Here is a 1030165-nt window from a genome sequence, read left to right on the forward strand (position 1 = left end):
TGCATAATAGATTCCTAAATCAAGCTGGCTTGGAGTATATTACACTGCAAGATAATTCTGCATTGTTTGATAGAACTGATTTGCATTGAAAATGACACAAAGTATATAACAGAAGGAAAGTAACGTGCGTTTTAAAGTCAAAATCTACTTTGTTGATGAAGCATTGAGACATCCTGATTAGTGGAACTTAAGGATGTGTGCAAGAAATAATAGTCTTGACTACATTTCAAATATATTTTGTAAAATAGTTGGCTTGACTTGTGAGAGAGTTGGCTCGATTGTCTACACTACAACCACACTGTGCCCTAATATGTTCAAGCAAGTTTTTGGCTGCAGAGAGTTGACATTTTCATTGATATGTGTGGGAACAGTGAGAGAAATTAAAATGGTTGGCTTTTCTTTCCTCCTCCTTGGCTTTGCTGATGGTTGGAATATCTTCAAGAGGATTTAATGTTAAGATGATGGTAAAAACTGCGCAGGCCTGATAGAAACTCTCGACGACCAAAATCTAGCTTAGAACAGATGAGGGCATGGTATAGGTGGGGTGCTCCTTGTGGTCAGGGGGTGATTCCAGCCACCGCAGTGAGAAGAGAATGGACACCAAGGAAGAGGGATATGGTGTTGGGAGAGTGGGGATGGGGGATCAGCCAGTGATTGGATCTGCATCTTATCCAGTCAGCACTTGCAGAATCCCCAAGCATCGAGCACACAACAAGGCAGAAACATGGGGATTGTAGCTGCTACTGGAATCAGTCAGCAGGCCATGGATATAAATAGTCAGTCAATGTCTCGGCTCAAGAGCCTTTATTAAGATAAAAGTAAAAAATAGGGTAATTTAACATATTTAAAGGGTAAAGAAGGTGAGGAAGGGACCGTTTGCCTATAAGACCATACTCCATAATATGTAGGAGTGGAATTGGGCCATTCAGCCTATCAAATCAGCTCTGCCATTGCTTTATTGGCTCTTCACAGTCCTTTATAACTCCAATCTTATGCTTTCTCCCCATAGCCTTTGATTCCCTTCATAATCAATAACCTATCTGCTGCCATATTAAATTTTCCAATGACTCGAGTTCTACAGATTCACAACCCTCTGGTGAATAAATTCCTCCTCATCTCTCTTTCTAAAGGGATGTTTTTGCCTTCTGAGGGTATGCCCTCTGGCCCCAGTCTCCCCCACTATAGGAAACATTCTTTTCACATCCATTCTCTCCATGCCTTTCAGTGTTCGATAGGTTTTGATAAGATCCTCCCTTATTCTTCTGAACTTCAGCGAGTACAATCCCAGAGCTTCATATGATAACCCATTCATTCCAGGCATCATTCTGATACACTGATATGATACACTACAGTACATCACTCAGCCAACAGATGGCCTAGAGACACAACACCCGGCCTAATGACATCCGACCCCCAGGTGGGCCCAGAGGGCCCATGATATTAAGCCGAGGTCGCGACCGTATGCTCTCCCTTTCTCCCCGGGACAGCTAGCAGCCAACTAGATATTTATGTGAGTGGAATAAAGCTGTGTTGCCCCAAACAGTATTGAGCCTTTGGTGCAGCCTGCCACACACCCACCACCCACCCCCACCAACTCCAGGCCCTCTCCAATATCAAACCACACCCCCCCCAGCTCTCGGTCCTCTCCAATACCAAACCACTCCCCTCAACTCTGGGCCCTCTCCAATGCCAAACCACCCCCCCCCCCCACTCTAGGCCCTCTCCAATGCCAAATGACACCCCTCAACTCTGGGCCCTCTCCAATGCCAAGTACACATCATACAACCAAACATTACACACATAAAGACCAACAATACATATGCAGCACAAGTTCTCATATAAACATATTATTTTTTTGTTAATATGAGAGTCTCGGATGGTTAGGGTGAGCAGTTCCTTTGGTCATTCAGCATTCACACTGTGCATGGAAAGAAGCGGGAGGTTCTGGTTCTCATACTCATTTATCTCTTTCCACATGGGAGCATCTGAAAGATGCTGTGTGCAGAGTGGAAGGGGCCCACAGTGATTTTGTGAGCCCTCTTTAGAAAATGATTCTGGTAGATCACGTCGATAGGGGGGGAGGAGACTCCAGTGATCCTCTCTGCCATGCTTATGGTCCTGAAGACTGTCCGACCAATTTCTCTGCAGCAACTATACCACACTGTGATGCAGCTGGCCATGATGTTCTCGATAAAGTTCCTGTAGATGGTTGACATAATGGTGGATGGTAGCCATGCCGGCTTCAGTCTTCTCAGGAAGTGGAGTCACTGATGTGCCTTCCTTACAAGTGAGGAGATGTTGCGTGTCCACGATAGGCCACTGGTTAAGTGAATTCCAAGGAACCTGGTGCCCTCCACTCTCTCTACTACAGAGTTGTTGATGTGTAGTGGAGAGTGGTCGATCCTGGTCCTCCTGAAGTCCATGATCATCTCCTTCACCTTCTCCATATTGAGACTCAGGTTGTTACTCTCGCACCATATCGCGCGATTGTCCACGTCTTCTCTGTAGTGTGACTCATTGTTGTTGCTGATGAGGCCAACTACTGTAGGAGCTGGATCTGGTAGTGCAGTCATGGGTCAGTAGCGTAAACAGGAGTGTGGTGAGCACACAGCCCTGAGGTGCGCCAGTGCTCAACATTCTGCTATCGACCCAGTAAGATCAAGAGTAGGAAAAGAAGAGGTAGAATCAGTTGATCAAAATGGGGGTAGAGGTGACTTAAAATTAGAAAAAAGTGACGTTCATGCTATTGAGTTTAATGCTGTCCTGAGAAAAATCATGTGTTGGTCCTCAAGTTTACAATGAACCTCATCCTGGCAATGGATGAGGCCGAGAACAGACATGTGTGTGGGAAAAGTGAGAGAAATTTAAATGGTTGGTTACTAGAAGTTTTAGCTTTGACCACAGACCAAGGGTAGGTGACACGACCACCCAATCTATGTTTATTCTCACTGATGTACAGGGTATTCGGAATACAGATGAGGTTGGACGATGTGTAGGTGAAGCTCTGCCTCCCATGGAAGGTCTGTCTGTGGCCCTGGATGAAGGTGAGAGGGTAGATGTTGGGACACTGGTCGTAGTGACACCTGGAAGTACAAATGGGCACAGAAGGAAGAGTGGACCAAGGAGTCTCCTCTCTCATTGTGTTCAGTCATTTTGTTTGTGTTGTCATCCAACCACAAGGGGGAGACCAACAGCACATCACATTGATTGCTGGATATGACACCCTGCCACTGGGGGCTGGAGGCATTAAAAACATGTGAAGACCCTCATTCCAGTCACTCCAAATTTTGAACAGATTTCCAATGAGGTGAATTTATTAAAAATTGCAAACTGAGGAGGTCTTCATATTCATGATTCTGAAATAGAATATTAAATGAACTCTCCCACAGATGAAACAGTACAGTGCACTGCTGTCAGTTTCCGCACTGACTACAATGCAGAATGAATTTTCTGACAGAAATCCATTCATTGAATATTGACTGTCTCAGTGTCGCCTCTGTCATTCACACCAACATCATCACCTCCAGCTGCTAAACGAGGGAACAGCTGTACCTTAATCTGAGCGTAAATGATGGAGAGAGATGGAGACATCAACCTGCATTCGAGCTTTCAGTTCATATTGACAGATATTTCAAAAACAAGTGTATTCATCAGGAACAGTATCGGCACTGTGCGATATTTTCTCAATCCACCCAACTTACTTCCCTTTATATATGTGTTCAAAAGAGGAATTTATGTTCAAGACCATATCAGTTATTCTGACACTTGAATGCAACAAAAATGAACACTATTTTAATATGTTATTATTTAAAATTCAGCTATTTCTCTGATGTGACATTGTATGAGAAAAATATACTTCCTTTCCTTGAATACCTGTGCTGGTCAATCCAACAAGTTCACTAAAACTAATTATTTTATTGGTAACCATTATAGTTTGTGGTCTGGAAATTGGCTCCTTTCATTCCCACACTGGGTCAGTAGCTACACAGCAAGAGTTAGCACAACACTATTGAAGTGCCAGCAACCCGGGTTCGAATCGGCTGCCGCATTCGAATTTGTATGTTCTCCCTTTGACCTGCGAGGGTTTCCATGGGGTGCTTCTGTTTCCACCATGGGTGTATTTGGCCGGCGAGGGTCTGTGTGCCAGAAGGGCTGTTAACATACAAAATGGCCTGAATACACTTGGGATTGTCTGTTCTTGGAAGCTAAGCAGGCACAGGACTGGTCAGTATTTGGAGGGGAGACCGCCTAGGAGCACCAGGTGCTGTAGGTTTCTGTGAGGGGTGCTGGACAAAGTGGCGACTCTCTGTCTGCCTTTAAACAGTAGTTTTCAATCTTTTTTCTTCCCACTCACATCCCACTCTTACTAATCATAGAGCACATATGGCACAGGGATTACTCAAGGTGGGATGTGAGTTTAGGGGGGCAGTTTGGAAACCACTATTCTAAATGTAGCATTATATGACAATAATGGTGTAGCACAACTGAGAGCCTCAAGACCAGAGAGAATACAACACACTTTTATTCAATAAGAATGGCACACATGGTCCGTGGTCTGAACTGGGGTTTGAGTGGGGGGGTCCAGGGTTTATATCAGGATAGGCGGGTGGGGGCGGAGTCAGGGGAGGAGCCAATCCTTAAAGCATCTCAACAGTTCACTACACATGGACCCTTTACCTTTACTAACTCTAAGCTGTACATTGCTGAGAATGCCCTCCCATGAGATGACACTGTTCTGAAGGTCATTGATCGGTCAGTAAGATTGCCACATTGAGAATCAAAGGCCACCAGAGGAGACTGTTGAAAGCCACATTTCATTATCCGGGAGCTTCGTGACAGGAAATTGAAGTTTATTCCATTTTGGCACATTGAACAGGTGCTGTGTGTAGTGCTGGTTGAGGTGACCCTCAAGCAAAAGGGAAATTGACAATAAAAAAAGCATTGACAAATAGTTTGGTGGATTTTCATCCCGGTCTATGAGTGAAAACCAAGTTGCCAACGGCAGCCACTGGCCAAGATGTTGTCACCACTATGAAGCATCCTAGAATGTTAACAAGCCTCTCTTCAGGGCTATTACAAGCCCAAAGGACCCCAAAACCCAGCAGTAATAGGTAAGTAGTTACTAAACAAAAATTGTTTTAATTATCTTTAAACATGAAAACAGCATCAAACTTTAACTTATCTTTATTAACTTAACTAAACCCAACTTAACCCCCTTCTAATTCTAAGTGCATGTGTATGTAATGTGTGTGTAAATGTAAGAAAAGTTCTTTGGTTCACAGTTCAATCTCACTTCTCATTCTTCCAAGTTCTCTGGTTGCAGGCTATTCTTATACTCTGCACAGAATTTAACATGTATAAAGTTCACCATGCTTTGGTGCTCAGGAAGTTTCTTTGGAGAGAGATATGTTGATCCAGGATTTCCACAACTGAGGTACCACCATTAGTCACCTCAATGTCTTTCTGCTGAAACTTGCCCCATCAGGGTTCTCCAGATGATAACCTCTTTCTTTCAGGCTATGACAGAATTCCTTTCTGTTCCATTTATTCCAAGAGAAACATTAAACATAGCACTTCCAGCATCCGCCGCTCTGGAGCTTTCTGTTTCAATTCCAACAAGCTTCCTGCTTGCTTCAGCTGTGACTGTTCAGCTGTCTTTCAGTGTCACACACAAGTTGAAAGAACTTGTTTTCCCCCTTCTCCCTCTCTCTCTCCAACTGCTAGAAAGCCCATGTGATTCTCTCACTTGTAATCCCTCCCCCCATGTTCTCCAGCAAACAATAGGAGTTAGTCTTTTGCTCCCATCTGTTGTCTTAGGTAAACAAACTTCTCAGGAGTGACCTTTTTGTGCACTTTGCAGAAAGGTCAGAAGCCTTGTAAAAATGTTCAACACAGGTGACCTGTCTCCAGTCAATTCATTTGATGACATCATTTCAATTAGCAGATACTTGTGAAATGTGCATAGCATTCTCCATAGTTTCTATAATGTTACTGAATATGAATTCTTCAGTATTTCAAATAAGATCTGTTTTAAAATGTGAGTATGTACGTAACCTACTCTAATTTTAACAATTATCACCCAAATATATATTCCAGTACAGGGCCAGCATTAGGGTAGGAAAAGGGTGGGCTGGGGACGAGTCCTTGTTTCTGACATCACCATCCAGTTGTCTGCACAGATGAAGTCACACACTACAAGTGGCTGCACAGGATCACTGTGTCTGAGCGCACCAGATTGTTTGCAAGGACTGCTGTGACTTACGAGACCCGAAGCAAGTTGAAGAATGAAAAAAGTGGAAAACTAGGGGCCTTTGCTGTCACACCTGTGAGTGACAGGGTTGCACACCCAGGAACACCCTCTGGTCCAGCACTGGCCAATCTGCAACGTTTATTAAAGGTTCATCACATTTTTAACTTTGCTTCAAATTTTAAGCATCTCTTCATGTCAAATAGAATTTTTTTTGCGGATGGGCCATCTCACAGTCTCACCAAAGGTCACAGGTCCATGGCGGTCTCTGAAGCATAAGGTAGGCCACGCTTATCTGGAGCTGCTCTGAGCGAGTGCTGCAAGCTTCATGAATTGTGCTCCTCCCCTTAATCCCCCTACAGCAGGCCAGCGGTACACTCCTGCAGGTACAGAAGTTGCCCCCTGCAGTAGGCCAGTGGTGTACCACCACATAGGTTTAAGTTTATTATCATCTAAGGGATTACTTAAAATGAGAGGAGAGTGGAAAGAAAAAGTTTGAAAACCACTGAACATGTAGAACCAGATGAAACAGCATTTCTCCAGAACACGGTGTATACTTCTTTGGCTTGGCTTTGAGGACGAAGATTAATGGAGGGGTAATGTCCACGTCAGCTGCAGGCTCGTTTGTGGCTGACAAGTCCGATGCGGGACAGGCAGACACGGTTGCAGCGGTGGCAGGGGAAAATTGGTTGGTTGGGGTTGGGTGTTGGGTTTTTCCTCCTTTGTCTTTTGTCAGTGAGGTGGGCTCTGCGGTCTTCTTCAAAGGAGGTTGCTGCCCACCGAACTGTGAGGTGCCAAGATGCAGGGCTTGAGGCGATATCAGCCCACTGGCGGTGGTCAATGTTGCAGGCACCAAGAGCTTTCTTTAGGCAGTCCTTGTACCTCTTCTTGGTGCACCTCTGTCTCGGTGGCCAGTGGAGAGCTCGCCATATAACACGATCTTGGGAAGGCGATGGTCCTCCATTCTGGAGATGTGACCTACCCAGCGCAGTTTGATCTTCAGCAGTGTGGATTCGATGCTGTCGGCCTCTGCCATCTTGAGTACTTCGATGTTGGAGATGAAGTCGCTCCAATGAATTTTGAGGATGGAGTGGAGACAACACTGGTGGAAGCGTTCTAGGAGCTGTAGGTGATGCCGGTAAAGGACCCATGATTCGGAGCCAATCAGGAGTGTGGGAATGACAATGGCTCTGTATACGCTAATCTTTGTGAGGTTTTTCAGTTGGTTGTTTTTCCAGACTCTTTTGTGTAGTCTTCCAAAGGCGCTATTTGCCTTGGCGAGTCTGTTGTCTATCTCGTTGTCGATCCTTGCATCTGATGAAATGGTGCAGCCGAGATAGGTAAACTGGTTGACCGTTTTGAGTTTTGTGTGCCTGATGGAGATGTGGGGGGGCTGGTAGTCATGGTGGGTAGCTGGCTGATGGAGGACCTCAGTTTTCTTCAGGCTGACTTCCAGGCCAAACATTTTGGCAGTTTCCGCAAAACAGGACGTCAAGCGCTGAAGAGCTGGCTTTGAAATACATAGCACATACTAATCACATGTGTACATAAACATATAAAATATAGACATTGTGGGGTGATTTTTGCAGCTACAGGATACTGTTCATCAATCTCTCAGCCTGCGGGAAGGAGCTATTTCCCCGCCTGGCTGTCCTGATTTTCCTTCTCGATGGAAGTGGGTCAAAAATATTAATTGGGATCCTCAATAACTCCGTAAGCCCTATCTAAGCAACGGTCCCAGAGAATGTCGTCAAGAGAGGGAAGGGAGGCCCCAGTGATCGTCTTGGGTATTTTGATGATCCTCTGAACTGACTTCTGGTCCGGAGCTTTGCAGCTACCACTCTGCACAATGATGCAGACAGATAGGGTTCTTTATTTTACTTTTGCCTGATCAAATCGCTACTTATTCCCCTTTCGATATCTGATTTTACTTTGAATTCATCTGCTTCAGTTTATTTAAACCCAATTATTTAAAAAAAACTACATCATTTCACTTCCTGGTCACTGAGGCCCTCATGACATGGTCCGTTTGTCATTCCCATAATTTGCCCTGCACAGTTGAAGCCTAATTCTAGCTGCTATTACTTGCCATGCTCTTGAAAAAACTTGATTCGGCATCCCATATGTAAATGCGCTGGAGAAACTCAGCAGGTCAGTAAAGGATCACCGATGTTTTGGGCCTGATCCCTTACCTTGACAAAAGGCCCAGACCCAAAATGTTGGTGACCCTCTGGATGCCATGTGACCTGCTGAGTTTCTCCTGCATATTTGTGTATTGCACTCAACCCAGCATCTGCAGACTTTATTGTTCAACAATATGACTTAATATTCACTATTAATGGCTGTAACTGGATCCATGAATATCCTTGCAACAAAGAGAACTGGACTCTACCTCATTTTTTGAATAGTTGCTGCCACATCAGAAGAGTTCCTTTCTCTAGCTGTACCCTTTAGATCAGCGGTTCTCAACCTCTTTCTTCCCAGCTACATCTCACTTTAAGTAATCCCTATGCCATCAGTGCTCTGTGATTAGTAAGGGATTGCTTAAGGTGGGATATGTGTGGGAAGGGAAGGTTGAGAATCACTGCTCGAGACCTAATTGTTACTGAAAGATTTTGCTTGAGAAAAATTGTCATTGGCCCATTTCCTTTGGAGTTCTGAAACCGTGCACATAACGAGTCAATTAGGGATGATTTTCAAACTTTTTCTTTCCACCCACATCCCACCTTGAGCAATCCCTTACTAATCACAGAGTAACATGTATGGCATAGGGAATACTTAAAGTGGGGCGTGAGTGGAAAGAAAAAGGTTGAGAACCATTGCTTTGGATGGTTTGAAGGTTTGACCTGGCCACATGTTGGGAATTTGCTGAGAGGATGATCTCTTTCTTCCTTTCACCCATGTCCAGGTTGGAGAACCCAGACATGGAACAGGGTGAGAATATTTTCATGTTTCATGATATTCTCTGAAGGAATCTCAATCTGTGGCATGAGGTGCATCTTCTGTGCAGGCAACTGAGTTGGAGCATAGAGAGATAAATGGAAATGAACTGGCTGCAATGATAATATGTTTTTGAACCAGGTCTCTTTTGGATGTTCACTGAGAATTTCTCACCAGTGGGACAGCACAGTTGGCATATATAGCACCAGCAATCAGGACCTGGGTTCGAATCCCATGCTGTCTGTAAGGAGTTTGTACGTTCTCCCCGTGTCTGCGTGGGTTTTCCCCCATGGCTCCAGTTTCCTCCTACTGTTTGAAACATACCGGGGGTGTAGGTTAATGGGGTGTAAATTTGGCAGCACGGACTCATGGGCTGAAACGACCTGTTACCATGCTGTATGTCTAAATTTTTTTCAAATTTAACTTGCATAATATCAAGACGCACCTGCTGAATATATACATCTTATCACGTTTGAAGATGCAGGCTGTCACATCTGTGAAGTCGATTTGTGATGAGCTTTGACTATTGTGTTCACCTTTGAATTTGTGCAGCTTCATGGCTTGTCTGTAAAGGAGTTCAGGGCTTCACAGACCACCAATGAATTGTGGCACATGATTGTGGCACATGGCACATCAGAGCTCACGTTCTGTGTGAGAGTGTTTCAAGTGATGCTTTTAAAAAGCTATGATGTTCGAAAAATGGCTGGGAATTGCCTGATTGGATTGGAAATGGACTCCTGCATAGGACAATTAAAACACTTGTTCTGGAGCTGTGTGGTGTGTAGTTCTTCTGGATAGTGCTGATGTACACACAAGGGAAATCTACAATTTGCATTAATATCTGGATCAGTTCAATAATTTGGGCTGCAGGTAACATGAATAAATGTATTGTGTTTGCTAAAAAATACTTCCATTTAAATATGCAGCACAGATTGATTCCTGTTCAGAAGCACCGAGATTTACTTCCTGTCAAATTGCTCAGGACACCAAATGTGGAACACAAGGCAGATTTTTGGCTTGATCAGACCGCAGGAGATGAGAGGCCGATCTCAGCCCATTGTGAATGCCAGGAATTCCAAACCCAGATCCCACTTCTGGATCAAAGCTGGGGTTTTATGGGTATCAAGGGTTACCAATTTGTGTTGTAGAGGATAGCTATTACAGCACCAGTGATCCCAGTTCAAATACGGCGCTGTCTTTAAGGAGTGGGTACATTCTCCCTGTGTCTGCGGGGGTTTCCTCTGGGTTCCCCAGTTTCTTCCCACCTTCCAAAAACGTACGGGAGTTGGAGCTCAAGTGGTGTATATGGTGGGGAGGGGGAGGCACAGGCTCATGGGTCAGAAGGTCCTGTTTCCGTACTGCATCTCTAATTAAAAATTAAAATGGCTGTGCCTGACATTGGAAGAAACCTTTCTGGAGGCAGCTTCTAAATGTGGAGATCAACCCCATTTACTGCCGTTAAAACCAGCCCTTCCATTTCATCCCCAGTGAAAACTGCCTTTACTCTGAACTCCATTAGTGAAATATTAAAAGGCATTTTAGATGCCAAAACTTCAACAAATTGTTAATGTCCAGGAACATGTAAGTAAGGATTTTCTGAGAAAAGGCTCACAAAAGGAATTATCCTTTAATCTCGATCGAACTGACACATTGTTAAATTAATGCAATAAAACATCCTGTAGGAAGAAGTAATTGCACATTTCTGTCATCCTTTTATTATTCATTGGCAAAATACCTGTATATGACAATAAACTCATTATTAGCATCAGAAATATTCTTCAGGGTTTGGAAATAGAGCTATTTAGTTATCACCATGGCAACTGCATCAGAAGGGAAAAGATGCGTTTAGAAAGCACTTTTCACAATTCAGAGGGTGCCTTTGAATAGTACTTTCCATTATTAAAGTGTAGTTAGACAATACACACACAGCAAGTTCCTACATGCTGTAAAGGCAAAATGGCCAGATCTTTGTCTTCACGAATACATATTTGCCAGGGATCTTTTATGTCTACCTTAAGGTGCCACTTTAACACATCATACCTGGGACAATGCAACTCCTCTACAGTCCAGCATGGTTGGCGTAGCAGTTAGCACAATGCATTTACAGCGCCAGCCAACGGGACCAGGGTTCAAACCCCGCGCTGTCCATAAGAAGTTGGTACGTTCTCCCCGCATGACAGTTGAAACAAAAGGGAATGATGCTGGTCAAAAGATTGAATCTTTGATATTTCCAATTCAGGTTTTGGTCCATGTTGTTGCTGGAGTTCACTTTGATCAGCATTGCTTCCCAGGTTAGAGAGCATCAAATATAGTCCTGGGTGAGGCAAAGACCATTTCCTGAGGCCAGAGGAAACACAGACGCCAAAAGGAGAGCAGGACCATCCTTAATATCAACATCATGAATATTGATGGAAATTGAATCACTCCCGCTGTGACATCAGAACCAAAGATGGAGGTTGATTTTTGACCTTTTGTTTGTTGCAAGGATGCTGAGCTGACACATTTCTGCCAATCACAGCCCTTAAAAAAATCAAAATGGCGGCTACCAATGATCAGGCGTACAGCCAGGTAATCCCCAGTGCATAACGATGCCTCCCCATATCCAGTCTGGGAGGGGAACTGTTAAATACCACCTTCCCTTAGGGTAAATCTGAGATAGTTGACCCACATTTACGGTCCTGAAACACACATGACTGCAGAATGGGAACCAGTTGACGTATTAATGTTTCTCGCTGTTGGTGACAGAACTGAAGAGCTTGCTCTCAGCCTGTGACTTTGATATATTCTTGACAATATGGCATGAGGTCATCACTGTTTGGATAAAGTGCCAATCTAGAGGGAATGAGTAGCATTGCGAATGAAGGATGCAGCCCCAGGATCCTTCAACAGTGATGGGAAGAAGGCAGAAGTAATTACCATCTACAACAACTTGTTATTAAAGGCATTTTAGATACAAATTACTGTAGACCAGGAACTGCTGCTTGGTTAGAGTTGGTAGATTGTAATTAAGGACTTCAGTTTGTGAGAAATAGAGGACAAATGTCTAATACCCTTTGTGCTGCTTCTGCTCAAGAACTTGAAAATTAGACCATACCATATGAGGCATTGGAGGGAGATTTTTCTTGTTCAGCTTACAGTTCAAATTCTCATTCATTTTGGACTCTGAATTGTAACACTCAAGAACATGTTTGCCATTCAACCGAGGAGTGGAGACAGAGACAGTGACTTTGTGCAAGTATGGGAGGAGTTTCACTGTCAGAACTTTGTGACAGCATATAAAGATATGTTTTTGGGAAATAATTTAGAAAAGGTTTGTTAGAGAAGGTCACATAAAAAACACTTTAAAACAAGTCTTATTTAAAATACTGGAGCTCTGCCCAATGCTCAGATCCTCTGAGCTTTTGCAAGATCTTTGAAGAGTGCTCAAGAGATTCACTAATGGATTGTTGTTTACAAAAGGCAACTGATGAAAGATTTTGTTGGAGAAGAGCTTGGTGTTGTAAGAGGGTCATGTGATTTTGTAAGCAGAGAGAATCAAACAGAGAGAGCCAAACAGAGAGAGCCAAACAGAGAGAGAGAGAGAGAGAGAGAGAGAGAGAGAGAGAGAGAGAGAGAGAGAGAGGATCACTTGTACAATGTTACAGCCAGCTGGGACTGGAACAGGACAAGCTGGAAAGCCCAGTTGTAAGAAGGTGTAAGACAGCCTGGTCAAAGCTCTTGTGGTTCATGCAAGAGAAGAGGACTGGCTGTCTAATGTTTCACTTGGAATAAGTGAAACAAAAAGGAACTCTGTGGTGACCTGAAAGAAAGAGGTTATCATCTGGAGGACTCTGAAGGGGCAAGTTTTGTCAGCAAGACACTGAAGTGGTTGATGGAAGTACATCAGTTGTGGATGTCCTGGAACAACAAATCTCTCTCTGAAAACTGACAAGAATCTTCCTGAGCATTTACCTTTCAAGCACTGGTGAACTTTATAAATGTTAAATTCTGTGCACATTATAAGAATGGCCTGCAACCAGTGAACTTGGAGGAATGAGAAGTGAGATTGGACTGTGAACCAAAGAACTTTTCTGAACTTACACACACATCACATACACATGCGCTTAGAATTATAAGGGGGTTAAGTAAATCAATAGAGATAAGTTAGAGTTGGATTCTATTTTCATGTTTAAAGATAAAAGTAACTTTTGTTTAAGTAACCATTTGTCTTGGTGAATATCTATTGCTGCTGGGTTTTGGGGTCCTCTGAGCTCATAACAAATTCAGCACATTCTTGTGAAAAGACTTTACTGTGAATGCTTGGTATTGATAGAGGATTGGCCATGGAGTTTTGAACAGCCAAAGACTTCAGTAGATTATGCATTGGGCTGTTATGAGCCTAAGTTGATTGCACACAGGCACTGTAGCCAGGATTTCTCAGAAATAACCGAATATTGTTAGCCACAAACTTACCCTTTCAAGTAGTCTCTTAATTGATTGTGACATTCTTCAGCTCCAGATGAACGCCCAAAGTTCACGATTCAATTATCGACATATTAGTGTAACATCAAATGATAATGGTGGATTCATTGCCATACACATTGCACCAAAATTTGTACTTGCTTCATGTAATTTTTTAAAAACTATAGTCGTAAACTTAATTGAAGAAAAAGACAATAAATACACAAGATAGAATAATAAATATTCACAGTTATCCTACTGTAAAAATTGGGACTTTACAATTGTGCAGACGGTCCTTTAGTGGATCAATCAATGATCGGTGTAACAAGGGGAGGTTCAAGAGCCTGATAACTGTTGGAAAGAACTGAGAAATGCTGGTCTTCAGACTTATGTCATCAAGGGCTGTGTGCTTAGTCCCCTGCTCTACTCCCAGTGCCCTCATTACTGTGTGCACGCTACACAAATTCACTGATGACACCACTCTTGTTGGCCAAATACCTGGAGATGGAGATGGAGAACAACCTTGCTTTCAACGTCGCCAAGGCCACATTGCTCAGGTTGCCTGAATGTTGAAATAAGAACAGGCTGTGGCCTGTGGTCTTGGCTACCTTCTTGTCTGCAGTGGATGGGAGGTCAGAACCTGTGATGGACCTGGCTATGTTTGTTACCTCCTGTATCCATTGGCAGACATATTCCCAAATCAGGCCATGCTGCAAACACTCAGCACAGTGGTACTGTACAGGTTTGATTGAGAATCCGTCGACATGCCCAATCTCCTTGGAAAGTAGAGGCAGTGGTGTACCTTCTTCAGGTTACCTCAACAAGATGGCTCCAGGAGAGCTCTTCTGATGAAATAGTCTCTGAAATACTAACCCTTTCCTTCTCCATCCCATCAACATAGTCCCTCAGGCTCTTCTTCATAAAATCCACAATAAACTCCTTAGTCTTGGTGACGTGGTGAGCAAGATTCTTCTGGATCTCCATCCTGCATTCTGACGCATTGCTTCCCGTTATCCGGCCACCAATGGTGAATTAGTGTGGTGTGCACACAGTCATGTGTGTACAGGGACTAAGCACACAGTCCTGGGGTCCCCCTGTACTGATAATCAGTGGGGAGGATCAAACTATGAAGATTCAACGCCCTTGCTGCTTTTGTCTTAATTACCTTTTCTTTTGTTTACTTGTACTCAAGAATTGAAAATCAAAAAATTATTTTCCTGAGCACTTGACCTCATTTCTCAATGCTCCATTGTTTGACTGCAGACTGATGAATTTATGTTGCCATCCACATTATGAACTTGCCCATGGGAAACTGCTATGAAAACAATTGCAGCAGCTGCTATTAAATTAATGAATACTCTGTCCTTCAGTTCATTTTGTTTACAGTTGAATGCAATAGCAACGTGATTTCATTAACATTCACCATTATTGATGCCGGTGCATTGGTGCTGTATTGATGATTGTGGACTTCAGTAAGATGAAGGTCGATCACTCTTCATTACACATCTGGCATGGAGAGAACAAAGTTCCTTGAAGTGCATATAAAAGGTGACCTATTGGTGACCCACAACATCTCCTCATTTGTCAGGAAGGTGCAGCAGTGCCTATACTACCTAAGGTGGCTGAGGAGGACAAGGCTAGCGACCCCCGTATTGTGAAGGGATCGTGTACCCTCTTCATATTCCCCTAACTTTGCTCCCCACCTTGGAGTTATCTTTCCTCCTTGCGCACAGGTCCTTCCTGCAGTGGGCAGACCAATGTCTAATGAGGAGGGTACTTTATCTATACACCTCCCTACCCACACTTTTTACCTTTACAGGCACGGTCACTCTTCAGTGGATTGGGGCCTGTGGCATTTGATATACAACATACAAAGGTACTGGAGAAACTCAGCAGGTCACACAACATACACAGGAAGTAAAGGGTAACCAACACTTCGGGCCTGAGCCCTTCAACATTTAGCTTCCAATGGATGCCGTGTGACCTGCTGAGCTTCTCCAGCACCTTTGTGTATTGTACATCTTGTTTAACTCCACTGGAGCATTCTACTGGTGCAAATGGCAAGGCCAGAGCAAGTGGCGGTGTTGGTGTGGACCCGCGGGGAGCTAGGAGCAGAGATACAGCGCTCTCGCGGGGCCCATCCACCCGGTCAACTGCCGTCAGCTCTGCACAGGCTTTGAATGGTTCATGAAAGGAGCTGACAGTAGTTTTAGTTAAAATCCCGCGGCTGCGAGGTCTGCGCTCAAGATGGCGGCGCCTCTGATCGGCAGCAGCCACAAGGGGTTGCAGACTCCAGGGGAGTGGAGGAGAATCAGAGAAAATAACCCATGGGACGGGGACCCTGGCGGGAGACCAGTGAGGGGGCTCTGCAGCTGAAAGACCAACACATCCAGCAGGCTGCTGGCGACCCGAGGCGAGAAACCCACGGAGGCTGTGAGCTGCCAGAGACTGCTGTGGGGGGACTCGTGCTGGGCTGGGATTGCTGGAGACTGGCTTGAAACTGGCTAATGGAGTACCAGGTATTGGAACCGGATGTGAGGGGGGGCTGAAGGCGCTGAAAGGTCCCTGACCGCGTTGGAGGTTCAGATCTGGAGCTCAGGTGGCCAATGGTTTGGACTGGACTCTTCGTGTCTGCGGGGGCTGGATGAAAATCCACAGTTATTCTCTTCCTCTGACTGTAAAAGGTGCTTCAGGCAATTTCTGCCGGTATCGAATCTGTCTGCCTTACAGCAGGCAAAAGCCAATTTCATGTAATATGACACTGTTTTATTACAATGACCATAAAATAAATCTTGAATCTACCCTGCGATTAGATGCTAAGTGCAGACAGATGGGCTGAACAATATTCTGCGTCGTAAGAATCGAGCCCCAAACCCTTTATGGAGACTGGCAGAGAGGGGAGGGGCAGGCCCCATCGGCCACTGTCGACCCACTGAGTTGCTCCAGCAGAGTGAGTGTGCCTTCAGATTCCATCTTCGACAGTCTCTCATTTGGATCCATTGCTTCCATCAAATATTTTAGTTGACCCTTCTGCTAGTACTCCCCCCTCCCCCCGCTTACATGATATATTCAGCCCCCTCGTAATGTATTAACAATTAAATTGACCTTCTGCTCCAAAAAAAGCTTATCCAATCTTTCCTTATTGAGACCACACACAATATCTCGTTGGCTGTAAGCACATTCTGAAGGGGGTGGGTGGGGTGGGGAGAATGGGAAGATATTGCACCTTTTAGTTGCAGAAACACACCAAAATGCTGGAGGAACTCAGTGTTTATAGAAGACAAAGATATATTGCTGATGTTCCGGGCCCAAGCCCTTCTTCAAGGGCAGAATGAGCCAGAAGCAGGAAGTCTCAAAATTCAGACAATGGTGGTTGGGGGAGGTTCCAGACCAACAAATGATGTTCATTGGATAAGATAAGGGGATGAAGTAAGAATTTATCATATCTGTGCGAAAGGTGACAGGGAAAAGGGAGAGGCGGAGCTGGGGAAAGGAGGTGGGGAAGAAATGGAGGGGGGAGTTAACAAAAGCTAAAGAGGTCGATATTAATGCCATCCGGTTGGAGGGTGCCCAGACGGAAGATGAGGTGTTGTTCCTCCATTTTACAGGTGGTCCCAGTCTGGCAGTACTAAACCATGAATGGGCATGTCGGCAAGGGAATGGGATGGGGAATTGGAATGGGGGGGGGGGTCCCTGGAAGGTCCAGGCTATTGCGGTGGACAGAGCCGAGGTGCTCAACAAAGCGATCTCCCAATCTCTATCCAGTCTCTCCAATGTAGAGGAGGCCAGATTGGGACCAATAGACGCAGTGTGTGACCCCTGCAGATTCACAAGTAAAATGTTGCTTCACTTGGAAGGACCGTTTGGGGCCCAGAATAGTACTGAGGGAGGAGGTGTGGGCACAAGTGGAGCATTTCCCACAGTGACAGGGTTAGACATCAAAGGGATGATTGGTGGGAAGGGAAGAGTGGACAAGGAGTCACAAAGGGAGTGGTCCCTGCTGAGGCAGAGAGGGAAGGAGAGGGGAATATGTATTTATTGATCACTGGCAGCCTTTATATCTGATCACACATTTCACAGTATGTGACCCATCTTCCCCCACCTGACCACTTTGGTTTCCTTGCCCTTCTCTCCGTTTGACCCATCTGCTGATCTACCATCTCTGTCCAACATGTTCAGAATCAAATTCAAAGCATCATAGTGTAAACATTCATATTAAAACCATCTTCCAACATTTCTATAAAAAAGTAAAAGTAATTGGTGCACAAAAAGTATGACAATGTCTGGGGTTCATTGATCATTCACGAATCTGATGGCAGCGGGGAAGAAGCTGTCCCTGTGCCGCTGAGAGCTTGCCTTTAGACTCCTGTACCTTTTTCCCAATGGTAGCAGAGTGAAGAGGTCATGTCCTGGGTGGTGGGGGTCTTTGAGGATAGAGGCTGGTTTTTTAAAGACACTGCCTCATGTAGATGTCCCTGATGCCTGTGATGTTGCAGACCGAGTTAAAAACCCTCTGGGGTTGTTGTCTTGAGAGTTGGAGCCTCCATACCAGGCAGTGATGCAACCAACCAGAATGTTCTCCAAGGTACACCTGTTGAAGTTTTCAAGTTTTTGGTGACATACTGAATCTCCTCAGACACCTCACAAAGTACAGCTACTGGTGAGCCTTCTTTGTGATTGCATCAACATGGAGCCTCCAGGACAGATCCTCGGAGATGTTCACGCCCAGGAATTTGAAGTTCTTGACCTTTCCACTGCTGAGCCCTCGGTGAGGACTGGGTCATGTTCCTCTGACTTTGTCCTGAAGTCCACAATCGTCTCCTTGGTTTTGCTGATGTTGAGCGCAAGGTTGTTCAATGAGCTGATCCATCTGCCGACAACTGTGGTGTAATCGACAAACTTGTAGATAGGATTGGAATTGTGCCTGGCCACACAGTCATGGGTGTATAACGAGTAGAGCGGTGGGCTAAGCACGCATCCTTGGGATGCCTTTGTGTTGATAATCAGCGAGGAGGAGACATTGTTTCCAGTTCATACTGACTGTGGTCTTCTGTTGAAAAAGCCAAGGATCCAGTTGCAGAATGGAGTTCAGAGGCCTAGAGTTTGTAGCTTCTTGATCAGCACTGAGGGAATAATGGTACTGAAGGCCAAGCTGTAGTCGATGAAGAGTAGCTGTATGTATGAATTGCTGTTTTCAAGGTGATCCAGAGCTGAATGGAGAGCCAGCAATATTGCATCTGCTGTGGAGTGATTGTGACAATAGGCGAATTGCAGTGGGTCCAGATCTTTACTTAGGTACGTGTTAATTCTGGCCATGACCAGCCTCTCAAAGCATTTCCTCACAGTAGAATTTAGTGCTACTGGGTGGTAGTCATTGAAGCAGCTCACACTACTCTCAGAAACTTCTATGGGTGTACCATGGATTTATGCCCTTTTGAAGCAGGTGGGAACCTCTGACTGCATCAGTGTGAGGTTGAAAACGTCCAAGAACACTCCAGCTAGTTGGTTGGCGCAGATTTTCAGTACCTTGCCAGGTATGCTGTCAGGGTGCTTTTTGAATGATGTTCTGACATCACCCTCAGAGACAGATATCACAGGGTCCTCAGCCTTTTCAGGGATTCTAGTAGGCATTGCTTGGTTCTTCTTCTCAAAGCAGGCAAAGGTGGTGTTCAGCTCATCGAGTCATGAAGCATTACGCCACCTACAGTATTTGTCGTCGCTTTGTAGGTTGTGATGGCCTGCACTCCCTGCCACAGCTTTGTGTTTCTGTCTCTGTCTCTAGCATCCTCCAGAAATGCCACTTTGCCTCGGAAATGCCCATGCGCAGGTCGTACCTGAACTTTTTGTAAAGTTCCCGATCCTTGGCCTTAAACACTCTGTTCTCACCCTCAGCAGGTTGCAGATTCTTTGACTTAGCCAGGGTTTTTGGTTGGGGAACACCTGGTAGGTGCACATGGGCACACACTCATCCACACTGGTCTTGATGAAGTTGGTGGCACCTGTTGCATATTCATTCAAGTCTATGGATGAGTTCCTGAATATGTTCCAGTCCACCGATTCAAAGCAGTCCTGTAGACGCTTCTCCGCCTCCCTCAACCACACCTTCGCTGTCTCCACCACTGGTGCTGTGGTCTTCAGTCTCTGTATGCCAAAAGTGGAAGTTCAGCCAGGTGATCAGACTTGCGAAGTGCGGTCATGATATGGGTCAGTATGTGTTCTTCATGGTGTCGCAGTGTTCAAGTGTGTTGGTTTACCTGGTCTCATATGTGATCTGTAGGTGGTAATTTGTCAGAGTCTTCTTCAGGTTGGCTTGATTGAAGTCTCCCACAATGATCGGGAAGCCATCAGGATGTTCTGTCTTATGGCTTTTTATCACAGCGCTCAGTCCCTCCAGTGCCAACCTGACATTACCCTGGGGCAGAATGTACGCTGTGACCAGGATGATGTCAGTGAACTTCCTCGGCAGGTAGAATGGGTGACCCTTGATCGCCAAATGTTCCAGATTGGGAGAGTAGACCATCACATCTGTGACCATCACATCTGTGCACCACGATGAATTGATGATGACACAAATGCCACCTCCCTGGTTTTTCCAGATGCTGGTGTTCAGTCAGCACAATGGAGGAAGTAGCTCTTGGGCTGCAGTGCCATATCCAGAATGTCTGCATTTGGCCATGTAAAGCACATGAAGTGGCCCTCACCCACCTGGAATACAAGGACTTGTATGTTCGAATGCTGTTTATTGACTGCAGTTCAGCGTTAAGCACAATCGTACCTCAGTCCCCGATGAGGAAGTTGAGCCTGCTAGGTCTAAACTCTTCCCTCTGCATTTGGATTCTTGACTCCCTGTCAGGAAGACCTCAGGCAGTCTGGATTAGTAACAACACCTCCAAGATTATCACACTGAGCACAGGGGGCCCAGGGCTGTGTGCTTGGTTCACTGCTGTTCACCCTACTGACCCACGACAGTGCAGCTAAACACAGCTTGACCACACCATCAAGTTCACTGACGACACGACCATGGTGGACCTGATCAGTAAGAATGAGGAGCCAGTATATACAGAGATGAGGTACAGACACTAACAGACTGGTGCAGAACCAACAACCTGTATCTGAACATTAATAAAACAAAAGAGATGGTTATCGACTTCAAGAGGGTGAGGGGGGGGGGGAGCACCACATTCCGCTGACCATTGACAATTCGACCATTGAGGTCGTCAAGAGTATCAAGTTAATGTATGGGAACCATACATGAAACACAATAGAGAAATCCTACCATGGATCTCCACCACCTAAAATGACAGAAGGAGAAGACAACGAAATGAACTGACCCAGTATGTAAAAGTAAAGGACAAAAATTTCTTGTTTATTTTTATTAAGTGATGACATTGTTTAACGGGTTTAATGTATCATATAGATTGAACTTTGAATAAATGGGGAGGGGGGTGAGGGAGGGAGGGAAGGGAGGGAGGAAAAAGGGGGAGAAAACAACACTGTATATATTCAAGAGAAAAATGTCTGTATGTATTTTGGTCAGTACGGTTCATACTGTGAAAAATAAAAAAAATTTTAGAAAAAGAGTATCAAGTACCTTGGAGTGCACTTGGTAGAGAATTTCACCTGGTCCCTTAACACCAGCTCCATAGCTTAGAAAACCCAGCAGCGCCTCTACTTCCTGCAAAGGCTGATGAAAGTTCATCTCCCACCCTCCATCTGTAGTCAACTGGGAATTCACTACTGATGTGATGTCCTAAGAATTGGCTCCTCCCCCCACACCCCACCTCCCCCCACATATTCCGATATAAACCCTAGATCCCTGCCAAAACCTCAGTTCAGTCCAAAGACTATTGTGTGTTATTCTTACTGAATACTCTCTCTGGTCTTGAGTGCTCTCCATCGCACTACACCATCCTCACTACATTCTACTGAGGATGTATCGAGAGCAACCTGTGCAACTACATCACCGCCTGGTTTGGAAGCTGTACCACCTCGGACCACGAGACCCTTCGAAGGATAGTGAAGTCAGCAGAAAAGATCATTGGGGGCTCTCTTCCTACATGAAGGACATCTACAACACTCGATGCAGGGGAAAGGTAATGAACATTGAGAAGGACAACACACACCCTACATGTAAGCTGTTCTCCTTTCTGCCAGCTGGTAGGAGGTACTCTAGCACTCAGGCCCTTACATCCAGATTGGGCAATGGCTTTTCCCCCCGAGCCAACAGGCTCCTGAATTCCCAGAACATATGTGAATAGTGTACCATGGACTGTTACTGGTATACGTCTTAATATTTTAATATTTCAATATGTTTAACTTCTATTCTAACTTACATTTATGTAAATAAGCTCTGTGGTCCTGGAGAAATGTTATCTCATCTTTACCATATAAGCATGGTAAGTACGATAAATAAAGGTGCCTTAACTTGACTTGACGTAGTCCTCTCTGATGTTGGAGTTTGGCTTGGAGTTCATCACGTTTGTTCTCCAGCGGCTGTATGTTAGTCAGGAAGATGGTAGGGATTGGAAGCCTCAGGTCCCAGTATATCAGCTTGACCTGTAACCCCCATTCCTCATCCATGTGGTCAGGTTTTCTTTACTTGACCTGTGGGTCTGCTGCTGGTAGGTCCCACAGTGTTTAAATTGTCCGTGCGCTGTCCCTTTAAATTCTCAGTGATGTTTAAATGAGCTGAATGTTTGTAACTCCAACAAAGTTTAAATGGCTGTTGTACTTGCGTGATCTATTTAAAGGCCCCCCCACCCCACCACAGAGACTGCTGATTCCAAGATCTGCCAGCGATCTTAGTATATCAATGTTATCGAGTGAGTTTGATTTTATGCTTTTCGTTTTTCTGTTCAATTTTTACGATATTTGATTATTCCCATCGGAGCTGCTCGCAGAGTCACCGTTGCAAGGCGCCATCTTGTGTTTCACCTCCTCCAGGTTTGCCAATCCCACCTGGGCCCCCGTTCCATCCCTCACAATTGCATCTTCGCACTTGCTTCTCTCACACATTTCTCCATTTTTTAATCAAAGGGTTCAGCTTAAAACATCAGCCATTCCTTTTCTCCCACTCGTGCTGCTGAGTCCCTCCAGCAGAGTGCTTTTGGCATTAAATGCACACCTCACATTTGACAGCAAACACCAACCCCTGAACTGAATTCTACTTTCAGTAGTTTATCCATTTGTGTGACTGGAATGTGAGAATTTTTGCCGACATTTTGCCGACTCAAAAGGAAAGATTTATATGAAGACACGGTAGAAAATGAATAGCAAAATGCAAGGCACAGAATATTGAGGACCATACTTCCCTTCTCCAAATGAGAAGGTGAACGTGGTGAAAGAGTCTGGAATGAATAAGCCACTAATTCATAGGTGCAATAGAAGAGAAGCACTCTGCATGCGAGGAATCGAGTTATTTAATTGTTTTAAAAAATTTAGACATTCAGCACAGTAACAGGGCATTTCGGCCCGTGTGGCCCAATTTATACCCCATTAACCTACAGCCCTGAGTATGTTTCAAATGGTGAGAGGAAACTGAAGCCCCCTCCCCGGGGAAAACCCATGCAGACACAGGGAGAGCATACAAACTCCTTGCAGACAGCACAGGATTCGAACCTCAGTCCTAATTGCTGGCTCTATAACAGGGTTGCGCTAACCTGCGAAGGCTGAGGAAAGTTCATCTCCCACCCTCCATCCTCAATCTGTATTGAGAGTATCCTGAGTAATTGCATCACTGCCTGGTTTGGAAACTGTACCATCTCAGACTGTAAGACCCTGCAGAGAGGATAGTGAGGTCAGCAGAGAAGATTATTGGGGCTTCTCTTCCTACCATGACACTCAGCTACAACACACAATGCATGCCAAAGGCAAATAACATTGTGTAGGTCTTCTCATATCCCTCTTGTACACTTTTCTTTCTTCTGTCATCTGGAAGGCGGTACCGTACCAGTCGGACCCACATGTCCAGATTGTGCAACAGCTTCTCCCCCCTCAAGCCATCAGGCTCCTCAATTCCTAAAATGTACGTCCATTAGTATTCTATGGGATGTTTAGTAGGGATGAGGTCCTGAAGAGGGAGTATAGGGAGTAAGGAAAGAAGTTAAAAACCAGGTCTTCAGGGCTGGAAATCTCTGGATTGCTGCCTGTGCCACGTGCCTGAGAGGGTAGGAACAGGAAGGTGTGGCAGATGAATGCATGGCTGAAGAGTTGGTGCCAGGTGCAGGGGTTCAGATTTGTGGATCATTGGGATCTCTTCTGGGGAAGGTCTTACCTCCACAAAAAGGACAGGTTGCCCCTGAACTGGAGGGAGATCAATATCCTGGTGGTCAGGTTCGCTAGAGCTGCTGAGGAGGGTTTAAACTAGTTTGGCAGGGGGTGGGAATCAGAATGTGAGTGCAGAGATTAGGGTAGAAGGACAAAAGCATGATGCTATGTGCCCTGAGTTAAAGGAGGGCAGGCAGGGGACAAAACATAAAGGGGTTGAAATGTCTCTATTTCAATGCTATGAGTATTAGGAATAAAGGAGATGAACTTAGAGCATGGATCAGTTCATGGAATTATGATGTTGTGGCCGTTACTGAAACCTTGCTGGAGGAAGGACAGGATTAGCTGATGCAGGTACCTGGGTTGAGGTATTTTAAAAAGAATAGGATAGGAGGTAGAAAAGGGTGGGGGGGGGAGCACCATTACTGGTCAGGGACAGTATCAAGGGAGGACGCTGCAGAGGGAGGCTCCACTGAGCCGGTGTGGGTGGAAGTCAGAAAAAGAAAGGGACTCGGAGTAGTCAATGGGCCTCTAAATAGCTCTCGGGACAACGAGGAGCAAATTTTGGAATGGTGCAGCCAATACAAAGTTGTAGTTATGGGTGATTTCAACTTTTCTGATATTGACTGGCACCTACTGACTGCAAGAGGAATAGATGGGGCTGAATTTGTCAGGTGTATTCAAGAAGGATTTCTGACACAGTATGTGGACTGGCTGACAAGAAGAGAGGCCAAACTGGATCTAATTCTGGGGAATGAACCTGGTCAGGTGGCGGATCTCTTGGTGGGGGAGCATTTTGGTGAGAGTGACCTCAAAACCCTAAGCTTCAACATAGCTATGGACAAAGATATAAACAATCAAACTGGGAAAGTGTTTAACTGGGGGAGGGCTAATTATGATGGGATGAGGCAGGAACTAGCAAGAATAAATTGGAAACAGATGTTTAAGGGTGAAAGGACAGAAGTAATGTGGAGGAAATTAAGGGACCACTTGAGAAGGGTTCAAGATAGGGTTGTCCCACTGGGACAAGGAAAAGATGGTATGAAAAGGGAACCATGACTGATGAAACAGGTCACAGTGATGTCGAAATTGAACAGGCCCGTGTGCTGGACAATGTGGAGGTTAAGGAAGTAAAAGTGTTGAATCTTCTTTAAAACATCAAGATTGATGTCCCCAGGGCTGGATGTGATATACCCCAGGCTGCTGTGGGAAGTGAGGGAAGAGATAGCTGGGGCAATAGCTATGATCTTTGAAGGGAGGTGCCAGAGGATTGGAGAATGGCAAATGTAGTCCCCTTGTTTAAAAAAGGTAAAAGGTAACAGGGAGAATCCTGGGAATTATAGACCAATGAATCTTACGTCAGTGGCGTTCAGACTAATGGAGAGGATTCTTGAGGATATGATCTATGAGCATTTAGAGTACAGGCTACTCAAGAATAGTCAGCATGGCTTTGTGAATGGAAGGTCTTGCCTCATGTGAGATTTTTGAGGAAATAACAAAATCAATTGATGAAGGTAGGGTGGTAGATGTGGTCTATATGGATTTTAGCAAGGCATTTGACAAGGCCTTGCATCCAGAAAATCACGAGTCACAGGATTAGTGGAAAATTAGCTGTATGAATAAAAAAATTGGCTTGCAGGAAGAAACCAGAGAGTAGTAGTGGAAGGAAAGTATACTGCCTGGAGTTCAGTGTTTAGTAGAGTGCCACAGGGATCTGTTCTGGGATCTCTGCTCTTTGTGATATTTATAAATGACCTGCATGAAGAGGCGTAAGGATGGGTCAGTAAGTTTGCGGATGACACGAAGGTTGGAGGAGTTGTGGATGGAGCTGAAGGTTGTCAAAGGTTACAAGATGATTATAAAAAGGATGCAGAGTTAGGCAGAAAAGTGGCAGATGGAGTTAAATCCGGATAAGTGTAAGGTGATGCATTTGGAAGGATCAGAAGGTTGAATACAGGGTTAATGGTTGGTTACTTAAGAGTGAGAATGAACAGAGGGACCTTGAGATTCAATTCCATACATCCCTCAAGGTCGCCGGACAGATTGATAGATTAGTTAAGAAGTCCTATGGGATTCTGGGATTCATTAATAGGGGGATTGAATTCAGGAGTAGAGAGGTCATGTTACAACTCTACAAATTTTTAGTAAGACCACACTTAGAAAATTGTGTTCAGTTCTGGTCACCTCATTACAGGAAGGATGTGGAAGCTCTGGAGAGGGTACAGAGGAAATTAACCTGGAAGTTGCCTGGATTGAGAAAAAAGTCTTATGAGGCAAGGTTAGCAGAGCTGGGACATTTCTCTTTGGAGCGTGGAAGGAAGAGAGGAGACTTGATAGAGGTCTACAAGATTATGAGAGGCATAGATAGGGTGGACAGCCATCACCTGTTTCCCAGGGCAGGATCAGCAAATACCAAAGGACAGGTGTACACAATTAAGGGAAGGAGGTTTAGGGGAGACATCAGGGGTCAGTTTTTAAAAAAAAACAACACAGAGTTGCCTTGCTGGGGATGGTGGTAGGTTGAAACATGGGGGGGGGCATTTAAGAGGCTGTTAGACAGACACATAAATAGAAAAAAATAGAGGGTTTCAGAGTAGGGAGCATTTAGTACTTTTTTTGGAAGAGATATATGGGTCGGCACAACAGCGAGAGCAAAGGGCCTGTACTGTACTGTAATATTCTATGTTCTGCAGGGAGTGGAGAGCACCATGTTCCTTGGAGTTCACTTAACTAGTGACCTATTGTGGACAAGCAACATCTCCACATTTGTCAGGAAGGTGCAACAGCGCCTGCACTTCCTAAGAAGAATGAAGTGTTCAAGGTTATTGGTCACCTTCATGTCAACCTTTCATCGGAGCTCTATTGAGAGCATCCTGGCCGGTTGCTGCAGAGAAATGGATCGGAGGTCAATCCACGGCACCATAAGAGTGGCAGAGAGGATCAGTGGAATCTCCCTCCCTCCCATCGATATGATCTACTGGGATGGTTGCCTGAAGCAAAATCATTGGAGATCCCTTCCACCCTGCATGCAGCAGCCTTCAGCTACTCCTGTCGAGAAAGAGATACAGGAGGATCAGAGCCAGCACCACCAGGCACAGCTTCTTCTCACAGGCAGTGAGAACGCTGAATGATCAAAGGAACTGCTCACACTGACCAGCCGAGACCTTCATATTTATGAAACAATATTTATTTATTTGTACATATGAATACTTGTCCTGCATACGTATTATTTATCTGCATGTGTGTTATGTCTGGTTGTGTGTTTACATGTTTTGCACCGAGGACCAGAGATCACTGCTTCATCATGTTGTACTTGTACAATCAGATGTCAATAAACTGAACTTGACTTTATGGTGAAGCCCACGTAGTTTGCCAGCAAAATTCAGAAAGTGAGATCTGCTGTCCTTATCTGGTAGATGTCATCAAACCCACAACAACCCTCAGAAATGGCTCAGCAATCGCCCTGTTCGAGAAGGGCAATAAATGCAGGGCACGTCCATCTCCCCGTAAAAATTGAGGTCCAGTCCTGCTCCTTGGCCGCACTCCACCAAACAGTCAGACTTGTTGCCGAAATGCCCCAGTAAATCGGAGTGCTCATATTACACACTCCACCATTTCCAGCCCCACGTCCAGAATTAATTTCCATTGATTGCTCCCCAGCGATAAGCAATACCTTCGAAACCACTTTGAAAACAAAGAGCTTCCATTTATTTAATGTTTGCTACATCCTCGTGGTAGCTAAAAGCACTTTGCAACATATCAGTTACTTCTTAATTGCAGCAGTTTTTATGAAGATAAAACTACTGTCAACACTCACACAGCGACTGCAAAGGTTCCACAACAGCAGCCTGTATTTAATTTGTTCTGTCGGTGTTGAGGGAAAATTGAACATTCAAAAAAAAATGCTGAGAAAAATTCCCAAGGGTCTCAAAGATACCAAAGGATCTTTCATAGCCAACAACAAAGAAAATTAATTTCATTTCAATGTCTCATCAAAAAAATTGATGCATCTGCACAATTGTAACGCCACTTTCTTTTGGCTTGGACTCTAATAACTGATTATTAACTATCCAAGTGGTGCTGAAACTCAGCAGGTCACGCAGCATCTGTGGAAAGCAAAGGGTGATCAGCATTTCAGGCCTGAACCTTACGAGCAAAGAGCAAGCAGGTGGCTGAATAAAAAGGAGAGGAGGTAAGAGGGGGCGAGCACAGGCCAAACAGACAAGAGGTCGGAGGTGGATATGCGTGGGAGAGCAGGTGGGAAAAAGCTGTGCTGATGGGGAAGGGGGTAGCTCAGAGTGGAAAGGATAGGGTGTGGGGAGCTGAAGGTAAGGAGGCAGAGGGATAGAGAGAGAGAGACATGGGCAGGGCCTAATGGAAACTGGAGAGGTCGATGTTAATGCTATCTAGTTGGAGAATGCCCTGATTGGAATATCAGGTGTTGTTCCTCCATTTTGCAGGTAGCCTTGATTTGGCAGCACATGAGGCCACGGACAGACATGTCGGCTCGGGAATTGGGGGCGGAATTAAAATGGTTGGCCACCAGGAGGTTACTGTAATTGCAGCAGACAGAACAAAGCTGGTCAACTAAATTAGCTCTCCGATTTATAGGAGGCCACAAAAGGAGCGCAAGATGCAGTCATTGATCCCTGCAGGTTCACAAGTGGGATGCTGCTTCTTGGGAAAGTACTGCTTAGCACCTCGAATGATACTGAGGGAAGAGGTGTAGGCCAAGTCTATTATATTTTGCGATCAAAGGGATAGGTACCAAAGGGACGATGGTTGGGAAGGGAGGAGTGAACGAGCGAGGCATGGGGGGACCAGTCCCTGCCGAAGGAAAGGGGAAGATGGGTTTTGTGGTGGGATCATGCAGTAGGTGGTGGAAATGGTGGAAGCTATGCTGGATGTGAAGGCTGGTGGGGTGGTAAGTGAGGTCAAGGTGGATCGTGTCCTTGTTGCACAGAAGGGTGGAGGGGGCCAAGGCAGATGAGCAGGTTGGATATGGGGGTAAGGGCCGAGATAATGGTAGTAGAAGGAAAGCCACATTTTTTGAAGGAGGAGGAGGAGAACTTGGATGATTTCACATGGAAGACTTCGTCCTGGGAGCAGATGTGAAGGAGGCAGAGGAAGTTCGAGAAAGGACAGGGGACAGGGCGTGAAGTGGTGTCGTCAAGGAAACTGTAGGAGATGGTAGGTTTATAGAAAATATCTGTGGAGATTTTGTCTTCAAGATGAAGACAGAGAAATCAAGAAGGGGAGAGTGTTGCCAAAGAAAGGTCAAGTAAACGAGGTTGGGGTAAAAATCAGCAAGCAAAGTGGATAAAGTTGATGAGCTCATGGGTGCAGGATACAACACCAATGTAGTCGTCAATGTAGTGGAGGAAGAGTTGAGGTGCTTTGCCTGTGTAGGCTCATAATATGGATTTCTCCACATAGCCAACATAAAGGCAGGCAAAGCTGGGGGCCAAGCAAGTACACATGGCTACCCCTTTATGAATAAGATGTTTCCCTTGGTGAGTGAATCCAGGACAAGAGGGCACAGTTTTAGAATTAGAAGGCACCCATTTCAAACGGAGATGAGGAGAAATTTCTTAAGCCAGAGGGTCGTGGATTTGTGGAATTTGTTGCCACATACAGCTGTGGAGCCCCAAACATTGGAAGAGTTTAAGGGGGAGATTGATAGGTATCTAATTAGTCAAGGTATCGTATCAAGGGATATGGGGAAAAGGCTGGAAATTAGAACTAGATGTAGGAACGGTTTAGCTTGGGCTGGATTTGCGAAGCAGGTTCGATGGGCCAAATAGCCTGCTTCTGTTCTTTTATCTTGTGACTTGGAGAAATTGGGATGAGACAAAGGAGAAGTTACTGAGGCTGAAGACAAGTTCTGCCAGCCGGAGGAGGGTGTTGGTGGAGGGGAACCGGTTGGGTCTGTGGTTGAGAAAGAAACAAAGGGCTTTGAGACCTTTGTTATAGGGAATGGAGCTGTATGGAGATTGGATGTCCATGGTGGAAATGAGGCATCGAGTTCAGTGAATGGGAAGTTCTATTATTTATTTCTCTTTTGTTTTATTATCTCTTTTTAATTTATTGTACACCACTGTACTTGTTCTTTATTAAGTACCAGTCCAGCTGCAACATGCAAGAACTTCAATTAATACAGTTAACACAAGCATACAAATCATACTAAACCAAGTATCTGTTCACAGACCCACTCAGGTTTATGTTCCCCCCCCCCCCTCCAATAATCAGAGAATAGAAAAGATAATACCCAGGAACAGGAGCCTTCACTTGCCTTCTAAACCAAAATAGAATCTTCACCTTTCCAACGTGAGGTAAATCACTTCCACGATGGTTAGTCTCCAAAGTTTTTGCTGTTCCTTCCCCAAAATTCTCCATTATTTATACTTCTCCTGATCAGCTCGATTTCATTGGTCGAGGATCATCTGGGCCATTTAGTGTTGCACTTTATTGGCTCTGGCTCAAGGCTACAAGGTTTAATCACTTTAATCTATCCCCCTGGTGGCAGCCTGAGCCCATGTTCCTTTGTTCTGGTCCTGACTCTGTCCCATTCACACCAGATCAGGCCAACATTGGATTCAAGTCTCTCCAGGTTGCAGCAGGGTGGTTGTAAGGACAGTCTCACAAAATCTCCACCTCCAGTCCTGTGAGTGCTGCGGAGTAAATAAATCTGACACAATGCCCAAATTATGCTAACCTTGTAATTAGCATAATTATGTCTCATTATACTGCTGGCTCCATGTGTCAGACTGTTCCCGAAGGGGCCAGCTCGAGTCTTTATGCAGGTCGGTGATTGACAGCCAGTAGGTGGGGCCAGCCTCCCAGGTTGCCCACCTGCAGGTACAGTGGTTTCCCCCTGCAGTAGGCTGATGGGAGTGTGGTCAGTGTAGCAGTTGTATCACCACAATTCCTTCAAACATATGGCAAAGAACAAAAATGTTTCATTTCTCAGCTTCCACTGTCCTGGCTTATTCCAGATAATGTTTTGAATTCCTTGCTGGTCAATAGTATGTGGTCAGGCACAGCTATTGGCTGATTGTACCTGTGGCCCCTCCCCACAGGCTCCAATATAAAGGTGACTATTCTACAGCCCCTCCTCAGTGCAGGACAGTTGAGCAGTAGGGATGTGCCGTTGTTCTTAAGTGAATAAAAGCCTATTCATTTCTCAACAACAGTTTTTTGTGTAATTGATGGTGCATCACAGTATATACACTATACAGTGGATATGGCAAGAAACTGATGGTCATTATCACTACAGCAACATGTCCTCCATTCTACATGTCATTCACCCAAAGATCAGGTCCTGAGTGGGTCTCAAATGCCAAACCACCTCCTCTTCCCCCTGAAGACTGCAATCATTTAAACCAGTGGTTCTCAACCTTTTTCTTTCCCCTCACACCCCACTTTAAATAATCCCTATGCCATCAGTGCTCTGTGATTAGTAAGGGATTGCTTAAGGTGGGATGTGAGTGGAAGGTTGAGAATCACTGCTCTAGACCCAATTGTTACTGAAATATTTGGCTTGAGAAAAATTGTCATTGGCCCATTTCCTTTGGAGTTCTGAAACCGCGCACATAACGAGTCAATGCGGTACGATTAAAACAGTGGTTTTCAAACTTTTTCTTTCCACCGACATCCCTTACTAATCACAGAGCAACTATGGCATAGGGAATGCTTAAAGTGGGATGTCGGTGGAAAGAAAAATGTCGAGAACCACAAAACGTTACAAAGGATGCTCTGCTGGTGGAGTTTTTTCCATGGCCTCTTCAAATTGCTTTTCTCAGCCATTTTATTGTTCTCCTCTTTTATATCCACCAATGATGTTACTAATTAAAATATTAATTCCTCCATTTTAACTGCTTCTAATGTGGGCGACCTTGTTTTCATCAGTTTGCTGCAAACAAAAACATTCTAATTTCTGCAGCGAAAGCTGTTGTTTGAAGTGTACCATATAACACGGTGACAATTAGCAATCTTTTTGATCCAAGCACAGAATTATTTTATTTGATGAACAGGCACTGAAAAAGATTTGAGGAGACTGTTATGTTTGGTTGGTGGAGTTCAATACATTGTGGGACTGTGGTAAACCCCTGTTGTGCTATGATTGGCTGCTGCCGGCTGGACACGCCTCCCAAGACTGATCCTACCCATAGTCCTTTGCCTGCTCCCCATTCCACTCTGCCTCGATCAGTCAATAAGGTTGAAGGCTGTTCCAGTCTATGGTTAAAAACCTAAAAATTCCTTACAGAAAACACAGGATTCGAACCCTGGTCCCGATTGCAGGCGCTGTAACGGCATTGCACTAATCCCTACGCCAACTGTGCCATCCTGAAGGAAAAATAAATGAAAATGAATACAGCCAGTGTAAAAAAAAATGGCTTGAAAGACAACAAACAGATTTCAATTATTCAAGCGCACAGCTAATGGTTACAGTACTTTCAATTAGCTTGCAAATTTTCTCTGAAACCACTCTACATTGAGTAATAAATAAACAATGTTGCCTCAAACATGAAAAGTGGCTGCTCACTCAGCACCTGTTCAGAATATTACAGTCAATTGTCTTTTGCAGTTATTAAGTTACAGTGTTCCCAGAGAAAGGGTCTAAATGTAAGAAAGGGTCTAAATGTAAACCTGGGAATTCTGTTTAAGAAAGGGTCTCAATGTAAACCTGGGAATTATAGGCCCGTGAGTCTGACGTCTGTGGTGGGTAAGTTGATGGAAAGTGTTCTGAGGGATGGTATTTACAAATATTTGGAGGTAATCAGCATGGTTTTGTCAGGGGTAGATCATGCTTGACAAACCTGATTAAGTTTTTCGAGGGGGTTACAAAAAAGGTTGATGAAGGGAAAGCTGTGGATGTTGTCTATTTAGACTTCAGTAAAGCTTTAAACGAAGTTCCCCACAGGAGGTTAGGAAAAAAGGTGGGGGCATTAGGTATAAATAAGGAGGTAGTGAAATGGATTCAGCAATGGTTGGATGGGAGGTGTCAGAGAGTAGTGGTAGAAAATTGTTTGTCCAATTGGAGGCCGGTGACTAGTGGAGTTCCTCAGGGTTCGGTCCTCGATCCACTGTTATTTGTTATATATATTAACGATCTGGAAGTAGGGGTGGAGAATTGGATAAGCAAGTTTGCGGATGACACAAAGATTGGTGGTGTTGTGGACAGTGAGGTAGATTACCATAGATTAAAAGGTGATTTAGGAAGGCTGGAGGTGTGGGCTGAGAGATGGCTGATGGAATTTAATACAGATAAGTGTGAGGTGTTACATTTTGGAAAGGCAAATCTAAATAGGTCATATGCATTAAATGGTAGGCTATTGAGATGTGCAGAGCAACAAAGGGATTTAGGAGTTGTGGTAAATAGTACCCTCAAGGCTGATACTCAGGTAGATGGTGTGGTGAAGAAGGCATTTGGAATGTTGGCCTTCATAAATCGGAGTATTGAATTCAAGAGTAGGGAGGTTATGATGAAATTGTACAAGGCATTGGTGAGGCCAAATTTGGAGTACTGTGTACAGTTTTGGTCACCAAATTATAGGAAAGATATAAACAAAATAGAGAGAGTGCAGAGAAGGTTCACGAGAATGTTGACAGGATTTCAAGGTTTGAGTTACAGGGAAAGGTTGTGCAGACTGGGGCTTTTTTCTCTGGAGCATAGAAGATTGAGAGGGGACTTGATAGAGGTGTTTAAGATTTTAAAAGGGACAGACAGAGTAAATGTGGATAGGCTTTTTCAATTAAGAGTGGGGGAGATTCAAACTAGAGGGCATGGTTTAAGATTGAAGGGGGAAATTTATAAGGGGAACATGAGGGGAAATTTCTTTATGCAAAGGGTGGTAGGGATGTGGAATGAGTTTCCGGCAGACGTGGTTGAGGTGGGATCATTGGTTACATTTAAGGATAGACTGGATAGTTACATGGAGAGGAGAGGACTGGAGGGGTATGGACCGGGTGATGGTCAGTGGGACTAGGAGGGTGGGGATTTGTTACGGCATGGACTAGTAGGGCCGAACTGGCCTGTTCTGTGCTGTAAGTGGTTATATGGTTATATGGTTACATGGAGAGTGGATGCTCTGAATGTCTCAATGGTAGTCAACCCCTGCAGTAAATCCCTACACCTGGTGCCAAGGGGGATCTCCATGTAACCTGAAATGGATATTGGTGTCTTTTCTTGGGAGGAAAATGTGTTTAAGTTCCTCTTACCTCAAACTTGTGGTTAGCCATAGCACGCTGCCGCAGTTAAACAGAGTTGACAAGCAATCACGACACAACAGCAATTGGTGCAAAGCTATATCTCACAAAAAAAATGCAAAAGCCACGAGCTAACTCAAGTGCTTTTGGTCAATTGATCAAGGAGTAAATATGAATTAGAGCACTTTGGTACCCCAGGCCACAGGAAACTAATTCCCAAACTTCAGGATCTAGGCCTCAGTGCCCCTCTTCAACTGGACTGATGACATCCTGTCCAACTGACCTCAATCAGTGAAGGAGAGTAACATCTTCTCGCACACTCAACACTGGCACTCCTCAAGGATGTGCACTCAGTCCCCTCCTCTACTCCCTCTGCACCCACCACTGTACAGATAAATACTGTTCCAACTCCATCTTCAAATTCACCACAGAATACAGGAGAGAGGTTGAATGTCAGCCTATTTCATACATGAATACACTTTGACCATTGTGCATTGATGGTGAAGGGAACCAATTTTAGATGATGTTTGGAGGTCCGATCAAATGGACTCTTTATTCTTGATATTGTTGAGATCCTTGAGAATTGTTGGGCCTGGACATGCTCAGGCACATTCAAGAGTAATCCTTTTTGACCTGTGCCTCTCCTGTGGACAAATGGATGTAGAGAAATAAGTTATAAACCACTCACTGTAGGACATTGACTATGGCCACATTGCTTATGTAACTGGTCTAAAGAAGCGTCAATTTAATTGGGACTTCTCAGATGTCGAGGTTTTCACCGACTACTAAGGGGAGATCAATTGAATTTCCCTCGGTGGAGTGAGTCATTGCCTGGCACGTGTAATTGTGGAATGCTACTCGGTCCTCATTAGCCAGGAGTTAAATGCTGTCCACCTCTTGTTTTGAAGAGTTGGGAATTAAGTTAAATACTGTGCTATCGTCAGCAAGCATCTGCACCACTGAGCTCATGATGGAAGTATTATGAGGCAGGTTAAGGTGAACAAACCACGCACCAATGTCTCAGGGCTGACTTCCACCAACCACGGCCTCCTCCTTCACTCGACAGCACTAGCCTGTACAGAAGCCTCTCCTTATTTTGCATCGTACTTTGGGTTTGCTGGGATCACTTCATACCAGATTTGATCAAGTTCATTATCATGTACAACCCAATCATGGTGCACAGGCAAACACAGGCCATACCCAGTATGCATTAATCACTAAAACAATTAAAACAAACATATTGTTAGCTGGAAGGCTGAATCCCGAGTGGAATCCTGGAGCCACGCTTCCGAAATGATCACAAGAAAAAGGAACAGACTAATTAGATACCTATCAATTTCCTCTGTAAATTCCCACAATGATCCTGCTTGTGGCAATGAATTCCACAAATCCATGATCCTCTGGCTAAAGAAATTTCTCCTCATCTCTGTTGTAAATTGGTACTTTTTAATTCTAAGACCGTGCCCTCTTGTTCTGGAAACAGGGGAAGCATCTTATTTGCACCCACTCTGTCTAATCCATTCATTATTTGAAATGTTTCTATGAGATCCTCTCTCATTCTTCTATATTCTAATGAATAGAGTCCAAGAACCGCAAAACGTTCCTCATATGTTATCCTTCTCATTCCTGGAATAATTCTGGTAAACCTCCTCTGTATCCTCTCCAAACTTGCTATATCCTTTCTAAAATATGGGGCCCAAATCAGCACACATTTCTCCAAATGAGATCTCACCAGTGCTCCATAAAGTCTCATCAACACCTCTTTATTCTTTTACACAATCCCAACAAAGAATTCGCCTTCTTTACTGCTGATCCAACCTGACGGTCAACTTTCAGGTTATCCTGCACGAGGAACCCCAAGTCCCTTTGTATATCTGAGGTTTGAATTTTCTCCCTATCCAAATAATAATCCGACCATTTATTTCCTCAACCAAAATGTACAACCATACATTTCTCAACATTGTATCTCATCTGCCATTTCTTGGCCCATTCTCCTAAACTGTCCAAGTCTCTCTGCAACCTGTCGGTTTCTTCAACACTTCCTACTCCACCACATATCTTGGTGTTATTTACAAACTTTGCCATGAAACCGTTTAATCCACAATCTAAATCATCAATATACATTGTAAAAAGAAGCAGCCCCAACACTGACCCCTGCGGAACACCACTAGTAATCGGCAACCAACCAGAACAGATCCCTTTATTCCCATCCTTTGCTTCCTGCCCATCTGCCAATGCTTGACCCAATCTATTATTTTTCTGGTAATTCCATGTGCTCTCATCTTATTAAAGCAGCATTTTATGTGGCATCTTATTGAAGATCCAATTACACAACATCCATAGCCTCTCCCTTGTCCAACCTACTTGCGATTTCCTCATAAAATTCCATTAGGTTGGTCAGGCAGGATCTTCCCTTCATGAACCCACGTTGGCTTGGACCTATCATGTCATGCACCTCAAAGTATTCCATAACCTCGTCCTTAAGGATCGATTCCAATATCTTTTCAACTACTGACTATAGCCCCATTTCTTTTTTACTGCCTCCTTCCTTTCTTAAACAGTGTAACTACATTTGCAACTTTCTAATCCTTGGGAACCATGCCCGAGTTTATTGATTTTTGTAAAATCAATTCCAATGCCTCTACAATCTCCAAAGCCACCTCCCTCAGAACCCATGGGTGCACTTTATCTGGTCCCGGAGACTTAACTACTTTTAGACCATTCATTTTACTAAGCGCTATCTCTCTTGGAATCCTGACTGTACTTAATTCTACTTCCGGAGACCTTTGGATATCAGGTCTATTGCTAATGTCCTCCATAGTGAAGACTGATGCAAAATATCCATTTAGTTCCTCTGCTGTCTCCTTGTCACCCATTATGTTTTCTCTAGCTTCATTTTCAATCAGACCTCTATCTACCCTGGTCTCTCTTTTAATTTTTATATATTTGAAGAAACTCTTAGGATCCTTTTGTGTGTTTTTTGCCTATTTCCTTTCACAATTCATCTTTTCTTTCCTAATGACTTTCTTTGTCTCTCCCTGTAAGTTTTTTTTAAATTTCCCAATCCTCTGCTTTTCCAGTAATTTTTGCTACCCTGTATGCCCTCTCTTTTGATCAGTTATTACCAAAGGGGAGCAACCCTTCATTTCCCTCTGGTTCAGTTGCAGCAAAAGGTAATCCCATTTATTTTCCAGAGATCGTACATTTCCAAGTAAAATCATCAGGAGAATACGCCTGAATGGATTCATTTCAAGTCTTGTACGAATGCCTGCAAGCTTACCGTGCTTCTGCTTCCCTGCCCACCTCTTCCCCGATATTTTGTAATAGGGTTCCACTTGGTGTTAGGGCTCACTGCCTTCATCAGGTCATATTCACACAGTACCTGGTCCTCTAGCTTGGTAGACCAACGGGTTCCAGTGTTCCTTACATTTAGCAGTGTTTTCTGATCATGGACAAGAAGTCCAGATTGCACCTTGGTTTGGAGTAGGAGGGGCGGTCGTTATCGCCTCATCGTGGACCTGCTCCTCAGCCCACTGAGTCTTTGGTGATACATGTGGCCCTGGAGAAGCTCCAACCCAATGCTCCTGACCTTGTTACTGGTGACGACTACCAGTCGGGCTTGAACCATGCTTTCCGTCACCGAGCTCTTCATTGAGTGCAGTTAGGCTGGGTGGGGAGCAATGGAACAATTTATTTTGAACAAGGTCTATCCAAGCTTTGCTGTCAGTGTTGTAACTGAACTGGGCTCAAGGCTCAGCTCACTCAGTAGGACAGATTTTTATCACTCGGAAGTTATCCAGACCCAGAGCTTTTGTTGTATCTAGCATTCTGGTTCATTCCTTGTTATCTCACTGAATGGATCAGACGGGAAACAAGGGTGATGGGGAAACTCAGTATCCATAGAAGCCAGAGCCATCGACGTCTTGGATCGAGCCCTTCCGCGGGGCTGATGGTTGAATAAAATGGGCAGAACAACACTTCATAGGTGGACACAGGTGGCCAGGGGAAGCACAAGAAACTGGGAGGAGAGGGCGGGCCTGACAGGAGAGCAGAGGGAAGGGGGCGGGGAGCTGGAGGAAGGGCGATAGAGGGAAGAGAGAAAGCCTGTAGATGCTGGGTCTAGTGCCACACAAAATCCCTTCACAATCAATGTGTCATGGCCACAGCAAGAACCACCCAGTGGTCATTCCCAATGAAGGGCCCAGAGACTCCCTCATGCCTCCAGCTCTCCTCCTCCTGCAGAGGGCTACCCTCGGCTCTCTCTTTCCCCCCCACCCCCACATCTCAGCTCCTTTCTTTTCTTCCCCCTCTCACGTGTATCCACCTATGACCTCTAGCCTAGGTTCTTCCCCCACCATCTTTTGATTCAGGAATCTGCCTGATTTTAGGCACTCCGGATGAAATGCTCAGGCCCGAAGCATGAAATGCCTTTTGCTTCCTGGGGATGGTGGATCCTATCCATGGTGCTGCAGGTCTCAGTAAAAAGCCAAGATGGTCTATTAGTCTGCGGCTGTCTCTGTCTTCCTGAAACACAAGAGATGAAGACCAATGCACTCTGCATGAGTAATTCAGCGGGCCAAAAAGCATCAGCGGGACAGAAAGAACGATCAATGTTTTGAGCAGAAACTCTTTATAGTGACTTAATCCAAAAAGTCTGCAGATTCTGGGGTCGAGTTCGATATACAAATTTGCTGGAGAAACTCAGCAGGTCACACAGCATCCATCGGAAGGATCCAGGCAAGAAATGCTCATGCCCCTTGACTTCCCCTGGATTGCTGGGCGACCTGCTGGATTTCGTAAAAACACACCGGAATGCTGGAGGAACTCAGCCGATCTTTTCAGCGTCACTCTTCTTCTTCTTTTTGGCTTGGCTTCGCGGACGAAGATTTATGGAGGAGTAAATGTCCACGTCAGCTGCAGGCTCGTTTGTGGCTGACAAGTCCGATGTGGGACAGGCAGACACGGTTGCAGCAGTTGCAGGGGAAAATTGGTTGGTTGGGGTTGAGTGTTGGGTTTTTCCTCCTTTGTCTTTTGTCAGTGAGGTGGGCTCTGCGGTCTTCTTCAAAGGAGGTTGCTGCCCACCGAACTGTGAGGCACCAAGATGCACGACTTGAGGCGATATCAGCCCACTGGCGGTGGTCAATGTGGCAGGCACCAAGAGATTTCTTTAGGCAGTCCTTGTACCTCTTCTTTGGTGCACCTCTGACACGATGGCCAGTGGAGAGCTCGCCATATAACATGATCTTGGGGAGGCGATGGTCTTCCATTCTGGAGACGTGACCTACCCAGCGCAGTTGGATCTTCAACAGCGTGGATTCGATGCTGTCGGCCTCAGCCATCTCGAGTACTTCGATGTTAGGGATGAAGTCGCTCCAAGGAATGTTGAGGATGGAGCGGAGACAACGCTGGTGGAAGCGTTCTAGGAGCCGTAGGTGATGCCGGTAGAGGACCCATGATTTGGAGCCAAACAGGAGTGTGGGTATGACAACGGCTCTGTATACGCTTATCTTTGTGCAGTTTTTCAGTTGGTTGTTTTTCCAGACTCTTTTGTGTAGACTTCCAAAGGCGCTATTTGCCTTGGCGAGTCTGTTGTCTATCTCGTTGTCGATCCTTGCATCCAATGAAATGGTGCAGCGAGATAGGTAAACTGGTTGACCGTTTTGAGTTTTGTGTGCCCGATGGAGATGTGGGGGGGCTGCTAGTCATGGTGGGGAGCTAGCTGATGGAGGACCTCAGTTTTCTTCAGGCGTCACTAGGAGACAAAGATATAGGCCACAACAGGAGCGCTGGATGCAGTAGATGACCCCTGCTGATGCACAAGGGAAATTCTGTTTCACTTGGAAGGACTGTTTGAGGCCCCAAATAGTGGACCTGCTGAGTTTCTCCAGCACATTTGGAGAGAGGAATAAATCTCTGGATTAAAGTTACGGTTGAATCAGATTTCAACCATTATTTTAATGTGTTGTGTACTGATGGCACTGTAACATTGCTTACCTTCTGAAATGAGTGAGGACATGACCTCGTTTTAGCTTTGCCACATTGCCAAGAAGAAGAAAGTAACTCCCTCAGCACCCGAGTCTGACGACTGGATGCAAGTGCACACCTGCTGAGACTCGAAGTGCAAGCCTCCAATGGCTGGAAGAGTCAGCTGATGAGGAGACTCCTCTCCTGGCTGTGGAGGGATTGATTGCTGCAGTGTAATATCATGACAAATCAATAAGGCCTGAGCCTGTTATCTTTAAACATCCACTTGATGAAAGCAAGCATATACCTTGGTGTCCAAATCCATATGTCCCACAATGTCACCAGACAGGTTGTAGTTAAGAAGGTCTATGGGATGCTGGGATTCATTAATAGGAAGAGTAGAGAGGTCATGTTACAACTCTACAAATCTCTGATGAGACCACACTTAGAGCATTGTGTTCATTGCTGGACAGCTCATTTTAGGAAGGATGTGGAAGCTATGGAGAGGGTACAGAGGAGACTTACCAGGATGTTGCCTGGATTGGAAAATAAGGCTTATGAGGCAAGGTTAGCAGAGCTGGGGTTTTACTCTGGAGCATAGAAGGATGAGACTTATAGAGGTCTTCAAGATTATGAGAGGCATAGATAGGGTGGACACCCAGCACCTGTTTCTCAGGGCAGGATCAGCAAACACCAGGGGGCAGACGTACAAAGCGAAGGAAAGGAAGTTTAGGGGAGACATTGGGGATTTTTTTTTATGTAGACAGTTGTGAGTGCCTAGAGTGCCTTGCCAGGGATGGTGGTGGAAGCTGAAACATTGGGGACATTTAAGAGACTCTTAGACAGGCATGTGGATGAAGGAAAATAGAGGGTTACAGGGTAGGGAAGGTTTAGTACTTTTTTTAAAAGAATATATGTGTCAGGACAACATCATGGGCTGAAGGGCCTGTACTGAGCTGTAGTGTTTTCTGTTCCATCTCGCCTGATGCCAGCTGAGTGACCAGGCACCATTCTGCAGGCTCAACTTTCCGTCCAATGGATGCTACTGTCAAGCAAAGCACAGCAATTTACAGCTGTTTTATGTCACTCACAGGTCGTCAGCCCACTGGCAATAAGATGGAGACAAGATTTTTTCTCGATTCGAGGAGCGTTTGGCTCCACACAATGACCACTTATCACAGGAGAGAATCCATACCCTTCCCTTTGATGACCAGTGTTCTCACCATTGCTCGATCCTCAGTCCTCCCCATCAATCGAAGATTTAATCAGAGCTGCCACATAAACAATGAGACCGTGACAGAGGCTGTGTGTTCAGCCATGAGTGACTCCTCTTCTGAAGCTCCAAATGTGAGGGGTGCGAAGAAGTTGGCCTGGATGAGGGCAGTGAAAAACAACACACAAGAAGCTGAACAGCAACCAGAAGAATGAAACCAAGTTGGGGTTTCATCTGCCTTTCCCCTGCATACCTCCAGCACACCACACCATGACAATTGGAGGTAGGTGACAGCAATTTGCCAAGGCACTTCCCAAAGCCAAAACGCTAACCTCCAGGAAGACCAACGGGTTTTGACGCATCATCTCCAAATTCCCCTTCTTCCCAATCTGAGCTATAAAAAAATATTGTTACTCAAAATCCTGCTCCGTCTCCAACAGGACTTCAGGAGGACCTTCACGACACAGACTGCCCTGGCAGAAAAGCAACAGATGCTACATCCACCCATCCTGGAAATAAAAGATGGTGGGGCCAGCATTCAGAGCCAAGCAGTGTCAGGACCATTACCAGAGGCAATAAGCAAGCAGACCACTGCTCAAGCCCGTTCCCCTGAAGGCCATATGTCCTAAAGCAGGACAGTTGGCTCAAAAGACAACTGGAGACACAAGTCTAAACAACTTGGTGTGGTGTGCTTTGGGGGTTGATGGCAATGTCGCCTTGCATGGCATGGCAGTACTGTTTTCACGCACATTGGTCTCCCTTCAGGAGGACTTCATTGTGAACATTCGTGACAAGCCATGTTCTCACAGAATGATTTCTCAAGACGTGTGGATGTTCACTGAGGGTTGGAAATTTCAGTGGACAATAAATACTGTGGGATATTTCAACAGAGCTCCTTCACAAAAGCCTCGTATGCTGATTTTGGGACAGGACAACCGTGATGAGGGCAGCACGCTGACTGATCATGATTCATTGATTTCACAGCCTGCAAGAAGAAGCTATTTCCCAACATGGTTTTGATGCTCCTGCACATCCTTCCTGGTGGTAGTGGGTCAAAGTCACTGAGTGCAGGATGGAAAGGGCCATCTATATTTCTTTGAGTCCTATTTCATCAACACTCCTGGTAAATGTCATCCATCGAGGAAAGGGAGCCCCAGTGATCTTCTTTGCCATTTTGATGATCCTCTGTATCGACTTCCAGTCCCCCTCAATGATGCAGCCAGACAGGACACTCTCACCTGTGGTCCTGGAAAATGGGAGCCAGTCGCCTTGCACTTCTCAACTTCCTTAGGAAGGGTTGCCTCTCCTACACCTTCCTGACTATTGAAGAGGTGTTGTGGATCCAGGATGGATTACATCATGTCACTTTTCCCCCCTTCTGCAACACACTTGTCGCAACCACTCTTTTATACTGCATGGAAAAAATACCATCATGTAACCATCAGTACTGTTTAATGGTCAACACCCCCCCCCCACATTTTTAAAAAAATTAAATTTAGATGTAGAGCACGGTTACAGGCTGTTTCAGCCCATAAGTCCCAATTTACACCCCATCAACCTACATCCCCAGTACATTTGGAACAGTGGGAGGAAACCGGGTAAACCCCACACAGACACGGGGAGAACGTACCAACTTCTCATAGGCAGCGCAGTATTCAAACCCTGATCCCGATCACTGGCGCTGTAAAGGCGTTGCTCTAACCATGATGCTTTTGGTCCAAAGGTCACGTGTTTTCATATGACCTATGTAAAAGTTGACCCCGCCCCTTTTTTGCCCACTATTGCCATGCTCCTGAGGCCCCGATCTCAGATCCTTGCCTCAGTCCCCCACCTACCAAAGCATCCAAGGCCCCGACTACCCTCCCACCCCAGGCTCCCGAGGCCCCGACCGCCCACCCATCCAAGCTCCCGAAGCCTTGATCAACATAGATACTGTGGTGAAAAGTTTGACTCATGTAAAAGTCGATTGCCCCCCAAATTTGGCTTGAAAAATTGGTCCAAAGAGTTCACCGATTACATGAATATATACAGTATATATTTTGAAAATGTCCCACAGGACAAAGGTCTCAAAGATAACGCAATCAGAAGTTTTGCTCAGACCCACCATTGCTCAATGGCTAATCTTTCTTACCATTGCATTATATTTTCACTTCAATTCAATCATTTGTCTGAATATTTAAATCAATGCCTCCATTGTGAAATGAATCACATTTCATTTCTCAAAGGGAACACGATGCCGTGCTGAATATTTGCTTTCCCTTTTATTCGGTTTATTTGATTTGGAAACATTGACCCCTTTGGCTTTGCCTTTCTATCCCTGCACTGGTATTAGAAATCAGGAGGCAAATTAAGTTGAGCTTCTCCAGCCTCTCTCAGGCTCACCAATTCCACCTGGCTTATAGGGTTGTATGGGATGTCATATTCGGATGTACTCTGACAATAAGTTTGAACTTTGAACTCTCTCAGATGCCGCTGTCAGGATTGGAACACACGCTGAACAACGCTTTCACTTCTGTTGAAGGATCTTTGACCTGAAACATGATCTCTCTCTCTCTCTCTCTCTCTCTCTCTCTCTCTCTCTTTCTCTCTCTCTCTCTCTCTCCCCTCCCCCCCAATCCCCACCTGCTGACCTGTGGAACAATTATGGATTTTATTTCAGAATTCCAGCATCTACAGTACTTTAGTTTATATGTGTTGTCTGTTATGATGCCGAACTCATCCCGTTTGAGAAATGAACTGAATTAATTGAGAATCAAAGAGGCGGGAGTGAACTAATCGCGACAGCGCTGAGTAAGGACTCTGGAACAGTGATGTTCATAGGTACGGACTCTCCATCCACATTCAGGCATATCTTTTGACAGAAGCTGTGCTCAGGGCAGGAGGGTTGCAGAAAGGACTTCTAGCATTAGATCTGCAAAGGTTTCTTTCTCACTTGTTCTCTTTAATTGTGCTAAAGGCATTGCAGTAATGGCACAGAAAAGTTAGACCAGGTAGCATGGTTGATGGTTAGCGCTTTGCCAGGTTTCAAATCCTGCGCTGTCTGTAAGGAGTTTGTACATTCTCCCCATGTCTGTGTTGGTTTCCAGGTGTAATTGGGTGGGACGGGCTCGTAGGCCGAACTAGCCTGTTACTGTGCTGTATGTCTAAATTTTAAAATTTAACTAACATTGATGTAACAAAGTGTTTGAGCTTTGAATGTCCAGTAGAATTTTACACTAAAGCCACTTGATTGCAGGGTGACAATTTCATTGTATCCAATCATTTGTCCATCATCGTCCTGGATTAAATATCTGGAAACGTGTTGCTGGCCAACAAAACTATTGACACAAAATATTCCATTGCAGACATCTAAAATTCCATGATAATTCATAAAATATTACAAACATGCAACGCAACAGCATAGTACAGCCCCTCCAGCCTATGATGTTGTGCCGACCTGTGTAAACCTACTTCACAGCAGTCCACCCTTCCCTACCTCACGCCCATAATGGTTCTTACAACCATGTGTCTATCTCAGAATCTTTTAAATGTCTCTATTGTACCAGCCTCCACCACTAGCAATGCATTCTTTGTCTCCTACAGATACTAAAAAGACCGACTGAGCTCCTCCAGCATTTTAGTGTGTTTTTACTACAATCACAGCATTTGCAGATTTTCATTTTTCACTCAGTGCATTCCAGGCACCCACCTCTCTCTGAGTAACAAACTTACCTCTGACATCTCCCCTAAATGTTCCTTCTCTCACCTTAAACCAATGTACCCTGGTATTGGCTATTGTCACCCTTGGAAAAATGTGCTGGCTGCCAACACTATCAATGCTGCTCATTATCTTCTCACCTCTATTAAGTCACCTCTGCCCTAGCTTGCACATCCTCTGTCAGAGCTGCCCAAGCTTGTACATCCTTTCTTCATAAGATATGTTCTCCAATCCAGGCATCATCCCTGGTGAATCTCCCACCCTCTCCAAAGTTTGTACATTCTTCCTGTAATGAGATACTCCTGGATGGTCTAACCAGATTTTTATAGAGGTGCAACATTCCCTCACGGCACTTGAACTCAATCCCCTGACTAATGGAGGCCAGCACTCAATGCACCTTTCTCAACCACCCTACCAACTTGTGTGGTAGCCTTGAGGGATCGATGGACCTGGGCCCCAAGGTGTCTCTGTCCCTCCACACTGTTAAGAACCCTGCCATTAACCACAAACGCTGCCTTCAAGTTCCACCTTCCAAAGTGCCCCGCTTTACATTGAAACTCCATCAGTCACTTCTCTGCCCAACTCTGCATCTGATCATTATCCTGTTTGAACCTCAAACAACCCCCTACACAATCTACAACACCTCCAACCTTCATATCATCTGCAAACTTACTGTGCCCCTCCACTTCATGTTCCAAGTTGTGGATAAAAGTCATGAAGAGGTGGAGTTGCAGAACAAATCCCTGTGGAATGCCACCAGTCACCGACCACCAGGCAGAATACATTCCCTCTACCATTACCCTCTGCCTTCTGTGAACAAGCGCATTCTGAATCCATGCAGCCAAGTTGCCATGGATCCCATGCCTCCTGACTTTCCGGCGCCACCTCTGGATTTGGATCTGTTGAATGCCATGATGCAATTCCTTTACGAAGGTAAAACTGTAAATCTGATCATCAGACACCTCCATCGCTAAGTGATTGCACACATTTGTCTCAGCTTCTTATAACACTTGAAGCTACAATATAACACTGTGCAAAATGTAATCACACATTATGTCACATCTCTGTGGGTTCAGAAGAATGGGTTGTTTATCTCTCAAGTTCCTGAAGTTTGGTACCAGAAATGGAGGACCTACAGCAGAAGAGAACAATAAAATATACATTCAAAATCTTTGCCTTGGAACACATAGCTCGACATGCTTTTCCTTTAAGGATAATGTGAGGTGTGAACTCTGAAATGTAAACTAACTTCTCACAAATCAAGTTAAGTTTATTATCATCTGACTGACTGCACAACCAGACAAAACAGTGTTTCTGCAACACACACACACACACACACACACACACACACACACACACACACACACACACACACACACACACACACACACACACACACACACACACACACACACACACACACACACACATCCCTACAATAAATACAGGAAGAAGCCATTTCCCACTCTGGCAGCCCTAATTTTGATGCTCCTGGACCTCCTTCATGATGGTAGTGGGTCAAAGATCCTGTGTGATGGGTGGTAGGGCTCCTCAATCATTCTTTGAGCCCCATTTTAGCAACACTCTGAGTGAACATCATCAATAAAGGAAAGGGAGACTTCAGTGACCTTCTTGGCTATTTTGATGATCCTCTGCATTGACTTCCAGCCAATGCTTTGCAGCTACCGTATCACACAATGATGCAGCTGGCACACTCTCAATGGTGGTCCAGTAAGGCGAGGCTAAGATGGGCCTAGTAACTTGCCCTCTTCAACCTCATGAGGAAGTGTAAGCGAGAGGGGTTGACCTTCGACCTGCTGATGTCCACAATCATCTCAGGTGGTTTGCTGTTGCATAATTTTACGAGCCTCCCAACCTCCTCTCTGTGAGCCGACTCATCATTGTTGTTGATGGGGCAATTAGTATCACCCTTGTGTTTGAACTGAATCTGACAGTGCTTTTGAGAGTCAGTACATGAACAGCTGCAGGCGGAGCACGGAGCCCTGAGGTACACCAGTGCTCAGTGTGATAGGACTTGAGATTTTGTGACCAACCTCTGGCCTGACTTTGGCCTTTCAGTCCAGAATCCCTTCAAGGACAGAGTGTCCACCAGCCTCTGAGATATCATCATGTTGAATGCTGAGCTGAAGTTATTGAACAGCCTGGCGTTATGAAGCATCCAGGACAGAGTGGAGGGTCAAGGATATAACATTATCTGTGGACGTTTGGATGGCAGGAAAACTGGAATAGGTCACCCATTGTGACCTGCTGAATATCCCCAACATCTTAGTGTTTTCTAGAAAAGTTCTGCTTTTTTTTTCATTTTCATCTTCTCCCCTGACCCCTTCGGCACTGTTTTATGGAGGGTTAAAACCATGTGCTCAGATGCTTCCTTGCTTATGTGAAACTGACAACACTGGGGCCACACTCAGGTCACCTTACTTTCAGAATTAGCAGATGTAATTAAACTCAGCCATGGGGATTTATCTGAAGATACACTTTGAAATGGAATTCCACCGTGAGGCCCAGGGAAAGCAGTTGTCAAATACGACACTCTGAAATTGACGTATTGGTCACAACCTGTCTTGCTCAAGAAGTTTTAATGAGTCCTTGTATCTACGAGATAAACCAGGAAATCATAGCATCCTGGTTCCATAATAATCAATCTTCTAAATTGTAGAATAGTATGCTCAGCTTTGATTTTGACTGACAAATGTTAGAGGGAGTGGGTGCATGATTAATTGTTTTTGGGGTATAAAAGTCTGTGGTCCTGCTGCTGAAGTTTAGACTCTCCGAGGGATGGGAACATCCCTTGTCAAGAAGGAAGAACAGCTAGAGTCCGAGCAACGTCCCGGTCGGGGGAGGTGAAGGAGCTGCTACCGGTGCCCCGGCAGCCTACTACAAGTGTGCCGTCATTGCCTCGCTTCGGCAGTTGGGACCAGTCCAGGCGTTGTTAAGTATGATTAGGCAGGCTTGCATATTGTAGTTTGAAACCTGCTTTATATTTGTAATAAACATTTGTGTAGACTGAACTGCTCTCGGTGTGTGTCTCTATTTTCTTTCGGTAGCTCAAACACTGTGACCAATCTAAAACGAACAAAGTGAAAGGTACAAGTTTACCCAAGACACACTGTGACTGTTTGTTTCCCCACACACTATCTTCTGGCACTGTTCTTCCATTTCATCCTGATTTTTATTATGTGCTCTGGGAGCCTCGTACTAGTTAATTCAAAGCCCCACCTACAACTCCAGTTACCACACTGATCCCAGCACTGTTCAGGTGGAGCTCATCCCAACAGAACAGCCCTCTTCTTCCCCAGTATTGGTCCCAATGTCCCATGAATAGGAACTTCTTTCTCCCACACCTAACTGTGAGCCACACATCCATCTCTTTGGGTGGCACGGTTGGTGTAGTGGTTAGCGCAATGCCTTTACAGCACCAGCGATCGGGAGCAGGGTTCAAATTCCGCCCTGTCTGTAAGGAGTTTGCACACTCTCCCCGTGTCTGCGTGGGTTTTCCCCGGGGACTCTGGTTTCCTCCACCGTTTGAAACATACTGGGGGTGTAGGTTAATTGGGTCTAAATTGGCACAGACTGGTGGGCCGAAATGGTCTGTTACTGTGCTGCATGTCTAAATTTAGATTGACCCCTTTGCATGTGGCTCATGATCAGGAAATTATCACACATGTGGTCCTGCTTTCCCATTAATTTCTTTCCCTCCCCATTCCCCAAACCCCTCCTAATCCTTCAGCTGAACATCCATCCTCATCATCACCATTTCTTAGTGTTCATATGGAGTCCCACCCCCACCCAAGTTCTTGTCCTGCTCAGATATCCTTAACCCCAGCAGTAAGAAAGAAAAGCCTCTGCCTTTGCAGCTGAGAGCACTGTCCTTTCATCTGTTGTCCCCTCTCGTGACTAGATCTGATTACTCCCCTCACTTGCATCGAAAGGATCGTGGCCTTGCCTCCAATATTCCCCTGATCTCCAGGCTGACTCACTGTCCATTTATTTTACCCAGCGAAATCTGCTGCTCCCCCTTGAGCACACAGTCTGCCCACCTCTACTTTCCTCTCCCCAGCACGGAACTACTGGTGCAACCTTCCCGTCCCCAACAACCCCCTCTTCCATGCCATTCCCTCTCAAACCAATCGCGACTGTTGGGCTCAGACTGTTCTAATAAGCACATTTTGACTGCCCTCCACAATGATTCAAAGCTGGGATCAATGAGCGGCTAATCTTAACAGCTGTGCACAACCATGGTCCTAAGGATGTCACAATGGAAATAGAGCAACTCTTGCAAAAAAAAAACTTTCTGTTCATCCAGTCTGTACCCAACCAGTTTTATTCCTTGTTCCAGGACTTCCACCATTACTGGTAAGTAACCAAATACAGACTAGAAACATACCATGCATGGCTTGGTTGAAATCTGCCCTTGGTCATGTCTTCAATAGAGTTACAATTCAAACAATGCCAGTAAAAAAAGCATTCTGCTAAATCACTATCAATTTAAATGAAGATCCCTGATCCAATCAAGATCAGCACAAGTGAAGATCCCTGATCCAATCAAGATCAGCGCAAATGAAGATCACCGATCCAATCAAGATCAGTGCAAATGAAAATTCCTGATCCAAACAACATCAGCACAAGTGAAGATCCCTGATCCAATCAACATCAGCACAAATGAAGATCCCTGATCCAATCAACATCAGCACAAGTGAAGATCCCTGATCCAATCAACAACAGCACAAATGAAGATCCCCAATCCAATCAACATCAGCAGAAATGAAGATCCCTGATCCAATCAACATCAGCACAAATGAAGATCCCTGATCCAATCAACATCAGCACAAATGAAGATCCCTGATCCAATCAACATCAGCACAAGTGAAGATCCCTGATTCAATCAACATCAGCACAAATGAAGGTCCCCAATCCAATCAACATCAGCACAATTGAAGATCCCTGATCCAATCAACATCAGCACAAGTGAAGATCCCTGATCCAATCAACATCAGCACAAGTGAAGATCCCTGATCCAATCAACATCAGCACAAATGAAGATCCCTGATCCAATCAACATCAGCACAAATGAAGGTCCCCAATCCAATCAACATCGGCACAAGTGAAGATCCCCGATCCAATCAAGATCAGCACAAGTGAAGATCCCCGATCCAATCAACATCAGCACAAGTGAAGATCCCTGATCCAATCAACATCAGCACAAGTGAAGATCCCTGATCCAATCAACATCAGCACAAATGAAGGTCCCCGATCCAATCAACATCAGCACAAGTGAAGATCCCTGATCCAATCAACATCAGCACAAGTGAAGATCCCTGATCCAATCAACATCAGCACAAATGAAGATCCCTGATCCAATCAACATCAGCACAAATGAAGGTCCCCAATCCAATCAACATCAGCACAAGTGAAGATCCCTGATCCAATCAACATCAGCACAAGTGAAGATTCCCAATCCAATCAACATCGGCACAAGTGAAGATCCCTGATCCAATCAAGATCAGCACAGGTGAAGGTACCCGATCCAATCAACATCAGCACAAATGAAGATCCCTGATCCAATCATAATCAGTGCAAATGAGGGTTCCCCATTTGTGTGAGTGAGGGAACAGGTTTGGTAGGTCTCAAAGGCAGGGACTGTACACACAGTTTTGGAAGGGAAGTATATTGTTTACAGAAGGCAAGTATGGGAAATGCTAACAGATGCAGCACACACACAAAATCACACACAACTGGTACATTCGATAATGAACTGATTGCATTCAGAGACAAGTGAGGAGTACAAATATGTTTTTAAACAGCTTACAATCAATGCCCAATAGGCACAGTAGTCTTCATGTGTATCTGAGGAAAGGTGGGAAAACCAGTCAGGTGGGGTAGGTGAGGGTGGAGCCAGGGAAAGAGCCAGCCATCTGAACAACTCACGGACAGTGAATTCCAGTTCACTGCATCCACCCCTTCATTTAGAATTGAGCCTGTGGATGAAAAGCAGAGACCATTCATTCAAAAAACTAATACTTTACAAATATTTACAAGTTAGGTCTGTCAGGGGGTCTAGTTATTCTGGTCAAACACCGCAGTATTGGAGGGCTTTGGGCTTCCTGAATAGGGTCAGTGGGTGTCAAGGGCTCCGGCTCAGGTCATGAAGTGAATTTGTCCACTTCCTGAAGTGTCCTCTGGGACTCTGAGTGGGGTACTCGGTCGTTCCTGACATACTTGAGGCATCGGACCCTGTTAGGTCTGCTTTGTTCATGAATGAGTGAGTCAAACACCAGACTGAGTCGAAATCAAGGTTCTTTGTTCTTTATTGCCGGATTGTAACACTTGCAACTAACAGTGTTAGTTGGAGAAGGCGCATTCTGCCGTTATCAGCAAGTGGTGTTTTTTATATACCTTAGGATACGTACTTAGTAAATTATCATACCATGACATTGTCCAATGAATAAACTGTTGCTGTCCCTCTCTGCTAGCCTCCTGCACATCAATTTGTCATCCCCACTCTTATCTTGAGAGTACAAGGTCACAACTGCATCTTGTTACGGCCCAGCACTGGGTGACTCCCTCTACATTCCCAGCTCATGATGGTTTTACCTAACAGACCCTCAGTGGGGTACTCAGTCGTTCCTGGCACACTTGAGGCATTGGACCCTCAGTTCCGACAGGTGCCAGGTCTCTGATCGAGACGGTGTCCTCTCTGCTGTCAGGGTATGCCAAGTAAGAATACGTTGGGTTGGCATGCAGCAGGTGCACCCTCTCAATCAGAGGGTCTGTCTTGCTCCTGCTCACGTGCTTTCTCAGCAGGACTGGTCCCAGTGCCATTAGCCAAGCCAGAGCAGTAGTCCCAGACATGGATTTCGTCTGGAACGTAAACATAAGCTCGTGAGGAATTGCATTGGTCGCAGTGTAAAGGGGTGACCTTAAGGAGTGGAGTGCCATGAGTAGGACTTCTTGCCAGCATGAGTCTGGAAGGCCTTTGGACCAGACAGCCAATTTCACAGCCTACCATACAGTCACGTTTTCTTTATCAACTTGTCCATTCCCCTAGGGATTGTATCTAGTCGTCCTGCTGGAGGCAATGCCCCTTACGAGCAGGTACTGGTGTAGCTCTTCACTCATAAATGATGAGCCCCGGTCACTATAGATATAGCTGGGATACTCAAACAGGGTGAAAATAGAGAGCAATGCCCTGATGACTGTGGTGGTGGTCATGTCTGGGCAGGGGAAGGTGAATGAAAAATATGAATACTAGTTGATGACATTGAGAAAGTACTTGTTTCTGTTAGTGGAAGGGAGGGAACCCTTGAATTCGACATTGAGTCATTCAAAAGGGCGGGATGCGTTTATCAGGTGTGCTTTGTCAGGGCAGTAGAAGTCCGGCTTGCACTCTGCACAGACCTGGCAGGACCTGGTTCTTTCTTTGATGTCCTCAATGGAGTAGGTTAGGTTGCTTGCCTTGTCATAATGAGCCATGCGAGTGATGCCCAGGTGGCAAAGCTCCTCGTGTAGTGACCACAACTGGCTGGTGTGTGCAGAGGCACAGCTTCCTCTTGACAAGGCATCTGGAGGTTCATTGAGAGTATCTGGCCTATATGCTACGTCATAATTATAGGTGGAAAGTTCGATCCTCCACCTAGCGATCTTATCATTCTTTATTTGACCCCTTTTTGCCTTATTAAACATGATCAGTGAGCAGGGTAAATTTTCTGCCGGCCAGGTAATGCTCCTGGTGCCTGATGGTCTCTACAATGGCTTGAGCCTCTTTCTCCACAGATGGGTTCCGAAGCTCGTGGCCTTTTAGGGTGCAGAGAAAAAGGCAATGGCCTGCCCACCTGGTTAAGGGTAGCAGCTAGAGCTACATCAGAGGCATCACTTTCCATCTGGAAGGGTGCGTTCTCATCCACCGCATGCATGGTGGCCTTTGCGATGTTGCTCCATACGTAGTCGAAAGCCACCTGGGCTTCAGCTGACAATGGGAAAGAGGGGGACTTTAAGATGGGGCAGACCTTATCCATATAGTGAGGGACCCACTAAGGTTTTCATGGTTCTTGGGATTGGGAGGTCTAACAGGGGATGCATTTGATCAGGGTCAGGGCAAATGATGCCATTCTCCACCACATCGCCCAGGATCACCAGACATTTCATCCTGAACACGCATTTACTGGAGTTATACATGAGATTAAGGGCCTTGGCCATGTGGCGAAACCTCTGAAGGTTGGCGTCATGGTCTTCCAGACAGTTTCCACAAACGGTGACGTTGTCGAGATAAGGGTTGGCGTCATGGTCTTCCAGAGAGTGTCCACAAATGGTGACATTGTCGAGATAAGGGTTGGTGTCATGGTCTTCCAGAGAGTGTCCACAAGTGGTGACGTTGTCGAGATAAGGGAAGGTGGCCTTCAACCCATACTCGTCAACCATTTTGTAAATCTGTCTCTAGAAAACCAAGACCCCAAGGGACCCTCCAGAATGCAGTTCTCCATCTGTCTCAAATGCCACATAGGGGTGGTCCTCAGAACGGATTGGTAACTGATGGTGTGCAGCTTTCAGGTCAATAGTTGAATAGACCCTGTACTGTGCAATTTACCATGTCCAAAATTCAAGGGAGGGGGTACACATCCAGGAGTGTGAAATGATTAATTGTTTGGCCTTAGCCTAGACTTTTCTTCCCCTCTCACGACTACCACCTGGGCTCTCAATGGGCTGTTGCTCGGTTCAATGATGTTTTCTTTGAGCAGCTGCTATGACTCGGCTCTGATAAATTCCCAATCCCCTGTACAGTATCACTTGCTCTTAGTGGCTATTGGTTTTCAATCAGGAGTCAGGTTTGTAAACAGTTGGAGTGGGGGGGGGGAAAATCAATATTTAGGGTGGAGAAACCACATGTGGCATCCAGCTTTTGGGACCTTCCGTTCCGCACGTGATTGAAGGAGTGGGCCAGAGTACTCCATGGTCACACTTTTAAGATGGCACAGGAAGTCCAGGCCCAACAACCAGGAGCACATAAATCCTTCGGTACATACAATCAGAACTTACAAAATTTCCCCCTTTTACAGTTAGATATACTATACAATACCCCTGGATCGTCACAGAGTGCGAGTGCAAAGCTAGGAAAATATGATAGTCTGTTGGGTTCACTCTTAAGTTGTAACACAGAGCCATCACAGAGCCGTCGCAGAGTTTATAAATCTCTCAGTGGAGTCAGTGTCTACTAAGCAATCAGTCAAGTGTCTGTTCATCCTGATCCAGGATTACTAATGCCAGTGCTCCAGAAACCCCGTCATTCCCCATGCTGATGTCAACTCTCTCCTCACAAGATGGCATCAATCACGAGGCATGGCAATATGGCCGCCAACCTCAAGGCGCGGCAAGATGGCCACTGTGGCTTCCCGCGATGCTTCACTTCCGGTAGTGGGCCTGCCATAAGGTGCAGAAAAACATTGGTGGTGAATAGCACAGAGAGGCAGAGGCTGGTCCTTTGGGACTCGGGCACAGGTCGAGTGATAATTTGGGGGTTGCACATGCAGTCACCCTCTTTGGGTTCCCTTTAGTCTGGCAGATCTTCACCCAGTGCCCTCATTTCCATCCTGCTTCAAAGTTAAGCTATAAAAATTGTAACATAACTGATTGCACCATTCAGAGACAACTGAGGAGGACAAGCATGATTTTAATAGCTTATAATCAATAGACACAATAGTCCTCAGGTGAATCTGAGGTAAGGTGAGAAAACCAGGGTTTATAATGCAGAAGGTGAGGGCGGAGCCAAGGGAGGAGCCAGCCATCAGAACAACACACAGACAGTGAATTTCAGTTCACTGCAGCCACAAACCTTCCCAATACACCAATGCAATCAATATCAGTCCAAATGAAGGTCCCCAATCCAATCGATGTCAGTACAAATGAAGGTCCCTGATCTAATCGATATCAGAAAAAAATGAAGGTCCCCAATCCAATTGATATCAGTAAAAATGAAGGTCCCCGATCCAGTCAATATCAGTACAAATGAAGGCCCCCGATCCAATCAACATCAGTACAAAAGGTCCACGATCCAATCAATATCAGTACAAATGAAGGTCCCTGATCCAATCGATATCAGTAAAAATGAAGGTCCCCAATCCAGTCGATATCAGTATAAGTGAAGGTCCCTGATCCAATCAATATCAGTCCAAATGAGGATCCCCGATCCAATCAATATCAGTACAAATGGTCCCCGATCCAATCAATATCAGTCCAAATGAGGATCCCTGATCCCATCGATATCAATACAAAAAAGGGTCCTTGATTCAATCAATATTTGTACAAAAGAAATCGCTGGTCCAATCATTTTTAGCATTGAAAATGTCAGCTCTTCTGCGTCTGATCCATCAATCCTTTTTAAATATATTCATTGCCTACTCTAACAGGTCAGTGCACCTCATACCATCTAATCTGACAGCTATCTCGAATGACCTCCCCTGGGTTTAGCGAAGAATATTTCTCCTGACGTAATCAGTGAACAACATGTTGTGTTTTCAGGGAATCAGCTGACAACTGTGGACATGAATTATTATTTTGCTTGTGTTTTTCCATTTCGGGAACTGACTCAAATTTTCAGCCATGTTCTTGATTCAGGTTTGTTTTAATGACATCCTTCATGTCCTTGACTAAGGGAGGTACTCATTCCCTGACACTTCATCTTTCTGCAGAATGAAAATGTGCAGGACATTTTGAGGCATGGAACTGCAGACATGAGATATCCAAATATCTATTGCAATCTTGATGAGCAAGATAGACAGAGGAAGTTATTGAAAGTAAGAGAGAGCAAGCAATGAGTTACAAGGGAATAATTTAACTGAACAGCGCTGATAATGGAGAACAACAAAACTCAAGCACTTTCTCATCGTCAGCAGAACCACTCGATTTAATTACTGTCAAGCGCATGGCAAGACATTTCATCCCCTTATTTTTATCTTCTTCATTGGGAACGATATACACAAGAGAGGTGATGCGGGCCACCAGTTAATCAATGCTGGAGAGAGAGATTAGTTCTGGAACACCACGTGAAATGCTTTCACCCAAGGTGTGGCAGCCCGTCAGACCAAACCCAAAAGGAAGACAGCATTGCACGGTAAATCTGGCAGTTGAAGCAAGTTAAAGGGCTGGTTGTTGCCTCATATTCTGCTTCAAGGCTTGTGCTAAAATTATTAATGTTCTAAATCAGAGCAGGCATTTCAGTTCAAAAGTGCCTCTTTGACTGTAAGTGCCTTACATATACTGAGATCACAAGAAAAATGAAATCAACGTTTCTTTTGTCTGATCTGTTGTCTCTACACAGAGGCTGAATCCAACATCGTTTACATTTTTGCCTTGTTTTTAATTCCTTCGCTCTGCCCGCTTTGCATTCTCCATCTTGGTTTGAAATTAAAAATAACAGTGATATTGAATCTATTTGCCTTCAAAAAGAAAGAATCTGCCTTTGCTGGTGCCTTCACGGATGGATCCTATCGTATCTGGTAAAACTGGGCTATTTTCACAGATAGGTGTACATTTGGTCAGAGACGACAGGCCACCTTGTATTTGCTAAATGAAAAGAGACCTCTCTTTCCTGTGTGAGGTCATAATAAAGTAGTTGCATTTATGAGCTCTTGTACTGGGTGAGATGCAGCAGTCAATCTAGACGCAGAACAATCCCAAGAGCAGGTGATGACCTCTAAATCTATGTTTATTTTTCTGATAATAATCTGAGGATAATATTGCGCAGGGCTCCGGGAAAGCTTCCCTTCTCATCTTTAAATAGTGACATGGGAATTCTAAAAGGGACATGAGAGAGTAGAGGGAATTTTGTTTAATCTCTCATCAGAACCACTGAGAGACACACCGACATGTCTGTCCTTGGCTTCATGCATTGCCAAACTGAGGCCACCTGCAAATTGGAGGGTAATCACCTAATATCCCACCCGCGTACTCTCCAACCACACAACCACAAACTTCTCGAGTTTCCATTAAACCCCTAACCCCTAGTCTTTCTCTCTCTCAATCTCTCTCTCTCTTTCCCTATCCTTCTGCCTCAGTTCCTCCAGCTCCCTAAACCCTCCTTCTCCGGTTAGAGAGCTTCTCTCTCCCTATCCCTTCTCAGCGTCTACCTTCCCAAGAGCATTCACCTGCTAGTCTGTGCTCCTCCCCCCACCCGCCCCATCTTTCCTCCTCTTTTCAGACAACACCACCCCCCTCCCACCATCTTTTTTTTAGAGATTCCTGACAAAGAACCCAGGCCTGAAATGTTGGTTACCCTTCTCTTTTTTTGGATGTTGTGTGTCCTGCTCTTTCTCCAGCATGTTGGTGAATTGCACTTGATCCCAGCCTCTGCAGACTTTCTTGTTTAACTTAATCATTATTGTGCAGAATGTTCTAAAACTATTAACCTCCTCCCTCGAGTCTCGCTCTTTCCCTATCCCCCCATCTCCTATCCTCCAGCTTCCCTTCCCTCTCCTTTTGGAGAGCTACATATTCCATCGATCTCTTCTACCTTCCCGTATCTACCTGTTAGCATGTGCTCCTCTCCCTGCCCCTTCCTTCCTCCTCTCTTCTTCTCCTTTCCTCTCCCCCCAACTTTTTATTCTGGCATCTGCCTGTTTTTGCGCATATCTTAATGAAGGGTCGAGACTCTAAATTTTATTTACCCTTTGCTTCCTCTAGATGCTGCGTGATCTGCTGAGTTTCTCCAGCACGGTTGTGTACTGCAACTTTCTTTCTGCTCAGCAATGGGCGGGAGAGGCGGAAGAGCTGATTACCTTCATACTGTTTGTGGAAACGGATGCTGCATTGGCGATGGGAAGTCAGTGCCATGAATATGTCCTCAGGAAACAGCAGGGATAACTGATCTTGGAACCATTGTGGGAAGAATCTTGAACGGCAAATGAGGAAGCGTACAGGAGGGAGATCGATCAGCTTGTTGAATGGTGTAACCACAACAACCTTGCGCTCAATGTCAGCAAAACCAAGGAGATGATTGTGGACTTCAAGAGGAAGTCAGGGGAACATGACCCAGTCCTCATTGAGGGCTCAGTAGTGGAGAGGGTCAAGAACTTCAAATTCATAGGTGTCAACATCTCCGAGGATCTGTCCTGGAGCCTCCATGTTGATGCCATCACAGAGAAGGCTTGCAAGCATCTATACTTTTTGAGGTGTCTGAGGTGATTCGGTATGTCACCAAAGAGTCACATAAACTTCTACAGGTGTACCGTAGAGAGCATTGTGGCTGGTGGCATCACTGCCTGGTATGGAGGCACCAACTCTCAGGACAAGAATAAACTCCAGAGGGTTGTTAACTTGCCCTGCAACATCATAGACACCAAACTCCACTCCATCGAGGTCATCTACATGAGGTGATGTCTTAAAAAAACAGCCTCTATCCTCAAGGACCCCCACCACCCAGGCCATGCCCTCTTCACTCTGGTACCATTGGATAAAAGGAACAGGAGCCAAAAGACGAGCACTCAGCGGCACAAGGACAGCTTCTTCCCCACTGCCACCAGATTCCTGAATAATCAGTGAACCAAAGACACTGCCTTATCTTTCGTGCACTACATTTTTTTTATAGTAATTGGGCCACGATGCTGCCACAAAACATGATCATGAAAATAAAGTCTGATGATTCTCAAGCCATTTCTGAATTCAGGATGCAGTAAGCTTGAGGCCAGGAGCCAGTTCCAATGGAAATGCAAGGCCCACTTTGAATCAATTAAGAACAAGAATCCATCTGAGAATTGGTCAGCCAAATTATGAATACTGATGTAGTTCCCTGCTGTGTTTCGTTTTTTTTTTCCTGTCAGCATCGGTTCAACAACGTTTATCAGAAGTTAATGCACCCATGCAGGCTGTCATGTTCTTGTCACTGTGAGTCGAACACACATGAAATGACACAGAAAATATGTATCGACTGGACATCACTGAAGGCAAAAAGTTGATTCATTTGGACTTTAAAGCCCTTTGCTTTAAAGGGGCAGCAAGGTTAGCGTAACAATTGGTGCGAACGCCAGTGATCGAGACCGGGGTTCAAATCCTGCACTGTCTGTAAGGAGTTGAAACGTTCTCCACGTGTCTGCGTGTGTTTTCCCTGTGGAAGATTAAAGCCCCTCTGTGGAGACAAGGTCAAAGTATCCGCAGGGCTGGGACAGGCCGCAATTGCAGCATTTGCACGAGTTGTTGAACGGAGATGGAATTAATTATCTATTGGAGCACGTCTGAAGAAGGAATGAGAAGCTTTGTCCTGTGTGCTATCCAGGCAAGGCAACCCATGCGGAAGTGCTCCAGACGGTGCAATAATAAAGCAAAACTGCAAAGTTAAACCGGGAAGTTGGCAGATGCTGGAGCCGAGTGCAATAGACAAAGGAAGCGATCGTAGGAGGTCAAAGAAAATTAATGTTTTGGGCCTTCGTCAAGAATAAGAAAAAAAGAATCCATCTCACTGCCTGCAGCAAGATGGTATTTCCCAGCTTGGCAGTCACATAAGTTGCTGAACGCTGGATGGAAAGAGTCCTCAATACCTATTTGAGCCCAATGAATGTCATCAAGAGAGGAAAGGGATCCTCTCTCCTCGCAGGCTTGACTCTAGAATCAACACAGTGGTCCTCCTCTGCCTTGCATGGAGCCGCGCATCTCGCAATGGCTTTGAAGCTTTGTAGTTCCTGTCATGCACTGCCAGGCAGCAGGGGGTCTCGTTTCGAGACCCCAATGGCGAGAATGCTTCAATCAGTCTCTTCAAAACTCTTTGGTTATTGCAGATGTCGAGACCAGCTGAAAGAATGCAAATAATTTGTAAAATATATGATGCATTTAATTTTAAAAAAATTATTATTATTTGAATGAACCAAGATTAAAAGTAAAAAAGAATAAACCTTTAACTTTATTTGCTTTTTCAGTGATCAGCATCTGTTCAAATTAAAACTCAAATGGACAGTCCTGGAAGGTCAACATGCATGTGCAGCAGACATTTAGGGAGGCAGATGGATGTTGGTCTTTATTATGAAAGGAACTGAGCACAGGAGTGAAAACGGTGCAACACAACATGAGAAGCAGGAGCAGGAATCAGCCATCTGGCCCATCGAGCCTATTCCACCTTTCAATAAGATGGTGGCCAATCAGGCTGTGGACTCAGCTCCACCTACCTGCCCATATTCCCATCGCCCTTAATTCCCTGACTATGCAGAAATCCATCTGTCTGCAGTTAAACAAGAAAGTCTGCAGATGCTGGGGTCAGGTGCAACACACAAACGTGCTGGAGAAATACAGCAGGTCACACGACATCCACGGGAAATAATGGGTCACCAACGTTTCAGGCCTGGACCCTTCATCAGTCTGTGTCTTAAATCCAGATGGGTGAACAGAAGTAAAGAATTATCAAGGGCTCCGATGAGACCGCAGCTGGAAATATCTGGTGCATACCTACTGACCGGAACAAGAATGTGCTCATTGAATTCATGCTGAAGAGATTTTGATGCATTTCTAGATCTTGAGAAGTGCCGGAAAGTGAATCTGTGAGAGAAGATTAGTAATGTCTCTGATGAGTGAGCTAACAGATTTGAAAGACCAGTTGGCTACTGAAGCTCCTTAAGAAAAGTGATTCCAGGGGTGACACCTGCCGTCCAGGTACGTCTCATGCTCCTGTATTGCGCTGCACAGGTGTTGAAGTGTGAGCTGTCAATAACAAGAAGCCGCCATTTCGCACCAGAACCATCAGAGTGATCCGAAGAAACTATCCACATTGTGAGTTGGGGGAAGAAAATACTGTGATATTGGACTAGCCGTTCACCAGTAAAACAGTGACATCTTGATGCTGGGTTTCATTTTCTTTGTTTTCCTCCCAAATTTGATTTTTTTTTAAAAAATTGGATCTATTTTTCATGCGGCAGTGATTGCATTGCAGAGTAATTGCTGCCAACTGCTTCTCTGAGGAGAGGTTGATCATGGAGAATGAAGTCCTGTCACGCATTGTCCTTGAGAGACTGCTGAACCGAAGTTACAATGAGCAAGTCTGATGACATTTGAATGCTCAATCCTGTTGGTAGGTAAATTGTACTGGGTACATCAGGAAGGTGTGCAGCCTGGTATTGTTCAGTTTGATATTTCAGAGGAAATTATGTTTTTTAATTGTAGCTATATATATTCCATGTGCAGACAGCTTGCACTTTTGAGATTCACTGTTGATAATTTCAACACCAGCTGTGTTTACTCTCATCTCTCATGAGTAGTTCGATCTAATTGTGCCAATTCACAAACTGCTAAAAGATCATTGCAAAATAAATGGCAACTCTCAGGCAAGCTGACAACACCAAGGGTACAGAGCTGGGGCAACCCACGAGGTGTCAGCTGTGTGGGACACTTCGCATCTCTCGGTGATGCCACAAGAGGCTTGTTAAATGCAGAACATCCCTGATGTGAACTTTTTTTAAATTTAGACATGCAGCGCAGTAACAGGCCATTTCAGCCCACAAGTCCATGCCTCCCACTTTACCCCCAATTAACCTACACACCTGGTATGTTTTTGAATGGTGGGAGAAAATCAAAGCCCCCCGGGGAAAACCCATGTAGACATGAGGAGAATATGCCAACTCCTTACAGACAGTGTGGGATTAAAACTCCGGTTCCAATCGCTGGCGCTGTAACAGCATTGTGCTAACTGCTACACCAACTGTGCCACCCCTACTCCAGATTTCAGACAAGGAGTCAGCCAAAGGGCCTCTCAAATCATCTGGTCAAAAGTTCCTCGGCATTTATCAGACACAAGATGGGAGGCTCACACCAAAGCTGCTGCAGCCCCTAGCGAAAGTTATGCCAACATTGTTGAAGCTCTCAGTCACATTTATGGTGATGAAACTGAAAAAGGAGAAACTAGGCAACAGGCTGAAAACCTTCCACAGAAAATGGAAGAATTTGAATTCATTTTTATGCTTCACTTTTGGACACATTGGCTAGACCAATTTCACAAAGTTAGCAAGATCGAAAATTTCATTGAGCACATGCAAACATTTACAGCTTGTATCAAACGCTTGGACTAATTTTAATGAAATTGAACAGCAAGCAAAAATTACTCTGCTGGATGTAGAGTACAAAACTGTCAAAAGAAGGAAGTGAGTTTGAAAAAAACAATGATGGGACAGCGTCCGAAGCCTTAGACGAACTTTCTCCAAAAGAGACAGGTTTAGGGTAAACTCATTTATCCCTGTCATGGATGCCCTTGAAGCCAACCTAGACATAAGTGCCACAATGTGTGGGAGTGTAGCTGTCATTTTTTTTCCTTTTTGGTGGGCCTGCAAGCAACCAAGGAACAGATTGACAATGGCATTGAGATATTGATGCAAGAGTATCCAAAGAATGTTGACCTTAGTCTAGTGGATGACCTCTTGCACTTCCACCTGTACATCAAACAAGCTCACCCTGAAAAGGAAAATTACAGCCTCCAAGATATGTATCAAATAATATTCCAGGAGAAAATATGGTCAGCTTTTCAAAATGTGGAAACAATTTTCAGATTGTTCCTGCACTTAATGGTTATGAACTGTCCTGGCGAAAGGTCATTTTCTAGATTAAAAAGGGTCTACAGTCAACAATGTCCCAAGATCGGTTGTCTGATGTGAGAATTCTCTGCACAGATAAATGATAAACTGCGACTTACTGATTTTAATGAGATAATTGATAAGTTTGCATCCAAAAAAAGCTCAAAAGAAACTGTTCTGACCTTATATAGTGTAATGTTGAAACATAGTTATGAATGTCTGTGTGAACATCCTCATTAGTTCCATACTCTGTAAACATTAAAGATTATAAATTTATAAACTATCTTTTTCTTAAACTAAAGTTTCAGCAATGTTCTACTTTCATTTGTTACAAGCCCAGAGAACCCATAAACCCAGCAGCAGTAGATATGCACCAAGACAAATGGTTACTTAAACTAAAGTTGTTTTTAATTATCTTTAAATATGAAAACAGAATCAAACTTTAACTTATCTATTTTTAACTTAACCTAACTTAACCCCCTTCTATTTCTAAGTGCATGTGTACGTAATGTGCGTGTAAGTTCAGAAAAGTTCTTTGGTTTGCAGTTCAATCTCACTTCTCTTTCCTCCAAGTTCACTGGTTGCAGGCAATTCTTATACTGTGCGCAGAATTTAACATGTATAAAGTTCACCAGGCTTTGGTGCTCGAAAGGTAAATGGTTACTGCTCAGGAAGGTTCTTGTCAGTTTTCAGAGAGAGATTTGTTGTTCCAGGACATCCACGACTCCACTGCAGTGCCTTGCTGATGAAAGTTGCCCCTTCAAGGATCACCAGATGATAACCTCTTTCTTTCAGGTCACCACAGAGTTCCTTTTTGTTTCACTTATTTCAAGTGAAACATTAGACAGCTAGTCCTCTCCTTGCATGAACCACAAGGACTTCGACCAGGTTGTCTTCCAAAAGCTTGCCAGTTTGTCCTATTTCAGTCCCAGCAACTTCTGCTGGCTGACACTGTCAAGTGATCTCTGCTTCTCTCTCTCTCTCTCTCTCTCTCTCTCTCTCTCTCTCTCTCTCTCTCTCACACACACACACACACACACACACACACACACTGAGACTGAGAGAAAGCCTGTTTGACTCTCTGCTTGCAAAACCACATGACCCTCTTACAACTGCAAGTCTCCTGCAGACAATAGCAGAGCCAGCATTCTCTTTCATCTGTTGCTTTTGGTAAACAAGGATCCATTAGTGATGTCTCTTGAGCACTCTTCAAAGTTCTTGCAAAAGTTGTGAGAAGCCACTATGTCAGGCAGAGCTCCAGTGTTTCAAATAAGATCTGTTTTAAAGTGTTTGCATGTGATCTACTCTAACAAACCTTTCCCAATTTATCTCCCAAAAACATTTCTATATACTCTGTCACACATTGAAGAGAATGAGGTTTTGTTTCTCATGATCAAATGCTATTAAGTCTGGGCCTCCCAAGGTCTCCTAGCCCAGGGCCTCCAGTTGCGTTTATCTGTCACTGATAGTATTATTCATCAGGATTCCCTGTGTGTATTTTTTAACAGCTGAATGACCCAAATTTTGAGATTCTCAAAGTAAAATAAATGAAATATTTAGCAAAACAATTTATTGATGATACAATCAAATCATTAGAAAGTATCTTTTCAAAATATTTTCTTCAGCCATTCCTATTAACAATGAAAAGTTATAAAGTCTAAAGCAAAAATAAATAAATAAATTGAAGGACATGTGAACAAAGTGAAGGGAGGGAACTTTAGGGGAGACATCAGGGGTAAGTTTTTTTTTAAAAAGCGCAGAGAGTTGTGGGTGCCTGGAATGCCTTGCCAGGGGTGTTGGTGAAGCTGGAACAGTAGGGACATTTAGGAGACTCTCATACAGGCAGGAGGAAAGGTGGAGGTTTGCGAGGTCGGGAGGGTTTAGCATTTTTTAGGAATATATGGGTTGGCACAACATCGAGGGCTGAAGGGCTGTAGTATTCTATGAATAAAATCTGGACAATTTATTTTTAAATGACAGGAATACATTTTCCTCTTGATTTCAATGTTGGGCTTCCCCCTCCCCCTCCCCCCACCCCCCACCCCCCACAGAAGACTGCATTCAAATTTCTATTTGAAATGATCAGCTTTCTTCCAGAGCTCTCATTTTAACTGGGCATTTTTAGTTCTCAACAGGTAGACAGAGTTCTCAATTACATCTCTTCATTCAAAGGAGTTTGCATAATTTCCCAGCACACAGGAACCCAAAGCAATCAATGCGGAGGTTTGGGTTTAACTGGTTTGATTTTTAATTCAAAAAGAAAAAGAATAAATTTTCCAAGTTTTTATATTGCCTTCAAATGGTGTTTATTTTACAGTGAACAATGCTCATCCAACAAGAAGACTGAGTGGCAGAAATCAGTTCTTATTTTTTTCTTTTCAGCTTCAAAAGAAAACAAAATAATTATTTAGAGGGAATTGATTGCTCCTTCATGTGAATGGTACAAGCTCTCCCTTAAAACACTGGGACTATCAGCATTCCATGAGGTAATTTTATTTTGCTGTAGCTGTTATAAATTTCGCTCAGTATGTTCACATGTAGTTCATTAATCATCCCACTTATGTCTCAGTGCTGAGTGGCATGATGGAAAACTATATCCAGCACACCATTCCTGTCAATTCATTAGAACCACAGAACACTGCAGCACAGAAACAGGCCCTTTGGCCCATCTAGTCTGTGCCAATCTATTATTTTGCCTAGTCTCATTGACCTTCACCCAGACCATCGCCCTCCATACCCTTTCCATCCATGTGCCTGTCCAAATGTTTCTTCAATGTCAAAATGTTTCTTCAGCCCGCATCTTGCTCCACACTCTCTGCAAAGAAGAAACTCTATTTATATTGATGCATGATTTCACATTCTGATGGGAGGAGGGAGCGAAGGAGAGTATGTTAAGTTGTGATGGGTCCTTAGGTATGTTGGCAGCGGGACATCCCAGAGGAAGGGAGGGAAGCTTGCATGATGTTCTGAGCTGTATTCACCAGCTTCTGCGGTTACTTCGATCTTGAGCAGAGAAGCTCTCACACCACACTGCGATGCCTTCACTGGCGCACCTGTACAAGTTGTTGAGGGCCATGGGACACCTTGGTCTTGCAAGGAAGTGGAGAGTGTAGTGTGCGTCCCTGACCAGTTGGTCCAGGTCAAGTAACTGGAAATGTTTCCTTGAAGATAACTACTGCCTCCATTTCAAGGGAGTGGGCACTGTCTGAAGTCTATCCCTCCTCCTGAGGCCTACCATGCTGGCATTGAGAGAAAAGTTGTTATCTTTGTACCAGGCTCTCAATCTGCTTCCTTCATTCCATCAACATTATTTAATTTATGGCCTTAGACTGTGGTGTCATTAGCCAACTGTGCAGATGGAGCTGGAGTAATAGAGTCAACTCGCATAATTATCAGCCAAGACATTTGTAAATCGTGCTCCAGGAGCAAACTGTGGCAGTGCATGCTCTGAAATGTCTTGACACCAACCAAAAAATCCATGCAGGCTTCTAGATTGGGTTTTGCTGGAGAGCAAACACACCGAAATGCAAGAGGAACTCAGCTGGTCTCTTCAACGTCTATAGGAGACAAAGATATATTTCTGACGTTTCGGGCCCGAGCCCTTCTTCAAGGAAAAAAATCAGAAGAATGGTATATCAGAAATTCAAACAATGGGGGAGGAATCCAGATGAACAAAAGGTGTTAATTGGATGTGATAAGGGAGGAGAAAGAATTTATCATGTCTGTGCGAAAGGAGACAGGGAATGGAGAGACAATGGGGGAAGAAGGGGGTTTAACGAAAGCCATCTGGCTGGAGGGTGCCCAGTCGGAAGATGACGTGTTGTTCCTCCAATTTACAGGTAGTCTCAGTCTGGCAATACTAGACCATGGACAGACATGCCTGCAAGGGAAAGGGATGGAAAATTGAAATGTGTGGCCACTTTGGAGATCCACGCTATTGTGGTGGACAGAGCCGAGGTGCTCAACAAAGCAATCTGCATCCAGTCTCTCTGATGTAGAGGAGGCCACATCAGGTGCACCAGATGCAGTAGGTGACTCCTGCAGGTTCACAAGTGTTGCTTCACTTGGAAGGACTATTTGGGCCCCAAATGGTGGTGAGGGAGGAGGGGTGGGCTTAATTGGAGCATCTCCTGCAGAAGCAGGGATAGATCCGAAGGGGTTGATTAGTGGGGAGGGAGGAGTGGACAAGGAAGTCATGTAGGGAGCGGTTCCTGCAGAAGGCAGAGAGGTGAGAAGAGGGGAATATGTGTATAGTAGTGGGGTCATGTAGTAGGTGGCAGAAATGGCACAGGACGATGTGCGGAGGCTGGTGAGATGGTAAGTGAGGACAAAAGGAATCCTGTCCTTGTTGCATGTAGGGGCGGAGGGGGCAATGGGAGAGGTGCGGTTAATGGAAGATATGTGGGTGAGTGCCAAGATGATGGTGGTAAAGGGTTGTTTGAAGAAGGCGGACCTATTGATTTGGCATGGAAGTCCTTATCCAGGGTACAGATGAGATGGAGGAAATGAGAGAATGGAATGGAATCCTTACAGAGGACAGAGTGGGAAGAGATGTAGTCGAGGTAGCTGTGTGAGTTGGTGGATTTATAGAAGATGTCTGTTGAGATTTGATCTCCCAAGATGGAGACAGAGAAATTGAGGAAAGGGAGAGTGTAGCTTGAGATGGACCAAGTGAAATTGAGGTCAGGATGGAAGTTGACAGCAAAGTGGATGAAATCAATGAGTTTATCATGGGTACATGAGGCAGCACCAAAGTAGCCATCGATGTAGTGGAGGAAGAATGGAGGGGCCTTGTCTGTGTCGGCTTGCAGCATGAATTGCTCTGTGAAGCCAACAAAAGGCAGGCAGAGCTGGAACCCATGTGGGTAACCATGGCTACCCTTTTAACCTGGAAAAAGTGGGATGATTCAAAGGAGAAATTATTGAGGGTGAGGACATTCTGCCAGCTGGAGGAGGGTGATGGAGGTGGGGGACTTATTGGTTCTATTGTCCAGAAAGGAACAAAGGGCATTGAGGCCTTCAGTATTGGGGTTGGAGATGTATAGGGATTGGATATTCATGGTAAACATAAGGTGATCAAGTTCAAGGAACTGGAAATTGTTGAAGTGATGGAGGGTGTGTGAAGTCTCCTAGATGTAAGTGGGGAGGGACTGGTCTGGGGTTCAACATCATGGCATGCACAGAAATCATTAAGGTGTGGGTGAAGGTGAGGCCTCTCTTGAGGTAAAGACCAGGCAGGAGTTAGGGGGAAGTTCAATGGGGTGGAGGGTGGAGGGGTGCAGGGGAGGATGGGGTGGATCAGGACGTGCAGGGTAGGAAGGGTCCAAGGGAAGATGGGGAGGGTTGGATGGAGAAAGAGAGGCCTGTGTGCTCCTGGAGTTCACGATGGAGGCTCAGTCCTGTAGGTTGCAGGTGCCAAGGTGGAAACCCCCGCCAGAACCTCAGTTTTGTCGGTCAAAAATTCAAGGTGGAAGTTCTTGTCAGAGGCTCGATCCTATAGGTCACCAGGGCCAAAGTGGAGACCCCATGTCAGGACCTCTGTCCTGTAGGTCACTGGGGCCAAGATGGAATCCTCTGTCAGGAGCTCTGACCTGTAAACTGCCAGGACCAAAATGGAGACCCTCATGGAGGGTCCCCGAGGCAGCAGTCTCCAGGGATGCGAGCTTCTGTCCTTGATGGATGACCCAGATGTGCGTAGAATTGGCGGTTGAATGCTTGGATCTGGCGGGGGATGAATTGTAGGAGAGGTCCATGGCAGATCATGGTGAATGAGGTTTGGAGCTGTGGTAGCAAGAGAGTGAAGTTCCACTGGTACCTGCGCATTGAGCTGAGGGTAGTCCATAGGATACAGTGGGAGAAGCAAAGAGAGCAGGAGTCAATGCAGCACAGGTACCCAAGATCACGCTGGGGCCAAACTGAAAGGCTTGGATCAGGAGATGGAATCCCCGTGGCATCAGATGGCAGGGAGGTAAATCACCAAGAAAGACCCATGGCTGTGGAAGCGAGTCTGGGTGAAAACGTGGTCGTGGAGCCTGAAAGCAGCAAGCAGGCAGTGCAGATGGAGAGAAGTGAGAGAGACCCTCACAGAATTCCCTTCAAAGAGCGGAGGAGAACTTCTTCAGGGTAGGCATCCCTTGAAGAGATTTCGCAGTGGATCAACTGAACTGAGGAAACACGACAGGATGCAGATGCTGTGATTGAGGTAAGTGCACCGAAATGCTGGAGGAGCTCAGCTGGCCTCTTGCTGGTGAGTGCCATTATTTATACAGCGGCAAACCGATATCTCTTGTATTGACCTTGACCAGCCTTGATCTTTGGAGAGAGTCAATCCAATCCAGTGGGATGTTTCCATTTAAAATCTGCATTGTGTGGTTAAAAGCATGAAAGATTCAGGGATCTAGCTACAATTTCTGAAGCGCATCTTTAAATAAATTCATGGAGATGTTACATCCTACAGCATGTCTGAAAAATACACTGGGCTGTCTGAATACATCTGACATGAAAGGCACACATTCAGCAGCTTGTAATAATGAAATGCTGCTACGCAGGCCTGATCAATTCCGTGTATTTGCTGTTTTCATTGTATAAAGAAATCAGTAGATGTATTATGACTTTTTCCCTCACATTTGAAGATTGTACAGGATCAATGTAGTCTGCTCATTGCACGTCCCTTCCTCTTTCACACCAGCCATGTCAACACAACTTTTCTTGGCTCTTTTTGCAAAAGTGCTCCTGATCACTGGTCATCCACATTGGAATTTCCTGTTCCTTTAAAACTTGATGTTCCTTGCACACATTCCTCTTTCCCCTCCCCCCCCCCCCCCCCCCCCCCCCCCCCCCGAGTCAGAACTGTCAAGCTGGACGCATGATGTTCAGGTTGCTTGGAAATCAATTGGACATTATGCACCAACAATTTAGACTGTGGGCACCATGGTTCGTAGAAACACCGTTTCATGTAAAAGTAAATCACAAAGCTGGAGAAACTAGGGAGGTAAAACAATGTACTTTATAGAGCAAAGATAAAGATGCATAACCAATGTTTCAGGCTTGAGCCCTTCATCAAGGTGTGAGCAAACTGTGGGCACGCACCCAAACAAGGGCGACTTAACCTTTGCTATATAAAGTAATATCTTAATCTTTGCTCTATAAAGTACAATTTTTGACCTACTGGGTTTCTCCAGCTTTGTGCTTTTACTGCAATTACAGTGTCTGCAGACTTTTGAGCTTTACCGCTGTACATGTACAGTCAGATGAAAATAAACTTGAACTTGATCAACCAGAAGGAGGGAACAACCACCTTAAGGCTCATCAGCAACTTACGCTTCATTTATCTTCTCTTCCGATATTTCTGCAGGTGCTTTTCAGAATTGATTTGAACTGGTGACATCTGCTGGGATCGATGAGGAAGGTGACACTGGCTGTATCAGTTCACGGAACCCTGCGCTCTTGCACTGTGAATCATTGCAAGTCGCTTCCCATCTCTGTGTTATGGGTTGTGTCTGAGCCGAGACTGGAAACAGGACACCACCTACACAGACGTCATAGAATAGATATCAAAGAACACTATGGCACAGAAAACAGGCCATTCAGCCCTTCTGGTCTGTGCTGAAATATTATTCCACTAACCCCATTGACCAGCAACCAGTCCATAACCCTCCAAACCTCTCCCATCCATGATTCTATCTGATTTATTCTTAGTACTTGAGAGTGAGCCTGCATTTACCATGTCAGATGGTAGCTCATTCCATATTCCTACCACTCTCAAGTGAAGAAGTTCCCCTTAATGTTCCCCCTAAACCTTTCCCCCTTTCACCCTAAAGCCATAGCTCTTCCAATCTAAGTGGAAACAGCTTACTCACCTTATTCTGTCTATACCTCTCATAACTTTGTAAATCTCTATCGAATCACCCTCATTTTTCAACATTCCAGGAATAAAATCCTAACCTGTTTAATCTTTCCCTGTAACTCAACTCCTGAAGATCCAGCAACATCCTAGTAAATCTCTGCACTCCTTTAATCTTATTGATATCCTTCGTGTACTTAGGTGACCAGAACTGCACACTATACTCCAAATTTGGCCTCACCAATGTCTTATACAACCTCACCATAATATCCCAACTCTTGTACTCAATACTTTGATTTATGAAGGCCAAGATGCCAAAAGCTTTCTTTATAACCCTATCAACCTGTGATGCCACTTTCAGGGAACTGTGTGACTACACTCCCAGATCCCTTTGTTCCTCCACACTCCTCAGTGCCCGACCATTTACTGTGCTTGTCCTACCATGGTTTGGTCATTTCAAAATGCAACACTTCACATTTGTCTGCATTAAACTCCATCTGCCATTTTCTGGCCCATTTTTCCATCTGGTCCAGATCCCTCTCCAAGCTTTGAAAATCTTCCTCTCTGTCCACAATGCCTCCTATCTTTGTGTCCTCAGAAAATTTACCGATCTAATTTCCCACATTATCATCCAGATATAGACAACCAACAACAATGGTCCCAGCACTGATCCCTAAGGCGCATGACTAATCACAGGCCTCCAGTCTGAGAAGCAACCATCCACGACCACCCTCCATCTTCTGCCCTTCAGCCAATTTCAAATCGAGTTTAAACCTCTCCACGGATACCTGGTGTCTGAACCTTCTGAATTAACCTCTCATGTGGGACCTTGTCAATGGGCTTACTAAAGTCCATGTAGACAACATCCACAGCCTTTCCTTCATTTACTTTCTTGGTAACCTCCTCGACCTACCACGCACAAAACCATGCTGACTATCCTTAATCAGCCCTGGCTGTCCAAATACGTATACCCGATCCCTCAGAACACCTTCCAATAATTAACCTACTACTGACATCAGGTTCTGACAGTAATCTCGACTGACAGTAATCTCTTTTGACAGTAATTACTACTGACAGGAATCTCCTGGTTTACTTTTGGAGCCTTTTTTAAACAACGGAACAACATGAGCTACCCTCCAATCCTCTGGCACCTCACCCGTGGCTAAGGACATTTTAAATACAGTGTGTCTCCTTCTCCTTCCAGTCCTTCCAAGACAGCATGGAACTCTAAAGTACAGGTGAGACAGTTGTGGAATGAGCGTTAGAAAGTAAGAGGCTTCCGGGAATGTGAATGAAAGATGAAACAGGGTGAGAGGAGGAATATTTGGATTAAAAGGGTGTCACCCTCGATGTTTACAGCCCTCCTCTGCTCACAAGCTCAGCAGTGGACATTCTCAAACCTCCATGGAGTTTGCTTTGCCTCGCTGTCAACTCCTCCCATCTCCTTCCGGCTGTAAACCACAAGTAGTGGAAAGCCTGCCTGTCATGGGATGCATCTGGAGAAGAGGTGAGTGTGGTTAAAAGGGTGACCAAGGTTTCAAATGTGGACGGTGGTGAGGTTTACAGAGGTGCTGAAATGTGAGGGAATGTTAGATGTGAATCCCCATTGACGGAGATTGGTCAGACGTGGAGGAATGGGCAGTTGAAATGTAGAGCAGACTTGGAGACACATCTTATGTCCTGTGTAACTGTGTTGGTTACCCAGTGGGCAAGTCCCCTGGAGTTGACTCCTAACATTAACCTGCATAGTATCTGCTCATACAGTGCTGGCTCCGAACAGGTAGAGGACATCTCTCCCATTCCCTCTGTGACTGAAATTAACACTCCGCCCTCCCCAAATCGGTGCTATTCTCTTGATTCTTGTTTTGGGATGGGGTTATTGCTGGCCATTCCTGATGGCTCCAGAGGAGGTGACAGCAAGTTCCCTTCCTCAGCTGCTGTGGTCCTTCTAGCAAATGCCCTGCTCCAATCAGTGGGTATAGCCCATCTGCTCCAATCAATGGGTAAAGGCCACCTGCTCCAATCAATGGGTAGAGGCCACCTGCTCCAATCAGTGGGTAGAGGCCACCTGCTCCAATCAGTGGGTAGAGGTTACCTGCTCCAATCAGTGGGTAGAGGCCACCTGCTCTAATCAGTGGGTAGAGGCCACCTGCTCCAATCAGTGGGTAGAGGCCACCTGCTCCAATCAGTTGGTAGAGACCACCTGCTCCAATCAGAGGGTATAGCCCATCTGCTCCAATCAGTGGATAAAGGCCACCTGCTCCAATCAGTGGGTATAGCCCATCTGCTCCAATCAGTGGGTAAAGGCCACCTGCTCCAATCAGTGGGTAAAGCCCGTCTGCTCCAATCAGTGGGTAAAGGTCACCTGCTCCAATCAATGGGTAGAGGCCACCTGCTCAAATCAGTGGGTAGAGGCCACCTGCTCCAATCAATGGGTAGAGGCCACCTGCTCCAATTAGTGGGTAGAGGTTACCTGCTCCAATCAGTGGGTAGAGGCCACCTGCTCTAATCAGTGGGTAGAGGCCACCTCCTCCAATCAGTGGGTAGAGGCCACCTGCTCCAATCAGTTGGTAGAGACCACCTGCTCCAATCAGAGGGTATAGCCCATCTGCTCCAATCAGTGGATAAAGGCCACCTGCTCCAATCAGTGGGTATAGCCCATCTGCTTCAATCACTGGGTAAAGGCCACCTGCTCCAATCAGTGGGTATAGCCCGTCTGCTCCAATCAGTGGGTAGAGGTCACCTGCTCCAATCAGTGGGTAGAGGCCACCTGCTCCAATCAGTGGGTAGAGGCCACCTGCTCCAATCAGTGGGTAGAGGCCACCTGCTCAAATCAGTGGGTAGAGGCCACCTGCTCCAATCAATGGGTAGAGGCCACCTGCTCCAATCAGTGGGTAGAGGCCAACTGCTCCAATCAGTGGGTAGAGGCCACCTGCTCCAATCAGTGGGTACAGGCCACCTGCTCCAATCAGTGGGTAGTGGCCACCTGCTCCAATCAGTGGGTAAAGGCCACCTGCTCCAATCAGTGGGTAGAGGTCACCTGCTCCAATCAGTGAGTAGAGGCCACCTGCTCCAATCAGTGGGTAGAGGCCACCTGCTCAAATCAGTGGGTAGAGGCCACCTGCTCCAATCAATGGGTAGAGGCCACCTGCTCCAATCAGTTGGTAGAGGCCACCTGCTCCAATCAGAGGGTATAGCCCATCTGCTCCAATCAGTGGATAAAGGCCACCTGCTCCAATCAGTGGGTATAGCCCATCTGCTCCAATCAGTGGGTAAAGGCCACCTGCTCCAATCATTGGGTAAAGGCCACCTGCTCCAATCAGTGGGTAGAGGCCACCTTCTCCAATCAGTAGGTAGAGGCCACCTGCTCCAATCAATGGGTAGAGGCCACCTGCTCCAATCAGTGGGTAGAGGCCACCTGCTCAAATCAGTGGGTAGAGGCCACCTGCTCCAATCAATGGGTAGAGGCCACCTGCTCCAATTAGTGGGTAGAGGTTACCTGCTCCAATCAGTGGGTAGAGGCCACCTGCTCTAATCAGTGGGTAGAGGCCACCTCCTCCAATCAGTGGGTAGAGGCCACCTGCTCCAATCAGTTGGTAGAGACCACCTGCTCCAATCAGAGGGTATAGCCCATCTGCTCGAATCAGTGGATAAAGGCCACCTGCTCCAATCAGTGGGTATAGCCCATCTGCTCCAATCAGTGGCTAAAGGCCACCTGCTCCAATCAGTGGGTATAGCCCGTCTGCTCCAATCAGTGGGTAAAGGTCACCTTCTCCAATCAATGGGTATAGCCCGTCTGCTCTATTCAGTGGGTAGAGGTCACCTGCTCCAATCAGTGGGTAGAGGCCACCTGCTCCAATCAGTGGGTAGAGGCCACCTGCTCCAATCAGTGGGTAGAGGCCACCTGCTCAAATCAGTGGGTAGAGGCCACCTGCTCCAATCAATGGGTAGAGGCCACCTGCTCCAATCAGTGGGTAGAGGCCACCTGCTCCAATCAGTGGGTAGAGGCCACCTGCTCCAATAAATGGGTAGAGGCCACCTGCTTCAATCAGTGGGTAGAGGCCACCTGCTCCAATCAGAGGCCACCTGCTCCAATCAGTGGGTAGAGGCCACCTGCTCCAATCAGTGGGTAAAGGCCACCTGCTCCAATCAGTGGGTAAAGGCCAACTGCTCCAATCAGTGGGTAGAGGCCACCTGCTCCAATCAGTGGGTACAGGCCACCTGCTCCAATCAGTGGGTAAAGGCCACCTGCTCCAATCAGTGGGTAAAGGCCAACTGCTCCAATCAGTGGGTAGAGGCCACCTGCTCCAATCAGTGGGTACAGGCCACCTGCTCCAATCAGTGGGTAGAGGCCGCCTGCTCCAATCAGTGGGTATAGCCCATCTGCTCCAATCAATGGGTAGAGGCCACCTGCTCCAATCAGTTGGTAGAGATCACCTGCTCCAATTAGTGGGTAGAGGCCACCTGCTCCAATCAGTGGGTATAGCCCGTCTGCTCCAATCATTGGGTAAAGGCCACCTGCTCCAATCAGTGGGTAGAGGCCACCTGCTCCAATCAGTAGGTAGAGGCCACCTGCTCCAATCAGTGGGTAGAGGCCACCTGCTCCAATCAGTGGGTAGAGGCCACCTGCTCCAATCAGTGGGTAGAGGCCGCCCGCTTCAATCAGTGGGTAGAGGCCGCCTGCTCCAATCAGTGGGTATAGCCCGTCTGCTCCAATCAGTGGGTAAAGGCCACCTGCTCCAATCAGTGGAAATTGCCAGTCTGCTCCAATGTGGATAGAGGCCATCAGCTCCAATCAGTGGGTATAGCCCATCTGTTCTAATCAGTGGGTAAAGGCCACCTGCTCCAATCAGTGGATATAGTCAGTCTGCTCCAATCAGTGGGTAAAGGCCACCTGCTCCAATCAGTGGAAATAGCCAGTCTGCTCCAATGTGGATAGAGGCCACCTGCTCCAATCAGTGGGTATAGCCTGTCTTCTCCAATCAGGGGGCCCGTCTGCTCAAATCAGTGGGTATAGCCTGTCTGCTCCAATCAGTGGGTAGAGGCTATGTGCTCCAATCAGTGGGTAGAGGCCACCTGCTCTAATCAGTGGGTATAGGCCATCTGCTCCAATCAGTGGGTAGAGGCTATCTGCTCCAATCAGTGGGTAGAGTCCGTCTGCTACAATCAGTCGATATAGCCTATTGGCTCCAATCAATGGGTAGAGGCCAGCTGCTCTATTCAGTGGGTAGAGTTGCTCCAATCAGTGGATAGAGGCCATGTGCTCCAATCAGTAGGTAGAGGCTGTCTGCTCCAATCAGTGGAACAGCAGGGTGTACCCCCCTGCCTACATTAATCACACTGAACCCCAGTGACTATTTTGAGTGAGCGTTATGCCTGGTCCACCAGTTGGATAATCATTGCATTGGCTTTTGCATGTCTTACTCTAAACAAATGATATAAATTATTTGGTTGGTTCAGAAGTAAAATAAATTCAATTCTTTGAAAATTTTCAGATGCTGAGGCTCATGAGGAGCTGAGTGTGGGGATAACACATAAAGGAGTATTTATTGTGCACCTCTGTTTTCAAGTCAAATTTAAATTATTAAACATACAGCATGGTAACAGGCCATTTTAACCATATATCCATATAACCATATAACCGTTTACAGCACGGAAACAGGCCATGTCAGCCCTTCAAGTCTGTACCGGTTCACTTGAACAACTCCACTAGCTCCTCCACAAATTCCTGAGGAAGTAGAGGCTTTCTTCATGATGCCACTGGGGCGCAGGCTCCAGGAAAGATCCTCCGAGACAGCGACCCCCAAGAACCCACATCTGCTCATCCTCTCTGGACTTCTCAACTCCCAAAGAGACAAGAGACAAGAGACTTACAATGACATCCCAGTTCATAAGAATTTGGTTGGGATTTTGTCCCTTATGATAGTGCTTCACTTGCCAATTTGTCTTAGTAGATGTCCACCAGCCTCTCCTTGGACCAGACTTCCTGCAGGTCAACTCCTAACTAGTCAACGTCAAGGGCCGCTGGCTGGTACGCTCAAAGACCTTTGACCCACAAGTCTGTGCCGCCCCATTAACCTACATCCCCGGTACTTTTTGAATGGTGGGAGAAAACTAGAGCACCTAGGGAAATTCCATGCAGACATGGGGAGAACACACAGACTCTTTACAGACAGCGTGGAATCAAACCCCGGTCCCGATCATTGGTGCTGTAAAGGTGTTGCACTTACTACTATGCTAACCATGTCATCACGTCAAGTTTATTGCTATCTGATTGTACAAGAGCAACCTGACGAAACAGTGTTCTCTGGTCCTCAGTGCAAAACACACAGACACACAACCAGATACAACACACATGCAGACAAACAATACATATGTAGGACAAGTATTTCACTGAGACAAATAAATCAATATTGTTTTGTACATATAAGAGCCTCAGTGGTTAGTGTGAACGGTTCTTTTGATCATTCAGCATTCTCACTGCCCATGGAAATATTCCAGGAATATTCAAGGATGTGATTTGTATACTGGATTTTACAGTAAATCTTCTGCCTCAGCTAGGTGGGGTTGAATCCAAATTGGAACAATTTTCAAAAAGAAAACCACGGCAATCAAATCTTTTGCTCCAGGAGCAAACTTATATATCAATCTTTCACACCGTAGCTCACAGGAAATAAAGCTTTACACATAAAGTGCAAATTGCCAAAACTTGGCCAATGACATCAGTTCTAAGAGAGGCGTAGAAAGTGAATTCTGGAGTCCAGAGGCTCGATAGCTGAAAGTATGCTGCTCAGAGTTAATTATTGTTCTTGATCACCCTGAAATGTAGAGGAGCACAAGAATCTGGAAAAGTCGTTGGGGCTGGAGAGGGTTCCAAGTGAAAAAAGACATTACATTGAGAAGGAACTTGAAACGCAACCATTGCAGATTAGCAAGTGCAGGGCAAACTGCTGAATACGCTTCAGCCAAGCTCTGACATCTTCAAAAGGTCTTTTCCTCAACCATTGAAGTTTATGGTGTTACGTGATGACCAAGACAATGGTATTTTTCAAAACAATAATTTTTATTATTAATTATTAATCGTATAACATTTCTGACTTAACTCCACCCCACAATGCACAAATGTGTGCGTGCGCACGTTAAAACCCACAAACCATTACAGCTTAAGCTTGATTCTGAAGAGATGATTTTGAAATTCAGTCTCAGAAAGCTTTTGTGTTGAAACTCAACGGCTTTACTGCTGTTCAAAAGCAGTTATGGAGTAAGTGTGAGGCATCAAATTCCTTTAAATTGTTGCTCAAAGGCAATAATGGAGTATTTTGGAGCATGAAGTCATCAGGACCTCTTTAAAAATTTCTTTTGTAAAGTTGTTTTCAGAGCAACGTTTCTTCATACGATTGATTTTCTCTCCCTTGCGTGGAGATTTTGGAATCTGTGATCCACATGAAAAATCTATCCTCTTGGAGGAGTCACGTGATGGAGTAGTGGCCGGACGGTGAACTCCAGCCCTCTCCAGAAAAGTCGGAAAAAACAAAGGAAAACACAAAGGCACAGAAATAAAAGTTAAAGAAAAGTTAGAAAAAGGTGGAAAGAAGATGGCGACAAAAAAAGAAAAATCGAAATCAACGGTAAGAAGAGAGGAAGAGAAGACAACGGAGGAAGAAGGAGAAGGCCTTACCTGTCCGAAGAGGCCCGCGGTGGAGAGAGAAACCCGCTCCCTCAGGTCGGTAGAAATTGGACTACAAAAATGGCTCGCTGAGCCGAGTAAAAGTGCGCAACCGCGCATGAAAAAAAACACACCGACGGGAGCGGGGACCAGCTGGGGAGTCGATCTCCACAGCCGGCAACGACAGCTGCAGAACACCTGCAGCAAGAAGAGAACACAGAAGACAATGGAAACAAGAAAGAAGAGAAGAAAAGGGCAACAAAGAAACAACAGATGGCCAACCCAGAGGAAGAAGAAGTGGAAGAGGAAGAGTACAGTGAAATAGAAGAAGAAGGGAAAGGCAAGATAAAGGATATACTTTCTCTTATTAAAGAATACATGGAGTCATTTAAAGAATGGCAAACACAGGAATTTAATGATTTAAGAAGAAGAATAAACAACACAGAAGAGAAAATGAATAAAATAGATATGACCTTAACAGAAATGGGAAAGAAAATGGACAAGATGGAAGAGCGGGCAGTAGCAGCAGAAATGGAGGTAGAGGACTTAAAAAAGGAAATTAGAGGAATCTAATAAAAAAACTATAGAGACACAAGAACTGTTAGCTCAAAAAATAGATATAATGGAAAATTATAACAGAAGAAATAACATAAAGATAGTGGGCCTTAAGGAAGATGAAGAAGGCAAGAATATGAGGGAGTTTATAAAAGATTGGATCCCTAGGATCCTAGGATGTCCAGAACTACAGCAAGAAATGGAAATAGAAAGGGCACATAGAGCATTGGCCTTTAAACCACAACCACAACAAAAACCAAGATCTATTTTAGTAAAATTCCTAAGATATACTACAAGAGAAAAGGTACTGGAGAAGACAATGGAAAAAGTAAGAGAGGGCAACAAGCCACTGGAGTATAAAGGGCAAAAAATCTTCATTTATCCAGATATAAGTTTTGAACTCCTAAAGAAGAGAAAGGAGTTCAATACAGCAAAGGCGATTTTATGGAAGAAAGGGTATAAATTTATACTAAAGCATCCAGCGGTATTGAAAATATTTATTCCAGGACAACAAAACAGACTATTCTCGGATCCAGAAGACGCACGAAAATTTGCAGAACAATTACAAAATAGACTGAGGGATGAAGACGTGTAATGAGAGTAAAAATGATCACGATTGATATGTATGTGGGTAAAGAGGTATAAGAGTGTATAGGTATAATGTGCATACGTGAATGTATCTGTACTTAGAGGAAAATATAGATAGTATAGACAAGAATTAATAAGGGAAGGAAATGGAATAGTGAGAATAAGGAGGGAATTAAAAGAGTGACCTTTGTTACATATGAAAAGTGAAATCTTTTCTGGGGGGGGCTGGGTGGGGGGGAATAGCGGTCACTGCAAAATCAGTTGACGCTTGCGAATGAATTCGCAAACCCAAATGGAGAGGGGAGATGTGGTTGTCCGACAAGGGATAAAGGACAACTCAGGAGGGGAAGGGGAGATTGGGGCTAAAGAAGGTATAAATAGGAGAATAAGGAAAATGTTTGATGTTTTAGGAATGTTGTCTTATAAAGGGTTTAAAATAAGAAAACAGAAATGGAAAAGGAGGAAAGGTAATGATGGAAAAACGGAAAGGGAAGATAAACAAAGTATAAAATGGCTACGTTGAACTATATGACTTTAAATATTAATGGAATACATAACCAAATTAAAAGGAAGAAACTACTAAATTTACTGAAAAAAGAAAAAATTGATATAGCATTTGTCCAAGAAACACACTTAACTGAATTGGTGCACAAGAAATTAAAGAGAGATTGGGTAGGACATGTAACAGCAGCATCGTATAATTCAAAAGCAAGAGGAGTGGCTATATTAATTAGTAAAAATGTGCCATTTAAAATAGAAGAGGAAATAATAGATCCAGCAGGGAGATATGTAATGATAAAATGTCAGATATATTCGGAGTTTTGGAATCTACTTAATGTATATTCACCTAATGAAGAAGATCAAAAGTTTATGCAAGATATCTTTTTGAAGGTAGCTAATACGCAAGGGAACATACTAATAGGAGAGGATTTCAACCTGAATTTGGATCCAAATATGGATAAAACTGGGAAAAAAATTAACAGAAAGAACAAAGTAACCAAATTTATAATTAAATCGATGGAAGAAATGCAACTTTTGGATATATGGAGGAAACAACACCCAAAGGAAAAGGAATATTCATATTACTCGGCTAGACATAAAACATACTCAAGAATAGACCTATTTTTGTTATCAGCTCGTATGCAAGATAGAGTAAGAAAAACAGAATATAAAGCTAGAATACTATCGGACCATTCACCTTTAATATTGACAGTAAAGCTAGAGGACATCCCTCCAAGAATGTATAGATGGAGATTAAACTCCATGCTACTTAAAAGGCAGGATTTTAGAGAATTTATTGAAAAACAATTAAAAATGTATTTTGAAATAAATACGGAATCAGTGGAAGATAAGTTTATACTATGGGATGCAATGAAAGCATTCATTAGAGGGCAAATAATAAGTTATGTAACCAAGATGAAGAAGGACTATAATCAGGAAACAGAGCAGTTGGAAAGGGAAATAGTAAATATAGAAAAAAAATTAGCAATGAAGGAAGATACAACTAAAAGAAGAGAATTGGCGGATAAAAAAATAAAATATGAAACATTACAAACATATAAGGTAGAGAAGAATATAATGAAGACAAAACAGAAATATTATGAACTGGGTGAAAAAACGCACAAAATCCTAGCATGGCAGCTTAAGACAGAACAAGCTAAGAAAATGGTATTGGCATCAAGGAAAAAAGACAAACAAATTACATATAATCCAAAAGAAATTAAGGAAAACTTTAGAGAATTCTATGAACAATTATACCGAACTGAAAACGAAGGGAACGAAGGCAAAATAGATGAATTTTTGACTAAAATTGAACTAACAAAACTACAAATAGAGGAACAAAATAAATTAACAGAACCATTTGGAACAGTAGAAATACAAGAGATAATAAAAAAATTACCAAATAATAAGACACCAGGAGAGGATGGATTTCCAATAGAATTCTACAAAACATTTAAAGACTTATTAATTCCGCCCCTCCTGGATGTAATCAACCAGATTGATGAAACACAAAGCTTACCAGATTCATGTAAAACAGCAATAATTACAGTAATACTAAAACAAGGGAAAGATCCACTCTCACCAGCGTCAAATAGACCAATATCTTTGCTAAACACAGATTATAAGATAATAGCTAAACTATTAGCAAACAGATTAGCAGAGCAGGTACCGAAAATGGTAAATTTAGACCAAACTGGATTTATCAAAAAAAGATGCACAACAGACAATATTTGTAAATTTATTAACTTAATTCATGCAGTAGAAGGAAATAAAGCACCTGCAGTAGCAGTTGCTTTAGACGCAGAGAAGGCCTTCGACAGAGTAGAATGGAATTATTTGTTCAAAGTATTGCAAAAATTCAGTTTACCGGAGAAGTATATTAATTAGATTAAAGCATTATATAAGGGACCGTTAGCGAAAGTAACAGTAAATGGACATGTATCAAAGCAATTTAACTTAAGCAGGTCAACGCAGCAGGGATGCCCACTATCACCTTTATTGTTTGCGTTAGCTATAGAACCACTAGCAGAATTGATAAGAATAGATAATAATATAAAAGGAATAAAAATAAAAGACAAGGAATATAAAATCAGTCTATTTGCAGATGATGTTATAGTGTACTTAACAGAACCAGAACTATCAATAAAAGAATTATATAAGAAATTGAAGGAATATGGAGAAGTGTCGGGTTACAAGATAAACGTAAATAAAAGTGAAGCAATGCCTATGAATAATGCGGATTTCTCAAAATTTAAGAAGGAATCTCCATTTAGATGGCAAATGCAGGCAATAAGATACCTAGGTGTACAAATAAACAAAAATCTCGGCCAATTATATAAACTCAATTATTATCCACTAATGAAAAAATTACAGGACGATTTAGAGCATTGGAAAGATTTACCACTAACACTAATAGGAAGCATAAACTGTATTAAAATGAACATTTTTCCAAGGACATTATACTTATTTCAGGCATTGCCAATACAACTGACAGAAAAATTCTTCAAAGAGTTAAAGAAAATAATAAGGAAATTTTTATGGAGAGGGGGGAAACCGAGGATAGCACTAGATAAATTAACAGAATGGTATAAACAAGGAGGCTTACAATTGCCAAACTTTAAAAATTATTATAGAGCCGCACAATTAAGATACCTATCAGATTTTTATCAAACAAGGAAAAAACCAGACTGGACGAGATTAGAATTAGATAAAATAGGGGAAAAGATACCTGAACACATATTATATAAATGGGATGAAAAATTGGTACAACATAGAACTTCTCCAGTATTACATCATCTCCTCAATATTTGGAAGAAGATTCATGTAGAAAGAAATAAAACAAATTATCAATTACCAAAACTAATATTGACGCAAAATAAGTTACTCCCTTTTACAATAGATAACCTTTCCTTTAGAGAATGGGAAAAAAGGGATTAAAAGAATAGAAAATTGTTTTTCAGGAAGTAGATTCTTATCCTTTGAACAAATGAGAGATAAGTACAATATAACTGGAGATACAGCGCTGGCATATTACCAACTGAGATCCTACTTGAAGGATAAATTAGGAAGCAATTTGAGTTTGCCAGAGGGAAGTAACCTTGAATATGTGATTACAGATACAATGTTAATCAAAAGATTTATAACAAATATGTATATTAAACTGCAAGAAAAGGAGAATGAGGAAACAAATGGCAAAACTAAACAAAAATGGGAACAAGATTTAAATATAAAGATAAAAAAGGAAACATGGGAGAAATTATGTTCTGGAACGATGAGAAATACAATAAATACGAGGCTACGTATGATACAATATAACTGGTTACACAGACTATACATTACACCTCAAAAGTTAAATAAATGGGACCCAACAGTATCTGATAGATGTTTTCGATGTAAAAAAGAAATGGGAACAACAATTCATGCAATCTGGACATGTGAGAGAGTAGAAAAATTTTGGGAAGATCTCAATCAGATATTAAATAACATAACAGAAAACAATATACCAAAGAATCCAGAGATCTTTCTCCTAAGTAACATAAAAAACAAAGAATTTGGAATTGATTTGGAAGATGCACAAAAAAGATTTGTTACGATAGCTCGAGCCGTAGCAAAAAAATGTATTATGTCAACCTGGAAATTGGAAGATAATTTGAAAATACAACAATGGTATATAGAAATGAATAAATGTATTCCTTTCTTTTCTTTCTTTTTCAATCTTTTTATTATTATTATAATTTATAAACACATACAGTTCAAAGAGATATAAAAAAAATACATAGTAAGTAATGAATTAATACAGAGATATTAAACAATAATATTACAGAATAAAAATATATCATAAAAAAAATTTTTTTGATCAGTTTAGGGTGTGAACTATCTCTCTAAAAAAAAGATATAATTAATAACAATATATGAAAAAAGAGAAAAAAAACCCCAAAAAAGAAGAAAAAACAAATCTGAATTAAAAAAAACTTTAAAAAAACCTACAGATATAGCTAAACCACGCCGATCACTCCGATCTCATCTTACAGCCCAATTATCATACATAATCATAGAAAGAAAACAGAGCCAGATCAACTCACCACAAATGAAAATATTGAATAAATGGTCGCCAGGTTAACTCAAACTTAGAAGGGGATTCATAGACAGAGTTTCTAATTTTCTCTAAATTTAAACATAGTATAGTTTGGGTAAACCATTGGAAAACAGTGGGAGGATTTACCTCTTTCCAATTTAATAGTATAGATCTTCTAGCCATTAGTGTAAGAAAAGCAATCATACGATCCGCAGGAAGAGATAAATAAGTCAAATCTATCATAGGTAATCCAAAAATTGCAGTAATGGGTTGTGGTTGTAAATCAATATTCAAAACAGTAGATATAATGGAAAAAATTTCCTTCCAATAATTCTGTAAAGAGGGACAGGACCAAAACATATGTGTAAGGGAAGCTATTTCCAATTGACATTTATCACATATAGGATCGATATGAGAATAAAAGCGATGGAGTTTATCTTTAGACATATGAGCTCTATGAACAACTTTAAACTGTATTAGTGAATGTTTTGCACATAGAGAAGAAGAGTTTACCAGTCGCAGAATTTTATTCCAATTTTCATTAGAAATATGAAGGTTGAGTTCTCTTTCCCAATCATTTTTAAACTTTTCAAAAGTCCCAGAATTTATTTTTGTAATTATATTATATAATTTAGATATCACACCTTTTGGAGGGAATTTTGAATATAGTATATCCTCTAAAACAGTCGTAGTCTCCCGATTGAGAAAAGAGGGTAAAGTCGAAACTAAGAAACTCCTAATCTGCAAATATCGAAAGAAATGAGATCGAGGTAAATCATATTTCATGGATAATTGTTCAAATGACATGAAAGAGTTATCCAAGAATAAATCCGAAAAGCATGTTATACCTTTAACTTTCCAGAGTAAATAAGCTTGATCAATTAGAGAGGGATGAAAAAGGAAATTTAGTACAATAGGAGTTTCCAAGATAAAATTACTTAGGCCAAAAAATCTCCGGAATTGAAACCATATACGTAGTGTATGTTTAGCCATTGGATTATCAATTTGTTTATATAATTTAGTAAGAGTAAAAGGGAGAGCAGCTCCCAAAACAGAGCTAATTGAAAAATTTTGTATCGGTTTAATTTCTAAATTTACCCAATGGGGATTAAATGTATTCCATTAGAAAAAAATAACATATAGTTTAAGAAATAATACTGAAATATTCGAACAAATATGGGAGCCTTACATTAAATACAATAGCGAAAACCTACCGGGGACAATCATTACCTAAGTTGATGGAAGGAGAAGGAAAGAAAAGAATGGACTCAGTAGAATTTCTGGTGTATTTTTGTTGAGTGACAACATTGTCTGACTGGTTTAATGTAACCTAGATTGTATACCTAAAATGGATGGGGGGGGGGATGGGGGGGTGGCTTGGGAGGAGAAAAAGTCACTGTATATGTGTGAAAAAGAAAAAGTGTGTATCATGGTTAATGTGATTTATGGTGTGAAAAATAAAAAATATAAAAAAAATTAAAAAAATCTATCCTCTTTTCCAAAGAGACAGTGGTTATTTTCTTCCACAATGATTTCACAAACCCAGACAAGGGCTATCTGAAGTGTTCATATGAAAATAGACACGGTAGAAATCGGTCTTTATTTCCAAAGAGACAGTGCAGTGGCTAAATTCTTCAAAATCACTTCTCCAGTGCTCTCCTTTTCATAAAGAGAACATTGCATTTCAATCCTGTCTCACTTACAGGATGGTCAAGCCCCCTTCAAACCTGTGTTACCGACAGGATGGCTAGGCATCTTCTTCTCAAAATGCCCCTTTTCAGTTATATCTTTCTCTGAAAAGTCTCACCACGTGAGACATGGCATAATTTCAGTTTGTATTTCATTTCTCCAAAAGCATAGCAAATGGCCCTTTTGTAATTACTTCACAAATATAACGCTAAAAGCATTCTGCTCACTTAGACCCACTTCAAACGTATGAATTATGAGCACACAGACTCTGGCCTGTCTACTGACCACTGAATTAAAACTCCAACTTGTTTGAATAGCTGCCTCTAAATTTCCAATCTAACAATATAAGTATAAGATCAGAGTATTGTATTTAAATCACTGTTTCTCCAGCAAACACCTATTGTTCTCAATGGAGAACAGTCACAAGACTTTTATGATGTTTGCAGATCCAAATTAGCAGTCTTCTTAAGCAAACGACTTCCGGCAGAGCAATGGCTTAACAGACATTTTGACTTTCAAAATGGTATCTGTGTATAAAAGTCTGTGGTGTCTGTAAAATGTAAATAGCCCTGTCCACCTAAAAACTAAATTTACTAAGAAATATATAATAAAACATTTTAACTTTAAAGATTAATATTAACACAAATCCATCACAATGGTGAATTTTATCATCCAAGAAGACCTGGGTGATAAAATTCACCATTGTAATGGATTTGTGTTAATATTAATCCCTGGGTGACCATGTGGTGAGGATTACATCCACTGTGCCTCTCAATGGATTGGTTCCATATCATGTTTCAGGGGAGCAGGTCTTCAGCACTGGGAAGTGTGACTAGAGGTATCCCCCAAGTTACGAATGTGATCCTTTCTTTGTCGAATTTGTAGGTAAGTCGGAACAGGTACATATGGTTCTTATTTCGCATCAATTAGTCAAATGTCGGTCTTGATATATAGTTTACCTTTCTATACACATAAAACTACTGGAGTCAATATCTTGAAGTAGGCATCAAGGGAGGTAGCGTGATCTGACTTAAAATGGCAGATGAAATTCTCCTTCCTCCAGCCGACAAACCGCTGAAGCCGCCGCAGTCCATTCGTAAGTACAAGTTATCTGTAAGTCGGACGTTCATAACCCGGGGACTGCCTGTACTTCCAGTCTCGGTTAATTACTGACTTGAACAGTTTTTTTCTTACACAACAAAATCACAAAAGCTGATTATCAGTCATCATGGCAAAATGTTCGGATTCTCTGTCTACATTCTTCTTTTCTTTGGCTTGGCTTCGCGGACGAAGATTTATGGAGGGGGTAAAAAGTCCACGTCAGCTGCAGGCTCGTTTGTGGCTGACAAGTCCGATGCGGGACAGGCAGACACGATTGCAGCGGTTGCAAGGGAAAATTGGTTGGTTGGGGTTGGGTGTTGGGTTTTTCCTCCTTTGCCTTTGCGGTCTTCTTCAAAGGAGGTTGCTGCCCGCCAAACTGTGAGGCGCCAAGATGCACGGTTTGAGGCGTTATCAGCCCACTGGCGGTGGTCAATGTGGCAGGCACCAAGAGATTTCTTTAGGCAGTCCTTGTACCTTTTCTTTGGTGCACCTCTGTCACGGTGGCCAGTGGAGAGCTCGCCATATAACACGATCTTGGGAAGGCGATGGTCCTCCATTCTGGAGACGTGACCCATCCAGCGCAGCTGGATCTTCAGCAGCGTGGACTCGATGCTGTCGACCTCTGCCATCTCGAGTACTTCGACGTTAGGGGTGTAAGCGCTCCAATGGATGTTGAGGATGGAGCGGAGACGACGCTGGTGGAAGCGTTCTAGGAGCCGTAGGTGGTGCCGGTAGAGGACCCATGATTCGGAGCCGAACAGGAGTGTGGGTACATACATATCTAGCAGTTGGTCTTTAATTGTTAAAGGCATGCTTCATTTCATCAGCCCATGGATAAATAATAAGAAGCACTTGCATGGAGCAATTAGAACCAGAAATAGATCTGATCCACACTTGTTGAGATTACTGATATCAGCGTCAATCCATTCTGCAAACAGCTTACAAAAGATGCTTTTAAAATTTGCAGCAGTATCAAAGATAGCGGCTTCCCACTCTCCGTCCCAGGACCCACGTTAGCAAATGCTGCCTCTGTGAAACAGAGGCGACTTCCTAATCAGTCCAGTGTTTGGAACCTAAATTTTGATAGCATACTCTGCAAGAAGAGATGGACAATACGTGTGGAGTCATGGAGTCAGAGAGCACAGAAAGAGGCCGTTTGCTCTACCATAGGGTGAACTCGAAATCTGGAAGGGAAAGGGACACTGCTGAAACCAAGGGCGGGGGTGACAAAAGGCTGAAGGAGGGACTTCTGCAGGGTGAGGGGGAACTGTCTGACCAACCAACAGTGTCGTTGTGAGGTGAGTAGCTATGCCCGAAAGATGGGCTTCATCTTGCTGTGAATGAATATTGAAGGGATTGAGTGAAAAAAAACCTATCAAATGTTGCAAATACTTAAAAATGCCAATAATTTTAATGATGGCTGCAGAGGTACAGATGCAACTTTATACTGGCATTTGTAAACAACTGAATTTCTGCAGAGACCATTGGAAGTGTGATGGGGAGACGAATTAGGCAGTGGGCGATCACAGGCCTTGGAGTGAGCGATGAGTAAGTCCTGGAACCTGATAATCAGGAACTGGCATGAGGCAGCTTGCGGAGAATGGAAGACACCATTACCCAGTTCCTTCACTTGCCAGATCATTGCACAAATCATTGCACTTCTGAGCACTAACACACAAGCACTCTTCTCTCTCCTGATGGTAGTGGGTCAAAGATGCTGTGTGCTGGATGGAGAGGGTCCTCAATAATTCTTTAAGCTCTATTTAAGCAATTCTCCCAGTAAATGTCATCTAAGGAGGAAAGGGAAGATCCCAGTAATCATCTCAGCTGTTGTGACGAATGCCAATTCGATGCTTTGCATCACCCAATGATGCAGCCAGACAGGACTCTCTTAATTGTGCTCTTGTAAAATACTGTCAATATGGGGGTTGGTATTCTTGCCCTCATAAACCTCCTTAGGAAGTGTAGACACTGCTGCACCTTCCTGACTAATGACGAGATGTTGTTGGTCAAGAGTAGGTCGTACTTCACATGCACACCAAGGAACTATGTGCTCTATACGATGTAGCCATTGATGCGAAATGGAGAGTAGTCGACCTTCGTCCTCCGAAAGTCTGCTGCAAAAAGGAGGTGGACCTCGCAGGTCATTTTTGAAGAAATCATCACGTTGAATTTTCCAGTTTCAAATGGCCCATTTGACCCCCTTCATTGGTACGTGAACAGTTCCAGTACCAACAGGGAGTGCGCAGGCCCTGAGGACGGAGAGTAAAGAAAAATGATCTGACTGTTCATAATGTTGAGCACTCAGATAAGCTGCAATTTTCAGAACCATTTCTTGCTTTAGAAGGGGTGGCCAACCTTTTCACTTTTAATTTTTAGTTTAGACATAGAGCATGCCCATAAGTACAAACCAGCGGTGTAGGTCAATTTGGTGGCACAGACTCGTGGGCCAAAATGGCCTGTTACTATGCTGAATGTCTAAATTAAAAGGTTGGCCACCCCTGTTTAGACTATTAAGGAGAGGAACTTTGAAGGCTCTGTTTGAACATTTTCTTTCACCTTGCCATGATGACCAAATCAATGCAATTATTTAATTTAATCCATCTGATTTTGCTTCACAGCTCTTCTCCAGCTGTCTTGAAGTCTCCTGTGGGTGTGCCAGAAGCCCACATTCTGAAGACAGTGAGACCAGGAGGGGCCCTGCAGTTCTGAGTGCATTTCTTTTTAAAGTGATGTCAGGCAGATCAGTTACATGACATGTCCATTTGTTTGCCTTTTCTGAACTATCTCCTGTAAAAAAGCAGATAATTGCTTTTACTGTCCTTTTGCTTTTATTATATCTGTAGAAGCCCTTGGGATTTTCCTTTATCTTGTAAGCCAGAGCCTTCTTTTTGACCTCCTGATTTAAGTGTTAAGCATTTCTTATACTACTCCTTCTTAGCAAGCCCTCCTGTCCCAGTCCAAGTCAATGAGAAAATCTTGTTCACTTGTCGTCTTTTGAGTGAACAAACTTTGTTCATGAAACAGCGATCAGTGCTTAACTTCAGGGCTATCGGCAGAAAGTAAAGGGCCGAATATTATCTTGTTGAATGGCCGAGCAGACATGCTGGGCCATTTTGTCCCACACTGCTTCCATGTTTAGTAGTAATGACGATGAGTCAAATATGCCATTCACATCATACGATATCTATAGATATATATAGATATTCTTGCTGCAGCCAAACAGGTACTTCGTTAAAAAAAAACAATGACAGTAACATACAATAAATTAAAAATAGACAATAAATACAAAAGAATGATAAAACATTTTAAAAAACACTGGCACTTACAAGAGCTGCTGTAATGTCAGCGCTATGCAAGTGCAGACCTGACACCAGAGACACAGCACTATTGATCGCTCATAATGTTGATGGCTCTATACAGACTTTAAAAGGGCTATTAAAGGAGCTGATGGTATTTTTTTAAATCCTGTGCCCAGGAAGTTCTGTGCCCAAGATGGTGGTGCTTGTGCTGGGCATCGTACCTTGAAGCTTCCAGACTCCAGAGGAGCAGCAGACCACCACAGGGCATCAGAAAAGGGAGAACAACTGCCTCCGTCCCCCACCGTTGAGAGGGTGACCATGGCAGCAGACCAGTGAGGGCCTCTCGGCTGGAGGACCCACGCAGGCTGCGGGCTGCTGGAGACTGGCTCGTCGGTATTGGAACCGGGATTCAGGAGTGACGTTGAGGGCAAGAAGGGCTCACTAAAGTTACTGAGGACTTCCTGATCACATTGGAGATTTGGATCTGCAGCTTGGTCGCCAATGCTTTGAAATGGAGATTGTGCGGCTGAGGTGAATCCACGGACATTCAGCGTCTCTGAAAGGACTCTTTTGCTTTTCTCTCTCCTATTGTTAGGGGCATCAGGCAATGCTGATGGTGACTTACTGTTTGCCTTTTGTCAGACAAAAGTTGAAGTATATCATGTTTAATACATTTTAATATGTTATTATGTGGCAATAAAAGGACCCTTTGAAATATTCATAGTTGCAATACCGCAGGAAAAAGGAGTCAGGCCTTTTTGTGGTGCTGGAGTAGTTTATGATCAATGTAGAGAAGAAAGGATGAAGAGCCTGGTAGTTTTTAATGCTTCTTTTTTTACACACCTGATAAGAGATTTTCTCCTGGCAGTACTGCTGAGCTCAAACTCACCAAGTGCTGATTGACAGGCACCAATGGCAAACAGCACCTCAATTCAACGCCCTCTCCAGTTCGGACGCCTAAACCCCCACCTTCTTATTCAGGGGTCCGCCTGGTTTTCAGCACTCTCGAACAAGGGATCAGGCTCGAAGCGTCGACTGCCTTTTAATTTCCGTGGACGTTGCGAGCCCTGCTGAGTTTCTCCAGCGCTTTTGTGTCACGTGCTAGACCTCAGCATCGGCAGATTTTCTCGTTGACTTAGACTGGGACAGGAGGGCTTGCGAAGAAGGAGTAGTATAAGAAATGCTTAACACTTAAATCAGGAGGTCAAAAAGAAGGCTCTGGCTTACAAGAAAAAGGAAAATCCCAAGGGCTTCTACAGATATAATAAAAGCAAAAGGACAGTAAAAGACAACATCGGTTCTCTTGAAGACCAGAATAGTCATCCATGCATGGAACAAAAAGAGAGATCAGAAAGATCCTCAATGGATTTTTTTGCATCTGTATTCACTCAGGAGATGCACATAAGAGTCTACAGAAGGGAGGCAAAACAACAGGGGATCCTTTATGGATTTCAGAAGAGGAGGACGTGCTTGCTGTCTTGATAAATACCCAGGTCCTGACAAGATATTGCAGGAGCCCTAGCAGAGGCACTTAAAATGTACTTAGCCACAGGTGAGGTGCCAGAGGATTAAAGGAAAGCTAATGTTGTTCCATTGATTAAGAAAAAAGCTGTAAAAATAATTCAGGAAAATATAGCCCGGTGAGCCTGCTATCAGTAGTGGGTATGTAATTGGAAGGTGTCTCAAGAGTACTCGGGACTGAATGAACATGTCTAAACAATCTTAAAAGTTTTTCAAGGAAGGTTTAAAGTAAGGCAGTGGATGTTGTCATTAGTAAGACCCACATGGGAGGAGGGTTGAGAAAATTTAGTACTCAGGATGAGGTAGTAAATTGGATTAAGTATGTGCTTTGCAGGGAAAGCCAGAGAGTAGTGGCAGAGGACTGCCTCTCTCTAATTGGAGACCTGTGACCAGTGGTGTGCTTCATGGATCGGTTCTAGATCCATTGTTGTTTGTCATCTCTATCAACGATGTGGATGATAAACTGGTAAATTGGATCAGCAAATTAATAGACGACGCACAGGTCGGAGGTGTGGAGAAAGCAAGGAAAGTTTGCAGAGGGATCTCGGCCAGCGGTTACAAAAAATGTGGGCTGCAAAATGGCAGATGAAATTTAATGCAGACAAGTGTGAGGTTCGCACTTTGGGAGAATTAACCAAGGTAGGACACACACGATAAGCGGTAGGGCCCTGAGGAGTGTGGTAGAATAGAGGGAATACAGATGCATGTTATTAGATTGAAAAACAGTGGCGGCTTTCCAAGTTTTACTCAATTGTATGGTTACAGTCTGAAAATGACAGCAGTTAGTATTTAAAAGAAAGGCACAAGGCAGCAGCTAGAAGCTGATTGAAGGAAGAGGGATCAGGTGATGTGAAGAGCAGCGGCAGCCAGGATCAACTAAATATGAAATGCAAGCTCATTAACAATTAAGAATAATTTTGTAATATATTTTTCCCTCCTGAAAAAAAACCATCAAGCAACACTTTACGGGACTACTCCCATCCATATCAAATGGGAGGTTTTGGTACACGTCCGGATCTCCTTAGTTCTTATGGAGCTACTGCTTCATCATTCTCCACAGCATGGCATTTCATATATTCCTCTTCCTCCAGTATTGGTACCACCAAATTTCTTATATCTTGTTCCACAATAGGAGATATGGGGATTGCCTGGGCTTCTGGACAAGGAGCCAAGTCATGAACAGACCCAATAGATTCCCATCCATCTGGGTACCTGATGATTGCATATGTTGGATTACTGACAAGGAGTTCAACTTGATCTATAGGTGGTTTGTTCTTGTTAGCCCTCACAAACCTTCTTATTGGGTCCAAGGGTCATTAGCCAGGAGGGCAGTGAATTTCCATGGGATGAGAGGTGTTGGAATGCAAAAGAAACATTCATGGAGTGTAATATTTGTTGCTGCACACAATAGTGATCTTTGGGAGTGTAGTACCTCAGGAAGCACTAGCTCCCAAGGCTTCTCGGGCAGGTTACATGATCTAAGGGCCAAATGGACTGCCTTCCATATGATGCCATTGATCCTCTCTGCCTGTCCATTCCTGATTGGGTGGGATGGGGTAGTATGACTTGTGCCAACCCCCTTCTGTGAGAGATAATCTTTCAGATCCTTAGACATGAAGGTGGTGCTTCGATCAGGGTGGCATTCTACATAGGCTAAATAGCAGATCCAGGCATCTGATCACTGTTGTAGTCTGCATATTGGGACATGGAAAGGCAAAGGGAAGCGTGAGCATTCATCAACTACTGTAAGTAGATATGGGTTATGTGAAGCTGTAGGCAAGAGGCCCTTAAAATCAATACTAAGCCATTCCATGGGTTTTGTTGCTTTGATGAGTCCCTCTTGGTGGGTGGTAGAACTGAAGCTTTAGTTCAACACAGACCCTGTGCAGTGCGCGTCAAAAGAACCAAAGGCTTGTTCATCCAAACCAAGGCTTTTATTAACTAAAAGACTGGAGCATATCACAAGTAGGTCGACCGGTCCAGAATGACCTGGTCTGGCTAGGAGCAATCTTTTAAGACCTGCCAGTAGGTGTGGCTACACTCTCAGCCAATCACAGTCATCCAACACTACCATCTGTACATATACACATTGGTGATAGAATCTGTACTATCACACCCTGCAGGAAGCACAAGTCTTCTTGACATCTGTAGCAAAGGGGAGATTATTTGCTCTAACAAAATGCAGCAGCTGAGTTAGTCGTGGATGACGAAGTCTGTTATGAATGTCTGTGAGTGTGGAGGCAGTAAAGGCTGAATAAGTGCATGCCTGACTAAATGTGTCAGGGACCACATTCTCTTTCTCACTTTATTGTGTACCTAAATGCTGCAAGTTCCAACCTCCATTCCTGATAAAGAAGGTAATCTTTGTGCGCCTTTCACCGTCAAACATAAAGGCCACTGACCTCTGATCAGTGGCCAAGCAAAAGTGACTCCGTGCCAGGTAGTGACTCTATTTGCATACTGCCTCAATGATGGCAGTCACTTTCTCTACAATGTGGTTGTGCAATTCACTTCCTTGTAGCGTCTTTGACATGAATGCAACAGGCCATCCTCCTTGGTTAAGGACAGCAGAAATAGCCACATCAGATGCATCGCTCTCTACCTCAAAGGATGTTTTCATCCAATGAGTGCAGGGTGGCTTCCTCCAACTCTCCCTTTAGTAAGTCAAAGGTATTCCAGGGCCTTTTCCTTCATTGGAAATGTCTCTGTATTTATCATTGGTTGAATCTTGTTAGAAAATCTATGAATACATTTGGCATAATAAGCAAACACCTCGAGGGCCCTTTTTAAGGATCACAAATTTTCTAGTGGAGGAGACTCTTGTAGTGGGCAAAGTCTCTTAGGATCTGGCTTAATGAGACCATTCCCCACACAGTATCCAAGGGTATTAATGGAATTCACAGACTCCAGTCATTGAATCACCTCTGACGGATGGTCTTTAGGAATTTATTTACATTTTGATCAGGTCTCTCTTGTGCATGTCTAGAAATAGTGATATTATCAAGGTAAGGGAAGGCACCTTGCATATTTTCTTCTCCAACAAACTTCTCCATAGCTCACTGGAAGGCGACCACCCCATTTGTGACTCCAAATAGAATCCTACAAAAATGGTATAAACATCCATTGGCTTCAAAAGCTGTATACTTCTTATCTGACTCATTCAGTGACACTTGTTGGGAGGTGCTTTTCAGGTCGAAGGTAGAGAACACACTATATTTTACAAGTTCGTTCACCATTTTGTCAGTTTTTGGCAAGGGGTAAGCATCCAATTCCGTGTATCGATTGATAGTCTGTGAATAATCCACACACATTCGCTTCTTGTATTGGTGGGTAGGATCCTTCACTACTACCACTTGGGATCGCCATGGTGATGTGCACGTTTCAATTATGCCTTCTGAAAGTAATTGGTGAATTTCCTCTGCAATGAAGTCCTGACCATCTTTGTTAAAGTGTCTTGATTTGACAGCAATTTGGTAAGATGGCAGAGCTTGGAGATAAGTTTGGAAAAAGGGGTGGCTCTTCTATTTTTGCTGCTTTCAGTGCACGGTAATGATCAGGACCATTCACGGTCAGCTCAGACAAGGGATCTCTGTATTCAAATTTCATACTCAGATGCAGACGTTGGAAATCCTGGCCAAGTATTAAGTCAAAACTTGAGTCCTTCAATACACCCAGTCGTGTAGGAACGTATAACTGGCTATTAAGACTAAGAGTTAGGACAACAACAATATATCCTTGGTAACTGGTGTTTAAACTTTTCTAAGCCATAGTAATGTCTTTACTGGATGGCTGAACCTTTAGTTTTAGTTTCTCCCTTAAAGAATCCAACAGAGCACTAAACCTTTTACCATTCACAAAGGTTGGGGCTAGAGCGAGTCCTTGCGGCATATTAGTAAGTGTAGCCAGTAGCTGAGAATTGACCACGGTTGCCACTGAGCTTGGTGAGGCCTTGAATTTGCACACCCGGGCATAATGTCCCTTCTTGGCACATTTATTCCAAGTAGCCTTGCGCGCTGGACAGTTATCCCGTGAATGGTAAGAGAAACCACAGAAGAAACATTTCCATTTTTTATGACAAGTGGCAGCCACAGCTCAAGAGCAACTGGAAGGTTATCAGGTGGCCCTGCTAAAGAATCCTTCTCTCATACCTGCAGTACCTGTGATGGTTCAGGGTTCACTACTTCATGTGCATGGGCCACCAGGGTAGCATCAGTATTGCACTGAGCAACATCTAACACAATAGCTTGGGAATAAGCAGTCTGTAAGTCCAGTGTTTTGTTTTCTAAGAGATGCTGGCACATTGCAGGTGAGGCAACGCCAACAATGAACGCGTCACACATCGCCTCGTTACCGCACTGCTCCGCACTATGATCTCGAAAATCACAGTTTCTCTTCAACTTTTCCCACTCCCTGAAGAAATCATTAATGATTCTCTGGGCTTCTGCCAACTGATAGCCAGTAAATGTCTGGCAAAAACCTCATTGGGAGTCTTCATATATAAACTGTCCAACTTAGAGACAGCAAAGTCACATCCCATGTATTCGAAGACATTGCAACTCACACAGCCTAATGATGTTCGGTATCTTGTCCTCATAGTCGTCGACGTAGTTCATGAAAATCGTATGCCAGTGTCACCACCCCTTGGCAGCTGTTGGTGAGCTGGGTCGATGTCTAAGAACTTGGGCCTCCATGCTTGTCAATTACATTGTTGTGAGAATGAAAAAACGGTGGTTTCTTTCCAAGCTTTACTCAATTATATAGTTACAGTCTGAAAATGGGAGCAGTTACAATTTGAAAGAAGGGTGGGAGGCCATAGCTAGAAGCTGATTGGAGGAAGAAGCTGAATGAAGCAAGAGAGATCAGGTGACCTGAGGAATGGTGGCAGCCCAGGATCAACTAAATATGAAATGCAAGCTCATTAACAATTAAGAATAACTTTGTAATATCACAGGGATCTAGGCCAGCTGTTAAAAAAAAAGGCTGCAAAATGGCAGATAAAATTTAATGCAGATAAGTATGAGGTACACACTTTGGGAGAATTAACCAAGATAGGAGACACACCGTAAATTGTAGGGCACCGAGGAGTGTGGTGGGACAGAGGGAATACAGATGCAGAATTATTTGAAAGTGGCATTATAGGTAGACAGGGCCTTAAAGAATGTTTTTGGCACATTGGCCTTAATAAATGAAAGTATTGACTACAGGAGTTGGGATGTTCTGTTAAAGTTTATAAGATATTGGCAAGGCTAGGTTTGGAGTATTGTGTACAGATTTGGTCATCTAACAACAGAAAAGGTATCAATAAGATTGAAATAGTGCAGAGAAGATTTACAAAGATATTGCTGGGACTTGCAGAGTTGAGTCACAGGGAAAGGATAAACAGGTTAGGATTTTATTTCCTGGAGCGTTGGAGAATGAGCATTGGATAATATTGTATATTATGAAATGATTAGGGGTACAGACAGAGTAAATGCAAGCTGGTTTTTGCCACTGAGGTTGGTCAAGAGGATATAGGTTAAGGGTGAAAAGTGAAATATTCAAGGAGAGTATTAGGGGGAATTTCTTCACTGAGAAAGTGGTGAGAGTGTGAAATGAACTGCCAAGGGGAGGTGCCCGATTTGGGTTTGATTTCAACATTTGATAGTGGTTTGGAAAGATATATGGATGGGATGGCTATGATCTGGGTGCAGGACAATGAGATGAGGTAGAATAAATATTTCTGCACATTGATGGGCCAAAGGGCCTGTTCTTGTGCTGTAATGGGTTTGACACAATATAAAACACAAAGGTTGAATTCATCAGAGCAAGTAATATTGAAAGTGGCAGATCTGTAGTTAACATCGACACTCACAATTTGGAAGAAGAGCCTATTTATTTCTTGATTACTGATACCGATGCAAGTTTTATCAGGCACAACCTAAACATTCTGAATTTTAACTCAGGCTGATATTTCAAAACAGTAGCATCCTGAAATACCAAAAATAAATTGTCAACTAATCTGATAATAAATTTAATTCGAAACTTTGATCGATTTCCTGTCTGTTCCAATCCTGCATTCCTTTGCTTCCTGAGCAAACAATGTTGTCATTCGTGATATTTCAGCCTTCTAGGATGTATGTTTTAATATCTCTTTCTGAGAAACTCTCATTCTCCAGCATTATGGCTGCAGAGAATGTTTTGTTTATATTAGTGTTAAGCACTGTGGCCACTTGCAGGGTTTATTCGTTTTTTTTTTAAATCAAGTGAAACCCTGTGATCAGTAGGTTGCTCTTTACTAATTTGATATTCTTTCTTATCTTATGCCATATTCTCTTGTCATAAAATATCTTTAGGCAGGGAGATCAAGGAAGGTTCAGTCATTCTGCTGGCAGATGACATTGAAACGACCTGACTGTAAGATGATATGGACGGCAGTTTATGAATCACTGCAAAAATTATGTATTTGTATTCCCAGATCCCTCTGTCCTTCCAAAATCCAACACCTCACACAGTTGTCTGCATTAAATTGTGATTGTAGATATCCACAACACCTCCAATCTTACTGTCATCTGCAAACTTGCTGATTCAATTTACCTCATTATCAACCAGATCATTGATATAGATGACAAACAACAATGGTCCCAGCATTGATATAGGTGACAAACAACAATGGTCCACTAGTCACAGGCCTCCAGCCTGAGAAGCAATCATCCACCACTACATTACTGATGCACATTACTGCTTTGCGGAAACTGCCAAAATGTTTGGCCTGGAAGTCAGCCTGAAGAAAACTGAGGTCCTCCATCAGCCAGCTCCCCACCATGACTACCAGCCCCCCCACATCTCCATCGGGCACACAAAACTCAAAACGGTCAACCAGTTTACCTATCTCGGCTGCACCATTTCATCAGATGCAAGGATCGACAATGAGATAGACAACAGACTCGCCAAGGCAAATAGCACCTTTGGAAGACTCTACAAAAGAGTCTGGAAAAACAACCAACTGAAAAACCTCACAAAGATAAGCGTATACAGAGCCGTTGTCATACCCACACTCCTTGTCATACCCACACTGATGCACCTATCCAATACTCAGAGAACAGACACTTGCTTATGAAAACAATGCACAGATATGTTAAAGAAAAGGGTCACTAGTACTTTAGGACTGGGCCCTTCGTCAGGAATAAGCAAAAACAGATATGTGTCTGAATAAGAAGGTTGGGGAGTGGGAAGGGGGAGAAGCACAGGCTAACAGGTAGGAGGGTAGAAGAGGAAAGAGGTGAAGTGATATAGGGAGCTTGCCGAGGGTAGCTCTCTGGGAGGAGAAGGAAGGGAAGGGGGCGTGGAGGTGGAGGAAAGGCCTGAAATATTGATCACCCTTTACTACCTGCATGTTTATGTGGAGCACTCAACTCCAGCATCTGCAAACTTTCTTGCTGAACTCCCTTGCCCATTAAGAAGCATTTTGTCATGGAGTGAAAGGAATTTAAGAAGAACCATAACAGAAAATAATTACACATTCCAAACTCTGAATGGCATGTTTACAGCCTCTTTTTGCAACTGGGACCATTTAAAATAATACAATATAAAACAATGATTTCCTAATTAAGGAAACATGAGAACACAAATGAATCTAAGTACATTAATGCAAGAAATATAAGGGATAGGGCCAGATGATCTCAGAGGGTGGATCAATACGTGGTGCTGCGACGTTGTGGCCATTACAGAAACTTAGTTGTCTCAGGGGCAGAAATGGGTGCTCAACTTACCAGGCTTGAGGTGTTTCTTAGATGTTTTAAGGATAGGGATGGAGGTAAAAGAGGTGGGGAAGAGGCATTGCTGATCAAGGAAATGAGCACAGCTCCAGTGGAGAGGATTGTCTACGGAGTTGGTGTCAGTGGAATTCAGAAACAGAAAGGGGGCAGTAACCCGACCTAGTGTATATTATAGACCCTCCAATAATAACAGAGGCATCAAGTAGCAGATAGGGAGGCAGATTCTGGAAAGGTGCAGAAGTAATAAGTATGGCTGACTTTAATTTGCCTAATGTTGATAGGCACCATCTCAGAATGAAGGGTTTGGATGGAGTGGAATTTGTTCAGTGTCTTCAGGAAGGTTTAGATAGGCCAACCAGAGGAGAGGCTTTACTTGATCTGGTGTTGGGAAATGAACCAGTGAGCAAACATTTCAGAGAAAGTGATCACAACTCTCCTTTACCATAGCACTGGAAAAGGATAATGGGAAAACATTTAATGGAGGTGGGTCCTGGGTTTGGACAATTATGGCACTAAAGAAAACAAATTGGAGCAGCTGGTTCTTTTAGCTTCCCAGGAACAGTGAAGAAATCTCAATCCTGACTCGAAAGCTGAATTATAGCCACCTTTAAGAACCAGAGTGAAATTAAGATTTTATTTCTGAAACATAAAGTCCGACACAGGAAAAAAGAGAGCAATCATGCTGCTGAAAAGTAATTGGAAGATTATCCGCGTTAATTCAGTGGAGAGAATCCTGAGCACGGATGGCTTGACCAAAAGGACAGATTATAAATAGTCCAGGCTGAGTCATCCAGGTGGATTGACAGTAGGAGCAGAGGCTGGTAGTTAGATCACCTGGACCATAGGAACACCTGAGTCAGGCTGTTGACTACAGTTCAGCATTCAACACCATCATACCAGCACAACTCATGACCAACTAAATGATCTGAGCTTCTTCCTGTCCCTCTGCGACTGGATCCTCGACTTCTTCACTGGCAGACCCCAATCAGTGTGGATCGACAGCATCACCTCTCCCTCACTGACCATCGACCCAGGACCACCCCAGAACTGTGAGTTTAGTCCCTGGTCTACTCCTTGTGCACTCGTGAGTTCATAGCCAAGTTTGGCTCCAATTCGATCTACAAATTTGCTGATTTGTTGATCCATTAACTGGAAATGATGAGTTGGAATGCAGGATGGAGATCGAGGACCTGGTTGGGTGGCGCCAGAACAATAATCTTGCTCTCAATATCGCTAAGACCACGTAGCTTATTGTAGATTTCAGCCAAGTGACCACACACCCATTTGCATTGATGGGACGGCGGTGGAAAGGGTCATAAGCTTCAAATTCCTGCAAGTCCACATTGGGAGGACCTCTCCTAGAACCAGCACATCAAGGTATCTGTGAAGAAGGTACACCAAAGCCTCTACTTTTGAAGAAGACTAAGGTGATTTGGGACGTCATTAAAATATTCCATCAAACTTCTGCAGGTACACTGTAGAAAGCACCTGACTGGTTGCATCGCAGCCTGCTCTGGGAATTCGAATCCCCAGGAATGCAGAAGGCTGCAGAAAGTGGCAAACATAGCCAGGTCCATCACAGGCTCCAACCTCCCATCCATTGATGTGCTGCCTCAAGGATTCAGTTAACATCATAAAGGAGGCCAATCACCCAGGTCACAACCTTCTCTTGCCGCTGGCGTCAGACGCAAGGCACAGAAGCCTACAAACCAGCACCTCCAGGTTCAAGAAGAGTTTCTTTCAAACAGCTGATCCTCCCCTTGTTACACGGACCAGGGACCTCTCGGAAACCGCAAAAGGACTGCCTGCACTGTTGCAAATCACTTTTCTCCTTGATGATGATTATGAGTATTTACTATTTGTCTCACGGATTTTTTTTTTGTCCATTTTAATTTACAATAACAGTTTTCTTTACATGTACTAGTTTGGCTGCAGCAAATAAGAATGTCAGTACAAGTGTACATTGTACAATATGTGTGACAATAAACTTATTATCATTATCAATATGTGTTCTTCTTAACATAACAATTACAGCATGGAAACAGGCCATTAGGCCCTTCTAGTCCGCACCGAACCAAACACCCCTTTCTAGTCCCACCTCCCTGCACAATGCCCATAACCCTCCATCTTCTTCTCATCCATATACCTTCACAACCAGGGGCCTCCAAAGTGGTTGATATTGACCCTGGGGAGGGGGGGGGGGGTCAATAGGACCATCTAAAGGCTTGATAAATGCCTAGGGGTCAAAGGGGGGGGGGAATGGATTGAACTTATGGGGTCAAACGTTGAGATTCATATAAGAAATGAAAATACATAAAATACAACTTGCTGATACACATTTCTAATTTATGCATAATTAGTTTTTGTTGTCTATTTTATATTCTGTTCACTGAAACAAAGATAATAATCATTAGAATAGTTTATTATTAGTTGGCATCACATGACAGTGGACAGTTGTAATGCCCATTTCCACAAGGATGAATTGACTTGGGTTTTCTTTATGCGTATGGTCTATTTTAAAAAAAATACTCAATAAACATATTCATTACATTATTCATCATTAGGCATTGTAGTCTTGTGACACTTTAAAACATTTTAGCTTAGCCTTAGCTTTATTTTTAAGCACATAATAAAAACCGGGGTTGTGGCCACGCTGGGCTGAGTATCCCGGCCCCGTCAGTTCCAATGGTGCCAACTAATCCAGAGACTCGTAGTTATTGGAGTGGGGCCAGTGAACTAACAGCTGTACATTTACTGTATTTCCACTTATTTCAGTAAGTTTGAATGCTTTTTTTTAAATTGTTTTTAAACCATGAAACATACAATATAGAGAGTAAAAATTACATAATATACAAGTTTGAACACTTTTATGTTGAATTCCAAGATAATATTCAACACCTTTTTGTGTCCCTATATTTCATGAGAGATAGTCACGGTGGGGAGGCGAAACAGAACAGCAGACCCACAGGGCTTGGGATGGAGCTCCCCTCACTTATGGATATGGAGAGCTGGGCTTAGAAACATAGAAGATAGGAGCAGGAGTAGGTCATTCGACCCTTCGAGCCTGCTCCGCCATTCAACGAGATCATGGCTGATCTTAAAGTTCAGTACCCCGTCCCCGCCTTCTCTCCGTAACCTTTAATACCCTTATACTGAAGAAATAGATCTAATTCCCTCTTAAATAGATTTAATGAACCTGCCTCTACTGCCCTCTGTGGCCATGAATTCCACAGATTCACCACCCTCTGGGTAAAGAAATTCCTCCTCATCTCGGTCCTAAATGGTTTGCCTATTATCCTCAAACCATGGCCCCAGGTTCTGGATTTTCCCATCCTTGGAAACATCCCATCTGCATCCATTCTGTCCAGTCCTGCCAGAATTTTCTATGTCTCGATGAGATCCCCTCTCAATCTTCTAAACTCCAGCGAGTACAATCCCAATTTGCGCAATCTTTCCTCATAAGTCATTCCTGCCATTCCAGGTATCAGCCTGGAGAATCGCCTCTGCACTCCCTCCATTGCAAGAACATCCTTCCTTAGATAAGGTGACCAAAACTGCACACAATACTCCAGGTGGGGTCTCACCAAGGCCCTGTACAGCTGCAGTAAGGTATCCTTGTTCCTATACTCAAACCCTCTTGATATGAAGGCCAACATACCATTTGCCTTTTTAACCGCCTGCTGTACCTGCATGCTTGCCTTCAGAGACTGATGTACAAGTACCCCTAGGTCTCTCTGCACTTCCCCATCTCTTAATCTATTGCCATTCAAATAGTAATCTGCCCTCCGGTTTGTATTACCAAAGTGGATAACCTCACATTTATCCACATTGTAGTGCATTTGCCATGTATCTGCCCAGTCCTTCAATTTATCCAAATCACACTGGAGCTTCCTGACCCCCTCTTCAGTACACACAACCCCTCCTAGCTTAGTGTCATCTGCAAATTTGGAGATATTACATCCAATCCCCTCATGCAGATCATTAATGTAAATTATGAACAGCTGGGGTCCCAGTACAGATCCCTGTGGTACTCCACTGGTCACCGCCTGCCACTCAGAAAACGAGCCATTTATCCCAACTCTCTGTCTTCTACCTGCCAGCCAGTTCTCAATCCACATCAATACTTAGCCCCCAATCCCATGAGCCTTGATTTTGGAAGCCAGTCGTTTATGTGGGACCTTATCGAAGGCTTGGGATAGAGCTCCCCTCACTGATGGATATGGAGAGCTGGGCTTGGGATGCAGCTCCCCTCTCTGATGGATATGGAGAGCTGGGCTTGGAATGCAGCTCCCCTCACTGATGGATATGAAGAGCTGGGCTTGGGATGCAGCTTCCCTCACTGATGGATATGGAGAGCTGGGCTTGGAATGCAGCTCCCCTCACTGATGGATATGGAGAGCTGGGCTTGGGATGCAGCTCCCCTCACTGATGGATATGGAGAGCTGGGCTTGGAATGCAGCTCCCCTCACTGATGGATATGGAGAACTGGGCTTGGGATGCAGCTCCCCTCACTGATGGATATGAAGAGCTGGGCTTGGGATGGAGCTCCCCTCACTGATGGATATGGAGAGCAGGGATTGGGATGCAGCTCCCCTCACTGATGGATATGGAAAGCTGGGCCTGGGCTGGAGCTCCCCTCACTGATGGATATGGAGAGTTGGGCTTGGGATGCTGTTCCCCTCACTGATTGATATGGAGAGCTGGGCTTGGGATGCAGCTCCCCTCACTGATAGATATGGAGAGCTGGGCTTGGGATGGAGCTCCCCTCACTGATGGATATGGAGAGCAGGGCTTAGGATGGAGCTCCCCTCCCAGATGGATATGGAGACCTGGGCTTGGGATGGAGCTCCCCTCCCTGATGGATATGGAGAGCTGGGCTTGGGATGGAGCTCCCCTCACTGATGGATATGGAGAACTGAGCTTGGGATGCAGTTCCCCTCACTGATTGATATGGAGAGTTGGGCTTGGGATGCAGTTCCCCTCACTGATAGATATGGAGAGCTGGGCTTGGGATGGAGCTCCCCTCCCTGATGGATATGGAGACCTGGGCTTGGGATGGAGCACCCCTCCCTGATGGAGATGGAGAGCAAGGCTTGGGATGCAGTTTCCCCTCACTACTGCATTCAGAAACTGCACACCCACTTATTCTTTTTTTTTTGTACATGCCCTGGGGGTCGATGAGGGATCAAGGATGGTCTAAAAGGTTTGTGCTCCTGTTGCCAACCATCCAGCTTTGCTTTGTTGCCATGATGGCGTGCACACCCTGCCACGCCTGTCTGGTGTCCATAAGGTTCGTCCAGGACTCAGCCCGGTTGGTGAAAACTCTTGCAGCTCCTGGAATAAGTGTCACTAGAATGTGCATGGAGAGCACTTGAAGTATCTTCCACAAGCACATTGTGGATCATGGTATTTAAAGCACCCCACTGTTGGTGGTGCCTCTGAGCTCTGTGGATCCAGCAGCTTTACATGGTACTCAAGGCAACGGCCATTGCAGTGTTCTTCATAAGGACAGTCAAAGTTTATCATAATCCCTGCTCCCTGGACACTGATCATATTACCAAACCTGGAATCTCATTCAAACTAAACAAAACTGTGAAATGTCACAACTTATCTGACCCAATATCTTTGATAGTGAATTACAAACTGTTAGTACAGCAGGATCTTGTTTAGTAAGGCTGTAAAAAGGTCATTGGGAGAAGGCAGGTGAATGGGGTTGCAAGGAAGAAAACAGCCATCCTGATTTGAACAGCGAAGCAGACTAGATGGGCTGAATAGCCTAACTCTGCTCCTCTCTCTCTCTCCTGGTCTTGTGGCCAGTTGGTCTTTTCTGCTTGAACTGGTTCTCTGAAGGAGCCAACCAATCTCCTTGACCCACAACCCTTTCAGATATTTTGTCAGGTGATCTTTTGTCATCTGCATTCTCTTCTCCCCACCCTTTTGAAAATGAAAGAATCCTTCATTTCTCCAAAATTGTCATAATTTTTTAAATTTAGACATAGAGCCCGGTAACAGGCCATTTCTGCCCACAAGTCCATGCCACCCAATTTACACGTAATCATCCGACAACCTCCCAGTACATTTTGAAGGGTAGGAGGAAACTGAAGCCCCTGGGGAAAACCCACGCAGACTGCTCTGGATTCGAACCCCGGTCTTAATCGCTGGTGCTGTAACAGCGCTGCGCTATACTAACCCTGCCGCCCTAGATCTTAAATATCTCTATCCAATCTCATCACAACCCTTGCTTCTCCGGTCTCTCTGAGCAACAGAAACCCTTGCACCTGGCACCATCTTGCTGCGGTCTTGATCGGAACGCAGCGCCAAGGGTGAAAACTGGAACCTTTTTCCAGGGGCAAATGCTAGAGGACATCTGTTTAAGGTGGGTGTAAGAAAGCTTAGAGGAGGATGGCAAGTGCCTGGAATGCATTTCTGGAGGGGGCGGTAGAGGCTGGTACAACAGAAATGCTTAAAAGATTCTTTGATAAGAAAAATAGAGGGTTATGGATGCCAGGTTGGGAAGGATGATATTTTCATGGTGTAGGTTTACATTGGATGGCACAACATCCTGGCTTGAAGGGGCCATTAATATGATGTAATGTTCTTTATTGTATGTGTTAGAGCCAGTGGTTCTCAACCTTTTTATTCCCACTCACATCCCACTTTAAGTAATCCCTATGTCATCAGTGCTCTGTGGATTGCTTAAGGTGGGATGTGGGTTGAGAATCACTGCTCTAGGCCCAATTGTTACTGAAATATTTTGCTTGAGAAAAATGGTCATTGGCCCATTTCCTTTGGAGTTCTGAAACTGTGCACATAATGAGTCAATTAGGGATGATTAAATCAGTAATTCTCAACCTTCCCTTCCCACTCATGTCCCACCTTAAGCAATCCCTTACTAATCACAGGGCACCAATGGCACAGGGATTACTTAAAGTGGGATGTGAGTGGGAAGACAAAAGCTTGAGAATCCCTGCGTTAGACATTACAAGTCTTTATGGGTCTTTAAAAGGTTTACATACAATTTTTGGTGGAATTTTTGTTATTTGCCCTATTTTCCTGCATAGAACATCCCAAATTGACATCAGCAGTAGTATAAGCTACAAATTCATCTCCGATCAGATTTTCCACCTTGCTGGTCTGAAAAGCAATCATCTTCAATTCTTCACTATTGCTATTTCAAGTGCCAAAACTCGCAATCTCTCTTCGCACTGAGATTTCTGATCTCCCGTTACAACAGACACAAGTGTATGCATTCACCTTGGCTAGTTCACACATGGAGATCAATTTACCTCACCTCAACAAGGTTCCAGGATGTTACTGGTGATCCCTGGTGCGCCTGAGTTTTCTGCTCATCACTGCGTGAGGAAGACCACTCTCTTCTCAAGGAGAGGATCTTTTATCTCCCTTTAAATTTTTAAACTTAGACATACAGCACAGTAACAGACCAATTCGGCCAAGGAGACCATGCTGCCCAATTACCCCCAATTAATCTACAACCCACGCACTACATTTCAAATGGTAGGAGGAAACTGGAGCCCCCAGAGGAAGCTCACACAGTCTTGAGGAGAATGTACAAACTCCATACAGACAGCGTGGGATTCGAATCCCAATCCCGATCGCTGGAGCTGTAACAGCGTTGCGCTAACCGCTACGTCAACCATGCTGCCATTTACTCCAGTCCACAGGAGCGGCAAGAGTAAGCACATACCTCGGGTGGGGGGGGGGGGGCTTCCCCAAAGTTAAGACAATCGGAAACAACAAAGACCTCCCTGACAACCTGATGGAAATTTTACCTTCACCCTGGAGATATCCATGGTTCCCATGCACCTCCCGCAGACATTGTTCTTCACCAAATTGTCCTGCTCCCTCAGATCACACAGAGACCCTCTTCAGCCTATCTTCCCAGAATGCACATCCATTTGCTCAATGAAAGGAAGAGACCTGGGCTCCTATAGTGAAGCAGCCCCTTCGGCACACCACTTTAATGCCAGCCTATTCACTGATCCAAACTTGTTGTCTATTGCTTACTTTGCCTATCTCAGGGGTGGCCAAGCCATGATCTGCGAGCAACATGCAGCTCTTTAATATATAATGTGCAGCTCACAGAAATATGTTGGCTGAGATGGGAATCATACAAGCCACTGCTCACAAATGGGGGTTTCAGTGGGCATGGCTTACGATGGCTTGATGTGGCTCTCAAACATCTGAAGTTTATCGTATGTGGCTCGTACATTCAGCAAGTTTGGCCACCCCTGGTCTATAGAAATGGATCTTAAACAGAGATTCTATCTGATTTCATCATCTCTTCTGATACTATTCTGTGTTATTTCTCCTATCCCCTTTATAACTGGGCAGCATGGTTAATGTAGAGGCTAGTGCAAAGCTATTACAGGCCCAGTGACCCAGTTTCAAATCTGTTCATAAGGAGTTTGTACGTTTCCTGTGACTATGTGGATTTGCTCCAGTTTCCTCCCATGTTCCAAAGATTAACTGGGTTGGTAATTGGTCACATGGTTGTATTTGGGCAACGGGAGCTCATGGCCGAAAGTGCCTGTTACAGTATTTAATCTTGAAATTAAATAACAATTTTTTTCTCATCTTAAACCACTGTGTTCTACCATGAGAAAAAGATTTTGATTTGTGCCTCTCATATTATTCTGTACCTGTCAGTCCAGCTCTTGACCACCACCGCTCCACAGGAAACAAGCCCGTCTCCTCTCTTCCCCTAACTAAAGCCGTCCAATCCAAGCAACGTCCTGATGCATATCTCCTCTTCCCTCTCACCAGCTCAGCCACATCCTTCGTAGGGTGTGCAGACACTAGTCCAAGTGCAGCCGAACTCTTACGCAAAGAGTGCTGTTTACATTTTGGCCGGGGCCTTTCACATTGCACCCGTTATGTTTCACACTGAGAAGAGTGAGAAATCTCAGCAGGGAAACAGTGAACAGCAGTGTCGGTTTCAGCATGATCCCAGAAAAGAAACCTGAAATTGTTCTTCTGTGAATTGAAATTCTCACTTTATTTGATTTTAACAAACAGCCTTGGTATGAAGCCCAGGATGTTTTAATGCCAAAAAAAGTTACAAGAAGAACATGTTAGCCCAAGCAAAGGAATCGATGTAATTTTTTTTCCCCAATGGCTTTTTAATTATTTTCCAAACTTCAAAATTTCGAGTCTGCTCATCCCTGGATCTGGAATCCAACAGATTTTCCATACCGCCACATCTCATTCTCTCTCGTTCTCCCAAATTGATGACTGTGAGAAGCAATCTTATAAAAATAAATGAGCTTCCTGTGGTTAGACTGACAGAAGCAGCTCATTGAAGAGGTGTGTTACCAGATGACACTTTGCTTCTGGGGGGTCCCATTCCAATGGAACGTAGTTCCCACCACAGGAACTCTTCTTGGAACACATCCAGCTTGGAATGAAACACACCATGCCCAAAGACTGGGGATCCTCAAGAAAATCTCTACAATCTGTGAATAAGCTGAGCATGGGTTTGCAATATGAATCAAATATGCACACATTTTATGAATTTCCTTAACTCATCATCCTGTGTGAACAGAAGAAATTCTGCAATACATACTACATATAACTGTCAAAGTCCACTATCATTGATATTTGTGAACCACAATTTACAAACTTCCAAAACCATTGAACCATAGACCCTTCAGCCCATCTAGTCCAAGCCAAACTAATTTTTCGCCTTGCCTCTTTGAGCTACACTCGGATAATAGTTCTCCATACACCTCCCATGTACCATTCATATTTCTCTTAAATGTCAAAATCAAGCCCACATTCACCCCTTCCACGAAAGTTATGTTTCACATTCTCACCACTCTCGTCGTGAAGAAGTTTCCCCTCTTGTTCCATTTAAACACTTCACCTTTCACCCTTAGCCCATTCCCTTTAGTTCTCATCTCGACCCACATCAGTGAAAAAGGGCTTGCATGAATTTACCCTATCAAAGCCCCACAATTTTGTGTAGGACTGTTAAATCTCTGTTCATTCGTCTAAACTCCAGAGAATAAAGTCCTCACCTATTTAACCTTTCCCTGTAACTCCATTCCTCAAGACCTGACACCATTCTTGCAAATCTCCTCTGCATTCTTTCAATCTTATTGATAGCTTCGCTGTAATTAGGTGACCAAAATTGCTCACATTACTCCAAATTTGGCCTCACCAATGCCTTATACAACTTCGTTAGAACATCCCAGCTCCTGTTTTGATTAACACAGAAAATGCGTCAAAAGGGCTCCTAATGACCTGATCCACTATGTCCAGTGAAATCCCTGTTATTTGGAATTCTAGCAATTCACAGCCTCAAGCAATTGGCAAAAAGAAAATTGCATAAAAAAGTTAGGTTAAAAAACCCAAGGTTTAAAATTGGCGCCCCCTAGCGGTTAGTTTGCAGATCACCCAACATGCAATCTCAAGCAACCAGCAAGTGCACATCCAGCATCCACCAATCCCCATAGGTGCCGGATAATGGAGGTTTAATTGTATCTGTATTCCCAGATCTCTCAGTTCTACCTCACTCCTCAGTGCCCTACCATATACCTTGGAACTCCTACTTTGGTTTGAATTCTTTTTTCATTCATATTCCATTGATGAACTCCATTTCACATTTGAAAGGAATGTTCTTGTCAGTTGAGAAAACTCCAATGAATGTGCTTGTGATATGATTGTGAACTAATTCCTTCAATCATTGGTCTGAGCCACAGACTTACAACCAATTAGATTTTCAGTCATATTCACTTAGGCCAAGCACAAAAGTCAAAACATGAAGAAACATTTGGATACTATAGTCACGTGTAATGATTGCTAACACTAATGAGCAATTAACAGAAGCAGATCATATCCTCACATCGACTTTTGTTAAGGTTAGTGCAGACTACATCCATCAAACATTGAATGGCCCGGCCGATTAGTACCACCAGTATGGATGCAACAAAGTAAAATAAGTAATGTAATCATTACAAGTGGTTAATGCAGTTCCCCAGAATGTTGCCAGCAATCAGTGTAAACCACTGGAGTCTCTTTAATTCTATTAGCCATAGTAATTGTTCGAAGTGGTGAAGCACTTACATTTTACATGATACACAATTGAGAGCAACTTCGATTATCCCTCGATTTCAGAAGCCCTGTATTCCTCAATGATAAAAATCAGACTTTTTGTCACCCACAATCTAATTGAGTCACAATACAACCTTCTTGGCTGGTTTTTATAAACAGAGTGAGATAGACTTGGCATTTGTGCCAAGTGACATTTGTGCTCATTTTAATTTGGCTTTAATTAAACCCAAGAGTGAATTTCTTGGGTGAGGTAGAGAGTTGTCAAACTGTTCAAAAAGGCTTCAATCATACCTGTGCCCAAGAAGAGTGTGCTAGCCTGTCTAAATGAGTTCCAATCAGTGGCACTCACATCCACAGTGATGGAGTGTCTTGAGGAGCTTCTCAGCTCCTGTCTGAACAGTGGTATTGATCTGTTCCAATTTGCCTACCACAGAAATAGGTGTACAGCAGATTCCACACAAAGCCCTGGGACACCTGGACAGCAAAGGTGCATACATCAGGATCCTCTTTATCAACGACAATTCGGCATTCAATACTATCATCCCCTAAAAATTGATCAGCAAAAAATAAGTTGATATCCTATATATATATATATATATATATATATGAATTACTATTTAAAGTCTAGGGATAATTCCCAAGGTAAGATATATTTAAAAAATTATCGGAGCAAGATTTTCCGCTCTCATTCTCGGATACTCATGGGATTCCATCTTAAAATTGGTAAATTCATCCTCTTTATGTGCCCTTCATTTGCTTCCACAATTTAAGTCTACTTTTCTAAAGTTCAATTGGCAAAATTTTATTCTAATATTTCTTTGAATTGTGATAGATGTAAGACTGAAGAGGATACTTGGTTACATATGTTTTGGTCTTGTTCCTTTCTTTCCAAATTTTGGGAAGATATCTTTCGTACCTTATCTTTATTTCTTAATGTAAATCCTATACCTAAACCAATTGTATCAACAAAGGTAATTGATTTGAATGTAACTGTGTCTCAATCCCATGTGGTCTCTTTTGCCTCCCTTATTGCTAGTCGTTCGATACCAATGAGATGGGAAGATGCTGTCCCTCCTACTCACACTCAATGGTTATATGGCATGATGGAATGCCTAAATTTGGTGGGGGGGGGGGGAAATCAGATGTTCCTCTAATAAAATGGATTTAGATTTTGTCTTGTGAGTTTGTGTTTTTTATTGCTGCAGCCGTGTCTGCCTGTCCCGCATCGGACTTGTCAGCCACAAACGAGCCTGCAGCTGACGTGGACTTTTACCCCCTCCATAAATCTTCGTCCACGAAGCCAAGCCAAAGAAGAAGAGTGAAATTGTATGCATTTACCAAATAACTTCTGAAGAGAAGGAGGTAGAATTTGTAGTATAGTATCAATTTACTTTTAAAATTACTCATGTTATAACTGATTAAATGATTACTTCACTATTTCCTTTTTTGTTTGATGTTAGAATATCTAGTTTATATGTAACAGATTTTCTAATATGGCTTCCTTTTGTAGATTTCCTTTCCCATTTACCTCTTTATATTTAGTTAAATAAGGCTTCTACTTTTTGGATTATTATTGTTAAATTTAATAAAAAATATTAAAACAAAATTAATCAGCCAACTTCAAGTCCTGGGAGTTACTGTGTAATTGGATCCTGGATTTCCTCACTTCCGATGCCAGGACGGGTAAGAACATTTCCTACATCGTCTCTACCAGCAGCAGAGCACCACAGGGCTGTGTTCTTAGCCCCCTGTTTTACTCACTTTATACCTATGAGTATGTGGCTTGGTACCATTTACAAAGTTTGTTGCCAATACCACGGAAATGAGTGGTAGGAAAAGAGTCAATGAGTCAGGATTCAGGAGGGAGATTGAAAAACTTGGCTAAATTGTGCACCAACAACAACCTCACACTCAATGTCATCAAAACCAAGGAACTGATTGTGGACTTTAGGAAGGGAAAACTATAGGTGATCATTGGGGTATCAAAGGTGGAGAGGGTGAGCAAATCTAAATTCCTTGGAGTTCCTGTCTTCAAGGCCCTTTCCAGGACCCAATGTATGCACTTCATCGTGAAAATAACATGTCAGTGCCTCTACTTCCTCAGAGATTTCTCAAGACATCGAAAACCTTGGCACGTTAATCCTTTACGTCACTGATAGCGTGCAACTTTGATGAAATGGAACGATAATACTACACCTACACATACACAATGGTTAAGCGAAATTAAGTCTTGTTTAAGTTTAGAAAAAAGATATTTCATTAAAGATTCAAACTTCCAAAAGACATGGGGCCCATTTATGGACTATTGTCATAACCTTAAGAATTAGAGATGTTCTGAAACGTTGGTGCTGTGCTGTCACTTGATTCCTCTACATTAACTTTTAACCTTGCTTAGTGGTAGGTGGTTTTGATTTTTTTTTGTCTGTGGTTAATTCTATTCTTCAATACGATTGTGCTCTGGATTATTTTTAAAATCAGGAAAAACTTTTTTGTAATGATTTCCTTTTGTTAAAAATCTCATAGCACAATATTATCACTGAACTGTTTAAGTCTTTATAGTGTATGGTATAAATTCCAATAAAAATAGTTTAAAAAGATAGAAAACCTTGGCAAACTTCCATGGATGTGTGGTGGAAAGTGTGCTGACTGGGTGCATCATGACCTGGTACGGGGGCACCCAATATATTTGAGTAAAAACCCAGCAAAAAATATATGGAGACAGCCAAGTGCATCACAGGCAAAACCCTCCCCGCCATCGAGAAAATCTACATGGAACGTGAAGGCAGCAATCATCAAGGATCCACAGCACCCAGCACAAGCTCTGTACTCACTAAAGGGAAGAGTATGGGTGCCATAAGACTTACACCGCCATGTTCACGAAGAGTTGCTACCCCTCCACTATCAGATTCCTGAACAAATTCAATCAAAGACTCATTTAAAGACTCTTATTTTGTTCATTATTTATTATTGAATATTTATTTTACAGACAGTTTGCTCGCATTTTGTTTCTTCGTTTACATTTTTGTTTTGTTTACAAATCTTTCATTGAGTACAGTTTTTTGCATCATCAATAAGTAGGAATTCTACCTGCCCTTAAAGGAAGAAGTATCCCAGGGTTGTAAGTGATATCATGTACGTACTCTGACTATAAATCTGAATGTTGACATTTTTTCTAGCCCATGACCACCTGCACCTAAAAAGAAGGCACAGGGTAGATCCAAGACTGTGCCTTGTCCACACAATAGGATTGAGGTGTAGGTACTTTTCCCCAGGCCACCATTCCAGTTGAAAAGGATGGACTGCTGGCTTCTTCCTTCATGGGGTTCTGTGGGGTGGAGATTGTTGTAAGGTAAGGAGGGGTGACGGGATTACACTCCAAGCTCAGGAGAGCAGTTATTTTGTGAGTGGTTTTTTTAATATATATATAAAAAAGTAGAACTTTTGTTGGTAACTGCTGGAGAATCTTCCCAGGTCTCCCCTCGGCTCCAATCACCCAACTCCAGTTTTGTTTTGTCACCTAAAATGGACAGTGTTCCCTGCAATTACATACGGGTGGATCTATTCTGAGTTCCGCACTTGCCAGGGCCGTCAATATATCAGTCAGGCCCTAATTCAGTTTGACAGTTGAAGCAGCATCACATCTAGACGTGAAACTGTACATCCTATTACAGGCTGTATGGCTTGAAGATGGGTAAAAGAGAATCCTCTTCAAGATCCGAACTTTAGGATTATAAGCTCTATTCATTTTAATAGAGTGGACTAATGCACAGCTCATTAAATTGCCTTGTTTTGTAAACACCTTGTATAGGCAATGGCATAATGGTGCATCTATAATGCTGACATCACGCAAACAATGAGACAAATAGCCTCCTTCTGTGCTGTGACTTCTCTCCATTCTTTGGTTTAACCTCCAATGTAAATCCAACATCATCCACATCTGCTTATTTCCCTGTCTGACCATTGCTCTCTTCAATTCAGCATTTCACATTGTAAAATTCTGTCAATCATTTCTAAATCAGTTGTCTGCATTCTCTGGAGCAACGACCAATATGCTGGAGGAACTCTGTGAGTGAAGTGCCAACTACGGCCAGCCTTTTGGGCTGTTATTCTTCATCAGGCCTGGGATATTCTTGTCTAAGTAACCAATCCAATTCTCTGTCGATGATGTTTAACCGGTCACCAACATTGGACAACAGCAAATCCGAGTAATTAGACATGAATGCACAGTCAGCTTGTGGAAATGACCTTCGTGCTGTACAGGTCGCAATATTGTGAGCTTCCTGTGTTTGTACAGCAAATATAAATCAGACATCACGGCAATTTGCGGTTGTCCATTTCATTTAAAGACCCCTTATTAGGAGCATGGTAACTACTAATTACTGGAAAATGACCTTCCTGACACTAAACTTAACAATGATATGTGACATGCCTCCAGTTTTAAAATAGTTTAAGATTTTTATTGAACTTCCTTTTCTGCATGTTCTTCCCTTTCTATTACAGTTTTTCTCTCCCGTTCTCGATTCCTCTTTCTTCAGCAGATTTAACATGGTCAGGACTTAAATTTAGACATACAACACAGTAACAAGCCCTTTCAGCCCAAAAGCCCATGTTCCCCAATTAATCTACACCCCCGGCACATTTGAGGGTGGGAGGAAACCCCTGGAGGAAGCCCATGGGAAGAACGTACAAACTCCTTACAGACAGCTGGGGATTCTAACCCCAGTCCCAATCGCTGGCAGCGTAACAGTGTTGCACTAACCGCACCTTGAATTGACACTTGCCTGTTCGCATCCCCTCACTCTGATTTCTGGGAAGATACATTGATGTTTGCCCCTAACCTTCCAGGTCTGGGGTGTCTCAGACTTGGATGCTCAGAAACTGAGATTGCATCAAAGGGCCAAGGAGGTGATGTGGATGCAGAGTCAGATTTGGGCAACTTCCGTGGATTGTTCTTGCCACCCCCAACCCCACCCCCACCCCTCAGTCATCAGCAAGGAAGATGGGTTGGTGACAATCTGGTGGATTTGTGGTGTTCTCCCAATAATCTTTTGGCAAATTTGTTTCACGGGATGTATACTCTACAGATTTCTTGGTGGGATCAGAACTTGTGTCTTGGATTGTCAGTTTAGACCTATTAAATGCTAGTCCCGTAATTTAATGATGGTGTTTACATGCACCATCTCCCAGTGAAGCATCTCATGGTAATTAAGACAGTATCAAACCATCACTCATAAACAAATCCCACTTTAGAAGTGCTAGACTTTGGCACAAAAACCAATGGGAAGAAACTTGCATTGGGACCTTGGTGAGATCATATCTGAAGTACTGCAGGTAGTTTTGGACTCCTTTGCCAAGGAAGCAGCACAGAAATCAACCCTTTAACCCATTTAGTCCACTTGGAACTATTTTTCTGCCCAGTCCCATTGGCCTGCACCCAAACCATTGCCCTCCATATCCCTCTAATCCTTATATGTCAAAATCGAGCCCACATTCACCACTTTAGCTGACTGCTCATTCCACACTCTCAGTGTGAAGAAGTCCCCACTAATGTTCCCTTCAAACATTTCACCCTTAACCTATGACCTCTAGGTTTTGACTCACCCAACCTCAGTGACTTAGCATGGAACAGTGTCCAGGGCCTGGACCATAAGGCAGAGAGAGAGATTGTGCTGTGTGATGGTGCTATATACAGTGCTAATCAGTGCTTCTAGCCAATAATGACCCTAGTGATTTAAATTAGCCAATGGCAAAGTGTGCACTAATGGGTGGCCAGAGTCCAACCCTGATTGACAGGTGATGTGACTTCTGAATAAGTTCCAGACCTGGGGGGAGGGGAGCCCAGTTCTTCCACCCACAACACCTTCATAATTCAAAATAGTCTCAACTCATCCCCACCAACTTAAAAAAAATGTTCATTATATAAAGACTCGCTTTGTATTTGCTTATGCATTTTGTGCCACAGTAAACTGGCCCAGCTCACCATTCAATCCTGTGAATATTTAATAAATATCCTTATTCAGTAATTTGGGCATCAGTCCTTCAATTCTGCATGTACATCACTAAGCATAACAAACAGGAGACATCCGAAACAAAGGCCCTCAGTTAGTAGAGAGAAAGTGCTGGCGATCTAGATGACAGGAGGTAGCAAACACAGTCAGGGACAACTTCCCATTTATCGAAGACGTCTATGAGTGAGGTGATGCCTCAAGAAGGCAATCGGCAGCAAAAACCATCACCTTGGCCCAAGCCTCTTCTCACTGCTACCTTCAGGCAGAGAGACAGTACCTCTCGGTTCCAGAACAGCCTCTTTCCAGCAGCTATCAGGCTCTTGAACCTCCCCTTGTTACATTAATCAGCATACAAGAACTGTGTGGGCAATTGTAGCACCAATTCTTTTCTTGCTCAATGGTAATTGAATTTATTCATCTTTTGCATTATATTTTTCATTTAATGTCTGCTACTGTTTTTTTCATGTTGACCCTGTTCTGCCACAAGCACGAATTTTGGTATGCATGTACATGGTAATAAACTCATCATTATCCTATTCTCTGTCTTTGCAATCGACCTGTTGTTGAACAACCCATTTGTGTGTAAACATGTGTGATGATGTAATGGGGGAGCGTATTATACTGACCGCTTGCTATTGGCTATGGCTGTAGAGATACTCCACTCTACTGGTATAACAGATGGAGATGCTTTCCCACTGGCCAGTTTAGTGGTGGTTATAGTCTGTTAACAAAAGCCCAGTATTAGTGTAACACTTGTCTGGTCCAGTCTGTGGCATACCAAGTTTATTAACAGACTATAACCACCACTAAATTGACTGGTGGGAAAGCATCTCCATCTGTTATACCAGTCCTTCAAATTTTCAAACCAACGTGTTGTAAATATGGGCTCCATGTTTTTCAAAAAAATTTGATACTTACTACATATATTATAAATTATTTTCTCAAGTGGAATACAAGTACACAATTCAGCATGCCATCTCTCCATTACTAAATCTGTATCTGATTTCCCAGTAATGGCTATGCACTTCCTAGAAATGGCTAAAGCCAGTCGTAAACATGTAATTTGATACATAGTTAACCTTAATTTAGGTCTAATCACTTTAATATTACCCAACAAAAATAATATCGGGTCCTGTAGGAGTTTAACCCCTAATATTATCTTTTTTGAAAATTTTATTTAAATAATTTGAATATACAATACAAATAAATGAAAATATTTTCTCCAAAAAATTCCCTACCTCTCATCAAAAAGGTTTTACTCTCGAGCTGTGGTTCTCAACCTTTATCTTTCCACTCACATACCACTTCAAGTATTCCCTATGCCATTGGTGCTCTGTGATTAGTAAGGGATTGCTTAAGGTAGATGTGGGTGGGAAGAAAAAGTTTGAAACCACTGTTTTAATCATCCTTAATTGATCCGTTATGTGCACGGTTTCAGAACTCCAAAGGAAATGGGCCAATGACAATTTTTCTCAAGCAAAATATTTCAGTAACAATTGGGTCTCAAGGGGCGATTCTCAACCTTCCCTTCCCACCAACATCCCTCCTTCAGCAATCCCTTACTAATCACAGAGCACCGATGGCATAGGGATTACTTAAAGTGGTACGTGAGTGGGAAGAAAAAAGTTGAGAACCACTGGTCTACACAAACTCAAAGTCATCCAAAACACTGGTGTCATTTTCAAACCTTTTTTCAGGGGGGGAGGGGTGGGGGCGACAGGCTCACGGGAATGATGTCATAATGCTGAGGTGAGGCCTGGCCGTTCCCCTGGCAATGCGCTCCTGCAGCCTGGAACTTCTGCACGGTGGGGGGAATGTCCCGGTGCCCTGCCATGCTGGCTTTTCACTACGGTGATTCAGCCCGTCGTGTGCAGAGTTGACCCGGCCCGCTACAACACCATGAGTTATTGCCACCAGATGACACCAACTCTCATGATGCCTTTGGCTTTTGTTAAACACCCCCCCACCTTTTTTCCTTCATCACCTTCCCCATCTCTGTCTCTCCCTTCTGTCTCCTTTCGCACAAACAGGATGAATTCTTACCTTGTCCCTTATCCTATCAAATGGACACCTTTTGTTGGTCTGGATTCCTCCAGCATTGTCTGAATTCTCAGTCTTCCTGAGATTTCCTGCTTCTGGCTTATTCCTTGATGACGAGCTCAGGGCAAGATATCTTTGCCTCTTATGGACACTGAAAAGACCGGCTGAGTTCCTCCAGCATTTCAGCGTGTTGTTACCACAACCACAGCATCTGTAAACTTTCATGTTTCACTCTGCAGCTGAAGACAGTTGTTAGGCCCTTTCATGCCAGGTCTCCGCGAGGAGGGAAAACATGCACATACCTTTCACGCAGCAGCCCTATTAATGTGCTCTTGCGTCGCATTCATGTTGAGCGGCGCCTCGTGGTGCCCTCCAAAACCAATGGAGGGGGCCGACTGGTGCCGCAGCGCCCGGAGTCATTCATATGTGCTGAGCCATCACCATTGTAAAAATCCTGCTCCTGCATCTCACCGCGACGTCATTGGGCCGCCCCCAGCCAGCCTCTTGCAGCGGCAGTGCATTGTGTGGCATTTCAAACAATTCCAGGCTATCACACGGAGCAATGTCCCCTTCATCGGCTCTAACGCAGCGGTCCTTCACACCAATTTCCAAACTTCCGGTTTCCTCCCATTCACGTCCTTCCGTATTGACTAAAATGTGGGCGGTTCGGTTGAATTCCTGTGATATCAGGAATCCACCATGAAAAAGAATGTCCTTTCAAATTAAAGAAAAAGCAACATTTTTCTCCTCAGAGAAAGAAGGTATAAAAAAAAACTGAAACTCTTACCAATTAAAAGGAATATTGCTGGCAATACAAAGATAGAGAACCATTCATGGAAAAATATGAAACAGACGAAGATTGGAATTGAATGTGCTTTCAAAGGAGCAGAATTAATGAAGGATCATCTCAGACGATTGTTTACGTCTACTTTCTGAAGAGAAAAGTACAGGTAAAACTTTTTCAGCTGAAGCACTGGAAAGAGCATTCACTTCAGGGAAGTTATTAGGGCTGATGATTTCATAATCGCAGCAAGAAATGGAAGTGCAATTTAGACTCTTTCTACACTGACAGGAAGAGTTTAGAATTGAAACTGCTCATCTAAGTGCAGGTGACGTAGCCAATGTGGTAGAAATTCAGCAGGGACTTGCCCCAGCCGAAATGATAAAAGGAGATGAAGATTTGCCTGCTGTGAAGACAAACAGCAGATGTGAAAGAAATTGGCAAGTTTAGAAAAGATATGCTGGGTCAGGAGATGATTCATTCAATTTGAAATGGTTGGAAGAAAATTATGGCAACGATAGCTCTCTGTTTAGAATGTAAGAAGAAGGAGCAGGGGTAAGGTCATCTTTAATAAGATGGATAAAAGAGAACACACAAACAAGATCTGAATATATATGAGATAGCATCTAGCCCTGCCCTGGGTCATTAGCATGGCCAATTCAAGGCTCTGTGCTTCACCGCTGCTCTGTTCCTCCGCACCCAACACTGTGCAGCCACGTTCGGCTCCAACACAATTTACAAATTTTGCAGATGGCGCCACTATTCTTGAAGGTGATGAGGTGGAATAGAGGATGGAGCTCAAGACTGGGTGGCGCCAGAATAGCCATCTTGCTATCACCATCACCAAGGCCAAGGAGGCTTTTCGGAAGAAGAGGCGGAGGGACCGTGCACCTTCTCCACAATGATGGGACAGAGGTGGAGAGGGTGAGTATGTTCAAGCATCTGGGAGTCCACGTACGGAAGGTACTCTCCTGGAGTCTTCGCCATGAGGAAGGCACACCAATTGTCTTGACTTTCTAAGGAACCATATTGAATACTTCATTAAACCTCAGCAGGTGCACTGTGGAAATTACACTGGCATCAGGGTCTTGTTTGGAAATTCAAGTGTCCCGAACACACAGAAGTCTGCAAAGTACCAAACCTCGCCCAGTCCATCACAGACATTGACTTCCCATCCCTCGCAGACATCAATGTGAGGCGCTACTCAAGAAGGCAGCCCCCATCCTGAAAGACCCCCATCACTTGGTCACAACCCCTTCTCACTGCTATCTTTGGGTAGAAGGTACAGAAGCTCTAGAACCTCCCCGTACAACTCTAACCTTAATCAAGAACCACTGTGACTATCTATCAATCTATCTAAATTACTACTGTCTAGTTGCTCCCACTCACTCCCATCATTGCCAAGTTTTTTGAGAGGTTTGTTCTATCTCACTTGAAATCTTGTTTGCCTGCCACCATGGATCAACATCCATTCGCTTATCATACTAACAGGTCGACAGAGGATGCCATTTCAACAGTGCTACCCTTTACTTTGACTCATCGTGACAGTCCTAACTCTTAAGTTAGAATACTCAAGAGAAAGGGAAGTGCTGGAGGTGCCTTTCGAGATGTTTGGAACATGCCTGGAAGTATGTGTGGCTTTCTAGGTTAGTTTGAGTTGAGGGGGTTTGTAATAATCTATAGCCTTTGAGTAGCTTTTCCATCTCACTCTCCTGCATTCTACCTGTGGTTCAGCTTGTGAAGTTGCCTCTAATCCTCTTTGTAAGCACTGGTCGACCTGTAACAATCCAGACCAGGGCTTGTGATATGGTTTGAGACTATCCAACAGTGGTATGAAGTGGAAGTAGAGAAGGTTGTGGGATAGTGAGGGGGTGGGGGGGGGGTTGTTGAGTATGAAGAATGTTCAATCTAAACAAGTCCAAACAAAATATTCCATTTCTCCCCCATTCACACATTATTCTTGGCACAACAAAGAATTACCCTGATCAATGGTCTCCTGCTATCTCTTCAGGGAGGCTGAGATAGGTCGTGCCTTTGGCAGGAAATGCAAGTCCCCCTCAGCATCACTGTTTTGAAGTCCTCTGAAGCAGAAAAGAGGGGCCTTTTGGGTGCCAGGTGAAACCTTTTACTCTGAACGCATAGTGAATGCCAATGGGCTGCGTACCCTACACCCCTCGCTGGACGTTTGCAGATGCAGGCTTAAGGAAAAAGTAAAATCAAAATAACAAAATAAATGGTTCAAAAAAATCTGAAATATAATAATAGGCTGTGACATTCATAAGTCACCTTTATTTATCATTCATACCCATGCTCACACAGTAAAGATGAGATAGCGTTTCTCCAGGACCTCGGAACAAGTTCGAATAGATGATAAACATGTTGAAGTATTAAGACGTATACAGTAAAAGTCCACGTTACATTATCCACATATGTTCTGGGAATTCAGGAGCCTGATGGCTTGGGGGACAAAAAACTGTTGCCCAGTCTGGATGTAAGGGCCCGTGTGCTGCCAGATGGCGGAAGGGAGAACAGTTTACGTGAGGGGTGTGCAGAGCCCTTCACGGTGTTTATTGCCTTTCGCCTGCATCAAGTGTTGTAGAAATGACCACTTACTGAAAAATATGAATGTTGGTGTCGAGCTTCTGGCGACTTTTTATTTGTGTGTTCTCTGATTTATTATTCTGATTTGTAATTGTTTATTCTGAGTCAGTGATGAAAGTGTGAAGATCAGGTTGTGGCAGCTGGAATTGTGCATTAGATGCGAGGTTTTTTTTGGTCAATTACTCATGGGTTTCTTGGAATGTCATTCATACTGTTGAGGTTATCATTCACTCTAACTTTTTGCCTGATGTTTGGTTGCTAAATCAAATAAAAACCACTCTGGAACAGTTTACATCGTTTTCTGTGAGCTGAGGTACTGACAATGAACATCAGCAATACAGTGAAATATAGTGAGGAAACTTGTGTAATTAGTGTCTCTGCTCTCCAGTGTCAAGTGGCTTCATTAGTGCGGCTGGGGGTCACCTGCTTTTGACGATCACTGACCACTCGATGTGCAGCTAAATAATCACGGTGCCTTGGGAACACTGACCACCTATCAACACACAGACAACCCCTGCGATGCAGGGAGGGAGGGGAGAGCAGGGAGGGGAGAGCAGGGAGGGGCTGCATTCCTGGAGAATGATCCATATCAACACTCCCCTTGATATAAAAGCTGCACCTACATTGAGAAACCTGAGTTGGAAAAAAAAAGTGGTTTATTTACTTCTTTTCCGCGTGATTTCTGTGAGGGTGAATTGTATCTTGTACTTCAAATTGATGGGGAGTGATTAGTGAATCCTGTAAGGATGGATGTCAGTGACCTGAATGGCAAGGGAAGGGTTACCTGTAGATGCCAGATGGTCGACCTGTATGTCCATCACTTCTGGTAAATTGGAACAATTTGGTTGATCAGTGCCTTCTGCTATTCACCTGACTTGTCCCCTCAATATCTGATCCCTTGAATTGTTTCCTGCTTGCTCCATTTCAGTAACTCGTGCTTTTTATGGTGCAACCCTGCATTTGAGCTGGCTCAAGGGGGAAAAAAGGGGGGGCGTGGCAAGATGGCGTAGAACAAGGACATGGGATCTGTCTCTCCCTGACTGGACTAGTTAATGCCTGAAATTTAAAGACTGTTAAAATTTTTAAAAATCTATCAGACAAAGTATTGAGTGTTGGGCTTACAAGAAATGAAGAGAGGAAGAGGCCAGAAACAAAAGAAATTAGTTATTAAACTTGTGAAAAATCTGGGCCTCCCATTCAAAAGAAGCGCCAGGATTTATTATGGAGCCGAAGCCCCAGTGGAATCTGATAGAAGATCGACTTCTACAAAGTTGCAGTCAATGAAAGATGGCGCCGACGCAGGGAACTTGGGGGTCAGCCAGGACGTCTGCGGGTGCAACATGATTAGCATGGCCGAGGGTGGTGAACTGAGCAGGCCCACATCAGGGTGTGAGCGGGGAAGTTCGGCCAGCAACATGCTGGTTCGCGCCGATGTGCCAGCTAGCACTACAGGCCCAATGAGCATGCACCCGACGTCGTGTTTCCATGAAGTCCTTGACCGGTTTCGTACTGCGGAGGGACCCACTCCATGTCGTGCTGACGAGGTCGGCCGACATGGACTGGGGTCCAAACCTGCAGCAGAGTAGCCAGGGAAGGAATCTTGCTACCAGAAGAAGAAGAGCATGTTGAATATTTGGATGAAGATGACCAAGAGTTATTATTGATGGCAGCAGAAGCAATTGAAGGTAGGGCCAGAACTACAAAAGGGAACCTTTTATGGGGATGGCCTACAATGCAGATCCAGCGTGGCCTTGATGGAGAGCAGAGTCGGGGGCTATCTTCTGGAGCTGAGGGAGGCAGGGCGAGTGGTGCAGTAGGGCCGCCTGTCACCGTAGCGTCAAGCATCCACGCCGGCAAGTGAAAAATTAAATATAAACATTCCCTCCCACCCAAAAGAACAAAAAAATTTAGCCATCACTCACATGGGTAATGATCCTTTAGAGACAAATCACAGTTGAAATGGCCCTGTATCTGAACACACTTTAAAATTCGCGCTTGGGTTGCGGGCTGACAACGTCAACCTTCTTCCCCTTCGTGGACGCTTGTAGCAACCTTCATTCTATGGAGAAGATGGAGCACTACACTCCATCTTTAAGTGTACCTTCCTAGGTGGTAGAAGCTAGAGCTTATTCCAACAGTCCATCCGCCTTCGGGCCTTTTATGGTGGTAAGAGCAGCAATGCAAAGATGATTTACATTCACCTTTTTTCTCCATAAAAAGTTCTACAGGGAGGTAGCTCAAAGTGCCATTTTAACTCTCTTCACAGAGCTTCAGATTTTCTCGACAGCCTTGCAGTAAATAATGTTAAAGTCAACTCAGTCTGAGTGCCTCCAGACTCCTCGCTGATTGATGGCTCTATTCATTAAAGGTTGCCTGGATACTTTTTCTAATTATGTACATATGCAATGACTTGAAATTACCTATCATTGTAATGTTGAGATAATTGACCAAGGGGTTGTGAATTGAAGTCATCTTTTACTGTGGATTGATGCATCTTAGTAATGGACCTATTATATCTACCTATAAGTTCCTGAGGCAGAGTTTTTCCAGTGTCTGTGAGCAATTATAGCTTTTAGAGCTGTGTTTAGAGTTATGCAGCTACAGCATTTTTAAGAATCTCTGCTGAATTTTGCATTCTATCAAATAATACATGAAAAGGCGAGAACATTGCTGCAGAACGCCAGGCTACAGAGGTAGCGGGGCAGACAAGGAGACAAAGCTGTAAGGGGAAGATTGGGTGTTGGGAGATGAGAAATTCCTTAAAGTAGCAGAAGCAGCTGTGCACAGTTTTATTTGTGCTACCAATAAACAGTAATTCTTACACGCCTGCGGAGAAAGAATCTCGGGGTCATATGTGATGTCATGTATGTAGTCCAGCAATAAATCTGAGATTTGACCGGAGCGAAGTGACATTCCGAAATGCTCTACTGTACGTGTGTTTGGAAAATTGTTGTCACCCACAAAATGGGAATGGATAATCTGCCTGCCATGCACAAATGTGCTGGAGAAGCTCAACGGGTCATGAGCCAACATAGGAACCTGCACGTCTGCGCATTGTACTCAGCCCCACCGCCTGCAGACTTCCTCAGATAATCCTACCTCTCAAGCATGGCGGCCAGATGTGAGATTCCGTGTCATGCAAGTGCCTGCCAATAATAAAGGTTGCTATGGTGAAGTGAAGGGAAGACGTGACCTTTGATGCTTCCTTCCAGATGGTATTGATTGACAGGCAGTAAAGGCTGTAAAATACTGCCACAATAATCATCAGGGTATCTTTGACTTGACTTCGCGGACGAAGATTTATGGAGGGGTATGTACACGCCTGCTGCAGGCTCATTGGTGACTGACAAGTCCGATGCGGGACAGGCAGGCCGGTTGCAACAGTTGCAAGGGAAAATTGGTTGGTTGGGGTTGGGTGTTGGGTTTTTCCTTCTTTGCCTTTTGTCAGTGAGGTGGGCTCTGCAGTCTTCTTCAAAGGAGGTTGCTGCCTGCCGAACTGTGAGGTGCCAAGATGCACAGTTGGAGGCGAGATCAGCCCACTGGCGGTGGTCAATGTGGCAGGCACCAAGAGATTTCTTTAAGCAGTCCTTGTACCTCTTCTTTGGTGCACCTCTGTCTCGGTGGCCAGTGGAGAGCTCGCCATAGAACACGATCTTGGGAAGGCGATGGTCCTCCATTCTGGAGACGTGATCCACCCAGCGCAGTTGGGTCTTCAGCAACATTGATACTTGTGGAAGTATAGACAGGACACAAATACAGTGAAGACTAGATTGTCGGCACCCCACCCAAGAAGGACTTAGGCATGAAACGTCAACTGCCTTTAGATCGCTATTTGCACAATGACATTTAATGCACGCAGGCACACTGCTGCTCGAAATGCACTATCCATTATTGGTAAGGGCAGGGGATACTGCACACTAAAACCAAATTAGATGTGCAGAACAGAAAGATCCTCGTTATCGTCGACACGTGGCATCAGGTTTATCCTAGTGCTGCCACACTGCAACTCACTGACTCATCCATTTAATCACGTGCAATTGTAGGAAGGAACCCCCTCCCTCAGCTTCAAAATGTTTCAGATCATGTGACTTTCTGGTTAGTGTGCTAACTAATGGGACCCTCAGTACAACTGCAGCAAAACCTGGAGGGCAGCCATCTGGCAGCTGCTGATGTGGGTCGGGTCACGCTGCATCTGGCTGTGCACCACCTTTCACTGCTGTATTGAAGAACACAGCTCCTTGGTGTGCAATCCAACTGGTATCGCTGGAATAATAATCGTTCCACCTCTGCAGGATGAGTAAAGGACACACACACAAAAGGAGAGGGTGATGCACCACATGATCCACGACCACAACAGTTGGACCTAAGATCCACAGTGAAGGGAGCAGTAGGATGATGGGGTCTGGAGCCAGACAATGCCCCAAATATAGAACCATAGAATACCACAGTGCAGAAACAGCCAACCCATTGCTCTGCCTCCTCCTTCTGACCTCCACCCCTAGCCCACCACACCCCTCCCATCCATGCACTAATCTAAATTTTTCTTAAATGTCATAATCAAACCCACCACTTCAGCTGACTCCTCACTCCCACCACTCTGAATGAGAAAGACCCCCCCCCAAATGTTCATCTTCACCCATATTCTCCGATGCTCCATGGAATAAACTGTTTAACCTCCCCTACAAGACCGTTCCTCAAATCCTGGCCACATCCTTGCAAATCCTCTCTGCACTCTTTCAATCTTGTTTCCATCTTTCCTGTCATTAGGTGACCAAAACTGCGGGAGAGGAGAGAACTGTCCAAACGTTGATTACTGCCTGTTTAGCATTTTGAAGGAGACAATATAATCAATATCTTCAAGGCTCACTCCCCCACCTAAAGCACTTTCTCACAGTGATTTTACCCATTTTCGGATGGTGGAGAAGGAGACCATTAGCCAGAGTTCTTATCAGCTCCTTTATTGTCCTGTACTGATCCACATATTGTAATAATAGACAAAATTCATCCATACCGGCCCACAAAGAGAATCCACTAGCATTTCATTGTAACCTATCCCCAGTTCTCTCTCCCATGACACTCGACTCTCCCAGATTTTCCTGCCACTTACTAACAGGAGGCACAGTTTATGGCAGCCAATTAATCAACATCTTTGAGCACTCAAAACCAGAACTGATTCTATAACTGTCTTCTGTAACATAACCCAACAATAATGCAGTGAAGGTCAGTCTATTTCAGGAGAACTCTACACATTGTTTTAAGACAGCAAAACATAATCGAGAAAGATATATTACCCACTTTTTAGGTCATAAAAAAGAATCTCCATAAATTCACAGAATAGAAAGCAATGGGGAAGTTGTTAATGTTTGGAACCTTCAAAATAAATCCACTGTGATTTATTAATGGTTCAAAATAATATTTTGAAAGATTCCAACAATGTGCTGAATTACTAGCCCCTTTTAAACTGCAGCACTTGGGTTGCCCTCCTGGAACCTGGGTGCGATTACTGGGGCAAAGGTGTACACCTTTTAAATTGCAGGGGGATCGACTGATTAAATTGTCAACCCAGCAATTTAAGGGGGATCCCGTCCCCGCAATGACTCGTCATACACTCACCGGAAGTACTGCCGGATGTTCGGATGCTGGCTGCCCGGTGACGTACGCACGCAAGCACTGACGTCACCAGAATAACTGGGTCGGCCATTTTTCCTGTTCAAATCACCTGTGGACACAACCTAGGTAAGTTTAACTGGGTTCCCTGACTATCTCTGAGATAGGTCAGGGACCTGATAGGATTCCAACGGGGTTGACCAGGTCGGACCCTTTCTAACTGTCGCGTAACTAGAGCGCTGACTGGGCAAATTGCCCAGTTAACCCCACTTTACAGAGCAGTTTGAAAGGGCCTAGTGTTGGAATTTTTTCATGTTTTACCCATGTGACAAATCACAAGACCTCATTTATACTCAAGGCATCTGTGTTTTATCCTTGTCTTCATTCGGCGTGGGTGATCATGTTTCTCCATCCGTCACCATCTCTGACCCTCTGAATTGTAGTTGTTGCCTCCCCCGTTCTCCTTCAGTGAAGGCTCCATCTTTGACTACCTATTCAAATTCACATGATAAAAGTACAATTTGTAAGGCTGTATTAAACTTTTCCACAATGGCCCATTTGGCTCTGTCTGCTTTTAATTTACTGTTGTTTAAGTTAAAATAATGTTAATGTAGCTTTGATGTGTGTCTGGAGGATAACAGGCGTGACAAGAAAAGTGCTGGGGAAACTCAGTAGGTCACTCATCATCTCTAGGATGTAAGGGGTAGCTAATGTGTCGGGAATTTCAGCTGAGGTTCAATCAAGATAAAGCAGAATCTAAAGCCGTCCTAATTTTAACTTAAATACCTCATTTTTCATTTGGATAACAAGCATTTCCACTCCATTAGACAAGGAGAAAGAATAAAGGTATTGGCAAATTTATTTTTATAACCTGTGCGATCAATGACCACTCGCAGACACGAAGCAGGTAGTCAAAGGCTTTATTGATCAGAAGACCCAGACATGCCTCTCCATGCTGCTGGCTCACGCCCAAGGCAGGTATGAGGGAGGAGACTAGGGCTCTCAGCCTTTATTAGGGGATCTTATGGGGAGGGGCTAGAGATACAGAAGGCGGGCCAGCCTGCCCAGCCCAGTGAGGACATACCTGAACATGCCCGCAGTGCCATGTTCCACCACGCTGTCTGATTGAGTGGATGTTTTTTTCTTTATGTAACATCTTGGGTATATTTCAAACAAGGCTCATCTATTTTTCAGGTAATCAAGTTTCATTGCCTTCCACTTATCAAAATCATTGTGACGGAGAATTGACAATAAATGCCATCCTGCCTCGGGCAAGATTTGTAATTGCAAATCACTCATATTCTCATTACTTTAGGGATGTCTTGATGATGAATGATTTAATCACACTAAACAATGAGAAAACTGATCCTAAAGAGGGGCAGCTTTTGGGTTACAACAAGAACAATGGGCAGGGGTTCCTGGGCAGTGACGATATCGAGGGGTTAGAACTGTGAAGGCAGAGAGGCTCATGATCGTGACCTGTGGTCCACCAGGGAAGATCAGATTGGCTTCATTTAATTTGGGCTCCTGACCTCATTACGTGGTCATTACAGCATTGAAGTAGGCCATTTGGCCGATTTGCTACATGTTAGCAGTGCTCAGTTCTCTTGCCCCTTGACTTCATATCACGGTTGGACATGAAGGCAGCTGCCAATCATTGTGACTGTGTAGTTGTGTGGTGTTCTCCCAATCATGTGAAAATTGTTGGTTGATTATGAGGAAATGAAAATGCAAAATTAGCCAAACATTTATTTGATATTGAAAGTAATCACTCAAAATAAGTGCTGAGTAGTTGTTTGGTACTGTGTGCGTGTTGTTGGCAATCCAGGAATGTGCGTGGCAACACATCCAGATGAGTGACAATCTCACACCTGCCCCTCATAAGCATGAGCTACCATTAACGCTTTCCCTTCCATATGATACATGGAAGGATAACTATTTGGCACCACCTGATGCTGAATTACAACTCTTTAACAGAATGTCAGCTAACTGCAAATGAGGTTCATGTAAGACTCAAAGCCATCATTTGTTGGATGTATGAGGTATCTGTTTCCTGATTACCACCCAGAAAGCAATGATAACGACCGTTCGTTACCGCATCATGACTCTTCAACCCAGAACCCCAGACGAGAATGACCACTGTGTGCTATCACTTCAAAAGCACATTCATTTATAAGTATCGCATGAATGTTTTGTGGAAAAATGACCAATATTGTGAAAGTCCAAGAGCAGCAGAAATGTTGCAGTGACCGTGAAAAGATGGGCTAGTTGCCAACTTCTGTTCAGTCATATCCGATGTGCCCAAGATCAACAAGAAAACTAAAGAGCGTTTCATAACACTCTCAAGAATATTATTAATGCATGATTAACTTGATGGTCAAAGGTGCATTCCATCCAGCAACAAACTGCAAACTCTTTGCAGCTATTCATTAAGAACAAGTTCAGTGAAAGATCTGATATACAACACTGTAATAGGCCCTCCCAGGATGGTGTGTGATGTTAATTTTTTTACCCCAACAGCTCATATTGTGCCACATTAGGAAGTTCAAGCAGAACAAGGTCTGTCACGTTGGCAAGGTTCTGTAGCAGGTGTTCTGCCCACATCTGCTGGGATCTCAAGGCCGTGTGCACAGAGGAGACACAGCTCTCATTTGCAGAGGGGGGTGATCCTGTAAGACGTGCTCCAGCATAACTTTCACCCAGGTGGAGACGAGAGATGCAAACACAGGAATCCAGAGCGGCAAAATAAAAACAAACTGAAGAGGAGCTAAGCGAGTTAGGCAGCATCTGCGGAGGTAAAGGGAGCATCAATGTTTTGGGATGAGACCCTGAAGCGGGTCTCAACCCAAAACATCAAGCTCCATCAGTGTCTTTACTTCCCTTGCAAGTCCCTGAAATGGACAGCAGTCTCACATACAGAATTTATCTGTCCCGTTTCTACCATTGTGGTTTATTTCAAACTCCCATTATGGACAGAAGTAACTTCAGTTAAGCTAGATGTTGGGGTGACTGAACAATAGCTTGTTTGGTCGAACAAGTAATTAATGTTAAATAGCAAGGATTATTAACAAGTCAGAGCTTTGCAGTTTCATGGAAGTTAGACTAAATGCCCTGCCGATGCATCTTTCCCTCCACATTGTACATTTAGAAAATACATTAGGGTGCAATCACAAGATCTTGCAAGTGAAAGATTTAGTTTGCAGATAACTGTCGCAATTCTTTTTTGGCCACTGGAATCACAGTGGACATGATGAAATAGCCACACATGGCATTTTTAGAGAGAATCAAATAGATTTACTCTTCATCACCCGCGCAACCTTTTAAAAGCCTAAATCACGTGCCCGACGTGTGCTGACGTCATTACACACTGACGTCACATGACTGGTTCAATGCCTCCTGGGAGTTGTAGTGATTCCTCCCACCCAAAACCAGCAGAAAGGTTTGTCTGTCTTTTAGGTGGTCTACCTCTGCGACGGACTGTTGGCTGCTGCAGTGGGGAAGACTTGTCCACTTAGGCTGGTTTAAGCCCGTCAACAGTGAAAGACTGTGGCTCCCCGCCAATGTCCAAAATACAGATCAACCTAGTTTGTCTGAGTATCCTATATGGTCTGTAAAGTTTGACCAAGTGTTCCCCTATGGACGAAGACATATTTGCAGTTTTTGAGGTCTTTGGGGACAAAGGAAGAGTGTTCTTCATGCAAAGACGGTGGTATTAGGTCAGTTTTCCTACAGTCTCCCTTAGCCTGCTCAACAGTTCCTTAAAATTATTGCTGGAGTTGGAATGGTAGGGGAACAAACTCCTCTGGGACCACCAACAGTGCGCCATGCATGAGCTCTGTAGATGAAGCTTGGAGGCCCTCCTTTGAAGTTGTTTTAATGCCCAGTAATACCCAAGGCAGCTCATCAGCCCAGTTCTAGCCCTCTAACCAAGCCATCAAGGCTGACTTGAGATGATGATTAAATCTTTCCACCATTCCATTAGCCTGGCCCAGAGCGCTAACAAGATGATAAGAATGAGTGGTGTCCAACTCGACTTTGCGAAGGTCAAATTGTGCTTCAGCCTGTTCAGTTCAGGCTCAGCTGTCCAGAAAGGTGGTAGCTTCACAGCAACAGCTGCAGAGTCCAGGTTTGTCCAGAAAAACATCACCAATTATGGCCACTGGAATCACAGTGGAATCACGATGAAATAACCACGCAAGGCATTTTTACAGTGAATCAAATAGATTTACTCTTCATCACCTGCACAACCTTTTCAAAGCCAGAATCACACGCCCGACATGCGCTGACATCATTCAGCACTTAGCTCTGGCCGCTGCAATAGCATAGATCTCACAGTGGCCACTCATTTAATTTCCCCTTCCCATGCCGATATGTCTGTCCATGGTCTCGTGCACTGCCTGACTTAGACCATCCACAAATTGGAGGGACAGCACCTCATATTCCATCTGGACACCCTCCAACCAGATGGTATCGACTTCTCCAGTTTCTGCTAGCCTCCCTCACTGACATCTCTCCTGCTGCTGAAGCCCACTGCCCCACTGCCTGACAGACCCTGCCCTACTGGGGAGGGGTGGTCGACGGTACGTCAGGGCAGGGGTGACCAGCGGGGTCCATTGGGGCAGGGACAGCTGGCGGGGGCCGACGGGGCAGGGGCAGGGGCAGCCAGCGGTGGATGTTGGGGCAGAGGCAGCAGGGAGGGGGGCCCTTCTCCCCCAGCCTTTTTATTCAGGCCCCTGTTGTTTTCTATTTTATTGATCATGATAAAACATACAATGATAAATACAGTTTCGGAAAAAAAAACAATATTTTTAATGTAATAATAACCCCTACAACCCCCAGCATCCCCCTTCCCTAACCCACTCACCCCTCCACACCCCATTCTAAATTACCCCCAAAGAAAAATGGAAAGAAAGAAAGAAAGGAAGAAAGAGATCATATAACATAAAACTCATCAATTAGTTGCCATGGTTCAGAACAATGCCACTAATGTGTGGAAAAGGGATTAATAATTCAATCCCATATAATCTAAATACGGGCTCCAAGTTATAGCAAAAAAAAATGATTATGACGTAAATTATATGTTATCTTTTCCAATGGAACACAAGATCTCATTTCCAAATACCATTTCTGAATACTCAAATTAGTCTCATTTTTTCAAGTAATTGCCAAACATTTTCTAGCCACAACTAAAGCCAATCTCAAAAAAGCAATTTGAAATTTATTTATTTTTAACTCTAAAGTCAATCTTTTAATATAGCTCAACAAAAATACTAAAGGATCAAGTGGAACGTTCAATATAAAAATGCCTGTAGCTTCTAAAAGTTCCTTAAATCTATTCCAAAAAGGTTTCACCGCCTCACATAACCAATTAGAATGTGAGAAGGAGCTGACTTCCTTATGATATCTAAAACATATATCCGAAGGAATAAACTTATATTTCCTTAATTTCTCTGGAGTTAAATATAATTGATGAAGAAAATTATAATGAACCAATCGATTCCTTACATTTACGATTTTACTCATACCATGATCACATCCTGAGAAATAGATACAGAGAAATCTTTCTCCAATTTTAATCTAGATTTATGAACATCCGACTTAAGCATTTTATTTTCTAATAAAGCATACATCTCAGATATAAATCCTTTCTTGCCACCTTCAGTAAGTAAAGTTTCAAACTTAGACCATCTAGATAGCCATAAAGTACACCCAAAATTATCCAACAATAAGGCTTTAATTTGTTAATAAGGAAAAAGAAGATATGTCATATTTCTCTTTCATTCATTGAAATGGAATAAAATATCCTGCTCCATAACAATCTTCTACCAATTTAATACCCTTTAGATCCCACAACTTCAAAACTTGATTATTAAGTGTAAAAGGAAAAATCTTATTTTGATACAAAGGAGTTTTACCCAAAATTTTACCTTGAGTACCTATAGCTTCATTTACTTTATACCATAAATTCATTGTGTTTCAACATGGGTAAATTATAATTACTCAATAATTGAGGATTCCATCTATAAATAAACTGATTGATCTTCCTCTCACCTATCTGAGATAACTCAATATCAGCCCATATCAAAGGTTTATCCACTTCAAACATCCTATTAATAAATTTCAATTGTGCTGATTCATAATAATTTTGAAAATTAGGGAACTGAAAACCTCCTAATGTATATTTCCAAGTTAATTTCCGTAATGATACACTTACCATTTAATCTTTCCATAAAAGCTTCCTCACCATTTAAGACTTTTTAAAAAATTTTGAGGGATCTTACAAGGGATAGACTGAAATATTGAATTTGAAGAAAAATATTCATTTTAATACAATGAACATGTCCTATTAATGTAATAGGTAAATCTTTCCACCAAATCAAATCATATTTAATTTTAGACATTAATGGCAGATAATTCAATTCATATAAATGATTATAATTACCATTTATCTTAACACCTAAATACTTAATCTGATCTGACCATTTAAATTTCACAATATGCCTACACAAATAATAATCCATTTCAGCTCGAGGCATAAGTTCACTCTTTTTCCAATTAATTTATAATGCAATATTTCACCATACTGCTCCAGTCTATCATGCAAATTCATCAAAGAACTCAAAGGTTGTGTTAAATATATCAAAACATCATGTGCAAACAAATTTTTTAAAATTAATCACCTTCATACCTTCACTATTACTATCTTGTCTAATCATCTGAGCCAAAGGCTCAATAACCAATGCAAATAGAGCTGGTAACAAAGGGCAGCCTAGATTAATCAATCTAGTTAACATAAAAGGTGAAGATAACTGTCCATTTGTCATAACTCTAGCAGTAGGACTTCTATGTAACCTTTAATCCAACCAATAAAAAAATGGCCAAAGTTAAATTTCTCCAAAACTTTAAATTAAAAAACTCCATTCTACTCTATAAAGGGCCTTCCCTGCATTGAGAGAAATAACCTTTGGTAGGTTAGATTGCTCCCGAGAAGTTTTACAATATTATCTGCTGAATATCGATTTTTAATAAAACCCGCTTGATCTACATGAATTAAACCTGGTAAATATTTAGCTAACCTGTTAGCTAGTATCTTTACCACAATTTTATAATCAACATTCAATGAAGAAATAGGACAATAAGACCCTGCTTTCAATGGATCCCTATCTTTAGTCACTTTAAGGTGCATCGTCCGCCTTGAGGGCGGCTATAGGAGTGGATCCCAGCCTGAAGACTCACCTTTCAGGTGGCAGACCACCTGAAAGGGTCTGTTTTTCCAGAGGAGACTTGTAGCACCTCCGCATCTGAAGAAGGCGGGGCAACTGGTGCCACCCATGATAAATATGCGGCATAGCAATGGCCATTTTCCCTACCATAATCTCCCACACAGATGGAACCAGTGCAGGAGTGGCCAGCCGGGCTGAGACAGCCTGCACCGGCTGCCCCCAATGTCCCCCGCTGGCCACCCCTGACCTGACGTACCCCACTGTCTGCCCCTGCCACGATGTTCTCCCGCTGACCACCCCTGCCCCAATGTCCCCCGCCAGCCACCCCTGCCCCAGTGTTCCCCCGGCGGCTGCCCCTGTCCCACTGCCTGAAGCCCCCCTCCCCTATGCCCAACAGCCACCCCCACCTCACCTCCTGACAGCCGCCCCCTCCCTGCTGCTGAAGCCCACTGCCCCACTGCCTGACAGACCCTGCCCTACTGGGGAGGGGTGGTCGGTGGTACGTCAGGGCAGGGGTGACTAGCGGGGTCCATTGGGGCAGGGACGGCTGGCGGGGGCCATCAGGGCAGGGGCAGCCAGTGGGGGATGTCGGGGCAGAGGCAGCAGGGAGGGGGGCTGGCGGGCAGCAGGGAGGGGGGCTATCGGACAGCGGGGACAGGGGCTGTTGAGTCATGTGCCAGGGAGCTGTCATGTCATGTAGTGGGGAGCTGTCAGTCAGCAGGGAGTTGAGTCGCCAGCTGATAGTGTCATCAACCCACCCCTTAGCAGCCACTTTTAACCGGCTGCATTCAGGTGCATCGGAGGACTTCGTCAATCCACAGATTATCCCTCCCAGAGGAGGGTTGGTGAGTGCACCTCAGAGGCACATCAGACACTTTCAGGCGAATACCCCAAAAGCCACATAGGGGTAGAATATGCGGCTTTATATTGAGATATTCTGGCCACCTGAAAGAGCCTTTTCTTAAGAATAACTGTAATAATTGCTTTAGAGAAAGAATCCAGAAAAGAACAAACCTCTGTCGCCTGTTGCAATACATCCATCAATAAAGGAATTAATAAATCCTGAAATTCTTTATAAAATTCAGAAGTGAAACCATTATCTCCTGGAGACTTCCCAATGGGCATAGACCGAAGTGCATCTATTACTTCTTTAACAGTAAAGGAAGCTTCCAAATCCTTATCATTCAAAAAAGGTAAATCCAAATCAGATAAAAAATGATCAATTTTGGCTTCATCTTCCAATACTTCAGAAGTATACAATTTTTCACAAAATTTACAAAACACATCATTGACTTCCATTCATATCTAATAGCATTTATTGTTCTAGAAGCTTGCTCCATATTTAACTTCCAAACTCACCCAATTCATATCTCTGTCTAGTTCTCTGCAATAATTTCTCACATTCAGGACTGGAACATTGGCTATATATATATTTTACCTCCTATGGATGCTGCAAGACCTGCTGAGTTCCTCCAGCATTTCTGTGTTTTTATTTGAAACAAGAGGAGTTGGTCATCAAGCTTCTGTAACTCTGCCCGAAGATAGCAGTGCCTATATTTCCCAATATTTTTTAGGCTCTCGATTTATGATGTTGGGGAGGTCCTGTGTTACTTATCCCTTGCTTTTACTTTTATCTGGAACAACTGTTAACTTATATCAGAATAAAACTCCAGATCCCGTAAATTTTAAATAAAAACAGAAAAATCAGTAAACAACAGCAGATCTAGTAGTGGAAATCTTTCAGGTTAAAAGTTTTCAAGAAACATCTACTTGCCGCCATTTGTCGATCTCATGGCAAGGTTTGTTCTGATTAAAAGATGCTCATTGGATGTTTTTTTGCATCAGCACCAGAATGTGGTAATAATCCATCAACAGGTCTTCTGACGTCAGTCTCAGAACATTCACTTTCAACTCTCTTGGCCTATTGGCATAATTATTAAATGCACAGAAATATTTCTGTTCATGGACACAAAACTGTGTAACTGTGGCGGTGTTGCAGCGCCTAGAGCTGTTGCCACCAAGCAGCAGTGTCCCAAAATTAGCCTGGACCTCTGCGGCTGCTTGCATGGAATGAATCATGGTGGTTGCACGGGGAAGATGAAGGAGAAGAAGAAGAAGAAGAAGGAGGAGGAGGAGAGAAGTTGTTGTTGTTGCTTATTGTCATATACATTGTACAATGTACATAGGCCCCAAAATTCTTACTTGCTGTAGAACAAATATTTTGTAAAAAGAATGACAATAACAACTATAATTGAATACTTATTGAATTACAAAGAGACAATAAATACAAAAAGTATCCTAGTTCTTTAAAAAAAACATTCCAATAGTGGAGACAATCCTTTTTGCAGCAGGTCTATAGCCCGCTCTTCAATTTCCTCTTTATTCCTGTGCGAAACAAAGATCACCTTTCCATTGACTCAGCACCACAAGACAACGCACCTTTGAAATTCATTATGTGGAATCCGAATGAGCTTACTATTCTTCTTTAACATCATGAAGCATATTCGAGTTTTCTCCCATTGTGTGAACAATCCCATTGGAACACGGCATGACAGATAAATAAAGCTCTTCAATCTCCTTATGAGTGCCTTTTAAATTAAAACTGCTGTTGGATCATTTTAAAATGCTTCTGAACGGTTCCGCATTGTGTTCTTGTCTACCTCGACTGACAACTTCTGCTGAGACACAGAACACTCTCGAGACTGTGGACTATCCAGTGATCACCCCACAGCGCAATGCTGTGAGCTGGGATGCTGAGAGACTAAGTGGAGAACTCTGCTGAGCTGATTGAATTATAAAAGGGCAAAATCACGGTGTCAATGATGTTAGAGAAAGACTTTGATTGCTATTCGAAGCTCAAGGCATATCTTTCATTATTTCAATTAGTCTCAACAGAATGATTGGAACAAAATATTAGCTATGGACAAATTATAATATAAAAAAACATTGTTCTTTAATCGTATAGATTAAGCCAAATGGTATCCTGAACCAAAGAGATATATTTATAAGGTGTTCCCTTCAGGTCCTCAAATTCTTTCAGTTTTCACAGTGAATTGAGTATTCAAAGCAAAACACAATCTGCTGGAGGAACTTGGTGTCTCTTGTGTTTCTGACTGAAGTATTTGGTGCTCTGCTCATGGTTCATCTTGGTTAAAAGGATGAGAAATCACTTCAATGTGCCTCTTTTGTTAGATTCTGCACGTCTATTCCTCTGTTTGCGAATCTGCTTGTGAAGAGTAAATTTTTTAAAAATTAGGGAAATCCACAGAACCGCTAGAAGAGCTCAGCAGGTCAGATGGAAAGGAAAGTAACATGCAGCCAATGTTTCGGGCTGGACCTCTCACAGTTGTACACTGCCATTTCTTTCTTTAGCTTAATTTAGGATAATTTCGAATGGATGTCAAACACAGGTATGTGATCATTGGTAGATATTTGGAAATGAGGTAATATTAGCGAGACTGACACCTCAGTAACTGCCTCATTGATGTGGGATGTGAAGTGTTCTTCAGATCTGCCAAGAGAGCTGCAAAAGGATGAGGTCAAAAACCCAAATAGCAATTGTTGTGGGGGGGGGGGGGGGTGGGGAGAGGAGTGGAGGGGGTGTATTGTGATATCAACATTTTGGACTATGGATTTTATCAGTTTCATGCCTTTACTTTTTATCAGTACTACAGACAGGCCCACAACGTGCTGCTGATCTAGATAAAACGACAGACAATCTAAATCAGTAGTTCTCAATCTTTTTCCTTCCCTCTCATGTACCACTTTAAGTAATCCCTGTTCCGTCAGTGCTCTGTGATTAGTAAGGGATTGATTAAGGTGGGATCTGATTGGGAAGGAAAGGTTGAGAATCACTGCTCTAGTCCCAATTGTTACTGAAATAGTTTGCTTGAGAAAAATTGTCATTGGCCCACTTCCTTTGGAGTTATGAAACCATGCACATGATGAGTCAATTAGGGATGAATAAAACAATGGTTTTCAAACTTTTTCTTTCCACCCACATCCAACCTTAAGCAATTCCTTACTAATCATAGAGCACCTATGGCATAGGGATTACTTAAAGTGGTATGTGAGTGTAAAGAAAAAGGTTGAGCACCAATTATCTAAATCTTCCCCACTTCATACCCAGAACCATTTTTCTTAAATTCATGTGCCTTTCTAAGAACCTATTATACCAAGCTCCACCACCAACCTCAGCAAGGCATTCCAGGCACCCACCATTCTCTGGGTAAACAAAACAAAACTATTGCTGACATCTCCCCTAAGGAGGTTCTGTGGCACCTGGTGTTCCTAGGCGGTCTGATCTCGGGAACTAAGCCAGGTCAGGACTGGTCAGTACTTGGAGGGGAGACTGCCTTGGGAACACCACATGCTGTAGGTTTCTGTGAGGGACACTGGACAAAGTGGTGACTCTCCGTCTGCCTTATGGTAGGCAAAAGTTAAAGAATGTCATGTATGTTACATTCTAAATGTTGTATTACATGACAATAATGGAACATTTACCTTTTACCTTTAAACTGTAAACCATTGTCCTCTGATATTGCCCATTGCTGCCTTAGTAAAAAGGTGTTGGCTGTCCACCTTATCATAATGTCCACATCTCATAATCTACTCCACTTCTATTAAGTTGCCTCTCATCCTCCTTCAAAAAGCCCTGGCTAGCTCAAACTTTCTTCTCAAGTCATTCTCCAATCGAGGCTGCATCCTGGTATAGCTCTTTTGCAGCCTCTCTAAAGCTTCCACATCATTTCTATAATGAGGAAACTGAAACTGAGCACATTAATCTAAGCATGGTCTGACCAGAGTTTTATAAACCTGCAACATTACCGAACCACTCTTGAACACAACCTCTCAATTAATGAACATCAGTACACTATATGTCATCTTAACCACTCTATTAACTTGTGTGGATGGAACCCAAGATCCCTCTCTTTCTCCACTGTTAAGAATCAAGCTATTAACCACATACCCCACCTTCAAGTTTGATCTTGCAAAGTGCATCACTTCACATGTTTCTGGATTGAATCCCATGTTCTATTCCTCCGCCCATTTCTGCATCCTGCCATGACAACCATTACCCACAATATCGCCATCATGTGTATCATCTGCAAACGTATTGACCACCCCCCACCCTTCACTGCTTCATCCAAGACATTTACAAAAATCACAAAGACCAGGATCCCACTAGTCACTGACCTCCATACCAAACACATCCTATCTACTACAATGCTTACCTTTCATGATGGACCTATCTTGATGGACCGTGTCAACTGCCTGACGCTAAATGTAGCATGAGCCATTTTCCATTTACCTCCAAAGACAGGAATAGAATGCTGCAGGAAGCACAGTGCAGACAAAAAAGTTGACATCCAAAGTTTTGCCAGGAAGTTATAGTAAGTGGACAGCCACATTACTCTGAAACATCACACCAGAGAACCAAGTCTTAGCCCAAGCAGGTGGGGGTTTGAGTGATAATTTGATTACAATAAAATCAAAGGGATAATACAACCAATCAATCTCCAGTAAGAGTGCAACTGTATTTAACAACAAAGTCAAATCATGACTACATAATAACATTGGAAGCCAATTAAGGGTCCATTGTTTTTTTTTCCCCTTATGACTGAGGTTTTTCTTGTCGAGTTCTTTCTCCAAAATGGTAGCACTCATTGAGATACTTTGAGGTGGATGCAGTTGCTTGACGGGACTTGCTGGAACTTGTCCGCAACTGGCTCACATGCAAGTAACTTGTCTCTGCTAACTGCACTCATAGAGACAAATAGTAATGATGCCCTCTGCATCAGGTCAGTCTCAGGCAGGATACTGATAACTCTTTACCCAAGAAATCCTTTTCAGTCTTTGCCAGAGGCAATGCTGAGTGTTGAACTTCATGTCCTTACAAAACATACTGTGAACATTTCTTCACAGCTCATTTGGGAGTCTGCAAATGGAAATGTGGTTTTCTGAGACATTTAAGAACAATTACAGAAAAAACTTTTAAAAATAGTTTCAAAACACATTAAAAATGTAAAACAAACCTTTCCTATTTTGCAGACTGAGAGGTTCCATGGAAATGAATGGGGTCTCTGGTCTTCATTCAGGAGATAGTACTGGGTGCTTTCAGTGAAGCTAAGCTCAGCTGTTGAACTCCACAAGGATCCTGACAATGGCATGAAGCCAGGTGATCCTGGAATCATTTCCATTGGAATAAATGAACATCAACCATTCCCTTTGGAACCGTGAACCACAATCTGCATGACCTGAAACAATGAGAAAAGATGATCTTTCTCTCAGCCACTTATGGTCATCAAGGGGAAATGCCTTTGCATGCAGACCCACTGATGCAAGGCTTTGGGAATCACGTCCAATCATGTTACAGTGTGATATCAGTAAAGAGCAGGGATGGGAGGAGAAACACAGTTTAGGCAGTGGTCCAATTTGAGTTAATTATTCTGTTTTCCAACTCCTCTCCAATGTGAAAGTTTTGTTGGGAGACCCTTTGTGGAGTGTGGTTATGAAAGCACTGGGCCGGACAAAGGGTCAAGAATGTGAGCGCACTCTTGGAGAACAAAAAATAAAGCTGATGCATTTTAAAAAAATAATTCTGCTGCTTGGAGTGCACAGATCTGAGAAACTTTAACATTTCTTGGGAAATAATATTCCGTTAAAGCCTAACCTTGAAGTCAATGCATATAAGATAAACCAAATCATATAATTGATTAATGTGTAAGTTATTGATTTATGAAATGCTAAATTATTCTCATGGTTATAAATGATTAAATGGATAATAAGAAAAAAATTTCTCAAAATAGAAGTGCAGCTGTGGGAGATGAAGAAGCAAGAACCTTAAATAATATTGCTTTGCATCATGTGACAAAGAAACCACTAGTTGATAAAGCTGGGTGGGTGAACTTATCACAACCAAAAGTCTGTCACTTCAGAGCAAGAAGCTGAGGTCTCAATAACAGGATAATAACAGAAGATGACGTGTGGCATATCAGGAGAGCACAGGTTCGATGGCCAGTCACGGACAGATCATGCAGTTGGGTCAGGAAGCAAAGACTTGCTGGAGGAACTCAGTGGGGCAGTCACCATCCATGGGTAGAAATGGTCAGTCAACATTTTATCCAGGCCAAAGTGAAATGGGAGAGATATTATGTATTAGCAAGGGAGAAAGAAGATAGGGGTGGAGCCAAAAGATTGGGTATTGGAAGGTGGGAGAGGTGGAGAGACCAGGTGGGGTGGGGTGTGGAGTGGTGAAAAGTAAAAAAGAAAGGATAAAAAGTACAGAAGTAGATAAAGAATACAGTAAAATCCCCATTATCTGGAATTCAAGCAACTGGCAGCCTCAAGCAACCATCAAAAATATTGCAGAAAAAAAAAGTTTAAAAATTGGCATGGTTAGCTCGCCAATCACACAAACTGCAATCTCAGGCAAATGGCATATTTCCTTATCTGGCATCAGCCAATCACTACAGGTGCCAGACTCCAGGGAGTTTTTCTGTGGGTGGAAATAACGAACCATATATGCGGGGATTCCTTCATGTTGGAAAAGTCAATAGTTTAAAACTATCCAGGAGGAACTTGTTACATTGTTCCTCGAGATTATTTTTGGCATCACCTTGACAATAGATGAGGCTGAGAACAGATATGTCACTGTAGGAATGGTTGGGGAGTCGAAATGGTTGGTTGCTTTGTCACATGATGCAAAGCAGACATCCAGTCTGTGTTTGGTCTCACCATTGCAGAGGAGGTCACACTGGGTACACTGACCACAGATCAGGTTGGATAATGTGCAGGAAAAGTTCTGCCTCACCCCCTGGAAGGCCTGTTTGTGGCCCTGGATGGACTTTTAATCCCTGTGAAAATCAGATCAGGATGGGAGATGTGACTGATGGTTTGGTGGAAGTGTTGGAGGATAATAGATGGAGGACCCTATGAAGTATTAAAAACTTTTCTGATCAACTTGCCGATGTATTCATGGATCGTACACCAGGCTACTGTTCATCGATTGCAGCTTGATACTTAATATAATCATTCGCCAGAGGCTGATGAAGAAGCTGTCTTCGTTGAGATTCAATACCCCTCTCTGTAACTGGATTCTGGACTTTGTAACAGAAAGACCACAGTCTATCCAGGTCGGTATCAGAATGTTGAGCACCATCACGTTGAGCATTGGTGCACCTCAGGGTTGTGTGCTCAGCCTGCTCCTGTTCACACTACTGACCCACAACTGCTTCACTAGATCCAGCTCCAACAGAGGTCAGCCTCATCAGCAACAACAAGGAATCACACTACAGAGATGTGGTGGAAAATCTCGTGAAATCGTGTGAGAGGAACAACTTGAGTCTCAAAAAGATGAAGGAGATCATCATGGACTTCAAGAGGACTAACAATGACCACTGTCTACTACACAACTCTATATGGAGTAGTAGCATGGAGCCATACTATTTGCTGTATACCTATGACTATGTGGCTCGGTATGAATTTGCTGTTGATACCACAATAGTGGGTTGTATAAAGGATGGGGATGAGTCAGCGTACAGGATGGAGATTGAAAACCTGGCTGAATGGTGCACCAACAATGACCTCATGCTCAATACTGTATCACCAAAACAAAGGAGCTGATTGTTGACTTCAGGAAGGGAAAAACCAGAGGATTATGATCCAGTGAACATTGTGGGATCAGAGGTGGAAAGGGTGAGCAAATTTAGGTTCTTGGGAGTCACTAACTCGGAGGGCCTTTCCTGGACCCAACATACTACTGTCATCGTGAAGAAAGCACGACAGTGCCTCTACTTCCTCATCAGTTCGCGGAGGCTTGGCATGACATGTGACTGGATTCGTGCAGCAAATACTATTCTTCAAAAAGTCAGGTGGATTTCCAGCTCAGAAGAATTCCAATTGATTTTAAAATCATTTTTCCCTCATGTTTTCTTTTCCTGACCTCTATTCCAGCACTATGTTCGACCAGGATGTGATCTCCTGTGGGGTGTGGGCTCAGCCAAGGCATAAACTTAGGGGAAATTGCACATCTGGTTGGGACTGAGAGAAAAAGAGAAGGAAACACAATTTTTTTAAAGAATAATGATTTTCAAATGTAAAGTTGAAATAGACTTTGAAGGGGACACCTTGACCCTAGGTTGTCCTTCGTTTGTCTTGTCATATGGGGAGTCACGTCTGCCAGAAGATGAGATATATTAAGATCCTTTTATGTCTTCTCAGCCTTCATTAAAATTATTTCAAAATGCATGTGAGCTCATATCAGAATTGACATGTACAACGTTACCTCAAATTTTAAATTATTAACTGTGCAGGTGAAGAACAAATAGAAAAATAATCTGGTCATGACAGGCTTTCTTTCATGAACCTGCCAGTGTTTGGTGGTTTATTTTTCAGCTCTAACAACTTTAATTAGGTACTTGGAATATAAGTGTAGACGCAAGGTTAAAAAAAAAGGAAGGATTCATCAGTTGGCTTCCCAGTTTTGGAACTGGATGTTTACTGCCTGCATTGAAACAAAATCTCAATCTCACAGCAACAGAATTATACATGACAAAACCTACCCCCTCGAGAAAAATAGGATTATATCCGTCTGTTTTAACCCATTCTCCGGCCTTGCAGATAAAAATGTTTTGAGTGATGATTTGCAGCCAGAGTCCAATTCTGCATTGCCCTCCCTCTATGCTGCAATCCACAAACTCATTCCCTCGGCCTTCTCCAGTCATTCAGGATACAGGCAGACCCTGAAATCCTATCACCCAGTCGACACGGCGGTAGAAGAGAACTCAAAGGACATCAGAAGGAGCGCAATCGAACATCCTTCCCTCGGGCCATCCTCTCCTCAACCGCAATGGAAATCAGTGCCGGGTGCTCTAACCCCACGTGTGGGACATTAAAATGGGACAAAAGCAGAAGGCAGAGAGGGGGGTGGGGGAGTCCCACACCGGGAAACATTGGCCAAAAAAAATCTCGCCGATGCATAAAGACTGAAACTTTCAGAAATAATTTTTAAAAAGGGCCAAAACAGCTTCCCTTCGGGACAAAGAAGAAAACTCTAATCGTTCATAAGCCCCGAGACACAAGCCACTCCCCCGCAAGCAGGAGCCGAGATGCTGGGAAGGTGTTGCAGGGAAATCCGCGTTCGAGCAGTGCCCTGGAAGCTGAAATCACAGCGACTGGGTGCCTCCCCTTCTCGAGGGGTGATTCCCACCTCGTTGTGAGTGAGACACCCCGCCACAAGTGGCCCGGGGCGTCGATCTCATGAATGAACGCGGGCGCCTGCCTGCCTGCGGCTCTCGTTTCATTGCACCAAAACAATCATTCTCGGCCGGCCACGGAGATTAATATTCAACGTGCCGCGCAAATCCAACACAGCTCGCAGATCCGTGCACTCGGCGCTCGGCTTCTTTCAACGAGGCAGGGGGTGCACACATAGACAGGGGTAAAGGAGGCGTCGACGCGGCGATACTGACCTCCGCAATGCCAGAGAGAGGCACTTTCAGGTGGCCAAAATACCCCGACCGTAAAGCCGCCTATTGTACTCCAATGTGGCTGTCGGGTGGCCACCTGAAAGTGGAGGTAACCTGGCCAGGAGGAGCACTTCCTTAACCCTCCTCCTGTAGGTATAACCTCGGGCTCCTAGAATCCCCCGTTGCACCTGAAAGCAGTTGTGGGACTACGGCTACAATCCACAGGAGCCGGCGTTCTCTCGGACGCGGGTCTCCTTCAGCCGGCACGTTCAGGTGTCAGAAAGGCGTCTTCCCCGCGGTCACCTGAACGTCCCAACTGCATTCCCCCAGCTGTGTCTGCTGGCTCATTATCTGCGTCCGAGCACCTGAAAGCGGCTAAAGAAAGTATCATTCAATGGGAACAAAACCAAAGCGAATGACAAGAGGCGGGAACGAGGTCACTGCACCGTAATGAACTGATTGTAGTGACAATTGCCCGCTTGCCTTGTTGCGGTGATGGGGCAGTGCGAGCTGGCACGGCCCCGGACCAGATGGAGGGAGGGAATGTGCGAGCTCCGGTTCCCCCTCTGAGAGTGAGTGGGTCCCGCATCCCAGCGAGGGAGCCGCCCTCCCGAGGGAAATGAAAAGATGACTCTCAGGCCACTCAGCCCCCATCCACTCACTAGCCCCCTCACGACCTGTGATGGCCATGCACCTCCTCTTTCACCATCATTCAGGTCCCCACACAGCCTTTCCAAGTGAAGCGACACGTCAAGTGGCTGGGGTCATCTACTCCATCTGGTGCTCTCCTTATGGCCTCCTCAACGTCGGAGAGACTGGATGCAAGACTGAGAGATTGTTTCATTGAGCATCTTTACTCTGTTGACTGCAATAACAGGAACCTTGGCCAACCATTTTAATTCCTTACCCTGATCTCACACTGACATGTCTATCCATGGCCTCATGCACTGCCAAACTGAGGCGACCTGCAAACTGGAGGTACAACACCTAATATTCTGTCTAAGCACTCTCATCCACATTCCATTAATATTGACTTCTCCAGTTTCTGAAAGGCTCCTCACCTCTTTCTCTCTCTCTCTTTCCCTACCCCTCCCCCCATTTATTGCAGCTCCCCACCCTCTTCCCTCTCTATTCAGAGAGCTACCCTTTCCCCATCACTTCTCAGCTTTTTTTTCTCTTCCTCCCTCCCACATATGATCTCTTGCTTGTTTTCCTCTGCCTTGCCCTTTCCCTCCACTCCCCCATCTTTTCTTTCAGACACCTGGCCACTTTTTGCTCATCCCTTGATGAAGGGCCCAGGCCCGAAATTTTGGCTATAATCCATTTGTAGGTGCTGCATGACCTGTTGAGTTTCTCTTACACTTTTTGTGTACTGCACTACTGACTGTAACTCAGATGGGGTTGGGTGTCTTGCACTATACAGCACAGAATAGAGCCTTCAGTCCATCATGACCAAGATGCTTGCTTGAGCTAGCCCATTTGCTTGTGTTTGGCCCAATCCCCTTTATGCCTTCCCTATCCATGTACCTATCTCTGTGTATTTTATGCATTATTGATCACATCCCTGGGCACTTCGTTCCCCATACCGACCACCCCCTGTGTGAAAGATTTACCCCTTAGCTCTCTTTTAAATCTTACCCCTTTCAATCATCTTCTCTCTGTCCTTTGCCTCTCAGCTCCATCTGCTCCAGTGAAAAAAAATCTCCAGACCACCCAGTCTTTCCTCCACCCAGTCACAGTAACATCTTTTTCAATCTTTTCTGCATCCTTTCCAGTTTAATGATATTATTTATATCACAAGGTGACAAGAACTGTACATGAGACTCCATGTGATCCACCAATGACCTATACACCTGTCACTCAATGTCCCTGCTCCTATACTTGGTGCCCTGACAATTGAAGGCTAACCACTTCTTCACTGCTCTGTCTCCTTGTTTGCTATGTTCTTCAATGTTCAAAGTTATTGTCAGAATATATACATCACATACAACCCTGAGATTATTTTTCCTGCTGGCCAGGCCGAACTCTTAATTATCAGTAACTGTAAACTGTACTCAAGAAGAAGGAAATGCATACAAAAGAAAGAAAAATAACTCAACTTGTAACCCAAAGTCTTTCTGTTCTACTATGATTTGGAGAGTCCAGCTATTTAGTACATGTCCTGGCTGGTTTAAAAAGCAAAAGCATGCACTCGATCGAGTTAAATTCCTTCTGCCATTCCTTGCCCCATATTCTCAGTTGATTTGGATCTTGTTGTAATGTTAAAAATCTAAATTAAAAATAAATATGGCTGGAAACAGTCAGCTCAACATGCAGTATTTGTAGTAAGAGAAACACTTGATGTTTCAGGCCAATTTTTCTCTGATCTCTGTTAGTGAATGTGGGTGTGCATGAACTCTCAGTGAATGGGTCCCAGTAACCTTCAGCTCCCAGTGAATCAACGGTAGGTGAATGAGTACCTCAGCTCCCATGGTTCAATTCCCTTTAAGTGAACAGGTGGATGAGTTCCATCTCCCAATGATTGGGTGGGTGAGTCCGAATGAGACTCTGCTCCCAATGACTGTGGAGGATGATTCCCAGTGAGCGAGTGAGCAGATGGGTGAATAAGTCAATCAATTCCAAGAGAGTGACATGTTTCCAGCACCCAGAGAATGAATGAGTGTTTGCGTCTTATCATCAGGAAAATGGGTGAATAGATATTAGTGGATAATCTGGATAGTACCATCTCACTTGCCAGTTTGTTGAGCACCTCGGCGCTGTGCAACAATTTCAATTCTCCAACCCATTCCCTTACCAACATGTTTATTCATTGACTCATGCACTGCCAGACTGAGACCACCCGTAAATTGGAGGACCCACACCTCATCTTTTGTCTGGGCACCCTCCAACCAGATGACATTAATATTGACTTCTCTGCCTTTCATTAAACCTCCCTACCCCTTCTTCTCTCCCCCCCCCCCCACATCTCTCTTCATTCCCTGCCTCCTTTCGCACAGGAATGAAAAAATTCTCATCTAGTCCTTGATCACATCCAATTAACACCTATTGTTGGTCTGGATTCCTCCCCCATTGTTTGACTTCTGAGGCTATCTGATATATCCTGCTTCTGCCTTTTCTGATATTTCCTTGAAGAAGGGTTTAGGCCTGAAACTCGGCAATATATCGTTTGTGTTTTTCACACAGCTACTGCATTCCAGGAAGTTACTCCCAATTTCCCAGAATGCAGTGTGTAAAAAGATCAGAACGGGAATAAGGACTCATTCCCATTCTGACATTTTACCTCCTCGACCCCTAGTTATGTTCACAGATCGCCTGCAGTTCAGTTTAGACTGCAGGCAATCCGTGAACAATAGGCTAATGAATAGAGCGTCCAGCCTCCTGAAATACAGCACTTCTGGTATCCTGTCAACGCTTGCTGTGTGATACGGATATTTGGAGTTTTGGTCGTTCCTGTGTGAATGGCCACTCCCGGAAGGAAGGGAGACACTTCAGAATGGAAAAAATTATGCAAGTTCTAAGTAAAAAAATATATTTGTCTCCTATAGATGCTGAAAAATCGGCTGAGTTCCTCCAGCATCCCAGTGTGTTAACTCTATACTGGCTCCCAATGAGTGATTGTCTGCTTCCAGTGAGTTGATGGCAACTCTAAGTGAGGGGAGATTATGTTCTCATGCTCAGAGATGAGTGTGTATAATCGACCTGTGAGAGGTGATTGATTTTTAAATATTAATGAGTAGGCGCCAACTTCCAGAGAGTGGGTGAATGGGTGATCCACTCAGACCAAATCTGTGCTGCTCTGGGCTCATGGTGCTCAGAGATGCCATCTCCTACATGCAGGACAGGAGGATGAAAACTTGCCTGGCCAGTTTGGATGAGGAGAAGGCTTTCAACAGGATATTGCATGCATACATAATGTCTTCTTTTTCTTTGGCTTGCCTTCATGGACGAAGATTTATGGAGGGGTATGTCCATGTCTGTTGCAGACTCATTGGTGACTGACAAGTCCGATGCAGGACAGGCAGTCGCGGTTGCAGCGGTTGCAAGGGAAAATTGGTTGGTTGGGGTTGGGTGTTGGGTTTTTCCTCCTTTGTCTTTGGTCAGTGAGGTGGGCTCTGTGGTCTTCTTCAAAGGAAGTTGCAGCCCGTCGATCTGTGAGGCGCCAAGATGCACGGTTGGAGGCGATATCAGCTCACTGGCGGTGGTCAATGTGGCAGGCACCAAGAGATTTCTTTAAGCAGTCCTTGTACCTCTTCTTTGGTGCACCTCTGTCTTGGTGGCCATTGGAGAGCTCGCTATAGAGCACGATCTTGGGAAGGCGATGGTCCTCCATTCTGGAGACATGATCCACCCAGCGCAGTTGGGTCTTCAGCAGCGTGGATTCGATGCTTGCGGATTATACCAGCTCGAGTACTTCGATGTTGGTGATGAAGTCATTCCAATGAATGTTGAGGATGGAGTGGAGACAGCGATGATGGAAGCGTTCTAGGAGCCGTAGGTGATGCCAGTAGTTGACCCATGATTCAGAGCCGAACAGGAGTGTAGGTATGACAACGGCTCTGTACACGCTGATCTTTGTGTGTTTCTTCAGGTGATTGTTTTTCCAGACTCTTTTGTGTAGTCTTCCAAAGGCGCTATTTGCCTTGGCGAGTCTGTCTATCTCTTTGTCGATCCTTGCATCAGATGAAATGGTGCAGCCGAGGTAGGTAAACTGGTTGACTGTTTTGAGTTCTATGTGCCCAATGGAGATGTAGGGGTGGGCTGGAAGTCATGGTGGGGAGCTGGCTGATGGAGGACCTCAGTTTTCTTCAGGCTGACTTCCAGGCCAAACATTTTGGCAGTTTCCGCAAAACAGGGCGTCATGCACTGGAGAGCTGCCTCTGAATGGGCAACTAAAGTGGCATCGTCTGCAAAGAGTAGTTCACGGACAAGTTGTAATGTAAGTGTTAAACAAAATGGGCTTTGGGGAGGGAGTCAGAAATTGGATTAAGCTGCTCTACATGGACATCTGTAGGACAGTCCGAATCAATGGGTGGGAAACAGCTTCCCCATCAAGTACATGGAACACAACAGAGAAGTCCTACCGCGGACCTCCAGCACCTAAAATGACAGAATGAGAAGAAGATGAAATGAACTGACCCAGTATGTAAAAGTAGATGATGCAATTTTCTTGTTTATTTTCATTGTATGATGACATTGTTTAATGGGTTTAATGTATCATATATTTTGAACGTTGAGTGGGTGGGGGGGGGGGTTGAAGGAGGGAGGGAAGGGAGGGGGAAAAGGGGAGAAAATGACACTGTGTATATTGAAGAGGGAAATATTTGTGTGTATTTTGGTCAGTATGGTTCATAGTGTGAAAAATAAAAAAAATTAAGTTGGAGTTAGGCAGGGTTGCCCATTCTCTCCTGCCTTGTTTGTGTGCTGTGTAGAACCCTTTGCTGAATCCATTAACAAGGACAAGAGGATAAAAAGGGTGACTTTGTCAGGCAGTGGAGGCACTTAGGTCAAAGCCTCCCTGTACATGGAAGACGTTGCTGTCTTCTTTTCAGATACACGTTCGGTCCGCACACTGATCAATATCTGCATCTAGTTTGAGATGGAATCAGGGGCCAGGATAAACCAGAAGAAGAGCAAGGCAATCCTCTTTGGTAATTGATCTGACTGGTCTGCTATCCACTTCATAGTTAAATCTGATTACCTGAAGGTGTTTGGGGGTCTAGTGTGTGGAGCGGGGGTCTGAGGCCGCCAACAAAAATTGGTTGGGAAATTGGGCCTGTTGGTGCACTGCTCCCTCTCAATAACAGGGAAGAACCTGGTCATCACGTGTAAGGTGCTCTTGTTACTGATGTACGTGGTGCAGGTGTGGCCCATCTCTCGCTCCCCCACCCTGGCAGTCAGCAGAGCAGTCTTCCGGTTCATATAGAAATGGAAAGAATCCAAACAGTGACCATGTACAAGTTGCTAGACAACAGGGGTAAGGGTGTACTCAATGTGGCCCTCATCCTGATGATCACTTTCACTGTAAAAGGCTCTATGTGCATCCAAAGTATGAGGGCAACATGTGCTGCTATGTGCTGAGGTTCTACCTGTCTCAGGTGTTGCAAAGGATGAGCCTAGCCCTGGTGCTGCACAATGTCCAAGTCAGATGGACTTTGCCATAATGCCTATCCTTTTGGAAATGTTTCTCCAGTCAAATACCTTTGACCACGACCATGGGGCAGTGGGCAGCACAGAACATTCTGTAGGCATTCTGACAGGGCACCCTCCAACCAGAGGCATTAATATCGATCTGACCGGGCACCCTCCAACTGAATGCCATTAATATTGACTCTCTGGCTTTCGTTAAACCCACCCCCCCCCCCCCCCCCATTTCTTTCCTGTCACCTTTCAGTATCACTATCTTGACCTTCCATCTCGTTTTGCACAAACATGATAAATTCTTACCTGGTCCCTTATCATATTCAATTAACACCTTTGGTTTGTCTGGATTCCACCCACCCCCCCACCCCAGCCAGCATTGTCTGAATTCTGAAACTTTCTGCTTCTGGTTCATTCTACTTATTTTTTAAGAAGGGTTCAGGCCTGAAACGTCAACAATATATCTTTGTCTCCTATGGACGCTGAAAAGACCGATTGAATTCCTCCAGTGCGTTTTTATTCTGCAGACACTGATGGACAAGGACTTGATGAATACTGTGGGGTAGTTCCCTGAGCAGACCTGGTAGAATGCCTCATCACCAGTGCTTGGAAGTGAGAGGAGCCATCCAGTCAAATCCTTCCTGTTCAACAGAAACATCACCCCACAATGCACATTATCCTCGAGATGACTGCTGAGGAGTGGAGACAGTCACCCACCTCTTTGAAGAATGCAGATTTGCTAGCAGCATGTGGAAAAGGATGGAAGATACTTGACCAGGTTCATCCCCAACAGTAGGGTGACAGAGGACTCTAATTTAGATTTAAGATTGCTTTCTCTTGAATCTAAATCAGAGATTTATGGACTCTTCCGGGGTCACACACAGGGACAGATATCCAGTGCTGCTGGAAGATCATCAAGGTGAAAGACACCATTTGGTCTGTCTGAAATGTGTTGGTCTTTCAGCACACCAAGATGTCAGTGAGGGAATGCTACCAATTGGCACATTCCAGGTTGCAGGAATACATGCTGAGGGACTCAATGAGACTTGGTGCAGACAATGTGAGGGCTTGGTGGGATCACAGTCAAGAATCCTTCTGCTACTGGGCATTGAGGGGCTGAGATCGAAAGGAAGATCCACAAGAATGGAGGGGAATAGCTAACAGGAGCTACATTAATGGCAACGGTGCTAAATAGCAAATTATAGAATGAATGTAACAACAGAGTAATAGAAAGTATTGCATATACTGTGGTTGTAGGTTAATTGGAGTATTTGAGGGGCACAGGCTCATGGGTCAGAATGGCCTGTTACTGTGGTGTATGTCTAAAACCAACTCCTTGGTGCGGGGTGGGGGTTATGTGTTAACTTCCATTTAGAGATTCCTGGTTGCCAACTCCGAGTGAATGGGTAGGAACCAATGGGTGACTGCATGTCAGTACCTGATGGGTGTGAGGTACTGCCAGCAGAGAATGGGTGGGCAGCTTTGCGTTTGTGGGAAGTCTATCCCCTGGTGTTGGGGTGGCTGTGGAAGCTCACTGGGCAGGTGGCTGGGTGCCAGTGGGCAGAGCACTTAGGGTGGCTGCTGGGGACTGGTCGGTGGGTCTGTGGATGCCACTGGGTGGAGGGTGTGGGGATGGGGGCCAGTAAGCAAAGAGAGAAAGAGGATGGGTGCCAGTATAGGAGGAGGATGTGCCAGTGGGAGGTGGATGTGCTGATGGATGCCTGCGGTAGATGGGTGGTGGGTGCCTGCGGTTACTGGGTAGATGGGTGATGAGTGCCAGCAGTTACTGCATAGATAGTTGAGAGGTTCTGGCCATTATAGGGTAGATGGGTGATGGGTAGCGGGGTTATTGGGAAGATGGGTGGTGGGCGCTGGCAGTTACTCTGGTGGGCGGTAGCAGTTACTGGGTAGATGGGTGCTGGGCGCCGACGGTTACCGGGTAGACGGGTGGTGGGTGCCGGCGCATGCCCGGTGGGTGCCGGCGCGCGCAGCGTGTGGGGGTGTTGCCGGCGGCGCCTGGTTCCGGCAGCTCAGCTCGATGTGCTCGGCGCTCGGCTGTCGCCGCCTGGCCCGCGTGCTCGGCTGTCGCCGCTCGCCGCATTTCGGCGGAGCCCGCACTCGCGAACATGGCGACCGAGGGGCTGCTTCTGACCAACCACGACCACCAGGTCCGAGTCGGGGTGCTGACAGGTAGGCGAGCGGCTCCCTGCGCCTCTGCCGGAGGCCTCTCCGTCCGTCCGTCCGGGCTCCCCGGCAGTCGGGTCGGCTGACAGCCGCCAGTCAGACCTGCCGAGTCCGCGCTCCGTGGTTCGGGCCGGCGGCTGGGCCTCGGCGCTGTTGCCTGGTCCTTGTCGCGGCTTGATGTGGCCTGGCGGCGGCGGTTCAGCTCCGTGTATCGGACAGGTTGGTTGGGGTGCGGGGGCTGATGTCAGGGCAAATCGTGTGCTAGTGGAGTGGACAGGGTTTGGGGTGAGGACAGGGCCGGGTCAGTGGAGTGGACAAGGGTTGGAGTGAGGACAGGGCCGGGTCAGTGGAGTGGACAAGGGTTGGAGTGAGGACAGGGCCGGGTCAGTGGAGTGGACAAGGGTTGGGGTGAGGACAGGGCTGGGTCAGTGGAGTGGACAAGGGTTGGGGTGAGGACAGGGCTGGGTCAGTGGAGTGGACAGTGGTTGGGGTGAGGACAGGGCTGGGTCAGTAGAGTGGACAAGGGTTGGGGTGAGGACAGGGCTGGGTCAGTGGAGTGGACAAGGGTTGGAGTGAGGACAGGGCTGGGTCAGTGGAGTGGACAGGGTTCGGGGTGAGGACTGGGTCAGTGGAGTGGACAAGGGTTGGGGTGAGGACAGGGCTGGGTCAGTGGAGTGGACAGGGGTTGGGGTGATGACGGGGCCGGGTCAGTGGAGTGGACAGGGTTGGAGTGAGGACAGGGCCGGGTCAGTGGAGTGGACAGGGTTCGGGCTGAGGACTGGGTTAGTGGAGTGGACAAGGGTTGGGGTGAGGACAGGGCTGGGTCAGTGGAGTAGACAGGGGTTGGGGTGATGACAGGGCTGGGTCAGTGGAGTGGACAGGGTTCGGGGTGAGGACAGGGTTGGAGTGAGGACAGGGCCGGGTCAGTGGAGTGGACAGGGTTTGGGGTGAGGACAGGGCCGGATTAGTGGAATGGACAGGGTTTGGGGTGAGGACAGGGCCGAGTCAGTGGAGTGGACAGTGTTCAGGGTGAGGACAGGGCCGGGTCAGTGGAATGGACAGGGTTCGGGGTGAGGACTGGGTCAGTGGAGTGGACAAGGGTTGGGGTGAGGACAGGGCTGGATCAGTGGAGTTGGCAGGGTTCGGGGGGAGGACAGTGCTGGGTCAGTGAGGGTGGGCAGGGGTTGGTGAGGACAGGGCCGTGTCAGTGGAGTGGACAGGGTTTGGGGTGAGGCCAGGGCTGGGTCAGTGGAGTGGACAGAGTTCATGGTGAGGACAGGGCCAGGTCAGTGGAATGGACAGAGTTCGGGGTAAGGACAGGCCCGGGTCAGTGAGGGTGGGCAGGGGTTGGGGTGAGGACAGGCCAGGTTGGTGAGGACAGGGCCGGGTCAGTGAGGGCGGGCAGGGGTTGGAGTGAAGTCAGGCCTGATCATTGAGGTGGACAGGGGTTGGGGTGAGGGCAGGCCTGGGTCAGTGGGAGTGGGCACGGATTGGATTGTAAAGAGGGCAAACCTGAAGCAGTGAAGGTGCATGGGTGGGGGGGGGGGGAGGGGGAGGTGGTTGTTGTAGCAGAGTTGCAGGTGTATCGAAGCAGGGAGAGGAGCTGATCCATGGGGAAAATGGTTTACTTTGGGAGTTATGAGTTAAGGTTGCTGTCAGTGTAGATACATTCAGGCCTAGAGTGAGGGATCGATAACGAGTGGGAAAGGTGAGCACAGCAAGGAGGTGGAGGGTGAAGTATTGTTGGTAATTTGCCGGTGGTGCTCATTTACCGGTGGAGATATTTATCGCATGGCACAGCGGTGAAAGGCAGAGAGATTTTGTGTCGCTTTCGTCTGTTCTTTATGTATCCTATCACGTTAAATTGCTTTCATATTGGTGGCTTTCAGGGCATGTTTTTCAATAATTGGCTGTGGGGTTGGATTCCGGGATGCTTCAATTTCCAAAGTTTATTTCAGGGAAGAGGGGGAGTGAAGAAATAATTCTCGTAACGTAGTGCATGAGTAACTTCCGCGGTTGTGGTGGCATAAGTATCTGAGTTCCAGTTTTAACGCTGCAGTCTGAACGATTGATTGAGCTTCAATGAATGGCCCGCTGTTCATCAACGGGGGTGCTGAAACAGGGTGAGATTCGTCCTGAAGCTTCGAGCGGCATTGAATGTTTCCAAGGGATCGAATTGAAATCTGATTTTTGTGTAGGTTTCCGTGGCGAATGGCGGAAGTGGAAGGCGGCAACGAAATGAACATTACTTGTTTGGCTGTTGATGCAGGTATCAACGACGCCAGGGAGTTGCCGATATGAGAATAGGTGTTACATACAGTACGTTGAGAAATGGTGAATGATACGTCAAAGTAGCCGCGTATTTAAAGACGCGTTTTCTTAATCATCCTTTTTGGATGAATACATACGTGAACAGATATGCGTGAAAAGTCATTAAAAGGCCAAGAGTAGCTGTGAAAGGGAAAGTTGTTGAAGGTTGCGGAAACGGATTTAAAAATATTTTGAAAGTGGCCTGAATCAAAGAGTCAAAAGAGAAGTTCTGAATTCTTAACTTCTGTTGATCATTGAAACTTGCCAAAACAACTCTCGAATGATCTTCCGTGAAAAGTACACTGGATATTTGTGGGTTGGAAAATTCTACTTTCTCAAGCCAGGTCTCTCCTTGGTTTCTGGGTTCTTGATCCTCCAAAATATTCCGTATGGAATTCGAACTGAAAGCTGCGGAGCCTGCTGCTTTTGCCCAGCATTTTTTTTAACCATTCATTAAATATTATTTAACTTAGTAGGTATAAATCATTCATTATAAATTGACGGGATAAAAGTTTGTTAAATGTGTTTTCGGAAACACGAAAGTCTGCAGACACTGTGATGTAGTTAAAAACACAAAATTGCTGGAGGAATTCGGTCAGTCTCGCAGCGTCCGGAGGAGGTAAATGTTTCCGGCCTGAACACTACAGGGTGTGGGCAAAGAGCAGGCAGGCGTCTGAACAAAAAAGGCGGGAAGAGAAGGAGACAAAGGGCAAGGGGAGGAGCACAGGTCAACAGAGGAAAGGCGATAATCGGACATGGATAGGAGGACAGGAGAGGAAAGGTGAGAATTGATCGGGAGAGGGGGTAGCACTGGACGGAAGGAAATAGGAAAGAGACAGAAAGAGGGATGGAGGAAGGGGAAAGACCGGTTGGGGGCAACAGAAACTGGAGAAGTCCATGGGTTGGAGGGTGTCACGACGGAAATGTGTACTGTAATCTATTATACTGATTTATTTTGGGGTGGTGGCATTATACTGAAGTCATTTAAATTTTTAAAAATGTACTGTGCGCCACCTCATCTGATCTTTGCTTTGCCTCTTTTAATGACTCCTTCCCTAAATACAGATGCAAGATCGTTCTTGATGCTTTACTTCATGAGCTATGCAGAACTCTACCTGGAAAATGTATTAAAGCACTCTCATCAGAATAACCCACACATTTTTAAAAAACATTTCAGGTCTTCAATCTTGGCAATAAGATTTCATCACGCATTGGCACTTTGTGACTTTTATGTTGATCAACAGCCGTCTGTTATTGATGAGTGAGACGTTATTTCTTTTTGCTGCATATCATTTTTGAAATGATGTTTTTGGCATTTTGAACATCAATATTTTGGCTGCCAGGAATTTATGAAAAAAACTAAACCATGGAGTTCATGAGGATCTGTTAAAGGTGGATCCATACTCAACACATCATTAACATTTCTTGATTTCATGGGAAATATTTATTTTAAAGTTGCTGCTCCTCAGAGCTTGCACATGAGGCTTTTTCGGCACTGATAGACTTCAGCTTGTTGGGCGCGGAAAGGAGTGAATGTGATTACTCCTTACACCTTCAAATTTAGCAACCCCTACTGTCAGCTGCACAGTAAATTTTAACCAAGCGTTGACCAACTTGCGTAATATAGTGCTGTGTAATGGAATCTGCAAAGCATATTGCAACCTCTTCCAAAGTCAACATGGCTTTACAAAGGCTCACAGTTAATCACAGTTATCTGTAATTGCAAAATAATCATGGTCTTTTTTACATGACTTGGTCAACTGGTCAATCTGCACGAGATGGAGCTGTGATCGTGTGATACTCTTCATATCAAGGCCAAATAACTATTTGCTATTCAAGATGTAAAACAGCATATTCTTCTATGACATTGCAGGTAGATATGTTTAAAATTATGTTTTCTTTGAATTAAAAAAAATCCTGTCATCCATAATAACATGTTGGACTGAGTTCCGGAAATTTTCATGTGAATTATAAACATAAAAACAAGTGACTTGAGGATGAACATTTCTGCACATTTGGAGAATGTTCAAAAGTAAAAAATGTCAGAAGTGAATGTGCTTAAGGTTCAACAGCCTAAAAACAGACCTTTTGGCCCAACGTGTCCACGCTGGACCATCTAGTCCCATTTGCTTGCATTCAGCCCATTTCCCTGTGAACCCCTTCTATTCATGTACCTGTTCCAATGCCTATTAAATGTTAACATTGTCCCATCTCTGTCACTTCCTCTGGCAGCTTGTTCTCCCCACCACCCACTGTGGAGAAGGTGCTCCCTTAGGATCCTTTTTTTTTAAAGAAATTCTCCTTTCACCTTAAATCTACGCACTCTGGTTTTAGATTCTCAAGAAAAAGACCTTATCTCTGCCCCTCATCATTTTATAAACTGCAAAAAGGCCACTCCTTTGCCTTCAACAATCTGGGCAGGAAGTCCAAGCCTATACAGTCTCTCCTTATAATTCAAAGTGACTCGTTCCCATAACATTTTTGTGAAGCTTGTCTGCATTCTTTCCAGCATAATGATATCCTTCCTATAGTTGAATGAGCAAGACTGCACACAATATCTCACATATAGTCTCACCACCATCTTGTACAGTTGTAACATGATACTGATGAGTTGTAATTAGTAGCAAAGATGGTAGAAGTAAAGGAATGCACTTTTAAGGTTGGCATTAGATATTTGGCCTTGGCCATCTACGCTTATTGGCTTCCATGTATTTCATTGGAGGGATGAAGTCAGCGTGCTTGTAGGGGTGAGGGAATATCAACCAAGAGTTTATTTTCCTTTCAATTTGAGGTGCAAGGGGTTTGCTCGAGTAGCTGAGGTTATAGTTGATGCTCCTAGATAATGCGAATGGGTACACAGCTGCAAACAAACAAGTTGGTCCCTTGCACTGTTCTTGTTTCATCATCTGCTGTTGTGTCAGGTTATTTGTTGGCCTGATGCTGCTATACCTAGTTTACTGGAATGAAAAAATCATACTGAGTTTGAGGTGTTTTTTGTTTGTTTGAGCATCAGTTATCTTTCTTTTAATATGTCCTCTTTTGTATGCTATTCTCTACTCACTGTTCATTGCATAATATATCAGTCGCCGAGATCACAGCCACTGATTGGTTTATAGTGAAGATCGCTATAATGATGATGGGCCAATGCAAGTGTATATAATGGTTTGCTCGTGCCCTTCTTTGCTTCCCTCCACCCCACTGCATGGTAGTTTTTGCTGGTGCTTCAGGCTCTGACTGCTGTCACCTCACCACCACATTTTCTCCTTCAGCATCATGTTCTTCATTTCAGGATGCCACAGTTTAGTTTCTTGTGCAGAAATAGAGTCTGTAGTGATCCTTGGAATAAGAGGGCGAAGCAATCAATCTCTCTTTCCCAGGCATGTACTCCCATGTAGATTTTCTCTCACTTGCATTCTCAAAGGCTTCACGCCTGTTGGAAAAGTTCAAATTTATTTGTGCATGTAATGAGGTACAATACAGTGAAAAGGTTTGTTTTGTGCTGTTCAGGAAGTCAACCCATTCATAAGTGCAGAAAATAAAACAGTACAAAGTGCAGAGTCACAGAGAGAGATGAGTTAGAACTGAACAAGGGCATCATTATTTTACTTATGAGGTTCGTTCAGGTATCTGATTGAAGCAGGAAAGAAACAGTCTTTGAATCTGGTACTGCCTGATTTTTGCACTTGTGAATCTTCTTCCTGATGGATGGAATAGGATGAACCCTTTAATATATTGGATGCATTCCCGAGGCAGTGAGAACTGGAGATAGAGTTGATGGAGAAGTATGATGATGACTTGAGCTGCATTTAAAACCCTCTGCTTTTTCTTTTGTTGTTGGGTGCATCTGTTCCTGTACCCTGTGGTGCACCTTGATAGGTCACTGTTTGGTGCCCCTGTAGAAGTTATTGAGGGATTCAGGTGACATGCCAAATTGCTTCTGAGGAATTGGAAACATTGGTGTTTTTGTTTTCTTGGCCATTGTGTCAACATGGTAGGACCAGGATAGGTTATTGGAGATAGTTGTGCCTAAGAACTCAAACCTGTCCATCATCTCTACCTCAGCACCGTTAATGCATGCAAAGGAATGAGCTTCGCTCTCTTCTGGATGACTAGGACTTGCTGTTTTGTCATGCAAAATAAAAGGAAAGGTTACAATATTGTCCTGGCACTGTCACCAGTCTATCTCCTTTCTATATTCTGTCTCATCATTGTTTGAGATCTAGCCAACAACGGTGGTGTTATCTGTGAATTTGTGGATGGAGTTGGAGTGTTGTTTGGTCCACAGTCATAGTTATGCAGAGAACATGGTAGGATGCTGAGAATCGGCTCTGCAGTGCTGTGGATGATTGTGGAGGTGGTGTTACCAGTTCTCACAGATTGCATTCTCCAGGACTGGAAGTCCAGCATCCATTTGCAGACATGTGCTGAAACCCAAGATCCTGGAGTTTGGGGGAAGAGTTTATTGGGGACTATGGTGTTGAAAGGAGAGCTTATTCATTGAATAGTCATCTGACAAAGGTATTTTTATAGACTAGAAGTTCTGAGTGAAGAACCAGAAAAGCATCTGTCCTGGACCTGTTGCAATGGTAAATGTGTAAACTGAATCAAGACTGCTGGGAGACTGGAGTTGAATGTGAGCCATGACCGGCCTCTCAAAGTACTTCTTGACCATGGATGGAAAAGCTACTGGGCATTAGTCATTAAGACCCTTTATTAATAATTTTTTTCAGCACCCTGATAATTGTGCCCTTTTTAAAGCAGGTGGTAATTTCTGCCTGTAGTTGGGAGAGGTTGAAAATGTCTGTCAGCATTCCCCCTGCTGGTCTGCAAAGGTTCTCGAGATGTCCAAGAACTTTGACTGGGGCAGTCACTCTCTGTGCGTTCACTCTTGGGAAGGCCAAAGTGACATCTGTGGTGGTGTCTGTGAGTGCACATGCACTCGAGGTTGTTGTGGACATTGTTGTTGGCTTATTGGCCTCCTGTTTGAATGCTTGTCTGGGAACGATGTGGTGTTGTTAGCTATTTCACCTGGCTTCACTTTGTAGCCTTGACAGCATGCATGCCCTGCCACAGTCGCTTGGTATCCCTGAGATTCATCTGGGATTCGCTTGTTTTGGTTTATTTGATGGCCCTCTGGAGATCATGCCTGGATTCCACATAGGACTTGAATGCCTCTGACTTTGATTCCAGTCGTGAGCGGACCTCACAGTTCAGCTGTGGTTTATGGTTGGGAACACCTGGATTGTCCTCTTTGGCATACAGTCCTCCACACCTTTATTAGCGGTGCGTTAAATGAGATCAGTAGATCACCCAGCACACTCTGACCCAAGAATGTATTTCACTGCTTCCAATTCCATGTCTGGTTGCAAGCAACTCGCTTCACTTTAACTTTTATCACCTTCACTTGGATGCATTATTACACATGTAGTACCAGTCCACGGCCCAAACTATCCAAGGGCAATTTCTCAGCTATCTGTCTTGATCACAGGGATTACTCTGCAACGCCAGCACTGAGAATTTATAAAGATTTCAGAAATATTTGAAACTTGTGTAATATGAGTATTGGCACGTAACATGGTTGTAATCAAATTGTAAAATAAGATGATAGTAACATTTTGAATCATTGCCCCCACTTAATGAATCTTCCAAGGTTTTTGGATTGCAGTATCTTGTATTTGTTTCTGCTAAATAACGTATCCAAAGGATAAAACACAGTAATACTGGAAACGCCTTAATCGCACAAAATATAGTTATTGAAGCCAATTATTCAAGAGCAGAAATACATTGTAAACAAGACGTAGTTGAACAAATTTTAGCAAAAAAAAAACAATGAAAGTAAGTTTGGGACCGACTCTGCTACACCATGATTCTTTGTTCAATGAAACTTTGTGATAAAAGGAGTTGGTATAATCCTGTAGTTTTGTTTCAGTCTGTCCTTACAGAAGGAAGGAATTTAGCCCTATTATGCTCTTGTTGACTCCCCTGATTATTTTTTCAATCACTTCAAATGTGTATTTTTTCATTTTCAATCCTTCTGCAAATGGGAATATTAGTCTTTATGCACCCTACTGACTTTGGTTCACATTGTTAAATCATTTTTCAGCCTTCTCTCCTTCAAGGAGAACAATGTTTAGCTTTCCATTCAAATCATTTCGCAAGTATCACAATTTTGAATGGACACTAAATTGTTGAATACAGTCAGGATATCAGTTGGAGCCAATTGCATTTACAGTTCCGATGGCTTGAGAGGATAGTTCTTTGTGAGAAATCAGGAATTAATTGAAATAATCTGAAAAAGTCTTGCATGGGCCGAAAAAGTGACATAATGATGCATCTACAGTGTTCAGTGACACATTGTATACTCTCCATAGTTAACACAAGCTAAATTCCAAGTTTCTGCTTAATTTACAATCTCATAACAGCAGAATCTAGGTGGAATCATGTGCTAAAGATGGTAGAGAGTCAAGTGTACTGTGGTTATAATCATAGTGCATCTGTGCTCTGTTAGGATGGTTTAAAATCTCAGAATCAGGATTTACTGTCCTGAACAAGTCATGAAATTCGTTGTTTTGCAGCAGTTTCATAGGGTAAACATACATATTATAACCATCTTACTATAAAAATAAAATAATAACAATAACAGTGGGCGAAAAGTAAGGCAGTGTCTGGTTCACTGATTATTCAGGAACCTGGTGGCAGCGGGGAAGAAGCTGTCCTTGTGCCATTGAGCACTTGTCTTTTAGCTCCTGTACCTTTTGCCTGATGGTAGCAGAGTGAAGAGGGCATGGCCTAGGTGGTGGGGGTCTTTGAGGATAGAGGCTGATTTTTTAAGATACCGACTCATGTAGATTTCCTTGATGGAATGAAGCCTGGTGTCTATGATGTCACAGGCTGAATTAACAACCCTCTGGAATTTATTCTTGTCCTGAGAGTTGGTGCAACTTTACCAGACAGTGATGCAGCCAGCCAGAATGCTCTCCATGGTACACCTGTAGAGGTTTACGAGAATCTTTTGGTGACATACCAAACCACTTCAGACACCTCACAAAGTATAGCCGCTGGCAAGCCTTCTTTGTGATTGCATCAACATGGAGGCTCCAGGACAGATCCTTGGAGAGGTTGACATCCAGGAATTTGAAGTTCTTGACCCTCTCCACTATTGAGTCCTTGATGAGGACTGGGCCATGTTCCCCTGACTTCCTCCTGAAGTCCACAATCATTTCCTTGATTTTGCTAATGTTGAGCGCAAGGTTGTTGTGGCACCATTCAACGAGCTGATCGATCTTCCTCCTGTACGGTTCCTCATTGCCATTTGTGATTCTGCTGACAACTGTGGTGTCATCAGCAAACTTGTAGATGGTATTGGAATGCACCTGGCCACACAGTCATGGGTGTATAATGAGTAGAGCAGTGGGCGAAGCTCGCGTCTTTGGGGTGCACCTGTTTTGATGATTAGTGAGGAGGAGATGTTGTTTCCAATTCGTACTGACTGTGGTCTTCCAATGAGTAAGTCAAGGGCCCATTTGCAGAGTAGGGTACAGAGGCCTAGAGTTTGTAGCTTCTTGATCAGCACTCAGGTAATAATGGTATTGAAGGCTGAGCTATAGTCGATGAAGAGCTGCCATATGTACGAATTGCTGTTTTCGAGGTGATCCAGAGCTGAGTGGAGAGCCAGAGATATTGCTTCTGCTGTGGAGTGATTGTAACGATAGGTGAATTGCAGTGGATCCAAATCTTGACTTGGGAATGTGTTAATTCTAGCCATGACCAGCCTCTCAAAGTATTTCATCACAGTAGAAGTTAGTGCTAGACAGTAGATGTTGTGGCAGCCCACAATACTCTTCTTGGGTACCAGGAGGATTGATCCCCTTTTGAAGCAGATGGGAACCTCTGAGTGCCACAATAGAGGTTGAAAATCTCTGTGAACACTTCAGGTTGGCACAGATTTTCAGTACCCTGCCAGGGCCTGGCGCCTTGACATCATTCACCCTCTTGAATGATGTACTGATGTCGCTATTTGTCTGATTGTAAATTTTCCCATAAATCAGTAAAATTAAACAATGTCGTCCATTGTGAATGAAAGAATTGGAATTGTTGTGAAGTGGGCCTCCTGCAAGGTGGGGTTAAGCATGGATTTGTACTCTGATAATCTTTTATGATGCTACTGATATACTGGCACATTCTCACCCAGGAGTATGTGTGTGTGGGAGCATGTACATCCCTCCAAAAGCAGGATCATTTCAGATCTTAATATCCCACTAGAGATTGTCATTCCCCAGCTCACTGATTTACCTTTACAGCTATGATTTGCCCTTGGTGCACAGGACTCGAGCCCAGAAACCCATTGAGCAACACCATGGTATTTTTGTTCTTCTGTAATGGAACATGCACTATTTTAAGTCATGGCTGAAAGAGCTGGAGCAAGTCTTGGTTCAGGCTACGGTTCAGTTTTCATTGCTACAAGAACTGATGATTAATGCTGGATTGTGGGTGCCCATGTGGCTAAGATTCTGGACACGATGTAAAGAAAATTGCTGAATGCTTGATGTTTTTGACCAAGGACTGCTGGAGGCAACTGTCCATTTCAACCAGTGTTAAAGATTACGTGTGCTTCTTCTTCAATGTGGTTGTGACCACACACACTTACCCTTTGCTATCCCACAAAGTTTAATTTAATTTTATCTAAGCTCCGCAATGAGATTGAATATGATGTAGAAACTTCACACTCTTGTGTATTTCTTTTAACAATTTCTCTTTAAGGAAAGCGTAACTTTTGTACTGAAGTGAAATAAGTCTTGCTTTTGTATAATGTCTTTCATGACCTCTGGGCATTCAGTTATTTATAACCAAAGAAATACTGTTCATTCTAGTACAACCATCATTGTAATGTGGAAAATGTACAGCCTATTTGATTGCAACAAGGTTTTACAAGCTCTGAGAAGCTAACAACCAGGTAATGATATTTGTTTCAATTTTGTTTCTACAGAAATTTCTCCTCGTCTTTGAAAAATGTCATGAGATCTACTCTATTCATGTGAGAGAATTGGCATTATCTCATTGTAATATCACCAGTATGATTTTGAAGCCCTGATCATATGTTTAGGTTCCTGGAGAAGGGCTTGATTCTCCAAGTTAATTGCAGCAGAAGTTGCGTGTTTAGGAGATGGTATGAAAGTAACCATGGGAAGTATTTTCAGTGCATTTTGCAACCAGTAGACATGGCAGCCTGGACCTCGATAAAGCTGAGTTTCTTGAGGTGTTATAACTATCATTATCCAGGGTAAATATGACGTGCTTGGTGATGGTGGAAAGGCTTGGAGAGTTGGGAAGTGAATCACTTGCAGAAACATACCCAGCTTCTGGCTTTTGTGGCCACAGTATACATCTGCTGTCACAGTTGAGTTTCACTTTAACAGTGATCTCTCTGATTTGGAAGGTGAGGATTTTGGCATTAGTAATGTCTTGAATGCCAAATGAAGTTGGTCAGGCCATGTCTTAATGCAGATCGTCATTGCCCAACACTTCAATTACTGCTAATTAACCATGCCTGAATGTTGTGTTGCTCTTGCTAGTTGTACATGCGGACTGTTTCTGAGGAGTTGAGAATTCAACTAAATGTTGTGCCCTCAGGAGTGAACATCCCCACCAGCTCTTCTGATGAGGTCCTTACCAAAGCAGATGAAGGTCGTTAGACTTTAAACACTGCTCTGAGAAACTTGTGCACAGATATCCAGTGCTTGAATGATGGATCGCGAACGATTACAATTGTATTTGTGCCACATATAATCAGTGTTTTCTCCATGATTCCTCTCGCAGTTATGTTTAACCAGGGATCCTTGATGCCACAGTTGGTCATCTTGTCTTGATGTGAAGATGACCTCTAGGTTCACTTTTGGAAGATAGGACTTTGATCTATGTTTGGATTAAAGAAGTGACAGTGAAATTGTTATGGCATAGCCCAAATCGGACATCAGTGGTAAAGTAGCTGGTGCTTGATGGCTCCATTGATGACACCTTTAATTTCATTCTTAATGATTGAAGGTAAACTGAGCAGTGGTTAATTAGATTGAATTTGTCATGTTTTCTGTGAACAGAACACTGGCAGTTTTGAACATTGTCAAGTAGATGATGCGTTGTAGCTGTACTGAAATGGTTTGATTAGAGGCACAGGATCTCCTGAAGCACAGGTCTTCAGACAAAATGCTGTCTGATCTCAGACTTTGCTATATCCCGTGCTGTCATCAATTTTTTGATGTCTTTATGTGATAGATTTCTGTACCTCTAATCCAAATAAATCAGTTATTTTGTCAGTGCATAAAAAGAAATTATAATTGTTAAAGACAAATAATTCTTTTTTAGGAGATCAGGTGAATATATTTATTGGATATTGGATTTCTACAAAATTTTCCTTGATCTGAATCTCAACTTGCCAGCCTTTCAGTATCTATCAATTAATGTATGTTGTACTTGATCTCTTATTCCAATGTACAATTTCCAATTTAGTAATTTAGCCCACCTCACTGACAAAAGGCAAAGGAGGAAAAACCCAACACCCAACCCCAACCAACCAATTTTCCCCTGCAGCCGCTGCAACCGTGTCTGCCTGTCCCGCATCGGACTTGTCAGCCACAAACGAGCCTGCAGCTGACGTGGACTTTTACCCCCTCCATAAATCTTCGTCCACGAAGCCAAGCCAAAGAATTTAGCTATTTAACAAGAGTCTAAAGCAGGGCATATTTGAAGGATTCCATTGTTATTATTTCTTCAAACCCACCCCCCACCTCCTCTTCCCTGCAAGTTTTTATTAAATTCACTTCCTGTGACACTTGCCCTTTTGGTTTTGCAGTTGTAACTGCCTGTTGGGTTGAAGTCACATGCCAGATTAATGCAAGTGCAGAAAACATGATCAAAACAAATCTGTCCTTTCATGGTATTTTGATGAAAGATTTTGCTTCCTTGATGAACGCTCTCTATATTTGCATTGAATGCTTTTAAATGCAGTTTTTGTAATTTTGCTCTGAGTATATCAGGTTATTTTTTTAAAAAAGGAAAATAAGGTAGTTAATTGACTGAAAATAGTTTGATCTGTGTATATTTTTGTGCAAGCAACATATATTTGATGAGTTAATGGTTCTCTTTGATATATCAGTTGATGTTACATCTGATTAAAAGCCAGTTTGCCATCTTGGTTTGCATCTGGATCTTGTGATAGTTGCCTTTTAGTCTATTAATTACCTTTGACGTAAATTTCTCTTTAATTCATTTCATAGTAAATATATAAGAGTTGTGAACTTCAGAATGAACACTGCCAACATCATGGAAGGCCATTCAGGGTTCCAATGCATCTGACATCATTTAATCCATACTCATGTCACCAATGGCACTCTTGACTATGGATGGCGCTATTGGAGCTGCTGTTACAACAGTGCTGCTTCTGATGTGGTGTGGAGATACTCCACTGCTCTAAAGGTTTAATCCCTTGGTCCTAACGCCAGTGACACTGTCCAAGCTTTAAACGTAACAAACTCAAAGCTGGGGAAACTCAGCAGGTCAAGCAGTGTCCTTTATCTTTCTTTGGCTTGGCTTCGCGGACGAAGATTTATGGAGGGGGTAAAAAGTCCACGTCAGCTGCAGGCTCGTTTGTGGCTGACCAGTCCGATGCGGGTCAGGCAGACACGATTGCAGCGGTTGCAAGGGAAAATTGGTTGGTTGGGGTTGGGTGTTGGGTTTTTCCTCCTTTGCCTTTTGTCAGTGAGGTGGGCTCTGCGGTCTTCTTCAAAGGAGGCTGCTGCCCGCCAAACCTTTATATAGCAAAGGTAAAAAATACATAACAGACATTTTGGGCTAGAGCCCTTCATCAAGCTTTAAATGGTCTGTTAAAGGAGCTGATGATGTTTGTAAGTAAAATCCTGCATTCATGGAGGTCTGTGCCAAAAATAGTGGTGCCTGTGCTGTAGACCCTGGGGGAGCAGCGGACCGGCACAAGGCACCAGAAATGGTGAGAACACCCCATTCCCCCCCCCCCCCACCCCATTGAGAAGGAGAAGCAGAGGATACGACACTACAGGGCGGTGATCACGGCAGCCAATGAGGTTCAGTGGCTGAGGGACTAACGTAGGCTGCAGTTGGAGAGCTGCTCAGGCTGCTGCTTACTGGAGTTTACTCATGGGAACCAGGTAGTGGAGCCAGGATTCGAGAGGATGCTGAGGGCAAGAAGTGCTCCCGAACGTCCTCAGGCAATGAAGATTTTCTGATAGTTTTGGTAGATTGTCAACAGAGTGTGGTTCTGTGTGCCTGTGGGAACCAAGGACCTGTCCCGATCGCTGACTCTATGAAGGCCTTGTGCTAACCGCGATGCCAACCATGCTGCCCCATGAAATATTTTGTGTTATATTACATGTTCTGTACTATTACATGACGGTAAAGGAATCTTAAATGAGGGAATCTTGTCTGAGACCAGCATTCAGTGAATGATGTGAAGTTGTAATTGCTGGCCCAGAATTTCAGATTGTGTGCCCAACAAAGTCAAGAGAAGACTTGCTGATGGAATCAATGGATTCTTCATTTGATGATCTTCCTTTTAAGGAGGGTTGGATCTGCCAGGATGCATGTGTTCCTTTACTCCTTGAATAAATAAAAAAATGTTTGCTGTGATTCAGGTTAAACATTTTGCAGATATTGCCGGTGCACCATTTGGGACAAGTCTCTACACTTGCCTCTCACTGAAGGCAGCAAGCCTTGTTGTCATGGGTTTCCATTGCTCCCGATGCAATCAAGCGTAGCACACAGAACTAGTTCAGTTAACTCTTAGACACCAAGTTAACCTGGGAGAACCCTTACTGCTTTCTGCCTTGAAAGCAGACTCCTGGGGTCTCTCTCAAACAAAGGGATGCATCAACTTTTATACACTATCCTGAGTATTGTCATGGACCAGGTTATGGCCATCCTCTTTAACCTGGAGATGAGAACAGAAACAATACATAATTTCCTTTTGTGACTGAAAATATTAGCAAATCAAAGGTATTGATGAAATAGTCCAACTGCCAAAATAATTTACCAGCCACTGGTTGATACTGGTTCTCAGCCCCAGAAGCATACTGGTTGTTTTGACACCAAACTTGCGTGAGCGGGTACTTTAGAGACCAACCCTGTCCAATTTATGCCGAGTCAGTTTTTTTTTTGCAGTATTCTTTCCTTTTTATATGTTTTTGTATTTTGGACTAACTCTGGCAAGAATAATTTCTGTGCAGAATAGAGTGCATCTTTTAAACTGTGGTGTTTTGTGCAATGGTGATTTAAGTTTAAAAATAAGTTTTGTTTGGCCTTTTGTGGAGAATCAGGACTTTAGAAATATATTGATTTGGAGCATATGGCAGGTTTTTTTTTACTTTAAGAACTGTTTTGCTGCATTTACATGAAAGATAATTTGGTTCTTGAGAAACAAAGTAAACACAGCAAATAGATACTGCCGATTTATTTATTTATTTATTTGGGAACAGTGCTGTTAACTTAGTGGTTTAGCACAATGCTATTACAGAGGCAGTGACCTGGCTTCGAATCTGACACTATCTGTAAGGAGTTTGTACCTTCTTCCCGTTTCCTCCGAGTGCTCGTCTTTCATGGAAAGATGTGTCGGGTTAGTGGGTTAATTGGACACATGGGTGTCTTTGGGAAGCGTAGGCTTGTATGCCAGAAGGGCTTGTTACTGCGCTGTCTCCAAAAGAAAATAAAAATAATTTGCAATACATCGAGAAAAATCTGTTCCTGACTGGAAAAGTTCTCATGCTTGTGAAACAATGCTTCAGTCAAACACCAACTGCAGTGAAGTATTCTTTATGGACCATTATTTGAATTTTTGATGGTATTTTGAAGTTTGAGCAAGTTTTGCCATATGATTTTCTGGTTTTTGTTGTGTTGGGTCACTGAAAATGTCAGTAGTGTTTTTGTGTTATTTCCAGTGTGCAAATTGATTATATCAGATGTTTTGTATTCAAGGACTCTTTGCAGTGGATAACTGCTATATTGAGGAATATATTCACCTGTACTTGGCATAAAATTATGAAATACCACCAGCAGAATTGCAGAAATTAACAAGCAAGGACACAGGATAGGGGATGGATGGTGTGTTTCCTAAGTGAGAAATGCCAGTAATTCATGAGTGTCACAGGTAAAGCAAACCACTTTATTTTTTGGATAAAATTGTTGGAAATCTATCAGTACATCAACAGAGTATCCTTTCATGCATCCTCTCTGGAAGGAAGGAATTAAACAGCAACAATGAGAAGAATTTTTTTATTCATGGCTCCTATGCCTTGGAATGACAATATTAAAGGCAATTTTCTGATTTTTTTGGAGCAGGTTTTCGTTCTGCTTTTGCTTGTTCCACTCTCTGCCTCTCACTGAGTGTTATGGTTAGGGCTTTCTGATGGACTATCCTGTTTAATCTATTGAAGTACTGGTTGCGTGATCTTGCCAATGTGGTAATGTGGTATCCATTTCACTTGAAAATATTTTACTGTTTACTACATAGTCCAGCGATGAGCACATGCTTCTCAGGGTCTCATCAAGCTTGCAAAGTGACATTTTAACTTTTTAAAAAACTGACTGGAGGTGGACAAAATTAATAAATCACTGAAGAATGTGGTAATATAGCAATAAAAAGTCAAAGAAGAAAAGCATTTAATTGGTTCATTTTTCTGTTCTGTGGTGGGTAATGAGAAAGAGGGTATTGATATTACAGAACAGAATGTAATTGAATGAGGTTGTTCCAAGTATGTTTTGGAAATGCTGTTTTGTTTTCTTCACAAGTGCTGGATCAGAAATAAAGCCAGGAAAATAACTGCGGCAAAATGACTTTACCAACCAGCAAAATGATTGCAGTTACATGTGCTTGTTATTTCTTGGAAGTGCTATTACATTTTCCATTGGAGCTTTTATACACATGAAGCCTTTATTTTGACCCATCAGTTTATATTTGAGTGAAAGCATAACCATTTTGATGGCAGCAAGTTTTTTTTAAACATATAAAAGAATGAATTTTTCATGGATAGTACTTTGGATTTTAGACAAAAGTGCAAATGTGAATTTAGGTGTTGGGGATCACTATCAGCCAGATTTTTTTTATATGAGAACTCATTAAGATATATTCTGAACCAACAGTGTACCACTCAATCCTTTATTCAGATCTTTTCATTGCCATTTGTTGAAACTACTGAAAAAGTGGCATACTTCTTCACATCAATGTATATAGATTGGAATCTGATCTAGCTAAAATTAATGATTGCCATCTTACTCTTTTAGATGAATGATGCTTCTGTGCAGTAACATGGCTGGAAGGCAAGGGTCTGACCAGTTGAAGGAGGCTGCAGAGGATTTGTAGTCACATTTACATCAAGGTTACTCCGGGAAATGGGAGTGTGAGGAAAGACACATTGAGAAGCAGTTATAGATCTCTCCAGAGCTGCTGAAAAGAGTAGTCAGTGGCTCTGGATCAGGAGAAAGGAGTCTACCTGGGCACCAAAGTGAGTGAATGGCATCTAAGGGGTAAGCCCGGGATGCTGGGATTCACTGCTGAACCATCTGGAGATGTCATGGGTCTATCAGGAAAACACTGAGGAAGGAGGGTGCCCACTTGATAACCCAGAAAATGCCATCACTCACTTGGCTACCTTGCAGAGTCTAGGCAACAAGTCTCAGAAGTGCAGTTAGAGATATTGACATCGAGTCCTACATAACATACAATAGGTTATGTGTGTTTCCAGAATATTTCTTAAATTTGAATCCAGAAAATGTTTGCTGTGATCAATTGTGCTGTGCAAATTGCTAAATGCCTTCAATTTATTGTGGCCATTGTATGCAGAGATCATTAAATTGGTTGAAATGAAAATTATGACATTTAATCCCACTGTCTATTATTAGCATTTGATTTCAATTAAAAAATAATTAAATTCTGAGAATCTGTATAATTTATTTCACATTCTTTGGCTTGGCTTCGCGGACGAAGATTTATGGAGGGGGTAAAAAGTCCACGTCAGCTGCAGGCTCGTTTGTGGCTGACCAGTCCGATGCGGGACAGGCAGACACGATTGCAGCGGTTGCAAGGGAAAATTGGTTGGTTGGGGTTGGGTGTTGGGTTTTTCCTCCTTTGCCTTTTGTCAGTGAGGTGGGCTCTGCGGTCTTCTTCAAAGGAGGCTGCTGCCCGCCAAACTGTGAGGCGCCAAGATGCACGGTTTGAGGCGTTATCAGCCCACTGGCGGTGGTCAATGTGGCAGGCACCAAGAGATTTCTTTAGGCAGTCCTTGTACCTTTTCTTTGGTGCACCTCTGTCACGGTGGCCAGTGGAGAGCTCGCCATATAATACGATCTTGGGAAGGCGATGGTCCTCCATTCTGGAGACGTGACCCATCCAGCGCAGCTGGATCTTCAGCAGCGTGGACTCGATGCTGTCGACCTCTGCCATCTCGAGTACCTCGACGTTAGGGGTGTGAGCGCTCCAATGGATGTTGAGGATGGAGCGGAGACAACGCTGGTGGAAGCGTTCTAGGAGCCGTAGGTGGTGCCGGTAGAGGACCCATGATTTCACATTATGGTGAAGGGAAATAACAATATGTTGTTGTTTGGTATTTTGGAAGGACACTGGAACTTAATAATCATTTGATATCTATATTGATAGCTTTGACATTTAGAATCTGATTCAGAATCTACAGTTCTTTAGAGATTTTATTCTTGTATAATAGAAATGAATTTTATACACTGGATATGCACAAATATAATGTTAAATTCAATCATTTCCTGGGAAAATCAATATTAACTTATTACATGTGTAGGCATTTACCCTGAGTTACATAGCATACAGATGACCTCTTTCCCATTTGATCAATATTCAGTCCGACTGTGTGAAATGAAAAATATAGACTTGATTGGGAAACCAAGAAGAAAAATATTAATTTAAGAAATATTTAGTAATTGGCAAGTGGCACACAATCGCTGTCCACTGCCTGACTTGTTTAATGTGAATGCTGAAGCATTAGTGCTTTGGGATGCTGGCATTTGAATTTATCATCCAATTGTCCACATGTGCAATTTCTAGCTTAAGGGAAATTCGGAGTAGAGCACAGTAGTTTTCGTTAAGGGTGCAAGTATTGAGGGGCATATATTACATGTGGTGTGGAAGCTTTTGCCACTGATTTCATTGCTGTAATAAATTTTTAATGAAGAGGAGTCAGCGTGGTTTTGTGTCGCTAAACACCCGAGGAAGGACATTAAAACTTACTATTAACTGATACTCTTTTGAACAGCAGTGAAAACAGGAGCAACTTTGGAATTTTCGGAGTCAGTCATAGAAACTGTACAGAAACAGGCCTTTCATGCAAGGAAATTTATGCCGTCAGTGATGCCTATTAAGTTAATTCCACTTGCCCGCGTGAGGTCCATATCCTTCTACTCTTTTCCTATTTTAATACCTGTTTAAAGTATCTGTCGCCACTACTTCCTCTGGCAACTTGTTTTGTGTAATCACCACTTTCTGTGTGAACGTTTTGCCCCTCAAATCTCTTAAGTTTCTGCTCTCACCTTAAAGCCTTTTAGCGTTAGACCACCCAATTTGGAAAAATGCTCTTAGACTCATACTTTTATAAACCTCTATTAGATCAACCTTTAGCCTCCTGAATTCTAGTGAAAGTATACCCAGCTTATCCAATAAGTAAAGCCCTCTAATGCTTCATGTAATGTGAGAAGCATAACTGTTCAAAAGACCATGTATGGTGGGGCCAAAGTTTTGTACAGCGACATGACACACCAACTCGAATACTTAGCATTCAAAGGCATACATGCTGAATGCCTTCCTCACAATCTTTTCCACCTATGGCACATTTTAAAGGCTTTATGAATTTGTCCTTCTGGGGCTCCTGCAATTCACAGTATATCTCCTAATAATATTTGATGTCCCAAAATGCTCACACTTGCCTCGATTAAATTCCACCTGCCAGCACTGCACCCAATTTTACAACTAATTTATGATCCACAGTATCCTTTCCCAACCTTTGCTACCACCAATCTTTGAGTTGACAGTAAACGTATAACCATTTACACAATGGTTCCTGCACTGATTCCTGTGGTTCACCACCGATTGCAGACTTTCAGTCATGAAAACGTCCCTCAACCGCTATCCTTTGCTTTCATGTCAATTTTGTCCCAGTTTGTTAACACACCTTGGATTCTGTGTGTTCAAACTTCTAGTCTAGTCTAACATTAGAAACTTTGTCAAAAGTCCTTGTAGTTTCTTCCTGCAGGCTGAGAGATTGATAAAATGCATTTGTTAAACTTCAGTTTCTCTTAATGAAATTAGAAAATTATTCCAAAATATTTATAAATATTTATATTATATTTTCATGTATATATGTGATTATATGTGCAATTTATTATGTGTGTATGAGTGTGCACAGCGGTCCGGAGAAACGCTGTTTTTTCTGGTTGTATATCTACAGTCAGATGATAATAAACTCAAATGTAAACCATGTCTAATACCCTGCCTTTCTCAATTTTCTTAGTTATGTCCTTAAAAAAAATGCATCCGAGTGATGAGAATGAATTTTCCCTGCACAAAACCATGTTGGCTCCTTCTAAACAATCCTCGTATTTCCAAATGAACATAAATGCAATTTCTTGGATCTTTTCCAGTAATTTCTTTACAACGATGTAAGGCTCACCAGCCTGAAGTTCCCTGAATTATTCCCACAACCCCTTTTGAATAAGGGAGCAACATTAGCAAATCTCCAATCTTCTGCTATCCTGTGTGGCAAATGAGATTTCAGAAATCTTTGTGATGAGTTCACGTTCAAATTTATTGTTAAACAGCCGATTTTTAAATTTCCAATTCATTAACCCTTTTTATGCAGCCCACTAGAACACCAGCAATTTCCTCTCCATCTTCCTGTACCATCCAGGGATGGATCCCTTCAGTCCCTGGGAACATAGCCACTTGAATGTGTGTCAATAGGTCCAACATTTCCTCTTTTCTATCACAGGCATGTTCCGGAATATCAGTGGATTCCTCTTAACAATGCATCTTTCGTATCTATCTCCCCAGTGACTACCTATGAGAGTATTCATTTATATTCCCTGGCCTCACACATAGATTTCCCCTTTTGGTCCCTGAGAAAACATAATCTTTCCCTAGTTACCCTCTTGCTTCAAATATACTCATACAAGATTCTCCTTAATTCTGCTTACCATATAGTCCTAACCTTTCTCTTAAATTCTGTCCTGCATTTCCTGTAAACCTCAAAGGATTCATTTGAAGACAATGCTAATACTGGACATACTGTATATGCTTGTGTTAAACATGATCTCGTGTAAAACTCGACTCCTATGTTTACCCAAAAAAATCTGGAATTTTCCATATCTCGTTAGTCAATCCTAGTTTCTCGTCTCCGACCTAGTCGCCCATAGGACAGAGAACCCAACACATCTAATGTGAACTCATGCCTCAACCCTGGCTTCTGGCCATTGGAGCTGCCAATGTGTCTCATGAGAACTCGCACCTTGGTCCAAACTGCCCACCATTCGAAACTCCTGATGCCTCTGACGATGCAGATACTTATCATGGTTCTGACTTCCCCTGTGGCCAGATGTATGTTTTGATGTGCAGACATTATTTTTGTTACTTCAATTCATCATGTTTTTGTTCTTCATTCCTTGAGAGATCATTTGGGCTTCTGCTACTAATATGGTATTTTGGATTCTAGTGTGAATTTCAGCCCCTCCAAAGTAGTATTCATGTAATAGTCGACCCCATAAATTTAACATTAAAAATGGTCTACAAAATTCGATTACATCTGTATATACGGTTGGTTTCTGATCAATCCTTCAATCTCTTGTGTTGACTAATCATACTTAATTCTTACTATCTTGTGTTTTAATACCCCCTGCCCCCTATTTATTGGATGTGGTTTACACCCCCAGCAGCTTCTCTTTTTTTTTGCTAGGTCTTGCCTTATACTGTTGGCAGTGGTTCCCTCCCAATTTAAGTCAAGGACTCACTTTGCCTTTTCCAATAACTTGTCCTAAAAAGTATGAGGATTTTAAAAGAGAGATAGGGAGAGTTTGTGGACTGTATGTTCCTGTCAGAGCGAAGGGCAAGACTGGCAAGATCATGGAATCCTGGAAGAGTGAAGGTATAGAAGGATTGTCAAGAAAAGGAGGCATATGTTAAACAAAGATGGGATCAAGTGAATCCCTTGATGAGTATAGGGGATGTAGGGATTAGCTTTAGAGCAAAATTGGAGGGCCAAGAGGAACATGACAAAGCTTTGGCAGAAAAAAAGAGGAATCCAAAGAGTAAACTGGGAAGCAATAGGAGCCTTTAAGGATCAATGAGATTATTTGTGTGGAGCCATCAGAGGTGGGTGAGGTCCAAATGAGTAGTTCTCATCTCTTTCTATGGAGTAGGGGGGAGGGAAATAAATTTATGCTAGGGGATTAAACAGGAGAGTCTGCAGTTTCTAATACACGAGTGCTGGAGAAACTCAGCGATTATGTTAAGTTTTAAGTTTGACAGCATACCAGCAATGCCTGATAACTAATATTCAAGATGATGTTTGTTATTATCTGACTGTACATACACAACCAGATGAAACAGGAGTCCCTTTTCCACTGGCACTTTGTCCCAGGAATTAACGGGGAATTAACTGGGACAGAGTCCAGAGGAAAAAGAAAACAATCAGCATGCTGGAGTCATGTATATACATAGAACAATACAGCACAGTTCAGGCCTTTCGGCTGATGATGATGTGTCACCTACCTACCAAAAAATAAACAAAGCCTTCCCTACCTCTTAAACCCTTATTTTTCTTTCAAGTCTTGCTGGGGATTGATGGCCTCTACCCCTACTCATAATCTCTGGTGTCACCTGCTGGCATGCCGCATAAACAAGTGGAAAAAGGACAGCAGAAAGTCACCCATTTCCTGTTGAAGGTAGATTCTCCAATCCCTGGGGGGATGATTTGTGTTCAGTGTCCTTGTTAAAGGTGACCCAGTGGAAACAGCTCAAATGGCTTCCTATCCCGGGACAGTGTACAGCCAAATTGACTGGGATGCCAGTGGGAAAAAGGGCTGGAGTTTTTCCGATCCATGGTGCACATCTTCTTTGGCTTGGCTTGGCTTGGCGGACGAAGATTTATGGAGGGGTAATGTCCACATCAGCTGCAGGCTCGTTTGTGGCTGACAAGTCCGATGCGGGACAGGCAGACACGGTTGCAGCGGTTGCAGGGGAAAATTGGTTGGTTGGGGTTGGGTGTTGGGTTTTTTCTCCTTTGTCTTTTGTCAGTGAGGTGGGCTCTGCGGTCTTCTTCAAAGGAGGTTGCTGCCTGCCGAACTATGAGGCGCCAAGATGCACGGTTTGAGGCGATATCAGCCCACTGGCGGTGGTCATTGTGCCAGGCACCAAGAGCTTTCTTTAGGCAGTTCTTGTACCTCTTCTTTGGTGCACCTCTGTCTTGGTGGCCAGTGGAGAGCTCGCCATATAACAGGATCTTGGGAAGGCGATGGTCCTCCATTCTGGAGACGTGACCTACCCAGCGCAGTTGGATCTTCAGCAGCATGGATTCGATGCTGTCGGCCTCAGCCATCTCGAGTACTTCGATGTTAGGGATGAAGTCGCTCCAGTGAATGTTGAGGATGGAGTGGAGACAACGCTGGTGGCAGCGTTCTAGGTGATGCTGGTAGAGGACCCATGATTCGGAGCTGAACAGGAGTGTGGGTATGACAACGGCTCTGTATATGCTTATCTTTGTGAGGTTTTTCAGTTGGTTGTTTTTCCAGACTCTTTTGTGTAGTCTTCCAAAGGTGCTATTTGCCTTGGCGAGTCTGTTGTCTATCTCGTCGATCCTTGCATCTGATGAAATGGTGCAGCCGAGATAGGTAAACTGGTTGACTGTTTTGTGTGCCCGATGGAGATGTGGGGGGGCTGGTAGTCATGGTGGGGAGCTGGCTGATGGAGGACCTCAGTTTTCTTCAGGCTGACATCCAGGCTAAACCTTTTGGCAGTTTCCGCAAAACAGGACGTCATGCACTGAAGAGCTGGCTCTGAATGGGCAACTAAAGCGGCATCGTTTGCAAAGAGTAGTTCACGGACAAGTTGCTCTTGTGTCTTGGTGTGAGCTTGCAGGGTCCTCAGATTGAAGAGACTGGCATCCGTGCGGTACCGGATGTAAACAGCGTCTTCGTTGTTGAGGTCTTTCATGGCTTGTTTCAGCATCATGCTGAAGAAGATAGTAAAGAGGGTTGGTGCGAGAACGCAGCCTTGCTTCACGCCATTGTTAATGGAGAAGGGTTCAGAGAGCTCATTGCTGTATCATATATACACAATATACAGCATACAATAATCATGTATATACATAGAACAATACAGCACAGTTCAGGCCCTTCGGCCTATGATGATGTGTCACCTACCTACCAAAAAATTAACAAAGCCTTCCCTACCTCTTAAACCCCTATTTTTCTTTCATCCATTGCCTGTCTGAGTCTCTTAAACATCTCTATTGATTCAGCCTCCACCACCACACCTAGCATTCCAGATGTCCACAACTTTGTGTTTAACAAAAAAAAAATCCCCTGATGTCTCCCTAAACCTTTCTCCCTTTATTTTACACAGATGCCCTATGATGTTTGCTACTCCCACCCTATCTACCTTATCTAGGCCTCTCAGAATCTTGTGGACATCCAAGTCACCTCTCAACCTTCACTTTAAAGAAAAAAGCCCCTAGATCTACTAACTTTGCTTCATAAGACATATTTTTTAATCCAGGAAACATCCTGGTAAATCTCTGCAACCTCTCCATAGCTTCCATATCCTTCCTCTATCAGCAGAATTGAATGCAATATTCTAACTGTGGTCTCTCCAGAGATTTATAGAGCTGCAACATTACCAGAAAAGATCCCTTAAGAGCTCCACTAGTTACTCACCTTCAGGCAGAATACTTTCCATCCACTACTGCTCTCTCCTTTCTAAAGGGAAGCCAATTCTGAATGCACACAGCCAAGGTTGTATGAATCCCATGCTTCATGACTTTCTGAATGGGGACCTTGTCAAATGCCTTACTAAAATCCATATACATTACGTCTACTGCCCTAACTTCATCAATCTTTTTGTTACCTCCTGAAAAGAACTCAATTAGGCTCATGAGGCAGGATCTTCCCCTCATAAAGTCATGCTGACTATTCCCAAGATTGTACTTCTCAAATGCTCATAAAACCCGACCCTAAGAATCTTCTCCAATAGTTTTCCCATCACTAAGGAAAGACTCGATGATCTTTTATTCCCATGATTCTCACTATTACTTTTTTTAAACAAGGGGACCACATTTACCATTCTTTCCTGTAGGCAAGGAGGATGCAAAGAACATTGCCAATGCCTCAACAGTTTCTTCCCTCCCTTCCCACAGCAACCTTGGGCACATCTCATTCCAGTCCCAGGGATTTGTTGACCCTAATGTTTTAAAAAGATCCAGCACTTCCTCTTTCTTAATCTCCACATGGTCCAGCACCTAAACTTATCCTCTTCTGACTTCTCCTTGACCAAGGTCCATTTCTCTGATGAATATTGGAGAAGAGTATAATTTTAGGACCTCCTTAACCTCCTCCACTTGGAGGTACAGATTGCCTCCTTTATCCTTAAGTGGCCCTACCTTCACTCTCATCATCCTTTTGTTTTTCATGTAATCAGAGAACACCCTGGTATTTTCTTTAATCCTACTTGCCAAGGCTTTCTCATGCCGTCCTTTTTTAAGTTCCATCTTGGCTACCATTTAATTTTCATGAGCCCTTCCTGTTTTCTGCTTCCTTTTTCCTCTGAACTAGCTGCCTCATTTCTTTTGTCAACCACAGCCCCCTTTTCCTACTATCTTTTACCTGTTGTCTTAGTGGGACAAACTCATCCAGAACCCCATGCAAGAGGTCCCTAAATATCCTCCACATTACTTCTGTTCTTTCTCCTGAAAACGTTTATTCCCAATTTACTCTCCCTAGTTCCTGTTTCATCCCATCATTACTAGCCCTTCCCCAATTAAATACTTGACCATGTTGTCAGCTTTTATCCTTGTCCATAGCTATGCTGAAGCTCAGGGAGTTGTGGCACTATCACCAAAATGCGCCCCCACCTGAAGTTCTATCACCTGGCCTGGTTCATTACCCAGTATGGCCTCTCCTCTAGTTGTCTGGTCCACATACTGTTAGGATTTTTTCTTGGACACACCTGAGATATTCTGCTTGATTGATCCTCTTGCAGTAAGGAAGTGCCAGTCAATATTTGGGAAGTTGGTCTCCCATAACAAAAGCCATGCTATTTCTGCACCATTCCAAAGTCCACCTACCTATCTGTTCCTCTGTCTCAAGGGCTATTTGGGAGCCTGGAGACCACTCCCAATACAGTGATTGCTCCCTTCCTATTTCTGATTCCTACCCACGCTGACTCAGCAGACACTCCCTTCACAACATCCTCCCTTTCTGGAGCTGTGATACTATCCATGACTAATAATGCTTCTCTTTCTTTTCCCCTTCCCCCACCCTATTTTACCCCTCATCCTGTTTAAAACATCTAAACTCTGGTACCTGTAATGGTCACAATATCGTAATTCCACAGACTGACCCATGCTCTAAGTTCATCTCATTTATTCCTAATTCTCCTTGCATTGAAATAGACACATTTCAAACCCTCCAACTGACATTGTTTGTGTCCTCCCCTGCCTGTCCTTCCTCTCAAACCCATAATGCACTGGATCATCCTTTCCACCTTCTGTTTTAGTTTCTGCCTTCACATTCTGGCTCCCACCCCCCTGCCAAATTAGATTAAGCTCTCCTCAACTGTTCCATCAAGCTTGATCACCAAGATATTGGTCCCTCTCCAGTTCAGGTGCAGCCTGTCCTTTTTGTAGAGATTATACCTTCCCCAGAGAGATCCCAATAATCCACAAATCTGAATCCCTGCCCCCTGCACCAGCTCTTCAACCATAAAGATATGCAGGTATGTGCTGCTTAACATCTGTTCAGACATTGTCCAACCGTCCCATAATAATTCAGTTACTACGAGGAAGTCCACAGCAATTTAGAAAAAGCGATCAGTAGCTATAGGAAATTGTATACAGTATACCCACACTGATCCCATTGCCCTGTGGTCTCCACACTGATTCCACCACCCCACTCTGCCCACAGTCCCAAGTCGGTCCCACACTGATTCCTACTTACAAATACAAAGTTTACAGGTATGCACCATATAGCTTTGTTAAGAATATAATATGGTGTTTGCATAATGCCCATTTTCACAGAACGTATCGTGGACGTTAAGCAGCACATACCTGTAATTAAAAAAAAAGTGTATGTGTGTCTGTGGTTAATGAAACTGTTCATCAATGTCACAGCTTGCGGGAACATATTATTTTCCCGTCTGGCAGTCTTGATTTTGATGTTCCTTTCTTCTTCTTTGGCTTGGCTTCGTGGACGAAGATTAATGGAGGGGTAATGTCCACGTCAGCTGCAGGCTCGTTTGTGGCTGACAAGTCTGATGCGGGACAGGCAGACACGGTTGCAGCGGTTGCAGGAGAAAATTGGTTGGTTGGGGTTGGGTGTTGGGTTTTTCCTCCTTTGTCTTTTGTCAGTGAGGTGGGCTCTGCGGTCTTCTTCAAAGGAGGTTGCTGCCTGCCGAACTGTGAGACGCCAAGATGCACGGTTTGAGGCGATATCAGCCCACTGGTGGTGGTCAATGTGACAGGCACCAAGAGCTTTCTTTAGGCAGTCCTTGTACATCTTCTTTGGTGCACCTCTGTCTCGGTGGCCAGTGGAGAGCTCACCATATAACACAATCTTGGAAAGGCGATGGTCCTCCATTCTGGAGACGTGACTTACCCAGCGCAGTTCCTTTACTATCTCCTTAAAGGTAAAGGGTCAAATAAACTGTTTGCTGAATAGAAATGATCCTCAATAATTCTTCGAGTCTTATTTAACCAGCATTCCCTGGTAAATGCCAAATAAATTTGAACTTTTATAATGAGTTTATTGTTGTATACATTGTACGATGTACATATGCACTGAAATTCGTACTGCAGCCGAGCAGGTGCTTCATAAAGTAAAAATAAAAACTATTAGTTTATTTTAAATTAAAAAGAGACAGTAAATTGATAATAAGTATTCACAGTGCAAGAAAACAAGAATACCATTACAGTAGTCCAGACAATCCTTTTGTGGTGTCAGAGCATTTTATGATTAGTGTAACAAGCCCGATAGTGATTTGAAAGGAACTGTTCTTGAACCTGCAGGTGCTGGTCTTCAGGCTTCTTTATCTTTTACTCCAAGGTAGTGGTGATGGAGATTCTTTATGATGCTGGCCACTTTCTCGAGGGAGCACTTCACAAAGATGCTTTCATTGGATGGATGGGAGATTGGAGCCTGTGATGTACCTGGCTGTGTTTATCTTCTGCAGTCACTTGAACATGAAGAACTAAACCAATCTCTATTGAAATCATTTGTGGTTTTGACCTGCCACCAGTGTGATCTGGCAAAAAACAGAGTCTAATAGTTAATAGTTAATAAATTACACATTCTGTTGTGGGCTTGACGTTTTCTGTGTGCCAAATATGCTGCTAAAATTTGTAGAAATGATGGAAACCAAAACTTGAAATTTTGAAACTATTTGATAGGTCACTTTTACCTATGTCATAAATTTTTACACATCAATCCTGTGATATTGCTGCAAGGAAGATCCAGCATTAAGCTGGCTTGGGTTGCTTACACAGAACCGAACCAAGCCAGCATAATGCCTGGTCATTCTGTCATTTTACACAGAAAGCCGGCATTCCACAAGCAAAAGAGGCGTGACGTGTAACTCAACGTCATCAGCATCTAGTGTCACATATAACAATAGGTATTTGATGGCATGTTAGATGCACTGTTTTTTTCCAAAAATAGCTCAAAAATATTTCCCCGGTCTTGTAGGCGATGTTGAAATTAGGGTGATAACGGTGAGTAATGCTGACAGTGAGCCATATGGCTGGGTGGTTCACCAGCATCACCACCTTTGGTCCTCACACTGCTCATTGGTGTGTTGAGAAAATGTCAGGTTTGAGAGAGACAAGTCTGGACACAAGGGTTTGCAATCAAACTTTACTTGTATTAACACACAATAATTAATAGAAGAGCATGGGAAAATCATAGCTGGAATAAAACATGCACAGTTTATAAAAGAGCATGGGAAAATACACATGCAATTTAATGAAACATGCGTGCACAATTTATGAAAGAGTGTTGGAAAATCTACTGCAAGTTTTGATCTCTAGCAGTGGATTTCAACCTTTTACTTACCACTCACATTCCACCTTATTTAATCCCTATGCCATAGGACCTCTGTGATTAGTAAGGGATTACTTTAGATGGTATGTGACTGGGGGGGGGGGGGGGGAATGTTGAGAACCACTGCTCGAGACCCAATTGTTACTTGCTTGAGAAATAGTCATTGTCCCATTTCCTTTGCAAATAACAAGTCAACTAGGTATGATTAAAACAGTTATTTTTAAACTTTTTCTTTCCACTCTCATACCACCTTAAAAAATCCATTACTAATCACTACTATCTATTGTTGGGGGTGGGTGGCAAACTGTCGAAGCGGAGCAGGGCAGTGGGCTTCAGACTGTTCAAACTGAGGACAAACCCACAGATCAGCTTTCTCACAGCACAAGTAACTAGAGGCATCTGGGAACAGCTGAAAGTAAGGTGGTGGGGGCTGGTCTTCTATCACAATGCCATTCCCTAACAGTAATCTCCTCTTCTTTAATATCTGAAGGTCTGTCAGTGACTGTCTTGAATACATTCAGTAATTGAGCATTCACACACTCCTTCTGTAGATTTAGTACCCTTTCACACTGCCCCTGAAAACTGGTATTTAATCACCTTTTTACCATTTCACTTAACTGTGTGAACACGACTAACATGGTAAGGGGGGTCATTTTCATCCTGGTACTTAACTGCCAAGGTAGATCTTATCAGAGCGAATGCATTTTGCATTGGCTCTTGTGTAAAAGGCTTACCCACTTTCCCGCCTCCTTTTGCCGAGTCCCTGTGTAAAAGTCGCGCTGAACAGGCTTTTCTTGATTCAGTGTGAACACTCAAATCTGACCCGATCCAGCTTTAAACACAGGTCATTGACTTGCCATTTTACTGGTATCTCAGTGTGAAAGCAACTTTGATACATACTTTATATCTTATTCATGAATGATCAAGGCTTATTTTGAAAGACCAATAACCACCCCACATCTGTCCTGTCAAGACCATGAATTATGTTTCTTTCTTTGGCTTGGCTTCGCGGACGAAGATTTTTGGAGGGGTAAATGTCCACGTCAGCTGCAGGCTCGTTTGTGGCTGACAAGTCCGATGCGGGACAGGCAGACACGGTTGCAGGGGAAAATTTGTTGGTTGGGGTTGGGTGTTGGGTTTTTCCTCCTTTGTCTTTTGTCAGTGAGGTGGGCTCTGCGGTCTTCTTCAAAGGAGATTGCTGCCCGCCGAACTGTGAGGCGCCAAGATGCACGGTTTGTTCTGTCAAGACCATGAATTATGTACTTATGAATTAAATTATCTCTCATTCTCCTCCCAGCAGCACATCAGTGCTTCACCCACCTCATGAAATGGTGAGTCTAGACAAGGATGCATCACTATTTCACCACCAGCTCATTTAATCTCTGGGTCTTGCCACTTTATCTTCACTTCATTTCAGACTTCTGCATTTATGGGAGCATGCAAAGACATTCAAGATGGGCTAAACCCCAAGTGCCTGCCAGTTAGACATTCCCTAGAGAACTATGCGCTGTCAGCCAGACCTATTCTGCCTTTTGCCTTTGTCCAAATTTTAAATGCTTACCCGTAAATACCCTTTTTTTTAAAAAAAAAGGGTACACGCACACATCCCAGAATGCCAGATTACATTGCACCTGCAGGACTGGAATGATCCCACCATTGTGTTGGTGCTATTTAGACAGCAGGCATTGCATTAAAAAAAGCCACAAATATCATGGTGCAAAGGTTTCTATAGGTTCTGCATAAATGCAATTCATTGTTGTTGGATTGAAGCGGAAGCTTTGAATTATCTGTAATAGCATCCAATCTCGAATTATGATCCTGCGATAAAAGAAAACATTTTCAATTTTCTGCATTCTGTGCACATTAAATGTTTAAAGATTACTTATTGTTATGTGTCTGTGTTACTTGGCAGGCTTCTTAAATAACTTAGAGATGCAAGATCCAAATAACAAAAGAGATTTTACTTACTAATGTCTTCCACCATCTCAGGAAATTGTTCACACACACTTGTATACATATGCATACACCTATCAAGGAGTACTCTCATTTCTGAGGTCATAGTAGATGCTCTCAGATCTTTCACCCTTTTGATGAATGGAAACTTAGAGTAGTAACAGGCTGCTATTAAATATCACTCTTGATTCTTGGTGAACAAGTCTGCTCCTACTAGGTGCCATGGCCTGGCAGGTACTTCTGTGGAAATCATTTCCTCTTTTTGTTGCATGTTTCTGTTGATGGTTTTGGATATCTTCATCTGGATCTCATAATGACAGAGATTAACTGGAACTCCTGACAGCTATCCAGATCTAGAAGTGCTGGTCCGTCTGCATCTGCCACATAGAATGCACAGAGGATGTTCTTTCCCTTATGGCAGCCATTGATCTTCGCTCTCCCTAGCTGCTTGATCATGGGTCCATCATAGGCCATTATTGTGACATTTGCTGTTTCCATGCACCATCTTTTATTAAGTTCTCTGGGAACATCTGGCAGTAGAGTCTGAGTGGAAGGATGTTGCTTTTTGATCCAGTATCCAGCTTCACCTTTAGGTTAAATATCGTAGGCTTGTTCTAGATGGTCCTCTGTATTTGGATCCTTATGTGCAACTCGCTTCCTTCTTTCATCTCACCCGACATCTTGCAAAGGTGTATGGATTTGATGTCTAGTATCTGGGTGTTGGTGTCCTCATTGTTGTTTCCTTTTATGCGGTGGATCTTGTCTTTTCTCTTCACTGGTATTACTGTTTTCTTCATACCTAACTTGCACATCTTCACCCCTTGCTTTACCACAGGCTCTACATTCAGAATCGTATGCGGGGCATTTGTTTCGGACATCGAAAGGGTGTTGTCTGCCACACTTCTTGCAGGACCTGGGGTTTTCTGATTGTGTTCTTTATAGCATCAACCCTTCCTTCCCTTTGCTGTGGATGCGTCTGCATAGATAGGGATTTCATTTATGTCCTCATGGCTTCGAAGGCTCTGGCTGTGTCTATAGCCTCGGCCGGCTTCCATCTATCCTTCCCTATAAGAAACTTTTGCACTTTGGGATGGGCACTCCCCCAGATTAGTTGATCAACTAATCTTTCCTCTTTAACCTTAAATCTGCATTTTGCAGCAACAATTTTTAGTCCAGTGAGGAAGTTATCAATAGTTTCATCAGTCTCTTGCATTAAGCTTTGAAATTCATAGTGTTTAATTCTCTGATTAGACCTGGGTTCAAGGTGAGAACCAAACTTTGCAAATATCTGCTCTGGATCATTTTTCTCCACCTCTGTAAACATCCAGCAATTAAATAAGTCAAGGCCTCGCTCCATCCAGAGAAGTAAATAACTAACCTTCTCCTTTGCTGTTGCATTTTTAAAATGGCTTTTTAATATTTTATTTATAATTTTTAAATCATATAACATCAATTATAACATTCATACAGAAAGTATATAATTGAATAAATCCCCCCTAACCTCCCTCATCCACCCCACTAACAGCCACCCTCCTCCTCCTTCCACCTACTAAGAAAGAAGAAAGGAGATCATCACTTAAAAACAACAATATTCAACTTTTAAGCTATGGAAACAAACACCACATTGGAGCGGATTGAGAGATTAAATCTTCAAACTAAGAATTTTTAGATATGGTCTCCATACTTTTACAAAAAATGATATTTATCCCTCAAATTATACATTCTTTGGCTTGGCTTCGCGGACGAAGATTTATGGAGGGGTAATGTCCACGTCAGCTGCAGGCTCGTTTGTGGCTGACAAGTCCGATGCAGAACAGGCAGACACGGTTGCAGCGGTGGCAGGGGAAAATTGGTTGGTTGGGGTTGGGTGTTGGGTTTTTCCTCCTTTGTCTTTTGTCAGTGAGGTGGGCTCTGCGGTCTTCTTCAAAGGAGATTGCTGCCCGCCGAACTGTGAGGCGCCAAGATGCACGGTTTGAGGCGATATCAGCCCACTGGCGGTGGTCAATGTGACAGGCACCAAGAGCTTTCTTTAGGCAGTCCTTGTTTGGTGCACCTCTGTCTCGGTGGCCAGTGGAGAGCTCGCCATATAACACGATCTTGGGAAGGTGATGGTCCTCCATTCTGGAGACGTGACCTACCCAGCGCAGTTTGATCTTCAGCAGCGTGGATTCGATGCTGTCGGCCTCTGCCATCTCGAGTACTTCGATGTTGGAGATGAAGTTGCTCCAATGAATGTTGAGGATGGAGCGAAGACAACGCTGGTGGAAGCGTTCTAGGAGCTGTAGGTGATGCTGGTAAAGGACCCATGATTCGGAACCGAACAGGAGTGTGGGTATGACAACTGCTTTTATCTTTTATCTTTAAAAAAAAATTTATAAATTTTGCAAAATACATACAAAACAATCTTAAAAAAACCCCACTAAATCCCTACATCCCCCCACCCCCATCAGAGCAAAAAACATATATCGGGTATTTTACAGTTGCTGCTTGGTGAGCCAGCCCTTGACATTTCAAAAAAAAACCCATACATTTCAAATATCTGCCCTGGATAATTTTTCTCCACCTCTGTAAACACATTTTAACAGAAAAAGGTAATTATTTTGCAAATTGTAAGTTATCTTCTCTAAATAAAGAAACAATTGTAATTCATTATGCCATCTTTGTATATTAAATTCAACATCATCTTTCCATGTAACAGCTATACATTTTCTAGCTACCACCAGCCCTAAATGTATAAATACAAATTGAGATTTATCCAATCAAAAATCTGTCATTAATGTATTAGTATAACCCATTAAACACACCAACGGATCAAGTTGCAAATCCATCTTAAATAAATCTTCCAAAAACTTAATAATATTTTCACAGAAAGGTCTAACTTTTGTACATGCCCATACTGTATGTAAGAAAGTGCCTGACTGTTCTCCACATTGAAAGCACAAATCTGAAGAACTAAAACCATATTTTTTCAACTTCTCAGGAGTTAAATACAACTGATAAAAAAAGTTACAATTAACCAAACTATATCTCACATTAATTAATTTTGTACACTATCCACACACATATTCGACCATTCCTCCGAGGATAATGTAATAGATAAATCCTTCTCCCATTTGTCCTTTATTTTATATACATCACCTTAGTCATCCTTTCCTGTAATAGTGCATGCATTTCAGAAATAAACCCTTTCTTTCCTTTATCAGCAATTATTATCTCAAATTTAGTTTGACCAGTTAACACCAAATCTTGTCGAAAGTTTTCTAACAATAAATCTCAAACTTGATAATAAACAAATAAAAATTGATGTTATCCCAAATTTATCTCTGTCTAATAAAAGAAATAAACATAGCTGCTTCAAAACAATCCTCCACCAACTTCACACCTTTCACTTCCCAATCTTTCAAATAGGGGTTATTAAGAGAAAAATGAATTATTTTATTCTGATATAATGGTGTCTTAGCTGAAATTTTACCTTTAGTTCCTATAATTTGGTCCCATTTATACCAAATATCCATTAAATGTCTTAATACTGGCAATTTATACTTTTGCAAAAGAAAAGAATTCCATTTATATATAAAATGATGTACATTATTCTCAGATATCTGAACCCATATTGGGGTTGATCGATATCAAACATCCTATTGATAAATTTTAATTGTGCTGCTTCATAATAATTCTGAAGATGTGGTAATTGAAGTCCACCTAACTCATACCTCCATGTCAACTTGTGCAGGGAAACCTGCGACAATTTACTCTTCCATAAAAACAATAGAATTACCCTATTTAATTCCTTTAAAAAATTCCTTGGTATTGACATGGAATAGACTGAAAGAGATATTGAACATGAGGAAATATATTCATTTTGATACAATTTACTCTTCCAATCAAAGTTAAAGGCAAATCTTTCCATCTTTTAAATCAGATTTAATCTTATTTAATGATGGTACATAATTCAAACCATACAAATTTTGATATTCTCTATCTACTATTACACCTAAATATTTAATTTTATTAGTCCATCTAAACTTCATTAGCTATTTACAATCTGAATAATCTTCATCTGATATTGATAATATCTTGCTTTTATCCCAGTTAATCTTATAACCCAAAATTTCACTGTATTGATTCAGCAAATTTTTTAGTGCCTCTAAAGAATTTCAAGGATGTGATAAATATATCAACACATCCTCTGTGAATGAATTAATTTCATATTCTTGCTCACCTATTTTAATTCTCTTAATATTAATATCCTGTCTAATTGCTTGAGCCAATGGTTCTATAACTAATGCAAATAAGGCTGGTGATAATGGACAGCCCTGTCCAGTTGATCTAGTCAAATTAAATGCAGGTGAAACCAGTCCATTCATCACCACCCACACAGAAGGATTGGTATATTATGCCTTCACCCAACCAATAAAGAGTGGTCCAAATTAAAATTTTTACTTTAAATTAAAAAAAATTCCACTCAACACGGTCAAAAGCCTTTACCGTGTCTAGCGCGACTATCATTAGTTGGTTGAGTTGCTGTCTTGATGCATTAATTATTGTAATCAACTTAGTAATATTATCAGCTGAATATCTGTTCTTAGTAAAATCTGCTTGATTCACATGTACTAATTGTGGTAAGAAATTAGCCAATTTATTCGCTAGTACCTTTGCTACAATCTTGTAATCCACATTCAATAAAGTTATCGGTCTATATGAAGCCACTTTTAATGGATCTCTATCCTTCTTTGGAATGACTGTTATTAACGCCCTTGAAAACGATTCTGGAAATAAACCTGTTTCTGTCGCTTGCTTAAGCACATCTGTAAATATGGGAAATAATAAATCATAAAATTCTTCATAAAACTCCATTGTAAATCTATCTTTTCCTGGAGATTTCTCACTGGGCATAGACTGCAATACCTCCTTAAGCTCTAAATCAGTAAATGGACCATCTAATTTCTTAAAATTTTTTTCATTTAACAAAGTTAAATTTAAGTTAGCCAGAAAAGATTCAATCTGTTCGTTATCCTGAGTACCCCCAGATGTGTATAAATCCTGATAAAATATACAAAATTCATCATTAATTTCCTGGGGTTTGTATGTTATTGAGTTTCTCAATGACTGCATTGATTGTCCTAGACACTTGCTTGGTCTTCAACTGCTAGGCTAAAACCTTATGGGCCCTCTTGCCATTGTTTCGATCTTTGAATAATTTTCTCATACTTATATGGTTGCAAGATATTATAACATATTTTCAATTTAGATAATTGTACCTTATTATCTTTAGTCGAGTTACTCTGAAATTTATTCTCTAACACAGCTATTTCTTTCTCTAAATTCTGACTTTCTGCCAAATACTGTTTCTTAACTCTCACTGAATAACTAATAATCTGACTCCTTAAGTATGCCTTTAAACCATCCCATCAAATAAATTTACTCTGTACTGAACCCTCATTTGTTTGTAAGAAAAAAAAACGAATCTGATCTATAACATATTCAATAAATTCAGGATTCTTTAATAACATTTCATTAAATCTTCAATGGTAAACAGTTTCTACCACTTCAGGACCAATACATGAAATTAATAGTATCGAATGATCAGACAAAAACCTGCTCTGATATTCAGCATTAGTAATTCTACCTTGTAATTGAGCCAATACCAAAAATGTCAATTCTAGGAAAAGAATCATGGCAGGCAGAATGGAATGGAAAATCTTTTTCACTCAGATTTGACCATCTCTATATTTCCACCAAATTTAAATCTTTCATTAACTCAACTATTCCTTTAGCCATTTTAATTTTTGCAGTTTTTGGAGATTTATCCAACAATGCATCCAGACAACAATTAAAATCCCCTCCTACCAAAATATTATCATTCGATTGATTCAGAAATGTATCTGTAACAAATTCTTCATCATCTTCATTCATAAAAGTCCAAGCTTCTGAAAAAATTAACCTTCAACACTCTACCTGCATTGGCAGAAAACGATTCCAGAATAAAAGGCAATTTTTTAATGTATCAAAATCGGTACCTTGGAGTTAAAATATGATGCTATCACATGACTTACCCAATCCCATTTCAATTTCAAATGTTCCTTCTTGTCAAATGAGTCTCTCATAGAAATGCAATATCCACCTTCATCTTCTTAATATAGTCTTGTACTCGTTTCCGTGTTAATATAAGTCTTGTACTCATTTCCATTTTATCGGATTGTGAAGCCTTTTAACATTAAATGTCACAAAATTCAAATTATTAATTTTTCCCTTTAAAGTGGGAAATCTCCAGGAGAAGATGGATTTACAATGGAGTTTTATAAAAAAAATTATGATTTATTATTTTCCGTATTTACAGATGTGCTTAAGCAAGTACTTCTGGTACCTTCTTTCAGTTCCCATTCTTCTTTAAGCATACCTGCAACTTCGACTGCTCAAAACTTGTTTGGTTATCTGGCAAGGAAATATCAAACGTTAAAGCATCACTCTCATTCTCGAAAAATTGAGCCTAGAAATTTCCATGGAACACTTTCAGTACTGCCGGGTATCTAAAAGCAAATCTATACCTTCTTTCACAACACTGCCTTCGCAGGACTAAATTCCTTTCATTTCCTAATTACATCTTGACTCAAATCAGCATAGAAAAAAACTCTATTGCCTTGGATCATCAAAGGGCTCTGATTTTGATGAGCTTTTTGTACTGCAAGATGTAAAATCATCTCTCGATCTTGATAGCGCAAGCAATGAATAAGAACTGCCCTAGGGGGTTGACCTGGAAAGGGTTTTTTCCTTATCATTCTATGTGCTCGATCTAATTCCAACCCCTCTGGGAACGCTTCTTCACTCAACATATCTGGGATCCATTTCCAAAAACTTTCACCAGATCCGTTCCTTCGATATCTTCTGCTAAACCTACTATCTTAACATTATTACGTCGACTTTGATTCTCCAATGACTCAATTTTCAAAAACTGTCCCATATATATCCCAACATAGTCCATCCATTCAGTATATCTCTCCACCTTATCATTACAATCAGGAAATGTCCATTCAATTTTTAAAAATCCATCTTGCACCGTATCTACAGCTCTCAAGCATTTACTAACATCCATTTTAATTGCAGACACTTCAGCAAATTGGGTCTTAGCATCTAAAGAGCCTTGAATTACTTGCACAGCCCTATTATTTTATTCTCCTCATAAAATTGCTTCGTCCTGTTCTTCCAACGCTGCCATCTCTTCCTCTTCTTCAGCTGAGACCACTTTAGCCTAAGCGACTTGGCTGTGGGTCTGAACTGCCCCCACCAAACTGAGCTGACATCGTCGGCCGTCCTGTAGCCCGGGCCCAGTCAGGTGTGGTGCGCATGCACGAATTTTCGCGCTTGCCCAGATCGTCCAGGTCATGGAGGCGAATATCCTCTGACCTTGCGCTAGCGGCAGCAATGCCGCCGGCCATGCGCAAGCATTCGCTCTTGCGGTCAGGGCGCTCGCTCTCGCATTCCCTGGCCTCATCGAGCATGCGTCAGGTGTTGCGCTCACGCCCCCCCACTCCGTAAGTGAACTCATCTTGCGTCCCCGAACGCAATGAGGGCGCTGGTGTAACTGTCACCTTTGTCTGCTAAGTCCTCTGCTGTTTCGGGGCTTCTCCAGTCGATTCCTGTGGATCCTTCTGGAAGGTAGGCCTTAATTCTTCTGCACTTTCTGCATGTTTAAAAGTTGGTTTCTTCACTAGTTGACCTCTTGTTTTCTTCATTATTTAAACCACTTCAGAATAAGTTTTAATAGTGCTGAATGTCTTTATAATTTGGGCATTAATTATTCAGCTGGGGCGAGGTGTTTCCACACGTCGTCTTCCTATGCCACCCCACGTTATCTTTTCTAAAGAAATACAGGATTTCATTTCAGTATTCTATCTTTGCATTCCTAAAACTAAATCAGATTTCCAGGTGATAGCCAAACATTTTTTAGAAACAGCCAAAGCTAAACATAGAAATTCAATTTGATACATAGCCAATCTTAATCCTAAAGCAATCAACTTTATATCCCCTAATAAAAACAACATTGTATCAAACGGAAGACTCACTTTTAATACTTTCTCCAAAAATAATTTGACTTGATTCCAAAAATCTTAACCTTAGAACAGGTCCAAGTCGAATGTAAAAAAAAAGTACATATTCTCTTCTCCAAATCTAAAACACAAATCCAAAGAAATTAAATTAAATATCTTTAATTTCTGAGCGGTTAAATATAATTGATGTAGAAAATTATATCGTACTGATCTATATCTTACATTTATAACCTTAGTCATACTATCCTTACATAAATTTCTCCAAACATTTTCATTTATCTTCCTATTTTAGTCAGATTCCCATTTTAATCTTGATTTATGAATATTTAACTGAGACATTTTATTTTATAATAACTTATACATTTCAGAAATAAATTTATTTGTTCCTTCCTTATTAAGTAATAATTCCAAAGCAGATTGTCTAGGTAATTTTAATCTATGACCTAATTTTTCCAATAAAAAGGTTTTTTTTAACCTGATAATAACAAAAAAAAGTATTACTAGGAACTTGAAATTTTTCCTTCATTCGATTAAAAGATGCAAACTTCTCTGCTTCAAAACAATCTTCAACTTTTTAAATCCCCAATTGATTCCATATCTTTAAAAACTGATCATTGATAGTAAAAGGAAAAAGTTTATTTTGATATAAAGGCATTTTTGCTGAAATCTTTCCTTTTAAACCTATCTCATAATCAATTTTATTCCATATTTCAATTAAATGTTTCAATATTGGTTTCTAAATAAATTCTGACATCGAGTTCTCATCAGTTTTATCTAACTCTATATGCCAAAATTGAAGGTTTATTTAAGCAAACAGTGCATTAATTAATTTCAATTATGCAGCTTTATAATAATTCTGAAAATGGTGAAGTTGTAAGCCACCTCATTCAAATTTCCAAGTTAATTTCTCCAAAGGCACCCTATGTGTGCTAGGCGCAGCTGAAGAAAGTACAGCCACCACAATGAGGGTCGTTAACGACTGTTTTATTTCAATTTAGTGTGGCGCCCCTTTAAGGGCAGCGCTGGCTCATTCATCATGTGTGTGGTGGCGTAATCGCTGCCCGAGGCGTGCGCTGCACGGGAGACTTGAGTCAGGAAGAACCCCTGATGGCACCATCTTCCCATGGCTGCCCTGCCACATGGCATTACACACCAGGCCGGTTCACCATGAGAGAGTGTGCAGCCACACAACCCCCCCCCCCCCAGAATGGGCTACGTATCCAGCCACTTGGGTGGGCAGCCTCGGCGTTTAGGCACAGCCATTCATATGGGCTGCGATGTCCAAGTGTGTCCCCTTCAGGCGGTCCACTGTGAAAAGTTCCTGCTTGCCCCCCCGTCGTCAAAGTTCCGCTGGATTGCCGGAGGACCTTATACAGACCTTCGTATGGGTGCTGCAACAGTGCCGTTTGCAATCCTCTCTGGATGAACATGAACTGTGCCAAGTTCAGTTCCTTGGGGCGGTGAGACGGCCAGGTGCCATGGCGCGATGGTGGTGGGGGGGGCCAGGGTGGTGAGTTTTCTATGGAGATCCACCAGCAGATTCATGTGCATGGATGCAGTGCCGGATTCTGGGCTGAAGAACTCACCAGGCAGGGAGAGTGGTGCGCCGTATACCAGTTTTGCCGACAAGGCTTTCAGATCCTCCTTGGGTGCAGTCCTGATCCCGAGGAGGACCTAGGGCAATTTGTCTGCCCAGTACGGGCTGGTGAGTCGAGCCATGTGTGCGGACTTCAGATGCCGAAGAAACCTCTCCACCAAACCATTGTATTGCAGGTGGTAGGTCATAGTGTGGTGGAGTTTAACCCCCAGGAGTCTCGCCAGCTGGGCCCAAAGAGCAGAGGTAAACTGGGCGCCCCTGTCGCTGGTGATATGCGCCGGAACCCCAAATCGAGCGATCCACTGACTGACCAGTTTCCGAGCACACATCTCCATGGAAACCTCTCTGATAGGGATGGCCGTGGGCCATCTCGTAGCTCGGTCCACCACCATAAGGAGGTAGTGTGCCTCTGTGGACACTGGTGAGGGACCAATGACATCAACGTGGATGTGCTGGAACCTCCGCGCTGACGTGTCAAAGTGTTGGATCAGAGCCTGTGTGTGCTGGTGAACCTTGGAGGACTGGCACTTGATGCATTTTCTAGCCAACTCCGCCACCTCCTTCTTGAGCCTGTGCCACACGAACCGCTCCACCACCATCTGCACGGATGTCTTCACCGAGGGGTGAGCTAGGTCGTGGACTAGGCTGAAGAACCTTGCTCTCCACTGCGGTGGGACTACTGGATGCGGTGGGCCAGTGGAGACTTCGCAGAGCAGTGTGTCCGGGCTGTTGGGCAACTGGATGTCCTTGAGGTCAAGGCCCGAGATGGCGGTCCGGAGGGTTTGTGTCTCTGTGTCGTGGTGCTGGGCGTGCGTCCGTTACCACATTGTCCTTGCCTGCTCTGTGCCGGATGTTGGTGGTGAACTCCGACACGTAAGAGATGTAGCGCTGTTTCCTGGCTGACCACAGGTCCTTGACCATCGTGAGTGCCTAGGTGAGGGGCTTGTGGTCTGTGAAGGGTCTGCCCTCCAGGAAGTAACGGAAACGGCAGATGGCAAGTACAGTGCCAGGAGTTCCCGATTGGACACGCTGTACTTGAACTCCGGCGGGCACAGCTACTTACTGAAAAAGCCCAATGGGCACCATTGTCCATTAAGCCATTGCTCCAGAACTCCCCGACTGCCATGGCTGAGGCATCCACTAAGAGCACAGTGTGTGCCTCTGGGCGTGGGTGCACCAGTAGCGTCGCGCTGGCTAGGGCCTCCTTTGTTGCCATAAAAACCCTGTCCAGCCCCCAAATGATTTGGGTCCCATGTGGAGGGTTGATGCCCATGCGTGGTCCGAGCGCCAGATGATCCCCAACTCTTGTAGCCTTGAAAATTCCTCCTTCGCCTTTTGCAGTTTTTGGATGGCAGCATCTGGGTTTGGCCTTGCGTGGAGATGTCATGGAACTCCCCATACTGGGGCAAGGCGGCGTTGAAGCATGGCTCCAAGATAGCGGGGAACTCATGGAGTATACTTGAATACTCATCCCTGGTGGTGGCAACGGCGGCAATCTCGGGTTTATAGGCATCCGCATTGTCCAAGCGCATTGAGTGGAACATACGGGCATTGACTAACCTCTTGCCCTTCATATCGACCAGCAGGCCGTGAACCCTCAGGATGTCATCCCCCAATAACGCGGTGCCACTGAGGCCAACACTAACATCCAGTGGAATTTTTCTTTGCTGATCTGAATCTGTGCTCTGCGGATTCCGTAGGACTTGATGGTGGAACCATTGGCCACCTGCAGGGTTGGACCGCGAGATCGGGTGTGAGTCTCTAGAGCTGTTGGGGGTAGGATGCTCAGCTTGGCCCCTGTGTCCACCAGGAAACACCGGCTGGTGAATTTATCGGTGACATGAAGGAGGCTGATCATGTGGCTAGCCGTCATAGCCATCAATGGTGGCTGTCCTGGTCGTTTCCCTGGAAGCTGCAGGGTTGCCGGCACTTGTGAGCTTGCGCTCCCCAGTGCTGGTGATAAAAGCACTAGGTGGAATGCCTCTCCTCTGGCTTGTGCTTAGGGGCAGCTTGAGGTCGGCTGGTTCCTGGTCACGAAACCTGGTTGAGTGCTGCTTCAATCTCCCTCTTCGTGTGCCAGAGGGCATCCGCCCAGGCCGCGACTTTACGTGGGTCTGCAAGGAGCCCTAGCTGGGAGCTAGGAGCAGCTGGATATCCTCAGGCATCTGCTCGAGGAAAATCTGGCGGAAGAGGAAACAAGGCTTATGATCCTCCGCCAGGGCCAGCATTTTTTCCATTAGTGCTGATGGGCTGCAGTCCCCAAGCCCGTCCAGGTGCAAGAGCCTGGAAGCCCGCTGCAGGAGGGTGAAGCCAAACATGCCGAGAAGCAAGTTCTTGAGGGTGGTATATTTACCCTCTGCTGGTGGATGGTATATGAGGCTTTTTCTTGGTCCAGCGCATTCACGATGGGGTAGAACATCGTGGTGTCTGCTGAAATGTTTCTTAGCTGGAATTGCACTTCTGCCTGCCCGGAACCATGTCCGCAGGCGATGGGTCCAGAAGGGGGGAAGCTTGATTGCCACAGTGTTTATCTCAGCCGAATCCATGTCGCGGAGACGAGAAAGACGTCTGGGCTCGTTGGGGTCACCAAAGTGGCACTAGGCGCAGCTGAAGAAATCACAGCTACCACATTGAGGGTCGTTAATGACTGTTTTATTTGAATTTAGTGCGCGCCCCTTTAAGGGCAGTGCTGGCTCAGTCACCATGTGTGTGGTGATGTCATAATCGATGCTTGAGGCGCGCGCTGTGCGGGAGGCTTGAGTCAGGAAGAACCTCTGATAATGCCTTCTTCCCATGGCTGCCCTGCCACTTGGCATTACACGTGGGGCCAGTTTCCCATGAGAGAGTGCGCTGCCATACCAATTCATTTTCCCTTTCCACAAAAATTTCCTTACAATTGAATTAAGATCTTTAAACAATTTTTGAGGTATTAAACAAGTAATAGATTGGAAAAGATATTGAATCCTTGGAAAAATATTCATTTTAATATAGTTCACTCTGCCTTTTAACGTAATATGTAAGTCATTCCATCTATTTAAATCATCTTTAATTTTATTAAATACCAATTCTAATACCTAAATATTTAATTGGATTTTGTCTACTTAAATTGAGCTACTCGTTTACATCGATCATAATCTCCTTCTACGAATAGCATCACTTAACTTTTATCCCAATTAATTTTATAACCAGCTATTCTCCCATAATCTTGTAACTTTTTATATGAAGTAATTAAAGAATTTTCAGGATCTGTTATATAAATCAGTACATCATCTGCAAACAAACTAGTCTTATACTCCTTCTAATTAACTTTAATTCCTTTAATACTAAAATCTTCACTTGGTGATTGTGCCAATGGTTCAATTGGTAAAATAAATAATGCAGGAGATAAAGGACATCTTTGTCTAGCCGATCTGGTTAATGAAAAAGAAGAAACTTGTCCATTGGTAACTATTCTAGCCAAAGGATTTCTATATAAAACTTGATAGAGTAAAACAAATTATAACCCCTTTCACACAAGCAACCCTCAAAATTGGCTGTTCAGTGTCCTGGGATAGGAATGCGGGTTTGGCTTTTCACACTTGACCACTCCTAACTGGGATACTGAACACTTTCACAGTTGCAAGGAGCCATCTCCGGGGTTAGGACTGTTCTATCTTCTACCGGTTATGTCATGACACGTCGAGTGATGGTGAACCTGCCCTAAATCCTGATCACAGTATTATGATTTTATATTCAAACATAATTAATCATACCTAATTATAACATAATTAAGCTTGATGTACAGCACAGTATGAGCCCTTCTGCCCCTGTTGTTGTGCCGACCTATATAAACCTTTAAAAGGGACCATGGGAAACTGCTAGCAATAAATAGCAATAGCAGACAATTTTAAGCAGGATGGGAAAGTTTGTAGTGCTATAGTGCTCAATTTATATAGAGTGGGAAAGTCGGTAGCACTATTGCGAATACAGCGTGGGAAAGTCGGTAGCACTATCATGTACAATTTATAAATATGTTGGGGAAAAAGCGATGGTGGACCTGCCCTCCCAGAATTCAGAGTGGCAGAGAAAGGCCTGTATGTCTGGCTGCATGCATGGAGCATTAATGGAGAGGTTTCTCTGCTGCACGGCATTCTGGGAAGTCAGGTCTGCCATTGCTTTTCCCCCACAGCCTTTATAAATTGTGCGCTTATAGAGCTACCAATTTTTCCAAGCTGTTTAAAAATTGTCCGCTATTGCTATTTATTTCCTCTGTCTTTCTCCCGCTGCGACTTTCCTACAGCAAAGTTTATACTTCATTTTAATCTTTTGTTCCTTCACGTTCCTGCACTCACACAAAAACTTGGGTCATTTCTATCCCACAATGCAATTACCTGTTTCACAGTTACCTGATTGCAACACCGGCATCTGCAAATGCTGGGGATTATACGAGCAGTCCAGGTCATCAATCCCCGGTGTGAGATGTCGTCACCTGACGCCAGGATTAAGCTGATTTTGCTTTCACACTGGACACTTTAAGGGCCGATTGGTGGTTAATTCCTGGGATGACTTGCAAGTGTGAACTGAGCTGTCGAGGGTCTAAATGTTATGTCTTGTTATGTTCCTGTGATTAAAGAAGGAAACTGAAACAGAAGAAATGTTTTGAAAAATATTTTAACATTCACAGACACACCTATTGAGTTTCTTTAGACTAGATGCATTTCTTAAAAGTAGAAATAATATACAGCATTTAAAAATTCAGGGCAGCTACAGTGGAACTAATTTGTATACAGCCTCAGTTCACATCGGTTCAAGTGATGGTTTAATTGCACCGAAGAGGCTTCACATGGCATGTCTTCTTGAAGTCTCACTGGAGCAGCAACAGCATTTTGGGGATTTGTGTTCAACTGAATTGTTGTTCCCCAAACACAGTTCAGAATAACAGTGAATCTCAGGACTTTTATTGTCGTTACTACAGGACAATAGAATTTGGCAGCAGACACCAATTTTGCTGCAGCAATCTCAAGATTGAATCTTATTAATCTAAGCAGGTTTTGTTGAAGGCCAGCTGGGTGACACCATATAGTTTGTTAATTTAGTCTGAATTTTATTTCTTCAGAATCATGATAATTTTGAGTTTATGCTCCCAATTCAGATCTTTGATGTTTTATTTAATTCAATTTGCACTAAAAGCCTGTATGGTGATTAAATTTTGGAATGATAACAACACATCTTGATGGATGCCCTTGGATAAGATATCTTGCATTTCCTAATTCCTCAAAGCTGCTTCCAAACAATTAAGTCAAGTCAGTTTTTGGCCATTAAAATTTATATGTGCTAGAAAAATATTGGATGGTCATAACGTTGGGCAGTGTTATTAGATCTATTGTTAATGCAGTTCATGTGTGCATAACATTAACTGAATTATGGCATTATGTGGCTACAATAAAATGTAAAATGAAACATGCAGATTCTAATAATAGTTTACAGAATGAAAGCCTGACTGACTGGAGTTCAGTGGCATTTTAATATCAAGAGGTCTATTATGTACTAGACAAACTCGAGGCAGACTTTTAAAATATTTTAGTATCACATTTGTAGCCATTTTAATCGAGTTTTTTTTCATTTGTCTGAAACAACAAGAAGCCTATTTCTACATGTTGCCTTTTATTGCATTTTTAACTTGATGGATTCTGTAATGCTGTAATACTAAATTGGTTATAATGTAAAAAGAATTATTTTATTGCATTGAGGGGTATAGACGGAGTAAATGCGAGTAGGCTCTTTCCGGTTAGATTAGGAGAGATAAATACTAGTAGACATGGCTTTAGGGTGAAAGGGGAAAGGTTTAGGGGGAAACCTTTTCACTCAGCGTGGTGGGAGTGTGGAATGAGCTGACATATCTGATGTGGTGAATGCGAGCTCACTCTTTTAAAGTTTTAAAAATAAATTGGATAGATACATGGATGGGAGAGGCCTGGAGGGTGATGGAATGGGTGCAGGTCATTGGGATTAGCGGAATGATGTTTTGGCTGTTTTCTATGCTCTAATGTTCAATGGTTTCTATTGGCAAGTCTTTATTACGATTTTGTCTGTTTCTTTAAAACAGTTTACTAACAGATTTACAGTGTATATATTGTTTTCAATTCAGTATTTACAAAAATGGTATAATCTTTAGATTGAAATATTGCAATCCTTGTCCAGGACGCACTCCACCTCTGGGTGTCCACCCGTCCTGACCTAAATGCAGTTGTCATTTTACACATTTATGGTGATGATGTCCAATTTGACCTCTCCATTGCACCTCTTGAACATCACTTCCTCCCCCACCTGGTTCTTATATTCTATTCTCAGATTACTCATCTGACCATATAGGCACAAATACCGGACAAGATTCTGACAAGTTAGAAATATTTTCTTTCAAGTAAATATTGAGACAAATAATTTTCTTTGCCACATGATAGACATTGGGGTTTTACCCTTGATTCAAGTCATGGACTCCAATTGTTTCAAAACTAAACAAACTATTTAGACCACATTTTATTTGATACTTTCTCACTTCCAGATATTAATCGGCTATTTCAAGCTCTTCACTGATCTTACTTCCACATCGGTTTGTTTGTTGTTGAGACCCTCATACAAACATCTGCTTGCCATGCCTTGATCAAGATCAAGTCATCCATCATTAGAATCCTAGAACACTACACCATAGAAACAGGTCATTTGGGCCTATTACATCTGTTCTGAACTATTAATCAATCCAGTCCCATTGAATTGTACCCAGACCATAGCCTTCCATCCATATTTTTCTTCAATGTTGAAATCGACCCTGTGCTCACCACTTCAGCTGACAGCTCACATTACACTCTCACAAGTTCCCTCTGATATTCCCTTTAAACATTTCACCTTTCATTCTTAAACCACGTCTTCTAGTTCTTGTCTCATCCAATTTCAATGGAAAAAGCATGCTTGCATTTACTCTATCTATATCCCTCCATCAGATATCTCCTCATTCTCTGATGCTCAAGGTTAAAGTCCTAACCTATTTCCTTAAATCCTGGCAACATGCTTGCCTTTGTCTTTTAAATACTGCTCTTTCCATTCTCTTGTTATACAGTATATCCAGTCATGACATCATACAGCATGGAAACAGCAGACCACTATCCCATCACTGACCAATGTGCATCTATCCATATTAATCCCATCATCCAGCATTTGGCCCATAATATAACATTCTCCCATTCTTTTCAGTTTATTTAATTGTGTGGGACTGACTGTCCCTTTAAGAAAACAGATTTAACAAATTGCCTGCAGGATTTGAAGTGACTGTGAAACTAACAGCAGGATTTGAAAATCCTGTTCCTTTTACTGGATACATTTGCAGAGTCAACACAGAGCCCTGGAGAAACCAGGTGCAGAGACCATGTGGCCATCTTATTGAAAAGACAGTGCACAGTTTGCTCAGGAGGACATTGTAAGAAGGTAGTACAAGAGTAAAGAGCTCTTCGACCTCCTTTGTGGGACTGAGAAACCCACTTGGCCTCATTTTGTGTGGTTATAGACAAATTGTCAGATTTTCTCCTGTTGGTATAGATGGGTGAGAAGACTGGCACATGAAAAAGGCTTCTACTTGCAGAAGAAATACTGCACTTGGATGGTGACCAGAGTGAGTCACTTGACTTTGGCCTACCCACGAAAAAGGTTCTGGAAGTTTCATGGGCATCACTTACTTTGTATCCCCTACACCAAAAAAGAGGGTAATTTTAGTTGGCATCCGTCTACAAAAAAAACACAGGTGAAGCACCTCGACAAGGGTTTAGTGAGTTAATCAACCTTCAGTCACCCCCTGTCTCTTTCACCCACTTCATGAACTAATCATTTCATCCAAGGCCTGAGCCTGATCCATCTAAAACCTGTGTGTCGTTTTCATCTAAGGCCTGCGTGTCTCAACCATCTAAAGCATGTGTGTTGCATTAATTTCAAGCCCACGTGTCATCACTGAATTGCCAAAAATGAACTTTGAACTGCCTTCTGAGAATTGAGCTGTGACCTGTAGTGGCTTGTGGTACTCTCCCCACACACACACACACACACACACACACACACACACACACACACACACACACCAATATATTTGCGCATAGTTAAGAGTTTAAATTAGATAAATTTAGTCGTTTAGGTAAATGTGAATAAATTAGAAGAGGTGTTTCTATCATTGTTAATAATTAAAAATATTATTTAAAATTTAACACTATTTGGGCTAATTTTTATTGCTGCTGTCTGGTGCATAACAATAGTCTTGTATGTCCAGGTGATGCAAATTCTCCTCAGTAACTCCGTAAATGCTATCAGCAGTTCTGCTTTGACTGCTGACTCAGCAGTATATTCCAGGTATTTCTCACTCTGGTAAGAAAGATCCCCTCTAAATCTCTTGTCCCTCACCCTAAATAAGTGTCCTCTTACTTGATCTACTTCTGACATAGTTAAAGTTTCCTGCAGTCGACTTTGTTTCTACTCATCATAGTTTTATATGCCTCAATCGTGCCTCCGTTCACGCAAATATTGCATCAGCTTGTGACTGAATATTGTTCAGGACTGAGCTTATTTATTGAAGAGTTGTGTTCAGAATTAAACATTGCACATTCATTAGGAACATCATTATTTCTGATGTCAAGACAGATGAAAAACTCTGATGCATCTAAAGGTTACTGCCTTGAGGGACTCCTGAGTAATGTTTTGGGGTTTGAGATGATTGACTCTAAACAACGTTAAGCCTTCATTGCTTGCACAAAGTATAACTCCAACAAGTAGAAAGATGTCTTCTGAGCAAACAGCGAGAAGCTGGAGAGGTTCAATGGGTCAAGAAATGAGTATGAAGAGAAATGGCCTGTCACTGGTTCAGGTTGGGACCTTTTCTCGAGATGGGCAGGAAAAGGTGATAGCAAACATGAAAAGGAAGGAGGAGGGATCTGGAGGGGCCAAAAGGTAAGTTGATACTGGACAGGTGAAGGTGGGAGAAATAAGCCAAGCAGTGCGGAAACCACTAGGAAGTTAAAAGCCAATACTGGAATGGGTTGAGAACGACAGACGGAAAAAGAATAGAACTGGATCAGGGTATTAAATTTTAAATTTAAATTTAGATTTAAAATTTAGACATACAGCACGGCAACAGGCCATTTTGGCCCACGAGTCCATGTGGCCCAATTTACACTCAATTAACCTACAACCCCTGGTATGTTTTGAATGATGGGAGGAAACCGGAGTCCCTGGGAAAACCCAAGCAGACACAGGGAGAATGTACAAACTTCTTACAGCGCAGGATTTGAACCCCAGTCCCGATCTCTGGTGTTGCACTAACTGCTAAACCAATGGTCCTGCCCAAAATTGGAGAATTCAGTGTTCATGCTGTACACCACCCAGATGGAATTCAATGTGCTATTTTTCAAGTTTACATTTTATTTCACACTGGCAGTAGATGAGGCTGATGATGGATAGGTTTGTAAGGGAATGGGAAGAGAAATTAAAATGTCCAGCAACTGGGAATTAAAACTGAGGGTACGATGCATGAAGGCACAAACCAAGTGCTCCACGGAAATGGTCATTCAATTTGCATTAGATGTCATTTATGTAGAGGAAGCCTTTATTGGTATGGCAAGGGCAAAAAGGTAACTGGGATCTTGGTAAACTGTTGATGTACAGGCATTGTCTTCATTAGTAACGTTAAGTCAAAGAACAAGGATGAAGGAGGAAATAGATTGAAATGGTGCTGCATAAGAATAAGGGAATGAAAGATTTAATGCTGAAAGAAAATTGAGATGAGAAACGTAAGGTACATTGATAAAAAAATAGTAAATCTTAAAAACTATGAAGAATCAATCTATCAACTGCAGGAATGAGATGCCAGTGATGTTGTATTTCTGGGTTGAAGAGATAGGTAGTATTCTTTACATAAAACAAAACTATATCCTCACCTATTCCAAATACTCAAACTTTTTTGCCATTCTGTTTTTAAAAATCTATGGAAGTACCGAGAATGCAAAAGAAGATTTATGAGATTGACAACTGAATTGCCAAGTTATACTTTTAAACGCTTGGTATAGACTAATGGCTTTTTCTTTAAGAGTGAGATGATGACCAATTTTTAAGATTTGACGGCCTTTTGAAAAATTGCTTCCACTAGTTGGGAGCTCTGAAGCAGGGACCAGAAATATGAAATGATCAGAAATGACGAATTCAGGAGTGTTTACACAAAATGATTAGAATGTGCAATTCCCTATCATAGAAGTTTACACAATTGATGAAGAAATTGATAAACCTGAGGTAAAAAGGATTACTGTCAGTTAAACTATAAATGGGAAAAGAAAACCCTATAGATGCTAGAAATCTGAAATAATAAGAAAATGCTGCAAACTTTGAGGAGCTCAGACAGCATCAGAGTTGACTTTGCCTGGCCTGCTAAATATTTCAGGCATTTTCTGCTATGTTCATTTCATTCAACAAGTGAGATGGAAGGATGCTTTATCTTTATTAAACTACTTTTGTCAGTTCTGTAACCTCCAATCTTCCAATGAAGTTGGAGCAGGAAGTGGCATTTGTAAAATAGATCTATTACTATAACTTCGCTGATCTTGGTTGATTGTAAAATTGCTTTAGAGGCTCTTCAGTTGTGCATATAAAAGTGATTAAATGTCAACTTAGTAACCTTGAATGTACTGCATTATGCACATTGAATGACAGCCTCTTCATCTCAAGTGTATGAAGGAAAATATAGTTGTATATCTCAATCATGAGACCAAAATATATCTGGCTTTTCCTAGTATCAAAAACACAAGATGGATCATATCGATTCAAAATAAGATTGCAATTGAAAAAATCGTGGGGTTCTTTGTTTGCTTTCATTTGTTTCCTCATCATACAACGTATGATTAAGATCTCCTGTAATCTTTAGCCCCTTTCACACTTGCCAGTGATTCCAGGAATCAAACGCCAATTGGCCTTTAAAGAGGCAAATGTGAAAGCAAAATCTGCTCAATGCCAGCATCAGATGATGTCATCTCAAGCTGGGGATTGCCGGCCTCAACCCCTAGTACAATCCCTGGCGTCTGCAGATGCTGGCATTGAGATCAGGCAAGTGTGAAATGGGCAATTGCATTGCAGGTACTTCCTATTAAAGGTAGAACAGACCAAATGTCGAGGAGTGTGTCCCGGTTAGGGAGTGGTCCAGTGTGAAAGGCCAAACCCCCATTCCTATCCTGGGACACTGATTGGCCGATTTACTGGGATGCAAGTGTGAAAAGGGCTTTTGATTACATTTCAAATTGAGTAAGCCATCAAAATAGTTTCAGTTCCCCAAAAACTACTGCAAAGCATAGAAAAGGCTAACCTGATTGATCAGAACAGTTAATGAGAAAATGACTCAGATTTTTTTTTGTATGTAACTTAGTAAAGAATAGAACGATAAACTGAATGCAAATCAGTGAAGAATCTCACTACTACAATTTGATCAATGGGTTTGCAGTCTAGATCTGGTGTTTCTTCCACTGGCTGGGAAGCACCATCATGTGTTTTTCCATCCTTAACATTGTTGCTGAGAATTAGGGATCCATAACTTGGTATTGCAACCCTTCATGTTTATTTTCAATTTTGAAATAAAATTGTATCAACAATTTGTTCATAGGATCAGCTGTATCAACAAAAACTATTTTGACATCTTACACAGGGAAGCCTCAGTTGCATTTGATGCTTGTAAAGTCAACATAAAATGTTCATTTTCATGAAATTTAAAAAAAATCATGCTTTAATTGAGGTTGCAGAAAGGCAGTACTACGCTCCAGTTTAATTTGAAACACATTTGCATTAAAAAAAAATTAGCACAGTTACAGGCTCTTTCAGCCACATGCCAGTGTTGCCCAATTACACTCAATTGACCTATAACCCCCGGTACATTTTGAATTGTGGGAGAAAACTGGAGCACCTGGAGGAAACCCTGAAGACATGGAGAAAACGTACAAACTCCTTGCAGACAGTGCGGGATTCGAACCACAGTCCCAATCACTGGTACTGTAACAGCATTGCACTAACCACATCATCAACCATCCCACCTATTTTATTGTACTAAAATGTGCTTTGCTTTGGTCCTCCAATCATATCTGTATTTGGATCTACTGGTTAAAATTGCAATTTGTAATTAGTACTTTCCCCAAAGATTTTAAATAAGATGACCTTAATTACAATAAATATTACAGAGATGGTTTTAAAAGTGTTTTCTGAGAAATGAATGACATTTATGGAGATAACTGGAGAATCGCTTCCTGGAGCCTAGTGTGAACGTTAAGTTTTCGATAAACTGCAGCACCACGAGCTGCAGAATTTAACTCCATATACAGTAGTTTGCTGCAAAACTTCAACATAATGTCAGCCTCAGCAAAGTTCACCGTACTGTGATAGTAATGTTTTACTTATGTTCCATGTTGGATATCTCAAGAACAAAATATTCTGGTGCATTTAGCAGGCCAAGGGCATCTCTCATCACTTATCTCTGGATTTAATTTGCATACAATTTATTCACTGCATCCATTCTAGTGCATTCTATTCATAAAGCAAGTTCTTGATCAACAACTTACTTCTAATTTGTACTGAAGAGGATTGTACCAGTAGATAAAACTCTAGAGACCTGGACTGGGGAGGAAGAAGAGCAGCTTTGTGACTGTCTGGAGTTGAGACCAAGTCATATTCAAGGACTCGTGGCTGTTTCTACTAAGGTGATGCATGGTTCCCAAACCAGAAGCCATGGATGACTAAGAGATTTGCAACCTGTGGAAGACTAGATCTGTGGCGTTCAGATTGGGCAATTTAGAGACAGACAAAAAGATCATATACAACCTCCAGAAGATCATCACCAATGCAAAAAGACAATTTCAGAACTAGTTGGAGTATCAGAAATGCGCTTGATAGCTGTGGTAGGGCTTGCATCTCTTCCAGATGAGTTCAGTGATTTCTGTGCTCACTTCCATAGGGAGTACAATGATGTACCCACATGAGATCCCACATGCCCCGGCAATTCTTGGTGCTCCCAATTTCTGAGGCTGATGTGAACAGAACCTTTAGGAGGGTGAATTTATGGAAAGCATCTGGCTCAGACAGTGAACTTGGCTAAGTCCTTAAAATTTGTACTTAGCAGCTGGCTGGAGTTTATCCAGATATTTTCAAACCTCTCACAACAGTCTGAGGATTTTGCCCTTTTTAAAAGGACAGCCATTATACCAGAACCCAAGAAGAGGAGGGTGACCAGGCTCAATGATTATCTGCCAATGGCACTGATATCTACTGTGATAAAGTGCTTTGAAAGGTTGGTTATTGATTGAATCAACTCCTGTCTCTGGGAGGACTTTGATTCCAATTTTTTGATTGCCACAACAGGTGATGTCACCTTGCTGGCCCTCCACTTTTTGCTCGAGCACAGGACCTGAGCGTGACGAATCTGTGGAATTCCTTGCCGCATACTGCTGTGGAGATTGAGTCACTGAGTGCATTTAAAGCAGAAATTGATAGTTTCTTGATTATTAAAGGAGTCAAACGTTATAGGGAAAAGGCAGGAGAATGGGGTTGGGAGGAAAAATACATTGGCCATGATTCAAATAGCAGAGAAGACTCAATGGACCAAATGGCTAAAATTTTGCTCCTCCATCTGATGGAATTTATGGTGAATGTGGCACTCGTACCACAGTAAATTAAAAGCCAAGTGATTCCATTATTATTTCCAGATTCCTTTGCTAATGTGAATTTTGACTGCTCTGTTAGATGAACATAGTTAGGTTCCTATGAACAACCATGTTTGGTGCTGATGCATGCAAATTTTGTTGTTTTATTATAAAATGAATATAAATGATAGCAGTAATTCACTTCACATAATATTGGTTGTCAAGAATCCCATGAGGCAGCTGTGCCCTCTTTCATCTTCATCAACATTTCTCAGCATTAAAGTAGCATCATTACTAATGGTTGAAGTACAGATTTTCTTTATCAGAGAAGATGAGAATTAAAAGAAAAAGTTAGCCAAATATTTGGTGCAATATAGATGAAAGATGGATTGAAATGGCACTGTCTCAAGCGTGAACTCATTCCATGATCAGAAGAAAATAAAAATGTTTTTTTACCCTTGGCTCTCTTTAATGGGGGTGATCCACTTGTCTTATTCATCTAATCACTAATCTTATTTGCTCTTGCACATGTAATTGTAGTAGTTTAAATATCTCATTACAATTGGAATGGTTTGCTGAGAAGCTGTTTTTTGGCATCAATATGTTTTTTGCATTAACATTCCAAAATGTTTGCAACTAATGTACACACAACATATTGCCATACTGAGAAAGGAACTTCCACGTTTGCACCACTTTTCCTGATGTCCACGTTCCAAGTGCTTCAGAGCAGTTAAAGTATTCATGATCTGTAACGTAAGAGAATATGTTTTCAGCCAATTTGCAATCAGCATTGTCTCACCAACAAAAATAAGGTAGTAAACCAGACACATCCACAAGAAATTAAACATAATCTGCTGGATCTTAGTGGGTCAAGCAGCAGGGGTGGGTGGGGGGAGAGAAATAATGGTTGAAATTTCAGACTGCGAACCATCAAATCTCGATGAAGGGGTTTGGCTCAAAACTTTGACCCTTCATTTTCTCCCCTAATGCTGCTCAACTTGATGAGTTCCTCCAGCAGATTGTGTTTTGCTTCAGGATCTAGTAACTGCCATCTCCTGTGAGTCTCCAATGTGCAGGAAAGTTTGTGTTGGTCAGGACGCTGACCCATGCCCCTCACAGAATTATGTTGTTGGTCCTCTTACAACCATCAGTTGATGAAGGCCTATATTAATGCCTAATTTAAAAGGTGACCATCTAGAAATTGTCATATTGAGTCTGTTTCTCAAATGTTATAACACCTCTGTACAAAATAGCTGGTTAGAAGCAGACTAGGGAGGGAATTGGATGAGAATAAATGAAACTCTCTTGCTCTGAGCCTCAATAGGTGTTGATGCACATGACCACAAGAAAGTTGGAGCAAGAGTTGGCCATGCAATCCCTCAAGTCTGCCCTGGCATTTAATATGATCATGGTTGATCAATGCTGGCCTTGACTCCTCTGTCAGCTCCCAATTATCCTAATTTTCTCAGTCTTAAATATGTATTTCTTGATTTATAAAGATTAGATTTTAAAAATTCTGCAATCTAGCCCTTGGTACCTTGAGGTATGTGTCCTTAATTTATGAATCTTATGCTATAACATATGGTGTGAGGAATTTTGGTACACTGCATTCCTACAATGCATTTCACCCCAAATTTTTCAATGCACAGACTTTTGCTTAATGACATTTTTAAGGAAAGCATGCTTTTTGTCATTTGGGGAAGGGTTGGTAGATAAAAAAATGTCATGAGTAACACCTGCTTCAGATCGCTGCATTAGCCTGTGCTCTGCTTTGAGATCGTGACAGCAAAACCCACACTGGCCCTGCAGAAATCCAGTGAAGCAGCTCTTTGTTGTCATTCTGATCCCTGAGATGTGTGGCATCCAGGCTTCATACCTTGACCTGAGCTCTGATCTCTCTCCCAAATATAATTTATTCCAAATATCTTCCCTTCAGATCCCCATCCCCTCCACCCATCCAATTCCTAAATATCCCACAGCATCAATCTTTCCCAACCCAACCCTCAGTCCACCCAGTAACATATTGCTCCTGGTCCTGAAGAAAATTATCTACAACCTAAGGAAACAATGCAGCACTTTTTTTTGGAAGGTCTGGCAGCCCGACCTAAATGACATAGGGGCACAATTGTAGTGTGGACTGTCGTGCCTCTCCGCCCTACTCTACCCTCCTAATCCACCACTCGCTTGGTGGGGGAGCGGAGGGGATCCATCCCATTCTAACCAGGAAAAGCCATGGGGGAAAAAAAAGGCCGCCGCGATGCTACAAACCCATAATTTCCCAAATAAGAGTTTTATACTTTTGTTGAGTGTTTTGGTTATTGTGTGTAAGTCTAATTAGTTTGGTGTTGTGTTCAATGTAAGGGGGGAAAGGGATAAGAAGAACTCAAACTCTATGAAAAGATTGTATGCAATTAACAAGTATGAAATTAAAATAATGTTGGTATTGTTGATAATGATATAAATGATATTGACAGTTGTTGGAGTTTGAGTGGAAAAACTGTAAATAAAATATTAAAGAAATGCTCCTGGATCATTGTACCACATCAAAAAGTGAATTGCATCTGATGGCCTGATATTCTATGATTTACCTGCAAGCTTCCGGGAGCATTCTCACCAGGTAAACGAGGTCCAAATTGCAGAATAGTAGAATATGTCGTTTCTAGCATTCTTGCTCAGAACATTTTTCTAATTTTGAATGTAGTGCTCGAATATGAGTTGTTACTTGTTGGCCACATCTCCTTGGATGCAGCTGCTCTTTAAGGACTATATTAGAATGCATGCTCAAGCATTAGTAGTGGAGCATGAACTCATTAAGCTCTTGTGGTTATCTATTGCCATATTTGTTGGTGGTTTGCCATTTCTTTGTTCATTACTACACTTTAATGAAGACACTGTTTACTACACTTTGAACTTAGTTGTCCATTTGTGGAATATTTCTTTCATTGTCCCCTTTTTGTTTCTATGGTCCAAACAGATTTGAGCTTGTTAGACTTTTTGAACACATTTTTGTGTCTATTTTGCAGTTCTTTAAAATGTCTGGCACATTTCTCTTGGCTGGAGGCCTGAGTTTTCTTGTTTTTTTGCACCTCGCACTTTATTTTTGATGTGATGTTTTCACATTCCCGTCTTAGTGACACCTCTTAACTCCTGGTTAAACACTGGCTTTGCATCAAAATGCATTTGCCACTTAATCAGTCATGCTTATTATCACTAAGAGAAGCTGCCAATGTTGTCATAATATAGAGAGAAACACAAACTATTGTGAAATTTATTATGTGAAATGCTACATGTTATTATCTTAATGCATGTTTGGACTCGTGGAAATAAGATGAAACACAAGAGAAATGGTTGAATTTTGTTGATAATTTCCGGAATAAAACGTCACATGTCTACATTTGTAATATACAGTATATGACATTACAGATTTTCATAAGCTTGTGCATCTATAGTCAACGATTCAGTTGCAGTGGAGGATTGTTTGCTGGGGACAGTGTTATTGAAGGTAGAACTATATTTTCTCAATATTTGATAAATAATCAATATTTTTAAAAGATGAGTCATTCACAACAGACCTATTATTCCTTGCAGTATTTGGGGATTATCTGTGTTCAACAGATTTGCTATCTGCATGCAGTTTTGCAGAGATTGATTATTTTTGGTCAAGTTGATAAAAGTTGTTTATCATAGGAGAGAGCCATGATTTATTTTTCATAGTATTCAGGGATATTCTCTCCCCAAATGCTATTTTGTTCTGAAGCATAACATTATTGCAATGCCAGCGACCCAGGTTTCTATAAGACCATACAATGTAGGAGCAGAAGTTGGCCATTTGGCACGTCGCATCTGCTTCGCTATTCCATTATGAGCTGATCCATTCTCCCACTCAGCCCCACTCCCTGTTACCTTTGATACCCTTACTATTTAGATACCTATCAATCCCTGTCTTAAATGCACCCAATGACCTGGACCACAGCTGTTGCTGCAAATTCCAGAGGTTCACCACTCTCTTGTTAAAAAAATTCCTCTGCATCTCTGTTTTAAATGGGCACCTTTTAATCCTAAATTTGTGCCCTCTTATCCTTGACCCCGACCATGGAAAACATCTTTGCACATCTACTTTGTCCAGGCCTTTCAAGATTCGACATGCTTCAATGAGGTCCCCCCCTCATTCTTATGAGCTCCAAGGGCTGTAAAGTGATAACTCATACACTAATCCCTACATTTTAGGAATCATTCTTGTAAATCTTCTCTGAACTCTCTCCAATGGCAGCACATCCTTCCTTGAATAAGGAGCCTGGAATTGTACCCTCCATTCTAAGTGAGGCCTCATGAGGGCCTTATAAAACCTCAACATCACATCCTTGCTCTTGTTTCCTATTACTCTAGGTGTGAATCCCAACATTGCATTTGAGTTCTTCACTACCGACTCAACCTGGAAGTTAACCTTTGGGATATCCTGCACGAGGACTCCTAAAGCTCTTTGCACTTTTGAATTTTCTCCCTTTCCAAATAATAGTTAGCCTTTTTAATCCTTCTACCAAAGTGCATGACCGTACACTTTCCAACATTGTATTTCATTTAACACTTCTTTGTCCAACAATGAAGACGCTGTTTACATCCGGTACCGCACGGATGGCAGTCTCTTCAATCTGAGGACCCTGCAAGCTCACACCAAGACACAAGAGAAACTTGTCCGTGAACTACTCTTTGCAGACGATGCCGCTTTAGTTGCCCATTCAGAGCCAGCTCTTCAGCGCTTGACGTCCTGCTTTGCGGAAACTGCCAAAATGTTTGGCCTGGAAGTCAGCCTGAAGAAAACTGAGGTCCTCCATCAGCCAGCTCCCCACCATGACTACCAGCCCCCCCACATCTCCATCGGGCACACAAAACTCAAAACGGTCAACCAGTTTACCTATCTCGGCTGCACCATTTCATCAGATGCAAGGATGGACAATGAGATAGACAACAGACTCGCCAAGGCAAATAGCGCCTTTGGAAGACTACACAAAAGAGTCTGGAAAAACAACCAACTGAAAAACCTCACAAAGATAAGCGTATACAGAGCCGTTGTCATACCCACACTCCTGTTCGGCTCCGAATCATGGGTCCTCTACCGGCATCACCTACGGCTCCTAGAACGCTTCCACCAGCGTTGTCTCCGCTCCATCCTCAACATCCATTGGAGCGCTTTCATCCCTAACGTCGAAGTACTCGAGATGGCAGAGGTCGACAGCATCGAGTCCACGCTGCTGAAGATCCAGCTGCGCTGGGTGGGTCACGTCTCCAGAATGGAGGACCATCGCCTTCCCAAGATAGTGTTATATGGCGAGCTCTCCACTGGCCACCGTGACAGAGGTGCACCAAAGAAGAGGTACAAGGACTGCCTAAAGAAATCTCTTGGTGCCTGCCACATTGACCACCGCCAATGGGCTGATATCGCCTCAAACCGTGCATCTTGGCGCCTCACAGTTTGGCGGGCAGCAACCTCCTTTGAAGAAGACCGCAGAGCCCACCTCACTGACAAAAGGCAAAGGAGGAAAAACCCAACACCCAACCCCAACCAACCAATTTTCCCCTGCAGCCGCTGCAACCGTTCCCGCATCGGACTTGTCAGCCACAAACGAGCCTGCAGCTGACGTGGACTTTTACCCCCTCCATAAATCTTCGTCCGCGAAGCCAAGCCAAAGATTTCATTTAACACTTCTTTGTCTATTCAAAGTGTCTCTGCAGCCCACCGTTTCCTCCTCACCACCTGCTAGGGTGGCCAGATGTCCGGCTTTAGGCCAGACAGTCTTGCTTTTTTAGCCCTCTGTCCTCAGACCCCAAATGGAGGACAGATTAGATGGCAGAAAAGGCATTTACCCATTAAATGCAGCATGTGATGGTGGTGCATGTGCAATGAGGGGGAAGCGTGAGGGCTATACACCACGCCCCCCCCCCCCCCCCCCCAAACTGAGAGAGTTTCTTACGCCGACCCAGCAAGTCCTCAGTTTTGGTAAGTTTGAAATGGCCATCTTACCAGCTGCCCCTCCACCTATTTATGTATCAACTGCAAACTAAGTCACCAAGCCATTTATTCTGCAATTCAAATCATTAACATACAATTTAAAAAAGAAGTGACTGCAACACTGTCCCTGTGGTACACTACTGGTAACCGATAGCCAACCAGAATAAGATCCCTTTATTTCCATTCTGTTCAGCCAATGTTTCACTCTCCTAGTATATTTCCTGTAATTCCATGGGCTCTCATTTTATAATGCAAGCTCGTGTGTGGCTTTTGTAAGTACAAATATACCACATCCACTGGATGTCTTTTGTCTAACCTGCTTGTGGTTTCTAAAAAAAAAATTGCAATAGGTTTGTTCAGCAAGTATTTCCTTTCAGGAAACCACGCTGACTTTTGCCCACCTCCAGATAGTATATATCACCGATGTTAGGCAAACAGGCCTATAATTTTATTTTTGCTTCCTTCCCCCTTTTATAGAGGAATGATCTATGCAATTTTTCAGTCCTTCAGAACCATGCCAAAACCTATTGATTCCTGGAAGATCATAACTAGTCCCTCCACAATCTTCATAGCTACTTCTTTTAGAACCCGAGGGTGCTGGACCCAGAGACTGGTCGACCCTTAGACTTTTCAGCTTGCCAAGCACCTTCCCTCTGTTGATCGTGACTGCACTCACCTCTCTTCCTTGACACCCTTGAAATTCCAGTATACTGCTAGTGTTTTCCATAGTGAGACTAATGTAAAATACTCATTCAGTTCCTCTGACATTTCCTTGTCTCCCATTATAATTTCTCCATCATAATTTTCTATTAGTCCAATATCGACTTTTGTCTCTTAATAGCCAGAAAAATAAAATTGAAGAAGCCAAAAAAGTTGCCAAGATTGTCGACTGAAAATTCACAAGGGACTGGTGAAGAAGGTGCAGCCACGATTTTGACACAAACCCAAGGAAGTGGAGGATCGACAAAGGATTTTCAAAAAGTGATGGAATCCACGAAGATTCTGAGTGGAAAATTCTCCAAGGTGGAAAATGCTCTAAAGAGATGGCAGAAAAAAAATAACAGTGCTGACGCCAGGTATTGATGACTTGAACAATAGGCTGGAGCAGGTTGAAAATGACCTGATAATGACTCAAGAACATCTAAAAACTCTGGAGGAAGATACAAAGTGGAAAGCAGATACACAACTGCTGCTGGATAAAATTGACCACATGGAAAATTTTAGCAGGAGAAATAACGTCCAAATCATTGTGCTGAAAGAAGGGAACAACCTAGTGAAATTCTTTGAAGATTGGATCCCACAAGCCCTGTGAGTGGGAAAGTTCAAGGAAAAATTACTTATAGAAAGAGCCTGGAGAGCAGATGACCAAAGACCATGACAGGGCCTGGTCAGGTTTTTAAGTTACTGGGAAGCCACATTGAGAGCAGCAGTGGAGTATCAGAGACCTGCTAAAATTGTCTTCGTACAGACCTCTATATGGATTACAAAATTTTGGCAAAAGCACCATCCAGTAGACTGTAACTCTGCATATAACTTGAGCAGATTATTTAATATAATTCATTTGGCTAGATCTAAAGAAAATCTAAGTATATCTGTATCATTAGATGCAGAAAAGGCATTTGATGGACTAGAATGGACTTTCTTATTTAAAATACTAGAAAAGTTTGGAATTGGCTGAACAATTATTGATTGGATAAAAACTTTATTATAAACCACAAGCTAAAATTATAACCAATGGCCAAATGTCGTCGATTTTTCCTTTGAGTAGATCTAGTAGGTAGGAATGCCCATTGTCTCCAGGCCTCTTTGTCTTGGCAATTGAACCATTAGCAGAAATTATAAGGAGAGATCCAGATATAAAGGGATTCAGAGTTGGTCAGGAAAAACGTAACATTAATTTATTTGTAGATGATGTGCTGTTATACTTATCAGACCCGGCTGAGTCCTTGGCCAAACTGCAGACTACACTGGAAAAATATGGAAGAATGTCAGGTTACAAAATAAGTTTGGGGAAAAAAGCAAAATTATGCCTTTTACAAATTTTGATTATGAGAGATATCAAAAAGGAAGCCAGTTTAAATGGAAACTAGATAGAATTAAATATTTCTGAATAGTGGTAGGTAATAATCTACAAAATTTATATAAACTGTGCTGTATATTTAAATTTAAAATTATAGAAATAAAGAACTGGATATGACAGTCATTTATTTGAAAGAGCCCAATTGAAAAAGAGTTGATGGGATAGAGGTTGACCTCAGTTAGTTTTAGACCTTACAGAGCCATGCATTGATTAAAGTAGATTGAGGAGTTCAGAGACACCTGAGAAATTATGTATTTGCTTTGGAGAAGATGAGACATTCATTTTCCGAAGCAGTGTGTCATTGAATTCAGAATGTTGGAGAAGTTATTATGGATGTTTTCAAAGTATTAAAGTAGATCGCGAGAAACCATTGCTGCTGGTGGTGTGTCTGGAACTGGAAGGAATAGTCATAAAAATTGATGGTAGGTGAGTGAAGAGATGAAATATTCAAACTTGCAAAGAAGTTTGGAATTATTTTACATTGGCAATTGAAGTCTTGTTAATGACTTTAAATGTGATATAGATTTTAACTGTAGTTATTGAAAAATGTGGGCAAATCACTTTTTAATAATAATGAGATAAATGGTTTGGGTGAATGCAGGGAGTCTTTTGCCGCGAGTAGGAGAATCAAAAATCAGAGGATATGGGTTTAAAGTGAGGGGAAGAGAGATTTAATATGTATCTGAGGATTAACTTTTTGTACACTGAGTGTGGAGGGTGTATGGAACAAGCTGCTGGAGAAGGTGATTGAGGCAGGCAATTCAGTAAAATCCGGCACTTATGGGGATTGCGGATACAGGAAATGCAAATTTTCCAGTTGACTGAGACTCGCTCTTGCAATGCCTAACTAATACACCTACATTAAGAATACACAATTTAAAAGACAAAAGACAGGGCAAAATGTAAAGTTCTGTAATTTGGAAAAAAAAATCAGTATAGATGCCTTTAATTATGTAAAGCTCATTTTAATCAAGTAATTCCCATAACTTACAAAATTTAAATTTAAGTTCGAACCCTGGTCACTGGTGCTGTTACTGCATTGTGCTTTATCACTACACTAACCATCATAATTATAATTAGCCTCATAATCAACCACCATCATAATTAACCCTCCACCCCCCCCCCCCCCCTTACCAATATACTTATACTAACCAAAATAAAAACTTGACAGGAATAGGGAGACACTTTGGGAAAGTTGCCCTAGTGGTGAATGGCATCAGCTGGCTCTTCATCCTGGGCAGTGCCATTTTATTTCAATGCAATTTCATTGAAACTTTATTCCAACAGCTGCTGTGGCATGACCACGGCGCTCCTCTGGCTGAATGTTTGCTCTCATCTTCACCAAGGCAACCTGACTCGGATCCACACAAGTGTCCTGGTCAGGCCTCTGGTGCACCTTCCTCATGTTGGCAATCCGACTCAGCTCAATGCAAGCGATAACCGTGAAAAGAATGTGTGCGCGTTGAGGTGCATTCCTCATTCAGCAGGGCAAACCTGTGTGTGTCCAATGAAGTCACAGCACTTCCCACAGGGTCCATCCTCCCAGTCTTATTTATTTGAATTTTAAATTTATTTATTTCCTGTTTTTTGTTGCTGGTTGTTTATTTTGAGTTGATTGAATTCTGGATGATGGGGATTTTATTGTCTCACAAATTTTAAGAAACATTTAGACTAGGTTAGGCAAATTGCGGCCCGCAGCCCATGATCCAAATTTATATGGCCCACAACCCTATGCAAAAGTATCATTTGTACTCAGCCTGCCAATACAAGGAGTGCAAAAAGAGTCAAATTCTCATCTTGTTGATTAAAATTTGAGTCACGTTGTGTCAGTCACATGAAGTCAGTCGCATCAACTCATAGTCTGTTTGGCAGTACAAACGTGTGAGCAATTGTTCTCAAAAATGAAGTACTCCAAGAACCACTTGAGAACAAATATGACTAATGTTCATTTAAATGATGATTAGCTATTGGCATCAACAACTATGCCACCCAATATCAAAATACTTTCAAACAATAAACAAGATCAAATTTCCCACTGATTGAGTTGAGATCTGGTTTTGGATTAGCTATTTTGTTTTCAGTGTGACTAATTTTCTTCTTTTTTGACTTTTGTGGGTTTTTTTTGGGTATATACATATATGGTGTCATTTTAATGACTAACTCGTGATTTTTTTGGGACCCTTCCAGATTTGAAGATGCTTTCCTTGACCTGAAATGCATCACTGTAGTTTTTTGAAAGGGATACGGTTGATCTTGTTGCTTGAACTGTTTCTGTGGATTTCTTTTTGATAAATTATCATCGGTTATGTTCATACATACTACATTACGTACTTCAAGCAGAGAAAATTGAAAACTTAAATTACATAATGTCTGTGTTTCACAATTTATTTCATTTATGGTAGCATCAGTGCAGCCTGCTGTTCAACCACTGACTCACCATCTGGCCCACACATGGTAAAAGGTTGCCCGCCCCTGATTTAGATGGATTCATGGATAGGTTTAGAGAGATCTGCACCAAACACAGGCAGGTAGGACATTTTGGTCATCATAGGGAGGTTTGGCTGAAGGGCCTTTCCACGCTGTACAACCTCATGTCTCTACTTTTCAGGACATCTGATTCAAAGTTCAGGTCATTTGAATCTACCCGGAAATGTAATGATTCAAATACCAAGAGATTTTAAAAAACCCTGCAGATACTGGAATAAACAAATATGCTGGGAAACAACAGGTCATCCATCATCAACAGGAAGTAAAGGGAATCTAATGTTTCATGTGTGGGCCCTTCAGGACTTTCCTCCAGTTCTCTAGCCCTTCCCCTCCTTTTCCTATCAAAGCACTACCCTCCAGATAAAGGTTTAACAATTTTTGCAAAGCAAGATGTTGATTTGACTATTTTAATTCCAGAAATCTCATTTGGTAACATTAATTTTTATGTAATTTTGACAAACATTAAAAAAAATTAATTAAATCCAAAAATTTCCTAAGCCCATTATGGTTTTGTGGACCCTTCTTTGGTGCTATTTTCTAGTTGTGAGCTTGGATTTTACATGTTCCTTATGGGTATTAAGCATGCACTTAAAAATAATGTCCTTGCACAATTTGACATGACATGACTTTCTTAAAAGGAACACTGTCCTTGGCATTTTTTAATTCCTAAGAATGTCGAGTCTATCTGAACATGCAGAATGAATTGTATTCCAAGGATGTGGTAAGATTGTCATCGATATCATGTTTCACTTAAGCAATCCATTCACAAATTATGAATGTTGAGTCTAGTTTTTAAAACCTTTAAAGAAGCCAATGGAGGAAATATTTTTTCTTTTAAAATTGAATATTGTTTCAGATGAAGTGATTGGTTTGTTAGGCACAGTGAACTGTTCTATTTCAATCTAGCATTTGATGAAGTCCCATATTTTGGCATTTTACTTGCTACTATAATTTTAGGCAATAACCTGTATTCTGAGGGCCCTTAAGGGCATTAGTTTGCATGCTCTGTTTCATTGTTAACTGTTTTGCCTTGAGAGATTCTTTAGATTATCCAAACCAGTGGAGAACTGGATAATTGAATAATGAAAACCTCAAGTCACTGTGTGTATTTTATTACCTGATTATCCTGTTCGGCTCCGAATCATGGGTCCTCTACCGGCATCACCTACGGCTCCTAGAAAGCTTCCACCAGCATTGTCTCTGCTCCATCCTCAACATTCATTGGAGCGACCTCATCCTTAACATCGAAGTACTCGAGATGGCAGAGACCGACAGCATCGAATCCACGCTGCTGAAGATCCAACTGCGCTGGGTAGGTCACGTCTCCAGAATGGAGGACCATCGCCTTCCCAAGATCGTGTTATATGGCGAGCTCTCCACTGGCCACCGAGACAGAGGTGCACCAAAGAAGAGGTACAAGGACTGCCTAAAGAAAGCTCTTGGTGCCTGCCACATTGACCACTGCCAGTGGGCTGATATCGCCTCATACCGTGCATCTTGGCGCCTCACAGTTCGGCGGGCAGCAACCTCCTTTGAAGAAGACCGCAGAGCCCACCTCACTGACAAAAGACAAAGGAGGAAAAACCCAACACCCAACCCCAACCAACCAATTTTCCCTTGCAACCGCGTCTGCCTGTCCCGCATCGGACTTGTCAGCCACAAACGAGCCTGCAGCTGACGTGGACATTACCCCTCCATAAATCTTCGTCCGCGAAGCCAAGCCAAGAGAGAGACAGTATCTTGATATTTAAAGTAAAAATATGTTTGTGTTTTATTAATTTTTCAAAATATCTGTTTTAAGATGAAAAAATTTGTCTGTTTAATATTTTGGAGAATTTAAATGTATTTTAATCTTCTGAAAGCATTTTACTTTGAAGGTGCTGGCTGGGAAACCAACCAGAGCCTGAATTGACAAAGTATAGAAGTGATATTGCATATATTGCTCCTACAGTTTGGGTTAATGATTCCAAATCTCTAATACTCTCATAAAACTTGGAACAAATTAGATTACATATTTTGAGATGTATCCTTCCCTAGTTTTTGATCAGAAATTATTTTATAGTGGGTTCTAGAAAAATGTGATTCATCATGTCTGCTTGTATAAAATGTAATGTCTCTTTTTGACACAAGTTTTAATGGATGACATTATCACATCAGCTGCACTTGGGAGGATGGCAAATGTTAGCTCCACAGACAAAGCTAGGAAAATTAGCTCTCTAATTTATAAGAATGTGATTTATTCCTAAAACCTTGCATTAAAAGGAATAAGAAGGGGCATATATTTCACGAGAGGGCCTTAATTACACTGGAGAAGGTCAGGAATAATTAACACCACAGATCTAGCTATTTTAGATTGGTCTCCCATGTTCTTCACCATCCCATGTTAGGCTTTAATGTACAATGTATTAATTCTGTTGTTAATAACTACTACTAGCTCACCACTTTTCATCCTTCCCTGAAATGATGGTCAGTTTTCCTCGACCTTCTCCTGCAAGATTACCAGACAGTTGCTTCCCTCCCCAATGTATAAACCTACAAAGCTATTGGTAAGGAAGTTGGTTGAAAAGTTTCATTTGCTTCTATTTGCAGAACATGATGGAAATCTTATTTCTGATTTTCTTACCTAAAAAAGTATTTCCCACTCATCTTCTCACTCCCTTCCTGTACAGGGTGAATTGCACTTAAATCTGAGCCAGTAATCAACAATCTAAATTTTTAGGGTTTCTTTTTATTGATTCAATTCAATTAGGGGAGGAATTTATTCACTGAAATGTTTAGAATACATCTTGGCCATTATTTAATTTCTGAAAGATTTCCAAGTTTGAATTTAAAAAAATGAAGCATCACCATACTATATGCTGCTATATTATAATTCAGCGCTGACTGTTTGTAGTGTAAGTTTTAAAATACGGACTGCTCATGGATTGGGTCAGTTTGGATTTACTGGGTTCTCAGGCAGTACTTTTACAATTCAAATTTAAGGAGAATAAACAGATAAATTTTGATCGTTTCTTAATTAAACATTTTTTCATATACAATACAAAGCCCAAAACAACAAATTTTTAACTTGCATTTCTGTGACTTCTGCGTAATTGCTTGTTTCTGCTGTGCATCTGTAGTGCTTACGCACACACAGACATACAAGCCAAGAGTTTTTGAGAAGTCCAAATTCACTGATGTAGTTCAATCTAATTATTAAAAGCAGTTTAATCCAGGTCAGATCAATAATAAAACTGGTTTCCGTTTTCCAGGATTGAACTCAAGTTTATCTGACTGTTCATGCACAACCTGATGGAGCAGCGTTCTTCAAGACCATGGTGCACATATGTACACAGTACATAATAATCACAACATATGCAAAGATATAATTTAAAATAAATATATTTGGGTGATTTACTCAGTTATAGGAAACTGATATCAATCTCATAGCCTGCAGGACAAATCTATTTCCCAGGCTGGCAGTCTCGATTTTGATGATCCCGCCCCACCTGTGTGCTGGATGGAAAGGGTTTTCTACAATTCTTTGAGCCCTGTATAAGCAGTACTCCAGATACAGTATATGTTCTTAATAGAGGAAATGGAGTCATCCAATGAGCTGCTTGGCTGTTTTGATAATCATCTCTCTTAATTTCTGGTCTAATGGTTTGTAGCTACTGTACCACACAATGATGCAGTCAGACAGGACACTCTCAATTGTACTCCTGTAGAATGCGGTCAAGATGGGAGCTAGTAGCCTTGCCCTCTTCAACCTTCTAACGAATGTAGGTGCTACTATGCCTTCCTGACTCGTGAGGTGTTAGGATAGATCATGGTTTCTATGAATACCAAGGAAGATGTGCTATCCACTCTGGAGCCATTGATGTGTAATGGAGAGTGGCTGACTTTCACTCTCCTGAAGTCCACAATCACCTCCTTTGTCTTGTCCATGTTGAGACAGGGATTGTTTTTCACAAACCATTTTACAAGCTGCTTAACCTCCTCTCTGTAAGCCGACTCACTATTGTTGCCAATGAGGTCATCTACTGTTGTATCATCTGAAGTATGATCATGTTGAATGCTGAGTCAATGAACAATAGCCTGGTGTATGAAGCATCAACCTTTAGGTGGTTCAGGACGGAGTAAGGAGCCATCATTGTCACTGACCCACAGGATTGACTTGTATGGTCATGGTTTGAATACCCTGCCACTGTTGATGCATCATCAGTGGATACTTGATAGGAATTATTTTAGTTTCTTGATATTTTCTAAGGGAATTTGTTTGCTTTCTGAATAATTGACTTCCAAAATTTGATAGTTGGTAGATAACTAAATGGCTCAAAGGTCAAAATGCAGTGAAACAGGTCTTCCAAATGGAGCTAAAGGACTGTTCACTGAGATGGGGCTCACACCTTCTGCTCCCACTGCATTGTTCAAAGGAAAAGGTACTCAACCAGATGGATCATACAGTGCCCTCATGAAAGGCGAAAAGTCATGGATATACTTCCTGGTGGTGAGACATGCCAGTCCTGTGAGCTCCTGCATCTCCAAACTGGAATGCCAGTGAAGAGCCATTCTGAGCACCTGCTGTAAGAATATACGTACTTGGGCGAATGCAAAGAAAGCATAAGATGAATGATTCACCTCCATCGTCCGCCTTGAAATGAAACACCCTGAAGCAGTGTTCTCCTCTACTTCCCAAGTTGATGATGGCTTTCCCTCTACCGCCATTAACTTGGCCCTCACCCACATATTGTCCATTACCCACACATCTGCCCTGACCCCCTCCCCCCCCCCTTGGGAAATCTCATTGATACCTATTGAATATTGAAGATGTTACCTATGGTGGGGGATAGGGGTTTTGGGCCAGAGGGAAAAGCCTCAGAAATCAAAAACGTTCCTTGAGAATAGAGATACGGAGGAATTTCATGACCCAGAGGGAGGTGAATCTACAGAATTCATTGCCGTTCAAGGCTGTGCAGGGTGTATTTAAGATGGATGTAGATAGGTTCATGATTAGGAAGGTTATCAAGGGGAATGGGGTTGAAAAGGATAGTAAATCAACCAATGATGGGGCAGACTTGATGGGCCAACTGGTGCAACTCCACTCCCATGTCTTATGAAGATCATACCCACCAGATTCAGGGACAGTTCCTTTCCTACCTTCATCAGACTCCTGAATCACCTTCAAAATAGAAAACAATGTGCTGCCTTTGCAGCGTGCCATTTGGTCTTACTGTCTAACTCTGCACTTCTCTACATTGTTTTACTTGTTTGATGCCTGGACTGCTCACTGCATGGGCTTTCTCACAGCAATAATCTTGAATGGTCATTTTGTATTTGGAACCTGGATTTACATGCAAACTTAATTGTTTCAGCCTGTTGTGGGATTCTGAAATACTAAGCTTGTCAGTGACTTTGTGTCCTCATGGATACAAGTCCAACTAAAATTGGAAATGTAGGTAGGGGCATTTTATGTGTAAGATATTTAAATAATAAGCAAATATGCTAAAATATGTAGCTTAAAGACCATTGATAAAATATGTGGTGTTTGGCCCAGAAGAGTCTTTATTTAACTTTGTGGACTACATCAGTTTCTTTGGTTGCAAAAAAAAGTGAAACGTGACAAAATAGCTGTTTATGTCAATACTTCTGATAGGCAAGATAAATACCATACAGCAGTCTGCATTTACAAGATGAAAACGAGATTGACTTGAAAAGCTTTTTCTTTATATGTCTTTTCCAATCAACGTAGGAATCCGAAAGCTCAGCAGCTAGGTGGTCTGGCAAGAAATTCCAAATCAGCGATACGAATGTGGTGTGGAGGAGGTTAATTGAAACATTATGTTCAATCCAGTTTTTGATCTTTGTTCTAATTTATTTAAACATTGGATGGTGCAGGAAAGAAAGGCAAACTATTTCTAACCGCCTTGCTAATGTGTTACTCATGCAGAACACAGAAGTACCGGAGACACTCAGCAGAATTTCTCCAGCACAGAGAGGAAAACAAAGTATGACGCTGCTGCTGGAGCTCCCACTGCTGTAAACCCATGGAGAGCAGGGAGTGAAGACACAGCGCTCCTGCGTGGGGTCCGACCACCCAGTCCCACTGTTCCTGGCTCTGCACAGGAATTTCATTTGTTACTCGTGCACAGAACCAGCTTAGAAGTTAAACGGTCATTGCGCAATTTTCCACTTTGTGACCTTGAAGGATGACATCTCCTGAAAAGAAAATTGTGCAAAAATTCTGGAAGACCAAGGTTATTTTGAATGCTTTGACACTTGGCCATTTATTGGCACGTGCTGTTTTATTGCTCTTCAAATATCTCCGCTGTTCGATCTTACTTTAAGTACAGAGAAAATATTTGACCAGTATTTCAACATTTAATTCTAGTGATGTTCCTATATTTGTTATTAAAACATAAATAGAAATATTGAAAGTTAGGTAGCAATGATAACAGGAGGATGATGGAAGATGTGGGTGGCAAGACATTTGCACACATCCCAACTAATTAATTAATAACCAACAGCAGAAATTGGTCTCCAGTTTTTGGAGATTAATTTGCTATTGTATCATTGCTTTTTTTCCACCCACAAACATTCTGCTGGAGTGGTGCAGTTCTGCACAACAAATAAGAAATGATTCAAGCCCCATTGAATCCTTTCCAACCTTGCTTATTGAACTGAAGTAGTGGTTTATGGGTGTAGGGTAGGGAGAATTAGATTGTTGTGGAGTAGGTTTAAATTGGTTGGCACGACATCTTGGGCCGAAGAGTTTGTACTGTAATGTTCCATATTCCATACGATGCTTGAGTACAGGCCAAGATTCATCTCATTGGTAATCTTTTCTCTGAAGACAAGATTCCTCCACCAACCTGCCTCCACTGCACAATATAGTCCCACCAGCAGTGATCAGACTTGGAAAAATGTGTGTCGCTTGTGTTGTTTCAGAAGACCAACTGCCAAAGAAAGTTGGCATTGACAATGAAATGCAATGGAGAGAGGTTTGCCATCAAACATTTAACACCAAATCCTTTGGTGACCCTCTTCAGTACAACAGGAGGGAACGATTCTTCTTTGTCTTTAGTTCAGAGTCATGCTATTTCTTTTGCCTCTCTTTTGGCCAGGCACGCAATTTTACTTAAATAGAAGGATGCTGCCCCACCTACTCACGTTCAGTGTTGCGGGACATCATGTCCTGTTTGAAACTGGAAAAGATTTGTTATTCAATTAATAATTCAGATACAAGATTCCAAAAGTTATGAGGGTCATTTATGACTCACTATCTTACCTTATAATTTTACTCCAATGTAATTAAACGGACTCGTATCTCTTCTATGTTCCTTTTCTTTTAATACTAGACATATGTAGCATCTGGCAATGTGGTGAGGTAAGGGGTTTGAGTTTTTCTCCTTTATTTTATTTTTTCCTTTTTTAATATTATTCAAGTTTATTTTTCTACAAAAATGTATATACTGTTTAGAACATGAATTATTGATATGATTTACAATTTATGTATGCTAGTAAATTACAGAATATCTTTAGTTTACGTGACTGTCCTCACTAACTTATTGAATTGAACCCCTTTTGTACGAGTTCTTTATTAAAATCAACAAAAAATATTTTAAAAAGAAAAAGACAACGTAATGTGAAAACAATCTTGCTGCACAGATAGGTTTTACACCAACCAAAATTCGGGGAGGTCAAACTGTGACATTATTGGGCAGGAGCTTGGGTGAGTTAATTGGGAGCAAGTATTATTGTGCAAGCTCAGAAGGTATGTTGGAGTCATTTAAGGGACAACTAATTGGAGTCCAGGACAGGCACGTTCTGGTGCAAAGGAAGATCAGGGATAACAAGGTAAGAGAACCTTGGACGGCAAGAGAGGTTGTGAATTTAGTCAAAAAGAACAAGGAGGCATATGTAAGATTCAGCAGGCTACAACCAGATAAGACCATGGAAAATGAAGATTATAGGAAAGACCTCATATCGGGTATTAAATGCCCTTGGTGAGCAAGATTAAAGAGAATACCAAGATATTTTACGCTTACGTTTAGGACAAGAGGATGACTCGGAAGACGATTGGACTACTTAAGGACAAAGGAGAGAATTTGTGCTCGTAGTCAGAGGAAGTTAGCAACATACTAGTACTTTGTGTTGGTATTTACCAATAGAAGGACCTGGTGGATAGTGATACAGAGGATTATGTGGAGAAAGGTAATCTGTTAGAGCATTTTAAGATCAAGAATGAGGTGATGCTGGGTCTTTTGAGGAGCATTAAAGTGGACTACTCCCCAGAGCCTGATGGGATAAAATACCTGGTTATTGAAACAGACAAGTGAAGAAACTGCTGAGACCTTGGCTTCAGCAACTGGCATGATCCTGGAGCACGAGGGAGTAGGGAAATGAGGATAATTCAGGAAGTTATAGACCAGTTAAGCTCAGTGATGGGGAAACAACTGGAAACAATACCAAGGGCCAGGCTTTATGCAAATTTAAAAAGTCATGATCAGGTGAGGGGAAGGTCTTGCCTTACACATTTGATTGAGGAGATAATAAAAGTTTTCGATGAGGATAGGTCAGTGAATGTTGTCAACAAGGACTTCAGTCAGGCATTTGACAAGATCCCTCAGGTAGAAATAGATCTGCAAGATAGGGAGTCCATAACTTGGATATGGACTTTAATGGACCATACAGGATTGAAACAGTTGGTAAAGGAGCAAAATTTGTTTTCCTAAACATCTTAAACCATGAGGGTTTGCACCCAAGATGGTGGCGTCCATGTTTGGCTGCAGACCATTAGAGGTTGCGGACTCTGAGGAGTCATTGGGCCATCAGAGGGCACCAGAGCAAGAGAACACACCCTGCTGAGAAGAAGCCTGGGAGACTACCCTAAAGGGAAGTAGACCATGGCAGTGGATCAGTAAGGGGCTCAGGCTGAAGGATACACGACAGGCTGCGGGATACTGAGGAACCCACACCAGGCCAAGAGCTTTCAGATTTAGATTTATTGTCAGAGTATATACATCACATCACATACAACTCTGAGATTCTTTTCCTGTGGGCGTGGCAGAATCACCACTTATTGATAGTGAGAAAAAAACTACACAGCGTATACATGTAAACCAATAAAGAAATGTAAACAGATAATATATGTAAACAAACTGCAATACAGAGAGAATTTTAAAAAATGTGCACAAGTAAGAGTCTTAAATGAGTCCTGATTGAGTTTGTTGTTGAGGAGTCTGATGATGGAGGGGTAGCAGCTGTTCCTGAACCTGGTGGTGCAAGTCTTGTGGTGCCCATACATTTTTCCTGATGGCAGCTATGAGAACAGTGTATGCTGAGCGGTGTGGATCCTTGATGATTGCTGTTGCTCTTTGAGCTGCTGGATAGTAAAGGACTCGCACCAGGCAGTGGGCTTTTGGTGTCTGAAGACCCATACCAGGCAGTTGTCTCAGCAATTTCTTCACTTGTCTAACTATGTATTTTATCCCATCAGACCCTGGGCCAGCATCACCTCTCTCTTGATCTCAAACTGTCCCAACAGATTAACATTCTCTTTCACTCTCCTCTTGGTCCTTCCATTTGGAGAGTTTGGACAAACTTGGCTTGTTTGCTCTGATGTGTTGAGGGAGAGACCTGATAAATGTTTATAAAATCATGATAAACATTGATAACGTGGATGATCAGAATAGCCCCTTTCGCAGTTGCAAGTGGTCCCAGGAATCAGCTGAAAAAGTCAAGTATGGAATGAAAATAGTGTTCACGCTGGCATGAGATGGCATTATCTCACATTGGTGATAGACTGCCTCAACCCTTAGTGCATTCCTCGGTGTCGGCAGATGCTGGTGTTGCAAGCGGCCAAATGTGGAACAGATAATTGCATTTAGGACAGAAATGTCACAAATTTCTGCATGAGTGCAGGAATGTGAAGGAAAGAAAGGATTAAAATGAAGGTATAAACTTTGCTGTGGGAAATTCGCAGCAGGGAGAGAAAGAATCGTAAGTGCTAGCAATAAATAGCAATATCAGACAATTAATAAACAGCATGGGAAAATTGGTAGAGCTATCGCACACCAGTTATAAAGACTGGAGGGGGGGGGAGTGATGGCAGAGAAGCCCCATGAGTGCTCTGCATGTAGTCGTCCATACAGTCCATACAGCTGCACAGAATTCTGAAAGGGCAGGTCCGCCATCGTTTTTTCCCACTGCTTTCCCTCACTGTTTAAAAATTGCTAGTTATTGCTATTGCGAAAGAATATGTTGTGTTTTATATTGTATGTGGATATATTTTTGGAAGATAAAGTGTAGCAGGTTTTTTTTTTAGTGTAGGTCACATACAAACACTTCAAAACAAATCTCATTTAAAATACTGGAGCTCTGCTGAAGCCAGACAGGCTGGCTCTGAGACCCTTTGCAAAAACGTTGAAGAGTGCCTAAGGGACTTCACTAATAGATTGTTGTTTTGAAAAGCAACAGATGAAAGAACTCGTTGGGGCTGCAGGCTGTCTGAGTGCAGTTTGCTATTCTAAGAGGGTCATGTGGTTTTGCAAGCAGAGAGAGAGAGTAAAACATACTTTTCTCTGAGTGAGAGAGAGAGAATTCCATTTAACAGCAGAAGCTGGGACTGGAACAGGACAAGTTGGCAAGCTTGTGGAAAAATCCCATTTTGAAGATGGGTTATGAGTGCCTGGTGGTTCATGCAATAGAAAAGGACTTGCTGGCTAATGTTTCACATGAAATAAGAGAAAATAAAATGGACTCTGTGGTGACCTGAAAGAAGGAGGTTATCATCTGGAAAACTCTGATGGGGAAAGTTTCTTCAGCAAGACACTGACGTTGCTGATTAGAAGGGATCAATTTGTGTCCAGCGAACAATAAATCTCTCTGTGAAAACTGACAAGAACCTTCCTGAGTGGTAACCATTTACCTTTCAAGTACCAAAACCTGGTCGTGTCGGCAAAGACTCAGAAACCTGGCCAGGAATCCTGGGCAAGCATGGCGTCGGCAAGTGCAACGACAATGGGCGCCTCCTGTTGGAGCTCTGCGCAGAACAGCGGCTTGTCATTACAAACACCCTTTTTCAGCAGAGGGACAGCCTTAAGACCACCTGGATGCATCCCCGATCCAAACACTGGCACCTCCTGGACTACATCCTGGTGCGAGAAAGTGACAAACAAGATGTGCTCCACACCAGGGTCATGCCTAGCGCGGAATGCCACACTGACCACCGGCTGGTTCGCTGCAAGCTCAACCTTCACTTCAAGCCAAAGCCCAGGAACAATAAAGCCCCCAGAAAGAGGTTCAATGTTGGAAAACTGCAGTCAGACGAAGCGAGAGGAAACTTCCAGGCAAACCTCAAAGCAAAGCTCGACGTTGCAACCCGCCTCACGGACCCGTCCCCTGAAACCCTCTGGGATCAGTTGAAGGCTACCATACTGCAATCCACTGAAGAGGTACTGGGCTTCTCCTCCAGGAAAAACAAGGACTGGTTTGACGAAAACAGCCAGGAAATCCAGGAGCTGCTGGCAAAGAAGCGAGCTGCCCACCAGGCTCACCTTACAAAGCCGTCCTGTCCAGAGAAGAAACAAGCCTTCCGTCGCGCATGCAGCCATCTTCAGCGCAAACTCCGGGAGATCCAAAATGAGTGGTGGACTAGCCTCGCCAAACGAACACAGCTCAGCGCGGACATTGGCGACTTCAGGGGTTTCTACGAGGCTCTAAAGGCTGTGTACGGCCCCTCACCCCAAGTCCAAAGCCCGCTGCGCAGCTCAGACGGCAAAGTCCTCCTCAGCGACAAGATCTCCATCCTCAACCGATGGTCAGAACACTTCCAATCTGTTTTCAGTACCAACCGCTCAGTCCAAGATTCCGCCCTGCTCCAGCTCCCTCAACAGCCCCTAAGGCTAGAGCTGGATGAGGTTCCCACCCTGGATGAGACATATAAGGCAATCGAACAACTGAAAAGTGGCAAAGCAGCAGGTATGGATGGAATCCCCCCAGAAGTCTGGAAGGCTGGCGGCAAAACTCTGCATGCCAAACTGCATGAGTTTTTCAAGCTTTGTTGGGACCAAGGTAAACTGCCTCAGGATCTTCGTGATGCCACCATCATCACCCTGTACAAAAACAAAGGCGAGAAATCAGACTGCTCAAACTACAGGGGAATCACGTTGCTCTCCATTGCAGGCAAAATCTTCGCTAGGATTCTACTAAATAGAATAATACCTAGTGTCGCTGAGAATATTCTCCCAGAATCACAGTGCGGCTTTCGCGCAAACAGAGGAACCACTGACATGGTCTTTGCCCTCAGACAGCTCCAAGAAAAGTGCAGAGAACAAAACAAAGGACTCTACATCACCTTTGTTGACCTCACCAAAGCCTTCGACACCGTGAGCAGGAAAGGGCTTTGGCAAATACTAGAGCGCATCGGATGTCCCCCAAAGTTCCTCAACATGATTATCCAACTGCACGAAAACCAACAAGGTCGGGTCAGATACAGCAATGAGCTCTCTGAACCCTTCTCCATTAACAATGGCGTGAAGCAAGGCTGTGTTCTCGCACCAACCCTCTTTTCAATCTTCTTCAGCATGATGCTGAACCAAGCCATGAAAGACCCCAACAATGAAGACGCTGTTTACATCCGGTACCGCACGGATGGCAGTCTCTTCAATCTGAGGCGCCTGCAAGCTCACACCAAGACACAAGAGAAACTTGTCCGTGAACTACTCTTTGCAGATGATGCCGCTTTAGTTGCCCATTCAGAGCCAGCTCTTCAGCGCTTGACGTCCTGCTTTGCGGAAACTGCCAAAATGTTTGGCCTGGAAGTCAGCCTGAAGAAAACTGAGGTCCTCCATCAGCCAGCTCCCCACCATGACTACCAGCCCCCCCACATCTCCATCGGGCACACAAAACTCAAAACGGTCAACCAGTTTACCTATCTCGGCTGCACCATTTCATCAGATGCAAGGATCGACAATGAGATAGACAACAGACTCGCCAAGGCAAATAGCGCCTTTGGAAGACTACACAAAAGAGTCTGGAAAAACAACCAACTGAAAAACCTCACAAAGATAAGCGTATACAGAGCCGTTGTCATACCCACACTCCTGTTCGGCTCCGAATCATGGGTCCTCTACCGGCACCACCTACGGCTCCTAGAACGCTTCCACCAGCGTTGTCTCCGCTCCATCCTCAACATCCATTGGAGCGCTCACACCCCTAACGTCGAGGTACTCGAGATGGCAGAGGTCGACAGCATCGAGTCCACGCTGCTGAAGATCCAGCTGCGCTGGATGGGTCACGTCTCCAGAATGGAGGACCATCGCCTTCCCAAGATCGTATTATATGGCGAGCTCTCCACTGGCCACCGTGACAGAGGTGCACCAAAGAAAAGGTACAAGGACTGCCTAAAGAAATCTCTTGGTGCCTGCCACATTGACCACCGCCAGTGGGCTGATAACGCCTCAAACCGTGCATCTTGGCGCCTCACAGTTTGGCGGGCAGCAGCCTCCTTTGAAGAAGACCGCAGAGCCCACCTCACTGAAAAAAGGCAAAGGAGGAAAAACCCAACACCCAACCCCAACCAACCAATTTTCCCTTGCAACCGCTGCAATCGTGTCTGCCTGTCCCGCATCGGACTGGTCAGCCACAAACGAGCCTGCAGCTGACGTGGACTTTTTTACCCCCTCCATAAATCTTCGTCCGCGAAGCCAAGCCAAAGACCAAAACCTGGTGAAATTTATTAAATGTTAAATTCTGTGCACCATATAAGAATTGCCTGCAACCAATGAACTTGGAGAAATAAGTGAAATTGGACTGTGAATTAAAAAACTTTTCTAAACTTGTATACACATTACATATACATGCACTTAGAATTAGAAAGGGGTTAATTTAGGATAGTTAAGTTGATAGTACTAAGTTAAAGTTTGATCCTGTTTTCATGTTTAAAGATAATTAAAAGCAACTTTTGTTTAAGTAACCATTTGTCTTGGTGAATATCTATTGCTGCTGGGTTTTGGAGTCCTCTGGACTCATAACACTATTTATTGCTAGCACTTTCCCACGGACCCTTATAAAAGTTTATATAGGTCGGCCCAACAACAAAAGGCTGAAGGGCTCATACTATGCCGTACACAAAGTTTAATTATGTTATAATTAGGCATGATTAATTTTGTTTAAATATAAGGTCATAAGATTTAGGGCAGTCCACCATCGCTCAATGTGTCATGATGTTATAGGTAGAAGATAGAACACTTTTATCCCTGGGGATGGCTCCTTGTAAGTGTGGAAGTGTGCAGTGCCCCAGTTAAAAGTGGTCAAGTGAGAACAGCAAAAATGCCATTCCTATCCAGGGACATTGAATGGCTGATTTACTGTGACGCAAGTGTCAAAGGGGCTAATGTTTGCCCAAGGGTAAAAGTGTCAGATCCTGAATGATGTGTTTCAGGTGAGGGAGGTGAAGATTAAAAGATGTGTGGGGAAAGTCACTAACACGGAGTATGGTGAGTGCCAGGAATAGTGGTGGAAGCAGATACAATAATTGCATTGAAGAGGCATCTAAATAAGGGGCTGAAGGAATGAATATCAAGTGTAAACGGAAGGTGTCAGTTTGATTTGGATATCATATTTAGCACAGGTACATGTGTGAAGGGACTCTGTTCCTCAGCTGTTCTCTTTTATGTTGTAATAATCTATCAAATAACTTCTCATTCTGAAACCACTTGGTAAATTCTTTATTTAAACAGGGATTGCTGACGTCCATCTTGATGGAAAGAAGCTCATTTTGCATATTGGTTCGAATCATTCTCAGTATTAAATTGCTTTATTTTTGTGACAAACTTTCCAAAATGTGATGACCTAAAATTCAAAGTTCATAATGAAACAGCCATGGTGGTTAATTGGCTAATGAATCATTTACTTGAAATACTGGACTCAAGGAGGTTCTTCGTTTACACACAGTAGTGGATGCCTGGAAATGGCTGTTGAAAATAATAGTGGAAGGACCAATCAATTGGTCCTTGCTATTGAGCTCTTTTGGATTGTTGGTGATTCACTTAGGTAAGTGGAGAGCATTCCATCACACTTCTGATGTGTCCTGTGAATGGAAGAAAAGCTTTTGGAATTGACTGCAAGATAACCCAGCCTCTAACCTGCTTTTGTAACCAAGGTAGTTGAGTGGTTAGTTGTGGCTACCAGGATGATATCTGTTGTGGTGTATCTGGTATGATGACACCACTGAATCAACATCTCTCAGACAGGATAACCAAATGAGAGACTCACCTGTGTGGTGAGATTTTTTTCAGCATCCTTTCAGTTTAACAGCTGCACATGGATGCAAATGCACATATAACAATTGTCAATTGGTATTGCACCATTGAAGGGTCTTCAGGCATTTTACAAAAATCACATTAGTACAGATCAGACTAATTAGCATCACTGACAATTGGAGAAGAGTATAGGTGCACTGCATGGTTTGAGAAATTTTCATGGAGGTCTTTATGTCATCTCGTCCCTGACTCTAATTTTCTGTACTCTGCCTGCCTGTTACTCCTTTGTCCTCCTTCCAGTTTTCCTCTGTCCAAACTGATCTCCTATCCTCTTCATACCACCAAATTCCTTCACAAGAAGAGACAGGCACCAGGGAAGAAGCATGCTGAGGCTTGCATTTAGTTGCATCATTGGATGTGCACGTGTGACTCTGCAAGAGGAGAAGGGGAGACAACAAAGTTGCCTTGGTAATGTGAAGTTCATTCCAATTTTTATTGATAATTGTTGACTCTGGGTCAGATCCAACGGATTCCCAGGTGTGCTCACACAGCCTCCCATTGGAACTTCATTGAGATCAAACCTTTTTTCCTCTCCTGTTTCTCTGTTACTCCCCTCTATTATATCTTTCTCCCCAACTGTTCTCCCACCGGCCACCATCCTCAGAATGACAAGAATTTGCTTAGTATTAAAAGCAAGGCCCTGATTTTTTTTTTAATGTTACATCTTTTGAGCTATAGCTGTGCAATTGCAGAAATTATTTTTTTCACTGATTTTTTTATTAAATTTTATGTTCATTGAACTGAAATTGGGTTTAAAAAAAACTTGTCTTTTTTCTATGCAGCTGAAGGCATTTCCATAGATTACTTTGTATTGATGAAGTGAGATGCGCTGCTCTGTTATGCATCCAGCAGCAGAATTAACAGCAGCCACGCTCATGGTTGGACTATAAATTATAAATTTGTTCCTGCTGAGGAAATGCTTTCTGGAGAATATCAATAAAGAAAATAAAATATTTGGATAACTTGTTATGTACATTCACCTTTTTGTGTGAATTATTCTGAGGTCACAGACATCAGAGAACATGTGAGAAGGGATATTAGATGATGTGCATATTATTTTAACAAATCTCACCTTGCTTCAGGGAGACCTGATGGATCAAGCACTTGAAAGCAGGCCTCTTGATAGCATTTTGCTAAGGAATGTGTTATGATAAAAGATTCTGATCAAAGTCAATCGATGATGGAGGATTCTCTCAACCTGGGAGATAATATTAAGTCATAGAAATGGTATCACATTTTAATATATTTCTGAAACCCTGATAGTATTAATATGCGCTATCACTGCTTATATTAGGTAAGTGCAATTAATTTCAAGAAAGGATTCTTTTTGGCAAAGTTTGATATCTTGAACGATAAAAATTAGATGGCTTTGTGCAACCCAAAATGAAATAATAACCTGAAATTAGTTCTTTTCTGATCTATTTATAATTTAAATAACTTCAGTTTCCTGAGTGGGAGTTGGTGCTATTCTTATCCCTGCTGACTCCCACTCGGGAGTCTTGATGTAGGATTAGGATGGCAGCCACACAAAATAATTCCTGCTTCTGACACTACCTTGCCACGTTGTTTTTCAGAAATAATCATCCAATAGTTCTATGCTGAGGAGGGCGAGCTGTTAATTATAATGAAGTCGTGAATTGCATTTGAGATCAAGCATTAAATTTCACCCACTGAGCATCTGTTACATTTTCAGAATTACAGGTATTTTCTTGCATTGTTGTACAGAAAACATTACATCCCAGGTTAAATGCATAATTGGCCTGTTATAAAGTCTGGAACAGGCTCTTTGGCCTAACATGTCCACGTTGACCACAGTAAGAGCCTGACAAGTCGCTCGCCCCATTTATCTGTATTGACCACGTCTCACAAAAACCTTTCCAATCCAGGGGCCTGCCCAAATGTCAAATAAAGTTGTAAAAATTTTAAAAAGGTATCTGCCTCTATCGCCGCCTCTGGCTGCTCGTTCCATGTGCCCATTGCACTCTTGTGATGAAGTTTCCCCTCCAGTCCTCTTTAAACTTTTCCTTTCTCACTACACCTCTTGGTTTAGATTCCTCTGCCTTGGGAAAAAGACTGTGATCATCTTCCCCATCTGTGCCCCTCTTGATCTTATAAATCTACATTAGGTCACATCTCATCCTCTGAAATCAGTAACAGCCTATCTGATGTCTTCTTGTAACTCAAACCCTCCAGTCTTGGCAACATCTTCTGAAACATTACTGCTCCCTTTATGGCTTAATCACATCCTTTCAACAGTACAGAAACCTAACTGCATACTCTGCTCCAAGTGTGGTCTCACTAATTTCTTTTTGAAAAGAAAGATGGCAGTGCTATGGGGAGCGAGGAGACACCACTCCTCTGCGAGGCCCTACAGCCCATTTGTTATAATGCCAAACCTATATAGAATTTGAATGGCCTTTAGAAGGGGTTGGAATCTTTTTTAAACAATTTCAAACCAGTGGAGATCCATGCCCAAGATGGCGGTGCCCATATTTGACAGTGCAGACCATGAGAGTAACAGGCTGATGCAGTATAGCAGAGCAGAATACCTTCCCGTCTGGGAAAGACCCTGCAGTGAAGGAAACTACAGCAGCGGACCAGCGAGGAAGCTGAAGGACTCACTAGGCTGCAGGTTGCTGGAGACTGAGGGACCCGTGCCAGGCCATGGGCTCCTGGAGACTGAAGCACTCACACCAGGCCCTGGGCAGCTGGGGACTGGCTCAGGTTTGGATTGGGATTCATGATGGTGTCGAAGGTGAGCCAGGCTCTCGAAGAGGCCTTGGGCACTGACAGCTTCCTGACTGTGTTGGAGTTTCACAACTGGGTGTTGGAATAGATAGGAAGATAGGAAGGATCTGTGAGTGCAGGGTAGCCGAATGTGTTTTTGAGGGGACTGTATTTCTTTATCATTGGTAGAGCTGCAGGATTTACGGCACCTGCTCTACTCATTATAAACCCACGGCTGTGTAGCCAGGCACAATTCCAATGCTATCTACAAGTTTGTCGAATTACAAACGTCAAAGAATAAGCGTACATAAGGGAAATAGATAGCTCTTTGAGTGGTGTCACACCAACAGCCTTGTATTCAACATTAGTAAAACCAAGGTGATGATTGTTGACTTCAGTAGGGAGTCAGGGGAAGGGAAGTAGTGGACAGGGTCAGGAACTTCAAATTTCTGGGTGTCAACATCTCCAAGGATCTGTTCTGGAGCCTCCATGTTCATGCAATCACGAAGAAGGCTTGCCAGTGGCTATACTTTGTGAGGTGCTTGAGGAGATTTGGTGTGTCACCGAAGACTCTCGAAAACTTCTACAGGTGGACCATGGCGAGCATTCTGGTTGGTTGCGTCACTGCCTGGTATGGAAATGCCAAATCTCAGGACAAGGAAAAAAACTCCAGAGGATTGTTAATTCAGCCTGTGACAGCACAGGCACCAGATTTCATTCCATCAGGGACATCTACATTATGCGGTGTCATAAAAAGGAAGCATCTATCCTTAAAGACCCCCACCACCCAGGCCATGCCCTCTTCACTCCGCTACCATCAGGAAAAAGGTACAGAAGCCTAAAGATGAGCACTCAGCGGCACAAAGACCGCTTCTTCCCCACTTCCAACAGATTCCTGAATAATCAATGAACCAAGATGCTGCCTTACTTTTCATGGAGTACTATTTTTATTTTTTATATTATTGTAGTAAGATGGTTCATAATATCAAAGTTTGCTCTACGTTGCTGCCTCAAAACACCGAATTTCATGACTTGTTGATGACAATAGACTCTGATACCTTGGTTGTCTTTATGGTGAGTAAAATTTAACAAATTTTATGAATTTATGAAATGACAATAACAGAATCTTGAATCTTGTATGGTTGGGACATGACATCCCGACTCTTGTAATTTATGTCACAACTGTTGAAGGCAAGTGTGCCAGAGGCACTAAACCCTGTCTGACTTGTTGCCACTATAGGTAGTCCTGACTCCACAACTTACGATGGGGGTTATGTTCCGTCACTCCCATAGTATGTCAAAAACATTGCAACTTGAAAAAGAATACTGCACTTACCATTTTTTTATAATTAAATGTTGAATACAGCGACTGCGAGCGTGGTTGAGCCGCCATTGCCCAGAATCGTGTGAGAATAGCATGTCGCATATCGTAAGCTCAGGGGCACATCGGAACTCTAAATTGAAAGTATGGATTCAAACCATTGTAACTTTTAAAATTCATAAGTCTGACCATCGTAAATCGCGGACCATCAGTCTAGGAAATTATGTAATTAATTCCTTGGTCACAAAATGCATCTCTTCACACCTGTTTGTCCTTGCCAATCTTTTTGGCCATGTCTTCACTGACTCTCCCAAATCTTGCCTTTCCAAATCCAAGTTTATCTTGCAGAATCACCTCCTGCCACTTTCCCATCACTGAAGTTAAGCTCATTGGCTTATAGCTTTTTACACTGTCCAGAACACCACCGATTTTTGTGCTATCTGCAAACTTCTAACCCACCCACTTAATTTTTCATCAGACATTTATATACAGTGGCATCCATAATATTTGAGACAAAGACACTCCCCCACCCCCATATTTGCCCCTGTGCTCCACAGTTTTAAATATATGATCAAACAATTTACATGTAATTAAAGTGCACATTCCAGATTTTATTCAAGGTTATTTGTGTACATTTTGGTTTGACCATGTAGAAATTACAGGACTTTTTACACATAGTCACCTCATTTCAGGGCACCATAATATTTGGGACATTTGGTGCAGAAACAAGAGAGTTGGGCTTGCTTCTAAGCTTTTGATCACCTTTGGAGTCTAGTTTCCATTTTTCTATAAGTGCCAATGCAAGTCAAAGAAGCCATTATGAGGTTGAAAAACATGAATAAAACAGTAAGAGATATCTCCCAAACCATAAGATTACCAAAATCGATGCTGGGGAGAATTTTGGCTGTGATGTACTGGGTTGTATCCACAACCTTTTTCAAGTCTTTTCTCTCAGAGGCGTTGTTGCCCCCATATCAGGCTGTGATTCAGCTGGACAGCACAATTTCCATTATACATCTACAGAAATTTGGTGAGGTTTTTGATGTCATGCCAAACCTCCTCAAACTCCTGAGGAAGTAGAGGTGCTGAAGTGCTTTCTTCAAGTTGATGTTAGTGTGTTGGGTCCAGGAAAAGGCCTCTCAGATGATGACTCCCAGGAATTTAAATATGCTCACCCTCTCCACCTCTAATATTCACTGGATAGTACACCTCTGGTTACCCTTTCTAAAGTCCACAATCAGCTCCTTGGTTTTGGTGACATTGTGTGTGATTTTATGGTTAGTAAACCATTCAGCCACCTTTCCAATCTCCCTCCTGTAAGCTGACTCACCACCTCTTTTCATGAAACCCACCTCTTTTTATACAACCATGACTCTTATGATGTAGGCAAATTTGTAGGTGGTGTTATTGTCATACTGTCAGAGGTGCTAAGCAGTGAAGCAGGGAGGCTAAGAACACACCTCTGTGGTGCTCTGGTACTGATGGAGATTGTGGTGGAAATGTTCTCACCAATTCACACTGATTGGGGTTTGGTGGTGAGGAAATCCAGGATCCAGTTGCACAGTGGGATATTGAGGCCTAGGTCTTGGAGTTTGCTAATTAGTTTTGAGGGGATGATGGTGTTTGAATACCAAACTGTAGTCGATAAAGAGTATCCTGATGTATGCATCTTTGCTCTCCAGATGTCCCAGGGATATGAGTGAAGCCAGTGAGTCTGTTGTTGCGGTAGGCAAATTGGAACAGATCCTTCTTGCTGCACAGACAGGAGCTAATATGCTTTAACATTAACCTCTTAAAACACACACTTCATCATTATGGATGTGAATACCACTGGTTGGTCGTCATTTTGATAGGTTACCACACTCTTTTTGGACACAGGTTCAATTGAGGCCTGTTTGGAATAAGTGGGTATCATAGCCTGACGGAGTGAGATGTTGAAGATATTTGAATACTTTGGCAAGTTGCTCAGCAGAGGTTTATATTATTCGGCTGTGTTTTCCTTGGAAGCACTCTCCTGAAGGTAGCCCACATGTCATCGTCGGATACTGACAATGGAGGATCATCAGTGGATGTTTGGGTGGAAAGTGGTTCTTTCTTGTTCTGGTGGTCAAATTGGGTGATGAAGGCATTGAGTTCATCTGGGAATGAAGCTTTGCTGTCTCCCACCATACCAGATTTGGTTTTGCAACAGATTATGTCAGGTTACATCAGTCTTCCACCACTTCCATGGGCAAACCAATTCCGAATCCAAAATCTCAATTCTTTGTGGATCCTAAGTATTCTGACCTTTCTGCATCAGAATATTTGAGTATTTTCCTTTGTCTTTATTTGCCCAATGTATCTTTTTGTTCTCTTAAAAGGAACATAATATTCTATGAAGAAAATGGAATTTCTTGGACATTATTACTACTAAGGCAAATGAACCATAATTTCACAAATAAAGATTTAATTTATTTCTCAGCTATTTTGAAAAAGAATATTTACAATATTGATACCCTGCTGATTGAAATCTGAGGTTTAAAAAGGCAGCAAAGCAAAATAAATTAAAAGAAATGTAGACATACAGCACAGTAACAGGTAATTTCTGTCCATGAGTCCTTGCCACCCAATTTACACCCAATTAACCTACAACCCCTGGTACATTTTGAACAGTGGGAGGAAACCAGAGCCCCCGGGTAAAACCCATGCAGACATGGGGAGGATGTAAAAAATCCTTACACTCAGTGCGGGATTCAAACCCCAGTCCCATTTGCTGGCGCTGTAAAGGCGTTGTGCTAAACATTTTTGAAGAATTTTAAAATGTTGATGTTGAAGTACAAAGGGTCTGGATTTCTGGTCATCAATCAAGGGATGGCTCAGGCTTACTGAGCTTGAAGAAGATGCCTGCGCACATTCAATGGATCCAGTGATGTGGATTTCCCTTGCAACAAATTATACCGACAATGGATCTGTTGAAGATAGGAGATGTTAAATCTCTAGTGAATTGCGAGATGACTGCAGTTGCTGGAACCTTGAGCAAACAACAAATTGCTGGAAACTCAGCAGATCAGACAACATCCATTGATAAAATTGTTCAATAAAAGAGTACAGGCCTGAAACATTGGCTGACCATTTCTACCTATGGGCGCAGAATGAAGTCAACAAAGTGGTTGTGAAGCTAATCGAGTTAAAGCATTCCTACAGGCAACAAGCCAAAAGATTTGAACAAATTTTAACAAATCAAAAACTATAAATTAAGTGTGATTTTCATGGTGATAGCAGAAATATAATAAAGAAAAGTACTTCTTAATTGATAAAAACATTGGAGTTTTTTGTTATTCTGAAGGAAAGATTTCCCACACAATTATTTTTTCAGGGCTAGAGAGTTTATTTAAGTAATTATCTGTGGAAGCAGGAACTCCACACTTAATGAGGCTCAAATTTTGATTGCTTTTTTTCTATGAATTTTCTTGGAAAAGAGCATTTTGAAAAAAATCACTGACCATATTTGGTTTTGTGCTCATTGGTACATCTAAATTCTCATAGTCACAATGAACTTCATAGTGCCATGAGTGGATTGCTTATGTTCCAGGACAACAGTCGATGAATGTCCCAACTGGACACCAAAAATCTCATCTCAGTGTAGTGGAGTAGAGCTTTGTTCACATGGATCTCAGTGATTTTCTCATGGTCTCCTGTGCAAACCAAGTGATTTTCTGCAAACTCCATTCATTAACACCAACATAATATATTGAAGATTTTGCAGTAAAGCTCAAATAACAAACAAAATTCCCTCACATTCTGCTCAATCAGTTATCAATGAAGGAATCTTTGATCTAACTAATTCAATGGCATGCCATGACATGACTGTATTTCCTTCGGAGTAGAACATTGTTAAAAGGATTGTGATCAGTACACATTCCAGGAAGCAGTATTACTTGGCTGGTTCAAGCATTGGCTGAGATTCAAGATTCCTTTATTGCCATTTAATTATAGTGAAAATGTAATATTACAGGAAAGCAGGCAAAGAGTCACCATTAGTGTTGCTTCATGCCCTTGTCAGTAAGAGAGAAAGAGTAGCAAAAGTAAGTCCCTTCATAGACACTGAGTGTCCGTGGATTTTCCTCCAGTTGCCTCAACATGAACATTGGCATCCTGAGTGCTAGTTGTAAAGCTCCGCACGACTCGGAAGACTTCAGTGCCTGAGGCCTTTCGGGAACCATTCTTGCCCTCAGCACCCTCGTGAATCCTGGTTTTGTGAGTCCTACCCCCGCAAATCACTGACTGCTCGCAGCCTGTGTAAGTCCTTCAGCTGCTGAGCCCCTTCCTGGTCTGCTGCCCTGGTCACTATCCTGTATGGTCGTCATCTCTGCTTCTCCTTCTCAACAGCACTTGTTCTCCCCATTTCTGGTGTCTGCTGCTCCCCTGGAGTCTGTAAACCCTGGTGGCCACTGCTAAGCAGAGGCACTGCCATCTTGAGCATAGAGCTGATGTTGCAGGATTTTGTTTTCAAACACTGTCAGCTCTTTAACAGATTGTTTATAGCCTAAATGGAGGTGCCAGAATTAGGACCGGGTAGTTGGACCCTGCAAAGTAGCGCTGTGGCTTCACTCCTCGGTGTCCTGAGACAGTACCTGTGGCTGCCATTACAGCACCTCTGGCAGTACTACCAATTTTCTTTCTTGCACAGCTGACCAACAGTGACAAGTGGGCATTGGAGCCAATGCACCTCAAGGTAATACACATCAGATTGGCATCCAATGGGAAGGGAGGTACACTGATAAAATAACATTTTAAGCCTGTGATTTTAAAAAAAATTAAATTTTAAATTTAGGCACAGCATGGTAACTGGTCCTTTTGGCCCATGAGTCTGTGCTGTCCAATTATGCCCAATTGACCTAGAACACCCCTCAATCCTGGTATGTTTCAAACAGTGAGAAGAAACCAGAGACCCTGGGGAAAACCCATGCCAACACAGGGAGGATGTACAAACTCCTTATGGACAGCATTGGATTAGAATCCTGGTCCCCATAGCTGGTGCTGTAACAGCAGCGTTGCCCTAGCATTCATTGTGAATGAATGCCCACAATCATTTGGCAGTGAGCAATTGGTTGTGAAACTGCAAGCTTCTCTTCAGCCAGTATACCACTTGTTTATTTCAAGTTTCAATGGGGTTGAAATGAATAAGTATCAATGATAGAAGTACCATTTCACTGATGCCAACTATTAGGTGTGATTAAAACTTTCCCCGCAGATGCAGTAACTTCAATCAAATGCTTTCTCTCCTGTGCCTCCCTCTTTTTATTACTCTCATGATGAAGGGGTGGGGAAGGATTCATCTCAAAAAATTGTTAAAGATATTTCATCACACCATATCACCTTTTAATTTTCTCTGCTCTTTGAGAAATTCCTTCCTTTGAAGTTGCTCTAATAATAGCAGTCCAAGTAAGGGAGAGCAATTGCAAAATTGTCTTCGATTTGTGATGTGGGGCCGATACAAACATTAGCAGAATAACATGCAAGCAACGACTCGAGCTAAGTGGTTTCATGATGATTCACTGTTTCAATGAGGCTATCTCTTTTAATGGAAAGCGATAACTCGTGGTCTAGCATCAGTCAGAATTCTTTATTAGCATGTTCATGCCATGTTTAAACAGGAGCAAATTTTTAAAATGAGACATCACAGGACATCCAGCCATGCAAATGTCTATCACCAGTGTGTGTCCTCCCGAAGCATGTTTAAGGACCAAAAAGTTCCTCGTGTCTTGAGAATCTTGTATGACAAAATTAGATCAAATAATACATAACTGGAAAACATTGTATTTGTCTCAGAAAAAACACACCTAAGTGCCATTCTTCTGTGATGAGTTTGTAATTTTGTTTTGATGTATTAGTGCATTCCAGCTGATTGTGTAGCTCTTGACAAACAACAGAAGGCCACCTTAAAAAAATATAAGGGAAGAAAACCATAAAATCTGAAAGTAAGTGGGCCAATAACATAAAAGAGGACTCTAAACATTTTTTAGATATATAAAGAGTTAAAGAGCAGCAAGAGTGGACAAAGAGTGTGAAAGCATGCACAAACAAGTTTTGATTTACAGACTTGAGTGCCTGGAATGGGCAGCTAGGGATAACGGTGGAAGCAGACTCAGTAATAAGTAATAGCCTTTAAGAGGCTTCTGTATAATGTGAAAGCAGCAGAATTTTAGCATCATATGAGCTGAAGGGGCCAGTCCTTGGTGCTCTAAAGTTTTATGTAAATACAAGATAGAAGAAAAGTTACTAAATTTAGATTCATGTTATATTTGACTTCTAATCAACATCAGGCATTTTGAATAAACTCTTTCACTGAAAGAGTGATGTGTTGCTTCTGCAGATTTTTTTACACAGAAATTCTGTGATATTTCTGTAAGGAAGACCTGCCATTAAGCCGGGTTTGGTTGTTTATAGTGAAACAAAACAAAGCCAGCATTTTTCTGGGTCAGTGTACACACCAAGCTGGCTTTCCATGAGCAGAAGAGGCAGGATGTGTAACTCAACAGCGTCTGCATCTAATGTCACATATAACACACTGTGTTTGACAGAATGTTAGACTGACTTTTATTTCCAAACAAAAGGCACAAAAATATTTCCCTGGTCTTGGATGCGAGGTTGAAATTAAGGTGATATTGGTGAGCAACGCCGACAGTAATGCTGTCGGTCCCTGCACTCTTCATCGTTGTTTTGAGAAAGTGTCAGGTTCGCGAGAGACGAGTCTAGACACAAGCGTTTAATATCAAACATAACTCATATTAACACACAACAATTAATAGAGAGCATGGGAAAACCGTAGTGGGAATTAAACACGCGCATTATAAAAGAGCGTGGGAAAATATGCACACTGTATAAAACAGCGTGGGAAATTACACACACAATTTAATAAAACGTGCACAATGTATAAAAGAGTGTGGTAAAATCTATTGCAGGTATTGATCTGTAGCAGTGGATTTCAAACTTTTTCTTTCCACTCACATGCCACTTTAAATAATCCATTACTAATCACCACTGTCTATCATTGGGGGCTGGTGGCGGGTTGCCGGGGTGGGGGTGGTGGGTGGGGGAGTGGGACGGTGGGAAAACTGAGGACAAACCCACAGACCAGCTTTCTCACAGCACAAGACGACTAGAGGCACCAGGAGTAAACCAAGCAATTATCGGCCTGTATGTTTGACGTCAGTGGTGAGCAAACTAATGGAAAATGTTCTTAGAGATGGTATATATTATTATCTTATCTGGATAGACACGGGACGATTAGGAACAGTCAACATAGAGTTGTGCGCGGAAGGTCATGTTTGACAAATCTTATTGAATTTTTTGAAGAAGTTACCAGGAAAATTGACAAGGCTAAGGTGATGGATGTTGTCTATATGGACTTCAGTGAGGCCCCTGATAAGGTCCCACACGGATGGTTAGTTAGGAAGGTTCAATCATTAGGTGTGAATATAGAAGTGGTAAAATGGATTCAACAGTGGCTGAATGGGAGATGTCAGAGAGTGGTAGTGAATAACTGTTTGGCAGGTTGGAGGCCGGTGACTGTCGTTGTACCTCAAGGATCTTTACTGGGTCCATTGATGTTTGTTATATACATTAATGATCTTAGATGATAGGGTGGTAAATTGGATTAGTAAATATGCAGATGATACTAAGACAGGTGGCGTTGTGAATAATGAAGGTTTTAAAAGCTCGCAGAGAGATTTGGGCAAGTGGGGTGAAAGTCAACAAATGGAGTTTAATGCTGACAAATGTGAGGTGCTACATTTTGGTAAGACTAATCAAAATAGGACAGACATGGCGAATGGTAAGGCGTTAAAGAATGCAATTGAACAGAGAGATCTAGGAATAATGGTACACAGTACCCTGAAGGTGGAATCTCAGGTGGCTAGGATAGTGAAGAAGGCCTTTGGAATGGTGGCCTTTATAAATCAGAGCATAGAGTTGGGAGGTAATGTTAAAATTGTACAAGGCCAATTTTGGAATTTTGTGTTCAGTCTGGTCTCTAAATTATAGCACCTAAGTTGTAGAGAAAGGTTAAACAAGTTCGGTCTTTGTTCCTTGGAGTGTAGACAGCTGAGGGGGATTTGATGTAGGCTTTTTAAATTTTGAGGCGGATGGAATAGATGTGGATAGACTTTTTCCATTGAGGATAGGAAAGATTCAAACATGAGGACATGAGCTGAGAGTTGGGAGGGCAAAAATTTAGGTGCCATATGAGGGAATTTTTTCACTCAGAGAGTGGTGTCTGTTTGGAATGAGCTTCCAGTGGAAGTAGTGGAGGCATGTACAATATTATCTTTTATGAAAAAATTTGGTAGCTATATGGATGGAAAGGGTATGGAGGGTTATGGGCAGAGTGCAGGTCAGTGAGACTAGGAGAGTTTCGGCACAGACTAGAAGGGGCTGCTTTAATTGTGATATGGTTATAGGTGTTACGTTAAAAAGGAGCAAATGTCCCGGAATGAAATGGCTGCGAAAGAAGCAAAATTAACAGTTATAAAACTGACTCGTTTCACTGGTTTCAACAGAAGTACAGAGATCCCTTCTCATCAGGATTGTCCACTATGATACCATGTATTCCCAGAAATTTCATCATGTGTTATGCAGCTGAATCACATGATTTCATTTGTATCTAATGGACATTTATTTGATTTGCTGATATTTTCTGCTTGTTTAAAAATGTTGCTTTTGTGCGAAATATATCATCAGGTCCTGAATGAATTATTTGTTTCAAACAGAGATCAATTATGCAATTAACAATCTAAAGAACATAAAGGAATGAGAAAACAGTGATATTACAAAAGCCACTTGTGCTTCTATATATCAAAAGAACACCAAATAAATATTGCTGATTCAACAAAGGTTTTACTTGCATAAGTGAATTCTAATTCATTTTCTTACATTTACATTTTACAATGCCAAGGATGTTTTAAAAATAATCAATAAAATCAAAATCAAACCTAACTCTCTTCCAACAGGACACAATTCTTAAGTTGGTTAATAGCTCTTCAATATGTGCTTGACAGTGTTTATTACAATTCAAAATGGGACATAGAGAACATTTGTCTAAGGCTAAATTGTCTTGGTTTTATTTTGATCGGACTCCCTGGTGTGACAGGTGTAAGAGAGGAGAATCCTCATTAATTTATATGTTCTGGTCTTGTCCTAGTCTAGAAATATACAGAAGAGAGGTTTTCCATACTTTTATCAGAATTTTTAATATAGATTTAATACCGAATCCTTTGGAGGTCCTCTTCGGTACATTGGGAGGGAATGATTCTTCTTTGTCTTGTTCAGATTTGTGCTATCTCTTTTGCCTCTCTTTTGGTGAAGCGTGTGATTTTACTTAAAAGGTAGGATGCTGCCCCACCTACTCATGATCAGTGGTTTCATTATGTAGTGACCTGTTTGAATATGGAATAGATTTGTTATTAATAATTCAGATATAAGATTCCAGAAGTTATGGGGGTCATTTATGACTCACTATCTTACTTCATCATTTTTCTCTAATGCAATTCATTTGCCTGGTTTGTATCTTTTCCATGTTCTTTATATTGTTATTTTACCTTCATTTTTCTTTTAAAACTATTCCTATCTAGCATCTGACAACGCAGTTAGGTAAGGGGTTTGAGTTTTTATCCTTTACTATTTTCTTTTTTTTTGCATTATTAGAGTTTTTTTCTAAAAAAGGTACCATATATTTTGACCGCCAGATAAATTGCCTAATTTTAAGGATTTTATCATATATCGGCCATATAAGTCTACTCCAAAGATCGTGATGGCTAGGATGTTACCTGGACTTCAGGAACTGAGTTGCAGGGAAAGGTTAAGCAGGTTAGGAATTTATTCCCTGGAGCATAAAAGAATAAGGGGAGATTTGATAGAGGTATTTAAAGTTACGAGGGGGATGGAGAGAGTAAATGTAAATAGTCTTTTTCCACTGAGGATAGGTGAGATACAAACCAGAGGATATGGGTTAAGGGTGAAAGGGGAAAAGTTAGTATAATTTTTTACACCAATTATATCTTACCCCACAAAAGCCGAAATTTCAGAGCCGTGTTTCAGATGTGGGACTGAGACAGGAATTTTTCTACGTGCCACATAGTCGTATGTGAAAGTGAGGCCATTTTGGCAAGAAATCGCAGAAAATTTAACCAGGATAACAGGAGTGGCCTTCGGCGACCCGGAGCTCTATCTATTAAGTAATTTCATGGAAATAGGCGACAAATTGACCAAATATCAAATCTGTATCGCAATCACTTGGAGGTCCAATTCCCCTCCACTTATACCACAATGGACTGTGGAAATGAACAGCTGATGGGAAAAAAATCACATATAACTTGAAGAATAAATATGACACTTTTGTAAAGGTATACCTGGACCACATAGGGGCCCAGATACAGTAATATTATATATGTATATATATGCTGAACCAAGCCATGAAAGACCCCAACAATGAAGACACTGTTTACATCCGGTACCGCACGGATGGCAGTCTCTTCAATCTGAGGCGCCTGCAAGCTCACACCAAGACACAAGAGAAACTTGTCCGTGAACTACTCTTTGCAGATGATGCCGCTTTAGTTGCCCATTCAGAGCCAGCTCTTCAGCGCTTGACGTCCTGCTTTGCGGAAACTGCCAAAATGTTTGGCCTGGAAGTCAGCCTGAAGAAAACTGAGGTCCTCCATCAGCCAGCTCCCCACCATGACTACCAGCCCCCCCCACATCTCCATCGGGCACACAAAACTCAAAACGGTCAACCAGTTTACCTATCTCGGCTGCACCATTTCATCAGATGCAAGGATCGACAATGAGATAGACAACAGACTCGCCAAGGCAAATAGCGCCTTTGGAAGACTACACAAAAGAGTCTGGAAAAACAACCAACTGAAAAACCTCACAAAGATAAGCGTATACAGAGCCGTTGTCATACCCACACTCCTGTTCGGCTCCGAATCATGGGTCCTCTACCGGCACCACCTACGGCTCCTAGAACGCTTCCACCAGCGTTGTCTCCGCTCCATCCTCAACATCCATTGGAGCGCTCACACCCCTAACGTCGAGGTACTCGAGATGGCAGAGGTCGACAGCATCGAGTCCACGCTGCTGAAGATCCAGCTGCGCTGGATGGGTCACGTCTCCAGAATGGAGGACCATCGCCTTCCCAAGATCGTATTATATGGCGAGCTCTCCACTGGCCACCGTGACAGAGGTGCACCAAAGAAAAGGTACAAGGACTGCCTAAAGAAATCTCTTGGTGCCTGCCACATTGACCACCGCCAGTGGGCTGATAACGCCTCAAACCGTGCATCTTGGCGCCTCACAGTTTGGCGGGCAGCAGCCTCCTTTGAAGAAGACCGCAGAGCCCACCTCACTGACAAAAGGCAAAGGAGGAAAAACCCAACACCCAACCCCAACCAACCAATTTTCCCTTGCAACCGCTGCAATCGTGTCTGCCTGTCCCGCATCGGACTGGTCAGCCACAAACGAGCCTGCAGCTGACGTGGACTTTTTACCCCCTCCATAAATCTTCGTCCGCGAAGCCAAGCCAAAGATATATATGTAAAAATATAGTTTCCCCAACTTGACTCTCTATACTTAAGATTTATGTTAGCTCTGATGGTGAATGTATGGAAGGGGAGGGAGGGAGGAACTTTTTTGTTTTAATTTGTTGTGTTTGTGAGAAAAAGTTTAATATTTTATCTATTTAAAATGGCACTATGTATCATTTTGGGGAAAAAAATAAAATATTCAAAAGGGAAAAATTTAGAGGGAACATTAGAGGGAATTTCTTCACACAGAATAGTGAGTATATGGAACGAGCTGCCAGCTGAAGTGAATGCAGGTTCAATTTTAACATTTAAGAAGAATTTGGACAGGTACATGGATGGGAGAGGTATGGAGGGCTATGGACTGGGTGCAGGCCAGTGGGAGTAGGAAGAAAAATAGGCCCTTGGGCGCTTCTAGTTTGTGTTGAGCTGCTCTAATCTTATATGGTTCTATTTTGTGTCAATGTAAATCAAGAAAATCTGCAGACGGTTTGAAACTCAATGAGCCGAGCAGCATATTCTTTATGTATCAAAGATAAGGAGCACTGTAGAGTATTTGTGCATTTGGAACTTGACCAAATGATATGCTCTTCTCTGCTTACTCTCGATTAAAGGGCTGAATTGTGTGAGATTTTCTCACACTTTGGATTTTTCATGCATCAGGCTGTCATTGTTGACACGAGATGACTTGAAGTTTTCAAGGAGTTGAGTTGCTTTGTTTTTGTACTGCTTGCTATTGTTGATTAGATCTTGAAAGATGCTAAAGTTATATTGATTTGCCTGGTTATATGGGTAACTATTTATTAAAATTTGCATCAACATGCAATGCTGCAAACAATCATCAACCAGCCTTGTGCTGCTTGGGGGATGTGATAGGGTGCTCTGAAACATTGTGCTGCTTTAATTCATGTTCACTCCTGAGCTCTGGATGTCACGAATGTATTCTGTCAATGAATCGGAACTTTTTTGATGCAAATAAAAATGTAGTTCTTGCTAGCTATATTATTGTTTACAGTATGTTCTTTCATTAAGATTTCATTAATTCAGAGTACTGAATGACGAGACTAACAGAATAAAATGTTTTCATGGTCAAAGCTTCAATTAGCATTTTTAAATCTTATAAATATGCCATTACTTTCAAAGCAGTATGTGGATTCAAGGCTATCGTTCTGCACAATGGTGCATTTTTACGACTTCTCTCGAGGATAATGAGTGTGATCCAAGTCTAATGCTATTTGCCAGCCTCTATCAGTGTCCCACTTTATCTACAAGCGTGACTTGTAGCCTGATCGTTCTTGACTGCCAGTGAAAGGAAGGTTGCACAATATGGCTACCCATTGAACAATCATTTCAGCTGCACATGCTCTCCCAAAACAAGATAGATATTTTATATTTTTTGTTTGCTTTAAACTGTATTTGGTCTGAGGAGAGAATAATTGTTTCATTTCTGGTAAGAAATCCAGAAGACCTGATGTCAAAATATTCTGCTATTGCCCAAGTATACTTGGGAGCTGGGAATTCTGAGCTCTTCTGTTTGGAAGATAGCAGCATGACAATAAAAGGTAGGCGTTATGATGCATTGAACAACTCAGCTTATCATTGAGGTTGCTAAGATACAGATATCTTCAATTGGGTTATCGTTTGTTGCAGTTACTATATTTTGATAATGTAGCATTTACACTTTCTGCTCACTGAGTTTGTCTCTCACTTCTTCCTCTTTCCCCTGTTGACTACCCCCCCCCCCCACCCACCACCCCCAGTCCCAAACTCCTTTTACATTTCAGAGGTAGCAATATTTTTGCCAAACTTTGGATCCTTTACCATGGGGAACAATTCCTGGGAAGCTAACAATAATGGTATCTGGGAAAGGCCATTTTGTAGTTAAAGTATTTATAGGATGGATTAGCAAGCTATACATTTTATTCATCAATCCATTTGGCTTTTATGATATTTCTTAGGGTGACGTGATAGCCTTGTTGTTAACACTACGCTATTACAGCAGCAGTAACTCCGGTTCAAATCCACCGCCGCCTGTAAGGAATTGTATGTTCTCTCCATGACCACAATGCTTCCTGTGGGTGCTCCAAAGGCAAATGGGGTTAGGAGGTTAATTGGTTGCATGGGTGTATTTGGGCAGCACAGTTTGTGGGCCGAAAGGGTCTCTTACCCTGCTGAATCTCTAAATTAAACAAAGTTTAATGTGGCCTCTTGCACATTATTATGTTGAGCATCAGAGTCTGAACTGATTTGAGGTGTCACTATTGATGTAGATAGCTGCAACATCACTGGGACAAAGAAATGAAAGCTCAACCAGAGTACTAACTCTTGATGATTTTCTTCCTGGTGAATGAAGATGGTTGGTTTGACTGTGATGGTATCAAGATGAAAATGTTTTCAGCTTTTGGTTGGTATGAGTGTTGAACTCACTGTTTGAAAAGATGATGGAGTCAGAAATTCTCATTGCTGTTTAAGGAGATCTTTCAAGTTCACATCTATAGTCATGTACCAAGAGCAATGAGAGATTGTTTTGTCATGTTTTGTCAGCGGTCCAGTCTACCATACAAGTCAGACAGCACCAATGTGCAGATTTACAGAAAGAGTGGGAAAGGAGCAAGGGCAATGTAATTTTGAAGTTAATTCAGGAACGAATAATTGTGGGAAAGAAAGTTCCCTTTATCTGGTGGTGCATTATCTCATACTCACGAATCTTCTTCCTGATGGAAGGAGTATGGCCATGGTGGGATCAGTCTTTTGTATGTTGGCTACTTTTCCAAGGTAGCTGGAGTTAAAGTTGGAGTTGATGGAGAGGCAAGGGTGCGTGTGTAATGATCTGAGCCATGTTTGCAACCCTCTGCAGTGTCTTGCGGTCTTAGATGGAGCTGTTCCTGTCCCAGGCAGCGATGCACCCTGACAGGATGCTTTCAATGGTGCACCCGTAGAAGCGGATCAAATTTTCTGAGTCTTGAATCAATACTTGAAGAAACATTATATGTAGGGTTATCGACCTTGGGGTAAAGATGGGATCAGAAATGGTAGCTTCTTGATCACTACAGACACAATAAGCTTCTGATATCCTGCTATGTTATAATTTTCCTTGAAACCTAAACTTCATTGCTTGATGATGTTAAGAATTACATCTGTGTGGAGGTGGAATAAATACAAAATAAATGAAAACAGATGATCATGAAACATTCTCAATTTAATTCTTGTTTGTGCTTTTAGGAACAAAAAAGGGTTCTATGTGGATTTTATACTAACTGAAATTCAATGGAGTCATAAAGTTCTACAGCACGGAAACAGGTCCTTCTACCTAATTTGTCCACGCTGACTAAACGAGACCCATGTGCCTGTGTTCAGCTCATATCCCTTTGAATCTTTCCTGTTCATGTACCTGTCTAAATGCCTTTTAAACAGTACAATGTACCCATCTCTACCACTTCCTCTCGCAGCTTGTTCCATCAAAGCAACCACCCTCCGTGTGAAGAAGGTGCCCTCTGGCTTCTTTTAAATCTTTACATTTCTTTACATGTTTTTCAAATCATAAGAAAATTCTGCTTGACTTACAGTTGCTCCTGGGATTGGCTGCAGACATCTTGGCTTTTGACATAAATTTTGTAGCTTTGCCACAAATTTTGTTCTCCTCTGGCTATTGTATCAAGCTAAGCAGATTCTTTGTATCTTTGACACCTTTTTCAATCCTAAACAGAGCATCAAGCATTTCATTGCAAAAAAAAATTACCCTCTGTAACAAAGAAATATGACATGTTCATAAATTATTCCGATCCCTTCCACATTGTTTTTCTGTTGAAGTTTTAACAGTCTTGTCCAACTGTTCATTGCATGACCCACTCCCTCACTTTTGTTTTAATCCAGGACATTTTGTTGTTAATGTCCTCATAATTTTATAGCCTTAGAATTTAGCTTGCTTCTCCAGTAAACCAAGATCAATGCTGGCCCCTGCTGCTGTCTGTGTGGAGTTTGCCTGTGATCCATGACTATTTCCTGGTTGTTTGATTTTCTACTGCAGGCAGAATATAGACAAGCTGCTTGATTGATTGGCCACCATAACTTTCCCATGGAAATGTGTGGAGAATACTTTACAGAGCAAGAAATGTGGAAACCTGGTTTTATGAGGATACCATAGGCTCAATGAGTTGACTGCCTCTTGTAGTGAGACGATGGCTATTTCAAAGCCAAAAGCCAGTCTACTCTCCATAATTCTACAACTGTTAAAACAAACATTAAAAAAAATTATAAAACTATCACCAAAACACATCTTAATTTTAAGAAGTTGGAAGACTTGGGTGATTGCAACCTAATTACTGAAATTTGAAGATATAGTTCCCAAATCGTTTGAAAAATTTCAAATTTATTCCATAAATTATATGTAATCTTTTCAAGTGGTATGCAACTGTGTATTTTAGCATGCATTTATCTATCCCCAAGTAAACATCAGATTTCCAAGTTACTGCTATGCAATTCATCGCCAGTGCTAGGACAATCTTTATGAATTCTTTTTGATATTAATTTAATTTCATTTTCAATTCTGTATCAAATATACTTCCAAGTAGAAAAATACTTGAATCTTGAGGAAAATCCAAATTCATCTTAAATGTTGAAATCAACCCCACATTCACCACTTCAGCTGGCAGCTCATTCCACACTCACTACTTTCTGCAAGGAAGAAAGTAAACATTCCGTTTAAACATTTAACCTTTCGCCCTTAACCTATGTCCTCTAGATCTTGTCTTGCTCTACCTCAGTCGAAATAGCCTGTTTGTATTTGCTCTGTCTATACATAATCTTGTCTACCTCTATCAAATCTTCCCTCATTCTCTGACTCTCCAGGCAGCTAACCAATCTGACTTGTAATTATTGGCAATTTTTGGGAGACTTGCAAGGGTGAGTCCAATTGCCACCAGAAAACCAAATGATAAATAGTGCTTTGCCAATATCATCTATTTTCAATGAAAAGGAGACTGAAATAGTTTTGATATTTTTGCAAATGTTTTGGCATTTAGAATGAATTTTGATTAGTTAAATCTGTTCAATTATTTTTAGCAAGCAGAATGTCATTTTAATCAGACCTTCAAAAGATGTGAAATGTTTCTGAAAATGTTTTTTTTCGTCACAGCTGTTTTCCACTGTCTTCTGCTGCAATCCCAGCCACAGTTTCTATCTCTGCATTTCTCTTCATCTAAAACCTTCAGCCGCAAGATGTGTATGTTTGGCTCAGTCCCCAATTTTTTTCATCGCCAACAACACCTTCGTCTATTTTTCAATGGTTGCAAAAGTTATGAAATGCTGGTTAGCAAGACTCTTCTCTCAATACTGAAGTTATAAATCAATTATTGTCTCAAAACATATTTTGTGTCATTAGTTATCAATATTTAGTCGTAAGATTTCAGTTCAAAAACATTGGTCATCTTATTATCAAGCCCTGATATCATCTTTATAATGTTTATACCAAGATAAAATAAATAACTATTTATACTCAAATGATTTGGTTTTATCTATAAAGGAATTGTTTATGCTGATTGAGTTGAAAAAGAGTGGATCTTGTGGTTATTGATTCTTGTTCATCACAAATTCACTTTGTGATGTTATGCATGTAGTCTGACAATATGTCTGAATTTGACCTTTGAACTTTTTAATGTAACCTCATTGTGTATAATCAGTAGATAATTCTCAAATTTTTGTCAACCAGCAAAATCTTGATTGCAATCTACCATATATCATTTCAGAAGTTGCTCGCTTTGTAAGGGGACTACTTCTGCATGCGAGGTAACCATTGATGATATATCTGTGTGAAAAAGGAAAGGAATTTGAGGGAAAAGCAGATGAAAAGAATACTGGATTATAATGGATGAGCGGGAGGGCCATAAAAATAAATATGAATAAGCAGAGCAGTAATGCAAAAGAGCATTGGTTAATTGAAAGAGCCTTTACAAAGAGGCTAAACTGTCCTGTGATCTATTGATCTTGATAAAATGCCAGGAATTCTGCATGAAACTGCTTAAATCACTTGGAAATGCAAACTGATGTATCATTTAACTTTCCCATTGAGAAAGAAAGAATTATATTCTCTGTAAAGTTGACAAAATATTTCTACCAGCAAAATCAAAAATGGGAAAATATTTTATCAGGTTGATATCTATCATCTTTTATTTGCCAGTTTAAATTTTCATTGTACTTTGAGTTACTTCAATCAATGTCACTTTTATCTTACTGTAAAATGTGTGCACCCCTCCGCAAATTGCAAAACTGTGTGCACCCCTCAGCAAAGATGACGCTTCTTTCATTGCACGATTCAGCCTGCAGTTTGTTTGCAATGCTGGTGTATTAATTATTTACCTGGTTCAAACCTATCTTATATTTTTAATTATTTTCTTTAGTTTGTTTTGGAACTGGTGTTTTTTTTTCTTCATAACTTCCAGGACCATTGAACCCAACTGACATTTTTGTATTGCGTATTTTATGTTCGGATAAACACAAAATATACAAATAGAAAAATGTTGGAATTCAAATTCTGTTCATTTTATATTTCTCACTACAAGTATGGCAGGCTGTGTGTTCCTTATTCTGAAAGGTCATGCTTTTTTAAAAAATCGTTTAAATCTGATTTGCATTCTTCAAAGTTTGCCTAAATAAAAAAATCAGCTGCTAATTAAACGAGAAAGAATGCAGATGCTGTGGTTGAGTGCAATATACAACTGTGCTGGAGAATCTCAGCAGGTCATGCAGCTTCCAAAGGAAATAAAAGAGAGCCAATGTTTCGGGCCTGGGCCTTTCGCCAAGTATAAGCAGAAACAGGCAGGTGCCTGAATTAAAAAGTTAGGGGGAGGAGGAGTGGAGGGAGGAAGGGGGAGGAGCACAGGCCAACAGGTAAAATAGGTGGGAAGGTAGAAGAGAAAAAAGCTGAGAAGATATTGGAGGAGAGATCGAGGGTAGCTCTCTGATAGAAGGAAGGGGAGGGGTAGAAAGCTGGAGGAAAGAAGACACATGATAGGGAAAGAAAGAGAGACTCAGGGGAGGCATTTAATGGAAACTGGAGTATTCGACGTTAATGCTGCCTGGTTGGAAGGTCCGGATGGAATACAACGTGTTGTTCCTCTAATTTGCGGGTGGCGAGATGAATTTGGAATAAAAGTTGTCAACAGAATTTTGGATCTGTATTCCAGAATAACTGAACTTCTATATGTTCTGACACCCTTAATATTCCTTTATAACTTCAGAACTCAACTGATAGTTTTTTACTATGTGTTTCATATATGAAATAAATACATGAAAAAGTGGTGAGAATTCAAATGTGTTTATTTCCTATTCCTCATCATTTTGAAAACTAAAGATGTTGTTGTGAATGTACCTTGGGCCTTTGGATGTTCAACTAAATCAGAGTTACAGGATAAAACACGATGTCCACTGGTTAAGTAAGCATTATTAAGAAGGTTGTTGACTTAATGAACAAATGTATGTTTTGATGATAATGAACTCTTGAACTTAAAGGCCTAGTCATTGAGCTATATGCACAGAAACAGCCCCTTTGACCCAACTCGTCCGTGGCAACCTGCCTATCTGAGCTTGTCCCATTTGCCGCATGTCCCCCTTAACCTTCTCGGGCGAGGCTCGCTTCACCAGTTCATCTCCATCTTCCACACCTGTATGTTCAAAGACAGAATTTAAAACACCAATTGTAAGTCAGATGCCAGGGGTCTGTTGCTGAAAGATGAGCACAAAAGTATTGAACCTGTCCAAATAGGATCATTGTACCTGCTTGTATAATTTTCTATGGCAGATCTTTCCATACACACATTACCCTTTATGTTGAAACAGTTGCCCCTCAGGTCCCTCTTAAATCTTTCCCCTCTCGCCTTCAACCTAAGTTCTATTATTTTAGACCCCCTTATTCTGGTGTAAAGACTGTGACTTTTCAGCTTATCTATGTCCCTCAAGCTTTTATAAATCTTTATAAGATCACCCCTCAGCCTCTTGTGTTCCACAGGAAAAAAAATCCCAGTCTCTCATATCACAAACATTCCAGTCCCAGAATCTTTTGTTTTCCACACTTTCCATCTTTTTTTTTTTTACTTTTTTATTTTTCACACCATAAATCACATTAACCATGGTACACACTTTTTCCTTTTCACACATTTACAGTGACTTTTTCTCCCCCCCCCCTCCTCCCAAGCCACCCCCCCACCCCCCCCCCCCCCATCCATTTTAGGTATACAATCTAGGTTGCATTAATTCAGTCAGACAATGTTGTCATTCAACAAAAATACACCAGAAATTCTACTGAGTCCATTCTTTTCTTTTCTTCTCCTTCCATCAACTTAGGTAATGTTTGTTCCCGGTAGGTTTTCGCTATTGTATTTAATGTAAGGCTCCCATACTTGTTCGAATATTTCAATATTATTTCTTAAACTATATGTTATTTTTTCTAATGGAATACATTTATTCATTTCTATATACCATTGTTGTATTTTCAAATTATCTTCCAATTTCCAGGTTGACATAATACATTTTTTTGCTACGGCTAGGGCTATCTTGACAAATCTTTTTTGTGCATCTTCCAAGTCAATTCCAAATTCTTTATTTTTTATGTTACTTAGGAGAAAGATCTCTGGATTCTTTGGTATATTGTTTTCTGTTATTTTATTTAATATCTGATTGAGATCATCCCAAAATTTTTCTACTCTCTCACATGTCCAGATTGCATGAATTGTTGTTCCCCTTTCTTTTTTACATCGAAAACATCTATCAGATACTGTTGGGTCCCATTTATTTAACTTTTGCGGTGTAATGTATAGTCTGTGTAACCAATTATATTGTATCATACGCAGCCTCGTATTTATTGTATTTCTCATCGTTCCAGAGCATAACTTCTCCCATGTTTCCTTTTTTATCTTTATATTTAAATCTTGTTCCCATTTTTGTTTAGTTTTACCATTTGTTTCCTCATTCTCCTTTTCTTGCAGTTTAATATACATATTTGTTATAAATCTTTTGATTAACATTGTATCTGTAATCACATATTCAAGGTTACTTCCCTCTGGTAAACTCAAATTGCTTCCTAATTTATCTTTCAAGTAGGATCTCAGTTGGTAATATGCCAGCGCTGTATCTCCAGTTATATTGTACTTATCTCTCATTTGTTCAAAGGATAAGAATCTACTTCCTGAAAAACAATTTTCTATTCTTTTAATCCCTTTTTTTCCCATTTTCTAAAGGCAAGGTTGTCTATTGTAAAAGGGAGTAGCTTATTTTGCGTCAATATTAGTTTTGGTATTTGGTAATTTATTTTATTTCTTTCTACATGAATCTTCTTCCATATATTGAGGAGATGGTGTAATACTGGAGAAGTTCTATGTTGTACCAATTTTTCGTCCCATTTATATAATATGTGTTCAGGTATCTTTTCCCCTATTTTGTCTAATTCTAGTCTCGTCCAGTCTGGTTTTTCCCTTGTTTGATAAAAATCTGATAGGTACCTTAATTGTGCGGCTCTATAATAATTTTGAAGTTTGGCAATTGTAAGCCTCCTTGTTTATACCATTCTGTTAATTTATCTAGTGCTATCCTCGGTTTCCCCCCTCTCCATAAAAATCTCCTTATTATTTTCTTTAACTCTTTGAAGAATTTTTCTGTCAGTTGTATTGGCAATGCCTGAAATAAGTATAGTATCCTTGGAAAAATGTTCATTTTAATACAGTTTATCCTTCCTATCAGTGTTAGTGGTAGCTCTCTCCAATGCTCTAAATCGTCCTGTAATTTTTTCATTAGTGGATTGTAATTGAGTTTATATAATTGGCCTAGATTTTTGTTTATTTGCACACCTAGGTATCTTATTGCCTGCATTTGCCATCTGAATGGGGATTCCTCCTTAAATTTTGAGTAATCCGCGTTATTCATAGGCATTGCTTCACTTTTATTTACGTTTATCTTGTATCCCGACACTTCTCCATATTCCTTCAATTTCTTATATAGTTCTTTTATTGATAGTTCTGGTTCTGTTAAGTACACTATCACATCATCCGCAAACAGACTGATTTTATATTCCCTGTCTTTTATTATTATTCCTTTTATATTATTATCTATTCTTATCGAATCTGCTAGTGGTTCTATAGCTAGCGCAAACAATAATGGTGATAGCGGGCATCCCTGCCGCGTTGACCTGCTTAAGTTAAATTGCTTTGATACATGTCCATTTACTGTCACTTTCGCTAACGGTCCCTCATATAATGCTTTAATCCAATTAATAAACTTCTCCGGTAAACTGAATTTTTGCAATACTTTGAACAAGTAATTCCATTCTACTCTGTCGAAGGCCTTCTCTGCATCTAAAGCAACTGCTACTGCCGGTGCTTTATTTCCTTCTACTGCATGAATTAAGTTAATAAATTTACAAATATTGTCTGTTGTGCGTCTTTTTTTGATAATTCCAGTTTGGTCTAAATTTACCATTTTCGGTACCTGTTCTGCTAATCTGTTTGCTAGTAGTTTAGCTATTATCTTATAATCTGTGTTTAGCAGAGATATTGGTCTATATGACGCTGGTGAGAGTGGATCTTTCCCTTGTTTTAGTATCACTGTAATTATTGCTGTTTTACATGAATCTGGTAAGTTTTGTGTCTCATCAATCTGGTTGATTATATCCAGGAGGGGCGGTATTATTAGGTCTTTAAATGTTTTGTAGAATTCTATTGGGAGTCCATCCTCTCCTGGTGTCTTATTATTTGGTAAATTTTTTATTATCTCTTGTATTTCTACTGTTCCAAATGGTTCTGTTAATTTATTTTGTTCCTCTATTTGTAGTTTTGGTAGTTCAATTTTAGTCAAAAATTCATCTATTTTCCCTTCTTTCCCTTCGTTTTCAGTTCGGTATAATTGTTCATAGAATTCTCTGAAGTTTTCCTTAATTTCTTTTGGATTATATGTAATTTGTTTGTCTTTTTTCCTTGTTGCCAATACCATTTTCTTAGTTTGCTCTGTCTTAAGCTGCCATGCTAAGATTTTGTGTGTTTTTTCACCTAGTTCATAATATTTCTGTTTTGTCTTCATTATATTCTTCTCCACCTTATATGTTTGTAATGTTTCATATTTTATTTTTTTATCCGCCAATTCTCTTCTTTTGGTTGTATCTTCCTTTATTGCTAATTTTTTTTCTATGTTTATTATTTCCCTTTCCAACTGCTCTGTTTCCTGATTATAGTCCTTCTTCATCTTGGTTGCATAACTTATTATTTGCCCTCTAATGAATGCTTTCATTGCGTCCCATAGTATAAACTTATCTTCCACTGATTCCGTATTTACTTCAAAGTACATTTTTAATTGTTTTTCAATAAATTCTCTAAAATCCTGTCTTTTAAGTAGCATGGGGTTTAATCTCCATCTATACATTCTTGGAGGGATGTCCTCTAGCTCTATTGCCAATAACAGGGGTGAGTGGTCCGATAATAGTCTTGCTTTATATTCCGTTTTCCTAACTCTCCCTTGAATGTGGGCTGATAACAGGAATAGGTCTATCCTTGAGTATGTTTTATGTCTAGTCGAGTAGTATGAGTATTCCTTTTCTTTTGGGTTTTGTTTCCTCCATATGTCCACAAGTTTCATTTCTTGCATTGATTTAATTATAAATTTGGTTACTTTGTTCTTCCTGTTAATTTTTTTCCCCGTTTTATCCATATTTGGATCTAAATTCAGATTGAAATCCCCTCCTATTAGTATGTTCCCTTGCGTATTAGCTACCTTCAAAAAGATATCTTGCATAAACTTTTGATCTTCTTCGTTAGGTGAATATATATTAAGTAGATTCCAAAGCTCCGAATATATCTGACATTTTATCATAACATATCTCCCTGCTGGATCTATTATTTCCTCTTCTATTTTAAATGGCACATTTTTGCTAATTAATATAGCCACTCCTCTTGCTTTTGAATTATACGATGCTGCTGTTACATGTCCTACCCAATCTCTCTTTAATTTCTTGTGCTCCAATTCAGTTAAGTGTGTTTCTTGGACAAATGCTATATCTATTTTTTCCTTTTTCAGTAAATTTAGTAGTTTCTTCCTTTTAACTTGGTCACACTTTCCATCTTAATGACATTCTTCCCTTTGCAGGATGATTGATTTATTAGATGACTGGTCTTGTATAGGGTGAATGGTATGTGGATTTTAGAAGAATGGTTATAGAGAATTTTCTAATCCTTGCCCAGGTGAAAAGCTCCTTATGATCACCAGTGTGGGAACACCAACTATTTTGTTTTCATCTTCTGTCCCCATTCTAGCTTGAACAATGAGCCATTGTCTTTTTGCAATTTTCCTTTAAATATAATTTAAATGTTAAATATATTTAACATTTAAATATAATTTTGTTTTGACAATTTATTTTCTCTTTGGCATCAGTTAAGTTTTTATATCTTGCAACTTAAATCCCAGGCAAGATTATTGTAGTGATACCATTAAGCCTGAGCACAATGTGTCCACCCAAGCAAAGCATAAGCAACGATTACACGCAGGTTGTCATTTTGGGACCCTCATTTCTAGATGGCTTGGATGGCCTTTCAACAGCTGCCTGCGGTCAAGAGCCTTTGAACCATTTTTATGTATTAATCAGAGACATTAAAAATAGTTAAAATTGATAAATATTGAAACAGAAGTGAAAACCTATTACTTGAATGACTTGAAAGTAAACTGAAATGAGAAACTTTCCACCTTAAGTTGCCCTTTCAATTAAATTTGACAAGTCCATTGAAATATGGAAGTTTTCCAACCATTCCTGGCATAAGGTGAGAAGCCACACACAAAGTTCATGCATCCCTGAGCTCAATACTTTTGCTTTTCTCCAGTACTGAGCTGCATGTTCAGTGGTAGAAGCCCATCATTGGAAATCCAGCTAAAACCAATCTGCTGGAGAAATTCTGCTAAAGCTGAAACCCTTTATCAAAATGCAGCCCATTCTTTTCCTCTCACTGATGCTGCTCGACCTGCTGAGTTCTTCCAGCAGATTGTGTTTGCTTTCAAATTCTTGCATCTGCAGTCTCCATCTGTCTTCCAGCTTGTCTTTAACTTCTGTCTTGAAGTGCACAGGTGTGGAAGATGGAGATGAGCTGTCCTGTAAAGTGGGCTGTCCTGTAGAATTGCCAACAAAAGCATAGTATTGTGGCGGGAAAGCAGAAATTGCTGTGTAGGTACCTCAGGTCCGTCACCTTGAAAGAACTGCTTAATAATTCCATTACTTGTTAAAACTTGTATTTTGAAAATCACTTGCAAACATTTTTCCACACATGAGATTTCATGGAATATGTCAAAATGAATGTTTGATGTAAGGATAATCAAGATGGATTGTTGAATAAAACTTGTGTTTCAGAAAAATATGAGTTTTGGTTTCGAAGAAACAACTGACAGAATGGATAAAAGCAGTAGTGTTTAAATTCCACATATGGATTATCTGAAAGTTGTTTGTTGAGACTTCAAAAGAGGCTTGCTTAAAAAAAATTGTAGCATGATATAAAAATACATAGCTATGTGTTGATAGAAAATTAGTTAACGGACTACAAAAATGATTGAAGCTAAAAACCTGTTGCTGAGTCAAACTCAAAGTTTGGTTTGCCAACCCAGTGCAGTACTGTGATAGTACAGATTCCATCACCAATGTGTATATGTACAGATTGTAGTGTAGGATGACTGTGATTGGCTGAGAGTGTAGCCACACCTATTGGCAGGTCTTAAAGGGTTGCTCCTAGACAGACCAAGTCATTCTGGACTGGTCGACCAACATGTGATACACTCCAGTCTTCTAATTAATAAAAGCCTTGGTTTGGATCAACAAGCCTTTGATTCTTTTGACATGCTCTACAAGTACTATCAGAACAACAGGCAGTCCCTGGGTTGAAAATGCCCGATTTATAAACAACTCATACTTGCATACAGAGAAGCCGACCAGAAGTTGAATGCCATGAACTTCTGGTTTGAGCATTGCGGTACATCACTCGGCCAACAGTGGCCTAGAGACCCAGCACCCGGCCTACTGACATCCAACCACCAGGTGGGACCAAAGGGCCCATGGTATAAAGCCGAGGTCCCGACTGTGCTCTCTCTCTCTCTCTCTCTCTCTCTCTCTCTCTCTCTCTCTCTCTCTCTCTCTCTCTCTCTCTCTGCGGGATCACCGTAAGCTAGCAGCCAACTAGATTTTTATATGAGTGGAATAAAGCTGTGTTTCCACAATAGTGCCTGCGTTTTCCTTTGGTGCAGCCTGCCAGAAGCATGATTATGCTGCAGGATTCCGTCGCGTGATGCTGCTATCGCCCAGCATCGTGAGAGAATATGCTGTAGAATACTCTCGCATGATGCTGCCATTGCCCAATAGAGATGGAGCAAGCAGGAGGGATTGAGCAAGTGGGAGGGGGAAGGGGGAGGGAATGAGTGAGAGGAGGGTACAAATAAAAAACCTAGGTGCGGATAGGAAGGAGTGATGATGCGGGAGAGCTGTGGGGTTGGGGTTGCTGCCATCACCCAGCATTGCGAGAGAGTAACCATCATCTTCTGTGAGTGTTTTAACTTTTAATCATGAACTTATGACCATATGTAGTTAATTTTATTATTATGTACTGTATTATTATGTTTATGTGTATTGGGAATTGCTTTATATGTATATAAAGGTTAAATATATACTATGTAAACATTTGGTAAATCACAAAATTCTGTAGAAACCATGGTTGAAGTAAAAACACAAAATGCTGGAGAAACTCAGCAGGTCAGTGTCCTTTATTTACCAAACGCCAAGATACACAACCGACGTTTCAGGCTTGAGCTCTTCATCAAAGTGGGAGAAAATGTCGGCAAACATCCAAACAAAAGAGTAGGAGCGGGGAAGGGGTGGTGGTGAGGCAGGAGATGATAGGTGGAGAAAGGAGGGAGGGGACAGCAGCAATGAGGGGGAAGGGGGTGAAAGAACTGGAAGGACAGAAGGGGAGGGGAAAGAAAAGGCGAGCAGGTTTAATGGAAAGCAGTAAAGTCAATGTTCGTGCCATGAGGCTGGAGGGTGCCCAAACGGAAAACAATTTGCGGGTGGTCAGGGTGGGACAGTACATAAGGCCATGGACAGACATGTGAGCATGGGAGTGTGACCCAGAATTGAAATGGTTGGCCACTTAGAGGTCGCTGTGGTTGCAAATGAAGCAGAGGTGCTGAGCGAAGCCATCTCCCAGTCTGCAACCAGTTTCTCCGATGTAGAGAATGTCACTAAGGGTGCACCGGATGCAGTAAATAAGTCCTCTGGATTTATAAGGGAAGTGTTGCTTCACGTGAAAGGCCTGTTTGGGGCCCCAGACCATGGTGAGGGGGAAGGTGTGGGTGCAAATATTGCATCACCTGCGGGCACAGGGGAAGTTGCCAGGAATGCGATGGGTGGGGAGAGGGATGAGTGCATGAGGAATCGTGGAGGGAGCTGTCCCTGCAGAAGGCCAAGATGGGAGGAGAAAGAAAAATGTGTCTGGTGGTGGGATCCTGTATTAAGTACCGGAAATTCTGTCAGGTGATGTCTTGGATGTGGAGGCTGGTGGGGTGGAAGGTGAGAATGAAGGGGATTCTATGTTTGTTGCATTTAGGAGCAGAGGGAGCCAGGGAAAATGAGCAGGAAATGGAGGAGATGTGGTGAGGGTTGAGTTGATAGCGGTGGAGGGGAAGCCACGTTTGTGGAAGAAGGCAGACATTTTATCTTGGGAACAGATGCAGCAGAGATGGAGAAATTGAGAGAAGTGGATGGAATCCTTGTAGGGGACAGAGTGTGAGGAATGTAGTCCAGGTAGTTGTGGGAGTTGGAGAGTTTGTAGTATATGTTGGTGGAAAGCTGGCCTCCTGAGATGGAGACAGATCCAGGGAAGGGGAGAGTGTTATCGGAGATGAACAAGGTGAGTTTGAGATCGGGATGGAACTTGGGATGCGAAGTGGATGAAGTTGACAAGCTCATTGCGAGTGCATTAGGCAGCCTCGATGTAGTCATCTATATACTGAGGGGTCTTGCCTATGTCGGCTTGCAGCATTGATTGCTCCACAAAGCTTGCAGGTAGGCAGGCGTAGCTAGGACCCATAGCTACTCCTTTGATTTGGAGGAAGTGTGATAAGTTATTATTTAGAAAGAGGACCAGTTCTGTCAGGTGGAGGAGGATGATGGTAGAGGGTGACTGGTTGGGTCTTTGGTTCAGGAAGAAGCAAAATGCTTTCAGACCTTCTGTGTTGGGGGATAGGGGTATAAAGGATTGGTCATCCATCGTGAAGATGAGGCGGTCTGGTTCAGAGAATCTGAAGTCATTGAGGAGATGGAGGGCATATGAGGTGTCGCAGATGTAGGTGTGGAGGGATTGGATAAACATTTGATTCATTGACACTAAATGAACTCTGTAAGTACATGTTCTGACTTACATAAAAATCAGAATTAAAGACAGACCGAGGTAATGGAACTTCTTTTTAACGCAGGAACTGCATGTAATGTTTTTCAGATGAGTTGCTAAACTGAGGCCCTGACTTTCATATCAGTTGGATGCATAGTTTGAATAAGAATAGGGAGGGTTATCCAAGGTGTCTGCCCAATATTTTTCCTTGAATCTTCATCTCAAAACGAGTTTGGCTGGTCATGGACACATTAATGTCTTATATAATTGGAGAATATTTGAATTGAGAATGACTGGTGAAGAAAGAGTGAACATTAGGTTTTTTTTATGGTGCAAAGCTGCATTAAAGGTGGCTCAATGAAAAAGGATGAATTTACCTTTTTATGGAGAAGGCCTATCAGGCTGATCCAGCGTTGCTTTCAACTGAGTAGTGTTTGGAGCCATCTTTCAGAGCTGAAGGAGGCGGGGCGAGTGGTGCAGTAGTGCCGTCCATCGCCGTGATGTCAAACATATGCACGGAGAAGGGAAACCAGCCTATATCTGAAATGGCAACCGAAGAGCAGGTAAGACTGCTGGTGGAGATCTATTCAAGCAGTCTTAGAACTCAAGCAGAACTCGTGCAATGTAATTAGCAATATTAGCAATATAATTTTAAAAATCGCGCTCCTGGGTCGCGGCTGACATCACTGCCAATATCTGCTTTTACATTTACTTTATTTCCACTATTAAAAAAAAAGGTCTATTGATTGCCAATCTGCATTGATGATTCAACTGGGGCATCTGGAGCAAAATGTTGGTGTTTGCTGATAATTTGAAAGTAGGCCATTTAGTAAGTATTTAGCAAGATAGCTTGGAAAATGTGACAGGTGCAGTTCAATTTATAGATTTTGGAAAGAAATGCAAGAACAATAATGCACATTTAATGAATAGCTTCTGAAAGTTATGGATGAACAGGAGCTTAGGCATTCAAGTAGCATTCTAAAAAAAATATTGAGTACAGATAATTAAGGCCATAAAATGCCAACAGCATTTTGGGTGTTATACATACAAATTTAGTCTCCTAAAACAATGAATATATAAAAATAACTCTTGATGTATAAAGTATTTAGCAGCATTTGAGAATTTTGGCTGTCATTGTGAGTACTCTTCATGGATAACTCGTTGAGAATATAAGGTGTATTTGCACCATAATTGTACTGAGCATCTGAAATTAATGTTAAATCCAGGATACATAATTTTATACAGCACATTTGTGGGAAAAAAAAGAAAATGGAATAAGAATGGAAAAGTTATGCTGTGATTTAACTGGTGATACCTATATTAGCCTTCATATTTGAATGGTCAGCTATAGTAATGTAACCCGCCAGAATGTACCTGTTCCAATCATCATACATTATTTTTCCATGCTAGTAATCCTCTCTTTAATATTTGCACAGAATAAAATCTTCATAGTACTGTAAACTGAATTCAATTAAGAAGGCCAGGAGCCAGGAGAGAGAACATTAAGTTAATTAGAAGTGAAAAATAATCAAGCCAGAATATCACCCAATTTTGAAAATATCCAAAAATTAATTTTCATTGTTCAGCCAATCATGGTTAATTTTTCTCAAATGTGTACAGTATTATTAAATGATGAGTTAAAATATGTTTTTGATGTCAAAATTTTAATGCAGGATTATCGCTTTGTTGTGGTACTACAAGTTCCAGCGAACCGGCTGCCGAACGTCACGACCCAGTGACTTCATTGGGGCGCGTGTTGCAGGGTTTTTAAAAAGGTTGTGCACGTCTGTAAAGGGAACAGTTTTGTTTGAACTTCCTCACAACTGACTAGTTACTCTCTCTTTTCGATTTACCAGCTGTGACATAGCTTTACCTAAAGTTAGGATGGGTCACAGGATGCTGGACCCAGACATCTCATGTTGACTGGCCTGAGGCTTCAAAAAAATTCTTCACCCTTAAACTCCAGGTATATTTCATGGTCAGTAAATATAGTAGCATATACAAGAGCTCTCGGCTATTTACCAAAATCGTGGTTAATTCAATCTTGCCCTCAACACCATTTTCATATGCTCTTCCCATTCATCTCCATCTGCTCTTTTGCAGTTCAACTAATTCAAATACCTGTGAATTTCCCTTGAAGTTCAGATATCTAATGGGGCATCAAGAACCTGGTTATTCTCAATATCACCAAGACCAAGAAGCTAATTTTAGGAAGCAGAAGCCAGGGGACCCCACACCTGTCTGTATTGATGTGAAGGAGGGGGAGAGAGTCAGAACCAAGTTCTTGGGTGTCCATATTTCAGAAGCCTCTTCCTGGAGCCAGCATATTGAGGCAACCATGAGGAAGGCACACCAGTGGCCTCTATGTTCTAAGAACCCTGAGGAGATTTGGCATGTTCGTTGGATACATTGTGAAAATTATACTGACTGGTTGCATCACAGCCCATTTCGGGAATTTGAGTGCCCAGGATTGTAGAAGGCTGCAGAAGGCAACAAACATTGCCAGGTCCATCATCAGCCCTGAGCTCCCTTCATTGCATGCAACGAGGTGCTTCCTCAGGAAGGCAGCGAACTTCATAAATAACCTCTACCTACTTCATCACCACCTCTTCTCATTGCTGCTTTTGGGCAGAAGTTACTAAAGCCTGAAAACCAACACCTCTTGGTTCAAGAACAGTTTCTTTCCAACAGCTGTCAGGTTCTTGATCCTCCCATTGTTACACCAATCATTGCATAATTGCAAGTCACTCATTTCCACAAGGATCATGGAATATTTATAGCTCTCTTACATATTTACTGTCTAATTCAATTAGTTTACTATAATAGTATTTCTTTTTAGGTACAGCAATTAAGAATTTCATATGTACATTGTACAATGCATATGACAATAAACTCATCATCGTCTGTGATTTGGTTAGTTTGATCCTGTTCATCCATGGTAATAAGAAGTATGAAAGAAACTAAGAAATGACAGAAAAGAAATGGGAAAGATTAAAAATCATATTTAATCGAGGAATATACAAAAAAAGGACTGTTAAGTGCATGAATAAAGGAAAAACAGTTGGTCAGGTGATTGTGCTGGTGGGAATGAGATATGAATGATCAACTCAACTTGAGACTTGAAAGAAATTATGGATTGACACAGATGTAAAAATTGAAGAAAGGAATTAGGAAATAGATCTTCAGTGGTTTCAGTCCTGCTCTTCTCACAGTTTCAGCAGGCACTTTGTCAATAATGGAAGCTCCATCTGCTCTTCTGTGGTTTGGACGTACAAATACACCTGCTCTTTCCGTGATAATGCTGCATATAATTATGTATTCCCAGCCACCTTCTCCTGCAAAGAAGGAAGTCCATTGGTGGATGATGTGCACGATGCTTGGCTATCACGCTGATATAATTAGCTGTATGTGTAACCCATGTGGTAGGAGTATGAAGCAGAAGTGTGAGGTCTAGCACGAGAGTGGAGCATTGAACGAGTAGGAACAGCCTAATTATTGGAGAATTTTGTTAAGTGAAGTCCATGAATTGAGCAATAACTTTAGAAAATTATATCTTTGTTAGAAGATTGCTTTTGAGGGTCTCATCTATGTCCTGGACTCTATGAATTATTTGTTGGCTTCAGCAGTAACTCCCAAATGCTGACCATTGCTGTCTCTGCACCTAATGCCTTCTGGAGTGCTGAAGACAGGGATCTTGTGTTCCACCTTCTCTTTTCATTTGAAGCAACTGTTCAAAGAACGAACACCTGCTCAAAGATGTAAGGACTTGCTATAAGCTGTAGAGGCAGGGATGGAAGTCCCCTGTTATTCTCATCTGATCGTACTACCTGATGAAAGAGGGTTCTTCAGTTCTTGGTGAAAAATGCACATCATATAACCAGGCATAACTCACATACAGACAAACAATACATATGCTGGACAACTATTTCATTAATATAAATACATATTGTTTCATGAATACAAGAGTCTCGGATGGTTAGTGTGAACAGTTCCTTTGGTCATTCAGCATTCTCCCTGCCCATGGGAGGAAACTGTTCCTCAGCCCGGAGGTGCTGGCTCTGATCCTCCTGTATCTCTTACCCAATGGAAGCAGCTGAAAGATTCTGTGTGGAGGGTGGAAGGGGTTCTCAATGATTTTGCACCCCCTCTACAGACCATGATCCCGGTAGATCATGCCGATGGCAGGGAAGGGAGACTCCAGTGATGCTCTCTGCCACTCCAGTGATCCTCTTATGGTCCTGTAGATTGGCTGCCAATCCATTTCTCTGCAGCAGCCATACCCCACTGTGATGCAGATGGCCAGGATGCTCTTGTTAGAACTCCTATAGAAGGTTGATCTAATGGTGGCTGGTAGCCTTGCCCATTTCAGCCTTCCTAACACATGAAATGTTGAGTGTCCATGATAGGTCACTAGTTAAGTGAACTCCAAGGAACTTGGTGCTCTCCACTCTCTACTACTGAGTTGTTGATGGGTAGTGGTCATTCCTGGTTCTCCTGAAGTCCACGATCAACTTCTTGTTACTCTCACACCATTTCTGTCGTGCTACTTATTGTTGTTGGTGATGAGGCCAACTTGATGGCACTGTTGGAGCAGGATCTGGAGATCCAGTCATTGGTCAGTAGTGTGAATACAGCCCTGAGGTGTGCCTGTGTTCAGCAAGACGGTGTGGAAGTAACACATTTTTTACCATTGCTGTCATACTGTTCACATTGCTGAATTATCCTTTCGTTTTGGTTGCATCATACATTTACTAACAAGGACTATGTCCTGCCTTACTTTCACCTCTGTCCTAGAGTCATGTTTTTGTTTCCTGATTCCTGTTCATTTTTTTTCACAACATAGTTAGTGTTACTTGGATGGCAGAATCTTTGTAATGAATAGGAAACATTAACCTGGTTGACATTTTTCATGCCTTTCAATTAGGAGCTGGTTAAACACACTTCAATCTCTGTCCTTATACATTTCAAACTGGAGACCTTCATTATCTCTGAAGGTTTCTGTAAGGTTGATTATGGGATAGATAAAACATTTTTTTTTCAATTTCACTGTAAAGGTGAAAAGGTTTTCAAATTTAGGAAATAACTAAATATAAAACCAGGTCCATTTTATTTCTCCCATAAGTTTTATGAGTTCGTAGACAACAGTATTGCAGTGACTTTTCTTCTTCTTTGGCTTGGCTTCGCGGACGAAGATTTATGGAGGGGTAATGTCCATGTCAGCTGCAGGCTCGTTTGTGGCTGACAAGTCCGAAGCGGGACAGGCAGACACGGTTGCAGCGGTTGCAAGGGAAAATTGGTTGGTTGGGTGTTGGGTTTTTCCTCCTTTGTCTTTTGTCAGTGAGGTGGGCTCTGCGGTCTTCTTCAACACAGTTAAGGAAAAGGCTGACAGCAGTAAAATGCTGGAAGGTGTTTGTAATGGGTCTAATTGCAGTAAGTATTTCAAGTCGCTTCCAGCTATTTTTGTTCTTTGTAAAACTTCCGTGGTTGGTTACATGAGGAAGGAAAAATGATTTTATCCTCTGTTGTTGGCAGGCTCCTGATCTCCGCTTGACAGCTGAGGCTGATTGTCAGAGTTTGACAAACTACAGCAATGTGATATGGCCTTGAAGCATCCCTGCGTAATTTTTTAGGGGAACTGTGTGAATACATCTTCACAGTGGATGAAATAATTATGCAGTTCTAGGATAATTCCTTCAGTTTATTTATATACAAGTTGTACAATGGTGCATATTTGACGAAATAATTGTGACAAAATATAATCTCAAAATTTCATTTGTTTGCTATTTATGGTTAAACATTTTATCTTTAAGGGTCTTAATTTTGCAGTTGTATACTACTTGTTTTATAAAATGCTTTGGGCTTTACCATTAGTAAATCTGTGAAACTGGATGCACCATTTCTAGTCTCTGAGTCATAAACTTCTTAAATCATCAATAGATTTAGCAGGTTCTCTCTTCCTCTTTTTTAATAGGTATTTTATATCTTCCTACCATCTTGTTTCCAGACCCATGTTTAAAAAAAAAGTAGTATAGAACTTAATAGCGCAGGAGGCTGTCAAGAGAAAGGCTGCAACAAATAGAGCCCAATACCATTTTCTGGCTTGTGATGCTACCGCATTGCAAATGTTCATCTGGATGTTGTTCAAATGCCAGGAAGCATCCAACCTCTACCAGACAGAGAGCTTTGAAATTCCATTGTTCGAGTAGTAAATTCTCATCTCACCTGGAAAGTCAATCCATTTGTTTATTGACATCTCAGTTATACTCTATCTTGGCTCTTGTAATTTTTACACCTCCATTGATTCTCCTCTCACTCCCTCTGTTCCAAAAAAGAATAGTTTAATGCTTCTTCATTAGCAAGATTTTCCTGTCCTGAAAGTATTCTAGTAAATAGCCTCAGTACCCTCTAACATGTTATTGCACTGGTGATCAATATTGAGCATACTTTTACTATTTACCTGATTGGTATTTTCTACCGAGGCACAGAGACAACAGGTAGTGTAATCTGGAGCAAAAATCAAAATTCTGGAGTGACTCTGTGTGTCTGGTAGCATCTGTGGATAGTTAATGCTTTGGGTCAAGACACTGCATCGTGACGTGAAAACCTTAATTGTGAGGTACAACTCGAACTTTCTTGCTGATGATCCTTGCTACTTTTCTAATTTTTCCTTCCGTATTTTTCTATCTCACCATCCGCACTTGACACACCGTCTCCACCCAAATCGTTAACCATCCTTCCACCTCCACAGATGCTGCTTTATCTGCTGAGCTCCTCCAGCAGTTTGTGTTTTGTTGACAATTTTCTACAATTCTGACAGAGGTTTCATGCTATTATCTTTAAAGCACTATCTTTCTGACCTTTAGTACCTTCAATGACCACCTCTCAATATCGTAGCATGTGCATTTCCTTGTCTTGAATGTTCTTGCCAAATTCATTGTATCAGATATATCTTTGCAGATTGCTATCAACTTTGATACATTTATCTACAAAGAAATTTTAAATGTAATTTGACTTTTTTGTTGAATCTCACGGGCTTTTATACTTTCTGAGGTTAGATTTCAGATTTAATGTCAGAGTACATACATGACATAACATACAACCCTAAGATTCTTTTTACTGCAGGCAAGGCAGAGTTACCACTTATCTGCTATTGTGGATCCTGGACCAAAGGCCTGCTAGATTCCACAAAACTTTATTAAATGCCTGTTGACCATCATTGAAAATTCCTGTTACAAAATGTAACTATGAGGCTTAACTCACACTTTGTTGCTGATGGTCCTTGTTAATTCTTTAATTGCTTTCTCTCAAGCCTTCCTTCCCCCAAAATTTCCTTCCCCTCTTTGCTCTCTCCCCATCAGTCGCTCTTTCCCTCACCCGTTTCCTCCACTCTCACTTGTCCCTTCTCCCTTGCTTGTTCCCTCCTTTGTGCTCATTCCTTCCCTTTCATCTGATCCCTTCCCATGCTCTACTCTTTCCCCACTGCTTCTTCCTCCCATGCCTATTCATTCTTTCCCCATTTGTTCATTTCTCGCGTCGACATACTATTCCCCCCAACTTTCCTTCTACAGCTTCTTCCTCCCACACTCCCTCCTCTCAACCCCCTTCGCCTGCTCACTCTGATTCATGAAATAATTCATAGAATCAACTTCTGCAGAGCCCTCTGGTCCCAAATATTATTGCAACATTACCTTGAGATATCTTCTCTTCATCTGTTCCTGACATTTCCACGGCCCCACACATCTATCCTTTTCTGCACCCCCCTCTGACAATTGTCTTCCCTTGCTTTTGATCTTCTGCAATCTTGAATTGTATATTGTCACTCATACCAATATACAATAAGAAACTTTGTTGTGTGTGCACTCTGTACAATAATAACAAACAAATAACTAGACAAACAAATAAGACGGTAGAGTGGGCAGAAGCAAATAGTCATTAAATAGTGCAGGGTATATAGAAAAGTATAAAACGTACTGTTTCATTTAGTGTGTATCACTTTGGGGATTGGTGCAGGCTGCAACCATTCATAGTGTTCATAAAATTTACAGACTGCATGGCACCATCAGGTCCAAACTATAAACAAGGTTGATGCTGTCAACTAAGACCAAGAACAATGGTGGTTTATTGAGGGAAAACAAGTGGTGAGAGAAGATGATGTGATTGGTTCACTTTGTGATGTAATATTTGGGAATGTTTTTGGGAGATAAATTGGTAAAATTAGAGTGGGTTACATACATACACACACTTTAAAACAGATCTTATTTGAAATACTGAAGAATTCATATTCAGTGACTTTACAGACACTATGGAGAATGCTATGCATATTTCATAAGTAGGTGCTAATTGAAATGATGTCATGAAATGAATGGACTGGAGAAAGGTTGTCTGTGTTGGACATTTCTGACCTCTCTGGAAAGTACTCACTCAAAGGTCAAAGAGAGGTTTGTTTACCTAAACAACATATGGGAGACGAAGACTAACTCCTATTGTTTGCTGGAGAAGGAGGGGATTTTGCAAGTGAGAGAGAGAAGGACCTGTGGCTGGCAGTTGGAATCATAAATGGAGGGAGGGGCGGGGAGAGAGAGAAAAAGAGAGCACCAAAGCCTGGTGAACTTTATACATGTTAAATTCTGTGCACAGTATAAGAATTGCCTGCTTCCAGAGAACTTGAAAGAAGTGAGATTGAATTGTGAACCAAAGAACCTTTCTTAAAATTACACACATTACATACACGTGCGCTTAGAATTAGAAGGGGGTTAAGTTGGGTAGTTAAGTTAATAGTGATAAGTTTAAGTTTCATTCTGTTTTCATGTTTAAAGATAATTAAAAACAACTTTTATTTAAGTAAAAATTTGTCATGGTGAATATCTATTGCTGCTGGGGTTTGTGATCCTTTGGGCTCATAGCAACTTAAAGGAACAAAATTCAGTATTGATCAGACAGCCGTCAGATAAAGAGAGAGATGGAATGACTCTGTGATTCTCCTTGTCAGGGAATTATTGAATCACTGTGACAGTTGTAATGGTCAGTTTGATTGACCCATATCTGAGTAAAGGAAGCAGGTGAATTCCTGCATTGGATTATGACCAATGTGATGGTCATTTCAACTGATCCATGCCTGGGTCTTGGAAGCATCATGGAAGTCAATCACATGTTTTGTTTCCCCACGCAATGAAAAGGGGAGTTTTGATAATATTTTGTATGAAAGGAGATATTTCTGGAAGCAAATCAACAAGGACTTGTGAGTTTTTGACAGTATGATCGCTTAGTCTCTCACCTCCTTCGTAATTATTTCTGAGTATCAGTTTGAAAGTCTTGAATTTCAACACAGGATTTCTAAGACAAAACTTTGGGGTAGATTTAAGTAAGATATTATTAATAAATATATTGTTTTAAAAAATAACTGTCTTGGTGAATTTCTATTGCTGATGGTCTGCAGTAGCAGTAGATAATGCCTCAGTAAATATATTTAAGGCATATAGATTTCGCATTTTTTCAAATGAGGGGAATTAAGGGTTGTAGGGAAAAGGCAGGTAAGAGAGCTGAGTCCAAGGCCAGATTAGCCATGATCTCACTGAATGGCGGTGCAGGTTTGATGGGCCAGATGGCAGACTCCTGCTCTTGTTTCTTATGTTGTAATGTTGCAGGAAATGGTTAAAAGTATGGTTAATTCAAGAGTCTGATAACAGTAGGAAAGAAACTGGCCTTGAACCTGGGGTTTATGTTCTCAAATATAACCATTTACTGCCAGATCAACAGAAGTTGGGTGAGAGGAGGACCTAGGTGGTTAGTTCTTTAATATTTTAGTTATTCTCCTGTGATATCAAGTGAGAAAAGTCAGAAATTTCTTTTTCAATATTTTTTCATTTATTTGCCCAGTTTTAAATTTGTAATCAAATTAAAGTGCACACCAGATGTTCATGATTTCTCGGCTATATTTACTTGCTTCATTGATGAAACTATTAGGGAACTAGGCTTGCTTCTAAACTTTTGATCACAGTTTGGAATCGGTAGTTATCATTTTTCAACATGAGGACCAGAGCTGTGCCAATGAAAGTCAGAGAAGCCTTTATGAGGCTGAAAAACAAGAATAAAACAGTAAGAGACATCACCCAGACCTTAGGTTTACCAAAATCAACAGTTTGGAACATCATTAAAAAGAAATCCCATACAGGTGAGCGCAGTAATCGCAAAGGGACTGGTATTCCAAGAAAGACCTCTAATACTGATGACAGGTAATAATGATGAAAAAATCCCAAAACATATGTCTGTCAGATCAGAAACACTCTTCAGAAGGCAGGTGTCCATGTGTTCATGACTAGGGTCTGCAGAAGACTTCATGAACAGAAATACAGAGGCTACATGCAAACCACTAGTTGGCCACAAAAACACGATGGCCATATTACAGTTTGCCATTTAAAAGAGCCTACAGAATTTGGGGAAAAAGGTCAGATGAGACCAAGATTAACCTGCATCAGAATGATGACAAGAGCAAAGTGTGGAGGCATAAAAGAACTGCCCAAGATCCAAAGCATACCACCTTTGCCATGTTTTGCATCTTGCAGTGTAGCTTCTGTATTTCTGTTCATAAAATCTTCTGCAGACAGTTCATTGACATATGTTAGGGGATTTTTCTTCATAATGATGAGAATTCTTCTGTCATCAGCAATGGAGATCTTCTTTGGAATACCAGTCCTTTTGTGAATACTGAGCTCACCAGGGCACCCTTTCTTAATAATGATTCAAACTATTAATTTTTGTAATTCTAAGGTTTGGGCGATGTCTCTTACTGTTTTATTCTTGTTTTTCAACCTCCTAATGGCTTATTTGAATTTTATTGGCACAAATCTGGTCCTCCTGTTGAAAAATGGGTGATCAAAGCTTAGAAGCAAACTGTTGGGAATCCTCTTCCTCGCATGAAGGACATCTACTACACGCGATGCAGGTGGAAAGCAATAAACATTGTGAAAGACTCCACGCATCCTACATGTAAACTGTTCTCCCTTCTGTCATCTGGCAGGAGGCATCATAGTGCTTGGGCCCTTACGTCCAATCCAGCCTTCACCACCTCCCCCTCCCCCCAAAGCCATCAGGCTCCTGAACTCCCAGTATAAATGTGGAGAGTGAACCGTGGACTTTGTGTTTTCATCTTATTACCTTAATATTTTAATGTGTATACTACTTTCCTATCACATCTACGTAAATATGCTCTGTGATCTTAGGGAAAGACCATCTCTTCCTACCATGCGAGCATGGTATGAATGATAAATAAAGTTGACTTGGCTTGGTCTCTTATACCTGCACCAAACAATTAAACAGACCTGAATACTCACAAACACCTATGAAGCCAAATATCCCAAACATTATGGTGCCCTGAAATGAGGGGAATATGTATAAAAAGTGTTGTAATTTCTACATGGTCAAACCAAAATGCCTACAAATAACCTTCAATAAAATCTGAAATGTGTACTTTAATTACATGTGAATAGTTTGATTACAAATTTAAAATTGTGGAGCAGAGAAGCATAGTAGTTATACACGTTAACTTTGCCCTAATTGTTCCTCTCAGTGGTAAATAAAATGCTTTTTTTTGCCATTTTTTGATTTAATCTTTCATAACAACTTGCACAGAAAGCTTCACTTATTTTGTTCATAAATTTGGGCCAAGTGTTTTTTTACTTTTCATTTAATTTCACTATATGATTAAGCATTCATATTTTAGTTTGGTTTAAATATAGGAAGACAGGTCAATGTCAATTTAAAAATAAACAACAAAAGTTATGCAAAATCCACTTGGGGAAAAACAATCACAAATCAAACGCCTCAGGGAATTCATTAATCTGAAGCAGTGAACACTATACAATATTTGCAAATCCTCATGCAAGAAGAAAACTGAATGTTTATGACAGAGCCCAAAAAACTAAAATGGTCTGTCTTGTGTGAGCTGCTTTTCACCAGTCCTGCAATTACCCTTTTTTATAACCTTTGACACATCACACAAATCACTCTGTCACTTTAATATATTACAGTCCTGACAATCTTCTCACTGAAAACTCTTGTTTTCCCCAAGGCAGTGAGAGATCAGAATTGATAGACGGATGGTGATGACCTGAGCCATGGTCATAACCCTCCGCAGTTTCTTGGGATCTTAGGTGGGAATGCTTTTAATTATGCACCAATAGATATTAAGAGAAACCAATGAATTCCACATTTCCTCAAAGGAAGTAGAGGTGCTGGTGTGTTTTCTTGGTCATTGTGCTGACATGAGTGGTCCATGACAAGCCACTGGAGAGGTCAACAGCAACCTAAAGCTGTACATTCTCTCTACTATTGATACAGATCAGGGAATGAGCTCCACCTCTCTTCCAGAAATCTACATTTGGCTTCTTGGTCGTGCTGACATTTTGTTGTTGTCCCGGTACTAAGCCACTAGTCCCTCTATCTCTCTTCTGCACCCCAACTTGTCATTGTTAAAGATCCTGTCCACAACATTGTTGTCATCTGCAAATTTCTTAATGGAGCAGTGTTTGGACACACAATAGTGGGTGCACAGGGAGTACACAGCCTTGTGGGGACCTGGTATTAAAGATAATCATGGGATGCTATCAACAATTTTCACTGAATGCAGCCTGCGCCGAGTTACAAATTGAATTGCAGAGAGGGCTGCTGAGACCCTAGTTTGGGGGAAAATTTGTTTGTTTCCATTGTGTTGAGGCAGAGCTGCAATCTGAACTAAGTGTCCTAGTTGTCCAGGTGTCCCAGGGCTGAGTTAGTGGCCAGGGCGATGGTATCTGCTATAGACTCGTTTCAACAAATTGGAGTGGGTCAAATTAAATAGAGAAAATTGTGGAGAATCTAGCGGGTCACATAGAATCCACAGGAAATTAGGCAGTCAGAGTTTTGGGCCTGAACCCTTTGTGACAAATCTCCTGACAAAGAGCTCAGGCTTGAAACATTGATTGCCTCTTATTCTGCAAATACTTCATGACTTTCTCTTTTTTTTGGGTATTGTCCTTGATCCCAGCATCAGCAGGGTGGTTGGTAGGCTGGAGTCAATGTGAGCAATGACCAATCTCTTGAAGCACTTCATGATGACTCTCCCATGGGAGGAAACCTGCGTAGATCCAGTATGGATGGAATGGAATGCTTCAGCCATACACCAGTCAGCCAATTCAACATTATGTTTCACTGTCTGGCTGTGAAACAAAATTCAAACTCGTCCAGAATTTGTTTTCAAAAGGACAAGATCATTAACCTCTTTTAAAAACACAGAACATAGAAAGGGCATGACAGGAACAGGCCTTTTGGCCAACGTCTGCACAAAAAAATGATGCCCAAATTGAACTGAAACTATGCTGCTGTATTTGATCCATGTCCCTCTATCCCCATCACATTCATATGTCTACTTAGAAGTCTCTTGAGTTCAGGGAACTAGAAGTTGCTGAAGTAATGGAGGGCATGTGAGGTTATCATAGATGTATGGTGCCCTCCATAATATTTGGGACAAAGATGCTTTCTTTTCCTTTATTTGCCCCTGTGCTCCACAGTTTTAAATTTGTAATCAAACAATTCACATGTAATTAAAGTCCACACTCCAGATTTTATTCAAGGTTATTTGTATAATTTTAGTTTGACCTTGTAGAAATTACAGCACTTTTTATGCATAGTTACTCCGTTTTATGGCGCCATAATGTTTGGGACTTCTGGCTTCACAGGTGTTTGTGAATACTCAGGTATGTTTAATTGCTTCATTGGTGCAGGCATAAGAGAGCTTGACTTGCTTTTGATCACCTTTGAAGTCGGTAGTTGCCATTTTTTTTAACACGAAGACCAGAGTTTTGTCAATGAAAGTCAAAGGCTGCAAAACTAGAATAAAACAGTAAGAAACATCACCCAAATCTTAGGATGACCAAAATCAATTGTTTGGAACATCATTAAGATAGTGAGCTCAGTAATCGCAAAGGGATTGGTAGTCAAAGGAAGACCTCCACTGTTGATGACAGAAGAATTCTTATTGTAATGTAGAAAAATATGTCCGGCAGATCAGAAACACTCTTCAGGAAGCATTTGTGGATATCCGCAGAAGACTGCATGAACAGAAATGCAGAGGCAAGATGCAAACCATTAGTTAGCCACAGAAATAGGATGGTCAGACTACAGTTCTCCAAGTGTTTAAGAGCCTGCAGAATTCTGGAATAAGCTCTTGTGGACAAATGAGACCAGGATTAACCTGTATCAGAGTCATGGCAAGAGCAAAGTGTGGAGGCCTACACAAACTGCCCAAGATCCAAAGCATACCACCTTATCTGGTGGTTGGGGTGTTATAGCCTGGGCATACATGTCTGCTATAAGTACTGACACACTAATCTTCATTGAAGATGTAACTGCTGATAGCAGTGACAAAATTAATTCTTTAAAAACATTTTATCTGCTCAAGTTCAAGGAAATGCCTCCAAACTTATTGGTTGGCACTACAGCAAAACAATGATCCCAAACATACTGTTAAAGCAACGAAGGAGTTTTTCAAAGCTATAAACTGGAAAATTATTGAATGGCCAAGTCAGAGTTCCAATCTAAATCTAATTGAACAGGCCTTCCATATGCAGAAGAGAGAACTTAAGGGGAGAGTCCCCGAAACAAGCAGGAGCGGAAGATGGCTGCAGTAGAGGCCTGGCAGAGCATCACCAAATTGCAGAATAAGAGATCAATTTGGCTTACACCAGTTCCAAATTTGAGACATTGCTCTGCAAGAACTCAATTAAACTTTAAGATTCTCATTTTCTATTCTGACAATCCAGTAAGTTTTGGAAACAGGTTCAGTAAACATTTGAAGTTAGTTTAATGGGAATCAAGAATCTTTAATTTGCTTTTCATTTTGCCACATGCAGCATAATGAATAAAGGCAAAAATATTTGAATTGCTATTCTTCAGATGAATTTTCAACAGCGGAGTAATGGCATTTATTCTGATTTGATAAATTGGAATCTCTGAGCTCCTTCAATCTTTGCATCTTGCTTAGCATCTCTTCTTGTAGAACATTTCAAAATGCTAAATAATAGAACTAACTCACTACACTGGTTACTGATTTTCTTTGGAACAAAACTGATTTTAACTTTGCCTATAATTAGTCTGGACACTCGGTAGATCTGTTGCAAATGCTCAAGTGCAAATGAGCACGTCAACTTTTTCTAGGGACAATGTCTCAATAAAGTATTGGTGCCTCTGGCAAACAATAACCTTAGATTGGTCCCAAGTATTTGCCTGTCTAGTTCAGAAATGACAGCCAACACGAAGAGAGATATTTTCTGTGCAGTTATCTACCTCTTTACCAGAAGCACCCATCAAACAGCTTTGAATTCACAAGCAATCATAAAGGCTAATGGAGGTCCAATGTGGGAGATATCAAGAGGTAAGCGTCACTCAATCCATCATGAACAACAAGCTTCCCCTTCATTTCTGCCTTTGGAGGGGGGCGCATGTGGTGTGATGGCGTAGGTTGGAGACGTGAATAAATGCCTCTCCTGGAATTTAAAACCCGAATAGCATTAAAAAACAAAATTGCTGTAATTATAACAAAAAAAATCTTATTAACAATGGCTATGAAGAAATTTGATGCTCAAGTTGTGGGAAAAAAATGGTTACTCAAGAGGTTGGAATGATTGACGAAACGGGGCCTACCTTCGTGACGGAGCCTGCCGACTTGGTACCTCTCCCGCAGCAGAGGACTCGCCAGACATCAGCTAAGGTACATGTCACTTCAGCACCACTTCTCCGGGGAGCTGACGAAGATGGCGCTGGAGTGAGGAAGAGAATTCCTGAAGTGATATCACAAGAACAATTGCATATGCGCGGGTTTCCACACATGTGCGCTACTACTGAAATGGTTGTGCAGTACCAGACTCCAGAGCCTGTGGAGTCCTTGTCGACTAGAGTTGCTGGTCAGACCAGGGCAAAACAAAAGGCCCATAAGCAAGTAAAGCCTATCGCTACATCTACAGAGGAAGAAGAAATAAGAACAGAAGAAGAGCCTTCACAAGAATTAGAGAGAGAGGAATTCCTACAATATAGATATAGACTCCAACTTCAACAGACTATTCAACAAATTGAACCTCTCAAATTGTTCCATATTCCGTTGACCTTCAAGTCAATTTAAAGTTCAAAATATTGAAGACTTTCAAGACTGTCATCTTGAAGTAGAACAATATAAAGATACAGTTAATAAAATGGAAGATTACAGCTTGGGAAGTTCAAAGGAAAGATCTTTTGCAGAAAATTGATGTATTGGAGAATCAAAAACATAAAAATGTTAAAATTGTTGGACAACCTAAAGTTTTCGAAGGTTCTAATCTGGTACAGTTATTTTCCAAACCTTAGGATACCTGAAGTTTTATGTTCTGAAAATTTTTCTTATGGTTTGGAATTGGATAGAGCTCATAGAATTATTAGAAAGAAACCATTTCCAGGACAGACACCACACTCTATCTTAATCAGATTTTTGAGTTATCAAGATAAAGAAATTATATTAAGATTGGCAGTCCAAAATGCTAGAAAACAAGAAGCTCCGTTGATTGGGAATAACAGAATATTTATGCAGAATTGAGTCTGCCATTTTTTAAGAAGGGATGTAGGCAGAAGACTGGAAATTATCGGCCAATTAGCTTGACGTCTGTAGTTGGAAAAATGCTTGAAGCCATCATTAAAGATGAAATAGTGAAACTTTTGGAATGTAAGGGTTCAATCAGGCAGACGCAGCATGGTTTTAGAAAGGGAAGATCTCGTTTGACAAACTTGTTAGGATTCTTTGAGGATATAATGGGTGCGGTGGATAGAGGGGAACAGGTTGATGTTGTATATTTGGATTTCCAGAAAGCGTTTGATAAGGTGCCACACAAGAGACTTATCAATAAGTTACAGGAAAGTGGAGTCTGGGGAAGTATATTGGGATGGATCAAAAATTGGTTGTCTGACAGGAGGCAGAGAGTCGGGATAAGTGGGAATTTTTCAGGTTGGCAGAGAGTGGTAAGTGGGGTGCCGCAGGGGTCAGTGTTAGGCCCACAACTGTTCATCATTTACATTGAAGACTTGGAGGAGGGGTCAAAATGTGGTGTAGCCAAGTTTGCGGATGACAACAAATTGAGTGGAAGAGTAAATTGTAATGAGGATGTGGAGAGTCTGCAGAGGGATATAGTTAAGCTGGATGAGTGGGCAAAGGTCTGGCAGATGGAGTACAATGTTAGTAAGTGTGAGGTTATCCACTTTGGCAAGAAAAATAAAAGAGCTGAATATTATTTAAAGGGTGTAAAACTACAGCATGCTGTTGTGCAGAGGGACTTGGGAGTGCTTGTGCATGAATCACAAAAAGTTAGGTTGCAGGTGCAGCAGGTTATTAAGAAGGCAAATGGAATGTTGGCCTTCATCGCTAGAGGAATTGATTTCGGGAGTAGGGAGGTAATGTTGCAACTGTATAAGGTACTGGTGAGACCGCACCTGGAGTACTGTGTCCAGTTCTGGTCTCCATATTTGAGGAAGGATATACTGGCTTTGGAGACGGTCCAGAGGAAGTTTACTAGGTTGAGCCCTGGGATGAAGGGGTTGACTTATGATGAAAGATTAAATCGTCTAGGATTGTATTCGCTCGAGTTCAGAAGAATGAGAGGAAATCTTATAGAAACATATAGGATTAAGAAGGGTATGGATAGGATAGATGTAGGAAGGTTTTTTGAGCTTGCCAGGGAAACTAAAACGAGAGGACACAGTCTCAAGATTCGGGGGAATAGATTTAGGACAGAGATGAGGAAAAATAGTTTTTCCCAGAGAGTAGTGAATGTTTGGAATTCTCTATCCAGGGAAGTGGTTGAGGCTGCTTCATTAGACACATTTAAAATTCGGTTAGATAAATTTTTACATGATAGAGGAATTAGGGGATATGGGGAGAAGGCAGGTAGGTGGAGTTAGGTCACAAACTAGATCAGCCATGATCTTATTGAATGGCGGAGCAGGCTCAATGGGGCATTTTTGGCCTACTCCTGTTCCTATGTTCCTATGTATGGTGGAGCAGCGATTTGTCTGGCATGGCCTCAAGAAGGTGGCAGCGCTAACCCGCATCTGCATCAGGTGCCACACATCTAAAGTCCAGAGGCACACGCAGGCCCCTGTACAACATTTTGACTCGGCAAAATGGACGTCATGGGCCGCTTGCCGGTGCATCGAGGGAGTCGCGGTACCTGTTTACCATAATGGACAGAGCAACCAGGTGGCCGGAAGCCATCCTGGTCCATGAGGCATCCGTGGAGACCTGTGCTAGAGCCCTGGTCAGCCAGTGGATCACTCATTTTGGCGTGCCGGCACACATCATGAGTGACAGAGGCACTCAATTTACGTCTGCACTATGTTCGCAGTTGGCGAGGCTTTTAGGGGTAACACTGCACCACACCATGGCCTACCACCCACAGTCTAACGGTTTAGTAGAGAGGTTCCACCGACACCTAAAGTCTGCTCTGATGGCAAGACTTTCTGGCCCTGATTGGGTGGACGAATTGCCCTGGGTTCTCCTTGGGATTAGGATGGTGCCCAAGGAGGACCTGCAAGCCTCGTCAGCAGAAATAGTTTACGACGCGCCACTTTCCCTGCCAAGTGAATTCTTCGGCCCGGAGGCCGAGATGACGCACAATGAAGGTGTTTGGCTCGTAGACCTCCGTAAACGACTGGGCAACCTAACCCCACCACCCCCATCGTACCACAGCACCCAACCATCCCATCGACTGAAAGATCTGGGTTTGGCGCAATTTGTGTTCATCCGGAGAGGACCACAGTGGGCCCTGCTGCAGCTCCCATATGAAGGGCCGTACAAGGTTCTCCGGCAGTCGGGTGGGATTTTTATTTTAGATGTGGGGGGCAGGGAAGAACTGTTTCCTGTGGGCTGCTTAACAGCTGCTCATTTGGACTTATCCATAGCCGGTGCAGACGGGCGCGCCCAAGTGCCGGGGCCAGATGCCAAAGTGACAGGACGCGTAGCTGGTTCTGGGGTAGGGAGGATTGTGTGGTGGCGCACATCCTCATGGCGAACTGGCCCCGCTTGTATCTCCACGTGGCGGGGCAGCCATGGGGAAATGGCGTCGTCAGAGGTTTCTTCTTGACTCCAGCATCCCTTCCAGCGCGCACCCTGGGCAGTGATTATGATGTCACAATGCACCAGGTGACTGAGCTCCTGCTGCCCTTAAAGGGGCACGCTGAATTTGAATAAAAACAGTCATTAACGACCCCCAGTGTGGTAGCAGTGATTTCCTTCAGCTCCTGCAATTGCCACATTATTATGATTGAACTCGCATCAGCAAAAGAAATGCATAAGGATAACTTGGAAAACAAGCAACCTTAAAAATACAACAATGGTACATGGAAATGAACAAGTGTATTCCATTAGAAAAAAATTACCTTCAATCTAAAAGACAAATATACTTTATTTGAACAAATTTGGGAACCATACCTAGAGTTTATTAGAAACCACCAATTTCAGTCCTCCACCTCTTGACGCGATAAGTTACAATTTAGAAAATAATTAAATATGAAATATTGGACGACTCGATTTCTTTTTCTTTTGTTTTTTATCATTTATTTATTTTTTTATTTCCTGTAAGTTATAGAGGGTAGAGGAAAGGGGGAAAAATGAAAATGTCACTATGTATTTAATACTGAATATCTGTCTATATTGTTACTGATGTGGTTCACGGTGAAGTATTAAATAAAAATGATTAAAAAATAATTTTTCTGACCCTTCCCTACCGTTAACCCTCCCTGTAAATTTATTTTTCCTGGTATGTAAATCAAATTCCCTGAATGATTTCTGATATTTATTAATATTTCTCATCAAAACCTTTTCCCCCACCAACAGATTCTTTTTGCTCTTCTGTTTTGGAGCATCCACTCATCTCTGTTGAGCCATTTATCCTTCAATCACTTATCCAAGCTTTATTCCTTTTCTCATAAATAGTTCTCTCTACTAAAATTTCTTATGCCTGTTGACTCTTCCAGTCTTCCAGTCACTTCAATTCAACTCATCATATTTGCAGGATCTTTCAACTCACTCCTTATCCTCTATATTTTGAATTTTGTTTTCCAGAACATGTTATTTCCTTATTTCTGACCTAAATCGCTGAAAGTATGCTGATACTGCTGCAGTTTTACCCAATCCTGTGTTCTCCTTAAGGGTCTATCTAATCTTTCTTTGTCACTTGTTACAATTTCTTAAAGGTGCGGGTCTAGGTATTTCATCCATTTACAACTGAATTATGTCCAGTTAATTTAGGATTGATCTGTCGGCATCTGAACTCCATTTACCTTTCTTCACTGCATATTTTTTATACCTTTATCTTAAAAGTATTGTTCATTTTAATCTTGAAAGCTTCAGTTAACTCGTCATCAGCAATCTTTTAATGAAAGATGTTGCATATTTTCATTGACCTTTTGCTGAAAAGGTGCACTAGGATATAATTTAAATCAGCTAACTCTGTCCAAAATTGTGAATTCCTGTACCAGAGAAAATACGTTTTTACTTATCAATACTATTAAATAATTCATCAACCTTTTTATCTTGATTTCTTTGCCCCTTATCTTTCTAAACTCAAGATACTGGAACTAAAGCTTATGCAAGCCACCCTTGTAATTTAAACCTTTAAGTATTGTAATTATTCTGGTGAATCATTACTGTGACTTCTCCATAACCAAGAAAGGTCAAATGTCAGAATTAATTTTCAGATGAAATGTCATGTTCTCCATTTTATAAAAGCTTTGAGACCTCTTTGCCAAAACACTGAAAAATTGTGACATTATTATTAAATTCTCTCTTACTCTGTATATTACTAAATGTTGACCATCTCAGTGTTTGTCCAACAAATGTACACATGGAGGGTCATGCAGAACAAACAAAAGAATGTGATTTCCAGCATTTATATTTCTGATTCTTTAATTTTTAATCTTTTTTTAAAAAAAAAATTCTGTTGAAAGTAAAATCTCAACAGCAGAGCTTAAATTCTTGATTGATTCATGTTAAATTCATTTTGCAGAAGTGGAGGTTGCTCTAAAATGTACTTGAAGTATTCATTAGATGATGATGAAAATGGAAGAAAATTAAAATATTGCAGATGCTGGAGATCTAAAATAAAATCTGTCGACATTTCAAATCAAAGAAACAACTTTTTCTACATATTGTGTCAGACCTGGTGAGAGTTCCTTTTAATAAAAACAAAGGATTAGTTCATCAAACATGCGCTTGTTAACTTTATGCATGCACACACAAAGTTATGAGATACATCATGGAATATGTTAACTGGAATTTTCAGTCTCTTTAGAATCAAAAGAATTTTCTCTTTTTGATTTTGTGATTGATGACATTTCAATTGAGATATTTGAAGCTAACTCACAAAGTTATCGGGAAAGCATATGTTTTTTGCTTTCAAAAGAGAAAAGCGATGGATAAAAAACATTGTTGCTGGTGGAAATGAATTGAGGAATTCTGGAATGTTTGTTTACTTGTTCACCTCCTTATGGTTATTGATTGTGCCTCACTTACTCAAATTGCTCAGATTGCCTGTAGTTAAATATGGTTTCAAATTTTAATATCCAAATTAAAATATTTGTGAAAGATATCAAAGTGAACCAAATGTTTCTCAGACTCAGCTATCTTCTTGCATAATTATTACATTTCCAAGTTTAAAAAATATCCACATTCCTCGGTCAAATTCTCATCAATGCTTGATGCACACTTAGTTGATACTTTCCTTTTCGAATTTTTAAATCAATCCATCTTGTGTTGCAATGGTGTACTTGCTGATCTTCATGACAATTAAGTAAAATTATTGATTAATTAGAGCTAATTGCATCCCAATATTGTTAATTTTTATTAGTAAAGTTGTTTAGAAATTGGATTCACTCTTGATGTGCTAAACCAGATCTGCATGCAGTGGGTAGTGGCTACAAATAGTTCAGAAGTTGGTGAAAATCTTGGGTGCCATTTCATTTCTCTTTGAAAATTATTCAGACCATTGAAGTCTCATCTCAATTGCAAATGTGGTTCAGGTGCATAAAGGCTGCCATGGAAATTGGGGGAAAGGAGGGCAGAAGGAGTTGGGGAACTGGTGCTCTGTTGTGTGTATTGATATCCTGAGCACATTAATCCAAAACCAATGTGGTAAAATGAACTGTGTGATTTGGTGATAGTGAAGTTTTGTTTGTGACATCTGTGGATAAATGTGCAGTATGTAAAAATTATAGTTGCTGAGATGTTGCACAAATTTAACATTTTTTGGTCACAGTCTCTTTTTGTTTATCGCTGCTACTGCTCATGGGACTGCTCTTTGTTTTACTGAGGCTTGAAAACAAATTCATAGATTGCACTTAATGTTCCAATTTCTGACAGCTTGAAAGGTGTATCCTGCACATTAATGACTTTGTTTATGAATGCAACTAGAAAAATGGAAACCATGTTCATGTGATTTCTGCTGACCCAAATTCCTGGTGAGCAGGGCTTCTGGAAATAACAAGCTATGTTAAAACAACCACTAACTAGCTGTTATGCTTGATATCTTCAGTAATACAAAATGAGTACTAATGGGTCCAATTTCTTCATTTTATTCTTTGAGCTTTTCCCAACTATGTTAAGAATTTAGAACTAATTTTTTTTTTGCAGTGCTGCATTATTGTTGGGTTAATAATTGCAGTTGCAATTTCTTTATTTATCATCAACTCTTTCAGCTCTGTGAGAGTTTTCCCAACCCACTGAGTCCATGCCACTCTTTGAAAGAGCTGACTCTTTGTGAGTTTGTTTATCTCAGTGGTCCTCAACCTTTTTCTTTCCACTCACATCGCTATACCATGGTCTTCTGTGATTAGTAAGAGATTGCTTAAGGTGGGATGTGAGTGGGAAGGGAAGTTTGAGAATCACTGCTCTAGACCCAATTGTTACTGAAATATTTTGCTTGAGAAAAATTGTCCTTTGGAGTTATGAAACCGTGCACATAACAAGTCAATGAGGGACAATTAAAAGAGTGGTTTTCAAACTTCTTACGAATCACAGAGCACCTATGGCATAGGGAATACTTAAAGTGGTATGTGAATGGAAAAAAAAGGTTGAGAACCACTGATTGTAACTTTAGAAATAGATAAATACATGTCTTAAATACTACGTAAAAATTGTTCTGGTGCATTTGTGCCAATTTGTGAATTTTTGAAATTTCATTTTCCTATCCTTATTTCTGCATTGTTCTCCTTGCTTTATAGTTCTTTAAATAAAGTACAAGCAATTATGTAATGGTAAAGGGATGCACATAAGAGAAACGGAAAGAGATTATTTCTGAAAAGGATATAAATATGAATGAAATTGTGTTTATTTTCCACAAGTCATTTTTAATGATAAAGCTCGGAATTAATCTGAAACAGGCTCTTAAAATTCCCACAATATGGCCATCTTGGCAGTTAGTCCTAACAATGGACCCATTCCTTCACTTGTAATTTTCAGCATACTTTCTCCAAGTTTAAAATGCATCATACACAAGCATAAAGTTGAGAACTTGTGAATAGAAGTGTTTTTTTAATTCTTTATTTTTCACACTATGAACCATATTAACCAAAATACACACAAACATTTCCCTCTTGAATATACACAGTGTCATTTTCTCCCCTTTTCCCCCCCTCCCTTCCCTCCCTCTTTCCCACCCCCCTCCAAACCCATTAAATGTTCAACATATACAATACAATAAACCCATTAAACAATGTCATCACACAATGAAAATAAACAAGAAAATTATGTCGTCTACTTTTACACACTGGGTTAGTTCATTTCGTCTTCTTCTCATTCCGTCATTTTAGGGGGTGGAGGTCTGCAGTAGGCCCTCTCTGTTGTGTTCCATGTACAGTTCCCAAATTTGTTCAAATAATGTGACTTATTTTTTAAATTATATGTTATTTTTTCCAATGGAATACATTTATTAATTTCTATGTACCATTGCTATACTCTCAGGCTCTCTTCTGATTTCCAAGTTGACATTTTACATTTTTTTGCTACAGCTAAGGCTATCATAATAAATCTTTTTTGTGCTTCATCCAGTTTGAGGCCTGGTTCTTTACTTCTTATATTACTTAGAAGAAAGATCTCTGGATTTTTTTGGTATGTTGCTTTTTGTGATTTTATTTAATACCTGATTTACCCCAAGTGTCTCCCCCCCTCCTCTCTGAGTTGCCCCTTGTCCCTTGCCAGGCTACCACAACTCCCCTCTCCATTCAGACTACGAACCCGTTTGCAAGTGTCAACTGATTTCGCAGTAACTATTATTCTCTCCCACCCAACCCCCTCCAGAAAAGACTTTTATCTTCACATTACAACAAAGCTCCCCCTCTTCTTCTCTTTTTTTTTAACCTCCTCTTTCCCCCCTTCTCCCTTACTTCCCTTTTCTTCCCTCCTTTAGTTCTTACTTATACATTATTTTTACTTTATGTGTAGTTTGCCGTCGTTCTTTGTTCTTGTTACATTTCTTCATCTCTCTTTCTGTCTTGCAGGCGTTCTGCAAATTCTTGTGCTTTCTCCGGATCTGAGAACAGTCTGTTTTGCTGCCCCAGGATCATTATTTTAAGCACTGGTGGATATCTTAACATAAATTTATAGCCTGTCTTCCATAGTATCGATTTTGCTGCGTTAAACTTCTTCCTCTTCTTTAGGAGCTCAAAACTTGTGTCTGGGTAGAAAAAAAATTTTGACCTTTGTATTCCAGTGGTTTTTTGCCTTCTCTAATTTTATTCATTGCCTTCTCCAATATTTCCTCTTGTTGTGTATCTCAGAAATTTTACTAAAACAGATCTTGGTTTTTGTTGTGACTGTGGTTTCAGGGCTAATGTTCTGTGTGCCCTTTCTATTTCCATTCCTTTCTGCATTTCTGGCATTCCCAGGACTTTTGGGATCCATTCTTTTATAAATTCTTTCATATCTTTGCCTTCTTCATCTCCCTTAAGGCCCACTCTCTTTATATTGTTTCGCCTACTATAGTTTTCCATTATATCCATCTTCTGAGCTAAAAACTCCTGTGTTTCTTTACCTTTTTTGTCACTTTCTTCCAATTTTCTTGTTAAGTCGTTCATTTCCATTTTTACCACCATTGCACATTCTTCCACATTTTCTAATCTTTTCCCTGCATCTGTTATGATCAGCTCTATTCTACAAATTTTTCTTCTGTACTTTTCATTTCACTAAATTCTGTTGTCAGCTATTCTTTTAATGCTTTCATTTGTTCTTGAAATTTTTTAAAATCCATGTACTGTCCATTCATTCTCTTTGTGTCCTCTACCTCTCTTCCTTGTATCTGTGTCTCTTCTGACTTTCTTGTTGAGCTGCTTGTCTCAGTTTGTTGGGTATTTTTTTCTTCCATGGTTTCTTGATGTTGGTCCTCTTCTTTTTGGCTGGTTATCTGTTATGTCTCTTGCTTTTTTCTTTCTCACCCCTCCCGTTCTCATTGCTTTCTTTATCTTCCAGCTGGGAGCCCTGCTGTCGGGCCTCTCTCAGCTATTCGTGCTGTGGAGTGAAACTCCACAGCTGGTCCCCCCTCCCGTCGGTGTTCTCCTTGTCGTGAGCATCATGCATGCGCAATTCCTTGCGCATGCACAGTTGCGCACCCCTGTTTGGCTCTGTGAGCCATTTTTGCAGTCCTGCGGTTGGTGGGTCGCGACCACTAACCTCGGGGAGCGGGCTCCTCTTTCCATGGTGGGTCCTTGCTTTTTTGTGCAGGTAAGTCCTTCACCTTTCTCTTCTGGCATCTTTTTTCTTCTTTTCTTCCTGTTGTTTTTGGCTTTTTTTTCTTAGGTGCCATTTTCTCTACACCTTTATTTTTTGTTTGTTGTGATTTGTGTGTCTGGGGTTTGCTTTTTCTTCACTTTTTTCCTTCTTTTCTGGAGAGGGCTGGTATTCTCCTACCGGCCACTACTCCATCGCGTGACTCCTCATGAATAGAAGTGTTTGATGTAGAAGAGAAGGGAAGATGCTTTTTGGCCTCCATGATGTGTGCTATTTCACAGATACTTCGGGTCCAATGTAAATTTGTGCATGTACCTAGACAGGATTAAATTGTCCATCAGAAAAGTACATATGAACAATATACACTAAGTGAATGAAGTGTTCTGTTTCCAGGTAAATGATAACCCGGGACAGGTTCCCAGTTCAAGAAACACACCTCTGATAGTTGAGTAGATGTGCAGCAGATTAGGGAGGAGAGATGGCAAAGGTACTCTGTCCTGAGGAGCTGTCAAGAATGAAGGGTAGCACGGTGCTGCATTAGATTAGTCCTGACCTCCGTTGTAGAGTTTTCACCCTATCCCTGTGATCACATAGACCTTCCCACAGTGTTCCAGTCTCCTCCCAAATTGTAAAAACGTCATTATATTAGGTTAATTGGCTCCTGTAAATTTCCCCTTGTGTAGCTGGATAGTGATGGGAGCAAAAAGATGTTAATGGACACGTGTAGAATAGGTGATAGGAAAATAAATGGGGGATTGGGATTGGTCTGACAGTCGGCATAGATTTGATGAGCTGAATCACCTCCTGTGCCAAAAGAAATTAGAAATTTAAAATAAGGTAAGAGGTGGGAGATAACAGAGGATTGAGTGGGACAAAAGTAGATTGAGGTGAAATACAGGAGAAAGAGATAACAGGTTTAGACAGATGAGATGCTAGGAATTGGGGAGAGAAATAATGATCTGAGTGCAAGATCCCATGATAATGATGTAAACTAGCTTGAACAATATTATTTATAAAATATAGAACTGTGCAGCACAGGAACAGGCCCTTTGTCCCACGTGTCTGTGCAAGCACGATGTCCAAATTAAACTAAACTTCTGCTGCTTACATATGATCCAATTCCCTCAATTCACTTCATGTCTGTCTAGAACCCTCTTCCATACTATTATTGTGTCCTATTTCCATGCTCCTCCTGGCAGCCCATCAAAAGTATTTGTTTCTGTCATCTCATGCTACCTACAGTTTGCATTCCAGCTGTTTTGAAGTACTCCCACTCTGTGTCCTTGGATTCAATTTAATCAGCACCCACTGATTAATTCTCTATTGTTCTCCAACATATTTTGTCTGATATGGTCAGAGGGACGGATGTACTTACCAAAAGAGATGCCAAACTAATGTGAGCTAAACTTCCTAAATTAACTGTTGGAATCGGTAGTTTATTTTGGAGTACCAAGCATATGTGCCGTAGCCATGCAGCTTCTTTCGCTGGAGTGTGCTGTCGTGAGGTGCCTATACAATTTAGAGCTTTTGCTTGTGCATTGATTTCCATTCATCCTTAAAATAGGCTGCTGTGTTCTTTCCTTCCAACCTTTCTCTTAACTGCCTAAACAGATCTATTCCTTCAGAAATTTATAGAATTTTGAGTTTCAGCTTCTGGTAATATCTTTTCGCGTGTAACAGCTTTTATCCAGGCAGACTTCACTTCAGCATTCAGTGTTGCCGGTCTTCTCTCACAACTGGATCTTCCACTGGACATGGAGTTTGAAAATATTGGGGTCACCAAAAGGGACCATTTGGCCTGTTACACCTCTCTCAGAAAAAAGTTACCCATCCTAATTCTACCTTTCCTGTGCGAATTATCTGCAGTCAGCCATTGCTATTTTCTCTCCTGACTCTCTTTGCATTGTGGCAGCACAAGGTGAGCAAATACAAAGAATTACACACTCACTGTATTATAAATGCACCTTCTGTTGGCCCTCTTCATGACCAGAGCAAAAAAAAATCCCATCAAGTGAGTCAGACAGCAGTTTCTCGTCACTCATCCATGTTGATTATTATTGCTGAATCTGACTCTAGATGTTTCTGAGAACTAAATCTCATGAATAAAACTGTGAGTAGTTTTTTACTGAAGCATTCAGTGTACCTTCCACAGAACTTCTGCAGGTGTACTCTAGAATGAATACTGACTGGTTACGACACAGCTTAGTTTGGAAAGTTGAGAGCTTGGGAATGCAGAAAGTGGCAGACATAGCAAAGGGTGGCATGGTCAACATACATCAATTAGCACAACCTGGATTTGAATCTGGCACTGGCTGTAAGAAGTTTGCATTTTCTCCCTGAGACCTATGTGAGTTTCCTTCGGGTGCTCTTGTTTCCTCCCACATTCCAAAACATATTAGGTTGGTTAGTTAATTGAGCAGCATGGGTTTAATGGGACGGCCGTGCTGTATTATTAAAATAAATTTTTTAAAAAGTCCATCATGTAGTCTTGGACTTATAAAAGAATGAAAGACTATATTATGGAGCCTTTCTTTATCTCAGGATATTCAGAGGATTGGGAATGTTCTTACTGGCCAGAATATTCAATAATTCTTCTAAAAATATTTTCCTCATAGGTCCCTATAACAGATGAAAGCTGTCATCATAACGTTATGTTTAATGACACTTTTCAACCAGTTTATTTATTCTCACTTCTCTAAGGATTGCTATACCCATAGGTGTGAGAATGTTTTTGTATTTGAAGAGTGCTTTTTAATATTGTTTATATTTCAAAGCAGTTATGTTCCACCATTTTTAATCAAGTTTTCTGCTTATTTGCTTTTTACTGAATGATTTCATGGTTACTTTGTCTCTTAGCACTGATCAGTGATATTGCCTGCAGCACTTTGTATTTCCAGCTTGTACAGTGACACTTGTTTTCAGTTTCAAGGATATCTCGCCATGCCAATCACAACCATCCTTGTGACATGTCCTGGAAGAAAAAGAATGACCGTGCTGCTGAAGTTCACATGTCGCTGAAGGTTGCGAACACAAACCATTGGTTGTGTTTACTCCAAAGTCCTGGAACTTGGTACTCTCAAATCAATGGGCACACTTCTGTAATCTAGAGAGTTACTCAGTGTGGGATAATACAATATAGGAAAGGCAGCTCTTAGTTTCTGTACATAGATTTTCATTGATGAAATTCTGTAAATTTTACCTTTGTGGGATAAATATTGGTTATGGCATTGGAGAATTCTCAAGCTTGCCTTGTATTTCTTTCTGAAAGTACAAACCAGACATGGTTAAATGTCTCAATTGAAAGATTGCCTATCTATTAAAAAAAATCCATGTGGCATGCTATCTCAAGAGGGTTGGAAATGTTATTAATGGCCTGAATCTTCAACAGTCCTTAAAAAATATTAGTAATCTTGGACTGATAAAAGAATGAAAGACTATATTATGGAGCCTTTCTTTATCTCAGGATATTCAAAGGCCTTTACCACCAATGGAGTACCTATGGTTTGTTGTAAAAACACAATGCTGGAGAAACTCAGCAGGTCAAGACTTCCCTGTTCTACTTCTGGTTTGTTGTTGCTTTTGCGATGTAAGCCTCCTATCTTGTAGCAAACTTTGTACAAAACAATGTCTTTTTTTCATTTCAGTGGTGATTTTGATTTGCACTGTAATGTAATGAATTTTTGCTGTTCAATTATTATATTGTGTGGATCCAGAAATGTGGTCTCTAAATAACATCTGTGTAAAAGACTGCATAGTAATCCAAGTTACATTCACATTAGTTTGAATTTGGAGTTCTCTGTAAGGAGTTTGTGCATTCTCCCAGTGTCTGCATGGGTTACCTTTGGGTTTCCTCCCATATTCCAAAGGCGCACAGGGTTAATAGATTAATTGGTCACATGGGCGTATTTGGTGGGTCGCATGGGCTTCTGGGCCAGAAAGGTCTTGCTGTGCTGTCTCTCTGAATTAATAGAGTGAATTAAGAATTTGGAATTTATAGGAATTTGATGGACCTAAGAGTATGTTCCTGGATGGAAATCAAGAATGAATGGGAACGAGATTTGAATACATCAATTTCAGATGAAAATTGGGATAACACACTTGATCTGATTAATAATAGTTCATTCTGTGCATGACATTGTTGAAAACAATTTAAAGTTGTACATAGAATATATATGTCCAAAGTTAGATTATTTTGTTTTTTTCCTGATGTTGATCCACTATGTGACAAATGTAAAATTTCTGAGGCCTCTCTGATTCATATGTTCTGGGAGTATCAAGAACTACAAGAATATTGGGAACAATTCTCTAAAACTCGATCACCAATTCTTAGGATTAAATTAGAACAGTGTCCTTTTATTTCTTTGTTTGATTCTTTTCCAGAGGAGAGGATTTCCTTGAATTCAACTCAACAAAGAATAGTAGCTTTTACTTAATTGACGGCCAGACGAGTAATTTTGATAAGATGGTAAAGACGCCATAGCACCAACTATGTCTTGGTTAAGTTTGAGAAAATTAGATATAGTGTTAAAGAGATCAAGGTTGAATTTGATGATGTTCATGAATTATTATCATAATTTGATTATTTGGGCAGGGGTACTCTGGGGGGGGGCTTCAATTCTTACACTTTATTTGCTGGTGGGAGGGGTTAGATTAGCATGGGGGCTTTTCTTCCTTTTTTCTTATTTTTTTTTCCAGGCAAAAAATAATTTGAATTACAAGATTGTAAAGCAATCATAAATTTATACAGCATTCAAATGTGAGTTTTCCTATAGTTTGTTACTGTTTGATTGATCATTTCTTTGGAGCTCCCTTGTTACCTATTACTTAAAAAAAATCTTTTCTATTTTAAGACCTTTTTCTGAAGGCAAATGCAAACATAGTTCTCTGACATAATGACCATTTTGATGAAACATTTATTTTTTCCATTTGTATTTTTTTTTCATGCCATGTCCATTGAAATGTCTGACAGGGAAAGAGCAGCCCTCTTCTGTCATTGAAACTAACTATTGAATTAAGGTTTGTATTGGAGTTTGCATTTGCTGTTAGAGCATCATTTACTCCATGTGAAAACCAGAACATGTGAGGCTGCCAACCCAAGATGAGATTACCCCCCAACTGTATTTTATTTGAGAGTTAAATCAATTTTGGATACTCTCATTACATTGTTACTTTCACATCAAAGCAACTTATATACTGTTACACCTTTGTAAGATAAACAGAACCATCAGAACCCAAGAACATTACAGCTCATAAAACAGACCCTTCGGCCCTCTAATCTGGGTTGAGCTATTACTCTGCCTAAGTCCCACTAAACTGCACATATTCCATATCCCTCTATATCCTTCCCATCCACGTACCTGCCCAAATTTTTCTTGAATGTTTAAATTGAGCTTCCATTCATAACTTCAGCTGTCAGCTTGTTCCATTACTCCCACCGCTCTCCATGTGAAGAAATTCTCCCTAAACTTCTCCTCTTTCACCTTAACCTATGTCCTCTGGTTTGTATCTTACCTACCCTCAGTGGGGAAAAAAAACCATTTACAGGTACACGATCCTTTATCCAGACGTCTAAAATCCAGAAAGCTCCAAAATCCAGCAAGTGGGGACCGGCGGTTGGGGGAGGCAGCCGAGGGACCGGCGGCTGGGGGAGGCAGCCGGGTGGCGGGCGGTTGGGGGAGGCTGCCGAGAGACCGAGGTTGGGGGGGAGACGACCGGGCGACTGGAAGGGTGGGGAGTGGATACGGCAGCACAATTTGGGTGGGCGTTCCGAAATCCGGAAAAATCCGAAATTTGGAACACACTGTCTCCCAAGGGTTTTGGATAAAGGATTGTGCACCTGTACTCTATCTGTACCTATCATAAGCCCCTTTCACACTTACAAGTGATCGCAGGAATCAAATGCCAATCGGCCTTTAAAGTGGCAAGTGTGAAAGCAAAATCAACTCAATGCTGGTGTCAGATGACATCTCACGCCAGGGATTTATGGCCTCAACCCCTAGTACAATCCACGGCTTATGCAGGCGCCGGCATTCCAATCAGTCAAGTGTGAAAGGGATAATTGCATTGTGGGTTTGAAATAACGCTAATTTTTGCGTGAGGGCAGGAAGAAAAGATTAAAATGAAGGTATAAACTTTGCCTTAGGAAAGTCGCAGTGGGAGAGAGAGAGGGGAAATAAATAGCAATAGCAGACAATTTTTAAACAGCGTGGGAAAATTAGTAGCGCTATAGTGCACAATTTATAAAGACTGGGGGGGAAAAGTAATGGGGAACCTGACTTTACAGAATGCCGTGTAGCAGAGAAACCCCTCTATGAATATTCCATGTCTACAGCCAGGCATACATCCCTTTCTCTGCTGCATGGAATTCTGGGAGGGCAGGTCCGCCATCACTTTTTCCCTTGGTATTTATAAATTGTGCGCTAAGCACTACCAACTTTCACAACCTGTTTAAAAATTATTCGCAATTACTACTTATTGCCTGCACTTTCCCACAACAACAGGAGCTAAAGGGCTTATACTGTGTTGTACATAAAGCTTAATTATGTTATAATTAGGCATGATTAATTTTGTTCAAATATAAGATCATAATACATTGATCACGATTTAGAGCAGGTCCATCATCACTCCATGTGTCATGATGTCACCAGTAGAAGGTAGAACCGTCCTAACCCTGGGGATGGCTCCTTGCAAGTGTGAAAGCGTTAGTGTCCCAGTTAGGAGTGTGAAAAGCCAAACCCACATTCCTATTCCAGGACACTGAACAGCCAATTTAGTGGGTTGCAAGTGTGAAAATGGTTATAATTTGTTTACCTCTATCAAATTTCTCCACATTCTTCTACATTACAGGGAATAATGTCCTAACCTATTTAACCTTTCCCTGTAACTCAATTCCTCAAGACCTGGCAACATCCTAGTAAATCTTCTCTGCATTCTTACCATTTTATTGATATCTTTCCTGCAGTTAGGCAACCAAAACTGCACGCACTATACCAAATTTGGCCTCACCAATGTCTTGTTCAACCTCCATAACATCCCAACTCTTATACTCAATACTTTCATTTATGAAGAGCAATATGTTAAAAGGCTATCTATACCATTTTCAGGGAATTATGTATCTGCATTCCCAGATCCCTCTGTTCTACTGCACTCCTCAGTGCCCTACCTTTTACTGTGTATGTCCTACCTTGGTTGGTCCTTGCAGGTGATTTTTCCAGCTGGTTTAGATCCCTCTGCAAGCTTTGAAACTCTGCTGTCCACTACATCAGCAATCTTAGTGACATCTGCAAATTTGCTGATCCAATTTACTACATCATATCTAGATCATTAATATAGATGACAAACAACAATGGATCCAGGACTGATCCTTGAGGCACATCACAAGTCACAGATCTCCAGTCAGAGAGGCAATCATCTACTGCCACTCTCTGGACTCTCCCATAAAGCCAATGTTGAATCCAGTTTACTACCTCACCATGAATACCAAGCAACTGAACTTCCCTTATCTCCCAAGTGGGATCTGCTAAAGTCCACATAGACAACATTTTCAGCCTTTCCTTCATCAACTTTCCTGGTAACCTTCTCGAAAAACTTTAAGATCTGTTGAACATGACCTACCATGCACTATCCATAATTAGTCCCTGACTATTCAAATACTTGTATATCCCATCTCTTAAAACACTTTCCAATATCTTCCCTACCATGGATGTCAGGTTAACCAGCCTATAATTTCCAGTTATTTTTGGAACTTTTTTAAAAACAATTCAATACCTTCCAATCCTCTGCAAACTTGCCTGTGGCTGAAGACAATTTAAATATATCTGCCAGGGCCTCTGTAATTTCAGCACTTGCCTCCCTCAAGGTCCAAGAGAATACCTTGTTGGGACCTGGGGATATATTCATTTTTGTTCACTTTATGACAGCAAGCACCTCCTTGTCTTTAATCTTCATAGGTTCCATGACCTTACTGCTTGTTTGTTTAACTTCCCTAGACTCTGACAGTTTCTTGTGTAAATGTAGATACAAAAAAAAATAAGTATTTTACTGTGACACTTCATAGAAGGCTGGTGAGCTTGAAAGGACAGTTAACTCCTCCACTTGTAAGTGCTTTTCCTGGCTGTGACAAACTAATAAAGGTGGATATGGTAAAGAGGAGACGAAAGTTCACCAGTTTCACATGAAAGGAGCTCAAAAAGCAAAAAAAAATCAAGATGCTGCTATTTTTTTTACTAAAGTAAATGACCAAATTGAGGCTGAATAGATGAAGGCAGAAGGGACACACTGGCTCATTACTGAGCTCAAAGATAAATGATTACAGTTACCAAAAAAATTAAGCAGAATATGGGGCAGAAAATTCCCTTGAGATATTAGATCAGCTGTCTATTTACTCACAAGTACCTTTGAAGTTGAATGGCAACCACCAAATTAATTTTGTTCAATGCATTACCCTGAAATCAATATTGCATTTGAAAAAAAAATTGGCCTAAAGCACACTGCAGAAAAACTTTAATTGAAAAATATGGAATATGTTTTTTCTTGAAGTGGGATATAGAGGGGATGCAGAGTTGGATGTTGACGTGGCAGACAGAGTTCAATCTAGATTAGTATGAGGTGATGCTCCTGGGAAGGTCGAACTTGAAGGCAGGTTAATTGGCTAATGGCAGGATTTTTAGCAGTGTGGAGGAACAGAGGGATCTTAGGTTCCGGATCTATAGATCCCTCAAGGTTGCTGTACAAGTTGATAGGGTGGTTAACAACTATAGCCAAATGGATGTTGGCCTCTATGAGTTGGGGGATGAGTTCAAGAGCTATGAGGTAACTTTGCAGCTCTATAAAAATGTTGGCTCGACCACAAATGGAGTATTTTCTTCATTCTGGTTGCCTCATGCAGGAAGGATATAGATGCTTTGGAGAGGGTGCAGAGGAGATTAATCGGGTTGTTGCTTGGATTGGAGTGCATGTCCTCTGAAGCAAGGTTTTGTTTTTTTTAAATTTTTTATTTTTCACACTATAAACCACATTGATCAAGATACATACATTTTTCTTTTCAAATATATACAGTGTCATTTTCTCCCCCCCTCCCTCTTCCCATCCCACCCTCCCTACCTCCATTCCCATTCATTTAAAGTTCAGAATCTAAGATACATTAAACCCGTCAAACAATGTTGTCACTCAATAAAAATAAACAAGAGGTTCCACTGAGTCAATTCTTTTCATTTCCTTCTCCTTCTGTCATTTTAGGTGGTAGATGTCCCCGGTAGGTTTTCTCTATTGTGTTTCATGTATGGCTCCCATATTTGTTCAAATATTGTAATATTATTTCTTAAATTATATGTTATTTTTTCTAGTGGAATACATTTATTCATTTCTATATACCATTGTTGTATTCTCAAGTTATCTTCTAATTTCCAGGCTGACATTATACATTTTTTTTGCTACAGCTAGGGCTATCCTAACAAATCTTTTTTGTGCACCATCCAAATCAAGTCCAAATTCTTTGTTTTTTATGTTACTTAGGAGAAAGATCTCTGGGTTTTTTGGTATATTGCTTTTTGTGATTTTATTTAATATCTGGTTTAGATCTTCCCAAAATTTTTTTACTTTCTCACATGTCCAAATTGCATGAATTGTTGTTCCCATTTCCTTTTTACAGCGAAAACATCTGTCAGATACTGTTGGGTCCCATTTATTTAACTTTTGAGATGTAATGTATAGCCTGTGTATCCAGTTATATTGTAGCATACGTAACCTCATGTTTATTATATTTCTCATAGTTCCAGAGCATAACTTCTCCCATGCTTCCTTCTTTATCTTTATGTTTAAATCTTGTTCCCATTTTTGTTTAGTTTTACCATTTGTTTCCTCATTCTCCTTTTCTTGCAGTTTAATATACATATTTGTTATAAATTTTTTGATTATCATTGTGTCTGTAATCACATATTCAAAATTACTTCCCTCTGGTAACCTCAGACTGCTTCCCAATTTGTCCTTCAAGTAGGATTTCAGTTGGTAGTATGCCAACACTGTATTTTGAGTTATCTTATATTTATCCTTCATTTGTTCAAAGGATAGTAATTTATTTCCTGCAAAGCAATTTTCTATTCTTTTGATCCCTTTTTTCTCCCGTTCTCTAAAGGAAAGGTTATCTATTGTAAAAGGGATTAGCTGATTTTGCGTCAGTATTAGTTTTGGTAATTGGTAATTTGTTTTATTCCTTTCTACATGAATCTTCTTCCAAATATTGAGCAGATGATGTAATACTGGAGAATTCCTACGTTGTACCAATTTTTCATCCCATTTATATAATATATGTTCAGGTATCTTCTCCCCTATTTTATCTAGTTCTAATCTAGTCCAATCTGGCTTTTCCCTTGTTTGATAAAAATCTGATAGGTATCTTAATTGTGCGGCTCTATAATAATTTTTAAAGTTTGGCAGTTGTAAGCCTCCTTGTTTATACCATTCTTTTAATTTATCTAGTGCTATCCTCAGTTTCCCCCCCTTTCCATAAAAATTTCCTTATTATTTTCTTTAACTCCTTGAAGAATTTCTCCGTCAAGTGTATTGGCAATGCCTGAAATAGGTATTGTATCCTTGGGAAAATGTTCATTTTAATACAGTTTATCCTTCCTATTAGTGTTAGTGGTAAGTCTTTCCAATGCTCTAAGTTGTCCTGTAATTTTTTCATTAGTGGATAATAATTGAGTTTATATAGATGGCCGAGGTTTTTATTTATTTGTATACCTAGATATCGTATTGCTTGCATTTGCCATCTGAATGGTGATTCTTTCTTAACTTTTGAGAAATCCGCTTTATTCATTGGCATTGCTTCACTTTGATTTGCGTTAATCTTGTAACCCGACACTTCTCCATATTCCTTCAATTTCTTATATAATTCTTTTATTGATATTTCTGGTTCTGTTAAGTATACTATAACGTCATCTGCAAATAAACTGATTTTATATTCCTCGTCTTTTATTTTTATCCCTTTTATTTTATTTTCTGTTCTTATCAATTCTGCTAGTGGTTCTATTGCTAACGCGAACAATAAGGGTGATAGTAGGCATCCCTGCCTTGCTGATCTGCTTAAGTTAAATTGCTTTGATATATATCCATTTACTGTCACTTTCGCCAATGGCCCCTTATATAATGCTTTAATCCAATTAATATACTTCTCTGGTAAACTGAATTTTTGTAATACTTTGAATAAATAATTCCATTCTACTCTGTCAAAGGCCTTCTCTGCGACTAAAGCAACTGCTACTGTTGGAGTTTTATTCCCTTCTACTGCATGAATTAAGTTAATAAATTTACAAATATTGTCTGTTGTTTACAAATATTGTCTGTTTTTTAATAAATCCAGTTTGGTCTAGATTTACTATTTTTGGTACATAGTCGGCTAATCTGTTTGCTAATAGTTTAGCTATTATCTTATAATCTGTGTTAAGTAAAGATATTGGTCTATATGACGCTGGTGCGAGTGGATCTTTCCCTGTCTTTGGTATTACTGTAATTATTGCTGTTTTGCATGAATCTGGTAAGCTTTGTGTTTTATCAATCTGGTTGATTACTTCCAGGAGGGGAGGAATTAATAAATCTTTAAATGTTTTATAGAATTCTATTGGGAATCCATCCTCTCCTGGTGTTTTATTATTCGGTAGTTTTTTTATTATCTCTTGTATTTCTACTATTCCAAATGGTTCTGTTAATTTATTTTGTTCCTCTATTTGTAGTTTTGGTAGTTCAATTTTAGTCAGAAATTCATCTATTTTCCCTTCTTTCCCTTCGTTTTCAGTTCGGTATAATTGTTCATAGAATTCTCTAAAGTTTTCCTTAATTTCTTTTGGATTATATGTAATTTGTTTGTCTTTTTTTCTTGATGCCAATACCATTTTCTTAGCTTGTTCTGTCTTAAGCTGCCATGCTAGGATTTTGTGCGTTTTTTCACCCAGTTCATAATATTTCTGTTTTGTCTTCATTATGTTCTTCTCCACATTATATGTTTGTAGTGTTTCATATTTTATTTTTTTTATCTGCCAATTCTCTTCTTTTAGTTGTGTCTTCCTTCATTGCTAATTCTTTTTCTATTTTTACTATTTCCCTTTCCAACTGCTCTGTTTCCTGATTGTAGTCCTTCTTCATCTTGGTTACATAGCTTATTATTTGCCCTCTGATGAACGCTTTCATTGCGTCCCATAGTATAAACTTATCTTTCAATGATTCTGTATTTATTTCAAAGTACATTTTAATTTGTCTTTCAATGAATTCTCTAAAATCCTACCTTTTAAGTAGCATGGAGTTTAATCTCCATCTATACATTCTTGGAGGGATGTCCTCTAACTCTATTGTCAATATCAGGGGTGAATGATCCGATAATATTCTAGCTTTATATTCTGTTTTTCTTACTCTGTCTTGCATACGAGCTGATAACAGGAATAGGTCTATTCTTGAGTATGTTTTATGTCTACCCGAATAATATGAATATTCTTTTTCCTTTGGGTGTTGTTTCCTCCATATATACAAAAGTTGCATTTCTTGCATCGATTTAATTATAAATTTGGTTACTTTGTTCTTTCTGTTAATTTTTTTCCCAGTTTTATCTATGTTTGAATCCAAATTAAGGTTGAAATCCCCTCCTATTAGTATGTTCCCTTGCGTGTCTGCTATCTTCAAAAAAATATCTTGCATAAATTTTTGATCTTCTTTGTTAGGTGAATATACATTGAGTAAATTCCAAAACTCTGAATATATCTGACATTTTATCATTACATATCTCCCTGCTGGATCTATTATTTCCTCTTCTATTTTAAATGGTACATTTTTACTAATTAATATAGCTACTCCTCTAGCTTTTGAATTATATGATGCTGCTGTTACATGTCCTACCCAATCTCTCTTTAATTTCTTGTGCTCCATTTCAGTTAAATGTGTTTCTTGCATGAATGCTATATCAATTTTTTCTTTTTTCAGTAAATTTAGCAGTTTCTTCCTTTTGATATGGTTTTGTATTCCATTAATATTTAAAGTCATATAGTTCAACGTAGCCATTTCATACTTTGTTTATCTTTCCTTTCCGTTTCCTCATCATCACCTTTCCTTCTTATCCATTTCTGCTTTCTTGTTTTGAACACTTTATAAGACAACATTTCTAAAACATCAAACATTTCCCTTATTCTCCTATCTAAAATTTCTTTAACCCCACTAACCCCTCCTCTTCCTGAGTTGCCCTTTATCCCTTGTTGGGCAACCACATCTCCCCTCTCTATTTGGATTTGCGAATTCACTCGCAAGCGTCAACTGATTTCGCAGTGACCGTAACTCCTCCCCACCCAGCCCCCCCAGGAAAGATTTCAATTTTCATATATAACAAAGGTCACTCTCTTAATTCCCTCCTTAATTCCTCTCTTCCCTTTCTTTCCCTTATTAATTCTTATATATACTCTATATATTTTCCTTTAAATACGGGTACACTCATGTACACACAGATATACATACACACATATACACACATACATCTAGTTCATGGTCATTTTTGCTCTCATTACATGTCTTCATCTCTCTGTCTGTTTTGTAGTTGTTCTGCAAATTTTCGTGCTTCCTCCGGATCCGAGAATAGTCTGTTTTGCTGCCCTGGAATAACTATTTTAAGTACCGCTGGGTACTTTAGCATAAATTTATATCCTTTTTTCCATAGGATTGCTTTTGCTGTATTAAACTCCTTTCTCTTCTTCAGGAGTTCAAAACTTATGTCTGGATAGAAAAAAAAATTTTGACCTTTGTATTCCAGTGGCTTTTTGTCTTCTCTTATTTTCTTCATTGCTTTCTCCAATATATTTTCTCTCGTTGTATATCTTAGGAATTTTACTAAAATAGATCTTGGTTTTTGTTGTGGCTGTGGTTTAGGGGCTAGTGTTCTATGTGCCCTTTCTATTTCCATTTCTTCCTGTAATTCTGGTCTTCCTAGGACCCTGGGGATCCAATCTTTTATAAATTCTCTCATATTCTTGCCTTCTTCATCTTCCTTAAGTCCCACTATCTTTATATTATTTCTTCTATTATAACTTTCCATTATATCTATTTTCTGAGCTAACAGCTCTTGTGACTCTTTAACTTTTTTATTAGATTCTTCTAATTTCTTTTTTAAGTCCTCTACTTCCATTTCTACGGCTGTTTCTCGTTCTTCCGCCTTGTCCATTCTTTTTCCTATATCTGACATGACCATCTCTATTCTATTCATTTTTTCTTCAGCACTTTTAATTCTTTTTATTTCACTAAATTCTTGTAATTGCCATTCTTTTACTGATTCCATATATTCTTTAAAAAATATATATCCATTGTCTTGCCTTTCCCTTCTTCTTCCATTTCTCTATGTTCTTCTTCTTCTTCCTCTGGGTTGGTCATCTGTTGTTTCCTTGTTTTCTTTTTACTCTCTTCTTTCTTGTTCTCGTTGTTTTCTATGTTCTCTTCCTGTTGTTGTGTTGCAGCTGTCATCCTCAGCTGTGGAGATCGACTCCTCAGCTGTTCCCCCCTCCCGTCAGTGTTTTTTTTTCATGCGCGGTTGCGCACTTTTACTTGGCTCCGCGAGCCATTTTTGTAGTCCCGTGCTCAGGACTTCCACTGACCTGAGGGAGCGGGCTTCTCTCTCCGCGGCGGGCCTCCTCGGACAGGTAAGGCCTTCACCTTCTTCTTCCGACGTTCTTTCTTCTTCTCTTCTTCCCGTTGCTTTCGACTTTTCTTTCTTTGCTGCCATTTTCTTCCCACCTTTACTTTCACTTTGTTTTAATTTTTATGTTTGTGCCTTTGTGTTTTGTGTGTTTTTTAAAAATCTTTTCCGGAGAGGGCTGGAGTTCCCTGGCCGGCCACTACTCAATCTCGTGACTTCCTCACCTCTGAAGCAAGGTTGACAGAGCCAGGGCTTTTTCTCTTTGGAGCCTTATAGAGATGTATAAGATTATGAGGGGCTGAGATAGGGTGGACAGCCAGAACCTTTTTATGGGGCAGCATTAATAAATGCCAGAGGACATCTCTTTCAGGTGAGTGGAGCAATGTTTAAGGGAGATGTCAGAGGTAATTTTTTTTAACTCAGAAAGTGATGGGTCCCTGGAATGTATTACTGGAGGTGATGATGGATGGTCATACAATAGGGATATTTAAAAACCTCTGAGATAGGAAGGTCAATGTAAGAAAAACATGGATTTGGGCTACAAGGGAGGAAAGAATTAGATCAGTGTTGGTAGGCAGAACATTGTGGGCCAGGGGCCTATATTGTGCTGGACTCTTCTATGTTCTATTGCTTCCTAGATTTAACTTTTTTTTGTGCCTTCTATTTTTACTTCATTAATATTCAGATGTGATCCTCTTACCGTTAAATGCATAATCAGAAGCAGTTTGTACACCATTACTTTAAATGTGTTGCAACAGATTTTCAAAGGAACAACATTTTATTTCCTTCTCATACTTGAGAATTAAATGGTTGATAACCATATTATTTGGTTCATGTGTTTTTATTGCAGTCGAATAACATCCAGTATCAAATGTACAATATAGTATATATGGTAAAATAAGCAGAAAAAGAAAGCCAGGTGAATACTTGATTACAGTCCCATCTTTTTAATAATTGCCAATAATGTGATGAAACAGAAAAGAACACCAGGTGTGTCCATTCATTCCAATGGACTTGCTGCACCTCTCCATAAGAAATGTTCCCTCAGCAAAATCTTTCAGTGCAACTCCATATCCAAAAGCCTACAGATCTGTAGCTTGCATATACCCAGCAACTAGATCTCTGATTCTTCTATGCAGAGAATTAAAAAGATTTTCTGTAAGAACCTAAGAAATAATAGCAGGAGTGGGTTATTTAGGCCTTCGGGCCTGCTCCACTATTTAATCAGATCATGGCTGATCTGGCCATGCACTCACTTATATGCCTGTTCCGCAGATCCCCTGTTCTTCATAATTCTCCCTGTGGCTTATAAGTACATTCAGTGCAGCAGTCTCTACTACTTCTTTGGGCAGAGAAGTCCATAGACTCGCTATTCTCTGGGAGAAGCAATTCCTCTTCATCTTAAATCTACTTCCCTGAACTTTGAAGCTATGTTACCCTAGTTCTTATTTCACCTGCCAGTAGAAACAATTTTGCTATTTCCATTTTAATTATTCCTTCATAATTTTGAACTCCATTGTGTATAGTCAATCTCTCCTCACAAACTAACCCCTTCATTTCCAGAATCAGTGGCGTTTAGGGCAGTATGGTTGATGTAGTGGTCAGCACAATGCCAATGACCGGGACCGGGGTCAAATCTGGCACTGTTTGCAAGGAGTTTGTATGTTCTCCCCATGTCTACATGGGTTCCTCCAAGTGCTCTGGTTTCCTCCCACCGGTCAATTAGGTCAATTAGGTGTAATTGGGCAGCATGGGCTCATGGGCCGAAAGGGCCTGTTACCTTGTTGTATGTCTCAATATAAAATAAAATTAACCTGGTGAACCTCCTCTGTACCACTTCCGAAGCCAGTATATCCTTTCTCAGGTGTGGCCTCACAAGTATCTTGAAGAGTTACAGCAGAACCTCCCTACTCTTAGATTCTGCTCTCTTGCAATTAAGGCCAACTGTCCATTTTTCTTCTTGATTACCTTCTGCATCTGCAATCTTTGTGACTCATGTACAAACACTCCCAGGTATCTCTGCACTACAGCATGTGCAATTTTTCACCATAAGAATAATTGTCTGATCATAAAAACATAGAAGATAGGAGCAGGAGTAGGTCATTCGGCCCTTCGAGCCTGCTCCGGCATTCAATAAGATCTTGGCTGATCTTAAAGTTCAGTACCCCGTCCCCGCCTTCTCTCCGTAACCCCTAATTCCTTTATACTGAAGAAATAGATCTAATTCCCTCTTAAATATATTCAATGAACCTGCCTCTACTGCCCTCTGTGGCAATGAATTCCACAGATTCACCACCCTCTGGGTAAAGAAATTCCTCCTCATCTCGGTCCTAAATGGTTTGCCTATTATCCTCGAACCATGGCCCCGGGTTCTGGATTCCCCCACCATTGGAAACATCCCTTCCCCATCCATTCTGTCCAGTCCTGCCAGAATTTTATGTCTCTATGAGATCCCCTCTCAATCTTCTAAACTCCAGCGAGTACAATCCCAATTTGCGCAATCTTTCCTCATAAGTCATTCCTGCCATTCCAGGTATCAGCCTGGTGAATCGGCTTTGCACTCCCTCCATTGCAAGAACATCCTTCCTCAGATAAGGTGACCAAAACTGCACACAATACTCCAGGTGTGGTCTCACCAAGGCTTTGTACAGCTACAGTAAGGTATCCTAGTTCCTATACTCAAACCCTCTTGATATGAAGGCCAACATACCATTTGCCTTTTTAACCGCCTGCTTTACCTGCATGCTCACCTTCAGTGACTGGTAGATATATTTTGGATGACCTTGCATCCACAGATGTTGTACTCTGTCTGCCAGACTCTGGCACACACACTTAACCTGTCAAAATCTTCCTATAAAAACAGCTCAATTTATGCTTCCACTAGAATTAGTGTTATCAGCAAACTTAGATACACTGCACTTGGCTTCCTCTTCCAAATTTGTGAACAGTTGTGGCTGCAGTCCTAATCTCTGCAGCATTATATTAATTGCCTATCAGATAAACATTTGTTTATCCAAAATCTTGCCTTCTATTGGTTAAGCAATACTCTAGCCATGTCTATACATTACCCTTACTGTGTACATTCGTATACAGAAATCTTATGTGAAGCTCCTTGTTGAATGCCTTCTGGAATCTTAGTGTTCCTCATCTACCTGTTCCCCTCTATCCACTCCACTCGTTATTATCCTCAGTTAAGTCCAGTAAATTTGTCAAACACTATCTGTCCTTCCTGAATCCAAGCTGCATCTACCAGAAAGAGCAATTTGCATCTACGTCCTGCCATTTCTTCCTTAATGACAGCTTCAAGTATTTTACCAACTGTAAACATTAAGCAAACTGACCCACAGTAACCTGCCTTTCTTTTTTGAAGCAGTGAAGTTACATTTGATATCTCCCAGGACCTGCTCACAAATGCATCTTCTATACTCTGGGTGAAAAAGTTTATTTTCTATCAATTTCATTATCAGCTGACTGTACATATGCAACCAGACAAAGCAGTGTTTCTCTGGACCACGAAGCTCACACATCATGCATTTTTCACACAACACATAATCACATATATATATATATATATCTATATATATACAAACATATATTAAATACATATTTACTGTATAACTATTTTAGAATAATTTACTCATTTCATTATTAGAGACCCAAGTATACAGGATACCATTCATCAATCTCACAGCCTGCGGGAGAAGCTGTTTTCCAGTCTGGGAGTCTGATTTTGATGCTCTTGTACCTTTATTTTAGAGCTGTGATTCCAATTTTCAAAACCCCAGGCAAGGAAAGCATCATCTATCTATCTATCTGTGAAGGCCTGCAGGAATTTTGCATGTTTCATTGAAATCAACTCTAATTCTTGCAAACCTAGGATGCAGAGGATGTCTGAGCTCTGAGAGGACAGTGAGGTAGGAAGATTGCATTGTTAGATAAATTGTATGATAAAGCGTAAGTTGCAAGGCATTTGGCCCATCATCCTGTTGACTATAGATGGTCAATTTCTGTTGTGATGTCATGTAGCATTGTGACCAGAAATGCACCTAGTACTCTAGAAGTAACCAAACTAATATTTCATAAGTTTGAGTATGACTTCCCTGCTCTTTGGTTGTGTGTCTTTGTCAAGAAAGACAAGTATTTCATAAGCCTTCCCAATTGGGTCAGCATCCTGACATACAACCTTCAGGGATTTTTCAGCAGAAATATCTGAATGATGGTAAAAACAAACTGAACCTTTCATTTGATCTGTTTTATTATTTGGTTGCAGTTAAAGCTGAACGTTGAATGTTGAAATTCAGAAATGATCACAGAAGCTTGAATTTAAAATTAGTTTAGAAAAAGACTGGAATCATTCAGCAAGTCAATATCTGTGGAAAGACAAACAGTTAAAAATTTGCAGTTGAAATTGCTTTATCAGAAGTGCGAAAGAAATCAACACTAGTTTTAAGGTGCAAAGAGGGTCTCTCTTCCAGCGCAAATGATTCAAGAACAAGAGGGTATAGGTTTAAGGTGAGAGGGTAGAGATTTAAGAGAGACCTGAGAGGAAACTTTTTCACTCGCTATCTGGAATGAACTGCTAGAGGAAATTATAGAAGAGGGTAAAATTATGATATTCAAAAGACTTTTGGACAGATCTGTGGAAAGGAAAAGTTTAAAAGGATATGGACCCAATGGGACTAACTTGGGTTAGCATGGACAAGGCCTTTCTTATGCTGTGTACTATGGTTGTCAGTGGCAAAGGGATAGATAGAGCAAAGGAAATTAGTGAGACCAGGATGTTATGCAGAGGTCCTCTGGTTGAAGGATTAATTTGTAAAGAGTTAAATACAGAAAGGCTCTAATTGATTTCTTTTATATTCCGAGAATTTAGACCAATGAATGTGATAAGATGCGAAATGCAGGGCTGCCTGAAATGTTCAGCAGGCCAGTCTATGCTTATGGAGAGAGGAAATATTGAACCAATAATTCAGATAGGTGACTTTCAGCATAAATGACCAATAAAAGTGATTGATCCTTAATTATAAAATTGAATCCTTAAGACTGCACCATGTCCAGATGGTAGAAGAGGGGCTCTCCACTTTGGGAATAATTATAACAATGAAGAGAGCGACAGGTGGGTCAGAACAGGGCTGGCATGGAGAACTCAGGGCAAGCAGCAGAGAGCTCTGAGTAGCCCTTGAAAGACTGGTAATTTCAGTGATGCACTGGAACTCAACTGGTGGTGAAATTTATTTTCCTTGCAGTTGACACTGTGTTTAGAAGAGCAGAAAGGAAAAGTTCACAGCAAAGATGAAGGGGGAGGGAGATGTGTTGGCAGTATTTTGAAATATCATGCGGTTTTCTGTTCATCTTTTACAGTGAGTGATAGCTGCTTCAGAAACCTTGCAGAAGATAGAAGTGGGATAAACCTCAAAGACCTGGTCCAAGATCCTTCATTGTAAGTATAGTTCAGCCAAAAGCAATGCACATTTTGTAAGAGGATTCTCTTCAAATGAGTTTTGTTTACTGACAATAACCTAATTTATTCTGCTAGGTACTTTCTATGTAATTGTCATGACATTGTATTCAAAAAAATAGAGGGAAGACTGTAATTCTTTTGTTGTAACACTGTCCAATTAACATTAAGACCTAAAAAAGTGAGTGGGAGAAAGGTCTTGAAGAAATTTCGTCTTCAAACTTGCACTACAAATCATTGTTGGTGACTTTGAACAAGCCTCTCTCAAGGAACTGCTGCCCAATTACCACCAGCACGTAACCTGCAGTACCAGAGGTGTCAACACACTTGATCAGTGCTACACTAAGATAAGGAAGGCATTTTGGCAAATCGGATCACTAGGCTGTGCTCCTTCTGCCCTCATACAGTCAGAGCATAAATAGAAAGACTAAAGAGATCAGGACATCCAAAAGATGGTTGTGGAATATTGAAGAATGATTAAAGGACTCCCTCAAGTCGGTGAATTGGCAGGTGTTCAGGAACTCAGCTGAAGTCAAAATGATTACACCAGGGCCATTACGGACTTTATGAAAATAGCTGTCCCCACCAAATCATTCAGGGTTTTTCCCAGTGAGAAGCTCTGGGTGAACAATGAAATCCGGAACCTGCTGAGAGCCAGATCACAGATATTTAAGTCCGGAGATCCATAATACTACACAAGAAGCATGTACGACCTATGAAAAGTTATCTCCCGGGTAAAGTGGAGATTCCAGATGAAAATGGAAACAACGAAGGATACAAAATAGCTGTAGAAGGGCCTAAATGATATAACCTGCTACAGAACCAAATCTAGTGCCATGGGAGTGCAAAGCTTCATTCCCAGATAAACTCAATGCCTTCCATGTCTAATTTGACCACCAGTTAAGGGAGACCCATTGTGCACCCCCAGGTCTCCTGATAATCCTCCACTGTCAGTATCTGAAGATGTCATGGGGGCTTCCTTCAAGAAAGTGAATCCAAGGAAAGCATATGGTCCAGACGGAGTACCTGGCTAAGTACTGAAAACCTGTGCTGACCAACTTGCCAGTGTCTTCATGGATATCTTTAACATCTCATTCCAGCAGGGTGTGGTACTCTATCTGTTTCAAACAGGCGCTAATTGTCTCAGCAGAGTTTGGTAATGTGCTTAAATGACTATTGACCAGTGGCTCTCACATCCACGGTGATAAAGTGTTTAGAGAGGGTGGTGTTGAAGCATATCAGCTCCTGTCTGAGCAGCAACATGGTTCCATTCCAATTTGCTAACCATGGCAATAGATCTATTGCAGATACCATCTCACTGCCTCTACACAAAGCTCTGGAACATGTGGAGAGCAAAAATACATACATCAGGATGCTCTTTATCAACTGCAGTTTGGCATTAGACACCATTATCCCTTAAAAACTGATCAGCAAACTCCAAGAACTAGGCCTCCACACCCCACTGCAATTCGATCCTGGATTTCCTCACGTCTAGACCACGATCAGTGGGGATTGATAAGATCATCACCTCCACAGTCTCCATCAGTACCAGAGCACCACAGGGCTGTGTTCTTAGCCCCCTGCTATACTCACTTTACTCTGTACGCCACAGCAGCATTTACAAGATTTACTGGTGATACCATGGTAGTTGTATAAAAGAGCACAATGAGCCAGCATACAGGAGGGAGATTGGTGTATTAACAACAACCTCACACTCAATAGCCCATTTCACACTTGCAAGGAAAATCTTCTCAACGTCGGTGTAAGATGACATCATCTCTTGTCGGGGATAGATGCCGGCATTGCAATTAGGCAAGTGTAGAATGGACAATTGCATTCTGGAATTGAAATGACCCAAGTTTTTGCATGAATGCAGGAATGTTAAGGTAGAAAAGATTAAAATGAAGGTGTGCTCTGTTAGACAGAATCAGACACACACAAGGTAAAGACTGTTCAACAGGCTTTAATCCACAAAGACTTCCACAGAGCCAGGCTGGCTGTAGCTGCAGTAACTCAGAGAGACTTCGGAGGCTGGCGCAGGCTTATATCTTGGAGGGTGATTGACACCCGACCGGGTGGGGCTTGATCCATTCAGGTCGACTGATTGACAGCCGGCCAGGTGTAGTCCTGTCCCCCTTACTCTCCTGCTGGTACAGAGGTTGCCCCCTGCAGTAGGCCAGTGGTGTACCACCACAGAAAGTATAAACTTTGCCGTGGGAAAGTCGCAGCAGGAGAGAGAGGATATAAATAGCAATAGCGGACAATTTTTAAAACAGCATGGGGAAGTTGATAGTGCTATAGCGCACAATTTATAAAGACCGTGGAAAAAAGCGATGGTGGACTTGACTTCCCAGAATGCCATGCCGCAGAGAAACATTTCCATGAGTGCTCAGTGCTTGTAGCTGTGTATACAACCCTTTCTCTGTGGCATGGCATTCTGGGAGGGTAGGTCTGCCATCGCTTTTTTCCCCCACAGTATTTGTAAATTGTTTGCTATAGTGCTACCAACTTTCCCACACTGTTTAAAAATTGTCCCCTATTGCTATTTATTTTTAGCACTTTTCCACGGTCCCTTATAAAGGTTTATTTAGGTCGGCACATCAACAGGAGCCAAAGGGCTCATACTGTGCTATACATAAAGCTTAATTATGTTATAACTAATTTGTTCAAATATAAGATCATAATACATTGATCAGGATTTAGGGCAGGACCACCATCGCTCAATGCGTCATGATGTTACCAGTAAAACAGTTCAAATCCTGGGGATGGCTCCTTGCAAGTGTGAATGCATACAGTGTCCCAGTTAAGAGTGGTCAAGTGTGAATAGCAAAGACACCATTTCTATCCTGGGACACTGAATGGCCGATTTTAGTGGGACCCAAGTGTAAAAAGGACTACTGTCAACCAAAACCAAGGAGCAGATTGTGGACTTCAGGAGGGGAATACTAGAGGTGTATGATCCAGTGATCAATGGGAGAATCAGAGGTGGAGAGGGTGAACAAATTTAAACTCCTGGGAGTTACCATTTCAAAGGAACTTATCTGCATTATGGCTCGGTATGAGGGCATCAATACCATTGAGTGGAAAGCCCTTCAAAATGTAGTGGACACTGCCCAGAACATCACAGGCAAAACTCTACCCACCATCAAGAAAATCTACATGGAGCACTTCTATTGGAGAGCAGCAGTAATCATCAAGGATCCCACACCACCCAGCACATGCTTTGTTCTTGCTGCTGACATCAAGAAAGAGGCATATGTGCAACAAGACTCATACTAGTTCAGGAACAGTTGCTACCTCTCTACCATTAAACTCCTAAAAAATCAACCTCAATCAGAGACTCATTTGTAAGGACTCTTACTTCACACATTATTCAATATTGAATATTTTCTATATTGTACAGTCAGACTGTTTGCAGTCCCTTCTTTGTTTACATTTCTCTCTTTTGTATATGTTTTGCACTACTGATGAGTAGAAATTCTGCCTGGCCTGCAAATAAAGAATCTCAGGGTTTTAGGTAATGTCTGATGATAAATCTGAACTTTGAATAGTTTGGAACTATTGGAAGTATTTTTCAGAATTAAATGATTCATTTGAATCTAAGTGAAAATGTACCAATAAACTATCAGAAAGATTCCTTTGCAATTTCAAGTGCCATTTTTGATTTTAGTTTACATTTGGTGCACTAAATGCAAAACTATCAATCAATGTGCAGTTGTATTCTCTCTGAGCAGGAAGACTTGGACTTTCTAAGGTGGGCAGGAAGTGGCTATTTGCAGGTAAAGGGACATTTGGCAAGTAGGAGGCTTTTAAACACAGATTGGATGAGTTCAGGGCCAGCATCTTCATGTTGGATGGGCAGGATTGGGGACCATGGTTAACAAAAGATAAATGCATCCACTTGCATTTGAAAAGGCAAGGACTGATTCCAGATTGGGCTTGGGCTTTTATGCGTTGGAAATAGTTTCTCATGAATTGTGGAGAATTGAGGAAATTAGAGTGGAAGTCATTGTCTAGATAGGCTTCAGCTAGGCCTTTGACAAGGCCCTGTGTGGTAACCTGGTTCAGAAGATTAGATCACATGGGTTTCAGGGCAAGGCCAGCAAGTGGATACAAATTTAACTTGGTGTTTAGAGTCAGAGGGAGGTAGCAGAAGGTTGTTTTATTGATTGGATGTCTATGACCAGCATTATACTGCAGGGATTGGTGCTTATTCCATTGTTGTTCATCATCAATGCAATTTGGATGTAATTGGCATGGTTAGTAAGTTAGTGAATGAGACCATGGACGGCGATAAAGGTTGTCTGACATTTCAACATTATCTGGATCAAGTGGGCCAAGGAATGTCATATGGAGTTTCACATGGATGAGTGCATAAATGTTGCATTTTAGACAGTTAAAGTAGGACAGGACTTTCACAGTAAATGGCAGGACGCTGGAGAATGTTGTGGAACAGCATTACAGGCCCATTATTCCCTGAAAATGGCGACACAGCTCGACAAGGTGATGATGATAGCGAATACCTTGCTTGCCTTCGTCGGTGAGGGCATTGAGCACAAAAGATGGGATATCATGTTCTAAATGTACGAAATGTTGGTGTGTATAATGTGCAATTTAAGTACCTGCCTCTAAGAAGGATGTCATTGAACTGGAAAGGGCATAGAAAACAATGCTCAAGGATATTTATGGGTTTGGTAGATGTTTTAAAAGGAGGGACTGGATAGGCTTGGGCTTTTTAACTCTCTGGAGTGCAGGACACTTGATATATAAAATATTTGAGGGGCATAGAGAAATGGTCAGTCTTTTTATCAGGGAAAAAGATGAGGAGTACAATTTCAAAGGGGCCCGAGGAGCAGCTTTTTCACACAATACATTGTGGGCTAATGGAACAAGCTGCCAGCAGAAGTGGTAGAGGAGGATAAAATTACAATGTTTTGGAGACATTTGGACAGGAATTTGGATCAGAAAGAGAAAAGAGGAATTTGGGCCAAATGCATGCAAATGGGAAAAGCTGAGGAAGGCAGATTAGTGGGTCTCGGCAAATTGGCTGATGGGCTGGTTTCCATGCTGTATCACTCTGTGACTCTTCATCTCAACAATGTGCCATCTACTTCTCTTAGTGGATGATCTTTCCAAGCAACTGTGCCATCTCAAAGTTGATTCTGGAGCTCCTCTGGCATTGGGGTTCACAGTCATGTTGTCAATCAGAAGATCAAATAAAAGGGGCTTTAATTACCTCATATGTACCTTGCTATCTCGTAACCTGCAGACTATTGCAAGAATGGCCTGAGAAGTACCTCACTGTCTGCTGACTTGCAGACTATTGGAGGAAATGTACCTCTGCAGCTGAGAACCAGTCATACAGCAGTTTAAAAAAATCCATGCATCCTTCTCCATGTGAAAACAAATTGTATCCTTGTTTCCCTCTCAATACATGTTTAACCTGGTTTCAGAAAGCCAACTGTAAGAGACTGACCTACAAGCCACCAAGTGTTGCAATCTGCAACCTGAGCTCTGAAAGCTCATCAAATACAGTCATCTTATAATATCCTACCTGAGCCATGACAAGCTTGCTTTCAATTGTGCTGAAAGCTCGTGTTGGTGGTGGGGCAGTGGGGGGGGGACTTTGACTGGGTAGGAAGTCAGTAGAAGTAGCAAGTAGAAGCAAAAGTTAACCATGAAAATCTGTAGATTCTGTGGTTGAAGTAAAAACACAACGCTGGAGAAACTGAGCAGGTCAGTGTCCTTTATATAGCAAAGGTAAAAATACATAACTGACGTTTCAGGCTTGAGCCCTTCATCAATGTACAGAAAAATGTTGGTGGGCGTACCACCTACTGACATTTTTCCTATGTATTTTTACCTTTGCTATATAAAGGACACTGTTTGACCTTCTCAGTTTCTCCAGCATTGAATTTTTACTATCAAGTAGAAGCACTCACTGGAGTTGTAATTAGACATTCTGTCAGCCAGGAAGTAATCTGTTGTGCACAGAATTTCATGTAGTAGTCAATGACCCTGCAAAGTTAATTTCATTAATATTGGTTTGTGACCTTGTGTTAATTTTTTTAATGGCCATTAGAAGTGGAGAAAGGTTGGATGTGACTGTCTGTTCAGTGAGATGGTGCTGTACATTCAAGATTCCTTTATTGTCATGTAGGAATACACCAAATAACTGCTGTGTCAACCGTGAAATGCAGAAGACATAACACTTAACTGTCCTGTCCTCGGGAGACCTAAATAATTCTTGCACACGAAACAACGGTTTACTTCAACAATTTCACTACACTGCATTTGTTCCGTGCTTTGCATGAATTGGTAGCAACGCCACCCTGAGCTAGCGGTTGCTGCAATTTCAACTCCCCTTCCCACTCCCATAATATCCTGCCTGTCTTGGGTCTTGTCCACTGGCAGAGTGAGACCTGATGTAAACTAGGGGAAAATACATTATATTATGCATGGGCAGCACACAATCCAGTGGTATGGCTTTTCCAATTTATTGAATTCTCTCCTCTTTCCCCTTTCTCCCCTTTTGTTGTGTCCTTGAGTTCCTTCAGCAGATTGAGTGTGTGCAGATTCCAACATCTGAAGACTTCTGTATGTCTCAGAGTAACTGATTTGCTGAGCTACTTTATTCAATACACAATGGTGACCCTTTTGTTATTTATTCATCTTTTGGCCTTTAGCCTTATTTGTGACATATTCAGTAGATAAAATAAAACTGAAATTTTGTTGTTTAAAAACAACCAAATGCACCCATTTATATGACCAAACCCACACAAACCTTGCCACACATTATCAATATTGCATAAGATCAAAAAAGAATGAATAGGAGTAGGCCATCTGGCACATCAAGCCATTCAATGACAGGATGGCTGATCTGATAATAGGCTCATCTCAACCTACCTGCCTTTTCCCCATATCTCTTAATTCCCTTGCTATGTAAAAATCTATCTAATAACCTTGTCTTAAATGTAATTACTGAGATGGTCTCTACTGCCTCAATGGGGAGCGAATTCTGCAGATTCACCAACCTCTGGTGAAAGCAGTTGCTCCTCATCTCCATCCTAAATCTACTACCCTGAATCTTGAGCTTATGTCCCCTAACAATGTAAGCGATTTACCTACCTCTCTGTTATCAATGCCTTTCATTATTTTGTATGTTTCTAGAAAATCTCTCATTCTAAATTCCAGCGAGTGCAGCCCCAGATCACTCCATCTCTCCTCACAGGCTCAGCCCTTCTTTCCTGGAATCAAGCTGGTGAATCGCCTCAAAATCCAGTGCATCCTTCCTCAAGTAAGGAGACCAGAACTGAATGTAGTACTTCAGATGTGGTCTCACCAGTACCTTGTACAGTTGCAGGAAAACCTGACTGCTCTTAAATTCATTGCCTCTTGACAGCCTCCAACACCCCCAAACTAACCTGTGATTCATGCACAAGCACTCCCAAGTCCTGCACCTCAGTATGCTGCAATCGCTTTCCATTTAAATAATATTCTGATCTTTCATTTCCTTCCAACTTGGATAACCTCACATGTGCCAACGTTGTACTCCATCTGCCAGATCCTTGCCCACTCACTTAGCTTATCTCTATCTCTGCAGACTCTCAGTATCCTCTGCGTAATTTGCTTTTCCACTCACTTTAGTGTTATCAGCAAACACTACACTGTCTCCTCTTCCAGATTGTTTATGTACACTCTGAATAGTTGTAGGCCCAGCCAAGAGTTGGGGTGTAGGGCTGTTTTTCTGGTTGGCAATTGGTGGCATCCTGCTCATCACCGATTGTCAACCAGAAAAACACCCCCAATTCCATGTATCCTTATCTTTTCTGTATGTCTTATTAATAGAAACTACTATAGCTAAGGGGGTACTATAGATCAATTTAAAGCCCATACCAAAATTAAATCTCCTTAATGTTTCAAATAACTAGTTTCACTTCACTCTGTCAAAAGTCTTTTCAGCGTCTAGAGAAATTACAAATTCTGGAATTGTCTGAAGGGGAATTCAGTCTGATCTTTAGATATAACAGAGGGAAGAATATTTTCCAATCTGCCAGCTAGAATCTTAGAAAGAACCTTAAAATTGACATTCAACAAAGAAATTGGCCTCTAGGAAGTAAATTCAGTCAGATCGTTTTTGGTAATCAATGAAATTGACACATCATAAAAAGTTGTCGGTAAGGTCCCAGAGAAGACTGAATTTTCAAATACTTTACAGAGTTGAGGAGCAAGTTAATTAGTAAATGATTTAAAAAATCCCACCATAAAGCCATCTGGACCTGGAGCCTTGCAGATTGAAGAGAAGATATAGCTTAGGAAACTACCGACTCTGAAATTGGAGCTTCCAACAAGTTTTGATTTTCTTAGGAATACTCTACCTTTTCAAAAAATTATCCATTAAAATAGAATTATCAGGAAATTCAGATTTGTATAAAATTCACTTTTTAAACTTACTTGCACAAAGCCTGGTCCCAGCATTCTCTCGTCACTGTCCATGATCCTCCTCTCTCCGCAAGGGTCCCAACACTTACCAATTTTGATTTTAACATTGTTGATTATGTGATATTAATTTGTCCCAGTGAGATATTGGACATTGGAGAAAAATGTAATAAAAGGGTTTTGTGATTAGTTGTTGTGTTATTGATTCTAAAGCATTGAAACAAGAGGATTTGTATTAAGAATGAACCATGTAAATTATCAAGAAAGGTAGCTGACAAAGTTTAGATATTATGTTTCTCCTGAACTAAAGAGGTGTGTAATATATCATCCTCTGTGAACAAGAAGTATCAAAGTTTTTTATATAGCCAGTAATGTTTTGAAGCAATGTTACTGCTTCATTGTTGAAAGCAGGGAAACTGCTTTGCTTCTCAGGTTACGCTGTCCATAGCACCAGGAAAAGTCATCCTTGTGACTTTTCAAATAATGCTGTAAAAATTTTACCCACTTGACAAGGCGGATGGAGCTTCTGTTTTAATGCCTCACCAGTGTTTCTGACTGTTTCTTCTAAATGCCAGTCTTGATGTTGTGCTTAGACCTCTTAAGTGGCTTTTAACAGTGGCAAGGTTCCAAACAGCTGAGTCACAGCCAACGGAAGGGGGGGGGGTGGGGAAGAGAGAGAGAGAGAGAGAGAGAGGAGGAGAGGAGTCAACGAGCTAAAGGGATTGAAGACATCACAAGGATGAAGTGATAGTAGTGTAATTAATATCTGCTTCATGATCTGTAGATTTGGAAGATTTCATGGCAAAATGATAGAGCAAAAAAGAAGTGAAGCCATGGATGGATTTGAATAACCTGGCTGAGTATTAAGTCTTAATTACACATGGTGGCCATTGGTGCTTTTGTTGCAGGTATTCTAAACACAGGGTGTGGTACATTAACTGTACATTCATTTCTTTGAATATTTTCACGATTGCACAGAGAGATGTCTAACACACGTATAGAAAAGTTCTTCAGAACAATTCAGAGGAGAATCTTGCATGTATCGAGGCATAGAAGGGACATTATTACAAATATGGGTGCCAAATTTTCAAAAATAAAACATAGCATATTTATGTCTCAAGCTATATGTAATTTTTTTCCAAAGGAATACAACTTTGTATTTCTGCATGCCATCTTGGCATACCTAAAGATATATCTGATTTCCAAGAAACTGCAATACATTTCCTCGCCACTGCTACTTTAACAAATTCCAATTGGTTAATTAATAGTTTTGGTCTGTCAATATTTCCCAATGAAAATAAGTCTGGATTTTGTGGAAAAGGAACTCCTGTAACTTATTCCAAAAACTTCTGTATGAGAATGTACCTTTACAAGTGGAAAGCACCGCTTTGGACGTAGCCCTGGCCACTACCCTCAACCAGGCAGGCAGGCCAGTGGCATTTTTTTCTCTGACATTGTAAGACCACGAGCTCCAAATCCCCTCTGTGGAAAAGGAGGCTCAGGCTGTTGTAGAAGCCGTGAGACACTGGAGGCAGTACCTTGCTAGTAGGAATTTACATTCTTCACTGACCAGCACTCTGTTGCATTTATGTTCAATAACGTCAAGGGCAAAATTAAGAATGACAAAATTGCTAGGTGGAGGATCGAGCTCTCCACGTACAGTTATGACCGCCTACTGGCCAGGAGCCCTTAACGGCCCTCCAGATGCCTTATCCAGAGGAAGCTGTACCTCTGCACACACCGGTTAACTGCGGTCCCTACATAATGAGTTCTGCCATCCAGGGGTTAACTGCGTGGCTCATTTTGTCAAGGCGCGCAATCTGCCCTACTACATAGAGGATATCAGGGGAATGACCAGGTCTGTGCGGGGTGCAATCCTCACTTCTACCGCCTACTGATCAAGTCATCAAGGCCCTTTGAATGACTCAGGGTCAATTTTAAGGGACCTCTCCCCTCCACGAGCGGGAACACCTTCTTCTTTCATGAGCAAAGAGCTATGTCAGAACCTGCTGGCAAGGGGCATCGCATCCAGCAGGACTACTAGCTACAACCCCTGGTGGGGGGGGGGGGGAAACAAGATGAAATGAAAAAGCCACAGTCTGGAAGGCTGTCAAGCAGGTCTTGAGGTCAAGAGGCCTTCCAGACTCAGGCTGGCAGGAAGTCCTACCTATGGCACTCCATTCCATCTGGTTGCTACTATGTAAAGCAACCAACACTACTCCTCACAAGCTCCTATTCAATTTTGAGAGAAGGTCGGCATTGGGAACTACGCTCCCAACCTGGCTCACCACTCCTGATCCGGTCCTTCTCAGGAAGCATGTGAGGAGAAGCAAGACCGACATCCTGGTGGAAAGGGTGAAATTACTTCATGCCAATCCCACATAAGCCTATGCATAGTACCGAGATGGCAGGGAGGATACCGACTCCATCAGGCACCTGGCATCTGCCAGAACAGAGAGTCCGTTGCCTCAAGTGCCCTGCGAGCCCCAGAGCTTATTTTCATCACCCCCAGCCAGTGCTTTGAGAGATCTGGCTTAGGAGGAAATTGCATCCCCCTCCACCTCAGAGCCAGAAACCCAGCCTGCTGTTCCTCTCTCACAAGGGGACAAGGAGCCCAAGCCCTCCAGTCCTGAGGATCTCCAGACCCCAGGACTGCTTAAATTTGTAAATAACTGTATATTTTTTGATTTTTTTTTCTTCTGAATCTATGTTCTCTGACTTCATCCACAGACCCTAAATTCTGCAGTAAGGAGTGAATGCAGTGAAGTGGTGGGGTATTATACTGATGGCTGGCTCCACCCCATCTATTCATATATAACCCTGGTTTCCCTCCCTGATCCCTTCCGAAGACCATTGTAAGACCCTGACCTCAATTATAAGCTAATAAAAGTGTGTGTTTTCACTCCAGTCATGAGAGCTTTTATTCGTGCTACAATCTTCAAACTGCTCTGTTTCCACCTTGGGTTAGTAACAAATGCCCACTGCAGTCTTGACATTTCCCCTCATGTGCTTGTTATGTGAACGACATCACATCCTTCTGGTTTCTCTGATTCTGATATGTATGTTCTGATGATAACACCTTCTGATCCTTCCTTCTTTCTTAATTGTGTTTTCCAGAGTTAATAGGGCATTGAAAGGCAACAGTTGGTTTTTTTTTAACCGTCTACCTCACCAGCCTCCATAGTTAACAATTTCCACTACATTCAATGTTATGGCATCACCAGGCAGCTCTGCTCCCCTGCCCCTTCTGCATTACAGAGTTCCTCTGGAGCTCCCTGCTTCACTCTTCCCTTCTCCACCAATGGCAACTCCACTTCTCATGGTACCTTCCCAACCAACCATAGGAATATATCACCTGGCCTTTTAGCTCTTCCCTTCATATCATCCAAAAACCAGACACTCCCTTCAAATGGAGCAGGGATGTACTATGCTGCTTCCATTTTAGTGCACTGCATTTGCTGCTCACAATGTGATCTCGTCCTCTTGAGGGAAACCAAACACAAATTGGATAATGACTTTGTTGTATCCTTGCTCATTTTCCCAGTTGACCCTGACCCTGTCACTTCTATTTTTCAGCGAACTATGGCTTTTTGCGCTCTTCCATTGAAACACAAATGCAAGCACAAGTTAAAACATCTCTAGTCTTGACTGAGTACATTACAGCTTACTGTCTTATTCCAATGAAAGTCCATCAACATGTAGCACAAACTCAATTTTTGCTCACTCCACTCAACTGCTGAATTTGCTGAATATTTCCAATTTTCAGGAACTGCAGTTATTTGTATCATTCACTGGTTACAATGATTTTTAAAAAAAATCTCCTAATTCATCTCCCTCAATTTACTTCTCCACCAGACAGATCAGCTGCATTCACCACCTCCCTGCAGTCAGCACCATCTCAATTTGCACCAATCAACAGCTCTCCTCTCCTCCTCCACCATCTCTATCACTTCAAATATGTTTATTTCTAACTTTTACTGGTTTTAATGACATGTCATCTGCCTGAAGTGTCTCTCTCTTCTGATGCCGTCTAACTTGTCTGACTTGCTTCTCCCTCTCTGACTGTAAAAGGTGCTTAGGCAGTGCCTGCCAGTGGCAAATCTGTCTGCCTTGCAGCAGGCTAAAGGGAAATTTCATGTAAAGCGACGCTGTTTTATTACTATAATAATAAATTGAATCTTGTATGTCCCATTTTTATTGCATCTTCTAGTAATTATAAATTATAACTACTCTAGAGATTATATTTTTGTAGTTTGTGCAGAAATGATCTCAGTAAACATGGGAAAATATTAGTTCTTTAGTACTTTAAACATCACTTTGTATATTTTGAGCAAAAGCGGTAAAATTTTAAAATACTGAGATGTGACATTTCTTTTTACACAGCTATTCTAACTAAGATTATTTTTTATTCTTTAACTCCCTGTACTTTAAACAAAAATGTTGTGGAACAAATGGAAAATGTCATTGGTCTTGCCTTCATTTTGGTTCACACAAAATGTCAAGTTAATAATTTGTAGCAAGGTGAGAAGCTGTCCCTGGAAGTGAAGTGAGCAAACGCGACACAGTGAAATTTTAGATCTAAATGTTAAGTGATCCACTCTGAGGGATTAATAGGGAGAAGGAAAATGCATAATTTTAAAAGACATCAAGTGGGAGTGTATGTGCATGATTGTATGAAGGTTTTTAGAAGTATATTTTTAGGAAAAAAATTATGTGGGACCATAGAACATCACCAAGTAAACAATTAGACTAACCTTCAAAAAAAATGGTTAGGCTGCAGATGGAGTCATTTAATTGTGAACATTAGGTATGAAGAAGGCCTTGGACATGGTGCAAGAGTAGAGTAGAAGAAGCCAGCTGAGGGTCTGCAACTGATTGCAAGAAGCTACCAGCCAATGGTAATTCTGTTCAATGTGATAAAATTCTTTGAGATGTTGGTTATGGCACAACTCCAGTTTCAGGAAGGACCTGAACTCATTTCATTTTACCAACCACCTGAACAGGGTTCCTTCTTGTTGGTTCTGCACCCAGTACTGGAGCACTTGGACCACAAGAACACTTGCATCAGGTTTTTGTTCATTTTATGCAGCTTTATGTTTTGCCCTATCAAGCAACGACATTGATAATTAAATTCCAGGATCTGGGGCTCTGTCCCTCACTTTAAAACTGGATGCTCGAATTCCTCACTGCAGACCCCAATCACTGGCTCAACAATTTCCTCCCTCACTTCCCACAGTAGCCATGGTTAAACCTCATCAGGTCTTGGTGACTTTTATCAATGGTTATGCTTTTCAAAACCTATTTCTTACTGTCAACATGATCAAGTGTTTCTGTCCACTACATCCAAAGTCTCCACTCTAAGATGGTGACAATCAATGTTAAGAAAGTTAAAATCACCCATCATTAAAACTACATCTACTCTTCAATATTCTATTACTATTGGGGCCCCATAGTATACATACATCCAGTACAATTATTGCCCCCTTCCTGTTTCTGATTTCCACCTACACTGACTCAGTAGACAATCCCTCCACTACGTCTCCTTTTCTGTAGCAGTGATAGTATCCCTGATCAGCAGTGCTACTCCCCCACCTCTTTTACCTCCTTCTGTTTTTTAAAAAATATCTAAAGCCCGGCATGTTCAGCATTCATTCCTGCCCCTGAGACATCGAAGCCTCTGTAATAGGCATAACGTTACATTTCCACGAATTGACCCACGTTCTGAGTTCATCTGCTCTATTGCTCCTTGTATTAAAGTACACACATTTCAACCCATCCAACATTTATGTTCCATCCAATGCCTGTCCTTCACAGTCTCACTATACAAAGTATCTGCCATTTTGTCAACTTCTCCATCCTCTGACCTAATGCTCTGGTTCACCTAGTTTAAACTCTCCCCGATAGCTCTATCAAGATGCAGGATTCCTTTATTGCCATGTAATACACAAAATTCATCAACTTTCACCCGTTGTAAAGACACACAGTTGTGCGACTAGGATTGCCTGGCACACCAAACAATAAGAGAAAAGGAAGCAAAAGAGAGTATCTTCAAAGCCACTGAGTGTCTGTGGATTTGCCTCCAGTGCTCCTGCAGCCTCCTGTTCAATCTGTTGGCAACCTAAGCTCTAGATCCAAATCTCCAATATGATCAGGAAACTTTCAGCGCCAAAGGCCCTTTGGGAGCTCTTCTTACCTTCAACACCTTCTCGAATCCTGTAGACCAGGGGTGTCAAACTCAAATTCACGGAGGGCCAAAATTAAAAACTTGGACTAAGTCGAGGGCCGAACTAAATATTTATTGAAAATTTTCAACAACATCTGCTTGTTTTCTCTTCTTTCAACATATGTAATGTTAAACTTTTTCTTATTAAAATAAATGTTTAATAATAGTTTTGGATAAACTTTCCAGAAGCATTAACAAATGAGAAATAAAATATTCAATAAATAATATTTCTCTATAGAGGATTTGTCAAATGTTGCTAGTGTGCTGTTGAATAGTAAAATCTGAGGGCTATTGAGAATGTGGGAGAATAACATGATTCCTGAAACAATCAAATGGGTGACTGATTGTGGGCATGAACTCTAGCAGGGTTATTTGCCATGCCCTTTTTCCATTGGTACAGATATCCTTTGATTTACACACTTTTCAAGTTTTATGCCTAATGAGCTTGTATCCAGGTGCAGGACCATTTTTAACCAGGAATATATTTATCAGTGTGACATGAAACTATTGGAAGATCGTTTTATCCTGAGATTAAAGTTCATAATACTTACTCAGGCCTGTGTGCGGGAGGGCGGGGTTTGCGGGCGATCGGGTTGGACAATGACAGTGCGGGGGCATCGGCTCTCGCTGCAGAGTGGCATCTCGGCGGATCAACGGCCCTGTCACCGTGAGTCGCGGGACGGCCTGCGGCAGGGAGGGGGAGTGGGCAACGGTCCTGGTGAGGTCAGGCCCCCCCTGAGTTTCTGCCGGACCCCCCTTGACCTGCTGAGTTTCTGCCGGATCCCCCTTGACCTGCTGAGTTTCTCCCGGATCCCCCTTGACCTGCTGAGTTTCTCCCAGACCCCCTCCCCTTGACCTTCTGAGTTTCTCCTGGACCCCTCCCCATTGACCTGCTGAGTTTCTCTCGGACCCCCCTTTGACCTGCTGAGTTTTTTCCGGCTCCCCCTTTGACCTGCTGAGTTTCTCCCGGACCTCCCTTGACCTGCTGAGTTTCTCCCGGACCCCCCTTGACCTGCTGAGTTTCTCCTGGACCCCCTCCCCTTGACCTTCTGAGTTTCTCCCGGATCCCTCCCCCTTGACCTGCTGAGTTTCTCTCGGATCCCTCCTTGACCTGCTGAGTTTCTCCCGGACCCCCTTTGACCTGCTGAGTTTACGAGAACCACATACTTTCGCTCATACATTGATGAGGGGGATCAAGGGCCAAACATTGTCAGGTACCTCTCTGCTGGATAAAGGATACGGTTTAACCCGCTGAGTTTCTCCAGTGTTGGGTTTTCAAGAGGTAGAGTCAAAGGGCCGAAGGGCCTGTTTCTGATCTGTAATGTTCTACGGACCCTGCTCTTCTTTCCGTGCCGGTGTCCCAGGACCTTTCCAGGGCAGTCTCCGCTCTCAGGACCGCGCTGGGATCCCGGTCAGTGGTGGAGGAGCAGGTGAGCGCGGCTAATCCCGATCCAGCCCACGCCACTCCCGAGATTGGCGAGGGGGGGGGGTTCCACCCGACCAGCCTCGCTCTCCACGTGTACTCCGGGCACCCGCCGCTGGTCTGGTGGGAAGGCGCAGGGCGGCCGGCGGCTGGCGGCCGGTGCCCCCATCGCCCGGCGGGGAGCCCCAATCTTCCCTCTGGCGTCCCGACTCCATCTGCAGCTCCAAGAAACGCTGTGCCACTGGGGTTCCGGGTGCTGGGAAGCGGCCTTGGCTTCCCCTGACATCGGCCAGGCCACGCTGCGGTGGGGGGGGTGGGCGGGGGGACACGACAGCGTGTTTATAAAACCACCCACCACTACTTTTCAAGGACCAGGATTTTTCTCTCTCTCACCATGGGACACAGCGGTTACTGTGCATGCGCTATACTGGCACGGCGGCCAGCGGGCCACCTCTAATACATTTTTGATATGATCTTGCGGGCCAAATATAATTATATCGCGGGCCAAATTTGGCCCACGGGCCAGAGTTTGACATGTGTGCTGTAGACTATCAAATCTGCCCACAAGTGTATTGAACCCTTTCCAGTTCAGATGCCACCAGATCTTTTTGTACATATCATATCTTTACCAGAGAAGATCCTAATGATCCATAAATCTGAACTCTGCCTCCTGCACCAACTTCTTAGCTATGCATTCATCTACCATAACTTCCTATTCTTGTTCTCACTAGCGCATGGCACAGGAAGCATTCCAGAGAATACTACCCTTGGGGTCCTGCTTTTTTTAGCTTCCTTCCAAACTCCCTCTATTCACCCTTCAGGCCCTCATCACTTTCTCTAAGTTATTTGTACCACTGGATACCATGACTTGTCACTGGTCACCATCCCTCTCTAGAATTCTTTGGACTCAATCAGACATCTGGCACCTGGGAGGCAACATACCATCTGAGAGTCTTCATCCCTCCCACAAAGTCTGCTGTCTATTCTCACCAATGAATTCCCTATCACTATTGTTCTCCTCCTTTCTTTCCATTCCTTCTGAGGCACAGGGTCAGAATCTATGCCAGAGATCTGGCTGCTGCAGCTTTTCCCAAAAACATTATCCAATTGGTATATTTGTCATTGAGGGGAATTGCCAGAGGTGTACTGTGCACTGGCTGCCTACTCCCCTGGGCTGACTGCCTGCTCCCCTTTCCTCTCCTTACAGTCACCCAGCTACCTGCTTCCCACCTCCTAAGTGTGACTTACTCTCTGTAACTCTTGTCTATCACTCCAACTGCCTCCTGAATGATCCAGAGATCATCCAGCTTCAGCTTCACTTCTCTAACTTGGTCTGAACTTCCCAAAGAAATGGGCAGCAGGGGCATTTGTGTTGCCCCAGATTTCCCACATCCTGCAAGAGGAGCTTACTACTGCCCAGGCTGCCATTCCCACAACTCAGTCTGTACCATGATTAAAGACCTTACTTGAACTTGCCTGCACTTACCTTTGCCTTTTTCCCAGAGGGCTGATGCCACCTGAAGAAGAATAATATAGAAAGTGAGTTAGTGAAAAAGAAAATTAGGAGATTGCATGTGATTTTACCAGATGTTTTAAATTAATTTTTTTATTTTAAATTTAGGCATACGGTATGGTAACAATCCCTTTTGGCCCATAAATCCATGCCACCCAATCATACCTAATTGATCTACAACATCTGGGTTGTTTTGAATGGTGGGAGAAAACCAGAGCACCCAGAGGAAATCCATGCAAATATGGGGTGAACAGACAAACTCCTTACAGACAGCGTGGGATTTGAACCCCAGTCCAGATCGCTGGAGCTGTAACAGCGTTGCACGAACTGTGCCGCCCATCTTATTTCTGACATCTCTCTAGAGCAGCCATTCATAACTTTTTGTTGGTTATGGCCCCCTTCGACTCTGCTCAAAGTTTATGGACCCCTTCCCTGAGAAGCAGTCATTTAACTGGTTTATTTCGTACTTTTCTTCTACTGACTACATAAATCATCTAAAATATATTTTTATCATTTCAGCTATTGGCCTCCCTTCAATGTACTGTGGCTCCCAGGGTTGCTTCCCATTGAGAATGGCTGATTGTGGGTACACAAGTAACATCCCAAAAATAGCTGTACATTGCTAATAGGAAGAAAGGGTGGAGCTCAGGAAAATTACACATCTAGTTGCTGAGCAAATCGTTGGAGCTGTATGTGTCTGTTTATTCCAAGATCTTAAAAGAAGATCTGGTTAGACGGTTCAAGTTTATTCAAAGATCTTAAAAGAAGATCAGGTTAGATGGCTCAAGTTTATTCAAAGATCTTAAAAGAAGATCAGGTTAGATGGTTCAAATTTATTCAAAGATCTTAAAAGAAGATCAGGTTAGGCGGCTCAAGTTTATTGTCATGTACGTTAGTACAATGCACAAATGGTTCAACTTTCTTACTTGCCAAAGCCAAAGAGGTATGCAAGATACATCAGTCACGACAATATACATTGGTTTTATTTTGCATAATTCCCCAGATTTGGAGGAACTTCCATTGGATTAGAAAGTATTCAAAACAAGACAGTAAACACAACAACAAGCTTAACAGAAGAATCAGGATAATAGAAAGCAATATGTTTATCATATGGTTGCACAAGTACAACACAACAAAATTCAAAATAATTAGACAAACTGAACAAGTTTTTGTGAAAGGCACATTTCTTTTGATCAATTTATTCAAATTTTTGGGAGACCTAACATGTTTTGGGTAAAGGGATGCCCGTGGATGTACCATACTTGGATTTCTGAAAGGTCTTCGGCACAGTGCTACATCAAAAGCTATTACCAATTATAAAAATTTTTGTTGTGCAGGAGACAAAATATTTGCTTGGATAGAATATATGCCGGCTCCCAAAAAACAGAGAGTGGGGAGAACTGGATGTGTTTCAGGTGGGCCAGATAAATATAAAGGATGTTTCACAGAGGTCAGTGCTGTAGGCTCAACATTTGACAATTGGAAGACTTGGATTAAGGCACCAAAGGCACTGTTGCTAAAGTTGCTGATAGCAAAAAAATAGACAGGGCATTAAGTTATAAAGGTGACATAATGAACTTGACAATAAACGAGTGATCCAAATATAGCAAATGGAGCAAAATGGGCAAAAATGTGAAATTGAGTGAAAAATGATAGGCTGCAGATGCTGTGATTGGAGTAAACACATCAAAATGCTGGAGGAACTCAGTTGGTCTTTTCAGAATCTATAGGAGACAAAGATATATTGCTGACGTTTTGGGCCTGTGTCCTCCTTCAAGGAAAAGACAGAGGCAGGGATATCAGAAAGTCTCACAATGGGGGAGGAATTCCAGACCAACAAAAGGTGTTAATTGAATATGATAAGGGACTAGGTCTGTGCGAATGGAGAGATGATGGGAGAAGAAGAGGATGGCGAGTTTTTTTAACAAAAGCCAGAGAAATCAATATAAATGCCAACTGGTTGGACGGTGCACTGTTGGGACATGAGGTGTTGTTCCTGCAATTTACAGGTGGTCTTAGTTTGACAGTACAAGAGACCATGGTCAGACATGTCACAAGGGAATGGAATGGAGAAATGAAATGGGTGGCCACTGGGAGATCTACACTATTGCAGCGGACAGAGCCGAGGTACTCAACAAAGTGATCTACATCCCGTCTCTCTGATGGGAGACAAAATTGGGAGCACCAAATGTAGTAGGTGACCCCAGCTGGTTCACAAGTGAAAGGCTTTATTTGGAAGGATTGTTTTGGGCCAGAATGGTGCTGAGGGAAGAGGTGTGGGCTCAAGTGGGACATCTCCTGCAGTCGCAGGGGTAGGTTCCAAGGGGACGATTGGTGGGAAGGGAGGAGTGGACAAGGGAGAGACAGAGGGAAAAACCCCTGTGGAGGGAGGAGAGGAGATCATGAAGTATCTGGTGGAAATGGCAGAGGAGGATGCGTTGAATGCAGAGGCTGGTGGAATGGTTGGTGAGGACAAAAGGAATCCTGTCCTTGTAACGCATTACGGTGGAGGGCCAGGGCTGATGTGTGTGTAATGAAAGATATGTGGGTGAGTGCCAAGTTGATAGAGGTAGAGGGAAAACCATGTTGTTTGAAGAAGGAGGACATCTCTGATGATCTAGCATGGAAGACCTCATCCTGGTTGCAGATGAGATGGAGGAAATGAGAGAATGGAATGGAATCCTTCAGGGGACAGGGTGGGAAGAGATAACTGTGGAAGTTTGTGGATTTATGGAAGATATCTGTCAGGAGTTTTCCTCCTGAGATGGAGACAGAGAGATCGAGGAAAGGGAGAGTGTTGTGAGAGATGGACCAAGTGGATTTGAGGTTGAGGTTGAAGTTGGCAGCAAAGTGGATGAAGTCAATGAGCTCATCGTGGCTACATGAGGCAGCACGAAAAATATCATTGATGTAGTGGAGGAAGAGATGAGGGGCCTTGCCAGTATCAGCTTGTAGCATGGATTGCTCTTTGAAGCAAACAAAACGGCAGGCTGACCTGGGGCCCATTTGGGTACCCATGGCTGACCCCTTTAACCAGGAGAAAGTGGGATGAGTCAAAGGAGAAATTATTGAGGGTGTGTTATGAGCCCAGAGGACCCCAAAACCCAGCAGCAATAGAAATTCACCAAGACAAATGGTCATTTAAACAAAAGTTGCTTTTAATTATCTTTAAACATGAAAACAGGATCAAACTTTAACATTACTATAACTTAACCTAACTTAACCCCCTTCTAATTCTAAATGCAATTCATGTAATGTGTATACAAGTTCAAAAAATGTTCTTTGATTCACAGCCCAATCTCATTTCTCACTCCTCCAAGTTCACAGATTGCATGCAATTCTTAAACTGTGCACATAATTTAACATTTATGAATTTCACCAGGCTTTGGTGCTTGAAAAGTAAATGGTTACTGCTCAGGAAGGTTCTTGTCAGTTTTCAGAGAGAGATTTGTTGCTTGTTGGACACCCACAACTGATTCCTTTAGATCAGCCTCTCTATTGTCTTGCCAAAGAAACTTGCCCCATCAGGGTTTTCCAGATGATAATGTCTTTCTTTCAGGTCACCACAGAGTTCCTTTTTGTTGCCCTTTTTTCAAGGGTTTTAATCAGGCTGAACTAAGAAGTCACAACCTGTTAATTTGGTTTTTCCACCAGCTTGCCATGTTCCAGTCCCAGCTGCTACTGTTGAACTGTAGAATTTAATTATCTTTCTCACTCACTCACTCACTCAGAGCAAACCACATGACCCTCTGAGAACAGCAAACTGCACTCAGACAGACTGCGGCTCTGGACCAAATCTTCCGAGTTCATTCATCTGCTGCTTTCCATTACTCCACAGCATGTCCAATTAACACCTACTTGTGAAGTCCTTATAAGCACCCTTCAAAGTTTTTGCAAAGGCACCCAGAGCCTGCACTGTCTGGCTTGAGCAGAGCTCTGCATTTTAAATGAAATCTGTTTTGAAGTGTTTGTATGTGACCTACACTAAAAAACCTGTCATAATTTATCTCCTATAAAATGTATCTATATACAATATAAAATATAACATAATTTGTCATACTTTCCTTCCACAAAGGAATTTTAACTTGAGTTAAAATTCAGTTATAACTAAACTGACCTTAAAATCACTAAAGTGATAACAATACACAATATAACTATGTAACCCAATGTTGAGAGTATATATTTCTGTATATGATCAATTTTAACATCTTGACATACTATCCTCTATTACATTATTTGTACCTCTGATATGATTAATTTGCACATTATATTCTTGCAATATTGAAAGTTTAACAATCTTCTGTTTTTATTCAAAAATATAAGAGGATTGTGGTCAGTATATATCACATTTGGTTCATGAGAGGTACTGAGATATACAACAAAATTCGGCAGAGCAAATATGATAGACAACAGTTCTTTCTCAATAGTGGAATAGTTCCTTTGATGAACATCGATTTTATTTTTTTGAAAAGTAGGCAACTGGATGGTTAATTTCATTCTTTATGTAATAAAACTACACCTGCTGCCTCCTCACTGGCATCCACTGCTATAAAAAATGGTCTGTCAAAATCAGGAGATTTTAAAACAGGGTTGGCTTAGCATCTCCTTTAAATTTTCTAAAGCTCTCTGACAAATACACACATTTCTCCTCTTACTTCGAAAGATTGTTTAAAGGAAGAGCAACCTCAGCAAAATTTCCAAAAATACCCTGTCATTCCTAAAAAAACCTTCACTGCTTTTTTGCCATAGGGAATAGGAAATTCAGAAATTGCATTCACCTTTGTTTGAATAGGTGCAACTTTGTCATGACCAAAATATGTTACAGTAGCATGTCCAAATTCACTTTTTGTTAAATTGACCAATAAGTTTGCTTTGGATAATTTTGCAAACAATTTGTCCAATTCCCTTAAATGTTCTTCCCATGTGTCATTTTTTTGTGACCAAGTCATCAATATGATTAATTTGCACATTATATTCTTGCAATATTGAAAGTTTAACAATCTTCTGTTTTTATTCAAAAATACGTGTCAACCCTTGGATTACCGAATTAATAATTCTTTGGAATGTTGCAGGGACATTTTTCATGCCAAAACGTAACACATTATACTCATATAAACCGGGGTTACAAAAGCCAAAATATTCTTTCCTCTCTCAGTTAGAGGCACACACCAGTAACCTTTCAACAAATCACCTTAGTAAGTAATTTGGCTTTCCCAATTTTATCAATACAATTACGTATTCTTGGAATAGGATAAGCATCTGTTTTAGTTACAGAATTAACCTTCCTATAATCTGTACAGAACCTAACAGTTCCATCTGGTTTTGGTACCAGAACAAAAGAAGAACTGCAATCTGAGTTTGAAGGTTTAATAATATTTTTTAAACATATATTCCACCTCCTGATCCATAATTTTACTCTTCTGAGTGTTTATTCTATATGTGTGTTGTTTTATGGGACTTGCCTCTCCCACATCCACTTCACGATATATCACTAATGTCCTTTTTTGGCACATCAAGAAACAAATTTGTATATTTCCAAATTAATTCTTTCAACTGCATCTGTTCTTATGACTTAAGATGGCCTAACTTTTCCTCCAGATTTTCCAAAATTGCTGAGTTAGAAGGTGCACAGGTATCTTTAAGGTAACCCTCACAAGATACTTGTTCCATAATCTTATGTTCCATAACTTCCTCAATCCTGTCAACAACTAACACCTCTGATAAAAACTGTTTTCCACTACCCATATGCTCATAATATGATTTCAACATATTCATGTGACAAACCTGAGTTTTATTTCTACGATGTGGAGCGTTAACAACATAGTTAACATCATTCAGTTTTAATTTAACTACATACAGTCCAGAAAATTTAGCTCTCAAAGGATTGTCATGTGTTGGGAATAAAATTAACACTTTACTTCCTGTCTTAAAATTCCTCACTTGTGCTTTCTTGTCAAATAAATGCTTCATTTTACCCTGAGCCATTTCTAAATTCTCTTGAGCCAAAGTTCACACTTTTTTGTAACTTATCTTTAAATTTAGAAACATGATCTAACAAGTCCAACTGCACATCCTCATTAACCCCTGTCCTTTTAACAACACTAAAGGTCCTTTAACCTGATGTCCAAACACAATTTCAAAAGGGCTGAAACCTAATGAATCCTGCACAGCCTTTCTTGTTGCAAATAACAGTAAATGAATGCCTTTGACCCAGTGTTTTCTATTCTCCAGACAATAAAGGTTCATCATATTTTTAAGAGTAGAATGAAATATTTCAAAAGTTCCCTGAGTTTCAGGATGGTACCCAGATCAAATGATCTGTTTTATACACAACTCATAATCAATTGCTGAAACAACCCAGACATAAAGTTAGATCCTTGATCACTCTGGATCGCTTTAGGTAATCCAAAAACTGTGGAAAAACTTTCTAAAGCCTTTACCAGTGTTTTTGTTTTAATATTCCTTTGTGGTATAGCTTCTGGAAATCTGGATGCCATACACATAATTGTTAACAAGTTCTGATTTCCAGTCTTAGTTTTAGGCAGTGGATGCACACAATCCACAATAACCCAACAACAGGAATAGGTTGCAATGGTGCTAACTGGAGGACCCTGGTTGGCTTTCCCCACCACCTGACATAAGTGACATGTCCAGCACCAATTTACAACATCCTTCCTCAACCAGGCCAGAAAAATTGTCTCAATATCTTATTCATCATTTTCTTCATACCAATATGACTACCCAAAGGTGTACTGTGGGCTAGATTTAAAATTTCATTCTGTTAAATTCTAGGAATGACCACCATCCCCCACCCTTCATTAGCAGGAATATCAAGAGGTCTCCATTTCCTCATCAACAATTCACCCTTCAAGTAATATCCACAAGCCATTTCTGTTCACTTACTGCTTTGTCCCTTAAGTCAATAAGATCTGTATCTGTCCACTCTTGCTGAATTAACTCTTTCCTTGACAAAGAGCATCCTTACTCTCACAATTAACCAGTTCATTCCAGACTATTTCAGAAGTACTGGGCAAATCTGTATCAACTAGATCTTCCCCTGCTCTCATCATTTTCTTTGACAAAGACCTTGTTAGAGCACATGCAGGATATATCTCACAATCCTCTTCAACGTCATCCTTACCAGGCTGATTTCTTAATCTCAAAAGACATTCGTTCACAGAATCAAACCAAGTTAGAACAGCGCAGTTTAAATAGTTTAGCAAAATCTTGGTCAGAAAAGATCTGAGCAGCAAGCCTTCACTGTATGTACTTCACAGATTGTTTCATAGGTTTTAATTTATTTGTTTTGGGTGTATGACAAAAAAGGCACAGTACAATGGTTTATGTAGCCCTAATGGCTCCCTTCCTTGATCTTTACTGGTGGATTGTGCTTGATGGTTTTCTACCTTGACATTAGATTGTGAGTTGCAGTGTTTGGATCAGATGATAATGTGCAAATCATAGCAATGTACATTTGTTGAGATGATGTTTGAAGCTCCGTTGATATTGACCTTAAGATTTGTGAAATACTGTACTTTAAAAGTTTTAAAACTTAAACATTTTGATGGATGGAAACAATGCATCCTACAGTTAGTCCATAGTATTAAGTATTGAAATTTATTATCGGGATGCCATTGGAACAAGCAATGAATCTGTTGAATGTTGCTCAGGCAAAGAGAGATCATATGAACACAGCCCGATCGTCAATAATTCATATGACGTGATTTTTGAAGTTTCAGGAGATTTGCTCTTCACAAATACACAAAAGTCATGGCATAGACAGGCAATTGGTTCAACCATTCTGTGTCCAGGCAAATGCTTCTCACATATATTATAGATATACACACACACAAACACTCTTGTGTATCTAACTAATAACTATAGTACTCCATTCCTACTTAGTATATTTTATTACCAATTCTCTTCAGAATCATTCTATTTAATGCTAGTTGCTGAGCAGAGTTAATGATCTACAAATCTCCCAAGTAATGGCTGAGTCAAGAAAAGGTCGCCTAGATTGTGGAGGCCTTAAAGGGCCAGGCCGGAAATCTAGTATGAGGGCTGTGATCCAATCAAGATGAGACCATCCAGTCACTAGAGAATAAAATCATCAACCTAAGGGCAAGGCTGCATTATCAGAGACAGGTGAGACCGATCTCAGTTGTTTGCTGCTCTGAGACCTGGCTAACAGAGAACACTGCTATCCTAATAGAGAGTTTCACCATTCATAGACTGGATCGGAACTTGGATTCTGGAAAAGGGTGAGGGGGTGGTGTATGCTTTCTAATTAATACTGGGTAGTGCACAGATGTTTGGGTCACATCAACTTCCTGCTCTACTGCCTTAGAGCAAATCTTGATTAATTACCTTGAGTGTTCTTGTCAGTGATTAATCTACCTTGAGTGTTCTTGTCAGTGATTCTCACTGGAGTTTATATCCCTCCCGATGCAGATTATAAACAGGCACTTGCAAAGCTGCATGATGTAGCCAGTAAACAAGAGACGGATCACTCCGTTGCAAAAAAATCTTAGCGACTTTAACCAGGACTGTCTCAAGAAAACCCTGCCCAACTACCACCAGCATGGAACCTGCTGTGCCAGATGTCCAAGCACACTTTATCACTGCCACATCAAGATTTAAAAAAAAAAGGCCTACTGTTCTTTCCCAAGACTACATTTTAGCAAATCACATCTTTTGGCTGTGCACCTTTTACCCTCATATAGACAATGTAAAATGAGAGGCTCCAGAGATCAGGACAGCTAGAAGGTTGTTATAGGAGACTCATGAATGGTTACAGGACTTCCTTGAGTCAGCAGTTTGAGCGGTGTTCAAGGACACAGCTGAGGATCTGAATGATTACTCCAAGCCTGTCATAGACTTTATCAAAACAGCTGTGAAAATGTGTGCCCCCACCAAATTGTTCAAGGTTTTCCCCAACCAGAAGCCCTGGATAAACAATGAAATCCAGAACCTGCTGAGATCACAGGCATGTAAGTCAGAATTTCCAGATCACTACAGAAGGAGAGGGTACGACCTACAGAGAGCCATCTCCCTGGTGAAGTGGAGTTTCCAGATGAAAGTGGAAACAATGAAGGATACCTGACAGCTGTGGCAGAGCGTAAATGGCAAAAAAATGCTTCAAAACCAAATCTGGTGCAGTATGAAATGGCAAATCTTCACTCACAGATGAACTCTATGCCTTCTATGTCCAATTCGACCATAAGAACAAGGAAGAACCACCAGTGTGCATTCCCATGTCCCCTGAAGGACCTCTCTTGTCCGTATCTGAGGATGACATGCAAGCTGCTTTCAGTAGAATGAATCCAAGCACAACATCTGTTCCGTATAGAGTACCCAGCTAAATACTGAAAACCTGTGCAGACCAACTTGTTAATGTATTCACAGATATCCTCAACATTTCACTCCAGCAGGGTTTAGTATCCACCTGTTTAAAACAGGCATTAATCAAACTGCTGCCCAAGAAGAGAGTGGTAACCTACTTAAATGTCTGTTGACCAGTAGCACTCACATCCACAGTGATGAAGTGTTTTGAAAGGCTAGTGTTGAAGCTCCTGTCTTAGCAGTGACATGGATCCATTCCAATTCTCCTTCTGTAGCAGCAGGTCTACGGTGGATGCCTTCTCAATGGTTCTACACAAAGCCCTGAAACACCTAAACAGCATAGATGCATACATCAGGATGTTCTTTATCGCCTTCAGTTCAGTATTCAACACTCAACACCAATATCCCCACAAAATTGATCAGCAAACTCGAGACCTTTGATTCAAAGCTTCCCTGTGTAACTGGATCCTGAATTTCCTCTTCTCCAGACTGCAATCAGAGAGGATTGGTAAGAATATCTCCTCCACAATCTCTTCAGTACAGGGGCACCATAGGGCTCTTAGCCCCTGCTCTACTCCACAATACACCTCTGAATGTGGCACAGTATAACAACAATACTATCTCCAAATTCACTGACGATACCACGGTAGTGGATTGTATAAAAAGGGGTGATGAGTAGGCATACAGGAGGGAGATTGAAAACTTGGCCAAATGGTGCAGCAACAACAACCTCACACTCAATGTCTCCAAGTTCAAGGAGCTGATTGTTGACTTCAGCAAGAGTAAGCAGGGGGTGTATGGTACAGTGACAAGAGGTGGTGAGGATGAGCAAATTAAGTTATCAGAGTCACTATCTTGGAGAATTTTTCCTCTCACACCCTAATGGCATTGTGAAGAAAGCACATCAGTGCCTCTACTTCCTTGAAAATTTGCAGAGGTTTGGTGTGACATCGGAAACCCTGGCAAATTTCTGCAGATGTGTTGTGGAAAGTGTGCTGACTGGCTGCATTACGATCTGATATAGGGACACCAATGCACATGAGTGCAAAGCCTTCCAAAAGGTAGTCAACACAGTCCAGGACATCACAGGAAAAGCTCTCCCCACTATTGAACACACCTATAGGGAACACTTCCGTTGGAGAGTAGCAGCAAACCTTAAAGACCAACATCACCCAGCACCTGCTCTGTTCTCACTGCTAACATTAGGAAAGAGGTATAGGTGCCGTAAGACTCGTACCATCAAGTTCAGGAACAACTGCTACCCTTCCACCATTGGACACCTCAAACACAAACTCAATCAGGGATGCATTTCACTTTATTATTTTATCTCTCTTTATTCCACAGTCAGTTTGTTTATATTCTTTATTTGTTTACATCTGTGTAGCCCCTTTCACACTTACAAGTTATCCCAGGAATTAACCGCAATCGGCCTTTAAAGTGTCTTGTGTGGAAGGAAAATATTCTTAACGACAGTGTCACATCGGGGATTGACTGCCTCAACTCCTAGTACAATCTGTAGACACCGGCGTTGCAATCAGGCAAGTGTGAAATAGATAATTGCATTGTAGGATTGAAATGAAGCAAGTTTTTGCATGAGGGCAGGAAGGTGAAGGAAGAAAAGGTTAAAAAGAAGGTATAATCTTTGCCGTGGGAAAGTCCCAGCAGGAGAGAGAGGAAATAAATAGCGGACAATTTTTAAGCAGCATGGGAAAATTGGTAATGCTATAGTGCTCAATTTATAAAGTTGGTGGGAAAAAAACATTGTTGGACCTGACTTCCCTGAATGCCGTGTAGCAGAGGCAACCCTCTGTGCATGCTGCCGGGCATACAGCCCTTTCTCTGCCACATGGAATTCTGGGAGGGCAGGTCCATCGTCACTTTTTCCCATGGTATTTATAAATTGTACATGATAGTTCTACCAACTTTCCCACGCTGCATACATTGTACACAATAGTACTACCAACTTTTCCATGCTTTATAAATTGAACTCTATAGAGCTAGGAAATTTCCCCATTCGGTTTAAAAATTGTCCACTATTGCTATTTATTGCTAGCACTTTATAAAGGTTAGAACAAGAACCACAGGGACTGTACATAAAGTTTAATTATGTTATAATCTTCAAATAGAAGATTATAATACATTGATCAAGATTTAGGGCAGGTCCATCATCGCTTGATACATCATGACGCCACCGGGAGAAGGTAGAACCGTCCTAACCTCAGGGACGGCTTCTTGCAAATGCAAAAGTGTTCAATGTCAAGTGTAAAAAGCCAAACCACCATTCCTATCACAGGTCACAGAAAGGCAAATTTAGTGGGATGCAAGTGTGAAAGGGGCTTACATTGAGTAGATTTTTGCACTACCAATAAGTGTTAAATCTACCTCGTTTGCAGCTAAAAGAGTCTCAGTGTTGTATTGGATGTCATGTATGTACTCTGACAATAAATCTGAAATCTAGATGCACGAGGTAATGCTGGTTTTTTAAAGATGATGGATAGCTTTTGAAATGGACATGATTATTTTTACTCAGGTGTGGGTTATAAATTTAGTAATAATATCAACTGAAAGTGCTCAGTTTTTGAGAGGAATATCTTGCTGTTCTGGTGTGTAAGAAAGCTTTCACTACTTGTGACTTGATGTTTTGTGGTAATGGATAACCTCTGGGTCTTTGGAGAAAATTGATGCATGTAGCAATCAGTGATTAATATTTACAAAGTGTATTTTCATTTTGGTTTTCATGAATGAAAAGAGGAGTTGAAATAACTGCTTTTTCTTTAAAAATATTTCTGCAAAACTTTTATAGATTTTGAATGCTCAAACATTATCAGTAGTAGTCCTTATTTCTAATAAAAGTTCATTTATTATCATCTGATTGTACATCGATAACCATACAAAATGTTTCTCCAGACCATGATGCGCACACATATAAACACAATACGCAACACAAAATAATCACATATAAACATAACGATACAATTTAAAATGAATACATATACACACACATATTCTGGGATGATTTACTTGATTACTGTTCATCAATCTCACAGCCTGTGGGGGAAAAAATCTATTTCCCAGCTTACTGTTAATCAATCTCACTGCCTATGGGGAAAAAGCTATTTCCCAGCCTGGCAGTCCTAATTTTGTTGCTCCTGTACAGCCTCCTTCATGGTAGTAGGTCAAAGATACTTTTTGCTAGATGAAAAGGGTCTGGTGAAAATCATCAATATATCACTGGGGCGACCCCAGTGATCTTCTCGGCTGTTTTGATGATCCTATGTATTGACCTGGTCTGAAGTTTTACAGCTACCACACCACACAATGATGCACCCCCAACTGGGCACTCTCGATTGTGCTATTGTACAATGCTGTTAAGATGGGTGGGGGGGGTGGAGGGGGGGGTGGTGGTGCCTGATGATAGCTTTGCCCACCTCACCTCCTTAGGAAGTGTATGCACTGCTATGCCTTACTGACTAATGAGGTACTTTGGGTCCAGGATAAGAAACACAAATATAAAGAAGAAAGTTTGCAATGACCATGTAGCTCAGTGGTTCTCAACCTTTTTCACTTTAAGTATTCCCTATGCCACAGGTGCTCTGTGATTAGTAAGGGATTGCTTAGGATGGTATGTGAGTGGGAGGGAAGGTTGATAATCACTGCTCTAGATCCAATTGTTACTGAAATATTTTCCCACACCGTATGAATTGTACGCGATAATGCTACCATCTTTCCCTCGCTGCATAAATTGCACGCAATAGCACTTCCGACTTTCCCACACTGCATACATTGTACGCGATAGCACTACAAACTTTACCACGCTGTATAAATTGAGCGCTATGGTACTACCAACTTTTCCACGCTGTATAAATTGTGTGCAATAGTACTACAAATATTTCCACGCTGTATAAATTGATCACTATAGTGCGACTAAATTTACCATTCAGTTTAAAAGTTGTCCACTTCCTTTGGAGTTATGAAACTGTGCACATAATGAGTCAATGAGGTACAATGAAAACAGAGGTTTACAAACTTTTTCTTTCCACCCACATACCACCTTCAGTAATCCTTTACTAATCACAGAGTTCCTATGGCATAGGGAATTCTTAAAGTGGTATGTGAGTGGAATGAAAAAGGTTGAGTACCTCTTTTAGCCGGTCTTGCTTGTTGAATTTCATTCAATTTATCGCAATATATTCTTCTGAGAGTGGGAATATATTATTTAAATTGGGCAGATGAGGAAATGGTTAACTATGCTTTAGCAGATGATGGAAAAGAATCCTGGTGCACAGAAAAAAAGAGCTGGAAGAACTATTCATTTGTGCTGGTATACAAATCAAATGTTATGATTAGCATATCTAAAATTCATCTGGTTCTGTCAATTTGTAAATTTATAAATCATTACTGGATGACTAAAATTAGCTGTTAGTAAAGTATGAATATGCTCTTCCCAAAGTTGCAGAATTCTGGTTTAGTGGTGTCATTGCATCCAATTTACACACGTGATAGAAATAGTCTTTGTGTTATGGGTGTTATGACAGCAGTAATCCAATTGAAAATCAATCTTTTTGTTGGTTACCTTGATTAAAAAAATACAGACAAATGGGAAATATTTATTGAATAACTGGTCTGAAAGTTTTTCAGCACAAATTATTTTTCAAAAATAGTGCCAAATAGTGGAGTTTAAGATGGAGGAGTAGAGCAATTTTATTTTTATTTTTCAGTGACTGCCCTTGTCAGGAAATTTAGCTCATTTCGGTAGATTTTATTTTGCCTGAGCTTCTTTATCAGACTTCTCCAAAATGCTGTGAATCATACTGCAAAGCACAAAATTCATGTTGAGTGTAACTTTTGATGGAAATGATCTGAAACACACAAATTTCTTTTTACTCACAGTACACCCAGGTTTTGCTGGCTCGGTTTTCCCCATCACTACAACTTGTAGGGCCAATGGTCAAATTGCATCCTTTGTCCTCCGCGATCTCTGACTTCTGAGGATCGCAAGTGCAGCCATGCATATGCCTTGACTGCTTTTATTGGCTGTGAAGGAATGGTCACAGTCACTTTCAGCTTCCAAGCATCAGGATCATTGCATGCTGCCGCTTCTCACAGCTGTGGCCGATGTGAAACATCAGTAAACTCCATTCCCAGGGAGAGATATCTTTACCTCTTTTCTCTTCAGACCACAGGAGTAGGCAGAGCAGGCATAGAGTTATGCCATCTCTATCCTCTTTCCCACAATAATGTTTTTCAGTGTTTGCTGACATTTTGCCACAAGGTCCTGGCTGCAACTGCGGAGGAAGTATTGTATTGTGGTCTGTTCTTTCAAGAGTTGACAACAGAAATGAGGATGTATACAGTATGCCTGCAAGGGCAACAAGTTGATAGAAAATGCTGCACTGAAAATGACAGAGAACAACATTTTCTAATAATCTGCAAGATTTGGATTGTCATGGAGGCAGCATTAGGGTAAACTGCAATGCCATTTCGGAGTAATTCCTCAATTTATATCTGGGCTGATATGTTTTACTGAAATCACTCTTTCCTTCCAAGTATGGTCATGAAAGAATTGAGTCACACTTTGTGTCATGTCTTCTAATTAAAATGATGTGGCTGTGTCATTTATCACATTTTCCAACATCTCAAACAACTGGTCCATGACCTAAATATTTGTAGACTTGTTACGTTACCCTGTGCACCCCATGATAATGCTGTTTTCTAGTATTGAGGTTAGTGTCTTTTATGTAAGAAGTTTTGATCACATTTATTGCAATGAAAAACATACTCGTATGCTTTGATGACCTGTGTAAAGTATAAGAATGTAATTCAACGTTGTTATCACTGTGTCAATCCTACAAACATTGCATTTGTAATATCATATTAGGTGAATATTGGGTGGAGCTTCTTCATTAAGAAGAGGATGAAAGTATGAAATCAGCTGCCAGCTGAAGTGGTGACTGTGGGTTTAATTTCAACATTTAAGAGAAGATTGGTTTGGTCCATGGGTGAGAAGTCTAAGGAGGTTTGGGTGCTGGTCGCAGGACGATGGGGGAACAATAGTTTGTCACAGACTAGATGGGCCTAAGGCCTTGTTTCTGTGTTGTTGTGTTCTATGGTTCCATGATTCTAATTGAATATTGGCTATAATGTTAGGTTGGATAAGCTTGGATTATTTCCTCCGAAGGGAAGGGAAGTCGGGCACTTTGTGGTCAACATTCAACACCACCTCCACAGGAGTTATTTCTATGTCCTCACTACTAAGACCAAACATCAATCTTGTTTAGGCAATGTCCAGCCACCTCCAAATCAATCGTCGATTTCACTTCACCATTTCTGTTCAGATGATTCTGCTTTGAGCTATCTATTGCAAAAGCTTCTCATTTTCACAATTAGTTCATCTGCAATTTTGTTATATGATAAACCAGAAATTATTTTCTGCTGAAAGCAATATTGACAAAGCTTTAGATGGTCTAAGGGTGAATGGATTACACCCTCAAGATCTGAAAGAAGTAGTGGTTGAGAATGTGGAGACATTGGTAACGAACTTTCAGGAATCAATAGATTCCAGTATGGTCCTGGAAAATTACAAATGTCACCCAATGATTTAAGAAGGAAAGGAGGCAACAGAAAGAAAATTATAGCCTGACATCAGTGGTCAGGAAGATGTTGCAGTCATTTATCAAGGATGAGGTTACAGAGTACTTAGAAGGACATGACAAAATTGGCCAAAGCCAGTATGGTTTCTTTTAGGGAAAATCTTGCTAACAAACCTATTGGAATTCTTTGAACAAGTGACAAGCAGGCTAGTTAAAAGATTTGCAGTGGATGTTGTGTATTTGGATTTTCAGAAGGCCTTTGACAGGGTGCCACACATAAGGCTACTTAATAAGATGAGAGGCCATGGTATACCATTGGTCGAATATTGGCTGATTGGCAAGAAGCAGAGAGTTGGAATACAGGCATCATATTCTGGTTGGATGCCATAGGGATTGTTGTTGGGGCTGCTTCTTTTTATGTTGTATATTGAATTATTTAGATTATGGAATGAATGACTTTGTTGCCAGGTTTTCAGATGAATCAAAGGTAGGTGGAGGAGCAGGTAGTGTTGAAGAAACACAGGCTGCAGAAGGACTTGGACTGATTTGGGGAATGAGCAGAGAAGTGGCAAGTGAAATACAATGTTGGAAAGTGTATGGTTGTGCACTTCATTAGAAAAAATAAATGAGCAGACTATTTTCTAAATGTGGAGAAAATTGAAAATTCTCAGATGCAAAGGGACCTGGGATCCTTGGTTCAAGATAGCATGAACTTGCATGTTGAGTCAGTGTTGAAGAAGACAAATGCAATGCTTGCATTTATTTCAAGAGGAATAGAAAGCAAGAGCATGGATGTGATGTTGAGGGTTTATAATACATCATTTTGAGTATTGTGAGCAGTTTTGGGCTCTTCGTTTAAGAAAGGATGTGCTGATGTTGGAGAGGATTCAGAGGAGATTCACAAGGATGATTCTGGAAATGAAAAGGTTATGATATGAAAGTTTGACATCTCTTGACCTGTACATTGGAATTTAGGAGAATGAGGGGATCTAATTGAAACATTTTGAATGTTAAAAGGCATGGACAGAGTAGATGCACAAAGGTTGGGAGAGTCATGAACAAGAGAGCACAACTGCAGGATTGAAGGGCATCCACTTAGAAGAGATGTGGAGAAATTTCTTTAGTCACAGGGTGATAAATCTGTGGAATTTGTTGCCACAGGTGCTTGTGGAGGCCAAGTCATTGGATGTACTTAAGGCAGAGATTGATAGATTCTTGATTAGCCAGGGCATGAGAAGATATTGGCAGTGGAAAATGGATCAGTGTCATGGTTAACTGGTAGTGCAAACTCAATGGGCTGGATAGCCTAGTTCTGCTCCTGTGTCATGTTGGAAATGAAGAGGTGTTATATTTGTACATGAGAATTTTGGAGCATCCAAATTCTGTGCCTTCTCAAGAAATCAAAATGATTTCTCCCACCACTTGTTCTCTGGCAATTCCCTGAACTGTCTTCCTACTAGCTCCTCAAGACAGCAGCTTCTCTTTCCAAGATGTTCCATTGACAGTTGCACATTCTGCACTCTGACCTGCCCTCAGCCATCATGTGAATTAGCAGTCACTTGAACTGAATGATTACAGCCTTCAACCAGCTTGGCTGCAAAGGCAAAATTGGTCAGAGACAGTTGGGCCAGCAAATGCTTGGGAGAAACACGACAATCATTAATTTAATTTTAAAATATACCTATATTTTGGAGGCACAGAATTGCAACAGGCCCTTCCAGCTCACAAACTCGTGCCACCCAAATATGCCAATGTGACCAATTAACCTGATCTATTAAAAAGTCTTTGGAATGTGGGAGGAAACCAGAGCACCCAGATGAAACCCATGCAGACACTGGGAGAATGTACAAACCCCCTTATTGAGAACGTTGGATTCGAATCCAGATCGCTGACTTTGTTTGAACTACTACACTAACTGTGCTTTTGTGTTATATTGCACAGTTTGTATTTGCTTTGATCATAATGTATTGAGGTTTCTGATCGCCCTGAACCATTAGCAAAATTTTTTTAGAAAGTAAAATGTAGCCCACAGTGGAAAAGAGGTCTAAAGTTGCAGATAGTCTGTTAGATGTGTATCAGTCCGAACTAGGAGAGACATTCAAAACAATTCATTGAGTTATGAAGATTTTTACAGATATTATGCTGAGTGTACATCTTTTGCCTTTCATTTTGTTTAAAAGTAATTTTTTAATTATGGATGCTTAACAGTGAAGTGACCTCGCTGAGAGTAATCTTTCAACTGGAAGCTGATATGTTCTTAAGCAATGGCTAGGTTGCTTCATTGGTTCTCTCTCAGGTGGATGGGTAGATTCTCAAGATTAACCTCCTGATGCAGGCTATGTTGACATAGAGTCTCTAATGGCTCACAATGTTCATTTTTAAAAATACTTTATTTACAAATTTTTAAACCACAATAATAGTTACAATACATTCAGTTCCCCACCACCCACTCTTCCAACTTCCCATCTCCCATCCCCTCCACCCCTCAAAGAAATGAAAAAAGATAAACAATTCGGAGAATGCCAAGAAAATAAAACATTTATGCAATAAAGGCTACTGGAGGTCACCAAGAAGTGAGGTCCTCAGAGAGCCTATTAAACATGCAAAGCAAAATTTTGTAAATATGGGCTCCATATTTTCCAAAAATCATGATATTTATCTTGCAAATTATTGTAATTTTCTCTAATGGTATACAACTACGAAGTTTTGCCTGCCATCTTTCCATGTCTCAATCTATTTCTGGCTCACGATATTCATTGACTCCATTCCTTGCACAAGTCATGGTCTGTGTTGTGCTGTTTTTGTGTTAGTGTTTCGTGTGACGATATTGATGTTGCCAGGGTCAAGGATTATCAAGCAGCCTTAAACTTTGCTGTGGAGATTTTGATTTTCCATTTCCTTGTTAGGGCTGTAATGAAGTTCATGCACTTAATGCATCTTCTTTTATTACTGTCAAATTCAAATGAGCACATCTGCAGACAACACTGTGCCCATAGTCTTTCAGTGAATTATTATTATCAGAACTGGTTGTTCTCTTGAGACCAAGAATCAATTCCACAAGAAGGAAGTAATGGTTTCTCATGAATGTTTGCACTGTCTGGTGGAAACCTGAGAAGTGGGCTGTCCTTTATGCAACCTTCTTACAGTCTTGACAAAGGTTTGGACTTACTTAAGCTACTTGAGATGAAGTTAACTATTGATGCATAGAGTGCATGTTGTACGGTAACCTCTTTCCAAGATCCTTGACTACAGAATGTATAACACAGGCCCTTTCATTTCTGACCTGCTCTTGGGACCAGGAAGATGGCCCCCAGATAAACTTAATATGATAATTTCAGTAGTCACAAGTGTGTGCTAACATCCCACTTCTCTGTTTGTCTTTCTCTTCTCTGCCTGCCCCTTCCTCCTATTGGTCAAATGAGAGATCCTCAAAACAGAGCACGCCCTTTATCCCAGCCTTCCATTGCAAGTAAATTAATCTCATTTGCTTGTGTTTGCCCCATTCCCCACTAAAGTTCTCCAATGTAGCCTGAGTGGGGAATGGATGGAATGGGATGTACCCATCTAAATGCCTTTTGAATTTTAGAATTATCCACTATTCTATCACTTTCTCTGACAGGCTCGCCACCATCTGTGGAAAAAGTTGCCCCATGGGTCTCTTTTGAATCTTTCCCCTCTCACCTTAAACCTTTGCTCTCTAGATTTAGATTCCCCTGTTCTGGGAAAAAGAATATCATATTTTATCTGCTCCATGATGATCATGGTTTCATATAAGGGCTCCCCTTCACTTCCGACACTCCAGGGAGAAATATCCAAGCCCATCTATCCTCTTCTTGTAATGTAAGCTAAGCAGTCCTAGCAACCTTCTTGTGAATCTTTTTTACACCCTTTCAGCTAACAGACCACAATCAAGGAAAATGGGTAACAATATCTGCTCCACGACCACATTCAACACCAGCATATATAAGATATGTATTCAGTCCCCTTTGATAGTTCCTCTGAACCCATGATTGTATAATTAAAAACTGTTCAAATTTTTTTTCAAATTTTCTGATAACACTACATAATAAGCCTGGTATCAAAAAATGATGAGGTGGAATACAGAAACGATATCCAGTGCATGATGCCAAAATTAAAAAAAATCTTTCTCAATGCCAATAAGATAAAGGAGATGATCGTTGAATTCATAGAGCGGGAAGAAACCACAAAATGAGCGCATCAACGGCACTGAAATGGAAAGAGTACATAGGTTTAAGTTGTTAAGAATAAACATCTCAAATGACCTGACCTGGGACAAGTTGGTTGATGTGATGGTGAAGAAAGTGCACTGATGCTTCCATTTCCTCGGACTTAGGACGTTTGGCATGTCTCGCTATCCCTCAACAACTTATACATGTGGACCATCAAAAGCAGACTTGCTTGACGTGGGGCGGTTGCTGTCCAGCTCAAGATTGGAAGAAGCTGCAGAAGGTGATGAATGCAGCTCAGGGCATCATGAAAACTTCCTTCTGCTCCAGGGACTCTATCTGCATTTTCCATTGCTTACGAAAAGCAGCCAGCCTACTGAGGGACCTATTACACTCCAGACATGCTCTCTTCTCCCTCCTCCTTTCTGGAGAAAGCTCAAGAATTTGAAGGTGCACATCAACAGGTGTAAAGATGTTCTCTTTACAGCCACTAGGCTTCTGAATGAACCCCATAACTGTGCTGGCTGACCAAAACTGCATATCATGCCGAGCATAGTCTCCTCAACATTCTGGGCAGTGGTAACACTATGTACCTGTACTCAGTACTCTGAACAATGAAGGCAAGTGTGCTTCTTTTTGCTAAGGTTATGTCAGATGCTCTGGTTGTCCTCAGAGGAATACAGAATCCAGAGGATCTTGATAGCATTTCCCCCAATGTTCTAAAATAGAAAATATAAGAGACATTCTTGTTGGGCAGCATCTGTGGAAAGAAAAACTCTTACATTTCAGATCACTGACCCTTCATCTGAACTGGGACAAAAAGAAAACAAGGAAGTTCTTAGTTCAGAGAAGGTGAGGAAGGCTGGGTGGGCAAAGGAATATCTCTGGTGGTGTGAAGCCATGGTTGCACTGTGCATAAGCGAAAAATGAAAGTCCACAGATGCTGTGATCGTAGTAAAAACGCACCGAAATGAAGGAGGAACTCAGCTGGTCTTTCAATATCCACTTGAGCCAAAAGTATATTGCCGATGTTTCAGGCCTGAGCTTTCTTCAAGGACTAAGCAGAATTACTGTCCTGTGCATAAGTTGTCGATGTCATCTGCGCATTGGTTAAGGGAGCATCAGCAAGAAAGAAAGTGGAACAACAGGTCCGATTTGAAACCAACTGGAGAGTGAGAATGCAAATAAAAGAATGTGAAAAGGTACTAAATTCAACCAGTTTGTCTGTATTAATGGGAAGATAAAAATTGAGTCAATGTCACAAATAGATACTTAACAGCAGAATGGCTAACTTTGGTACAGACAGATTCAAGGTTCCTTTTATTACCACGTAATAATACAACTTTTGTCTGCTGTAAGGCAAACAAAGAGTTGCCGTGAATATTGCTCAATGCCCCTAACAATAAGAGAAAGAAAAGCAAAAGAGATCAGAATCAGAATTTATTTTTATGACTGTCCGTGGATTTGCCTCTAGCGCTCCCACAGCCTCGGCAGCCACACATACTCCTGTCCAAATAATTGGCAGCCCGAGCTCCATGGTCAAACCTCCGAAACAATCAGGAAGCCTTTAGCACCTGAGGCCCTTTGGGAACCCTTCATGTCCTCAGCACCCTCATGAACCTCGGTTCTGATACCTGGTTCCCATAAGCCAATCTCCAGCAACGTACAGCCGTTGTGGGTCTCAACTGCATGTCACCAGCAGCTCGCAGCCTGTGTGCGCCCTTCAACCTATGAGCCCCTTGCTGGACTGCTGCCCTGGTCACCCCTGTTGGGTCATCTCCCAGGCTTTTCCTTCTCAATCGGGTCATTTCTTCCACTTTCTGTATTCTGCGCTGGTGTGCTGTTCTCCCGGTGTCTACAGTCCCTTGTGGTAGGCACCATCTTGGACACAGATCTCCATGGTTGTAATATTTAAGAAAAACACCATCTGCTCCTTTAACAAGCCATTTAAAGCTTGTACGGAGCCATCAGGATTGGACAATAGGAGCCTGTGGAACAGTGCTTCATCTCCGTTCCCATCTCTCCTGGGTACACATCAGAAGCAGTGCTGCCATTTATTTTGGGGACAGACCAGAAGTTGTAGACTTCAATATTGGGTTCAGAAGGCTGTAATATGCCCAGATGGAAGATGAGGTACTCTTTCTCAACTTTACATTGGACTTCCTTGTAACAGTGCAGGAAGCCACAGGTCAGAATGGAATGAAAATGAGGACACAGATGCTCTGAAGGACCACCATGAAAACACCTGTGGAACTGAGGAAACGAGAGAAAAAAAGTATTACCCTTCCTTAAAAGTTGCTCTGCAATATTTCAAAATAGTCTCCAAGCGGCAAAAATAAAGTATGCGAACATATAACCCTTTCAAGTGCCCAACTTCAGTAAACAGGAATATGATTGGGTACAAGTGGCTGGTGATGTTTCTAAAGAAAAAGGAATTGCCTAATTTTTGCTGCAGACTCTTCAAGTGATGGATAGCATCATTGTGTGTCTTCTACAGGTGCCTGATCTCAGCCTGGATGAACAATGCCAAGATATTCCACAATGCATGCAGAAAATTGGCTTTTTCTGTGATTCTACACTATCAGTAGAGCAAGGATCAAGAAGAAAATGTCAGTGAGACTTGTGAAATCAATGACAAATCTAATGCAGAAGGACAAAAGAGATTGGATTGAGAAAGAAAAAGTAAGAGGGAAACTTCTTCAGGCAATCGCATTTTATAAAGCCTTGTACATTGGTGTGATCCTGAGGCAATGAAATTTCTCACATAAAATATAATTTTTAGTGCTGGAGACCTCAGCTCTATTTGATGCTTGTTATTTTGGATAAAGATTACTTTCTGTGGTGGTCACATATCCATCGTCTCAAGGCCATTCAGAAGTTTGCAGTGAAGAGGCAGAGAATGGGAATTTGTTTCCCTGAACAGTACTGAAGTGCAGCTTCTATGCACTTAAAATGCAAGTTCTGTATTTGAATGTTAACGACTCTCATAATTCCAAATTTATTCGGTACATTGAAGGTATCTATCTTCATTAATATTTCTCTTTCAATTATTCGGATTGAAACTTCTTTCACAGCAGTGGTTACATTTTACCCATTATCCTTTGAAATTTGTGAAAATATGGCAGATCTGACATTTGATTCCAATGTTAATTAATATTTTTGATGGAATTTTAAAACCTGGCAGACATTGAATAACTTCTTATATGAAGCAACTTGTTTCTTCAATGGAAATGTTTCAGACTCAAGTTGACGAGTCAGCGTACAGAGATGAGGTGTAGTCACTAATGGACTGGTGTAGAGCCAACAACCTGTATCTGAATGATTAATAAAACAAGAGAGATGGTTGTCAACTTCGAGAGGGCCTGGGACATCTCACTCTGCTGACATTGATGGCTCCATCATTGAGTTTGTCAAGAGTATTGAGCTCCTTGGAGTTCACTTGGTGGAGAATCTCACCTGGTCCCTTAACACCCACTCCATAGTCAAGAAAGCCCAGCAGCACCTCTACTTCCTGTGAAGGCTGAGGAAAGTTCATCTCCCACCCTCTATCCTCACTACATTCTACAGAGGATGTAAGTGCATCACCACCTGTTTTGGAAGCTATACCACTTTGGACCACATGACCCTGCAGAGGATAGTAAAATCAGCGGAAAAGATCACTGGGGGCTTTCTTCCTACCATGAAGGACAGCTACAACACTCGATGGAAACAAAAGGCAATAAATGTTGTGAAGGACTCCACACACCCCTAATGTAAACTGTTCACCTTTCTGCTATCCGGTAGGAGGTTACTGCAGCACTAGGTCCCTTACATCCAGATTGGGCAACAGTTTTTCCCCCCCAAGCCATCAGACTCCTGAATTCCCAGAACATTTGTGCATAGAGTACTCCGGTACCGAATACTGTTACAGTATATGTCTTAATATTTAATAATTTGTGTGTTTAACTTCTATTCTAACTTATACTTCTATAAATATGCTCTGTGGTCCTGGAGAAATGCTATCTCGTCTTTACCATGCTCGCATTGTATGAACGATTAATAAAGGTGACTTGACTTGGAGTTCCACTACATAAAGGTGAGTTGATACTTGTGCTGCAGTCTGAAAAGTTTCACCAAGTTGAAGTAGAATCAGAATTTAGGGCGGCACAGTTAGTGAAGTGGTTTCCGCAATTCTATTATAGTGCGAGTGGCCAGGTTTGTATCCGACACTGTCTGTAAGGAATTTTATTGTTATGAACAAGTCATGAAATTTGGTGGTTTGTGGCAGCATCACAGGGCAAACATACATATTATAACCATTTTATAACATTACTATAAAAATTAAAATAATAATGAGAATAATAGTGCGAGAAAAGTAAGGCAGTGTCTTTGGTTCATTGATTATTCAGGAATCTGATGGCAGCGGGGAAGAAGCTGTGCCCCCTGAGTGCTTGTCTTTAGGCTCCTGTATCTTTTCCCTGATGGTAGCAGAGTGAAGAGGGCATGGCCTGGGAGGTGGGGGTCTTTGAGAATAGAGAATGTCCTTGATGGAGTGGTCTGGTATCTGTAATATCACAGGCCGAGTTAACAACCCTCTTGAGGTTTATTCTTGTCCTGAGAGTTGGCACCTCCATACCAGGCAGTGATACAACCAGCCAGAATGTTCTCCATGGTACACCTGTAGAAGTTTATGAGAGTCTTTGGTGACATGCCGAATCTCCTCAGACACCTCACAAAGTATAGCCGCTAGCGAGCCATTTTTGTGATTGCATCAACGTGGAAGCTCCAGAACAGATCCTCAGAGATGTTGACACCCCAGTTGCTATGTTCTCCAAGTGGGTTTCCTCCCACCCTCCAATGATGTCCAGGGTCATCAGCTTCATTTGGATGTATTTGGTTGGCGGGGGCTCATAGGCTGGAAGGGCCTATAACTTTTATATCTCTAAATTAATAAAGTTTTTTTAAAAATGGTGAGGTCAGCATGCCGGGCTACATATGTGGATGGAGAAACAACGTTATGTTGATTACCACTCACTGGAACTGAAAAAGTTTTCCGATATTTGTGATTTAATTTGAGAAACCCATGTTCAATCTTGACCTCCTATGTGGACTTAGCACATTCTCTCTCAGATTGCATAGGTATCTTCTGGTTGCTTCAGTTTCCTCCCACATTCCAAAGACATGTTCTTGAGGTAATTGGTTTTGCTGGACTTCAGCAAACTCTTTTGAGTCCAGGCTCGATTATGTGGGATCCACAGTGCTCTGGACAATTAGGTTCAAAACAGGCTTGCAGGAAAGGGTAGGAGGGCAGTAGTGGAAGGTTGCTTTTCTGTTTGCAGGCATTTGATCAGAGTGTGCTGCAGAGGTCAGGGCTGGATCCTCTGTTGCTTGTCTTTCATATTAATGATTTGGATGACAGTGCAGTAAACATGGTTAGTAAATTTTACCAAAATTGACAGTAAAGCAAGGAAGGATAATTTTGTTTCCAGCAGGATCTCGGACAGTTGGGTAGGTGAGCCAAGGAATGGCTAGTGAAGTGTTGCACTTTCATTAGTCAAGCAAGGGCAGGACTTAGTGTAGAGCCCCATACAGTGCTGTTGAAGAGAGAAATCCAGGAATACAGGTACATTGTTCTCTGAAAGTGGTGACTTGGGTGGAGAAGGTGGAGTGTAGTCATTTGGTGTGCTTCACTTCAGAGGCAGGCTATTGAGCACCAAAGATGGGACAACATGATAGAACTGTACAAATCGTTAATAGAACCACACAGAATTGCATGTACTTTTCTGGTCACCAAGCTTCACGCAGGATGTCATGAAGTTGGAAAGAGTGCAGAATAGCTTTTCTAGGATGTAACTGAAGCCTCTTTGACACTGGATAACCAGTAAATGAACCAGTTAAATCACACATGTCAAACTCAGGCCCGCGGGCCAAATTTGGCCCGTGATATAATTATATTTGGCCTGCAAGATCATATTAAATATGTATTAGAGCTGGCCCGCTGGCCGCCGCGCCAGTATAGCGCATGCACAGCTAATACTACAAATCCCAGAATGCTTTGCAAATGCGTTGGCGCCGGCCCGTCAGCCCGCTAATCGCCCCCACCTCCTCTCTTTACTTTCATTAGCATCTGCGACCTGTCGCCAAACTCACGTGTAATAAACCCCTTACGAAAAATGGCCAAACGAAAGACAGAAAACAGGACCTTTCAAGACCTTTCAAGGCAGACTATATGTTCATCATTTTAAAAGACAAACCTGTTTGTCATTGAAGCAAGTTGTTATTTTTTTGACTTGTTGGCTTGTGAAAAAAAATACATTTAAAAGGAGCTTAAAGGCTATAGAGAAATATTATTTATTGAATATTTTATTTCTCATTTGTTAATGCTTCTTCTGGAAAGAGTTTAACCAAAACTATTATTAAACATTTATTTTAATAAGAAAAAGTTTAACATTACATATGTTGAAAGAAGAGAAAACATGCAGATGTTGTTGAAAATTTTCAATAAATATTTAGTTTGGCCCACGACTTAGTCCAAGTTTTTAATTTTGGCCCTCTGTGAATTTGAGTTTGACACCCCTGAGTTAAAGAATCCGTTTTTGTTGTTCACACTTTCACACACACCACCAGGCATCCCGGGAAGAGGGGTGCCTATCCTCACTAATTTGTCTCAGGATATCCCATTTCTTACTGGGCTAACCGGGGTGATCTGACACCTGTGTACTGATTTGCGAGCATTCACACTGGCACGTTAACCATTATAATTGGGAGTTAATTACTGGGATAAAGTGCCAATCTGAAAGGGGCTTGAGATTGAGGGCTTGAGTTACAAGGAGAGCCTGCAAAGGCTGGGATTGATTTTATAGAGATTTATAAAATCACGAGGGGGATGGATGAGTTGAATGCTCACACCCTTATTCCCAGGACAAAATGCAACTAGAGGGCATAAGTTTAAGGTGAGAAGGGAGAGATTTAAAAGCGATTAGAGAGGTAACTTTTTCATTTAAATGGTAACCCATTATCAGAAATGAGCTGCTGGAGGAGACATTTGGACAGATTTATAGATAGGAAGACTTTTGAAAGATGTGAACCAATGCAGGCAAATGGATCGCCCAGAGTGCCAGCTTGGTCAGCAATGTTAAGTTGGACTGAAGGGCCTCTTCAGTCCGCATGGCTCCATGGCTCTAAGCTGTTGCTGTGTTACCTCCAGTATAGGTGGGTGGAGGGAGAATCAAATAGCAGGGTGAAGTTGATGGCCAAGTGAGTGAGAATAAGTTACAGGAGAGAAGTGGGAGGAAAGGACTGATGTGATTTTTTTTGAGAGCCAGCATTAACTTAGTTTGCCAAATGTCCTTCTCCTGTGTGGTAAGAAATGTTTGTAACAGGATGAAAATCAAGGTTGTTGTGGTGACACAGTGTTGTTGATGCTCTACAAGGGAGAGGAAGAAGTTAAACAAGAAAGTTGAATGCAATGCGAAAAATGATGCTGCGTTAGTTACCTCAACCTTTCTGTGGCTGCTGTGTGCTGAGTTTCTCCAGCACTTTTGTGCACTGCACTGAGAGTACCTCTTTGAACCAGATTCCCATCCAATGATTGGGACAGCAGAACATTGCTGTGAATGAACCAGATTCCCATCCAATGAATGGGACAGCAGAACACGGCTGTGAATGAACCAGATTCCCATCCAATGAATGGGACAGCAGAACACGGCTGTGAATGAACCAGATTCCTATCCAATGAATGGGACAGCAGAACACGGCTGTGAATGAACCAGATTCCCAATCAATGAATGGGACAGCAGAACACGGCTGTGAATGAACCAGATTCGCATCCAATGAATGGGACAGCAGAACACTGCTGTGAATGAACCAGATTCCCATCCAATGAATGGGACAGCAGAACACGGCTGTGAATGAACCAGATTCCCAATCAATGAATGGGACAGCAGAACACGGCTGTGAATGAACCAGATTCGCATCCAATGAATGGGACAGCAGAACACGGCTGTGAATGAACCAGATTCCCAATCAATGAATGGGACAGCAGAACACGGCTGTGAATGAACCAGATTCGCATCCAATGAATGGGACAGCAGAACACGGCTGTGAATAAACCAGATTCCCATCCAATGAATGGGACAGCAGAACACGGCTGTGAATGAACCAGATTCCCATCCAATGAATGGGACAGCAGAACACGGCTGTGAATGAACCAGATTCCCAATCAATGAATGGGACAGCAGAACACGGCTGTGAATGAACCAGATTCCCATCCAATGAATGGGACAGCAGAACACTGCTGTGAATGAACCAGATTCCCATCCAATGAATGGGACAGCAGATCACGGCTGTGAATGAACCAGATTCCCAATCAATGAATGGGACAGCAGAACACTGCTGTGAATGAACCAGATTCCCATCCAATGAATGGGACAGCAGAACACGGCTGTGAATGAACCAGATTCGCATCCAATGAATGGGACAGCAGAACACGGCTGTGAATGAACCAGATTCCCAATCAATGAATGGGACAGCAGAACACGGCTGTGAATGAACCAGATTCCCAATCAATGAATGGAACAGCAGAACACGGCTGTGAATGAACCAGATTCCCAATCAATGAATGGGACAGCAGAACACTGCTGTGAATGAACCAGATTCCCATCCAATGAATGGGACAGCAGAACACGGCTGTGAATGAACCAGATTCCCAATCAATGAATGGGACAGCAGAACACGGCTGTGAATGAACCAGATTCGCATCCAATGAATGGGACAGCAGAACACGGCTGTGAATGAACCAGATTCCCAATCAATGAATGGGACAGCAGAACACGGCTGTGAATGAACCAGATTCCCATCCAATGAATGGGGCAGCAGAACACGGCTGTGAATGAACCAGATTCCCAATCAATGAATGGGACAGCAGAACACTGCTGTGAATGAACCAGATTCCCATCCAATGAATGGGACAGCAGAACACTGCTGTGAATGAACCAGATTCCCATCCAATGAATGGGACAGCAGAACACGGCTGTGAATGAACCAGATTCGCATCCAATGAATGGGACAGCAGAACACGGCTGTGAATGAACCAGATTCCCATCCAATGATTGGGACAGCAGATCACGGCTGTGAATGAACCAGATTCCCATCCAATGAATGGGACAGCAGAACACTGCTGTGAATGAACCAGACTTGACTTAGATAAAAACCAAGTTTGACTTTATCATGATTAATCTTGTTACTTTGCTTTTACCATGTGGTTTTCTGGGATTCAGGGAGAGTGAGTTTTTTGCGATGCTTTGACAGCATAAAAAATAAGACACAGAAGCCTCAGGAACTGAACATTTTCACCAGCATCTTTAGCAACTTCTAGTTGTGGACCATTGAAAGGATCTTGTCAGGACGTATCACTGTGTGGGATAGGAAATGCCCTGCTTAAGACTACAAGAAAACAGTGGGTTGTGAATGTAGCTCAGTCTGTCACACACACCTTTCTTCTAAATCGACTCTGTCTATAAATCTCACTGCCTTGATAAAGAAGTCAACATATTAATACATGCACCCCACCCTGGCCACATCCTCTTCACCCCTTTCCCATCAGGAAGAAGATTCACAAGATAGGAATGGCGACATGAATTTGTTCCAATTTGCTTACTGCTAAAGAGGTTTATGGCAGATGCCATATCACTGGCTCTTCACCAAATCCTGGACCACCCAGACAGCAAAGACTCATATATCACAATGGTCTTTATTGACTACAGTTCGGCATTCAACACCATCAGCCCTCAAGACTGATCAGCAAACTCCAAGACTTGGGCCTCAGTACCCCATTGTGTAATTGGATCCTTGATTTACTCACCTCCAGACTGCAATCAATGTGGATTGACAAGAACATCTCCTCCACAATCTCCATCAGCACCAGACCACCACAAGGCTGTGTATTGAACTCCTTGTTCTACTTGCTTTACACCTATGACTGTGTGACAACAACATCATTTACAAATTTACTGATGATTCCACAGTAGTGGGTTGTAGAAAAGGGGGTGATGAGTCAGCATGCAGGAGGGAGATTGAAAGCTTGGCTGAATGGTGTACTCACAACAACCTTGTATTCAATGTCACCAAAATCATAAAGCTGATTGTAGACTTGAGGAAGGTAAATCAGAGGTGTACGATCATTTGTATAGTGGTGTGGGGGGGGGGGGGGGTGGTGGAAAAGTGTTGACCTGATGCATCATGGCCTGTTATGAAGGCACTGATATCTCTGAGTGGAAAGCCCTGCAAAAGGTAGCAGACACAGCCTAAGCATATCCCAGGCAAAACACTCCATGAAGTAAATCTACATGGAACACTACTGTCAGAACGTAGCAGCAATCGTCAAGGATCCACACAAAAAAAAAGCACACACACACAAAACCACCCAGAACATGCTCTGTTCTTGCTGCTGCCATCAGGAAAGAGGTATCGGTGCCACAAGACTCGCACCACCAGGTTCAGGAACAGCTGCTACCACTCCGCCAACAGACTCCTCAACAACAGACTTTTTATTTTTGGCTTTCACAGATTTGTATAAATTCGAACACAATACAATCTCTTCCAACATACAGAGTCTGTTTTTATCCGCCTCCCTCTTATCCCTTCTACCATCCCCCACCACCATCCCTGGTTTAGTCTGTTGTTTTGGAAGTTTTTGACTTTATTCCTAAACAACACTTGATTGGAGACTCATTTAGGACTCTTACTTTGCATTTTATTTATTACAATATTATTTTCTCTTTTGCAGTTAGTTTTATTATGTTTTTTCTTTGTTTACATTTCTCCCCCTTGCACGGTTCTTCTTGAGTACAGTTTACATTTAAACTGATAAGTAGAAATTCTGCCAGGCCCACAGCAAAATGATTCTTGGGGTTGTATGTGATTTCATTTACATTCTCTGACAATAACTTTGAGCTTGAACTTGAACTCGTTTGAGATCATGTACCACCAGATTCAAGGACAGTTCCTTTCTCATTATTATCAAACTCCTGAATCAGTGACTTGTGGAATTCCACAGGGATTTGTTCTGGGAATGATGCTCTTATGAAATGACCTGGACAAAGAAGTAGAGGGATGGGTCATTAAGTTTGCAGATAATACAAAGGATGGATGTGTTGTGGATGGTGTTGAAGCCGGTCATAGGTTACAACAGGATATAGACAGGATACAGAGTTGGGCGGACAAATGGCAGAATGAATTCAATCCAGATAAGTGTGAGGTGATGCATTTTGAACGGTCAAACTTGAAGGTAGAGTACATGGTTAATGGTAGGATACTTAACTGCGTGGAAGAATAGAAGGACCTTAGGATCTAAATCCATAGATTTCCCAAGATTGCTGCACAGGTTGATAGGATAGTTAAGAAGGCCTATGGTTTGCTGGGCTTCATTAGTTGGCGGATCAAGTTCAGGAGTTGCAAGGTAATGTTGCAGCTCTATAAATCTCTGGTGAAACCACACATAGAATATTGTGTTCAGTTCTAGTCACCTCATCACAGGAAGGATGTGAAATCTATGGAGAGAATGCAGAGATTTACCAAGATGTTGTCTAGATTGGAAAATGTCTTATGAGACATGGTTAGCAGAGCAAGAGCTTTTCTCTTTCACATGTAGAAGGATGAGAGGAGACTTAATAGAGGTCTACAAGATTATGAGTAGACAACCAGGACCCTTTTCCCAGGACCGAAATAGCAAACATCAGAGGACATCTGTACAAAGTGAAGGGAGGAAAGTTTTGGGGAGGCATTGGGGCTTCACACAGAGATTTGTGGGTGCCTGGAATGCATTTCCAGGGGTGGTGGTGGAGGAGGAGGAGGAGGCTGGAACAATCGGAACATTTAAGAGATGCTTGGACAAGCAATGGATGAGAGAAAAATTGAGGGTTATGAGGTAGGGAGGATACAGTTTTACTTTGGTAAGTATAAGTCGGTACAACATCGTAGGCTAAAAGGCCTATACTGTGCTGTAATGTTTAATGTTCTATGAACCCCAAAGAAGTAACATTATGCTATATTTGCAATTGATCTCTCTTTGTGCTGTCTTGCCTGTTGTACTGTGTTTGAGATATCTGTTTGTATGCTTGCACAGTAGCCTCCATTATTGAATTTTTGAAATGTGGCAATGAACTCAATAAACTTAAACTGCATGAAGTAAACTCTCATCACAGCTATCTGTAAATAGAGGGTTATGGAATGTATTAACCTGAAATATTAACTCTGTTTCACTCTTCATGGATTGTCAAACAGCACAGAAACAGGCTCTTAGAAAGACTGAGTTGCCCATGTGAGCTAGTCTCTCTTACCTGTGCTTGTCCTGTCAACTTCTAACTCTTTCCTATCCATTTGTTTAAATGTATTTTAAAAGTAACTGCCTGTACCACTTCCTCTGGCAGCTTGTACCATACACAGAACACCCTGTGTGAAAAAGTTCCCTTTAAATGCTGCCCACCGACCCCCACCCCAACCCGAAACTTACACCATCTAGTTTTGGACCTTTGGAGAACACAGTAACTATGCACCTTATCTATGCTGCTTGTGAGTTTATATTCCTCTGTATGGTCCCACCCTCAGTATCTTGCACTCCAGGGAAAAGTGTCCCAGCCTCTTTAGTCTTTTCTTTTTTACTCAAGATGCTCATAATCTGTTGCATATCTTATTTCTAATAAGAGAAAGTGGTTCCTAATTGGTGTTGCTGTATTTTAGAAGGGATATTAAACTAAAGCACCATTTACTCATCTTATAAAAGATCTTACAACACTACTTAAAAAAACATGGAGATTATCCTGGTCAATTATTACTCTTGAAACAAAACCACAAAGAGGTATTTTACATTTCTGTTTTTTTCCATAATTCCTTTATTATCACCCCCTCACTACCAAACTCACAATTTTAAATCAGTGATTGAACATGAACTACTTCATTTTATTTGAATGTATTGGATGAAAGAGGGTGTAAGGGACAGCTGAAGGTGTAATACAGTCAGAAAGTGGATCGGTAGCTCATAGAATTAATGATCTATATCTGTTCTCTCTTGCATGGAATAATAGACATCGAGATATACAGTACATATTATAACATGACTGGATGATTAATATCATTCTGTCATGAGTATGATGGTGCATCCAGGGTTCTCTGCGTAGATTAGTGCTTGGCTTGATTATCGAGGGAGTGAGAAAGACGAGTACAGCTCGTTACAACACAAGGCTGTGAGAGTTAGTAAATCATGGAGCCATCAGTGCCAAGTCATTTGCCTGGATCATAATTGGAAATTTGAAATAAATTAACAGACACATACTTGCATTTCTGTAGCACCTCTCAGGATTTCACCATGTTTTAAAGCATAGAGAATGAAATACTTATTTTTTGTAAGTGTGTTTAATGCAGGAAATGCAGCAACCAATGAGCACAGAGGAATTTCCAACACAAAAATACAAGGTGATTAAAACCCAGATACTGTACTTGGATTAATGTCTGAAAGATCAATGTTGAGGAGGAAACAAATAGTATCATGGGGGAAATTACTTGAGTGAGTTTTCAGGTCTTGGTTTAATATCTCATCTGAGATAACATGACTGATGTATCAGCTGAGCTTTTGTGCTTAAGTTCTTGGGGAAGCATTTGAATCCTCAAATTTTGTTTCAGAAGGTTCTTTCAGGTGCTCGAGTGAAGATAATATGCCGGCAGAAGCGACTGGGGGAGTGCAGCTGGGACGTTCAGGTGGCAGCGGATAAGACGCCTTTCTGTCACCTGAATGTGCCGGCTGAAGGAGAGCTGCGTCTGAATGAATGCTGGCTCCTGTGGACTGTGGTCGTAGTCCCACTGCTGCTTTTAGGTGCAACGGGGGAATTCTCCGAGCTGGAGAATATACATGCAGGTGGAATGCTCCTTCTGGCCGAGTTCTCCACTTTCAGGTGGCCACCCGACAGCCGCATAGGGGTAGAATAGGCAGCTTTACAGTCAGGTATTCTGGCTACCTGAAAGCGGCTAGAGACAAAAGACGTGATCATCTGTAATAGAGCAATACAATTCGATGAGGAGAAGGGAAAGAGGAAGGCTTTTAATGAGCAAGTGGAAAGTAATGATAGGAGGCAAATGAGGATGAGGAAATGGCTTAAAGATGTACAATAATTTATAACTTTGTAATTATTAATTTAAGGTTATGTGAGTATCACTCTGACATAGTCTAATTTGGATTGAGTGTAAATCAGTTTCTACAAACCAAAATTAAAGGACAAAACCATTGCTGATTTAAGGCAAAAGGAAGAGAGTGAAAATGGAGCAAGCAAAGTAACAAAGTTAACCGAGAGGAGCAGTAGCAGCTGCATGGGGAAAACACTGGGAAGAGCGATGGCAATCCAAAACTGCTGAAATTAATTTTGTTGGGAAATGCCATATTTAAAGTGGAGATGCTGTTCTTTGAACTTAATTAGGCCTCATCTGAAGAGTGCAGAACGCTGAAGATGGAGAATCACAATTAAAATGAATATCAGTCTGAAAATAAGTATATAATAGTCACAGAATTGTATTCAGAAAAGCAATATCAAGTTTGCGTTCAGATCTCTTTCCAGCACAGAATTGTAATCTTTCTCCATCACTAGTGCTCTGAGTTTGTCCCAGAGGTGAGGGCAACAGCTGTGCATCACAAATTCACATCACTGCAGCCTTCTCCAAATAAGACTGTTGAAATGACTCATATTCTTCTAGCCAATCAACATTGGGAATTCAGCATTTGGAGGCCTGACAGATGCAGATGTGGTAGAATAATAAGCTGAACAGACCAATCTTTCAGGCTACCATGGTTCTGAATTTTTCTATGAAAGCTAAACTCATTCTGCTGGAGAATCTCAGCAGGTAGAGCAGCATCACGAAGAGAAAAAGAACAGGCTGACGTTTTGGGTGGGATCTCTTTGCAGAGACTGGGAACGAAGAGAGAGAAGCCAATGTAAAGCGGACAGGGTGGGAGGAAATGAGCAGGCTTGTGGGATTGGCGAACTAGAGAGAGGTGAAATATAATGGGCAGAGGCAGTAGATTGGTGGATACCAGACAAAGGGGGAGAGAGAGAAAGAAAAACAAAGAGGTCAAGTGGCGGAAGATGAAACACAGGGTGAAATGGATGGTTAAAGACAAAAGGCTACCAGTGCTGGAATCTGAGAGGAGGGGAGATGAGAATGGTGGCGATAGGTGAGGAGGATTTTAAAAAAAACAAGAGAAAAGGGGAAGAACAGAAGGGCCACAGAAGAAATGAGAATGGACTCATTTGCTGCAATAAGAAAAATTCTATGCTCATATGAATTGTAGACTGCCCAGGTGAAATTATTCCTCCAGTTTGCATTATGGCAAGTGAGGTGGAGAAGGCCGAGGACAAACAGGTTAGTGGGAAGGGGAGTTGAAAGGTCAGCAACCGGGAATCAGGATGTCTACTGTGGGTGGAGCATAGATACTCTGTGAAACTATCCACATATCTGCATTTAGTCTCACCAACTTTGAGGGGGCCACATTGTGAGCTTCGAATGGAGTGGATGAATTGAAAGCTATCAAAGAGTCAAAGGGCAAGGGATAGAGGTGGGAAGAAACTGGATAGGCAGAGAGAGGGTGGAATCAAGATGAACATTTGGTGAGGCAAAAGTAGATGGAAACATTGGGCATGCCAGAAATCCTGTTTGTGGATCTTGATAAGAGGTGGAAATGGAAAGTGCAGGTTTGGAAGCAGACTGGTTTCAAACTGTCAACATCTCACTGCATCTAAAGCTGAGCACCAAACTCCAATTGTTTATTGCTCCAAACCTTCCACTTTAAAATTCTCCAAATGTACTTGCCGCATGGAAAGGTATAGATATTTCTTCGTCATGAGATTAAATACCTTTATGTACCTTTAGCCTTCCATCAGTGGATATCTCTTCATCTGTGTAGGCCTAGCACATAGGATTCAGTTCTCCAAATCCTTTGCCACTCATCTATTGCGACCTTTTTATGGACCTTCATGCTGCTCTACCCAGCTTTTGGATATGACACTTAGTATTTCCTTATTTGCTATGGCATTTATCTTTATCTATTTTTTTCCCTTGAAGCGCTGTCTCAGGAAATTCCTTTTCATGAAAGGCTTAACAATTTCACATAATTATTCTTTTGTGTGTGCTGGGTGGGTTGATATCAGCTGTCAGCATGCACTTAAAATCATGGGATGAAGAGAACGAGTAAATTTTCCCTTCTTGTCCATGCAATGAGGATCATTGTCGCAGGTTTTCACCTTATCCCTCTACTCCAGTGCTCAACAGCCCTTTCTGATCATTTCAACCAATGAACTATAATAGAGAGAGAGAGATTCATCATTAGGGTTGATTTCAAGTTCAATGGATGCATCGGTTATGGACATCAGAATATTTAATATTATATGTAGCTTAAAAACATGAGTTTTGTTGTATATATGGTAATAACCCTGGTATCTAAATTCAAGCAACCAGCAGACTCAAGCAACTGGCAAAATATTGAGAAAAATAAATTTTAAAAATTAAAATAAATAAGAAATCATAGGTAAAATATGTAAGTTTTAAATTGTAAAGTAAAAGTTCTCTGAAGTAATGCATAAACCTTTGGTGAAGATGGGTACAAATATTCAGGCAGTGGAGTACGTTGGTCCTGCTTTGGTCAAAGCAGTTGTTTGAATATAGTTTGAATAAAGTTGTGTTTGAATAAAATGGCTTCACCCAGGATGAAGAGCTGATTGATGCCACTCGCCATCAGGGGAACTCCTTGTCCCTGCTTAGTCAGAGTCACCTCGGTCAGAGGCTTTGTCTGTAAGCTTGGTTGGGATTGGGGAGCGTGAGTTAATTATCTATAATGTTATGGTTTGGGTAGCTCCGTGGAGGGGGAGGAATCTGCAGATGCAGAGATGGTTAACGTTTTCAATAATAAAGTAAAAAGCTTTAAGGTTTATATATTCATGCAAGTCAAGTTTATTCAGTGCCAATACAGTATAATTTTTACAGTTGCTTGAGACGTACTCTTACAATACCTAACTAATACACCTGCATTAAGAATAGTCTCAAGCAACTGTAAAATACACTTATCCAGCATCTACCAATCCCTGTTGGTGCCATATACCAAGCTCTAATGAAGCCCTCCAATAATTCTTTGGAGAAACCATCATTTCAAGTTCAAGGCTGATTACAGTATTATCGCTATATCCTTCACAAACCATTTTCAAGATTTTAATATTTTCTTTACCTCGGTAGTCCAAATGCACATATTCCTGAGCCTCATACTTTGAAGCAAATCATAGCAACAGGAGCAATGGGAACATGCTAATGAACTTCACTTAAGCAGAAATTCAGAATTTCCAAACAGCAGGTATTTTCTGTAAAATAATATTTCTCCCTCGATATTAGGTTCAGAATGTTCACTGAGGACACACTGAATTTAACAATCCTTTTCTGTATATTAGTCAAATGGTCAGTTTTATAGCCCCAATCATCTAAATAGTGACAAATCATTTTTGTTGTTAAAAAGTTTTCAATTATTGATTCTGTTTAGTCATTCTATCATTATAAATAAAAATACATAAGCTAATTTAGATCAAAAGATAGATTTTAATTGCAGCACTATCGCATTTGTAATAGGATGAAAGGCAATTAAATTTTGCAGTAATGGAGAAATTCAGCTTGTAATATTTAAGATGATGACTAAAACCGGATCATTGTAAGGAGTGAAACACTGATGTCTGCAGATGCTGTGATTGTAGTAAAAACGCACAATAAATGCTGGAGGAACTCAGCCGTTCTGACAGCGTCCATTGGGGGGTAAAGGTATATTGCTGATGTTTTGGGCCTGAGCCCTTCTTCAAGGTATAAGCACAAGACTGAGAGAGAAAAGGGTAAGAATGGAAGGGGGAGGAGTCCAGAACAACAAACAAATGGTATTAATTGAATAAAATGAGAGGAAAGGTGAGAATTGATTTTTGCTCTGTGGAAGGAGATAGAAATAGATTGATAGGAGATGGGGGATGAAGATTAGGGGTGGGAGGGGCATATGGAGTTTCTAACGGAAACGAGAGAGGTCGATGTTAATTATGTCATCTGGCTGGAGGGTGCCCAATGGAAGGTGAGTTGTTGTTCCTCCAATTTGCAGGTGTTCTCTGTCTGGCAGTGCATGAGACCATGGATCAAGGGAATGAGGCAAGGAATTGAAATGGGTGGCCACTGGGAGATCCATGCTAATGTGATGAGTGGACAGAGCCAAGATGCTCAACGAATTGATCTCCCAGTCTGCGCCCAGTTTCTCCAATGTGGAGGAGACCACTGGATGCAGTAGATGACCCCTGCAGATTCAGAAGTGAAGTGATGCTTCACTTAGAAGTACTGATTGGGGCCTGAATGGTGGGAGGAAGGAAGTGTGGATGCAGGCAGAGCATCTCCTGCGGTCATGGGGTAGGTGGCAAGGGGACGAATGGTGGGGAGGAAGGAGTAGATGAGGATATCATGAGGGAGTGGTCCCTGTGGAAAATGGAGAGGGGAGGAGAGGAAAATATGTCTGGTGGTGGAATCACATAGAAGGTGACAGAAGTGGCAGAAATTGGACCTGGAGGCTGGTGGGGTGATAGGTAAGAACAAGAGGAATTCTGTCCTTGTTGCGCGTAGGGGGCCAGGGCAGATGTGCAGGTAATGGAGGATATGAGGGTGAGGGCTGAGTTGATGGTGGTAGAGGGAAAGCCATGATGTTTGAAGATGGAGGACATATCTGATGATCTGGCATGGAAGTCCACAATCTTGGAACAGGTGAATGGGGACAAAAGAAAGGAATGGAATTCTTACAGGGGTCAGGGTATGGAGAGGTGTAGTCAGGATAGCTAGCGAGTTTGTAGAAGATCTCTGTTGAGAGTACGTCTCCCAAAATGGAGGCAGAGAGATCAAGACAAGGGAGAATGTTGATTAGATTGAGTGAGAATGGAGAATCATTTAAAAATTTGTACAGGTCTTATTTGATAGCTATTTTACTATCCTATAGCAATTAGGAAATTATCAGTATAAACTAGCTTAATTTGCTAATTTTTTATTTAAATTTTCCAAATGAAATTTTGAAACTGAAGATGATGTAGAGCATATTAACAAGTTAAAGATATAAATGACTTTGATTAAAAGAGAAAAGAAGAATTACTGAACTCTTCCATCTTTCATGCAACTCGCAGTTGCTCTGCAGCAGATTTCAAGTTTACAGGGGGATGGGAACCAGAGCAGATAGGGGAGTGATTGTGTAAAAAATATGATATTAAGTGACAGAAAAGGTGAACATGGTGGGAATAATGTTATGAGTTGTGTCTATTTCAACGTAAGGAAAGCCGACAAGCTGAGAGCATGGATTATGACATTGTGGCCATTAGCGAGTCATGACTGAAGGAGGGGCAGGACTGCTAGCTCAGTGTTCTGGGTATCTGCTGTTTCACACATGAAAGAAAGGGAGGGATGAAAAGTAGTGGGGAGGCATTACAAGAAAATGTCACGGCAATGCTCAGACAGGATAGACCAGATGATGTCTACTGAAGCTATATGGGTGAAACTGACAAATGAGAAAGGGATGAACACATTAATAAGATCTCAACCATCAGCAGGAATTGGATAGCAAATTTGAGGAGAGATACCAGTCAATGGCAAGAAACATAAAATAGTAGTAAGTGATTTTAAATTGCCACATATTGACTGGGACTCCCATACTGTATAAGGGCTGGATGGGTTAGGTTGTCAAATGTGTTCAGGAAAGTTTTCTAAAATCAATATATAGAGGTCCTAACTAGAGACAGTTCAATACTGGACAATACAGGACAGGGCAGGTGATGTCATTAAATGCAAGGGAACACTTCAGAACTAGTAATCATATGCATTAGTTTCAAGATAGTTATGGACACAATTAGGATTGGTCCTTGGGTTGAAATTCTAAATTGGAGAATGGGCAATTTTGAGAGAATGGGAATGGATCTGGCAAATGTGCGTTGGAACTAGTTGTTTTATGGAAAATCTGTGCTTGGTAAGTGGGAAGCCTTCAAAGTTGCAATTTTGAGAGTACAGGGTTTATATGTTCCTGTCAAAATTAAAGGTAAGACTAAGAGGTATTGGGATCTTGGTTTTGAGAGATATTTCAGCCCTGGTTAAAAAGAGGAAGGAAGTGCACAGCAGATTTAGGCAGCAAGGAACAAATGAGGTACTTGAGGAGTAAAATCTTAAGGAAAAGAAGGCATGAAGTGGCTTTGGCTGACAAGTTGAAGGACAATCCTAATGGCTTTTCTAGGCCTTAAGAGCAAAATGTCACCAGGGGACAAAATTTGCCCTCTTGAAGATTAGAGTGGTCATCAATGATTGGAGCCAGAAGAAATGGGGGAGATCGTCAAAGGATTTTTTGCATATATACTCAGGAGATGAACACTGTCTATAGAAGTGAGGCAAAACTGCAGTAAGGAAATAAAAGCAAGGTAAGAACTCTCTATGGATTAAAAAGGAGGAGGTGCTTGCTGTCTTGAAGCAAATAAGGGTGGATAAATCCCCAGCAACTGACAAGATGTTCTCTCAGATCTTGAGGGAGGCAAGTGTAGATATTACAGGGGCCTGAACAGAGCTATTTAAAATATCTTCAGCCATGGGTGAGGTGCTGGAGGACAACTAATGTTTTTGTGTTTTTAAAAAAGGCTGCAAGAATAATCCTGGAAATTATAGACCAGTGAGCTTGGCTGGAATCAATAGTGGGAAACTTATTAGAAGGTTTTATTGAGAGACAGGATATAGAAGTTCTTGGATGGATAGTCAACTTGGCTTTGTGCATGGTAGGCCATGTCTAACCAATTTTACTGAATTTTTTAAAGAGGTTACAAGGAAAGCTGATGAAGTAAAGACCACAGATGTTGTTTACATGGACAAGGTCCTGCATGGGAGGTTGGACAAGAAGGTTTGGTCACTTGACATCCAGTCATAAATTGGATAAAATATTAACTTTGCATGCAAAATCAGAGATTTCTGATTGGAGATCAGTATATCAAAAATCTGGATGAGCAAATTTACAGATGACTCAAAGATTGGGGGTGTATTGGACAGCGATGAGGGCTCTTAAAGCTTGCAGAAGGAAAAATATATGGAATTTAATATGGACAAGTGTGAGGTGTTGTACTTCAGTAGGACCAACCAAGATAGGACACATATTGTAAACAGTGCAGCAGAACAGAGGGATGTGGAATATAGACACATAATTCCCTAAAAGTGGTGTCGAAGTGAGATAGGGTCATAAAGTATTTAGTACAAGAGTTTAAATGTTATGTTGAAGACATTATTGAAGCCAAATTTGGAGTATTGTGCGTAGTTTTGGTCACTTAACTGCAGAGAATATATCACTATGATTGAAAGAGTGCAGAGAAGATGTACTAGGATGTTGCAGGGACTTGAGGAGCTAAATTATAGGGAAAGATTGAATAGGTTAGGAATGTTGGAGAATGAGGGGAGATTTGAAGGAAGTGTATAAAATTATGAGGGGTATTAATAGGGTTAATGCAAGCAGGATTTTTCCACTAAAGTTAGGTGAGACAAGAACGAGTGGACATGGGTTAAGCATGAAAGGTAAAATGTTTAAGGGGAACACGAGGAGAACTTCTTCGCACATTTGATTAACATTTGGTGCAACCTGTTAGCAGAGGTAGTAGATGTGGGTTCAATTTTTGCACGGAAGAAACATGTGGAAAGGTACATGGTTGGGAGAGGTATGGATGGCTATGGTTCTGATACAGGCTGTTTGGGATGAGGCAGAATAATAGTTTGGCACCGACTAGTCCAGAAGCCTGTTCTGTGCTGTAGTGTTCCATGGTAAGAGTCGTCTTTCTGGTGCTTTGAATGGCTTCCTGCATGTCCTGGAGATTAACATCACAGCAGATTTTAAATTCAGAGATATAGCATATTAAGAAGTGCTTCTGGCCATGAGCCCATATCCCCCACTCCCCCCAATACACCAGTTAACCCACACTCTCCATACATATTTGAAAGGATATTAGAGCACCTAGAGGAAAACCTTGCAGACACAGCCAGAATGTACAAGCTACTTACAGACAGCGCCAGATTCAAACCGTGGGTTGCTGTGCTGCCATAATGTTGCGCTAACCATTACACTAACCATGCCACCCATTGACTGGAAGCAGCCCTGCATTGTTGTTATCAGGTGGGGATCCTGTTTGAATGCGTCTGCTTGCTGACATTAATTGCTGCATTGAGTTTTAATAATTGAGCAGTGTTCAGTTGGGAGTTATTTTAGTCATTTGAACATAGTTCCTACTGATCTTTGCTCTGTCCATCAAAAGGCACATCAATTCACTTTGTCATGTGATATTTCCCCTCTCAACTTGTACTAGCTTGGAAGGACAGATCTGTTAGAAATATCTGTGCAGCTCTACTTGATGTGAAATATTTTTGTACTGCACAGAACTGAATTTATGTGTATTTCTATTTATACATCATACAGACATGAAATTTCTGTTCTAAATCTAACTGGCTGCCCAAGCAAGAATACCCTACAATCTGTTAGTAACTTTATTTTGGCCTTTTGATTTTTTTTCTTTTAAGTTCAAGTTCATTTGTCATTGATTGTACAAGTACAACCCGATGGAAATATTGTTCTCCAGTCCACAGTGCAGAACAGAGCAAAACACACATAGACATAGCACACATACGGAGAAACGATGCATAAACAGAGAACAGATGTGCAAATATTAAATGAAATGTTATTAATAACTAGTAAAGTCACAGAGAGTTGCTTTAGCAGTCATTCAGCAGTCTCACTGCTCGTGCTAAGAAACTGTTCCTTTTTACCTGGTGGTTCTGGCTCTGATACTTCTCTGTTTTCCTGACAAGAGTAGCTAGAAGATGCTGTGTACGATGCCCTCCCTGATTTTGCGAGGCCTCTTTTAAATAACAATCATGGTAGATTTGATCAATTTTGGGTGGGGGTGGGGGGGGGGCGAAGAAGGAGAGGGACCTCAGTGATCCTCTCTCCTGCTTCTATGGTCCTATGATCTCTGATCCAATGTTTTGCAGCAACTATACCAAACAGTAATCCAGGACTCTCTCGAGAAAGTTGACAGAATGATGGCCAGTAGTGTTGCCTGCCTCATCCTTCTAAGGAAGTGAGGAAATACAGTCACTCTTGCACCTTTCTGACCAGTGTGGAGATGTTGTGTGTCCAAGATAGGTCACACCAAGGAACTTGATGTTCTCCACTACCGAGGTATTAATGTGTGGTGGAGGGTGATCATCCCTGATCCTCGTGAAGTCCACAATCACCTTCTTTGTCTTGTCCACACTGAGATTCAAGCCCCATTTCATGAGATTTTCAATCGCTTCTCTATATTTTGACTTAGCGATGTTGCTGATGAGACCAATTACTGCTGTGTCATCTGCAAACTTGATGACTCCGTTGGAGTTGGATCTGGCAATGCAGTCATGAGTCAGTAGCATGAACAATAATGGGCTGAGCTCAGTGTTGCCAAACTAGACAGACTGTAGTTGATGTTCTGGTGCTAAGCCAGTCTTTCCATTAGGAAGTCCAGAATACAGTTCCAGAGGGGGTGCTGAGTCTGAGCAAGGACAGCTTCTTTACCAGAGGCCTCTGGTGTATAATTTTTTTTTAAATTTCAATTTTAGACATACATATAGTAAGAGGCCATTTCAGCCCACAATTCTGTGGTACTCAATTTACACTCAATTGACCTATGCCCCGGTATGTTTTGAATGGTGGGAGGAAACTGGATCCCCTGAAGAAAACCACACAGACAAAAGGAAAATGTACAAGCTCCTTACAGACAGTGTGGTATTCAAACCCCAGTCCTGATCGCTGGCGCTGTAAAGGCATTGTGCTAACCGCTATGCCAATCATACCACCCCAAATGATTGTATTAAACGCCAAGCTGAAGGTCAATGAACAGCAGCCTGGCATAAGAGGCATAATTCTCCAGATTGGCCAGGACAGAGTGGAGGGACAAGGCTACAGCGTCGTCAGTGAAATGGTTCTGTCTGTAGGTAATTGAAATGGGTCCAGTGTCTCTGGGAGATGAGCTTTGATACATTTTATCACCAGATGCTTGAAGGATTTTAGAATTTTTTTTGAATACTTTATTTAAAATTTTAAACCACAATACATTCAAATATGTTCAAGTATGATAATTCATATACAAGAAAGACAATTCAATCTTAAAGACTTGAAACAATTTCAGAGTTAAATATCTCAAGTTAGGCCCTGCAATGTTGTGAACCCATGCAACATTGTCAGTAAAATATGTTAGACAAACCTTTCATACCCAGGCAGGTTAATCTGGAGTTACTAATGCCCACATCATATAGTGGGGACTGCTGATCTACTCGTGAGCTGGATACACCTGGGTGTACACAGGACTGGAGCCACTGCCCACCCCATCAGTCATTGTCATTACCATTATGATTCAGGTGGGAATTAAATTCTCTTCTCAAGGAAGAATGGTCCCAAGGAATTAATGGCCCCTCCCTCAGCAGGATTAACAAATCCCCCTCCATCCCAGTTTAATTTCCTTGCACAGTCAAAGCTCAATGCACTGAATTAACATAGTTTCCATTCGTTTCATTTGCATGCCTTTCCATTCTCAGCTGCTTAAAGTGATCTACTGATTACATTTGTTAAACCTCTTCATGTTCCCGCATTTCTGTACTTAAAGTATGCACTGGCAATAGGCTCTGGGGGCACGGTCTTGATATCTCGCATCAGGTAACTGCCGTCTTTCCCCATTGATGCCAACAGACCTTCCGTCTCTGCGAGACCGATGCTCTCGTGATAGACGGACAATCTCATGCTGCCGAGAGGGGACTGGAAGGCAAGGGTCTCTTCCTCTCTGTCTGTTTACAGTGAGTTAAGAAGGGTTGTGAGAGTTCAGTGCATTCAGTGTAGCTCGTGTGACTTCCTGTGTGCTAAATTTGCTGGGTTTAAATCAGTTTTAGAAACACATTCCCATACCTTGTTTTGTTCAAGAACGACACGTGTTGAGTTCACACAATCAAGTTCAAATGCTACAGGAAATATACCATTTGCTGATACCTTGTATCTAGTTTTGTCTTTTGTTCATTGAACAGCCACTTTTGCAACATATTATTTGAAACAGTTTGTCCTGGAGGTTCCACAAGAGTAACTCAAGCCCATATTGACAAGTGGTTACATTGGTGTACTAGTAGTTGTAATGGACTCCCTTACCTTCTGGGCCCCAAGGCTTCAGCCTTGGTTATCTGCCACTAATTATACTTCCTCAGCATTTTGTGAGAAAAAGCCTGGTGCATATTTTGAATTATCCAATGTCGGCTAGGGGCTTATCGATGTATTCTCAGTATAACTTTACAAAATGTTGCAAAACAATGAATGGATACAACTGTTGAGAATGAGAACATAGGAGAAATTAGCGAAGTCCCCAGAATAAAAGTTTAGAAAAAGATAAGAATTGAACTTCAGGCAACATGCGAGAGGAGGGTGGTGAATAAAGGAATGAAAGTGTTGTATCCAAGTGCACGTAGTGTGCAAAACAGGGCAGATGAGTGTAAAGTGCAGTTTGAAATTGGCAGGTAAAATGTGAGCATAGTGGAGAAGTGCTGAAGGAGGTTCTCAGTTGGGAACTGAATATCCAAGGATACACATCTTATCAAAAAGTCAGGCAGGTGGACAGAGGGCATGGAGTGGCTCTGTTAGTAAAACAAAATGAAATAAAATCCTTAGCAAGAAAGGACATTAGATCAGAACATGTTGAATCCTTTTTGGTACAGTTGAGAAATTGAAAGGGTTAAAATGTAGATAACACTTTCCAATCTCCCATAGTTCCCAATTTCAAAATGCGTCATCTTCACAGAAACGAAGGCGACTAAATTCCGAATTACTATCTTCTTTGGCTTGGCTTCGCGGACGAAGATTTATAGAGGGGGTAAAAAGTCCACGTCAGCTGCAGGCTCGTTTGTGGCTGACAAGTCCGATGCGGGACAGGCAGACACGGTTGCAGCGGTTGCAGGGGAAAATTGGTTGGTTGGGGTTGGGTGTTGGGTTTTTCCTCCTTTGCCTTTTGTCAGTGAGGTGGGCTCTGCGGTCTTCTTCAAAGGAGGTTGCTGCCCGCCAAACTGTGAGGCGCCAAGATGCACGGTTTGAGGCGTTATCAGCCCACTGGCGGTGGTCAATGTGGCAGGCACCAAGAGATTTCTTTAGGCAGTCCTTGTACCTTTTCTTTGGTGCACCTCTGTCACGGTGGCCAGTGGAGAGCTCGCCATATAACAGGATCTTGGGAAGGCGATGGTCCTCCATTCTGGAGACGTGACCCATCCAGCGCAGCTGGATCTTCAGCAGCGTGGACTCGATGCTGTCGACCTCTGCCATCTCGAGTACTTCGACGTTAGGGATGAAAGCGCTCCAATGGATGTTGAGGATGGAGCGGAGACAACGCTGGTGGAAGCGTTCTAGGAGCCGTAGGTGGTGCCGGTAGAGGACCCATGATTCGGAGCCGAACAGGAGTGTGGGTATGACAACGGCTCTGTATACGTTTATCTTTGTGAGGTTTTTCAGTTGGTTGTTTTTCCAGACTCTTTTGTGTAGTCTTCCAAAGGCGCTATTTGCCTTGGCGAGTCTGTTGTCTATCTCATTGTCGATCCTTGCATCTGATGAAATGGTGCAGCCGAGATAGGTAAACTGGTTGACCGTTTTGAGTTTTGTGTGCCCGATGGAGATGTGGGGGGGCTGGTAGTCATGGTGGGGAGCTGGCTGATGGAGGACCTCAGTTTTCTTCAGGCTGACTTCCAGGCTGACTATCTTGTCACTCCAATAAACCACATTTCATATTTTCAGCTGTAAATAGCTTTAATTTGTTGATATAAACATTTTGTATAACTTTGCATCAAGATTTTCATAATGATGGATAAATAAAGCATTTGGGCTATATTTAAAGGCATAAAGAAAAGTATTTTGATGCTTACGCCACCTCTATGGTTCTTCAAAGAATGAAAGCAAGCTCCCCGTACGCCGGGTTATTACGACATATGATGCCATAGTAACTATGGTAAAACTGCAAATAACAATTTTCCTTAAAGGGATTGTCATAAAATTAGCTACAAATCAAAAACTCAAGGTTTTAACCTTTACAAAAAGACCCTGATGGAAGTTGCCTTGAAATAGCAGCGAGGATATGGGTGCAAAAAATGAATGAGAGGAGTGAGAGAAGACATGTAAGAATGGCAATGTTATGGTGGCCATGAAGGACTTCAGTATGTAGGGAGACTGGGAACCGCAGGTTGGAGATGGATTCTTAGAGATGGAGTTCAGGGAATTCTGACAAGATGGGTTTAAGGTTCAAGGCTCCTTTTATAGTTACCTAAAAATGTAAAATTCATGGTATACTTCAACTTTTGTTTGCTGTAAGACAAAGAATCTCTATGAGCATTGCCCATGCCTCTAATGAGGAAGAGTCCCTTCAGAGCACTGAGTGTCTTTTGATTCAGCTTCTAGTCTTCTGCAGCCACAGAGACTCTATTCAAACCATTAAGAGTTCAACCTTCAGGTCCAGGCCTCTGATACGATCATGATGCCTTTGGGATCCTTTTCTTGCCCTCAGCTCACTCACGAATCCCAGTTTCCATGAGCCAATTTCTCACAGCCTGCAGCCTGTGTGTTAACCACAAGTCATCAGATGCTGAGCCTCTCACTGGTCCACTCCATGGTCGCCTTCCAGCAGCGTTTTCTCCTATAGTTCTCATTCACAATGGAGGGTGTTCTCCCTGTTTCTTGTGCTGTGTGCCAGTTTGCTGCTCCCCTGAATTATGCAACCCTCATGGTATGCTGCCTAGCACAGGAGCTGCCATCATGGGCATAGACCTTGGCTGCAAGATTTTAAAATAGAGCACTGTCAGCTCCTTTTATAGGCCTTTTAAAGCCTGTCCGGGGCCATCAGCCAATTAATTGGGCAATAGGATCCTGCGCTTCCACTCTCCAAAGTCCACACCAGTCGCACAGCACTGCCTTTGCAGCAGCTCCAGCAGCTCTGTCATTTTTATTTTTGAGCAGCTTGTGGTTTAGCCCATGAGGGAAATGGCAATCCGAGATTTGGTGGCGTGCAATTAAACACATTTTATTGGGGAGGTTTTGGTAGACAAATCTTCGGGAGGCATTGATCACAATATAATAGAATTCACTTTGCATCCTGAGAGGGAGAAGCTAAAGTCTGAAGTGTCAGTACTGAGTAAAGTTAATTATGGTGGCATGAAAGAGGAGATGGTCAAAGTTAATTCAAAGGGGACCAAAGCAGCGAACGTGGTCGAGCAGCAATGGCAGGAGTTTCTGGGAATAATTAAAAAGGCACAGGATTATTTTATCCCAAGGAAGAAGTGGGATTAGAAAGGGAGGGTGAGGCAACGTGGCTGACAAGGGAAGTCAAAGACAGAATAAAAGTAAAAGAGAGACCATACAACCAAACAGTGATGCCGGAAGATTGGATAGCTCTTAAAAACCAAAACAAGGCAAGAAATGTGCAATTAGTGGAAAAATTGTGAAATAATGTAAAAGAACACATCTGCAGGGAACACTGCCATTAGAGAGCAGCAGCCATCATCAAAGACCCTCACCACCCAGTACACACTCTGTTCTCGCTGCTGCCATTAGGAAAGATGTATAGGTGCCACAAGACTCGCACCACCAGGTTCAGGAACAGCTGCTACCCCTCCACCATCAGACTCCTCAACAACAAACTCAATCAGAGACTCATTTAAGGAATCTTACTAACTTATGCACTTCATTGTTTTTCCTTTTGATCTCTCTTTATTGCACAGTTTGTTTACAGTTCTTTTGTTTACATGTTTTATGCTATGTACAGTTTATTTTTGGCATTACCAATTAGAGGTAATTCTGCTGTACCTGCAGGAAAAAGGAATCTCAGGGTTGTATGTGATGTCATGTATGTACTCTGAAAATAGGTCTGAAATCTGAAGTAAAAACACATACATGTCCTTAGGACAGATGGATGCTCTGAGACCTGCTGAGCTCCTCCAGAATTTCTGTGATTTTACTACAGTCACAGCATCTGCAGACTTTCATATTTCACTCAATAATATAAAAGAGGATATCAAACATTTTTTTCTGGTATATAGAGAATGAAGGGGTGGGGGGGTAAGATGGGCTTTGGACTACTGGAAAATGATGCTGGAGAAGTGGTGCTGGGTATAGATGACACTTTCCAGATTCTAGTATTTCCTAATTTCAAAGTGTGTTATCTTCAAGGAAATGCAAGGATGATATTCGAATTACTATCTCATTAATCCAATAAACCCAACTTTGTAGATGCAACTTTATGTAGCTTTAATTCCTTGATAAAATAGATAAACATTTTGCATAACTGCAGTAATATTTTCATAATGATGAATAAATGAAACATCTATTCTATTTAAAGATATAACAATATTCAACTGTAAAGAGATCTATAAAAAAAAAGACAAATTCAAAGAAAAGTATCTTGAGCTTGCGTCTCCTTCATAGTTCATTGAAGAATGAGATGCAAGCTCTGTGCGGATATTATGACATATCACATCATAGTCACTATGGTAACACAACAAACAATACTTTTTCTTAAAGAGACAGGCATAAAATTAACTAAGAATCAAAAACACAAGGTTTTAACCTTTACACAAGGAACAAGAAATGGAGGATGAATTGAATGGGTAGTTTGTTTCAGTCTTCACTGTGGAATAAAACAGTGACATCAGAAATATGAGAGAGTAAAGGGGTAGGAGTGAGTAATCGCTGTTACCAAGTAGAAAGTGGTTGGAAGCTGAAAGTGAAAAAGCCATCTGGATAGATGGATGACACCCCAGGGTTCTGAATGAGGGAGCTGGTGAACACATTAATATTGATCTTTAAGGAATCACTAGCATTGTGAATAGTTCTTGAAGACTAGAGAATTGCAAATATTATTGTTCAAGAAGAGAGAGAGAGAGAGAGAGAGAGGCAAAAGATAGGAAATTATGGGCTGGTTAGCCTGACGTGGTTGGTAAAATGGTTGGTCGGTAAAATTCTAGAGCCAGTTGTTCAAGTTAAGTTTTCAAAGTACTTGAAAACACATGATAAAATAGACTGAAGTCAACATGGTTTCCTTTGTGGTGATCTTGCCTGATTAAACTGTTTTGAGTTCTTTGAGGAAGTAATGAGCAGGGCAGATGAGGAGAGTCTTGGATTTTCAGAGGCCTTTGGCAATGTGCTGCATAAGAGACCATGGTATTGTGGGAAAGGTACAAGGATGGTTAGAAGATTGGCTGACTGGCAAAAGGGAAAGAGTGGGAATAAAGTGGGGCTTTTCTTTTTGGATGATGTGACTTTTGGTGTTCCACAGGGTTTGTATTCGTACCATACTCTTTGTATGTAAATGACTTGGATTGTGGAAAGTCTGCAGAGAGACTTGCATATGTTGGGAGAATAGGCAAAAAGCTGGCAGATGGAGTGCACCCTAGAGAAATGTGGCACCTTGGTAAAAGGAATAAAGAAATACTATTTGGTAAATATGAAGGTAATTCATAAAGTGGAGGCCCAAAGGGACTTGGGAGTCCTAATGCAGGGTTCCCTTGAGGTTAACTTGCAATTTGAGTTGGCACTGAGGAATTAGCATTCATTTTGAGAGGTCTAGAATTTAATAGCAAAGATGTTTTGTGGAGGCTTTATAAGGTATTGGCCTGGCTACATTTGGGAATTGAGCATTTTGGGCCCCTTATCTAGAGAAAGATGTGCTGGCGTTGGAGAGGGGTGAGAGGTTTAATGTATGAGGAACATTTGATGGTTCTGGACCTGTACTCATTGGAGTTTAGAAGAATGAGGGAGAATCTCAGTGAAACCTACTGAATATACAAAGGGCTGAATGGAGTAGGCATGGTGAAGATGTTTCCAGTAATGGGAAAGTCCAGAAACAGAGGGCAAAGCCACAGAATAAAAGGACATCCCTTTAAAACAGAGATAAGGAAGTTCCCTTCAGATAGAGGGTGGTAAATCTGTGGAATTTATTGCCACAGATGGCTGTGGAGGGCAAGCCACTGAATAGATTTAAAGCGGAGGTAAGAGTGCCAAAGGATATGGGAAGAAGGCAGGAGAATGAAGTTGAGAGGAAAAATAAGCCATAATTCGATTGGCAGAGCAGACTCGATGGGTTGATTGGCCTTATCTTGCTCCTTTATCTTATGCTCATTGTCTGACTGAAGCATTTTGTCAATTCAACAAGATCACAACCAGTATCCTCCAATATTGGATGATGACTCAGAAAAGCCCCCAACGTTAAAATACTCATCCTGCCCTGAGCGTGCCTTTTTCTCCCTCCACTCGTTGGGAACAAGATTCATGAGTTTGAGATTACACACCACCAGATTCAAAGACATATGTTTCCTGCTGTTATCAGGCACCGGATCACTAGCAGAGTAATGTTCCCATCCTGTTCAAATGACGTCATCCTCCCCCCCCCCCCCCCCCAAATACACTGTGGAGTGAAACACGAAAGTTTTCAGATGCTGTGATTGTAGTAAAACCAGAGAAATGCTGGGGGAGCTCAGCAGGTGTCTTAGTGTCCATAGGAGATAAAGATATATAACCAACATTTTGGGCCTGAGCCCTTTGTCAAGGTATGAGCAAAAAAGCAGGCAGGTGTCTGAATAAAAATGCTGGGGGACAAAAGAAGAAAGGGGAAGGGGAGGAGCACAAGCCAACAGCTAAAAGGTGAGAATTGGATATGGATAAGAGGAAAGGAGAGAATTAATCGGGGAGGGGGGCAGCTCTGTGAATGCGGGGTTGGAGGAAAGGCGACAAAGGGAAAGATTATTCTGTTTCTTTTGTTTTTCGATGCATGGTTTGATGTACTAGATTGCACGTTAAATACCTCTGTACACATGAAAATCAACTGGAATATAGAATATATTAACCTCAGAAAAAGTAATTGGTACATTTCCTTTGACAAATTTGACTACCGTACAATCATTTTTGCTGCAAAGCTCTGTCTTCTCTGAAACCAGTGTCTCATCAGCATTGTTTTTTAATAGATGCTTCCCTGTTTCTCACTCCTTGCCTCTAGGCTGCAGAAACTGAGAGTCTTCATTCTGTTCAATTGGCAGGATAAGCTAATAAAGTTCTTCCTGTTGTCATTGAAAAGTATTATTTTCTTTTTCCTCTCCATTTTTTGAACCATATTGTGTGCTGAAAATAATATTGCAGCATGTTGGAAGAGACTGGTTTAAATGGTGAGTTTTGTTGACATCCCCCATTAATACAATGTGCATTTGCACCAAAATGCGTACTTTCTGTAGCCAAACAGAAGAAAAGCAATTCCACTCATCTACATTCAATTAGCGTATAGAAGGAAATAATAAATATAAATGATAGATGAGAGACATTGAGTTACAGTAGTGCAAGAAACAAAAGTGGTGTTTCAAAAGTGCAAACAGGCCTTTTTGTGGTGCTGGAGTAATTTATGGTTCGGGTAGTACAGGAAGTCTCAAGAGCCTGATGGCCATTTGGAAAAAAAAATAGACTTCAGCCTTCTGTACCTAAAGGAAGCAGGGAGAAGAGGTTGTGTCTCTGCTGGCTGTGGTGCTTTATGATGTTGGCTGCCTTCTTGAAGCAACACCTCACATAGATCCACTCCAAAAATCAGTTGGGTGACATTGAGTGGTCCACCAACAACAACCTCACGCTCAATGTCACCCAAACCAAGGAGCTGATTGTTGACTTAAGAAAGGGAAAACCAGAGATGTGAGATCCAGTAAACATTTGGTGGATCAAAGGAGCGCAGGGGGAGCAGACTTAAGTTCTTGTGAGTCACTATATCGGAGGATCTTTCCGTGACCCAACACCCTCATGGCATCATGAAGAAAGCAGGTCAGCGCTGCTACTTCTTCAGGAAGTTTGGTATGACATTAGAAACACAGGCAAATTTCTACAGCTGTGTGGTGGAAAGTGTGCTGACTGGCTCCATCATGAGCCCCTTTCACACTTGCATCCCACTAAATCGGCCATTCATTGTCTTGGGATAGGAATGGGGGTTTGGGTTTTCACACTTGACCACTCCTAACTGGGACACTGAACGCTTTCACATTTGCAAGGAGCCATCCCTGGATTATTAGGACTGTTCTACCTTCTACCAGTGACATTATGATGCATTGAGCGATGGTGGACCTTCCCTAAATCCTGATCAATGTATTATGATTTTCTATTTGAACAAAATTAATCATGCCTAATTATAACATAATTAGGCTTTATGTACGGCAGAGTATGAGCCCTTCAGCCTCTGTTGATGTGCCGACCTATACAGGTACACAATCCTTTATTCAGACATCTAAAATCCAGAAAGCTCCAAAATCTGGCAAGTGGGGAGAGACCAGCGGCGCGAGTCAGGCGGGTGAGAGACCAGCAGCATGAGTCGGGCGGGCAAGAGACTGGCAGCTTGAGTCGGGCGGGTGAGAGACTGGCAGCACAAGTCGGGCGGGCGAGAGACCAGTAGCATGAGTTGGGTGGGTGAGAGACTGGCAGCGTGAGTCGGGCGGGTGAGTGACCGGCAGCACAAGTCAGGTGGGCGAGAGACCCGCAGCGCGAGTCTGGTGGGTGAGAGGGAGAGACTGGCAGCGCGAGTTGGGTGGGCAAGAGGGAGAGTCCGGCAGCGCGAGTCAGGCAGGTGAGGGGAGGGACCGGCAGCGCGAGTCGCAGGCGAGGGGGAGAGACCAGCAGCGCGAGTTGGGCAGGCAAGAGGGAGAGATTGGCAACATGACTCGGATGGGGGGCAGAGACCAGCAACTAGAGTCGGGCAGGCGAGTGAGAGGGAGAGACCGGCAGCGCGAGTTGGGCACAGCAAGAGGGAGAGACTGGCAGCGCGTGTTGGGCAGGAAAGAGGGAGAGACCAGCAGTGCAAGTTGGGTAGGCGAGAGGGAGAGAGCAGCTGCATGAGTCGGGCAGGCGAGGGGGAGAGACCGGCTGCGCGAGTCGGGCGAGCGAGGGGGGCAGCAGCACGACTGGAAGGGGGTGGGAGTGGATACTGCAGCACAATTCGGGTGGACTTAAATCTGGCTTTCCGAAATCCAGAAAACTCTGAAATTCAGAACACACTGTCCCCCAAGGGTTCCGGATAAAGGATTGTGTACCTGTTTTAACCTTTACAAGATACACGGGAAAGTGCCAGCAATAGCGGACAATTTTTAAACAGTGTGGGAAAGTTCGTAGCGCTTTATCATACAATTTATATAGCGTGGGAAAGTTTGTAGTGCTATTGGCCAAATTTGTATAGCATGGGAAAGTTGGTAGCACTAGCCGATGGCATTTATAAAAACTGTGGGGAGAAAAAGCAATGGTGGACCTGGCCTCCCAGAATTCCGTGAGGCAGAGAAAGGACTGTATGCATGGCGGCATGCATGGAGCATTCGTAGAGGTTTCTCTGCTGCCCAGCCTTCTGGGAAGTCAGGTCCACCATTGTTTTTAACCCACTGTCTTTATAAATTGTGCACTGTAGCTTTACCAACTGGTAAAGTTCAGGAAATAGACCAGGATTGCCCCTGTTCCTTGGGGAGAGGGTGATATTGGTGAGGTGCATTGATTTAGGTCTGCTGCTGAGGATCCAGTTACAGAGCGATGGGTGGAGGCCCAGATCCCCGAGTCTACTTCTTAGTTTTATTGGTACAATGGTATTGAATGCTGAACTGGAGACAATGAACAGCGGTGATCCACTGCAGAGTGGAGAGCCATTGAGATAGTTTCTGCCATTGACATATTGTGCGATAACGGAGTTGAAATGGGTCCAGTCCTTCCAGAGACTGGAATTGATTCATTCCATAACCAACCTCTGAAAGTTCTTCAGCTTGATGGACACAAAAGTGCTGGAGAAAATCAGTAGGTCACGCAACATCTGTAGGAAGTGCAGGCTAACCAACATTTTGGGCCTGTGCCCTTTGTCAAGATATGAACAAAAAGCAGCCAGATGCCTGAATGAAAAGGTGGGGGGAGGGAAGAAGGGGCAGGGAGAGGAGCACCTCTCCACTGCCACTCCTCGACACCTCCCCACTGCTGGGTGCAGCCATAACCACTCCTACTTGGGACCCTGAGGTCACCATTGCCATTCTTGTCTGTGAGGTTGAGGTTTCTGCCACCAGCAGGAGCACGATGTCACTGCTACAACTCCTTGGGCTGTCACCACTTCTGCCTGCTAGGTCGAGGTTTTATTTTTAACTTGCTTAATTTACAGCTTTGTTACTTACTATTGGGGTGTTTTAAAAATGTTTGGATTGTTCCTGGGAGGCCCAGTCAGCCTGAAAAATGGATGTCGACATACTACACCAGATAGAACATAAAACCATTATAATGAGGCTTAAAATAAAGGGGGGGAGGGGGGAGTCTGACCTATCTGCCAGTCGACTTATACACTAAAATATATGGTATGTATAAATATTTCTGAATAATTTACTCACTTCATTTATAAGAGACTTAAGATTACAGGATACTGTTAATCAATCTCACAGCCTGTGTGAAGAAGCTATTTCCTAGCCTGGTAGTTCTGGTTTTGATGTTCCTGAACCTCCTCCTTGATTGTAGTACGTCAAAGATACTGGTAGGGACCCTTGATAAATCTTTCAGCCCTATTTAAGCAAAGCTGCTAATGAATGTCATCAATGGAGGAAAGGAAAATCCCAGTGATCTTCTCGGCCATTTTGATGACCCTCTGTTTTTCTTCCGGTCCAATGCTTTGCAGTTACTGTCCCACACAATGATGCAGTCGGACAGAAACACTCTCAATTGTTCTCCTGTAAGATTATCAAGTTGGCCTATAGCCTTGCTCTCTTAAATCTCCTTTGGAAGTGTAAGCACTGCTACATCTTCCTAACTAATGAGGACGCGTGGTGGGTCTAGGATAGGTCATCCTTTTATATTGCACTCCAAGGAACTTTGTGCTCTCCCTGATGGAACTATTGATGTGTAATGCACAATGGTTGACCTTTTTCCTCCTGACATCCAGAATCATCGACTTTCTCTTGTCCACTTTGAGACTCGGGTTGTTGTTCTCGAACCATTTGATGAGCCTCGCAAACTCATGGTTGCCAATAAGGTAATCTGCATACTTAATGATTCTGTTTGAACTGAATCTGGCAGTGGATAGTAAATCAGCAGTGGGAACAGTATCGGGCCGGATAGGATAATGTGCAAACAGAAGCAGGTCCAACATCACTGGAAGGTACAATTCCATCACCAGCTGCTCAAAGCATTTCAGGATCGTAGTGGTTCTAGGCGGTAATCATTTAATCCAGTTATTGTTACTCTTTTGGGTACTGAGATAATGGTGGCTGCTTTGAAACCTGTGGGGACAATGGACTGCTGCAGTGAGGTGTTAAAGATGCCCGTTAGGACCTCCATTAGCCTGCCTTCAGAGTCCTTCAGCACCTGACCAAGTATGTGGACCTGCTGCTTTGCGTGGGGTCACCCTGGATAGGATTTGACACCCCCCCCCCCCCCCGCCCCCAGGCGTGTAGCTTTCCAGGGTGCCCTTTCTTCTTTCTTTGGTGTGTCATAATAATTCTGTGCTGGTCAGAAAGGGAGGCATCTTTCTTGCTGACCAGCAGAGATACGGTGATTATATAGTTAAAGTTATTGCAATGATTGCTTCTGCAGAGGGCAATGCGCAATCAACTGTGTTGGTATGAGATGGGAGTATAAAACAATAGGAACTTAACTTTCCCAAATGATATTAATAAATTATTTATTTTACAAAAAATGATTTGTGACTGACAGCAATCCAATTTGCTTATTCTTTTCACTTTTTAATTCTAATGTTTTAAAGTGAATTCATATGTATCCTTTGACTAGGGGAGCATTTGAGAGCATGGTCTTGGGTTTATGAACCAGGTTTGTGTATTTCTAGCTCTATAATATGATGACTATGGTACTATATACCTCAGTGGATGATTAGTTTTAAATTAAAATCTTTAAACTTTTTAACATTTTTAAATTAAAATTTTGAAATTTGGACATACAGCACAGTATCAGGCCCTTTCAGCCCATGAGCCTGTGCCGCCCAACTACACCCCATGCACACTTTTTGAATGGTGGGCGGAAACCGGAGCACTCGGAGGAAACCACGTGGACATGGGACGAACATACAAACTCCTTACAGACGGTACCAGAATTGAACCCCGGTTTTTGGTGCTGTAACAGTATTGCACTAACAGCTATGCTAACCATTGCAGAGACTATTTCAAATTAGCATGTTAGATTGGAAACCAATGCTTAGGCTACAGGCACAAAGCAGTGATTCCTGCAATAATGTATACCCAAGCTGTAAAGAAGGATACAAAGCGTACTTCATGAATAATCTGCATAAAAGAATTTTACATGAAATCAGGGTTGGATCCAAATATAAGTGCCTGCTCAGATTGAAAGATGCTCACAGCTTGACAATCACTGAAGATGTTAAGATGGCATTGCAGTACATTTAGAAATATTTTTAATTTTCCGTTAGATGAAAAAAGATGACATAACAATTGAAATCATATGGCACATTATGTTTCAGTGTGAAATTTATATTTCCAGAACACCATTAAATTTTAGCGTTAGCACCCATCATTGGATGGAGGCTATAAAATATTTGCATTTTGTAAAGAGAGTGAGGTAATTTTTTTGTTGATATCATTTTCTGTTATGAACACAAAAGAAGTTGTTTTGCTTTGGAAATGCTGTACTTTAAATTACATTAGTGTTGGAGATTCAGTTTGTGAGAAAAAAAATCCATTGTATGAAAATCATCCTTTTACTTTACTCTGAACTTCATAAGTACAATATAATGGATAGATTGGAATTAAAATAAATGTAGCCAATAGTACTTGACTGTCCAGACATTTAGGTTTCTTTTTCTGCGAGAATCTGTAACTGCTCGGAGTATCAGCTGCACTTTTCTAATGTGAAACGCCATTCACTCTCACTCAGAACCAGAAAGTAGGCACATAAAGGTAGCATGGTTAACATTCTATTACAGTGCCAGTGACCCAGGTTCAAATGTGGCACTGTCTGTAAGAAGTTTGTACATTCTCCTTGTGTCTGTGTGGCACTGTCTGTAAGGAGTTTGTACATTCTCCTTGTGTCTGCATGGACTTACTTTGGGTGCTCCGGTTTCCTCCCACCCTTCAAAACATACAGGGTTTGCAGGTTAATTGGGGTTGAACCTTGATGAAGGACTCAAGCCCAAAATGTTGGTTATGTATCTTTATCTTTGCCATATAAAGTACACTGTTTGCCTACTGAGTTTCTCTAGCATTGTGTATTTGCTTCAACCACGGTGTACACAAAATTCTGTGTTTTACTTCTCTACTTCTGAAATAGCTTCCCTTCCAGGTCCCCTCTCATCACATTCTTGCATCAATTCAGCAGTGCTAATAAATTCATACCATATATTTGCGTCCAAGTGTGCATTGATTTGACTCTGACATTTTTTTTCATTTTTAGTTTTTTTTGTTATATTTCCAGGTATTTCTACATTGTATTCCATCTGCTCTGGTCTTGCTTATGTACTCACCCTGCAATAAACAATCTTCTGGAGATACTCACCCTGGACTTAACTCCCTGAATTCACTGCATCCCTCTCACAGACCACACCGGCAACAATCATTGGGATCAATTACCTTAATTTTTAAGATGGGTTTTGCTGACTGGGCATTTGTTGGGCATCCCAAAGTGAACTTGAGATGGCATTGGTGAGAGCCACCATGAATAGCTGTATTCTTGCCAGTGAAAGTACTTTTTCAGTGGTATTGATTAAGCAGTTCTATGATTGCTACTTAATGAAGGTGAAGAAACAATTTCAAGTCAGGTTAATGTAGACTTGGGGAGGGACAGATGATCTTTGTTCTTTCTCTACAACTGATGCTTTTGACCTCCTTTGTGCAGACGATGTGGGCATGAGAGGTTCCACTTAAATAGCCGAGGACAATACTGTGTCGATGAAACATACTGTTCGGCTGTGCATCAGGGATGGAGAGAGTGTCGGTTCAAAGGCAAGTCAAATAGGTGACATTGCTGCTCTCACCCAGCAAAATAGAGTTCCAATTCAGGGTCTTGCCCCACAGAGTTCCTCCAAAAGTTTGTTTATTGCAGAAAAGTAGGGAGCCTTCAGTTACACCCTTGAGTGTCTAATGGATGATGGAAGGACTTTGGGGAGTTAGTAGATGAGTCCTTCAGATTCTGTGCTGCTCTCATTGGTGTAATATTCATATGGTGGTCCTCAGATGTTAGTGGGGGAATTAGCAACTGAAATGCAGTTGGATTTCCAAAGTAGATGATCAGATATTTGTGCTTTGGAGATGGTCTTTGCTGGGCAGGTGTGAGGTCTGAACGTTGATTCCCATTTAAAAGTCTTTGAATAGTGTTGCCTGGGTCTGTGTTTGTGGCCAAGGGATGCTTTATAAGGAATTGAAATAGAAGCAACCTCTGTCATTCAGACAGCTCATGACTAATCTTTTATGTCATTGTTAGTTTTTCTATTAACTCAATATCTCATGATTCCTGAATATATTTGGCGACAGAAATTATACAGCTCCCTTTGGAACAAAATTCCAAAGATTTGCTGCATTGGGGAAAATTATTTCTTCTCATCTCAACCCTGGATCCCTTAATTTGAGACTGCATCAAATCCTATGATTTGTTCAACTAGAATCAATGTAGAATTTTACATCTCTGGGTCTTTTTGGTAGATTTCTCACTGCTGACATTGCAACCTAGCTTTGTATTATAAACAAACTTGGTGCACTTGATACTCTCTTCTAAATCATAGATATAGATTGTGTACAGCTGTGAATCAGCATCAGGCCCTGTAGCAGCCCCAGTCTCCCAACCTCCCCAAAAAAACTCCCTTGTATTGTTTAATGTACTCCCACGCAGAACATTTCAACACAGTACAAGCCCTTCAGTCCATGATGTGCCGACCTATGTGAATGTGCTTCACAGCAATCTAATGCTTCCCTGCCTCACACCCATAACCCTCTATTTATTCTTCTCTGGCAGCTTATCAAAAATCTCTGAAAGTTCAGACACATCACAGCACTTGATGCTCTCTCATTTGTTCATGACAGCCTCAAAAGATTCCAGCTGATTTGGCAAATAAGGTTTTCTTCTCATAATGCAATGCTAATTCTCCCCTATCCTATTATTATTTTCCATGGGCTCTGTAATCATTTCCGTAGGAATAATTTCAAACATTTTCCCTGTTACTGATGTCAGGCTAGTTGATCTGTCGTTTCCTCCTTCCTCCCTCCCTCTTTCCTTAAATAGTGGAGATATGTTCCAATCTATGCGAATCATTCTAGTCTTCTCCAGATATGGGAAAACAATCGGAGACAGGAGACTGCAGATGCCAGAATTTAAAGCCAGACACAATCTGCTGGAGAAACTCAGCAGATCAAGGAGCATCAATGGGGAAAAAAGAATGGTCGACATTTTGAGCTGAAGCTCTTCATCACACTCACAATGAAGAGTTTCCATACTTAAAACTGGTCTTGCTCAACCCGCTGAATTCCTCCATCAGGCTGTGGTTGGTGGATGAAAATGGAAACTTACCATCTGCAGTGACTATTGCCATTTTCTTCAAAGCCCCAGATTGCAAATCAGCAGGTTCTGAGGATTAATGACTATTCATTAGTATTCATGTCCATAATTTTATTATTTTGACAGATGCTAATTTATTTCAGCACCTCATTTCATAGAAAGCTGGAGCTCAGAAAACAGAACATTCAGCCCTTCTAGTCTGTGCTGGCCATTATTCTGCTAGTCCCATTGACCTGCTCCCATTCCAAAACCCTCCAGACCTCTCCCATCCGTGTATCTATCCAATTTATTCTTAAAACTTAAGATCGAGCCTGCATTCACCACATCAGATGACAGCTCATTCCATACTCCCATCACTCTCTGAGTGAAGAAGTTTCCCCTAAACTTTTCCCCTTTCAGCTTAAAACTATGACCTCTCATATTTATCTCCCCCAATTTAAGTGGAAAAAGCCTACTTGCATCCACTCTGTCTATACCTCTCATAATCTTGTAAACCTCTATCAAATCTCCCCTCATTCTTCTACACTCCAAGGAATAAAGGCATAGCCTGTTTAATCTTTCCTGAAGATTAACTCCTGAAGACCCGGCAACATCCTAGTAAATTTTCTCCGCACTCTTTCAATCTTATTGATTTTCTTCCGGTAGTTAGGTGACCAGAACTCCACACAATATTCCAAATTTGGACTCAACAATATCTTAAACAATTTCAACATCCAATTCCTATATTCATTACTTTGATTTATGAAAGCTAATATGCCAAAAACTTTCTTTACAACCCTGTCCACCATCTTCAGGGAGCAATGTTTCTATATACCCAGATCTCTTTGCTTCTCTGCATTCCTCAGTGCTCTACCAATTACTGTACATGTCCTACTTTGGTTTGTCCTTCCAAAATGCCACACCTCACTCTTGTCTGCATTAAACTCCATCTGCTATTTTATGGTCCATTCACCCAGTCGGTCCAGATCCCTCCTCACTGTCCACAACGCCTCCCATCTTTGTGTCATCACAATTTTCCACATTATCATTCAAATCATTGATTATAGACAACAAAAAACACAGATCCCTGAGGCACACCACTAATCACAGGCCTCCAGTCTGAGAAGCAACCATCCACTACATCTTTCTGTTTCCTCCCACACAGCCAATTTTGAATCCAGTTTACAACCTCTTCATTGATACCTAGTGTTTTAACCTTCTGAACTAACCTTCTATGTGGGACTTTCCATGTTGACAACATACACAACCTTTCCTTCATCTACCTTCTTGGTAACCTAGAAAATCTCTACCAGATTTGTTAAACATGACTGACCACGCACAAACCCATGCTGACTGTCCTTACTCAGCCCATGGCTGTCCAAATACCTATATATCCTATCTCTCAGAACTCCTTCCAATAATTTACCTACTACCTACACTGGGATCACCAGCCTATAATTACCTGGTTTATTTTTGGAGCCTTTTTTTAAACAACGGGACAACATGAGCTACCTTCCAATCCTCTGGCACCTTAACTGTGGCTAAGGACACTTCGAATATATCTGCCAGGGCCCCTGCAATTTCTACATTAGACTCCGAGAGAATATCAACTCTATTCTGGAGAATTTATCTACCTTCTTTCATTGTAAGACAGTAAGCACCTCCTCCTCCTTAAACTCCTTATGTTTCATGACACTTTTGTTTGTTTCTATTCCTTCCTTATCCACTATTGCCAGTTTCCTGAGTAAATACAGGTGAAAAAAAAGAACTGTTTAAGATCTCCCCCATGACGTGAGGCTCCACACATAGTTGACAACTTTGAACCTCTAGGGGACCAATTTTGTCCCTTACTATCCTTTTAATATACATGTATAAACCCTTGCCCAAGCAACCTCTTCTTCTTTTTGCCTTCATAATTTCCTTCTTGAATATTTTCTTGCATTTTCTGTACTCTTCAAATACCTCATTAGCTCATTGCCTATACTTGCTATACATCTCCTTCTTCTTCTTAATTAGATAGACAATTTCCCTTGAAAACCAACATTCCCTATGTCTATTAACTTTGTCTTTAATCCTAAAAGGAACATGCAAACTCTGCATTCTCAAAATTTTGCCTTTGAAGGCCATTCAGTTATTTATTTGCTCCATGTTGCCTACAGCTGTTATACACTTCTTTGTTCTTCCAAACCAGATCCCCAATATCCCTTGAAAACCAAGGTTCCCAAAACTTCTAACCTTGCCTTTGATCTTGACAGGAATATACAAACTTTCAAAATTTCTCCTTTGAAGGTCCTCCACTTACTCCAGAGGACCCCAAAACCTAGCAGCAATAGATATTCACCAAGACAAATTGTTACTTAAACAAAAGTTGCTTTTAATTATCTTTAAACATGAAATCAGAATCACTCTTTAACTTTGACTTAACTAACCTAACTTAACCCCCATCTAATTCTAAGTGCACGTGTATATAATGTGTGTAAGTTCTGAAAAGTTGTTTGATTTACAGTCCAATCTCACTTCTCATACCTCCAAGTTCACTGGCTGCAAGAAATTCTTATACTGTGCATAGAATTTAACATTTATAAAGTTCACCAGGCTTTGGTGCTTGAAAGGTAAATGGTTACCGCCCAGGAAGGTTCTTGTTGGTTTTCAGAGAGAGATTTTTTGTTCCAGGACACCCACAACTGATTCCTTTTTAATCAGCCACTCCAGTGTCTTGCTGATGAAACTTGCCCCCTCAGGGTTCTCCAGATGATAACCACTTTCTTTCAGGTCACCACAGAATGCCTTTTTATTTCTCTTATTTCAAGTGAAACATTAGACAGCCAGTCCTTTCCTCTTGCATGAACCACAAGGGCTTTGACCAGGCTGAACTAAGCAGTCACAACCTGTCTTCCAAATGGGGTTTTCCACAAGCTTGCCAGCTTGTCCTGTTCCAGTCCCAGTTGCTGCTGCTGTCTGTAAAACTGTAGAACTGATCTGTGTGTGTGTCTCTCTCTCACACAGAGAGAAAAAAAAAATCTTTGACTCTCTCTGCTTGTCACATGACCCTCCTAGCAAGTTCCACTCTGGACAGAATGTGGCTCCGACAAGCTCTTTCATCTGTTGCCTTTTTGTAAACAACAATCCATTAGTGAAGTCTCTTGGGCACTCTGCAAAGCTTTTGCAAAGATTCTGAGGCCCCCAACATGTCTAGAATGAGCAGAGCTCCTGTATTTTAAATAAGATCTATTTTAAAATATTTGTATGTGACCTATCCTAATAAAACCTGCCACAATTTATATCTCAAAAAGATATCTATATTCTATCACACTTCTCACATCCTTGCCAGAAAACAACTTATCCCAATCCACACATTTTAGATCCTTTCTCATTCCCTCAAAATTGGCATTTCTCCATTTAGAATCTCAACCCAAGGCCCAGACCTGCCCTTTTCCATAATTAACAAAACTAATGGCATTATGATCTCTAGACCCAAAATGTTCACCTGTCCTCTCCCATACTCCAATGTAAGATCCAGTATTGCATTCTCTCTAGTTGGTACCTCTACGTATTGATTTAGAAAACTTCCCTGAACACATTTGACAAAATCCAATCCATCAACCCCTTTTACAGCATGGGAGTACCAGTCAAAGTTTAAATCTCCTACTATTATAACTTATGATTCCTGTAACTGTCTGCTATCTCTCCACAGATCTGCTCCTCCAATTCCTGCTGACTATTTGGCAGTCTATAATACAACCCAATGAGTGTGGTCATACTTTTTCTGTTCCTTAGCTCCACCCATATAACCTCAGTAGACGAGCCCTCTGGTCTGTCCTTCCTGAGCACAGCTGTGATATTTTCCCTGACGCGTAATGATACTCCTCCCCCTTTCACACCCTTCCCCCACCCCATTCTATTGCATCTAAAGCAACGGAAGCCCAGAACATTGAGCTGCCAGTCCTGCTCCGCCTGCATCCAAATTTCACTGTTGGCCACAATTTCATAATTCCACATGCCAATCCACGCTCTAAGCTCGTCTGTCTTTCCTATAATACACTTTGCATTGAAATAGATGCACCTGAGAATATTTCCACCATGTTTACTTTTAATGGTGCATAAAATGTTATCATCATCTTTTCCCTCCTCCCATCCTCTATATGCTCTGGCACTCTGGTTCTCCTCCCCCTGCAAATCCAGTTTAAACCTACCAGAGCAGCACTAGCAAACCTGCCTGCAAGGATGTTAGTCCCCTTCCAGTTCAGATGCAAACCGTCCTGTCGGAACATGTACCTGGAATATACCCCAGGGATCTAGAAACCTGAAGCCCTTATCCTCAACCATGTTAAGCTGCATTATCCTCTTATTACTAACCTCTTAAGCATGTGACACGGGTAGCAATCACTAACCTGGAGGTCCAAACTAGCGCCTAACTCCCTGAACTCTCCTTACAGGACCTCCTCACTAAATGCCTTACTAAAATCCATATATACCACATAGACCATCAATTTCTTTTGTTAGCTCCTCAAAAAATCATTAATGCTCGTAAGGCATCCCCTCACAAAATCATCCTGCTCTAAATACTTGCAAATCCTGTCCTTAAGAATTCTCTCCAATAGTTTGTCCACCACTGATTTATAATTCTCAGGATTTTCCCTATTTACTTTTTTTTAAAACAAGGGGACCATATTTGCCATTCTCCAATCATCTGTCCCATCTCCTGTGGCCAAGAAGGATGCAAAGATCATTACTAACACCCCACCAACCTCTTCCCTTCCCATAGCAACTTGCCCAGTCCCAGAGACTTATCAATCTTAATGTTTTAAGATGATCCAACACTTACTCATTTTTTAGATCTCAATATGGTCCAGCACACAAGCTTGTTCTATTGCAGTGGTTCTCAACCTTTTTCCTTCCACTCACAAACCACTTTAAGTAATCCCTATGGTGTCAGTGCTCTGTGATTAGTAAGGGATTGGTTAAGGAGGGATGTGAGTGGGAAGGAAAGATTGAGTATCACTGCTCTAGACCCAAATGTTGCTGAAATATTTTGCTTGAGAAAAATTCTTATTGGTCCATTTTCTTTGGAGTTCTGAAACCGTGCATATAACAAGTGAATGAGGGACGATTAAAACAGTGGTTTTCAAATTTTTCCTTTCCACCCACATAGCACTTTAAGCAATCCTTTACTAATCACAGAGCACCTATGGCATAGTGATTAGTTAAAGTCGTATGTGAATGGAAAGAAAAAGATTGAAAAACAACTGTTCCATTGTGAGCTCACCCTGACCAAAGTCCTTTTCTCTGGTGAATACTGAAGCAAATTATTCATTTAGACCTCCCAAACTCTGTCTTCAATCATGATACCTCCTTTATCCTTAAATGACGCTACTTTCATTCTCAGCAACCTTCTGTTCTTTTAGGTTTTCCTTAATCCTATTTGCTGAGGACTTCTCATTGCCCTCTTCTAACTCTCTTAAGTTTCTTCCTGGCTACAATACAATTTTCATGAGCTGTACCTGTTTTTTTTTTTGCTTCCTAAATCTAATATATGCATCCTTCTTAATTAGCTGGCTCACCTGTTTTGTCGATCATTGTTCCCTTTTACATCTTTTCCCTGTCTCAGTGGAACAAATCTATCCAGAACAAGTGGTCTCTAAACATATTCTACATTACTTCTGTGTTTTCTCCTGAGAACATCTGTTCCCAATTTAATCTCCCCAGTTCCTGTCTCATTTCATTCTAATTATCCCTTTCCCAATTAAACACTTTACTGAGTTGTCAGCTTTTATCCTTGTCTGCTTTTATGCTGAAGCTCAGGGAGTTGTGGTCATTATCACCAAAATGCACCCCCTCCTAGAAATCTGTCACGTGACCTGGTTCATTACCCGATACTAGATCCAGTGCAGCCTCTCCTCTAATCGGCGGGTCCACATACTGTGTCAAGAATCCTTCTTGGACACGTTTGACAAATTCTGCCCCATTTTCTCTCTTCCAGTAAGGTGGTGCCAGGAATATTTGGGAAGTTGAAGTCTCCCATAACAATAACCCTGTTATTGCTGCACTATTCCAGAATCTCCAAACTTATTTGTTCCTCAGTCTCCAGAGGGCTATTTGGAATCCTGTAGACTACTCCTAATATGGCCTACTCCTTATATGGTGATATCTCCCTTCCTATTTCTGATTTCCACCCACCTCCTTTCTGCAGCTGCTATACTATCCCTGGCCAGTAATGCTATTCCACCCCCCTCTTTTACCTCCCATCCTGTCCCTTTTAAAATATCTAAACCCCGGTACCTGCATCAGCCAATCCCATCCTTGCGACATCCATGTCTCTGTAACATTGTAATTCCACATATTATTTCATGCTCTAATTTCATCTCCCTTATTCCTAATATTCCTAGCAGTCAAATAGACCCATTTCGAACCCTCCAGTTGACTACATTTATACTTACTCCCCACCTGTCCTTGCTCACAAACTCACACACATTGCATCATCTTTTGCACCTTCTGCTCTATTCCATGCCCTCACATTCTTGTTCCCACCCCCCTGCCAAACTAATTTAAACTCTTCTCAACAGCTTTTGCAAAGCTGCCTGCAAGGATATCAGTCCCGCTTCAGTTCAGGGGCAGCCCATCCTTTTTTTACAGGTCATACTTCCCCAGAAGAGATTCCATTGATCCACAAATCTGAACCCCTGCCCCCTGCACCATTTCTTCAGCTATGCATTCATCTGCCACAACTTCCTTTGCCTACCTTCACTGGTGCATGGCGCAGACAGCAAATCCAGATTGCCATCTTTGAGATCCTGCTTTTTATCTTTCTTCCTCACTCCATCTATTCCCTCTGCAGGGCCTCATTTGTACCATTGTGGACCATGGCATCTGGTTGCTCACCCTCCCGTTTGAGAATAACGTAGACTTGATCGGAGACATCCCTGACCCTAGGAACATGGAGGCAACATATCATCCAGGAGTGTCAATCTTGTTTAAGGAACCTCCTATCTATTCGCCTTATTATCAAATGGCCAATTTCTTTAGCTTTCCTGTTCTTAGCTGAAGGGCCAGACTGTGCTAGAGACCTGACCCCTATGACGTCCCTGGTACATTATCTCCCCCCCCCCCCCAACCCTTAAACTAGTTGATGCTGATTGATGCAGATACTGTTTGGGGTAGCTCAGGCAATTATCAAGTCCAAGAATGAGAAAGACTTCAAAGATAATTTCAAGCAAATTATACTGTCAAGTTCACAAATCCTAAATCCTTCTGTTCTATCTGAGAACATATGTGTTGTTGCTGTTGGTGACAGTTTGAATAAAACCACTATACTAGGCTTAAACATTAACGTGTTGTATGTCACCAAAAATATCACAGTCTGACGATGCAATATGAAGTGGTTCTCAGAGGTTATTTGAACAATCATCTGACTCGCCTGCCCATCCAATGACCCGACATTAAACCAGACAGTTAACGTCAATATTGGGCAATGAAACTCATCTGACATTAGGTATTCATCAGAACAATTTATCTCTTGACACACCAAAACTTTTGTATCATTGAACGTGGCACAAGCCAGGAGGATGTGCAACATTCTTCATTGGCATGGATGGATAGACCAGAATTATGCATGTAACTCGATTTGCTTCAGAGCAAAGCAGTAACTATGATTGGTGCCCATGTTCACACGCTCCAATATACGTAGCAGAAACAGAAATAGCTTATCCAGTCTCTTTTGTCGATTGTAACATTCAATTAGATCAATGCTGATCTTTGTCCTTGGTGTCACTGTCTTACACTGATCTCTTATTTCTTAAAGCTCTTAATTTCATCATGTTGATTGCGCTGAACATCTGTGTCTCTTGGGTAGAAACATTTCTTCTCCTCTCACTCCATGGTGATCCTCGTGTGAGATTGTGACTGCTAGTTCTGTATGTTTTTCCAAGGGAAACATCAGCTCTGCGTCTACTTTATCACACTCTAAAGTTTCTGTGTTGAAAAACGTGTCCCTTGAATGCATGAATGAACGAGCCAGTGAATAAATGCCTCAAGAAGGCAGCCAACATCATAAGGGGCCCCCCATCACCCCAGTCACAATCTTTTCTCAATGCTACCTTCAGGCAGAAGGTACAGGAGGCTGAAGACCAGTATGTCGGTACACACAAACAAAAACATTCCCACACAGACATGCTTAACCATAGCCTCATGCGCTGCCAAATTAAGGCTGATGGTAAATTGGAAGAACGACATAAAATAAAAGTTTAACTCACCTATAGGTTCAATAACTGTTTCTTTCCAACAGCTATCAGGCTCTTGAATCTCCCTTTGAAACATTATTGCATATCACATATTTGCCCTCAGATTGTTGTGAATATTTAGGGTTGATAATGTGTATTTATGATCTCGCAATATAACGAGTTACTATTATTGATTTTCTTTAAAAATGTATCAACAGTGACAACAAGTAAGACATTATGGTAACAACATGTATGATAATTGTTATATCTGGAAGTTGGAGAACTTGTGAGAGAGAAGAGATGCTGTTGTTGCAAAATTGTTAATTTGGCCTGACCCGTTTTGGAAGCCAGATCAAGATCAATGGGGTGGAATTCGTGCTTTTGCCAGTGTCTAAGACACTTTTCTTTCCTCCCACTTGAAGTAATCCCTATACCATTGGCGCTCTGTGATGAGTCAGGATTGCTTAAGGTGGGATGTGAATGGAAAGGGAAGGTTGAGAATCACTGCTTTCGACCCAGTAGTTACTGAAATATTTTGCTTGAGAAAATTGTCATTGGGCCTATGTCCTTTGGAGTTCTGAAACTGCACATAATGAGTCTCAATGAGGTACGATTAAAACAGTGGTTTCAAACATTTTCTTCCCACTCGCATCCCACCTTAAGCAATCCCTTACTAGATTACAGAGCACCGATGGCATAGGGATTACTTAAAATGGGATGTGAGTGGAAAGAAAAAGGTGGAGAACCACTGGGCTATGATGATGATGGTTTTGTGAGAAGTTTTATCTCAGCAAAGGTATGATGGAGAGAGTTATTGTTTGAAACAGGTGGGTTCTACACCCTGTTGAAGTGTAATGTTGAAGATACCAATGAAAACACACATAACATGTTGTTTGTTGAAGTTTCTGACAGCTGTTTCCACAGTTGCTCAGACTTCAGTTCTCAAGCCATACATGATCTGTGACACACAGCTTTTAAAGAAAGTTAAATTCTATTTGTTGGAGTTTTGTTATTTTCTTCAATTTCCTATTTCCATTGTTAACACTGGGACAACAGTTTTAAAAACTATTTGGGAGCAAGCAATAAAAGAGCCATTGTTCTGAACAGGAGGCAGACTTCAAATGACCTACAATGAATGCACTTGTTCTTTTAAGCAATGATTGGTTCTGAAATCATAAGGTAAACAAAGACCCTTTCAATTAGAACAGCAGCATCCTCACAGTCACTTGATTCATAGCCTGGAATTGATCACCCAGTATGTTGAGTTATGATTCATTCCTTAGCATGTGGATGTACCTTGATATGTTTGTTCCATGTTGGCAACAAGCAAATATGCCATGACTATGTGGCATTCTGTTGGTGGAATTTAGCTGTATCTGCTCAAGGTTTATGGGCCCCCTTCCCTATGAAGCAGTCATTTACTTGGTCTCTTCACTACTTCTCTCCTACAGGTGTGAAAGTATATAGATATGTTTTTGGAATATAAATTGAGACAGGTTTGTTAGTGTAGGTCACATACAAACACTTTAAAACAAATCTTATTCAAAGTACTGACCCCGACCCTTTGCAAAAGCTTTGGAGAGTGCTCCAGAGACCTTATTAATGAATTGTTGTTTACAAAAAGGCAACAGATGAAATAACTTGTCAGAGCCACATTCTGTCTGGAGTGGGACATACTATTCTAAGTGGGTCATGTGGCTTTGCTAGCGGAGAAAGTCAAACAGGCTTTTTCTCTCAGAGAGAGAGAGAGAGAGAGAGATCAGTTCCACAGTTTTACAGTCAGCAGCAGCAACTGGGACTGGAACAGGACAAGCTGGCAAGCTTGTGGAAAACCCCATTTGGAAGACAGGTTGTGAGCACTTAGTTCAGCCTGGTCAAAGCCCTTATGGTTCATGCAAGAGAGGAATGGCTGTCTAATGTTTCACTTGAAATAAGAGAAACAAAAAGGAACTCTGTGGTGGCCTGAAAGAGGTTATGATCTGGAAAACCCTGATGGGGCCAGTTTCAACTACAAGACACTGAAGTGGCTGATTAAAAATAAAGGAATCAGTTGTGTGTGTCAGCGTACAATGAATCTCTCTCTGAAAACTGACATGAACCTTCCTGAGCAGTAACCATTTACCTTTCAAGCACCAAAGCCTGCTGAACTGTATAAATGTTAAATTCTGTGCATAGGATAAGAATTTCCTGCAACCAGTGAACTTGGAGGAGTGAGAAGTGAGATTGGACTGTGAACCAAAGAACTTTCAGAACTTACACACACATTACATACATGTGCGCTTAGGGTTAAGTTGGGTTAGTTAAGTTAATAGTGATAAGTTAAAGTTTGATTCTTTTTTCCTATTTAAAGATAATTAAAAACAACTTTTGATTAAGTAACTTTTGATTAAGTCTTGGTGCTGGGTTTTGTGGTCCTCTGGGCTCGTAACACAGCGTACATAAAAACATTTTAAAAAAATTCTGATTTCAGTCATTAAATGTGTTGTAGCCCCCAAGGACCACAAGGCCCTCACATTGAAAATGGCTGGTCTAAAGTCCTTCCATTACCAGGCATTGAGGAACTGAAAGTGAGGGGAGGCCCTCAAACAACACAGTGGTGGTAATGGTGTAAATATAAATTAATGTAACAATGTACAATGATGGAAAGGTATTAATACAAAACTAAGGAAGAGAATAGACTTTGAACAGTTTTCATTTTGTAAATATTGTGAATAAAGTCTGTTTTTGGTAAATAAAAATGTGTTAGGTGGGAAGGTGTGCAGGACAGTTCAGTGGCCATGTGGCTCTTTTGATTAGGATTATGACCCCAGAACCACACAATAGTGAGTACTATTGACCTGTATTAATTGAACATAAGTCATGAAATGTTCAGTGTTAGATGATAATTATAAAATAATTAATTGCAGCACATGTGTACTGTATATGTGAGAATTGGGGCCAATTTTTTTTGTGCCAAGACATTTACCATCTTATTATAATCTAGCAAATGACAGATTTAGAGTGAACATGTTTTTGAAGAGCCTGCACTTTTGAAACATCATGAAATTATTCATGCTGCAGTGTTTAGATAAGAGTTATGCCCCCAATAATTAATCTTGACCAATATTTTCAAAGAATGACTAGTAGAATAGAATCCTTGTGAGAGTTGTGAACAAATTATTGTTTTAGTAAGTCATAAAATTACAAATAATGCTCTAAAATTGTTGTGACAGAATTTGTTCAATACAGAACTTGTTGCCTGGAAATAATTGCAATAGAGGGATCAAATTGGCAAGGATTTTGAAGTTGTCACAATTCATAAAGCATAATATCATCAGTACAGTATGTTTGAAGTTGTCAGTTTGATTTTAAAATTAAACTTGCTCTCTTTCACATGGCCTGTTCAATGGACAGTGTTTGGTTTGACTTCAGCACTCAATGATATTTACTGCTGAGTCCATGAAGGGTGGTTCTTAAGGATGCAGATTAAATCCATACATTGTATGTATATTTGATTTATTGCAAAGTTGAACACATTTGCAAATGGATAAATAAGATAAAACCACCAGTCTGGCACATTAACATATTCATTGCAAAGTGTGCGCATATGTCCCTCCCTCCTCCCCCAAATGCTATTTGTTGCATGGCCACAGATTCCCATGGGGGAATTTAGACTAAACTTCCTCCCACCCTGCTTCTTGCAGGAATTCCATTTCATTCTCCCAGTTCCTCCACTTCTTTATATATGATCTTGAAGGTGAAATACTCCATAATAATACATCTTCTTCCTCTCTCCTGTAGTTGATAGGAACCCCAACCATGTCTGTTACATTTCCTGTCTGCTGTTCTAATCTACTCTTCTCTATTCAAAACCAGTACTGAATTCCCTTTGTCATCACCTTCTCCCTCAACACCCTCCAAATTCAACAGATAGCCCTCCATGACTTTTGCCAGCTGCAATGTGATGCCAGCAGAAACATCTTCCATTCTTTCAACTTTTACATTTCACTCCATGACATCTTGATTCACTCCTCCATCTCCATCAAAACTCCTTCCTACAACATCATATCAGCAACTATAGAAGATGCTATACTTGCCCTCTGACCTCTCTTTCTGACTTTTAATACTTCTCGACTTCTTTGCCTCTATCTCAATAAACAAACTAATTACAGACATCTATCACACTGACTCCCACAGCTACTTGGATTATATCTCTTCTCACTCAGACTCTTGTAAGTATGTCTTCCCTTTCTCCCGATTCCCCTGCCTCCGTTTCCGGGATGATAAATGTTGCTTCCCTATGCCATTAATGATAAAACCCTTAACAACATTTCCTTATCTCAACTTCTGTCTTTATTACACTTCCACCCCCCCCCCCCCCCACCATGCCACAGCTGCAGTCTCTCTGGTTCCCACATTTCAGCCCACCAGCCTCCGCATCCCACACGTTATCCTCAGACACCTCCGCCAACTTTAATGTGATCCCACAACCAGCCACATCTACCCTCTATCCAGGTGAGGCAGAGTTTTAAATGCACATTGTCCAACCTAATCTCTCTTCTACATCGGTGAATCTAAACAGATTGGGTGACAGATTTGCCTGAACAACTGTGCTCTGTCTATAGGTTCAAGCTTGAGCTCCTATTGGTGCAATTCTCCTGTCCTCAATTCTCCAATGCCAGGGTGAGGATAAAAGTAAACCTGATGAATAACACATCATATTCCACCTGGCCAGCCCTAAACCCAATGATGGCATGCACGCTGATCTCCTTTTCAGTAACCTGCATCTTGATTAGCACAACCCCTTTACAGTGCCAAGATCAGGACATAGGAACATAGGAAGTAGGAACAGGAGTAGGCCAAAAATGGCCCATCGAGCCTGCTCCGCCATTCAATACGATCATGGCTGATCTAATTTATGACCTAACTCCACCTACCTGCCTTCTCCCCATATCCCCTAATTCCTCTGTCATGTAAAAATTTATCTAATCGAATTTTAAATATGTTTAATGAGGCAGCCTCAACCACTTCCCTGGTTAGAGAACTCCAAACATTCACTACTCTCTGATAAAAACTATTTTTCATCATCTCTGTCGTAAATCTACTCCCCCGAGTCTTGAGACTGTGTCCTCTCGTTTTAGTTTCCCCGGCCAGCTCAAAAAACCTTCCTACATCTATCCTATCCGTACCCTTCATAATCCTATATGTTTCTATAAGATAGGACCAGGGTTCAAATCCCATGCTGTCTGTAAGGAATTTGTATGTTCTCCCCGTGTCTGCATGGATTTTCCCCAGGGGCTCCGGATTCTTCCCACCATTCAAAAACATACCAGGGGTGTAGGTTCATTGGGTGTAAATTGAGAGGCATGGGCTTGTGGGCCGAAATGGCCTGTTACCCTGCTGTAGGTCTAAATTTAAAGATATGATTTAATTGTTTCCGACTTTGTTTACCTACTTCCATTCTTTTCTCTCTAATCCTTCCCTTACCTTTAGTGGTCTCTCTGCTTCTCCAGCCTTTTGTTCTCTACCCTATCCTGCATCTAAAGTGTTAGCTTTTTGAGTGCTCATCTGTCAATTGATTTTAAAAAAAATTGTGTTGAATAAGATGATAAAATATTGTGGAAAAAAAGATTCTTCTGCCAGAACTTTTTGATACAACAACCACGATTATCTGTTTTTGAGTCTAATTGCATTGTAGGAGAGACTCTTGTTTAGCTCATTATGTCTTTTTTATTTTAATATAAATAATCAGTAACATAAAAAGGTAAATTATCTCAGATGCTAGAAATCTGAAACAAAATCAGAAAGTGCTCAACATCATGCAGTAATCATTCTCATTCTCTTTTATTCTGAATTCTCATCATTGCCTCATTTTTATCATCGATCAGTTTGTTTTTGCCTCCTAATATGTTCCTCTGCATCTGTCATCAAGAAAAACAGAAATGAACCCATGTTTTTTTATCCAAATTATTCAAGGTTCATTATGTTCCTTCATCAACGTCTTGCTTCCAAGCATCACAAATCCAACACCATTCTATGCAGATACATCTGAAGAGAACTGTAGGACAAAATGAAGACCCATGATTTAAAAACAAGCTACATTTATTCTGATCCAGCACCCAAAAGCAATTTACTGTTTGTGATGTTCAGTAAAGGCATAAAATGAATACATTAAGTGTGATAAATGTGGGATGACACAAAATTTGTGGTGTAGTTGGTAGAACTGCATCAGGATTAAGATCAGATGGAAAGAAGGCAGGGGCATTGGCAGATTGAATTTCATCCCAACAAATGTAAAGTGGTCCATTTTGGAAAGTCAATTAGGGGTAGGACATGCACAGTAATTGGTACAGCACTGAGGTTATCAGACCAATGAAGAAGGCAAATGCTTGCTTTCTTTGTTATAAAATATAAGGAATGAGATATCAGATATGTGCCATTCTAGTCACCATGTGAAACCAAGGATGTGATTGCGCTGAAATGGGCACAGAGTTTTATCAGGATGTTGCCTGGTTTAGAGGACTTTAGATATGGGGAGAGACAGAATCAGCTGTGCTTGGTTTTCCTGGAGTGAAGGAGGCTGAGGGCTGACCTGGAAGAGGTATATAAGATTATAAGGGGCATAGATAGGGCAGAGAGTCCAAAACGTTTTCTCAGAGTTAGTGTATGTCAAATAAGAAGGTATGGGTTTAAAGTGAGAGGAAATTATCTTGATGGGAATCTGAAAGGTAAGTCCTTTACACAAAGAGGAAGATCTAGAATCAACTATTGTGTTTGACAGGTTTCTTGAGAGACACATAAATAGGCCATAACGTCGAAGGATACAAGCCCATTAAGGGCGTGGAATGTGTAGATGGGAAAATAGGTTGGCTGGACAATGTGGGCCAAAGGATCTGATTTTGGGCTATAGGACTCTGACACAAATATGTAAGTCGACAAAGTTTATCTAAAATGCAAAGGGTCAAAAAAACAAAATTACTGAAAGGTCTATGTTTTTCTTTTGTAGGTTGGGAGGAACAGTATCTGCATACAAGATAGTACCTGATGAGGTTGATGAGATCAAGGTAAGTGGTTGTTTTTACGCAGTTTTGATGGCCTGTTCCATTTTGGTTATTTCCTGCAAATCCAAGTCTAGCATACCTGAATAGACGCAAAGACTGAATCATCTTTACACTACTATCTTGATACGAAAATAGGTGGAGGAGTGGGTGGTGTTGAGGAAACAGGGAGGTTTCAGAAGGACTTAGATTAGGAGAATATGGCAAATGAAATGCAATGTTGGAAAGTGAATGGTCATGCATTTTGGTAGAAGAAATAAATAGGCAAACTATTTCCTGAATGAGGAGAAAATTAAAAATTCCCAGATGCAAAATGACTTGAGAGTCCTCGTGCAAAAGGTAAGCTTGCAGGTTGAGTCGGGCAAATGTCAATGCTACCATATAATTGCAAGAGGAATACAATTTAGGAGCAGGAATATGATGTTGAGGCTTTATAAGGCATTTATGAGATCTCACGGAAAATTGTGAGCAGTTTTGGGTTTCTCATTTAAGAAAGGATACCTTGACATTGGAGAGGGTTCAGAGGAGGTTCACAAGAATGATTTCAAAATGAAAAGGTTATCATATGAGGAATGTTTGATGCTCTTGGCTGTTCTTTTTGGAATTTTGTAGAATGAGGGTGGATCTCATTGAAATATTTCAAATGTTGAAAGGCATGGGCAGAGCAGACGTAGAAAGGTTTTTTCCCATAGTGGGAGAGACTAGAACAAGAGGGCCCAACCAGGATTGAAGGGCGTCCACATGGAATAGAGGTGCGGAGAAATTTCTTTAGCCAAAGGGTAGTGTATTTGTGGAATTTTTGCCACAAGCATTGTGGAGGCCAAGTCATTGTGTGTATTTATGGCAAAGATGAATAGATTCTTGATTAGCCAGAGCATCAGGGGTTATGGTGAGAGGGCCAGGGAATGGGCTGAGTGGGAGAATGGTTCAACTCCTGATTGAATAACGGGGCAGACTCGATGAGCTGAATAACTAACTTTTGCTCCTACATCTTATGGTATGTAAGTGGTTTACTTCAATTAGGATGCTTGGAAACATCTCATTCCTGTTACTTCACTTTGTCATATTCAATTCACTGAAGATTGTATTGGGCCCATTTGATATGATAATGATCCAAGGAGGTGTTGATGTGTGTTGTTTGTGTTTGGATGTGGCACTTCAAACTGTGTTCTTAGCCCTCTGCTCTACTCGCTTTATACCTATGACTGTGTGGCTCTGTATGACACCATCTACAAATCTGCTGACGATACCACGGTAATGGGTTGTATAAAAAAGGGCGGTGAGTCAGGACACAGGAGGGAGATTGAAAACTTGACTGAATGGTCCACCAACAACAACCTCGCACTCAATATCACCAAAACCAAGGAGCTAATTGTTGACTTCAGGAAGGAAAGCCAGAGATGTAATATTCATTGATGATTGGAGGATCAGAGGTGGAGAGAGTGAGCACATTTAAGTTCTTGGGAGTCATCATCTCGGAGGATCTTTCCTGGGCCCAATACATATGACACTGGGAAGAAAGCACGTCAGCAGCTCTTCTACTTCCTCAGGAGTTTATGGAGGTTCATAATGACATCTGAAACCCCAGAAAAGTTCTACAGAGGTGTGGTGGAAAATGTGCTGTCGGCAGCATCATGGTCTAGTATGACGACACCAATCCCCCTCAACGTAAAGCCCTCCAAATGGTAGTGGAAACAGTCCAGGACATCACAAGCAAAATCCTCCCCACCTTCGAGAACATTTACGGGGAATGCTGCCGTCGGAGAGTAGCAACTATCACACCACCCAGCAGTAGCTCTGTTTTCGCTGTTACCATGAGGAAAGAGGCTTGGGTGTCTCAGGACTCGCATCGCCAGGTTCAGAAACTACCCCTCCATCATCAGATTCCCCAATAACAGACTCAATCAAAGACTCATTTAAGGACTCTTACTTTTGCACTTTAAATTTTTTTCTCTCTATTGCAGAGAGTTTACTTGTATTTCTTTATTTGTTTGCATGACTACAGTTTATTTTGGGCTCTACCAATAAGTGGTAATTTTGCCTCGCCCACAGGAAAAGTGATCTCAGAGTTGTATGTGATGTCATGTATGTATTCTGACAATAAATAGATATGAGATCTGATATTCCCCCCACCACCCCCTGAGAAGTTCATCAGTGATCATTCTTTGGCTTGGGTCCTGCTGCAATATTGGCAGAGGCCATCTCTGACTGTGATGTGAAAGCACTTTATCTGCCATTTTTGTTCATCCTCATTCTCTGACATGGAATGTTTCAAAGTTCCTTGCAATAATTTAAAGCTTGGCTTCAGTTATTGCATGATCTCATGAGACTTTTCTCAAGATCTAGGGACTGGCTTGCATATGGTTAGGATTCAGGGGATATAGGACTGTGAAGTCGCTCCAAGTAAGATCACTCAAACCATACTGTGGATGTGTAAGATGAATCAAATGTGTTTTTCACAATATGACCAATAATGGTTACGTTACTAAATACCCAACATCTGATGCTAAGCAGAAATTAAATACTTCTTTCACATTTTTTCAAATATCATACTGCTTGAAGAATGAAATGTTTAGTTTGAATAGCTCAGTGGATGTTGACAAAACCATGAAATTCATAGAATCTGATAGCATGGAAAGCAGCTTAATTTTATGAATGAAACGTGTGCCTTTTCTCCTCCATTGCCCGTCACTGTTTATCCATCAAGCCTTTAGTTACTCTCCCTTTTTGAAAATAATACCAGAACCTTCCTATCAGGCAGTTCACAATAGTCTGGTCTGGCAAAAATATATCTCCTCTCTTCTAACAATTATTTTAAGCCTCTGTCTCCTGGTTACTGACACAGCCAACCTTGAAAACAATTTTTGTTAGTTTGTTAAACCACTTCATAATTTTGATCACATATATTAAATATTCCATTTGCCTTTTCCACAATAAGCTGAATAAGTCCAGATCTGCCCTCTCCACATAACTTATCCTTCTTTATTAATAAATCATCTCCGTCCCTCTCTGAGACAAGGTGTTGCATCCTTCCCAATTGCACCCTTCCCAATTGCACTGAATTGGAAAAAATGCTCCAGTTGCACAGTTTTTCTCTCTTAAAAAAAAATTTAAGGAAGCAACTGATGAATTACTTAAGTACATGTGTTTTAAATACAGGTGCTTAACCTTTTATCCAGGTTAGGGACCAGATACCTGCTATTGTTCGGAATCTTCTGCATATCAGAATCATTTTAAAAAGATGGTCCCTTTAAGCAAATACAATGTTTCAAAATCACACAAAGCAGAGGGTGCAGGGTGTTAAATTAATTTAGATAAATAAAGACCATAATATCTGTAGCATTTTTTAATTTTAAAGTAAAACTTCAAAATAAATCTGGGTCAGACCCCCATCCCCACTGTCCCCATCCTTGCCGTCCCCATCTCTACCCTCTCTTACCTTTGGTGGAAAGGTGACTCTTGGTTGGCCCCAAGCCTGGAGTTCACTTGTGGTGGCTGCTGGCGGCTGGTTCAATGTGAGAACAATGGCCGTCTTCCTTACCCATAATCCCCAATGCAGCTGGAACTGCTCTGGCGCTGACATTGATGACTGCCAACAGTCGTATGTCATTCTTGTAAAGGGGATTCTTCTGGTATCATAGAATTCAAGTAAAATGGCACCTTCTGGGTTTGGTGGTCGTGCACTGGCAGATTTTCTGGCTTGTCGAGTAATATTCCTAGTCATATACCAGCACCCTTTTAATTCACTTCTTTTAGATGTTAATTAGCAGTATGACTCATTTTCCAGTGAATTAGGTGAATCTAAATGGTTCATGGGAAACCGACTCTGAGTGAGTTAGGTGTGTGAGTGTAAGGGAGCAGGGATACAGGCCTTGATGGATTTGAGTGAGTGGGATGCTGATGAGTGTAAAGGAGCAAAGAGACAGTGCCTTGATGAGTTAAAAAGGAGCATGTAAGTGGGACCACTGTTAGTTTAAAAAGAGTGTGGGAATGGAGACCCAGTTAGTTTGAAGGGAATGTGGGGAATTGGGAGCTCAGCAGGTTAAAAGGGAGTGTAATAAACAGGTTCAGGTCAGCTAGATTCTGAACCATGGGATTTTCAAAGAACGGGGTAGTGGATTATTGGGTTGGATTTCACTTGATTTCAGGATCTAGCGGCCCCTTATTGGTCTTGGATGGGAAAAGGACAGTGTTTGAATGAATATCAAAATGATCAACTCAAAAATAGGAATGTGCAACTCTGCCCACCAAGTTTGCTCTGTCAGTCAGGGAGATCGCAGCTGGCCGACAACCTTCATGATAAAGTCCAATGTTCCATATTCCTTCAGTGGCTACCAAAAATTTCCCAAACTCAACTTTAACCTTAAAATCCAACCTTGTATCTACTAATATTGGCAGAAAGGAAACAACTTTTTAATACACTTTTGTATGTACTTTTTTTCCTTTATTTCCTTTTTTTCTTTATTTGCTCCACAGTTTTAAATTTGAAACCAAACAATTCACGTCATTTAAGTCCACATTCCAGATTTTATTCAAGGATATTTGTTTACATTTAGATTTGACCAAATAGAAATTACAGAACTTTTTATACATAATCCCTTTGTTTCAGGATGCCATATTTGTGATATAGCAATGGGATGTATATTAAAGTAGTTCTGTTTAGTACTTTGTTCCATCTCCCTTTATTGCAATGACTGCTTGAAGTCTGTGTTTCAGTCATCACCAGGAGCTGAGTATCTTCCCTGGTGATGCTCTGCCAGGCCTCGACTGCAGCCATCTTCAGCTCCTGCTTGTTTTGGGGGCTTGTCCCCATAAGATTTATCTTCAGCGTATGGAAGGCATGCTCAATTGGAGTTAGATCAGGTGACTAAGTTGACCATTGAAGAATTTTCCAATTTTTAGCTTTGAAAAGGTTCTTTGGTGCTTTAGCAGTATTTTTGGGATCATTAACTTGCTGTAGGATGAAGTACCATCCAATGAGGTTGGAGGCATTTTCTCAAGTTTGAGCAGATAAGATGTTTCTATACACCTCAGATAAATTTTGCTCTTGATGTTAGTAGTTAAATCATCAATGAAGGTAAATGTGCCAGTACCTGTGACAGCCAAACATGCCCAGCCCATAGATGACCTCACAGATAAGGTGGTATACTTTAGATCTTGGGCACTTCCTTTAGGCCAGTGGTTCTTAACCTTTTACTTTCCATTCACATCCCACTTTAAGTAATCCCTATGCCTTCGGTGCTCTGTGATTAGTAAGGGATTGTATAAGGTGTTATGTGGGTGGAAATAAAAAGTTTGAGAACCACTGTTTTAATCATACCTCATTGACTCGTTATGTGCACAGTTTAATAACTCCAAAGGAAGTGGGACAATGACAATTTTTCTCAAGCAAAATATTTCAGTAGCAATTGGGTCTAGAGCAGTGGTTCTCATCCTTCCCTTCCCATCCCATCCCGCCTTAAGGAATCACTTACTAATCACAGAGCACTGATGGCATAGGGTTTACTTAAAGTGGTATGTGTGGAAAAAGGTTGAGAACCACTGCTTTAGGCCTCCACACTTTGCTCTGCCATCACTCTGATACAGGTTAATGTTGGTCTCATCTTCGCTCAAGACATTTTTCCAGAGTTCTGCAGGCTCTTCTAAATATTTTTTGGCAACTGTTATCTGGTCATCATATTTCTGTCGCTAACTCCTGTTTTGCATCTTGCAGTTTTGCCTCTGTGTTTGTGTTCCGGAAGTTTCTGCGGTCAGTAGTCATTAACATATCCATACCTGCCTCCTGAAGTGTTTCTGATCTGTCGGATTGGTGTTCGTGGATTTTTTCTTCATTGTGATGAGAATTCTTCTTTCATCCGCAGTGGAAGTCTTCCTTGATTGCTGAACTCACCAGTACGCTCTTTCTTCTTCTTTCTTTTCTTTGGCTTGGCTTCGCGGACGAAGATTTATGGAGGGGTATGTCCATGTCTGCTGCAGGCTCGTTGGTGACTGACCAGTCCGATGCGGGACAGGCAGGCACGGTTGCAGCGGTTGCAAGGGAAAATTTGTTGGTTGGGGTTGGGTGTTGGGTTTTTCCTCCTTTGTCTTTTGTCAGTGAGGTAGGCTCCGCGGTCTTCTTTAAAGGAGGTTGTAGCCCGCCGAACTGTGAGGCGCCAAGATGAACGGTTGGAGGCGATATCAGCCCACTGGCGGTGGTCAATGGGGCAGGCACCAAGAGATTTCTTTAAGCAGTCCTTGTACCTCTTCTTTGGTGCCCCTCTGTCTCGGTGGCCAGTGGAGAGCTCACCATATAACACGATCTTGGGAAGGCGATGGTCCTCCATTCTGGAGACGTTACCCACCCAGCGCAGTTGGATCTTCAGCAGCATGGATTCGATGCTTGCGGACTCTGCCAGCTCGAGTACTTCGATGTTGGTGATGAAGTCATTCCAATGAATATTGAGGATGGAGCGGAGACAGCGCTGATGGAAGCGTTCTAGGAGCCGTAGGTGATGCTGGTAGAGGACCCATGATTCGGAGCCGAACTGGAGCATGGGTATGACAACGGCTCTGTACACACTGATCTTTGTGTGTTTCTTCAGGTGGTTGTGGGGGGGCTGATAGTCATGGTGGGGAGCTGGCTGATGGAGGACCTCAGTTTTCTTCAGGCTGACTTCCAGGCCAAACATTTTGGCAATTTCTGCAAAACAGGACATCATGCGCTGGAGAGCTGGCTCTGAATGGGCAACTAAAGCAGCATCGTCTGCAAAGAGTAGATCACGGACAAGTTGCTCTTGTGTCTTGGTGTGAGCTTGCAAGCGCCTCAGATTGAAGAGACTGCCTTCCGTGCGGTACCGGATGTAAACAGCATCTTCATTTTTGAGGTCTTTCATGGCTTGTTTCAGCATCATGCTGAAGAAGATAGTAAAGAGGGTTGGTGCGAGGATGCAGCCTTGCTTCACGCCGTTGTCAATGGATGAGGGTTCGGAAAGCTCATTGCTGTATCTGACCCGACCTTGTTGAGTTTTTCATGCTCTGCTGGGACCAAGGAAAGCTGCCTCAGGACCTTCGTGATGACATCATCATCACCCTGTACAAAAACAAAGGCGAGAAATCAAACTGCTCAAACTACAGGGGAATCACGCTGCTCTCCATTGCAGGCAAAATCTTCGCTAGGATTCTCCTTAATCGACTAATACCTAGTGTCGCCGAAAATGTCCTCCCAGAATCACACTGTGGCTTTCGCGCAAACAGAGGAACTACTGACATGGTTTTTGCCCTCAGACAGCTCCAAGAAAAGTGCAGAGAACAAAACAAAGGACTCTACATCATCTTTGTTGACCTCACCAAAGCCTTTGACACCGTGAGCAGGAAAGGGCTTTGGTAAATACTAGAGCGCCTCGGATGCCCCCCCAAGTTCCTCTTTCTTCTTAATGATGTTCCAAACAGTTGATTTTGGTTATCCTAGGTTTTGGTGATGTCTCTTACTGTTTTATTCTCTTTCTTTCAGCCTCATTAAGGCTTCTTTGACTTTCATTGGCATAACTCTGGTCTTCATGTAGAAAAATGGAAACTACAGACACCAAAGGTGATCAAAAGCTTAGATGCAAGGCGAGCTCTCTTATATCTGCTCTTTGGCTTGGCTTCGCAGACGAAGATTTATGGAGGGGTAATGTCCACGTCACCTGCAGGCTCGTTTGTGGCTGACAAGTCCGATGCGGGACAGGCAGACACGGTTGCAGCGGTTGCAAGGGAAAATTTGTTGGTTGGGATTGGGTGTTGGGTTTTTCCTCCTTTGTCTTTTGACAGTGAGGTGGGCTCTGCGGTTTTCTTCAAAGGAGGTTGCTGCCCGCCGAACTGTGAGGCGCCAAGATGCACGGTTTGAGGCGATATCAGCCCACTGGCGATAGTCAATGTGGCAGGCACCAAGAGCTTTCTTTAGGCAGTTCTTGTACCTCTTCTTTGGTGCACCTCTGTCTCGGTGGCCAGTGGAGACCTCGCCATATAACATGATCTTGGGAAGGCGATGGTCCTCCATTCTGGAGACGTGACCTACCCAGCGCAGTTGGCTCTTCAGCAGTGTGGATTCGATGCTGTCGGCCTCTGCCATCTCGAGTACTGCACTAGTGAAGCAATTAGACATACCTGAGTACTCACAAACACTTATGAGGCCAAATGTCCCAAACATCATGGTGCCCTGAAATGGGAGAATAATGTATAAAAAGCTGTAATTTCTACATGCTAAAACTAAAATGTATATAAATAACCTTGAATAAAATCTGGAATGTGCAAATCACTTTAAATTACATGTGAATTGTTTGATTATAAATTTAAAACTGTGGAACACAGGGGCAAATAAAGGAAAAAAAATGTTTTAATTCCAAACATTATGGAGGACATGATGGATCCCATTTCATTCTGAAAACGCCTTGCTCAATTTTAGACTGTGTTCCTAATTCTATATCTCCAAACCAGCAGACATTTTTTTTCCAATTGCCCCCCCCCCCCCCCCCCACCACCAGTTCCTATCAACCCTCTAAATTTCTATGAATTAACTGTACTTATCTGCAATCCTCATTATAATTTCAACCACAGCTATTTGTGTGGTTGCTTACTTGATGTTTTAAAGACCAGGGAGCACTTAAGATAACAATGCAACAGGAAAGGCAAGTAAAGGAATGTTAAAATCATTTTCAATGAACAAGAATTGGAATGCAGGTGTAAAAAGCTTATTCTGAGTCACCTGGGTTCCTGCAGTTGTTTTGGATTATAAATTATAAGCAAGTCTTTTTGAAGTCCTGATTTGCTGCAATTTGTTTTTAATTTTGATTTCTCAAAGCATTTGTGGATTTCAGGCACTGTCGGCTTTTTGGCCGAGTTTTTTCATGGTTTGTTTCCGTTGTTTACCGAAAATGCTATTTACTGCCACAGTTTACTCAAAACAAAGGTTAGAAGATTATCAGGGCTTGGATTTCAAAATAAGGAGTAAATGCCTGGAGAAACTCAGCAAGTCACACAACATCCACAGAAAACACAGGCATTCGACGGCTTGGGCTTGTTCAGGTGAGAAGAAATGCCCAGGCCCAAAATGTTGACTGTCTTTTACTTCCTGTGGATGTTTCATGACTTGCTGAGTTTCCCCAGCATGTTTGACTCCTGCAGTAGACCCCAACATATGCAGACTTTCTTGTTTTCCTTTTGATGAGTTGGAAATATGGTTCACGGGTGAACAAAAAAGTGAGCAGTTGAGATGATAAGTTCAGGCTGAAAATAAAGCCTTAATCCCATCATGTCTGAGCAAAATTAACCAATATATTTAATGTACAAAATCTTAAACATTGTTCGTGATCAATTATAATAATAAAAACCAGCATGGTGCTCCATCTTCCAGACCCTGGCCCATTCACTTATCTATATCTCTCGGACAACTCTCTACATCCTCTGCACAATTTGCTTTTTCCATTCATTTCAGTGTTAACGACGAACTTCATATATATGCAGGCCCAGCACCCACCCCAACAGCACTCTGCTCACCTCTGATTGCCAACTGGAGAAACACCCGTTTATCCCAACTCTCGGTTAACTTATTCGCTATCTATGCTCATATATTACCCTCAACTCCATAGATGCATCTTGTGTCTTCGTTTTTTTACGCAGCACCTTATAAATGCCTCCTTGAAATCCATCGATGTGTTCCCCTCTATACTGCATTCATGATATCCTCAAATTTTTATTCAATTATAGCCAATAAATTTTCGTCCACCAACAGGGCAGAATGGTTAGCATTTTGATTAGCATAACATTGTTACAGAGCAAGCGATCGGGACCGGAGTTTGAATCCCACGCTGTCTGTCAAGAGATTGTAGGTTCTCCCCATGTCTGCATGGGTTTTCACTGGTACTCCTCTTTCCTCGCAGGGTTCGAAATGTACCAGGGGTTGTAGGTCAATTGAATGCAATTGGGTGACACATGGGCTCATGGGCTGAAAAGGCATGTTACCGTGTGGTATTTTAAATTTAAGGATCTCCCCTTCCAAGATTCATACTGGATCTGCCAATAGAATAAGTCCTACTTATTCATCTTTCCTTTGGAGCACTGGAAGCAAAAGAATGACCTGATAGAAGTTTAGAACACTATGACATGAATTGAGAGGGTTAATAGTCAAAGTCTTTTCTCCAGGCTGAAAAGGTGAAATACGAGAAGATACGACTTTAAGGTGAGAAGGAGAGAGATTAAAACAGATGTGTGAGGCAGGCTTATTTTATGCAGCTTGCCAGATGGTTGAAACCTGCAGTCAGAGGAAGTGGTAGAAGCAGTTAGGACAGTTACAGGCACTTGGATAGGCAGGAACAGAGGGACAGGAGCCATGTAAAGGCAGATGGGATTGGTTTAATATGGCAGTGTGATTAGTACAGATGTGGTGGGACAAAGGGCCTTTTCCTGCGCTGCACTCTTCCAGATTTTCTGTTCAGAACTGCACACCATATTCTAAATGTAGTCGAACTGGTGTGGGGTGAAGTTACATCGACTCTTCTGTTCTGTGCTCTGGTAGACGACCCATGTGTCTTCTTGAGCAGCCTATATTCCGACATGGTGTGAAACATGAAAGTCTGCAAAGCTGTGATTGTAGGAAAAACACAAAAATACTGGAGGAACTCAGCAGGTGTCCCAGCGTCCATAAGAGGTAAAGATATATAACCAATGTTTCAGGCCTGAGCCCTTCTTGAAGGTGTGAGTAAAAAACACACAGGTACCTGAATTAAAAGAAAGGTCAAGGGGAGGAGACAGACCAACAGACAAAGAGGAGTTAATTGGATATGGATAGGAAGACAGATGAGAATGAATTGGTGGAGGGAGTGTGTTTTCATCTCTCTGAATGCAGGGCAGGGGGAAAAGAAACAGAGGCAAAGTTTATTGTTATCTGATTGCATAAGTACAACCTGACAAAACAGTGACCTCCAGTCCTTGGTGCAAAACATGCAGACACACAACCACTCATGACATACATACAGATAAACAATACATATGCAGGACAAGTATTAATATAATAAATAAATATTTTTTCATGAATACGAGACTCTCAGATGGTTAGTGTAAGCAATTTCTTTGGTCGTTCAGCATTCTCACTGTCTATGGGAAGAAGCTGTTTCTCAGCCTGGTGGTCCTGGCTCTGATAATCCTGTATCTCTTTCCTGATGGGAGCAGCTGAAAGATGCTGTGTGCAGGATAAAAGGGGTCCTCAATTATTTTGCATGCTTTATTCAGACAACAATCATGGAAGATCACATCAATGGGTGGAGAGAGACTCTAGTGATCTTCTTTACCAATCTTCTTGTCCTGTGGATTGATCTCCGATCCAATTTTCTGCAGCAATTATACCTCACGTCCGCAGAATCACAAACGGCAGGAAATTTGGAATGACATCGAAACAACAGGTGGATAGCATTCTGGCTGGTTGCATCACTGCCTGATGTGGAGGTGCCAACTCTCAGGACAAAGAAAAACTCTAGAGGGTTGTTAACTCGGCCTGTGACATCACAGGCACCAGACTTCACTCGATTGAGAACATCTACATGAGGTGGTGTCTTAAAAAAGCAGCCTCTATTCTCAAAGACCTCAACCAACTAGCCAGGCCCTGCCCTCTTCACTGTTACCATCAGGAAAAAGGTACAGGAGCCTAAAGATGAACACTCAATGGCACCCCCCACTGCCATCCGATTCCTGAATAATCAATAAACCAAAGACACTGCTTTACTTTTTGTGCACAACTATTTTTTATTTCTTTTAATTTAATTTATAGTCCATTTGTAAGATGGTTATAATGTTTGCACAATCATTCTGTCACAAAACACCAAATTCACGACTTGTTCATGACAAATTCTGATTTTGTCACAGAGGTGCAGCCAGCCGGGGTGCTCTTTATAGAACTCCTCTAGAAGGTTGACATAATGGTGGCCGATAACCTTGCCCACTTCAAACTTCTCAGGAAGTGCAGTCTCTGTTGGGTCTTCCTGACAAGTGTGGAGATGTTGAGTGTCCAAGATGGGTCACTAGTCAAGTGAACTCCAAGGAACTTGGTGTTCTTCACTCTCTCAACCACAGAGTTGTTGATATGTAGTGGAGGGTGGTCATTCCTAGTCCTTTTGGAATGATCATCACCTTCGTCTTGTCCATGTTGAGATTCAGGTTGTTACTATCGCACCATTCAACGAGATTTTCTATCTCTGTAGTATGACTCGTTATTGCTGATGAGGCCAACTACTGTTGTGCCACCTGCAAACTTGATACAGTTCAAGCCAGATCTGGCGATGCAGTTGTTCATCAACAGCGTGAACAGGAGTGGGCTGAGCACCCAGCCCTGAGGTGTGCCAGTGCTCAGCGTGACAGTACTCGATGTACTGTCACTGACCCAGAAAGACTGTGGTCTTTCTGTTTGGAAGTCCAGAGTCCAGTTCCAGAGAGGAGTGTTGAGTCTAGCGAGATCAGCTTCACCAGCCTCTGGGGAATGATCGTATTAAACGTCAAGCTGAGGTCAATGAACAGCAGCCTGGCTTATGAGGCATCGTTCTCCAGGTGGGCCAGGATGGAGTAAGAGGACAAGGCTATAGCATCTTCTGTGGAAGGAAGAGGGAAGAGAGAGCAACAGAGCAAAATAAAAGTGAGCATAGGGATAGAGGGACTAAAGGAAACTGAAGAAATTGATGTTAACACCATCTGGTCAGAGAGTCCCCAGACGGAATATGAAATGTTGTTCCACCAATTTGTGGGTGGTCTCAACTGGACAGGTTAAACACCTTCTACACACGGTTTGATAAGGAAAAACTAGATGGCATGAAAGAAAAGCTCTTCTTCCCCTGACAAACAGATACCCTGCATAGCCATGGCTGAGGTGAGGAAGATCTTAACAGCAAGGCCTGGTCAGATTCTGAAGGTCTGCGCAGCCCAGCTGATGGAGATTGAAACTGGCATCTAAGACATCTCACAGCATTTCACTGGTTTCAAGACAGCCACCCTCATCCTGGTCCCCAAGAAAATGATGGTAAGCAGATTAAATGACTACCACCCAATGGCCCTGACATCTATGATCATGTAGTACTTTGAGCATCTGGTGATGGAACACATCAAGTTGCACCTTCCAGCCACATTGGACTCATTCCATTTTGCCCACCCTCCAAACCAGTGCACAGATGATGCAATAACCTTAACCCTGCACTTCCTCCTGACCTACTTAGAGAATGATGCCTCATGTGCCAGACTATTGTTCAGCTTGAAGTGTCACTTCAATAACACTCAGAGGTTGGTGGATAAACTGTCCTCACTGGGACTCAATACCCCTCTCTGCAACTAGATTCTGGACTTCTTGATGGAAAGACACAGCCTGTCTGGGTTGGCAGCTAAATTCAAGCCCCATCACGTTGACCACTGGCGCACCTCAGGGCTGTGAGCTCAACTCGCTATTGTTCGCACTGCTGACCCATGACTGCATTTCTAGATTTATTTCAAAAAGAATCAAGTTTGAGGATGATATAAGAGTTGGCCTCATCAGCAACAATCATGAGTCAGTTAATGGAGAGGAAGTTGAAAAGCTTGTAAAATAGTGTGAGAACAAAAACCTGAGCCTCAATGTGGACACAGGAGATTATTGTGGACTTCAGGAGTACAAAAGGTGGCCATTCTCCATGTGTGCAGGCAAATGTGATTTGGGTAGATGAACAAAATTGTCAGCATTGGTGCAATAGTCTGAAAAGCTTTTTTTTCTGTGCTATACAATGCTATGATTCTCTGGCCTGACAGGGCGGATGCAGAGAGAGCATCTTCCTTAGATGAAGAGTCTTGAATCAGGTGTCACAGAGGTAAAGCCGTTTAGACTGAAAAGAGGAAAACACTTTTCACTCATTCTTTGGAATTTTCTTCTCAGAAGAAACATGGGAACTCGGTTATAGAGTTCATTCAGAGGGGAGGTAGGTATATTTCTGGATATTAAAGGAGTCAAATAAGATATGGTTACTGCTGTAAAATGGTGCTGAGGTAAAAGGTGAGCCCTGATTCTGAGAAATAATGTAGCGTTTTGTCTTAATTCCAACATATTATAAAAGGAGCAATCAGAAGGACATTAATGAGTATGTATGTTATTTCACATTGCTTGTCAATGAACTGTGGAGTTCATTGAAATATTCATCTATTTTACAAGAAAACCTGTCAGCTTCAGGAGACTTTTGATTTATTTCTTTTTGAAGTCAACATTTTTGCTAGCATAATGTTATAATGATATTGAATAAGAGGCCAAATTTGGAGGATTGTGTGCACATTTGGTCACCTAACTGCAAGAAAGGTATCAATAAAATTTAAAAAGTGTAGAGGAGATTTACAAGGATGTGGTCAGGACCTTCATGGGAAGATTAAACAAGATTAATCCCTTCAACGTAGAAGAATGAGGGAAGAATTGATAGCAGTGTACAAAATTATTATGGGTGTAGGTAGAATAAATGCAAGTAGAGGCAAACTTTCCTCTGAGGTTGGGAGAGGTAGAAACTAGAGAACACGGTTAATGGTGAAAGGAAAATAGTTTCAAGGGAACATTGGGGGGGCTTCTTCACACAGAAAATGTGGAGCAAGCTGCCAGCTGAATTGGTAAATGCAGGCATAAATTGATATTTATGAAAAATTTAGACAGGTACATGGATTGGATGGATATGGTCCGGGTTCAGGTCAGTCGGACGAGGCAGAATAATAGTTTGGCACAGACTGGGTGGGGGGGGGGCAAAGGGCCTGTTTCTGTGCTGTAGTGTTCCATGGATCTATGGTTCTATAAAATGCCCCTTGGTCTTAATCGCTGACATTACTAAAATATTTCAGACAAGTTACTGAAGGGAATATTGATGTGTAAATATAAAGCAGGGCCATGATTCAAAACCACCTAATGTCAGGAAAGCATGCTCCGAACCTGCCGTTCTCAGCTTTTTTTTTGGCTGCGGCCCCCTTAAGACCTGTGCTCCAAGTTTATGGAGCCCCTTTCCTGTGAAGCAGTCATTTCATTGCTTTATTTCCCCCCATACTTCTCTCCTACTGACTAAATAAAAAAATGTGAAAAATATTTTATAATTTCAGTCCTTGCCCCCCCCCCCCCACCTTTTAAATGTGCTGTGACTCAATTGAGAATTGCTGTTCTAAATAAAGGAGATGAAATTTCCCAGCTTGTGTTGCATATTTCTTCTAGCTTGATATCTTTACAAAAACTGATTTAAAACAGTCGGGAATACTTATTTCCTTCAAAACATCCATGTGCTTTCTGAGTCAGCCAAGAAGGGAAGTACACCAGGTTCAAGGGACTTCCAACCATTAATTTTACATAGTACTTCACATGCTCATGACAAATCTGTCTGTCTGCTTTATTTCAATGCCAGAATATTATAGAATGGGCAATGATGCAATAACTAGATTACAGATGTATGCAGAGCCAGTCTGAAGTATCATCAATTTTTGTTTTAATTCCACTTATTCTTTACAATGAAAATAATATTGGAGTAGAGCTTTTTGCTGAGAAGTCTTTCATGTGCAAGCATACCCCCCCCCCACACCCCCCACAATGCTTAACAAACACAAATAATCACCATTTGTACGTGGGCAGTTCATATTTTTATTTTATGTTAATCACATTATGAATTGAATTTCTCTCCACAGTGCAAATGATATCTTTCTGCACTGCATCCTTTTCAATAGAATTACATGAGTATGTTCAACACATGCAATTTTTCTGCGGCCGAGATGATAACCCTCATCTCAATAAATCATGTACCTTGGGTTTGGAAATGAGAACACTGAGCTGCACTGGAATGAATGATGGTTGGTTCACCTCGTGGACTTTTCATGTTCTTCCAATTATAGGTTCCTCTAGGACATGACCACAAGTGAAACCTACTCAATGGTAGAAGGTGTTCATTAAACAATTGATTAAAAAAAAAGGAGGCTTTTCAAACACTCAGATTTGTGCATTTGAGAATCAGAAACACTGCTGAAAAAAGATGATTCTTAATGATGGATGATAATAGTCTTAGGATAAAACACGAAAGTCTGCTGACACCATAATAGAAGTAAAACACAATGTTGGATAAACTCAGCAGGATGTTGTGTTGGAACGATAAGGATATATAACCATCATTTTGGGCTTTCATCGAGGGATGATGAAAGAAAGACTCAAGCCTGAAACATTGGTTATGTATCTTTATCTTTGTTACCTAAAGACCACTTTTAACCTTCAGAATTTCTCCAGCGTTGTGTTTTTAATTATGATAATCGTCTCCTTGTGTTCACACTTGCTGCATTTTGAAACGTTGTTTTACCTGAACTACTAGGGTGGGAAGGAATGATAATCAGGATCATAGTTATTTTGTTTAAGTCAAATGAAACAGGTCACTAATAGTGCATTTTTGTATTGTTCACAAGCTAAATTAATTGACATTGAATTAAGTGAATCTGGTACGTTTGGTCTCTGTTTATTGGTTATTAAATCTGGCCACTTAATAATTCATACTACTGCACAGTTTTGATCAGTCTGTGGTGTTTTGCAAAGATCATCACTGGGGTCTCATCTTTTTCACTATAAAGAATAAGGAATTGCGAATTGCCTATCCAAATTTTCAGATGATGCTAAATTAGGAGCCATAGAAATTTATGTGGACGGGAGCAGGGTCAACTTCATGGCATCCATGAAAGGTGAATCAGAATATTTCCTTAAAGTTGACAGACCACGAGTTATGAAAGAGCACAAGGACATAGGACATAAATTCTGAAATGCACAAATAACTTCAGCAAGTGCATGTGTGAAAGAAAAGAGGCGATACTTCAATTTTACAGACTTTTGGAGGGATGTCATTGGGAGCAGGTGCATTCCAGCATTTTGAAAATTAGTTTCTAGAAAGGAGAAACAAATGGTGACACAAACAAAACTTGGAATCCATTTGGGTATATTCACCAAACATAAAATTAACCACCATGCTTAGATCATGATACAATTATAGTAAATCTACTGCAGGATTGAATATTAAGAGAAATTCACAGTGATTTGTTTGTCTCTTTACCATGCCTCTTTCATGTCTTCTATCACGCTGTTCCATTTTTCTTCCTTTGTAAATTACTTACCTTGCACATTATTATTCTGGCAAAATAACTGAAAAAAAGGCCTGAGATTCTTTCAGAACATTGAAATCTTTGTTGGCACATTTAAAGAACACAAGCCCAATTTCAGTGTTTCTTCTACATAAATTCCTCCTGGAGGAAGAAATTAGATAGCAACCCTTAATTACATTCCCTGCTACAAATTCTCACACATGCCGCCAAACATACGTTTTGAGTTGCTGTAATCAGCAACAATGTATTTCGAGCTTCTTGCCACTTGAGGAGAAACATACTGTATATATGCAGCTGAGTTTTTTTTCAAAGCTTGCTTCTTTTAATCATATTTAAACACATCAATAACACTGTGATGGCAATGTCGCAATTCATTTCTCATTTTGAATAGTATTTCTGTGAACATATCAATCTTGAGCATTTTTTAAATACTTTGCTATCTTGTAATTTTTGTTGTACATAATTTATCTGAGTAAAGTGTTAACTGAAATTTTGTGAAGTAATTTGTAATTCTTTACATTACTTTTATCAGGTATTGAATGCATTCTACTGGCTCCAAAATAAAATATATATGACAAGATCACAAGGCAGGCCACTAGGCCCATCGAGTCTGTTCCATATATCTACACTAAGCTACTCTACACTAGTTCCAATTTCCAGCCTTTTTCCCCATATCCCTTGACGCCAATACTAATGAGATACTTGTCTATTTCTTGTTTCAATACTCCCAGTGATCTGGCTTCCACTGCTGTGTGCGGCAACAAGTTCCACAAATCCACTGGTTGATCTTTATAATACAATGCTAGTATCCAGAGCAATGATCCATCTGGTGGAGGAACTCAGTGGGCGAAAAAGAATGGTTGACATTTAAGGCCAGAACCCTCCATCAGGACAAAGAGTGTGGGGGGGAGAGAGCGCTGGTATCATGTGGACAGGGTGAGCTGGGTTGGACTGGGGACAGCAGCAATTGCTGAACCAGGCAGGGATGTAGGATGATGACAGAGGCAATTGATTGGTAGGTGCCAGACAAAACAAATTAGTTAACTGGAAGATGAGTCATACAGAAGTAACATGCAGAGACAAAGCTTGGTGATGCTGCAATCTGATGAGAGGGTGACGCTAGTTGAAAAATAAGAGCTCTAGAGAAACACAAATGTTGCAAATGTTGGAATTTTAAATCATTATTTCAGATCTGGACCCTTTATCACACTTTATCTTTCTTGATAAAGGATCCTTGACCCAAAACATTGACTAGCCATTTCTACCCATGGATGCTGTCTGATCTTCTGAGATCAATTTCCTCCAGCAATTCGTTGTTTTCTTGCAATGAAATTTGTTAGAGAAGGATAAATGAGACCAGATGGACCTGTGGGAGAGGAGGAAAATTTGGGGAAAGGCCAGTGGACAGAACTAGAGAGGTTTGGATGAAGGTGGGTGAGGAATAAAACAAAATAGGGCATGGCTAGGGGGTGAGAATAAAGTAGCTGGAAAGAAGAGAGTGAAGACTCATTTCCTGAAATTGAAAATTCAGTTTTGGTACCGTTAAGTTGTAAGCTGCACAGGTAGAATTCAAGATGTTGTTGCTCTAGTTGTGCCGCCTTTCTCACCACGTTGGGAGCACTGAATGCAACTGATGAGGCTCGAGAGGCTGCACAAGAAATCTCTTCCTTACAGGGAGAGCTTTTTAGATGCCAAAATGGAAGGCGGTGTAACTTGTAAGAGCAAGAGGTGAACAGGGCCTTCAGATGGGTGACCTCTCAGAAAGCATCCAGCTAATACTATACCTTAAAACTTGCGAGAACAAATTACTGTACATCCTTTACATTTCATGACCATGGTCAGAGGTCCCTACCTGTTTCAAAATAGCCTCTATCATTCTACTGCCCTTGAAGATCAAAGTGGCCAGGCTCTATGACTATCAGCTGATGGCACTACGTCCACTGTGATGAAGTGTTTTGAGAGGTTGGTTATGAAGCGAATCAGCTCCTTTCTCAGGAAGGACCTGGACCCACTTTAATTCACCTATTGTCACAACAGGTCAAAGGCAGATGCCATCTCACCAGCCCTCCACTCTAGATCATCTGGACCACAGGCACATCAAGTTTTGACAAAATCTTGGCATTTAACACTTTCATACCAGTGATGCTCATGACCAAACTAGAGGATCTGGGACTCTGTCCGTCCATCTGCTTCCTCATCAGCAGACCCCAAATGGTGTATATCTCCAAAGTCTCCTCCTCCTCCTCCTCACTGACCATCAATGCAGGGGCCCTCCAAGACCTTGTGGTTAGTTCCCTGCTCTACTTACTGTACATTAATGACTGTGTAGCCAAGTTCAGGTCCACCTCAATCTAGAAATTCACTGATGACATCACCATTATTAGCTGAATAACTGGAAATGATGAGTCAGCAGAGAGAATGGAGATTGAGAACCTGGTTGGGTGATGCCAGAACAACAATCTTGCTCTAGACATCATACAAGACCAAAGAGGTTATTGAGGACTTTAAGAAGGGGAGGCATTGATGGGAAGAAGGTGGAGAGAGAGTCAGAACCATCAAGTTCCAAGGTGTTCATATTTTATAAGAGCTTTCCTGGAGTCAGTACATTGAGGCAACCATGAAGAAGGCACACCAGTGCTTCTACTCCCTAAGGTGTCTGATGAGATTTGGCTTGTCATCAGAATCAAAAGGCATGTATACCAGGTAAAGGCGAAAAGGAGCAAATAAAGTACGAGTATTAAAAGAAAAGCAAGAAATAAAAACAAGGAAATCAGGAGGGCTAAAAGAAGACATGAGATTTGTATGGCAGATGAGGTGAAGGAAAATCCTAAGCTATATATGAAGAGCAAAAGGATAGCAAGAGACAAAATTTGTCCTCTTAAGGTCAGAGTATGAATGGAGTCAAAATAGATTTTAGAACCTTTAATGGATTTTTATATATGTTTACTCAGGAGATAGGCACAGAGTCTATAGCAATGAGGTAAATAAGCAGTAAGGTTACAGAACATATTCATATTAAAGAGCTTGCTTGCTGTCCAGTGGCAAATAAGAGTGGATAAATCTCCAGTGTCTGACAAGATAGTCACTCGGACCTTGAAGGAGGTTAGTGTAGATATTCCAGGGGGCTTGGGGAATATATATAAACCATTCTTAGCCATGGGTGAGGTGCCAGAAGATGAAGAATAGTTAATGTTGTTCCGTTTTTTAAAAAGGCTTCAAGTTTAATCTGGGAAGTTATTGGCCAGTGTTGTTCTGTTGTTTTAAAAAGGCTCTAAGTATAATCTGGCAACTTATTGGCCAATGAGCTTGATGTCAGCCATAGGTAAGTTATTGGAAGGTTTTTTAAGAGATCGAATATACACTTATTTGTATAGACTCATATTAGGGATTGGGGATAGTCAGTATGGTTTTGTGTATGGTAGATCATGTTAAACCAATCTTGTAGAGTTTTTGGAGGAGGTTACAAGGAAAATTAATGAAGGTAAGGGTCTGGACATGGACTTTAGTAATGGCTTTGACCAGGTCCCACAAGGGAGGTTGGTTAAGCTTCATGGTGAAGTAGTAAATCAACAATCTAGATGGTAACATGCTAAAATGGATCAACAAGTTTGCAGTTGATGCAAAGATTGGAGGTGTAGTGGACGCAAGAAAGGCTTTCAAAATTTGAAGCAGGATCTGGACTAGATGGATAAAATGAGCTGCAAAATGAAATTTAATGCATCAAGGGTGAGGTGTTACTGTTAGGGAGGACTAATCATGATAGGACATACACATTAAATGATAGAGCACTAAGGAGACCGGTAGAACTGAAGGCACAGATCCCTGAAAGTGGCATCATATGTGGATATTATCATGAAGAAGCCTTTTAGCACAATGGCCTTCATAAATCAAAGTATTGAGTATGAGTTGGGATGTTATGTTGAAGTTGTTTAAGACATTGGTGAGGCTAAATTTGGAGTATTGTGTGCAGTTTTGATCACCTAACTGCAGGAAAGATATCAATAAGATTGAAAGAGTGCAGAGAAGATTTACTAGGATATTACCTGGACTTCTGGAATCTATTTCTGGGGAAAGGTTAAGACTTTATTCCCTGGAGTGTAGAAGAATGAGATTTGATAGAGGTATTTAAAATTATGATGGGTATAAACAGAGTAAATTCAAGCAGACTTTTCCCACTGAGGTTAGACGAGACAAGAATGAGAGGACACAGGTTAAAGGTGAAAGTTGAGATGTTTAGGGAGAACATTATGGGGAAGAACTTAATGCAGAAAATGGTGGGAGTGTGGAATGAGCTGAATGATGAGTGCGGCCTCCATTTTGAGATTTAGTACAAATTTGGATAGGTACATGGTTGGGAGGCTGCTGGTCGGGTGCAGGTCATTGGGACTAAGCAGATTAGTAGTTCAGCATGAACCAGATGCGTCAAATGGCATGTTTCTGCACTGTAGTGTTTTTGGTTCTGTACTCTATCAAACTTCTGCAAGTGTACTTTGGAAAGTATACTGACTGGTTGCATCACAGCCTGATTTAGAAATGCGAATGCTTAGGATAGCAGAAGAGTACAACAGGTAGCAAACATAGTCAGGTCCATCACAGGCACCAACCTTACATCTGTTGTAGACCTCTATTTAAGGTGCTGCCTCAAGAAGGCAGTCAACATCAGAAAGGAATTTTGGAAAATGGGGGGTCTCAATGTTGAAAGGTATGGATGGAGTAGATGTAGAAAGGTTGTTTCCCATGGTGGGGGAGCCCAGGACAAGAGGGCACAACTTCAAGTTTGAAGAGTATCCACTTAGAACAGAGATGCAGAGGAATTCCTTTAGCCAGAAGGTGGTACATCTGTGAATTTGATGCCACCATCAATTGTGGAGGGTGTAATTAAGGCAGACATTGATAGGTTCTTGATTCGCCAGGGCATCAAAGTTTATGGGGAGAAGGCCTGGTAGTGGGGCTGATTGGGAAAGTGGATCAGCTCATGATTAAATGTTGGGGAAGACTCGATGGGTTGAATAGCCTATTTCTGCTGCAATGTTTTATGGACTAAAGGACCCCTATCACCCTGGTCACAATCTCTCTTCACAGTTACCTTCGCCAGAAGCCTGAAAACCAGCACTTTGTGGTTCAAGAATAGTTTCTTTCCAGCAGATGTAGATGGAGTCTATGGAGGGGAGATACATTTGCATAATATTCTGAGCTGCATGCACTATCCTGTCTCTTCTTTGAAACTTGAGCAAAGCAGCTCCCATATGAAACTGTGATGCATCCACCTGTAGAAGTTGTTTTTTTTTAAAAATTTTTTATTTTTCACACCATAAATCACATTAACCATGGTACACACTTTTTCCTTTTCACACATATACAGTGCCATTTTATCCCCCCCCTCCCTCCTCCCATCCCACCCTCCCTACCTCCCCCCTCCCGTCCATTTAAGGTATACAATCTAGGATACATTAAACCAGTCAGACAATGTTGTCATTCAATAAAAATATACCAGAAATTCGACTGAGTCCATTCTTTTCATTTCCTTTTCCTTTCGTTAACTTAGGTAATGATTGTCCCCGGTAGGTTTTCGCTATTGTATTTAATGTAAGGCTCCCATATTTGTTCGAATATTTCAATATTATTTCTTAAACTATATGTTATTTTTTCTAATGGAATACATTTATTCATTTCTATATACCATTGTTGTATTTTCAAATTATCTTCCAATTTCCAGGTTGACATAATACATTTTTTTGCGACGGCTAGAGCTATCTTAACAAATCTTTTTTGTACATCCTCCAAATCAATTCCAAATTCTTTGTTTTTTATGTTACTTAGGAGGAAGATCTCTGGATTCTTTGGTATATTGTTTTCTGTTATTTTATTTAATATCTGATTTAGATCTTCCCAAAATTTTTTTACTTTCTCACATGTCCAGATTGCATGAATTGTTGTTCCCATTTCTTTTTTACATCGAAAACATCTATCAGATACTGTTGGGTCCCATTTATTTAACTTTTGAGGTGTAATGTATAGCCTGTGTATCCAGTTATATTGTATCATACGTTACCTCGTATTTATTGTATTTCTCATCGTTCCGGAGCATAACTTCTCCCATGTTTCCTTTTTTATCTTTATATTTAAATCTTGTTCCCATTTTTGTTTAGTTTTACCATTTGTTTCCTCATTCTCCTTTTCTTGCAGTTTAATATACATATTTGTTATAAATCTTTTGATTATCATTGTATCTGTAATCACATATTCAAGGTTACTTCCCTCTGGCAAACTCAAGCTGCTTCCTAATTTATCCTTCAAGTAGGATCTCAATTGGTAATATGCCAGCGCTGTATCTTGACTTATATTGTACTTATCTTTCATTTGTTCAAAGGATAAGAATCTATTTCCTGAAAAACAATTTTCTATTCTTTTAATCCCTTTTTTTCCCATTCTCTAAAGGAAAGGTTATCTATTGTAAAAGGGAGTAACTTGTTTTGCGTCAATATTAGTTTTGGTAATTGATAATTTGTTTTATTTCTTTCTACATGAATCTTCTTCCAAATATTGAGGAGATGATGTAATACTGGAGAAGTTCTATGTTGCACCAATTTTTCATCCCATTTATATAATATGTGTTCAGGTATCTTTTCCCCTATTTTATCTAATTCTAATCTTGTCCAATCTGGCTTTTCCCTTGTTTGATAAAAATCTGATAGGTATCTTAATTGTGCGGCTCTATAATAATTTTTAAAGTTTGGCAGTTGTAAGCCTCCTTGTTTATACCATTCTGTTAATTTATCTAGTGCTATCCTCAGTTTCCCCCCTCTCCATAAAAATTTCCTTATTATTTTCTTTAACTCCTTGAAGAATTTCTCTTGTCAGTTGTATTGGCAATGCCTGAAATAAGTATAATATCCTTGGAAAAATGTTCATTTTAATACAGTTTATCCTTCCTATTAGTGTTAGTGGTAAATCTTTCCAATGCTCTAAATCGTCCTGTAATTTTTTCATTAGTGGATAATAATTGAGTTTATATAGTTGGCCGAGATTTTTGTTTATTTGTACACCTAGGTATCTTATTGCTTGCATTTGCCATCTAAATGGTGATTCCTTCTTAAATTTTGAGAAATCCGCATTATTCATAGGCATTGCTTCACTTTTATTTACGTTGATCTTGTAACCCGACACTTCTCCATATTCCTTCAATTTCTTATATAATTCTTTTATTGATAGTTCTGGTTCTGTTAATTACACTATTAACATCATCCGCAAATAAACTGATTTTATATTCCTTGTCTTTTATTTTTATTCCTTTTATATTATTATCTGTTCTTATCAATTCTGGTAGTGGTTCTATAGCTAACGCAAACAATAAAGGTGATAGTGGGCATCCCTGCCGTGTTGACCTGCTTAAGTTAAATTGCTTTGATACATGTCCATTTACTGTCACTTTCGCTAACGGTCCCTTATATAATGCTTTAATCCAATTAATATACTTCTCCGGTAAACTGAATTTTTGCAATACTTTGAACAAATAATTCCATTCTACTCTGTCAAAGGCCTTCTCTGCGTCTAAAGCAACTGCTACTGTAGGTGCTTTATTCTTTTCTACTGCATGAATTAAGTTAATAAATTTACAAATATTGTCTGTTGTGCGTCTTTTTTTGATAAATCCAGTTTGGTCTAAATTTACCATTTTCGGTACATACTCTGCTAATCTGTTTGCTAATAGTTTAGCTATTATCTTATAATCTGTGTTTAGCAGAGATATTGGTCTATATGACGCTGGCGAGAGTGGATCTTTCCCTTGCTTTAGTATTACTGTCTTCTTTGGCTTGGCTTCGCGGATGAAGATTTATGGAGGGGGTAAAAAGTCCACGTCAGCTGCAGGCTCGTTTGTGGCTGACAAGTCCGATGCGGGACAGGCAGACACGATTGCAGCGGTTGCAAGGGAAAATTGGTTGGTTGGGGTTGGGTGTTGGGTTTTTCCTCCTTTGCCTTTTGTCAGTGAGGTGGGCTCTGCGGTCTTCTTCAAAGGAGGTTGCTGCCCGCCAAACTGTGAGGCGCCAAGATGCACGGTTTGAGGCGTTATCAGCCCACTGGCGGTGGTCAATGTGGCAGGCACCAAGAGATTTCTTTAGGCAGTCCTTGTACCTTTTCTTTGGTGCACCTCTGTCACGGTGGCCAGTGGAGAGCTCGCCATATAACAGGATCTTGGGAAGGCGATGGTCCTCCATTCTGGAGACGTGACCCATCCAGCGCAGCTGGATCTTCAGCAGCGTGGACTCGATGCTGTCGACCTCTGCCATCTCGAGTACTTCGACGTTAGGGGTGTAAGCGCTCCAATGGATGTTGAGGATGGAGCGGAGACAACGCTGGTGGAAGCGTTCTAGGAGCCGTAGGTGATGCCGGTAGAGGACCCATGATTCGGAGCCGAACAGGAGTGTGGGTATGACAACAGCTCTGTATACGCTTATCTTTGTGAGGTTTTTCAGTTGGTTGTTTTTCCAGACTCTTTTGTGTAGTCTTCCAAAGGCGCTATTTGCCTTGGCGAGTCTGTTGTCTCTCTCATTGTCGATCCTTGCATCTGATGAAATGGTGCAGCCGAGATAGGTAAACTGGTTGACCGTTTTGAGTTTTGTGTGCCCGATGGAGATGTGGGGGGGCTGGTAGTCATGGTGGGGAGCTGGCTGATGGAGGACCTCAGTTTTCTTCAGGCTGACTTCCAGGCCAAACATTTTGGCAGTTTCCGCAAAGCAGGACGTCAAGCGCTGAAGAGCTGGCTCTGAATGGGCAACTAAAGCGGCATCATCTGCAAAGAGTAGTTCACAGACAAGTTTCTCTTGTGTCTTGGTGTGAGCTTGCAGGCGCCTCAGATTGAAGAGACTGCCATCCGTGCGGTACCGGATGTAAACAGCGTCTTCATTGTTGGGGTCTTTCATGGCTTGGTTCAGCATCATGCTGAAGAAGATTGAAAAGAGGGTTGGTGCGAGAACACAGCCTTGCTTCACGCCATTGTTAATGGAGAAGGGTTCAGAGAGCTCATTGCTGTATCTGACCCGACCTTGTTGGTTTTCGTGCAGTTGGGAGAGTAGTATTACTGTAATTATTGCTGTTTTACATGAATCAGGTAAGCTTTGTGTTTTATCAATCTGGTTGATTATTTCCAGGAGGGGCGGAATTAATAAGTCTTTAAATGTTTTGTAGAATTCTATTGGGAATCCATCCTCTCCTGGTGTCTTATTATTTGGTAATTTTTTTATTATCTCTTGTATTTCTACTATTCCAAATGGCTCTGTTAATTTATTTTGTTCCTCTATTTGTAGTTTTGGTAGTTCAATTTTAGTCAGAAATTCATCTATTTTCCCTTCTTTCCCTTCGTTTTCGGTTCGGTATAATTGTTCATAGAATTCTCTAAAGTTTTCCTTAATTTCTTTTGAATTATATGTAATTTGTTTGTCTTTTTTCCTTGATGCCAATACCATTTTCTTAGCTTGCTCTGTCTTAAGCTGCCATGCTAGGATTTTGTGCGTTTTTTCACCTAGTTCATAATATTTCTGTTTTGTCTTCATTATATTCTTCTCCACCTTATATGTTTGTAGTGTTTCATATTTTATTTTTTTATCTGCCAATTCTCTTCTTTTAGCTGTATCTTCCTTCATTGCTAATTCTTTTTCTATATTTACTATTTCCCTTTCCAACTGCTCTGTTTCCTGATTATAGTCCTTCTTCATCTTGGTTACATAACTTATTATTTGCCCTCTAATGATTGCTTTCATTGCATCCCATAGTATAAACTTATCTTCCACTGATTCCGTATTTATTTCAAAGTACATTTTTATTTGTTTTTCAATAAATTCTCTAAAATCCTGCCTTTTAAGTAACATGGGGTTTAATCTCCATCTATACATTCTTGGAGGGATGTCCTCTAGCTTTACTGTCAATATTAAGGGTAAATGGTCCGATAGTATTCTAGCTTTATATTCTGTTTTTCTTACTCTATCTTGCATACGAGCTGATAACAAAAATAGGTCTATTCTTGAGTATGTTTTATGTCTAGCCGCGTAATATGAATATTCCTTTTCCTTTGGGTGTTGTTTCCTCCATATATCCAAAAGTTGCATTTCTTCCATCGATTTAATTATAAATTTGGTTACTTTGTTCTTTCTGTTAATTTTTTTCCCAGTTTTGTCCATATTTGAATCCAAATTCAGGTTGAAATCCCCTCCTATTAATATGTTCCCTTGCGTATCTGCTACCTTCAAAAAGATATCTTGCATAAACTTTTGATCTTCTTCGTTAGGTGAATATACATTGAGTAGATTCCAAAACTCCGAATATATCTGACATTTTATCATTACATATCTCCCTGCTGGATCTATTATTTCCTCTTCTATTTTAAATGGCACATTTTTACTAATTAATATAGCTACTCCTCTTGCTTTTGAATTATACGATGCTGCTGTTACGTGTCCTACCCAATCTCTCTTTAATTTCTTGTGCTCCAATTCAGTTAAATGTGTTTCTTGCACAAATGTTATATCAATTTTTTCTTTTTTTAGTAAATTTAGCAGTTTCTTCCTTTTAATTTGGTTATGTATTCCATTAATATTTAAAGTCATATAGTTCAACGTAGCCATTTTATACTTTGTTTATCTTCCCTTTCCGTTTCTCCATCATTACCTTTCCTTCTTATCCATTGGTGTTTTCTTGTTTTGAACCCTTTATAAGACAACATTCCTAAAACATCAAACATTTTCCTTATTCTCCTATTTAAAACTTCTTTAGCCCCAATCTCCCCTTCCCCTCCTGAGTTGTCCTTTATCCCTTGTCGGACAACCACATCTCCCCTCTCAATTTGGATTTGCGAATTCACTCGCAAGCTTCAGCTGATTTTGCAGTGACCGCAACTCCTCCCCACCCAGCCCCCCCCAGAAAAGATTTCACTTTTCATATGTAACAAAGGTCACTCTTTTAGTTCCCTCTTTATTCCCTCTATTCCATTTCCTTCCCTTATTAATTCTTGTCTATACTATCTATATTTTCTTCTAAATACGGATACATTTATGTATGCACATTATACATATACACACATATACCTCTTTACCCACATACATATAAATCGTGGTCGTTTTTACTCTTATTACATATCTTCATCTCTCTGGTTGTTTTGTAGTTGTTCTGCAAATTTCCTTGCTTCCTCTGGATCCGAGAATAGTTTTTTTTTCCCATAAGATCGTTTTCGATGTATTGAACTCCTTTCTCTTCTTCAGGAGTTCAGAACTTATGTGTCTTTTTAGTTCTCAGTCTTTTGTACTCTCGTTACACGTCTTCATCCCTCAGTCTATTTTGTAATTGTTCTGCAAATTTTCGTGCTTCCTCTGGATCCGAGAATAGTCTGTTTTGTTGTCCTGGAATAAATATTTTCAATACCACTGGATGCTTTAGTATAAATTTATACCCTTTCTTCCATAAAATCGCCTTTGCTGTATTGAACTCCTTTCTCTTCTTCAGGAGTTCAAAACTTATATCTGGATAAATGAAGATTTTTTGCCCTTTGTACTCCAGTGGCTTGTTGCCCTCTCTTACTTTTTTCCATTGTCTTCTCCAGTACCTTTTCTCTTGTAGTATATCTTAGGAATTTTACTAAAATAGTTCTTGGCCTTTGTTGTGGTTGTGGTTTAAAGGCCAATGCTCTATGTGCCCTTTCTATTTCCATTTCTTGCTGTAGTTCTGGACATCCTAGGATCCTGGGGATCCAATCTTTTATAAACTCTCTCATATTCTTGCCTTCTTCATCTTCCTTAAGGCCCACTATCTTTATGTTATTTCTTCTGTTATAATTTTCAATTATATCTATTTTCTGAGCTAACAGTTCTTGTGTCTCTATAACTTTTTTATTAGATTCCTCTAATTTCTTTTTTTAAGTCCTCTACCTCCATTTCTACTGCTGCTTCCCGCTCTTCCATCTTGTCCATTCTCTTTCCCATTTCTGTTAAGGTCATATCTATTTTATTCATTTTCTCTTCTGTATTGTTTATTCTTCTTCTTAAATCATTAAATTCTTGCGCTTGCCATTCTTTAAATGACTCCATGTATTCTTTAATAAGAGAAAGTATATCCTTTATCTTGCCTTTCCCTTCTTCTTCTATTTCACTGTACTCTTCCTCTTCCTCTTCTTCTTCTTCTGGGTTGGCCATCTGTTGTTTCTTTGTTGCCCTTTTCTTCTCTTCTTTCTTGTTTTCGTTGTCTTCTATGTTCTCCTCTTGCTGCAGGTGTTCTGCAGCTGTCATTGCCAGCTGTGGAGATCGACTCCCCAGCTGGTCACCCCTCCCGTTGGTGTGTTTTTTTGCATGCGCATCGCGCACTTTTACTCGGCTCAGCGAGCCATTTTTGTAGTCCACTTTCTACCGACCTGAGGGAGCGGGTTTCTCTCTCCACCGCGGGCCTCTTCGAACAGGTAAGGCTTTCTCCTTCTTCTTCCGTTGTCTTCTCTTCCTCTCTTCTTACCGTTGATTTCGATTTTTATTTTTTCGTTGCCATCTTCTTTCCACCTTTATACTCACTTTTCTTTAATTTTTATTTTTGTGCCTTTGTATTTTCCTTCATTTTTTCCGACTTTTCTGGAGAGGGCTGGAGTTCACCGTCCGGCCACTACTCCATCCCGTGACTCCTCCACCTGTAGAAGTTGTTGAGGGACAAGGGGAATGTGCTGAACTTCTGTGAAAATGTAGGTGTTGATGCACTTTCTTTACCGTCATATCAACATGTTTGTCCCAGGTCAGATTAATTGAGATATTTATTCTGAAGAACTTGAAGCTGTCCCCTCTTTTGACTTCAGCACCATTAATAATAGCAGGAATGTGCTCTGTTTTCCATCTCCAGAAGTTAATAATCATCTCCTTCATCTGCTTGACATTGAGGGAGATGTTGTTATATTGGATCTAGGCCACTGGACTTGCAACCTGTTTACTGTCTCATCATTATTTGAAACCTGGTGCATTACTGTAGTAGTTGATGAACTTGAAGGGGAATTGGAACAGAAATTGTCTATACAGTTGTGGGTGTTGGGTGAATATTATGGTGGGATGGTGTAGGCTGATTGAAAATTATGGCCAATAGTTTTTCTCCTGAGAGAGATCCAGCAAGGGGAGAGAAGGGTCAGAAATGGTCCAAAGAAATTTGAGAGCAGAGCAGTTGGTAGCAAAAGTAATAAAATGGACGAGTTCCACACAAGAGCAGAAAGTAGCACCAGCGCAGTCATCGATGAAACAGAGGAAGAGTTTGGGGGGGGGGGGGGGTGGGATGTGGTTGGAGATGGTGGTGCTGCTGAGGTAAATTTGGATGAAGGACTATTCCATGTTGCCATCAAAAAGGCAGGCATATCTGAGACCCATGTACATGCCTGTTGCCATTCCTTTGATTTTAAGGAAGTGAGAGATAGGAAAACAGAAGTTATTCAAGGTAAAAATAAATTCTGCCAGGTGGATTAGGCTATTGGATGTTGTTACATGAAGTATCCAGAATACAGAAAATGTCCTGGCCGCTTTATAGCTTGGTGTGGGAACTGCCTAGCAAAAATAAGAAGACACTACAGAAGGTCCAGCTTCAAGAAAGCAGCTAATACATTGAAGGACCATTCTCTCCCTGTTCATTACTGTCTTCTCCTCCTTTCTATCGGGCAGAAGATGCAAAAGTTGTTAGACTTCCCCAGTCTCAATAAAGGGTTTAACCTGAAAAGTCAACAATTCTTTTTTCTCCCACTAATGCTGCTCAACCTGCTGAGTTCCTCCTCCTGATTGTGTTCAGCTTCAGATTCCAGGATCTGCTGTTTCCTGTATGTACTCACCCTCTGGATTGCAGCATTCAGAGAAACATAGATTGGTTTGTTCCTTCCCGCGGGACCAAAATTTACTGTTGTATAAGTGGCACAATTCCTAATTTAATGTCCTTCTGTCATGTACTTTAGAGGTTCCTAATTTTCAGTAGAAATTTCAATACTCATTGTAACTTTCTTTTTTTTTAATCCATTTTTCCTCTTTGTACTTTGACTCTGGGCCAAAGTCATTATCTATTAATTTTTTAAAAAAAGGTTGATAATTGTTTAATTAAAAACAAAATATCTGTCTTCGTTTCATAATTTGCATTCCTTTGCTTTTGTCCATTTCTTGGGTTATTATTTATCTATGTCATTGACATTTACTCACTCACACACTATTTCTTTTTTTTTACTTTTATTTCTTCTTTACCTCTATCTTTGTATTTTTCTTTTTTTCTGATGAATCTCAATGTGTGCTTTCTTACCCATGTGGACTCAGTATCTGTGGATCTATAACATTTTTCTGCCGAATTTCCAAATGCTGCCTTTTCCTCAAGAACCCCTTCCATTTTGAAGCTTCCTAAGCAACTGATCTACCTGAATATGTGCATTGTATAATGTGTATGACAACTTATTATCATCATCATACTGCTGAACTCTTTGGACTGGAAGTCAGCTTGGAGAAGACAGAAGTTCGCCATCAGCCTGCACCTCAGGAAGAGTACCACCCTCCCTCCATTACCATTGGTGAGACTGAGCTAAAGACAGTCCTCCAGTCCAGCTACCTGGGGTGCACCATCTCGTCAGATGCCAAAAGGTTGACCACGGACTGGGAAAGGCAAACAACGCATTCAGCAACTTGTACCAAAGAGTCTGGAGCAACAAGAATCTGAAGAAAGGCACGAAGATCAGTTGTCCTGACCACCCTCCTGTACGGCTCCGAGTCGCGGATCACCTATTGTCAGCACCTATAACTCTTTGAGCGCCTCCACCAACGCTGCCTCGACACCATCCGCAACATTCACTGAAGGGACTTCATAACCTACATTGAACTCCTCAAACAGGTGGAGCTTTCCAGCATCGAGACCGTGCTGTTGAAGATGCAGCTACGCTGGGCAGGGCACACTTCTCGGATGAATGTCATCACTTGCTCAAGACTATGCTGTATGTGATCCACTGGCCACCGTGACTGAGGGGCTCCAAAAAAGGGGTACAAGAAAGCCCTTGGTGCCTGTCACATTGACCATCACCAATGGTCTGGTCTAGCCTCTAATCGTGTAGCCATTCACCATTCACCAGTCTCTTTCCACCTTTGAGAGCACACACAGGCCTGGGCTTGAGAATGAAAGGAGACAGAGGAAGAACCATGAAACAGTAGCACCAAAACCCCTGTGGACAGGCATGATTGTCCTCTTCAGCCACCAGCAAGCCTGCAGCAGACATGGACAACCCCCTTCCTAAATCTTCGCTCGCGAAGCCTAGACTAGCCTTGATCATTATAGTCTGTATGTCACACATTGCTACTGCTCCAGTGCTTTCAGACACCTAGTGGCCAATGTACTGTGCAAATTCTGCTCAGTGAAATTCCAAGCAGCTGATTATTATACATTTCAGAAATTATGATGTAAAGGATACCTGAAACCAACAAAAGATTGTGCAGTTTAGCATGAGCACCTGTATTCACAAAATGTCTGCGTGCTTCATGTCAGCTTTGCAGCACTGTGTTCTTCTAGTACAATGTTGCAGCACCCAGTGCATTTGACATAAATGTGAATAAAATGAAGTTCAGAATGCCAGATGACCTTTACTTGAGACTTGTTGCATTGGATTATTTCAGTTATTTCCACCATGAACATAGAACAATACAACACAGTACAGGCCCTTCAGCCCTCAATGTTGTGCCAACCAGTATATCCCTTCCAATAAAAAAGTACTAAACCCTCCCTATCCTATAATCCTCTATTTTTCTCTCATCCGTATGTCTGTCTAAGAGTCTCTAAAATGCCCCCAATGTTTCAGCCTCCACCACCATCCCCAGCAAGGCATTCTACAACTCTGTTTTTTTTTAAAACTTTATTTATTCGTTCAAAAAACAAATATATGACATATACAACAATTAATCATAAACATGAACTTTTTTTTATATATAGAAAAAAAAAGGAAAAGAAAAAGAACAAACCTCCCCCCCCCTTCAGCCAACTCTCCTAAGGAGAGCCATAAAGAAAGAAAAAAGAAAGAAAATTAAATATACATATTAAAATCTAATCAATATAAATTGAAATGTAAATATTCTGAATATAACAGCCACTTATTAATTAAAAAATTATAGTTATCACGTGAAACATACATAATTTTTTCTATTATTAAACAATATTTCATCTCATTATGCCATCTATTAATATCAATCATATTTGCATCTTTCCACGTACTAGCAATACATTTTTTTGCTACGGATAAAGCTAAATATACAAAAGCAAGCTGAAACTTATCAAATCCCAAGCCTTTCAGAGGTTGCAAACTACCCAATAAAAATACTGTTGGATCTAAAACTATTTTAATCTTATACAGATATTCTAAAAACAACTGAATTTTCTTCCAAAAAGATTGTATATGTATACATGACCAAACAGCATGAAAAAAAGTTCCAACCGTATCACCACATCTAAAACACAAATCTGATTCATGAAAACCATACCTTTTTAATTTTTCAGGTGTTAAGTATAATTGAGGTAAAAAAATTGTAATTAATCATTGCATAACGTGCATTTATCAATCTAATTACGCTATCATAACAGATATCTAACCAATCATCTTCATAAAAAATAAAACCAGTATCTGCTTCCCATTTACTTTTAGATCTATCCCAACCCTTTTTATCCATACCATCCTGTAATATTTGATACATAGATGAAATATAACCCTTCTCTGGTACCTTCATAAGAAAAGTCTCAAATTTAGTCATTTCAGGTAAAATCATATCTCCACCAAATACACATTTTACCAAAGATCGAATTATAATAATAATATCTCTGTTTAAAAAAAAATGTCTCCCCTAAACTTCCCTCCTTTAACTTTGTACCTATGTCCTCTGGTGTTCGCTAATCCTGCCCTCGGAAACTGGTGCAAGAAAGATTATATTACTGTGGTCATGGAAAGAAAAGGATCAGAATTTATGTTGAAAAATAAAATGATTAAAAAAAAATCATGTCACAATTCTTCATCTCAAAAAGGGATTGTTTTTTTCACCCTCTTTTATGAGAAGACATCAGGACCTTCCACTTGTGACAGAATAAATGGATTACAAGCTGAATGCTTCAGTCATTTATGCAAACATATTTTATTAACAGCAGTGCCTTCTAAAGTTCATTCAAGGGCCACAGCTTCTTTGTTCGCATGCAGATTCCTTGTGATAAGTCAGACTACTGAGCACAGTGGAAGCCGATAATTAAATGCCAGTCCTCTGACAAATTACAGCTCTGTTTATTGATGCCCTATATGAAAGGCACTGTGTTATCGCACGCTGCTCTAATCCTTGTTCACAATTTGAGTTTTAGTAAATAAAGATACCAAAATCTTTGCAATTTTTTGTCAAAGGCATTTTAATGTTTAATGACATTTTGGTGTGATGATGGAACAAAAATCATTTTTGTTATTTTGTTGTCCATGAATTATTGATCCCTATTGTGCAAAAAGCTGTGATTTTCTCAATTGGATATCAACAACAATTTACAATGTAAAATAAAGATGATGAAGTTTCTTTCAGACTTGCAAATTCAAATTGCCATTTAGTATGAAAATTACCTAATCTGATTGTCCATTTTTGGTTGGTTATGTCAACAAAAAGAGTTTTAACAAATACAGTTATTGAAAATCCATATAAGTTCATAAAAATTTATTCACATTGATTTTTCTCATTGGAACTTTCCCAAATCTAGGTCAAATGTAATGGTTAGAGGGGCACACTGTGAAAGTTTGAATCTCTTTCTTTTGGAATTTCTTGTTTGCTGCACTGACATCTCGAAAGATACTTCCATCTCATAAGAGTGGCATGTCCCAGGAGGCTATCATCTCAGTGACAAGATAATCCGAGTTCTAACCTTTGAATATTTTGTGGTCACGAGACTTTTCACATTATGGGGGAGCCAGTTAATTCTCTTGGGAGGTTCATCTGTATTGAAAAAACAGCTTGTCCATTTTAAAAGTCCAGGCTTTGGTCTGTTTATGTGATCAGACCATAAGAAAGAGAAGCTAGAGTATGCCACACAGTCTTTTAAGCTGGCTCTGATGGTCAAAGAAATCTGTTGAATATTGTTTACAAGAGCAAAGTAAAAAAAAGTAACCATATAAAATCTCTTTCAAAGCTTTCCATTCCCATTTTCCTCATGTGAACACAACAGCTCAAATTATAGATGTGGACGAGGCTAAAATAGGCTGTTCCGCAGACATGCAAGATAGTTTGCTAATTTACTGAGTAACATCTTCATGTAAAAAGTAATGTAATTTGTGCCTAGTTATTGATGCATTACCTATCTCGGCTGCACCATTTCATCAGATGCAAGGATCGACAATGAGATAGACAACAGACTCGCCAAGGCAAATAGCGCCTTTGGAAGACTACACAAAAGAGTCTGGAAAAACAACCAACTGAAAAACCTCACAAAGATAAGCGTATACAGAGCCGTTGTCATACCCACACTCCTGTTCGGCTCCGAATCATGGGTCCTCTACCGGCACCACCTACGGCTCCTAGAACGCTTCCACCAGCGTTGTCTCCGCTCCATCCTCAACATCCATTGGAGCGCTCACACCCCTAACGTCGAGGTACTCGAGATGGCAGAGGTCGACAGCATCGAGTCCACGCTGCTGAAGATCCAGCTGCGCTGGATGGGTCACGTCTCCAGAATGGAGGACCATCGCCTTCCCAAGATCGTATTATATGGCGAGCTCTCCACTGGCCACCGTGACAGAGGTGCACCAAAGAAAAGGTACAAGGACTGCCTAAAGAAATCTCTTGGTGCCTGCCACATTGACCACCGCCAGTGGGCTGATAACGCCTCAAACCGTGCATCTTGGCGCCTCACAGTTTGGCGGGCAGCAGCCTCCTTTGAAGAAGACCGCAGAGCCCACCTCACTGACAAAAGGCAAAGGAGGAAAAACCCAACCCCAACCAACCAATTTTCCCTTGCAACCGCTGCAATCGTGTCTGCCTGTCCCGCATCGGACTGGTCAGCCACAAACGAGCCTGCAGCTGACGTGGACTTTTTACCCCCTCCATAAATCTTCGTCCGCGAAGCCAAGCCAAAGAAAGAAAAAAAGAATTCAATACTAAAATATTAAAAATAGTTTATTATGTTCAGAATGTCAAAAGCTTATTTATTTGCATGATCTTGATAAAACAAGATGTGTTTAACAAAGATACATGACACTTTCAGAAATAGCTTAAAAACCAACATATTCTTGCATATCATGTTTTGATCTGATTATGGCAACATCAAGATCATATGAAAACTAAATTTTCAACATAGACATAAACTGATGTGTGACGAAGGCCTGCTGTTATCTTTAATGTTCTCAGGCTTTTGCCTCTATTCTTTATTCCATTTCATTCAGTGCATGGTCATTCTAAATCTGGAGTGTGCCACATAGAATGCATTTTCACAGTAGTCTTTTCAACAGTTCAAAAATGAATTTGAATAGCCAGGAAACCTAATGAAATAGGAGAAGCGATACTGCTTAAAACATACAAGATTTTCAGAAGAAATGACAATTATTTAATCTAAAATTGGCATAATTTTCTGAATTAAACTAGTGTATACTGGGAGAACTGTTGAATTCTAATGTTGCTCATTCACATGAATTCATGTCTGAGAGTTGTCTCGTGTTCTACCAGACTGAGACCACCCACAAATTGGAGGAACAATATCTCATATTCTATCTGGGCATCCTCCAACCAGATGGCATTAACATTAACTTCTCCAGTTAACACCCCATCCTCCCCTTGTCTCTCCCCTGTTTCCCTTCCTCTTGCTTTGTCTCTTTCGCTTTCCCTCTGTCTCCATTCTTCCAGCTTTGCATTCACAGACCCAACCCCTCCCCCAATCCTCACACCCTGTCCCCTGCAAGGACTCCATCCCCTTCTCTCAATTTCTCCATCTCCGCTGCATCTGCTCCCAAGATGAGGTCTTCCAGTCCAGAGCCTCTGTAATGTCTGCCTTCTTCCACACATGTGGCTTCCCCTTCACCACTATTAACTCGGCCCTCATCCGCATCTCCTCCATTTCCTGCTCATCTGCCCTAGCCCCCCCCACCCCTAGAAACAATAAACACATAATCCCCCCTGTCCTCACCTATCACCCCACCAGCCTCCGCATCCAACCCATTATCCACTGGAATTTCCGGCACTTACTACAGGACCCAACAACCAGACACATTTTTCCTTCTCCTCCCCTCTCAGCCCTCTGTAGTGACTTCTCCCTCCGTGACTCCCTTGTGCACTTTTCCCTCCCCACCTATCGTCTCCCCCCCGGCACCTTCCACTGTGGTCGCAGGAGGTATAATTCCTACACCCATCTCCTCCCTCACTATGGTCCGAGTCCAAAACAGACCTTTCAGGTGAAGCAACACTTCACCTGTACCTCCTCATTTACTGCATTCGGTGCATCCTCTGTGACCTTCTCTACATCATAGAGACCGGTCGCAGATTAGGAGATCACTTTGCCCAGCACCTCCTCTCTGTCCGCAACAAAAGCTACCTCCCCGTAGCCAACCATTTCAATTCTGAGTCACCCTCTCAAGCTCACATGCTTGTCCATGGCCTTTTACACTACCCACCCTGACCACCAGCAGATTGGAGGAACAACACCTCATTTTTCGTCTGGGCACTCTCCAACCCCAGGGCATGAACAATTAGTTCACTGCATTCCACTAATCAGCTTGCTTTTTTCTCCCCTCCCCCCCTTTTAACTAGATATTCCAGTTCCTACTTCCTTTCTCTCGCCACCTTGCTGAGACTCACCCCCCCCCCCCCCACTACGGTGTTTCTCCCCCCTCTCCACCTATCGTCTCCCACCCTCCCCCCTCCCCCTTCCCCCTTTTGTTCGGACATCTCTCATGTTCCCCCACACCTTGATGAAGGGCTCAAGCCCGAAATGGTGGTGATGTACCTTCACCTTTGCTACATAAAGGCACGGTTTGACCTGCCGAGTTTATCCAGCATTTGTGTGTTTTCATATATTTCCTGCAGATTAATGTGTTTTATATAAACAGTAAATGTTATCACCCCTTCAGTAGCTCTGCATTTGTGTCCAGATTTGGAAAATGTAAACATTTTCAACATCTGACATTGCTCCAATAGACTGAGCTTTTTAAGGAAAGAAACAATGGCTTCCTTACTCTCAAGGAGGCTATTGTGTTTACCTGTAAGGTCTTGTTCGATAAACTTGAGTTTGTCAAAGATAGCTGTCAGATAAAAATGTCTGCTTTTGCATCAGCAAGTTTCTCTCCAAATTAAGAATTTCAGTCCATGATCCCCCACCCCCTTAAATATGCTGTGATTCCTGGGGGTCTGTATGGCCCTCATTGAGAATAGCTAATGTAGAGGGAGATAGAAGAGTGAATTTGTGGGAAGTTTCCAATAGTACAAAGAGGAGGATTTCAGTTTCTTGAATATTAACTGGGATATGGTAAATAGACAAGATGTAGATGGAACTGAATTCTAAATGGTATGTTGAAAAATAGTAATTTAAATGTTTTAATTTATACATATAGGAAGGCAACCGGACCTCTAGCCCACGAGCCTGTGTCACCCAATTACATCCAATTAATTTATAACTCCCATATGTTTTGAAGGGTAGGAGAAAACTGGGGCACTGGAGATACCCACACAGACACAGGGAGAACATACAAGCACCTGACAGACAATGCCAGATTCGAACCCTTATCACTGGTGTTGAAGTAGCATGGTGCTCACAGCTAAACTAACCATGCAGCTCTACTCTGAAGACTTTAGATTCTCTAGAAAGCTTAACAAGAGATGGGTGAAGTTATAGATTTAGTTCTTGGAAATAAATAAAGAAATAACTGACACATGTAAGACTTAAACATACATATTGATTGGTCAAATTAAGTCAGTCAAGGAAGAATTGAGAGAATTCACAAAACCAACAAGGGAGCAAACTGATTTAGACCTATTCCTGTGAAATAAGACAGGTAAAATTAATAGTCTCAATTAGTTAATGACACAGACACAAAATTTCTTGGATGGATCACAAAAAAGAATGCAATATATAAAGGGGATTAGCATCTTTGAGAGTAGATAAATTTATCCCAGACTGTTGACAGAAGCCAAGACACCAGATATTACTTTAGAATCCTCCATGAATACAGGAGCAAGGATTAGAGATAGAGATCATTAACCTTGTGCATGTATAACAGCATGGGTGTTAATCACTCAATGAGCTGGCAGGGTTTGAATGTTTGATCTTGAGACATATTTGGATCCTACTATGGCAGCTGTGGAATTCAAACTTAAATGATCATATCAAACAAATTTTGAATTAAAGAAAAATTGTAATCAAGAACTGGATGATTGAAAAACCCATTTTGTTCACCAGTGTCCTTCCAGAGTCTGGAAGATGACTCCTCGACCATCAATATAGTCGTATAAACTGCAACTTAATTTAGGTGCATTTCGGCATCTGCAATATAGAGTCATGCATGCGGAAACAGACCTTTTGACCCATCTTGTCCGTGCTGATCAACATTTCCCTCACCTGCGTGCATTTTGCCCATACCCCTCTATCCATGCATCATCCAATTTTTTTTCTTGAACATTGAAGTGGTACCTGCCTCAACCACCTCCTGCAGCAGCACATTCTGTATACCCACCACCCTCTGTAAAAAAAAAGTTACTTCTATTCCAATTAACCCCCTCTATGTCCTCTGGTTCCTGATTCCACTTCTCTGGGCAAAAGACTGTCTTGTGTTCACTCAATACCAGTAATTTCCACCTTCTGGAAATTAATTAAAAATAAAATGTTTTTAAAAAAACTAAGGGTGTTATCAAAGTAATTGTAAACCAGTAAGTTTGACTTTGAATGTGGAAATGATTGGACCCAGAGGTGATATTGGTCAGAAGGTGTGAGACATGGGGAGACAGGTAGAGTGAAAAGAAAGGTTTGAGAGAGAGAAAAGTAAGTACATGAGTCAGTAAAGAGATGAGAACGTGGAATCAGATGGGAGTGGGGTTTACTTAAAATTAGAAAAAAGACTATTCATGCCACTTAAGGTTGTCCAGGAGGAACATGTGGTGTTCCTCATTTATTTTTCCCTGACCCTGACAATGGATGAGGTTGAGGACAGTCATGTCACTGTCGGAATGGTTGAGGAGTTGAAATGGTTGGTACAGGAAGCTCAAGTTTAGACAAAGAGAGTAGGTGTTCAGGGAAGCAGTCACCCAGTCTGTATTTGGTCTCACAGATGTACAGGAGGCCACACTGGGCACACCTAATGCAGGAGATCAGGTTGGACAATGTGCAGGTCAAGCTCCGCCTCACCTGGGAGGTCTGTATGTGGCCCTGGATGGTGGGTGGGGGTGGGGGTGGGAAATGTAAGGATGGGGTTTGCACTTCCTGTGATCATAGGAAGCTGGTGGGGTAGAAAATGAGCACTAGAGGAACTGATATGTCTGGGAGCTGTTGGATTAAGGACAGAAGTATGGAAAATTGAGGAGATATGGACATTGGTTTTATCTATGACAGTAAGGCATAATCCAGGTAATTTTGGATGTCCTGCAATGGAAGGCTTCTTCCTGGGAAGAAATGCAGAGGAATTGTGAGAAAGGGATGGAGTCCTTACAAGGGATAGGATGGGAGGAGGTGTAGTCCAGGTCGATGCAAGACTCAGTTTGTAGTAGATAGCCTGTCTGCTGGAATGTAGACAGAGTGATGGAGGTAGGCTAACTTTTAGGGCTGGGTGGTGAATTTAGTCAAGATGTTAAGTTCTGTCTGGGTGCTGGAGGTGGCACCAATGCAGCCGTTGACCTAGCAGAGGAAGAGTTGGAGATTGGAACCTGAGTACAATTGGAACAGGGACTGTCCCACACACCAGACAACAAATCAAACGTGACTGGGGCCCATATGTGTGGCCGTGGCAACACCCTGGATCTGTAAAAAATTGGAGGAGTCAAAGGCAAAGTTATTAAGGGTGATGATAAATTCCACCAAGCAGAGTCATTAGAGCACTGATAAATATGTGGGAGTATATGATGCACAGGAGGGACTGCTGATCATTTCCGATGGCAATTTTCAGATGAGATTGGTGAGAGTAAGATAGCAGATATAAAATGAAGATGTAAGTGAGGAGGGTTGATATGTAACAGGATCAACAAATGACTGTGTATCAGTTGTAAAAAGAGCAATCAGATCGGTTGTCTGTAGGCCCCGTAGAAGTCACAGGAAGAGAGAACATGCCAAAAAGTGCAACATGAACTTGCTTATAATTTTTCTGGGATTTCAATTACCCACTTTAATTGGAACAGTTCCAAATGGAAGGAACAGAATTCTTGAAATGGATTTGAAGAGATTTTTTTTTAAATCAGTACAAAAGCAAGTCAAAAAGAGGGGAGGTTGTACTGAGTTTTAGGAAATCAAGTGGGAAAGAGGTACTTAGAGAACATATTAGGGTCAGTGATTCAGGTGAAAAGATGTAAACATAGCCTGGAAGTAAATCTTCCAAATCAGGGCAAGGCCCCGATTTTGCAAAGCTGAGGTGTGATTTGGCAGAAGTAGATAGGGAAACCATTATGAGAGCCGAGGTAGGCTTTCAAGAGGGGGTGGTGATGGTTTATAATATTTATCCATTTGAAGAAAAAAAGATCTCAATTCTAATCACCTGTGGATGTCAAGGAACATGGAATGCAGAATAAAATTGATATAATGTACAATAGATGCCAATGACTCAGCATAGCAGAAAACGTGAAGGAGCTTACAAGGAATAGGTGAAATTGGGAAGGCAAAGAGGATGCATGAAGAAATGTTGGCAGATAAAATTAAATTAGACCTTTTTAAAATATTTTTATTGAGTTTGACATAATAATCCATTTACAAGATATTAATAAAGACAAAATAGTAACATATACATAACAAAATTAAAGTAAATGCACAATATGACAAATTTTAAATTCCATCCCTTATTATTAAATGTGATTATCTATATGTATAAATCAGTTAAATACTAATATAACACATCACATTATACCTTAATAAAATCCAAAAAAAATATTATCCAGGATCTTTGGCTTGGCTTCGCGGTCGAAGATTTATGGAGGGGGTAAAAAGTCCACATCAGCTGCAGGCTCGTTTGTGGCTGACAAGTCCGATGCGGGACAGGCAGATACGGTTGCAGCGGTTGCATGGGAAAATTGGTTGGTTGGGGTTGGGTGTTGGGTTTTTCCTCCTTTGCCTTTTGTCAGTGAGGTGGGCTCTCCGGTCTTCTTCAAAGGAGGTTTAATCATAATTAAACCCCACAAATCCATTTATCTAAAAGGAAAAAAAACTAATACTAATCTAACCCCGTCCCTCTAATCAAGGTTACAAGAGAAATACAAAGATGGATCAAGTCACAACTTCCAGAAGACAGGTGCATTAGAGCACCCAAATTGCCTAAAACTGCCAAAAGCTTACATATGACATTACATCAGGTAGCCACTGTGCGCAAGCTGGTGAGAGTTCATCATTCTATTTCATTAAAACTGCTCCTATGGCTATCAACATGCTAAAAGCTATAACTTTCCCTTGGGATGCTGATAAAAGTTTATCTGGTTTACATGAAAAACCAAACAGGGGAGTGAAAGGGCACGGATTTAATTTAATCTTAAAAATAGTTGACGAAGAATGAAAAATAGTCTGCCAATATCTTCCTAATTTAAGATACTCCCAAATCAGTAAGGCTTCAAAAAATTTTACATTTTTCACAAAATGGATCAACATCTGCTTAGAAACAGAATAATTTGGAGATTAGTTGTGTGTATTCTGTGTATCACCTTAAATTATAATAAACAGTACCGTGCACAAAATGAAGGATCATTGATCAAACTAAGAGTGGAACACCAATCCTCATCTGAAAAAGTAAATATTAAGATCACACACCCATTCATTTTTAATCTTAGCCATTGAGTCTAATCTTAAATTCAATAGCTCAGTATAAATACATATCAGTCCACTGTGAACTAATTGTAGATCAAAAAGTGTATCAATATTTGAATCTCCGATTTCAATGAAAGCATTCGATTTAGACTAAACAAAATTCCTAATCTGCAAATATCTAAAAAAAAGGTCTATAAGAGAGTTTGAATTTAACTGACAATTGTTTGAAAGAAGAAGTTATTTCAAATTAATAAATCTTTAAGCAAACTTAAGAGCTTAACTTATTTTGTATAAAGTTGACTTGTATTTTATATTTTATACTTGTATAATGTTTATTATAATTAAAGTTTTTGTAGTTTATTATAGATGTAGAGGTTTATAGCTGGTTTATGGAAAGGTTGATACTAATTTGGTTATTTATGCATTTTGTATATAAGGGTCAATGAAATAGTTAATATGAGAGATTATAGATATTTTTGGGAGATAAATTGGGGCAGATTTTTTTTTAGTGTAGGTCACATACAAACACATTAAAACACATCTTATTTAAAATACTGGAGCTTTGCTCATGCTAGGCAGTCTGGCTCCAAGAGCTTTTTCCAAAAATTTGGAGAGTGCACAAGAGACTTCACTAATGGATCGTTGTTTAAAAAAGGCAACAGTTGAAAGAACTCATTGGAGTCACAGGCTGTCTATAGAGGAACTTGATGTTCTAATAGGGTCATGTGGTTTTGCAAGCAGAGAGGGAAAAACAGGCTTTTTCTCTGTGTGTGAGAGAGAGAGAGAGAGGATTCAATTCTGTAGTTTTATAGTCAGCAGCAGCTGGAACTGGAACAGGACAAGCTGGCAAGCTTATGGAAAAACCCCATTTGGAAGATGGGTTGTGAGTGCTTAGTTCAGCCTGGTCAAAGCCCTTTTAGTTTATGCAAGAGGAGAGGCCTGGCTGTCTAATGTTTCACTTGAAATAAGAGACATAAAAAGGAACTCTGTGGTGACCTGAAAGAAATAGGTTATCATCTGGAAAACCTTGATGGGGCAAGCTTCTTTGGCAAGACACTGATGTGGCTGATTAAAAGGGATTAGTTTGTATCCAGGAACAACAAATGTCTCTCTGAAAACAGACAAGAACCTTCCTGAGCGGTTTCCATTTACCTTTCTAGCATCAAAGCCTGCTGAACTTCATAAATGTTAAATTCTGTGCACAGTATAAGAATTTCCTGCAACCAGTGAACTTGGAGGAATGAGAAGTGAGATTGGACTGTGAATCAAATAACTTTTCAGAACTTACACACATTACATACACGTGCGCTTAGAATTAGATGGGGGTTAAGTTAGGCTAGTTAAGTCAAAGTTAAAAAATGATTCTGATTTCATGTTTAAAGATAATTAAAAGCAACTTCTGTTTAAGAAACCATTTGTCTTGGTGAATATCTATTGCTGCTGGGTTTTTGGGGTCCTCTGGGCTCATAACAATATTAATTTTGAATATGTAAACAAGCAAAATGTTTTGGGTTAATTTTTTGTTAGAGCTCGTCATGACTTTGGTTGATGACCAATTTTTTTGGGGGGGGTTGTTTGTATTTAGTGTTTAGTACAAGTAGCATGGTTACTTATTTTTTTTATGTATGGTCATTTGGATTGTGAGAGATGGCCTATGGATCACTGGCGAGGGCTTGGAGTGCTCAGTAACGTATCAATTGCTTGAAATAATGATTTCCTCAATTAATATTATAACTTGGAATATTAAAGGTATAAATAGCACAATCAAGAGGCAAAGAGAGAGCCACATATAAAACAATTCTGATAAAGGTAGATTAATGATTAGATGGAAAGCAGTAGTTTTTCATTTCTGTTCAGAAGCCAAGATCAGAGGAGTTTCTATTCTAATTAATTAGAATATTCCTTTTGAACTTCATAATAATATTTTAGATAAACAGGGGTGTTTTATTATTCTTACAGGTAAATTATATAATAAAATGGTTGTATTGGCCAATGTTTATACACCGAGTATGGATGAACACGCCTTTTTTGAAAAAGGTTTTTCAGCCCTGCCTGATTTAAATCACTATTCATTGATCTTGGGAGGGGAGTTTAACTGTTGTTTAGACATTGTTTTGGATCGTTCTTCTCTAATATCAACTACTCTTTCTAAATTGGCAACTTTAATTCATTCTTTTCAAATCCAATTAAGGGGGTTCAGCTGTATAGCGATTCTTAAAAACTAATAATAGGGAATAATCATTTTTTTTCAAATGTGCATTGTTCTTACTCTAGAATTGAATATTTTTAAAATGAGAATCAATTGATCTCTTTGACTAAAGCATGTGACTATCAGGCAATAGTTATATCTGATCATGCCTTGAATTTTTCTGATATCTCTGCCTTTAAAAGATGGTGAAGATTTAATACCTCTTTACTAACATAAAGAAATTTTAAGATTTTTGAAACAACAAATACATCAACAATGTCTAATTTGAAAGCATTTTTGAGGAGACAAATTATTTCTTTCACAACTAATCTTAGGAAAAAGTCTAATAAAGAAAGATTGGAATTGATTAATCTGATTAAACAAATTGATAATTTTTTTTCACAAAATAAATTTACGGAGCCATATAAAAAAGTTTCTATACCAACTATATTAATTATGTTCACTCAGTTTGGACAATTTTTGGGATATAAAATAAATTGACTTAAGAGTGAACTTTTACCTTAAAATGGATTTCTTTCTATGTATTCTAAATTTCTGTTTAAAATAGTTAATGATCAATTTCAATATCTATGGATTTCTATTATAAAATGTTATAAGAAACTTATGAAATTTATTTAGTAATACTTAATCAGATTAAAATATTATTATCAGGGATAGTCACCATTATCAATTACAATGATTGTACAGATTAATTCAATTAAAATGAATATTTTGTATCTTTTTCAAGCTTTATCAATTTTTATTCCTAAATCCTTTTTTAATTTATTAGAATCAGTTATTTCTTCATATATGCAGCAGGGAAAACCACCACGTATAAATAAAGCCCAACCTCCGAAAACTATTAGGAATGGGGGAATGTCGCATCCAAATTTTCAGTTTTATTACTGTGTGATTAATATACGCAGTTTACTTTTCTTATTAAAATTTGATAAATTAGCAATTTCCCCTTCTTGGGCAGAAATTCAACTGAACTTTTCTAAGAAATCATCTATGTTGGCAGTTTTAGGTTCGGCTTTAATCTTCATTTTCTAAATCGACACATAATCTGATAATGAGAATAAGAATGAGAATATTGGTTCAATTTAGGAAATGTTTTCATTATAATAATTTTTCTCTAGCTAGTTCTATTATAGATAACCATTTATTCATGTCTTCAGTATTAGATGATATAGACTTGGTATTAAATTAGACCTTCAAATGATCCATGAAGAAGAAAAGGAAAATGGAGATTGGAGATCAAAGCAGATGCCTGTATACAGAGGTAAAAGGCATGTTCAGTATGAAATGAATGCCTTTCACCTGCTTTCACATAAGAATAGGATGATATAGTCATTGATATTAAGAAGAAGAAATGAAACATTCCAAATGTAAAGAGTGGGAAAGGACAAATGAAGGATCTGATCATCTTAGAAATGTATTAATAACTAGGGTTGGATGAAATGTATCGTAGGCTCTTTCAAGGGGGCAAGGAAGAAACTACCAGAGGTACCATCAACAATTCTATTTTCTATTTAAATTTAGAAAGACACCAATGGTATCAGGTCCTGTCGGCCCACAACCTCATGCCAACCAATTACACGCAATTGACCTCCAACCCTCAGTACATTTTGAAGGATGGGAGGAAACCAGAGCCCCCAGGGAAAACCCACAGAGATATGGGAAGAACGTACAAACTCCTTACAAACAACACAGGATTTGAACCCCAGGCCTGATCACTGGTGCTGTAACAGCATTGCGTTAACCACTACGCTAACTGTGCCGAAGTTTCAAATGCTTTATGGCTATGTTGGGGAGACCTCAAGCAGTCCGGATTAGTAACAGCCTTTCCAAGACCATCACATTGAGCATGGGGGGCCCGCAGGGCTGCGTGCTTAGTTCATTGCTGTTCACTCTTCTGACCTACGACTGTCCAGCTAAACACCTTGGACCACATCATTAAGTTCGCTGACTACATGAGCATGGTGGGCTTTAATAGTAAGAATGAGGAATCAGCATGCAGCGATGAGGTATAGACACTAACGGATTGTTGCAGAGCCAACTTCCCGTATCTGAGCATTAATAAAACAAAAGAGAAGATTGTTGTCTTCAGGAGGGCCCAGGGGGACTTCGCTCCACTGACCATTGAAGCTCAACCTCTGAGGTCGTCAAGAGTATCAAGTGGCTTGGAGTGCACTTGCTTTACACCAGCTCCATAGCCAAGAAAATTCAGCAGTGCCTCTACTTCCTATGAAGGCTGAGTAAAGTTCATCCTCACCACATGTATCAAGAGCATCCTGTGCAACTGCATCACCACCTGGTTTGGAAGCTGTACCACCTCGGACCACGAGACCCTGCAGAAATTGGGGGCTCTCTTCCTACTGTGAAGGACATCTACAGCACTCGATGCAGGCAAAAGGCAATAAACACTGTGAAGGATTCCACACACCCCACATGTAGACTGTTCTCCCTTCTGTCATCTGATAAGAGATACCTTCCAGATTGGGCAACAGTTTTTTCCCCCCCAAGCCATCAGGCCTGCTGAATTCCCAGAACATATGGGGTAATGTACCATGGACTTTTACTGTATACGCCTTAATATTTTAATATTTCAATATGTTAAACTTCTATTCTAACTTATATTTATGTAAATATGCTCTGTGGTCCTGGAGAAATGCTATATCGGCTTTACTGTGCGAGCATGAGATGAACGATAAAGTGATTTGACTTTCGGCATGTTGTCAGTGGATAATTGGTGATAAGGTGTTATTAATTGAGAAGGGAATAAATCAAGAATGTGCAGAACATTTGATGTGTGAATGGCCATGAAAAATTGTTGAAAATACTTCTGAGAGAGCGCACACATCAGCATTTGGAAAGCCCCAGGTTTATTAACAGCAAAATGCATAGATTTGAGATGTTGTGGCTCACTTACATTATGGGTATCCATCAGAGTGAAGTATTTGATGCTGTAAATGTGGATTTTAATAAAATACTTGACAGATTGAAGTTACCTCATGTGGCTTCTGTGAAAGCTTCCCACTGTTTTTAAAAGCCTTTACTGGGAAGATAATGTTGTCGGCCATATCTATCTTTAGTGGACAAGTTCTGTGGAGAATCTCCATCTATCTGCTCATGATTGACTACAGGTACTTCTCCTGTAAATTGATATGCAGAATTTAGAGCCAAGATGAAGGTCACTTAACTGCCTCAATGTGCCAGTGTAGTGACCACTGTCCAATAATGGAGCACAGAGGCCAGGTGCACCCGGAGTACAAGCCAGGTCGATTACAGATTTTACTTTATTTCATTGTTCTTAATTAGTCTGTCATACCTCAGGCTGTATTGTTTAATTTTTGAGATTTTATTACTTTTTTGTGTTTTAATTTATTTGGACATTTTTTAAAATGTCTGAAATGTTTTAAACCAGCTCAACGGTCTTTTGGAGGGGTGAGTTCAGGCAGCAGGCCAGCTGAATACCTTTATTTTCAAGAGGCTGAACATGTATGTTAATGTTTATAATGGCCTGAATCATGCTCAATCTGTCACACATCTTGTCCTCATTGTCTACAATGTAATTGCATGCTGCCCATTAGCAACCTCAAAGGACATATTGCGCTCCACTGTGAAGTCCAATCTTTCAGCTGCTCTTGTGCCTTTGAGACATTCAGGACTGGAACAGGTTCTTTTGCCAATCGAGTCTATACTAACCATCAATCACCCATTTACATTAATCCTACGTTAATTCCTTTTAGTCCTTCTTTAAATTTCCTTTCAGCTATTTCAGAGACATTTCTGAACACTTCAAATAGCTTGAAGTAATTAGAATTATGTTAATTTTTTAAATGGTAAAATGAAGCACATGGATATAAAATATTTGAACCTTTAATGGTTACTAAGTAAAATAAAGAAGAAAACTACTACATAGCTTTTTAATCCAAGTCATACACCCATTCAAAATAATTGTAGCTGAGTTGCTCCAAGGCTCCTCTTGTTTTCGGTGCCAGTTCTAATTTCTTGATCTTTCAAAACTGTATCACACCCCCACAATTCACTGGGGCCAAATATTCCAGAGATTGACTACCTTCTGTGAAAAGATGCTCTGATGAACGTATTTATTTATTTAGACATGCAGTAGAGTAACAGGCCATTTCGTCCCCCAAATACACCCAGTAGACGTACAGGCCCCAGTAGACGTACAGGCCCCAGTAGACGTACAGGCCCCAGTAGACGTACAGGCCCCAGTAGACGTACAGGCCCCAGTAGATTTTGGAGAGTGGGAGGAAACTGGAGTATCCAGAGGAAACTCACGCAGACATGAGGAGAACGTACAAATTCCATACAGATGGTGCCAGATTCTGACCCTGATCCCTGGCACTGTAATAGAGTCGCTCTATCCCCTACGCTAACCGTGCCACTCAAACTTCAGTTTTAAATGACCATCCCCTCATCGTGTAACTATTGTGTCCCCTTGTTCAGATTCTCTAACTAGTGGAAACATGCCAACATCTACACTATCGTGTTGTTCCACAATTTACTGTTTTTTAGATTTCCAGTGTGGCACAGTCTATCAGGCATGATCGAGGTCACAGTTGAGAATAATATGTTCACTTTGGGTCCAATTATTTTAAAAAATTTAAATTTAAATTTAGACATACAGCATGGTAACAGGCCATTTCAGCCCACCAATCTGTGCCGCCCAATTTACACCCCATTAACCTACACCCCCGGAACATTTCTAATGGTGGGAGGAAACCGGAGCCCCCAGAGAAAACCCATGCAGACACAGGGAGAACGTGAAAACTCCTTACAGACAGGGCAGGATTCAAACCCCGGTCTGGTCCCAATCGCTGGCACTGTAAAGGCATGGCACTAACTGCTACGCCAACTGAGTCGCCCTTGTGTTTGCATTGAAATCAAAATTAGTTGATACCTGGGAAGAAAGAGCTGCCTTAAGATTACTTTTGTTGGGGGGGGAGTCACGTGATGGAGTAGTGGCCGGCCGGGAAAACCAGCCCTGTCCAGGAAAATAGGAAAAAAGTTAGGAAAAAGCAAAGCATAACAAAAATAAAATATAAGAAATAGAAGATAAAGATACAGAGAAGAGAAAGAAGATGGCTCCCAAGAAGGAGAAAGTAAAAGCAACTGGAAAAAAGGAAGTAGAAAAGTCACCGGAGAAGATAGAAGAGAACCTTACCTGCATGAAGGAACAGTGGGCTGTGGTGGCGAGGAGCGCCCGACCCTCGAGGTCAGTACCTGCCCTCCGGAGTCGTGACCCACCAGCCGGTGTACTACAAAAATGGCTCTCTGAGCCAAACAAAAGTGTGCAGTGCCCAATCAAAGGAAAAAGTGGACACCGGCGGGAGGGGGGCTCAGTAGAGGAGCGAGCTGTCACAGAACAAACAGCTGAGAGACGCCCAACACTAGGGTGCTCAGCTGGAGGACGAGGAAGCCAACAGAAGAGGGAGTGACGAAACAGATGAGGGAGATAGACGGAAGGATGACCAACATGAAGATCAACGTCAGGAAGCACCACACACGAGCAGACCAGGAACAAGAGGCCCAGCAAGAAGAGGCCTGACAAAGAGATACAAGCAGCTCATCAGGAAAAACAAAAAAGACACAGATACAAAGAAGGGAAGAAGAAGACACAAACAAAGATACAGACACAGAAGAAGAGGAAGAAGACCAAGATTTTCACAGAGAAATAGAAGGTAAAACTGATGGACAAAGAGAAATAAAAGGTAAAACCGATGAACAGAATATAGAATAAGTCTTTTTTGAAGAACAAATGAGATCACTAAAAGAATGGTTTTCATTAGAGTTTAATGCAATTAAAAGGAAAATGAAAAGAACAGAAAATAAAATGGAAAGGATAGAACTGGTAATGACAGAAATAGGGAAAAGAGTAGAGAATGTGGAAGAGCGGGAAACAACTGTAGAAATGGAAGTAAATGACTTAAGAGAAAAATTGGAAGAAAGTGACAAAAAAATTAGAGACACAAGAGTTGTTATCTCAGAAAATTGATTTGTTGCAAAATTATAGTAGGTGAAACAACATAAAAACAGTGGGTCTGAAGGAGGGTGAAGAAGCCACAGACATGAAGGAATTTATAAAAGGATGGATCCCGAAGGTCCTAGGAATGACAGAAATGCAGGAAGAAATGAAAATAGAAAGGGCACACAGAGCAGTAGCTCTGAAACCACAGGCACATCAAAAACCAAGATCCATCTTAGTAAAATTTTTGAGATACACGATAAGAGAAAATATACTGGAACTGGCAAGGAATAAAGTTAGAGAAGATAACTTATTGGAATACAAGGGTCAAAAAATATTTTTTTTTTACCCAGACATGAGTTTTGAACTCTTAAAGAGGAGGAAGGAGTTTAATACAGTGAAATCGATTTTATGGAAAAAAGGTTACAAATTCATATTAAAACATCCAGTTGTGCTTAAAAAATTTATACTTGGGGAGCAAAACAGACTGGTCTCGGATCCAGAGAAAGCGCAAGAATTTGCAGAATGTTTGCAGGACAGAAGAGATGAAGAGATGTAACAAGAATGAAGAACAGCGATAAAAAGCGATAAAGATGTAAAAACAATGTATATGTAAAGAACTAAAGAGGGAAAAGAGAAGGAAAGGAAGGGATTAAGGGGGTGGGGAAAGAGAGAGAACTTTGTTATATGTGTTTTTAAAAACAAAAGTGTTTTCTGGAGAGTGTTGGGTGGAGGGGGAACATCTGCAACATCAGTTGATGCTGTGAACAAGATCGCAATCCAAATGAAAAGGGGAGTTGTGGCTGCCTGGCAAGGGATATGGGGCAACTCAGAGAGGGGGGGGGAGTTTTGGAGTCAAGGTATTAGTGGATGTGGTAACTGTGGGGATGCTTTATGTTTTAAATGTGTTATCGTACATTAAGTGTAATAAGAGAAAACTAAGAGATGAAAATGGGGAAAAGGGGGATGGAGGTGGCAAAGAGGTGGAAAAGAGGTGTATGCAAGATATAAGATGGCCATGTTGAACTATATGACTATAAACATTAATGCAATACATAACCAAATTAAAAGGAAGAGGCTACTAAATTTATTGAAGGAAAAAATAGATATAGCATTTGTGCAGGAAATGCAACTAACTGAAGTGGAACATAACAAACTAAAGAGAGACTGGGTAGGACATGTAACGGCAGCATCCTATAATTCAAAAGCTAGAGGTGTACCCATACTAGTTAACAAAAAATGTACCAATCAAAATAGAGAAGGAATTAATAGATCCGGCAGGGAGGTATCCAATAATTAAGTGTCAGATATACTCAGAATTTTGGAATTTGCTCAATATATATGTGCCTAACAAGGAGGATCAAAAGTTTATGCAGGATATTTTTTTGAAGATTGCAGACACACAAAGAAATATATTGATAGGAGGGGATTTTAACCTTAATTTGGACCCAATGTTGGATAAAACTGGACAAAAGACAAGTAAAAAGAATAAAGTAGCCAAATTTATGATTAAATCAATGCAGGAAATGAAACTTATGGATATATGGAGGAGGCAATAGCCAAGAGAGAAGGAATTTTCATATTATTCGAGTAGGCACAAAACATACTCAAGGATTGATATGTTTTTGTTGACGACCCATATTCAAGGGAGAATCAGGAAAACTAAGTATAAAGCTAGACTACTATCAGATCATTCACCCCTATTATTAGCAATAGAACTGGAGGACATCCCACCACGAACATATAGATGGAGGTTAAACTCCATGCTACTTAAAAGACAGGAATTTAGGGAGTTTATTGAACGCCAAATTAAAACATATTTTGAAATAAACACAGGATCAGTGAAAGACAAATTTATCTTATGTGACGCAATGAAAGCCTTCTTTAGAGGGCAGATAATAAGTTATGTGACTAAGATGAAAAAGGATTACAATTGGGATATTGTGCAGTTGGAAAGAGAGATAGTAAGTACAGAAAAGGAATTAGTAAAAAGGGATGATGTAATGAAAAGGAGAGAATTGGCGGACAAAAAAATTAAATACGAAATATTACAAACATACAAGATGGAGAGAAACATAATGAAAACAAAGCAAAAATATTACAAAATTGGAGAAAAACATAAAATATTAGCCTGGCAACTTAAAACAGAGCAAGCTAAAAGAACAATACTGGCATCAAGGAAAAAGGACAAACAAATTACATATAATCCAACAGAGATTAATGAAAATTTAAAGGAATTTTATGAACAATTGTATCAAACTGAGAACGAGGGGAAAGATGACAAAATAGAGGAATTTTTAGCTAAAATTGAATTGCTGAAATTGCAAGAAGAGGAACAAAACAAACTAATAAAACCATTTGAAATAGAGGAAATACAGGATATATTAAAAAAGCTGCTGAACAATAAGACACCAGGGGAGGATGGATTTCCAATAGAATTCTATAAAACATTTAAAGAATTATTAATTCCTCCTCTCCTGGAAGTAATGAACCAGATAGAAGAAACACAAAACTTGCTAGATTCATGTAAGACAGCAATAATTACAGTAATACCAAAGACGGGGAAGGATCCATTAACACCAGCATCATATAGACCAATATCTCCACTTAACTCAGACTATAAGATAATAGTGAAATTATTTGCAAACAGATTGGTAGATTGTGTACCAAAAATAGTAAAACAAGATCTAACTGGATTTATTAAGAAAAGACAAACAGCGGACAATGTCTGCAAACTTATTAATCTAATCCACGCAGTTCAAGGACATAAGAAACCAACAGTGGCTGTTGCTCTAGATGCAGAAAAAGCCTTTGACAGAGTCGAGTGGAATTACTTATTTGAAGTATTACAGAAGTTCAGTCTACCAGAAAAATATATAAATTGGATTAAAGCATTGTATAATGGACCATTGGCGAAAGTAACAGTAAATGGATATGTATCGAGTCACTTTAAATTAAGGAGGTCAACTTTAATGTCCATTATCCCCCTCATTGTTCGCCTTAGCAATAGAACCTTTGGCAGAATTGATAAGAATAGGAAATAAAATAAAAGGGATAAAAATAAAGGAGAAGGAGTATAAAATCAACTCATTTGCAGATGACATCATAGTATACCTAACAGAACCAGAGGTATCAGTAAAGGAATTACATAAGAAATTGAAGGAATATGGAGAAATATCGAGGTACAAGATCAACGCAAATAAAAGTGAAGTAATGCCAGTGAGTAATGCAGACTATACAGAATTTTAAAAAGAATCACCATTTAAATGGCAAGCACAGGCCATCTGATACCTAGGGATCAGGTTAGATAATAGCAAGCCACTTGCCACTAATAAAGAAATTGCAGGAAGACTTAAAACATTGGAAAGAATTACCGCTAACATTGATAGGGAGGGTAAATTGCATTAAAATGAACTTGTTCCCAAGGATACAATACTTAATTCAAACGTTACCATTTCCTTTAACAGAAAAATTCTTTAAGGAACTAGAGAATAATAAAGAAATTCTTGTGGAAAGGGAGGAATCCAAGGGTAGCGTTAGATAAATTAGCAGAGAGGTATAATCAAGGTGGTTTTAGAATTTTAGAAAGTATTATAGAGCTGCACCATTAAAATATTTATCAGATTTTTATCAGACAAGGGAAAAACCAGACTGTACTAAGATAGAACTAGATAAAACAGGGGAGAAGGTACCGGAACATATACTTTATAAGTGGGATGAAAAGCTGGTGCAATATAAAAACTCACCAGTACTGCATCATTTACTTAATACATGGATGAAGATCCACTTAGAAAGGAAAAAAAAAATTATCAAATACCAAAATTACTTTGACGCAAAATCCACTAATCCCTTTTACAATAGATAAACTTTCCTTCAGAGAATGGGAGAGAAAAGGAATCAAAATAATAGAAAATTGTTTTTTGGGAAATCATTTATTAATATTTGAACAATTGAAGTACAAATATGGAATAACTCATGGTACAATGTTTGCATATCATCAATTGAAATCTTATTTAACGGATAAATTGGGAAACAGCTTGAGATTACCTGAAGGAAGCAGCTTTGAATACGTGATTACAGACACAATGATAATTAAAAGATTTATAACCAACATGTACATTAAGCTGCAAGATAAGGAAAATGAAATAAACTATAAACCTAAGCAGAAGTGGGAAAAGGATCTAAACATAAAGATAAAAAATGAAGTATGGGAAAATGTTATGTTCTGGAGCTATGAAGAATACAATAAACACAAGGTTACGTATGATAGAGTATAATTGGTTACACAGGATATATATGACTCCTCAAAAATTAAAAAAATGGAATTCAATATTATCGGATAGATGTTTTCGCTGTAAGAAGGAAATGAGAACAACACTACCTACAACTTGGGCATGTATGAAAGTAAATACATTTTGGGAAGAACTAAATCAGATACTAAATAAAATTACAAAAACAATAACATACCAAAAAAAACAGATATTTATTTTAAGAAACATAAGAAATAGAGATTTAGGCCTCAAAGTGGATAAAGTGCAAAAAAAATTCATTATGATAGCCTTAATGATTGCAAAAAAATGTGCAATGTAAACTTGGAAAATGGAAGAGAGCATGAGTATACAGCAATGGTACATGGAAATGAATAAATGTATTCCATTGGAAAAAAATAACATAACTTTAAAAATAAAGTCACAATGTTTAAACAAATTTGGGAACTGTACATGGAACAGAACAGAGAGGGCTTGCCTATGACCTCCATCCCCTAAAATGAGAATGAAAATGATAAGAAGACAAAATGACTAGATTCAGTGTGTAATAAATGGATGACGCATTTTTCTTGTTTATTTTCCTTTGTGTAAAGGTATTGTTTTATGGTTTTATTGTATTGTAAATGTTGAATATTTATGGGTTTTGGAGGGGGGTGGGTAGAGGGGAGAGAGTGAAAGGGGAAAAACATGGGGAGAAAAGACCACTGTGTAAATTTAATGAGAAATGTTTGTACATATTTTGGTTGATATGGTTCAGAGTATAAAAAATTTAAAAATTTTTTAAAAAGAATACTCTTAATAAAAGTGGGATTTGTAGAGCCAAAGAATGATACCAAACAGAAAGAAGTTCCTCAGCTAATCATGGACATACTGCTATTTTTGAAATATAATTTTCATGAAATGTATAAGATTTTAGAGGGTTTAACAAGGTAAATAGTAAGAGGATTTTTTTTCCCTCCTGGAGAAATCCAGAATGAAGGTGCATGTTGCCAACCCATTGAGATCCTGAGCATGTTTCTCATCAGCTGATACAAACAAAACTTGCTTTCTTGCATTGGGTAAACATTGAAATGAATTGTTGTCCACTCTCAGATTCTGAGTAAACCTGCACGTGTTCCGATAAATGTTTTATCATGGTATATTTCTTTTCCTTCTTCATGTAGAAAAAACCTATTAATATTTATTTTGTTCTTTTCCAGGAAACTCTCATAGAATGGTGCGATGATAAGGAATTGAATCTTATTTTAACCACTGGGGGAACTGGCTTTGCCCCAAGAGATGTAACTCCAGAGGTGAGTTCCTCCAAACAAGTGTGCCAGTGTAAATACTTGCTGGAATAGTGACACTCATTCCTAATGTGATACTTTTTACTTTATTTATTAATCTTCCAATATGACCACTTCATCAAAGCTAATATTATGGGGGGAGATTATGTTGACTTCTTTATGGAAGCAACAAAGCATTGATGAAGAAAAACAGATGTGGTTTATGCCATTTATTAATAGATCCGGCATCAGCAGGAGACCAATGGCAAAGGTATTGGTGCAACGTAAATGAGCTTAATCCAACCATGTGGGAAAATGCATGATCACTTATATTGTACTTCCTGAGCACGAGGCCATTTATCCCATCAAGTCAAACCAGCTCAGCATTTCCATCAGTCCCTTTCCTCCCACATATTTTCTGAGCCTCTCTCACATGCTCACCCTGCCGCCCCCCCCCCCTCCCCCAACCCCAATCCTTTCACAGTAACGGTAATGAAAATAACAGCCACGTGTCTTTGAAATATGGGATGAAACCAAGCAGCAGTGGGAAACCAAATGGGGTCACAGGGAGAATGTGCAAATTCCTCACAGCTGCACCCTCTGAGGATCAAATCCAGATCGCTGGAGATCTGAGGCAGCCTACCCCACAAGTCTCCAGGAATGAGATTTAAAAATATTTTAATAATATGGTCAGCAGTGTTTTGTAGGGAAAAACAGAAACTGCTTTGCCTCAACCTGGATCAGGGAATGAGTTGCTGCTGAAGGAGCTTAGAGGGTCAGGCGGCATCCATGAGTAGAAATGGTCAATCATCATTTTGAATTGTGACCCTTTTTCGAGACTAAAATAAAAAGTGAGTGATCAGAACAAGGACACAGTCCTTTTGGTCCTCACTTTCAACCCCACCAGCTTCCTTTGACACTTGCACCAAGTTCAGCATGATGCCACTATCAGCCACATCTTCCCTTCCACCCCACCCCCACCCCCACTCGCTTTGCACATGGGTGAGTCTTGCCAAGATTTAATGGACTCCCCTTTCCTCCTCACCCAGCTTTCCATCTCCTTAGGCATTTTATTCTGTAGCTGCAGCAAATGTAAAAATTGTCCTGACTTCTCCCCGCTCACCTCCATCCACAGCCACCACCAGACCATCCATTTGAGGCAGAACTTTATCTGCACGTCGTCCTACATAGTCTCATGCATTCGATGTGGTGTCCACCTGTGTGGTCTCCTCCACTGTGTGTGTGTGTGTGTGTGTGTGTGTGTGTGTGTGTGTGTGTGTGTGTGTGTGTGTGTGTGTGTGTGTGTGTGTGTGTGTGTGTGTGTGTGAAAACTTAGCAGATGAACAGAGGTAGGTGGAGGAGCACATAGTGTTGAGGAAGCAGGGAGGCTGCAGAAAGATGTAAGTTGATGAGGGGAATTGCAGAGAAGTGGCAAATGAAATAGAATGTTAGAAAGTGCACAGTCATGCACTTTGGTAGAAAAAATAAACTGGCAGACCTTTATTTTAAATAGGGAGAAAATTGAAAATATCCATGACCTGGGAGTCCTCATGCAGGATAGCCTGAAGATAAACTTTCATGTTGAGTGTGTGGTGAAGTAGGCAAATACAGTGCTGGCATTCATTTCAAGAGGAATAGAATATAAGAGCATGGATGTGATGTTGAGAGTGTATAAGGCACTGGTGAGACCTCACTTGGAGTATTGTGAGCAGTTTATTTAAGAAAAGGTGTGCTGATGTTGGAGTGATTTCAGAAGATGTTCACAAGAGTAGTTCCAGGAATAAAAGGGTTGTCATATGAAAAGCGTTTGATCGCTCTTAGCCAATACTTGTTGGAATTTAGGAGAATGAGGAGAGATCTCAATGAAACATTTTGAATGTTGAAAGGTGTGGACAGAGTAGATGTAGACAGGTTATTTCCCATGATGGGAGAGTCTGGGACAGGGCACAACTTCAGGGTAGAAGGGCTTCCACTTAGATGAACAGGAATTTATTCAGCCAGTCGTGGTAAATGTGTGGAATTTGTTGCCACAGGTGGTTGTAGAGGCCAGGTCATTGTATGTATATAAGGCTGAGGTTGATAGGTTCTTGATTAGCCAGGGCATTAAAGGTTATGGGGAGAAGGCCGGACAGTAGAGCTGAGTAGGAAAATGGATCAATTCATGATTAAATGGAAGGGCAGACTTGATGGGCTGAATAACCCATTTCTGCTCCTTTGTCTTGTGGTTTTATGGTCTTCCTGTAGCCAACCATTTTAACTCCCCCCACCATTCTGACAGTGACAGATCTGTCCTCAGTCTCATTAATTTTCAAGGGGAGGCCAAACATAAACTTGAGGAACAGCACATCATAATTCTCCTGGAAAGTCTTAAACCCAATGGCTTGAACATTGATTTATCTGATTTTAGCTAACCCCTATCTCTATCTGCTTCCATTGTTTCCATCTCTACCTATTCTCTCGAATTTTCCCCTAATCCCACTCCCCTTCCCTCCAATGTTCTCTCCCTCTTCCTGGCTCTCCACCTCTCCCACTTTCTGCCCAATGCCCCATGAACCTTTGGCCTCTCCCTAGCTTCTTTTCCTCCTTCACATACATAATATCACTCCCTTTTTAATTTAATCTCAATAAAAGATCCCAAGCTGAGAAAATGACCATTTCTACCCATAGATGCAGCCAGACCTGCTGAGTTTCCCCAGCAGCTTTTTGTTGGCTAATTGTTTTGTAGGGGATCTCTTTGGTATGACGAGAACTGTAAGTTTTACAACAAACGAAGTCATTATTTTGTATAAAATAGCTTTTGTTCAATATTCTAAGCAGTTTTTCAATGCTACTGTGTCAGACAATGCAAGATGACTATGTAAATATTGTATGAGAAACCCTATCTGGGCTCTTGTAATTATAGAATTCCCATCACTGGCAACATTCGATATGATGCATAATAGTGTCTGCAATCTAAATTTTCCAGGCGGAATGAATGGGGCTGCTGTGAAACATTCACAAGCTTAGCACTACCAACCAAGGATTAAATTCTAGACACTGTTGTTCGTTGCTTTTATCATACAATCAAACATTTTCTGGGAGGAGGAGACTCAAAAGCATGCCCATTTGCAATGATGGTGGGATGCAGCATGTGAGTGGCAAAAACGAGACTGGAGCACTTGTAATTATATTGTGCCAGAAGCCAGCTCTCAGCTCATTTGATTCACTTTGCATAAAATCAACTAATGGCTGCAAATGTAGGGCTAGGCCTATTTCCCAGAGATACTGCGTAATGCTAGGCGCACCTCTGACCACACTATTCCAACATATGCAACATACCGTAGGTACTTCCCCACCAATATAGAACATTGCCCAGGTGTGTCCTGCCCAGAAAAAATCTGGACAAATCCAATTCAGCAAGCTTTCATATAATAATTGTCAAATGGCGATTATTCACAAATGCAAACTCACTCAGTTTGCATTTCACCAGGTCCACTTAGCTCCAAACCTCTAAAGTAGCTAGTAGCATTTGTGCCATAGAAGTATTGACAATTAACTCTCTAATGATCGGCAGCATGTCCCACGCCCATCGACATCCTACAGGGATCATTATTGACTAAAATTCAACTGGACCAGCCATTCAAATACTGTGGCTAGAAGAGTAGATTAGAGGACAGACGTCCTGCAGTATGACTCACCTGCTGACACCAAAAGCCTTCACGCCATCCCCAAAGCACAAGTCAGATGAAGTATAGGCAACTCCTGAAATGCTCAAGAAGTTTGCCATAATCCAAGACGAAGGCAAAGTAGGTTAGCACTTACTTGTGTCACTGCTCTTGCAGCATCTGCCATCTGCAAAAGGCACTTTAGTTACTCACCAAGCTTGCTCCAATAGCACCTCCCAAATTTACACCTTCTATTTCCAAGGAGGACAAGGATAATGTGTGTGCAGGAACCCCCACCAACGTGTTCCTCTTCAAGTTGCATGCCATTCCTGATGAGGAAATCTAAATCCAGGAGCTGTACTAGTTCAAGGAGGGAGCTGACACCATTTCCTCGAGCAATAAGAGAAGGGCAATAAATATTGACTTTGCCGAAAAAAAAGAATGAATAACTAACCATTGCTAAAATTTTCTTTTTTGCCCAGCCACCAATTTCTCATTTCTTTTGAGGGCATTTGAAACAAAAAGCATGCCTTTACCACTCTTATTTCTGATTCACCATTTTCAAGTGTTGCAGTTTGAATCAGGTTTTTGCACCCAACCCCTTCCCAACTTACTTGCCATTTTATGGTCCTTTTTGCTTGCTACCTCACATTGAGTCACTATCCCTTATCTCTACACCTCCCTCTGTGACACAGTCAAATATCGGACAAAGGTCTGCCACCCACTGGAACTCCTGAGATTTAAGTAAATACTTTTGGATTCTTAATAGCTGCCATGTGCTTCTACTCTACAGAGAAATTGGTCACCCCTTGCAGTCCTGACTGCAAGGATGGACTGCTCAAACTCCTCAGAAAAACAAAAGGCCACAGTGTCTGTTTCCTCATCAACATAGCATGGTGCTCAGATGTAGCTATCCTGGTGAGCTCCTGCACCCTAGACTTGGAATATCCAACCGTGAAGAGCTGTCTCTAAGACCTTCCATGGAAATTTGCATGAGCAATACTGACAGCAGTCACATTTCACCCCAGATAAACACAAAACCAATGCTGGGTGAAGTATTCCCCTTGACCAACAGACATTAAATGATACATCCCAAAGCCTTGTTCATCAAAGCCAGAGGCCTCAATCACATCACCCTTGAGTAAAATATCAGAATTCTATCATCACCTATCTCACCAGAGCCCCAACACCCTTGACCAGTGCTACACATCATCACCTGTCTCACCCGAGCCCCACACCCTCGAACCACTGCTACACATCATTACCTGTCTCACCAGAGGCCCAAAACCCTTGAACCACTGCTAAACATCATTACATGTCCTATCAAAGGCCCCTACACCCTCGAACCATTGCTACACTTCATCACATGTCCGATCAAAAGCCCCAACACCCTCGACCCCACTGCTACACATCATCACCTGTCTCACCAAATCCCCCAACACCTTCGAACCACCGCTAAACATCATCATCTGTCGCATCAAATGCCCCAGATCCCTCGAACCATTGCTACACATCATCACCTGTCCCACCAGAGGCCCAACACCCTCGAATCACTGCTAAATATCGTCACCTGTTCCATCAAAGGCTCCAAAACTCTCGACTGCCACTACACATCATCACCTGTTCCAACAAAGGCCCCAACACCCTCGAACCACTGCTACACATCATCAACTGTCCCATCAAAGGGCCCAACACCCTCGACCACTGCTACACATCATCAACTGTCCCATCAAAGGCCCCAACACCCTCGAACCACTGCTACACATCATCAACTGTCCCATCAAAGGCCCCAACACCCTCGAACCATTGCTACACATCATCAACTGTCCCATCAAAGGCCCCAACACCCTCGAACCACTGCTACACATCATCAACTGTCCCATCAAAGGGCCCAACACCCTTGACCACTGCTACACATCATCAACTGTCCCATCAAAGGGCCCAACATCCTTGACCACTGCTACACATCATCAACTGTCCCATCAAAGGCCCCAACACCCTCTTTTTTTTTTCTTTAAATTTTTTATTTTTCACACCATAAAACACGTTAGCCATGATATACACTTTTTCATTTTCACACATATACAGTGACTTTTTCTCCCCCCCCCCACCCTCCTCCCAAGCCACCCCCCCCACCCCCCCCTACCCCCCCCTCTCATCCATTTTAGGTATACAATCTAGGTTGCATTAAGTCAGTCAGACAATGTTGTCATTCAACAAAAATACACCAGAAATTCTACTGAGTCCATTCTTTTCTTTTCTTCTCCTTCCATCAACTTAGGTAATGTTTGTTCCCGGTAGGTTTTCGCTATTGTATTTAATGTAAGGCTCCCATACATGTTCGAATATTTCAATATTATTTCTTAAACTATATGTTATTTTTTCTAATGGAATACATTTATTCATTTCTATATACCATTGTTGTATTTTCAAATTATCTTCCAATTTCCAGGTTAACATAATACATTTTTTTGCTACGGCTAGGGCTATCTTAACAAATCTTTTTTGTGCATCTTCCAAGTCAATTCCAAATTCTTTATTTTTTATGTTACTTAGGAGAAAGATCTCTGGATTCTTTGGTATATTGTTTTCTGTTATTTTAAACACCCTCGAACCACTGCTACACATCATCAACTGTCCCATCAAAGGCCCCAACACCCTCGAACCACTGCTACACATCATCAACTGTCCCATCAAAGGGCCCAACACCATCGAACCACTGCTACACATCATCAATTGTCCCATCAAAGGGCCCAACACCCTCGAACCACTTACACATCATCAACTGTCCCATCAAAGGCCCCAACACCCTCGAACCACTGCTACACATCATCAACTGTCCCATCAAAGGGCCCAACACCCTCGACCACTGCTACACATCATCAACTGTCCCATCAAAGGCCCCAACACCCTCGAACCACTGCTACACATCATCAACTGTCCCATCAAAGGGCCCAACACCCTTGACCACTGCTACACATCATCAACTGTCCCATCAAAGGCCCCAACACCCTCGAACCACTGCTACACATCATCAACTGTCCCATCAAAGGGCCCAACACCGTCGACCACTGCTACACATCATCAACTGTCCCATCAAAGGGCCCAACACCCTCGACCACTGCTACATATCATCAACTGTCCCATCAAAGGCCCCAACACCCTCAAACCTTTGCTACACATCATCAACTGGCCCATCAAAGGTCCCAACACCCTCGAACCACTGCTACACATCATCAACTGTCCCACCAAAGGCCCCAACACCCTCGAATCATTGCTACACATCATCAACTGTCCCATCAAAGGGCCCAACACCCTCGACCACTGCTACACATCATCAACTGTCCCATCAAAGGCCCCAACACCCTCGAACCATTGCTACACATCATCAACTGTCCCATCAAAGGCCCCAACACCCTCGAACCACTGCTACACATCATCAACTGTCCCATCAAAGGGCCCAACACCCTAGACCACTGATACACATCATCAACTGTCCCATCAAAGGGCCCAACACCCTCGAACCACTGCTACACATCATCAACTGTCCCATCAAAGGGCCCAACACCGTCGACCACTGCTACACATCATCAACTGTCCCATCAAAGGGCCCAACACCCTCGACCACTGCTACATATCATCAACTGTCCCATCAAAGGCCCCAACACCCTCAAACCTTTGCTACACATCATCAACTGGCCCATCAAAGGTCCCAACACCCTCGAACCACTGCTACACATCATCAACTGTCCCACCAAAGGCCCCAACACCCTCAAATCATTGCTACACATCATCAACTGTCCCATCAAAGGGCCCAACACCCTCGACCACTGCTACACATCATCAACTGTCCCATCAAAGGCCCCAACACCCTCGAACCACTGCTACACATCATCAACTGTCCCATCAAAGGGCCCAACACCCTAGACCACTGATACACATCATCAACTGTCCCATCAAAGGGCCCAACACCCTCGACCACTGCTACACATCATCAACTGTCCCATCAAAGGCCGCATCACCCTCGAACCACTGCTACATATCATCAACTGTCCCATCAAAGGCCCCAACACCCTCGAACCACTGCTACACATCATCAACTGTCCCATCAAAGGGCCCAACACCATCGAACCACTGCTACACATCATCAACTGTCCCATCAAATGGCCCAACACCCTCGAACCACTTACACATTGTCAACTGTCCCATCAAAGGCCCCAACACCCTCGAACCACTGCTACACATCATCAACTGTCCCATCAAAGGGCCCAACACCCTCGATCACTGCTACACATCATCAACTGTCCCATCAAAGGCCCCAACACCCTCGAACCACTGCTACACATCATCAACTGTCCCATCAAAGGGCCCAACACCCTTGACCACTGCTACACATCATCAACTGTCCCATCAAAGGGCCCAACACCCTCGAACCACTGCTACACATCATCAACTGTCCCATCAAAGGGCCCAACACCCTCGACCACTGCTACACATCATCAACTGTCCCATCAAAGGCCCCAACACCCTCGACCACTGCTACACATCATCAACTGTCCCATCAAAGGGCCCAACACCCTCGACCACTGCTACACATCATCAACTGTCCCATCAAAGGCTCCAACACCCTCGAACCATTGCTACACATCATGAACTGTCCCATCAAAGGCCTCAACACCCTCGAACCACTGCTACACATCATCAGCTGTCCCATCAAAGGGCCCAACACCCTCGAACCACTGCTACACATCATCAACTGTCCCATCAAAGGGCCCAACACCCTCGACCACTGCTACACATCATCAACTGTCCCATCAAAGGGCCCAATACCGTCGTCCACTGCTACACATCATCAACTGTCCCATCAAAGGCCCCAACACCCTCGAACCACTGCTACACATCATCAACTGTCCCATCAAAGGGCCCAACACCCTCGAACCACTGCTATACATCATCACCTGTCCCATCAAAGGCCCCAATTCCCTTGAACCACTGCTACAGGACCATAAAAGATGCCTGGTGTTCCACCCCATGCCCGTGCTTTGTCTGTACTCTGAATCAGCAACAAACATTAGTGAATACTCACTGTCATTGCTGACTAGAGCAGGAAGTGTGCGGGAAGCTACTGTTGTCAATCTATGTGTTTCCTAACAGGAAATGTGGCTGATCGGTGAGGTCTTCCCACTACTCGTCAGGCGATCTAGCCCTGTACAAAATAGGCAGGTACCACCTACTCAGGGCCATCAGAACTGAACCACACGAACCTCATTGACACCGGGCACCCATGGCAATGTGTGCATGCTGGCACAGGCTGCAAAGCATAGCTGGATTGAGGAATAAACAACAGTGCATTCCTTTTAATGAACTCCATACAGACAATAATTGCTTCAAACAGCTGGTGGTACACTTCTCTTCAGTTTGCATTCTGCTGAAACAGGTCCACAGCAGCCACCATCTTCCTGGCCCTACATTCAGCCTTGGAACACCAAGACAACATGGAAACTTATGTCAGACAAGTATTCAATAACTATAATTCCACCTTTAAGACAATAGTACAGAGCTAAATCATCCACAAACTCAGTCCCCTTGGTCTCAACAACCCTGTCTGCAGTTCAATCTGTAACTTCTTGTACCACAGGCCACAACCACTGAGGATTGGTGACAGCACCCCCTTCATGACCATCCTCAACATCAGTGCTCCACAATGCTGTGTACTAAGTCCCCTTCTCTACTCACTCTACACACAACTGTATAACCAAACATAGCTCTAATTCCATCTATAAATCTGTGGAGGACACCACAGTTGTTAGCACAATCTCCACCAGTGATGAGCTAAAGGGCAAAAGGATGGCAGAGAGACTGATGACAGATCAGTAACCTCCCCCCAAGGAATTGGATGCAGAATTCCAAAGGAGGGCACAGAAGTGGAGGGAATAGACAGCTTTAAGTTTCTCAATGTAGACATCTCCAGTGACTTCTGGTCCATCCACATCAGTGCAAATGTGGTGAAAGTGGATCGGCACATCTACGTCCTCAGAAGTATGAGTATATTTGGCATTTCACCTGCATCATTTAACAACTTTGCAAGTGCACCTTCACAAGATAAAAGCATCCTGTGAATGTGCATCATGCATAGGTCGGGAACTGCTTCACCCATGACTGCAGGAAACTGCAGAGGGTTGTGAATATGGCTCAGGCTACCTCACACACACAACCCTACCCTTCCATTGATCCCATTTATAATTCCAGCTGCCTTGAGAAAGCAGCCAGCATATTCCATCATGACCACACTCTCTAAACCCCACTCCCCACCCCCCATTCTAGTCAAGAAGAAGATTCACCAGTATGAGAATGTGCCCCACCCCACAAGATTTAAAAAGTTTCTTTCCCATCTTTATCAGCTTCAAAGTGTGATAATTAGGTTGGTATTACTTCTAGCCAACTGATATCTCTCTGAAACTCCGTTCTTTTGTGCTGTCTTACTTCTATGTAGGAGATATCCACTGGTCTACTTGCCAAACAATTCTGTTCTTAGAACATGTAAAAGTAAACTTGAACTTGCTCTCCTTCAAGCTTTACAATTTACCTGTAAATGTAATTCTCTTATTTTTCTTTTTACTTTTGATTACCCGTGTTTTAAATTGTTTTTCTTTCTTCACTCTTCAATCAAATGGTATTTATAAGCACACGTAAATAAAAGCCTGGGTTTATTCAAACCATTTTCTCCCAGCTCCTTAAAGACCTATACAAGGAGGTAAATCATGCACTGAGTTTGTACCATCTACCTCTCCTCCTAACCCCCACCAATCCCCCCTCTATTTCTATCCTGTTTCTCTAAATCCGTGGCTCTCAACCTTTTTCTTTCCACTCACATCCCACTTTAAGTATTCCCTATGCTATAGATGCTCTGTGATTAGTAAGGGATTGCTTAAGGTGGTATGTGGGAGGAAAGAAAAAGTTTGAAAACCACTGTTTTAATCGTCCCTCATTGACTCGTTATGTGCACGGTTTCAGAACTCCAAAGGAAATGGGCCAATGACAATTTTTCTCAAGCAAAATATTTCAGTAACAATTGGGTCTAGAACAGTGATTCTCAACTTTCCCTTCCCATTCACATCCCGCCTTAAGAAATCCTTTACTTATCACAGAACACCAATGGCATAGGGATTACTTAAAGTGGAATGTGAGTGGAAAGGAGAAGGTTGAGAACCACTGCTCTAAAAAAATGAAAGAGAATTCAATGTTCATGTTATCATGGCCTTATTCAGTTGCATTGTTTGACTGAAGTTTAAACTCCCTCTGTTCCACTCCACCAGTTAAACTTCTATCATAAAAGTGTGAAATTGAGAGAGAGTGCAAGGTTTGGCAAATGAATTGTCATGAACAGGTAACAACACTAGAAGAGGCATTCATTATCAGGAAGAAGGAGAGATGGCAGGAAAATTCAATTCAGTATCAAAAATGCAGACAAGTCACTGTTCAAATGTGGAATCGGTACTCGAGATTCAGCAAAAGTTTCTACAGTATAACTCTGATTATCCAAAATGGTCGGGACCGGGCCTATGTCGGATAAACTTTTTTTCAGGGAACTAATACATTTTTTTAAAATAGCCCGGTAGCAACAGCAAATCACTTGCATCAATGTTTAAACAACAATAAACAATAAGGGAAAGCCTTTTAAACATTAAAATAATGTTTATTTCTCACCAAAAGAATTCTGGTTGCAACGCTGCCACTGATAACCAAGACCACCCAACCATTGCTGCTGATCACCAACATGTCCCCACACTTCCCGGGCCGGTGGAACACTCACTGGTGAGTCGACGGGCTCACCAAATCCCCTTTGATGGTCGACGGCCTTTGATGGTGACTTAATGAATCTCCTCAAACTGCTCACAAAGATAGCCACTGGTGAACTTACTTTGTGATTGCATTGACATGGAGGCTCCAGGACAGATCCTCAGAGATGTTCACACCAGGAATTTGAAGTTCTTGACCCTCTCCACTACTGACCCCTCGAGGAGGACTGGATCATGTTCTCCTGATTTCTCCAGAAATCCACAATCAGCTGCTTGCTGGCATTGAGTGGAAGGTTGTTGGTGTAACATTATTCAACTCTCCCTCCTGTTCGCTTCCTCATTGCTGTAGGTGATTCTGCTGAAAACCGTGGTGTCATTGACAAATTTGTAGATAGCATTGGAATTGTGCCTGGCCACACAGTCATGGGTGTAGAGTGAGGAGAGCAGTGGGCTAAGCATGCATCCTTGAGGTGCGCCTATGTTGATTGGCTGTGAGGAGGAGACGGTGTTTCTCATTCATACTGGCTGTGGTATTCCAATGAGGAAATCAAGAATCCAGTTGCAGAGCGGGATGCAGAGGCCCAGGTTTGGTGCTTGTTGAGCACCACTGGTGGTGTTCAAGGCTGAACTGCAGTCGATGTTACACCTCAATTCCCAGGCAGTCAGAATATTTTAGGAAAAATAAATTTTCATTTTGGATGAATTGTACTTGTTTCATGTTGTTCAATTTGATGATTAGGAGAAAGCAAAAGACTTCTTAAAAATATGTGGTGTATCTATGGAAGAATCTGTCATGTGGGGGTTCCCAAAGCACAATCTCATGACAGTAATAACATGCAAGCACTCTCTTTTTAGTATTTTCTTTATTGGGTTTATGGTAACACACAATGCCAGAGAAAATATATTACATCAATTGAGGAGAGATGATGTAAAAAGAAAAAGTGCAAGAATTTAGTGACTCTTCTATCTTTCTTTATGTTCGGCTCAGTGGAACTGTCAATGCTGTGTGGCTTGGTATGACAATAACACCATCTACAAATTTGCCGACAATACCACGGTAGAGGGTTGTATAATGGAAGGGGATGAATCAGCATACATGAAAACTTGGCTGAATGGTACACCAACAACAACCTTGCACTCAATGTCACCAAAACTAAGGAGCTGATTGTTGACTTCAGGAAAGGAAGGCCAAAGGTGTACAATCCAGTGATCATTGGGAGATCAGAGGTAGAAAGGGTGAGCAAATTTAAGTTCTTGGGAGTCACTACCTTGGAGGATCATTCCTGGAGCCAACACACTAATGGCATCGTGAAGAAAGCATGTTAGTACCTTTAATTCTTCAGGAGTTTTGTGGAGGTTTGGTATGACACCACAAACCCTGGCAAATTTCTACAGAACTGTGGTAGAAAGTGTGCTGACTGGCTGCATCATAGTCTGGTATGGGAATACTTATACCCCTGAGCGTAAAGTCCTCCAAAAGGTAGTGGACACAGCCTAGGACATCACAGGCAAAACCCTCCCCACTGTCGAGTGCATCTACAGGGAACGCTTCTGTCATCCAAGGGCAGCAGCGATCATCAAAGACTCATGCCACCAGCACATGCTCTGTTCTCGCTGCTGCCATCAGGAAGGATGTATAGATCCCAAAGACTTGCACCACCAAGTTTAGGAGCAGCTTCCCCTCCACCTTCAAACTCCTCAAAGACAAAGTCAATCAGAGATTCATTTAAGGACTCTTACTTGTGCATTTTATTGATTTTCTTTTGTTTTCTCTGCATTGTACAGTCAGTTTGTTTACATTCGTTATCTGTTTACAGTTCTTTCGATTGTTTACATGTTTAAGCTGTATACATCTTATTTTTTTGTACTACCAATAATTGGTAATTCTGCCATGCCCACAGGAAAAAGAAATCTCAGGGTTGTATGTGATGTCATGTATGTACTCTGAAAATAAATCTGAAATCTTAATAGGCAGTGAGTAAATGTAATGAATGATAAAGGTACTTTGAAAGACAATTAAGAATTGTTAACAGAATTAACTCTTGTGCTCCTAGCTGGTCTTTCAAAGCCCTGATTAAGTTGGTGACTCACTGATGGAATAATGATGATCATTAACCTAAATTAAACCATAAATTTGGTAGTGTCTATTGACAGTGGAATTAATGGTGCAGGAAATAAAAACTGAAGTTGCCTGATTAAATCCTTGATATCTTAAACTATTTTTGATTAGAGAAATGCAAAAGGTGTAGATGCTGGAATCTGGAGCAGAGAAAGAATCGTTGGGAGGAACTCAGCATGTCAGGCAACATCAATGGGTAGAAATAATCAGTCAATGTTTCAGGTCTGGACCGTTAATCAAGACTAGGTGGAAAGGGGCAATATTATATGAAAAAAAGTGGAAAGAAGCTGGGGGAGGGACCCAGAAATACAGGACAGTAGGTGTGAAAGATGGAGAGACAAGTAGAGGGAGAAGCCTTTCGGAAGAGGGAGCGATTAGAAAAAGGGAAAGAAAAATGTCTGAAGTAGGTGAAGGGGAGATGGAAACAGTGGAATCACATGGTGCTGGGGGATAACATAAAATGAGAGGTGATTGTTCTTGCTGTTCGGTTTGAGGCTGTCCGGGGGAACACGATCTGTTGTTCCTCAAGTTTATGATGAATATTGATTAAGAGCTCTTCTGTCATCAGGATGTGTTTATTTCTTATATTGATCATTTCATTGTGACCTTGGCCAGGAATCTTGTCAGAAAGAGCTCTCATTCCAAAGGATGCTCTACTGAAAAAGGTTATTTCATTCTTGAAAGAAGAGTGAAGGATCTAAGCTTTTACCATCACTGGACACAAAGCTTAACACTGGCTAAAATCTTCATCTGATACAAATTTTTGATTTTTATTTTATCATCATTTGCCTGTGAGTAGATAATTATTTTAATCTCTGAAGCAATTCACATTCTAAACAAGTGATGAATATTTCAACCCAAGCAAGTCCATGTGAATTTCACTTACAAGCTTGAATGATTTTTCAGTACTCATTATTGATGTTTTTTAATATAATGTTTAAATCTGGATCTTATGTGCTTGGACAGAAAATGGGTGGGAGGATGTAGTCAACTTCACTTGGTTTGCTTTGGTGCAAAAATAGTTCTTTTATTGCATTAAATACCAAAAGCATCTTCAATAAAACAATTTGTAGTTCCATTGTAAGCGAACCTTTTCATTGATTGAGTGGAGAATTGTGCTCAGTAGATTATTTGGAGGTAGTTAAGGGATCGGTGAAACTGGATGCTCTTAGCAGAGAGGGGTTTGAGAGGAATGTTAAATCAAAAAGATTGAAGACATAGAAAAACCACAGTTTGGCTCATTGAATCCATGCTCATCAAAAATAATGAAGTGTTTTAATGGACTAAATAAGAGCGACCTTATCTGGAGCTAGATGAATCAATGACAGTGAATACAGATTGAAGACGATTGGCAAAAGAAAGTTGAGAATTAGTTGACTGTGAATTGAATGCATCAAAGGATGAAGGAACCAGAGTTTTATAGTAAAATCCCGAACAATTGAATAATGAATAATGTGTTATCAATAAATGAGCCATGGGGCAAAAACAGGAATAGAAATTAAAATAGCATAGGGCTAAGATTAGCTGTTTGACTTTATTCATCTGCATTTTGATGCCAGTTGTATATCTGGGAAGTTTCCCGATGGCACCAAGATTTGTTGCATGGTAGGCAGTGAAGAAGGTTATCCAAGATAAGGTTTGAGATGAACCGGGAAATTGGGCCATATGGAATGGCAGATGGAACTTGACTCAGACAAGTGCGAGGCATAGCTCTTTGGTAGGTTAAATAATCTACTGACAGTGAAAATGGTTGGGCCCTGGAGAATGTTGCAGATCCAAGTGACTTGGGCGCATGGGCATACAGTTCCATGAAAGTGGTGACACAGTAGACAGGATAGTGAAGAAAGTGTGAATCTTCATCAGTTGTCATTGAGTACAGGAGCAAGGATGTCATTCTAAATGGTGCAAGATTGCAGCATGCTGTTAGGCAGAGACACTTGGGAATCAAGAAGGCAAATGGAATGTTGGCCTCCGTTGCTTGAGGGATTGCATTTAAGAGCAGGCAGGTTCTGCTGCAACTGTTGAGGCCATATCCAGAGTGCAGCGCACAGTTTTGATCTCAAGGATGCACTGTTTTTGGTGGCAGTTCACCATGTTGATTCTGAAGCTGAGGGAGTTAGTCTTTGAGGAGAGATCAAGTAACCTAGGACTATATTCATTGGACTTGCAAAGAATGAGAGGGGATTTTAAAATAAAATTTAAAAAAAGGAAACATAAAATTATGAAAGAGACAGTAAAGTTGTTTTCGCTGGCAGGTGAGACGAGGACATAGTCTCAAGATGTGAGGAGTAGATTTGAGACCGAGATGAGGAGGAACTGCTTCTCTAGAGTTTGGTGAATCTGTGAAATCGTCTGTCCAAGGAAGCAGTAGATGATGCCTGATTAAAAATATTTAAGACAGACAGATTTTTACACAACAGGAGAATTATGGGGAAAATTAGGGTATTGGAGAAAAGGAAGGTAGTGGAGGTGAGCCCACAGCCAAATCAGCCGTGATCACTTTGATGGCCGCCTCACACTCCTATACCTGAAGTTTTTGTGTTGTTATAACTGCACAGAATATTGGTGAGATAACATTTGAAGTACTCAGTTTTGATCACCCAGCTTTAGGAAAGGTATTGTTTGATTTGAAAGAGTGCTCGAGAACTTTGCCGGATCTGGTGGGCTTGAATTACAAGGAGCGGAGAAATTGGCACATTTTAAAATAAAGGCACATTAGCCACACCCAACCCCCACCCCAGTCTTCTGCACTTCACCCAAGGCCAAAGATGACCTCACCAAGGGCCTCTGAAGTTTAAAAAAACAGAGTTGATCAAAGGAATTCTTTTTGAAACAAGTAAGTTTAATTGAGAATATTCAGAAACAAGTTATAAAATTGCAACATAAATGGCTTTAAATCTGATAAATTTGTCAGATTTATTCATGTCAGGAATTTTTTCTTGATCTCAAAAGATATTAAACGCTGTCAACAATCAGGCTTCTTAGGTACGGCAAAATGGGTTTGGTGCATTAGTGAAAGGTCTGCAAATGTTTGAATTATTGCTCAGGGAGACAACTTACTGTGTTTCCATTGGAAATCAGCTGATCCATGTGCCACAAAGTCTGCTGTTCCAATATTCATTATATGCCCAGAACTCAACAATACCTTGATGGACAGAATGATTTGTAGCAATGGGAGACTGCAAATTAAATTTCTCATCGACACTCTTAGCACATACTGTATTTGCTGTGCAAGTTGATCAGATTCTTTACTGAAAATTAAAGCATTCAGTCCCATTTCCCCTCCCAATCTTCCCCCATTGCATTGCAATTTTCTAACAAATTTCCATTTGAAAACCCAAATCAGCTGGATCTTAAAAAATATTAAAAAAACTATTTAAGCAGGGAAGTCTGCAGATGCCATGATTGTAATGCAATACACATAAGTGCTGGAGGCACTCAGTAGGACACGCAACATCTAAAGGAAGTAAAGAATGACCAATGTTTTATAACCAACAAAACCAACATATTATCACCACTTTCAACATGATCCCATCACTAGACACATCTTTCCCTCTCCTCCCCTCTCTTCTTTTCACAGGGACCACTCTCTCCTGGATGCCCTTGTTCATTCATCCCTTCCCAGTAATTGCTTTCTTGGTACCTACCCCTGTGACCTCAGGAAATGCTAAACTTGCGCCCACACCTTCTCCCTCACCACCATTTGGGGCCCCAAATAGTCCTTCCAAGTGAATCAACACCACTTCAGGGTTCATCTACTGCATTCAGTGCTCCCATTATGGCCGACCGGAAAGACTGATGTAGACTGCGAGGTCATTTCATTGAATGCTTTCGCTCTCCCTGGTGGAATAACAGGGGCCTTCTAGTGGCCAACCATTATAATTCCACACACCAACCCCACACCAAAATGTATATCCATGGTCTTGTGCACTAACAAACTGAGGCCATCCACAAATTGGAGGAACAACACAAAATATTCCATCTGCGCACTCTGCAAACAGATGCCATTGACATCAACTTCTTCAATTTCCATTAACCCCCTCCACTGAGCGCCTCTCGTTCCCTATCCCTCAGTCTTCTTTCCTTCAGCTCCCCATCCCCTTCCCTTCCTTTTCCATTCCGAGTCACCCTCTTCCCCAGAACCTCCACTTTTTTCTCTTCTAACCTCCCACCAGTATTCATCTGTAACCTCTTGCCTGCATCACTGCCCCTTCCTCCCTCCTCTCTACTCCTCCACCCATCTTTTTATTCAAATGCCTGCATTCTTTGCTCATACCTTGATGAAACACTCAAGCCTGAAACACTGGCTACCCTTTACATCCTTCAGATGCTTCATGACCTGCAGAGATTGTGGTAAATTGGATCAGCAAGTTTTCAGATGAAACTTTGATTGGAGATGTTGTGGACAGCAAATAAGGTTTTCAAAGCTTTCAGAAGGACCTGGACCAGCTGGTAAAATAGACTGAAAAATAGCAGATGGAATATAATGCAGACAAGTGTGAGGTGGTGCCTTTTGGAAGGACCAGCCAAAAAAGGACATACACATAAATGGTAGGGCACTGAAGAGTGTGGTAGAACGGAGAGATCTGAGAATACAGCTACATAATTCCTTGCAAGTGGAGTCACAGGTAGATATAGAGCTTTTGGCATATTGTCCTTAAAAATTAAAGTATTGAGTGCAGGAGTTGTATAAGACATTAGTGAGGCCAAATTTGGAGTGTTGTGTGCTGTTTTGGTCACCTAACTACAGGAAAGATATTAATAAGGTATAAAAAGTGCAAAAAAAGATTTACTAGGATGTTGCCAAACTTCAGGAACTGAGTTACAGGGAAAGATTAAATAGGTTATGATTTTATTCTCTGGAGCATAGAAGAATGAGGGGAGATTTGATCGAGGTATTTAAAATTATGAGGGGGATAGACAGAGTAAATGTAGATAGGCTTTTTCCACTGAGGACATGGGTTAACAGTGAATGGGGAAAAGTTTAGAGAGAACATGAGGGGGAACTTTTTAAAACAATATTAATAATAGTCATTCCAAAAAAAGGGAAGGATCCTTTGCATCCATCTTCTTATAGACCAATATCATTATTGAATACAGATTACAAAATTTTGTCTAAATTACGAGCTAATAGGTTAGTTAAATGTTTACCTAAATTGATAAATTTGGACCAAACAGGTTTCATCAAGAATAGAAGATCAGCTTCTTGATTAAATGTAACTCTAAAAAGAAAAATACTATCGGTAGCTTTGATTTTAGATGCAGAAAAAGCATTTGATATATTAGAATGGGACTATTTATTTAAAGTATTGAAGGTCTTTGGAATTCCATCAAATTTTATTAATTGGATAAAGACATTGCATAAATCACCCAAAAGCTAAAGTAAAGTAGTTATAAATAGCCAAATATCTTATTGGAAAGATCAGCTAGACAAGTTTGTCCATTGTCACCTTTTTTAAAAAATTTGCACTGGATATGGAACCTTTAACAGAGGTGATAAGATTAGATAATAGGATTAAGGGCTTTAAGATAGATAAAGAACATAAAATTAGTCTTTTTGCAGATAATTTAATATTATATCTTACAAACCCTGAAATTTCATTAAAAAATTAATGTGATAGGCAGAGTATGGGTTAATATCAGATTATAAAATAAATATTGATAAAAGTGAAGTGATGCCAATGATTGAGACTGATTGTACTCAGATTAAGAAAATGATAAAATTTAAATGGCAGAAGGAGGCAGTGAAATATTTAAGAATCAATATTGATAAAAAGTTGAATAATTTATTTAAATTAAATTATATACCTTTATTGAAGACAATTAAAGAATATTTAATAAGATGGAAGGATTTACCAATTTCTTTAATAGAAAGGATAAATTGTGTGAAGATGAATATTTTTCCTAGAATACAATACCTGTTCCAATCATTATCAATTTCTGTACAATGCTTTTTCAAGATTTAAATAAAAATGTAAGAAAATTTATTAGGTGAGACAAAATGCCTAGGATGGCATTGGAAAAATTAACATGGAAATATGATGGGGGGGGGGGGGTGTCTACGAATACCTAATTTTAAAACATTATTATAAAGCAGCTCAACTTAGAATCTTGTCTTCCTGTTAAATGTCTGATGAAAAGACAGCATGAGTACAAATTGAAATGAGTAAAATAGGAGAAAATAATTCAGAACATATTTTGTATAAATGGAATGAAGAATTGTTGAATGGGAAACTAGATACACCAATTTTGAAACATATACATAAAGTATGGAATGGAATCCTTGTAGAAAGAGGAATGAAGAATGACCAAATAGCCAAAATGTAATTAAAGCAAAATCCTTTAATTCCCTTTACAGATAATAATTCATTTTTTGATATTTGGCATAACTATGGAATGAAAAGGATAAAGCATTGTTTTTTGGGGTTCTGTTTTTTTGACTTTTGACCAATTGAAAGACAAATATAATATACCAAATAATACAATTTTTTTCTTATTATCAACTTAAATCTTATTTAAAAAGAAAGTTAGAATTGAAGTTTAGATTACCTGAACAAAGTCAATTTGAATATTTAATGACTAATATATTTATTAAAAGATTTATTCCAAAAATGAATATAAAATTGCAAGGGACTGTGGAAAAACAATCTATTCAAATCTAAATTGAGATGAGAAAGAGATTTAAATATACAAGTCCACAAAGAAGTATGGTCAAAACTATGTTATGAAAGTGTAACCAACACAATTAATGTCAGATATCAAATGATACAATTTAATATTTTACACCAATTATATTATACGCCACATAAATTACATGGACTTGGTTAAAATTGCCCTGATCAATGTTTTAGATGTAATAAAGAGGTAGGAGCCTTTTTACATGCAGTATGGCAATATTAGAAGGTAGAAATATTTTGGGAAAATATGAGTATTTTACTGGGACATATTATGAAAATACAAGTTCTGAAAGACCCAAAAATATTTTTGTTAGGTGATATTCATAATTTGAAATTAGATATTTATCAGAGGAAGTTTTTAAGTGTAGCAATAGCAGTAGCAAAGAAATGTATGGCAGTAATGTGGAAATTAGACAATAATGTTGGGTTGAAGAGATGGCCAATGGAATTACAAAATTGTATATGTTAGAGAAAATAATGTATAATTTACGGAATCAACCAGAAAAATTTTATAAGATTTGGAAACAAACCTTATATAGATTAAATTGGTAAGAGTTCATCTACAGCGTCCGCTGCTCCGGCTCCAACTCACCCTAGTTAATTTAGATGTTTAAGATTATATTTGTAAATTTGAAATTTAATTAATCAATGAATGAAATATGATGAATTCAGGTAGGCTTTTTTCCTTTTTCATACATTTTTGGGGAAGAAGGGGGATGGTAGGGGGAGAGAAAATATAAAATTATGTATTCTTCTTGCATCATTTTATTACTTCGTATGATTATGGATAAGCATGTTGTATTTGTTATGGATGCAAATGAAAAATAAAATTTAAAAAAAAAAAGGATCTTGCCATTAACCACATATACCACCTTCAGGTTTGACCTTTCAAACTCTCATCACCTCACACTTATCCAGATTAAACGCCATCTGCCACTCTTCTGCCCAACTTCACACATTGTTTGTATCCTATTATGAACTATAAGAACCTTCTACTCTATCCACAAGACCTCCAACCTTTGTATTATCTGCAAACTTTCTGACTTTCATCCCTCATCCAAGTCATTCAGAAAAATCACAAAGAGCAGGTGTTCCAAAATATCTTTGCAGAACACCACTCATCACTGACCTCCAGGTAGAATTCTTTCCATCTACTACTACCACCCTTTGGTTTCTGCAGGCAAGCCAATTCAGAATCCAAGTAGCCATAGTTCCTTGCATCCCATGTCTCATGATTTTCTGAATGAGCCTCACATGGAGGACTTGTCATAAGCCTTACTGAAATCCATATACATCACATCCACTGCCTTACCTTCATCAATTTCTTTATCATCTCCTCAAAAAACTTAATGAGACATGAAGCAAGACCTGTCTCTCACAAAGCCATGCTATCACTCAGAAGAGTCAAGATTCTTTTATTGCCATGTAATAAAACAGAAAATGTAATATTACACAAAATTTCCTTTAGTCTGTCATTTAGAAAAGTTTTGCCATCAGCAAAAATTGACAGGCGCCCTTTAAAGTTAGAGAAAGAGAAGCAAAAGAGAGTCCCCCAGAGTCACTGAGTGTGCTTCCAGCACTCCTGCAGCCATACAGACTTCAGTCCAAACCATCGGCAACTGGATCTCTAGATATGAACCTCTGAAAACCATGATTTAAGATTTAGATTTCAGATTTATTGTCAGAGTACATACTTGACATCACGTACAACCCTGAGATTCTTTTCCTACAGGCGAGGCAGAATTAGCATTTTTGGCAATGCAGAAAAAAAATTGGCAATGTAGGAAAAAAAACAAACTGACTGTGCAATACAGAGAGAGAAAAACAATCAATTAAGTGCAAAAGTAAGAGCCTTAAATGAGTCCCTGATTGAGTTTGTTGCTGAGGAGTCTGATGGTGGAGGGGTAGCAGCAGTAGCTGAACCTGATGATGCGAGTCTTGTGGCACCTCTACCTTGTTCCTGATGGTAGCTGTGAGGACAGAGTGTGTGCTGGATGATGTGGATCCTTGATGATTGCTGCTGCTCTCCGACAGCAGCATTTCCTATAGACGTTCTCGATGGAGGGAAAGTTTTATCCTGGGTTGTGTCCACTATCATTTGTAAGGCTTTATGCTCAGGGGTATTGGTGCTGCCATATCAGACCATGATGAAGCTGGTCAGCACACTTTCCACCACACATCTGTAGAAATTTTTCAGGGTTTCCGACATCATGACAAACCTCTGCAAACTCCTGAGGAAGTAGAGGACCTGACTTGCTTTCTTCACAATACCATTTGTGTGTTGGGTCCAGGAGAGATCCTCTAAGATAGTGTCTCCCAAGAACTTAAATTTGCTCACCGTCTTCACCTCTGACTCCCCCAATGATCACTGGATTATATACATCTGGTTTTCCCTCCCTGAATTCAACAATTAACTCTTGGTTTGGTGACATTGAGTGCGAGGTTGTTGTTGGTGCACCATTCGTCCAAGTTAGCAATCTTCCTCCTACATGCTGACTTATCAGCCATTTTTATACAACTCACTCCCATGCTATTGTCAGCGAATCTAGGATTCGATTACAGTCAGGTGTTGAAGTTTGCTTATAAATTTTCAGAGAACGATAGTGGTAAATGCTGAACTGTATGCATTTTTGCTGTCCAGGTGTTCCAAGGCTTTTTCTTGAGCCATTGCTTTCACCATGGACCTCTTGCTACGATAGGCAAATTGGAACGGATTCTTGTCACCGTTCAGACAGGATATGATATGTTTCAAGCTTTTGAAGCTTTTCAAAACACTTAATTACTGTTGATGTGAGTCCCACTGGTCGACAGTCATTGAGGCAGGTTACCACACTCCTCTTGGGCACCAGTATGATGCCTATTTGAAATAGGTGGGTATCACGCCCTGCCAGAGTGAGATGTTGAAGATATCTGTGAATACATTGGCAAGTTAGTCAGCACAGATTTTTAATATCATTATCAGAATGCTTGTAAATCTTGTCCCTAAGAATCCTCTCCAGTGATTTGCTCACCATAGACACAAGACTCACTGGTTTATAATTCTCAAGATCCTCCCTCTCACTTTTCATAAACAAGAGGACAATATTAGCCATTTTACATTCTGGTACCTTTCATGTGTGCAGGGAGAATGCAAAGATCTTCGGCAATGCTCCAGCGATCTCATCCATCATTTCCTGTAACAACCTTGGGGTATATCCCGTGCAGCCCAGAGGACATCCCAGCCGAACTTCCTTTTTCTTGACCTCGTCATGCCCCACCACATTAGCCTGTTCAACACTACTAACCTGACATTCACCAAGTTCCCTCTCTCTAGTGAACATTGAAGAAAAGTATTCCTTTAGGATCTCCTCTGCCCAGCACATGTTAATCCTACTTGCCAAGGTCTACTTGATTTCCTTTCTTTTGTGTTCAATGCCCTGCCTATTGAAGCCAGGGATGCAGTGCCCTCCATAATGTTTGGGACAAAGATAAATTAAAAAAAATTATTTGCCCCTATGCTCCAGTTTTAAATTTGTAAGCAAACAGTTCACAATTTAGATGGGTCTTCAGGAGTTGGGTTACAGGGCAGGATTAACCAGGTTAGGGCTTTATTCCTTGGAGCGTAGAAGAATGAGGGAAGATTTGATAGAGGTTTACAAAATTATGAGGCATATAGGGAGAGTAAATGTGAGTAGGCTCTTTCCATTTAAGAACATAAGTACGTAAAAAATAGGAGCAGGAGTAGTCCATCTGGCCCGTCGAACCTGTTCCGGCATTCAATAAGATCACAGCTGATCTGATCACTGATTCAACTCCACCTACCTACCCTTTCCCCATATCCCTTAATTCCTTTTTTATGTGAAAATCTATCTAATTGAACCTTAAATAAGTTTAATGAAGTAGTCTCAACTGCTTCCCTGGGCAGAGAATTCCACAGATTCACTAGTCTCTAGGAAAAAACAGTCCTTCCTCATCTCTGTCTTAAATCTACTCCCCTGAATCTTCAGGCTGTGTCCCCTAGTTCTGGTCTCACCTACCAGTGAAAACAATTATCCTGCCTCTATCTTATTGATCCCTTTCATAATTTTAAACGTTTCTATAGGATTTCCACTCATTCTTCTGAATTCGAGTAAGTATAATCCCAGGCAATTTAGCCTTTACTTATAGGTCAACCCCCTCATCTCTGGGATCAACTTGGTGAACCTCCTCTGGACTCCCTCTGAGGCCAGTATATCCTTCCTCAAGTATGGAGCCCAGAACTACACACAATGCCTCACCAGGACCTTGAACAGTTGCAGCATGGCCTCCCAGCTCTTGAATTCAATTCCTCTAGTGATAAGGCCAACATTCCATTTGGTTTCTTAATAACCTGTTGTACCTGCAACCCATCTTTTTGCGATTCTTGCCCAAGCCATTCCATGCTGTAGTCTTTCACCATTTAAATAATAATCTGCTTTTCTCTTATCAAAGTGGATGACCTTGCATTTATTAACATTGTACTCCATCTGCCAGATCCTTGCCCACTCACCTAACTTAACTAGATCCTTCTGCAGCCTCTCCATATCCCCTGTACAGTTTGATTTTTCACTCAATTTAGTATCATCGGTAAACTTGACTACACTCCACTCTGTCCCCGCTTCATCAGTGTAAATGGTGAACAGCTGTGGGCCCAGCACCAACCCCTGTGGCCCCCCACTTACCCCATTGTCTGCCAATCAGAAAACACCCATTTATCCTGACTCTCTGCCTCTGTGAGTTCACCAGTCCTCAATCCATGCCAATATAGTACCTCCTAATCCATTCATCTGTATCTTATTTATAAGTCTCTTGCGCGGCACCTTATCAAACGCTTTCTGGAAATCCAAATATGCAACATTAACATGCTCCCCTCTATCCACCGCACCCATTACATCCTCAAAGAACTCCAGTAAGTTTGTCAAACAAGACCTGCCCTTTCTGAACATATGGTGTATGTGCCTGATGGAGCCCCTGTATTCTAAATGTGTTTCTATTTCATCCTTAATGACTGCTTCAAGCATTTTCCTGACTATAGATGTTAAGCTAACTGGCTGATAGTTATCTGTCTTCTGCCTACATCCCTTTTTAAAAAGTGGCGTGACATTTGCTGTCTTCCAATCTGCTAGGACCTGCCCAGAATCCAGACAATTTTGGGAGAGATACATTTGAGAGGCCATGGCTTTAGGGTGAAAGGAGAAAGATTTAGGGGGAACATGGGGGGAACTTATTCTCTCAGAGAGTGGAATGAACAGCCATCTGAGGTGGTAGATGCTGGCTCACTCTTAAGTTTTAAGAACAAATTGTATAGATACAAGGATGGGAGAAGTCTGGCTGGTTGTGGACTGGGTGCAGGTCAATGGGACTAGCAGAATAATATTTTTATGCTGTGATGTTCTATGCTTCCAAAGTGCACATTCCAGATTTTATTCAAGGATATATGTATACATTTTGGATTGACCATATAGAAATTACAGCACTTTGTTTAAAAAGTCCCCTCATTTCAGGGCATCATAATGTTTGGGGCATTTGGCTTCACCGGTGTTTGTAAGAACTCGGGTATGTTTAATTGGTTCATTGATGCAGGTAGAAGAGAGCTTGACTTGCTTTTGATCACCTTTGGAGTCTGTACTTGATATTTTTCATCATGAGGATTAGATTTGTGCCAATGAAAGTCACAGAAGCCTTTATGAGGCTGAGAAACAAGAATAAAAGAGAAAGAGCGAGCGCTTAAACCGTAGGATTACAAAAATCAACAGTTTGGAATATCATTAAGAAGAAAGAGCGTACTGGCGAGTGCAGTAATCACAAAGGGACTGGTACGCTAAGGAAGACCCTCCACTGCTGATGACAGAAGGCAAGAGTGGATGTATCAATGACTACTGTCCGCAGAAGACATTATGAACAGAAACACAAAGGCTACGCTGCAAGATGCAGACCACTAGTTAGCCACTGAAAGGATGGCCAGATCACAGTTTGCCAACACATATTTAAAAGAGCCTGCAGAATTCTCAAAAAAGGTCTTGTGGACAGATGAGATTAAAATCAACATGTATTGGAGCGATGGCAAGCACAAATTGTGGGGGCATGAAGGAACTGCCCAAGATCCAAAGCATACCATCTGATCTGTGAAACATGGTGGTGGGTGTGTCTGGCTGCCACAGGTATTGGTGCACTTATCTTCACTGATGATGTAACTGCTGATGGCAGGAGCAAAACACATTCTGAGGTATATAGAAACATTTTATATGGTCAAGTTCAAGCAAATGCCTCCAAACGCATTGGACAGCACTTCCTACAGCAAGATGTTACAGAGTTCTGTGTTGTGTATTGGCCTATGTGTTGTGTAGTTTTATGTTAAAAAGTGACAGTTTGCCTTAGAGAGCCAAGGTGAAGGTGGACTGGATGGAAAATTGGTTGTCTGACAGGAGGCAGAGAGTCGGGATAAATGGGAGTTTTCAGGTTGGCAGAGGTGTTGGTAAGTGGGGTGTCGCAGGGGTCAGTGTTAGGCCCACAACTGTTCATCATTTACATTGATGACTTGGAGGAGGGGACAAAATGTGGTGCAGCCAAGTTTGCGGATGACACCAAATTGAGTGGAAGAGCAAATTGTAATGAGGATGTGGAGAGTCTGCAGAGGGATATAGTTAAGCTGGATGAGTGGGCAAAGGTCTGGCAGATGGAGTACAATGTTAGTAAGTGTGAGTTTATCCACTTTGACAAGAAAAATAAAAGAGCTGAATAATATTTAAAGGGTGAAAAACTACAGCATGCTGTTGTGCAGAGGGACTTGGGAGGGCTTGTGCATGAATCGCAAAAAGTTAGGCTGCAGGTGCAGCAGGTTATTAAGAAGGCAAATGGAATGTTGGCCTTCATCGCTAGAGGAATTGAATTCAGGAGTAGGGAGGTAATGTTGCAACTGTATAAGGTACTGGTGAGACCGCACCTGGAGTACTGTGTCCAGTTCTGGTCTCCATATTTGAGGAAGGATATACTGGCTTTGGAGACGGTCCAGCGGAGGTTTACTAGGTTGATCCCTGGGATGAAGGGGTTGACTTATGATGAAAGATTAATTCATCTAGGATTGTATTCGCTCGAGTTCAGAAGAATAAGAGGAGATCTTATAGAAACATATAGGATTATGAAGGGTATGGATAGGATAGATGTAGGAAGGTTTTTTGAGCTGGCCGGGGAAACTAAAATGAGAGGACACAGTCTCAAGATTCGGGGGAGTAGATTTAGGACAGAGATGAGGAAAAATAGTTTTTCCCAGAAAGTAGTGAATGTTTGGAATTCTCTAACCAGGGAAGTGGTTGAGGCTGCCTCATTAAACATATTTAAAATTCGGTTAGATAAATTTTTACATGATAGAGGAATTAGGGGATATGGGGAGAAGGCAGGTAGGTGGAGTTAGGTCATAAATTAGATCAGCCATGATCGTATTGAATGGCGGAGTAGGCTCGATGGGCCATTTTTGGCCTACTCCTGTTCCTAATTCCTATGTTCCTATGCTGAAAGAGTGGGAGACAGATTGAGCATGTGCAAAAAATGATCTAAAAATTTCTGGACTTGGATGATAAACCACCACTGGGTGATGCTGTGGAGTGGAAGGAGGCCCAAGCAGAGTCATTGTCTGGAGGACAGTTTAGAATGTTGGGATTTCAAAAAGGATGAACATTCCGAAGGCAGCCAGAAGGATCCGGATCAAGCCAGTCTCTCTGCAAGCAACACAAGACAACTTCAAATTTTGTACTCTCTCTCGCAAACTGAATTTTGTTTATGATCTTTGTTTCAGTTGAGATCAAAGTTTTGTGTGTTTTGTGTCAAAGTTTTTCTGTGGGCTGGTTGGAAATATAACTTAGACTTTAATTACATATGTTATATTTAGGCTGGGGAATTTATTAGTTTTACACTGTTATAGAAATTTGCATAGTAACCAGTGGGCATTGTTATAAAAGGGGGGATTTTGAATTAAAGTTTGAAGGTGAATTTTTTTGTTAATAAAGTAATTGTTCATCTTTGCCCCTGTGTGATGTGCCTTCTTTGTGGTTGCTGGTTTGATCTTGACAATGATCCCAAACAGACTGTTAAAGCACCAAATAATTTTTTCGAAGCCAAAAACTGGAAAGTTCTTGAATGGTCAAATCAGTCACCTGATCTAAATCCAATTAAACATGACGTCCATGGACTGAAGAGAAAACATAAAGGAACAAACCACTGAAACAAAGCAGAGCTGAAGATGACTGCAGTCGAGGCCTGGCAGAGAAGATGCTCAGCACCTAGTGATGACGATGAATCACAGACTTCAAGCAGTCATTGCATGCAAGGGATATGCAACAAGTACTAAATGTGATACTTTAATATACATTCTAAACATTATGTTACCCTGAAATGAAGGGACTATTTGTAAAAAGTTTTTGTAATTTCTACATGGTCAAACCAAAATGTATGCAAATAACCCTGAATAAAACTTGGAATGTGAACTTTAATCATATGTGAAATGTTTGATCACAAATTTTAAAACTGTGGAGCATAGGGGAAAATAAAGGAAAAAAATGTCTTTGCCCAAAACATTATGGAGGGCAGTGTCTCACACACCTTCTTCACCCGACTTACTCGCTTTCAAGGATCCATGGACCTGATCACTCAGGTTCCTCTGCTCATCAGAGCTTGTAAAATTCCTGCCATTACTGTACACTGCCCCTTCACACTGGAGTTCCCAAAATGCAATACCACACCGTTGGCTCGATTAAACTTCACTCTGCCTTTATCTGTAACTGATCTACATCCTGTCATATTCTTTGATAACCCTCTTCACTGTCCACAGCTTCACAAATCTTTGCATTATGTATCTATCCACCTACCTTTTTGTACAGGTGATTTAAATAAAGCACAAAGAATAAGGTCCCAACACCGATTGCTGCAGAACTCCACTGTTTCACAGGCCTCCAGCCAGACTAACGTACTTCCACCACCTTGCCTATCTTCTATAGGCAGGTCAATTTTTCAGCCATTTTCTCAAATCACCATGGATTCCATGCATCTGTACGTTCATCTTACAAGAGAGACCTTGTCAAAACCTTACAAAAGTCCATATGGACAACATCCACTTATTGTCAAAGACATTGTCGTATGCAACAAAATTCTTACTTGCCGCAGCTGAACAGGGAATTTGGCGGGTGTTGGGGGGAGGGGAACTACAACAACTATAAAAAAATTACAATCCAGTATGAAGGGTTTTTGGTGTAGGTTGATGGGACCAGGCAGAAAAATAGTTTGGCACAGACATGATTTGTACTTCCATGCTGCAGTGTTCGATGGTTTACTATACTTTGCTCTCTGCTATTTGATGGGCAAACCATAATAGAGCTCATCAGTTCATACTGTTTTATCGATGATTTTTATACAATTGAATGCATGGTGTGAGTTGTGGACATGAGGCTTATGATGATACTAAACAGCATGTTCAAGTGCAGTAGAGCTTGTGAGGTTTTGGTTAAAAGTCCTGATTGATAACTGGTATCAGTTAAGTCCTGATTGAGTATGGTATGTGAGGTTAATGCTATATTTCGTGAGAAAATGGATTGGAAAAGGCCAGAGACATGTATAAGAACTTTATGCAGCTCTGAAATTAGGTCTTCAGGCATCGAGTTCCCCCACTCTCTGCTCCCACTGCCTTTCCCATCGTTATCAGGAGGACCTTCTGACCAAAGCTTCCAGTGTGGTGGCAGAAAATCTGAAAGTCTCAGGCCTGAAAGTCACACCCCTTCAGCCATCCTGCAGCCTAGCTTTAATTAGTGCTGATGAACTTACAGCGATGCCAGCCCCCTCCACACAAAAGTAGGTACCCATGAAGACAATGTTACTGAAGGACGTGATAGTACTGGATGCAAGTAATATAAACAAGTAGGATACATGCTTCCTGCTTTGGAACAAAACTGAGTGCTGGTAGCACAGGCTTTTTCCCATCCTATCCACTGGAGTCTTTGCTTTTTAAATAGTGGCACGCTGAACTTGGTACAATTACTAAACACATGCTTAATTCAGATAATTTGAAAATTTGAGTTCAGTCTTGTCCACTTTGACATGTGCCTGATGTCTTTTTGGGATGATGAGAATGAACAATACATTGTGCAATGTATATATGTATCAAAGCTTTTAATTTGCTGAATCTGAACGTTAACTTTATAAAGAAAAACTGGTAGTACACATTAAATGAAAAATAGTTAATAAATACAAATAAATATTCACAGTTACCATGGAGTAATAAAGAAAAAACAATGGTGTCGCAATAGTGTTGACCTTTGGTGGTGTCGGAGCAACAAGGAGGGTAGGTTTAGGAGCCTGATAAACAAGAAAGCTACAGATGCTGGAAAACTGGAGCAACATCCAAAAATGCTGGAGGAACATAACAAGTTAGGCGGCATTCGTGAAAAAACAATAGGCAGTTGAAATTTCAAATACCTTTCATAAATACCCTTGTTCTCTGTTGGAAAGGAACTTCTCTTAAGATCTCAGGTCTTCAGGTTTATGTACCTTAAGCCTGAAGGGAGCAGTGAAAAGCGGTTGTGACCAGGATGATGGGGGTCTTGTATTATATGCTATTGAGTCAGTGTTTCACATAAATGTCTTGAATGGATGGGAACCAGAGCCTGTTTGTTACCTTTTGAAGCCTTCTGCATTCCTGGGCACTTGAATTCCAAAGCCAGGTTGTGATACAACCAGTCAGTCTACTTTCCACAGTGCACCTGTAGAGGTTTGATAGAATATCTGACAACATGCCAAACCTCCTCAGGTTTGTTAGAAAGTAGAGGCACTGGTGTGCCTTCTTCACAGTTGTTTCGATGTGTTGACTCTCAGAGAGGTCTTCTGAAATATGGATTCCCAGGTACTTGAAAGTTCTGACACTCTCCATCAATACAGACAGGTCCACAGTCCCTCAGCCTCTCTTAACATCAGAATAAGCTCCTTGGTCTTGGTGACATTGGGAGATTGTCATGGAGAACCACTCAACCAGGTTCTTGATCTTCATCCTGCAATGTGACTCTTCATTTCTGGTTATTCAGCCAACAACAGTGGTGTCATCAGTAAATTTGTAGATCGAGTTGGAGCCGAACTTGGCTACCCAGTGTACAGGAAAGAGAGCCCTATCCCACCTCCCTTTCAACCTGCTCTCAACTGAGTTTATCACCCTTTCATCTTAAGTTTTAACCCTTTACAGCATATCAATTTCTCTCATTGTTCACTGGCATTCTGAACATCACTGTGTTTTCCATCCTTGATTGTCTCGCAAAGGTGATCCACAACTTGATTGGAACATGAGGTTGTAAATGCAACTATTTATTTGACAGGAAATTGTTACTGGACCAGTAAAAGTTGTTATTTGTTTATTCATAAAAGATGAATGTCCAATATTTTACAATGCTTTTCAAATGCTATTTTCAAAAGAATGAATTAAATTAGAGATTTGTATCCAAGTACCGACTGAATCTAGCGCTATTTTGAGGGACTGGCAAAATACCATTCATTCCTTTGCTTCCTGTTTTGACTTGAACGTTTTTCTCCCATTTTGTTTCAGTGGCAATAATTCTCTCTTAGCTGCCTATCTGGGGAAAACAGACTTGTTATCGTTCCACAGGGTGAAATGTGAGCTTGTTATCATCTATGGCTTGTAGTTCTCGTTGACAGAGTTGGGTTTGTGTGAAGCAAAATATGAAGATGGTTTGTAAAACCAAAGTTGAAATTTGATTTTTGAACATGACCTATTTGCTTTTTCTTTATGAACACCTTTAAATGAATTGCTCAAATTTCCACTTTGTATAACCTGCAAACACAGTCAAACTGACTAATTTCATTCCTCTCAAATGAACTAGACAACCAGCACAGTAACACAACAAAGAAGAGAGCATCTTGCCCTGTATTTGCAAACAAAGGTTCAGCTTTTACAGGTACAATTTACACATACTTGGAAAAAAAAGTGCCATTTTTGAGAACATTTTGAAAATTTTTATAACCATTCATCATTCCTGTTTGCTCCCAACATTTTGCAAAAGACAATTATTTTCATTTCCACAAGTTAATTTCATTTGCTTACTTGACAGTCTCTAGGATATGCTTGAAATTCTTTAAAAAAAAGCACAAATTTCCACATAATGATGGTTTCACCGTTTAGTTTCATCCCTTTCCTTTAAATTTTAAAATTTTCTTTAGCTTCAGGGCTAAAATGGGCTTTTATGTTGCAGTTTGTTTCTAATTTTAATCTTACAATCACAACATTGTCTGCTCTATGGAACATGAAATCCTTTTCTAGATCAACTCTTGTAGTGGATGTATGCATGCAGCAGAATGAAAATTCTCGTGAAATTTACAAACTCAAACTTTCAAACTGTCACAGAAAAGATATTGTGCATTGTTGGTGTCCATGGCTTCAAACCATCTATTTTATAATTTTACAGTATATTTTCATGCTTTTATTTCGAAGGATTATATAATGTCTTCACAGCATAGGGACGAGGCATTCAACAGAGTTGATCCACGGCATTGTTCATGCTCCTTGTGAACTTCCATCTAAGCTTTTTTAAATTTCATGATTCTTCCTCCAACTTACTCAGTCATGTCGTTTGTTTTTTTCCCCCCTTTAAGTGCACCTATTCATCTCAGACATTCTACGTTGCAATGAATTTTACAATCACACCAACAGGAGAAAAAGTTTAAAAAGAATTCCATGATCAATTCAAAACGTTAATTCATTTTAATGTTCATTTTGTATTAATAGTCAACAGTCTTGGCACCTCCACAATGGAAACAAGGGTTTGCCTAGATTTCAGGGTTAATGTGAATTACGAAGGAGAGCAGTTCCTTTGCAAAATATCTCTGCTCCAAATTTAGTCTTGAGAGTTCCAATTGAAGCTGCATATCTACTTTTGAATTTATGCATTTTGAAAAACTATTCTTTTGTAAAATAATTAATTGCTACCACCACCAAATAATTCAGTGTCCCCATTTCTGCAGCTATTCCTATATCTGCATCAAATGGCTGAAAACTTTTTCCCTCCAGTATTGTGATTCATTTTTGTGTGTGGATGAATGGATTGCTTTGACTTCACCAAAGTGATGGATGTGACTGACTCCTTTCAAGGCAGACAGTGATAACACCCTTGGTTTCAGCACCGTAAGGCACAGAATATCATTCCGTCTCAACCCAGATATCAGAACTTGTGGCATATATTATGCCAGCCACAGGTGTCACCCGCAGGCATGTAAATATTATATGCCTGATTTTGCACCAACTTTTCTGAACTTTGTGGCAGAGTTGCATCAGTTTAGATTTTAACCCAGCATTTTGTATTCATCTCGTCACAGTGTAACCTATTACACCAACTTGATCTTAATACTCTTGTCCTTTCATACTTTTTGTGTTTTGCACTAAATCAGAAAATGCTGGAAACACTCAGACACAAGTCTATATGGGCTTTTTATCTCTGCATGTGATTTTATTTGCACATCTTGCTGATGCTATACATCTGCCATGATTTGCATCTTCAGCGAGAACAGACAAATTTGATACAAGTTTGTGCCTTTAGTCAAATCAACTGAATATAAGAAAAATATAATTAAAAAAATAAACTGGGAGTTGGGTTGAATATTGGACAATTAAATACCAAATTTAGATGATTTTTTTTGTAGGATAATATAGTTTTTAATTTGCAGATGACCAAAGCGGAGATAGATAGAAAGGAGGCTCCAATGATGTCTTGGCAGTGCTGATGAATTTATCGATTTGCACTCTTTTGGGCTTGCTGTTTTATCCTTGTTTCTTTTTAAATTCTTCTCACTGACATCATCTTCCTGCTTTGATTTGTCTGTTCTCTCCACAGATGCACCAATGACTTGCTGACTGTTTCCACTCTTTTCTGTTTTTGTTTCAGATCTTCTGCAATGCAGTATTTTGTCTTTTTCCAGATAAGCAATCTTTTCACTATGTACACAAAATAAGATTTGCTGTACACAAAGAGAAATCAAATTGGTTGATGTCAGGTGGTGCGAGGGGAAAGCAATTCTTTACAATCAAGAACTTAATTTGATACCAATTTTTAATATTTAATTATCTTTTTGTATTCACTCTAATTTTAGGCTACGAAAGAGGTGATAGAAAGAGAGGCTCCTGGGATGGCCTTGGCTATGCTGATGGGCTCCTTGAATGTCACTCCTCTCGGGATGTTGTCTCGGTAAGGTCGCACACTTCATACTTCTGACCATAAATCTCTGCAAACATTTCATACAAATGTGAGTAAAGACAGAGTATCATGCAGCAGGTTGTGAACTTAATATTTTGAATCTATTGTCAACTTTGTGTTTATCCAGAATAGCAACATAATAAAACACATGTATTAAAGGCAAGAATGGAGAATGCTATTCTTTGTTATGGAATTTGTAGTTAGTCTTTGTACCGTTTCCAAATAAAGCATGTGAAAAGGCTGTCCTTACCTTTGGTAAACTTAACTGGGCAATCCTATTGGAATTTTTTTTTTGAAATATTGATATCCCAAGTTTTTGACGTAATATTAAGCACTGATAACAAAGTAACTAACCCAGATGACTTCACTTTGTATTTCCTTTTTTTTTTAAACCTTTGGTTAACATCATTAAGAAGTGGTCAGAGAACCATCCGCCTGACTTTGAAGGTGGCAGCTTGAGGCGAGTGAGGAAGCTTAAAGTTTAAGCTTCTTTCCTTTTACTGAGCACATAACTACCACAGTTAAGGCTGTTCTCTTCATGCGATTAACATCCAGATGTCAAGACCATTGATCTAGGGTTTAGATGCAACTATGAGAGTTGCAAAATTTAATTTCAAATAGTTAAATAAACATAAATTTTTTTAAAAAGTCAATTTCTGTTATACTAACTCGGAAGCCACTGGATTGCTGATCAAAAACTAACTTGACTCATTGTGGTCTTCAGGGAGGGGATTTGGCATTTTACCCCATTTGGACTATATGAGACTCCACTGATGTACATGGTGTTTTCTTGGTTCAGAGATAATTAGGTATGGTTGCATTTGCTGGAATACCCACATCTCAAAGTTCATGTGTATTGTCAGAGTACATACATAACATCACGTACAGCCTGACAATCTTTTTCTAAGGGCCAGGCAGAATTTCTAATTATCGTGATTGCAACCTATGCTCAAAAAGAAAGAAATGTATACAAAATAAAGACATATAAACAAAGGAAGCAATATAAATGACTGACTGCAAATGCCGAAATAATTATTCAGTAACATATAATGTGTACAGTAAGAGTCCTTAAGTGTGTCTGATGGAGTCTGTTCAGGAGTCTGATGGAAGGGTAGCAGCTAATCTTGAAACTGGAAGGACAAGTCTTGTGGTACCTATACCTCTTTACTGATGACAGCAGCAAGAACAGAGCACATGCTGGGTGGTGTGGTTCCTTGATGATTGCTGCTGCTCTCCATCGACAGTATTCCAATGTTCCAGCATTATCGATGGCAGGGAGCATTTTCTCTGATATAGACTGAGTAATGTCCATTGACTTTTATAGGGCTTTCCAGTCAGAGGTTTTGGTGCCCCCATATCAGGCCATGATACAGCCAGTCAGCACACTTTCCACGACACATTTGTATAAGTTTGCCAGGATTTCCGATGTCATTACCATACCTCCACACACTCCTGAGGAAGTAGAAGTGCTGATATATTTTCGTCACCATGCCAGTAGTGTATTGGGTCCAGGAAAAATCATCCGAGATGGTGACTCCCAGGAATTTAAATGTGCTCACCCTCTTCACCTCTAATCCCCCAATGATCATTGGACCGTACACCTCCAATTTTCCTTTCATAAAGTCTACAATTAAATTGTTTATCTTGATGATATTAAGTGAAAGGGTGTTGTTAATACATCATTCAGTCAAGTTTTCCGTCTCACTCCAGTGTGCTGATTCATCATCCCCTTTTTATACAGCCGACCACAGCAGTATTATTAGCAAATTATGTGTGTGGAGTTGTTGTACCGAGCCACGCAGTTGTAGGTGGAGAGCAAGCAGAGCAGAGGGCGAAGTAGGTAACCTTATGGTACTCCAGTGTTGATGTAGATTGTGGAGGAGGGGAAATCCAAGATCCAATTACACTGTGGCCCAGATCTTGGAGTTTGCTGAGTAGAGAGGATGATGGTGTTGAATGCTGATCTATAGTCAATAAAGGGCATCCTGATGTATGCATCTCTGCTCTCTTGGTATTCCAGAGTTTTGTGTTGAGCCAGTGAGATGGCATCTGCTGTAGACCTTTTGCTGCGGTAGGCAAATTTTAATGGATTCATTTCATCGCTCAGACAGGTTTCAACACTAGCCTCTCAAAACACTTCATCATTATGGATGTGAGTGCCACTGGTTGATAGTCAATTAGGCAGGTTACCATACTCTTCTTGGGCACCAGGACAATTTTTTTTGGAAAATTTTATTTATCATTTGTATCAATGCAATAATTCAGTTATATAGCAATTGTCAAAAGTCATACACAAAGCAATTTTTCTCCCCAACCCCCCCCCCAAGAAAGAAGAAAGAAAAAGAAAATGCACCTACTTCTACATATATAATATTATTAGTATAAATACTATTCATTGATTATTTTTATAGCTTTGATTGAGAGGGGTGGCTAAAGTGGAGAAGGTGGATGGAATTTTATTCATAAAATCCATATATGGTTTCCAAATTTTCAACTTGATTTCTTAAACAATATGTATTTTTTTCTAAAGGTATACAATTTTGCATTTCATTAATACATTTCTTTTCAATCACTATTGCCATACTTAAAATTTTTTCTTGATATTTATCAAATTTCAGTTTTATATCTTTTTCATATATATTCTCAAGTAAAAAATATTCTTGGAACTTTTGTATCTTTATTTTCATAATTTGTCCTAGTAATGCACTCAAGTCATTCCAAAACCTTTCCACTTTTGCACAGGACCTCACCAAAAGTAGAAAAGTCCTTGTTTCCTTAGTACATTGAAAACACTTATCCAAATAATTAGAATTAAGACCATTTAATTTATGTGGAGTATAGTGTAATTGATTAAGAAAATTACATTGAACTATTTGATATCTAGCATTAACTGTATTCGTAACACACTCTTAACACAATTTTGACCATATTTCCCCTTGAATTTGGATATTTAAATCTCTATCCCATCATAATTTTGAATTTGTATAAATCTCTTTTCCTTGTAGTTTCTTGTAATTTCATATACATATTAGTAATAAATTTCTTAACCATAAGGGTATCTGTTATTATACCTTCAAAATGACTTTGTTCTGGGAGTCACAAATCTGTTCCTAATTTCTTTTTAAATATGATTTTAATTGGTGATATGCAGAAATTGTATTATTGTGTATCTTTTAATTGCTCAAAAGATACAAAGAATGATCCTAAGAAACAATCTTTTATCCTCTGTAAACCTCTACCAACTATCAAATAAAGAACTATTCAAACTAAAAGGAAGAAGTTAATTTTGTTTTTACAAGATTTTTGGTAATTGATCATTTTTAATTCCTCTCTCCATATGATTTCCATTCCATATTTTGAGTGTATGTTTTAAAATTGATATCTCCATATTTTCTTTAAACAGTTCACTATTCCATTTATACAAAATTTGTTCTGGGGTAGTTTCTCCAATTTTATACATTTCAATCTGAACCCAAGCTGTTTTTCACCTACTTGATAATAGGAGGACAAAAATTTCAATTCAGCTGCATTATAATAATTTTTAAAGTTTGGTAACCTTAGTCCGCCCTGATCAAATTTCCACGTTAATTTTTCAAGGCCAACTCTTGATATTTTACCTTTCCAAATGAATTTTCGTATAATTTTATTCAAACCCTGAAAAAATAATTCTGGTATATGAATGGGTAACAATTGAAATATATATTGTATTCTTGGAAATTTTTTTATCTTAATACAGTTCACCCATCCTATTAACGTTATTGGTAAATCTTTCCATCTTCTCAAATCTTCTTCTATCTTTTACAATAATGGTAAATAATTTGACTTAAACAAATTATTTATATTTCTATTAATTTTTATTCCTAGATATTTAATTGCATAATTTTGCCACTTAAATTTTGTCAATTTTAACATAACATAACATAACATAACAATTACAGCACGGAAACAGGCCATTAGGCCCTTCTAGTCTGCACCGAACCAAACACCCCTTTCTAGTCCCACCTCCCTGCACAATGCCCATAACCCTCCATCTTCTTCTCATCCATATACCCGTCCAACCTTTTCTTAAATAATACAATTGACTCCGCCGCCACTATTTCTCCCGGAAGCTCATTCCACACGGCTACCACTCTCTGAGTAAAGAAGTTCCCCCTCATGTTACCTCTAAACCTCTGCCCCTTAATTCTTAACTCATGTCCTCTTGTTTTAATCTTTCCTCCTCTTAACGGAAATAGTCTATCCACATCCACTCTGTCTATCCCTTTCATAATCTTAAATACTTCTATCAAATCCCCTCTCAACCTTCTACGCTCCAAAGAATAAAGACCTAATCTGTCCCATCTCTCCCTATTCTCTAGATGCTTAAACCCAGGTAACATTCTGGTAAACCTTCTCTGCACTCTCTCCACTCTGTTTATATCCTTCCTATAATTAGGCGACCAGAACTGCACACAGAACTCCAAATTAGGCCGCACCAACGTCTTATACAATGTCAACATCACCTCCCAACTCCTATATTCCATGCAATGATTGATAAAGGCATTGTGAATAATCCATATCTACCATAGGCATCACCTCACTTTTATCAACATTAACTTTATAACCTGATTCTAATCCATATTCTTTTAATCTCATATTTAATCTCATAACGATATTTCTGGTCTTGTTAAATATACTTTAACATCATCTGCAAACAAACTAATTTTATGTTCTTTATTACCTATCTCAAATCCTTTGATTTCTTTATCAATTCTAATTATTTATGCTAATGACTCTATTGCTAATGCAAATAAAAAGGGTGACAATGGGCAACCTTGTCTAGAAGACCATTCTAACAAAACATTTTGATATGTGTCTATTCATAATCACTATTGCTTTTGGCTGATCATACAAAAAGCTTTTATCCAATTTATAAAAGTATTTTAAATCCCAAAAGCATTGTGGTTTAAACAAAAAAATCCCATTCCAATCTATAAAATGCTTTCTTTGCATCCAACACAACTGCTACCGCTGGAATCTTTCTATTTTGTGCTATATTTATCAAACTTAAAAATTTAACTATATTATCCGCCGCTCTTCTATTTTTAATAAAACCAGTTTGATCCATATTTATTAATTTTCGCAAAAATTCAACTAACTGAGCTAATTATTTTGATACAATTTTATAATCTGTATTCAATATTGATATAAGTCTATATGAAGAAGATTGTAAATAATCTTTTCCTTTCTTCAGAATTACTGTTATTAATGCTGTTTTAAAAGATTCTGGTAGGTTGGTGGAAAACCATCTTCACCTGGTGCTTTATTATTCTGTAATGACATCAGGGACTCATAAACTTCTATTTCTGAAAAAATATTAGATAATCTTAACTTTTCATCATCATTTAACACAGGTAATTTAACTTGTCTCAAATACTTTTATTTTATTATCATCTTTCAAAGATTCTGAATGATAGTTGAGCATAAAATTCCTTAAAATTATCATTTATCTCCTGTGATTTATAAGTAACCTGATTAGTAGTTTTCTTAGTAGCAGTTATTATTCTAGAAACTTGTTCTATCTTTATTTGCCATGCTAATAATTTATGAGCCCTTTAACCTAATTCATAATATTTTTGTCATGATCTTATTATATCCTTATCCATTCTATAAGTTTGTATTACATTAAATCTTAATTTTTTTATTCTAACAATAGTCTTTTTATCTCTCATGAAATCACAAAATTATTTTTTCTTCAGTGATGTTGTATTTAACCCCCATCTATAACCTATCTTTTGTTCTTCCAACAAAATTGACAAAATTAAAGGTGAATAATTCTGTAGAAATTAAAAACATACCTACTCTTGAATATGTTTTATATCGAAAAAAGTAAAAAGAATAATCTCTTTCATTTGGGTGAATTCTTCTCCAAATATCCACTAAATCCATATCTTTAATTAAATCTATTGCTATTTTAGCGACTTTATTTTCCATCATTTTATCTCCTGACCTATCCAATTTAGGGTCTAAAGTAAAATTAAAATCGCCCCCAATATAATTTTTCCCTTGGCATTTGATAATTGCATGAAAATATCTTGTCTAAATTTACCATCATCTACATTAGGTGCATATACATTCATTAAGGTCCATTGTTCCTAATAAATCTGACAATTTACCATAATGTATCTTCCTGCTACATCTACAATTGTATCTAGAATTTTCACTGGTAATTTTTTATTTATTGCTTTATCTCTGGCTTTTGAATTAAATGATGATTCTATTACAGTTCGTACTCAATCTCTTTTTAATTTTTCATATTCTTTTTCTGTCAAATGTGTTTCTTGTAAAAAAAGCCATATCTATTTTAGTCTTTTTCATATATACTAATAATTTTCTCCACTTTATTTGATTTTGTATCCCATTAATGTTAATACTAATAAAATTCAATTTTTCAGCCATCACATATTTTACTAAATCTACTAACCATCCATTCTTCCACTCCCATCCCTTACGTTTAAAACACTAATATATTTCATAATATATTTGTTATATTTAGGTGTATTAAAAAAGTAATAAAAATAGAAAAAGATAGAACCTCCCCCCCCCCCCACCACCAAAGGCGTACATTATTAATAATACCTCCTTGAAACCCTGATCTATAGGAGTTGCGGTCGAAACTACACCAGCACTCATGACTCCATAGAAGTTAGGCCTGCACTCCCAACTAACTCTCTCGAAATACTGTACTGTCTCTTGTTGCATTACAATCTCTGCCAATTACAAATGTTTTCTTACTTATAGATCTTTCAGGTTAAGAACTTACCTCCCTAAAATTCTCTATCTCTCTCTCTCTCTCTCTCTCTCTCTCTCTCTCTCTCTCTCTCTCTCAAAAAAAACTGTTTTAAATACATTTACTCTTTCCTCACTATATTATCAGCTGTAATCCTTCTGTATTATCTCTCACTTCGACCATCACTCTCGTCTTGCCTCTCTTTCTCAGGCAATGAATCTGCAAACACCTTTGCCTCACTGAGTTCTATAAAAAAGTCTATTTTTCCCTTCTGGAACAAAAACTTTCAATATTGCTGGGAAACCTTAAAACAAAAGCATAACTTTTTTTCCATAACAATTATTTAACACATTGAATTCTTTTTTTTAAAACAAATCAAAACTTATATCAAGGTAAAATAAGATCTTATTTCCATTATAAATTAATGGTGATTCCTTTTCTTTTGCTTGCTTCATCGCCATTTCCAGGATTTTTTCTCTCACTTCATAACAAAGTAACTTGACCAGTATCGGACATGGCTTTTGATCTGGATGCAGTTTCGGTCGTAACACTCTATGAGCTTCTTTGAATTTCAATGTCTTGAAATTCGGTTTCCCCCAAAGATTGCAGAATCCTCCGTTGCAAAAACCTCTTTGTGCCTTCTTTAAACCAAACAATTTTTTTATATTATTTCTTCTAATGAAATTTTCTAAAATGTCAATTTTTTTGAGTTAGTTTATCTTTCGTTGAATTTTTTCATCAGCTCTTTAACATTTTGAATTCCAAATTTGTTGCCTTTAATTTTTCTTCCACAACTTCAATTTTTTTTATCCAACTGCAGCATCATTTTTTCCACCTTCCTTGTAAAGTTCTTATTCTCAACTATACTCTCATTACACTTTTTAACTTCCATTGTCAATTTCTCCAAAGATTGTTGAAAAGTATCAATATATTTCTTCATTTCAGCTATAGATAGATAAGTCTCTTTCATTTTCTCCCGTTTTTTTAGCCGAAACTCTTTGTTCTAAGTACATTTCTTGTTCTTCCTGATCGTTGGAGCTGGAGACTTCTTGGGTTTTTTTTCAAATTGCCTCTTTTTTTTGTGCTCTGTGCATGCGTGACTCCTCGTGCACATGTGCAGAGTCACTTCCTCTCCTGTGCCAGGTGGCCATTGTCAAGCGAGACTCTGTGCAGCGATGTTCAAGGTTTCTCCAGCTCCAGACTTGTCTCCTCGGGCTCTTACCTTCTGGACAGCTCCAGGATCCTTCTTCAAGGTCATCCTCTCTTCTTTATCAGTCTCTTTTTCTTGTTCAATTTCTTGTGAAGTAACGGCAGTTTTATCTTACTTTGGTGACACCTTGTTTACCATGTCTTCCAACAGCTTTTCCTTTTTTTCCCAACCACTTCAACCTTTTATAACTTTTTTTGAACTTTTTTGGAGAGAGAAGGGATTCAAAGATTAACCCCATGTCATCATGTGGCACGCCCATGGGCACCAGGACAATTGAAGCCTGTCTGAAACAAGTGGGTGCCGAGCTCTGCCGGAGTAAGGTGTTGAAGGTATTCGTGAATACACTAGCCAGTTGGTTGGTCCAGATTTTCAGTACTCGGCCAGGTACTCTGTCCGGACAGGATGCTTAAAATAATAAAGTTTTTTGTTTTTCTTTTCTAGTAACAATACTACAAAAATAAATTATTTGTTCTTATCACCTTCCTGTTTATAGGATCCTGACGTTTGCACATTGTCTATCTGCATTGCACGAGTTCCTTCGCTAAATAGAACACGGAACATGATAGCACAGTACAGGCCATTCATCCCGTGATCTTGTGCGGACTGATGCAAACCTTCTCCACATCAATCTCCCCTTCCCTAACTCAAACCCATAGGCATCGTTTATCTTGCATCCATGTATGTATCCAAGAGTCTTTTGTTGACACTATGAAAAACATTCTTTGACAGAAAATGTCACTACACAAGTCTTTTGATATGTAAGAACTCCAATAATCTGTTTTCCGCCTATTTGAAAATCCTGGTGGTTAGGCATCTGGCTGACTGAAGAATGTCTTTTTCACTCTTAGGACCCTGTTCTTGTACTAAACTCACCACAGCTTTGTTTCAGTGCTTCTTTTAATGTCATTGGGTGCCCATTCCCACACTCCATTTCAACTCACTCCACCTCCAATCCCATGTTTGTTTCATCTCATATGACTATGTTTTCATGTTTCTTTTAAATCCACTGGGTTTTCTTTCCTGCCCTTGTTTTGAACTTGCCTTGTTCACTAAAAATCTTGTTATTCAAAATCTTTGAAAAGATGAATAAAAAAGTCAGCTATTAACAGAAGTAACATCCCATAGTCTTGAAAATCTACCATATTCATACCATGAATCAAAGGCTCTAGATTTTCTGAGGCTTACTGAATTAATTAAACAACAATATACATTTCCACGATTATTTTAGCTCAAAGAACATAACATTTTGCAAACAAGTGATAAAGAAGCTCTAATTCATTTTTGTGTCTGGGTTGCAGATAATAACACTTTTTGGTGCTTCTGAGATGCTCATCTCCTTATTGTGATTACATTTTTGTTGTCAGGCCCGTATGTGGAATAAGAGGGAAAACTCTGATTATTAATCTGCCTGGCAGCAAGAAAGGTTCACAGGTAGGAGAGACCTTTTTTGTCATTGTTACTGCATTGAGGAATATGACTCTGAGTTTATAGTACACTTGCATTATGATAGACAGGTACATGGTGGGCTAAAGACTCTTTTCTATGTGGCATGATTCTGTGCCTCTATTGTGAGCATAGTTAATGTAAAAGTTAATTCACTCGTTCTGTCTTCTTTTCTGACTCTCTCACTTCCTTTTCCTTCCCTTCCCATCCCTTGTAAAATGCATTATATTTGTTTCTCCCGGCTGTGTGAGCACATAAATTAGCCATTTGATATCATGCCTATTTTGCTTTTTCAAGGTAAGTTTCAAAACTATCTTTTTCATGAATCAGGTTGTTCAGAACAGAAAAGGCTTATTTAGGAAAGCATGAGTAATTTTTAGAGGTTCTGCAGAATACAGTGGGTAATTCAACACAAATAAATTCCTTCAAAGGACTTCAAAGGTGAAATTTTGAGAGTACAGAGCTTGTATATTCCTGTCAGGATTAAAGGCAAAGATAACAGGCATAGGGAACTTTAGTTTTTGAGGAACAATGGGGATCTGGTTCGGAAGTAGAGAGAGGTGTATAGCAACACAGAGCAAATGAGATACTTGAGGAGTATTAAAATAAAACAGAAAAATCTCAAGAAAGATATCAGGAAGGCTAAAAGCAGACATGAGATTGCCTTGGCAAAGAATGTGAAGGAAAATCCTAAGATATATTAAGAGCAAAATGATAGTAAGGGACAAAATTGTTTCCCTTGAAGATCAGAGTGGTCGTCTATGTATGGAGCCAGAAATGATGGGAAAGATCTTTAAAAAAAATCATATTAGTATTTACTCAATAAACAGGCATAGAGTCTAGGGAAATAAGAAAACAAGCAGTGGGGTCATGGACCCTATACAGATTAAAGAGGAGGTGCTTGCTGTCTGAAAGCAAATAAATCCCCAGGGCCTGACAAGATATTCCGTTGGAAATGTTCAGCAGGTTATGACTTTATTCCCTGGAGCATAGAAGAATGAGGGGAGATTTGATAGAGGTATTTAAAATTATGAGATGGCTAGACAGTAAATATAGGTAGGCTTTTTCCATTGACGGTACAAATCAGAGGACATAGGTTAAGGGTGAAAGAGTGAAGGTTTAGGGGGAATGTTAGGGGGAGCTTCTTCACCCAGAGAGTGGCGGGAGTGTGGAATGAGCTGCCAGCTGAAGTGCCCTGTTTCTGTGCTCTAATGTTCTATGGTTCTAAATTCAATTTGGCCACCAAGAATGAGGAGAAAATCCATGAAATAATATGTTCTTGGAGCAAATGTGACAGATATTTTTTGTGTTTGATTAGTTGATTGATCCTTGCCAGGTTTATGAGGGCATCCTTTATCATGTATCATGAATGGTTTATTTTGTATTTAATACTTTATTGAATTGGGTTGACATATCTGCATTAAGCATTATCTGACAACAATATATTTCTTGAATGTTTATAATATGACTTTTAAATTGCACCCAGGAATGCTTCCAGTTTATATTACCTGCCTTACCTCATGCAATCGACTTGTTGCGAGATGCAGTTGTGAAAGTGAAAGAAGTCCACGATGAGCTAGAGGACCTTCCATCACCCCCACCGCCTTTGTCTCCTCCTCCCACCACCAGTCCACACAAACAGACAGAAGACAAAGGTGTTCAGTGCGAAGATGAGGAGGAAGAGAAGAAAGACAGTGGAGTGGCTTCAACTGAAGAGAGTTCGTCCTCACACATCACCGCAGCAGCCATAGCAGCCAAGGTAAGAATCTTTGCACAGAATCAGGGTATTCATACATGTAGAATCAAACCTACCTATTTCATTGTTACCCATCAAATCATTTTTGCTTGTTTTTCTCCAGTTGCCTGTGTTTTCCTGTCATAATGCTGATAGTTGTGTTGTACATCAGAACTTCCAACTTGTACACAGTCCCGCTCCTGTCATGGCTAAAGGTGGTAAACCTGTCCCTGGTTTCATTGGTCATCACTCTCATACTGCCATCAGTGCAGGAGAGCCGGTAAGAGACAGCAAAATAAACACCTGGCACAATGTTGTCCTTCGTGAGGAATTGAACCACTTGCACTGATTTTATTGCTTCAATTAGATTTCAGCCATTTAGATGATCCTTTTCGACATGCTCATCCTGTTGAATTCTCACCAAATTATGTATCTTCATATTTGTGATTTTATTTATTGTTCTCATCGACTCCATGTAACTCATCATGTTCTCATCGACTCCATGTTCTCATCGAATCCATGTAACTCATTCACTCATCATTTCTTTCATTTGTCATGGAATACTAGATACAAAATGTCCTTGTACTTTTTTACTGTTTGATTAAATGACTAAATACTTTCCCTTTAGAACAGTTTGTGAGGTTAAATACTGAGGATAAGCCTTCTTAAATTAGAATTAGGTGGATGATTGCAAAGCTGTAGCCTTCAGAGGATTTCAGTAGTACCTTTTGATGTTACTGACAGATCCTGGGTATTATAAAGTTTGTTTGTAGATTTAAGATGATATTAGTTTGGAATTATAATTCTCAGGATATATCTGAAAATAATTGTAAACCCATTACATTATGTATTTATAGGATTTTAGGTACAAACGTGATGTTGCTGTGTACCATAGCAAGTGATAAGGTCTTAAGTTGTATTTCAGTTTTGTTTTAAATTTGCCTTTTGGGATTCCCAGTCCTTTTTTCTAAAATGTCTGTTAGCTTGACTTCAAAAGCTACAATCTAACCGTGGAAGAGGCTGAAGGGAGCAGGTTCTTCAAAAAGGGCTTAATTAATCAGCAGGTTAAAGAAACATGAACAGAATAATGAAAAAAAGCCATTAAATGTTATTTTGAAGCAGATACAGCCTTAACCAGAGAAACTGAATTGAGCCAAATCAATTGTAGATTTTGAATATTTCTATCATTCCTGCATTGACTTTTGTCACATTTATAAATTTTTCAGACTCTCATTGAATACCCAGCTTGAGAAGTTTGTTAAAAGAATCCAGTTTGCACCACATTTTTTTTATTTACCTTTATAATTTCTATGAAATATTTTTAATCAGTAGATCCAAATGCCCACACTCCAAAACCAAAACTAACATTGGGAGACCATACTTTGCAGAAGAGATCGCTGCTGCCATATTAGTGCAAGTGATCAATTTCCATTAATAATTATAAATGAAATGTTTGGTACGATTTATAATATTTAATTAATATGATTCATGATGAATGCATTCTTTGAAATGATTGTTGTTTGTTCATGTTACTGTTGCAGTAAATGTTGGTAACACGTATGAAGTTTGTTTTTTTGAAACTAAGAAATATCCTAGTCTGCAAACTGGTGTTACAGGTTATCAGCATTTTTCTTAATTTTGTTGATTTATAATTTCATATTTGTAACATGATGAATACTTAAAAATCACTGTATTGACATTTAGTGGCTAAAATTGGTTTTTATCTTTGTAAGTTAAGAAATGACATACAGCACAAATGTAACCACATTTTTTGGAAGAATAGAGAATATAAAGTTAGAGACGTTTTAGCTTTAGATGTCAGTTTGTCTTCATGACTTTTTGTGAAAGTGAGGTGAAATGGCACAAGGTTCAGAACCAAATTTAAAAATTAACAATTTTCATGTGGACAAATTTAAGGCTGACAAACAGGAAAGAAATACTTGTCATTTATTATCTTCAGCATTTGTTATATTTTCAGATCCCAGATTCGATTATTTCTCGTGGTGTCCAAGTGCTTCCACGAGACAATGCTTCGCTGAGCACAACGCCATCTGAATCACCACGAGCTCAAGCAACATCGCGACTTTCCACAGCTTCTTGCCCCACACCAAAAGTAAGTTGTTACTGGAAACACCCAATAGAAATCTTGAATTTGGTGAGGAGATTGATGAGTAATCATCTGCTTCTCGAGTAAAACAGTGGTGAGGATAACCTCAAAAGCAGGGATATAATACTATGGAACTGCATTGAAACTTGCACTTTAAAAATTACAAGGTATCATTATTCCAAATTTAACAACTGATAGGATACAGAAATACATCTATATTTTTTAATAAGGTAAAACTTGAATTGTTTGTGTCTGTTAGTAAATGTTGATAAGTCACAAGCAAAAGACTCTGACAATGACAGTCCTATTGCTTTTTAAATCATAAAGCATAGATTTAGATTATTTTTGATATTACTCACTTCCATATTTGTTTAAGGAGATCAATGGCTTTGGATTCCAAATTTAGAACAAATGTTTTGCGATGGGTGGAGGTTGTTTTCTTCCATTTTCTCAGGTGCCAGACCTATTTGATTTAATTGTTGAATTCAAAGAAATAAAGTGACAGCAGAACTCCAAAACTTCAGATGCTTAAGCTTCATTTAAAAAACATACTGACGAATTGTGACACAGGACCTCTCAGAATTCATGGGCGCATGTTTTGGAATTATTGATGAGGGGCTATGAGAAAATTTGACCTTGCCAGGATAATCTTGCTGGAAAAATGGCCACAAACCAATTTGGTCTGGTGTGCAATTAATATTCTTACAGTTTCTGTGTTCTCTCAAACTCATTTATTGCTTTACTTCAAAAGGATGCAAACTCTTAACAGTCCAAAATGATTTTGCCATGCAGTTTTGGTGCTCACTAAACAGTCACAAAGGTCTTTGGTACAATTGAGTCACATGAGGGCTTCAGATGCTGGAGTCTGAAGCAAAAAATAAGCTGCCAGTGGAACTCAGTGGACCAGAGAGTATTTGTGGGGCCCAGGAAGGGTGTAGGAGTTGACAGCATTTCTCCTCAAGACCCTGCATCAGGACTGCAGGTCGGGAGGGAAGATGGCTAATATAAAGAGGAGAGAGGGAGGAGTGAGACAGTTGGTAGACTGAGCAAGATGGCGATGGAGCCACATGCGAGGGAAGGAGGAGTTGTGTCGTTGGGAAACAGGAGGCAGTTGAGTGATTAGTGGAAGGTGCAAACCAACAAAAGCAGAAAAAAGAAAGACAGAGGGGACTGGAAGCAAGGATGAATCTTTCAGGAAACATCATCAATTTCTCTCTCCTCACCCCCCCCCCCCCTTCCAGATGCTCCTTGATTCACTGAGTTCCCCCAGTAATTTGCTTTTTTTCAATTTGGACTGAGCATGTAGATGGTATATCCATTCCCGTTCAAGAGTTAGGGCATTCCTTTGCTTTCTTTGGTACCTTTCACTCATGAAATGGAAAGAAATGAAACAATCTAATCTTGATTTCTTCACCTGAATTGCATTAAAAAATTTGTATCATATGTTTTACCTTGAATATCAATAAGTTGTCTCGGGTGTTTGGATTATTGATTTGTCTTTTGGTTATCAAATTCTTGCACAAATGTTCTCTTCCTTCAATGGCCCCAAATTCTAAAATCGTACCATTGCAGACCCCGGACTAATACTGAGGTGGGGAGGGATTTCTCCAAAATCTTGATGCATCATTACAATTGGTCACTTTTTCTCTTTTACATCAGGGTGCTTTACTGGAAGAAGTCCAGAGTTCTTTCAGAGTTCATGCCTTGTAAAAAGAACCATGTTGATTATCTTAATTTCATTCTTGTAGTTGGCCAAGGAAATCATTAGAAATTGACTCACTAGGTTTAATTAACGCCATCCAGTATCTACCGCTGATTAAATGTTCGCTGTATGGATTCAAACCTGTGCAGAGATATGCAGAACGAGGCCTGCTGTTGGCTCATGGAGACATTTTCTGCTTATTCTATCAAAATTCTGTTCATTTTACAAATTGATAACTTCATTGTTTTAATTTGAATGCATTGACTTTCAATTTGCAGTAATCTGAGTAACATGCTCTTGTTTTTAAATTTTATATCAAGTATTGTCTCGTTCAGCTGGATGGCTCATTTTTGAACTGTAATCATTTGTATTTTTAGATGCATGTTTGAGCAGATGAAAAACACTGAGAATAACCTAACCTTTCAGGAGTTTAACAGTCAATTAAATACGTCATACTTTATCAAATTACAAATAGATTCTGCTGTGTGTCAACCAACGAAATAAGCATGAAATATGGTCACCTGCAAAAGAAATGTGAACTCTTGTGCATGATGCAATATGACTACGGGGTGAAGGATATAACTCAATTGCTTATAATCAAAAGTGAAGTAAATGAAGGCTCTGATCTTATTTGCAGCCATTCACAGGTTACTATTTCAAACTATCCCTTCAGTCACATCTTTATGCAAGGAGCAAGAATATGACTGCAGAAATTGACTCGTTTATTGTAACTCTTTATATTCCAATTCCACAAATAAAGGACAGCTGCTGGTACCAACTTCGTTGATACAGATTTGTCAATCCTTGCAAGTGGCTCAGGAAAAATGCCTCGAGCTTCTCCTGTTTCTGTCAAGACATCTTCACATGCACGGGGTTTCATAGAATTAGCAGAACTAACTGCTCTCCAATGAACGAATTGGAACAGGTGATATCAGCAAATTCCAAAGACTGCGCCATTGTTTCCAAACAATGTTGAATTGGGTTGTTTTTAAGAGGACTTTGAAGATTCATTGTTGGCAGTAGGTTACTTACTTCACCGTATAAAAAGCCATGGTGACATGTGCAATCATTCTTTTTTTGCAACTAAAGTAGCTGATGCCAAGACCTAAAGCAGAGATTTTGTATGAATTGGTCAAGCATGCTAATCATTGTATGCTTTGTTGGGGTAATTTCTTGGAGAAATTAGTAATATTATTAGATTGTCAAACTCATTTACAGAATTGGTTCTGAATTCATGCAGTGGATTTTATAACGCTGAATGTAGTTTTGCGATCTAGGCAAGGAAGTGAAATAATTCGAAATTGTGAGACACATATCGTAAGCTGTGCACCATTTCACCTTCAGTTTAACCCTTAGATCCTGTTTAGTTGTTACCTCTTCAGTTTAAGGCTGTTTGAGCTCTAAAGGATTGGACAAGGCTACTCAATGATATGTGAATTTTAACTAGTCAGAGGGCATCCTTTAACAAGCTTGGCCATTTCACCATTATTGCCCAACATTGTGAGTCCAGCCAGGTCACTTACTTAGGCCTCAACTTCAGTGTCTGGGTTTATGCGACAATGATATTACAATATTTCCAAACTTTTGTTGTGACCAGAAGGGCTTAAGAGAGTGAAGTAGAAGGGAGAATAAAAGATGAGTTAGAGGAAGCGACCATTGACAAAAGAAGAGTGGGTGAGCACAAGAAGAAGTGGACCACATGTGTGTGTGAGAGAGAGAGAGAGAGAGAGATACCCTAACCGCAGAAGTATTGATTAAATTTCCACAATGTGCTGAGACAGGAAAAGAGGTGGTGAATGTAAAAGGACAGATAGATATTCATAGTTGCAATTGGTGCAAGAAAAGAAAGTGGTTTGAGTAGAGCAAAAGTAGTAGATCTTTTGGTGGTCCCAGAGTAGTTTATGGTCAGGGTAGTATGGAGAGGTTCAGAAGTCTGATAGCTGTCAGATTAAAATCTATTCTTGAACCGAGAGGTGCTGATCTTCGGACTTCTGTACCTTCTGCCTGAAGGTAGCAGTGAGAAGAGGTTGTGATCAGAGTGATGGGGATCCTTGAAGATGTTGGCTGCCTTCTCAACAGGTGTCCATGTTGAACTTCTAGGCACTCAAGTTTCCAATCCATGATGCAACCAGTCAGTGCCCCTGTCGAGGTTTGATAGAGTATTTAACGACATGCTAACTCTCCTCAGAAAGTAGAGATGTTGGTGTTTCTTCACAGTTGCCTTGATGTGCTGGCTCCAGGAGAGGTCCTCCCAATGTGGACGCCAAGGAACTAAATCTCTTCACCACTATTCCATCAATGCAGACAGGTGCCTCACCTTCTGAAAATCAACAATCAGCTCCTTGGACTTGGCGACATTGAGAGCAAGATTGTTGTTCTGGCACCACCTAACTAGATTCTCCATCTTGTATTCTGACTCATCACTTCCAGTTCTTTGGCTTGGCTTCGCGGACGAAGATTTATGGAGGGGGTAAAAAGTCCACGTCAGCTGCAGGCTCGTTTGTGGCTGACCAGTCCGATGCGGGACAGGCAGACACGATTGCAGCGGTTGCAAGGGAAAATTGGTTGGTTGGGGTTGGGTGTTGGGTTTTTCCTCCTTTGCCTTTTGTCAGTGAGGTGGGCTCTGCGGTCTTCTTCAAAGGAGGCTGCTGCCCGCCAAACTGTGAGGCGCCAAGATGCACGGTTTGAGGCGTTATCAGCCCACTGGCGGTGGTCAATGTGGCAGGCACCAAGAGATTTCTTTAGGCAGTCCTTGTACCTTTTCTTTGGTGCACCTCTGTCACGGTGGCCAGTGGAGAGCTCGCCATATAATACGATCTTGGGAAGGCGATGGTCCTCCATTCTGGAGACGTGACCCATCCAGCGCAGCTGGATCTTCAGCAGCGTGGACTCGATGCTGTCGACCTTGGCCAACAACTGTGGTGCTGTCAGCGAATTTGTAGATTGTGTTGGAGGCAAACCTGGCCATGCAGTCATGGGTGTACAGGGAAAAGAGCAGGACATGAAGAATGTAGTCAGGCAGGCCAGTTTCCATGTCACATATCCTGTTACTGATGCATTTTCCTCTTGCAGATATCCACCCCTTTCTCTTGCAAGACATGATAAACAAAAGTATTAGCAACTAACTGGAGGCATACTTATATGTGCTTTTCTCCTTCGGAGTTCATGGTGCATCCATCCTTGCTGGGCTGTGGCCAATGACAGGACTGAGAGCTTTTCCACATCCCTAATTTTCCTTCTTGCATCCTGCCTGTACTCAGTCTCACTTAATTCTAATCTTCAAGGAGCAGATAATGAAAAATCATCCTCTTAACTGCTACTCCTTCCATACAGAGCTCACCTTGAACCTTATCCCCTTCTTCATTTGAAATTCTACTGAACTAGTCAGAGAGTGAAGGTAGAGGATTAACATCATGGACGCAAAGCTACATTCCAGTCAGTACCACCCTTGTAGCCACCAGCTAAGGTACAAAGGAGGTGTCTCATGTCAAGAAAAAATAAAGGCCAGGGTTACTCTTGAAGCCGAGGCAGAGAATAAGTCCAGCTCAGCAGCCGACTCTGATGAGGATTAGGCCACTCAGTTGAGGACTTGAATGAGATAAGCTGCAAAATGACATGATGTGGTTTGCATGGAGGTTAGTGCATTCGTTATTACAGAACCAACAACCTGGGTTCGAATCCGCCACCTACTGCAAAGAGCCTGTACATTCTCCCGTAACCCTGCAGGTGTCCGGGTGTTCTGGTTTCCTTCCATGTTCCAAAGACGTGTGGGGTTATCAGGTCATTTTGTCACATGGGTGTTTTTTGGCAGGGCAGACTTGTGGCCCAGTCGAGTCTGATACCTTGCTGCATCTCCAAAATTAACCATGTTTGGGGGATTAAAATTTCAGGAAGCAAGGAGTTGGGGGGTGGAGGGGGGGGGGCGTCAGTCATCAACTTGGTGAAGGGCAATATGCATCCTGATTAGTGTGGAAGTGATGGCTAACACCGCAATGCTTGTGGTAGCCGCCCTTAAAGGGCCTTTTTCACACAGAGAGTGGTGAGACGATGGGAAAAAAAACTGTCAGCTGAAGTGGTGAATGTGGCTTGATTTTGACATTGAAGAATTTGGACAGGTACATGAATGAGGTATTGAGGGTATGGTCCGGGTGCAGGCCAATAGGACTAGGCAGGGTAATAGTTCAGCACAGACTAGATGGGTGAAAGGGCCTGTTCCTGTGCAGTAGAGCTGTATGAAAGTCAGCAGGTCTCTGGGAGTGTCTGCACAATCAAGCATACTTCTTCTTTGGCTTGGCTTCGCGGACGAAGTTTATGGAGGGGTATGTCCACGTCTGCTGCAGGCTCGTTGGTGACTGACAAGTCCGATGCGGGACAGGCAGGCACGGTTGTAGTGGTTGCAAGGGAAAATTGGTGGGTTGGGGTTGGGTGTTGGGTTTTTCCTCCTTTGTCTTTTGTCAGTGAGGTGGGCTCTGCGGTCTTCTTCAACTGAGAGCAGCTATGTCGATGTCAAGTCTGAGGAGTTCATATGCGATGAGGGCAGACCGACGTTCGGGTCAGTGGCTGTCAGCCTTGACTAGCATGGTTCTGATGTTCCAGCATGCTAGCTTGAGTTTGTGTGCATCTTTTGAGGGGGAGGATGTGGACCTGTCCTCGGGCCTGCGCAAAGGTGCTTTTAGGTGGAGTGCAGTGTGCGCAGTACTGGCCCCACCCTTTACACCCATGGTTCGTGTGCTGTGGCCAAGCAAGCTGGGACGTGGCAGCGAGGTCCATGGGTCGTAGGTTTTATATCGGTGTGACCTTCTCCTATGCAGGTTGCTTGACCGGGCTGAAGAGGCCTGCCTCCCCTTTCTAATAACAATGGGACAAAGCTACTATCCAAAACAAGGCATACTTAAAACAGCATCTAAGGAATAATCCATTGACATGTGTTTAGATTATTGCATGATTTTATTTAGAATTTTAGGTTGGGGTTTTTATGTTTATTTTTATGTTTACATCTTTCAATGTCTGCCAACTGGACACTTTATAGGGGAGAGTAATATGTGGTAAATTTGGATTGTGATCAATTGTTTAAAGGCACCCAAGCTAGAAAGTGGCTTTGGCTTCCCGTCCACTATCATCAACTCAGTGTTCACCTGCATAACCTCCATTTCCCACGCACCTATCCTACCCCCTTTACCCCCAGTCGCAACAATTACAGGATTCCCCTTGTCCTTACCTACAACCCCACCAGCCTCCTTCCACTACCTACTGCATTTTCCCAACATCAGACACCACTTCCCCTCTTCGCCTTGCATAGGGACTGATCCCTCCGAGATTCCCTTGTCCCCATTTATTCCTTCCTACCAATCGCCCGCCTCTTGAGACCTAACCCTGTCACCACAGGAAATATTGCACTTGCACCCACACCTTCTCCCTCATCACAATTCAAGGGTCAAAACAGCCCTTCCAAGTGAAGCAACACTTCACTTGTGAATCTGGAGGGGTCAACTACATCGTAGAGACTGGACACAGGCTGGAAGATTGCTTCATTGAACACATTCGCTCTCTCTGCTGTAGTCAAAAGAATTTCCCAGTGGCAACCTATTTCATTTCCTCACCCCATTCCCACACCAACATATCTGTGCACGGTCTTGTGCACGGCCAGACTGAGTCCACCCACAAACTGAGGAAACAATTCCTCATATTCATTTTGTGCACACTACAACCAGATGGCATTTACATTGACTTCTTCTATTTCCATTAGCACCCCAACCCCTTTGGCCTTTTTCTTTCCCTATCTTAATGTCTCCTTTACTCCAGCTCCCCACCCCTGGACTCTCTCTCTTTCCCCATCTCTCTTTCTCCTTTCCTCCAACCTCGCTCACCTATCCATGTTACTTTTGCTTGGTTGTTGGCCTGTGCTCCTCCCCTTGCCCCTTCTTCCCTCCTCCCCTTACCTTTTTATTCAGGCACTTGCCTGTGTTTTGCTCAAACATTGGATATATATTTTTGCCTCTTATGGAGGCTGTGGGACCTGCTGAGTTTCTCCAGCACTTTTGTGACTTAATGGAGATTACATTCCCTTTTCTTCACCAGAGCTTCCTTTAAATGAATGCATGATCTCGCCCTTCACAGTGTTAAATAATGCAACACTGATATCATGGTTCCGCAAAAGAACCACAAGCAATATATCTGTATTATACAAGTCTGATCTATCCATGTTCTCATGCAACCTGACTCTCCTTGCTTACCTTGTGTGTGTAAGAGCTGTTCACTGAAATCTTGAGCTATGTCATCAAAGGACATTGTTTGGTCATCATCCATTATTTGCTTTTCATGGTGAAACAAATGCAGTGATTGACCAGCACCAGCAGGGTACAGAGACAATGCTTATCAGAACCATATTCCATTTGTAAATGAGAACAACAAAGGTGAGGAGAGCCAGCCTTGGATAATTAAGGCATTAATTTAAAAGCTCAAGCATACAGCGTTGCTAAAGTAGCTGGAAAATGGAGGATTGGTAAAACCTTTAAAAGCAGCACATAATAACAAAACCAGCAGGAAAGAAGGGAAAGTTGATGAAAATAAACCAGCACAATGTATGACAACAGATAGTAAAAGTTTTTATTCATTACATAAACAGAATAGGGCAGCTAAAGTGAACATAGGTTCTTTGAAGATGAGAAGCGGGGGATTATTATCAGGACATGAAAAATTGGCTGGGGCCTTGAAAGACTATTTTATGTTGGTCTTCATGGCAGACAACACATGTAAAATGCCAAAGAATAATGTTGAGGATAGAATGGGAACCTTGGTAATAATTACTATCACTGTAGCAAGTGCTGAGCAAACTAGTGGATCTGGAAGTCTCCGGTCCTGATCGAATGCATCCCAGGGGTTTGAAAAAAGAATGGAGGAAGTTGTAGTAGATGAAATTGTGGTAATTTATCGAAGTTCTCTGAACTCTGGTCAGGTTCTGGTGAATTATAAGATAGTGAATGTCACACTAATGTTTAAACTGTGATGTAGGCAGGTAACTGTAAGGCAGTAAGCGTGAAGCCGTAATTAATGAAGAAAATAGCCAGACTTCCGGATGGAAATTCTCCCCTCAGGAAGATGCCGTATGGATTCAGGAAGGGCAGGACATGTTTGAAAAATTTACTGCAGTTCTTTGAGGATGTCATGGATCGTGGACACAAGGCTTTCAATAAGGTGCTGCATAAAATACTTAACCATAAGATAAGGATGCATGGAGTTGGTGGAAATGTATTAATATGGATAGAAAATTGTCATCTTGCAGTGTAGCAAAGAGAAGGCAGAGAGTGGGACAAATAGGTGTTTCTCTGGTTGACAAACAGTGGGGAGCGGTGTGCCTTAGGGGTCAGTACTGGTCCCACAACTGTTCATGATATATGTTAACGATTTATAGGGAACAGAGTGTAGCGTATCTAAGTTTGGCAATTACACTAAATTGAGTAGAAAAGCAAATTGTGTGGAGGATATGGAGAGTCTGCAAAAAGATGTACAGTGCCATCCATAATGAGTGGGGGAAAGATGTTTTTCCTTTGTGCTCCACGGTTTTTAATTTGTAATCAAACAATTCACATGTAATTAAAGTCCACATTCCAGATTTTATTCAAGGTTATTTATATACATTTTGGTTTGACCATATAGAAATTAGAGCTCTTTATATACATAGTCCCCTCATTTCAGGACACCATCATGTTTGGGACATTTAGCTTCACAGGTGTTTGTGAGCACTCAGGTATGTTTAATTGCTTCATTGGTACAGGTATTAGAGAGCTAGGCTTGCTTCTAAGCTTTTGATCACCTTTGGAGTCTGTAGTGCCTACTTTTCAACATGAGAACCAGGGTTGTGCCAATAAAAGTCAAAGAAGCCATGATGAGGCTGAAAAGCAGGAATAAAACAGTAAGAGACATCGCCCAGACCTTAGGATGACCAAAACCAACATCATGAAGAACAAAGAACATACTGGAGAGTTCAGTAATCACAAAGGGACTGGCATTCCAAGGAAGACCTCCATTGCTGATGACAGAAGAATTCTCATCATAATGAAGAAAAATCTTGAAACGTACATCCGACAGATCAGAAACCCTCTTCAGGAGGCAAGTGTGGATTTGTCAATGACTGCTGTCTGCAGAAGATTTCATGATCAGAAATACAGAAGCTACACTGCAAGATGCAAACCATGACAAAGCTGGTACGCTTTGGATCTCGGGCAGTTCCTTTACGCCTCCACCCTTTACTCTTGCCATCACTCTGATACAGGTTACTCTTGGTCTCATTTTTCTATAAGACCTTTTTCCAGAATTCTGCAGGCTCTTTAAAATACCTCTTGGCAAACTATAATTTGGTCATCCCTTCAGTGGCTAACTAGTGGTTTACATCTTGAAAACTCCAGACTCCAAAAGTGATGAAAAGCTTACAAACAAGCCTTGTTCTCTTATACCTGCACCAATGAAGCAATTAAACATGTCTGAGTACTCACAAACACCTGTGAAGCCAAATGTTCTAAACATTATGGTGCCCTGAAATGAGGGAACTAGGCATTAAAAGAGCTCAAGTCAAACCAAAATGTATACAAATAACCTTGAATAAAATCTGGAATGTGCACTTTAATTACACGTGAATTGTTTGTTTACAAACTGAAAACTTGGAGTGTAGGGGCAAATAGTGTCTTTTTACCAAATATTATAGATGGCACTTTAGAAAGGTTGTGAGTGGGCAATGATCTAGCAGATGTTGAACGATGTTGGTAAATGTAAGGTCATCCACTTTGGTAGAAAAATGGTGGATCTAATTATTTATCCTGCTTACACATGAATTGTGAAAAGCTGGTTTGAAGGTGGAACAGGTAATCAAGAAGACAAATGGGATGTGGGCCTTCCTTGCTCAAGGGATTGAATTTAAGAGCAGCGAGGTTTGGCTGCATCCGTTCAGGGTACTGGTGAGGCCATACCTTGAGTATTGCATGCAGCTTTGGTCTCCTTACTTGAGAAAGGATAAACTGGCTTTAAATGCAGGCCAGGGGATGTTCACCAAGTTGATCCCAGAGTTGAGGGGGTCAGCCTATGAGGAGAGATTACGTTCTCTGGGACTCTATGCACTGGCCTTCAGAAGAAAGGGAAGGTAATTTTATCGAAGCATCTAAAATTATGAAAGGGATAGCGAGAGATGCAAGAGATTTTTTCACTGATCGGTGAAAAACCAACAAGGATCGGGAGAGTAGATTTTTGTCGGAAATTAGGATGTTCTGATTTTCTCAGAGTAATGAATCTGGAATTCTCTGCCTATGGAAGCAGTAGAGAATGCCTTGTTGAATATATTTAAGGCGCAGATGAATTTTTGCAGATAATTTTCAAGTAATTAAGGGTGATGGGCAAAAGGCCAGATCAGCCGTAATTCCATTAAATGGCTTCTTGATCCAGATGGGTGACTCCTGCTTCTATTTCTGATGTTCTTATGAATAAATTTTCTTTAATTCCATTAGCAGCATGATTAGATAAGCGATTAGCGCAAAACTATTATGGAGCCAGTGATGCGGGTTTGAATCTGGTGCTGTAATAGTGTAAGGAGTTTGTACATTCTCCCCTTGTCTGTGTGGGTTTCCCCTGGGCACTGTGGTTTCCTCCCATCTTTCAAAATGGGACTTGTAGATTCATTGGGGTATTTTGGCAGCACAAGCTCATGGGCTAGAAGGGCCTGTTACTGTTTTGCATATCCAAAATTTTTAAAAATTAAAATACAATACATGACACGTGCATGTAATTAATGTATTGAGATCTATAGGAGTTTATTGTCCTCACAGAAACACACATTAGACCCTTTCATAGTTGCCCTGCTTAAAAGCCGAATGAAAAGGTATTCCTTACCTTTATGTTCCCTTTCAACCTGGAGGCAGCTGGGGCATTGATGCCATACATACGCGCCAAGCAATGGCCAACTTCATTACCCATAATCCCCCATGCAGCTAGAACCACTCTGTGTTTCCCAGAATGTATCCAGCTGCAAGGGGGATTATGGATAGGGTATTGCCAAGTATTGAGCTGCTGGTGCCAATGAGCGGCCCCGAAAGCTGAAGCAGCCTGGTGAGGTGCTGTCACAGCCCGCCCTGGTTTCCACTCGATGGCTCGGCCCCCACTGCCCTGACAGATGCCGCTGGCCACCCCTGCCCTGAGGGGGGCATGGAGGGAGAGGGGTGAGTGGGAGTGAGATAGATGGGTTAAGGGCTGATGATGCAGCTTTACATTCATGCTTGGCAGCGCTCTGCAGTTGACCTTTCCCCCAACAGGGATTGCAGTCAGCGACTTGGAGCGGGCCAGGGCGCATTCATGGAGCTAAGTCTTCCAATGTAAGGGTGGAGAATCTCCACCTTTACACTCGAGCTTTTTGACTATTTGAAAGGGCCTATTCTCTCCACTGTCAAGTCACTGGCAAAAGAGAATTGCTTGTACTCAGCTCACTTTAAATAGTCAATGATCTTCTGGTGTATTAAATGGGAGTCTAGACTGCAAGAGGTTGGTAATATCTCCACCACGAAGGAGCCAGGCTGACAGAAGTTGATTGACATGGTCACTGTCACCAGAATGCAATCGTTGTCTTGCTGTTGAACTGCACTCGTCACCTCTGCAGTTAAAGAGCAGGGAGTTAGTATGTTGCTTTTGGAGATTTGCTTATCATCATGAGTGGGGTTGTCAATAATATGACACAATATCGATCAACCATCGTATTTCATTGCTGCTTTCCCGTTGCTGCTGCTTTCTAATCATTTTGTTCCCTGAATGTTTTGCAGATTCAGATTCCTGCTGAAACTGCTTCGACCCATTCTCCTCCTTTATTGTGGCTTGCTTTGGTCAGGATGCCCTTGTTTTCACACGTCATGCTTTATTGTAAATGTCTTCCACATCAGTCAGATCACATGTTGTTATGAGTTAGCATGACACAACTGAATGCAACCTGAAACAACTCAAGCAAGCATCAGTGTACTGTGTGTTCTGGCAAATAAGATCATGAGAGCTTGTTAGCTGGAAGATTTGAGCTGCAAAATGTCACTTGGCATCCATTTGGCACCTATCCCTGGCCAATCTAACATCATGTGTAATGGGTACCAAAAGTGGATACATTCGCCCAATGCCATTTTGAACTTGCTATAGCCAAGAAAGATGCCACCAATGTAATTTCCCTATTTTGCTGAATACACAAAGGTTCAAAAGATATATTATGAATGAGCTTTTGGAAGGATGCAAAGGTGGCAGGTGACGTTTCTTTTCAGTGATTCTGTTCGACACCTTTATTGATGGATTTATATCTGTTGGAAGTAGGGGAAAAGTATGCTTTAGGTACCAGAATAAAAATGACTGCAAAGTAGCATCTGCAACTGAGCAACGTTAGATCTGCTTGATGTGGAAGACCAAAGCACGAACCTTTCTATCACAGTCAGGATAATCTCACTGCTGCACAGATGGAAAAAATACAGCAAATTAATCGAGAGAGATCTGTAAGTACTTTTGCTGACTGAACACAACTCATGGCTTTCAAGTACATATGACTGCTGCATTTGTTGTAAAGCACCATCTGTGATACAGGTTCATAGTTGAAAAGATTCCATTCAATCATACAAAAGCAGTGAGAAGAGAGAGGGAGAGAAGAATTGAATGCACAAGCTCCTTCCACATCCTCAGATTATCCATCTTGGATGGTCTCATCAACTCAACTTGTGGTGCAAATGTGATCTTCACTAAATCCATGTAACATGTAGGACCTAGATGTGGCAGGCGGAGACCAGTGGGGTGCCACAGTGATCTGTACTGGGACCCCAGCTGTTCACAATTTACATTAATGATCTGGATGAGGGGATTGGATGTAATATCTCCAAATTTGCAGATGACACTAAGCTAGGAGGGGTTGTGTGCACAGAAGAGGGGGTCAGGAAGCTCCAGTGTAATTTGGATAAATTGAGGGACTGGGCAGATACATGGCAAATGCACTACAATGTGGATAAATGTGAGGTTATCCACTTTGGTAATACAAACCGGAGGACAGATTACTATTTGAATAGCAATAGATTAAGAGATGGGGAAGTGCAGAGAGACCTAGGGGTACTTGTACACCAGTCTCTGAAGGCGAGCATGCAGGTACAGCAGGCGGTTAAAAAGGCAAATGGTATGTTGGCCTTCATATCAAGAGGGTTTGAGTATAGGAACAAGGATACCTTACTGCAGCTGTACAGGGCCTTGGTGAGACCCCACCTGGAGTATTGTGTGCAGTTTTGGTCACCTTATCTAAGGAAGGATGTTCTTGCGATGGAGGGAGTGCAGAGGCGATTCACCAGGCTGATTCCTGGAATGGCAGGAATGACTTATGAGGAAAGATTGCACAAATTGGGATTGTACTCGCTGGAGTTTAGAAGATTGAGAGGGGATCTCACAGAGACATATAAAATTCTGGCAGGACTGGACAGAATGGATGCAGATGGGATGTTTCCAATGATGGGAAAATCCAGAACCCGGGGCCATGGTTTGAGGATAATAGGCAAACCATTTAGGACCGAGATGAGGAGGAATTTCTTGACCCAGAGGGTGGTGAATCTGTGGAATTCATTGCCACAGAGGGCAGTAGAGGCAGGTTCATTAAATATATTTTAGAGGGAATTAGATATATTTCTTCAGCATAAGGGTATTAAAGGTTACGGATAGAAGGCGGGGACGGGGTACTGAACTTTAAGATCAGCCATGATCTCGTTGAATGGCGGAGTTTAGAAGATTGAGAGGGGATCTCACAGAATAAACCCCCACTTTTAATTTTAATAAATAATTGGGTGACCCTGATTCACCCAATAAAAAACATGCCTCTGGCCTGCACCCCCCCACCCCACCCCCCACAACTGCAGGTTTACATTGTTATCTCCTTTCCAGTTCTGATAAATAATTTCCAACCTGAGGTGTTAGTTACCTGTTTCCCTTTTACCCGAAGTGGCCTGACCTGCTGAATAGATTGTGCATTTTCTGGGGTTTTTTTTCTGTTTTATTGTTGTGCTTTCAATAAAGTCTGGATTGTGAACTTCACCTTTTTACCTGGGTCAAAGAAGATTACCCAACCTTGCAAAAAATAATTTTATAATTTGATTGTGACCTTTTCCCGTGGATCCATTTTCCATTCTTTAAGTGAAAATGCTGCCTTGGTGTTGCTTTGAAACTAGCCCTTGTAATGCGGAAGTGAATTTCAATTTTATAATGTTCCTTATACAAAGGAGGTCATTTTCTGTGGATATCAAAAGTATATGAAAACAACAGGAAAACATGGCATATTTTTGACAATTTTAAGGTCAAATTAGTTGAAGTAATCTTGCCAATATTCTGGAATTGTAGTTTATTTCTTTAGAGCTCGTCGAAAGAACCAAAGACTTGTTGATCCAAACCAAGGCTTTTATTAGCAAAAGACAGGAGGTCTTCACAGGTGGCCGACCAGTCCGGAATGATCTGACCTGGCTAGGGACACAACCCTTTAAGGCCCAGACAGTAGGCGTGGCTAAACTCTCAGCCAATCGCTGTAAGCACAGTCTAGATACTGTAACTATATACACTATATACATTGGTGATAGATCTGTACTATCACAATTTCTAAATCTGTATTTCAAAAAATGTTTGTCTAATGTGCCCTGTGAATCTCTCAATGCCAGCAGAAATTACCCATGTGTTCTAAGCACAGCATATACTGAATTATGTCGATGCTTTGACTCTTCAAAATTAAATAATCAGATTGCAAGTAATCAAATGGGTTCAGTTTACTTTTGGTTCTTGGTGTTTTCCAAATGGCAAGTTTTCTGATCTTTTGATTATGCAGTTCAAAGCAAATTGTATTCCTTTTGCTGATATTGAAAGGTTTCTCACTTCCAAGGTATGCCTACTTCTCATTTATGGAATGACTGCATCAGCCCCTTTGAATATATCCCAAAGCAGTTTGGAGTATTAGAAAATTTCGGTTGTTGTAGTCACTTCTGTTGAGGACTTTAAATTGTGTTCAGTTGTGAAGGATCAGAGGGGGCATATTTTACAAAAACCACAGGAACCATTTTAGGAAAATCACAGATCACTTGCAAACTCCTCACTGTTTATTTGTATTATGTGAGCCTTTGACGCATTATGAGCACATCAAGTCTGGGGAAACTAAATTACTTTGAATAGCACTTTGACCAATGATCAGTTGTCAGGAAGACACATTTTACAACATATTTGCTTAGAGCATCCACAGTAGAGTGATGCAATGAACATATCTCTTTGAACTTCTATTTTGTACAGTAAGTATGTCTGAGAAAATTGATGCAGTTATATTTGATTGATTAGTACAGGAATTTATTTACATTTGATCAAATTTTGATTATTGAGAGAAACAGAGCAGGAAATAAAGCTAAATTAAAATAAATGTGAGATATCTCATTGGCAGGCAGATGCTGCCAGCAAATTTTATATTTTACCTTTGCTTCAGTGTTTTTGAGCATGTCGGACAAAAAGTTTTGCCTGTTTGCCTCAATGATCAGTACAATCAATTGTCATCATTGCCAATTGCCATTTTGCGTAGCAAGGCTGCAATCATGCCAAAACCAGATTGGAATTTAGCTTCCTTCTGGCTTTCCTCATAATACCTGTCAGAATACTGCTCACCACTGATCAAAGCTTAAAACAGTTAGAATATAGATGTACAAAATCTTTAGTTCAAGTATATTTGTCACAAAATACCACAAACAGTGAGAAGGGCCTTCTGCGAGCAGACCAACAGGTTATCCACATCATTACATATACCCAGTACTGAGCAAAATTCACTGAGTGCAGGATTAGAATGAAAAGATCAAGCAAGGGAAGCATGAGAGCACTGTGGTAGGGTTAATTCTGGAGCAGTGGGGAGGAGACTGTCTTTAAGCCTGTTGGTATGTGCATCTAATGGGTGGAGGGAGAAGAGAGTGTCTGGCGTGTGATGGACCTTTCAGTGTTGGCTGCCTTTCCTAGGCAGTGGAAGATGTAAAAAAAAATCATGAAGGGAGGGAAGTTTCCATGATGTTTTGAGGTCAGGTCATTGGAGATATTTATCCCTAAGAACTGGAAGCTATCTACTCTTTTGACGTCCATGCCAGTAATGTGGACGGATGCGGATTAAGCCCACTCTCCTTCATGTTGATGTTGAGAAAGAGGTTGTTATCTTTATACCATGCCACCAGACTTTCAATCTCTTTCCTACATCCTATCTCATTGGCATTTGATTCTCAGGCCATGACTCCAGTGTCAATGGTGAATTCAAAGATGGAGTTGGAATGGTATTTATCTCTACATTGGTGGGTGTAGAGGGAGTATAGTTGGGGACTGAGTACACATCCATGAGGAGCACTTGTGTTGAGTGTGATCAAGGAGGAGATGTTACGTAGAATGGCACAGCACAGTACAGGGCCTTTGACCCTCAATGTTGTGCCGACCCATATATATATTTTTTAAAAAAGTAATAAATCCTCCATACCCTGTAACCCTCTATTTTTATTTCATCCATTTGGTTGTCAAAGAGTCTCTTAAGAACCCCCAATATTTCAGCCTCCACCATCATCCCCATCTTTGCTGATTGTGGTCAGTTAGGAAGTCTAGAATCCAGTTGGAGAAGGGGGGGGGGCACTCTGAGGCCTATAACTGTAGTCTGTGAACATTTGTCTGACCGAGGTGTTCCAGGGCTGAGTGGAGAGCCAAGGAGATAGGGTTTCGGTCATGGATTTGTTTGGTCAGTTGACAAATTGAAGTGGATCAAGGCTGCTGGGAGGCTGGAGTTGATGGGAGCCAGAACCTGTCTCTTAAAGCACTTCATGATGGTGGATATCAGACCCATCAATCAGTAGTCATTTAGGGACTTTGCTATGCAATACTGGAATAATGGGGACCTCTGAAGTGCGTGGACTTTGCCGAGAGAGATTAAAGCTGTCTGAGAATCCATCCACCTTTTGATCTGCATAGGCTCTCAAGACACATCCTGGAACTGCATCTAGCCAGTCACTTCCCTGGGTTAACCCACTAGTTGGCTGCCCTGACGTCAGCACCAGTGACCGTGGGTGTGACCTTGTAGTTGTTGAGTTTCACATCATTCTCCTGTTAGCTCTCTGTTCAAAGCGAGCACAGAACATGTTTAGCTCATCAGACAATGCTGAGCTGTTGTGCCTTGTGCTGCTGGGTCTTGCTCTTTACTCCATGATCAGATGGATGCCCTGCCACAGTCACTGTGTGTCCATGATGTTCTCTTGGGCATCGAGCTTGGTACGGTGCTATCTATTGGCTTCTTTGATGGCCTGATTTGAATTCCACAAGCCTGACCTAGCAGTGAGTCTACTTTACAGTTTTTTCATGGTTTCCGATTGGGGAACATGTTATCATCCACTTGGTCACACAGTCTCCTACACACTTGCTGATGAAGATGGTGACATTTTGAGAACGGACCTGATTATCAACTTGAAGCAGTCAGGTTGGATGTCATCTGTGTCCTCAGACCATCGCTGGATGATTTTCACCACCACGCCATCCCCTTCTCAGCTTTTGCTTGTGTATGTGGTCTTAGCATAGCCCAAATGATCTGACCCCCCGTGTGGGTGTGGGATGGGATGATCAGCATTCATTATGGACGTGTGACCTGCATGAGGTGAGAAGATGACTGGAATGCTGACACCAAGTTTGTCTCCCTGGAACACATGAAGTTGAGACAGAATCTGACTGACTTGCTAGATAAAGGTCCAGATTCTCTTTGCTGGAAGGATCAACAACTAAGGAATATATATGAAGATGATTTCCAAAACCATCAATAATGACTTGTGAGAAAATGTGTTTGTAAAAGTGGTTCAGATCTGTGATTCTACTGAATTTTGTTTGTTAACACCATATTGCTCATGACCATAAATTTACAAAATCTCATAAGGTTCTAGCTCAAACTGAGCAGTGCACGATGAGGAAAACTTACAAGACTGAAAGCCAACAAACTGAGGCGATGTTGATATGTTCAGCATCCTTGCATAATGGTGGAAAGAAGATTAAAAGTAGATTTCACTGCTCTGAAACTGAATAAAAATTAATGATTTGAGTTGAGAAAGTTCAATAAATCTTATTTTTCACTGTGAACAGATCAAGGTACAGCACAACTCCGACTATCTGAAAGTGGATTATCTGAAATCCTCAGTTATCTGAAAATAGTTTGGAGCTGAACTGACTGGGGACCTCGGGCCCTCAATGCTGGCAGCAGCGGACCTCGGGCCCCCGGCGCTGGCAGCAGCGGGGACCTCAATCTCCTGGGCAGGAGCGGGACGCTCAGGCTCCTGGCACGAGCGATGCCTCGGTGGGGAAGTGTTGGTTATCGGTGGTGGCCAGCATTTTTTTTTGGTGAGAATTAAACATTATTTTAATGCTTAAAAAGCCTCCCCTTGTTGTTTGTTTTTGTTTAAAAATGTTACAACTGATTTGCTGTTGCTACTGGGCTGTTTTTAAAAAAAAAGACCGGTTCTCCGAAAAAAAGCATTTATCTGAAATGGGCCCAGTCCCGACCGTTTCAGATAATCAGAGTTATTCTGTAAATCGATACAAATTTGCTGATGACATGGTGGTTGTTGGCAGGATCATAAATGGCAATGAAAGAGCGTATAGGAATGAGATAGATCAGCTCATGAATGGTGTAATGACAACAACCTTGCACTCAACATCAGCAAAACCAAAGAGATGACTGTAGACTTCAGGAGGGAGTTAGAGGAACACAACCCAGTCCTCATCGAGGGCTAAGTCATGGAGAGGGTCAAGAACATCAAATCCCTGGATGTCAACATCTTCGAGGATCTGTCCTGGAGCCTCTATGTGGATGCCATCACGAAGAAGGCTTGCCAGCGGCTATACTTTGTGAGGTGCATGTCACCGAAGACTCTTGAAAACATGTACAGATGTACCTTGGAGAGCATTCTGGTTGTTTACATCACCGTCTGGTATGGAGGTGCCAAAGCTCGGTACAATAGAAAGCTCCAGAGGGTTGTTAACTCGGTCTGCGACCATCATAGGCACCAATCATTACTCCATTGAGGACATTTACATGAGGCAGTGTGTTAAGAAAGCAGCTTCTATCCTTAAGGGCACCCACCACCCAGGCCTTGCCCTCTTTTTTCTGAATATTTTATTTATGATTTTCCAAACTTATTTAAAACAGTTATCAACATTTTCAGTGTCAATGTTAATAGTATCAGCATTGACTACAACTTACAATTATCCGTTTTGTACAAAGTTTTCTGCAGAGTTCGAGCTCTTTTTGACCCCCCTCCCTCCCCACCCCTGACCTTCAACATTTAACTTTTAACACTTAACTAACCACAGTTACATACAACATTCAAGATACTCACAACAAAGGTTTAAGTGTGGTGGTGTACATAGGTGATGGTTGGGCAAACAGGCTCCATGTGTTATGCACATGTCAGCGGAGCAGCCGCATCAAAGATGGCACCGCGCGGTTCGTCTTTTCCGACAGAGGCTTGGGCCTGCATGTAATCAAGCAGCAAGTTTGCATCACAATGATGCGGCTTCCACCGCCTAAGGGTGGGAGCTTTGAAAGCCTTAAAATAGCAGCGGGCTAGACTGAATAAACCTCATGAGTTCTGACGAGCCCACCAACTGCTGGTCTCATTTGTTCGTTCAGTTAGCTCGCACGCTATATAAGACATAAATCAGGGTTTTATGGATTTGTCATGACACGGCAGCCTGTGCTCAGGCTGTTTTCTTTTCTTGACTTTTCCTGGTTGGGATGTTCACTCTGCTACCATCAGGTAAAAGGTACAGGAGCCTGAAGACAAGCACTCAGCCACACAAGGATAGATTCTTTCCCTCTGCCATTAGATTCCTGAATGAGCAATGAACCACAGGCCTTCATGAATGAGCAATGAACCACAGGCCTGTCTGACTTTGTCTTTTTCTTTTTATTTATTTTGTAAGGTTTTTTTATCTAAATGTTTGTACTGTGAGTCTGCCTCAAAACAACAAATTTCATTTCTGGTTCTTGACTGCAAATTGTGACTTTGATGTTTAAATTTTCTTGTTGATATTTCAAATGTTCTGTTTAATGGATCCACAATGATTTCTACTGCTAATTTGTGTTGCGCAGAAATCGCTCTTTATCTGCAGAGCACCAAATAAACCTTTGGGTCGCATGGTTAACGTAATAGTTAGTGCAATGCCTTTACGGTGCCAGCAATTGGAACTGGGGTTTGAATCCCATGCTGTCTGTAAGGAGTTTGTAGGTTCTCACCATGTGTGCATGGGCTTTCCCCAGGGAGCTCTGGTTTCCTTCCACCATCTGAAATGTACCGGGAATGTAGGTTAATTGGGTGTAAATTGAATGGCACTGATTTGTGGGTTGAAATGGCCTGTTACCATGCTGTATGTATAATTTATTTTTTTTAAATGAAGTAAAGAATGGGCACTTGGAGGAGGAGACGAGGAGCTGAATGACTGAGTGGAGAAGTAAGATGGTATCTGAGCAGGAATTGGCATCGCAAAAGAGATGGAGAGAGAAGCAAAAATTGGAAAATCATTGCAAGGTTATTTACTAGCTCAGTTAATTGCCAGCAAATGTTCATTTTAAACATAAAAATAAAATCTCCTCGTCTATTTGATACAGATATATGGTGCAGAACAGAACACATACTTTAGTCTGAGGTGAAATAGTGTAGAATTTGGTTAATAAATGTAAAGATTTCCTCAATGATTACAATTTTTTTGTTGTAGGAGAGTTGCAAGGAAATTGTGTACACTACTAAATAGGCCTTGGATTAGGACCTGCATTTCCTGTACATCTTTTGCCAATCCAAAGCATCCAAGTGAAATCAGGTTACTGCAGAACAAGGACTAGAGGGAAGAGAAGCTTGGAATATTGTGAAGGATCTGGTTGTTAAGCAATAGAATTGGGTTCAGGATTAGTGGAGAGGTAGAAACATGGATGGCTGCAAGAGATTATTGGAGTGGGAGCTCACAGCTGTTGTGTTAGTTTTGGAAACCCAAGGACAGGATGTGATTGGCAATAGGACTTAAAATCAAACCAATAACTATAACTTGGGGTCAGAGAAGGTAATGGAGGAATTCAGAATGTTTGCAGGAATGAAGATTCTTGTCGCTGGCAGTTCCCTCTGATCATGAGTAATGTGGGAAGATGAAGAAGTGGCCCTCTGAGAATGCCAGTTCAGTGAATTATTCAAAGTGGATCTCTCTGAGTTGGTTCTCGACAGCACATTGGGACCAGCTCAGGAAGCCCTGCTGAACGTCAGCATTGCAGATTCCATGAAAATCTGATTCTTCACGGAGGGTGGTGGGGGAGCTCCACGAACATTGTGGGCTTGATGTCCAGCTGCAGATTTAGTATACAACCCAACAAACATCGTGCATGTTATGGGACATTGCTTTACATCAATTAGTTGCTGCTTTTACCTGCAGGAAAGCTGACTCATCCTTTGAAAAGTATTTCACTGGCTGCAGATATTTTTGTGAAAATCAATTGTGAGGAAATTCAGTTTTATTTCAGCTAATCTTTAGGGTATAATATGAATGATAGAGCATCATTTTAGGTGCCAACTCCCACAGTCAATCTTCCCAGCAAATGTCACATAAAATTTTAAGAATAGATTTGAAATAGGATTAGACTCCTCTCTTATGTAAATTAAGATGATCAATTTGATGCACCACTAAAACTCAAATTCCCACGTATTTCAATGATGGATAATTAATCTGTTTGTAATCTGAGATTAAAAATAAGAAAAGTGCTGGCTCTCTGATCAACCTCCTAATAGCTATCTTAAGCTACAATAACTATAGTTTGGCATTTAACACCGTCATCCCCTCAAAATTGATCAGCAGACTCCAAGACCTGAGACTCAACACCCCACTGTGTAATTGGATCCTGGATTTCCTCACCTCCAGACCACAATCAGTGAGGACTGGTGAGAACATCTCCTCCACCAGAGCATGACAGGACTGTGTTCTTATCACCTTGCTCGACTCGCTATACACCTATAATTGTGGCTCGGTACGACAACAATACCATCTACAAATTCACTGATGACACCACAGTACCTGTGGTGGGTTGTATAAAAAAGGGCCAATGAGTCAACATACAAGAGGGAGGCTGAATGGTGCACCAACAACAGCTTTTCATTCAGTGTTACCAAAACCAAGGAGCTGATTGCTCACCATGAAGGGAAAACCAGAGGTATATAATTCAGGGATTATTGGTGGAGAGGATGAGCAATTTTAAAGTCTTGGGACTTATTATCTTGGAGGATCTTTCCTGGATCCAACACATTAAAGCCATCGTGAAGAAAGCACATCAGTGCCCCTACTTCCTCAGGAGTTTGGTATGACATCGGAAACAGTAATAAATATGATAAATATCTGCAGGTGTGTAGAGGAAAGGTGGCTGACTGTCTGTGTCACAATTTGGATTGGGGAATTCAATACCCTTGAGTGTAGTGGACACAGTCCAGGACAACATAGGCAAACCTCTTCCACCGTAAAGAACATCTAAGGGGGAGGCTGCTATCAGAGAACAACAGCAGTCATCAAGGATCTACACCACACTGCATATTCTCTGTTCGTGCTGCTACCATCAGGAAAGAGGTATAGTCACAAGATTTGCACCACCACATTCAGGAACAGCTGTTACCCCTTCACTTTCAGACTCCTCAACAAAAACCTCAATCAGGAACTAATTTAAGGGCTCATACTTTTGCACTTCATTGATTTTTTTTCCCTCTCTGTATTGTACAGTTTGTTTACAATTCTTTATTTGTTTATATGTGTACGTTGTGTAGTTATTTTTTGCACTACCAATAAGTGGTAATTCTGCCTCGCCGGCATGAAAAAAGATTCTCAAGCCTCTTTTCCACTAGCATCCCATTTAAATGGCTCTGCAGTGTCCTGGGATAGGAAGCCCTTTGTGCTGTTTCCACCAGGCTTAACTGGGACACTAATTGCTTTTCCACTGAACACAATTCATCCCTGAGGAATCGAGTGTTCTACTTCAACTGAAAATGAGTGACTTCCTGCTGTCCCTTTTCCACTGGTTTTACCAGCACGCTAGCGTCAGCCAATGCCAGGGATATGAGTAGGGGTCGAGGCGGTTAACCCCCAGCGTGAAATTACGTCATTCGACGTCGGTGATCAGACAATGGTCCTTTTCCACTGGACTCTGTCCAAATAAATTCCCATTTAATTCTTGGGACAGGGTGCCAGTGAGAAAGGGGGTTCAGGGTTGTATATGATGTTATGTATGTGCTCTGATAATAAATCTGATATCTGAAAATAGAGTATCAGTTATGCGGACAGATAATTTTTAGAAAGTGTCAAAGCAACAGGGTTGTTGCAGTAGGAGAATTTCCCAATGCTGACCGGGTCATCCAATGAGCAGAATTTCTTAAGGACATGCAATGAGCAACATGTGAACAGTTCAACAAGGGAAGAGGCCAAACTAGACCTTTGGCTGGAAGGAAGCTTAGCGGTGAACATACAGCATTTTAGGAACAGTGATCAGCTTGGTAAGTTTAAAGAGAGTTATGAATAAGGAAACGTATGGAACATAGGAAATTGAGGGAAGGCATCACATTATTTAGCAGGAGCTGAGGGATGGGGGTTAACTGGGAGTTTGTGTTATTGTACAATCTCACAACTGACTTGTGGAGTTATTTAAAGGCCAGTAGAGACCAGGACCTACACGTTCCAGTCGTGAGAAATGAGTGGAATGATAAGGAAAGGGAAACTGGGATGATGAAAGAGGTCATGAATCTTGTCACGAGAAAGAGAATACATGAAAGGTTTAGGAAGCTAAAATCAAACATGAACCTGGAGGAACACAAAGATTAGAGGAAAGAGCTGAAGCCAGACATTAGGAAGGCAGAAAAGGGGCATGAAACATCCTTGGAAAACAGGACTAGGAGAATGCCAAAGGATTTAGTGCCTGCATTAATAACTAGAGGATAACTGGGGAAAGGATAGGAGAGAGTAGGCAATCAGTAACCAGAGGACATTGGTTTAAGGTGAGGGGGAGAGATTTAATAGCAACCTGAAGGGATTTTTTTTGCCCATAGAATGGTGGGTATTTGGAATGGGCTACTGGAAAAGGTGGGTGAGGTAGGCAACTTCCCAGAACAAAAATTGGATGGATACACATATAGGATAGCTTAAAAGGGATATGGGCCAAACACAGGAAGTTGGGACCAGTGTGGATGGGCAGGTTGGACCAAAGGGCCTATGTCCACGCTGTGTGAGTTTTTCATTTCTCAAGGACAAGGGAGTGAGAGCTTGTTGTCAGGGGAAATAGGTGAGTACTCAATGTACTTTGCATCAGTATTCACAAAGGAGAAGGTCATGGAGGATAGCAATAAGGAGCATAGAAATGTATGATATTGGCATTTGAACAATGTTATGGTGGATAAGCCACTAGGGGCTGATGGGATATATCCCCAGTTATTGAAAGGGGAGGGGAGAAGATTGCTGAGACCTTGGTGGAGATTTTGTTTTCATCAGACAAGGTCCTGGAGGACTGAGGAGTAGTCAAATTTGTACTTTTGTTCAAGATCCAAAATAAGTATAATCCTGGAAATTATAGGCCAGTGAGCCTCACATCAGTGCTAGGGAATGTACTGGAGGGGACACTTAGGGAGAGGATTTATGCACATTTAGAGTCATGGGCAGATCAGGAATAGGCAGCTTGGCTTTGTCTGAGGAGGTCATGTCTCATCAATCAATGCGAGTTTTGTGAGGCATTGACCATGGTGGTTGACATGGTGGGCAATGAATGTTATCTACATAGGCTTTAGTATGGCATTTGAAAGAGATTTCTTTTCAGACTGGAAGCTTATGGCCAGTGGTGTTCTGCAGGGGTCAGTGTTGGTACCCTGTTTATGATGCATTAAAATAACTGTTTATTCCTGTTGGGGACTGTAAGAGTGGGCTGTTATAGGAGCAGAGAAAGAAGCGGGAGAGGAAGGTGCTCTTCTCATTCCCTCCAATGGCCAATTAGCTGGAGATTATAAAAAGAGGGAAGTTCAAACAGAGCATGAGTGACTCAGTGTAGGAGTGAAACCTCGAGGCTTTGGTTCACGAGGCTTCGGAGAGCAGAAGCTGAGGAGAAGGCTCAGCTAATGCAAGGCAAGGGCTGGGTTTTCAAACTTTTTTTTCATTTTCATAGAAGGTGAGAATGGCAGCCAGGGCAGGAACATGCTCCACTTGCAGACTGTGCATAGTCAAGGAAGCCGACACTATCCCTGATGACTTCATCTGCGAGAGTGCACCCAGCTGCATTTATATATAACATCTGAAAGTGTACGATCATGCACTTTAGGGGAAAAATACCAGGTGGAAAGGGACCTGGGAGTCCTCGTGTCAGAGAGCCTGAAGGCAAACTTGCATATTGAGATGGTGTGAAGAAGGCAAATGCAATTATGGCATTCATTTCAAGAGGAATTAAATATAGCAGGGATGTTGTGTTGATGTTTTATAAGGCACTGGTGAGACCTCACCTGGGATTATTGTGAGCAGCTTTGGACTCATTTAAGAAAAGGTATGCTGAAAATGGAGAGGGTTCAAAGGAAGTTCACTCAGAGGATTTCAAGAATCCTCTGAGTGAACCCCCCACCCCCCTTGAGGTTCTTGACAGTTCTTGGGATACGTTGGAATGTAGGAGAATGAGGGGGAATCACATTGAAACATTTTGAATGTTGAAAGGCATGGACAGAGTAGATGAACAAAGATTATTTCACATGGTGGGTGTGTCTAGGACAAGAGGGTATAACTTCAGGATTGAAGGTTGTCCTCTTAGAACAGAAATGCATAGGAATTTCTTCTGCCAGATGGTGGTAAGTCTGTGGAATTTCTTGCTATAGACATTTGTGGAGGCCTGGTCATTGGGTGTATTTAAGCAGAGATTGATAGGTTCTTGATTAGCCAGGGCATCAAATGTAATGGAGAGAAGGCTGGGCAGTGGGGCTGATTGGGCAAATTAATCAGCTCATGATTAAATGGTGGGCAGACTTGACCGGCTGAATAACCCATTTCTGCTGCTCTATCTTACGGTGTTATAGATAGATGGTGGATGAGACTAAGACTGGTGGACCTGTGGACAGTGTAGAGAGAGGACTTTCAATGAATACAACAGGATATAGATCAGTTATAGATCTGGGCAGAGCAATGGCAGATGGAATTGAATCCTTTTAAAGTATGGGATGTAGCATAGTGGTAGTCAAATGTAAGGGGACAGTACACAGTAAATGCCAGGACTCTTGAAAGCATTAACATGGAGAGGGGCCTGCGGGGTCTTGGTTCATAGCATCTTGAAAGTGGCCATACAACGAGATAAGGTGATTAAAGGTGTATGGTTTGCTTGGCTTCTCTGGGAAGGCTGTTAAGTATACAAGTAAGGATGGACTTGTATACTCAACAGCTATATAACTATGTACTCTGCAGCTATATAAAACTTCGGTGAGGCCGCACTTGGAATATTATGTGCTATTTTAGTCGCCTGATTTTAGGAAGGACTTGGAGGCTTTGGAAAGAGGACAGAGAGATTTATCAGGATTTTGTCTGCATTAGAGTGTATGAGTTATAGGGTTATTTTCTCTGCAGGGTTGGAGGCTGAGGAGAGATATGATTGAAGTTTATAAAGTCTTGAGAGGCAGTGACGAAGTAGACAGGCACAGACTGAAGGAAATGTATTTAAGTTGAAGTTTATAGAATCTTGAGAGGCAATGATGAGGTAGACTGACACAGACTGTGAAGCACATGAGGTCAGGATGGGGTGGGGGAGAAGAAGATTTTGAGGTGGATATCTAGAGCAATTTATTTTCACAGACAGTGGTAGGTGGCTGGGATGGGTTGCCAGGAATGGTGGTGAAAGCAGATTCAACAGTCTTGTTAAAGAGGCTTCTCGATGATACATGAATATGCAGGGAATGGAAGGATATGTATTGTATGGAAGCAGCAAATTGTTTGTTTAATTTGGGCATCATGTCTGGCACAGGCATGTTGGAAGAGAGGAAAAAAATGTTCTTCAAAGTATCGCATTGGGATATTTTCAGTTTGCATTTCATACAACAGATACCTTGGTCAAGAGCACTTGCTCAGTGTTGTACAAGAATGGCAAAATGAATTTTGTGTTCAATCTTCCAGAGTGAGATTGAACAACTCTGACAGGCATTGGCCAAACTAACATTCCAATTGCAAAGGGAATGATATGGCATTAGACTCAAGTCCGTTGTTCCCACATTAAACCGCCTGTATAATGTGATGACTTGGCTGGTTCTACTTGAAGAATTAAGACCAACTGCTCTTTATGCTGTTGAAATTTTGTTTCTGTGTACAAACTGCCAGATCATATCTCTCTCTGAGAAATGTTGTTCTGTACAATCCATGTTCTCTTATGAAGTTCCTTTTTTGATCATTTAAGCCTCTGTCTGTCTATCTATCTATATGTCTATCTATATATCTATCTATCTATCGGTATGTGTTTGTTTAGAGAGAGAGAGAAGCACCTTTTACATAGAATCCCATGTGGCTACTCCTACTTTCAGAAATATATTCTGATCCATTCCTGACTAAGCTATTTACTGTGTTCATTCTCCTGGCCTCCACTGTGATATCCAAGTGGGACAAAAATCACCAACTAGAAAATTGTATTATTTGGTGACACATGAATATGCAGGGTATGGAGCGACAGAGGATCAGGGACATAGATTGGGTGGAAAGTCACTTGCACAGTACAACAAGATGATCCCTTAATGTCCATTGTTGACCAAATCAACTTGATATCTTTGCTTTCAGTGAGATCTTGAATGATGAATGCGTGTAAATTCCGATTCCTGGATATTGATGCTTTTGTTGGAAATCACACTGAATTCTAGCAGAGATGATGTTTGTTCCTAGAACATGCAACTGTTTTATAAAAAGGGAATTGCAAGATAGTGTCATCACCTTGCAGCTAATCTCATTCAAATTAGTAAAGCAGTCAGATGTACTGGAATGGAAGTGCTTTAGGCATGGAAAGATTTTTGGTTCATCTGCTTAACCCTGTAATAGAGGACAACCAATTGTAAAATTGAAGAATTGGGATCTTTTTGCATTCTAAGAATCTGCATTTCCTTTCTGAAAACCATCTGATCATCAGTAATGGCACTTGTTCTGTATATTAACCATATTTTTCTAATGTTTTTCTTCTCCAAATTGCATGTTTCCTTAACCTGGGCCTGTTGTCCTGGTGACTCTATTTTTGTCAAGGATGGAAACTTCTTTGTAGCTCAAGATAACCATGCAGGTGAAAGCTGTTCTCTGCTTGTTCCATGACTGAGAATATGAGGGAATCTCCCAGTGAGATTCTCAAGATTATTTAGCACTTACATAACTTTTATTAGACTGTCGAGAAATTTGACAGTGTGTAAGCAGTAGGCAATTTTGTGATCCTATTGGGAACAATATTCATTTGGTATTTTAGTGATAAAAATCAATCTGGAGACCATTGTTTGAACCCCACTGGCTAGTTTGCCAATGAGTGCTTGGTTAATTCAGTATGTTTGTAAAGGGACACAATTGACAGGATCATGAAATTTAGTTGCTATAAAATCCCAAATGCTCACTAATATCCATCAAAGATTGAAGTCTGCTCTCTTTATTCTGCTGTAATACAATATGATTAACTTTTAATTGCACTCTAATCTCGCAAGCCATCCTGTGGTTACAAAGCAAACAGACATTTCTAGTTAGATTGAAATCGACTGCATCAGGACACATGATAAACACATTCAGTTCATTTAAATCCTGCAGATTTTTTAAAAAATTCATCATGGGGGGGGGGGGGGGTTGTTCGAAGCTTCCAAAACAGTAACACAGACTCGTGAGGTCAATTAGTCAACCTTCTAGATTCCTCCACCACCTGCAGACAGGCACAGGAGGTGACTGCACTGTGCTTTTTATACCAGCAGGGAGATGCCCAGAAAATTCAACATTAGACCCAGTAAATTAATGGAAATTAGGAGGTGAATTGGGCATAAAATTTACACTGGGTATGGACAAGTCTCAATTGCTATGTGTGCTCAGTACTTGGGTGAATGCCCAGATGGATTCTGGCTGGAAAGCACGGCTGCCTGACTGGGCCTTATGAAGGATCAAAGTGAAGGAAAGTCACACTTAATCTTCACCTCACTAGTCCAGTTGCCATTTTTGCATTCATTCATGAGTGCACCATGAATCTCAAAACCAAACATTCATGAGATCCTGTGGGTCATTCTCAGTGGGCAAATTGGATTCCAGCACAGTTCTACACACTCTTTTGATTCTACCATGCCATGAATCCAGATGACCCCTCTGGATTCTTTGAGCATTGGTGAAATTCAAGTTCAATACTCTACATATACAACCCAACTAAACAGCATTCCTCTAGACCACGGTGTACAGCATGTAATAATCACAAATATATGTCAAGAAAAAATTTAAAATTTTATTATTATACTGCACACACACACATCACCCACACAAACACCACCCACACCCCACCCACACCTCACACACACATCCCCCACCCACACCACTTACACCCCAACCACACATACACACCCCACCCACACTCCATCCACACACATACACATCCCCCACCCACACACACCACCCACACCCACACACCCCACCCACACACACCACCCACACCCCACCCACACACACCACCCACATCCCACCTGCACACACACATCCCCCACCCACACACACCACCCACACCCCACCCGCACACACACATCCCCACCCACACCACCCACACCCCACACACACACACCACCCACACACATATCCCCCACCCACACACACCACCCACACCCAGCCCACACCCAGCCCACACACACACCCCACCCACACACACCACCCACACACACACACACACCACCCACATCCCACCCGCACACACGCACATCCCCCACCCACACACACCACCCACACCCCACCCGCACACAGACATCCCCCACCCACACCACCCACACCCCACTCACACACACCCCACACACACACCCCACCCACACACACCACCCACACACACACCACCCACACCCCACCCTCACACACACATTCCCCACCCACACCACCCACACACACACACATTCCCCACCCACACCACCCACACCCCACACACACACACCACCCACACCCCACCCGCACACACACATCCCCCACCCACACCACACACACCCCACCCACACACACACCCCACCCACACACACACACACACACACACACACACACACACACACACACACACACACACACACACACACACACACACACCATCTCCAACATCATTCTCCTCTTGATCTCTGTCAACATCTTTGGAGACAAACTCTTGACAGACATTTTCTACAAACCGACCAACTACCACAGTTACCTCAACTACACCTCTTCACACTGTCCCTGTAAGAATTCCATTCCCTTTTGTCACCAAAGCCATCTCCGGAAAACATGAGAGGAACAAGGAATGATCACACAGAAAGTCAGATTGGTCAAATTCAGATTGAGTTATTTTCATCATTCTCCAGTGTTCAGTGACATAACAAAATGGGTTTGTGGGCCGAAAGGGCCTGTTACCATGTTCTATATCTAAATTTAAAATTTAAACTTCACGTAGAGAAACCAAATGCAGGTTGGGCAACTACTCTTCTCTGTCCACAATAGCCATCTCGAGCTTCCCGTTGCATGCCATTTGAGCACATTTCCACACTGGGCTCTCTGTCCTTTGCCTTTTCAATTGCTACAGGTACATCAGATGCAGCAAGATCTCATATTCCTAAAGCTGTTATTGTTGAATTTTTCAAATTCTAGTTACCCTGTGTTTTCCCATACACACTCCTTGTAGGTGTCTTCTCCTTTTGTTCACCTTTCCCACACCACCTCCACCTGGCTGCTTTTGCCATCAATTCCCCCTTCCCACCCGATCTGAATTTACCTCTCACAATTCCCTCACCCCTCCCTGATACTGCCATGCACTGGCAATGTCTCCCCTTCGCTTTCATTCCTGATGCAACTACCACTGATGCCAATAAACCCTCTGGCCCGCGCCGCCCAGTTGCACTCATGTGACCAAATGACCTGCTAGCTTTGGAAGATGGCAGAGCACCCGAAGGAAACCCATGCATACATGGAGGGCACAGAAACTCCTTACAGATAGTGACAGTTTTGAACCCAGGTTGCAGGCGCTGTAATAGAATTGCGCTAACCACTACACTCACCATGCCACTGTTCCTTCAGCTTTCTGTTTTAACGATGCAATGAAATCTGCTCATGTTGGTAACAGAGGAAAAATTGCCTGTCTTAACATTACTCATGTTTACAAAGATGACCGATCATTCCTCAACTATTAACTCCTCAAACAACAGAAGAAAATCAATTTTGCTCTGTTAAAACAGGAATAACTCAAGAGAAATTCCTTGCCAAAGAAATTATCATATAAGAGATCAGTCTAAGATTTATACAGCAGACCCTTCAGCCACATGTCTGTGCCACACATAATATCCAAATCAAACTAAAACTTTGGGAAACTGCATGAAAAATATTTCATTGTCGAAAGCAGTTCCATGGTGTTTGGGGAAAATCAGAAACCAATCGCATCATTCACCCTGAAATCCATGTAATCCAGTGTTTTCAGTCTTTGATTCGCTCACTTGTATGCTTTAGTGCATTAATTCTAGTTCTGTTATTGAAATTCTCAGTAACATTCTCAAAGAATAATTCTAACAGCCACAAACTCAGAATTGCATGCTCTAATAAAGAGGAAAAATTATGTTTTATTGTGACATCTCTATTTCTTCAGATGTTGCAAGATTTTTCACTGAACTAGCAGATTCAAAGCAAATAAACTCACCTTTCCCAAGATATACTGCTTTAAAGTGATACAATTCGATTAAACTTTTACTTGTTTTCTAATGTGAAGAGAATAAAAACATAAAATATTGTCAGTGCTATTTTCTTGTCTAACTAGAACTTGTTGCACCACTGATTTGTTCTATTTTGTGCCATGTAATTTGTCTTCATGTGAAATAATTAGAAAAGTGATCAGGGAACAATTGTCATTTTTAGTTGGTCAAGAAATACGAAGTATTTATCTTTCTGTGTTGCTGAAGTGATTTTGAGGCTATGTCTTGTGTAGAACAAGCTGTCTGCTGAAGTTGTAAATGTGGGCTCAGTGTTAACCTTTAAGAAAACTTTAGATAAGAACATGGATGGGAGATGCATGGAGGGCATTGGTCCAGCTGCAGATCAATGGGATTAGGCAGAACAACAGTACGGCACAGACTAGATGGACTGAAGGGCCTGTTTCTACGTTGTAATATTCTCTGGTCTTCTAGAATGTGATTGAGAGCTTCAATCTCTTGGTGAAACTGGCTCTGCAATCATAATGAAAAGTAATAACAAATGGCTTCAAACATTTGGTACATTTAATGGGTTTGCAATCAATGCTGCCAATTTTCACTACTCAGCAGAATGAAACAATCTGACCTCAATTTTTATTTGGATAGTTCTACAGGATGAAGTTTGTTTTTCGACAAATTACAGTACCTGAAACCAATGACCTGTTACAGTATGAATGGCAATTTTTCGCGTCCGAACCCCAACTGGTTAAAAAAGGCATCAAATAGATTTCTTCTTCAAAATTGCCTCGCCAATGAGCAGTGGACAATCTTTCATGGTAATATTTGGTGTAACAGCTGTAATTGTGAAGTATGACATAAGATATTTTGTATATTGTGAATCGTCATCGAATTTGTTTTTTAAGTTCACATTTCTTTGATCTTCTGTCTTTAACACTTACCTCCACCCATTGTAGCAACTTCGAAGGGCGGATGAAGCGAGAGGAGTTGCTAGTAGAGGCAGATCCCTCAAAGTAAATATGTTAGCAAACTTTCCAGAAGTTTGTTTCCACGGTTCTTTCTCTCTCTCTCTCTCTCTCTCTCAAATTCTGCTTCTGCATTCTACCACCCATTTTTGCAAAACTTGCAGTTTTCAGCTCCATTTGCTTTTTATGAAAGTATATTTTGCTGCTGTGCCCTGTATCTTATTTTTCATCTTGAGTTCAGTGTTATTTATTCATGTTTGGAAATTGAAGAAATGTGATGTTTCTCCTTCAATGTTTTACATCTGACATGCTGTTTGATAGTTTGGCGGACACTAGTTTCCTTTCTTACTGATGTTATGTTGTAACTTGTTTGCTAAATGAATGTGAAGGAAGTTATTTTCAAGATTATTTTTTGAGTCAAAAGTGCTACTGTGTGGTTATTTTCAGGATTGGTTTGAGCAGCTTGACAATTTTTTTCACCGTCAACATTATAATGGCTTAAAGCTGCAATTTATGATAGATATGATTTTGCTTCTTCTGTGAAAGTATTTTGATAACCAAAAGAAATGAATGGTTTGATTTACACAATAACCTGCTTGGCCAAAGAACTGCTTTATGATTAGATTGAAATGAAAATGCTCATATCTTTGTTCACTGTGTCCACTTTTTGTGAGTTTTTGTTCCACAGATAAACATTTGGCAAAAAATGGGAATGGGGGAGTATTGGATTTTTTTCAGCTGACCTGGATGGAGCTCAACCGCTCCTGTTAACCTGAAATGTTAATTTGATAGATATCTTTTGAGTGCCTCTCCTGCTCCATTGCCCGTAAGACAGATTGAAGAGTTGTACAACGTGTTCAAAGCAGTTGGCATGTATATATGACTGTCTGAAAGTAATATATAGCACAGAGCCTCAGTTTCCACATAAAAATACAAGGATGCTTCCGACCATTCAATGGTAAAGAATGACAAGGGAGCAGTGATAGGTCATTAAATTTTCCAACCCCTCTTGAAATGAATTCTGATAAACTGACAGTTATATCCATCTAGTTTTCAAACAGCCCATGTCACCCATTGGGCACCATAAGTTGAGGGAAGAAAGAAAGTTTGCAGATGCTGGGGTCCAGTGCCATACACAAAAGTGCTGGAGAAACTCAGCATGTCAGGCAGCATCGAAAGGAAGTAAAAGATCGTTGCTGTTTTGGGCCTGAGCCTTTCTTCAGGATTGTTGGAAATTAGGCAGATGCTTGAATAAAAATTTGTGGGGGACAAAGGGGAAGAGCACAGGTGAGTAGATACAGGTAGGTGTGGGAAGCTGGTGGGAGATAGAGGAAAGAGGGAGACAACAGGAAGAGCACAGGTTAGTAGATACAGGTAGGAGTGGGGAGTTGGTGGGAGATAGAGGAAAGAGGGAGACAACGGAAAAAGCACAGGTTAGTAGATACAGGTAGGAGTGGGGAGCTGGTGAGAGATAGAGGAAAGAGGGAGACAACAGGAAGAGCACAGGTTAGTAGATACAGGTAGGAGTGGGGAGTTGGTGGGAGATAGAGGAAAGAGGGAGACAACAGAAAAAGCACAGGTTAGTAGATACAGGTAGGATTGGGGAGCTGGTGAGAGATAGAGGAAAGAGGGAGACAACAGGAAGAGCACAGGTGATTAGATACAGGTAGGTGTGGGAAGCTGGTAGGAGATAGAGGAAAGAGGGAGACAACGGGAAGAGGGCTGACAGATATTGAACAAGTTGATGCAGTTTGTTTGGTGACTGCCAAGATGGAAGGTGGACAATAATCAGATAGTATTCCAGGATTTTTCCCTCATGAAAATAACTTGTTTTGATTACCCCCCCCCCCCCCCAAACCAACCTCACAATATTTAGCTCCTCACCACTCATGGAACAGTAAATCATTGCACTACTTCATGAGGAAATGAACCATGCAAACGTAGAGGTTTCTGACGCTACGGAGTTCACTGATCTCAGTTGGGACAGTTTTGTTGGTGTTCAATTTGTCCGAAGTGCACAGGAGATTGGGAAAACTGTGGTAACAGTTACTCCATAAAACAAATTTTAATGCCCCCCATGATAAACCACACAGAATAAAGGTGGTTATTGGATGCCTGTTGATGACAGTAATTTTCCCAGCGTATGGGTTGTGCTGGAATAATGGGCAGATGTGGATTATAAGGGATATATGTGGTGAATCTTGAAATATGAGAATATGTTTTTTTTTAAAAGATAGGAATCAAGGAAATCACTAAAGTCCACACTGCTAAGCAATGATATCACAGATATCTGAGCAAGGCATCAAAACACATTATGAGATGATGGCCTCTGAGAAGACACAGGTTCCTCATTTTAATTAATTGGTTTATATTCTTTGATAATTGGTGGCAGTGGAGTTGCTTGAGAAATGTTTGCCTATCAGAACTTACTGCAGCATTAAAATGAAGAAAACAGAGCTGTTAATTTACAAGCTCCATTGTTATCCATTTAAAGAAGAGAATTCAGCAAACAGCAGGGAAGTCAAAGTGGATAGCTCGATCAACTATCTAGTACACACCTCTTACTGTGCTGTTCTCCTTTGATTCTAACTTTCAGTAAATTAAAATACAAATGAAATTGTGCATAGTTAAATCCAACAATTTGTTAACAATTCACATGGCCCATTCTTGCAATATGGTTTCGGCATATCAGCATGGTACTGATCAGGAAAGATGTCAGAAAACTGCTTATTAAACTGTGCCATGCTCTTTCAAGGCAACCTCAGCGACTAAGTATAGTTAAAAAAAATGTCAGCATGAGAAATTATTTATTTTACTGATTTGATTAAAGAATACTTGTCAATCTAAATCAGTGGTTTTCAAACTGATCCCTAAACTCACATCCCACTTTAAGTGATCCCTATGCCATCGGTGCTCTGTGATTAGTAAGGGGTTGGTTAAGGTGAAATGTGGGTGAAAAGGGAAGATTGAGAATTAATGCTCTAGACCCCATTATTACTGAAATATTTTGCTTGAGAAATACTGTCCCATTTCCTTTGGAGTTATGAAACTGTACACATAACGAGTCAATTAGGGTCGATTAAAACAGTGGTTTTCAAATTTTTCCTTCCACTCACATACCTTACCCAGCGCAGCTGGATCTTCAGCAGCGTGGACTCGATGCTGTCGACCTCTGCCATCTCGAGAACTTCGATGTTAGGGATGAAAGCGCTCCAATGAATGTTGAGGATGGAGCGGAGACAACGCTGGTGGAAGCGTTCTAGGAGCCGTAGGTGATGCCGGTAGAGAACCCATGATTCGGAGCCGAACAGGAGTGTGGGTATGACAACGGCTCTGTATACGCTTATCTTTGTGAGGTTTTTCAGTTGGTTGTTTTTCCAGACTCTTTTGTGTAGTCTTCCAAAGGCGCTATTTGCCTTGGTGAGTCTGTTGTCTATCTCATTGTCGATCCTTGCATCTGATGAAATGGTGCAGCCGAGATAGGTAAACTGGTTGACCATTTTGAGTTTTGTGTGCCCGATGGAGATGTGGGGGGGCTGGTAGTCATGGTGGGGAGCTGGCTGATGGAGGACCTCAGTTTTCTTCAGGCTGACTTCCAGGCCAAACATTTTGGCAGTTTCTGCAAAGCAGGACGTCAAGCGCTGAAGAGCTGGCTCTGAATGGGCAACTAAAGCGGCATCGTCTGCAAAGAGTAGTTCACGGACAAGTTTCTCTTGTGTCTTGGTGTGAGCTTGCAGGCGCCTCAGATTGAAGAGACTGCCATCCGTGCGGTACCGAATGTAAACAGCGTCTTCATTGTTGAGGTCTTTCATGACTTGGTTCAGCATCATGCTGAAGAAGATTGAAAAGAGGGTTGGTGCGAGAACACAGCCTTGCTTCACGCCGTTGTTAATGGAGAAGGGTTCAGAGAGCTCATTGCAGAGCACTTATGGCATAGGGATTGCTTAAGATGGAATGTGAGTTTAGGGGGCAGTTTGAAAACCACTGATCCAAATTTAAGTTTAAACATTTCTCTTCATCACAGTTTTAACATTTCATTCATGCAAAATACCCTGACCATTGGCAGAGGGCATAACCTACAGGTAAGTCTGCAAAAAAAAACTGACTAAAACAACTCACACAAATTATCATTCGTATTTTTGAAAGTTTTAATAAATAGGAGTAATTTGAAGTCAGTAATCCAATCAAGTGACACCATCTCATTGAAATTCATAGAAGAAAATATTTGGTCTATTCTATCGATGTTGCTCAAAAAGATGTTCAGACTAATCCTACTTCTCAGCTATCGGTCTGCAGTATATACCGGATGTGTCAGTTTCTGGGTTGGAAATGCTCGAGCACCCCCATGCCTTCTCATCGATCTTTCATGGGTCGATCTTCCAGTGCTCCTTCTACAGTGGGAGAACAAGGATGGAAAGTTGTAATTTGCAATTTTTCTGTGCAAGACCTGAAATCAAAAGTTTTCTTACATTAGAGAAGAATCCAATTGTTTATGCTGTCTTCCAAGTACAATCACTTCAGTTCTATTTCCTTCTTTTGTCATTACCTTGCAAATTATTCCCTCTCATAAATATGCCCATTTCCTTTTTCAAGATGCTGATCCCACCATTCTTACAAACAAGAACCTCAAGGTCAAGACTACTTTCTGAATAATGAAAAAAGTAATTCCTCATATCTACCTTCTAACTTTTAAAAATTCTAGTTTTGCATTGTTCATTAGAATATAATTTTCCCCAAGATCTCCAATAAAAGTTGCACAGTGGACTTTCAATCCTCTCCCTCCTGATACCCTTTAAGATGCGACTTGACTGTATCTGGGTGAAAAAAAATAATTAACTCATCTTTAGTTCACCAACTAGTTACCTCAGATTTAAATCTCTGATCTTGATCTCTCTTTGAAGGGAAATATTTCATGTAAAATCCAAAAGCTGCAAATGCTGGAAATCGGGGGGTGGGGGAGAGAAAACGCCAGAATTTGTGTCAGTTTCAGGTCAATGGCCTTGTATGAAAATAAACTTTTTTTTCCCTCTCTCTTTCTCTTTATCTCATCATCTTTATTTACTTTATTGATTTTTTAAATACTATTATGAAATTTGGTTGTATGCCCTGAGTTTCCTCAATTCCACTGAGCCGGTATAGCCAATCCTAATTTGCAGCTAAAATTCCCCAGCATGACCACTCACTTATCCCCTCTACACTCAACAGAAAGTAAATCTCCACAAATTTTGAATTGCTTGATTTAATCCCTGCATCCTTTATCAGCCATGGTTTTAGCTCCCAAAGTCCCAAATGCTGGAATTTCTCCCTCACTGTCACTGTGTTTTTTAAACAGTCTTGAAAACCTGGTTGTTGACCAACCATTTTGATTATAGTTCTTGATTATTTATGTGGCTTTGTAACAATATTTTATTTCATACTGTTCTCATGAAGAACTTTAGGATATTAGGATATTTTTTATTTTTGAAAGCATGACATGAATGGGAATCCGTTCGAGAGCTCCTGCATCCTTCCTGTAACATTGTGACCAAATACTTGGTCACTCAGATGTGGCCTCCACTGATCTTGCATGATCTGCCAATTCTTCCTGCTTTGGCAACCAAGTAAACTGTACTTCATCCCTTCCTGATCCCTGCCCTGCTACTTTCAGGGATCTTTTAACATGTATTCCAGAATTATTCCATTCCTTTACAATTGCTAATATCCAGCATTTTACTTTATTTTTCCTTTTTTGTCCTCCAGCTTTGCCACCTTTCTGCCAACCCGACCAAACCATCAATATTTTCCCACAGAATGCAGTATCCATTTTTTTGTTCGGCTTCTTAACGAATCATAGATGTCTATTAGAGTTATACTGTATATATTTTTAACTTGAGGCTTAAGCCCTATCAGTTTAGTGGTCAAAAATTTAGCTCATTGTTTGACATTGTAATTCAATCACAATCTGCCAAACATTTTATGAAGTGACATTGTGCACTGAGTTTGTTCAAATTATGAAGCATCAATTGTCAAGTCATCAGTGTTCCCATTTCAAGTGCAGTTATCCTGAACAGATACTGTATTTAGCTGCAGATTGGAATATCAGTGCAATAAAATTGTCACTGCCTGCCCCTCAGAATTAAGCATGGTCAGTTGGGCCATATCTCGAACATGAAGTGAAAATTTTCTTTGCAAGGGCACAATTGGATAGTTGGTCATTAATCGCTGAAATGTTCAATCAGCAGAGATTGGTGGGCTGACCTTTAAGCAACTGATCATGATCACCCAAGTTCTTCAAAGATAGTATGTGGAGAAAACTGCAAAACCATTACCCTTCTTAGAGATTTTGTGCCATTGACAAGATTATAAAAGAACCCGGGTAATGAAAGATTATCACACTGAGTGGCTGCAATGATCCATAAAATGCTGTTTTAGCCAGAGAAGAGAACTATTTATGTTAATATTCTTCCAGTCAATGTTTTTGTGTGTTTTTGGCCTGGCACGTTGTAATATTATTGACAATTTTATGCTACTTTATCACAACCTATGTTGATGACTTCTGAAAGTGATCCTTGACCAACCATCAACTTTCCATAGGAAGTCAATTTTGAGAAAAATTTGAGAAAAATCCTTCTGCTTCAGACCTATAGAAGATAACCTCCTAATCATCACATTTTTTTTTCCTAGTACCTTTTAATCGCTTGGAAAAGTGTAAAACTGCACCAAATGTGTGCTCTGTAATTCATTTGGTCCTGAAAATTCTGAAGCAAAGGACACACTGGAATGCAAATGATACTGGTTTTTAAATTAAAATTCTTCCAAAGAATGTCTTATTAAAATGAAAGGACAGGTTGTTTAAATCATTTTTTGATGTTAACAAGAAGTTCCATCGAAAAGTGGAGGAGCTTAGAAATCAGCGAGAAGGAAATGTGAGAGCAGGCTCTCTCAAAGTAAATATTTAATTTAAATTTATTTTTTTTTCATCTTTTCAATCTTTTTTGTTGGTACAGGGTACTTACAATAAATACAGTACAATGAAGAAAAGGGAACAAAACTGAAAATACAATATCACAATATGTATACATATCAAGATAAAACTTTGAACAATATAAACTCAGTCCCCCCTCCACTGAACTGGGTAAAGGCAGAAAAGACATCAAAAATATTTAATATGCACATATAACTAAACCCCACCTAATCTACTCTAAAACAAAGTAACCAAAATAAAACCCCACAAGAACAGCTTATCCTAAGGGCTAAATATATTTTGTAACTTTTGATGCATACTGTGGATCAAAAAAACCCAAGGTAAGACGATATCTCATCTGGAAGAGTGAGTACATCTAATCACATTAAAAAGATTTACATCAAATGAAAATAAGACATAAAAGGTTGCCGTGTTTCTTCAAATTTCACTGATGAGTCAAATGTAAATATTTGGTTTTACCTAGTCATGTTTACTCTTCTGCCGTCCTATTTTATATATATAACAACCAACTGAAAAACCTCACAAAGATAAGCGTATACAGAGCCGTTGTCATACCCACACTCCTGTTCGGCTCCGAATATATATATATATGTATATATTAAAAAACAGCTCAAATTATTTCCATTCATCATTCTTCTCCTTCCCTTTTTTCCACCACAACAGGGGTCTCATTAGTTTGAGGCTGGAGACTGAGAATTAACTACCTGTATAGTAATTTTTCTTTGAGAAGAAATCATACGTGTTACAGATAGAAGAACACTTAATTCCACTTCAAGTCTTTATGTCCGTTATCTTTATTAGAATTGTAAAGATTACTCCAGATAATTTCGCGGTGAAGCGAAGTAACTTTAATTGTTGATACGCTTGACAGTTTTGAATTTCTCTTGACCTTTGTTGGAAATAACACAGTTTCAGCACCTGAGGTGAATAGAATCTAAGGCAGTATTTTTTTTAAATATTTGATTTTGAAAGTTTTCAGAACCAACATCTTGACAAAACTTGAGAAATGAAATCAACCACCTGCTGTAATTGGTAAAAGTGCTAGCAGAAAAATTGAAACAACGTCTGGAATAAATGCCAGCAGAAAGGATGTTTAAAGGTCAGACCTCATAATCTACCAAAAACAATTCCAACTTCAAAAGGACTTATTAATGAAACCCCTGCCTTCTTCTCAGAGCTGAAAACGCTTCTGCACGGAACCTCTTCAGCCCCTCTTTTCGGCATTAACAGTGTTTTCTTTTTCCTTGCTGCACCACAGGCTGAGCTCTCTTCATGCACACCTTCTTATTGTGCTACAGAGGTACACTGCACGTGTTCTTACATCATTAGCACCTACTGTGTTGCTTTGCGCCCTGCTCTTGTGAACACAGTATTTACAGTTTTGCATGTTACTTTTGATGGTGTGTTGAAATAAAGTGAGCAATACGGTAAAAGGGTAAGGGGTGGGAAGAAAAGAAGAAAGTGTGTTTTTTAAATCTCCCAGTGTTTAATATATTTTGGCTGAATTATTTTTTCTTAAATGACAAGATTAATTTTTGAAAGCTGTAAGGAAAGAAAATCAACACTGAAAAATGTGGCCTTTTTAACTGCAAATCTGGTAGGTTTGCAGAGCAAAGAAGACACTTTATTTACTTCCGACTTTGCGCTGGCTTTACAGTTTTGAATTTCCCATTCTACTTCAGGGAGAAGGCAGGGAAATGTCAGTTAATGGTCAGGTTTCAGAATATCATGATCTTTTCCAATCACTTGGGAAGAGCACAGATAGAAGAGTTCCTCTCACTTTCTTATTGCAACAGAGTTTTTCAAAATTGACCTTCTAATTCTGAAGGCACAAAATACAAAGACTGACGGAAGAAATGAAATCCAACACTATTCACATAGGTGAATTACGTCTGGAAATACTTGATCAACTTTAAAATAGAAATGCATGAATAGTTATTGATTGTTCATGTTGAATCCAAGCACTTATAGTGATTTTTGTTAACTTGCAATTGAAAGATTCCACTGAACTCAAGAACTTAATTCTATCCCAGATGTTTGTTTCTCATGGAAAATGCAGAACTCAGCAAGTCCTTGTACTGAACTAAAATCTTTATACATGTTCATTGAAAGCCCTAAGTAGTTTGTGGGGAGAAATTAAAATGTATTCTGAAAATTCATTAAATTCTAGTTGTAGTTCTGGTTCTAATTGACATCACAATCCTCACAGGTAAACTAGTAATGAAACCAAGTTAATATTTACCAAGCAATCCACTTAGACAGCCAGCTTGATGTTTCTGCCAACTGTAATATCTTCATCGTCATAGCATTGTCTTAACTTGTGTGATGAATATGATTGGGTTGTGATTATCCAGTGAGCAGCAGGTCCTCCACTCATTGCAAGGTAGACATGATTGAGTGATTCTTGGATGTTGGTGATGAGTGGCCTGACCAGGGATGCAAGAATATCATCACATAATTCATCTCCATGCGGATGCATGAAGCAAGAATACAATAATTTATCATATTTTGCCCATGAACAGCTACTGTATGTCCACCTTCTGTTTATGTTAATCATGGTGTTAAGTTATTCGATGTGACCTAAACTGTTGGCATACTGTTGTTATCCAAAAGTTTATTTATTAACCTTGAATATTTACATTGAATTGGTATGTTTACTTGGCAAGAATGTTTAGCACTTGGTACCTTAGTATAATTTCAAAAGAAGACTGTGTACAGTTTTGGTCACCAAATTATAGGAAAGATATAAACAAAATAGAGAGAGTGCAGAGAAGGTTCACGAGAATGTTGACAGGATTTCAGGGTCTGAGTTACAGGGAAAGGTTGTGCAGACTGGGGCTTTTTTCTCTGGAGCGTAGAAGATTGAGAGGGGACTTGATAGAGGTGTTTAAGATTTTAAAAGGGACAGACAGAGTAAATGTGGATAGGCTTTTTCAATTAAGAAAGGGGGAGATTCAAACTAGAGGACATGGTTTAAGATTGAAGGGGGAAAATTATAAGGGGAACATGAGGGGAAATTTCTTTACGCAGAGGGTGGTAGGGATGTGGAATGAGCTTCCGGCAGACGTGGTTGAGGCGGGATCATTGGTTACATTTAAGGAAAGACTGGATCGTTACATGGATGGGAGGGGACTGGAGGGGTATGGACCGGGTGCTGGTCAGTGGGACTAGGAGGGTGGGGATTTGTTACGGCATGGACTAGTAGGGCCGACTGGCCTGTTCTGTGCTGTAAGTGGTTATATATGGTTATATGGACTTTCTATTTTGATTTCAAGTATATACCTAGCCCTATTGTCTCATCTAAAATTTTGTATGCCTCAAAGACGACATTTGGATCTGACAGGTTCAGTCGATCTATCACCTGCCCTGTATTTAGTGAATTAAATTGTCTGGAGTTCAACCATCTCCTTTTCTTAGCTGCCCTCTGGCATTGGACATTGATATTTTCTTTCTCTGTGTGATGAATGGCATTAAATTGATTCATTGTTTTCTATCTTGTGTTTTTCTTAAGATGTGTATTTGTCCTAAGATTGTGAATCTGTAAGCATGCCTGAAAGATCACTGAATAGTATAATTTTCACAGAAAAAAAAGACAGAAAGCAATTGTGTGCTCAGAATGCATGTTGTGCCCTGTGTAGGTAACTGACCGATTTTCCTTTTCACTTTGTTGTTTCTCAAACTGGGCCTCATTTGCTGAGTTTTTTCTGCTGAAAGGATGCAGTAATTAGAGGTAAAAGTAGAACATTTCAGTCACTGCCCAAAACTTGGAAGACCTTTCTTAATTGATCTCTCGAAAATGAGGAATAAAAGAAGAATGATTGTTGCTCTTTGAACTTGTTCCCACCATTGTTATTACATTAGTGAACAGATTTTTTGCTTGAGAATGTTATTGCCATGAATGACCGCGGTATCTCCCACTTTTCAAAATTTCGCTTTACACCATTTCACTTTTACAAAAGACCTACATTCGTACCTGTTTTAGCTACCCAAAAGAAATCCGGAGGACTTTCGCTTTTACAAAAAAAGGCGAAAAGCAGAAATGGCGTTTGGCCTTAGTTTTGCAGCGAGCTGTTATAGAGGCAGTGCACCCCAAGCAGCGAAAGTGGCGCCACCAAGCACCTTCCCCGGGAATACACTCAGCATCTCAGCATCAAGCTGAGATTGCGTCTGTGAGCATCTGTCCTTTATCTTGATTTATTCTGTGCATCCGTTAGCAGGATGTGACTTAAGGTATCAGAGCAGCCTATGAGAGCTTGTAAGGGTGTTATGCTTAGCGTAAAACTGGTCTGGGAACGCTCAAAGAAATTTCCCATATAAAATAAAGGTAATTGTTTCTTTGCTAACGAGAGCTTTCATAGGAACGCTTTACTTTTGGATAACGGGGGAAACCTGTATATCCAACAATGCTTGTTAAGCAAAAATGTTTTGGCATTGCTTTCTATTTGAAGTTCTTAAAAGAGGAAGTAGGATCATTTTCGTCAGATGAAGGGTTAAATTGGAAACTACTTACAAATGTAAGTAATTTAAAACATTTATTAAATTAAAAGATGAAAAATTGACTATCGTATGATACACTCAGGCAAATGCTACCTCACTGTCAAAGGCAGTCACCATCACTGCACCTCTAGAATTTAGTCCTTAGTTAGTATCAAGTTTGAGGTGATGCAGTTGAAACACAAGCTGATGATGAGTAGGTACTGCTTTTTAATTGTCCAGGACAGCATCCTTCACTGTTGATAATTGCAGGCAGACTGATTGAAAAGTCATGGCCCCAATTGGATTTCATACTTTTCTGTAAAAAACGGCAGACCGAGGCAATTTTCCGTGATGCAAGGTAGCCTCTCAGAGTTGTAACTATACTCTAATGTATAACTAATCCTAATATGTAGAGTTTCACTGCAATAGAAGTCCATTGTACTGACTCATAACTTTTGTCCAGATGCCATTAGCTATTTCTTGGCGAGAATAATTTTGTCTGAGGTGTGGCACAAATCCCAGGAGGAAGCGACAGGGATAATTTCTGCCTTTCTTGATGAGCATGTTTGAGAATACTTCAGCTTTGTCTCCACCACCCTCAGGCTGGTTCCCACTGTTGCTGAGGATCAAGATATTGTTGGAGCCTCTTCCTCCTCTTCCCATTTAATTGTCTGCCAGTGTTCACAGCTATATGCCCGAGGTCTGCAAAATTTTAGTCTAACCTGTTATTTGTGAGGTCAAGTACCTGCAGCTTTTGTTGTTTAACACACTAGTCATCCTGTATTGCAGCTTTACTCAGCAGATGCCCTGTCATTTTTGTTTTAAGGTTTGTTTGCTCTCTGCCTCTCCTTCGGTACTCTTCACTGAACCACGGGCAGCGGAAGGGATGTGCCGTTACATATTTTGGGGGTGAATGCTGCTGAATAAAGCAAAACTTCGAATAATCTGCAACTGAATGACACAAGTACAGATTGTAGAGGCATTAAGCAAGATGGTGGTGCAATGATTTTGACTCTCCACCACGCCCAGGGAACCTGCCAGTGTAATTTTAGATTATATCACTGAGGAGCAGAATGCAAATGAGAAAAACAAGTTTGGGATCTTGGAGCATGGAATTAAAGACAGTGACCCACATCTTGCCATCAGTGGCGAACTGGAGGCGAAGGAAGAATTAGGCCTGTCTCGTGGATGGGTTGAGCAGAGAGAGATTATGCTTGCTCGATAAGTGTTCTGTTGGGAAGAGATAGGATATTCATTTGAATCATTAACTATTTCTGTCCAGTGCTTCCCTAACTGAATAGCTTCAGTATTTTTGTTTGTTTGAATTTTACCTTGATTAAATTGTAACTGGGCCCAATGCAGAATCATTTGTTTTTCAGTGATTGTTCCCTTCTATTGCTCTTAATAAGTAGCACAGAAATAAAAACATGATTTGCGGGAGATCACAAAGGAATGATTTCTAACGTAGATTAACATTAGTGAATGTTCTTCATAACTTCTCTGTCATTCGTTTGTTTCTCATTCCCTTTGAGAATTTTGATTTTAATTTTGAGATTATTTATCCACAAACATGAATTTGGTGGGTGATAACTTCATTTAATAAGGCTCAGTTAAAGAAGATATTTAGAGATTAGTTTGAGGCTCTTCATGACACAATGAAGAGCAGGGTCTTCGTCTGATTATGCTGTATCTTATTGATTCTGAATTTGCCCCTTCCCCTTCATGGATGTTCTGTTATTAGTTACTGCTGAAATGTTATGGTATGCAGTCTGCTGCTTCTTCTCTGCCCATTCAAACCCTTTCCTTTATTATTGCTTCGGTGTTTTTTTTTTGTATCTCGCTTGCACACTTTAATTTTTAAAATTGATGAAATTTAGAGACCCATATCAAGATTAAATCTATGTTTATCCAAATTGAGGAAAGGATTCAAACGGAATCTCCCAGTTAAGAGTCATGTGCTACACCACATGCATTAAGATCCAAGGTGATATTCAAAATGATTCCCCACCATGACTACCAGCCCCCCACATCTCCATCGGGCACACAAAACTCAAAACGGTCAACCAGTTTACCTATCTCGGCTGCACCATTTCATCAGATGCAAGGATCGACAATGAGATAGACAACAGACTCGCCAAGGCAAATAGCGCCTTTGGAAGACTACACAAGAGAGTCTGGAAAAACAACCAACTGAAAAACCTCACAAAGATAAGCGTATACAGAGCCGTTGTCATACCCACACTCCTGTTCGGCTCCGAATCATGGGTCCTCTACCGGCACCACCTACGGCTCCTAGAACGCTTCCACCAGCGTTGTCTCCGCTCCATCCTCAACATCCATTGGAGCGCTTTCATCCCTAACGTCGAAGTACTCGAGATGGCAGAGGTCGACAGCATCGAGTCCACGCTGCTGAAGATCCAGCTGCGCTGGATGGGTCACGTCTCCAGAATGGAGGACCATCACCTTCCCAAGATCGTGTTATATGGCGAGCTCTCCACTGGCCACCGTGACAGAGGTGCACCAAAGATGACTTCTTCTTTGGCTCCGCGAAGCCAAGCCAAAGAAGAAGTCATCTTGGCATGAATCTCATGTTAAGAGGTTGCAGCCAGTATATTCATATTCAGCGGGTCTCTCTTGAAGGTATTGTAAAATGACAGAGGATTTTGTTGCATGATTGAACTTTAAATTAAGTTGAAGCTCATGATAAAGGACCTGCAAAATTTGCATGGTTTATTATCCTTATACAGATTAAAGTATTTTAAATGTTAGCATTTCTGCAGCTTACCGAATTCAACCTTTTTTTCACCAACAAGATTTATTACAAAGTTCATATGATATTGCAGAACATTTTCACCAATGAAGAAAAAATCTAGTATTTATAGAGCAAAGGTAATTAGCGTCATTAAATGATATAGAACACTTGGAAGTGGTATGCAGAAATGGTTCAACAGATTTTATCATGATGTGCCATTGAGGAATAACTGATTGAACAAACGAATTCCAAAATTAACCAGACATGCCAACAAATTATCCGCACAGTTTTATGATCTATCTGAGGATACATTTTGCCTAAAAAGATCCACACAATGCTGAAGTGGCTAATGAGCTAGTACCTTAAATCTCTAGCTCAGATAGTTCCAGAACAAAATATAAATCTGTCTTTATTAAATATGGTCATTTGCAACAGAGGGAGAGGAAAATGTCCACAAGTGCAGAATTAAAACTGCTTTGGCATAATTGTCCACAAAAGCAAAAAATTAAGCCAGACATGGTGTGCTCAGTGAGGAAGGCCTTCAAAGGTTGCAGCAGGATCTGGACCAGCTGGAAAAATGGGCTGCAATATGACAGATGAAATTTAATGCAGACAAACGTGATGTGTTGCACTTTGAAAGGACAAACCAAGGTACATGGTAGGGGAGTGAGCGTGCAGTAGAATCTGGGAATAGAGCTCAGTTATACAGTCCCCCGCTACTCCCCTCCACTACCACTGTGTTATTGGACAGGTCACAGGTGGAGAGGGTCAAATAGAGAGCTTTTGGCACATTGACACCTGTAAATCAAAGTATCAAGTATAGGAGTTGGGATGTTATTGTGAAGTTGTACCAAATCTGGAGAATTGGGTGCTGTTTTGGTTACCCAACTACAGGAAGGATATCATTAAGATAGAAAAAGGGCTGAGAATATTTACTAGGCTATTGCCTGGACTTCAGGAACTGAGTTACAGGGAAAGGTTAAACAGGTTAGGACTTTATTCCCTGGAGTGTTGAAGAATGAGGGAGTTTTGATAGAGGTATTTAAAATTATGATAATGCAGACAAATTAATGCAAGCAGACATTTTCCACTGAGGTTAGGTGAGATAAAAATACAGAAATGCTGGAGGATCTCAGCAGGTGTTGCAGCGTCCATAGTGGGTAGAGATATATAACAGATGTTTCGGCCCTAAAACTTTGTTCAAGATGAGATAAAAACTAGAGCAGTGCTTCTCAACCTTTTTCCTCCCATTCACATACCACTTTAAGTATCCCCTATGCTATCGGTGCTCTGTGATTTTAAGGGATTTTGCTTAAGGTAGAATGTGGGTGAAAAGAAAAACTTTGAAAACCACTGTTTTAATCGAGCCTCATTGACTTGTTATGTGCACGGTTTCAGAACTCCAAAGGAAATGGACCAATGACCATTTTTCTCAAGCAAAATATTTCCGTATCAATTGGGTCTAGAGCAGTGATTCTCAACCTTCCCTTCCCACTCCCATCCCACCTTCAGCAATCCCTTACTAATCACGGAGCACCGATGGGATGGGGATTACTTAAAGTGGGATGTGAGTGGAAGGAAAAAGGTCGAGAACCTCTGAACTAAACAGATAGGTTAAGGGTCAAAGGAGAAAAGTTTAAAGGGAACATAGGGGGAACTTCTTCACAGAGAGAGAGGTGAGAGTATGGAATGAGCTTCCTGTTGAATTGGTCAGTTTTGAAGTTTTGAAAATTTGGACAGCACTGGATGAGAGTATTGTGGAACGATATGATCCAGGTGCAGGTCTGTAGGACTGGGCAGAAGATTAGTTTGGTATAGACTGGAAGTGCCTGCTTCCCTGCTTCAGTGTACTATGGTAAATCTGGCATTTTAATTGATATTCATACAATTTTCTGAAAGGTGAAAATGGATGGTGAAGTAGAGAGAAGTTCATACACAAACATGTCAAAGCTTTTGAAAGCAGAGGATCTTAATATCATCCAAGACCACAAATGCCCATTATGTTACCTCAGATGTGAGTTACACAGTTGCCCACTACTCCCCTCCAATCCCCCTGTGTTATTAGACTGGCCACTCCTGCTATTGGACTGGCACCTTCCTTCCAACCTTATTCCTAGCCCTGCCACTCACATTGCCAGACTGGCCCCTTGGGCTCTGCCTTTGGATTCTCACCATTGGATTGGGCTGCCATTCCAGCCACAGGATGGGGTTCACCTCCTCCACTGATGAACACTTGTTGAGGTTTTCCTCTCCATTCCAACTACTCCTTTGTTATAAAATGAGAAAGTTTGTAAGAATTACCATTAAACAGGAAACCAGTTTTACTGTTGGAAACTTATTTAACAAATAAATCATAGAAGAAAATGTGCTTATATATAAGCATGGGGGATGTCTTGAATTTTACATTGCTAATCAAAAAAAGGTTGGAGTAACATTAGCTATTGCTGCCACTTGGGTTCTAATGAACCCAAACAATCATCTTTGAGGTTGAATCCTGTGACTTCTAGTCATGTGTGGATCACTTGGTTCTTTAAGCTCCCTCCATCCTTTTATTGTGTACATCTTGATCGTGGGTCAGTCCCAGCTGCATAAAAATTAGCGACTGCTTTCAGAAAAAGACAGAATTGATAAATAGTCATTGTTTTTGTAATTTAACATCATTGAGTTAGTTCATTTTGCATTCAGGAAAGACATCTTTATTTCTCAAATTTCAACATTGTACATTAGATCAGAAAGCTACAAGGTTACATGAGACTTTGGGTGGAGGAGTATTTTGTTATGAAGCAGATCTTACCAAGTAACTAAACAAGGAATTAGCATTTTAACGTGGAAGAGCACATCCCAAGCAAGGATGCTGTCAATATTTATAAGAATGGATCTGTCCTCAGTAAAAGATAGTAACAGCTTGGTTTCAACTCGTTACTACTGTCAATTATAAAAAGCCATCATTTCAAAGTCGATGTGAACAGTTTGCTGCCAATTAAGACTGAAATGATGGAAAAAATATCAGATGAAACCATTTATATGGTTTCAAATAAGACATTAATTGTAGTGGTCAGTGCAACGCTATTACAGCACCAGCGATCCAGGTTCAAATCCGGTGCTATCTGTAGGGAGTTTGTACATGCTTGCCGTGACTGGGTGCATTTCCTGTGTGTGCGCTCCACTTATCTCCCATGTTGCAAAGACATTCAGAGTTAGTCTTAATAACTTGTTCAGTTTGTTATAGGAGGATTAAATTTTTTTTTCCATAACTTATGCAAACTCCTTGTTTTGTGACATTACTGCATCTTGAGATTCAAGATTCTTTTGTGATAAAAGAAGTGTAATATTACACAACATTGCCTTTAGTCTGTCATAAGGCAGACATAGATTTGCCATCAATAGAAATTGCCTTAGAGCCCCTTAAAGTCAGAGACTGAGATGCAAAGAGATTCCCTTCAGATTCACTGAGTGTCCGTGAATTCGCCTCTGCAGCCACACAGATAAATCCAAACCACTGGCAGCCCGAGCTCCAGATCCAAACTTTCGACATGATCAGGAAGGTTCAGAACCCATGCAGCCTCTCACATCCCAGTTCCAATACCTGGTACCTCTTTAGCCAGTCTCCAGCAGTCTGCAGCCTGCAAGGGTTCCTCACTAGAGTAACCAACAGCCCGCCGTCTGTGTGTCGTTCAGCTGCAGAGCGCCTCACTGGTCCGCTGCCATGGTCTCCGACCCTCAGGGTCATCTCCCTCCTTCTCAAACATTGGATGCTCTCCACATTTTCTGGTGCCTCTGCACCCCTCAAGGCCAGGGCAGAACACAGGTGCTGCCATCTTGGGCCCAGACCCAACGATTGTAGGATTTTAAAGTAAACCACCGTTGGCTCCAAAAACAGGCTATTTAAAGCCTGTGTGGAGCCTTGTGTAGTCAGACTGGGCAGCAGAACCCTATAGAGGAGCGCTGCGTCTCAGCTCCCTGCTGTCCGCAGGTCCATTGCAGCGGCTCTGGCAGTGGTGCCACTTTTTTTTCCATGGTTCAGAACTCCCCTTCAGCCTCAACCCTTTCCAGAGTTCTTCTTCTCACCTTTCGTCTGAACTTCGCATTTAACTGTAATTTTAAACTATTGGTGACATTACCTTCCACAGGTTGATGTAATTATAGCTTTTTAAAACCATGCTCTGAAAATGAAGGTTGCACAATGGTACAAGATGATGAAGATGACTTGCGAAGCAAAATAATTTTTTAATCACATTGGGTCCATTAGACCTACCAAGCTGGATAAAGCTTGAACAACATTTCAAGTAAAAGCATAAAAAAGTCTGGAGCCACTTGGTACCCACTGTTGCTGGCAGCTAACAAGAAACAAATGAGCTAACAGCCCAGGAGTTGTTGTGAGTGGCAGGGAACATGCATTTGGCACTGCCACAGATTCAGTTCTTTGCCTCCTGTGAACTTGTTGCAGTGCCAGCTGCACGCCTCTCAGTGGGATCCTACACACCAACAAAATTTGCTGTACTTCAATGGGATTATGGGGGGGTTGAGCATGTCTGGATCAAGATGGATTATAGGACAAGCAGAGACACAGTCAGCCAGTAAACTAAGGAGCTGATTGTTGACTTCAGGAAAGGAAAGCCAGCTGCGCCCGCAGGGAAAAAGGAATCTCCTGATTGTAGGTGATGTCCTGTACGTACACTGACAATAAATCTGAAATCTAAAGCTAGTTTCCCTTGCTCAGCTCACTGTCTATATGATCAAAAACAATGACCTTCAAAACATCCAAACATACGCATTCAGAAATATTTAAAAACTATTAGAGCAATTCAAAATTTTCTAGAAAGATGTGCTAAAAAATAATGCGTTAAAATACATGTAAATTGGACTCAGTTCTACAATAATTTCAATAATTTTGTTACAGCACCTGCGACATGGCCTTGAAACCAACATGGTCTGTGAGAAATTTGTACATTCTCTCCGTGACCGGCCTAGGTTTTCTCTTTGTGCTCCGTTTTCCTTCCACCCTAATTTTGGTACGGGTTTGGAGGGTTACGTGTGTAATTGGGTGGCACGGGTCGGAAGGCTTTCTGCTGCTCCATATGGTTAAAATTTGAACAGCCATTCCCTTCCAGTGAAATTTAAGGGCAAGTTCTCCCTCTGCCAGTTTCAACCCAAAACATGGTTTTTGTATAGATTTTCGACTTGGTGTGACATTGCTGTTCCTTTGGAGTTTCTTACTGACTCCATGAGAAGAGTGAGATCAGTGTGTCGGGAAGAACAGCAGCAAAAGACTGATATCAGTTTCAAAACTTGGAAACCACCAAGTTGTTACATATGGAAAAATTGACTATGTGCTCATGTTTCCCTGCAAAATCTGAGAAAGCATTGCATCTATTCATTTGGTCAGACCCCATTACACGTTGATTTACCTGCATCTTCAGAAGTTAAATTAATCTATAGTCATTAGAATCATTTGGCATGGACTATGCCCTTTGGAACTCATTCTGACCAAATTTATCACATTTGGTCCATATCCTTCGAAGCCCGACCATTCCATATATCTGTCCAATGGTTTAAGTTTAGAACATTGTAATTCTGCCTGTTTTCACAGCTTCATCTAGTAGCTCATTGAAGACATAGTAATACCCTCTGAGAGAAAAGATTGCCCCCTCAGGATTTTCTTAAATCTCTTCTCCTCACCTTTAACCCATACACTCTAATTCGAGGATCGTGTAATGTGGGCAAAAATAACTGAGCATTCAGTTCATCCAATGCCCCTCATGTTTTTATAAACCTTAATAAGGTCATACTTGAGCTTTCTGTGCTCAAGGAAATAAAAGCTCACCCTTTTCACCTCCCCCTATTAGTCAAGTCTACGCAACATCTTAAATGAACCTTCTCTGCACCCCTTTGAAATTTTGGACATTCTTCCTAATGCTGGGTAACCAGAACTGCACACGGTACTCCAAGAATGGTTTTGCTAATGCCTTGTACAGCGAAGGAAACACAACACTATAGCACAATACAGCCCCTTCGGCTCTCGATGTTGTGCCAAGCTATATATACTACCATTACTGGTAATGCTTTGAGGTCCCAACTGCATGAGGAAGCGTATCCTTCCTCACTGTCCACTACACCACCAATTTTGGTGTCATCTGCAATTTTACTGATCATGTTATCAACATGGTCACCCTAATCATTATATAGTTCCAGTATTTGCTTTTCAGATTTAAGTTTATCAGATTTCCTCCTACATCCTTTGCATAACATTTTTTCTCTGTGGTTTCTTTCTCTCTCCTACCTCATTCCCCACTCTCACTTTCCAGCTCTCCATCAGCCTCTATTCAATCGTGTGGTCTGATTCACAGACTTTCCCTCTTTGCCTAGTTGAGAAAAAAAATCAGATTGACTTATCTGCTTCTTAATTTTGAACTGAAGTTTAAACCTTTCATCCTCGTCAATCAACTAAATCTTCTTGGCCAATTCCCTTCACCTTTTAAAATATGCTCCCAAAGAAATATAACTAGAATATACCCATCTCTAGAGCCATCTCTATGAATCAGGAATATGGCAGGATAATTAGTCTCTAGGCTAATCAAATGCAGAATGGAATTGTTTTGCTCATGTGCGTTAGTCTGAGAACCTCTAACTATGTTTTTCCAACAAGAAGCTAGGAGAACATTAGTGACAAAGACATCCAGTGGTTCAAATAAATAAAAAAGCCAATGGTACAGTTAGCGTAGTGGGTGGGCAACATTGTTAAGTTAGTGCAATGCTGTTACAGCGCCAGCAACTGGCATTGGAATCTGGTGCTGTCTATAAGGAGTTTGTATGTTCTCCTTGTGTCTGTGTGGGTTTCCTCTGGGAGCTACGGTTTCTTCCCACTGTTCATAACGTACTGGGGTTGTAGGTCAATTGGGCGGCGCAATTAAAAAATAAAATCAATATCCAGTACATTCTTGTGTACATTGTGCTATTTCAGGGCCATAACAAATAAATTGAACATTTTCATATGAATTTTGCTTCTTGCTTGAAGAATACAGGAAAATAGGAGCAGGACAATGCCCATCAGCTGCCTTAAGCATGATCTGCTGCTCAATATGATGATGACTGAACTCGGCTCTGCTTCTGTGCCAGACTCACAGCCCTCAATTTCACAATCTTGTAAAACTTTAGTTTACTTCCACTTTGAGTGCTTCTAACGATCTGTCCTCTACAATTATTTGGGACAGGGAATTCCAAAATCCCACTACCCTCTGTGAGATGAAATTTCAATATACTCCAGTTTAAAATGACTGGTGCCTATCTTGAAGTGTATCTCTTGAGACTCTCCCATGGGGGAAAACATCTGTCCCATCAAGCTTTGTTCTGAGAGGCATAGATAGGGTGGACAGTCAGCACCTGTATCCCAGGGCAGGATCAGCAAACACCAGAGGACATTTGTACAAAGTGAAGGGAGGAAAGTTTAAAGGTCAAGGTTCCAGTGTTGTCACGTAATACTACATGTAGAATGTAACATTACATGAAATTCTTTAACTTTGCCTACTGTAAGGAAGACAGAGAATGGCCACTTTGTCAAGCGCCCCTCACAGAAATGAGGCCCCAGAACTCGTGACCCCTGGTTTATAAGACCAGTGCTCTAACCAACATCAGGGGTAAATTTTTAACACAGGGAGTTGTGGATGCCTGGATTGCTTTGCCTGGGATGGTGGTGGAAGCTGAAACATTGGGGGCATTTAAGAGACTCAGACAGACACATGGATGAAATAAAAATAGAGGGTTATGGAGCAGGGTGGGTTTAAGACATTTTTTTTAAGGAATGTATGGGTCAGCACAACATTGAGGACCAGAGGGCTTGTACTTGTTCTATGTTTCAGTCAGTTCACCACTCACTCTTCAAGATTTCGAAGGGTGCGGACCGAAAAATGTTAATCTCTCCTGATAGATGATCCTTTTATCCAGGAATTAGCCTAATGAACGCCTTTCATACTTCATTATACCCTTTCTTCAGAACGAGGACCAAGAGTGTGTGCAGTACTCCAAGTGTGGTCTCAGCAACACCCTGTACAATACAGCTGTGATTTTTTTTTAAAATTTTTTATTTTTCACACCATAAATCACATTAACCATGATACACACTTTTTCCTTTTCACACATATACAGTGCCGATGAGGGTTTGTAACCTTGCAGTGCCTGAGTTTGCAGACAGGGCTTTGAAAGATACGTTATTAGCTGTTGTACTTGAATGTATTGATGATGACTCTCAACTGAGATTTATTTTACTTTCTGGTTGGAAACCATGCTGTATCCCTAAAGTTAAATTTAAGTTGCCTTTTGCACAGTAGGGCACCACTTGAATGCCCTTCAGTTCATTTATAAAGAGAGTTTAGAACCAGCACTGAGTGGATTGAAAAGATGCAGATGTTTAAAAAGGAATTGAGAATTTTTTTACATCAGTAATATATATTTCAGCATACTTGTCGTTAGATTAAATGTCTAAGTCTCAGTGCTGCTGAATGTGTATTGTTCTATTGATTTGTATATTTTATACATTAGGGCACACATGTCAAACTCTGGCCCGCGGGCCAAGATATAATTATATTTGGCCCGCAAGATCATTTCAAAAATGTATTAGAGGTGGCCCGCCCTGCAGCGAGAGCCGATGCTGTTTTTTGGTAATGTCACCCCCACCATCCTCCCCCTTCATTGCACATCCTTCCCCATTGTAACACGAGAAATTGTAACACGAGAAGTCTGTCGATGTCATCAGCCGGCAAGCCGGTTGGAAGGCTCCCCGCACAACCGGTCACTTCTCCCACCTGTCGAACGGTGCGGCGGATGGGCGAGCGCCTGTGATTTCCTGTCGGCGCGACGGGCATGGCAGGCTGCGCACGGCCCCCGGGCAGCGCGAGCCCCGCGCGACTGGCACCGGACGGCCCTTCCACGGCGCGAGCGCACTTCTCCCGGTCGCCGCGGCCTTCAGCGCTTGCACCTGCGCGGACCCCAGGGACGGCTGGTTCGGCCCTGCACGTGAAGAGAGAGATGGTGGCTGTCCGCAAAGGCTGATCGGCAGGGCGCTGGGCCTGAGTGGGTGGGTAAGCAGGGGTGGGCAGAGGGTGTAGGTGAGGAGTAATGGGCAGGGGAAGTTATGGTGGTGCGAGGGGCAGTTAGAGGGAGGGATGAGTAGAAGGAGGGGTGGATAGGGAAGAGGTAAAAGGGGAGGGGTAGGGCGAGTAGGGGAGGGGTGATTAGAGGTTGAGAGACGGGTAGAGGGAGGAACAGGTTGAGGGGAGAGGCAGTAGAGGGACGTGTATAGGATGGGGTGGGTAGAGGCAGAGCGAGTGGAGTGAGGGGTGAGTCGAGGTTGGGTAAAGGACTGGTCAGGTAGAGGGATGGTGGGTCGAGGGTGAATAGAGGCCTAGAGCCTGAGGAGTGAGCAGGAAATGCTGAGTCCTGATGCAGGCCAAAATGGACACAGCCTGTGAATGCTGACTACATCTCCACAGGGACCAAATAGGTTTCCCTCAGGTCAAGCAAAGGGTGAACTTGAGCTACCTACTCCTGACCTGTAACATTATCCTCCTAAAGTTATATCCTAAAGTTTAACATTACATATGTTGAAAGAAGAGAAAACATGCAGATGTTGTTGAATATTTAGTTCGGCCCTCGACTTTGTCCAAGTTTTGAATTTTGGCCCTCCGTGAATTTGAGTTTGACACCCCTGCATTAGGGGAATGTCAAAATGCGGCTAAACTGTTTCCTGAAATTTCATGTTTCATTGTTGGGCTCTGCGACAAATGATTTTTCTTTACATTTGCTGCAAAGATGGAGCCTTATCAACTCACCATTGTTGGTAGATGGGCTGTCCTTGCAGTATTTCAGTTCACTTTGATCATCTGAAATAAGTCATTATAACAAAAATCAGACTTTTTAAGTATCTCCGATTGCCGAGGAGACATTTATGGTCTTTAGAGTGCAGGCAAGTAACAGCACAATCAAGGAATTTTGCCACTACATGGGTGGTCTAAAAAGGAATGTGCAGGAATTTTGAGTCAATTCCTGCACCACGATTTATCCTGCGAAACCCTTACAACATTTTGGAGGAAGGCTGCAGTGTAAATAGTACCGAAAAAAATTGTTGACGGTCATCCACTCTACTGCACATCCAACCACCAGGACTGTTGCACTCAGATTCTTGCAGTGTAAAAAGATGCCCAGTGTGAACGACCACATGGGCAGTAATTATGTTAATTTTTTTTTCTGTGATTTTCCTGATACTGCAGTCTAAAAACCATAAGTGAGAGTTTTACGTTTTAGCTGTTTGCTTCTGTTTTCATTCCATGTGCATAACATACAGTTTTCCTTAACTAAAATAGTTATAAAGCAGCATGTGTTTAGTTTAATTCTTATTGGGATCTAGTTCCAAATTTAGAAACTTTTGTTAAGACTGCTGCAATTGCGGCTTACTTTAATGCCAATTATGTTGGATTTGCTGTTGGCTGAATTCTTCCTGGTTCCTCTCTGATTATTGCAAAACTAGATTCAAGTAAAATGGTTAAGAAAATCTGATTAGTGTATATCAAGATAATGACCAGTACCAAAGAAGAACAAATTGCAATTGTTAGTATCTTGTGTTCACTCATGAATAAATATGTTAATTTCATCCAAGGGCCACAATTATGAGATATGAGTTTATTGTTCATGCATGAAAACAGATGCACCAAAATTCTTACTTGCTGCAGCCACACAGGTAATATAATACCACATCAATAATGGTATAATGGTAAACTAAATTTCAGTAATGCACCACAAGACAGAAAAAGAGATAACAAGTATAAAGGATAGATGCATCAATTTTTACAGTTGGTTCCTGCAAAATAAAGTGATGTTTAAATGCTGCAGACAAATCTTTTGATGGTTAAGGATTAGTTTATGGTTAGGTGAGGTTCAAGAGCCTGATAGAAGTTGGAAAAGAATGGTCTAGAACCTAGAGATGCTGGAATTCAGTCTTCTCTTCCTTCTGTCTGAAGGTAGCAGTGAGAAGAGGCTATGATCAGAGGTGATATGGATCCTTCATTATGTTGGCTGGCTTCTTGAGGCAGCGCCTCACACAGATATCTTCAATGAATGGCAGGTCGGTGCCTGTCATTGGTTTGGCTTGGCTGTCACTTTCTGCAGTACTCTATGTTCCTGTGTTCTCCAGTTTCTCAACCAAACCATGATGCAGTCAGTCAGTATACTTTGCATAAAACACAAAAGTCTGCAGATGCTGCAATTGAGGTTAAAATGCTGGTGAAACTCAGCCAGTGTCTCAGTGTCCATAGGACATTTCAGAACTGAGTCTTTCCTCACACACCTTGAGGAAGCGTTCAGGCCTGAACATCGGTAGTACATATTTACCTCCTATGGATGCTGCAAGACCAGCTGAGTTCCTCCTGCAGACAGTATACTTTCCACATCACACCTGTAGAAGTACAATAGTGTATACAATGACATACCAAATTTCCAAAGAGTTCTTGAAAAGTAGATGTGTTAGTGTGCTTTCTTCACGGTTGCCTCAATGTACTGTTCTCAGGAGAGCTCTGTCCATATGTGGACTTCCAGGAACTTGTAGACATTAACCTTCTCCGCCATTGTCTAACCTGTGCATTTGGTGCATGGTCCTTCAACCTTTCTTTACTAAAATCTGCAACTTCATCAATTCTGTTTGGTGCTCCCAATGTGGCTCCCTCCACATTGGTTAGGCCAAATGCAGACTTGGGGACCGTTTCATAGAGCATCTGCACTCTGTCCCCTATATCCATCATGAGCTCCCCTTTGCTGCCTTCTTGCTCCCACACTGACCTACTGGGCCTTCTCCAATACCAGAGTGAGACCCAACATCATCTTCTCCCTGGACAGTCTCTAGCACATTGGTATGAACACAGAATTTTCTAATTTCAGGTAATTGATCCTCTTTTTTTTATTCATGCAAACTAGTTCTATTTTGCCTCCCTCCATTTTTGTCTTATTTTTCACACACATCTCTCTAGCCCCCACCCATTTTCATCTCTCTCCTTCTTCTGGTTCCATCCTCTTCCACCCAAATTTCACCAGCAAATTTCTCCCCTTCCCCTCCTCTCGGTTCCTTCTGGTCCCATTTTTTTTCCATTTAGCTCTTCCCTAACACCTTCCATTGTATCACCATTGTCACCCTCTGTGATCAGATTTTAGCCACTGGTCTCCTTTTTCTCCACTTAGCACACTCCTCGATTCTTCTTCAACTCCATCTTATTCAGTATGATTCATTTTCTTTCATCTGACTCCCTTTTGTTTCTCTTTCCTCTCTTACCTCTCTGTCTGGGACCTGCTCATAATTTGTCTATCATCCTTCACCCCTCTGGTTCACTAATATCCCTATGAGACCCTATCCAACCCCTCCCATTCTGACATCCTCATTCCTTCTGCACTCTCAGTCTTCATGAAAGTTTCCGATCCGTAACGGGGGCCGTGCTTTCTCCCTCACTGATGCTGCTCAACCTCTGGGCCCTATCAAACTCTAGCATCTGCAGTCTCTCGTTTGTCAGACTGATTACTAAATTGCTTGAAATAGATGAACAATTTGAAACTTCGATCCCAAATATGTGACCTTCATTCTGTTTGTTAATGATGTCAAAGAGATTTGCATGAAATATTTTGTCTAAGTGGAGCTAAGTGGAGCTATAATCTTACACTGAGCAAAGTTTATATCTGGGTAATTACTGAGTTCACTCTGCCTTCCTCCAGGTATCATTTTTAAGGAAAATTTCTCATTTTAAGCTGAAGTGTTTGCATCTGAAATTAAATTGTGTCCTTTGAAGCAGTACCCAAGAAATTGTTGTATCATTGCCGTAAGATGACTACTCCATGATGAGACCACCTCTGCATCTTGCTGCTTCACATACAAGGGTGTTTGGAGTGTAGTTTGAGAGCAGTATTGGTGCTGCTTCTTGTTGAGATTGTCTCTATAAGTCAAGCATGGTGTAAAGCACATGGAACTCCAAGGGATTTTTTGTTCAAAGGGAGATGATCTCAATTGAGGACTAAAAGGGGTATGCACAGTTTCTTCCTTTCCTTGGGTGGAACAGGAGATGAACACTAAAAATCACTTTGCACCTTGTATCACCTGACTTCCATGTTGTTTAAGGATTTGCCATTTCAATAGCACTTCCTTTTAGGAGCTTGAGTCATCCACAAGAAACAGGCTGCAACCTTTCAGACCTTACAAACCAAGGTCCTGTGTTGTATCAAAGAATTCAATGCAATATTGGTCTTTGATGTGATATTGTGAATGCATTTCTCTTTGGAATTGTACCTCAATGGCCCAAAATATCTGGGAGAATGGAAGTGAGGTAGAAGAGTCACTGTTCTAAAAGTTTATTATTTTTAGCAAAATCTATTTCTACAACCACTGTCGCAACACAGCTTCTTGTTAAACAAGAAAGTCTGCAGAATCTGTGATTGTAGTTTAAACAGAATTGTTGGAGAAACTCAGCAAGCCACACTGCTCTCTTTATGTATCTTAAGATAAAGATACATAACCACTGTTTCAGGCCTGGGCCCTTCATCAAGGTATGAGTGAAAAAACAGACAGGTTCCTGAATGAAATGCTGGAGGGAGGGACAGTGGGAGGAGCACAGGCCCACAGGCAAAGGGTGGATATGGGTGAGAGAGCATGAGAAAAATGCTGGGAAGTGATAGGGGGAAGGGATATCTCTCTGAATGGAGGTTGAAGGGGGTAGAGGAAAGAAGACAGGGATGAGAAGACAGAGGGAGATAGGGGAGTGGCCTAATAGAAACCAGAGAAGTCAAGGTTAATACCATCCGGTTGTAGAGTGCCCAGACAGTATATTAGGTGATGCTCCTCCAATTTACAAGTGGCCTTCGTTTGGCAGTGCACGAGATCACATTGGCCATGGAAATGAAGTGGTTGACCACTGGGAGATCCCCGCCATTGCTGCGGACAGAGCAAAGGCGCTTAATAAAATAATCAGTAAGGCATGGTTAGCATAGCGGTTAGTGTAACGCTGTTACTGCGCCAGCAATTGGAAATGGGATTTGAATCTCATGCTGTCTGTAAGGAGTCTGTACATTCTCCCCATTTCAGTGTGGGTTTCCTCCTATATAAAACATGCAAGAGTTGTATGTGAATTGGGTGTAATTGGGTGGCATGGGTTCGTGTGCTGAAAGGCCTTGTTATCGTGCTGTATGTCTAAATTTTTAAAAAATTAAAAATCTCCCAGTCTGTGTCCACTCTCTCCAACGGGAGCACCAGATGCAGTGGATGTAAATACAAAAGTCTGCAGATGCAATGATTAAAGTAAAAGCAATGCTGCAGAAACTCAGCAAGTCAATCAATGTACTTTATATAGTATAGGCAAAGATACATAACCTGTATTTCAAAATGCATTGCTTCACTTAAAAGGACTCTGTTGGGGCCCTGAATGATGGTGAGGGAGGAGGTGTGGGCGCATGTGTAGCACTTACCTATTCATCCACTTAATACACCTGTCGCCAATTGATGCAAACTTTTCTTGATTTTTCTTCGTCAAAAGTTCAAAAGACTATAGATGTAAAGCACAGCAAATTACTCAGGATTCATGTTTACATTTCCAATCAGTATTTTAACTCCAGCAGAGTTTGCTGAGAAATGTTGAAAAAACACATTAACAACTTTTGTTGACGAGAAAGAGAGAGAGTAGTTCTGAAAAAACAGACAATTAAAATTTCTGCGCCTGCCTGCAGAAAGACCAACATTTAGATTTGGACTGATCAGGTGAAATCAATATGTGTCCTGTGTACGGAAAAAGCAATGTCAGCCAAATAAAGGACAGTGCCACTCAAATCCTTCCGTCTCCCCATGATGTTCAAATTCTTGATCTTTTGATGAATCCCATCTGCAACCAACCAATAGAGTCATCAATGATCAGAAACTTAATCAGAGCAGCCGTACATTTTTGATGAGCAAAACATCTGCTTGAATCACTGTAGTCGATATGACAGAAGCCTGAAATGTGATGGGGTAGCAGCTCCTGGATTTGGACCCACCAGCAACGAAGAAACAAGAAACTTCCAAGCCAGCGTGAAGTGTGACTTGGAGGGGACAAGCTGGCAGTGTCCCGTGCATCTGTTTGTTCCTTATGGTGGTAGAGAGTGTGGGTTTGTGAGGTGCTGCAACAGTTGATCATTTGGCTAAACTCTAACTGAATGACAAACCTCCCGAAGCACCTTTAGCCCATGTGATGGAACAATCTACACTGCCCTGAATTCAGCTCCATTCACCCTTAAAGTTCAGTGGAACACAAGACAAAGTTGGACCATTGAACTTTCACTACTTCCATGATCAGTGCTGTGTCATCACAAAAGGCTCTGCAGCAATTCTCCAAAGTTCTTTGTCTCTACCTCCAACACCTAAGATTTCCACCAACAAGATGAAAACCAACAAAGGACATTACAGAAGCCGCTTTCAGGTGGCCAGAATACCCCAACGTAAAGCCACCTAAAATACCGAATGTGGCTGTTGGGAGGCCACCTGAAAACGGAGAACCCTGACCCGAGGAGTACTTACCCAACCCTCCTCAGGTAGGTAGATTCTCCGCTTCTGAGTGCTCCCCCTAGGCACCTGAAAGCAGCGGGACTACGGCCACAGTCGACGGAAGCTGGCGTTTTCTCCGCGGTGCCTCTCCCCGCTTCGCACACATCCGCAGCTGGCTCCGGAGCCACATTCTCCCAGCTATAGTTCAAATCTCCCCCTCCCCACCCATCACATACCATTCATTCAATGTGGGAATATATTGTCAGGCCTTTATCATTGCTGAATCAATAAACTGGAGGGCACCATCTAACAATACTCTGGTAGTACCTTCGTGCAGGGTGGATTTGTTCAGGAAGGTGAATTATCACCTTCTCAGAGTAATTATGGACATAATTATAGCACATTATGTTTTCAGATAAAGCATAAATTTCATGGAGATAGAGGGAAGCAATATGTAATTAAACACATACAAGTCCTCCTATTTTGTAAACCACAAAGAAACAAACCAATAGTTGCCTGCCTTCCCCCATTGATATTCCTTCACTCTAATATTTGTTTAGTGGGTCAAATTTTGTAATTAAGTAAGGCATAAAGAGATGACCGATGAAAACACACAAAAAGCATCAATATGCAACCAAGATAATAGCAGCAGATGAAGAAAGTAATTGGTGAAATCCTGTGCACATTTTTAAAATAGAATATTTTCCATGTTGCTATGATACTGTTGTGGATGTCTGAACAAGTAATCCACCAGTGAATGCTGGAAACCCCTCATCTTCATGAAGAAGATTTGCAACTAAATCACTTATTTACCATCTTTGGTCCAGTCTAACTGAGATTAGACCAACTATTGTTAATGTGATTTAAAGTTTGGTGTTTCATTAAATAATTATCACATACTTCTTTACAATCTCACCTGGCAGTGATGTTACTGGAAAAATACTGTTCAGGCCACTGATGCAGGTGACAATTAATAGAGTGTGAATATGTTGTGAAGTATTTACTTTCAGCACACATTGCATTTTAACACAAATCGAGGCAGATGTTGCTCCATTATTCGAGAAGAGCTGTACCTTTCTCTCTTCTTTAATTTCTCATGTCTTACTATCTTTTGTATTGTACTCCCCTCGTTACTTTTCTTGTATCATTAATCTTCTCCCATTTAAATTTATCCTTTGATTTTCATTTTCAAACGTGCGGTAAACAATGCAATTTAGGCGAATGGTAACAGACAAAAAGACAAATTTTTAAAAAGTTAGTTCATTATATCCGTATTCATTAATTCATTAAAGAGTTTATGCCTCCTTTGTTTCCTGTGTTCATGTTCACACGTCCACCCCAGCTCAAAGTTTAGCAACAGATGACAAAGCAATTAGATTTCATTCATTGCCAGCATTCTTTTTCTATTCTTTTATCTTTTCATACAACTGAAAGAATCTTCCATAGTATGTTTATGGCCTTGCAAAAATATAGAAATCCCAGTCACACAATCAAGTGTTTTATTGTTATCTCTTAAAGGAGACTTCAGCTTTGATTCATTCCAACCTGCACAGAAGTAACTGTGCAGTCCTACCATTTTCTTTATGCTGATAGTTCAGAACTTAGGGACTGCGGAAAAGTATTAAAAGGAGTCTTCTAAAGAAAGTGAGAGGGACCCCAACCTATGGGGACCAGACATTCAGGTTTTAATTGTAATAAATATTATAATGGTGCCAATATAATGATTGGAGATTATAGTGGGGAACGTGGCATGCAGTAAAAATGATACTTGTTTTATGTTTGTTCTTTTAATTTCCTCGCTGTGCTTCATCGCTTTTGTTTTGCTTGAACTGCCAAGCAGATCCTGCCTGTTTTCCCTGTCTTGTGTGCGGGTTAATGCTGGTGGTTCCACAATTTGCATGTTTTCTCGTGTGTTAGTAGCAAGTGTGTTTGAAAATTGTAAAAAGGCCAAACATAATATACCTCACATTAGTTCTTTTGTTTACGTATTTCATTTTAAAAAAAAATCTTAGGTTTCTGAGCTTCTCTGTTCATTATAAATCTTTTGTTTTTGTTTACACATTAGCTCCACCATAGGTTGGAAGGGCTTAAAGATGAACTCAGAAGGCATAGAGGATACAACTCACGAGTAACTATGACTGATCAAAGGAGCTGCTACCATTCGCAAACTCTGCTTTGCGCTATGAGTTCTAGCTCCTTGCTATTCTATCTATGTGAAGATTCTTGATTGTCTGTTTTTCCCACCTGAACACTGTCCACTAGTCTGTGCCTTTAACATTTGTCTTAGAATCTTTCAGTTATCATTTCCACATTTAGACCCTCCTTATTTATTTATAGTGTGATTCTTGTTGTCTTGTGTCTATTATGTGTGTGTGTTTGAGTGTGGGTGGGTGTGGAAGAGTTTGTAGTGTATGTGGGTGGAAGAGTTGGTGTTTAGTGTGTTTGTGTGTATGTATCTCCATGTGCGTGGGTTGTGTGTGTTTGGTATGTGAGTGTGTGCGAATGTGTGTGTTTGGTGTGTGTGACCATGAATATGTGTGTGACTGTAAATGTGTGTATTTGTATGCGTGGATGGGTGTGATTGTGTGTATGTGTTTACATGCTTGTGTGTTGGATTGGTGTGTGCATATGGATATGTATGTGAGAGATTGGTATGTGTGCATAGAGATATGTGTGTGACTGGAGTGTGTGTGGCGTGTCTGAACTTGGATGTGTATGATTGTTCTATGTGTGTGTGAACGCATGTATGCATGCACTTGCGTACATATACATTATTTCAAAAGACAATTGCAAGATGCAGAGCATATGATCCCTTCTCCATGGATTAGTTTACTGCAACATGCCACGTTCATTTATGACAATTTTTTCTCCTCATGCAGTTTTCATGGCTACTTGTGCTCAGCAGATCTAAAGCAAATTTATTTTGAGCTACTCTGTCCTGTCGAATAACTTCTGCCTCATTTTGATGGGTTTCCCAGATTTCACCCATTTGCATTTTAATATTCTAGGATGAAGAACCATCAGCTTCCCCATTGTAGCATTCTTGCACCAACTTGTCATTTCATGGTGGTAATCCTGCTTCCTTCATCATGATCTATTTTGTATAACTCACTGCATGAATGTATGTTTTAACTCTCATTGCTTTCTTCAGACTTTAAATATAATGTCAATTCTCCTTGCAGGTCCAGTCTCGCTGCAGTAGCAAGGAAAACATCCTGAGAGCCAGTGAGTACCTCAGTCATTTTGTTCCAAATGGTACTTACTCAACATTGACCTGTAAAAGTGTGGAAGGGATCTGGGGCAATATGCTGCATGGAGAGCTTGCTGGGGAAACAGCAATGCAGAGGGCTTGGGTAAGGAGAAGGCAGATGAAAACAGTTGAGAGGTGATGGGAACAGTGCACAGACATGCTGGAGGAGCTTAGCAGGTCAGGCATCATCCATGAAATCAAGAACCAGTTGACATTTTGGGCCTGAGTCCTTCTTCAGGGATGCCAAAAATCTGGGTGATCTCACGCGATAGGTAGTTATTGGTGGGAGGGGCTAAGGAAGATGTTCTCTGAAAGGAGGAAGGAAGGAAAGGGGCTGGCCAGTGGGTGATCCTTGCTGATGCAGTGGGGAGAGCAAAGCTGATCAACCACCTTCTGTCTATCTGGTGCAACAGCAAGGACCTTCCAGTGACTAACAACTTCAATTCCATACCCCATTGCCACACTGACATGTCTGTCCCTGGCCTCAAGTACTCCCAAGTTGAGGCCACACATAAATGGAGTAACAACGCCTTGTATTTCGTCTCGACAGTCTCCAAACAGATGACATCAATATAGACTTCCCCAATTTCTGGTAAGCCTCAACCTCCATTCTCTTGCTTTTCCTCATTCTTCATCCAGCTCTTCCCACTCCCTTCCCTCTCCTATCAGAGCACCTTTTTTAACCCTCTGCCGCTTGCCACTGACGCCTCTCAGGTCTTATTTATTCTTCCCCTCCCACCTGTACCCACCTGCTCACCTGCCCTCCTCCCACTTCACTCTCCACCTTCTTATTCTGGTGGTTCCCTGATCTTTGGCACGACTGAAGAAGGGCTCAGGCCCAAAATGATGACTGCCTCTTACTTTCCTGGATTCTGTGTGACCTGCCGAGTTTCTCTAGCAGTTTTGTGTAAAGAAATGCTCCTGCCTATTTTCTGAAACAAACTAAAAACTACAACAAAAACAATCCAGTGGTGTATTGGGTCATGAAGACTGAAGTACTCATTCAGGAAACTAAATTTTGGGATTTTCTAATGCCTTATTAAATAACTTCCTCTCACAAAAATCTGCTTCAATGCACAAGCTAATCTATTGAAACCATACAGGCTCCATTAAAATGCTTCCACCCATGTTCAGCTCGATTACTAATTGGGTAAGAGGGCTTTGTGGTGAAGGCAGACCAGTATCCAAATAACTGGAAAGTGCAGAAGAGTTTAATGTACGCTCTGTCCCTATCTTAAACCACGTAAATCTGATAATCTTTCTCATTTTACTCTGTATATTGTATTTTTGTTCAGTTAGAATACCAGGTGAATCAATATTCAGACATCAGTGTGAACATTTTTCAAAATCCAAATCCAAATAATTATTTTTAAATAACTAAACACATTTTTTTTGTGGATCAATTTTGGGGCAGGCCCCCCCTCCCCCCTTGCTGGTGAACTGCCTCCCTTCAGCTGTAACCTTGTCCGTTGACCTCAGTAGGGCTGTTGTTTGTGAAACTCAAATTAAAATTTTACTTGCTTTGTTACAGAGGAAAAATAGAGTTTAAAGAAAAAGCAGGTGATTGGTTATCATTTATCTGCAGTTTATTATTGAATAAGTCCACAATGAGGATAGCATTCAAGAAGGCTCAGTTATAAAACATTGATTTAAATGCAAATGCTTTTTGAATTGTCGAAATGTGGTTAGCTGTCATAAGGATATTTACAGAGTAACTTTACTGTTTTGATTTTGATGTCTTACCTGAAACCAGGCAGAACATCACTCATGGAAAAAAACAAAGGACAATGGACATTTGAAACCAAAAAAAATGTACTCTTTTTAAGCAGTAATTACATTCATTCTTGCAAAGAACAAAAGAGTTAGGAAGGTGATGCTAGCAAGAAGATTGTCACATGAATCCATTTCCTGTGCACCCATCCAAATTACGCACATCTGGTAGGGTGGCTTCAGGGGAGTCTCAGTAGGACCTGAGTAGATGTACGTCTCTTCAATTCACGCAGGCCTGACTCTGTTTCTTGATACGATCCTTCCAGATGCGTCATCTGAATGGGTTCATACCAACAGTCAGGAAATAGCTGCAGTGCCTTCAATGCACTCAGGACATCTTGTAGAAATCCATCCCTGTCAGCCTTTATCAGTCATATGCATCAATTGATGGCAAAACAGCTCCCCCATTCTTTCAAAAGGATTATTTTTGTGTGCAGCTTTACATATTGCAAATCTATCTCAGCAGTTTCTTGAGCTCAGTACTCGCAGGGGAGAGTGGTGCTGAAATAACAGAATGAAGGCACTTCACCCTAAACTTTACAAATTAAGTTGCAAGAAATTTCCTGTTGGCCTGAAATTTTGAAAGGTGGAAATAAAGAGATGTAGATTGGCCCGCAGTGCCTGAATATTTTCTTGCACTGAAACCAGAGGAAATTGAGGGCTTCTGCTCAAATAAATGAGAGGCCTGAATGACTAAAGGTTGCTTGAAGCTTGTCAGCGGACATTTGTAAAAGTTCCAAACAATTAAATAAATTTGGTTAGCCTTGTGTTATTGTAGGTGTTTGTAAAACATGTGCTATTGTGTTGCAGTGGGGGAAGCTTGTCACTGCACTTGATTTAATGTAAATGTGATGATTATTTTGATGTTTCAAATCAATGTTAGAATCTTGGCTTTCTCCTGGGATGCCAAACATTTTTGTGACTGGTCTTCAGCCACTTTGATTCATTCCACATCAAACCAAGTAATGGCTGAGAGTCACAACTGGAACAACCACAGTACCCAGCAACATAGATATTGTGCAGCCAAGCCCTATCTACAAAGTACAGGCATTGAATATGCCCTTTTTTGAATGAGTAAATTCTAACTGGTAATCATCAGAAAAGAGATCGAAACCGTTGTCAACCATCCTTCCAATTATCTGCCATGAATGATCTTCTTTTGATGTTTTGCAAAGGCTACTTGGGACTAGACCTCGTTCCAAAATTTGGCTGAAAAGTTGAATTCCATGGTTGCGATGACAGTGACGGTCCTTGACAGCATCACAGCGTTTGGCTAAGTTTGGTATCAAGGAGCCTTGGTTAAACTTAGTGAACATGAATGAAAATACCTCGACTAGTTGGAGCACAAAGGAACATCACTGAGATCGTTTGATGTTCATCTTTTCAGTCCCAAAGCATGACTGCAAAATATTTGTAACACATCAACTTTTGGCTTCTTCATTAGTCAGCCATCATAAAATTAATTCTTTTCACCTTAGCTCAGAGAATGAAACAGTCCAGGCCTGTGTGCAAGACCAAGATAACATTCTGCCAAGGGCTGAGAAATGGCAGGTAATATTCATGCTTTACATGTGTCTGGTGATGGCATTCTCTAACATGAGAAATTTATCACCTATCTTTGACATCATTACTAATTCTGAATTCTCTGACCATCAATATTTCACAGCTCACCATTCAACAGAAACAACCCAGAAAAAAAATTGTGGTTATAAAAGCAGCGCAGAGGTTATGTGTCCTATTGGGGTTAGACTCACCTCAGACTTTGCACCAGCTCTAAGGAACATGGGGAGTGTGACTAGTTGGGCACATACACTTCGAGCTATTGAGAAGCTTGAAAGGATCAAGGACAAAATTAATGTTCGTTAATATATACAGTGCCCTCCATAATGTTTGGGACAAAGTCACTTTTTTTTCCTTTATTTGTCCCTGTGCTGCACAGTTTTAAATTTGCAATCAAATTAACACACAAGTGATTAAAATACACATTCCAAGTTTTAAGTCAAGGTTACCCTATATGCGTGTGTAATAATCAATATCATGTAAAAGTCGACCCCCTATTTTTGGTCCAAAATCTGTTGTTATTTATATATAATATGTAAATTTTGTCCCCCCAACCCCTGTTCTTGGCCACGGCCGGCCGCCCTCCCAGCCGAGCTCCCGAGGCGTCAACCATGGACTCTCGCCGAGGCCCCAGTCGCCCACCCATTTCAGCTCCCAACATCTTGAACTCAGACAACCAACCAGTCCCAGCCACCCATTTGTACTCCCTATGCCTCGAACAACGTAGGTATTACTACAGTCAAAAGTAGTATGCGTGTAATAGTTGACCCGCTAAAGTTGACCCTAAAAATTGGTCCACAAAGTTCAACTATTACACACATACATATGGTATTTGTATAATTTTGTCTTGACCATGTCAAAATTATAGTACTTTTTATACATAGGGGGGCATTTCCGTGCACCATAATATTTGGGGCATAACATGTATATTAAAGTAGTCATGTTTAGTACTTTGTTGCATATCCTTTGCATTCATTGACTACTTGAAATCTCTGATTCATAGACATAACCAGATGCTGAGCATCTTCTCTGGTGATGCTCTGCCAGGCCTCTACCGCAGCCAACTTCAGCTCCTGCTTTGTTTCAGGGGTATGTCCCCTTAATTTTTCTCTTCAGCATATGGAAGGCATGCTCAATAGGATTTAGATCAGGTGACTGATTTGACCATTCAAGAATTTTCCAGATTTTGGCTTAGAAAAATTTCTTTGTTGCTTTAGCAGTCTGTTTGGGATCATTGTCTTGCTGTAGGAAGTGCCGTCCAATGTGTTTGGAGGCATTTGCTTGAACTTGACCAGATAAATTGTTTCTGTGCACCTCAGAATGTGTTTTGCTCCTGCCATCAGCAGTTGTATCATCAGTGAAGATAAGAGCACCCGTACCTGTGGCAGCCAGACACACCCACCACCATGGTTTGGATCTTGGGCAGTTCCTTCACGCCCCCACAATTTGTGCTTGCCATCACTCTGATACATGTTGATTTTGATCTCATCTGTCCACAAGACCTTTCTCGAGAATTCTGCGGGCTCTTTTAAACACTTCTTGGCAAACTATAATCTGACCATCGTGTTTCTATGGCTAATGTCGTTTGCATCTTGCATTGTATTCTCTTGAAGTCTTCTGCTGACAATAGTCATTTGACACATCCATACCTGCGTCCCAAAGGGTATTTCTGATCTATTGGACAGGCATTTGGGGTCTTCCTTGGCCTACCTGCCCCTTTGTGATTACTCACCAGCATGCTCTTTCTTCTTAATTATGTTCCAAACAGTTGGTTTTGGTCATCCTAAGGATTGGGTGATGTCTCTTACTGTTTTATTCCAGTTTTTCAGCCTCATAATGGCTTCTTTGACTTTCATTGGCACAACTCTGGTCCTCGTGTTGAGAAATGGCAACTACAGACTCCAAAGGTGATCAAAAGCTTAAAAGCAACCCTATCTCTCTAATACCTGCACCAGTGAAGCAATTAAATATACCTGAATAATCACAGGCACCTGTGAAGCTAAATCTCCCAAACATTATGGTGTACTGTAATGAGGGGATTGTTTATAATAAGTGCTAGTATTTTTGCATGGAAAACCAAAACCTATACAAATAACCTTGAATAATATCTAGAATGTGTACTTTAATTACATGTGAATTGTTTGGTTACAAATGTAACACTATGGCGTACAGGGCAAAATAAAGGAAAAAAGTGTCTTTTTCCAAACATTATGGAGGGCTCTGTTGTCTTTGACCGAAACATTAGTTCACCATTCGAACGAAGTGTGTTGCAGTATTTTGACATCTGTCTTTGATAACATCTCCTTCACCCTCCAGTCTCTCCAATTTGAAAGAAAAGAGGCCTGGAGAAACACATCCATGTCTATTTCTAATGTAGAAATATTCTTCCATTTCTTTATGATCACTGGGACTCAGCAATGCCCAACCTGTTTACGGGAGTGGGTGGGGGGGGGGGGGGCGAGGCAGTGGTTTATCACATCAAAGGGCAAGAAAAGATGGGTAGTTAATGCCTTTAATAAATTTTTAAAAATGAAAACAATGTCCTTCACAGTCACCTTCATTGTTCATGTTTCATGGCTTGGCTTCGAGAATAAAGATTTAAGGAAGGGACTGTCCACATCTGTTGCAGGCTTGCTGATGGCTGACGAGGCCAATGCAGGACAGACATGCCTGGCTGCAAGGGAAATTCTGTTCTGGGTTTGGTGTTGCTGTGACACAGTTCTTCCTCCCTTTCCTTTTGTCCTCAAGGCCAGCCCTGCATGTGTTCTCGAAGGAGGAGACGGGCTGGTGAATGGTGTGTTGCCCGGCTGCATGATCGGAGGCTAGACCAGACCACTGGCAATGGTCAATGTGACAGGCACCAAGGGGTTTCTTCAGAGAGTCCTTGTACCTTTTTTTCTGAGCCCCTCCATCACAATGGCCAATGGAGAGTTCATCATACAACACATTCTCGGGCAGGCGATGATCCTCCATCCTGGAGACATGCCCTGCCCAGCGTAGCTGTGTCTTCAATGTTGTTCATGTAATGTGATGCAAAATTGATTGGTGTTTGAACTATATAGAGGCACAACTGAGAAGCTAAAATTGATTCATTTCCTTTTTTAATCTTGCTTTTTTTTTCTTGTGCCAATGTGTTTGATAATAGATCAACTGATATTTCCTTGCTAAATTGACCATGTCTGCAATTTATGAAATATTAAATTCTGCATCTCTCACACACACACACTGCTGGAGGAACTCAACAGGTCAAGCAGTATCTGTGAATGGAAAAGAGTGGTTGATGTTTCAGGAAAGACTGGGGATGTGGAGAGGAGAAGGTGTGGAGGACAGGGTGGGTGGGGTAGGACAAATCACAGATAGTTACAGCGAGGGCCACACCCAAGACTCTGGGCGCAGGTAGTTGAGTGATCACAGGGAGAGGTGAAGGGAGTTGGCAGACAGTACAGGGTTCCCCTGCGCCCATGCCTCTTAACAGGTTCTGAAGCTCAGCAGCAGGAAAAGGTCAAGTCAGGCAGAGCCATAGGGATGGTTTATTCCATAGTTAGAGGGACACACAGGAGGTTCTGTGCCAGTGAGAGAGATATCCCAGTTACCAGGGTCAGAGATGTCTCTGAGCAGTTACAGAACATTCTCAAGGAGGAGAGAGAGCAGGCAGAGGTTGTTGTGCACACTGACATCAATGAAATGGGGGAAAGGGGAAGGGGACCTATGGAGTCTATTTAGGGAGCTGTGAAAGAGACTAAAAAGCAGGTCCTTGAGAGTAATAAACTCTGGATTACTCCTGGAGCCAGGTGCTGGTCAGGTCAGGAATAGAAAGACCGACCAGATAAATGTGTGGCTGAGGAGCTAGTGGAGAGGGAAAGAATTCAGGTTCCTAGATCATTGGGTTATCTTCTTGGGCAAAAGGTAACCTGTTCCGGAGGGGGATCAATATTCTGGCAGGAAGATTTGTTAGTGCTTCTTGGGAAGGTATCACTAGATTGGGAAGGTGCTGGGTCTCAGAGCAGAAATGAGGCATAGATGTTGGGGGCTAATACTGTACTCAAAGAGGATAGGAGGGATATGGCAAAGGAAGAGGAAAGACCCGTGGTTTAAGCTGCATTTATTTCAATACAAGAGGCAGATGATAGGATGTGGATTGGCTGAGGGGACTGGGATATTGTAACTATAACAAACGTAGCTGAGGGAAGGACATTACTGGCAGATTATTGTTTAATGTACAAATTCTACAGGTGTGATAGAGGGGCAGGGAAAAGAGAAGAGGGTTGCATTTTTGATAGGGGAAGATATAAACTAGTTCATACCGAGGATATTCTCAGGAAATCATTTATTGAAGCTTCATGGGCAGAGCTAGGAAACAAGAGAGAATAATCACTTTGAAGGGGCTGTAATAAAGGCCCTCAGCAGCCATTGGAAGAGCAGGTGTGCAGGTAAATTGCAGTAAGGATAATGGGGTAGTATTACTGGGAGACTTTAACTTCCCGGATATCAACTCGGGCATCCATAGCACAAAGGATTTGGCTTAGCTTATACAACACATTCCACATAAACTAATTCCTCTATTCAGTATACAATTGAAATAGTATGAAAATAAAGCTAATAGTACGGCAGCAGTTAGAATTTAAAAGCTGATTGGAGCAAGAGAGGTCAAGTGACCTGAGGAGCAGTGGCAGCCAGAATCAACTAAATATGAAACACAACCATGGTCAACTATATATGAAATGCAAGCTCATTAACAATTAAATAATAACTTTGTAATATTACATAGAGTTAAAGTACTGCAGGTTCCTGCATGAATGAAGGGTAGGGCTGTGTAAGAAACCTTGGTCAGCACAGGATAATGAGACTGAAGAAGAAGAAGTCGACTGGATCAAACAAATCCCCTGATGAGTGCAAAAAGTACACAAAGGGAAATCGGAGGGGCAAAAAGAGTTTGGGAGATTAAACTGGGGGGCAGGATAAAGGAAAATCCCAAGAGATTCTACAAGAATATTAAAAGGGTTGTTTGAGAGCCACAGGAGATGGATTGGATTTTGATTAATATTTCTCATAATTTTTCACTGTTGAAGAGATCATGGAAGCCAAGGAATTGGAAAGCATTGGCAAGGTGCTGAATGATATTAGAACTACCAGGGAGATCTTAGCAGCCTTAGAGCAAAGACTGTAAAAGTGGACAAATCCCCAGAGCCCTGAAGTGCATCCACAGACCTCTTGGAAAGTTAGGCAGGTACGGAGCCCTCCATAATATTTGGGAAAAAGACACTTTTGTTTCTTTATTTGCCCCTGTGCTCCAGTTTTAAATTTGTAATCAAACAATTCACGTGTAATTAAAGTCCACATTCCCGATTTTATTCAAGGTTATTTGTATAATTTTAGTTTGACCATGTAGAAATTACAGCACTTTTTATACCTAGTTCCTCCATTTTATGGCGCCATAATGTTTGGGACATTTGGCTTCACAGGTGTCTGTGAGCACTCAGGTATGCTTAATTGCTTAATTATTGCAGCTATAAGAGAGCTTGGTTTGCTTCGAAACTTTTGATCACTTGCCATTTTTCAACATGAGGACCAGATTTGTGCCAATGCAAGTCAAAGTAGCCATTATGAGGCTGAAAAACAGAAATAAAACAGTAAGAGACATTGTCCAAACCTTAGGACGACCAAAATCAATTGTTTGGAACAGCATTAAGATGGAAGAGTGTATTGGAGAGCTCAGTAATCGCAAAGGGACTGGAAGATCTCCACTGCTGAGACAGAAGAATTCTCATCATAATGAAGAAAAATCCCCAAACAACTGTCTGACAGATCAGAAACACACGTTAGGAGGCGTGTTTCAATGACTGCTATGCGCAGAAGACTTCAAGAACAGAAATGCAGAGGCTACACTGCATGATGCAAATTGCTTGTTGGCAACAGAAACAGGATGGCCAGATTACAGTTTGCCAACAAGTATTTAAAGAGCATGCAGATTTCTTGAAAAAGATCCTATGGACAGATGAGACCAAGATCAACATGTATTAGAGTGATGGCAAGCACACAGTGTGGAGCAGTGAAGGAACTGCCCAAGATCCAAAGCATACCACCTCATCTTTGAAACATGGCAGTGGGGGAGTTAAGGGCTGGGCATGCATGGCTGCCACAGGTACTGTCACAATTATCTTCATTGATGATGTAACTGATGATGGCAAAAGCAAAATGAATTCTGAGGTGCATAGAAACATCTTGTCTGCTCACGTTTGAGCAAATGTCTCCAAATTCAATGGGCAGTGCTTTATCCCTACAGCAAGATAATCATCTCAAACATACTGCTAAAGCAACAAAGGAGTTATTCAAAGCTAAAATTGGAAAATTCTTGAATGGCCAAGTTAGTCACCTGATCTAACTCCAATTGACCATGCCTTCCATACGTTGAAGATAAATCTTATGGGGACAATCCCCCAAAACAAGCAGGAGCTGAAGATGGCTGCAGTCGAGGCTTGGCAGAGCATCATCAGAGAAGATGCTCAGCACTTGGTGATGTCTATGAATCACAGATTTCAAGCAGTCATTGCATGCAAGGAATATGCAACAAAGTACCAAACATGATGACTTTAGTATACATACAATTGCTATGTCCCAAATATTATGATGCCCTGAAATGGGAGAATATGTATAAAAAGTGCTGAAATTTCTCATCGTCAAACCAAAATGTGTACAAATAACTCAATAAAATCTGGAATATGTACTTTAATCACATGTGAATTGTTTGATTACAAATTTAAAACCGTGGATCACGGGAAAATAAAGGAATAAAAGCAGTCAAACATTTTGGAGGGTACTGTAATTGCAGATGTCCTTGCTGAGACATTGACATCATCTTTGGCCTTGGTGATGTGCCAGGATTCTGGGGGGTGGCTAATCTTGTGTCATTATTTAAAAACAGCAACAAGACAAGATAGGCAAGAACAGGGCTGTGAGTTTGACATCAAAGGTCAGGAAATTGCTGGAAGGGATTCTGAGGAACTGGATCTACTTGCATTTGGATGGACAGGGACTGATTGGAGGTAGTGTGGATTTGTGCATGGCAGACCACATATCTTGCATAGAACACTACAGCACAGTACAGGCCCTTTGTGCCAACCCATATATTCCTTAAAAATAAAGTACATAAAGTACCATATCTTCCCTACCCCATAACCCTCTATTTTTCTTTCATCCATGTGCCTGTCTAAGAGTACCTTAAATGTCCCTAATGTTTCAGTCTCCACCACCATCCCTGGCAAGGCATTCTAAGCACTCTCAACTCTCTGTGTAAAAAAAAAACTTACCCCTGATATCTCCCCTAAACTTCCCTCCCTTGACTTTGTACACATGTCCTGCGATGTTTGCTATTCCTGTCTTGGGAAACAGGTGCTGGCTGTTCACCCTATCTATGCCCCTCATAATCTTGTAGACCTCTGTTGTCTCCTCTAATCCTTCTAACCTCCAAAGAGAAAAGTTCCAGCTCTGTTAACCTTGCCTCATAAGATTTTATTTTTCAATCCAAGCAACATCCTGGTAAATCTCCTCTGCACCCTCTCCTCATGAGGTGACCAGAACTGAACATAATCTAAGTGCAGTCTCACCAGAGATTTGTAGAGTTGCAAAATGACCTCTTGAACTCAATCCCCCTATTAATGAAGCTTTTCTTGAAAAGGTGACTAAAAGGATTGATGAGGGCAATGGTGTGGGCATTGAATATATGGACTTTGGCAAGACCTTCAACAAGATCCTGCATGGCAGGCTAAGTCTAGAAGGTTGATCACATGGAATGAACAGGTCCATTGGATTAAAAATTTAGCTTAGTGGAAAGAGGCAGAGGGCAGCTGTGGAAGGATGTTATTCTGATTGGAGGCCTGTGAAAAGTGATGTGCTGCAGGGGTTGCACTGAGTCACAATACTGCTGCACAAGGCAGTGATGAGGCCACTCTGAGAGTGCTGTGTGCAGTTTTGGTCACCCAGCTATAGGAAAAAATTGGAAGGGGTGCAGAAAAGATTCACCAGGGAGTTGGTGGGGTGGAAGGAATTGAGTTATAGGGAGAGGCTGCGTCTTTATTCCCTAGAGGAAAGGAGGCTGGTGGGGGGGGGGGGGGGTCATCATAATGAGGTTTATAAAATCATGAGAGGCGTTGATAAACTGACTGTTAAGAGTCTTTTCCCCAGGGTAGATGTTTCCAGAACTTAAGGACATAGGTTTAAGATGAGAATAGAAAGATTTAGGAGAGAACTGAGAATATTTTTTTCACTCAGAAGGTGATGCATATCTGGAATGAGTTGTCAAAGAAAACTAGAAATGACACAATAACATCGTTCAAAAGGCATTCGGGCAGGTTTATGGATAGGAGGGGCTTGAAGGGATTTGGATCATGCAGACAAATGTGATTAGCCCAGAATATCACATTAGTTGGATGGATGAGTTGGGCAGAAGGGCCTGTTCTAAGCTGTATGACTATGTCAGGGGCTCATGTGTGATTGGTGAACGAGGAGAAACATGACGGACAGAAGCAGTAGATTGGCAGATACCAGACGAAGGGGGAGAGAGGCAAGAACAACAAATGGGCAGGTGGGAGAAGGTCACACAGGGTGGTGGGGTGGTTAGAGACAAAGTTTGCCAGTGCTGCAATCTGATTGGTGGAGAAAGTGACAATGGTGGTATGAAGAGAAACCAGATGAAATTGTTGAGGGGGGGTGAAAGAGAAAAGAGAATCCAATGAGTATGTGGTGAAAGGATCTGGAACCAGAAGAGTTGGGGGGGGGGGATGAGAATGCGGGGGCTTGGGTTGGAAAGGGGACAACAATGGGGTGGTGGGGTGGGGGGAAAGAGGGAAGGTGGTATAGAAGGAGAGGGGGCTCATTACCTAAAATGAGAAAACTATGTTTTTATGATCAGGAAGTAGATTGTCCAGGTGGAATGCAGGGTTTTTCCTCTTGTCTGTGTTGGGCCTCACTCTAATAGTGGAGAAGGCTCAGGATAGACAAGTCGGTGCGGGAATGGGAAGGGGAGTTGAAAAGGCAGCTCAGGATGGCTGTTGTTGTCAGAGATCAGGTGGTTTGTGAAATGACCCCCAAGTCTGCATTTGTTCTCGCTTATGTTGAGGAGGCCACATCGGGAGCACCAAGTGCAGCAGAGGAGGTGGACCTGGATCTTTGCCTCATGTGGAAGGGCTGTTTGGGACCCTGGATAGTGGTGAGGAAGGAGGTGTAGGAGCAAGTGTGACATATCCCATAGTTGCAGGGGAAAGTACCAGAGATCATGGAAAGATGGATGAATGGGGTAAGGAGTTCATGGAGAGAGTGATTCCTGCAGCAGGAGGAAAGGGGAAAAAAGTAGATTTATGTGGTGGTGGGCTCTGGTTGCAGCTAGCAGATATGGTGATGGATGAAGTGCTGAATGCAGAGGCTGGTGAGGGTCAGAGGGCCCTTTCCCACTTCAGTTTGGAAGGAGGGGGTGAGAGCAGAACTCTGGGAGACAGGAAATGTGGGAGATGGCTCCAATGACCACATGAGAAGGGAAATGGTGTTGCTTGAAAAGGACATGTCAGATATCCTGGAAAAGAAGGTTTCATCTTCAGAGCAGATATGGTGAAGGTGGAGAAACTGAAAGAAGAGGAGGGCATCCCTACAGGAGATTGGGAGGGAAGAGGTGGTTGAGGTAGCTGTGGGAGCCAGTGGGGTTGGAGTAAATGCCACGTATAGCTTGTCTGCAGGGAGACAAGAAAAGGGGAGAGAAGTGTCAGAAACCGAGTGAATTCAGAGAGGTTGGTGGGATTGACGAGTTCTGCACAGTTGCAGGAAGTTCCCAATATAGTCACCAGTGTAACAGAGGAAGAGTTGTGGTCAGAGCCAGGCCTCGTTTGAAATAAGGACTGCTCCATGAGGCCAACAAAAAGGCAGGCACAGATGGGACCCATGTGGGTGTGCATGGCTACCCCTTTGATTTGAAAGAACTGAGAGAAGTCAAAAAGGGTGAGGACAAACTCTGCCAGGCAGTCCTCTCTCTTTCCTCTGTACCATTGGTGCTCTTTCTCCTTTTCTGACCCTCCACCCTTGACTCCCCTGCCGTTCATCTGGCCTCTCTTTATACCATCACAATCACCTTCTCTGATCAGATTTCACCACAGGTAATCTTTGTCTCCACCCTGTGTGACCCATCTTCCTCCACTTGACTCCTTTGTTTCTCTTGCCTCTCTGTAATTTCGTTTAGCATCTGACAGTCTACTGCCTCCATCCACCATGCTTCACCTCTCTTTGGATCTGGGCACTCTCCAAATCGGATGGCATTAACATCAAATTCTCTGGTTTCTGCTAGACCACTCCCCATTCTCCCTCTTTTCCCCATCCCTTTATCACCTTTCCTCCAGCTTTCCACCCCCTTCCCTTGACATTCACAGTCATGCCCCTCTCCCCCCACTATTTGCTGCTGTGCCCTCCCTTATCCACCTATTGCCTGTGAAACTGTGCTCCTCCCCCCACTGTTTTCAGGCATCTGCCTACATTTTGCTCATACTTTGATGAAGGGCTCAAGCCTAAAATGTTGGTAATGTATCTTTGCAGCATTAAATATGCTGTTTGACCTGTTGTGTTTTTACTTCAATCACGGCATCTGCAGACTTTCATGCTTCACTCTCTCATTTTTACATTCTTTATCTCTCCCTTGTTCACCATTTCTATGTGGGCCTGTCCCATGTTTCCCATCCTGTCCGCTTTACCTTGCTTCTCCACATCGCCAGTCTTGATGACTATACCCCAGGCTTCTGAAAGAGGTAGCTGAAGATGTTGTGGACATATTGGTAGTGATCTTTCAAGGACTGCTGGAGTCAACAATTGTTCCAGTGGACTGGAAAATTGCACGTGTTGCTCCACTCTATAATAAGGGAGAGAGGGAATACACAGGAAATTAAAGACAGATGGTAAGCAAGATTCTATCCCCCTATTAAGGATGAGATATTGCAGAACTTGAAAGCACAAGATAAAATAGGCCGAAGGTAGCATAATTTCCTTAAGGGAAGATCTTCCCTGAGAGTTCTTTGGGTAAGTAATGAGCAGGACAGACAAAGGAGAGTTCGTGGATCTTGTTCACTTGGATTTTCAGAAGGTCTTTGACAAGGTGCCATACATGTAACTGCTAAACAAGAAGGGAGCCCATGGTGATACGGGAAAGGTACAGGCTTAGATAGAAAATTGGCTGCCTGAAGAAGGCAATGAGTGGGTCTAAGAGGGCATATTCTGGCTGGCTGCCATGACTAATGGTATTCTGCAGGGGTCAGTTTTGGGTCTGCAACTTTTCAGGTTACAGTATATGTAAATAATATTGATGATTGAATTAATGGCTTTGTGGAATAAATAAGTAGTCTATTTACTAAACAGGAGGAGAATTCAGAGAGAAGAGCTCTAAAGAGACTATGGAGTCTTAGTGCAGTATTCCTTAAAGGTCAACGCAGGTTAAGTCAGTAACGAAGAAGGCAAATGCAATGTTAGTATTCATTTTGTGAGGATAAGAATATTAAAGCAAAGATGTAAAGCCAAAACTTTATAAGACACTGGTGAAACCACATTTGGAGTATTGTGTGCAGTTTTGGGCCCTGTATCTAAGGAAGGATGTACTGGTCTTGGAGAGGGTCCAAAGAGAATCCCAGGGATGAGAAGCTGAATGCTTGGACCAGTACTCACTGGAGTTCAGAAGGATAAGGGGTGATCTCATTGAAACATTTCAAGAATTGAAAGAGCTGGAGAGAATGGGCTGGAGATGATGATTCCAGTGGTGGGAGAGTCTGTGACCAGTGGGAGAGTTTATGAAAAGAGGACATAGCCTCAGAATATCAGTCTGTCCGACGTTTCCCCTACCCTTCCCCTCCAGTCTGTCGAAGATTGGTCTGACTGAGTTAGGAGTTGGCTTTCTTTCTCCTCCCTCCCCCTTGGGACATGTACACTTTGCTCCTTGTGTAATTGCTGTATTTGCAGAGCTGTTTTCTGATCTTCTCACTAATGTTCCTGTTGATAACTTGTTCCTTGGGACCCTGTTCATGGTGTGATTCATGGCCTAAAAGTATAATCTAAATGAATAAACCTTGAATAGAAACAGATTAACCACCAAAATCTCACTCCAGCATGCAGTTGGTAAACAAGTAACTGCCAATGTGGGCATCTGGTGCAGTGCACAAAAGTGCTGGAGAAACTCAGCAGGTCACACTGTATTCATGGAAAGCACAAGGCAGTTGATATTTCTGGGCTCAACCCTAAATGCTGACTGCCTTGTGCTTTCTCTGCATGCTGTATGACCTGCTGATCTTCTCCAGTGTATTCCAGCAGGTAGTGATTTTGAACTTTTAGTTGATTGTTGCAAGCATTTTTGCAAAGCTCTTGCCATCCAAACTTCTTTTATTGTTGGAAGGCAGATGTAATGGTATTTTGATATGCAGAGAACAATTTTGGGATACGATGTAACCACACACTGATTTGACCATCAGAAGCCCATTGATCCATTACACTTGTACTAGTGATATCTAGAACACTGCAGTTTGACTCTTCTTGTCTTTTGCCCTGCATTTCACCAAAATCATCATCGTGTACTTCCTCAGCATCGAACATGACTTGCAACCATTCTGGGTTTGTGAGTTTTGAGATGAATTATGAAGGAACCACAAACTCCTCTGATGTGACAAGTGGCTTTTGAGCTTATCCTTGAACATTTTCCTTTCAGTAAACATTGTGCATTGACTTTGATACAACTTCACTTTGATCCATACATCCAGGAAATTACTACACAAAGAGAATATGAATTTAAAAATTATTTTTGGACTGTTATTTTCAAATAGTTCTATTTCAGCTGATGTTTTAGTGCCTTTTTATCTTTTGGATGAGATTTTAAATTGAGATCTTGCATGCCCACCAAGTGATTGTGTAAGATCCCACAACATACAGACTGGAGTGTGTTTGCTGCCCATGCTACTACAGACTCTGTCCTTGAGTACATCAGCAAGTGTGTGGATGGAGTGACATCACAGAAACAACTAAAAATATTTGGTAATCAAAAGCCATGGATGGAGAGAGAGGTTCGCCGTCTGCTCAGACAGAGATTTAGCCTTCAGATCTGGTGACTGGGAGACTTATGGCTCAGCCAGGGCCGACCTAAGGAGGGGAATTTCTCAGGCTAAACAAACAAAAGATCGAAGAACATTTCAACTCATTGGATCCCCTGCGCCTGTGGCATGGCATACAGATCGTTACAGACTATAAACCCCCTCCATAAATCTTCGTCCGCGAAGCCAAGCCAAAGAAGAAAGAAGATAAACCACCTAGTACTGTGCCCCCTTCCACCTGTGCCTCCCTCTCTGAGGAGCTTAATTATTTCTACACTTGCTTTGCTTGAGAATAAGGAGGTCACCTTCAAAGTGAATCTTCCACTTGATGAACTGCCTCTTTCACTTTCCACCTCTGATGTTTGGTCCTGATGATGTACCTGGCTGTGTACTTAGAGTCTATGTAGAACAGTTGGCCGGGGTCTTCATGGACATTTTCAATCTTTCTCTGGCCCAGGCAGTTGTTCCCATAAACTTCAAGATTGCCACCATCATGCCAGTGTCGAAGTCTCCCACTGCCACAAGTCTGAATGACTTCCATCTAGTTGCACTCAGCCACATCATTGCAAAGTGGTTTGAGAGACTGATTTTATCACATTTGAAATTCTGCTTGCCCATCACACTGGACTCTCATTAATTTTCCTATCGTATCAACAGGTCGACTGAGGATGCCATTTCCACTGCACTTCCATGCTGCCTTGACCCACTTGGACGGCTACAACTCATATGTCAAAATGCTATTCGTTAACTTTAATTTGGCATTCATTCCCTCCAAACTGATTGCCAAACTTCGTCAGCTTGGTGTCAGCTTATCTCTCTGTAATTGGATCTTGGACTTTCTGACTAACAAACCCCAATCTCCTCCATTCTCGCCATAAACACACCACGTGCCCCAGGCCTCTGTGTTGAGCTCTCTCCTGTATTCCCTTTTCACCTATGACTACATTCCTGTATGTGGTTCTAATTCCATAATCTATTTCATAGATGACACCATGGTGGTTGGCCTGATCAGAGGGGATGATGAGATAGCCTCTAGGGACGAGGTCCAGCACCTGGCCGTGTGGTGTGCTGACAACAACTTGGCACTTAACGCTCAGAAGACCAAGGATATCATCCAGGTGTGCTGGATGCCACATTCATGTCCCTATTTACATCAGTGGAGTTGTGGTGGAATGTATATCACGTTTAAATTCCTTGGAGTCCAAATTTCCAATGATGTCACCTGGTCCCTGAACTCCTCCATCCTGGTCAAAAAGGCGCAACAACGCCTTTATTTTCTGTGTAGCGTGAAGAAAGTACACCTCCGAACCATGATATAGATGGATTTTTACTGCCCATTGAGAGAATCTCAGTGTGGTATGACAGTTGTCGGACCATAAAGCACTTCAGTGGGTGGTGAAAGCTGCCCAGTGGATTATTGGTATTCAGTTGCCCACCATTGAGAACATCTATCAAGAATGCTATCTGGGCAAGGCGAAGAGCATTACCAAGGATGTATCTCACTCAAACTATGGACTTTTTAACTTCTCCCATCTGGTAGGCGCTACAGGAGCTTTCACTCTCAAACCAACAGGCTCAAAAGTAGCTTCCTCTGCCCCCCCACCCCCCCTGAGGCTGAACCTTAAATCACAGCGCTGAGTGATACTGCACTCACATTACACTGTCAGTACTTTTAGAATTGTTTGCTTGCTGGATGCACTTGTTTTTATTTGCACGTAGTTACTTGTATATAACACTTTTTTAACTTCTGGTTGGATGCTAATTATCTTTTATTGGCTCTGTATTTTACTTGGCACAATGACAATAAAGTTGAATCTCATTTAATCTAACTACAACAAATATATCATTTTGGTGTTCAGTCAACATTTATCCTTCAAATAACATGACCAAAAATTTGGAGCAACACAATTAAAAGTAGCTGGGTTCAAATCTGCTGCTGTCTGTGAGGAGTTTGTACATTCTTCCTGTGCCCACGTTGGTTTCCTCCGAGTGCTCCGGTTTCCACCCGTGTTCCAAAGGCATACACAGGGAATACAGGTGTAGTTTGGCAGGATGGGCTTATGGGCCGGAAAGGTGTGTTACCATGCTTTAGAAATTAATTACTGTATATTATTTTGTGCAAAAAATGCTGCTGTTACACCACCTCATTACAACCGGAAAAGACATCAAAAGCACTTTGATGGTTGTGAAGAGGTCTTTGGATCAGACAGATTGCCATGTAAATAAAGTGCTGCATGTTGGAGTTAAAAATGAGCTCTATGTAAACTGATGATTTTGAACAGAGAAAATAAGTGAAAGTCTGAAGCCTCAAGAATGAGCCAGAGTGACTTTTCATATTGTTGGCTGGAGCAGGGTGCAAGATTGGCCATCATCATGAGAGGGTGTTGTTCCTGAGGTGGCACACACTCAGATTAGTTTGCAGCTGTACTTCTTCGTGGGAGAGCCCATTGTGATAATTTGGTGCAGTCCTCAGCTACATCGAAAGAGCTAATTATCTTCCGAGGGCCTTGACTTCAACATTATCCATTCCATTATCATCAATATCCAGAAAATGTGTTCTTAAAATGTGGTATCGCCAATAGTAGCAAGGTCACCAAAATGATGTTAATTGCAAGGTAATTTGTCCATGTTTTCAGCAAGTTCAGACAGACCATATGATCCAGTCTTTCTTCACTGCCAGTCAAACATATGTTTAAGTTGATGGAAGTCATTTTGTCCCAGGACCATCGTGATAATGTGTATTAATAAACCAATGCATTATACCGATGTGCCTTTCACCATGTCAGCAATTGCAGCTACTTTTCAATCCAAGCTTTCTGATATTGTGACACATATAATTCGCATTTTTTTTCAAAATGGAGTATAAAATCATATTAGTTCTCAGACAATTTGTGCATATGTCTTCATTTGTTATTTTTATGACCAGCTTTGAGACTGGATGATGCAGAAGCAGTTTTGTTTCCTTGGATTCAATCACAAAATGTAAATGCCACTTAAGTTATTTTTTTATCGGTGTTTCATTAATATCAATGGCGACAAATTGTAGTTTCTGAATTTAAAAAAAAACCATGTTAAAGTTTCGAACATGATTGTTTTGACTGCTAATCATCCATTTTGCAAGCATCTCAGTGATGACTGAATGTTTCAGATTGTTTTGAATATCAGGCATGGTATTTCAATCACTAATTAGATTCAAGATTCAATTCCTTTTGCATCATAAAATACCAATCACATCCATAACACGACTCTTTGATATGTTGGACATGTCCTTCACTGTGAAGACCAACACAAAATAGTCTTTAAAGGACTCATTCATTTCCACATTCCTCAATATTGATTTCCTCTTCTCATCTTCCAAGGATCCTATGATCACTTTTTCTGCTCTATATAATTATAAAAACTTTCCCTGTTTTTATATTTTGTGCTAGCTTACTGTCATTATCTATCATTACTGCTTGCTCAGTGGTCCCTTGTTTTTTAAAATTTCCCTAACCTCCCAGTTTCCCACTACTTTTGGCTTCTGAACATGTGAACTTTTAATTAGATGCCTTCCTTTACATCTTTTGTTATCTTCAACTGGTTCTCCCCTCTCTTGCTTTCCTTGTTTTTGATTGAAATATACTTTTATTGAAGCATGCTGAAAAATCTCTTTCAAAGTCTTCAACTGTTCCTCAGCAGTTCCACCATGTAGCTTGTGTTCTGCCAACTCCTCCTTCATCCGTTGTTTAGGCATAATACACTGGTCTTACATTGTACTATTGCATCCTCCATTTGTATGAGAAGTTCAATCATATTTTGATCACTCTTCTCTGGGAGAATCCCTAATGACAAGACCATTAATTATACCCGTCTCATTGCACAGGGATCAGATCTAAAATTGCATCTTCCCTTGTAGGTTCAGTAACATGCTGTTCAAAAAAGTTACCACAGAATAGTCTATGAAGTTCTCCTTAAGTCGGCCTCGACTGAACTGATTCACCCAATCTATGTGGAAGTTAAACTACCCCATAATAACTACCGTTCCATTCTTCCATACATCAGATATGTGTTGGTTTATGGTCTCTGCCACTGTTTTGTTATTTTTTTGATAGGCTGTAGAGGACTCTCACCAGTGATTCTTTCCCCCTTACTATTCCTAATCTCCACCCAGATTTACTAAGCATTCAACTCATTTGATTTTCTTTCTCTCAATGCCCTAATCTTATCCTGAATTAGAAGCACCACCTCACTTTCTTATCTTCCTGCCCATCCATCCAAAATACCTGATATCCTTGAATATTTAATTTGCAATCATCTCTACCCAGCAACCATGTTTCTGTAATGCCTAATAAATCATATCGCCTTTGCACTAATTTGGGGCGCATGTTCATTGATCTGTTGCGCACCTGAATGATACAATGAAACACCACAGCAATGTATTGAAGAATAGCTGAATTTTTGCCACCGGGTGGTCACATGACCATATTGTTAAGTTCTGAAGATAGTATATGTCCGCATTCATGTGGTTGCTGTACTTGGATGAAATATTTTTGTTAGTTTTCATAGTATTTACCCTCTGATTATTTTTTCTCTTACTTTCTGGAGGTTAATGAGTAATAATGGGAACAATTATTTAGGGTCCAAAATTGCAAAGAAAATCTGTAATGTGACAAATATGTGAGACATTCCGCTTCAGATGGGCTTTGCAGATAATTTGATCAATCCAAGTCCTCGCATTTGCACTCCACCTTTCATATCCTTGACATCCCAAAAGAGCTTCCCAGCTGTCATGTCAGCATGGCGACAACTAAGTTGCTGGATGCCCTCTCTGATGGGGAATGTGGAATCTGCTGATGCTGGGGTTCGAATAAGCAAATATGAATCGGGATAGGTAAACTCAGCATCTCAAAAATCAGAAGGAACTTGCATTACTCTTGTATGTTATCAAATCACAAGACATTGGAGCAGAAGTTGGCCCATTGAGTCTGCTCCACCATTCAGATCATAAGCTGATCGATCTTCCCACTCAGCCCCAGTCCTTGGCTTTCTCCCCATAACCCCACGACCTCACTTCCACAGCCACATGTGGTAACAAGTTTCACAGACTCACGACTCTCTGACTAAAGAATGTTTTTCGGCATCTCTATTTTAAATTGATACCTTTTTATTGCAATGTTATGCCCTCCTGTCCAAGAATCTCCAACCACGGGAAATATCCTTGCGACATCATCTCTATCCAGGGCTTTCAGCATTCAAAATGCCTCTATGAGGTTCCCTCCATCCTTCTGTACTCCAAAAAGTACAGTCCAAGAGCTGACAATTATTTCTCATGTGCTAATCCTTTCATTCCTGGTATCATTCTAGTAAATCTTCTCTGAACCTTCTCCAACACCAGCATGTCTTTTCTCAAATAAGGTGCCCCAAAACTCTGCACAGTATTCCAGGTCAGCTCTCACCAGTATTTTATAGAGTCTCAACATTACACCCCTGCTCTTCAATGATACTCCTCCAGAAATGAATGCTTTCTTCACCACTGACTCAATCTGGAGGTTAACCTTTAGGTGTCCTGCATAAGGACTCCCTTGTCCCTTTACACCTCCAAATTTTGAATTTTCTCCTCATCTAAATAATAGTCTGGCCATCTATTTCTTCTCTCAAAGTATATGACCATACACTTTCCAACATTTTATTTCATCTGCCATCTCTTTGCCCATACTACCCGGCATACCACCTGTTTTGGTATCACCTGCAAATTTAGTCACAAAGACATCTATTCCATAATCCAAATTATTTATATGCAGTATATAAAGAAGTGGTCTAAACACCAACCTCTGGGGAGCACCACTGGTAACTGATAGCCAAGTAAAATAGGATCCCTTTATTCCTACTCTCTGTTTCCTGCCTATCAGACATTGCTCTACCCATGCTAGTATCCTTCCTGTAATTCCATACGCTTTCATCTTGTTTAGCAACCTTGTGTGTGGCACTTTGTCGAAGGCCTTTTGAAAATCCAAATAACCAACATCCACTGCATCTCCTTGGTCTATCCTACTTGTGATCGCTTCAAAAAATTACAATATATTTGTCAGGCATGATTTTCCTTTTAGGAAACCATGCTGACTTGGGCCTATCTTTCCATGCACTTCCAGGTATTCCATAACCGTAACCTTGGCAATTGACCCCAACAGCTTCCCAACCACCGAAGTCAGACGAATAGGTGTACAATTTCCTTTCTGCTGCCTTGCTCCCTTCTTAAACAGCAGAGTGATATTCGTGATCCTCCAGTCCACTGGAACAAAGCCAGAATCCATTGATTCCTGGAAGATCATTATCAATGCCTCCATAATCTGTACAGCTACCTCCTTCAGAATACGAGGGTACATTCCATCCAGGCTTGGGAGATTTATCTACCTTTAGACCATTTAGTTTCCCAAGCACCTTCTCTCTCATGATCTTGGTTGCACTCACTTCTCTTCTTAAAGAGCCATGAGAGTCCATTATGCTACTAATGTCTTCCACGATGAAGACTGATCCCAAATATTCATTCAGTTCCTCTGCCACCTTGTCTCCCATTACAATTTCCCCAGCATCACTTTCTATTAGTCCTCTGTTTACTTTGCTCATTCTTTTACTCGTTATATATTTGAAAAAGCTTTTAGTATCCATTTTGATATTATTTGCTCTCCTCCTTTCATAATTCATCTTTTCCTTTCCAATCACCTTCTCTAAGTTTTTAATTTCTTCCCAGTCCTCAATCTTCCTACTAATTTTTGCCTCCTTGCATACTCTCTCTTTTGCTTTTACTCTGACTTTAACTTCCCTCGACAACCACAATTGTGTAATTTTCCCATTCATAATTTTCTTTCTTTTTGGTGTGTGCCTGTCCTGCACTTTCCTCACCTCGCAGAAACTCCAGCCAATGCTCATCTGCTATCTTCCCCATTACTGTGCTTTTCCCACTCAACTTTGGCCAGTTCCTCTCTCATGTGACTGGAATTTCCACCACTCCACTGAAATACCGACACTTTGAACTTTAGCCTCTCCTTTTCATATTTCAAAGTGAGCTCAATCATATTATGATCATTTGCCTCCTCAGGGTTCTTTTACCTTAAGCCAGTGATTCTCAAACTTTTTCTTTCCACTCGCAAACCACTTCAAGTAGTCCCTATGCCACAGGTGCTCTGTGATTAGTAAGGGATTGCTTAAGATGGTATGTGGGCAGAAAGAAAAAGTTTGAAAACCAGTTTTAATTTTACCTCATTGACTCGATATGTGCATGGTTTCAGAACTCCAAAGGAAATGGGTCAATTACAATTTTTCTCAAAAAAATATTCTAGAGCAGTGATTCTCAACCTTCCCTTCCCGTTCAGATTCCACCTTAAGCAACCTCTTATTAATCACAAAGCACCGATGGCATAGGGATTACTTAAAGTGAGATGTGAGTGGAAAGAAGTTGAGAACCTCTGCCTTAAGCCATCTAATCATTGCACAGCACCCAATCCAGAGCAGCCTGGTGGGCTCATCAACAAGCTGCTCCATAAAGCCATCCCAATGGCATGCCACAAACTCTCTCCTGAGATCCTGGACTGACCTGAAGTTCCCATATTACTTTCATGTTCAAATCCCCCATAATTTTCATAATGCTGCCCTTCTTTATTTCCAGTTGTATTTTGTCATCCACATCCTGCTGTTTGGAGACCTGTATATTAACTGCCACAGTGTCCTTTTGTCTTTACCATTCCTTAACTCAATCCATAAGAATTCTACCACTTTTTATCCTATCTCCCTTCTTTCCATTCATTTAATATTGTTGCTAACCAGCAGATCTACGCTGCCTCTCTACCTACCTCCCTATCCTTGCAATATGTGTATTCTTAGATGTTCAGCTCCCAATGATATCTATCCTTTAGCCACAACTCAGTAATGGCCACAACTTCGTACCCTCCAATCTGTAGCTGGGCAGCAAGATCATCTACCTTGTTTCTAATGCTGTGTGCATGTAAATATAAAACCTTCAGGCCATTTATTGAATGTACTGTGTCTCTTATTTCTTGCTGCACACTATCTTCACTTGACTGCTGTTCCCCCTTCTGCACTCTGGTTTCCACCCCCTGCCAAATTAGTTTAAACCCTCTCTAACATCTATATTAAACCTGCCCACTAGGATATTGGTTCCTTTTGGGTTCAGGTGTTGCACATCCTTTTTGTATAGGTCGTTCCTTCCCCAAAAGAAATCCCAGTAATCCAAAAATTTGAAGCCCTGCACCAATTTCTCAGCCGTGTATTTATCTGCCTGATCTCACTATTTTTGCCTTCACTAGCATGTGGCACAGGCAGTAATCCTGAGATTACCACTCTGGAGGTCCTGCTTCTCAGCTTCCTCCCTAATTCCCCGAATTCCCTTTTCAGGACCTTCTCACGCTGCATTGGTACCAACATGTACCAAGACTTCTGCTATTCGTCCTCTACCCCCAGAATGTCTGGACATGATTTTAACCATCCCATACCCTGGCACCAGAGAAGACACATACCATCCAGGTGTCTTTATCGGGCTCCCAGAATCTCTTGTCTGTTCTCACGATGGGATCTTCTACCACTATTGCATGCCTCTGCACTCTCCGCTACACAGCAGAGACCCTATGGTCATCTTCAGTTAGGTCATTCTCCCCAATACTATGTAATTCAAATCTATCACTTTCTTTGGAGCTGAAATGGAGTTGCTGCAATGTTAACAAAAGTGGCCCCCAATTTGATTGTAGCAATCAAATTAGGGGCCAGTTGTTCTGGTTGAGGGGTCAATGAGTCATTAGAAAACTGATGCCTTTCGCAATGCAGCTTTCCCTTGTCTCTTTGCTTAGTTGTCAGCCTAGAAATCTCAAACCTGGAATGAAACCTAGAATAATAACTTGAAAAATTCTGGCAACAATCATTGTACCGCACTAAGGGCACTTGATCAATATTCACTGAGGAACACAAATTACCAAAGCTAGTTCAAAGCAAGACCACTCCTTGCTTCAGCTGATACAGATATACCTGCACAAATCAACAGCTAAACCTGAGACTTTAGTCGTGTACATTGACCTATACAATGACAATAGTTTCTTCATTTGACAAGCAATAAAGGAGGCAGGTTCTCTGTTGCTTTTTAACAGTACTTCTCCCCCCCCCCCTTCTCCTTTCCTTTGATGGGTAGAACTAGGGAGACTATAATGGAGAGGCCTTCAGATTGCATCTTGTACTAAAATCAAAGTTTGGGTTTTCTAAGTAAATTGGTCTGAAATATTTTAGATGATATACAGTGAAACCTCAATTTTATGTGCCCTGATTTAATGCAAATTTGGATATAACGTGATGAGCTAATGGACTTGGGTATCAGGTTATCAGGCTCCTGGCAGCAGCAGGGACCTCGGGGAAAAAATGGAAGTGCAGTGAAACCTCGATTTAGCTTTTTTCGCATTGAGATTTTATGGACCCCCACTATCACATTATAACAGGGTTTCACTATATTGCTGGATTTTTGTTTGCAGAAATTCTTACTTGTTGTTCCCAATATAAATTTTTTTTCACAAATATTGAGTAATTCAGCCACCTTGTTACCATACCAAGAAAAAAATGTCATTTGAAACCTCATTTGAGAATCCAGCACTGAACAATCATAGATTCTTTATGTCCCACTATGGTTTTTACTTTAATGCAGGGAAGAAAAGAATGTGCTCAATAGAATTTACTTGCCCTCATTATATGGAATGCAAGGAGTAAAAATCATGACCAACATTTTTCTCTTTAGGCCACAGCGCAGTTGACATCAGCAAGGTTGCACGACGGCACCGCATGTCCCCATTCCCCTTAACGTCGATGGACAAAGCCTTTATCACAGTCCTGGAGATGACCCCGGTTCTCGGCACTGAAATTATCAACTATCGAGGTAGGAGAGGGAAATATGAATTACACATTTCCAATCAAGCTCTGCATTATATCATCATTCAAAAGTTTTCTGAGGTTAGAAGTATGTGCTCATTCCTCTCCTGGGGATGTTGGAGTGGGAGTTGTGTATCAAAGAAAAATCTATTGTTATCATTTCTTAAATGCATAAATGATGACCATATGACACGCTGATCAAATGCCAATCAGTATTTAGAACAAGTATACTACTGTTCATGCTTACATATGAATTCAGTAAATTTTCCCTGGAGTTTCAATGCAAGAGTTTGTGCAATCGATCACGTCACTTTGCAGAACTAGTAATGCGAAATTCCTTGTTCAAACATTTGAACTTGTAATATGCCTTCATTGACCACCTGGAAGAACAATTGCCTGAAACGCATGACATTTTTTGGTAGTTAATAGAAGAGTCATATTCGAGGAAGAGATTGTTGTTCTAGGAAGAGGTTCTAGGAAGCTAAGGTTCATGAGATCAGAAGCATTTGTAACTCCTCCTGGAATGAAATATGTGTGTGTTATCCCCACAATAAGTTGGCAGACTTAGCAAATGAGTGCAGCCAGAGACTATTTATTTCTTTAATAGGTATAATGAACATTTTCACAACCTTTTCATTGGCATGCATTAGTATTTCTAACAATAATCTCCTCTGAACTGCTCAAAAGCAAGCAGTGTATGTCAGATATTGAACTATTTTGTGGCTCGAGAAAAATTCTTTGATGAGAATCACTTTCCAGTCCGCTGCACTGCTGCACTACACACAGATCAAAGTTAAGATTCTGCCGGCATTTCTGCAAGATAATTGCTTCTCGAATCCAATGCCAAATCAATGCTTAATTGATCCTATTCATTGCAATGGAAATTAAGTCAAAGTTCCTGTTCTTAAAATCATATTAGTTTAGTTTGCTTCAGTGAATGATGTTTTGGTGTTTCTTTACTTAACTTTTAAAAAAATATTGACTTCATTTTCAGCATTCCGTGGATATCTCAGTGCCAGGGCATTTACAAACAAATAACACAATACATAAAAGTGCTGGTGGAACTCAGCAGGTCACGCAGCTTCGGGTGCCTGAAGAATGATTCCCTCAGGGCTCAGGCCCGAAACATTGACAGCCTTTTGCTTTCCATTGATGCTGCTTGACCTCCAGCACTGCACTGGAATGCAACACCTGCAGCAGACTCCTCATTTATCCCTGATGCTGATAGTTCTTGCAGCAAGCAAAGCTGGGGATGGGGCATTCTGGTTGTCGGACCTTTCTGGACAGTTTTGAGGGCTGAGCTTTTTTACACCACCAGAGACACTGCCGTTTTTCACTCATTGTTGTTTTATTCTGGAATACTCAGATCTGCCACAAGACCATTTTCTTGATTATAAAATGATGAGGAAAGTGCAGAATTTTTGTAAAAGCTAAACTGAAACTTTTGGCATTGAGATGATCGAGCTAATTTTATTAGCTTACTCCCTAAATGATGGAAGCGCTACTCAAGCCAGGTACGCTACTGATAGACCCTCTATCTCCCGACGCGGCTGAGGAGTTCACATACTGGTTAGACTGCTTCCAGGCCTACCTGAACGCGACCAGAGACATCCTCCATACTGATGAGGTCAGGAGGTCCACATTTATTTCAAGGGTAGGAACGAAAGGGTATGCAGTCATCAGGGATTGGACTACATATAATGCTGCCATCAAGGCTTTGAAGGCTTGGTACCAGAAGACGCAAACCGAGGTCCCAGCGAGGCAACGACTCGCTCTACATCGCCAATGGTCAGGAGAGACCGTCAATGACTACCTGTTGGATCTGTGGACGTTTGCCAAGAAGAGCAGGTACGAAGCGGCTACGGGCCGCATTCGTGAAGAAGAACAGATCCAGGATACTCTGATCGTGGGAGTCCGCTCAAGGTACATGAGGCAGCAACTGCTCAAGTCAGGTAAGAAGGACCTGGCTAGCCATGTTGAACTGGCCAAATCGTTGGAACAGGCCAAGCTCATCAGTGACAACCTCGAAGCCAGCCAGCTCGCTCACCCAAGTGACCCCTTCCAAGGACCGGCTGCTCCCTCTACCCCAGCCCTAACAGCTGCTGCTTCCCGTGCTAGAGAGCACTCCCACACTAGGGAATACTTTTTCTGCGGCAAAAGCAAGCATCCCTGATCGCGCTGTCCAGCTACAGACTCAGTGTGTTCCAGCTGTGGCAAGAAAGGCCATTGGGAAGCCCGGGGAAGTCCTTGGCCTGCATCGCTCCTAGATCCGACTCCAGCCCCAAGCCATCTGCCCCTGAACCCACTTGCTGTGCTACACACTGATGGAGGGTGGCAGTGAGAAAACGGCGGGAAAAGGTTCAGCGGCCATCTTGCCGTGACTAAAATTCAAACAGTGCCATCATCGTCTGAGACTCTGACTGGGGGTGGTGGGAATGAGTTCTGTGACTCGCAGGGCACTTGAGCAACTGACCATCTGTTCTGGCAGGTGCCAGGACCCTGATGGAGACGGTATCCTCCCTGCCACCCGGGTACTCCACATATGTGTACGTGGGATTGGCATGGAGCAGTTTAACCCTTTCCACCAGGGGGTCTGTCTTGCTTCTCCTCACGTGTTTCCTGAGAAGGACCGGACCAGGAGTTGTGAGCCAGATTGGGAGTGTAGTTCCTGATGCCGACCTTCTTTTGAAATTGAATAGGAGAGCATGAGGAGTAGCATTGGTCGCAGTACATATTAGTGATGGAGTGCCATAGGAAGGACTTCCTGCCAGTGTGGGTCTGAAAGGCCTCTTGACTTCAGGGCCAGTTTGATAGCCTTCCAGACCGTGGAGTTTTCCTTTTCACTCTGCCCGCTCCCCTGGGGGTTGTAGCTGGATATGATGCCCCTCGCCAGCAGATACTGACGTAGCTTGTCACTCATAAAGGATGATCCCCGGTCGCTATGAATATAGCCAGGACACCCAAACAGGGTGAAAATGGAATCTAGGGGCTTTATGACTGATGAAGTGGACGTGTCTGGACACGGAATGGCGAAGGGGAAGCAGGAGTACTCATCAATGATAGAGAGGAAGAAGGTGTTCCCATTCGTGGAGGGGAGAGGTCCCTTAAGATCAACACTGAGTTGTTCGAAGGGCCTGGATGACTTGATCAGGTGCTACTTTGTGGGGCAGTAGAAGTGCGGCTTGCACTCGTGCAGACCTGGAAAGACCTGGTCATTTCCCTGATATCCTCCACAAAGTAGGGAAGATTGCACGCCTTGACAAAATGAGCCACTTGGATAACCCTTGGATGGCAGAACTTGCTATGCAGAGACCACAGTTGGCCGGTGTGTGCAGAGGCACAGCTTCCTCTTCATAAGGCACCTGGAGGGTCATTAAGGGCTCCTGGCCGATAGGCAATGTCATAATTGTATGTGGAGAGTTCGATCCTCCACCTAGCATTTTTGATTTTGCCCTTCTTGACATTATTTAACATGAATGTGACCGAGCACTGGTCAGTGAGGAGCATAAATCTTCCACCAGTCAGGTAGTGACTCCAGTGCCTCACGGGTTCTACAATGGCTTGAGCCTCCTTTTCCACAGATGGGTTCCGGAGCTCGTGGCCTTGCAATGTCCGAGAAAAGAATGCAACTTGCCTGCTCACCTGGTTGAGGGTACCGGCCAGAGCTACGTCTGAAGTGTCACTTTCCACTTGGAAAAATACATTCTTGTCCACCGCATGCATGGCGGTTCTCGCAGTGTGGTTTCAGAGGTAGTTAAAAGTCATTTGGGCTTCAGCTGAGAGGGGGAAATTAGTGGCTTTTAAGAGGGGGAGGGAACCTTATCAGCCTATTGAGGGATCAACTGGGCATGATATGAGAAAAACCCCAAGCATCTCCTCAAAGCCTTTGTGGTCCTGGGAACCGGGAGCTCTAACAGGGACGCATCCTATTGCATCCTACAAGGGGACCAGGAGACTCAAGGAGCCAAGGCCCTCCCTTGCTAAGGCACTCCTCCAGGATCTTCAGACCCTCTAAATTTGTAAATAATTGTATATTTTTTTCTTTTTTTTCTGAATCAATGTTCTCTGTCTTTATCCACAGATCCTTAATTCTGCAGGAAGGGGTGAATTCAGTGAACTGAGATTCACTGGTGGTGTGTTATACAGATGTCTGGCTCCGCCCCCATCCACTCATATATAACCCTGGTTTCCTGCCCAAACCCTGAGCCCCTCTGAAGACCACTGTAAGACCACACCCTCAATTATAAGCTAATAAAAGCGTATTTGTTCTCCCTCCAATCGTGAGAGCTTTTATTCATACTACACGAGATCAGCAAGCACATGGGTGCTTCTGGTACCCAGATGATCAAGTGCAACAGGCACTTGGAAGCTTTTTATCAACCTGGGTACAGTGTTTTCAGGCATTGGAATATGTCATTATTCCATCATTGTTCCTCAGTATAAATCCAAATCCCAAATGTCCGAACCAGGCAGAAGTATGGGAGTACCTCAGTCCAAAGGCAATTCAAGGAAGCAGTTAGCTGCTCTTCCCAGAGGTGAATAGGGCAGCACTGGATTGCAGCTAGTGGCAAGCCACTCATATTCTCTGTTTCAGTAAGTATTCACCAGTGATTCCTCTGTTGATGTGGCAACTCCACTGATCCTGAAATGTTAACAATTTGCCTTCTCAATATGATGCCAGACCTAAATATCCCTGGAATCGTTTAGCTCTTTATCTCAAAGCTGGCCGTCGTCGCCTTGGTCACCAGATTATTGACTTTGTGAGGTTCGAGAGTATGCAAAACTTTTTTTTTATTTTTGCTTGTGTTTTCCTAAATCCAACAGCAAAATATAATTTGAATATTTACTATGATGTTCATGTTCTCTGAACAAAACAAAAAATAAACTTTTCAGTTGTGTCTTGGGGGCTCCCCGCTGTTGAATTTGCAATTCCCTTTTTGCTGTGCTACATGAAAACAGTAATAATTCTCCTTGATTCTAAATATCCTAAATAGATGAAGGTGACTGTGTTAACTTTTCTGACACCTGCCTTGGATTCCGTTTTCCTTCACAAAGTAAAGGAAGAATCTTCACTGTTCTGTGCATTTTCTTTTTGTTGGAATCATTGTTTCTTGATGCCTGCGGTTGGTGGCAAAAATACAAAGCAGATTAGTGAAGTTTGGATTTCTACGTAAACAGAGGAGCAGGTGTGTGGGGTTAAAGCGCCTTTTTCAGTCTTGCAAATATCGGCTGGGAAAATATTCATTCTCAAAGTTGTAACTGAGTGAGTATGTGTTTGCTTCATTCACTGGATTTGAATATCACAATGTCAGCATTTATTGACTCCCCTCAAATGCCCTGAGGGGATGAGCTATCTTCTTAAACTGCATGTTCCAGTACTAACCCATCCCAAACAGTTAAGAGTCAGAAGAATTGTGCATCTGTTAAAGGTGAAGCAGCAAATAACTTCTAGTCGGGTGTTCTGCATGACTGACTTTGAAAGGGGCTGGATGTGGCTTATAACCTGGGCGGCTGATTAGCAGCTGACCGGGTGTAGTCTGATCTTCCTGCAGGTACAATGGTCATCCCCTGCAGTAGGCTAGTGGTGTATCACCACAGTGTATTTACTACTGTCACCACATCTGCAGTATTTGTATCTTTGTTTCTTTACCTTTGCTACATAAAGGACATTGTTTGACCTGCTGAGCTTCTCCAGCATTTTGTGTTCTTACTTCAACCACAGTGTCTACAGATTTTTAATGATTTACTTCTGACTCCTACAACATTGTGAAAGCTCTTAGAGGGTTGCCTGCCCTGGTGTCGAGGCTATCCATTCCCACCCGGGCCCCAGCCTCGACACCAGGGAGCCCCCAGCATTACAGCTGCTCACTGATACACTGATCTTGCCACAGACCCCAGAGAGTTCCAGATTCAACAGCCACCCACTCCCATCCAATCTCTGACCAACCCCCCCACCCCACCCCACTCACCAGAGCTACTGATGCCTTGACTGCCAACTCCAGTACTGGCCCTGCAGAAGATGATGCCGGAGCCTCCCTTGCTGACTCGCACCATGTAGCTGCTGACACAGACTGTTAACAGAGTCCTGACCTTGCTACTGGATCCCATTCACTTAATCCCTTCACCATTCCTTCCCTATTCTCCTACACCCCTTCCTACTCCACCCTCATCTCCCCCTCTCTGCCCCCTCTTCTCCCCTACATCCCAACCCTCAGACCTCATTTCTTCCTCCCTCCTCTCTGGCTATCCCCCTATTCTCCTCTTCCTCTCTCTGGCTACCCCCATACCCTCCTCTCCCACCCACCAAACCCCGTGACCTTCCACACCTCCCGCCCCTTCTGATGTCCCCTATTCCCTCCTTCCCACCCTTCTGTCCTCCCCAACCCCCTTCCTCCTCCCACAGGACCCCACCACTACACATGTCTCCAAAACCATCTCCAACCTCATCACCTCCCCTCCATGGCTACCAACCTCATTCTCTCCCACCCCCCCGTTTCTACCTCCTTCCCAAGATACTCAAACCCAACCATCCAGGTAGATCCCATATTTCTGCCTGCTCCTGCCCCACCGAACTAATTTCATCTTACTATGACTCCTTTCTCCCTTAGTCCAATCCCTCCCGACCTACATCTGTGACATGTCACGTGCCCTCCAGCCCTTCAGTAACTTCAGATTGCCCGAACTGGACTACCTCATCTTCATGATGATGTCCAATCCCTTTATCCCTCTATCCCCCACACAGAGGTCTGAAAGCACTTCACTTCTTCCTGCACCAAAGACATGACCAGTCACCCTCTATCTCCACCCTCCTCTGCCTGGCAGAACTTGTCCTCACTCTAAATAATTTCTCCTTCAACTTATCCAACTTCCTCCAAATCAAAGGAGTAGCCATGTGTACCTTTATGGGTCCCAGCTATGCCTGCCTGTTTGTTGGCTTTGTGGAACAATCCATGCTGCAAGCCTACACAGGCAACACCCCCCCCCCCCCCAATCTCTTCCTCTGGTACATAGACAACTACATCGGAGCTGTCTCATGCACCTGCGATGAGCTTGTCAGCTTCATCCACCGCGTTCAGCTTCCACCCTGATCTCAAACTTATCTGCTCCATCTCCGATAACACTGGATCTCCCTGTCTCTATCTCGGGAGACAAGCTTTCCACTGACATATACTGCAAACCCTCCAACTCCCACAACTACCTGGACTACACTTCCTCACACCTTTACACCTGCAAGGATTCCATCCCCTTCTCTCAACTTCTTCGTCTCCCCCATATCTGTTCCCAAGATGAGGTCTTCCAAAATGTCTGCCTTCTTCCAAAAACATGGGTTCCCCTCCACCACCATCAACTCAGCCCTCACCCGCATCGCCTCCATTTCCCGCTCATCTGCCCTGGCCCCCTCTGCCTCCAGATGCAACAAACATCGAATTCTTCTCATCCTCATCCACCACCCCACCAGCTTCATCATCCAAAACATCATCCAGTGGAATTTTTGGTACTTACTACAGGATCCCACCACCAGGAGGATCAACATGTAGGTTCCTGACTCCCTTTGGAAATTAGCCTAAAAAATATTTTTAAATATCTAAACCTCCTCATTTTACATCTATGTTGCCTCCAAAAAAAAGTTATAACAATGACATCGGGACCTGACGAGAAGACAGGAAGAAAAAAGATTTTTTTCTTGGAGAATTTTAGCAGAAGAAATAATATTAAAATTGTGGGCCTGTCAGAAGGGAAAGAAGGACCAGATGCAGCTCCTTTCTTTTTTCAAGATTGGTTTCCTAAAACTTTTGGAGAAGATAATTTTTCAGAATAAGATTGAAATTGAGAGAGCTCATAGTGCCCTGAGACCTAAACCCTCTCCAAATCAGAAACCACGATCGATATCAATAAAGTTTTTGCGTAATCAAGATAGAGAGATGGTTCTGAATTTGGCTGTGAAGAGAACGAAGGAACAGAAAGGTCCTTTGTTATGGGAAGGGGAGAGGATCCTGTTTTACCCTGATTTGAGTGAGAATGTTTTTTTTTTATTTTTTTTTCACACCATAAATCACATTAGCCATGATGTACACTTTTTCTTTTTCACACATATACAGTGACTTTTTCTCCCCCCACCTCCCTCCTCCCAAGCCACCCCCCCACCCCCCCCTCTCATCCATTTTAGGTATACAATCTAGGTTGCATTAAACCCGTCAGACAATGTTGTCATTCAACAAAAATACACCAGAAATTCTACTGAGTCCATTCTTTTCTTTCCTTCTCCTTCCATCAACTTAGGTAATGTTTGTCCCCGGTAGGTTTTCGCTATTTAATTTATTGTATTTAATGTAAGGCTCCCATACTTGTTCGAATATTTCAATATTATTTCTTAAACTATATGTTATTTTTTCTAATGGAATACATTTATTCATTTCTATATACCATTGTTGTATTTTCAAATTATCTTCCAATTTCCAGGTTGACATAATACATTTTTTTGCTACGGCTAGGGCTATCTTAACAAATCTTTTTTGTGCATCCTCCAAATCAATTCCAAATTCTTTGTTTTTTATGTTACTTAGGAGAAAGATCTCTGGATTCTTTGGTATATTGTTTTCTGTTATTTTATTTAATATCTGATTGAGATCATCCCAAAACTTTTCTACTCTCTCACATGTCCAGATTGCATGAATTGTTGTTCCCATTTCTTTTTTACATCGAAAACATCTATCAGATACTGTTGGGTCCCATTTATTTAACTTTTGAGGTGTAATGTATAGCCTGTGTATCCAGTTATATTGTATCATACATAACCTCGCATAACTTCTCCCATGTTTCCTTTTTTATCTTTATATTTAAATCTTGTTCCCATTTTTGTTTAGTTTTACGATTTGTTTCCTCATTCTCCTTTTCTTGCAGTTTAATATACATATTTGTTATAAATCTTTTGATTAACATTGTATCTGTAATCACATATTCAAGGTTACTTCCCTCTGGTAAACTCAAATTGCTTCCTAATTTATCTTTCAAGTAGGATCTCAGTTGGTAATATGTCAGCGCTGTATCTCCAGTTATATTGTACTTATCTCTCATTTGTTCAAAGGATAAGAATCTACTTCCTGAAAAACAATTTTCTATTCTTTTAATCCCTTTTTTTTTCCATTCTCTAAAGGAAAGGTTATCTATTGTAAAAGGGAGTATCTTATTTTGCGTCAATATTAGTTTTGGTAATTGATAATTTGTTTTATTTCTTTCTACATGAATCTTCTTCCAAATATTGAGGAGATGATGTAATACTGGAGAAGTTCTATTTGTTGAAGAGAAGGAGAGAATTTAATACTGCTAAGAAAATATTATATGAGAAAGGTTACAAGTTTGTACTTCGATACCTGGCTAATTTGAAGATTTTTGTACAGGGACAACTAAATATATTTTTTACCAACTTTGCGCAAGCAGAAGAATATGTTCAAAGTCTTCCTCAGGTTCAACCTCTGATTACTATGGACTTGATTGGATGAATCAGTTCTTTATTTTGATGGAAAAATTTGGTGATTTATTTCTTCCTTTATATTAATCAATTGATTTAAATGATTTAAGCTTACATATTGAATATACCAAGGGAATTAGGAGGAGTGGGAGGTGTTGATTTCTGCAGGATTATGTGTGTGTTTGTGACCATGGACGGGAGATGGTGTTGTTTTGGACACTACTTGTTTGGGAGGTTTTTCTTTGTATTGTTATATATTATTGTTTTTCTTTTTCTGTCTTTTTTGGATTGCCGGAGGAGGTGGGTGCCTTTGCCATCCTCCCTCCCCCTCCCCCCCTCTTTTATTCAGAAGCCTGGCAGCATTTTCTTGTACCTTGATGGAAGGCTCAAGACCAAAATGCTGGTTCTGTATCTTTACCTTTGCTACATAAAGGACAATGTTTGACCTGCTGAGCTTCTCCAGCATTTTTGTGTGTTTGTGTATTTACATAATAATCAGATGTGTACATAAAGACGCATTCAGCAGAATGCCCTTTGTCTAGTACAGTCAACACCATTATCCCATCAAGGCTGATCAGCAAACTCCACTGTGTACCCCACTGTGTAATTGGATCCTGAATTTCTCCACCATCAGATCACAGTGAGGATTGGTAAGAACATCTCCTCCACGATCTCCACCAGTACTGGATTATCACAGGCTGCATTCTTGGCTCCTGCTCTACTCACTTTACACCTATGACAATGTTGCTCGGTATGACAACAACACTATTTACAAATTTGCTGATTATACTACAGTAGTAGGTTGTATAAAAAGGGGTGATGAGTCAGCATAGAGGAGGGAGATTGAAAACTTGGCTGAATGGTGCACCAACAACAACCTCGTACTCATTGTCACCAAGGAGCTGAATGTGGACTTTAGGTGTACAATCAAGTGATCACGAGGGAAGAAAATTTAAATTCCTGGAAGACACTATCTGGGAGGAGCTTTCCTAGACCCAACACACGAAAGTCATCATTAAGAAAGCACGGCATCTCCTCTTCTTCCTCAGGAACTTGCAAAGGTTTAGTACGACATTGAAAACTTTGGCAAACTTCAACAGATGTGTGGTAGAAAGTGTGCTGCATCACAGCCTGGTCTAGGGACCCCAATACATCACAGGAAAATCTCTCCCCTACTTGGAGAAAATCTTTATGGAAAGCTGCCTTCAGAGAGCAGCAGCAATCATCAAGAATCCACCATGCAGGAAATGCTCTGTTCACTCTGCTGCCAACAGGAAAGAGGTACAAGTGCCACAAGACTCGTATCACCAGATACAGAAGCAGCTGCTACCCCTCCATCATCAGATGCCTCAACAACAAACCCACTCAGGGACTCATTTAAGGACTCTTACTTGTGCACTTTATAGTTTTTTTTTTCTGTATTGCACAGTCAGTTTGTTTACATTTCTATCTTTATCTTGAGTATATATTTTGCAAGTAGAAATTCTGACTAGCTCTCAGGAAAAAGAATATCAGGATTGTATGTGATGTCATGTATGTACTCTGACAATAAGTTCGAACTTTGAATATAATTGTAAATAAAGAGATAAATATTTTGGAATGATTTACTTAGATAAAGGTTGAAGGCTGGGAAGTTCTGATTTTGTTATTCCTTTACTGCCTACTTGGTGATAGTGGGCAAAAGATATTGTGTGTTGGATGGAAAGGGTCTTCTATAATTCTTTGAGCCCTATTTCACCAATGCTGCTAGCAAATGTCATCAATAGATGAAAGGGAGCCCCCAATGATCTTCTGATCTGTATTGACTTTCAGTCCAATGCGTTGCAGCTACCATACCAAACAATGATGCAGGCAGACAAGACACCGTGCCCCGCAAAATGTTGTCAAGATGGGGCCCACTAGCCTTGCCCTCCTCATCCTCCTTAGGAAGTGTTGGCACTGCTGCAGCCCTTGGAAAAAGCCATCATGGTATGATTGAATTTCTCATACAGATGGAGGGTGCAATAGCATATTATGCTTGAACAGGGGAAACTACAACAGGATGAGGGAGGAATTGGTCAGTGTGGACTGGGAACACAGGCTAGTTGGCAGAACAGTTGAGGAACGGTGGAAGACTTTCAAAGAGATTTTTCACAAGGCTCAACAAAAATATATTCCTGTTTAAAATAAGGGCAGTAACATAGAAACATAGAAGATAGGAGCAGGAGTAGGTCATTCGACCCTTCGAGCCTGCTCCGCCATTCAACGAGATCATGGCTGATCTTAAAGTTCAGTACCCCATCCCCGCCTTCTCTCCATAACCTTTAATACCCTTATACTGAAGAAATAGATCTAATTCCCTCTTAAATATATTTAATGAACCTGCCTCTACTGCCCTCTGTGGCAATGAATTCCACAGATTCACCACCCTCTGGGTCAAGAAATTCCTCCTCATCTCGGTCCTAAATGGTTTGCCTATTATCCTCAAACCATGGCCCCGGGTTCTGGATTTTCCCATCATTGGAAACATCCCATCTGCATCCATTCTGTCCAGTCCTGCCAGAATTTTATATGTCTCTATGAGATCCCCTCTCAATCTTCTCAACTCCAGCGAGTACAATCCCAATTTGCGCAATGCCAGCCTTGGTTAAGGAAATAAAACAAAGTATAAAATTAAAAGTCACCAAGAGTAGTGGGAAACTGAAGGATTGGGAAAACTTTAAAAGGAAACAAATGATAAGGGAAAAAGGATTATGAAGATAAATTAGCACAAAATATAAAAACAGATAGCAAAAATTTTTATAAATATATAAAACGGGCGAACAGATGTTTTGTGTCAGTCTTCACGGTGGAAGACACGTCCAGCATGCCAAAGAGTGGTAATAGGGATGTGAAGGGAGGTGAGGGCCTTGATAAAATAATTGTTACAAAAGAGATAGTGATGAGCAAACTAATAGAACCGAAGGCGGACGAAATCCCCTAGTCCTGATGAGATGTATCCCAGGTACTGAAGGAAATGGCGGGAGTTATAGTCAATGCACTGGTAGTCATTTATCAAAATTCTCTGAATTCCAGCAGATTAGAAGAGAGCAAATGTCACACCATTTTTTAAACAAGAGATGTAGGCAGAAGATGGGTAACTATCGGCCAGTTAGCTTAACGTCTGTAGTCAGGAAAATGCTTGAAACTGTTATTAAGGATGAAATAGCGAGACATTTAGAAGGCAGCATAGATTCAGAAAGGGCCGGTCTTGTTTGACAAACTTGCTGGAGATCTTTCTGATTTTGTTATTCCTTTACTGCCTACTTGGTGATCCTAAATTGAGTGGAAAAGCAAATTGCACAGAGGATGTTGAGAGGCTGCAGAAGGATCTAGTTACGTTAGGTGAATGGGAAAAGGTCTACCAGATGGAGTACAATGAAAAGTAAATGTGAGGTCATCCACTTTGGTAGGAAAAATAGAAGAGCCGATTATTATTTAAATGGTGAAAAATTGCAGCCTGCTATAGTGCAGAAGGACTTGGAAGGGCTTGTGCTTAAATCACAAAAAGTTGGGTTGCAGGTGCAACAGGTTATTAAGAAAGCAAATGAAATGTTGGCCATTGCTAGAGGAATTGAATTCAAGAGCAAGGAGGTCATGCTGCAACTGTACAAGACTGGAGAGGCTGCACCTGAGGTACTGTGTGTAGTTCTGGTCTCCATATTTGAGGAAGGATATACTGGCCTTGGAGGCAGTCCAGAGGAGGTTCACCAGGAGATGAGGGGGTTGACCTACAAGGAGAAACTAAATCCCCTGGGATTATATTTACTCAAATTCAGAAGAATGAGAGGAGATCTTATAGAAACATAAAATTATGAAAGGAATAGATAAAAACATAGTTTTTACTGGTAGATGAAACCAGAACTAGGGGACGCAGCCTCAAGATTCAGGGGAATAGATTTAAGACGGAGATGAGGAAAAACTGTTTTCCCCAGAGAATGGTGGATCTGTGGAATCTTTTGCACAGGGAAGCAGTTGAGGCTTCTTCATTAAACATTTTTTAAGGAATGAAGGGATATGGGGAAAAAGGCAGGTAAGTGGAGTTGAGTCAATGATCAGATCAGCCATGATCTTATTGAATGGCGGAGCAGCTCAATGGGCTGGATGGCCAACTTCTGCTCTTATTTCTTATTTTCTTATGTTCCTGACAAATGAATAGGGGTGGGTCCAGGAGAGGTCATCTTTTATATGCACACCAAGGAACTTTATAAAGCCATTGATTTGTAATGGAGAGTAGTTGACCTTTGTCCTCACGAAGTCCACAATCAACTCATTTGCCTTGTGCCTGTTGGAACTCAGGTTGTTCTCGCACCATTTTATAAGCCACCCAACTTCTTCCCTGTAAGCCAACTCATTGTTGTTGTCGATGAGGTCAACGACTGTTGTATCATCTGCAAACTTGACGATTCTGTTGGAACTGAAACTGGCCGTGCAGTAGTGAGTCCAGCAGCATGAACAGTAGCAGGATGAACACGCAGTTCTGAGGTGCATTAATGCTTAGCGTGATGGGACTTGAGATTTTGCTAAAGTTCAAACTTATTGTCAGAGTACATAATACATAAAACCCCTGAGATTCATTTTCCTGTGGGCCAGATGGAATTTCTACTTATCATTAACTGTAAACTGTACACATGAAGAAAAACTGTGGAACACAGCAAAAAGTAAATATTGACTAATAAATAGTGTGCAAATTAAGAGCCCTTAAATGTATTCTGAGAGGAAAAGGAACTGAGTAGCAGGCCAAGATTGAAACCAACCTGGACTGACTGGTTTTTTGTCAAGAAGACCAGAATCCAGTTGCAGAGAGTATGCTGAGGACAGCCTATCCACCTGTCTCTAAGATATGTAGACTTCCCAATGCATTGAGTATTTCACTGGACATTTATTAGCTTTTCTCCTTTATTTGTTTCATTTATCTGGGTGCTCTTATCACATCCCACCTCCATGCATTCCCCATGTCCAAGTTCAGTTTTAGAATAAATGACCACCAGTTTGAACATCTCTACCATTTCTGATTTCTCACTGTTCCCTCATAGTCTTGGCCGCTATTAGTTCTGGGTATGTGCAATTACTAGAACTGTTTGTCCATAAGTTTTCTTCTCTTTGGCTTGGCTTCGCGGACGAAGATTTATGGAGGGGGTAAAAAGTCCACGTCAGCTGCAGGCTCGTTTGTGGCTGACAAGTCCGATGCGGGACAGGCAGACACGGTTGCAGCGGTTGCAGGGGAAAATTGGTTGGTTGGGGTTGGGTGTTGGGTTTTTCCTCCTTTGCCTTTTGTCAGTGAGGTGGGCTCTGCGGTCTTCTTCAAAGGAGGTTGCTGCCCGCCAAACTGTGAGGCGCCAAGATGCACGGTTTGAGGCGTTATCAGCCCACTGGCGGTGGTCAATGTGGCAGGCACCAAGAGATTTCTTTAGGCAGTCCTTGTACCTTTTCTTTGGTGCACCTCTGTCACGGTGGCCAGTGGAGAGCTCGCCATATAACACGATCTTGGGAAGGCGATGGTCCTCCATTCTGGAGACGTGACCCATCCAGCGCAGCTGGATCTTCAGCAGCGTGGACTCGATGCTGTCGACCTCTGCCATCTTGAGTACTTCGATGTTAGGGATGAAAGCGCTCCAATGGATGTTGAGGATGGAGCGGAGACAACGCTGGTGGAAGCGTTCTAGGAGCCGTAGGTGGTGCCGGTAGAGGACCCATGATTCGGAGCCGAACAGGAGTGTGGATCGACAATGAGATAGACAACAGACTCGCCAAGGCAAATAGCGCCTTTGGAAGACTACACAAAAGAGTCTGGAAAAACAACCAACTGAAAAACCTCACAAAGATAAGCGTATACAGAGCCGTTGTCATACCCACACTCCTGTTCGGCTCCGAATCATGGGTCCTCTACCGGCACCACCTACGGCTCCTAGAACGCTTCCACCAGCGTTGTCTCCGCTCCATCCTCAACATCCATTGGAGCGCTTACATCCCTAACGTCGAAGTACTCGAGATGGCAGAGGTCGACAGCATCGAGTCCACGCTGCTGAAGATCCAGCTGCGCTGGATGGGTCACGTCTCCAGAATGGAGGACCATCGCCTTCCCAAGATCCTGTTATATGGCGAGCTCTCCACTGGCCACCGTGACAGAGGTGCACCAAAGAAAAGGTACAAGGACTGCCTAAAGAAATCTCTTGGTGCCTGCCACATTGACCACCGCCAGTGGGCTGATATCGCCTCAAACCGTGCATCTTGGCGCCTCACAGTTTGGTGGGCAGCAACCTCCTTTGAAGAAGACCGCAGAGCCCACCTCACTGACAAAAGGCAAAGGAGGAAAAACCCAACACCCATCCCCAACCAACCAATTTTCCCCTGCAGCCGCTGCAATCGTGTCTGCCTGTCCCGCATCGGACTTGTCACCCACAAACGAGTCTGCAGCTGACGTGGACTTTCTACCCCCTCCATAAATCTTCGTCCGCGAAGCCAAGCCAAAGAAAAAAAAAAGAAAAAAAAGTGGCAAAGTTGGCACTTTTGTTATTGTCAAGGCTGTGTAGCATGCAAAATCCACTGAAAATGTTGACAGCTACTCTAACAAACATTACAAAGTTCTACTCGGCAATAAAAATGTGATCTGAGTTATTGTGCTTGGCAGAATAGTTTTCACTGTCTATATTCTGTTCATGTGTCCTAGTTATCATCTGTTGATTTGTTGTAGTGGCTCAGTTGGAGCTGTTGCAGTGGTCTGAAGCATAGTTGAAGAATTTTTACAGGATATTACAGCCTGTTGAGAGCTGATTCTGCTGTAGTGCAGACATACCATGCAGAAGCAAGATGTGTTGTGTAGATGACACCCTGATCGATTGGTGTGATTGTTCGAAAGGCTAGCTCTCTTTACACCTGCTTGTACCAGTAATTAAATGCCAATAGACTGGGTAACGTGCCATTGTGAATGCTCGTGAATTGGCATGCAGGTGTCAGATCACACCGGGATGGACCACCTGCGTGCCAGTTAGCCCAGTGTGAAAAGGACAATTGTCAGCTCTTCTTTAGTTGCCATTCATCCTGACACACATAACAAGTCGGCTTTGGCACCTCAATTACTATATTTGTCTCTGAGTTAATTTTCACCCAAGATTAATCTCTCAGATGTTCTGTCCATAAATAATGAAATTCATCATCTTGTTCTTGAGCAGAAGGCAAACTGTTCGCACTATGTTTGCAATAATACAATGCAGTGCGATTTATGTAGAATTGATTTGCTTCTGCAATCCTCAAGTCTGAACTGGAATTTTGTAAAGTTGCTCCATCATTAACTAAAATGTGAAGAAATTTCAGACAGCGACAGTAAATTGTCACACAACAGAATTGTAAGACATATTCAACATCTGAGACCATTTGACTTCTGTGGCAGCTTTTCCCCTGACAAAACTTGTATTCTATAGTCTGTTGCCAAGAACTTTAATGAGCTCTTTTAGTTCCATAAGATCAACATCACAAAGAATCAGGGAATGAGAAATTTACTGACAGCTGCCAACAAAAACTTCAAATCCAAAAAAATCTGTGCTAATTTTGATCCAAGATTCATGTGCCTGGACAGTTTTAATTAGTGTATTCGCAAGCATTTCCCTAGGATTCCTAAATCCAAGAAAACCTTCATCTGAATAAATTATTGATTGAAAAGTTAAATATAAAATATGTATAATAATGCATGTGGAAGGACTGGAAGGCTAAATTGCATCTATTTTAACGCAAGGAGCTGGATTAGTAAGGTTGGTGAACTTAGACATTGTTACGCAATTTGAGTCGTGAATGAAGGATTGTGGGAAATGGAACAAGGGAACTCAGCGTTGCAGAATTTAGATGTTTCAGGTGTGGTGGAGAGGATGTAAACGGCATCCCATTGGGATAAAGGAACACCCATGGAGACAAATCACAGGCAGCTACTTCACCTGGATGGATTGTTCGGGTCGTGAAACAATAACCCTCGAGATCTGAAACCAAAATGTGGAAATGCTAATTCATCTTTTTTGTTTAACCATGGAAAATCTTTTATTATTGTGGACCATATTCAAATGTTGTCCCAAGGCTTCATCTTGCAACATGAGCCTTGAGATCATTACAGAAATTAGTGTAAATAACAGAACTGACTATGGTTGATCATGGAGAACAACTTGATCCCAATAAAGAGGGATGGATGTGAAACAAGATGGATCTCTGTCTTACTGAAGAGTTCAAACCCTAAACCTTGACTAACCATTCTTATGCACAATAAAATACAAGGTTACTGGAGGAACTCAGCAGGTGTCACATTGTCCATAGGAGGTAAAAATATATAACTAACATTTTGGGCCTGGATCCTTCTTCAAGGTATGATCAGAAAGCATTCAGGCACCTGAATAAAATGGCTGAGGAGAACGGAAGAAAGGGTGGGAAGGAGCACAGGACAACAGACAAAAGGTAGTCATTAGACATGGATAGCAGGACAGGAGAGGAAAGGTCAGAATTGATTGAGGGAAGGGGTGGCTCTGAATGAAGAACTGGAGGAAAGGAGACAAAGGGATGGGGGTTAACTAACAGAAACAGTAGAAGTTGATGTTTATGCTATCCGATTGGAGGGTGCCCTGATAGACTATGAGGTGTTGTTCCTCCAATTTGCGTGTGGTCTCAGTTTGGCGGTGAATATCTAGACTAACGTTACAATGAACTAGGGTTTTGCAGTTCAATTTTCCTTGCCACCTCATTTAATCATAATAAGAATAATTACGATGGTCCCAGTGCTCACTTTGAAGCCATATTTTAAAGCTTCTATGCAGATGGGAACAACAATTTCATTTGCCCTTTTCAGATTGAGTATGCAGGGAAAGTTTGCTTCTGCGTCTCTTTTTGATGCTGTTTCCTCCTCGGCCTCTGTTAGAACAAGGGCATCCAATGAATTCCTACAAGGTTTACAAAATGCTGTTATAATCAGGATTTTTCTAATAAAGCATTAATTGGCTGCATGAGCGTGTTCTCATCATACTTCTGAAACAATTTAGAGAGCTGTTGGAACCTGGAACCTGTCACACTCCAGTGTATGTGGGTGTATGCCATCCCTTGTGCTGTTTCAAGAATTCTTGCATTAATGAATTCGACCAAATATTCCCTCTGGCTCAACTTTCCTTCACAATAAAAATAAATACATTGTTTGGAGCAATTGTCAAAAAACCACAATTTTCAAGTTTTAATTGTGTTCCCTGGTTTCAACATAACCTGAGAAAACTCTCAATTTCTTTTGGTTTAACTTGAATCATTCCCCATTTGATATTCCACAAGGTTTTTGACTAATGCTTATGTTATTTTGTAAACACAACTCAGTGACACAAACTGCCAGGTTCAGAGAATCAACTGTGTAAAATGAAGCTGGGTGTGAATTCAACTGTCAACAGTACACCAGGCAGGTTTGAGGACTGAACAGAAATGTTTTCTGTTCCAAAAATATCAAATGTTGCCACATTTGGAGCCAAGGCTACTTAACTTAGAGTGTCCAAGCAGTTTTAATTTTTGGTTATATTTTATTTCAATCCAAACATCCTGAAAACAATTTTGAACATTCTTGGTGAATGAATTGATGGCAAGAGTCAAGCTTACAGAAGTTACCACTCAACAACTGAAGCCTCAGACCTCATTTTAAAACAACACAAAACATGAAGCAAATCATGGTGTTGGCTTTGTTGTTCTCAGTTCCCACCCTATCGTTGAATAATTTTTCCACCTCCAGCTTCGTTATCAAATACTTACATTGTTCTGGCATCCCCATAATTTTACAGGCTAAGTGTTTTCAGTCCTTTTCGTAGAGGGTCAGGGTTGTTCAATAGATTGCCTTCTTCCTGGCTGTTCTTTTAGCATTCCTCCGGGGTGGTTTGTTCAAGTCAATTCGTTGTTCCATCCTTACACGTGATTTTTCCATCTGACAAGCAAATTTACTGATAATCTTCATGGAAATGCTGTCCAGAAGATTGGGACCCAAATCATAGTTTAACATTATTCTTATTGCCCAATAATTTAGAGACATCATCCAGTGATTCCTGGATGTTCTCTGGTATTATTCCCAGATTCACCTTACCAATGGTCCTGTCAGGTCTCTTGAGCAGTGAATCATTTATGGTAACCTCATGGAGCAAAGGCTTGTTGGTCTTCTTTAGTTCTTTTATTCTTACCTCAAAGCTTCTGAAGAGTTCTCCTTTTATCGGAAATCACTCTGATAATTTTGGAAAAGTATTCTGAACTAATTCAAAGTTCAGATTTATTATCAGAGTATATGTGATGAAGTTTCAGAAATTCTAATTTTTAAATGAGAAGTGACCTCTTTGTGAATAGTGATGTCTATCCTACTGGCACTTGAGGCCATCATCATCAGTCCATCCATTTTGACCAGAACACCACTGTTAGAGCTAATCAATAATATGAGGCAATTTGGTTCTTGGTCTGAGATTTTATATTTCTGAGTGAAAATCTCTAAGCTTCGTGGTAAATGATTGATGTTGCACAACTGACATTGGGACAAAAACCACAAAGTTCCTATGAGAACCTCGACCTGCTTGCCCACTGTAGAAAGTTAATGTCATACTTAAAATTGAATGACGATAACTGCAAATTGTGTTTTCAGATTTTTAAATATCTCCAAAATGTGCATATTGAATGCTTCTTTTTTGAAAAGTTGATTCTGGGATTGTTTACTAAATTTATATTGTACTGAATGACCAGCTTATTTACGGACAAGTTAATTCTAGCCATGACCATTTAGCCTGATACCAGACCTCAGTCAGTGCAGATTGACAAAAACATCTCCGCCACCTTCTCCATCAGCACTGGAGCACTGCTCGACTTCTATGACTGTGTGGCTTGGTACAACGACAACACCATAGACAAGTTTGCTGAAAATACCACGGTAGTGGGCTGTATAAAAGGGGGCGATGAGTCAGTATACAAGGGACAGATTGAAACCTTGGCTGAATGGTGCACCATCAACAACCTCACACTCAATGCCACGAAGACCAAGGAGCTGATTGTAGACTTTGGGAAAGGAAAACCAGAGATTCTGTGGTCAGTGGGGGATCAGAATTGGAGAGGGACAGCAACTTTAAATTACGGTGGGTCACTATCTTAGAGGACCTGTCCTGGACCCACCATATCAATGCCATTGTGAAGAAAGCTCGTCAGCACCTCTACTTTTTAAGGAGTTTGTGGGAGTTCATTATGCCATCAAAATTCTTGGCAAACCTATACATGTAGTGGAAAATGTACTGACTGGTTGCATCATGGCTTGGAATGGGGACACCAATGCCTCTGTGCGAAAAATCCTGCAAAAGGTAATGGACGCAGCCCTGTACATCACAGGCAAAGCTCTCCCCACCATCAAAAGTGCCTACCTGAAACATTGCAGTTGGAGAGCAGCATCAATCATCAAATATCCACGCCACACAGGAAGGAAGTATAGGAGCCACAGGAGCCCATGCTACTAGGTTCAAGAATAGTTGCAACCCTGCAATTATCAGACTCCTGAACAATAGAATCATTCAGAAACTCATTTAAGGATCTATTTTGCTCATTATTTAATACTGTATATTTGCACAGTTTGTTTACAGTTCTTTCTTTCTGTTGAGTACAGTTTACAGATACCGGTTATTAGAAATTCTGCCTGGCCTGCAGATCAGGAATCTCAGGGTTGTATGTGATGACTGATAATAAACTTAAACTTTAAACTTTGAATTAACCAGTAGTTGACAAAATTCTGGTGTCCATTATTAAGGAAATTGCTTTTGAACACATGATAAAATAGGCCAAAATCACCATGGCTTCCTTCAGGGGAGATCTTACCTGACAAATCTGTGGGAGCTCTTTGAGGAAGAAATAAGCAGGACAAAGGAGAGTGGGTATGTATTGTTTATTTGGACTTTCAGAAGCCTTTTACAAGAGACTGCTGAACTAAATAGGAGCCCCTGATGTTATGAGAAAGGTACTGGCTTGGATAGAAGATTGGCTGACTGGCAGGAGGCAAACATTGGGAATAGACCTTTACTGTCTGGCTGCCTGTCATTAATGAGTGGTGTTCTACAAGGGTCGGTATTGGTTCTGTACTTTACATGCTACATGGGAATGATTTAGATGATTGCATTGTTAGCTTAGTGGCCAAGGTTTTGGATGATATGATAGGTGGAGGGCTAAGAAGTAGGGAGTCTGCAGAGGGTCTTGGGAAGGTTGGGACAATGGGCAAAGAAGTAGCAGATGCAATATGTGGATAGTCATGGAAGACAACAGTATCCCTGGCAACTTCACCTGTGAGAAGTGTGGCAAGCTGCAGCTCCTTACAAACCACGTTAGGGACCATTTTGGGGACTGTTGAGGGCTATATCCTACCAGGGACAAGCCAAGGCGGTCAGGCCTCTGGCATGTTGTCTGGCCTTGTGACTAAGAAGGGAAGGGAGGAGCAGAGGTGAACTGCAGTGATAAGGGAACAGATGAGAGGTTCTTTGGAAGAAATTGAGAATCCCAGATGGTATGTGGCCTGCCAGGTGGCTGGGTCTGGAAAATCTCAGATTGAATTCATGGCATTCCCAAAAGGGAGGGTAGGTGGGAAGATTTAGAAACCAATGACATGAGAAACAGGGTGATAAGGTCCAATAAGGAGAGTTCAGGGAGTTGGGCACTGTTGAAGGACAGTGTTGTGATCTCAGGAATTCTACCCATGCCACTTGCTGGTGAGGTTAGAAATAGGAAGATAATGCAGTTTAATACACGGGTGAGGACTTCACATTTCTGGATCATTGGACTCTCTTCCAGTGAATGCGGGATGTGTACTAGCAGGACAGTTTGCATCCGGACTGGAGAGAGACCAATATCCTTGTGGGAATGTCCGTGGGGTTAAACTAGACTAGCAGGAGAATAGGAACCAGAGTTCCAAAGCAGATCGTGGAGTGAGGGTGGAAAAAGAATATGTTGAGACTGCATACAAAGACAGGAAGGAAAGGATTGTATGTGCTGGGAATAATGTTCTGAGAAGTGTGTATTTCAATACAAGGATATTGTAGGGAAGACAGATGACCTTAGAGCGTAAATTGGCACGTGGAATTATAAGATTATGGCCATTAGTGAAATTTCATTGCAGGAGGGGCAGAACTGGTAGTTTAATGTTCCAGAATTCTGTTATTTCAGATGTGATAAAGGGGGAGGAGTGAAAGGGGAGTGGCATTGTTAGTCAGGGAAAATGTCACAGCAGAGCTCAGATTGGACAGACTAGAGGGCTCAACTGCTGAGGATATATGAATGGAGCTGAGGAACAGGAAATATATGACCACCTTAATGGTGTTGCATTATAGACCACACAGAAGTCGGTGAGAATCAGAGGAGCAAATCTGCAGAGAGAAAGCAGGCAGCTACAAGAAACAGTAAGTTGTAATAGCAGGAGATTTTAACTTTCCATAAATTGACTGGGACTCCCATACTGTAAAAGAGATGGATGGCTTAGAGTTTGTCAAATGTGTGGAGGAAAATTTTCTGAATCAATATATAGAGATACCAATAGACAGAGTGCAATAGTGGACCTCCTATTAGGGAACAAGTTAATGTGATGAAACTGTGTGTTAGGGAACACTTTGCATCAGTGACCAAAATTCCATTAGTTTAGATATAATTATGGACCAGTATAGGTCTGGTCCTCGAGATGAGATTCTAAATTGCCAAATGGCCAATTTTGAGGAAACAAAAAAGGATCAAGAAAGCTTGGATCAGGACAGGTTGTTTTCTAGCAAGGTTGTGCTTGTTAAGTGAGAAGGGCCTTCAAAGTACAGAGTTTGTATGTTTCTGTCATGATTAAAGACAATTTAACAGGCAGAGAGAACCTTTGTTTTCGGGGGATATTGGGAATTTCATTAAGAAGAGAGAGGTGTTTTGCAGGTATAGGAAACAAGAAGCAAATGAGTCACCCGAGGAGTATAAAAAAATGCAAGAAAAAGCTTAAAGAAATCAAGAAGGCTAAAAGGAGACATGCTGTTGCTTCGGCAGACAGGTGAGAGAAAATCCTAAGGATTTCTGCGGGTATATTCAGAGCAAAAGGATAGTAAAGGACAAAATCAGTCCTCTTGAAGATTAAAGACTGGTTGGCCAAAAGAGATGGGGAGATCTTAAATTCAGTTTTTTTTTTCATCTGTATTTACTTAGTCTTTGCAGTGAGGTCTTGGAACCTGTACAGATTAAAGAGGAGGAGGTGTTTGCTGTCTTAAAGCTAATAAAGGTAGATAAATCCCCAAGGCCTGACAACCTATTTCATCGGACATTGAGTAAGGCTAGTGTCAAAATTGCATGACCTCTGGCGTGCTCTTTAACATGCTCTTAGCCACTCGTACATATGCATTATTATCCCCACACATTGCATCTTTTACGTCATCAGCAGTGGCTGGCATCTATCCTGACACAGGTAAGTATGTGACCACAACAGCCCACCTCAGCCTCTGAGCCATGCAAGGAGGCGACTGATTGGAACTGACCCGCTATGTAACAGTCCAGAGGGCTGACAACTTGGCCTGATAGATGATGCAATGTGCGACTGGTCCTTTGACTGGCTCCGAAGACATGGCAGAACATGGATTGTCGATGAAACCATGTCAGCTTTTCCATTCTTGTTGATCACAAAAGTCTTTGGGTGATGTTGTAAGACCTGAAAAGGACCATCATAAATGGGTTGAAATAGCTTGTGAACAGCATCATGCTGAAGGAACACATGAGTACAGTGCTGTAAATCATTCGGTGCGTACACTGTAGGTGCTGCGTGGGTGTAGGTTGGAATAATCTCAAGTTTTCTTGAAGACAATCAACATAACTAGCTAGGAGAATGCTGTTCTTGATCTTGGATTCACAAACTCGTCTGGCAAGGTTAACATAGTACCATATACTAGCTCTGCCGCTGAGCATCCAAGATCTTCCTTAACAGCAGTGTGCACTCCAAGGAGATTTGTGGGCAAACGTTCACTCCACGTAGATGCATCACCACCTGCTGTAAATGCTGCCTTCAGTTTTTGAAGGAAATGTTCAGCGAGGCCATTGGCCTGTGGATGGTAAGCCATAGTGCGAATCCAAAAGGTTAGTGAGAGCTTGGACAAATGCCAACTCAAACTGAGACCCTCAATCTGTTGTAATAGTGATAGAACACTAAAAATGGAATCCAACCATCCCTGAAAGCCCTAGCAATGGTCTCCACAGAGATGTCAGTGATAGGAGTGGCCTCCTGCCACCTAGTAATCTGGTCTTCACATGTGAGCAGATAAGTATATCCCTGAGATAGTGAAGGTGGGCCTACAGGTCTAGGTGCACGTGCTGGAAATGGGAATCTGGAACAATAAAATCCAGCTTGGATTTTGTGTGCCTGGAGACTTTGGAGCATTGACACAGCAAGCAGGTTCTTGACTATAATCCAACATCTTGTTTAACATGAGGCCAGGTAAAATGTTCCATAATTAGTTTGATGGATGCTCTTCTACTGGGATGCAATAGATTGTGAAAAGATTCACAAATCTCTCACCTCATAGTCATATGGGAGATTACCATCCAGATCCACTCAGACATCCTCCACTTCACAGGAAATCTGCTCTGGAAGACACTCCACAAGTAAACTGTCTTCTGACTTGTCACACTGAGGGCAGAGAAATGCACTTCGAGGATCGTGACCATGTTGGTGCATTATTAATAAAAAGGGGTGGGGGGGGGAATCTTCGGTTTGACCTCCCCATCTGCTTCTGTAAGGGCTTTATCCTCATCACTCTCCATTTTAAATTAGAAGGTACTGATCGCGTCGGGGTCACCACTTGTAGCAGCACTGATTTCCCACAGCTTACAAACAACTAAAGAATACACTCACTCGTTTCTTTCAGCACAGCGTGAAGTCGACTTTCTTTATTATTCACTAGACACAATGTTCTATCATTCTTCAACTTCCCAAACCCCACCCAGCTAAACTCCTCTGACCTTCTCAATGGCTCATTGCCACATGGGTGATCCTGACTCTCTCACTCCTCCTCCTGCATCCGAGATTCATCACCTGTACACTGACGCTTAATACACCTGTGCATGTGCACTATTACCCCGGTGTGTTGCATTGCTTACATTATTAGCAGTGGCGAGAACCGCTCCCAACAAAGATAAGAATGTGACTGTTACAGATCTTTTCTACATGGACTTTAGTAAGGCCTTTGATGAGGTCCCACATTGGGAAGTTAGTCAGGAAGGTTCAATCTCTAATGTTTATGGTGAGGTAGTAAACTCGATTAGACATTGGCTTTATGGGTGAAGCAAAAGAATAGTAATAGATGATTGCATCTCTGACTGGAGGCCTGTGATTAGTGGTGTGTCTCAAGGATCGGTAATAGATCCATTGTTGTTTGTCATCTATCTCAATGATCAGGGTGATAATGTGGTAAATTGGATCAGCAAGTTTGCATTTGACACAAAGATTGGAGGTGTTGCGAACAGCAAGGAAGGGTTTCAAAGTTTGCAGATGGATCTGAAACAGCTGAAAAAATGGGCTACAAAATGACATATGGAATTTAATGCAGACAAATGTGCGAAGCTGCTCTTTGGAAGAACAATCCAAGGTAGGACATGCACGGTAAATGGTAGGGCACTGAGGAATGCATTAGAACAGAGTGATCTGGATTACAGATACATAATTTCCTGAAAGTGGTGTCACTTGGAAAGAGAGCTTTTGGTTCAGTACTATGTGTGCATCAGGCATGATGCAAATAGTAACATAATTTTCCAAGTTTAATTCCTGGATGCCAAAAGCAGGATACTGTTCTGGTTAGACGAGCATTCAGACCCCATGAAGTTATTTGCAGATGGTAGTCTTTTTCCTGTCTTGCAATCCTGCTTGAAAAGAAGGCATGTATTCCCATCATCACTGGGTGATGAACACAACCTGGAATGCGGGCTCCTTTTGCCTGAAACAGCTATTAAAATGGTTGTGTACAGATATGCTGTATTTGATTAATGTTTGTTATTGATTTTTTACATTTTGTACCCCTCACTGTGTGAAATCAGAAATCAAGAAAATCTACCTGTTGATGGAATGATCTTTCTAAAATTTAATAAACAAGCATGGATTTTCCACATCTTGTGCACTGGACATGGTAGCATATTGGTTACATCATTAGACCAGTAATGCAGAGACCTGGACCAAGGCTCTAGAGATGTGAATGCAAATCCCATTATAGCAGCTTGGAATTAAAATGCAGTGAATTCAACAGTTTGGGAATGTTTAAACACTTAGCCTAGCTCGTGATCTGAAGAATATATTATTCCTCCTTTACTCTTCTTCTATGCATACATTTTTTTTTTAAAAAGGGTGTGACACCGAACAAAGCCACTTCACCCCTGACAAACAGACACCCTGCATAGCCCCAGCTGAGAAGAGGAGGATCTTATCCAGAGTGGCTCCATGCAAAGCAGCAGGACCAGAGAACATACTGTGACTGTCCAGCCTAGCTAACAAAGGTCCTAACAGACATTTTCAACAACTCTCTACAGCAATCCACTGTCCCCACAGGATTCAAGGCAGCCACCTTCATCCCAGTGTTCAAGACAATGATGGTAACTGGACTAATTGACTATGTCCAGTGGCTCTGACGTCTACGATCATGAAGTGATTTGAGCGACTGATAATGGAATGCATCAAATCGCACCTTCCAGTGACATTGGACTCGTTCCAGTTTGCCTACTGTCCAAACTTGTCCACAGGTGGTGCAAAAGCCTTGACCCTCCACTCCATTGTGACCCACCTAGAGAATGATGCCTCATATGCCAGGCTGTTAATCAACTCGGCATTCACGATCATACCACAGAGACTGGTGGATAAACTGTCCTTGCTGGGACTCAATACCATGCTCTTCAACTGGATTCTGGACTTCATGACCAAAAGACCCCAGTCAATCTGGTTGGCAGCAAAATCTTGTCCCATTACAGTGAGCACTGGCTCACCTCAGGGGCTATGTGCACAATCTGCTACTGTTCATGCTGCTGACCTACGAGTGCATGGGCAGATTCAGTTTAAACAAACTTAGCAAGTTTTCAGATGACACAACTGTAGTTGGGCCTCATCATCAACAATGATGAGTCCGCTCACAGAGAGGAGTTTGGGAGGCTCCTAAAATTGTACAAGAGCAACAACCTGAGTCTCAACATGAGGAGATGATTGTGGACTTCAATAGGACAAAGACCAACCACTATCCATTACATATTCATGGATCCATCGTGGAGAGCACACAATTCCTTGGTGAACATATAATGGACAACCTATTCTGGATCCACAACACCCCCTCATTAGTCAGGAAAGCACAGCTACACTTCCAAAAGGAGTAGAGGAGGGCAAGGAAGCTGGTTACTTGTTTCCCTCTTGACAACATTATACAGGAGCACAATTGAGACTGTCCTTCATTATTGTGTGGTCTGGTAGCTACAAAGCATCAGACCAGAAGTTAATACAGAGGATCATCAAAATGGTTGAGTTTCCCCCTTTCCTCTATTGATGACTCACTGGGAGCGTTGCTTACATAAGGCTCAAAGAGTTATTGAGAATCACCACCATCCCGCACACAATATCTTTGACCTCTACCTTCAGGATGGAGGTACAGGAACATCAAAATCTGGAGTGGCAGGCTGGAAAATAGCACCTTCCCACAGGCTGTGAGATTGATGATCCTGTAACCTTGGGTCACTCATAAATGAAATGAGTTAATTATTCCAGAATATTTATACAAATTGATTTATATCATATCTTTATGTATATATGTGATTATTATGAGCTGGGCATTGTGTGTGTGTACGAGTGTGCTCCATGGTTGGGAGAAACGCTATTTCATTTGTTTTTTTCTGTACAGTCAGATGATAATAAACCTGCCCTTGAGTTGGTATTAGGTTTGATAGCTCTTTTCGGTGACTTGAGTGAGATAAATTTGTGATCTTTAATGAAAAAACTATTCATGCTGGTAGGGTTGGTGAGGGATGCAGGCTTGAGGGGAGCGGCAGTCTGGTACAGGTTACCAGAGCACAAGAACACCATCTTCCCAGCCCCTTCCAAGAAGGAGAATTTTAAATTTAGACATTTGGCACAGTAACAGGCCCTTCTGGCCCAAGAACCTGTGCTGTCTAAATACCCCAATTAACTTACATATGCGTCGAAAGGTGGGAGGAAACCAGATACCCACACAGACATGGGGAGAACGTGCAAACACCTTACAGACAGCATGTGATTTGATTCCAGGTTGCTGCTGCTATAATAGCATGGCACTAATCTCTTCATTGGCTCTGGCACCCCGTAAGCTTCCCAGAAGCTGGGAAGAGGATCATCAAAAAGGCTCAGCAGCTGAAAGCCTTGCACAAGGCTGTGAGGTGCTGTTGACTGGCTCATGGAAACTGGGTCTTGGGACCGGAATCCATGAGTGTGCTGATGGCAAGTAGGATTCTGGAAGGGCCTCTAGCACTGATGGCTTCTTAGTTGAGAACCAGTTGATACCTGGAGCTTGGGTTTACTGCTGGACTGGACAGGAAGCCACGCAGCTACAGAGGTTATGGAGGGCGCAAGAGGTGACGACATTGGTTGAAGTGCGATCCATGAATACTTAGCGCCTATGAAACTTCTTTCTCTTCTCAGTAGACAAACAAAAGTAAACATGTTTTGGTATTTGTGAACATAATAGCAAAGGAACCTTGTTCTGTTCTGCTGTCTGATGCCCCTGGCTTTTTAGTCACATAATCAACCCCTCCCACCAAGCCATTTCTTATGGGCATTAAGCCATAAATCTTCCTTGATTTAACTTACTGCATTGGACAGAACTTCCAATGACAACTTAAATTCAAGCATGTCACCATGGCCACAGAACAAGACCAAGGCCTTCCACGGAGAGCCTGCACTCAAGCATGCCCTGTTTTGTTTAGTGATGGATGTGAGGCGGTGAGGAGAACAAAGGTGAAAAAATGATAGGCAATTCTTCTGGTGAGCATTGGTTCACTTGTATACATGGAGCAGAGAGAGAGAAAAACAAAAACCTATCTTCTGCAGCCCTGTCTGAAGAATGAAACAATGTTGTAGCTGAACAGCTCATCCTATCAAGGATGTTTATAAAGGACAGTGGGGTGTTGTCCTGACTGCACCTCAGAACATTTTGCCAATAATTAGTCGGCAGCCTCGCAAGTTGGTATCACATGTTCCCATCTTTAGTGCGACCTTGTCTGATCAGCTGAACTAATTGGGAGGACAGAATGAATTTTGACCCTTCCAGTCTGATTGTCTTTTTCCATTGATGGTGTGTGGTTTCTTTGTTTTGAAGATGGAATGGGTCGAGTTCTCGCACAGGATGTATTTGCTAAAGACAACCTGCCGCCATTTCCAGCATCAGTGAAGGATGGCTATGCTGTCAGAGGTGAGGACTCTTGTTGTGAAAGGCAGCTGCTGAAGTTGGACACACTGTATGAACAGCCTTAAATGGTTATGTGTTTTATTGCAGCTGCAGATGGCCCTGGTGACCGATTCATAATTGGAGAATCACAGGCAGGTGACCAGGTGGGTTTTGATGTTTTCGTTGCATCAAACTTAATTTTAGCATTGAGGAGTAGGAACCAAATATCTTTCTGTAAACGACTGATAAATTTCTTTGTCACATAAACACAAATAGAAAAATAAGTGCAAGGTACATGTTCAGAAGTGTGAACTTAAATGCAAGGCTTCATTTTGAAAATATTCAGAATACTGTTTTAATTTAATTGTATTAAGATTCTTTAAAATGATTTATTTCAGGGTTAATGATGTCATCACCTCAGCACCTACCCCTGTGACTGAAGGAGGTGTTCCACTTGCGCCCACACCTCCTCTCTCCCCACCATTCTGGGCTCCAAACGGCCCTTCCATGTGAAGCAACGTGAATCTGCAGGGGTCACCTACTGCATCTGGTGCTTCCGTTGAGGTCTCCTCAACATTGGAGAGACTGGACGCAGACTGGGAGATCGCTCTGTTCTGTCCTTCGCAATAGAGGGGATCGCCATTGGCCATCCATTCCAATTCCCCACCTCATCCCACGCCAACATGTCTGTCCATGGTCTCAGGAACTGCCAGACAGAGACCAGCCCCAAAATGGAGGAACAGCAGCTCATATTCTGATTGGGCCCCCTCCAATGGATAGCAGGAACATCAACTTCTCTGTTTTCCGTTAGTTCCCTCCCCCTCTTCCTATGTTTCCTTTCCTGCAGCGCGTTTTCTCTCTCTCTCCCTCTTCCCTTTCCCTCTGTCTCTTTTCCACTAGCTCTGCATTCACAGAGCCACCCCCATACCCCCACATCCCCAATCAATTCTTGCCTTTCCCTTCTAGCCTTTCTCCATTTTCAATTATCTCCTTTTCTCTGTTCTCCTCCTCCTGCCATTTCATTTATTTAGGTGTCTGCTTGCTGCTTCTCGTTTCTTGAAGGGCTCAGTCCTGAAATATCTGTAATATATTTATCTCCTATGCACGCTGCGACTCTTGCTGAGTTCCTCCAGCATTTCTGTGTTTTTACTATAATCACAACATCTGCAGACTTTTCTGTTTCACTCTAATGATGTTGTCATACCTACCGAAGGGCCTAGGCCTGAAAAGTCTGCAGACTTACTTGTTTAGCTCTTAAAGATGTTGCTGGCAAAGCTATGGCAATTGGCTTATCCCTGACAGTCAGCTTTCTTCTCGATCATCTCCATTTTACAAAGTGTGGATCTGAGTGTTCACTGTAGTTGTTCAATGCCACAGGATGGTCTCTAAGGATAAGAATAGAAAGTTAACCACTTTGGTGTGGAATTTGAATGAAAAAATTATCCATGTTGTCCATTACAGGCAGTCCCTGGGTTAAAAACAAATTCCATTACCTAGGCCTGTCTTTAACCTGAATTTGTATTTAAGTCAGAACTGGCACTTTTTTAGCATCAGTTAGTCAAATGTTAATCTTAGAATATTGTATATATTTTACCTTTATATGAATATAAAACACTTCCCAATGCACTAAAACATAATAATGCAGTATTGTATCCAATAATGAAGGTATTACATATGGTCATAAGATCATGATTAAAAGTAACACAGGAGAAGACGGGTACTCTCTCGCGATGCTGGGTGATGGCAGCGACCCAGACCCCAGGGCCATCCTGCATCTTTGCTCCCTCCACTTGTTCCCCCCCTCCCTCCCTCTCACTCATTCGGTCCCTCACCCCCTCCCTCCCGCCCCCCCCCCTTTGAATATTTGTGAAACGCAGTATGCTACACTCTCGCAATGGTGGTTGACAGCAGCACCGCGTGAGAATATCCTGCATTATAACCAAGCTCAAACCGGAGGTTCTCGGCATTTTACTTTCGGTTGGATTCTCGGTACATAAGTATGAGTTGTTCGTAAATCGGGTGTTTTCAACCCAGGGACTGCCTGTATAAGGCTTAATTAAACCAGTTGAATTTATGTGAGAATTCAATGGCTTTATGGTCACATTTATTGACTGATTCAAACTTGAATTAAAACTTTCAAACATATTGATAATTTGATTTTACTTTTAGATTTTGGAGAGTAATTAATATTCTGGTGATGCTGTATGCATTTCTAATAATTTATTACAAGGACTCAACTTTAAAATCCAAAGCTCAAACTCATTCCTGAAAATTTTGAACAACACAAAACCGCTTTCTACATCTTTTTGAATGGATTACACCTTCTGATTGAGTAGCATTCTAATGGGCATTGAACCTTCTTCATCTTCGTCTTCAGAATGCATCATGTTAAGACGTGACATCATGAGGAAAATAGAGAGAATGAACACTTGATGAGGAGATTTGGCTTCAACATTTACACTGGTTAAATTTTGTGACGGTCATCTTTTCCAACAATGTTGCAGTTCACTATTAGGAGATGTGGATTGTATGTCTGCATATGGAAAACATGGATTGTCCCAACACTCTATTCCCAATAATTTGCCAGCGTAGAGTTAAACAAGAAGGTCTGCAGATGCTGGGCTCAAGTCCAATACACAAACGTGCTGGAGAAACCTCGCAAGTCACACAGCGTCTATAGGAAGTAAACGGCCTGAAACATTGGTCGCCCTTTACTTTCCATGAATGCTGCATGACCTGGTGAATTTCCCTACCACATTTGTGGTAGCTAGGTATTTGCTGGAATAGCTAGGGAAAGGGGGAAAAAATGTGGCATCAAATGATTCAACCATTCTTTGCCAGTTTTATGTGAAACATTGGTTGTTTATCTTTACCTCCTATAGGCACTGTGGGACCTGCTGAGTTTGTCACCACTTTTATCCATTTACTCCTAACAACGTGGTGCATTTTGTTTGATCTGTGTCATATGTAAGCTTTCAAAGTTTGTCTAGTAATTTAATTTATTTCTGCCTATTTTTAAAGCCCACTCAGACAGTGATGCCCGGGCAGGTGATGCGAGTGACCACAGGAGCGCCAATACCTTGTGGAGCAGATGCAGTTGTACAGGTGGAAGATACCGAGCTCATCAGGGAATCAGATGATGTGAGTAAAACTTACCTGCTGGAAAAATAATGTTGACTTATTTCAAAGATTCCTTAACGTGTCTGCGTTTGAGTTGAGGACGAGGATGGATGTTAAGTATTGCCATGTTCATTTCATGTTGGTGTTCTTTATGCCTGCAGCGTGATGTACTTCTAATCATGGTAAGTTGATAGCGAGCTATTCAGCTTTTCTGAGCACTGTAACCAGTGCTGGCATTTTAATAGCCAGCCAAGCTTGTGCTTTTATTTCCTCTTAAAATTGGGCCCCACACAATGAGAACATTATTCGCACAAATGTTTTTGGTTTGTTTTTCTAAATGTTGAAGGTTGCTTTGTTTAGTGAGTTTCATGAACTATTCATTTCAAATTATTTTTGCTTCTGTTCATTTTATTTTAACTAATGGTTTCTGACTGCTGGAAGAATGCCGCATGCGAATGGGAATTGGTATTAACAGTATTTCATACTTGTCCTGAACTTTGCTGGACATTTTTGATCGCAACAGATCTAATTATCTTGATAGAGGGGTCAAAAGCCTGAGGGACTGAGGATTGGTGCTCTCGACGAGATCCACATGCTGCATTCCAAATTGTTCCTTGAGTGTTTCACCAGCAATGCTTTTTGAATGATAATTATGACTGCAGCGGCCTAGTATCCTCTCATTCCTCCAAGCTGAGGTTGTAATTTAATGTTGCAGGGCACAGAAGAGCTTGAAGTGCGAATTCTGACCCAAGCTCGTCCAGGTCAGGACATCAGGTTGGTATTTGTGCATGAAATTTCAATGGGCTACATTTACAAAAAGTAACATCGTCGTGTCAACCTTTTCCACACCATCGATCTGCTCAATCTATCCTGCATCCTTCCCTTTCCATGAAGCCCAAGCACTAATGAAAACAGGAATCAATGATTATCCAGTTTAAGAAGAAAATTTCACCGGCAACTGTGGGATGTAAGGTCACGCGGCGTACAAAAGAGGTAATCGCCCCAATAAATGGTTTTGGGAATACAGCAGTGGATTTCAGGTGTTCAAGGAGTTGCCCCTGTGCATTGCCTGCAGTTGTGCTGGTTTTTGCAAGGGGTGGGGGGGGGGGTCTGATGAAGAAAATGCTAATAGTGGTCTTTGGCAGAGGAGAATGCTAACCAGCAAACCAACACTAGAAAAACTTCTAATCATAGCTAATTGAGAAGACCCAGCTTGATCTTTGAAAAGTGCATTGCACTAAATATACTGATGCTGTTTCATACGAGAGATGTTCACATTTTAAGGGAATTGAACAGAAAATGTTCTCAGGCACTTAAGAAATTGATGTAAAAATATGACCAAAATGTTTATTAAATAATGTATTGACAGTTTTAAAAAATTCTTTAATTCTTGGGTTTGCAGGTATGAGCGTCAGGATTTTTGTTCCAGAGAGATTAGATTTGGGTGGAAGGATGAAGATAAATTCTGCAAGGATGTGTGTGCCAGGCCACACTGTTGACTTCTAAGTGGGGATGTTTGCCTGCAGATTCTATTCGCAGAGCACAATGGGTCAATGCTCATTTGGTGGCCTTGCCGAGACAGAGCAGAACTGCCTTTGTGCAAGTAACATGCACAAAGGAGTCGAGGTTTCCCCCATCCAGTGGGCAATCGCGAGCCACAAGTGGCAGGTGTATTGTGAAGAAGAGATGAAGTGTCACCTAAGGATGGAGATTGGGTAAATTATTGTTAGAATGTAACAATTTTTTTTTTCTTCTTTTAATTAGACCAATTGGCCATGATATCAAAAGAGGAGAATGTGTTCTGGCAAAAGGTACTCACATGGGGCCTTCTGAAATTGGCCTTCTCGCAACAGTTGGGGTTACTGAAGTAGAAGTTCACAAGTTTCCCGTGGTTGCAGTGATGTCCACGGGAAATGAGGTGAGTTGCAGTCATGTGAAGAAATGGGATTCTCATGATGGGCAGCAGTATGTGTTTTATTTTGTCCACACCTTGATGAAGGGGCTCAAGCCCAAAACACTGCTTATGTATCTTTACCTTTGCTACATAAAGTGCTCTGTTTGACCTGCTGAGTTTCTCCAGCATCTTGTGTTTTTACTTGAACCACAGTGTCTTCTGTGCTTTTATGTGTTTTAATCCTGAGCTCAAGAAATTTTTAAATTTCAATCAAAATGATTTTATAAGATTGGACAGGTCAATTTACTGAGCTAAGTGCAATGATGTCGCTGATTGCTGTGATTTGTTCATTCTATGATTCAGTGGATGAAATTGTTGCTACCATTTTTAGCATGACTGTAGCGAATTGGATATGTTTTCTCATCCAAGCACCTGTTGCAGCAGTGTTTAATTTTTTTTGTATTAATGTTCAGTGTTTTGGAATTAAGCTTTGGTGAGAGATTGTCTGCACTGACATCATCACACTTCTAAATGCTCTGACAATGTGTTTAATTCAAGCAAGAACAGGATGAGAGCCCTGACTTTTTACTGTTTCCCAAATAAATGTGCAGGATATTATGAATTGGGGTGAAACATGACCTACATCCAATTAAATTTGAACAGTTTAATTGAATAGATTGTGATAGAAAAATTGAGAAAACTCACCTTTCTTTGGTGGGAGAATTTGTTGCCTGCCTATTCCTTTCTTGTGATGGGAGCAGTTTTTTAAAGAGAACAAATGATGAGTATTCATTCCATACTGACTTGTGCCAGGTCACTGGAAAGAGGATAATACAGAATCTCCAACATCTGACTGGCCATGGAAGTCACACAGTCTAATTAATTGAACACCCGGGCAAACACAGTTAGCGTAGCGGTTACCGCAATGTCTTTTACAGCACCAGTGATCGGGACCGGGGTTTGAGCCCTGCGCTGTCTGTAAGGAGTTTGTACGTTCTCCCCATGTCTGCATGGATTTTCCCTGGGGTCCAGTTTTCTCCCACCATTCACAACATATTAAGTGTTGTAGATTAATTGGGCAGCACGAGCTTGTGGGCCGAAATGACTGGTTACCATATTGTATGTTTAAATTTTAAATTTAACATTTGACAAACTCATACCCATCCAGATTTTTTTTTATATAGTATGGGAGTGGAAAGTTAATATCACTTACTAGCATTACCTTATGTTTCTTGCAACACTCTCCCATCTCTGCAAATTTGCTCCTCCAATTCCTGCTGACTATTGGGTAGTCTATTATTCAATCCAATCAATGTGATCATTCCTCAATTTTACCTGTAGAGCCTCAGTAAGTGACCCTCAGGTTGTCCTGCTTGAGCTCTGATATTTTCCCTGACTAGCAATCCTACCCCTACCCCTTTCATCCCTGCCCCCCATCGCATCTGAAGTAATGGAACCCTCAAATATTGAACAACCAGTACTGCCCCTCTTGCAACCAAGTCTCACTAATGATCACAATGTCAAAACTCCATGTGCTGATCCATGCTCTAAGCTTATTTGCCTTTCCTGCAAAGTTCCTTGCATTGAAATAGATGCAACTCAGAACATTATTCCCACCAAGCACATTCTTTCTATCTCTGTCTTTGTCTCCAGACCTTAATAGCACTTTTTCTACGTCCACTCCACTATCTGCTCTGGAGCTCTGTTCCCATCCTCCTGCAAATCTAATTTAACCCCCCCCCCCCCTCCCAGAGCAGCAAACCATTCTACAAGGATATTGCCCCGCCCCCCAGGTTCAGATCCAAACCATCCTGCTGGTACAGGTCCCACCTTCCCTGGAAGAGAGCCCAATGATCCCTTTAACCATATATTATCCTTCTTGATCTGACCTCACTGGCATGTGGCACAGGTAACAATCTGATCACAACCTCCTTTAACTTAGCACCTGATCTCACTTTTCAGGACCTCATCATCCCTCTTACCCACATCATTGTCCTGACAGGGACCCATGACATTTAGCTGCTCACTCTCCCTTGAGACTGCTATGGACTCGATATGAAATTTCCCAGATCCTAACACCTGGGAGGCAACAGAGAGTCTCGATCTCATCCACTGAACTTCTTATCTGTTTCCCCTATTTTGAATCCCCCATCACTACAGCTTTCCCCTTCTCCTCCCTTCCCTTCAGATTCAGGTTCTGTGGCAGAGACTAGATCACTGTGGCTTGGTCCCTGATAGGTCGTCTCCCCCAACAGTATCCAAAGCAGTAGACATGTTATTGAAGGGGATGCCTATTGACTGCTATTCCCTTTCCCTCCCCAGTCACCCAGATACTTTCCTCCTAGATGTGACTGCCTCCCTGTAATTCCTATCTTTCATACCCTCAGCCTCCCGAATGATCCAGAGTTCATCCAGCTCTGCTCCCTAACACATTCTACAATATGCTGCAGCCGGATGGACGTCACACATGGTGGCTTCCATTATTTCCTGCATCCTGAAGAAGAGCAGACCCCTGCCTTAACTGGCATTCTCTGTGTGCAATCAGAAAAAGACCTCATATTACCTCTTCTGCTCTTACCTGTGCTTTCTGACTGACGCCTTTTGTCCTCTAGGGTTGTTACCACTCTCAACAGCTGTGCCACCTCTCGAATCCATTCAAGCCAAAACCTTAATGTCCCACTCTTACACTGGACCACCAACACAGTGAATGCTCCATTTAAACCCCTCCCTTTCCTTTTCTTGGCCACAGTTAATTACAGTCACCATTTACCATCACTTTTTAAAGTGTCCCGGTCTAACTCATTCCTGCAAGGTAGATAGGGCGATCAAAAAGGCATCCAGCACATTGGCCTTAATCAATCAGTGTACTGAGTCTAGAAGTTGGGAGGTCATGCTGCAGTTGTATAAAACTCCATTTGGAGTATTGTGTTCAGGTTTGGTCACTGTGCTATAGGAAAGATGTTAAGCCGGAGAGGGTGTAGGAGAGATTTATGAAGCTGTTGCCAGGATTCGGGAGCCTGAGCTAAAGGGCGAGGCTGAGCAGACTAGAGCTTTATTCCTTAGAGTGCAGGAGGATGTCATAGATCAAAATCATGAGAGAATTAGATCAGGTGAAAACACAGGGTCTTTAGCCCAAAGTAAGGAAATCAGTAACCACTGAAAGCAGATTTAAGGTGAGAGGGGAGAGAGTTGACAGAAACCTGAAGGGTAACTTTTTTTACTCAGAAGGTGGTGGATCGATGGAACAGGGTGCCAGAGGAGCTGGTTGAGTCAGGTACTCTTGCAGTATTTCAAAACTATTTGGATAGATATGTGCATAGGATGGTTTAGGCGGATGTGGGCCAAATGCAGACAGGTGGGTACTAGTGTAAGTTGGTCATTTTGGACAGCATCGCAAGTTCAAGGTTCCTTTATTGTCATGTAATAAAAACAGTGCAATATTACATGGAATTTGATTCAGTCTGTTGTAAGGCAGGCAGATTTTTCGCCTGCAGAAACTGCCTGAAGCGCCACTGACAGTCAGAGAAAGAGAAGCAAAAGAGAATCCCCTCAGTCCCTGAGTGTCTGTGGATTTGCCTCCAGCCTTCCCACGGTCCCCACAGCCACACAAACTCCAGTCCAAACCTCTCATGTCCCAGTTCCAGTACCTGGTACCCCTTCAGCCAATCTTGAGCCAGTCGCCAGAAGCCCACAGCCTGCATGGATTCTTTGCCTCGTCGCCAACACCCCACTGCCTATGTATTCTTCAGCCGCAGAACTCCTTACTGGTCCACCATCGTGGTCACAGTCCCGGGGTTCATCAGTCCCGGAGAAGCACTCCTTTTCAAACCGGTCATTCTCCCCATTTTCTGGTGCGCTGCGTCACTCTTCTGCTTCCTGGAACCCCTCGTGGCTTCTGCTGATCATAGGCGCCAATGGGCCCATTTCCACACTGTATGACACCATGATTCTTGTATCTGTGCTGCTGGAGACCTCACAAAATACTAGGAAGAATAGTCTATTCATTGGCCCCTCTGTCTGAAGATTGAGTTATTTTACACAGTTGCAGCCCGGTTGGCGGAGCGATTAGCATTATGCACCAGCAATCAGGACTGGGGTTCAAATCCCACACTGTCTGTAGGGAGTTTGTACGTTCTCCCCAAGACCTTGTGGGTTTTCCCTGGGGGCTCAGGTTTCCTCCCACTGTACCGGAGTGTAGGTTAATGGGGAGTAAATTGGGTGGCACGGGCTCGTGGGCTGAAATGATCTGTTACTGTGCTGTATGTCTGAATTGAAAATGTAAAAACACAATGCTGGAAAAACTCAGCAGGTTAAACAATGTACTTTACATAACAAAGATTCTTTAATCGCAGTTTCTACAGGCTTCCGTGTTTTACTGTCATTATTTTACACAAATATAATCTGATGCTGATATGGTTCAGCAACTGGTCAGCTTAGTTGATCAGTGGTAATTGCTGAATATTCAAGTCCCCTATCCATATATTTTGTATCTTTGCTTGATTCATTGAATTCCAAGAAATATCGTTCACTGTGAAATGGCACTGATTCATCAGGACGAAGGGCAGCTGAATTAATGAGTGGAAGAGGTTTCCGCAAGTTTGATCGAACATCTGGAAAATTCATGGGGACTTGAGATTAAGTTAAGAGCCCCACACCTATTTGTCCTGCACACCATCCCTCCATCAAACTCTGCATCAAATTGTTTTCTTGCATAAGTCCTGCTCGTACAGCGCACAAGGCATCTGGGACACTGCTTGAACTGTGTATTCATCCATCGCTATGGTGTCTGGTTCGGGTCCTGTTCAAACAGTGCCTCAGCATGAAAACTTTTCATTTCAGTTTCCAAATCCCTACTTCACCCTGCCCCTTCATACCTCTGCAATCTCCTCTATCCCTAAAATTTTCCATTTTCCTCAATTCTGTGCTGGTTCGGAGCCCTGATTTGCATTGTTCCAGCAGTCTGGCCTCTGGAATTTCTTCCCTGAATCCCTCATTCATCTTTCTTTATACTGTTCCTTAAAACCAACTTTTGACCAAGGTTCTGGTCATCCAGCCTAATGCCATTAGGGACATGAAGTATGAAGCACTCTTCATTTCTTTCCTACACATCTATTACCGAGACCTGCTTTGACTACAGTCAAATTGGTTCAGCCAAAATTAAATGGAATTTGTGAAGCCCACACTTAATCACAAATAGCTAATTAACCATGACTTCCATTGAGCATGACTTTAGACAAGATTGCAGTTCGCTGTACTAATTAATCTCACTAGTTTAGCTAATTCTGTAGCGAAGTTTGTGAAATTGTGAGTCAGCTTTACAGCAAAATTCTGCACTATTTCACAAGGAAACACCAAAGAAAAAGATCAATTCTACTGGGAAGAAAGGATCATGTTTCTGCAATATGGTCAAAAAGTAATTCTTAGCAATATATGATCAAGGTTGCAAGAAAGGTGTTGTTTCTGAATGGCATTTTAATCATTAATTAGTGGCACTATCTTTCAGCAATGCTACTTTTGATGTAAACAAGTTGGGAAGGGAAAAAAAAATCTAAAATCTGCTGAATGATTTCTGGCAGCAGAATTATCCGGTCACGCCTTTTCTGGCCTCCACGTCGGGTGGATATTTGGATTCCATTTTTGGAACTTTCGCTGGTTTAGACCTGGTGGAAAGTCCACAAGCCCATTCATGCAATTAAGAAAAATGAAAACATCAGTTCATCTTTTCCATTATTTGCACTTGGAGTAATGATTTTATTCAAAATAGCTTTTGAATGCTACTGAATTTTGGGGCATTCAACAGCATTCCAAAATCTTGGAACAGCTTCATGCCTGTCTGATGTCTTCAGTAATGATAATACTGAGTCTGAAATATTATTCAACCATTGTCACTGTATGGAGGAGGAGTCACGTGATGGAGTAGTGGCCGGACGGTGAACTCCAGCCCTCTCCAGAAAAGTCGGGAAAAACGAGAGAAAATACAAAGGCACAGAAATACAAGTTAAAGAAAAGTGAATATAAAGGTGGAAAGAAGATGGAGACAAAAGGAGAAAAATCAAAATCAACGGAAAGAAGAGAGGAAGAGAAGACAACGGAGGAAAAAGGTGAAGGCCTTACCTGTCCGAAGAGGCCCGCTGCGGAGAGAAGACCCCACTACCTCAGGTCGGTAGAAAGAGAACTACAACAATGGCTCACAGAGCCGAGTAAAAGTGCGCAACCGCGCATGCGCGAGGAGTCGCGCATGCGCGATGCGCATACAAAAAAACACACCGACGGGAGGGGGGACCAGCTGGGGAGTCGATCTCCACAGCCGGCAACGACAGCTGCAGAAGACCTGCAGCAAGAAGACACCACAGAAGACAATGGAAACAAGAAAGAAGAGGAGGAAAGGGCAGCAAAGAAACAACAGATGGTCAACCTAGAGGAAGAAGAAGAGGAAGAGGAAGAGTACAGGGAAATAGAAGAAGAAAAGATAGGCAAGGTAAAGGAGGTACTTGCTCTTGTTAGAGGATACATGGAGTCATTTAAAGAATGGCAAACACAGGAATTCAATGATTTAAGAAGAAGAATAAACAACACAGAAAAGAAAATAAATAAAATGGATATGACCTTAACAGAAATGGGGAAAAAAATGGACAAGATGGAAGAACGGGCAATAGCAGCAGAAATGGAGGTAGAAGACTTAAAAAAGAAATTGGAGGAATCTAATAAAAAAACTAAAGAGACACAAGAATTACTAGCCCAAAAAATAGATATAATGGAAAATTATAACAGAAGAAATAACATAAAGATAGTGGGCCTTAAGGAAGATGTAGAAGGCAAGAATATGAGGGAGTTTATAAAAGAATGGATCCCTAAGGCCCTAGGATGTCCAGAACTACAGCAAGAAATGGAAATAGAAAGGGCACATAGAGCATTGGCCCCTAAACCACAACCACAACAAAAACCAAGATCTATTGTAGTAAAATTCCTAAGATATACTACAAGAGAAAAGGTGCTGGAGAAGACAATGGAAAAAGTAAGAGAGGGCAACAAACCACTGGAGTATAAAGGGCAAAAAATCTTCATTTATCCAGATATAAGCTTTGAACTCCTAAAGAAGAGAAAAGAGTTCAATGCAGCAAAAGCGATTTTATGGAAGAAAGGATATAAATTTACACTGAAGCATCCTGCGGTATTGAAAATATTTATTCCAGGACAACAAAACAGACTATTCTCGGATCCAGAAGAAGCACGAAAATTTGCAGAACAATTACAAAAATAGACTGAGGGATGAAGACGGGTAATGAGAGCAAAAATTATCACGATTGATATGTATGTGGGTAAAGACAAAAATAGACTGAGGGATGAAGACGGGTAAGGAGGGTAAAAATGACCACGATTGATATGTATGCGGGTAAAGAGGTATAAGAGTGAATAGAGACAACGGGCATATGTGAAAGTATCTGTAATTAGAGGAAAACATAGAAAGTATAGACAAGAATTAATAAGGGAAGGTAATGGAATAGAGAGAATAAGGAGGGAACTAAAAGAGTGACCTTTGTGACATATAAAAAACGAAATCTTTTCTGGGGGGGGCTGGGTGGGGGGAAAAGAGCGGTCACTGCAAAATCAGTTGACGCTTGCGAGTGGATTCGCAAATCCAAATGGAGAGGGGAGATGTGGTTGTCCGACAAGGGATAAAGGGCAACTCAGGAGGGGAAGGGGAGATTGGGGATAAAGAAGATAGAAATAGGAGAATAAGGAAAATGTTGGATGTTGTAGGAATGTTGTCTGGTAAAGAGTTGAAAATAAGAAAACAGAAATGGAAAAGGAGGAAAGGTAATGATGGAAAAACGGAAAGAGAAGATAAACAAAATATAAAATGGCTACGCTGAACTATATGACTCTAAATATTAATGGAATACATAACCAAATTAAAAGGAAGAAACTACTAAATTTACTGAAAAAGGAAAAAATAGATATAGCATTTGTCCAAGAAACACATTTAACTGAATTGGAGCACAAGAAATTAAAGAGAGATTGGGTAGGACATGTAACAGCAGCATCGTATAATTCAAAAGCAAGAGGAGTGGCTATATTAATTAGCAAAAATGTGCCATTTAAAATAGAAGAGGAAATAATAGATCCAGCAGGGAGATATGTTATGATAAAATGTCAGATATATTCAGAGCTTTGGAATCTACTTAATATATATTCACCTAACGAAGAAGATCAAAAGTTTATGCAAGATATCTTTTTGAAGGTAGCTAATACGCAAGGGAACATACTAATAGGAGGGGATTTCAATCTGAATTTGGATCCAAATATGGATAAAACGGGGAAAAAAATTAACAGGAAGAACAAAGTAACCAAATTTATAATTAAATCAATGCAAGAAATGAAACTTGTGGACATATGGAGGAAACAAAACCCAAAAGAAAAGGAATACTCATACTACTCGACTAGACATAAAACATACTCAAGGATAGACCTATTCCTGTTATCAGCCCACATACAAGGGAGAGTTAGGAAAACGGAATATAAAGCTAGACTATTATCGGACCACTCACCCCTGTTATTGGCAATAGAGCTAGAAGACATCCCTCCAAGAATGTATAGATGGAGATTAAACCCCATGCTACTTAAAAGACAGGATTTTAGAGAATTTATTGAAAAACAATTAAAAATGTACTTTGAAGTAAATACGGAATCAGTGGAAGATAAGTTTATACTATGGGACGCAATGAAAGCATTCATTAGAGGGCAAATAATAAGTTATGCAACCAAGATGAAGAAGGACTATAATCAGGAAACAGAGCAGTTGGAAAGGGAAATAATAAACATAGAAAAAAAATTAGCAATAAAGGAAGATACAACCAAAAGAAGAGAATTGGCGGATAAAAAAATAAAATATGAAACATTACAAACATATAAGGTGGAGAAGAATATAATGAAGACAAAACAGAAATATTATGAACTAGGGGAAAAAACACACAAAATCCTAGCATGGCAGCTCAAGACAGAGCAAACTAAGAAAACGGTATTGGCAACAAGGAAAAAAGACAAACAAATTACATATAATCCAAAAGAAATTAAGGAAAACTTCAGAGAATTCTATGAACAATTATACCGAACCGAAAACGAAGGGAAAGAAGGGAAAATAGATGAATTTTTGACTAAAATTGAACTACCAAAACTACAAATAGAGGAACAAAATAAATTAACAGAACCATTTGGAACAGTAGAAATACAAGAGATAATAAAAAATTTACCAAATAATAAGACACCAGGAGAGGATGGACTCCCAATAGAATTCTACAAAACATTTAAAGACCTAATAATACCGCCCCTCCTGGATGTAATCAACCAGATTGATGAGACACAAAACTTACCAGATTCATGTAAAACAGCAATAATTACAGTGATACTAAAACAAGGGAAAGATCCACTCTCACCAGCGTCATATAGACCAATATCTTTGCTAAACACAGATTATAAGATAATAGCTAAACTATTAGCGAACAGATTAGCAGAACAGGTACCGAAAATGGTAAATTTAGACCAAACTGGATTTATCAAAAAAAGACGCACAACAGACAATATTTGTAAATTTATTAACTTAATTCATGCAGTAGAAGGAAAACCATTGTCACTGTATGTAGGAATACCATTTACAGTTCACATTTCAGTCAATCTGGTAAACTTCCTTGGTTTCTTGATTTAGGAAGAAGGGTTCACCCAATATTGTCTGACCTCCTTGCAATTAACTACACCAAGTCAAATTCTGATGGTTTACTCCCACAGTTGCTGAACCCTGAGGATGAACTAACACCTGGAAAAATTCGGGATAGCAATCGTTCAACCCTTCTGGCAACAATTCAGGAGCATGGATACCCCACCATCAACCTGGGAATCGTGGGAGATAAGTCAGTACTGTTGCATCTTACTGTCTTACTTGATAGATTTGTAGTTGGTGATTGCATGTTCCTGCTGCCAATATCCCAGGCTTCTGTCCCAAGCAAAAGAAATGATTTGCTTTTTCCTCATCTTTTCGAAAATTGAATAATAACACATTTGGGAATTTTTTATGTTCCAATTTGCTGTGTGAATTTGCCCCTGTTTACGTTTTGTGATCATGTGGCTGGAAGTGTGCATCTGAGTTCATCAATGCACGAGTGAGAGTTCACTGTGTGTTTGATGTCTGGAGCTGGCCACAGTGGGTGTCGTGTGCCTGTCATGAGAGATAGAAGGCTTTGAGTTTTGTGTAGGGTGCCAATCCAGGCTTTGTCCTGGATGGTTAAAACATTCTAATCATTGTTGGGCCTGGACTAATTCAAATTGGTGGAGAGCACCTTGAGATATTGTGACAAATACTTCATAATTTACCATTTATTAAAACATTGATTAAACCTGTTCATGACCTACGTGATATACCAATGATCAACTTTTCAACTGAAGGTCTGCATTTGAACTCTTAAAATGACCTTGTTGGTTATTTAAAAATAGAGTCAGCTTTTGTCAATGAGATTGGAAGTAGTCACAATGACTTGGAATTTAGATTGATGACTCGCTGAAACAATACAATGATTAGGTTTATAATTCCATTAAAACCGTGGATGGAGAGCAGTACAATTATGCATTAAATATCCACTGCAATTATAGCTACGATTTCCAGCTTCATGCATACTCATATCCTGAATACCCAGGAAATTCTTTCATCTCTGCACTGGGTCCACTTGAAGGTTCCCCTTTCGTGTACTTATTCAAAAGCTGTATTATGCTATTGAAGCATAATGCAATGATTTTTTTCATAACTTTATTCCTTATTTTCAGCTGTTTTCCCTGAACAGCCTTCTAATTTTGTGTCTTAGCCAATTTGTTTTGCTTTGAAATGGAATGTTCGGAGTTGCATTAAAATAGGCCATAGAACAGTACAGCCCAGGAACAGGCCCTTCCACCCAAGTGTCTGTTCAAATCAAACTGAAACTCTGATGCTTGCTTCTGATAGATATCTGTCCATCCCTTTCATATTCATGTTCAACTTTGTTTATTGTCATCTGACTAGACACACAACCTGATGAAACAACACTTCTCCGGAACACACACAGTGTACATACATACACAATACACTTCTCTGGACCACACACAGCGTACATACATACACAATACACTTCTCTGGACCACACACAGTGTACATACATGCACAATACACTTCTTTGGACCACACACAGTGTACATACATGCACAATACACTTCTCTGGACCACACACAGTGTACATACATGCACAATACACTTCTCTGGACCACACACAGTGTACATACATACACAATACACTTCTCCGGACCACACACAGTGTACATACATGCACAATACACTTCTCCGGACCACACACAGTGTACATATATGCACAATACACTTCTCTGGACCACACAGAGTGTACATACATACACAATACACTTCTCCGGACCACACACAGTGTACGTACATGCACAATACACTTCTCCGGACCACACACAGTGTACATACATACACAATACACTTCTGCGGACCACACACAGTGTACATACATACACAGTAGACAGCACATAATAATTACATATCTACATAAAGATAAAATTTAAAAAAAAATAATATATATATATATATATATATATATATAATTTTTTTTGGGACGATATGGTGAACAGGACACTGTTCATTAATCTCACAGCCTGCTGGAAGAAGCTATTTCTCAGCCTGGCAGTCCTGATTTTGATACTCTTGTACCTCTCTGCTGATGTTAGTGGGTCAATGATTCTGTGTGCTGGATGGAAAGGGTCCTTAATAATTCTTTGAGCCTTATTTAAGCCACACTCCCAGTGAATGTCATCAATAGAGAAAGGGAGAACCCAGTGATCTCAGCCATTTTGATAATCCTATGAATTGACCTCTTGGCCGATACTCTGCAAATACCAGACCACACAGTGATATAGCCAGACAGGACATTCTCAATTGTGCTCATGTAAAATGTTGTCAAGATTGGTCTCTTCAACCTCCTTAGGAATTGTAGGCGCTGCTGTGCCTTCCTGACTAATCAGGAGGTATTGTGGATTCACGATAGGTGGTCCTTTATATGTGCACTCTTTTTACTGCGGAACCATTGATGTGCAATGGAGAATGGGTGAAGTTCATTCTCCTGAACTCCACAATCATCTCCTATGTCTTGTCCACATTGAGACTCATCCTTCCACCAACACCTTCTGACTTCTACAGGTTATCTAATTTTGTATCCAAACGGCCTACAATGAAGGACCTTTTCAAATTCCTAACGTTCACGTAGACAACATCCACTGTCCTACCTTTATCAACCATCTTCGTCACCTTCTCAAAAAACTCAGTCAAATTGGTAAGATATGATATGCCCCTCACAAAGCCATCATGACTATCCCTATTCTAAACATGACTTTCTAAATATCTGTAAATCCCTCCTTGAATATCTATTCCCACAATCTCTCGGCCACTTTTATGAGGTTTACCGCCATATAATTTCCTGAATTACCCTTTTTATCTCTCTTTACATTTTAAATGTATTTACTTCACAGTTGAAGCTGTTTCTGACCTTTGACACCCGAGTACACCCAACGAACCCACCAACACCATACGTTTTTGGAGCCTGGAGGAAACCAATGTGGTCACAGGTAGATCTCCCCATGGTAACTCCTCATAGGTACAAACTCCTTACAGGGAGCAACGGATTCAAACTCGGTTCACTGGTGCTGTAATCATATTGTGCTAATCGCTACACTAACTGCGCCACTCATTAAGTAGAGCATGAAGTAAGATCTGATCCCTGGAGCCGCTCCTGTCCCCAGTAAACATCTTTGGCAAAGCCCCAACCTTCTCTTTACCTGCCTTGTTCAATAATTGGGATCTATCCCATCAGGCCCAGGGGGCTAATGCTAACCCTACGTGATCCTCTGAAGACCAACACCACCTCTTTCTTGATCTCACAATGTCCTGATATGTTAGGATCTTCCGTACTGTGCTCGCTAACCTTCTAGATCCCTGTCCTTGGTACGCACGAATGAAAATACTCATTTATCACCTCACCCTCTGGCGCCAGGCATAAATTCCCTTCTTTGTCTTTGAATGGTCCTAACCCCTCCTGGGGATATGTGTAAAATGCCTACTCTCCAAGGACATTTCATGGGCTCTTTTGGCCTTCCTACTTGAGCACTTTCCTGCAATCTTTATATTCCTCCAGGGCTCTGTCTGGTTGTAGCTTGCTGAACACTACATATGCCTCCCTTTTCTTTTTGATAAGCTCATGACCTTTATCCTCATCCAAGGATCTCTTCCCTCTCCATCCCTACCCTCTATTCATCCTGGAAAGCACCACTCTGATATTTGGACTTTAGTGCCATTCATGTAGTATGTTCTCCATCCAGTGTGGAATACATTGTGGTAATTTTACCATGACCTGACATTAATTTTCAATGAATCTAGGCCATTAGCATTAATGAAGAAGTGATTATTACAATACAAAGCTCTGGCAATGTCCAAAACGTCAAATTTTGTTTTGTCTTAATTGATAGCTGTGTTCATTTTTAAAATTTAGACACAGAGCACAGTAACAGGCCATTTCAGCCCACGAGCCAGTGCCACCCAATTTTCACACAATTAACCTACATTCCCCGGTATTTTTCAAATGGTGGGAGGAAACCGAAGGCCCCCAGGAAAGCCCACGCAGACATGGGGAGAACGTACAAACTCCTTACTGACATCGCGGGATTTGAACCCTGATCCCGATCTCTGGCACTTGTAACGACGTTGCGCTAACCACTAACCGCTATGCCAACTTTGCATTTCTCTGTGATTCAGTACAGAACATGTGCTCCTACTGCTACTTCAATGCTAAGTGATATTTTATGCACATTTCTGTTGCTTGAAAATCTGTCCTTCCCAGTTGTGCAATCAATCTTCAACAAATTGCAAAATGAGGAACTATATAACTTTCAGTGATTTTCTGGTTTTAGAAATCAAAGGTCTGAGTCAATTAAATGAAAAGTGAAGAAGGAAGAATTAAATTGAATATTATATTCAGATGAAGATATAAAATTATGATTTTTTTTGTCATGTACTTTGCACAATATACATATACCAAAATTCTTACTTGCTGCAACCAATCAGGTTCTTTATTTAAAAAAATCAAATGAAAATATTATGCATTATATTAAATTTAAAAATAAATATATATATTTTTTAAATACAAAAACACCTCATAAATGTCTGCAATGGATTGGAAGTCAGAACCTTCAATGGACCTGGCTTTGTTACCTTCTGCATTCCTGGGCAATTGAATTCTCAAACCAGGCTATAATGCACCCAGTCAGTATACATTCCACAGTGTACCTGCAGACATTTGACAGAGTATTCAATGACATGACAAATCTCCTCAGACTCCTTAGAAAGTATGGGTCTTGGTGTGGTTTCTTCATGGTGCTCTTGGCTCAGGAGAGGTCCTCTAAAAAATTGTTCCCCAGGAACTTGAAGCCATAAGGCAGGAAAGGGCTTGTAAGGAACAAACTTATTCGATTTTATGGCCTGTTTTCTCTCTGATTTCCTATAGAAATTCTCGTTAAATCATTTGAAGGTTGTTTCAACTTTCATAAAGGTTTCTAATTTGGTAATGAATTTTCTCTTTCAAAAAATTATTATATTTCTGAAACTCTAATTCTAATACTTGTTTATACTTCATGTTCATCAGAATATCAAGGTCTTTTTCTCCCCAAGCTTCACCTTGTCACTTTTGAACATTTTTTCATTCTTTTAATTCACTATTTTCAAATGAGCTCATGCATTATCTACTTCTTCAAATCTTTCACCTCCATTACACACTTTTTATTGATTTTAATGTGCCTTCTTTCACTCCTTCAACCTTGGTCCTATCATTTTCAGCAGTGGTCCTGGTTAAGTCCACTGATCTAAGAGACTCTCAGGATGTGTGTTTCTTACTGCAGTTTCTAAAGGCATGAAAGCAGGTGAAGGAAATGCTTTCCATTTCTGGCCTTTGAGTTGCTCAGCAACCATATATTTCTTCAGTGATGTTTTAATTAAACCTCCTGCTTTTAACAGCTTGGTATCCTTATTCTTTAGCTTCAGCAGTCAATTATTGGTTCTATATATGTCCTATTGCAACCCATACCCTGAACATTTCCACTCATCCTCACCTCCACGCGTTAACTGGTTCTTATTTTCACTTCACAGCTTTGACAACTCCTTCTCGACAGTGAACAGTCCACCCTCGACATTACATGATGCTTATCTGTTGGCTTTAATTCAAACATCTGTTTAAGGCAGTGGTTCTCAACCTTTTTCCTTTCCACTCACATACCACTTTAAGTAAACCCTATGCTATTGGGGCTCTGTGATTAGTAATGGATTGCTTAAGGTAGGAAGGGAAGGCTGAGAATCACTGCTCTTGACCCAATTGTTAATGAAATATTTTGCTTGAGAAAAATTGTCATTGGCCCATTTCCTTTGGAGTTCTGAAACCGTGCACATAACGAGTCAATGAGGGACAATTAAACCAGTGGTTTTCAAACATTTTCTTTCCACCCACATCCCACCTTAAGCAATCCCTTACTAATCACAGAGCAATTAAAAGCTGGAGGTAGTTTTGTGGTAGTTACTGGAGAGTGTTGGGGTAAAGTGCTTTTAACCAAAGAATGGTAAGATCCTGATTTCAAGAACGAAAGTTTAGTAAGACTAAAACAGAATCCAAATTTATTGTCATGAACAAGACAAGAAATTTGGTGTTTTACAGCATTCAAATAAACAACCTTACAACAATAAATTTTTAGAAATAGTGCACGAAAAGTAAGGCAGTGTCTTTGGTTCATCAAACACTCAATCCATTTGAGAAGCCTCTGGAAGAGTACTTGTGTCAAAGGCCAAAAGCTACAAGGTAGCAAAAGTCCATGAGCTTCACTTTATTCTCCAGCAATGATTGTTTGTGCTATTATTTTCAGATTCTGTTATTAAAATACTGCTGCCACATAAGAAATACCACGGATAACACCAAGGGTGACATATTTTGGACCGAGTCAGATCATGTCATATTTGATGAACTCACATTTCACCACATTGAAGTTTGTGGTCTCTCATTTCTGTCTGTACATCATGTCATTATTTTTAAAATAACTTCCTTCTGGTTTCAAATATTCAGATTTGGTCTTTATAAATTGTGCCAAGCTACGAAAACTAACTGTGATGTTATTTTTGACTATCTTGTGAACAGAATCCATTGTCATAGTCAAGTTGTTGATTACATATAGTGGAATGTCTCTACAAGTTTATTAAGTGCAACCTGACAAATCATCGTTTTGCAAAACATGCAGGCATGTAACCAGAGGTAACACACCTACCGACAAACAATTCACACGCAGGATAAATTATGTATATAAAATAAATAAATTTTACTTACTAACTATAAAATATTCTATGTTTAAAGCTGCAAATTGTTTGACTCAATGAATTTTGTGACACAAGCACTGTGTCCCATGTCTGTATTTCTGCCAAATCATAAATAATTTTGTAGGCATAACTTGGATAGGGTCACATAAAATAATTGGGAAACCTTGGACTGCACTTTGCATTTGAGATGGCAATGTGCCTCATTCTTTTAAAGTGTTCTTTGGACAGCATCTTCCAATCACTGTCTGCACAGGTAGTACAATACACAAAATTGCTGAAGAAACTCAGCAGGTGTCCCGCAGTGTCCATAGGAAGCAAAATTTTGGGCCTGGACTCTTCGTCAGGGTATGAGCAGACAGCTGTTGGCTCCTAAATAAAAAGATGTGGGGAGGGAGGAGGAAAGAAGGGGCAAGGGGAGAAACACTGGCCAACAGGCAAGAGGTCATGGGTGTATATGGGTGGGAGGTCAGGTTTAAAAAAAGCTCAGGTGTTAGGGGGACAGAGCAGCTCTGTGAATGGAGAAGGAATGGGGTGGGGAACTGGAGGAATGGAGAAAGAGGGACAGGAAAAAAAAGAGAGAGACAAGGAAGGGACCCAACGGAAACAGTAGGTTAATATCATCTGTTTGGAGAGTGCCCAGATGGAATACTTGGTACCATTCTTAGCTTTGGTTTCCACGAGGCCAGGGACAGCCATGTTGGTTTGTCAGTGGTGTGTGAAATTAAAATGGTTGGCACTGGGAGGTCCTTGCTATTTCATTTGACAGAGCGAAGATGCTCAACAAAACAATCTCCCAGTCTGCGACCACTCTCTGAGATGTAGAAGAGGCCACAAAGGGAGCAGAAGATGTAGTGGATGACCACTGCAGATTAACAAGCAAAGTGTTACTTCACTTTAAAGGACTGTTTTCAGTCCTGAATCGTGGTGAGAGAGGAGGTAAGAGCACAAGTGTAGCATTTCCTGCATCCACCGGGGTTGGTACCAAGGAGACACTCCAGCAGGAAGGGATGAGTGGATAATGAAATCATGGGGGGAGTAGTCCCTGTTGAAGGCGGAGAAGGGAAGATGTGTCCCATGGCGGAAACTGCAGAGGCCATTATGCTGGATGGTGGTAGGTGAGGACAAGGGGAACCCTGTTCTGGCCACATCGAGGGACTGAGGAGGCCACGGCTGATGTGCAGGGAACAGAGGAGATGCAGGTATGGGTCGAGATGATAGTGCAGATAAGCATCTATTCCTCCAGAAGTTTTAATCATATTTCTTGCAAATGTTACCATTTAAATCCATGGAAGACTGTACACACTGTTGATCATGTGCACGTGCCAGTCATTGTAAAAACGTTTTGGTTGGACCATTACGGCTTGAGGAACAATGTGATGGCTTAATATATCTTGGTTCCTGCCAAACAACCAGGTCTTGCTCCGAATTCAACGATACTTTTATGCTAGTTTTCTCCTTTTCTTCATAATGCTCTTTCTTTTGCATTTTTGTCTCTCTCCTTTCCTAAATCGACATTCAGTTCACCCCCAAAATTGACACTTTCTTATTCAGATTCCAGTCGGCAATCCTCACCCCTTCATTGTAATTAGTTCAGGAAATAATGCCGTTGCTATCCCAGTTAACACAGATATCCTGTCAAGGCCATTCTGCATGTTCAATAACAGCTGGCTGGAACATCCAGTGGAAAAGCTCATAAAACGTTTTGGGGCAAGTGCAGATGTCATTAATCCCATTACTCATTGACTGCAAAATGTAGACCCTTCTGTTTGAAGATTGCAGTGGAAAAATTGATTGCATTGTAAACAATTTAGAGTGTACTATTTTTAAACTTGTACTAAAGTGCAATAATATGATCCTGTTTCACACTACAATATTTAAAACGCTACTTAGGTTGGTTTTCCAGGTGAGATATCATTGCCAATATTCAATTGAACGTGTCATGAAATTCATTGTGCAACAGCCTTACAGATATAAATGACATTTAAAAAATAAGTGAATTAGTACAGAAATTGGAGAAAGTGAGATTGTGTCTGTGGTCCATTTTCCATTCAGAAATCTGATGCCAGATGCCTTGTGCTACTGGGTCCTTACCTTCAGTCACTGTATTCTGATTTACTTTAGAAAGCACCACAAGAACCCTATTACACTTTGACTCAGTGTGGCATTAATAACTTAAAATTCAGTACAGTATAAGCCACTTTGTCCTTATAAAATTCAACACTATTCTGGCTATCATACACATCCTATCGACCAAATGATTTAAAGCATGTGAGGAAGGTTGAGAATAACAACATCTCAGCTTTTGGCAAAACAGATTGATTATTCACTCATTTCCACCAATTCTTCAGCACAGTAAGGCTTTTCTGACTGCTAACAGGCTGTACAGCTTGAACTATTTCACAAACCTCTTCAACATGCACTGAAACATTCAAAAAACCCAGATGTTTTTCAGTACCTGAAAAGGGGGCCATTCCAGCGTGAGCAAGGCTACTTCAAGCATTGCCATCCAAAGGTACTATTTGCTTTCAGCTCAGCTTATCAACTGAAAATGTGCGCAGAACCATTCCCTCCTTTGATTTGGAGGAATAATGGGGGTAGGTTCTGTCTTAGATCAGCAGTTTCTATTTAGGGCTTCATTGGATAACTTTTAGAAATTCATAGAAATTACAAAAATAGGTACAGTTGGTTCTAATTAATAATGCAGACATTTTTTAATTGTATAAATTCATGTTTGACATTGAGTTCTGTAAGGACACAGTTGAATTAGGTATAAAAATGTCTCTTTTGTCAAAGGCGGGAAGCGCCAACCATTTTCAAATTTGGATTCAATATGCTTTTTTTTTTAACTTATTCATGAGCCAAGACAGTCATCTGAATTCAGAATGGAATATCTGAAGAATCATCCATAATGGTTTTCACGTTTCCTGCTCAAATGTATGTAAAAAAAAAAGCATATTAATCCGTGCAATAATGAGATAAATGATCAGATGTAGTTCAACGTGACTGGCTTGCTGGAATTATTAAAAGTGAAAAGGCATCAAGTGTTAGATCAATTATCATTAAATAATGCTCAGAATTGGACATGATCTTTCAAAAACAGATTGACATTGCTAAACTTAAGACAACAAAGGAGCTTAAGAATATGAAATTTAATGCTTGAAGGTAATTCATTGGTTTAACTATTCAGAGAGTGGGAATCTGTGGGGTTGTTGAAATTAAAACATTTCAACATAATAATTTTACCAATGCATCTGCTACGTTGTAGTTATTTTAGATTTTCTTCTTCATTGGGAGAGAATACATTCAGACACATCATGTTTTATAACTAAATCATTTTACATAAGAATATTTCATTCTGATCCATGGTGTATAACTTTACCCTTACCAAGTTAAATTCTTAAATATTTAATCCAGAATCCATAGCTTGTTTCATTAATTAGGTAATCTTAGACACTGAAATGTGTTGAGGACCTTGAATGACAGGTATGCCATATCTAGTCCTTTTTTGGTTCCGTAACAATTCTGTAATGGAGGTGGCAGATGATTCTTTGATATCTAATAAATAGTTTATTTTCCTCTTACCTGGGAAATTAGGAGAGTGGTACAACATGGAAACAAGCCTGATTTCTCAGTGCCCTCCTGTTTTAGACCCATTTTCCCCCATTAGGCCCAGACCGCTCCAATCTACATAATTATCCCAGTGCTTCTTGAAGGGACCTAATGTACCTTTCTCCAACAGTTGGTCTGGCAGTTCGTTACACTTGCCCACCAACCTATGAGTGAAGAACCGTTTCTTCATGTCCTTTCTAAATCCCACCCCCTCAACTTATTGTTATGCTCTTTCTTCTTAGATTCTCCTACTCAAGGAAGCAGATTCTCACTATTCACCTTATCTATGCCCCTCATGATTTTATAGATCTCTTCCTCTTTTAGTTTTTCCAGTCTCTCATGAAAACTCAACATCCTTAAACCTGACAACAAATTCAGAAACCTCTTTCATATCCTTTCCTACTCTATAATATCCTTCGTATTACTGGGCATACAAAATTTGCACAGTATTCCAAGAGTGGGTTTATTAACATCTTCTATAACTTCACTTGTATTCAATGCTCCGACTGAAAGGCAAACACTGCAAACAATCTCTTGTCTAAATGCCCATTTTTGACAAGCTATGTACCTGTGCCCCTTAGTCCCAATGCTCAACAATACTCTTTAGGGCTCTGCCTTTGACAGATTTAATTCCTTCCCTGGTTCAATTTATCCAAATGCAGCACCTTGCACTTCTCAGAGTTAAACTGTACCTGCCATTTCTTAGCCCAGTTCCCCATCTGATCTGGGTCCTGTTGTAAACCCAGGTAAACGTCTTCATGAGATATAAACATAAACATCCTTGACAATATCATTTATGTCCATTGCAAAAAGCAATGTGCTTGAGCCACTCCATTGGTCACGGTTTTCCAGTATGAAAAACTGCCCTCTACACCCACTCTCCAACTCCTATCACTAAGCCAATTCTTTATCCAGTTGCTTAGTTGACATCATGACCTTCCATAACAACCTACCAGATTTCACCTTACCAAACGCTTTATTTAAATAACTTTATACTTTATATAAATAACATCAACTGCCTTGCCTTCATCTACCTTCTCTGTCACCTCCTCAGACAATTCTGTCAAGCTCGTGTGATGCAATTTTCCACTCACAAATCCATGCTGGCTCTCCTTACTTCCTGCTTAATGAGGAGCAGGCACTCTCATCATTTAGTTTTGCCTTATTTTTATTTTAGATTATCTTCTGAGAATAAGCAGAACTTTTAAAAACAGTCCTTCAGAAGAATTCTAAAAAGTATTGGAATAAGAGAAACACATTTATTTTGCAATGAAGTTTGAAGCTAGCTTTTGACCAATTTGGAATTCAAAAGTGAGTGGACTAATGCTTTGTGTGATAAAGAAGAGTTAATATTACCAAAAATGGACCAAGCTTTTGCCAACAAGGTCAACATCTCAGGCCAGTGTGTTTCTGACTTCTACATGTGCCCATCTTATGTCCTCCAGGGGCAAAGCTCAGTCATATCTGCAATGAACTGGAGGTCAATTGCTGGTCCATCTTGCCTCCTGTTACTCCACTTAGAATGAACTGCATGTACAATATAAAATGTGGATAATAATAAACATCATTATTAGAACTTTGCGGAGGAGTGCTGACGTGCTGGAGATTCCATCTTTCAGTGTAAGGGTTTGAACTCTGCACAAAATGCTGAGAAAACCAAATGTCTTGTGTACTTTATTTTCCTTTGTATTTTTAATTATTTGTAATTTTATTAATGAAATTTGTTTCAGTTTTTATTCAGCTTTATTTTAATTATGTTATCCATGGTTTGTATGTCCCAAGCTATATAGAAACAATTCAAACAGTAGGCCTTGGTATCGTTGGGGCAGCATGGTTAACGTAGCGGTTAGCGCCAGGCTTGGTGACTTAGATTTGAATCTGCTCCTGTCTAGAAGGAGTTTGGACATTCTCCCTTGACTGCCTGCATTTCTTCCAGGTGCTCTGGTTTCTTTCCACCCTCCAAAGAAATATGGGGCGAGTAGGGTGTATTTGGGTAGCATGGGTTCATTGGCTGGAAGGACCTGTTACCGTACTGTCTCTCTAAATTAAAAATGAACTTAAAATACAGATTGTGAGAGAAGCAGGTCCAAGCCTCTGAACTAAAGTTTTTTTTTTCCTATCCGAAGAACAAAATATTTTTATATTACTTTCATTATCCTTTAAATCTTCACCCTTGGTGAGCTTTCCAAATTTTTGCTGAGTTTAGTTACCTTCACCAGATCTTCCAGTGATAACTTCCTCAACAAAACCTGCTCTAATCTTATCAGTGGAGATTGGTGTTGATAAATGTCATCAGGTACGTGAAGTAGACAAGGCTGTACTATTGGATGGGCAGAACGAGCTCTGCTATAAAACAGCTGAGAAATTTATTTCACCACGGGTAAACCATCCTGCCTGGATGCACTTGTATTTTTTCAGCTTTTATTAAAAATTAATTGACTTTAATTTTTTAAAAAGTTAAAATGTAATCACTTAAGAACATGTGAAAATCAAATCTCAGTTAATCTGCCCACCACTTTCTCCATTCCTTCCTTTCCATTGAAATCAATGGACATAATGTTCCTACACCAGGCACAAATTTAATGGCAGAAAATAAAGCCAACATTCAATAGACCAGGAAGCGTCTGTGGAAAGCAGAACAGTTAATGCAACCACAGATACTGCCTTTCATATCTGTGGCAATTTCTGTTTTTATTTCAGATTTCCAGCATTTGTAGTTTTTCATAATTTGAGCAGTCCATAGCATAATTCCAGGGAATCGCAAGCACTTTCCTCTCTTTCTATGAATCCGATTGAAGTATAGCACAAAACCATTAGCATTTCTCCCTGTTCAAAATTCCAATAAGGAGCATCTTCCACCAGGTGGCAGAGGACGTCAAGTTTTCATCTTTCTTTTACAGGAATAAAATACTGTAGTTCCAAAGGAGTATCTAAAACCACTAAGTTAACCTATCTTGTATTTTGTTGACACACATTTGACAAAGGGGTAGAGGTAACTGCAATCTTTACAATTCAGAGTATTTTCTGTTGTTCTGTGAAGATTCTTTGGCGTCCTTTCACTTTTTTTTTAATCACAAAACTCATTCAAGAGAAGAACTTGTAGAATGATGCATACATTTCAGTAAATTAGCAGATTGTGCTTTAAATGATTCAAGTTCAGAATTCCAAACGCGTTTCTTTGTGTCATCAACTGGTCAACTCAATATTCAATGCTCCATGGATTTCAGCCGTTTTAACTCTGCTTTTTAGAATAGTCTCAAAAATTAAACACAAAAAAGAATGCTGATTAATTTTAATTTAGACATGCAACATAGTAACAGGCCCTTCCGACCCTCAATCCCATACTGCCCAATTACACCTAATTGACCTACAGCCTCCATACGTTTTGAAGGGAGAGAAAAATCCAGAGCACCTGGAGGAATCCCACACAAACATCGGGAGAATGCACAAACTCATTACAGACAGCACGGGATTTGAACCTCATTTGCTGGCGCTCTAACAGCGTTGCACTAACTATGCCACAATCTTTAATTCAATGTATATCAAGTTTTATTCTCTTTGTGTCTGAAGTTACATCAATTAAAACTATCTAATAAACAGAATAATCTTTTAAATAACACTTGGTTGATACTTTGCAATTATCAAAGGTGAGGGGTATTTTACAAATGTCAGGCAAAGTCTCTTGTTGTCAGTTTGTTGAATTATTCTCATTTTGTCCATTTTCTCCTCTACAAACACACCAAATGGTCTCTCCCATGTACTGATAGCCACTGAGTGTTACCACCTCTTTTTACTCTAAATTCCCACCACTGATGGACCCTCCTCTATGATCTCCACATTCTTCTCAGGATGAAGGATGCATTTGATCAAAGGTGATCTTTAGGGTAGGGCTCAGTGGTTTAGACAATAGAAAGCCTGTGTCAGTACAGTTCACCAGCCTTGGAAATGTTAACAGTGTTTTCTGAACAGTCCATTTATTCTTTCTGGTAGTCCTGACGTTTGGGGATGGCAGGCCCAGTCAATACCTGAGAGAGATACAGAAGCTGGAATTAATCTATCAATTCTTTGTCTGTTCTGTAACTACCTCTCTTGGCTGCCCACTAATTTACTGCATGTCCTGCAAAATGTGACCCATTGTCTGATTGGCTCTCTTGTAAGTCACTGTCACAGCTGATCAGTTTCTGCAGTCCCTTCAGGGTAAGGTGATGGTCCATTAGGTATCGACCATAGTAAGCACTGAAATTGCTGCTGCACTGGCAGGGGACTCTCTCTCTCTCTCTCTCTCTCTCTCTCTCTCTCTCTCTCTCTCTCTCTCCTCTCTCTCTCTTACACCCACTCCCACCGCCCTTCCCCCACCCCCCCACCCCCACACACACACACACACACACACACACACACACACACACACACACACACACTCTCTCTCTCTCTCTCTCTTTGGCGAGCACTTTCCCTTTAACTTGCTGGCAAACATTACAGAGTAGCAACATGTCAGTCATAGCTACTGGCAATTGTACATCTCGTGCCCTGGCCTATCTGGTGGTACCGTGGAATCCCAAATGGTCAGGATGTGCCCACAACCCCAAAGCACAGTATTCAGGGGTATTCATTTCATTTCCCCATACCAACTGATGCACCTAGTGCACAAAAAGCATCAACAAGTAAAATAGTGATCACCATTTATTCTGAGGAGATTTGGCAGGTCATCAGATACTCTATCATAATTTTGGAAATCCATATGTCTCTAGTATACCATGGTATCACTGGAGTTTCCAACTTCACAAACCCCACCAAGGACATTCAACTTTGGTCCACCCTGTTTGTCCTTGAGAAGCACATCCATCCCAATGATACTTTTTCCAATATCTGACTCTTTAAATCCTCTGCACTTTGCTCTTTTTATTCTTTTCTACCTCTTTCTTCCATCATCCACAGAGCAAATTTTAGAGCAGGCTTCCCCAGAAAGAGGTAAACAGGAAAATATGCAGAGGCTGGAGACTAGGGGGCAGGGGGTGCAGCCCGGGCTAACAGTAAGAGGTAATGGGTGGATAGAGGTGGGAGGATAGAAGCTGAGAAGTGATGGGGAGACGGAGGAGAGCTGTGAAAGATCACTTTTTGATAGGATAAGGAAGAGAAGGGGTGGAGAGCTAGAAGAAAGGAGACAGGGGAATAGGTAAAGAGAATGACACAAGGGAGGAGTCAATAAAAATTGAAGAAGTCAATGTTATTTCTGTCTAGTTGGACACTGCAGATATAGGTGTTGTTCTTCCAATTTGTGGGTGGCCTTAATTTGGCAGTACACAAATCCATGGACAGCCATATGGCTATGGTAATGGGGCGTGGAGTTAAAACGTGACAGGACACGAGGCCGTGGACAGACGTGGCTGTGGTAATGGGGTGTGGAGTTAAAGCATGACAAGACACAAGGCCATGGACAGACGTGGCTGTGGTAATGGGGTGTGGAGTTAAAACGTGACGGGACACGAGGCTATGGACAGCCCACTTTCTTGAGAGGAGGTATGACATCAATAGATTCTTTCTAGACTTTGTCTTTGTTCACCTCACCTGGTGGGGGTACCAGCAGCAGGCACAACGACACCACCAACGTCACCGGGAACTTTTGGGGACACAATTTCTTTCTTTACTGTCCAAAGCATTTCATCCATTTTGGCTGACTACATGGTGATAAAATATTCTTACACACGTTTCCTAATGTTTGATTTCAGTTATCAAGACGGCAAGGTAAACAGTCAGTATTATTTAAACATAAATTTCTTCATTAACATATATCGAGATGACATATTGAGCAAAAGAACTCTATTACATTAATACTGTTTGAGCAGACTAATAAAGATTAGAGCAAAGTGGCTTTACCATACAAAGATTACTTCATCAAATTTATATAGCTTGTGCCAAGGAAAAGTCCAACTTACACATCAATCTTATAGCAGATAAGCCTCCAGTTCTGACAGACTATCCTTTGTTTGTCTGTCTGAGATCCCTGCATATCTCAGTCCAAGGGAGAAGCTCTCCTTCAGGAAATGCAGGATGAGGATCGTAAGGACTGAGGCTCTCCTGATGTTGAATCTAAGCTTGAGGTTTCTTTGCCATTGAGCTCTGTAAATTTGATAATGTAGTCTGCACAGTGAAACCTCTTTGGTATCATCTTTATGTGTATTTTAATTTAATTTAGACATACACCATGGTAACAGGCTATTTTGACCCAGGAGCCCATGCCATCCAATGAACCTATAACCTCCAGAATGTTTTGAATGGTGGGAGGAAACCCACGCAGACGTGGGGAGAACGTACCAACTTCTTACAGACAGCGTGGGATTCCAACCTTACAGCACGATAACAGGATGTTTTGGTCCATGACCCCATGCCGCCAAATTACACCCAATTAATCTACAACCCCGACACGTTTCGAACAGTGGGAGGAAACGGGAGCCCCTGGGGAAAGCATGGAGGAATGTACAAATTCCTGACAGACAATATGGGATTTGAACCCTGGTCCCAATCTGCTCAACAGTTGGTCTCAACGTGGATATAGCAGTAAAGAAACTTGGGTTTAAATAATACAGAATGTTTTAATTGCCGACTTGATAAATGAGGCCAATTACAAAAGAACACATGAAAGACAAAAGATACTTTCTTGCTACCTTTGGAAATGTCAGAATCTTACGGTGAAGATTAAGGATGTTGATAACAGGATAAGTTGGAGAGGAAAAGTGAGATCATAATTAAGCAGGGTACCAAATCTCTACACCTCTCAGTTCCAGATAGAACTGCTGAGGAGGGCATAGTTGGAGACATAACTCTGGTCCAACATTGACAGCATTAATTTAGTCAATACCTTAGTGGAAATGATCAGATGTTTTTAAACAGTAATTCAAGTCCACATTGTCAGAGCTTCAAGGGATTAATTTCTCTTTTGTTTTTGACTTGTAGTCCAGATGACTTGCTGAATGCTCTCAACGAAGGGATAAGTCGTGCTGATATCATCATCACCTCGGGAGGAGTATCCATGGGAGAAAAGGTAAGCAGGCTATTGTTAAACATGGCATCGGAATCAAATACACACTTGCAATTAGTGTGAAGACATTCCTGAATTCTCAGATCACAGTGGGAGTGGGAGATGCCTGCCTTCGATCTTTTCCAGCCCATAGTACGGAAAAAACAAGAAAAAGCAATGTCAGAGCTAGAAATGAAATTTGGCATGTATGTAAACATTACTTGCAACAGAATTTTTTTTAAAATTGTCATGGCTTATTGGAATCCTGTACATTCTTGAATGCGAGACTGAAATGTCAAAAACTGTGTCTGACATCTTCAAAGTCTCCTTGGGAACCATCAGACCAATATGAAAAAAAATAAACTCTCAATTTTTCACAACTGAGCTCCACAAACAGGGGCACAACAGTTGGAGTAGCGGTTCAAATCCCGCGCTGTCTGTAAGGAGTTTGTACATTCTCCTTATGTCTGCATGTGTTTTCCCCGGGGATTCCAGTTTCCTCCCACCATTTGAAATGAATCGGGGGGGTGTAGGTTAATTGGGTGGCATGGGGTTTTGTCGCCGAAATTGCCTGTCTGAATGTCTGAATTTTAAAAATTAAGCCAAAGGGATGTAACTCGATCATCTGTTTCAGTGCACCTACTGCCCACGTTTCACCACCTGATTCCCTTCATCTCTCCCCGAATGGTTCCCATTATCTCCTCTGCCTCCACTTATCACCTGCCTGACTCTCTCCCCACTTGGCCCATCTGACATTCAGTCTCTACCCATCATGCCCTGGATATTTCCTCATTCTTCCTCTTCAGTCGGGCTACCATCCCTCTCTGCTCTCAGTCTTGATAAAAGGGCCTCAAGCTGGAATATCTCCAATTGCTGCCCCCCTCCACAGCCTAGCTACAGCTCCTCCTGCTGAGTCCCTCCAGCACTGTTTTTTTTTTGGTGTCTAATTTAATTAGGTTGGCTGAAGGATAAATGTCACTACGTTGTCAAGATGATTTCATGGCCTTTAACAGAATCATGGGATATTTCTCAATAACGCCTCAGTGCTTCAATGAAGTTTCACCCTGGATGTTGTGCTTTGTCTCTGGAAAGAGCCTTTTCACTTTCTTCTGATAGAATGTCAATCGTCACACAATAATTATATTTTTATTGCTACCTAAAAGGTCTCTCCAGAGATGACAACACATAGCAACTAGTATCTCTGAATATCTGTATGGCTGATAACTTGTGGAGTCTTTAACTGGTATCTCTGAACAGGTGTGGACAGCACTAACCTTTGAATCTGAGGTGGGCACAAAAGACTTCATTGTGTCTGTCAAATTCTTTGACCGTCTATCGTAATATTTATCCCTCAGCCAATATCACCAAGACAGATCATTTGCTAACTTAATTTGCAATTGTCTGTGAAGCCATACTATACACAAATTAGCTGCATTATGCAGCAAGAGTAGAGCTGACAACATTTTCAATGTATTTCATTGGTTGCAAAATGTTTTGCCAGCTCTTGGTGGGTGAGAAAGCTGCCATACTCATTGCAGGAGCTCGCCTTCAAAGGCAAAAGTGTGGTCATGGTCTCTGACCCTCCACGAGCAGTCTGTTCCTGTTAGTATAGAACTTAGTCCATGATCAGAAGAGAGTGGCAGGGACACAAGATGAGGAAACAAAAAAATGTTAATTAAAAAAAAAACAAATCTAAGTTATTTTTTGTCACCTTCAGCTCACAGAATCCAGCCTACAACATCCATTCAATCCACTCTGGCAACCAACATCAGCACAGTATCAACCAAAGCATGAGCAGACGGAACACAAACATTCATCAACACTCAGTGCTGATTTCCCCAACTTTAGACCTTATTATAGATCTGGTCCAAATGTGGACAAAAGCCTGAATTCCAGAGCTGAAGTGAGGGTGTCTGACTTTGACCAAAAGAAGGGTGACACGGTTAGCATAACATTTAGAGTAACTTTATTACAATGCCAGCGACTCAGGTTAGAATCCGACACTGTTTGTTTGTACGTTCTCCCAATGACCTATGTGGGTTTTCCCCAGGTGTTCCAGCTTTCTCCCACCCTTCACAAACATACAGGGTTATAGGTTCATTGTTATATTTAGGGGGCATGGGCTTGTGGGCTGCAAGAGCCTGTTTTTGTGTCCTTTTAAAAAAAAGTACTGGCTGAAATGGCATCAAAGAGCATGAATGAGATTGAAGCCTAGGATCAAGGGAGGAACTATCCACTGGCAGCAGGTTTGTATGAAGTACAAAGGAAGGTGACTTTGGTTGTTGAAGGCTGATCATTTAAGACTCAGCACATTGCTGTAAAATTTCCCAAGATAGCATCCAACCCCTGATTATAAATTGCTTCATTAATGACCTTCCATAATCATGTCAGAAGTGGGGATGTTCCCTGACCCCAACAGGGTCGTCGAGTTTGCAGATGGCATGACCATAGTTGGCCTCATCAGAACAATGATGAGTCCACGCGACAGGGAAGTGGAAAATCTCGAGAATAAGAACCTGAGACTAAGCGTAGACAAGACAAAGGAGATGATTGCAGATTTCAGGAGAACTAGGGTCAACCACCTTCAGTCACACATTCAGAATACCTCAGATTATTTTTAATTTTAACGATGTAGCACAGTAGACCACCCGTCTGATCCATGAAGCCCGTGCCGTCTAATTAACAAGGTGCAACCTGGCTGCACCCTGCTGTCTTGGGTAAACTTATACCTCTCATTTTGTTCATTTTAGATTGGTCACAGTGTTTGAGCTACCGAAAGGAAATAGACACACACACCGAGAGCAGTTCAGTTTATACAAAAGTTTATTACTAATTTAAAAGCTGATTTCACACTACAATATGCAAGCCCTTTCCAACTATACTTATCAACGCTTGGACTGGTCCCAACTGCCAAAGCGAGGCAACGACTGCACACTTGTAGTAGGTTGTCAGGGCGCCGATAGCAGCTTCTCCACCTCCCCCGACCGTGGCGTTGCTCGGACTCTGGCTGTTCTTCCTTCTTGACAAGGGGTGTTCCCACCCCTCGGAGAGTCTAAACTTCAGCAGCAGGACCACAGGCTTATATACCCCAAAAACAATTAATCATGCGCCTACTCCTTCTAATATTTGTCAGTCAAAATCAAAACTGAACATTACATTCTACAATTTAGAAGATTAATTATTATGGAACCAGGATGTTATGATTTCCTGGTTTATCTCGTAGATACAAAGACTTATTAAAACTTCTCGAGCAAGACAGGTTGTGACCAATTCGTCAATTTCAGAGTGTTGCATTTGACAACTGCTTTCCCTGGGCCTCACAGTGGAATTCCATTTCAAAGTGTATCTTCAGATAAGTCCCCATGGCTGAGTTTAATTACATCTGCTAGTTCTGAAAGTAAGGTGACCTGCGTGTGGACCCAGTGTCGTCAGTTCCACATAAGCAAAAAGCATCTGGGTACATGGTTTTAATCCTCCATTACACCTGCTGACTCAGTTTTGACTGGAGGGGGGGTGGGGGGGTGAAATATCACAGAATCTAAGTCTCATTGTCAAAGCCAGTATTTATTGCCATTCCCTGAAAGACATTCAGAATTTAGTGAGGAACAGAGCTGTCCTGGATGATTATTCATGCAAAAGGTAGTTTTGCCCAGTTGGGCTCCTGAAGATGTTACTTGAGCTGAGATAAACAACCGGCTTGCATTCTGATTTTCTTGGGCCATAAGCAGGCCAGTCCAACACATGGAAAGGGCCGAGACAGCATTCAGAGTTCACCTGATAACCAAGGGATTCTCAGACAGGACATGGTCTCCACTGTGCAATGTCACTCCCTAATGCCCTCAAGGACCATTTCATTTACAGCCAGTGGATTTGTCAGAGGGTGGCATCAAGGATTTTCTTTCTTATTTGTTCTGCCTTCACTTGCTCTGCATCCAGCCTGTCAGGTGTGACCTTTATTGGCTCAATATGTTGCAATGTCGCCCAGCCATTCTTGCTGATGTCTTCACCAGAGTCCTTTCTTGTTCTTAATGATTCTTATAATCATTATAATGATTTTGATCACCTGAGTGATCAAAATAGAATTAGCGTCCATTCATGGCACAGAAGATAGAACATTACAGCGCAGACAGACATCACCTTACTGAATGCATGTCGCAATTCACTGACAGTGAATAGTTTTAGAAAGATAATGCTTTTGTTCATAACGCATTTTCTTTTAACAAAAGCATTCTGGAAATGCAAGTGTGAATCTACACCCACACAAAGAGCATAAAATTAGCTACAGGTATAATCAGTAGCCACAAACAACATGAGTGTGGGTTATTTTTATCTTTGTAGACTGAAGTGGCCAACAACAATTCAAATGGCTACATTTGTGGTTTTGAGTGTATTTATGCTTCAAGTAAATTGTCACTGAAATATTGCCAAATTTCCAAGTTTCATTTAAAAAAAACTGCCAAGAAAAATCCTCTTTTGGTATTCTAAATCCTGCTACCAAAGAGAGTGACAGTAACAGGCTTCAATTAATACCACCAGAGGCAATTAATTCCACCATTATTCAAGATTCAGTTTATTTATCATAGCAATAAAACACTGTCATATTTACATATTTACATGATTATGGATTATGGAAGGTCATTTACATTAAATTTCTTTTTGCCTGTTACAAGGCAGACAGATTTGCCACCAGAAGAAATTGCTTAAGTGCCTCTTACAATTAGAGAGAGAGAAGCAAGAGTCCTTCCCTGTCCTCCCCCCCCCCCCCCCTCCGCCACTCCCAGGTCACCAAGTGTCCATAGATTCCCCTCCAGCGCTTCAGCAGCCCCCACAGCCACACATTGGCAACCCAAGCTCCAGATCCGAACCTCCGACATGGTCAGGGACCCTTCAGCACCCTCGGCACCTCCTCGCATCCCGGTTCCAATACCTGGTACCCCTCCAGCCAGTTTGAGCCAGTCTCCACAGTCTCAAGAGCTTCATGCATCTTGAGACACCAGACCCATTGTAATTCATCTACAGATGGAGCTGTTCCACTGATGATGCTATAGACTTGTCCCTGCACTCCATCCTGTTCCACCTGGAGAATGACACCTCAGACGCCAGGCTTCTGTTCATTGACTTCATCTGGGCATTTAATACGATCATACTCCAGAGGATCATGGAGAAGATGTCCCACTGGGACTCTTTCTGTAACTGGATTCTGAACTTGCTAATGGAAAGCCCACAGTTTTTTCAGGTTGGCAGCAGAATGTTGGGCAGCATCATGTTGAGCTCGGGCGCACCTCAGGGCTGAGTGCTCAGCCCACTCTTATTCAAACTAGTGACCTACGACTGCAAAGCTAGATCCAGCTCCAACAGGGTCGTCGAGTTTGCAGATGGCATGACCTTAGTTGGCCTCATCAGAACAATGATGAGTCACACGACAGGGAAGTGGAAAATCTCGAGAATAACAACCTGAGACTAAGCATAGACAAGACAAAGGAGATGATTGCAGATTTCAGGAGAACTAGGGTCAACCACCCTCTGTCACACATTAATAGCTTGGTAGGAGAGACATAGAGAGAACCTTGGAGTCAACTAAAGAAGTGGCCTGTCCCGGACACAAAACCTTTCCTCGCTTGACAGGAAGTTGGAACAGTGACTGCACTTCCTGAGAAGACTACAGCAGGCAAGGCTACCAGCTGCCTTCCTATCAACTTCCTACAGGAGCTCTATCAAGAGCATCCAGGTCTGCTGCATCACAGAGTGGTCGGGATGTGTAGAGCATCAGGTCACAGGTCAATCCACAGGATCATTGGAGTGGCAGAGAGGATCTCTGGCGTCTCCCTCCACACCCGTTGATGGGATTTACTGGGATCGTTGTCAAAAATCATTGAGGGTCCCTGCCACTCCGCACACAGTATCTTTTAGCAACTCCTGTCAGGAAAGAGATACAGAAGTACCAGAACCACCAGGGTGAGAAATAGCTTCTTCCCACAGGCAGTGAGACTACTGAACGACTGATGAACTGTTCATACTAACCCTCCATGATTCAACTATTTATTTAACAATAATATATTGATTTATTTTAATATTTGTATGTATAGTAAGTACTGCGCCTATGTATTGTGAAAACACAAGATGCTGGAGAAACTCAGCAGGTCAAACAGTGTCCTTTATGTAGCCAAGGTAAAAATACATCACCGACGTTTCGGGCTTGAGCCCTTCAAGGTAAATCGTGGGAGGAAAGAGCAAATGAAACCGAGGTGTGATGAAAGTAAAACAATGGGGTTGCGAGGAAGTCTTGTAGATGGTGTTATTGTCGAACCGAGTCACCCAGGAATAGCTGTAAACCGAGTGGAGCAGGGGACTAAGAACACAGCTGCTCTGGTACTGATGGAGATGGTGAAGGAAATCTAGTTGAGAAAGGAATAGACAGAGCTCTCGAGAATTGCAAGATTTGCAGGAAAGAGCTTAAGAAAGGACGGAGAAGAGCTAGCAGGGGTCATGAGAAGGCCTTGGCGAGCAGATTAAGGAAACCCCAAGGCCTTCTACAAGTATGTGAAGAAGAAGAGGATGAGTCGTGTGAGTGGTCCAATCAGGGGTGATAATGGAAACCTGCATGGAGTAGCAGGAGTTAGTCGAGGTCCTTAATGAACAGTTTGCTTTGGTATATACCAGAGAAAAGGACCTTGGCAATTCTGAGGATGTCTTAAAGTGGATAAAATTCTTGAGTATGTCGGCATGAAGATGTGTTGGAGCTTTTGAAAAGCGTGACGTTAGATAAGTCGTCAGGTCCATACAAGATTTACCCAAGTCTACTGTGAGAAGCACAGGAGGAGATTGCTGAGCCACTGGCGATGGGGACATGAGAAGTACAGGAGGATTGGAGGGTTGCAAATGTTGTTCCGCTGTTCAAGAAAGGGAGCAGAGATAACCCAGGAAATTGTAGAAAAGTGAGCCTTACTTCAATGGTGGGCAAACTTTTGGAGAAGATCCTGGGAGAAAGGTTTTACAAGCATTTAGAGGTGAATAATCTGATTTGGAATAATTCGTTTTACTTCATCAAGTGAAGCCTATTGATGAAGGTTGAGTGGTGGACATACATTTTAAGTTGCAAAGTTCATCAGTCATAAATATTCAGAGGTCTCGGTGTATTTATGCGACCACACAGGAGGAGTAGGTAAAAATTCATGACTTAAGGTCATCACTTGGAAATCATCAAGTAATGAAAATATTAAATTAACAGAAGTGCTTGAGAAACTCAGCAGGTCCCGTTCATTATAGGCAAAGATATATAACCAATGTTAAGGGCCTAAGCCCTTCAAGGTCCAAGCAATTGTTTGTATTTACTAAAATCACAGGGTTTGCAGTCTTTTTTGTTTCAACTCCAATGAAAGTATTAAGTAGTTGTGCATCAGGAAAATCTTTACAACAATTACATGTATCTTCCAACTTTTCTTTTGTTAAATAAATCAGCTGATTGCACATATGGAAACATACAAACAGATCATGACACAGTCTGCAATGTGAAAGGCAGCAGTGGATGAGGAGTAAAGTGCCTTTGAGTTATGCTGGTTGCATTGACTTCAAAATGTTATCAACTAAACCACGCGCCAACTTCTCACATTCTCATCACTGACAGGATTACCTGAAGCAGGTTTTGGACATCGACCTACACGCCCAGATCCATTTTGGAAGAGTTTTCATGAAGCCTGGGTAAGTACCAACAGAACGTGAGAGAAAGTTTGTTTTAACAAAATGTGACATTTAATCTGCTCGATGTGAAGATCTCCAGAATGTGTTAGTTGCTGCTCTCACATTTCCATTTCTGTTGTTCAGCCCACCAACACCATGGTCCTGAAGTAAAAGTTCAACTTCTCACTCCCATTTAGGTTGAGTTTGAGAATCAGCTCACCTTTTGTTGTTGCAATGGGAGGTGAAGAATAGAAATCAAAAATTAGAGCCAAAAGATTTGGGAGGATTTTTTTTCCCTAAGGAGATCAATTGTTGTGTTTCTTGGCTCAATTATCATGCAACTTAACATGTCTGTCAAACAGCGGGTGTGCTCGGGTAACAACTGGATAGAATGGCAAGTAATTTTGAGCCTTTTGGCATCAATTCTGAAAAGTATTGGCAAGACCAAGGAGCCTATTGTGGACTAAAAGAAGGTAAAGCGGAGTGACCACATCCTGTCTTCATTGGAGGTGGAAAGGGTGAGTACCTTCACGTTCTGGGAGTCCACATATGGTAGGACCTCTCCCAGAGCTAGCACATCAAGACAATTGTGAAGAAGGCACACCAACGCCTCTCTGAGAAGTCTGAGGAGATTTACCATACATCTAGTTAGGAGGTTCATATCTATTTCAAAGGGCATCAATTATCCCGGTGCCCAAGAAAAGTATCGTGAGCTGCCTCAACAACTATCGGCCAGTGTGAAATGCTTTGAGGGCTTGTTTATGGCCAGAAATAACCCCTACATAAGTAAAGATCTGCACCCACTGCAAATCACTTACTGTCACAATCGCCTCAGTAGATGCAATCTCGCTGGCTCTCCATTCAGCTCTGGATCACCTGGACAACAGCAACAAGTACATCAATGTGATTTTCATTGATTATATCTCAGTTTTCAACACATTCATTCCCTCAGTACTGGTCAACAAGCTCCAAAACCTGGGCTTTTGTACAATCCTCTGTAACTGGATCGTTGACTTCCTCAGAGGAAGTCCACAGTCAGTACAAATCGAAAATGATGTCTCCTTCTCATTGACAATCAACACAAGTGCATCTCAAGGATGTATGCTTAGCCCACTGCTCTGCTCTCTCTCTCTCTCTCTCTCTCTCTCTCTCTCTCTCTCTCTGCACCCATGACTGTGTGGCCAGGCACAATTCAAATGCCATCTACAAATTGCCGATGACACCACTGTCGCCGGCAGAATCATAGACACCAATGAGGAAGCGTGGAGGAGGTAGACAGATCTGCTAGTTGAGTGGTGTCACAACACCACTAAAGAGCTGATTGTGAACCAGGAGGGGGAAGGACATTGCGGAGTCTACTGATTCAATGTGGGTGGAGGGATTGTCTACTGAGTCAATGTGTGTAGAAGTCAGAGACAGGAAGAGAGCATTTGATCTATTGGGAGTATTCTGTAGGCCCCCAAATATCCAACGGGACACTGTAGAGCAGATAAGTAGAGCACTGTAGAGCAGATAAGTAGAGCACTGTAGAGCAGATAAGTAGAGCGCTGTAGAGCAGATAAGTAGAGCACTGTAGAGCAGATAAGTAGAGCACTGTAGAGCAGATAAGTAGTCCTCATCAAGAAGTCAGCAATGAAAAGGGTTAAAAATTCCATGTTCATGAAAATAAATTCTATTCTGATTCTATCAAACCTTAACAGTTGCACTGTGCAAAGTATACTGAGTGGTTTGGAAGCTTGTGTACCCAGGAATGCAGAAGGCTACAGGAAGTGGCAGACGTAGCCTAGCCCTTCGAGGGCTCCAACCTCCCATCCATTGCAGGCATTGATCTGTGGAGATGCCTCAAGGAGCTCCATCACCTTGGTCACAACCTCTTTTTACTGTTAACTTTATGCAGAAGCTGCTGAAGCCTGAAGACTGGCACCTCTAGGTTCAAGAACATCAGGCTCTCTCAATTCCCTGTACTACCTAACCATAGGCATAAATTTTTTTTTGCACAAACTGCAACTGTAAATGTTTATTAATCTTTCCTTTTCTATTTATTGACTCTTTTTCACTCCAATGGTGCATTGTAATAATTTAAAATACATTATTGGAGCTGGTGTATCTTGCGGTACCTGTGTGGCTTCAGCAAGTATGAATTTTGGAGCATATGCACATGAAATGTATTTATCTGATAATAAACTCTCATTTTTCATTTCATTGCATCAAAGATGCTGAAGTGAATGTTATGTGGTTTTTTTTTTGCTGCAGTGCCCTGCCTTGTCACCTACTCCATCTGTTAATAAATAATAGCCTGAATATGCCTGAGAATGTCTGATCTTGGAAGCTAAGTAAGCTCAGGCTTGGTCAGTACTTGGAGGGGAGATCACCTAAGAACACCAGATGCTGTAGGTTTCTTTGAGGGATGATGGACAAGGTGGCGGCCTTCTGTTTGCCTTATGGTAGACCAGTTAAAGAATTTCATGTATGTTCCATTCTAAATGTAGTATTACATGACAATAATGGAACCTTTAACTTTAATTTTGTGTGTGTAAATTGGAGTATTTCCTGGCTAATTCTAAATGTGCATTCTTACCAGACAGAAGTGTTCCTTTTGCAATAATTTCCAAGATTTTCCATGGTATACCTCATTTTGTACATCTCTATAATGTAATATTTTAGACTATGAAGTAATGTTCCCCTTTCATAGCTAAAATTCCCAATGTTAACATCAAACAGAGGCCAGTAGATCACAGGAACAAACTCTTCGGCCCACGTTTTCTGGGCTGAACGTGAGAAGTACTAGGTATAAAGATGATTTACTTAGTTAAGGATCAATACATAGAAGTACGAGTTGTGGGCACTACAGTGACAAATGATTCAAGGTCAGGATTGGCTGGTGCAAGTTCTGGGGTTTAGATGTTTCAAAAGGGATAGGGAAGGAAGTGAAAGAGGAGGGGGGAAGTGGCATTGCTAATCAGGGGTAGCATCACAGCTGCAGAAAGGGAGGACATTGTGCAGTCTACTGATTCAATGTGGGTGGAGGGATTGTCTTTTGAATCAATGTGGGTGGAGGGATTGTCTTCTGAGTCAATGTGGGTAGAAATCAGAGACAGGAAGAGAGCATTCGATCTATTGGGAGTATTCTGTAGGCCCCCAAATATCCAATGGGACACTGTAGAGTAGACAGATTTTGGAAAGGTGCAAAAATAGCAGGTTTGTATATATGGGAGACTTCAACTTTCCTCATATTGACCTTAGTGCAAAAAGTTTAGATGAGGCAAAATTTGTCAGATGTGTGCAGAAGGATTCCTGACACAGTATGTGGATAAGCAAACTGGAGAAAAGGCCTTTCTGGATCTAGTACTGTGTAATGAACCTGGTGGTCAGGTGACAGGCCTCTTGATGGGTGAATTTTTCGGAGACCATGACCACAACTCCCCCGACCACTCTAGTTGACTCTCAATTGCCCCCTATGAAGGCTCGGAAAGTCAATAAGTTCAGGTGGTATTTAGAGTGTGACTCACTTTTTTTCCCACCAGCATCTACATTCCATGAATTAATAAATCAAGACACAAACTGAAACTTCCTGCGATCTACCTCAGCTCCATACTTGAGGATTTAACTTTACCATTTGCCAAATTGCTTCAGGCCTGTGTCAACCAGGAACACAGTTGTGAAGACAACAGAAATCTAAATAAGATGAAAACTAATTTTCATATATGACAATAAAATTTGTGACAGAGAAGAAGTCTTCTATCCCATGAGCTTGGCATTATAAGTGATCATTTGCATTTCTGTCTGTCAAGTCATTAATTATAGAAAGAGGAATATCTTTGTTTTTTTATGTAACATATATCACATGTTCATGCCCTAAACATTGAGCAATAGTGTTTGCGCTCATTTCGTTCCAGAAGTGAAACCCTGTGAATTTTAGTTGTAGTCTCTGCTCGACAAATGTAGTTTGATGACACAACTCGTGCATTCATCAAGTAGAAACATTTTGCAGCACGGGACAGCACCATTTTGGAGTGACTAAAGAGATGGGAAAGGTTGATCCAGGCACTGATTAGCTTCTGAAGATTTCACAAATGAGAAAGCCAGGACTTTCCGAAAATAGGATTGTCAATCTGATAAAGCGAAAGGCAAGAAAAATGAAGTAAATTGGTTAATCCACAGTGGAGAGAAAAGGCTTCCTTATCTAGAAAATAACATTGTGGCATTTGAAATGAGGAGCTGCCACTCAAACAATGCAGCAAGTTAACAGGTGGTCAGACTTGTTTAAACTCAGTTAGGAGATAGGTGCAAGTGAGACGGGGACCCTTGCAGGGCTTCGGGGTGGCCGCTGGGCATCCAAGTTTTTCGGGCATGAGAATGAGTGAGGTGGGTTTCCAGGGTTTCAGTACTCAGGATGGGAGCTCAGGTGACCACAGTCCTGAACTCTGGTTTCCTCCTGCTTCCTCAACTCGCTCAACAGAGTTTTTCATTTCATTTGGTTTGCTGGCTTCTGAGCAAGTTCACCTGGAGGGGCTACTCAAATCCAGCTGAAGTGCACACCAGCAGCAAGCCAGCAACTTTGGAACTGTGTTGGTCATTAAAGAGTGAGAAATGGAGATCCTTCATGTACTCATTCACTTCAAGCATATGGAAGGTCCAGTAATGTATACAGTATCTTTTCCAAATGGACACACAGGTTTTTTTCTACTCAAACCAAGTTATTAAAATACACATTCCATTCTCTCACAGCCTCCCCACAACTTTTGCTACTCTGGATATCGATGGTATCAGAAAAATCATCTTTGCGCTGCCAGGTAATGGACCAGTTAATCTTTTAGCAGCAGAGTGCTTGTGTTAAGAACGTGACCAATTTAAAACCTGGTGTTAGTTGTGGCGTCTGAAGGTAAGACGAGCTGGTCTCTGTAACTGTGTTGATGTTTTTGAGCCATGTTGGTGTTCCATTTCCACAGGTCAGTTTTGGGCAATTCCATGACTTCAGAGATCAGATCTGTGCACGTTCCAACAGTGGATTAGCTCCATTCATTGCATTCGAATGACATGCATCTTTCCCTCCCACATCGCAGTTTCAGAGGTGAAGAAATATGTATCACTCTGCATCACTTGCTCTAATTAATCCTCCTTTTGCTCAAGGAAGTAGTTTAATTTGTGACTTAAAAATGGTGTGTATATTTGTGGTGCAACTTGAAATTCCAATTGGTTGATTGTCCTCCAACACCTGAGGACCTGATATCTTATTCTGTGCTGATAATTTGGGTCTGTCCCAGATTATGGGGTCAGTAGTGAAGTGACAGCCTGGCTATCTCCTCAAGTTCCTTCCTATTGACAAGTATTCCACAAGGAAAACACGATGGGTGCTCCTGGAACCAAGTCTCAATGAGCTTTTGGACGTTTGTATTTTCCCATCTCACAAAAGTGGTCTAATTTATATCAGAGTGACCTGATTTGCATCATGAATACCTCATCATTCCATCTCATGTCAGTGACTCATCATTCTTTAAATTATGTCATTGTATTTAATTGTACGAACTGATAATTTTGCTTTCAATTTTAAGACAAGTCATTTACTTTAGGGGAGGCATGGTTAGCATATAGGTTAGCTATTACTGTGGCCTGCGTTCGAATCTGGCACTGTCTGCAAGGCGTTTGTCCATTCTCCCTGTGGGTTTCCTCCCACATTCAAAATACGTACGGGGTTAGTAGGCTAATTGGTCACATTTGGGCACCATGGGCCTGCTGTATCTCAAAATAAAAAAGCTTTTATATTTTAAATTTAGACACAGAGCACGGTAGCAGACCATTTCGGCCAACAAGTCTCTACCACCCAATTTACACCCCATTAACTTACACCCTCGGTACATTTTGAATGGTGGGAGGAAACTGGAGCCCCTGGAGAAAACCCATGCAGACATAGGGAAAACATGCAAACTCCTGACAGACAGCGCAGGATTTGAACCTCAGTCTGGTCCCGATTGCTGACGCTGTAAAGGCGTTGCGCAAATGCTGCGCTGACCGTGCTGCCCTTTGGAGAGACGATTTTAAATGGGGCAATGCTTGCTTCAAAGTGAAATGCATTTTAGTTTGGGAGTGGCGTTTACACGTTGTAAATTGGCCCTATTTGTCATGTGCAGCATTTTTGGATGTGCGCAGGGAGCAGTAGCCCAGTGTGTTAATCAATGATTCAAATTTCCCGGAAAACCACAAACTAAATTGTGGGGAGCTAGACGTGAAAATGACTACATATGATTTCAGTGTTAAGATGTATGTACTGCATCATGGAACAGTTGGTACTGGAATTGTTGGCAAAAAAAATGACATTCTGATATGCTTAATATTAATTCATATAGACTTGGAAATTAATTACAATAAACGGAACAGGGTTGATACAAAATGAACCAAAGTGGTTTCAGAGCACTAGCGGAATCCCTGAAATTAAATTGGATCTGTAAGGATGACCGCAAACTATTGATTGATTGATTGTAATATATATTGAATAGTTTATTTGAAAATAACATTCGTTTTCAACTTTTTTTTACCATTATGCAGCAGGCGCGGTAGAGGCTGATGGTGACGTAGGATCTGAAGGTATATGGCATCACGTTGATGGGTATTACAGTAACACAGACATGTTTTGTGGCAAGAAATCACCACTAAATAAACTATTCAGTATATATTATAAGCCAGTACATAGACAATTAAGCAGATTGAGTTGCAGCATTCAATATTATCGGATCTCTCTTTCGCTTCCCTTAGCCTCAATTTTTTTCCGGCTGTTGTCCTTTATCTTTTTCCTCCACTCAGTTTGCCTGATGATCTGCAATCAACCGCCAGACTTCTGCTTATTTTGCATCGAGTCCATCTTTGCAAACTCAGCGTGAATTGATTTTCCGTTCAAATTTCCCACCCTCCCTTGGACAATTTGCCTTCCCTCCATCTGTCATTTTCCAATTGCTTCCCCCGAGATTAAATTCTGTGTGTGCACAAAATCTGAGCTGCAGGCCTGACTCCATCCACTTTTTTTGAAGCAGTCCCAATGCCACAGCGTGGCAGCCACCACCAGCTGATCTAAGACTCTCAGTGAGAGAATGGCAATAATTGTCTGATAGTCTGGCAACCCTTGAAATTTTAAATTAAAAAATTGTTACCAATGACTTTTGTAACGATTTCCAACAACAAATTTATTGGATAGTTGCACTGTGTATGGAAAGTGTCAGTGCTTTATTATTGGCAAGTGCTTTTAATTGTTTCAGGAATTGAGTTTAATTGAGAAATTATCTGATATCCTATAAAAATCCTTTTCTGTTGCAAAGAAGCAGATTTATTTATCATCAGTTTTATGTATCTGGGATTGTTTCAACCATTTTAAAATGTGCAGTGTGATAGCTGCTGTGAGATATCGGTTCCCCATCTCGGTCAGATTTGGGGAAGATCCTCTCAGTGGAAAATGATCTGGCAAAGCATCTTGACTCTTTCCACACAGACCACAGGCAGGAGGCCAGTTTGCAAGCCTCCAACTTGTTTGCCATCTAAAGTGTTGGAATTTGTGATAAAAGGGAGCAAAACAATGAACCAAAGCCAAAATAAGGCCAAATAGGAAGAGAGCAGAATGCAAATGACACTAACCTAGATCAGAACCTGAATCTTAAATACATAGAAGACAAACATCACCCCGGCTGCCGTACATTTGAAACATGCCTGATGTTTTGGTGATATAGAACTGCAGGGCAAGTTTTATGCTGCAAGCAGTGATCCCGTAACCAAAAAGGAATCAATCAGCTCTGTAGTTTACCCCTTGAATATTTAGTGTGATTAACTCAAAATACAAGACTCCAACTATAATTGAACTGTGTGCCCATCATTGAATTTGCGTTTTGTTGCTCTGCGACTTAGCAAGAAATCCAAAATTATGAATGTGAAAGTGTTGTGGCTCTGGTGGATGTTTTGATAACGATTTGGGCCTCATTTCTAATTGACCGAAGATGTTGTAGGACAAGACATTGTATCGTATTATTTTGATTGGTGGAAATGCAGAGTTGATCGCTGCTAGTGTGAAATAACGAATATTTTGCAGTATCTTCGTATAAAGTTGCAGAGTTCAGAATGAATTGAATACCCACTTTCACACAGCAATTGTTTTATGAATGCCACCAAGTTTTTTAAAAATGGCAACTTGTCTCCAGAACATCAGCACAGATAGTAAAATATACTGGTGGAATTATCAAAACATGTCAAAGTAATTGCAAATATGACCATTATATTTTCAGTTAGTTCAGTGTTTTACGAGATACGTGTTTGCACTGTAATGATTTTTTATTAATATTTTATTTTTGATTTTATAAGACTCCTATAAATCCAAATGAACAATGCAATTTTTTCCCAACAACTGTGTATATAACATGCAATCTATTTTTTTTCCTACCCCTCTCCCCTCCCTTCCGTCCCATAATCCAAGAAAGATAAGATTATATATATTCAACAAATACAAAGAACCAAATATCGTTAAAGTCACAAACCTTTAAGGGAACTTGAGAAGAACTCAAAAAAGCCTAAAATAAAAAAGATAAGGAACAAAATACAAGAGCAGGTCGTCTGCGCCACGACCCCCTTCACTGATCTCAAGCACGCTATAATGAATTCTTGTTGGAGAAATAAAGTGCTGTTAATTGTCAGAAGTTGCCATAAGAACAATAGATTAAAAAAAGGTAATTCAAATCTCCAAAATTAACACGTCAATTTTCCCCAACTCCACTGCTTCCTTTGCACAAGCATCAGCTATAACTTTCAATTATTTTTAAGAACTTGCTAAATTAATTGGATTGAATTAATTAAATAACCATGGAATAATAAACGAGTAATTATTGACATATGTATCTTTTCAATCACCTTGTATTTGTTTATGCAGTGCCTCAGGATCCTGTTAAATCTTTGCCCCTTCAACTTAAACTTATGTCCTCTGGTTACTGATTCCCCTACTCTGGGCAAACGACTTTTTGTGTTCACCTGGTCATGATTTTTAGAAGAGGAACTTTTTATACACAGAGGGTAGTGGGTGTATGGAACATCTATTGGAGAGGTAATTGAGGCAAGCACTATTGCAATGTTTAAGAACCATTTGGATGGATATGTTGGTTTAGAGGGTTATGGGCCAAAGGCAGGCAGGTGGGACGGATGTGGGTGGGACATTTTGGTCGGCTTGGGCAAGTTGAGCTGAAGCGCCTGTTTCCACTCAATTGAAATGAAAGCAGAAGTTGTACTATCTCATTCTTCAATTCATTGTGACATAGCTTATTGTGAAAAAGAAGTATTTAATCTTCACTAATCCATTACTGAGTAGATTCAAATTGAGATTTGCATATTCCCAGAGAGGTGGAGTTATAGCAGGACAGTTTCCTTCCAGCATACATTCTGGTTCTTTATGCATCTGTGGTAACCGGCCCAAAGGTTGTGATAGTTACGGAGTCAAACAATTTTCTTACTTTGGAACTACCCTCCCATTGTTCATTGAAATTCCGAAGGACTGGGAACCTTGGTTCTTAATGAGTTGAATGTGCAAATGGAAATTTTAATTCCATAAAGGAATGTACTTGTGTACTCACTTCCAGCCACCTATTCCTAGAGCTTCATAGAACACCACAGCACAGTACAGGCCCTTTGGCCCTTGATAAATTGGAGTTATGGGGAGGCAGTCACCCTAACAGTCAGAAGTCAGAGAACTGGGTGACTGTGAGGAAAGGGAAAGGTGGGAGACAGGCAGTGCAAAGTACCCCTGCAGCCTTTCCCCTCAACAACAAGTATACTGCTTTGGATACTATTGGGGAGAGGGGGGGGGGATCTACAGGGGACAAGTCATGGAGGTCGGGCTGGATCCTTGGCTCAGAAGGGAAGGGGGAAAAGAGAAGGGCTCTTGTAGTTGGGGACTTGCTGGTTAGGGGAGCAGATAGGAGGTTTGCTAGACAAGATCGGGGCTCTTGGTTGGTATGTTGCCAGGGTCAGGGATATCTCTAATCGAGTCCACAGCATTTTGAAGGGGGAGGGTGAGCAGCCAGAAGTCGTGGTCCACGTGGGGACCAATGACATAGAAGTAGGGATGAGGTCCTGAAAAGGGATTACAGTGTTAGGGAAGAAGTTGAAAAGCAGGACCTCAAGGGTGGCAATCTCAGGATTGCTGCCTGCACCACATGCTAGTGAGGGTAGAAATAGGAAGTTGTGAAGGATGAACGAGTGGCTCGGGAGCTGGTGCAGGGGGCAGGGGCTGTTATCTAGATCATTGGGATCTCTTCTGGAGCAAGTCTGACCTGTACAAAAGGGATGGGCTTCACTTGAATTGGAGGGGACCAATATCCTGGCCAGCAGGTTTTTCTAGAGCGCTGGGGGAGGGTTTAAACTAATTTGGTGGGGGGAGGGGTGGGTGGGAATCAGAATGAGAGTACAGAGAGTAGAGAGGAAGATCACCTAGACTGGAAGGAATGGAGGGAACAGAATGTAAAAATAAATCAAGGAGGGAGGAAGATAAAGGTAGATAATAACAAAAGGAGTATATGTGGAGAACAGTCTTTCAAGTGCATATATTTTAATGCAAGGAGCATTGTAAATTAGGAGGATAAGCTTAAGGTGTGGATAGACATATCATATTTCCATATGATATGGTGGCCATCAGTGAAACTTGGTTGCAGGAAGGGCATTTTTGGTTGGTAAATATTCCAGGATTCTGTTTAAGGCATGATAGAACAGGGGGGGAGGGGGGGGGAGGGGGGAATGATAAAAGGTGGAGGTGTTGCATTGCTTATCAGAGAGAACATTACAGCAGTGCTGTGGCAGGATGGTTTGGTGGGATCATCCAGCGAGGCTATTTGGGTAGAATTGAAGAATGGCAGGGCATGACTACATTAATGGGAGTGTAAACTAAATGGGCTGAGGGAATTAGAGGAGCAAATTTGTAAGGAGATTTGCATATATTTGTAATAAACACAAGGTGGTAGTTATGGGAGATTTCAACTTCCTGAACATTAAATGGGACACCCAGACAGTAAGAGGGCTGGATGGTGTAGAGTTTGTTAAGTGTGTTCAGGAAAGTTTTCTTAATCAATGCGTAGAGGAACTGACTCTAGAGGGGGCAGTATTGGATCTCCTATTAGGGAATGAGAGGTTTGAGTAGGGGAACACTTTGGGTCGAGTGATCACAATACTATTAGTTTTAGACTAGGAATGGAAAAGAATAGAGATGGACCAAAGGTTGAGATTCTTGATTGGAAGAAAGCAAATTTCAAAGGGATGAGAAAAAAATTAGAGAGTGTGGATTGGAATAAAATATTTTCAGGGAAAGAATTTAGCAGATGAATGGAGGATATTCAAAGGAGAAGTTCTGAGAGCACAGAGTTGATATGTCCCTGTGAGGATTAAAGGAAAAGTTTGAAACTGTAGGGAGCCTTGGTTTTCAAAAGATATTGGGAACTTGGTTCGGAGGAAGAGAGATGTGTACACAGGTATAAACAGCAGGGAATAGGTGAGGAATATAAGGATTGTAAAAAAAAAGTCAAGAAATTAGAAAGGCTAAAAGGAGATATGAAGCTATTTTGGCAGGCAAAGTAAAAAATAAATCAAAAGAGATTCTTAGGTTCATTAAAAGTAAAAGAATAATGAGGGATAAAATTGGACCCCTTAAAGATGAGGGGAGTAGGCTCTGTGAGAAGCCAGAGGAGATGGGAGAAATTTTAAATTATTTTCTTTCTTCAGTATTCACTAAGGAAAAGAATATTGAGCCAGATGAAGTGAAGAAATGTGGTCGGGAGCTCATGGATAATATAAGGATTAATGGGGAGGTCGTGTTGGCTATATTAAAAAAGATCAAGGTGGATAAATCTCAAGGTCCTGGCAAAATATTCCCTAGGACCCTGAGGGAGGTTAGTGAACAAATAGTGGAGGTGTTGACAGAAATATTTAAAATGTCACTGTTCAAAAAAGGATCCAAAAGTTAACCTGGTAATTACAGGCCTATAAGTCTGATGTCAGAGATGGGTAAATTAATGGAAAGTGTTCTTAGAGATGGTATATTAATCTATTTAGAAAGGTATGGATTGATTCGTAGTTGTCAGCATAGTTTTGTACTTGGTTTATCATGGCTAACAAAGCTTAAAGTTTTTCGAGGAGGTTACTAAAAAGGTTGATGAGGGGAAGGCTGTGGAAAATTGTTTGTCGAATTCGAGGCCGGTGACGAGTGGAGTGCTTCAGGGTCAACAATCTAGATGATAGGGTGGCAAATTAGCTTAGTAAATTTGCAGATGATACAAAGGTTAGCGGTGTTGTGGACAACGAAGAAGATTATCAAAGCTTATAGGGTGATATAAGACAGTTAGAAGGGTGGGCTGAAAGATGGCAGATAGAGTTTAATACTGATAAATGTGAGAGGCTACATTTTGGTAGGACTAAGTAATACACATTAATACGTAATACATATTAAATGGTAGACAACTGAAGAGTGCAGTGGAACAAAGGGATTTGGGAGTCATGGTACATAATTCCCTGAAAGTTGAATCACATGTGGATAGGGTGGTGAAGAAGGCATTTCATCAATCAGAGTATTTAATACAAGAGTTGGGATGTTATTTTGAAATTATATAAACTATTGGTGATTCCAAATTTGGAATATTGTGTGCAGTTTTGGTCGCCAAATTACAAGAAGGATATAAAGAGTAGAGAGTGAAGAGGAGGTTTATGAGAATGTGCCGGGGTTTGAATTACAGGGAAAGGTTGAGCAGGCTGGGACTTTATTCTCTGGGACATTGAAGATTGAGGGCTGATTTGATAGAGGTATTCAAAATTATAAGGGGGGAACAGATAGAGTCAATGTGGACAGGCTTTTTTCCACTGAGTGGGGGAGATTCAAACAAAAGGACATGGATGGGGAGTAAAAGGGGGAAAGTTTAGGGGAAGCATGAGGGGGAATTTCTTCACGCAGAGGGTGGTAGGGGTATGGAATGAAATTCTGGCAGAGGTGGTAGAGGTGAGATCGATGTTAATATTCAAGGAAAGGTTGGATAGGTATATGGACAGGAGAGGTGTGGAGGGTTATGAGCCGAATGCAGTTCAGTGGGACTAGGTGAGTGATACTCGGCACAGACTAGTAGGGCCGAACTGGACTGTTTCTGTGCTGTAAATGGTTATATGTTGTGCCGACCCATATATTCCATTAAAAAAGTACTAAACCCTCCCTACCCTGTAACACTCTATTTTTCTTCCATCCATGTTCCTCTCTAAGAATCTCTTAAATGCCCTCAGCCTCTGCCACTATCCCTGGCAAGGCATTCCAAGTACCCACAACTCTCCCCTAAACTTCCTTCCATTTACTTTGTACATGTGTCCTCTGGTGTTTGCTATTCCCACCCTGGGAAACAGGTGACGGCTGTCCACCTTACCTATGGCTCTCATAATCTTGTAGAACTCTTTAAGTCTCCTCTCATCCTTCTATGCTCCAAAGAGAAAAGTACCAGCTCCGCTAACCTTGCCTCATAAAACTTATTTTCCAAATCTCCTCTGCATCATCTTCATAGCTTCCACATCCTTCCTATATTGAGGTGACCGGAACTGAACACAATACTCTTAAGTGTGGTCTCACCAGAGATTTGTAGAGTTGCAACATGACCTCTCTACTCTTGAACTCAATCTCCCTATTAATGAAGCCCAGCACCCCATAGGCTTTATAACTATCCTATCAACCAGTGTGGTGAACTTGAGGGATGCATAGATTTGGACGCGAAGTCCACTCTGTTCATCCATTCTCTTAAGTAACCAACCATTAACCCTGTACTCAGCCTTCTGATTTGTTCTTCCAAAAGGCATCACCTCACACTTATCTGGATTTAACTCCATCTGCCACTTCGCCACCCAACTCTGCATCCTGTCTATATCATCTTCAGCTCCATCTACAACTCCTCCAACCTTCATATCATCTGCAAATTTTCTGACACATCCTTCCACCTCTTCCTCTAGGACATTTATAAACATCTCAAAGAGCAATGGACCCAGAACTGATCCTTGTTATACTCCACTAACCTCCAGGCAGAATACTTTCCTTCCACTACTACTCTCTGCTATCTAATTGCAAGCCAATTTTTTTTATTCCCACAATGAAAGTTCCAGAGTCCCATGCCTTATGACTTTTTTGAACAAGTCTCTCATTGAGGACCTTGACAAAAGCCTTGCTAAAATCCATATACACCACATCTACAGCTCAATCCTCTTCAATATCTTTTGTTACCTCTTCGAAAATCTCAATTAGGCACATGAAGCACGACCTTCCCTTAACAAAGCCATGATGACTATCCTTGAGTAGACTGTACTTCTCCAAATATTCATAGACTCTATCCTTAAGAATCATCTCCAATAGTTTGCACGCCACTGACGTAAGACTCACTGGTCTATAGTCCCAGGATTTTCCCTATTATCTTTTTTAAACAAGGGGACTCCATTTGCCATTCTCCATGCCTCCGCCAATATTCTCTTGTGAATATTGAAGCAAAATATTCATTTATGACCTCCCCAACCTTCTCCACCTCCAGCACATGTTGCCTCCTTTATTCTTTAGTGGCTCCACCTTCATTCTCATCATCCTTCTGTTCTTGACATACACATAGAACACCTTTTTTTTTTTTTTTTTTTTTTTTTTTTTTTAAATTTTTTTTTATTTTTCACACCATAAATCACATTAGCCATGATATACACAATTTCTTTTTCACACATATACAGTGACTTTTTCTCCCCCCCCCCTTTCCTCCCAAACCACCCCCCCACCCCCCCTCTCATCCATTTTAGGTATACAATCTAGGTTGCATTAATCCAGTCAGACAATGTTGTCATTCAACAAAATTACACCAGAAATTCTACTGAGTCCATTCTTTTCTTTCCTTCTCCTTCCATCAACTTAGGTAATGTTTGTCCCCGGTAGGTTTTCGCTATTGTATTTAATGTAAGGCTCCTATACTTGTTCGAATATTTCAATATTATTTCTTAACCAATATGTTATTTTTTCTAATGGAATACATTTATTCATTTAAATTTGGTAGTTTATTCCTTTTAATTTGGTTATGTATTCCATTAATATTTAAAGACATATAGTTCAGCGTAGCCCTTTTATATTTTGTTTATCTTCTCTTTCCGTTTTTCCATCATTACCTTTCCTCCTTTTCCATTTCTGTTTTCTTATTTTCAACTCTTTATAAGACAACATTCCTACCACATAGAACACCTTGGGGTTCTCCTTAATCCTACATGCCAAGGCCTTCTCATGCCCCCTTTCAGCTCTCCTAAGCCCTTTCTTAATCTCCTTCCAGCCTACCATACACTTCTAATGAGCCTTTCCTGTTTCTTGCATCCTATACCTAATGTGTGCTTCCTTCTTCCTCTTGACTAGTTACCTCACCTGCTTTATCAACCACGGTTCCTTTTTCCTACCATCTTTTCCCTGTTCCAGAGGGACAAACCAATCCTGAACCCAGCACGTGGTCCCTAAAGTTCCTCTACATCTGTGCTTTCACCTTTGAACATATTTCCAATTTACTCTTGCTCATACCTGCCTCAGCCTCAGCCTCAGCCCATCGTAATTAGCCCTTTCCCATTTCGCCAGCTTTTATCCTTATCCATAGCTATGTTAAAGCTCAGGGTGTTGTGGCCACTCTCACCAAAATGCTCACCCACTCAGGTCCGCCACCTGACCAGGTTCATTACCCAGAATTAGACCCAGTATGCCCTCTCCTCTCGTCGGCCGGTCCACATACTGTGTCAGGAAGCTTTCTTGAACACACCTGACAAATTCAGCCCCATTTATCCCTCTTGCAGTCAGGCTGTGCCAGTCAATATTAGGGAAGTTGAAATCACCCATAACTACAATCCTATAATTCCTGCACCATTCCAAAATCTGTCTACTTATCTGCTCCTCGGTGTCCCGAGGGCTATTTGGGGGCCTATAGACTAGTTACAGTGATTGCTCCATTCCTATTTCTGAATTCAACCACATCATCACAGTAGACACCCCCTCTGCAGCATCCTCCCTTTCTATAGCTGTGATACTATCCATGACCAGTAATGCTAGTCCCCTCCCCCCTCTACCTTTTACCTCCCATCCTATTCCTTTTAAATCACCTAAACCCTGGTCCCTGCATCAGCCGATCCTGCCCTTCCTCCAGCCAAGTCTCTGTAACAGCCAAAACATCATAGTTCCACGTACTGATCCAGGCTCTAGCTTCATCCCCTTTATTCCTAATACTCCTAGTCTTGAAATAGACACATTTCAACCCCAGCCCCTCTAACTGGCTACGTTTATGCTTGTCCTTCCTCACAAACTCAGAACACATATCATGCTTTTGACCTGCCCTATTCTCTGCCCTCACATTCTGGTTCCCATCCCCCTGCCAAACTAGTTTAAACTGTCCCCAGCAGCTCTAGCAAACCTGCCTGCCAGGATATTGGTCCCCCTCCAGTTCAAATACAGGGTCAGACTTTCCCCAGAAGAGATCCCAATGATCTACTAATCTGAACCCCTGCCCCAACTCCTCAGCCACACATTCATCTGCCATAACTTTCTATTCCTACCCTCTCTGGCACATGGCCCAGGCAGCAATCCTGAGATTACCACCCCTGAGGTCCTGCTTTTTAACTTCTTTCCTAACTCCCTATATTCCCTCTTCAGGACCTCATCACTACTGCTGTCTATGTCATTGGTCCCCATGTGGACCTCGACATCTAACTGCTTCCCCTCCCCCTCCAGAATCCTGTGAACTTGATCAGAGACATCCCTGACCCTGGCACATGGGAGGCAAGATACCATTCTGGAGCCTTAATCTCCTTCACAAGAACCTCCTATTAAAACCAGGGACACCAGATATGTGATTTTATTTTGTACACACTTGTCCTTTTTAGGACAATTGAATCAGCCCCGTTTACAGCATGTGAATTCTGAAAAGAGAAACAGACATCTATTGGAGAGTATGTGGTTTAATAAGTTCTGAAGTATTGGATGCATTATATCAAGAAATAAAAACATTAAATTGCAAATATTTTTTAAATCACACTGGCATCTGGTAATATTGTTTAACACCCTTTATTGTTCTAACTGCCAAAGTGTAATTTTATGACAGAAAAGCAATTGTTGTGTGAATAAACATCTTACAGGAGGAGTGCACAGTGTTTGTGGCGCATTGTGAAATCTTTAAAAAACCCAGAGAGCAGCAAGTGTGGCTTTTCCCACTGTGGTGATATAAACTGATAATTCGATTGAGCAAGGAAATTGGAATTTCTCGCATGATCAATTCAGCGGGACACCATTTTACTTGAATTTTGTCTGTTGAATAAATTGTTTTATGTAAGTCTATTTAACCAATAGTTTCTTGTGATCAGAAGATTTATCAAAAAAATACATATTGATATGATGTTTTGTTCTACACTCATAAATATTTGGTCAATTGTAGCCTGAATATGCACAGCTGAATAGGTTGAATAGTTAAATCGTTATTTTAGTTGAATAGATTTTTTTTTGAAATCTGCATGTCTGAGAGTCAAACCCTCCCTGTAATGTGCAGCTGATAACAAACAATCTGTGTTGTACATTGAATGCTTGTGTTGATGTTATAGACTTCAGTGTGGGTGATGCTGAAGCTTGAACAATAACCTGGAAAATAAAGGCAAATCTGTCCAATTTTATTTCAAAATTACCCTTTGTCACTCGCTTCCCACTGTACTGAATTCATGGGAATTGGTTTTTCATATTTGAAAGGAAATTTTATGGCATTCTGTGATGTGTGAAGCCCAAGAACTTCTCCAAGCTGCATTAAATATATCTAATTTGTGGAAATAATTAACAAAAGAGCTGGTGCAAATCAGCACATAGGCAAGGACATGCTTTGCCATTGACAGGTACGACGAATATTCCATCATCCATTCACCCCATTTCTCCGACTCACGTTTTTGAATCCACTTCACCGAACTGCAGAGAACAGAAATGGTGGAGGCAGTTTTAACCCTAATTGAAGTTTTTTTCTTGGATCCAAGCAGCAACTCCTGAATTATCTCCACATCTGCCATTCAATTTTACCCAACTAACTTTTTTATTATAGGCAAACAAAAATAAATGTGGAAGTCATCTCGTAGTCTGAACTAAAAGCTTCTTAGGGACTGCTGTTATCTTTATGCCTGCTTCTTATAAACCACACAAACAGCAAGGAAGGACTTGTAATGAATAACGTAGAGTTAGCGGAAGCATCGAGGGTTTCCATTGCAATCCCCACAGTAACTCAACTGCCCACAGGAAAATTCTAGGGAGCTCAGAGCACAGAATGATTAGTCGTCCAAGTGTGCCTTGAAGTGAATGTTGGAGATGGAGCAGTTGCCTGCTTGGTTCCAGACACAATTCTCTTTGCATGCCACGGTTCATTGGTCATTCCCCACTTGTTATGTCATGGCAGGTCTACTTTCCTTGCAGGAAATCCAGTGTCGGCAGTTGTCACCTGCAATCTCTTTGTAATCCCTGCACTGAGGAAAATGCAAGGAATCCTCGATCCTCGACCGACTATCATCAAAGCCAGGGTAGGTCAAACAGCTTCCCAACAACTGGGTGGGAGATGACAAATGCTCATGGGTTCTTGGTCACACAGGTTGGAGACAGGATTCAGTCTATTTTCGAATGATCTTTCTGGAGGAGGAGGTTATAACAACTTTATGTTCACAAACAGAGATGGAGCTATCGACTGAAAGTAAATATCAACCAAAAAGCAATGCTTGGTTAACAGTGGAGCAAAGCCAGGCCACATGATATTACTCTTCTTACAAGTGCACTTATGTTTCACGCACTTCTCTTTTTTAAAAAAAAATGCATACAACCAACCTCAACATGCGAGATAAAACATTTGGATGAATGGAGTTGTAAATTCAGGCATTTTTAGTTCATCAATTGCCTTCTGTTCATTTGCTAAATCTTCATTGCAAGCTGTGCTTGAGATCTGTAAACAAGTATACTGTTGTGGGGGGGACAATCTACAAGGGACGTCATGGAGGTCAGATCTCTGGCATTGGGGCTGGACCCTTGGCTCAGAAGTGAAGGGGGTGGAAAGAGAATGGCTCTTGTAGTTGGGGACTCGCTGGTTAGAGGAGCAGATAGAAGGTTTGCTTGACAAGATCAGAGATCCCAGTTGGTATGTTGCTTCCCAGGTTCCAGGATCAGGGATATCTCTGATGGAGTCCACAGCATTCTGGAGGGGGAGGGCAAGCAGCCAGAAGTCGTGGTCCACGTGGAGACCAATGACATAGTTAGAAGTGGGATGAGGTCCTGAAAAGGGATTACAGAGTTAGGGATGAAGTTGAAAAGCAGGACCACAAGGGTGGCAATCTCAGGACTGCTGCCTGTGCCACACGCTAGTGAGGGTAGAAATAGGAAGTTTTAGAGGATGAATGCATGGCTCAGGAACTGGTGAAGGTATTCAAAATTATAAGGGAGAAAGATAGAGTTAATGTGGATAAGCTTTTTCCACTGAGAATGGGGGAAGATTCAAACGAGGGCATTGATAAAGAGTAAAAGGGGAAAGGTTTAAGAGAAACGTAAGGAGAAATTTCTTCACGCAGAGGTGGTGGGGGTATGGAATGAACTTCTGGCAGTGGTAGTAGAAGCGAGATCTATGTTAATATTCAAGGAATGGTTGGATAGGTACATGGACGGGAGAGGTGTGGAGGATTGTGGGTCAAATGCAGGTCAGTGGGACTAGGTGGGAGAAGATGTTCAGCACAGACTAGTAGGGCCAAACTGGCCTGTTTCTGAGCTGTAATTGGTTCTACGGTTAAGAGTTCAAGTTTATTGTCACATCAGTCATAAGAGGTTGTTTTGCTTTAGTACAAGTAAGACACAGTCCAAGTGTACAAAGTTCAGCCTTACAGGAAAAGATCGGTTGGTACGGAGTAAAGGTAAGATCATTTTACTATTTTGAAGCTCATTTAGGAGTCTGATAATGGTGGGACAAAAATGCCCTGGCATGAGGTAATGCATCATATTGTACTGTTGAATCTTCTTCCTGACAGGAGGGGGATGAAGAGTGTGGCCATGGAGGGATAAGTCTTTTAGAGTTGGTTGAATTTCTAAGGCAGTGAGTTATAGGTGGAGTTGAAGGAGGAGGGGAGGTGTGTCTGCTGGCCTGAGCCACATTCACAACCCTCTGCCCCTTCTTGTGGTCTTGGGCGGAGCGGGCCTTGTTCCTGAAGTGACAACAGCAAATACCAGAGGATATCAATTTACGGAGGACCATTTACAGAGTGTGGTGGGTGCCTGGAATGCATTTCCTGGGGTGGGGGGCAGGGTTGGAGGTTGGTAAAATAGGGACATTTGAAAGACTCTCAGATAGGCACACAGATTTAAGAAAGATCGAAGGTTAAATGAGTGTGAGGTAGGGAGAAATTGTGTGGGTTTATCTAGATCAGCACAACATCATGGGTTGAATGGCCTGGATTATGCTGTAATGCTCTATCTTTTATTGCCTGAGACTTCTGGTAATTGGCACCATGTCACTGATTACAGACCCTACCTCTGAAGGGCCTGTGTTTGAGGAAAGGACAAAATCACTGTCTAACAGATGCCTTTGGTTCAGACAGCGCATCATGGCTCCAGGCTTGGCACATCTCTCTTCAATCTTGTTCTCGGACTACCTGTTAATTTGCAGGTTTTACCTGGAATTCATTCATGTTGAGAAGTAAAAGCAAGTGAAACATCTATGAAATCACATTAAGGCACGTGACATTAAGGAAGTGCAGTCTCTGTTGTACCTGGAAGGACAGAGCCAGTTGATTTACTTGAAATCTTTTCATTCTAGGATCATAGAACACTACAGCACTGAAAATAAGCCATTTGGCCCTTCTACTCTGTGCTGACCACTATTTTGCTAATCCCACTGGTCTGCTCCCACTCCATAATCTTCCAGACCTCTCCAATCTATTTTTAAAACTCAAGATCAAGCCCGCATTCACCACATCAGATTCCACACTCTATCACTCTCTGAGTGAAGAACTTTTCCCTAATATTCCCCCTAAACCTTTCCCCTTTCAGCTTAAAGCTATCGGTACAGAGTCCAGAGGAGCCCACAAACCAGCAGCATTAGATTGTACACCACAACACAGGGTTACTTAAACAAAAGTTGTTTTTAATTATATTTGATCAAGAAAACTTATTACTTAACCTACCTAACTACTTAATTCCCCCCTCTAATACTAAGCACAGGTGTGTGTAATGTATATTTAAGATTAGAAAAGTTCTTTGGATCACAGTCCAATCTCACTGGTTGCACTGTGCGCAGAAGTTAGCATTAACAAAGTTCACCAGTCTTTGGTGCTTAACAGGCAAATAGTTACCACTCAGGAGGGTTCTTGCTGGTTTTCAGAGAGAGATTCCTTTTCAATCAGTCTTGCTGACGAAACTTGCCCCCTTCAGGGTTCTCCAGATGATCCTCTTTCTTTCAGGTCACCTTTCACACCACCAGTCTTCTCCTTTGACCAGGCAGCCTTCCAAAGTTTGCCAGCTTGTCCCTCTGGAACGGATTTCTGTCTCTCTCCGTTTCACACCCTCCCTCTCTGAGAGCAAAGCTCTTCTCCTCTGCCTGTAAAGATCACATGATCTCCCAGGCAAACTGCTGTCGATACTTTGTTGCTTCCTGCAAAAGTCCTGCAAATATTCTGTGTTTTAAAATGTGTGTATGCAAGCTGCACTAACAATTCCTCCCAAACCATCTCTAAATACTCTGTCATACTATAACCTCTTGTATTTATCTCCCCCAATCTAAGTGGGAAAAGCCTACTTGCAACCACTGTCTATACCTCTCATAATCTTGTAAACCTCTATCAAATCTCCCATCATTCTTCTATGCTCCATGGAATAAAATCCTACCCTGTTTAACCATTCCCTGTAACTCAACTCCGGCAATATCCTAGTAAATTTCTGCAGTCTTTCAATCTTATTGATATCCTTTCTGTAGTTAGGAGACCAGAACTGCACACAATATTCTAAATTTGGCATCACCGATGTCTTAAGCAACTCCAACATAACATCCCAACTCTTATAACCATATAACCACTTGCAGCACATAACAGGCCAGTTTGGCCCTACTAGTCCATACTTAGATTTATAAAGGCTAAGATGCCAAAAGTTTTCTTTACAACTCTGTCCACCTGTGACACCACCTTTAGGGAACAATGTATATGAATTCCCAAATCTCTTTGCTCCTCTACACTGCTCAGTGCCCTACCATTTACTGTGTATGTCCTACCTTGGTTTCCTCTTCCACAATGCATCACCTCACATTGAATCTTACATCATCTGCATCTTACAATGTGTACCTTACACAGGTCGATAAAATCTTGAGGATCCATGGATAAGGTGAATGGTTGGTTTTCTTCCCGGGGACAAAAGGGCAGAGACTGAAAATAAGACTGGAAGGATGGAAAGGGGACTAAGGTGCACCTTCTTCACGCAGTGGGATATGGAACGAGGTGGTAGAGGAACAGAAGCAAAAAGATGTGCCAAATTAGATCCATTATTAGTTAGTTGAGCCAAAGGTACATGTAGAGGGAGAAACACAGGCTACAGATGCTGGAATCTGAAGCCAAACAAACACCCTCTGCTGGAGGAACTCAGTGGATCCAACTGCATCAATGGGAGAAAAAAGAACGGTTAATATTTCAAGCTAAACTCTTCACTAGGACTGAGGGAAGTCCGTACAGAGCAGTGTAGAGAGGACAGGGTAGCAGGGGTGAGGCAGCCCACGCAGGAGAGGCAAAGCATGATGGGCAGAGGCAATAGATCAGCAGATGCCAGGCAAAGGGGGGGAGAGGGGTAAAAGAGAGGCAAGAAAAACAGGGTTGGGGTGGAGGAAGATGTATCACATGGGATGGAGTGGGTGATTAGAGACAAAGGTACCAGTGCTGGAATCTAAGAAGTAGGGAAAGTGAGAATCCTGGATAAAAAGAGATCGGATGGAACCAGTATGGGGATGGAGGAAGAGGAGAGGGCAGAGAATCCTGTGGGGAAATGGGATATAATATCACAGAGTGAAGGAGGGATGGTGAAAGATTCCCCATAAACTTCCTCTGTCTCATTGACGTGAGATGAGCCACTGATAAACAGCTCATTTCTCCACCAATTTCACAACCCTTTCATCATCTCAGTCTCATTGATGTTGAATAAGCTGCAAACCTGAGTTAATCCAAGAATGTTTGATGAAAATCCCATCTCCCCTTGACCATCAGGTCAGATTGAACCAGATCAACCATCCACTTAATCTCAGAGTTTTCAGCCTCATTGCTGCTCCTTCAGGCAAACTGACCAGTTCTACTTAATGACCTGATGCTACTTCAGGAAATTTGCTATTTATATCTGTCCCCAAGATCTTGTACATTCTCATATTCCATTCCTGCTGGCTGCCTGGAATCTACCTCTGCCCTTAACAATTGACAAATTTAGAACCATAGAAAACTACAGCACAGAAAACAGGCCATTTGGCCCTTCTACTCTGTGCCAAAACATCATTCCACTCGTCCCACTGACCTGTTCCCATTCCATAACCCTCCACACCTCTCATCCATGTAACTATCCAATTTATTCTTAAAACTTAAGATCGAGCCCGCATTTACCACATCAGATGGTAGCTCATTCCACACTCCCTGTGATGTTTCCCCTAAACCCCATGTCCTCTTGTATTTATCTCTCCTAATCTGTGCAAAGAGCCCACTCGCATTTTCTCTGTCTATACCCCTCATAATTTTGTAAACTTTGTTCCACTGCATTCCTCAGGGCCCTTTCATTTACCGTATATGTTCTGCTTTGGTTTGGTCATTCAAAAATGCAAAACCTCACACTTATAAGCATTAAACTCCATCTGCCATTTTCTGGCCCATTTTTCTTGTTGGCTAGAACTCTTTGCAAGATTTGAAAGCCTTCCTCACTGTCCACAACACCTCCAATCTCTGTGTCAGCAACAAATTTGCTGAGTGAATTGATCACATTACTGAATCCAGCTTCCAACCTCTCCATGGATACCTAGTGTCTGAACCTTCTGAACTAACATCCCATGTGGAACCTTGTCAAAGGCCATCTGGACAACATCCACAGCCTACCCTTCATCTATTTCCTTGGTACCCTCCTTTAAAAACTCTGATTCATTAAGCATAACCTACCACTTGTTTTAAACAGGCCCCCCAACTGTAAACCCTATTGCCTCGCCACATCTTTCCTTCTTTTTCCTTCTTTATTGCCTTCCATAAACATTTCTGCTCATTTCCATTTCATTAAAAGTGATCTGTGCCAAACATTTCATTAGCCAAGATTCGGGGAGATTGCTTCACTTTGTCCATTGCAACAGCAAGAATGTCCCAGTGCCCAGCCACTTCAGTTCCACACCCAATGGCCACATTGTCAATGGCTTAATGTACTGCCAGGTTGAGGCCAACCATAAACTGGAGGAACAATACCTTGTGGTGGCACTGCCAGAGCTGCTGTAATGGCAGAGCTGCGGTTGGTGTGGACCCACGGGTAGTGGAGATGCAGCGCATACACACACGTGGGGTCCAACCACCTAGTCTGACTGCCGTCAGGTCCACACAGGCTTTAAATGGCCTGTTAAAGGAGCCGACGGTAGTTTTATTTAAAATACTGCAACTGCGTGGCAGCAGCCATTAGGGGTTGCAGACTCCAGGGATGCGGAGGACTGGCACAGGGTACCAGAAAACAGGGAGACCACCCCCTTTCTGAGGAGAAACAGAAGATGGGATGGTGACCACGGCAGCGAACCAGTGAGGGATTCTGTAGCAGAAGGCTGTGGGCTGCTGAAGACTGGCTTGAAACTGGCTAAAGGGGTACCTGAACTGGGAATGTGAGGGGGTACTGAGAGTGCTGAAGGGTTCTTAATCATGTCGAAGGTTCGTATCTGGAGCTCAGGTTACAAATAGTTTGGACTGGCCTCTGTAGCTGTAGGAGCGCTGGAGGTGAATCCACAGACACTCAGCGATTCTAGGGAAACACTCTTTTGCTTCTCTGACTGTAAGAGGCGCTTCAGGCAATTTCTGCTGATGGCGAATCTGTCTGCCTTACAGCAGACAAAAGGCAATTTCATGTAATATGATACTATTTTTATTACATGACAATAAATTGAATCTTGAATCTATTCTGCCTCACACACTTCATCTGACAGCATCAATATCATCTTCTCCAGTATCTGGTAACTCTTCACCCATGTGTCCCAACCCCCTAACTTTGCCTCATCCCTCTGACTCTTACCCCTGAATATCACCCACACCAACCCTCCTCCACCTCCTTCCTCCTAGCAGAGAACACTTTTCTCAGCCCTCTGCCATCACCTTCCAGGTCCTTCCTTACCCCTTCCACTCATCACCCCCCCCCCCAACACCTGATTATTTTGGTGTCCGCCTGAATTTCAGCAAACTGGGTTAGAATCCAATGCTGTCTGCAAGGAGTTCGTATGTTCTCCCTGCACTTGCATGGGTTTTCTCCACATTTCAAAACTGTCCAGAGTTGGTAGGTTAATTGTTCACATAGGTGTAAATGGACAGAGAGAGGGCTCATGGGCCAGAAGGGCCTGTTGCTGTGCTGTGTCTCTTCATTAAAGGGTTTAGGCCCAAAACATCGACGACCTGCTGCTTTCCATGGATGCTGCCTGACCTCCTCAGCTTCTCCAGCACTTTTGAGTACCGCGGTAGATTCCAGTATCTACAGACTCCACGTTTTCCTCCATTTGCCAAGCATTTTTTTTCATCTTGGACACAGCTATGAACAAAAATAAAGTCATGCATTAGTATGATGCTTTTGGACATCCTTTGAAAGCGTTACAGTAATTAAATACTTTTCAAATGTCATCCAATTGCAATGTAGGCAATAGGATCCAATATGTTTGCACATCAGTCTTACACAATAAAGTTAGAATAATTTATTCTCACCATCATTGATTAGAAGATATATTTGGTCAAAAGTCTGCAGTTCCTTTATAATTGTGTTACGGGACCTTTCATATCCACTCAAGGACACATCCAAAAGGCATCAGCTGTGACAAGGCAAGTAGGAATTGAAGCCACACTGTGCCTGGAGCACAGCTAACATGTTGTGAAAGGTGAACAAATCTCAGGTTTTGCTTTGAGTGGACATCTGTCTGGGCCATCTTCTTCCTCTAAATTATAGTCCATAGTTGTGCTTCTGTACATTAATGTCAGGAGAAATTGTCATTACTTCGCCCTCCAATCCTCTCTCCTTTCCTTCCTCAAAACCCAACACCACAAGAAATCTTGAATAATGGGCAGCTAGACAGTTTGAAAACCCGCATGATCTAATCATAGAAAAAAATAGTGGAGCGTTAATTATATCTGAGAAATAAATTGGTTTTTCAACTCAAATTTACTATCATTCGGTTGTATAAGTACAACCCGATGAAAAAATGTTCTCTGGTCCTTGGTGCAAAACACACAGACAAAAAATACATATGCAAAACAAGTATTTATCTGTACAAATAAATATTGTTTCATACATATGAGAATCTCAGATGTTTTGTGTGAACAGTTCCTTTGGTCATTCAGTAATCTCACTGCTGTGGGAAGAAGCTGTTCCTCAGCCTGGTGGTGCTAGCTCTGATACTCCTGTATCTCTTCCCCTACAGAAGCAGCTGAAAGATGCTGCGTGCAGGGTGGAAGGAGTCCTTAATGATTTTATACACCCTCTTCAGACAATGATTCCAGTAGATCACGTCGATTGGTGGGGAGGGGAAACTCCAGTGATCCCCTCTGCCCCTCTTATGGTCCTATGGATTGACCTCCGATCCATTTATCTGCAGCAATCATACCACCACACTGTGATGCAGCTGGCCAGGACAGCCTCGACTGAGCTCCTATAGAAGGTTAACTTATTGCACGCTTCAGTCTTCTCAGGAAGTGCAGTTGCACCTTCCTGACGCGTGAGGAGTTGTAGAGTGTCCATGATACATCACTAGTTCAGTGAACTCCCAAGAACTCGTGGCTCTCCACTCTCTCTGCTAGAGTTGTTGATGTGTGGTAGAGGGTGGTCGATCCTGGTCCTCCTGAAGTCCATGATCATCTCCTTCATCTTGTCCATATTGAGACTCAGGTTGTTACTCTCACACCACCTCATGAGATTCTCCACCACTTCTCCGTAGTGCGACTCATTGTTGTTGCTGATGAGAAGACACTATTGGAGCTGTATCTGGTGAGGCAGTCATGGGTCAGTAGTGTGAACAGGAACGGGCTGAGCACACTGCCCTGAAGTGCACTAGTGCTCAGCGTGACGGTGACTGGCATTCTGCTACCGACCGAGGCAGACTGTGGATTTTCCGTTAGGAAGCCCAGGATCCAGTTCCAGTTTTTGATCTCACATTGTCATTTTATGCATTGCCTTCTGATCCATCAACTTATTTTACGTTTTTGTTCTCCGTCTTTTAAGAAATTATTCAAGGGTGTAATGATAGATGATGATCTTTCCTGATGGGACAAAAGTATCAAATGCATTGCTGATTATGGTTACCTGTTTTTCTCTCTAACATCAATTCACTTCATTTTGACGCTGTCATTCAACAGTTGTCCTGTGATGTGAAGCTGGATCCACGACCTGAATACCACCGCTGTATCTTAACTTGGCACCACCAGGAACCATTGCCTTGGGCACAGAGTACAGGTGAGGGCTTTGAAGCAATGACTGAATACAACTCCGATTACCCTAAATGGTCAGGACAGGGCCCATTTCAGATACAGTTTTTTCGGAGTACCAGTCACTTTAAAAACAGCCCAGTGGCAACAGCAAATCACTGTAACATTGTTTTATACAACAATTAAGGCTTTTTAAGCATTAAAATAAAGTTTAATTCTCACCAAAATAAATGCTGGCCACCACTGATCACCGACACCTCCCCACCGAGGCCTTGCTCCTGCCGGGACCCCGAAGGTCCCGCTTCTGCTGTCGCCAGGGGTCCATGATCTGCTGCTGCCAACACCAGGAGTCCAACATACTCGGTCAATTCAGCTCTGAAAAAATTTCAGATAAATGAGGATTTCAGATAATCAGAGTGGTACTGTACTTAAAAATCACAATTTATCATTAGATAAGTTTTCACTGAAATAGTATGGTAGATGTCTCTGGTTAGGAAATAAGATGTATCATTATTAACCCATTTTGAATAAGTGGGTTTCATTGGACTGCCACACTCTGACTCACTGAGCAATTACCAAGCAACAAATCCCTTGGGTCCCCGTCCCTTCTGGACACAATCTAGATTCCCAAGAGCAAGATGGATGGAAATGGCAATGCTCAAGTCTGCACAGTGACACGCTGGAATCAAAGTGCATACGAGCTCCTGACTGCTGGTTACAGCCACTAGTCAATCCCGTTGTCTGGAGTGGAGTGGGAAGGTTCTTTGCCCCTGACAATTCACCACTCCTGATTATTGTCATGGCAATCTTCTGGGCTCATTTGGCAAAGCAAATCTGGGGCAGGGTTGACTTGGTTTGGAATTTCCATTGAGGTGACGTGGATTGGTGGTGCAACATGAACAATACAATACTCAATTCGTTACATGAACCACATGATCATTGATCCCATTCATAGTCATTGCATCATTTGGAGCTAAACACTCTTCTTCAAGCCCCACCTCCGTCAAATAATTGTTGGCAAATCATTGAAGAAAAATTCAAAATCAAATGTGCAAACATTTATCACCTCCTTTAATTTAATTCAATGAGTTTGCTCTGATAGTTTCTATTTACAAGTACCTGTTCAGGGGTAACCTGCTGCTGTTCCATTTCTGTGAGCTCTGAAGTAATGGATGAAGTTAGTATACGATCTATCGGTACTTGATGCAGGAAAGGCATGGTCGGGCTTGGCCAGGCTGGTGTATGGGAATTCTGTTTACGTTGGGCCTGCGCCCTCCTAAAACGTGGCGTTCAGAGTGCCACGTCATCTTGGAATACCTGCTGGTGTCTGCCAGCCCCTATTCCGTACTTCAGCTCTTTTCCTTTTCCCCACCCAGACTCTGACCATTCTAACCCCACTTGTTCCCCTTCCACTCCCTCTCAACACTCAGTTTCTCTTTACAACACCATCCTTGCCTCTTCTCATCAGATTCCAGCACTGGCAGGAAGTGGCCTCAGGGAGTGAAAGGGAGCGGTAGTCCATCACACTGGCAACCACACACTTTGCTTGTTCTCCATTCTGCACAACCATCATGGAAGGTACCAAACCAAACCAATGACACAGTACTCTGGCTAGGAGGGCTTTTTTTTTAATCTATGAAGTAACAGAGTGGAATTCAGGAAATAACATGGCTTAGCAAATGTACCGCCTCAACACCAGCTACTCAGGCAAAAGTGGTCTGTCCTCCTTCACTGAAGAGGAAAGATCATTCACTGGATTGTACTTCCACTTTTAGTTCTGGCTCAGCTTTGTGGCATCTGCAGTATTTTTCCTCAGAGATTTAAATAGTCTACTTACTTTTCTCAACAGGGAACCAGATGAGTAGCCGGCTGATGAGTATGCGAAGTGCCAACGGGCTTCTGATGCTCCCTCCAAAGACAGAGCAGTACGTGGAGCTCCACAAGGGTGAAGTGGTCGATGTCATGGTGATTGGACGACTATGATGTCACCACAAGAGGAGGGTTGGTGCATGTCTACATATCATTGACTGTATCCTGTAACGGAATGGCACCATTAGCTTTCAATGGTCTGGATAAGATTGACCAATGTTGCTGACGTCTTGAAGTAATTTCAACAAGGAATCAGATAACAGGAGAAAGGGAGAGAGAAGAAATCCAATGAATCCATTCTGTATCCTATCCAGGGCAAAGTTTCTCTTTCATTACAATTGCTTTGTGTGTTTAATGCCAGGTCTAATAGCAGTAGCTTTTGATAGACAGCAGTAGGTGCCTGCTAAACTTGTGTTTTCTCATCTTCAGATACGGAGACTTATGCTACTAGCAAGGCTGTCTGCTTACTTTATATCAGCTTAGATAAACACAGCTATTACCCTTATTAGTACGCAACATAATTGCTTCATGAAGAGCTTTGCTTGTTCTTTATCTTGTATCTTGTGTTCATGTGCTCAGTGCCAAAAGCGAGTGGCTTGAGTGGGCTCGATCGGGACGTTACCCTTTCAGTGCCATTGACTGGGCATTTCCCAGAAGCCACCTGTCTCAGTTGACCACCTGGGTGGACAGGAATTGGAAATCTTTCATTTGAACAAAGACGTTGCTTCCTTAAGTGCTGACAGCCTTTTTACCAATTTAAAAAAGTGTACAGTAATACAAAGATTGATATTGTACAGATAATAGTGTACCAGCAAATCATGTGGTAATTCCTAGCAATGAAAGACATTTAACAACACTGTACCATAACATTTTCTGTAATGATATTAAAAATTAATAAAAATCCTTGATCATTGTTAAAGTTTATCTGAGAAGACACTTCAATGTTTTTGAACGAAACATTTCTTGCTTTGTTTGTGCCGTAGTTACATTGTCACGGTGCAATTTGAAAAATAGCTTTTGAATTTTTACCCTCAATAAATCTGTTGTTTTTTTTAATTGTGCATTGCTATTAAGGAACAACTTTTCCGATGCCAAAAGAGATTTGAGGCTACTGACATATCCACAGTTTTCATGCGTATGCTCTTTCCATCACTAAACATTTCATTGTTTAATTTCAGTAATCATGTTAACAACACTGGAAATGCCTTGCATGTTCTTTAAAAAAACAGAATTCAGCTCAAGAGAAGCATTTATAAAATGTCATTTTCCTCTATTTGTATGATATTTACTTTAATCTCTCAACAATAATCCAGATTTACTCTGTTATCAATTTTCAATCATTAATTTTGAATGTTCAGTTTTAAGCCTTGTAGAATCCAAAAGCACTTAATATCAGTCTCAGCATTACGATGCTAAAAATCTTTTAGCCACGATGTTTGCCAAAGATTGCAGCAGGAAGTTGTGCAGTGGAATCTTTGTAGGCATTTAATGTAGGGAAGTGAGGTGTTGCATTTTGGGAGGTCAAACAAGGGTAGGACCCATACCGTGAATGACAGGGTTCTGGCAGGAATGGGTGGCAGAGAGCAAGACTGGGAGGGAATCTGCAATTTCTTGGTCCAATTCATATTTCTCTCTCTGTTAGCAGACTGGTTATACTCGAGTGTCCCTGAAATGGCCAGTAATACTAACTGAAAGCTTTCAGGGTAAGTTCCTGAGGACAAATACAGATTTTTTTTTAAATTACTGAACAGGGTAGCATTTTCATGGTCATTCCAAAAGCAAGTTAAAATGCACATTAGTATATATGACAATAAAGATACAATAAGTTTATGAAGAAGTTAGAACTACAGTATTTTTGCTGGTCTAAGAATTTATTGGTACAATATATCATTTAGCTATACACACTATAAATGTTTAAAATAAAAGCACAGAGTTGCAGATGTTGGCAAGCTGAAGATGGAAACAAACAGAAGGTCAGCCTACATCCCTGATCAACGGTTTAGAGTGGTGATCTTTCATGATAATTATTCAGAACGGAGAAACATTGACCTGAAATATTTTCACTTTGGTTCTCCATCCACAGAAACTGCCTGAGTTGCTGAGGATTGCCAGCATTTTCTGTTTTTCAATACATGGTTCAAAAACCAAAATGTCATTCCCATGCAGGGAAATATGATGCGGTTTTATTTGGGGGACAGTACAGAGCAAAAGGCAATGGAGAGTTTTTTTTAACCAAAGTCACCCAGGTTTAGCAATGGGTGAAATGCAAGGTTTTTTTTTAACTGTTATTTAAAGGTTTTACATACATGTAATCATTGCCAAATATTAATGTAAAATCTGTTACATGATGGTATAAATCCCAACCCCCTCTCACCCCCTAAACAAACAAAATGAAATGAAAGTAAGAAAACAAGAATAGAGACCTGGTTGCCAGAGGGTCCCCCTCACCACACAGCGTTCGTCATTTGTATCTTTTAATACATCCAAGGAGGTAAATGAGGTTCAAAGTTTAAGGAAAGAGTCTATAAATTAATTGCCTAAATCTTTAAATACTTATTTCTCAGATTACGTGATTTTCTCCAAAGGAACGCAGCTATGCATCCGTGTCCCATCGCTCCATACCCGGGGTACATCTGATTTCCAAGTTACTGCTAAGGCAATCTTTAGAATTTATTTTTGATATATAAATCATTTAAATTTTGGTCTTATCCCTTCAATATTGCCTAATAAAAATAACATTGGATTTTGTGGGAATTTAATTCCTATAACTTGTTCTAAATAACTCGCCAAATTTGACCAAAAAGGTCTCATCTTGGGACAAGACCAAGGAGAATGTTAAAAAAAAGTGCCTACATCCTGACCACATCTGAAACAGTGATCAGATAAATATAACGTCAATTTATTTAACTTTTGTGGTGTAAAGTGTAATTGGTGTAAAAAATTAAATCTCAGACATAGGCTAATTCAATATATAGTATTTGTCATACTATCTCGGCACAGATCTGACCAATTTATTTCATCAATATTAGTATTTAAATCTGTCTCCCAACATTGTCTGGACCTATATATCCCATTCTGCAATAAAGTATACATAGCTGAAATAAATTTCTTAATATATCTACTATATATCAGCATTTCTACAACACCACATTTCAGTAATAACATTGTTGGACCCAATTTATCTCTTAAATAAGTCTGCATTTGATAATAACAAAAAGCATATTATTTTGAATCCCGTATTTATTTTTAATTGTTCAAATGACATTAAATTCCTTCCGTCGTAACAATCTTCTATGTAACTCATTCCTTTCCGAAACTAAATATTTAAAAATTGATTATCCATTGAGAATGGAATAAGTCAGTTTTGTATCAAAGGCATTTTAGGCAGGTGCAGAGCAAATATCATCACTCCCTGTTCCAATTAAATCATTTACCTTATTCCAAATATTAATCAAATGCTTCAAGAATGGTGCTTCCATCTGCCCAGATAATAATTTTGATTCCCATTTATAATTTCCTCTCCTATTTTATCAATTTCTATTTTAATCCATGCGGGTTTTTCCTTCTCATCAAAGAAAAAGTTCAAAAATCTCAATTGAGCTGCCTTATAATTTTTTTAATTTGGTCATTGTCAACCTCCTACCTCAAACTTCCATGTCAATTTGTCCAAAGAAACTCTCACATCTTACCCTTCCAAAAAAAATTTCTAATGCATTTATTTAATTCTTGAAAAAATCTTTGTGGTAATCATTATTGGTAATGCTTGAAATAAATATTTTACCATAGGAATTATGTTCATTTTGACACAATTAACCCTACCCCATAATGTTATTGGCAACATCTTCCACTTATTCAAATCCTCACCAATTGCAAGTTTATGCAAGAAATGCGAGTTTAAATGCACAGATTGCATTCATTATCTGAAGATTAACTGCAAAGAAAAAGTTTGTTAAACATAATGGAGAAATTAATGGGCAGTTTCCATTACAATTGCAACATTGCCATCTATCTGACCCTGTAGAACATTGCTTAGATTTCATTACAGTAAGATGAACAAATATAATCTGCCTAATAACTGTCCAGTCTATTCTCAAACATCAGGAGATATCATCAAAAAGCGATGGTCGCCCTGCAGTGTACTTCTTCACACCCAGTTTGGGTTCTAGCAAGCTACTCAGTTGCTAAACCTATAACAACTTTGGGGGGGGAGGGGGGGTGTGTGCGGTGGTATAGTGCATGACTTCAAAAGACCAGTTCATTGATGGGAAAAAATTGGTAAAGCCCTGATAAACTGGTCAAAGGATTGGCATGAGACCAGTCATGGTTAGAAAAAGTTAATCATTCCGGTTCGGGATTTGGACCATCTTGGTCACTGCAGAGATTCTTTGGTGACGAACACTGGGCCCAATCAATCATCATCATCATCAATGACCTTCTTCCCAAGACAAGCTCAGAGGAGGGCAAGTCTCATGGCAATCTCAATTTCAAACTCCATTTGCAATCCCTGGTAATAAAGACGCAACTATTCAGCCCTGGACTGATGAATAACAAAAACTATTCACGTGCCAAGTTACAGACAATGATCATCTTCAACTTGACAGGGTCTAACCACCCATACATGACATTCAATGGTAGGATCTTTGCAGAGACCCACAACCCCCCCCCCCCCAACTTACAATGGGGTGACCCTATCTTGACCTACCTTGACTACCCAAATATCGAGTCACGTATATTGTCATCTAATTGCACAAGCCTCTTTCTCTTTGGCTTGGCTTTGCGGACGAAGATTTATGGAGGGGTAATGTCCACGTCAGCTGCAGGCTCGTTTGTGGCTGACAAGTCCGATGCGGGAAAGGCAGACACGGTTGCAGCGGTTGCAAGGGAAAATTTCTTGGTTGGGGTTGGGTGTTGGGTTTTTCCTCCTTTGTCTTTTGTCAGTGAGGTGGGCTCTGCGGTCTTCTTCCAAGGAGGTTGCTGCCCGCCGAACTGTGAGGCACCAAGATGCACGGTTTGAGGTGATATCAGCCCACTGGTGGTGGTCATTGTGGCAGGCACCAATAGATTTCTTTAGGCAGTCCTTGTACCTCTTCTTTGGTGCACCTCTGTCTCAGTGGCCAGTACAACCCAACAAAACAGTGTTTTCAAGCCTCGCTGCAAAACACACAGACATAACGCAGATACAGGCAAGTATTTAATCTATACATTGTTTAATTAATATGAGTCTCAGATGGTTAATGTAAGCAGTTCCTTTGGTTATTCAGCATTCTCATTGCCTGTGGAGAGAAACTTTTCGTCAGCCTGGTGGTGCTGGCTCTGATACTCCTGGATCTCTTCTCTGACAGGAATAGATGAAAGATGCTGTGTGCAATGTGGAAGGGGTCCTCAATGATATTGTGTGCCCTTGTCAGACAAAGATCCTGGTAGATCACGTCGACGGTGTGGGGTTAGAAGGGAGACTCCAATGGTCCTCTATGCCACACTTATGGTCCTGTGGATTGACCTTGGATCCATTTCTCTGCAGCAATCATATCACACTGTGATGCAGCCGGCCAGGACCCTCTTGATAGATCTCCTATAAGAGGTTGGCATAATGATGGCCTCAGTCTTCTCAGAAAGTGCAATCACTGTTGAGTCTTCCTGACAAGTGAGATGTTGAATGTTTCTGATAGGTTGCTAGTTAAGTAAACATCAATTAACTTGGTGCTCTATACTAGAGAGGTGTTGATGTATAATGGAGTGTGGTTGTTCCTGGTCCTCCTGAAGTCCACGAACATCTCCTTCATTTTGTCCATGTTGAGATTCAGGTTGTTACACTCGCACCATTTCACAAAATGTTCCACCTCTTCTCTGTAGGGCGACTCATCCATGTTGGTGATGAGACCATCTACTGTTGTGTCATCTGCAAACTGGATGACGCTGTTTGAACTGGATCTGGTGATGCAGTCATGGGTCAGTAGCGTGAACAGCAGCGAGCTGAGCACACAGCCTGAGGTATGCCAGAGCTCAGTGTGATGGTGTTCAATGTTCTGTAGCAGACCCAGACAGACTGTGGTCTTTCCGTCCAGTTACAGAGATGGGTGTTGAGTCCCAGTGAGGACAGCTTCTCCACCAGCATCTGCAGAATTATCGTGTTAAATGCCGAGCTGAAGTCAATGAACAGCTGCCTGGCGTATGAGGCAATGGTCTCCAGGTGGGTCAGGATGCAGCAAAGGGACAAGGCTATAGCATCATCTGTGGTAGGCAATTTGCTTCTATAGGCAAATTGGAATGGATCCAGTGTCTCTGGGAGGTGTGCTTTGATGCATTACATCACCAGACACTTGAAGATTTCATAATGGTGGTGGTCAGTGCCATAATCATTGAGATATGCCCATGACAAGGATTTACTCACCCCTGACAGCTCCAAAGCCTTTTCACCACCTACACAAGTCGAAAGGTATGAGGGAATACAATCCAGAAACTTCAATGACTGCAGGTCCAACAATTTTCAAGAAGCTCAACATCATCAAGGATTAAGTACCTGCCTGGCTTGTACCATCACCCAAAACATTTGTTTCCTCGACCAGCAGATACAGTGGCTACATTATGTCTCATCAGCTGCTCCTCTGACACAACCTGCAAACCAATCTCCAAAGTGGACAAGGGCAGCAGGTACAGAGCAACATCATCATTACCATCCATGCAGGCATGAAATATAACTGTTGCTGCTTTTTCATCACCACCAGATCGAAATCCAGGAATTACTTTTCCAACAGTACGAATCCTGACAGCAGATCAGATTTGTTACCCACCTCCATCTCCAAGGGCAATCAGAATTGGATGCAAGTGACGACCAGCCATGCCTAACATCTGAACTGTAAATAAAAATAAATCAGTCAATAAATCCCTAGTACCTGATGAACCACATCCCAAGGCTTGAAGGAAAACACTGAATGCACTGTAAAATACACAAAAGTTCTGGAGAACTCAGCAGGTCATACAGCACCTAGAGAAAGTAAAGGGTAATTAACATTTCTAGCCTGAGACCTTTATCAGTATGAACAAAAAGCAAGTGTGTGCCTGAACAAGGTGGGGGAGGAGAGAGGAAGGGGCAAGGGGAGGAATCCAGGCGAACAGGTAAGATATAGGTGGGAGGGTAGAAGAGAAAGAAGCTGAGGAAGGTCTCAAAGCCCTTTCTCAATAAGCAGTCCCCCACCACCAACAGGCAGAACTTGTTCTCACCCTCAATAACTCGTCCTTTGACTCATCCAACTTTCTCCAAGTCAAAGGGGTAGCCGTGGGTACCTGCATGAGCCCTAGCTATGCATGTCTTTTTGTTGGCTATGTGGAGCAACCCATGTTACAAGCCTACATAGGCAAGACTCCGCAACTCTTACTCCACTACATGACGACCACATTGGTGCTTCCTCATGCACCCATGGTGAGCTCATAAAGTTTATTCACTTTGCTGCAAAATGTCACCCCAACCTCAAATTCACTTGGTTCATCTCTGGCAACACTCTCCCCTTTCTCAATCTGTCTGTATCTCTGGAGAAAACACTGCCGATATTTTCCACAAATCTATCTCAACTCCCAGTTACCTCCTCACACCCTTTGTGTTTCTCAATCTGTCTGTATCTCTGGAGAAATCACTGCCGATATTTTCTACAAATCTATCTCAACTCCCAGTTACCTCCTCACACCCTGTCCCCTGTAAGGATTCTCTTCCTTTTCTCAATTCCTCCACCTCTGTCGCATCTGCCCCCCTCACCACCCCCCCCCCCCCCCCCCAGGATGATGACTTCCATTACCAACATTGGAGATGTCTTACTTCAAAAACTGTGGCTTCCCCTATACTACCATCAGCTCAAGTTCAAATGTATTATCACCTGATTACACATACACAAGATGAATCAGCATTTCTCTGGATCACGGTGCACACATATACACACACAATACATAGCACAAAATCATCACAAATATACATAAAGATGATTTAAATCAGTGATTCTCAACCTTTTTCTTTCCACTCACATCCCACTTTAAGTATTCCCTATGCCATCATTCCCTGCAATTAGTAAGGGATTGCTTAAGGTGGGATGTGGGTGAAAAGAAAAAGTTTGAAAAACCATTGTTTTAATAGTCCCTAATTGACTCATTATATGCACAGTTTCGTAACTCTAAAGGGAATGGGACAATGACAATTCTTCTCAAGTAAAAAATTTCAGTAACAATTGGTTGTAGAGCAGTGATCCTCAACCTTTTCTTCTCATTCACATGCCACCTTAAGCAATCCCTTTCTAATCGCAGAGCACCGATAGCATCGGGAATACTTAAAGTGGTATGTGAGTGGAAGAAAAAGGTTGAGTACCACTGATTTAAATAGATACATACATCTATTTTGGGGTTTATTTTGTTATAGAACATAGTTCATCAACCTCACAGCCATTGGGAAAAGCTACCATATTTCTTAGCATGGAAGTCCTGATTTTGATGTTCATGTACCACCTTCTGATGGTAGTGGGTTAAAGATAGCGTGTAATGGATGAAAAGGGTCTTCTTTAATTCTTTGAGCCCTGCTTAAGCAACACTCCTAAAAGATATTAAGAATAGAGGAACGGGAGATCGTAGTAATGTTCTCGCCATTTTGATGATCCTCAGTATTGAGGATTTATTGCTTTGCAGCTACCATAACCACACAATGATACAGTCAAACAAGACCCTCTCAACTCTGCTTCTGTAAAAGGTTGTCAAGGTGAGGACCGGTAGCCCTGCCCTCCTCAACCTTCCTGATGAATGAAGAGGTGTTGTGGGTCAAGGATAAGTCTTTATATGCACACCAAGTAACTTGGTGTTCTCCATAATAAAGCCATTGATGCATGATAGAGAGTAGATGACCTTCACCCTCCGAAAGTCCACAATCATCTCCTTTGTCTTGTACATGTTGAATTACATTTTTAAAATGTAATTTTTTTTGTATTTTAAATTTATTAAATTTAAATTTAGACACACAGCACGGTAACAGGCAATTTTTGGGCCCCACGACCCCATGCCGCCCAATTACACCCAATTGACTGACAACATCCGGTACGTTTCAAACAGAGGGAGGAAATTGGAGCCCCCAGGGAAAATCTCCCATGGGGAGAACAAACTCCTGTCAGACAGCGCGGGATTTGAACCCCAGTCGCAATCGTTGACGCCGTAACAACATTGCACGAACTGCCACGCTAACCATGAGGCTCAGGATGTTGATATCGCATCCTAACCTTCTCTCCGTAAGGTGACTCATAGTTGTGGATGAATCCATCTGCTGTGTATCAGCCACAAACTTCATGATTCTGTTAGAATTTGTCACATGTTTCGTTCTGTTCATCTTGTTTATGATTGGAAAACACTGCTAAATGTAAGGAACACTAAAATCTCTTGATCCGCCCAGCTAGAGGACCAGATCATGGAGGTACTGTGTAAATATGCCCTGATGAAGGCAGTGAGCCCTAACACCAAGCTGAAGCCTATTAATCTCGGGGAAGAGGTTGTCAAAAACAAAGGCATCATGGTAAGCGTGCCGGCATTCGTGCAACTCAAAACAAATCCATCCAGGCCACTTCTCCCAATGATTTTACTTGCAAATGTACAATCTCCAGAAAATAAACCTGCTGCTGCAATTAAACCAGAGAGAAATGAAGAGCTGCTCCACTCTGGTAATAACTGATCATTACGGAAGCATGGCTCCAGATCTCCACTCTGGATTCACCCATCCAGCTAGCAATATTTGTTTAAATGATCGTTGTGCACTGGGCGTTGTTGGTTTTGGTGTGTGCATCATGGTTCAGAGACACTTTAGATTATGCATGAATAATAATAAACTTGAACTTGAAATGGCAGTGCAATCATGAGTCAGTAGCATGAAAATAATGGGCTGAGCACAAGGTGCACGATGAGATGCAAGATTTTGCTACCAACCCAGACTGACTGTGGTATTTCTGTCAAGAAATCCACAATCTAGTTGCAGAGAGGGGTGTTGAGTCCCAGTGATGACAGTTTATCCACCCGGCTCTGAGGTACAACCATGTTGAACATCAAGCATAAACGGTGTATGAAACATCATTCTCCAGATGGGTCTATTTTCCACACACTTGCTTTGGCCCCAACCGCCACGAGACGCAGCAAGGACAGGATCCCCCGTCCTCACCTACCACCCCATCAGCCTCCACATCCAAAAGTATCTGCAATTTCTGCTAGTTACAACCTGATCCCATCATCAGACACATCTTCCACAGGGACCGACTGCTCCCTTCCTACTAATTGCCCCCTCAGTATCTACTTGTGACCACAGGAAATACAACACTTACACCAGGCCACCTCCGTCACCAGCATTCAGGCCCCAAACAGTTCTTCCAAGTGAAGCAACACTTCACTTGTGAATCTGTAGGGGGTCATCTACAGCATCTGGTGCTCCTCTTCATCGAAGAGACTGGATTCTGGCTAGGAGATCGCTTTGTTGAGCACCTTTCCTCTGTCCATTGCAATAACAGGGACATGCCAGTGCCCAACCATTTTAATTCCACATACCATTCCCACACCAACATCTCTATCCATGGGCTCATGCATTACCAAACTGAGGTCACCCACAAATTGGAGAAACACCTAATATTCCGCCAGGGCATGAACGCCGACTTCTCCAGTTTCCTTAAACCCCTCCCCCTTTCCCTCTGTCTCCTTTCCTCCAGTTCCTCACCCCTTTCCTCTCCATTCAGAGAGCTACCATCACCTCAGCTTTTTTCTCTTCTACTCTCCCACCTATTGCCTGTTAGCCCGTGCTCCTCCCCCTGCCCCTTCCTCCTCTCCCACAATTTTTTCAGGCATCTGCCTGCTTTTTGCTCATACCTTGATGAAGGACTCGGGCCCGGAATGTTACTTACCTTTTACTTCTTACAGATGCTGAGTGACTTGCTGAGTGTCTCCACCATTTTACTGCATTGCACTACAAATGCAGCGTCTGTGGACTTTCCTGTTTAAGATATAATAAAAGTTATATCTTTATGAACTGTTCACAAGATCTCGACATTTACTGATTAATTTAAAAAAAAATTGAATTTCACTTTCCATGTTTAAACAGTCTCAATTCTAATCCTTTTTTCAAAAACAATTAACAGACAAGGAACAAATTAATAATTTACTAGTTGCAGGAACTTCAAGTTTGACAGCATACTAACCAAACCTGGTTTTTCATTTCTTACTTTTCAGATTTCAGAGAGCACTTACACATTTTTAAAATTAACCAAGGTTGTCTGGCTAAATTCATCATGTGTCCACGCAGTCAAGTGGCTGCCATCCAGCTGTTCAAAATTAATTTAACAGACTTTAATGTTTCAATTACTATGCACATCAGAAAATGCAGTGGAAAGATACCAAGCAAAGTTTAGGAACTTACTCATGTTGTATCACAATCAGTTATCGAGAGAGAAACATTTTATAATTGCAAAGACCTTGCCCTTACAATGCAGCTTCTTCCTGTTTAATGCCACCTCTATGGAGATATTTCCACCCATGACTGGAATGGTTGCATCCCCCATTGAGTTATTTTCACATATTTTAAATTCCAAGAAACACACTGCTTTGAAACTTGAACTGTTGACTGCCCTTCTCCAAAGCTTTTGGGCTTTATTTTACAATTATTTTTGCGAAGTTTGGTGAATATAACCAGAAAGTCATAAAATCCTTGATTTATTTGCTCTCCGGTGTCCGGTGGTTCTCGGAACTTAAAATGGAACAGTTTTGAAATAGTTTGCTCTGCCCTTACGGGCACGATTTTCACATATGATGAATATCCAGTTACTTGATGAATCTCCCAAATAAACCTATACAAAAAATTTTCAAAACAGCAAAACACAAAGTAACACAATTTTCTTATTATTCCACACATATAAAAGCATTTTTACAAAAACACAGCAAGCAATAAGAACTGTTCCAAACTAGAGAAAATTCAGACAAATTGAGAGTGTGAATTTTTTTTATTGCAACAGTGATAAATTATTTCTGAAGCCAGTAAAAAGCACAGTGCTATATTTGCACTAATACTATTCACTTTTCTGAGAAATGCTGTTGTGCAAACAGGAACATTGACAGAGACAGTCTCTGATGTTTCGGTTCTCACGAGCTAGTTGCTGAATGTAAACTGGATCTAGGTGGCCAGACTATATGCAGTTCCAATGGCTTTTATCCCCGTTGTTAAAAGAAGCCAATAGCTTCTTATAAAAAATGTTCTCCAATTTGAACAATCTTATTTTGCAAAACGTAATTCTTTGGACGTGGGTTACTCAATTAGTATTTTGACATTTAATTATTTTGAATGCATAGTGAATTTAATTAGAATCACTCTTCATCTGTGGAACTGACAGCTTGAGGAAGTGCATTATAGCTTGTGCAACTTTTTCAGGACCTATGTTGTATACAGGATGGGTTGGCTCCTGTAAGAGAAAAGACAATTTACACCGTGCATAAATAACTGCACCCAAGATCAATTCAGATACTTTCTAATGAAAACTATTTTGTTTTATCCAAATGACATCTAGTCTTCATATAATAGGACTAATCATTATTTGCAAATAAAAGTACCCCCTGTATTATAAAAGCTGGAGATGGAAATGACATCTCAAATGCATTCCACAAAAATAATAAGTAGATGCCCATTTTAAAAGCATCTGCAACACCAACATTGCAAAGGGGAAAGAGATGGGAGCGTGATCATTCTCCCTTACACAAAGATACCCACACAGAAATCAACAAACCATCAGCCAAGAGTTCTGAATGTAATAGAGTATTGCCAGACTGAGGGGGTCTAAAGCTAATACCATTCAATAGATATAATTGAGGAAAATAATTTGAACTGAGTTATTTCTGTGGATGTAAACATTCTGTGGATGAATTTCTGCAATTTCTTTCTTTTTCAATCTGTTTATTGTTATATTGAACATGTATACAGGAGGAGAGTTACATTACATTTATGTATTTACAAGTGTGTAAGAAAAACATATTAGTATTTAACAAATATATATATTAACCATAAATTTCTTATCCTCTTGTAAAACCAAAAGAAAAAAAAAGAGAACATTTTTTTTTACTACCAAATCCCCTCTAACTAATCTAAAAAGAAAGCGGGACTGGGCTGTCCATTCTGAGAGTAAAGTAGGAAAACAAAGGGTTTCCTAGTTAAAAGCAAATTTTCCATAAGGAACTAGGAAAGAATCTAGTATGAAATCATGATTTTTAAACTATATGGAAATATTGAATAAACGGTCGCCAAACTTCTTCAAATTCACAAGATGTATCAAATGCCCGTCTCCGGATTTTCTCCAAACTTGAACATATGACAGCAGAGAACCTTTGAAGTTGAGTAGGTGGATTAGGATCCTTCCATTTAAGTAATATGGGTCTTCTAGCCAATAATGTTGAAAAGGCAATTATTCTCTGTACAGAGACAGGCTCTGCTGGTTTAATTCCAAAAAGAGCTGTGAATAGATTTGGTTATAATTCTAATCCTAGAACTTTTGTTAGGGTTTCAAAGACACCTTTCCAGAAATTATCTGGTTTTGAACGCAACCAGAACATACAAGTCAACTTTGCACCTATCACAAGCAGGGTTTACATTGGGAAAAATATGGGCCAACTTATCTTTATAGATATATGTCCAATGAACCTCCTTGAACCGAATCAAGGAACAATGGGCACAAATTGATGAAGTATTTACTTGTCGAAAAATATCATCCCATTGATCGTCCGGAAGCAATTCTTGGAATTCCAATTCCCAAGCACCTTTAATTTTATCGTTGGATATCAGTCGCAAGTAACCAATTATAAATTGTAGTTATTGACCCTTTTTGAAGTGGATACACCTGAAAAAGGTTGTCTTTCATATTAAATGGGTAAGCAGAAGGATAGTTTGGAAGTAAAGTATGCAGAAAGTCCCTAATTTGCAAATACCTATAAAATTGTGCCTTTCTCAATCATATATGTCTGCTAACTGGTTGAAAGACAATAAGCAGTCTCCTGCAAATAAGTCTGATTAGGTTATTACTCCTTTGGTTTTCTATATTGTCCTGCAATTTCTATTGCTTAGCTTCAGTAATTCTCTCCCCTCCATTTACATTTTTTGTGCCTTGGAAAGGCAGTTGACAGACTGAAGGAGCATCCCATCCCAGACACACTCTCTTCTCCCCTTGCCCATCAGGGAGAAAGCTGAATAGTGTGAAATCGTACACCAATAGGCTTACAGATAATTCTTTTCCCGCAGCAGTCAGGCCCCTGAATGAACCTGATAGCAGTGCTCTTATGCTGCCTTTGCCTGGTGCTAATTGATCCTTTTACTGCAACACTACACAATGTAGTTTGTTCTTGTTTTTCTACTTGTACTTCTGTCTGTATGTTAGAGCTGACTTGCCAGAAGATAAATGACCCCAGCTCAAAATTAGTGAAACAAATGCCCCTCAATGTATCAAGTAGAATTTGACAATAAATTTGAACTTGAACAGGTGTCACATTCTTTTCAAAAGAATTATCCTCTTAATGAACATCAGTGCTCATTTTAAGCTTAAGAACTATACTGGATGGATAGTTGTGTGAGCACACAAAAGCTGTCCAAAGGAATTTTATGAGGTTTGACAATACACTGGACAATATTTTTTTTGCTTCCTGAATACTTTATGGATTTTGGGCTGCTGATCAAAAATACCACATTAAAATTTTCCTAACAATTACCTTTTTTTTTAAAGATATAACCTTTTTTGTGATTATCAAGGCAACTGGAATCAATCAATGCTGCTCAACTATTGTTGGACACTAAAATAAAAGGCATCAGATGCTCAGTACAAACGAAAATCAGTGGCAAATCACTTTTAGGTCAGTTGAACCAACGCAATATGTCAGCATCATTATGCGATTAAACCTGCTAAATTCAATAAAAGTTGAATTTACTGTTTCTCCAACTTCCTACTCGATATAGCAAATCTGAAATTATCATTGAATTCAGCTTGAATTTGTCTATCATAATCCCCATTTGTTTCAGGAAGTAAAGCTTTTGAAAAAATAAATTGTGGACCAGTGATATCAATAAAAGTATAAAGTAAATTTCACATTTGAAATGCATCTGCAATATGAAAATTACAGTGATAACTGTAAAAGAGACAAAAATTCATCTCTCAGAAATAATTACATATTTCAATCAAAAATCCTCCAAATGATAGTTGATTAATTCTGCTACATTTCTTCTTGCTTACCAGCCGATTGTTTTCATCACCCACGATAATTTCATGCAGAAGTTCTCCACCACCAAAGTGCTGTGCCACCGAAAGTCCGCTTAGACAGTAACAGGTATGATAAAAATCCCTTGACCTATCATGCAAAAGAGGAGGACAGTAATTTGGTCCAAAGAATCCAGTGAGAAAAACAACATTCAACAGCCATAATCATAGAATCTCTTTAGGATGAGTCTGTTTAGATAGCTGTAAGTGGAGATCATTTTTCTTTCCCTTCATAACTAATGAAAAATATAATTTTGATTTTCCTAGTCAGCAAAGTTCTGGTCCAGATAGAGGGATCAATGTCAATTGTTTTGATGTTAACACAGGACTCAAAACAGGCCCTTCAACTCACATGTCTGCACAGGATGCAATAATGTACACAATTTAAACTAAAACTTTGACTAGTCTTTCTAAAGGTTCTCCTGCATGGTTACAAGCTGAATCAAACAACTAATTGAACCGATTTTCTTTAGAGCAGCATTATTCTAAAATATAATATTCTGGATTCACCAATTTGCCATTAAAATAAAATGCCATTAGAACTTGCACTCATTCTAAAATGGTCTGTTAGACAAGCAACCAAAAAGCACATGCATGTGTATGGGTAATCTACCTGATTAACACTGATATTTAAACACAAGTTCCTGATGTATTCTTTTGCTGGAAGATAAATGATCCTTGTTCAAAATTAGTGGCGAGCTACACAGTGCAAAAGCACCACTGAATAGTAAAAATGCTTATTAACCCACTCACTTTATTCAGATTCTTACATGTATATTTAGGTCTCGTGAGCATGCAAGTTCCACAAAAAGATCAAATTATCAAAATTACTCCTTAATAAGTGCATTTTCCATTTTATTATTTTCTTTCAAGAATAAATTGAGTTCTAATATATTGCATGGAAGTCCAGATCAGCGCCTCTGCTTCCTCAGTTTTCAGAGATTTGGTATGACACCAAAGGCCCTGCCAAATTTCTACAGAGATGTGACGTAGAGTGCACAGACTGGTTGCATCATAGTCTGGTATGGGGATACCAATATCGCTGAGCAGAAAAGCCCTCCAAAAGGTAGTGGACACAGTCCAGGACATCAAAGACAAAACCCTCCCCACTATTGAGTACATCTACAGGGAATGCTGCGATTTGAGTGCAGCAGCAATCATCAAAGTCCCAGATCACCAGGTTCAGGAACAGTTGCTACCCCTCCATCATCCGTCTCCTCATTGACAGACTCAGAAACTCGTTTAAGGACTCTTACTTGTGCACTTGATTGATTTTCTTTTTTTATTCTCTCTGTATTGCACAGTTTGTTTACATTTGTTATCTGTTCACAGATCTTTGTTTGTTTACATGTTTTAAATTGTGCACAGTTTTTTTTTGCACTACTGATTAGTCGTAATTCTTGCGTGCCCACAGGAAAAAGAATCTCAGGATTGTGTATGACGTCATGTATGTGCTGATAAAAAAAATCTGAAAGTGAACATCGCGCACCGTCACGCTGAACACTGGAGCACTTCAGAGCTGTGTGCTCAACATGACGGCATCGTCAGATCCAGCTTCAACAAAGTCATCAAGTTTGCAGATGACACAACAGTCATTGGTCTCATCAGCAACAACAATGAGTTGTACTACAGAGGTGGAAAATCTCCTGATTATGGTATGAGAATAACAACCCAAGTCTCAACATGGATAGGACAAAGAAGATAACTGTGGATTGCAGGAGGACCAAGAACTACCACCCTCTACTACAGATGAAGAACTTGGTAGTGGAGAGAGTAAAGAGCACCAAGTTCCTTTTTTTAATTTATTTTTCACACTATGAACCATATTAACCAAAATACACACAAACATTTCCCTCTTGAATATACACAGTCATTTTCTCCCTTTTTCCCCCCTCCCTTCCCTCCCTCCTTCCCACCTCCCTCCAAAACGTTCAACATATACAATACAATAAACCCATTAAACAATGTCATCACACAATGAAAATAAACAAGAAAATTGTGTCATCTACTTTTACACACTGGGTCAGTTCATTTTGTCTTCTTCTCATTTTATCATTTTAGGGGGTGGAGGTCCGTGGTAGGCCCTCTCTGTTGTGTTCCATGTACGGTTCCCAAATTTGTTCAAATACTGTGATTTTATTTTTTAAATTATATGTTATTTTTTCCAATAGAATAATTTTATTCATTTCTATGTACCATTGCTGTACTCTCAGGCTCTCTTCTGATTTCCAATTTGAATTATACATTTTTTTACTACAGCTAAGGCTATCATAATAAATCAGTTTTTGCACTTCATCCAGTTTGAGGCCTAATTCTTTACTTCTTATATTACTTAGAAGAAAGATGTCTGGATTTTTTGGTATGTTGCTTTTTGTGATTTTATTTAATATCTGATTTATATCTTCCCAAAACTTTTTCACTTTCTCACATGCCCAAATTGCATGTACTGTTGTTCCTGTTTCTTTCTTACAGCGAAAACATCTATCTGATACTGTTGGGTCCCATTTATTTAACTTTTGGAGCGTGATATATAGTCTGTGTAACCAATTATATTGTATCATGCATAACCTCGTGTTTATTGTATTTCTCATAGTTCCGGAGCATAGCTTTTCCCATATTTTATTTTTTATCTTTATGTTTGTTCTTTATCTTTATCTTGTTCCCACTTTTGTTTGGGTTTACAGCTTATTTCATCATTTTCTTTCTCTTGCAGCTTGACGTACATGTTTGTTATAAATCTTTTAATTATCATTATGTCTGTAATCACATATTTAAAGCTGCTTCCTTCTGGTAACCTCAGTCTGCTTCCCAATTTGTCCTTTAAGTAAGTTTTCAGTTGGTGGTATGCAAACATTGTACCTTGAGTTATTCCATATTTGTACTTCATTTGTTCAAATGACAAAAAGCAATTTTCTATTCTTTTAATCCCTTTTCTCTCCCATTCTCTAAAGGAAAGGTTATCTATTGTGAAAGAGATTAGTTGATTTTGCATCAACAATAATTTTGGTAGTTGGTAATTTGTTTTTTTCTTTTCTATGTGAATCTTCTTCCAAATGTTGAGCAGATGGTGTAGTACTGGTGAACTTCTATATTGCACCAGTTTTTCATCCCACTTATATAGCATATGTTCAGGTACCTTCTCCCCTATTTTATCTAGCTCTATCCTGGTCCAATCTGGTTTTTCCCTTGTTTGATAAAAATCTGATAGATATTTTAATTGTGCTACTCTATAATAATTCTTAAAGTTTGGTAGCTGCAAACCCCCTTGTTTGTACCATTCTGTAAATTTATCTCGCACTCTTCTCGGTTTCCCGCTTTCCATAAGAATTTCCTTATTATTTTCTTTAGCTCCTTGAAGAATTTCTCTGTTAAGGGAATTGGTAACGATTGAAATAGGTATTGTATCCTTGGGAAGATATTCATTTTAATGCAATTTACCCTTCCTATCAGTGTTAGTGGTAAATCTTTCCAATGTTCTATGTCATCTTGTAATTTCTTCATTAATGGCTGACAATTTAATTTTTATAGATGGCCTAGATTATTATCTAGTCTAATACCTAGGTATCGGATTCCTTGTGTTTGCCATTTAAATGGTGATTCTTTTTTAAACTTTGTGAAATCTGCATTATTCATTGGCATCGCTTCACTTTTATTTGCGTTGATCTTGTACCCCGATACTTCTCCATATTCTTTCAATTTCTTATGTAATTCTTTTATTGATATTTCTGGTTCTGTTAAGTATACTATGATGTCATCTGCAAATAGACTGATTTTATATTCCTTCTCTTCTATTTTTATCCCTTTTATTCTATTTTCTGTTCTTACCAGTTCTGCCAATGGTTCTATAGCTAAATCGAACAGTGAGGGGATAGTGGACATCCTTGCCTAGTTGACCTACTTAATTTAAATTGGTTTGATATATATCCATTTACTGTCACCTTCGCCAATGGTCCCTTATATAATGCTTTAATCCAATTAATATATTTCTCTGGTAGGTTGAACCTCTGAAATACTTTGAATAAATAATTCCATTCTACCCTGTCAAAGCCTTTCTCTGCGTCTAAAGCAACAGCCACTGTTGGAGTCTTATTTCCTTGTACTGCATGGATTAAGTTAATGAACTTACAGACATTGTCCATTGTTGGTCTTTTCTTAATAAATCCAGTTTGATCTAGTTTTATTATTTTTGGTACATAGTCAGCCAATCTGTTTGCTAATAGTTTTGCTATTATCTTATAATCTGAGTTAAGTAGAGATATTGGTCTATACAATGCTGGTGGTAGTGGATCTTCTGTCTTTGGTATTACAGTAATTACTGCTGTCTTACTTGAATCTGGCAAGTTTGTGTTTCTTCTACCTGGTTCATTACTTCCAGGAGAGGAGGAATTAATAACTCTTTAAATGTTTTATAAAATTCTATTGGAAATTCATCCTCTCCTGGTGTTTTATTGTTTGGCAGCTTTTTTAATATATCCTGTACTCCTCTATTTCAAATGGTTTTATTAGTTGGTTTTGTTCCTATTCTTGCAATTACGGCAGTTCAATTTTAGTTAAAAATTCCTCTATTTTATCATCTTTCCCCTCGTTCTCAGTTTGGTATAATTGTTCATAAAATTCCTTAAAGTTCTCATTAATCTCTGTTGGGTTATATGTCATTTGTTTGATCTTTTTCCTTGATGCCAATACAATTCTTTTAGTTTGTTCTGTTTTAAGTTGCCAGGCTAATATTTTATGTGTTTTTTCTCCTAGCTCATAATACTTCTGCTTTATTTTCATTATGTTCTTCTCCATCTTATACTTTTGTAATGTTTCGTATTTTATTTTTTTGTCCGCCAATTCTCTTCTTTTTGTTGTATCTTCCCTTGTTGCTGGTTCTTTTTCTGTACTTACTATTTCCCTTTCCAGCTGTTCTATTTCCCGATTGTAGTCCTTCTTCATCTTAGTTACATAACTTATTATCTGACCTTTGATGAAGGCTTTAATTGGATCCCATAATATAAATTTGATTCCGTATTTATTTCAAAGTACATTTTAATTTGGTGCTCAATAAATTCTCTAAAATCCTGTCTTTTAAGTAGCATGGTGTTTAATCTCCATCTATACGTTCTTGGTGGGATGTCCTCCAGCTCTATTGGTAATAACAGGGGTGAGTGATCAGATAACAATCTAGCTTTATATTCCGTTTTCCTAACTCTCCCTTGGATATGGGCTGACAAAAGGAACAGGTCAATCCTTAAGTATGTTTTATGTCTACTCGAATAATATGAGTATTCCTTCTCCTTTGGGTGTTGTCTCCTCCATATATCCAAAAGTTGCATTTCTTGGATTGATTTAACCATAAATTTGGCTACTTTGTTCTTTCTGCTAGTCTTTTGTTCAGTTTTATACATCTTTGAATCCAAAATAAGGTTAAAGTCCCCTCCTATCACTGCTGGATCTATTATTTCCTCCTCTATTTTGATTGGTACATTTTTATTGATTAATATAGCTACTCCTCTGGCTTTTGAATTATATGATGCTGCCATTACGTGCCCTACCCAGTCTCTCCTTAATTTATTGTGTTCCACTTCAGTTAGATGTGTTTCCTGCACGAATGCTATATCTATTTTTTCTTTTTTCAGTAAATTTAATAGCCTCTTCCTTCTGATTTGGTTATGTATTTCATTTATATTTATAGTCATATAGTTCAATATGGCCATTTCATACTTTGTTTACATCTCATTTTCGCTTCCTCACCACCATCTTTCCCCTTTTCCCCATTTCCATTTCTCAGTTTTCTTTTTTTGAACGCATTGTATGACAACACTTCTAAAACATAAAATATTTCAACCATACCCACATCTAAAATTCCCTTAAACCTAAGTGTCTTCCTTTCCCCCCCCCCCCATCTCTGAGTCGCCCCTTGTCCCTTGCCGGGAAACCAGAACTCCCCTCTCCACTTGGACTGCGAACCCGTTCGCAAGTGTCAACTGATTTCGCAGTGACTGTTATTCTCTCCCACGCAACCCCCTCCAAAAAACTTTTATCTTCACATTACAACAAAGCTCTTTCTCTTTTTACTATTTATTTATTTATCTACTTACTTATTTATTTTAACCCCCCCCCCTCTTTTTCCCCCTTCTCCCTTACTTCCCTCCTTTAGTTCTTACTTATACATTATTTTTATTTCCTTTATATGTAGTTTGTCGTCGTTCTTTGTTCTTGTTACATCTCATCTCTCTTTCTGTCTTGCAGGAGTTCTGCAAATTCTCGTGCTTTCTCCGGATCCGAGAACAGTCTGTTTTGCTGCCCCGGGATATCTATTTTAAGCACTGCTGGATATCTTAACGTAAATTTATAGCCTTTCTTCCAAAGGATCGATTTTGCTGTGTTAAACTCCTTCCTCTTCTTTAGGAGCTCAAAACTTATGTCTGCGTAGAAAAAAAAATTTTGACCTTGGTATTCCAGTGGTTTTTTGTCTTCTTTTGTCTTCTCTCATTTTATTCATTGCTTTCTCCAATATATTTTCCTCTTGTTGTGTATCTCAGAAATTTTACTAAAAAGGATCTTGGTTTTTGTTGTGACTGTGGTTTCGGGACTAATGTTCTGTGTGCCCTTTCTATTTCCATTCCTTCCTGCATTTCTGGCATTCCCAGGACTTTTGGGATCCATTCTTTTATAAATTCTTTCATATCTTTGCCTTCTTCATCTTCCTTAAGGCCCACTATCTTTATATTGTTTCACCTACTATAGTTTTCCATTATATCCATCTTCTGAGCTAACAACTTCTGTGTTTCTTTAACATTTTTGTCACTTTCTTCCAATTTTCTTTTTAAGTTGTTCACTTGCACTTCTACCGCCATGACACGTTCTTCCACATTTTCTAATCATTTCCCTACATCTGTTATGACCAGCTCTATTCTACTCAGTTTTTCTTCTGTACTTTTCATTTTGCTTTTCATTTCACTAAATTCTAGTGTCAGCCATTCTCTTAATGCTTTCATTTGTTCTTGAAAACATTTTTTATCTATGTACTGTCCATTCATTTTGCCTCCTATTCCTCTGTCCAGAGTTTGGTGTTCTCCTACTTCTTCTTCTGTGTCTGTTCTTGGGTTTGTGTCTTCTATTTCTCTTCCTTGTATCAGTGTCTCCTCTGACTTTCTTGTTGAGCTGCTTGTCTCAGTTTGTTGGGTTTTTTTTGCATGGTTTCTTGATGTTGGTCCTCTTCTTCTGGGCTGGTTATCTGTTGTGTCTCTAGTTTTCTTTTTTCTTTCTCACCCCTCCGTTCCCGTGGCTTTCTTTATCTTCCAGCTGGGAGCCCTGCTGTCGGGCCTCTCTCAGCTGTTAGTACTGTGGAGTTTCACTCCACAGCTGGTCCCCCTCCCGTCGGTGTTCTCCTTGTCGTCCGCAGTTGCGCACCCCTGTTTGGCTCCGTGAGCCATTTTTGCATTCCTGCGGTCAGTGGGTTACGACCCTGCGGGGTCTCCACTAACCTCGGGGAGTGGGCTCCTCTTCCCATGGCGGGTCCCTGCTTTTTCGTGCAGGTAAGGCCTTCACCTTTCTCTTCCGACATCTTCTTTTCTTCCCGTTGTTTTTGGCTTTTCTTTCTTAGGTGCCATTTTCTCCACACCTTTATTTCTTATTTGTTGTGATTTGTGTGTCTGGGGCTTTGCTTTTTCTTCACTTTTTTCCTTCTTTTCTGGAGAGGGCTGGTATTCTCCTACCGGCCACTACTCCATCACATGACTCCTCCGAGCACCAAGTTCCTTGAAGTCCACTTAACAAGGCATGCATCCTGGACACACATCAAACGTCATTAAGGGGCAACAGTGACTGCCCTTCCAGAGAAAAAGAGGGCAGGGAAAGCCATCAGCCTGTTAACTTTCTACAGGAGCTTAATCAAGAATATCCTGGCCAACTGCATCACAGTGTGGTACAATTGCAAAAGGGAGTTGGTTCAGAGGACCCCAAGAGCAACAGGGAGGATCACTGGGGACTCCCTCCCCCCAGTGATGTGACCTACCGAGATCACTGTCTGAAGAGGGCATGCAAAATCATTGAGGACCCCTTCCACCCTGCACACATCATCTTTCAGTTACTCCCGTAGGGGAAGAGGTGCAGGAATATCAGAGCCAGCACCACCAGACTGAGAAACAGATACTGCTGAATGATTGATGAACTGCTCACACTAACCCTCTGAGACTCTACCATTTATTAAACAATATAAATGTACACCATATGCATCGCTTGTCTGTAAGTGTGTTATGTCTGGTTGTGTGTCTGCATGTTTTGTAGAGGACCGGAGAATGCTGTTGTACTTGTACAAATGGATGATAATAAACTTGAAATGACCACTCACTTGCCGGGTTTATCCAACAATCCTCCAGTGGAATTCTGGCAACAGAGTAGGATGTACTCTTGAAGGGCTTCTTGATGAAACATCCAGTGTGTCATACTGAGAGTATTTTTCCCTACAAAAAACATGACAGCAGAGTAGACTTAGCACACAGAGCTGAAGGAGCAAGAGAAGGAATGTGACTATTGAAAGACATTCTGATTTTGAGGTACCAATGGAATAGAATTTCAGAAACAATTCTACACTCCATATTGTTTGACCCCGCTTCAAAAAAAAAGACTGCACTTCTGTTGTAGATTGCACGCAATTCTCCCGTCTGCACAAAAAATGTTCACAATGCTGAGGTCCAATTAGGCTGTGAGTAGCTTTAAAATAGCTCAAATCCTCCTTTTCACTAAGCTTATGCCCACTTCTGTAACAACCCCAGAGTTATAGTCTTATGGAGCAGAGAAGCTGGCCCCCTCAGCCGAACTCATCCATGCTGAGCAGGTTGCCCATCTGACCTAGACTCCTTTGCCTGTACTTGCCCCATATTCCTCTATTCCTTTCCTTTCCATGTACCTGTCTGAATGTCCTACTCTAGGGAACATTGTGAACATTCACCTAATCTATTCTCAATTTTATAAACCACCTCCATCAGAGAAAAGGTCTAGTCTATCCACCCATTTCTTACGTCAAGCCCTCCAGTCTTGGTAACACCCTTGTGAATCCTTTTTTTGAAATCTTTCCAGCTTAATCTGACTTTTCCATTGGAAGGAAACTAAAACTGCAGTGTCCAAAAATGAGCTCTTACTAATATCTTGTACAGCAATAACATTATGTCCCAATTCCTACACTCAATGCTCATGAAGACAAGTGTACCAAACGACTTCTACGCCACCTTTTCCACCAATGTCGTCACTTTCAGAGAATCATGTATCTGTATCCTCAGTCTCTGCATTCTAAAATACTCCAGGACCATATTTCTTCCTTGTACAGGCCGTGCTCTGGTTTAACACACCAAAATGTAATACCTCGCACTTTCCTGAATTAAACACAATCTGTCATTCCTTGGTCAAATGGCTCAGTTGATTAAAAAAAAACTTCCATACCACAAATTTTAGTGTCATCTGCAAACTTACTGACCATGTCGCCTACAAAAGGACTGACTACACTATTGCAATAATATTTTTTTTCTATCTACCTCAGTGGTTCTTAACCTTTTTCTTTCCACTCACATACCTCTTTCAGTAATCCCTATGCTATAGATGCTCGGTGATTAGTAAGAGATTGCTTCAGATGGTATGTGGATAGAAAGAAAAAGGTTGAAAACCACTGTTTTAATCTTACCTAACTGACTCGTTATGTGCACAGTTTCAGAACTCCAAAGGAAATTTTTCTCAAGCAAAATATTTCAGTAACAATTGGGTCTAGAGCAGTAATTCTCAACCTTCCCTTCCCACCCACATCCCACCTCAAGCAATCCCTTACTAATCACAGAGCACTTATGGCATAGGGAATACTTAAAGTATGTGGGTGGAAAGAAAAAGGTTGAGAACCACTGGTCTATCTTATGTATATCTTATGTCTCTTTTAATTTAATTCAATTAGTTTACTTTACAAGTAGCTGTTTAGCTGGAGCAAGGAATTTTAGTACACACATATATTGTACTATGTATACGACGATAAATTCATTATCATTCTAATCCAGATTGTTAATATTAATGACAGACCATACCCTGCCACAAAGTATTTGTCACAAGCCTCCCGACTAAGACATTGTCAAGCTCCCTCGATCTTCTCAAATTCCAAACCTTTTTTTTATTTTTAAAACCCTCAATGCCTTGCTCTATCCATCTGCTAATCGAGTTCAGCAGACCCCAAGCTATGTTTATTGCTGGTTTCTTTTAGAAGCCCACCCTGCTCTTTAAAACCACCTCCATCATGACCCCCGACATCTCTGCCGATCATTTTCTTTCCTCATATGCTCCCAGCAAATATCTTAGAAATCTTAGTATTATCTCTTACGTTTTAAAACAAATTTAAAAAAACAGGTCAATTTGGAAAAACAATGGGTACCCTCATTTGACAATTTTACTTCCAGCGAACGTCAAACTAAGAGTTAAACACAAACATCAATTGATGGACAATCAATGTTAGACTCAAGTAATTAAATAGTAAAACTTATCTTTTTCAGTTGACAATATACCATGTTTAACTTGCCAAAGACTAAACAGGCAAATAATAATTTATAAATCTGCTTCATCTATTCATTAAAGTCCAAATTCTCTTTCTGGATATTTAAAAATTGTTTATAGTCCATTCATACGGTAGTTAATCTGTAATAAACATATGCGAGCTTACAGTACATTATGCTACTTAACAAATGGTTTTGTACTTACCCTCTATGTGTAGTGCACGGTGCAGAAGTGGCAAGAGTCCAGCCTGCCAGAATGAGTAACAACCATCCACCAACTTGTTGCACCGACCTTGAAATCCACCTTCAAAGCGCATTTGTCGACTTGTCACCCAGCGCTGTAAAATGACACAATTATATCATCACACTAACTTTCATATCACACCATTATTTTACTCACATCCATTTTTAAACTGATCCAGATTATGATCCCATGAATCATCATGTGAAAGAAACATCGAGTATTTACATGTCTGTTCTCCAACCATCGTCTCCTCCGCTCCTTGTTAAAGGACACAGTAAGCATCAGTGAGAAAGTGAAAAAGTTTTGAAAAAGTTTCCACAAACAAATAGGATTCAAAGAAAATGTTCAACCTCATAGCGCTTTTCCCTCTCTTAAAAAAGCACAATTGTCAAGGATAATGTGGCTTTAAATAGAACGGAATAATGTTGAAATTGTTCATTTGTTATTCTCTTACTCCACGCAATCTTTCATGGTCCTTTTATAACCTAACTATGAATTCTCTTACTGCCCTTGTAAGAACCTGGATCAGCCTAAATCAACCCAGCTCAGATTGCACTTTGTTACTGTACAGGGCAGAGTGCCCAGAAAAATTTGTAGGAAGGCGTCACTTCTAGGAAAAATATTTTTCATCAAGTTGAATGATTCTTTTTCGGAAAAATATGCTTCAGAGAAACATCTTAAATATCACCTGGGAAGATCGAGGAACTAACGTCAGCATGCTAAATGAAGGAAAAGCAACAACCATTGAAGCCTATGTCATTAAGAACCAACTAAGATGAAGCGGACAAGTTTTTCGGATGGAAGATGAACGTCTGCCAAAACAAATCTTCTACTCCCACCTTAAAGAAGGCAAAAGTAAAAGAGGTGGACAACAGAACAGATTCAAAAAAATCTTAAAATCCAACATGAAGAAATGTAACATCGACATCAATAATTGGGAAACCAATGCCAAGGACAGGAAACTCTGGCAAACCATTATTCGAGAAGGAACAGCAACTTCCAAAGCCAACAGATGTATAGAACTAGAAGTAAATGGAAAGAGAGGCAGCAACAACCAAAGCCTGATCTGCCATCTTGAACGACCTGTCCTGAATGAGGAAGATATTTCAAAGCCAAGATTGGACTCATAAGCCACTTGAGAGCCCATAAATAGATCAACGGAATGAAGTCCATCATCCTCGACCTTGAGGGATAGCCACGATGACTTTTGCTTTAAGATAATCCATCCATTTATTTATTCTTGTTGCTATTCACCAGAGAACAGTACAACACAAAAACGGACTGTTCAGTCCATCTGGTCTGTGCCGAACGATTTCTCTGCCTAATCCCATTGACCTGCACCCAGACCATGGCCCTCCATACCACTCCCATCTACGGAACTATGCAAATTTTTAAATGTCAAAATCGAGCCTGCAATCACTACCTCACATGGCAGTTCACAATTCTGATTGAAGTTCCCTCTCATGTTCACCTTTTACTTTAATGCAACCGCTGAAACCGTGTCTGCCTGTCCCGCATCGGACTTGTCAGCCACAAACGAGCCTGCAGCTGACGTGGACATTTACCCCCTCCATAAATCTTCGTCCGCGTAGCCAAGCCAAAGACTTATCATTAAGCCTGTAAGTAGATTTTTATATTAATTGACAATAGTATTCAAGCAAGTGTTGGAATCTATTACTAAAGGTGCCATACAGGACACTTGACATGGAAATAGTGTTGTTTTTATGAAAGACGGTATAATTTGCAGAATAGAGAAAGGTGAAACAGCTGATGTGGGGCATTTAGATTTTCAAACAGCCTTTGATAATGTCCCACAAAAGATTGTTAAATAAAATAGAATGTTGTGTTCATACTTTAGAGTGAGAACTGGTTAAGTCCGCATGGAAAAGTTAAGCGGGTCATTTTAGGTTGGAAGGCTGTGACTTGCAGGGATTGCTGCTGAGAATCCAACTGTTCACAATCTGCATCAATCACTTTAGATGAGGACACAGAGTGTCACTAACCAGGCTTGGTAATAATACATAGCTAGGTGATAATACACAGCTGGGTGACTGAGAGAAGCTTCAGGAAGGCAAGGGTTATATGAATGGGCAAAGATCTGGCAGATGGAACAAAACAAAACAAAACAAAGGACTCTACATCACCTTTGTTGACCTCACCAAAGCCTTCGACACCGTGAGCAGGAAAGGGCTTTGGCAAATACTAGAGCGCATCGGATGTCCCCCAAAGTTCCTCAACATGATTATCCAACTGCACGAAAACCAACAAGGTCGGGTCAGATACAGCAATGAGCTCTCTGAACCCTTCTCCATTAACAATGGCGTGAAGCAAGGCTGTGTTCTCGCACCAACCCTCTTTTCAATCTTCTTCAGCATGATGCTGAACCAAGCCATGAAAGACCCCAACAATGAAGACGCTGTTTACATCCGGTACCGCACGGATGGCAGTCTCTTCAATCTGAGGCGCCTGCAAGCTCACACCAAGACACAAGAGAAACTTGTCCGTGAACTACTCTTTGCAGATGATGCCGCTTTAGTTGCCCATTCAGAGCCAGCTCTTCAGCGCTTGACGTCCTGCTTTGCGGAAACTGCCAAAATGTTTGGCCTGGAAGTCAGCCTGAAGAAAACTGAGGTCCTCCATCAGCCAGCTCCCCACCATGACTACCAGCCCCCCCACATCTCCATCGGGCACACAAAACTCAAAACGGTCAACCAGTTTACCTATCTCGGCTGCACCATTTCATCAGATGCAAGGATCGACAATGAGATAGACAACAGACTCGCCAAGGCAAATAGCGCCTTTGGAAGACTACACAAAAGAGTCTGGAAAAACAACCAACTGAAAAACCTCACAAAGATAAGCGTATACAGAGCCGTTGTCATACCCACACTCCTGTTCGGCTCCGAATCATGGGTCCTCTACCGGCACCACCTACGGCTCCTAGAACGCTTCCACCAGCGTTGTCTCCGCTCCATCCTCAACATCCATTGGAGCGCTCACACCCCTAACGTCGAGGTACTCGAGATGGCAGAGGTCGACAGCATCGAGTCCACGCTGCTGAAGATCCAGCTGCGCTGGATGGGTCACGTCTCCAGAATGGAGGACCATCGCCTTCCCAAGATCGTATTATATGGCGAGCTCTCCACTGGCCACCGTGACAGAGGTGCACCAAAGAAAAGGTACAAGGACTGCCTAAAGAAATCTCTTGGTGCCTGCCACATTGACCACCGCCAGTGGGCTGATAACGCCTCAAACCGTGCATCTTGGCGCCTCACAGTTTGGCGGGCAGCAGCCTCCTTTGAAGAAGACCGCAGAGCCCACCTCACTGACAAAAGGCAAAGGAGGAAAAACCCAACACCCAACCCCAACCAACCAATTTTCCCTTGCAACCGCTGCAATCATGTCTGCCTGTCCCGCATCGGACTGGTCAGCCACAAACGAGCCTGCAGCTGACGTGGACTTTTTACCCCCTCCATAAATCTTCGTCCGCGAAGCCAAGCCAAAGAGAGAGATTTTGATGTTGGTACCCAGAAAACTTTGTATTCAAATTACAAAGTTCAGGTTCAGGCACAGCAGGCAATTAGAAAGGTAAATGTTTACTGCATGGAGACACGGTTGGCATAGGGATGGTTAGCTCAATGCCTTTACAGCGCCAGCGATCAGGACTAGGATTAGAATGCCATGCTGTCTGTGCAGAGTTCGTATGTTCTCCCTCTGTCTGCGTGGATTTTCCTAGGGACTCTGGTTTCCTCCCACCATTTGAAACATACCAGGGGTGTAGGTTAATTGGGTATAGTTGGCTGGCATGGGCTCGAGGGCTGAAATGCCCTGTTACCATGCTGTATGTCTAAATTTTTTTTTAAGTTTAAAAAAGAGAAGATTCGAGGACAAATCTTTTGACTCCAATTCTGCAGAGTTCTGGTGTGCTACATCAAGAATTCTCTGTGCAGGTCTGGTCACCACCCTGCCAAAGGAAACATTCTTGTAAGGAGGGAGAGCATTGCAGTCTCAGGTTTATTACTGGGATGCTAGATTTGTCATGGAGAGAGAAATAAAACCACTGAGACTACAATCTCACATTTAGAAGAATGAGAGGCAGTCTCATTGAATTGTGGCGAGGCACGGATAAAGTTTCTGCCAATGAGGGAGTTTGGAACCACAAGGATGAGCCTGGACAAGGTTGAGATGAAATTTCTGCACGCATAGAGGTGAACCCTTCAAATTGTCAATTCAAGAGAGCTGTGGTGACTTGGTTGCTGAAGGCAAGATTGGTGTCAAGGTAAAATATCAGCTATGACCTTTTCAATAGCAGAGGAGCAATGACACAATAAAAACTGGAAGAGTGATCAAATGCTACTTGTTTAGGGAGGGAGCAATGACACAATACCCCTCTTCTTTTTATTGTTTTTGTAACAGGTCATTGACCTGTAATATTGACACTGTTTCCTTCTGCAAAAGTGGCGTCAGTACACCAGAATTCTCTGTTGTTCAAGTTTCCTGTATCTGTAATTTTTCGAAATGCCTGCCAATTGCTTACAGATCAGCTATTCTTCAGATTTTGACCTGTCAACACTGAAGCCACGTTTGAAAAACAAGCCTTCCTTTCTGAAAACATCTACGGCATTTTTTTTTAAAAAAAGGCAGGAAATCCCCTCTTGCCCATCTCAAATTCAAGGGAAGCAGACTGTGTTTCTTGTGTCCCGGTTTATCCTGATGAATCTTGACGCTACTCCTCCTATGCCCCTTCTTTTTAAACTATTTTCAACAATAATGAGAAACAATCTTTTAGCAAGCAAGTTTCTGAGTGAGCACTCATTAAAATATCAGAGTTCTAACGATCCCTAGCTAACCTGCAAGCAGGTATGGTTAAAATAACTTGTGTGCAGGCTGTTAAAAGAAAGCACTGCCTCATTTCTTTCACAGCTAAACTTTCACGACTGTTGAATTTCATGAATAAACTTGAATGCTGTAAGTTGAAGTTCTGAGTAAAAGCTAGATGGTGCTAAATCTCAAAGTGAAAGCCAATAATTCAAACTTAGTATTAGGCAACACCAAATTATATTTAGTAACTTTCACATCATTGATACATTGTAAAAATTATGATTGAATATTTTTAATTCTGTACGTAAATTATTTGAAAATAAAATCAATCTTTTGTAATTCAAATAATATTAATGCAACAAATAAAATAAAAACCTGGCTGGATGTGCTTAGAAAACAGAGTATTTTCCATGATTTCAGAAAGGACTACAGCTTCATGCTAAAGTGAAAACATATTTTTGATATTTTGACTTGCTCAAAAAGGTGAACACATTCTTGCAGCATTAAAGTTCATTCTTTGAGAATGCTGTGCAATATCTAACCTAGCCAGCATCTATAAAAAGAGAATCAGTTAATGTTTCAGGTCTGAGACCCTTCATCAATACTGCGAAAGAGGGTAAAAACACATTGGTTTTCATCAGTGGAGTGGGGAAAGTGGGAAGAATAAATGAAATAATTTGGGATCCTGTGACGAACATTTCAAGTGTGATATTGTTCATTATTTCTCATTCCACATATTTCCTGACCAGCTGAGTTTAATCGGCACTTTTCATTTTTGTTTCTGATTTCCAATATCTGCAGGTTTCTTTTTATTTTCATTTGCTCAATTAAAGTAATTTGTCAAAGCTGTCAAAATTTGGCTATCTATTGTTTAATTATGGATAGGTTCTTAATTAACACGGGTGTCAAAAAGTTATGGGGAGAAGGCAGGAGAATGGGTCGCAAAGTAAAAAATACATCAACCATGATTTGATTGGCAGAGCCAATTTGATGGTCAGCACAGGCTAATTCTGCTCGCATGTCTTATGGTCTATAACAGTGGTTCTCAACCAGTTTCTTTCCACTCACCTCCCACCTTAAGCAATCCCTTACTAATCACAAAGCACCGACAGCAAAGGGGATTCTTAAAATGGGAGGTGAGTGGAAAGAAAAAGGATGAGAACCACTGGTCTATCTTCTTCTTTGGCTTGGCTTCGCGGACGAAGATTTATGGAGGGAGTAAATGTCCACGTCAGCTGCAGGCTCGTTTGTGGTTGACAAGTCCGATGCGGGACAGGCAGACACGGTTGCAGGGAAAAATTGGTGGGTTGGGTGTTGGGTTTTTTGGATAAATCACAAAGAAACTGAGAATTCATGGAGAGCACGAATTGAGAGAAAAAGAGGTTCCTCATATCCAATTTAAATGAATGTGGATTCTAAGTATCTAGTTCACTGACTTTCATCAACTCCAATTTAAGCAATGTCTCAGACTTGTACTTGATTTTAAGCTGCTGCATGTAGCAAGTCTTCCAATGACTAAGACGCTGACAGAGATGGCCAATTGTTATTGGGGATACACTATTTCTTCTACAAGTGTAATCTCTCAACAGGTAGCAGGACCTCAGTTGATCAGTGAAGCTCTCTGCAGAATCTCTCCTAAATTTCAGGTCAGTCACGCTGGAAAAGGAAGGTGCGGAGGAGCACAGCGGTGATTTGTTTAGAGGGAGCATCCAACTTACTTTACATCTCACAACACACATGTGCCTCTGACCACTTAAATAACTGGGTACACTGACTCAGGTAGATACTGCCTTGATCTTCTGCAGTGGGAGCTGTTCATTGATACAAGAATAATCGATACAACCAACACATTAAGTAATTCCATGGGGGGGGGGGGGGTTCAGTGACACAGCAGGAACTCTGACCATTGCTACAAGGTGAATTGACAAGATAGTGACAGACATCAGTCTCTATATCATTGAAACATTCTTGTGATATTAAAATTGAAAGGCTTTGTTATTGAATACTTGTATACACACACTGATAGATGTTATTGGATGGGAGCACTAAAGATGAAATATTTCCAAAACTTGGTTTCCATAATTTCAGTAAAACTAAAGTGACTTCCAGACTGGCGACTACATGATGTAGGAGGGGGTAGTTAGGTGCTCCAGTCAATTTTAAACAATTCCTACTTAATCATCTTTAACCAAAGTAGCTTAAACTTGGTCCCTTCAATATTTACCATCATTGCTTTTCCAAATGACAACAACCGGAGGAGCCAAAGCTGCTAAAAATGGTAAAGAGGAGACCACACCTCTGACTGCAGACTTCATCTCAGACATGTTGGAAAAAGCAAGCATGGACAATAGGTAACACAAGAAATAACTGCAGCATTGAAAGCGAGTCAACGACAGATCGATTCTAAGCTTGAAAAAGTCCTGCAGTCAATTTCAGCAATTGAAGCTAATTTGGAAACTGTGGAGGTTAGTTTGGTGTCTTAATGACAGCTTGGTCCTGCACACAGTCTGTGGAGCTGTCTTACCAAAGTACAGGCTTGTGAGTATTTCAAGTGGGAGACTAGAGGCACCATAATATGGTGATGCTCAAGGCAGGGGTGTCAAACTCAAATTCACGGAGGGCCAAAATTAAAAACTTGGACTAAGTCGAGGGCCGAACTAAATATTTATTGAAAATTTTCAACAACATCTGCATGTTTTCTCTTCTTTCAACATATGTAATGTTAAACTTTTTCTTATTAAAATAAATGTTTAATAATAGTTTTGGATAAACTTTCCAGAAGCATTAACAAATGAGAAATAAAATATTCAATAAATAATATTTCTCTATAGAGGATTTGTCAAATGTTGCTAGTGTGCTGTCGAATAGTAAAATCTGAGGGCTATTGAGAATGTGGGAGAATAACATGATTCCTGAAACAATCAAATGGGTGACTGATTGTGGCATGAACTCTAGCAGGGTTATTTGCCATGCCCTTTTTGCTCATTAGGCATAAATAAACTAGAAACTTGGTGTGAATCATTGTCTGCCAGCAACTCCAAGTTAGCCTCGAAGGAGGCTAATTTGGAGAGCAGGAGCAGATGCCAAAACGTTCGGATCTTGGGCTAAAAGGAAGATACTGAGAAAGGCAAGTTAATGGATTTCTTCTCAAATTTACTGTGTGGAAGTGTTTGGAGGAGATTTTTTTTTCCCTACTATGCTCGACGGAGCACACCCAAGCCAACCTCGGAACATTGTTCGCGTTCAGTAATTCTTTGTTTTCATTGCTATCAAGAGAAGGATCATGTTATTCATGAAGCTCATCAGAATAGAAATTTGATATATCAGAATCAACAAATTAGAATCTTTGAAGATTTTTGCTTTGAAGTTAAGGAGATGCGGAAAGGATATAAAGATGTTATGACTGAGTTATACAAGAAAGGATTAAGACCCGCTTTGTTGTACCGAGCCCGCCTGCGGATCGCCTTGGACGATGGCCAGAAGAAATTTTTGAATTCTGTGGATCAAGTTCACAAAGTTTTGACTGACTGCCTTTCAATTTCAATAGTTTGTGTCTGAAGTTGTTCTCATCTTGAAAGGGTTTTTTTTTGGATAATGAGAAGTCTGACTGCTCTTAATTGAAGGGTAAATTGACTTAATAATTATTCAGGTTTTTTAATTTTAACTTTGTTTATTTAGTTAATTTTGTTTTCTTTGATGTTAAAGAATTAAATAGATTCTATTAATATTATTTAATTAATGTTGTCAGTGTGGCCTATTTGGATTATTCATTTATTAACACAAGGGTTATACTGTATTGAACTTATTATTTGACCATGGGAAAGTAGGCCTGAGCAGTTAGTTTATTATATGACCATGGGAAAATGCAGTCAGCACTAAATAACATATATGCACTTAATCTATGTTTGGAAAATGTTATAATAATAAAATATAAGTTAAGTGTTCATGTTACTGAGCTTGGCAAGTAAGATGTGGATTTTTTTATAATGTAAGGAGCCTTCATGTTTGAATTACTAATGATTTGACGTTATTCTGAAGGTTTAAGGTTTAAAAACTTTGATGCTGTTAACGCATCTGCATATGATTTTTCATTTCAGCTGATAATGGGAATGAAACATGTTCCTACTGCACATGAGCATATATTGTTTATCTTTACAGCTAACTTCGTATTTTTCATTTTGGTTAAGGTTCCTTTTTCTATTGAATTCTTTCTTTCTATGGGAAAAATTATTTATTATAGCTCTTTGTATTAGAAAAATATTAAGATTTACAGTCGAACTGTGAGGGTTAAAATGTATTATGTGAGCTGGTTGGGAAGCATTTTTGTTTGGGTTTTTATTGGATTTGCAAGGTTATTTTTGTTTCATGGTTTACATATTCTGTGTTACAGCGTAGTTTTAAGGTGATGGCTCTTGGAATGGTGACAGACATAGTTGGATAATTTTCATAGCATTAATTAATATTAATTAAGACTCATTATTAACCCAATTAGGCTTATATCATGGAATATTATGTGTATGAATGGTACGATTAAACGCCGCAAGTTATTTGCTCATGTTAGGCACCTAAAGGCTGATATAGTTTTTCTTCAAGAAACCCATATGAGGAATTCTGATAAGGCTCATGTCTAAATGGAGAGGTCAATGTTTCATTCTTCTGCTGAAACTTAAAAAATCAGGGGAGCTTCTATTTTATTTAATCAAAACATTCAATTTGTACTGCATCATACTTTATAAGACAGACAAGATTGTTATATTATCCTTACAGGTAAGTAATTTAATAAATTGGTTGTTTTTGTATACGCCCCTAAAACCAACAAGCAGGAATTTTTAAAAAGATTTTTTTCACTCTACCTGATTTGTCAATACTTATTGCTATAGCTAGAGTTGCTTCCTACAAGAACCATTGAGATCTGACATTCTTGTGGCCAAGGAATGAGACTATTTCACCAGGAGTTTAAATTAATATAGAATCGGGCAAAACTCAATGTCAGGGATAGACAAGCAGTTGTGAGAAGTATCTGAAGCCAACGTGGAGGTAAACAGGAAATCTGCAGATTCTGATGTCTAAGTGCAGTTCACGAACATGCTGGAGAAACTGCTGGAATTCTCGAGAAGGGCTCAGGTCTGTAATGTCAATCACCTATTGCTTTCCATGGATACTTCTGTGCTGCAGCACGAGTATGCAGTCCTTCAGGCCACCTCTGTTAAAATTACGGCCGATCCAAACCAGTTCTGCTCAGGTTAACACGAAGCATGTATGACATGATGTCTACTTGGTGTTTGGGTCAGGAACACTTGTGAAAAGGCAGTGAACTTACTGCAGGGAAAAGGAGAAGGGCCATAAATGATGGTGAGTGTCAAAAGCAAGATTATCAGGAAGATCAGTCAGGCAGAATTTAAGCAGCTATGAAGTTAAAAGATAAACTTGAAAATGTAATATATGATACTTAATGATATATATTGGTGAGTGCTGAAATAGAAAACAATCAAAGATTGATACTTTCAGGATATAATGCAGGCAAAAGTTCAGTCTCCATCAATAGTCTCTTGTGTCTCCTCTCCTTGAACTGCTGCAGTTAGTGTGCCGAGGATTCAATGAGCCCCCATTTATCGCATATATAACCCTTAGAGCACACATGTCAAACTCTGGCCCGCGGGCCAAATTTGGCCCGAGATATAATTATATTTGGCCCACAAGATCATATCAAAAATGTATTAGAGGTGGCCCGCTGGCTGCCGCGCCAGTACAGCGCATGCACAGTAACTGCTGTGTCCCAGGGTGAGAGAGAGAGAGAAAAATCCTGGTCGTTGAAAAGTAGTGGTGGGTGGTTTTATAAGCACGCTGTCGTGTCCGCCCCGCCCAACCCCCCACCGCAGCGCAGCCTGGCCGGTGTCAGGGGAAGCCAAGACCGCTTCCCAGCGCCCGGAACCCCAGTGGCACAGCGTTTCTTGGAGCTGCAGATGGAGTCAGGACGCCGGAGGGAAGATTGGGGCTCCCCGCCGGGCGATGGGGGCGCCGGCCGCCCTGCGCCTTCCCACCGGACCAGCGGCGGGTTCCCGGAGTACACGTGGAGAGCGAGGCTGGTCGGGCAGGTAGGGTGGAACCTCCCCCGCCAATCTCGGGAGTGGAGTGGGCTGGATTGGGATTAGCCGCGCTCACCTGCTCCTCCCCCGCTGACCAGGATCCCAGTGCGGTCCTGAGCGTGGAGACTGCCCTGGAAAGGTCCTGGGACACCGGCACGGAAAGAAAAGGGGGTCTGGGAGAAACTCAGCAGATCAAGGGGGGTCCGGGAGAAATTCAGCAGGTCAAGGGAGGTCCGGGAGAAACTCAGCAGGTCAAGAGAGGTCCGGGAGAAACTCAGCAGGTCAAGGGAGGTCCGGGAGAAACTCAGCAGGTCAAGGGGCGTCCGGGAGAAATTCAGCAGGTCAAGGGAGGTCCGGGAGAAACTCAGCAGGTCGAGGGGGGTCCGGGAGAAACTCAGCAGGTCAAAGGGGGATCCGGGAGAAACTCAGCAGGTCAAGGGAGGTCCGGGAGAAACTCAGCAGGTCAAGGGGGGTCCGGGAGAAACTCAGCAGGTCAAGGGGGGTCCGGCAGAAACTCAGCAGGTCAAGGGGAGTCCGAGAGAAACTCAGCAGGTCAAGGGGGGTCCGGCAGAAACTCGGGGGGGCCTGACCTCGCCAGGACCGTTGCCCACTCCCCCTCCCTGCTGCAGGCCGACACGCGACTTACGGTGACGTGGCCGCTGATTCGCCGAGATGCCGCCCTGTAGCGAGAGCTGATGCCCCTGCACTGTCGTTGTCCAACCCGATCGCCCGCAAACCCCGCCCTCCCGCACACAGGCCTGAATAAGTATTATGAACTTTAATCTCAGGATAAAACGATCTTCCAATAGTTTCATGTCACAGTGATAAATATATTCCTGGTTAAAAATGGTCCTGCACCTCATTAGGCATAAAACTTGAAAAGTGTGTAAATCAAAGGATATCTGTACCAATGGAAAAAGGGCATGGCAAATAACCCTGCTAGAGTTCATGTCACAATCAGTCACCCATTTGATTGTTTCAGGAATCATGTTATTCTCCCACATTCTCAATAGCCCTCAGATTTTACTATTCGACAGCACACTAGCAACATTTGACAAATCCTCTATAGAGAAATATTATTTATTGAATATTTTATTTCTCATTTGTTAATGCTTCTGGAAAGTTTATCCAAAACTATTATTAAACATTTATTTTAATAAGAAAAAGTTTGACATTACATATGTTGAAAGAAGAGAAAACATGCAGATGTTGTTGAAAATTTTCAATAAATATTTAGTTCGGCCCTCGACTTAGTCCAAGTTTTTAATTTTGGCCCTCCGTGAATTTGAGTTTGACACCCCTGCCTTGAGCATCACCATATTATGGTGCCTCTAGTCTCCCACTTGAAATACTCACAAGCCTGTACTTCGGTAAGGCAGCTCCACAGACTGTGTGCAGGACCAAGCTGTGAAACTCTACCCTTCCCATCACTGGGAACGTGAGACAAATCCTGTCCTTTTGGTTGCTGCACTGAGACTCAGAGCAGAGAGGCTGCCATTGAAGAATGTTTTTGAGTGACCTGGGTAACTGGAGTCTGAATAGTACATTTTGGCACCCGCATTTTAGCACTTGCATTTTGGCAAAAAAAATCTTTGTAGCCCTTCAGACATTTTGGCGCCCACAGTTTGACGCTGGACATTTTGGTCCGGCTTCTCACCCCACTCACTGTCAAGTTGGCTGAGGTCCCACTTCACTGCCAGGCATTGCAGCACTGCCTGAACTCCTGGCATTTCAGAAACCCCTTCCCCCCAAGAAACCACTCCGCTGGCAAACAAGGGCCTTTTGGAGTTTCTAGAGCAATATATTTTAATTAATTTAATAAACCATCTCTAAAAATTTAATTATTATTTTTTATGACAACTGGATTGTTTTTAACAAGTGTTTTCAGACATTGTTATAATTTAACAAAACCCCTTATTTTTGATTTTTCTCTGACTGTTTTTAATAATTTAAATATATTGCTATAAGCTACAAAAAGCTCTTATTTGCTGGGGGAGTGGTTTCTGGGGTGGTGGGGGGGGGGGGGGTGGGAGAGAGAGAGAGAGGAAGTTTCTGCCACACTGGGGATTCAGGCAGTGTGGTGAATCAGAGTTCGCCAGTAGATGGTGAGTAGGGAGGACCAAAATGTCTAGTGCTAAACTGTGGCCACCAAAATATCCACTGCTGAGAAACTGGAAAATGGGCTCATGTATTGACAGACTGCCCAGATCTACAGCCTTTCCTCATCACCTTACGGATCACTGGGCTCTCCCTTCCCTCTCTTGACTGCATTCACGGGGAGTGTTTCTTAAACAGGGCTCAGGGAATTATTGAGGACCCTTACTATCCATCACACAGCATTTTTGACCTTCTACTATCAGGATAGATACAGGAGCATCAAAATCAGGACTTCCAGGCTGAGAAATAGCTTCTTCCTGCAGGCTCGGAGATTGATGAATGGTAGCTTGTAACCTCTTACAAACAAAACAAATAAATTATTCCAAAATATCTATATATTTTATATTGTTATGTTTATGTTATGATTATGAGCTGTATAGTGTGTGCACTTTGGTCCAGAGCAATGGTGTCTGGTTATACAAGTACAGTCAGATGATAACAAACTAGCACATGATGGAAGCCGCATTCTCTCACTTGCCCATAATTCTCTGTGGAGACAAGTTCATTGGACTCTAGTGGGATACTCAGGATGATGAATGTAAAGTAACTTCATGAATGTTGAAGAAGTGAACAAAGTTAGGCTGAGTGAAGAATAATACTGATAGGCAGAAGTAAAAATGCAAGTCACGCTGCAAAGGGATCTTAATTTTGAAATGAAGATTCTAAAATTCACCCAACAAGGAAACATTTGGGCATTGAGTCTTGTGTTTACAAGTTTGTAGTTTTTGTTTTAAGATACCTAAATAATAGAAATGTCCGGGCATGGGAGAGCTCTTCTGTCAAACAAATGGAAGAAGAGATGGCAGCCTATACACATACAACAGAAGTCAGGGTCTGGACAGTATGCCCACCATGGACCACATGGTCCCCAATGAATGGCTCACCCGCAAACTGTCAAGTTTCAAACCCTACAGTAGTCAGATTTGAACAGCACTGAAGAACTGTCATGACACAAACTATAACAGTAAGACAAATCAGATAACGGCACTGAGAATGAAACAGGTTTTTGATCCTATTGTCAAATCTCGCCTATTTTCATGCACTTGGCATCCTTTTCTGTGAAAGAAACAAAAGTCTTTGCCGTTGCTAAAAAGAACAGAGTTTCATAATTATCACAAAACATTTCCTCGAAATTTGTACCCAAGAGCCAAGGTTATTTTGCACAAGATAGCTTCTGACTTACCAGCAAAGCTTTGAGATCCAACATCCACTCCTTTTTAAGGATGACCATGGCAGCCATACCACAGAATGTGTATCCACCATGAGCTTCCATCCCAGGTACACCACCTATCCCACCTTCCCAGTTCTGACACCTGCAAAGGAATCGAGCATCATCATACAGGGAAAGTCATTTAGAATAGTCTCCATGCACTACTACTTCTGAGATATATTGATGTGATAGGTTGCAAAGCAATGCCCAATGCTCTGGGTTGGCAAACCATTCTCATTGACCAGTGATCCTTTCCAAACCTTTCCTTTGACGTAAATGATCAATCTTAACCACAAGTACAGGAAAATGGTCCAAATGGACAAAATCTACGTTTCTTCACTCTCACAGGCATGTTTCTCATTATTTGACTTAATTTGTCATCTGAATATCACATAAAAATGTCCGGATTTCAAACCTGGGTTTTAAAGTATGTATGCCTTTCAAAAGCCAACATCGTAATTATTAAAAGGCCTCTCAGGAAGTGTTTGCCTTTCCATGAGTGACTCCCATACATTCTAAACAATTGTAGAGGAATCAGCTAATTCTTATGTGCTTAAGGCTGCAGAAGGAAAATACAAACAAAAGAAGCCATGTTCCTGTTTTTCCATAATTGCTCTCATTAACTAGTGTATTGTTCACTGACTAATGGCACAATTTGAATAATGGAGAGGACCTTTATTCGGATCACATTCTCACCTGTACATCTTTGTCAGCTTTGAGAAATAAAGAAAACAACAAGATACAAAAATGATTTCAATAGTCATGGGACGCATTTCTGCAGAATCTCCATCTTTTCAACCAAATGGGTATCTGGCAAATAGTGTACACCAAGTAGATGGTCTAAATATTGCTCATTAATTTGAAAATAGTCTTTTTGTTACCCTCAATCGTTTAGACCAGTGGTTCTCAACCTTTCTCTTTCCACTCACATACGACTTTATTTAATCCCTATGCCATAGGTGCTCTGTGATTAGTAAGAGATTGCTTATGGTGGTATGTGGATGGAAAGAAAAAGTTTTAAAACCACTGTTTTAATCGTCCCTCCTTGACTCGTTATGTGCACAGTTTCAGAACTCCAAAGGAAATGGGCCAATGGCAATTTTTCTCAAGTAAAATATTTCAGTAACAATTGGGTCTAGAGCAGTGGTTCTCAACCTTCCCTTCCCATTCACATCCCACCTTAAGCAATCCTTTACTAATCACAGAGCACCGATGGCATAGGGAATGCTTAAAGTGGTATGAGTGAAAAGAAAGAGGTTGAGAACAACTGGTTTAGAAACAGCCCAATTTCGAACCATAGAATGCTACAGCATAGAAAACAAGTCATTTGGCACTTCTCGGCGCTGTGCCGACCATTATTCCACTGATCCCATTGACCTGCTCCCATTCCATAACCCTCCAGACCTCTCCCATCCATGTATCTATCCAATATATTTTAAAACAAGATCGAGCCTGCATTCACTACATCAGATGGCTGGTCATTCCATATGAAAAACAATGGAAATCTAGAAATATGTAGATCTTCATCATCTCTGAAAAGAAACATATCTACCTTATCACCCACTCAGGTGTCCCCTCAAACAGTGTAGGTGTGGTGATGTTTGTTAAGGATGCAACCGATGCCGCACAGTATGCACTTCTGAAAAATTGGAGAACAGCAAATTTGTGTCATGTCTTATTTAATCACCAGCGTTTAAAAACCAGTAGTGAACTTAACAGATACTTCTCATTTTCACTTCATTGACAATTTGTCTGATAGAAACGTTCTTTCCATAGAAGCTATAGCCTTAATCAGAAGGAAATCCGTTAAACATTTTGAATATCACCAGAGTTTAGCTTGATTCCTTTGTAATGTTAAAATCTACTCCATGATCTTACAAGCCCAGATAAGTCTCCAGTGTTATAAACTTTACTTCAAGTTGATTATTTACATCTTTTATGATTACAATGGATAATGCAATTCCTATTGCAGATGGATTTTTGGCTTCAAAAAATGTGTTTTTAAGAATCCTTCATTCTTATGCCCTTAGTAATCATATTGGCAATTCCAAAACAAATAAGAAATGTGCAATCTTTGCAGTAAATTCCCTCCATACTGTTCCAATAAACAGACGCTTAGACACATGTCCACAGATTAATGGCCATTCAATAATTATCCTCAGGGGAAAAAACAAGCAGCTTTTATTATGTCATCTGTCTGGTTACTCCGTCTTCTGATTAATCAAACACATTTCTTTAAACCATAATAATCATATTCCTTCATGGAATATGCATGAGCTCATTCAGAATGACGTAAGACAGTGTGACACAGAAATAAGTCATTCAATCCAACTGATTGGCGGCATCATTTATACTTTGCAGACATTCGTCTCTTGCATATACAAATCCACTCACTCATGGGAAACATGCAATTTAGTTCCCTTAACAAGTTTTGTGGCAAGTTCCATGACATACCTCCACTCAGGTAAAAGAAAGACTAATTTTTTGGTCAAGAAATTAGCTACAACCTCAAACCTTGATTAATCTCCATCAACCCAGTCGATTTGAATATAAAAATACCTCCATTAGGTATTCTCCAAATCTCTAATTTTCTGACGATGATTATATTTTAGTTCACCTATCATCCTTATTTAAAATGCTGGAGGAACTCAGCCAGCCTTTTCAGCATCCATAGGAGACAAAGATATATTGCCAACGTTTCAGGCCTGAGCCCTTCTTCAGGGAATAGGCAGAACCAGAAGCAGGAAATCTCAAAGAATACAGACAGTGCTGGCTGGGGGAGGCATCCAGACCAAGAAAAGATATTAATTACATATGAAAAGGGACAGGTAAGAATTTATCATTTTGTGCGAAAGGTGATGGAAGGGAGAGAGAGAGAGAGAGAGAGCTAGGGGAAGAAATGAGGCGCGTGGGGGGGGGGGGGGGTTGTTGAAGGGTTTAAAGAAAGCTAGAGAAGTTGATATTAATGGCATCTGGTTGGAGGGTGTCCAGTCAGAAGATGAATCTGGCAGTACATGAGACCACAGACAGACATGTGAGCAAGGGAATGGGATGGGGAAATGAAATGGGCGACCACTAGGAGATCCACACTATTGCAGTGGACAGAGCCTAGGTGCTCATGAAAGTGATCTCCAAGTCTGCGTCCAGTCTCTCCGATGTACAGGAGACCTCAACAGGAGCACAGATACAACTAAAAGAAGAGAATTGACAGACAAGAAAATAAAATATGAAACACTACAAACATATAAGGTGGAGAAGAACATAATGAAGACAAAACAGAAGTATTATGAGCTAGGAGAAAAAACGCACAAAATACTAGCTTGGCAGCTTGAGACAGAACAAACTAAAAAACGGTATTGGCATCAAAGAAAAAGGACAAACAAATTACATATAACCCAACAGAGATCAACGAAAACTTCAGGGAATTCTACGAACAACTATATCAAACTGAAAACGAAGGGAAAGAAGACAAAATAGATGAATTTCTAAATAAAATTGAACTACCCAAATTGCAAACAGAGGAGCAAAATAAATTAATAAAACCATTTGAAATAGAAGAAATACAGGAGATATTAAAAAAAACTACCGAACAATAAAACACCGGGAGAGGATGGACTCCCAATAGAATTCTATAAAACATTTAAAGACTTATTAATTCCTCCTCTCCTGGAAGTAATTTTTTTTTTTCTTCTTTGGCTTGGCTTCGCGGACGAAGATTTATGGAGGGGGTAAAAAGTCCACGTCAGCTGCAGGCTCGTTTGTGGCTGACAAGTCCGATGCGGGACAGGCAGACACGGTTGCAGCGGTTGCAGGGGAAAATTGGTTGGTTGGGGTTGGGTGTTGGGTTTTTCCTCCTTTGCCTTTTGTCAGTGAGGTGGGCAGATTGAAAAAACACAAAACATACCAGATTCATGCTCAACAGCAATAATTACAGTAATACCAAAGACGGCGAAAGATCCACTAACACCAGCATCATATAGACCAATATCTCTACTTAACACAGATTATAAGATAATAGCTAAACTATTAGCAAACAGATTGGCCGACTGTGTACCAAAAATAGTAAAACTAGACCAAACTGGATTTATTAAAAAAAGACAAACAACGGACAATATCTGTAAATTCATTAACTTAATCCATGCAGTACAAGGAAACAAAACTCCAACAGTAGTGGTTGCTTTAGACGCAGAGAAAGCCTTTGACAGAGTAGAATGGAATTATTTATTCAAAGTACTACAAAAATTCAACCTACCAGAGAAATATATTAATTGGATTAAAGCATTATATAAGGGACCATTGGCGAAAGTTACAGTAAATAGATATATATCAAACCAATTTAAATTAAGTAGGTCAACTAGGCAAGGATGTCCACTATCCCTTCACTGTTCGCTTTAGCTATAGAACCATTGGCAGAACTGATAAGAACAGAAAATAAAATAAAAGGGATAAAAATAAAAGAGAAGTATAAAATCAGTCTATTTGCAGATGACCTTATAATATACTTAACAGAACCATAAATATCAATAAAAGAATTACATAAGAAATTGGAGGAATATGGAGAAGTATCGGGGTACAAGATCAACGCAAATAAAAGTGAAGCAATGCCAATGAATAATGCGGATTTCACAAAGTTTAAGAAAGAATCACCATTTAGATGGCAAACACAAGCAATTCGATACCTAGGTATACAACTAAATAATAATCTCGGCCATCTATATAAACTAAATTATCAGCCATTAATGAAGAAATTACAAGACGACTTAGAACATTTGAAAGACTTACCACTAACACTGATAGGAAGGATAAACTGTATTAAAATGTATCTTCCCAAGGATACAATACCTATTTCAATCATTACTAATTCACCTAACAGAGAAATTCTTCAAGGAGCTAAAGAAAATAAGAAGGAAATTCTTATGGAAAGGGGGGGGAAACCAAGGATAGCACTAGATAAATTAACAGAATGGTACAAACAAGGAGGCTTACAACTACCAAACTTTAAGAATTATTATAGAGCAGCACAATTAAGATACCTATCAGATTTTTATCAAACAAGTGAAAAACCAGATTGGACCAGATTAGAGCTAGATAAAATAGGGGAGAAGATACCTGAATATATACTATATAAGTGGGATGAAAAATTGGTGCAATGTAGGAATTCACCAATATTGCACCATCTGCTCAACATTTGGAAGAAGATTCACGTAGAAAGGAATAAAATAAATTATCAACTACCAAAACTAATATTGACACAAAATCAACTAATCCTTTTCACAATAAATAACCTTTCCTTTAGAGAATGGGAGAGAAAAGGGATCAAAAGAATAGAAAATTGTTTTTTGGGAAATAAATTATTATCTTTTGAACAAATGAAGGACAAATATGGTATAACTCATGGTACAATGTTTTCATACCACCAACTGAAAACCTACTTGAAGGACAAATTGGGAAGCAAGCTGAGGTTACCAGAAGGAAGCAATTTTGAATATCTGATTACAGACACAATGATAATTTAAAAATTTATAACAAACATGTACATCAAACTGCAAGAAAAGGAGAACGAGGAAACAAACTGTAAACCTAAACAAAAATGGGAACAAGATCTAAACATAAAGATAAAGAATGAAACATGGGAAAAGCTATGCTCCGGAACTATGAGAAATACAATAAACATGAGGTTACGCATGATACTATATAATTGGTTACACAGGCTATACATCACACCCCAAAAGTTAAATAAATGGGACCCAACAGTATCAGACAGATGTTTTCGTTGTAAAAAGGAAACGGGAACAACAATACATGCAATTTGGGCATGTGAGAAAGTGAAAAATTTTTGGGAAGATCTAAACCAGATATTAAATAAAATCACAAAAAGCAACATACCAAAAAGTCCAGAGATCTTTCTTCTAAGTAATATAAGAAATAAAGAATTTGGACTTGATTTGGATGAAGCACAAAAAAGATTTATTATGATAGCCCTAGCTGTAGCAAAAAAATGTATTATGTCAACCTGGAAATCAGAAGACAACTTGAGAATACAACAATGGGACATAGAAATAAATAAATGTATTCCATTAGAAAAAATAACATAATTTAAGAAATAACATCACAATATTCGAACAAATATGGGAGCCATACATGAAACACAATAGAGAAATCCTACCACGGACCTCCACCACCTAAAATGACAGAAGGAGAAGACAACGAAATGAACTGACTCAGTATATAAATGTAAAAGACAAAAATTTCTTGTTTATTTTTATTAAGTGACGACATTGTTCAATGGGTTTAATGTATCTTATGAATTGAACTTTGAATAAATGGAAAGGGGGGTGAGGGAGGGAGGGAAGGGAGGGGGGAATAAAGGGGAGAAAATGACACTATATTCAAGAGAAAAATGTCTGTATGTATTTTGGTCAGTATGGTTTATAGTGTGAAAAATAAAAAAAATTTAAAAAAAGGAGCACAGGATCCAGGTGACCCCCTGGAGATTCACAAGTGGGGCCCAGAATGGTGGTGAGGGAGGAGGTATGGGTGGAAGTGGAACACCTCCTGTGGTCACGGTGGTTGGTTCCAAAAGGGACGATTGGTGGGAAGAGAGGAATGGATAAGGGAGTCATGGAGTGAGCGGTCCCTGCAGAAGATGGAGAGGGGAATATGTGTCTAGTAGTGAGCTCACAATATCTGATGCAGCCTTCTGATGAATTATGAACCATTAAGCAGGTCTAGATAAAAGGGAAGTAAAACATTAAATGATCATTTAAAAATTTATAACAAACATGTACATCAAATTGCAAGAATCAGCTTCTCATCTCTAAGATGCTTTTATAGGAAAAGCGAAAGCTCCAGTCATCCAAAAATAAAGCTGAAAGGTTCAAGCATACTCTGAATAGATTTAAAATGAAAGTTAGCTACTGTAGCAGATGTGGACTACATTAGCATTAGGTAAAAAAAAATGAAATGCAAATTCATTTCACTAATTTCCTGGCTCTGTCACATTTGACTCCAATGTAATGGTGAGAGGAGGCTAGAACATTACACATAAAAGTGCAAGAGTTGGAGGAAAAAATAAGAATTGTTTATCTATGGACAAGAAGGAACAAATTATGTCAGGTCAGTTCGTCAGGACAACTTCAAGGAAGAACCATCAGCTAATCAATGGAGACTCCACAGAAGCCAAGTGACTATGTTCATCCAAATGGTGCAATTTCCAAGCAGGTATCGGTAACTAAGAAAAATTAGCATCGAGTTTAGTTCAAGTTTTATCAAATTCAGAAAATACAGGTCCTTCTTGAATTTTCTGTAAATGACATATCAGTCCTCCATACATGCTGGAGGAATAAAGCCAGAACCAACACGTACTCCATGAAATATTAGTTCTTAGGTCAAACATGCCGAAGAAACCTGCTGAAGATCACCACTTCCCAAAGCAGCAAATGGAAAGAATCCTGAAGGAAAAGCAATCATGCTGGATGTTTTACCAGCTGTCATGTGTCCAGTGGAAAGATTGAATTGAGTGGCATTATCCATGGCCTGTCACAGATGTATCTGTTCATACCATATGTAGGAGTAAGCACTGCAAAGTCTTGGATTGACAAAATCCTGCCTTCACACAGATGACACTGCATATTATGGTGGACAGGATTATCAATGTGCCAAGGAGGATAGATTCACAATAAATCTCCAAGCAGAATGATGTGAGCCAGCCATAAAATACAGCAAAGTTGCATTCTATCATATTGTTTAGTCATTCTTCTCTCAACACAAGTTTGGATCTACGACGAGCATGCTCCTCAGCAAAACCTGCAGGCACAGTTAAGTGATCCTTAAAGCAATAAGTCTGACCTAAAGCCGTGTCCTGCAGTTTATTTCTGGAAGGGTTCCGTTAGGATATGGAATTATAGGGCCTTTGGCCATCCTAATCCTGAAAGAATGACAAGAAACCTTCATGCCACTGGAAAACAGTAAAAATTTAACCATCTTCATCCAAAATATGAACTTGTGATCCGCTTGTGCCTCCTTCTCAGCTTCCCTCCAATATAGATGTGGCTCCTCAGCAATTCAGTTCACTCACGGTAAGATCTCTGGAGGGGCGCAAGAAATAGAAGCAGGAGCCATCCATTTGACCCTTTCGTACCTCATGGCTGGCTTTTCACCTCAACATCACTAACTTCATATCACTCGATTTCTTTAATATCCAAAATAAAATTAAATCTCTGTCTTGCAGATACTCAACAACTAAGTCCCGCAAATCCTCTTGGGTGGAGAAGATGCTTTACTTTCTTTTTGAGCCAACTGCTGATCTGCTGAGTATTACTGGCATTTTGCTGTTACCTACTGGCACTTATTAAAATAAATTAGTTCTCAACCTTGGGAATGTATCTTAGCTCTAGACTGTACCTTCACCACCACTAAACACTACTGCTGTTGTGACTGACCTTCCTTCTACCTCAACTTATCTCCTTCAAAAACCTTCAATTTATGCCTCGGTCTTCTCAGGATTTTGCTATTCTAACCTATTTCTAGACAGCCTCCTTTATTCAGCTTCCCTGTAAATTTAAGCTCGTCTAAACTTACCAACTTTCCCATTTGCTATCAAGATCTTGAAATCTTCAGGCTTATTTTCAAATTTTTACATGGTATTCTCAGTGGCCTCTTCTAGCCCTACCACTTTCCAATAAATTTCTTGTCCAATTATCTGCAAATTTATTGGCCTCTGTGAGTTTGGATTCTAAGGCAATTATCATTTTCCAAACTACATCCAACTCTTGATCAAGCTTCTGATTACCTTCCCTAATATTACGTTACGTAGCTCTGTTAGTAAATATTCCTGTTGAAAAAAATGTGGGACTTTTTGTTGTATGATGCAAACTCATGTTCCTGTTCTCTTAACTTCTCGCTTATCTTTATAATATGAAAATCTGCTCTGAACAAAAATAGAATTAGTAGCAGGACTTAATACCAAGGCAGAAATTACTCAACACATTGGGCAAATGACTAAATTTCTTACAGACAGCGCCAGATTCGAACCCAAAACCCTGGCACTGTAAGAACGTTACACTAACTTATGTTCAAAAGAAACAGACTGAAAAAGGGAAAATACCGATTTTGTTTAAAAATGAAAAGTACATTCTTACTGAATGAAAGCATTGGAACTCAACTACTCTTTTGCCCAAATATCTGCAAACTTGTTAAATTATTTGAAGATTATTTACTGCCTCGGCTAAGTAATAATTCAAAGCCCAAACGTACCTGACATCAACTTCTCCACTCACATGCATAGTAAAGGATCCATTCGGTTGCTTCACAGAGAACAGAAATTCAAGCAACTTTTCCCTAAAATAAGAAAAAGTAATTACTCAGATTAGTCCAAGCCATTAAGTGCACAAAGTCTGAAATTCAAGTTAATCTTTTACTTCAAAATTTCCAGTACCTTGTTTAGACTCTTGGTAATTTTCAAAGTTTAAATTTGAATTAATACCACTTTTTCTGAAAGTGAGGAGTACTAATAAAACAGGAATATGTGCAAATCTTGCACCAAATGTTCAGTCATTTATAATTTACTGCATGGCCTACAGTACACCAGCCATTTGTATTTAAATTCTACTTAAAATTAGAATTACAAAAAAAGGAATGAATTCATCTCTTTGGCAAACAATGGCAAAGTGGACATCTTTTTTTCTTTTCATACTTGAAATGAAATATTAATTAATAAAATACTTGGTTGGGGAAAAAAGAATTACATTAAAAACTTTATTCCTATTACGCTCCAGGAAGACCACAAACCAAATGCATGAGCTGGAACCTGTTCTTCTACTGTTCTTGTCCAGCCTCAGTGCAGCTTGGTAGTGAGAGAAGAGCGGGAGAAGAGGGCAGTGGAGGTGAAAGAAAAACCTAAGGAAGGGTGTGATTTTGATTCCAGGCAGAACAAAGATTGAGAGCTCAAAACAAAGCATTCCCCCCCCCCAGCCCCCCCCCCCCCCCCCATCAGATCCAGGCCATACAATAAGAGTTTGACAGATCTTTGTTTGCTTGCCACGATTACTATGTAAAGTGACATCAGATGCAATGCTCATCATTCAAGTCACAAACATTAGTAGATTGATATGGAGAGCTCACTGGGTACAAATAGGAAGGGTGACCAAAAGAAAAGCATTGATGATGTTGTGCCAACATCGGTATATGCTTTGCTTCTCTTAATTTTAGGTGCTTTGGCGTCAACCTATTGCATCATGTTTTGGAGTCTGTCCTGGGTAAACTTGTACCTCTCACTTTGTTCGTTTTAGATTGGTCACAGTGTTTGAGCTACCGAAAGAAAGTAGACACACACACCGAGAGCAGTTCAGTTTCTACAAATGTTTATTACAAATTCAAAAGCTGATTTCAAACTACAATATGCAGCCCTTCCCAACTATACTTATCAATGCCTGGACTGGTCCCATCTGCCGAAGCGAGGCAACGACTGCACACTTGTAGTAGATTGTCGGGGCGCCGGTAGCAGCTTCTCCACCTCCCCCGACCAGGACGTTGGCTGGACTCTAGAAGTTCTTCTTCTTGCTGAGAGATGTTGCCACCTCTCGGAGAGTCTCAAATTTCAGAAGTTGGACCATGGCTTATATTACCCAAAAACTGCTTACCCAAGCTCCTATTCCCAGCACAGCAAGAAAGATAAGCGAGCAAGCTAGCAGACTAGGTTTCTATCAAATAACGTAATTTTCAGCTTATCACTTTGAATATAATGGTTTCTTTTGCATTAAGGCTAGGCCTCTGACAGTCTGTGACCAAAACAAGCAGGAAGATTAAATGTTCTTGGTACACAGATGTCCTTTCGTCAGATAACTGCATCTCTGACCCCACGGTGGAAATTAGCTTATGTCTGCTGATTCTAAAAAACAAGCAGGTTCTCAGCCTTGCAGGAGCAAAGGCTGCAAAAGTAAAAAAACATGGTTTAAATCTTTCATTACAGAGTCACATTGAAATATGATCGTACAGGGACAGCTGGCATTTTTCTTCTTTTGTTTTATTCCAAGTATTCTCAAAGACAGGTCAAATACCACAACAACAAAAACATCCCCTTTAACCTTAGTAGCATGCCGGGCACAGTTGAATCAATATTTGTGTTTCAATTAAAAACACATTGAAATATGCCCAATTATTTTCTTCAGAATTACTGACATGAATATTTTTCCAATGGCTCAGGCATTTGTAGCAGCATGGAGTTGCCCATGCTCATGAACCTATGAAATCTGCACTAATCAATGGTAAGTCTACTTGCAATAACAAACACAAAGCCAACTCTAGCTTCATCAATAGGGTTTTCGTAGCAGAGGGCATAACAGACTTCAATGGCATTATGTTACAGGGTCACAACAAGCTCTACCCAACAAGAAGCTGAAAAATAAACTAAAAGATACAGTTGCCCAGTGCCTGGCATTCAAAAACAAGATGATTTAAATAAAGAAACAAACAAAAGTGTGCCTGAACCTGCCTTCCACAGCTCTTTCTTTCCATTCTAATGAATGGTTTCACCAAACCAGCACCTGGTCCAACCTGAATCAGGTTCAGCAGACCAAATTCTCACACAAGTGTTGGTAAACTGCAACAAGTTTCATGCCCTTCCTCATCGGTCTCCGTGAAACATCCAGCACTAAGCGCATTCCAAACAATCTGAAGAAATATGATCGAGAGGATCAGAACTTCTGCGTCCATGTGAAGCTGCCACCATTTCTCAAGAAAACTTGGCCAATGTTTCACAAAACTATTTTTCCTCCATTTCTTATTCTGATGCTGCTTCTCAGCCTAGGTACTGTTAGGTCTGCTTTGTTCATGAATGAGTGAGTCAGACACCAGACTGAGTCGAAATCAAGGTTCTTTGTTCTTTATTACTGGATTGTAACACTTGCAACTAACAGTGTTAGTTGGAGAAGGCGCATTCTCCGTTATCAGCAAGTGGTGTTTTTTTTATACCTCAGGATACGTACTTAGTAAATTATCATACCATTACATTGTCCAATGAATTCGCTGTTGCTACCCTTCTCTGTTAGTCTGCTGCACATCATTCTTGTTAGTGCAAAGCTTATCTTGAGTGTACAAGGTCACATCTGCATTCTGTTACTCCTTAGTACTGGGTGACTCCTTCTCCGGTCCCACCTCATGATGTTTTTACCTTACAGTACCCAGTCATAAAGACAGTTAAGTGAAATAAACAACAATGGTGTTCAAGACTGGACACTGGAAGACATGAACATGCTGCTTTATAATGGCATAGCAGTGTGGTACCTCATCAACTATGGTGAATGAGCTTATGATGCAACATCAAATAAAAGAAATGATTCATCATGTGCATGGAATGAGTTTGCTAATTTGCACAATGAAAAGTCATTTTTACTTCCATCTTCATATTTGAAAACAGAACATGGAGTGGCAGACAATGTATTCATGTCAAGGGGCTGCAAATCTTGAGAAATTTAACACAATTATTTGATGGTGCAAGATAGGCAGATCTTCTGAAGGACTGAATTTTAATTCCAGCACTCGAACTATTGTCTTTCAATTCCAAACTTGTTTGAAAATATGACATGGCGCGATAATAAATTCGGCAGGTATTGAGGGAATGTGGATGCCAAGTCCTGGAATTAGAGCGAACATGTCAAATATTATCTGATGGGTCAGAGGCAAAACAACTGGGATTTACAAATAGTAGAATTTAACTGCATTTGCAAATCTAAAGTTTATAGGAAAGCTGTGGTTACGCCTTTTAAACTAAAAACTACTTGTGGATATGTTATGATGAATATACATGCTTAATTTTAAGGTTTTATTTGACCTTGTTTTATTGTTACCAATCATGCCTTTTACTGGAAAGTCAGATTTGCAATTCATAAAGAAAAACAATGGATGGGCACATTGGCCAAGCAGCACAGCAATGCATTAGTCATCTCTGTGGATGTCAGCTCCACAAAAATCAAATTCAAGTCCTCTGCAGCTGATCGAAAATTGCCTTTTCTGCCATAGTGCCTCTTTACCATCTGGTTTTATATTTTCTACATAGAGTGATAAATGCAAATACTGCAGGACCAACAATTTCAGGCAAAAGCATATATTTTTTGGAAACTCTTCCTCAAAAGGTCATTGGAAGCAGACTTGGAACATTTTAAATGCCAGGCTAGATGGATACCTGATAAGCAAAGAGCACACAGGAATGTAACGGTGAAATTAAAATCAGATCAGCTATGGTTTTAGTTAATGGTGGGCAGGCTTTAGGGCCTGAGTGGCCTACTCCTTACTCATTTGCTTGTAGGTGACATCTGAATAAAAGCACCGATAAACAATTTTTTGGCATTAATGATATCAGAATACTGTATTTTCTACTTTCCCTGTTTAATTGATTATTAGATTAACACACTCCATCTGAAATAGAAGTTGTACAATTATTCAGAATAAATATACTTTTAATATTAAATTAAGATGGTAATTAAAAATTTCTGATGCAATAGCCACTCACACCTGAATAGAATCACTAAATCAACAAGGCAATTCTAAGGTGGCTTCACAAAGAGCTGACGAGACTGGGAGGGAAAAAAAAAATAAAAGATATTAGATAAACAAGCCTGTAAAAGGAATCTTCGAAAATGTAAAAGTATGGCAGAGAAAGGATAAGCAGAAATCAGCAATGTGAATGGACCAGATATTAGCGTTATAAGGACAAGAGATGTAGGTGAACAAGAGCAATCCTAATAACTAAAAAAATGTTTATTGCACCCTGAAAGAAAACAGATAAATGTAATTTACTGTATGTAGTATCATTCTTAAAAGGACATCGTATCAAAGAGAAATTTTAAATAGGTGACAAATAATTCAATAAAAGTTAGTTCTGAGGAGCAAAACATAATGCTGGTGGAACACAGCAGGTCAAGCAGGCTGCGTCTGAGGAGAGAAATAGTCAGTTGCCGTTTCAGATCGAGGCCTGATTCAGGACTAAGAAAGGAGAGGGAAGGCTGGTAGCCTTAAAGAAGGGAGGGAGAGAGATCAGTAGATGACAGGTGGATTGAGAAACGATAAAGAAAGACAGGGAATGGAACCAGGTGGAGGAGTGGAGCTGGGAGAAAGAGGCAGGAGATTGATGTGGAAACAAAAGCAGGGGAAGAAAAAAAATTAAAAAAGGTAGATGGAGCCAGTAGGGAGAGGCCACTGCTGAAGGAAGGGGAAAGAAAATAGATAACAGAACACTGGTGGGGGTGATTTAGAAGAGAGAGAGGACTTAGCTGGATGAAAAGAAAAAAGGTACCAAGAAGGAATGTTTGCTTACAATTGAGAGAATTCAACCTTCATGTCTTTAGACTATAGACTACCCAGGTGGAATACAAGGGGCTGCTTTTCATCCCAGCAAGGGAAGAGGTCGAGGACTGTCAGGCTGATGTGGAAATGGAGAGGAATTGAATGGCTAGCAACCGGGAGCTCCAGCTGGCACACGAAGACAGTGAACAGGTGTTTGGCAAAGCAATAGTCTCATCTCCACTTGGTCTGGCCAACGCAGAGGAGGCCACATCAAATGCAGTGGACAATAGTGGACGACGTCTCTCCTTGGTTTCCCCCAACATCTCTGATCCCTCCTGTTCTTGGAAAATTTGCCAGTCCTTCTATTCTTCTGAAATCAATAGGTTGAAGTTTTTGTAAACTGATGACATTTGATACATTCCCCAGCTTGCTGCAAGTTTTTAGAAATGAACTGAATTTCCTGATTGCTCTTTAAGTTCATCAGAATGAGAGTTGTACAGACAAAAGAGTGTTTAACGAAAGAATAATAGGGTATATTGTTCATTATTTATTTGTAACTTCTGTGTCAAGTCACCCACAACCATTTGGAACAAGGAACAGCTGATTAGAAAAATAATTCATCCCTGACAAAAGAGCTGTAAGTACTTCAAAATCCTAGTATTGTGTGCATGGAGAAATCAAATCCAAATGCCAACAACTACATATACGATTCCAGTAAGAACCCGAAATATCCATCACTAATCTCACAAATGCTATTTTTCTTATTGGCAATGTCACCTTCTCCTCACTGACCAACACAAGGGCACCTCAAGGCTCTGTGCTTAATCGCCACATTTGGCTCCAATGCGATCTCTACTGTAAAATTGGTTGGTCGAATAATAATAAGAGGAGGAGTCAGTATGCAGATTAAAGATAAAGAATCTGGTTGGGTGGTGCTAGAACAATTCTGCTCTCAACATCAACAGCCAGGAGTGTTGGGGGGGTTGGGGGGGGGGGGTGGTGGCTGGGCGGCATGCACCTGCCTTCATTGATGGGCTGGTAATGGGGAAGATTTCAAATTCCTGGGATTCTACATATTGGCAGACCTGTCCAGGATCCCATACAGCGAGCAGCTATAAAAAAGGTAACACGACTGCCTTTACTTTCTAAGGAGATTTAGCATGTCCTCAAATACTCCAGCAAATCCAGTCAGGTGCACTGCAGAAAGTGTACTGACAACATAGCCTGGTTTGGTAATTCAAGTGTCCAAGAATGCAGAAGGGTGCACAAAATAGCAAACACAGTCAAGTCCATCAGAGGCTCCTATCTCCTATTTTGTGGAAGCACAGCCTCAAGAAGGCCACTAACATCATAAAGAACCCTCCATTGGCCTGATCACAATTTCTTCTCACTACTAAATTCAGGAAGTATAGAAGCATGAAGTCTAGCACCTCTAGTTTCAAGAACAGTTGTCCTCACCCCCAACCCCCCCCAACCAACAGCTACCAGACTCTTAAACCTTCCCATACTACCCTAACTGTGAACTACTCTGGCACCACAAAAAGACCTGACTGCACTATTGAAACAGCATTTTTTTGTTGTACCACTGTAACCTGTAAATATTTATTATCTGTTATATTATCTTTATTCTGTACTGGGGTAATTTAACATACACTATTTTTTTCTTTAATGAAGTACTTGCTCGGTTGTAGCAGCATATGTGCATTGTATTTATGTGTATGACAGTAGATGTATTATCATTATGCACTAACACACAAAATGCTGGAGGAACTCAAATCAGGCAGCATCCATGGAAGGTATTGGACAGTCACATTGAGCCTGGAAAGATGGGACAGATACCAGACAAAAAGGGTAGGAGGAGCATGAGGAGCACAAGATGGCAGGTAATTAGTGAAGAGAGGTGGGAAAATGTGAATAATTTAAGAAGCTCAGAGGTGATAGGAGGAAGAAGCAAAGAGCTGAGGAAGGTGCACTCTAATAGCAGAACAGAGGAGATCCTGGCATGAAAAGAAAGGAGTTTGGGAACTAGAGGAAAGAAGGTGGGGTGTCTGGCAAGTTGAGATGGCAGAGAAGGGTAAGAGAGGTCAGAGGGTTCATGATAGGCAAGGGGCGGGGAGGAAGGTTACCTGATATTGAACATCACCACCACCATCACAATCACCATCACCACCCACATCATCATCATCATCATCACCATCCACATCATCACCATCGCCATCACCACCATCATCATCGTCACCATCATCATCACCACCCACATCATTATCACCATCACCATCCACATCATCATCACCATCACCACCCACATCATCACCACCCACATCATCACCATTACCATCATCATCACCATCACCACCCACATCATCACCATCACCATCATCACCCACATCATCACCATTACCATCATCATCACCATCACCACCCACATCATCACCATCACCATCACCACCCACATCATCACCATCACCATCACCATCACCATCCACATCATCACCATTACCATCATCATCACCATCACCACCCACATCATCACCATCACCACCCACATCATCACCATCACCATCATCACCCACATCATCACCATTACCATCATCATCACCATCACCACCCACATCATCACCATCACCATCACCACCCACATCATCACCATCACCATCACCATCACCACCCACATCATCACCATCACCACCCACATCATCACCATCACCATCACCATCACCACCCACATCATCACCATCATCACCTACATCATCACCATTACCATCATCATCACCATCATCACCATCACCACCCACATCATCACCATTACCATCATCATCACCATCACCACCCACATCATCATCATCACCATCACCACCCACATCATCACCATCACCACCCACATCATCACCATCACCATCACCACTCACATCATCACCATCACCATCACCACCCACATCATCACCATCACCACCCACATCATCACCATCACCACCCACATCATCACCATCACCATCACCACTCACATCATCACCATCACCATCACCACCCACATCATCACCATCACCACCCACATCATCACCATTACCATCATCATCACCATCATCACCATCACCACCCACATCATCACCATCACCACCCACATCATCACCATTACCATCATCACCATCACCACCCACATCATCACCATCACCACCCACATCATCACCATTACCATCATCATCACCATCATCACCATCACCACCCACATCATCACCATTACCATCATCATCACCATCATCACCATCACCACCCACATCATCACCATCACCACCCACATCATCACCATTACCATCATCACCATCACCACCCACATCATCATCATCACCATCCACATCATCACCATCACCACCCACATCATCACCATCACCACCCACATCATCACCATCACCATCACCACTCACATCATCACCATCACCATCACCACCCACATCATCACCATCACCACCCACATCATCACCATTACCATCATCACCATCACCACCCACATCATCACCATCACCATCACCACCCACATCATCACCATCACCACCCACATCATCACCATTACCATCATCATCACCATCATCACCACCCACATCATCACCATTACCATCATCATCACCATCACCACCCACATCATCATCATCACCATCACCACCCACATCATCACCATCACCATCACCACTCACATCATCACCATCACCACCCACATCATCACCATCACCATCACCATCACCACCCACATCATCACCATCATCATCACCATCACCACCCACATCATCACCATCACCACCCACATCATCACCCACATCATCACCACTCACATCATCACCATCACCATCACCACCCACATCATCACCATCACCATCACCACCCACATCATCACCATCACCATCACCACCCACATCATCACCATCACCATCACCACCCACATCATCACCATCACCACCCACATCATCACCATCATCACCATCACCATCACCACCCACATCATCACCATCACCATCACCACCCACATCATCACCATCACCATCACCACCCACATCATCACCATCACCATCACCACCCACATCATCACCATCACCATCACCACCCACATCATCACCATCATCATCACCACTCACATCATCACCATCACCATCCACATCATCACCATCACCATCACCACCCACATCATCACCATCACCATCACCACCCACATCATCACCATCACCATCACCACCCACATCATCACCATCACCATCACCACCCACATCATCACCATCACCATCACCACCCACATCATCACCATCACCATCACCACCCACATCATCACCATCACCACCCACATCATCACCATCACCATCACCACCCACATCATCACCATCACCATCACCACCCACATCATCACCATCACCATCACCACCCACATCATCACCATCACCATCACCACCCACATCATCACCATCACCATCACCACCCACATCATCACCATCACCATCACCACCCACATCATCACCATCACCATCACCACCCACATCATCACCATCATCATCACCATCACCACCCACATCATCACCATCACCATCACCACCCACATCATCACCATCATCATCACCATCACCACCCACATCATCACCATCACCATCACCACCCACATCATCACCATCGTTACCACCATCACCATCATCACCATCACCATCGTTACCACCATCACCATCGTCACCCACATCATCATCATTGCCATCATCACCATCACCCATGACTATTTTAAATTTAGATTTGTCATTTCCTTACAAAATAGAATTTTACTAAAATGTGAAGTAGGTTGTTCTGAACATGAATGCTATTCGATTCTTCCATTTATCTGGTACTTTTGTCATCCAAGAGGTTATCTCAAACCCAGTGCCACTGATCCAAGCAGTGATTAATTAGCTTCTTACTGCTAATCCATATGATTCCAATTCAAACTTCTGTCAAATTTTGGTTTGAATGTGACTCAAATCATCAAAAATACAGAAGACTGTTCAAGAATGTAGCAGGCAGAAATATATCCAGAGATTCTTTCCAGGCTAAGCATATATGACTGGTCTTTACCAGGCTGTTTTAATACTAACTAATCCTCATAAGGGTTAGAGGATAAAGTAAAACACAAACAATGCTGGAGAAAATCAGCAGGTCAAATAGTGTATTTTATATAGCAAAGATAAACTTACATTACCAGCATTTCAGGCTTGAGCCCTTCTTCAAGGTATTAGAAAAATGTAGGAAGGTGCCTGAACAAAAATGGTGGTGGGGGGGGGGGGGGGGCAAGGGGTAAAACCGCAGTCAGGAGGGAATAGGTGGATAAGAGAGGAAGGGCATACTAGAAACAGGGGGAAGGCTCTGTGGATGGAGAGCTGGAGAAAAGACAGAGGGATGGGAAAGAGAGGGAGAATGGGGAGTAGGCAAGCAGAAACCAGAGAAATCGATGTTAATGCCATCTGGTTGGAGAGTGCCAAGATGGAAAATTAGGTGTTGCTCCAATTAATGGGTGGTCTGGATTTGACAGTATACAAGCACATGGACAGACATGTCAGCATGGGAGTCGGGTGCAGAATTGAAATGGTTGACCACTGGGAGGTCCCCGTCACTGATGCGGACAGAGCAAAGGTGCATAACGAGGTGATCTCCCAGCTTGCGACCAGTCTCTCCTATGTAGAGAAGGGATGAGTGAGTCCAGAGAGTGCGATCCCTATGGAAGCCGAAGAGCGGAGGAGAGGGGAAAATGTGTCTGGTGGTGGGATCACGTTGGAGTTGGCGGAAATTATGGAGGATAATGTGTTGGATGTGGAGGCTGGTGGGTGAGAAGGGGAATCATGTTTTTGTTGCATCTGGGGGCAGAGGAGCAGAAAATGCAGAAGATATAGGTAAGGACTAGGTTGATGGTAGTGGGGAGGAAGAAGGTGGACATTTCAGATGAGCTGCACTGGAAGACCACTTTTTGAACATTTGTTTTATAAAAATACACATTTCAACACAGTTCTCTAGTTATGACATACTCTGAATAATATTGTTGAAGTAATCATCACCTGTTAATAATGTCATAGGCCTCTTCTGTGCCTATTATACAGAGTGCATTGACAGCAGCATATGTTGGAGCAAGATGTGGCTCTTGTCCTGGCCCACCACCAAACCCACCATTTGGATTTTGACACCGTGCCAGGAATTCACAAATGCTAATAATGAAGGGAGAAAGATGCAATTGAGTTAATACACTGTTTTAAATTATACAGCATCAATGTTTCAAATTTGTTGCACTGTATTCGATCAACACATTACATCTCGAGTCCAATGAATGGCCATAAGACAGATAGACGTTACATATAAACACACATGCATGTTTGTACATTGTCAGCCTTTCCTACCAAATGGGAACTTTAACTTGGAACTTTCGCTATGTGCAAGTCAGATCAGAAAATTCATGAAATGGAAAAACATTATGGTGATGTCAAGTCTGAACCCATTACAGTAAGTTTCCAATTTTTCAAAAGGCTCATGACCAGATGTGTTTTGGTTAACTGCATTTACTGGATATCTGAGAAATGGCTTTAAACAGCCCAGTTTAAATACTTGTATCAGCTGTTGCCAATCCACACACCTCCCCACCGCCGTCGCTGAAACTGCCCAGGTGCCAGAGGTCCCCGCTAGATCCCCAACATTTCCCCAGCGCCGTCGTCCAACCTGCCCGGGAGCCCAAGGCCCCTGCACCAATCCCAGCCCAGTAGCATCAGCATAATACTTGTATCAGCTGTTAAAACAACAAGGGAAAGTTTTTCAAGCATGAAATAGAGTTTCATTCCTACAAAAAGAATGTGACCTCTGCTTACAAAAATAAGATAAATGCAGCAATATTCAAAATGGCGCTAACAGCGCACTTGAGTACACGAGAGCTCCATTGGATACAAAATGGTGCTAACAGCATGTCAGAGTCCCACTTGAATGCATGAGACCGCCGTTGAATTCAAAATGGTGCTAACATGTCAGAGACCCACTTAAGCATGCAGGTTAAAAAAAAATCAACATTTTTTTTAAGTTGCGATGTCATGTGGCCACCGAAAATTTTTTGCGGATAACTGAGAATTTCAGTAAAGTGGTTTTCGGATCATCAGAAACATACTGTATACTCCAATCACACCAGAACGCCCCCATATTTAAAGAGTTAGGGCCCCACATGTCAAACACAAACCAAAATATTTCTCAAAAAAAAAATCTAATTTTTAACTCATTTTACATACTCATATTTTACAAAATACAAGGTGGTTACTTCCTCAGATTGAAAGAAATTGATGAGTGATAAGATACATCATTACAATCTGTGCTTGACAATTTATCCCTGTCAAAACAGTCATATGTTAAAGTTGACCCCAGCAAAGATTGGTGGCTCATGTACTGTACATGGAAGCACACAAGATATTACCGAATAATGTGTGCCTAAAACTGAGAGAAACAAAAGTTCAAAGCAGCTGTTCAATTAGGTTATTCATTTTTGGCCAAAATAAAAACTCATATTAGGGAGAGGTTTCAAGGATAACATAAACAGTTCACAAAGGGATCATTGTCCAATTATATAAGGGTGGAATCCAGTGCCTTTCAGCTGTCCAAACCCCATGGAGTTTCATGTCCAAACTTTGGGAATGAATCTTAGAAAGGACACAGTATAAATTCACCTTATTTACTGGTTCCAAAGTTTAGGTTATAATATTATAATTAACTGGGTTTTCTGCACCTTGAGGTTCTGGGGAAATTACAGTACACTTTTTTAAAGGTTTTTGTGAGGGATCGCAAATAGGGGCATTTTCTGCTCCATGGGGAGTCCAGGACATCACCTGAAAATTTAGATCTAGGCAATTCAGAAGGGAAAATAAAGAACATCTTCCAGAAAAAGCAGTAAATGCCAACTCAATTAATTTACATCAACAATTAATAAATGTTTGCAACCCAAGGAATACATGGCTAATATTGGTAGGTGGTAGTTATGATACTGAAAAGCCATGATCATATACAATGTTGGAACAAGATCAGAGCTCTGGGGAACACACTTATACAATATTCCAGTGCCTATGGCTGATTTAAATGTGAAAAATAACTATTTAGACCACTGTTAACAATTTTTTCCGTTCCATATATTTCATTGCAAAATAACTGCACTAGCACATTCACAAAAATTTATACGCATAGAGTTGCTATGGGATTAGCAGCTTATATAATAATGATCTTAAGAATTAAATTTATTTGAAAGATCAGAAGTTATTTGAACAAAACATTTATAAATTGAACACCAGGTAATAAGGCATTGTATAATTTAGGGGTACGTTGAAGTAGAATAGTCTTTGCCTGCAATAAGGCAAGAGTTTGTATCACGCAAGACAAAATTCAAATTTGAGGAACAAATAGCTCAAAACTTAACCTTCAGAAAACTTAACTGAGAAAGAGAAATATGCTACAGAACAATACAAAGTAGTCAAGCTTTATTGCAGGAACCAAGGCAACAAATGTGTCCATGACTGAAAGCATAGCACAACAATGATTTGGAGAGAATCAGTGCAAATTACCACACAATATTGTGGAATAAAATGGGAAATATATCAAATCTGCTTTGAACTTCAAATCATTCAACATGATAACAAGTGCTCTGCATCAGAGATTGCAACAAGTGCTATTCATTAGAGATTGCAACAAGAAAGATTCGTAGTCATTAGCTTGGATGGAAGAAGCAATATAAACAACATTATACAGCACAGAGACAACTCATGTAAAATTGTTCAGAAAGACAGGCATCAAGATATAGTTCTGAGCAGTTCAGAAGATCAGAATATTCATAGTTTCTGAAAATTTTAAGAGTGGCCAATGTTCAAATATGCAACTTTTGAGCTCAGGTTGAGTTGTATTTAGAACATCTTGATGTGGTTTCAATTAAACATTACTCCAGTCACAAGATGTACGAGAATGTCAAACTCCATAGTGTCTTGCAACAACGCATACATCTCAGAAACAAAACCCTTATTTAATGAAGGAGAAATCCGAAACTCAAATTTTGTTAACTTAGGAATTTTAATTTCTCTTCCAAAGTTATCTTTCACTAACGCTCTAATTTGATAATACACAAATAAAGAATTCACTGCAATTCTAAATTTCTCTCTAAGTTGATTAAACAATAAAAATTTACCTTCCTCAAAACAATCCTGCATCAATTTTCTTCCTTTAATCTGCCATTATCTTAAAAATCATTCATTCAACGAAAAAGGAATCAATTTATTTTGATATATTGGGGCTTGAACCAATATTTTACCTTTCGTACCTATTAATAAATTTCTTTTAGTCAAAATCTCTAACAAATGTTTTAAAATCGGTACATTATATCTCTGTAGTAAAACAGAATTCCACTTAAATATAAAATGGTGTGAATAAGGTTCTGAAATACCAGCCAATTCTACCCTGGCCCAACTAGGGGGATACGAAACATCCAACATACGATTAATAAATCTTAATTGAACTGCTTCCTAATAATTTGGAAAATGAGATAATTGTAAACCTCCCGAGGCATATTTCCAACTCAATTTATGTATCGCTACTCTAGCTAGTTTTCCCTTCCATAAAAAAATCTTATACTACTTTATTTAAATCCTGGAAAGAAGATTTCAGAAGTAAATAAGGAATCGACTGAAAAAGATACTGAATTCGCGGAAAAATGTTCATCTTACACAATTTACTCCACCTATTAATGACAAAGATAAATCCTTCCATTTAATCAAATCAGCCTTAATCTTTCTCATTAACGGTACATAATTTAAATTGTACATTGATTGAATATTTACATCAATCATATTACCCAAATACTTGACTTTGTCAGTCCAACAAAATTTAGTAATTTGTCTACACTGGTCATAATTTGCATCAGAAATTGGTAATATTTCACTTTTATCCCAATTCACCTTAGATCCTGACAGTATACCATATTGTTCTAAACATTCTTGCAAATAAATTAAAGATCATTCCGGATTAGTTAAATATATCAAAACATCATCAGCAAATAAATTAATCTTATATTCATCATCTGCTCTCCTTATACCTCTAATATTCTCATTCTGCCTTATAGCTTGAGCTAATGGTTCGATGACCAACGAACAAGGGACAACCTTGATGAGTTGAACACGATAATTTAAATAACACAGAGGTTTGAAAATTTGTCGCCACCCTCGCAACTGGATTATTATATAGTACCCAACCAATAAAAAAGGGTCCAAACTTATATTTCTCCAAGACTTTAAATAAAAAATTCCATTTCACCCGATCAAAAGTTTTTCAACATCAAGAGCAACTACCATTGATTGGTAGGTTGGATTGCTGACGTGATGCATTAATCAGCAAAATCACTCCAAGAATGCTGTCAGGGGCATATCTATTTTTAATAAAACCAGCCTGATCTACAGGTACCAATTTAGGTAAATTTCGATAAATCTAGGATTAAATGGGAAAATGATTTAATTTGTGATTTTAATCAGGCCGAGTGGGAGATGATGTGTTTTGATGGTATGACTAAATTGCTTAATGTACGATATAGTATGGTCAATTATAATTTTTTGCATCAGTTGTATCTGACCCCTGAGAAATTGAAAAATATGGATTTAGTAATTCAGAATTGTGTTTTAGATGTGGACTATGTGTAGGAAAATTTTTTTTATTCAGTCTGGCTTTGTGATAAGGTTCAATCATTTTGGCAAAAAAATTAGGGAATGTTTTCAAAAATTTGTTTTTGCTAGACCCAAAAAATATTTTGGCCCACTTACTGATTTGAGGTTGGATAAGTTTCAGACAGCTTTTGTTCGTCTAGCATTGGCTGTAGCACGTAAATGTGTTGCGATTTCATGGAAAGACGAGGTTGAGGTAAATGTAATTCGTTGGCAGAATGAGTTGAGGTCCTGTATTTATATGGAGAAAATAACATACAATTTTTTTTATTAAGATATGGTCACCTTATTTGAAATGTATGAGCTTAGTCATATCTTAAATTGTTGTATGTGTTTCTTTTATATTTTTTGTCTGCTTCCCTTGTGGAGTTTGCTGAGGGTGGGTGGAGGGGGGTGGATTAGTTGTTTTTCATTTTTATATTATGGACTTTGTCTAAGTTTTTTTTCTTGAAAATTTTAAATAAACTTTAAAAAAGAAAACAAAAAGAATGTCAAACTCATCTGGTGAACATATTCTTAGTTACCCTGTTGGATGCAGAGCCAGCTACAAATCCCAATTTCTGCCAAAAAAAACCAATGCATTTGTAGAGCCATGACAATTCTTGTATTCTCTTGTCTAGAAAATTTTATTTGCTTATTTCAACAGTGAATGCTTAGAAAATTAATAGTCAATGCTTTTAAATTTCATAGACAGCAGTAGCAAAACATTTATTCAGCTTCCAAACACGAAACCTCATCATCTTCCTGAAGTCACAAATACCAGCATCCACTATGAAAGCCAAAACTAAGTTTTACTGGGGCTTTCCTTGAAAAACACTTAAGATATGGTTACCCCCCCCCAAAAAAAAACCCACCAAACTATAAAAGATAAAACTAAAAATCAAATGAACAATCATTTTATATATATATACAGTAGCATTCCAGGAACAGGCTCTCATTTTCCAAATTTAGCACATACTCACTGGGAAGCTGTGCATTCATCAAGTGGCTCACCCAAAAGCTCCAAGCTGTGCAGGATCCAGTAACAGAGCCAAGGTCGGCTGGCATCCAAACACTGAATCAAATGAGAAACATACTATAGAGTATCCAAAGAAATAAAGTGAAGGAAAAATAGAAAATACCTGATACATAGATTTAGTTACATAGGTTATATGCCATATTTGTCTGAAGTTACAAATCAAATATACTAATTGAGAATACTGAAATTAAAAAAATTATCCTTACAGCTAACATGAAACAAATAAATAGGATTTTTTTAAAAACACACATTTCCCTTGCCCCCGCCCACCCCAAGAAAACAAAATGCTTTTGATGGTCATGTACTGAGGTTTTGTTTGATCTGACTCTCCAGGATATTTCAGAAGAAAGCAATTCATTGTTAATTGCCTCTCTTCTATCAACACATTGTCTACCACAGTTCAGTGTCATTTCTTCCCCCCACCTTCTCCTGATGCTCAATATGCCACAGAGAGCACATTTTCCAGTGCAAGGGGGTGAAACCTATGGGAGTGTATGGAAGAAAACAGCATTTCCTTGACAAAGTCACAGCATTGCTCATTTAACTTCAATATGATCATCAGACTGAAATACCTTAAAAATATAGGACAATGTTAATCAGCTTTTGGAACCCAATCTCATGCATCTGTTACTGCTCTCATTCAAGTCCCTTGTCATTGTCAATATCCCTTCTTTCTAGACACCCCATGGGACGGTAATCACAGTGGCGGACCAGTGAGGGAGCTCTGCAGCTGAAAGACCAACTCATGCGGCAGGCTGCTGGCAACTTGAGGCAAGGAACCAACTGAAGGGGTACCAGGTATCATAACCAGGATGTTAGGGGGTGCCAAAGGCGCTGAAGGGTTCCTGATGGTGTTGGAATTTCGCATCTGGAGCTTGGCTGCCAGTGGTTAGGACTGGAATCTGTGTGGCTACGGATACACTGGAGGCAAATCTACAGACACTTGGTGACTCTGAGGGGACACTCGTTTACTTCTTTCTCTGACTATAAGAGGCGCTTCAGGTAATTTCTGTTGATGGCAGATCTGTCTGGCTTACAACAGGCAAAAACAATTTCATGTAATCTGACACTATTTTATTTCAATAACAATAAAATGAATCTTGAATCTTTGATTACATCTCCATCTAGTCATAAGTCCCGCTTCACACTTGCAAGTGGTCCCAAGAATTAATGGCCAATCAGCCTAAAAAGGGTCTAGTGTAAAAGCAAAATCTTCTCATCTCATGCCGGGGATAGACTGCCTTGACCCCCAGTGTCTGCAAATGCTGGCAATTCAGTCAGGCAAGTGAAGAATGGGCATTTGCATTCTGGGATAGAAATGACCCTAATTTTTGCGCGAGTTCAGGAACATGAGGAAGAAAAGATTAAAATGAAGGTATAAACTTCACTGTAAGTCGCAGTGGGAGAGAGAGGGGGGAGGAAATAAATAGCAGACAAATTTTAAACAGCTTGGGAAAGTTGGTAGGACTATAGTGGACAATTTATAAAGACTGGGGGGGGGAAGATAGTGGACCTGACTTCCCAGGATACGTGCAGCAGAGAAACCCCTCCATGAGTGCTCCATGCATGCAGCCACGCATACAGCCCTTTCTCTGCCACACAAGAATTCTAGGAGGGCAGGTCCACCATTGCTTTTTCCCACGATATTTCTATATTGTGTGCTATAACGCTACCAACTTTCCCATGCTGTTTAAAAATTGTCCGCTATTGCTACTAATTGCTAGCACTTGCCTATAGACCCTTATAAAGGCTTATATAGGTCAGCACCATATGAAGGGCTCATATGGTGCTGTACATAAAGCTTAATTATGTTATAATTAGGCATGATTAATTTTGTTCCAATACAAGATCATAATATATTGATCAGGATTTAGGGCAGGTCCATTATCGCTCAATGCATCATGACGTCACCAGTAGAAGGTAGAAAGGTCAGGGATGGCTCCTTGCAAGTGCAAACATGTGCAGTCTCCCAGTTAGGAGTGGTCAAGTGTGAACAGCAAAAACGCCATTCCTATCCTGGGACATTAAACGGCTGACTTAGTGGAATGCAAGCATGAAAGGGGCTTTAGAAACAAAGTCAGCCAGAATTTCATGTTCACAAGAAAAACCATGCAAAGTTAATTAAAGTCATCAGCCAAGCTTAAAAATGAGGATTGGAATTAAATGCAGATGATTAAAAAAGGCTACTTGACGATATAGGATAAAAGGCTTGAAATTGTGGAAGATTTAGATGATTTGGTGTAGCGGTTATCGCAATGCTGTAGCAGCACCAGCTATCACAACACAAACCTTAAAAAAATTCACACTGACAGATACACAGACATCATCTCCTCAGCCAAGTTTTTATATGACACTCAACTCCTAGTCAATATCTAGCCTCATCCAACTCTCTCAAGAGCTGTAGCTGTACAATAGTAAAATAGTTAGCATCTAAAGTGTCTGTCTACCAATTTACATAATTGGTTGAAGATTCAGAAGACTTGGGCATAAAATTTTGATTTTCAAGCTTACAAGTTTGATAAAATAAATGACCTGGAGTCTATCACCCGCTAGCCTGTATGCTGATCCCCCGCCCCTCCCCCCACCTTTCCCATCTTCTTACTCGGGGATTTATTTATTTTCAGCATTCCTGAAGAAGGGGTCAGGCCCAAAACCATGACCGCCTTTTGCTTTCTATGGATCCTGCACTCTTGTGCACTGTAATTCAATGTTCTGCATTTTTTCCCACCCCCACTTTCTAAAAATTCTGATGCAAGAGCTATTAGATAGTGTTACCTGGATACAGCAGTCAATGACAGAGACGGTCAGACCAAAGTTAAAGTTACATAACTAAGTCCAGGTGAATAGTATACCATTCAACTACCTGGTTAATAATCATTAGGTGCACATGTACTTCACCATGACAGTAGATAAGGCCAAGGACATACAAGCTGACTTGAGAATGGGAAGAGAAACAGACGCCACTCTGCGTTTGATCTCACCAATGTTTAGGAGGCCACATTGGGAGCTCCAAATGCATTAGATGATTTTGATGGAGAGGCAAGGAAGGTCCCTAGGATGGCAGTGAGTGAGCTCTGTGGTTGAGGGGAAAGTATCAGGGGTAGGGAGGGATGAACAGACAAGAGGGTCACAGAGGGAGTGGACCCTCTGGAAGGCAGAAAAGGGTGGGGAAGAACAGATGTGGCTTTTGGTGGAATTTTGTTGCAGCTGGTGGCAAGAACAAAGGATGATGTGTTGGATGCACAGATTTGCACAGAGGTAGCTGAGAAGGCCACACTGCAATAATCAACAAGACCAGTGAGGGCTAGGGGAAATATTTTTGTTGTTTGGAGGGAGGGATGAGAGCTGCTCTCTGAGTCCAGCATTCTCAACTTCCAAATTTACACTAATCAAATACTTTCCAGTAAGATATTTCTTGCCTAAATTGAGATTTTTCCAATATTGACTTAATCTGTGCTCTTTGACAACTGACTGTGTTCCTTCTCTAATGTTTTTTCCATGGATACTTTGTTGATATCCTTTACAATCTTTAACACTTCTATAATTCCCCCCTTTTTGCTTCTTCAGTCGCCAATCTGAGGAAGATAAGCTTGTTTCTCAAGGAGTCCCAAATAATGATTTTCATCCTGGATATCAAGCAGGTAATATACCTCGGCATCATCTCCAAGGCCTGAAATGAATTGTCTGGATACAATCATCATACAGCAGAGGGACTGAACTAGCAAGTTACCCAATGATTTCAAACACAACCTCTCTTTTGTACTCCTGAATATAGTCATAAAATATGTACCCAATGGGTCTCTTAAAGGACGTCACTGCACACTTCCCTCTAACCTACAAAACCACTATTTTTCCTCCAGAGTATTTTCTCAAAATTTTCCCCTCTCAATAATGATATCGGTCTGTATGAAGATGGCAATAGCTGGTCTTTTCCCTCTTTTGGGATTACTGTAATTATGGCTGTTTTACATGATTCTGATAAGTTTTGGGTCTCTTCAACTTGATTTATTACTTCTAGGAGGGGAGGGATTAATAGATATAAAACTCTATAGGGAATCCATCTTCACCTGGTGTTTTATTGTTTGGTAGTTTTATTAATATATCTTGTATTTCTTCAGTCTTTAAAGGTTCTGTCAATTTATGAAATAATTAGCAAACAGTCTGAATGATTGCTAGGAAGGCAAGACCAAACTGGATTTGTTAAAAAAAAGACGAGTAGCTGATAATGTTTGTAAACTTATTAATACATGCAGCAAAAAAATAAATAAAATGCCAACAGTAGCTGTTATGTTAGATGCAGAGAAAGCCTTTGATAGGATAGAGTGGAAATATTTATTTAAAATGTTACAGAAATTTAAACTACCGAAAAAAATTTATTAACTACATTAGAGCATTATATAATGGACCGTTAGCAAAGGTAGTAATAAATGGATATGTATCAGATAACTTTAAATTAGGCAGGTCAACAAGACAGGGATGCCCATTATCCCCTTCACTGTTTGCTTTGGTTAGCAGAGTTGATAAGGAAGGAAACTATGATAAAAGGAATAAAAATAAAAGAGAAAGAATATAAAATCAGCCTATTTACAGATGACATTGTAGTATATTTAACAGAACCAATAAGTCAATAAAAAGACTACATATGAAACTGAATAAATATGGAGAGAGATCAGAGTACAAGATGAACACCAATAAAAGTGAAGTGATGCCAATGAACAAAACTGATTATTCAGAGTTTTTTTTTTAAATACCCTTTTCAAATGGCAATCACAGACGATACGTTGCTGTGGTATCAAAATAGATAACAACCTAAAACATTTATACAAATTAAACTATGAACCATTAATTAAAAAAATACAGGAAGATTTAGAGAATTGGAAAGAACTACCGTTAACTTTAATAGGAAGAGCAAACTGTATTAAGATGAATGTGTTCTCACGAGTGTAATATCTATTCCAAATGTTACCAATTCCCCTGACAGAGAGATTTTTTGTAAAACTGAAGAAAATAGTAAGGAAATTTTTATGGAAAAGTAAGAGATCAAGAATAGCGCCAGAAAAATTAACATGGAGTTACAAACAAGGAGGGCTACAGCTACCAAACTTAAAATTACTACAGGGTGGCACAATTAAGGTACTTATCATATTTTTAATCAGAGAGGAGAAAAACCGGACTGGACTAAGATAGAATTAGACAAATTTGGAGAAAATATCCAAATTTACTTACACATACTTTATAAATGGGATGAAAAATTGGTGCAATATAACAATTCAACAGTACTACATCACATATGTAAATTATGGAAAAGACACCTGGAAGGAAAAAAGATAAATCATCAAATACCAAAAGTGATATTAACACAAAACCCATTAATCCCCTTTACAATAGACAATTTATTTTTCAAGGAATGGGATAGACAAGGAATCAAGAAAATAGAAGGTTGCTTTTTGGGAAATAATGTATTCACATTTGAGCAATTAAAAGATAAATATGGAATAACACAAAGTACAATGTTTACATATTACCAATTGAAAACTTATCTCAAAGATATATTGGGAAATAGCTTGAGATTACCAGAAAGTAGCACCTATGAATATTTAATAACAGACACAATGATAATTTAAACATTTATTACAAACATGTACACCAAATGGCAATATAAAGAAGATGAAATAAAGTATAAACCGAAACAAAGTTGGGAAAAAGATTTAAACACAGAGATGAAGAACGAAACATGGAAGAAGTTGTGTATAGGAACAATGAGGAACACGATAAATAGTAGATTATGAATGATTCAATATAATTGGCTACACAGATTATATACCACTCCTCAGAAATTAAAAGCATCGGATAGAGGTTTTCATTGCAAACAAGACATTGGATCAACATTACATGCAATTTGGACATGCTCAAAAGTAAAAATTTTCTGGGAAGAACTAAACCTAATATTAAACAAAATCACAAAAAATAATATACCAAAAGAACCAAAAAAATTCTGTTAAATAATATAAAAGACAAAAAATTAGGACTAAAATTAGACAAAGCCCAAATAAGATTTATTATGATAGGACTAGCAGTTGCCAGAAAATGTATTATGACAACCTGGAAATTGGAAACAAACCTTAAAATACAAGAGTGGTTTACAGAAATGAACAAGTGTATTCCATGAGAAAAAAATTACATACAATCGGAAAGACAAGTGTACATTATTTGAACAAATTTGGGAACCATGCATAAAATATTTTGGAGAATGCCGACCACAAACCTCCATCTCGTAAAGCAAGATAAATATGGGCACAATAAGATTTAAATATGTAAAAGTGGGCGATACATTTTTTTCTTTTTTTTTGGTTATTTCTTTGTTTTAAGTGTTTTTTCATTTATTGATTTTTGATGAGGGGTGGGGAAGGGGAGAGAGGAATTGGGGGGAAAGAAAAAATGTCACTATGTATATATTGTTGATGATCATTTGTGGATGTTGTTATTGATATGACTCATAGCGCAAAAATTTTTTTAAAATTCCCTCTCCACACCAGACTCAAGTTTCAATTCATTATCATCTGCCTGTACATGGAAAACCAGGTGAGATCATGTTGGTCACACAATGCAATATTTGGAAAATTTGCTCAGTTACAGGATGATATTCATCAATCTCACAGCCTTCAGGAAGAAGCTATTTCCCTGCCTAGCAGTTCTAATTTTGATGCTTCTGCCCCTCCTTCCTGAATGTAGCAGGTCAAAGATACAATGTGATGGATGGAAAACGACTTCATTAATTCTTTGAGCCCCATTTTAGCAATGCTCCTGGTAAATGTTGCCCCCAGAGGAAATGGAAACCCCATGGATTTGTGAGATTTATTCCTTTCATGTTTTCTTCAACTGGAAAAAAAATGGCACCTAATAGCCGCAAGCCTTTGCGTGCAGCACTAACGGGGATCATCAGATAATCCCCTTTAGAACTATTGCAACTCAAACCCACAGCCTCAGAAACCAATTTCCCAGTAAGTAAAGCTGTACTAAGGACTTGGGTAGATGTTGCGAATATCAGGAATGGCAAACTCCATCAAACCACAGGCAATTCAAACAACCAGCACACAGGTCGTGTAAAGACTGTAGGCGATTCAAATAGCCGGCACACAGGTTTTTTTAAAGAAGACTCAATCACGTGGAGGGGCTACAGGTCAAACTAAGATGCCGGGCCCTGAGGGTAATGAACATCTGTGCCAACCAACTAGCTGAGTGTTCATGGACATTTTCAACCTCTCGTTGCTGCAGTTGGCGTTCCCACCTGCTTCAAAAGGACACCAATTATACTGGTGCCAAGAAGAGCATCATCCAGAAGTGCTCGCATCCACTTCGATGAAATGCTTTGAGAGATTGGTCATGGCCAAAATTGACGTAACCCAAGATCTGGATCCACTGCAATTTGCCTACTGCCATAACCGCTGCACAGCAGATGCAATCTCACTGGCTCTCCACTCAGCTCTGGATCAATTTGACCACAGCCACATGAATATCAGGATGATTTTCATCCATTATAGCTCAGCTTTCAACATCATCATACCCTCAGTGCTGGTCAATAAGCTCCAAAACCTGGAACTCTGCACCTCCCTCTACAAATGGATCCTTTACTTCCTCACCAAAAGACCACAGTCAGTTCAAATTAGAAACTACATCTCTACCTCAATGACATTTAATGTAGGTAAACCACAAGGGTGTGCGTTAAGTCCACTGCTCTACATTGAAAACGGTGTGCCTAGGCACAATTCAAGTGTCATCCACAAATTTGCCAATGACACTCTGGTTGTCAGCAGATCGCACACAGCAATGAGGAAGTGTACAGGAGGGAGATAGATCAGTGAGCTGAGAGGTGTCACAATCACAACCTAGCACTCAATGTTAGCAAAACTAAGGAACTCATTGTGCATTTCAAGAAGGGGAAACCAGAAGAATACAAACCAATCCTCATTGAGGAGTCCTCCCTGTCAATGCAATCAGGCAGTGTGGTGGGACTGAGTCGGCCAAAATGTTTGTCACCAAATTGTGGGTACATCCAGTATTTGATGGTAATATACTGACCCCCACCATTCAGATTATAAATGGCTACGATCCAGTTTGCATCTTTCTACGTTCACAAAATGATTTTATTGTTCTTGAATATCAAGAAAACTTTGGCTTGACAGTGGCATATTTGCTAGAAAGCTAAAAATATATGGTCCAGCAAGAAGAGATTGAAGTTCTACCTCTAAGGTCTGGTTGCCGTAAGCTACTCTTGTGCGATACTGCCATCGGCCAGTCATTGCGAGAGAGTAGTATATCATGTATCGCAAGTGCAGGAACAGTTTGGAATTCAAAGTTGAATGTACGGATTCAAACTGTCATAACTTATAAAAACCGTAAATTGGATCACCATAAGTAGGGGAGCACCTGTAGCAAATACCAGAGGTCATCTGCTCAAGGCGAGTGGAGGAAAGTTCAGGGGAAATGCCAGAGGCACAGAGAGTGGTGGGTGCCTGGAATACATTGCCAGGGATGGTGAGATAGAGGCTGTTACAATAGGGACATTCAAAAGTCTCTTAGATACTGTAGGCATATGGATGCAAGAAAAATAAAGGATTATTAGTGTGAGGTAGGGAAAAAAATTACATTGTTGTGAAGTAGGTTTACATAGGACAACATAATGTTATGAGCTGAAATTTCTGTATTGTGCTATAATGTTCTATGATCACAATTAGCAGGAAGAAGAGGTGCGCAAAAAACCTTGTGTATAGATTTAGGAATTCAGCAAACCTTCCATTTAGCTATGAATAATCACCCCACAAGATAAAGGTGGCTGCATTCACACAGTAAATATTCACGATTTGGCCTTTCAAGCTTTCAATAGTCCAAAAATATTCTCTAAAGGAAGAGCATCAAAAAATCTCCCATGCTTTGAAATTCAAAGAATTACAGTGTGGAAATTAGCATACATCAATAAACCAAAACATTTCAACAGGTCTAAACTTTACAATGAACCTGCACATTTGAAGTTCAAGGTTAACAATTCATTATTTCCACCTCCTTTGTCTGAAGTCTTACCGAATATGATTCAGAGAGGTGTCTCAGACCTTTTTTCAAGTACTGGAAATGCTTCTCCCTTTGTAGGACAGGCCTGTAAAACAGCACACATGATTGGATCAGCTAATTTATATAATTATACAGGAAGAACTGTTACTGTAAATTTGTATGTTCATTAATACATTCTCCCTTTCACTGTTATAATTTGAGAGGTTAAGCAAACAATTGCAAACTGTGAAATGTATAATTCCAAAATACAGGTTCCAAGTTACACTATGAATGGATGGATTGAAATATTTTCAATGGTTAATTGTGCAAATTATAGTCTTCCTGCACTCATTTTCAGTAAAGGAAGAAATTACGAAGGTGCAGGATTACTTCACGAAGACAAAATGAGAGGCCCAGTTAGAAAATGTGCTAAAACAAATTGTAAATTCCTAGAATTTTGAACAAATGGACTTGATCTTAAACACACATCACTCAAGATTGAAGGTGCTGTAACTCATACAAACAGATTACATATCTCACTATTCCCAAAGCTATCTCAGTTTATTGCACTGAAGTGTAATTGTATTTGAGGCTGCATCACCAATCATAAACTGTTACTTGAGGTATGGCTTCTGTCCTTGCTAAATAAACTGAATGTACTTCATTGCGTATTTCAGAGAACAACAGAATTTAATAGAAAATTTTAATATTCTAAAAACTGACATTGGACAAAATCTGGATATTTCTAAAATACATTTGGATAGCGTGGTTAGCACAACGCTGTTACAGAGCCAGCAATCTTGGTTTGAATCCACCGTTGTCTGTAAAGAGTTCATACATTCTCCTCGTGTCTACGTTCATTTCCTCCAGGTGCTCCAGTTTCCTCCTATTTTGCAAAGATGTATGTGGTTGGTTAGATAATTGGTCACCTAGGTGTATCTGGGTGCCATGGGCTCAAGGGCCAGAAGGGCCTGTTACCTGCATCTCTAAAGTGTATGAAACATTGAACTACTCTCTCTCTCCAGCTTTACTGCTTTATTTAAAAGTGGCTGACCGTCTAAATTGTATCCTCCAACTCAATCCAACCCAGCCTGAAGCATTGCACTGCATAATTGTTGACAGGAGGAATACTTGTTAAATACTTTCTTTTGCTCCAAACTTCAGTTTTTCCAAAAGCTAAATGTAGCAGACTTGGTTCCCAAAAGTGCCAGGTTTTGGTCATTGCTCATGAACAGAAGAAATTAATCCTGTTAAGGAGGGCGAAATATACAGTGAACTTGCCAGAATGTGTTGCAAAGTACAAACTCGTACATAAACTGAGAGGATACTTAAGTTTGCAAACCAGACCTCACTCAGTTTATCATTTGGATTAGGAGGCCCCAGGAAAATTATACTATTGTGGCGGCGCACATCCTCGTGGCGAACCAACTCCTCTTGTATCACCACGTGGCGGACTCCAGCACCCCTTCCAGTGTGCACCCTGGGCAGTGATTATGATGTCACAATGGACCAGGTGACTGAGCTCGTGCTGCCCTTAAAGGGACGTGCTGAATTTGAATAAAACAGTCGTTAACGACCCTCAACGTGGTGGCTGTGTTTCTTCCACTGCTCACACCACCACACTATCAAAATTACAGGATGTTATATTGATGAACTGTTGAATTCTTTTGTCCCACTTTCAATATTTTGCCAGTCCCAAATGATAACAGGACCCCATTATCACAACGAACTCTACAACTGCTGCAATGCATTCAGAAATGTGTTCACCAATGATGGAAATCTGGACTAAATAATACTAAGCAAAAGGGGCAGCAAGGTTGGCGCAACGCCTTTACAGTGCCAGCAATCAGGACCAGACCTTGGTTCGAATCCCGCACTATCTGTAAGGAGTTTGTACTTTCTCCCCTTGTCTGTGTGGGTTTTCTCCGGGGGTTTCGTTCCACCCTTAATGGAGTGTAAATTGGGCAGCATGGACTCAGAGGGCCAACTTGGTATGTTACAGTGTTATATGTCTAAATGTTTAAAAAGAGGCTTGCATGACAACTTTGCTCCCCTCAATCGACTCCATCTACATCTCCCACTTCCAAGGAAAGGCACCCAACATATTGAAAGACCCATCACACCTCAGTCAGTCTCTGCTCTCTCCTACCATCAAGGAGGTTTAAGAATATGAAACTTAGAGACAGTTTCTTCCCTGCAGCTATCAGGATCCTGAATCAACCCCATAACAGTGCTCTCATGCTGCCCTTGCTTGATGCACATTATTCACCTTACTTTTCATTTGAGTCCTAAACTCTGTACATAGTGTTCTTTATACTGCTGTACGTAATGCTAGAGATAACCGGTTTGTCTATTCACAGAAGAACCCTTCTCACTGTACTAGATATTTTGTGACAAATAAACAGACTTAAAGCTTTCAATACTTTAAAGATTAGTATTATTTAAACCATGGTTAAGGGAATAGGAGCTTATATGGGAAAAATAATGATGGATTCACACATGCTGAAGTAAACCAATAAAAAAGAATGGACCTCAATCAATTCACATGAAAGTTTCAAGCACCTGCTGTTTTTAGTGGTATTGTCACTGGCTTTTAGCTAGGCTGTTGACTCTTTCAGTCGGAGCTGCTGCAATGTTCATGGACAATGAGGTGGGAGATTTTTCTCATAAGCTTCATTCTCAATTCAAGAAAATTGTTGCTTGTTGCTTGTCATGTCATGTTGCTAGTTTGCCTGGTGCACAGAACCACATAAACTGCATTTAGATTCTTTAGGCAGCTCCTGGTTGAAGGTTTGATTCTTTATAGAACTAAATTATACCCATTTACAAAACTTCTAGGAACCCATAAATGGTTCAGATGAGATGGTAGAGACCCAACATTTAACACTCAATTACCCAGTGTTTTGTCTAAGTGCTTTTACATTTAACTAAAATAGTCCAAAATATACGATGGATCTTGCATTGGCTGTAGTTCACTCCAAATCTACTTCAATGTATATCCTTATATTAAAATATGAATAATTCACATAAACACACCTTTTGTGCAAAAGAGTTCAGGTTCAATCTCGAAGGTACTAGGTCAATTCTGAAGAAAGCTCAGGCTTTACGATGATTATTAACTACAGTACAACTCCGATTATCTGAAATTGATTCTCAGAAATCCTCATTTATCCAAAATCTTTTCAGAGCTGAAGTGACCACACAGGATGAAAAAAAATTAACTTGCCATGAAATTAGAACGATTGTCGTCGTTTCAGGTAACTCCCTCTCCTCTCTCTTTCCATTTCTTCTTTACCTTCCCCCATTGACTTTTCTCCCCAACTCTCCATGTCAAACTGAGTGCCACTGTCTCCCAGCCGCAAGCGGTTGGAAGAATCGCTTGTCTCGGCGTCATCAAGGAGAGCAGCCTCCCAGGCAGGAGTGAGATGTTAGGCTCAGTGGTGTTCCCTCCCTCCTCGGCACACTGGATGCCGACAATGATTCTGAATCCTCCCCTCAGCCTATTTCCCTAGTGTGCGTGTACAGTAGGCCGAGGGGAAGATTCGGAGTTGATACCTCTGGTGACCAGGGAGACAGGAGCCCGCGGACTCGCCAGTGAGAATGTTCCACCGGCCCAGGAATCCTCCCCAGGGATCAGCAGCAGTGGTGGGTTCATGCCAGGGATTGGCAATTGGGAGGTCTTGGTGATCAGTGGCAGGTAGTTGGGTTTGTCTTGGAGATCAGCAGTGCTGGCTGGGTTCATCTCGGAGATTGACGGCGACCAGAATTTCTTTTGGTGAGAATTAAACATTTTAATGCTTAATAAGTCTTCCCTTGTTGCTTTCTGCTGTTTAAACATTGATACAAGTGATTTGTGTTGCTACTGGGCGGTTTTTAAAAAAATGACTGTTCTCCTAAAAAAAACGTTTTATCCGACATATGTGTGGCCCCAACCATTTTGGATAATCAGTATTGTAATCTAGCAAAACCGTGTAAAGGCTTGCTTTGAGACACAATATAACACAACTGGAAGAGCGGGTTATTTCAATTCATTGATCCTGCTCTGCTGTTCAACAATATAATACCTCATGTTAAAAATGTAATCAATTTGTTTTGAATCTACTCAACTGAAAATCAACAAAGTGTATCAAAAACCGTAATTTCCACACTCCCAGCCAATAAGAATATTTGTGTTTTTTAAAATCTTCCATTTACATTTATTATTTTTCTCTCTCGTGTGTTAAAATTCATGTGTTTTTATATTCCTGGGAAACTGCAGCCTTATATTGCATCTGTACATCATACATACGTGTATGGCAATTAATTCTTCATTCATTCAATAACTTAAATTTGGAGTTGATACTAAACTTTTGCTTCTCTGCATCTGGCCAGCACACTAAGATAAATCTTAATTCCATATTTAAAACAAAATAGGATAAATGCACAAATTGAAGAAGAAAGACACATGGAGGAGTCACGTGATGGAGTAGTGGCCGGTCGGGAAAACCAGCCCTCTCCAGAAAAATAGGGAAAAAGTTAGGAAGAGACAAAGCACAACAAAAATAAAATATAAGAAATAGAAGATAAAGTTACAGAGAAGGGAAAGAAGATGGCACCCAAGAAGGAAAAAGTAAAAAGAACCGAAAAAAAAGTTGAAAAGTCGCCGGAGAAGTAAGAAGAAGGCCTTACCTGCACGAATGAACAGGGAGCTGTGGTGGCGAGGAGCGCCTGATCCCCGAGGTTAGTGCCTGCCCTGCGGAGTCTCGACCATCTGGCCGATGGACTTCAAAAATGGCTCTCGGAGCCAAACAAAAGTGCTCAGTGCGCAATCATAGGAAAAAGAGGACACCGATGGGAGAGGGCTCAGCAGAGGAGCGGGAAGCCACATCCCAAACAGCTGAGGGACGCCTGACACCAGGACGCACAGCTGGAGGACAAGGAAGGCGGCAGAGGAGGGAGCGAGGAAACAGATGCGGGAGAAAGACAGAGGGTGACCAACAAGAGGATCAATGACAGGAGGCCCAACAGACGAGCAGCCCAAGAGGGGAGGATCAGCAGCAAAAGGCCCAGCAAGAGGAGTCCCGACAAAGAGATACAAGCAGCTCATCAGGAAAAACAGAAGAGACACAGACACAAAGAAGAGAAGAAGAAGACACAAACACAGGTACAGACACAGAAGAGGAAGAAGAAGACCAAGATCTTCACAGAGAAATAGAAGGTAAAACTGATGGACAGAATATAGATAAAGCTTTTTCTGAAGAACAAATGAGATCATTAAAAGAAAGATTATCATTAGAATTGAGTGCAATTAAAATGAAAATGAAAAGAGCAAAAGATAAAATGCAAAGTTTAGAGCTGGTCATGACAGAAATAGGGAAAAGAGTAGAGAATGTGGAAGAGCGGGAAACGGTTATAGAAATGGAAGTAAATGACTTAAGAGAAAAATTGGAAGAAAGTGACAAAAAAATTAGAGACACAAGAGTTTTTATCTCAGAAAATTGATATGTTGGAAAATTATAGTAGACGAAACAATATAAAAATAATGGGCCTGAAGGAGGATGAAGAAGGCACAGACATGAAGGAATTTTATTTTTTGAAGACTTTATTTAAAATTTTATAACATGAATACAATAGAGAATTACATTTAAAGAAATTTTTTTTTTAAATTAACATGGTATGATTACAATATTACATCAGAAAACTACACAAAATAACCCCCCTGTTAATTGTAACATTATTAGTAATCTAACTTAAAATTAGTCCAACCCTCCCCCCCAAAATAAAGAGTGAAGAGTTAATAAAATTAACATTATATATAGAAAAAAAATACCCACCTACAAAAAAGAGATAAAACTTAACCTAAAAAAAATTCTAACAACAAAAAATTTTTTTTATCAATACTAAAATATCACGCTTAAACATATATTTAAATCAAACTTAAATACATATAATTAGCAAACGGAGTCCACTTTAACTTATAAAAAGACATCTTATCCTGAATTGAAAAAGATATCCTTTCCATAGTCAAACAAAATTTCATCTCCAAATACCACTTATCTAAAGTTAGTATATTTTTATCTTTCCAAGTAAGTGCTATACATTTCTTAGCCACGACTAAAGCTAAATAGAAAAAGGAAATCTGATAATCCTCTAAACCTAAATCAATTAATGATTGCATGTTCTCTAATAAAAATATATCGGGATCTAATACAAGATGGATATTATATAAACTGTTAAAAATAGATTGAATACCTTTCCAAAACTGTTGCAATCGATCACAAAGCCAAACAGTATGCAAAAAAGTATTGGCCGTCTGATCACATCGAAAAGACATGAAGGAATTTATAAAAGAATGGATCCCGAAGGTCCTGGGAATGACAAAAATGCAGGAAGAAATGGAAATAGAAAGGGCACACAGAACACTTGCTCCGAAACCACAGACACATCAAAAACCAAGATTCATCTTAGTAAAATTTTTGAGATATACGACAAGAGAAAATATACTGGAGTGGGCAAGGAATAAAGTTAAAGAAGATAATAAACTATTGGAATACAAGGGTCAAAAAATATTTTTTTACCCAGACATAAGTTTTGAACTCTTAAAGAGGAGGAAGGAGTTTAATACAGCGAAAATGATTTTATGGAAAAAAGGTTACAAATTCATGTTAAGACATTTTAAAAATATTTAAACCCGGGGAGAAAAACAGACTGTTCTTGGATCCAGAGGAAGCGCAAGAATTTGCAGAACGTTTGCAGGACAGAAGAAGAGATGAAGAGATGTAACAAGAATGAAGAACAGCGATAAAGTATATATGAAGATGTAAAAACAATGTATATGTAAAGAACTAAAGAGGGAAAAGAGAAGGGAAGGAAGGAAGGCCGGAAAAAGAGAGCTTTCTTATTTGTGTAAAAAAAAAGTGTTTTCTGGGGAGTGCTGGGGGGAGAGGGAATAACCATCACTGCAAAATCAGTTGACGCTTGCGAGCAAGATCGCAATCCAAATGGAAAGAGGAGTTGTGGTTGCCCAGCAAGGGATAAGGGGCAACACAGAGAGGTGGGGGGAGCATTTGAGGTTAAGGTATTATTGGGTGTGGGAAATGCTGGGGTATTTTATGTTTTAAATGTGTTATCGTACATTAAATTTAATAAGGGAAAATTAAGAGATGAAAATAGGAAAAAGGGGGATGTAGGTGGCGAGGAGGTGGAAAAGAGGTGTAAGCAAGATACAAGATGGCCACATTGAACTATATAACTATAAACTTTAATGGAATACATAACCAAATTAAAAGGAAGAGGATACTAACTTTATTGAAGAAGGAAAAAATAGATATAGCATTTGTGCAGGAAACACAGCTAACTGAAGTGGAACATAACAAATTAAAGAGAGACTGGGTAGGACACGTAGCAGCAGCATCCTATAATTCAAAAGCTAGGGGTGTAGCCATATTAGTTAACAAAAATGTACCAATCAAAATAGAGGAGGAAATAATAGATCCAGCAGGGAGGTATGTAATGATAAAGTGTCAAATATACTCAGAATTTTGGATTTGCTCAATATATATGTGCCTAACGAGGAGGATCAAAAGTTTATGCAGGATATTTTTTTTTTAAGATTGCAGACAAACAAGGAAATATATTGATAGGAGGGGATTTTAACCTTAATTTGGATCCAATGTTGGATAAAACTGGACAAAAGACAAGCAAAAAGAATAAAGTAGCCAAATTTAAGGTTAAATCAATGCAGGAAATGAAACTTATGGATATATGGAGGAAGCAACAGCCAAGAGAGAAGGGATATTCATATTATTCGAGTAGGCACAAAACATACTCAAGGATTTTGTTGTCGGCCCATATTCAAGGGAGAGTTAGGAAAACTGAGTATAAAGCTAGACTACTATCAGATCATTCACCCCTATTATTAGCAAAAGAACTGGAGGACATCCCATCAAGAACATATAGATGGAGGTTAAACTCCATGCGACTTAAAAGTCAGGAATTTAGGGAGTTTATTGAATGCCAAATTAAAACATATTTTGAAATATTTAGTGAAAGATAAATTTATATTATGCGACACAATGGAAGCCTTCATTAGAGGACAAATAATAACTTATGTCACTAAGATGAAAAAGGATTACAATAGGGAAATAGAGCAGTTGGAAAGGGAGATAGTAAGTACAGAAAAGGAATTAGTAAAAAGGGATGATATAACGAAAAGGAGAGAATTGGCGGACAAAAAAATTAAATAAGAAACATTACAAACGTATAAGGTGGAGAAGAACATAATGAAAATAAAGTAAAAGTATTACGAACTGGAAGAAAAGAAACACATAAAATATTAGCCTGGCAACTTAAAACAGAACAAACTAAAAGAATTGTATTGGCATCAAGGAAAAAGATCAAACAAATGACATATAACCCAACAGAGATTAATGAGAACTTTAAGGAATTTTATGAACAATTATACCAAACTGAGAACGAGGGGAAAGATAATAAAATAGAGGAATTTTTAACTGAAATTGAACTACTGTAATTGCAAGAAAAGGAACAAAACAAACTAATAAAACCATTTAAAATAGAGGAAGTACAGGATATATTAAAAAAGATGCCGAACAGTGAAACACCAGGAGAGGATGGATTTCCAATAGAATTTTATAAAACATTTAAAGAGTTATTAATTCCTCCTCTCCTGGAAGTAATGAACCAGGTAGAAGAAACACAAAACTTGCCAGATTCATGTATGACAGCAATAATTACAGCAATACCAAAGACGGGGAAGGATCCATTAACATCAGCATCATATAGACCAATATCTCTACTTAACTCAGATTATAAAATAATAGTGAAATTATTAGCAAACAGATTGGCCAATTGTGTACCAAAATTAGTAAAACAAGATCAAACTGGATTTATTAAGAAAAGACGAACAGCGGACAATGTCTGTAAACTTATTAATCTAATTCATGCAGTTCAAGGAAATTAGAAACCAACAGTGGCTATTGCTTTAGACTCAGAAAAAGCCTTTGACAGAGTAGACTGGAACTACTTATTTAAAGTATTACAGAAGTTCAATCTGCCAGAAAAATACATTAATTGGATTAAAGCATTGTATAATGGACCGTTGGCAAAGGTAGCAGTAAATGGATATGTATCGAATCAATTTAAATTAAGGTCAACTAGACAGGGATGTCCATTATCCCCCTCATTGTTTGCCTTAGAAATAGAACCTGTCTGTCCCGCATCGGACTTGTCAGCCACAAACGAGCCTGCAGCTGATGTGGACTTTTACCCCCTCCATAAATCTTCGTCCGCGAAGCCAAGCCAAAGAAAGAAGAACCTTTGGCAGAACTGATAAGAATCGAAAATAAAATAAAAGGGATAAAAATAAAGGAGGAGTATAAAATCAGCTTATTTGCAGATGACATCATAGTATACCTAACAGAACCAGAGATATCAATAAAAGAATTACATAAGAAATTGAAGGAATATGGAGAAATATTGGCGTACAAGATCAACGCAAATAAAAGTGAAGTGATGCCAATGAGTAACGCGGATTATACAGAATTTAAAAAAGAATCACCATTTAAATGGCAAACACAAGCAATCCGATACCTAGGTATCAGGTTAGATAATAACTTAAGCCACTTGTACAAACTAAATTATCAACCACTAATAAAGAAATTGCAGGAAGACTTAGAACATTGGAAAGAATTACCGCTAACTGCATTAAAATAAATGTGTTCCCAAGAATACAATACTTATTTCAAACGTTACTAATTCCCTTAACAGAATTTTTTTTTAATGAACTAAGGAGAACAATATAGAAATTCTTGTGGAAAGGAAGGACACCAAGGGTAGCGTTAGATAAATTAACAGAGAGGTATAATCAAGGTTGTTTGCAGTTACCAAACTTTAGAAATTATATAGAGCTGCACAATTAAGATATTTATCAGATTTTTACCAGACAAAGGAAAAACCAGACTGGACTAAGATAGAACTAGATAAAATAGGGGAGAAGGTACCGAAACATATACTTTCTAAGTGGGATAAAAGCTCACCAGTATTGCGTCATTTACTTAATATATGGAAGAAGATGAGGAGTCACGTGATGGAGTAGTGGCCGGTAGGAGAATACCAGCCCTCTCCAGAAAAGAAGGAAAAAAGTTTAAAAAAAAGCAAAGCTACAGACACACAAACTACAACAAATAAAAAATAACAGTGTGGAGGAAAAGGCACCAAAGAAAGAAAAGCCAAAAACATCAGGAAGAAAAGAAGGAAAGATGCCAGAAGAGAAAGGTAAAGGCCTTACCTGTACGAAGAAGCAGGGACCCGCCGTGGAAAGAGGAGCCCACTCCCTGAGGTCAGTGGAAACCCCGAAGGGTCGCGACCCACCGAACACAGGACTACAAGGATAGCTCAAGGAGCCAAACAGAGGTGCGCAACTGCGCATGACAAAGACAACACCAACGGGAGGGGGGACCAGCTGTGGAGTGGAACTCCACAGCTTGAACAGCTGAGTAAGACCGGACAGCATGGCTCCCAGCGGGAAGATATAGAAAATAATGGGAACGTGAGGGACGAGAATGAAAAAGGGAAATCAGAGACACAGCAGATGACCAGCCCAGAGGAAGAGGACCAACATCAAGACACCATTAAAAAAAAATACCCAGCAAACTGAGATAAACAGCCTAACAAGAAAGTCAGAAGAGACACAGATATAAGGAAGAGAGGTAGGTCCTGGAGTGGACACAGGGGAAGAGGAGGAAGAGCATCAAGCTCTGCACAGAGAAATGGAAAATGAAGGGAATGAAAAAATTTTCAAGAATATATGGAAGCATTAAAAGAATGGCTGACACGAGAATTTAGTGAAATAAAAAGAAGAATAAAAGGTACAGAATAAAAAGTGAGTAGATTAGAGATGGTCATGACAGAAATAGGGAAAAAAGTAGACAAGGTGGAGGAACGAGAAACAGCCTTAGAAATGGAAGTGGACGACTTAAAAAGGAAATTGGAAGAATCTAATAAAAAAGTTAAAGAAACACAGGAGATGTTAGCACAGAAGATGGATATAATGGAAAACTATAATAGGAGATACAATATAAAGATAGTGGGCCTTAAGGAAGATGAAGAAGGCAAAGATATGAAAGAATTTATAAAAGAATGGATCCCCAGGGTCCTAGGAATGCCAGGAATACAGGAAGGAATGGAAATAGAAAGGACATTAGCCCCAAAACCACAGCCACAACAAAACCAAGATCCATTCTAGTAAAATTCCTGAGATATATGACAAGAGAAAATATATTGGAGAAGGCAATGAAAAAAATGAGAGAAGACAAAAAGCCACTGGAATACAAAAGTCAAATTTTTTTTTTCTACCCAGACATAAGTTTTGAGCCCCTGAAGAAGAGAAAGGAGTTTAACGCAGCAAAATCGATCCTATGGAAGAAAGGCTATAAATTTATGTTAAGATATCCAGCGGTGCTTAAAATAGTTATCCCAGGGCAGCAAAGCAGACTGTTCTCGGATCCGGAGAAAACATGAGAATTTGCAGAACGCCTGCAAAACAGACAGAGAGATGAAGAGATGTAACAAGAACAAGAATGACGACAAATGGTACGTTGGCCTTCATATCAAGAGGATTTGAGTATAGGAATAAGGATACCTTACTGCAGTTGTACAGAGCCTTGGTGAGACCACACCTGGAGTATTGTGTGCAGTTTTGGTCGCCTTATCTGAGGAAGGATGTTCTTGCAATGGAGGGAGTGCAGAGGCGATTCACCAGGCTGATACCTGGAATGGCAGGAATGACTTATGAGGAAAGATTGCGCAAATTGGGATTGTACTCGCTGGAGTTTAGAACATTGAGAGGTGATCTCATAGAGACATAAAAAATTCTGGCAGGACTGGACAGAATGGATGCGGAAGGGATGATTCCGATGGTTCGAGGATAATAGGCAAACCATTTAGAACCGAGATGAGGATGAATTTCTTTCCCCAGAGGGTGGTGAATCTGTGGAATTCATTGCCACAGAGAGCAGTAGAGGCAGGTTCATTGAATATATTTAAGAGGGAATTAGATATATTTCTTCAGTATAAGGGAATTAGGGGTAACAGAGAGAAGGCAGGGACGGGGTACTGAACTTTAAGATCAGCCATGATCTCATTGAATGGCGGAGCAGGCTCGAAGAGCCAAATGACCTACTCCTGCTCCTATCTTCTATGTTTCAATGACAAACTTTATATAAAGAAGAAAAATAATGTATAAGTAAGATCTAAGAAGGGGAAGAAAGGGAAGAAAGGAGGTAAGGGGGGAATTAAGAGGGTGAGCTTTGTTATATATGAAGATAAAAGTCTTTTCTGGAGGGGGCTGGGTGGGGGAGAATAACAGTCAATGCGAAATCAGTTGACGCTTGCGAGCGGGTTCACAATCCAAATGGAGAGGGGAGATATGGTTGCCCGGCAAGAAACAAGGGGCAACTCAGAGAGGGGCGAGACATTTGGGGTTAAGGGAATTTTAGATGTGGGAATAGTGGAAACATTTTATGTTTTAGAAGTGTTGTCTTACAGTGTGTTCAAAAAAGGAAAACAGAAATGGATAAGGAGGAAAGGTGGTGATGAGGAAGCAGAAATGAAAGTTAAACAAAGTATGAAATGGACATGTTGAACTATATGACTATAAATATTAACGGAATACATAACGAAATCAAAAGGAAGAAGCTGTTAAATTTACTGAAGAAAGAAAAAATTGACATAGCATTTGTGCAAGAAGCACATCTAACTGAAGTGGAAGACAAGAAATTAAGGAGAGACTAGGTAGGGCACGTAACGGCAGCATCATATAATTCATAAGCCAGAGGAGTAGCCATATTAATCAATAAAAATGTACCAATCAAAATAGGAGGAGGAAATAATAGATCCAGCAGGTAGATATGTAATGATAAAGTGTCAGATATATTCGGAAGAGGATCAAAAATTTATGCAAGATATCTTTTTGAAGATTGCAGATATGCAGGGGAATATAAAGATGGATAAAACTGGACAAAAGCCGAGCAGAAAGAACAAAGTAACCAAATTTATGGTTAAATCAATGCAGGAAATGCAATTTTTGGATATATGGAAGAGACAACACCCAAAGGAGAAGGAATACTCATATTATTCGGGTAGACATAAAACATACTCAAGGATAGACCTGTTCCTATTATCAGCCCACATCCAAGGGAGAGTTAGGAACACAGAATATAAAGCTAGATTGTTATCAGATCACTCACCCCTGTAATTAGCAATAGAGCTGGAGGACATCCCACCGAGAACGTATAGATGGAGATTAAACTCCAAGCTACTTAAAAGACAGGATTTTAGAGAATTCATTGAGCGACAAATTAAAATGAACTTTGAAATATATGCGGAACCAGTGAAAGATAAGTTTATACTATGGGATGCAATGAAAGTGTTCATCACAGAGGGCAGTTATGTAACTAAGATGAAGAAGGACTACAATCGGGAAATAGAACATCTGGAAAGGGAAAAAGCAAGTACAGAAAAATAATTAGCAATAAGGGAAGATACAACAAAAAGAAGAGAATTGGCAGACAAAAAAATAAAATATGAAACACTACAAACATACAAGGTGGAGAAGAACATAATGAAGACAAAGCAGAAGGATTATGAACTAGGAGAAAAAATGCACAAAATACTAGCTTGGCAGCTTAAGACAGAACAAACTAAAAGAACGGTATCGGCATCAAGGAAAAAGGACAAACAAATTACATATAGCCCAACAGAGATCAATGAAAACTTCAAGGAATTCTACGTGCAACTATATCGAACTGAGAACGAAGGGAAAGAAGACAAAATAGATGAGTTTCTAGCTAAAACTGAACTACCAAAATTGCAAGAAGAGGAACAAAATAAATTAATAAAACCATTTGAAATAGAGGAAATACAGGATATATTAAAAAAATTTCTTTTTTTTCTTTGGCTTGGCTTCGCGGACGAAGATTTATGGAGGGGGTAAAAAGTCCACGTCAGCTGCAGGCTCGTTTGTGGCTGACAAGTCCGATGCGGGACAGGCAGACACGGTTGCAGCGGTTGCAGGGGAAAATTGGTTGGTTGGGGTTGGGTGTTGGGTTTTTCCTCCTTTGCCTTTTGTCAGTGAGGTGGGCTCTGCGGTCTTCTTCAAAGGAGGGTGCTGCCCGCCAAACTGTGAGGCGCCAAGATGCACAGTTTGAGGCGTTATCAGCCCACTGGTGGTGGTCAATGTGGCAGGCACCAAGAAATTTCTTTAGGCAGTCCTTGTACCTTTTCTTTGGTGCACCTCTGTCACGGTGGCCAGTGGAGAGCTCGCCATATAACACGATCTTGGGAAGGCGATGGTCCTCCATTCTGGAGACGTGACCCATCCAGCGCAGCTGGATCTTCAGCAGCATGGACTCGATGCTGTCGACCTCTGCCATCACAAGTACTTCGACGTTAGGGATGAAAGCGCTCCAATGGATGTTGAGGATGGAGCGGAGACAATGCTGGTGGAAGCGTTCTAGGAGCCGTAGGTGGTGCCGGTAGAGGACCCATGATTCGGAGCCGAACAGGAGTGTGGGTATGACAATGGCTCTGTATACGCTTATCTTTGTGAGGTTTTTCAGTTGGTTGTTTTTCCAGACTCTTTTGTGTAGTCTTCCAAAGGCGCAATTTGCCTTGGCGAGTCTGTTGTCTATCTCATTGTCGATCCTTGCATCTGATGAAATGGTGCAGCCGAGATAGGTAAACTGGTTGACCGTTTTGAGTTTTGTGTGCCCGATGGAGATGTGGGGGGGCTGGTAGTCATGGTGGGGAGCTGGCTGATGGAGGACCTCAGTTTTCTTCAGGCTGACTTCCAGGCCAAACATTTTGGCAGTTTCCGCAAAGCAGGACGTCAAGCGCTGAAGAGCTGGCTTTGAATGGGCAACTAAAGCGGCATCGTCTGCAAAGAGTAGTTCACGGACAAGTTTCTCTTGTGTCTTGGTGTGAGCTTGCAGGCGCCTCAGATTGAAGAGACTGCCATCCGTGCGGTACCGGATGTAAACAGCGTCTTCATTGTTGGGGTTTTTCATGGCTTGGTTCAGCATCATGCTGAAGAAGATTGAAAAGAGGGTTGGTGCGAGAACACAGCCTTGCTTCACACCATTGTTAATGGAGAAGGGTTCAGAGAGCTCATTGCTGTATCTGACCCGACCTTTTTGTTTTTCGTGCAGTTGGATAATCATGTTGAGGAACTTTGGGGGAAATCCGATGCGCTCTAGTATTTGCCAAAGCCCTTTCCTGCTCACGGTGTCGAAGGCTTTGGTGAGGTCAACAAAGGTGATGTAGAGTCCTTTGTTTTGTTCTCTGCACTTTTCTTGGAGCTGTCTGAGGGCAAAGACCATGTCAGTAGTTCCTCTGTTTGCGCGAAAGCCGCACTGTGATTCTGGGAGAATATTCTCGGCGACACTAGGTATTATTCTATTTAGTAGAATCCTAGCGAAGATTTTGCCTGCAATGGAGAGCAACGTGATTCCCCTGTAGTTTGAGCAGTCTGATTTCTCGCCTTTGTTTTTGTACAGGGTGATGATGGTGGCATCACGAAGATCCTGAGGCAGTTTTCCTTGGTCCCAACAAAGCTTGAAAAACTCATGCAGTTTGGCATGCAGAGTTTTGCCGCCAGCCTTCCAGACCTCTCGGGGGATTCCATCCATACCTGCTGCTTTGCCACTTTTCAGTTGTTCGATTGCCTTATATGTCTCATCCAGGGTGAGAACCTCATCCAGCTCTAGCCTTAGGGGCTGTTGAGGGAGCTGGAGCAGGGCGGAATTTTGGACTGAGCGGTTGGCACTGAAAAGGGATTGGAAGTGTTCTGACCATCGGTTGAGGATGGAGATCTTGTCGCTGAGGAGGACTTTGCCGTCTGATCTGCGCAGCGGGCTTTGGACTTGGGGTGAGGGGCCGTACACAGCCTTTAGAGCCTCGTAGAAACCCCTGAAGTCGCCAATGTCCGCGCTGAGCTGGGTTCGTTTGGCGAGGCTAGTCCACCACTCATTTTGGATCTCCCGGAGTTTGCGCTGAAGATGGCTGCATGCGCGACGGAAGGCTTGTTTCTTCTCTGGACAGGACGGCTTTGTAAGGTGAGCCTGGTGGGCAGCTCGCTTCTTTGCCAGCAGCTCCTGGATTTCCTGGCTGTTTTCGTCAAACCAGTCCTTGTTTTTCCTGGAGGAGAAGCCCAGTACCTCTTCAGTGGATTGCAGTATGGTAGTCTTCAACTGATCCCAGAGGGTTTCAGGGAACGGGTCCGTGAGGCGGGTTGCATCGTCGAGCTTTGCTTTGAGGTTTGCCTGGAAGTTTCCTCTCGCTTCGTCTGACTGCAGGTTTCCAACATTGAACCTCTTTCTGGGGGCTTTATTGTTCCTGGGCTTTGGCTTGAAGTGAAGGTTGAGCTTGCAGCGAACCAGCCGGTGGTCAGTGTGGCATTCCGCGCTAGGCATGACCCTGGTGTGGAGCACATCTCGTTTGTCACTTTCTCGCACCAGGATGTAGTCCAGGAGGTGCCAGTGTTTGGATTGGGGATGCATCCAGGTGGTCTTAAGGCTGTCCCTCTGCTGAAAAAGGGTGTTTGTAATGACGAGCCGCTGTTCTGCGCAGAGCTCCAACAGGAGGCGCCCATTATCGTTGCACTTGCCGACGCCATGCTTGCCCAGGATTCCTGGCCAGGTTTCTGAGTCTTTGCCGACACGAGCGTTGAAGTGGCCCAGGATGACAACCTTGTCGGCTGTAGGGGTGCGTTGGATGAGGTTGCGCAGGTCGGTGTAGAACTTGTCCTTTTCTGCTGGTTCCGCTGGAGGGTTGGAGCATAGACACTGATGAGGGTGATGTGACGCTTGTTTTGAAGGGGGAGTCGCATGGACTGGATTCGGTCCGAGAGGCCTGTCGGAAGGTTTTCGAGTTTGGAGGCAATGAAGCTCTTGACCATGAAGCCTACACCAGATAGGCGTCGTTCATCCGAAGGCTTGCCAGACCAGTAGAGTGTGTAGCCCGCGCCGCGTTCTTGGAGGCTGCCTACATCTGCCAGGCGGACTTCACTGAGAGCGGCTATGTCGATGTCAAGTCTGAGGAGTTCATGTGCAATGAGGGCAGACCGACGTTCAGGTCGGTGGCTGTCAGCCTTGTCTAGCATGGTTCTGATGTTCCAGCATGCTAGCTTGAGTTTGTGAGCATCTTTTGAGGGGGAGGACGTGGAGGGGGAGGACGTGGAGGGGGAGGACGTGGAGGGGGAGGACGTGGAGGGGGAGGACGTGGAGGGGGAGGACGTGGAGGGGGAGGACGTGGAGGGGGAGGACGTGGACTTGTCCTCGGGCCTGCGCAAAGGAGCTTTTAGGTGGAGTGCAGTGTGCGCAGTACTGGCTCCACCCTTTACACCCATGGTTCGTGTGCCGTGGCCGAGCAAGCTGGGACGTGGCAGCAAGGTCCTTGGGTCGTAGGTTTTATATCAGAGTGGCCTTCTCCTATGCAGGTTTCTTACCCAGGCTGGAGGGGCCTGCCTCCCCCTAGGTCGGTCCATACTGCCCGGACCGGGGCCGAGGCCGCCGCAGCTCACCCTGTGCCTGAACTGGGGCCGTCGCCTCCCACTCTCTGCCCGGATCGGGGCCTCCGCCTGCCCCACTCGACCGAGGCCGGGGCCGCCGTCTCCCCCTTGCTCCTGCCCGGATCGGGGCCGCCGCCGTCTACCCTTCGCCCGGACCGGGGCCTGGGCCGCTGCTGCTCTCCGGGCAGAGAGTGGGAGGCGGCGGCGGCCCCGATCCGGGCAGGAGCAAGGGGGAGACGGCGGCCCCGGCCTCGGTCGAGTGAGGCAGGCGGAGGCCCCGATCCGGGCAGAGAGTTGGAGGCGGCGGCCCCAGTCCAGGCACAGGGTGAGCTGCATCGGCCCCGGCCCCGGTTGAGTGAGGCAGGTGGAGGCCCCGATCCGGGCAGAGAGTGGGAGGCGGCGGCCCCAGTCCGGGCACAGGGAGAGCAGCAGCGGCCCCGGCCCCGGTCCGGGCGAAGGGTAGACGGCGGCGGCCCCGATACGGGCAGGAGCAAGGGGGAGACGGCGGCCCCGGCCTCGGTCGAGTGAGGCAGGCGGAGGCCCCGATCCGGGCAGAGAGTTGGAGGCGGCGGCCCCAGTCCAGGCACAGGGTGAGCTGCAGCGGCCCCGGCCCCGGTCGAGTGAGGCAGATTATAAGATAATAGCTAAACTATTAGCAAACAGATTGGCTGACTGTGTACCAAAAATAGTAAAACTAGATCAAACTGAATTAATTAAGAAAAGATGAACAACGGACAATAGCTGTAAGTTCATTAACTTAATCCATGCAGTACAAGGAAACAAGACGCCAACAGTGGTGGTTGCCTTAGACACAGAGAAAGCCTTTGACAGAGTAGAATGGAATTATTTATTCAAAGTACTACAGAGGTTCAACCTACCAGAAAAATATATTAATTGGATTAAAGCTTTATATAAGGGACCATTGGTGAAGGTGACAGTAAATGGATATATATCAAACCAATTTAAATTAAGCAGATCAACTAGGCAGGAATGTCTACTATCTCCTTCACTGTTCGTGTTAGCTATAGAACCACTGGCAAAACTGATAAGAACAGAAAATAAGAGGGATAAAAATAAAAGAGAAGGAATATGAAATCAGTCTATTTGCAGATGACGTCATAGTATACTTAACAGAACCATAATATCAATAAAAGATTTACATACGAAATTGAAGGAATATGGAGAAGTATTGGGGTACAAGATCAAAGCAAATAAAAGTGAAGCAATGGCAATGAATAATGCGGATTTCACAAAGTTTAAGAAAGAATCACCATTTAGATGGCAAACACAAGCAATTCGATACCTCGGTATTAGACTAGATAATAATCTAGGCCATCTATACAAACTAAATTATCAGCCATTAATGAAGAAATTACAAGACGCCTTAGAACATTGGAAAGACTTAACACTAACACTGATAGGAAGGATAAACTGTATTAAAATTAACATCTTCCCAAGGATACAATACCTATTTCAATCATTACCAATTCACCTAACAGAGAAATTCTTCAAGGAGCTAAAGAAAATAAGAAGGAAATTCTTATGGAAAGGGGGGAAACCGAGGATAGTGCTAGATAAATTAACAGAATGGTACAAACAAGGGGGCTTACAGCTACCAAACTTTAAAAATTATTATAGAGCAGCACAATTAATTTACCTATTAGATTTTTATCAAACAAGGGAAAAACCAGATTGGACCAGATTAGAGCTAGATAAAATAGGGGAGAAGATACCTGAACATATATTATGTAAGTGGGATGAAAGCTGGTGCAACATAGGAATTCACCAGTACTGCACCATCTGCTCAAGATTTGGAAGAAGATTCACGTAGAAAGGAACAAATTATCAACTACCAAAACTAATATTGATGCAAAATCAACTAATCCCTTTCACAATAGATATCCTTTCCTTTAAAGAATGGGAGAGAAAAGGGATCAAAAGAATAGAAAATTGTTTTTCGGGAAATAAATTATTATCTTTTGAACAAATGAAGGACAAATATGGTATAACTCATGGTACAATGTTTGCATATCACTAACTGAAAACCTACTTGAAGGACAAATTGGGATGCAAGCTGAGGTTACCAGAAGGAAACAATTTTGAATATGTGATTACAGACACAATGATAATTAAAAGATTTATAACAAACATGTACATGAAACTGCAGGAGAAAGAGAACGAGGAAACAAGCTGTAAACCCAAACAAAAATGGGAACAAGATCTAAACATAAAGATAAAGAATGAAACATGGGAAAAGCTATGCTCCGGAACTATGAGAAATACAATAAACATGAGGTTACGCATGATACAATATAATTGGTTACACAGTCTATACACCATGCCCCAAAAGTTAAATAAATGGGACCCAACAGTATCAGACAGATGTTTTCACTGTAAGAAGGAAACGGGAACAACAGTACATGCAATTTAGGCATTTGAGAAAGTGGAAAAGTTTTGGGAAGATCTAAATCAGGTATTAAATAAAATCACAAAAAGCAACATACCAAAAAATCCAGAGATCTTTCTTCTAAGTAATATAAGAAGTAAAGAACTTGGACTCGATTTGGATAGAGCACAAAAAAGATTTATTATGATAGCCTTAGCTGTAGCAAACAAATGTATTATGTCAACCTGGAAATTAGAAGATAGCCTGAGAATACAGCAATGGTACGTAGAAATGAATAAATGTATTCCATTGGAAAAAAATAACATATAATTTAAGAAATAACATCACAGTATTCGAACAAATTTGGGAACCGTACATGGAACACAACAAAGAAGTCCTACCACTGACCTCCACCACCTAAAATGACAGAAGGAGAAGACGACGAAATGAACTGACCCAGTATGTAGAAGACTCAAATTTCTTGTGTGATGACATTGTTTAATGGGTTTGATGTATTGTATATGTTGAACGTTGAATGAGTGGGGCGGGGGGGGGGGGGGGTGAAGGAGAGAGGGAAGGGAGGGGAAAAAAGGGGAGAAAATGACACTGTGTATATTCAAGAGGGAAATGTTTGTGTGTATTTTGGTCAGTATGGTTCATAGTGAAAAATAAAAAAAAAATTTTAAATATATGGAAGAAGATCCACTTAGAAAGGAAAAAAAAACAAATGACCAAATACCAAAATTATTATTGACGCAAAATCCACTAATCCCTTTTACAATAGATAGCCTTTCCTTTAGAGAATAGGAGAGAAAAGGAATCAAAAGAATAGAATATTGGTTTTTGGGAAATAATTTATGAACATTTGAACAGTTGAAGTACAAATATGGAATAACTCATGGTACAACGTTTGCATATCACCAACTGAAAGCTTATTTAAAGGATAAATTGGGAAACAGATTGAGATTATCTGAAGGAAGCAGCTTTGAATATGTGATTACCGACACAATGATAATTAAAAGTTTTATAACAAACATGTACATTAAGCTGTAAGATAAGGAATATGATGAAATAAACTATAAACCTAAGCAGAAGTAGGAAAAAGATATAAACAAAGATAAAAAATGAAGTATGGGAAAAGTTATGTTCTGAAACTATGAAGAATACAATAAACACAAGGTTACGCTTAATACAGTATAATTGGTTACACAGGGTATACATCACTCCTCAAAAATTAAAAGAATGGGATTCAACATTATCGGATAGATGTTTTCGCTGTAAGAAGGAAATGGGAACAACAGTACATGCAATTTGGGCATGTACGAAAGTGAATATGTTTTGGGAAGAACTAAATCAGATACTAAATAAAATTACAAAAAATAACATATCAAAAAATCCAGAGATTTTTCTTTTAAGTCACATAAGATGTAAATAATTAAGCCTCAAATTGGATAAAGCGCAAAAAAAATTCATTATGATAGCCTTAGCAGTAGCAAAAAAAATGTATGTCAACTTGAAAATCAGAAGAGAGCCTGAGAATACAGCAATGGTACATGGAAATGAATAAATGTATTCCATTGGAAAAAATAACATATAATTTAAAAAATAAAGTCACATTGTTTGAACAAATTTGGGAACCATACATGGAACATAACAGAGAGTTTGCCTAGGACCTCCATCCCCTAAAATGAAAATGATAAGAAGACAAAACAACTAGATTCAGTGTGTAACAAATAGATGACGCATTTTTCTTGTTTATTTTCCTTTGTGTGAATATTTATGGGTTTTGGAAGAGGGTGGGGAGAGAGAAGGGAGGGAAAGGGAGAAAAAGGGAGAAAATGCCACTGTGTAAATTTAATGAGAAACGTTTGTAGATATTTTAGTTGATATGGTTCACAGGGTGAAAAATAAAAAAATATTAAAAAAATGAAAGACACATCAAATCTGACACTCAGGAACCCACGGTGACCTTCCGTCACTCCACATTCACTTCAAAAGTGACTCTAGCCAGTTACACAATCACCCAGGATCCAGAGCCTAACACAATTGATGATTTAAAAGTCTGCTGCTTGAAATGAAAAAAAAAATCAGAAATGTCATATTTCTCATCAGAATTCAGCCTCCTCTTTTTAACAGCTCTGATTCAATTGTAATGCACATCAATGAATTGAGTAGCTTACTGATTGATGGTTGAGCACCACCAACTCAAGTGTCTCCCAGCAAATTGATTATCTTATTCTCATTATGTTGTACAGATTATGTTTTGTTCTCATGGTGCAGTGGGAAAAATAAAGCAGTTATGAGGGAAAACACTGAACAATTGTTTCAGATGAAATTGAAAATAACAAGAAATTTGACATTCAAATTGTAATAATTACACCTTAGATTGAAGATCAGAAAGCATTTAAATTTGATTTTTCATATCTTTTTTATCAAGTCTTTCCTCATTTCGTGAGTATCAACTCCTTTTGGCTCTTCTTGCACCAGTCCCTATTACATTGGCATCCCAGTAAATCGGCCAATCAGTGTCCCGGTTAGGAATGGCGTTTTTGCCAAAGAAGACATGGCCACTCTTAACCGGGACACCGCACACTTTCACACTTACAAGGAGTCATCCCCGGGGATAGGACTGTTCTATCTTCAATTGGAAGTGTCTGAATACAATTCTCAGTTTCACTTGGCTGATTGCAACGCCGGGTCGAGGCAGTCTATCCCCAGCATGAGATGACATCATCTCACGCCGGCGTTCAGATGATTTTTCCTTCACACTTGACCCTTTTTCAGCTGATTGGCCATTAATTCCTGGGACCAAATGCAAGTGTGAAAGAGGCCTCTTATAGTATCTTCTCAAGTATTCTCAAGTACGGTAGCTATCATGTTCAATTTGACTTTCAGTATTGGTAGACTAATGGCTCACATGTGGTGCTTCAGCCCAACTGAACTTATCAACATTTGAACACCACATGTATGTTTGTACTGGCTACTAAAAGCACATGGTTTTATAACTAATTGCCATACCTTACTGAGAGTTGACAAAAGCCCTTTTCATACTTGCACCTTGTGCCAGAAATTAAGGGCCATTTGACTGGTTAAGGGTCAAGTGTGAAAGCAAAATCATCTGAACACTGGTGTGAAATGGTGTCATTTCATACCAGGGATAAACGGCCTAGACCCTACCGTAATCCCCAGTGTCTCCCAAAGCTAGTGTGCAGATTAGTCTTGTGAGAAAGTGAGAATTGCATTCTAGGACAGAGATTATGCATTTTTTTGCATGAGTGCAGGAATGTGAAGGAATAAAAAATTAAAGTGAAGGTATAAATTTTGCCATGAGAAAGTCACAGTGGCGGGGGGTGGAGAGAGAGAGAGAGAGAGAGTGAGAGAGAGAAAAGTTGGTAGTGCTATTGCGCACAATTTATAAAGATCATCAGAAAAATGGCAGACCCGCCATCGCAGAATTTCATGCAGCTGAGAAACCCCTACATGCATGCAGCTGTAAATACAGCCCTTTCTCTGTCGCATGCTGTATCACTTTATCCCCCACAGTCTTTATAAACTGTGTGGGGTAGCGTTACCAATTTTCCCATGCTCTAAAAATTTATTGCTAGCACTTTCCCATGGTTCCTTACAAAGGTTTATATAGGTCGACACAACAACAACAGGATGAAGGGATCATACTGTGCTGAACATAAAGCTTAATTATGTTATATTTAAACAAAATTAATCATGCCTAATTTTAAGATCATAATACATTGATCAGGATTTAGGGCAGGTCCACCATTGCTCAATGCATCATGATGTCACCGGTAGAAGGTAGAACAGTCCTATCCCTGGGGATGGCTCGTGATGAATGTCAAAGCGTACAGTGTCCCAGTTAAGAGTAGCCAAGAGTGAACAGCAAAAATGCCATTCCTAACCAGGACATTGAACAGCTGATTTACTGGGACACAAGCATAAAAAGGGCTAAAGGGAACACTTACTATGGTCAAATGTGGGTAATGAAATTGGAGGTCTCGCAGCATCCACTGGAGGTAAAGATATAGAACCAATGCTTCAAGCCTTGTCCCTTCGAGAAGGTATGAGCAAAAAGCTGGGAGTGAAGGGAAGGGGCAGGAGCACGGGCCAACGGGTGATAATTGATATGGAAAGGTGAGAATTAATCAGGGGGAGGGGTGGCTCTTTGAATGCAGAATGCAGGAAGAGAGACATCAGCACAGCAATTGCTCGTGACCATGGACAAATTTGGCGATGTGGGGATGAGGGATGGGGAATTGTAATGCCAACATATCTGTCCATGATCCTTTGCACTGCCAGCCTAAGGCTGCCTGCAAATTGGAGGAGCAACACCTCATGCACCATCTGGGAGGCCTCCAAATGACTTTTCTGGTGTCTGTTTGCACCTCCCCCCCCATTCCGTTTTTCCTTTTCTCTAGCTATCTCTCACTCCCTTTCCCTCAGTTTCCTTTTTTCCAGCTCCCCCGTACAATGCGTTTGCAACTTTTGTAATTCACTCTATTTTATATAATGCTCTGTTTGGAATGATATAGTGAAGGATATATTTAAAATATTCTCTATTACCACTTGAACAGAGGTTTATTAGAGACCCTCAGCATAACTTGTCAAAAACCAGGTGAGGTACAACAAACATAAGAAGGCACAGTTAGCCTAGCGGTTAGCACAAGATTGTTATAGTGCCATCAATCAGGACAGGGATTCAAATCCAATCCTGTCTGTAAGGAGTATGTACATTCACCCGTGTCTGTGTGGGTTTTTCCTGGGGACGACTACTATTCAAAAAAAGTGCCAGGGGCTGTATGGCAATTGGGTAACATAGGCTCAGGGGCCTATTACTGTACTGTATATCTAAATTTAAATTAAATATATTTTTTTTGGAGAAGAATGCATGATGAAGTATATACAGATCGGGGAATATTTTCTAAAGTTACAAACACTTTCCATACATATTGAGGAAAACAAGAAACTACATTTGATGCTATTCTCAGATCAGCTACACTTAATGTGGTGCAGCACGCCAGTATAGATTAAGAAAAACTCGTTAAGGAAAACCAAAATTATTTCATAAAAAGTAGCAACACTCTTCGACTAGCTCACTTGAACCAGTACTCAAATAGAATTAACCTGACCACTGATAGAATATCCACTCTAATTTTAAATAGCTTAATAAAAGCTAAACCAGTGTCAAGCAGGGTACAAAATTATTTTGATGCAGAAATAAGCACAAGACCACAGAAGGACTCAAGTGAATATTTCAATTGTCCATCAGTGATTCCACAACCATGAAATGTCTGAGCCAAGAATAAATCAGGGGAAAGTATACAAAAACCTGATGCGTCATTGAAAAACAGTGGTGATCAATTAGAATTTTCTCTGCTCTGCATCCAAAATCGGATTAATCTAAAGCTATGTTGGAGGAGAATTTAACAAGCAACTTAATTACTGAATCGTTGGTAAGCGCAGCAGCTATCCACACCTTTTCTGATCAAATTTGCGCTGCATAAAATGATCAAAAGCAGCATGCAGTTACCAAAATATTTTATTTTTCATGCTTTATCTTCATATTCTTGACAATTTTCTTCGAAAGCTGTACTGACATGTTTGTTGGGGGTTAATTTGACTTCTTCTGTTTCGGACATGACCACATTGGATAATTACAGGACTGGCGTAGCATTGATCCGTGTACTTACTTCACTCTGTGCCAATCAACTCTGAAAGCATCATATGCCTCTTCAACATTCAATTCTACAGCCACCTGTTGTAGGGAAAGAAAGGATAAAGTGAGCTCTATGCACTGAGGAAAAAATAGATTTTTAACAGTACAATATCTATTTTTAAAAATAGGATGTAAATGTTCTTCCTTACTACCATTTTTAGACAATGGGATTTTAGAACATTTGCTAAACACATCATCGTACGCAAATAATTTCTTATATTGAACTTAAATATTGTAGTTTATTTAAGAGCATTTGTCTTGAAAATACTTTTCTCAAAATTGGTGCTTTTAATGATTCAAGGACATAAATTCCCCACAGCATTACCTGACAGTTAAGAATAATTTCAAGGAACTTAGTAAAAGAAAACTGATCACCTTTTCTCACGCCAATGTCTGGATTCCTATTAGGTTGATTTATAAGACTAGGTGTTTCAATTCGGGATGTTTCAATATTGGTTAGATTGATCCTCCCTCACACAGTTAGTACAATTGGCTACCTCAATGACAATAACGGAAGATGACTAATGGGGAATATTGTCCAGTATCGGACACATCTTCAGATGTATTCCCCAGTATCATTGGGTGTTTCGGCCTTTTAAACATAAGACATCCTCTGCCAAGGTAGTCCCACAAAAGGCTGATCAGACCGAGTGTGTGTCCCATATTTGTTTCTCCTCATGGTCATTTGGAGCCCAGATAGGATCCCTCCTTTTCAGCCAGAGCCCGTGACTGCTCGTTTCAGCTGAGTCGGAGAGGGATTTAATTGCCCTTCTGAGGGCCTGCCCTGTGATTCCTTCTTCCCTCAGAAGCATGGTCATGGATTTGGCAACAAATCCTCTACAACTGACTTCAAACGGGAGCACCCTCACTTTCCAGCCTCACTTCTGAAGTAAGATTAGTATAGCATAGTGGCTTCCATTTTTGCACCTCATCCACAGTTCCCTCTCAAGGAACCGTCAGCTCAATAATGAAGTCAATCTGCCGAGAACTCGACCAGAGTACCAGATCTGGTCTCAGGTGCTGGTAATTTCACTGGCCGATGTCTACAAGCAATTACCAGTCTCTGGCTGTGTTCAGTTGGTCTATATCTCGGAGTGAGGAGGAGTGGGTCCTGTAACTTATCCCCTCCCGGATGAAAGATATTAAGCATGGGTTCTGGATGTTTGAAGGCAAGGCATTCAAAGTCGTTCTCTTTTCTTCAAGTTCAACTTCTAGACATCTCAACACTATATTGTGTTGCAAAGTATAGCGGCCTTAGGTGAGACTGACATTGCAATCAACCAAATGTGCTTGAGAGTAGCAGGAACTGTGCAGAGGGGACATGCTGGGTCCTCTCCCAACCACAGCTCTGATGATGAGCTGGTTCTATTTAACTCCTTAATCCACAGATCCTTCCAGGTTAGTCTCCTCTCAATTCCCTCCCATCTTGTTTTGATTGAGGTCAGAATCAGAATTTATTGTCATAAAATTCAGTGTTTTTGCAGCAGCGTTACCGTCCAAACATTCACTTTATAACTATCTTACAATAATAGTATAAAAAAAATAAAAATAATAATGCATGAAAAGGAAGGTTCATTGATTATTCAAGAACCTGATGGCAGCAGGGAAGAAGCTGTCCTTATCCTGTTGAGTGCTCATTTTTAGGCTCCTGTACCTTTGTTCCCCCCTTGTTCGGTGCCTGTGATGTCGCAGGCCGAGTTAACAACCCTCAAGAGAAATGGCTTTGGCAAAAGTGGTTGCCTCTTCTTGTCGGCACACTTCCTCCACTACCAGTTGCCGATGTTCAGATGGACTTGCTTTCTGCCAGGTTGGTATTAGTTTTTATTCTTTTAAAAAGGTTTTACTGCAAACTAACTCAGTAATTACTTTGAATTATACTGAACCTTTTAATGCTGTAAAAAGATATTTCAAAGACTTATCAAAGACTGACAGCAAAATTGATAAGTTTAAGGATGTTCCAAAAATAACCATATTTTCTCGTGACACAAAAGGACATTCAGCTATCAAGCCCATGCCAGTTTCCAGAGGAATTCTTTAATTCTCACCTCCCCACTTATTCTCTATCACCCACTCATTAATTCCTTACTAATTATCTCTCTATCCATCTATGGAAGGGAAAATTTACAATAGCACATTGTGGGATGGGTCAGAAACCAGAGCACTCAGGGGAAATCGACTTGGGTCACAGGGAAGAGATTTGAGACTTAAACTAGAAGGAGGATTTATCCATCAAAATGCAACTAAAATCAAAGATAAGCAAAAGCCAAAATTTAGTGGAGGACAGAAGTGTCTTATACTTACAGGAATGAAAAAAATTTAGAGAATAGAAAGGAGCTGCTCTAGTTTCTAACAGGTGTCATAACAAGGAAGGTTAAAAAATTACTGTTGACAAGTAATCAACTGTTTCTTTGCTAATCCTATTTCTATAATCCTTTTCAATTAATTTTGCCAGTGTTCAGAGTACTAAAATTAATTATAAGCCAGCTGTCATGAAAAGGAAAGTCATAACTGAAACCCAACAATATTTAGCAATTTGCAATTAATCTTTTCAAAAGTAGCAGAGGTTCTAATAGATTTTTTCAAAAAAAATTACGTCATTTTTGCCATAATTAAGCATTCGATATTGCAGCATTTGATGATTGATTTACAGCCTCAAATTGAAATTTATATTATAGTTATCAAAAATAGTCACAGCATGTCTGCAGCCTCAAAGTAATGGTAAGCACATTAAAAGTGCAAAAGATGTCTTAATGACTCAATTAACTATTATTTTCCAATTAGAAAATAAAGGAAGAAGAAATTCATTTTTGTATGTCAACTTAATTCATCAAGCTTTTTAAAGACAGTTTTGAAACATAAACTTTGGCTTGGCTTCACGAACGAAGATTTACGGAGGGGTAATGTCCACGTCAGCTGCAGGCTTGTTTGTGGCTGATAAGTCCGATGCGGGACAGGCAGACACGGTTGCAGCGGTTGCAAGGGAAAATTGGTTGGTTGGGGTTGGGTGTTGGGTTTTCCCTCCTTTGTCTTTTGTCAGTGAGGTGGGCTCTGCGGTCTTCTTGAAAAGAAGTTGCTGCCCGCCGAACTGTGAGGCGCCAAGATGCACGGTTGGAGGAGAGATCAGCCCACTGGCGGTGGTCAATGTGGCAGGCCACAAGAGATTTCTTTAGGCAGTCCTTGTACCTCTTCTTTGGTGCACCTCTGTCTCGGTGGTCAGTGGAGAGCTCGCCATATAACACGATCTTTGGAAGACGATGGTCCTCCATTCTGGAGATGTGACCTACCCAGCGCAGTTTGATCTTCAGCAGTGTGGATTCGATGCTGTCGGCCTCTGCCATCTCGAGTACTTCGATGTTGGAGATGAAGTCGCTCCAATGAATGTTGAGGATGGAGCGGAGACAACGCTGGTGGAAGCGTTCTAGGAGCCGTAGGTGATGCCGGTAGAGGACCCATGATTCGAAGCCAAACAGGAGTGTGGGTATGACAAAGGCTGTGTATACGCTAATCTTTGTGAGGTTTTTCAGTTGGTTGTTTCTCCAGACTCTTTTGTGTAGTCTTCCAAAGACGCTATTTGCCTTGGTGAGTCTGTTGTCTATCTCATTGTCGATCCTTGCATCCGATGAAATGGTGCACCCGAGATAGGTAAACTGGTTGACCGTTTTGAGTTTTGTTTGCCCGATGGAGATGTGGGGGGGCTGGTAGTCATGGTGGGGAGCTGGCTGATGGAGGACCTCAGTTTTCTTCAGGCTGACTTCCAGGCCAAACATTTTGGCAGTTTCCGCAAAACAGGACGTCAAGCGCTGAAGAGCTGGCTCTGAATGGGAAGTAAAGCGGCATCATCTGCAAAGAGTAGTTCACGGATGAGTTGCTCTTGTGTCTTGGTGTGAGCTTGCAGGCGCCTCAGATTGAAGAGACTGCCATCCGTGCGGTACCGGATGTAAACAGCGTCTTCATTGTTGAGGTCTTTCATGGCTTGTTTCAGCATCATGCTGAAGAAGATTGAAAAGAGGGTTGGTGCGAGAACGCAGCCTTGCTTCACGCCATTGTTAATGGAGAAGGGTTCAGAGAGCTCATTGCTGTATCTGACCCGACCTTGTTGGTTTTCGTGGAGTTGGATAACCATGTTGAGGAACTTTGGGGGGCATCCGAGGCGCTCTAGTATTTGCCAAAGCCCTTTCCTACTCACGGTATCGAAGGCTTTGGTGAGTTCAACAAAGGTGATGTAGAGTCCTTTGTTTTGTTCTCTGCACTTTTCTTGGAGCTGTCTGAAGGCAAAGACCATGTCAGTAGTTCCTCTGTTTGCGCGAAAGCCACAATGTGATTCTGGGAGAACATTTTCAGCGACACTATGTATTATTCTATTTAGGAGAATCCTAGTGAAGATTTTGCTTGCAATGGAGAGCAGCGTGATTCCCCTGTAGTTTGAACAGTCTGATTTCTCACCTTTGTTTTTATACAGGGTGATGATGATGGCATCACGAAGGTCCTGAGGCAGCTTTCCTTGGTCCCAGCAGAGCTTGAAAAACTCATGCAGTTTGGCATGCAGAGTTTTGCCGCCAGCCTTCCAGAACTCTGGGGGGATTCCATCCATATCTGCTGTTTTGCCACTTTTCAGTTGTTGAATTGCCTTATATGTCTCTTCCCGGGTGAGGACCTCATCCAGTTCTAGCCTTAGGGGCTGTTGAGGGAGCTGGAGCAGTGCGGATTCTTGGACTGAGCGGTTGGCACTGAAAAGAGTACGGAAGTGTTCTGACCATCGGTTGAGGATGGAGATCTTGTCCCTGAGGAGGACTTTGATGTCTGAGCTGCGTAGCGGGCTTTGGACTTGGGGTGAGGGGCCGTACACAGCCTTTAGAGCCTTGTAAAACCCCTGAAGTCGCCAATGTCCGCGCTGAGCTGGGTTCGTTTGGCGAGGCTAGTCCACCACTCATTTTGGATCTCCCGGAGTTTGCGCTGAAGATGGCTGCATGCGCGACGGAAGGCTCGTTTCTTCTCTGGCCAGGACGGCTTTGCAAGGTGAGCCTGGTGGGCAGCTTGCTTCTTTGCCAGCAGCTCCTGGATTTCTTGGTTGTTTTCGTTGAACCAGTCCTTGTTTTTCCTGAAGGAGAAGCCCAGTACCTCTTCAGTGGATTGCAGTATGGTAGTCTTCAGCTGATCCCAGAGGGTTTCAGGGGACGAGTCCGTGAGGCGGATTGCATCCTCTAGCTTTGCTTTGAGGTTTGCCTGGAAGTTTCCTCTCACTTCGTCTGACTGCAAGTTTCCAACATTGAACCTCTTTCTGGGGGCTTTACTCTTCCTGGACTTTGGCTTGAAGTGAAGGTTGAGCTTGCAGCGAACCAGCCGGTGGTCAGTGTGGCATTTCGCGCTGGGCATGACCCTGGTGTGAAGCACATCTCGTTTGTCTCTTTCTCGCACCAGGACGTAGTCCAGGAGGTGCCAGTGTTTGGATCGGGGATGCATCCAGGTAGTCTTCAGGCTGTCCCTCTGCTGAAAAAGGGTGTTTGTAATGACAAGCCGCTGTTCTGCGCAGAGCTCCAACAGGAGGCGCCCGTTGTCGTTGCACATGCCGACACCATGCTTGCCCAGGATTCCTGGCCAGGTTTCTGAATCTTTGCCGACGCGAGCGTTGAAGTCGCCAAGGATGACAACCTTGACGGCTGAAGGGGTGCGTTGAATGAGGTTGCGCAGATCAGTGTAGAACTTGTCCTTTTCTGCTGGTTCCGCCTGGAGGGTTGGAGCATAGACACTGATGAGGGTGATGAGACGCTTGTTTGAAGGGGGAGTCGCATGGACATGATCCGGTCCGAGTGGCCTGTCGGGAGGTTTTCGAGTTTGGAGGCAATGGAGTTCTTGACCATGAAGCCTACACCAGATAGGCGTCGTTCATCCATAGGCATGCCAGACCAGTAGAGTGTGTAGCTCACGCTGCGATCTTGGAGGCTGCCTACATCTGCAAGGCCGCTTCACTGAGAGCGGCTATGTCGATGTCAAGTCTGAGGAGTTCATGTGCGATGAGGGCAGACCGACATTCAGGTCGGTGGCTGTCAGCCTTGTCTAGCATGGATCTGATGTTCCAGCATGCTAGCTTGAGTTTGTGAGCATCTTTTGAGGGGGAGGACATGGAGGGGGAGGATGTGGACATGTCCTCGGGCCTGCGCAACGGAGCTTTTAGGTGGAGTGCAGTGTGCGCAGTACTAGCCCCACCCTTTACACCCATGATTGGTGTGCCGTGGCCAAGCAAGCTGGGACGTGATTGAAACATAATTGAATGCAAGATAATCACACAAATCTGTTCAGGAATAAGCAAGAATTGAAACTTGTCACAACTTTACTTAAGCTTCTGTCTCACTCTTATACAAAAATATGGAATATTTATGACAACATTGCAGATTTCTCCATCATGATTCTCAATTACGTCTTTTCCCATCAACAAGATGATGGAATTATCAAGAGTTGTTGTACAAAAAGGAGTGAACTTAAATTTAAACGTACAGTCCATGCCGCCCAATTTACACACCTGGTACATTTTGAACGGTGTAAGTAAACTAGAGCCCCCAGGGAAATCCCACACAGACACAGGAAGACATGTACAAACTGCTTACAGACAGGTCGGGATTCGAACCCCAGTCCCAATCACTGGTGCTGTAAAGTTGTTGAGCTGATCGCTATGCCAACCTGGCCACCTTAAGATTTCTAAACACCAATCCGGAGTCCATGAAGTCTTGTGTGAGGAAAAAAAAATTCCCCTCAGAATCTGTACCCACCATTATTGAGCACAACTTGAAAGAAGAGCTTTGGGTAGCAAATATAAAGTTTATTTTCTTGAGGGGTTACTTTACTGTCCAACTAAATAGAGGGGCATTTCTATTGAAATCCACTCAATAAAGGCAGAGCCAAGCAAGAAGTCACAGCCCATGCATTTGCAGCCAGAGGTGATGAGGAAATAATTGAACCTGACTTTCCCTTCAAATATCCACCATGTCAGAAGTCACCCAATTCTATTCACCCCATACAATTTTTTTTAAAAACTGATTCCATGGAAAGCTCTGAAAATATCGCAGCAGTACTCTGAAGGTATGTGCCCCAAATCTCGTCATTGTTTTAAGTAAACTGTGCCAGTTTTGGTGATGCATTGCCATCAATCTGACAAAGTAAAATATTGCCCAGGGGGGCATTGCTTATGAAAGTTGGATAAATCCAACCCATCAAATTATTGTTCCAACTTTTAATAAGCAGTATATTAATGGAAGTGCTCACAATTTTGCCATCAAATGCCACCTAATCATCTTCATCTTAATGCTGCTCAGTCTAGGTAAACTGTTGGACAAAAGAACTGACATTGGCATCAAAGGCACCATTTGACCAAATAGGACCTGGTCAAGAGGCCCTGATAAAAATGAATTCAATAAAAATGAGGTAAAGTTAAAAAAAAAACAGAACACCAGAATAATTCAGCAGGTCAAATTCAGCATCTTTGGAGGCAAGAGGTGTATGTCAATATCTTGAATCAGAAACCTGTATAAGGACTGAGAGAAAAGTGGAAAGACTAACAATAAATAGCAGTATGAGGGAGGGGTGGCATTGGAGATGGTAGATAAGAGATAAAACTAGATTGGGGGAGAGAATGATGGGCAGATAAAACCAGGTGGGGAGGGGGTGCAAAAGGTAAACAAAGGGAGGGAGATTCTGGGTGAATGTATATGTGTACAGATTGCATGAAAGAGGAAAATTCAAATTTCATACTATTGGATCACAAGCTACCCATGTGAAATGAGGTATTGTTCTTCCAATTTCAGTTTAGTCACACGACAACAATGGAGAAGGCACAGGACAGACAGCTGGGTGTGGAAATGGGAAGAAGTTAAAATGACATGCCAAGATGGTCTCTGTGAACAAAGTGCAGGTGCTCTACGACCACGCTTGGTTTCTCTGATGTAGAGGAGGCCACATCCTGAGTGCCGAATGCAGTAATCCAGGTTGGAAGAGGCACCTGTGAACTGCTGCCCCACTTTGAAGGGCTGTTTCAGTCTGAATACTTGTGAGGTGGAACAGGGTTTAGGAGGTGGACGTGAAGGGATAGATGTTACATCTCTTTCAGTTGCAAGGGAAAATGCCAAGGAATGCAAAGAGGTGTGTGAAAAGGGATGAGTGGGCCTGGGATTCATGAAGAAAGCTGGGAAAGAGGTGACTGGTGGAGGAAGCAATTGGAGCTGGCAGAAATAGCGAAGGATTTTTATATTGGATGAGCAAGGTGAAAGGAAAGGAACATGGAAACCTTATTCTGTTCACTGGGGAGAGGAAGGTTGAAAGGAGAAAGAAATGAGATGGCTCCATCAACTAGGGCAGAGGGGAAGTCACGTTCCAGTAAGGAGAACATTTCACAGCAGTAAGCTTCATCATGAGAACAGAGGTGATAAAATTAGGTGGAAACTGACAGGAGTCATACATAAATGGAAGTTGTCTGTGATTACAAAAGGAAGTCCCAGAACTCACTGAAGAAGTTTTTCAGGATTTTGGACTGACTATGGCCCTGCCCATGTGTAATGACATGGAGATTCTAATTTGAAAGGGGAATACACATAAATTCATTGCGATGATGCATCTCCTATTCCAAAGTGAGGGCCCAAAGCCAGGCCTAGACAGATCGAGGGAAAGTTGCGCAATGGTCTTGGGCACAACAATCCACAAGTGATGCTGGTCAGACTGGTGTCTGGACATCACGACAGCAATTATTAATGCCAGGTACAGATTGGTGCAATATAATTTTCTCCATCAATTGTACCTCACACCACAAAAACTACATAAATCTAAAGCAAGACATTTTGGAAATGTACTTCAGATATGGTGTGGAGATTGGAACCTTTATCCACTTAACCTGGCTGTGTACAAAGGTGAGATCCTTCTGGAAGGACCTGGGGAACATTCTGAAAGAAATTACAAAGGTGGATTTTCCACAGTATCTGAAATTGTACCTTCTATGAAACATTATGGATAGGAGTTTTAAACTGTCCAGATACCAAATCCAATTTGTGAATATTGCCTTGGCGATAGCCAGGAAGTGTATAGTGGTCACGTGGAAGTCTGACTCCCAATTAAACATTATACGATGGAGCAAGGAGATACGGAGTTGTATTCCGCTGAGAAAATCATGTATAATTTAAGGAGAAAATAGGACACATTCATTAGAGTATGGCTGCCTTATCTGCAACATATAGGTACGCAAATATAGCTACACCCCTTCTAAATAGAAGGTAAAAATCCATATTAATAGTGGAACAATTGAGATAAATGAAGTGGGTCGTGGTGCAGACAACGTGCTTTTGTTTCGTATCTCTTTCATTTCATGTTACTCTGGTTTTATATTTGATTCTTCACGTTTGTTTAATTTACATAATCTTTTCCTTGTGGTATTAGGGTATGGGAGGGTTGGGCAAGGGAAAATGGACTTTGAAAATAATAGATAATTGTTGAGAAAAATTGTATTGTTTTTGTGGATTTGTGAGACTCTTGGAAAATCAAAACTAAAATATTTTTTAAAAAAAGTTCTTCAGGCAGAATTGTGCTTTCAGCTAATTCATCAAATGACATTATACCTCACCACTGCCACAAGATCAAATTCTGGGATGGTCACTTCCAATTACACAGGTTCAGTTTCAAATGCAAAACCTCAAACAACGAAAGCAGCTTGTACTCACATGCACCAAGGTGTGGACTGTTGAAATGTGGTACTTTTTATTTATTCATGGAAATGTGGGCTTTGCAAGTTAAGTGAGCATTCAAGTACACATCCCTAATTGCCCTGGAAAAGGCATGATGAGCTAACTTCTTAACTGCTGTTAGAGAGGGAGTTCCTGGACTTTACTCACAATGAAGGAAAAGCAATGTATTCCCAAGTCAAGCTGGTCTATAGCTGGGAGGGTAACTCCAGGTGGTGGCATTCCACGTACTTTACATGCTGGTCCTCGAGTTGGTGGGTTTGGAAGGTGCTACAAGGCGACGCCAAACATCATAAATGGATCTGATGCTTCACTACCCAATGAGCTGAACACCTTATAACTTTAAATTTTGGCCCATAAGTCCGTGCCGCCCAATTTACACCCAATTAACCCTCACCCCCTCTCAGTAAGTTTTGAACGGTGGGAGGAAACCGAAGCTTCCTGGAAAAACCCATCTAGACGGGGGAGAACATACAAGCTCCTTACAGACAGCGTAGGATTCAAACCCTGGTCCCAATCGCTGGCACTGTAATGGCATTGCACTAACCGCTACGCCAGCCGTGCCACCCATGGTGTCGCTTTGAAAAGGAGAATTCAATGCTACTAATGAGGATCTCTGGAGAAGCTGACGACCCTGTGAAATCAGTCTCTTAAGTCAACATCAGGACATAATTTAAGAGGGTGTGAACCCTCAAGTTGTCAGGCACCAATGGTGCTCCTGGCAGAGTACTGAAAATCTATGCCAATAAACTAGCTGGAGTGTTCACGGACATTTTCAATCTCTCACTGCTGCAGTCAGAGGTTCCCACCTGCTTCAAATGCATCAATCATCCCGGTGCCCAAGAAAACCTGAGTGAGCTGCTTCAATAACTATCATGTGGTGGCACTCACATCGATGTGACAAAATGCTTTGACAGGCCAGAATTAAATTATACATCAATAAAGATCTGGACCCACTGCAATTCGCTTACACAATCTCTCCGCAGCAGATACAATCTCACTGGCTCTCCACTCAGTCCAGGATCACCAAGGCAATAGCAACACACATCAGGCTATGTTTCATCGACTACAGTTCAGCTTTTAACATCATCATATCCTAAGTACAGGTCAACAAGCCTGAAAACACCTCCCTTTGCAACTGGATCTCTAACTTCCTCACCATAAGGGAGTCAGTACGAATCAAAAACAACGTCTCCTCATCAGGGACAATTCAAGACAGGTGGAACTCAAGGATGCATGCTTAGCCCATTGCTCTACTCACTCTACACCCATGATTGTGTGGCTGGGCACAATTCAAATGTCATCTACAAATTTCCCAGTGACATCATGATCATAGACGGCCATGAGGACTCATAAGGAGGGAGTGAGATCAGTTAATTGAGTGATGTCGCAACAACACCCTTGCACTCAACGTTAGCAAAACTAGGGAACTGATTGTGGACTTCAGGAAGAAAAAATATCAGAACATTAACCAATCCTCATTGAGGGGTCAGCAGTGGAAAGAGTTAAGAACTTGATATTCCTGGGTGTCAACATCTCTGGGGTTTCCATGTCAAGAAGAAGCCCTCGTTAATGGCCGCATTTCATTAGTAGTTTGAGGAGATTTGTTATGTCACCAAATGCTCCTACAAATTTCTACAGTTGTAGCGTGGAGATCAATCTGACTGTTTGCATCTCTGTATAGTATATCTGTATAGATAAGCGTATACAGAGCCGTTGTCATACCCACACTCCTGTTCGGCTCCAAATCATGGGTCCTCTACCGGCATCACCTACGGCTCCTAGAACGCTTCCACCAGCGTCGTCTCCGCTCCATCCTCAACATCCATTGGAGCGCTTTCATCCCTAACGTCGAAGTACTCGAGATGGCAGAGGTCGACAGCATCGAGTCCACGCTGCTGAAGATCCAGCTGCGCTGGGTGGGTCACGTCTCCAGAATGGAGGACCATCGCCTTCCCAAGATCGTGTTATATGGCGAGCTCTCCACTGGCCACCGTGACAGAGGTGCACCAAAGAAAAGGTACAAGGACTGCCTAAAGAAATCTCTTGGTGCCTGCCACATTGACCACCGCCAGTGGGCTGATATCGCCTCCAACCGTTCATCTTGGCGCCTCACAGTTCGGCGGGCTGCAACCTCCTTTAAAGAAGACCGCGGAGCCTACCTCACTGACAAAAGACAAAGGAGGAAAAACCCAACACCCAACCCCAACCAACAAATTTTCCCTTGCAACCGCTGCAACCGTGCCTGCCTGTCCCGCATCGGACTGGTCAGTCACCAACGAGCCTGCAGCTGACGTGGACATTTACCACCTCCATAAATCTTCGTCCGCGAAGCCAAGCCAAAGAAGAATAGTATGTAGGTACCAATGCACATGACTGGAAAAAAACTACAGAAATTTATGAAGTCGGCTAACGTTATCATGGGCATTAGGTCTTCACTCCAATAAGAGCATCTATAAGAGGCAGTATCTTAAAACAGAAGCCTCTATCCTCAAAGACACTGATCACCCAGGCCAGTGGTTCTCAACCTTTTTCTTTCCACTCATACAGCACTTTAATTATTCCCTATCAGTTTCTTATCAATGGTAACCCAAGGATAAATGCTACCATGCATATATGAGAAAACTCCCTTTCACACTGCCAACCCTCCTAGGAAGCAGGTGAACTTATCGAGCCTGCTTCACTCAAGAACCTTTCCCACTGCACCGTGATTTACCTAGTTAATCGGCAACTCGGCATTTTAAGGGGTGGGGGGGGGGGTCCCCACCTCCAATGCTTTCACACCGCCAGAAGGCAATTAGTGAGTTAACTCGGCCAGGCTCTTACACCTGCCTCCACCAAGAGTCAGGGTTCAGTTGAATTTAACTTGCCCTGCCAGGTTGGGACATTTCACACCATGCAATTACCAGGTACAGACCTGGTAAATTACCCAGTTCAACCCACATATAATCGGCAGTGTGAAAGGGGCTGCAACCATGCTTTATTCTTTCCAGCAGATAATAGATGCAGTATGCACTGCAATAACTAGTTAATTTAATCACTTGTCACAAACCATAAAACTCTAACATCCAGATGGAAAAAGACAGCAAACACTTGGGACAAGACTTTCTAAGGCATAGACAATTCAGATCTGTTTCACAGCCAGTTAAAATCTTGGAGCCATCACAAACTACCTCACTCTTTGAAGCATTCAGAGTATCCTCACCACACCAATTGCAGAGTATCAAATCCAAGTCTCCGTTGCTCGCTAGACGACAACTGTCACTTGATGCCCGCGTCCAAAAAACAAATAATTTATTTAATCAGTCAGAAAGGGAAAGGCAAACTCCCCAGATTTTTGGAGTTTTCTGATCCTCATCACCTCCATTTTCACTATGTAGGATTCCACTTTGTTTATTTTCTCCAATCACTCTGAAATATTGTTGCAAACAAAATCACAGCCAAGCAAAAACAAACATAGACACATATGTGGCTGCAGATCCTGGAATCTGAAGCTAAACACAATCTCTTTAACGAACTCAGTGGGTCAAACAGCATCAGTGGGAGAAAAAGAATGGTCAACAATTTGACCAAAATGTTTTTACAAGATTGAGAATAGGTAGAAGTGAAGCTCGTGGAAAGAGAACGCAGGATGGGAAATGTGAAACAGGGACTCCATGTGGAATTGTTGAGCCAGATAGAGGTGAAATATGACAGAGGCAGTGGATTAGCAAATGCCAAAGAGAGAGGGGCAAAAAAAAACCAAAGGGGTCAGATGGAGGAAGATGAGTCATACAAGGACTCACACAGGGATTCGAAGATTAATAGGAAAATTCAAACTGACAGCCAAAATCTGACGAGAAGAGATGACAATAGAGGAATTGGGGGAGGAGGGAAAAGGGAGAGAGAACAGAAACCAATGGGCAGCTGGGGATGGAAGAATCAAATAGGAGTGGAGATGAGAGTGAGTGGATGACTAGGTGAGAAAGGGGGAGGGGGGTGGGAATAGGAGGTTTTATTCCTCTAGTTTACACTGGGCCTCACTCTAGCATTGGAGAAGGCCAAACAGACATGTTGGCATGAGAATGGGAGAGAGGGAGGAGGGAGCTGAAATGGCATGCAACCAGAAGCTCAGGATGGGAACTGTTGTCAAAATGTGGACATTTCGCAAAATGGTCCCAAAGTCTATTTGGTCTCATTGATGTAAAGGAGATGAGGTGAAGGAGAATTTTTACCTCATGTGGAAAGGTTGTTTACACCTCTGGATGGTGGTGAAGTAGGAAATGCAAGATTAAGTGTTGGGGGAAGAGAGTAATCCCCCACAAGGCTACAGATACTGGAATCTAGAACAATACACAATCTGTTGGAGATGCTTAGTGGATCAAACAGAATCGAAAGAAAAAGTATGTTAACATTTCAGGTTGGAATTTCTTGTTTTCTGATTGGAGTTACTGGACTCCCTAAGTTATGTCATTAGATTATATTTTGGAAACACATGCATGCATTTTGTGTTTAATTTCATTGAGTTAACTTGGTAAAAAATGCACACAATGCGGCTTACAGAGATTAACCTGCACCTGAGGAAATGTGTAAAAAAAAACAAGAAGAATTGGGGCATGTCTAAATGCATTCACAGCCTTAAACTCCTTGTTAACAGCTTAATGAACCTTACTAAGTGTACAATGGTTCCAGAGGAAATGACGGCGCCACACTGACTGCTACCTGCCGACCGTTCTTTCCCGAGATCGCATTTTGGCAAGTTGGATCATCAGGCTGTGCTCCTTCTACTCCAGACAGTGGCTAAAAGGAGAGGCTCTGGAGATCATGACAGCTAGAAGGTGGTTGTAGGAAGTTAAAGAATGGTTACAGCACTTCCTCGAGTCAGTGGATAGGGCAGTGTTCAAAGACTCAGCTGAGGATCTGAATGATTACACCAGGGCTATCACAGACTTTATCAAAACAGCTGTGGACAAGTGTGTCCCCACCAAATTGTTCAAGGTTTTGCCAAACCACAAGCCCTGGATGAACAATGAAATCCAGAACCTGCTAAGAGCCACTCACAGGCACTTAAATCCGGAGATCCAGATCACCACAGAAGGAGCAGGAATCACATATGAAAAGCCACCTCCTGAGTGAATGGACAAGTGTGTCCCCACCAAATTGTTCAAGGTTTTGCCAAACCACAAGCCCTGGATGAACAATGAAATTCAGAACCTGCTAAGAGCCACTCACAGGCACTTAAATCCGGAGATCCAGATCACCACAGAAGGAGCAGGAATCACATATGAAAAGCCACCTCCTGAGTGAAATGGCATTTCCGGATGAAAATGGAAAAAAATGAAAGATACCCGATAGCTGAGACAAGGCCAAAATGACAAAACCAAATCCATTAAAGTAGGAAATGGAAAAGTTTCATCCCAGATGAAATCAATGCCTTCTACACCTGATTTGACCACAAGAACAAAAAAGAACCACCACCGCACACCCCCATGTCCTCTGATAATCCTCCCCAGTCCGTATCCGAGGATGACATGTCGGCTGACTTCAGGTGAGTGAATCCAAGCAAAGCATCCAGTCTGGATGGAGTTGCCAGCCACGTATCAAAAATCTGTACTGACCAGCTTACTAATGTATTCACGGACATCTTCAACATCTGTTTCAAACAGGCATCAATCGTACGAGTGCCCACGAAGAATGTGGTAATCTGTCTAAATGACTATCGACCAGTAGCCCTCACCTCAAAGGTGATGAAGTGTTTTGAAAGGCTGACATAGAAGCACAGCAGCTCCTGTCTAGGCAGCAACATGGATCCATTTCAATTTGCCTATCATAGCAGCAGTTGTCATCTCATTACCTCAGCACAAAGCCCTGGAACACCTGGACAGCAAAGATGCATAGATCAGGATGCTTTTTATAGACTACAGTTCGGCATTTAACAACATCATCAATTCAAAATTGATCAACAAACATCAAGACCTGGAACTCAACACCGCACTGTGTAATTGGATCCTGGATTTCCTCACCTCCAGACCACAATCAGTGAGGATTGGTAAGAACATCTCCTCCACAATTTCCAACAATACTGGAACACAACAAGGCTACATTCTTAGCCTCCTTCTCTACTCGCTTTACACCTATGACTGTGTGGCTCAACACGACAACAACACCATCTAGAAATTCACTGACAACATCACGTTAGTGGGTTGTATAAAAAGGGGTGATGAATCTGCATTCAGGAGGAAGACTGAAAACTTGACCCAGGACATAACAGGCAAAACCCTCCCCACCATCTACGGGGATCGCTGCCGTCAGAGGGCAGCAGCAATCATCAGGGATCCTCCATACCATCCACAATATGCTGTTTTTGCTGCAACCATCAAGAAAGAGGTATAGGTCCCACAAGAACCAGGTTCAGAAACAGATGTTACCCCTCCACCATCAGACCCCTCAACAACAAACTCAATCAGGGACTCATGGAAGGACTCCCACTTTTGGAGTGGTTTCATTTGTTTGATAACACGTGAACAATTTTTTGCACCAGTAATAAGTGGTGATTTTGTCTCAAGCACAGGAAAAAGAACTTCAGGATTATAAATCTGAGCTCATCAATAGTGAGGTGTTAAAAGTCCTGCAAAACACCTGCAGCATGAGGTAGCTGAGCACCCCTAATCAAGGGTGTCTGGCAGAGAAATCCCAATGTATAAGAAGCAGCCTCAAGGCTCACTTAGTTATGAATACCTAAACTTCATGAGCGAGGCTCTGTATATCCACGGAGCGCCGAAAGCTTGCGAAGATCACTGGGTCTTAAGCTATTCCCTAGGTCTGAACCGACACAAGGACGGAGGCCCCCCAAACACGAACCAAATAAGAACTGTTGCGCTTCAACTCAGTGAGAACTGAGAGGAGGGGGAACAGGCGTGGAGGCGCTGAGCCTTCTGGGAAATGCAGTCAAATCCCGCTGACCGAAGGCAGCGAGACTGGTGACGAACTACATCTCCCGGCAGCACACGCGGCGCGGCCTACGCCCAACCCTGCACGCACATCTTCTCACCTGGTCCACTGAAGTTACGGTCACCACATTCTCATCCTTGAATTTTTCTTTGAAGTGATCGTCGCGGAAGAACCTCAGCGGCGCGGTTCTCTCCGCCATCGCGACGGAGGGGGTGTAAAGCTGCCTAGCAGGAGTGCCGCCGTTCCACTCAAGCTCCGCTCAGCATCGTTCTTGCAGTCACCGGCAACCGCGACGGAAAGCTGAGCGGGACAAACCTTCCGTCAGACGCGTTGCGCGTCTCTGCTGAGGGGGAAGAGGTCGAACCTTTCGCTCCAAGTTAGCGTAACCCAGAACGTAATTCCTGAAGTCCTTGGAAAAGATTGTCCCTGTTGGCGCCACGACAGCACCATTTTCCCGCCGAAATGATGCAGAGCCCATTCCAAAACCCATGTAAGAACCGAGGATTTCTTTTCTTGGATGTAATCAAGGCCCTTGACGTGCATTTAAATGATTCCATTTACTGTCATGTGCACAAACTACACAAAAATACTTCAAATGTTTTGTGTTTTTATTTTGCATGAGAAGTGGGAGCTAGAACAAGTCTTCTGTTCCAACTTTCACTGCCTCTCAGGACTATTTTTTCCTGCATGGCCCATAGGTCCTTAATATTTAATTTATTATCTTTTTACCATATTTTACTAAGTTTTGTAAGTAAAAGGTGATGAGAATAAGTATCCAACAAAGTAGATATACTATTACATATGGCTACAAATAGCCTATGATACATTGAAAAAGACAAAACCTGTAAAAATTGCTCATAATGTGATATTATTGGTTGAACATGTATGTTCCACTACTGTACTTAAGTTAAAATTCATTTCAGTAGTAGAACATATATTTCCATCCCTGCCAAAAGTCAGGCATGCCATCACATCTGATAGCCAAAGGCCTTTTTTCCACTGGCGCCTTGTCCCAGGAATTAACTGGGACAGGGTCCAGTGGAAAAAGAAAACTGTCAGCACGCTAGCGTCAAGCAACGTAATTTCACGATGGGGATTAACCACCTCGACCCCTACTCATATCCCTGGTGTTTGCTGATACCAACGTGCTGATAAAACCAGTGGAAAGTCACCCGTTTCCAGTTGAAGATAGAAGACTCCAATCCCCGGGGATGAGTTGTGTCCCAGTTAAGGGTGGCCCAGTGCAAACGGCACAAAGGGCTCCCTATTCCTAGGACACTGCATAGCCTTAACTGGGATGCCAGTGAAAAAGGATTAATGAATATGAGTAGAGAGATAGCATCTTTCCATCTCACTAATATAGCTATTCTAGCGATAAGGAGAACAAAGGCAACTACATGGGATTGTAGATCAGACAAATTCAAGTTGGTTGGCTTACTCGTTCCAAACAGGGCAAGAAGAGAATTAGGAGTAAAATTAATATTAAGAACTAAAGACAACGTATTAAAAATACTTTCCCAATAGATGGAAAGAGAAGATCATGCCCAAAGCATATGAAACATATGTACCTTCTTACATCTTAGAATCTTTGGCTTGGCTTCGCGGACGAAGATTTATGGAGGGGGTAAAAAGTCCACGTCAGCTGCAGGCTCGTTTGTGGCTGACAAGTCCGATGCGGGACAGGCAGACACGATTGCAGCGGTTGCAGGGGAAAATTGGTTGGTTGGGGTTGGGTGTTGGGTTTTTCCTCCTTTGCCTTTTGTAAGTGAGGTGGGCTCTGTGGTCTTCTTCAAAGGAGGTTGCTGCCCGCCAAACTGTGAGGCGCCAAGATGCACGGTTTGAGGCGTTATCAGCCCACTGGCGGTGGTCAATGTGGCAGGCACCAAGAGATTTCTTTAGGCAGTCCTTGTACCTTTTCTTTGGTGCACCTCTGTCACGGTGGCCAGTGGAGAGCTCGCCATATAACACGAAGTCAGCCTGAAGAAAACTGAACTACTCTTTGCAGATGATGCCGCTTTACTTGCCCATTCAGAGCCAGCTCTTCAGCGCTTGACGTCCTGTTTTGCGGAAACTGCCAAAATGTTTGGCCTGGAAGTCAGCCTGAAGAAAACTGAGGTCCTCCATCAGCCAGCTTCCCACCATGACTACCAGCCCCCCCACATCTCCATCGGGCACACAAAACTCAAAACGGTCAACCAGTTTACCTATCTCGGCTGCACCATTTCATCAGATGCAAGGATCGACAATGAGATAGACAACAGACTAGCCAAGGCAAATAGCGCCTTTGGAAGACTACACAAAAGAGTCTGGAAAAACAACCAACTGAAAAACCTCACAAAGATAAGCGTATACAGAGCCATTGTCATACCCACACTCCTGTTCGGCTCCGAATCATGGGTCCTCTACCGGCACCACCTACGGCTCCTAGAACGCTTCCATCAGCGTTGTCTCCGCTCCATCCTCAACATCCATTGGAGCGCTTACATCCCTAACGTCGAAGTACTCGAGATGGCAGAGGTCGACAGCATCGAGTCCACGCTGCTGAAGATCCAGCTGCGCTGGATGGGTCACGTCTCCAGAATGGAGGACCATCGCCTTCCCAAGATCGTGTTACATCTTAGAATAGAATTTAGCCAACTGAACTTTAGAGAAGCAAGCTCGATGTACCTCTTTAAATTGTAATAATGAGTGTCGGGCACATAGAGAACATGAATTTACCAATTTCAAATTAGAAACCCATGTAGCATCAGAAAATAATAGTTGAAAATCTTGCTTCCATAATTTCTTTGTCTTGTCCAGGGAATTACCACTAGAATATTTTGAAATCTATTGCACACTGTTTTGAGTGAGTTCAATAATGGAACTTCCACAACCCTCTGGGGTGAAAAATTGCAGAGATTCGCCAGCCAATGGTGAAAAAATGTCTCCTCCTCTCGGCCCTGAGCGAGGGGGGGCATTTAAGTCCTGTACAAACCTGACATGTTTCAGTGTGATATCTTTTCATTCTTGTGAACATTGGGGAATACAGGCCTAAATCTAGAGATGCTGGAAATCAGAATTCATGGTCATAAACACACCAGGATATGTGTTGTTGTGTTCCAGCATAACTTGCAAATATTGTTATAAATTATATTTTGTAAAAAAAATAAATAAATTAGTGCAAAAGAAGAGAAATTGAGGTAGTGTCTATGATTCATTGTCCATTCAGGAATCTGATGGCAGAGGGGAAGAAGTTGTTTTTGTGCCACTGGGCATTTGTCTTCAGGTCCTGTACCTCCTTCCTGATGATAACAATGTGAAGAGGGCATGGCCTGGGTAGTGAGGGTCCTTGAGAAATGAGGCTTCTTTCTTGAGACACCACCTTATAGATGCTATGATGGTGTTGACTGAGTTCACAATTCTCTGTAGACTTTTCCTGACCTGTGCAGTGGCATCTCCATACTAGACAGTGAGGCAAACCAGTCAAAATTTCTGTAGAAATTTGAAAGAATCTTTGGTGACATACCAAATCTACTCAAACTCCTAATGAAATACAGCCGCTGGTGAGCCTTCTTCATGATTGCATCAACATGGAGGCTTCAGGCTAGATCTTCAGAGATGTTGACACCCAGGAATTTGAAGTTCTTAACTATTTCCACTGCTGACCCCTCGATGAGAACTGTTTTGTGATCTCCTGATTTCCCTCTCCTAAAGTCCACAATCAGTTCTTTAGTTTTGCTAATGTTGTGGAAGGTTGTTTTTGTGACATTTCAACCAGCAGATCTATCTCGTTTGTTTACGCTGTGGTGGGCAAATCTGGCTTTTTAAATTCAGAGACACAGCACAGTAACAGGTCCTTCCAGGCCATGAACATGCGCCACAAATACACCCATGAGTCCAATTAACCTACTAACCCCGTATTTGTTTGGAATATTGGAGGAAACCCACGCAGACACAGGGAGAATATTTTGAACCCAGGTCGCTGGTGCTGTAATAGTTTTTCAATAATTGTGAAAATGGGAACTATTGGAAACACGCCGTTTGCCAGACAACACCCATGGGAAGAGAAACATCTTTAAGTTGAAGAACCTTTGTCAGAACTGGCAAAGAGTGAAAATGCTTGTTTCCTCTGATGAGACTTTGTTGCACTCCTGTTAGGGGAGAATTTGAAAGTTATATTTAATTTCATTGCACATAAATGGCGGTTGTGGGATACAAAATGGTTGTTCAATTTAAGAATCATAATGCTTTGAGAACATGTAGAACCTCATGGTGAGGCTAAGAAACTAATTATTTTGTGCATAAATGCAGTATCTGTCTTTTAGATTTGTTTCTATGATTAATATAATGGGGAGATTGGGAAGTAGAGCCTTGTCTAATAATTAAGTGGAACAAATCAGAAAGAAATTTTATGGGAGTAAAAAGGATATAAGAAAGAGATAGTTAAACGGGCAATTGTAATGCAATACACAAAAGAGCTGGAGAAACAGCAGATCAGACACCAGGCTCATACTTCGACGCAGGGCTCAAGCCTGAAACGCTGGTTGCCCTTTGCTTCCTGAAGATGGTGCACAACTTGCTGAGTTTCTCTGGCTCTTTTATGTGTAAAATAGAGGTAATTTGATTGCATAGTTGGAACTTTGCTGCTGGGCTGATATTTGTGAGCCAGTGCCAGGTATCAGGCTGGAGATGGAGAGAGTCCACAATCAGGCTGACAATAGAAAATGAAGGCAGAGAGGGCGGCACAGTTGGTGTAGCGGTTAGGGCAGCATTGTTACAGCACCAGTGATCGGGACCGAAGTTCGAATCCTGCACTGTCTGTAAGGAGTTTGTACTTTCTCCCCACGAACACAAGGGTTTTCCCAGGGGCTCCAGTTTCCTCCCACTGTTCAAAACGTACTGGGGTGTAGGTCAATTGGCTGTAATTGGGCGGCACAGGCTAATGGGCCAAAAGGGCCTGTTATCGTGCGTTATGTCTAAATTAAATTAAATTTTAAATGGTTGCCTACCTTGGAGTTCCCGTTATTGCTTCAGTGGTTCATCAGTCACTTAAGTGTTTTCTTTCTGTATGATATTGAAACTTGTAATGAGTAGTTTTTCTCTAACCTATATGTAATCAAAGAAAAGTACTTCTGCTTTAATTTGGATTAGTCGCTATCTCCCTCTCATGAAAACCTCAGTGCTGAATCAGAAAATAACAAGGAACAAGTTTGAAAATATTTCTCGTTACCTCTTCGAAAATGTATTCCTTTTTTTTTGGTTAGGAGACCAAAACTGCTCATAATATACCAGAAAGCCATTTTTATCACTGCACTCGAATTCTCTCAAAATTATTTTTTTGCACCTTTAGGTTCACAATCAGTGAACTTGTGTGCTTGGATTATGTCCCTTTAGACTAAGCATCATAATTTCCCAATGTCTCACCATTTTTTTTTTAAAGTTCTTTTTCTGTTTTATGCATCAAAGCCTGACTACATATTTCACTCCATTATATTCTATCTTCTAAATTCTTGCCCATTCACACCTTATCCATATTTCAATCAAGCATCTTCCTCTCTACATAAAAAGTGGCATTACAGGTAGATAAGGTGACAAAGAGAGCTTCAGGCACCTTGAGCTTCATAAATCAAACTATTGTTTGGGAGTTGAGATTTTCTGGTGAAGTTGTATAAGATACTGGTGAGGCCAAATCTGGAGTATTGTGGGCAATTTTGGTCACTGAACTATGGGAAAGATATCAATAAGATGTTAAAAAATGCAGAAAAGATTTACAAGGATATGGCCAGGACTTGAGGAGCTGAGATACAGGGAAACGTTAAACAGGTTAGGATTTCATTCCCTGGAGCGTCAGAGAATAGGGGGAGATTTGATAGAGGTACAGTATATAAAATTATGAGAGGTATAGAGTGAGAGTAACTGCAAGGAAGTTTTGTTTCCACTGTTAGGAGAGACAAAACCTAGAGGTCATGGGTGGAAGGTGAAATGTTTAAAGGGAACATGAGGGAGATTTTTTTTCACGCAGTTGAGAGTATGGAATGAATTCCCAGCTGAAATGGTGAATTCAGGCTCAATTTTGATACTGAAGAAAAATTTGGATAGGTACGTGGATGGGAGGGCTATGGTCCAGGAGTAGGTCATTGGGACTAAGCAGAGTAATTGTTTGCATGGACTAGATGGGCTGAAGGGCCTGTTTCTGTTGTGTTGTATGGTTCTACTCTTGACTCTGCCCATTTCATTATCATTAAGAAACTTGACAGATGGTCTGCTCGGTCAAATTATTGATGTAGATTATGAAGAGTTGGAGCCAAAACAATCCCTGTGGTATTGTGATCCTTACTTCCTGCCAGGCTGAGAAAGAGCTGTTTCTTCCTACTTTTCATATTCTGTTCATTAACTGATTTTCAATTCTTCAAATGCATGTGCTCTAATTTTGTGGACCAATCTCAAGTATATGACCTTTAGATTTTCAGAAGATGTTTTATAAATCCACTAATTGCCACCGTGTCACGCACTTGATTAATCCTTGAAGAACTCCAACAGAGGGGTCAAACATCATTTTCTTTATATAATGCTCCATTCTAGTTTCACCTTGGAGGTCTTCTGTTAATTCTTTATTTTAGAATCCATATTTACCCTACTGTAGATGTTCACTCTCTGTTAACTCTCTCTCCTTTAAGAGTGGGATTATATTTGCTGTCTTCCAATCTGCCAGAGCAGTTTCAGATTCTTAAAAGGTGATGACAAAATACATTTACTGGCTCCCTAACAGCATCTTTGAAAATTCTGTGATATAGATTGTTGGCCTCCACCAATTTATCAACTTACAGTCATCAACTTCACTCGCCAATCCTTTCTCGCCGCGTTCTCTCTGGATGCATGGTTCTCTAATAATTTTTGGCGATTTTGTTTTGTGTCTTCTGTGAAGCTACAAACAAAGTAGAGTATTTGTTTAATTTCTTTGCTTCCTTATTCTCCGTTAATATTCTCCAGTCTCTGTTCACATTTGTCCTTGCTGATCTTTGTTTCTTTTTTGCATGCCTGCAGTAGCTCTTGCAAGCCAATTTGTTTTTTTTAATTTTAGGGAGAATAATTTTCAATTTTCTCTTTCTTTGTTCATTGCTTGGTCCTTATTTGAAGAATTCTAACATGTTCATAATCCTCGGGATTCTTGCCTTTTCTGGCAACTTTAACAGTTTTTTTCTTTCATTTAACTCTATTTGATTTAACACTCTCTTTAGCTTCTCTCAACAGCAATAAATGAATGACTTTTCCTCCCTGCATGCACTCCTTTCTTTCTTTCAGACTATCCACTATCTGTTCACCGTTATATCTTTTGTGTTGATTCCCAAGTAACTATATTAACTCATCCCTTGTACTCACAAACATACTTTTGTTTTAGATTTAAGACTTAGTTATTGGCTAGAACTATCCTATTTTCAATTTCAATATGTCATGTTAAGGTCACTTTTCCCAAATGATTCTGTTGAGAAATATTAGAGGATGCTTCTTCACTCAGAGTGTGGTGGCAGAATGGAATGTTCTTCCGAATAAGATAGTTGCAGCAGGGTCCCTTCTGTCATTCAAGAGAAGGTTGGATGTGTGCATGGAGGTGAGGGGGTTGGAGGAATATTGGCGGAGAGTGGGAGGATTGAGCTAGTGGATTTGTTCTAGTGAACCGGTGCGGACTCGAAAGGCTGACATGGCCTGTTTCCGCTCTGTCAATGGTTATATGGTAACAAGATTATTGCGCAAACTGGATCTAAAATACCATTTTCACAAATTGATCTCTAAAGGTATTGATCTAGAAAATAATCCTGTATCCATTTCAAGTTTTCATCTTCCACCTTGACATTAATTTTACTTGCAATTTAAATTCCCCATGATTCATGTTACATGCACCAACCATTGCGTTTTTTTAAGGTCATTGTGGCTTTTTTTTAAATTTTTGCAACGACATTAAAGTGCTCACTTACTGAATAATGCCATATTCAATATCGCTAATATTATTTGGCCGCCTCTTAATGACTCCCACTGATATTCAGTGCCCTTAGTTTTTCTTAGCTCCTGTCAAATTGATTCTAATTCTTCAACATGATTTCCTGAATCAAGATAATTCCCATTACTTGCTGTCTCATCCCTCATTAACAGCATGGCTGCAGCTCCTTTTCCTTTTAACTTGTCTAAATGGTGAATTTTTTAAATCTATCATAAGCTTGTTATAATATGTATGATACTGCTACAAAACACTGAATTTCATAACTTGTTATGCTTCCGAATCTAAATTCTTTTGAATGTTCAGATCCAATTTTGATAATAAAATTATGCCCAATTTTGAGACTTATCGATATTTTCAGAGCACAGCCATGACACTCTGGTACACACAGCGGGTTAGTAAATTCAGCTGCTCAGTGGTAATGGGAGAAGGATAAATACTGTCACTCTGAGAGATTTCAAGATTCCGTTTAGTGTTATGTTCACAAAAACGTACAGATGATAATACAATCCAGTGATCATTGAGGGATCAGAGGTAGAGAGGGTGAGCAAATTTAAGTTCTTGGGAGTCACTATCTCAGAGGATCTTTCCTGGACCAAACATACCAATGGCATCAAGAGGAAAGCAATGTCAGCACCTCTACTTCCTCAGGAGCTTGCGGAGATTTGGTATGACAACAGAAACCCTGATAAATTTCGACAGATGTGGTGGAAAGTGTGCTGACCTGCTGGATCACGATCTGGAATGGGGACACCAATACCCCTGAACATAAAGCCCTCCAAAAGATAGTAGAAACAGCCCAGAACATCACAGGCAAAACCCTCCCCACTATTGAGTACATCTACAGGGAACGCTGCCGTCATAGACCCTCACCTCACATCACACCCTCTATTCTCGCTGCTGTCATCAGGAAAGAGGTGTTGGTGCCACAAGACTCGCACCACCCAGTTCAGGAACAGCTGCTACCCCTCCACCATCAGACTTCTCAACAACTCACTCAATCAGAGACTCATTTAAGGACTCTTACTTGTGCATTTTTTTATTTTTTTGGTTTTCTCTGTATTGCACAGTCTGTTTACATTTGTTATCTGTTTACAGTTCTTTATTTGTTTACCATGTGTACATTTTTTGGCACTACCAATTAGTAATTCTGCCACCACACTAGCAGGAAAAAAGAATCTCAGGGTCGTATGTGACGACTCTGACAATAAATCTGAATTTTTTTTCTTTATTTGCCCTTTAAAGGAACTCAAGGGAACACTATTAATCTGGGTCATTTACTGCATCCAGAATTCCAGATGCAGCCTCCTCCACATTGAACTGCAAGAACCTTCCAATAGTCATCCATTTTAATTACACACACAATTGCCACACTGACATGTCTGTCCATAGCCTCATGTACTCCCAAGTTGAGTTCACCCACAAATTGGAGGAACAATACTTTGTATTCCATCTTGGCCACCTCCAACCAGACAGCATCAATATTGACCTCCAATTTCCATTAATACCTTCCCCTGGTGTCTCTCTATTCCTACCCCTCTGTCTCCTTTCTTCCAGCTACCCCGCCCCTTCCCTTCTCTCTCCTATCAGAGAGCAACCTTTCTTTGCCCTCTTCCCCACCACTTCTCAGCTTCTACCTTCCAACTGTATCCACCTCCTACCTGTGCTCCTCCCCCTTCCCCCCTCCTCCCCTCGTCCCCTCACTTTTTTATTCAAATGTTTACCTGTATTTCCACGATTTCTTTCACTTCACGTGGATGCTGCGTAACCTGCGGTGCTTCCCCAGCACTTCTGTGTACTGCTAATAATATAGTGCCTCTTTCTTTCTTGATGTGGAATCTCAGATATCGTGGTTTTCTGACTGTTGGCCTGACGTGAATTAAAATCTTCAGTCCCAAATCCTGATTTGGAAAAGGAGGGAAAAAAATCTGCCGGTTCCATGGGAGGGTGGTTTGTGCATAGACAAAGTGTTGATTGTGTATGGGGATAGTTCTAATATCAAAGCAGGGAAATCCAAAGCTCTTCGCCATACCAGGAGACAAAGAGTTTCCAGCATATTCACTGATGAGCGCAGGCAAAAGGATGATAATGCGTTTGATGCTTTGGTTGTACAGATGAATTGATGTCTGCAATCAGATTGTCTGTGGAATTCTGCTTGGAGCAAGGTCATGATTTTATAGAGGAATTATATAAACTCCAGTGTGTGTTGCAGGATGTTGGATCCAAAGTGATGACATCCATTTCTCCTGCAAGTGAAAGCCATCTCAAGAGGTCAACATTCAGTGGAAAGCGAGCAACTGAGCTGGAACAGTGAACATACAGTGAACATCATCTTGGACTAACTTAATTTACTGGCAGGGGCAAGGGGGTGGAAATGACGTGCAACCCTGCACCTGTCACAGAACAGACAGGAGCAGGATCTCTATCATACGAGCTGGGGAAGCTGACCATAAATGCTGCAAGATACATTAACAGTCGAAGTATGCAACTGTTCACATTGGCACGATATGCTGCCTTGAATGAAGGCAAAAGGGAGCAGATTTACGAGGCGAGAAATGATGATCATAGAGTTATTGGCTACCCAAGGGAAATTGGGTGTTGTCCTCATTTGACCTGAACAGAAATATTTTATTCAAAAGCATTCTTGATTGGAAAGCTGGGGAAAGATAAATATAGTACATAAAATTCATTCCAAATTAAATTGGTTTTTACTGGGTTTGTCATTTTATGCAAAGTGAACGTCTTGCCTCATTTCTCACAATGCATAAGGAGGCCATCTGGTGTATTGAGCCAGTGCCAACTCCCATTCCTCCTCATTACTGCGAAGCCCTGCAACAATTTCTCTCTCTCAACTGCCCATCAATTTCTCATTGATTCATTTGCCACTTACCTAAATTATGGAAATAATTTGCATTGGCCATTTGACCTACCAGCAAATCTTTTGAGATATAAGAGGGTACAGAGACAGCACCAGCTAGAATAAAACCCAGGTCCCTAGATATGTGTGTGACAGCAACACCATGTCACATTTTTCACACTAATGTTGGGAGAAGTCTTACCCTCTCACAAAACAGATCTTTTAATTCTGCTCTCTAGTTTTCACCATCCTGTTTATTCTGTTATCTACAGCTTCAGCTTTCAGTTGGAATGTACAATGAATGAGATCCAAATTGTACAGAGCAATGTCCCAAATCAATATGATAACCAGACTATTTTGGAAACTAAGTTGATCAGAGATAAATGAGGTTCAATGTCAATGTTGGCTTGGCTTGTTTAAATCTTTTGATTTTGCAAATTTTTTTTGTGCCTTGTTTGCCACTGCATGAGGTTATCTAGAATGATAAACTTTAAATGAATAATTTATTTTAAAAGTTTTGCCGTCAAAGGAGGGTCCACAATTGGGCTGGACCCCATTGTTCCTTAACCATGCTGTTGTGCGGGACTAGGTCATGACAAATGAATCATGGTTCCACAAGGAAATACTTCTCATGTGAAGCTTATCAAGACTCCATAACTTGCCAAGAATTGGTTCTCGAGACATTCAGTTCTAATTTTCATATTGCAGGTGGGTAGAAGCTCTACTTGGAGCTACATATAACCATACTTAAATTTGTCAGCATGCTATTTATTCATTCACTTTTTGTGGAGAAGCAATAAACACTGGCCTTACCAGCAACTTGTGCATGCATAACTTATTTAGTTAGAACAATTACTGCATTAAACAAGTAGGTTCTTGTGTCTTGTTGTTTTCCAGTCTGTACAAGCATGCAGTTAAGCTCTGGTGCCCATATGAGCTGGGTTTAATGAAGGAAGCTGTGTGGCAGAAGGTTATGCCCTTGAAGGTGCAGGTAATGAAAATAATTGAATTTCAGTGCATGATATGTATTTTCCCTGAGGTTGAATTTCTGACAAATATACCTTTTGTTATTTATCATTTCACTTCAATCTTTTGTGTTCGTTTCAACACCCCCACGTTCCTTATTTTGCTTTCTTCTTCCACTTAAGTAGCTGATCTCCGCAGCAACTCTGGATTCTCCCTCTCAGAGAGAGAGAGAGAGAGAGAGAGCAAAATTAAGTCCATATCATGTATCTAAATTGTACATGCTCATGTTGTTAGCTTGCATGGTTTTCTGTTTTGTAATCTGTGGTTGGTCACATTTCAGTGTGTAAACAATAAATGGAGAATCTGGATTTAACTAACGTTTTCACTCTCCAGAATAAAACACGAGGCACTTGAAACAGTACAGATTTTTGTGGTCAATCTGAACAAGAATACATTGGTCAACCTAGCAGTTGGAAAAAAAAGGATATTTTCTTTGTATTCCCAGCCCCTCCCCCATTTTGACATAGTGACGCATAATGGATTTGATCCAAGAATTACTTCCCCTTGGAATATAATAATGACAGAATAATTTGTTTTTGATTGAGGGATATCGACCATGACAATACAAAGGCAAGTTTAATGTCTGACTGAAAGGGTACACATTTGGCACCATAGCACTCCCTCAGTTTAATTCTGGAATTATTGGCTCTCTCTCCCTGTGCCCGGAACCTGCCTACCTACTGTCTCTGTCATGTTTCACCTCTAACTGCTTCAACCAACCCCACATGAGGCTCCTGTCACACCCATCCCACCCTGGCCTCTGTACACTGGCTTCTCTACTACATTTAATCAGTCTTGATGGGGGAATTCTGCTCAAAACCACTCTCTTTCTTCCATGGATGCTGCTTGACCCACTGAGTTCCTTCGTGTTTAGCTTTCGATTCCAACATTTGCCCTCTCCTGTATGTATCTGGAATTACTGACTGTGCTCAGGTCCTTGGAGGGGAATTGAACCTTTTCTCACTCATAGGTGAGGATATTAACATGAGCTGAAGTTTCCAATAACAGGGATTAATTTTAACATTCATAAGAAAATTCATAGCCACTACTTCAGTAACCTGTGATCTGATGAAATCTCTAAGCTTTTTTAACATTTAGACATATAGCACCGTGTCTTGGGTAAACTTTTAGATTGGTCACAGTGTTTGAGCTACCGAAAGAAAATAGACACACACACCGAGAGCAGTTCAGTTTATACAAATGTTTATTACTAATTCAAAAGCTGATTTCACACTACAATATGCAAGCCCTTCCCAACTATACTTATCAACGCTTGGACTGGTCCCAACTGTCGAAGTGAGGCAACGACTGCACACTTGTAGTAGGTTGTCAGGGCGCTGGTAGCAGCTTCTCCACCTCCCCCGACCGGGATGTTGCTTGGACTCTGGCTGTTCTTCCTTCTAGACAAGGGGTGTTCCCACCCCTCGGAGAGTCTAAACTTCAGCAGCAGGACCACAGGCTTATATACCCCAAAAACAATTAATCATGCGCCGACTCCTTCTAATATTTGTCAGTCAAAATCAAAACTGAACATTATATTCTACAATTTAGAAGACTAATTATTATGGAACCAGGATGTTGCGATTTCCTGGTTTATTTCGTAGATACAAAGACTTATTAAAACTTCTCGAGCAAGACAGGTTGTGACCAATTCGTCAATTTCAGAGTGTTGCATTTGACAACTGCTTTCCCTGGGCCTCACAGTGGAATTCCATTTCAAAGTGTATCTTCAGATAAGTCCCCATGGTTGGGTTTAATTACATCTGCTAGTTCTGAAAGTAAGGTGATCTGCGTGTGGACCCAGTGTCGTCAGTTCCACATAAGCAAAAAGCATCTGGGTACATGGTTTTAATCCTCCAGTACACATCGTAACCCACAAGTCTATGCCGCCCAATTTACACCCAATTAAGCTACAACCCCCAGAATGTTTTGAATGGTGGAAGCAAACAGGAGCTTCCAGGGAAAGCCCACACAGACACAGAGGGAACGTACAAACTCCTTACAGACAGTGCGGGTTTGAATTCTGGTCCTGTAAAGGCGTTGTGCTAACCGTGGTCTTCCATAGTTGGCTGAGTCACCTAAGCTTCATCATCATTAACCTTCCATCAAAAAGCCTGAAATATGCTCCCAAATCAGGGATGGGGGTTGGTAACATGATGGAGTAGTGACTGGTTGGGTGAAACCAATGCTCCCCAGAGAAAAACTTAAAAAGTGGGGAAAAAAAACAATGTTGTAACAAAACAAAACAGGAAACAGTACATAAACACTGAAAGAAAGAAAATGGGCCCAAAGAAGGAAAGAGTCACAACAAACAGCAAATAAGAACCGAAGAAATCGCCAGAAAATAAAAAAGAAGGCTTTACCTTCACGCTGGAACCAAGAGCTCTTCTGGGTAATGCATCCCGATCTGCGAAGCCGGCAGGTGAGCTATGTCGGGGCAAGGGGGCGCAGGGCGGGCTCCAGTGATGGCTGACTGAAAAAGAAAAGGGAACGCTAATGCGCATGCACGACTCCTCACACATGCACAGAACACATTCCAGAGAACAGTCATCAGCATCGAGCTCCTGTAAACCCAATGACAAGCAAAGTAGGATAAGCGGCCTTGGAAACAGACTCTACATCAAGTGAGGATACGGAGCAAGAGTTAGAAGACTTGGAAGTGACAAAGAAGATACAGAAGAAAATTAAAGGTAAAAGCCAAAAACAAACAGTAGGCATAAAGTACTTTGAGAATCAGATGAGAGTGATGGTAGAAACATTAACTTCAGAAATCAGAGTTAATAGAGAATGTGTGCTAGAAGCAGATATTAAAATTCATCGTATGGAAAATGTAATAAGGAATATGAAAAACCAATGTGAAGATGGAGAAGAGAGAGTGAAAGTTGTGAAAATGGACATGACTGTCTTAAAGGTTAAAAACACAAGAAAGGAATAACGAGGTCACAAAGACAAGATTTATTGGCCTAGAAAATTTACATTCTTGAAAATTTTAGTAGGCGTAATAATATTAAAATAGTGGGCCTGAAAGAAGGTGTGGAAGGTATGGACATAAAAGGACTTCTAAAACAATAAATTCCACAAGTTCTTGAGATGGAAGAACTCGAGGAAGAAATAGAAATTGAAAGAGCTCACAGGCTTTGGTACCAAAGCTGTAGACGCAGCAAAGATCACGTATGTTCCATCTTGGTCAAGTTATTAAGGTATCTGACAAGGGAAAAAATATTAGGGCTGGCGGCCAGAAGAACAAAAGAAATTAAAGGTCCATTGGAACATAATGGGAATAAGATATCTTTCTATCTGAATACAAGTTTTGAATTTTAACCCAATAAAAGACCCATTATGGAAAAAAGGTTATAAATTTGTCTTGCGACACCCAGCAGTGTTAAAAATATTCATCCCGGGAGGACAAAACAGATTGGTGACCCAAGAAAAGCTAGAGACTTTGTTGAACAACTGACAAATATTCAATAAGGAAGAGAGCGATTCTTTTTTTTAAGCTTTATTTATTCGTTCAAAGTACAGATAATAAGTAACATATATAACAATAAACAAAGCATGAACGTTATATTTTATATATATTTTTTAAAAAAAAGGAAAAACAAGGAAGAGATCGATCAGCAGAACTAAGAGACAGTTAAAGAAAATATATATGTAAATATGTTTGGAGGCTAACCGGTTGATTAATAGTTGGTTTATATGAGAACTTTGTTTAAGTGTTTAGAAAATATGCTAAAAATTCTCTGGGAGAGGGCTGCGTCTGGGGATGGATAGTCTGGTACGAAATCAGTTGATAATTGCAGTTTATACCACAGATCATAATGTTAAGGGTGTTATACCACAGGTCAGCAAGGGCAACTCAACAAGGGGGGTTTCTCTCTGTTTTCTTTTTTACAGTTTCTTACTCTTTTTTGGTTTTTAAACTTTCAGGGTGTTTGTGTCAACATCTATAGAAAGATATGTTAAATTTTGAAATGTGATGGGAGAAAAGGAGTTGGAGGGTCTGAGAGGGTGCTCTCCTTACAAGAAAATCTTCAAAGTGGCAGGTTGATGCAGGACAAATCTGTAACATTTTTGCCACAAGACATGCTTCACCGTATTAGATTTTTTTTTCTATTCGACAATTCCAAAAAACACGGGCTAATGGAATTAATATGCTAAAATTTACAACTATTAATATTAATGGAATACATAACCACATCAAGGGAAAAAGTTATTGAGATCACTTAAAAAAGTAAAAAATAGATATTGCATTTGTACAGGAAACTCATCTAACCGAAGAAGAGCATCATAAATTGAAGAGATTGGGTGGGTCATGTGGTAATGTCATCTTACAACTCAAAGGGTTGGGGTGGCTATCTTAATTAATAAAAATTTGCCTATTAAAATTTTTAAAAGTAGTTACTGACCTGGCTGGGAGGTATGTAATGATAGTATGCAGATCTACTCGGAATCCTGGAATTTATTCAATGTATAGGCACCTAATGAGGATGATCAGAAAATTATGCAGGATTTTTTTTTACAATTAGCAGATACACAAGGACATACCTTATTGGGTGGAAATTTTACTTTTAGCTTGGATCCGTTATTAGATAAAACAGTAAATATACAAAAAAAAAGTAAAGCAGCTAAATTTACATTAAGTTCCATGCAAGATCTGAAGATTATAAATTTATGGAGAAAACAACACCCAATAGATAGAGATTACTCATATTATTCAAACAGACATAAGACTTACTCCAGGATTGATATGTTTTTACTTTCTGCCCAAATACAAGGGAGAGTCCAAGATGTTGAGTATAAAGCAAGATTGTTATCAGATAACTCACCCCTACAGCTAACAATTACTCTGGAGGATACTCCTAATAAAGGATATAGATGGAGACTTAATCTCATCTTGCTAAAAAGACAAGATTTTAGACAATTTATAGAACAACAAATTAAAATATATTTTGATTTGAATACAAATTCAGTAACAAATTTATATTATGGGATGTAATGAAAGCCTTTATTAGAGGGCAAATAATAAGTTATACAACTTACCAAGAAATAGGAAAATTATAAAAAGATATAGTAAATTTAGAGCAAGATTTAATGAAAGGAGAAGATAAAAAGATAATTGACAGAGAAAAAAAACGAAGTATGATACGTTACAAACTTACCAAGTGCTTTTGAATTAAATGAAGAAGCTATAACATACCCCACCCAATCTCTTTTAATTTCTGATGCTCTTTTTTGATTAGATAAGTCTCTTGCAAAAAAACTATATCTACTCTCATTTTCTTAATATGTGCTAATATCCTTTTTCTCTTCACCATTTCATTTATCCCATTAACATTAAAACTTTAAAAATTCAGTGTGCAATTCATTGGTGTAAAATTTAATCCATGTCAATCGATACTTCCTCTTCACCTCTCTCCTCACATCTCCTCAACAATTAGAACATTTGTGTCTACCATGTTAAGGCATGACCTCCTCGGCAATCCAGGTAAGAAAAAGAAGAAAGAATCACAGAAAGTCAACTTACAACCTTTATAGAATTCTAAAATATAAAAATAAATATAACAAAAAAAAACCATTAATGTTGCTTAAACAATACACATTTTACAGGTTGCGGCATCTGCCACAATTACACACATGACTTGATAGCAGTCAGTCCATATCACTTCGAATCCCCCAGATGTTTACCATTATGTAAAGCCTTCTTTCATTTAAAGAAAAGGGAAAACCCACTCTTTTAATCAAAACATTTTCATATTCCTGCCTGTTGATAAACCAGCAGTGTGTTCACAAATTCTTCTGCTCGAGCATAATCTGTAAAGAAGTTGTTCTGCTCTCCTTACAAGAAAATCTTCAAAGTGGCAGGTTGATGCAGGACAAATCTGTAACATTTTTGCCACAAGACATGCTTCACCGTATTAGATTTTTTTTTTCTATTCAACAATTCCAAACTTGTCAGGATGGAAAAAATATCTTGTAGCTCCAATGCACCTTTTTCTCACTCTAGCTCCTTGTGCTGCTATTCCTATACTCTGTCTCTTTCTTGATAACAAAGACATTTTATCAATATAGATGTGGTTTCTTGATCTGGCAGTAACTGAGGTCTCAAAGCTCTATGTGCCCTATCCATCTCAATAACATCTACAAATTTATCTGCTCCCAAGCACTCCAGAATCCAACAGTGAAAAAATCTTATCAGATCATCACCTTCTGTAAGGCCAACAATTTTAATATTATTTCTTCCACTAAAGTTTTCTAATAAGTCTGTTTTGGGGTGGCGCGTCTGTCGCGTCTTCCATTTTCCCTATTCTGTTCTGTACCTCCTCCATAACCAGTCTCCACAGTTTTAATTCTTATCATTCCCCACTATCCAATTTATTTTGGATTTTATTTACAAATTATTTCTTCATCTGTTTATTTGAAGTTTTCATTTCTGTTCTCATCTCTCTCAGTAGTTTAGCATTTGTACAATCCTCTTCTTGCAATTTAAGTTTTCTACCTTTATCTTTGGAAACTTTTACTTGCATTATTTCTTCCTCCTCTTCATCTTCATCACTGGCCTGGGATTCAGATAAATATATTTCTTCTTGTTGTACCAGTTGAAAATTGTTGGAGCCAGAAAAAAAATGCTGCCTGATCCAGCAACATCTTGAAATTCTTCTGATCTGCACATATGCATCTTCCCGTGCTTGCGCATTGCAACGTCTTCATCTTGCATGTAGAGCATCTAACGGTCCCTTTAAGTCAGTCAGGGGGGAGCTTTCAGTTCAACTCCCAGATCCATTGAAGCGGTAGGCCTTCTTTCTCATTCTTGTCAATGTTCGTGTTGCGTTCCTGACGGGCCAGCGACATTCTTTCCTTAGGTGACATTCTCAAATCATTATAAAATTTCTTGAGCAGTTTTCTACTGTTTTCGTTGAGAGTATTTATTTGGCACTTTTTAAACTAATTCCCAAGAGAGCCAGATTTCCACTTCCTGACTCTACCTCATCACGTGACATCCCCACCCCTATGCCTCCTCTGCACACTGCGGACCATGCTGTTTCTCCTGCACTTTTGTGTATTGGATGCATTTTCAGACAATTTATCTTAAGCAGGGATAGGAGCAAATGTGGGTCAGAGTACCAGAAGAACTTGGGAGCTGTTCTTTAAATGGTAGTGCATGTCCATGCAAGTAGACAGGACACTGATAACAGAAGCTTAACTGTTGTACACCACTCCAAGCCACTCGGGTATCAGATCTGTTGCATGCAGAACTAAACTACAACAAGATGATGAATAAAGAATTTATTAAACTTAGATTCACAGCATGATAAGAGGTTCTACCCCCCCCCCCCCCCCCCATGCTGCCAAAATAGACCAATGAACCCACAATCTCTGTTTTTTTTTTAGATACATAGGGTTGGGGGAGAAAACCAGAGCACCTGGAGGAAACTCACGCAAACATGGGGAGAATGTATAAACTGCTTACAGACAGCACTGATTCTAAGCTGGGTCATTGCACTGTAACTGTGCCACCCAAAAATACTCATTTACTTTTCTCTAGATCAGGTTATGAATGAGGACCAGCATTTCCATTTTTGGCAGAATGTATCAGCAGTGGCGTTATTGTGCAAATGCCACATTATAAAATTTTGCACAACTTTAAGAGCAAGATAAAAGGATCTAACTGTGATTTTCCAAAAGCTAGGTTCTATATGAAAATACAACTTTACAAGACCAAGTACAAGGTAGGTTCAAATGTCCATTGTATTGCTTTTGCTATTTATAACATCTTCTGTTATTTTCAAAAACTAAACATATTCAATTGATATATGATGATACCAATGTATTTACAATGGATTCTGTTGTTCAGGACCATTATCCAAGATTACTGTAGGCTCCAGAAATGCTCATTAGCAGTGCTGTATCAGCTAATAGGTTGGAGATGGGCCAATATTAGGCCTAGACTTGCAGTGAACAGTTTATCACACAATATCAATATTGATTTACTAAGAAGCTAAACAAGAAAATCTGCAGATGCCAGAGTCCACTGAATTATGCAAAAATGCTGGAGAAACTATATTGCAGCATCCTTTGGAAGCAGATGGCACTCTCCAACCAGATGGCATTAACATCGATTTTTCCGGTTTCTTCTAATCTGCTCTCCTCTTCCCTCCTCCTTCCTTCCCTTCCTCCCCTTGATCACTGCTGTTCCCTTGCTCCCTTCTCCAGCTATCACCTTCTGCCTTTGCAACCACACCTCTTTTGCTGGGATGCCTGCCGACATTTTTCCAAACCTTGTTGAAGGGCTCAAGCCCGAAACGTCGGTTATGTATTTTTACCTTTGCTATATAAAGGACACTGTTTCACCAGCATTTTTAGTTTTTACTGGAAGCAGAAAGTAGTTGATGTTTCAGTCTTATCCCTTATCGAAAATGCTGATAATCAGGCGGAAGCCTAAAGAAAAAAAGGCATGTCAGGGCGCAGGTAGAGGAGAATGGTGTGGAGCAGCACAGGGTAACAGGTGCAAGGGTAGAAGAGAGGTGATAGAGGGCAAAGGGGTAAGAAAGATAGCTCTGACAAGAGACAAAAGGGAAGTGGGCAGGAATCTGAGGAATGGGAGACGAGGATGAAGAGAAGGGGAAGGGGAGACCACGACAAGAGCACTGGATGCAGTAAATGGCCCTTGCAGATTCACAGGTGAAGTTTTGCTTCACTTGCAAGGATTGTTTAGGGCCTCGAACAATGCGGAGAGAAGAGGTGTGTCAAGGTGGAGCAATTCTTGCGTTCACAGTGGTAGGTACCGGGGGACAATTAGTGTGAAGGGCTGTATGTACGAAGGAGTCCTGGAGGGAACAATTCCTCTGGAATTCTCTTATCTATGAAGATTTACCTGAAAAATAGCTTATTTATAGATAAGAAGTGTGATAATTTGTGGACAAAATGACAGAGAGTGCTCCCAATTAAAAATGATGCTCCAGTAAAAATACTGTGACTCCAGCATAAACAAAATCCTGTAAAATCTCAACAGGTTAGGCAACAATTTTTGTTTCAGACTTTCAACATCTACAGATTTCTTTGATTTTCATTTATTGTGACAGAAGGATGTTCACAGATAACGTTAATAGTAATGTATCACAGTGCAGTTAGCAGTCTTGATTGACAGAGGAATTATTCAATAATCTTTTGGGCTGGAAATAGCATTATTATGAAACACAACATTGGCCTAATATTTGGTCACAAGTTGAACCTTAGACTAGCTTGGGATCGTCACCTTAATAGGCCTAACTGTGAGCTTGAGCAAAGGGATGAGGTCATGGGTCAAGTTCTCTTTGAAAGGTAGCTTTCTTATTATTAGAGTTAAACCTTTGTACTTTGTGATCAGAATGTGAGCTTCACATTTGAGAGCTCCAAGGCTGTGCATTCACAAATTGTAGGGCAGTCGTGAAATACAAAAAGTTGAAAATGCTGAAAATGCTGAAAATTGGAAATGAAAATGTCTTCAATACCATTCGTAACACCTCAGATAAGAAAGCAGTCCACGACAAAATGCAGCAAGACCTGGACAATATCCAGGCATGCGCAAGAAAGGTGGGAAGTAACATTCACACCAGACGTTTTCCAAGTAATGATGATATCCAACAAGGGAAAATACAGACCATGTATTGGCAGATGGGATTAGATAAGCCCCTTTTCCACTGGCACCTTGTCTCAGGAATTAACAGGGAGTTAAGGGTCCAGTGGAAAAGAAAAATCAGCATGCCAGCGTCAAATGATGCCAGAGATTGATGGCCTCTACCCCTACTTATATCCCCGGCATCAGCTGATGCTGGTGGGTCGATTAAACCAGTGAAAAAAGGACAACTTTGATCCATTCCATTCCATTCAAAGGTAGACTCTTCGATCCCAAGGGATGAGTTGTATTCAGTGAAAAATCAGTCAGCGTCCCAGTTAAAGGTGGCCCAGAGGAAACAGAACAAAGGGCACTGCATGGCCAATTAACCGGGATGCCAGTAGTCACACGGAAGGCCTGTTTATGAGCTGAACTGTCCTTTGTTTTGAGTAACTCTTTGTGCATCATTTATGGTTGTTGATCACAAATCCCACATATCAATATTTTGTCATGAATATTTTATCATTACAACATTTTGGCTGAAAATTTAGCATCAATAATTTGTTTTTGCTGAACCAATTGAATCAATCAAAATGTTTATTTGAGGGAGAATAATACCCACAAATTATTCTCAGTAAAATTTGCATGCCCAAAATATTTACAATGTCTTCAAATATGACCTATTGTGCAATTATGTACATATCAAAGCCTTTTTTCCAAGGCTTACAGGAAAAATAACATTTGAGCATTCAGATCATTGTATTGGGGCAATGTTCTGAATGTTCTCAAACACAGTAGCAATGTCATCTGAGAAAATTTGAGTTGTTTCATTTTTCCCAAAAGACCAGAGCTTGAATTCTCAAGGATATGTATCAGGATTAATATCAATTTATTTTCTGGTATGAATCACTTTCAAGCAGATGTCACATTACACAACGCCTTGTTCAATATATTCAACAAAGCCTTGTACCCCGAAGGTGTCTATATTCATTTGAATCCAATGTTTTTATTTTGCTCATAGAAAAATTTTACTTTTTGATGGATTGTCTGCTATAAAAAAAATTCTTCTTGAAAAGAGAGATCTGAAGTATCTCCATGTGGTTTAAATTCATTTTGAAAATTAATCAGCTACTTTAGCTGTTGGCCGCATCAATAGTATTCTCTATTTTAAATACAGTTTAAAAATATTCTCTGAATCATTCCTTGAGTCAAATAACTTAGGAAATGACCTCAATATTATAAGTCATATATGAAGCGTAAGGGAAGATGAATTCCCAGGGCTTGATCACATGTAACTTAGGACAATGTAGGAAGCTGGCGAAGAATTTGCAGAGGCCCTGACAAGAATATCTGTATCATACTTTGCCGTGGGTGAGGTGCCAGAAAACATGAGAGTGGAAAAGACTGGGAAATACAGACGGGTGAGCGAACATCAGTGGTGGGAAACTTGTTGAAGGGGATTTTGAGAGGCCGGATTTGGTTTGGTACATGGGGAGTCATGTGTCACAAATTTGATTGTGTGTTTTTTTTCCCAGAAAGATTGACCAGGCGAGACAGTCCACAATGTCTACGTGGACTTAATCAAGGCCTTTGACAAGGCTCCACGTGTCTAAAAAATTGTCCAGAAAGTTAAATCACGTGATCAGAGGTCAGCTGGTCAATCAGTTATAGCATTGGCTTGATGGTAGGAGACAAAGGGTGGTGATGGAAGGTTGCTTTTCACAGTGGAGGCTTGTGACAAATGGTATGTAGCAGGGATCAGTACTGGGTTCATCATTAATATTAAACATCTGAATGAAAATGGAGATGGCTTATTTAATAAATGTGGAAATGACACTAAAATTGATGGTATTGTGGTCAATGTTGAAGGTTTTCTGAGATTACAATGGGATTTTGATCAACTAGCCATGGAATGGCAGATGGCCTTCAATTCAGATAAGAGTGAGGTGTCATTCAAACTTGGTCAGGGCTTGCATTTTAACCTTGGCCCCACAACATTATCAAAGTGAATGATTAACCAAAAGTATAACAATGGGGTGTTGGGGGGTGGTGATGAGAAGGGAAGTAAAATAATCCAACAGTCAGCTGAGAAACACAAGTCCAGATGCTGAAACCTTGAGCAAAGAGAAGCTGGAGGAACTCAAGATCAGGCAGCATGAATAGAGAGAAACAGATCGCCACTGTTTTCAGTCAGGAGCTTTTCTTGAGAAGGGGAGAATGCAGACGCAAAAGGAGGGGCTGAGGGCTGGGAGAGGCCAAGAAGTAAAAGGACATCTCTCAGCATTCATTACACTGATATGACCAAATGTAGAATGGGCAACTGTTTGTCATGCACCTGTACTCAGCCCTGGTATGCAATCTGGAACTCCCAGTTGCCTACCATTTTAGTTGCTCTTCCCACAGACCTCTCTGTCCACAGCCTCTTGCATTGCCAGAGTGCAGCCAAGCAAAACCTTAAGGAATAATATTATCACTGCCTGATATGTACATTGAATGTTCCGATTTCAGGTAATCCCCACATTGATCCACTGTGTTCCTCTGTCCTTTACCAGCTTCTGTACTCAACCTCACCCGTGTGGTCTCTCTCCACTTGTCCCACTTTCATTTGTCCAGTGTCCTTTGATCACCTGGCCCCTCCCCTTTTATCCTTGCCATCTCCATTGAACCAAAACATTACTGTTTATTTCTTTCCATCCCCCAGCTTACCTTTGCTTGCTCAATGATCAGACAGCACCTTAGTTCCAAATTGTCTAAATAAGTTCTCTGAGAGCCTTAATGTTATAGCTGAGGAAATGTTTAAAAAAATGTATATGTGGATGGGATTTTAACTTTAGTTCTGAAATCACACATTTCACTATTTAGTTAGATTCAAATTCCTGGGTGTCAACATCTCTGCAGATCTAGCCTGGGGCTTTTAATGGCAATGCAATCATGAAGACTTGGCAATGGCTGTTCTTCATTAGGAGTGTGAGGAAATTTGGTATGTCACCAAAGACTCTTGAAAATTTCTACTCATGTACCGTGGAGAGCATTTTGACTGGTTGCATCACTGTCTGATATGGAGGATACAGAGAGTTGTGAAGTCAACCAGCACCATCACATACATTAGTCTTCACTCTATTGAGGACATCTACAAGAGGCGGTGTCTCCAAAAAGTAGCCTCTGTCATCAAGGATCCTCACCACCCAGGCCATACCCCCAGCTTTCAGGTGGAATAGCTGGGAGAATGTGGCTCTGGAGCCAGCTGCAGGTGTACATGAAGTGACATTCAGGTGGCAGCGCTGAAGGCGCTGTCTGGCACCTGAAAGGTCCGCAGCAAGGAGTGGCACCACGGAGCACTGAACACTAGGGGTGCCAATTTTAAACGCGCATTTTTTTATCTATTTACTTTTGCAATTTTTTTGTTGGTTGCTTGGATTCTGGATAACAGGGATTTTACTGTTGTTACATTTTGAGACCCTAGTTTTGTTAGGAAGCATCTCAAATATGTGGCGTCAACTTGGACTGTGGATATATCTAACTATCTGATATCCTTTTTTGAAAATTAATGCAAAACATTTTTTCCTGCGTAAGCAGGAATTATCCATATTCTAAAACCAAATTCAATGAAGTTCAACCAGAACAAAAATCAAAGCATGATAGGTTATTTTCTACTGAGGTGAGACACGGCTTTTTCAGGTGCATTCTACACTAAGAATGCGTCTGAAGAAGCAGAAGTGGCCCTTTAAATTGCCGTTCAGGTGGCAGCGTTTAAAGCGCAAAACTGGCCACCTGAAGGACACAGCTGCACAGGATGCGGCTCTGAGCACACTGGGGCTCCTGCCCAGTGTCAGCTGTGGTCAGCAGCCTGACCCTTTAACATCTGCTTTCAGCCAGCTGCATTCAGGTGGCTGGGGGAGCCACTGAGCTGAGCTGATTATCCCTTTCGGAGGATGGTTACGTAGCTCGCCTCAAGAGCGCCTCCTGCGGGGGGTGTGGCAAGATGGCGTAGGGAACAGACGTGCCTTCCAGACCTCTCCTGACTCTGATTTATTGTTTTGTCTTTAAGTGCCCGTTAAAGTTCTTTTAAAAGTTTATAAATAATAAGAGGTGTTGGATTAGTGCCTAATGGTTTATATGCAAAAAAAAAGGTAAAAGAAAACATCAACAGACTGTTAAAAAACTACATTTTCTGAAATTGTCTGAGCCTACTTGTTTACAAGAAGCCAGGACTCAGCGTAGAATGGATCCAGAGGAAAACGTACAGAGTTGGGCATTGAAACTCCGTTTTAAGCCGGTGAGGCTCTTTGAAGATCGCATTCAACAGCTTTCAGACCAAAGAGCTGGACGGGTGCCAGTATTTCACACAACGGCCACTGTGAGTGCTGTTACTCAGACTTTGACAGTTGAATCAGCTGGGGCGCCACCAGCTGGAGAGTTAAAGAGCTGTCATTCAACTGCTACAGTGGTGGCGCTGCAAAATGCATCTTTAATTACAACGGTTTTTCCAGACATCGATTCAGTGAAGATGATTAAAGAGATTTGGCTTAAAGATAACTCTGATCTTCAGTCTCCTGGCATTGCTGGAGGGACTTTGAGAGGGATTTTTATACGAAGTCAAACTGCTAGAAAAGATACTAAATTAAGGGAAGGGTCAGAAGATCCCGTGGTCTCTAAGGTACAGCAAGACCCCATTATGCCTAAATCTACTTCTGTTGAAATGTCTGTTAAGGATCTTGAAGATAAGATATATTCTGTATCGAGTCACTTAGCTAATTTTGTGAACCTGTTTATTTCTAAGATTAATGCGATGGCGGAAGTCATTAATGGAGCTTTTAAGCTTGAAACCATTGAAAGATTTGAAATGTGTGATCAAGGTTTAGTCGATGCACAGGATCAACTGCAAGATGAAAATAGAATAATTGAAACATTGCAGATCCAAAATAAAAATTTAGCAAAAAAGGTTGATTATTTGGAGAATCAATCTAGACGGAACAACGTGAAAATTGTTGGCTTGCCAGAAGGCATAGAAGAACCAGATCCAAGAAAATTTTTTACTGAATGGATTCCACGAGTGTTAGGACAGGATACATTCCCTGAAGGTTTAATACTGGAACGTGCTTTTAGAGTTTTAAGAAGAAAATCTTTTTCAGGACAGAATCCAAGATCTGTTTTGATCCGTTGTTTAAACTATTGTGACAGAATGACAATTTTACATTTTACAAGAGGAACCACTGACATGGTCTTTGCCCTCAGACAGCTCCAAGAAAAGTGCAGAGAACAAAACAAAGGACTCTACATCACCTTTGTTGACCTCACCAAAGCCTTCGACACTGTGAGCAGGAAAGGGCTTTGGCAAATACTAGAGCGCATCGGATGTCCCCCAAAGTTCCTCAACATGATTATCCAACTGCACGAAAACCAACAAGGTCGGGTCAGATACAGCAATGAGCTCTCTGAACCCTTCTCCATTAACAATGGCGTGAAGCAAGGCTGTGTTCTCGCACCAACCCTCTTTTCAATCTTCTTCAGCATGATGCTGAACCAAGCCATGAAAGACCCCAACAATGAAGACGCTGTTTACATCCGGTACCGCACGGATGGCTGTCTCTTCAATCTGAGGCGCCTGCAAGCTCACACCAAGACACAAGAGAAACTTGTCCGTGAACTACTCTTTGCAGATGATGCCGCTTTAGTTGCCCATTCAGAGCCAGCTCTTCAGCGCTTGACGTCCTGCTTTGCGGAAACTGCCAAAATGTTTGGCCTGGAAGTCAGCCTGAAGAAAACTGAGGTCCTCCATCAGCCAGCTCCCCACCATGACTACCAGCCCCCCCACATCTCCATCGGGCACACAAAACTCAAAACGGTCAACCAGTTTACCTATCTCGGCTGCACCATTTCATCAGATGCAAGGATCGACAATGAGATAGACAACAGACTCGCCAAGGCAAATAGCGCCTTTGGAAGACTACACAAAAGAGTCTGGAAAAACAACCAACTGAAAAACCTCACAAAGATAAGTGTATACAGAGCCGTTGTCATACCCACACTCCTGTTCGGCTCCAAATCATGGGTCCTCTACCGGCACCACCTACGGCTCCTAGAACGCTTCCACCAGCGTTGTCTCCGCTCCATCCTCAACATCCATTGGAGCGCTTTCATCCCTAACGTCGAAGTACTCGAGATGGCAGAGGTCGACAGCATCGAGTCCACGCTGCTGAAGATCCAGCTGCGCTGGGTGGGTCACGTCTCCAGAATGGAGGACCATCGCCTTCCCAAGATCGTGTTATATGGCGAGCTCTCCACTGGCCACCGTGACAGAGGTGAACCAAAGAAAAGGTACAAGGACTGCCTAAAGAAATCTCTTGGTGCCTGCCACATTGACCACCGCCAGTGGGCTGATAACGCCTCAAACCGTGCATCTTGGCGCCTCACAGTTTGGCGGGCAGCAACCTCCTTTGAAGAAGACCGCAGAGCCCACCTCACTGACAAAAGGCAAAGGAGGAAAAACCCAACACCCAACCCCAACCAACGAATTTTCCCTTGCAACCGCTGCAATCGTGTCTGCCTGTCCCGCATCGGACTTGTCAGCCACAAACGAGCCTGCAGCTGACGTGGACTTTTTACCCCCTCCATAAATCTTCGTCCGCGAAGCCAAGCCAAAGAAGAAGACAGAATGACAATTTTACATACGGCTATTAGAAATGCCCAGCAAAATAGATCTCCTTTGATGGTTCAGAATAATCCTGTTTTCTTCTATCAAGATTTGAGTCAAGAAATTATGTTTCAACGACGCGAATTTAATTCTGTGAAAGAATGGTTGTGGAAAAAAAGACATAAGGCAACATTCAGGTATTCTGCGGTACTGAAGATTTTTTAGGATGGAAATTAGCCAAAGTTCTTTGACAATCCTAAAGAGGTTATGGACTTTGCTCAGTCTCTACCAATCATGCAGTTTCAGGAACGATGTAGTCCTTCAAGGTCTCCAAAGAGAGTAGAGATGTAAGGTGGGATCCAGATTTTTAAAAGAAATGGAAGCAATGGTGACTGAAGTGGTAACGTTGATTTAAAAAAATAAATCTTTTATCTTTTTTTTTGAGAAGAGTTTAAATAGTTTAAATAATAATGATAGTTTAATGAAATGTGAGATGGGAGAGGGAACTGGGTGGGCACTAGTTTCCAGAAGTCATCAGCTATCTGTGAGTTATCTCACACCCAATATTTTGGGGGAGTTACCGCTTTGGGCGGTTTAAACAGGAGGAGGTAGTTGTGACCTCCGACCTGTTTTTTTTTCTTTTTAATTTTTTGGTTAAGTGAAGGTTTTTTTAATTATTTTTTTTAAATAATTTTTTTTTTTAACTCTTTTTGTTTTCTGATTGTAATTGAGAGGGAATTAGGAGGTTTTTTTCTCTCCTTTTTTTTCTCTTGGGGTTTTTTTTTTCAATTTTTTGCTTTCTTTTTAAGAGGATGATGTCACAGAAGATAAAAAATTAAGGATGTTGAATTAGATGAAGAGGAAGATGAGGGGAAAGGTGATAAGAAGAAAAAGAAGAAAATTAAGTACAAATACATTGAGAGAGAAGAGTTTAATAAAATTAAGTTAATTTTGATAGAGAATTTTGAAGATGTTATAAATGAAGAATATGGAGAATTTTATAAGAGTTTGAACTTTTTTTTCTTTTTTTCTTTTTTTATGTAAGGGGAAGGGAAGGGAATAAAAAATTTATTTGATTGTTTTTCTAAGGGATGTTTTTGTTCTCTCGATGAATTATAAAGGAAATTTGGTATTAATGGAAATTCTGTATTTATGTATTATTAATTATGATTTTTTGTATAACAGATATGTGGTTTATATATGATTTTAATATTTGAACTTAGTTTTAAAGTGGATTTAATTTGTTAAATACATGTATTATGTTTGATTAAAATATATGTTTAAGGGTATTATTTTAGTATTGATACTTTTTTGTTGTTAGTAATTTTTTTTGTTAAGTTTTATCCTTTTTTTGTAAGTGGGGTTTTTTCTATTTTATTTACAACATTGTTAATTAATTCTTCACTCTTTATTTTGGGGGGAGGGTTGGACTAATTTTAAATTAGATGATTAATGTTGTGTTATAATTATTGGGGGGGTTAATTTGTGTAGTTTAATGATGTAGTATTCTAATTTTTATTATCTTATTTTTTATTATTTCTTTAAATGTAATTTTTATTTTATTCATGTCATGAAACTTTAAATAAAGTTTAAAAAAAAAGCACCTCCTACACATTCAGGTGGCCTCAAAACCGCCGTATATTGCCTAAACATGCGGCTTTACATGCAGGGCAATTGGCCACCTGAAAATACTGACTGATCTGCCACTAGTGCAGCCATACCCTTGCAATTGTTGTTAAATTTCACTCCTCTCAATATGTACAAAAGGTTGAAAAAAGTACATTTTGTGACTGTAGTCTTTGATGTGAGTAAATAACAAATCATTGTCCTTCAAGTACAAATAAAGTTAAAGATAGGGTTTGGCTTCAATTTTATTGTCACATGTTCTGAGGTACAGTGAAAAGGTTTGTTTTATGTGTGATCTAGGAAGTTAACTCACACAAGCATTACAGAATTACAGAAAGAGATCATTTAAGAATGGAGCAAGGATAACTTAAATTTACAAGTGAGGGCTCATTCTGGAGTCTGATAGCAGCAGGGAACTGTCCTTGAACCTGGTGTTTCTTCATCTTGGTGGAAGTTGTTAGAACAGAGTGTGGCCAAAGTGGAATAAGTTCTTTAATATGTTGGCTGTTTTTATGAAACAGTGAAAGTGTAGATGAAGTCGATGGAGGGGAAGGAGGGTTGGTCTGAGTCATGCTCACAACTCTGTCTTTGGGCAGAGCAGTTCCCATACCATGATGGGATGCTTTCAATGGTGTATCTATGAAAATTGTAGAGTGATGCAGGGAAACACACAGAATTACCTCAGGCAAGGGGAAGAAACAACAAAATTTAGCCAGTATTCCACACGTGCAGTAACACACAGCGTCAACAAGGAATAGAATGCACAGAAGTGAAGTAGATTCTGGTGTTCCATCTTGTAATCCCTATGAACAGGATTGTGAAATCACGTTTTGAATCATTGCACTGCAATAAAACTTCCAAATAATATTTCCAAGCACTCATCCATCATGATTGATTTGCAAATGTAAGACATCAGTCTGCTTCCATGATTTTCCTTGTATGATTTTCCATTCAAACTAAAACAATAGAATACTACAATACAGCAGCAGGCTATTTGACCCATGTGGCCCATGCCGAACTATTATTCTGCCCAGTCCCATTGACTTGAATAAATTCCTCACTTTTTCCCCCCCACTGATGTCTCAGAGCATTTTGCCCTCTGAGAAAAACTGGGATCAATGCTGCCCTGCGATTTAACTTGTTGAGGCCTTATACATTTCAATGATCTTCACACATAAAACTCAGCTGTTTGTGGAAGGACTGTGTTTGCATTTTCAATAAGCAATAGGAAGATGTCCTCCAAAGTTCATATTGAAACCTCATTCACGTGAACTTTAAAAAGTATTTCATTTTTTCAAACAATCAAAACTGTTAACGGTGATGGTTTCAAGAAGGACAGCAACATTGGGGTGGCACGGTTAGTGCAGAGGATGCAAGGACAATGCTGTTACAGCACCAGCTATAACCCATGGTGTCTGTGGAGTTTGTGTGTTCTCCCCATGTGTGCATGGGATTTCCCTGAGGGCTCCAATTTCCACCAAGTGTTTGAAAAGTACTGGGTGTTTTATGTCAATTGGGTGGCACAGACACATGGGCCAAAATAGCCTGTTGATGTGCGTATGGCTAAATCAGTGATTTTCAATTTTTTTATTTCCATTCACATCCTACTTTAAGTAACCCTTACATCATTGGTGCAGTGATTAGTAAGGGATTACTCAAGAGGAGATAGAAGTAGAAAGAAAGTTTGAAAACCACTGTTTTAATCGTACCTCATTAACTCGTTATGTGCAAGGTTTGGAAATGGGCCAATGACAATTTTTCTCAAGCCAAATATTTCAGTAACAACTGGGTCTAGAACAGTGATTCTCAACCTTCCCTTCCCACTCACATCCCACTTTAAACAATCCCTTACTGATCACTGAAAAGCTATGTCATTGGGATTACTCAAGGTGGAAAGCTTGAAAACCATTGGTCTAAATTTTTTTTAAATTAAAAATTAAATTATATAAACATTTTTAGAGGACTGAGAGTGTGAAAAATATCCTTCAATTTTATCATACAAACAAGCTTTAAGATAAAACAAGGAACTATTATTTCTTCCGTACATTTTTACTAAAATGGGTTAACCCTGCACATCAGGGTTTCTTTAAGATTACATTACTGTGTCAACTATTTTCCAAGCATAATTCCTTTTATTGATATTTCACCAAAAATGTTCTCTTTTTTATTATTTTTTTTAAAAAGCCAAACTCCAATTGAACATTGGTAGAAAACTACAGGTATTCACACTTATTTTAAATTTAAAAACAGATAAAAGCTCCCTTGTGAAAGGGATGTTAGTTATGAAAGGATGTTCTTTTATCAAAAATTCATCATGAATAAATATGCAACATCTATTTGAAGGCATTTTTACTTCAGCATGATCAGATATTGAACATTAATTAATGTACAATAAACTATAGTTCCATGAAACATTAAATACATTCCACCTTGGGAATCATAGTCGGGTATAGAAATTGATCCATGTCAGGACAGTGCGATTAATGAAAGGTATTGGCTGGTGCAATACAAATTCTTGCATCAGATGTACCTTACTCCACAAAAGTTACACAAATTGAAATTGGAAATATCAGACCAATGTTTTCAATGTGGACAAGAAATAGGTACTTTCTTGCATTCGTCTTAGTCATGCCCTAAAGTGAGACCTTTCTGGGTAAATTTGGGTAATCGCCTGGAAAAATTACTGGAATTCGATTCCCTTCAGCACCCGAATTATTTTTACTGGGGAACTTAGAAGAGGCTGCCAAAATATCAATTAAAATGTCATTAAGCTTGCTTTAGCAGAGGCCAGGAAATGCATAGCAGTTACTTAGAATTCTGATTCCCAACCAGGTTTAGCCTGGAGGAAGATAGAAATGCATCATTGTGTTCCCCTGGAGACAATTACCTATAACCTCAAACAGGTATTATGTATTTTCAAGAATATGGAATTCATACGCAAGGAACATAGAGGGTAAATCTTTAATGATTCCCCCTTTCTGTCTCTTCCCCAGGTACTTGCAGTGCTGAGGACCCTAGATAAATCAGGTTATCTGTCCCTTGATGGCAGTGGGTTTATCCCAGATGAAGCCAATTATTTCCTTATTCTTTTCTTACTTTTCTCATTTCTAGGGAGAGGGTTCCTCTTATTTTTCTCTCTCCCTTTGGTTCAACTGTAACATTAAATTTACATTTTTGTAGTATTATTGTAATTTTTCTTTAAAATAATTGAATCACATGTTGATTCTTAATTCTTACTTTCATGCAGATCAATATTTGAAATATTTTGATTTTATAGATATTGATGTTTTTCTTTGATTGTTCTTCATTTTGACTGCATGTTGATTGAAAAATTCTCAATAAAATATTCAAAAAAAATTTCCACCTTAATAATCTTGCATGAATATTAAGACCTATATAATTGGAGGCTTTGATCCACAGAAAGTTGGCGAGAGGAAAATAGATGGAGCAATGTTTTCAAAACACATTACAAGTTCATGAAAAATGAAAGCTGCTCCTCAATTATCCTCTCTGGAAGCTACTCAAAGGACCTTAAAATATTGACAGCCTTCACATCTTAGTCCTTCAGAATGAAGGATAGCTTGCTCCACTCAAGTTTTGTGCATTCTTATGGAATTGTAACAATCACTGTGGGAACCCTTTCATAGGTGGGGCAAACAGAGGGCTGACAGGGTGGGTGCTTGGATCATTTGAGTTAGTACACTCCTTCTGCTGTTCACATTGGACGTGTTCTCATGCTGAACAGGCCAGAAGTTCTCCATTCCCTTCTGCACGTTCTTTCATCTTCAGCAGTCATTGGAAGAATTTTCATAATTGGTAATGATTTTTTTTTTTGCCTTCGAGGAAGTTTTGAGAGCACCCTTGTACCATTTATTCAAACCATTTGCTGATCTGTACCCACTGTCCAAGTCAGGGCACTGAGTACAGGAGCAGTGATCATATATTACACTCCCCAGCAGCAATTGGAAGACAAACAAATGTGTTAAGTCTAACAAAATTTATTAACAAACTAATAATAGAATTAACCCAGTAAACTTAACACCCAAATACCAGCCTTAATGGCAATTCTATACAAACAGATTACTATATGGCATGTGGAAAAAACCCAGACCATCACAGTCCAAGCCAAAATGCCCCCCCCCACCCCCCCATCACTAAAATTCCCAAAACAAAGCCATCACGTCCCAAAGTCTGGTCTCCAGGCTTGGGATTATTTGTTTCCTTCTCCACTGGTCTTTTAGTTTAAGGCTGCATCCATATGACCATCATCCCTATAGTCTTTCAATCCAGTCAGGGAAACACGAGACTAGCTCGAGTTGCAAATGTGCAACAACCATCTTTATTCTTCGACAGGGAATTTTACAGTGATCTCTTGGCCACCATGAGGTTCACACCTCTGAAGCCCTCTTTAGGGTTAACAAGTGACCTTCGGTCACCCAAGCCCTCTCTTTTGGACACTGGCTTGAATGGTCCCATGACTCCTGTTGCAAGTCCTCCTCTTGAAAGAGGAGGGGAGATGCACTGCTCAATCCCACGCACACTGGCTATTAGAGTTCCCCAAACTTATCAGGGCAACAGTGTTAACACCCACAGACAGAGTAGTAGCTCAGACTTCCTTTTCCCACTGAAACTACAGGGTGAGCACACTGACATACAGCTCCAGACAGCAATGCTACCACCCATGAACAAAGCAACTCAGACCAATGGCCTGCAGACCAACACACTGGGGTTCAACTTCTCAGGGCATGCCTCCAGCTCTCCCCTTTGGTAGAGAGATCAACAGCTGCAGGCTCGCTCTCCTGCAAGCCCACAGACTTACAGCATGTGATTCCCATGCTTTGACAGCTGTCAAAGTTCCCTAGTGTTAGTCCAGCACTATTTTACAGCACCTAGCAGCTGTCAAATCCCACACTGGGTTCAGTCCTGTACTCAGTCAAAAAATAAAATTGTCCAACTGTACAGATGTAGACAAGAATGGACTTGGACTACTGTCCTCCTTTGGTCACTCAACTGTTGGAAAGATACTGACAAGCTGGAAAGAGTGCAGAAAAGATAAATAAAAACATTGACTGGTCAGGTTAAATTATAAGAGGCTGGAAAGATTGAAATGATTCTTCCTTGAAAGAAAGAGGCTAAGGAGAGACTATTTATAACCTCTGTTTATAAGATCATGAGGGGGGATAAATTAAGATAAATAGGCACAGAATCACAAGATAGGAGTATCCAAAACTAGAAAGTATAGAGTTGATGTGAGAGAGGAAAGATTTAAAAGGGACCTATGAGACACTTTCTCCACACTCTGCATGGTGGGTACGTGGAACTGATAAGTTTGAGGCCAAGTCATAGAAGTGGGGAGAATTATAACACAAAAAATATTAAACAGTTATGAGGACAGGAACGTTTTAGAGGGATATGGGCCAAAAGCAGGCAAGTGCTTGGCATAAACGAGTGGGCCAAAGGGGCTGTTTCTATGCTGTGGAGCTCGAGGACTGCACATCAGAACTGGTCACAGATTGAAAAGCAAAATAAAATCTGCTACTACTTTTCATTTATTTTATTGTTTTAGTTCTACAAAGGACAGCAGTAAATCACAAAATTCTGTCGACAGTGGTTGAAGCAAAAAACCAAACTGCTGGAGAAGCTCAGCAGGTCAAACATTGTCCTTTATGTAGTAAAGGCAAAGACACAGAACCGACATTTCAGGCTTGAGCCCTTCACAGTATGAGAGAATTCCGGCACATTACTTTCATCAAATTGAATCAGCAAAGTGTTATTCAAGCAACAACTCATTGGAATATTGATAGAGCTCTGAGCGGATTAAAAACCCTGGAAATAGATGTGGGATTAATTTAGCATTTTTCAAAATCTTGCATAGCTTTAACTTTGATCCATAGATGAATCACACAACTCTGAAATTAATATTGAGAGACAGTGCAATATGGCAGAATGCCAATTATAATCATTCTTTCTGACTCATTCAGATTAATTTGAACTCCCCTCCCCCTCCCCCTCCCCCTCCCCCTCCCCCTCCCCCTCCCCCTCCCCCTCCCCCTCCCCCTCCCCCTCCCCCTCCCCCTCCCCCTCTCCCTCTCCCTCCCCCTCTCCCTCCCCCTCTCCCTCTCCAATTTTCCCTTCCCCCAACAGACATGGGAAATTTACAGTGCTACTTGTGTGATTTTCCAACCATTCTCTTCTCAACACTCAGGAATAGAAGTCTCACCATGGCCATTCTTCATTTAATAGGTTGAACCAACCACATCTGCCTGACCAAACCAAGACTTTACATTCTGATTAGGACAGTAGAATTACAGACATTGTGCTACATTTTTGACTCCACATTTCAACAAATTCCATATGACAGATTGAAAGCAGTGGAAATGGAGGTGAATCCAGAAGACAAGGAAGTTGCACTATAATGAAAAATTGGCATCTTTTAAGGTCAAGCACAATACACAAATGTTCTGGAGAAACTCAGCTGCTCACTCTACATCCATACAAAGTCAAGGGTAACCAATTATTCGGGTCTGGGTCCTCTTTGAAGAAAAAAGGCAGATGCCTAAATGAAAAGGTGGGGGTCAGAGGAGAGAAGGGAGGGAGGGAGGGAGAAAGGAGAAGAGTGCAGGCTAACAGGTAAGAGGCCATGAAGATACAGTTTGGAGGTAGAAGCAAAAATAGCTGAGAAGTGATGGGGAGGGTGTAGCTCTGATAGATGAAGGAAGGGAAAGGGTGGGGAGCTGGAGGAAAGGAGACAGAGGGATAGGGAAAGAGAAAGACATGAGGAAGGGGTTAATGGAAATTAGAGAAGTCTTGTTAATGTTGCCTGATTGGAGATAACAGATGGAATATCAGGTGTTGTTCTCCAACATTAGGGACAATTGAAATACTCTGATAGACAGGGATGCATGAAAAGTGGAGGGTTCTGGGTGTGGGAAAGGGAAAGGTTAGATTATAGTAAAAAACAATGCTGGGTGAAACAGCTGGTCAAACTGTGCATCTTATAGAGTAAAGATACATAACCAACATTTCAGGCTTCAGCCCTTCAAGGTGTGAACAAAATGTGGGGGTGGGGCATGGGAAGGAACAGTCCCAGAGGCAGGTGGCAATAGATGGATAAGGGAGGGAGGGCACATGAATGGAGAGGGAAGAGGGTAGAGATCTGAAAACAGATAGGGAAGAGGGAGAATGGGAAATAGGCTCACAGAAACCAGAAAGTCAATGTTAATCTCATCAGGTTGGAGACCTCAGATGGAACACAAGTTGGTGCTCCTCTGTGGAGGAGGTTTCCATCGGTTGGCGCAACCATAAAACCATTTACAGCAGTCAGCTCAGCTCTTCTCGTCTGTGTCAAACATCTTCTCCCACCTAGTCCCACTGACCTGCATTCAGCCCATAACCTTCCACACCTCTCCCATCCATATACCTATCCAACTTGAATATTATCAATCTAACTTCTACTACACTGCCAGAAGTTCATTCCACACCCCCACCACCCTGTGAAGAAATTCCCCTCATATTTCCCCTAAACTTTCCACTTTTACTCAATCCGTGCCCTCTTGTTTGAATCTCCCCCACTCAGTGAAAAAGCTTATCCACATTGACTCTTTCCCCTTATAATTTTGAATACCTCTATCAAATCACCTCAATCTTCTATGCTCCAGGGAATAAAATCCCAATCTGCTCAAACCCTGGCAACATTCTCATAAACCTACTCTGCACTCTCTATTCTGTTTATATCCTTCCTGTAATTCAGCAACCAAAACTGCACACAATATTCCAAATTTGGCCTCATCTATGCCTTTTACAATTTCAACACAAAATCCAAACTTTTGTATTCAATACTCTGATTTATGAAAGCCAATATATTACTCCCCATTCTCCCCCATCTCTCTGCCTTCTTTACCACCCTAGCCACATGTGATTCAACTTTCAGGGAATTATGTACCATGACTCTCAAATCCCTTTGTTCCACTGCACTCAATTGTCTACTATTTAACATGTATGACCTATTTTGATTAGTCCTACCAAAATGTAGCACCTCACACTTATCAGTATTAAACTCCATCTTCCAGCCCACTAACTGTCCTACATCACCATGCAAGCTTTGATAATCTTCCTCACTGTTCACACCACCAACAACCTTTGTATCATCTAAATTTACTAATCAATTTCCACCTTTAGATCATTAATATACATGACAAACAGCAGTAGACCCAGTATCAATCTCTGACGCACTCCATTTGTCAACCACCTCCAATTCAACAAACAATTTTCCACCACTACTCTCCGGCATCTTCCATCCAACCATTGCTGAATCCATTTCACTACTTCATTAATACCCAAATCTTCCACCTTGCTTGCTAACCTCTTATGGAGAACCTTGTCAAAAGTCTTACTAATGTCCATAGTCAACATCCACCACCTTCCCCTCAACCTTTTTAGTAACCTCCTTGAAAAACTAATTTGTTAAACATGATCTACCAAATACAAAACAATGCTGACGACACCAAATCAATGCCTGTCTTTCCAAATAGTTGGGTATACCATCTCAAAGAACACTTTCCATTAATTTACCCACCACCATAACCATATAACCACTTACAGCACAGAACAGGCCAGTTCGGCCTTACTAGTCCATGCCGTAGCAAATCCCCACCCTCCTAGTTCCACTGACCAGCACCCGGTCCATACCCCTCTAGTCCCCTCCTATCCATGTAACTATCCAGTCTTTCCTTAAATGTAACCAATGATCCCGCCTCGACCACGTCTGCCGGAAGCTCATTCCACATCCCCACCACCCTCTGCGTAAAGAAATTTCCCCTCATGTTCCCCTTATAATTTTCCCCCTTCAATCTTAAACCATGTCCTCTAGTTTGAATCTCCCCCTTTCTTAATTGAAAAAACCTATCCACATTTACTCTGTCTGTCCCTTTTAAAATCTTAAACATCTCTATCAAGTCCCCTCTCAATCTTCTACGCTCCAGAGAAAAAAGCCCCAGTCTGCACAACCTTTCCCTGTTAGACTTGACCAATGTCAGACTTACAGGCTTATAATTACCAGGTTTACTTTTGGATCTTTTTTGAACATCTGAACAACATAAGCCACCTTCCAGTCCTCTGGCACTTCCCCAGTGGCCAGTGACATTTTAAGTATTTGTCAATGCCCCCATTATTTGTTAACTAATCTCCCTCAGGGTCCTTGGAAATATTTTGTCAGGATCTGGAGATTTATCCACCTTAACCTTTTTCAATATAGCCAACATTACCTCCTCATTAATCCTTATATTATCCAATGACCTCCCTACCACATTTCATCTGGCTCAATGTTCTTTTCCTTAGTGAATACTGAAGAAAACTATCATTTAAAATTTCTCCCATCTTATCTGACTTCTCACAGAGCCTACCACCCCCCTCCCCCTCCCCCCTCCCCCCTCCCCCCTGCCCCCTGCCCCCTGCCCCCGCTCCCGCACCGCCAACATCTTCAAGGTGTCCAATTTTTCCCTCACTATTCTTTAACTTTTAATGTACCAACAGAATCCGTTTGGATTTACTTTTACTTTGCCTGCCAAAGCAGCTTCATATCTCCTTTTTGCCTTTCTAATTTCTTTGAGTTTTTTTTTAAAACACTCCTTATATTCCTCAAGCAATTCACCTATTCCCTGCTGTTTATACCTGTTGTACAAATTCCTCTTCCTCCAAGGCAAGTTCCCAATATCTTTTGAAAACCAAGGCTCCCTACAGTTTCTAACCTTTCCTTAAACCTCACAGGGACAAACTAATTCTGTGCTCTCAGAATTTCTCCTTTGAATATCCTCCATTTATCTGCTACATTCTTCCTTGAAAATATCTTATCCTAATCAATCCACACTCTCCAAATCTTTTCTCATCCCTTTGAAATTTGCTTTCTTCCAATCAAGAATCTCAACCTTTGGCCCACCTCTATTCTTTTCCATCACCAGCTTAAAACTAATAGTATTGATCACTAGACCCAAAGTGTTCCCCAACACAAACCTCTGTCACCTGACCCATCTTATTCCCGAATAGGAGATCCAATACTTCCCCCTCTAGAGTCAGTTCCTCTACACATTAATTAAGAAAATTTTCCTGAACACACTTAAACTACCTCATCCAGCCCTCTTACTGTATGGGCATCCCAGTTAATGTTCAGGGAGTTGAAATCTCCCATAACTACCACCTTGTGTTTATTACACATATGCAATCTCCTTATAAATTTGCTCCTCTAATTCCCTCAGCCCATTTAGTTGTCTATAGTACTCTGTGATTAATGTAGTCATGCCCATGCTATTTCTCAATTCTAACTAAATAGCCTCGCTGGACAATCCCACCAAACCATCCTGCCACAGCACAGCAGTGATGTTCTCTCTAATAAGCAATGCAACTCCTCTACCTTTTATTCCCCATTCTATCATGCCTAAAACAGAATCCTGGAATATTTATCAACCAAACATACCCTTCCTGCATCCAAGTTTCATTGATGGTCACAATATCATATTTCCATGTGGCCATCCATGCCTTAAGCTCATCCTCCTTGTTTACAATGCTTCTTGCATTAAAATATATGCACTGGAGAGAATACCTCCACATATACTCCTTTTGTTACATCTACCTTTTCTTCCTTCCCTCCATTTATTTATGTTTTGCTCCCTCTAATGTATGTGTTCTTCCTCCCTAATCTCCATACACTCATTCCCAACACTTTCCCCCCCCCCCACCCAAACTAATTTAAACCCTCCCCAAATGCTCTAGCAAACCTGCCCACCAGGATATTGGTTCCCCCCTCCAGGCCAAGTACAGCCCATCCCTTTTGTACAGGTCAGACTTTCCCAAGAAGAGATTCGAATGATCCAGAAATCTAAACCCCTGCCCCAGCTCCTGAGCCACACATTCATGCTTCACAGCTTTCCTATTTCTACCCTCACTAGCATGTGGCACAGGCAGCAATCCCAAGATTGCCTCCCTTGAGGTCCTGCTTTTTAACTTCTTCCCTAACTATGTAATCCTTCTTCAGGACCTCATCTCCACTTCTAATTATGTCATTGATTCCCATGTGGATGACAACTTCTGGCCCCTCCCACTCCCAATGCTATGATCTCTATCAGAGAGATCCCTGACCCTGGCACATAGAAGGCAATATACCAACCAGGAGCCAAAATCTCATCTAGCAAACCTCCTATCTTCTCCCCTAACCAGCAAGTCCCCAATTACAAGAGCCCTTCTCTTCCCCCCCCCCTTCCTTTCTGAGACCCAACCTCCATAACATCCACTGTTGATCATCCCCCACAGTATCCAAAGCAGAATACTTGTTGAGGGGAATAGCTACAGGAATACTCTGCACTGCCTATCTCTTCCCCCCTCCTTTCCTCACAGTCACCCATTTTCTGGACTGTTGGTGGTGACTACCTCCCTATAACTCTTTATCACTGCCTCTGCTTTTCTTATGATCTGCAGTTCATCCAGCTACAACTCCAGCTCCCTATCTCAGCCTTCCAGGAGTTGCAACTGGATACACATTTTGCAGGTGGTGTCATCAGGAATATCAATGCTGTCCCAGACATCCCACATCCTGTAATCAGAGCATTCGACTGCCCTAACTGCCTCCATCACCTACTCTTCAATTTAAATTAGAGTAATTAAAGAAAAACTTTTTAAAAAAACCTTACCTCACTAGGAGCTCAGCCTCTGCTCACCCTCCTTTTATTGGCCCTCTACCAATTAGCCTAATTATCCAATTACTGTCTCACACAAATCAATTCCCAGCTGTCTCTCTTTTTATGTACTCATGAAGCACTTACTCCACCCACTCAGTCCCTCTACATGTCTAAATAAAAGCTTAAACCATAGCTACTCACAATTATTGCGGCAATTCTCTTGACTCCTCACCAACTGAAAAGCAAGGTAAGCTGTCCTGCCCTTTTTAAACCTGCCGCCCAACTAAGTCATACACCTGTGCACTAGGCCCCTTCCCCAACCTTTGTCCCTTATGCTTCTAGACAGATAGATAATATCGTGGGCTGAAGGGCCCATACTGGTACTGTGGTGTTCTATGTCCTAAATTGTAGGTTAAGTGTTAGATTGTTCTGAATTAATGAGTTAATGCTTTATACTTTTCTTGGTGTAGATATATTTTTTTCCTTCTTCATAATTCCATGAATTGCTCCCAGTTAATTACACCTTTGGTTAATGAATGGAAATTGTCAAGTTGTTAGTCAATTCTGAATCAAGCTTTGACTTTATGAGCAGAATTAGCAAAGCTGCTAAGGGGTATATATCACTCAGAAGCTACAAATTATTCTCTGCCCCTAGCAACACAAAGGCATCCTATTCTCAAGCTTTAAATTCCTTGGCATCCATATTTCTAAAGATCTCACTTGGTCCCTGAATTCCTCAATTCTGATCAAAAAGGCACAACAACATCTTTATTCTTTGAGGTGCATGAGGTAGATCTACTTCTGTCCAAGGATACTGTTGGGTTTCTATAGATGAACAATTGAGAGTGTGCTAATGTGGTGTTTCGATGCTGTATGGGCATTGTATTGCACAAGATCATAAGGTACTCCATTGGGCCGTGAAAACTGCCCAATGGATTATTGGCATCCAGTTGTCTACCATCAAAAACCTCTATGGAGATCGATGTCTGGCCAGGGCGAGAAACCTCATCATACCCAAATCTCAGACTATTTGCTCTTCTCCCATTGGACAGATGCTAGAGAAGCTTTTGATCGCACTCCAATAGGTTCAAGAAGAGATTTTTTTTAAATGAAGCTATGACTATGTTGAACACTGAATCCTAGTGCTGAGTGGTACTGCACTTCATTGTAAAATCAGTACTTTTTAACAGTTCGTTGCTGTTGGTTTTATTTGCACAGTTGCTTGCTGGTTGTATTTCATTGGCTGGTTTACTAGTAAAATGACAATAAAGTGAATTATCATCACATTCATGGTAAGAAATCATTTATTGATCAGTCAGGGATGCTACACATCTGATTCAGGGTTTCGACTTGAAAACTTTTCTGTCCATGCTAACCTGCTGAGTTCCAACAGCAATTCTTTGGTGCGACAGATCCTTCCTGGCTGCCACCTTCCACCAACATCCCTTTGCCAGCTGAGCAACACAACTGAGTGACAATATCTTGTATTAATTTCATCTCAGCAGTCTCCAACCAGACAGCATCAATATCAACCTCCAATTTTTGTTATCCTCCTCCCTGATGCCTCTTTCCATATCCTTCTGTCTTTTGTCCTCCAGCTCCCCATCCCCTTACCTTCCTTCTCTCCACCAGAGGGTTAGCTGCCTTCTCCATCTGCCCACTCCCTATCCACTTCTCAGCTTCTACCCTCTCACCTGTATTGTGCTCTTCCTCTTCCCCTTCCCTCCTCCTCTTCTATCTTCCTCCCCCTTCCATCTCTTTATTCAGACATCTGCCTGTTTTTACATCTTTCTAATGAAGGGCACAGGCCCAAAATGTTGACTGCCTTTAACTTCCTATAGATGTTGTGGGACCTGCTGAATTTTTCCAGTATTTTTAGATGTTGTTCCAACACAACCCAGCTTGTCTGCCTCCATTTAAAAAAAAAAATGAGCAGCTGTTTATTTTTTTGGTACACCTATCACCTGCCTCAGAAAAGCAAGGCTTTCTCTCATTTTCCAACACTCTAATTATTCTCGCCTGTTTCAAACATGCCAGCTATTGGTCAATTCTAACTTTGGGCTTGAATGTTTTATCCCCTTCTGCAAACTCATTACAACCTGTGTTTTCATCCTTGTTCTTTTATGTTAACTCTTTTCCATCAAAATTCTAAATCCATTGCTCTTCTATCTTCAACTTAAGTTTTCTTTTACAGCAATTCCAGTCTATTTGTGTTGTAACTTCCAACAGCCAGAAACCTAAAATTAAAGAAGATTGATTAACTCCTCTCACCTTGATGTTTGGAGTCCTGTCTGAGTCAGAGGTTGTGCATATAACTTAGCATGGAATATATTTACAACAAACCAGCAAGAACCAACTACGACATAGTTGCATTTCTTTTCTATCTGCAATAATATATTTCTTCATTACTGCAATACAACAGATTATTCCATTAACCATCCCTTTTCTGCACTGAATTGTGATTAAAGTGAAGCTTGAATGTTAAAATTCAAATCATTCCAGATTCTCAACCCTTCCTTTGGTCTGTATTCTCTTGTACTTTCATGTTCTGAATTATCTGCTCTCTTTCAATTGTCTTCATGAGCTTCCCAAAATTAATTGGTAGCTCTGTCTCCCCCATGACTCTGTGGGTTCTAGGCTCCAAAGTCTTCTCCCCAAATCTCTTTGCCTCCCTAATTCTCTTTTCTCCTTTGGGACGATGCTCAAACCCAACGCTAGGGTGGCACAGTTAGTGCAGTGTTATTACAGCACCAATGACCAGGGATCAAACCTGGCACTCTCTGTAAAGAGTTTGTACATCTCCCCTTGTCTGCATGGGTTTCCTCTGGGTGCTTTGGTTTCCTTCCACCTTCAAAACCTACAAAGTTTGTAGGTTAATTAGGCTCATGAGCCGGAAACACAGGCTCATGAGCCGGAAGGCTTATTAGCTTGCTGTATGTATACATTTTTTTGTTTTTTAAAAAAAAAATGAACACCATATTTTGCTATCTTCCCTATTGCCTCCTTACTGTCAGTTGTTTGTGCAGTCACTTGTCAAATATTTTGGTTCCTCAGCTTTCATTTATTTAGCATCCTTCTCTTGATTTAATATGCAGTAGTTGCGATTGTCCATGGTTTGAGAGAAGCATGAGATCATAACGTGGAGCCCAACTGCTCTTTAGTCTGGGACTGATGAAAAAGGTGTGTGCAATTATCAAAGATGGCTTAAACAGTAAAACCTCTGGTATCCAGTACCTTTGGGGATTGGTAGATGCTGGATAAGTGTATTTCTGTTTGCTTGAGACTTATTCTTGCAATGCCTAATACACCTACATTAAGAATAGAGAGTTTAAAGACAAAATTACTATACTGTGTTTACAATGAACAAACTTGTCTTGCATAAATATATAAACCTTAAAGCATTTTATGTTATTTTCAGTCACATTCTCTGAAAACAATGAACCATGGTTACACCTGCAGTTTTCTCTGCTCCACGGAGCCACTGACACGCGAACAATAACATTGTAAATAATTAACCCTCTCCCCCAAGTTTATAGATCAACTTGACAGGAGAGAGTTGATGCTCAAACCCACTGCTAGGGTGGCAGTTAGCACAGTGCTATTACATCACCAGTGTCTGAGGATCAAACCCAGCGTCATCTGTGAGGAGTTTGTACATTCTCCCCTTGTCTGTGTGGATTTACTCCAGGGGCTTTGGTCACCTGACAGAAATGACTCTTACTAAGCAGGGACAAGGAGTCGCTTTAAGGGGTCACCCCAAAAGTGAGTGGCATCAACCAGCTCTTCATCCTGGGTGACGTTATTTTATTCAAACACAACTTGATTCAAACTTTATTCAAAGACCTGCTATAAACAAAGCACAACCAAGGCACACTGTTGGCTGAATATTTGCTCCCATCTTCACCAGAGAACATTAACAATTTTAAACTTAAGTATTTTTTTACCAATCATCTTATTCTTATCTTTGTTAATTTTTAAAATCTATTTTCCTCCTTTTTTAAATTTCAGAATCCAGGGCATTGCAGTACTTATTTTTGTTCTTAAGTGGCTTGTGCTCTGAGCTTTGATAGAATATAATCCTAAAACCCAATCATTGGATTGAGATGTAATCAGTTGAACATCGAAACTTGTCCTTAGTCCATGTTTGATGACTTGGAAAAAGCAGGACTTGTTTATTAACTTTCACATTAGTCTTCACAAATGTTATCCTTGAAACTCATTGCAAGTTTTAATAAGTTTAAATTGCAATCCACAAAAAGTTCTGTTTCATAATTTCCTTGTGGGGTGAGCCATAGCCCCTAATGTTGTGCTGGTACATCAATATAATCCTTCAAAGGGTATTGTGAAATGCATGAGTGCTGTTAAAAGAGCCATTTAATGAGTAATCCCATCTAATGTGCTTAAGCAATGCCAGTTGTTTCCTATTCTTGGAACTTCATGAGAATGTCAGCTTTGGCCTTCCCTCAATATCTCTTGTCATTGAGTCCGTAATGATGGTATTCATGCCAAGACTTCCCTCAGCTTCCAAACTATGTTGCTTTACTCCCATTATACTTTTATTATGAGGAACTAACTGTTACAGAGATAATTACTGCTACATACCAGGTTTGACCTTGTACTTTTTTGCAACTATTTTTACCAATATAAGCATTTGTTAATCTATGTAAAGATTGCTATGACTTTTTTCCTTGCAAACCTAAATATGTATACCAAATCTTAACAGAGATATTACCTCTATTCATCTTAGTCTAGATATGCCTGTTGGGCTAGAAATATTTCTATATTTGAAACCTGCAACTCTGAGCAGCAACATAAAAACTGCAGATGTTTTAATCTTGATCAAACAGAGAGATTAGGAGGGCCGCAGCAGGTCAGTTCTCTTTTTGGGTCCAGGCCTTCTCTTGAGATTAAGATGGATAGGTAGCTAGTAAGCATAAAAAGGAAGGGCAGCAGGGCTAGGGAGGGAACAAGAGATCGTAGGATACTAGAGAGATGAAGGTGGAATTGGGAGGTAGGTGGTAGAGTGGGATGGATAGCACTGAGGATGGGGGGGGGGAGTCGAAACTGGAATGGGCTGGGAGAATGGGGGCAGGTGAAGGACAAACAGAAACGGTGGAACTGGATCAAGGTGGGGGCTTACCCGCAGTATGGAAATTCTAATGCTCATGCCATTTGTTAGGAGGTGACCCAGGCGGAATATGATAGGCTGTTCAAGTTTCTGCTTTTCCTATCTCTGGCAAAGATAGGAATGGGAAGAAGAATGAAAATGAATGATATCTGGGAGTACCAGATGGTGACATAACAAGTCATTGTGCACATAACAATTATAAATCATGGGCCAGGCACACAGAAGTGTCCACAAACCAATCATTGTCCCAAAGAGGGAATTTATAGTGCAGGCATTGGGTCTGTTTTGGCAGCTTCCTAAAGGGGCCATATCTTTTACACCAGATGGAATATCAAACCATCAGGTATGGGCATGCAAAGCCAGGATAATTTATCCAGTAATGAAGAATTACCAGGGAAGTTGAGTGAAACAAAATTATCCTGGAAGACTGCAGATTCACCGACTGCACAAGGGTTGGGATGAACCCTTCAATTTATTCCTGAAGTAGGCTTCTACCATAATATCATTCATTGGACCAGAATATCCTGACAGTAACATGAGCCATGTGTTGCACAGTAGCTCTGGGTCAGTGCTGCATGTGGAGTAGATGCTACAAATTTAGCTTTTGGATTACATGCAGTGCTTTTCCTATCTCTGGCAAAGATAGCAATGGGAAGAAGAATAAAAATGAATGCTATCTGGGAGTACCAGATGGTGACATAACAAGTCATTGTGCAAATAACAATTATAAATCATGGGCCAGGCACACAGAAGTGTCCACAAACCAATCTTTGTCCCAAAGAGGGACATCAGTGCCAGATGATGCTGGAAATAGTTAGCAGGGCAGCCAGTGTATGTATGTGAAGGGGAAAAAAAACAGGTCAATTTCAACTTGATCTTTGATCACAGACCTTTATGAGCCTTTGTGTGCACCTGCATCATCTACACCTAGAATAAGGCCACACCTTCAAAAATTTCCACTCTATATGCAGTTAATAAACAGGTTTTCATGCAAGCTATTGACAGAGCAGGAGAGAATTTCTCATGTTTCCACAATATATCAAAGGTCCAGAAGCTTTATACAGATTGGGGGGGGGGGGGGGGGGGGAGAGAGGAAAGTGATTTTTTTTTCATGAAGAATATGGGTACAGAGGTGGATGGTATTGTGGCAAGAATAAAATGAATTAATGTGGGACGAATGTAAGTGGGGGGATTAGATGGCCTGCATAGGCTCAGTGGGCTGCAGAGCCATTCAGAACACAAACAAAAGCAATGTGGCTCCATCTATGCAGATTAATTGTGTCACTCCATACATGTGGACCTGCTTTAATGGTTGATGTATTGTCATATGTGTATATTTGCACTGAAATTATTACTTGCTTCAGTTGAACAGGTTCTGTATCTTTTTTAAAAAACACAATAGTACATCAAAATTGAACTAGGAGAGACGATAAATTCACAACTCACTGTTGTCCAATTGCATGAAACCATGTGACTTACAACTGTCCTTTTGTGGTGGTCATTAGCAATTGCTGGTTAGTATAAAAGGGGGAGTTCAAGACCGGGCTTCTGTATGAAGTGAGAAGTTGTGACCAGGGCGATGGGGGTTCTTTATGATGCAGGCTGCTTTCTTGAGACATTGATGTCTTCAGTGGTTGGGAAGTGGGATCCTGTGAAAGATCTGGATATGTCTGTTCCCTCCTTCAGCCTTTTATATTCCCGAGCAGTCAGATTCCCAGACAAGGCTATAATTCACCCAGACTATAAATTTCCCAAGGCGCCCCTGTAGAAGTTTGATAGTTTTCAATGACATGCCAAATCTCCTCCGACTCCTTAGAAAGTAGAGGCATTGATGTGCTTTCTTCAGGTTTGCCTCGATCTCCTGGCTGTAGGAGAGGTATATGAAATAGGGACTACCGGATATATGGAACTTAGAACATAGGTCAGTACACCACAGTTGTGCCGACCTACATAAACCATCTCCACACTAATCTAACTCTTCCTAACCTCATAGCCCATCATGCTCTATTGTTCTCATATCCTCGTGCTTTTTTAAGAGTCTCTTGAATGTCCCTGTTGTATCAGCTTCCATTACCACCCTTGCCGATGCATTCCAAGCACCCACCACTCTGTATAAAAGACCTACCAAATATAAAAAAAATAGTTACCAAAGCCAAGAAAGGGAAAATCAGAAATGTAGGATCCAGTGATCAATGGGGGATCAGAGGTGAAGAAGGTGAACACATTTAAATTCCTGAAAGTCACTATCTCAGAGGACATTTTCCTGAAGCCAACATACTAATTTTATTTTTTTACATTTAGACATGCAGCACGGTAAGAGGCCATTTCAGCCCAGAGGTCCGTGCCACCCAATCTACACCCAATTAACCTGATTGGAGGAAATCTGAGGCACTGGGGAAAATCCACGTAGACACAGGGAGAATGTGCAAATTCCTTACAGTGGGGATTCGAACCCTAGTCCTGATTGCTGGCACTGTAAAGGCATTGCAGTAATTGCTACACTAACCATGCTGCCACTGACATATGTTCTTCACGAATGTCATCGTGTAGAAAGTATGTCAGTGCCCCTACTTCCTCAGAAGTTTGCGGAACTTTGGTATGATGTTGGAAACCTTGGCAAACTTCTTCAGATATGTGCTGACCAGCTGGTTTGGGGACACAAATAGCTCTGAGTGGAAAGCCCTGCAAAGCCCAGAACATCGCAGGTAAAACTCTCTCCATCACTGAGAACATCTGCAGGGAACGCTGCCATTGGAGAGCAGCAGCAATCATCAAAGATCCACACCAGATTTTAAAAGCACAATGCCCATCACATTTGAAACATGATCAGGGTATGATTTAGTGACTATTACAGAAATGTGGTTGCAGGGTGGACAGGATTGGGAATTAAATATCCAGTGATATCAGGTAATATGGAAGGGCACTCAGGAAGGTAAGGGAGGTAGAGTAGCGCTCTTAGTTAAGGATGAGCTCAGGGCAATAGTGAGAAATGTAAGATCTAAGGAGTTGATGTTGAATCCTAGGTAGAGATGAGGAATAATAAAGGGGAAAAAAAAAATCACTGATGGGTGTGGTCTATGGGCCACCCAATAATTACATTACAGTGGCATAGGCAATAAACTAAGAAATATTAGAGGCGTGTAAGGATGGAACAGCAGTTGTTGTTGGGGACTTTAACATGTACATAGACTGGGCGAATCGGGTTGGTTGAGGCAATCTCAAGGAGAACTTCATAGAATGTATCTCTGATACCTTTCTTGAACAGCACGTTACTAAACCTACAAGGGTACATGCTATCTTGGATCTGGTCTTGTTGTTAGGGATCCTCTAGGAAAAAGTGATCAGAGTATGAATGAGTTTATCATCCAAATGGAGGGTACAATAGTTTGGTCTTAAAAAAAAAAGTGTGTTATGTCTATACAAGGAAAACTACAAGGGGATAAGGGGGGAGTTAGCCAGCATAGACTGGGAACGCAGGTTACATTGAGGGACTGTTGAGGGATAGTGGAAGACTGTCATGGTGCTCAACAGAAGTATATTCCAGTTTAAAGGAAGAAAAGTAAGGGTGGGGACAGCCAGCCTTGGATAACTAAGGAAATAAATAAAGGCATCAAACTAAAAGCTTGTGCCTACAAAGTTGTCAAAAGCAGTGGGAAACTAAAAGATTGAGAAAACTTTAAAAGCGTACAAAGCCAGAAATAAAGGATGGGAAGGTAGATTATGAAAAAAATACTAGCACCAAATATAAAAATTAACATTAAAACATTTATAATTGTATAAAGTGGAAAAGAGTGGCTAAAGTGAAGGTTGGTCCCTTGGAGGATGAGAAGGAGGAATTGATATTGGGCAACAGGATATGGCCGAGGCTTTGAATGACTATTTTGTGTCAGTCTACACAGTCGATGACATATCTACCATGCCAAAGACAGATGTTATGGATGTGATGGGAGGTGAGGACCTGGATGCAATAGCCTTCCTGAAGAGATAATATTGAGCAAACAAGGGCCTAAAGATGGATGAGTCCCCTGATCCTGATGGAATGCATCTCAGGGTACAGAAAGAAATGGCAGAAGTTATAATAGAGACTTTGATAATAATTTACCAAAATTCTCTAGACTCTGGGCAGGTCCCATCAGATTGGAAGATGGTGAATGTCATGCCACTACTCAAAAGGCAATGGAGGCAAAAGGAAGGGAACTATAGGGCGTTTAGTTTAACATTGTGATTGTGAAAATGCTTGAAGTATCATTGAAGAAGAAATAACAGGGCATCTGGAGTGAAATGGATCCACAGCATGTATTCAACAGAAGCAGGTCCTGTTTAACAAACTTAGTGGAGCTGTTTGAGAATAAAATGAGCACAGTAAATAGAGAGGAGGAGTAGGTGGATGTTTACTTGGATTTACAGAAGGCATTCAAATAAGATGCCGCATAAAAGACCTATCCATAAGATAAGGATGCAGAGAGTTGGGGGTGATATATGAACATGGTTAGAGGATTGGTTAACTAATGGAAAGCAGAGTTGGGATATAGGGATGTTTTCCAAGTTGCCATTCAGTGGTGAGCAGTGTGCCATGTGGTTCTGTGCTGGGCCTGCAACTGTTGACAATATACATTAATGATCTGGAATAGGGGACAGAGTCTAGTGCATCTCAGATTGCTGATGTCACTAAATTGAGCAGAAAAGCAAATTGTGCAGAGGGTATGGAGAAACAGCAGAGAGATATAGATAGGTTAAGTAAATAGGCAAGGGTCTGACAAGGGGAGTACAATGTTAGTAAATGTGAGGTTACCCACTTTGGAAAGAAAAATGGAAGATCAGATTGTTATTTAAATGACAAGCAATTGCACCATGCTGCAGTACAGGAGGACTTGGGAGAGCTTGTGCATGAGTCACAAAAGGTTGGTTTGCAGGTGCAGTACACTATCAAGAAAGCAAATGGAATTTTGGCCACCTTTGCTGGAGGGATTGAATTTAGGAGCAGGGAATTTATGCTGTGTGCATAGGATACTGTGAGGTCGCATCTGAAGTACTGCATACAGTTCTGGTCTCATTAGTTGAGGAAGGATGCACTGGCGTTGGAGGCAGTCCAGAGGAGGTTCACCAGGTTAATTCCAGAATGAGGGGGTTAGCATATGAGGAGAGGTTGAGGTGTCTGTGACTGTGCTCACTGGAATTTAGGAGTATGAGAGGGGATCATACAGAAATGTATAAAATATGAAAGATATAGATAAGATAGATGTAGGTAAGTTATTTCTATTGGTGGGGGAGACCACAAATTGGGAACATAACCTCAGGATTCAGAGTAGTAGATTTAGAACATAAATGAGGAGGAACTGCTTTTCCCAGAGGTTGATGAATCTGTGTGATTCGCTGCCCATTGAAGCAGTGGAGGCAACCTCAATAAAAATATTTAAGACAAGGTTAGATTGATTTTTACATAGTAAGGGAATTAAGGGATAACGGGAAATACAGTTAAGTGGAGATGAGCCTATCATCAAATCAGCTATGATCTCATTGAATGACGGAGCAGACTCAACAGCTGGATGGCCTAATCCTACTCCCTTTACACCATGTTCTTTCTTACTGCTGCCATCAGGAAAGAGATATAGGTGCTACAAGGCTTATACCATCAGATCCTAAATGAGACTCAGTCAGAGACGCATTTAAATAGTCTTAGAGATTATTTATAACTGAATATTGTTTTTCAATAATATCGTCAGTTTGCTTACATTTCTTTCTTTTGAATACATATCTTTTCTCTTGAGTACAGTTTATAGTTACTGATGAGTAGTAATTCTGCCTGGTCAGCAGGAAAACTAATCTCAGGGTTCCATGTGATGTCAAGCATGGACTCTGATAATCAATTTGAATTTTTTTTATGTCTTCTCTAAACTTGCCTCTACTCCCCTGAAGCAGATGTCCCCTTTGCTGCCCTTGGGGAAAAATAGTTGACTGTTCACTCTATCTATGCACCTCATAATCCCTATGAAGTCAGCTGTCAACCTTCTTCACTCCAAAGAGAAAAGTCTTAGTTCTGTTAACCTACCTTTAAATCATATTCTCCAATCCAGGCAACATCCTGGTAAATCACTTTTGCACCCTCTCTTATCTTTATCATCCTTCCTGTAATGAGTTAACCAGAACTGAACACCAATTGAAGTCTAATCAGAGTTTTATAGACCTGCTACAATATCTTGTGGCTCTTGAACTCAATCCCCTAGCTAATGAAATTCAACACACCATATGCCTTCTTAACCACACTATCAACTTCTGCAGCATCCTTGAGGGACCAATGGACTTGGATCCCATGATCCTTCTGTTCTCCTATATTGTTAAGAATTCTGCTATGAACTACATGTTCCACCTTCATGCTCGACCTTCCAAACTGCCTCCATCATTTTCTAGCTTGAACTCCATCTCCCATCTTTACGCCCAGCTCTGCATCCTGTCCATATCCCATTGTAATCTATGACAACTTTCTATACAATTACAGCACCTACTGTTCTACCTTTGTGTCACCTGTAGATTTACTGAGCTATCACTGCATTTGCTCATCCAGAGAGAGTGAAACTTGAAAATCTTGGTGCTGTGATTGTTTTTTTTTAAAAAAAAACAAAACACAAAAATGCTGGTGGAACTCAGCAGGTTTCACCGTGTTCATTGGAGGTAATGTATGTTTTTGGGCCTTAATCCTTCAAGGTATGAGCAAAAAGCTGACAGGCACCTGAATAAAATAGGCTTGGTGAGAAGGAAAGAAAGGCCAGGGGAAGGAGCACCAGAAAAGAGACAAAAGGTGATAATTGGACATGCATAGGAGGACAGGAAAGGAAAGGTGACAGACAGAGATGCTGAATGAAGCGATCTCCCAGTCTGTGTTCAGCCTCACTGATGTAGAGGAGCCCACACTGTGAGCATCAGGTGCACTATATGACCTCTGCAGATTCACAAGTGAAATGTTGCTTCCCTTGGGAGACTGAGGCCCCAAATGCTGGTGAGAGAATAGGTGAGAAAATTCTTTCTCCAAGTCATTTATTTAAAAAAAAAACAGCAAGTGTCCCAGGAAGATATCTGCAGAACACCAGAAGTCACTGACCTCCAGGCAGAATATGCTCCATCCCACCCTCTCCTTTCTGCGGCAAACCAATTCTGAATCTACACACCCTGGTTTACATAGATCCCATGCTTCATGCCTTTCTTGATGAGCCTATTAAGGGGGAACCTCATCACAACCCTTCCTGAAATCCATATATTCAATGTTGATCACCTGATAGTTTTTTTTTGGTTACTTCTCCTTGAGAAACATAATTGGGTTCACGAGCCACAAACTGCTCTGCTCAAGGCCACACTGATTATCCCTGAGAAGACTATGCTTCTCCTTTGCTTCATCATTGTGCCAATCCTTGCACTGCTGTTTTGGCTCTTCTCTCACCCAACATTTTCTTTGGGATCAGACAAACTCCTCTCCAATGGAGTGACCCATGCTCCAATAGCTTGGACCAAACTGAACCACAGGCAACCAACTTCTCTGGTACTATTTTGCATGAAATAAGCTGATGCCAAATTAGTACAAGGCAGGCCTTGAATTTCGATGGCCAGTTACTTGGAAACAAGAGGTCACACTGAATCATTGGTTAGTTGAAAGTAAAAGAAGCTTTTGTTTTGACCATTAGGCATTGCAACCTCAATGATGCTTATTGTGTAATGGGACATGGCAAAGGAAGAAGAGCAACAAACACAGCAGGTGGAATAGTTTTATGTGATGATGAATTTTTTACTCATCTCCCTGTTACTTTATCAAACTGCATCTGGTCATGAATAATTTCAGAATAGCCAATTAATCATAATAATTCTTCAAGGCCATTGTATTGAACGCAACAAAAGCAAAGTTATGATATCAGTAATTTACATTATTTTGTTCCTGGTAAGGGCAGCAGAAGTGTTTTGGGAGGATTCTCTGCTTTTTTTGTTTTGGGCATACAGCATGGTAGGCCATTTTGGCCCACGTGGCCATGCTGCCCACTTTACCCCCAATTAACCTGCAACCCCCCGGTACATTTTTGAATGGTGGGAGGAAAGCGGAGCCCCGGAGGAAACCCACACGGACACAGGGAGAAAGTACAAACTCCTTACAGGCAGCATGGGTTTCAAACCCCAGTCTTGTCCCAATCACTGGTGCTTTAAAGGCGTTGTGCTAACTGCTACCATCTGTGCCACCCTAATGTCAAAGGACTTGTAAAAGACTAGGTGAAAATTGGTCTTCATGTTCATCATCCATTCTTCAGTCTAACTCCAGGATTAAAACGTTCCTCAAGATTCATGGCAGGAAAGGATAAAGCATAGAAAAGTATAGCTGTGTAAAGCCCAACAGTAAGAAATAAAATTTCAGATTTATTGACAGTACATACATGACATCGCATACAACCCTGAGATTCTTTTATTTTCTCAGGGTGAAGCAGAATTACCACTTATTGGTAGTGCAAAAAAATTGTACGCAGTGTATGCATGTAAAATATAAACAAACGGACTGTGTAGTACAGAGAGAATTTTAAAAAATCAATAAAATGTACAAATAAGAGTCTTTAAATGTGTCCCTGATTGAGTTTGTTGTCGAGGAGTCTGATGGTGGAGGGGGAGCAGTTGTATCTGAACCTGGTGGTGTGAGTCTTGTGGCACCTACACCTCTTTCCTGGCAGCAGTGAGAACAGGGCATGTGCTGGGTGGTGTGAATTGGTGCTGCTCTCTGACGACAGCGTTCCCTGTAGATATTCTCGATATTGGGGAGGGTTTTACCTGCGATGTCCTGGGCTGTGTCCACTACCTTTTGGAGGGCTTTACGCTCAGGGGTATTGCCGTCCCCATACCATGATGCAGCCGGTCAGCACACTTTCCACCACACCTCTGTAGAAATTTGCCTGGGTATCTGGTGTCATACCAAACCTCGGCAAACTCCTGAGGAAGTAAAGGCACTGACGTGCTTTCTTCATGATGCCATTTGTGTGTTGGGTCCAGGAAAGATCCTCCATGATGGTGACTCCCAATAACTTCAATTTATTCACCTTCTCCATCTCTGATTTTTTTTTCCCCCCCCCCATTGATCACTGGATTGTACACCACTTGTTTTCTCTTCCTGAAGTCAACATTCAGTTCCTTAGTTTTGGGGACCACAAGGTTGTTGTTGATACACCATTCAGCCAAGATTTCAATCTCCCTCCAGTATACTGGAACATATTGGACAGTAAAGACTCCTATATCAAGATGCTCTTTATTGACCACAGTTCAGCATTTAACACCATCATCCCCTCGAAGCTGATCAACAAACTCCAAGACCTGGGACTCAACGCCCCCCCTGCGTTATTGGATCCTGGATTTCCTGATCTCCAGACCACAGTGAGGATTGGTAAGAACTTCTCCACAATCTCCATCACGACTGGAGCACCACCACAGGACTACTTTCTTAGCCCCCCTACTCTACTCACTTTACACCCGTGGCTGTGTGGTTTTGGTCGAACGAGAATACCATGCACAACTTTGCCTCTCATCCCACGGATAGGAGAGGTGGCGAGTCAGCATCCAGGAGGGAGATCGAGGGGGCAGAATGAAAGGATCTGCAGGGCTACTGGGCTGGGAAAGCAAATGTGAAGCTGAGCCGTGGGGAGGGGGGGGGCGGTGTCTTTCCCGGTGGACCTGCTGCAGCTTGCGTGAGCTGGAAACCCAGCACCCGCGTCATTCATCGTCGCCTCTGAGCATCCTCCAACACCCCTCCCTCTCCTCCCTGCTGCGTGCAGGGAGACTCCTGGTGAACCGACGTACGAGCAGAGTTGCCCAGACGAGGGGATTGGACGAGCCCCTGGTAAAATACCAAAAGTAGAAAGCGAGGGACGACGAGCCGGCGGCGGCGGCAGCTATGGGACTGGAACGGTATAGAAGAACTGCCGCGACCGGTTAGATCGACCTATCTGTTCCCCACGCGGAGCCACCATGGCCAAACAGTACGATGTATTATTCAGATTACTACTGATCGGAGACTCCGGGGTGGGCAAGACCTGCCTCCTGTGTCGGTTCACCGACAATGAATTCCACGCTTCCCACATTTCCACTATAGGTAGGAGAGAGAGATTGAGGGAGGTGTGTGTGTGTGTCTTGTGTTGCAGTATTGTCAAGGCGGCGAATGCGTGCAGTCCTCGAGTCTTTGTCTCCCGCACTGGGTGGAGAATGGAGCAGTAGGTTGGCTGAGATGGGACATGGCGAATAAAACACATTTAAAGTAATTAGGAAGTAAGGGGCATGGGAAACAGTCTTGTCTGCAAAAAGGTCACTCGGTGTGAGAAGGTCAAGTCCCTGGGAACCTTTGTGGGTGGAACTGATGCCTCAGGTCGTGATTGTTCCCCAGTCGTGGCTTGGGCAACCATGGGCGAGAGTGAAGGTGGTCATCTCGGCATCCTGAATCCTCCCCCCCCCCCCCCCAAGTGATGGGATTCTGTCGGGGAGGGAAGACCACCGCCGTGCAGAGGTGAAACGGAAGGAAACCATAGGAAAGCCCTGATCCTCCGATGTGCAATCCAGCCGAAGTTATTTTCCACGTGAAAAATGGATAAGGAGCCGATGCTCCCAGAGGCCAAAATGGGAGCTGGCTGAAAATGGAAGTTTGAAATGAATACCTTGTGCCTGCCACCTCAGCCATTCAGGTGAAAATTAAGCAGGCAGGGTGTTGAAAATGAGAAACCTGTTGAGGAGCCCTGGACTTTTAAAAGTGGGTAACTTACCAAGTCTGGGTCAAGGGTTTCTAAGCTTCCTCAAGCAAGGGATGAAAGTGCACAGGCTGTGTCCATAACTGGCAAGCCACTTTTGCTACAAACAAGGAGCCAGAGGACTGGGAGATGGGCAAGTTGCTTTAAAAAGGGAGACAGATTATCTATCGGCAGTCAACTTATTGCAGTGGTTTTCAAACTACCCCACCAAACCACCTTAAGTAATCCCTGAGAAATGGGTGCTCTGTGATTAGTAAGGGATCACTTAAAGTGGTGTGTGAGTGGGGGGGGGGGGGGGGGGGAAAGAAGGTTGAGACGACTGGTCTAGACCCAATTGTTACTGAAATAATTTGCTTGAGAAAAATTGTCATTGGTCCATTTCCTTTGGAGTCCTGAAACCGTGCACATAAGTCGATGAAGTTCAATTCAAACAGTGGTTTTCAACCTTTTTCTTGCCACCCACATACCAGCTTAAGCAATCCCTTACTAATCACAGAGCACTTAAGACATAGGGATTGCTTATGGTGGAATGTGAGTTTAGGGGGGCAGTTTGAAAACCACTGATCTATTGTGAGCAAACTGCTGGGAAAAATTCTCTGGGGTAACATTAATCAGCATTCTGAGAAACAAAATTCGATAAAGGACAGGCAGCACGATAGGATGAGGGAGGGCCATGACTGACTGAATTGAATGTATTGAAGAGGTAACAATGAGGGGAAATTATTTGTGGTCTGCACAGATTTTTGCCAAGCATTTATTAGATTCATGGAATTCCATGGGTTACAAGAAGTGGCAATTTTTTGTAAAATTAGATCAGTGGGAGAAAGCACTAAGTTTGAATGACGCGGCTGGGCTCCTTCTGCTGGAGCTATGGGGCTCTGGAGATTCCCACCTGATAAGGTTTTGTCAGCAGAAACCCCTTTTGAAAAGGAATCTTAGTGAGAACGAAAACTCATAACCTGTAAGGCTGGGGTCCAATGGTTCGGAATTAAAGCTGTATCTTTGGCCAACAGAGACTCAATGGTCTGAATAACCCTACTGTGCCACAAATTTCTGATTTCATTGGTTCTTGAGGTAATTTTTGGAGGCATAACATGATATTGATTAGTGTTAAATGAAAGTGAGGCATAATTTTTATCACATTCCCAGAAGACCCTCTGGAGGTGGCCAAAGAATGCATGGAGTCCTTAAACATTCAGACCCCATGAATTTTCATGGCATTAGGTCAAGCAAGAGCAAGGAAACTTCCTTCTGATGATTGGCAAGAGTCTTGCTCAGCTGAGGACTGTTGGTCAACCTTTGGAAGAAGCACTGAAAATTGCCATACGTACGTAGCAGAAGTTAGGTGAGTACGAAACATGCTCCACCAAGGATAATTTCTTCCCTGCTGTTAAAAAATTATTGAATGGGGCCCTTGCTAGAAAAATGATGTTTCTCTTGCACTGTTTTAACTGAACCTTTTCTCTGTAACTCTACACTCTGTACATCTATTATTATTTTGCGCTACCAGTTCTACTCAGGGATAGGTTGACTTGCCTGGATAGCATGCAAATCAGATTTTTTTAAAATTGTATTTTGATAAAAATGACAATGAACAATTCAATTCAATACATCTGCAATGAGAAGCACAGTCAATGGTTCACGCCAAAGGTTCTGTTTCATGTCTCCCAGATGCAGCCTGACCTGCTGCATATTTCTAGATTTTTTTTGTGTTTTGTTTTAGATTTCCAGTATCAGCAGTTTTTATAAACAAAATCACTTAAAGCTTGCAGACCTTGGTGGGCATCATCAAGAGTTGCAGAGTCCTGAAGGATATATCTGCCAGGTTGGACCTGCAATCAGATGAGGGGTTATCAACACAAAGGATGAACTAACTTGACCTTGTCCTGGAGACACACAGGAGACCACAGATGCTGGGTCTGAAGCGTAAAACAGTCTGCTGGCGGAACTCGGCAAGTTGAGCAGCATGAAAGGGATCTGGCCCAAAGGTTGACCATTTATTTTCTCCCACTGATGTTACTTGACCCACTGAAATCCTCCAGCAGACTGTCTGTTGACCTCATCATGACTGGTTTATCTGTGGTAGACATGTCCATCCATGACAATATAATCACTACCCTATCCTTATGGAGACAAAGACCTGTCCTCATATGAAGGACCCCTTGACATTTGGCAAATGATGTCTGGGCTCCAATATGTTGACCAGAAGTTAATAGGAGGAAGGTGCAACACCAAGATGTACAATGGTGTGACCTGGCATATCTCACTCTTCGTCGTCATGCCAGGAACTGTGGCTCAATGAAACCATCAGAAAGGCACATCAAGAGTTGTATCAGGCACACCAACAGCAAAATGGCAAGATGGTTAATCTGGTGATGTGCTAAGTAACAAGAGTAGCATCCAATAGGTAGAGCCCCACCATCAGAGACACCATTCTTCAGCCTACTTGATTAAATTGGCATGATATCAAAGTACAATGAAGCCTATGAGACCAGACCACATCCCACGTATGCCTGTCCAGGACAAACTGTACATGTATCAAAAATATGTCTGTGAAAAATCATATCTTTTCTGTTCAAGGAAAGAAAAATGCTGGACCAACCCCATCTAGCTAATTATTTTGCCAGCAAAGTGACTGAAAGCAGTTCTATCAAGTGGCAGTCTCAACCCAGAATCCAGTCTAGCTCTTATGAGCAGACCTGGTCATGGGCAAACACGGACTAAAGAGGTGAATTCCAGGAGAGAAGTGAGAATGCCTGGTCTGATAGCAAGGCAATGTTGGACTGTATATGCTGGCATCAAGGAAAACTGCTCAAAATTCAATCAAATGGCATCAGAAGGAAAAATATCCAGTGGTTTTGCTTTTTGGATATTCATTAATGACCAGTCAATTGTCACACCATTCACAACTGCTTAGCATTTCATGACTTGATATAACAAGACTTAGACTGATGTCAGACATGGCTTGTTAAGAGACAGGTAGCCCTTTTGCCATAGAATTGCCAGACAATGATTTGTCTAGCAAGGGTGATTCGAACCATCCAGCCTTGAGATTCAATGGCATTGCCCTTGCTGAAGTCTACTCCTAACCTACCATCATGAAGGTCACCATTGACCAGGAATTCAGGTGAGCCATCTACATGGCTACAAGGACCAAGATCAGTAGTGATTCATGGCCTGAGACCCCAACTGTTTTCTGCCAGGGAACAGATCAGAAGCATAACAGAATACTCTCCACTTGCCTGGATTGTCATAGCTCCCATAATGCTCAAAAAGCTTAACACCATCCTTTACCATATTATTAGTCAAAAGCAGCTTCTGTCGAGCAGCTCCGAGCCAAAGAATTCTCACTACCAACATGTATCTTTCTCCCCAGACTCCTTATCCTCTGCTGCTAGAGATGGGTAATTTTAACATGATGCACAGTCAAGGCAGAAACAGAAATATACTTAACAAGTGATTGTACCTTTGGGCAATAGATTTGTCATTGGCTAAATTGACTCAGCATATCCTTGAGAGGCAATATGTGAACAGAATGATTTTTTTTTCCCCTCAGAAAGTTTACCAGTGTTAGATGCAGACATCAGTTACTCACCATTTGTGGAGAAGCTGGGCGTAGCTGTTAAGTATACATTTAGAGATTTTTAAGTGGCTAAAATAAGAGTGGCATGAAATTAAGGTGATTAAAAGAGAAATGAAGTACCTTTAAAACATTCAGACAGCATGAGAAAACCTGGAAAAGTATCTGTGGGGACAAAAACACAACAAACACAAAGAAGTGGCACCTCAAAAATGTTATTTGTGCCTCTGTCACATGACAAGAATTTACCATTGCTTCATTTAATCTGCTTCTGCATCTTGCACCTATTTTATAATGAAGTCCTGCTGGTCTCCCTTGATTTATTCTCTAAATCAAGTCATTCAAAACTCAGCTGCTGACATGCTATATTGCATCAAACCCCAGCATCTATCGGATGCCCTTGCTGACCTGTGCGAGCTCCCAGTGAAGCAACAGACTAATTTCAAACTTCTCTTCCTTTTTTTCAGATTTAACATATATTGAAATCGATCTTTATTTCTAGATGACTTCAAACATAGCCAAAAAATACAAAAAAACTCAGTCCCCGGGCAGCATCCAAGAAGAAGGGGAAAAAAAACTTAATATTTGATGGTCTTACATCAGCATGAATCATTGCATTAAGAAGTCATTGCGCACAGAAAATAAATGATCTCCCAGAGCCAAGGATTAGCTTGGCTACATTCAGATCCTATCTGTTTATATACTTCATTATTCCTGCTCTGTAACAGTCTGCATGACTTGCTGACAGCAATTTCCATTTATTTTCCAAAGTAACATCCCAGAATTTTTAAATTTATATATAAAAAAAAATTGGAACTGTTCAACAGATCAAGGAGCTTCAGTGTGTAGATGAACAGAGTTCATATTGCATCATAACTTCAGAAAAAGACCATGATGTCCTTGCTCCAAGTTCCAGTGAATGGAGGCTACCTTAATACTGTACTTTTTTTTCCACTTCTTTCAGGAAAGGCTACTTGTGATCCCAGGGCTTCAGATATTTATTTAAACCTGATGTTAGCCTTTGTCATGGTTTGACTATTATGCCTGCTGCCAGGATTATAATATGCCAATGTCAGTAAACTGCTTTGGTATATGTAAAATATCTTGATGCCTATAACATCTGACAGCACTATAGTTGCAACTTTCAACGTATCACTTTTTCCCTTTGAAGCAAGTCTTTGGCTGCCACAATTAGCTGTTCCCGGTCCTCCGTTATCCAATAAATTGATTCCATTTCTGCTCTTACAGTTGTGTGTGAGTATATTTGAGCACATGTACTTTCGTATCTTCTCAGGAGATTTTCAACAATAATGATGTGAGATCCAGATCTAAAACACAAGTTTACATGATCTTTTTAGAGCAGTGGTACTCAACCTTTTTCTTTCCACTCACAGACCACTTTAAGTAATCCCAATGCTATCGTTTCTCTGTGATCAGTAAGGGATTGCTTAAGGATGTCAGTGGGAAGGGAAGGTTGAGAATCATTGCTCTAGACCCAATTGTTACTGAAATACTTAGAGAAAAATTGTCATTGGCCCATTTACTTTGGAGTTCTGGAAACCATGCACATAACGAATCAATGAGGTACAATTTAAACAGTGGTTTTCAAGCCTTTTCTTTCCACCAGATCTCACCTTAAGCAATCCCTTACTAATCACAGAGCACCTATGGCATGGGGAATACTTAGAGTGGTATGTGAGTGGAAAGAAAAAGGTTGAGAACCACTGCTTTAGAGATATTCCACACCCAATGGGATGCGACCAAAATTTTCAAGATTTTAAGATTTTCAACATTTCTAGGTTGCATTTTTACTGACGAACTTCACCCATGCCTCAATTAGTAATTGAAAAATCAAGAACCTCCCTAAATTTTCCAAAACTGCTTTGCACAGAAAACTAATGGTACATTTGAAAGGAGAATATCAATTCCATGTTAGACACAAGAGTTAGTTATTGATATGATTTTTATTGTGTGGTTCAGAGAACACAGAAGTATAACTTTGGTTGTTGATGTGTCAAATGTCCTTCTGATCAAATATAAATCCCTGCTGTCCTTTTTTGTACTCCATTTAAATTTAAATGGATTCAGTTGATGCTCTAGACATTTGTGAGATTTCAACATGCTATAGAACCACAGTTGTTTCTGCAGAAGAACCAAAATTTCAGGCTCTCTTCAGGATTTAGTCAGCCAAAACACTTAGGCACAGGAAATCTCTTGACTCAATCCCATTAATGTCCCCAGTGCAATGAAAGCTATTAGTGAAGTACCTGGTACCCTCTCTTTGGTAACCTTGCTACTTCTTACTTAATCATTACTCTTGAGTGCTTCAGGGCAATTGCATAGTGCTTAAATATATTGATAATGATCTGAGTCTGGTAACTGTTGGCACTGAGAGAAATTTGGATGTCCCTCCATGGAAATGGAAAGTCAGTTGCTGTTGCAATGGGATTAGTATTGCAAAATTTGGAAAATGTTGTTACAATTGTGCAGGATGACATTCTTTCTTATTTGATGAGAGAAATATTTGGAGGACTCTTTGCTGCCTGATCTCTGGATCTAAGAAAGGACATAGTTGAGGAGGTGCAGCAAGACACACTGAAATGGTACACGAGATAGGCGAGTTCTCCAATGAGGCAATTGAATAGAATTGGTCAAAACTCTGAAGTTTAGGCTAATGAAATGGACATCCTTTTTTTTTTATTTTTCATACCATAAATCACAGACATCCTTGAAGCACATTAGATTCTGAGAGAAACCACATGTTAAACCCTGAGAGACAGCTTTTCTTGTTTGGAGACTTGAGATTCACTCAGCTGGTTTGTTCTCTGGCTGGTTTGGGAAGTCATGTCCTCCAATGGTTATAGGCTGTGGGTGTAGCAATTATTGAAGTCACGTGGAGTATTAGAGATCCCACCAAGGTAATTTGCATTCTTTTTTATTAATAAAAAAGAAAATCTTCCAGAACTGAGTGACATCACAATAATTTTTGTTAAAACTAGTTAACATTGTTTTAATGAGTCTAAGCTACCTCAAATGTATTCCAAATCATGGCAAGTATTTCTTTTTGTTGTTTTCTGAAAATGATATTTGTCTTTGTCAGTTTTTTTTAAAATCCAAGCCTGCTTGTAGCTATTGAACAACTCCATAGAAATGTATACTCTCATTTAACCAGAAAAATTAATGCATAGTTTGTCATTCGGACAAATTGCGACAGTTGAACCATCCAATTATGTGGTTAGTGTAGTGGCTAAAGCGCCAGCATTTGGGATCAGAATTCAAATCCCACGCTGTCTGTAAGTTATCCCCGTGTCTGTTGGGTTTTCCCCGGGGGACCCTCATTTGAAATGTACCGGAGGTGTATGTTAATTTGGTTCAAGGGTTGACATTGCTGTATGTCTAAAAAAATTTTTAAACATTACATATGATGGGGGGTGGGGTTATGGACTTCAGTGCCATGAGATTTGAGCATGTGTTGATATTCTATACCTTTTTGATATGCTTGGTTCCCTTAAGTGGTCAAAACCATGTCAGTTGAGCATGTTAATGCAGTTTCGACATTAGTACCAGAGTACACCTTTGATGCAGGAGCTGCTTTCTTTTGGATCCTGCTTGATTGGCATCTTGTTTATTCACCTCTACTCCAAATGCCTTGAGACCTTTACATGAGGGAAAAGAAAAATGATTGATCTCTCAAAGCTGATTAAAATCCACAGATACTTGGAGAGAAAAGGATCCTTGTTTGCAAAACCTCCACTTGAATTTGCTCCCAAATGACTTCACTATAATTGTCAATTGTAATGTTGGATTTATAATTTTGAATAATTTATAATGGAAAATGAATTATTATTATAGTTCACGCCAAGAGAGGAACTTTGATTTGCTAAACAATGCAGTTACAATTTCTGATATCACTTGTGCTGAAGAAAGGCAAAGAACACAGGTTAATATTTCTTGGCATATCCAAGGAATAACCTAAAGCTGCTTGTGTTGTCTTCACTTGTTTCGCTTTGGTCCTGAGAGTTGTGATATTTTGTCCATTGTTCAAAGGGTACAGACCCTGCATTTCATGATTTATTGAAAAATGTTCTCCAAATGCTGGAAATCTAGCATCGAAATATAAAATCAAAGAGCAAATCTGTCAAAATTTGCAAAGAGATTGAAGATGGGTAAGGGTTGGGATGAAGTGTTGGAGAAACACAGCTCATGCAGCATCCGTTGGAAGTAAAGGGCAGTCGACGTTTCAGGCCTGAGCCCTTTGCCGGAAATCTGGAAAAACAGGTACCTGAATGAAAAAGGTGGAGGGAGAAGGGGGGAGGAGAAATAGGAGGAGCACAGGTAACTGGTAATAGGTGGATTCAGGTGGGAGTGTAGAAGGAAAGAAGCTGAGAAGTGATAGGGCAAGGGCAAAGAAGGGTAGGTCTCTGATAGGAGAAGGAAGAGAAAGGGATGGGAAGCTGGAGGAAAGTAGACAAAGGGGTTTGTGCGTTCAGGGCAACTTGTGTTTGCCTCATAGATATTGACTTCTACCATGGTGAAGCCCTCATGTATGTGAGGGAATACTGCCTGATTTAAATGTGCATCTGGAATTTATTTCCCAAGAGCTTGTTTCTCTTTTAATTTGATGTCAAACCCCTTTGTGATCTGCAACTGAACTTCGGTTTACTTGCACAAGCCAGTTGCAGGACACATATTAAAGGGACATTGAATACCATCCAATTAATCCTATATGAGGCGTGGCCTCAAAAAGGCAGCCAACGTCGTCCAGGCCCTTCAGGTAGAAGATACAGAAAAGCCTAAAGACCAGCTCCTCTAGTTCAAGAACACTTTGTTTACAACAGCTATCAGACTCTTGAACCTCCTTGTTCCACTAATCAGGGCCTGTTCCAATGCCACAAAAGGACATTCTGCACTATTGCAAAGTCACTTTTTATTGAAAATCTATCATGTATCTATCTTTGTATTTATTGACTCTTTAATTAAATCAAGTCTGCCATTGCATTTTTTTTTTTTACAAATTACCTGTTCCAATACAGCAGATAAGAATTTCAGGTGTAGAAGATCAAAATCATTATTGTTTCACACAGACCATTGATGTCGATCTTTGCCTATTCATCATAAATAATCAAACTAATGGAAATATCTTGCAGAGATGAGCCAAAAGGGCTCAGGCTCGAAAGGTCAGCAATTTTTTTTGTCTTTTATTGACGCTGAAAGACCGGCTGAGTTCCTTCAGCATTTTGTTGTGTTTTTACAAGATTTCTGCAAGTTCAGTCAGAGATTCCTTGCTCCTGCAGAGGGACGTTCTTTTGTAATGTCTTCCAACATCAGCTGAAGAAATGAGCAGACCAATGTTGAACAATTTTAATGTCTATCTTAAACTTGTGTCAATTTCTATTCCATGTTCAGAAAAATTGAAATCCTGGTTAAGATAGCTTTTATTCCTGGTTTACTGCAGAGGAAATTCTTCAACATGATTGGAATCACAGTTGCTGGCCCACACCAATTAAGAAGAGCTGTTGCTGGATGTGGGGAAATGTATATCGCAGAAATTGGCAGGTTCCTTTGATCAGTTTTAACTAAGGTTAATGTCCAGATTTGTCACTGCCCCCCAAAAACCAGGATTATTATAAAAGTGCATGCCTTCCTTTGCATTATTGATTTGTTGTGAAGAGGCAGTCAGTTGGGGCAGCACGGTTGGTGTGGCGGAAGATAACCTGCCAGAGGTTGCACCAAGGGAACCGGCGGTGCGGAAAGGAAGGAAGGAAGGGGAACAAGGTGGTCATTGGGGACTCCATCGTCAGGGGAACAGACAAAAGATTCTGCGAACCTGACAAGTGTTCCCGTATGGTGTGTTGTCTCCCAGGAGCCAGGGTGCGAGATGTCTCGGATAGGGTTCAGAGTATCCTGGGGTGGGGGAAGGTGAGCGGCCAGAAGTCCTGATACACGTGTGTACAAATGACATGGATAAGATGAAGGAGGAGAACCTGAAGAGGGACTACTGTGAGCTCGGAAGGAGGTTAAGAAGCAGAACCTCCAGGATTGTAATCTCGGGGCTGCTACCTGTGCTGTACATGGGTGGGGGAGAAAATAATAAAATCAGGAGGTTAAATGTGTGGCTGGAGGAATGGTGCAGAGTGCAGGGATTCAGGTTCATTGACCATTGGGATCTCTTCTGGGGAAGACAAGACCTCAACAGGAGGGATGGTTTACACCTGAATGCGATTGGGGGCCAATATACTGGCAGTTAGGTTTAAAAATGCTGTCAGATTTAATTTAAACTAATTTGGCAGGGGGAAGGGAACAGACTGATAGGGAAGCAGATAGGAGAGTGAATATAGGGGTGTTTCCATTAGACGGTGAAACAATAAGGAAAAAGGGAACTAAAAAGAATAGGAGAGTAGGGGCAAGTGCATCGAGAACAAAGGTGGAGGGAGAAAGGAGATATGGTGTCAAGGTATTGTGTATGAATGCACGGAGTGTAAGGAATAAAATGGATGAGCTTGAGGCACAAATGGCAATGGGAGGTTATGATATTGTCGGAGTAACGGAGACATGGCTGCGGGAAGGGCAGGATTGGGAAATAAATGTTCCAGGGTACACGTCCTATAGAAAAGACAGAAAGTTAGGAAGAGGAGGTGGGGTAGCTCTGTTGGTAAGAAATGAAATTCAGGTGTTTGAAAGGAAAGACATTGAAACAGGTGGGGTAGAGTCTGTTTGGATAGAATTAAGAAATTGTAAAGGCATGAGGACCATAATGGGGGTCATTTACAGGCCTCCGAAAAGTAGCTTAGATATCAGTAGAAGTATAAATCAGGAATTAAGAGTGGCATGTCAAAGTGGTAGCAATACAGTAGTTATGGGGGACTTTAACATGAAGGTGGACTTGGATAATCAGACGGGGACAGGAGCACAAGAGACTGAGTTTATTGAATGTCTACGAGATACTTTCTTGGAGCAGCTAGTGGAGGAACCTACCAGGGGGAAGTCGATTCTGGACTTGGTGCTGTGCAGTGACGCGGAGTTAATAAGTGACCTCGATGTAGGGGAGCCATTAGGGAATAGTGACCATGGTATGGTTGCTTTTGAGCTGCAATTAGAAAGGGAAAAAGAAAGGAAGTCGGAAGCATCTGTACTGCAGTTAAATAAAGGGGATTATGCAGCTATGAGGGAGGAGCTAGCCAAAATAAAATGGAAAGATACACTAGCTGGGAGGACAACTGGGGAAAAATGGCAGGTATTTTTGGACATTTTTCACAGGTTTCAGGACAAATTTATTCCAAAGTGGAGGAAAGGCTCTAGGAGATGCAAATGGCAGCCATGGCTAACTAATGAAATCAAGTGTAATATCAAATCCAAAGGGAGTAAGTATAGGATAGCGAAGCGGAGTGGGAAGTTAGAGGATTAGGAAACCTTCAAAGAGCATCAGAGGGTAACTAAGAAAGTCATAAGAGAGGAAAAAATTAAGTACGAGAGGAAATTAGCAAATAATATAATGGAGGATAGCAAAAGCTTTTTTAAATATGTGAAGAGGAAGAAATTGGTTCGGTCCAAAATTGGTCCATTAAGAATGGAAAAGGGTGAAATTATTACCGGAAACAAGGAGATGGCTGAGGAATTTAACAAATACTTTGCAACTGTCTTCACCAAGGAGGATATAGGTTATGGTCAGTTAGGGGGTAATGGTCATGCGGTGTCAAGAGACTTGGGGAACTTTCCTGGGGAAGTAGGGGATCTAATGGATATCCGGATCCAGAAACAGGAGGTTGTGAGTAAATTGTTGGGACTGAGGGCTGATAAATCCCCAGGGCCTGATGGGCTGCATCCCAGGGTGCTTAAAGAAGTTGCTATGGAAATTGTGGAAGCACTGGTCGACATTTTCCAAAGTTCCATAGATTCGGGAAGGTCCCTGAGGATTGGAGAGTGGCTGATGTGGTGCCGATTTTTAAGAAGGGAGGGAGGGAGAAAATGGGAAATTATAGACCGGTCAGCCTGACGTCGGTGGTGGGGAAGATATTGGAGTCTATCATAAAAGGAGTAATAGCAGAACACTTAGTCAGTAATAATAGTATAAGGGCTAGTCAGCATGGATGCCATAAGGGTAAGTCATGCTTGACTAACCTTCTGGAATTTTTTGAGGATGTGACAAAGAGGGTGGACTTGGGAGAGCCTGTGGATGTGGTGTATTTGGACTTCCAGAAGGCCTTTGATAAGGTACCACACGGGAGACGAGTGGGCAAGATCAGGGAGCATGGTATTGGAGGTAAGGTGCTGACATGGATAGGAAATTGGTTAAGAAATAGGAAACAAAGGGTTGGGGTAAGCGGGTCTTTTTCAGGATGGCAGGATGTGACGAGTGGAGTGCCGCAGGGATCGGTATTTGGTCCTCAGTTGTTTGTAATTTATGTCAATGATTTGGATGAGGGGATTATTAATAACTTGAGCAAATTTACAGATGACACGAAACTGGGTGGCGGTGTGGGGTGTGAGGAGGATGTCAGGAAAATGCAGAGGGACTTGGACAGGTTGGGGGAGTAGGCTGCTGAATGGAAGATGACGTTCAATGTAAGCAAATGTGAGGTTATCCATTTTGGGGGCAATAATAGGAAAGCTGAGTATTATTTAAATGGAGACAAGCTAGGGAGTGGGGAGGAGCAAATGTGTCTGGGAGTACTTGTTCACCAGTCACTGAAGACTAGCATGCAGGTTCAGAAAGCTATGAAGAAGGCTAATAGCATGTTGGCTTTCATGAAGAGGGGATTGGAGTATAGGAACAGAGACGCCCTTCTGCAGTTGTACAGGGCCCTGGTGAGACCCCACCTGGAGTATTGCGTCCAGTTCTGGTCTCCAATTTTGAGGAAGGACATACTAGCTATAGAGGGAGTGCAGCACAGATTTACAAGGTTAGTTCCAGGGATGGCGGGGTTGACATATGCTGAAAGGCTAGAAAAACTGGACTTGTATCCGATGGAGTTTAGAAGGATGAGGGGGGACATGATTGAGGTATACAAAATTATCAGGGGTATAGACCGGGTGAAGTCAGATTACTTGTTCCCAATAATGGGGGAGACGAGGACTAGAGGGCATAGTTTAAGAATACAGGGTAGGCCCTTTAGGACGGAGATGAGAAAACATTTTTTTACCCAGAGAAGTGTGAATCTGTGGAATGCTCTGCCACAGAGGGTGGTAGAGGCAGATTCGCTGATTATGTTCAAAAGAGAGTTAGATAAGACTCTAGTGGGCAAAGGAGTTAAGGGTTATGGGGGTAAGGCTGGAAAGGGGTACTGATGGTTGTGATCAGCCATGATCTGTAAAATGGCGGTGCTGGCTCGACGGGCTGAAGGGCCTACTCCAGCTCCTATTGTCTATTGTTTACAGCACCAGCGATGGGAACCAGGGTTTGAATCCTGCACTACTTGTAGGGAGTTTGGAAATTCTCCCCACGTCAGCGTGGGTCATCCCCGGGGGCTCTGGTTTCCTCCCACAGTTCAAAATGTACTAGGAGTTTAGGCTAATTGGTAGCATATTTATCATGGTGTATGTCTAAATGTAAAAATAACTAATTTAAAACAGTACCCCCAAAAGATTGAATATGATTCATGTCCATAGTTTAAGAATTCATCTCTGGTATGTTTGTTAGGAAGATGCAGCACACACTCATGGCGTGTCAAGCTGAAACCCAGGGCTGACTCACTACCTACAGTGACTGCGCTGTCATTTGTTTTAATGAGACTTGACCCAGTTGATAAATAATCTCATTCGCAAACTCCCCTTTCTCCTGAGATTCATTACAGAAGCTGGAATGACAAACGAGCCTATGGACACTGTAATGAGCATACCATGTGTCATTGCAAGGCAGATACCATCTTGTGAGCCTCCCAAGCTCCTTCCTGTAAGCCATTTCACCATTGTTGCTGATGAGGCCAACTACTGTTGTATCATCTGCAAACTTGGTGGTTCTGTTTGGACGTAATCTGCCAGTGCAGTCATGGGTCAGCAGCGTGAACAGTAGTGGGCTGGAATACACAACCCTGAAGCGAGTCAGTGCTCACTGTGATGGGACTTGAGATTTTTTTTCCTCATGACAGTCAATTATGGTTTTTAGACTGCAGGTATGTAATGGCACAATCAACGAAATTTGGCCTTGCATGGGGAGTCGAAAAAGGAATGTGCAGGAATTTTTAGTCAATTCCTGCCCCGCGATTTATCCTCAGGGCTCCTACTACTTTTCGGGGGAAACCTGCAGTCTAAATTGCACTGCAAAACTCACCTCATGGGTTTGTCGTCCACCTGATGACGCAGGCCACATTGTGCTGCGTAAAACCACTGGGACTAGCACACACAGGAACTTGAGCTGTGCAGTGTAAATGACCACAAGGCGAGTAATTAATGGTGAGTTCAATTTTTCTGAGATTTTTCCGACACTGCTGTCTAAAAAAAAAAACACTAATCATAGAGTTTCACTGACCCTTTCTGTGAATTCTTGTGGTTCACTGAAAGCAATGAAATAATAAGAATGTTTGTAACATTTCATTGATTCACGAATCACCAGGATCATAAATGGCTCAAGGACAGTGAACTGTGGAAAAATTAGCAGGCCTTGGTGGAGGGGTGAATTTGACTCCATTATCCAACTATTTCCATTGACACCTTCAGGTGGTTGTGTAAGTCTCACTTATATTTGAAATCCCAGGGGGATGTTTAGCATGGTTGGTAGTGGTTAGTGCACCACTATTACAACATCAGTGACGCAGGTTTGAATCTGGTGCTGCTTGTACGTTCACCCCGTGACCTGCTGCATGGTTTACCTCCGGGTGCTCCTGTTTCCTCCCACATTCCAATGATGTTCGGGGTTAGTAGGTTAATTGGTCACATGGGTGTATTTGTGCTGGAAGGGCCTGTAACCATGCTGCATTTCTAAATTAAATTTATATTAATGTCCTTTGGAATCAACTACCAACCACTGATGGCTCCACTTGTGTTACGCTTGATGACAGTGAATGGAAAGTGTCGGGAAAATTTCCTCTGCTGGACACATCCACTTCTAGCAGAGTTAACTCCAGGCCTGGCTCTGAGCTTTCTAGCCCCTTAAAATGACTGTATCGATTTCTCAGCTCCTCCTAACAGTCCAGCAAGTTTTAATAGACTCATGGTTTCCAACCCATCATACATTGCTTTTTCCTTCCCAATACTCTTGTGATACTTTTCAGTCCTGTCAATTCTGTCCCGTTTAGTCCTGACACACTTAGATCCAACCCTGGCTTCAACCTGAAGATCTTGTCCAAGTGTCCAGACCAGTCACAGCCTACAGAATTGGTTTGGTAGCCCATTCTTTGATGCATTGTGCTCTGTGCTGCAGAGCCAGCCAAAATTCAGACCTGATGCATGTTGAAGCAGTTGAAGTCTGGAGCTCACTGATTTGAACTGTGTTAAAACTGAAGTGGAATGAACTGGGGGAAGAGCATTGCAGAGTGGTGGGAAAAGAGGAAATTGTTAGCACTGCATGATTAGTGAGGAAAATGTACAGTATGTTCTGAACGCAAGTACAAATAATAAATGTATAGAGTCTGCAGAAGTACCACCAAAAATGCTGGTTAAAATCCAGAGGGAATAGGTCGATGGTTGCAGATATTTAATTAAAGTAAATGAAATATAAAGTGGAAGATGGGAAAATCTTTTTTGATTTGGGTGGCTGGGGCCGGTATGGAATGAAGGAAAATTTAGAGCTTCAGTTTGTGCAGAGTGGAAAATTCGAATCAACCCAAGGGAGGTAGAGAAGGCTTAAGACTGGACGTTACAAAACAAGGGACGTGGGTTTCAGAGATAATTGGAGATGGCATTGGAATCGAGGAATCTTGCCAACAATACACAAGTTGTTGGAACATATCGCACCCCCCCACCCCCAGTGGAGTTGAAGGCCACATCAATGCAGCAGATGGGTTGAGTCAGGGAGCTGGTAGTAAGGGTATTCTTTTTCATCAGTAATCATTTGGAACTCATCACACTGCTCTGTAGTTCAAGAATAAAGTGTGGATGCTGGGAACAAACACAAACAGACATGCCTGTGTACTCAGTTACAGGATACTGTCGCTGTTTCTGAGCTTGGCAGTCCTGAATTTGATGTGGGTCAAACATAGTGGGTGCTTGGATGAAAAGAGTCCACAATGATTCAAGTCCATTTATTCAATACTCCAGGTGACTGGAGGGAAGGGAGACCCCAGAGATCTTGTTGACCATTTTGACAATTCTCTGAATTCCAGTCCGATGCTTTGCAGCTACACTACCACACAATATTGCAGCCAGATAAGACACTCAGTTGTGCTCCTATAGAATGTTTTCAAGATTGGAGACAGTAGCCTTGCCCTCAACAATCTCCTTCGGAAGTGTAGGCACTGCTGCACCTTCCTGTCTAATGAGGAGGTGATGTGGTTCCAGAATAGATCATCCATTACATGCACACCCAGGAACTTTGTGCTCTCCTCTCTCTCCATAACAAAGCCATTGATGTGTAATGGAAAATAGTTGACTTTCATCCTCCTGAAGTCCACAATCATCTCATTTGTCTTGTCCATTTTAAGACTCAGGCTTCCTTTCTCAGCATTTGAATAGCCTTCCAACCACCTCTCTGTTTCTAATGAGGCCAACTACTGTTGAGTCATCTGCAAATCTGATGATTCTATTTGAGCTGAATCTGGTTGTGTAGTTGTGAGTGACAGCGTCCACAGTAGGAATAGCTCTATGAAGAAATCTAAAGAACAGCATTAGCCAAACTAATAATTGAAATGAAAACACTGTAGTATATTCTACAGCAAAATATTGCAATTAAAAGTAAACGAAAGAACATCTGTGTAGATGTTTATTAAAGAGGTTGAAAAAGGGTAAAGTGAAAGAGAACACCTGAAGAGAAAAGCACTGAGAAATTATGGGAGAGGAGGTAACTCTGAATGGAGAGGGAAGTGGTGGGTAGTGGGGTTAGATGTGTAGAGGATGCTAGGAGGGTGCAGAGTGATTTGGGCAAGTTAGGCGAGTGGGCCAAGACATGGCAGATGCAATATAATGTAGATAAATGAGAGGTTATCCACTTTGGAGGTAAGAATAGGAAAGAGGACTATTATAAATATAATATCTGTTTAGGAAAAGGGGAGATTTAGAGAGACCTGGGTGTTGCTGTACATCAATCATTGAAAGTGGGCGTGTAGGTGCTGCAGGAGGTGAGGATTTGAGTCCAGGAGTAGGGAGATCCTGCTGCAGCTGTACAGGGCTTTGGTGAGACCACACCTGGAGTACTGCGTGCAGTTTTGGTCGCCTTATTTTCACATTGTGAACCATATCAAATATGTACAAACGTTTCTCATAAAATATACACAGTGGCCTTTTTCTCCCTTTTTTTCCCCCTTTCCCTCCCTCCCCTCTTCCCACCCACCTCCAAAACCCATAAATATTCAACATGTACAATAAAACTATAAAACAATACCTTCACACAAAGGAAAATAAACAAGAAAAATGCTTCATCTATTTGTTACACACTGGATCAAGTCATTTTGTCTTCTTATCATTTCAGGGGATGGTGGTCTGAGGCAAGCTCTCTCTGTTATGTTCCATGTATGCTTCCCAAATTTGTTCAAACAATTATATGTTATTTTTTCCAATGGGATACATTTATTCATTTCCATGTACCATTGCTGTATTCTCAGGCTCTCTTCTGATTTCCAAAGCTTAATTCTTCTTATATTACTTAAAATCCAGAGATCTTGTTTTTGGTATGTTATTTTTTGTGATTTTATTTAATATCTGATTTAGATCTTCCCAAAATGTATTCACTTTCGTACATGCCCAAATTGCATGCATTGTTGTTCCCATTTCCTTCTTGCAGCGAAAACATCTATCTGATAATGTTGGATCCCATTCTTTTAATTTTTGAGGAGTGATTATATTCCCTGTGAAACCAATTACACTATATCATGTGTTTCTTTCTTTGGCTTGGCTTCGCGGACGAAGATTTATGGAGGGATAATGTCCACGTCAGCTGCAGGCTCGTTTGTGGCTGACAAGTCCGATGCGGGACAGGCAGACATGGTTGCAGGGGTTGCAAGGGAAAATTGGTTGGTTGGAGTTGGGTGATGGGTTTTTCCTCCTTTGTCTTTTGTCAGTGAGGTGAGCTCTGCGGTCTTCTTCAAAGGAGGTTGCTGCCCACCGAACTGTGAGGCGCCAAGATGCATGGTTTGAGCCGATATCAGCCCACTGGTGGTGGTCAATGTGGCAGGCACCAAGAGATTTCTTTAGGTAGTCCTTGTACCTCTTCTTTGGTGCACCTCTGTCACGGTGGCCAGTGGAGAGCTCGCCATATAACACGATCTTGGGAAGGTGATGGTCCTCCATTCTGGAGATGTGACCTACCCAGCATAGTTGGATCTTCAGCAGCGTGGATTCGATGCTGTCGGCCTCTGCCATCTTGAGTACTTCAATGTTGGAGATGAAGTCGCTCCAATGAATGTTGAGGATGGAGCGGAGACAACGCTGGTGGAAGCGTTCTAGGAGTCTTAAGTGATGCCGGTAGAGGACCCATGATTCGGAGCCGAACAAGAGTGTGGGTATGACAACGGCTCTGTATACACTAATCTTTGTGAGGTTTTTCAGTTGGTTGTTTTTCCGGACTCTTTTGTGTAGTCTTCCAAAGGCGCTATTTGCCTTGGCAAGTCTGTTGTCTATCCAGAACATAACTTTTCCCATGCTTCATTCTTTATCTTTGTTTAAATCCTTTTCCCACTTTTGTTTATGTTTATAGTTTATTTCATTTCCCTTATCTTGCAGCTTAATGTACATGTTTGTTATAAATCTTTTAATCATCATTGTGTCTGTAATCACATATTCAAAGCTGCTTCCTTCTGGTAATCTGTCTGTTTCCTAATTTATCCTTTAAATAAGCTTTCAGTTGATGATATGCAAACATTGTACAATGAGTTAGTCCATATTTGTACTTCAACTGTTCAAATGTTGATAAATTATTTCCCAAAAAACAATTTTCTATTAATTTGATTCCTTTTCTCTCCCATTCTCTAAAGGAAAGGTTATCTATTATAAAAGGGATTAGTGGATTTTGCATCAATAATAATGTTGGTATTATTTTTCCAAGGATACTATACTTATTTCAGGCATTGCCAATACAACTGACAGAAAAATTCTTCAAAGAGTTAAAGAAAATAATAAGGAGATTTTTATGGAGAGGGGGGAAACCGAGGATAGCACTAGACAAATTAACAGAATGGTATAAACAAGGAGGCTTACAATTGCCAAACTTCAAAAATTATTATAGAGCCGCACAATTAAGGTACCTATCAGATTTTTATCAAACAAGGGAAAAACCAGACTGGACGAGACTAGAATTAGATAAAATAGGGGAAAAGATACCTGAACACATATTATATAAATGGGACGAAAAATTGGTACAACATAGAACTTCTCCAGTATTACACCATCTCCTCAATATATGGAAGAAGATACATGTAGAAAGAAATAAAATAAATTACCAAATACCAAAACTAATATTGACGCAAAATAAGCTACTCCCTTTTACAATAGACAACCTTGCCTTTAGAAAATGGGAAAAAAAAGGGATTAAAAGAATAGAAAATTGTTTTTCAGGAAGTAGATTCTTATCCTTTGAACAAATGAGAGATAAGTACAATATAACGGGAGATACAGCGCTGGCATATTACCAACTGAGATCCTACTTGAAAGATAAATTAGGAAGCAACTTGAGTTTACCAGAGGGAAGTAACCTTGAATATGTGATTACAGATACAATGTTAATCAAAAGATTTATAAAAAATATGTATATTAAACTGCAAGAAAAGGAAAATGAGGAAACAAATGGTAAAACTAAACAAAAATGGGAACAAGATTTAAATATAAAGATAAAAAAGGAAACATGGGAGAAGTTATGCTCTGGAACGATGAGAAATACAATAAATACGAGGCTGCGTATGATACAATATAATTGGTTACACAGACTATACATCACACCGCAAAAGTTAAATAAATGGGACCCAACAGTATCTGATAGATGTTTTCGATGTAAAAAAGAAAGGGGAACAACAATTCATGCAATCTGGACATGTGAGAGAGTAGAAAAATTTTGGGATGATCTCAATCAGATATTAAATAAAATAACAGAAAACAATATACCAAAGAATCCAGAGATCTTTCTCCTAAGTAACATAAAAAATAAAGAATTTGGAATTGACTTGGAGGATGCACAAAAAAGATTTGTTAAGATAGCCCTAGCTGTAGCAAAAAAATGTATTATGTCAACCTGGAAATTGGAAGATAATTTGAAAATACAACAATGGTATATAGAAATGAATAAATGTATTCCATTAGAAAAAATAACATATAGTTTAAGAAATAATATCGAAATATTCGAACAAGTATGGGAGCCTTACATTAAATACAATAGCGAAAACCTACCGGGAACAAACATTACCTAAGTTGATGGAAGGAGAAGAGAAGAAAAAAATGGACTCAGTAGAATTTCTGGTGTATTTTTGTTGAATGACAACATTGTCTAACTGAATTAATGCAACCTAGATTGTATAACTAAAATGGATGAGAGGGGGGAGGGATGGGGTGGTGGCTTGGGAGGAGGGAGGGGGGAGGGAGAAAAAGTCACTGTAAATGTGTGGAAAAGAAAAAGTGTATATCATGGCTATTGTGATTTATGGTGTGAAAAAAAAAAAAAAAAAAAAAAAAAAAAAAAAAAAAAAAAAAATAATAATGTTGGTATTTGGTGATTTTTCCTTTCTAAGTGGATTTTCTTCCATATATTAAGTAAATGATGCAATACTGGTGAACTTTTATATTGCACCAACTTTTCATACCACTTGTAAAGGATATGTTCCGGTACCTTCTCCCCTACTTTATCTAGTTCTATCTTAGTCCAGTCTGGTTTTTTCCCTTGTCTGGTAAAAATCTGATAAATACCTTAATTGTGTGGCTCTATAATAATTTCTAAAGTTTGGTAACTGCAAACCACCTTGGTTATACCTCTCTGTTAATTTATCTAACGCTACCCTCAGTTTCCTCCCTTTCCACAAGAATTTCCTCATTATTCTCTTTAGTTCATTAAATAATTTTTCTGTTAAGGGAATTGGTAACGTTTGAAAGAAGTATTGTATCCTTGGGAACACATTCATTTTAATGCAGTTTACCCTCCCTATCAATGTTAGTGGTAATTCTTTCCAATGTTCTAAGTCTTCCTGCAATTTCTTTATTAGTGGCTGATAATTTAGTTTGTACAGGTGGCTTAAGTTGTTATCTAACCTGATCCCTAGGTGTCGGAATGCTTGTGCTTGCCATTTAAATGGTGATTCTTTTTTAAATTCTGTATAATCTGCATTACTCTTTGTCATCACTTCACTTTTCTTTGCATTGATCTTGTACCCCGATATTTCTCCAATTTCTTATATAGTTATTTTACTGATATCTCTGGTTCTTTTAGGTATACTATGATGTAATCTGCAAATAAGATCATTTTATTCTCCTCTATTTTTATCCCTTTTATTTTCAATTCTTATCAGTTCTGCCAAAGGTTCTATTGCTAAGGCAAACAATGAGGGGGAATAATGGACATCCCTGTCTAGTTGACCTACTTAATTTAAATTGATTTGATACATATCCATTGTACTGGTACCTTTGTCAACGGTCCATTATACAATGCTTTAATCCAATTAATATATTTTTCTGGTAGATTGAACTTCTGTAATACTTTAAATAAGTATTTCCACTCTACTCTGTCAAAGGCTTTTTCTGCGTCTAAAGCAACAGCCACTGTTGGTTTCTTATTTCCTTGAACTGCAACAAGTTTACAGACATTATCCGCTGTTTGTCTTTTAATAAATCCAATTTGATCTTGTTTTACTATTTTTGGTACACAATCGGCCAATCTGTTTGCTAATAATTTTGCTATTATCTTATAATCTGAGTTAAGTAAAGATATTGGTCTATATGATGCTGGTGTTAATGGATCCTTCCCTGTCTTTGATATTACTGTAATTATTGCTGTCTTACATGAATCTGGCAAGTTTTGTTTCTTCTACCTGGTTCATTACTTCCAGGAGAGGAGGAATTAATAACTCTTAAAATGTTTTATAAAATTCTATTGGAAATCTATCCTCTCCTAGTGTTTTAGTGTTCGGCAGCTTTTTTAAAATGTATCCTGTACTTCCTCTATTTCAAATGGTTTTATTAGTTTGTTTTGTTCCTCTTCTTGCAATTTTGGCAGTTCAATTTTAGCTAAAAACTCCTCTGTGTTATCATCTTTCCCCTCATTCTCAGTTTGGTATAATTGTTCATAAAATTTCTAAGTTTTCATTAATCTCTGCTGAGTTGTATGTAATTTCTTTGTCCTTTTTCCTTGATACCAATACAGTTCTTTTAGCTTGTTCTATTTTAAGTTGACAGGCTAATATTTTGTGTTTTTTTTTTCCTCCCAGTTCATAATACTTTGCGTTATGTTCTTCTCCACCTTGTACGTTTGTAATGTTTTGTATTTTATTGTCCGCCAATTCTCTTTTTTGTTATCATCCCTTTTTACTAATTCCTTTTCTGTACTTACTATCTCCTTTCCAACTGCTCTATTTCCCGATTGTAATCCTTTTTCATCTTAGTTACATAACTTATTATCTGTCCTCTATAATGAAGGCTTTCATTGCGTCCCATAATATAAGTTGCCTTTCACTGATTCTGTGTTTATTTTTAAAAAATGTTTTAATTTGGCATTCAATAAAGTCTCCAAATTCCTGCCTTTTAAGTAGCATGGAGTTTAACCTCCATCTATATGTTTTTGGGGGGATGTTCTCCCACCTGTTCTAATAACAGGGATGAATGATCTAAGTTGCACTCAGTTTTCCTAACTCTCCCTTGAATATGGGCCAACAACAAAAACCTATCAATCCTTGAGTATGTTTTGTGCCTACTCGAATAATATGAAAATTCCTTCTCTCATGGGTGTTGCTTCCTCCATATATTCATAAGTTTTATTTTCTGCATTGATTTAACCATAAATTTGGCTACTTTATTCTTTTTTCTTTTGTCCAGTTTTAACCAACATTGGATCCAAATTAAGGTTAAAATCTCCTCCTATCAATATATTTCCTTGTGTGTCTGCAATCTTCAAAAAAAAATATCCTGAATAAACTTTTGATCCTCCTCGTTAGGCGCATATATATTGAGCAAATTCCAAAATTCTATCTGACACTTTATCATTACATACCTACCTGCTCGATCTATTATTTCCTCCTCTATTTTGATTGGTACATTTTTGTTAACTAATATGGCTACACCCCTAGCTTTTGAATTATATGATGGTGCTGCTACATGTCCTATCCAGTCTCTCTTTAATTTATGTTCCACTTCAATTAGATGCATTTCTTGCACAAGTGCTATATCTATTTTTTCCTTCTTCAATAAATTTAGTACCCTCTTCCTTTTAATTTGGTTATGTATTCCATTAATGTTTATAGCCATATAGTTCAAAGTGGCCATCTTATATCTTGTATCTTGCTTGCACCTCTTCTGCTTCTTCACCACCTCCATCCCCCTTTTCCCATTTTCATCAGTTTTCCCTTTTTAAACTCATGTATGACAACACATTTAAAACATAAAATGCTCCCCCCCCAACCCCCCCTCTCTGAGTTGTCCCTTATCCCTTGCTGGGTAACCACAACTCCCTTTTTCATTTGGATTGCGAGCTTGCTCGCAAGCGTCAACTGATTTTGCAGTGATGGTTATTTCCTCTCCCCCTAGCCCCCCCAGAAAACACCTTTTTTAACACGTATAACAAAGCTCTCTTTTTTCACCTTCCTTCCTTCCCTTCTCTTTTCCCTCTTTAGTTCTTTACATATGCATTGTTTTTACATCTTTATATATACTTTATCACCATTCTTCATTCTTGTTACATCTCTTCATCTCTTCTGTCCTGAAAACATTCTGCGAATTCTTGTGCTTCATCCTCCTTCAGGCCCACTAATTTTGTTGTTTCACCTACTACAATTTTCCAACATATCAATTTTCTGAGATAACGACTCTTGAGTCGCTTTAATTTTTTGTCACTTTCTTCCAATTTTTCTCTTGAGTCATTTACTTCCATTTCTACAGCCGTTTCTCGTTCTTCCACATTCTCTACTCTTTTCCCTATTTCTGTCATGACCAGCTCTAAACTTTGCATTTTATATTCTGCTCTTTTCATTTTTCTTTTAATTGCACTAAAGTCTAATGATAAACTTTCTTTTAATGATATAATTTGTTCTTCAAAAAAGGCTTTATCTATATTCTGTCCATATGTTTTACCTCCTATTACTCTGTGAAGATTTGGTCGTCTTCTCCTCCTGTGTCTGTACCTGTGTTTGTGATGTCTTCTCTGTGTCTGTGTCTCTTCTGTTTTTCCTGATGAGTTTCTTATATCTCTGTCGGGCCTCCTCTTGCTGTTGGTCCTCCCCTCCTGGGCTGCCAGTCTGTCGGGCCTCCTGCCGTTGATCCTCTTGTCAGTCACCCCACCGTCTTTCTCCCTCATCTGTTTCCTCGCTCCCTCCGCGCTGCCATCCTCCTCCTCCAGCTAAGCGCCCTGGCATCGGGTGTCCCTCAGCTGGTCGCGCTGTGGCTCCCCACTCCTCTGCTGAGCCCCCCCCCCTCTCGTCGGTGTCTTCTTTTTCCTTTGATTGCGCAGTTGCACGCTTTTGTTTGGCTCTGAGAGCCATTTTTGAAGTCCACTGGTCAGGAGTTCACGACTCCGCAGGGCACCAACATCGGGGATCGGGTGTTCCTCGCCACCACAGCTCCCTGTTTCTTCACGCATATATGGCCTTCTTTCTTCTCCGGTGATTTTTCTTTTTTTTGGTTGTTTTTACTTTCTCCTTCTTGGGTGCCATCTTCTTTCTCTTCTCTGAAACTTTATCTTCTATTTCTTATATTTTGTATTCATTAAGCTTTTCCTAACCTTTTTCTTGAGAGGGCTGGTTTTACCCGACCGGCCACTACTCCATCACGTGACTCCTCCGCGTTTCCTTATCTGAAGAAGGACATCCTCATCATGGAGGGGGTGTAGAGAAGGTTCACTAGACTGATACCAGGAATGGAAGGACTTGCATATGAAGGAAGGTTGGATAGATTAGGCTTGTATTCTCTAGAATTTAGAAGATTGAGGGGGAATCTTATAGAAACATATAACATTCTTAAGGGTTAAGATAGACTAGATGCAGGAAGGTTGTTTCCAATGCTGGGAGAAAAAAAAACAGAACCAGGAGGGTCACAGTTTAAGGATAAGGGGAAAGTTTTTTAAGACTGAGATGATAAAAAAATTTCTTCTCTCAGAAGGTGGTGGATCTGTGGAATTCTTTGCCACAGGAATTAGTTGAGACCAGTTCCTTGTCAATATTTAAGAGTAGGTTAGATTTGGCCCTTGTGGCCAAGGGGATCGGGGGTATGTGGAGAACACAGAAACCGGGTACTGATCAGCCATGATCATATTGAATGGTGGTGTAGGCTTGAAGGGCCAAATGGCCTGTCCTGCACTTATTTTCTATGTTTCTATGAAAGGAGACAGAGGGATAAGGAAAAAGAGAGAGAGGGGAGAGGCCTAATAGAAACTGGACAAATTGATGTTAATGCTACCTGGTTAGAGAGTGTCCAGACGGAATAATAGACGTTGTTCATCTAATTTGTGGGTGACCTCAGTTTGGCAGTGCATGAGGTCATTACAGTCATGTCCATGTGGGAATGGGGCTGGGAATTGAAATGGTTGGCCGCCGTCCTTCTCATTCAACATTTTATCCTCTACAACTTTCGCCACCTACAACGTGATCCCACCACTCGACACATCTTCCACTCTCCTCCACTGTCCACAGGGATTGCTCCCTCCATGACCCCCTTGACCTTCCCACTAATTATTTCCTCAGCGAGGAACACACCCAAACACGGTGTGATGGATGGAGTAGAAGAGACAAAGTATGAAAATATTTTAGAACCATTTGGACATTGCACTTTTGAGAAGGTAAAATTTGATTGAGTTAATGAATTTAAATTGTAAATAATATTCTTCATGAATAATCATTAATAAATAGAGCATTTCATTCAGTAGGTATTTATGGATGATGTAACAAACTCTTAAATCATCTACAGAATTTTACTTGCAAAAGTATTCAATTGGATTCCCTTGCCTGAGATCTTGATATAAATGGAATATGTTCTTCATCTTTACACAGTGTTGCTGCCTCTTTTATAAACACCCAGTGATGCTTTTTTCCCAAAGTGGGAATTCATTAAAATTTCAGTAAAGATCAAGCTTAATTTTATTTCCTTGAGCAACGTTTAAATTGTAGATTTCAGATTCAGAATTCAGATCTAAATTGTAGTGTGCCACAATGCTTTTGATAGAAAGCCTAATGTAATAGGTACTTTAGTCATAGTTGATACCAGTTGAGAGCTACTAGGTGAAAATATAAAAGATACTTGAGTATAAGTATCAATGTCATAATTGTTAGATTCCAGTTTCCATGCAGGAAGAGAGCACCAGTGTATTTGTGTGCATGCATATGTATGTATTCAATCCACTGAGCATAATTAATAGTGCATCCTTGTGTATTGAGATTAATCATTATCCGCTTTAAATGACCCGAAATGTGTACATATAATGTTTTGATTCATTTGGCATGGATAAAAGTACATGATGCATGCCTATATTTAATTTAGCATACCAAATATCGATTTATGGTGTATGTGCACTTTATCCAGTAAAATCCCTGGTATCTGGCACTATGGGGATTGGTAGGTGCTGGATAAGTGTATTTTCTGGTTGCTTGAGACTTCCACTTCCAATGCCCAACTGATTCACCTGCATTTAAGAATAAACAGTTTAAAAGACAAAAAATCTACACTGTACGTACACTGAACTAACTTCATTTGCATTTTGCTTTATTTTCAGTAACACTCTTTGATAACAGGTTCCTCCCCCTTCACGGAACCGTCCAAAAATGAACAATAACTGTAGAGATAATTAACCTCCCTTGCCTAGGCTTTAGCTGTAAACTTCTGATTGGGGTGACTCTTAATAAGCAGGGATAAGGAGACACTTTAAGAGAGACATCCCAACAGTGAGCAGGATCAACCAGCTCCTTATCCTGGCCGACATCACAACTTTATTCAAACAGCTACTTCAATCAAAGCACAACCAAGGCGCTCTGCTGCCTGAATATTTGCTCCCATCTTCACCAAAGGTTTATGTGTTACTTCAGAGAACATTTACTTTACAATTTTAAATGTGTATTTTTTACCTATTATTTTATTCTTATTTATTTTAATTTTAAAAATTTATTTTCCTTGATATTTTTTGGTTTGTTGCTTGAGGCTGCAGTTACTTGAATTCTGGATACCGGGGTTTTACTGTATTGTATACTGGCATTGTAAATTCTTGTTCAGATGTTCAGGATGTTTTTCTTTTACTTGCTGTTCAAAACTCACATGAAGAACTCATCAAAAATGTATCATTAGTAACCATGGTAACTTTGGTTTTACCTTTTATCAGTTGGTGTATTGTCAAGTAATGAGAGGGACTGCTTATGTTCAGAGTGTCATAAATAATATTTGGTGCTGTCATTAATAATTGCAATATAGTGAAGTTCTCGCAATCCTATCAGGAGTTGGGAGCAAAATTACTGTTTTGCAGGGTCATAAACATGAATAAAAATGTTTGGGGAGGGGGAAGGGGGAGTGCAGGCTAACAGGATAGATGCAGATGGGAGAGAAGAAAAGAAAGAAGGTGGGAAATGATAGGGGGGAAGAGGGCAGAGGGTTAAAGATAGGTTTCCTTTTCCTATCACAGAAACCTACCTGTCAGCCTGTTCTATTCCTTCCTTCTCCCCTTCCCTGCACATTTACCTACCCATTTCTTTTCCAGATCCCTGACAAAGGTCCCAGGCCCAAAACCTTGAATGGCCTTTACTTCCTTTGGATGCCGTGTGACCTGCTGAGTTTCTCCAGCACATTTATGTTTTGAACTGGACCCAGCATTTGCGGACTTTCTTGTTTGAACTTCATGAGAACTTAAGAAGCAGAAATAATATTAAAGTTGGATCATTCAGGAGTGAAATCAGGAAACCCTTCATTTTTAGGGTAATGGAAATCTGTGATTAATTCCTGTTAGTTGAAGATATCATGGGACATGAACCACAATGTGAGGAGATGAAAAGTGGACTGTGATCTCAATGAATGGTGGTACAAGGGCAAAAATGACTTCCTCCTGTTTATATAGGAAAAAGACTCGCAAGAAAAAGATGTAGCTAATGTGTTAATCCTAATAAAACAAAGTGTGAAGGGTTGTGGACTGGGTGCGGGTCAATGGGATTAGATGGGAGAAGGTGTTTAAGTGGACTTGAAGGGCTGGACTGGCCTGTTTCTGTGCTGTAATTGTTATGAGTATGATTTCAGTGCTAAAATCAATATAGTGACAGTGGCCAAAGTGAAACCTCCTGATTTTGTTCTCCTTCTCTGTTTAATTCTTAAAAAGTACAGATACTTTGTAAACACAAACCGATTTAAAATGTTCTGATATGAACCAGCTCATGCAAAATTCTACTACAGGAGGCCAAGGATATTGGGTGAATTAGCTGATGTTCTGCTGAGGAGAGTTAATCAATGTTACTCATCAAGAATTGTTGGTATGAACTTGTGTCTGTGACTCTTATGTTGGGAAGTACAGAAAATGCAATGTGTTTGATATTAGCTCTGGCAATTATTGGTGCTCATTGAAAACAGCTTTAAAGGGAAGGAGATTGAGCAAATGACAGTAAAGTTCTTCTGATTCACTTTCCAACTGTTTGGAAATACTCATGGTTCGGCAAATGGTCCTCCCAATTCACTCACTGGGATCCGGTTCCCGCACTCCCTCCCAACTCACTTACTGGGATCCGGTTCCCGCACTCCCTCCCAACTCACTCACTGGGATCCGGTTCCCGCACTCCCTCCCAACTCACTCACTGGGATCCGGTTCCCGCACTCCCTCCCAACTCACTCACTGGGATCCGGTTCCCGCACTCCCTCCCAACTCACTCACTGGGATCCAGTTCCCGCACTCCCTCCCAACTCACTTACTGGGATCCGGTTCCCGCACTCCCTCCCAACTCACTTACTGGGATCCGGTTCCCGCACTCCCTCCCAACTCACTCACTGGGATCCAGTTCCTGCACTCCCTCCCAATTCACTCACTGGGATCCGGTTCCCGCACTCCCTCCCAACTCACTCACTGGGATCCGGTTCCCGCACTCCCTCCCAACTCACTCACTGGGATCCGGTTCCCGCACTCCCTCCCAACTCACTCACTGGGATCCGGTTCCCGCACTCCCTCCCAACTCACTCACAGGGATCCGGTTCCCGCACTCCCTCCCAACTCACTCACTGGGATCCGGTTCCTGCACTCCCTCCCAACTCACTCACTGGGATCCGGTTCCTGCACTCCCTCCCAATTCACTCACTGGGATCCGGTTCCCGCACTCCCTCCCAACTCACTCACTGGGATCCGGTTCCCGCACTCCCTCCTAACTCACTGGGATCCGGTTCCCGCACTCCCTCCCAACTCACTCACTGGGATCCGGTTCCCGCACTCCCTCCCAACTCACTCACTGGGATCCGGTTCCCGCACTCCCTCCCAACTCACTCACTGGGATCCGGTTCCCGCACTCCCTCCCAACTCAATCACTGGGATCCGGTTCCCGCACTCCCTCCCAACTCACTCACAGGGATCCGGTTCCCGCACTCCCTCCCAACTCACTCACTGGGATCCGGTTCCCGCACTCCCTCCCAACTCACTCACTGGGATCCGGTTCCCGCACTCCCTCCCAACTCACTCACTGGGATCCGGTTCCCGCACTCCCTCCCAACTCACTCACTGGGATCCGGTTCCCGCACTCCCTCCCAACTCACTCACTGGGATCCGGTTCCTGCACTCCCTCCCAACTCACTCACTGGGATCCGGTTCCCGCACTCCCTCCCAACTCACTCACTGGGATCCGGTTCCCGCACTCCCTCCCAACTCACTCACTGGGATCCGGTTCCCGCACTCCCTCCCAACTCACTCACTGGGATCCGGTTCCCGCACTCCCTCCCAACTCACTCACTGGGATCTGGTTCCCGCACTCCCTCCCAACTCACTCACTGGGATCCGGTTCCCGCACTCCCTCTCAACGCGCGACAGACGGAGCCTTGTGAGAACCGATTTCCTAACCCTGACACCACTGTCCCATTCCCTTAATCTTCACCACTCTGCTATTTCTGCACATTGTCTCATCGTAGCCCAGGGTTCTGCTGTTTTGGGGAAGTCAGGTGATGCTGAAGATAAAGTAAGTTAATTTCCTCAGTGAGATTATTTCAATGCAAACGCATTACCCAACTTGAAAGATACAAAGAAATAATTCTCATTGAATGTTAAAATTTCTTTGCAATCCTTGTAGCATTAACGTCACCTAGATTATGGTTAAAAACCTGCTGGTGCTGTGTTTTGCATGGTCAAGTGAATGTCTGTTGTTAATTCCTATGGCTTATGAAGTGGGATAATCATAGAGCTTGGTACAAGATGGAGCAGAGGGGAAAGTGAGGAATAACTTGGGTTCCCACCTATTAATCTAGACCAAGGCTTCCCAAACGTTTTAGCTCACAGAACCCTTTTGGGGACCACTTGCAAATCCCGGAATCCCAATCGTCAATTACAATTTAAAAGACCTGGTAGATACACATTTACTTTCTTACTGCGCTTTCTTACTCACCAGTAGTGGATTAACTTCCATCCAGGCCCTAAGCTAAGCGTTAGTAAGGTCCCTCTGACCTTGCCCCACCACGGGCCCAGGCTACCCCCGGTGCTCCTCGCTTTCCACCAAGGACCTGGCTACTCGGGCACCTCTTGCTACTGGCCTCTCATTTAGCAATATTGGCCACCAGTTAGACTTCGTTAGCCACGCACCCCTCCCGTTGTTCACTTACAGCAGGCGATAGGCTGGACATCGATAATTTGGAGCCCCCTCCTTGCACATGCTGCAGATCTTCATGCCGCACCGCCAACTCCCAAAAAACTGCCACAGGGTCAGGGTGTTGGAGAACATTGCGTAGGCTCATTAAGTCACTTCAGAGTCGCGACTGAGCCCCCGGCTCCTTCAGCGGATATAAGGTGCCTTCTCGCCAAGGGGTTTCTGAAATTTCTGGTGGCCACTGCTCTATTTGGTGTTCTGTGATGTTCGCCTCAGTCACTTTTCAAAAAACCAAACACCCCAGATTTCTTGAGTCTGGTTTGGCTCCCTTACACACCCCCTCCACCCACATGGTTGTCATTTTGTCCTCCCCTTCTCCACTGAAACAAATTGAATTAAAGATGGAGGTAAAAAGTAATTTAAAGAAAAGCAGATCAATCGTTATTACTCCATTTCATTTCTTATGCAGAACCCCTTTGCCTTCCCATGGAACCCCTGGGTTCTGTGGAACCCAGTTTGGGAAATGCTGGTCTAGACTGTGTTGCTGAGGTCCATGTTAAGCCTTCATATCCACTTACAGATTCCCTCTAAAATCCCCACTTTGGAGGGCATGTGTGTCATGTACATGTGCTGTTCTGATAAAGGCCTTCCTCTGATCTAAACTAACATAGTAAGTATCTAGCAACCTGTCCTGTACATAGATAATCATGTCCCTGAAGCTGGTCCAGGTGAACCTCCAGTTCTAATGAGGGTTTTTCTTAAATGGTGGTGATCTTGTGAAGGAATTAGCAGTCTCCAATTCTGTTCCCTTCTGCCTGGAGCTGAATATAATCTTCTCCATAGATTCTGTCTTGAAGGTCAGCATTCATGGTATTTAGACTGCAATGTTGGGAAAATCGCAAGGAAAAAAAATAACAATTACTGTCTGTGTGGTCGTTCACACTGGGCTCATTTTAAGACTGCAGCAGTCCTGGTGGTTGGATGTGCAATAGGATGGGTGACTGTCAATGAATTTTTACACTCCAGACCTTCGTCCAAAAAGTTGTAAGGGTCCTGTAGGATTAGACTGCCTGCCCGTGTAGCAGCAAAATTCCTTGATTGTGCTTGTGATAGTACAGATCTCTTTGGCTTGGCTTCGCGGACGAAGATTTATGGAGGGGGTAAATGTCCACGTCAGCTGCAGGCTCGTTTGTGGCTGACAAGTCCGATGCGGGACAGGCAGACACGGTTGCAGTGGTTGCAGGGGAAAATTGGTTGGTTGGGGTTGGGTGTTGGGTTTTTCCTCCTTTGCCTTTTGTCAGTGAGGTGGGCTCTGCGGTCTTCTTCAAAGGAGGTTGCTGCCCGCCGAACTGTGAGGCACCAAGATGCACGGTTTGAGGCGATATCAGCACACTGGCGGTGGTCAATGTGGCAGGCGCCAAGAGATTTCTTTAGGCAGTCCTTGTACCTTTTCTTTGGTGCACCTCTGTCACGGTGGCCAGTGGAGAGCTCGCCATATAACACGATCTTGGGAAGGTGATGGTCCTCCATTCTGGAGACGTGACCCACCCAGCGCAGCTGGATCTTCAGCAGCGTGGACTCGATGCTGTCGACCTCTGCCATCTCGAGTACTTCGACATTAGGGATGAAAGCGCTCCAATGAATGTTGAGGATGGAGCGGAGACAACGCTGGTGGAAGCGTTCTAGGAGCCATAGGTGATGCCGGTAGAGGACCCATGATTCGGAGCCGAACAGGAGTGTGGGTATGACAACGGCTCTGTACACGCTTATCTTTGTGAGGTTTTTCAGTTGGTTGTTTTTCCAGACTCTTTTGTGTAGTCTTCCAAAGGCGCTATTTGCCTTGGCGAGTCTTTTGTCTATCTCGTTGTCGATCCTTGCTTCTGATGAAATGGTGCAGCCGAGATAGGTAAACTGGTTGACCGTTTTGAGTTTTGTGTGCCCAATGGAGATGTGGGGGGGGCTGGTTGATGGAGGACCTCAGTTTTCTTCAGGCTGTCTTCCAGATCTATCACCAATGTATATAGTGTATATAGTTACAGTATCTAGACTGTGCTTACAGCGATTGGCTGAGAGCTTAGCCACGCCTACTGCCTGGGCCTTAAAGGGTTGTCTCCCTAGCCAGGTCGGATCATTCTGGACTGGTCGGCCACCTGTGAAGAGCTCCTGTCTTTTGCTAATAAAAGCCTTGGTTTGGATCAACAAGTCTTTGATTCTTTCAATGAGCTCTACAGTGCTGTTATGTGCCTGCAGTCTAAAATCCATAACTGTTACACTTCCAGCTGAGCCTGACTGCGCCATACCCAAGAGACCAGCACAAACCTGCTGGTGGACCTTTGCTTTGAAGAGTTTATCGCAAAGGAATGAATGGGCCTCGTCAACGTACCCTGAGTTAGTGGGTGGCACAGGTTTTCTAAGGCCTCTGAAGAGTAAGTTCTGGCTCTGCTGTCTGTGGCATTCAAAATTCAAGGATTCACAGGTTCCAGATATATCAGTCTGCAGAAACATCAGTGTCCTTCTTATCCAAAGACCTGATCACTGAATTTATTATGTGAATTTTATGAAAGAAGAGGAATGAGCAAGTTTCATACTTCTTCAGAGTCCACATTGGACCAGAGGATGGTCTTAGAGGTCAGTGACTCTTTACCTCTTGACTATATTCCTCAACATTAGCCTCTAACGCTAGTGATAGGGATCGGACTTGGGTTCGAATCCCATGCTGTCTGTCAGGAACTTGTGCGATCTCCCCGTGTCTGTGTGGGTTTTCCCGGGGGGGGGGAGGAGGGAGAGACTGTGGTTTCCTCCCACCCTTCAAAAACTTACTGTGGATTGTTGGTTAATGGGGTGTAAATTGGGTGGCGTGGACTGATCGGCCGAAACAGCCTGTTACCGTGCTGTATGTCTAAAATTAAATTTAAATGTAATCAGAATTATTGCTGAAGGAGCAGATTCTGTATGGTTTTTTTTTCTGGGAGGTGGTCCACTTCCCTCGTTCACGTGATCACCACAGAGACAGCAAGCGTGGTTGAGTCAACATCGCGAGAGAGTATGCCATACGATAGTCTACCATCGGCCAGCATCATGAGAGAGTAGCGTGCCGCATATCGCAGGTGCGGGAACAGATCGGATTTTGAAATTGAAAGTACGGATTTGAACCATTGTAACTCCGAAAAACCATGTAAGTAGGGGAGCACTTGCACAGGATTAAGAGATGCAAACTAGATGAGCATAGGAGATGGTTGCCACTGGAAAAACTTGAGGATCGTGCCAGTAGGTTTAAGGCTGTCCAGGAGGAACGTGATGTGTTGTTCCTCAAGTTTGTTTCCCTAATCCTGACAATAGATGAGGACAAGGACTGACATGTCACTGTAGGGCTGGTTGGCTACAGGAAGCTCACATTTAGACACACAGTATAGGTGCAAGTTGGTTACCCAATCTGTGCTTGGTCTCACCAGTCCAGGGGAGATCACACTGAGTTCACAGAATGCAGTAGATTTGGTTGGATGATGTGCAAATAAACTTATCGTTGAGTTTGAAACTTCAAAAAACCATTTGCAGTTGGATGGTTTTCCCACAGCCTATGGCAGATGCATCTCAAGATTGTTATGACTATTGCAGGAAGGAAGATGCTATTGTTGGAATAAATTGATTTGTAATCAGTCATTAATTAGCCTCAAGATTTAGACCTACATCTGCAAATAACACCGCCTGTGACAGGGAGCCACTCAGCACAACTCCACAGGCCAAATTGTTTTTCATATTTCTGTGCTTGTACTTCAGGAGAGAGGATGTAAGTGGGGAGGGGCAGGTAACAAGAAATGGGACTGTCAGTGTCTCCCTGCATGTTGATAACTTTACAGCCTTCTGCTCGCAATCTCTGAACCCGTGAATTGATGAGCATCTGCCACCAGTCTGAACTCGCCTCAGGGGTGGGAGTGAGCGACAGCGACAGCAGGGCTGGTGGATACTCAGGGATAGGCGTGTGCCAGTTGTCATTCACAACAGGGCCTATGAGGCCTAAAAAAATCTCTTTTCACTCCAAGATGTAAGAGTTGTAAACGAAATGAGCTTGAGAAATCAGAACTAGATTCTCACAGGCATAATCCATGTTAGAAAAGTCACCAGGGATATGCTGATCATGGATGGCATGAGGTAGCAGAAAATAATACTTCCTTTATTCTACCCCCCACCTTATGGTGCATTTCAAAGTGGAGGAGTATTTTTTTCAATGTTTTCATGGTTGTCAATTCAGTGCCACAATGCGGGTAGTTGATTTCCATCCTGTGAGCTCCGACTGACTGAGGATGAACTCGTGTCACTTTACCATCACTTTACTATAGCTGGCAGTCTGAGCGTCACTTTCCTCTCTGAAATCCAACTTGAAAGAAGCATGTTGATGAATGTAAATTTACCAGGATGCTGATAGCATTTCCACTTGATTAGGGTGATCTGTGAACCCCTTGACTGATTAACTGTTTCAAACATATTGCCTGTACACCTGCATACTACCCTATTTTCAGAGACTGAGCTAATTCCAGCTGGTTCTGACTTGTCATTCATTCGCTCACCCTCCCCACGATAGAATCTTATGATTTTGACTGTACCTCTTGAGAAACAATGTTCTGTCATTATTCTGCCTTCAAATATGCTAAAGAGTTTCAGTAGAAGCTTGAATTCACCAGGAAAATAATGTAATTTTAAATTCCAACTGGGCTCAACATACAAGTTCAATTCCTTTGTCTAGAATTTGACTTTTCCCCTCTACTTCAGGACAACCTAAACCATTTTCACTCAAGTACTTCTGTCGCATCATCACTCGTGTAAAGTTTTAAGGGTTAAGTTTATCTATCAAATTATACAATTGAGATGGGGTCTTCTGCAAGCATATCTCTAGTGTTCATAAAGCCATGTAAAGAACACAATTTAGAGTGCAAGGTCACAATAAAAAGGAAGATTAATTTGCACCAAGCAAGGGCAACATGATAGCATTGTTATGGGGTTCATTCAGGAAACCTGATGGCTGCAGGGAAGAAATTGTCCTTAACTGTGTTTTCACTCCTAAGAGAGTGCGCTGTGGATGTGATGAATCTCTGTGTGTTGGCTGCCTTCCCTAGGCAGTGGTCGAGGTAGGAAGAGTCCATGGAGTATAAAATGCAATGTGCAATTTGCAAGTTCTCATCGATGACCATGTTATTGAGAATTAGGAAATCGGTTTCTGAAATGAGGAATAAATATCAGCCAGGATAATGGAGAAAACTGCCTTTCTCTTCAAAGCACAACTGAGAGCTTTCACTCCACCTGAGAAGATGGCTAGGCAAAGCTTCATTTTGTGCGACAGACCATCTCCACCAATGCAGCCCTCTCTCATCTCAGCACTTGAATGTCTGGCTTGGTGTTTTGTGCTTTAAAACTGGAATGAATCCGCAACCCTGTGACTTAGAACTGCAGCCGAGAACTGAGATTTGACCATTGGTGAATTGGATTACCCTTTCTAATATTTGCCTTCTGCACTTCAATTCTGTTTGCCACCAAGACAGGAAATGTGACTTGCTTTGAAAACTTATGGTCACGTATGAGACAAAATTGCAGGATGAGAGGGCAAGTATAAGGATTAGGTCTGACTGAACTTCATTGTAAGGTTACATAATGTTCCACCGGGAGGACTGATGGTTGCTTTATTTATTTATTTTTTAAATTATATAAAAAATAAAAAAAAAAATAGAAAATCAGGATTGTGTGGCAGTGAAATCCCTTGGCAGACATCTCAAATCAGAGGGAGAGAAAGCAGAATCGGTGACAGTTATTATAGTTTCAGTTGACATGGACAGTGATGAACAGTAACGTGTAGCTGATGTGTCAGTTGACATTACTCCTGATTATTCTGGAGATGCTGGTTGTGATCAATTTCACTTAAGGGCAGCATCAGTGAAGGAGATTAGTTGGAGTGGATTATCATCCCTAATTATCCATGTCATTTACTTTATCCAGTTTTATTTGCAGTTTAATTTGGTGGACCGTAGACTGCTGCAGTCTGCTGTCAGGAGACTCGCGCCGGGCTGCAGACTGTGGAAACTGGCTGTAAGGGTACCAGATATTGGAAACTAGGAAGTGAGGGGGTGCTGAAGGATTCTTGAGCTTGGGCTGCAAATGTTTTGGATTGGACTCAGTGTGGCTGCGGAAGTACTGGAGGTGAATTTATGGACACTCGGTGACCCGGGGGGTGGAGGGGGGGGGGGGGGGGGGCGAGGACTTTTTTTGCTTCTCTCTCTCTCACTGACTGTAAGGTGTTTCAGGCAATTTCTGTCGATGGTGAATCTAAAGCAATTTTGTGTAATATGACACTGTTTTATTACTATATGACAATAAATTGAATCTTGAAATTGTGGTGAGGCATGACTTTCCTCAGTGAATGATGGAGCCAACAATAGATCTCCCCTACCAATGAGATTTAAAGATTGAAAAATAGCAGAGGAAAGATGGTGAAGGAAGATGAATTGGTGCCAGCTGCGGCATTGTTAGGGAAACAGAAAGGTCGTGGGTGGATTCTGGGTAAAGAAGGTTAGATAGGACAAAAGGTTGATCAACAATCATTCTCAATTATAAATGATAGAAATTACTAGCCCTGAATTTCTGCAGTGATTTGAATACTTGATTTAGCAAAGTCCTAAAACTAACTGGAAGTTGGTGGGTGACAATCTGCAAGATAAATTGACCGACAAGTTTTAATGATTGGGTAATGATAAAATATTGTATTTACAATCATCTTGCAATGAATTGCAAGCTTGTTTCGATTTCGCCCTCCCCCCCCACCACCTTCCTCTTCTCAAACAGTTCTCCATGTTGAGAAGGCAAAGTGGAAACACAGCCAAACTGATGCAGAGGTTTAATGCTCTGCCAGTGAACACTACTGGATTAATAATAATCGTTCTCAGTAGAGAAGGGGGCTATTCCATTCATGGTGTCAGTATTAATTTTTTAGTGTCTCTTTTTGCATCATCATGTCACCTATTTGAGGCAGGTAGGTTGAGATGAGCCCATCATCAGATCAGCCAAGATCCCATTGAATGCCAGAGCGGGCTGGATGGCTGACTCCTGCTATTAATAATGGCATTATTTCAGTGAATGAAGTCATTTCTGTACTCTGGCTGCAACATAGTACCATTGTATAGAGGATATCTTTATCAATAGAAATATGATTTTTCAATTAATTTGTTGAAATTTATCCCCAAATTTATCAGAGAAGTTTCAAGCCCAGTATAGTAACTTGCGTCCAGTGCATAGAATCACAAATATTGCAGCAACATCCTTAGCAGCAAATACATCTCGTTCAATTTGTTGTGGAATAATTATCCAAAGGCTATTAGTTTCTAACATCTTCAAAGCTAAAAGAGCCTATTTCAGTGCTCAATGTTCATTTTATTTCAGAATACATACATAGTACTATTGCAAGCCCAGAGGACCCCAAAATCCAGCAGCACCAGTAATTCACCAAGACAAATGGTTACTTAAATAAAAGTTGCTTTTAATTATCTTTAAACATGAAAATAGAATCACACTTTAACTTATCACCATTGACTTAACTAACCTAACTTAACCCCCTTCTAATTCTAAGTGCACATGTATGTAAGTTCAGAAAAGTTCTTTGATTCACAGTCCAATCTCACTTCTCATTCCTCCAAGTTCACTGGTTGCAGACAATTCTTATACTGTGCACAGAATTTAACATTTATAAAATTCGCCTGGCTTTGGTGCTTGAAAAGTAAATGGTTACCTCTCAGGAAGGTTCTTGTCGGTTTTTCAGAGAGAGATTTGTTGTACGATTGACCCCCAGCCACTTCAGTGTCTTGCTGATGAAACTTTTCCCTTCAGGATTCTCCAGATGATGACCTCTTTCTTCCAGGTCACCACAAAGTTCCTTGTTGTTTCACTTATTCCAAGTGAAACATTAGACAGCCAGTCCTCTCCTCTTGCATGAACCACAAGGGCTTTGAGCTAAAAACTCACCAACCATCTTCCAAATGGGGTTTTCCACAAGCTTGCCAGCTTGTCCTATTCCAGTCCCATCAGCTGTTGCTGACTGTAACACTATAGAAGTAATCTGTGTGTGTGTCCTCTCCCCTCCCCCTCTCTGAGATGAAGCCTATTTTACTCTTTCTGCTTGCAAAACCACACGAGCCTCTTAGAGCAGCTCTAGATAACCTGCGGCTCCAACAAGATATTTCATCTGTTGCCTTTTTGTAAACAACAATCCATTAGTAAAGTCTCTTGGGCATGCTCCAAAGCTCTTGTAAAGACGGTTGGCCCCAAGATGTCTAGCATGGGGCAGAGCTCCAGTATTTTTAATGAGATCTGTATATACATATCTATATACTCTATCACGGCACCACATTCAACCCTAAGATTCTTATTCCTGCGTGCCAGGCAGAATTTCTACTTATTGGTAGTGTAAACTGTACTCCTGAAAAAGATACAGTACGTATACAAAAAAAGGCAAATGAAAACAAACTCTGCAAATTCTTAAAAAAAATTAAATAATTATGTACATATGAGTCCATAAATGAATCTCTGAGTGTTGTTTAGGAGTCTGATGTTGCAGGATCAGAAACTGCTCTGAACCTGGTGGAATGAGTATTATGGCACCTACACCTATTAATGGCAGTAGCAAGAACTGAGCATGACCTAGGTAGTGTGGATCCATGATTACTTGTTGCTGCACTCTGGTGGCAGCGTTCTATGTAGAGTTTCTCAATGGTGGGGAGAGTTTCGCCAATGATGTACTGAAGTGTGCCCACTACCTTTCCACTCTGAGATATTGGCACCCCAAACCAGACAATGATGCAGCCGGTCAGCACATTTTCCACTTCCATTTTCCCAAGGCTTCCAATATCATCCCAAACTGCCGCAAACTCCTGAGGATATAGACGCACTGACATGCTTTAATCATGGTGATGTTGGTGTGATGGGTCAAGAAAAGGTCTTCTGAGATGGTGACTCCCAGGCATTTAAATTTTCTCACCCTCTCCACCTCTGATTTCCCAATGATCATTGGATCGTAACCTTCTGGTTTTCCCCTCCTGAAGTCCACAATCAATTCTTTGGTTTTGGTGGCATTGAGCAAAAGGTTGCTGTTAGTAAGCCATTCAGCCAAGTATAAATCTCTCTCCTGTAACCTGCTTCTTTTTATACAGCCCACTCCTGTGGTATCATCAGAAAATTTGTAAATGGTGTTAATGAGCTGAGCCACACAGTCATGGGTCATAAAATGAGTAGAGCAATGGGCTTGGGCTATGTACACAGCTCTGTGGTACCTTTGCTGATGGAGATTGTGGAGGATAAGTTCCTACCAATCCTCACTGAGGAAATCTAGGATCCAATTACACAGTGGGGTGAAGAGGTCCAAGTCTTGGAGTTTGTTGATCACTTTTGAGGGGAAGATGATGTGGAGTGCCCAACAGTAGTCAATAAAGAGCATTCTGATGTTTGGATGCTTGCTCTTCAGGTGTTCCAGGGGTTTGTGTAGAACCAGTAAGATGGCATCCGCTGCAGGCCATTTGCTGCCATTGGCTAATTGGAGTGGATACATGTCACCAGCCTCTCAAAGCACTTCATCACTGTGGACGTGAATGCGACTGGTCAGTTACCACACTCTTCTTGGACTCCAGTTCAATTGAGACCCGTTTGACACAGGAGGATACCATGCCCTGTTGGAGTGAGATGTTGAAAATATCCCTGAAACCTTTGGGCAGTTGGACAACAACAAAGGTTTTCAGTACTTGGCTGGATACTCCATCCAGACCAGATGCTTTCCTGGGATTCACTCTCCTGAAGGCAGCCCACATCTTAGGATATTCACAGTAAGATCATCAGGGGATGGAGGATGTGTAGTGACTCTTCCTTGTTCTGGTGGTCAAATTGGGCATAGAAGGGAATGAACCTTTGGTGTCTTCTAGTGCACCAGATTTGCTTTTGTAGCAAGTTGTGTCATTTAGGCCCTGGCACAGCTGTCGAGTATCCTTCATTGTTTCCATTTTCATCTGGAAATGCCACTTCGCTCAGGAGAAGGCTTTCTGTACATCATACCTGCTCCTTGTATAGTGTTCTAGATGTCTAGACTTAAATACCTGTGACCTAATGCAAATGTTTCAAATGCAAACATAGGAATTACTTTATGGCATTAGAAATGTGTTTGAAATTTAAAAAAAATGTGAATTTAGTCCTTCAATAAATAACTTGGAGAGAGGGGTGAAAACACATGAAAGTTGGCAGTACTGCCGGGGCCGCTGTAACGGCAGCGCTGCCACTGGTGTGGACCCGTGGGGAGTGAGGGAGTGGAGATGCCGCTCTCCCACGTGGTCCAGCTGCCCAATCAACTGCCATTGGCTCCGCATGGGCTTAGAACAGCCCGTTGAAATCCCGCAACCATGGGTCTGCACCAAGATGGCGACTCCTATTAATTGGCAGCATCCACAAGGGGCTGCAGACTTTGGGGGAGCATAGGACTGGAGCAAGGCACCAGAGGACAAGAAGATCATGCACCAGCTGAGAGGGAGAAGCTGGAGACAGCCTGCGGGGACGGTGAAGTGGCTCTGTGGCCGAGGGACCAGTGCATGTGGCAGTCTGCTGGTGACTCGAGGAGTGGAACCCGTCGGCTGCTGGAGACTGCTGTCGGGAGACTCGCACAGGGCTGTGGACTGCTGGAGACCGGCTCAAACTGGTTGGAGGGGAACTAGGTACCGGAACTGGGATGTGAGGGGGTGCTGGGGGTGCTGAAGGATCACTGACCTTGTTGGAGGTTCAGATCTGGAGCTCAGGTTGCCAGTAGTTTGGACTGGACTCTGTGTGACTACGGAGTCAAATCTACGGACACTCGGTAACTCTAGAGGGAACACTCTCTTTTACTTCTCTCTCTCTGACTGTAAAAGGCGTTTAGGCAATTTCTGCCGGTGGAGAATCTATCTGCCTTGCAGCAGGGAAAAAGGAATTTCATACGATACTGTTTTATTACTATGACAATAAATTAAATCTTTGAACTTTTAAAGTATGTGACAGCCTATTTTGTTTACCAATGATGGAAGTGGTTTTTTTAATATTCGTCCTTTAGGCACAGGAGATCTGATCTAATGAGTGGATAGGGATATAATTGAGGTTTGTTTAAAATATACTGTTAAATTATTTATAGTGGTGCTTTATACTTAATTCATAATGAAATACTAAAGCTATTCAGGAATAGTTCAAACCAGGAATACGTAATTAAAAAATGAACAGAAAATGGTGAAAATTCTCAACAGATCAGTCAAGGCTGTAGAGAGAGGAACAGAGTTAGATTTTCCAATTGAGGGCCTTCCAATAGAATGGAGGAAAGTTGAGATCAGTTTTAAGGTACAAATAGAATCACAACAGCACAGAAATAGGCCCTTCAGCCCATCTAGTCCATACCAAACTATCTTTCTGCTCAGACCAATTGACCTGCCACTGGACCAGAGCTCTCCATACCCTCAAATCTCTGTGTATCTAACCATATTTTTCTTAAATGTCAAAATTGAGCCTGCATTCACGACTTCAGCAGACAGCTCATTCCACACCCCCACACTCTGTATGAAGAAAGCCTCTTTGTGTTCCCCTAAACATTTCACCTTTCACCACGTCCTCTAGCTCCTATCTCACCTAACCTCAGTTTGCCTTTTCTCTATACACACTCCTCATAATTTTATATGCTTTTATCAAATCCTCCCCTCATTCTCTGATGGTCCAGGGATAAAACTCATAACCTCTTTCTCTGTGACTCAGCTCCTCAATTCCCAATTACATTCTTGTAAATCTTCTCAACACTCTTTCAATCTTATTGATTACTTTCCTGGAGGTAAGTGACCAAACTGCACACAATACTCCAAATTTAGACTTCCCAATGTCTTGTTCAACTTCACCATAACATCCCAACTCCTGTACTCAAAGGGGAAGAAAGGGTAAAATGACAAAAGGGAAAGTTTGTGAGTGGTGGAAGATGGGAGAGATTAAAAGATAAAAGGTTGATTGTTATAAAGCAGGAGCATCTGATTATAGGATTTGTTTGGAACAATACATGAATGTGAAGAGGGTGTAATCTGAAATAGTAGAATTCTAAACTGGTATTGAGTTTAGGAACCTGCAGTATGGCCATTCAAATAATTAACTACTCTCTCTCTTGCAGATGTTGGAATCTTGAGATGGTCAAAGTTAGAAACTGCTTATTAAGACTAAATATACCAGCCTCCACCACCACCCCTGACAATGCATTCCATCACTCTATGCAAAAATAACTTACCTCTGACATCTCCCCTAAATCTTCCTCCACTCACCTAAGGCAGATGTCCCCTGGTATTTATTATTATAACCCCAGGACAAAAGGTGCTGGCTCTCCACCCTATCCAGGTCCACCTGGTTTGCTTCAGGAGAATAAAGAGAATATTTCTATTGAGAGACCTTCCTTTTTTTCATCAACCATTCCCCCCACCCCACAGCCATTATCTCACTTTTCACCAGCTTGATGGGAGTGTCTGGTGCAGTCAGCAACAAAAGGGAAGGTATTGAAAACAGGCAAGTTGTACATTTAGTGGGCTGTCAGTGAACAGAGGACCAAGCTGTGATCCCTGTGTATCATTCAGTGTATGGGCTTTGCACACTGTTTGAAAAGAGTTGGACTCCTATTATAGGGCTAGCAACCCTGGTTGGAATCTGGTGCTGTCTGGAAGGAGTTTGTACGTTCTCCCTATGTTTGCCTGAGTTTCCTTCAGGTGTTCCAGTTTCCTCCCATGTTGTAGAGGTGCGGGGTTTGTAGGTGAATTGGTCACATTGGGTGTAGTTGGGTAGTGCAGGTTTGTGATTCAGAAGGACTCATCATGCTATCTCTCTAAAGATTAAAAGGAAAGCATGGCTGTACTCTTTGACAATAAGGTTGAGATTGACGTCATGACTGCAGGTGGCCGCAGATGTTTGAAATAGTATCATTGTCACTTGAATATAAATGGTCATCATACTGGCCTTTAGAATTTCATGATTAATTTTGGCACAACACAAAAGCAAGATGTGAATCCTTTGCAAGAAGAGAATCTTGACAAATGAGAGCTTTCTTTTGGAGACTGGTTGCCTTCGGTATGTTTGCATGAACACACCTCACTCAAAGGGTTGACACAGGCGCCATGGTTGGGTTCGAGTCCCGCACTGTCCGTAAGGAGTTTGTATGTTCTCCCTGTGTCTGCGTGGGTTTTCTCCAGGGGACTCCAGTGTAGATTAATGGGGTGTAAATTGGGTAGTCGGACTCATGGGTCGAATTGGCCTGTTACTGTGCTGTATGTCTAAATTTTTAAATTATTTTTCTAAAAGAAATTGATGGAAGTAGGGTGGTAGCTGTGGTAAATATGGATTTTTACTAGGGAATTTCTCAAGGACCCCCATGGTAGACTCATTCAGGAAGTCGTGAGGCATAGGATTCATGGAACCTTGTCTGTTTAGATTCAGAATTGGCTTGCCTGCAGAAAGCAGGGGGTAGTAGTAGATGGAATGTATTCTGCCTGGAGGTCAGTGACCAGTGGAGTTTCACAGGGATCTGTTCTGGGACCCCTGTAAGTTGCATTTTTTATCAGTCAGCCTGACAAAGAAGTGGAGCGAGTGGGTCTGTAAGTTTGTCGATGACATGAACATTGAAGGTGTTGTGGTTAGTGTTGTAGGTTACAGCAGGATTTGGACAGGATGCAGATTTGGGTGGAGGAATAGCTATCCATGCAAGTGTGAGGTGATGCATTTTGGAAAGGTTGAAGGATGAGTACATGGGGTTTATGGCAGGATTGTTAACTGTGGAAGAATTGAGGGACCTTGAGGTCCGAATTCATAGATCCCTCAAGGCTGCCATGCAGGTTGATAAGGTAGTTAAGTGGCTTATAGTATGTGGCCCATGAGGTAATGTGGCTCTATAAACTGGTTAGACCACACTTGAAATATTTTGTTCAGTTCAGGTCACCTCATTACGGGAAGAATATGGAAGAGGGTGCAGAAGTTTATTAAGATGTTCGATGGATTGGAGAATGTGTCTTACGAGGTCAGGTTACTCAGGCTTTTCTCTTTGGTTGGATGAGAGGGTACTTAATAGAGGTCTACAAGATTGAGAGGCATAGATAGATGCTGTGAGACTTGCTGAGTTCCTCTAGCACTTCTGTGGTTGTACTACAATTACAGTGTCTGCAGACTTTTGTGCTTCAGGTACCAGATATCACCTTTGTCCTTGAGTGACAATAGCAAATACCAGAGGATATCTTTTTAAGGTGAGGGGAGGAAAGTTTAGGAGGGATGCCAAGGTGAGTTATTTTTACACAGAGTGTAGTGGTAGCCTGGAATGCTTTGTAATGGGTGGTCAAGGAGGCTGGTACAACAGGGCCATTTAAAAGAATCTTGGACAGAGCATGGATGCAAGAAAAATAGAGGATTATGGGTGAGAGAAAGGGAAGAGTTTAGATTGTGTAGGTTTACACAGGTTGGCACAACATAGATGTGAGGTTGCTTCTAGTTGACAGTCTACTCACTACAACAACAAGGGCTGAAGGGCTCATACTATGCTCTACGTAAAGCTTAATTATATTATAATTAGGCATGATTAATTTTGTTTAAATATATCTACTAAAATGAAAACGTCCATTCTACAACTGATTCCACCTGCATTGAATTCGTCCATCGTTATTGAATGAAGATCTACCGGGACCAATGCCTGAAGAGGGCGCACAAAATCAGTGAACTGGTGCGGACTCGAAAGGCCAACATGGCCTGTTTCCGCTCCGTAAATGGTTATATGGTTATATTTGGCAAGAGCTTGTACTGTGGTATATAGCAATGTTCAATTTCCTATTTGCAACATTCACCAATTTCCTCAGGAATTCAAATGTGTTTTTTTTTAATTGTCTGATATTCAATGACATGGTATTGGAAAAAAAAAGTGTTTATTATCATTTTGCAGTCAAGCTGGGTGAGTGATTTTGCTGACAGCTGAACAAGTCAATAAATTGCTCACAGATTTCAAAGCACTCAGACATCATGGCATCAGAAGCCCTTTTTTCCCCACTGGCATCCCAGTTAATTGAAGTTGTTGTGGATAGTGTTGTAGGTTACAGCAGGATTTGGACAGGATGCAGATTTGGGTGGAGGAATAGCTATCCATGTAAGTATGAGGTGATGCATTTTGGAAAGGTTGAAGGATGAGTACATGGGGTTTATGGCAGGATTGTTAACTGTGGAAGAATAGAGGGACCTTGAGGTCCAAATTCATAGATCCCTCAAGGCTGCCATGCAGGTTGATGCAGTGTCCTGAGATAGGAAGCCCTTTGTGCCGTTTCCACTGGCCACCCTTAACTGGGACACTGATTGCTTTTTAACTGAACGCAACTCCTCCCCGGGGATCGGAGTGTTCTATCTTCAACTGGAAACGGGTTACTTCCTGCTGTCCCTTTTCCACTGGTTTTTACCAGCATGCCAGCGTCAGCAAATGCCAGGGATATGAGTAGGGGTCGAGGTGGTTAATCCTCAGGGTGAAATGATGTTATTTTACGCCGGCGTTTGGACAGTGTTCCTTTTCCACTGGATCCTGTCCCATTAAATACCCAGATAATTCCAGTGGAAAAGGGGCTAGAGATTGGGAAGGTGAAGGGAAGTGATTGGAATGTAGAAATGTAACTGGTTAATATTTAACTTGTTGAATAGACAGGAAACTAAGTGTTCAAACAGTGTTTGTCACCTTGGGGTCTCTGGTCTCCACTGGATCTCACAGCAGAGATTAATCTAGAAGCTGAGAGACACAAAAACTCTAACCAGGGAAGTGGTTGAGGCTGCCTCATTAAACATATTTAAAATTCGGTTAGATAAAGTTTTACATGATAGAGGAATTAGGGGATATGGGGAGAAGGCAGGTAGGTGGAGTTAGGTCATAAATTAGATCAGCCATGATCGTATTGAATGGCGGAGCAGGCTCGATGGGCCATTTTTGGCCTACTCCTGTTCCTACTTCCTATGTTCCTATGTCAGGATGTTGAGCAGGCAAATAATTGTGGGGGGAAATCAGTAGGATATCCATGGGTAGAAATGGTCAGTCAACCTTTCCAGTCTGGACCTTTTATCATGACTAAAATAAAGGGTGGAAAATATGAGGGCCCAAAAGATGACATTACAGAGCAAGTGTGAGAGGTGGAAGGGCAGGTAGAGGGAGAAATCACTGGGCAGGTGGAGGAGTTGGAGATAGAAAAAAAATTAAGTGCAGGAGTAGGTAAAGAAGTGGAACCAGATGGAGTGGGGGTTATCCATTTAGTTGGTGTTTCATTCTGTTAATATTCATTGATTCGACGTTCAAGGTTCCTGTTATGTCACACAATAAGGTCGAAAAATGTAATTGCATGATACATTTCAACTTTTGTCTGCCATAACGCAAAGAGTCAACATGAGCATTGCCCAAGGCCCCTAATAATCGGGAAAAGAAGCAAAAGAGTCCCTTCAGAGACCTGGGGTGTCCGTGGATTCACCTCACAGATTCTTAGATTTTGATATCCGATGTATTGTCAGAGTATAGATATAAAATGACATCATACTGAAACAGGATTTTTGGCCCTTCTAATCCATGCCGGACCCTGAGATTCTATTCCTGCAGGTGGGGCAGAATTGCCACTTATTGGTAATGCAAATTAAAAACTACACAGGATACACAAAGGAATAAACAAACTGACTATGCAATACAGAAAGAAAAATAATCAATAAAATGCAAAGATGAGAGTCCTTAAATGAGTCCCTGATTGAGTTTGTCATTGAGGAGTCTGATGGTGGAGGGTAGCTGCTGTTTCTGAACCTGGTGATGTGAGTCTCGTAGCACCTAGACCTCTTTCTTGATGGCAGCAGCAAGAACGGAGTGTGTGCTGGGTGGGGTGAATCCTTGATGATTGTTGCTGCTCTCCGATAGCAGCGTCCCCTGTAGATGTTCTTGATGGTTGGTAGGGTTATGCCTGTGATGTCCTGGGCTGTGTCCACCACCTTTTGTAGGCTTTATGGTGAGATATTTTGGTGTCCCCATACCAGACTATTATGTAGCCAGTCATCACACTTTCCACCACATATTTGTAGAAATTTGCCAGGGCTTCCAATGTCATACCAAACAATTGAAAACTCTTGAGGAAGAAGAGGTGCTGACATGCTTTCTTAGTGTGTTGGGTCCAGGAAAGATCCTCTGAGACAGTGACTCCCAAGAACTTAAATCTGCTCACCCTCTCCACCTCTGATTTCCCCCAATGATCACTGGATTGTATACTTTGGTTTTCCCTTCCTGAAGTCAACAATCAGCTCCTATGTTTTGGTGATTTTGTTGATGTACCATTCAGTCAAATTTGCTGACTCATCGCTCCTTTTTACCACTACTGTGGTATCGTCAGTGAATTTGTAGATGATGTTGTTGTACTGAGCCACACAATCATAGGTATCGTGGGCAGATCAGTGGCTAAGCAGCCTTATGGTGCTCCAGTAGTGATGGAGTTTGAGGAGGAGTTGATCTTACCGATCCTCACTGATTATGGTTTGGAGGTGTGGAAATCCAAGATCCAATTACAGAGTGGGTGTGGAGTCCCAGGTCTAATCTTCAAACCATTGGCAAACTGAGTTCCAGATCCAAGCCTTCGATACAGTCAGGAAGCCTTCAGCATTCGGGAGTCCTCTTGGCCTTAGCACCCTCTCCAATCCAAATTCTGATACTTGGTTCCCATGAGCCAGTCTCCAACAGCTCACAATTGTGTGGGTTCTTCAGCCACTGAGCCTCTCACTGATCTGCTATGGTAGTCACCTTCCCTGTAGGGTTGCCTCCCATGCCTCGTGCCCCATGCTGGTCTGCTGCTCCCTCAGAATCTGTAACCCCTCAAGGTATGCTGTTCGGCACATGCACCACCATTTCGGAGCACAGACCTCTGGAGATTGCATGGTTTTTTTAAAAAAAAAAAATCACTCAGTTTCTCTAATAGACTGTTTAAAGCCTGTACCAGGTTGTCAGCATCACGACTGGGCAGTAGGACCCTGAGGAGCAGTGCTGTGAAACTGCTGTCCTAACTGGGCAGTAGGACCCTGTGGAGCACTGCTGTGTCTCCACTGTCCTGATTCTGCACCAGTGACCAATACAGCAGCTCTGGCAGTGTCCCTGTTTTTTAAATGCTTGCTCATAGTTATCAAATTATATTCTGTACCATGTAAGAAATAAAATGCTTGGAATGTAACATTGGCTTTTTAACTGCACCCCAGTTTAAAAATTAACAACACTTGTTGGTGACAGCTTTGAACTCTTGTGTGCAGTTTGTCTTCGATGTGGAGTCAGCTCTTTGGAACATTTATCTTCATTCCAGTCCTCCTGTTTAAACTGTGATTCAAATGAGGCCGAATATGTCTGTCCTTTGTTCCCATATGAGCGATAATGCTCAGTGAACCAAAAAGAATGGCCCTGGCAAAAACATTTGCCCTCAAATTTACTTTCCCTTATCCAAGGTAAAAGGTAGTTGGCCATTAAGTGCCTTCTGAAATAAATGAACAAACCACTGAATCATAAATCGACTACAATTCAGTACTATTTCAGACTGTTAAATACATACTCAGTCCAGTTATTCTTCAAAAGTTTTTCTCATAAATATTTAGATCAGTGAGGTCATGGAACCTGTACAGATTAAAGAGGAGGAAGTACTTGACGTCTTAAAGCAAGTAAATTCCACGGGCCTGACAAGATATTCCCTCAGACCTTGAGGAAAGCTGGTATAGAAATTGACGGGTCCTGGCAGAAATATTTAAAATGCCCTTAGTCATGGGTGTAGTGCCAGAGGGTTGGAGGATATCTCGTGTTGTTCCGTTGAGGAAAAAAAAAGCTCCAAAAATAATCCTGGAAATTATAGACTGTCAGTAGTTGGTAAGTTATTGGAAGGTGTTCTTAGGGATCGAGTATACAGTGCAAATATTTGGATAGCCTGGGATATCAACATGGCTTAAACACCTAGGTTGTGTTTAACTAATCTTATTGAGCTTTTTGATCAGGAAAGATGATTTTTAATTAAAAAAATTTTACATAAATAAAATTAGACAAACGGCATAATAACAGGGCCCTTCAGCACATACTATGCAATGAACCTACAAATGCAATACATTTTTTGATCAATGAGAGGAAATCAGAGCCCCCACGGAAAACCCACACACACATGGAGAACGTACAAACTCTGGATTCTAACCCCGGTCCTGATTGCTGGCACTGTAACAGCATGGTGAGAACTGCTGTGCTAACCGTGATGAAGGAAAGGCTGTGGATGTTGTCTACGTGGACTTTCATAAGGCCTTTGACAAGGTCTTACATGGGAGGTTAGTCAGGAAGGTTCAGATGCTAGGTATTCATGGTGAAATGGTGAACTGGATTTGAAAATGGCTAGATGGGAGAAGCCAGAAAGTAGTGATGGATGATAGCTTCTCAGACTGGAGGCTTGTGACTAGTGGGGTACCTTCAGGAATCAGTGCTGGGACCACTGTTGTTTGTCGTCTGTAGCAATAATCTGAACAATAATGTGGTAAATTGGCTCAGCAAGTTTGCAGATGACACTAAGATTGGAGGCATTGTGGACAGTGAAGAAGCTTGCAGAGGGATCTGGAACAATGAGATGAAAAATGGCAATGGAATTTAATGCAGACAAGTATGAGGTGTGGCATTTTGGAAGGACAGACCAAGAAAGAACATGTAGGGTAAATGGTAGAGCCCTGAGTAGTGTGGTAGAACAGGGGGATCAGGGAATACAGACACATAATTCCCTGAAAGTGGTGTCACATGTAGATAAGTTTTAAACAGAGGTTTTCGCATATTGGCCTTCATAAATCAAAGTACTAAGTACAGGAGTTTGGATGTTATGGTAAAATTATACAAGATATTGGTGAGGCCAAATTTGGAGTATTGTGTGCAGTTTTGATCACCGAACTACAGGAAAGATATCATAAATTAGAAAGAGAACAGAAAAGATTTACTAGGATGTTGCTGGGAGATCAGGAACTGAATTACAAGGAAAGGTTAAACAGGTTAGGACTTTGTCCCCTGGAGTGTAAAACAATGAGGAGAGATTTGGCAGAGGTATTTAAAATTATGAGGGGTATGAACAGTGTAAATGTAGGTTAGCTTTTCCTCTGAGGTTAGGTGAGTTAAAAATGAGAGGATATGGGTTAAGGGGATCAGTTTAGAGGGTACATGAGTGGGATCTTCTTCACACAGGGAGTAGTTGGAGTGTGGAACAAGCTGCCAGCTGAAGTGGTGAATACAGGCTCCATTTTAATTTTGAAGAAGAATTTGAACAGGTACCTAGAGGGATATGGAGGGCTATTGTCAGGGTGCAGGTAAGTGGGACTAGATAGAATAATAGTTCAAGAAATAGAAGGGCTGAAGATCCTGTTTCAGTGATGTATTGTTCTCTGGTTCTAGAGGTTTATGCTAACTTAGGAGAGTCATGATATGTATAGTTGGGCAAGTATAAAGAGAAACTGAGTCTCCCCTTTACAAGTCAAATTTATTGTCATCTGATTGTCCAAGTAAAATCTGAAACCGCATTCTCCAGTCCTTTGTGCAAAACACGCAGAAACAACCAGACATAACACATATACAGACACACAATGTATTGTTGTGGGTTATTATATATTAATGTCTTTAAAAGAGATTGTGAGTCTAGTGTGAAGGTCACTTCACAAACAGGTACTTACAAAATGCATCTCATTTAAAATGCAAGAGCTTTGCTCAAGCCAGACATCCAGGCTCCGAGAGCCTTTGCAAAGACAATTAAATTGTTTTGGAAGGAACTTTAAAAAGCAGATACAAATGGAAGAGTCTGGGCTCAAGTGCTGTTAAGATCTTTCAAGGATTGGGTTTTGGAGTTCTTTTTTTTTTACAGGCAGAGAGAGAGGATAGAACAAACAGGATTTATCTTTGTGTGAGAGAGAGAGAGAGAGAGAGCGAGAGAATTGAGTTCTGCAGTAGCTTTTAAGGCTGCAACATGACAAGCTGGCAGGCTTGTTGAAAACTCAATTTTGAAGATGGGTTGTGAGTTCTAAGTTCAGCCTGTCCAAAACCCTTGTAATCCTCACAAGAGGAAATGGCTGGCTAGAGTGTTTCTCCTAAAATAAGGGAAACAAGATGAACTCTGGTGACCTGGAAGAGGAGGTTATCATTTGGAAAACCTATGATGGGGCAATTTTCTTTGGTAAGTGGCCGATTTGAGGATATCAGTTTGTGTGTGTCCAATGGACAACAAATCTCTCTCTCAAACCAACAAGAACCTTCCTGAGTGGTAACCATTTAACTTGAACCACCGGAGCCTGGTGAAAGTTCATAAATGTTAAATTCTGTGCACAGTATAAGAATTGCCTGATACCAGTGAACTTGGAGGATTGAGAAGTGAGATTGGACTGTGAATCGAAGAATGTGCCTGAACATATATACATTACATACACATGTGCTGAGAATTAGAAGGGGGTTACGTTAATAGTAATAAGTTAAAGTTTGATCTTGTTTTTATGTTTAAAGAAAATTAAAAGCAACTTTTGTTTAAGTAACAATTTGTCTTGGTGAATATCTATTGCTGCTGGGTTTTGGGGGTCCTCTGGACTCGTAACAGTATAGATGATACTTAGCTTATTCTAATATATCCTAATTTCACCTAATTTCAAAGTATCACTTTCCAAGGCGCGAGTGATGATGTCCCAAATTTTGATCTCTTTAATCCAATAAGTCAAACTCTGTGGCTGCTACACAAGTAGCTTTAATTCATTGATAAAATGGATAAATATTTTGCATTAAGACTTTCATAATGATGAATAATAAAGTATTTACTGTATGATAGAGATATAAAAGATATATAGAGATGCTTAAAATTTAAAGAGATATATAATTCAAAGATAATGGATAAGTTGTTGCACAGAATAATTGTGGGGTGTTACTTAAATGACACTATCACTACTTGGCAAACCTGGAAAAAATATTAACCCAACTGAAGGAAGCCAAGGTCAGACTACATCAAGGAAAAATGTGTTTATGGTACCCTCAGTAACATTATTCCACCAGCGTTGTCTCCGCTCCATCCTCAACATTCATTGGAGCGACTTCATCCCTAACATCGAAGTACTCGAGATGGCAGAGGCCGACAGCATCGAATCCATGCTGTTGAAGATCCAACTGCACTGGGTAGGCCACGTCTCCAGAATGGAGGACCATCGCCTTCCCAAGATCGTGTTATATGGCGAGATCTCCACTGGCCATCGTGTCAGAGGTGCACCAAAGAAGAGGTACAAGGACTGCCTAAAGAAATCTCTTGGTGCCTGCCACATTGACCACTGCCAATGGGCTGATATCGCCTCAAACCGTGCATCTTGGCGCCTCACAGTTCGGCGGGCAGCAACCTCCTTTGAAGAAGACCGCAGAGCCCACCTCACTGACAAAAGACAAAGGAGGAAAAACCCAACACCCAACCCCAACCAACCAATTTTCCGCTGCAACCGTGTCTGCCTGTCCTGCATCGGACTTGTCAGCCACAAATGAGCCTGAAGCTGACGTGGACATTACCCCTCCATAAATCTTCGTCCGTGAAGCCAAGCCAAAGAAAGAAGAGTAAAATTATTTGGGATTTAAAATCGACAGTGAAGGAGTCTGGATGAACACAGGGAACCTTGGTGCACAAATCAAGCAGAATTACAGTCATTCTTAGGTTCAGTGAACTATTACCAAAAACACATCTCCAATATGTCAACTTGTGCAACCCTCTTAACCAACGACTAAAGAAGGATGAATAACCGTGTTGGACTACAGAAAGAGAGAACTTTCAAGCAGTTTAAGAAAATGCTGATCTCTAAAAATAATGTTCTCATTCACCACAACCCAGGCAAAAAAGTGACCCTGGTAATCGGGATCAGGCAATGGTTTGAATCCTGTGCTGTCTGTACGTTCTCCCCATGTCTGCGTGGGTTTTCAATGGGGGCTCCAGTTTCCTCCAACTATTCAAAATGTCCCAGGAGAGTAGGTTAATTGGGTGTAAATTGGGAGGCACGGACTCGTGGGCTGAAATGGCCTGTTACAATGGTGTATGTATTCATTTTTTAAAATTAAAATAACTCTTCCTCCCTTTCCCTCAACACCAACCCCTTTCCCCCTCCCTCCCACCCATATTCTATATCTGACCCATACACTGGTGGCAATATACAGTGGCCTATAACCATTCCGTACATACTTGTGATATAGGAGTAAGCCAGAGCATCCAGGAGAAACCAACATGATCATGGAAAATGTCATCCAGCTGCCACATGGAAAAGTCCAAACTCCTCACAGACAGCACCCATGGTCAGCATTGAACCTGGGACACTGCTTGGCACCGACTCTACTAAACGTACCAGCATGGTGCCGAACTGTCTGGAGAGCTTCTGCCTCAGCAGCCAGAATGAAAAAATATTGCCTAATTTTGCCTTGAATCCTTTTACCAATTACTTTACATTTAAGACCCCTGTTTTTGCCCCTCTCAAAAAGAAAATATTTCCTCCCTACTTGTGCCTATTAAATTTTGCATCTGTCACTAACTATGCCTCTCATAATTAGGTCTCTGATGACCCTTTGCTGAACTGGCAGAATGCTGCCAATATGTGGCTTAGGAGTTGTCAATCATTATCTCCCCAGAGTTATGGAACATTAAGAATCTATCCTTCACCATAAGATAAAGATGTCGATCATAGTCAGGGTTACAGAATCGATCGTAAAAAATTGCATAAATTACCAAGATAAGTAGACAGACATAAATAAATAGGGATGGGGGTGGGTGCACACGCAAACAGAAAAGCAAAGTTGTAATCAAACCATTAGCATGTTTAAGCCATGTTGGCGACAATATTCTGACAAGCATTGCTTTAATATATTTGTGAACCTGTTTAAAATAATTACACTCAAACTATACACTGTTGTTTGGGACAGATTCTAATATTGCATATCATCTTGGAATGCAATTAAATCCAGCATCATGTTTTATTATTAACCAAAAGGTATTTAGCTAAAGTCCAGTACGCCTGCAAGCTCACACCAAGACACAAGAGAAACTTGTCCGTGAACTACTCTTTGCAGACGATGCCGCTTTAGTTGCCCATTCAGAGCCAGCTCTTCAGCGCTTGACGTCTTGCTTTGTGGAAACTGCCAAAATGTTTGGCCTGAAAGTCAGCCTGAAGAAAACTGAGGTCCTCCATCAGCCAGCTCCCCACCATGACTACCAGCCCCCCCACATCTCCATCGGGCACACAAAACTCAAAACGGTCAACCAGTTTACCTATCTCGGCTGCACCATTTCATCAGATGCAAGGATGGACAATGAGATAGACAACAGACTCGCCAAGGCAAATAGCGCCTTTGGAAGACTACACAAAAGAGTCTGGAAAAACAACCAACTGAAAAACCTCACAAAGATAAGCGTATACAGAGCCGTTGTCATACCCACACTCCTGTTCGGCTCCGAATCATGGGTCCTCTATCGGCATCACCTACGGCTCCTAGAACGCTTCCACCAGCGTTGTCTCCGCTCCATCCTCAACATCCATTGGAGCGCTTTCATCCCTAACGTTGAAGTACTCGAGATGGCAAAGGTCGACAGCATCGAGTCCACGCTGCTGAAGATCCAGCTGCGCTGGGTGGGTCACGTCTCCAGAATGGAGGACCATCGCCTTCCCAAGATCGTGTTGTATGGCGAGCTCTCCACTGGCTACCGTGACAGAGGTGCACAAAGAAAAGGTACAAGGACTGCCTAAAGAAATCTCTTGGTGCCTGCCACATTGACCACCGCCAGTGGGCTGATAACGCCTCAAACCGTGCATCTTGGCGCCTCACAGTTTGGCAGGCAGCAACCTCCTTTGAGGAAGACCGCAGAGCCCACCTCACTGACAAAAGGCAAAGGAGGAAAAACCTAACACCCAACCCCAACCAACCAATTTTCCCCTGCAGCCGCTGCAACCGTGTCTGCCTGTCCCGCATCGGACTTGTCAACCACAAACGAGCCTGCAGCTGACGTGGACTTTTACCCCCTCCATAAATCTTCGTCCGCGAAGCCAAGCCAAAGAGTACAGGAGGTTAAACAACTTTTGATCTAATTGAATGGTGAAGCAGATTTGAGGGTCTAAATGTACGACTACAGTTCCCACCTTCACTTCGGGATTTTAACCTCCATTTTTTGCGCCAATAATCTTTAGAGATCACTATTTTGAGTTCACAGCCTGTTTCACTGAGGTTTGTGAGTGAGCAGAAGGGCTGGATGTATTTTGATTCCCTTTCGCACTTGCACGTGGTCCCAGGAATTAACCAGCAATCGGCCTAATGAGGATCTAGTTTGAAAGCAAAATCTTCTCAATACCGTCTTGACGGACTCGACCCCACCCCCCCCCCCCCCCCCCCCCCCACCAAGCCAGTACGATCTCAGGTGTCTACAGATGTTGGCATTGCAATCAGGCAAATGTAGAACGGACATTCTGGCGTAGAAATGACCTAAGTTTTTGGTCAACGCAGACAGGGTAGCTTATCCGGATCAGTATATTGAAGGTCAACAGTGTAGAAAGCCATACAGTATCAACTGCAGCTGAGTTGGAAGCATTCTTGTCCCCAAATTAGTAGGTTGTGGTCACATCCCACTTAAGGAACATGTCGGCCCAGGTTGACATTCCAGTGCAAGTATCGAGCACCATTGCAGAATCACGTTCAGATAGATGATTAATTAATTAGCTTCCTATTCTCTAGTTAAAAATATCACGTGATCCTTATGTCAAAAAAAAGCAGGAACTTTATTGTTGGTTTGCATGAGTGCAGGAACATGAAGGAAGAAGAGATTAAAATGAAGGTGTAAACTTTGGCATGGGAAAGTCGCAGCAAGAGAAAATAAATAGCGGTCAATTTTTAAACAGCGTGGGACAGTTGGTAGCGCTATAGTGCCATCGCTTTTTCCCCATGGCTTTTCTATATTGTGCTCTACAGCACTACCAACTGTCCCACACTGTTTAAAAATTGTCCACAATTGCTATTTATTGTTAGCACTTTCCCACCGTCCCTTATAAAGGTTTATATAGGTCGGCACAACAACAGGAGGGGCTACTCTGCTGGACGTAAAGCTTAATTATGTTATAATTAGGCATGATTAATTTTGTTCAAATAGAAGATCCTAATACATTGATCAGGATTTAGGGCAGGTCGACCATCGTTCGATGCGTCATGATGTCACCGGTAGAACAGTCCTAACCCGGGGGATGGCTCCCTGGAAGTGTGAATGTGTTCAGTGGTCCAGTGTGAAAAGCCAAAGCCCCCATTCCTAACCCTTGACACTGAACGGCTGATTTAGTGGGACACAAGTGTGAAAAGGCCTGTTCTATACTTGCAATCTTGCCAATAATTTAACCTTTCTTTCAGGCAATAATACTAGTAAATGCAAAAAATACTGTATATCATTCATGCACCAACCCTTTCCATGGTGACAATTTAGGATCCAATAGGTCACCTTTGCTTCAAAATTATATTCTTGGTCTTAAACTATGCAGGCTTTTCATGTCCCTCCTTAAAGCTTTCCACATGCAATCTCAATTATTTTCTTTTTAATCTATTTTTATTAATTTGAAAGAGAGTAATATTAAATGTCACATATAGACCAGAAAATAGTCATCAATCTTAATGTATTAATATACAGAATATGAATAAGCTTTTTAAAATACAGTGTAAGATATGCATTAATCATATTAATTTTTAACAACTAATTAAGGAGCTTTGGTTCATATTCTATTATTAGAATATGATTCTGATAAGATACCTATACAAAGCAATCTTTTCTATGTATTAAGAAAAAAGGAAAAATAAGAATGAGAAAGAGACAAAAAGAAAGAAAAAGGACCCCCCCCCCATACTAATCCTACCCCTCCAACTAAACACAGTCAGCAGCAAATTAAAAAAAAAGGATAAATAAGCCAGGGATCGAGTTTCGGCCTCCACCCATCGAGTGAATAGCACCCAGAGCACTCAAGCCTATGTAATCAAATTGTAATAGTAATCCATGAATGGTCCCCATAATTTGTCAAATTCATTCATTCTTGAATAGTTTATCTGATTTTTCTCCAAGCTCAAACAAGATATGATATCTTGAATCCAGCGCATGTGTGTCGAATAACCAAACAAAGCAATAAAAAGACAAAGATCTGTCTTGATCCGAAAGAATCTCTGAAACAGCCTGAAAAAAATCTTTCAGTTTTGGATACTCCCAAAACTCATGAACCAGGGATGCCTATTGGATCCATGTCAGAATAAAAACAGGATAATTTCACCTTAGACTAATGTATTCTATGTGCCACTTTGAATTGCAATAGACAATAATGTGCACAAAACAAGGTATTGTTAGCAATCATCTTTTTCAGCTGTCTATATTGGATGCAGGTTTTAGAGAATGGATTAGTCCATGTATTGTGTCTTCAGGTTTTATATATCCGGGGCAACTTTGCATCATTTGAACAGTTAAATTTAATCTTCCAAATAGGCATTTTTTAATATATATTTACAAATTAGACACTATGACCAATCTAAACTTTGTAATTTTCCCCGAGTTCCCAAAACCAATTTTCTGGATTTACTTCTTGATATAAAATTTCATCCTGGCAGCTCAATAGTTACTATTTATGAAATCTAAAAATGGGTTCAGGGAATGAGGCTGGGAGGGAATGAAATCTCTTTTTCAGATGAAGATTGGGATACTACTCAACTTGATTAATCTCAGTTATTTTTCCCAAAAATAAATTTTATTTACAATAAATTAATTACAAAGGAAAACTGGTCAAATTATTTTCACATGCTTAGTATCCAATCCATACATTTCCATCACTACATTGTTACATCCATTCTATATTTAACACCACTGTGGACCCTTATAGTTACTCCCTCCTCTGTTGTTTGAGGGGCTGTACCTCAGTCTCGGCCTCTCAATGGACAGTAGTAAACAGATTCTAGACTGTGGTCCTTTCCAATAAAGCCCTCACGTTGTACATCCCTTAGCACATACTCCTGCAGCCTGGAAAGTACCAGTTGGTAGCATTCCCTCACCAACATCTTGGTATGCTGGAAGACCAGACCCAGTAGATTATTTTCCACAGCCCTTGATGTCTGTCATTGTGAACATCACAGGAAACAGCCTGGAAACCAGAGGCTCCTCTGTCAAGCTGCTCCTGGGCATGACAAGAACCCTAGAATCCTTCTCCACACACTCTGAGGAAATCTGCATTCTGCAGAGGTGAGCAGCTATCTCCTGGACAGTCTAATCAGGGAACCACCCCACAGCTGACCACTGCCTGATGGCCTTGTGGTCAAAGCTGTTTGCCTGGGCAAACTTTTCCACAAAAAATAGGTGGTGTGACAACAGGGACGTTGTGAGATAGCAGGGCCAGCCCATCCTTCGTAATGCCTGGGACAGGTCAAGCCTCAGCACCTACTGGCACTTGGTGCCCTTGTACTTTGGTTCCACTCAGCTTGATGCAGCCACGCACAAAGGTGGTCATCAGGCTGAGGGCAACATTGGATGCATCCTTACCCTAATTACCTGGTGGCTTGAGTATGGCCCATTGTCTAATTCTTTCCATCTTAGATCCCTATGTGAACTGGAAGACTGCCCCAATGACCACTAGGGTGGTGGTGTGGGGGATGGGCCACACCTGTGCCATGTACAGCATTACCCAGAGTATCTCTCACCTAATGACTAGGTTCTTCCCGGTTATTGAGAGGGAGTGCTGAGCCCACAGACCCAATTTATGATGGACCTTTGTAATCTACTCCGACCAATTCTTGTGGTGCGCCTTGACCCCTCAATGCCTGATCCCCAACACCTTCAGGTAGTCAGATCTGACTGTAAAGGGGATGGTGGACTGGTCAAACCAGCTATTGAAAGGCATTGCCTCACTCTTCTGTTTACTCTGGGACCTGATGCAGACTCCAATTGGCTGCAGACCGATTGTATGTCTGAACAGAAGAAAGCAACATCATCCATATACAATGCCCTTATCTTTCCTGATAGATTCCGCAAAGGGCTCTATGCAGCACACAAGCGAGACTGGAGAAAGCAGACAACCTTGTCTCACTCTAGACTTAATGGAGAAGTTCTCTGTTTCCCTGTCTCACTCCAGACTTGATGGGGAAGCTCCCTGTTTCCCATCCATTGCTTTGAACTCCACCACAAATGTCTGCCTAGAGCAGTTTAATCCAATTCCTGATTCCCTTCCCAAAGCCTATTTTAGAAAGGTCGTCTATCATGTATCTGTCAAAAGCCTTCTCTCGGTCCAAACTGACCAGGCAGGTGTTCATCCTCCTGCCCTGCACAGAGATGATGGCATCTCTGAGGAGTGTGAGGCTTTCAAAGATTTTCCTGCTGAGAACAGCATAGGTTTGGCCCAAGGCAGTCTTGATTCGATGGGTGATGGATTTTGGTCAATGGATAACAATGATATACTCCTTCTTCCCCTTTCTGTTTGAAGATGAAGGTGATGATGCCCTTCAGAGCATAGCGTTGTATACCTCCAGCAGGTCCCGGCCTACCCATGTGCAACTCAGCCAGTAAGTGATTGTTTCTGAGAGTTTTACTTGACCCAAAGGAATGGACGGAATCTGTCAGAACCTCTGGTCTCCCACTTGCTATCAGTTAAGATTTCCGCATAGAGGGCAGGAAGTTCTGGGAGACCATGCTGTCTGTGACCTTAATGTCAGACAGACCAGTATAAAAAGATCTACTGATCTTCAATAGGTTATCAGTGAGGATGTAACTGAGCATCCTCTTCCTTTAGGTTGTGGATCACAGGGCTCCTGCTTGAATCTTTGGAATAAGAAGTGTGAGCAAGTCTCCCTCTGCTCAGCTCTGCAGACAATCTCAGTGGCTAATCAAATGCAATACCAAAGTGTTCTACATCATCAGACATCCTATAATTCTTAATTTTTCCAAAAGTAGTCACATTCTGGTCCCATGGCCTAAAATTACCCCGTTTTAGATTGTTTTCACAATGGATTAGCAAGAGGGATCATCCAGACTCATAGAGTTAAATCATAAGGGAACAGGCCCCTCAGCCCCACTCATCAATGGTGACCAAGTTGTCTAACACTACTGATCCTATTTGGCTGCATTTGGCCCATATCCCTCAAAAATATTCCTATATACATCCCTGTTTAAGTATCTTTCAAACATTGTAATGCACCTGCCACAGCACATATTTCCTGCAGCTCATTTCATATTAGCACCAGCCAATACATCAAAAATATTGCCCCTTGAATTAAATTTTTTCCCTTTCACTTTAAAACTGTCTCCACCACTCTAGGAAAAATATTCTCATGACCTATCCTATCCATATTGCTCCTAATTTTATAACCTCTACAAGGTTTACAAATCATTTATAAATGTTTAGGTTTATGAAACATTTTTTTGCATTGCCAACAAGTGGCAATTCTGTTTTGCCCCTAGGAAAAAGAATCTCGTGGTTGTATGTGATCTCATGTATGTACTCTGACAATAAATCTGAAATCTGAAGGTCACTCCTCAGCTTCCTTCATTCCAGGAAAAAGTTCCAGCCTGTCCGATCTCTCCCCATAGCTCAAGCATTCCAGTCTAAGCAACATTCCTGTGAATCTTTACCTCTCCAGCTGAGTCACATCCTTCCAACCGCACAACAACCAGTATCGAACAAAATATGCCACCTGATGATTCGTACAACTCCCAACTATTCTACCCGATGCCTCGACCAATGAAGCTGGGTGAACCATGAGCCTTCCTGACCACCCTGTCTACCATGTCTTCACTTTGAAGGAAATATGTACTTGTACCCCCAAGTTCTTGCAGCTCAATAACATTCCTCAGAGCCTGGCATTTTCTATGCACTGGCCTGGTTGAACACCTCACGATGGATTTCTCTATCCACAGCTATTTTTATTGAGACTCATTGATGGGATGTTGATGTCACCATCAAGAGTAACGATTGTTGACCAAATCTAATTGTTCTTCAGAAGCCCGTGTGGAACTAATGCCTTCAACCACTGCAGCCCCACTGCCCGACACTCTGAGAATTCCCAGCTTTTTCTGAGTCCATCTCCGATTCTCACCGTCCATAATATTTTGTTTTTGTGGAGATAACATCGCACCTTAGAAAACTATATATCCATGATACTTATTTAAAACAGAAATTGCTGGAAAAACTCAGCAGGTCTGGCGACATTTGTGGAAAGAAAATCTGAGATAATAATTATAGTAATTTTATTGTCATATGCATTTTACAATGTACACATGCATGTAAATTCTTACTTGCTGTGGCCAAAAAGTACTATGCACAAAAAAACTAAAAAGCAACGTACTAAATATTTAATTGAATTAAAAAGACAATAAATAAAGAAAAGTGCGAAAGTCTGCAGATTCTGTGATTGTAGTAAAAATAAAGACGTGCTGAAGGAGCTCAGCGGATCTCGCAGTGGGAAGGGAGGAGCAGGCAAAGGAGTCATGAAGGGAATTATATTCCCCTGCGAAAGGCAGAGAGGGGAGGAAAGATGTGTCTGGTGGCGGGATCTCACCAATCACCCCCTTGGCACCTATCACCCCCTTGGCACCTATCCCTGTGTGACCACAGGAATTGCTACACTTGCACCCACACTTCCTCCCTCACCACTATTTGAGGCCCCAAACAGTTCTTCCAAGTGAAGCAACTCTCCACTCGTGAACTTGCAGGGGTCATCTACTGCATTCTGTTATGGTCTCTTCTGCATTGGAGACACTGGAGATAGACTGGGACATCGCTTCGTTGAGCATGTCCATTGCTATAGTGGGGATTTCCCAGTGACTACCCATTTCAATTTCCAACCCCAATCCCATGCTGACATGTCTGTCCATGGTCTCATGCACTGCCAGACAGAAACCACCCTCAAATTGGAGGAACAACATCTCATCATCTGTTTGGGCACCCTCTAACCAGATGGCATTAACATCAACCTCCAGTTTCATTTAGCACCCCCTTCCTCTATTCTTACTTTTCATTTTGTCTAGTTCTGTTTGTCCCTCTCTTTCTCTCCTTTTTCCTCTCTCCTCCAGCTCTGCATTCACAGAGCCACCCCTTCCCTCGATCAATTCTCATCTTTCCTGTCTTCTATCCCTGTCCACTTGGCCTTTTGCCTGTGCTCTTTCCCCCGGCCTTTCTTCCCTCCTCGTCCAGCCCTTTTTATTCATGTCTGCTTTTTGCTCATACCTTGAAGAAGGGTTCAGGCGAAAAATGTCTGTTATACAGGTACTCCCTGACTTAAAAAGTATATTTTTAAAAATGTAAAATTTATGCAGTTTTGTTGTATTTCACAAACTATAACAGGAATACAGGGTATGTCAGAGCCAAAATATGTGTACCTACTTTGTTAGTCAGCATCCCGGTGTCTGTAGGCTGGATGCGGCCATCTTGATTCCTGTGTGCATGCGCGAGTCTCCGGTTGGTGCATGAGCAGTGGATTCACGTATTGGAGTCTGGTTGATGCATGTGCTGGACTTAAGGGCACGAATTCAATTTCATTTGGACGTTTAACTCTCGTGCATGCGCCAACCAAACTCCAACACACGAACCCACTGAAGACTTGTGCATGCGCCAGCCAAAGACTTGCACACGCGCGCATGAATCAAGATGGCCACGCCCAGCCCCAGGACCCTGGGACGCTGACTAAAGAGATAAGCATGGATCAGAATGTGGAAAGATTGATTGACAAATTAAGGAGGCTTTAAGTTGTTATCGTCAAATCTATGATGAAGAAAAGATTTGATTAAAAAGTTTGCTTTAAGACTTTGGTATGCACACAGGCAAAATTCCGACTTACATCCATTCCAAGATACAACCAATTCTTTGGTCCCCATAAGTCAGGGAGTACATGTATATCTTTACCTCTTATGGATGTTGAGAACTGCTGAGTTCCTCCAGCATTTCTATGTTTCTAATAAATACACAAAACAAAGATAAATATTTAATATTCACAGTTATCCCAGTGCAAAACAAAATGACTTCACAATAGTGCAGACAGTCCTTTTGTGGTGTCTGACCAGTCCATGTTGAGTGCAACGAGAGGTGCTTCAAGTGACTGTTGGAAAGAAATTTCTCGAATCACTATAGGTGTTGGTCTTCAGGCTTCTGTCCATTCTGCCTGAAGGTAGCAGGGAGAAGAGGTTGTGACCAGGGTGATTGATGGTGTTGGCTGCCTTCTTGAGGCAGTGCTCACACAATTGCATTCAGTGGATGGAGGGTCAGAGCCTGTAATGGACGTGGCTATGTTTGTTACCTTCTGGGCCACTGGGCAAATTCTCAATTCATTTTAGGATTTCAGATTGAAGACCCTTTGTCAAAACTGGGAAGGAAAAGCTCACTAATGCTCCAGGGTGCGTGGGAGGTATAAGCTGCAAACAAGGTTATCTATTGGTGTTCCTGCTCCTCTTTAAAAAGGAGGATTCATATGAAAACAAAATAACAAATATTGATACTTAATCTGGTAAAATTGTCTCTCTTACACAGGCCCCATGAAATGTTCGAGGCAAACTGTGGTAATTACAACACATGTATTCACTGAAACTCAGTAACACGATGTTCAATATTAAATAGAATTTTGGCAGACGCCTGAGGACATGAGTAAGCAAGCTCAATAAGTGACATCCATAGATGTGTTTTCCCTTTGATTCTGGTATCCTATCATTTATTGTTAAGCGTTTATTTAACAATAAAATGATAGCTGTAAATGTTGCTCTGATAACAATTAAGCAAATAACTTACTCACCCCCAACAGTCTGGTTTGACAGGGCTTCACTAGGATCTTTTCCTTCAAAATAAAATTTATTCCTGAAATATATGGAAAAGATACAGAACATTGATACCTAATCTAGTCTAGTGGTTCTCAACCTTTTTCTTTCCACTCACGTACCACTTTAAGTATTCCCTACGCCATTGGTACTCTGTGATTAATAAGGGATTACTTAAGGTGGGATGTGGGTGGAAAGAGAAAGTTTGAAAACCACTGTTTTAATCGTACCTCATTGACTCGTTATGTGCACGGTTTCAGAACTCCAAAGGAAATGGGCCATTGACAACTTTTCTCAAGCAAAATATTTCAGTAACAATTGGGTCTAGAGCAATGATTCTCAACCTTCCCTTCCCACTCACAGACCACCTTAAGCAATTCCTTTCTAATCACAGAGTACTGATGGCCTAGAGAATACTTAAAGTGGGACGTGAGTGGAAAACCACTGAGTTAAAGAAAGGGGCTGATTTGATGGAGGGATGAATGTTGTTCCAAAGTTTGGGATAGTGCTGTCTTGAAGCAAATAAGGGTGGATAATTCTCCAGGACCTGACAAAATATTCCCTCTTGAGGGAAGCTGGTATAGAAATTGCAGGAGCCTTGGCTGAGATATTTAAAATGTCCTTAGCCATAGGTGAGGTTCTGGAGAATTGGAGGGTAGTTAATGTTGTTCCATTGCTTAATCTGGGAAATTATAGATCTGTGTGTCTGATGTCTGTTGTGTGGGAAGGTATTTGAAAAGATCAGATGCAGTACCCAAGTATTTAGATAGATAGGGACTGATTAGACATAATCAATATGGTTTTGCTTGGTATGTCACGTTTATCTAATCTTCCAGACATTTTCAGTGAGGTTAAAAATTTTAGAAAGACCTTTGACAAGGTCCCTCATGGGAGATTGGTCAAGAAGATTTAGTCACTTGGTATTCTGGGTGAGGTAGTAAATTAGATTAAACCATTGGCTTGCAAAAGAAACTAGAAAGTGGTAATAGATGATTGCCTCTCTGACTGGAGGCCTGTGACTAGTGATGTGCTTCAGGAATCGTTGCTAGGTCCATCTACAGTATATCAACAATTTGGATGATATTGTGGGAAATTGAAGTTTTCAGATGACACAAAGATTGGAAGTGTAGTGGACAGTGAGGAAGGCTTTTGCAGCGTGCAGAGGGTTCTGGACACCTAGAAATATGGCAGTTGAAATTTAACGTGAAGTGTTGCACTTTGGGAGGACGAACGAAGGTAGCACATATATGGTAAATGGCAGGGCAGAACAAAGGGATCTGGGAATACAGCTACCTAATTCCCTGAAAGTGGTGACACAGGTGGATACAGTAGAGCCATAGAAGACTGTTTGGCACATTAGCCTTCATAAATCTTGAGGATAGGTGTTGGGGTATTATGGTGAGGCCAAATTTTGAGTGTTGTGTGTAATGATAGTGATCATGTTTGAGTTGCCACTAGCAAGGTCTTAGGATATAGTTCCTGTTTGATTATACTTGGCTGCCAGCAGGGGACTCAGACAGGCGGAGAGATTGCTGTATGAGAGATCTGTAATGGAGGTTTGCAAGCTGTGGTGCACTATCGAACAGAATCAAACACACAAAACATAAAGTCTGTTCTACAGGCTTTATTCAACTAGAGCTAGCTGTGAGAAATGCTCATGCAAGCTCTGAGATTGGCTTTGAAAGGGCTGGACCTAGCTTGTATCCCGGAGGGTGATTGACAGCCAACCAGGTGGAGCTTGTCCATTCAGGTCGGCTGATTGACAGCCGGCCAGGTATTGCCCTGTCCTGTGTTCTTCTGCAGGTACAGAGGTCACCCCCTGAAGTAGGCTGGTGGTGTACCACCACACAAGCCTCATGGTGGAAGCTTACAACTTTAAAGAACCTTTTCCTTCATCCATGTGTTGTCTAAGAACTCACACATATGAATACAAGATGAAACATGGTGTCAGAAATGGGATGAAGGAAATGAAAAACAAAATACTTTAAAAAGAAACATCTAAAGTTAGCAACTGATCAGTGAAGAGAAGCTAACAAAGTAAAAAATGGAAGGATTACACCCACCAGCAAAACTTCAGTTGACAGGTAATATGGCTGAAAATTGGAACAGATTCAAACCACGTTTTGGATTGTATTTAGTGGCAGTCAGAGCTGATGAGAAAAGGGATAAAATGACAAATCGGTTTTCTTACATGTCGTGGGTGATGAAGCCCTGGACGTGTATAATAACTTCACATTTGCTGCTGAAGGAGACAAAATGAAATTGGAAAATAGTGGAACAATTTGCGGCACACTGCATACCTAAACGTAACGTGACATTTGAGAGGCACAGATTTTCACGTGTACAGAAAATGGAAGAAAGTATTGAGTGGTATGTGACTGAATTGAGAAACAGAAGCAAAACATGTGAATTTGGTGGACTGACCAACTCACTGATAAAAGTCAGATTTGTGTGTGGTATTCCAGATAATAGTCTAAGGAAAAGACTGCTAAGAGGGCAAATTCTGGACCTGAAAAAACTGTAAAAATGCAGGCAAATGAACTGTTTAGTGAAACTAGCTGTAACGTGGATGCAGTGAACAAGAACAGACATAAACCATTTAACAAAGAGTGCGCCAAAGTGGAAAGAGAGGCATGACCAGCGAACAAAAAGGAAAGGGACAATCGAAAGCCATATTGTCGGATGTGGTGCACAACACCTACCAAAAAAGTGTCCAGCATATGGTAAAACATGCAACAAGGAAAGCAAACCTGAAGCTGAATAGAGAGAAATGCCAGCTTGGGGTGACAGAATAACATTTGTAGGAAATATTATTGGCAGTGAGGGCATCAGACCAGATCCCAGAAAGTTGTCCACCATTGGTAACATGCCAAGGTCACAATGCAAATTAGACATTCAGAGGTTTAATGGAATGGTCAACTCTCTGGATAAATTCATTCCCAATCTCTCAGAAAAGATGGCTCCATTGAGAAGAAGAACAGAAAAGAACATTGAATGAGCACGAAAAGTCATGGAGGGAACTAAAGAAACTGCTCACAGAGGAACCAGTTCTGAGGCTTTATGGCCCAGTGAAACCCATCAAAATATCATCAGACATATCACATATTGGGCTCGGTGCAGTTCTGCAAAAATATGATGACTGGCAACCCATTCCGTATGCATTATGCTCAATGACAGACGCGGAGATGCAATACGCTCAAATTGAAAAGGAGCTGCTCAGTATCACATACGCCTGTGAAAGATATAATCATTTAGTGTAGGACAAACAATCAGTGAAAAGAATGACCCTTGATTGAATTGTTCCAAAAGCTATACACTGAATGTAGCGTACACTTGGGTAAGCTAATGTAGACAGCAGACACGTTGTCTAGAACTGTTGACTCGAGAGAGTCCGCAAGCACAAAAATGGATGAAGACGTGAACGCCTTTGTGGACTTGATCACAAGTGCACAGCCCTTATCAGATGCAAAAATCGAGCTCATAAAGTTTGAGACAAACAAAAGTTGAAACCCTGAGATAACTGAGAAAAAAACATCTTGGATGGATGGCCCAACATGAAGCAGGACTGCTCACCTGACGTTGCAGAGTACTGAAACTGCAGGGCGGAACTATCAGAGGTTGAAGACATAATCTACAAAGGAAGTAAAATCCTTATACCAAAGAGTTTGAGAAAAGAGTTGCTAAAAAGGATCCATGGAGGACATCTTGGAATCGAAAAGTATAAGGTGATGTACTGGCCAAGAATCCCACAATGATATAACAAATGAAGTGTCCAATATGCTGGAACTATCAAGCAAGCAATCCTGCAGAACCACTAAAGCCACACCCTGCACCATTCAGACCTTACCAGAAGGTAGGCACTGACCTATTCGAATGTCAAGGGAAGGACTATGTTGTAGTCACAGACTATTACTCCCTGTATCCAGAGGTGTGTAGAGTGAACACCACCATGGCAGATGTTGTAATAACAGGTATGAAAGCCATATTCTCCAGATATGGCATGGCAAGCAAGGTCTTCACAGACAATGGACCCTAGTTTTGCAATTTAAAGTTACGACAGTTTGCCAAAGAGTGGGACTTTGTACACACCACGTCAAGTCCACATTTTCCACAGTCCAATTGTCTCATGGAAAAATCAGTACAGACAGCGAAAAGACTGATGAACAAGGCAAAAGACAGTGGAACAGACTTCTACCAGAGCATGCTAGTAGACTGCACAATGCCACTCGAGTGTGGTATGTCACCAGCACAACCCCTTATGGGACGTAGGCTAAGATCAAACCTACCCATTCAGGAGAACCTCCTAAAATCAAAAGAGGGGGAGAAAGTGAGGAAATTCAAAGAACAACAGAAAGAAAAGCAAAAGTATTACTTTGACAGATGAATAAAAAACCTACCGGAACTCTACACTGGTGACCAAGTAAGGTTAAAAGACAAAACAAACTTATGGACTCAGAAGGGAACAGTCCCTAGTGAAGTCCAACCAAGACCATACACCATTCAGACAGGTGAAGGTGCTATTTTGCGAAGAAATCATTGAGATCTTCAAATGGGACCAGCCTCAGTAGATGGAAAGACAGATACTGAATACACAGCTGAGAAGACATCATCTGAGACAACAACTCAGATTCAAGGACAATCAATCAGGAGATTGTCAAGACACGTGAATCCTCCTAAGAGACTCATTGAGCAAATTTAAAGCCTCCTGTTCTAGAATGAAGTAATACTATCTTATTGCTCTTCAGGTTTTAGTGTATGTAAATGTGAATACACAAAACAAATTTTAAAAATGTTAACAATGTTGATAATAATGAAAATGTAAGTTCTTGGTGTTAAAGTTAAAATTGTAGAGTTATACAAAGAAAACATGTTAGTTAAAAGTAAGCTACTTTTGTTTTAAGAAAGGGAGATGTAATGATAGTGATCATGGTTGCATTGCCACTAGCAAGGTCTTAAGGATATAGTTCCTGTTTGATTAGACTTGGTTGCCAGCAGGGGGCTCAAACAGATGGCGAGATTGCTGTATGAGATATCTGTAATGGAGGCTTGCACCTCATGATGGAAGCTTACAACAACTTTAAAGAACCTTTTCCTTCATACAAGATGAAATACGGTGCACAGGTTTTGTCACCTTTTCTACAGGAAAGATTTACATGAATGTTGCTGGAACTTGAGGAACTGAGTTACAGGGAAAGGTTAAGTAGGTTAGGACTTTATTCCAGAGAGCATTAGAGAATGAAGGGAGATTTAATAGAGGTATACTAAATTATGAGGGATGTAGGATACAGAAGATGGTGTAAAGATGGCGAAATGTTTCGCGTAGCAGTTAGCACAACACTGCTACAGTGCCAGCAGTCAGGTTCAAATTCGGTGTTGTCTGTAAGGTGTTTGAATATTCTCCCCATATATACATGGGTTCCGTCCGGCCACTCCAGTTTCCTCCCACCTTTCAAAATGTACTGGGGGGGAGGGGTTGGGAAATTGGGGACACGGGCTCGTGGGCCAAAAGGAACTGTTACCATTGTGTATGTCTATTTCTAAAAATTTTTAAATAGATAAGGTATATGCAAGCAGGTCTTTTCCACTGAGGATAGGTGAGACAAGAACTGAAGGACATGGGTTAAGGGTGAAAAGTGCAATGATTAAGGGGAACATTAGAAGCATCTTCTTCGTTCAGAGAGTGGTGAGAGTTGCCATCTGAAGTGGTAAATGTAGGCCCAATTTGACAGTTAAGAAACATTTGGATTGCTATATGAATGGGAGGAGAATGGAGGGCTGTGATCTGGGTAAAGGTCAATGGGATTGGGCAGAATAATAGTTTGAGACAGACTAGATGGGCTGAAGGGCATGTTTCTGTGTTGTCATGTTCTAGGGTTTTATCATTCTGTGTTGAAGGGATATCTAATTGCTTGGTATAAAAATAGATCTGAGGTAAAAGAAGTGATGGATAGATTAGTGAATCCAGTGTGTATGGTCTTTAATTGCTAATGGTATAGTTATTGGTGGTGGAGCAACTTCTTGGATGGAGATCATAAGTGGTTTCTTATGAGAGGAAGGATCACAAATTGCTTGAAAGATTGTAGGACAGATCCAGGTTAGAGGGAGACAGCTTTGACCTTGAAGATGAGAATGTACTAATCAAGGTAGAGATGGACCAGGATTCATCAAAGGTTAGAGAACATGGAATACTGGTGAAGTAGAAACTGCAAGTTTGGAAACAGGCGGTAGAGATTTCCCTGAGCAGAGTTTGGGAGCAGGGTTTGGTGCAAGAGAGAAGTAGGAACTATGAATAGAACTCAAACTCGCATGAGGTTTCTGACAGTAAAAATATTGTAGAAGGTAGGCCGTATTCTTGGCTTGGCTTCGTGAATGAAGATTTAGGAAGATTGTAGATGTGGGCATGTCCTTTGAGCCTGCACAATGGATTTTTCAGGGAGAGTGCAGTGTATGCAATACTGGCCCCACCCTTTATACCCCGGGTTTATCTGCCATGGCCGAGCAAGCTTGGACAGTGACAGCCAGGTCGTAGGTGTTTTGACAGAGTGTCCTTCTCCTAGATGAATGGCCTGATGAGGTTAACAAGCCCCTTCTGCCCAGGTTTGAAGTCAGAGATGTCCTTCTTTTAGGCTGGGTGCCAACCAAGGCTAACGAGCCCAGCCTACCCCTTCAGTTATACCGCCAAACACTCAGTTGGGCCATGACGTAGCAAACTCAGTGAAAACAGTGGGCACCGACGAGAAGGTGTTGCTATGGATGCAGTGATGGAGGAGAGGCCATTTGCAGTGATCTCCTGCCTGGCAAGCCAGACAGTGGACTCACTGTCACCGAGAAAGGAGAGGCGATGTATTACGTGTGCACTTTCCCTGGATGGGCGGGACACCAAGCCTAGACCTCACTTGCCATAATGATATATGAGCAAGACAGCATGTAAACAGAGGCTTCACTTGAGCCTGGCCAATCTAGGTTTATCTGCACATATAACATGATGAGGTTGATGATGGATAGTTAAAAATGTGTTGTAGGGCATTGATTCTTACTCTTAACCCACTTTATATTACCCATTTGAAGTGACACATGGCTGGGTTTACCATTTGATAAGTAGATGCATTATCAGGACGGAAACACATTCCTGCCTGGAACAAGTGACAATGCAGTTATTATCTGTGACAAACTGATGCCACAACCAGCAGCTTTTCCAGCTAAATATTAATGAGTGCATTACCTAATAAGAGGTGTTATTGTGACATCTCCTCTGGGACTAAGCCAATCCTCGTCTCAATCCCGGTATTAATATTCCGCATCGTTAATGGAATTCAAACTTCTGAAAAATTAGACAGAGGTGACATTAACTGTTGTAAGATTTTATTGTTCAAACACATCCAGCCTCAACCTGGCTGCTAAGTACTGCTCCCTTGAATATATCAGTATCTTGGTGGTAATTTTAAGTGCATCAGGAAAAATATGAAAATGTTGTGGAAAAATCATTCTTATTTAAATTTACAACTCCTGGCAGGTAACTTTTCAATATAGTCGAGTACCGCATAATCTCTATTCGGTCAATGTCCGACCGCATGTACGTCCGTGGTCCCATAAGGTTATAATAGAAATCTCCATCGGAGAAAGGACATAGCAGCTTCCTGCATGCAGCATGTGTATCTCATGTCTCTTGTATACAAAGTAATTCCACTGCCAGGCGTATAGATAACCTCTAATACACATGGCTTGATGGTCATAATAAAAGCCTGAGTTACTATAATATGGTTTTCATACAATGTCCAAAAGTATAATGTCTTATTTTACATATTGTATGGTGGACATTAAGCATATATGAATGAACTCTTCAGTGATCCTCACTGACTTTCCTGATTATCTCTTTTTGTTTATTCCCCCTCTTAAATGTGCTTTTCTTTACTAAAAGCTTACTGAGTGATTGCAGCTGATTGCATTATTACTAAAAATTCTTGAATTCAGTATTTAGTCCGGGAGGCTGCAATGGAAGATGGAAGATGAGGTGCTAAACTTGTATTAGGTATTGTTAGAACAGAGTAGGAGATTAAGCAAAACAGTCCCCAATTGGCATCTGATTTCTCCAGTGTTGAAGAGAGGCATTCATTCTTCTGAGCTTAGACTTTTGTGTTTCATCTCCCCCTCCTTTCAGCCTTCCTTGCTGACTGATGATTGATAGAGCATGGTTGGTGTAGTGGTTAGTGCAACGCCTTTATAGTGCTAGTGACCGGGACAGGGTTTGAATCTCAAGCCGTCTGTAAGGAGTTAGTACGTTCTCCCCGTGTCTGCGTGGATTTTCCCTGAGGGCTCCGGTTTCCTCCCACCACTCGAAATGTACTGGGGGTGTAGGTTAATTGGGTATAGATTGAGCAGCATGGACTCATGGGTTGAAATGGCCTGTTACCATGCTGTATGTCTACATTTTTGTAAAATCAATCCAGCCCTATGATTTTCTAAATCTTTCTCTGCTAAAATCCCAATTAAAATCTATTTCCTCTGCCAAACTTTTTGACCATTTCTCTAAAATGTAAAAAGCCAGAATACAAAGACCAAATGCTGGAAACCTAAAATAAAAATAGAAAGTACTAGAAACACTCAGCTTTATCTTCAGAGAGGGGAAAAAAATAAATCAGTTCATATTTTAAGTTGACAACCTTTCATCCTGTTATTTATGTGGCCGGGCCAGTTTTTAAAAAATGTGCCTCTGTGAATGCTTGTGCTGAGGTTATGGTGTCTCTAAGGCAGTGGTTTTCAAACTTCTCTAAACTCACATTCCACTGTAAGTAATCCTCATGACATCGGTGCTCTGTGATTAGTAAGGGATTACTTAAGGTGGGATGTGAGCAGAAACAAAAATGGTTTGGAAACCAATGTTTTAATTGTACCTAATTGATTCATTATATGGACAGTTTCTTAACTCCAAAGGAAATGGGCCAATGACCATTTTTCTCAAGCAAAATATTTCAGTATCAATTGGGTCTGGAGCAATGATTCTCAACCTTCTCTTCCCACTCACATCCCACTTTAACCAATCCCTTACTAATCACAGAACACTTATGTCAGAGGGATTCCTGAAGGTGGAATGTGAGTTTAGGGGGGAAGTTTGAAAACCATTGCTCTAAGGGGAAGGTGCACATCAAAAGAGAAGTAGGGAGAATTCTGCATCCAAAATGTCAGGAGGTGTGAGAACGCCCTCAACTCACCCAGGGGGGAGATGCTGCTTGGTCACAAATGAAATGGAGGCAAGTTCATGCCAATGCAAGCATTGCAAAACTCAAAGCTGGGATCTGTTTAACAGTCTTGCAAATGTAAGTGAAGCCAGTCACGCCCACAAAGAATGAACAGTCCTGCCACTAAAAATGATTTTTACTCTATTAGCAGCTGTCGATTGGCCTGATGTTAACAGCGTGGAGTAGTATCATTCCCCTGCACTGTTCGATTGGCCTGATGTTAATAGCGTGGAGCAGTATCATTCCTCTGCACTGTTCGATTGGCCTGATGTTAACAGCATGGAGCAGTATCATTCCCCTGCACTGTTCGATTGGCCTGATGTTAACAGCGTGGTGCAGTATCATTCCCTTGCACTGTTCGATTGGCCTGATGTTAATAGCGTGGAGCAGTATCATTCCTCTGCACTGTTCGATTGGCCTGATGTTAACAGCATGGAGCAGTATCATTCCCCTGCACTGTTCGATTGGCCTGATGTTAACAGCGTGGTGCAGTATCATTCCCTTGCACTGTTCGATTGGCCTGATGTTAACAGCGTGGAGCAGTATCATTCCCCTGCACTGTTCGATTGGCCTGATGTTAACAGCGTGGAGCAGTATCATTCCCTTGCACTGTTCGATTGGCCTGATGTTAACAGCATGGAGCAGTATCATTCCCCTGCACTGTTCGATTGGCCTGATGTTAACAGCGTGGAGCAATATCATTCCCCTGCACTGCTGCCCATCAACTAGAAATGATTCTTCACTTGCAGACTCGTATGCAACATTCTATTCAAAGCCTCACATAAAAGTTAATTGTCTGGCACATGTGTCATCAGTTATGAGTTTGCAATATTTTCATCTCAGAGTGAAATGTCCTTCAGTATACAAAAGATCTTGTCACTCCTCTGAACTTTATTCTCAGGGAACTATGGCCAAGTTTAAAATTTTACATCAATGTACCAAGAACAAACGGAAGGAGAGAGGCCACGAGTCCCAGGTAAACCATCATCACCCCACTAAATTCTTGCGGATAGGTTGGGTTGAGTTTTACCAAGTGCATGAATTATGCTAGGAGGTTTGATTGACAGACTGGGTGGCATGTTTGTCGGGGTAAAGTGGAAACAGAAGACTTTTGCGGCCAGTGGTCTAGATGAGTCTTCTTGCAAGTTTTCTTGTGTTTCCTTTAGTCTCCTGCTGTTCACACCTTCACATTGTAATGTCAATTTGCAAGGAGAAATTATGCCACAAATTATGCAATCTTTGTTAGATTACAATGGAGATCCGTTTAGCTTCATCCAAGCAGCCTGCGAGATTGTTTTGCTCTGCCCGCTGCAGCAGCAAAGACCTCCTAGTGTCTGACCACTTAATTTCCATACCTCATTGTCACACTGACATGTCTGTCCAAGGCCTCATGTGCAGAGGCCATTTGTAAATTGGAGGAACAGCGCATTATTTTCCATCTTGGCAGTCTCCAACCAGACAGCATCAATATCAACCTCCATATTCCAGTAACCCCCCTCTATCCCGTTCTCTCACTTTCCCTCATCCCTCTGTAGTTTCCCAGCCCCTTCCCTTCAGAGTGTTCTTTCTCTAACTTCTGTTTTCCCCCCCCCCATCACATCTCTTCTTCTCCCTCCCACATACATTGCCTCTCCTTCCCTGTGCTCCTCCCATTACACTTAACAACCCATCTTTTTATTTGGGGGTCTGTCTGATTTTTGGCACCCCTAAAGAAAGGCTCAGGCGAGAAACATCAACAGCGTTTTATTTTCCACGGATGCCATGTGACCTGCTGATCTTCACCAACACTCTTGTGTTCTGGTTATTCTTGATATACTTCCAAATCATGTTCAGTAATCACATGTTCTTTTTAAGCAATGGAAAATCACAAACGTAAAGTGGAAAAGGACAAAGCTGTTCTTTTTTTTAAAAAAGCTATGAAATATTGCCATTATTACAAATTTGATGATGATTTCCCATCCAATGAAACTATTGTCCCTCGTGCATCCTTGAGATCTTATATAATACAGTAACATTTAACAGTCAAGCCACACACAAGAAAAATAGAACTGTCATAACTGCAGTGGAAGTCCATGACAGGAATGAATGGTCATCATGAAACTCGGCCATCCTTCCATGGAAGAATGGGAGAGCCAGTGTTATATAGAACAGCTAGAGGGTCAGCTCTTCTTGAGTTGACTCTGATGGGCCCACTTTAGACATCTTGCAAGGGGAACAGGGACCACTAGCGTGATTCTGTGCTGGCGGTTGAGAATGAGCTGATCCCTGGAAAGATCAGTTTCCTGTGGTTGTCCATGTGGGGAATCAACAACTGAGGACTCCACAGTGTGACTGCTTCTTTGGGCATAGATTACATAATGAAAATATCAGCGAACCATTGGTTTTAGAAAGCTGATGCAATTTATCTCTCCTGAGGATGAGCAGCCATGATAGGTTCAAAATATTGGTGTATTTCTGAATATAGAACCCTACTACACAGTTCAGGCCCTTGATGTTGTGCTAACCTATATATTCCTTAATAAAAGTACTAAACCCTCCTTACTACCCCTGATGTCTCCCCTAGACTTCCCTCCATTTTAATTATGTACATATGTCCTCTGGTGTTTGCTATGTCCACCCTGGGAAACAGGTGATGGCTGTCCATCCTATCTATGCCTCTCATAATCTTGTAGACCTCTATCAAGTCTCCTCTCTTCCTTCCACACTCCAAAGAGAAAAGTCCCAGTTCTGCTAACCTTACCTCATAAAACTTATTTTCCAATCCAGGTAGCATCCTGGGAAATATCCTCTGTACCCTATCCATAGCTTCCACATCTTTCCTATAATTAGGTGACCAGAACTGAACACAATACTCTGCGTAGCCTTATCAGAGATTTGTAGAGTTGCAATATGTCCTCTCTACTCTAGAACTGTTAATGAAGCCCAGCATTCCATATAGGCTTTCTTAACCATCCTATCAGCATTTGCGGCAACCTTGAGGGATGCATGGATTTGGTCCCTAAGGTCCCTCTGTTCCTCTTCGCTCTTAAGTAACTGACCATTAACCCTGTCTTTACCCTTCTGGTTTGTCCTTCCAAAATACATCACCTCACACTTATCTGGATTGAACACCATCTGGCACTTCTCCACCCAACTCTGCATCCTGTCTAAATCCTCTTGTAACCTTCAAAAACCTTCAGTTACATCCACAATTCCTCCAACCTTCATATCATCTGCAAACTTCTGCCTCTTCATCCAGGTCATTTATAAAAATCACAAAGAGTGGGGGGTCTCAGAACTGAATCTTGCAATACTCCAGGTGGAATGCTTTCCTTCCACGACTACTCTCTGCTTTCTATCTTTTATATCCACACTGCCAAGATTCCATGGATTTCACACCTCATGAGTCTCATGGGGGACCTTGTCAAATGCCTTGCTAGAATCCATATAGACTACATCTACTGCCCTACCCTCATCAATTTCTTTTGTTACCTCCTCATAAAAACTCAATTAGACTTGTGAGGCAAGACCTTCCCATCACAAAGCCATGCTGACTATCCTTGAGTAGACCGTACTTCTACAAATGCCATAGACCCTCTCCTTAAGAATCCTCTTCACTAGTTTGTACCCCACTAACATAAGACTCACTGGTCTATAATTCCCATGGTTCTCCCTATTACCTTGTTCAAGGGGACTACATTTGCCATTCTCCAATCCTCCAGCACCTTCCCTGTGGCCAAAAAGGATTCAAAGATCATAGCGACTGCCCCAGTTACGTCTTCCCTCACTTCCCTCAGCAACCTGGGATATGTCGCATCTGGACCTAGGGACTTATCAGTCATGATGTTTTTCATCTCTACATCGTCCAGCACACATCTGTGCTGTCCTCACCCTCTGGTCGCCTTCTTTCTCGGTATCACTTGAGGTTTCATTTTGCTATTTGCCTGAAGAGCGCTTCAGAATACAGTAACATTGAAGTGTGTGCATTTACTTAATATTTAAAAATTGAGATGGAAAACTGCAGACTACAGCTTATGGAATCAGTGCACTCTAGAAGTCTCCTTGATAACAGAAAACTTGAACCAATATGTCAGCTGGTAGCATGTATTCAGAGCTGTTCAAACCAGGACAATCCTGGTCACATGAGCATGTCATGAAGTGTCATTGATGGGAATTTGACAGGAAATTATGTATGCGTCCTTGACTTTCTAAAACTGCCTTGATTAATTGGGACGAGCACAGAATCTTGTGTAAACGATACATTGCTGAAGAAACTCAGCAGGTCAGAGAGCATCCATGGGTAGGACTGGTCAGTCAACCTTTCGGGTCAGGACCTTTTATCACGATTGAAAAAGACCTGATGAGCTTCTGCAGCAATTCTTTGTTTGCCTTTAATTCACTGTCCTGTTCGAAGAATGTGGAGAAAGATAAACTTCCATATCTGTCTGAAGCAGATAAGTCTACCATCCATAATCAGGCACAATAAGAGCCTACGTTTTATGGCAACATTAATACAGACCAAAATATTTTGATGTTAGAAAGAGTACTGGGTGGAATATAAAGGATGTGTGTAGTACAAACCAGAAAACTATCTGCATTTCCAAGTGATGAGTGAGATGCCCAAGTCACCTGTTGTTCTCTGGAACACATGCCTGGACTTGACATTAACCAGTTCCCAAGTGTAGAAACCCTACCCACTCATAAACAACGAGTTCCACCCACCATATGTTTCCTTGACATTAGTTAAACTGTTAAAACTGAACATTTGATAATTATTTAAAAGCTATGAAACATTTAAATACGTACTACCAAAATATCTAATTTTGTTATCAATTGCACTTTATACACAAGGTAGTACGTATTTAAATGTTTCATAGCTTTTGAATGATTATCGGTAGAAGAACATTCAAGGTTGGTTTAATGTAAAGATAGAGACACAGCATGGTTACAGGCCCTTCCAGCCCACAGGCTTGCACCGACCAATTATGCACGTGACTGATTAACCTACAACCTGTACATCTTCGGAATGTGGGAGGAAATCCATGAAAACTCCTTACAGGCACCGACTGGGTTGCTGGAATAGCATCACGCCCAAATGGCATTAATGACCAGATTATATTTTCTTGAAGTACTGTACTTTATGGAATGTGACTCCTAAGCTGTATTTCAAGATAAACACCTCTGAGTCTTTTGCACCTGCCAGAAGAGAAAGGCGGGGCTCTTTTCTTAGCATCCCAGCCAAAAGACAGGGTGGCAATCCTCAATATTCACTGGAATAGGAGACGTAATTTTTTAATTCAAGACGAGAACGAGCAACCTTCTCTACTGAGGCCTGTTTTAGTGACAGGCCTACAGCTGATAATCTCCTTGTATGGCTATACAGGACAAGCTATGTCTGGCTTTTATGTGAATATTTCCTCAAAAACTCTCACCATTCTGTTTATATTCTAGTTTGAAGCAACTTTTTAAAATTGTATTTATAAATTGAGGATCTGTCCTCTTTCATATAAAATTGGAAGAACACCTAATTTTCTCTTCTACCCTCTTACCTACGTATATCCACCATACCCATACTTTTAACCTCTGCCCCTTCCTTTCTGCCCTCAGATGCTTTTTGCTCATACCTTGACAAAGGGTTCAAGCCCAAGACATGGGTTACTATTTACTTCCCATAGATGCTGCGTGACCTGCTGGGTTTATCCAGCACTTTAGTCTATTGCACTGAAGAATTTCCTGTTTGGCTCTATAAGCATATTGTGAGTTTGTTTTGTCAAGTATGGTAACAGATTGGAAAATGATTATTTAACGACCCACCTTTTCCCATCATCGCCTCCTCAGACATATCTTGAAATTTCCCAGAGTGCCTCTTTGTTAAGACCATCTGCTAGAAGCACAATTTCTCGCATATTCCTTAAGCTGGCAATACTACTATGCGGTACCTTGCTGTGTTTCCTTGGCAACGGCCATAGCAACACACAGCCAGAAGAAAACCGTAGGTGAAGATGCTAAAAGTAATGGAACCAGCAAGTGTCATTCAAAAGGAACACACAGTTGATTTCAGCCACATCAAATATTACAAAAAGGTTTAAAAGTTCACTGGAGTGACCACCATTGAATAAATGTGAAATGCACTAGCAGCTCTCATTTTAAATACTTTAGTATTTTGTGTATTGTCAGCAGCGACCAAGCGAGATCACTTCAGAAGGCACCATCCATTATTAAAGTTAGGTTTCAGGTGCAGCAGGTTATTAAGAAGGCAAATGGAATGTTGGCTTTCATCGCTAGAGGATTTGAATTCAGGTGTAGGGAGGTAATGTTGCAACTGTATAAGGTACTGGTGAGACCGCACCTGGAGTACTGAGTCCAGTTCTGGTCTCCATATTTGAGGAAAGATGTACTGGCTTTGGAGACAATCCAGAGGAGGTTTACTAGGTTGATCCCTGGGATGAAGGAGTTGACTTATGATGAAAGATTAAATCGTCTGGGATTGTATTCGCTCGATTTCAGAAGAATGAGAGGAGATCTTATAGAAACATATAGGATTATGAAGGGTATGGATAGGATAGATGTAGGAAGGTTTTTTGAGCTGTCCGGGGAAACTAAAACGAGAGGGCACTGTCTCAAGATTTGGGGGAGTAGATTTAGGACAGAGATGAGGAAAAATAGTTTTTCCCCAGAGAGTAGTGAATGTTTGGAATTCTCTAACCAGGGAAGTGGTTGACGCTGCTTCATTAAACATATTTAAAATTTGGTTCAATAAATTTTTACATGATAGAGGAATTAGGGGATATGGGGAGAAGGCAGGTAGGTGGAGTTAGGTCCTAAATTAGATCAGCCATGATCGTATTGAATGGCGGAGCAGGCTCGATGGGCCATTTTTGGCCTACTCCTGTTCTTATGTGTATGAAATTCTAGTTTTAACATTGCTTCTAAAAACTAGTGGTCAAATATTTCTTTAGATTCCTTCAGCAGCAATGAACACCCCACATACTGAGAATTACCTGTAATGTTTGTCTTGTTTGTAAAATATATATTTTATTAGGAATCTCTCATTGTTACCAGCCTGCGGCACTGCACAGTCTTGGATTAATGTGGAGAAGCACAGGAGCCAATTATTACACAGCAATGTCTCAATTACTTTAGTGAGAACATTGATAAGGTAGAAACACACAAAGTGCTCGAGGAACTCAGCCATTCGGACAACATCCATGGAAGACAATAGACCAGTGGTTCTCAACCTTTTTCTTCCCACTCGCATGCCACTTTAAGTACTCCCCATGCCACTGGTGCTCTGTGATTGTTAAGGGATTGCATAAGGTGGTATGTGGGTGGAAAGAAAAAGTTTGAAAACTCTAATTGACTTGTTATGTGCACGGTTTCATAGCTCCAAAGGAAAAGGGCCAATGACAATTTTTTTTTTTAAATTTTTTATTTTTCACACCATAAATCACATTAGCCATGATATACACTTTTTCTTTTTCACACATATACAGTGACTTTTTCTCCCCCCCCCTCCCTCCTCCCAAGCCACCCCCCCACCCCCCCCCCTCATCCATTTTAGGTATACAATCTAGGTTGCATTAAACCAGTCAGACAATGTTGTCATTCAACAAAAATACACCAGAAATTCTACTGAGTCCATTCTTTTCTTTCCTTCTCCTTCCATCAACTTAGGTAATGTTTGTCCCTGGTAGGTTTTCGCTATTGTATTTAATGTAAGGCTCCCATATTTGTTCGAATATTTCAATATTATTTCTTAAACTATATGTTATTTTTTCTAATGGAATACATTTATTCATTTCTATATACCATTGTTGTATTTTCAAATTCTCTTCCAATTTCCAGGTTGACATAATACATTTTTTTTGCTATGGCTAGGGCTATCTTAACAAATCTTTTTTGTGCATCCTCCAAATCAATTCCAAATTCTTTGTTTTTTATGTTACTTAGGAGAAAGATCTCTGGATTCTTTGGTATATTGTTTTCTGTTATTTTATTTAATATCTGATTGAGATCATCCCAAAATTTTTCTACTCTCTCACATGTCCAGATTGCATGAATTGTTGTTCCCATTTCTTTTTTACATCGAAAACATCTATCAGATACTGTTGGGTCCCATTTATTTAACTTTTGCGGTGTAATGTATAGTCTGTGTAACCAATTATATTGTATCATACGTAGCCTCGTATTTATTGTATTTCTCATCGTTCCAGAACATAATTTCTCCCATGTTTCCTTTTTTATCTTTATATTTAAATCTTGTTCCCATTTTTGTTTAGTTTTACCATTTGTTTCCTCATAAACAAGGAGGCTTACAATTGCCAAACTTTAAAAATTATTATAGAGCCGCACAATTAAGATACCTATCAGATTTTTATCAAACAAGGGAAAAACCAGACTGGACGAGATTAGAATTAGATAAAATAGGGGAAAAGATACCTGAACACATATTATATAAATGGGATGAAAAATTGGTACAACATAGAACTTCTCCAGTATTACATCATCTCCTCAATATTTGGAAGAAGATTCACGTAGAAAGAAATAAAACAAACTACCAATTACCAAAAGTAATATTGACGCAAAATAAGTTACTCCCTTTTACAATAGATAACCTTTCCTTTAGAGAATGGGGAAAAAAAAGGGATTAAAAGAATAGAAAATTGTTTTTCAGGAAGTAGATTCTTATCCTTTGAACAAATGAGAGATAAGTACAATATAACTGGAGATATAGCGCTGGCCTATTACCAACTGAGATCCTACTTGAAGGATAAATTAGGAAGCAATTTGAGTTTACCAGAGGGAAGTAACCTTGAATATGTGATTACAGATACAATGTTAATCAAAAGATTTATAACAAATATGTATATTAAAATTACAAATTTTTTCAAGCAAAATATTTCAGCATCAATTGGGTCTAGAGCAGTGGTTCTCAACCTTCCCTTCCCACTCACATCCCACCTTAAGCAATCCCTTACTGATCACAGATCACCGATGGCATAGGGATTACTTAAAGTGTCTGAAAAATGGCAGATGGAATTTAATGCAGACATGTGTGAGGTATTGTATTTTGGAAGGACAAAGCAAGAAAGGACATTTGATGGATAGGGATGTAAAGAGAGCTTTTGGCATAGTGACCTTCATAAATTATTGAGTATAGGGATTGGGATGTTATGGTAAAGTAGAATTTTTAAAAATTAAAACATTTTTTAGACATATAGCACTGTAACATGCCAATTCGGCCCTATGAACCCATGCTGCCCATTTTACCCCCCATTAACCTACACGCCAGTAAGTTTTTTTGAAGGGTGGGAGAAAATTGGGTAAACCCATGCAGACACGGGAGAATGTACAAACTTCTTACAAACAGCACAGGATTCAAACCCAGGTCCAGTCCTGATCGCTGGCACTGTAAAGGCCTTGTGTTACCGTTACGCCAACTATGCCACCCTAAGACATTGGTGAGGCCAAATTTGGATTATTATGTGCAGATTTGGTCACCTAACTACAGGAAAAATATCTGTAGAATAGAAAAAGTGCAGAGAAGATTTACTAGGATGTTGCCTGGACTTCAGGAACTGAGATACAGGGAAAGGTTAATTCCCTGAAGCGAGTAAGAATGAGGGGAGATTTGATATTTATACTTTTTAGGATGATAGAGTAAATGTAGATTGGCTTTTTCTACTGAGAGTAGGTGTGATACAAACCAGAGTAAAAGGGGAAATGTTTAGGGGATATATGAGGGCGAAGTTCTTCACACAAAGAGTAGTGGGAGTGTGGAACAAGCTGCCAGCTGAAGTGGTGAATATGGGCTCAATTTGAACATTTAAGAAAAATTTGGACAAGTACATGGATGGGAGAGGTATGCAGGGCTATGGACTGGGTGCAGGTCAGTGGGACTAGGCAAAAAAAATGGTTCAGCCTAGACTAGAAGGACCAAAGATGCCTGTTTCTTTGCTGTAATGTTCAATGGTTTTCCCTAGAGGGGTTAAGATGAGATACGTAAAATTGTGCACAGTATTGATAAGATAGACTACAGGAAATCTTTCTTATATCAGTGGTTGATAAAGCTAGAGGATACAGCTGTTGAATGAGGGTGTAGAAATTTAGAGGGGAATGTTGATGGGACTTTTTTTTCACCCAGAGAGTGGTACCTCCCAGTCTGCTTGGCGGAAGCAGAATCGCTGATTGCATTTAGAAGTGTCTGGACAAATCACTTGGGCAATGAGTCAAAGACTAGAAGATGGGAATAAAATAGAAGGCTAGCATGAACCTGCTGGGGCCAGTGACCCATTCCCATGCTGCATGACAATGCACCGTACACGAACCATTCCCCTACAAGGTGCTGTTGCTCCAATTTGCAGGTAGCCTCAGCCTGGCAGTACATGAGGCCGTGAACAGACGTGTCAGTGTGGGAATAGGATGTGCTTGGCCGCTGGGAGGTCTTTGTTGGTGCAGCGGACAGATCAAAGGTGCTCAACGAAATGGCTTCCCATTTCGTCCAGTCTCCCCGATGTCGAGGAATCCACAGTGGGAGCTTTTCTCAAAAAATGAAATGAACATTTTTCTTCAAAAGCAAAATGTATGGGATGCAGATTAATCAATGGTAATTTCATCTGGGTTGTGAGATGCCAATGTTCTCTGCTGCCCCACGATGGTTAGACATGTTAAGTGCTCATATATTAAAATCTGTTGAACTCTATGATCTGTAACCCTAACTATTTCAAGACTGTTCATTGAGTAATGTGTCACCCATTTTATGATTCCTGTGTGTGGTCTTTCCAGTTGACAATATTGTCGTACCCTCTCACTGACCTAGTTCATGTTGCTTTATAGTTCTGCAGATTCTCTCTTAGAAATTCTTAAAAGCAACCATCTGTTTTTTGTTTGCATTACAATTTGCTTATAAAAGTACTTAACTGAGTGTGGAACCAGACGAGCAAGAGCTGGCGTTTGGCTATATCCTCTCTCATCTTGCTTTCCCATCTCTTCCCTGGAATACAGTTGCCCAAATATGAGGCAAATGTGCAGTCAGAAACGATTTCAAAAGGACAAAACCCTACAGAAAGGACCTGGAATTGACACATTCTGTAAAAAAAAATTATGAAAAAAGATGCACCTCAAGCAAAACACAATTGTAGAAAAATATATGTTGGTCCCCTGCGCATAAAATTTGTTCTCGGTGAGTAATTTACTCTGCAGCAATGCATGTTTCACACTGTTCTCTCATCATTAAAGTTCTGGAACGATAGTGAAAAACAAATTAAATCAGATAAGGCAGCTTGAAAACGGACATCCCTAACAGGAAATTCAATGTGCAAATATGTAGAGTTGGAATCTGACAAACTATCCCAGTAATAAGCCAAAGTTCTGGACTTGAAAAGATATCGTGTGTTGGCATGGTACTGCCGCAGTCAGTTGTGCTGCCTTGCAGCTCCAGGGATCTGGGTTAGATCCTGACCTCAGCTGATGTTTGCACAGAGTTTGAATATTCTCTTTATGACTGCGTCGGTTTCCTCCAGCTGCTTTGATTCCCCCCACTGGGCAATTGGTTGCTGAGCCCAACTGCTAAATGCAGGTTAATGGCTCAGAGAATCACAAGGGAGCTTGATGGGCATGTGTGAGAGAGAATAAGTTGCAGGGAATTAAGTAGAGGGGGAATGGGATTGCTCTCCTGGGAACTGACATGAACATAATGGGCTGAATGTTGTTTAAAGTATCATAGCCAACTCCTACCTTCATATTTTCTCATTGTTCTCCTGTGTCCATAAGACGTAGGAGCAGAATTAGGCCATTCGGCCCATCAAGTCTGCTTTGCCATTTGAATCATGGCTAATGTATTTTTCCTCTCAACCCCATTCTCCTGCCTTCTCCCCATAGCCTTTGACACCCTTACCAATCAAGAACCTATCAACCTTTGTTTTAATATACAAATGTACTGGGGAAGTTCAGCAGGTCATTCAGCATCCATAGGATGTTTTGGGCCTGAACCTGTGGGCATATACCTGCTACTGTATGACCTGTTGAGTTTCTCCAGCATGTTTGAGCCCTGCAGCTACCTTGACTACACCACTTCCCACCTGGCCTATAGGAAGGACTCTATCCCTTTCTCTTTGTTGAATTTGTTCTTGTGATGAAGCTTTCCACTCCAATACATCTGAAATGCCCAGCTTTATCACAAAGTGTTGCTTCCTCTCCACTGAGGTTGACGGAGGTGTCTGTCTCTCGCACTTCTGTTCTCACCCCTCCTCCTCCTCAAACAAAACAGGGGTAGAGTTCCCTTGGACTTCCCAGTGAGGGGGCTCTGCGGCTGAGGGTCCAATACATGTGGTGGGCTGCTGCCGACTTGAGACAAGAAATCCGCAGAAGTTGTGGGCTACTGGAGACTGCTGTCGGGAGAGTCACGCTGGGCTGCAGACTGCTGGAGACTGTCTTGAACTGACTGGAGGGGTGGCAGATATCCAAACCAGGATGCAAGGAGGTGCCGATGGCACTGAAGTGCCCCTGACCATGTCGGAGGTTCGGATCTGAAGCTCGGGTTGCCAATGGTTTGGACTGGACTCTGTGTATATGCGGAGGCTGTGGAAGTACTGGAGGTTAATCTTCAGACTCACAATGTCTCTGGGGAGGGGGCGGGGACTCTCTTGTGCATCTCTTTCTCTCACTGTAAGTCTGATTGTAAGAGGCGCTTAGGCAATTCCTGCCAGTGGCGAATCTGTCTGCCTTGCATCAGGCCAAAAGGAATTTCATGCAATACGACACTGTTTTTTTTTACTATGATAATAAATTGAATCTTGAAACCCAGCCACCCTCCATATCCAGCACATCATTCTTCATCATTTCCACCAGCTACCACTCAATCCCTCTGCTGGTCATGTCTTCCCCTCCCCTTTCCTTTCTGCTTTCTACAGGAGTGTGGCTCCCTAATTAAACCTTGCCTCCATGTCCCTCCCTCCCTGTCCCTGGGTTCTTTCCCTTGTAACCCGAGGAGGTGCAATACCTGACCCAACACCACCATCCAGGAATCTAGTCAACCCTTCCACGGGCACCTCTTCACCCTCTCCATGTTTATGCCTGACGAAGGCCCAAGGACCTCCCATGGATGCTGCATGATCTGCTGAGTTTCTCCAACATATTTGTGTTTTGCACTCGACCCCAGCATCTGCTAACCCTCTTGTTTAACCTCTGCTTTAAATATGCCCAATGACTTGGCCTCCACATCCATCTGATTCCACAGATTTACCGCTCCCTGCAAATGTTCCTCCTCACCTTGCCCTGTGCTGGTGGATGGAAAGGTGGTACCATGAAATGAGTAGATGATGTTTCTGTTTGATTTTTCAAAAAATGTAGACATACAGTCATTTCGGAAAACTGTGAAATAAACACTGAAATCTGCCACTTTCTGCAGGGAGTTTGTACATTCTCCCAATGACCTGTGTGGAGTTTCCTCTAGGCACTCCTCCTTCCTCCCACCCTCCAAAAATGTATGAAGACGGTAGGTTAATTGGGTGTAATTGGACGGTTTGCATTGACTTCTTGCAGGCAGAAACTCCTTTCAGTCAAGCGCGGGATTCGAACCGCGGTCCCAATCGCTGGCGCTGCAACAGCATTGTACTAACTGCTACACTAACTGTGCTGCCAATAATGTGAGGCATTAAGTCAGCATATTTAAAAAAAACTGGTGATGGTGGTGAAATCCTTTATTTGTCCGACATCCCGACAATTTGTCTTCCTTTCCACGTTGGTAACTGGTGATGAGGAATTGGAGCCAGGGATACATTCCCACTCCAGACCAGGGATACCATGCCCATTTGCAGAGCCGCTCAGCAGATTTGGGAGTACCTGAGGGAAGAGAATAAGACCTGTCATTAGGAGTGAGAATGAGAAGAAATAAATTAATTTTAAGCGGGCAGAAACCTGTTTTCTGTCTTCCCCAGTTCTGCTGAATGGTCCTGGGAGCAGAACATGATCTTTTTGCATAGATCTGTTGGTCGTTTCAGGTACTTCAAATTTATTTACACCATGGTAGAAGCCGATACCAACCACTGAAACCCGCACCGTCCAATTACACCCAATTAACCTACCGACTTTGTACATTTTTGGAGGGTGGGAGGAAGGAGGAGCACCCAGAGGAACCCCCACGCTGGTCGTTAGGAGAATGTACAAACTCCCTGCAGAAAGTGGCAGATTTCAGTGTTTATTTCACAGTTTTCCAGCATACGCCATTATTTTTTTTGAATATTTTATTTATATTTTCACACAAGCATGTACAGCCATATTCAGTGTCATGCCAACAATGGCAGTTCACATTCAAATATACATATACTCATTTTCTTTATGACTATATATACAAGCCCGTGTCTCTACCAACTCCCCCTCCCTTCACATAAAACAAGACGTCTCACTCAAACTTCGACCAACAATAACAAAACTTTAACACCAGGAAAATAAATAATAAATAAGGGGCATGGATTGTCGCAGCTCAGTGGGCGGCCACTGGGCCGATATTCATTCCTGACTTTTCTTGATTGGGATCAATGCAAGGGAGAGGAAGCCGCAGCAAGGAACGGGGAAACGAATCACCGCCATGCACCTATGTAGGTGCTGCCAGATCCTATGAAAAGTACCGTATTTGTTTCTCAGGTTATAAGTAATTTTCTCCAGGGCAGCGCAGTTCTGCATTTACTTGTTCCATCGTTTGATACCAAGACTAGAGTCGGACTTCCAAGTCACTGCAATGCACTTCCTGCCAATGCATATGCCATTATTTGATTACCAGTTGAAGAGCCTCCTTATTGCTGCTCATAAGAAATAGGTGTAGGACTAGGCCATCTGGCTCATCAAGCCTGTTCTGCCAGTCTGATTTGATGATAGGCTCATCTCCACCTCCCTGCCGTTTCCCCATGTCCCTTAATTTCCCTACGATGTAAAAGTCTATGCAACCTTGCCTTAAATATATTTATGAGGTAGCCTCAGTAAATTCAATGGGCAGTGAATTCCACCCTCTGGGAAAAGCAGGATGATTTAACTCCAAACCTGTGGAGATGATGCCTTCTGTGATTTTTCATTTTTAAAATGAACGTGCATTGTTACGAGCTTTCCATAGTATTTTCAAACAACTAGCGCCAAGTCTTCTGGAAAATAGATCAGACCATCAACTGTAAAAACAAAAACTGGATGTTCCTGCAATGTATATCTATATTCTCAATTACTGTTTGAAACTAGCCTTCCACTTACTCGATAGTTCCCGACATGCCCTACTGGATGAGTCAGTTCCCTGAAGAGTTATTGTTTCCATAGCGGCTATTCCCATAGGGAAAGACTGTAATGAGATACCTGGATGTGCCAAGATGCTTGTCACATTATTTTGTCCTTCTGTTTTTCTCACACTTTGTTGAGGGAATTGGGTTCATTAACCTGCAAGTAAAAATATTACCTCTGATAGCAGGGTTACAAACCAACTTCAAGGCAGAAACAACACATAATCCACAAAGGAAATGTGACTTTTCAACACACTTGTCCTTTATTTTCCTTGTTCTGAGTTCTCAGATATTTATATTAAAGAAAGATTTTGTTTACTGTTAGTTGAACATTTGGAATTCACATGCAGTATACCATATTTTGCTAATCTATATCTTTCTAATTTGATATGCCAATTTTTGAGACGAGGCAGAATAACAAGAATTCAGCATGGTCGAGATAGGCCAAAGGACCTGTTTCTGTGCTGTAGTATTCTATGATTCTCTAGAATCAGACTATTATCTGGAAACAGAGTCCCTTGACCTAGGCCCATCATGATTTTATAGCTGGAAATCCTGTGCAAGTCTCCAAACGTAAAGAGAAGGTACTCAATGTCTTAGAGATTTTAAGGTATGATGGAGTGTTTTAATTAGGACGTGAGATTGGACAGGTTAGGTCTGTTTTAGCTAGAGGGGAAGAAGTTGAGAGGGAATTTGATTGAGTGTATTCAACTGGTTCCTTTGGCACAGATTTTTACAACTCTCTGGGAACCTCCATTCTCTTTCATAGGATCTTTCTCATCCATTGGAGAAGGTTGATGGTACCTTGGTTTAACACTTCACCTGTGAAAACAGTACCTTCAACAATGTAGCTCTCAGTACTGGACAGAGCACTACACCTTGGCTGTGAGTTTCATTCACAGGAATGGGAATTTTTTTTCCATTTTAATTTAGAGGTGCAGCATAATATCAGGCCTTCCCAGCTCATGAGCCCACTTTACACCCATGTGACCAATTAACCAGTCTATCTTTGGTACATAGTCATCACAAGTCTTTGGACTTGGAATTCTAATTTCAGTAAAATAATACTTCCAGCACATTCAAGCCTGTCCCGAAAAAAAAAGTTACATCAATGGATTTATTTAAGGTACCTTGCACAATGATTCATTTTGAATTGCATTGAAGTTTAATACTTGCAAAAGCTGAGCCATTCTTTGCTCTCTGAATGTAATATAGAGGAGTAATGAAAGAGCAAGACCAGCTTGCCACAGTCCAAAACGTCATTATGAAAACTGGGTAAGCAACATCATATCTTTTCAAGGATGGAATGTACTGACCTTGCCTTCATTTTATAAGTTAATTAAAATATATATATTCAAAGAGAAACTCCAATACTGTTGAGACTCCAGAGAGGATCACTGTAGTCTCCCACCCCCACAGTCCCCCCCCCCCCCCATCAACGTGATCTACCTGGATCGTTGTCTGAAGAGGGGTCATTGAGGACCTGGTCATTGAGGACCCCTTCCACCCCGCACACAGCATCGTTCAGCTGCTCCCTTCAGCAAAGAGGTTCAGGAGTATCAGAGCCAGCACCACCAGGCTGAGGAACAGCTTCTTCCCACAGGCAGTGAGAATATTGAAGGACCAAAGGAACTGCTCACGGACTCTCATATTCATGAAACAATATTTATTTATTCATTATATATATGAATACTTGTCCTGTATATGTGTAGTTTTTCTGTATGTGTGCTATGTCTCATTGTGTGTCTGCGTGTTTTGCACCGAGGACTGGAGAATGTTGTTTCAACATGTTGTACTTGTACAATCAGATGACAATAAATTTGACTTGACCTACTTTCTATAGCAAAGATAAAGATACATAACCACCATTTCAGTCTTGAGCCCTTCGTCCAGGTATGAGCAAAATGTAGGCAGGCACTCAAACACAATTATATCTGCACTTGGGTTTTGCTGTGAGCTCGTGCAACCAGACCAGCCTTTGGGCTGACTGATACTTTGTCCTCTTCCTTCAGTCCTAATCTTGATGCCTAGTTGTGAATTCCATCACTGGTTCACTCCTTTTGTTCTCCCACTCTGCGGGGCCCTCTCCCAGGATTCTCCTTCTCAGTGGGTGGGTGTCCTCGTGCTTTAGTGCCCTGCACTACTCCACTGATCCACCCAGAGCCCCTGACCCTCATTGTCAGCACCAAACATGGGCATAGAACACCCTGGTTTCAAAGATGTTGAAAAGTAAACACCATCACTCCCTTCTACATGCCAATTGAAACCTGTATGTGGTGGAGGGCATCACGACCGGGCAGAAGGACCCTGCAGAGGAGTGTTGTGTCTCCCCTCACTGCTCTGGCAGGTTTGCACCTCCTAGCCATGGAAGAACGATAGAACATTAAAGGCAGAACTCTGGGTCTAAATCAACAATAGTTCCAGTGCTCATCCTTACTTGAGCAGCTGTGGTGGATACTGGCCCTGAGATGGAAGAATGGAATATTAAATGAAGACTATCTTCAACATAAGATCTTCTTTCTTGGTTGGTGTTGTGGTGGGGTCAATCTTTGATGGTGACTCCCTGATGTTCTCGTAGTCCATTGAACTTCATAAAGCTTGGTCATTCCGATCACCCATCCCTCAAGGACTTGGAGTTTGAACATGAACACTGTCCTCACTCCTGTACGCATTAGAAGGTATTGCCTTTTGAACCTGCATAGACTTTACACATTCTTTTGTACAGAAGACTTTTTTGGGTGTAATGTTCCTATTTTATTAAGCAGTTCCATGGGCAGCTTTATTCTATGCAAGATGACTATAGAGTTTCCAGCATTGCAGCAGAGATGACCCCTGACTGGGGTGTAGGGAGAGAATGTAAGGTTTCCTTGGTGGAGGGAAGGAAGATTACTGATGAACACTAGTCATCATACTAGAAGGGATTCTCCCACACTGGCCTCTGTTTCCCGAAACTGGCTTAAAAACCGATCTTCCGTGGTGAGCCTGGTGCGGAAACCTGTCAGACTCTGCCCCACCACACTGGCAATGTACCCTGCTGCAGAATGACATTCCTTTATGTGGTTCTACAATCACGACATGCAGACACACAGCTGAATGCCACCATGTGCACAGTGACTGGGATCCTTAGATCTAATCCAACTGAAGGATTGCCAGTTCTCCTGCAATTCCTCTTGATTCAAGGCCTCCATGAATAACAGCACCCTCTCTATTCACAGACACAGTAAACTGCCATCTAAGAATTCAGACTCACACTGGCCATTCGAGAAACAGCAGGCAATCTCTGAGCAACAGTAAGTACCCGTTGGGCGCTATTGGTAGCCCCAATAATTATGCAGACAGAAGACTGAGGGGAACAATAGCCTTTATTGAGCAAGAGACTGCTGGCCCAAGTCCAGGCTAGGAAAATGAGCAGGAAGGAGAGGGGACTCGACCTTTATGGCCTGTTGTCACATAGGAGGAGCTAAGGCAAGGAGACACCCGGAGGGTGGGCCAGACAGTGTATACAGCCATATCACCACATTCACGCCCCCCCCCCCCTTTTTAAGAAAGAACCCACAGGTAACATCAAAACCTGGAGGCAATACAACAGCAATACAGGAACTTTTAACAATTATCAAACAAACTGGTGGACGCCCCCACCAGCTAGAGATTGAGCCGCACAGGTGGCCTCCTCTGTCTGCTGGACCGCCGGGGAACCGGCGTGTCAGTACGGTGCTCCTCTGGAGATGGGGCTGATGGGGGATTGTCGACTGCAAGAAATGTGGGGGGGTTGGGGTGCTGGCAGTGGACTCCTGGAATACTGGGGGGTCCTCAGCAGCTGCAGGAGAGTTAGGAACCTGGACATCCAGCTGCAGGGCAGGCTGCTCAGACTCCAGGGCTGTGCTTGGATGTGGCGCCATCGGATCCATGGCATGTTCAGCAACCAGCAAGGCAGTCACGGGGTCTTAGGCCCTTGCTAGGTCTCGTATGGCCACCGTGTCCTCATGGCCATTCAGGTACCTCAAAATGCATACTGGGTGTTGGCATGTATGAGTGAAGATACTACTCAGGGCCTTGATGACCGTGGCTGAGGTCATATCTGGGCAGGAATTGCAAAGGGGAATCTGGAAAATTCGTCCACCACCATCAAGAAGAAGGCGCTCGTATTTGTGGTCGGGAGGGGGCCCTTGAAATCAATACTGAGTCATTCAAAAGGGAAAGTGGCTTTGATGAAGTGTGCCTTTTCTGGCCGTTAGAACTGAGGCTTACACTCGGCACAGATTTGGCAGCGTCTGGTCGTGGACTGGACATCCTCAACGGAGTACGGGAGGTTCCTTGACCTGATAAAGTGATACAACCTCGTAACTCTGTGGTGGCACAGACTGTTGTGCAGGACCTGGAGACGGTTGAGATGTGCACTGGCACACGTCCCTCGGGATAGGGCATCTGGGGGAATCGTTGAGCTTATCCGGCTGGTACAAGATGTAATAGTTGTAGGTGGATAACTCAATCCTCCACCTCAGAATCTTGTCAATTTTGATTTTACCCCGTTGTTTGGCTCTGAACTTGAAGGCCACTGCCCTTTGGTCAGTCAACAGGGTAAACCTTTTACCGGCTAGGTAGTGCCACCAGTGGTGCACTGCCTTAATGATCGCTTGCGCCTCCTTCTCGACGGAGGAGGGTGCAGGAAAAAAAATGCTACTGGCCTGCCGGCCTGGTTTAATGTGACGGCTAGTGCAAAGTCAGAGGCATCGCTTTCCATCTGAAAGAGGACGAACTCATCCATAGCATGCATCGTGGCCTTAGCGATGTCTCCTTGAATCTGATTGAAAGCAGCTTGGGCCTCCGCTGATGGTGGAAAAGTGGTTGACTGAATTAGGGGATGGCTCTTATCAGCGTAGTTGGGCACCCACTGCACGTGATATGAGAACAGCCGTAGGCACCATTTCAGCACCTTCAGGGTGTTCAGGACAGGGAGTTCCAGAAGTGGTCACAAGCTGTCAGAGTTGGGATCAATGATATCATGTGCCACGATGCATCCAAGAAGGGCCAGGCGCTCCATGTTGAACATGCACTTGTCCTTTTTGTACATCATGTTACATAACTTGGACGTATGCAAGAACTTTGTGAGTTTGCGTCTTGGTCTTGCTGATCATGGCTGCAGATGGTGACATTGTCGAGGTAGGGGAAGTTTGCCGTCAACCCGTGTTCCTCCATCATCCGGTCCATTACTCTCTGGAAAGCAGAAACACTGTTAGTAATGCTGAAGGGTACCCGCAGGAAATGGAAGAGTTTCCCGTCGGCTTCTAATCCGGTATAGATTCGATTGCTCGGATGGAGGGGGAGTTGGTCGTAAAACAACTTGAGGTCAATAGTCGAAAAAATTCTGTATTTGACGACCTTATTGACCAAGTCGTCTATATGGGGAAGTGGGGACACATCCAGCTGGGTGAAGCGGTTGATGGTTTGACTATAGTCAATTACCATCCGGGGCTTGCCTGCCCCTCTGACCACGAGGACCTGTGCTCTCCAGGGACTGGTGCTAGGGGCTATGATCCCCTCTGCCAGGAGTGGCTGAACCTCAGCCCAGATAAATTACATATCCTCGTAACTATAGCGCTGAGTTTTGGTAGCGAGGGGTTTGCAATCTGGGGTGAGGTTCGCAAACAGTGATGGAGGGGGCACCCTTAAGGTGCTGGAGACTGAGAGCTGGGACCACTGGACAGTGCCGGGGACCAAGTGCCAATACCACTGGACGGTGCTGGAGATTGGGTGTTGGGGCTACAGGACGGCAACAGGTGCTGGCTATCCGGTTGGGGATGGTCATCCGAATACTATGGGCTGTGACCGGTCAATGGTAGTTGGGGGCCTCCGAACGCCATTGTCACGCTCCTAAACTGACTCTGAAAGTCAAGGCCTGGGAGGCTCGGCATGCAGAGGAAGGGCATAATTAATTACACAAGTCGTTATAACATTCCCTCTTCTCCCCCCCCACCCCACCACTGTCAGCGACGATACACAATATTATTGGATACTCGTTTGTTGGTCCCTAGACACCATTGAAACCATCCCAGTCATGGGTCGGACTGGGAGGAAGAGTCTCTGGCCACATCGGGGTGTACAAAGCTTTCCGTACTGCTGCTATTGAAAAAACAATTAGTTTTATGTCCATTCACCTCAATCTTCATCATTGAGTTCGAGATCGGTTGAGGATTGGCTTGATTCAGTGTCACTGAAGCGAGGAGTGACGTTCCTTCATCGTCGTCATTGGTGGGGAGGCCCGCCCAAGATGGCGACCTCCATGTTGACCACGCAGCACCAGATGAAGAAGAAGCCGGAAGTGGAGTTGTGGTGGTCAGAAATGACGTCACTGAAGTGGTAGGCCAAGGTGCCGTGGTTGGGAGCGATGGCCGGTAAGATGGCGCTCCCCTCACCATGCACGCAGTCAGCACCAGAAGCTCTTCAGGGACACACACCGCACTGCTCGCTGGCTGTGATCAGGACCTGCAGACCCATTGATAGTAGCCCCTCTTTCCACAGCCTGAGAAGATCGCTCCTTTTGCAGGGCAGAGGCACCTCGCGTGCTTGGCCTACCCACAGAAGTTGCATCTCGACGATGTGGTCGGCGTGATTGTAGCCACGGTCGGGTTGCTGATGCCCAACACCGAGTCTGAGGTTGATAGCCCTTGTGGCCTGCTTCTGCCCACGATCAACACCGCTTGGCGCTGGGCCGAGTCCAGAGTTCTGACCAGTTCGATAGCCTTTTTGAGAGGGAGCGGGTCCTCCTCGAGGAGTCTTTACCAGATGTAGTCTGACCTCAACCCCGACACACAGGCGTCTCTGATCAGCTCTTCCATCTGATCAGCTCTTCCATGCACTGGTTCGGCGATATCGCGCCTGGGCCTGTGAGATTCCCCCATACAGTCTTTTCCCAGTGTGACCAGGGACCTGATGAACCTTTCAGTGGATTCACCAGGCTGTTGTTTCCTGGACGCCAGCAGGTAACAGGAGTAAACCAAGTTCACCTTGGGTTTATAGAGCGCCCACAGCTCAGCCATTGCCTCGGTGTAGGTCATGCAGCCTTGGATGGTCAGATAGGCCTTCTGGCCGACTTGTGCCTGAAAGATCTTGAGCTTCTTTTTGTCCGAGTCGACCACCTCCACAGCAGTGTCGAGGAAATTGTTAAAACAGTTCACCCACTGCTCGAAGAGTACTGATGCACCTAGGACTTGGGGGTCTACTTCCAGCCTTTCGGGGCGCAGCAATTTCTCCATAAAATCTTGCTCAATAAATTGTTGGGTGCCATTGGTAGCCCAATAATGATGCAGACAGAAGTCTGAGGGGAACGATAGGTTTTATTGAGCAAGAGACTGCTGGCCCGGGTCCAGGCTAGGAAAATGAGTGAGAAAGAGAAGGGACTCAACCTTTATGGCCCAGGCCATATGGGTAGGATCAAGGGAGAAGCTAAGGCAGGGAGACACCCGGAGGGTCGGCCAGCCAGTGCATACAGCCATATCACCACAGTACCCCACAGTCCAGATGGAGGGACCTGCTGAGCACAGTTAACACAGGCTATATACATCTTGTTACTGACCTCATACATAGACATCTCAAGATTCAACTTTACCAGGCTGCGAAGTAGCTTCTTCCTTCAGGCTATGAGATTGATGACAGAATCCTGTAATTTTGGGTCTCTTATAAATGAAATGAATAAATTATACCAAAATATGTATATTTATTTTATATTCTTTCTTTATGTATTGATGTGATTATTATGTGTGTCCTTGTGTTCTCTGTGGTCTGGAGAAACACTGTTTTATCTGGTTGATTAAGTATAGTCAGATGACAATGAACCTGAACTTGAGATGGTGGCCAACTCCTGACAAAAGCTACTGGGCAAGAAGGCTGGCCCCCTGCTCCACAAATAGAAGAAAAGCGAGGTCCCAAAGAGTACCTGGCCTTGACACAGAACTCATCGCATCAACACTTGCTGCAGGAGGAGCCTGGTTCTATTTGACCTCTCCAGAGGTCACTGGAGATGTCCAGATTTACAGACTGGGCGCCTCATGGTGAGGCATCTCACGTTATTTAATTTAATTTAGACATTCAGCACAGTAACAGGGCACCTTCGGACCCAGAGCACCCAAATAAACCAATTAGCCTACAACCCCCGTACTTTTTAGTTTGGAAAGGTGGGAGGAAACCAGAGAACAAAATAAAAAAGAAGTTATTGCTCCTCACAACCACATAATGTGGCTGTAAAGCGCACTGAGATGTTTGGAGACCATGAAAGTTGCCGCATAAAGTGCATCTTCCTTTCAGTCTTGAAACCATAATATAGTTTGGGTGGGAGGGGAATGGAGGGTTATGGGCAAGGTGCAGGTATGTGGGACTAGAGGAGAGCACTTGGTTCGGTGTGGACTAGAAGGGCCACAATTTCCTGTTTCTATGCTGTAATTGTTATATGGATCACATTGATTTTATCTTTTTTGTTCCTTTCAAGCAAGAATAAGTGCAGGCTAAGTTTTGGTCATCCTGATATCCACGTCGACTCAAACCATATATTTTGAAAGATCTGCCTTTCAACCATTTCCTTCTGAAATCCATGAGGACCATCCCTATTATCCAATCAGATCCAGATCACTGCATCTGTGTTTTATTCCGAAATGACAGTTCATTGGCCTCTGGGTTTTGCAGCATTTTGGAATTGTATCTACTGATGTCTACGTAGACTTTTATTTTGAATATTCTATTTTAAAAAAGTGTCCATACAGGTAGTCATAGTCATATGCAAAATGCAGTAAACAAATATTAGTATCAAATACATGATGGTATAACCACCACCCCCCCCCCAAACCCCTAAACAAAACCCCAAGAAAAGAAAGGAAAGGAAAATAAGAAAAAGCATAGAAAAAAAAATAAAGAAAAGTACAAAAATAGAAACCTGGTTGCTGAAGGGCACCCCTCACCACACGGTTCTAATCATTTGTTTCTTTTAATACTTCCAAGGAGGTTAACAGGGTGCGAAGCTTAGGGGAAACATCTATAAATTAATTCCCTCAATTGTGCCAAATTTTAAAAAAATACATCCTATTAACTTCTCAGATTACTAGTGATCTTCTCCAAAGGGACGCAGCTATGTACCTCTGCATCCCATCTCTCCATACCTAGGGTGGGGGTTGGGGGGGGGGGGGTCCAATTTCCACATTACTGCTATACATTTTCTTGCTACTGCCAATGCAATCTTTACAAATTCTTTTTGATTATATAGATAATTTCAATTTTGGTCTTATCCCTTCAATATTACCTAATAAAAATAACATTAGGGTTTTGTGGAAATTTAATTGGTTTCTCAACCTTTTTCTTTCCACTCACATATCACTTAAAGTAATCCCTATGCTATCGATGCTCTGTGATTAGTAAGGGATTGCTTCAGGTGGGATGTGAGTGGGAAGGGAAGGTTGAGAATCACTGCTCGAGACCGAATTGTTACTGAAATATTTTGCTTGAGAAAAATGGTCATTGGCCTATTTCCTTTGGAGATATGAAACTGCACATAGCAAGTCAATTAGGTACGATTCAAATAGTGGTTTTCAACCTTTTTTCCACCCACATCCCACCTTGAGCAATCCCTTACTAATCACAGAGCACCCATGGCACAGGGAATACTTAAAGTGGTATGAGAGTGGAAAGAAAAAGGTTGAGAACCTCTGCTGTAACCTGTTCTAAAAAAAGTTGCCAAATTTACCCAAAATGGTCTCACTTTTGGACAGGACCAAGTAGAATGTAAAAAAAGTATCCATCTCTTGGCCATATCTAAAACATTGGTCTGATAGATCTGACTTCAATCTATTTCACTTCTGTGGTGTGAGATATAATTGATGTAAAAAATTATATTGAACGAATCTATACCTAACATTTATAGTATTTTTCATATTATCTTGGCACAGATCTGACCAATTTTGTTCTTCTATGTTAATATTTAGATCCGTCTCCTATTGCTGACTGGACCAACATATCCCCTTTTTGAAAGTCCCATTCTGCAATAAAGTATACATAGCTGAGTTAAATTTCTTAATATATCTACTACGTATCAGCATTTCTACATCATTGCATTTTGATAATAATATTGTTGGACCCAATTTATCTCTCAAGTAAGTTCTTAACTGATAATAACAAAAAAAGTGTATTATTTTGCATCTCATATTTATTTTTTAATTGTTCAAATGACATTAAATTCCTTTTGTCGTACCAATCTTCTATATATTTAATTCCTTTCCGAGACCAAATATTTAAAAATTGATTATCCATTGAGAATGGAATAAGTCGATTTTGTATCAAAGGCATTTTAGGCAGGACAGCACTCCCTGTTCCAATTTCATCATTTACATTATTCCAAATATTAATCAAATGTTTCAATAAGGGCACCTTCCATCTCCCCTAATAATAATTTTGATTCCCATTTATATATAAAATCTTCCCATTTCCTCTCTCCCATTTTATGAATTTTTATTTTAATCCATGCTGGTTTTTCTTCGTCATCAAAAAAAAGTCAAAAATCTCAATTGAACTGGCTGATAATAATTTTTTAAAGCTTGGTCATTGCAAACCTCATAACTTGAATTTCCACATCAACTGGTCTAAAGAAACTCTTGACATCTTAACCTTGCAAAGAAAATTTATTATATATTATTTAATTCTTGTAAAAAAATTTTGTGGTATCATTATTGGTAATGTTTGAAGTAAGTATTGCACTCTAGAAAATATATTAATTTTGACACAATTAGTCCTATTTAATAATATCTTCCACTTATTCAAATTTTCTCCAATTTTCTTAAATAAAGGTACATAATTCCATTTATATACATTATCTATCTTAACATAACATAACATAACAATTACAGCACGGAAACAGGCCATTAGGCCCTTCTAGTCCGCACCGAACCAAACACCCCTTTCTAGTCCCACCTCCCTGCACAATGCCCATAACCCTCCATCTTCTTCTCATCCATATACCTGTCCAACCTTTTCTTAAATAATACAATTGACTCCGCCGCCACTATTTCTCCCGGAAGATGATTCCACACAGCTACCACTCTCTGAGTAAAGAAGTTCCCCCTCATGTTACCTCTAAACCTCTGCCCCTTAATTCTTAACTCATGTCCTCTTGTTTTAATCTTTCCTCCTCTTAACGGAAATAGTCTATCCACATCCATTCTGTCTATCCCTTTCATAATCTTAAATACTTCTATCGAATCCCCTCTCAACCTTCTACGCTCCAAAGAATAAAGACCCAATCTGTCCAATCTCTCCCCATACTCCAGATGCTTAAACCCAGGCAACATTCTGGTAAACCTTCTCTGCACTCTCTCCACTCTGTTTATATCCTTCCTATAATTAGGCGACCAGAACTGCACACAGAACTCCAAATTAGGCCGCACCAACGTCTTATACAATCTCAACATCACCTCCCAACTCCTATATTCCATGCAATGATTGATAAAGGCCAGCATACTAAAAGCCTTCTTCACCACCCTATTCACGTGAGTTTCTACCTTCAGGGAACGATGTACCGTTACTCCTAAATCTTTCTGCTCTTCTGTATTCCTCAATGCTCTCCCATTTACCACATATGTCCTATTCTGATTCTTCTTACCAAAATGAAGCACCTCACACTTATCAGCATTAAATTCCATCTGCCATTTTTCAGCCCACTTTTCTAAGCAGCCCAAATCCCTCTGCAATCCTTGAAAACCTTCTTCATTATCCACTATTCCACCTATCTTAGTATCGTCTGCATATTTACTAATCCAATTCACCACCCCATCATCTAGATCATTAATGTATATAATGAACAACAATGGGCCCAATACAGATCCTTGAGGCACACCACTGGTCACCGGCCTCCAACCTGACAGACAATTATCCACTACCACTCTCTGGCCTCTCCCTTTCAGCCAATATTCAATCCATTTGACTATCTTAAAATTTATACCTAAAGACTGCACCTTCCTAACTAACCTTCCATGTGGTACCTTATCGAAGGCCTTACTGAAGTCCATATAGACAACATCCACTGCGCTACCCTCATCCACATTCCTAGTCACCTCTTCAAAAAATTCAATCAGATTGGTCAAACATGACCTTCCTCCCACAAATCCATGTTGAGTGCTCCTGATCAGACCCTGTCTATCCAGATGTTTATAAGTACTATCTCTAAGAATTTTCTCCATTAATTTACCTACCACAGACGTCAAACTTACAGGCCGATAGTTGCCAGGCTTCCTCCTTGAACCCTTTATAAATAACGGAACCACATGCGCAATGCGCCAATCCTCCGGCACTATCCCCATATCTTATTATCTACCTGTATCTCTAAATATTTTTATTCTGTTCATCAGCTATTTAAACTGGGTATCTTGTTGGCAATGAGTATAATCCCTATAGTAAGAGGCATAATTTCACTTTTATCACAGTTTACTTTATAACCCAATACTTTCCAATATTCCACCAGTCTTAAATATAATTTACTTAGTAAACCTTTAGGTTCTGTCACATAGATCAAAACATCATCAGTAAATAAATAAATGTTATATTCTTCTTGATTAACTTTAAATCCTTTAATATCAGGATCAGACAGAATCAGTTCTGCAAGAGGTTCAATCACCAAAATAAATAGAGCAGGTGATAATGGACATCCTTGCCTAATAGATTTAATTAATGGAGATGGTGTGGAAGCCTGCCAAATTGTAACTACTTTAACCTGAGGATTATTACAAATACCTTTCCCATCCTGAAACTTTCAAACACCTTAAACAAAAAGTCCCATTCTAATCTATCAAACACTTTTTCTGCATCACTGCAGCTGCAGACTGTGCCATGGCAGAGTGAATGAGTGTCTGGAGGATGGAAATCCCTGCTCGCAAAACCCACTGCATCTGGAGTCATACAAAGCCACTTTGATTCATATTATGAACCACCTTCGAAATGTTAGTTCTTCTCCCTCCACAGTGTTGCCTGCTCCTCTAAGCACTTCGATTTATTTTTATGATAGCTGGTGATATCTATTCCCCAACTATACCATTAGTGACATGTCTGTCCTCAGCCTCATCCATTGTCAGAATGAGGCCAAAATATGATCCTGAGGCCAAATATAATAATAATAATCCTGGACAGCCTGACACTGAACAGCAAGAACATTGATTTCTCTAATTTTAGATTGATTTCTCTGCCTCCCCACCCCATCCTCATCCAATTGCTCTGGACTCCTCTCCCAGCTTCTTCCCCTTTTATACATGTAATTTCACCTATTCTAGGACTTTTTAAAGGCTTCACACCTGAAACATTGACTGACTATTTCTACCCATGGATGCTGTCTGTCCTGCTGAGGTCCTCCAGCAATTCTTGGTCTGCTCAAGATCCCAGCGTCTGCAGCTTTTGTGTTTCTCTGGCGACGTTTCTTGAGTTGAGATTCTGATTGCTTTAAAACTTTTTGTGAAATATATATAATCAGTTTGGAATTCAATCATTCAAGCTGATGTTCTGTTGCATTCTAAGTGCAGTTTAGCTTGTAAAATCAGCAGGTCTTGAGAATCAAATCAAATTGGTTACAACAGGCTGATAATATTGAATGGGGGTGGTGGTGGGCCAGAGGGCCATCTGTACTCTGTGACCTTGTTTTTCAGCAAAGTGATTGTGAAGTTCAAGTATAGTTAGTAAGAGCTCATCAAGAAAACATGCCAGCACCAAGTCCTCAAACTCGATTCAATCAAGTTGCTTTCTCTTTCACTTCAGAGTTAAATATCTTATAAAATTAATCATTTCATGTTTGGAAATTGTAAATTGCAAATTTAACAAAAATCTACTCATCTCTGATCACGGCGTACTCTTCATTACACATTCATTAACCCGAGAGCAGGCAGATTGAGTTTATCAAAGTTAATGTGTATTTCTTCCAAGCAGAAAGCTCAAGCTAATGAGGGGCTGCTTGTATCTTGCATCTTTTTGTAGAAGAGTATTGCTGGCCATGAAACTGATGAACCCTGTGAGCTTTTAGACTTCAACCCATCAGTAGCCCCTTTTAAACTGCAGCACCTGGGTTGCCCTCCTGGGACCCAAGTGCGATTACTGGGGAGCACCTTTTAAATTGCAGGGGGATTGACCCATTAATTTAAGGGGGATCATGCCCCCGCAATGATGTGTCACATATTCACCGGAAGTACTGCTGGATGTTCAGATGCTGGCTGCCTGGTGACGTACGCACGCAAGTGCCGACATCATTGGAATAAGCGGGGTCGGCCATTTTCCTGTTCAAATCAAGCTGGGTAAGTTTAACTGGGTTCCCTGACTTACCTCTGAGGTAGGTCATGGACCTAGTTGGATTCTGACGGGATTGACTGGGCCGGACCTTTTCTAACTGCCGCGTAACTGGGGCACTGTGGTGCGCTGTTAGCCAGAATCAGACACACACAAGGTAAAGACTGTACAACAGGCTTTAATCCACAAAGACTTCCACAGAGCCAGGCTGGCTGTGGCTGCAGCAACTCTGAGTGAGGCCGGCGCAGGCTTATATCCCGGAGGGTAATTGACACCCGACCGGGTGGGACTTGATCCCTTCAGGCCGACTGATTGACAGCCGGCCAGATGTTGTCCTGTCCCCTTACACTCCTGCAGGTACAGAGGTTGCCCCCTGCAGTAGGCACTAACCAGGCAAATTTCCCGGTTAACCCTATTTTACACAGCAGTTTGAAAGGGCTTAGTGAATCAGGCATTAAAACATTCATGGCATCTTAGAAAAGCTGAATAGTCAGAGGCAACTGATTTGACACTGCATCATGGAAATGTTTATGTTATTTCTCTGGGGAATATATTACTGGAAGGTTTGTTTACCCAGCAGACTGTTCTCTAATAATCCTTTGCTCCACCATAATTTATTCCCAGGAAAAAGAAACAGTGACGTGAATGTTTTGTTGCACAAAGTATCTCTGCCTTTCTGAAAAGCACAGCTCTTTTGGTAGCTCTTTAATGAGATCTCAAATAGCTGCCCTGTTTTTTTAAAAAAAAAATCGATTTAAAAAAGGAAATGGAGCAATGTCAAAAATCTGAGGAATGTCAGTATAATGGAACAGAACATTTTGGGCTATGGTTAGTCAGTCCAATTTATGCATGACGTCTATCCAGTTTTAATACAATATAATGGTTCCCTGAGTTCATTATTGGAAGGCAGAGGAAGCTTTAGAAAGGCTGGAGATGAGATTTACCAGAATGCGGCATGTACTAGAGAGGTTAAACAAGTCTGCAGATGCTGGTGTCGATTGCAATATACAAACATACTTGAGGCATTCAGCAGGTCACGCACCATCTATTGGAATCTAAAAGCAATCCACCTTTTAGGTCTATCACCCACCCCTCCCCCAAGAAGTATTAAGGACAGGATTCCCTATGTCCTTGCCTACCACTTCACCAGCCTCCACATTCAACAAATCTGCAATTTCCGCCACTTACAACAACTAGATCCCTGCACCAGACATGTCTTCCCCTCCCCTTTTCAGTTTCCACAGGGATCACTTCCTTGGCAACTCCCTCCACTCATCCTTTCCCACCAACGCTCCTTCAGTACCTACCCTTGTGTACTCCTCCACCTACATGACCTCCCTCACCCCAAACGGTCCTTCCAATGAAAGCCACACTTCACCTGTGAATCGGCAGAGGCGTTTAATGCATCTGGTGCTCGGTCTACATTGGGGAGACTGGGTGCAGACTGGGAGAATATGAACAACATGGAGAGAGAGCAGAGAAGATTTACAAGAATGTTGCCTGGGTTTCAGGGTTTGAGTCACAGGGAAAGGTTAAACAAGCTAAGACTTTATTCCTTGGAGCATAGAAGATTTGATAGAGGTATTTAAAATTATGAGTGGGACAGATAGAGTCAATGTGAACAGGCTTTTTCCATTGAGAGTGGGGGAGATTCAAACAAGAGGGTATGGATTGAGATTGAAGAGGGAACAGTTTAGGGGAAACACATGGGAGTGTGGAATGAGCTTCTAGCCAAAGCGGTAGATGCAGGCTCGATTTTAATATTTAAGGAAAAGTTGGATAGGTAATTGAGCAAAAGAGGTATGTAAGATTATGGGCTAAGTGCGGGTCAATGGGACTAGGTGGGAGAAGGTGTTCAGCATGGACTAAAAGGGCCGAACTGGCCCATTTCTGTGCTGTAATTGTTATATGGTTTTATGGAAGATAATTTCATTGGGCACCTTTGCTCTGTCCCTGCAAGAGAAAGAACCTCCCAGTGGCCAACGATTTCAATCTCGCTCCCCATTGCCACACCATCATAGTCTGACTATGCCTTTATGTACTGCCAAACCAAGGCCACCCGTAAATTAGAGGAACGCCTTATCTTCATCTGGGCAGTCTCTAACCACATTGCATCAATATTCACCTCCAGTTTCCATCAACCCCCTCCCCCTCCCTGTGACCCTCTCTTTCCATTAAGCCCTCCCTGTGACTCTCTTTCCCTCATCCATCCCTTTTCTAGCTCCCCAGCCACTTACTTCTCCTATCAAAGAGCTACCCCTCTTCCCCATCACTTCTCAGTTTTTCTACCCTCCAACCTGTATCCACTGCTTACCTGTTAGCCTGTGCTCCTCCCTCTTCCTCCTCCTCTCCTCTCTTACCCCTCTCCTCGTCTTTTTATTCAGGCATCTGCCTGTTTTTTCCTGATGCTTGACAAAGGGGCCAAGGCCCAAAACATTGACTGCCTTTTATTTCTGATTTTCTTGCTGAGTTGGTCCCACATTGTACTGTACAGGGGAATGTTGTATGAGGAAAGGTTGAGCGAGTCAGGCCATTTCTCTTTGGAGTGACAGAGAATGAGAGGTGACTTAATTGAGGTGCTTTAGATTATGAAGGACACAGCTAGGGTGGACAGCCACTACATTTTTCCCAGTGTTACGAGCCCGGAGGACTCCAAACACCAGCATCAATAGAAATTCACCAAGTCAATGGTTACTTAAAGAAACAACTTTTAAAAATTTCTTCATACTTAATAATAAGATCAATATTTAACTTATTACTATTAATTTAATCTTCTATTAATATATATCTATGAATGGAGTTATATTGATTATATTGATGTTTTACTTTAGAGAATTGATTCAACATGGAATTTTAAATTGGATGATGGAAGAGATATGAGATTCTTCATGGATACATGATTCATTAGGAAGAATATTGGATATAGTGGAATTTAATATTTAGAATTGTTTTAAAACATAAGATTTGCATATTTGAATTTGCTACAACATGTTGGTTTAAGTAATATTTCTTGAACTTTAAAAAAAATATCCATTCCATTTTTTCTTTTTTAAGTTTTTCCATTTTTTGGGTGGGCTTAGGTCTTTTTTCTTGGGGTTTCTGGGGGACTGGATGGGTTGGGGGGCTTTTTCTTCTTTTTCTTTTTAAACTTATGAAAGCCATGTATGATTAATTGTGAATGAAATGTCATAATGCAATTGATTACATGGCATCTATAAATTAAAAAAAATTAACATTACTAAATTTAACCTAACTTAACCCCTTTCTAATTCTAAGCGCACGTGTAAGTAATGTGTATTTGTTCAGGGAAGTTTTTTGTTTCACTGTCCACTCATTTTTTCACTTCTCCAAGTTCACTGATATCAGGCAATCTTCCATACTGTGTACAGTATGGTGCTTTAACTTAAATTGTTTCCGCAAAGGAAAGTCTTTGTTGGTTTTAGAGAGAGAGCTGTTCATTGTTCGTTGGACACACATACAAACTGATCTCCTTCAATCAGTCACTTCAGTATCTTGCCGAAGAAACACTCCCCCTCGTGGTTTTTCCAAAAGATAACCTCTTCTTCCAGATTACCACAGAGAGTTCTTCTTTTTCCCCTAATTCAGGAGAAACACATTAACCAGCCACATTCCTCTTGTCATTGACTACAAGGGATTAGAATAGATTGAACTTGGAACTTAAATGGGGTCCCAATTTTGCAGCCTTCACCACAAACCTGCTGCACTCAACTGACTCTCTCTCTCTCCCCAAAGAATCAATGTTTTCTCTCTTTTTGCAAAACCATATGACCCCTCTTGGAACAGCAACCTTCAACCAGCAATTTTTAACTTCTGGCACCCATCTTAGTAGCAAAGGATTATCAGTTTTTGAGCCTGGGCATCTTTTCAAACATGTTATTGCTTTAAAGACAATAGTCCATTTCAATTCTACAACATCAGTCCAATTAACACCCACTTGTGAAGCCACAGGCACTCTTCATAGTTTCTGTAAAGTCACTATAGACTTGGAGTCCACACTTACATTTTAAATGAGATGGCTTTTGTGAAATGTTAATGTCTGTTGTGGAATGTAAACTAATACCTAAACCCCCACGATCTAATCTTACCCCTTAAGATATATTTTATTCCATAACTGTATTAACTTATTCAGTAACTCCAGCTGGCCAATATCAAAGGACATCCGTTAAGGTGAAAGGCAGAAAGTTTGGGGAAGATATCACACAGAGAGCGGTGGGAACCTGGAATGCATTGCTGAGTGTGATGGTAGAAGGTGATGGAATAGGGACATTTAAAAGACTTAGATAGGCACGTGGATGAAAATATCAAGGTTTATGGACTGAGAGGGAGGGGACGGTTAGATGAATCATAGAGCAAATTTATTATGTATCAGTACAACAATGTGGACCAGAAAGAAGTCACTCCTTTATATTTTTTAAATTTAGACATACAGCGCGACAACACTCCTTTCTAACCCCTGGGTCTGTGCCACCCAAATACCCCAATTAACTTACAACCTGTACATTTTGAAAGGGGGGAGGAAACCCACGCCGACACAGAGAGAATGTACAAACAACTCACAGATGGACAGCGCTAGATTCGAATCCGCGTCGCTGGCGCTGTAACAGCCTTGCACTAAACTCTACACTATCCATGCCACTCTATGTTCCCTTACAACTCAGTCCCTTGGAACAGAACCACTACTTCTGCACATATATGGCTTTCTCCGTTTCTGGCATCAGTCATGAGTGAGTGCAAGTGCCAATTTACTACCGATTTTCTATTCTGATCACCATCATTTCTGGTGTGGCCCCTTAAACCATGATTGTATTTTCTACCAAGTGGCAGCAGTTACAGTATCACTTGTTTTTTTATATAAATATTTCATTATTTCTTGAAATCTGGATGTTGCTGGCAAGATCAATAAATTGTTGGTCAAACACAATTGCCCTTGAGCACAAACGAGTGAACTAGTATCGATGTTCACAAGAACATATTTACATGCTGGTTCAGAGGCTCCAGGAATCAGATCCAACGACAGTGACGTGTTGGCAATATATTTCTAATTCAGTATCTTGGAAGGGAACCAGCAGTTAGTGGTAATCACATCCACCTCTAGGTTATCAGTTTGGGAGATGCTGTGGGAATACAACCACAGATCAACATAGCACTGAAACAGGCCCTTTGGCACTTTTAGTCCATGCCAAACTATTATTCTACCTAGTCCTGCTGACCTGCACCCAACCATAGCCCTCCATACCTCTACCATCCATGGACTTGTCCAAAAATTAAAATTGAGCCCGCATTCACCACTTCAGCTGGCAGCTTGTTCCACAGTGCCACCACTCCCCGTGTGAAGTTCCCCCTCAACTTTTCCCTTTTTACCTTTAACCCATGTGCTTTGGTTTGCATCTCACCCACCCTCAGTGGAAAAAGCTGTTCTACATTTACTCTAACTAGACCCCTCATAATTTTAAATACCTCTATCAAATCTCCCCTCATTCTACGTTCCAAGCCATAAGAGACTGGTGGAGTGACGAATACTGCAGACAATTTGAGGATTGCAGCAGGGAATGAATGTGTAGAGTGATGAATGAGGTGTCAGTCAAGCAGGCTGCTTCATCAACTGAGAATTTTGGAATAGCACTCATCCAGGCAAGTCGGCGATTATTCCAACACTTTTCCTTTCCACCTTTGTGATATCAGGTCCAGCCGATTTTTCTGGTCAATGATTGCCATCTGATGTTGATGTTGAGCTACTTGGTGATGGTAGCGCTGTTGAATGTCGCAAGTAAGGATGAGGATCGATCACTCTCCATGCCCACATCAACACCACTGTCACGGAGTGAGTGGAGAGCACAAAGTTCCTTGGAGGGCATATAAAGAACAACCTAACCTGGACTCACAACACCTCCTTTTGGAGGCAGTACCTGCACTTCCTAAGGAGGTGCTACCGCCCCCTTTCCCCTCCACACCTTGACAACCTTTTACAGGAACACAACTGAGAGTGTCCTGTCTGGCTGCATCATTGGTATGGTAGCTGTGAAGTATCAGAATGGAAATCAGTTTAGAGCAGTGGTTCTCAACCTTTTTCTTTCCTCTCACATCCCACTTTAAGTATTCCCTCTGCCATCGGTGCTCTGTGATTAGTAAGGGATTGCTTAAGGTGGGATGTGGGTGGGAAGAAAAAGTTTGAAAACCACTGTTCTAATCATTCCTCATTGAGTCGTTCTGTGCACGGTTTCAGAACTCCAAAGGAAATGGGCCAATGACAATTTTTCTCAAGCAAAATATTTCAGTAATAATTGGGTCTAGAGCAATGGTTCTCAAACTTCCCTTCCCATTCACACCCCACCGTAAGCCATCCCTTACTAACCACAGAGCACCGACAGCATGGGGATTATTTAAAGTGGGATGTGAGTGGGAAGAAAAAGGTTGAGAACCACTCATTTAGAGGATCATCAAAATGGACAAGAAGATCACTGGGATCTCCCTTTCCTTTTTTGGCATTTACTGGGATGGTTCAAAGAATTATAGAAGACCCTTTGCATTCAACACACAGTAATTTTGACCTATTACTATCAGGGATAAGATACAGGAGGATCAAAATCAGGACTGACAGGCTGGGAAATAGCCTCTTTCCACAGGCTGTGAGATTGATGAACAGTATCCTGTAACTGAGTAAATCATCCCAAAATGTTTATATATATTTATTTCATGTTGTCTCTTTATGTACGTGGTTACTATGTGATGTATACTGAAAAGTGGCAAAGCAGCAGGTATGGATGGAATCCCCCCAGAAGTCTGGAAGGCTGGCGGCAAAACTCTGCATGCCAAACTGCATGAGTTTTTCAAGCTTTGTTGGGACCAAGGTAAACTGCCTCAGGATCTTCGTGATGCCACCATCATCACCCTGTACAAAAACAAAGGCGAGAAATCAGACTGCTCAAACTACAGGGGAATCACGTTGCTCTCCATTGCAGGCAAAATCTTCGCTAGGATTCTACTAAATAGAATAATACCTAGTGTCGCTGAGAATATTCTCCCAGAATCACAGTGCGGCTTTCGCGCTAACAGAGGAACCACTGACATGGTCTTTGCCCTCAGACAGCTCCAAGAAAAGTGTAGAGAACAAAACAAAGGACTCTACATCACCTTTGTTGACCTCACCAAAGCCTTCGACACCGTGAGCAGGAAAGGGCTTTGGCAAATACTAGAGCGCATCGGATGTCCCCCAAAGTTCCTCAACATGATTATCCAACTGCACGAAAACCAACAAGGTCGGGTCAGATACAGCAATGAGCTCTCTGAACCCTTCTCCATTAACAATGGCGTGAAGCAAGGCTGTGTTCTCGCACCAACCCTCTTTTCAATCTTCTTCAGCATGATGCTGAACCAAGCCATGAAAGACCCCAACAATGAAGACGCTGTTTACATCCGGTACCGCACGGATGGCAGTCTCTTCAATCTGAGGCGCCTGCAAGCTCACACCAAGACACAAGAGAAACTTGTCCGTGAACTACTCTTTGCAGACGATGCCGCTTTAGTTGCCCATTCAGAGCCAGCTCTTCAGCGCTTGACGTCCTGCTTTGCGGAAACTGCCAAAATGTTTGGCCTGGAAGTCAGCCTGAAGAAAACTGAGGTCCTCCATCAGCCAGCTCCCCACCATGACTACCAGCCCCCCCACATCTCCATCGGGCACACAAAACTCAAAACGGTCAACCAGTTTACCTATCTCGGCTGCACCATTTCATCAGATGCAAGGATCGACAATGAGATAGACAACAGACTCGCCAAGGCAAATAGCGCCTTTGGAAGACTACACAAAAGAGACTGGAAAAACAACCAACTGAAAAACCTCACAAAGATAAGCGTATACAGAGCCGTTGTCATACCCACACTCCTGTTCGGCTCCGAATCATGGGTCCTCTACCGGCACCACCTACGGCTCCTAGAACGCTTCCACCAGCGTTGTCTCCGCTCCATCCTCAACATCCATTGGAGCGCTCACACCCCTAACGTCGAGGTACTCGAGATGGCAGAGGTCGACAGCATCGAGTCCACGCTGCTGAAGATCCAGCTGCGCTGGATGGGTCACGTCTCCAGAATGGAGGACCATCGCCTTCCCAAGATCGTATTATATGGCGAGCTCTCCACTGGCCACTGTGACAGAGGTGCACCAAAGAAAAGGTACAAGGACTGCCTAAAGAAATCTCTTGGTGCCTGCCACATTGACCACCGCCAGTGGGCTGATAACGCCTCAAACCGTGCATCTTGGCGCCTCACAGTTTGGCGGGCAGCAGCCTCCTTTGAAGAAGACCGCAGAGCCCACCTCACTGACAAAAGGCAAAGGAGGAAAAACCCAATACCCAACCCCAACCAACCAATTTTCCCTTGCAACCGCTGCAATCGTGTCTGCCTGTCCCGCATCGGACTGGTCAGCCACAAACGAGCCTGCAGCTGACGTGGACTTTTTACCCCCTCCATAAATCTTCGTCCGCGAAGCCAAGCCAAAGATATTGTGTGTGTTCCGTGGTCCAGAGTAATGCTGTATCATCTAGTTATATACATAGTTAGATGATAATAAACTTGAACTTGAAGACTCTCACCACTTGATGATAATCTCCAACAACAGTGTCTTGAGCACTTACTCAAAAGTCCCCGGTAGTTTTGGTGTGCGGATGTTGCTTACCACTTATCTGGCCATGGTCCAGGTCCTGAATGGATAAAGGCATGGGCAGCCTCATGTGCTGAGAAGAGGCAAATGAAACTGAGCACCGGGCATCGTTTGATGAACATGTGATAAATGGCCGTTGATGAGGCAGCTGAAGGAAGGATTCAGGACAATAGGCCAGAGGTGCTTCTACATTGATGTCAGACAAAGAAACATTGATCCATCTGAAATTAAACGAGTTTGGGAAATATGTATCCAGTCCTTGAGTTCACTTCATCTCTCTGAAGGAACATTGGCACCAGATAGTATCAAAAAGGCAATGATAAATTATAGTTCTTGGAAATAATTAAAATGGTAATGGTAGATAATTACAGGTGGGGAGAAAGAGGATTCAATTTTGATTTGCATTTACCGCATTTCAAGCTACAAATGAGCAAATCTTAATTTTAATAGGAAGGTAAATATAACTGCCGAACAAGGAAAAACTTTATTACAGTTAGATAACGTGAGAGAGGAACTGACAGGAAATTAGATGAATGAGAAATGAGAGAGATGTGCTTTATCAAACCAAAGACAAACAACGAGTCTGTGTGAACTTGTCATATTGATCTTCCAATGTGTTCCCTGCACTTAATCGAATTTTTCTACTTATTGTCTGATTTATAGGAGTTGATTTCAAAATGAAGACAATAGATGTGGATGGAATCAAGGTCCGAATACAGATTTGGTGAGTTGGTAAAAGTTTATCTCCGTCTGGGCACTTCATTGTGAGGGAATTGATATGCTGAGATTACACTGATCATATTAGCCTAATGAAGTAGTTCCCAAAGTGATTTTGTTGAAGTCAGTAGCCCCTTTCACACTTGCATCCCAGTAAATCAGCCATTCAGTGTCCTGGGATAGGAACGGGTTTTGGCCTTTCACACTAGATCTCTCCTAACTGGGATATTGAACGCTTTCACCCTTGCAAGGGTTTCTCCCTGGCGTTTGGTCTGTTCTACCCTTAATTGGAAGTGCCAGCAATGCAATTGCCTATTTCACCCTTGCCTGATCTCAACACCAGCATCTGCAGATGCCGGGGATTGTACTTGGGGTCGAGGTTGGCAATCCCCTGCGTGAGATGACGTCATCTGACACCGGCGTTGAGCAGATTTTGCTTTCACACTTGCCACTTTAAAGGTCAATTCGATTCCTGGGATCACTGGCAAGTGTGAAAGGGGCTAGTGACTCCTCCCATTAATGAAACAACATCGATGAAGCTCAAGAACCTCTGGTAGGCCAGCAAATTAATCCATGAGGATCTAAGAAGTACAGATCAGGGAGTGTCAAATTGGTGCTAATCTCAAGTAGTGATGATGTTTCAGTTAAACCTCAACATCTTTATGTTGTGGAGAGCAAAATGCAGATTCTCTTTTCATTCCAGTAAAGCCCACTACAGTTGTTAGAACTTTAGAGTGATAATGATGTCGGGTGGTTGAATATTTGGTGACTTATGATCAAGACTCACAATGAGCAACTGGGTATAATTCTGGGTGTCACTTCTAAAACATCCACACTTTCTGAGTACAGGGTAAAGCTGACAGGGTGATTGCTGTGTGTGGGAAGTATCAGGTTCAGTGGGTCTGGAAACAGTGTTACAATCAAACAGGGAGACAAACAAAGGAAGGCACCAAACTCTACTACTAAACAACTATATAGACATTCACATCAGACCAAGGTTGGACTACGATACCAGTGGCTGCCAATCTGCTACATGCTCACGCATGTGTACACACTCCCCGATTCCCTGTACCAATGAGGATACAGCTCGCTCCAAGCACTGATCTATCACAGTACTATAGCTCAACTTCATTTTAGTGCCTACTCCTCCAGCAATGTCCACAGTAGCAACCTGGCATGGAGCAATGTCCAGGACTTGGGCCAAGAGGCGGAGAGAGAGAGAGAGAAATGTGGTGTACATCAATGTTTTATACTGTTCTGAGCTGGGCATCTGACCAATGATGTCACTGAGTCAGCCAATGGTAAGGTGTGCACTAATGGGTGGCTGGAGTCCAGCCTTGATTGGCAGGTGATGTCATTTCCGAACAAGTTTCAAACATAGGGCGCGGGGTTGGGGGGTGGGGGGGGAACGACACATGACTATCTGCAATCCACAACGTTCCATACAGGGAGAGAGGCCACAATCCACATATAACATTCCACCCCTCGGAAGTCACGTTGCTCGCCAATCACTACAAAGACAAAAACGTGTCATAAACTAGTGTCTTCAGTAGGATGGACAAGGCACATTATCAAACTCAATGACAACACTCCACCCCCTTCACCACCAAACAGGGTTGTTGTGTTCCTGATGGAGAAGGGTGTTGTGGGAACTGCTCCCCAGTGTAGGGGGAAGAGAAAGAAAATAGTTTCTTTATTGACTCGCATGTGTGGGCACCTTTACCACCAACATCTGTGAGCAGGCAGGGCAGAGTGATCCATGAGGTGCAAGAGCCTTCTCTTGGCTCACACATCCAGTGCCTCGGCTTCACATTTGGATGCTCCCTCGCACAGAGCCCAGATGCCTGGCACCGTGTTGTCCTGTGGTGAAGCAGGGGATAGGCCAGCAGTTGTGGATCCAGGGTGTACCCTTATTTTCGTGGGAGTGCACCGTTTTCTGGGCAGTCGTCTGACAATAGGATGCCGTTCCTGCTCCTGTTCCCTTTAAACTGGTGCCACGTATGCCTGTGTTGGATTTATTTAATGATAGCCAGGGGGAGTCAGGACTGAAAGTTGGCCAAATTAAATAAAAGGTCGTGAAACACCTACCCTATGAGGAATAGATTTCTATCATTGGGGAGGACTGGAGGAATGCTGTCATTACTGAGTGGTTAATATATACAATATTTCCTGCTAATGGATGATCTGCCACATTCTAATTTAAATCTGAAACTAGAATTTTTCCAAGAGTATGCTGAGAGACGTTAGTGAAGAGTATACCACAGTTCAGGGTGCAATCAAAAAGGTCCATTACAAAGGCTGTACTTGAAAGGTGCATGCAAAAGGTTGTGGAGGTTGTTAAGATGGAATTTCCTGTGATAAAAGTCTGCTAAAAGCTTTCTGCATAGTTCATGATGAAAGCTCCTGCTATTAAAATGAGCTGATGCTGATGGCTGGAAGACTATGAAAATCAGTGAGGGGTATCAAAGCTGTCTGTTATGTTAAATTGGACTTTGTCCTGCAGGGTGGTCTTCCATTACATTGACTTGTCTTTGCCCTGCAAGGTGGGTGGATGGGAATTTTATTCACTCTCTCTTAGAGAGTTTGTTATTGTGGAAACGTGATAACGACATTTTTCCAGGGAATACAACCAATGAGTGCTTCCTGGTCCCCAAGCAACTACTTCCCGTTTCTTGGAGGTCCTTGTAGCTGCTGCACTCATATCCTCCGTGGATTGCCACCTTGTTGTGGTAGAGAGCTTGTGTGGTCCCATGATCCTGAGAGTGATGCCGCCTAGATCTGTGCTCCTGATACAGTCACCCATGGTGGTAAGGTCGAGGGTGAGGTCCCTGACAAAGAACAAACCAACGAAGTCCTCAATGGTGGAACAGGCAGGCGAAGTTACTCTGAACTCAACAGCTGTGAAGGCAGATGAAGGCTGCAACAAATCCATCAGCTCCAACCGTCATGGTTTTCATGCCATTGGAATTAGGTGGTTGGTTTGTGAAGTATCAGCTGCTTCTTGGAGTCCAACATCAAGAACATGTTAAACAAATACATGGACAGACATCTTTCCTCAGTGAATTAACAAAGCGAAGGCCATCATCCTCAGCCTCAACCTATACCCTACTAGACTCCTCAGTGTTAACTTCATCTACCTTTTGCTGTGTCAATGTGGCCAAATGTCTAGAAAGTGGGGACACCCACTCTGCGTAGTGGGGCGGGAATTGAGATGGTCCATGCTGAGCCACCCTTTGAGTGTGTTGTTGGGTGTCAGCATACACAGCTTTTGCTTGAGGAGATTGTTCATTCTTTCAATTAGACCTGATGCTTTTGGGTGGTAGGGGATGTGCAACAGTCACGAGATACCAGCCTCTGTTGCCCGTAAAGTGTGAGTCCTGATTGGACTATACCTCCCATGGGGTTCCATAAATGGAGGAGAGGCATTTCAGTCCCCGAATGGTGTAGTCCTGGTCAGCCCACTCGCAGGACACCACCACCAGGACACCAGAGCAGGTATCCACCATCGTCAGTATGAAGGCCCTTTTCTTTTGGCATGGGAGAGGGCTGACATAGTCTATTTGCCAGACTTGGTCCGCTCTGGTGCCACACTGATGGTGTACCCATCAGTCACCCCCGCAGTTTAACCTGTTGGCACGTCCAACAATTATGTACTGCTGTCCATGCCTGATCTTGGGTTAATGCCACCCCTAAGCCCTCTGTCCACCATCGTATTTTGTCAGACCCTATGTTACCGCTCTTCCTGTGGGGTCATGTGGCCAGGGCCACATCGGACCAGAAGGAGGCTGTGCTGATTTGTATTGCACGGTCCACGGTGGGATTGTGAAGGGCTTCCGCTGTAGCCCTGTTGGGTATCCACCTGGTAGAATGTGAGTGCCCTCTGCCCAGCCTGCTCTCAGACGTACCTCCAGTGCTGCTGAGCCACGGTGGGTGATCTCCCACCCCATGTCATGCCAAATAGGCATCCACACTGCCATCCTGTACACCACTGCCTATGAGTTATATAGCAGACCCATTGTTTATTTAATCCTGAGCGTTACAGCAACCAGCTCTGCAAATTGGCTAGATTTCCCCACCCCCCATCCCTTCCTGAGTTAAGGTCATGCTGCTGCCTGACTGTAGTGCTGCCGCTCGCCACTTTTCCATTAACTGGAGCCATCCATGAACCACGCCTGCTGCTGTTCCTCTTTGGTGAGGGAGCTAAATGGCTGACCCCAGGATATGGGGGAAGGATTAACAGCAGGGACTTCGGGAAGGGGATCGTGACTCTCAGGGAAGGATATGATTTTCTCGTGCAGCCTGCTAACTCCTTCTAGCCCTGCCTCTACCCGGTTGGCAATATACCACCGCCACTCAACAATAGGGAAAAGCTGCGTGCATCCCTCCTTGCGGGTGGCATCGGAGGATTTAATCCACCGCATAATGGGCAGATGTGGCCGGAGTATAACCTTCGCATTGCTGGGTTGGTGCTCAGGAACTGGTGTTCGAAAGGGATGTAGCAGGAGGCGGACTTGGCGAGGATCTTTGTCCAGAAGCTGAGTGGAACTCTGCAGCCATTAATTTTCTGCCAGAGGCTTCACTCAGCCATTGTGGTGGTGGCTGAGACCTGGAGCTCAAAGGGGACCCCAGTCTGTTGGGAGGCTGGAGGAAAGGAGCCAGAGGGAAAGATGGGATGGGGAATGATTAACAGAAACAGGAGAAGTCAATGTTAATGCCATCCAGATGGAGTGTGCCCAGTCCGAATATGAGGTGTCATTCTTCCAGGCGGCACTGGTCTCAGTGCATGAGATGATGGACAGATAAGTTGGCAAGGGAATAGGGTGGGAATTGAAATGAGTGACCACTGGCAGATCCACACTTCTGCGGTTGACAGAGCCAAAGTACTCATTGAAGCAGTCTCCCAGTCTGCATCCAATCTCTCCGACGTAGAGAAGACCTCACTGGGAGCACCGGATGCAGTCGATGACCCCTGGAGATTCACATTAAGTGTTGCTTCACTTAGAAGGGCTGTTTGGGGCCCCAAATGGTAGTGAGGAAGGAGGAGGTTTGGGTGCAAGTGGAGCACCTCCTGCGGCCACAGTGGTAGGTGCCAAGGGGGCGATTAGTGGGAAAGGAGGAGTGACCGAAGGAGTGATCCCTGCGAAGGGCAGAGAGAGGAGGAGAAGGGAAGATGTGTCAGGTTGTGGGATGATGTAGAATGTAGCTGAAAGGATGGAGACGGAAATGTTGGAGGTGGAGGCTGGTGGGGTAGTAGGTGAGGACATCCTGTCCTTGTTGCACATGGAGGTGGAAGGGGCCAGGGCAGAGGTGCAGGTAATGGAGGATATGTGGTTGAGCACCATTGATAGTGGGAGAAGGGAAACCAGATGCACCTTCCCTTCTACTCCTCTCTCCACCTTCTGCTCCCCTTATTCCAGCATAATTGTCAGAAATGAGCAACAAGTGATCATTCAACAGATGCGACAATGTTGCTGCATCAGGAAAGCATCTCTCCAAATTTTATTTATTAATCAAAATAAGTCATACAATCAAAATACAAGTAAATACATAATATTTATCCCATATAATCCCCACCCCCCCCCCCCTCTAATCTACCCCAAAAGAAAGAAAGAAAAAGAATAGAAGAGAAGATCGACTTACATAACAACCTTCAACTATTGCCATGGTTTGGTGCAACTCCACCAACCGTGGGGAAAAAAAACTATTACAAAATCAAACCCATATATCTCATGTATGGGCTCCAAACTTTAACAAAGAAGGGATAATTGTAACATAAATTGTAGGTTATTTTTCTCCAATGGAATACAAGACCTCATTTCCGAATACCACCGTTGAATACTCAAATCAGTCTCATTTTGCCAAACATTTTCTTGCCAGTCTCAAAGAAGCCATTTGAAACTTATCTAATTTTAATTCTAAATTCAATTTCTTAATATAACCCAATAAAAATACCGGTGAAATTTTAAATTTAAATTAAACTTCTAAAAGATCCTTAATGAGCTATTACACTTGTCAAAGGGACAAAAATGAGGAACTCAGTGGGTCACACAGCATCTGTGGGGGTGGGAAGGGGTGGGGAAGGATGGTTAAAATTTCTGGTTGAGACCCTGCATCAGAACATTTATCAAAGTATTGTTATGAATATGAAAAGCAATTGCCAGCGTTGGATGGACTTGATCTTTGAATCAGATGCTTTAAGTAAAATAATAATGTTGGCTATTGTGATCCTTGTCTCAGGTTGCATTTGTGTGGTGAGAGCTCTTTGTTCCTGTGTATATTAGAGAATAAATTAAAGTTGGTGACCTTGGTGCCTGGCTTTGATGTAATGCACTCTATGGGTTTCTTTGTTTTTTTTTAGATGGGTTAACAAGAATATGTTGTGTTCTCTTTCTCTTGGCACTGAGGCATTGCTCGAGATGCTTTGTTTATAAATTCACGTACTGTGCACCTTTTTGTGGATCAGCACAGTTGGGGTAGCAGTTAGCGCCACACATTTACAGCGCCAGTGAGCGGGGCTGGGGTTCGAAACCCGCATTGTCTGTAAGGAGTTTGTACGCTTTCGCCATGTCTGTGTGGGTTTTCCCCGGGACTCCGGTTTCCTCCCACCATTCAAAATGTACCAGGTGTAAATTGGGTGGTATGGACTCGTGATCTGTGCTGTTTGTCTAAATAAATAAATAAGCTGTGTCTGGCTGTCACAAATAGTTCCTTTGTGGCAAATCCCCACAACTCCAACGTCTCTCCAAAGCCAGCACTAACTCATTCCAAAATTCAAATCAAGCACAAAATGAAAGAACCACTCAGCAGGTCAGGCAATATCTGTACAATTGAATGCTTCAGATTGAGAATCTTTCAATCTACAGATGTTGCCTGACCTACTGAGTGTTTTCAGCATTGTCTGTTGTAATTTCAGATATCCAGCATTTGCAGTATTTTGCTTTTGCATCAATCAGTTTCTGTGCCCACTCTGCTGCCTGAGATAAGAGGGCCCCCATGGTGATCAAGCCAGCACTCCGGGTGGTGAAGGCAACTAAAGGTCAGCAGCCTGTGCAGCGGCACTAGCCCCAACAAGTGGAGCGGCAGGCGGATGGCAAAATGGCACTGGCCTTGCTACGCAGCCAACATTCAGGGACAGCATGTGGGGAAGAAAGGATTGTTATGCAAGAAGGTGCCCACATGCGGGAAACCTGCTTTTGTTATGTGGGCCATGACGTCAGTAAAAGGGGGGAAACAGTGGGAACACAGTGAGTATAAAAGTTGGGTCTGAGCCCCTAATAAAACACAGAGCTTAACCTGATTAACACTACGTGTATGAGTCTTACTTCGATTAGCGCATGGCTACACCCTTTCCTTTTCCAAAATGGAGTGTTGTAAAGTACTTTCTTTTTCAATAATTGTATTAATATTGAAATTTCACATCCAAATATAGAGTACAGACGCATATGTTAAAATTCAAAAATATCCATTACACAAATCTTACCATTACATCATTACAAACAGATTATATTGCATTGATATTTTATTATTTTATTATAGAAAAGGAAAATCTAAACCCACTGCCAAGAAAGAAGCTGTTTGACTAGAAAAAAAAGACAGAATTCTTCTCAGAGTGATAAATGACCTCATCAGTCAACATTTCTACCTTCACAACAAATCAATAAAAGTAATTCAAACAGGGTCTCCACAGTATTTGAAAATTTACATTCAAATCAGAAAACGAGCATCTAATCTTCTCTACGTTTAAACACGACATGATGTCACATAGCCGTTGAGCTTGATGAGATGAGGTAACATCCCTCCATCTGAGCAACACCGCCCACCTGGCCATCAGAGAAATAAAAGTTAATACATGTACTTTGATTTTCTGCTTGTTACATTTTATCTCTGCTCCCTTGCAGCTGTGAACTGGGCACACCAATGCCTCTCAGGCATCTGAGGAGATTTGGCATATCGTTAAATACTCTATCAAACTCTTACCGCAGAAAGTGTACTGATTGGTTGCGTCACAGCCCGGTTTGGGAATTGGTGTCCCTAGGAACACAGAAGGCTACAGAACGTAGCAAACCTAGCCAGGCCCAACACAGGCTCCGGCCACCCATCCATTGCAGACATCCATGCCTCAAGAAAGCAGTCAACACCATCACCCTGGTCACAACCTCTTCTCACTGTTATTTTTGAGCAGAAGGTTCAGAACCCTGACCAACATCTCAAGTTTCAAGGAAACACACTGAAATGCTGGAGGAACTCAGGTGGTCTTTTCAGCACCTAGAGGAGACAAGGGTATATTGCCGACATTTCGGGTCTGAGCCCCCTTCTTCAAGGGAAAATCAGAAAAGGCAGAAGGAGGATATATCAGAAAGTCTCAGAATTCAAACAATGGGAGAGGACTCCAGACCAAAAAAGGTGTTAATTGGATGTGATAAGGAACGAGGTAGAATTCATCATGTCGATGCGAAAGGAGACAGGGAATGGAGAGAAGATGGGGGAAGAAAGGGGGGGGGGGGTGGGTTTAACAAAAGCCAGATAAGTCGATATTAATGCCATCCAGTTGGAGGGTGTCCAGTAAGAAGATGAGGTGTTGATCCTCAAATTTACAGGTGCCTCAGTCTGGCAGTGCATGAGACCCCATGGAGAATTGAAACGAGTGGCCACTGGGAGATCCATGCTATTGCGGCAGACAGCGATCAGGGTCTTGAACATCCCCTTGTTACACTAATCAACAACTGTTCCAACTACACAAAGGACTGTCTCCACTATTTTTTTTCGCTAGGATTACTTTGAATATTTATTATATATCCCAATGTATGCATTCCTATTTTTGATTGAATTGTTTTTTTTTACACAAAAATTGGTTTGACTGCAGTGGGAAAGAATTTTGTTGCATATGTACATAGTGCAAAGTACATGACAATGAACATTGTCGTCACCATGCACCAATAGCAAAGCCCAAATGCCTTCCTGGTCCCTGATGCTTGGCAGTGAGTGTGCAGCTTCTGGTAGAAGTAGGAATAGAAGTGGAATATCCATGGCTTTGAGCCTGATCCAGGTTTCAATCAGATCTTATCACAGTCTCAAGTAGTTTAACTGTAATTCAAAAACTCTGACCTGTATCTCCAGGCATCTCACTCCTGTTCTCCCATACAACAGTGGCCGGTGTTTGTGTAGCACACTTGGCCTAGCAGAGTATCAGAAGGAACTTCACAGAGATGTCATGGAGTCACAGAGTCGTACAGTGTGTTCCTACCAAAATGTCCCACCCACACTAGTCCCTCTAAACCTGTGCTATCCATGTATTCATCCAAGTGTGTCTTAAACATTGCAATGGTACCTGCCTCAACTGCCTCATCTAGTGATTTGTTCCCTTCACCCACCACCCCCTGTGTTTAAAAAAAAGTTATCACTCAGGTTTCTATTAACTATCCTCTGGTTCTTCATTCCCCTACTCTGGGCAAAAGATATTCTCTGTTTACCTAATCTATCCCTCTCATGATATTATACACCTTAAATAAATCACCTCTATTCTCCTATGCTCCAGCAATAAAGCCCCAGCTTTCTGAACCACTCCCCGAGTCCTCGCCACCTCCTTTTCTGCATCCATTCCAGCTTGACAACTTTCCTGCAGCTTGGTGACCAGAATGGAACGCAATACTCCATGTCGAGCCTCACCAACATCTTATACCATGACAACTTGACCTCCTGAATTCTATACTCATTCCTCTGACTGATAAAAGCTAATGTGCCAAAAGACTTTCAGAGCACCCTATCTACCTATAACACTTCTTTCAAGGTGGTAGGTGCTCCTGGATCCTTCTGCACTGCAACACTCTCCATATCCCTACCATTCACAGTGTTGGACCTCCCAAAATGCAGCGCCTCTGCATTAAATTCCTCTGCTGACCTGCCCAACCGATCATTTCCTGCTGCAATCTTAAATATCTAAAATACCAAATACTTTAGTGCCAGGAATGAGGTAGGTCAGTGGTTCTCAGCCTTTTTCTTTCCACTCACACACCACCTTAAGTAATCCCTATGCCATTGGAGCTCTGTGATTAGTAAGGGATTGCTTAAGGTGGGATGTGGGTTTGGAGAGGGTGCAGAGATTTGCGAAGATTGGAGAAGCAAGTTGGACAGAGGTAGAGCTTTTCTCTTTGGAGTGACTAAGGATGAGAGGTGAATTAATAGAGGACATAAAATTGTGAGGGGCTTTGATAGGGTTGACAGGCAACATATTTTTCCCAAGGCGACGATAGCAAATACCAGAGAATGTCTTTTTAAGATGAGTGGTGGGAGGTATATTGAAGATAGAGATTGAAAATTTGGCTGAATGGTGTACTTTCAACAGCCTTGCACTCAATGTTACCAAGACCAAGTAGCTGATTGCAGACTTTAGGAAAGGAAAACCAGAGGTGTATGATCCAGTGATCATTGGGGGATTAGAGATGGAGAGGGTGTGCAAATTTAAGTTCTTGGGAGTCACAATCTCAGAGTATCTGGATGCAACACACTAATGTCATCGTGAAGAAAGCACGTCAGTGCCTCTATTTTCTCATGAGTTTGCGAAGGTTTGATATGACATCGGAAACTTTTGAAAACTTCTATAAAGGTTGTAGTGGAAAGTGTACTGACCGGCTGCATCATGGTCTCATATGGGGGCACCAATACCTCTGCAAAAAGTAGTGGACATAGCCCAGTACATCAAAGGTACATCTCTCCCCACCATTGAGAAAATCTACATGAAACACTGCAGTCAGAGAGCAGCAGCAATTATGAAGGATCCACACTCCCAGGACATGTTCTCTTCTCGCTGCTGCCATCAGCAAAGAGATATAGGTGCCAGTCGAACCTCCAGGTTCAGGAACAGTTGAGACCCCTCCACCATCAGACTCCTAAAAGACTCAATCAGAGATTCAATTAAGGTCATTTCACACACTTAGCACATTATTTATTACTAATTTTTTTAATTGCACAGTCATTTCTCTGTTTTGCATATATATCTGTCTTCTTGAGGGCAGTTTACACTACCAGTAAGTAGACATTCTGCTTGGCCCACAGGAAAAAGAATCTCAGGGTTGTAGGTAATGTCATGTATGTAGTCTGACAATAAATCTGAACTTTGAACTTTAGTAATCTTCTTGCACAGAGAGTGGTGGGTGCCTGCAATATATTGCTCGTACAATAAGGACATTCAAAAGACTCTTTGATAAGCACATAGATGTCAGGAAAATAGAGGGTTATAGGTGTGGTACCATAGAACGCCACAACACAGGCCTTTCATCTTATCTGGACTGCTGAATAGTTATTCTGCCTAGTCCCATTGATCTGTGCCCAGACCTTGGCCTCCATACCCCTCCCATCCACCTACCTTCTTAAATGTCAAAGTTAAGCCTGTCAGTTGGCAGCTTGTTCCACACTATCTGCTAGGTTCCCCCTAAAGTTCTGTTTGAACATTCTCTCCACCCATGTCCACTAGTTCTTGTCTCGCCCAACCTGAATGGAAAGCCTGCTTTCATATATTTTATCTATCCCCCTCATAATTTTGTCTAACTTTATCAAATCCCCCCTCTTTCTCCAATGTGCAGACGAGGTAGAGTGCTGGCTGTGATAACCATTTATCTGGGTGATGACCCCATGTGATAGGTCAGATTCTATCACCAATGTGTATATGTACAGGTGGTAGTGTAGGATGACTGTGATTGGCTGAGAGTCTAGCCACACAAGTCTTAAAGGATTGCTCCTAGCCAGACCTGATCATTCTGGACTGGTCGACCTACTTGTGATATGCTCCAGTCTTTTAGTTAATAAAAGCCTTGGTTTGAATCAACAAGTCTTTGGTTCTTTCGACACGCATTACAATTTTATTAACTAAAAATAAACTTTGAAGGGATGGAGCGTATACTACGGCTGGAACGCCTCAACATCGACCCACAGTCAGCTACAGCCTCGAATGACTTTAAGCACTGGGTGAGGTGCTTCGAAACATACTTTCAGCTCTGATCCTGCCGTGATAGAGGACAGCCATCGATTACTAATATTGATGGCTATGGTGTCCCCGAGAGTTTACCAGAGTGTCCAGGACTCGACCACTTGCGCCGCACCCATGAAGGTGCTGAAAGGGCTCTACGAGTGACCGGTGAATAGGGTCTATGCTCGGTACAAACTTGCTACAAGGAGGCAACAGCCCGGTGAGTCCTGTAGAGCTTATATTCAGGCACTAAGGGCAATGGGCAGGGACTGTGCCTGCACAGACAGAACTGCTGCGGAGACCACAGACGATCTCATTCGGGATGCCTATGTGGCCAGGGTTCGATCGAATGAGGTGAGGCAGCGCCTGCTAGAGCACGGGGGAGAAAACCTAGAGGATGTGATCCAGATTGCAGAGACGATGGAGGCTGTGGTCTTAAGTATGGACATGTGCTCTTCGGGCTGGACCCCACAGTCTGGTGTGTGTAGGATGCCCTCTCACTTCCCTACTACTGCCACTACGCTGCCCGATGAAACCCCAAAGTGTTATTTCTGTGGGAAGAATGAGCACAGCAGGTCCCAGTGCCCGGTGAGAAAAGCCAGGTGCCAGAAGTGCCTGAAAAACGGCCACTTTGCTGCAGTCTGTCGCTCCAAAAAACACAGTGCCTCATGTGTAGCCCATTTCAAACACTTCTTCCTCAGAGCTCTCGTCCAATGAGAGTGAGGACTCCACCGCGTGGCAGCGCCTGACATCACGGGGCAGATGCCGAGCGCGCAAGGTACAACCCACCTTCGCCGCAATGACGTTCACCCTAACGTCCGACCAGGCCCCAGCCCCGACCTCAATGCCCGCAGCTGCCACTGACCAGGGACACGCAATGTACAGATTCTATCACCAATGTGTATATGTACAGATGGTAGTGTACGATGACTATGATTGGCGAAGAGTGTAGCCGCACCTACTGGCAGGTCTTAAAGGATTGCTCCTAGACAGACCAGGTCATTCTGGACTGGTCGACCTACTTGTGATATGCTCCAGTCTTTTAGTTAATAAAAGCCTTGGTTTGGATCAACAAGTCTTTGGTTCTTTCGACGTGTATTACACCCCATTGGAATTGGCTGTCCTTGCCAGCCACTTGTTTCCAGATATTCGTGTTATCACAGCTCCCAGATAGGCAGGATAGTTGGGGTTGGCCAATCCTTCCAATGCTTAAGCAGGGCTTAAATTCGTGGGCTGCAGGATATGTACTGCTGTATGAAACAAGTACTAATGCTGAGTAACATTAGATGGATAAGGCAGATAATTAAAAGCTGAACCAAAGGAGCGTGATTGGAGAAACATTTTAGAGAGATAAAGTTTCTGGAGTATGTGACACTGTTGAATAGTGATATGGCTTCCAATGACAGAGCACTTGAAAGTGGTGATGACCCAGAGGCGGAGAGACCTGACATGGTTGTGGGATGGAAGAGCTTACCAAGAGTACTGAGAGATCAATTTTAATTGAATTTAAATTTAGAGATACAGCACGGTAACAAGCCCTTTCGGCCCACGAGTCTGTGCTGCCCAATTACATTCAATTTACCTACAACTTACGTTTTGAAGGGTGGGAGGGAACCAGATTCCCCTGGGGAAACCCATGCAGACACAGGGAGAATGTACAAACTCTTTACAGACAGCGTGGGATTTGAACCCCGATACTGATCACTGGCGCTGTAACAGCGTTGCGCTAACTGCTATGCTAAGTATGCCACCCTAAATGATTATGGAGGGACTTGGGAAAAGTATAAGAACTTCAAAACTGAGGGGTTGGTCAAGTGGCAGTAAAGGGGAGATGGTGAATGGTATCTGCATGGAGGAAACAGAGTTTGGATAAGATCAAATTGACAGGGAGTGGGGGAGAGACCAGCCAAGTGGGTGCTGAAAGAGTCGATCTAATAGTGCCCGACATAGAGGAGATGGACTAGAGTATTGGAGAAATTTGGCCAGATTACAGGGGTGGAAATAAGCCACCTTTGTTCTGGAGCAATACACGGTGAGCTGGAGGAACTCAGGAGGGCAGGCAGCATCTGTAGAAGGCGATGGACTGTCAACCTTCATCAGGAATAGCAAAAACCAAGGAGGATGTGCTGGATAAAATGCAGAGGGTGGAGAGAGGGAGGAACACAGGATGATGGGCGAAAAAATGGAAGGAGCTGAGAAGTGATCAGGGGAAGGGGCAGTGGGCTGATTTGGGGGAAGGAAGGGAAGTGGGTGGGGGGGGGGGGGTGGCCTGGAGGAAGGAAATGTGAGGTGTGGGTAATAGGCAGATAGGGAGCATCGAGGACAGGAACTGGGGGTCGATATTAATGCAGTCTGGTTGGATACTTCCAGATCAGAATATAAGGTGCTGTTCCTCCAGTGCTTAATCTTGAATCAGGTTTATGATTAAAAGTTCATCTGCAGGTCACATAGAACATGACAGTTGTGGACAATCTGACCCAATATTTTATTAAATATTTCCATTAAGACCATAAGTCATAGGAGCATAAATAGGCCATTCAGCCATCAAGTCTTCCCTACCATTTAATCATGAGCTGATCCCTTCTCCCACTCAATCACATTGCCTGTCCATCTCTCCATAATCTTTTATGTCCTGGCTAATTAAGAACCAATTGATCTCTGCCTTAATGGAATCCAATGACTTGGTTTCCACTTCTGCCTGTGGCAACAAATTCCATAGACTCATTACCCTCTGGCTCAAGAAATTCCTCCTCATCTCTGTTCTAACCAGATGCCCTTCAATCCTCAAAATGTTTCAATGAGATGACCCCTCATTTTCCTAAATTCCAATGAGCACAGGGCAAGAGCTGTCAAACACTCCTCATGATGAATCTTTAATTCCCAGAATCATTCTTATGAACCTCCTCTGAACCCTCTCCAATGTCAGCACATCCTTTCTTAAATAAGAAGCTCAACACTGCTCACAGTACTCCAGTACCTGCAGTTCTGATAAGAATAACAAGACAAATTAATTGACATTTGAATGTTTGGTGCAATTAATATTTTCTTGTCATATTTTCACAAGTTCTTACACTAAGAAATAAAAAAAAACTGGCCTTAGCCCCTGAACTCTTTTTCATTTGTTATATTGAGTCATCGGCATTTAAATTAAACTTATTTGTGGGTGCTTTTAATGGATAATCTTTTTGTCTTATTGTAACAGAATATAGATATGTTTTTGGGAGATAAATTGGGGCAGGTTTTTCAGTGTAGGTCACATACAAACACTTTAAAACATATCCTATTTAAAATACTGGAGCTCAGCTCATGCTAGACATGTCGGGGCCAACATCCTTTGCAAAAGCTTTGGAGAGTGCCCAAGAGACTTCACTAATGGATTGTTGTTTACAAAAAGGCAACAGATGAAAGAGCTTGTCAGAGCCACAGATTGTCCGGAGGGAACTTGCTGTTCTAAGAGGGTCATGTGGTTTTGTGAACAGAGTGAGTCAAACAGGCTTTCTCTCAGTGATGGGGGGGGGGGAGGGGGAGAGAGAGAGAGAGAGAGAGAGAGAGAAAACAGTTCTACAGCTTTAAAGTCAGCAGCAGCAGCTGGGACTGGAACAGGACAAGCTGGCAAGCTTGTGGAAAACCCTATTGGGAAGCCGGGTTGTAATGCTTAGTTAGTTCAGCATGGTCAAAGTCCTTGTGGTTCATGCACAGTATAAGAATTACCTGCAACCAGTGAACTTGGAGGAATGAGAAATGAGATTGGACTGTGAATCAAAGCACTGTTTTGGCAGATTTACGCCTAATGTTTCATTTGAAATAAAAGAAACAAGAAGGAACTCTGTGGTGACCTGAAAGAAAGAGGTTATCATCTGGAGAACCCTGAGGGGGCAAGTTTCTTCAGCAAGACACTGAAGTGGCTGATTAAAAAGGTATCTCTCTCTGAAAACCAACCAGAACCTTACTGAGCGGTAACCATTTACCTTTCAAGCACCAAAGCCTGGTGAACTTTATAAATGTTACATTTTGTGCACAGTATAAGAATTGCCTGCAACCAGTGAACTGGGAGGAATGAGAAATGAGATTGGACTGTGAATCAAATAACTTTTCTGAACTTACACACACATTACATACATGTGTGCTTAGAATTAGAATGGGGTTAAGTTAGGTTAGTTAAGTCAATAGTGATAAGTTAAAGTGCGATTCTGTTTTCATGATTAAAGATCATTAAAAGCAACTTTTGTTTAAGAAAACACTTGTCTTGGTCTTGCTGCCGAGTTTTGGGGTCCTCTGGGCTTGTAACATTATCCTTTTGGTCACCTGAAGTAGTCTCTTGCAAAGTTTTTAAATTTAAATTAAATTTAGACGTACAACACGACAACAGGCCATTTCATCCCATAAGCCCGCACCGCCCAATTACACCCAATTAACCTTCAACCCCCCTCGTCACATTTCGAATGGTGGGAGGAAACTGGAGCCCCTGGGGAAAACCCATGCCGACATGGAGAAAATGTACAAACTCCTTACAGATAGTGTAGGATTCAAACTCTGGTCCCGATTGCTGGCGCTGTAACTGAGTTGCGCTAACCACTACATTAACCTTGCTGTCTAGAGGAGGCATTTTCAAGAACTCACTTTTTACCCACATATGGATCCTCAAAAGTTATTGCAAAGTATTTAATGTTAGACATTTGATTTTTCTATATATATCATTCACCCCTTTTTCTCCTTTTAACTTTAATAATTGTCAATTTGCTTTGTCAATTAGTAACACCACTATTTTTCAAAATTGATTTGTAAAGTGCTCTCTATTCTGGCCCAGAGGGGTTCTGTAATTCCTTGTCTGCTTAGTGGAGGGCAGAGAAACACAAAAAATGCCTGATCATGCTGGAAGATGTTTTGGGACAATATTTGGCATAATGAGTTTTCTGATCTCATGGAAGATTCATAGTAACCAAACATCAGATTGCTGGAGGAATTCAGTGGGTCAGACAGCATCCATGGCTAGAAATGGTCAGTCAGTACTTTAGGCCTGGGCCCTTTATTGAGATTGATAGAGAAGATGAAAGGGCATCTATAAAGGAAGGAGAGAGGGAACCTAGGGATGGTAGAGTACAGAGAAGGTATGAGAGGTGGAGAGTCAAGAAGAGGGACAGTTTACTTGGGTGGGGTGGGGAGGGGGGGAGTTAGAGAGAGGAAAGAAAAAACAAGTACAGGAGTAAATGAGGAAGAGATGGAAATGGAACCAGACAGGGGAGGGGGGTAACATCAAATCAGGAAAATTGATGTTCATCCTTAGGATTGTCCAGGAGTATTATGATGTGTGGTTCCTCAGTTTACATTTAGGCCATATTGGCCAGTTTGTTCCATTAACAAGAGACCATGAATGGCCTCTCATTTTTGTGTCTTAGTTTGCACTTGTGCTGAGGGCAACTCAGGCTGTGGAAGAGCTCGAACGCCCCGTTCCTTGCTCAGGTTCTTCCCGCGTTATTCACAACACTGCTATTGAAAGTTGAGACTGAATTGGTTTAATTAGTTGTGCCTTGGCTTTGTGTGCTAAAATTTTTTTTTTAAATTAAATTTAAATTTAGATGTAAAGCGTGGTAACAGGCCATTTTGCCCCACAAATCCGTGCTGCCCAATTTACACCCAATTAACCTACACCCCGGTAACGTTTTGAAAGGTGGGAGGAAACCGGAGCCCCCATGGAACACCCATGCAGACACGGGGAGAACGTACAAATTCTTCACGGGGTTTTCAAACCCCAGTCCCAATCGCTGGCACTGTAACAGCATTGCGCTGACCACTATGCCAACCGTGCTGCCCCAATGGCTCAGAGAAGTTGCTGCTTATTGATTGTGGGAAGCATATTGCCCATTTAGAAACTGACATTATGGTTTGTACTTGTAATTAATTTTAATTTAGAGATGCACCATGGTAATAGGCCTTTCCGGCTCACAAGTCCACGTTCCTCCAATACACCCATGTGACCAATTAACCTACTCATCCTGTCCATCACTGGAAGGTGGGAGGAAACCCAGGCGGACATGGGGAGAATGAATAACCTCCTGATTGACGGAACCCGGGTGACTGGTGCTGTCAGAGCATTACGCTAACTCCGATGCTAATTGTGCCAGCCCCCTATAACTATACTTCTGGATGTTGGCGAGCTTTTCCAATTCAGGGAAGTGAGCTGGAATTCCACCTTCAGTTCCCTGTCCAATCCAATCAACTCACCACACAACTAGTCTAGTCAGATACACAAATGCAGCCTCCTTGGGAAGCACAACGTTTCCAGCAATGTTTTGGCAGATTTTTTTTAACTAGCATCTAGTCAGGTAGGCTGAAATAATTCCGTGAAGTGATAATCCCCAAACAGGTAACAGCTACACTTCCTGTTTATCTCCTTTGTCCAATATCATGGTGTCCTAAGTCGGGCAACATCAGTAAATTTAAAATGATCCTCCGACTGTGCAGCAATGTCTGTTGTGGGCTGGGTGTGACTAAGTTCTGCGTGTCCGCAGGGAAATGAAAGGAAATACTCCAATTCCCTCCTGAAATTTCCCATTCAATTTGACGCAGTTGAAGGAATGTTGCAGAACCGCGAGGATCTCTAGGAAAAAGATAAAGCTCCTGACACAAATCAGTAGAAAGATTGCTTTCAAATCTGCAGTTACTTTCCAGGATCAATCGATAGGAGATTATTGCTAAACACATGGTTAAAAACTTTTAGTTTCTGTGTGGGAGCCTTGAATAATAAGATTAAATAATAAGATGAAGACCCACTCATGTAGATCTGTTCTACTTTCCCGATGCATAGTCATAACAAAAAAAATCCTGACTGAGAAATTCATCCATCTGGAAATTTGTCCCTGGGTTGTGTGAAAACTGTGCATTCCACGCAGTGGGGCAACACATGTCCACCTGTGTCAAACAAAGTGCCAAGTGTTCCTGGTCGTGCTCCTGATATTACACCCGAATTTCAAGTGTGCATTGGAGGCTGTGAACAATGCGGTCCATCCCAAGCCAGACAGAAACTAGGTTTGAGACCTTCTTGAGGCCCTTTCAAGCTGGGGTTAACTGGGCAATTTGCCCGGTTAGCAGCCCACTCACGCAGCAGTTTGAAAGGGTCCGACCCAGTCAGCATGGTCCAAATCCAACCGGGTCCCTGGAGGTAGTCATGGAACCCAGTTAAACTTTACCAGGACGCATCCTCCAGCGGCTTGAACAGCAAAATGGCCAATCCGGCGTCACAGGGAAACCCCTGGGTGAAGTGCCTGCTGCCATCAGGGGCGGGGGAGGTCGCTGCTGTGGGACCCGTGGTGGGGTGCGGTGAAGGTGGCTGCCGCAAGTGAGAGAGAGGGGGGCCACAATCAGGAGGAGTCACGGCGGGAGAGGTCGAAGTGGCGGGGGGGGAATGCCACAAAGAGGGAAGGGGAGAGGGGTCAGTGCCGTTGGGGAAGTGAAGAGAGGTTACTGCTGCGGGGGGAGGAGAGGGATCACTGCCCCGTGGGGAGAGATGGGTCACTGCCATGGGGGGGAGGAGAGGGGTCGCTGCTGCGAGGGGAGTGGTTGCTGTCACGGGGTGCAGAAAGGGGTCGCGGGGGCGAGGAGAGGGGACACTGCCACAGGGGGGAGAGGAGAGGGGTTGGGGGCGACTGACAGCCGATGGGGGGGGGGGGCAGACTTACTGATAGTTTCCCTGAATGCCTGACGCATCACTTACTATTTCATCGCAGGGGCAGAATCGCCCTTAAATCGCTGGGTTGCCGATTTAATGGGTTGATGCCCTGTAATTTAAAAGGTGCTGGAAGCACATTTACCCCAGTAATTGCACCTGGGTCCCAGGTGGGCTACGCAAGTGCTGAAGCTTAAAAGTGCCTGCTGTCAAGTCTAGTGGCCCAAGCTTACCTACTCAGGCACAAATTTTCAGTTACATTATCTTTAAGAATTTCTTCTCATTATTTAATTGCAATCTTTTTTTTTCAATCAGATAAAGCCATCAACACATTGTCCTATGCCATGGAACACCAGGGGTTTTGAATTTATCCTCTTAATATGCAGCATCATTTGTTTAAGTGTGTGACGGAGTTGGTTCTAACTATTGAAGTAAATAAGCTACGGAGACTTGAGTCACTCTGGACCTCCCTTTCCCCTTGTTCAGGGAGGGTAAGAGGGAGGGAGAGAGAGAGGGAGAGAAATTCTTTTTGAAACAGAATAGAATCTTTCAAAAGACCACACAGTGTACTTAAAACAATCATTTCAAAACATCTCTGTGTTTATTGACAAGATTTTTATTTAGGATCCACTAGTAGGAGTTTATAAACTTATTTGTGACTTCCACAAATGATCAAAAAACTCATTTTGTGAGGTCTAAAAGCAAGGATTTAATCCTAAGTCTCTACAAGATTCTAGACCAAATTTGAAGTACTGTGAGCAGTTCTGGGTCCAATATCATGGAAAGGACGTCCTGCCATTGGAGAGGGTCCAGAGGAGGTTTATGAGAATGATCCTGGGGATGAGAGCGTTACTGTACGAGGAATGTTTGATGGCTCTGGGAATGCACTCACTGGAGTTTAGAAGGATGAGGGGGGGATCTGATTGAAACCAACAAATATTGAAAGGGCATACTTCCAGATATTTCCAGTAGTTGGAGAATCCAGAACCAGAGGGCACAGCCTCATAATAAAAGGATTTCCCTTTTGAACAGATATGCCACAGACAGGTGTGAAGGCCAAGTCTGTCCGTACATTTAAAGGAGAGGCTGAGAGGTTCTTGATTAGTGAGGTTGTCAAAGGTATTGGGAGGAAAAATCATATCATCCATAATTTGAATGGCCTAATTCTGTTCGTTCATCTTAGGGTCTTGTGGCCTGTGTTACATCTCAGTACTCCTTCTGGGCAGATTTCTGTCTGAATACTGAATTAAAGGTTGCTTCAGATCATTATTCTGAATCATTCTGTCATGGGCCACAGTGGTCATTAGTTTTTCGCAGCATCACTCAGTTATTCCCATTGCTCTGTCCCCTTCCCATGGTTGGACTTCATTACATTCTGGCATTTACCACTGCTTTTTCACCTCCAATTTCTGTTTACCCCTCCCCCTCTCTTTCCTTAGCCCTCTCTGTCCTTTTCTCCAACTCCTCTTCGTTCTCCTATCAGAGCGCTACCCACTCCCCCTATCACTTTTCAGCTTCTCTGCCTTCCCATGTATCCACCTGCTAGCCTGTACCCCTCTGCCCCTTCCTCCCTTCTCTCACCTCCCTTCACCTTTTTTAAAATTCTGGCACCACCCGGTTTCTGCTTATTCCATAACGAAGGGCCCACACTACCACCACCCTGTTAATGTGTGACGCTCGTGGCTTTGCCAGCTATTAAAGCAGTCATGTCCTTGAATGTCTTTAGGCAGACCACATATCCATATGCATGGCTTTCCTTTCTTTCATTGAAGTCCTCAATCAAGTTTGTCAAAGAAAATTTGTCGTGATTATGGCTGTCATTTAGTAACATTAATTTATTTCCCAGTAGCATTTAACTATAGGTGTTCCCTCCCTACCACTGTTACCTTTGTGTGGCTTCCCACAGTTCAGGATTGTGTACCACTCAGTTGCCAGGGTTGATTTTGGCCAACCATTTCAGATTCGTTCCTCACTCCTGAGCTGACATGTCAGTCCATGGCCTCATGTGCTGCCAAACCAAGGCCACCCTTAAAATGGAGGAGCCACACCTAACATCTCGTCTTGACACTCTTCAGCCGGATGGCATTAACTTTGACTTGTCTGGTTTCTACGAGACCACTCCCCATTCTCTCACTCTCTCTTTCCTATCCCTCTGTCTGCTTTCCTCTAGCTCTCCACCCCCTTTCTTCTCCATTCATAGAGCTTCACCCCCCTCCCTTATGCACCTATAACCTCTTGGCTGTGGGCCGGTGTTCCTCCCCCCCATCACCAATTTTATTCAGGATCTTGCGCATATTTTGCTCATACCTCGATGAAGGGCTCAAGTACCAAGTGTTGGTTGTGTAGCTTTGCTATATAAACTGCTTGACCTACTGAGTTTCTCCAGCACTGTGTTTTTACTTCAATCACAGCTTCTGCAGACTTTTGTATCTTACTCCTCTCTGACTTCACGCACCTTACTTTGTGGGCAAGCTGTATTTTGATCTGTATTTTCATTGTAAAATGAGTGGAGCAATATTAATTCTTCTTTTATGGCGGCGCAGTTGGCAAAGCAGTTAGTGCAATGTCTTTACAGTGCCAACGATCAGGACCAGGGTTCAAATCCCCTGCTGTCTGTAAGGAGTTTGTTGCGCTCTCCCCGAATCTGCAACTGTTTTCCCCAGGGGCTCCAGTTTCCTCCCACCATCTGAAACATACCAGGGGTTGTAGGTTAATTGAGCGGCACGGGCTCATGGGCCGAAATGGCCTGTTACCGTGCTGTATGTCTAAATTTAAAAAAATTATAAATGCATTCATTTATAAAAAATTATAAGAAGGGAATAAAAATTAGCCAAAGCTTTACATTCAAACTTTTCTCACGCAAGTTTTGTAGATTTTAAAATCATTTTCTGATAATGTAGTGCATCAGCGTCAACGATGGGAGAGAATCGATTCCAATGTTGGTTTGTTCTGAACATCAGCAACTGCATCCTGATCTCCTTCACTGGGCCTGAATACTAATCCCTCTAGACAAGCGGTGCCAAGGTTTGCTCCAAATTCATTAATAATTCACTTCCACTTCTCTTTCAACTGAGCCAGTTCAATGATCATGCTGTCGCTGTTCATTTCTTTTGACATTGAGTTGAGATCTTTGTGTCGAGAGATGAGATTAAATTTCTTGATAGATTTTAGAATTTTCATCAACTCGATCTTCACGCAGCTCATTGATATTCAGGTACATATCAGAGGTGTATTGTTGGAAGGTGTTCTGAGAGATTGGGTATACGTATTTGGACAGCCAGGGCTGATTAAGGATAGTCATGGTTTTGTGCGTGGTAGGTCGAGGAGGTTACCAAGAAAGTAGATGGATGTTGTCAAATGGACTTTAGTAAAGCCTTTGACAAGGTCCCTCATGGATGTTATTTCAGAAGGTTTAGACATTGCCTCTGAGATGGATTTTTAGAGCAGCTTGTAATAGAGCCTACCAGGAAGAAGGCAATTCTAGATTTAATGTTATATAATTAACTGGATTTGATAAGGGAACTCGATGTAAAGGAGCCAGTAGAAGGTAGTGACCATAATATGATGTCTTAATCTTCAAGATGAGAGGGAGAAGGGAAAATCAGAAGTGTCAGTATTTACAGTTAAATAAAGGGGACTATGGAGCCATGAGGGAGTTGCTGGCCAAAGTTGACTGGAAAGATACCCGAGCAGGGGTGACAGTGAAACAACAATGGCAGATATTTCTGGGAGTAATACAGAAGGTGCAGGATCAGCTCAGTCCAAAAGAGAAGAAGAACGGGAGTAAGAGGTGACTGTGGCTGACAAGGGAAGTCAAGGACAGTAGAAAAATAAAAGTGAAGTAAAACATTGCAGAAAGCCAGAGGATCAGGAAACTTAAAGAGGAACAGAAGAGAACTAAAAAGGCAAGACAGGGAGAAATGATGAAGTGAGTGATCCAAGAATATGAAGGGGAATAGTAAAAGCTTCTTTAGGTTTGTGAAGAGGAAAAAGTGAGGTAAGATCAAAGTTGGGCCCTTGAAAACAGAAATGGGTGAAATTATTATGGGGAACAAGGAAATGGCGGACAAGTTGAACAGGTAATTTGGATCTGTCTTCACTAGGGAAGACACAAACAATCTCCCAGATGTAATAGTGGACAGAGGACTTAGGGTAACAGAGGAACTGAGGGAAATTCACATTAGGCAGAAAATGGTGTTGGGTAAACTGATGGGACTGAAAGCTGATAATCCCCAAGGGTCTGATCATCTGCCTCCCAGGGTACTTGAGGTGGTTCTAGAAATCGTGGCCGCATTGGTAATCATTTTCCAGTGTTCTCTAGATTCAAGATCAGTTCCAGTGGATAGGAAGGTAACTAATGTTATCCCACTTTTTAAGAAAGGAGGGAGAGAGAAAACAGGGAATTATAGACCAGTTATCCTGACATCAGTGGTGGGGATGATGCTGGAGTCCATTATAAAAGATGAAATTGCGGCATATTTAGATAGCTTTAACGGGATCAGTTTGCATCAGCATGGATTTATGAAAGGGAAGTCATGCTTGACTAATCTTCTGGAATTTTTTGAGTATGTAACTATGAAAATGTAAAAGGGAGAGCCAGTGGATGTAGTGTACCTGGACTTTCAGAAAGCCTTTGATAGGGTCCCACAGAGGAAATTGGTGGGCAAAATTAGAGCACATGGTATTGGGGGTAGGGTACTGACATGGATAGGAAATTGGTTGGCAGACAGGAAACAAAGAGTAGGGATTAAAATGGGTCCCTTTCAGAATGGCAGGCAGTGACTAGTGGGGTACCGCAAGGCTTGGTGCTGAGACCACAGCTATTTACAATATACACAAGTGATTTAGATGAAGGAATTAAAAGTAACATTAGCAGATTTGCAGATGACACAAAGCTGGTTAGCTGTGTCAAATGTGAGGAGGATGTTGTGAGAATGCAGGATAACTTGGACAGGTTGGGTGAGTGGGCGGATGCATGCCAGATGCCATTTAATGTGAATAAATGTGAGGTTATCCACTTTGGTGACAAGACCAGGAAGGCAGATTACTGTCTGAATGGTGTCAAGTTAGGAAAAGGGCAAGTACAATGAGATTTAGGTATCCTTGTTCATCAGTCACTGAAAGTAAGCATGTAGGTACAGCAGACAGTGAAGAAAGCTAATGGCATGTTGGCCTTCATAACAAGGGGAGTTGAGTATAGGAGCCAAGAGGTCCTTCTGCAGTTGTACAGGACTCTGGTGAGACCACACCTGGTGTACTGTGTGTAGTTTTGGTCTACAAATTTGAGAAAGGACATTCTTGCTATTAAGTGAGAGTGTGGTAAATGAGGTTAATTCCCAGGATGACATGAGTGTCATATGTTAAAAGATTGGAGCCACTGGAATTTAGAAGGATGAGAGGAGATCTGATTGAAACATATAAGATTATTAAGGGATTGGACACGATAGAGACATGTTCCTGATGTTGGGGGAATCCAGAACCAGAGGCCACAGGTTAAGAATAAGGGGTTGCCCATTAAGAACGGAGTTGAGGAAAAACTTTTTCACTCAGAAAGTTGTGGATCTGTGGAATGCTTTTCCTCAGAAGGCAGTGGAGGCCAATTCTCTGGATGCTTTCAAGAAAGAGTTAGTTAGAGCTCTTCAAGATAGCAGAGTCCAGGGATATGGGGAGAAGGCAGGAACGGGGCACTGATTGTGGATGATCAGCCCTGATCACAATGAATGGCAATGCTGACTCAAAGGGCTGAATGGCCTACTCCTGCACCTATTATCTATTGTCTATGGTATCCATGGAGAGTAATTTGGATTCAAAATTGGCTGAATGGGAGAAGACAGAGAGAGGTAGTGGATGATTGCTTCTCAGACTGGAGGCCTGTGACTAGTGGTGTGCCTCAGGGATTTGTGCTGGAACCAGTGTTGTTTGTCATCTATATCAATGATCTGGATGATAATGTGGTAAATTGGATCAGCAGGTTTGCTGTTGACACTAATATGAGAGGAATTGTGGGCAGCGAAGAAGGTTTACAAAGCTTACAGAGGGATCTGGTCCAGCTGGAAAAATGGTCTGAAAAATGACAGATGGAATTTAATGTAGACAAGTGTGAGGTGTTGCATTTTGGAAGGACAAACCAAGGTAGGACACTGAGGACTGTGAAGGAACAAAGGAATCTGGGAATATAGATACATAATTCCCTGAAAGTGGTGTGACAGGTAAATAGGGTTGTAAAGAAGCTTTTGGCATCTTGGCCTTCATAAATTAAAGTATTGAATATAGGAGTTGGGATGTTGTGGTGAGGTGGTATAAGACATTGGTGAGGCAGAATTTGAACTATTTGGTGAAATTCTGGTCACCTAACGACAGTAAGGATATTAGTAAGATTGAAAGAGTGCAGAGGAGATTTACTTGGATGTTGCCAGGTCTTCAGGAGTTGAGTTTCAGGGAAAGATTAAACAGGTTAGGTCTTTATTACTTGGAATGTAGAAGAATGAGGGGAGATTTGATAGAAGTTTACAAAATTATGAAGGGTATAGACAGAGTATATGCGAGTCGGCTCTTTCCACTTAGATTAGGAGAGATAAATATGAAAGGACATGGATGTAGGGTGAAAGGGGAAAGGTTTAGGAGAAACATTAGGGGGAACTTCTTCACTCAGAGAGGGGTGGGGGTGTGGTGTAACAACCTGCCATCTGATCTGGTAAATGCGGGCTCACTCTCAAGTTTCAAGAATAAATTGGATATATACATGGGTGGGAGATGTCTGGAGGGTTATGGACTGGGAGCAAGTCAATGGAATGAGCAGAATAGTATTTCAGTATAGATTATAAGGGCCAAATGGCCTGTTTTCAGTGCTGCAGTTCTCGGGGCAGTACAATTCACACAACTCAGCCGATACTTTTGAAATCTTGATTGAGGAATGCAATCAGTACCTGCTGACATCATAGGTCAGGTGATCCATTTTCTCTCACCATCTTTCAGTTTGGTAATCCTTGCCTGAAATCTGTACACAACTACTGAAACCAGCCTCATATCCGATCAAGCTCCATTGATGTTTTGAGATGAATTTTTGCCAAATATTTTGAAAGTGTTTACCTCTCTAGAGGAGTGAAAGGCCTGTATTGAAGAAGCTTCATCCACGATTTGGAATCTTTCTCCCCCTTGTTTGGTTGGACCTCCAGTCAAGGATTGTCTTTGAAACCCTGACCACGTTGGTCTGTGATATTTTGTTTCACCATTGCTGATTCCTCTCCAGTACCTATTCTCTTGAATAAATTGTCTGATTCAACACAAAGTAAAAACAAAAAAACAGTGTCCTTTATATTGTAAACATAAAAATACATAACCGATGTTTTGGGCTTGAGCCCTTCATCAAGGTGTGGAAAAATGTTGGCAGGTGTCCGAACAAAAAAGTGTGGGTGGGAGGTGTTGGGGAGGAGCCCGCTCGCAAAGTCAGGACGTGATAGGTGGAGAAGGGAGGGAGGGCACAGCAGTCAGCAGTGGGAGGAACAATGGCTGGGTGAATAGAGAGGGAAGAAGGTGGAGAGCTGAGGGAAAGAGGACAGGGGGAAGGGAAGGGAAGGGAGAAAGCGGGGAAATCAATGTTAATACCATCTTTCCCCCTCACAGAGGGAGCAGTCATCGTCAGAGGTGGCTGAGTCAGAGTGGAAAGGCTTTGGCTCAACAGGCTTCAGTGAGAATAGGTAAGGGGTGAGGGATAGTATGAGTTTAAGTAAGAAAGGGCCTCCCTATTCCAGGAACAGAAAGGATTCAGCAGGTAGGCACAGGTAAGGGCAGGTTTTAGATATCATATATTTTGTTCCTCTAGTCATAGACCATGGGAATGGCAGCTAAGGCAGGGGAATGCTCCTCTTGCAGAATGTGGGTCATCAGGGAAGCCAACAGTATCCCTGATGACTTCATCTGCAACGTGCTTCCAGCTGCAGCTCATGGCAAGCCGAGTTAAGGAATTGGAGCTGAAGTTGGATCATGCCGGAGGCAGAGGGGGTGATAGACGGGAGTTACAGGGACTCTATCACACCTGGGAGGAAGGTAGAAGGGTGACAGTCAGGAGATGGAAAGGGAACAGTGCAGGGCACTCCTGTGGCCATTTCCTTCAATAACGTTTACTGTTTTGTATACTTATGGGGGAGAGGCGATGAGGTCTCCGGCATGGAGTCTGCTCCTGTGGTTAAGAAGGGAAGGGAGGAGAAGAGGTGAACTGGAGTGATAGGGGATTCCATAGTTAGGGGACAAATAAGAGGTTCTGTGGAAGAGATCAAGTATCCCGGATGGTATTTTGCCTCCCTGGTGTCAGGGTCCAAGATATCTCAGATTGAGTTCACGGCATTCTCAGGAGGGAGGATGAACAGCCAGATGTTGTGGTCCATGTAGGGACCAATGACGTGGGTAGGAAGGGTGAGGACGTCCCACACGGAGAGTTCAGGGAGTTAGGGGCTAGGCTGAAGGACAGGAAAGGTTGTGATCTCAGAATTGCTACTTGTGCCACGTGCACGTGAGTTTAGAGATAGGAGGATAATGCAGCTTAACACATGGCCAAAGACATGGTGCAGGAGGGAGGGCTTCAGGTTTCTGGATCATTGGGCTCTCTTCCAGGGAAGGTGAGACCTGTTCTAATGGGACGGTTTGCATCTGAACTGGAAAGGGGTTAATACCCTTGCGGAAAGGTTTGCTAGTGCTGCTCCGGTGGGTTTAAACTAGATTTGCAGGGGATTAGGAAACAGAGGGCCAGAGCAGATAGTGGAGGAGGGAAAAGATTATGTAAAAATTGCATACATTGTTTGAAGTCAACAGGTTGTACGTGATGGAAATGTCCTCCGGTGCATCTATTTCAATGCAAGGAATATTGTAGGAAAGGCAGACGAGCTTAGAGCATGAATTGGCATGTGGAATTATGACATTGTGGCCATTAGTGAATCCTGGTTGCAGGAGGGGCAGGATTGGCAGCTCAATGTTCTGGGCTTCAGTTGATTTAGACTTGATAGAATAGGGAGCGATGAGAAGGGGAGGAGTGGCATTCTCATCTGGGAAAATATCACAGCTGTGCTCAGGCAGGGCAGACCAGAGGACTCATCTACTGGGGCTATATGGGTGGAAGAGAGGAGGAACAAATCTGTAGAGAGACAGCTGCAAGAAACATAAGGTTGTGATAGTAGGAGATTTTAATTTTCCACATATTAACGAAGACTCCCATACTCTAAAAGAGCTGGATGGTTTGGAGTTTGTTAAATGTGTTCAGGAAAGTTTTCTAAATTAATAAATAGAGGTACCAATTAGAGAGAGTGCAACACTGGATCTCCTTTTAGAGAACAAGACAGGACAGGTGACAGAGGTATGTGTAGGGAAAAATTTTTGGGTCCAGTGATCATAATGCCATTAGTTTCAAGTTAATTATAGAGAAGGAGAGGTCTGGGCTTCAGGCTGAGATTCAAAATTGGAGAAAGGCCAATTCTGAGGAAATGAGAAATGATCCAGAATGCGTGGATTGGAATAAGTTGTTTACGGACAAGGATGTGCGAGGTAATTGGAGGACCTTAAAAAGTGAAATTTTGAGAGTACAGAGTTTGTATGTTCCTGTCAGGATCAAAGGCAGGGTTAGCAGGCATAGGGAACCTTTGTTTTTGAGGGAAATTAGGGCTCTGGTTTGGAGGAAGAGAGAGGTACATTACAGGTATTGGGTTTCTACCAGCATATTAACAGTAAAAGGATAGTAAGGGATAAAATTTGTCCCCTTGAAGATCAGAGTGGTCAGCTTCGTATGGAGTGAAAAGAGATGGTGAGATCTTACATCAGTAGTCACTCATAAAACAGGCAGAGTCATGGGAAGTAATGAAAACAAGAAGTGAGGTCATGGAACCTACACAGATTAAACAGGAGGAGAAAAGCAAATAAATCCCCAGAGCCTGACAAGATATTCCCTTGGGCCTTAAGGGAGGCTAATCTAGAAATTTCAGGGGCTCTGAAAGAAATATTTAAAATGTCCTTAGCCACAGATATGGTGCCGGAGGATTGGAGAGTAGCTAATGTTGTTCCGTTGTTTAAAAATTGCTCTAAAGGTAATCCTGGAAATTATAGGCTGGTGAGCCTGACATCAGTAATAGGTAAATTACTGCAAGATTTTCTAAGAAATCAAATATACAATTTTTTGGATAGCCAAAAACTGATTAGGGATAGTCAACACGGCTTTGTGAGTGGTAGGTCATGTTCAACCAATCTTAGAGTTTTTTAAGGAGGTTACCAGGAAAGTTTGCAAAGGAAAGGCTGTGGATGTTATCTACGTGGACTTTAGTAAGGCCTTTGACAAGGTTAGTCAGGAAAGTTAGTCAAGAAGGTTCAGATACTCGGTATTCATGGTGAAGTAGTGAACTAGATTCGGCAATGGCTGGACGGGAGAAGCCAGCGAGTAGTGATGGAAGATTGCTTCTCAGACTGGAGCCCTGTGACTTGTGGTGTGCCTCAGGGATCGGTCCTGGGACCATTGTTGTTTGTCATCTGTATCAATCAGCTGGATGATAATGTGGTAAATTTGCTCAGCAAGTTTGCAGATGACACTAAGAGTTGAGGCACTGTGGACAGTGAAGAAGCTTTTCAAAGTTTGCAGAGGGATCTGGACCAACTGGAAAATGGGCTGAAAAATGGCAGATGGAATTTAATGCAGACAAGTGTGAGGTGTTGTATTTTGGAAGGACAAACCAAGAAAGGACGTACAAGGTAAATGGTAGGGCACTGAAGAGTGGGGTATAACAGCTCGGAATACAGATACATAATTCCCTGAAAATGGTATCATAGATGGATAGGGTTGTAAAGAGAGCTATTGGCATATTGGCCTTCATAAAACAATGTATTGAGTATAGGAGTTGGATTGTTATGGTAAATGTTGTACAAGATGTTGGTGAGGCCAAATTTGGAGTATTGTGTGCAGTTTTAGTCACATAACTACAGGAAGGATATCAATAAGATTGAAAGAGTGCAGAGAAGAATTACTTGGATGTTGCCCAGTCTTCAGGAACTGAGTTACAGGGAAAGGTTAAGCAGGTTAAGAATTTATTCCCTGGAGCATAGAAGAATGAGGGGAAATTTGATAGAGGTTGTAGAGCTCATCGAAAGAACCAAAGACTTGTTGATCCAAACCAAGGCTTCTATTAGCAAAAGACAGGAGCTCTTCACAGGTGGCCGACCAGTCCGGAAAGATCCGACCTGGCTAGGAACACAACCCTTTAAGGCCCAGACAGTAGGCGTGGCTAAGCTCTCAGTCAATCGCTATTAGCACAGTCATTACATACATACTCGATACTGTAACTATATACATTGGTGATAGGTCTGTACTATCACAGAGATATTTAAAATTATGAGGGGATAAACAGAATAAATGTAAATTGGCTTTTTCCACTGAAGGTAGGTGAGATATAAACCAGAGAACATGAGTTGAGAGTGAAAGGGGGAAAAGTTTAGAGAGAATTCTTCACGGTGGGAGTGTGGAATGAGCTGGCAGCTGAGGTGATGAATGCTGGCTCAGTTTGAACATTTAAGATGAATTTGGACAGATACATGGATGGGACAGGTGTGAAGGACTATAGACCGGGTGCAGGTCAGTGGGACTAGGTTAAAAAAAAAGATTCAGCGGAAACTTGAAGGATCAAAGGGGCCTGTTTTTGCACTGAAATGTTCTATGGTTTGATATAAAGAACACTGACCTGCTGACTTTCTGCAGCATTATGTTTTTACTTCAACCACGGTGTCTGCAGACTTTCCTGTTTTACCTCTTGATTCATCACAAATCCCAGGGAAGTGGTTTCCACAATGTCTCCAAAACATTGTTCAAAGAATTTGATTTATGACTCAGGTAATTAGTTATATCAAGTCAAGTTTTTTGTCATCTGATTGCACAAGTACAACCTGACGAAACAGCATTCGCCGGTCCTCGGTGCAAAACACGCAAACACATAACCAGACAAAACACACATACAGGCAAAAAATAATAAATATACAGTCAACTATTCATGTATACAATAAATAAATTAATATTGTTATTTATCAAAGTCCTACAATCCTGACTGCGTCTTTTTCACTAGACTAGAAGACCACGATCACCCTAAATCAAATTATACTTGGCCAGCAATTCAGAGAGCCAGAATAAGATTGCCATTGGAGTTATTACCCAGCTGAGAGCTGAGTTTCTCCCGCATGAATATTTGTTGCAGCTGAAAGATAATCCTCTCTCACTAAGAAATTTATGAAACCTTTGCTTTGTTTCTTTCTGACTTAACCTATTGTGCCACATTTAATTCCTTTCATCCTGTCACTTTTTATGACTTAGGGTAAACAGGCCTTGCTGGCCCAAGAGACCACGTTGCTCAAATACACCCATGTGACCAATTCACCCACTAACCTCATACATCTTTGGAACGTGGGAGGAAACCAGAGCACCTGGAGAAAACCCATGCAGTTCATGGGGAGAATGTGCAAACTGACAGTGGCAGATTCAAACCCGGGTCGCTGGCCCTGTAATAGCGTTGTGCTAACAGCCTCACTAAACATGCCACTCTCCTATCTTCATGGCCGCTGCCACAATCATAATCAGAAACCATGACAATCTATGTTTTGTTAAAAACCATATATTTCTGTGTATAAGTTGAATCGTGAACCCCTAAAAAAATTCTCAAGGGGTGGGGGGGGGGTGGTTGACATACGCCAGATATACTTTTGAAACCTTAAAATCACTGAATAAACCAGATTGATGACAATTTGGTGTATAAGTCAAGACTAGAGGCACCTTCTCACTGCCGGCACTGCCGCTCCCTGACACCTCCACACCGCTGGGCACCGCCATAACTGCTCCTACCTGGAACCCTGAGGTCGCCGTGCTGCCTGGTAGGCCGAGGCTCCCGCTCCCGATGTTGCTGCTCCAGTCTTACTTGCAATTGGGGGGGGGTCTTTTTTTAAAAAAAAACTTTAGATTGTTCCTGGGAGGTCCGAATAGCGTGAAATATGGGGGTCGACATATGCTGGATATACCATAAAACCATTAAAATTAGGCTGAAAAATCATGGTCGACTTATATGCCTGTCGACTTATACACCAAAATATATGGTACATTGAATTTGATCCACTGTAATAATCATCTTGCATACTGTAACTGCTGCCATTTTTCCTCTTACACTTCCCTTGAACATACGCATCAATTAATTTGGAACCTTAGTGTAACATGTTTTTTTCCCTTCCTTACTTATCAAAACTTCCCTTCTGGGAACTCCTGCAAGACCCTGTGGTTAGAGGGTTGTTGATGGATTCAAACTGTTCTAAAGTGCAGCGAAAAGTAGAAGAGCAAGACTGACCAAGGACACAAGAGATGGATTGACATTTACATATCCACAGTAAATAACCTTCATATTTAATTTCTGATGGACCTATTTACCTCCAGCTTTTTACTCCAGAGTCATTTGTGCTGTGGCTTACAAAGTTCTTGGTAAACACTGGAGACGTTATTTTGAAACAGATAAGTTGATGATTTGATTCAAATGGTGCACATGGAGATGCATTCTGCACAAGCCCATTAAACCCACCCCCCCCCACCCCCAGCAGCGGAGCCCCATGTTCTGAATTAAGGTTCGCTATTTGTATTTGCATTGCTGTTGTTTTGCACCCTTCTTTTCCCAGTGACAACCATCAGCAGAGAAGATGATCGTCTGTACAGAAATCTTTGGTTTTATATCCATCTGCTAGAAAAAAGATTTCAGTTCCACTTTTGACGTTCATAACCCTGCCATCAAGATCCTTGGGCGTGGGATGAGTAGCTTCCTCAGGAAGTATGTATGAAAGGCTTGACATCTGGCATCCGTTTCCAGCCCCACTGGCTGGAAGGGAGGTGCGATAAACCGTCAAGTGGTCTGGATTTTATCTGCCCCTGTTGGGATTTTTAACTCGGTTACGTAACTGTTGTCCATTTTGCTGCAATTTGTAGATACTGCTGCAGAACACAACCTGTGAGCATCAATAATAAATACCCTTCAATGAATCTGCCATCCAATCTCAACTGCAGTAAACGTAAACCCTGCATGGTGGTTATGCTGCTGTCAATTCTACCCTTGTTGTGCTATTGCAACCTGTGTAAAAAACACCCCCAGACAGCACAGATGAGAGTCCCTCGTTCAGGGTTATGTCCACTAACCACTGCCTCAAGGCAAGACGCGCCAACAGTGGGCAGTCTCAAATTCTGGCCGATTTCACCCTTTTGATCAATCAATTTAAGCTCTTGATTCCCTCATTATCTCTTCAGAAACGACTCCACTCAGAATGCAGCCAGCAGTTTAATTTGGCAGATCTTAATAACTGCAAACAAGATTGTTGGAAGTGTGAATTGAATTTTTGGAAGACTGAAGGGAACCAGTCTCTCAATTGTGAAAAGATATTCAGGAGGATTTTTGGCTCTGGTTGTTGAAGAGGTGACCACAAACCTCAGGCATGTTGACCTTGGGTATATGAGCCACAGAAGACCAAGGAAAGAAACGTGCCTGCGCTGCTTCCTGGAATAAGCTAGTGTTAGGCTGTCACTGAGGTAGGTGCAGAAAGGTATCCTGGTGCGGTGGAGTGGGATGAGCAGGTTGAGTGTCTCCAGTTGTACAGTGCCCTCCACCACATCAGCTCTGTCACCCACAGCAACACATGACACGGGCCCCATCTATTTTCAGATTCCAGTGGCAGGGTTCTGGGATTCCAATGAGCTCTTTGAAGTGCACCGTCTTCATCACTCAGATTAGCTTCTGTTTGTTGGATGATGCCGTGCAGTCTTTGGCTGCACTTTTCTCCACATTACCACAGCTTAATATCGTAACATGAGCTGTAAAGTTCTGAGATAATGGAAGGCATGATGTAAATGCAAGGTATGGATAGAGAGGGGGACAAGTTGTGTGGCTCTCAAATTAATCCAGCGTGGACTTGCTGGACTGAGTGACCCTCCCCTTGCTTTTCTATGAAGGCTTTTTGCTTTGTAGGTCTACCAGCTGAAACAGACAAGGGCACGATTAGCAACTCAGCTAATGTTGTGGCGGCTCACCCACATGGCAGGTGAACTGGCGCCAGCAGTCGCGGTAGAGTCCGCAGTCATAGACTGTGGTGCGCTGTTAGACAGAATCAGACCCACACAAGGTAAAGACTGTTCAACAGGCTTTAATCCACAAAGACTTCCACAGAGCCAGGCTGGCTGTAGCTGCAGCAACTCTGAGTGAGGCCTCGGGAGGCCGGCGCAGGGTTATATCCCGGAGGGTGATTGACACCTGACCGGGTGGGGCTTGATCCCTTCAGGCCGACTGATTGACAGCCAGCCAGGTGTTGTCCCCTTACACGCCTGCCAGTACAGAGGTTTCCTCCTACAGTAGGCCGGTGGTGTACCACCACACAGACGTACTCAGGAGCTCTCAGTGCGGGGCAAAACAACGGACAGGGTTGTCACTTCCGCTCCGGACGAGGACCTGCTCGGACCTTTTAAACGTGCGAGTTTGAATCAGTAAATCAGTTGATTTGAGTCTCTAATCGACTCAGTGTGTTTCCTCCACTCGCGGTGGCTGATAGCCACATTGTAAAAGGATCAATACAACTCTGAGGCCAGCTTCACCTTGTTAATACCACGTGTCAAAGAAAATCAATCCAATTATGTAAAATGTCATTCTGAGAATGAGCAGAGGTTTGTTACCATCCACTTAGATCTATTGGTGTTTGCCAATTGTTTAACTGATTTGGCTTTCACTGTCTTGTGAAAGAGGGAACTCCCTGGAATAGAACAATAAAAATGAGGTGAGCTCTCTCTACCTTGCATAATCCTCTTAAACGTTCCGAAGGAGGAATAAAAGGGCAAATAAAGCCATGTGCCGCATATTTTATGAGCATGGTGAAATTGACAGCTAAGGGTTCTCAAATCCTGACAACACACATGGTACATGTGGAAAGTTTCCATTCAGCTGTTCTCTTTTAGACATGCAGCACGGTAACCTGCCATTTCAGCCCATGCCGTCCAATTAACCTACACCCCTGGTACGTTTGGAATGATGGGAAGAAACTGGAGCCCCCCTCCCCCCACCCCAGGGAAAAGCCATGCAGACATGGGGAGAACTTACAAACTCCATACAGACAGCGCGGGATTTGAACCCCGGTCCCGATCGCTGGCGCTGTAACAGCGTGGCACTATCTGCTATGCCAACTGTGCTGCCCATTCGTTGCACGTGAGGTGCCTGTGCTTAAATCGTGCTGGGTGTGCAGCTCTGGATGATATCAGGTCTCCATTTTTGATCTTGGTGCACCCTCACTGACACTGCAAACAGGGCAACTCACATGTGAGAAAGGGGAATGCCTGCTGAGGAGTTTAACACAGTGAAGTGGTCTGCTCAACCATAGTAAGCTGTCAGTTATTCAGGTGAAGCCTTGCAGTTATTTTGTCAGGCTCTTAATGATATGGTCCTTTCTCTGAGTGTCAACATTTGCTAATATGATCTGAGATTCCTTCTCTTCTCTCCAATATATATCCAATTGGGGCATATCCTTCTCTATATTCATTGTGCCAACAATTCAGCACCGTCTCCCACAAAAGCTCAAAGCAACACTTGTTTCTTCCTTAATGAAGTATTTGTAAGGTATTTCCATTGGGTGGCTGTCCTACCCCCTCAGAGCCTTTGTGGCAGTTGCGCTGGCCTTCAATCCATCGCTCAGCAGGGAGTTGGGCATTTTGCAATGTGCCACTTGCTGGCATTCACTATGGTCTGAAAGTCACCGTTGAATATCGGGAGCCTCCTGCCACTCTTCTAAACCACCCAATCAACTCCAGCAGTGGTCCCTTTTCTGCACCACTTCTTTCTGAAGTTCAGTGCTGACATCTAGGAGCATCGGTCAGTCCTTCAAGATTCTTGTCGTGCACTTGCACATGAAGAATGTTGAGTGATGTGCACTGGTGAAAAGGTTCCTACAGGAACAAGAGGGTCATTGGGCAGTGACTCTTTTAGCATTTGCACTCCTGCAGTTTTGAACGCCTCTCCCATTTTCGTTCCAATCTATAGAGTATGCCATTCTACTTTAACATTGCAGTCTATAATGCAAGTTATCTGGTGTGATCAGTTCAACTTATACCATGAGAAAGACTTTGAAAATACATTCCCAGCCTTGCATGAGAAATGAATCAAATTCTAATGCTGGTTTTACTACCTGTCCTGGTGTCCCACTAATTTTATTCCACACTCCATTCCCACACCGGCACGTCTCTCCGTGGTCTCAAGCGCTGCCAAACTACCTGCAAATTGGAAGAACAAACCCTAATATTTAGTCTGGGCTCTCTCCCAACTAGATTTGTCCAATTTCTGTTAAACCCTCTGATACACCATCAATCACTCAGGAGACTATTGTGGAGAAACCGATAGGCTTTAATTCACTTAAGAATTACTGATCGGTTGTCCTGCACTGAGTGGCTTGCTACAGTGGAATAGCCACCTTTATACAGGAGCCTGTGGGGAGGGGCCACAGGTACAACCAGCCAAATAATTATACAGTCTCTCCCTGGCGCCTATCCTCCAGCACCCACCTCTTCCCCATCACCTCCATGTTTTTTCTTTTCTACCGTCCTACCCGTTACTTGTTAGACTGTGCTCCTCTCTCTTCCCCTCTCCGCTCCTCTTCTCCACTCCTCCCACCCCCCATCTTTTTATTCAAGCACCTGCATGCTTTTTATTTGTACCTTGGTGAAAGGCTCAGGCCCTTAATCTCCCTTTACTTCTTATGGCTGCTGCCTCCTGCTGAGTTTCTCCAGCAGTTTTGTGCATTGCACTCAACCCCAGCATCTGCATGCTTGCTTGGTTACACCCAATATGAGTGTTGTTATCTCTCGGTCCCTTCACAGCCCATCTGATGTTTGTTCACAGTCTCTCTGCCATCCTAATTACCTCATCACTAATGTGTGGTATTGATTTGTAAAATACCTTGCCTGCACTAATTGGCAGTGATTTAAGAAATCTTGTCAATTTCTCAGTGCAGTGGTTGATGTTTCCTGAATGACCCAAAGTTGGTAACAAGTGGACTATTGTTTAAACTTTGCAAAACCACCCTTCTCACATTTTAGTCACCTCTTCTCTGCCTTTGCTCTGAAAGGGATTCTAAATGAGATATAGATTTTCCTTGAAATATAAAACCACTCAGAACATAGGGCATCTGCAAAATCTGGACAAAAGGCCCTGGGAATGGCAATACAAATGTAGTCACAGTTTTCAAAGAGGCTTTAAATGAGGTTCTGGAGAGGGAGAATTTAGAAAGTTCAAGCCGAATGGCAGAACAGTGGTGCAGTGCACAACGTGCTGTAGAAACTCAGTGGGACATGAGGCATCTATGGAAATGGAAAGGCAGTCGACCTTTTGGCCCTTCTTCAAGGCAATAGGACAGCATGGCTGGCGTAGTGGTTAGCACCACGCCTTTACAGCGCCAGCAAACGAATCCTCCACTGTCTGTAAGGAGTTTGTACGTGCTCCCTGTGCTGTGTCTGTGTGGGTTTTCCCTGGGGGTTCTGGTTGCCACCCACCATTCAAAACGTACCGGGGGGGGGGGGGGGGGGGGGGGGGGGGAGGGGGGGCGGTGAAGGTTAATTGGGTGTAAATTGGGCCAAAATGGCCTGTTGCCATCTAAATTTAAAATTTAAAATAGTTCAAGGTAATGAAATGACAATGCTTTATATTAATGCACACAGCATTCGCGGCATTGAAGTTGAAATGATTGACAATTTGAAATAATTTGGGGAAATCCGATAACCACAACAAAAAGTATGGTGGCCAAGTTGAAACTGAAATATTTTGGCATTTATAAGAAGAGAAAGGAATGGACAAAGTGAAAGAGGTAACTCTTGGAATAAAAGAAGGGATGAAGGCAGCCGAGAGAAAGGACATCAGCTCAGAAAATCAAGATATAAAACCGGCCTGGGTTGAGCAAAGAGGCTAAAATGATTATGAGAAAGATCTCAGTAGTGCACCCGTATAATCAGGAAGTTGGATGTGTGATATATTAGAGGAGGATGGGAGGCAAGTGAGTGCATTACAAATGCGTTAGCTTGATTCACTACAATATCTATCCAATTTACAAAAGGAATACATTTCTGGTAAACGTTTTGCTCAGCAAAATTTCCTAAAACAAGCAAAATGTTTGATGGCCATTTTCCTACCACGTATGCTCACACCCACTTTATTTTTCTACGGTGAAAAATAGCTCAATAAATCAAAGAAACTGCAAACATATCGGCAAAACTGTAAACGGAATATTTGTAAAACTGAGGAATTTCCCGAGAAAATGCTAAAACTTGTTAATTTGGAAGCTGCAACGGGATATTTAGTTAAATAAAAGGATCGAGCAAAGTCATGAAAAGGAAATCAACGTCGACAAATCTGTTTGAGCTGCTTGATGCTATAAGTAGCAGAGTAATGAACCGGGATCCAGTGAGGATGAATCGAGGGTAACGTGTCAGGTTCAGGTCTCTTCTTGGAGCCGGGAAAGAAAGTTATTGAATGGGCTTTTCAGTTGCAGAGTGAAAGGAAAGAAATGCTGTTCTCTATCTCACTCCTCAAAAGTGTCAGCTGCAGCCTTGTGAGGAATCAGGAAAGCAAAATTATGATGCGAGCAGCAACATTCACGCACCACAAAACGATAATAAAAACAAATCAGAAAACATTGTGCTACTCTCACCCAATCACAAATGAAAACAAGGGACTGAAGATAGGTTTAAAGATAGATAAGCCCTCCTTTGCTTGGAGGGCATAAAATCTCTGCCAAGGGATATTAATGGGTTAGATGAATGGATAAATAATTGCATACGGTGTGTAGAATGAATGAAGCACAGAACCAGGGCCTTTGGCCCATCTCGGCTGTACCAAAGTTTGGTCTCATTGACCTTTGCTATTCAGAATGAGGTTCCCACTTCATTCTTCTAAACTCCAGTGAGTACAGACCCAGATCAAATGCTTCTCATACATTCACCCTCATGTAAACCTCCTCTGCTCCCTCTCCAATTCCAGCAAATCCTTCTGTAGATGTGGGGCCCAAAACTGCTCACAATGCTAATGTGGTCTGACCACCACTATCAAACATTAAATCTGTGCTTTTATATATTAATCCTCTCAAATTGAATGCTAACATTGCACTTGCCTTCCTTACTACCAACTCGACCTGCAAGATCGGACCTCTGCTTTCTGAATTCTCTTCCCAATTAGAAAATAGTCTACAGCTGAGCTCTTTGTCAAGATGACCAAAAAAAAAAACCAGACTGGTGTTGTTTATTTCACTGAAGAGGCTCAACCATTCTTAAAGTGATTTTGAAGTTGTTGGCAGTACACAGACGCCCTGGAGCAACTCAGCAGGTCACAAGCAGCATCCACAGAAAGTGAAGGGTGACTAACATTTTGGCCTTGGGCCCTTTGTCAGGTTCACCAGAATATTATCGTACTGCACTTGACCCCAGCATTTGCAGACTTTCTTGCTTAAGTTGAAGCTGTTGGATTGTTGAAACAATTATGCTTAAGTAGTCAACCAACCACCTGATTCCAATCTGGTTCTTAAATCTGCTTTCTGAAACATTCTCAAAAGTTGCAGCAAACTTGCTTTTCCTCCTTCAGACAACTGGGAGCAAGCAACAAATGTCAGCGACGCCCACTTCATGTGGAAAATATCATGTCCTGCCTCTGGTGTAATTGTGTGGGTTGAAATATTAACTGTGCAGCGATCTCAAACATGCACCCACGTTCCTTTCCTTTATTCAAAATTAAATAACTAAAATAAGCAGTTCAAAACAATAAGCAGATCACTGGAATATTATAGGAATCATGTTGAAATGACAGGAAAAGTAATTTGACTGTGAGCAGAAATCTTTGTTCATTATTTAAGAAACCATTGAAAGACAACACTGGCTGATTCGTGCAA

The 1030165-nt window shown here is 41.6% G+C and overlaps 3 protein-coding genes and 3 long non-coding RNA genes across 24 annotated transcripts in view; 2 read left to right on the forward strand and 4 right to left on the reverse strand.

The window, feature by feature from the left end:
- Positions 1 to 113141: 113141 nt before the first annotated feature.
- LOC138753864 (uncharacterized) lies at positions 113142 to 140736 on the reverse strand. The gene is made up of 3 exons (XR_011351468.1): positions 140492 to 140736; positions 139691 to 139789; positions 113142 to 113521 (listed from the first exon to the last, which is right to left on the reverse strand). It is a non-coding gene; the product is annotated as an uncharacterized lncRNA (long non-coding RNA).
- A 12358-nt stretch (positions 140737 to 153094) lies between these two features.
- Positions 153095 to 702976, forward strand: LOC138753865 (gephyrin). Of its 9 annotated transcripts, none has more exons than XM_069917383.1 (24): positions 153095 to 153253; positions 311835 to 311913; positions 405432 to 405489; positions 462181 to 462273; positions 496613 to 496707; positions 506060 to 506126; positions 507625 to 507897; positions 507998 to 508153; positions 509852 to 509986; positions 576483 to 576525; positions 602744 to 602881; positions 632692 to 632784; positions 632869 to 632924; positions 635782 to 635901; positions 636596 to 636654; positions 637645 to 637798; positions 647558 to 647679; positions 664770 to 664857; positions 672458 to 672531; positions 677239 to 677303; positions 679054 to 679092; positions 690977 to 691080; positions 700117 to 700213; positions 702035 to 702976. In XM_069917383.1, the coding sequence occupies exons 1-24, from the start codon at positions 153190 to 153192 to the stop codon at positions 702166 to 702168; spliced, it is 2406 nt and encodes an 801-aa protein (XP_069773484.1). In that variant the 5' UTR covers positions 153095 to 153189; the 3' UTR covers positions 702169 to 702976. The 9 variants fall into 9 exon arrangements, with proteins under 9 accessions (XP_069773484.1, XP_069773490.1, XP_069773487.1 ...); XM_069917381.1 differs by lacking the exon at positions 153095 to 153253 and adding an exon at positions 251112 to 251217; XM_069917382.1 differs by lacking the exon at positions 153095 to 153253 and adding an exon at positions 251112 to 251217 and having other exon boundaries at positions 679057 to 679092.
- LOC138753867 (uncharacterized) lies at positions 496555 to 517957 on the reverse strand. Of its 2 annotated transcripts, none has more exons than XR_011351470.1 (4): positions 517916 to 517957; positions 511432 to 511683; positions 510340 to 510443; positions 496555 to 496744 (listed from the first exon to the last, which is right to left on the reverse strand). It is a non-coding gene; the product is annotated as an uncharacterized lncRNA (long non-coding RNA). The 2 variants fall into 2 exon arrangements; XR_011351471.1 differs by lacking the exon at positions 496555 to 496744 and adding an exon at positions 509818 to 509997.
- Positions 702977 to 714028: 11052 nt separating the features above from the next.
- On the reverse strand, positions 714029 to 820066 carry fntb (farnesyltransferase, CAAX box, subunit beta). 3 transcript variants are annotated; one of them, XM_069917390.1, is made up of 13 exons: positions 819837 to 820063; positions 803065 to 803129; positions 777447 to 777519; positions 768313 to 768404; positions 767450 to 767581; positions 762692 to 762838; positions 751617 to 751700; positions 743914 to 744000; positions 742335 to 742464; positions 728049 to 728181; positions 725671 to 725782; positions 717309 to 717423; positions 714029 to 714503 (listed from the first exon to the last, which is right to left on the reverse strand). In XM_069917390.1, exons 1-13 carry the CDS (start codon positions 819933 to 819935, stop codon positions 714399 to 714401), a joined length of 1374 nt encoding a protein of 457 aa, XP_069773491.1. In that variant the 5' UTR covers positions 819936 to 820063; the 3' UTR covers positions 714029 to 714398. The 3 variants fall into 3 exon arrangements, with proteins under 3 accessions (XP_069773491.1, XP_069773492.1, XP_069773493.1); XM_069917391.1 differs by lacking the exon at positions 743914 to 744000 and having other exon boundaries at positions 819837 to 820066; XM_069917392.1 differs by lacking the exon at positions 767450 to 767581 and having other exon boundaries at positions 819837 to 820060.
- Positions 819830 to 1030165, forward strand: part of rab15 (RAB15, member RAS oncogene family) — a 224357-nt gene continuing 14021 nt past the window's right edge. The window contains exons 1-4 of one of the 8 annotated variants that reach the window (XM_069917397.1): positions 819830 to 820226; positions 831463 to 831556; positions 839279 to 839318; positions 989544 to 989604. In XM_069917397.1, coding sequence (XP_069773498.1) covers positions 831512 to 831556; positions 839279 to 839318; positions 989544 to 989604 — 146 coding nt within the window. In that variant the 5' untranslated portion in view covers positions 819830 to 820226; positions 831463 to 831511. Of the gene's footprint in view, positions 820227 to 831066; positions 831274 to 831462; positions 831557 to 839278; positions 839319 to 875950; positions 876343 to 948754; positions 948950 to 950820; positions 951649 to 969126; positions 969202 to 989543; positions 989605 to 1030165 lie in introns of those variants that run through there. The other 7 variants (XM_069917398.1, XM_069917396.1, XM_069917395.1 and 4 more) reach the window with 7 other exon arrangements.
- On the reverse strand, positions 964346 to 966054 carry LOC138752402 (uncharacterized). Its single transcript, XR_011350599.1, has 3 exons — positions 965889 to 966054; positions 965688 to 965785; positions 964346 to 964493 (listed from the first exon to the last, which is right to left on the reverse strand). It is a non-coding gene; the product is annotated as an uncharacterized lncRNA (long non-coding RNA).

This window comes from Narcine bancroftii, chromosome 2, assembly GCF_036971445.1.
Source record: "Narcine bancroftii isolate sNarBan1 chromosome 2, sNarBan1.hap1, whole genome shotgun sequence".
In the NCBI taxonomy this organism is placed as follows: Eukaryota; Metazoa; Chordata; class Chondrichthyes; order Torpediniformes; family Narcinidae; genus Narcine; species Narcine bancroftii.

Excerpts from the sequence above, each read along its gene's own strand:
- LOC138753865 (XM_069917381.1), top strand. The coding sequence starts at position 251,127 with ATGTCAAAATATTCTGCTATTGCCCAAGTATACTTGGGAGCTGGGAAT. Across the intron at positions 602,882-632,691 it reads TGAAATTATCAACTATCGAG|ATGGAATGGGTCGAGTTCTC; the intron begins GTAGGAGAGGGA and ends TTTGTTTTGAAG. Across the intron at positions 672,532-677,238 it reads AGAGTTTTCATGAAGCCTGG|CCTCCCCACAACTTTTGCTA; the intron begins GTAAGTACCAAC and ends ATTCTCTCACAG.
- fntb (XM_069917390.1), bottom strand. The coding sequence starts at position 819,935 with ATGGCGGAGAGAACCGCGCCGCTGAGGTTCTTCCGCGACGATCACTTC. Across the intron at positions 751,701-762,691 it reads GCCTATGACATTATTAACAG|GGAAAAGTTGCTTGAATTTC; the intron begins GTGATGATTACT and ends TTCTTATTTTAG. Across the intron at positions 744,001-751,616 it reads AGTGGAGAAGTTGATGTCAG|AAGTGCATACTGTGCGGCAT; the intron begins GTACGTTTGGGC and ends CCAATTTTTCAG.